Source organism: Meriones unguiculatus, chromosome 2, assembly GCF_030254825.1.
Source record: "Meriones unguiculatus strain TT.TT164.6M chromosome 2, Bangor_MerUng_6.1, whole genome shotgun sequence".
Lineage (NCBI taxonomy): Eukaryota > Metazoa > Chordata > Mammalia > Rodentia > Muridae > Meriones > Meriones unguiculatus.
Window position 1 is genome coordinate 118,044,371 of NC_083350.1, and position 1,070,624 is coordinate 119,114,994.

The 1,070,624-nt window shown below is 38.6% G+C and overlaps 1 protein-coding gene and 1 non-coding gene across 10 annotated transcripts; one reads left to right on the forward strand and one right to left on the reverse strand.

Annotated features, from left to right (window-relative positions):
• Positions 1-15,682: 15,682 nt before the first annotated feature.
• Nav3 (neuron navigator 3) lies at positions 15,683-575,771 on the reverse strand. Of its 9 annotated transcripts, none has more exons than XM_060378025.1 (39): positions 355,687-356,103; positions 254,464-254,581; positions 253,774-253,826; positions 233,738-233,810; positions 230,479-230,662; positions 209,062-209,130; positions 206,029-206,168; positions 194,694-195,711; positions 183,999-184,114; positions 168,613-168,721; positions 167,606-167,989; positions 159,457-159,576; positions 106,194-106,326; positions 105,208-105,478; positions 103,625-104,333; positions 101,110-101,598; positions 97,449-97,490; positions 95,714-95,874; positions 88,209-88,397; positions 85,036-85,088; positions 80,199-80,222; positions 77,599-77,676; positions 68,180-68,263; positions 59,433-59,544; positions 51,821-51,942; positions 50,963-50,983; positions 50,107-50,279; positions 48,403-48,556; positions 46,293-46,467; positions 42,903-43,000; positions 40,263-40,358; positions 39,458-39,626; positions 37,939-38,174; positions 28,944-29,098; positions 27,076-27,147; positions 26,315-26,511; positions 25,308-25,426; positions 22,156-22,359; positions 15,683-18,677 (listed from the first exon to the last, which is right to left on the reverse strand). In XM_060378025.1, the coding sequence occupies exons 1-39, from the start codon at positions 355,927-355,929 to the stop codon at positions 18,558-18,560; spliced, it is 7,083 nt and encodes a 2,360-aa protein (XP_060234008.1). In that variant the 5' UTR covers positions 355,930-356,103; the 3' UTR covers positions 15,683-18,557. The 9 variants fall into 9 exon arrangements, with proteins under 9 accessions (XP_060234008.1, XP_060234009.1, XP_060234013.1 ...); XM_060378030.1 differs by lacking the exon at positions 355,687-356,103 and adding an exon at positions 575,399-575,771 and having other exon boundaries at positions 15,701-18,677; XM_060378031.1 differs by lacking the exon at positions 355,687-356,103 and adding an exon at positions 329,232-329,527 and having other exon boundaries at positions 15,702-18,677.
• Positions 575,772-908,182: 332,411 nt separating this feature from the next.
• On the forward strand, positions 908,183-908,289 carry LOC132652678 (U6 spliceosomal RNA). Its single transcript, XR_009590255.1, has one exon. It is a non-coding gene; the product is annotated as a U6 spliceosomal RNA (small nuclear RNA).
• Positions 908,290-1,070,624: the final 162,335 nt, after the last annotated feature.

Genomic DNA, 1,070,624 nt, shown 5'->3' on the forward strand with positions numbered 1-1,070,624 from the left:
TCATTTAAAAAAATAACTGAAATAATACAGTCTATATAAAATACAGGGAGGTCTCATTGCTTTTTTTATGTCCCCTCAGTGTCTAACTCTGGTAGAGGCAAGCATTTGACAGGGAAGGTGATGCAAATAGGTTTTATACAGAACTAAATGTCCACAATCTGATAAGTTACTTTCCTGTCATAAAATAGTTTCTGTGGCAAACATATTATGCTTCAAAGCCATTTCATTTATTCTGAAAGCTTCATAAAACAACAGAGGGAAAACAGTCACTTTTTCTGTGCCCATACAGGAAGGCTGAACCTGTTTTGTTTTGGGACAAATACATCTTGAAGATAGTAATCACGTTAAAACAAACTCAAGAAGAAAAACCTAGAGAGACTTCTCAATAGGCTAAGGATAGAATAGTTACAACTAAGTGTAATTAAAGAAAGAGAAACCAAGCCAGGTAAAGAAGGAAGGAATGTGGGGGAGATAAAATGAAAATGACAGCAAGAAAAGATGACAAATGTTTGCAAATGGAAAGGGGGAAAGTCTAGGACAAGTGCACTTGAGCTCAGATTGGCAGTCGCTAAGAGCATTTTGCTTTTCTCTTTTGTTCCTATAAAACAAGGAGTGACATCTTAAAGGACAATGTGTGACACAGGAAAAAGAGGACACTGGAGTAAATTGCAGGTCTGGAGGCTCAGCTGTTTTATCCAGAAAGGGTTGATCTAGCTCTGAGAGCTGTTGGAAAAAATTACGTGCATATTGCTGAGGAGACTTTGAGACCTTTTAAGTTTCCATCAGGTTCAAACAAAAACCAGGACACAATCAACATAATAAAAGATGTGCCGATGACCGAATACAATTCTACCACATTCATCAAAAACCTTTCTCTCTTTAGAAGCCAGTTCTCCACAAGCAGCTAGAAGTGGCACAGAGCTAATGAAAAGCATCATCAAAGTACTTACATTTTCATTTGTCTGCAAAAGTGTAGGCTTGGCCACCTGGTGGACATGCTAGGCAGTGCAAGATCTCTAATACTTTCCTCATGGGCCCTCTGCTGTGCAAGGAATTCACTAAAGCCCAAAACTCTGAAGAGGAAAAGAGACAGCAAAAGGACACGCCAGTGTACCTTATCTTTCTTCAAAAGGCACAAGAGAGAAAAGGAGGTTGGTATTTGAGTTTCTTCTTTGCCACTGAGAACATAACCATCTAGGTCACAAACTGCTGTTTGACATAGCTAGCCACCCACAGCCTGGACAAGAATCCAAGAAATGGCCAGACAGAAGACAACCCAGATAGAGATCTATATTTAAAAGTAAACAACCATACTTACTTTCTCAGGGCCTTAACAGACATAAACGGAGAAATTACGACTGGAGCTGGAGCGCTGTAAGCAAGGCATGAAACCATGACTAACCACAAACACCAAGGAAGACAGGATGAAATAAATTTGATATAAAATCATGGTTCTCAACCTGTGGTATCTTGACCTCCATGGGGTCAAATGACCTTTTCACAGGGTTCACATATTAAATATCCTGCATATCAAATATTTACTTTATGGTCCATAACAGTAGCAAAGGTATAGTTATGAAGTAGCAACAAAATAATTTTATGGTTAGGGATCAGCACAACATGAGGAACTGTATTAAAGAGTCCCAGCATGAGGGAAGTTGAGAACCACTGATATACGGTCAGAGAAACTGAAGCAGATGAATTGTGCCTTATTTCTAGAAATCAGATGACTCTAACATACTCGTTTAAAAAGACTTTTTTAAATGGTCTTTACTGTCTATCAGCAACTTTTGTTAAGATTGCATGGTTCATGTTTTAGTAAGCCATTGTCAGCCCGGGCAGGACTGTTGCAGTAGAGTGGCTCATATTTATTGCGCAGTTGCACTGGTCTAATGGAACAGGAGCACATTAACCTATCCCTACCATTCTGTCATTTCAAAATGACAAGATGGCGAGAAAACAGGGTTTAGAAATAACTGGCCTAAAGTCATCTGAACTGGTAACAGGGAAAAGTATCTTTATGCTACTATAACAACGTTCTAGAGACTGGCAGCGTATAAGCAATTGAGGTGTGCATTTCTGTTGGGAGGCAGAGCAAATGGAGACTTTCTCGGAGGCCCCCACAAAAGGTTAAAGAGAGTGTTAAATTTGTGTTCCTCCGTGGACAGATTTGGCCAGGTTCAGTCTGAGGTAGGGGCTTGGACTGGTTCTGGTTTTGGTTCCTGGAAACTTGGCTTTTTCCCTGGGAGGGCTGTGGTTATCAGTCCTCCGGCAGCTGTGTCTGAGACATGCTGTGCTTCCTTTGCCAACTTTGCCCGATTTAGCTCTCTGCTAACCTTGGCCCTTCCTCCCCTCCAAACAGTGTATGAGATGATGTTCTCAATAAACTCTCTTGGCATAAGATCATCTGGTTCTAGCTAACCATCTTTATTTCTCATAACTGGACCTCCTCCTCTACACCTCACCATTCAGAACCCTTATTTCCATGGGTTCAGGTCACATTTTATAGTTCTGGAGTTGAAAAGTCCAGGATCAAGTAACCAGTATCGCTCTCTGTTGACACCATATTATTGCCACCTCCAGAGAAAGTCTCCTCATTTGTGTCCTCTGGTCACAAAGGACAAAAGAACAAAAGGACCTTGGCATTTTCCATATATTTTCATAAATTTGCTAATATTATTCAAGAAGGTTCATGACTTATCATTCATTCCTAACCACCTTATTTATTTATAATATTGATTGAGGATTAAGTTGCAATGAAAAATCTGATAGTTATATAAATCTCAAAATTATAGTTGGTAGGATTTGAACCCATACAGACTGGTTCTAAAGGCTACGCTTTTGGGTACATTAGTCCTCTGCTATCCTAAACGAAGCCATTTCCTCTTCACTATCGGACAATTCCCTAGCATCATATTCTGACAGTAAAATGCCCAACAAGCTAGCTCACAGTGGCTTATCTGGATTTCCATGGCTTCAGTCATCTATAACCTCAGAGCATTTATAACGTACTCTCTTTGTTGGACAATGCCTGTCCTCCACTCAAAGCCCCCTCCCTCTTTGTAGCTATCTCTTTCATCTCTGTATCTTCATGTCTATCATTCTACCTCTGTCTGTATATCATTTCTACTTCTGTCTCTTTCTCCATCCTGAATCTGGAAAAATACACTGGGTGAGTTGGAGGGTCAAAGAAAAGAAAGTAGACAAAGAGCAGCACCACACCGTGACTGCCATGGTCTCAAACATCTGAATTCTGAGGCTGCAGAATCCAGCTTGGATGAACAATGTGATCCTTCAGCCTGTTTTGTAGGTGCTTATTTAGACTTTCAGCCGAAGAACAAGGCAAAGGAAATTTAGTTCTGAGCTCAGCAAGCATGGTCTGAGTCTCAGATAATTTTTTTTTATGACAGATTCTATTTTCTGGTGCTGGCATGATTACACGGGAACACATTTGTCCACTGAGAGTACATTTGTGTCATTTGCATGGGCTAACTCAGTCGTAGCATTTAATTTCTGCAATATTATTCACTTATCAGACCCAAAACAGGACACGTTCAGAATGACTAAGTATAGTGAAGTGCTATTATAAGATTCAGCCTTGAGAGGCAGGAGGAGTACCGATGCTTAGCTCAAGATTGCCTCATTATCCTTGGAGCACAGCTCTCCTCGAGAAGATTCATTTTCAGGGGAAATTTGGGATTGAAGAGGTAAGAATGTGCGCTCTATCAGAAAGGTGTTTTAGCATTGTATACTGTCATGGTAGAAAACTGGAATTCTTGAATAGGGAATCTGGTAAGGAATGTACTAAGAGTGAGCTGGGAGTTAGATTATAAAATCTCTTCAAATGGAGGCTTTCGCCTTTGAGATGTAATTGGTTGTGGGAATGGTAATATCTAGGCTGGGCCCAGAGACTGTTATTTTTAAGGGAAAAGGCCGTCCGTCCTGGATATCTATCTGAACTATTCTAATGTTGAAGCATTGTACCTATGGTTGGCAGGGTTGTAAGAGTAAGAGAAAATGATATTTAATACCTTATACAGAAAGCAGGCGGCTAGGTAAGTAAGTTTAATTGAATCACATTGTATCAGAGAACAGAGTTTTCATTGGACAAGGAAAACAGTTTCACCAACTCTCCAGGCACTGAAAATGAAGAACATAGCCTCTGACTGGACAGGGATACCAAGATGATATTCAGGAAGGAAATGGAAACTTCAGACCCACCAACGCTGCAAACCACTGCAATGAGCATTTCCTCCAGAGGCTTCCAGGAAGTCCTCATCCCAGAGAACACTTGCAGTACAGTCTTGTGAGACAGTCCATAACAAACTCGAGGGTGCCCGCCTGACACATGCCTTACAGAACTGTGCACTAATAAATGAGTATGGTTAGTTTTTTTGGTTCAGTGATAGAAAGCTCATGGAACAATCCGTTCCCTGTATTTGCAATTTTGTAGCAATCCTTACAAGCACCAGACAGTTGGGCTTCAGCTGCAAGCTGTATGTGGTAGTCTTCTAAGTCCCTGTCAAGTGCTCCACCGAGTAGCAGCTTTAAGTGTTTCATTGTTTCACCAAATGCATGGATGCACTTACAATTACAAATAAAACAAAGATATGATGGGTAAAGACAGAAGATGATGACGTGAAAAAGAGCAACAATAAATATTAATTAATTGGCTTATGGAAGTGTCATGGCATTTGGTAGTTTGAAATAGAGGTAAACCAAGAATAACACTTTTCCCTCGTTACAGTTTTTTTTTTTTCCTTCTTTAAAATGAGTGAAGGGTAGTTATTCCTTTCAAACCCTGTTGCTCATTCTACAAATCTTCCCCATTTCTTCACGACCAAGGATGCGACCTTCAAATCCTTTCAGCAGAGGGAAAGTATTTGCAAGCCCAAGTCTCCAAGATGGACCAGCTTACAGTAAAGGTAAGTCAAATTCTGAATACTCATAAGACACTGTTCTCCTTTATGTAAACAAAATTTGCAAGATTCCTTCTGTCAATTTAAGGAATAAATTTCTTTCAACCCGAACTCAGTCCTGAAAATAGCACATTTTGGCTAATGTAAGTTTAAAAATTAAAGATGATTAATAAGTAACCATCAATTCCAGAAGTTCTCACAAGTCTCTTCTCATATAGTCAGCATCATTAATTGAACATCTATTATGTTCAAGCCAGAGTCATATAAATAGAATGCTGAGAAAAAAATGGACCCAAAGGACAAATTATCTAATTATCTCCAATTTTCTTACTACTGCTGTCTGTTTCCTAATCTTGTTACAGTGAAGAAGTGAATAGGCATAGGTTCCTTTCAAAATGCCACTAACTACCCTCTTCTATTACCATATACACTAACACAGCACACACTTGGACTAGCTTGCTGGCGGCGAAGCAGAGGCTGGGGTCTTTCTCTCTCTACCCTTCCTGCAGCAGTAGGAATGCCTGAGCTTTCAAGAGTAGGCTGCAGCTTTAGAGAAAATCTGAGAAAACCCAGTACTCATTTGCTACTGCTGTAACAGAATACCCATGAATGGGTGCTTTCCTAAAGAAGATGTGTTTAGGCTCATTGTTTCTGATTTCTAAAGCATGTGCTGGCATCTAGTGTGGGTTTGCTGGCTGCAGAAAATGTGGTAGGGAGTACCAAATGGAGAACATGGAGGAGAACTTAAAAAAAAATAGCAAGGCCATTCTTAATAACACAATAATCCATTAATCTAAGAACAGATTAAACCATGGATTAGGGCAAGCCATTGAATAGGGCAAAGCCTTCTTGATTCTTCGATCCCAAAAATGTCTGAACTCTAATTAAGCTCCAAATACATGGAAGCTTGGAGACATGCCAAACCCTAGCCCTGGGCCATTCGTCTTTCCAGGAAGAAATTTAAAATTCCAAAATGTTTGGACTGTGAGACGCCCCTGGTTTTACCACTCATTCGTGGATTTCCCAATCCATCGTCCATTCCTTTGGAGGCAGAAGGAGACTGTGAGTTCTTCATTGGCATCTCTATGGTGAGATATCTTTTCCTGGCAACCAGAAAGAGTTTACCTTTTGTTAGCAAGTACTTTGTCTTTAAATTAAACTGCTCATAAACTTATAAAGATTATGATACATATCAATAAATCGAACAAATGATTTACTTTGAGATTCACATATGATTACTAAAATCTATTTTGAAATGCTGAAGCTTGTGTGAAAACATAGCTACCAAGGTGTTACTTTCAGGATTTTTCCAATTTGTATTTTATATAGATTAAATAAGGTATACATTTAACTAATCCACTGACCTTTGCACAGTAGTATTTGTTTTCAGATTCTATCAATTTTTTCTTAGGTTTGTCATGTCCTACATGAATTATTTAGTAGAATAAGCTACCTAATAGAAAGGTGGCCGAAACTTTGTTTTAATACTCACTTTATGTTATTAAAGCATCATAGCACACTTTAAATTATGAGTTGTAATTTTTTTTTCTTTCATCTATAATTTCACCCTCAAATTAACACCGTTTAATTTCCCAATAAAAGGCAATGGTGTAAAGCTGCCTTCAGCCTTGATTTTCATTTTTCCCTTTTATCCATGCCTTACAGATGTTGCTGAGATCTGTGACTTGACCTTTTTTTGAAACTAATGGGCACATAGCAACTGTATGTCTGATTCTAGCCGTATCAATATTTGCTTGGCTGGAGAAATGTTTTCATCTGTTTGCACACGATCTATTTTCTAGTTCTCTGGAGGTCTTACATATCCTTTGTTATTCATTCTATGAGAAGGAAATTTCCAGAGCAGACTGTAAATCCACAGTGTCCTCCAGGAGGAAGGAGGGAGGCCATTGTCACAGGGAGGACACCAGCTGGCCACACAGAACTTTCTGCCATTATTTTCCATGTTAATGGAATGTAGACATATTATTTTCAAATTGACAATTAAAACAAAATCAATGCCAATTCTAATTTTGGTGGTAAAATTAAATCATTTTTTTTTACCTAAGTCTTAATGCTTTTATGTAATGGTGATATTAAGCCTTTCAAATTTCTGGGAAATTACTGAGCATAAAAAGGATTTTTTTTTCTCAAGCTAGTTAATAAAATTCTCAGTTGATGCCAAGGAAAACAAACAGCTAAAGGGCATATCAGAAAAAAAAACAAAAAACAAAAAACAAAAAAACAACGGCTAATAGCTGTGTTGCCTTAAAAAGGAATTACATACATATAGTTTTCCCTATAGTCAGTCCTATAGCTTCTGCAGATAAACTACATCCATGCTTACAGATGTTAAGGAAAAAAATATAAATAAAGTTTGGAGGCATCACATAAATCCATAACTCTATACAATTAATATATATATATATGAAGAAAGTATAACTTGTAAAGACATTTGTTTGATGTCAAAAATAACCACTAAACATTCATGATTAAGGCAAGAAACTCATATAGAGGGAAAATGCATTTCATTTGGAAAATATTTTCATAATTCTCACTATGAGGGAGTCAGATTAGCAAGCAGAAGGCTAATGGAGAAACAATGAACACAAGCATAAAAGTAGAGAAGTCACAGGGAAATTTCATGCCTGTCAGGGTACGCACTGCATTAGTCTGTTTCCTCTGTCATGTTTTATCTACACGCATAGTTTAAGTGTATTTGTAGATTTTTCTTATTTATTCTGGTATCCCCAATCTCTCAAAATGATTCTGATCTTGTTTTGGGAGCCATACTATTCTTTAAAATGTCTTTGGGGTTCCAAGATTTTTGTTGGTCTTAAAAAAAAAATCTATAGAATCTGACATGATTTTTTTTTTAAAGTAAGGAAAGCTCTGCTGCTACCCAAATGCAGGAGTAAGGTGCTATAGAACGACTTTTGCATCCCCGTAAAACACATAAGCTGAACACCTAGCCCCTCAACTTGAACGGACCAGGAGGGTGGCTGTTGTTAGGTGATCAGCTCATGAAGTAAAGGCTTCATCAACAGTATGAGTCACTCTGTAAAAGATACTAGACAGCCTTTTCACCTCCAGTCATACAAGAAGGACGAGAGAAGCTGTCTATGAGAAAGGAGCCCAGCACACCCAGACTCTTTAGTTCTTTAATCCTGGGCTAGCCATCCTCAAGAATCATGAAAAATAAATATTTGTTACGTAGAAAGACATGGTTCCTGGTAATTTTTATAGTTGCCCCAAATGAAGTTAGACAGCAAGAAATCTTTGTTCTGTCACTGTTATAAAGACATATCGACAAGATACAGAGAGGGCAAAACAGAGATGATAGATAAGCAATAAGTTAGATATATGAGAGATGAGACAAATAGGTTGATACAGAATTTTAAGAAAGGGTAATAACATTTACTCCCTGATTAAATTTATGGCTTTGCACTACATGGTAGAAAAAAATATCAGAAAAGACAGACACGGGTGGATGTTAAAATTGACGGTGTTAATTTTCAACTTAGCAGATCTAGAATTACCAAGGAAATGGTGGATTATCTTGATCCTGTTAATTGATGTGAGAGGAACCGACCACCTGCCTGGGCTCCTGAATGTGAAAACAGAGAGAGGGAACTTAGTGGCAGCATGCATTCATGCTCCTCTTTTTCTGACTGGATGTGACAAGTCCAGTTACTCCCAGTTCTTGCTACTTTGACTTCATCATCATGATGGACTGTACTCTTGAGCTGTGAGCCAGAACAAACCATTTCTTACTTAAGTGCTTTTGTGACAGGGCAACAGAAAGCAGAAACTAAGACATTATCAAAATTTGAGACTTAAGAAGCATGGCCTCTGCATAGTAGTCAAACTGTAGAGAAAAATTATCACTACAGTGAGCCTAATTGGTTTTTCAAATAGAAGCAATGTACAATGTCCTATGAGGAGCCTGGTCTGTGCAACAAAGGTCTCTGAATCGAGCACTTTGCATTCATTTCAGCTGAAAGCCCATAGCATCTGCTTCTGTGTGATCAACCGTGGCTAGAACACTGGTGTCCTATTCAGTACCAACCACAAAACTTTTTAGCACTTGAGGCTATTACAGTCTAGGAACACAACGTTTAGTTTTATTTTTGTGATGATTACTAATACTTAAATTAAAAACTGATACTGACTAAAAAAAAAGATTTATTTATTATTATGTATACAATGTTCTGTCTGCATGCACACCTAAAGTCCAGAAGAGGGCATCAGATCTTATTATAGATGGATGGGAATTGAACTAAGGACTTTTGGAAGGGCAGCCAGTGCTCTTAACCTCTCAGCCATCTCTCAAGCCCCTGACACCGACTTTCAATATGTTTGTACAATTTATTTCAATCTTTTTTAATTTTTAAAAATCTAAATATAGACCAAATTATTCTGATTGAAGTTTGACATCTAACTTGTAAACATAGAGTACCTGAATTTTGTGGATTTTTTTTAAAATCACATAAATAATAAAGAATGCAATACATGTGAAATATATGATTTAAGATATTTAGTTTTGTTATTCATTGAAGTAATATGTTGGGTATGTTAGTAATTACTTTTATTAATGTGGTCATGGGAAAATCTAAAATTGCCTATATGGCTCTTGCATTTCTCTTGAAAGTACTGTTTAAATCTGGGTTAGATAAATAAACAGAGTAGATGAATTTCCCTTCCTTGTGAAGCCAAGGATACTAACACGTTCTGGCTTCTACACAGTAGCCATAATGTAAAAGTGATATTATAACTACAGGAAGCTAAACTTGGTTCTTTATAGTTCTTGTTTTAAGCCTCTTAAACTCACAATCAGATTTCTGTTTAGCAATGCTCCATCACTAAATCTTTAATCCCATCAGGAAGAAGCTAAAGGGACTACCCAGTCCAATGCACTACAAGAGATAAATCAGGGAAAGCAAATAAAATTTACTAGCAAGTCTGCTTGTCTGGGAACCCACCTCCAAAGGTTTATTAATTCTTAACCAAATGACCAGTTCGCTATACTCTCTAAATGGAATTCGGTCAAGGGCTCTACACTTCATATAGCACTTTATGCAAAATGTCTTTAGGATTATCACAGATTGAATAACAGAGCTACTAAATTTTCTGATAAGCACACACAGCTGTTTTTGCTTAGGATACGAGGTCTGTAGACATTCTACTGTCTATTGGGGATACTGGATAGATACACATGTTTATAAATAATGGCCATAACATTGGCTGCACTTTATTATCTATCACCATTTTTGGGAATAAAATCTCATCCCCAAAACAATCATACAAAATGGCTACAACAGAGATAATTTCAATAATTCCTTGGTTACATGCTCTTTGACAAATCCTACATTAAATGCATGAAACATATGAGTAAAATAAAAATAAATAATTGGGGTGAAAATCCCAAATGAACTTTAAAGGTGAGTGCTGCAGCCTTCCAGTTTTATTCCTAGTCTTCTCTACTCAGTCAAGATTGTTTCTTGTGGGGAATCATCCCAAAGTGCAATTAAATCTTCACTCTTCCTTTCTAGGCTAGGGATTTTTATTTTGGTATTTTCAGTTGCCACCTGCCTTCTAACATTTCATTACCAACTGCTTGGTGTATCTTCTTTGTTCCAAAAAAAAAAAAAAGCCTCATATATTTAAATTGCCCTGTATATAACTAAGGCAACCAAAGTAGAGTTGAAGAGCAGAAGAAACGGAAAACTTAACAGGGACTATCCCGATGGTAAAATCTAAATGTGCCCCGTCCTGAATGTGAGGGAATGCACTGTCTGCACTGCCTAGCGAGTCCTTAGGTTATCTGCTTCCTTCTCTGGTAACCAGTCAGCATTCTTGCTAGTAGAGCAACACTCCCAAAGGTGGACGCCCTTCCTTTTAACATGCGGCAAGTTCAATTGATACCTCCATACTGAAAAACTACTTTCATTCGGCGCATAACTATTGAGAATGAAATATATTCTAGGCCTTGTGAGTGCAATATTATAAGTGGGTCTCTCTCTCTCTCTCTCCTCTCTCTCTCTCTCTCCCTCTCTCTCTCTGCCTTCGACCCACACATTAACATACTAGTTCTGGAGAAGTGAATGATTCAGATCTTTGACCTAGTTTGAGAGATGAGAAAGGTTCATCTAAGAAATTACAAGTTTGACATGGCATATGAGAATGTATAAAGAGTGGAAGGAAGGATATTTCCTGGGAAAAAAAAAAGTGCTCTAACCTGGACATAGTGGCACACATCTATAATCTCAGGGGCTTGGCTAAGCCAGAAGGATAGAGCATGTGAGTATCACTACAAATACGGCACAGACAAAATGTCGTGCATGATGTAATTTATTTCCTTTTTTTGAATAAATTAGAATACATTAAGAGATTTTTATTAATGATTTAATGATGTTTAAGATTAATATTCATCCTATAGGATGATCTTATATTCATTCTATAGGATCAATTACTTACTTTTCTACTTGACAGCTAATGGTTCAAAAAATCTTAAATAAATAATCTTGTGTTTTAGATTTATCTACATTTTCTAAATATGTTTACTAGGAAAGAACCCTTCATCTTTACCTTCTAACATCATTACATAGTAATACTATCTAGAACATTATTGTCCTTGGTTAAATCAGTAAGTATGTTTAGACTCTACATTGGGTTATTTTTTTCAAATCTTTTTATTTTTATTTTTTTATTTATTACAGTTTATTTACTTTGTATCCCAGCTGTAGCCCCCTCTCTCATCCCCTCCCAGTCCCGCCCTTCCTCCCTATTCTCCTCCTATGCCCCTTCCCCAGTCCTCTAATAGGGGAGGCCCTCCTCCCTTTCCATCTGACCCTAGCCTATCAGGTCTCATCAAGACCACCTGCATTGTCTTCCTCTGTGGCCTGATAAGGCTGCTCCCCACTCAGAGGGAGGTGATCAAAGAGCCAGCCATTGAGTTCATGTCAGAGACAGTCCCTGTTCTCATCACTAGGGAACCCACTTGGAGACTGAGCTGCCATGGCTACATCTGGGCAGGGTTTCTAGGTTATCTCCATGAATGGTCCTTGGTTGGAGTATCAGTCTTAGAACAGATCTCTGCACACAGATTTCTTGGTTCTGTTGCTCTCCTTGTGGAACACCTGTTCCCTCCTAGTCTTTTAATAGTCTTTCAATTCTTCTTTAATAAGATTCCCTGCACTCTGCCCAAAGTTTGGCTATGAGTCTCAGCATCTGCTTTAATACCCTGCTGGGGAAAGTGAGAGGTCCTTTTGAAATTTAATTTCTGGGGCAACATGACTGCAGTCCTGGATACAAGTTTAGACAAAGAAGCCCTGTTGAGACAGTTGAGACAGACAGCCCTGCTGCAGAAAAGTAACCAGGCTTGCCTTGAGAGACACCATTGCCCGGCAACCCAACCAAATAGCTCCTAGCTGGTGATCAATGTCACATAGCCCTGCTTCTAAGAAAAACCACAAGATGTGCTAATCGCTGCCCCTCCCTAACAGGACATTCCAGGCTTTGCTCTTAATCAGGTATCCCCGAGATGGCCAGGCCAAGACAGATTATGGTCTTGGTACCTAAAGTAGACCAATCATTTCAAAAGTCAATGTCCCTTACCCAATCATGTAATGCCAAGGCTTGGAAACTCCCCACTTATGTCTCTTTCCCTTTAAAAACCCTGTTCCCCCAGCAGCCGTGTACATCTGTTTCCACAGGGATCTTGAGACCCGGGCTTGAACTTGTATTAAATAAACCCTCCTGTGTTTTGCAACGGATTTGACTCTTGGTGGTCTTTTGGGGTCTTGTGATGTGGGCATTATAGTCTTTCAGAGACCTTCTGTAGAACGCTCCTGTCCTGTTCCCTGTTTACTCCATCTATCCCATTTGCCTTTCTGAATGAGGATTGAGCATTTTACCCAGGGTCCTCCTTCTTGCTTAGATTCTTTAGGTGTGCAGATTTGTTTGTAGCAACTGTATTTTTAATAGCCTGAATCTGGAAACAACCCAGATGTTCCTCAATCGAGGAATGGATACAGAAATTGTGGTACATTTACACAGTGGAATACTACTCAGCAATTAAAAATATGAAAATTGCAGGTAAATGGTGGGAACTGGAAAAGATCATCCTGAGTGAGGTATCCCAGAAGCAGAAAGACACACATGGTATATACTCACTTATAAGTGTATATTAAACATATAATATACATTGGGTTATTGTTATAGCAACCAGAACCAAAATGGTGAGCATGGTACTAAAGGAAACCGAGGGACAGGCAAAATCAATAAAGTAAAGAACAATAGCTATTTGTGTATACAAGAGACGGTGGAGAATATTACATTTTGTAAATGTCTTCAGACTTCTGCAGCAGTGCTTTTCAATAGAATTATACCTGTCAACTAAGCCACAAATATGAGAAGTCATTTTGTTTTAAGTGTACCAAAGTCAAACTATAAGTTTCAGGTGAATTCTAGCACTATTGTTAATAAACTGACAATAATACCAGTTTAACCCACAGTCACCAATAAAATTACACAGATAATGGATACTTCATATGGAAGGGAGACAGACAGCCCTGCTGCAGAAAAGTAAATTAAATTTTTTAAATTTAATTTTATTTATATTTTTATTTATTACAATGTGTTCACTTTGTATCCCTGCTGCAGCCCCCTCCCTCATCTCCTCCAAGTCCCACTCACATTCCCTCTTCTCCCCCTATGCCCTTTAATCTCCCCTTCCATCTGACCCTAGCCTATCAGGTCTCTTCAGGGCTGGCTGCATCATCTTCCTCTGTGGCCTGACAAGGCTACACCCCCACCCTGCAGGGGGAGGGGATCAAAGAGCCTGCCATTGAGTTTATGTCAGAGACAGCCCCTGTACTCCTTACTAGGGAACCCACTTAGAAGCTGAGCACCCAATGGGCCTCATTTGAACAGGGGTCTAGGTCCTGTTGGAATATCTGTCTCTGCAGGCTGGAAGGGAAATCTTAGTGATTTTTTTGTCACATCATTTTTGCTATGGAAAAATGGGTTACATCTCATTGCATCTGATTCCAGAAGAAGTTATGTTAGGTATATAATAAACTTTCATTGAATAAATAATAATAATAATATAATAATAATATAATAATAATATAATAGATAACACTGGCTAGGATGTACCAGCTACATTTCTCAGAGCTTTCTGCATTTAAAATATTTGGTTTTCAAAACAATCTTATAGGTGAGTATGTAATAATACTATTTTATAGATGAGTAATTGAACAAGATACTCTTTTAAAAAAGATTAGTGTTTATGTATATGTCTGTGTGTCCATGTGAGATTATGTGTATCATGTAGGTGCTAATGGCTGCATAGGCCAGAGACCAGAAGTAAGATCCTCAAGAACTGGAATTATGAGCAGTTTTTTTCTAACTGATTGGGCACAGGGAACAACTGTGGTCCATCTGAAGTGATCACTGAGGCATCAGTTCAGGCCCTGGCAAGATAAACTTTTAGCAGCAGTCTTCATACTACACTGAATATATTTATAAATGGAAGCCCAATAATAGTTTTATTATTATTGATGTTTTAAATTATAATAATGTTAATATAACAATTAACATCTATTGACTGTTTCCTGAATGGAAGACATTGTTTAGAGTACTTCAACTCTATTCTTTAGTACTCTGAACAAATCTTATGAACGAGCACAATCACTAATTCCATTTTATGCATGGGATAACTGAGTTTATAATATATTCTTAAAATAATATCCGATTGGGAATATAATTTAGTAGTAGATCATGTGCTCCCGGTACATGATTTCCTGTGTCCAGTTTCTAGCATCCAAAGCAAAACAAAAAACTTTAAAAAGTAACATATATATGTATTATTTTTAAGAATATTGAAAATGGGGCAATAACTATTTCATATTAATTTTGGTAACAATAAGAGAGCTAGGCACTGCCCATCGCAGTTTGACTTAATAAAATTTGATTTTTTGCAGTGACCCCTGGAGGTGGGTACTTTCCTCATCCTAGTGAGAAAATTTGGCTTGCAGAGGTTCAGCAGACACAGGAGAAGAATGTGCAGCCTGATGGCTCATTTAAGAGTCCTATTCAGGTTCTTTTTCCCTTTCAGTAAAAAGAATATTAAAATCCAGTGCCTCCCTCATGCAAGGTAAGTGCTCTAGCACTGAACAACCCCCCACCTCCAGCACTGGATTAATTTATCAATAATCTGAATGAGATAAACTGTACACGTTTTCTGTATGTCTCAACTGAGTGTAGAAATAAAGACACTGATTTAATTCAGGAATAGCAATTCAAGTACTTTTCAGTATTTAAAGTGAAAAACCAGTTATGTATCCAAAAATACATGATTGAAAATAAATAATCTCTAAACTATTTGGAAAGAAACTAAAATTTTGTTATTTTGTCTTTTATTTATTTATTTTTTTCCAGAGCTGAGGACCGAACCCAGGGCCTTGTGCTTGCTAGGCAAGCAAGCTCTACCACTGAGCTAAATCCCCAACCCCAAGAAATTAAAATTTTAAAGGAAGTTTCTTTGTATTCTATAAACTCTCTCTGCCTCTTTGTCTTTGTCCCTCCCACTCTTTTTACACACACACACACACACACACACACACTCAAACACACAGAGACACACACACACACTCAAACACACACAGACACACACACAATTACTTTTGCTTTAAAATCATATTAGGATTAAAAGGTCAAAAGAGAACTTAATGGAATAAAAACAAAGAAACACATAATGAGTTGATTTAACTCAGTGAATATTGACATTTTATTTTTATATTAAATGTATTTTGTCATCAGGCATATTTGAATATCACTCGGAATTTTCAAAAATATTCACTGAATAAATAACTTTCACTCTAGGCGCTACATATATACTGCATTTAGTTTATTTACTTAGAAGCTTTGGAGCCCTTCCTCTGATGCTTATAAAATATAGATTGACACAGATCCCTAATGATGGCATATTAATAGTGAAGAAACATTTTAAAGCTGCACATATCCCTGAACGTAATTATTCAACATTTCCCCATACATAGACACCACACCTTGTTGTCAATAAATAATTCCACTTTAATGGCAAAGTAATAATTTAGACAGATACAGGGTGCACATTTGCAAAAAAATATATGCAAGCTGGTTTACAAGCTAGAGGAACAATAAACCAATAGAAAATACATCATCCAGTTAGGTCCATTGACACCAAGTACTCATTGTTGGGGCTATACAAAGACTACAAAACTTTTCAGATGATTTCTTTCACTGCTTCTTCCTATTTACATGATATGTTACATCAAAAATGTACAAAATATAAAATGTATACAGACAAATGTTTCACAAACTAGTTTAAGTTGTAAACTAGGCGTACCTACTGCGATGTATTGCAGGAAGTTCTGTTTATGCTCATGTGTGGACCGTGTTTCTGGAAATGGCAGGGGAAGATTAGCGATACTCTTAGGTCACGTATCATACAAGGGCGACTAGTCACTCATCCAGCTACATCCGTCGGTGTTGCACAATAGATCTGATCCACAGTTGAGGCTCCAAAGTCAGGGTGGCAATTCTATGTGCATAAATTCAGCCTGATAACTCTCCGGGCAATAGCACCGTGTAAGGACCTAGATACTTACTGACGCTCTGAAATCTGCACAGATACTTCATGCTGTTAATTTTGTTCTACAGAAACCAACCCATAGAGTTGGTGGTCACAGAGAGTAGCACCAATAACATGTCCTAAAAGGCGCACAGAGCTACGTCTGCGCCATGGCGTTGACCTTAGGTTTCATAGCCTTTGAACCGTCCTCTGTGGGCGGTGTGACTTCACCAGTGACCTATCAGCTTTCACCCACTGTCTGTTTAGCCTGCCCCAAGTGATGTACTTTCAGACGGCTACTCATCCAAAAATGTACTGGCCTCATGTACAGTTCTGAAGCATGCTCACTCTAGCACTGATGGCTCCTGCATCGTCACAACAAACTTGTAAGTACAGGACAAACACACCAGATAATAACAGCTTGGAAGGTTTGCATTCTGTATTTGTTTGCAACATACAGGAAATCTCAGCAAGTGAAACAACCTCTTAACACCAAACAGGTTAAATACAATTTTGTTTGTGTTTGTTTTGATTTTTGTGCAAGTTTTGAAAAAAAAAGTCATTATTTACAATACCTACCCAGTAGACTGTGCAAATCTAACCTTCTTGTACAGTATAAATGCTTCCTCTTCCACAGTGACTGACTGCATCAGTGTTCTTTAATGCTGAATGTCTCATGTACAACAATAGCAATCAAAACAACATGCGTCAAAACTAACTTTTTTTTTTTGAAAGATAAAGACGAGGGGAAGAAGGCCAAATAGTTGTGCTCATGCGGAATCCAGTTCTTGTAGTTCAACTGGATCCGAATTAGAAATCTCCCACCTTTCGTTTAGAACTAGGTAGAATGAAGCCGCATGTCTCTGCTTTTAGGTGATGGTCAAAGAGGGGTTCTATGGTTCTCAAATTATTTGCAGGATAGGCAAAGAAATCTCTTTATTCATAAGATAAAAAATACTTATCTTTCTCCTATCCATTTCTTCAAGAAAAATAAAATAAAAAATTATATCTAGAAGTGAGGCTGCTATGTTAACTGGTGTGTTGCTTGGCTGTAAATGAAGAAAGAGACAGTGGGAATTACCAATGGTTTAGGATTGAAACCAACTGTTAAAACCGTTGGAGGGATGTGGTTTAAGGCAGTGAGACAGCACCATAGAAAAATGTTCCTTCTTTCACTGAAAAGGCTCGAACAAATAAAGCCCTAAAAAAGCCTTTTGTCAGTGTTGACGAATAATTGGTATAAAACTCTGGTTTGGGGAGTGGGCAAGTGGTTTGAAAAGACCACTGTGGTAAAAACAACCTTATAAAACCCATGACTCACACACTAAGAAGAGGGTAGCGCACTTCAGGAGAGTGGGACAGTCGGAAGGAAGGTGGCCCTTCCCGTTTGCCACAGTAGTTTTGTTTTCAATCATATTTTGTATTTTTTTTTTCTGGTGGTGGCACAACTCCCTTTGTGCTTTTGGAGGACTGGCCTCGTGGATTCCTTCTGCAATGGAGTGAGTGTGTGACACAGACACTACTGGAGCCCTGTCACTGGCACCGTGGGGCACAAGGAGGTCTCCTGGATCAGAGAAATGAGCCCTGCCTGAGGAGGGCAGCCCCTCAGAGGAAACAAAAGAAAAACAAAAACAATAAAAAGGCACAACAAAGAAAAAGACGGAGGGAAAAAAAAGTAGGCCTGCATTGTAAACTTTGAAAGAGGAAGAAAACAAAGTCCAGTCTCGCTACCCCATGTGCAATCTGCTCAGCTGCCCTGTCTTTAGGGTCCTTTCCAGTCGCTTAATGGAGCTCTTGCTACCTCTGCGCTGACAAAAATGCCTAGGATTACAATAAACTTAAGCTCCCTTTTTCACTTTAGCCTCTTGGCGGTTCCACCTTAACTCTGCTGCCTCCTTGGAAACCGCGGCTCTGGGTCAGCGCCCTGGACAGGGGACTATCATACTGGCAGTGGTTTAGTGATAATACCTGTGTTTTAAAACACCCTTTTAAAAACATAGTCCTTTGCCTAAGTCTTTCACCCTTTAGAGGGTGGATTCAATGGATGAATCCAGAATGTCTTCACGGTGGCTGATGCCATCACTGTCGCAGCTCTGTGTGCCCGAGTAATTGGCTGCTTCTTGGAGTTTCATTAGCATATTCATCTGAAGGAAGAAAAAAGAGACATCCTGGTGAGTAATCATGCATTAAGTCAGCCAGCCCCAGAACGAGCAGGGCCCTGAGCCATCTCAGAGAACTGTCTCCTCTCACCCCGTCCAAATGAAATGCACACAACAGTTACGGTTTTCGCTCACTGACCTGGCTCCTGAATTGTTTCTCTCAAACACGACTGTGCCTCTACACCAGAAGAACAAAATAGGGCCGTAAGATAACTCTTTTATTTGGGGCTGTGAATGAATACTGCTCCAGCAGGGAAACTGGAAAGGAAACTCTATCACAGCTGGACATCTGGGTTGGTTACTGGAGGACAAGCCAAGCTTCCCAGCATTTTGGCTGGGAAAAGCAGGCAATGTTGAATGGTAAGTGAAAGTTGTGAGTGTTCACACACACACACACACAGGCTTGCAAGCACTGTCCCTTGAGAGAAGCAGGGAAGCAGGGGGATGGAGTGGAATGAAGCCAGCTGCTGCACACAGCACACCATCTGTTGCCCAGGAGCTGACCTCAAGAGGGGGTAACTGGAGGAAGTGGACCATGAGCATTTGAAGAGGGAGAAGGAAAGAATCACTGTCAAGTGTTTGTTGTCGCCGAGGCTCTGGCTGAAATATGATTGATACATCACTGAGAACAAAAGCCAACTCCTGGAACAATGGCAGCTGTCTCCAGCTTCTCAGCTTCAGAGGAGAAGCATAGCGTTTGTTCCAGCAGAGAGGACTTGTGCATGAGAGCACCTGGGGAGAAAGAGAGCTCTCCAATGTATTATAAAAGAAAAGGCTTGGGTTTCAATAGATCTGCAGTTCCACTATTAGAGACAGGAGCAGGAAGAAAAAGAATGTTTAAAAGCAGCCTGGGCAATCGATGGCTCAACAATTTCAGGAGGCATGGGGTAATTGGTACCTGTCTTCATGAGGGTCGGGGGCTTGTTTTCTTATTGAGGGTTTCTTACAGTAATATAAACTTTCTATTCCTTAGTGGCAAATACTGACTATGGTATTTTCCGCAGTGATCAAAGTTGTCCTTTGTCTTTCAACTCAGAGAAATAGATAAGGGATATCTAAAGCAAGGTTTCTCAGTCTTCAGTCAGGCTGTGGGTATTTGTGTGTCAGTATGAAAATGTGTGTTAAATAAGGGCTTGTGAAACAAATAATGAACTGGTAATCATTAATTCTAGCAGAAATGTCATTTTGACAGAGAGGCTATGGTTATAGAGTAGTTTGAAAGCATTTTGATAATTTTCAGGGCATTTTTTTCAATAGCATTTCAGCCGTAACTCCCACCTACACAAGGATGCAAGATGAAAGCAGTTTGTGATAATATCCGAAACGTAAATATTTCACTGAAGGTGAGTTATAAAAGAGAACTGTGCCTGAGTACCCTACTGACTTACACTAAGAATTTAAAACACCCTCTGATTCCAGTAGGCACCACACACACGCGGTGCACACACATACATGCAGGCCAAATACCCATGTGCATGAAGTAAAACAAATAACACAAAATGGTACAATACAGTAACTTCAATGACCATAAGTTCCCAGTCTGCGATCTGTATTAAACACACACAATGATATTCACTCTGTGTCTAACAGTGCTGTTTTATATATTGAAATAAAAGGACATTATGAAATGATGGTGGGTCTACAGATGACTCAGCTATCATGTGATCAACCTGGCTCCTCTGTACATCATTCACCCTGTAGGTGGCCCCTACATCCTCTCTATACTCACAGCCAAGATAATGCCTGTTATTTACTACGTTCGTGCCTGTGTCTCACTCAGGAGCTGAAGGCCTGCCAGTTGCCCCAGCTCCATGCTCCATCCTCTATTCTGTTATTAGAATGATCTTAAGTAGCTGCAAATCGAAACAGATAAACACTAGTTTTTAACTACCCACAAAAATAAAATGCCTCAATGTGGTCTAAGTAAGTCTGTAGTTTTAATTCCTCCAACAAATTGATATTTGGCCTCTAACACTTCATTTTCATTGTGCTGCTTGGCAGTCTTCTGTGTGGTATTTCCTTGATTTTTAGAGGCTCTACATTCTGCCACATGAAAAATGCCAACCTTTGCTTCAGTCCCCAGCTCAACCGTGCCATCGCTGGGAACTCTCCTAATGTTCTCACAATTTTGCCCACCAAGGCTCCCGCATTTTGTGCATTTCATACAAGCACCCTTCTTGCATCAGTACCTGACTATGTCCTTTTACTCTCATAAATGAAAAGATCCAACATGCTTACTTCATCTTGGCACTCAGCACGCACACGCCAACATTAACAATTGAGGGTGAGCATGCACATTAATTCTGAAATAATGCTCAGTGTATTGGAACATACATCCTTGTTAAGATCCAAAACCATGCTCCTTATGATAGTAATTTCCTTACTAGGATTTCTAATTTAGATTAGACTGCAATACATTTTTTTTCTTTACATTAGGGGTTATACAAATATACAGAAACAAAGACACAGACAGCATATATATGTTTGCAAGAGAATATATCTGAACCAACGTTTAGTTTTAGATGATACCTTCTACTATTGAGCAAGCAAGGTAATCAATTCTCCTTGAGGATCTCACTAGCAAACTATTATAAGAATGCAAAGCAGATACACTAAAAAGTGGTCCTTATTCCTAATCGTAATGTGTACTTAATAGTTTATAATCTTAGGAGTCTAAACACTTACTTAAACTATTGTAGTGCTTCTAAACTAAACTTATAGGCACTAGTGCAATGAAGAAAGTGGTAGGAGTACTGTCCTTTTGATTGCCACAGACATGGCTCAGTGGTTAAGGGGAATTGGCTGCTCTTCCAGAAGACCTGGGTTCAATTCCCAGCACCCATATGGCAGCTCACAACTGTCTGTAACCCTAATTCAGGTGACCTAAAACCCTTCTACAGACATAAATTCAGGTAAAACTGTACCACAAGTAAAAATAAATAAGTCCTGAAAACAAAACAAAACAAAACAAAAAAACCTTTATCCTTCCCTACTTAAAGCACTAGAACATTAACTGTATTTAATTAGGCTGGTTGATATAAAGTAAATAGGTTTTTTGTCTGTGGATAATTGATTATATTTTTATTTATGGACACACTTTAGTTTTCTCTTAAATAGCTACTGGATTGTCATGATATTTTAAATGCTGACTATTTAAATATCAACACAATTTAACATATAACCAAAGATAAATCATAGATTTGACTCAGTTTTAGTGTTTCTTACTTTCCCCCTCATTTTTAGATAAACAAATTTTTTTTTTTTTTTTGGTTTTAGATTTAGTTTTGTTTTCTGAATTTCGACCAGGCAAACTGTGCTAAAAGTAACAGTTTAAATGCTTATCCTTATCCTTATCAGGCTGGTTCCATGTTTTACCTACAGTAACTAGTTTTGATACTGAAAGCTAAGTGCTAATGATTACTGCTGACACTAATATAGCAGAGGAGTGATGAGACATCCTCACCAGGGGGTCCCCTTCTGTGTCAGTCTGGGGAATGTGCTTTGACGTTGTGGCTTCCTTCGCAGATGCGCAGCCCTCATAGCCGACATCTTCTGGTCGCAGTTGTAGCAAGGCTGGGCTCTCCTGGGGCAGGGATGCACAACTCCAAGGGTATGTGTCAAGGACCCACTTGGAGGGGTCTTCCCAGGGCGCACGCTTCCCGTACATCTAAAAGTTCACAGAACACAAACATCATCTCTATTAGGTGAAAAGAGCGTGACTAATGAAGTGACTCTTTTCACATTCAGTTCCTGTGTACGTTCCAGGAGTTTTCCAGATTTTAAACATACGTACATCTACACAGCTCACTCACTGCTTCAAAATTCTACCTAATGGAGGAAAAAGCCTGAATAAGGTATATTATAAAGAAATACAGACATTATTGCACACATTTCTTTTTTACTAATAACTTTACAAATTCAGGGGAAACAAACAAAAACCTTAACGTTGATAAATGAAAGCTAAATTTTGGAGGGATATGAAAAACAAAATCTGTTCTCACAATAAAGGAGCTACCAAAATGTACTTTGGAAGGATGATGAATGAAAGAGGTTTTTTGTTTTTTGTTTTTTTTTCACCGTACTGTGATAGCCATTTTCCTCTAATAGCCCTGCCCCTTCATAATTCCACTGCTTCTTGTTGGAAGACTTTATATGTTTATAAGTAAGAACACCAAGAAAAGTGGGGGGGGGAATGGAAACTCAAGCATGAATTCTGGAAGACTGGAAGACAAGGAACACAATAAGAAAGATATGAAAGAGATCTATTAAAGTAGTATAAGCAGAATGCAAAGGAGAAGATGGATCCAGGAGTTTCTAAGTTACAAACAAAGATGGAATCAAACTGAAGAGAGGAAGGCAGGAGACAGAGACTGGTGAGATTTCTGTAAAGGAGCCGAGAGAACATGAAGAGAAATGCTACCCTTTCGAGGAGGCAACAGTGTACTTTCTTGTCCACTGTGCCACCAAGGGCCATCTGGTTACCAAGTGCTTGAGTGACATGACCTCAGAGGACACTGTGTAGTTTGTCTGCTGATGACAGGGCTTTTTAGTGGCTCAGTGAGACAAAAGAAAAAAGAAAAAGGCATTGTGAGCACAAGCCTGTGAAATTCTTTTAGGTTTCTCCAAAAATAATATTAAAGTTTAAATCCGTGGTAATACAAAAATTATCTAGATCCCAATATTTCTTTTGTAGATAGGGTCAGAGGCAGCAATCTGAAGATGGTTTGTTTGTTCATGGTGCTCTCTCTCTCTCTTTTATAGAGCTCTCATTTTGGAGCAGAAAGTTTTGTCTCATCTAAAAATTGCTTAATACAGGGTACAAAATACAGATATGTGTACAACTAATTGAAAGAAAAAAAAAACAAGTACAGTTCTTAGAAAGTTTGTATTTAGGTGTGTGAGGGATGGCTCAGCAGTTAAGGGCACTGGCCACTCATCCCTGGCAAGGCAGCTTTCAGCCTATCCTAACTCCAGGTCCAGGGTAGCTCACACCTTCTTCTGTCCTCTAAGGGCACAAGACATGCATGCGGTGTGCATGCATACATTCAGGCAAAAGGCTAATACACATAAAGCAAAAATAATAAGTAAATCTAAAACAAGAGAGTTGATTTATTTTTTACATTAAGGTATACCGACAACTGATGCCACTCATTAAAAAAAATATATATCAGAGTACAACAAGAGTACAGGAGGTAAAAAGGTGAATATCATAAGAGGAGAAATCTAAACACCCGGAAAGAGCTGATTTGATTGTTGACATTTCAAGAATGATGGAATCACCAGAAGAAAAAAGAAATTCAGAAAATTGAGTGTGTCAGCTGCATCTTCTCCAACCAGAACATGTGGCAGAGAACATCCCCATATGGCTCCCCAGTAAACACCATCCTTCATCCAAAAATGACTTTCCTTTTCCATCCCTCCAAATGGAAAGACCCAGATTCATTTCCTCACTTCCTCCTTCAAGTTACAGTCTTTGACACTAGTAGATTCAAGGGCACAGCATATGACCTTTTCTGATTCAGAGGTCACAGCTGGATCTCTCCAGGATTCCTATTATCTAAATTCTTTCAGATGGCAAAGGTTTCAACTTCAACCGGAACCGTCCACTTATTAAGAAAGTACTCTTCTCCTTTATTCCGTGTGCTGGCTCCCAACTTGAGCCTCTATTCCTATAAGGTAACACTAACCCAGGACCAAATATCAAGAGTTTAGAGCAAGAAGCTCGAGATATATTACTCTTGCTTGAGTGATTGTGATTACTTAAATGATTACGACTCTTACCCAAACGCAAGCTTTGCACAATTACAATGTTCAGGGAAAAGTTTTACAAATATTATTTACTTTAATATAAAAATATCTATTTATAAAAAAAATTAAATCTAAAGGAGTTAAGCAGTTTGTATGCCACTGTTTTGAGGCTTCTAAAGTTTCTGTTGCTTTTATTAGTTAGCAAGTAAATATAAAATAAGAATCTACATATGAAGATGTGGATAAAAGTTTATTAATATGAAAACTGTATCTGGAGAGCAAATAAGTCACTAAATATTATGTAAAATACAAATTATCTACTGAGTTTTTATAAATAATAATATAAGTTTTTGAATAAATGAAATTTGAAAGACCAGCTTACATTGCAGGCAGCACAATGGTTTTTGAAAATTCGTAAAATGCAAAATGTTATGAAGAATGAAAGCCATGTCTTTATCATAGTCTGTACTCTAAGATTATAACTGTGTAATTAAGTATCTGTTTACTAAGAACATTTTGAACCCCCATTGCCACAATCTTGGCCTTCGATGCATAGTACTAAGAGAACCCCTGTTTGCATAGGCATACATAACAGCCTTGTTTCAACAGACATACACATTTATTGTCCCTTATTTACTATAGTTTTCTGCATAAATAGCCAAATAAATAAATGATTTTGTTTTTAAAATAGTAAGGGTTTGGATTCTCTTTCTTTCTTTCTTTCTTTCTTTCTTTCGTTCTTTCTTCCTTCCTTTTGTCCTTCCTTTCTTCCTTCCTTCCTTCCTTCCTTCCTTCCTTCCTTCCTTCCTTCTTCTTTTTTTTTTTTTACTTTATTTTCTACACAATGATACAAATCAAGTACTCTACCTGAAGGCCTTCCCTCACCGCCTCCAGAACGTAAGGTACCAAGGAATAATTCCAGAGATCCATGAACCACATCCTAGAACCTTCCACATCCATGGGACAAGAAAGGAAAAGCCGAGGACCTAACAAGATACAAATGATAAAATGTTTCAGAAGCATTATATTTACCGGTATAAACACACGTTTAGAAACCTTGTGAAGAAATATAACACACATGTTCCTAGAAGGTTCCTAACTTGATCATCCTGAAAACATGTTCCTAGAAGACTGAGTCTCCAGGTCTCTCTCTCTCTTTTTTTTTTTTTTTCTTTAACAATGAAATCTTAATTGAAGACACAACACAGAATGAGGAAAAATAGTGACATGATCCGGTCCTGTTTTACAAGCCATGTGAAGTTCAGTTACACAGAAATGAACTGCTGATTATGAAATGCCATTGCTCCCAAAATTTGGAACCAGTGTAGATACCCTGAGCTGACAGTAGAATGCTTGCCTGCAGCCGAGGCTCTTTTTGATGATTTGACGGCAATGGGAAAGGCTCATGCAACTTAAGGAGAAACAGCAAAACAAACACTGTAGTGCCCACAAAAGAGAGGAACCCTATTTTATCTTTTGAAGAAAAATGTAAAACACAAAAATTATTCATAAGAAGTCCATTATTTCTAACTAAAATCCTTTTTCATACTTACATTCGAATGGGCTAATAGACAGAAAAATGTGAGTTTTATTTCTTAGAATAAAAAATTACTCTGGGTACTTTTTCTTTCGATTAGTAAGGTGATTTTTAGATGCTTTCCTATTTCAGGCTTAATTTTACTGTCCGTAATTGTCCCATACAATGAAATAATTATACATATAACACTCAGAAAAAGACAGCTTTAGAGAAGAATCCTTAATCATTGAAAGCTCTGAGAATACTACCTTTCTTGTTATTTCTCCATTCAATCTGGTCACCTTTACCCACTACGCTCAGTGTCTAGAAAATGGAATATTTTAATTTTGGAACTCACCGATGGTGACATCAGAAGAACTATGCGTTTCCAAAAAGCTATTGAGATGATGCCATGTCTTGGGAATCCAATCTATAATTTTGACTAGGTCATTATTGCGTACATTCCTTTCAATTTCCATCTCTATCAGTTTTCTTCGAAGAAACCTGCCTAAAAAGCCTTTCACTGGTTCTGTGTGGTTTGCACATAATACCCACCTAAAAAAAAAAAAAATTTTTTTCTAAAACTTAAAATTTAATTTCATTGCAGTCTAAAGCACTCATGTTCTCATATTAGCCAGTGACCACAATTTGATGCTGTGAGCATTTAGAAAATCTATTATCATTTGAGTTATAATACAGTGAATCTCCAAGAAGCTCTGTTCCTGAGGGTGAGTGGGTGCAAACAGGCTGAGAGAGATTTTGAAGGAGAAACGTAGATCCTGAAATAGGAGCTCTCTTCACAGTCTTCACTTAGAAGCAGCATGCTCTATTTTAGCCAGGGAAGTAGTGAGCAAAAAAAGAAGACACTTTGATTACAGCTTAAAGATCACAGAATGTCTGCTTGAAAAAGGGAGCCAGGAGAAGTGAGAATTATCTTCACAAAACAGGTCGCTGTGGGCAGAACTGTCAGCAACCAAATGGAAAAACAGCCATCAAGCCACCTATGTGATTAGAAAGAAACAATGCCACATGCACACAAGAGCACAGACACACACACACACACACACACACACGCAAGCACAAACATACACGTGCACACACATTCCTTCAAGTTCTTACCTGAAATTGTGGTGTAGTTCTAAATTTGGGGATGAAGAGACTCCCTGATTCATTGTTCCAATAATATAAGGACTAGGAAAAATGGAAAATGGGGCATTTAGATGTGCTAGAGGGAAAAGTGATGAAAAGTATCTCAGAAAAACAATCAAGAAAAATAAACACTATTCAACTTTAACAGTAGGCTTTAGGAGAGAAATTTGATAATGTTAAATTAGAAAGTGATAAAAATAATGGGAATGCAATTTCTTTTGGGGGTTGAGATCTAACACCTGATCTAACACTGAGATCTAACAAAGAGGCAAGGCTTCTTTTTTTCCTTTTTCCTTGTGAATCTTAATTTAAAAAAAAATGAGACTGGACAGAATAATCAAAATGGACTTGTCTAGTCTAACTTTTCTTTGAGGTAATGTTTCACTATGTATCCCTGGCTGGTGTCGAACTCAGAAATATGACTGCCTCAGCTTCTAACACTCTGGGATTAGAGGCGTACAAAACCACTTCGTGCTTATGCTATCTTACAGCTCCTGTGCTTTATTTTATGTGCATGAATGTTTGTTCTCATGTGTGTCTGTGCAGTACATGTGTGCCTGAGGCCCAGGGAGGTTAGAAGAGGGAGCCAGATCTTCTGGAACTGGAGTTATGGACCATTGTGAGAATCTTTTAGGCATTGGGAACAAAATCCAGGTCTCCTGTAAAACAAACTAGTGCTCATAGCATCTCTCTAGCCTCCTTGAAGGTTCTTAATAACATGATGATTTGATTTCTCCTTTTAACCTTTACTTTACGCTGGTCAATTTATAGTCGTTTGTCACTAGCAAAGACTGATCACCAGTACTATTATAGTTAATACCATTTATACTGTTGTATTCTATATGTTTTTCTCTAGAGACCACACTCTAAGAAACACGTGAGTTTCACTGTCTTCTGCCTTGCTTTAACCTGTCCCGTCACTTTAGATAATAAAGTATTATATTATAGGAGGGAGCTATATCTGGGCGAATTAACTTCACCTCTAGAGAAAAGCTGAACTGTTGCTTTGGTAGGGACTGAATAAAAGTAGAGAGAGATTTAAAGTCTCCTTCTTGTTATTACATGCCCTATTCAAAGTGCCCCACCATCCCATCATCCCCACTGGCATTCTAGACTTCTGTGGAAAATAATATCATCCAATAAAATTTAGTGCTTTCATAAAAGTTCCTGAAGACCAAGTTCAGTGGTGTGGGAAGGAAGAGGCAGAGAAATCACTGTGGAGTTGGGGATAACTTGGTTAACATAATGAAACCCTCAAAACAAAAACAAGCAACAAAACAAAACAAACAAAGCTAAGATTTTTTTTTTTCCGGGGACATAGTTGTGGATAGACATTCTAAAAAGTGCACACACACAGGACATATAGGATACCAGGAGAAGTTATTACACTAATGGTATCCACTATGAGTCTTAAAACATAAAACGGTACAAAGAAGTAAATGGCATCACGGTTCTAATAGCTGATTATTCCAATTTTTTTATTTTTTTATTAATTACACTTTATTCATTTTATATCACCTCATAGGCCCCACCCTCCTCCCCTCCCGATCTCACCCTCCCTTCCCTTTCTGCATGCATGCCACTCCCTAAGTCCACTGATAGGGGAGGTTCTCCTCTCCTTTCTGATCTTAGTCTATCAGTTCACATCAAAAGTGACTGCATTGTCCTCTACTGTGGCCTGGTAAGGCTGCTCCCCCCAGGGGGAGGTGATCAAAGAGCAGGCCAATCAGATTATGTCAGAGGCAGTCCCTCTTCCCATTACTATGTAACCCACTTGGACACTGATCTGCCATGGGCTACATCTGTGCAGGGGTTCTAGGTTATTTTTAAGCGCTTACCATTTGTTGTATTTACAATTGAGAAAACCATTGAAGATGTCACTCAAAGAGCCCACATGGTGAAGATTGTCCAGAATTATGACAATGGGGAGCTCCACGCCATTATTGTCAGCACTGCACTGCTCAGCCAGGTTGGCAAGATACTGCTGCAATTCCTAAAGAGACAGAACAAACAGATGAGAGATGGGTCCCCAGCACAGGCAAGCAATTCCCGCTTTTAGGACGCATACTGCGTCCTCCATTAATGTTCTTGTCATTAATACTCATAAGGAAATTCCAAGGAAATGATGCACAGAGCACATTTAAAACTGAGAGACTCACATTTTTTTAAAGAGAAGAGGGGCAAGAGAGCAGGCAGACTATTTCCACAGGCTATCTGAATCTGAAATCACAGGTGTATTTCCATGGTTTCTCCTCAGAAGGAGAGCCATGTGAGTTCTAGATAAGAACTCTCTTGGTAAGCTATAATTTCCAAGATGCCTTATGGTTTTTGATATTTCAATAATTTACCAAAGTTATCTTAATTATTCACTAAAGCCAAAATGATACTTTTTAGGTTCCTAATACATTTCAACATTTCAATTCAAATTACTTAGATGAGTTTTATCTCACAGCAGAGCCCCAGTACTCAGACAAAAAGTAGATAAGTATTTATTTATAATCTGCAGGTGACTGCTGCAATTTTCAACAGAAGAAGCATTTCTTATATTCCAAGGGATCACCTGACATCAGCCTTTGGCTTTACTTGAGCTTCCTTTTATTTTCCTTGCATTATTCTTTTCTAATAACTCTGAACCTAAATATGATAACCAGTCCTCTGATTGACGGGTCTCACAGATGGGTAGGTCAGGAGCAAAATTAGGTTGCTTAGAATTATCCTAATCAGTAAGAGCATTTCCATACTATTTGCATATTTATAATGCCATTTTCAATTTGTAAATCTTTCTCAGGGTTAAAACAGTTCTATGATCCCAATTTCTGGCAGTCAGGTAAACACACGCACCACACGCACCACACACATGACATGTTCCCTCAGTCTGTCTGTGAGGCTAAGTCAGAACATGAGCTGCAGTGTGGATAGAGCAAAGCCAGGACACGGCAGAGGCAATGAGTAATGTTCATTCAAGTTTTCTGATGGGCTCATGGGGTGGGGGTGAAGGGTGGCCATTGAGATGAATCTTTTAAAAATTGTTTTTTAATTTATTACAGTTTATTCACTTTGTATCCCAGCTGTATCCCCTCCCTCATCCCTCCCAATCCTGCCCTCCCTCCTTCTTCTCCTCCCATGCCCCTTCCCCAGACCACTGATAAGGGAGGTCCTCCGTCCCTTTCATCTGACCCTTGCCTATCAGGTCTCACCAAGGCTGGCTGCATTGTCTTCCTCTGTGGCCTGGTAAGGCTGCTCCCCCATCTGGGAGTGGTGATCAAAGATCCAGCCACTGAGTTCATGTCAGAGACAGCCCCTGTTCCCCTTACTAGGGTACCCACTTGAACACTGAGCTGCCATGGGCTACATCTATGCAGGGGTTCTAGGTTATCTCCATGTATGGTCCTTTGTTGGAATATCAGTCTCAGAAAAAAATCTCTGGGCCCAGATTTTTTGGTTCTGTTGCTCTCCTTGTGGAGCTCCAGCACCTTCCAGGTCTTTTTATCTCTCCCTTCTTTCATCAGATTTCCTACATTCTGCCCAAAGTTTGGCTATGAGTCTCAGCATCTGCTTTGATACCCTGCTGGGTGGAGTCTTTCAGAGGCCCTCTGTGGTAGGCTCCTGTCTTGTTCCTTGTTTTCATCCTCTTCTCATGCCTATCCCATTTGCCTTTCTGAATGAGTATTGATCATCTTACCCAGACTCCTCCTTTTTGCTTAGCTTCTTTAGGTGTTCAAATTTTAGTAAGGCAAAGGACACTCATCAGAACAAAACGACTACCTACAGATTGGGAAAAGATCTTCATCAACCCTGTATCTGACAGAGGGCTAATATCCAGAATATATAAACAGCTCAAGAAGTTAAACAGCAACAAATCAAGCAATCAAATTAAAAATGGGGCACTGAGAGTTAAATGAAGTATGTCATAGGTTTAAAGAACAGAATATAATGAGTCACAATGTTTAAAATATTAAAAAGGAAAAATAAAAATTAGAAAGTGCAACTGCAAGACATATTTGGGAAATGAGGATTCTATTGTAATGGGACACAGTACATGGTTGTGGTATGTGAAATGGAAGGGAAAGAATAAACAACACTGGATTCATGGAGACAGAATTGAAATGTATCACATAGAAAAGTGTAGACCTATGGACCATTGATACCTTTGTTTGCTTGTCTTTTGTCTGTAGGAAAGAGTAATGTATTTATCAAAAGAAATGTACAATGATTAATAATAATCAAAGTACTAAATTTATTATCTACAAAGATGTGAGGCAGTACACATATAACTATAAATAAAAATAAAAATTATTTTAAATTAAGAATAATATATTACTTTCATATATTTTGTTTTACAACATGTAAATATTACTCACAATACTTTAAATAGTAGAAGTACTTGGCGCTATAACTATTGGTTTATGGTTAGGGAATATTTTGATGTTTAAAAATGAGAGAAGAGTTTTCCACATAAAAAAACAGGAATGGGAAAATTCAAAAATATGAAAATATGGTATCCACAAAGACAAGTGTGAAGAGTGAGCTTTGTGAAAAAAAAATGGAGGCAAATAACTTAAACAGAATTTTATACTCTGCAATGACAGGTAATATCATGCAACATCTCCTGTTGACCACATAGACACATGTAATATTCATGAGATGCAAATGAGGCAGTGCAGAAAGTACAACACCAAGAAAAAAAGAGATCAGCCAAGAGAACACTGAGACTGCTGAATCCTGTCTTTCTGAACAAGAAAGTGTGGTGTTTTAAATCGAATGCAGAGAGCAATAGTAAACACTGGAGGATTATAACTGAGCCAGATTTTAATTCTGAAGAGATTTTTCTATTTTCTCTGATGTGAATGGATAGGGCCAACAAAAGAACAAAGGGGAATTTTAAGGGAACTTTGAGTCAAGCAGTTGCTGGTGGGAGTGCAAATTTGTACAACAACTTCGGAAATCAATCTGGCACTTTCTCAGAAAACTGGGACTAGCACTACCTCAGGACCCACATATACCACTCCTGGGCATATATGCAAAAGATGCTCCATCATATAACCAGGACATTTGCTCAACTATGTTCATTGCAGCTTTATTTGTAATAGCCAGAAACTGGAAACAACCCAGATGTCCCTCAATTGAAGAACAGAGAAAGAAATTGCTACATTTACATAATGGAATACCACACATCTATTAAAAACAAGGAAATCACGAAATTTGCAGGAAAATTAATGGAACTAGAAAAGATCATCCTGAGTGAGGTAACCCAGACCCAGAAAGACACACATGGCATGTACTCACTTATAAGCAGATATTAGCCATATAGTACAGGATAAGCATACTACAATGCATAGATCCAAAAAAGATAACTAACAAGGAGGATTCAAGGGAGGGATACTTAAATGCCACTCAAAACTGGAAATAGAATATATAGCAGAAATTGTTAGAGAGGGTGAACGGGGTTGAAGAATGAGCACAGAGAGAAGTGAAGGTATAGATTAGACTGGGGAGAGGGAACGGGAGAACAGAGCTTGCAAAGAGAAGAGAAACTATGGGCAGGGGAGACAAGCTGGAGACTTATGACAGGTTAGGCTCCTGGGAGCATATGAAGGTTCCTCTAGCTGAGGTTCTTAGTAGCAGGGGTCATAGAGACTGGAGGCTACCCTCTAACTATCCTGGACTCCTAGTGGAGGAAGAGGAACGCTAACCCACCCACAAAAACTTCAACCTCAAATTTACCTTGCATACAATATATGCAGGGATAAAGATAGAGCAAAGATTGAGGGCATGTCCAACCAGTGCCTGGCCCAACCTGACACCCATTCCATTGGAGAAAGCCAACCTGGCACTATTAATGATATCCTGCTATGCTTACAGATAGGAGACTAGCATAGCTGTCCTCTGAGAGGTGTCACCCAATAGCAGATCAAAATAAATGCTGATAATCAAAGCCAAACATTGGGTGGAGCACAGGGAGTCTTGTAGAAGAATGGGGGAAGAATAGAGGGGAAAGTAACTCCACAAGAAGACCAACAGATCCAACTAACCTGGGCCAAGGGGGATTTATGGAGCATCAGCCAAGGACCATGCATGGACTCAACCTGGGCCCAATACACATATGCAGACAATAGATAGCTTGGGCAACATATGGGTCCCCTAGAAAGGGGAGAGGGGGCTGTCTCTGACATGGACTCTGTGGTCTACTTTTCAATCATTTCTCTCTAGCAGGGCTGCCTCGCTAGGCATAGGGTATGAAGATGTTCTAAGTCATGATGTGAGTGGATATGTTTGTCTGAGTTGATAGAGAGGGGAGGCTCCCCTTATCTGAGGAGTGTGGGGGAGGGATAGAGGGAAGTGGGAGGATGGATGGGAACAGGAGGAGAAGAGGAAGGGCCTATGATCGGGATGTAAAGCGAAGAAAGAAAAAGAAAAAAAGAAAGGAAGAAAGAAAGAAAGAGAAAGAGAGAAAGAAAGCAAGAGAGAGAGAGAAAGAAAGAAAGAAAGAAAGAAAGAAAGAAAGAAAGAAAGAAAGAAAGAAAGAAAGAAAAAAGAGAAAGAAAATTGTAGGCATTCAAGAGGGCAAGAAGATTGTTATGGAGATGAATAAAAGAGCATGCACCTCTGAGGCCTTTCGAGCCACATCTGTCGTTTCTACACATAATTGAATCAGATGAACTGGAACACACTTGGAGGTTGAACGAAAGCTTTGAAATTGTGGAGAATGTGTGTGGCTAATGACGTTCAATTCTTGTCTACCATCCAGGTCAGCACACATGGAAGTCACTAGAATCACTGAAGGACAGCAGAAGAGAGGGATGGAGAGAAGAAGGGAGAAAAGAGCAGAGGATGGAGAGAGAAGGACAGAATATTGGAAATACTTTCATTTACAGTAGATGAAGTTGGGGAAACAGTGGAAAAGACCAAGAAAGATCTTACCAGGGAAGTAGGAAGGAAAGAAGAGATTAGATTTATAACAGCAAGAATTTTTAGAAAGGAAAATATAAAATCTTTTATATCATCATACTATATGCAATAAAGCAAGACACTTTAGACCAGCAGAACCATTAATAGGTATGTAGGAGAATCCTGGGAATATGATGAAAGCTTTGGGCCACTTATCTGTTCAAATACACATGTTGTCTGTTAAGAGAGGGTTTCTCTGTGTAGCCCTGGCTGTCTTAAAACTTGCTTTATAGACCAGGGTGGCCTTGAACTCCAGAGCTCCACCTGCCTCTGCCTGGTGTATACTGCCACCACTGGAACAAACAGATATTTTTACAGCCCCCTTGGAAAGCACTTTGTGTTTGTCAGTCCAGTTTATGGATTGAAAATCTTAGGTGAAGGGACTGAGGGATGTGCTTTAAGCATTTGCCACCCTTATCAAGTCAGGCAAAATAGGGTAGCTCTGGATGCCAGATGGACCTGGCAATGAGATGAATCCCCGTCTAGACCTTGAGACCATGGATAGCACTACTGTTATATGGAGATCACATCCATTACAAATGAGTCTGCCAAGGCCAGTTTTCTGATCTTTTCCTACCTAACATTCCAAGTGGCTTCAGCTGGCCACATACGCTCTACTAAATCCATTTCCATCCTTCTGGGCCTGTTATATCAAATGTCACAAAGTGTAATTGTTTGTGTGCTCTGCTCTCAATCACAATATTCCAGCTGGCAGCTTGAGAGAGGGCTTGAAGAGTGGGAAGAGGAACAGAATGTAAAATGAAGAGGTACCAAAAACATGAGGAGGCACTTTCTTTTTCCCTTTGATGGTTTATTACTTGATAATTTTTTTTTTGAGTAAGTGACTGCTGTCCACGTCTGCTGTTTTCTAATAGCATAGTCTAGAACAAAGCAGCAATTACATGGTTCTTCCTTTTTTTTTTGTAGCAAAAGACTTATTATTTCATGCCTCATTAGCATTTTATTTTTGAAAATATATATTTCTTCGTTGCTACCCCTAGAAAATCTTTACTTGTCATTCCCTCTTTCTATCACCATCCCACGCATATCCTCTCCCCTCAGTACCTACCCCCCACCCCCAAAAAAACAGTGTGGATTCTCTGTCAACTTGAAAATAATAAGCCATATTCCCTGGCACTAATTCTGCACACAGCCTAAATGACAACTCATCCATATGTAACAAACTAAGGGAGAAAAATCAACATCTTTCTTTTGTGTTTTGTGTTTTCTTGATCAGTGCTATAATTGTTTGTTAGAGAGTTCCTTCCCAATACTGCTTCCTAGGATCATGTTTTACTTAAATACCCCTAAGGATCCCACCCCTGACCACTCAGCAGAAACAAAATATAAAGTGATCTATTTGTTCATTTGAAAATCACTTTGTTCATTTGAAAAATAAAAAATATTAAAATATGTAATCAGAAATAATTTAATTAATAATTAATTTAATAATTATGAAAATTTCTCCAAATACTAAATATTTAAAAATAAGATATAAATATTTAAAAAAGAATATATATGTATACACACACACACACACACACACACATACACATATATTTGAGAGGAGATCATTTTGTTAGAGGAATTGACCTATTACGCTTTACATTGTCAAACTGTATCCCATTTAGAGTTGACATATTTAATTCATATGCAAACAATCATATACAAAATGATCCTCCATTTTATCAAAATGCTTTGGTCTCCTCTTCCAAATCCTTTTTATTTCTTTTCTTTGTTTTATGTTTCAAAACAAAGAACTTGCGTAGAATTCTGGCATGTCAACACTGAGGAAAAGCCAAAGAGAACATAGGGTATTCCCAAGAGACCTCAGAGTTCTTTTACCCTTTGTCTGGAAGAAAAGTGCAGTGACTAAAAGGCCCTCCTGTGAAAATATAAAGAAACAGGATCACAGGAGATGGTTCATATGCAGGTAGGAAGAGATGATCCATTGTCTCCTTCTAATTCAGCTTAAAGACGAGTCAAGTTTTCCACCTTGAGTTTTATGTCATTCTTCAGTATAGATGACAAAAAGTGACATAACCACAATTTGAATAATGCTGAATAATTATATTGAATAATTCTGTAAATGTCCATTATTTAAAGGCCACATTGATTTAGGTTTAAGACACCTCATGCACATTGTATATGTTACTTTGTGAGAATAATTTTGAAGCAAGGTATATGTGTGTTGGGAGATGAGTGTGTACTTGTGCAAGAAATCTTCATTGAGAACCAAGGGATATAACTAAATATTGATAAGCATACTTTAAGAAATGACGGTACTGATAGTTTACCTCTGTCTCTGATAGTTTTCTCTGTCTTTCTCTTTATCCACATACTGACAAACCAAACCAAACAAAACACCCCCACACACAATTTCTTTGAGTACTTAGCACAACCCTAACATTTCTTTCATTTTAAAGTTGAAAAAACAAAATGAAAAAACAAAACAAAGGTTTTCAGTATGGTCTCCAATTCCCCCAGTACTTAATGAGCCCCCCTAGTTAGTTACGCATTTGGCTTATTTGAAGAATCCGATGGGTTTTTTGAGTAACAGCACCTCTGGCAAATTTGCAAATCTCAGACATGGATTTTCTACGTCCTCTCAAAGGCTTTGGTGTTACGTAGTTATTTGCTAGTTGGCAGGCTTTGAGGAACTGATCATATCAAGTGGCCAATAATATCATCAATTGATTAACCTAATGTGGGTTGATATTGAATAGACTACTCAAAGAGAGGGTCTTACGGAAGAGGGTCATTGCCTAGGGTATTTCTTTAAAGGGTCTACCTATTATTTAGAAACATTCCCCTCCTTTCTCTCTGATATGTGGCTACCACAAAGTCACCATCTCTACCTCGTCAAGTTCTCTTGTGTCCATGACATTCTACAGTGCCAGAACTGGAATGACCACACAGATGGCAATGGGCCCAGCTGACCATGAACCGAACTCTCAGGAACTGTGACACAGAATGATTCTTCCCTCTAAGTTTATCTCATGTATTTAATCACAGTGACAAGAAATCGACCAACACACTGAAAGGCTTGTCGAGTTTACTACATCATTCAAGTAGGCCATTTTGAAGGCTCCGGTATGACCCTCTCTCACTGGTACACCACCAAGGTAATGGTGATGACAGTTGTACTTTCCCAACAGCACTTAGGGAGCAGCTGCTGAGAATTTAACAAACAGAACTGCTATAACTGGTAGTGTTATGGTCATGTTAGCCATCACCTAATCCCTGTTATAGCACTCTTTATTTCACTAAGTATAGCAGAAACTGTCAGTGAGGATTTAGCCTCACATGCCTATGTAATAATGGACACCAGCCAGATTAGTGTGGCATATTAGAACACCAGCCCCCTGAAACATTCCTCACTTCTCCAAACTTCCCAAGCAGAATTTCTCATGATATAAGCAAATTGCCACTCTGATAAACTTTCTGCAACTATAACAGTTATTTTCAAATCAGTCCCTAGTTAATTTCTTTTTACTTATGGATGCTTAAAACAAATATTGTATTTTTATGCAGCCTGCCTCAGCCTGTGGATTCATTTAACCTTCTTCCTTCCATAGCATCATGCATAATAGCTGCCATTCTTGTGAATGCATGTCTAAGGGAAGTCAGCCACAGAGGCTCTGCCATCTTATTTCTTATAATCTGATTGCCTTTTCAAGTACATGGTAAGTGACTGTTATTAAAAATAGCAGGTTATGCATATTTGCTAAGTAAAGTTTGTTCACCCACTAGATTATAATTTTTGTGGATGATATAGATTTTTTTAAATGTGTGAAGTGAAAGTTGCACGTAATTTTAAGACTTGATTGCTTGAAGATACTTATGGATAAACAACAGTCGTTTTCATAGTGTCCTGTGACTCACCTTACTTGACTTGTGGTCCACATTAAAAGTAGCAATTGCATCCTCTGTTTTTTTCCTCCCACATTTTGTTATTACATATTCAGCAAGTTTGTTTGCTAAGTAGGTCTTTCCAGTGCCGCTTGGTCCTGAGAGTATAATTCTGTGGTGCTCCATCAGCAAGTTAAAGTACCTTTGGGTAATTGGTTTAGGAATCAGTGTATCAAAAACAAAACTGTCCAGACTATTTTCTTCTACCCCTGAAGGAAGAAACAAAGAAAATAATAAGCATTATTGGTTTTTTTTGATAGAATTTGAAATGCATTATTAAGCCAAAATAAAGCCTTGTTAGACATTAGAATGTAGCTCATACAAAATAATTTCCTAGCTACTTCTAACTTGCATGCATTGGTTGTCATTTGAACAGAGAACATATTGATAAGGAGGTATGATGAAAACCTAAGCTGTTTCTTTCTTCTCAGGCTTTCCTGCACTGGCAGCTGCTTGTTTTCCACTATTGATCAAAGAAAAACAAACAAACAAACATTAACTGAAATTTCTTAAAATAAATAAATGTGCTAATTTATCTTAGAGCTATATTTATAGTGTTACAGAAGAGAGGGAGATAAGTAAGGTAATATAGAAGCAGGACAGGGAAATGGCTTCATGAGTAGTCAGCCTTAGTGAAAGACAATGTGAATTCAAAGCCAGCTGTAATTACATAGTGACACTCTGTCTCAAAAAGCCAAAACGTAAGGGGACAATATGTAGTCCCATTCTTATTACCTTCTATCGCTCATAAAAGCAGCAAAGCTGTATAACCATTTAAGCTTTTGAAAAAAATACAAATTGTTGCCAGAGGATTAAGAAGAGAGCAACATTATTTCTTTTTACTAAGTCAATTACTTTAAGCATAAAGCCAAATATTAGTGCATCAACCCACAGTTTATGTAGACAACTTTTTATTCTTGTAAACATTCATACAAGGAACTAGAGAGGCGAGCCTGTGTCCCGTGTTCCATTAGACACAACAGCACAAAGCCAGGAAGCAGCATGCAGAATCCCTGGCGATTAACTCTCATTCTCTACCACCTAAGGAACTGAATACACATATTTATTGAATGTGTATTCAACATCGAAACAAAAATATATGTTTATTGAATACACACATTTTATATCCAAAATATAGCTGTGAACATATTAGTCTTGAAAACACAGTAATTCTCATTGAAAGCTATCCCCATAAGGATGAGATAGAAAACAAACAAACAAGCAAAAAACCACTAGATCTGAAATCCCCCAAGTTACTTTTCTTGTACAAGTCTTGGTGACTCTTCAGCACTACCTTACAGAACTGACAGAATTACTTTCTTGGGCTTTTAATGGTTTTTTGTAGGAATTTAGATTTCTAACTAAACCAAACCTATCACAGAGGTTAATAGAACTTATAATATATGCAAATGTTAACAAACAGAAAAATTAAAAAAAAAAAAAGCAAATAGAAGAAGTAAAAGTTACACTTTTCTTTTTACTTTCTTTTTACCTTTCAGGTTCACAGTGATGACATCATTATCTCCAACCAGATATCCACACGGTAGCAGCTCAGGCACTTCTAGGCTATGGGATCTAATCAAGTCTCCTATGCAGTAGCTAGCAATACAGTCAGGGCTCAGGCCAAGACTAGAGGATGTATCAATTCGGAATACATATTCCTAGAACGGTCCAAACACACACACACAAAACAGATAAGGAAATGTCAAAACAGAAATTCATCCCATCTGCAACAAATAGAAACTCATGAGGCTAAAAGCCGCTTGTCAAGAATTTTGATTCACAGTTTGGTCTATTGCCATACCACTCTTAATGTACCTGATTCCCTCTCGTCTCAGGAAATGATCGGGGTTGGGTCTGTTTAGTACTTAGACGGGAGAGCACCTGGGATACCCAGTGCTGGAGACGTTTTGGGTGGACACATGGCTGCTTGGTTAAGAATACTGTTTCTCTTCCAGAAGACCAGGGTACAACCTCCAGTACCCAGATGGTTGCTAACAGCTACCTGTAACTTCTAGATGAAGGGATCTGATGTCATTTTTATTTTTTTTCCCATAGATAACAGGCATGTATATGGTACACAGACTCATATGCAGACCACCCATACGTATAAAACAAATAAATTTTAAAAACTAAAAAAATGGACAGAGTGTATAAGAACTGTTATATTAAACAGTCTGAAGACAGAAATATTTCCATGTTGAGATGGAGTGGGGGTGGGAAGCAGATACATTCAGACTATGAAAGTGAAGGGGAAAACCATGAAAAGTGATGTCAGGCTATCTTCAAAAACTTACCTTAAAGAGACGCCTAATGACACCATCTAAGACATCCCATTTAGTTTTTCCACTGACACCAATGGATCCTATCAAATATGCCTGAGACTTCTGATCCTTAGTGAGAAAAAAAAGGAGAGAGACCCAACAGTGTTAGGACTTTATCACTATACTTCCCACTAAAATATATGACTGTAGTTGCTGTTTACGACTGTATGTAGTGGGTTCTAAGAAATAAAATATACCCCAGCTACTTAGTCAAGCAAGCAAATAAAGTCATAGTTAGAAAAACAACAACATCATTGTTGTCATCATCATCAACAACAGTACTTTGATGACACAGTAGGCAAAGGGAAACTGGTACATAAGCTGTTCAGAAGAAAGAGAGGGTGACAGGCATCAGAGAGAATCGCCTTTCATTGTGATGTATTTGACTCATTCCTCCTATGAGAGGCTGTGCAGAAGAAAGAAATAGAAGAGAGAATGAATTTTGCCAAACAAATCTAGAACTTTGTCTCGTTATTTTATGATTTTTACCTTTGGTAAACCAAATACACAGTGTTTTCATTTTTACCTTGAATTTAAAAACCAATGCATAATTAAAAACTAGTAACCTACCATGATATTTACCTATCTGAAAACAAGTGTGACTTTTAATTTGTCAGAAAATTTCAAAGAACCCACAAGAGAAACATTCAGGACTCATTGTGGAACATTCTTTAATAGTAGAAATGATGATCTCATATCTAAATTACTTATATAATGGCTAATTGAAATTATTTTTCTAGGAAAAGGATAAATGCAAAGATTTTGACAGCTGTAGTTAAGTTGGAATATCTTTTTTGTTAGGAGGAAATAATTATATGAAATAATTTTGATACCAGTGGGTAAAATTAGTGAAAATGTTACAATCCTGTTTTTAGCAGTCTAGTGGCCATTAAAGAGCAGTAAAATAATCATTGAGCCAAGCGTTTAGAACACATGAATTCTACAACACATAGCATCTACCACCTCGTTAAGAAATGTGATCAGAGATAAGTCACACAGCTGACCCTAACCCTCAGTTTCTTTAGCTGTATCATTTAACACAGAAGCGTAAGTGATCATCATCATTTTTACAGACATATGACCTGAGTTTGACATCACTTTTTTTTTCTTTAGAAATTCTGAGCTAACCAGTTTTAATATTCATTTTAGTACTGTTAGGGGATAAATATTTTTGTTCCCCCAATTAATTTGCTGAAGTCCTGATCTCCATTGTAGTGACAATGAGCAGAGTGGCCTTTGGGAGGTATCTAGGGTCATAGAAGACCATGAAAATGAGGACATTGGGATAAGAAGATTAATGTCTTTGGTACATCTCTTCCTTTCAGAGACGCCAAGGAAAGGATCCATCAGGCTCAATCAAGAAGTTGACTACCAAAGTGAATAAAAAAATAAGTAAATTAAAAAGATGTAAAAAAAAAATGAAGACGTGCTGGAGAGATGGCCCAGAGGTTAAGAGCACTGGTTGCTCTTCCAGAGGTCCTGGTTTCAATTCCCAGCAACCACATGGTGGCTCACAGCCATCTATAATGAGGTCTAGTGCCCTTTTCTAGCATGCAAGTATACATGCAGATAGAACACTGTATATATAATAAACAAATCTTTAAGAAGAAATTGACCATCTGTAGCCCACAGTGTCCACACCAATACCCAAATTGGCTAGAAGCTCGATCTCAGAGTTGTCTGCCTCTAGAACTGGTTATATAAATATATATATATTATATATAAATATATAAATATTTATAAATATATATATTGAGACAGTCCTTGCATGCCAAGATAGCTCTCCTGGGCTGTACAGGAAAAAAAGATTTTGAAACACATTATTATTTAGGTTATTGTTGGTGGGAAAACTTTTTTTCTAGTATGTTTATAGTACAGTGAATATGGGTGCTTACACCCTGATTTAGATCAGCTGCTTTTCAATTAGAGGTAGTTTAGGTTTCCCCGAGACCATTAGCCATAAATGCCCACTTGGGAAAAGCAGGCAAAAGTCTGCTGCTCAGGCAGAAAGATTGTGATGCTGTATTACTTGCAATATTTTCACAAGTAGCATTTCACTTTTAAAACTCGAGTATTATGTTTAAATTTTGAAATATTTTACTACGTTTGATTAAAAATACAAGAATGTATTTTGGGCTACTAAGTAACAATTCAACTAAAAATCCTTTTGAGTTTTAGGACACAGAGTCGAATAGTATTAATTTGAAGATAATATATGAACACAGATATTAAATCATTGCCTGATCAGGCAGCAGTATGCTTAAAAGGGACATGAACAAGTGTCATTAATGGAGTTTGCTCTACCGATTTCAGTAGACTGTCTCTCTGGCATCTAGAATATTCATTATCTTGTAGTCTCCTGTTTGTACAACGATCCACATATTTTTCCTGTACAGCCCTGGAGAGCTATCTTGGCATGTGGCTCTAGTGACCTGTTTATGGAGATGTCCTTTCTTTATTGTCTCTATCCTTTCATCTTATATAAGATATTCAGCAAGCACCAATGCAAAAAAAAAAAAAATCTACAGGAACAAACCCTCAGTTATGCAACACATTTAAATTGATAAGAGTTCTCATTCGTGACTTAAAGAGAATAAAAAATTAGTGAAATACCTTGGCCCGACCATAGCCCTTGCTTATGGAGACCATAATTTTCACACTGCAGCCATCTTTATGTCCGGTTGTATCACCAGTGTCGTCTAGCAAAATATCTATAAAATTCAAAAAGACACATAATCACTACAAAGTAAAAGCAACTCGGAGTTGAGTTGCTTCCTGTCCATCTTTTCTCCCTTCTACCATGTAAATATTGCCCAATGGAATATGTTTCCAAGGCTAGCCTAACTGGTTAAAAAATCCTCAGCTTTCAAGAGGATGGATTATGTGGTGGGACTCACACTTCAATCTGAAATTTTGTTTCTCCTTCCCAAGATCTTTAGCTAAGTTTTGGGCCATCGTTGAATGGGGAAACAATTTTTTCCCCCGTGACACATAAGCATAGATAATACCTGAACAATATCCAGGTACCGTTATAGAGATAAAAACTTCACACAAGTCCAGTTTTTCGTTAGATGAATACAAAGGTGCTGGATGCCAGCGGCTGCCAAATGAACCATTTTTTTTTTCCACATTTGGTACATGATATAACTGAGGTAGGCCTTGCTTTATATCTATCAGTGTCATTTTATTAAGAATGACAGTACACATATCTTCAGAACTATAGCACTCACTGTTCTACTGTACCCTTTACACCAACAGCTTCAGAACTAACATTCTGTTTTTAGTAATATTCTAATAGTTACTAATGTATGCTAAAACACACTAACATTTATGATACCAGATTTTAAAGAGGTTAAATATTAAAATCTAAAATATGGCATATCAGATAAATGTCCAATTTGGGGAACTGCTATGGGAAACATCCCACGTATATTTTTCCTTCAGCAGTGATATTGAGTGGGTAGCTGTCCTTCAAAACGGATATGCCTTGACTGCTGACTCCACGTCTCTCATTCACTTCATCTTATATTAACTCTTTTTTTTTTTTTCAATGCAGTTTATTCAGGAACATTGAACAATCCTCGGACCCCGGGGAAAGCCAGCCCACAGCTTAAATAGCCTCTGGGTAGCCAACCCCAGCGTGCCATGTGGGCAATGCAGATAGGTCCACATACATGGAAGCAAGCCAGATCCTCGGCCTTAGCCAAATGTGGAGTTGTTCGTGACAGAGAGCACTCACCATCGGGAAGGTGGAAGGCGGAAACCAGCTCCATCTTTAAGGCATAGCATTCCACAGCTCTCTACAGTTCCCCCTTTTTGTTTTAGACGCATCAGGCAAGAGTAGAGGTCTGATCTCTGATATTAGAAATAAATTGGGACTTTGTACAGATGTTCATTTAGGTGTCATCCACCCAAAGAGCATCAGACCCGTCCGATACCTTTTCTCAGAGGCGGGACCTGGGGCATCAACCCGCATGCAATCAGACATGCTCTTCTCTGGGTCGAAAGCTGCTGACCCTGAGTGCAGTGCTTAGCCTCGCATCCTGAGCGTATCATTTTAGCTTTTTATGGTATCCAACCATGCTTGGGGAGAATGTCCTGCTTCAATGGCTGTAAAGGCCTGAATGATCATGGCTGCATCACACTGTTGTGAGACTCTAATCTTGCATATATACCACAGGCAAACCAAGGATACCAACACCAGAAGGCCTGCTAACACTCCCGTGCCCACCCATTCCTTCAGATGATTCATGGCTGCAGCAATCCATGTTGAAAATCCTGTGGCTAGTCCTGCGTCCACTCTGGTAGAATTTACTGTGACAATGGCCACTCTTAGCTGCTCCATCGTAGTATCGAATTCTCCAGTCCAATTACCTAAATATATTAACTCTTAAAACTAGTTAAAATACAAAATTTCTCCTGACAGCATGGAGGAAACATATACAGCTAAACAAATGAACGATGCCTTTACATAGATAGATGGTTAAAGTAAAATTAAGCCAAAACTCCAGTCAGTGAGGCATCCAGATCTGGGCTTAAATACTACTCCTTCTACTTGCTGGGTACATTATCTTGTCAGATAAGACCACAGTCACTTTCCTAAGACTTGTTTTGCTTTTGTGTAAAATAGGGTGGAAACGACTTACTTGGGGGACAATTGAAAGAGAATGTTTTTTAAAACACCTAATTTACATGGATCATAAGTTTTACTGTCTATAGTATTACTCCTTTCTCTGTGTACTCAATATTTAAATTCTCCTCTTGGTAATAAGATAGCTCTGGCATGTCTCACTCTGGGTCTTTCCATGTCACCTGAGGTAAAAACCCCCAGAAGAATACAGTGAAATCTCTGTAACTGTTTAGTGGAACAATAAGCTACAGTCCCAAATGGTTATAAACCTTCTTTGTCTGAATGACTGGAACTGTTAGTTCTTTTCCTTGATAGACAAGGAAGGAAAGCATTTTTTATAGTGTTTCCTTTATATTATGAAAGGCCATCAAAATGGAATTTTAAAATACCCTGACTTTATTTGAAGATGTTATTTAGTAAAAATACAATCAGTTTCAGCATTTAATATCCTTTCTTTATTAGCCCCCCTCTTATCCTCAGATCCTTGTGCACCTTGGTACAGTTTGGGGGAGACAGTTCAGCGTCTTGATTACACAGTGCAGTCTAGCTACCCAGGAACGTGTATATTATTGGTTTCCAGTGTCATCTGGTGGTTGTGCCATGCAATTACCACAGATCTCCATGTAAACAATTCCTAAAGGAAATTCTGTGTCCATGATTGAATGTCACAGGAAGAGTTATACCTTATAATTGAATTATGCATCAGATATGGAGATGAAATTATGTCATATGATTCTATTTGAAATCAAATCAGAACTGTACCCTTGCCCTATCATTAGTCTGCTGACTACAATGAGAGAATCCAGCGTGCTCTTTTCCTTTGTTGAAAATTTAATAGAGCTACAGAAAGCATTACGCTCTCTAGCCAACATCACGAAGGACACTGCAGTCAAACTTAGAAACTGGCTCTGTGCAATGAAAACTCTATTAACCAGCATGGAGTTATTATTGTTACATTCATGAGCACCAATCATGGAGAATATTTATTCCTATTCATCCTATTCATAACCACAGAAGTACTTCACTGTGGATTTTTCTTTTTTGAAAACTGATAAAAAAAAAACTATCTCTAAGATTCTGTATTAGAGAATGTTCTTGTAAAATTACAAAAATAAAGTCCCAGGGCTAGGGAGGCAGAGGCAGCTGGAGCTCTGTGTATCCAAGGTCAGATGGGCTAGACAGGCCAGACCCTGTCTCCCCAGAGCTACTGAACTAAATTAAAAAAATAAATGAATCTACAGGATAAATTTTAGCTATCTGTGAGGACTGGTGTGAGGATTGTGAAGACAGGTAAGGTTTTCCTCATCTCGGGATGTCCCAAAGAAGCCGTGAGAGGCCCGTGAGGATGTAGGCACGCACGCACACTGACTCACCTGAGGTAACCGACTCTGTGATGTTCAGATTGTTGAGTGAAAGCCCTAAGGACTGGCGAGAGGAAGAGGAAGAGGCGGTGCTTGACGACTCAGACGGAGGCCGGGCAGGTTTAGCTGTGTTACCCGTCTCAGCCTTCAATCGGTCATTTTCAGCCTTCAATATTTCAATTTCATTCTGTTGTGAAGATGCAAAAGAAAATAATTAGATAAAAAAATTAAAAAAGAAAAGATGAAGAAAAAAAAGCATTTGAGAAAATTATGGCACAAATTTTGTACCAAACTTAATTTGTATGCTTGTTAAAGACTATGGTAAAATGTTGAACAAACATAAATTATGAAAACAGGATTTTATTTCAAAGAAGAAAAGAGAACCCTTTCCCCATTTCCCATGCATGAGTTGAAACATTTTCCAATACGGACACAACAGACACAATGACTAATGTCATTATTTATGGCACTGGGCCTCACACATACGAAGCAAGGGGTTTACACTAAGCTCCATGGTCAGTCAGCCTGTTGTTAAAATATACTCCTAATGAGTTTTAAAGTTAAAGATTTAGCCCAGTATTTTAGTGATTGCCTTATAAGGTCCTAAATTCAGTTCCTGGTACTGCCAGAAAAAGGGGGTGGGGTGCTGAAGAGACGGCTCAGCAATTAAATTACTAATATTTTAGATTCCAGCACACATGTAACAACCCCATTGTGTATGGGGTAGAACGGAGGGTTGAGGCAGGGTGCTCACTGGACCTTGCTGGCTTCTAGGCTAGCCGTAAGTTCAGAGAGAGAGCCTGCCTCAGCAGAGTAGGCTAAGAGTGAGAGAGGACACTTTACCTTCTCCCCTGTCTGCATGTCCCTAAATAGACACATGTGTATCTAACTTCACACAGACAAACACAAATCAACTAACTCTTAAAAGAATATAACTGGGTATGTCCTAATGTTCCCCTTTTTTGATTTGTAAAGACAATTTAGTTATGTGCTTATTCTTGTGTGGGTTTGTGCTTGTGGGAGTAATGCCTCCAGAATCCGGAAGAGGGCGTCCGATCCCGATTTCATGGAGCTGCAGTTTCAGAGTCTGTGAGTCTCAACTCTTAGGGGCTGAACTCAGGTTCTCTGGAAGAACAGGAAGCAATCCTAAAGCTCTGCAGCCCTAATACTATCCCTTTGGAGGGACAGGAAATAAGTGGAATTGGGGGTACATGAAGTGAAATTCACAAAGAATCAATAAAATGTTTTTGAAAAAGGGAAAATTATATTAAACTTTCCAGGGAAAATGATGTCAGCTCCACTTGTGTGAATTCATGCAAAGTGACAAACCAAACAAAGGAAAATTAATTATACCGTGATTTGAATTTCTTCAACATCCTAGCTGACAAAGTGAGTTTTTGTTTTGCAGAACACGGCACTACACTCATACAAACCACAGAAACCTTTCTGTTAACACCTATAGCAGCAGGCAAACCTGCTTAGCATTTACCTTTCCTGTGCCCACGGTCAGGGGAACCAAGTCATCATTGCTTTACAACCATAAAATAGAAAGAGTTGGAGCACAGAAGCTTTCTGAACTTGGAGCACAGAAGCTTTCTGAACTTAGACCATAGATGCTTCTGAAAGGCCAGACGCTCTGATGCCACATACAGCATTTGGAATAATTTCTACTTCTATATCCTAAACTTGTGATGGGCATTTCTAGTTTTCCTCATTATTTATTTATTTAGTTATTGCTTTCCAATAAAAGTGAGTAACAGATTTCAAAAGAACATATTTTAAGAGCCAACACATAGGTAACTGGCAGGAAATTAAGGAAGCCAAAATCATAGTAGTTTTTAAAATCTGAACTCTCTGCCTGAATCCACTCACTTGCATGTATGTCTTGAATAGTCCTTGAGCACAAGGGGTCTGTTTGCCCGCCCCCACTGCCAATCTAGATTCACACAAATCCCCCATTTGATGTTAACATCTGAGTTGCAAAGACTGAAAAAGAAATAGACTGTGTTTCCACAGTGGGTTTAAAAGAGGAATTTTTTATCTGGTGACAATGAGAAGAGAAAAGGCTGGCTTTTTATCTCTCCGTTTTGTCCACTGAAGGAGCGGGAGTTGATGGACAGACCTGCATCCTGTTCATGGCTTCCCGGATCTGGTCGAGATGATGAGCGGAGCTGAGGGCCTCTAGCCTTATGTCTGTTAATTTTAATTCCTTTTCTCTAAGCTCACTCTTCAGCTGCAGAATGATCTCTGCCTCAGCCTCGGTGCATTCACAGATCCTAGAGGAAAACCAAACACAAAATATGAGGTGGTCAGGGGAAGCCAGAGTATTAGGAAAAGGAATGATTCTTTTAAGGCTGAATTTTGGTGATATTCACAAGACACAAAAATTATTCATGGCTGACAAAACCTACAGAAAAAAGGGAGTTTTACAGGCACTTATTCAAAACTGAAAACAGCAATTTTACTTTTCATCTCTTTGTCCTGTTTTCTGAAGTTTAAAAACAGTCTGGTGACATGGAGTGGAAAGCAATCCTCAGAACTCCCTTGTGGCTGATACAGAGAGAACTCATTGCTACATCTCATTGTGTATTTGTCAAGGGGTTTAACCTTCCATTTGTAACATGAAATTCTCCCTTTTAAGAGCCAAATCATTAAACTTTCAAAATGTTGATTTCTTCTTTTATAAAACTGTGCAAACAATAACCTTATTTGCCTCCATGCTGTCACTCAGTTTCCATGAAAATCCAATATAAATATTGTGGGAAATAAATTACAGAGATTAATTTGGGACATTTAAATAATGAATGAACATTACATAAACTTCTTGTTGGACCCTGAATACTTAGGAGATTATAGCTAATGAAGCTAAGTCACCAATTTCAATCCATGCTAGCAACCTAGCGGGAAGCTGTCTGAAGGTCAGATACAGTATATCCTTATTGCTTTATTTGCATTTTATGGATAGCTATATTAGAGACAATCTGTCAAGAGATTTCTTTATATTAACTAAGAAGTTTTTCATTTAAAATCTGAAGACTTAGGGAGTTAATCACAAAATGGCATGGTATGTTTTTCTTTATATAAGTCATGAAATGTAATCAAAGCATAGTGATATTGTTTGCTAGGATAGTCATTGTCACTGCACACACAAGAAAAATGTCCATTAGATACCTTAATAAACATATGTCATAATCTCATCAATTACTTTTTACATGCTGTTTTTTATACTATCAAAATTTGGGGTACTATAGAAATGTCATGTTATCTAATGTAATCAAAGACAACTGAATTTTAGGTTGGTTTTGAGAATTTAATGTTTAGTTGAAAAAAAAAAGGAATATCCAAGGCTGTGACACATGCAAAGGATTTTAGGAAAGAAAAGAAAAAAAGAAAAAAGAAAAGAAACATGGCTAAGTTAGAACCTCTGTTTTTACAGATTCATGCAACACACCATTTTACCGGGATCTATGCTTGTAGATCACAGGCCCATTTTTTCGTTTCTTGGGTGGCCAGACAAGGGGTGACCTGCACGTATGCACAGTTAGACAGACACATGGATAAATGCAAGTAAAAAAAGAATGATTTAGAAAAGTGTAGAATGAAAAAAACAAAAAAAAAAAAAACAAAAAACAAACCACCAGATACTAACAGAAAATACAAAAGAAGCAAATATTGTCCACCATTCCTTGCAAGAATTGAAATGATTGGTAGAGACAGATGCTGCATTTGTGAGAGTGAACCTGACTGGATTTAGGGCATAATCACAAGCCTGAGCTGACGTCAACTGTCAAAAGTAGGTCAAAATTCTACAAAGGGATGAACTTACGCTGATGCGGACTGAGAAGGCTTCATGGATGTGGAACCACACTCGCCAGCATTGTGGGGTAGCTTGGGGGATGCCGGTAGGGATGAATCTGTCAGCTCTTCAATATCCGAATGTGAGGAAGGTGGCTTGGTGGACTTTTTCTTTCCAAAGGCTTGCTTGAAAGAACTTCTCAGCTGCAAGAAGGAGAGACGTTACGCTTTTGTCCATCTCAACTTGGAGGGCTTGGCTTTGGGGCGTTAGTTTGCAGGTGCCATCCTAGCCACTGCCTGGGGTCAGTATACGGAAGCAGAGTATTAACAATGGCAGCACAGTATCCCTAAAACATTAATACTGTGCTCTGTGTTTCCCTTTTGTTCTTGTATTAATCCAGCACAGCGCAAACATGGAGGGCTTTTAAAATAGTGCAAGGAGGTCAAGGGCATGGCTGTCAGAGCACTCATTTAAAACTAAGTACCTTGAAGGGATCTCTGTTCCCAGGGCTTCTCTCTTCAAGGCAATTTGTTTTAAATGGCCACTTTAGCGGAACAATCAAGTTATGTCCTGCTGACAGTACAAACTTAAAAAGCAAAATGAAACCAAATTCACCTAATACTTCATTAATTGTGATATTTTTCTATTCAAATTTTCAATTCCAAGACTATTCAGAACCAGAATTGGTATCCCCTACAGCTCTATTCAGAAAGTGGTTTTGCTTCTCTTAAAAATTTGAGATTAAAATGAAAAGGCACAAAGAAAAGACATACAAGGTAATCTGTTTTTAAAAGGTATAAAAGCCTGCTGCCAAAATGAATAGCATTCATGCCAAGGGAGGGTGTTCTGTATAGATGCATGCCAAATGTCCATGGTTTATATTCACCTCACTTCCTCTAGAGTTCACCTTGCAGAAACATGAAAGAGTGTGGAATTACAAATCAAGGGAATGAAGGCTCATCAGTATTTTAAATAATTACCTGCATAAACATTTATTTAAAACAAAAAGATATTTGTTTGCATTTTTACAGGAAGCACCAGTAAAAGTCTCAACTAGTTTTGAGTTTAATCAAAACTTATAAGAATGCTAAATTTTGTCTCAAGGTATTAATAGAAATTTGGTTCTTTACTGCCCCATTCTTGGTTGTTTTGTAGTGGGTGATTAAATTTAAGGCATTTCTATATTCCTACTATGCTCTGTTGGATACATAAGTGTATGTACATATATATATATATATATATATATATATATATATATACACACATATATATACACACATATATATATACACAAACACATACATACACACACACACACACACACACACACATATATATCAATAGAAACTAATTTAGTTCATTTCTTATGGGCTGGTGCTTTATTCTCTGCATACTCTGTAGAATCCAGGGCTTGGGGAAGGTTTAGGTGTCAAATTTCTTCTTTCTCTTCACCAGTTCTAATTTTCCTTTCTCTCTGCCATCACCATTTCTACCATCTTCATCCTAATCAAAATCTTCCTCCTCCTCTCCATCATGGTAGTAAGGCCCTACTCTCAGCCCTGCTTCCAGCATGTATGCTCTTCTGCACCATGTCTCCCAGTCTTTGGAGATGTAAAGGAGGTGGGATATTGGTCTCTGAATGGGGCTTTGTCAACTGCTAGAGATTTCTAAAGCCCCCCAAAGGAAAAAAAAAGCTTAGTCTCCAAGCCACAAGTGTTGAAGTTGATGAGAGAGGATGTCTTACCCAGTTTTTCTTTTTCTTTTTCTTGGAGTCAGCATCATTGCCACTGCCAATGCTGGAATGGCTTGTGGCGCTGTTGATGCTAGAAACACTTTCAGAAGAATGCTGTCTTCTAATGCGTAGATCTAGCAACAGACAAAGGGTGTCAAGTTCACTCAAGATGTCAGTCATAGAGCATAGGGCTTTTGAGTTCAGCAAGGTCTCTAAAGTTCAGTCCAGTACACATTTGGTCTGATGCATTTAATACAGTATAAACATTTTTGTTCTAATGAACTGAGTCTTATACATGAAGAGTCAGTGGCACTCTCTAATGGACCCATGGCAACAGTGGTTTGAAGAGTTTTGAGTTTAGTCCAAAATGGAATGGCTCAGCTCATGATTGTTACCAATACCTAAATCAGACAGCATTTCCAAAGTAAATTGTTTCTAATGAGCAAATGGAAATTCACAAGAATGAATTTGTCTTCTTAATATTTGTGCTCTGAATAAAGTTAGTTTATTAACCTTCCATGTCATGGACTCATACCAGATTAGCGCCAAAATAATTCTTGCAAGTCACGCAGGGGCATCATCTTACAGGTGAGGAACAAGAACTGTAAAGAAGTTTTCTAACTTGACCAAGGTAAAAGATGGGATGAGGAGAAACCTCCCACGGACTTCTAATTGAATAAACTGTCTTTCTCATGAGTGTGTGTACTTAACACCCATGTAAGAGAGAGCTGAAATAGGCTGTTGGTAAATTAAACAGATAATGGTAGTACAATTCTTACAAACACATCCCTGATCCCTGTCTCAATATAAAATAGTAAGACCAAAAGAAATGTGTAGCATGCTCCCAATGTACTTAATTTTATTGTTAAAATAATAAAATGTGTTTAACTATTAAATATAATCATTACATGGTCACACAAATGAAAAATGGTGGTGTGACCAATGGCGGTGTGACATTAATTCTAACATCTACTACATGGCTGAGTAATAGTTCTAGGATGTATGTATTTCAACTTAGGGAAGACATTTGGAAGAGAGCAGCATTTGGTATTAAATATTTTTCAGGGTCATCTGCTAATTCCAAACAATTAACTTATAGCAATTAGAGCTACTAGAATTAAAACTTAAATTGAAATTTTATCTATTTGCAACAAACTGATATTGTCAGTGGGACACTAAGAAAATTTATGAAGTAAAAATTATTTGAGGATATTAGTGGTATTGCCTCAATACAGATTATCCTGACAAAAAAAAACATTTCAGTGCAATTTGTAAGATGTCAGAAATTACTATATAGCGTTTAAAATTCTTCTATACAAATAACGGCACGAAATAAAGCTTGATCTAGGTATTAATTTAATAAAGAATAAGAACAGAAGAAAGTGAACTGCAAATGATTGTTTTGTGAGCATATGGAAACAAGTGCCTGTGTGCAGTGGAATGTATAAAAATAAACAAATATCTTCATAATCTTCATCATCACATACACACATACCAGTACCTTAGTATTTCTGGCAATGTAATCATATTGACAAATTTTATAGGAGGGTAAAGTAGCGCTATATTTTTCAGAATCCTTGGAGTTTAACCTATCCTAATATATTTTAACAATAATGATAAAAATGCTGATTGTTTTAAAATGCCTAAAATATTGCCAATCTGAACCCTAGATCAATACATTCATGTGTAATGTTCTCATTTGACAGTACAGGAGGATGGCATCCTTCAATGTGAGACAACAGGATAATGTTCTTATTTCAATTTCTGCTGTCACTGACCATAAGCTTTTTGTAAACAAGGTCTAGCTTTTGCTGATTTTTCCCTAATAGTTCGCACAAATTTTTATAATTTTAAGATATATTTATAAATGATCACATACATAAATATGTATATATTTGTATTTCCTTAATTCAAATATAATGTAAACTACTTGATTAGTTGTTTGCTTATTCATTTCTATTTTTATATTTAAGACATAATAGAATACCAAGTACAAAAAGTTAAATATATCTATAAACAAATACATATCTTTTGTGGTAGGCTTACCTATCAGACTAGTAATAGATGTAGTATAAATTTAGAGATGAACAAGAGCAGGTTAGCAGGTGGGATTTACCCAGTTTTGTCTGTTTAAAAAAGTATTACCTCACTGTATATATCTATCAGGGCAGGGCAGGGCTAATGGGTTCTAGAGTTCTTATTATATTCAGAATTAATAAATCATGTTCCAATTCTCTTATGGAGACACCGTTGTATAGGGCATGCATTTAGCCTCATTCATTTTCTACTGCCCATCCTCTGCACCATCTCTGCCCAGCTGAAGAGGCCATTACCACTCACCTGCTGTGCTGCAAGAACATCTATCAATTTACTCACTTTCAAACCATGCTTCAAATGGGAGTGAGGAAGCTCTTTTTAAAAGAAAAATTTCACCATTGTTCCCTTCTTCTAAACTCCTTAGTGAATTCTAATTTTCTTGGGATCAAAAAAAAAAAAAATCCTAGCTCCTCAGTAGTACTCACTTCCTTAGGAAACTGATCAGAACTTATGCCTTCATGAAGGTTCTATGCATTTACTCTTGTCTCCTTATTTTTCTTTCATGAAATCCATAAAGACAACCTATCTTCTTATTTGTGCTTGAGGGCCTTCTGGGAATGTTCTTCCTTACATGACTTTAGATGTATTTTTTTTAAACTTCCCTTAAATGCTGATGTGGTGAAAAACCCTTTCCTGCTTATGCTACCCTGTTGTCTTCTAATTTTTTTTATCCTATTGATCATCTTAGAGCTATTAGAATATGCATGTTCAACTACATGAGTGACCACATACAATCATCTCTATCTGTTCTTCACCGACAGAATGCTTAAAGGAGAAAACTGTATCTATTATTTATTTATTTATATATTATTGTCTAGATCCAGCACCTTGTACACAACACAGTATATAAGGAGATAAGGAATACATGGGGACAAGTAGATTAATTCTAATTGTTAACTCAACATAAACATATTCATCTACCACTATTTTAAAAATGTTTACTGTTAACCAAGATTTTACATACACACAAATATATATATAAGTTTGGGTATGTATATATATGTGTATATATATATATATATGAACTATAATTGATAGTTAAGGAAACACTCTTAGACTATATTTGGGTAAAGAAAAGGAAAAAATTTCCATACTTTTAATTTTCAGTATTTTAACATATTTGTTATAATTTTAAGATATATTTATAAATGATCACATACATAAGTATGTATATATTTGTATTTCCTTAATTCAAATATAATGTAAACTACTTGATTAGTTGTTTGCTTATTCATTTCTATTTTTATATTTAAGACACAATAGAATACCAAGTACAAAAGGTTATATCTATAAATAAATACATATCTTTTGTGGTAGGCTTACCTATCAGAATAGATGTAGTATAAATTTAGAGATGAACAAGAGCAGGTTAACAGGTGGGATTTACCCAGTTTTGTCTGTTTAAAACAGTATTACCTCATTGTATATATCTATCTGAAGGCCAGATGTCAAAATGCAGAGAACATTGTAGTTAAAAAATCTCAATGTCATCACCTGAAAACCAGAGGGAAACTGCATGGTTTACACAACTGGCCATTTCACCATGCAACATCAGCTGTCAATAAAATACAAACTCCGTGTTCACATTCAGAGAATCGAGTGCTCTTTCAATATTTTAGAAATATAATTCACTCTATATAGTAAACTGTTCCATTTTGGTAGTTTTAAAAACATAGCATTTTAATATTTTTAATACTTCTGCATGAATTTAAACATAACTTATTACCCTACACTTCCAAGCAAAGAAATCCCTGAATTTGAATTCCAGCAGATACATTAAGCTACCTGTTGCCTAAGATAAAAGGAATCCTTCCAGAAAGTTTCACTTCAGTGACTTGTGTTGTATTAGGGAAAGGATTAAGCCTTTTTAAATCCCTTCTGGACCTATTTACGACATGAAGACTTAGAACATAAGCTGCTTTATTATAGCTCTGAGATAAGCCTTAAATATGCAGTAATTTTCCATGCAGCATATAAATCAACTCCCCCACATGAAAAGTTGTTGAATTCTTAACAGAAGTAGCTCAAGAAAATGAGTCTGTCTTTCAGAGTAAGTATACCCCCTTATGTATTTTTTTGTAAGTTTAAATTCAACTATATAATATTTGATTTTGTTATTATTCTCTGTAAACTTTGAGTAAACCTCCTGTCCATATAAGGTGACACCACAGTCACAAGACAAAGAGAGTTTCTAGCATAATTTAAGAAAGATAGATTTAATAGATTTAAGGGATGAATACTATTTCCAGGATTATAACACAGGGGCCTCTTCTAGTTTAGGAGGCTAGGAGGCCAGCTCTGGTTAAATGCTACACTATTCCAACATGTTCTATTTTGTAACAAACAGGGAGAATATTAGAAGTAAGCAGGGTGTTAGAAGAAAGTCAGGAGAAAGACAAGTTTCAATATGGAATGCACAAGACAACACAAAAGCAACGGATAAAGCCAAAAGCAGAATCTGAAACATAGTTGCTAATCACTGAGTATTTGTTGAGCAAGTTAAACTGGTAAAGAGAGATTGTATCATATTCACTAGTTTGCCTTTCTCAAAGTAGACATGCACTACCCTGGGTAGTACATGTCTTTACACTTCTCTGGTTGTAATGTGAATAATGGTGTAGACCAGCAATTCTTAGTGTGTTGGTCACAACCCCCAAAGACCATCAGAAAACACAGATATTTTACATTACAATTCATAACAGTAGCAAAATTACAGTTACAAAGTAGCAATGAAAATGATTTTGTGGTTGAAGCTCACCTCAGCATGAAGAACTGTATTAAAGGGTCATAGCTTCAGGATGATTGAGATCCACTGGTATAGACTGTAAAAGGTTTTTCATGTGTGGAACTGGGGATTAGAATTAGAGTCCTGGGCACGAGAGACAGGCCCTCTATGACTGAGCTATATCCCCAGTCCAAAAGTAGGAAGAAATTACGAAATGTAAAGCCTATATAGAAATCTGTGGTTAGAGTTCAGGGGACAGGTGGCGGATGGTGATGGTGTCAGAGAAAAGTGAACACTGCAGTGATTGAAAGCATGTAGTCAATGAAACCTGCAGATATATTGAGTCAGGAGAGCAGTGCTCATGATTGACATGCATCATATCTGGTTGTACAAAAAAAAAAAAAAAGGTGGTAATACTGTTTCAGAGACAAAGGATGTTGAGAGGAAATGTGAATGGAAAGATGAGAAGTTGAGCTTCATGTGTCAAAAAGAAGCCTAAAGATATCTTACTAGATTTCTCCCTCGGCATAAGGACATGAGCTTAGTTTCAAGGCACATTAGACAGTTCTCAGTAAAAGCAGTAAGTGTAGCTAGAACAGTACATGAGTTCATAGAATTTCTGATAGAACATATAAAACCATAAAGTTCAGAATCACAATGGAGAACAATTTAGAATGCCGATAATTAGAAATAGATACAGAAGAATGAATGGATACTTAACATGTTATTTAACAGCTTCTGTCCAAGAAAGGAAACCACCAGGCAAAGAAAAGACAGCCTATAGAAGGGGGAGGGGAACTTTATTCCAACTATGCTTCTAACGGGAAACAAATATGGAGAATGTACAAAGGACTTCAAAAAATTAAATATCAGGCATGAGAGATGCCTGGGTTGTTAAGATTCCTGGCTGCTCTTTCAGTGGACCCAGGTTTGATTCCCAGTATCCATATGGCAGCTAACAACCAGTCCATAGGACCCAATTCCCTCTTCTGGCATCTGAGGAGACAAGGCACACATACATCACATAGATAGCTAACACATTCATATAATAAATCATAATAAAGAAAAAATTTAAATATTAAAAACCAAAATAGAAGTCACCTAATGAATAAGCAGGCTAAGAAATTAAGTGTAAAGTTCTCAAAGGAAAAAGAAAAAATGGGCAATCAATATTTGATAAAGTTCAATATTGTTAGGCATCAGGAAACACAAATTAAAATGCTTTGAGATTCCACCCAACTCTAGTCAGAAAAACTAGCATCAAGATCATCAATAGCAAATGTTGGCAAGGGTGATGGGAAGGTATAATTAGTCCATAGTAACTACTACAGTTACTATGGAAACGAGTATGGAAGTTTCTTATAGAAACTAGAACTACCATATAACTCAGCTACACCACTCCTAGAATGCCTGAAGGATTCTAAGTCATCATTCCATAAAGACATTTGCACAGACATGATTACGTGGCGATATTTTGAGACTCAAGCTAGCCTAGATTTTTTCACCAACAGACAATAGGTAAAGACATTTTGGAACATGTGGCTAATGAATGAAATTTAACTTAGCCGTAAAGAAAAACAAAATTGCTACATTTATAGGAAAATGTACAGAACTGGAGATCAGTATACCAAGAGAAATAAGACAAGCTCAAAAGACAAATACCATGTTTTCTTTCATGCAATATAGATTTATATTTAAATGTGTACATAGGACATGAAAGCAAATCGTGATTGTAAGAGGGATAAAAAGGCCAACACAAGGATGTGAGGAGAACAAGGGAGATTAATAGAATATATGGGTCATGAAAGCAGAAGATGGTACAGTTTCCAGAAAGATGGCAGACAAGAAAGAGGGAAGGAAGGGTGACAGAACAAAACAGTATGTGGGGGAATAAGAACAAGACATGATGACACATATCTATGAAATGTCATAATGATTAAAAACATGCTCCCTAAAGAAGAATGAATGACGGCATGAATATTAGCAAAAATTAGCATTTCGGTTGTGAGAGTTTAAACATCAAATCTATTATCCTTCTGATACATGAAATTTAAATATTTTATGAATTAAGTATCTTACAAGTTACTCTTGGTTCTGGACAGAATAATTTTGGTGGAAGGGTGGGAATAGGAGTGTCATCCAGTGGATTGAAGGGTGATTAGTAATTGAAGTACGCAAAACTTATCTGGAAATGAGAGAATAGATGATAAGGCATCTGGGATTTAGGACAGGATTTTAAATTGAAGGAAGAATGAATGTACTTGCACCCACTGATAAGTCAGGACATAAAAAACTATAAAACATATAAGGAAAACAGAACTTAAAAACAATCAGCATTTCTTCCATGGCATACCAAGGGATGGGGATGGAACAAAGACTCACAGAGGCATGGTAATGATAACCTTTTATCTGGTTCTTGGCTACTTTAAAACTCCTAGTCAGGAAATGTACCTTCTCACTGATTTTTATCCATCAGACTTTACTCCCAGTGGACACTGGATCTTGATTAGCATATTTTATTGCTAGGCTTGATTTGGCTGAAGTCAGACATGCACATATTAACCTGCTAGATTCAATCAACTAGATTGAGGAGAAAAAAAAGTTTGTATGATAGTATATAGGTTCATAATTTAAAAATCACTTCATAATGAAAGTTAATGCTCACAAACTTTAGAATTCTAAACAAATTAACTCTAGTTACTATACAAGGCAGTATCCTGAATATGTGACTCTTTACTGTAGCCAATGCATAAAACCAATGTCTACTGCACGGAATGACACAAGACACAGTTTTCACTATACCTTTGGGAGGGTGGTCTGGGCCATTCAGAGCACCCTGAATGGCAGCCTGGGCAGCAGAGTTCTGGGCCTTCAACATTTCAATGGTTTCCCGTAGTTCTATAAGTTCAGATTCCTGTGGAATGAGCAGAGTTTGAAAGTTTTAATGTTTAGAAAGAATAAAAGGGTTTTGTTCATAGTTTGCTGTCAAGTGGTTTGATATTCTGTAGCCCTAAACTCCTAAAGGAGTTGTATAGTTGGCTGACCTTGTCAAATTGTATCGAAATTTTTGCTAGCTACTGAAGAAATTGTAAGAATCCTATTCTATAAAAGTAATATCAATAGTCCATAATCCTTTCAAAGAGAGGCATGTAGCTGATTCCTTCAAAGCAAATCAAGATAATCTCTTATTTTAACATTACCAATGCTAACAATAGATATTAAATATCAGTATTTTAATATTACATTATGTTGGATTTACTGTCCTGTGTAAGCCTCTATTTCAGATTTTGTCTGAAACACTTTGTACCATAGGAATTGATTCTCTGTATTCAAGTGTAAATCTTGGCAGTCATCCCAAACTCAGTTCTTTAAAATGTCATCTTAATGTGGTCAGATGGCATATTAAAGTCGCCTTAGGATTCTGATAATTTTTTTCATGCATCAGTGAATAGAAACACATGTAATGCAAAGTCCTGTTACATTAAATTATAGAGAATGTCACAGTTTATTCTTGGTGTTTCCTACAATAAAGCTAAGCAATTTTACTGCAGAAAATTTTGTTGCTTCATACATTGGAATGTCCAGTAATGTTTCTAATCTTAGGTTGACACTGCAATGGCTGGAAATGACAGAGGGAAATAGAATAGATACATACATGGTGCCTCATATTTGTTTCTCCCCTCTTTCCTTTTCTTCCTGAGAAAGGGTTTTACTCTGTTGCCTAGGTAACAATACCACGCTTTAGCCTCCCAAGCACTGGGATTACAGGAATCAGTATCATGCTGTATTTTATCTGTCTGTTTTCTTGACTATCTCACATATTCCTGATAGATACTGGTCAGATTTAAAACAAAAATAAACTCCTTCTGATCAGAAGGAAGGAGAGGAGGACATCCCCTATTAGTGGACTTGGGAGGGGCAAGGGAGAAGAAGGGGAGGGAGTGTGGGGCTGGAGGGGAGGAGGGAGGGGCCTATGGGGGGATACAAAATGAATAAACAGTAATTAATAAAAAATAATAAAAAATAAAAAAAATTTAAAAAAACTCTGTGGACTTTAAACAATTTATAAATAAAAACCTCATAATGAAAATTAGGAGACTGCTAAATTTATATATAGATTTTTCAGATAGCTCACTTTAACCATTCATTTTCATAGAGGGAACATCACATTGCAGACAATTTGCAACCAGTTCATCATAATTATTCAGTCTCCCCAACTTCTACTCTGTGTCCCTTGCCCAATTAGCACAAGCAATTTTAGTAAAACTTAATGTTTCCACTTGAAACTCCTGAGAGATAAAGTATTTACTGGAAATGGATTCACATAATTTAAAAATTAATTTTATAACCAGTGCTTAGGTGAGTGTTAAATTTTAATTAAAGTCAGACTTTCATCCTTGGGTTTGGAATCAATGATGCTTATGTTGCAAGATTTAAAAATCTGCTAAAATATTTGGCTCTGGCTTTACAAGAAGAATTGGAAATAACATCTTATGCAAATGTCTGGTAATTGAGCTTAATTTTGAGCCATCTGAGTTATTTAAGTGTCAAAGCTTTAACTCTTCTAGAGAAGTCCTTCTACAAACTTTTTTTTTTTTTAGAAAGGATTTCTTTACGTAACTCTGGCTCTTCTGGAACTATCTCTATAGATGAGGATGCCCTTTAACTCACAGAGATTTCCCTGATCCAGAGTGCCAGGATTAATGATGTATACCAACATGTCCATTTTTTCCTATTAAAAAGTCACTCTTGTAAAAGTGGTTAAGAGTGGAATATCCACAGAGTCCTGCATGCTTAATATACCATAGAAAAATGATTACTTTGTAAAATATATTTAAAAAATGTAAAAAAAAGTTTTACTTTGAAAATGACAGATATCAGTAGATTAATTGTTATTTATTGTGGCTTAGTAAAACCAAGTGATGAATAACTGTGTAAGAAATACATTTACTATACAATTTGTGACAATTCCTATCTGTTTAAAAATCTAGCTTGGCAGAATTCATGTTGGTAGTTCTTTGGGATAGCTTTCTAACCATAAATAACTGCCTGTAAGATATTCTCTAAGACTTTATTTAAACTGATAGCTAAGTTTCACACAGTTTGACACAATCCATTCAAATCTATATTTATTATTCCCCACATCTGCAAAAAGTTCTGTTAATAAAACCCACTCTCATTTTTGTCATTCGAGCTACAACTATGACCTTTCTGAGAATTTCATATGACTTTTATTTTTTGCCAAATACTCTTTCCCTTATAGGCCAAAGTGAAATATCCCTATGATGGTGAACTTTTTTCCTATCGGAAAAAAAAAATTAGAAGAGGTCCCTTTTATACTATTCAGTTTAATATCTCATTTAGTTGTTGAGAAATCATTCTTTTTGGTTGATTTATGACTCAGCATATGTTGGAGTGATTTTATGAAAAGTTGTTCTGGTCTACACTTGGATGTATTTCTTCTGTGAAGAACAAAACTTCAGCTTTAGTCCTCACATCTTTAGTTGTATAATAGGATGTTTTTCAGCTAGGGAGCTAGGGTGCCACATAAAAACATCAAACCCTTGGCAGCCTGTTATAGATAGGAAGTCTGTGCATGGTTAAGTAAATAGAACTCTCTTCACTGGGTAACGAAGAAGTTAGGAGTCTCTTTCTTTCTTCCTCAGTAGTAGAGAAGAAATAAAATAAACATAAACCATTTTAAATATTTAACTAGGGTATGGAAATTTCCCAATATTATTCTTGTCTTTATTATTTTGGGTCATTAGAGTTAGTTGTTTGTATTAATTTTAAGGCTGTATCCTTCTAATATTTTGGTAATTCATTGAAATTACAATGTTGCCTTCAAATCTATACTTATATTCCTTTTGAAAGAAATTGACTGATTGCTTCGTGGTGAGAAGTTTGTGTAAGGACTATGATCAATAATGAGTTCAGAGATTGCTGACTACAAAATCATCAAATAACCTGAAATATCTCCAGATAGTCTCAATTTTGTTGTGGTCAACAGAAAATCCTTAAGTGTAGAGAGTCTGCCAAGCATTCATGAAAGTACTGTGAGAAGAAATGTTTATGCTGTATAAATAGCTGGTTAGACTGCCATGCAATGAAGTCATTCTCCTCCTCTCTCTTCAGACACACACACAAAAAGCAGGTCTAACTAATTACACAAAGGTTTTTGAGAATGAAGAAATCAGATTTTTTGTCTCTCTTCCATTCCTATAATAAATTCAAGAGATGAGACTCTGACTCCTGTCAGCCATGTAAGAGTCTGCTTTTCCAGGTCCTCTTCATGCATGGTCTTTGATTGATAGTTCAGTCTCTGAAGGCCTCCATGGGCCCAGATTTGTTGGATTTGTTGGTCTTATAAAGCTCCTGTCCACTTTGGGTTCGTGTATTTCCCCACTCTCTCCTTCCTCTTTGATCAGCTCCCTCTGGCCGGGTGCAGACTTGCCAGGCCCCATAGGAAGAGAATGCAGCCAATCCTAATGAGACTTGATAGGCTGAAGTCAGATGAGAAGGAGGGCTTGCCCTTTTTGAGAAATGGTGTAGGGCAATAGGAGGAAAAAGGGAGGAAGGGTAGGACCGAGAGGAGGGTGCTTTAATCGGGATGTAAATTGAATAAATTATAAAAAAATAAAGTTAAATTTAAAAAGTCTACTTTTCTGTGTTTTCTAGCTTTAGTGTATAAAGACATCTTGTTTAGTTTCACATTTCTTTGGGTAGTTGCCATATGTCTTTCACTTTAAACAAGTTATAAGTATTATACCAGAAATGCTTCAAAACAAAATAATCAAATGTTTCCTTGATACTATCCTTTTGGATTTTTTTTTTAACCTAATTTTCACATTGTACTTGACTGTTTTCAAATTTTCTCATTATATTTTTCTCTATTATAAGTTCTACAAGCTTGACAACAAATCTTTTTTCTTTTTGTTTTTTTATTCATTTTGCATCCCCCCATAAGCCCCTCCTTCCTCCCCTCCCAATCCCACCCTCCCTCCCCTTTCTGCATGCATGCCCCTCCCCAAGTCCACTGATAGGGGAGGTTCTCCTCTCCTTTCTGATCTTAGTCTATCAGTTCTCATCAAAAGTGGCTGCATTGTCCTCTTCCGTGGCCTGGTAAGGCTGCTCCCCCCTCAGGGGGAGGTGATCAAAGAGCAGGCCAATCAGATTATGTCAGAGGCAGTCCCTCTTCCCATTACTAGGTAACCCACTTGGACACTGAACTGCCATGGGCTACATCTGTGCAGGGGTTCTAGGTTATCTCCATGAATAGTCCTTGGTTGGGGTATGAGTCTCTGGGAAGTTCCCTGTGTTCAAATTTTCTTGTTCTGTTGCTCTCCTTGTGGAGTTCCTGTCCTCTCCAGCTCTTTCTATTTCCCACTTCTTACATAAAATTCCACTCAAATCTTGTGAAACAACTGAACCTGCTAGGCGAGGCTCTTCAGTTTTACACTAAATGTGTCTTTAATTCCTACAATGCCACTCTATTAATCTCACAGTGGTTAGCTGTGGTATCTTTGAAAGTGGTTCTCTGTCCCCAGCCTACTATGCATTTGCCTTGAAAACTTACTACTTTTTAAAAAAATTCAAATAAAAGTGCTTTACCAAATGTTTTTATATTTTTAAAATTAAAGATTCATCTTCATCTTATGCTGTAAAACATTAAAAGGTATATTGTCTGACTCTAGAAATATGTTTTTGCAAACACCTCTAGATGGGAAACATCTGGACATAAAATATGTAGAGACAAAGCAAACTACTTCTAGTTTTCTGTGTTGCATCCAGCGTTTGACATTGAATGTCCTCTTTTCCAAGATTAAAGTTCATGTTGACCTGTGTTCTTCACAGAGGTAAGAATGGCTTTACAGTTAGCACACATGAAACTCTCATTCTTGGAAGATGGCTCTCTATACCTCAAAAACCTTCTAACGAGACTAGTCTAGCATACTTTAGGACTCATTTTCCCTTTGTCTGAGCTAAATGTCTTCAGGCAACTAATTTGAGCATCTCTTGAATTTTAAATTCCTAAATATTAGTGTGCATTACATTATCAAATTTGAGCAAGATTTCACAATGACACCTCTCATCATTCTTTTGGTTACTTATGCTTAGTCTGTTTTGCCTTCATGAAATACTCCCAAGTATTTCCCCTGAATAAATCTTCTTCATCCTCTGTAACCTGAGGAGCTCAAATGGCCTGGTTTGAACCCTCTGAAAATGCTCATGGCTTTGTAGGACTCTGATGGAGCTATAGTATTCTGCCTCCCGAGTTATTCATGCATACTTTTTCAGCTTTCTGGGTTGCACAGATATAATAACAATATTCTGGTCTTCTGGCATGAACATTTTGGCAAAAAGAATCAGTTATTTGACATCTGAAAGCAAGAAAAATATTTGGATACTATTCAAGGGAGTTATTTTGGTGAATAAATTGAAATAATGTATCTACATAGAAATAACATGTGATTTCTAAAAGCATCCTGTAAAGCTAGAACATGGTTTGGATAATTGTTTAGTTTCTCTACTTCTCAAGTGTGCAACCAAGAACATGAAGCCATCTTGGTCTTTGATTCTTCATGTGGAACTTCCATTCTTGTTTTTCAATGATCTCACTCTCAGTTGGAGTTTGTTCAGTGGCATTTAATATTATGCCGACTCTGATGTTTTACTTTTTTATCGTCATCTGTTACATATCAGAATAAAAATTTCAGTTAGAGTATATGCATTTATAAACGCACACACAAATGATGGTTATTAAAACCAATGAAGATCTTATGCCCACATGAGCATTTTTATGTATGAGTATTTTATATAAAAGCAATGAAAAAAAATCAGAAAAAAAATACTATTCATAGCCTAACTTATGAGAAATATACATGGTCTTTCTGGAGTTTTTTATTCTAGCAAATACATATATCTTTCACAGATAGAGATAGGCAAATAATCCATTTACCTATTTTAATCCATATTCTTTCTTCTGATCCCATAGAAGTTCAATATAAATTTGGTAAATAACTAAGCAAATGAACCTTGGAACTATAGGAACTGAGATTAAAAACAGAGCTCTTTTTTGAATCTTTTTCTAAGGATTGTTGGATCACCAGAGAGCAATATACCCTTTTTATCTTAGTTCCCTGAAGAAATGCCTTTCCTGAAATATGATTAAATGTTATGCCCTCAGCTTTTAGAAAAATGTCTAAGTGAACAATGCATTTTGTCTTTTGTTATTTCATGACCCCAATTTAAGAACCCTTGTGATACATTTATCCTTAAATCCCTGGCCAAGATGTTAGTCTGTTCGATCTAAATTACACTCTTTTGGTCAGACAATGAAACAAAACCCACCAAGAAATCTCTCTTTGTCCCTCAGTTCTTTTGAAAGCTGGTTCAGCCTAGGGATTTGTGGCTGGGCCATATGGTTCAAGAATCTTGTTTTATACATTCATCTGCTGGTTTAAATCAGTTGCTGTCACTGTATTATGCAAATCATTTTATAGATCTTTTCAAAAGAAAATGTTAATCCACAAAATTGAGGTGCATAAATGGTTACCAACATTCTCTGTATAGTTCTAAACTGAAGAAGAATAATTTTATGTTTAGATAAAAGTATTAAAGGTAATTTCATCATGATACTTCTGGGCAATTTAAATTATTTTGCTGATGTTATTTTAAGGATACTATGCACAAAATGACAAAAGTTCTTATCATAAAGATTTATATTTAGAATATTTATAGATTATCCCCAGATATAATAAGTTAACATACTTGTGTATCTTACATAATCCTATGGAAAATTTTTCTTTCACAAATATAAAAGAGTTGGAGGACATATGAAGGCATTGTCAAGAGTGATTATTCATTTTGATTTCTTAAAGATATCACAATGAATGCTAACCATCACTTCCAGAAATACACCTAGCATAAGCTAGGTATGAATTACTATTTGTTCTTTCTTTGTTCACCTTTGCACATCCATTTGTGCATGGTGTGCGTGTCTGTGTCTGTGTGCATGCCCTTGTGTGTATAATGTACACATGGGAACAAACATGAGTGCAGTTGAAGTTGATAGTGTTTATCTTTCTTGACTGTTCTTCACCTTATGAATTTATGGTTTCTGGAGGAACTGGATCTAGTTTGCCTACTCAACATGCTTTTGGAATTACCTGTTTGTGCCCAATCTAACCTCCTACAATTTTATAAGTTTTGCAGTATTTTAAGTAGGGCTTCATGCTCATTTGGCTTTTACTTTGGGTTCTGAGGGATCTTTACTCTAAACCTCACTTTTGCCTGGTGAAGCTTTAACCAACAAGCTCCCAGCCCCTTTAGAATTTTTTTTTCCTAGTGGATCAACTCTTCTTTAAAATTTATTTATTTTTAATTAATTACAGTTTTACTTTTTATTCCAGCTGTAGTCCTCTCCCTTGTCCTCTCCCAATTTCATCCTCCCTCCCTCACATCCTCACATGCCCCTCTCCCAGTCCACTGATACATTCCTTTCCCTCTAACCCCAACCTATCAGGTCTCATCAGGACTGACTGCATTGCCTTCCTCTCTGGCCTGGCAAGGCTGCTCCCCCATCAGGGGAAGGTGATCGAAGAGCCAGCCACTAAGTTCATGTCAGAAACAGCCCCTGTTCCCTTTACTAGGAAACCCACTTGGACGCTGAGCTGCCATGGGCTACATCTGAGCAGGGGGGTTCTAGGTTATTTCCATGAATGGTCCTTGGTTGGAGTATCACTCTCAGAAAAGACCCCTGTGCCCATATATTTTGGTTCTGTTGCTCTCCTTGTGGAGCTCCTGACCCTTCCAGGTTTTTCAATCTCCCCCTTCTTTCATATTTTTTCTTTCATTTTTTTGGTTTTATTTTTTTTTATTTTATTTTTTCTTATCAGTTACATTTTATTAACTATGTATCCCAGCTGTGTCCTGATCCCTCATTCCCTCCCAGCCCCTCCCTCCCTCCCTCCCTCATCTCCACCGTGCCCCTTTCCAAGTCCACTGATAGGGGGGGACCTCCTCCCCATTCATCTGATCCTATTTTATCAGGTATCTTCAGGACTGGCTGCAAAGCCCTCCTCTGTGGCCCAACTGGACTGCTCCTCCCTTGGGGGGGTGAAAGAATCATGCAGGAAGGTAACATTTCTGGATTGTCTCAATGCATGTGATGCAATCATAATATTTTGCTTATTTTTCACAGACCATACAGTTGTGAAAATTCTCCTAAAGCACATTTCTTGTTAACTATATAACAATTTGAGAATACTTGAATTCTCCTATATAAAGCTTCCTCTTAGCATTGTTTAACAGTTAGAAGTAAATAATCAGGCCTACGGCAGAACTTTGTGTGTATTTTTGCCCATGTGTTCCAATATGAAGAATCTGGTCACATCTTTAAATTAGAACTGGAAAAGAAAAGGTACCATCTACTCATAGTTTCAGTGCCCTTTAGTACTGTTTTTAAAACAGTAAGGTCTAGCTCTTGTTTAGCGTTCTCTGAAGTGTACTTTCTCCTTTGAAGCCTCAGTGGCAATTACTGGACATACCTTTTGTTCTGCTGTCATGGTTAGACTTTGCAACCGGCCAGTCATATTTCCTAAACTCTTTTCAAAAGCTGCTACAAGGTGAGCCTGTGAACAAAACAGAAGAAAGTAGTTAAAATGTCAGAATCTCATTTAGATAAGATAAAGCCTCTTCGTTTTACAAAATGTTTAATTTTAGGTGTTCCAACTAAGTATTGTGACTTTCACAGTTAGTTCTTGGTGGTGATACTCCTTTAACATGTATCTTTATTTTCCACTTTTAAACTTTGGTTTCCTAAAATCAGTGCTTCAGTCTTTTGACATTTAATGTGAACTCGCCTTCCAAAATGGGATGGTATTTTGCAAATAACAACACCTTCTGACTTGCACATCACGCAGCGATCTGACACCCAAAATACCATACAAATTTCCCAGCTGCCAAGTTTTTAGAAAGAAGGCCCAAAAGGAGGTCATTGAGATAGTCAGTGGACAAATGTTCCTCATTTTTTGACTTCTATGATGACCTTTGAAGATATTGTTAGCTCTTCTATTGTGTGGACATTCTCCTTCAAGTGTCAGACATCTGCTGACAGTTAGAACATTATCTTTTCTCTTTTTCTACTTGCAAAGAACATAATGGCAAAGAATTGTCTTCACTTTCAAATCTCTGATAATAAAAGGGCCTTTCCCCCCTACTTTTGATCCCCTTAAAGAAATAGAGCTAGGCCAGGAAGAAATAAATAATCATATGGTCAAATTTAACATTAAGCTTTGATGGTTTTGCAGTTTTATTTTTTCTTTTCTTTTCTTTTCTTTTTTTTCTTTTCTTCTCTTTTCTTTCTTTCTTTCTTTCTTTCTTTCTTTCTCTTGATTTCTTTATTATTTTTACTGTTTCTTCACTTTGTGTTCCCAGCTGTGGCCCCTTCCTCATTACTTCCCAATCCCATCCTCCCTCCCTCTTCTCCTCCCATGACCCTTTCCAAGTCCACTGATAGGGGAGGTCCTCATTCCCTTCCCTCTGACCCCAACCTATCAGGTCTCATCAGGACTGGCTGCATTGTCTTCCTCTGTGGCCTGGCAAGGATGCTCCCCCTTCAGGAGGAGGTGATCAAAGAGACAGCCACTGAGTTCATGTCAGACAGTCCCTGTTCCCTTTACTAGGGAACCCACTTGGACACTGAGCTGTCATGGGCTACATCTGTGTAGAGGTTCTAGGTTATCTCCATGGATGGTCCTAGGTTGGAGTTTCAGTCTGAGAAAAGACCCCTAGGCCTAGATATTTTAGTTCTGTTGCTTTCTTTGTAGAATTCCTGTTCTATGAAGGTCTATCTATTATCCCCTTTCTTTCATAAGATTCTCTGCACTCTGCCCAAAGTTTGGCTATGAGTCTCAGCATCTGCTTTGATACCCTGCTGGGTAGAGTCTTTCAGAGGCCCTCTGTGGTACGCTCCTGTCCTGTTTCCTCTTTTCTCCCTCTTCCAATGTCCGTTGCATTTGCCTTTTTGAGTGAGGATTGATCATCTTCCCCAGAGTCATCCTTCTTGCTTAGCTTCTTTAGATGTACAGTTTTTATTTTAAATTTTAGAGAATTACACATATTGTAATATATAAACATCACACTCATGATTAGGACTGCTTGCTGAGACAGCTGCAAATGAGGCCATTTCCTACTGAGATACCATTATTCAGCAGCGTGAGCTGCAAATACTAAGCATAAACAGGTGGTCTACTCATCCCCATGACTTCAGGAACAACTCCGTGTGTACTATTTCAAAATGATAGAACTTATTGTGGTCCTAAAGGGATCTAAAGATTGGCTATTTTCTAAGCTCAGCATATGACAAGCTAGAGCTGGGTAGAATACCCTCAATTTTGGCAAAAGCTTGACTTTTTTTTCCTGAAGAAAGGGTGTGTTGGGACCCTAACACTTTTTTTTTCTGTAGCAGAGCCACAAGGCTGAGGCACCTCCTATCAAATGGCTAACAACAATTCCCATAAGGATCAGTGTTCTGATGGTTTATTCTATAATTAGCACAGGCAACTTTGCTCCTGAGGCTCATCATGAGCTGCTCTTCACAGATAGGACAGTAGGGAGAAAACAATTTGCAGAGAACACTGCTCAAACTTCAGCCCTCCATGAATACTTTTTATTCTTTTACTCAGATACTGGGACCTTTTCTTTCCTGCTAACCATTACAGGTCCTATATCATATTATTGATACTTCTTACATTTTCTGCTTTATTGATACTTCTCACATTTAAGTTGCATTCTCAAGCACTAGGTTTTAATTTGAGCAATTTTACAAAGTACCCAGGTATTAGCATATAATCTTCATGACTTTTTCCTCTTTTTAATAATACTTTTCAAGTAAACCATTCTTCTCTCTGAATTTACAATTTGCCCATGATTTATTGATTGTAGTTTTGTCTTTTAAAATAACAATACTATCCCCATAAACAAGGCACCAAATCCTAAAACTAAGCTTGTCCCTTACCCCCAATAGGGAACACTCTAGAAGAAAAGGTTTCTTATTTGACACATAAAATAATCCTGAATACTGTGATATTCTACTTCTCAAAAAGAAAGCAATTGTTTAATTATTGGGCAGTAGAGACTTTGATGCATACATTTGAAGAAAATTGTAATTTGTAATATATTTAGTCTATTTACTAAGAATTTAAAATATGAAATATTAGGATTATAAATAGATTATATGCATCAACTATATCTGTATCTTATATCAACAAAAATGATAAAATATTTTACAATAGAATATTGTGCTGGCTAGTTTATGCCAACTTGACACAAACGAGAGCCATCTGAAAGGAGGGAACCTCAATTAGGAAAATGCTTCCATAAGATCTGGGTGATACAATAGCCACTAGTAACATAAAGTACCTTGGGGTGACACTAACCAAGCAAGTGAATGACCTGTTTGAGAAAAACTTCAAGTCTCTGAAGAAAGAAATTGAAGATCTCAGAAGTTGGAAAGATCTCCCGTGCTCATGGATTGGTAGGATTAACACTGTGAAAATGGCCATACTGCCAAAAGCAATCTACAGATTCAATGCAATTCCCATCAAAATACCAACCCAATTCTTTACAGACCTCGAAAAAAAGATTCTCAGCTTCCTATGGAGAAACAAAAAACTCAGAATCTCCAAAACAATCCTATACAACAACAGATCATCTGGAGGTATCTCCCTCCCCGATCTCAAGTTGTACTATAGAGCAATAATAATAAAAAATGCATGGTATTGGCATAGAAACAGAAAGGAGGATCAATGGAACTGAATAGAAGACCCAGAAATAAACCCACACACCTATGAATACTCGATTTTTGACAAAGAAGCCAAAACCATTCAATGGAAAAAAGATAGCATCTTCAACAAATGGTGCTGGTCCAACTGGATGTCCACATGCAGAAAAATGAAAATAGATCTATATTTATCACCCTGCACAAAACTAATGTCCAAGTGGATCAAAGACCTCAGCATAAAACCAGATACCCTAAATCTGTTAGAAGTTAAAGTGGGGAACAGCCTAGAACTCATTGGCACAGGAGACAACTTCTTGAACAGAACACCAACAGCACAGGCTCTAAGAGCAACAATCAATAAATGGGACCTCATGAAACTGAAAAGCTTCTGTAAAGCAAAGGACACCGTCATCAAAACAAAACGACTGCCTACAGATTGGGAAAGAATCTTCACTAACCCTTTATCTGACAGAGGACTAATATCCAGTATATACAAAGAACTAAAGAAGCTGAGAAGCAGCAAACCAAGTAATCCAATTAAAAAATGGAAAACAGAGCTAAACAGAGAATTCTCAACAGAGGAATATCGAATGGCAGAGAAACACTTAAAGAAATGCTCAACCTCATTAGCCATCAGGGAAATGCAAATCAAAACAACCCTGAGATATCACCTTACACCCATCAGAATAGCCAAGATGAAAAACTCAAGTCACAACACATGCTGGAGAGGTTGTGGAGAAAGGGAAACCCTCCTCCACTGCTGGTGGGAATGTAAACTGGCACAACCACTCTGGGAATCTATCTGGCGCTTTCTAAGACAATTAGGAATAGTGCTTCCTCAAGACCCACCTATACCACTGATAGGTATATACCCAAAGTTTGTTCAAGTACACAAAATGGCTACTTGCTCAACCATGTTTGTAGCAGCTTTATTTGTAATTGCCAGAACCTGGAAACAACCCAGATGTCCATCAATGGAGGAATGGGTACAGAAATTGTGGTATTTTTACACAATGGAATACTACTCAGCAATCAAAAAGGAGGAAATCATGAAATTTGCAGGCAAATGGTGGGATCTAGAAAAGATCATTCTGAGTGAAATATCTCAGAAGGAAAAAGACAAACACGGTGTATACTCACTTATATAGACCTATAAAATATGATAAACATAATGAAGTCTATACACCTAAAAAAGATAATCAAGAGAGTGGACATGGGGTAAGATGATCAATCCTCGTTTAGAAAGACAGATGGGATGTGCATTGAACGTATGACAGGCATCTACTGAGCGCATCTGAAAGACTCTAACTAGCAGTGTTTTCAAAGCAAAGACTCATGACCAAACCTTTGGCAGAGTACAGGGAATCATAAGAAAGAAGGGGAGTTAGTCTCATGGGGAAAGGATAGGAGCTCCCCAAGGACCAAATATATCTGGACACAGGGTCTTTTCTGAGGCTGACATTCAACCAAGGACCATGTATGGTTATAACCTAGAACCTCTGCTCAGATGTAGCCTGTGGTAGCTCAGTATCCAGTTGGTTTCCCAAAGTGAGGGGATCAAGGACTATTTCTAACAGGAACTCAATGACTGGCTCTTTGGCCTCCCCACCCCCAAGGGAGGAGCAGTCCTGTTAGGCCACAGAGGAGGGCTTTGCAGCCAGTCCTGAAGATACCTGATAAAATAGGATCAGATGAATGGGGAGGAGGTCCCCCCCATCAGTGGACTTGGAAACGGGCACGGTGGAGATGAGGGAGGGAGGGAGGAACTGGGAGGGAATGAGGGATCGGGACACGGCTGGGATACAGAGTTAATAAAATGTAACTGATAAAAAAATAAAATTAAAAAAAATAAAAGATCTGGGTGATAGCAGATCTTTAGGGCAGTTTCTTAATTAGTGACTGAGTGGAGGAGTTCAATCCATTGTGGGTGGTGTCATTCCTAGGCTGCTGGTCCTGGGTTCTATAAGAAAGCAGGCTCAACAAGCCATGGGAAGCAGGCCAGTAAGCAGCACCCCTCCATGGCTTCTGCATCCCCTCCTGCCTCCAGGTTCCTGCCCTGTTTGAGTTCCTGTCCTGATTTCCTTCAAAGATGAACAGCAAAATGGAAGTGCAAACCAAATAAACTCTTTACTCCTCAACTTCCTTTTTGGTGTTTCATTGAGGCAATAGAAAGCATAGCTAGACAAATAAAATTGGCTAATCTTTGTAAGCTTGCTGTGTATTAATTTTTCATATAGGCCTAATAATTGGTTGTTAAATATAATTTTGAGTCAGTTTATTTTCAATGGAAAGTATGTTAAAATTTTATTAGATAACTATCATTTTATATTTATGGCTTCTTGGCTTAGTTTATCAGATTAACTTTATTACTTCAGAAGTAATGAAACTTAAATTTCTCACTAAATGCATAGAATTACAGAAGAATAAAGAGATAAAGAAGAACATTTTTTTATCAATTATTATTTTTATTACATTGTATGTGAAACCATTTGACTCCTAAAAAATTATGATTTTCAGGGTGACAGCAGAGTTTACTAGGTTGTCACTCTTTTTAGCAGCTCATATTTTCCAAAATAGAGTGGAAAGTATTAGTATGAGATTAGTACTGTGTAATGTGAGAGGAAGGCTGACTAGGCAATAAAACAGGGAAGCCTAAGTGCTAGCTAGGAAGAGATATTTTTTCATAATGGTCACAGAATTACACTATATAATGTGATACACACAAAGAAAATGACTGTGATTTTTTTTAACAGCAAGATGAAATGCTATTATCCATAATGACTACATTGCATATATTGACATAGAATGAAATAACAGTTCATTTTATATATATAGTAAATATGTATAATGCATTATCTATTTAAGGATATGCATTTGAGAAGCAAAGTTGATGTGAGTTCAATATTAAACGTCTATAAGGAACTGTCTTTCTTTGGTACCTTACAGAATTTCTCAACAGTGTTTTCACCATTAACAGGTAAAGATTGTCCACGGGAAATTGAGAGTAGAGCAAGAGAAACAGCTGTATTATATATAAAAATACAAGCAAAGAAATGGAGCACATGCTCAGAAAATATTGTAGTGAAGAGATTTTTAGTTAAAAAAGATTTATTTCCTAAAGGCAAAATTGCCGTTTGTCTTGCTATATACTCATTTGGTAGTACCTTTGAAAAATGCCAGTGATAGCAGGCTTGGTTCACATTTTAAATTATCCAAGGGCCAAGACTTGTCAACTCCCCAAAAGAAAACACACAGAGAGAAAAGAAGCACACAATCCACCCGCCGAGGCTGCGTGAATATGTGGGAGAGAGGGCCAGAGCGATCTGGCTTTTCCATGGGATATTGTGTACTAACGCTGAGCTGGTGCCGATCTTGCTTTGCTTTCTGTTATTTGCTGGAGGGACAAGGACTCAGAGGAGGCCATTTGCCGTTACGACCTCTGCCTTTTCTGAGATGCACTAGCAGAATAAGCTTCGTACACCATCCCTTGTCCGTTAATGCGACTCTTTTCAGAGCAAATCTGTAAGGAGGAAAGGACTACTGTGCGCTGCCCTGACTGGGACTTTATTCTGCTAGTCAAATGAAAAGACTGCCCACATGATGCCTTCCTCCTTTATCACTCCGCTCTGCTGAGCAGTGATAGAACAAGTTGAAACAGATTTATTAATGTCAAGTTCTAGCATGGAACACGTAAATCACAAAAAGGTAGTTAATCAAGTGGAAGCATTAGGATCTGATACAGTTGCTCAGAGATTAACATTAAGACTAATGTTCCTTAAAAGATTACTAGCCTGAAAACTACTCATCAAAAATCTGTCCTTATAAAGTATACCTACTACATTTCCAGATAACAGTTTTTCCTGTGGAGATCACACGTTTAACCAAACACAAAGTTTACTTACAGTCTGAATAAGTTAATACGTAAAAACTAATGCAGCTAAGAGTTCAGCTGAAAGACTAAATGACTTTTAATAAAAAGACCCATCTTTACTTACGAATAGAAGTTGAAAGACAAAACAACAACAACCAAACAAACCAAACTGCTAGGACTGGATGTAGCTGAGGTGATGAGATGCTTACCGGGCATATCCAATCCCAAGTATCACAAAAGCAGATAAACATACGACAACAACTCAAACATACAACAAAAAGTGATCATGGATGAGCACGTTGGTAAGACTTCCTCATTGCACATGAATTCAACCCAATGTGTTTATGGCTTTTATACTGATCCTTGTCCTCTGGGTTCAAGTTCAGAAACTCAGCAGTTTTACAGAACTGTGACATAATGGCATAAAGTTGACAGCTGCCTCAGAACCATCTCTTTAATATTTCAGCTTAGATAACAACAGTGGGTAAAAAATGCTATTTTCTAGCAAGGTTCAAAAAATCTGTTCTTACTGGGCATCTCCTAACAAGCTTTATGAACAATAATAACCCATCTCAAGTTAATATTATTCCCCTGTTGTTAAAACATAATTTCAGCAGGATGGGAGCCTTCCATAGAGGTCCTCTGAAAGGCTCCACCCAACAGGGGATCAAAGCAGATGCAGAGACTCACAGCCAAACTTTGGGCAGAAGGCAGGGAGTCTTAGGGAAGAGTGGGGAGATAGAAGGAGCTAGGGGGATAGAAGGACCTAAAGGCAACAGGAGACCACAAGGAGACCAACAAAGCCAAAAAGAAATCTGTGCACAGGGGGACCTGCAGAGACTGATGCACCAACCAAGGGCCATGCATGGAGAGGACCTTGTCCCCCTCCTCAGATGTAGCCCATGGGCAGTTCAGTCTTCATGTGGGTTTCCTCGAACGAGGAGCAGGGGTTATCTCTGACATGAACTCAGTTGCCTTCTCTTTGATCACTTCCCCCTGGCACGAGGCCTTGACAGGCCATAGAGGAAAATAGACAGGCCATAGATCCAGGTCAGATGACCGAGGAGGAGGACTCCCCTTTCAATGGACCAATGTACGCGAGTAGGGAAGAGGGAGGGAAGGTGGAACCTGAGGAGATGAGGGAGGGGACTACTATTGGGATATAGAGTGAATAAATTGTAAAAAAAAAAAAAAAAAAAACATAAAAAAAAATGTCAGCTCAGCCACAGAGCTAAAATTAATTCACTGTGAGTGAAATGGCTTATTTCCTGTGGATTTCTATTACAATGTCATACACTATGGCCCTGCACCTGTTCATTTTTGATATGTCATGCTTTGTGTAGGAGAAAAAAATGTCTATGGAGAGGCAACAGAGAGAGAGGCAGAGCAGAGAGGCAACAGTGGTCACAGCTGGAGAAACCCAAAGCCACATAGCAGGAGGAGAAAGCTAAGACTACCGAGGGCATAAGGCAGCCTAGCAGGAGCTTCCGCACCCCCTGCTGTGGCTTCTCACACTCTTATTTCTTAGGAATGAGCACAATGCTCCATGCTCTCCTGTGTTATATAGTCTATCAACCCTGAGTCCTCCTGAGAGTGTAGAAATACCTTCGATAGGAAAGTTAATAAAATTGGTAGTCTCCATTGTCGCAGTTTTTGCTCTAGTGCCTGCAAATGTGGATTCTTCTAAACTGGTCTAAGAAGGCTTGAGAGAGTTGTATTTCACATTCAGTGGAGCTAAGCTATCATATTTAGATTCAGGTTTTCTTTTTATTTTACATTTTATTGTATGCTTCATTAATTGCTGAAAGGGACAGGACCTGAAATACGTTGTCTTCCAGAGTCAAATCCTCACAGCCCTTACTATGTTTTTGGCTTGAGAAAAAAATCTTGCATGTAAAGGGACAAAAGTAAGACATGAGAAAAAAGGTAACATTTATAATCATTATTGCAGTATGTAATTTTCTGACATTAAAAAAAACTTGTTCATTATTAGCATGTTATACACTTTGAAATTTCTGTTATGTAACATTATATACATGTATAATTGACTATTCAGTTATCTAAAATAAATCATACAACCATTAAAGTAAAAAAAAATTTAAAAAAACTTGTTTTGTTTTGTTTCACTGTGTTGTCACTTACCAATTGGATGTATATTTTAATAGTAAGTGGGCAGAAAACTTCATGTGAGTTTTACTTTACAGAACCTTACATTGCATAACTGTGGACACCTACCCTTTGTTGATAAAGCCAGTCTCTCTAACTATGTAAAAGTCTGTTCTGATATCTTTCAGCAAGAAAAGGCAACTTACATTTGCAGACAGCTGAGACGTGAGGGTAGCAACCTTCTCCTGGGATGCAACCAGCTCTCTCCGTAACTTATGGATTTGCTGTGCGAGTGAAAAGAACAATATACAAAATGACCCATTAACACTCAGACTTTAGTACAAGAGAGCAAGGGGAGTAGCAACAGACAGCGCCTTTCAGACAGGTGATTAATAGCTACACTGCAGCTCTCAAAGGCTACTTACGAAGAGGGGAATGAAGTTCTAGCTGCCATAATCGGGGCTTGAATCTGCTCATCAAATTATACAATCGCCTCTGCTATCTAAGTCCTGCCTGACTCATGAAATAGTTCATGGTCCTTACGGAGTTTGCTTTTCTACAACTTTATTTTGATAAAAACCCAAGCATAAAATAGTCTTAAAAAATTCATATACACCATTTACATATTTTTCTTGATTTTTTAAAATGTAAATGATTTGCCATACAACTTTTTTGAAAAATCTGAGATGTTTACTGAATGCATTTTAGTTTTCTATATTTTATAAGATTTTTTAAAAGTATAGAGTATTTGTAATATGCAAAACCTGTCTTTAAATACTTAATGAGTCCATATTTGAAAATATATGTATTTTTTTTTCTTTTTGAGACAGGATATTATCATGTAGTCCAATCTGTGCTCAAATTTTTGATTCTCCTGCCTCAGGTTCTGAAATGCAGGAATTATAAGAATGTACACATATCTATAACAGTGATGTCCCTGAAAGATATACTAATGAAATAGTGGCACAAATTTTATGGGAATAACCAACCACTTTTTAAAAATTGGATTCTGGGCCCACTCAATGAGATGGAAGCCATATCTGACATTGCTAAAACTGCCAAGAAACTGTGACTAGGTAGATCATGGGCCCATGGCCTATGAGTCCACAAAAGAATCATGGCAACAAAATGGTCCTTAGTGACAGATTGCTACACTCATATATCAGTTCTTCACTCAACTCTCATAAGAGAAGCTTCTGGTAGTAGATGAGAATTAGCACGAGACCTGCACCTGGAAAATATCCAGAGAATGAAAGACTTTTAAGCACTTGGCTCTAAATGGTTGTTTTTGTCAAACTTCTCCTCTCAAGGTTCAGTGATCTAAGCAGAACAGGAGGCAGAAAGGTTTTAGGAGCCAGAGGTGATAGATGACTTAAAAAAAATGTTTTCCAGACACACATATGAACTCAGAGATTGCGCCAGCAGGCACAGAGCCTGCACTGGTTCAGCCCATTCAAGTTCCCAACACTGAGAAGGGGAAATCAGCATGGGTTCTAACCTATATAATTTCGCTAAGTAACAATTTCACTGTTATTTCTACTTTAAAAATGAAAATCCACCTCACTCCCAATGAAGATGTGTGCTACTCTCCTATAACAATACTGGATTATTTAATTTTAGAAAACAAAGCATATTTTAGCTTCTAGACCAAAGCAAGCTAAAAGAGGTTTTCTCTACTTATGCCTTTATTATAAAATTTTATTTCTTGTAGTTTATAACCCAGAAAACTATACATTATTTCAAAGCTGGTGACCTCTTATGAACATAAATGATGAGAAGACAATTGGATAGTTAATGTTAAGGCAAGCCAATGTTTCTGCATTTCCAAATTTCAGTAGCTGTTTCATGACCAAAACTCAAAGCTTTTGTCAGATTTATGTGATGTAAAAAATATAGTTTCAGATAAAAGAATTGTGTGTCATCGATACTCTCCATGAGTTTTGTACATATTCAGAACAAATTTCACTCTAAAATAGTGGTTCCCAACCTTCACAATGCTTTGGAGACAGTTCATCATAAAATTACTTTAGTTCTACTTCATTACTTTAACTTTGTTAAGATTTGCTTGAAAGTCATGCGCTTGCGTGTATGTCCATGTGCGCGCATGTGAATGTGCCACATCCAATAGAGCTGGAGCTACAGGGGTTTGCGAGTCACTAGACACGTGTGCCTGGATCTTTTGCAAGAGCAGTACACATTAACTGCTCAGCCATCTCTTCAGCCTCTGTGAATAAAGTTTAAGGTCCCCCTATACTCTTAAGCCAGGATGTGTTTTTTACAAAGGTAAAGAAGAATTTCCTCTCCAAGTAGATGGTTAACTTTGTACATGATTGCAAGCATGTGTTTGTGAAATGCATCTTCATAAATATATAAAAGTAATTCACACTCCTCATGCCACAACTAGATAGGCAGGGATTGTGGTACCTGTTTGGAAAAGACCTTGTGAGTTAGATTCTACAGATTCATTAATCCTAAATAGTGCCTCTCAGGCCATGAGACGAACACCGTGAAATGAATGTATGGATTTACTACGTTAATACCCGATTCACTAATGAGTGAATGAGTGGCAGCTATGACAGATTACTTATTAGATGTTGAGCTAAGACTAGGGCAAAATATGAGAGGAAAGCTTGCTGCTAAGACTTCTTTTCACGTTCTGTAAGAAGCAATGCCTAGACCACAGATTTATTTCTACCAGAAGTCCTGTAGTTATGCTAGTGCATCAAGCACCCTCTAGTGGCAATAAGACAGATTTCATCCTAAAATAAGGCCGGTTTTCAAAGATTAAAACGGTACAGATTTTTACCTCTGAATGAGCCTTTTCTTCAGCCTGTAAAAGAAAAAAAAAGACAGACATATGTTAATTATGCAAATAAGACTAATTTATTCTATATTTATTAATGAGTCAGAAGTCTGCCACAGAGGGCCTCTGAAAGGCTCTGCCCTGAAGACTATCAAAGCAGATGCTGAGACTTATGGCCAACCTTTGGGCAGAGTGCTGGGATTCTTATGAAAGAAGGGGGAAACAATAAGATCTGGAGAGGACAGGAGCTCCACAAGGAGAGCAACAGAACCAAAAAATCTGAGCACAGGGGTCTTTCCTGAGACTGATACTCCAACCAAGTACCATGCAGGGAGATAACATTGAACCCCTGCACAGATGTAGCCCATGGCAGTTCATTGTCCAAGTAGGTCCCATAGTAATGGGAACGGGGACTGTCTCTGACATGAACTGATTGGCCTGCTCTTTGATCACCTCCCCCTGAGGGGGTGGGGGGGAAGCAGCCTTACCAGGCCATAGAAGAAGACAATGCAGCTACTCCTGATGAGACTTAATAGATTAGGATCAGAAGGAAGAAAAAGAAGACCTCCCCTATCAGTAGACTTGGGTAGGGGCATATGTGGAAAAGGGGGAAGAAGGGAGGGATTGGGAAGGGTGGAGGTAGGGAGCTACAGGAGGGATACAAAGTGAATAAAGTGTAATTAATTAAAAAAAAGAACTATGAAAAAAAGATGCATTTACAGCTTGCATGGTTTAAAAAGTAAACTACAAGACTGTTTAACTAACATAACAAGACAGTATACTATAGGAACAAAATTGATATTTACATATGACACAATTGGATATTTACATATGAAAACTGCAGCTAGTAGATATATAACACACCTTAAGACATTGAAAAATTTTAAGATCTATAGGAACCATAAAAAAATAAACACAAGTTATTATAAGCTTATACTCTAAATATATGGGTGCATGGAAACATAAAATGTTATACACACACATATATATCAGTTCCCATGACATTATATAAATCATTAGCCAAGACATAGGCAGAACTTTATTTTTTGTTGTAAATATTATGAAAGTGACAAATGGAGTTGAGAGGGGAAGTCTGGCCATTATTGTTGGTAATAGAAAGCAGAGGTTACTAATTCCTATTTCCTCTCATTTTCCTTAATGATTATTAAGTGTATTGGTAGGCACATCACCCAAACAACAGAGCACTTAGTTTTAAGGTGGTAATAAAAGAGACAGCCAAATAACATTGGCTGCGTAGCTTATGGAAATGAGAATTGCTGTACAAAATGGCAGGGTGTTTCACACATCTATACAGGAAACTCCTAGGTCTTTTTTCTACATGCTGGGCTATATGATGCCAGCAAATGAGTTATGTGCACCATTACATTGGGGAAGCTGCAGCAATCTGGAAAGAACTGGAGAACGTGCAATATCGCTGAACAAAATAACTCTGCCCATTGCCATTTGCAGAGAAAGGCTGCGAAGCCCATTGCCATTTGCAGAGAAAGGCTGCGAAGCAGTCTTGTCTCCTGTTGTTGCTTTGGAGGCAGTAAACGTCTGATTTGGTTTTGCTGTTTTTCTTCCAGAAGGGAATCTCTCTCTCTCTCTCTCTCTCTCTCTCTCTCTCTCTCTCTCTCTCTCTCTGTGTGTGTGTGTGTGTGTGTGTGTGTGTGCTTTCTATTACCAGCAATAGTGGCCAGATTTCCCCTCTCAACTCCATTTGCCACATTCATAATATATACAACAAAAAATAAAGTTCGGCCTGTCTTGGCTAAGGATTTATATAATGTCCGGGGAATAACACATGCAGATAGCATAACTATCCAGGTATAATTTATTCACAAATGTTTCTTTTAATCTGAATTTCATGTTTCTTTTTTTTTCCTACCTTTGAAAAGTGTCAGGATGTATATTAGGGTTATTTACAAGGAGCTAACTATGAAGACTTTGTCTCCATAAAAAAACAAACAAACAAACAAACAAAAACTTTTGTTTTCTACAAAGCTATTGTTAACATTTATCTTGTTCATTTTACATCTCATTTTTAGTAGTTTAATTGAAGATTTCTGTTTTTTTAAAAATTCTAGTAATTTCATGTTATTATATGTAGTTTGGTGTGTGTATCTGCAGCATAAACAAAGACTATTAAAATTAAGTCAGTAACTTGATTAAGCTTGATTCACAATTTTCTTTGACTACCTAATAATTTGTACATTTATTGTCAATTTATTCCAGTCATATTCTGACTTTACGCTTGTTCAGATTACATTAAAATTATAAAGACTCGATAAATAATTAATGAGTTTCTAAAAGAGATCTACTTTATTTAGATGGACCAAAATATAATCATCATAACATCATGTTTTCATTAAAATAACCCTCAGCTACAGGTGTTAGTTATATATTAATGTGTTACGTGACATGATTTTTCTCATAGCTGAGTTTTCAAGACTATTGCCTTTAATCCTTGCCATCTTTCATATATTTCCATGCTTGTTTTTACCAGTAATACCTATTAACATAAAAATGGAGCAATGAGACAAAAAATAATATTCTATTTCAATCAGTGGCTTAGAAATGGGATTAGTGATATTACAGTTTAATTATATGATATTTTTAGTGAGGTTTTTGAATCAAGACTAACATACTGAAGGAGAGTAAACTGCCTAAATAAAAATATCAATTGATTTCTGTATTTCTCAAGCCATTTAAGTTATTATTAAAAGTCACTTCTTGGCATTGTCCTTGTATTTAATAGTTTGTGAAGGACGTGCACAAAGATGAAGCATGGACCTTCTTCCCATGATATCAGCCATAATAAAAATATACACACAGAATGGAATCAGTATAAATTTATTATTTTGCCAACAAAAAATTCAGCTACTGGGATCAATAATATAAAAACTCAACAGTATCATGCCTATAAAAATTAAAAGAATTTAAGTATTAAAAATTGATAATCACACAGCCCTCTAGGATACTCTTTGTTTTCTTATTTTAGCAGATATAACTATTAAGAAATATAATGACAGCCAGCGATGCAAACAGCTTCAATGTGAGGGAGAAAGTGGCAGAGGCTGTGGCTTGTCTGAGAGCTTTTGTCATTACCTAAAGAGGACTGCAAATACAGAGAGGTTTAACTTAGTATCACTGGATATTTCCATGTTTGTCATAATTATTGAGACAGGCTCTCTCTCTCTCTATGTAGAGCTAGATGCCCCAGAACTTGCTTTGTAAACCAGTCTGGCCTAGAACTCACAAAGATTTGTCTGCCTCTACTCTTCAAGTGCTGAAATTAAACATGTAACTATGCCTGCCCTTTGAAAGCAAACAAAAACAATCAAACAAAAAACAGAAATCAAAATTTTTAAATTTTTTCGGTGATAGTCCCAGACCTTACAGGTGAATGAGCATCTTAAAACAAGCACACACATTCCAAGCATCCAGAGATGACACTTGGGCTGATGACAATGAGCCTGTGACTTCCAGCTTGCAAAGATCCCCTAGGTATGGAAGTCAGATCTTAAAGGAACAGTCCATAAACATTTGGCAAGTTGTCTGTTGTACTAGGATATAAAGATGCTCCAAGCTTTCTTACATAGAAATCTAAAGTTCAATAGTATACATAAGATACATCTAAAAACCCAGCCCAATAGGAGAAACACCAAGTCTTGACATATCTCTATTATATGTTCTTTCAAGTTACTTTCACATTCCCTACTTCTTGATCCAGCACATTTACCTAAACACTACTGCTGACACCTTCCTTAGAATGAATGTTATGGAGATTTTAACCATGTAAATGAGAAGCAAGAAAAGTAGCCATGTCTCTAATGACAGTCTGAACCTGAATACCATATATAAAGCAGGGAATAAGCAAGGTTAACTTTTAAGCAAAGACTGTATTATTTAAGCTATATATGTATATGTATGTACATATGTAAACATAATAATTAAAGAAACAAATGGAGATAATATGCAAAAGTAGAAGCAGGGCTTGGAGGAGAGGGAGCAATGGAATGGAGAGCAGCGTATGGAAAGGGGGGCTTAAGATGATCAATGTATATTGTGCATATGTATAAAATGTAATGGAACCTGTTAAACAAATGGGGGTAAAGTGTGAAAAGAGCCATTCCTGTCTTTAAAGCTTAGTTGCTGAATGCAGACCAAACGCTGTGACCTTCTCATGCTCTTCCAACACAAAAGTCAAGATTATTCACAGAGCTTAAGGCTAGATGAGACTCATTACCTGCTTTTAACAGTTCTGTAAAGGAAGCTTCCCTGCCTTGCAATTTCCTAATGGGCATTATAAAAAGAAGGATATACCTTCAAGGACAAACATTCTAATTTTTGCAATAATTAGTTATAGAATCTCACACTTAGCTGAAACACTGGGATTCATCTCCTGAGAAATAATTTTAAGAAGTAAACTCTCCAGAAGGTATTTTTTTCCCTAGGAGGAAAATAAGCAAAGACAAAACCACATATCTGGTTCTTTAAAGTCCTATGGGCACAATGTTCTCTAAAAATAAACTTAAAAATAATAACTGAAGAGACCATTATAAAACAATTATTAGCCGTGGATCAGAGAGAAAGACAAAAGGCATCCACAGCCCAGGGTGGGACATAAGCACGGTTTAAGAACTCCGTGTCACACTCCAGGATATTGTATTGCATGGTTTTACACCTATTCACTGATCATAATGAATACACCATAGTCAACTGAAAGACATGTGGGCAGACCCCAGAATGGCCCTATTTTACTAGATAAGTACTACATAAGTACCTCTTGACCTGGTGGTCTGTGCCTGGCACAGACAGAAAACCAGAGCACACTTACCGTCGAGTAGAGCGAAGATGTGCTGGAGACCAATGAGAGCGAGGAGCCATGTACTGGAGAAAACAAGAACACGGTTACTGCAACCAACAAGTCAACGCTAAGCTCAGACTTCTACTGAAGACACAAAGAACAGGCAGCTCGAGATAGAAATCACCACTGGAAATGACCGGGCTGTGAAAACAAGGTGACTGGAAACATTTTAGTATTTAGCTGTTTAATGGGCAGAGGCTTCATTTTACAAGCTAGCAGTATTGACTCACCAAGCTACAGATGGAAGCAGCGGTCATGAGACCCACAGCACGCTTATACATATTAGAAGCTGCAGAAAATTCCCATACATAATGAAGAGAAATCTAAAAACTTCTAAAAGGCTTTGCATATCTTGCTTACTGAGTTTGATTCTCTTCACATAATGATCCAGGTTCAGAATTCTTCTCTACATAGTTTCAAGCAAGTAAGTACTTGATTTGATTCGGTATTTCATTATTGTGATGAATTGATCATGCTATTGGAAATGGGGAATCAAATTCTTTATATTGTTAGTAATATAAAATATTTCTACTTCTAGAATAAGGTTAAGATGAGAATTTCATTCTGACTCATTGATACAGATCAAAATAATGTCATCACAATTGAAGACCTGCCATTACTGCTGTACTTAAAGCTGTATTAAACCCAAATGGTGGGTGAAATTATGCTTAATTATATTTGCAGATGAGTCCTTCCTTTTTCCCTTATGGAATAATGCTGTTGCTGCTTTTTATTAATGCCTTCGATAAACATTAGCTGAACACATGCAATGAATGATGGCAACATCCTGGGATCATACATAATGAGACTCAACTCTGGGCGCTCAAAAAAAAAGTCAAGAGGCACAACGGAAAAGATAAGTACAACAGAGTAATCCACATGCTAATGAGATCAGTTGGGTAGATCAAGCTGAGAGGGATGCCTTATCGTAGTTTGCAGAGGTCTGTTGCACTGGATAGTGACTATTCAAATATTGAGAAGGCAACAAAGAATGAAATTTCAGAGAGAGCAAGAAGAGTCTTTTCGTGTGTGTGTAAAATCAGTGCATACAAAAGAGTGTGTGCTGGTAACCAGTGCAGGTTATCAGGTGGCTTCTCTCACTCTCCTCCCCCTGCCATGAGAAGTTTGCGTAGGGAGCCTGGGGAACCTTCCTGTCTCTGCCCCTAATGCTAAGCTTACAGGTGTGCACAATAGCTTGCTTTTTACTAGGGGGCTGGGGCTCCACCAACGTCCTCATGCTTGCAGAGCAAGCATTCTTGCCCGCCAGGCCAACCGCTTGCCTGCAGGAGAGTCTCTTTGTATATGTTTATTACCGTGTAGACGATTCTGAAAAGACAATACTATTACCTCATCGAGTGTTCAAACATTATGTTTTCAGTCCTTAATCTTCTGAAAAGGCCTAATCTTTCAATATCTACATAGCTCTTTAATGATGTTTAAAAAAAAATGACAAGAGTTGGCCTGGAGTACCAGAAGGAAGAAGAGCAACAGCTCCGAAGAGCCCATTCTATTCTCTTTCTGTGACCTGTTCTTCATAGGTCTAATATGTTATAGCTTGTGGCCTAGGCTCCTTATTCTCCATGTGAGCATTGAGGAAGAATTCAGACTAGTTCCAGATCGCCTTCATTTTAGATCACATTTTAAGTAGGGCTTACTGTTTCGATGTTCAGTGCATGGGCATGAAAGAGTTCAGGTTGCCCACTGAGGTTGCCTTTCAGCAATTCAAATTTTTCAATTAATTATTAATTGAATTATTTATTACTTAATTTCTAAATGTTAATTATTTTAAGTGGCCTGGCAATGAACATCATTCTACTTGTACATGAGGCACTCTAGAAACCATCCATATGTTTAACAGAATATAAAATGTAAAAGAGCCTTCTGTGCAGGAGCATGACATAATCGCTTCCCAAAGACAAGGGCCTAGCATTTCAGATTAGGTGCATTTTGTGTTCTATGCTGTACTGTCAGCCAGTGTCACCTCTCACATGGAGATCAATGCTTTGCTTAGTCTCTCAAAAGGCAGTGGCAAAGGTAGGCAACTGATTTTAACATATTAAATTTACAGTAATGACCTGAAAAACAAGCAACCATTTTGATAGGGCCTTTAACATACAGTCACAAGATACTTTACATAAGATGATTCATTGGGGATAGAGGAAGGAAGAGCTATTTTTTTATGTGCATTTTTCCACATGAGAAAATTTACAAAGCGAATAAAATAGAATAGAGCTCATACTGCTAGGAAACTTTTCTGGTTCAGACTATGAAAAACTCATGACTAAAGGCTTACCTTCTGATGTGCTTCAAATTGGGGGGTTTTGTGTTATGCACAGTTAATAACTGGTTGCTTTATATTTGATTTTACTCTAGTCACTTTGGAAATCTATACTTAGCTTGATCTTTCCTTAACTGACATGTGCTATGATCTTCATGTCATATACTTTTTTTTATGGGCAATTAAAAATGATTCATTAAAATAAAGGGAGATTTCTTAAACTGGTATTGAGTTTTATATGCACACTTGAGAAAATTTGTACATTTGAGCACGTATTTAGCTTCTTGAGATTTTTGAGTGGATTTATTTAGAGCATTCATGTGCCACTGTACACAAAAAAGAGATTTATTATGTCAGGTATGAATTTTATAACTATTAAATAAAAATGTGACCTATATTGAAAATTGTAGGTAGAATATAAATTCTAAAATGAAACCATAGCTAACAGCACATAGATCCTCTGAGAATAGAACTAGCAACATACAATAGCTTCATAAGATAATCCTTTTATGGTTTATGTGTCTTTATAGATCTTTAATAAATGTGTCAGCTAAAACATTTGTTCTAATATGTGACACATATGACAAGGTCCTCTAAAGCTTTGTGTCTATCTGTAGGAAAGCATTGGGTTTATCCCAAACCATTCTATAGTCAAGTTCCAATTTTAAAAGGCAGTGACACACTTTCTAATATATAAAGAAACAGTAAAGTAGCTTCAAGCTGTAGCAAACCCCAAGTGAGAATTACACCTGCTGATTCATTTTCTCCTCAAGGTTCCTTATACTATGAATAATGAAATGATTTTCCTTTCAGACCTACATGATATAACATCATTTTTATCTTCCCCAGTACCCATCATTATTACCTTCCTCCATACTGTCTCTGAAGGAGCCGGAATGGCTGATGGCACGCGGCCTTTCCTCCAGAGAAGTGGCACTACCACAAAGCTGGGCGTCATCATAGAGGTCGAAGGAGGAGTCCTGGGCGGGGATGCTGTTGGAGCGCATCATGCTGGGACCAGGAAGGTTAAACTGAGACAGGTTGGTGGGACTCACTGGAAAGCAAGGAGCAGAGGCTTAGGACTAGGACAGGAAAGACAGTTTGCTAAAACAAAGTGAACACAATCCCAATTCTTACAAAAACATGAATGTTAGGAACTCTCAGTTTTAAAGAGGTCAAGATACAAAAACATGAATGTTAGGAACTCTCAGTTTTAAAGAGGTCAAGATTCCACCTGAAAAACATCAGTAACAGAAAACATGTTTCTTTCCCTTGGGCACTTTCATGGCAATAATCTTGCCAATTTCTAAAGAAATAGAAATCATCACCAATATGTCACCTTGGCTGTTTGTGCTACAGACATAATGACATGATATTTTCTGGTAAATTATGAAGAAATTATTGCCCCTCAGAAGGTTACAGGTTTCTTTTCTAGAAAATAATCATCACTCTAATGGGAAAAGCTTAATGGAAAAGAAAGCAAAATGTAAAAAGAAAAAAATCTAATCTCCGCAAAAAGAGCTTTTTAGGTGTTTCCAGGCAGTGAGTTGTAGTCATTTTGAACTATATTGATGTGAGTTTATTAGAGCAAGGGCATAAAGATAAATAAAAGGCATTTTCTTTAAATAAAATACATATGGTATCTAGTTTCTTAGAAAAAGAATCATAAAAATGTCATTTTTGTGCTGGGTCTAAGATGAAAATATCAGAATGAAGTTGTCAAGACAAGCGTATTTCAAAGAAGTGTCTTAAGTGGACAATTTCAAATAAGATTCTGTAAGGTGCCTTACGGCTCTTATAGTATTCTACGGATTAGACCAAATGATAATCATTAACTTAAAAAAAAGAAGATGTGGCTGATTAAGTAAACAATTGCATTAAAAAAAAAGCCAGTGCATTTTGAAATTTGGCATAAGACTGAATCAGAAAATCAAGAAACAGTCATCATAAATTTGTCCTATTGACATTTCTCACATTTAAGAAACATGAATTTGTTATTGCTCTATAAGGAATAGGCCAAGGTCATGTAAGCTATAAAGGAGATTGCTGAGCACTATTAGAATATTGGAGAGCCACAGCAGCAATGTTGAATTAGTTTGACCTGTTGTATTCTTGGAAACATGACACATCTTCTTAGTATAGTTATTCGATCTCATGGTAAGTTAAATTGGAACCTATATCAAAAATAAGCAAATGTGTATATCTACTGTTAATAAGGAACTATCCTTGAAGCCTTTTTTATTAATTTTTATTTTTTATATTAATCACAGGTTATTTATTTTGTATCCCAGCCAAAGCCCCTTCCCTCATTCCCTCCCAATCCCATCCTCCATTCCTCATCTCCTCCCTGCCTCTTTCCAAGTCCACTGATAGGGGAAGTCTTCCTCCCCTTCCATCTGACCCTAGCTTATCAGGTATGTTCAGGAATGGCTAACATGTCCTCCTCTGTGACCTAGCAAGGCTGTTCCTCCCTCAGGGAGGGGGGAAGATAAAGGAGCCAGTCATTGACTTCATATCAGAAATAGTTCCTGTTCCCTTTACTAGGGAAACCCACTTGGATACTGAGCTACCATGGGCTACATCCATGGGATGGACATAGGAAGAAGGAAAAAACAAGTAACAGGACAGGACCCTACCACAGATGGCTTCTGAAAGACTCTTACTAGCAGTATATCAAAGCACATGCGGAGACTCATAACCAAACCTTCAGCAGAGTGCAGGGAATCATATGATAAAAGGGGGAGGTAATATGACTGGGAGAGGACAGGAGTGACACAAGGACCAAATATATCAGGGCACAGGGGTCCTCTATGAGACTGTTCATCCTTGAAGTTTTATAGTGATAACTAAACCAGGACACAGAGCAGTCGTATGATAGCTGTGAACTGGAGTTAAATGGAGTGTAAAGAAGTAATCAAACATGCACATGATTATATATATGTGTGATTATAAACAGATAAGAAATACAACTTAAAAAGGAATAAACAATGAAATGTAAATAATATAACAGGAAAAAAGAAAATGCAAAAAAGGAAAGAAGGAAATGGTAAAAGAAGAGAGAGAGATAGAATAGGAAGAGAGACCAAGAGACTAAAAGAAAGACAGAGGTAAGTAGGGAGGGAGGAGCAGATGGATGGACAAAGGGATGGAAGAAGAAAGAGACTGAGATTTTTATTCAGGCATTCTCCTCCAGCTGTCGCAATGGCCATTAGTTCAAAATCATTGTGGTTGCTGATAAGAGCCAGTAGATTTATAAAGAACTTGAATGCTTACGTACAAGGTCCAGAGGTGGGTGCATTAACCTGTTCAGTGTGTATAATATGCATGGACTCTTTTAAAACTGATTTTCAACCTGTTTACATGTATATCATTTTAGCATTTATTCTAGCATTTAAATGGACATTTGCTCACTCTTTGGTTTCCCAAATGACATATCCATGGAAAAGCTGCTTGTATACTTGCAAATATATCATCTTAATCACTCAAGCTAAAATAGAGATGGAATGTTACCTAAACTTTAAAGGATATAGTTTAATTTATAAGAAATATTGATTATTTTCACTGGAAACACACCAACAAAACTTGAGAATGTTCAATTATATTATTGATGAAAGATTTGCCAGTTTTATAGTTAAACAGGAAGAGGAACATAACATGGTTTCTGATTCCAAGAATGCCCACCAGAGGAGAATACTAAAATGGAGAAAAGCAACAAACAAAAAGATTTTTTTCTTGTAGCTGAATGCAAAAAAGTAGTAAAGTTGTTTTACTGATGCTTAACAAAAAATCTCACTCAGTCATCTAACTTGCTCAAATATCCAAACATTACTCCTCAGAGTCTGATGAAAATCATGAGGAATATATGAACGTTAAGGTCCACTCAAAAGCAGGAGTCACAGAGGAACCCTGAATAGGAGAGAAACAAATGGTGCAATCCCTTAGTGACTGACTTTGCCCCAAGTTGAACACACAGAGCAAAACTGTTGGTTTTATTGAGATTATATGTGATGAGTAGGAGAACAAGAACCAATGGAAAACTGGATGAAGGTGATGCATTTATTCAGTTTATATTTATGTCCACACTGCTGACGGAGTTATCTCCCCAGCCCGTGGGCCAGACTTTTAAATAACGCTAAGGCATTTAATACCCTTGTTTCTATAGCTAGCTATTAACCAATAGTGTTACGATATTGTTTTAAATGAGAAAATCTTATGTATTCTTAATTTAAAGTAGTGTATGGATTCTGAACATGTAACTAGGTTAATGGTTGAAAATTCAGAAAAAAAAATCTAAAGGAAAAACTTCTAAAATGTGTGTCCAGATTTAGATAGTTAGAATAGTTTCTGTTATTGGTGAATTTAGAATGTCATGAAAATTTATTTAGTAGATGGGTGGCTGAATCATATGTTTTTTGTTTGTATGTTGCCATGAGAATCTAGTCTCTGGTTCATTCAGGATTTTTCACTGTGACTATGCTGCAGAGTGTAGTGAGGAAAACAGTATTCTGGTGAAAGGGTGCTTGAGAAAAGGAGAAAAAAAATCTTCTAGGAAAGTGCATAGCTCTGCAAAGCACTGCTGTATACTACTGAGAAGCCACGGGTTGGTGTCAATGATCCTACCCAGTGATCCCGAGGCGAGGTATAGCATAAACCTTAGCCCACTCATTTTCTCACGTTGACCCCCATTCCTCCTGAGTTTTGAGGTTACCAAATGCACAGAGCTTCCACATTTTCTTCAACTGTCTTTTCTTTTTAACTATTAAAGATGTGCTAATATATAAAATGTTTATAAATATCACAAAATTCAAATATAACAAATATTAAAACTTCAGACCCCTAAATTCATTTTCAGTATATTGCTATAATCACTGCTAAAGTATGGTTTATATGTAGTTCCTTATATGTTAACTGTAAATAGATTTCCAGGGTACTATGGAGATGGTCTGTTATCAGTATAAGCACAATTCTCTTATATTTTTTTTCAACTCTTCAAAAACCATATAGTAAAGTAAAATCTTTAATTTTTAATTTCAACCATCAGTTTTAAAACATGTAACCATGGATGCAAGGGCTTCACCTAACACATTAATTTCAATTTTGAAAAACTTCTAAGTACACTTCTGTATAAATATTTGACATTCATGGTAAAGAAGGCCTTAATCAAAATGTCATAGTTGTGTTCTATACTTATATGATGACACTTGGATTTACCTTCACATTAAATATTATAGACACTAATTTGGAATTATACTGAATTAAATTCAGGTAAAGCTTGGGCATATGTAACTGCTCTTCTTTCACAGTGTGAAATATGTTTTCCAGCAAAAATGGTTGTCAGATTTGTATGTCTTCAAGTATTACATGGTCTTTCAATTCATTATATCAATAATGTAGTGTGACCTAGTGTTTATATATCTGTTCAGGTAAGTTTTAATGACTTCCCTAAGGTCAGACAATAAAGATTAGGAAGGTGTTATGTTTCATCCAAGAATAATGGAATGGAAGGATTTATTCTAAATAATGAGCATAGGCAAGTCAACATAAATATTAATCTAAGTGAATTAATATTAATTAATAAAAACTTGATAGAATGCAGGGAGTACTTAGGCAATCTGCAGTGTTTGGGGTGATTTAGATTTGTGTTTCAGATGGGTTTGTGTTCCATTATATGTGGCTACACTTTACATTCTTTTTTTAAATTATTTTTTAAAAAATTATTCACTTTGTATCCCAGGTATAGCCTGCTCCCTCACCCCTTCCCAATAGAAGACCCAGAAATAATCCACACACTTATGGACACCTGATCTTTGACAAAGCTGCTAAAACCATACAATGGAAAAAAGATAGCATCTTCAACAAATGGTACTGGTTTAACTGGATGTCTACATGTAGAAACATGCAAATAGAATCATACTTATCACCCTGCACAAAACTAAAGTTCATGTGAATCAAAGACCTCAATATAAAACCAGACACACTCAACCTGTTAGAAGAAAAAGTGGGGAAGAGCCTTGAACTCATTGGCACAGGAGATAGCTTCCTAAACAGTACACTTTACATTCTTAAGACACTACAATTTTTTTTTATTTTTAAAAAGTTTCTGAGAAAAAGGTATCGGACGGGTCCGATGCTCTTTGGGTGGATGACACCTAAATGAACATCTGTACAAAGTCCCAATTCATTTCTAATATCAGAGATCAGACCTCTACTCTTGCCTGATGCGTCTAAAACAAAAAGGGGGAACTGTAGAGAGCTGCGGAATGCTATGCCTTAAAGATGGAGCTGGTTTCCGCCTTCCACCTTCCCGATGGTGAGTGCTCTCTGTCACGAACAACTCCACATTTGGCTAAGGCCGAGGATCTGGCTTGCTTCCATGTATGTGGACCTATCTGCATTGCCCCCGTGGCACGCCTGGGTTGGCTACCCAGAGGCTATTTAAGCTGTGGGCTGGCTTTCCCCGGGGTCCGAGGATTGTTCAATGTTCCTGAATAAACTGCATTGAAAAAAAAAAAAAGTTTCAGTGTTTGACTTTTTGCTGTTTCATAATTATGTACCAAGTTAAGTAAGATATATATCTTTTGCCATTACATGGCAAAAAAGTATCTTTGTAACTAAAATAGGCACTGGAGGTGGATGGAGGGAAAGAACTGAGTGGGGGAGAAGGAGGGAAGGAAAACAGGAGGGAACAAATGTGAGGAGGATGACAGGCGAGAGAACTGGGAGAGAGAATGGAAATTTGTGGTGGGGAGCATCTCTGGGATGAGAAACGTACAATAAGCCAGAAAATTCCCAGAAACCTATGAGGATGACCTAAGACTCCCAGCAACATGGGTTATGGAACCTGAAATGGCCACCTCCTGTAACCAGGGAGGACTTCCAATGGAGAGATGGGGACATCAACTCACCCACAAAACCATCAACCAAAAATTTGTCCTTCCTACAATATGCTCAGGGATAAAGATGGAACAGAAATTGAGGGAGTGTCCAACCAATGACTGATTGTCATTGGGATCCACTCCTGGGAGAGAGCCAACCCCTGACGCTATTAAAGATACTCTGCTATACTTGCAGGAAGGAGCCTGTCTTCCGAAAGGCTTCATCCAGCAGCTGATAGAAATAGATACAGGGACCTACAGCCAAACATTAGGCAGAGCTAAGGGAGTCTTGTGGAAGAGGGGGTGGAAAGACTGAAGGAGCCAGAGAGGTCAAAGATACCATTAAAAAACTCTACAGTTATTAATTAACCTGGGCCAATAGGAGCTCAAAGAGACTGAACCACCAACCAAACCATGCATAGGATGTGCACGGTTTCAACACTTCCAATTGTTTGCTTGTGAACTATCTGTGGTGACATTATTGTAGCCATCTTTTCTCTCCTGACAAAAGACAATGAGAGTACTTCACATGTGACTTGACAGAAGATGAATCAATTAAAAATTTATTATTATTATTAAAGTGAACATGTGTGTGTCTATGTGCAACTATACACAGTGGGTGCACAGATCCCAGAGGAGGCTAGAGGCAGTACATTCCCCTAAAGCTAGAGATACAGACCTGTGGTCAGACCTGTGTGTGTGCGGGGAGCCAAATTTGGGTCCTTCGGAAAAGCAGTACTACCTCTTAGTCCTCAAACCACCTCTTCAGTCCAAGAAATTTACTTTTTTACAGCATCACTAGGTCTTTTAAGTGACAAGTAACATATTTAGACATGTTTCATTGTTTTCTCAATCTTCTCGGTTTATGTGATATTTACGTAAATGACTCTATTTCCTACAAATGATGCTAATGCATAAGGCAGTCATTTAGTTTTCAATCAAGTCCTCTAAAAGTGTTCACAGAGTGCTATCTTCAGTGACATATTATGCATGTTAAGGAGCATTTTGATTTAAAAAAGGTTTCAAAAATTATCTTGTAGTCATATAATTGCATATTATTTTCAATCTGACTATTTTTATATTCTATTTTTTTCTGTATACTGATCATTAACTCTGTTCAGTGGCAACAAAAAGCTAACATGTTTTAGAGAATACAAGTAAGGACATTGAGATGAAACACAACGGGTCACTTGTTTGAGGTTAGGTGTTCTGTGATTTGTCCCTGCTTTGGATACTTACAGTGGTCTGTTTTACATTGTTCAGCTTTAGTCATAAAACAATAATAACTCTAGTAATGACAATTATGACAATTAAGCATTTGTCATAAAATAAGCGATACAATATTTAGAAATTATTCTGCATATAGTAAGCATCATGTTGAGGCTCACTCTTCCTCCCTTATTTTTTTTTTTTTTTTTGTGGAAAGAGACCAATATCCCTATGAGAGTGGGTTGTAAAAGGAGTGGAACAGAATTGATGATTTAGAATATTTTACCCAAGTTGGAAAAGTGGTATTTTCCCGTGGCTGAAGATGACATGGCAGAAGGGGAAACCAGGGGTGATTGGCTGCCAGTATCCTGCAGCCCTCCAGTGGAATGGGAACGGAGCCACTCTTTGCCTTCTTCTTGGGTGGCCTGCCGAGACGATGGGGTGTATCTGCAAAACAGCACAGCTGAGGCACGTGAGCACATCTACAAGGACAAGGCAGTACCAGGACGAGAAAACAATCGAGAGAAGCTTACTATTCAGACTGAACAGCAATCACACACAGATTGGATCTAATTACAATTGCTCAGTTCCTCCAGATGATTTGGTACCATCTGCTTGATCCCACAGGGAAAATAAATAGAGGCATTTGAAAAGAAAAGGATGCTTCTGTGAGATATGGACTTGAAAGTCATAAGCAATAAGCAGACAGCCAAGTTAACTGAGAAGGCCCCCAAAGCACCGTGTTTGGAAGGACATGGGAAGGTGAGAACACTGATTCAACATGGCAGACTGAGGTAGACCAGAAGCCAAGGGAGGCACAGCGACAGTCAGAGAACAGCACAGGGAATGGGACACAAAAGATAGCTGGAGTTTTCCTTCAGTTCTTTGATTGAAATGCCACTTGAAGACAGCTTGCCACACTCATAGTGCTGTACCTGTTAGCTGTTTGTTTTTTGTTTTGTTTTGTTTCAGTATCTTTTTCTCAGGAAAAAAAAAAGTGTGTAAGCTAGGTTCCTGGCCACGAATTCAATTTTCATTTTATTTATTCTGAATTGAGTAACTACTTAGAAATTGCTGAATGACATTGGATTAACTCAGATTTAAAGTGACATGGCAAATAATAAAAGCAGACATGGAAAACAGATGTTGGGACTGAGTTTTTAAAACACCATTTGTAAAATAATACCTTAATTGCTATAGCTGACCTGTGATGATATTTTTTTTTAAATTCCATTTACAACATATTTTAACCTTTCATCATTACTTGTCACAGGTGTAGACTATTTAGATTTGGGGGATTATTTTTTCATTTTTAAAACTGTAACTTCTTGTGTATGTGAATGTTTATATTTTATGGGTGTGGATTGGTGTTTTCATACATGCACGTGGTGGCCAGAAGAGGACATTGGCCATTCTGCTCTTTTACCCTCTGCCTTGCTCCTGTGAAATAGGGTCGCTACAGTCTCACCAAGGCCAGAGCTATGTGGGCAGCCAGGCAACCGGTTATCCTCTTTTTCCAGTACTGTCAGTGTGGGGATTACAGGCCACATGTAATCCCCTGTGGCATACTCAGATCTTTATGTGGGTGTTAGGGACTTGAACTCAAGTCCTCATGCTTGCTTACCAAGCATTTTTACCAACTGAGTGACCTCCCCAGTTTTAGTTTTGTGGTTCTGCCAGTATATACCTCCAAGGTGAAAAACCTGGAGAAGTAATTTTATCTTAGGGAGAGGAAAACGGATTCCCACATCCTACCCCTAGCTGCCTCAGACAAGTTCTTATTATTTCTTAATCATGATATTCCTACTGGGATTCACTTGATTCACCACCTTTGTCCTCACTGGTATCTTTTCCTAAGGAGCAATCACCTATTCTTAAAGCTAGAGAAAACTAAAAATTAAGAGTGACTTCATCTTCCATGTCAGGTGCTACATAGTACACAGATGGGAAGAAAAAGAGACGGTACAGAAAGTTTACATAACAACAGAAAAGGCAGCAGTTGTGCTGAGAGAAATATATACCTTAGTCCCTTTTTGGGTAGTGTATTTCTGTCAAGCTGCATGCTGTTAAAACAAAGAAAACCCCTAAGGACATAATGCAAACAAAACTTCCAAATCATATATCCAAAAAAATTCATTCTCGAACAACCAAAATAACAATCTGGTAATATACACGTGAATACTGAACCGGCTGCAAAGGACAACTAGGTGACATGGTCTTTGTCCTGACATAAATGTGGACTTTCTCTCTATCCTAGTCACATTCACAGAACAATTGGAAAACACATTAAACCGTGTTAGTGTGACTTCCCTGTAGATGCTCTGGTGGTCTCTCTTTTCTGTGCAGATGACTAGACTTTTGCTATCACTTCATATGGAGGAGGATCAATGAGATGACAATGATACTTGCTGTTAATGTGACAAGAGAGGATGGAAAACTCATGTAATACTTGTATTCTTTTCTAGCTATTTCTAATAAGGATAGATTTGTTTCCCACTTATATAGAAGAGATAATTTAACATATAGCAGGTATTCTCTTTGAATGATATTTTATAGTATAATTTATTTAAATATTTTAATTAAGTGAAGCTATTTCATCTTTAAGAAATCATTGATTGGGCACTGATATATATCCACCATTATTTAACTAATTCACAGTTGGTCAGACATAGAAAGGTGTGCCTAGATAAGTGGAAAATGACTCCCTGAAAATGGAGAAGAATGGTGGGACACATTCAGAGGTTCCATTCTAATCTCTAGCATGCAGATTAGCAAAACACAAAATGAATATGGATTTACAGAACCATTGCTCTCTTTGTTAAGAACATTGAATGATCAAAATTAAATACATAGCATGTTCACAATGTGGATGATATGACATAAATGTAAACAGACTGACTTAAAATTAAATCACTCACAATCAAAGCTAAAATGTTTTCTTCTACAGGTACTCCATCTCTTATATAAGGTACAATTTTTATGCCAATGAGTAATTCGTTCTACTCATACATTATGATTTTAAAATTTCCTAATTGTCAGGAATAAACAAACCTAAGGAATCATGCTAAACAAATAAAAAAATAACGCTAAAGACAAACTATATTGGGCTATGTATTTATGTGATCTAATGCTATTTTAAAGATTATTTCTTTAAAATATTGCAGAAAATGAGACAATTGCCATTGTCTTGCTATTGTTAACTGGCCACATAAAAATTACATGTTTATATGTTACAGAGAAATTTAGTGAAATAACTGAGAAAATAATTAACTTAAATTAAGTAATATAGAACCATTTCCCAAACTCTAGACCAGTTATTCTCAACCTGTGGGTTATGACCCCTGTGGAAAGTCTCTATTTCCAAAAATACTTACATTATGATTCATAACATTAGCAAAATTATATTTATAAAATAGCAACAAAAATAATTTTAGGGTGGGAGGTCACCACAACAAAAGGAACTATACTAAAGGGTAATAGCATTAGGAAGGTTGAGACCCACCGCTTTAGACATTCATGACAATATTACATTTTGCCTTTCTGAAAAGCCTCAAGAACTGCAAACTCCGATACCAGCAATGGCTGGGGAGATGGAGACAATGAGTAAAACGGGATTTCAATCCAAGCACTGTTTGTCTAAGTCCATTAGCTATAATATCGACATGGTTGTTAATTTTCACAAATAACAAACAAACCAGAAAATGTCAAGGTTGTCTAGGACTTTAAATTACTTTAAAAATATGGTTTGATCACATTACAATAGAATAAAACTAAACACATGTGGGTTAGATATAGTCACATAACCAATAATGACTACATCTTATATGCAGGGTAATATAAGAAAAAAACTATTTCATTTGTATTCATTCATTTCCTTACTTTTTAAATTTTAGTGAAAACCGATTTATATAAAAATTAGAATAAGTGTAAAAACCCACTGACCTATTAGTATTCGGCTATGAAGATCAAAGTATAACAAGAAAAGTCAAAAACATACATTTACCTCAACATCTACCGTAGACATCTCAGATTAATTTAAGAGACCACACTGTAGTACACTTTTCAAGTTTCAGTTTAGTTATGAGCTGAGCATTTATGTCAGGATTTGCACATAAGATTGCCTTTCATTGACCACACACTTCCTCCTCTGTACTCTGAAGAGTTAAAATACAACTAGACTTTATAGTTTCCTTCTCGAGAAAAGAGTATATACGATGTCTTAAGTAAAATAATAATAATAATAATCATCATCAAGGCATTTACTGGAAAGAACTGATTTCTATCAGTCTTATATATCATTCTTATTAAGATACTCACATTCACTTTACATAGCTTATATTCACTGGTCTATTTAAAGAATATTTTAGAAAGTCTATTTTATTATTCTAATAGCGGGTCGAAACTAGCCTACTTCCATTATTGCATAACTATAAAAAATGGTTTGCTTTAACAGTAAATAAGTGTATATTTATTGCTGTATTTCTATGATAAACATTTTGTTGTTGTTTTTCAAGACAGGGTTTCTCTATATAGCCTTTGGCTTTCCTGGACTTACTTTACAGACCAGGCTGGCCTTGAACTCATAGAGGTCTCCCTGCTTCTGCCTCCCCGAATGTTGGGATTACAGGCATGTGCCACCACATTTGGTTAATAAACATTTTCATAGACTGGAGCTAAAATGCGTAATAAAGTATTAAAACTAAATTTAACTATACTTATAGAACGTATAAATCTTAACATGTAGTTTTTGATTTGACAGTTTTTTGACTAAAACAATGTACTTGACCATTATTCTTAGTATTTAATGTTTGAATGCAAAAGAAATATGAATTGAATCTATCTATCTATCTATCTATCTATCTATCTATCTATCTATATATGATCAACTTCATATTTTCATTTTTATAGTTGGAAGGATGGGGGCTAATAAATTATAACCTGTTTATTTGATTTAGATATCAACTCATTTTTAAAAATTCTTTTTATTTTATTTTATTTTATTTTATTTTTATCAGTTACATTTTATTAACTCTGTATCCCAGCCATGTCCCGATCCCTCATTCCCTCCCAGTTAAAAATTCTTTACACCAATAGCTCATTTAGGTATCAAGTGCTTTCATGTGGAGGAAGTGCCATTTGCTGCCTGTTGGTGTGCAGGGAGGCGATGGGACACTGAAAGGCAGTGTTTCATTCCTAATTTTGTATTTCACAAAGGCAACTATTATTCGGAAGAAAATAGTTAAAAATAATAGGTTAATAGACAACTTGGACATCATACCATGTCTTAAATTTGGTCATTATCAAAGTTTTAGTCATCCCAAAGAGCTGTGTTGTCTTGAATCTCAAGCCAACCACTAAAAATGCCTTGAGAAGATAACACTCACTGCGTAAAGACACACTACGTATTATAGAAATTGCCTATTGACTAGATATGTAGGCATTCACGCTAAGAAAATTATCCAATCATCCTACTTAAAGTGACTTTATTCCTTAGCAGAACTGGCAATGAGAGTAAAGAATAAGACTGGTGCTATCAATATTAATTCTGAATGTACGTTCAATTTCATGTCACTGCATAGTTGTATTCACAGTTGGCATCAAGGGAATTTGGTAGGACGGGGTGGTGTGCACAGTCCAGGAAGAGGGGGATAAGGACTCATCAATGCCTCCAGGGAAGCTCACCTTTCTGAGAGAGTAGATCTCACACTACCCGTTCTCATGAGCAGGCTCTGCATCTCATGAGTGCCTGTGGCCAGTCCAGACAGGGAGCCATGATGGCTGAGGGGCAGGTCAATTGACTCTGAGCTCGTATGGAGACTAGTCATGGACTGGTAACTCGGAGTGTCCTTGCTGCCGGCAGAGGAACTGCTCATATTGGCAGCCCACACAAGACCACCCGATGTGAAAGAGTGAACCGATGCGGGGCTGGAAGCCAACGAGTGACTTAAGCTTATAACATCTGTAGTTAAGTCTGAGGGTTTATTGAAGAGAGGGCTGCTGCTGCCACTCAGCCCACCAGCACTGCCCATGCTGCCCGTGCCAGACGATGGTGACTCCAGACTGCCTTGACGGGCTAAAGAGGTACTAGGGCTGGGCACTACTGAGGAGGATTTCACACCCTCAGTATTAGGTGCAGAGGCAGATTTGCCACCTGCCTTGGCACCAAACAACCTAAAAGAAAAACAAATAACAACTTCAGTTGTTCCAAAAGACTCACATCCACATTTCATAGGGTTTCGGTCCACAGAGCCAAGTGTGCTTTAGAGTAGTGAGCTACCCAGCACGTCCAGCCTCTATGTTCCTGAAGGTATATGACTGGTCTTTTATTAATCAACTACTAAAAGTCTCTTATAATATCTTAAGGGGAAGTCAGCACTGGACTGCAACCAAGGCGGGCAGAAGTGGGCAAAAGTGAAGCATGATCATGCTTGACTTTTACACTTCTAGTGATCACCTTTCTGAGAGAGTAGATCTCACACTGCCCATTCTCATGAGCAGGCTCTGCACCTCATGAGTGCCTGGGGTCAGTCCAGACAGGGAGCCAGAGGACTCTCCAACACTTTGGCCCTTTTGGCGTTAGCTAGCTACAGAACCATTATAATGAAACAACTTCTACGCATTCAGTAGATGACACTTGAGTGGATTTTCTTCCTTCTAGAATAGATTCTTTAAAAATCTAAAGGGGACACTTAATGCAAGGTTCAAATAAGGAAGGTCATGTCTAGAGGCCTGAGTGGCAGGGTTGGAAATATTGGATATTGTTGGCAACTTATGGATTTGCTTATATCTTCCCATGGAAAGACCACAGGGATTTTTGTCAGTTGCCAAAGCTATTCAGATATATATTTTTATCACTGATTTGAAATATCATTGGTGCTAAGTTAGATATTGGAGTTTAGTTCAGAAAACATTTTAGTTTTGTAAATGAAACAGGTGATATAATCAAATTTATGCAAATATGGAAATAATATGATATGAAGGAATGGCAGAATGGTTACTAATTCAGTTGCAATGAAATCCATATTTCCTGCAGTGGAAGGTTTCTATGACGAATATGAGAAATTGTTTCATAGGTAATGGGCCACAGGAGGGCACTATTGGCTTTCATATAAGCAATGAAAATATTTATCTTGCTACAAGCTATAATTTATTCTTTCCAAGAGAAAAAAAAAGACACATCAAAATGCTCTTCACAATTAGTACTTCTAATTAGTATTTCTAAGTTTGACTGCTATTTTTCCAACAATTATATTTTAAAGGTTACTTAAACGTGAGAGTAAGTTTTCCAAGACTCTTCCTAAGAGATCAAAGTTCTAGGGTAAATCAGCAGAATAAAAACAAACCTTAAATATTTAACAAGTAATAGATGATAAATTACACTCTATGATTTTGAAAATGAGAAAACATCCAGGGTTACTGAACTGTTTGTCCTAACTCACCCACTAAACCCCTCTCCCCCACACTGCTACTTAGGATCTTTACAATCAGGAATATCCCTAAGCAGAATTTCACATCCTTAATACAAAGATAAGCCTGATGCGTGCATCGGATATGCTGCTGGGTCCTGTCAAAGGACACTGATGAAGAGTTGTAAAAGTCACCTCACTCTTGAGTGTTAGTCCTGTGTCAAACATCTAGATGTTTTCAAATTTTGCAATCAAATCATACTTATTTTGTTACTATGTTAAGCTCCAATACTGTATAAATTGGTCCATTGTAAACTGGTACAAAGAATACATCATCGATATTCAGAAACACCAACTCATTAGGAGTCAGTAAGATAATGTACTAATATATAAGATAATGAACTAAGATAGTGAAACAAATGTGGTATTTATAAAGATCTATGGAGCTTGGTTTTCTAACTATGGAAAGGAAATGTGAAAATTGCTCAAGTATCTTATAAGCCATCACTTTATTTCCATGAATAGTCGGTCATCTGCTTTCAAGCCTATTACACATGCGCCTTGTATTTCCAGTGTCACGCTGTATAGCTGAAAGGCTGACCTCTTCTCTAAATGAACGTCTTTACACTAGCAACTTGTGCAGTCAGCTCTGTAGAATTCACTGTATTTTAAACAAGTCTAGGACACAGACTATTCAAATGTTTAGAATGAATTAAGATACCTTTTTGCAGCATAAATGCGTGTTACATAGTGCCGTTTACATTTTCCCAGCGTCCCTTTGTACACCTTACCTTCGAAATGTGGGCGAGGCAATATCTGGGTACTTGGACCCTGGCTGTCTGAGCCCTTGTGTACCACAGGCACTGGCAGAGGTGGGGCTGGATTTGGGGGAACCTGACAAAGAAACACTCTCGGAATCCGAGACCGCTACTTTTTCCTTCTCTTTGTCTGTTTGGTTGACAGTGACGGGACTGGAGCGCCCTGAGCCGATCTTAGTGGGTTCTCTCAGTTTGGAGGTGGTGGCCCCGGCTGACTTGCTGCTGACGTTGGAGTCAATGCTGCTGGTACTCGATCTGTGGCCACCTCGCCCGGGGATACCGCTGGTGCTGGACTTAGAAGGGCGGGGCAGGCTGCGGTACTGGAGGGTGGTCTTGGAGCTCACGTGCAGGACCACATCATCTTGATGCTGGGACCCATCCAGGCTGGTTTTCCTTGCTGCGCTGGACTTCCCACCAATGGCAGCGGATTTGGGGATTTTCCCCAGTGTAGCCGAGCCACTTGTTATGGTGGCGCCGCTGCTGGTGATCATGGTAGAGGACCCTACACCGCTTGGCTTCTTGTAGCCAAAGGAACTGCTGGCAGTGGATCTTCCAATGCCCGAGGGTGGCTTCTTCCCTTCATCTCCACTGCTTTTCCCTGCATCTGAAGGAGACCGTTGCAAGGATGATCCTTTAAGGGGAGTTTTCCCTTTCTCTGAAGCTTTGGCATCGTCAGTCTTCCCTAATTAAAAAGAAACGCACAGAGACGTTTATTGCACATTGTGATACCTCCAAAACCAAATGCAAAATGTGAATGCACTTTAGCTTTTTATATCAGTTTAGTTCTGATGTGTTTCTTGTTTCAGATCTAAGGAGGCGTGCACTCTAATATAATGAGAGGATTGAGGGAAGGCTAGAAAATAAAAACATGCCTGTCAGAGGCAATGTGACCAACTGGAAGAAATAAAGTGAAAACACGTTAATATCGCGTGTCTTACAACAATGCTGCTTCACAAGGGTGTCACTAGACTAAGTACTAGACAATAATTTAATTATAGCACCTTTGATATGATTATATCTGAAGGACTCTACAACAGCCACACTTCAGATGACATTATTTATAAAATAAGACAGGTGGCACAAGGGAGCAGAATTCTTTCACTCCTTTCCTTCATAAAGTTTAACTGACAAACAGAATCTAAAGTAAAGGAAACTCTAATTCTCGGGTTAGTACGATCGCTTTTAGGTCTCAGCTTTGTGGTCAAAGGTAGTGGCATTCGTAAAATCAATACTGAAAATATTCATTAACACGTCAGGAAAAATGAGTCATTGTTTATGCAGAACCAATAGTTTACCTGTGTATGACCTAAAGCGACCAAATTGTAATGTAGCCGATAGCAGCCCCATTTGATGAGAGGGATTCCGCAGAATCCTCAGATGGCCATACTCACGTGATTTTTACATGACAAAGCATGTGGATTATAGAATACAATCATTTCACTGTGTGTGGAAGAATAGAATTATCCAAGGGGGACCACATAGACGTAACCACATGCGTCAAACGGGACCACAGGTTAAAACGCTTCTGCAGAGAAGCTCCCAAGTGGCAAGCCTACCAGGGGTCTTGAGTGCACTTGTGCCGGTTTTCTGCCTAGCTGGTGTTCCTCCCTGAGCAGACATGCCTCTCCTCCAGGAGCCTGTCTGAGACACAGACAGGCTCCCCTTCTGTCCTGTCTTCTCTGAGTCTTCAGCGAGTCCAGGAGTAGCACCCTTCCACTTGGCACCTCCATCACTGTGGCTGTCAAAATCTTCTTCAGTCTTCTTCAGCTCCTCTGGACTCTCCCAGGTCTCATCTGTTGCCGAACGTTTCTCCGTATCTGTTTTAAGCTATAAAGAAAAACTTCCCATGAAAGAAATCCTATAAAGTGTGAACCCGGCACCGAAATGCATTTTCAGATAACTGGTAAGAAAAATAATGGAGCACTGATTTATACATCAGAAGCATGCCAAAGACGATTCTATTTTTAACTATGGCTTCACTTAAGTGTCATCAATTTGAGCCATAGAATTTCTCTTTGCAGATATTAGAGAATGTCAGGATAAATAATGTTCAGAAAAGCCTAATTAAACTCCACAAAGGAAGGGATTTTTCTATGACTAACATGACAAGAAAAACCAAGACAAGATAGAATATATTTTTCTTGATTTACCATTTACAAGTGAGCCCTATAATTTGTTTTTGAGATCAGTATAAAATTAATCAAGAGGAATACAATGTTAGACTGTTTTTAAACTTGATTTTTAAATCACTCAGTATTAGAAGGCAGGGGAATGGCAATGTGGGTCTTTCTGGGCTAGACACCAGCAAATATGTCTAAGCTGCTTACAGTCTTCAAAAGAGGCTGTGGTTGGTCATTGGTATGATTCTTAGGGGTGTAACTCTAGAAAGACTAAGATAAAAGCAGAGTTGGTGGGTCTATATCTGTCTATTTAACTTATGCAAATGCTTCAGGATATAATGTAAAACCATAACTTAAATTTAAGGAAAAAATGGAGGAAGAAATGGTTAGAGTCAGTACAAAGAGAGAGGACAGCTCCTCACCTGTGTGTTCTTCCTGGAGGGAACTGTGATGTTGGAGTATGAGCTGATGGAGGATGTGGTATTCAGGTCGTCTGTGCTGATGTTGTCAAGTGTGTCACTGAGACCACTGCTCACTGAACTGCTGTCGTCCCAGCTAGAAAGAAGACAAGAAGCGTCAAGGAGCCAGTCACAGGACAAACAACATGAACCACCCACCTTTCCACACAATGTAGCCATACGTCATAAAGCATTAAAAAAACCACACTTGTTCCAACAATTTGCTCACTATCCATTTTGGAAACATCATATTTATAATACCTGAACACCTATTAAATAATGTCACATCAGTATTTAGGAAGAAGCAGAAGATGCACATTTCAGGGAGACATTTGCGCTGTGAATAAAAACAGTGAGAGAAGAGTAATATCCCAGCTGTGTCTCTCACCTCTTCCAGCAAAAGCAATCTGGAATCAGTCAGTATATAAGAATCAATTCTTTGTTCACAAAATATTTGCTTTCGTCAGACATCTGAAAATCACCCCTCATTTTCCTACCTTAAAATTTCAACCAGTCAACATTGCTTAAACATTGAAATTCACTCAGTAATCTTTCCTATCACAATTCCAAACAACGTAGGACAGCCTTCCTGGCCTTCCTGTTTTTGGCCTTTGCCACACAACTTCAGCTGTTGTTTCTGAGTGAGGGATCAAAAAGTCCCATTTGGGGCCTCAAGGGATGTCACAGCTGTTAAAAGCAGTGGCTGCTGTTGCAGAGGACCCAGGCTTGGTTACCAGTACCCACAAGGTAGTTTACAGCCGTCTGCAACTCCAGTTCCAAGGAATGTGACACCCTCTACTGACCTCTGTCAGTTCCGGGTGCATATGTGGTGCATATTGCATGAATGAAGGCAAAAATATTCATGAACATAAAAATACATATTTGCAAACAAACAAACAAACAAACAAAAAACCAAAACCAGCACATCAGGTCATGGCAGTACCATGCTATGATATTCAAAAGCTTCTCTTTTCTTATGCTCTAGCTTCTGAAACAAAATGTCTCATGGGATTCATAATGAAATCTAATAGAGGGATAAGATGAATTTGTGAAACCCCTCACCTACTTGTTTTTATCTAAACAAGAATTAGATAGGCAAAATTAATAACTACATTTATGCTGTCTTGGACGTCATTATTTAGTCAACGTGTTTGATGTGATGGCGCATAAACTCTTCAGCATATCTAGATAACTTGAAGAAGGATGGGAGTTCCACTCTGCAAGTGGGAAACTATTGTATTCTCATTTGCTGAGTGAATTTCAGCCTATTGGTACAGTATTACTCACCTGTGCTTTGATATACGAATTCATGTGCCCTAGGTATACATATTATATAAGAACCAAACCTAAGTCTTATGAGTTGAACACTTGGCTTTGAACACACTCCAGAAATGATCCATACATTGAAGATACCATTCAAACATTCATCATGAAAGTATAACATAAAGGAGACAAAACAAATATACGATAGAAGTCCCATCCTAAGTTCTAAATAATAATGATGTACTTGTACACATATAAAATAAAAATAATCATCAAGAGGAAAACTGAACTTACTGAGAGTAATATATTACTATCAGCAATATTTAAATCAGATTATCAATAACAATTATATCTTAAAGCAAAATGTATTTTATAGCACCAGAGAAATACTTGTCTTTCATGAGTGCCCAAATCTGGTGAATTCCTTCCCTATACCTTATTTTGTAACTTTCCATATGATTAGCCACAGTATCAGCAAACACCTCCCATATCCAAACTTTCTTACAGACAACTGTTATGCAGTGTAGGTCCTGTCTACGGTCTGTACCCAAAGAGAAAAATCATCTCCAGTAAGCAAGTCATCAGAATTGAGTCCTGTCTCAGCTAGCAGAATCACTTAAATGATCTAGTACAGGTAGATTACCACTAGAGATAGCATCATTTGGTGCATGTTTTCCTGACTGTCAACAAGGGGTCTGTATTTCTCAACTCCCAATTCCAAGAGCCCTTTAACATGCTTTAGTTCCATAAGTTGACAGAAGTAGATCATGTAACTTGCAACTAAGACCTTAGTCCATATAATAATCATTTCTAAAATAGTTTAATGTTTACTTATTATCTGTTAATAGTTGTACTTTACGTGTTGAATATGTGAACATAATCTATGAGAAAAATGAATATGTACTTTGAATACCGCTGTACCAATATAAACGTCAACCTCAAGTTTCTCAACAAGCACATACCACATCAAGAAAATAAGTAAATAAGCTAAAGAATGCCTGAAAATAATATACTTAATAAAGAGCTGTCTAGCAAAAGACTCATATTTACTTATTTATTTGCACATACACATATGCATCTGTGGGCCTCTGTGTGTGCATGTACCATAGCATATGCATGGCCAAGAGGCTACCCTGCAGGTGAAAGCACCTTTAGGAATGTGAGTTTACAATAAGCTATGCTGAAAAGATAGATAAAATAATTATCTCTTTAACAACATACTGTACTTTTCCTTCCCAGAATTTTCTCTCCTTATTGTAGAACCTATAATCTACCTAGAAGCTCTGCTGGGCCCATCTGCCTTTACTAAGCCTGATTCAAAAGACCTAACAATTTATTTTTTGTGTCTTGTTCTTCCAGGAGCTTCCAAAGCTTAAGTCTGCTTCTGAGGGCACTTTAGGCTTCCATATTCTTTTATAAAGTTCCACTTCCTGTCATGTGTTTGCCTTCTGTCATGCTGCTGACCTCCATCCTTCTTACATTCAATGGCATGGCTTATTTTCTCTTCTCTTCCCCATTCTCCTCCAAGCAGCTTCCAAAAATTACAGCTTGCCTTCCCTGGGGCAAGTTTCTTTTAAACTCTATTAATCTTTTCTTGAGCTTTTTGTTTGAGACTGCTCATAAATTTTCTTATTAATGAGACCAAGAACCTCAAGAGGGAAACTGAATTCTCTGGTAATTAAATAATGACCATGGAGGGACTCACCCAAATTTCCAGTAACAGTCAACGGACAAGTAGTGGGAATGGGCTCTCGACTTCCACTATCTGGGTTCTTTAGATGGGAAGGAGTGTACATCTCAAGGCTTCGTGGCACAGATCTTTGCCTGCTAAGTCATCTCCTCCTCAGTCCTTAACAATAGCTTCTTTTTTAAACATTTCTTATTATTGTTTATTACAATTTATTCAATTTGTAACCCATCTGTAACCTCCTCCCTATTCTCTCTCAATCCCACCTTGCCTCCCTCTCCTTCCCCTATGCCCCTCCCCTAGTCCACTGATAGGGGAGGTCTTCCTCCCCTTCTATTTGACCCTAGCCTATTAGGTCTCATCAGGACTGGTTGCATTGTCTTCCACTGTGGTCTGGCAAGGCTGCACCCCCAAAGGGGTGGTGTTAGAGAACAATAGCTCATTACAAATGCAAACTCTGGCCTCAAATATTATGTTTAAAGCTACTGTGATCACCACAATCAGACACTCCTTTAAATGTCACAAATAAACATAATAGCCTTTGGTTAGACTTAATTACATAAATAATAGATTCAATAGCATCCAGAAGCTTCAATCTCTCACTGAAAACTGAAACAAAGTCATCTAACAAATATAATGGACAAGAAAACCAAATTTCACATAAAGCTTGATGTGATGGAACTAAAATGACATAGGAGGCCTGCTTGGATTTGACCATCCCAAAGGTAGTAGATAGTTAAAAAGCTACTCAATATATAGCTCTGGTTTAATTAGCACCATATCTCTCTTAAATACTGTCCTTGTTTCTGTCTTCTCCCCTCCTTTCCTGAAATGTGCTCATGACAAGCATTACATTCTCTGGCATCTGACTCTTCTGAGTCCTATACATTTTTCTATTTTTGAGAACTTCTTTGAATTACTTAACATCCTGCCCTCCATTATATTAACTCATCTTAGAACATCTTTCATGACAATGGTCAATGCTTCCAAAACTATGGAATCAAGGTTATGATTTTGGAACTTCAATCATTAACAAAACTGTATTTCTTTCCCAACTACAAGATCTGTGGTTTTAGCCTTATACAGGATTACTTACAGGATTATTTTCCCAAGGGTCTCCTTTCAAAATCTCGAACTTACTCTACATAGTTTACATTATTTTTCTTTCCTCCAAAAATTATTCCATTCATTCACTGGGGTTTGCCAATCCTGATCTAGCACGTTCTCTTACTTTCTCTACTATTTTAATGAAACCCCATTCTTAGTGAAGCTGTCTTTAATCCTTTAAAACCATTCTTTTAGCAAGCGCCATGGCTGGCCGCTCTTTTGTTACACATTCTCATTTTTATATTCAAGCTCATTTCAAAAATATTGCTAAGCCTGTATTCTCACTCAGTCTGATAAGAAAACTGCAGTTCCCCAAACAACTCACTATTTACTGGGAACAGCAACGATGATAAATGCAGCCAATAGAACTAGTGATAGAGGTTAGTAGTGTAGGATGGATGGTGGGGCAGAGTCAGGATTAAAAATTTGAAAGGGTTGGTACCTTCAGGAGGTGACTCTGACAGCAGTGACCAGAAGAGGTACTGTGCTCACCACTTCAGTGCTGCATTCTCACCCATGACAACCAGTCATTATCTTAGTGTGTGCTATCTGTCTTCTTTCTCATACTAGGAATAATGAACTGTGCTTTATTTTTTTTTAATAGCTCTAATAGGTAACGGGAGACCTGTTGCCACTACATTGTATCGCTAAGTGAATTTTTGCTTTTGAAAATGTTTTTGCTTAGTGATTTTAAATTGGATTAAGTCCAATAGTAGTGAAAGATTCTTTAAAATATTTATTTTTTTATTTCCTATGTATAAATGTTTTTACTTGAATGGATATATGTGCAACACCTGTGTGGTGCCACAAATGCCAGAAGAGGGCAGCTGATCTGGACTGGAGTTACAGATGGGTGGGAGCTGCTGTGTGGGTGCTGGGAACTGTACCAGGGTCCTCTAACAAAACACCACTGCCCTTAACCTCTGAGAGACCTCTTCAGTTCCATTAATTGAAAGTTTTGAGCAAAATTTTGTTCAACATAGTTCTTTTTTAAAAAAACTTAATACTATTTTTGAAGTATACCAGAGTCATTTTTCTAATCTTAAACTTCCATGACATTCGACTTTCATCTTTGATTTTGTAGATAATAGAATTCTCCATAGCAATGATGCAATTAATTCTGTTGATTGTCACACATTTAATTAAGTTGAAAAAACTTAATAGAAAATAGCTTTTAATGAAAGAATTATTAGCATAATTAGCTCTGAGTAGTAGGTCTCAAATCTCATCAAATATTTTTTCCCATCCTTTCATTTTTAATTGTATTAAGATCTACTAAGGGTTCCTAACTATTTTCTGCATAAAGGCTGCCTCTTTATTTCTGCCAAATTACACATCTATAATTCTCCTGAAATTTTTTTCACAATCTTTGACTATTTCGTAAATGATGGGATTACTACTCACATAGTTTTTATTTACACATTGTAGTTTCTGTATCAAAATACCATATGTGAGATTGTTAATAATATTCACATACAAGTTTTTGAATAGATTAATCTTTGAGTTACTAAGTAGGAAAGCAGAGTTGTGTGAGAAAGGGAGAAAAACTACAGTCTTTCCCATTGACTGTACATTATTTTGCTTTCTCTCTGTCACTCTGTCTCTGTCTGTCTGTCCCTCTCTTCCTCTGTGTGTGTGTGTGTATGCTGTCTCTGTGTATACTGGTATGGAGAATGCACTCACTTTTGTGGGTGCATGTAGAGGCCAGGAGTTAAAGTTAGAATGCTATAGTAATTGTTTCTACATCTTTTTGTTTATATTATTTCTTCTTGAGACAGGATCTCACTATGTAGCTCTGGCTGGACTGGAAGTTGCCATCTAGACCAGGCTGGCCTAGAACTCACAGAGATCTCCCTGATGGAATTAAAGGCATCACCACCGTGCCACACATTGTATTTTAGATAGGATTTCTCGCCGAACCTGGGGCTCACATTCCACTAGCAGGCTGACCAGCTTCTCCCTCCACTGCTGGGCTGACACAAAGCCTGACTACCATGTGAATGCTGAAGAGCTGAACTTTCACTGCCAGCACCCCAGAGACTGAGCCAAAACCCTACCCCCAATATTACACTCTAAGCTTAAGAAATAACTATTCCGATCATTCCATAGCCTTACTGTCACAAGGCTGAGGTATGCAGTTTTGACAAAATGAAGTAATTGATTTTTAATAGTTCATAATATTGTTTCTGCTAAAAAAAATATCGGTTTTGTTCCACATTGCAAGTTTCTTCCATCTTTTTGTTTAAAATTTTATGTTTCTTCTAGCTTTTCATTGGGTAGAATGGCAAATTTCTTAATTGTATACAACATAAGGTACAGATCAAATTATTCATTTAACGTACAGATTTATGACTTTTACTGACATTCACAAATTTAGTTTCCTTGGCATGTTGACAATAACAAATAATTGACTATATGCATGTTGGTTTATTGCAAGATTTTCTATTATTTTGATTTCTATGGGCATGTTAGTGAAAATTAGCACCATACTATACCTTCATAGTAAGTCATAAAACAGATCATGTAAATCCACCAGATTCATGCTTCTTTTACAAAGCTGCTATAGCTATTTTTGTCCTTAGCAATTACACGTCACTTCAGAAGCAGCTTCTAAACGTCTATTCAGAAGCTGCGGTGACTTGATCTGCATTTTATTAAATATAAAGACTCATTGGAAAGTGCTGACATCCCCTGTCAAGCCTCACAAGCCACAAGCAAGAAAGAGTTCTCAATACATTTTTGCTTTCTTTAATTTATTTGTGTATTAATGGGGTTATTCTTAGAATCACAGAGCTTTCAAAAAGCAAATTGTATCATAGCATGGAAGCTGTTGCAAACTTTAAATGTTCATGGGTTTTTTTGTTGTTGTTGTTGTTGCTTGTATATCAAATACAATCATATTTTAAACCTTGGCTTTATGTGACATAATCTTGTCAAGTTTACTAATTGTTTTAGTTCTGCAGGATGAAGGCCTGATTTTTTAAAATGTTTTTTTTGTTGTTGTTGTTGTTTTTTCATGAATGCTCCTTTATGCCAACTGTGAATACAGGAAATTTAACATTTCCTTTCCATATGCCCTCACAATATACTCGACATGCCAATATGAGATCAAGATGAAAGCGTTTCACTTATAACAATGATAACACGAACCTCCAACCATGACAATAGCCATTGCCCTAATATTTAAGACCAGGAAGAAGGTTAAAGACCGAACATGTACTGAATCATAATGGAAATGGAAGAATACATATTTAAAAAGCTGATTAATTTTTTAGCAAGTGTCAAAAATACATGGCATGAAAAATATGAAATTAGGACTTTATATCAAATTCTAAATTAAATTCCAAATCAGTGCAGAATGAAAAGTAGAAGACTACACTGAAAATAAAAAGTACCACTCTTTAGAAAAGGAGAGATTTTTAATAAAACAACCAGACTTTATTAAAAATCTTTTTATGCATTGAAAGTGTGGTCTGAATACCCTATGACTGACCCAACTTTAGACCTACCCTATGGAAAAGAGCCAACCTCTAACACTATTAATGATACTCTTCTATGCTTGCAGACAGGAGCCTAGCATAACTGTCTTCTGAGAGGCTTTTCCCAGCAGCTGATGGAAATAGATGCAGAGACCCACAGCAAAACAATAGGCAGAACTTGGGGTGTCTTGTGAAAGAGTAGGGGGAAGAATTGTATTTAATTTCTCTTAATGATATAAGGGAACATGTCAATTACTTATTTCTCTGGATACACCTCCTTTACCCCAATTTTATTATAATCAAAATATTGTCTACTGATGTGACATTATTTTTAATTTTCACCAAAGTGTTGACTGAGAGTTGACTCTTACAGTTGTTGCTTGTAGGTTGATTTTATTGAAAGATAAAATGAGAAATATATTTGTAAAATAGGTTAGTTCCCATTTGAATGGCTTTATTGTATACTGTATGGGTGTTATATTTTCAATATCGGAGTGTGCTTGAGACAATGGTAGCAGAAAACATTTGAAATGAGTGATGAGATTCATTGAAAACATGATATTCTTAATCTGGGTGCCTGTATATGCATATACTTTTTCTGCACTATTCATGATCTTTACTGAAATGCATCCTTCTCAATGAGGTCTGACTTAGCCTTCTTAAAAATTAGCACATCCTTCTCCACACACATCTGTGTTATTGCCTCCTTGCCTTTGCCTCTCATCTTAGCAACTACCATCATTCTATATACTATATTCATCAGTCATATTGATTTACTTAATTCATCATTTGTAACTGAAAACCACTATAACAACCTGTGAAAGCTGGAGAGTTTTGTTTATTTTGTCCACGGTTGTTTTTCATGCTATCAGGGGGAAAATCTTGACTGTAAGAACCACTCAATCAAAGCCAGCTTTTATAAATCAATTATTAACAGTCACTTTCCCACTTAATTCTTATTGCTGACAGTAATCACCTAATTGGACTCTAAATCATTAATCATGAGTAGCACAGTAGGTGTTGCATTTGGTTTCTGAACACCACACCTAATTGTGTCACAATCCTTAAGACACTCATTTGATTTACTACACTGGTCTTGAACCATGACCCGATTTCTTACTAAAATATATTTGTATTCTGAATTCTAAATTAAAGCTTGTAAATAGTTGGCTCCATTTTCTAAGCAATCCAGAGAGTTTAAAAAACCGTTAACATTGAAAGGTATATGCGAACTAAACACAGACTCTACAAGAAATGTGTCATTAGCAAGAGAGAAATGCACAGATGGTATCCTAGTTACATGTCTGTGATAAAACACCATAACAAAAATGCAAATTAGGAGAGTAAGGTTTTACTTTGCTCACAGTTTCACGTCCTAAATGTATCATAGCTGAGAGGGCAATATCTTAAAATATTTAGTTATGTCACATCTACCCTAAAGAGCAGAGAGAGAAATGAATGCATGTATATTTAGTACTTGGATGATGTTCTCCAACACTGCAGTCTAAAACTAAGGAATGAAGCTCCCCACAGTGGTCTGGGACTTCTCATATCGATCAAAGTAGTCAAGACAAGCACCCACAGACGTACACACAGGTCAACCTGACAGAGAACAGCCTTCATTGAGACTCTCTTTGTAGGTGATTCCAGGTTGTGTCAAGCTGACCACTAAAACTCAGCACCAAAAGCATTTATTACAAAATCAAAGTTATTCAAGTATATGATATATATTCCTGTAAAATATATATACATATTAGAAAGAAAATTGAAATCTGAATATAAAAAGATGCAGGCTCCTAAGGTTTCATGGGAATGTCAGGAAGTTCAATATCGGAATTTCTATGAGATAGCAAATAAAAAAAAAACCCACACTGTTTTCTCTCCAACATAAAAGGTGGCAGACGGCCTAGAATATAAATAATGAATATTTAAAGATTTTTACTAAATATTTCTTGAATATGAAAATAACTGCTTTATAAAAAGGAAAACTAACAGTAGTCATCATGACATTATTTTTTTAACAGTTTCTAGATTTTCATCCTGAAATGAAGGAAAAATTGGATAATATTTGCACCACAGAATAGATTCAATAAAAATCCTATCATACTTTAGGATATGTTTTCCTACATTATTATGAAAATAATAAGACGTGTGTCACTTTCAAAATACATTCTGGACACTATTGCCTTTGTAATAATAAAACGTTGAGAACTGTTGAGGCTGTGAGTTTTAGAATTAAGCTATTAAGTTTATGACTTTTGTCTTCACAACTATGTGAACATGCAACTACGTATTCCTATGCTATGCAATTTTATCAGCAAACGTAATGTGCTAGGTTCTTGCTTCGGGAACTGGAGCTACTGAAGTATAAATTTGTTAATACTACAGGGTCACTGATAGAAAACAATGTAGAGTTATTTCAGTACAGATTTATTGACCATTGCCCTTGAAAATATTTTATTATCATAAAGAAAAGAGGGGATTTCAGAGTGAAAAATAAAAACAAATTAATAAATCAATGTCTAAAAGTGATACTAGACTAAATAAGTAATCTCTCAATTCATAAACTTCTTTATTTAATTTTATTTTTTTCTTATCAGTTACATTTTATTAACTCTGTATCCCAGCCGTGTCCCCATCCCTCATTGCCTCCCAGTCCCTCCCTCCCTCCCTCCTCTCCACCATGCCCCTTTCCAAGTCCACTGATGGGGGGGACCTCCTCCCCATTCATCTGATCCTGTTTTATCAGGTATCTTCAGGACTGGCTGCAAAGCCCTCCTCTGTGGCCTAACAGGACTGCTCCTCCCTTGGAGGTGGGGAGGCCAAAGAGCCAGTCATTGAGTTCCTGTTAGAAATAGTCCTTGTTCCCCTCACTTTGGGGAACCAATTGATTACTGAGCTACCACAGGCTACATCTGAGCAGAGGTTATATGCATACATGGTCCTTGGTTGAATGTCAGTCTCAGAAAAGACCCTGTGCCCAGATATATTTGGTCCTTGTGGAGCTCCTATCCTTTCCCCATCAGACTAACTCCCCTTCTTTCTTATGATTCTCTGTACTCTGCCAAAGGTTTGGTTATGAGTCTTTGCTTTGAAAACACTGCTAGTTAGAGTCTTTCAGATGCGCTCAGTAGACTCCTGTCATAAGTTCAATGCACATCCCATCTGTCTTTCTAAACGAGGATTGATCATCTTACCCCATGTCTGCTCTCTTGATTATCTTTTTTAGGTGTATAGATTTCATTGTTTATCATATCTTATAGGTCTATATAAGTGAGTATATACCGTGTTTGTCTTTCTCCTTCTGGGATATTTCACTCAGAATGATCTTTTCTAGATCCCACCATTTGCCTGCAAATTTTATGATTTCCTCCTTTTTGATTGCTGAGTAGTATTCCATTGTGTAAAAACACCACAATTTCTGTACCCATTCCTCCGTTGATGGACATCTGGGTTGTTTCCAGGTTCTGGCTATTACAAATAAAGCTGCTACAAACATGGTTGAGCAAGTATCCCTTTTGTGTACTTGAGAGAACTTTGGGTATATACCTAGCAGTAGTATAGCTGGGTCTTGAGGAAGCACTATTCCTAATTGTCTTAGAAAGCGCCAGATAGATTTCCAGAGTGGTTGTACCAGTTTACATTCCCACCAGCAGTGGAAGAGGGTTCCTCTTTCTCCACAACCTCTTCAGCATGTGTTGTCACTTGAGTTTTTCATCTTGGCCATTCTGATGGGTGTAAGGTGATATCTCAGGGTCGTTTTGATTTGCATTTCCCTGATGGCTAATGAGGATGAGCATTTCTTTAAGTGTTTCTCTGCCATTCGATATTCCTCTGTTCAGAATTCTCTGTTTAGCTCTGTTCCCCATTTTTTAAATTGGGTTACTTGGTTTGCTGTTTTTCAGCTTCTTTAGTTCTTTGTATATACTGGATATTAGTCCTCTGTCAGATAAAGGGTTAGTGAAGATTCTTTCCCAATCTGTAGGCAGTTGTTTTGTTTTGATGACGGTATCCTTTGCTTTACAGAAGCTTTTCAGTTTCATGAGGTCCCATTTATTGATTGTTGCTCTTAGAGCCTGTGCTGTTGGTGTTCTGTTCAGGAAGTTGTCTCCTGTGCCAATCAGTTCTAGGCTGTTCCCCACTTTTTCTTCTAACAGATTTAGAGTACCTGGTTTTATGCTGAGGTCTTTGATCCACTTGGACTTTAGTTTTGTGCAGGGTGATAAATATAGATCTATTTTCATTTTTCTGCATGTAGACATTCAGTTGGACCAGCACCATTTGTTGAAGATGCTGTCTTTTTTCCATTGAATGGTTTTGGCTTCTTTGTCAAAAATCGAGTATTCATAGGTGTGTGGGTTTATTTCTGGGTCTTCTATGCAGTTCCATTGATCCTCCTTTCTGTTTTTATGCCAATACCATGCAGTTTTTATTACTATTGCTCTGTAGTACAACTTGAGATTGGGGATAGAGATACCTCCAGATGATCTGTTGTTGTACAGGATTGTTTTGGAGATTCTGAGTTTTTTGTTTCTCCATAGGAAGCTGAAAATCTTTTTTTTAAGGTCTGTAAAGAATTGAGTTGGTATTTTGATGGGAATTGCATTGAATCTGTAGATTGCTTTTGGCAGGATGGCCATTTTCACAATGTTAATCCTACCAATCCATGAGCACGGGAGATCTTTCCATCTTCTGATATTTTCTTCAATTTCTTTCTTCAGAGACTTGAAGTTTTTCTCAAACAGGTCATTCACTTGCTTGGTTAGTGTCACCCCAAGGTACTTTATGTTATTAGTGGCTATTATGAAGGGTGTTGTTTCCTTAATTTCTTTCTCGGCCCTTTTGTCTTTGATATACAGGAGGGCTTCTGATTTTTTTGAGCTGATTTTGTATCCTGCCACTTTGCTGAAGGTGTTTATCAGCTGGAGGAGTTCTCTGGTTGAATTTTTGGGGTCGCTCATATATACTATCATATCATCTGCGAATAGTGACACTTTGACCTCTTCCTTTCCAATTTGTATCCCCTTGATCTCCTTTAGTTGTCTTATTGCTCTGGCTAGGACTTCAAGTACTATGTTGAAGAGGTATGGAGAGAGTGGGCAGCCTTGTCTTGTCCCTGATTTCAGTGGGATTGATTTAAGTTTCTCTCCATTGAGTTTGATGTTGGCTATAGGCTTGCTGTATATTGCCTTTACTATGTTTAGATATGTGCCTTGTATCCCTGATCTCTCCAAGACTTTAAACATGAATGGGTGTTGGACTTTGTCAAATGCTTTTTCAGCATCTAAGGAGATGATCATGTGGTTTTTCTCCTTCAGTTTGTTTATGTGGTGGATTACATTGATGGATTTCCGTATGTTGAACCACCCTTGCATACCTGGGATGAAGCCTACTTGGTCGTGGTGGATGATATCTTTGATGTATTCTTGGATTCGGTTTGCAAGTGTTTTATTGAGTATTTTTTGCATCAATATTCATAAGAGAGATAGGTCTGAAGTTCTCTTTTTTTTGTTGGGTCTTTGTGTGGTTTAGGTATCAGGGTGACTGTCGCTTCATAGAATGAGTTTGGTAATGTACCTTCTGTTTCTATTTTGTGGAATAGTTTGAGGAGAATTGGTGTTAGCACTTCTTTGAAGGTCTGGTAGAATTCCGCGCTGAAACCATCTGGCCCAGGGCTTTTTTTGGAGGGGAGACTGTGAATGACTGCTTCAATTTCCTTAGGGGATATAGGGCTATTCAGTCTTTCTACCTGATCTTGAGTTAATGTTGGAAGATGGAATCTATCAAGAAAATTGTCCATTTCATTTAGGTTTTCAAATTTTGTGGCATATAGGCTTTTGTAGTATGATCTACTGATTGTTTGAATTTCCTCAGTGTCTGGTAGTTATGTCACCCTTTTCATCTCTGATTTTGTTGATTTGGATAGATTATCTCTGCTTTTTAGTTAGTTTGGCTAAGGGTTTATCTATCTTGTTGATTTTCTCAAAGAACCAGCTTTTTGTTTCATTGACTCTTTGAATAGTTTTATTTGTTTCTAATTGACTGATTTCAGCCCTGAGTTTGATTATTTCCAGCCGTCTGCTCCTCTTGGGTGTATCTGTTTCTTTTTTTTCTAGGGTTTTCAGTTGGGCCATTAAGTTGTTTGTATGTGATGTTACGAATTTCTTCTTGCAGGCACTTAGTGCTATAAATTTTCCCCTGAGCACTGCTTTCAATGTGTCCCATAAATTTGGGTATGTTGTGCCTTCATTTTCACTGAATTCTAGGAAGTCTTTAATTTCTTTCTTTATTTCTTCCTTAACCCAGCTGTCATTGTGTGACAAGTTGTTCAGTTTCCATGTGCGTGTAGGCTGTTTGTTATTTCTGTTGTTGTTGAGGTCCAGCTTTAGTCCATGGTGGTCAGATAGAATACAAGGGATTATTTCAATCTTTTTGTATCTGTTTAGGCTTGCTTTATGACCAACTATATGGTCTATTTTGGAGAAGGTTCCATGTGGTGCTGAAAAGAATGTATACTCTTTTGAGTTTGGATGAAAAGATCTGTAGACATCTATTAGGTCCATTTGATTTAGGGTCTCTGTAAGTGTTTTTATTTCCCTATTTGTTTTCTGTCTAGTTGATCTGTCCCTTGGTGAAAGTGGAGTGTTGAAGTCTCCCACTATTAGGGTATTAGGATCAATGTGTGATTTAAGCTTTAATATTGTTTCATTTACGAATGTTGGTGCTCTTGTATTTGGGGCATAGATATTAAAAATTGTGATGTCCTCTTGGTGGATTTTTCGTTTGATGAGAATATAGTGGCCCTCCTTATCTTTTTTGATTAACTTGGGTTGAAAGTCTATTTTATTAGATATTAGGATGGCTACTCCCGCTTGTTTTCTGGAACCATTTGCTTAAAAACATTTTTCCAGCCCTTTACTGAGGGCCTTGTTCATTTCATCTTTATGGGCCTCTAATATCTGGAGAAACATAGTTTTGAGGTCATTTTCTTGTATATCTAGTGAATTGAAATGTCCATTGTTTTATGGGGTTGCTGGTGAGGTCATTATATCCTGATTTTTGTTGGGAGTGTTCTTAAGTCTGCTTCTAGCCATCTGGTTATTTATAATCCTCACTGTTCCTCGAGATTGCAGTTCGGGCTATGATCCTCTCTTTCTGTTTTCTGGACTATTTTTTCAGGAAGATGAGAGAGGTTCACTGGTTTTGGAGTGTGCACTGTGGTTTCAGTTTTGCCTAAGTAAGAAATGTGACGCTGGCACTATTCGCGTGCGTTTTTTAGTGGGCGCAGTGTGCATGCATGGATTCTCTGACTATTGCAGTGGCCTGAAAGCCACTATTACACAGTTCTGTCTGAGATCCAGGGATTGTTTGCCTGGATTCCACTGGTGGACCCGCAAGGCAGAGGCTTCAATGTTGAGGTCGCTATCCCAAGAATCCCTATGATGCCCACACTAGGGGTGTGGGTGGCAGGGATCTCGTCTGGTTGCTTCTGTGGAGAGGCCCTGGGTCTGGGGCAAACTCTCCCTAGAAGGCTCACTCACTCTCTTGCAGGACCAGTTGGAATGCACAGGGGTTCCCCTTGCTCACTACTCTCTGATTTGGTCCTGTTGCGGAGAGTGGACAGGTAGGCTAACAGTCAGCTCTGTGACACTGGGCTGCAGGACTCGGTGTCCACCTTTCCTGTGTGCTGCCTCTCTATCCTTTCCCTCTGCCTGGAGGGGTTATGTTGACTGGTCCCGGGTGGTGCGGGAAAGAGTTAGGTTGAGTGTTCTCAATCCCAGATCCTGGGCCCAGATCTCTCTGCCAGAAGCAGCCTGGCAGTAGAACCTATGTTTGCTGATCCCGAGAGAGTACCAGGTAGGGTTGAATGTCCTCAGATCCAGAGCTTGGGTTTCTCTGCTGGGGGCCGCTGGGTGAGCTGGAGAGAGGGTGCTGTGTCCTTGGCAGGCTGCCTCTCTGTCCTTCCCCTCTGACCTTCCCCTCCGCTAGGGCAAGCTTATGGAGGTGTTCTCAGGGGAGTGCCAGAAGGGGTTGGGGTTTCTCAGTGAGATCCTGCACCTGCTCCGGGGTTTCTCTGCCAGAGGTTGGGGGGGGGGGGCGGGGCGCCGGTGATAGAACTTGCTGCTAGACCTTATTGCACTGGACCCAGGAGAATCTCAGGACGTGTAGAATGACCACAATCCCAGATCCCGAGCTGAACTTTGTTTTCTAGGAGCTGCCGGCAGCACTGGAGTTCTGGCACTATGAAGCTGCTGTGCATCTCTCTAACCCTCCGCTCCGCTGTGGCAGGGGTATAATGGCATTTGGGGGAGTGCCCGAAAGGATTGGGTTTTCTCAGCCCCAATCTCCGGTTGGGATACAGACAATGTGGTCTGTGGCAGATTCTGCTGGATGCCTCCTGTCTCCTCCCAAGAGGGAGTAGGGATTTTGAGCTGGGCGCACAGCTCTCCATGCGGTGGGAGCTCAGTTGTGATGGTGGCGGGTACCCGCGGTCAGCAAGACCTTCCAGGGAAAGACTGGGTGACCCGTGATCAGTCTTGCAACTTTGCTTCCCCGTGGGTTTTTTTTTTTTTTGTGACTGGGACTCCCAGTCTCTGGCACCGTTGTGCCCACCAATCAGCCTGGGAAAGTGATCGGGACACGCAGGCTTGTGGCACCAGTCCGGAGACCCAAAGCCCTTGTTAGCCAGGTTCTCTTCCGGGTTCTGGCTGTGTGGCCCGAGAGTGGACCTGACCGATTCCCACGCCGTGGGAGCCTCCCCTCACCTGGGAAACACTACAGCTGTTGTTTTAGGGCCCAGAGTTCAGACTCTTGGTCGCTGCAAGGAGTGTGTTGTCCCGCTTCTCAGACACAGTGTTCTCCTGGCACTGCCATCTTGCCCCCCCCTCAATTCATAAACTTTATGTGACCTTACTCTAATTTTAATAAAGTTTCTTATACCTACTAATGTCTCATTTACCACTACATATACTCTTTCCAATTCGGATTAGAATACAGTTGAGACACCATTTCCTTATGAGTCCTTCCATGCTTTCTCAAAATTCACTAATTCTTCTATAGATGTATTTGCTCTGCTTTTGCCTACAATTTAGTGTGGCATCCTAAATGCAGCTGCTCTAGTCACAGCACCATAGCCGGGAGCAGAATCAGGACCTTAGCTTCAGCTCAGAGCTCTAACACAAAACTTTGGCCCAGTATACTCCCTTAAAATTTATAGACTAAATATAGACTAAGAAAATGCCACAGAGGAAGACAATGCAGTCAGTCCTGATGAGACATGATAGGCACGGGTCAGATGGAAGGGGAGGAGGACCTCCCCTATCAGTGGACTTAGAGATGGGCATGGGAGAAGATGAGGGAGGGAGGGTGGGATAGGGAGGGAATGAGGAAAGGGGCTACAGCTGGAATGCAAAGTGAATAAACTGTAATTAATATAAAAAAAGAAAATGCTCCAGTCTCATGAGATCACAAACCACAGCTACTGTGTGAGATTCACAGGACTCTGATCCTTGATTGTGCATATATTATGAATTAGCATAAAAACAAAGAGGATGAGATGAAGAGCAGAAGAACCAAGTGAGGTGGGGACAAGTGAGTTTGGGTGAATAAAGACGTGCTTTTCTTCCTCCCCTTCCATCTGACCCTAGCCTATCAGGTCTCATCAGGACTGGCTACCTTGTCTTCCTCTGTGGGCTAAGACTGCTACCTCCTCAGGGGAGGGGGAGGTGATCAAAGAGCCAGTCACTGAGTCTCATATCAGAGATAGCCCCTGTTCTACTTACTAGGGAACCCATTTGGTGACTGAGCTGCCATGGACTTCTGGAAGTTAATGGGAGGAGAAGTAGGAAGTGTGGGATTGGGAGGGGACAAGGAAGGAGGCTATAGCTGGGATAAAATGTGAGTAAATTGTAATAAATAAAAAATAAATAAATAAAAAGAAAAAAAAAGAGACCTGCTTTCCTGATAATATCACATTAAAGAACAGCAGGTAGACCTCTGAGAGATAAAGCTAGGCTTTCTGTGGAGAGAGGGTGATAGGAGATGATAAACCTGGAAGAGCAAAATCCCAGAAATACCCAAATTCCAGAGACATATGGGACCAGTGTGGTAGCTGTGGGGAAAGTACAGTTGATCAGTGGGACTGAGAGGGCAAGCTGACTCTGCTACTGGAGGTTTGCATGTGTAGTAGGAAGGAATTAGAGCTTGCAACCAGGAAATAAGATCCGAAGAATTTTAAGCAGTAAAATGAAGTCTGTGTGTATGTGTGTGTTGTAGTGTATGTGTGTGGTATATATGTGCTTGTGTATGGGTATGCCTACATACATACATGTTTACATGTGAAAGACGGAGGTGTCTTTCTCGAGCTCTTTCCACTTTATCTTTCGAGACAGTGTCTCACTGAACATGGAGCTTGCTGATTCAGCTAGGCTAGGCAGCAAAGCCCCAGGATTCTCCATGCTCTCTCTCCCCAGCACGGGGATATAGATACATGTCACTACATCTGACCTTTTATTGGATGCTAGGGATCAGACTCAGGTCCTCAAGCTGGAAAGGCAAACACTTTAATGGCCAAACAACCTTCCCCACTTGAACAGAGACAGTTCAAAAATATTTTACATTGTTTTTGGCTATTGTGAAGGATGTTGTTTCCCTGATTTTGTTCTCAACCTGTTTATCATTTTATAAAAGAAGGATTTTGATTTTTTTAGAGTTAATTTTGTATCCAGACACTTTGCTGAAGGTTTTTATCAGCCATAGTTCTCTGATAGAGTTTTTGGGGTCACTCCTGTATACTATCAAATGATATGTGAACAGACACACTTTGATTTCGTCCATTCCAATTTGTATCTCCTTGATCTCCCTTAGCTGGCTTGTTCCACTAACCAGAACTTTATGTACTATGTTGAATAGATATGGAGAGAGCAGATAGTCTTGTCTTGTCCCTGATTTCAGTGAAATTGTTTATAAGAATACACTGCCCCTTATTCATTTATTGTCAACAAAAGTCTGGAATACTGGGCCTCTCCTAGGACCCCTAGATCCCTGTCTGCTTCAGGGCATGGCTGGCATATCCTGCCTCTAATTTGAACTTTCCAGCCAGGGGCAGGGGCTTCGCTTCCCTTCCCTCTTTACTATATAATCCAGATATTTTGGTTCCCCTTTCTCTCACTCTCCTCTCTGTATCTTCTCTTTTTCTCCTATCTCTCACCTTTCTCTTTCTGTTCATGCCTTTCTTTCCCCTCTACTCTCTGCTCCTCCCCTTGCATTTATATACTTAAAAATAAAATAAAACTATTGGAATACACTTAATATATTAGAAACAAGAAAACTAGAAATGAGGTTTCCAATTATTAAGAAAAAGGATGAGGTGACATTTCTCAGTCTTTAAACAAAGATGCACGCAAGTTAAAAGAAGTTGCAAGAAACATTTCAAAGAAAACATGAAAGGGTTTGCTGCTATGGCAAGGGAAAAAGATTAACATACCTGTGTCTTTTCTACTGGTAACTTCTGGAACAGCAAAAAACGAATTTATCTTGACAACATAAAACTCAGTCTTGAGGATATTTGTGTTTTAACTTGCACTACTTTTTTCCCATGTATAAAGAAGCTGATCTGAGTTTGTTACTCAATAGCTAGAACTGTAATTCTTAATAAGCTGAAAATTCATATAAACACATTAAAATTTTCACTTTTTATAATTTTAGCATATATTTAAAATTTAATTTAATCCATGAAATATTAGGAGACTGCTTAATATGATGTGGATTTGGAATCAGAAAGCAAGCCATAACTATACATTAGCCTTTCCATTTCCTTTTCTTATCTCTATAAAAGAAATAATAAAAATTTATAGTTGTTCTCCTGAAGCAAAGGAGAAGGATAGAGAAACAACAAAATGAAAAGCTCTTGTTCTTTACCAAAGAAAGCCCCAGGTAGTCTCCATCGAATTTAATAAATAGTGCTAGTTTAAAATAAATTTATGCAGATTTATGAAGCAGAGTTTGAGACAGAAAATACCTATTTTTATTAAATGAGCTTAAATTACAAGAATAATAAAATAATGTTATTAAAGATTCATTCAAACACATTACTACAATAATGAAGTTGATAGTTTTGTGAGTTTATTTCAGTGCTCATTATTTTTAATGCTGACATATGAATGAAAAATATGTATCTTATATTTTTGATAAGTAGAGAAATTATAGCAAATATATATGCATATATATATATATACACTAAAATAAAAAATAAAAATTTAAACCTGTTTGAATGCATTCACAAATTCAAAAAGGCCACTAGTATATATTTTTATGTCATGTACAGAATTTAAAGCCAATACATACTTGTAATGACTAATCTATATTGTCTACTTGATTTAATTTACAATCACTCTGAGGTACATTTTACCCTGTAACTGTGCAGGACTTTGCAGAGAGTTAAGCTGAAGAGGGAAGACTCATTCATCCCATCCGCTGGGAGCCTTGATTTATTCGCAAGGCAAAAAGGACAATGAGCTTAGCACCACCATTCATCTCTGCTTTCTGACAGTGGCAGCCATGCATCTGATAGTCTTCTGCTCTTCATTCTATGTCCTCACTACCATAATGAACAGACAACATAATGTCTTTCTTCCTCAAGTTGTTTTTGTTAAGTATTTTGTCAAAACAAAGAGAAAAATACAACTAATACAACTCTTGAGAACTAGGCACAGAGTTAAACATCTGTAATCTACCCAGAAGTAACTATCCTGAATATTTTAACAATTTTTGAATCTTTCTAGATATATTACACATATACATAGAAATTTTACTTCTTACATTCTTGCTTAATATTCAATCTTCTATGTATTATGCAAACACTTTTTGTAATACCAAGATTTTAATTTGTTTCTAAGACTGCTAAAGCATCATATATATTTACAATGATTTTATAATTATCTTCTATGAAGCTTTATATATTTAGTAATCTGTACTAAAATGTTCATAGTTTTCTATCAATCAAAATTAAAATCTCAAGGAGTACTGTGGTTTTAGACAGTATTGATCTTAATCCTGGCCCTCATCCTGAGGAGGCCTGTGGACCACCTGAGCAGAACTCAGCTCAGTGAGCTTTCTGCCTGCTCCTTATCTACCTGGCCCATCTGTGTCAGAAACACAGCAAAGACAAGGAACCCATCAGTGGTCAACTAGGCACAGGACCCCAGCCCATTTTTCCCCATCCTGAGGGGGCCTGTGTGGAAGCCTAGCAACTCTCATCTCAGGGGTCTTTCCACCTGCTCCCCAGCTGCCTGGCCCACCTGGGTAAGAAACAGTGAGCCCAGCAGAGACAGTGAATCCAGAAGAGGTTAGTTCAGTACAGGATCCAATGAGCCTCCATAAATAAATTGGAAAGATCCCATACTAGTAACATAACAATACTCCTGAAAGCTCTATAACAAAAGGAAGCAGAAACAAGAAAGAGGAGTAGAGATCAGGAAATAATAAAATTCAGGGCTGAAATCAATTAATTGGAAACAAAGAGAATGATACAAAGAATCAATGAAACCAAGAGCTGGTTCTTTGAGAAAATCATTAGGATAGCCATAACCTTAGCCAAACTAACTACAAGGCAGAGGGAGAATATCCAAATTTACAAAATCAGAAAAAAAAAGGGGATATAATTACAGACACTGAGGAAATCCATAAAATCATTAGTTTTTACTTCAAAAGCTTATGTTCCATAAAACTGGAAAATATAAAGGAAATGGAACTTTTTCTGGATAGTTTTCACCTACCAAAGCTAAATTAAGATCAGGTAAACACTTTAAACAGTGGTATAACTCCTAAGGAAATAGAAGCAGTCATCAAAAGTCTAACAACCCAAAACTCCCAGGTCCAGATGGTTTTAGCTCACAATTCTACCAGACATTCAAAGAGCTAATACCAATAATGCTCAAACTATTCCACAAAATAGAAACTGAAGGAACATTGCCAAATCATTATATGAAGCCACAGTCACCCTGATACCTAAACTATATAAACACTCAACAAAGAAAGAGAATTTCAGAACAATTTCACTCATGAATATTGATTCAAAAATATTCCATAAAATAGTGCCCCCTTTCCTACCTTGTTCTCTCTATTCACCCATTACCTCTGTCAGATGGAAGGGGAGGACCTCCCCTATCAGTGGACTGGGGGAGGGGCAAAGGAGGAGAAGAGGGAGAGAGAGAGGTTGGAACTGGGAGGAGAGAAAAGAAAAGGCTACAACGATGTAATGTGAATAAAAGAAATAATTGAGAAACAACAAAATAAAACAAAAAAATCTTAATCTAGGTTATTATTGGCAGAGAGTGTCCTTAAATAGCTCAAAACACTTGAAACTGAAGAGTTGAGAATTAGAATTTCAGTTATATTTATCAAAACTCTAAGTTGAATATTGTATAAATTAATCAAGCTATCTTCTTTCAGCAACTTTTTACATTTTTAAAAAGAGGTTAGTTAATCCAAATTATAATACATTATTTTATTGTAATTTTTCTTTATTCTTGAGGATTTCACAGATACATACAATGATACATGATCACATCCACCATATGCTTTCCGTAATTCCTCCCATTTTTGCTCTAACATGTTCCCCTCCCAACTTTAGTTCTTTTATTAATAACCCACTAAGTATGATTGTAGTGAAGTTTTGCATGTTTAAGTATTTAAAATATTTCCCCAACATATTACTTTTATTATTGTAATTTTAGTTAATTTTATAAAATATTGATATTTTTATTTTATAATATTTTCTCAAGGGGAGTTTTGTACAAATATTTTGATTTCTATGAGCCTTTAAAATTCTTCTTTTTAAAAAAGACATACTTATTGTTATTTTATATGATGACAACCTCTATGTGTGTGCAGTGGGAAGCCACCTTCTGTAGGAACAAGTGCTCTTGGCCAGGGAACCATCTATCTAGGCCCTAATTTTTCATTTTAACACTTAGAGGAAAACTTGAATTTCTAACTAGAGAATTCCTTGGAGACTATTTAATGATACCTGCCTTTTCCTGTTTATTATACTGTAGTGCACTGATTATTCACTGATTATTACATGTATTCCACTAATGTGTTTTTTATAATGTAAAGCAGTACTAGGCTGTTTTAAGTCTGACATGGGTAACATAGGTAGGGGTATCTCTGAAATACAGATTACAAATTTAAGATGAATGTGTGTTTAATAGAGGATATGTTAGAAAATTCAGAATTTTAAATTCTCTGTTATTTTAAACTATGATTTGCATATTTATTAATTAGATCATCAAACACTTATGAAATGGCATCATATGACATGCACAGAAAATATGGAAATAAGATGTTATAGAGGCCTAACCTTGCCCTTAACTTTGATAATATATAATTCTCGCTTTTGGAAATTCACAGACTGTTTTTTGGACGACTGAACACTTCATTATTGGCACTCGATTTAATCACAATCATAGCTATTAGGCCTTAGCTAAATCGTCTCCCTTCTCAAAATCCCCCTTTCTCATTTGAAAATTCTTGGCATTAACTATCTGTTTCAGAATAATAGAAGTGCCCAAATGACTATAATTTCAAGGATGAGTGAAAGAGAAAACATTACATAGAGAAGAGGAGCTTAGCTAACACTCAGCAACTTGGCTACAAAGCTGTGAGCAGGATTTAAAACACAACTCTATTTATTTCTCTCTTGCTTAAAGAGCATGCATTCAAGCAATAATGCAATAATAAATTTCAATTTATGTAGAAATATATCATTAATAATGAAGAAGTATTCTGCTCCAAAATAAAAAAAAAGTTCTCTAAATAAACAAACAAAGTGATTTTTTCCATTTTAAAATTTCAGAACACTGTCCCAGTAATGAGTATCCCTTTGGGAGGTGCCTCTGGCTTTTTAGCCCACTCTTGGGACCCTTTTCCTCCAACTCAGTTGCCTACTCCAGCCTTGATATGAGGGTCTGTTCCTAGTCTTGATGTAAATTGTTATGTTCTGTTTGATTGATATCCCTGCTCTTTTCCAAAGGGAAACAGAGAAGTGGATCTGGGAGAGAGGGGAGATGAGGAACAGTGACGGAGAGCAGTAGAAGGAGGGGAAACTGAGGTTAAGGTATGTTACATGAGAGAAGAATAAAAAGAAAATATTCCTTTGCAAAGATAAAAGAAAAAAATGGAAGAAGGGAGAGAAGGAAGGAGCAAAAAAGGAAAGAGGAAAAGGAAGAAGAAAGGAAGGAAGGAAAGAGGATACTTGAGTGAATGTCTTCTTGTCTTTAGAGGTGAAAGATAGTTCAGTATCCGAAATTTGCCAATAAATTCACTCTACACTCCTGAAGGACAACAAACCACACCAGTGACAAGGAAAACTCCCAGCAGACTCTACCTGGCACACTTTCAAAGCACCTGCCTACATTTTAGCACAAATATCTAACAGCTCTCTCCTATCTTACAATAATATTAGGATCCAGGAGAAAATATGAGAATGACACTTAAAACATCTTAACAGGGTGAAAGGATTAAATCAGAAAACTGGGTTGACATTGCAACATGACCGTGGCTGGGCAGGTGTCTCAGCTTTCCGACATTTAACAGGCAGGGTACTCACTGTTATTTCACATGACCTACGCTCAGGCCTCAAACACAGCCAGCTACCACTACCTGTCTCAAAAGCACTGCAGTCATTATTTCTGACTTCTTTATAGCAGTCATCACATGTCTGTGCAAGGATTGTCCTTGCTCACCTGGAACAGCTTGTCCTTTTTCTGGGTACATAAGATTCAGAGCACACACAATGAGATAGGGTCAAGTCCAAACAGAAGCAAGAGAATGAGGGGTCACTGTGTCCTCACATTGCCAGGGGCTGTGGGATTTAAGGAATTCTGAGCTCTCAGAACCTTAACACATGAAATGAGATAACAAAAGTCTTTGACAAGAGGAGCTGCTCTTCTCAAACAAAGGGGTTCACATTATGAGAGCGTACAGAAAGTGGTTTCAGGAGGATTTATTGATAGGAAACAAAAAGGCCTGCTAGGAGAAAAAGTTGTAAAAGGAATGAAAAATAAAATATTTTTACCCATGCGCCCACAGGAACTCACATCATGGGTGAATGTACACCTTTTGAGATGACTCACTGGATTAATCTAAGGAGTGAACCCCCTTCTGAGGACTCTTCTCAGGTAGATAAAAGTATTTGAATCAGAAAATTAATTTTATCTATAGCTGTTATCCCAACCAATGTCATCTCTTCTGTCTTGACTTACGATGGTGGTATTATTTAATAAAGTAAGTATGTTAGCCCTCAAGTTGGGTTTCTGGATGTGTGCAAACAATTAATCACAGATTAAAAATACCTTGGGAAAATGCAACTGTAGCACATATGTCTGGAATTTTTCCTTGATGTTATTGCCTAAATAATAGAACATGGCAATTATTCACATACCATTTACAAACTTTTAGTTGATACAATATAATTATGACATAGGGCATGTGGAAAGGTGCAGATAGGGTATGTTCGGTTACATGACTTTAATCTTTATCAGTGAGTACTGGAACAATCTGTTACAGATAAAGAAGAATGATTAGAGCAGAGTGAATTGCATTTCAGCTCTGTAGCCACTCAGTCATGCATGCATGTCTAGTGTGTGAACACATATGGCCACTATACCCTGAGTACTGTGGAAACCCTTCCCTATGACAGAAACTCATCTCTCTTCACAAATATAATCTCAAGGTTTATCCAGCTGGTACCAAGTTTAACGGATCTGTGTTCTTTCCATTTGCATTGCCAGTAATCTCAACATTTCTCATTAAACTATAGCTGCAGTACCCTAATTAGTCCCTAAGCCTCTGACCTGGGTTTCTAATTCATCTTTCAAGGAGCCAGAATAATTTCTGAAAATTATTGTATAGTACGAAGACTTCAAAGTCTGTTCCTTGGATGATTTAGCCTACTTCTCTATAATTCCCTGCACAGAGCCACACTGAGCTACTTTCAATTCTTCACTTGTCCTTTAAGTTTCATGAATATATATTTCCCTGAGTATATTGTTCCTCATACACATCTTCTCCTGACTCTCGGATCCTCGGCTACATAACTTCTCCCTAAAAAAATCTTCAAGAACACAATTCTTTTAAATGACTTTTTTTTTTTTTTGTAGTTTGGGAGTATACAATTCAGGTATTTATAATCCCCATTGGAGAGTGATACATTTCTCATTACATAGATTTTTGCTTAATTCATTTCCATTTCAATTATAGTGTGCTTATAAGATTTTATAGACAGAATTCTGATTACATATCTATTTTGCAAATATATTTAAATTCAAGTAAATTAACAAATATTTTTCTATATGATTAGAAGATTTTGCTCTTATGTAGGCATAACATTCCAAGCCTCAGAATTAAACCCATTGTAATTATTAGATATTTGGAAAGATGTTGTAGTAATTTGTTAATGTTTGCTGTGTCACATGTCAACACAGAAAAGGGCTACAGACTGAAAGAAAATTCAAGAAAGACACAGGATGAAAAATTTGCATTTATAAGACAGTCTTTCCAATAATCATCCTCTCTTTTTAGTGGTTATTGCCTACGAACATCCATTCCCTTTGGCACACTGTAGTTTGTTTGTTTGTTTTACTACAGCCCTAAACAAAATACCTAGTTTATACTGAGAAGACATAAGAGAAATGAACAAATCTTGTGGTGCTGAAAATTGTATTTAGGTTTAATGCATCACAGGAAATGGTTCTACCACTGAGATATCATCTCAGCATTGTAAAATTGTTTAAAAACCCAGAAATAAACTCATACACCTATCGATACTTGATTTTTCACAAAGAAGCCAAAAACATACAATGAAAAAAGATAGCATCTTCAACAAATAGTACTGGTCTAACTGGATGTCTACATGAAAAAAGATAGCATCTTCAACAAATAGCACTAGTCTAACTGGATGTCTACATGTAGAAAATGCAAATAGATTCATACTTATCACCCTGCACAAAACTAAAGTCCAAGTGGATCAAAGACCTCAACATAAAACCAGACACATTAAACCTGTTAGAAGAAAAAGTGGGGAAGGGCCTGGAACTCATTGGCACAGGAGACAAATTCCTGAAGAACTAAAGAAGTTAAAAAGCAACAAATCAAGCAATACAATTAAAAATGGGGTGCAGAGCTGAACAGAGAATTCTCTTTAGAGGAATATAGAATGGCAGAGAAACACTTAAAGAAATGTTCAACATCCTTAGTCATCAGGGAAATGCAAATCAAAACAATGCTGAGATTTCACCTTACACCCATCAGAATGGCTAAGATCAAAAATTCAAGTGACAACACATGCTGGAGAGGTTGTGGAGAAAGGGGAACCCTCCTCCATTGCTGGTGGGAATGTAAGCTTGTACACCCACTTTGGAAATCAATCTGGCACTTTCTCAGACAATTAGGAATAGTGCTTTCTCAAGATCCAGTTATACCACTCCTAGGCATATATCTAAAAGATGTTCAAGTAACACAACATGGACATTTGCTCAACCATGTTTGTGGCAGCTTTGTTCATAATAGCCAGAATCTGGAAACAACTCAGATGTCCCTCAAATGAGGAATGGATACAGAAATTGTGGTACATTTACACAATGGAATATTACTCAGCAATTAAAAACAAGGAAATCATGAAATTTACAGGCAAATGGATGGAACTAGAAAATATCATCCTGACTGAGGTAATCCAGAAGTAGAAAAACACATATGGTATATATTCACTTATAGGTAGATATTAAACATATAATGTAGGATAAACATACTAAAATCTGTACACCTAAAGAAGCTAAGCAAGGAGGAGGACCCTAGAGAAGCTGTTCAATCCTCATTCCTAAAGGCAAGTGGGACAGACATCAGAGGAGGGAGAAAACAGGGAACAGAGGGACTCTGAGAGACTCTACCCAGCAGGGTATCAAAGAAGATGCTGAGAATTAAAGTAAAATTTTGGGCAGAGTGCAAGGAATCTTATGGGAGAAGGGTGAGATAGAAAGACCTGAAGGGGACAGGAGCTCCATAAAGAGAGCAACAGAACCAAAAAATCTGGGCACAGGGATCTTTTATGAGAATCCACCCAAGGACCATGCAAGGAGATAACCTAGAACCCCTGCTCAGTTGTTACCTATGGCAGCTCAGTCTCCAAGGCCTGATATTTATGATATTGGTATAGAATGTACTGTAAGTTATAAAAATCCCCAATGAAAATATTCTAATTAATGAAGGTGATTATACATCTTTCAATTTCAAGTTCAAATATTTTTTTAAATGACAGCAAGATAGAGAATAGGGGCATGAGAGCTTCGGAGTTAGTCTAAACAAAGTAAAGTCAAGGTCAGGCTCGCATTTTCTTCTGTCTTCATATTTTAATATCTATGCCACAAAGTGTGTGAGTATGTGTGTGTGTGTGTGTGTGTGTGTGTGTGTGTACACATGTTGTGTAGGAGAGGTATTTTTGAGGATTTCATGTTTCAGATATCACTGGCCTTTTGTAGTGTGTAATGAAAATTGATTCTGTCAGATAAGATTCCAGGACACTTTCAGTTTCCTTATGATACTTAAGATGCTTCCCCTGTTTTTTATTCCATAATTGGAATGTTGGATTTGTTTTATTCCATAATTGGCCTGTTGGATTTGTTCTATATCCCATAAACTATATCTGTATTAGTTTGTGATTACAACAGGTAAATTAAAATTGTCTTTGGTCTTCCTTCACTAAATACATATAGCATAACAGGATAGATGGTTAAATAATTGAGACTGAAAGTTGTTGTTTCAGTCCACTAAAACCAACATAATAGAAATGTATAAATATATAATGTAAAGGCTATATTAAAAATTGCTTGTTCCTATTACAAGCAGTCACAGGCGGAGTAGCAGGCATGAGAAATGTTATTTAACAATTCACATTCACTGTGGATCATTGTATCATTCTTATTTCATTTATTTATTTACACTCCACGTATTTTTTTCTGGTTCCATAATGGGCATTTAAAGACTGACTAAAAGAAGGAAATATTTTCATCTAGGTTCTGATTAAATGAAAATTGTCCCAGGAAATACACATAGTTTGACAAGCTTTTTCAGAGAGTTTAACCAACCAACCAAGTAACTTATGAGTCAACAATATACCTTAATATGTGCTTTCTAATAAGGAATGGATGCACACATACAATCACAAACAAATAAACACACTTTCACTCACAGGGAGAGACAGAGATAAGAGAGGGAGAGAGGTGGGGGAAGAGACAGAGGAGTGAAAGGAGTAAGAAAAAGAAAGAAAAGAAAATGAGAGAATGAAAGAGAGTTGTCAACAGAACATATGTAGTAATTTTATGGGTTTACCATAGAATCAATTCTTCAGTAAAATATAACTTTGTACCATTTAAAATCTAAAACTATCAACACTCATCAAGGCTGTGTGTTTTAGCAGTGCAGAAGCAAATAACGTCTCTTCAAGGGAACTATTATAATTTTATTATGAAGCCAAATTTAAGAACACAAAAGCAAAGTTTTATTATTGTTACATTCAACTGAGCTTTTACAGTTGTTACTACATCAACCACATCTATTAAGTAGACTCTGTAGCTGTTGGTTGTATAAACAGTCAGTGTCATCTACAAAGGAGGTTTTAAAATGTAAACTACACATAACATAAGAAAATAATTTTTCAATATATACTCTGCGTAAAACTCTAAAATGTGTATCAGTTTGGACACAGTCACACATGATACAAAAATAGACCTGACACTTTGAAAAATACATTTCTTTTACTTTATTTTTTCACGTTTGGAAGTTAAAGGATAGTTTCTATGAAAAGGCTGTTAAGGAATGTTCACATCTTTTTGACTTTTATCTCTGTTGTCCATGAATTTTAGAAATATGAAAGCAACTACTACAGTAGGCTTTAAAAATTACTTTGAAAAGAGGTCATAAGGACAGTTATATGATGTTTCAGCACAGTAATTCTAACAGTAAAAGAATTTTGAAAATATGTGTGCTTGCAATTTTATGTATAACCTATAAAAAATGCCCAGAGGTTTTCTGTTACAGAGTTAAGAGTATGTCAACAAAATTTCACTCCCTTTTATATTACAGTTTTACATCAAAGGAGAAACATGTGAAATAAATAATTTGAGGATGGCTCATGGCTTCAAAAGGCAACTGTGCATCAATGGCAATGGGGGGCATGGCAGGGAATTATAGTTTACAATGTGGTGGCCAGCTAGCAGAAAAAGGAGAGGTAGTATTTAAGAAAAGACCAAAGCAAGATAAAGTCCACCAGGATACACCTTGGTTCATCGATTTCCTCCTCTTCATCTCATGTGTTATATTACAAATCCACCAGGGGACTAATCCATTGTTTAGGTCAGATTCACCAAGATCCAATAACTTCCCCAAATGTATTAGACAGCAACCATACTTCTAAAGCATGTCATACTCAATCCAGAACAGGTAGCAGGAACATGAGAAAATATTCTTAGGAGCTTATCAGCCTTTATGCTTATATGATAATTTGGAATGTTTTACCATAGAGTGCCTAATATGAGCTCTTAAGAAGCACCTTCAGGTAATGTGGCCAATGACAGAGTAGCACAGGCTTGCCTCAGATAACCAAGGGTGCTGTATGCATTTCTTACCACCTCAGAATTTGAGATTGCCTGGCGCTATAGTGTACAGATTAATTTACAGCACAAGCATTTGGGTGCATGTGCCTCTCTGGGTGGAAGCACTGTGAATGTGAGCACATGTACATGTGCATGGAAAGGATGGAGGTAGGAATCATGTCTTCCTCAACTGCTCTCTATCATACTTTTTGAGATGGTGACTTTTCCAGAACTTGAAACTCAACAATTTGGTTTATGCTAGCTAGCCAGAAAGCCCAGGAACATTTTGTCTGCACTCTCCCAGTGGTGGGATTGTGGATGTGTGCTATCTCACTAGACTTTTTATTTTGGTGCCAGGTATCAGGATCCAAACACAAATTCTCATGCTTCTGTGATGAAGACTTCACCAGCTCCCATCTCCTAGTCCTAGGTGTGTTCACTAAAACATCCAATACATATGCATCGGAAAAATGCCAAAGGTTGCCTATAATTTTTAAATTTGTAAATTTTATAGCATAAATTTATAATTCTATAAATTACCCTTCGTAGAAAAAAAGAGAAAGGTGAGATCTGATACTTTACAGTGAGGTAATACTTTATACCATAACACTGACTCTATTATCATCAAATGTTTAAAAGTAAAATATTTTAAAATATATAAAATATATATATATATTAAAATATATAAAACTAAATGCTACATTGGACTCAAGAAACTGTCAGTCCCCTAAACCACCACTTTTCTTTGGCATGACCATCTCCAGGAGGCACATAACTGTCACACGGACTCTTTGGGGTTTCTTCCTAATATGTCAACTGTCATACAACCTCCTCTGTGCAGCACTGAGCTGAATAGGCATATGGACACCAAAATGATATTTAATGCTCCTTGAGGCTGTCAGTTTTCAGCAGTAACCCTGATTTCTAGAATTAGCTCATACACGTCAGTCTGTTACAAAATCAGCTATCCTGGAAAATTTATGTATCTTGGCAGCTTAACAAAGAAATCCTCGATTTCAGTAAGATCAACAGAACCATTTTTAGAAAATTACTGCCAGACCTGAAGCTAATTGTCTCTAATTCTGCAACATCTGTATGCCTCCTATAGAAATCTGGATTTTAATAAGCCCCAAGGCCTAACAAATGTTTGGTGGTGCTTAAAGGACATCAACACCAAACACCATTTGAAAGGAAAGCCACAGAATAGCATCGAAGAGACGATGGGATACAGGCTTTAGAATACTTGACAGCTTTTAAATTTTCACAGGCAAAAATAGGAACAAAGTGCTAGTGTCATGAGAGAAATTTTTATCAAATTGTTTTAGTATTATGAATGACGGCTAGTGATACTCCTGGGATCCCAGCACACAGACAAAGGCACAATCCAATGCAAAGAAGGGAAAAGAGAGCAAAGAACAAAATAGGAAGTGAGTTGGGATGCTTCTGACTCAGTGACTTCTTCCCAGATTTTAAATTGTAGCCAAATCCAGGAGGCTCTCACTTATTACTTCAGACTAAATAAATGGTCCTCAGCAAAGGGTAATCTTTAAAACCACTCTGCTCATTAACCTCCAACACCTCTTTGGGTACAAAATATAAAAGGGTGAAGGTAAACAAAATCGGCATTGACTTAACAGCCTTCCCCAAGGTTATTGTGGTAAGAACACTGATTAAGAAGGATGTGTGCTGCCAGCAATATTCTTTGCAATGATACAGAACTGAGCATTTGGAAGAATATGTTGTCATTCAAAGTGTCGCATGCATCTGATAATTGAGTTTAATCCTACTTGCATTTTCATGATATTGGTTAATGATATAAATTTCACATTTGCTTAAGTTGTCAACAAAATTTCTAACACTAGTAAAAGAAAAAAAATGCTTTATCAAATTCTATGGTTAAGGAAAAGGTAAATAGAACTAAAAAAAAGTTTGCTTTGAGGTAATTCTGTTAGCAAACTCTTTTACAAGTTGTACTGAAAATGACACAAGGGCTGCTTGATTTTTTTCCAGGCATCATCTCATGTAGTCCTTCAATAGTTCTGCAAGGGCAAATGCTATTACACCTACTTTTCAAAGACAGAAAAAAAATATTTCCAAACCTGAAATAATGTGCTTGAGCTTGCCAAACATTTACCAAGTGAGTTGCAGGAAGATAAAAGCAATACCTGGATTCTCAGACTAAGGGTTTTGTTGGTTGGAGGTGGTGTGTGTGTGTGTGTGTGTGTGTGTGTGTGTGTGTGTAGGAGTGGTTTACATGCATTTATGTACTTGCATCACTTTCATGCCTCCTGATCACGGATGATAGAAGGCAGCATCAGATACTCTGAGACTGGAGTCACAGATGGTTGTGAGCTGCCATGTAGGCATTGGGAGCTTAATTCAGGTCCTCTGATACCCAGGTCTTCAACACCCTTTCCCCAGTCTTATGTTTGTAATTTTTATGGCATCTCATCTATGTAATGAATTCAAGAAATGTGGAACCCATTATTGAATGACCCTCAAATATCAGATCAGCAGCCTACATGTTTATTAGGTTGTATTTTATCCAAACTCTGAGCTTTTGAAGTGGCTGCTCTGTTTTCTGCACCTACATAATTTTTCCTCCTTTATTGATATGCATGCAGTTCTAAATAATTGGTTCTTGGATCTATTCAGACTCTTCAGCCCTGACCTTTTTCCCAAGTGCCAATTTCTTTTTCAAACTGTCTGCCTGACATCTCTGCCTGAATGTTCAGCCCACACACAATATGCCTTTTGCTGACTTCATCTTTCTTCACAACCCATCCTTTTACTAGATCTTCTGTTTCTGCCCATCATTTTCCAAATCCTTTCTAGCCGAGCAGACCTCATAAAAATCATTAAAATTAACTTCATTATTATTCACAAATACAGTACTCATCTTCCTTTATTATTGACTACCCATGTCCATCCTTTTGACTTTGATCCTGCTCCTGAATATCTGCTCAATTGAATAGGAACAGAAATGACACTTTTCATATTCTTTAAAATCAGTACAAACTCTTGATGAATATTTAATCCATCCTCTGTCTCAGGAAAAGACAGTCCAACAGATATGCTCTTCCACAAGTCTTAAAATGGCAGGAAAAAAGTAAAGTTCAGACAGCAGCAGTGTGCTCACAGCTATGCTATCTATCATAAATTCAGTTGATGCTTGGTAGTGGAAGCCATTGGTACTGGACAGCTAGCTGTCATGAGAAAAATGAAAATTTTTATTTACCTTTACCTTAACATAAAATCAGTGATCTTTTTATTTGTACCCTCTGTACCATTTTTATTCTTAAAGCATATCTTTATAATTTTAATTGTTATGCAACATTTTATATTAAAATTATTTCCTCCTTACACACAATATTGGAATCTAGGGCAATATAAATGTCAGACAAGTGTTATACCCCCAAACTGCATTCTTATTCCTCTTTTCACTTTTTATTTTGAGACATAGTCTCATAGTGCTGCTCCACAGTAGCTTAAGTTCTCTTTGTAGCCTAGGCGGGCCTAGAACTTGCCATTTCCCTGTGTCAGCCTCCCAAGAAGCTTATAGTAAATTATAGGCTTTCACAACCACACCCAGCCAAACACATTTCTAATGCATTTTCCCCCTAGTTTCTTGCTGATCAAGATGATTCTATTTTAAGAGAAATTTGATTATTTTCTCCTATTCAAACAACATATATGATTTTTTGAGTGATCAAATGATGAAATAAATTTTTAAAATTTCTAAAATGCTCTCAAAAATAATTTATCATCAACTATAGAGCCACCCAATTCTGAACAGAATCTTTCCACAGCAATTAACACAATTGAGACAGTTTCCCACAGGCACACACACAGGCAAACTCAGTCTAGACAATGACTCCAGACTGTGCCAAGTTGACAATCAAAAGTAACCATCACACCAGGCTAGCATTCTCTGACAGGGCTATAGCCACACCTTTTTCCATTTGAATGATTTTTAAAAATGTTTGTTCCAGTCACTTTCAGGCAGGAAGAAGCAGGGTAGATGAAATATCAACTTTATCTTAGCATTCAAGTTTTGCTAGACAAACAAAAAGACATGTTTTGTTGAAGAGAAGGACTACCCAAGAAGGAATTAAAATTTTTGCATGAATTATGGTGTCTAACCTTCACAAAAAAGAAAATGGGTAAACAGCAAGGGCATATCAATTTTTGGGAAGTTGGTGATTAATGGGTTATACCCATTGTTGTAAAATTCTATTCTTTGAGCAGGGATAGTGCAGAGAGTAACTTGGAGAAACAATAGCTGTTATAAAGAATAAAAATCAAATATTTTTTAATAAAGAGAATAAACTTGGTATTAATGATAAATTATAGGGTGTGAGTATGAAGATAAGGTGTCACGATCCTCTGTGCCTAGGCTATGTGAATACCAACATTTAATAAATAATAAAAAGTGAGCAGTGATTTGGAGATCAAAGCTTAGATAATAGAGGAAGCAGGACTTAAGGTTCTTGGACTGACCACATTAAGTACAGGGAGCTGTGGGCATTGAACTCTAGGATGCATACAAGAAGGGGCTTGGGTAAGAGAAAGATACAGAAAATGAGCTAATTCAAGTCTGTTGTACATTTATGCCTGTATATACATGTTCATATGAGTGGGAATATACATAGGGCTGACTGCACGTGCACCTGTGTGTTCATGATGTGGGGGGGGAGGGTTGACTGCATCTTCCTCCATCACTTAGCCTTTATATAGAGACACGTCCTCTCACTTGAATCCAGAGATCTCTGGTGATTCAAATAGTCTGTCTAGCCAGCTTTCTCAGGGAATCTCCTTTCTCTGTGTTGAGAGTACTAGGATGACAGTGGTCCACGACATTCACTGCCATTTACATGAGCCCTTGGGATCTGAAGTCCCCTTCTCACAGTAGCGTGGCAACTACTTTACCTACTGAGCCATATCTTCAGCCCCAAAATGAAATTAAAAGGGGGAATTCATAGAACTATAAATGTATGGGAATATGAATATTGGGAACAAATTTTAACTTATAAATTTGATACATATTTGATAAATAATTGATTAACAAATATATTTCAACAAAACTATAGCTATAGAAATATATCACATGCTTGTTTAGTTCCATAAGAAAACATATAACGGAAATATATTTATATATAAACTCATATAACAAAAATCACAAAGGAGCCTAATAAGGAAACTGAATATTCTTTTTAAAATTTTTTACAAATATTCTTTTTAAAAATTTATTTATTTTTTATTAATTACAGCTTATTCATCTTGTATCCTAGCTATAGCCCCCTTCCTCATTCCCTCCCAATCCCACTCTCCCTCCCTTTTCTCCTCCCATGCCCCTCCCCAAGTCCACTGATAGGAGAGGTCCTCTGATCCTAGCCTATAGGTCTCATCAGGAGTGGCTACACTGTCTTCCTCTGTGGCCTGGTAAGGATGCTTCCCTCACAGGAGGGGGTGATCAAAGAGCCAGCCACTGAATTCATGTCAGAGACAGTCCCTATTTCCATTACTATGGAACCCACTTGGAGACTGAGATGCCATGGGCTACATCCGTGCCAGGGTTCTATATTACTTCCATACATGGACCTGGGTTGGAGTATCAGTCTCAGAAAAGACCCCTGGACCCAGATTTTTTTTTTATTCTGTTGTTCTCCTTGTGGAACTCCTATTCCCTCCAGGTCTTTCTCTCTTCCTCTTCTTTGATAAGATTCCCTGCATTCTGCCCTAAGATTGGCTATGAGTCTCAGCATTTGCTTTGATACCCTGCTGGGCAGAGTCTTTCAGAGGCCCTCTGTGGTAGGCTCCTGACCTGTTGCCTATTTTCTCTCTCTTCCAATGTCCATCCCATTTGCTTTTCTGAATGAGGATTGACCATCTTACCCAGGATCCTCCTTGCTTAGCTTCTTTAGGTGTACAGATTTTAGTATGTTTATCCAATATTATATGTCTAATATTCACTTATAAGTGAGTATATACCATGTTTGTCTTTCTGCTTCTGGGATACTTCACTTAGGATGATCTTTTCTAGTTCCTACTATTTGCCTGCAAATTCCATGATTTCCTTGTTTTTAATTGCTGAGTAGACCCAGATGTCCCTCATTTAAGGAATGGAAACAAAAATTGTGGTACATTTACACAATGGATCAATACTCAGCAACGAGAACCTGAATATTCTTTAAGTACAAGTCATTACCCTTAAGTTAGAACTTATCAGAATGAAAGTTTAAAGAACACATTTTAAAAAAAGATGTGTATAGATAAATATATTTTAAAAGATGCATATAGGTATATATAAAAGAGGTCATAATTTCATTAAGTAATTAATATGGAAGAATTGGTGGAAGATTGTCTTTGTGGTGTGGACACAAGTAGAAGCAGATGTGTGGATTACAAAGGAAAAGCAAGGTGATCGTGAAACTGTCAGAATGGTGGCCTCATGATGTCAGGGAGGATAATGAGAAGCACTAAGTCCTTCTCTCAGGAGGAGGAGACACATCATTTCTCCACGAAGGAATATATTCAGAGCACCTTCCTCAACCATTTCTCCTACTTCTAATCCAAGAGGTAAATAGGCCTACTCTGAAGTTTTAAGAGAAAAGGGTGCAAAACACAAAAGTGAATAATGGTGGTGTTCAAGAGAATGACAGATGACTCGGCTACAAGGAGCATTATTCACAAGGAACATTTCCTCTGCCTCTCACATTCCACAGTTTGCAAGGAGGCAGTCATCACCTTGGCATTCTCAAGTTATACTGAGCAGAGCGATCTACCCCTGTACTAGGTGAGTCCAGCGGCACTGGGGCTGCCAGGCTCACTACCTGTGCCCGTGCAAGCATAAGGAAAGAATTGACAGTCTTCTTAAAAACACAATATTTCACGAGTTGGAAAAAGAAATCAAGGATGCTTTTTCTATTACAATAGTGTAATAGCTCATGAGATCTCAAAGACATTATTGCAAGGTAGTTAAATATTTCACATAAAACATTATAGGCTCGTGTAGCCTAGTATTGCTTATCTCTTGAGACAGAAAAATTCCAGTGCTCTATTTTTGTCTTTTTCCCAATGTTTCTCTAATCCTTTAGCTTTTCATGTGAATACGACCTCTAAAAGCCACCCTACTCCAGTTTGTGATTCCTAAATGCCTGTTGATAGGATTTTGGATTAGTCTATTTGCTGCTGTCAGGCACATGTGCTCAACTAAATGAAGACATACAACAAACAAGTTTGAGATAACTAGGTGAGGCTGAGCATACCTGGAGCTTGCAGTTTTCTTTTCTGATCAACTCCACTCAGTAGGTTACACTCACGACCGTGTTCTGTGAAACACAGACTCACAGTGGAAGATAAAAGTCCAGACTCCTCTATGATGAGTAGAATCAATTGGAACACTATTATCTTGCCATGAATAATTGGTCAGATATCTTGACAAAATTCCATAGCAGCAACCAATCAAGAATTATGATCTATTTTTGAAAGAAACTAAACTATCGAGGGAAAAAGTAAGATGTGAACTTCATAATCAATACTTCCACCCACTGAGTTAACGAGCTGGCGTCATTAAAATAACAATGAAAGAAAAATGCTGAGAAAAGAAACTCTTCAGGCTGGGGCGATTAAGCCTCTCATCCAGAGAATGTTTGCGCAGGTGGGATTCATTTTAAAAGCGTGCTTCAAAATAATAAACCACTGAAAGTTAATTTAAGATTCATTCTCTGTATCACACAGGCAACTTAATCTTACAAAAGGGTTCTATTGATCTTCAGAAACCAAAGATGCCTGCTGCTCCTGCAGCTTCCAAGGAGATATTACATTCTGGTTTTCTAGTTTCTGCTGTCCTGTGTACTTCTTTATATTTTATACCTCTACTCACATTATGTGAATACCTATGAGAAAGGTTTACCCCTGTGGCTCTGATTTGACATTCTATTGCAGGCTCATGAGGCACTAAAGTATTATGATAAGTGCTTTTCCTCACTGTGCTTCAGCTGCCTCATTGAAAAATACAGAATAAAGTATCTTGGATTACAATCAAAAAGCACTTGGCACGGTATCTGTCATATAATTAAACAAAAGTCGATATCATCTTTCCTTCCTTCACTGACCATTGTAGAGAAGAGAGCAGCCACCTCACAAGCATGGGAGTGGTGGACCCTCCAGCTGCTAAGCAGGACAGCCTGATAGCTCCTGCAGTGTTCTTACTGTGAATCATTCTTCTCCCGTGTGGTAGGATCAGCACAGCTGGGATTCCTAGTCATTCTCCAATTAAAGAAACAGCAAGTTCTTTTTTCATTTTTATTTCCAAAAAAAAAAAAAAATTTACTCTGACTAGTACTTTCTTCTATGCAAAAAGACAGAAGTATGCCTCTACTGTGTAATGCACATTTAGTGAACTTTCTTATGTGTTTGCTTCTAAAAAAATGCACAGACTGTTGATCCCAGGCCCTTGAGCATGATGAGCAAAAGTTCCAATGTTGGTTTACATCCCCAGCTCCAAACAAATATTCACTATAACTCCTATGAAAGTAGATTTGAGATCATTCATGAAGACACCATCAATATCAAGTAACAAATACAAAATGCACTGCCTAATTTTTCTGATGAAACATTTTCAGTTATGACAACAGACAGATCAATGGCAGACTAATAAAAGTTCAGAGATTGCCTTTCTTCAACAAGACCTGAACAATGACAACATCAATAGATATGCTAATGAGAGAGGGGGAATTTTCACAGCACCCAGTCCTAGACAAAGAACTACAAGTAATTAATGACTGCCAAGAGAGGGGGAATTACTCTCTCCCTAAGAGAGAACCCTAATTGGTTAGCCAACACAAAGTGTTCAGCCCTGAAATCATATTTACCAGACAACACTAAATGGATCCAGCATCTCTTCTCACATACACACAGCAAAAGTAATCAAAGAAAAAAAGGCACACCAGTTTTAGAGAGAATGGGTGCATGGGAATTGTTGGATGAAGGAAAGGGAAAGGGAGAATGATATAATTATAATTTAATTATTTTAAAAAATAAGGAAAAAAAACTTCAGAGAACAACTATACCAGGCTTTGTTTCAAAACACATTATTTGGCCATTGAGGACAATGAGGTAATTCTTCAAAGCTAGTTTCAAACACCTAAAGTCTAAGTACTCTTGTCTGGGAATACTATACTGCATTTGTATTTAAAAAGACAGACCTGTTGAAATCCTGTACTAGCCTACCCTCTCGCTGGCTATAAAACTGAATAATTGAATCAATTCCATATGCTGAGAAGGACCTAGCCCTGGAAGGACACTTCCAACAGCAAATGATGTTCAAAGCTGGGGACTGAGAGTGACAGTTTCCTTTTCCAGTAACCCCTGAGTGCTGCATGGACACAGAAGCGTGTTATCTGTGGAAGGGTATTTTCCTGATCTATTTACAGAACAGGCACTATAGTATGGTTAAAGGCTGGCAAAAATATGTGTGAGGCATAGATAGAATGAAAAATATTTTTATTTTAACTAGACCTTTCCAAATCCTATTTCTCTGCTTCTAGAATGACTGGGCATTTATAAGACAGACACTATTCTATAATAATCTTCTGAGTGATTTGAAAGCTGGGATCGGGGTCTCAGAAGATCACTTTCTACTGCTTCAATGTAGGTCTGTTTGTCTGTTCCTATGAATGATAAAAAAAGCCATGGCTTCATGACAGATTGACAGAAAGAATGAGAAGGAACTCTCACACTCTTAACTTGATCTTCTAACAGAAATCAAGTCTCGATGCAGTGCCCTACGAACATGAATGCCATAGGTAAATTTATGACCGCCTAGGACTCACCTATGGAAATCCTTACCACCAGTCAGTCAGACTGTGACCTCATTTGGAAATAAATATGTCTTTAGAGACATAGTCAAAAAAGTGAGCACATGGGAGCAGGGTCCATCCAATATGACTGGTGTCTTTGTAAGAGACAAAACTTGAACGTAATTATACAGAGGAAGAAACTATGAAGATGTAGCTAAAAGTCTGGAATGGATTCTTCCTCTCGCTACGGAAAAGGAACACTGTTTCCCCGTAGTTTGCTACTTGGGAGGCTGAGCCAAGAACCTGGTGAGTTTGAAGACAGCCTGGGCTTCATAGTAAGACCTTGTCTCTAAAAGAAAAACAAGAAGAAAACATCACATTCTTCCTTCTTTCCTTTTTATTTCCTTCAACAAACTCTTATTAGAATATAAGAGTTTGAATAATGTATAAGAGACCCTGTGATATAGGTTTAGAAGCTAAAGTTAAATGCTCTAGAATAAATACTTTAAGTATAAGGTAGAGTATTTGATATTATAAGCATTGATTACTATGCAAGGGAGCATATGGTTGAGAGGGATTTCAGGAAAAGAAATGCATGCATTGTGCCAGGAACTATACATGACTTTGGGAGTCATGGGAGAATTGGAATTAGTTCTCCCTCGAGGCAAGACACAGGCTTCCAGAAGGGACATGTATATACATATCCTCAAGCAGGGTAGTAAATTATGTAAGTGACACAGCACAGAGAAGGGTCACTGCACCTTCTAAGCGGTTCCAAGGCAAGTTCACAGGGGACACAACACCCATGGCGAGTCTTTGAATAAAAGCAAATTGTGAAGAGTGACACCCTGGGTTGAACAAGGGATGTGTGCCGGTGTGGCTAGGGGCAGCAACATGTAACTAAGCCCTTTTTTAATAAACTAATTCATGGCAAACCCTACCAAGAAAAGCTGTATTTTCCCTAAATGTGTACCACTAATAGGGCTTTAAGATCTCAAAGCTATGTTTAGAAACACAGTCTATCATACCAGGAACCAGGAAACTGGGGCACAAAGGTTGCTGGAAGTTCAAGACTAGCCTGAGCTACACATACAGAGATCGAGAGTAGACTTGTTGTAAATATGAAGACCCTCTTTCCAAATAACAACAACAACAACAACAACAAAACATGAAACAAACAAATACAAATGCCCTTATGCTTAAGCACATATTTGAGAGTGGACATAGGCTAAGTGACAGTCTTGACTAGAGACACACACATCTGTTGCTTGGATTATAGGATCTAAATAAGAGAGAAGCTGAGAATCATAGTACTTAAGTGAACTTTTAAGAACCCTGTGGTCCGCCCTCAACAGTGCCACCCCTGAGAGACTTCGTAGTACTCTAAGAGGTTGATATAAAATCCCCAGGATAGCATCACCCAGCTCCCTGGCTTCCTTGTGAAGGTGTGAATGCTGCTCAGGGAAGTCTCTGCTCCTGACACTTGTGTGATGAGGCACAGTCAAGAGCATCCTCATAAAAACTGAAACCCTAGAAGTATGATGGCTTGGAGCATCCAAAACTGTAAGCTAATCTAATTTCTTTTATTTAAAAGAAAGTTACATAGGCATTTCATTACTGTATTAAAAAGACAATTAACCCATGTTGTATATATGTATATGTATGTATATGTATATGTATGTATATGTATGTATCTAAACTATGTAACTAGAAATGGGTGGTTGGTAAGCCCAAGGGAAGCATATTGAAGCGATCACCTTGGTTGTCCTTGGGAGGATATGGGTTATTTTATATTTCCTTTTGAACTTTTACACATGTTAATTTTCGTCACTACTCACACGGAAACTTTCTAAAGAACAAAACCATCAATTTCTCTCAGAAACTAAGCACTCATCTTTAATGAAAAGGCTTTCACTTACAATTTATCTGAAAAACCACATGGGAGTTTTGTGAATCCTGAAAATAAACACGGCAGCTTATTGCAAATAACTTCAACCGTTTCAAACACAAATTAAGTCTGGCAAAGACATGAATGAAGGACCTAGGACACTAATAAATAAATCGCAGCCACCACTCTGTGAAGCCACAGTGGAGACAACATAGGCCTTATCAGGAGCCAGCCAGAGGCCCTCAATTTAACAATCACAGCGTCTCATCCCATTAGATAGCCCATTAAAAAGGAATTCACCTCCAGTTCTTGAAAGAAAAAAGAGTTTCATGTCTTCATGGAACTTATTAAATAAAATTATACAGTTAAACTACCTAACACATCTCTCAAGTTTTACTGCTTTTTGTTAAAAAAAAAAAAATTCTAACTATTAAAGGTCCAAGTTGCTTTTCCATTCTTGTAAGCAGTATGTAAGGATTTGCCTGCAAACACAAGAGGCACACCCCCTCCTCACCTCTCTGCATCTTCTTTGAACCTTTTAGAGATATTTCCACAAACATTCAATGTCAAGATCATCACAGATCTAAATGCATAGGCATGGCAGCCCAAGCCTGACATCTCAGTATGATGGTGGAGAAAATGGGAGGACCGAAAGTTAGGCACTAGCTTAGGCTAACTAGGCAAACCTTGTCTCAAAACAAATTGCTGACATTATGAGAAGGAACAAAAATCTGTAACTTGCTCTCCTGCAAACAGGCTTCCCAGCCCTTGTTGCGCTGGGGTAACCTTAATACAGTTCCTCACGTTATGGTGGCTCCGACTGTAAAATTATCATTGTTGTTGTAATCTTGCACTGTTATGAATTACAATGTAAATATCTGTATTTTCCAATGGCTTTAGGTGACCACTATAGGGTCATTGTTCGACACTCAAAGAGATCTCAACTGCCTTAGGCACTCAAGAACAACAACAACAACAACAACAAAAATGTGTCTTTTGTGTTTTTCTATCTATTGACAGTGTTCAGTGGATGTAGAATATATACACATACTGAGTTAACTCACTTTTCTAAAGCTGATCTGAAAAGTCTGTTTACATTTTAAGCAGATATATTTATAATAACAGGGAAAGTTTTCACAAAAATTGGAAGTTGTCATTAAGACATTATGAAAGTCTTGATATAATTTAATTTTTTAAATAACAGTAAAAACTCAGGAACTGGATTAAAAAAAAGGCATCATGGTTTATTAACAAGTTCTTCATGCAAATTACTTGATCTTGAAACTCTTCTTTATTAATATTTACTCTTACTGTGGATAATATTTAGTATTATTAAAAGGTAATGATAAAAGCCATCATGAGTCTATTGCAAAGATAAAGTATTGTATTTAAACAATATAACACATGGGAAGGGGGGGCTGAGAAGAGAGGAGGGAAGGGTCTACGATCGGGATGTAAAGTGAATAAATAAAGAAATTAATTAAAAATTTTTAAAAGTTAAAAAAATAAAACAATATAACAACTTGCAGTACAAACCAGGTCTTCTGTGCCATTTTTATTATAACAAACCTGACTCTTCTTTTTCTTTCAGTCTCATCATTAATTACCATTTTCCAAGGCTTGATGATAAATTATATTGTAAGCATATGGTAGAGAATTCTATATAAACAACAGCACTAAGACTATGACTTTTATTGGGAAAAACAATTATAAAACGGCAAAGTGAAGTTTCAACTAATTTTAATATTAAGACTATTTTGAGACAAGGTTTTACAATTTAGTCCAAGATACCTTAGAGTGGCCCATGTACCAGAGTTTGGCCTTTAATTCATAACCCTCCTCCCCAGCCCTCCAAAATCCCCAATTTAAAAAAAATGCTGGAGTTATAACAATGCATGCAGCACCACCCTGGCTCGAGCTGATATTTCAAGGTTAATTTGTTTCATTTCTATATCTGGGTATTTTGCCTGCCAAACAGATCTTTTAAAGAGGTTGTGTAGCACTTACAATGTTCTGTGTTTGTTCTTTTATTCTGCAAGATACCTAAAAAAATTTAAATGAAAGCATACCTCTCGGGCTAGTCTCACTGTCAGTGTCACCCTTGAATAGATAGCAAATAAACATTTCATACAGTAAAACAAATCTTTCCTAAACCTAGAGTCACACTGTCTCTAAATCTACCATTGATAGTACCGTGCAGAGCATTGGCATTACAAAGGGAATCCCATTCCAATGTCCTTCTACCGTCAAGCAAGACCCCTGAGTACAGTATCTCAGTACATGTGGCATGAACTAATTTTAGAAGAGGTTTTTGCCTCGCGTGAAGTTTAGATGTTTATTCACTATGGGACCAGACAGCTCTGATAACTGGGAGGAGAGGAAGTTCAAAATGAGCACAGAAGCCTGAGATGTGAGCAGAGAACAAAAGGGAGGATGAAAGGGCATTAGATAGCTTTTGTATGTCCCTAATATTTTTTATTTAATTCTCATAATTTAGAGCTAAGATCTATGAGCAAAAAGGCAGGCCATTTGATTAAAAAAGGAAGTACTGACATTTACTTTATCTCCTTTCACTTTAGTCTATTAAATTTTTATTTGTTTTTAATTATTACGGAAAGCTAATAAGCTAATGAAGGAAATACTTAAGGTATGGGAATATACCAATTCTGCGGTTAAGCTAAAGAAAATCAACACAGAATTGGATGAGTCCTTAAAGTTTACATAGACTAAAGGCAAACATAATGAATCTGACCCATAAAATATTTGCTTGCCACCCTAGGAAAAATATGTTGACTTTATTTTTTCCGCATGGAGCAGATATAGGAACATCAAAGGCTTCCAATGCTCATGTATGGTTTTCTACATAGTTTTATTACAATATCCTGATTCTCTTTGTTTAGGAAAGATTTGCTTTACTGTATGAAGAGGCTGCTTAACAGCTCATCTCATTTCCATCCTTTTATTAGACATACCCACGAACCTCTAAATAGCCACCGTATTTTAGAAACTCCTTTCTCATGGCTTATTAGAATTTTGTGTTTCTCTTCAATCTCAGTTCAGTATACACCCAGGTGACATATGCCTGCAAACTCAATAACTCAAGACAGGTGAGACTGGCTAAGGGAGTCCAAGGTTAACCTAGGTTATGTCTCAAAACCCTGTCTCTCAAGCCAAGCAACAAATTAGACAAACAAGCCCAAAACAAATTTAATTATGCACATTTTCTTCTCTTCTACACAAGCCACTGAGTAAGACATCAGAAAGCACGTCCACTCTTGAACTCTTGAATTTACTACAGCCTAATTGTTTCAAGTGCTAATTGTTAGCCATAAATTATGTAAATAATCCTTAGTACCATGAAGAATAAAGTGCAAACATTTAAATTTAAGATTTTGCACTTTGTGTCCTTAAAACAAGAAATAGAAAAGTTATTAACTTGTTATCACTTTTGTAAAGAGCTTGCATAGAAAATATACTTTTGAAAAGTTTTAAAACTCACCAAATAGAGGATATATATCTCAATTCCTAGTGCCCAAAAGATTGAAATAAACATTTCAATAAGGAAGCTATGAATCTATGAAAACTACTTATAAGAGAAAACTGGAATTATCATACATTACTGACATGAATGACCTCATGTGGCAATTTGGAAGACAGATTTTTTTAATTAAACAAATTTATCATAAAACCTAGACATTAAATATCTAGGTATCAATCAGGGAGAAAGAAAACACATTCCCCAACACCAGTTTACCCATGAGTCTCTCAGCATTATCCTAAAGAGTTGAAGTATGGAAATAAGTAAATTGTCCACCAACTGGTGAATAAATAACAAAGAACACCATAAAATACTCATTTGCTACATCGCTAAGAAATAAAGAATACTCTAGTGACATACACTACATTCCTGAACCCCAGTAGGCTGATTAGTGAAGGAAAGAACAGGCAAAGTATTGTACACTTCATGCAAAATCTACTGAAAGGCAATTCTGTGGAGACCTAAAATACAAGATTGGTTGAATAAGATTGAGTATCTGAGTCAAAGTTGGTGGCAGTATATATTAGGAATCTTTCTGGAATACGGGAATGTTGTATAAATGGATATGGATAGTGTTTATGTATAGTTACTAAAAGTCACTTAAGTGTACATTGATTATGGGTAATTTTTGTCATGTATATTTGTTCTCAATGACATTGATATCATTTTAACTAAGCTTTCACTATCTCTCTGAAAAGGTTTTATATTTAATACTTTTATTGATGTTCAGTTATAATTGTAAATTTGGACTGATTTCTCAGTATTCTAACTTTAATGTCAATATGAATTGGGTTTGTACAGAGAAACAGAATTAGAAATTCCATCTTTTCCCTCAACCATCTATACTAACATTAACAGCACCTTTCCTATTTCAGAGGTAGCTCTCTCAGACAGCTACACCATGCTTGTTTTGCCAGACTTCTACAACAAAATACCATGGTCTTAGTGGCTTTGAAATACCATAAACATTTTTCTCAGTTACAGAGGTTGAAAGACCAGAACTCTCTGAGCCAGTAGAAAATGGTGTTTGGTGAGGTCCTGCTTCCTGTTTCACAGATAGCCATTATTCATTTATCTCTTTATGATTGTTTTGCTGTAACCTCACACTGAAGGAGAGAGCTAGTTCTCTGTGTGTAGGCATAAAGTTATTGTGTAATTCAAATGCTGATTTCTGTTCCCCTCCCCCCCATATCTGGTTGCAATCCTTGTTCTGAGAATCTCCCGTCTCAATGTCTCGTAAACACTGCTCTCCAATGGCCCCCCAGTATGCCAATAAAGCAGCTTAGAGCCAGTTGCTAAACAGGGTAGAAAACAGGGCTGGACATCCTGCCAGGCAGGGGAGGAGGAATTAGAGAGGAAGCAGGAGATTGAGCCTTGAGGAGAGGTCAGGTGACATCAAGGAGGAGCTTGATCAGGAAAGCTACAAAGTACCAGTACCTCTGGAATTTATGCTGGGAAGAAGCCAAATTAGCTTAGAGGGTTAAGAATTGAGTAATAATTGCTCAGTTATTTTGTTGTGAAGCTTATTGTTAAATAAATATGAGTCTCACTTACTTCTGTGATAGCCGGGTTAAGAGAAAAATGGAGAAACAAATAGTTTTGTAAAAATAACCGTAATGTCTGTGGATCTGATCTACTAGGGAAATAAATACATTCATAAAGATTTTATTCTCATGGCCTAATGTCTTCCCAAGGCCCAACATCCAAATATTAAGGGAGGGAGTATAGGTATCAAATCTTTAGAAGAGCTATAATCTCTTTCCAAAATTTCTTTTAGAATCTTACATATGAACCGCCCTTAGTTCAGTGGTTCTCTACCTTCATAAGGCTGTGAGCATTAATACAATTCCTCATATTATGCTAACCCCAAGCCATAAAATTATTTTATTGCTACCTCATAACTGTAATTTGGCCACTGTTATGAATAGTGATATAAATATCTGATATGCAAGATATCTGCCATGCTACCCCCAAAGGGATCATGACCCATAGGTTGAGAAACACTGCCCTAGTTTGTCTAGAAATGCTATGTGCATGCTCAGATTCTTGCATCCCTGTTATGGTTAGTACTGTCAATCTGACTAGATTAAGGGACAAGGCATTATGAAGCACACTTGTGGCTAGGTCTTTGAGGGCTTTGCCAGGATAACTTAGATCCTGAGGATTCTGACCTTATTCATGAGTTGATTCCTTTGTGGAGTTACATGATGCATTACTGGGCAGTTGTGAAAGAATACAGCTGGGGGTGGGAGATACGCCTTTGGTGCTGTTCATTTCTCATGTCTCTGTTCTTTCTTTCCTGCCATAATAAACGGCTCTGTCATATTGTCGCTGCCAAGACAGAAGGGACACTCTGGAACTATAAACCAAATAAAATCTTTCCTGTGTTAAGATGTTTCCCAACCAGGAAAAGGTAGTAGAATCAATCTCTCAGATAGAGCAGAGCAACTTAGCAAACATCTCCACTGCGGCCTTTGTGTTCCCTTTGATCTGGCTCTGGCCCTTACTTCTGTTTGCATGAGCTTCACCCTTTCCTTCAGAGTTTCTACCTTCTCATTTCCCATTTTCTTGTCCTTTTTCAATCACCTAGCATTTCCCTTTACCACTTTATGGAAACTAGGTTAGATAAGGTTACTGGACATAAATATCTCCAATCCAAGTACTAACCAGGCCCGGCCCTGCTTAGCTTCCAAAATCAGACAAGATCGGGTGTGTTCAGGGTGGTATGACAATCAAGCTCTCCCCAGTGGATGGCCCACTACTTGAAAGTATATGAACAACACAAATTGAAGCTGATGGGATCTTACTATTTTTTTTTAAAGAAGACATGAGGTACAGGTAGATCTGGGAAGAGTTCAGAGAGATAGTTGGTGGTCAATATGATGAAAATGCATTGTGTGAACTCAATGGCTGGCTCTTTGACCTCCCCCCACTCCTGAGGGAGGAGCAGCCTTGCTAGGCCACAGAGGAGGACATTGTAGCCAGTCCTAAAGATACCTGATAAGTTAGTGTCAGATTGAAGGGGAGGAGGACCTTCCCTAGCAGTGGACTTGGAAAGGAGCAGGGAGGATATAAGGGAGGAAGGGTGGGTTTGGGAGGGAATGAGGGAGGGGGCTATGTCTGGGATGCAAAGTAAATAACCTGTGGTTAATATAAAAAATAAAAAATATAAAAAATTCTGAAAGAATTAATGAAAATAATTATTTGATATATGTACAAAATGTCTACTCCTATTAGCACTAAATGATCATTATTGCTGTTGCACACTGAATGAGTAAGTCCATGTGTAAGTCCATGTGTATACCTGTGTTATATTTGGCCTTCTAAAAAATATAAAGAATGAGCCATCAATGAAAGAAAAAGAGAAAGACATAATGCCAAAGAGTCTTCTCTTCATAGTATCTGACATTGTTGTCCATTCCCTCTTTTCTCCATTTCTGATGTTTCCCTTATTTTGGTTGTTCCTCACTCTTTATATTACAGCTGCCTTTCCCTCCCTTCTGTATTTATTGTTTAGATGTCAAGGATGCACATACAGGCCTTGTTTTCTCATTCTACATAGAAATTAAAAGGTGATATTGGTGTCCATACTGTTGATACACAGTCTCATTTAACACATGATTATCCTGTACTATAGGTCTACTGTCCACTTATAAGTGAGTACTTATAAGTGCACGACTTTCTGAGTCTGGGTTACCCAGAAAGATCTGGGTGATCTTTTCCAGTTCCATCCATTTGCCTGAAAGTTTCATTATTTCTTTGTTTTTAATAACTTAGTAGTATTCCATTGTATAAATGTAACGCAATTTCTGTATCTATCCTTTGGTTGAGGGTCATCTAGGTTGTTTCCAGTTTCTGTCTATTATGAATAAAGCTGCTATGAACATATCTGAACAAATGTCCTTGTTGTATGGTGGAACATAGGCCCAGGCATGGTATAGCTGGCTCTTGAGGTAGCATTATTCCCAGTTTTCTGAGAAAACACCCAATTGATTTCCAGGGAGGTTGTACAAGTTTGAATTCCCACCAGCAATGGAGGAGTGTTCCCCTTTCTCCACATCCTCTCCAGCATGTTTTGTCATTTGAGGTTTTGATCTTATCCATTCTGTCTGGTGTAAGATGGAATCTTAGAGTCATTTTGATTTGTATTTTACTGATGGCTAAGGACACTGAACATTTCTTTAAGTGCTTCTCAGTCATTCAATATTCTTTTGTGAATTCTCCGTTTAGCTCTGTACCCCATTTTTAATTGGATTATTTGATTTGTTGGTGTTTGATTTCTTATGTTCTTGGTATATTTCAGATATCAGACCTCTGTCTGATGTAAGCAGTCAAGCATGGGGAGGAACTCTGGGGGTCTTGTGGAAGTGTTGGGGAGAAATGGAAGGAACTGGTGGGGAAAGGAATCTTACAAGAAGATCAACACTTGCTTTTCTTCCAAAAGACCTGAGTTCAAGTCCCAGCACCCATATGGGGCTCACAGCCAGCCATCTGTAATTCCAGTTCCAAGGGATCTGATGCTCTTTTCTTGCCTCTGTTTTCCCTGTCGTGCATTGACATGCATGCAGACCAAACACTCAGACACATCAGATAGATAGATAGATAGATAGATAGATAGATAGATAGATAGATAGATAGATAGGAAAAATAGAATCTGCTGTTACAGTCAGATGGGTCAGCTGTTATTTCAGTGTATTTTACTCTATAGTAAGCTATTTATAAAACCTAAGAAATATAAGAATACCACTGATTGGAAAAAACAAAACAAAACAAACAAACAAAAAAAACCAGTGTAACTTAAACAGAAGGATTTTCGGTGTTTTTATTATTCTCCATAGTGTCTAAAAACTCTTTAAATAGTACGGTTTTTGTTTTGTTTTGTTTTGTTTTGTTTTTGTCAGGATTTGTTTTCATATTAAAGCCACATTTCTCCATCTTATAAGCAGATATGGTCATTGTACGATTTATCAGAGAAATACTTATTGAATTCCCTCCATGTGGCAGGCACTGGGGATGCAAAAACAAGGGTCAGCCTGCATTCAAGAATCTCACATTCTACAGGCAAAACAAACAAGTAAGGCATAATGAGATGATTGCACAAGGGGAAGATGAACAGCGCGTTGAAGCAAAGGTGTGCTTTGAAAGTGAGCAGAAGAGAATGACGAGATGGAATTCAGTGCTTCGTCACTGCTTTGTTATCTGTGTGTGCACGCGCAAACACATGTGCCCGTGTGTGTGTGTGTGTGTGCATGTGTGTGTTTCCTCACTGTTATTCTCGTATCTCTCACTATACAAGATTTCAGATGTCTGAATGAAAAAAAATTTAAGACAAATCAGAAAAGGAGATTTTTTGCGATCTCAACTCTATTAATTTTCTCTTGGTTGATTACAAACAAAAATGGTATCTTTTATCTGTACTTTCTTTTCATATTTTTAACAGGCTGCACAACTTCTTCCCAAAGAAATCTTCCCAAAACAACAGGAACCTTAACAGAAAGCTAGACATAACTACATTATTTTAGGATGTTCATCTAATTGATACCCATCTTGATTCCTTTCCTTGACATAGAATTTTAAAATAACTTCAGGATTAATCTATAATAAAACAGAACCCTCATCTCTTCTGGAAAAAAAAATCCCACTATAATGACACTATTACTATATAACTTATATATAACAATATGTTATTTTATCTCCTTAAACTAAGATTTTTTTTTCAAAAAAATAATCTGTTAAATAATCACCAAAGCTGAATTTCACATATAATTTCTCCCAGGTGTTACAAGCCATTATTTGTTCTAACTTAAAGTTGTTGTCATTGGCCTGTATTAACACTTCCTATTCTCTTTGCTTTGAAATGCACTTGTAAGTTTAAATGTTCATGTTACGGTAGGCGCAGCATCGACTTGTCATTTCTAGATAATGGTTCTTTGCATCCTGTATATTGGAGCACATTGGAGTACATGGAGAGTTAGATGAACATCAGGTCACTACATCCATATCCAGACCCTCTGATTCTGTTTGCCTTGGGTGGGTCTAGAAATTGCATCTCTAATCTGTTCTCAAGTGGTACTTTGGTCCAGATCTATACTATTGCAGGAGGGGAAGCTCAATATTTTTGGAGGCCCAAATTTATTAGATACTTGTTTGGCCCTATCTATTGGTCTGAAATTACTCAATTGTTTTTCAACCCAAAGTCACTTTTGTATTGATTTCTGGGTTCTTCTATCACAATACCATTACCTTTTTCATTTTTCACTGTGAAGTAGCAATACACACACAGTTAGAGTTAGTATGTAGCTCATACTTTGAATGTCTTTTCCCCAATCTTTGTCTTCTCCCTCATAATCCATTCCCTCTCCATAATATTCTTGAAGTGGCTGAACTCTCGCCTCATTTAATTCACTTATCATCCAAAGAGGGCCCTACTGTTAGCCTAATAGAATATATACACTAAATGAATAGGTTACCCATGCTCATTCACCAAAACAGCTCTTGTTAAAACCTCAATGTATGATGATTGTTACATTGTTTGCACCAATAGCTACCTATTGTAAGAAATATAGATCTTGTTTAGGAAGAAGTATACCTGATTTACTGTGATAACACATCTCCAAGAACATGACCTTGAACCGAGACTGCAAGGCAAAAAGCCAAATGTTGTACCAAAGAGCACATCAGGCACAAAAGCAGCAAGACAAAGCTCTGAGTTAGAAATTAGTTTAGATTGTGCAAAAGATTGGATGAAAAGTCCTGGGGTTAGGAATGAAGTTAGTGCAAAAGTCAGTGGTCATATATTTAAAGAGAAATTCAGATTGGAGAGGGAAGAAAATATTTTATCACAGAGCTACACACCTCTCATTTACACACAAGCATGTATGCCACAGATACACAAAGAGACTATACAGACTGGGATGATGGCTATATCAGATGAGAGCTAAGACTAATCTTCTGTTTAAGATGATTAACGCATTGATGGAGTCTGAGTCAGAAATGATACTGAAAACTAGTATAGAAAGTCATTACCTGCCTTTTGGGAATAGCTGTAAAAAAATACAATAAATTGTGCACAACCTTATTTCAGAATGTGGACAGGTGAAGTTTTAATATATTCATCATAAATACTCAATTAAAGAACTAATCTATGTAATATATAATTATAAAAATGGGAACTGTCTTTTTGCTCAGTAAACTAAAAATTTAGAATGAAAGAATAAATCAGGATCAGAAATATAAATTAGTTAGTTGACTTAGATGCTGATCTCAAATAATAATGATAAAAGTCAACAGAACAGTTCCTGTAAAAAATAAAAACACTGTCTGAAACACATGCGTACACATACACACGCACACACACCCTCAAGAAGCTGGAGATAATGGAGTACAAGATGTTAGCCTAAAGCAAAAGCTTGTCTTCAAAGTGCTCTCAGGAGAAGCATCAAGCTTATTGTACTTATTGTAATTGATGGTTTGAAATACATTTTTATACTCTTGCAATTTGCCTCCAGGTAAATCCAAATGCATTTGAATTGATGGAAAAATATCAACAATGTTTGTTTTTTCAAATTAGGAAAACAAGTATACTCTGTTAAATTTTCTCTTATAGATACTGAAATTTTAAGTGTTTTCTACCGTCCATTTTTTTTTTCAGTAGTACAAACCTAGTATGGTCTAGCAAATGAAACTGCCTTTTCTAAAAAAAAAAAAAAAAAAATCCACAAAAATGGAAGTTCTAGTTTACACAGAGAAATCTCTTGTGACCTTATTTGTGAAATGACTTTCTGCACATGAGCATCTTATATGCTGATAGAATTACCTGTCTGCATCCATTGTCACATCGTGAACTCCCCTCGCTGTGACATCCCGGGAAGTTGTGGTATCTGGGACTCGGTTCAGACTTCTAGAATAGAGGCTGAGCCCACCATCTGTCATGTACCTGAAAAGAATTGCAAACACATTAACCAAAAGAAAGTCCCATGACTTAATAAGTCCACTGTATTGTAAATTTCCAATAACTGCTCAAAACAGACTCTAGTAAGTCACTTTATATATAAATATGCTCATCAGAAAAAAGTAAAACTTATTTTCAGTTTTATTTAAAGAATCAATATTCAGTAGCCTTTTATAAAACTTATTTTTTTCTTTTCTTATCAATATCTTTAACAAGTCTAAGAATCATATACCTCTTACTAAATAAGAGCAAAGTAATTTCATTGGTTAAATTGTTGTTTTTTTGTTTGTTTGTTTGTTTTTTTACTACTTAAGGGCCATAGGATCAATGAAACTTTACTAGAATTAAAATTAATTTATTGACTAAGTAAGCGTTATACCACAACTAACGGGTCACTATCATAAAATCATAACTAAAATTAATTAAATGCTCCATATGTTTCTAGGAACTATTTTAAGTCATTTACATGTATTAACAAAGCTATCTCCATTTTAAGGATGAAGAACTCAGACGATGCTCCAACTTTTAACACCCTGCCCCCCTCTCTGTAGGTTATCTCTCCTGCCTTGTTACTTTATTTAGTTTCCTGGCTTCTGCAGGTACTTGATGTTAAAGACACAATCTAAAAATTTGAAGCAGGTATATACATATGAGCTGGGTTACCAACGTATATTTTTTTCCCAAAAAATATACATTGCCTACAAATATTTGCCTACAAAATTCATAACTTCCTATTTTATAGCTGAATGTTCCATTGTGTATATGTAACATGTTTGATTACCCATTTATTACTTTATTAGTGTATATGTATTTAAACTGATTGCATTTCCAAGCTACTGTGAATAAAGCAGAACTGAACATGAAAAAAAAAATGACCTTGGAAGATTGCTCGAAGAAGGAACACAAAGTTGGATGGGTAGACTAGAATGGAGGAGGGACCGAGAGCATGACCAAAGCGCGTTGCCTAAAAACCTCACAAAGAAGTTCAAATTTCAAAGAAGTAATAAAAATGAAATTCTCAGAAAAGTAATGAAATGCAAAATAATTAAAAACTTGGATAGCCACTGAAGAATGGAGTTATGTTATTCACCCTTTATAATAATCCACTCAAAATGGATCAAAGACGTTAATTTAAAACATAAATGTGAGCCAAAAAGATGGTGATAAGGCTGCTAAGGCTTAAACCTTGCATCTAACATGGAAGAAGGAGAGAAAACTGTCTGTCCCTGAGTTTCACATGCCCACCAACATGGACATGCACCCCCATGCGCGCACACACACCACAGACACACACTAAGTAAATAAATGTAAAATCGTAGTTGTTGAAATGTCTAGAGCGAAAAATTGAGAAAGTCTTCAAATTACATGAAGAGATAAGAGCTTTCTTAGTAGGACTCCAGCAGCGCTAGAAATAACCACAAGAAATGACAGAAAATTGGTGTGTGGAGAACAACAGAATATATGAGGTATGCAAATGGAATGCAATGACTGGCATGCAAGGGTACAATTGCAGTGGCCTAAGCAGAAAGTTAGAAAGGAGGTACAGGTGGAAATGGAAGAGCATCTACCAAATCTAAATATGTGCAAAAATGTCATAAGAAAACTAGTGACTTTGTATACTAATTAAAATAATAAAATTTCAAAAAGAAATCATTTGAGGCATTATTGTATAGGTTAAATATGTATAGCTCATTCATTCATTCATTTATAGGTTCTCATTCTGCATCCCTGGCTAACTTAGAACTCACTATGTAATCCAGAGTACCTTTATCTCATTACAAACTTCCTGCCTCAGCTTCCTGAGTCCTAGGACTACAGGCCTGATCCACTAACCCTAGCTTTTAAAATCTTGGAGTTGGTTTCTATGATTTTCAACTTTATTGTCACACTGTGAAACTTAATTCTCTACCTATAGTGCTGCTAGGTACTAGCTGTGTGGGCTCTGAAAGCATTTCAATTATCTATGACTCAAGTACGTCAGTGCAAAGGGGAAATGATAGCAATGATAAGCTACCTTCTGGGTATGTTGAGGTAGGAACAATAAAGATAAAATGCATGATATATATATATATATATATATATATATATATATATACATATATATATGTGTGTGTGTGTTTATATGTATGTGTATGTATATATATGTGTGTGTATGTATAGAAGTGTACATACATTTGTGGTGTGTTTGTGTGTGTGTGTGTGTGTGTGTGAGAGAGAGAGAGAGAGAGATGGGGAAGATATGAAGTGTTGCCTATAATGGAATAGGGCTATGTTACGGTCATTTGTTCTGTGGAAGTGTCTACATTGACACAAATGCCTACTATCTTGAATATAAAATTGGAGAAAGAGCCAGTATAGGGAACATGTGGCCTCACAAGAAAGACGCCTTCAGGTCCTAGTGCCTTTCAGCTGCTCCTACGCCAGTCACCACAGGCTTTTAAGGAAGTTGAGGGAGACATATAGGAGAACCAAAGTACATATCACTTCACATTATTTTTAATTTTTTGTTCCTCAGAATTCTTAGTTTCTTCATGTTTGGGTCAAATGACTTAAAGTACAATTTTAACATTCAGTCACATGTGCATAAACTATTTACCACTGCGGTATCCAAAGATAAGTACAATTTCCACTCAATTAAGATATGGAACTTTCCTCTCAACTTGTCTTTTTTTGCTTCATAAATGTACCATTTCAGCTCATTATGGGTATGCGTCCCTTCTTCTGACTCATTCCTAATTACTGACAACTTCGTATTCCCAAGTGTGGGAAGTAATTTCAAAAGGAGACATCTAAGTTAAGCCTCTGCAGGCTTCAAGAAATTTTGAGTTCCAAGAATACCAACTAAGCAATTTTACCATTTCTATCCAGAGTACATGAAAAATGCAATTTCATTCTCATTTGCAATGACCTCATGTCATTCCTTGTGGCGTCATGAAAAACCTAAATTAAACATTTCCTTTTTATATTGCCTATTAAGCATTTTGTTCCTTTAATCAGCAAAACGTACTTGAAAAATTGTGAATAGCAAGCAAATTTGTGATTCATTTTTTTTCAATGTGATGTAGAAACAGTTTTCATACAACTTAAAGGAAGTACTGTCAAATTAAAACTTTTCTCGTGATATCTCTGATCTTCTGGTCTGTCCCGCACTTAAATTCTACACTGACATATCAGCAGTGACATTCTACACACTCCAGCAAGTGGTCCTCAACACAATATCCTCCCATCAATCTCTGGTTGAGACCAGCCATGTCCCATGTAGAGCACAAGTAGTCACCTTTCACCTAGAGAACAGACCTATGTGATGCTTTAGAAGCCAGTCTCCTCTACACCATGAAGGAAAGAGCTTTCAAGCTCATCTCCTCATCACAGGAAAGAGCAAAATGCTGACTATCCTCCAGTGAACTTGTGAGACAATTTTCATGCATAAAACATGTAGATCAATGACACACACATAATAGACTACCAGAGGAGGAATGATGGAGACAAAAGAGACCCGAAGTCTGAATTAGGCTCCAAAGGAAAAATGAAACAAGTCAAGTAGGACAAGGATCTGGAAACATTGCTTTTCCCTCAGTAGGCAACTCAGTAGGGGTGACAGCAAGCTATCTTCAAATGAGTTTCCTTTCATCCAAAGCACACAGCTGAGCCAGGTTTTCTTGCCTCTTGGAGGTAGCTGTGGCCACAAAGGCACCCTGGGCATGAGTGTAAGCAGAAGTCAATTACGAAACTTTCAGGCCTCACTAAAATACTTTCCCATTGTACTTTTTTTCATCTCTGTTGCTATTTGCTTGATGAATGGTAGTGGTTAGGTTGATACTGGAAACCTGATGGGACAGGAGCAGAATTATCTAATTTCCTATCCTCTAAATGACTGTGGTTTACATTCCCCAGGTGAAGATCAAAATGCTGAAGGAAAAAGTCAGTGAGATGACTCAGGGGATAAAGGCATCTGCTCATCAAGCGCGAGGACCTGAACTGGACTCCCCGGTCTCACGTTGGTGGTAGGAAAGAACCCGACTCCCGTAAGTTCTCCTCTGACCTCTACATGTGCACCATGGGATGTGTTTACCTACAGGCATGCACACGTGCTCACACACAAAATAAATGGTAAAATTTAATGAAAGAAAACACCAGGACAGTTTTACATGAAAGACAAATGAGTTTCTTCACTATAGTATCAAGATTTTGAGATTTCTCTTGAGTACGAATAAGTGTTAATATAGTTAGAAGCCTGAAAAATGTAGAAAGGTCCTGCGTGTTGGGGTGCTTATAACATCTATTATATGCAGAACTCAGTTATGTATGTGTATATATGTATATATACATAGTTGTGTATAAAAACATATGCATGCATATGTGTTCTTTGTGTAGTATTAACTCATTGAAAAACTGAGCACTTTTTGTGGATGTTTATGAGTTCCATGTCGCTAAGCACTGTGTGCCTATTGTTTCTGACTGTAAATTCTCAGTGCCCAGAATGATGTTTAGCACACAAGAAAAACTCAATAGAAACTTTACAAACTTTATGATACACACGTTTGTTCATATGCACTCATATATAAGTGTAAGTACACCCGCTCCCAACGTAGTTTATTCCATTTCTTCCCTCTGAATTCTTTTTCCTCTAGAGTTCAAGCCCACAATTTCCAGTATTCTGTATTGAGATGGGATATATGTTTTCTATCTTTACCCCAAGATCATTTTGCATTTTCTACAAACTTTGTATCCTCGTGTGTGTTTTAGTCTGTGTTTCAAACTCTCAAAACTCAGCAAAAGTTCAGCTCTCTTCCATTCAATTTTCTCAAATGGCGTACTACTGTTTCCTGTGCTTATAACCTAGGTAAGTAGATTCTCTTTGTTTTTGCATCTCTCACATTCCCTGAAGAATATCTCATCATTTTTTTTTCTATTTTATCAGCGTTCCTTAAACACTTTCTTCTCCTTATTATTACCAATGATATTCCCCTATTTTTGGACAGATGACCGTGAGCCTGAGTTCCTACCATAGTTCCTGAAATGTAGCTCCAGGGTTCTCATGTCACTTATCTGTTTTCCCTAAACTCGTCTTTTCCAAATCATCAATTCCATATCTTATTTATATTCACAATCTCTGTGTAGTGGTTGCCCTGAATACAGTATACAGCATAACCTCTTTGCATCATGACTTCAAGGCATGCCACAGTAGCCCTAGTTCTCACAGCTCATTTTTAAATGGTCATATTCTATGCTTATAAGTCAAGAGAAATGTTTTCCAATGGCATATAACCCAATATCCCTTTGGTTATGAAAATAATACTTTGGTAAGCTTACTAAATGGATTAAATCTTTCATGCTCATCTCCAAAACTTTTATAAATTTTCTTTTGAAAGGTATTTGTCTCACCTATGGCTATTTAACATAGGGAACATAATATATGTGCTTTCCTCACTCTATCACATCTGAGTTTCATATGTTCCCCTTACTCAGAACTCTAGGCTCTATAGATGATTTGAAATCACATGCACATTATACCGTGGGTGCCCTTTGATTTTGGTTATAAAGCTTTCTTCAATTATTCTACTAATACCAGGGGAAGCATTGCACATTAATATTGTATGGATAGATTCTGAGCTATCTCCCAAGGCTCAGGGTTTTTTTTATTTTTTATTTTTATTCATTACAATTTATTCAATTTGTATCCCAGCTGTAGTCAAGGCTCCTGTTTTAAATGCTTCTTCTCAGTGGCTGAATGGGTGAGGCCTAGTGAGTCAACAGAGGCAATGTTTTGAGGGTTATAGCATACTTTTAGCCCCAGCAGCCAGGAAGCAAAGGTACGGAGATTGTTATGAAGTCAACATCAGTGTCAGGAAATCTGAGGCTACAAAGTGAGACCCATTATGGAAAAACTAAAAGAAGAAGGGATAAAGGGATACAGGAATGTAGAAGTGAGAAAGAGAAAAGGTAGATAATAGGAAGGATTCAAAATATAACTGCCATCACAAGAATAGTGGTTTTTTTTTTTATTCTATGCATCCGTTCTCCCTGCCTCTGTGTGTGCACGTGTGCACGCACCTGCACACATGGTGTGTGCAGGTGCGTGTGCACATTTCATAGCATATGCGTGCAGAACAGAGGACAACTTGTAGGAGTGAGCTCTCTTGTCCATCAAAACACCAGGTACTGAACTCAGGTCACCAACGCTTGCTGGCAAGTGCTTTTACCTTCTGAGCCATCTCACTATCCAGGGTTAGTTTTAATAGAACGTCCTGTTGCTTTCAATGTTCAGCTCACCCTCTGACTAAACCAAGTAGTTTAAGCTGCCAAAACGCCTTAATAATTTTAGACTCACAATATTTGTTTGGAGTATAATAGAAAAAAGAAAATGTAATATTTTCTTACACTATTTTTTACAGTATTACACTTTTAATTTCATAGTTAAATTAACTGTAAGTGATGTAAAATCACTGCTGATTAGTCTTCCGACCACTCTAAGTGTTTCTACCATCACGGTTATGTGAACACTGTCACAGCAAGGTGTGACTGTTTCTTCTAATTTAGCTTTCTCTTTTCCCTGGATTGGATGATTGCTGCTTCTGTTGATTTTTGTTTCTCTAGCTCCTGATAGAACCATAAGTGGCCAGAAGTACTTCATACTCTCAGCTCCTTCTTTTCATTGCCCCCATTCTCTCCTTCTGAATCTCCCCTCGCGGGATTTGCCCTTTATCTTTGGTGTGAACAGTTGTGTCTGCTGTTTAGTTCTTATCTGGGACTTGACCTCTCCTCTGTGTTGTGCATTGCCTTTCACCTTCTTCTGTGGTGCAGCCTCTTGTTTCAATGGGATTGCTGCAGTCTCAAAGAGCTTCTTGTCCAACATTGCATGGACAATGTCGTAATTATACCTTCACACTGCGGTGGCTGTTTTGACTCTTTGTGGAATTCTAAATTCATCTTTCTTTCCTTGGGGTTTTTGAACACCTTGCTTTTTCTTGCCCACACTGTACAGGAATCTAATGCTGCTCTGAAGCTGGTGCTGGTAAAAGACTTTTACCTTTGTGTATTATTATCTTTTTTTTTCATTTATTTTTTTTAATTATTACAATTCATCCACTTTGTATCCCAGCTGTAGCCTCCCTCCCTCATCTCCTCCTAATCCTATCCTCCCTCCCTCCCTCCTTCTCCTTCTATGCCCCTCCCCTAGTCCACTGATAGGGGCGATCCTCCTCCCCTTCCATGTGACCATAGCTTAGCAGGCCTCAGCAGGACTGGCTGCAGTAAGACTATAATATTTTAAAATCTGAAACCACCAATCGAGAATAAATAAATCAATCTAAACTTTCCACTCTGAGGTTAAAGAGATAGCTCAAAGGATAAAGGAATCTACTGCCAGACCTGATGATCTGAGTTAGGTCTCTGGTGTCACCATGGTAGAAGGAGATAACTGACTGCTTCAGGCTGCCCTTTTAGCTCCATATCTTCATCATTGTATACATATTCCCATACACACACACACGAAACATAAATAAATAAAATGTTTTAAAACCTTAAAAATCCTTCAGCTCTGAAATGATTTTTCTCTGCAATTTAAATTGGATATTCATGATTGAACAATGCCACAAGTTATTTGTTCCTTAAAGCTGTTAGAAGCAGCCAAACCAAAAACAGAAACTCAAGCAGTTCAGCAAAACTCCTTCTGTCTCCTTCCCACACCCTAAGTAACTATAAAATCTGTTACTTAGGAACATGTAAGACTAGTGTGAAAAATACAGGACACATGTATTTCTCTAGATCAGTGGCTCTCAACCTTCCTAATGCTGTGACCCTTTGATACACTTCCCTATGTTGTAATAATAACATTACAGCCATAATATTATTTTTGTTTCTACTTCATAACTGCAATTTTGCTACATTTGTGACTTGCATTGTAAACATCTGTTTTCTGATGGTCTTAGGTGACCTCATAATGCCTTGGAATGTGCGACCTCCTCACGTACCCATCCCAACCAACAATGCTGCTGTGCTCAGGGCTACTTACCCGCTGTTGATGTCATCAGCTCTCAGACTCTTCCCAAGGATATCGCCATCGCTCATGTATCCACCAACATCCACTTCAGAAGACACATCCAGGTCACTGCTTGCTTTCTCGCTCATATCTATTTGTGACATGTTTCCCAGACGGGAAACCGCAGCTCTGCGCAGAGGTGTTGTGTACATGAACCTGGAAGGGTCTGTGTGGATGAACCGACTGGTGCCGCTTCGAGGGTATCCAGCGCCCATGGAGGGGGCATCTCCAGCCTGTAGACGAGGACACGCCTGACCCAGTCTCCAGGTCATGGGAGTAGGCCGGCTTGTCAGGTTGGGGATGGTCCTTCCATTTACTTCAGTTGTGACAGTACTATCAAATGTTGTCTCCAGGGTGCTGCCGAACAAAATCGAGAGATAATTATACTCTGGTTCACTAAGGCCATGGAACAAGATGCAGTGACAGAAAAGGCTAGAGCTGAGTGTCCCTGGCAGTTTCGTGAATGTGAATGGTATGCAGATTCATTTTATGATTCTGTGCTCATCTGTGCAGATGTCAAAATGTGGGAAGTCACATTTATTAGAGGTGGTTGCTTTCAAAAGAAAGGCCACCGCTACATTTTCAGATTAACACAGTTTTGTTTCTTGACAAGATATGCACTGATTTTCACCCGTCTTAAGTTTCTCAGACCAGTGCAGGAAGTTAGCTGTGGTCATGCTTCCATGAATCCCTACCAGCCTCTTCCAAAGGTATGGAAGACGTGAAAAGCACCCCACTAGAACTAGTCATAGTTGACCAGCTAATTCGGTCTAACAAGTACATTCTATAGGAGACAGAATGTAAAGAAGAACAAAATACCTGACAGCTCAGCTTGAAGGTTATTGATAAGTGATTGCCATGTACAATTGGAATAAAATAGTAAACAATACCAAATTTCTTCTCTATCATCGTAAGAGGAGTCAAATGCTGCATTGTAGTCTTTCTTTATCTGACCAGAGATAGGAAGACCCATGAGATACCTGTGGCTTATCTGGGTCCCACGAAGACTGGACATTGTCTCTTCCAAGTTCTGCCTCAGATCTGCTATGTTCTTGACTGTACGCATTCTCCTAGTTTCAGGGTCTTCACCTGGAAATGAACATAAGAAATTCATTGTTCAGGGCATAGTCTGTTCAAGAAAGATTGTTTACACAGATGAGCAATATAGACCCCTGTACTTAAAAGCAAAAAGTCAGCTAGGAAATTCCAAATGACTCCTATCATCTAAAAAAATCATCATTCTTTTACAACAGCAACACATTTAATATCACAAATAAAAATTCTGGAGTGGCACAAACACAATAATACAAGTGAATCTATCACCAAAGTCATTACAACATTGCAGGCATTTGGAAATACAGTGCAAAGTACTTCTAGACACTGGTGTTAATTTTAAAATTTAGAATTATTTGGATGTGCTGACTTCAATGATTACCAGTTTCAAGTAAATTCAGAGTAGCTGAGATGAGCTTCCTACCTGGCAATATATTAGACAGTGGAGAATCCTGAGAGGACTTTTCTCACAGAATATTTTCTGATTAATTAGCTTTATTTTTAATTATCTCTACATTTTGTGTAGGAAACTAAAACATACACATGGTGACGTCACAGTTTGAGTACAGACCTAGGTGTCTAGACCTAAACACATCTTTCTAACAGGCATGAAACAATCGGTTCTGATGCGTGTGGCAACTGAAGGCATTCCACGCGAACACCCATCTTTTGGATGCAGATGTGTTGTTAAACACTAATTATGGTTATGTAATACTTTCAAACACAGTCCTTTTAAACCTGGCGAGTCTCAACAGAGGATTAAGATGAGATTGGCACAGGAAGCACGGAACAGAGACCTTAAGAAAAAATATTTTGTTTTTTTTTTTTTTAAAAAAAAGCAGAAAATAAAAAAGAAGAAGAAATGAGGAAAGGAAGGGGTAAAAGGAAAGGGTGTAGAATTCTCTGAGTATATGTCCAAAAGCGGTATAGCTGAGGTTGAAGAAAATCTATTCCCAACTTCCCAGGGAACTGCCACACTTCTCTCTTTAGTGGCTGTACAAGTTTGTACTCTCACCACAGTGGGTGAGTTTTCCCCTTTCCCCACATTTTTGCCAGCATGCGCTGTCACTGATTTTTGATCTTGACCAGTCAGACTGGTATAAGATGAAATTTCAACAGAGTTTTGATTTGTACTTCTCTGATGACTAAGGAATGGAGCTGGATGGGTGGGGAGATAGGGGATATCTGGAAGGATATATGAGAAAGAAACCACTGTCAGCACTCATGGAGATGGCCTAGAACCCTTGCACAGATGCAGTCCATGGCAGTTCAGTGTCCAAGTGTGTTCCATAGTGATGGGAACAAGGACTGTCTCTGACATGAACTGACTGGCCTGCTCTTTGATCACCTCCCCCTGAGGCTGCTAGCCTTACCAGGCCACAGAGGAAGACAATGCAGCCATTCCTGATGAGACCTGATAGACTGGGATCAGAGCGACTGAAAAAAACGTACGCTGTTCCATGGCCCAACTCAAATACTAAAAGACTACTGATGGCTTCTTTGCCATCTGCCTCAGACAAACATTACTTTGTTCATTACCACTGCCTGGATGTCCACCCACCCAGCCACTAGTCTGCTGTCAGCCTGTAAACTGGTTCTCACTCGTTTATAAGTGATTTGTACAGTTAAATTACACTTAATAACAGCACTGTTATTAGAAATTGAGATTGTATTCCTTGGAAGAGACATATTGTAAGAAATAGAAAAATATAAGATGGGATGGCATGTATGTGGCATAAAATTCTCCACATGAAATCAAACCATGCGATCTTCAATCCCATAGATTAACATCCTCAGAAACTTGGGCTGTTTATAAGCTCCAAGATTCCAACCACATCCTCTCTGGAAACGGCATACATGGTTAGCATTAATACGATGCAGCGTATTAATGGCTGCCGAGATGTTCACTTCCAACCAATCCGCTGCGACTTTGGAAAATAAAAAGAAGTCTTGCGGAGCAACATCTAAAGGGTCGCAGAAGAGCATAATTACAGTTAAAGGAAAAGTAGAAGCAGCCCAAAGGGGCTAAAACGGTGGGGAAATTTAAAGATGATGATGCACTAGAAACTACAAGAGGAGACGAGTGTAGAGACTTTGGGGGAGGGCAGAGGCAAAGCACTGAAACACGCTCGTGGGAGGTATCGCTACACGCTGCCCGTTCCCCGCCACCTGCAGTCAGGCTGCACCTTGACCGTTTGTCAAATAGCCCAATATTGAAATGGATGCCTGAATTATATAGTGAATTTAAGTACAATAGCTGTAAGCATTTTGTTTCACCGAATAACTTTTCATGTCTATTTCCTTTACCAAAAGGGTTTGATCCATGGATTGTTCCAGCTGAATTCTGGGCTTGTTTATGTTGTTTCCCTAAAATGTCAGAATTACAGGGTCTCCCTCCCAATTTTGATTCTTCTCCTAACGGAAGTTGCACATGACACTAGGCAACTTGTGGCAATCAAAGAGATGAAATCTGCCCCCTAACAGTTGTACACCAAACCATCTCTGCTCCCCCATTCGTTCCATGAAGGATAATAACCAAAGCAAAATGTATTGGAGTAAGTAATTTCAGTGACCCACGAAAGGCAAGATTAAAAAAAAAAAAAAAGAAAAAAGAAAACCTAAGTGCATTTGTAATCCTCTAAGGAATGATTTCACAGTCTGGAATGCCCTTCAAAGTGGTATTCAAATAATGTACTAAGGCTTTGTGTCTGTGGGGTTGGGGTTGAAAGGCCAAATAAAAGGACACATACATATAACTGCTTAGCAAATAAAGAAAAGTTAAGACCAGCAGACATGAGAAATTTACTTAAACACAAAAATGATTCCTTTCTTCCCATTTCCACAATCTCAGTCTCAACTGTTATTCCCAATAGAGGCTTCTCAGTTTGTCCAATCACAGTGGAAGAGACTTTCACACATTTTGAAAGTGGTGTACTCTCTAAACCACTGGAATTGTTAACAGTGGTAAAGTGCTTCCCAACAACCTCCAAAAGAGCAGGCTCAATTCAGTGCTTCTGATTCACTACTAGTGCAAAATAAAGACTTTAATTTGGGTGATCTGCCCTTACTATATACGCTTTAATTATACACATTATAATTAACATTGGCACACTACCATCTTTTAAAAGAAATCAAATTATATATGTGTGAAACCTGACATATATAACTGGATTCTTTATAGAACTCACTCTGCACACATTACTACTGAAACCTGGCTTATTTTGAAAAGTAAGCCTTGTTTTGTAGCTGTCCACCCATGATTTTCAGACAAAAACCTTAAACTCATCTTTATAATCTTGAAATTTGGTATAGAAAAGAAAGGTCAATGGCAACCTAGGAGCATTTTAAACATTGCCCTATAGTCTTTCTGATTCATTAGAATATTCAACAATACGAAGTTGAACTCATGAAAACTTGGCCAAAGCTAACTTAGAAAAGACAATTTTGAGTCAGTCATAACCAGAACCTAGTAAAAACCACGGCAGAAATCATACAGACTTAAAGCATCACGATTTGTAAAATTCCCTTGTCATGCTTGATGTGGAAATAGGATTATTCCTACAGTACTATTTCATTGTGCCCTTCCCCTTACTTCTTGCTTGCATTTTTAATGCTGCACCAGTGGGTGGATGGGGGAAACCCTTGTGGAGGAAAAGCACATGAGTGTGGTAAGCAAGATCTCAGTTCAAACACATGGCATACACATTTCTTTTGGGAGGCTGTCCTGTGACAGCAGTAATCTGGGTTATTTATGCACAATGAGCAAGGTTTCATATTTATACCCAACCACACCTTGCAGTAATTCAACACAGTAGCACCCAAATACTGCCTGGGGACTACTGTCTGCTCATATCATTGAACATACTAACATGAAAGGTCCTTAGAATAAGATGTATGCTACAATTTTATAAGCTAAACATGAATATTGTTTGATTCTGTAGTTCTAGAGGATCAAAGGAGATAGGAAAAAGGAAAGAAAGATATATGGATCAAGACTTCCTCCTATATTTCTACTGTGCAGAGCTTCCTTTATGAGAAACGCTTCCTCACCCAAATCATGCAATGCTGTGGGAATAAATCTCTGGTGTCTGAGTACCTGGTGGATTTAGATTCAGAAATCACTGTTCTCAAAACTGTGGAATCATTACTCATTCCAAACCAAACTGACATGAAAAATTGAGCCATATTAGCCTCAGCTGCCTTTCTAAGCTTTCTCATTCCAAAGCTGTCCCCTAAAAACATCCCAGACAACCTCATAAAACACCTTGTCACAGGATATTCACATAGAGAATAAGAACAAATCTGTGCTTAGCACCATCTGTGTGCATGCCTGAAACAAAGAGATTAGTGGGGCTGGGGTAGTGCTTCTGAACTTATAGAAAGCCATATGAAGTTTGTTCTGAAAACTCACACTAACATGAAATAGAATGTGCTGTGGCTGGGCACTTAGAGATTTTTGAGGAGACTGTGTGATGCAAATATATGACACTGAGAAATATTCAGTGTGGACATTTCTTTTGGTACATGTGTGACAAGGCTTACATTTAAAGTTTCACCACAAAAGCCCTCATATCTAGTTAAAAAATAATGTCACAAGTTACTACGGAATGTTGATTCATGAAAAGGAACAGGGTTCAGTTTGTAAAGTATAAAAGAGTTAACAGTTATTTCCACAGTAGTTGTAACATCCATATAGAGGATCAGCTGTTTCAAGATGTAGGGAGAGGGAGGGTTAGAATGGAGGGAAGAGAGAAGAAAACAGAGAGAGAGAGAGAGAGAGAGAGAGAGAGAGAGAGAGAGAGAGAGGCAGGAAGGCAGAAAAGCAAGGCAAGTACAGGCCTCTTCATTTAGGGTGCTTGGAATATCAAAGGGGGACATTCATCTATTTAGGTAATTCCAAGGTAGCAAATCAAGGCACAGAAATTTATACAGGAGAGCAGTCCATCTTCATTACACATGTAAGATAAGGTCACCTTGAGGGAAGTTAAACAACACTCCATCAAAGACTGACTGGAAAGCATACTGACCTCTAGACTATCCTAGACTCCTCTCCAGTGAGACCCACAACTGAGGCCATTGACTTTTCCCAGTTAAATTTAAAAATGACACTCACGGTTCAGTTTCACAAGGAAAAAAAAATCATTTCATGAAAGAAGACATTGAAATTTTAAGCACATATATTTAAAAAAAAATCAGTCAAAAAAAAAAAAAAAAAAAAAAAAAGGAAGGTAACTGACTACCACAGATCCTGTCACCAGCGACCTGGACTCACCCAGTAAGTCACTGTAAAGTGCTTGTTCCAGATCCCCCAGCATGGTGAGGATGACATCCTCATCCAGGTGAGCGGTCCCTTCCCGCAAGCAGCTTTCTCCCTCTTCTTCAGCCCAACTTCGGCTTATACTGCTGGGCTTGGAGGACCCGTTTTCATCTTCAGACCTGCTGTCTTCATCACTTTCTCCTTCCAACCCTCGTCTTGCAGACCAGTCCTCCGAGTCATCGGCACAGGACTGGCTGCCTCCTGCAGGCAAGAGGCTCCAGGCTCCTGAGCCGCTGCCATGGTACAGCGACTGCACAGACTTAGAGAGAAACCTCGAGAGGGACCGTCTTTCTGCGTAGCTGGATTCTCTCTGGCTAGCCTTTGCAGCGTTTCCAAACCAGTTGGAAATGCGCACAGTGGGTCTCCTCTCTCCTTCGCTGGTGAGGGAAAGGTTGGTCAAAGACTTCTGTTTCTGAAGGCAAGCTCCCTTTTTCTTTACTTCTTTGCCGCGAAACACAGAGAGCTCGGCTGCCTGCTGCATGGTTCTAAGGCTCTCCTCTTTTCAGTCGGACTTCATATTGTCCTTTTTCACACTACAATTGTGACTGCCCCTTTTTGGTTCTAATTAGCACGTGCGCTTCAACAAAAGCTCAGGCTCAGACATTCAGAGGAGATTGTGGAGACGGGCTAGACACGATCATTTTCCCACAACTGAGCTTGCCACATCATTTCACGGACCAGCAGTACTTACAAACATTTTGCGTAAATATGTCTTAAAGAGGAAAAGAGTTCACGAAAGACTCTGCTCCAGCTGAAAAGTCGCCCAGGAAGCCAACTACGTTTTCCCGTGTTCATCCAATCGTATGTCTCAGCATGATGGTGCATCCACATTTCCCTCTATTGCTTCTGTGTTCCGAAATGCAAGGTGGTGAGGCAAGGCAGGGAGTCTCTCGTTCCCGCCCCACAGCCCTGCTTCTCACCAGCCCTTCACTGATGGAGGTCTGCAACCCTCTACTCTAATGAGCTGACACAGTGCAGTAAGTACAGCTTCCGCAGCAGAGCCCGGGGGCAGCAGAAATGAAGCAACGGAGCCCAGCCCCGCTTGAGCCTCTGTCGTATTTTAGTATTCCACCTGCATCCTTAGATCTATGGTTCTCCCTTGCTGCGGCAGTGGCTGCTGCTGGCTGCCATGGCAGCAAACATCCTGCTGAATTAAAACAGAGGCACGGCAGCAGCTGGCCAAGCGAGAATGCCACAGGTTTCAGAGCCAAGCCTGAATGAGATGCTTTACGACGACGGAACCTCTGCACATCTAAATGGCTCTCAGCCACCCAGCCTCCTACACAGGAACACACACGCTCGCTCTCACAGGGTCTCACACAGCTCGCTCTCCCTGACTCTGAGAATGACAGACTAATCTCTACAGCTGCAGACAGCTGAAGCGGTCAGATCTGCCTTCTGAATGTTTGGGATTTGTGCTGTAAAAGCAGGAATCAAATCCAGGAGTGTAAAGGACCTGAACTCTGGCAGGTAACGTTTTAAAGGGAAAGACCACATCCTATCTCTTAAGGAACAAGTTCAAGGTGTTTTACCCCTTTAAATTCTGAAGATAACGAACAAAATCCTGTAGTGATAAGTTAAGATGTCGTCCTTATTTCCCTCAAAAAAGATAACAGAAGCAAAAAGTCTTAGCATAAGTATTGTTGCTCAAAGCTTACACTTGAAAGTTTATAGTAAAGTGCAAAATAAACAGGTGTAAAGTAAAATACACAAAGTACATTATGATTTTTTTTATCCCAAGCAGTTTCTTAAGTCAATCCATGAGCCTAGCCCATTACAATTAATTTTAAATATTTCATACTTTGATAAATATAGAAAGATTAAAAGATAAATATCTTATTTTTATCTCATACTGTGTGTTTACACTATGTTATTAGGATGAAATCCAGATTTTTAGAAAACTTTGCTGTCACAGAGCAAGTATGTATTTTATCAAAAAGCATGCATACCATGGATGATTAAGAAGGGTATTGAAAAAACTTTCATAGATTTTCTGCTTCCAAATATTAAAAAGAGGACATGGGAAAATAATGCATTAAGATACTAAACTATATTATTCAAATTGCATATAGTTTTCATCATCTTCAGAGATGACAAAATTAATTGTGATTTTCCACTTTCAGTCATAAATGTCAGTAGGAAGAATTTCTTTATTTCCTACCTATAAAAAATAGCACAATAATATGCTTTTTTACGAGATGGAATTTTTCTGTGTAGTCTTGGCTGTCCTGGACTCACTTTGTAAACCAGGCTGGCCTCGAACTCACAGTGATTCACCTGCCTCTGACTCCTTGAGTGTAGGAATTAAAGGCGTGTCCCACCAAGCCTGGCTTCAATGTGACATTCTTATTCCTTTCTACATGATGACAACTTTCTCTGAAAAGGTAATGCCTCCTCATGGCCCCACTCAGTGTAGATCATATTTAAATCCACGTAAGCTAAGACTGTATGGAAAGAACAACTGTTATCAAACTGATGTCATCAACAATCAGACCATCAATTGTGAATCCTGCTTCTCCATTTTCACAGTTTAAATACTGTGTTTACATAACACCTGTTTAAATCAAACTAACACACATAAAGAATTACTGAAAATAATTATTATGCTTCAAAAACAATTTTTTAAATATTTGTTTCTTCCTTTCAAGTTATTGTAACTAAACATTTTCAGGCTATGAGAATATAATGCAATTTTTGAGGAAATGTTGTAATTTTATGACTCAGGTCATGCATATATTGTTTGACATATGGTAATGTATCCTAAGGCCTCACTGACTCACAAGAAAGGAACCCCAAACACTTTCGAGGTCAAAGAGCCGAATCTACATGTATATGTGAAAGCAATAATTAGACCCTTCCCTTTCAAAAGGGTGTTTATGCCAATCAGCTTAAACAGTGGTTTTCCAGTTTTTGTTAAGAACCATTAGAAGGACTTATTAAAGCACCATTTCATGGCACCAGCCTCACAACTGTTCATTTAATAGGTCTTAGAAGGTCACGACATTGCTTTTCTAATATTTTCCCAAGTACTGCAGGCTCTGGGGTCCCACTTCGAGAGTCACCAGGCTGAGATTAGTGGTTTCTAATTGAGGATGGCTTTTGTTCCCTAGGAGACATTTGTGGTTCCAATGGCAGACAGCGGCAGCTAAGGAAATAGGACCAGTGATGCTGTTTACCATCTCACGATGACAGGTCCAAAGACCACAGAAAGGAGTGGTGCACTCTCCAATGTTAGCAGTGTCAAGGTTAAGAAGTGTGGTTCAGAGCGCGTCAAAACAACAAAGCACTACCCTGACAGTAATGCCCACCTTGTATTGGTGAACAGCTTTTGCTCAGATGTATTTTACTCTGAGACCCATAGCAGGACCACAGCCCGGGACATATCGATCTTACGACAGAGCAGACAAGAACCATCTAAACAAAGAATCTTAAAATTCTGTTCAGGAATGGCCCTTGCCATTTTTTTCCTACTCTCATTTAATTGATCAAATCAGATTGCATGTTCCATTCTGACTCCCCTGGGCCAGAAATATAGCACTCTCCTTATATGATAAAACTGAACTAAATTCAATGAAACCAAATAAATGAAGAAACTGTAGACAAACACTATAAATAATTTTGGGAAGATATCCCAACAAAGGAAACACCAAACGTGGAGGGGGGTTGCCATTTTTTTCCTCTTTATTTAAAGATTTTATAACAAGCTTGTAATTACAGTAGCTTTGCTCTGGAACCAGTAGATGTAAATTTGCCCTGACAACTGTAGGGAGCCCACTTACATCACTACAGGCATCCGTCCCTGCTTTGTTGAGTGTGCATAACACAAGGCTATTTTTATTTATTTGGGTTGACACAGAGAAACACATGTTATAGAAGGTGGAGGAAAAGCTTCCATGAAAAGGAAATGAAAACAATCAGCTGCAGGAATTTGACTCCCTCTAGTTTCATCTAACATTTATAACATGAAATATATATACTTTAATGTCCTGGAAAAGAATGCTCTCAGTCTTTAGTAAGCATGGCTGTGTGCATAGAAGATTTAAGCTGATTTGAGTCACCAGAGCTTGATCTCCTTAGTCTATACAAACATTTAAGAGATGGAAATTCTAGTGATCATTTGCAAAGGTCTTAAATACAGGATACTACATATTCTTTAATGTAAAAATGTGCAAAACTATTACTTTATCCTTTGGTTAAACCTATATGCTTGGTTCTAAAATAATTCCCTAAAGTCACCCACTTGTATCAATATTATTTCTTAGAAAACAGGATACCTGATATATGTTTGGATATTTTCCAGCTAAAGGGTACAAACTGCATTGAACAAATGTGCACAGAGTAGATGCACATGGGAGCAGAGGGCTTTATGCAAAAAGAAAGAAAGAAAAAGGCAAACACGAACTTAAGTGGAGAGCATCTAAAGCAATCCTACAATTGGATGAACATTTAATTTCATTTGGATCTCTTAGTACTAAAAGAAATGGCCTCAGAGAATAAAATCTCCCCATCAAAGAAGATAAAAATACAAAGCTAAAGCAGTGAATGTACATGATAAATTCACGCAGAAATGTAATATTAAGGTCATGACATGAATCTTTGAGGAAGTGTTGTGAGCAGTAAGCTGATTTATTCATTGTTGTGGACTTTGTCATGTATAATAATAATTATTAGAATTACCAACATTGGATGAGGTAAATGGTGTAAATCTTTCTCCAAGAGAATATGAGAAACAAAGGGAAATATGAGTGCTATTCTCACAACTTTGAAGAATATTGTGAAGTTACAAAGATCTTCAACTGCAAAGTGAGTCTTCTAATTTCTAGTGCTTATTCACACAACCAAATTTAATTACATTGATTTTTTTTTCCACAACATTTTTGTGGAAAAGACATTTTAATCACTCCTACTGAGATATTACATCAAGGAGTATTTAAACAGCTAAGCCTCTCTCTTAGCAAATTCCTCTAACCAATTTCTATTTCAGTATGAACTAAGTTTGCTCCTTAAAAGTATTATAATCCTTTCAGAACATATATCGTGTGGGTAATGGGAAAGAGATGGATCTGACAATTTTTAATTAAAAGAAAAGGTATTCCTCTTCTCCTGTATAACATATCAAATTTTGCAGAAGAAGAGAAAGGTGGTTTTATTCCTCATATTTAAAAATTTAGTGATGATCGAATCAAAATTATTTTGATTTTTCACTCATGTCTTTATCAGTTAGATTCCCTATTGCTAAGACAAAATACCAAAGAAGAAGTAGCTTAAGGACCAAAAGGTGTAGTTTGGTTCTCAGTTTGAGGAAGGAATTGCATCAGGTGCAGTAGGCAGAAGCTGGAGAAAACCATTCAGGTCACACAGACTTTAACAGTCAGGAAGAAGGAACAGGAAGTAGATTTGACTGAAACTGAAAGGCCCTTCCCTTCCCTAGTGCTCTGCATCCAGCAAGGCTTTGTTGGGGGTTGGTCTGGTGTGCTGCGTATTGAGATGCTGATTTCTGTGCACTAAGATTGGGCACAATCCTGACGTGGGCATTGTTATTTCTATGAAGAATCTCCTATATCAGTACTGTGTAAACGTTGCTCCCCAATTATCTCTGATTGGTTAATAAAGCTGAGAGACAATGACTGGGGAGAGGAGACAGGGAAGCTGGACTTCTGTTCCCAGTTTGGGAGTCTCATGTAGGACCATGTGAGGAGGAGGGAAAAGAAGAAGGAGAGGGGATTGGAGGAGGAGGAAGTTAGAAGAAGGTGGAGGAAGAAAAAAAAGGGGGGCGAAAGGACATAGCCATGCAGAGCTGGCCATGAGAACCGACCTGATAGAGCAGAACCAGCCTAGGCAGGACCAATATGACAAGTCCGTTGGGGCATGTGGCTGAGAAGTAGCCAGATTAGCAAAGAGGGTTAGATTAGATGAATATCTGCCCAGATCTAGCACTTGTTGAATAAATCTAAAAGGTCTCTATGTCAATATTTGGGAGCTGGAGTGGGTGACTAGAAAGGAGCCCCCAAATTATACTTTATAACTTATTTCAACAAGTCTTAATCTCCTCAGTGTCTCACAATCTTACTGAGTATCACCACCATCTAAGGGTGGGAACAAATATTCAAACACCTGAGCCTCAGAGAAGTGTATGTTTTCAAACCACAAAATATTTAGTGTTTTCATTGAGTGCTAACCACCCTTCTTTTACCATGAGCTCAATTGACTGGAATCTTTCTCTCATTTTTCCTGCATGTTGTATACACCTAAAAATTGGTATGGCTCTTCCTCATCAAGGGTCTTATTTACATAATATTTGCATTTTGTTCATTTCACAAATGGTTAAGTGGAAGAGAATTATGTGTCAACCACCCACTGCATTACACAATTTGATAAAATAGACAAAAAAATAGACATGGAAAGAAGTGTCTCTCTTTTAGATATATCTTGAAAATATAACTATTCTACTCCGTTTAAACTACTTAGAATATTCATTATTTTGTTTATTTGTCTGTTTTGTTTGCAGGCTAGTACTCTCCTAGTGAGTTGCATTACCAAATCAGCACTTTAGTTCTTACAAAATGGCATACACAATGTCATCTATATTTTTTGAGCTTCTGAGTTTTTGACAGGGGGCAAAATAGCAAAACATCAAACACTGAGAAATATATCAAAAGTTTGTTCCCATGTTCAAACAGCAAGCGATATACATAGAACCAGTAATATAGTGTAATTGACTAGACATCAGGTGTTAGAGGATATATGGAGTCACAAATGGTTTCTTAGTTTCAGGCCTGAGCAACTAGAGGCTTGCATTACCATCAACCAAAATGGAGAAGATGCGAACAAAAGGGGTTTAATGGCATCTTTACGGCTTGGTTTTAAATATAGCATGTTGGAAGAATCTGTGAGAAATCTAAGTGGAGATATGTAAGGAATTAGATATTTAAATCAGGTTGCAAAGGGAGAGGACTAGAGTACAGATACATTCATGGAGCCATCAGTATATGGATCACATTTAAGGCCATGAGTTACTGTTACTCTCCAAAGGAACATGTGCAAATAAAGTCTTTCTAAGAAAACTGAATTATTTCAATGATGAAAAATTAGGGTGGGAAGACATAACTGGAAAAGATTACCAGGGAAGAACAAATGGTGAGGTTTGGGGAAAATCAATGGCATGTTAAGATCAAGCCAGAAACTTTCTTAGAACAGGGCAGATTCCTGGTTAGAGGTCAATAAGATGAACCATGAGTCTTAATCCTCAGATTTGGACAGGTCTCCAATAATATCAGCCTCAATTAAGAGCAGGCTCAATGAAGACAGGAAGTGAAAAAAGTCATTAATGGAAGCTAAGGCAAGAATGAGAAGGGATAAGTGGTTAGTTTGAAGATGTAGATGTTTGTGTAAATGCTGAGTGAGAAGACATGGAAAGAGCATTCATGGACTTCCTTTCCCTGTACCCCAATTTCTGGTAAAGCTGCATCAAGGTTAACAGTTCAGAAGTCCAGCGTAGGCAGTGTTGCCGTCTTGAGAAGAAAGGAGTGATGTTTTTATCTAAGAATTTGAGAGACTGAGTTGTGTTTAGAAAGCATAATGATTCCTGGGGCAGTTACACACTCACAAGGTTGAACTGGTGACTGCAGAGCGACTCACTTCAACCATGACGTTGATTCCTTCTCATTCAGTCATCATTGATATGGAGGAGGTGAAGAATGGAATAAAACCACACTTATTGTTTTGGTGAAGTAAGAGAGGAGAAAGGAATTCGGGGTGTGTGGGGAGAACTTTTTAGTTACCATGAAGACTAAGCTGATTAAGAAGGGAAGAAGGAACATGCATTTGATAAGGGGCAACCAAAAATTATGAGGTTCATAAATAGAAATTACAGCAGGATCATTGTAGAGTTAGGAACCAATAAGGAGAGTACTGTACATAGAGGAAACTTTGACCACTAAAAATAGGGACTTACAGGGTTGCAAAGATGGTTTAGTGGTTAAGAGCACTGGCTGACCTTTATGAGACCAGGAGTGTTCAACTCCAATTCCTCGTTTGACCGCTGTTACTTCAGCCCTAGGAAATTCATTGTCCTTTTCTGGGCCCCATGGTCACCAGTGACACATATCATATACAGAAATACATGATGACTAAAACAACCATTAATATAAAATAACATTTTTAAACCTAAAGAATAGGTTTCATGACAATGGTGTTGTGGAGAAGTTATATTTCCTGATGATACTCAGGTCTAGACTCTGACTATGGGAATGTATAGCACAGGAGGGATTGTGAGACAAGGTCGCTGGAAAAGTCGAGAGTGTTGGGAGAGCCATTTATTCAAACCCTTAAAATGCCAAAGATCAAAGCAAGGGTTGCACTGGAGAAAGAGACAGTGATTGGTCGTAACACTAATTTTAAACAGATAATGGTAAAAGTGACATAATAGCACAGAACTCATTTCAGTATCTAATTTCTGTTTCTTTTACTTCTTCAAATTTGTGACCCACATAAAGAACTCATTACTTCTACAAAATACTATCCCTTCAATTAAGTCCACTGTATTATTATACTAATATCTGGTTTATATTTCATTTTAAATGTTCTATTAAAACACCAGGACATTAATCAGGAATATTAATTAGAGATATGAAAAATAATTAAATGTAGACAGAATAAGAATCTTTAAAAACTAAGTATGGATTATTTATTCCATCAGAACTGCTCATTGATGACTTTAGAAAATAATGTTCCTTTGTGAAACTCAAAATGATTACAATTTAAATTCTCAGGTTCACTTGCAAGTATAGATTGGGGTGCTTATGCTTCATAGGAATAATGCGGAAGCTCATGCACATCTGTCTGGTATAGCAATTAAAGCTTCCTCAAGCCCCAGTTTATAAAATATTTGTCACAGAACAGGGACACAGCATCATCTCGACACTTCTCTGAAATGTCTGAGGTCTATAAATACCATCAACAAAGTCATATGTTCACATCAAAATTTTTCCACCTTCCCTGCACTGGCCCTGTGATGTATTTGCTATCTGAAATCACAGATGCCTAATGATATCACTGATTTTCATTCCAAAAGTTACTCCTGGAGTGTTATTTTGTCATTGCTGTCACCATTCAGTGACAGGTATGTCAAGAAGGGTTCATGCTTGCTGAATTAAATTTCATGGCTATCAAAGTGTAGACATTTCTTAATCTCCCCTGTTATGGTTACTTTCTTGATCCTCAGAACAGGACTTAGAGGCCTTGAAGTAATACAGAAATTTTCAAATATTAAAATGTTCCTTATGTCTTTGCCTTTGGACTTAGCAGTGAACTATGAAGACTAATCCAGAGATTTATTTAAAAAACAAATACACCCATGTTTGCAAGTCTATCAAAATTTCTTAAGTTTTCTTTCTCCAACTCATTAATTAGTAAGTATGAATATATTATACATAATAAATTATATTAAAGCCTTTCTATATATCCCTAGGCCTGTAGGAATTACTGGGAAAAATACCAGCCTCAAGCTGAGAATCCCTTTCATACAATTAAAAATCTGATTACTGTACCTGGAAGATTTGTAATTTTCCTTATATTACCTACATATATACAATGAAATATCTCCTAAGTAGATTTTTTTCCAAGATATGCAACGGAGAAATGTAAACAGCACAGAATTAAGCATAATCAGGCATAAACTCTAAAATAACACTCAATCTTTAGTGTATCTCTAATCTCCGTCTACATCCAACGACGACCCTACTAACCATAAAAGTTTGACTAAAAGGCAAAACGACTAAACCAAATTATATTCTCAGGTTCCGAATGAACTACCATTCTTGTCTCTTCAAAATCATCTTAACAAGAACAAACGAATATGTGAAAAACTCTGAAGCATGAAATACACAGACTTCAGTTTTGCCAAAACCAGAGAGCAAATGTGACCTAATAACATAGACTTCCAGGGAGATTATGAAAACTCAGAGGCTTGACCTTCCCGTGAATGAGCTTACTTACCAGATATCTCTTCTAGGCACTGCTTAGCTGTCTTACTGTATGAGGAGTCCATCTTTGTGGGGCTGGTACAGGGGTCAGAAGTTGGTAAAGAGGTGCCTTCATTTTCTGAATGTGCTCTGAAGTTAACCAAGAAGACAGGCAGAGACAAACAGCTGTAGTCACTAATGGCTCATCAAATTAGTCCTTTAGTGCATTAAAAGTTTTTCATCAAGGTTGATAACTTTTTCTTGACACTGGGATGCTTCACAGATATATAGCTGTATGAGAATTTTGGAACTTGTTTTATATACACCACCTAAGTATTAATGAGGTTTTGCATCAGATCTCCTCGATTTTTCTTTGCTTGACAGTTTGTATCTATTAATAGTTGATTGTATTGGGTATGGGGGCAAAAGAAACAAGAGTGTGTCTATTTTATAGAACATCTGGCTATATAATGCTTTTGTAATTGTAGTAAAGCTTTGAAACCACATCTGAAACTCTTTTTAATGCCTACCTTATAAAACACATACTAAAATATAATGCATAACAATAAGTAACAAATAGGCAGTGAGCTATAAACGTAACTATAATGATTCAGTTACTAAGGATTCTGGAAAATTAAAGCCAGCCAGAAACAGACACTTTCACTGATTGTTTATATATTTGTATGCATGTAAAGAGTGTACAGGGGTTATGTAGTTAACAAGTAAAGGATTGTCTAATAAAATGGAAAGCAGCCAATAAACAAACCATACACTTCTCATATCCCAACCATTCTTTACACAGTTCTATCCTCTATGCACAGGTGAACATTCTAGGGATCTCTTGACACAGACACAAAATGTAACAGATTTGATTCAAAAGCTCCTGTATGAGAAAGTCACAGCATGAGACACTGAGACACAGGAGTCAAGCTGACTCAGCACTGTGAGCTGCTGGCCTGTGTTCTCTGCAGAGGTTCCACTTGCCTTACTTAAAATTCCATTTACAGTACAGAGTCTGAACCATGGCAAGTCATCCATAATTATTTCTCACTTTAAGAACATTTATAGAAATATTTGACTGTAAAATAGCACTTCAGTACCCTTTTCAGTCACTTTAAATTAATCTATGACCTATATTCTAAATCTTGATTTTGAGACAAATAAAATGAGAGGACTGATGATAGAACTAGTTGACACTTACCCAATATCTTGGAGCAGGGTTTGTAATCTCAGTATTTCAGAGGTAAAGACAAGACATCAAAAGTCTGTGATATTTTGGTGAGACTAAAGTAAACTAGTAGGAGGAGAGAGAGGAAATTTTCGGAGAGGAAAGAAGGAATGGGGAGATGTTTCAATCTATAAAAAGCTGGCCACACAAGTATGACTTGTTTTTGGATCCACAGCACCTACATAAATATCTAGTCGCAGTGATGCCTATAGTTCTAGGACAAAGAAGTCAGAGAAAGGCAGATCATTGGAGCTCATTGGACAGCCAGTGCAGCTAAATTGGGAGACCTCCATGTTCAGTTGGAGATGCTGCCTCAAAAAAGAAAGTGTACAGCAACCAAGTACCTGACATTAACATCTGGTCTCAATTTGAAGGCATCCCCTGCACTTATGTATACGGTGGATGAATATGTATTTATACTTCACACATATGTACCATCACATGTGCGTGTATGTACATACACATATGCACACATGATATACAACTGGTATTTAATTGGTAGATATAAAAATTGAAAGAGCTCATTATGACTTTTAAGAAAGAATTTAAAGCTGCTGAATTCTTGGTTATATGTGCATATATGTGAAATGATATTTAAAACAGAGACAAACCAAGAATCGTACCCTCCTGGCTTCTTCTTTGCCTCTTTTGTCTGAATAAGGAGGCAAAAATCTTCTCAAGTTTTCTAAGGCTTCTCATTACTTGTTGAACAAGTTTAAATGGTGAGCATGGAGGTACTCCCGAGTCCCTGAAGAAAGCTACCTGGCTGCTGTCCAAGCAATGTCAATAAAGCACCCTGCCTCAGCAAGCTGGCTTTGAGCCAAGAATGGCTTAAAAATCATGCAGGTTCAGCATTGAGGGACTCATCTCCCAGAAGCTGAGTTACCTTATGTGTTTACTGAAATGACTGCCTAAAGCCCAATGCTAGCTGTTTCTTATTACATCAACACCGATAGCTGTCACAGGAGGCAGAATATGTGATCACAACAGTTATAAAATCATCCAGGAGGTGCCTCAGGGAAAATCTGAATGGGACATAATATCTAGAATGTCATGAGAGTAGGGATTTTGCCCTACTCAAGAACAGATTGTAGAAAGCATGTCAAAACTGGCTGTGGGTAACTTCCTCACTTCCCGAGACTGATTGTTCAGCTCTGTTGGCTAGGCCTCCATCGTCCTTTGTCTGAGACACTTATAAAGTATGTTAGCCCTTCTGATTGTTCAATGCTAAGACTTTCCATTTTATTGTGGTAGTGCGGGAGTACATACTTCTGGCCAATTACTTTTTTGTATCTTTTTAGTTTAAGGCACATGAGAATATTATTTATTTTCTAGTTCTTTGGTGGATATGCTATGGCATTCTTTATATGAGTCATTTACAGCAGAAATTAGATGGAAACAGATTAATCATTTAAAAGGATCACAAGACACTAAACTTCATACCATTTTCAAATGAACTTTGAAATCCTTGTTGGTTTATGTTCAGAAGTGGGTCAAGTCATATATCTCAATTCCATGTATTTTACAAAAATGGCAAATATATGGGCCTTTTTTATTTACAAAAGTAGTGGTATCAGATTTTAGCTCTACTGGGATATAATCCATGCTAATTAGTAAAGTGTTATCTTATATACAAATAATCAAAGAAATTTGGCAAGATTCTTGATAATTTCCAATGGTCTCTATTTTTGTGACTATTATATGCCAGTGAAATGAAATATTTTAACCATACCATGAAGATTTCAAAAATACTCACAGACACAATTCGCAGGACAAAGTGAGTATTGCAGGGCCTCCTTCACAGTTCCATACAAACTGACGTGATGATGATACACATTATATGTACCTACTGAAACCATGACATGTAACTTGGGAAGTACTGTTTATATAGAGTTTTATGCAACAGGTGTTGTTCTAGTGCAATATCTATGCACCAACACTCAACCTCATACCAATATTTCAAGGTAGTTGCTGCAGGCAAATTATAGTTTCTAGTTGTCTGACCATGGGCCCAGATAATAATTGAACTAAGCTGCCTGTAAATGGTGAACTATCAGTTACTACTATGACAATTTTACTACATTTATAACCCATGAAACAAAATCATACTCTATTAGTTCTTACTGGACACTCAGTATTTTATTTCAACTTCCCTTTGCTAGTAGATAGTTCAGTCCAAAAGAGACAATATTGAATGTGACAGCATCAACTGATATTTTATTGGCCATTTAAAAATGTTGATATCACATAACAAGTACTATCAAGTTTGAAATTTTATAAAAGTGAGTACTTTTATACTGACCTAAATTTAACAGTGCATAATCTGTGATGTAAATGAATATGTATATTCATACCCACGTATGTCAGTTTTGACCATTTGAAAAAACCTATAAGCAGTAACATGGTTATAAATAAAATTCTCCATGGAAAGAAACCAGGGCTCACTAAATAACAGATGAAACTAATTTAGGAAAAGTACAAGATGAGCCAAAAACACATTAAGACACTAAGAAAGGGAATCTCAAAGAATGTTAATGCTTGTAAAAGGTCATACAAAGTAGTCTTAAGAATCTTTCTGTGTCATAGTTACAGAAATTTTAAATATCAAAGTAAATTGTGGTGGCAATTGATCATAACTCACAAAACAAAATTGGACTTTATTAGTCCTTACAGTCTGAATGAATGACTAGATAACAGAGAGAGACTGCTTTCTCAAATCATGAAGTAAATACAGAAGAAAAAAATGAAGTTATAAAATAATTTATCATTAGAATGTAATTTTAATTCAGACAAGGAAAGTCAATGGAAGCTAGAAGTTTTGAGTGAATGTAAATTAAGAATAAAAAATTTACTACAGTTTTAAAATATCTTCTTCCACAGGTGCTTATTAAATATAAGTGGAATTAATTTTAAACTAGAATATATTAGATTAAAGAAGCAAATAAATCTTATGCCAGAATGATTGAAAAATATAAACATTCATAGAACACAATACCTTTAGAGGAAGCAATGGGATGAACATATCATTACTTATGTGACTCTGCGGGAAAGTAAGTCCATTTGTCTCATGATGGGCAAATATCAGATAAAAGGAAAAAAATTGAAAATTGGCCTTCAAAATATTGATGTCATAAAAATCAATGAGAGACCAAAGAAGAGACTGAAGGCTACTAGGAAGATGTAACTACTAGGAAGAATATTAGATTTAAATTACTTAAAGTAGTATTTTTGGAAATTAATAAAATTAAACAATGCTTTTAGGTATTATGATATATACATATATGTGTATATATATATATGTATGGTGTTGGCAACATTGCTAAATTTATGGGTTTTTTTCAGAATATCAGAAAGCAAAATTCAAAAGCCGAATACAAAAAAGGTTGCTCATACACACTTATAATTAGAAAACATTAACTTAAAGCAGGATTCACACAATAGTCCTTCTTCCAGCAGAATGTCTATATTTTAGCTTTAAAATACTGCAGTATGAGTGCATTTAAACTACTCCTCAGAGCACAAAAATACATCAAGCCTAGCAAAAGGCAGGCTTGCAAGACAAGAACTCAATAATCTTTAGTGAGTGCTGATGGCCAATTATGCTCAGTTCACAGAAACTACAATTGCAGTATAATCTACAGGAGTTGCTTGAGGGTATGCAATGCTTTATCAGAAGGATGGCTCTGTGTTCCATGTTTCAGTCTTTGTAAACTCACAGACCCTCCTATTCAATTTATTGTTCAACAACTAACCTAAGCTTCAAACTCTGGGAGTAAGTACTTTAAAAACCAATATCTTGCTTTTTTTTCCCCCCTTCAGAATCCAGCACATTCAAGCATTCAAGTGACAATTTTCCCTTTCCCTTCCTAGGAGAATCTGTACACAAACTTAGGACTCAAATCTTTTATAACAGTCTATGATGCTGTTTCAAAGAAGATACAGTCTTACATCAAAAGGAAAAAAATGCTTAAAATCATATCTCATTGACCTAATTTTATATATAGAGAGAGAGTTGCAGAGGCATACAACTTATATTTAATTAATACGTTTACAACACTTGGTGACTTTCTTTCTTTTTTTTTTTTTTTTTTTTTTTTTTTCGTTAGTCATGTTTTGCTTGCTAGTCTAAGGGATATTTTTCTCTCCTTAAAATTGCTCAGGCAGCCCCTGCCTAAACTTCTTTGCTTGTAGGAGCCTGCATTATATTTATCACATCATTTTATTGACATTTACTATAAATGGAAAAAAGTAAAGAGACAATGTAGAATTCAAAACAGTTCATGAGAAAGGCTAACAGTTGTTTCAAATTTTTGCTTTTGACTCATAATATGTGCAAGTGTTATTTTTCCTGAATTAACTAATGTTTTCACTATTTTTTCTCTACATAATTTTGCAAATGTGGGGAACATAGGTGCAATGCAATATATTCAAAAGGAATGGACAAAAAAATAAATAGTATGTGATAACTCCCTTTTGTCTAATGTCTGTCAAATTATCATTTCACAATCTCCTAGATGTTTCTGTGGGCACATTAACACTTATAATGGCAGGCTTTTCTAATTTCAAATAGCTTTAATTGTTGAGAGCCTCTTCTGTGGAACTCAGTATCTTCTGTTAAATTCTCCATCTTTTAATATTGGTTATTTCTGCTCATTAAGTGAATAAAGATCATAATAAGTTTAAAATACTCATTACTTTGTGGGGATAATTGAGTTCCAAAAGTTATGTAAAATATGTTGTACTGCATTAGCCGTTAGAGTGGATGAAATCCTTTAACAGTCATAACCTAACATTGCATTTACGGAATTCCGAATGTGAAGTTGATTAGCAAGAGTGTTATGAAGTACACATCAGTGTTTTACTAGGGATGGTAATTGAATAAGTGTCCGGATTAGAGTTTGTCAACTTGACACAAACCACAGTCATTTGGGAAGAAGGAACCTCAGTGAAAAAAAATACATATATACCCTCCAGACTGGACTACAGGCAAGCCTGTGTGGACTTTTATCGATTAATGATTGACCTGGGAGGGCCATCACATGGGGGGAATGCCACTCATTGGCAGGTGAATCGGAGCTGTATAAAGCAGCAGGGTAGGCCAGACAGGAGGAGTTAGGTAGTAAGGCATGTTCCTACATGGTTTGTACTTCAGTTCCTGCCTGCAGGTTCCTACACTCCTTGATCCCCAGCTCTGAATTTCTCAGTGATAAGACTATTACTTGGAAGTGAAAAAATGAGATAAACCCTTTTCCTTCTTACATTGGTTTCGGTCATGGGGTTTTATCGCAGCAATAACTCAGTCCCTAATAAAGGCCTACATAACCCTGAGAAAAGGAAAATAAATCTCCCTCAGTCCAATGATCTTCCAATTCTGTGTAGGTTATGTAACTATGTTTAAATATTATATAAAAGTATATGTTCATCATGTGCAAGTTACCTGTTATGTAAATTTATACCAGTTAATAAAAATTCACTATTTCTTATTATAAATGATTTTGGGTATGTACATTTTATTTTAGTCAATGCTGGCCATAGTCTCGCAGGCTCCTAACTTCCCATTTAAGTATTGTGATCATCAAGTGCTCACCAACAAGCCCCATCTACAGGTGACTGAGAAATTTGCAAATGTATTACTGACATTTTCCTAGCCTGAACTTCCTGGTACTAATCCCCATCCTTTCCACATTGCCGCAAGAACTGACAAACAGAAGAGAGCATGTCCCTGTGTTCCAGCACAACGAACAGGAAATGTGTGCATTCGGTCAGAATTTGTTTCACAGGCTAATATTGCAGGCTCTGTGATTTTCTGAGATCATTACTTTTCTGAATTTAAACGACTTCTCCATGTCTGATAAATAGGGATACTATCATCACCCATTTGTGGCAAAGTTTATGTCAGGAAATTAATACCACTATTGCAACATGGACTATTTCAGTAGGCAAGCACTTAACAGATGATATTTTAAAAGATACTACCATTATAAGGTCATAAATCATGAGTGTTATCATCTCAGAAATTAACAACCATGTCAAGGGGGTTTTCAGGAAGGATTCTTAAGTGAGAGGAATAGTTAAGATGAGGGAGGACATGTGGTTCTATGCACAAAGTGCCATGAACTGGGAATACAGTCATCTCACACTCACGTGGGAAAGTATGAGTATTTAAAACTCTGACTTTAGAGGACATAATTTTATCATTTATAAAATTTTGTGATACTATTTCACGGTTGTGTCATATAGAGAGTGCAATGAGTTGCATTAGTTTTATTTATTTTAACTATTTTATATTATTGATGATAGCCTAAGTATAGTTATTGCCTTTCATGGTAACTTTTTTACATGATATTGCTTTCTTCAATTTTTTAAAACAGCCATTTTTCATCAATCACAGTTTAAAAGATCTGGAGAAGATCTGTGTAATACATGACAAATGTTATTAGCATAGTATAAATATCAACCCAATCTTGAAACGAGTCATATTGAGGTAGCTCCGATTATTTCATCTCCATTTTGCATACTGGAAAATTGAAGTTCAAAATCTTTATGTATGTTACTGGAAGTCACATGACCAATCATTGATGGCAAGCAACGCAGCTCTCAGAGCCATGGCCTCAAGACTGTGTCTACTCCCTGTACCCCTAGCCAGGGGGTTATAAAATTTACTTTGAAGGGAAAAATGGAAGTTCTAAAGTGTACAGAGAATGTTTGGGTGGCATGCCATAGCAACAAGAGCTGCCTGTTAATCTGTGCTTTTTCCTCAGTGCTGTACACAAGTGCAATGGAATATTATTCAAGTATAAAAAAGGAGAAAGCTTGACATTTCAGATGCCAGAAATACAAGAAGGTAGAGAAAAATAAGCCAGATACAGGAAAAAAAAATCCCTACATTTTAGTTGTTAAAAAAAAAAAAACAAAAGGTGTTCCCACAGAGTAGTTATCACAAAGTAGTCATATGTTTGTGGCAATGATTAGAAGGGATGGTTTTGGGAATTATTGTTCAGAGACACAACATTTCTCTTTGATAGGAGAAATAAGCTTACGAGATTTCTAGATTTAGTACAAGGTGGTGACTCCATGTGGTAATAATAGATTGCATGTAAAATCCTGTAGAGGGAGTATGACATAAATGGTAACTATGTGCACAAACACATATGTTAATTGGCTGTACCTGATCATTCCATATGTAAAGCGATCATATGCTTGGAAATTGTATGTAATTTTATGTAACAATTTTAAAAGTTAAGGAATTATGACCAGAGTATTGAGTCTATTATAGATAAATTTAGTATCAACAAAAAGTTACCTTCAATTTTAATGAAGATTAAGAGTGATGAATCACACTGGGCATGGTAGCACACAACTTTAATCCTAGCCTGCCCTCCAGAATGAGTTCTGGGACAGCCACTGATACAAAGGGGGTGGGGGGGGGAGTGTGGAATCAAAAAACATTATATTTTCAAATGGAATCCACTAAATTTTTATTTGCTGAATATTTTATCGCAATAAACAAACAAAATAAGTGAAAAAAAAGCTGAAAGCAAAAAAACAAAAAAAAAGCAAAAAGCTGATTGAATAGGTAATGCAGATATTCATTTTCATTGACGGTTCGTATTTGATATAAAAATGAGTGATGTCTTTGCAAAATATATCTGAAACACACAGACGTTCTGACTATGATATATTTAAAGCTTCATGCTTTTCTTATATCATTAAAATGTGGATTTTGATTTGGGTATCTTAATTTCTGATTAGCCAGTTGGGGACTTTGGAAGGAGGAACAATAGATTCCTGATCCAGGCACAATGGCTTTGATGCACTGTGACTCAAGTCAGAAAGGCAATAATTACCAGGAATGTTGCATGCACCCCTTCCAATCAAATGTAACAATTAGGATGAGTTTATAGAGCTGCAAAGAAAGTATTTAGGTTCTTTCAAAGGAAAAATAAAAAATTATAATTCTTGGCTTTATTTTTTTAAAGCCGTACATTCAATACATTAATAAATATTTCACTGCAGCCTTGGCCCTGTGATAATGATAGAAAGTCTTGCTTCCTGTTCTTAAAATGTCTTACATGCTTTAAATCTGACAACCTCCCAAACAGATATGAACAAAGCAGACATTATTCTTCCCTTGGTCAGATCTTTATTCAGCAGACAGTGAGTTTAACTAGACCTATTCTAATGACTGTCAGAGCTCTAACTGATGAGGCAAATCATAGCACAAGAAAAATGGGCTACTTTGGTAACTGTGTAGTAGTATGTATATGTTTGTAGATATCATATATAATTGTGTATTGATATGTACAGGTTAAAATAGATGCCCCAAATACAAAACTGCAAAATATGAACATGCTAATTATATTATTTTTATCTACAAGCTTATATTTAGTAGCAGGAATTTAATATAACATTTCTTTTTGAATGTTATACCTTATAAAAACACTTAGCGATTTACACTAGGCTAGAGTGTATAACAAATAAATCCATTACCTTTGTTCTTATTTTAATCTCTACTAACAGGTGGAAGAAATAAGACTAGGAAGTTTTAAGTAACTTGTCTAAAGTCATGAGCTGGTAAATGGTAAATCTGGGCATTCAGTACACATGTGTCTGCTCTCAGGGCCAAGCTCTTTAACCATTATGATATACTTTATCCTAAACATGACAACAAAACAATTGACTGTCAGTGCCTTAAATCTGAGAATTCTTTTAAGAGACAGCTTGTGCTTACAGCAGTCGCTAGGTGCCAGCGGTAACAAGTTAGTATGCTAAAGAACTGAACTTGAGACAATCATGGCACCGCGATTCCATTTTGCCCTTAACAAGATGTAGGTTGATTTAAGGCCTCAGCTTCTGAGAGAATAGGAGCTGAATAAGAAGGTTTCCCGAGACTGTACTTTAGCACTGAATTCTAGTCCTGTAGCTTCAAAGATAAATGTTCTCTGGAGGCGCAAGTTTACTGTGTAATTCAAATGCCGATTTCTGCACTTTTCATATCTGGTTACAATCCTTGTTCTGAGAAGCTCCTGTCTTAATGCTGTGTAAACACTGCTCCCCAATTGTCCTTTGTTATGCCAATAAGCAGCTTACAGCGAATCAATGAGCAGGGAAGAGAATAGGGCTGGACTTCCTGCTAGCCAAGGGAAGGAGGAGTTAGAAGAGGAAGTAGGGGATTCAGCCTTGGGACATGTCAGGAAAGGCCAGGTGAGAGAGCTCAGCAAAAAAAGCCTGTATAGTGCAAGGATCTCTGGGTTGCACACTGGGAGGAAACCAGATTAGGTTACAGGGTTAAGAATAGGGTAAAAACTGCTCAGTTATTATGCTGTGAAGCTTATTATTGAACAAATATTAAGGAGTATGATAGCCACGCTAAGAGAGAAACTGAGAAACAAACACAGTTTTATGAAAATAAGGTTCACAGTTCTCAAATGCCCATCTAACTTAGTGCTACGTGTGTAAATATGAAGATGAATGAGCACAGGGCTACGGAAGCCACCTCACCTGTAAATGAATGGAGCCACCGTGGCAGTGTTGGGATGGATATGCTGCTGCTGAGGGAGCTGGACAGCTCCATTGCTGGGGCTCTGTCCACTGCTGTGTGCCAGCTGCATAGCACAGGAGCTAGAGGAAGATGTGTGGCCAGCGTCCCTCCCCTCCTGAGTAGCAGAGAGGCTGGGCGCGCTTGTTTTCTCTGAGGCCTTTGGGAGGGCCTGAGAAGGGCTTCCCTTGGTAGTCCTGAATTTCTCAGACTCTTTGCTTGCTGCACTGCTGGGTGAAATAGTTTGCTTTGCAGTGGGCACCTTTGAGCCTGGCTTTGGGATCCCACTGGACGATGGAATTAAGCTTTCTTTCTTGGCTGCTGCGGTCTTACTGCCCTTTGGGATCAAGCTTGCGATTTTAGAGGTCTTCTTCGGAGCTGTCTCCGTCACCTGGTCCTTCTCTTCCTTTCCTGACTTTTCAGCACAGGCTTTATTCTTGTCCCTGTTCTTTTCCTCCTTTTCTTTTGGCTGCAACAAAGACTTTTTATTGCTGAAATTTTTACTTCCTGCTTTTGGAGGTGCTAATTTAGGTGACACTTTGGGACTGCTGTTCGTTGAGCCACCACTATTCAGACCACTGCCAAAACCTTCCATTTCTCCAGATTCAGAAAAGGCATCATCTTCCTTCCCAACATCACTAGGTCCTGAACTGGAAGTCTGAGGGGGGCGCAACGCAGTCCGGGCGTTAACCAGCTTGAATTTTTCGAGCATAGATTTCTGTCCCGATGGAGCACTTTTGACCCCTTCTGTGACAGGGGGCTTCAGTCTGTCTGAAGATGGAGTGGGAGAGGTGGCTGGGCTTGGCTGCTTCACGGTCAGCATGGTAGAGGTGGCGCTGTGCTTGACATTCATGGACTTGCTGCGCCACGGCTTGCTGGCACTTGGGGAAGGGATAGCAGAGACTGGGGGTTGCCCAGCAGTGCTGGGAGGCTGTGTGTTTCCATTTATACCTGAAGATGGTTGAGGTCCTTTGGAGGAATCTGTAAATGTTTAAGAAAAAAAAAAAAAAGATTTAGATATAAAATGTGTGTGTTGTGTGTCTGTGTGTAGACTTGTGCATGTGAATGCAGGTATCAGCAGAGGCCAGAAGAGGTCATCAGGTTCACTGGGATCCCTGTCTCCTACAAGAGCTTTTTGCACTCTTGGCCACTGAGTCGCCTCCCTAGCCCCACTTATTTCTTAATTATACACACATACCTCTTAAGAACTGAAAAGTGATACATTATGTAGCATTAATTACTTCTGTGGATATGATTTTCTTTCTTTATATTTTGTTTACTATTTGGAAGGTATCAATTTCAGGGAGAAAACTAAACACATACTCAAGTCACTCTTACCAAATCAAGTTTATTAGTCCTGAGTATTTATATATTTGAAGACAAATAAACCAATGTTCCCTCTCCTAAGAAACTCTTTGTTATCTAATCACCACTACAGTTCATTCTAATAAGTGAATATTGTGCATTATTTATGAAATGAACTTTTCTAAGTCATAAGGATATTAGCTGCTTGTTATCTGACTAAATATAAATAATGATGTAGCCTTTTAATTAACTGTAAATATTAGGATAAACCTATGATTAAGGTTATATTATGTGGAGTGTGGGGTCTCCTGTATGTGTGTGTGTGTGTGTGTGAGTGTGTGTGTGTGAGTGTGTGTGTGTGTGAGTGTGTGTGTGTATGTGTGTACGCATGCATAAAGGTATCTTTCACAGTTGCTTTATCACCTTCTAATTTGTTCTGAGACAGTTTAGAGATAGGATCTTTCTTAAGGTTTCTGCTTCTTCACAGTATACTCTAGGCTAGCCAGGCTGGGCTTTTAGGTGATTTTCCTGTCTCTGACTCCCTTCTACCATTCTTCTAGCTGTAGAAATGCTAAGATTACAGATGTGTGCTAGTGCATTTGACTTTCGACACTGGGTTCCAGTATCTAAATCAGGTCTTTTCAGGCATTTTGAGTGCCTTTATATACTGAGACATCTCCCCAGCTTAAAACGCTATTTCTATTTTTAGTCATAATAATCCTGAGACAAGGATATCTATTAATGTCCTCACTTTACAGATTCCCCAGGGTCCTTCTATTATCTGCCCCTCAGCATAAATTTACATGTTTACCGATTTTAAGAAATTACTGTCAAACATTTCTGCTTTACCTAGGAATATTAATCAATTTTATTTAATTCCCTTTATCTGCAGAAGGTAGTCTAATTATATCATCTGTTAGTATTTACTGAGTGGCTTCTGGATTCAAAGTACTCCTAGACAGCAAAATCCTGTTAGAGCAAAGGAAATGGATATAAGATGATGCTGTATGGTGACACATGTCAGGCGTCAGAAGAGCAGGGTTGTGGAGGAAGTGGTAGAGATGATGAAAATTGCCTGAGATCACAGAGGTCTATCTGATAAGGTCAGGTGAGTGACATAAGGAGGGTGCATAAGCGCTGAGGGTGAGAAGAGTATTCATAAAATTTTGTTAAGGAAGTGCACATTTTTCTCATTTGCTTCCATTGATAAAGATTTATATCCTTATATTAGAATATACATTTGGAAAAAGCACAATCACCCAAAATCCAAGCCTGTTCTGCTAGGAATACAGTTTGGAGGACCCTGATTGTATCATCCTGAGTTCACCCAACAATCTCACTTTGGCATCAAAAGCTATTTATGGCATTTCTCATTCTATATGGAAAATAATGTCAATATTGCTAATATAACCATTCCATAAAGAAGTCTACTGAAAAGTTCTTAGCTTTATTATTTTACAACAACCCTATGAGGTGGGAAGGGCTTATGATTCTAGTTCAGCACAGTAGGTGAATCTAAGTAACCCAATAAATAGTTTATCAAAAAGGAGGGTTCCTGTGTGGTATGACTCTGTAATTGTCTTTCTTTAAGTGCCTGATGTTTATAGCATCATGTAGCATAATAAGGGACCTTATAATAAGGGACCATTATACTATGTTATAGTATAATGGACAATGTGATATCTAGGGATCTTACAGCAAGTGTTCTGTGATTCAACGGTATTTCATAGGCTTGAATAGTCTGCATATCTACCAAGCTTCCATTTATCATAATTGCAGCAGATCACAGATCATGTTTGGAGTAGATAGGGTTGAATTAATTCATTTTTCTTGTTTCTTATCATGATGACATTCATGTTAGCTAAATTAATTAATGTTTCATAGTTATTCGGTATTAATATTTTTGACTCATTGAAGTTTGAGAACCTTGTTCAGATGTTAGTACTGAGAAGTTTGTGGCAAAGAGTCACTGAGAAACAAATAAAGCAAAATATGTTATTTTTTCTCTTCATTTTAGCCAAGAAATTAGTTTGAGTTTATAGTTTGCTGTATATTTGCAACTTTGTTAACAAGTCAGAGTCCTGTTTTTGTGGACCTGCAAACTGTAGTGAGGATAAGAAAGGACAGAAAAGAATGAGTCTGGGTGCTTAACTAAGTAGACCACAGATGTTCAAGTACAGAAGAAGAATTTCAATACTGCTACAACCCAGAATGAGACACATCAGACTGTCGATTGTGACACCCACTCAGAAAACAGCAATGGTCATGGCAGCAGCTGTAAAGTTAGCTTTAGTTGAGCATACACATCTAAGACATCTTTCTATGCCTGTCCACAGTCTGTGTTTATATATCAGCAATAAGGAGCCTCCGGTTTCTTTAAAAGGTCAAACCGAAGGTCACTGACATCATCTGAAAGATGTGCAGATGAAGAAATCTCCCAGTACTCCTCATTATAGAATGGGTAACAGCATCAGCTGAACGTGCAGATTTGTAGCTTCTATAGAATCCATAAAGTGGGAACCATAGGCTGTGGAAATTCTATATTTCCATACTAAGCATCCAGCACCCTGAAGGCTGATAAGTCAGCTTCTGACTATGAATATATCTTCTTATAGAAAAAGAATACCTTGTGTGCAAATGTAAAGGCATGCAAACAGTCTGCATTTTTATGGTCTTCATCTGTTTATAGTGATTGATACCTATCTCTGATCTCCAACTGATACTTTCCTTTCAATCTTCCTCTTCTTCCATCTAGATACCAGCCATCACCAACTCTACTATAACCATTGAACAGGAGTTCTCAACTGATTATTCTAAGTATGTTCTAAGCAGATTTTTATACATGTCATCACATTAAAAGCCATTAAAATCACTAGTACACATAAGAGTTCCTTGCCAGAAATGAGGAAACTGAAGCTTCATAAGAGAAAGCAATTTTAACACACATAGAAGATTCAGAACAGCCCAAAACCTTCTTTGACCTCTATACATAGAGGAAATAACTCTGTCTTTGTCCTATATGTTGCCTGTAAACCCTAAAGTTTTGATGGTATTTCTTACCAAGGAGAAGCTATATGTGTGTTTGTTCGAATCATGTTTGTCCTCTTCCTTGCTGAGCAGAATTTAAATATGAATAACTAAGAGACTCTCTACCAGTGTACTAGTCTACTTTCTTAGATACCTTGCTTACACATTCCTCACACTTAATGTGAGAACAGGTACAAATTCATGGTTTCAAAACATCTAAACTTACATAGTCAATGTCTGGCTTCCTCACTTTGCAAGTGACAGTATCAACAGGAGCATTTCCAATCTTAAACTTAAACTTAATATGCTGAGGTAAATATGGTGGCTGCAACAGACATGGGAAAATTAGGGATAGGGCCTACATTGCTGAACGACTACACTTTAGAGCTTTGATCTACATCGCTGACAGCGCAACCAGCTTCATAAGAAACACAGAAAATATCGTAAATGTGTACAACTAGTTTTCACTGCTAAGTTTCTTACTTAGAGAAGTGAAAACTAACCTTTATCTAAGGAATATAGAAGGTGGTAAACATGATAACAGCAGCAGCGGTTTTTGACAAGTGTTCCCTGCAGAGTAGCCAAAGTATTGGATGATACTGATAGTCTTGGATAAAGGACAGCCTAAGCATAGAAATTTTTGTGGAAGGAAAGAAGCAATGAAGTTATAGGTTTGTGGTAAAACGATTGGTAATCATCAATATAAAAATGTCAATTTGTTTCACAAAAGCATCTTTGAAAAATGTGAAAATTCAAAAAGGATGGCCCAGGTATAAATGTATTCGGTTACCTCTGTTGAGTCTCAGCACATTGCCTTGCAGAGGGAATTGCTTGTGAAATGTTCCGCTCATCAATTTTATAATGACTCAACAGAAACCTAGGATGCTATTAAAGAGACACTGCCCTTTCTGCATACGTTCTCCTGTACCAGCTGCAAAGTCAGAGAGCTGCTTTGTGTAGCGATGTGGTATTTGGGGGTGTTTCTATTCATCAACCAGGGTTTATTATCTGCAGTAATGGATGAAATTCCTCAATAGGTGTCCATGTGCATACAACTTGTCAACATATTTGACTGAGATTACATTGTGATATTATCTTATACATGTCAGTAGTTGGGCTAACAGTTGAAAACTACTCATATTTCAGGAATTATGTTACTGATATAATATTGTATGAGAAAAATAAAAAAAGAGTCATGTTAAACATGATGGAATTATTAGTAATATAGAATAATAATTGAAGCCATTGCCTTGAGGCTGGAGAGACTGCTGAGTAGTTAATTGCACCTGCTGTTCTTTGTAGAGCACCCACATGGCTGCTCAAAGATACCTGTAATTCCAGTTTCAGGGGCTACAACGCCTTCTTCTTACCTTTCCAGGCACAAGGCATGATTTATGTACACACATGCAGGCAAATGCCATATACAAAAAATGAAAGCAAATAAATCTTAAAGCATATTCATTATGTAGAAGAGAAAAGGAAAGCAATTTAGTTTCTTATAGTAATTTTACAAGGATTAGGGGGAAAAAGAATGAGAAAAATGTGTTTAAGGGGAATATCTCATGCTTCGCTGACTATAAGCATCTGAATTTCAAAAGAAAACTCATACGAGAATGCACATTAATTGTAATGGCTTAAAACAGTGAGTCAGAACATTGCTAGATCTTTGGCATCAATCCTACTAATTCCACAATGGCACTAAATAAAAGTTAAAAGGTTCCATATTAGAAGATGCCTGATGCTGTCCTCCTCAGTAAAGATACATGTTTAGTGTGCGAACCATTTGAGAGAGACAGAGCAGTAGTGTTCCCTCTGGTACTGCCACCGATCTCTTAGCAACATGGAAAGACTCCTCTCTAAGGAACTGTGTCAGGCAACCCAGGCTTATAGCTTAGTACTCAGAAATATAGCTCACAACTAAATCACAAATGAAACAAGGAACATTTACATTTCCAAAAACTTATTCAGTATTCCCTTCAAATGCATTGCACAGACTTTGTAAAACAAAACTAGTTTGTTAATGTTTCTCAAGTGACGTAAAATGTATGGCCAAATGAGTCTTAATGTGGTTTTCACGACATCCTTCTCCTAGTGGTTAGTTATGGGTTTTCTTCGGAGGCTGTATTTGTCTAGAGCACTCCTTCATGGTGCACCGGCTCTGATAAGTGCTGATATCACCCTGTATTATTCATTGTCAGCTTTTGAAAGGCAGGTGATCAGGAGAAGAGAGGGAAGGATTCTGAATAGTTTAACAAAAGATTCTTTCTTCATTTCACCATTTGTTCTGCAAAATTCGTCCCTACATTCTGCTTCAATGTAACAATGAGATGGGATTGCATTCTAATATAACATTTCTATCACAACCATCTCTGCAAGTAATAATTTATTACAATGCATGGTTATAATTTCATTCATTCAAAAATGGGCACTCATTTTATTTTATTTTTTTGAAAATGCCTTAGTGTTAAAATTGAATTAGGGTTTGTATTTCTCTCCTGAGGGCATTAGATGTCACACCATTTGGAATTCAGCCCTTATCCTTCCACACCAGTCATACCAACTAATACTGTCATAATTTGAACAAGTTATTTTCCTTCATTATGTAAGTGACATTGTTCTTATAAATACATCTTTATTACACATTAAAAATACGAGACATTTCTACATGTTTAATTTGGTTAATTCTTCAAACAAAACATCTTATTTTTAGATATTGGGTTTTTGAAAAATTGGAAGGAAACCATAGGTTTCAGCCACACCAGATTCTACTACTGAGATACATACTTGGCCTTAAAAACTGGGATGTTTTAAACATTCATAGAACATTATGATGAATCCAATGTCTCAGGATACTTCTGAGTATTAATTTTCAATATTTTGTTCATCCTGTTTAAGTAACAATTCCTTTAAATTAGTAGACTCCATTCATTTAAGTACTAAATTAAACATTTTAAACTATTAAACTTAAATTTTTAAATTTCTAATAACAAAGAAGAAAGAAACATTGTATTTATAACATTTAAATAATATATCCTAAATTCTTTCATTATAAAACTATAATAGTTGAAAATTTATTTGTCACCTTTCTTGGTCATACCCAAGACTAATTTGTTAACTGATAGAATACTTTTTTAATTTAATTTTTTTAATGTCCGGTTTGGCTCTTATCTCTTTGAGGCCTGCTCTTCTCTGAAGAGGAAATGTAGGAGGAGTGGATCTGGAAGAGAGGAGATATTGGGGGAGATCTACAAGGATGGAGGGAGAGGAAACTTTGGTTAGGATGTATTGTTTGAGAGAAGAATCTATTTCCAATAAAAGCAAAACCCCAAATAATTTTAAATATTTATGTGTCACGTAATATGGTGGTTTAAATGAAAATAGTCTCCAAGACTCATCCATTTGAATGCTTGGTAGCCAGCTGATGGAAATGTTTGGGAAGGATTCGGAGGTGTGGCTTTGTTGGAGGAGGTGTGTCACTGGGGGTGGGCTTTTAGGTTCCAGAAGCCTATGCAGTTCCCAATTAGCTCTTTCTGCCTTTTGCTCTCCCTCATTGTTGTCTCAATTTGGGAGCTCTCAACTAGTGCTTTTACATCATGCCCTCCTGTCTGCCACTGCAAAGCTCCTTGCTGTGATGGCTTTGCACTCTAACCTTGTGAAGTTTAAGCTCCCTCTAAACTCTTCCTTCTGTAACTTTCCTTGTTCATGGTATCCACAGCAACAGAAAGGAAACTAGACATCTAAATACTACAAAACCCTAATACCAAAACACTTAAGCCAAACACCCTAATTTAAAGGTTGTAGTCCTTACTTGGAGACAGAGTATATTTCATTTTGATGTAATATTTACAATTTGTTTGTTCTTGTACTTTAAGATAATATATTAGAAATTTAAAATTGCATAAGGTCATTATAAAATGGCAAAAATAACTCCAATAGCAAGTGCATTGTACATGTAAAGCAGATCCCAGGTGGCCCTTTTAAACCTATTTGAAATATATAGACATTTAATGCCTACATCTTATTTATAACAAATGTCTACAAATCTAAAAATAAAATGATCTGTAATATATAGCTTCCACATTTCCTCATGATTTAGGTTATGTCTGCACATCCCTCCTCCACTAACTCCTAGCCCAAAGGAGAAAAGTGACATATGTTTCAAAATGTTTTGAAATTTACAGTTACCTTTATGCTAAAAGTCAATTCACTACATTCTCGTAACTTCTGCTTTCTCTGTGAAGCAACAAAGGCCACACATTGCATTGTATCTGTCTCCATCTTGTGGCAATTAGAAATATTGCTAAGTACCAATGTTGCAATTCTATACATAAATGAGAATTAAACATCCTTGGTAGGAGATGAGATCTTGTCCATCTTTGGAATATTACTTAGAGATACTAGAAATAAAGACTTTAAAATTACAGAAACACAAACATTTCATGATTCATATATATTAAAATTTCTAGATTACTTCTAAATCTCTTTTCTAGTATTATTATTATGTATGTATTGAAACTGATAGAGTATTTATATGGAATCACATATATACATATATGTATTATATATCTCATAAATACAATAAAGGTATAACATACATATATATGTATATGGTAGTATGAGTGTTTTAAATAGTGATAGTCTATTCAACACACCTCTGCTTATAAGCTTGTTAGCCTGCTCTAGAAATTGTGTAGTATGTACTTATAAACTAAGGTTGAACTTATAGAACACATTCTAAGGTCACAAAATAAAGGAAATGTTTATTTCTATGTAGAAATATCCATTTCCCATGTCCTGCCTTACCAAGAAAGATAAAAGCCTTTAAGGACATACTTTTATTTAAATACAAGGAAAAAAAAAACAAACAATGTTCAAGGTCACTAAGTTTGTAAAAGAAGAGTAATTATATTTGGGTTTTGAAAAATAGCTGTATATGTGGCATAAAGCATTATTAAAAAATCATTGAATCTCCTTTGGATTGATCCCTGAAGAGAATGTTTTTTCCTTGTTTCAACCTGTTTGTTAGTATGGGTTAAGATAGTAAATCAGGAATGTAAAGAGCAAGTGGATTTCAAAATATTCTGAAAGCTAATTAAGCTCAGTTATGCCAGCAATAACTTTTTTGATTAAACTTCTGAACTTGCAAAGTCATTATGAGCCATTGAGTACTTAATCTCTCTCTACAGAAGACACTTTGTTCTTAATTTTAAAGCTCCAGACTTCAAAACACATACTCTATTTCCTCTCCCCTTACCACGTCTGAGCTCAGAAGTGGGGCATATTTCAGTGGAGGATAGTTTTAAAAAGTGGCAGATATTAAGACACATTGCTTTGCTATTCAGGGGGTTACGATCTTCCAACCCTTGCCTTAGTTAAAAGGAAAAATTATCACGGTACAGTGTCTAGTCCATGATTTTACCTGTCACTTTATGTCTGAGTATAGGAATGCCACCTAATTACTTCTTAAAACAAGCGGTGAAACAGTGCAAGCTTGGTTTAACTACTCAAATGAAGCTTCCCAATAGGTCTGACAAAACATGTGAATCACTTCTTAATTTCTTTATACTCTCCTATGTAGGGTAGGTTACTGCAGAGAGAAATGGGAAGTTTTACTGATTTGGAAACACTGCTCCAACAGCCACGGTATTTACAAACACCGCTTCTTGATTTCCTTAGGATACAAGCTTGAGCCACACATCCATCCATTCCACTGGGCTTTGATCTAAGAGCCACAAGTCCCATGCTGGCACCTTTAAAAATGTCCATTTTGCACATCATAGAGAACTGTGGGGGTGACAGATCATCTATAATCTACCATTCACGCACACATACTTTTGTCCTTCTTGCCCATCTGTTTTGTGATTAAGTAATTTTTTAAAGAAAACATAGATATGGATAATTTGATGTTTAGGGAAAGCTGAGGTCACGACATTTCAACTACTGCTGCTTTCAAATATCACAAATATTATCTACTGCTTGTGGTTCTTATTGTTTTGAAACATGGCCATACGCTGTCATCTTGGTGATTTGGGGACTTACTGTGTAACCCACATTGGCCTCAAATATGCGATAGCCCTCCTACCCTAACCTCTAAAAACAGGGATTACAGCTGTACACTACCACAGCCTGTTCACTGCATCGTGACTTTTTGATACATCATCCTTAAATGCTCACACTTTGTCACTTATGCTAACTGACATAAGGATCCAGATCAATTTAAGATAGCACTTTGATGTCAGGATACATTTTCATAAAATGTGGAAGGCATAGGAAAATGCTATGTATATGCATCTAGTGTAGCTATTTTTGTGAAACAGATTTTATGCTTGGCTCTATAACTATCTACTTTAAAACACATGAATTTATTTCCTTGAAATGTTCCACAGAAGAGGAAGGTCCAGAAGGAAACTGGAATTCATGATGGCGGGGAGTTAGGAAACATCTCTGACAAAATTCCCATCCCCAAGCTGCTCCACTGTTCAACTATTGGAATTAGTATCTGGGCATAGGGATCTTTTCTGAGACCGATTCTCCAACCATGGACCATGCATGGAGACAACCCCTGCACAGATGTAGCCCATGGCAGTTCAGTATCCAAGTGGGTTCCCTAGTAAGGGGAACAGGGACTGTCTCTGACATGAACTCAGTGGCTGGCTCTTTGATCACCTCCCCCTCAGGGGGGGTGCAGCCTGAGGAAGACATTGTAGCCAGTCCTGATGAGACCTGATAGGCTAGAATCACATGGATTGGGAGGAGAACCTCTCCTATCAGTGGACTGAGGGAGGAGCATGGGTGGAAAAAAGGGAAGGAGGGTAGGGTTGGGAGGAGAGTGGGGGGGGGAACTACAGTTGGGATACAAAGTGAATAAACTGTAATTAATAAAAAATATAAATTAAAAAAATGGTGTGCAATTCACAAGACATACATTAGACTTGGGGCAGAATCACGTGAGAGATGCACACTTACCTTTTTCATTTCCATTTGCATAACTTGGAGGCTTGTTTTTGTCAATGCTGTTAAAGCTCTGACTTCTCCTGTTTAGATTGGAGGCTCCCTGAGCCTTGTTGCTGCTGCTCGCAGCGGGCACCCTAGAGGGCCCTGGAAGCCTGAAATAGCACGAGAAAAATTTCATCATTATTGTACACTTCAGAAACTAAGGAGAAGAGAAGAGTGAACAAGGGAGAGTCGGTGGGACCCCACAATACAGGATCATCTATGACCTACTTAGCAGAAAATGATGGTTTGAGAGACAAACAGCTGGATACAAAGTAAGAGACTGTCATAAAAAAAATCTAGTTTTACTTCTTAATAAGAATTCCCCAAAGATAGAAAAACTAAAGTTTTTCTGTTACAAGAGTAACAGTGACATCTAACCCTATAGAGTTCCTAGCATATTACTTAGTAATCTGAAGTTGGTAAAAATGTTCCTACCAGTATATAAAACATAGTTTTAGCTAAGACTTGAAAATTAACGGCAAGGATACACTACTGAACAAAAGGCAAACAGCAATGATTTGTTGACTAGCTAAGCTAATAAGTTACATTAAAACATGGTGCCATAACCAAAGCCATGATTATATTCTATTAAGCTGGCCTGTCTGACAAAAATCTTCCATTTGTTGGTCAAAAAAAGGGAGTGGGCTGTGTGTTGGTGATTTTTTTTTTTAACTTGTGGCCACCTCATCACATGGGACAAGAACAGAATGCTAACCTCAGGGAGAAATCACTGTTAGTAGAATGACAGTTGAAATATACCTGGAGTAAAGGCAGTCTCAATACTTTTTGTGTATGAAGAACAAGTCATGTGTTCATGCAGACCGTGTCTCTTATCATCATAAGAGCTTGATGTTCATGACCTGACAGTCTTTTTTTTTTTTTTTTTTAAGATTACCACTATGTTTCATTTTGGATCAATTTATATTTTATTTTATTTTTTTCCTTTAAAATTTCACTTGTCAATCATTTAATAAACTGTCACTAAGTTTTTAGCTTGCATTGTGTTTTATATATGAAGCATAAGCTTGACACATATGAACAAAAACCTACAGCTTAAGGGCTAGCATTGACGCTTTTGAGACAATGAGACAGGGATCCGGCCAGCGCTGTGGGCATGTGCTGCCACCATGTGAATGAGATTGTGAACTGCTCTGAAAATTCCTGTTTGAAAACAAAGATAGGTCCGTATAAAGCTGTAATACAGATTAAAAAAAAATTAAGGTTTTTTTTTTTTTCTTTTTGTATCTCTTATATGTCCAAATTGCCAATCTATTCAGCACGTCAGGTTTCAACACATCTCTACTACACTATCTGACTTGGAACATAAACCCTTAAAAATAGAAATCTCTTATCGTAGTAGAACTGCAAAATGCAATGAACATTAGGAAAATACAAATACTAGAACTGTATTGATGTTACAAGCAGTTAAGGCTTTCACATTTTTGACTGTACTTTAGCATTTAAACACTACAACTAATCAATATTCTCTTCAGCTGCTTTGCTTGTTGGCAGTTATGTCATACACAAGATTAGAATCTTTTCCAAATGACTCCAGCTTTTCAATTTCTTTTCTCAAATAACTCCACAAGGGGTTGTAACTCCAACAGCATAACCACAGACACTAGGAATTTACAGTACCAGAGACTACTCCCCCCAGGAAGAAGTCAAGTAACTAAGTGGGCCAAACGTCCCAATCCCAGTAAATATGAGAGCAATTGCTGTAGACATAATGGTAGACTTTGAAATTCATTCCAAACTCGTGTGTAAACAGTTTGTCCTCAAACTTGCCCTGTTAGCAATGAAACTTGACCCACTTCTAGAAAGCAATTAAGATGCATTTTAATCTTTACCGTGACCCATGAAGTTAAGTGATCCTCAGTCCTCAGAAGAACAAATTAAAACAAATTAAAAGATACATTTGCTCTTCTCATTACCCTAATTTGACAGGCAGCCAGAGCCTCCAGATCATTCATCAAAGCAATAAAAAGGGAAATGAGATGAAGTTTAAAAAAAAGGGAGAGAAAGAGAGAGGAAGAGTATGTGACACAGAAAAATTCCATTAGAACAAGGGACTTAGAATATGTCTTATATGCTCACATCTTTACAGGAGCTATGAAGGTACTCACTGATCACATATAGTGATTTATATGCCATTTATTGTAATTTTAATTAATTAATTAATTTTAAACTTTTTTCTCTCTAGAATAAATATTTACTATTGAGAAAATTCATGTTAAAAAAAAAAAGAAACAAAACAAGGCAAGAGAAAGAGACCAATGGCATCAAGCCACCGGAGGTAGCCCTTTATTTAGTACTGGGCAGCCTGAGTCATGACTGAAGCAATGGTGAACAAATCACCACTTGACAGCTCCTCAGGGCATGTGAGTGCACATGGCAGGGCCTATCAGAGTGAAAACCATTGTATTGGTTTCATCCAGTGGGCTTGAACAACCATCAATCCTTTTTAAGAGTAACATGAACCAAAAAAAAAAAAAAAAAAAAAAAAACATGCTCTTCCAATATTTTATATATCATTATTTTGTAAAAAGGCATGTATATTTATCTTTAAATACATGCCACAAAAGCAGAATTTTAAGTTATTATATAGAGAATATCATCCTAGTTTAATTTCTTCCCACTTGCCTATTTTAAAACTGTTAAAAATCTTGTTGTATAACTTTCAGATTCTGAGACCTTGAAAAGATCAAAGACTTTCAAGGTTGTTTTTCCTCACTTACTGTAAGCCCAGGACACAGCTCTTGCCTAGACATCACTGCGCACTACTAAATCTCACTCAACGTCAAACCTCTAAACGCATTTAATCACCTAACTCACTTATCCCAAAGTCTCCAGATGGAAATCTGCTTAGAAGGACTGGGTGCTCTAAATTTAGTACCCTTAGAAGTGTGTCGGGCTTTAGGAAATGTAGAGTGGCTGGACGGAATATCACTGGCATTTACTTGAATATCACTAACAAACAATAGATTAGAGACATGAACTGACCTAGTAGGCTTTTTCTGACTGGTTGCAATTCCACTGTGATTACACTGAGCTGCATATCTGGCTGTCAGACTGTATGAGGAGAAACAGAGAAATTGAATTAAAGGGATTCTTTGAACATGGAAAGAAAGTTCAAACTTACAAGAAGGTTATGAGTTAATGAAATGCAATTGAAACACAGATAAACATATATAAAGAACAAATTAACTGGAAAAGTATGGCAATGCAACACGTACGCGATGAGCTTCGATTATGAATGCCCTGTGAAATAATGCAGCACACCCTTTGTAGAAAAATGTCTCATTGCTGACTTTAAAGTTATTCTGTGAGGCATTAGGCAGTATAAATATTTAATAACATTATTTTAACTTATAGAACCTTAACCTTTAACTTACTGTGAAAACATTAAATAAACTAAAGTTACATTTATAGGTCAAGATTTCTTTCTCCAGAGCACTAAAAGGATGAAATATGAGATGAGAGTTTGGTCAACCTTGTTATTTTAAAGCAGATATTTTGAAAATCAATTCATTAAAAAACCGAGTTTATGACTCATACATTACTGTTGATACCTAATACGGCACACTTTTTAAAAGAAATTTAAAATAAAATATTTTTCTTTAAAGAAAGCTGTGTACAAAAGTTGAAAATTAAATAGAGTTAAGTTCTGGCAAAAGAAAATCCTTAAAATGTCTGATAATGATTGAGCATTCTTGAATTATATTTAACTATTTTATTTTAGTGTGTGTGTGTGTGTGTGTATGTGTGTGTGTTTGTGTGTGTTTGCAGGCTTATTCATGCCATAGTACACATGTAATATCAGAGGGTAATTATGGGATTGACTCTCTCTAATCACCTTGCAGGGTTAGGGATTTGAATTTAGGAGGTCTTCAAATCTTTGCACTAGTGCGTTTTTCACTGATAGACACTACTATACACACAACCATTTTATTTTAATCAAATAAATATGAGAAATCCTCACTTAAACCAAGTTTTGAAGAGTAGCACATGATGGACAAAATGCAAATCTGTACCTTAAATTGATGTCTGCACGGCTAAAAGTTGAAGAGACGGTGTTTAGAAAAACAAAAATGAATTAGGCTCAATAGATCCAAGAGCCTTTTGGCACACCCATGGAAGCCAAGACTAGATGCCTTCATGGAAAATCACTTCCCAAGGAAATTGTTGTACCTCTACACCATGACACGTAGAGTACCTAAACAGTCGTTAGCAGTCACAGGGACCTTAAAGTAGCATAGATGTGCTAGGTGTCCTCACTCTACTGAACCGACCTGTGGTAAGCCGAGGGAGCCTTATGTAAAGGGAACACATTCTCATATGGAAGGGATTTTCATGCTGAGGGAGCACATGTTTTTCAGATTCACTACTTTATGTGTTGGTATTCAAGTCCAAAACAATCTATATTTTAACCATAGCATGAACTGATACAAGAGCCCAAGCTACTTTGGTGACAACAAAAATCACAGAATAAGTGAAAAAGAATAAGTCATTTCAACACAATCAGATCGAAATTAAATAAATAAAAATAACCTTTAAAAAGGAAACTTTGGAGAAGTCTCTTGTGATTCTGACAGTTGTAAATTCTCTAGGAAGAGGACCACCTACAATTTAGGCACTCTTTAATTTTTATTTTATTTTATTCTATTACTTGTTACAATTTATTCACTTTGTATCCTGGCTGTAGCTCCCTCCCTCATATCCTCCTGGTCCCACCCTCCCTCCCTCTTCTCAGCCCAATGTTATACCCCCACCAGCCCATTGATAGGGCATGTTCTCCTTCCCTACTAACTGACTCTAGCCTATCAGGTCTCATCAGGACTGTCTAGATCCTCTTTCTCTGTGGCCTAGTAAGTCTACCTCGCCAGGGGGAGGTGATCAAAGAGCAGGCAACCAAGTTCATGGCAGTGACAGCCTCTGCTCTCCTTACTAGGGAAGCCTTACGGAGACTGAGATGCCCATGGGCTACATCTGAGCAGGGGCTCTAGGTCTTCTACAGGCATGCTCCTTGGCCCAGATTTTTTTTTTTTTTTTTTGGCTCTATTGGTCTCTATGTTCATAGCAGCTTCATTCATAATAGCCAGAATCGGGAAACAACCTAGATGTCCCTCAACAGAGGAATGGATACAGAAATTGTGATACATTTACACAATGGAAAACTGCTCAGCTATTAAAAACAAAGAAATCATGAAATTTGCAGGCAAATGGATGGAACTACAAAAGATCATCCTGAGTGAGGTCACCCAGAAGCAGAAAGGCACATATGGTATATATTCACTTATTAGTGGGTATTAGACATATAATATAGGATAATTATACTAAAATGTATAGATATAAAGAAGCTAAAAAATAAGAAGGTCCCTAGGGAAGAAGCTTAATCCTTATTCAGAAGGGCGAACAGGATAGACACCCAAAGTAGAAGAATGGGAACAGGACAGGAGCCTTCCACAGAGGCCTTCTGAAAGACACTGCCCAGTAGGGTATCAAAGCAGATGCTAAGATTCATAGCCAAACTTTGGGCAGACTGCAGGGAAGGGGGAAATAGTAAGACCTGGAGGAGATGGGCATTCTTTCTTATAGTTCCCACACTGAAAACAGACAAGATCAATGAAGATGATAACAAAACAGTGGGCTTTCCAGTAACTAAAGCCAGCTCAACATTTCTATGAATGATACATACAACTGCATTTTTAACATGGCTTCCATTATTTTCTCTGTATAACAAAGCTTACTTCCATAGTAGACTATGAGCTCATTTTAGTCACTCTCTTAAAACACAAGAATGCTTTGAGGGAAAGTTATTAAATAAGATAGACGCTTTCTATTCATAAGTGTTTTTTAAATTTCCATTTATTTAGTTAGTAGTTTATTTAAATATATCCTCTTTGTATTCCTGCTGCAGCTCAATCCCTCATCTCATCTCCTCCCAGGCCCACCCACCCTGCCTCTTTTCCCCCTATGCCTCTCCCTTAGTCCTCCTCCTCTTCTATCTGACACTAGCTTATCAGGTCTCATCAAGGCTGGCTGCATCATCTTCCTCTGTGGCATGGTAAGGCTGCACCCTCTAGGGGAAGGTGATCAAAGAGCCAGCCACTGAGTTCATGTCAGAGACAGTCCCTGTTCCCCTTACTAGAAAACCCACGTGGAAACTGAGCAGCCTATGGACTTCCTCTGAACAGGGGGGTCTAGGGCCCCTCCATGCAAGGTCCTTGGTTGGAGTATAGATCTCTGCAGCCCTCCCCTGGGCCCAGGTATTTTGGATCTGCTATTCTCCTTCTGGAGTTCCTGTTCCCTCTAGGTCTTTCTATCTCCCTCTTCTTCCCTAAGGTTTCTGGCACTCTTCCCAAAGTTTATATTCATAAGTTTTTAAAGTCAAAAATATGTATAATTAATTACTGGGATGTGTGACTCATTATAAGATTTTTTGCATTAATGAATAAAACAATGTACAAATCATGAAAAAAGTACTTAGTGACCACTGGCTGTATGTTGATACAACACTCAAAAGGTTTAATCTATTAAAATTGGAATTAAATGTCAATAAATGACACTTTATTTACAAAAATACAACCCCTAAAACCATATATATTAATTTATGGTTTCTTTATGAAGCATACAGTTGGATATATAATGAAAACTACACTAATTTCAAGCTTTGACATAGAAACATGATAATACAAGGTAGGTGGGCACAGAGTGATACGTGAAATATTTACTGTGGATGGATATGCCAAACTTCCAGGAGTAAAGAGCTAGTGCATCACTCGTAGCTCAGATTCTGGAGGTAGACCACTATGGCTGCCTCACCCCCCCACCTAATCTCTCTGCCTGTTTCCTCATCTGTTAAAATGAGGTTGATAATTTTAGGAACACAAAACTTTTTTAAAGATTTATTTATTTATTATTTATACAGCATTCTGCCTGCATGTACGTTTTCATACCATATCTCACTATAGATTTTTTTATGAGAATTTAGTTACACATCACTTAGAATGAGAGTCTGGGACAAATATGTCTTAACAAAAATTCAAACTAATGTGATAGAATTCATATTCACGCTGAAGAATTCCTGAAGGGTCTAAAATTCTGATGGACCCTGTAGAACATAACATTATTTCTTAAAAATGACCCCATCTCCCTATGCTTCATTGTCTTCCCCGAACCAGATCTCTTGTTAGGTACCAGTTACTTTTCATGATACAGTATTATTATTATTATTATTATTATTATTATTGTCACTTATTACAATTTATTCAATTTGTATCCCAGCTGTGGCCCCCTCCTTCATCTCCTCCCAATCTCACTCTCCCTCCCTCTTCTCCCCCTATGCCCATTCCCTAGTCCCCTGATAGGGGCGGGCCTATCTCCTCCCTTTCTATCTGACCCTAGCTTGTGAGGTCTCATCAGACCTGGCTGCATTGTCTTTCTGTGGCCTGGCAAGGCTGCACATCCCCCCACCCCCTCCAGGGGGAGGTGATTAGAAAGCCTGTCACTGAGTTCATGCCAGAGAAAGTCCCTACTCAACTTACTAGGGGCCCTACTTGGAGACTATGGGCTATATCTGAGCTGGGGTTTTAGGTCCTCTCCATGCATTGTCTTTGGTTGGGGTATCATTCTCTTTAGAGCCCCCAGGGCTTAGTATTTATGGCTCTGTTGGTCTCCTGCTAGAGCTCTTGTCCCCTCCAGATCTTTCTATTTCCCCCTTCTTTCCTAAGATTCCCTGCACTCTGCCCAAAGTTTGATATGAGTCTCAGCCTCTTCTTCGATACCTCTGTCAGTGGAGTCTTTCAGAGGCTGTCTGTGCTAGGCTCCTGTCCTGTTCCCTGTCTTCTCCTGCTTCTGATGTCTCTCTCACTTGTTCTTCTGAATGAGGATTGAGCATCTTCCCTAGGGTCTTCCTTGTTGTTTAGCTTCTTTAGGAGTATAGATTTTAGTATCTATATCCTATGTTATGTAGCCAATATCCACTTATGAGTGAATATATACCATGTGTGTCTTTCTATTTCTGGGATACCTCACTCAAGATGATGCTTTCTAATTCCCACCATTTTTCTGCAAATTTCATAATGTCCTTTTTTTTAATAGCTGAGTAGTATTTCACTGTATAGATGTACCACAATTTCTGTATCTAATCCTCCATTAAGGGACATCTAGGTTGTTTCCAGATTCTGGCTATTACAAATAGAGATGCTATGAACATAGTCGAGCAAGTGTCCTTGTTGTATACTTGAGCATCTTTTGGATATATGCCAATGAGTGGTATAGCTGGATCCTGAGGTAGCACTATTCCTAATTTTTCTGAGAAAGAACCAGATTGATTTCCAAAGTGGTTGTACAAGTTTACATTCCCACCGGCAATGGAGGAGGGTTTCCCTTTCTCCATATCCTCTCCAGCATGTGATGTCACTTTATCTTAGCCATTTTGATAAGTATAAGGTGAAATTTCAGGGTCGTTTTGATTTGTAATTCCCTGATGACTAAGGACATTGAGCATTTCTTTAAATGTTTCTCTACCATTCGATATTCCTCTATTGAGAATTCTCTGTTTAGCTCTATACCCAATTTTTTAATTAGATTACTTGTTTGTTGCTTTTTAACTTCTTGAGTTCTTTATATATTATGGATATTAGCCCTTTGTCAGATAGAGGGTTGGTGAAGATCCTTCCCTAATCCATAGGCTGTTGTTTTGTTCTGATGACAGTGTTCTTTGCTTTACAGAAGTTTTCAGTTTCATGAGGTCCCATTTATTGATTGTTGACCTTAGAACCGGTGCTGTTGGTGTTCTGTTCAGGAAGCTGTCTCCTGTGCCAATGAGTTCAAAGCTCTTCCCCACTTTTTCTTCTAACACTTTTAGTGTGTCTGGTTTTATGTTGAGGTCTTTGATTCACTTAGACTTTAGTTTTGTGCAGGTTAATAAATATGGATCTGTTTGCATGTTTCTACATGTAGACATCCAGTTAGACCAGCACCATTTGTTTAAGATGCTGTCTTTTTTCCATTTTATTTTTTTGGCTTCTTTGTCAAAAATTAGGCATCTGTAGGTGTGAGGGTTTATTTCTAGGTCTTCTGTTTGATTCCACTGATCCATCATTCTGTTTCTATGCCAGTACCATGCAGTTTTTATGACTGTTGCTCTATAGTACAGCTTGAGATCAGGGATGGAGATACTTCCAGGAGATCTGTTATTGTACAGGATTGTTTTAGCAAATCTGTTTTTTTGTTTGTTTGTTTGTTTTTCCATATGAAATTGAGAATTGTTCTTTCAAGTTCGTTACAGTATTTTTGCTCAAGAGTTCACCAGCATGGTCTTTTCAGTTCAATGTTTGATACTTCAAATATGGCTCTTGGCCTCTAATGTGACTCCCCCTTCCAATATTACAGGACTTAAGAGTAAATAATACTCTGAAGTTAAAAAAATGAACCCCTAAAGAACTTTGACCCACAGTGAAGCATTGTATGCTGATTTATGCTTTATGCAGTTGAAAGGGCTAAAGTACGCAGAAGATAAGGCGTTCTTTGACAATGCAGTTTGCTTTTAATAGGTAGAAAAAGATGTTCTAGTGTAGCATGAATAAAAGACATTCTCTGTTAAATTTCCTTATTCACTAAAGTCTGTGACCTCCAGACTGAGTTCTCTGTCCTCTTTGTTTTCTATGCTTTCCTTGAGTAAACCCCTCTTCTTCTATTGTTTCATTTAATAAAACACTGTTCAGTTAACGTTCCCAAGCCTTCTTATCATCCCTGTCACCTCTATAAATCCAGAGTAACACTGTAGAAGGCTCAATAAAATCTCAAAACGCCAAAGGCCAATGATACACTTTTTCTTTTTTATCTTTTTATCACATCTGCTTTCTCTTTACCTTCACTTGTTTCCATCATTGTATTATCTTTTTTCCTATTAAAAATGTATCATCAACCAGTTACTCAACAAAAATAGAAATGTAGTCTACCCCAGTCACCAAGGCTTTCTAAGTTACTTTGCTTTTCACAGGTAGAAAAAACAAAACAAAACAAAACAACTTTTCTAGTGCAAAATGAATAAAAGAATATTCTCCCTGTTAGATTCCCTTAGTCATTAATGTTTGTGACCTCCAGAATTCATTTCTCCATTACCAAAAATGTTCTAGAACAATTTTATTCAATGTTCAGAATATAAGTCTCAGCTGTTCAGATGCAGCATTTCCAACAACTATGACTTGATGTTTCCTTTAATTCTTCAGTCTTAAATGCCATTGGATCCTGGGCCAAGTTGAAAGCAGAACAACCCTGTGATACTGCTTCAATCGAGAAAAGCCCTAGCCAGGGCTAGCCTAGCCCTAGCTGAAAAGCTATTGACAACTGATGGTGCTAGGAAGGAAGGGTAAGTTTTTTTTTAAAGACTGTATGATCCAGTAGATTCAATGTGGTTTAAAAAAAGAGCATATAAGATTGTGGTGAAAATGAAGAAGGGGCTATAGAAATTTTTTAAGATAGTAAGCAGTGGATTTGATCAAATATGCCACATGCATGCATGAAACTCAATATAACTGAGCTATATACTCAGAATTAAGATTTAAAGATTATTTTAAAATCAAGAATCTTCCTTTACTATGAAAGGTTCCTCCTATGCAAGACCTTTGCAAACTTTTATAAAATGGCAATTGAGAAACTAACTGGTTGTAGAAAAAGAGAACAGTTGCAATCATCACATCTTTTGGATCTTCAAGCAATATATGTTCCTTTAAATGAGGAAAAAAAACAAGACATTTTGTTATTATTTGAACTTCAGAAAATGTGCTGAAACACTATGGGAATATGCTTAAGTTTTGCTAAGAATTTACTAATCCATGAATTAATCATAAACTCAGCTTTCACCACACATGCTTCTCTGGTAGCTGAGTGGCTGAAATAACATCTTCATGGCATTTGAGACAAGTTACAATGACAACTTACCCCATTAGCGGAATATCTCATGAACATGGATTATAACTTTAGCTTTATCTTAAACTTCCTCAGACAGTTAAGGAGGCCACCTGCAAGGCCTGCTTTTGTGAGATCTCAAACCAGTAACTAAAGAGACAGATCCCTGGGTAAGATCTAACAGCATGAAGTCTTTTGCTATTTGGGGGCATTGAACTTCAAGATATAAGAAGCTTAGGAAACTAGGTTCATATTTCCCTTGCTGTGTCATCACAAATCACATTTCCACAATGCTTTCCCTCATACTCATACTCTTACTCAGATTATATGAAATCCTCTGTTGTTTTGTAGCTATTTCTTTTCATCAGGCCCAAAGTTTGGCCCTGAGTCTCAGCGTCTGCTTTGATCCCTTGTTGGGTGAATCCTTTCAGAAAACCCTCTATAGTAGACTTCCACCTTGTTTCCTCTCTTCTAGTGCTTCTGGTTTCTATCCTGTATGCCATTCTGAATGAGATTTAAGCTTCCTCTCTAGGGTCCTCCTTAGTGTTTAGCTTCTTTATGTAGATGGCTGTCCTATATTATATAGCTAATATTCACTTATTATTGAGCATGTACCATGCCTGTCTTTCTGTTTCTAGGTTACCTCATTCAGGATGATCTCTTATAGTTCCATTCATTTGCCTGCAAATTTCATGATTTCCTTGTTTTTAATATCTGAGAAGTATTCCATTGTATAGATGTACCACAATTTCTGTATCCATTCCTCCATTAAGGGACATCTAGGTTGTTTCCAGATTCTGGCTATTCCAAATAAAGCTGCTATGAACATAGTTCAGCAAATGTCCTTATTGAATGGTGGGGTATCTTTGGGGTATATGCCCAAGATATAGCTGGGCATAGCTGGATCTTGAGGTGGCACTATTTCTAATTTTCAGAGAAAGCACCAGATTGATTTCCAAAGTGGTTGTACAAGTTTGCACTTCCACCAGCAATGGAGGAGGATTCCTCTTTCTCTACATCCTCTCCAGCATGTGTTTTCACTTGAGTTTTTTATCTTAGCTATTCTTATGGGTGTAAGATGGAATCCCTAACTTTTGAGTTACTTTCTCAAGCTATTTCCAATTTATTGTAAAGTATGTATGATCATTGGCATATATAAGTTCATATGATTAAATGATGGCTAGATTTCAGAACATTTCTCATGGTGTAGTCAGGGAAGATTTACCTCTCAGCCTTAGTGGAACTGAAGGCTAGTATAAAATGCAACTTATAATACAAAAAGGTTAATCAGATGCAGAGACTCATAGCCAAACTTTGGGCAGAGCTCAAGGAGTCTTATGGTAGAAGGGAAGGAGAAAAGGACCCAGAGGGGACAGGAGTACAAGGGGTCTGCAGAGGCTGATGCAGTAACCAAGGAACATGTCATGAGAGTACCTAGACCTCAGATGTAGCCCATGGCAGCTCAGTCTCCAAGTAGGTTTCCTAGTATGAATTCTGTTTCTTGTTCTTTCATCACTTCCCCCTGGAAGTGAGACCTTGCCAGGCTGCATAGTCTAGACAGTCCTGATGAGACTCGATAGGCTAGGATCAGGCAATAAGGGAGGAAGACTTCCCCTATCAGTGGACCAGGGGAGAGGGATAGGAAAGGAAGAGGTAGGGAGGGGGATACAAAGTGAATAAATTGTGAAAAAGTGATGATAATAAAAATTAACAAAAAGGTTAATCAGAAAGAGTTTGGAGACAAACAATGGGCAAGATAAGAATGGAAGTATGGAGAGAAGAACATGAAGAAAGAAGTACTGAAATCAAGCTTTATAATAGAGGTAGATGATATTAAATTCTCATGGGTTGATTACTTTAGCTGCTAAAGGATTGTTCCTCTAGGCTGAATTCTATATTCACTCACTGGGCCTCTGATTACAGCTTGATCTTCCAAATGAAGTTAATGATAGTAGGGCATTGTGCAATAGTCACACATGCAGGGTTATTATAGTTTTACAGATAGCTGCATTTTCCATCTTAAGCTAGTAAGTTGAAATTTGGGGAATACCATTTATGAGAAAACATTGCATTGTAATAAATTTACAAAACACAACATTTCAAGTCAAAAATCAAGTCTATATGTTTATGATTTGAGAAAAAAAAGTATAATTGACACCAAATTTCTAGTATATGGAAACATGTTTGTGAAATATATAAATAAACATTCTGTGGAAAACTTTTTAAAAGGGATAAATAACTATAAGTTTCTTGAGTCATAGCTCTATAATAATACACACTTTACCCATTAGAGAATGATATAGACTCAGTTATGATTGTGCACACCTGAAATCCCAGCATTTGGAAGGGAGGGTCTCAGCTATATGAGTATAAAACTAGCCTAGAGTATACGAGACCATGCCTTAAACACACACACATGCACACACATACACACACACATACAAACATGCACACAAACACTGACAGGTCTTTTGAAAGATCAGTGTATAGAAGATAGTTATACTTTTCTAAACACAGGAAACAGTTAAATGATTATGGTTTTTGTTTCACAAAAATCTTAGAAACCAGAGTGATTGTCCCATACGTGATGAAATTCAAAGGTATTTGTTATTCTTTTTTCTCTAATATGATACCATTTAATATAGAAATAATAAAAAGTTCAGTTCATAACTTCAAAGAAAACAGATAAAGGCTATGAGCAACCAATGAACAAGGGATTTTAAAATACATTTAGTGAACCAATAAGTAGAGGAATGTTGATGAAAAATGCTGGCATGCAAGGATGCCTTTACTGATTTGAAATGGTCCACCCCAAATGATTTTAAAATGAGCTCTGGCCAATATTCAAAGTTGTCTGCAACTTCATGCCCAAATGTAAACAAATATCAAACAGTCTGTCAATGCTTAAACAGCTTGACAAAGAAGGAGCCATATATATTCTTAATTCTGAATATATTTTGATATGTGTGTGTATCAAATAGATATTATGTTTGTTTCAACTTTCAAATCAATCTATACTAGAAACATGTGATGATAACCCACAAAACATATACTAATTAACTTTGTGACCACTGAAAACAAAACAAAAAAGTAAACAAAACAAAACAAAAAAACACCACACAATGAAAGGAAATAGTATAGTACATTTGGACAGGGGGGTGGGGACTGAGCAGAGGTGTTCTACCATGTTTTATGTGATGGGGAATAAAAAGGATACTTAAAATATACCGAAAAGGAGATAAAGATGTTGTCTCATATACATTTGCAAGGACAACCATTATCAAAGCTAGAGGTACAAAGTGCAATGGCAGTATCCCTTTTTTGTATTTTAATTCATAATAACACTGTTGTTTTTTTCTCCCCTCCCTCATCTTAATTCCTGCTGACAGATGCCAACGTAGCCACTGCAGCACAGACTTCACTGATATTGCCAGTTGTCTTTCCTGGGTCACTCTACAGTTCTTGGCCCGTCTGCCTGCAAGGCTCCGAGCAGCGGAGTTCCTGATGACATATTTAGGAAACTCTACTCTGGGGAACATTTCCTGGATCCGACTTAAAAGATTAGTCTCTGGGAAACTTTGCCAAGTGAGACTGATCTATCCATTCTCAGTTTCCTTAACTGGAAAGAAAGATTAATGCCCGTGTCCCATGGTTCTGTGATGGCTTTTAAGGATGGAACACAGATATAGACTATTAGAAAGGTGACCAAATCATGGGAGAAGATATAAAAAATATGATACCCGTCATTATTTCTTCTTACAGTATTTTCTTCACTTCCTTCCTAAATACCGACTTCTCCTGTTTGGGTCCTAGTTTGTAATAATATTCTTGGATTTCCTCTTTGAGGGCCAACTTCTGATCTCTATAAACACTGGTGGGCTCTTGACCGAAGGTCCCTTCATTCATGCACAGCTTTTGGTGATTTATACCATTTAGTCTGATAGGGTTTCATAACTATATGCTATAGTTATGACTATATACAATAGTCTCCCTAATGCATATCTGTAAACTACTTCTGACTCAAAGACTCCATTCTCTTAATTACCTTGACCTTCTTACAAACATTCCAAAACTGATATGTGGATAATTGAATTAATTATTTTCTCACTATCAACCCCACTCCTACTTCATGTATTTTCAGTTTGGTACTAAGAAACACCTTAGTTCTCACAACTAATGCCAATTCTAGAACCTCCTTTCTAGACACTCATTCTACTGCAAATCTGTCTCCTTAACCTACTGACACTGCCCTCAAACCACAATCAGAAGTGAACTGTCTCTCTCCGTCTCCCACAGTACAAGCTTTTCCCATGACTCCACTGTCACCATCCTCCCTTTACACACAATGCAGCAGACATATTCACTGCTACTGCTGTTTCTATGTCTTCTCTAGGGACACAATAGTTTCCCAGTGTGCTAGGGATGAAAGCAAAAGTTCTAACTCTGGAGGGCAAGTCAGTTGTCTTTCTCTGAATGCTGTTCTGCAGTTCCACTGTCTTCTTTCCCCAGATCCAGCAAAACTGGCCTTTTTCTCTTCTTAAAACAAAACTGACAATACTCTGAGACAGCCAAACAGTCGGTTCTATACTAAGCCACGGTCATCATCTGGCAAGGCCTTTACTGAGTATTTTTACTTAGATTTGTAAAAATGCAAGTTCTGCATATTAATTTTCTTTTCCTAATTTATTTTTCTTCACCTGTCAAAGAATTATGACATATTTTGTTGATTTTTAAGAAACTGTTTATTATTAGGATGGGGTCCTATGACTACAGGATTGTCTGGGACATATTGAAAGCATAATAAATTTCTACTAGATAAATTAAAGGCTCAATCCTCATTCAGAAGGGCAAACAGGATAGACATTCGTTGTAGAAGACAGGAAACAGGACAGGAGCCTACCACAGAGGGCCTCTGAAAGATTCTACCCATCAGGGTATCGAAGCAGATGCTGTGACTCATAGCCAAACTTGGGCAGAGTACAGGGAATCTTATGAAAGAAGGGGGAAATAGAAAGATTTGGGGGGGGTGGACAGAAGCTCTGAGAGGAGACCATCAGAGCCATAAAATCTGGGCCCAGGGGGTCCTGCAGAGACCGATGAATCAACCAAGGACCATGCATGGAGAAGACTAGACCCTCTGCTCAGATGTAGCCCATGCACAGCTCAGTCTCCAAATGGGTTCTCTAGTAAGGGGAGCAGGGGCAGTCACTGGCATGAACTTGGCTACATGCTCTTTGATCACCTTCCCCTGGTGAGGTGGCCTTACTAGGCCATAGACAAAGAGGATCCAGACAGTCTTGATGAGAGCTGATCAGCTAGGGTCAGATAGTAAGGGGGGAGGACCTCCCTATCAGTAGACTAGGGGAGGGACATGGCAGGGGGTGGGAATAGGGGGCACAGACTTTGGGACCCAGAGGATAAGAAGGAAGGGGCTACAGCCAGGATACAAAGTGAATAAATTGTAATAAGTAATAATAAAGAATTAAAATTAACTGGTAAAATCATTCACTGTGGATCAAGAAACAATGACCAAACAGATGAACAAAAATTAATGGTGGAGTAATTATTTTGTTAACTGTAATGTAAAGGATACATTACTAAAAGATTTAAATATGTGTGTAGTTATACTGAATATGAAAAGAGTTGAATATTTTTGTTCTCCTTAATTATGGAGATACAATTACATGGAGACATTTTTACAAGTTTAATAAAATTTAGAAGTGGAATGGACTTGATTGATTAGAGGGTTTGATACAAGGGGGGACAGAATTGAGGCTCAGAGTGTTTTCAGTAAACCGATGTAACTGATGATGCATGAGATATGATGTTCAAGTGGAAGAAGGAAAGATGAAAATAGCATATGTGGCGATTATGTGTTTGTATATGCTAGGTGTTGTCATATAAACCTGTTACATGTGCTCTCTCCTACAACCTTATCTAACATTAGAGGCAAGAGCACCAGTTCTCATCCATGTCACTCCACTGCCAACCGCGAGGGAAACTCGCGGGGACCCCCTCTTTAAGGACCAAGCCTTAGAGATGTGTCTGCAGAGCAGCAGAAGGGTCAGTGGCTGCCTAGTCTCTAAATATCGGAATAAATGCATACATACAAACAAGATTACATTACAGATACTCATATGAACATCTGTGCATGAGCACATGTGTGAGTGCATGCACATACACATATGCAGCTTTGCTTTTAATATTAACACCATTAATCTTTTTGGTTTCCCAACTGCCATAAAAGAAAAATTTATGTGTGCCTAGGGATGAAAAGATCATGCTTTTGTTTTCTTAAGATTCATAAATTTTCCTACTTGTTTCCTTTCTCTTAAAGCTTTGAGTCCTTGACTTAAGAAAGGACACACTATAGACCACAACACAGAACTGAGTAAAGTATCTAATTGAATCCAGGTTCCTGAGGGCTTAAATTACCAAAGCTTCCCTGTCATCCCAAATTAAAGCTCCTTATATACATTTCATGATTTATAACCCCAGGACAAAAAGCTGAAAAGCATCCCAGTTTTAGAGTGCATATCCCTGAAGAAAATCATGATTCCTGGAAGAGAAGCCCTGAAAGGCAAATATCCTCAATGAAAGAGGACATTTAGGACAATATGTGTGGCAAGGGTCATGGAGCCTGAGAGGCTTCCCAGGGAACTCAGAGCAAGCATCAAGGGGTTCTGTCAGTCATAGCGACTTCATCCACATGGGAAGTAGATGGCTTTGTTCTTGCTCTCCGAAAATAAAATTGAGACTAGCAATTGACCACCTGGAGATAATTCTCCATGTTCTCAAAATAGTTTTAATTTTTGACTTAAAAAAGGCCACACCTTTACCATAACTTGTGTCATCCAATTACATATTAAAAAAATAAAAACCTCTACTTCACATCCAGTGTTTTTGCATTTAAGTTCTATAAGGCAGAATTCATTTCTTCATGTGATTTGATGTATGGGGTGGTGAATTCTGACAATAGTCTGAAACTAGAATTGGAAGTCCTTTGATCATCTCAACTGAAATTAAATGAAAAGATTGCTTTTAAGAAAAATCTCCAAAGAGCATGCATGGGCTAGACTCAGGCCCCCTACACATATGCAGCAGTTGTTGTGCAGCTTGGTCTTCGTGTGGGTTCCCTAACAATGGGAGCAGGGGTTGGCTCTGACTCATTTGCCTTCCTTTGGATCCTTTTCCCCTAGCTGGGCTGCATTGTCAGGCCTCAGAGAGGGCTGACAGTCCTGCTGGGAAGGAATTGAGGTGCCAGGGTGTGTTGGGACACCTGGAGGGCCTTCCCTTCTCAGAGAAGAAAGAGGGAGTGGAGTGGGGGAGGGGTCATGAGGGTGGGTATGAGGAGATCAGGCTGTAAAGCGATTAAATAAATAAATAAATAAATAAATGATCTCTTTTTTTTTAACTTTTTGGTAAACAAAAAGACTTTCTTGTATGCTATCATCTTAACAACTCATATCAACCAGATTGGAATAATTTATTACCTTTTTGATTACTATATCTTACAAGATATTCTACAGAAAACTAATCCATTCATTAACTGGTATTACTGGTTGAATTCATGTGCTAAGAAATGAATGTAGGTTCTCTGGAACAGCAGACAGTGTTCTTAACTGTGAGCCACCTCTTCAGCCCTAAGGGTGTGTTTTTATAGGGTTTTTTTGTTAGATTAGTCATGCTATCAATATATTTATTAGACTCTAATTAAAACCAAATAAATACACTGTGCTATTAATTGTAAGTTAGATGTGTCCTTTCTGAATACTTGATCTGTTATCTTATTTGGCTCTTCTAAGCGAAACATAACAGAAGAAATGAGGACAACTCATGAATGGCTTTCAGCTGTCAGTGACATAACAAGGCAAAAGAACTTCATTCATGCTGCCTATTTTCTTTCTTTCTTTCTTTCTTTCTTTCTTTCTTTCTTTCTTTCCTTCTTTCTTCTTCTTTTTTAAACAATTCTCCAGATGGTAACAATCTTGGAAATCTGTATGTCGCATTTTGAATGCAGAAATCATATCCAAAATCAGAAATGGAACTATGGACCCAGGCAGCAATAGCAGCAGTAGCGATTATCATACACAACATGAAAAAAGAAGATTAACCTAGAATCTATATAGACTAGATAGATATAGAGAATGATACAAGATCTACTACAGACAACATGGAGTTTTCTACACACTGGATAATCTCTATTTATTCTAAATGCCACACTGAGACAAATGAGAGCTGAATGTTATGAGTAACGCCAAAAGTGTATTTTAATTAACATCTTATACTAAGTTGATGATTTTATAAAATTTTAATTTTTAAAGACTTCAAACTTGTAACTATAACTCTTTCTTAATGCTTTCCCCCTTTAACATTTGCATTTTAAATTGACACATAGCATTTGCACACTTGTGGAGTATGGTATGAGGATTCATTACTTGCATACATTTCATAAGCATTAGATTAGGGTGAATGGCCTGTTTATTACATTAGACATAAATAATTTTTCCTTTTTATTTATTTATTCATTTTTATTTCTATTAATTAAAGTTTATTCACTTTGTATACCCCTTGTAGCTTCCTCTCTCCTCCCCTCCCTATCCCACCTTCCTCCCTCTTCTATGCCCACACCCCTCCCCAAGTCCACTGATAGGGGAGGTCTTTCTTTCCTTCCTTCTGATCAAGTCTAAGAGTTCTCATCAGGAATGGCTGCACTGTTCTCCTCTGTGGACTGGTAAGGCTGTTCCCTCCTCAGGGGAGGTGATCAAAGAGCAGGCCAATCCGTTCATGTCAGAGACAGTCCCTGTTCCCATTACTATGGAACCCACTTGGACACTGAACTGCCATGGGATACATCAGTGAAGGGGTTCTAGGTTATCTCCATGAATGGTCCTTGGTTGGAGTATCAGTCTCAGAAAAGATACCTGAGCCCAGATTTTCTGGTTCTGTTGCTCTCCTTGTGGAGCTCCTGTCCTCTGCCGGTCTTACTATCTACCCCTTCTTTCATAAGATTCTGTGCACTCTGCCCAAAGTTTGGCTATAAATCTCAACATTTGCTTTGATACTCTGCAGGGTAGAGCCTTTCAGAGACCCCTGTTGTAGGCTCCTGTCCTGTTCCCTGTTTTCTCCTTCTTCTGATGTCCATCCTCTTTGCCTTTCTGAACGGGGATTAAGCATCTTAGCCAGAGTCCTCCTTCTTGATTAGTTTCCTTAGGTGTACAGATTTTAGTATGTTCATCCTATATTATATATCTAATATCCACTTATGAGTGAGTATATACCCTGTGTGCTTTTCTGCTTCTGGAATACCTCACTCAGGATGATCTTTTCTAGTTCCCACCATTTGCCTGCAAATTTCATGATTTCCTTGTTTATCACCCTGCACAAAACTAAAGTCCAAGTGGATTAAAGACCTCAATATAAAACCAGACACACTAAACCTGTTAGAAGAAAAAGTGGGGAAAAGCCTTGAAATCATTGGCACAGGAGACAACTTCCTGAACAGAACACCAACAGCACAGGCTCTAAGAGCAACAATCAATAAATGGGACCTCATGAAACTGAAAAGCTTCTGTAAAGCAAAAGACACTGTTGTCAGAACAAAATGACTGCCTACAGATTGGGAAAGGATCTTCACCAACCCTCTTTCTGACAGAGGGTAAATATCCAGAATATATAAAGAACTCAAGAAAGTAAATAGCAACAAATCAAGTAATCCAATTAAAAATGGGGTATAGAGCTAAACAGAGAATTCTCAATAGAGGAATATAGACCGGCAGAGAAACACTTAAAGAAATGCTCAAGTCCTCAGTCATCAAGGAAATGTGAATCAAAACGACCCTGAGATTTCAGCTTACACCCATCAGAATGGCTAAAATGAATAACTCAAGTTACAACACATGCTGGAGAGGATGTGGAGAAAGGGGAACTCTCCTCCACTGCTGGTGGGAATGTAAACTTGTACAACCACTCTGGAAATCAATTTGGTGCTTTCTCAGACAATTAGGAATATCGCTTCCTCAAGATCCAGCTATACCACTCCTAGGCATATATCCAAAAGATGCTCAAGTACACAACAAGGACATTTACTCAACCATGTTTGTAGCAGCTTTATTTGTAATAGCCAGAAACTGGAAACAGCCCAGATGCCCCTTGACTGAAGAATGGATGCACAAATTGTGGTACATCTACACAATGGAATATTTCTCAGCAATAAATTTCTTTTTATGTTAGGAACATGGAAAATCTTCTCTACTAGCTATTTTAAATTATTCAGTCAGTTATCATGTGAGCTATTAAACATTAGAAGTTATTACTCCTGTCCATCTACACCTGTATCATTAACCATTCCCTCTCCACTTCCCTATCATATTTTTCTCAGTGTTGTCAACAACTATTCTTTTCTCAACTTCTTTGACTTAACTTTCAAAGCTTCATGTATTACCAAGAACCTGTGGCGATTGTCTTTTTGTGTTTTTTACAAATGTAACTATAATGTCTTCCTACCTAAATTGGTGAGAGAAGCAATACTGATTTGTTGTTACATTTTATTAAAATCCATTATAAAATGAAAAGAAAAATCTGTTGTTATATTTACTTTCTAAATGGTGACATTAAATGTAAGGAATAATGTATGTGGACAAATAAATTTTAATTTAGAAGGTGATCAGAATTTGGAAAAAGAAATGTGAGGATTAATATTCAGTGGGGATGGGAAGACTACAGTCTTTAAATCTTACAGTATTTAAAGAACAGTCCAAGTACCAACTAGAGTTTTAGCCAAGCCACACTACAGAGAAACATTAGCCTGAGCAAAGTACCTTGTTAATGTGGACTAATGTGGTCCAATACTAAGGGCCACTTGCAAGATTCAAACCAGGGAAGGAGGACCTGCTGGGCAAGCTCAGGAGTCTATACATCTACATATAACTTTCTATGCAAGCTTCTGACATTACGTTTCATTTTCTTTAGCAAGTAAGGGGGCTGAAGCACAGGGATGTCATGGAAGGCTGAGTACTACCTATCAAAAGCAGCTGTCATCACAGGGGTGACAGGCCTCTCAGTGAATTTCTGGAGGATTCTGCAGCCTCTGTGCATGTTTGTAAGGGATGATGTCGTTGGGGTTAATTCATGTAGGAAGACCCATTTTAACTGTTGATGGGACAAATGCCCAGGCAGGGGTGCTGGCCCCTGTTGAATGGAGGCAGTGCAGTGAGCATGGGCATGCAGCCCTCATCCTGATTGTGGATACTACCTGAGCCTTTTCCTCAAGCTCCTTGACTTCTCTGCTACAATGGCATCGACTTCAAGATGCAATCGAAAGTAAGCCTTCCTCCTTTAAGGTGTTTTTGTCAGGATGTTACTACAACAAGAGAAAATAAACTAATACCAAAGCATCTCAGGTTTCATAGTTTGGAATGAGCGGACTTGGGATCCAATCTCGTCCCACATTCTAAAAGTGGGCTTCAATGATTAAATCTCATTTATTTCTTTATTTATTTATCTATCTATCCATCTATTTATTTATTTATTTTACAATTTATTCACTTTGTATTCCAGCTGTAGCCCCTTCCTTTGTCCCCTCCCAATCCTGGCCTTCCTCCCTCTTCTCCTCTTATGACCCTCCCCAAGTCCACTAATAGGGGAGGTCCTTATTAGGGAACCCACTTGGAGATTGATCTGTGCAGGGGTTCTAGGTTAGCTCCATGCATGGTCCTTGGTCAGAGTATCAGTCTCAGAAAAGATCTCTGTGCCCAGATATTTTGATTCTGTTGTTCTCCTTGTGGAGCTCCTGTTTCCTCTAGGTCTTTCATCTCCCCCTTCTTTCATAAGATTCCCTGTACTCTGCCCAAAGTTGAGTTATGAGTCTCAACATCTGCTTTGATACACTGCTGGGCAGAGTCTTTCAGAGGCCATTTGTGGTAGGCTCTTCTCTTGTTTCCTGTTTTCTCCCTCTTCTGATGTTTATCCCGTTTGCCTTTATCCCGTTTGAATGAGGATTAATCATCTTACCCAGGGTCCTCCTTCTTGCTTAGCGTCTTTAAGTGTACAGATTTTAGTATGTTTAACGTATATTTTGTGTCTAATATCCACTTATAAGTGTATTCTTTATTGATTCTAATTATGTTTCCATGTCTTGAACCATTTCGTTTTTCTGTTTGAATGTGGATTCCTGTCTTTCCATGATGACCTCTATTTTTTTGTTTGTTTCCTCTCTATATGCCTCTACTTGTGCCTCTATTTGTTTGGCTGTATTTGCCTGTATTTCTTCCTTCCTTCCTTCCTTCTTTCTTTCTTTCTTTCTTTCTTTCTTTCTTTCTTTCTTTCTTTCACTTTATTCACTTTGTATCCCCCCCATAATCCCCTCCTTCCTCCCCTCCCAATCCCATCTTCCCATCCCTTTCTTCACTCATGCCCCCCCCCCAAGTCCACTGATAGGGGTGGTCCTCCTCTCCTTCCTTCTGATCTTAGTCTATCAGATCTCATCAGGAGTATTTGCCTGTATTTCTTTGAGAGCTTTGGGGGATGTAATCAAAGTCACGATCAGATAACCTTAAGTGAAAAGCATCACCCTAGATGATCAGGTGTTTTTGTTTTTGTTTTTTTTTAATTTTAAGCTTTATTTATTTTGATGTGTATTTTTACGTGCCTGTGTGATTTTATGTGTACCACATGCATGCAGCTGCCTGCAGAGACCCAAAGCTAAGGGATCACTGGGACTGGAGCTGCAGGTGTTGTGAGCTGCCTGATGTGGGTTCTGGGAATTGAACCTGGTCTACTTACATATATGCTCCTAATCACTGAGTTGTCTTTAGAGCCGCATCCTAAATAATCTTGATGTAAATATCATCCAATTGAACAGCTCGAGAAAACTTTGAGTGCGAAGTCTTTTCTGACAATAGGCAATTTCTTGTCTCTCCTTCTGGTCTGCCTTTCAGATTTCACTTGCCTAGTTAGCCCCCAATCACGTAGGCTGTACTTACACAGGCCAAAATTCAAGCTACACAAATGCATGCATGTAGTCACATACATATATGAACACAATATATAATCTTTAATATCAGTATGTTCTCAAATACTCAAAAGTACTGTGAACAATAGCCCTTGACTTTTTGAAAGATTTAATAAACTCCAACTATCAATGAAATGTAATTATACCTCAGGATACCAGGACACAAAAGGGACGTTGTAAATACTAACATACAACTGACTGGAGGAAGAAACCACACCACATTGCTTCTACCAAGGACATCTTATACAGTGAGACAGACAAAAGTCACCATTAGAAGATAAACAAAAATGTGTGTCCTAAAAATGTGATAGGCCTTTCTTGTCAGATCCAAAGACAAGGGTTTGAGACCTTCCTTTCACAAGTCATGTATCTGGGTCACGTGAAAATAAAAGCACGTAAGGACAATTTTAAACTCACAATAACTTAAAAAAAAAATCAAACCGCATGCAAACATACTCATTTCCAGTGCATTCCCCACCTCCCTTCCTTACCTGGACTGCATATCTTGCTGGGGTTTGGCCTGACTACCTTCGGACTGAGGAGCAGTGTGCGTCACTCGCTGTTGAAGTTCCACCAGGGACTGATAGTACTGCTGCTGATGGTGCTGCTGCTGCTTGTAGCGAGACAAGCTGAAAAACAGCCCTAGAATGGCTTTTAAGTTTCCATTTCTTATTTCTGTATCAAATGGAAAAATGCAAAACACGGTCACGTGAATTGAATTGATTGTTCTTCCTGTGTGAACCAAAGTCTAGATGTCATTCCCTTAAGCCAGATCTATGAGGCTAAAAATACAAGTTGGTTTCTCTCATTCACAGTTTCAGTTGACTCTGGATTTCTCAGCTCTGCCAACATTACAAAGTGGCTTCAGATATCACGGAGAGAAGAGCAGCAGAAGGAACAAACCCCACTAAACAAAGATGCTCCATGGGTTGTGGTTTTCCTTGTTTTGGGAAGAGGATGTGCTCACTCCCTTGGAGTAACCATTTGATTTTGCACACTGTTTCCCTCCGAAATGCACATAGCTGTTGCTCGCATAGACTTGGCTATGGAGAAATGATGCTACTTAAATGACCATCATCTTGCACTCACAAATACTAACTTTGTGGGTACATCTCCTAAAATCAAATTGGGTTTACAGAAATCAACATTCTTTCCAAGTTATCATGAGTCAGCCTGGTCATTTTTGGATATATATATATTTAAAGTATGAACAGGTCTTCAGGAGCACATGTCATATCATTTTTTTTAGGTGAAATAATTTTTTTTACACAATAGTGTCTCTTTTATTTCATGCTATATGCTACCGAATAACACTGATTTTGCTTACATAACCTTAAGGGACTTATTTAATAATTATCAACTGAAGCATATAGGGTTTCTGTATGAGATTTTCCAATGGTGTGTAACAAAACTAAATACACAAATTCAGCTACAACAAAAAATTAATTTTTAATAATCTTACCTATAAGTTGAAACCTTCACACAAGCACACAAACTATTTTGACCGTATCTACACTCATTCTCTTCTTCGAACTGTTGTCGCATAACACCCCCACCATGTTCCCATGAAACACCCCTTTTCTCTTCTGAACTTATGACTCTATGACCAGGAAAAGTGATGTAAGTTAAGCCTAAAAAGAGGCTCCATAAATATGGTCATATCCTAAATAAAATTAAAAATAAAAACTTCTCCCCTGAGGTGTCGCGTCCTCTCCTTCTGGAGTGTAAGTACTTTAACAAGCTCAGTGGTTTTGCTCACTGATGACTTAGAAGCTAACCCTGGCTATGTAATACAGTTGAATTCATTAAGGGATAACTTGGATTGACCCCCCTTTTATAAATTCATACAATTTTTATACATTCTTATAATGTCTTACAGTCATTTGACCAATGAGCCCACAGTGAGAAAAAAGTGATTTATTTCTCCCTATCAGCTTAAATGATCTCATACAAAAGATTTTTCCACCCCAATCTTATTATAAATATACTTAATTTAGACCTAATTAGTTATATTGTAAATATACCTAATTTATACCTAATTTATGCATTTTGACAAAGCATACTTTTTAAAAAATGAACCAAATAAGTAGTTTTGAATTAATAAACAGTACTGTGTGATATGCAATAGATATGAAATGAACAATGGAAACATTTCTTGCTTGCTTATACAGCAAAATTCAGTCAGGGAGGAATTTTATTCAAATTCTATTCTATGTAATTGAACCAGTTGTTAGATTTTAATCTCAGCCTGTGAGCCACTGAATAGCTAATTGAATTATACAATATAATGTTTGTTTCATCCATATATAAAAGCATAATGGAAAATTAAAATATGGAGAAAACTGAGAAAATAAAATAATTTGTTAAATAGCTATTATATTGCAGAAAGTCACAGCCTTTCTATTCCAGTGAAAAGAAATTTTAAAAACTTAAAACTTCAATATTTGTAATTTTAGTCACAGAAAAACATTTTCAAAGCAAATCAGTTACAGGACAAGTTAAATGTTTAAAGTATTTTCTAGTATCCATTAAAAAATTAAAACCATTAGTTTCATAATTATTGTCACTAGTGCAGGTTCCAAATTCTTGTAGTTGATTTTACTGTTTAGGAGTTTTGTGAATATTTCCTAATAATACTGTAAAATCACTTCTTACTTAGAATTAGTAAAAGTTCAACTAGAAAATACTTCCTTATCTCATGTTGATAAATATAACTAATAATAAAACAAATACACAAATACATGGAGGGAAGCAAAAAATGTGTAGCAATGTTGAGTAATGGGGGAAGAATGCAGGAATAGAAGCATCATTTCATTTGATTTTGGCAAAAGTTGTGCTATGTATGTTGGAGTTTTGAAAATGTCACCTTTGTATGAGAGAAAGTTTCTAAACACAGAAACAAATGGAAAAAAAACAGTTCAAACTTTTTTTATGTTGGCATATTATAATTTAGTATAATTTAATTTTGATTAAAATTAATTGTCACCACAACTCTGGTCACCTCCCTCTGAGGGGTGCAGCCTTGCCAGACCACAATGCAACCAGTCCTGATGAGACCTGATAGGCTAGGGTCAGATGGAAGGGGAGGAGGACCTCCCCTATCAGTGGACTAGGGGAGGGGCACAGAGGGGAAGAGAGAGAGAGAGGATGGGAGTGGGAGGAGACAAGGGAGGGGGCCACAGCCCGGGTACAAATTGAATAAATTGTAATAAATGACAATAATTATAATAAAAAGATAAAAAATTGTCAGTCTGACATGTAATATTCTCAAAATATTTACAAATAGTGCTTAGTAATACTCTCAGTCTAAGCATGTAAGATCTCATTGTCATGTACACAAACTTATATGCATTTGACTGTCATTATTACCTTAATTATATCATAGAAATATTAGTGGTAAAACATTTGTCCATGAATTTCATTATTAACAGGTATTTATATACAGGTATTATCATGTATATAAATCTATCCATCTATTTACAAAGTTAATAATCTCTGTATTAGTAATAATATATAAGTGCTATGTTGATTCATCTCCATCTCCCACATTAACATAAAGAGCAATTCTAGAAAATACAAAAATATCTAAATAATATACTAATACTACTAGCCACCATGTTTGCTCTATGCATCAATAAATTTCCTTCATTATTCGCTGAGGAGGTCTGCATGCCAACAATACATTTTAAACACTATCAATACTGTTTCAGAACTCCTGATGCCATTTATGACCATGATACAGTGTCTTACCTTCAGCAGATAGACCTTGAACATTAACTCCTCGGGCTGCTAGAAAACTAAGGCAGACATCAACATTTTCAATCTGCAACATGAAAAACAGTGAAAAGCCCACTTAGAGGATTACTCTTCAGTAAGGATGTGAGCAAAACAAGAAGAAAAAAAAAGTAATACTTCACATTCATTTCATTCTAGAGAGAGTTACCAGAGTTTTACTAGAATTATCTTGGCTGAATACAGAGTGACCATAAAGCTTCCATTGTCCATTTTAGTACTTGCAAACAATTGATAAAAGCATAATCAAGAATGGCATTCTTGAATCATAGCAACCCACCTACGTATTACAAGACTAGATCTGTGTTTTACAAATAAGTCTCAATGAAAACATCCATATGAGATGAGACCGCAGCATTATAATTACAAGCATATTAGGATGTGGGATACTGAATTAAGTTAGAAGCTTGATAAAGAAGATGTGTTATATAATAAATTAGGCATTTTTTTTATTCCAAACCACAGAAAGAATATTCTTTTAAAATTTGTGTTTGTATTCTGACAGCTGAGAAAGCCAGTGGTTAAATGCAACTACCTTTCCTATTTTTTAATTACATTTTTTATATTAATCACAGTTCATTCATTTTTGTATTCCAGCTATAGCCCTCTCTTTCATTCCCTCCTAATCCCACCCTCCTTTCTTCATCTCTTCCCATGCCCCTCTGCAAGTCCACTGATAGGGGAGGTCCTTCTCCCCTTCCATCTGACCATAGCTTATCAGGACTCATCAGGATTGGCTGCAATGTACTATTCTGTGGCCTGGCAAGGCTGCTCCATTGATTGTTGAGTGTTTTAATATTCTAAAAATGGTGCATGATAAGTTAAAGAAGACATTTAAAGCTAATATTTATGTTTTATTAACAACTCATCAATAGGCACACATAAGGACACATAAAGTTCTGCCAGTGTCCTCTGTGGCTCAGTATCAAAGGGAGGCTGACATGTGTCTGCAAAATTAACAATATATTCAATAATTAATCTATAAAAATGTGCAGACTATATTCTTTCTTCAATATAATGTTGTGCATGAGGAAATCTAAATCACAGCATCCAATGAGCTATTTTTTCTTGCTCAGAAATAAAGTCAAGGCATACAAATTTGCTTTGGAAAAATTTATATTGATAAAAATAGCACTATTGAAAGTATTTCATTATAAAAATAATAGAGCTGAAAAGATGATCAAAGAGTGACCTAATACATATCATCCCATCCTCAACATCTGAGTCTTAAGGAAGGTTATGTACATCAGAACCTTTCTCAGGCTATTTCCTATTAAAAAACCGAAGAAATAAGAAAAGAGAAAAGGACTAGGGCAGATGGATCTATGGGTAAGAACACTTCCAGTGCACACATGAAGACTAAGTTCAAATCTTCAGGACCCAAGTAAAACATTATCATGACAACTGCAGTCCCAGTGCTGGGGTCAGGCAGAGGTGGATACAGAAGTGTCACAGAGACATATCTTCTGTTGGCCTAACTCCTGGGGCAGAGAGACTATCTCAGGGTAATGAACTGGTGAGTGATGTCATCTGTTCATCTGCCTTCCTTCCTTTAGTTTGATTGAAGGCATCAAGATATACTTGTTGAGGCTCCATCACTCACATTTATTTGGGTGTTTTTAAAATATTATAGTGTGTGTGTGTGTGTATGCATGCATCTGTGTGTGTGTGTGTTGGCATTTTGTCTAATTGTGGTTATGTTTATTTGTGTGAAATTATGTGTGTGTGAGTTCAGGGGCCCACAGAAGCCAGAGGCATCAGATGCTCCTGAAGCTACAGTTGCAAGCAATTGGTGGCCAAATAACATGGGTGCTAGGAATTGAACTGTGGACCTCTGAAAGTGTGGGGTCCTTATCCCTGAGCCATCTCCATTGCCCCTAACATAGCATTTCATATGCAATGGGAACTCAAAGCATTCTTTCAAAATAAAGGAGAAACTAAGGCAAGCTATCAAATACATCTTTGTATTTTGAATGAAATAGATAAACAGAAAAAAATAACAACAGTTAAGATACAGTTAAGTTAAAACAGTTAAGTTTTTTCCTTCTTTTTTATTTTTTGTTTATTATTATTATTATTATAATTTATTAAAATTTATTCAATTTGTATTCCAGCTGTGGCCCCTTCCTAATCTTCTCCCAATCTTGCCCTACCTCCCTTTTCTCACCTTATGCCCCTCCCCTACTCCACTGATAGGGGAGGTCCTCCTCCCTTTCTATCTGAACCTAGCCTATCAGGTATCATCAGGATGGCTGCACTGTCTTCCTCTGTGGCCTGGCAAGGCTGTACCCTAATGTGTTCAGAAAAGTTGTCACCATTATTTTTGGGGATTAACAGAAAGAAGTTCAAGGAATCTCCATTAGGGACTCATGGGAGTATCCTTCCTTGACCTGTCAATGTAAAAAATGAAATGAGACTTAGATGCTGCATCATTTCTGAGCATGCCTGGAGGTAATGCATACATAAAATACTTAGCACTATACTCTGCAGAGTCAGAATTCATAACTCACTAAAAGGACTAATTACCATTATAAAAATCTTTAATAGTAATAAGGAAAGACAATGCTAAAAATGACTACAGATTCTTTGGATTTAGACCTCATAGCAGCTTTATCTTTTTATTAGTAATGTTGATTTATTATAATCTTTCAAGGTGTATTATATATTCTTAAAATATTGTTTTCATTTCAAGTTTTCTCATTTTCATCAAAACTGTTTTCTTTTTTAATTAATTTTTTATTTTTTATATTAGTTATAGTTTATTAACTTTGTATCCCAGCTATAGCCCCCTCCCTTATTCCCTCCTAATCCCTCCCTCCCCTCCCTCCCTCCCTCATCTCCTCCCTGCCCCTCTCTAAGTCCATTGATAGGTGTGGTCCTCCTCCCCTTCCATCTGACCCTAGCATATCAGGTCTCTTCAGGCCTGGCTGTAACATCCTCCTCTGTGGTCTAACAAGGCTGCTCCTCTCTCCGGGGGTGGGGGGTGGGTTAAGAGCCAGCCGTTGAGTTTCATGTCAGAAACAGTCTCTGTTCCCCTTATTAGGGAACCCACTTGGATACTGAGCTGCCATGGGCTACATCCGAGCAGGGGTTCTAGGTTATATTCATGCATGCTCAAGTACACAAAGACAATTGCTCAACCATGTTCGTAGCAGCTTTATTCGAAATAGCCAGAACTTGGAAACAACCTACATGTCCATCAATGGAGGAATCGATACAGAAATTGTGGTATTTTTACACAATGGAATACTACTCAGCAGTTAAAAACAAGGACATCATGAAATTTGCAGGCAAATGGTGGGATCTAGAAAAGATCATCCTGAGTGAGGTATCCCAGAAGCAGAAAGATACACACGGTATATACTCACTTATAAGTGGGTACTAGATCTATAAGATAGGATAAACATACTAAAATCTGTACATCAAAGAAAATAAACAAGAAGGAGGACCCAGGGTAAGATGGTCAATCCTCACATAGAAAGACAAATGGGATGGACATTGGAAGTAGGGAAAAAAAGGAACAGGACAGGAGCCTACCACAGAGGGCCTCTGAAAGACTCTAACGAGCAGTGTATGAAAGCAGATGCTGAGACTCATAAACAAACCATGGGCAGAGTGCAGGGAATTATATGAAAGAAGGGGGAGTTAGTATGACCTGGAGAGGACAGGAAATCTACAGGGATAAAATATGTATGGGCACAGGGGTCTTCTCTGAGACTGTTTCTCCAACAAAGGACCACGCATGGATATAAGCTTTATCTTAATCTTGTTTTGCAAAATTTTAATCAAATAGTTTGTAAAATTTACTCTACATAAGAAACAACTTAAGTACTTTTAAAAGCAGACTTGTCAGTTTAATCCCCCTAATGAATAAAACAAAAATGTAAGCAGATAGGGGCCAGTTTAAAAACTATTTTTATTTTTGTTTTTCTAAATATTTGGGTGATTTCAAATATTGTACTCAGCCCCCTTTTTTTCCCAAAGGAAATCCTTTCCTGTAATTTTGCTCTATTTCCATTTTTCTGTGGGAATTTCAAGGTACAGTCTGCAGTAAGTCACTATCTCCTGCTTATATGATCTATAGTACTATATAACTCATGCAGTTTCTTTTGAGACATAATGATATTCACATACATATCTCCTGGTAGTGGCATTACAAATAAATCCATTCTGAGTTCCACAATTATATTCCTCATCTGCTGCATTAGCTGTCTATTTCCAACTGGTAGGTAATCACTCCAAAGACTTTTACTTCCCTTTTAATGTGTTAGCAACATCATTTCTCCCATTAGTGATTTACCTGTTACTGGTATAGAATGCCTACTTTCCCTCTTTCACATGTTACATTTCATCATGGCTAAACAACTATGAAAATACAGGATAATGAAAATACAACGCAAAGTTCCTAAGTTCTATTTACAATAAATAGTTTCAGAAGTATCAAAACATACAGGTAAACTGGGCATCGAAGCTCTTGGATTCTATCTAAACATTTAATGGTGTTACAAATACCTAAAATAAAACCTTTCAGTAGGAGGTCATTTAAAATCATTTTTTTTTTCATTTACGTGTGTGTGTATGTGTGTGTCTATGTATTTGCAAGTAAAGTTTCTGCAGAGATCATAAGAGGGCATTGGATCTTTTGGAACTGGATTTACAGATGGTTGTGAGGCCCCTAACACAGGTGGAAATTGAACTCAGATTCTGCATAAGAAGAGCAAATTCTATCAATTTTAAAACATATAGCCAGCCATGGTGGTGCACACCTTTAATCCCCATACTAAGGGAGTCAGAGGCAAGTGCATCTCTGTGAGTTTGAGGCCAGTCTGGTCTACAGAGTGAGGTCCAGGACAGCCAAGGCTACATAGAGAAACCCTATCTTGGAGAAAACCAAAACAAAGAAATAAAATGTATATAACTTTTCTCCATCTAATTTTATATCATAGCACTGCCATTTGGGTTCAAATTATATAAAACTGAGTCATTTATTCATTAAGAACTTATTATTGTACTTAAGAAAGAGATGCTACCCTAAAATGTTTTTTAAAACACTGTCTAATTTCCAATAATTTCACATAGGCCCATAAATAATTGAGACCCAGTGTGCAAAACATTAATCACTTCATAGTTCATAGTTAAACATTTAGGTAGCTCCTTAAGAACATGGACCATACATGGAGATAATCTAGAACCTCTGCACAAATGTATCACGTGGCAGCTCAGTCTCCAAGTGGGCTCCCTAGTAATGGGAACAGGAACTGTCTCTGACAAGAACTTAGTGGCTGGCTCTTTGATCACCTCCTCCTGAAGGGGGAGCAGCCTTACCAGTCCACAGAGGAAGATAATGCAGCCACTCCTAATGAGACTTGATAGGTTGGGGATAGGGAAGGGGAGGAGGACCTCCCCTATCAGTGGACTTGGGAAGGGGCATGGGAGGAGAAGAGGGAGGAAGGGTAGGATTGGGAGGGGGCTACAGCAGGGACACAAAGTGAATAAACTGTAATTTATAAAAATATAAATAGATTTAAAAGTGAATAAAAAGAATATGGACGTGTGCAACAGCTAAATTACAAACTGGATCTCAAATGAGGAAAGGGAGGAATCATACTATCTTTTCTTTATTTATAGAAAACTCAAAACAAACTATATTTACACCTTTGATGATTTTAACTGAGAGTTAATGTGTTCTAGATATAAACACAGCATTTATACTACACGCAGCTGCATTTATTTATTTCAATGTTGAATAATTGATTCAAAACAAAGAACATCTTAACCCTGAACTCATACATTAGGCTACGTGATTATTGACCTGTTTTATCGCAAAACTGGTGTAACCTGTTCTAAGCAATGTACCTTGGAAGAGTCTTTCACAACATTAACAGATTTAAGCTTCTTTTCTCACAGGTTTTTTTTCATACCTACTTAGGATATTTACTACTTTTAGAAACTAAATGCCTGAATATGAATAATATTAGCATTAGAATTCACATTTAAATTATATCCATTATATAGGGGTTAATGCTAGGTGATTAATTCACCCAGCAAGTATTGACTGTTTATTCTGAGCCAAGGGCTTTGTGGGATGGTGAAGGGATATAAAAGTGAATTACAAGATCTTTGGCTTTGTGAGCTTATAAAATAGCTGCTGAGACAGTAAAGATTCACACATCACTATGATAAATTCCAAAAAAGATACATAAACAGCAGCGTATGGTACTGGAGAGAATGGAGTCATCAATTTTCACTATAGATCCTCTGACACCCTCACAGAGTGTCATTTAGAGTTGAAAGATAATTCAGGTCTTGATAAAGGGAGACAAGCAGCAGAGGGAGGAACAGGGCCTGTCCACCAGAGGTACCGCAAGGAAAACCGTTCATGAGTTGTTAAAGAGAGCTTAACAGTGCCTCATGCTGTGCAGTAACACAGATAGAGGGGATTTACCCCGACTCTGAAAGGTCACTCTGCCCTGTGACTCAAATACCACCATGACAGAAAGAAACAAAGAACCATAGTCCCAGCTTCAGGGATGAACTAGCTGAGGCCTCTACAAGATGCACATGCCGGTTAGGACACGAGTGAAGGACCAGACACCTACGGACGTGAGGACCTCCATCCAGCCCTGCCTTCTACATGAGCCCTCTCTGATGGGATATGCTTTTGCGATGTGTTGGGGAGTTCATTGTTTTAACCTTTTTTATTTTTATTTATTTATTTTTTTCAATGCAGTTTATTCAGGAACCTTGAACAATCATCTGACCCTGGGGAAAGCCAGCCCACAACTTAAATAGCCTCTGGGTAGCCAACCCCAGCGTGCCATGTGGGCAATGCAGATAGGTCCACATACATGGAAGCAAGCCAGATCCTTGGCCTTAGCCAAATGTGGAGTTGTTCGTGACAGAGAGCACTCACCATCGGGAAGGTGGAAGGCGGAAACCAGCTCCATCTTTAAGGCGCGGCATTACGCAGCTCTCTGCAGTTTCCCCTTTTTGTTTTAGATGCATCAGGCAAGAGTAGAGGTCTGATCTCTGATATTAGAAATAAATTGGGACTTTGTACTGATGTTCATTTAGGTGTCATCCACCCAAAGAGCATCAGACCCGTCTGATACCTTTTTCTCAGAGGCGGGTCCTGGGGCATCAACCCGCATGCAATCAGACATGCTCTTCTCTGGGTCGAAAGCGGCTGACCCTGAGTGCAGTGCTTAGCCTCGCATCCTGAGCGTAACATTTTAGCTTTTTATGGTAGCCAACCATGCTTGGGGAGACTGTCCTGCTTCAATGGCTGTAAAGGCCTGAATGGTCATGGCTGCATTACGCTGTTGTGAGACTCTAATCTTACATATATACCACAGGTAATTAACTTTACTTTGAGATAGGATTACAATATATCTTTCCAAGTGCTGGGATTACGGACATGTGCCTCCTTGCCTGGCATCAGTTGTGCTTCTGTTTCTTGTCATGAACTCATAACTCAATAAATTAATTAAATAATTAAATCATTCAACTAATTAATAATTATCATTGCTACCAAAATCAAAATGAGATGGCTCACATCGATCAAAAATGTATACTAATGTGTTTAAGCAATTACATTTAAGTCAAAGATTTTGACCAAACAAACTTGTCTGGAGAAATAAAGCAGAATATAGTAATTATTCTGCTTTAGTTAGATTATGGTTGGTTATTTTCAATTATTACTTTAACAATTGCCTGTTTTTTGTTTTTTGTTTTTTGTTTTTTGTTTTTTTTCCCTAAAGCTCAAGGGGTGAAAAACAGACTATCTCACTGAAGAACTTCTTATCTCGCCTACCCCTTTAGCATGGCTTAGAGTAAACCTGCTTTCCTGGGGATGACCCCTTGGCCAGTGGTTGGCCTAGGCCAACTGGGCTATGAGGTCTCCAAACATGTCATAGATTCCATTCTCTTGACCAGAACTTTACCTTAATCTACCTGCATTACTCTTATTACAACTCTCCCAGTAGATAATCTTAATATCACTTAGAAACCAGATCATGGATCAGAGCCCTAAAACACAATTTCTCTTCATGGAGACATTTTCAAGTCCTGAAAGGACATGTTTAAACTTTCATTGTTTGTTGTTTGACAATATAGTTGTGCATTGTAGGAGCCTCCATCTCCTATCCACATCTGTTATGCTCTCTCCTTCCTTAAACCACTTCTAGATTCCAGACCTGAGAAAACAACATATTTCTATAAAAAAGAATTCCAAATATAAAATGATTGTAATGCTATGAGAGACATGGACTCTTGAAATGAAGGCAGGAAAATTGATTTTCATTCAGAAGCCCAAAGGACCAAGAAACAATAACATCTGAAACAAAAGGATCTTCTTCTCAGGGGCCCATTTTTATATCAAATTATAATGAAAAAAGTATTGAACCAAGAACTGAACTGACATATTCATAGAAACAGCCTACAGTTTCATATCAACATGTTGCTTCTTAAGAAGAAGCCTATTTGGTCCCCAGCAGGCCAGGGAAGGTGGGCTCACTGAAGGCCTATGGTGTGAGGTGAACCCATGAGCAAAGCTAAGCATGAGCTGGTCACTGTTGGGAGGCATCTGAAGCTCAAGAACTCAAGTTCACAATAGCCAGGGATATAGAAAACTGGGCCTCACTGGTGTCTTTCTTCACAGCTCCCAAGTATTCACCACTGTGAAACTCCTAAGAAAGTCAACAGGCTTTGAATCTATTTGAAAAAGATCCACTGAGAAGAAGTTATGGAGCATTAAGAATCTTGATATCCAGAGCAATTTGGAAGCAGGATATGAAGTCATGGAAAGAGGGTATGTTAAAGAGGAGTACCCTCCATGGTCTGACAAGAGTCAAGACTGATCAGAAAGATTGCTCTAATAGTATGTTTTAGTCAAAGGAAGTGAAGTATCTATTTTAAATCCCTTTACTCATAAAAGGTAAGAAAACCTTCAGAAATCAATTTTGCCCCTCCCCCCTTTTTTTCTTTTACAATGGACTGATTCTTTTAACAATGATTTCACTGTGTTTTATTTTTACAACTTAGCCATAATACTCTAGCTTCACAACATGTTATGTGAAAGGAGAGGCAGTCTGCACATTCTATGTAACATGCTAAGAATGGAAGCAAGAGGAGTGGTATAGATGTTACTTCTCAATTTTCTCCTACCCTGACTGGTCAGAGCTAGCACAGAGAGCAAGTTGAAAAGAGTTTTAAGCACCTAGCTATGTATTCTAAGTATAAAGGTTTTTATCGTCCCCATAAAGTTTGATAAAATTCACCTTTATTATCCCCAGTTACTAGAAGCCTATTGTGATTGTCTTGCATTTGTATGTGGACGATTAATACATTGTACAGCCGGGATTTAACAGAAACCTAGCAGCCTGCAGTGACATTGTTCTTTCTCTGACCCTGTTCTGACAAACGTAATGTAGACATTGTCACTGAGCTGTTTTTTCCCCTGGCTAAAACTGTCTACACAATTGGCACATAGTTAAGACATAGTGTCAAGCACAAAGGACTTGTTCAAAAGATGTCAGGTGAACGTAGAAGGTAAAGACAGAATAGTATGCAAAATCCACTTGTTCCACATATTTTGTAAGTTCACAAGATTTAAAGAACTCCAGATTGTTTCTTAGATATATAATGCATTTGTGCATGTTCAGAGACCAAAACAGGGACCACGGATGGGACCATAACCCATGGAATTCCAACAGGCCCCAAAAGCCCGAAATGAAACAGAATGAAATTCTGCTCAGTCCCTTAAAAGGAACACAGACCAAATGGCTTCTTGATTCTGGCCTGGCAATAACTACTTTAGTTATGCCTTCAAGGTCTTGGACCAAATTTCAGTACTTTGAATTCATCAAATTGGTGATGATTTGGTACAGCAGTTCCAGGAGGTGTATTTCAGTAATGTAATGTATTTCAGTAATGTAATGCTGAATATAACAGAAGAAATCACATCAGGGTGGCCTGGGTTTCTGTGAGAAGCTCCTTTCAAAGTCTTACCTTCTGAAGTTGTGATTAAAAAAAAAACAAAACATAAAACAATTCTTCAGAGAGAGAGAGAGAAACCTTGATTAGGTGCCAATGCTACTGAGACCTTAGGGCACCAAGCTTCCTTTTCCCAAATTAGCAGGGCAAGATAGAGATAATTGCAATGTGACTCTACTTGTCTCTTCTGTATTTCTTTCCTTCGTTGTCTTCTTCAGGACTTTGTTTTGAGGTGCTCCCCATTTGGATATAAGAAATGTGTTTACTTAATAGGCACCTTGGTAAAGTGTATAAACGCTTAACTGTAAAATGAGTGTAATTTTCATTTGCGTATTACAATATACACATTATTAGAAACTGAGAAATGTTTACTCCCAAGGTTACTGATTCTAAGGTGTGAAATGTAAATGAAGACATTTTTATTTCCTTCCTCAAAATATTATGTGAAGATTAAAATATGAAGAGTTTAGCCGAATAGTAGAAACTAGGTATGTGTGTATATCTATGTATCTATCTATATGAATATACATATATACCTATACTAGAAATAGAGAGGGATTCATATGATAATTTATACTGTTCATATGTGAAAATAAGCTTCTCCTAATACATATTTGCTTTGATACATTTGATACATTTCTATGTGTATATCTATATGTTAATAAATATATTCATAGATATGGAAAGTTCACAAGGATTTTATCAGATAAGTTTCTTTTTGCTCAAAATCACTGTACCTTAACTGACTTGGCAGAGTATAATAAGTATCAAATGTTAACATTCATTTTCAAATATAAATGGCATTGAATCATCACCATGAAGTGTAACAGGTAGAATGAAGTATCGTAACATTTTGAAAAGCATCATCAGTATTCATTGACCTGAAGATATCAGCAATTTAAATAAGTTCCTCCTTTTCAGTTTGTCCCAAGAAGTGAAACTAAACAGTACTGTGGTGTTTTTATCATAGTCACAAAGCTGCTTTATGCTTCAATAGTGAGTAATTTAACCATAAAAATCTTTAAATATTATTTCTGTCCTAGGACCACACCCTTCCTTGAAGACATGGACATTTATATTCCTGCCACAAATGGATGAAACACATGTGGTCTTAGAAAAGAATGCTTATTTATATCACAAGTTTGGGAGTAGGAAAGGAAAAGTAGAGGTACTAAAATGTTGAAGAGAGAGAAAGGGAATGCAAGCTCAAATCAAGCCCCAGCATGTAATTTTGAAAACAATGAAGAAATGATTACAATGTTGTATGTAGAAGTAAAAGACACATAATAGTGGACAGATCACCATGGAACAAAACCAATAAAACGGGTGGGAACACTAGTAGGACTCAATGTAACACTTACTACAATGCTACGGTATTAAGGCAGTGTGACAACAGAAAAGAGAATAAATAGATCACAATAGACAGAACAGGGAGCCTATAAAAGAAGGACAGTAAGTAGAGACAACTGAAATTTGATAAAGAAGCAAAGGCAGTGTGGTGAAGAAAAGAGTATTTTCAAAAAATGTTGTTAAAACAGCTGGCTATCATACATAAAACATCAAACCTAGATGTGGACTTTGCTTTCTTTTCTGAAAATTAATTTAAAGTGAAAAAGAAATTTTAAAAATAAGCCACCAAAAGTGAAAATGTGAGAACACAGGAGAAAAATCTAGACCACTTTGGATGTGGCAATGGCTTTTTGATGCAACATGAAATGTATTGCCTGTGAATGAAATGAGATGTTAGGCTCCAACATTTTGCCTGAAAAAAAAATTACAAAATAATGATGAAAAAACAAAACAGAGGATGGAAATATTTCCCAAGGATTCCTGTTATCAAAAATACACAAGAGACATATATTTTATCTAAAATGTATACACTATACACATACATTATTTCTGTGCATTTCAGATAAACAGTATATATAAAATAGATACTGGTTATAAGAGAAGATATAAAGCTAATTGTTTTTCTAGCTCTAATTTTGTCATGGATTTATTATTTTTGTTTTGATGGTGGATGAGTACGTAAAGTATAATCAATACTAAAAGTAAAAAACTGAACGTGAAGATTCACAAGTTGAATAGAATTCGATTCTCTTTCAATTTGGTTCTGTTTCATTTTTTGGGTGTGATGCTTTTATTTGCAAGGTTTTTAGTAATAAAATTTATTAAAATAAAATGCAAAAGAGCCCTTAAAACTCAAAAATAAGAAAAACACAGTCTTACTAAAATATGGAACCAAAGTTTTGAAAATAATGCAGCTCCATGCCCTGACAACAGATAGCTCCTTGCCCTGTGTCACCACAGTGTTACATTAAACGACAGTGAGATTATGTTATACGTCCTACTCAGAACATCCAAAATGTGGAGTAAATCAAGTACCAACTGTTCACAAGAATCTGTAGAACTGAAACTTTACTCTCAATAGGAATACAAACAATGCTGAGCCACCTAGTAGGGAGTTACATCAGAGCTACAAATTTACATACAATCTGGCAATTGCAATCGCAGATATTAACTAGGCAAGATGTGTAGGAACAGATGTCCACACAAACATCTGCACAGAGACTTTGTTAGCAACATCAGCAAACTTTCTAAGACTTGGAAGCTAGTAGGATGACATTCAATGAATTAATGTATGGATAATACGTAGGAAAACACACACACAGTAGGATAATATTCAGCACTAAAGTGGGAGGAGGAGTCAGACAAGGTAATGATGTAATGTGATTTTTAATGCATATTGCTAAGAGAAAGAAGCCAATCTGAAAGGCCATTTGCCTATGGGGAATAATAGTAAGTGAACAAAAGTTCTCAGGGATTAGGAATATGTGAAGATTATTATAAAGGATTTTTATAGGGTTGAAACTATTTTGATGATGAATACAAGCCAATATACAATTTTCCAAATCATCACTAATGTGAACTTTATGCTGTGACTAGTACAGATGTGCCAAAGTAATCAACCAGCAACAACTGAGAACTCTGGGGTTTGGGTCTTGATAATTAGGGGAGCATGTGAATATGTGAACAGAAAATCTAGGAAAAACCTTGATAACTTTGAATTTTGCTGCATGCCTAAAGCCTCTATTAAAATTTATGTCTTTAAAATGAAAGGAGGGGAAATAGGAACAGCCAAAAATCCAGTGGTCTACGTTCCAGACTGCATTCTGTCAAATTTATTTATAAACAAGTCTAAAAGATATCAGGCTTGTCCTGAGGCATGAGTCCAAACCACATTTCTTACACTTTCTCAATGTGGAACACATGTATTCTCAATGAAAGCTCATTCTTATGCAGAGCTGTTTTGATTGCAAAGGAATTAGAGCTAGTAAAACATCTAATTCCAGGTGTTTGTACTTGTGTGTATATGTGTGCCTGTGTGTATGTGTGTTTGAAATCCAATCAATAAATTATGATGTCAGATTCTCAGAACTACCATTAAACTTTGGATTCCATGCAATTATTTTTTGATGTTTCTTTGATATATTAAACACAATTAACAAAAATCAGGTGGACAATATGATTTTTCAAAGTGTAACAAGAATAATGAGGAATCCTTGTTCATGACTATCCACATAAGCTAGATTAAATTCAAACTAGAATCCTTTAATTATAACTTTGTGGAGCATTAGTGTAGTCTTATCTAATAAGTTTCAGAAATATATATTCAAAGGTCGACATTTTAAATTGCTATGCTAAACATCTCTAGGAATAGAAAATGGAATAATCATAAGACAAAGTACTGATAAGAAAAAAAAAAACAGTATTCCATTGGACTGTGATATCAGCTGTCTGCTTTCTTCACTGCCAGACACAGTCTCAAGCTCAAATTTCATTTTCTGAGGCACAGTCAGAAGGATGATTAGTTTCACCAATTTCATCCCATATAACTCATCTCGAATGTTCACTAATAAAAGAGCAAATTCTATAAACATTTGGTTTTAAAAATTATCAGGTAGGAAGTCTCAAAACTTAAATTCTCTAAAAGAGAAGTTTATATTCCTTCTATATTTAGTGACTGTGTACAAACAATGAAATCAGAACGGGAACACTAAGGTATATTTTTTCTTTAGTATTTCCTAATATATCAGACAAACATTTGTAATAAACATTTGTTTTCACTAATCTCTTTATCTTGCCATTCCAAAACTAGCAGCTTTCAAAACGGCAGGTGATCCTGTGGATAGACTAAGGTAGGAACTGAGCTTTCCTTGTGTGCTGTTATAAACTTTTATTAAAATGTAAGAGCATTCTATGACTTTATCTCTTCCCTATTTTGTCAAAATCTCTTTTCTTGTTTTAACCTAAGATACCCTCTGGAGAGCAACAATAACAAGCAGTGGTTGAAAGAATTAAAACGCTAAAGGCCACTGAACTGGAAAACGTTTCTATCAAGAATAGGTACCTATTTCTACAGCCAGACAAGTCAAACTATAGAAAGATGTAAAACTGTCTGCAAATTCAGAAAAAAAAAAAAAAAATCTTTCAGGAGCCGTAACCCCATGGGCCATGGGATCACAATAGGATGGGACACTCAGATCTACCTTTCTGTCTTCTAAGAACAATGCTCAAAGAAATCAAGAGGAACAAATATCTTAAAACACCCTTTGTCAGCAAATTTTACACAACAGCATACAAGATATGATGATAAAAAAAAATGCAGCCAAAGGTTGTAGCTAAACCGCAGATGAGCAAACAGGAGGGTCACATAGAGGTCTGCACTGTACAGAAACAGGCATGCTTTGAGCCACACATTTTTAATCCTCAGCAATGTCATACAAACTAATTTTTGCCTCACAAGAATTTCAGACCATCGAATTCCCACATCATCTGGGCATTTCTGAAGATCCTAAAGTATTACAGTCTATCTTAAGATGAAGAAAAACTTGTTTCCAAAACAATTTTTCTTCGTGTCTAACATTCTTGTTTGAGAATCTTTCACTTGTGCCTCTGCCTTTCAAATAAATGTTGGGCATTTTTCTTTTGCTATTTTTAATCTACTGAGCATTCAGGACATTCCTGGTATTTATAGTCTATTAGTTTATTTCCTCGTGTAAGCTCACCAAATACATGCCATGCAGAACATACAATTTGGATCTTATTAATACCTAACTAGAAATTACTCAACAGGTGTCATCCATATTGGTAATTTCACCATCAAATGATGTTAAATATAGTGTTTGGACAGATCTCACAAAAACTATGTCTATATTTCAAGATGATCATAACCTGAAATTCACTGGTAAAACATAACTGTTTCTTAGAAACCCAGAGTGATATAGGGAATAAGATATTTTTCTTAAATATGCACCTTCTGGACCATGATACCTAAAGTTACAATGTTATATTATTTTATGTACATATACATATATGATTTTGCTTCTATTTTATAATTCAAAACATATGAAATACTATATAGTGATTTTTCTTTATTATGAGAAAAGCAGTAAGATAGAACAGTATATTAACATTATCTAAAATTCTGATCATTGATCTAAAGTCCTTAAGTTTTTGTTTAGTCTACTTCAATACCACAGTTCAAAAATTCACACTTCTCTGTGGTATGACACAAAGGAAAAATTTTTTTGCTTGTTTTTTTAATATTTTTCCCTAACAGCCAATCTTTCCCAAGGACTTCAAAATTGCTTCCTGAACCACTTTCTTTTGTACTTCACACCATCACTTGTGTTCTTGTTACTATGGGCGCTCTTCTCTCTCTATTGCTACCTTCTTTTTAAAAAAAGACTTATTTATATGTATGACTGTCTTGGCTGCATGTATGTCCATTCACCATGTGTGCCTGAAGCCTGAGGAGGCCAGAGAGGGTATCAGATCCCAGGAACTGGAGTTACAGAGCATTGTGAGCTGTCGGTAGGTTCTTGGTTATGGATCCCAAGTCCTGTACAAGAACAGAAAGTGCTCAAAATTGGAGCCTTCACTCCCGTTCCTACTGCTAACCATCTTCTCTTCTTCCTTTCACCACAAAGAAAACTAGCCCCTCTGCCCACTTGTTTCTCCAGCAGTCTCTTTGTCTCTTCGATAGGATCCCTATAAAGACGAATTGTGGAGCAATGGCTATCACACTGGTTGTTACTTCTTAATAGACTATGACCCGATAGAAGAGTCTTTTCCTATAGGTTAGAAACACCCATCTGATTACCAAAGTTGATGTGCTCATGCCAGCATATTAACCAGGCTCAGGAGCATTTGATAGCATCTGCTACATTCTATTGAACTCATTTTACTCAGTGTTTGTGCTAAAGTAAACACCATAGCTTAAACTGTGAAAAGTATTGTGAGTATTAACAAGATACACCTGTGGTCTGCTGTCTCACTGAGTACACACACTCTCACCACTCTTCCTTTCCTGAGGTCTGCCTCATAAATATTAATATACTCCATCATAAACCTTTTCACTGCTGAATTTACACAGACCTCCTCCAAGATTTCCTTTTTGGTATCCATCACCTGTGTTATGAGACACAGCCTAATCACTAACTTCCTCAGACAGAAGCTCAAAGTAACAACCTAAAGTTACTCCCTGCTTTCTGTTGCAACAGGCATCAAACTCTGCACATCAAACTATGAATACGTCATTATTCCTTGCACTTTCTAACCTTGTTTCTTCTATGGGTATTCCCAGCTTGCTTATTTAGCTGAAAAACAAAAACCAACTGGCCATCTTCCACATCCACCTGAAATCTAACGTAGATTCTATTTTCTTCAGGTAGCACCTACAGTGATTTTAAAATAGTTGTATCAGGTCTTTTTAAAATTTTTAATTGATTCACTTTACATCCGATTGTAGCCTCTCCCCTCTACCCCACCTCCATCTCCTCTCAGTCTCCCCCTCCCCTTAGAGAGGGGAAGCACTCCTCCCCTACGATCTGACCCCTATCATATCTCACCAGTGGGGGATAAATTGGATGACTTTTAATGCGTGGCTATGTCAAGTCCTAATACAGTACCAAAATTTCTTTATCCATTCTTTGGTTGAGGGACATCAAGGTGGTTTCCAGATTCTGGCTATTACGAAGAAAGCTCCTATGAACATAGTTGAGCCTACCATAGATGTCTTCTGAAAGCTTTCACCCAGCAAGGAATCAAAGCAGATGCTGAGACTCAGGCCAAACTTTAGGCAGAGTGCTGGGAAGCTTATGGAAGAGTGGGGGTATACAGGGACCTGGAGGAGATAGGAACTTCACAAAGTGACCAACAAAGCCAACAAATCTGGGCCCGTGGTGGGGGATGGTTGCAGTGACTGATGCACCAGTCAATGACCATACATGGAGAGGACCTAAATCCCCTGCTCAGATGTAGCCAATAGGCAGCTCTTCCTGAATCCTCTTCCTCTGTGGCCTGACAAGGCCACCCTGCCAGGGGGAAGGGATCAAAGAGCAGGCAACCCAGTTTATGTCAGAGACAGCCCCTATTCCTCATACTCAGAGACCCACATGAAGACTGAGCTGCCTATTGGCTACTGTTAGGCAAATAGATCAACACACTCCAGAATTCTAGTATTAAGTGCTTAACATGATTCTACAATGGCCATAGATTCTGCAGGTCTAGGCAGTCTAGTACTTGAAGGTTTTGTTCTAAGTTGTCTTTTTTGTTGCTGCTGATACTGATCACAAATGATGAAATAAAATAAGATGTGATGAAAGTCATTCTGTGAGGAAGGATGGCACTTGATTTCTGAGGTGGAGCCTTGGGTTTCACAGTAAGAATTATCAGCATCCTGACAGGAGCAGATGCCTGATCTACACGCCTAGTCATGCTGCCCTAACTGTCTGTCTTTCCCTCTTTCTAGCCTCTGCTCTAGTCTGGGGTTTGTACTCTTTAATCACACAGTGCCAATCAACATTCTAAAGAACAGTGACAAAAATAGTCCAGCCAGAAATTACATTTGTTTCACAGCTTTTCTTCTCAATTAACTTCCGGGGCTGGTGCCAACTTCAGAATTGAAGTTCAAACAATCCCAAAGAAATGATCCAAGTGGTCCTTCTTCAAAATGTAATATGGCTCCAACTAACACTCTTTAGAGGGAGAGAGTCACAGTTTTCATAACGTCATCACTTTTCAGTCTTCGTGTTTCTTTCTGTTTTCTGAAGCAAGGGTATTGAGCTAGCATTGTATACCAGCAATTGCATGGCAGGGCTAAAAACAAACAAGAAACTATAAAAAAGTAACAAAGTCTGATGTTAAGATGCTTCTGCAGATTTTTAGAAATTCTAGGTGCAAAATGCTTCACTTCAGTTTCAGGGGATTGCCTCTCCACAACTTTGAGCTGTGGAGATCTTTTTTCTCCCCTGTCTTCAACTACGTGAGCATGTCTGCACATCAGATCCTCAGGCTGCACCATCCTTAGGACAGCAGAACAGCCAGAAAGCTCTAGAATTGAAACACTTTATGTTTTCTACCACCTCCTTGTGGTTAACAGAGGAAAACAAAATCAAGTCTTAGGATTAGGAACTATTACACCTACATCTCAGGCACTAACAAATTTCTCAAGAGAGGCTCTCGGGTTTTACCAGGTGCTAATCCATTCATGTGTTACTTGTAACATTCATAATACAATTACTCTATATTTGCATATTATGTTAATTAGTGTGTATATATACACACACTAATTTTAATATACATATATATGTGTGTGTAAAACATTCAATTAGGGTTTATTTTGCAACTGAGAAAGCCCAGAGAGTTTACACATTTTTCCAACATCACACAACTACTAACATAGCAGGGTCTGTATTTATCCTATTTTTATCATGCCAGCAGTAAAACCTTACAAAGCAAATGTAATTAATTTCCACAGAGTACCATTTATGTGGAGAGTAATTAGATCAGGAAATACCATCAAAGCTCATGTCTTTATAGAGGCCTTATCATTTATGGTATTTTTTTTTCCACAACAGCTGTAGATCATGACATTTTAATAGTTTCTTTTTTCTTTTTCTTTTTTTTTTTTTGGAGGGGTGGGCACTCATGTTTTCAGCAGTCTAATTAATCACTCTTGAAAAAAATAAATATCTTTTATTACATTGGATTTCACTTTTTTTGGCAGTAAGTAAAGTGGGTCAGCAGGTTTAAGAAGTTCTTGAGGTTTTCATTTGACCAAATCTCTGACAAGGATTCACTGAGACCCTCAAAATGCCTGTGCCTCACTAACATGAGAATTTTCTGAAGCAATCACGCTTGGAGACTTGGGCTGTTGTCCAGGTTGGTAACTGCCCAGTGTGTCATCAGTAGAGGCAGTCTTCGTTAGGTTCCTCCCAGAAAATTAAGCTGTCAATTTGTGATTAGAGTTGTTTTGTCTGCTTGTTTTTTGTTTTTTGTTTGTTTTTTTATTGTTTGCTTGTTTTTATCTGAGCAGTTTATTGATCTATGGTTTTATTTATAAACATTATACTTTGCTATTTGGGAAAGATAGGGCTGGGGTAAAAGGCCTCCAGACTGAGGGCTTTCTGGAAGCTAACATGAATCTTATCTCAGAATCATACGTTGTTCAGCATATATGCCACAGCAAGCCTTCAGAGCTGTTTCCAATAGTGGTAAGAGCCCATTGAACTTTGTGCTGAACACGTAAAACACTATGCTTATATTTGAAAAATGCACATGGTAAGCTCTGTTCTTAAAATAGTTGCTCAATAAAATTGTATGACTTTAAATTAGAAACAAAGTTTATAGACAGCCCAGAATACAGAATTACATACTATAAAACACCAGAACAAACAACAGGAAAAGACAAGAACAAAAAAGTCCAGGGTCAGAACAAATACCTAGAAACATGTTGCTCAGGAGTCCAGATTCCTCACTGTAAGATACTATTGCACTGGCACTGAACACTCCGCAACAGAGGGCGGAAAATGGGATCAGATGGTTTCTTACACAAGCAGGAAGTCGTGCAGAAAAATCGTAAAGCAATTGTGCAAATGCAGTTAACTTTGAAAATGGTGCTAAACACTACGATTGAGAATAAATCTGATTCTTACCATCTGAGATTGGCTTCTAGGACATCCATTGATATCTTCAACTTTCTCATTTGCTAAATCCAAGAAACAAAATAGAAGAGAGAGAAAAAAAAGAACAACATACTTAAGCAATGAAGTGAAACACATACATAAAAGGAGACCTTTAAAAAATAAAAATAAAAACACCAAGCAGAAACTCCACTGCTTCCCCTATTCAGTCTCCCAAGCCATGGACAGGAGGGCACACTTGTTCTCAGCCAACAATTCCATGTGCACAAACCAAGCAACAACAACAACAGAAAAAAAAAATAGAGCGAGAAGGAAGTTGCTGCTGGTTTTCCAGCATGTGCCAAAATGACTGCTGACATGAAACCTTTCACATTTGTCCCTGCTGGATCAGGATCCAGTTTCAAGGAGTCTCAGGATATGAGTGACTCCGGTCAACAAAATGTACACATGGGAGGCATATGGCTTAATGAAGCTTTCATTTCTGACACTGCTATATTATGTACAGGCACAGTTCGAGCTATTTCAAAGTATGGCCAGAATGCCTCTGTCAGTCTGGCGTAAACACATTCGATTGAATCGGAGATAGCCACAGTCGCAACTCCTGGACACATGGAACAATTCTGTGTCCATTCAAGCCAAACTACAGCGTAGCAGAAGAGCGGGGAGCAAAGGCTCTCTGCGATGTCAGAGGGTAAGTCTCACCAATAATCTGGATGATCTCTGCCAGGAGGACCCCGTCCGCGATGTCCTGCTGCAGATCCTTGATCAGCCGCTTGTGGCCAGATTTCGCCAGGTAGTGGTTGGCCCAGTCAGTGTAAATCTGTTGAAGACAGGGAGGGAAGAAGTGAGATGGGGGCGTGGGGGAAGAGAGACAGAAAAGCGCTCAAGGCAAATGCGAGACTCAAAGGGAAACTGTTCTGGATCGCATTCCAGCTAAAGAAGTCATAGCTCCAAAGGAAACAGTTGTAAAGTCATTTTTAAACGGCTCTTTCCCCCACTTATCTCTTGTTTCAAAGGAGGATGAATCACTCCTTTCAAAATCAGGGGCTAGTCACTTGTGACCAAGCAAAACTCCCTTCCCAGATGACTCTGGAGGAGATCGCTCCTGGGAAACAGTTTGGGTTTCTCTTTTCTCTCCCCTCCTTCCATTATTTTGAAAATAATCCCGTCTGAATAAAAGGAAGCCACCTGGACTGATTTACAGAGGAACTTTATAAAAATGTGTTTCTCCAAAGAGATGTTATTGAATTTGCCATCTGAGATACTATATGTGACAATATTTTGGCATCGTTTTATGAAATAATTGCAAATGCCTTCCTGTCTAAGATATTTTGCTTGGACTGTCATCTCTCATTTAAGCCTCTTGAAATGTGTTTGTATTAGAACACACAGGCAGCGAATGGAGTTATAATGCAGAAATTACAATACAGAATAGAGAAGTGTATTGCAAGCCACAGGGTTGGCGATTTGACTTACAAAGGAGGTGACTCCAGCAACTAGTTACGATAGAAAGAAAAGCTGAAAGTTCAAGAATGCCATACACACAAAAAAGAAATGTACTTTAAAAAAATTCTATTAGTCTAATCTAACCCTAAAAGATAGAAATAGGCTTAAAGTTATTTCAGTCGCTTGGGTGGTTCATTGGTAACTTTGTTACAAGGGAGATAAAAATGACATAATATTAAAAAATTGAAATGAGACTAGAGAAAGGGAAACAAATAAGAAACAAACAAAAGTGGCTGGAATTATGGCTCAGAGGTTAAAAGCATATGTTGTCCTAGCAGAGAATCCAGTTGGGGGTTTCATGGTTACCTGTCATTTACGATCTAGGGGCTCTTATGTCCATCTTTTAGACTCTGAGAGCACCGCACACACATGCATACCCCCCATAAACACATGACTAAAAACAAGTGTTTTTTAAAACAGCGTACAAAGTGTTGCAAGAAATGCTGGGATCAGAACTCGGATGACAAAACTGGAAATGAGAAATTCATAAAAGGACCTCCCCACAGAGGATATGACCAGGGCGATGAAGCAGCACAAGAAAGGTTGTGTCTAATGAGAAACTGTGGCTGCTGTAGGATGCCTTAGGCTGAACAGGTGAGTTTTACTCAGCCGCATGAGCACTAAATGTCAACAGAGTACAAAAATACCAGTTAAAATGCTTGGGTGTTAGACTTCCCAATGGTCAAGAGCACTTACCGCTACCGCGGACGACCTAGCTTAGCTTCTCAGCACCCACGTCAGGGCCCACAACTGTCTTTAAATACAGTTCTGAGGGAGCTGATGCCCTCTTACGGCCTCTTCATATAGTACATAAATACGCACACATGAAATAATATTTTTAAAAATTATATAGATTAATTTTTTTTGGTAAAAATAGTATCTTTCATACGCAAGACAAACAAAAACGCTTTACCACCATGCTATGCCTTTAACCCCCTTTTCTATTCTGAGATAAGATCTTCCTAACTTGACGCAGTTGGCCGTAAGTTTACATTGTAGCTTACGCAGGTGCTGACATTGTAATGCTTCTGCTTCAACCTATGGAGCATCTAGGATTACAGAGCTAGAACACAAGGCCTGGCTAGATCTGAGAAAGCAAATACATGTGTTGTAATTAGCAAATCAGAAGTACATGAGACAAAACAAAAGTGGGAAATCTTCCCAGGAATTATAGCCCTTCATACTTTTGAGCAACTTGATACAAAATGTTTTAAAATGAATATGTCCAAACTGCAATTTACGATATTATAGCACAGTTTTACACACACACACACACACACACACACACACACACACACACACAGATACTGACAAGCACACACATAAAGACAAGAAACAGACACAGCCAGACACACAGATACACGGACACACACATACAGAGACACACACTCATGCATAGACACAGGCCCACATATACAGACACACATTTACATACACAAATACATACTACATTAGGTATAAAAATAAAACTGCATTCTATAATTTCAGCTTTTTAATATAGCAATTTAACGGCAATTCTAAAAGCTGTTTCATGCATATTTATGCATGTATATTCTTGACAATGTATTGTAAAAAGTCTAGTGTCTCCCTTAAGGGATAATTAATATTTCTGATTATGATTTCCCTGTATTTAGAGTCATACATACATTTATACGTTATACATATACATGTATACATACACATATATATCTTTGAATACTAATATGTTGGTATTAATATGGCTAACATCTAGGTAGGACTGCTGAATTTTTCAGAGTGTTACTAGATGGAAAACATTCCACATGTATTAAAACACAGAAGAAAGAGTTTTAGAGAATATAAGAGAGTGTCTAAGGCATGTCTAAGGACACTTAGCTCACACTGTGACTAACTGAAGGTATGTCGGGGCATAAGAAAGACCATGCTGGTAACGTGCCTTGGTAATGTTCATATCTTTAACCTTTATTTTGCAGACATTTGAATATAAGGAAATGACTCTAAATCACAACGAAAACACCTTTTAGATGCTCTTATTTGCTGATCCTTTAATATTTGCGCTCCTGGTAAATCTTAAGTTTTATTATGTTTGTGTGACTGGAAATTTTTCCTTTTATTTTTCTAAAGGTTTAGATACTTATAGCAGTAAACATTCACCTTTTATCTGTACTTTATTCAAGTAACAGACTTCCAAGTTTACCTTGCTGGTTGAAAAGATGGTTTGAGTTGGATTTGAATTGTAACAATCTCGCCACAAGTAGGAGCCACAGGGCCATAAGCCGACTTTAAAGGATCCACAAAGAGAAGGATGCTAGGTTCTGGAGTCAGGCGTATCTGATCTGAGGCCCAGGAGACTTTACAAACACTGACAGCTTAGGAAAGTCCCCTGGTCTTTGTAACCTGTGAACGAGGGTGAACTAATCTTTGAGATGGAGAACTGTGCCAAGATTAATAAAACTGGTTCACCTTACAGAATGTGGCACAGAGTTACTCCTGGGGAAGGCTACCCTGCCGTCACAAGTGGTTCTGTGCCATCTAGTTGTTCTTTGCTGCACTATCTTCACAATACATGCATGTTAAGGTAATTGCTTCACAGAGATGAAGCAACTGGAAAAACTGGGCCAGAGGCCAGAGAAGCCACACTGCTCACTTCTGGCTCTATATGCCTGACAGATTCTTATCTTCCAATTAGCTGGGGCTTCTGGTTTCTCTGCCTCCCGAACTAAGACACTCTGTCGAAGTACAGTGGTCACTCTCTGCACAGTATCTCTACTAGAGGCCACCTGCATCACCTTCCATGCTGCCCGGATTTCACTTTAGAAGGACACTAGGTTACATGAAAAAATGCTCATATTAAATAACAAACTGAATGAAGTGTATAAATAACGAAACTACACTTTTACTCTCAAATGCATGTTGTAAGAGCCTTAGTAATGGATACAAATCCTTCAGGGAACTTAGGCAAACAGCCACTTAGCTGGCTTTAAGCACTGGTAAGAAAGCCTCAGACTGAACTCTCAAACCATATTTGCTTGCTCCAAGATTTTTCTCTAGGGGATTGCAAACTTGAGATCATTGTATGAAAGTTCGCCTAGACCATAGCCCTGGCTTTTGTTGTAATCAGCAGAATCAGTAACTAAATAAATGAACTGAAACATTTCTGCTTAAGAATCACACACACAAACTTTTGTTAAATTATTCTTTCTCAGGAACATGTATATTTCCTATAAGTAAAAGAAATGATAGACTCCAAGAAAAATCACAGGAGAGGGAGAGGTTATGCATCCCCCAAAATGTTATAATACATCTGGCAAAACATAAAACAATCAGGATGCAAAATATAATTACATATTGAAATAATAAAACATATTTACCTAGATCATTTATTTATTCAGTTTTTTATATGAGATCTTGTTATATATCTCAGGCTAATTTCAAACTCACTTTGTTACTGAGGATGGTCTTGCAAATGCAGCAATCCTGCCTCAGTTTCTCAAGTGCCTGAGGTTACAGGCACACACCAGCATACCCAGATTTTTTTTTTTCTTAAAATTCTTAAGTTGAAACTATGTGAGTTGAAGAGCACAGGGAAAATGAGGTGTGTCTTCAGTGAGACAGCAGACGTGAATAGAAGAAGTGGTAAGAAATCATAGACTCACCAGTAAACTTTCTGTTATGCTCTGATGAGAAAGAATGCAAACAGCCCTGTCAACTTTTATTAAGTTCTGTTATTCAAATCCTTGCAAAGGGATGATAAATTATGTCTTGATGCTGGGTTTGGACTGCAAAGTTTCCTTTGGTTCATTAAGACACAACGTAGTCATTGTGTTTAGCTTTTAGCTCCAGCTGATTGAGTTACAATGTGTGTTATACTTTTCTGGATTGCACTATGAATTAATTGTAGGTTTTGAGTGAAGAAATTGGTATAATTGGAAATAATATAAAATGAATATAAATTCAATATTTGCCAACTACTGTATGAACTCACTCAGTATTTCAATCATCAAGCTTCAGGCTAAAGCTTCAAAAGCGTCAATTATAGATAACTCTAGTTTCCAAAGCCAGGTTTCTTCAAGCATTTTGATTAAGAAAATTCAATGAAATTAAATTTACCCCAAACAGTGTATACACATCTATACTAGAATTTCCTAATTATATATTTATATACTAGTGTGTTTACACACATATATGTAAATTAATTTATAGTAATTAAAATGATAAAGTCAAAGTTATTGTGCATCAACATAAATTTTAGAGCCTATTGTCTAATATGTATTATTTGGGTGACATTCTACAGCATTAAGTTTAAGTTCTGACCCTTCAAACCTATATGAGGTTCACTAACTAAATATTTATTAACTCTGTACCAGGGATTCTTACTCTTAAAGAAGGTGGTGTTAATATTATCTCTGAACAAAATTACTGTGAAGATTGAATGAACTCTGACATGGCCTTTCACTTACTACATTTATTAAATGTTAAAAATATTAGAAGTAGTTCACTGTTTAAATATATAGATTAATTATAACAAGAATTATAATAATTTTTAAAAAAACATTATTACTGTGAACTCTTTAAACCTAAGCTATCCATCTAATTGCAATAAGATAAATAATTAAGGAAAACTTGGACAATCTGTAATGACTTCTTAACTTAGGACAATGCCCTTATAATACTTACTATATATCTTCTTTTATTTTTACTAAAAATAGTTTTTTTTCATATAATACATTCTAATTATGGTTGCCCCTCCTCCAACTCCTTCCACATCTCCCGACCTTTCCACCTACCCTAATGCACATTCTTTCTTTTTTCTCTCTCTCATTAAAAAACAAATAGATCTTGGTTTTTGACAAAGAAGCCAAAACCACACAATGGAAAAAAGACAGCATCTTCAACAAATGGTGCTGGTCTAACTGAATGTCTACATACAGAAAAATGAAAATAGATCCATATTTATCATCCTGCACAAAACTAAAGTCCAAGTGGATCAAAGACCTCAACAATAAAACCAGACACACTAAATCTGTTAGAAGAAAAAGTGGAGAAGAGCCTAGAACTCATTGGCACAGGAGATAACTTCCTGAACAGAACACCAACAGCAAAGGCTCTAAGAACAACAATCAATAAATGGGACCTCATGAAACTGAAAAGCTTCTGTAAAGCAAAGGACACTGTCTTCAGAACAAAATGAAAGCCTACAGACTGGGAAAGGATCTTCACCAATCCTATATCTCACAGAGGGCTAATATCCAGAATATGTAAAGAACTAAAGAAGTTAAAAAGCAACAAATCAAGCAATACAATTAAAAAATGGGGTGCAGAGCTAAACAGAGAATTATCTGTAGAGGAATATAGAATGGCAGAAAACACTTAAAGGGATACTCAATGTCTTTAGCCATCAGGGAGATTAAAATCAAAACGACCCTGAGATTTCACCTTACACCCATCAGAATGGCTAAGTTCAAAAAGTCAAGTGACAACACATGCTAGAGAGGTTGTGGAGAAAGGGGAACCCTCCTCCACTGCTGGTGGGAATGTAAACTTGTACAACCACTTTGGAAATCAATCTGGTGCTTTTTCAGACAATTAGGAATAGTGCTTCCTCAAGATCCAACTATTCCACTCCTAGGCATATATCCAAAATATGTTCAAGTACACAACAAGGACATTTGTTCAACCATGTTCATAGCAGCTTTATTCGTAATAGCCAGAACCTGGAAACAACCCAGATGTCCCTCAATGGAGGAATGGATACAGAAACTGTAGTACATTTACACAATGGAATACTACTCAGCAGTTAAAAACAAGGACATCATGAAATTTGCAGGAAAATAGTGGGATCTAGAAAAGATCATCCTGAGTGAGGTATCCCAGAAGCAGAAAGACACACATGGTATATACTTACTTATAAGTGGATACTAGACCTATAAGATAGGATAAATACACTAAAATTTGTACACCTAAAGAAGCTAAACAAGAAGGAGGTCCTAGGGTAAGATGATCAATCCTCACTTAGAAAGACAAATGGGATGGACATTGGAAGTAGGAGAAAACAAGAAACAGGACAGGAGCCTACTGCAGAGAGCCCTTGAAAGACTCTATCAAGCAGTGTATCAAAGCAGATGCTGAGACTCATAAAGAAGCCTTAGGCAGAGTTCAGGGAATCATATGAAAGAAGGGGGAGTTAGTAAGACCTGGAGAGGACAGGAGCTGCACAAGGACCAAATATATCTGGGCACAGGGGTCTTTTCTGAGACTGATTCTCTAACCAAGGACCATGCATGGATATAACCTAGATACCCTGCTCAGATATAGCCCATGGCTGCTCAGCATCCAAGTGGGTTCCACTAGTAAGGGGAACAGGGACTAGGGACTGTCTCTGATATGAACTCAATAGCTGGCTCTTTGACCTCCTCCCACCCCTACCGAGGGAGGAGCAGCCTTGCTAGGACACTGAGGAGGACACTGCAGCCAGTTCACATGAGACCTGATAAACTAGGGTTAGATGGAAGGAGAGGAGGGCCTCCCATCAGTGGATTTAGAGAGGGGCAGGGAGGAGATGAGGGAATGAGGTAGGGGGTTACACCTGGGATACAAAGTAAATAAACTGTGATTAATATAAAAAATAACAATTAAAATGAAATACAGAGCTAAACAGAGAATTCTCAATAGAGGATATCAAATGGCAGAGAAACACTTAAATAAATGCTCAACATCCTTAGTCAACAGTCAGATGCAAATAAAAATGACCCTAAAATTCACCTTACACCCATCAGAATAGCTAAGATCAAAACTCACGTGACAATACATGCCGGAGAGGATGTGGAGAAAGGGCAACCTTCTTCCATTGCTGGTAGGAATGTAAACTTGTACAACCACTTTGGAAATCAATCTAGCACTTTCTCAGACAATTAGAAATGTGCTTCCTCAAGATCCAGCTATACCACTCCTAGGCATAGATCTAAAACATGCTCAAGTATACAACAAGGACATTTGTTCATCCATGTTTGTAGCAGCTTTATTTGTAACAGCCAGAATCTGGAAACAACCCAGATGTCCCTCAATGGAGGAATGGATACAGAAATTGTATCCATTTACACAATGGAATACTACTCAGCAATTAAAAACAAGGAAATGATGAAATTTGCAGGCAAATGGTGGGATCTAGAAAAGATCATCCTGAGTGAGGTATCCCAGAAGCAGAAAGATATACATGGTATGTACTCACTTATAAGTGGATACTAGATACATAATATAGGATAAACGTACAAAAATCTGTACACCTAAAGAAACTGAGCTAGAAGGAGATCCCTGGGTAAAATGATCAATCATCACTCAGAAAGGCAAATGTGACAGACATAGGAAGAAGGAGAAAACAGAAAACAGGACAGGAGCCTACCACAGAGGACCTCTGAAAGACTCTACCCAGCAGTGTATCAAAGCAGATACTGAGACTCATAACCAAACTTTGGGCAGAGTGCAGGGAATCTTATGAAAGAAGTTGGAGATAGTCAGACCTGGAGAGGACAGGAACTCCACAAGGAGAACACAGAACCAAAATATCTGGGCACAGGGCTCTTTTCTGAGACTGATACTCCAACCAAGGACCATTCATGGATAAAACAAGAACCCCTGCTCAGATGTAGCCCATGGCAGCTCAGTATCCAAGTGGGTTTTCCCTAGTAAGGGGAACAGGTACTGTCTCTGACATGAACTCAGTGGCTAGCTCATTGACAGCCTGCCTTCCCCTGATGGGGGAGCAGCCTTGTCAGGTAACAGAGGAAGACAGTGCAGCTAGTTCTGATGAGACCTGATAAGCTAGGGTCAGATGGAAGGGGAGGAGGAACTCCCCTCATGAACTTGTAGAGGAGCATAGGAGGAGATGAGAAAGGGGGGTGGGATTGGGAGGGAATGAGAGAGGAGGCTACAGCTGGGATACAAAGTGAATAAACTGCAATTAATATAAAAAATAAAAAAAGAATAAAAAAAGAATACCAAAAAACCAAACAGGTATTTAAAACAATAGTAATAGTAAAATAAAATTAGATAAAATAAAAACAAATAAAACAGAATAAGAATAAACAGAAAAAAAAGACAAGTACAGGAAACACATGAAAGCAGAGACACACACATTCCTACTCATAGAACAGCCATTAAAAACAAAATCAGAAACAAATAAAATATTTTTTTAAAATATATATAAGGTTAAAAGGAAAACAGAGCCCAGACAAAGCATTATGAAACAAATGTCTCCAAAGATGCCACGAGTCTGGTTTTGTTGGCCATTACTGCTGGGCATGAGTCCTGCCTTAAGCGTGATTTGTGTGTTCAGCGAGACTGTTGGAGAAAACCAAATTTTCCTTTGTGAGTGGTCATCAATTGGAAATACCTTTTGGTTATAGATGGAAGCTTGTGTCTGCTTGTATTAACACGGGACCCCATCTGTTTCAGACCTGTGCAGGCCCTGCACATGCTGTCATGTGAGTCTGTGTGAGTTCTTGTGTGTGTCATGCAATACTTCCATTAGAATACCTGGTTGTTTTGGTTGTAAGATTAAATGATGACATAAATACATACACACTGTGAACTCTTATCTTGTGTGATAGACCCATCGCAGAAAATAACACTAGAGGAAGAGATACCTTGATGCCAAACACAACTGTAAACTTGGCTTATATTATTGACGATACAGTCGGCACACACTGTCCTTTCATCCTTCCTCCCAAACTGCTCCTAGCTATGCAAACCGTTGCTCATTTTAGTTCTCCGTGAGTGTGCGATGTATAACCTGCCACTCAGTTACGTACAAACGATTAGGCCTATTTTATTCGTTCCCTAGATTCCACTCAGCTGCGTAGGCTTCACTAAAATGAAACGTTTACTGAATGCTGAGTATTAAAAAAAATGGAGACAACACCGACTTTTCACTCAGGAGTGAGCTTATTTGAATGAAGACATATCTGCAGTGTGTTTGGAAATGCTGCCTACGTGACCAGCTTTCTGCATGTCAGCCGAGCCTAGTTCACCCCGAGTATTCATTCCATTCTCATGCGTACTTTCCTTCCATTCAGGCCGTAACACCTACATTCCTGAAAGAATGGCTGCTCCGGGGAACATACAGACTCTTTAACTGCCCTGAAAAATCATGTGGAAAACCAAATTTTTTTTGTGTTAAAATTAATTTACTGTAAACTAACAAATTGTAAATTAAAAAGAGTTCTTGGGTGCCATGTGATGTTAAGATATGAATACAGTGTGAAATTAACAATGCTTGCTTACATGTCTACCAGTTTAAACATTCATCATTTAGTAATGATATTTAAAATGTACTCCCTTTACTACTTTCAAAATTACTATGCACTAATATTGACACTGTGATTTCTAGTCTGGAAGGAACACATACCCAGGGATGAATAATTCTACTTTTCTTACTGTGAGGGGCCTTCTTAATATTTCCCAGAATGTCTTTTTACATTTCTCCAGAAAAAAAAAAAAAAAGCAACAACTTCATAGAGAAGATTTTACCTTTTGTCTTTTAAATAGCTATTCTAACAGATGTGGGGTACTTGATCCTTTAGGAAATCCTAGAATTTTGGTTGCAAAAAGTAGGCTTCCACTGAGTTCCTGTTAGAAATAGTCCTTGTTCCCCTTACTATGGGAAACCAATTGGTTACTGAGCTACCATGAACTACATCCAAGCAGAGGTTCTAGGTTATATCCATACATGGTCCTTGGTGGAATGTCAGTCTCAGAAAAGACCCTGTGCCCAGATATATCTCTCTGACCTCCCCACCCCCTGAGGGAGGAGCAATCCTGTTAGGCCACAGAGGAGGACTTTGCAGACCTGATAAAACAGGGTCAGATGAATGGGGAGGAGGTCCCCCCCTATCAGTGGACTTGGAAAGGGGCAGGGTGGAGAGGAGGGAGGGAGGGTGGGATTGGGAGGAAATGAGGGAGCGGGATACAGCTGGGATACAGAGTTAATAAAATGTAACTAATAAGAAAAAAATAAAAATTAAAAAAAAAAGTAGGCTTCCAAAACTCAGAAAACGAACGATCGAATCAGTACAGTGAGATCATAAACAGCAGGTTAAGGGGGAGGGTCCAATGATGTAAGTATTCCTTGGAATTAAACATTAGAAATAAATAAAGGATCAGATAAAAGATCTAATGTGGGACTGAGTTTCACGGGGGCTCATAGCCCTGAGGAGGAAAAGCAAAGCACAATACTCAACACAACAATCTAGGAGAGCATTTGAGCCTCCTACAGAGGCATCCTCTGAGGAAAGAACGCAAAGAGCCCAGATAACTGAAATCTGAACAAGGAAGGCACACAGACCTGACATGCAGTGATTATGAAACAACAGTGTCACTAATGGCTTTACCCCTGCTGTTGTGGAAAGCAACAGTCTTTTTTTTTTTTTTTTTTTTTTTCCAATGCAGTTTATTCAGGAACCTTGAACAATCATCTGACCCTGGGGAAAGCCAGCCCACAGCTTAAATAGCCTCTGGGTAGCCAACCCCAGCGTGCCATGTGGGCAATGCAAATAGGTCCACATACATGGAAGCAAGCCAGATCCTTGGCCTTAGCCAAATGTGGAGTTGTTTGTGACAGAGAGCACTCACCATCGGGAAGGTGGAAGGCGGAAACCAGCTCCATCTTTAAGGCGCGGCATTACGCAGCTCTCTGCAGTTTCCCCTTTTTGTTTTAGATGCATCAGGCAAGAGTAGAGGTCTGATCTCTGATATTAGAAATAAATTGGGACTTTGTACTGATGTTCATTTAGGTGTCATCCACCCAAAGAGCATCAGACCCGTCTGATACCTTTTTCTCAGAGGCGGGTCCTGGGGCATCAACCCGCATGCAATCAGACATGCTCTTCTCTGGGTCCTAAGCGGCTGACCCTGAGTGCAGTGCTTAGCCTCGCATCCTGAGCATAACATTTTAGCTTTTTATGGTAGCCAACCATGCTTGGGGAGACTGTCCTGCTTCAATGGCTGTAAAGGCCTGAAAGGTCATGGCTGCATTATGCTGTTGTGAGACTCTAATCTTGCATATATACCACAGGCAATCCAAGGAGACCAACACCAGAAGGCCTGCTAACGCTCCCATGCCTGCCCATTCCTTCAGATGATTCATGGCTTATGTACTGACCAGCTGATGGCCTCAGAGAGAACAGATATGTAAGGAAAGGTAGGGATCTGGAACTCGGTACATGGACTCTTTTTCTCAAAGACTGAATTTTAAACTATAAGTCACTGAGTCACTTTGAGTGGGGAGAAATATATTGTTGCATATGTTACAAAACCTTAGTCTTGAGAGAAATAATATATTCTATTTATTTACTTGATAAACAATGCATGTTCTGTGTTTTGATCAGAGATACCCACCATTCCTTCCCCTTAATTCTTCCCTAGCCTCCATCGCTTCTCCCTACAAACTTCATGTGTGCTCTTAAGCCCACTGACACCATACAGTGTTATATCTGAAGGGCTGGAAGACCAAATAAAACTGGCTCTCACTATTTCAACATCCACTTACTTTCTACAGTTCCCTAGCTAAGAGGTAGAACTTCATGATCCACTGCCCTTGCCATCACAGTGTTTTTTACCAGCTTGATCTGTGTGGGTCTTGGGCAGTCACAGCTGCACAGAGTTCAAGTGTGACCCTGTTCAAGACAAGAGTTCAAGACAGACCCTGTCATGTCTGGCAAACACATTTTGCTGCAGATATCCACTACCCCTGGCTCTTATCATCTTTGCATCCCTTTCCATGATGAGCTCACTGTACATTCTATTTAATATTCTTGTAATTTTATAGACTTCTATTTTATGAAAAAATGGTAGGACCTGATAGACAAAGAAAGTTGGAAAATCTCTTTGGTTTTACAACACAAAACTCTCTCAGTTTGAGAAAGTTGATCACAGACTAGATCTTAAGTTGGCTATAGAACTAATGGATCCAAGGAATTGATGGATTCCTTTTCTGTGATGGTTGCACAATGCTATGGTTTTGATATAGTTTTTTCCCTGAAGGGCTCATGTTGAGCTTTGGTCCTATTTGTGGCTATGTAGACAGACATGGAGTTATTTAAGAGATGGGATCTAGAGGATGCTATTTAGGTCCCTGGAGACATGCCATTGAGAGGAATTGGCATGGTTCTCTTGGGCCTCCTTACTACCAATGAGAGAGTTTTCATAAAAGACAAACCTGGCCATTGCCTAGTCTCTTGGTTTCCTGATTAGGACTGTAATTCCCTCCCCTCACCTGTGCTTCGAGGACACAGGCATAGGAGGCCTCACTTGAGTCTGTTCCACCGCGGAGCCTCCAAACTGTGAGTCAAATGAGACCGTTAGAGGTGTGACCCAGACTCAGATATTTCGTGAGAATGACACAATATGACCAAATCACAAAACTTCTCCATATTCAAGTGTCAGTTGAAAAAAATTATGTCTTCTATTCATTTGAAGGCTTTGGGTAAAATAGGTGCCTTCATAATATATATGTTATTTAATAAGCTTAGCATTAAATAGTTCAAAATAGCTAGTACAGTTCTCAATTATGAATTTTTTTACAACGAATATAGATTAATTAATAACCCCGGAAAATTAATGGATAGCCTGTGAAGGCAAGTAGATTTGTAAGCCAACATGTAGTCTGATGATTTCCTTTCAAAAATTTTATTGAATTCAATCTCTGAAGCAGTCTTGCAAAAATCTTGTTTGCTTCATATCTCTTTACCTTGTGGTCAAGTACTGTCATGGCTCTGTTTCAATTGCTTGGCCTTTTTCAGCCCAGTTTGTCTAATTTCCCAAAAACAGTCTCTGAATTCAGGTTGTGACAAGCATTGAATTATTACATCCAATTATGACTTTAAAATAAAAATCTGAGTAAATTATCTTCCCACTAAAAAAAAAAAAATCACATAATAGGTCTCAATTAACTTTGAAATGTTTCTTTATAAGACATATTTAAGAATAGATTATTTCAAGGTGAAATATCAAGCAAAGACAACAAGGAACACATAGATGATGCTTACAGTAGAATGACAGACAAGTCAGGGGTACCTCACAAAAGGGAAAACCTTGGCGGGGGGGGAAGGAGAAGGAACGGCTCTTCTGTGGGAGGCAAGGATAGCATAGACCTACAAAGGGCCAGGGAAATGGGATGATGTAGCTGATTCAGATAGCATTCTGAAATGCTACGTAAGCTGCCAGACAAGGAAGATAGCAAAAGCACATTTCATACAAAATGCTACGGAAAAAAATTCTCATGCGCACCTTCTTTGGAATGTATGGCTATAATAAGAAAATTCAATAAGCAGGTGACCAAATAGAGGAGAGAGGCAAAGGGTATTTTCAGGTGCACCATAGGCTTCATCTCGTCTACCTGATAGAGAGAACTTAGGGAGGCATCCTTTAGATGCAGCACAGAGGGCTGATTTTAAAACTGCTGACAGCAGAGAAATGGTACAAGCAATATAGATTCTGACAGTTCAGACAGAGAAAATTTTACTGGGATGTGCTTTGCAGAGCTGTTGGAAACCATAGGAAAACATGGATAGGGGTTTTAAAAACTGAAATTAGAAAGTGTGCAATGATTATTAGTTGTAAGATAAGAACAATAAATTTTGCTTTTAAAAAGGACTGTAATCATGGTATATTGTCTGTGGCTTGGCAGTAAAGAATGTTTACATGGAAATAATTTAAATACATGGATTTAGCTGAAAATTATACTGTAAATTTACTGGGGGTAGAACAAAACAGTTGGGAAGAAAAAAATGAAATATCATGTTTTTATAAAATCAACTTGTAAAAGTGATATGTTAATATTATAGCATATTACTTGGAGATGTTGAGATGAATGTCACAGAAAACCATTATATAGTGCAAACTGGTTTCCTCTGTCATGGAGAGGAAGGGGTGGGAAACAAAAGCTGGCCTGTGCTTTATTCAGCTATAAGACATGGGTGTGGTTTTTGAGATCTTATTTTTATTTCATTAAATGAGTGTTTTATGTATGTGTACCATGTGCCTGAAATGCCTATAGAGGACAGAAGAGGACACTGGATGCCTTGGGACAGGAGTTAAGATGCTTGTAAGCCTCCGTGTGCATGCTGGGAATAGAGCCCAGCCACTCTGGAAGATCAGCCAGTGCTCTTAACTGCTCAGCTCTTCTAGCCCCAGCTATATGACTTGGGAAGCTACTTCCCATTTGTTATCTGATAATGGTTTAAATTAGTCTTTGGCAAATAGAGATACTGAAAGAGTAAGAGAGGGTGTGAAGATAAACCAAGGGTATAGAGATATAGAAGATGCATGTTCAGCTGGAAGTCAGCTGGGTGTAGAGGTTAGAGTTGTCAGGGGAGAAATCCATATTTGTAACTTAGGCTATATGGTTATGTCTACCACTTATTGGACACCAAATAGCGACAGATTTAAATCTCATAGAGTCATCAACAAGGAGTCCACAGATGTTCAGCTAGACTTATTCATAACAGGCTAAGACAAAGCAACGCAAAAGTGTCCCACAGGCCCGGGATGTATCTCAATAGTAGAATGTTTGCCTGGTATTCATGAGAACCTATGGTCAATTTCCAGTACTTCTGTACCCCCAAAAATCAGAGAAACAAACAAAAATCCCTCAGAGATTCCAGGAGAGCCAAGAATAAAATGAACATCTATAATCCTGGTAACAAGAAAAGGGCCAGGAATTCAGGGCAAGCCTCGGGTATTTATTGAGTTCAAGGCCAGCCTGAATCACATAAGATCAAAAAAGAGTCCAAAACACACACTGACTTATTTTTAATATTTTAAGTATATATTATTTGATTGCCTATCAGTGTAATTCTGGCGTACGCCACAATTGCTGCTAATTTCTTTACATGTGTGAGTTGCAACTTCAAAAACAATAAAAAATGATAATTTCTATTTATGAATATCAGTTTCTTTTTATCACCATACTGATCTTAAGACTTTTAATAGTGATTGCCTCCCTAGAATGTTACATACTGGCAGCCTGGTGAAGAGACTTTTACCGTAATTCCAGATTTCTCTCATGCCCAAACCTTCCTTGGTGGATAGACACCAAACGCACACTTAACTCAAGTTTAAGATGTTGGGGAACAGAAATTAAGTGAATATTTTTACCTGCAACCGCATTTATCATTTTAAATTCACAGAATGATTTGTCACTTTGGAATTTCATGATCTCTGTTTTCATACTGGACATTGGAAATTTTTAGACGAACAAATATAGACATATGTGAAAAGTGATATGGAGAGAAGGGGGAAGGATTTACATACTAACTATAGTACAGTCTGAGTTTTCTTTATACGTAGTTTCCTTACAGAGAAAATAACAGGCCAGACATAAACTGTGTCATCCACAACCAGATGAAATCAGCTAGCATTTATGGGGAAGTGCTGTGTTTGCCATTGTGGCCACAGCATAAATGCTCATGTCCATAGTTTGTCCTTGAGGAAGGCCAGAGAGAAGGAGAGGGTAAGTGAGCAGATTTTACGAACCTTGTTGATGTCCCTGCAAGGATGACGGCCTGGACCTGCTCCCCTACTCCTTTCCCACAGTACCTTAGCGCGTCCCTCCACCCAGTTCACCTCCCCTAAGTTCCTGTTAGGGTTTCTCACACTCTGATTTTCCACTCTCTAGCCTTTCTTATTATTTCAAGTGTGCCAAGCCCTTTGGAAGCTCAGAATTTTCTCCCCTAACCTAAGTGTCCCAGTCATCCTGGACAATTTCATGGTCAGCATGGACAATCAGTCAAAGCAGCCTGGCATAAATCAAGAACATAACCAAGAGCCAGCTCCTCTGCCTCCAACCCACGGGCTCTGACTGATGATCTTTCCTCCCATGGAGAGCATGTTTTTAATTATTTTTAGGGAAAAGGTTGAACCCTGACAGTGACTTGGTTCATTGTTTCCTCCCTTCCATTGCATCCCCACTGCTGAGAGCAGCAGGACAAGGCTGCGCAGCATTCTCCACAGCGCTGTGCTGTGAATGAGGCACTTGCTTCAGCATTTCGCACGGCTTACCTCACTCAATCCTGGAAGGAAGTTCCCTGAGAGAGTCACGATTCCCTTATAAAGAAAAAAGATCCTTTTCCCAATCTGATGGTGGTTAAACACTATACGGGAAAAGGGCTCCTGGCTCATGATTTGTGCTCTTTGTGCACACAAAAGGATATGTCATGATGACATGTCCTGAGCCCTAATGCCCTCCAGCTATTTCCACCGCGTGAGACATCCATTTCGAAATATGGGGAAAAGGTTCCTTGACGATTGCCACTTCTGATACTTACAGAGAACACTAGGAAGAATCAACATTAACTATCTGCAAATGTTTAACTATGCAAAGGCAATCTACAATTACTGCACGAAATAATGTATTTTTTCCAAATAACAGTACAAGAACTTTTAATTCCACTTTGTTTTTAGAAAAATAAAATGAAAATAAAAACCATGAGTTTAAAAAAAAATCTTATTTTTGTGAAACTTATTGATGTTCTCCTATACTCATAGTTCGGTGCCTGGTTCAGTTATCAACAGACAAGCATCAGCCAGCAACTGATGGGACCAGATGCAGAGACCCACAGACAAACAATGGGGAGGGGGGACTAGGCGAGCCCCTCAGAGGAGGAGGAGAAAGGTGGAGGACACCACAAGAACAGAAATCAACTAAGCGTGGCTCATAGGAGCTCCCAGACTAAAGTGACAATCACAGGCCCTTTATAGGTCTAAGTTAGGTCTTACGCATATATGTTAAGGACGCTGTTCTTGTGGGACTCCTAACATTGGGAGCGGGTGATGTCTCTGACTCCTTTGTCTGCAATTTGGACCATTTTTCTTCCTTCCGGGTTGCCCCATTCACCCTTGCTATGAGGGTTGGTAACCCTAAGAGGCCTGTTCTTTATTTGAGGGGAAATGGAGGTGGAGTGGGTCTGGGGAAGAGGGGAAGTAGAAGGAAAACTGGGAGAAGTGAGAGATGGAGGTTGGGATTAAATGTACGAAAGAAGAATAAATAAGATAAAAAAATTTAAAAAGTCTTATTTTCATTCTTGTCTCATAAATTGATGTGAATAATAGAAGCAAATTAAAGGTAAAGTTGCCAAACTACACTCCAAAGAACAAATGACATGCTAGAAAATATGTGTAAGAAATCATTGTCAATTAAACTCAAAGATACAGAAGGATAAATGTGGCTGAGTAAGAATTTCTAGCTTCTGGTCTGAATATTTAATCTCTCACTCTAACAGTTACTGACAAATTGATGACATAACTCTTTAGCGCAGGCCAATGGTTCTCAAGTTTAGATCCTAGACCAATACCTACAAGTTAAAAAAAAAAGATTTACTTATTTTTTAATGTGTTGGTGTTTTGCCTGCATGTATATTTGTGTGAGTGTGCTAGATCCTCTGGAACTGGAATTACTGAGAGTTGGGAGCTGCCATGAGGATGTCGGGAATTGAACCTGGGTCCTCTGGAAGAGCCGCTAGTGCCTTTCATTGCTGAGACATCTCTCCAGTCCCTAGCCACGAACTTTGATAGACACATATTGTTTGGACCCACCCAGATCTACTGTCTCACAGGCTATGGATGGTGGAGCTCAGAAAACGGTCTTAAGAAGGCCTTCATGAGTTCCAAGGTGGGCCCCTGTTTATAGGTGCTGACAGTGATAAATATTATTCATAATTTAAAAGCAATTAGGTTGTAAAAGTTAAGCACCTTTAAACACAGAAGACATATTTGTTTCTGTATTCATGGACCATAAAATAACATACCTTCTTGTATGTCCGAGAAAACACAAGCCCACAAAAGGATGAATGCAAATGTTCGTTGGAAACCATTCATTCTTATGTGTTAAGTCCTTCATGTGATTAGCGGTAAAATTGGTAAACCTTCTCAAGAGAAAGAAACACTGTTCTATTCTTTCTATGTCTTCTTTTCTTCTTTTAGTTTTTAATTTATTTATTATCAGTTGGCATGTGGGAAAACCAGACTTTTCATTTGCTTAGTCTTACAGCCATTGACCTGAGAAGCTGAGAGAGAACATTCTGCCTGCTGTGTTATAAACCACAGCCATAGTAACAGCACCCAAAACTCAGCAGTCCATCTTGTGTTGATAGAGAATAGCAGGGTAAAGGAGACTTTAAAGCACAGACTTTCTCGAAATTTTTATTTATTTCTTGCTCTATGAGTTCTAAACAAACCAACAAACAACAAAAAACCTAAAAACTATTTTAAAAAGTTTTAAATATACATACATACATGTGTGCATGTATATATGTATATACATTACATATGTATACAAGTATTTATGTATATGCATATATAAATATATATAATAGTACTCATTTATGTATAATACATACATGTATATATTTATATATGTACACACATATGTGTATATACATACATATACATATGTGTGTATATGTGTGTGTCTCTGTCTCTTTCTTAAGGTCACCTTGACAAATATAAATTTTTTTTTCAAGTCATACTCAGATATATCAGCTTCTCTTTTCTCTTCTGCAAGAGGCTATGGCTACACACGACACTAGGTGGCGATAGAAGAACATGCCTGTAAGAAAATCAGCCAACAGTGGATGTGGCTGTGGGCTTTTGTCACATTGCGAAGTCAAACAGCTCGCTTAAATGACAGAACCACAGAGCCAAACAGAGCACGAAGACTTCAAAGGTCCTCCATATTAACAGTCACCTTAAAAGCCTCCAAATTTTATCTTAAAATTCTTTCATTTTAAATAGAACACAATTGCCAGATTGCTTAGGCTATGTCAGATGAATCCCTAACAAATTTTCTGACTTCCTGAAGTAAAATGGACAATAAAAATGTAATGAGAGAAAAAAAGGGGGGGGAGCAAGCAGACTTATAACCATATGTCATACTGTGTTTATAAACATACAGCCTCCAACCTGACTTTAAAAGTATCTTTCTTTTTTGAACTTTTTCCACTGATTGAAGTAATTTCTCAAGAGCTACGTGCAATGAAGGCTAAAACATTTTCAAAGAAATGGAAAATACAAGCAAGAGCGAGAAGCTGACCTAAACTGATGTGTGTTTCCCCATTTCCCTAACCTCTCCCACTCAGCCTCTCCCCCACCTCCCTGATAAACTTAAATTACGGAAGGTTTTCAGAAGTGGAAAGTTTGGAGCCTGGAGTCGGAAGCACTCGGCTCCTCTCCCAGTCCCACCACTGACTACTCGGGCTGGATTTTCCCTCTTGCAAACGCAGGGATCATATACTTATCTGCCCTGCCTATCTCACAGGGAAGATTAACTGTAATGGAAAACATCTGGGAAGGCGAACTCCATCACGCACCATGAAGCATTGCTGTTATAACTGATGGAATGTGCTATCTACGAACTACGTTTAAAATTTCATTCTGCAGTAACAGCACACTTTCAAATTGTTATTTCAAAGCATTCTAAAATTATTTTAAACCCAATATTAAAAAACACTCCCTTGGTTTTGATTATATTTGTAAAAAACATAAAATATTTTCTTTTCACACACTATCTTTATTGTTGAGTTCTTCTCTATTCATATTTGATGTATTAGTTAACACAGCCCAAGAAAAAATATATTCATATACGAATTCAGATACAGCCCTCTACATGTGGCTTGACCATTGATTGTGTTGGGTAGGAGAGACTGCTCAGTGTGCAGGGAACTTGCTGTGCAAGCATAAGGACCTAAGTTTCCATTGCCAGCACACATGTAAAAATCAATGCGTGAGAGTACATGTCTGTAATCCAACACAGGAAGGTCAGAGACAAAAGAGCTCTGGGCACCTTATGGATCAGCCAGTCAGTGAGTTCCAGGTTTAGTGCAAAACTCTAAAAATGGATGGCGACAGAGGAAAGACAGTTGACTTCCAAGTCCACACACATACATGTAAACACAAACTTGAGCATATACAGATATATGTCACCATGTACACATCAGTGTAGTGGATTTCTTAGGCACTCAAAACTGACTTCAAAACACTAACTCAATGATATCAAAGAAAAATTAGTAGAATGAACAAAACAAACAACAAAATAAAGTTTAGGCTATTGTTTGGATTCCTAGAAGAAGCATAGCATGACTCCATATTCAAAGCGTAAACAGGAGATCCCTCATCTATTATCCCCACACAGAGAAACGTGGGTACCACCAGCCTAGGATGGAGGGCACCGGCCAAAATACACATCCTCAATAATGGTCAGTGATGTGAGCAGAACTCGCACAGTGCTCAGAAATAATGAAGCTTCTGTTGCAAGGATAGATCTTCCACAGGAGAGCAGCAAAGCCTGAGCACTCCAAAACTGTGACAGCCAGAGAAACTAAGCGCCAACATCGCAGAATATTCCCCAAGTAGAGGAGTTGAAATTAGGGATTAATGAAGGGATCAGACATGAACCAGGATGCTCTTGGGCGCCCTCATGCCGACAGTTAAATTAATCTGAAGAACTGGCCTCCGGAAGGGCCTATCTGCTCTTCTTTCAACAACTGCAAAATACTGAATCGTAAAATCATTCTAAAATCTGTACACCTAAAGAAGCTAAGCAAGAAAGAGGACCCTGGGTAAAATGATCAATCCTCACTCAGAAAGGCATGGGACAGATATCGGAAGAGGCAGAAAACAGGGAACAGGACAGGAGCCTCCCACAGAGGGCCTCTGAAAGACTCTACCCAGCAGGGTATCAGAGCAGATGCTGAGACTCATTGCCAAACTTTGAGCAAAGTGCAGGAACTCTTATGAAAGAAGGGGAAGACAGAATGACCTGGAAGGGACAGGAGCTCCACAAGGAGAGCATCTGGGCCGAGGGGTCTTTTCTGAAACTGATACTCCAACCAAGAACCATGCATGGAGATAACCTAGAATCCCTGCACAGATGTAGCCCATGGCAGCTCAGTGTCCAAGTGGGTTCCCTAGTAATGGAGATAGGGACTGTCTCTGAGATGAACTCACTGGCTGGCTCTTTGATCACGTCCCCCTGATGGGACAGGGGGGAGGAGCAGCCTTACCAGGTCACAGAGGAAGACAATGCAGCCAGTCCTGATGAAACCTCATAGGCTAGGGTCAGATGGAAGGGGAGGAGAACCTCCCCCATCAGTGAACTGGGGAGGGACATGGGAGGAGATGAGAGAGGGAAGGATTGGGAGGGGATTAGGGAAGGGCTACAGCTGGGATACAAAGTGTATAAATTGTAATAAAAATAATAAAAATAGTTACCCCCCCCACATATACACACAATCACCCAAAGACTGAAGGTATGGCATCTTCTGGAAGAATAGGTAACTAGAACTCCAGGATGAAATAAGGAATACCTTCAGGTCCCAAAGATCAGAACCTTGTACTTCAAATTCAGTGACCAAGAGCTCATGGTCTTGATTCTCACCGCTGCAGCTCTTCTTAATTTGTAAAAATTTAAGAATGTAAATGCCACCAAAGCCAAGCATTTGTTTCTCATGTGTCTGTCCCTCTGTAGGTCCTGCTCCTCTTCTTTCTCCTCTGACGCTATGTTTTTATGGCACCAACGAGGACTGGATCAGTTTGGGAGCCTCAAGTTAGTCAGCAGCAAGCCAGCTTCGAACCTGCCCCTCCCTTCTCTGATACTCAGATATTTTCACTGACACTATACCATCTTCCTTTGCAAGAACAATTAATGTCAAGATTGAGTGTACAGTGTTAAATTTGCCAAGCTGGGTGGCCTTGTGTTCTGTGTTTGGAAAAGAACTTTCTCAACAATGTGTGGTTTTTAACCCTATCCCTTCCAAATATCTTAGGCCTGTTTACATTTGATGCTCCATGTTATCTTCAAGGTAAAGGACTTGAGCTACAAAATGTAAAACATTATTTTCATAAGTCGAGTCTAAGTTGTACTTCTTAATGAGAGCATATCTCTTATAGTCTAACATACTTTTATTACTAATAGTTACCATTTATTGATGATTCCAGGCTCCTAGTGTTTATTTACAGGCCTTAGGAACTTCTGGCTCATGAGGTCTCTGTGGGTAACCTTCATAATGGCTGAAGGGTGATGGTAGTGTCCCTGAATTACCAAGGGGCCAGAATAGGTGTGAAAAGCCTGTAGCTCTGACCACACATTAATGCATCAACAAATACCACTAAAAATAGTGCTACATTCAAAACCTGCAGTAAAGATAATTCTAATATTTCCATAACAAAGCAATCACTCACTTCTGTTCGAAATTACGTGTTGTTCCCTTCAAGTTCCAAATGCAAATGGTCCACAATGGGCAAAGACCACCAGATAATCGAATCTTAATCAGTTTTTTAATGATAGTGAATAAGCAGAAGAGCCAGCATGGTAATGAAGAGATCCAGCAGAAAGCACAGGACGTGTGTTTGCCTCTGAGCACAGCGCACAGCAGACTCCAGCCATGAGATCACGCACATTCTCACAAGGAAGCAGATGCTTGCTAAGTTAATGTGATTTATTTTGCCTTTTTTGAAAAATAAAAATGATGTCTTTCAGCAGTTGCTAGGAAACATATTGGAGTTTAAGAAATAAGCTAAATTACAGATCTTGGAGCACTTGCCTAACATATATCACGATGAGCAGGAGACACAGAAGTAGATAAGTACATGAGGCGGCAGTTTCATTTGAACGACATTTTTGTTACTAGACTTGTTTCCAGGCATTCCGAATTCCAATGGCATTTCGTGAGTCCTTCCTGGGAGTAAAGGAGAGCTACCTCTGGTCCCCCAGTGGCTGCAGTCTGATACATATGGGCCTTCTGAGTTGTTCTAAATACAACACTTATCATATGTTCACTTCATGTGGTAAAACCAATGTTTCATATCACATCAGCTTCCCACAAGAGCTGAAAGATCAAGCTGTGACCACAGCCTGACCTTTATCATAGACTAGTCTCTGGTTAGAAACCAGCTCTCCCTTCATTTATTTCTCTGTTACCAGACAAATATCTGTTTTGTTTGTCCCTTTTCTGTTCGGTGATATTCATGCTCTTTTTGAAACTAAAGCAAAGTTTATAATTCTCCCAACATTTCATTTATCTTTAGACACATTTTTCCCTATATTATCTCCTCAAAATAGCTCCTTAATTTATTACTTGGAGTTGTTTGAATGAAATACTTGGTCAGTTGTATATCGGCTATGCAGTGGATCATAGTAACAGCCTCAATGTCCACTCTAAGGGTGTTGTTCTCCAGCACTGAATTGGGCTTGGGCACTTGACTGGTTTTGTCCAAGGCTGTCTAATGGGATGGGTAAGTTTTGTTCACCACTCATGGAACACTTAGCTGCCCTGTGAACAGCTAGGTTATTTGAAAGGTCAGTGATCATCATATGGACCTGATCAAACCTTCATAATCTAAGTTGCTAAGAGCCTTATGGTGCCCAGAAATAGTCCTCCTGTGCCTGGATGAGATAGAGTAGAGATGAAGGCACTCAATGTGAGTCCACACCAAGTGACTAACCAACAAATTTCCAACTAAATAGGTGTTTGCTATCTTAAGTCATGAAGTATTGGTTTGCTTTCTTATTATTGCTGTTGATTTCTTTTCTATATTTATGTAAAAGAAATATCTACCCACTACACTTTTCCAATAACTAGAATGGGTGCAAATGGATATGATATGACTGGCATAAAGGTCCATATCATATTAACAGTCATGATATCACCAAATAGTTTTACTTTATGGATTACTGGAGAACATAATGTACATGCAATGTACAAACAAGTACTTTTCTAAAATAAAATAGCCTTGACTATGGAATCCTGACTAAAGTAAAGGCCATAAAATGTTATTAAATGTATTTGAGTTAGGGAGAGCCAGAGTGAGCAAAACTATAGTCAGTCAATGGAATCTCCGAGCTCCACATGAAAGGAAGTAAGGTTAAATGCATTCTACATGGAAGAAAGATGACAGCTCTAAGCTCAAAATATATTGCTTCAAGTGATTAATTCAATCTGGATTTCACACAGTTGGTTGACATTCCTACTAAAAATCAACACTCCTTAATGTGTATATATTTTGGAGGAATAGACTTCAATATAAATTCTTAAAGATGCAGAATTTTTTCCTTTGATTTTTTGACTTTTGTTTGCTTTTTTAAATTTAATTTTATTTTTATATTTATTCATTATAATTTATTCACTTTGTATCCCTGCTGCAGTCCCCTCCCTTGTCCCCCCTGAGTCCCATCCACCCTCCCTCTTCTCCCCTTATGCCCTTTCCCTAGTCCCCTAATAGGAGAGGACCTCCTCCCCTTCTATCTGACCCTAGCTTATTAAGTCTCATCAAGGCTGGCTGCATCATCTTTCTCTGTGGAGTAGCTAACATATATATGAGTCCTAGATCCTGAATTAAGTTATTGTAATGAAGAAGATGGCTTTGGGAAAGGAGAAAACACTGTAATTGGCAAGACAGAGTGAGAAGGCAATTCTGATCAATGTCTTTGAGTTGACTACACTGCTTTTTGTAGAGTGGCTTTGTGGAACTTGGGTAGAGTTTATTATACATGACAAACTGCTCTTTTCCTACATTTGTCAGGTACAAAAGTAATATGCAAACTTATGATGAAGTGTTGTCATTGTGCTTACCCTACAGTTCTGTTAAAGTTATTTTTGTAAAACTGAAAAAAAAAATTCAATTCATATATCAGTAGTATCATTATACTAAGGCTTGCTGCTAATATTCATAATTAAAAATATTTTAAGATAGAAAAAAAAACCTAATACTCCTGACTGGATGCAGGTGAATTAATTTTTCTAAGTTCTGTTCATTTTCACACCCTTTCTATGCAAAAGTGCAACTGTATGAGTCAAGATCTAATCAAGGGTTAAAAATCTCTTTAGGTATTTTAAATACAAGGAATTTGCTTTGGGGCTTTGATAGAAATTATATGCGCAGACCATGGAGATAAACAGTGAAGGTTTACGTAATCCTGAACAGGAAGCTACTTTCCCATTCACAACAGGGAAAGAGAAGGAAGGTTATTACAAAAATCCCAAAATTGGGCTTAAGAGATGGGACATGCAAGACCAAACATGTGGTTCTGCTTCTCCCTGGGTTGCCCGGATGACACTGGAGAAGGAGCCAAGAAGGAGTGCTGGTAGGCAGGGAGAAGACTTCCTCTGAGGATGAAACAGTAATTCTTAGCCAGTATTCAATCAAACAGCTTGTGTGCACCTTTAATCCAGGGTGAGCACGTGCTGTATGAACCTCGGGCAGCGGGAAGGGTATTTTAGAGTAAATGGATATTATCGGTCAAGGCTGGGATGCTGGTGAAGCTCTATTCGGATCCAGGTGCAGGTAACTGGCTACCCGTGACTACCTTGGGGGGTCACAGTGCTAAGTGCTCAGAGGCAGGCAAGAAAACAGGGAGGGAGCTGCCCCACTCCTGCCACTTCAGGATGAGATTTTAAATCTCAAGTTTGAGATTCCCAGGGTTTGAACATCTCCCACCTCGACAGTTCCACGCCAGTTCCGCTGGTGACATGGTCTACGTGCCCCACAGACAGGGAGAGAGACCCTGCCTAAAGGGCGCGCTACTCACCTAACAGAGCAGGAGTCAATAAAAAAATCGTCCTGCCCGCTCTATGCTTCCTGCCTTTCAAATTCACTTGGCACTACCCACAGCTGCAGACTTTGGCAAATAAGTTAACGTACAGTTTCATGAGAAGCTTGGGGCGAATGAACAGCTCTCAGGCACCACAAGGAAGACAACAGAAGAAAACGAGGCTGTTCAATACTCAAAGCACTGGTTATGTGAAATCATGTCATCAGCAAAACACAATTTCAGTAACGTATTTAAGCAATTGACCAAGATTGATGACACTATATATATGTCATACTTGTATATATATATGAATGAATTTCTTGCTCATTCAAATTCCTTTTAAACAATCTGATAACTTAAAAAAATGTTATCAGTATTTTAAACTGGAAGTTAACATCCAAAATAATGGGGCTTGTGAGCTATGGAGACAACTCACATGCAGTACAATTTGCACTTTTGCAATGAATAATTGGTTAAATCACAGTATTCTTGTGCAGAAAAATGGGTAAAATTACTACATCTGTCATTTAGTTGTATCCAAGGTTAAAGTGCTAAGGCTGGCAAATCCCCTTTCAAAGCATATGACATAGAGTAGACCAGCAAAGGCATCAGGTTGAGTGATTAGGTATTACATGCCGAAATACAAGTTTTTGAAATTATCTGATCTGTCAACATTTTAAAATATTTTATTGTTCATTATTATTTCATGTTATATCACCCCGATTAGAGCCAATATAAAATGCTGATAAGGAATATATTGTTCACTTTGTCTTTGGTTATTAGAACGTTTTTGTGTCTTTGGTGTTTACTTTTGACATTAAAAATAAAGTACATTATCATTCTTTGAATGTTATCATTTCTAGTATTAACTATATAAAACAATAAAACAGTGTTGTGGCCCTTGAGATTGTGTCAACTTCGATATTGTGATTTTCCATAATTTATTACTTGATTATGCTTATCATACGCAACATATATTTGCTATTTAATTCAAAAATCAATAGAAAGATACATTAAATCAAGCACACCTTTGTGTATCCTTTGCCTTTAGGTATTGAACATGAAATGTCACTCTTAGATATAAATGCCTTTAATACAATGGAAAAACATATCAGGTAGATTTTAAACTTCAAGCTTTGTTGAAAATCTATGGAAACCCTCCATTTAATCCTTCCAATGAACATCTAATAGCCTTTAATAGAATCACTGCATCACATCTTTTTTTTTTTCTCTCAATAGGATGAGTCATTCTTTCCTCTTTACCTTTGTGTTGTTTTCCTGAGGAGCTGAGCTATCAAGGTACAATCAGATGTGTGGTCTTTACTCTCTTTTCCTGGAAAAGTCTATGAATGAATGAGGAACGTTAAAGGCCATGAGAATACACAGCAAAGTTTACTGCCAATTTAAAACTTCCTTTCCTTTATAGCTCTACAAGGGAAGATAATAATGCAGTGAAGTCAGTTATTTCACAGAGATAGACTGACTACCTTCTTCTGAAGATGTGTTTTCACCCATCTTGATCAAATTTTCCTGATAAAAATTGGCAGAGTTACGTTCAAACGATATAAGGAATATACTCTCTAGATGAATTACTTGTTTGTGGCTGGTAGATCTTTTCTTCTTTCTAATACAAAGCGACCCAGTGGGAAATCCCTGGCCGAGTGTCTGGTTTTGTAAAGCACGCAACAGTAACTGGTAATCTCCACATCTGCTATTTATTTGACAGGTCTCCCGAGGGCCATGAAGTGGAAATTTCAGAGAATCCCTAAACAAATTTGCAGGCTCCATGGAAAGCCAGAAAGCGTTTTTATCTGTAGTATAATCGTTAGGTTTAAATTAATCATTAGCACAAAGGGTACTGATGCAGCCCCCTGCAAAAAGCCGATTATATGAAATTGGAGGTGGGCTCACTACTGTATTTAAGAAGCAAAGATAATTACACATTGAAATTGGGCCTTCCCAAAGCTGGGAAGAGGCAACAAGAGCCAAAGAAAATTTGCTGCTGTACAAAAAGTACACCCAGGGTGGAGCAACTTTTTGTAGGGGAAAAAAAAAAAGGAAGATTAAAGACACCAAGGAAGAATTCTGGGATTTGAGTACTTTTGAGGGTCTGACAACTAGAAGCCAAATACTGGTTGGTTACATCACTTAAACACGTATCAGTAAACACAAAGAATGTTAGAAATTAGTGATGCTGTGTTTGGCTATGGTTTCAAAAGAGCCATTTAAATGATACAGTTGTAAACTAGAACACAGCACACCATTAAATTAAATACAAGCCAATGAATTTCTTAACCTGGCAAAGATTTCAGTTAATTGACAAAAGCTTATAAATTTTCATATTCTGAATAAAAGCATGTATCTAAAAACCTGCTTTGCTTATCATTCAGTATCAAATATCTTCTACAACAGACTTGAAAAATGGTCCATGGATTGTCACTCCCTATTCACGCAAGGGAAGAAATAACAAGAACAGATTACTCCACCGGGTGTCAGCTAACCTTTGAGAGGAGCGAATCAATGCCTGTGATAATGACTTATTTTTAACTGAACCTCCTCAAACCAAGAAGCTGCCCTTCGAATGTGATTTTTAGACGAGCGAATAAACAATAACAAAATGCAAATATTTATCTTGTGATTTTCAATGACATGGAAGTGAGTATAGCGAGTCAGGAGGGAGAACCACAGACTAAAAGTCACTGTGCATCCAGAGGCAGATGAAGGATCAGCAGCAGTAGTGGTCATGTGTGCATCCCTAAGACCATTCCCCATGCTCTCCCATGACTGACTGATGGGCTGTTGATGAGTGTGTGAAGCTCCTGGCAGCATTCTCTTTTACATGCCAGTAGGACAGGATTAGCCTGCTGAAGAATGTTAGATGCTTCTTTCTGGAAGTAGTTTTAAAAGTTGGCAAAGGCACAAAATGTAAAATTTACGGGAAGTATTAACCAGCTAAACATCTGCTGAAGTTTTCATTCAATTAAAAGCAGAGCTTCTCATAAAACCTCAATTTGGCTTCCTCAAAATGTCATGGCTCAGAGGTGGGGTGGGCTTCTGCTCTGGATGTGATTAAAATCCACAAAGAATTAAGAACTAACGACATCGCATAAAGCCAGCATTCAATGAATGGATGGTACACAGCCAGGCACTGTGATATTCAAAAAAGAATCTAGATGGGAAAACTGTTTCAATTCAGACTGGAAAAGGGTGTGAGGAACAGGAAGAAGAAGCACACAGTTAAGAGACACCTTTAAAGTGCAACATAAAAATGTCTGAAGCCAAGCACAAAGTAACAGTTGTGTCAACACAAAACAGATTATGTTGTAAATACAGAACATAGATGAGAGAGTGGATGCAGATATCCAGTTTGTGCAACAGTTATTTCACATACAGTCCCAGAGCTGAGTCAGATCTCCCAGTAACTGAACTTCTCTCAAGCAAGTGAGCCAGATACCAACATAAAAACAAGACAACAAAAACCTTACGTTAATAGTACAAGCTATTAATACAGCTTGTTATATATGTTACATATGTTACATATATATATATACATATATATGCAATTATGCTATATGCGTGTCTGAGAATAATGGTTAAGTTTTTGATAAATAGTAGCTATGATAAAAATAACCTCCATCCTTGTTAAAACACACTAACTCAAAGAGTTCACTGAAAGGTCAAATGAGGAAGGCTATATTCTGAATCTTCTACTCTACCCCAGTTGCTATTAGCCATGTAAATATTAGACACGTGCACTTTCCTTTCCATGTTGAGTCTTGGTTAGTTTCCTTGAGATAGAATTTTGATACATAGTTTAGCCTGGACCCAAATTCTCAATTCACTTGCTGTAGTCTCTCATGTGCTGGGATCTCAGTTGTGTGACACAGCTTTTTCTTGTTATGGGCTACCTGGATCGTACTCCTTTGAGAGTGAAAATTATTGTGTATATAAAATGAATCAGGGAGTTAAATGATACATATGTATACAATGTATCTATACATACAGATATGTATGCACATAACACGATTATGATCAATTTTGCTATCTTAAGGCATTATTTTATTATATCATTATTTATTCATAAATGGACTTTGAAAACTTCATTAAAAACAGCCAGAGCTTGATGGGATTGTGTACAGCTGCAGCCCCAGCACTTAGAGGTGAAAGTGGGAAGATCAGTGTTAGTTCCAGAGCAGTCTGTGCTGTGTGGAGAAGGTCTGTCTCAAACAAACAGACGGAAAACTCCAAACAACAACAGTATAGAATAAAGCAACATAACAAATGTCATTGTAATGTAACTGGCAACAAGATATTCTGAAAATAGAAAATACTGCTAATTTTAATGAAGTAACTGGAAAGAAGAGAAAAGGCAACAGAAGCTATCAAAATATTATATAATGAAAACTTCAGGTACCCTTTACCTATATTGCAAGGTTCTCTAAAACATCCAATCCATGCAAGTGACATTGTACATACTGAACGGGTGGGATACATTTAGGAATATATGTATATAAATGTATATGCAATGCTGATTAATTGAAATAGAGGCCATGAATTTGAGGGCAAACAGAGTTAGGAAAGAAAAGGGTCAAATGTAATTATATTAAAATCATAAGAAAAAAAATTCATGTTTCCAGGGATAGAGAGATGGCTCAGCGATTAAGATTTCTTGCTGCTCTTTCAGAGGACCACACCCATATCAGTGTACTCACAATTATCTGTAGTGCCAACAGCAAGAAATCCAACACTCTCTTCTAGCCTCCTGGAATGATTTTGTGACCGCAAGCAAATACTCATAAATAACATATATATATATGTATATATATATATATATGTTATAACCATGTTTAAAAGTTAGGAATTTATTTAGTTTTATAAGTGGGATTGATCATTTTCAAACTAAGGAAAGTGTGTAGTGGCTTAATGTTGACTTATAAAACAATCCTAGTATAAATTATAGTCTACCCTTGAATATCATGGGTTTAAATTGTATAGATTGACTTACTTTAATAGATTTTTATTTGGAGATTTGTGACAATTAAAAAATTCTTACAGATATACTAAATAGCTCTGCAGTATCCAAGAATTAAGAAAATGTAATATTTATCATGATTGTATAAGACAGATGTGCTGGTTTATTTTACTTATTCATTACCAAAACACATATACTTTATTAAATGTAGCGAAAATTACACAGATATAGACTGCAAATGGTAACACTTGTAACCACTTGCAAACAAATTGCAAAAGGGTGGAATGGTTGTGCATGCAAGACAAGAGGATCATTAGTCTGAAGTGAGTGTAGGATGTGTAATAGGACTGTCTCAAAAATAAATGAAAATGTAATATTAAATCACAACTGCATATAATTAAGCCTATTACATACTATGTTGTTTTTTTTGTTTCATTGTTTGCTTTTAGATACTAATTTGTAGTTATTTTATGTCATAGAGTTGGAACACACACACATATAAATATATAAATATATATACATATACATACATATATACATATATATACTCTCTCTCTCTCTCTATATATATAGTATATATAGTATATATATAGTCTCTATAGTCATTTGTCAGGATAATCTGGAAAATTGCTGCATAGGATATAATTTTCTCAAGATTTTGGAAAGCCAAAATCTTCCATAATCTGCCCTTATGTCATTTTTAGCAGTAATATAGAGGCACAATTGAGATTGAAAATAAAAAAATAAAAAAAAAATTACTCTGGCTTAAAGGCTCAATAATTATATAATTGTACTTTGTGTCAAAATTTCATGCTCTCACGAGTCTAGAGTTTATGTTAGTTTTATGCCTAAGGCCAGATTCCAATTCCGTTTCCCTAAGAAAATGCTAGAACTTCCAAAGACTAGACATATCACCTGTATCTGCCTTTAAAATCACCAACCTACATTATATGGCTAATCTCCAGTTATAAGTGGATATATATCATATATGTCTTTCTGCTTCTAGGTTACCTTATTCAAGATGATCTTTTCTAAAATCTATAGCCCTAGAGAAGCTAAACAACCAGGAGGACCTTAGGGAAGATGCTTAGTACTCATTCAGAAGGGCGAACAGGATGGAGATCTGAAGTAGACGACAAGGAACAGGACAGGAGCCTTCCACGGAGGACCTCTGAAAGACTCTACCCAACCAGTATTAAAGGAGATACTGAGACTCATAGCCAAACTTTGGGTAGAGTGCCAGAATCCTTATGGAAGAAGAGGGAGATAGAAAGACTTGGAGGGGATGAGAACTCCACAAGGAGAACAACAAAGCCAAAATACCTGGGCCCAGGGGGTCCTGCAGAGACTGATACTCTAACCAAGGACTAGGCATGTAGAGGACCTAGACTCCCTGTTCAGAGGAAGCTCATTAGCTGCTCAGTTTCCAAGTGGATTCCCTAGAAAGGTGTATAAGGGTTGTCTCTGACATGAACTCAGTGACTGGCTCTTTGATCACCTCGCCCTGGGAGGTGCAGCCTTGCCAGGCCACAGAGGAAGATGGTGGCAGCCAGCCAAGATGAGATCTGATAAGCTAGGGTCAGATAGAAAGGAAGAAGGTCCTCCCTATCAGGGAACTAGGGAAGGGCATAGTGGGAGAAGAGGCAGGGAGGGTGGGACCCAGAGGAGATGAGGGAAAGGGCTGCAGTGGGGATACAAAATGAATAAATTGTAACAAACAAATATATAAATACAATTAATTTTTAAAAAATGGCAAAGTTTAAAAAAAAAACAAAACCAACCAAACAAACAACAAGAAGGCTTAAGACTTTTTACCACATTCCAAATAGAGCTGGTGTTTCATTCCTTCCCTAAACGTACTGCTACCCTGTTATTTGCAGGCTAAGATTGTGTGAGGTGACAAGTTGCTCTAGGGGTCCCTATTCACTTGTTCACCCACACAGTTCTTTTATGTGTGTGCACCATTTGATGAGTGGCTTAATGTACAGTTTGGGAGGTAGCATACAAAACAACCTTCACTCATTTCTTTCCCAAATGCTGAGCCTTTCCGGTCTTCCCTTTGACTTTGTGGGACCTTTCTCTGCGCATTAGCACCTATACTGCCCACATATCCATCCCTTCATGTCATTATTGTTCCGGCATGTCTTTCCTCGGGTCTTGTTTTATTGCCTTCCATCTTTTCTTCTACATCTCCAACTTCAAGCACATGGCTTGTTGGGGCTAGACAACACCAGTCTTAGTGTCCAGCTTCATGAGACTTTTCTGAGCAATAAATATAGGTCCAGTTCTTCCACAGAAGTCAGGGTTTGGGTGACAGAGAGTTTTGTCCCTGATCTTGGGTTCAAGGTGAAATGCTTATATACTGTAGTTTTGCAGAGAAGAAAAATACACCTACTACAAAGACAGGATCCATTTACTTAAAGTTAAGGTCAGACAAGAGTTTAAGCAAAGGCAGGAGGTAATTTTTGGATAAAAGTAATTTTGAAACAATCATGACACCTGAAAAACGACTTAGTTTCAGGATTTTTTTGTTTTGTTTTGTTTTTGCCTCAATTCCTCCACTTTCCAACCCCTACCCAGACAAAACACCTCTCTTTCTAGGACTGAATTCAAAGACCTTTCACACTAAAGACATATTCTACCCTTGAGCTACACTCTACTCCAGTTTCCTTTGTGATTGAACCCTCTATAAGACATAGTGTAAGAAAGACTTCATGGTGAAATTCTAAGAAAAAAAAAACCGACATGAAAATAGTACAAACATCACAAACAGGGCTCAAGAATGACAACTATAAGTATGTTTGTATAATGATGTAACAACTGTTGTCTAACTTTATTACACCAAAACAATACATTAAGCCCATATTTAGACATTTATTTTTATTTTATGATATATAATACAGTATTCCTGAAAAAATAATGTACAAAAACCATAAAATAATTTATGAACTTCTACACTTTCATGGGATTATATTAGATCATAGGTGATGGGGCAGATGGTAGATGTCTGAACTTAAGTAAAACTGACTCTAGAAGGCAAACATATATTGCATCTGCTAATGTCTTAATAAAGAGATATTTTTATTTAAAAGAGAAGTTACAAGTTAGGCTGACATTCCTCTCTGACTATAAGGTATTATTGCACCTATTTTGTAGATAAAGAAACTGAGTTACATTACACAAAGTACCTTGAGCAAGATCAAAAAACAAAGGTCTTGCCTGATAGACTAGGATCTGAGGGAAGGGGAGGAGGACCTCCCTTATCAGTGGACTGGGAGAGAGACAAGGGTGGGGAAGAGGGAGGGTGGGATTGGGAGGGGAGGAGGGATGGAGGGATTGGGGGGGAGGGGGTATTCAAAGTGAAAAAACTAATTGATAAAAATAAAAATAATTTTAAAAAAGAAGGGTATACTGGAAAATTCTCTAAGATACAATGAACAGAAAAATCATAAAAAAATACTCATTCATTACTCCAAATATTTTTGTGATTCCTAAGAATGTAGTCAAAGGAAATTTTTGTGAGATACAATATACATATAAAATCAGGAGGAAAATGCAAATACTACTCTAAAATACATTAAATACAGCAATCACTAAATTTGTTGAGACAGTAAAGGTAAAAAAAAAAAGGACATATTCTTTTGAAATTTCATTATATACTCCTAAATCCTTATACCTTTGTTTCTTTTGTCATTGTATTTGGGATGCATTTTAGAAAATGATGCTCATTTGGAAACCATTTTATGAAGAAGGCTTCCAAATTCTTCAGCGAATCACAATATATTTAGCCCACATGAAGTCATAAACCATATGTCAGTTTTAATACTTTCTTGAGACATATGTTGTTGGCTTTATACTCTATTTACAACATAGTGATTTTAATATTTATGTTTATTATGCAATATGTAATTAGAAGTCTATGTGAAATAAGCAATTTTGAATATAACTTGTTTTGGAACATCCTGCTGACAAATACACAGTTTGTGATTGCTACTTACATACAATAAGTTCATTATGCTTTACAGTATAAAACATAAGAAAATATTCTAAAACCTACTGCCAGCCACAAGTCTATAGCTTTTGTACAAGACTAGTTTATTTCTGCTCCTTCAAAATATTATGGAAGATACATATAGCTATCATTTTGTGTTTTATACACAAACTTCATTCAGATACTTGCACTGAGAAAGATAAGGTCATGAAAAGCTCTCTCCTATTGTCTGATACAGAGGAAATGTTAGAAGTAAGAAATAGTTCAGTTGACAGTTTTTTGATACTGTTTACTTGCCTGCTATCATGCTTGTGTTAAATATGCTGATAAATTACTCATATGAGATTTCATAGTCCTGAGAAGAAGATACCAGTGTCTTTTTAATGTTCTTAGAAAATAACAAAACAAAACTAAGTCTCTTCAACCACAGCTATTCTATAGGGATGTATGGACACATCTGTCAATTAGACAAAGAGAGAACTGATTACCAGCCCGTGATCTAGAAAGACAGAGAACTTAAAGACTTCAGTTCGGATATCATATAAGCTGGCAGATGACTGACAGTCAAGATGAGGAGTAGAGATAATGGGGACTGGACGCTTACTTGAGGTGAAGGAAGACAGAGAGACAAACCATGAATTGGCAAAGACACAAAAAAAAAATGCAACTGCTCAGACAAAAGAGAAGGTGGCCACTAAGCAGATAAGCACCTAAATTCTAGGAAGTGTTGTTTTCCTCAAAATTATGACGAGTTTGGCTGTTTTCATTCTAGTTAGTAAAAGTAGTAGTTGTTACATTCCTAGTGCTATGATAAGTTTACTCTGTAGAGAGCACTCGTTCGAATCCTTTCATGATTAAAGCCATTAGGTCTTCATAGCATGTCGTGTGTTGGTTTATGTTTTCATCTCCTTCTCTCCAACACAGAGATCAGGAAACTGGTATAACTGTCAGAACTAACATATAATGAAACTAGGATATGGACTCAGGCCACATGGCTTATTCAGAGTTTGAACAATCTGTAGTTATCTTCTGGACACTGTTTTGATATGTCATTCAGAAAGAAAAACCAAGCTTGGCTTCCTACAATTGATCACACTGATTATAAACTCAGTAGTGAGGATTTATTTCACAGGAGTTTGTTATAAAGATTCAAAGGGTTCCCTGCTCTAAGAACAGGCTTTTGGAGTTAGAAGACCCATAGCACAGAACTGGAATTAACCAGAAAACCAATGAGAACAAGACTTTCCTTTTTCTCTCCTCTCCAAGCCTCTCCCACTCTCTCCTCCTATAAGTCTCACTCCCTGCTTGGCTCTTTTGTTGTATCTAATATCTTTCACACCTGTTTTTATTCTACTTAGTTCTCTTCTTATTAGGGGTGACCAGGCTTTCTCTGCTGCAGACCCACCTGAATCCAGGTCTAATGTTACAGAGCTACTTAATCTGTCTTAACCTCTTGCCATCTACATTCATGTTCCAACTTTTCCACAGAGAAGGAAGCCAAGTCATATAACTTAGACCAGAAATCTATGTCAGAAGTGATGGTAAAGGTGAGGCTTCCTGACATGACAAACAGGACACAGTTTGTGGGAATAGGATGCACACAAGTGAAGGAAGCCCATGGGCAAGGATCTGCTGTCTAGTCAGAGGTCAACAAAGATGCTGCATTCTAGCTTAACTGTGACGTTTTCTCCTGTAATGGATACCCAAAGGCACATGACTCTTCTCATTTTTGACAGACACGTTTGTGGGATGGATATTCGTATTTAGTACAGCATCTATGAAAATTTAAGCTGATTGCTGTTAAATTAAAAATTAAACATATTATTTCTAAAAGTAGGATTTCAAAGTGAACTTCTGAGAATTAGAAGTCTATTGATTTGAACATATAATCTTGTCTAAGTATATGATGAAATAGCTAAACAGAAGTATTAACTAACAACATTTAAAATAAAATTGAAAAGGAAACGCTAAATGCCATGTACTTGGATGAAACCATACGTTCACTAGTTTTTTGTTTCGTTTTGTTTTCGGCATTTTTCAACTTGAGGCCGTACTATACTAATCTATTTCAACAGTGTTCTTAAAGTTCACAGCTCTTTTTCTCACACATACAAGTAGTTAAAGTAATAGTACAAAATTTGAAGGGAATGTCTTTCAATCACCGATGATAAAAAGTCATAGCAATGAAAACCATTTCACCTTGTTTACAGAAGTAATAAATAAAAGGTGTTATAGTTTCTGTTTTCTTCTAATAATAAGCTCTATAAAGTGTAATATGTCTTCATTGTAAATCTGAATTTTCATATTTCAGTTAGTATTCAAATATCACCAGCTTCTGCTATTTCTGTATTGCATTTTTTAATACAAAGAAGTAGCTTTTGGCGGTGTGTGTGAAATATTTTAAGAAGCATTCATAGGTATTTGGGCACCACAGGAAATGTATGTTGACTTTGCTGATAGTGGACAGTAAATATAGAATACATTTTTCATCCTTGATTTGTGCTCTAAGTATTATACTCCTTTCAGGTCCCTTTCTTAGTGTTATGAAAGAGTCTTCCTTGAAATAAAGCAACAAGATAGCATAAACAGCATTGCAGAACATAAGGGCCAGCTCTCACTCAGATAAATTATGTGGGACTCTGCTGGGTAAGGTTGAAGAAGGTCATCTCTGGAGAGCCAATCATTTGCTCTCAGCCTATGAAGATAGACTCCTTTTTCTCAGCAGGGGTTCTCAAACGTCACCCCTGATCTGGGTATTTCCAGGTCTTGTGAGGAGGTCACATAGCCCTCAGGACAGATTACAGGCCAGACCCTTCCCCTGATAAGGAAACTGCTCCAGCAAGCCTCTAGTTATTCCTAGAAACGCCCCACCCTGATAAGGATCTTAGTCCAGAGGTAACCTTCAATTGTACTTGGAGATGGGGAAGGGGCATAGGACAATTAGCACTGAATTTTCCTTCTTGAAATAGAACCATTTAAGTATCCCTGACTCCCTGACCCCAGCAAATCAAACACATTCACCCTCAAAATCCTTCCCTCTGCCCAGGGTTTACATTGCCTTTGATTTCACATGAGTAGAGGTACAGATTTGTGATTTCTCACTTTATGACCATTGGGATTTATCATTTATCCTCCACAGGCTCCAGTCTCAGCAGGGTTGCCCTCTGGCCCACTGGGCCTGGGCCTGGGCCTTGCTGGGCCTGGGCCTTACCAGGCCTGTGTCTTGGCTTCAAGCCAACCAGGCATAAGCTTTGGCCTGCACCTCAGCTGTGCTCAGCACAGCAACTTGACCAAGAGCTATAACACTCTGGAATCACCAAAAGCTTTAGAACACCTGAGCTTCCATTGCCATCAGGGATCTCATGCTAAAAGAGCCAAACTTAGAAAAAGGTATCGGACGGTCTGATGCTCTTTGGGTGGATGACACCTAAATGAACATCTGTACAAAGTCCCAATTTATTTCTAATATCAGAGATCAGACCTCTACTCTTGCCTGATGCGTCTAAAACAAAAAGGGGGAACTGTAGAGAGCTGCGGAATGCTATGCCTTAAAGATGGAGCTGGTTTCCGCCTTCCACCTTCCCGACGGTGAGTGCTCTCTGTCACGAACAATTCCACATTTGGCTAAGGCTGAGGATCTGGCTTGCTTCCATGTATGTGGACCTATCTGCATTGCCCCCGTGGCACGCCTGGGTTGGCTACCCAGAGGCTATTTAAGCTGTGGGCTGGCTTTCCCCGGGGTCCGAGGATTGTTCAATGTTCCTGAATAAACTGCATTGAAAAAAAAAAAAAAAAAAAGAGCCAAACTTAACACTCTGTGGAAAACCTTTTTCACACCTGAGCTTAGCATGCTCAAGCCTCACCCTAAGGTGCTCTGGCTGCCCCTGAGAGAAATGGAACCCCAGTTCTCTGTCTGGAGGCCGAGCTCCAGGATCCCAGCTGGAATCCAGTCCCCCACTGGAAAACAAAGACATTATGTAGGGGAAATTAGAGAAGACATAAATGTAACAGATACTCCATGAAGTAACTTTGAATCTAAGCCTAAATCCAGATAAGATAGAACTAAGGGAAACCTGGAACCAGTTCTGCCAGGGACTCACAACTCTTAACCATTAACTAAAAGAGAGGGAGCACTTCTCTGAGGAGTTAAACATCACAACTGGAACTGATCTAGAGAAGTCAGAGCTCACCCTCAATTTAAGGTATGCCATAAGAGTTTAATGTAAAAAATAATAACAGTTCAGAGAATCCTAGGAAAATTCTGTATAGCAAAGCTTGCCCACATCTGAGGAGCTCGAATGAGTGGTCTCTCAGTGAGCTTCATTTTCCGTCAGGAGCCTTAAGTGAACTTTCTTCCTGCTGATATTCTTTGTGCTAAATTTCCCCTTTGTCCTGGAATTGCTCCCTTCTTCTGTCCTCATGATGATTAAGCTGTGAGTGCAGAGTTACAGATAGAATAATGACAAAGATAAAGACGCCAAGAGCCCCTTTCATAAATAAACAGAGCAGCTGACACCAACCCCATTTGTATGGAAACTTTAATGAGATTTTAATTTAGAAGAGACTGGATGAAAGGAAAATTGTCTCTTCTACTGAGGTCTAACTTCTGGGGTCAGAGGTGAAGATATCAAAAGATGGTCAAGATATCAAAAGGGTAGCCAAGGGAAAGCTCTATTATTATACAGCAGAAGAAACATTAGAACAGAGAGAAGAAAGATGATTATTATGAATAGAAATTAAGTTAGTTACATGATGGGTCACTGGCAGCAAGTGAACAAGCTGTTTATTTTGAAAAGCATCTTTAAACTTGTATTTCTCAACGTAAAAATATCTTTTTCTATGATGATTTGCAGCCTTTTCCTCTTCAAATTAACATTACACACACACACCCCTCCCCAAATAAGCAACCGTGTTAGATGTGCCCATTGTATTTAGTGAGCCTACCTTTTATCCTTGCACACACTTTTTTTTTTTTTGTCAAGTAGTACTGCTTTATTATTGGCCAGTTTTAATTCCTCCCATGATTTAGGAGACTCTTCTTTCTTCACATGGTTTCAGGGGTAACAATCTCTATGTTCTCTTCCTGCTTTCCTGGCTGTTGTTTTCAGTCTGCTCCAACTCTTCCTCTCCATTTCTTATTCCTTACATGCTTCTGTTCTACTGGACCACTGTTTAAATGGCTATTTTCAAATACGCTCCTCTTCTTAGAGTAGTGATTCTCAACCTGTGGGTCATGACCCCTTAGGGGATTGAACAACCCTTTCACAGGGGTCACATATGAGATATCCTGCATATCTGATACTTACATTACAATTCATAACAGTAGGAAAATTATAGTTATGTAGTATCAACGAAATAATTTTCTGGTTGAGGTCACAGCAACATGAAGAACTATATCAAAGGGTTACAGCATTAGGAAGGTTGAGAACCATTGCCTTAGAGAACTTATTGAGTGAAACGACTTTAAATGTGTTATAAACATCACTGCTTCTGGAAGTAGTAACTATAGTGTTGCCTTTTTTTTTTTTTCAATTCTAGATCCAAATGGTCACTGAAAAGACCTGCTTGATCCTGAAAAAAAAAAAAAATTTCCCCAATAGTATTTGTTTCCAGTTTGAAGGTGCTGATGCTTATACCTGCTAAGTCAGTTCCGCCTACACTCTTCTTCATTTCCTTTCATGCCTATTCTGTTCTTAGATTCAGCTGAGCTAGTATCTTGGTGTCCTCATTGACTTCCTTCTTTTTGTATTCTACATATGCTCTATCAGCAAATTGAAAACATGTGTCCGCTTACATTTAATATGTTTTTATAAAGCTCATTTTGGCTAAGCAGGCACTAGACTGAGTGGAAGCAGGGAAATAGGAAGCTATCAATATAATCTAAGGGAGAAATCTTGGTGGTTTGGATGTAGATGGTAGCAGCGGAAGTGGCGAGAAGTAGATGGATCATGGTCATATAAAGCCAGCAAAGTGGATAGTTTATCATTATAATAAGCCTATCTATGCTCTCCAACTTTTAGATAATTATAAAGATCTTTACTTGGGTTTAAAAAATCCAAATTAATTCTGACAGGAAATTAAGTTCATTGTTACATTCTAGGTTAAGATGAGGGGCCATACTAAAAGGATCTAAATACACATGCCCACCACAAAGACAGGAGAGAGAGGGAAAGAAAGAGAGGAAGACAGACAGAAAGGGGGTCAGAGAAAAAGAGAGCAAGAGAGAGAGAGAGAGAGAGAGAGAGAGAGAGAGAGAGAGAACTATTGGATGAATGCATGAATGAGCAAATTATTTCATCCTTAAAATAGTTTACTGAAATTATTTACTTAAATTTGAGAGAGTTGGTCAGTTCATCTAGTTTTTCTGAAAAAAAGAAAACAAAAAATAAACAAACTAAAATCCGTGAGCTTATTTTAATTCCTGCATACTTACTCCTGTTAATTTATCTATTTATTCCTTTTATTTTAAACATAGTTTAAAGTCATTGTTTTTGATTCTCTATTGATACCCCATTCTGTTATATTATAAAAGTAGCTCGAATGTACAGCAAACTCCTAGGTTCTCAGTTATTGTGTTTTATGAACTTCCCAGGTGACAAACCAGAAAACGGGACAGTAATGATCCACCTTTTGAAGAAGACTCGGCTTAATATATAAGAAACGATGATTAAATTTAGAATGTGAATGTAGCCTTGCTATATTGTTAAATTCATTCACTGACCTGCTTACATTGGCATTTTTACATTTCTTTGAAAGATTTATACCAATCTAAAAATAGCCAATAGAGTATTTCCTTTTTATCATGAAATTAAGATCAAAAGGCAAACGAAGTGGCCGCAAAAGATCAGAATGTAATTAAATTCCACTTTCAGTGGTTATAAATCATAATGCTTTCATGTGAGCCTTCTTGTGGGAAGGAGTAGGGAACATTACCCCTCTTTTATCAGATCCATGTATTTTGCTTAAAGGGAAGCATCGGATAAACATTTCCAGACAAGACATAGAGGAAAAACACAGAAAAACTCAGTCTCTCCCTCCCCTTTGTGTGTGTGTATGTGTCACACATCTGAAACAAAGACCATGATGTCTATTAAAAGAGATCAATTTCTAATAGTTAAGAAATGCAAACCTTTCTGTGCCTTACATATAGCTCAGAAGTAAAGATTTGTAGTGAGAGGAGATTTCTGAGAACAATAACAACAACATAAAATCAAAATGCTTATAAGAGAACATTCCAACCAAAATACTTCCCAGCTCTATGCCAAGGACTCAAAAAGCACCAAAAAGCACTTGGGTGCTATGTAATAGTTTATCAGCAAATCTGAAAACTTTAATCATCCACATTCTTTCTTTCTTTCTTTCTTTCTTATTTTTTTGCCACAGTGTTCCCACTCAGTGCCATTTACTTCTGAACCTGTTTTACCAAGGTAACCTGATCAACAACTTGCAATTCTGCTGCCTTTTCCCCCTTAGTAGCTCCTGTTAGCACTGTTGAGATCTGCTGTTTCCATTTCCTCCTAGTGTTAAAAGGACCATAATGGCTGAACTGTGAACACAGTTATTTGTTTGTTTGTTTGTTTTTGTGAACACAGTTTTTAATGTGACGATTACTGCTTGTCTTTTCTCTTCTTTCTGTGTCAGAATACAACATCCTGTCCTCCAATGTACTCTAGGTTACTAACATATTTGCCAATTTCCCTCTGCAACAGGGTCATTTGATGACATGAAAACAGGAACGCAGGAGAAATAGTTGTGAGAATAAAAGTAGAAAATCGGATCAATCGTTCCAAAAATGTTTTGTCCAGAAAGCAGTGTTTTAAAGTATCTAGACATTTTAGAGCCATCATTTTCAACTGGTGAGTCACGAGCATTTGAAAACAGTGTTTCTGATGGTCTTAGGAAAGGAGAGATTGCTTTGTAGCAAAATTCCAGTTATGAAGGAGCAATGTAAATAAAGTTATAGTTGGGAGTTTCTATGACCCCTAGAAATAAGTGTTTTTCAATGGTCATGACCCGCAGGTTGAGAACCACTGTTTTAGATGCTAAAAAAATATTTCAATAAAAGTTCCCAGTTTTGGGATACTTTTAGAGAACAAAAAAATCTACATGAGGCCCAAACTTTCCAAGTTAGCAGTGACTTGGAGTTATCTATTTCCTACATATTCTAGAGCCATATCAAGCAGCTCTGCTCTCCTCAATTCTTCTTCTTCAAGATAAGACTCTTCTCTGAATTTGGAGAAATTTGAATCTTCAGCTTTTGCAGAAGATACTGGAGATTTCTGTCTGGTGTTACTATCTGTAGGTACTAGTATCAGCCTAAATGATGAAGTCCCAAGGATTGGGTTCTTTTTAATAATTAATCCTGCCATGGACTAACTATCATAAGACGGTTTCTCAGTGCCACATAGCTGAGGTCTTTAAATTGAATGTATTGTTAAATTTAAATATTTAATGAAGAACTTATTTATTAATTGTATATTAAAATGAAGTATCGTTAGGAGTACGAGTTAAAGAAATGTCACAGATGTATGGTTTCTTCTAACCTTTAAGGAGACATATAAACTTTACTCTGAGTCTTATTTTAGGGATTGAAACCTTTCTAGGCTCTGCTCATAATTGTCATGCTCAGTGACAACATCATATGGCTAATCATGTGGAAAAAGATTTGGGGAAGCACTGGGAAAACTTCCAACATCAACAACTGAAAGCTAACAACAGCACTATCTAGAAGTTGAAAGGTAAGGGAAATGCTGAAGTTCTGGGCCACAGTCAATCAAATCATGCATTTTAGAATGGGACACAGGCTAGAACAATGCAATGGGAAGCAATAGAATCACGGGTAATTAAAAGGAACATGGCCTACGTCATCCTTATTGTTTTCTGCTGAAGTCAGGTAGCTTTCAGTGTCCAGTTCTCTCTAACGCCATTAATGTAAGTGCAGAGAAGAAATCAGATGCACTCTTAATTTTAACACCAAAAATGAGAAAGTTCTTATTTATTTACTATTTATTTATTTACTATTTATTTATTTATTTATTTATTTATTATAATTTATTCACTTTATATCCCAGCTGTGGCACCCTCGCTCGTCTCCTCCCAGTCCCACCCTCCCTCTTCCTTCTCCCTCTATGCCACAAGGCATGGATGGTGTTTCTCGAACCACAGCACTCTTGCTTTCCTGTACACAGCACTGGGGCAGACCTAAATGGAAGGTACTGGGCCTTACTTAATCCTCCCACCAGATTCTATTAATGACTCTGAACTCCTGATTCTGTCCCTAAACAGGACTCATTATATGAAACTCAGAGAAAGTTGCCCTGCATAGTAGTTCAACCAATAATGTACATTAAAAAGCTATCTCATTTTAAAATATATTATTTTGTATATATGCCTAGGAGTGGTATAGCTGGATCTTGAAGAAGCACTATTCCTAATTTTCTAAGAAAGCACCAGATCGATTTCCAAAGTGCTTGTACAAGTTTACATTCCCACCAGCAATGGAGGAGGGTTCCCCTTTCTCCACATCCTCTTCAGCATGTGTTGTCATTTGAGTTTTTGATTTTAGCCATTCTGATGGGTGTAAGGTGAAATCCCAGGGTTGTTTTGATTTGCATTTCCTAAGCTAAGGACTTTGAGCATTTATTTGAAGGGTTTTTCTGCCATTTGGTATTCCTCTATTGAGAATTCTATGTTTAGCTCTGTACCCCAGTTTTTTAAATTGGATTACTTGATTTGTTGCTTTTTAAATTGTATCTTTGTATCTTTGTATCTTTTTAAATTGTATCTTTGAGTTCTTTGTATCTTCTGGATATTAGCCCTCTGCTCAAGTACACAAGGACCTTTGCTCAGCTATATTCATAGCAGCTTTATTCCTTATAGTCAGAATTTGGAAACAACCCAGATGTCCCTCAACTGAGGAATAGATACAGAAATTGTGGTACATTTATACAATGGAATACTACTCAGCAATTAAAAACAAGGACATCATGAAATTTACAGGCAAATGGTGGGATCTAGAAAAGATCAGCCTGAGTGAGGAATCGCAGAAGCAGAAAGACACACATGGTATATACACATGGTATATACATACACATATATATATATATATATATATATATATATGTGGATACTACACCTATATGATTGGACAAAATACTAAAATCTGTACAACTAAAGAAGCTAAACAAGAAGGAGGACCCAGGGTAAGATGATCAATCCTCACTCAGAAAGGCAAATGGGACAGACATCAGAAGAGGGGGAAAACAAGAAACAGGATAGGAGCCTTCCACAGAGAGCCTCTAAAAGACCCAGCAGGGTATCAAAGCAGATGCTAAGGCTCATAGTCAAAGTTTGGGCAGAGTGTAGGGAATCTTATGAAAGAAGGGGGAGACAGAAAGATCTGGAGGGGATAAGATCTCTACAAGGAGAACAATCAAACCAAGAAATCTCAATTCAGGGGTCTTTTCTGAGACTGATACTCCATCCAAGGACCATGAATGGAGGGAGATAACCTAGAACCCCTGCACAGGTTTAGCCCATGGCAGTTCAGTGTCCAAGTGGGTTCCCTAGTAATGTGAACAGGGACTGTCTCTTACACGAACTCAATGGCAGGCTCTTTGATCATCTTCCCCTGAATGGGGAGCAGCCTTACCAGGCCCCAGAGGAAGACAATGCAGTCAGTCCTCATGAGACCTGATTGGCAAGGATCAGGTGGAAGGGGATGATAACCTTCCCTAATGGTGGACTTGCAGAGGGGCATGGGAGGAGATGAGAGAAGGAGGGTGGGATTGGAAGGGAATGAGGGAGGGGGCTACCGCTGGAATACAAAATTAATATACTGTAATTAGTATAAAAAATTAAAATTAAAAAATATATCATGTCCACCTTTCTTTTCATTCCCTCACCCCAACATATATGTGTGTATATATATAAATATAGATATATATAACCCCAAAATATATATGTAAGTGAATTATGTATAATATGTATATATGAATGAATAAATCACCTACAACTTGCTGAATCAACTTAGTGTTTTGTATATACATGTTTTAAAGATGACAATTTGAATAATATTGGACAGTAACATACATTTATTTAAATTGGTTATCTTACTTTTAAAATATCAAATTTCTTATAAACAGATTTGATTCTGTCTAATATACATAACGTCAACCTAAGGGATCTGTGCTATTCATCTCTAATATGAGCACAGTGATATTAAGGACATTGCTTCCTTTGCTTTTATATTTACTACTTGTGTATGGGTGTTTGCCTTCATTTATATCTATGTACTTTGTCCATGCCTAGCGCCCATGGTGTCCAATATTCTGGAACTGGACTTAATATAGTTGTTAGACACGATGTGGGAACTGAACCTTTGTCCCCTGGGAAGGACCTAAACACTTAGCCATTTATCTAACCCCAACACTATGGACCTTAAGGGGGGGTCATATTTTCTTTCTTTCTTTCTTTCTTTCTTTCTTTCTTTCTTTCTTTCTTTCTTTCTTTCTTTTCTTTCTTTCCTTTCTTTCTTTCCTTCTTTCTTTCATATTAGTATCATTTATTATAATTTATTCAATTTGTATTCAGGCTGTGGCTCCCTCCCTGGTCTCCCTCTATGCCCCTCCCCTAGTCCACTGATGGGGGAGGTCCTTCTTCCCTTCCATCTGACCCTAGCCTATGAAGTCTCATCAGGACTGGCTGCATTGTCTTCCTCTGTGGCCTGGTAGGGCTGTGTTTCCCCACACCCCGGGGGAGGTAATCAGAGAGCCTGCCACTGACCTTAAGACTCTCAATTACTCTTTTCAATTTTATGCTTGGGGAAAAACTTCATGTTTAGTATGTTTAGAATTCTTAGTACCAGAAAAAATCTAACATATCTCTAAATGCCCAAGGAAACATTCATTTTAGCAGAAGTATTGCTCTAGAACAAAAAAAAAAAAAAAAAAAAGCACCATGCAGTATAAATTGTAGTTGGCCATGTATCTCAGTCTTGAATTTATTAAAGTTTCCAGTTTCCTTTATCTGGTGTCAGATTTTTGAACCTGCATATTTCATTTTACATGCTAAACTTATTGCTATACTATATAATGAAGAACCCCATAATACGGAGAAAATTATTGTAATTATAGTAGAATCTAAACAATTATTCTTCACAGAGGTACATCCAGGGAGATAACAGGTTTTATCGCTCATTAATAATGAATGATTATTATGAAAAATCAACTTTTATAGAGATCAATATTTTCTTATTAATTTTGTTAGTTGTTTAACATAGTAGGCATTACAACTATATCATTTTCTTTTTTTCTTCTTTTTTTGGGGGGGAGGGAAGGTTGGGGTTGATATAGGGTTTCTTTGTGTCATAGAACCCTGACTTCCCTGGACTCGATTTGTAGATCAGGTTGGCCTCAAATTCATAGAGATCCATCTACCTGCCTCTGCCTCCCAAGTGCTGGGATTGAAGGCATGAGCTACCATGCCTAGCCAACTCTACAACTCTACCATTTTCTTTCTTTCTTTCTTTCTTTCTTTCTTTCTTTCTTTCTTTCTTTCTTTCTTTCTTTCTTTCCTTTCTTTCTTCCTTCCTTCCTTTCTCTCTCTCTCTTTCTCTCCCTTCCTTCCTTCCTTCTTTCCTTCCTTCCTTCCTTCCTTCCTTCCTTCCTTCCTTCCTTCCTTATTTGTATGTGTGCTGTATATATGTGTGTGTGGTATGGGGTGGTGAATGAATGTGAGTATACAAGTTCACATACATATACATGGAAACGTCATCACAGAACTCAGGTAACTTCCTACCTTATGTCCTTGAGAGGTGGTCTTAACACTGAACTAGTGGCTCTCCCCCCCCCCTTTTTTTCTGGTTTAGGCTCAAAAAGTTTTGTTAGCAAGCTCTTGGGAGTTACCTGTCTCTGTTTCCCAAAGCTTGGGTGCCTGGTGAGCATGGCCACACCTGTTTTACAGAGGTGCTGAGGGACTTAACTCAAGTCCCCATGTTTACCAATCAAGTTAACTTTCAGGTCCCTCTTCTTTTCCTTAAAGGAGCTAACATATATTACTTACTTTTTACCAGAAATAACCAACTCATTGAAGTAAGCAAGTAATGGTTAATAATTTATAGTTTTCTCATATTCATATCAAAATCTATAGCTCATGACTAATAATGCTGAAATGAAATCTGGAGGTCTTCTGTGAATTTAGGGAAATCTTCGGTCATAACTTGAGTACTTTCCATTACCAGGAATACAGACATGAAGCATGTATTTACTCTTCTCATATGAATAGTCTGGCTAGGATTTTAGGCTTTCTTATGGATCCTGGTAAATAATTTCTTCTTCAATGTATGTTATAAACAACACAAGTTTGGATAATTTTTTGTTCTTTTCTTATTAATTATTTATTATAATTTATTCACTTTGTATCCTGGCTGTGGCCCTCTCCCTTAGCTCCTCCAATCCCTCCCTCCTTATTTTTTAGTAGCTATAATTTAATTGTGAGAACTTTTAAAATTCCATTTTAAATATTATAAAGTTTTAATTATTTCTCATGACAACCTGTGCATACCAGCCTCCTTATGATAATAATCTGATAAAAATTATAACTGCAGAAAAAAAACTCTAGGGCACATCATGTTGAAAAAAACTCTTGTACAAGCCAACTGCCTTAAATACATGAAACCGACCAAAAGTGATTGGATGGCTTAGCTTTTCAAGGCATCTGTTAGATGATCAGAGCAGCCATCATCCTACAAGGATATTGATCGCAGAGGAACAGAGGTGAGAGAATGGCAAGGGAATGAGTGACTCACTCTCAGAAGGGAGGATGAAAGATGTGAAGAGGGAGCCAAGCCCTAGAAATGAACAGTTCTCTCTCAGGCTGGACAGTGGTGGGAGGGGGAGTGCAATGAGTTACAGAGTAGAGTCTTACAGGCATATCTAAGGAGAACTGCTGCTGAGATCATGCCCAAGACTTTTAGGCTTCAGTTTCACTGGCAAGTGTTTGGTAAACTGCTAGTTCTTCTGTGATTTATATGACACAATATATTATATTAAGTCACTTTAACTTAGGTAGTTACTGATTCAAAAAAAGTATGTTACAAGCCACAAATAAGAGGACTGGAAATTTGCTAAAGTATATGGAAAAAAAAATAATCTGGACTCTGGAATAAGAGAAGCATGGTTATCACTGGCCCAAACAGACTATATGCACTTATATAGCAAAAATATAAATAACGAGATATAAAGCCAGACATTTTATAGGCTATGTTGAGTTCCCATACTATGTGAAAACAATGCCAACCACAGTAAAATCATATTGCATCACAGCCCACATACAAATGACGATACCTAAAGCATTGGCAAAATGCACATTTGACTGACATTCTGGTGTGTACCATTAGCAAAACACTTAAGACAGCAGATACCAGAGAGTTCTAAATGTTTCCTGGTGAACACTACATCAACAGGGAGTTCTGCTTAAGAAATGGGCTAATCTTGCCTAAGAGAAGAAAGGGTGAATAAATTTGACTACTCATAGGCTGCTTTGGAGAACGATCTTGTGTCTAAATCATGTTTCATATTAGAATATTGGAGAAGATCCATTCCTTTACAACAATTTTATGAAAAATTATTGGCTTGAAGCTCTTGTCAGGAGATCTTAGGAGGATTCCCCACAAAGTGTACAGAAGACTGAGAAACACATTTTTAATATATCCAGCTGACACCTATTACACAGTACTTACACTGAAAGAAATTGCCTCTGTACTTTAAATTCTAATTTTATATCGACACTTATGGAAGCTCTCCTTATTCAAAATGAAGCAGGTCAACTACTGCATGGGGCTCTGCAGAAGTAACAACAGCAAACAGACATTATTGCTATATATAAAAAAAAGGAGGGCAAGAACTAAAGATACTTTTTACAGCCCCAGAGAAGGCTAATTGCATATTCATGCACGGAATTTGTATTATTGTATAGTCATGCTTCATAACTTAAAACTAAAGAAATGAAAATAATTAAGTAGCTAAATTCTGAGGCAGTTCATTCATCAAACATACCCCACTGAAAACTAAAATTTGATTTAATTATAAATTAATTAAATGAGTTTATAGAGCAAAACCTTATAATGTTAACAAAGAGCATATCTCAATGCAGAGTAATAATTTCTAGAATTTGTTTTCCTTACTTTCCCCACTTACTGGCTTTGGCTTCAGTTTTGAAATCTGACAGCCATGGAAAAGGAATAATAACAACTTAATGTATTTATGCAGAGATGATTTATAATAGCTATTAATTACACCTTGGAAAAGGTCATAGATGCCTATGAGCTAGATGGTAACCAGGACATGCTTTTTTATGTCAGTCTGGTGACTAGTATATTTTTCTTCCTTAAACATATGAATCTTACCCTAAAAATAATTTTAAGAAGATCTCAAAGTTATCATTCAATCAAGAACTCTAATAACACCAATCCTAAATGAGGTAAATGCTGGTGAAGATGTTACTTTATTTCATGTTTGAAATACTTATGAAGCAGCATGAGGTTAGCATGACATAAGTTCAGCATAATATGGATAAAAGAAGATCAAAAGAATGTCCACTGAGCAGCCTTTAGTTTATTGATATACTTGTATTTTCCTCATGTTGTCTAGCATTTTAGTGAGTGCACATGTATTTGTCAACATTTTCTTTGAAAGTAAAACAGATAGACAGACACACACACACATACACACACACACACGTAAGAGGAGGAGAGGGAAGAGACAGAGGCAAAGAGAAGAGAGGAAAGAGAGAGACAGAGAGAAACAAAAATAGAAACATATGGACTAGAGATATAGAAATATCTGCAAAGTAACAGTATTAGTATATATAATCTGGAATCTGATAAATCACCAGATCTGGTGATACACTCCAACCATGTATAAGAAATAGAATAACCGACAGCACCTGTTGCAGCCAAAAGACAGAAGATGAAAGCCTCAGACAGAGCAAGCAGACAGGCAGGCAGGCAGACAGTCTCTCCTTATTGGGACATTTCTTTGGAAAGGAAGCCTTCAGTTAATTTTCTAAGCACCACCCATAATAGGGTAGGGTGAACTGGCTTAGTCAGTCTACTAGTTCAAATGGCAATTTCATACGCGCATACTTTTATGTATACATTTAGTATAGGATTAAAATCTCCTGACACACAGGAAAGGATGCTTAGAAAAAAAAATCAATAAACCATACAAAATTTAGATGTCAGTTTTTCCCACTAGATAAAACATAGGAAGATTTAGAAGGGTTGGAAGTTACTCTAAGAATAAAGCAATTAGTTGTTATGCCCTAAAGTTTATGTTGAAGAAATTTATCAATACCCATTGATAAGACACAGGGGTTCACCTGGGCACAGGTGTAAATTACTGAAAAGAACACTGGTCCTATTCTCATGTGCTCACGCGCGTGCACATACATACACACACATACATCGCACCTCTAGAGAATAAAAATAAAAACCTATTAAGCCCTAGAATATTCAAGGATTCAGTCAATATGTAATCCAGACAGCATTCTTATTGCACATACATCATTCTCCATCAATGTAAGACTTAGTCTATTAAGACACTCATTTATCCATTTTAAGACCTAAAGAAGCTAAACACTGAGGACCATAGGGAGAATGTTTAAATCATATTCAGAATGGCAAGCAGGACAGACATCAGAAGCGGTGGAAGAGAGGAAAGAGGATGGGAGCTACTATAGAGGGATCTCTGAAAGGCTCCACCGTACAGGGGGTGAAAACAGATGCTGAGACTCAGAGCCAAACTTTGTGCAGAGCATAGGGAGTCTTATGGAATAAGATAGGGGAGGGAGGGATGGAAGGATATGGAGGAGACAGGAGCTAAACAAGGAGACCAACAAAGTTAAAACATTTGAGCCCAGGAGGTCCTGCAGAGACTGATACATCGACCAAGGACTATGCATGGAGAGGATCTAGACACCTTGCTTAGATGGAGCCAGTTGGCAGCTCTGTCTCCATGTGGATCTTCGAGTAAGGGGAGCAGGAACTGCCTCTGTCATGAACTCGGTTGCCTGCTCTTTGGTCACTTGCCCTTGGTGATGCGGCCTTACCAGTCCACAGTGGAAGAGGATCTAGGGAGTCCTTCTGAGATTTGACAAGGAATGGGCAGATGGCAAAGAAGGAGAACTCCCCCTTTCAGTGGACTAAGTAAAAGAGATGGGGGGAAGAGGGAGGGAAGTTGGGTCTGGGAGAAGTTGAGGGAGGGGGTCTTCAATCAGAATTTATCATGAATACCTTATAAAAAATTAAAATTAAAAAAAGGTACTCATCTAGGATCAGACATCGGGGGAATGACTTCCCCTATCAGTGGACTAGGGAAGAGAGATAAGGGAGGAAGTGGGAGGAAGGGTGAGACTGGGAAGAGATGAGGGAGGGGATACAACTGGTATACAAATTGAATAGTTAAGAAGAAGAAGAAAAAGAAAGAAGAAAGGAAGAAAGAAAGAAAGAGAGAGGAAGAGAGAGAGAGGAAGAGACAGAGAGAAAGAAAGAAAGAAAGAAAGAAAGAAAGAAAGAAAGAAAGAAAGAAAGAAAGAAAGAAAGAAAGACATCAGATAATTCCAGCAGGAATTAAATACAATTGGAACATAATATTTGGGAGTCATATCTTTTTTAATGTTATATGTAACAAATTATTGTATAAAATAATCAGCTCTTGCAGAGACTGAACAGAAAGTATACAAAGTCTCTAAGTTATATAAAGTCTCTAAGTTCTTGACAAAGCTAAGGGTGAACACACATCTAATTATATCACTGTATTAAAACACCTCAAGCACCCTAAGAATTAATTAGCAAAGAAAATAATTAAATAATCTTTGTGTTTTTGATGTGCTTTATTACATAATGATAATTATAAGCCTCAAAAGGTTTCAATATCTTTTAAATAACTGGAAGCTGAGACAATCAAAGTATAGTCACAGATTAACTATTTTTAAAATTTATGTACAAAAAGGAATTAATGCTCAACTAAAAGGAGACTTGATGGTGTTCAATCAGAGGACTGACCTCGTGCAGGAGCAAATTGATACCCTATGGCAAATTGCTCAACTTGGCTGTCAATGAAAATATGCTGGACTTTGAGTCACTAGCATATAACATGAGAATTTTTCCTGTGCTGCAAATCTGTCTAAACAATTGTCGAGCTATATTTTAGGTAATTGGACTGGAGAATTCGATACTATGATGGAGCAGCTGAGAGTGGCCATTGTCACAGTAAATTCTGCCAGAGTGGACGCAGGACTAGCCACAGGATTATCATCATGGATTGCTGCAGCCATGAATCATCTGAAGGAATGGGCGGGCATGGGAGCGTTAGCAGGCCTTCTGGTGTTGGTCTCCTTGGTTTGCCTGTGGTATATATGCAAGATTAGAGTCTCACAACAGTGTGATGCAGCCATGATCATTCAGGCCTTTACAGCCATTGAAGCAGGACATTCGCCCCAAGCATGGTTGGATACCATAAAAAGCTAAAATGTTACACTCAGGATGCGAGGCTAAACACTGCACTCAGGGTCAGCCGCTTTCGACCCAGAGAAGAGCATGTCCGGTTGCATGCGGGTTGATACCCCAGGTCCCGCCTCTGAGAAAAAGGTATCAGACGGGTCTGATGCTCTTTGGGTGGATGACACCTAAATGAACATCAGTACAAAGTCCCAATTTATTTCTAATATCAGAGATCAGACCTCTACTCTTGCCTGATGCGTCTAAAACAAAAAGGGGGAACTGTAGAGAGCTGCGGAATGCTGTGCCTTAAAGATGGAGCTGGTTTCCGCCTTCCACCTTCCCGATGGTGAGTGCTCTCTGTCACGAACAATTCCACATTTGGCTAAGGCTGAGGATCTGGCTTGCTTCCATGTATGTGGACCTATCTGCATTGCCCATGTGGCACGCCTGGGTTGGCTACCCAGAGGCTATTTAAGCTGTGGGCTGGCTTTCCCCAGGGTCAGATGATTGTTAAGGTTCCTGAATAAACTGCATTGAAAAAAAAAAATTTATAATGATGTCAATTTGTTATTTTGTTGAACATTGCTTCTATTATTTCTCTGGCCTTAATTGTTTTGGTCAAATAAAATATTTTTCTCTTAAATTATATTATTTTCAGATAAATTAATTCACATGTAGTAAATGAATCTAAAACTCTAAAATGATAAATTATTGTTGTAGAAAAATATTTTATCCTTTAATTAAGAATAAAATGTAATATTATGTTAAAATGAGAGTTTGTTAGAAGTTGAGTACAACAGGACCTGAATTCAGTTTTCATCACCACACAGGTCTCACACAGATACACACACACAGAGCAATGTACATACAATTCCTTAGTGAATCTATCTAATTATTATCTAAATATGTATCTCAAAATATAAAGAGAAATATTAACATAATTATTCTATTCATCTTTTACCAGTTATTACTGAATTTCTATTATCTTGAGTGTTTGCTAAATGCTAATATTGTCTGAATAGATGAAGTCATCATGAAGCTTGGAATGCCATAGACTCATAAAGGATCACACAGTCATATGAATATAAACAACTTTAAGTGTAAACACTGATGGCCCTAAATATTCCAAGTTGAATTCTTATATTGGATATTATTTCTGAATTTACTAAATAATGCAAAGACTACCCAGAATATATTTTTCTCTAAAAAACCTTTAGTTTCCTATGATGTACAAGATACATCGGTTGCAATACACATCATAAATCTATCTATATAGAGAGAGGTAGATACAGGTAACAGAGATAGAGATAGATGTAGAAACTGAAATCAACTGAGGGATCTGGTCTTATTTATAATTACCAAAGAGTATAATTCATTGGAGTGACAGAATTCTCCAGAGCATTAAATTATCTTATTGATCCCCGTATCACTCCATACCAGCCTCTATAACTGAATTTCTTCAATGAATTTACTCATGATGAGTCACCATTATGAGTGATTCCTACACTTTACAGAGTAAGTTATTCTCTAAGGCAAGAACAGCGTTTGTCCTATTGGCACCGAATGCTACACCTGGAAACTACTATATGTTTGGTTAGTGAGCATATCAAACTTCTGTCACATTCTCTTAGTCTCTAGAAAGATGCTCCTTTCCCAAGATGCTCCTTTCCCCAAGAGCTTAGAATCTATTCTATTGCTATGCGCAAACAACAGGAAAAACTCATATAAAGGCATTTATGATTATGATGACTCAATCAAATAATAGAGCTATAAATTATGGTCAAGAGCAGCACCAGTTTGGAACCACAATTATACAAGTCATCTCAGGCCAGTAATAATTTACTGCTAGGCACTGTTTTAGGTGTTTATTTAAGAAGAAATACTTTCAAGGTATCTTAAAATATGGAAAGATAAGGGAGATGATACTAAGTGCCCATCAGGTTTAGGTGCACTATACCCCAAGCAGGAGTCTGAGGGAAAAATATGAGATGCATGCAAGAAGAGCTCAATCGGGAGGTCCACTGAGTTAAGACTCAACAGATGTAAACTATGCTCAAGACCAGCAAGAGATACTTTTACAGTAAACTATATGCATTAATATATGAAATCCGGGCCCTATCTGTGAAGGGTTAGCACACGACAAAAGAGATGAACAGTGTCCACTTACTGCAACATATGAAATGTAAGATATAGAGGCAAAAGACTGCAGTCTTCGCGGGGGGAAGGTTGGGAAGTTTTAAGGAGTCAGAGGAAATTTTTACCCATGAAGGAGCTGGCTATGTGAGAAAAAAGCCATCTGATGCTATTACAGAAGAGTGATGAGTCTGAAAATGAGAGTGGTGCTCTCCTAGCATTTTGTCTGCCCTGCTGTGCAGCTGGAATTTCCCTGGTGCCTGAGAGCATTGGCACTGATGCAGTACAGTGAGATTTATGTTTCTCGAGTAGTAGCTGAAGACCACTTGAGAAGATGTAAGACAGTATAGAGACCATTGTTCCTTAACAAGATACCTTTAGAATGTCAAGATGAAGTTAATGATTGAAACAAGACAAGTGATACCAGATGAGGCGAATGATGTAAAAATAACATTTAAGATGTGAAGTAGAACCTGGTGACTGCTTTGATTTCAGAAACATAGGAGGGGTAATTATGCCCATGTATAAACAGTAGTAATTTTTACTGAAAGAGGATTGTCAAAAATGTCAACTATCTGTTTAAAGAAAATGTTATTTAATGGAAAGATTTAGATCGTCCCATTACTAAGAAATGTGAGAAATCAAATGGAACTCTGAGTAAGACTTGTTTTGGATTTAAAATAATCTTTTTTAATATAATTTTTTATTCATTACAATTTATTAATTTTGGATCTCAGCTCTAGCCTCCACCCTCATCCCCTCCCAATCCCACCTTCTCTCCCTCATCTCCTCTCATGCCCCTTGCCCAGTCCACTGGTAGGGAGGTCCTCCTCCCCTTCCATCTGACTCTGGTCTGACTTGTACAGCCACTTTAAAAATAAATCTGGCACTTTCTAAGAAAATTAGGAATAGCGCTACCTCAAGATCCAGCTATAGCACTCCTAGGGATATATCCAAAGATGCTCAAGTACACAACAAGGACATTTGCTCAACCATATTTGTAGCAGCTTTATTCATAATAGCCAGAATCTGGAAACAACCCAGGTGTCCCTAAACTAAAAATAATCTTAAGCAACAGGGAGTAAAAATTGACTATTTTGCTTTAGAAAAGTGACAACTTCAATTTAAGGTAAGAGACCACTAAAAAGAAAAACTCAGCCCAGGAAATAGATATAGGAAACAAAAATGGATGCCAGAAGTCTTTTGTGGTGTAAGAGATGAGAATTTTTTAAAATATATTATTTTATTAAAAAAAAAACAGTTCCTCTGGGACTGTCACACCCATGAGCAGTAACAGGTGCATGTGAACTGCCAACGCTACTTTTATTTTTATGTTTTATTGTAGGACACATCAGATGCATGTATTGAGTACTCAGACTAACAAACGATCCTAGCTACACTTTTCTATACCACTATATTCCAGTTTTTATAAAGACAAGAGACAAAATATCCAATTAACATGAAGAAAAACAAAGAAGCAAAACAGCACAGCAATCTTTGCAAAGGGCCTTGTCGTCTCAGATTTCAGACTGGCCGTGTAAAACACCAGACAACTGAATTTTAAGGGCCTCTAAGATGATGTGAAATAAGTCAGAAAATTAATCCCATATCCGCAGAATAAAACTGAATTGTTTCCCCTAGCTCGTAGATTCATAATCTTGTCTCCAGAAAGAAAAAAGCAAGTCATAAAATTCTTTATCTTAAAATAAATGACCGACATTTTGGCACAATATTTCTAATAAAGGAGATTCTAGAATTGTTCCATCCATCACTGTCCAGGCCTCCTCATCATGTGATTTCATCTGTAATGTAATTCCTGTAGCTTTTCTTTTCTCTCTATTAAATTAGCAGAAATCTGAGAATTATTGAATAAATAAGCAATCAGAGCTAGTATTTATCAATAATTGGCTCTGTGTCTGTTTCAGATTAAAAAAAAATAAACTATGGCCCTTTGTCATGTGAACAAAGTGGCCTAAGGAGCCAGGTTGATACCATTGAGTCCACTAACAACAATTATGAAAGTTTCTGTTCAATACCAAACCTACCTGACATGGTACTATTAGTTTTAGTTTAAATTTTAGAAGATCGAATAGATGAGATTTTAAGTTTTCAAATGCAATTTTCTGCCTTTTAATAAGAAAATGGCAGCAAAAATTAATCACATTTCTTTTTCTAGGAAAGATTTCTCCCCAGAATTTTATTGCTGATTAAACTTCCTAAAACTGTTGCTGTTGAAAGAGAAATAGAAAAAACAAGACCATAACTGTAAGTCATGACGAACAACAAAATGATAAACAATGCAATGGAGAACAGCTTTTCCGGAATAAAAATGCTGTTTTGTGAAAACCTTCAGGAGAAAGAAAAATGAATTCTATAATGAAAATGTACTAGCTTGTGTGCTTGTACAATCTGCCCCTGCAAATCAGTGTCTTTGAAGAAAAGACTAAGTATAATTTCAAATGATTTTGAATGACTTGTTTGCTCATAATACTGATGGATAGCTAAATATGGTTTTCATTCTTATTTCAATGTAGTGTCTGACCAGGATACTAACTTTTTTCCAAATACTTGGAGATTGAAGAGTTTACCTCCAATAACAACGTAACCATTAGACTATGACTGTGAGATTGAACAATGTATGGCTACCTCCTCCAGTCAAAAAAAAATCTATACTGTAGAATGAAAACCTTCAGGCCAGCTCCTAAATTCAAAATGAAATAATATATAATGAAAATTCCTTTACAAAGGTTATATTCATGATAAATTTATATACTCTCTTATTTCAAAATTACTAGGTGGGTTGCCTGAAGAAAATATGAAAGAGTATGTTGACATTCTACCTTGAATATAATTATAAACTCTCTATTGTTTGGCAGAATGAGTTGAGACAGCATCACTTAATCGCATAATTCCACAGGCCTCCATCCATATTTCAGGATCTATGAAACTGTACAGTCTTGGTGATGCTACAATAAAGCTATGAGTGGACACACTTAAATTATTTTGCCTGCAGTGTTTACCCTTTTCTATTCAATATGCTAACTAAATGCATTCAGAAAGATCCATTTTCCAGGCCATAAGTGAAGAATTACATCTTTCCTGAAAGTTATCTACTACAGATAAGCTATTTGTCAGAGAAAGTTATCATACATTGGGCTTCATAGTGTCTCTTTCCCAAATAAGAACAATATACAATAAACAAATTTGTGCAACTCAGTATGTCTTCACTATTTGAAGATGGAGGTTTCGTATCTATTTTAATAAGGCTTCATTGGGAATTTGATAGGCCTAAGGCTCCTGTTTAATCTAGGCTACTGTTGAACCTTAAAAGAAAGAAGCAATAATGACAACTACTAATAGTTTTTAAACATTTAAGATGGACACATGTGAAACAAAACAAAATAATACAACAAAAACAAAACCCATGATCACAGAACATCCCCATATGGTAAAGAGAGTTTCCACAATGTATGTATCAATACAAAAACTGAGAATCATGAATTTAGGCCATTTGTCCTAGCACCTGCTAGTAAATTGGTTAGCATTTGAATTCTTATCTGTGGGATTTAATTGTCAACTATTTTGTACTACTGACTTGTAGAAAAATTGAGTTTTACTCAACTTGACAAAGCACTTTTTAATGATTCAAAACTGGCAGAAAGAGACTGATTCATAAGCTAGCAAACTCTATTAAGTACATGTCATAACAAGGTACATCTACATGAAAATCACTTTTACATTTGTAATTTCTATATGTATAGCTTCATTTATGTCAAATGTCATTTTGTTTCTTGTTTTGACATGAATTCAGGGAATGTTGAGTGTGTACCACATAGAAACATCTTTAGTTACCTAACTTCTCTATAACTCTATAACTTTATTGCTTCCTAAAGGTGTTCTCAACATTCCTAATTCTGCAACCCTCGTGTTATGGTGACCCCAATCGTAAAACTATTTCCTTACTGTAATTTTACAGCTGTTATGAATCATAATGTAAACATCTCTGTTTTCCAATAGTTGACCTCCCCTCAAGGGGGTTGCAATCCACAGGTTAAGAACCACTGATGTACAGTGTTAGCCTAGACATTTCCTAGGGTAACTTACTTAACCTAGAATAAACTGCAATTCTAAAAGCAATTAAAATAACTTTCACTGCATCAGCTGTGTTTGGTGGCATGAACTCGTAACTCTGAGACACTTCTCCTTATATTTAGACCTGCTCCCATCTTGAGTGAGAATAAAAATAAAGGAGCAGTTGTCTGAAACAAATGGTATGCCGGCAGCAGACGTAAATAAACTGAACTGGGGTCTAAAGCTGTAAAGTTCCTTCTTTTTGTAAACACCTTCCTGGGCTGGCATGAAGTTCCGCAGAGATAAAACCATGCATGCATAATTAACAGACCCTGCTCTCTACCCCCAAAGACCTGAACATTAAATTTAAAGCAAATTTTTGAAAAGTCCTAAGTTTACAGGAAGTTGAAAAACGAACAACCACACAAACAAAAACCTGGTACAAATAAAGAGATCCCAGGCGATCAGCACCTGCTTGGCCCTGTTATTTTCTGATGTTGGTATATTGGCCTTGTTATAGTTAGGTATAGTCAGCGGTGGCGCACTGGTAATCCAACTCTACCTTTCATCCAGATTTTCTTAATGTTTGATTAGTATTCCTGGTCACATGTTCTACGATCATTTAGTAAGTCTCAGTTTGGATTTCCCATTTGTCAAGATTTTCTGAAGTCATCAAATGAACACAGTTATGGAGCAAACCAGGTACAAGGCATACGCAATGCACTCCTTGCTCCTGAGGCACCCCAGTTTTGAATGCTGCTCACTTAAAGTGGAGGGACATATATGTGTGTATATGTTATAAACATGACATCCGTAACAACTCACACGTAGAGTGAATGCATAAAATCACCCCAGATTCTGCCCTATTACTGAAGTTGCCATTATATGATTATTAACAGTTTTCAAGTTGTTTCCTTCAGAAAAAGACCAAAGAAAAGCATGTGCACACACACAAACACACACACACACACACACACACACACACACAGTCCCTGCTTCACTGTGGCTGACTCCTCTAGATGGCCTAGAGTGAAGTTTCCTCATTATAATGCTACATTTATACATAGAGGATTGTATGTCCTGGGCCCTGCAATAGTATTGAAGGATGGTCTCTGCAATGCAATGTTCTCAGCTCTGAAAATTCACCAGGGAGAGAGAGAAGTGAAAACAGTTCTTGTTTTGTTTTTTTTTTTGTTTTTTGTTTTTGTTTGTTTGTTTGTTTGTTTTTTAATGATATTAGTGCTCTAATTAGGAAGTTAAATTATTATTAAATACATTAGCAAATACTGTGAATAAGAGTGGTCCTCTGAGAGGCTCTATCCAGCAGTACCTCAAAACAGATGCTGAGAGACTCACAGCCAAATATTGGGAGTCTTGGGGAATAGTGGGAGGAAAGAGAAAAGGACCCAGAAGTGACAGGAGCTCCACAAAAAGACCAACAGAGCCACCTAACCAGGGCCCAGAGGTGTTTCCTGAGCCTGAAGCATCAACCAAGGACCATGCTTGAACTGTACCTAGGCCTACTACAAAGATGTAGCAGTTGGGCAGCTTAGGCTTCAAGTGTGTTCTCTAGGAAGGAAAGTGGGGACTGCATAGGACACAGATTCACTTGCTAGCTTTTAGATCACTTTCTTCTGGTAGGACTGCCTTGCCAGGCCACAGGGGAAGAGGACATGCTCAGTCCTGATGTGACTTGATGAGCTGGGGTGGATGGGAAAGGGAGCTCCTCTTTTCTGAGGAAAAGGGGGAGGGGGAAAGAAGAGAGGGTAAGACCTGGAAGGGAGGAGGAAAGGGCGACAATGATGTAAAGAGAATAAAATAAATGAGGAAAAATAAAGTAGGATAAATAGGGTGGCATGGTTCTATAAAAAATTGTATAATCAGAAAATATCAGGAGTGTTAGTGAAAGAGCCCGATAAGGCGTATAAAATCCTTCAGGTGAGGGTTAAGGAGGAACAGGAAGAATGGATGTGCTAATGACCTCTTGCACAGACTGTTCAATAACAGAACTTGCATATTTATAGTCATTTGGAGGTTTGAAAGTAAAGAAGTTTTCTGTAAAGTATGTTCAAACAAAAACACACACACACACAGCCAAACATGATCTGTGAATCAATATCTTACAGCTAAATTCATTAATTAACTAGCTATTTAAATTACTTGGTTTGATCTCCAGCACTTTGCTCTTTACTTGAGAAGGGTTGAGAGGCAGAAATTGGGGATCAGGGCAATGTCCAACTCTCTCCTCATGTTGTCCTTATTTTATAGCGAATGGGGATCCATTCCTTTAATCTAACTAGAAAAGACAGAGTTAGGCCTCACAGAGCTGCTGTGCGTGAAGTAGAGGCGTTTCCACTAGCAGTGTTCTGAGGGCAAGTGCAAATTTAAGGGAAAACTGACTCTACAGACTCGTTTCACAGTGTTAAATTAAAACACGCATGTCTCCAAAGGCATACTTGTATAACTAGTTACATAACTTAATTATTATAAAAGTGAAACTATTCAGATAATCCCCACTAAACACTTCCTCCTTAATATCTCTGGGCCCATAACAAACAGCACTCAAGTTCCTCCAGTGAGGTCTTTGCCCTGCTGCTGTTCCCCAGTGGGTCCGATTTTACTTACTCAACTACTTCCTCTTCTATATAAAGTTTGTGCTTGCTAGCCTTTTGTGCCTGTAAGTTCCTTTATAGACAAGAGGGAGTACCTAAAGCAAAGAGGCCTGATTTTCCCTGTAGACATTAGCTACAGAATACTGATGGGAGCCAAGATAACTATACCATTGACAAATAGCTTGTTAAAACACATGAATTTTCTTATACTGGAATAAAGAACAATTTTGCTTCCTCCTTTATTTACCTCAGACATTTTTTTCATTATGGTTGTTAACTTCAAGCAAAGTAACAAAAACCATAAAAGAAGTAAAAGAAAACAACCAAAAAAAAAAAAACCTTTTACTTGCCATGTGCTTTTTCATTCATTCGTTGGAAAATATAGCAATAAGATAGGTATGACCATGCATGATGAACCCTCATTTTAAAGATCAATAATCTAAACCCCAGTCTTGTGTAACCTGCTCCTGAAGAGCATCCAAAGGTAATTATAGCATCTGGATTCATTCTGAGCAATAGTAAAGAAGTATATAACTTATTAATATCACCATTAATAAAAATAATACAAAATAAAATTAGTTCATTATTGTCTATAAGACATTGATCATAAGTTGCAAAATAATGAAATTAAGTTACATTTTTTTTACTATAGTGTCATTTAGCTGTTTATGTCATTGACAACATAAAATGAGTTTTGTAATAACAAAATTTATTCATCATGAGGATGCTTAAGCAATACAATATACAAGATTGAATGAATACATATATGATGTATTCAATCATTCATTACATAGTCAGTAAATGCAGAACATATATATATATATAAGAAGTACATATAAAAACACACATACAAGAAATACATTTTTAGGACAAATAGAACAAAAAACAAAACCCTCACTTTTTTCTACCACCTACAAGGAATGGGTAATGAGAAAGAAAAAAACTCAACAAATAATTGTACTAATAAATTAAAATCATGATAATATCGCTGAATGAAAAGCATATGTTATTGCAGGAGATCATAACACAAAGGAAATTTATGTAGATTTAGGAGGCAAAGGCTGGTAGCTGTGGATAGTGGCCCTGAATAAGTCAACTTTGGGTCAAAATCTGAAAACAAACGAAAGTTAACAGTAGCATGAGAAAAATAAAATGCTAAAAAGTATACTTCAAGTAAGTACTAACAATTATAAATATATATGAAAAGGAAAGGGAGAAAGGAAAGAAAGAAATTGTTAGTGACAATTTATAGAAAAGCTATTTTGAATATATTTATTTTCAAAATAATTTTATGTGATATCATTAAACATTCAAAAAATTTGGCCGAAAGCTCAATTTTCTTATCTGTTAAGAGCTATAGGTTATTATTTCAGTGATGCCTCTTAATACTTAAGTTCTGGCTTAAGTGGTAAGGAAATGTATACAGAGTCAATGTAAAATTAAATCAACCCTCTCCAAAGAAAAGATGTAGTCATATGGCCTCATAGCCTTCAAATGGAGGAGGACTTCCATTCTTAATAAAACAATGTTCCCAGATCATTTTAAACATCTCACACTGACATACTGGGGAAACTTTCCATGGTTTTTATTAAGGACACTTGTCCTTCTAAATAAGGCAGATTTCATTCAAGAGTTGATATGTTTTTTTAAGAACTCTAATTTTAGTTCATAGACAAAAAACATCTAGTTTTCCCTTTACATGGTATTATCCAGGGACCCCCTTACTCAGAATGATGCTTCTGTGTTCTCAAGTTCTTGACAATTTCCAGAGCCTGTAACTTAGTTTCCTATGTAAGGTCTAAAGACAGGAAGAAAATGCCTCAGGTTTGGCTAAAATCATTTCCCCTCTGCTCGGCAATTCCATGAAGCACAGCCTGGGCCGCTAACACAGAGAATACTTGGTGTGAGTGAACTCAACTTTCTGGTTCTCGGCAGTAACTTAATATTTATACATTTTTATAGGAAGTGTTTAAGACCTAGACATGAAACTTGGCTAGAACCTTTCTCTGGAAATTTAACAATGGAAATCAATCAACTAATAGCGCATGCAATGGTCAAGAAGAACAAACTGTTTGGATTTGATCCACCCCTACCATGAGCTACTGCGTATATCAAGGCTACATTCTGGCCATTGGTTCAGTTTGGGTCCTGTGGATAGAAAACAGCCACCTATACATGCTACACAGAGACTCTAATACTGAGCTACACTCCAACACCATCTAGCTAGTTTCTAAATGCTTTCATTAGTCAGGTTCTTACTTGGATTCTCACAGAGTTACTTATGGTTTATCAAGAGAAACAATTTATTTTCTCAATTTGTTTAATTTAATTGAAAAGAAAATGAAATGTGAGAGCTTGTAAAAACTTATCTTGAGGAGTTTTGTTCCTCAATTGAGAGATTCTATTAAGCCATTCTCTGACCTGAGGATGATTTCTTTTCATTTAGCGCTAAGATATTAAAGCTACTCACTGAGTTACTTGAGCAAATTGAGCTATCCCAAACATTCCATATTTCAAAGAAGTGAACATTTAAACCAGTAATTAAATAACACAGTTCTTGTAACTAGCATACTCTTATGTTATCACATCATTTTTATTTATTTTTATATAATTGTAATTAAGTTATAAAAGCTTACCTATTGGAATTGATGTAAATATAAAAAAATGTGTGTGTGTGTGTGTGTGTGTGTGTGTGTATGTGTGTGTATGGAGGTATATACTGCAGTTTTCTGATGCAAAGCAAAGTGGTATCATGAATACAGACACTGGGAGGCCTGTAGAATTGACATGAGCCAGCACTGTGGCAAGAGTTTCCAAAATTGCTTTGTTTTGTCCAATAACATTCAATGAACCTTTAAAACCATTCCGATGAAAACTTCATCCTTGGGTAGCCAACCCCAAATCCCCAATAGAATGTGCAACGAATTTTATTTTTTTTAATCACGTAATTCCTTTACCAACCATGATTCATTCATATTTTACCTGTGGTAGGTAGGTGACTGCCACTCAACATTAATAACTGTTAGTATTATTTTCTATTGAAGATTTGAAATATTTTTAGGGAAAGTTAACATGTATTCTGCTTTCCTTCCATTGTTAGAATGTATTTGGAAGATGAATGTTTCAGAAATATTAACATATCTTATATGCCATCAGGTTGAGAAGACCCCAGACCATGTGAGATCAGGACATAACACTCCTAGAGATGGCTCCTGTCTGTCTGTCTGTTTGTTTGTTTCACATAAGTATATTGATTACCCACCATGTATAAAATACAGACTTAAAAAATATTTGAAAACGTGAAATTTCTTTCTAAGCAGCCACTAAACAAACTTTCAAATGACTAAATACAAATAAAAGAAAATAAGGAAGAAACCAGATGTATTTTATTGTACTCAGATGTAAAAGTCTTGCTCAGTCATTTTTCATTTGTAAATAAATTATCTTTGAATACTTAGACAAGCCTATTGATTAGATTTCCCTGTATTTCATTCTTTCCTATCATACATGAAATTAATACTATTTATTGCTACCAACAGCAATAAAAGGATGGGTCATAAGAGTTAAACACATATTGATGAAGACACCATCTGTTTTAAGAATAGTCAAATTTCAAACACTCTCATAGAAAATGCATTTGTAATGATATGCGATTAGACAACAATAGTTCTATTTTGTTTCTTGAAAAGAGACTTTCTTTTTTTAATTTTTAATTTAACTTTTATTAATTACATTTTATTCCTTTTGTATCCCCCCATAAGCCCCTCCCTCCTCCCCTCCCGGTTCCACCCTCCCCCCCTTTCTGCATGCATGCCTCTCCCCAAATCCACTGATAGAGGAGGTCCTCCTCTCCTTCTTTCTGATCTTTTTTTTTTTTTTTTTTTTTTTTTTCTTCTCAATGCAGCTTATTCAGGAACCTTGAACAATCTTCTGACCCCGGGAAAAGCCAGCCCACAGCTTAAAATTGTGATAATGATACTTGCTTTTTTGCCCAATGCCGGAATGCTAGTGAATTTAGGTATGCCCTGGTTACTCGCATGCCTTGCTGGGTGCCTGTGCCCATTGATGCCCCTCACGCTATGACTCTCTTCAGACAGAAAAGGGATCTTGGAATTACAGCCACCATTGTTACTGCCATCTCATTGGCGGCTGTTGGAGCTACCACCGCGGCATTAACCATGAGTCATAGTATGCAGACTGCTCAGACCCTAAATAGTCTTTTAGCCAAGGTAGCTCATGCTTTAGATGTAGAAAAAGGAATTAATGCTCAACTAAAAGGAGACTTGATGGTGTTCAATCAGAGGATTGACCTCGTGCAGGAGCAAATTGATACCCTATGGCAAATTGCTCAACTTGGCTGTCAATGGAAGTATGCTGGACTTTGTGTCACTAGCATACAATATGAGAATTTTTCCCGTGCTGCAAATCTGTCTAAACAATTGTCTAGCTATATTTTAGGTAATTGGACTGAAGAATTCGATACTATGATGGAGCAGCTGAGAGTGGCCATTGTCACAGTAAATTCTACCAGAGTGGACACAGGACTAGCCACAGGATTATCATCATGGATTGCTGCAGCCATGAATCATCTGAAGGAATGGGCAGGCATGGGAGCGTTAGCAGGCCTTCTGGTGTTGGTCTCCTTGGTTTGCCTGTGGTGTATATGCAAGATTAGAGTCTCACAACAGCGTAATACAGCCATGATCATTCAGGCCTTTACAGCCATTGAAGCAGGACAGTCTCCCCAAGCATGGTTGGCTACCATAAAAAGCTAAAATGTTACACTCAGGATGCGAGGCTAAACACTGCACTCAGGGTCAGCCGCTTTCGACCCAGAGAAGAGCATGTCTGATTGCGTGCGGGTTGATGCCCCAGGTCCCGCCTCTGAGAAAAAGGTATTGGATGGGTCTGATGCTCTTTGGGTGGATGACACCTAAATTAACATTGGTACAAAGTCCCAATTTATTTCTAACATCAGAGATCAGACCTCTACTCTTGCCTGATGCGTCTAAAACAAAAAGGGGGAACTGTAGAGAGCTGTGTAATGCAGCGCCTTAAAGATGGAGCTGGTTTCCGCCTTCCACCTTCCCGATGGTGAGTGCTCTCTGTCACAAACAACTCCATATTTGGCTAAGGCTGAGGATCTGGCTTGCTTCCATGTATGTGGACCTATCTGCATTGCCCACGAGGCACGCTGGGGTTGGCTACCCAGAGGCTATTTTAAGCTGTGGGAAAAGAGACTTTCAAGAGTATCATGACAGACATTGTGCTGCAAAGGAAAAAGTCTATTCTTTTTCTTGTCCAATAAAGTGTTTCACATGTCAGTTTTTCTCTCAACTCTAAGTAAAAGCACTATAAAATAGAGTAATGACAGTGAGTTCATTATGAACAACAAAACAGCTTTGAACATCACTGGGAAACTTTTATTTAATTATTTCTCCGTACAAAAAACACTAATGTAAATAAACACATCTGGGTTCCTTCACCAACTATTAACATCTTGTCTAACCTTATCATTTGTTGACAATAAAATTACCTCATAGGTTTGCTAATTTAATGTCCATAAAAATAAATCATAAAAGGCACCAAATACAGAAGGCTAACATTGCAGAACAGCAAATGTTCTAACTACATGTAGGTCTGTCCTTAGGCTAACTTATTCATTCATTATAATAGACGTTTATTGAATAATAATGCTGTGGAAGGCATTAGACATATTTTTCCTAGGGTCAAAGCAAACAATGCAGGTAAGTTTTCTTTTTTGGTGCACACACCTGCTTTTTAATGCAGAGAATTATGAAAGAAGGGGAAGTTAGTAAGACCTGGAGAGGACAGGAGCTCCACAAGGAGAGCAACAGAACCAAAATATCTGGGCACAGGGGTCTTTTCTGAGATTCATACTCCAACCAAGGACTATTCATGGATATAACCTAGAACCCTTGCTCAGATGTAGCCCATGGCAGTTCGGTCTCCAAGTGGGTTTCCTAGTAAGGGGAACAGGGACTGTCTCTGACATTAATTCAGTGGTTGGTTCTTTGACCACTGGGAGGAGCAGCCTTGCCAGACCACAGAGGAAGACATTGCAGCCAGTCCTGATGGAACCTGATAGGCTAGGGTCAGGTGGAAGGGGAAGAGGACCTCTCCTAACAGTGGACTTGGAGAGAGGCATGAGAGGAGATGAGGGAGGGAGGGTGGGTTTGGGAAAGAATGAGAGAGGGGGTTACAGCTGGGATACAAAGAGAATAAGATGTAATTAATGTAAATAAATAAAAATTTAAATAAAAAGCAGAGAATTATAGATTGATACATACCGTGTGGGAAGAATAAAGGTCTGATGGTTAGAATATGAATGGAAATTTATAAAGGAAAGGGTGGGCCAGCTCAACTAGAATACAGACCTGAGAAGAATTTTCTTCTGCAGAGATGAGTGAGCCCCAACAGTTTCTATAAATTTTGTTTCCTTAGTGTTACGGTTATGATCTGGTTTGTTTCCAGTGTTTCATGTGTTGGAAGTCTGGTCTCTAGCATGTTGGCCCAGAAGGGAGTATAGAACTTATAATAACTGGAGTCTAGTGAGAGTCTTCAGAAGGTATAATTGGATCCAAGCTGCTCTCAAATTCCTACTTAGAGATGTGTTCGTTTTGTTATGACACCTACTTATTCAAGATACCACCTACCAGCATACTCTTCCAAGTAGCCAAGTCAATGGGCCCATTTGCTATCTGACTTTCATTCTCCAAAACTGTGATCTGAATAAACTTTATTTCTTTAGAAAGTAAGCAACACCTGGCACTTTACTACACTATCTCAAAATATTCTAGCACACTAAAACATTTTTAAATTATGCCTTCCTGTATCAAAACTCTACATAGGTTATTATATATACTGCCATTTGTATAGCAAAGGACTGCAATCTATCACACCTGAAAAATACATATAATGGCCATATGCCATTGTACATGTGACCCTTTTAAAGGGAGTTAAGATAAGAATTAAATCCAAAGCTGTATCTTTTCAAGGAATTTAATAGATCACACGATCACAGATAATCAAATTTGTAAATCACTGGCCCTTATTGTTGAAATACTGAATAACTGATTAAATTAGAAAATGAAAAGTTGGCTTATTTAGCAGAGGCCTAAAATCGGGGGGGCGGGGAGGCAGGGGTTTTGAAGATATAAGCAGAAGGAACAGGGAGAAAGAAAAGCATAAACCAGATTGAGATGTCCAAAACACTAAAAACAAAATGTGGGTTTACAATGACACCATGTTTAGGAATGCTCAACACTGGGCCCAAAATCTACCACAGTCCTGCCATCACCTCCCACGACTCACGCCATCACCTCTGCACAAGAGATGTGATATCCTGAAAACTAGATTAAATTACTGTTTATAATTTAATGATTATGATGCCAGGCTCTTAAAACAGTTTTGCTTCCTGTTTGGTCTTCTGGCTTGATAACCTTATCACAAAATTAAATGGAACTACGGCTGGCACTGAGGCAGAACATGCATGCTCCAGACTCTGGCTTCATGTCCAGCTCCACAAAAACAAAGCAAAACAAACCAAAAACCTCATCAAGCAGACAGACCCACTATGAGCAAATTACAGAAGTAACTGCTTCTTTCATGTCTACATTTCCTTGCTTTCAAATGGTTTCCTTATTCTCACTATATCTGTAAATATGTCTCATTGATTTTACAAGCATTGTTCCCAGTGTAAGAAATTTGAACTTTTTCTTTTAATGCAAAATGATACATTACAAGCTATAGAAACTTTGCCATACACATCTACGTTAAACGCTTCCAGGAATCGTAAGATGTGAAGTTGAAACGGGAGGCCCATCAAGAGACATACCATAACGTTAGAGATCCCTCACAAAACTGTCAAGATGACTTTCTTTCCTATATTTTAGGACAAATGTAGTTGAGACCTTTGGAAAAACGGCAAACGGCTGCCCATCAAAGGGAGGCCACAAGGAAGGAAACAAGGACTGTGTAACACCAGTTTTCAGCTGGTACCAGTCACTGACCCCCCAACACGCCGCTGCACCTGTTGAAGGGGACAGAGCTTCTTTACCTTTAATTCAGTGCATATGCTTTAGGACAACAATCCTTAGATCTCTATGTGAACATGTGTACAATTCTATCTATCTATCTATCTATCTATCTATCTATCTATCTATCTATCTGCATTGATCTTTAGTGAAATTACTACTAGTCTACACCCGTGTTTCTTTTCCCTAGATCCAGTTAACTTCATATTCCTACCCCATCCTTTTCAAATATAAGGGCACTGTTTTTGATATGAGTGACTGCAAATAAATTTAATAAGGATCTTTATGAAACTGAATCTTTGAGCATATTTATGAACCTCATCAAGTCCTAAACCAAAGGGTTTGTTTTTGTTTTTACTTTTTTTTTTTTTTTTTATCTAGAAAAATTCAGTCGAGTGTGGTTACATAGAAGGATATTTTACAGGGATGAAGAGGGGGAATGCTTTATCCTGATTTTTTTTTTTAAGATGAGAGAAAGGAAGGTAACCGTCTAAAATTAAGTGTGTTGGTATACTCCTTCATCCTGTCTCCATTCAAATCCTAAAATAATGAGTTGCTTCACCCAGAAACTCCTGCCTGTTTGAAATGGAAACATTAGATAAGCTATTGTTACACTAAAATGATGATGTTAAAGCATGGACTGGTTTCACCAGCAATGAAGTGACACTTCCTTTTAAAGATTTTGTTATTGAGAAATGTAAACTAAACTGGAATATCAATGTTGCCCTAGAATGCCCCTCAGTTATAATCTGGTAAGCTGCTCACTGGTCTTGGCTAGAAAGGACAGCAGAAAGGATTACTGATGCAATGCTTATCCCCTCTTTCATCCCAATTCAGAACAAGCATCAAGCCAAAGAAAACATTTTACTTAACAGATACCATTGACTGGCTACAGTTGGCTTGGTACCCACCACAGATGAACCTTCAACTGTATTACATAAAGTAATACACTTGCTTTACATTACAAAAAGTAGAAAAAGATTTTACTGAGAAGCAAAACTGGTTCAAGTAAAGCAAGATGTCTTATTTTCTTTATCATTAATCTTCAGTTAATTGTAAAATCATATTCAAGTTTCTTCTGGACAGAAAATACTTCAAACACAGTCAATGAAGAATTTTCTAATACATCTGATCCAAAAACATTTAAAAAATATATATTAATGTTATAAAAATATTGAATACCATTGACATGCTCTGTAAATATTCTTCAGAATTTACCCATGACCAGAAACAAGGTCATGTCTGTTCTTCTGGCTAAGTGCTTCCCATGTGAGCATAAGTCAGTGAGGACAGACTTTCAGCACCTGAAAACATGGTAGAAATTTAACAGTAGAAAAATATATTTTTTATTTTAATTTGTGGAATTCCTTGATCTATGATGGTAGATATTTCAAAGCAAGTTTACACAAACACAATTTCCATCAATTGAACAAAGTGACTACACTTCCACCAAATATTCATATGGCAGCATGTGGCTATATCTAATGACTAGGAAAAAACATTCAGACAATATTTCAAAATAATGGAGTCTAAAGAGAATATATGATAACACACAGAAAAGTAAATAGCTTACAGGAAAGCACTTAAGCTTTCAGGAAATTTCACAGCTGCCATAAAGATTTCTGTTTTCTCCATAACCTACCTCCTTCTCAACTCCAATGACAGGACATAAAACAAGCCACAGTTATGTGTCTTGTTGCTGATATAGCAGGCTGTAAATGTCGAGGAGATTTAGCAGGTCACATCTGACTTAGGACTCAGATGTATCTGCTTCATTTTCTTTCACAACACAACACAAAGGCCACTTGCCTTGTTGAAACATTTCATATTCAGAGACACATAAAGACTGGCTTTATTAGGTCAGTTCTTCAGGTTACTTAGCAGATGACCAGAATGTAAATGGCACTTATTTTTCCTAATTTAGTATTGCCCTCATCAATCCTGGTAGATACCGCATGATAACAGAAAGCCTGGAGAAGACATAGAGATATGGATGGGTCTGGTTAGGTAGGAGGAGACTGGAAACTGATACATTATAATACTCTGAACTCACTGGAGGGGTGCAGAATTTATTTTTCTAAGTTCAAAAGGGTCTTAATCGATGATCCTTTAAACGCCATGAGGCTATATGACTATATGTACCTTTATCCCTTTAGATGAGATAAATTCTTGATGACAAATCTGAGTGGAGCTCTCTGTGAAGAATGCTGGCATTCATGACAAACAGCTCTATGATAAAGAATTAATGGGGTTTCCCAAAGTAACATCTGAAATGACCTCTCATTCTGAATGCCTTCTCATACAAACATGTGCCAAATGACTACTGTGTAGGCAAATGATTCACACCCAAAATGATCAAGTTTACACACTCTGTGAAGGCCAGTTTTGAATACCATGTCCTTTATTTCCCTTTTACAGGCCAATTGAAACAGCTTGACTGAAAATCACTGGGATGCTAAGCTCATTGCCATTCAACTTGCAGAAGAAACTGGCAGCAGCACAACCTACTTGGTTTTAGAACCATCCAGAGCTCTATTTAAAAATTTAAACTTGATTTTATGCACTTACATCTGCACCTAATATTCTGACAGGAAAAAAACCAACTTCACTCTACTAGAATGTCAAATGCAGACTTAATATTGTATTTTACTCAAATAAAATAATCCTAATTTATTCTGACCCCAAAGTAATAATATTTTGTTTAATAATTATAATTAATGACCTACAGGACAACATTTAATTTATAAGAAATACAGTGGAATAGCTATAGAAGTCTATATAACTAACAGTTTACTGTTGGAATAGTCACTCTTGTTTGCTTTGGGAAAGCACTATTCTGGGGATGAATCAAATGAGTGAGATATGTCAGTATTTTATTAAATTCCAACAACCCTTTGGCGTGGAACCTCAAATTTTAAGTGATGTAAATGATTAAACTACAAAGCACATGTACATCCACAAATCTGTATATGTATATTTTTACACACAATTTTATATACTGTACATGGCACGTAAAATTTAAATATCAATTGATGCATTTACATGAGATGTATGTGTTTATATGTGCATGTATATAAATGTAATAAAATCTTACTTGTGTGCTTGAATCTTATGCTTCTCAGTGTCTACTTCTTTCTAAGAGGTAATGCTATTTTCTTATACATGCACCATAAAGTCAACTTATACATGTGCAAATGCATGAGAATATAGTTATTTGTGATCATATATAATGTGTTTATTAGAAAGATGAGTTCATACTAACTCCTTTTCCAAAGTACCATAACTAAAGTAACAAACAAACTAAAGTAACAAATCATGAACTCATGTATGACCCACACATTCTTTTTGATTAAGTAGAGAAATACTTTAAATATGCTTTTAAATTAGCTGGAGGAAGATGAATCAATTTATGATGAAATAAAAATTAAGTGAAAAAGAATAATGAACATGGTGGCAGTTTGAGTGGGGGAAGGAAAAGAAACAGACTAGAATTATGATCTAGTCCAGGGTTCAAACTAGAACTGCGATATCTCAATAGTTTTTGAAAAACAATAAGACATCACAAAGGTCACCAGCTAAGCTTTTGCATTGCCCAGAAAACTGTCTGCTGACACACCCACATCTAATTTTCCTAGAGCTTAAAAAATTAGTCTGTGTTAAAACCCCTTGGGGGAACCAAAAACCTTCTCACCGGGTGCTATACATTTTTCTTAGAGAAAAGCCAAAAATTTAAAGATAGGGCTGGTATACTAAAACATCTCTGGAACATGATGGTAATAAGAGTTTCCAACATTTTACAGCATAATTACTAAGGGGACAATTTAGTGACATGACTGAATCCTAAGAAAATTTATCACAGGTTTTAGTAAAATACTTTAAGAATTGCAGGGATTAAAGAAAAATTCAGCAGGACTGTTATTTCAAGCAGTTGGGAGACCAACTTCTACTTCTCATTCTTTGTTAGAGTGACTGAAAGTATATGTTATTTTTAAATGACACATTCATTCATTTACAAATAGTGAAAGGGTCTACGCTTTCTGCAACCGCAGAGAATATAATGAAAAGAAATACCTGTGAGGTGGTGATGCCAGTGAGCTAACAGGAACAGTTTATGAGCTCAGGTTGGGGTAAAGAATCTCGTTTCTCCCTCAGTAGGAAACCACAGCAGAATGGCCCAGAGCAAGTTCTCCGTGAAATGCAGCATATCCAGTTGTGTCCAGCTGTATACTTCAAGAGACTTAGTTCCATTTCATTTGGATTGGGGTTTCAGTAGAGCAACTATTGCTATATGGATACGCATTCTTATGAAGCAGGAATTTCTTTTTATATCTGTTCCTGAGGTTTAACATGAGCAAATTTTTGATTTGTGAGCCTTTGCTCTCCCTGAAGAAAAGTGGTCAGACTGAAGTGAAAGTACAGAGGCTCCCCTCATTCTGCAAGTAGAATTCCCACAGTGCCAAAAAACCACAATGAGATAGTGTAACAAAATATGGCTGTGAGTTTCCATCTGTCTTTGACATATCTGTTTTCTCAGCCATTCTTTTGGTAAATCTCTATTAAAATTGTGCATGTAAATAATTGGAGTTTTAGCTACTACCATGAACATGGTTATGAGCACTGAGAATCTGTGATATAGGGTTCATAATTAACAACACAGTCTTCAGTAAACAGTTCCCAGAACATATGTGTTTTGAGTGAAGTTCTTTATCACATGGAATCCAATCCCCTCTAAGAACCCCTGCCTCCCATTTTCATTTTCTTTTCATGTTTCCCACCTCCCATGAATAGAAAAATCTTCAAGCCATACTCTACAGCTTAAATGACTGCAATGTGCTTTTTACAATGTGGATGATGGATAACTTTTTGAAATGTTATAAGTGATTGTGCTTTATTTCAGAAGCCAGTGCCAGGAGGAAAATCACAGACCAGATTCCTAACTCCCTTGGAGCTTTCCTGTAGAAATGACCCCATGAAATTCCTGAAGGCAGGAAATAAATATGGATTAGACTTTGTCTCAAATGCAAAAAGCATTTTTATTCTTGGCAAATTGCATGGAGGGCTTTGGATTTGGATGTAAATTTTCATATGACCTATTACTCTCTGCCTTACAGACATACTGATAACAACAACAAAAAAAGCAAACGAAGTATAACCTTGTGCCATAATCCTATAGCATTGGAAACACAAGCGGTCAATTTTCATCCTTATGTTTTGCCTATGTGATAGTACACATTTTCATTAGCTCCAGTTTTAAAACAATGACATTACATCCATTTTCCGAAATATTAAAATATAATTAATTCCTCTGAGTAAAAGTTAATCCTACAGAGACTTTGCAAAAAGATGTTATTTATAAAAGGGTTTAAAACATGATAGATGCATATGTCTAAAATGCTTTAATCCAGTAGTTCTCAACCTGTGAGGGATGCATGTTGGTATGGGGCATTCTGGGTGAAAAAAAAAATCCTCAAGGCTTGACAGTATGAATCAGTTTTCAGCAGATCCTCCAATTTTCACCCTGCCATCATGTCAGAAAGTGTTGTTTATTTTCAGGCTTCAATAACTACATAAAAACAAATGATAAGAATATAGGAATACATGGATAGTCAAGGCCTGCAGAGTCTATTACTTGGAATCAACAGCAGGATGTTAAAGGTTTTATTACATACTCATTGTCAGAAGAAATCATAGGGTGTTCTGCTTCACTCTATATCATATGTATAAACGTAAAATTCTGAAAGCTTATATAAGAAAAAAATGGTAGTATTGTGAATGTATAGAAAAAGGGCTTTAAAACATGGATAAAAATGTTAATTGTAGAGTACATGAATAACCCTCACAGTATATTTACGAGCTTGTAGTGCATGTCTATCATTAGAACTTAGAGATTATACAAGCCAAGCTTTGGCAAATTGAAACAAGAATTACTTTTTAGGTACAGATGAGAAAATTTGGGGTAGCTAAACTCTGCTAGATGGTCTTCCTGCCCTTTTCTCTGGGCTCACCCAGGAATGTGAGGATTGCTGGCTGTCACTGACTCACACATAAGACATGCATTTACTCTCTCTTTATTGGGGACTGGGACAATGTGACAGCAATTACCCACAGACTTGTCAAATATGTATCTATGTTTAATTAAGAGTAACTAATAGGAACACTATTGCTCTATGAAGCATAGCCTCAAAGTCTTCAATATCGTAGCAGAGTCTTGCTATTGCTAAAAGTAAACTGTCAAAGCTGTTTCAAATTTACTGTGGGTCTAAACAGATATCTTTTCCCTACCTCAAAAGTGCTGTACCATTTTGGAATCTTTCAGAGTGTCACTGGACAGAGATATTATAACAAAACAGAAGTGATTCATCAATTTTTTTTTCAAAAAAAGTATACTAAATCCCAGTGATATGATAGAACAGTAGCCTAATTTCACAAATATTTAATTACATATAAGAATGTATACTTAATTACATGTAAGATTGATGTTTAGTGCAATACTTTTCAAAGAAATACAGAGTATATGCTAAATAGTATTTCTAAGTAAAAGATGACTAGACATATTTGATAATCTTGTACCTGATAAAAATTTAATAGAAACTAAGAATAGACAGTATGATTAAGAAGTTGACCTTGAAATTAAGAAACTCTATCTTTAAGCGATATGTAGTTCTATTTTGGAGCATTCCTTCTCAATTTTCCCAAAGCATGTTTGTCTGTTCAGCATGCAACACTCACACATGATTATACGGTTCACTCCCAGCCTTATGTCCTGCCTTTTTTCTTTACCTTTATCAAAACACAGTTTTCAACCATGAAACCTTGTTGGAATACAAATTTTCTAATGATCAGCAAGTTTTCTGATTCGAAAATCAACTAAAAACATAGGAGATACATGCTACACAATAATCATTAAAGTAAGACTTCAGTGATTTACTCATAGGTGTTTGAGTTTAATATATGAGCTACTATGAAGCACAACCAAAAATATAATAAAGTTGCTTTAGGCTGAATCTACAGAAATGGGCTGACTTCCAGTTGAAGAGACTAGCAGAAACATTGCTTCTTTTGGCCAAACATCACTTGGAAAGTTCTCTTTTTATTAATTCTTAACTTTAACTTTGAAATGTTAGAAGCTAATTTATCTGTGTCTAAAAAGGCTAACCCAGAGGAAGGCTCTAAAATTGTAAAATCCATAAAATGTATGGAATACTGAGATACCTCTTTCAGAGAAGAACAGCATAAACTGAGGTATTTTTATTTCTCTAGCACTGTGTATGGCATCAAGTACTTAAAAGGTTAAGGCTTTGTATGTGTTTGTGTAGGTTTGTGTTTATGTAGGTTTGTGTGTGTGTGTGTGTGTGTGTGTGTGTGTGTGTGTGTGTGTGTTGAGTGTGAATTTGTAGTGCAACAAATCCAACTTAGGGCCTTAGACATGCGAGACAAGCACTGACCACTGAAATTCAACCCCATATCCTAGCTAAACGCTTCATTTGTTTGTTTGTTTGCTTGTTTTCAACATTTCTGATTTCTAACATCAACTTTGGCTTTTAATCCTATGTGTCTAACTATCAAATATAACAAGACTTAGGTAATGATGGCTGAATACATGAATGAAAGAATATATTAGTGAATTCAAACCAACAAATGGAAATTATTGAGAGACAATTTTCTTTATTAGTGTAAGAAGATATGTACACCTTCTGAAGTGCTAGATCTGATAATTAGAAATATTCTGCCTATGAACATATATTATATTATTTGAAAGTTTATATTAAAATAACTTAAAATATATCTATCTTGGTGAAGTGCATACCCAGGGAACTTAAAAAACTCTTTCTACAAATTATTGGGGAAAGTAGAGTCACAGTCTTTAGAACAGGCAGTGGTCAAAAAAGTAGTATAGACAAATAATGTCAGAGAATATCCAATGACATTAAATTTTGGAAATATGGTCAATTGCATTGGTCATAAAAGAATGGTAGATATCAACTATAATAAAATCCCACTGCACAGAACCTAAGTCTACGATGTCATAGGACTGAGAAACTCAGGACTGGGATGAGAGTTCCTTGAGCCTCATTTGACGTTGTAAGAAAACCATTGGTTATAACAAATTTGGGAAACAACTGACAAATCTGATTATATTCATCTCCCATGTGCTAGCAATTTCACTCCTAGATATTTCTGCATCTGGTACTGATTAAGTCACAGTGTTCTTCACACCATCACTGTTCATAAGTCAGCAAATTGTGTTTCATCCAAATTCCTATATTTGGCATGGAATAGATACACAATGTGGAAAATTTATTCAGCAGAATACATATATGCATGTGTGTGTGTGAATGTGTGTGCACACACGCATGTAAAAACAATCTAAACTGTAAATGTCCATGTCAGAAATTGTAAATATCTATTTCCTGTTTTGTATTTGTTTCACAGGTGTATTCCTTTATTGGAAATTCATCAGCTCACACTGTTGATATACTTTCGGTGTATGTGTGTATTAAACATTAATACATATTTAAAATGTTCAAAGCAGGCTAAGTATTTTACAAAGCACTATTGTGAACTTACAGAAAAAAAGATTTGCTTCATGATTCCTTGTAAGTTGGTAATATTTTTGAACTGAAGTTATTTTGTGAATCATTACTCCATTATCATAACACATGGGCTTTGATAGGTTGATTATAGATATCTTTTCTTTACAGAGCTACTTTGTATTTCATAAGTGAGATTCTCTTACTTTGTTTTCCTAAAGGCAGCTGCTGCTTAATTCCAGTTAGCGTATTAATATTGAAGCAATAATTCATGTTAGATAATGGAAATTATACATCAGGAAGTATATGATTCATCTTATTGGTGCTTGGAGCCTTTGCACTTTACTTTCCCATCTGTCAAGTCCACATGAAGACAAATGAGGCAGCACTTCAGATATCTCCAGCTGTGCTGTCTAGCACATAAGAGAAGGAAGATGTTACTGTTGGTTGTTCACGCAGTTGCATGAATGCACGCCTATCAGCATTAAAAAAGCATAGAGCATTCCAGAAAACACAATTATTTGAAAATATTACTGTATCATGACTACATGTTCATTATATTTTTGTGACCGTGTATTTCTGAAGTCATCCAACATTATGTTTGATTCTCTTTGGCTCTTTTCCTTAGCTGAGCCATGATCTTTCTATCCACTAAGATAATGGGGAAAGGAGTTCAACTTAGATAATGTACTTCAGTGATCAATTTTAAATGTTTTAAGCCCATAAAGAAGCTTTGAAAGCCAGGTTTCACTAAGTGAAAAAAAAATGTTTTCCAAATTCAAAAGCCTTTGGAGCAGGGGCTGACTCTGAAATGAACTCAGTGGCTGGCTCTTTCATCAGCTCTCCCTGTGGGGTATAGCCTTACCAGGACACAGAGGAAGAGGATGCAGCCAGCCCTGATAAGTCCTGATAAAGTAGGGTCAGATAGAAGGGCAGGAGGTCCTCTCCTATCAGTGGACTAGGGAAAGGGCATAGGAGAGAAGAGGGAGAGTAGATGGGACTGGGAGGAGACAGGGAGGGGGCTACAGCCAGGCTAAAGAGTGAATAAATTATAATTAATTAATTAATTAATTAATTAGATTTTAACAAAGGTTTCCCTTTGCCCTCCATAAACGCAGTCTTTGGCATTGAGCACAAAGAATAGTATTCTAAAATCTAATGCAGAAGATAAAGGATGAATTTTTCAGTGAAGATAAGTAAAAATTCAAATAACAGTAAATGCAGAGAAATTAGGGAAGGATATATTGAAATAAATGAAGATATACAAAACCCAAAATGTTTGCTATGTTGCTTGCCTTGGGACCAGGTCCAAGAGTGTTAGGCAATAAAAGTACCAAGAAATTATTCAGATCAGAGTAAGAGCTGAGAAAACTTCTGCTCCGTTGTACTTAGTTTCAAGACATATGGTACAGTGTTCTTTCCCTATGTGGACATGCCACAGTAAAGGGAAAAGGACCCATCATTAGATATCTGAAATTATGGATATGGGGATCTGGGCCACTAATGGAACACTTGCCTAGCATTCCACAAGTTATTTTTCAGTTGGAGACTCGGCTCATTCCTGTATTGTCTGGGAACCCGGCTGCACTGAAAAATTCTGAACAAAGGATGGCACTGGAAGTTCAGTTTCTCCTGATGCAGCCCACCAGGTCACCCAAGATGACCACCCAGCCTCTCAGCTTTTAACCATATATGGGCACAATTCCAGCTCATGGCTGACATGTCATCACCTCTCACCTAGGATCTATAAACTCCCCTAATCTTAGCCCAGGTAGGCAACTTCTCTGGCATGGCTTTCTGGGACTGATGAATTCCACTGGGAGTTGCTTCCAATAACGCTATTTTTATGCTTTTTTTTTCCCAATTTGGTTCTATTTGGATTAATACATTGGTGGAGAAGCTTATTATCTGGATGAAAACCTACTAGTTATGGGTTCATTTATGAGAAACACAAACAGACATACACACACATGCACACTTCTATTGTTCTTGAATCTAGTGTCTTAGTATGTTTATGTAGTAATGCAAAAAGGGCTTCATGGTTGCCAGAAAACCTGAATGCTCATTTCTCAAGAAAGAATGGCACAGCATGCTAAGTGGCCAAGCAGGATGGGTCATCTCTGCAGAGAGACCAAGGCTATAGACAGAAACAAAAAAGTCATCAATTATTTCTGTTCACTGACCTTTCTTCACGAATGGAGGTTTAAAATCAAGGAGAAACACATAGAATACTGAAATACATTTTCTTGTCTCAGCAGTATTGTTTCTTAAAGCCCTTTAAGTAAAAGCTATAAATTATAAAATAATTGGATATATTTACTATACTGCAAATGACTTAAAAGCTCTTCAAGGACATATTAGATGATCATGCATTTCTATAGAGAACGAGGTCGATCCATGAATCCACCCTAGCTAGAGAACATGGATGCTATGACTGAATAGAATCACCTTTCAGATCATGCTGACAAGTGAAGCAAAGAATGTCGAGACACTCTTAAATATTAAAGCATGCCTTGAACATGCCCCCTTTACCTTACTAATTCTTTAAACCAAGACTCTGACTAGAAGACCGTGGGGCTTAAATAGAATGTTGAATTCATTCTCATTGACTGAGCATGTTAGATATACAAGCCTAAGTAAGGGTTCCTAATAAGACATGATGTAATATTGACCTTTGTATCCATGCATAAAATGCAGACATAGAAATGTGTGTATCTATACTTTCTATTAGTACAGTTTAGGGGACTGGCGAGGACTAGGCAGATAAAGCAGCTTGTCATGGAAACCTGAATGCCTGAGATCAATCCCAAGATGCACATAAAAGGAAAAAGAAACCTGATTCCACAAGGTTGCTCTCTGATTTACATGTACTCCATGGCACACATGCTGTAGCACAAATGAATATATATATACATATATATAAATATGCACATATATACATATATATACCAGAAGCATACATGAACAATAAATAAAATTTAAAAATAGTTTTCAAGTGAAAACTTTTAGATGACTCATTCGAATCTGCTGTTTTAATTTTACCTGGGCATAAAAAAATGACTTGCATTAGAAGCTTTTCCATTATCAATTTAATCTTCATTATTCTGCATTTTATGACCTAGGTCTTCTTCAGATATCTGTGACCACCAGTGATTTCGGGTAGTTTTGCTCCAGATGAATTTGGTACAATACACTAACCCCTCAAAGCACTATTACACACAAATGGAAGACGTGACATTCACATTCATGAAAAAAAATAGGTAGGATTTAGAACTACACTTTATGAAGCACACATGAAACAAACCACTTGTCAATGGAATAATAATATAAAAAAATCAATTTTTTGGAACAAATGTGTTTCAATTGTTAATTGTAGTTAAGACATTGTATTAGGGACTCTTGTGGGATATAAACAGGACTTAAAAGAGCCACTCATTAGGGATGAGTTTAAATGAGAAATTTAATTTTAACCAGGTTGAGTGAGGCTTGACTATTTGGTGAGATCATGGTGTTAGAAGAGACTGTTTGTCCAATAACGTCTTTGATGAATATGCCACAAAGTCAAAGACATTCCTGGGACTTAAAATTTACAGTTTCCAAATCCTGACCAAGGGGCAAGTAGCATAATATTTTCTTCCATGTCAAATTGAATGCAATTATTAGAAAGCGATGTTTTCATGGCCTTCATAGAAATTTTTCTCTTCTTACCAGAGTCTTCTGTGTAAAGCATGATTCTCAATCTTCTCAGTGCTCTGACCCTTTAATACAGTTCCTCATGTGGTGATAACCCCCCAACCGTAAAATTATTTTCACTACTACTTCGTAAGTGTAACTTAGCTTGACCACTGTTATGAATTATTTTGTAAATATCTGATTTATGTAGGGTATCTGATATATGAGCCCTGTTTAAGAGTCGTTTGACCCACAAAAGGCTCATGACCCACAGTTTGAGAACTGCTGAGCGAAGGTCAAGGACAACGGAGTTTAATCAGCTACTGATCCACAGTGCATGGCACAGCCGGCGGAGGGCTTCTTCTATGGAAGCTAAGGTAGCTAGCACTCTGTCCTTTAAGCTTCTGCCAGTATAAATGCTTCAGCTACTTCATAGGTTATGAGCCATAGTGAAAAGAATAGGAGCTCATTCTTCAGTATTTGTAGTGGAAGACAAGCTTCCTATGTCTCCAACTAGGCTACATTTAGCAGAGAAGAGGACTTGATTTATTTGGAATATAGTGCAGCACAGTGAAGAATTCTCATAGGTACCTTCTGCCCAGCAGCTTCAGGCTTATCCCAGAAGCCATGGTACAAGATGACTCTCATGTGCAGTCTACCACCTAATTTCACAGCTAGTAGCAAAACAGGCCTTAACTCAGAGTGTTTTTGCTATTTCAACATGGCTGTTTCTATTTATAAAGATACTCAATCCACTTGGTTCCTTCTTCCTCCCTGTCTGAGACATAGTTTACAAAAAGAAACCAGTCATTCCATTAACACATTGCCAGGAAACCCAACTGTTGTTTGCTGGAACAGACTAAAAAAAGACCCACACCTAGACTTATGCCTGACTCAGCCTTACTCACGTCTGCTCTTACAGGCTCTTCCTTCTGACTGAACTCTGAAGTTTCACTATGCTCACAAGAAGGCTGTCTTCGCTTGTTCATACAGCAGTTTCACGTATGCCTCCACAAGATCCTCTAAGTAAAAGCTTGTCCCACAACAGGAAGCAACCACTGCCAAGTTCTTTGGTGAGTAGCAACGTGTCCCCAAGAAGAACCAGTAGTCAAGACATTGAACAAAAGTTTTACACATCAGCATTAGAAGAGAAAAGAAAAAGGGGAAAGGAGACATTGAGTGTGTCTCTAAGTCTTTTCTCAGCTGGACATAAACTGTACCAACTCAGAGGTGCAGCACAGGTCACACACCATGAGAGTACCTATAAGAACTCTGTCTCTGAAAACTAAAGCAAACTGCATTTACAGTGGTGGGAACACAGGAATAAGAAATCTGAGTTATTGAGCTGGGTGATAGTGGCACATGCCTTTGATCCTAGAACTTAGGAGGCAGAGGCAGGCAGAACCTCTGTGAGTTCAAGTACAGCCTGGTCTTCAGAGTGAGCTCCAAGATAGCCAAGGCTACACAGAGAAACCCTGTCTGGAAACATCAAACCAAACCAACCAACCAAACAAACAAACAAAACTTATGTTTAAGGAGTTTTTATCACTACTCTTTAAAAATATCAAATTTAACCAAAATAGAATTGCTATTTGATCAAGGCTGAAGAAGAGAAAGGGAAACATCTTGTCTGTGACATCTATACTTCTTGAGACATCTTTTCTTACGCAGATCAAATGAGACAATGCCATGTGGTAGAAACTGTAAAGAAGACTGGACCCTTATAATCTTTATTTGTTTTCATGGGCAAACTCTTTCCTGCCGAATGATCCAAACTGTTACCTTTCAGTTGTACTTCATCTTTCCTCTTTCTTTTGTTTTAGTTCTTTCTCTTCCTTCCTTCCTTCTTTCCTTTTCTCTTTCTTTCTTTCTTTCTTTCTTTCTTTCTTTCTTTCTTTCTTTCTTTCTTTCTGCTTTCCTTTTCTTTCTTTCTTTCTTTCTTTCTTTCTTTCTTTCTTTCTTTTTCTTTCTTTTCTTCTTTTCTTCAAATAGATTCTTCTCTCATATAATACACTCTGTCCAGTATCCCATCCTTCCAACCTCCCACCCTTTCAATTATCTCACATTGATTCTTCTGGACATCAGAAGAATTGGATGTTATACCACTGGATGTAATTGCATGTTACACCTAATGGTGTAACATACACAAGGGATGAAGAAATTCAATATACTCCTACGAGCAATTTATCATCTGTCTAGTTTCTCTAGATAGACTGTGGTACATTTCTCTTTCTGAATTGAAAAAAAATAGTCGTCTAATATTGAAGACAGTTTTCCACATTCAATCAAAACAGATAAAAGACATGTGTGATATTTAAAAAACAGATTCTTAAAATCTAATGTTATCACGTAAACAAATGCCTCTGATAATTTTAGCTATAGACAAATCGTCTCTTCCTCTTTGCACTCCCCCAGTCTTCCGTCAATAGTCTATTGTTAAAGCATGGACTTTCTCCCAGACCACATCCTGTCTGTCCTATACAGAAGTAGCATGCTGTTGCAGAAAAACAATTTTTTTTCCTCTATGTGCAGCTGCTGAAGACACAGAGAAAATAAACTCAGTGGCATCCAAAACACCACTTTATTAAACTCAGTGTCTAAGATTTGTTTTGGAAATTGTCTGATGAATTTCAGGAATTATGAAAGAAACCAGGACTCTAATTCAGGCCTTTAGACTAGAAGATTAGTAAGTTCTGATGATACGACTGATGCCTTTACACTAAATGCAACAGACACTCTTCATATTTAGATTACAAAAGTAAGCATGAAAGTATACAAATATTCAATAGAAAAATAATCTTTAAATTAGTCTAATATTGAAATACAAGGCAGGAAAACAATAATTAAATCTGAAATAAAAATTTCAGAAAAAATCGTTATGGAATTAAATGCAAATGCTCTTATGAAAGATTTGTTGCACATGCAGGAAGCCAAATTTCCTGAGCAAGCATTAGTTCTTGGTAATGGTTTGAACCTTGAAATAGTCTCAGAGTATCTACAGAAGTCCTACATTGAAACTTAATTACTATTATATCATTATTAATAGATCAATACAGAAAAAGATAATGAAGTCATAAAAGTGTGGCATGTATGCAGATATTTAGGGCCATGATGAAAGAGCTAAAACACCACATTCACCCTGTTCTATCCTGGTCTATTGGCATGTATCATTTCTTTCTTCTCCAGCACAATGCAGCAACAGGGTACCATCTTAAAAGCAGAGGCAGTTTGTCACACAAAGCTTCTATGGTCTTGATGGTTGACATCCCACACTATACCTAACTTTGAAAACTGTGTCCTCTTATTTACGATTCCCTGTGTGGTATGAGGCTACTAGAACACAAATGGATTGAGACAAACACTGATTAAAATAACATCATTTCACTCCACCTTCAGGCCTCAGATGCTCACTCACATCCAAATATGTTCCTATAAGAGAAACGTGTGTATATGTGAAAAGATACATATGAGAATTCCCAGCAAATATTTTATAGATCAATTTTTCTCTACAACCATCTTTCTCCATTTCTTGGTACTGATTACATTTCTATTTTATTTGTATATTTATAAAATCTTACATATATACGTATAAAGTTTACTAAATTTTGTTTTTCTTTTTCAAATAAGTCATGTTCTAAATCAGTGACTGTGTTCTGTAGGCAACCACGATTGTCTGGAATATTTTCAAGTGTCACATATGTAGAATAGAAACCTATCCAAAATGTAAGGAACATATAACAAACTCCAAATAAACATTGTTGAAAACTGTTATATCTGATATCTGTAAGTAACATTATAGGTTATTTATTTTGAAAAAGAATATACTGAACATATATTTATAGAAGAGCCCAATTGTTATAAGTATATTTTCTACAGTATGTTTGATATTAATCTATTACACATGCATACATAAACATTAAAGCAGCATATATGCACATATGTCATATATGTGTATGCAAATGCATACTGACATTTACCTATGTAGCAAACACTTATGGACAGACCAATAAGCTGGATAAACAGTTAACTAGGATCCAAGATGTAGATCTAGGAGTGGTAAATGTAAGGATTTTTATTTACTGAAATGGCAGCCTTTTATAGAATACATGAGGTCTATCTCGTATCTGAGAAAAATAGCTCTGTGAACATAGTGTCAGCCAATGTTCATGGGAAAAAACAAAATGACACTGAGGATACCAAGAAGCCAGCCAAAAGAAAGAAGAAATAGCTGTAAAAAGCAAATAGCTTAAAGAAATAAAAGTGACACAGTTTTTTTTAATGTCCAAAATAATAGAATAATTTTGGCAAGAATATAATGCTATAGAAAATCAATAAAGACAGAGAAAGTTTAAATAGAAGAATTCAGAAATTAAGATATATACAATCTTTATTGTTTAGGATGCTAAAAACTGATCAGTTTCTCTTGAACCAACCTACAATAAAATGACATCCATTTAACATAACACATAAATATCTTAGATACCAAAAAGCAAAACAAAACAAAAACAAAAACAAAAAACAACTGGTCAATATACAAACCAATAGGCTTCATTGTGACAATTTCATACACATATGATTATTTATTCATTTCTTCATTAAATTTTGAAACAGGGTCATGCTGGTTGGGAACTTGCTATGTAGCCAGGAATTACCTTAAACTTCTGGGATTACAAGTATGCCTCACCATGCTGTGTTAGGAATAAAACCCAGGGCTTTGCTGATGTTTGTTTTTGTTTTGTATGCAACATAAGCATTCTGTTGACCTTCCTTCCAGCCCCTATATCTTGTTCTTACTCATCCCTACCCAAATGCACTCCTCTAGGCCCCCAGAACCTTTTGCTGGTCTATGTATTTCCTCCAGGTTCTGTTTTCTGCTTTCCTGACATGCATTCCAATAATATGTCAAAGAAAAGTAGGATCCAGATATGTTGTCATGTACAATGCATTGTAAAAATAAGTTAAAATCATTTCAGAATTCATCTTATAATTCAAGTGGGGTGTTATTACTGTCCTTTGTAATTTCTTTCTGTGGTCTCAAAGGATCATAATATGACTTCTTTCATCACTGGTGGTGAATTTTTTCAATGACCTGATTCCTCATTCCTATTCAATGGCTCCTTGGAAATGATTTGCAATGTGCTGAGAGAAGTTACAAGTTGCTTCCAAACCAAGGGTAAACATTCCATTACCCAACTGTGTAGCCAGCTACTTACGAATATACAGAAGCCAACAAATGCTCCTTCCTGCTGGGATGCCTGATTCTACACTGACTTTGTAAATTTCACCTCTAGAGTTCAGATCTTATACTCCCTTGGCCTTCTGGATCATATTCCTTATGAAGAGTTCCCAGTACCAGCAAGAGAAGAACTGGAAGTAGGATTGAGTGTCAGGTCCAAGAGTAACTTCATGATATCAGTCTGGATTGGCAAGTTGGAACATAAGAAATAGATGGCAGTCTGCAAAATCACATAGTGGAATAGCTGGAGAAGACAGAGGACCGCAGTGAGCTTTGTTTATGAGAATTTTCTGTAGAAATCTATGTCAGTTGTATGGACAATTGCTGTATTTAAACAACTGGATAAATTACAAAATCCTCCTCCTCTGCATTTTAGGAATAATGGTCTTATTCTGATGTAGTGTTTTGCTTTTAAATAGATGTACTTACAAATCAGGACAACTGTGTGACAATCTTTAAGACGATATAGATATCTTAGGAGGTTTCTTTTTTCCTAAAAGTGTGTCTGATCTCGAAGATCTCATTTGGTTAGAGATTAATTTAGATCAATCTCTAACTAACAAAATGCCTGCTCATATGTTTGATCACACAGTGGGCCTGTACTGCTCTCGTCACTCGGTATGATAAAGGGCAGTGAGTCCAAGTGCTAAGCAGAGTAGCTAGGCAGATGTCCAATGTTCTTTTTTTTTCCTTCCCACAGATTGCTGAAGACAGGTGTGGTGACGAGACAAGCTAGAATGTACCTAGTTTCTAGGGTTAGCATATATACATACATACATACATATATATATGTTTTTAAACTATTTTTTCAGATCCTCTAGATCCTTTTTAAAAATAGTTTATTCACTTTATATCTCATCTCCTCACCCCCTCATCTCCATCCCACCCTTTCTGTCTGCACCTCCCCCACCCCCCACACATACATACTCCATACCTCTCCCCTAGTCTACTGAAAGGGAGAGTTCTCCTCATCTACTATCTGACTTTACCCTATCAAGTCTCTTCAGGACTTCCTAGAGCCTCTTCCTCTGTGGACTGGCAAGTTCACCCCCTCAGGGTGAAGTGATCAAAAAGCCCTGGGAAGGAAGCTGGATGTTCCGCAGGAGCCCTTCTAAGATTTGTGGGAATGATCTCAGACTGGTGGATGGTTCTCAGGGAATTGCATGTGGGTCTCCTCAGATGCTTGATCCTGGGGAACAAGTGGATTCCTCATGGGATCAGGAATCTTCCTTTCGCAGAGGGAAATCCTGGAATCATCTGCTCTCGCCCTGGCTTTCTTGGTCTGAGGTTAGTAAGCCCAAGAACTGTGCGCAGACAATGTGCTTGCTGGGCGCAGATTTATTAGAGAACCTATGAGCTCAGAGGTCCTGTTGGTCTCCTTGTTGAGAACAGTTGAGCCTTGGATCAGTGTCAGAGGGATGAGGAGCGGGGATAAGAGGCTAGGTGGAAGGGTGGAGCCTGGCCTGGATGGTAAGAGTGGGCCCGGAATTTGGAACTAGGAGCTGCTGAAACCCAAAAGATGTCCAACTTTGCCCAGGTTTGGAGCCTCATCTGTTGTATCAGAAGGTATCCACTCCATGGACAGACAGTGAGAGTGTGCACCCAAAGCCATAGCCGTAAGGTGCTGGTACCAGAAGAGTATCCACAGATGGGCTTGGATCATTGGACGAGACCTGCAGCAGAGCTGCGGAATTTCTCACAGTATTAACCAGGTAGGCTGAAGATGGACCCTTACATTTCCCAACGGGTTCTCCTATCACCTGAGAAACCCAGAAGTCCACGTTTTTCACTCAGCTTTCACTACTTAGCTGCTGTTCAGATACCCTGTGTGGTCTGTGCCACCATCTTGGATCTATCCTTAAACTATTTCTTTCTTTTCTTAACCCCGGCGCAGAAGTAGCCCAAAGCAACTCAGTATCCAAGCGGGTTCCCCAATAATAGAACCAGGGACCATCTCTGACATGAACTCATGGCCTGGCTCTTGGATCACCTCCACCTGAGGGGGGAGCAGCCTTACCAGTCCACTGAGGAAGGCAAAGAAGCCAGTCCTGATGAGACCTGATAGACTATTGTCAGATGGAAGGGAGGAAGACCTCCCCTATCAGTGGACTGGGGAGGGGCATAGGAGAAGAAAACGGAGGGGGTGGGATTGGGAGGAGATGGGGAAGGGAGCTACAGCTGGGATACAAAGTTAATAAACCGTAATTAACAAAATAAAAAAAACTCATTTATAAAATTAAACAAATATTTATTATAATTTATTCAATTTGTATCCCAGCTGTGGCCTCCTCCTCTTCTCCTCCCAATCTCTCCCTCCCTCTCCCTTATCCTCCTACTCCCCTCCCGTAGTCCACTGATAGGGGAGGTCCTCCTCCCCTTCCATCTGACCCTAGACTATCAGGTCTCATCAGGACTGGTTGCATTGTATTCCTCTGTGTCCTGGAAAGGCTGCATACCCCAGGAAACGGTGATCAGAGAGCCTGTCTCTGAGTTCATGCCAGAGACAGCCCTTGCTCCCCTTCTAGGGAACCCACTTGGAAATTGAATCTATGGGCTACATTTGGCAGGGGTTTTAGGTCCTCTCCATGCATGGTCCTTGGTTGGGGTATCAGTCTCTGCAAGGACCCCAGGGCCCAGTTTTTTGTTTGTTTGTTTGTTTTGTTTTGTTTTGTTTTGTTTTGTTTTGTTTTTTGGCTCTGTTGGTCTTCTTTGGGAGCTCCTATCCCCTCCAGGTCTTTCTTTCTTTATATTTTTTAATATTAGTTACAGTTTATTAACTTTGTATCCCAGCTGTAGCCCACTTCCTCATTCCCTCCCAATCCTACCCTCTCTCCCTCATCTCCTCCCTGCCCTTTTCCAAATCCACTGATAGGGGAGGACCTCCTTCCCTTTCATCTGACCCTGGTTTAACAGGTATCTTCAGGACTGGCTGCAAAGTCCTCCTCTGTGGCCTAGTAGGGCTGCTCCTCCCTTTGGGGGGGGGTCAAAGAGCCCACCATTGAGTTCATGTCAGAAATAGTCCCTGTTCCCCTTACTAGGGTTCCCTTGAATACTGAGCTACCATGGGCTACATCTGAGCAGAGGTTCTAGGTTATAAACATACCTGGTCTTTGGTTGGAGAAACAGTCTCATAAAAGACCCCTGTGCCCAGATATATTTGGTCCTGGTGGAGCTCCTGTCCTCTCCAGGTCCTCTCTTCTTTCTTATGATTCCCTGAACTCTGCTGAAGGTTTGGTTATGAGTCTTAGTATCTGCTTTGATACACTGCTAGGTAGAGTCTTTCAGAGGCAATGGAATACTACTCAGCCATTAAAACCAAGGAAATCATGAAATTTGCAGGCAAATGGTGGGACCTTGAAAGAAAAAGATCATCCTGAGTGAAGTATCCCAAAAGCAGAAAGAGACACATGGTATATACTCACTTATATAGATCTATAAGATAGGATAAACATGCTGAAATCTATACACCTAAAGAAGATAAACAAGAAAAAGGCCCCGGGGTAAAATGATCAATCCTCACTTAGAAAAATAAATGGGATGGACATTGAATGTAGGAGAAAACAGGTAACAGGACAGGAGCTGACCACAGAGGGCCTCTGAAAGACTCTACCTAGCAGTGTATCAAAGCAGATACATACTAAGAATCACAGGTCTTTCTATCTCCCCCTTCTTTCATAAAATTCCATGCATGCTGCCTGAAGTTTGGCTATGAGACTCAGCCTCTGCTTAGATACCTCAATCAGTAGAGTTTTTTATTCACAGTCAATTATACATTTGTATTTAATTTTGCATTGTCTTTCTCTGTGGCCTGGTAAGGCTGCCCTCACCTGCCTCAGGGTGAGGTGATCAAAGAGCCAGCCACTGAGTTCATGTCAGAGACAGTCCCTGTTCCCTTACTAGAGAACCCACTGGAGACTGAGCTGCCATGGGCTTCATCTGTACAGGGGTTCTAGTTTATCTCTTAGTTAGAGTGTCAGTCTCAGAAAACACTCCTGGGCCCAGATTTTTTGGTTCTGTTGCTCTCCTTGTGGAGCTCCATGGTAGGTTCCTGTCCTGTTCCCTGACTTCTCCAGCTTCAGATGTGTATCACATTTGCCCTTTTGAATGCAGATTGACCATCTTCCTTCGGGTCTTATTGTTTAGCTTCTTTAGGTCTATAGATTTTAGTATGTTTAGCCTACATTATATGTCTAATAACCACGTATGATTGGGTACATACTTTTACTGCTGGTGGGAATGTAAACTTGTACAACCACTTTGGAAATTAATCTGGTGCTTTCCCAGAAAATTAGGAATAGTGCTACCTCAAGATGCAGCTATACCACTCTTAGGCATATATCCAAAAGATGCTCAACTATACAACAAGGACATTTGCTCAACCATGTTCATAGCAGCTCTATTCATAATAGTCATAATATGGAAAAAACCTAGATGTCTCTCAGTGGAGGAACAGATACAGAAATTGTGGTACATTTACACAATGGAATACTACTCAGCTATATAAAGCAAGGAAATCATGAAATTTTCAGGCAAATGGTGAGAACTAAAAAAAAAAATCATCTTGAGTGAGGTAACCCAGAAGCAAAAAGATACAAATGGTATAAACTATTTCTTAATGTGCCATTTAATAAATATTTGAGTTTGTGAAGGCCATGGTTCTCTCTTATGAAGATTCATCTATGATATTCTACCTAAACAGAAATCATTGATAATACATACAAAGCATACCTGTATATTTAAATGTATTTATTTAAAAATGTATTTTCCCGGGTTGATGCCCCAGGTCCCGCCTCTGAGAAAAAGGTATTGGACTGGTCTGATGCTCTTTGGGTGGATGACACCTAAATGAACATCGGTACAAAGTCCCAATTTATTTCTAATATCAGAGATCAGACCTCTACTCTTGCCTGATGCGTCTAAAATAAAAAGGGGGAACTGTAGAGAGCTGCGTAATGCCACGCCTTAAAGATGGAGCTGGTTTCCGCCTTCCACCTTCCTGATGGTGAGTGCTCTCTGTCACAAACAACTCCACATTTGGCTAACTCCACATAAGGCTGAGGATCTGGCTTGCTTCCATGTATGTGGACCTATCTGCATTGCCCACGTGGCACGCTGGGGTTGGCTACCCAGAGGCTATATAAGCTGTGGACTGGCTTTCCCCAGGGTCAGATGATTGTTCAAGGTTCCTGAATAAACTGCATTGAAAAAATAAATAAATAAAAAAAATAAAAATGTATGTTCCAAGCCAGATTTATCCTATGTAAGCTTACATAGGGCACTTAAAGAAATGAAATACATATTTCTACTGTGTTCAATCTGGGATATGTAGGTGATTATACATTATAAAATTTAGCATTACCTTAATTATCACAGTGTCAACTAGATTGTATCTAAATTTGTTCTACTATATTTCATTATAAATAACTATAGATTTATTCATCTCAAGTTTTCAGATTTATAACATAAAGACATGACAAAAGTTGCTTTTTTCATTTCTATTCTTTTTATAAATGAAAAAACATTTTATTTTTTGATCAAAGAAAGCATACATTTGTGCCATGTCCCCTCTCATCTAGTGACATATTTTCTAATTGAAACTACAATACTTCTAAGCAAATGATTCTATAATTTGGAAAGAGGAGTCCTACCATGTAACCAATTTAATAAACTCTCCAAGGACATCAAATTACTTAACCAGGCCCCAGCGACTAGTAATCCTATGAGAATCAGATAAACTAGACTATAATCAATGCTCCACAGTATCTCTGATCTGTCTGCACTTAGTGTAATAATAATAAATTTGGTATATTTATTTAATAACTAATATGCAGAAGGTACCCAAAATACTGTGAATTATCATTCATTTTATATACTACAAGTTGAAAACTTCCAAATATTTCAAACAAATCTACACTCCTTTAAAGAAAATGTATTTATTTATTTTTTTTAGAAGACTTAGAATATGGTAGTTCATAACGCGTAAATGAATTCAAACAGCTATGTCTTCTTTTGTTAATGTGACATTCTTGATTGTGTTTTGGCTCCTGAAATAAAAACTCTTATATCCTGGGGAGCTTCAGCCCCTTCTAATATGGATTTTTCATGCTTCATCTCATCATGGTAGTTCTAGAAACTTACATATGTCACATTTATACTTAGCAACCTCTTCTCATCCTGAGCAGGGTAGGTTCAGTACCATCACTGAAAATTCTTTTCCTCTTTAGAGTATGTTAAATCACCCCTGTCTTTCTTGCCTACATTTTGTTTGTTGGAATTTGGTAATTATCTTTCATTTTATAAAATAACAGCTTATTTCATACTTTAGTAAGTGATATTCTCTCTGAAATACTATTTTCTCTAATGCTTATCTCATGTTTACCAGATAAAATGCATTCTAAAGTACATGGTTGCAATAGAATTTTTATGAATATTTAACCAATGCCCCCTTGTCCTGGCACTTTGTTATCATTTAATATTAATATATTCTCTTTATATTATATGCATGTTAATAAGTGTTGAACACATATGTACTTTCTATTGATCTATATTTGTATACACTAAATTCTTTAATCTACAAAACAAGCTTAAGAGTTAATTTATATAATTATTCTCATTTTAAAGACACCGAGACTTAAGTATAAATTGATTTACTAACATTATTTTGCTAGTGAAGTCTGGAACATCCAGGAAGGCTATTGCAAGCAGATTTCAGGTGTTGGCTTGCTTTGTCTTCTGCTTATACATTTCACAGTGTCTAGAGATAATTTTGGTTGTGATAGCTATAGAATGATACTTATTTGTATAATGGAAAGATGAGGAACTGCTACTCAATATTCCACAATACATAGAATATTCCTTCTCTTTTGATACCATACCATCAGGTACCAATGTCACTAGTATTAATTATTTTAATTAAGTAATTTAACTAGCATTTTTAAATTCTTGGTCCAAAGAATAAAATGGAGTGGAAAACCTTGAAAATACCTAAGAGAAACAGGATAACAGTAGGGACAAAGTAGGGTAAGGGAAAAGGAGGAAATAATAAAACTTTTACCCTTAAAAAAAGTATCACTTTGAGTATGTTAGCTCAGCGCACAGATAGCAATCCTGACATTCCACTGGTCCCAGATAATTCCTTGAGCTACATAGATGGGGTAGTGCTGGCAACATTACAGGCTTATAATTGCAGACACTCCAGATGTGGCAGCGTGGGGGATCTGAACATCTCTGTCGGGAACTATCCTTCTGTTTCACTTAAGTATTAGAAGGTATGAAGACTGAATTACTTATGCTTTTTGGACTAGGCATAAGTTTAATTCAAATCCTTGGTGGCTTAATACAAGGCTTTCTTAATTATACACCATCTAGAAATTTACAAATTGATTATGGGTAGTTACTGGTGATATAACATTCCAAACTCTAAAAACCCTGCTCAAAAATTAATGGCATATCTGTTGATTTCATGTTTTCATAAATAATATATTTAGCAGTTACTTTTTTGATAAAAGAAAGATGATTATTATACTGAAAAAACACAACCTATTGGCAAACTGTCAACAAATACATTAACAAAGTCAACAAAAAATTCTGTAAGAAGATAGGATTCTTAAAATAATTTTGTAGTTTCAATAATGAGATGAAATATTTAATACCTTTGTATAACAGAAAATGAAGTGATAGGCAACAGTTTCAAACTGCCAATGATTGCAGAAGGACAATAAATCTATTGTGATGAAAAAAAACCTCTTTAACCAGTAGAGAAACTGTTCAAATATAAGTCTCATTTCAACATTTTTATTCAAGCGCTACCACAAAGACAAAAACCAATTAAAGCGTCCTTAACAGCTTAACTTGCAGAAGAGCTATAACTATGAAGAAGAATGATCATGTTTCCTTAAACACAAATAACAGAATGTGCAGGCACAGCCTACCTAGGGGACTGTAAGCTGACCTGCAGCTGCAGGGCAGGCCAGCTCTAGAAAGGCTGCCCTGTAAGCAAGCCAACAGGAGTGCTGACAGCCAGAGGCACTCAGGCAACCTCTGCGAGAGGAAACAGCTGGAAGCCAGAGCCAGGGATCTACTCAACTGACATCTGTTGCTCTATATCTATCTTGGGGCTACTTTTATTCATTACTGTTTCTCATACAATCCAGTAGAGGCCATGTGTCAACTTAATTGTTTTCTTCTCATGGTTCTACATTCTTGGACACAGACAAGGACTTATCTGCAATTTCTAGCAATGGTGATTTAATACAAATAAAAGATCCGACTTTCTACAAGAAAACCAAGGCTGTCAATAACCCTGGTTGGCCCATTTTATATCATTAAATACCTTCATTATGGTATTTTTAGTTAATTAGTTAGTAATTACGATTTTACACAACTACCTACTCTTATTTTGAACCTGTATTCCACCACTGTATATCACAGAAAAATTGGTTGGTAATTTTTTACCTTACTAAACCTTAGTTTCTTCATGTGCAAAATTAGGACACTAATAGTGTCTATATTATCTAGCTGGTGTGAGAACTAAATATGATAACCTATGAAGCGCCTGGTTCACTACCTAGCACATTACAAGACTATATGATGCTAATTAGCTTCAGATACCCTCAGCTATGACTTATCTAAACATCATAACCACGTTAATTATGTCTAATTCTCACTTAAGAGGCTTCTCCTAGTCTACTTAATTAGTTCATTCTCCACTGATCTAATCCTGCTACTCTCTCCAAATATTGTCCTTTACTTTACTCACTGGACAGCCTACACAACTCTTTCATTAAAAATTGCTTTTCCCCTATGTACCCAGTTCCTACTTGCTCACTAAATAGCAACGACTTTGATTCTTACTTATTTATTTATTTTTTGGCATGGTCCATTTACATAAGATTTCTTACAGCCTTATAAATCCACAAAACAATTGCCCTCCTGATTGTGAGAATATAGTCATGATGGTTCACACATGTAATCTCAGTTCTCAGGATACGGAGGAAAGAAGATTGCCATGAGTCCCATACCAACCTGGCCTACACAATGGGTTATAGGTTATCCTGGGCTACAAGTCAGATCTTACCTTAAAAACAATACTAAACAATAGGAAACAAGTGAAGATAGTATAGTATAGTTTGAGGAGAAGGGAATATAATATACATATATACATATATACATATGTGATTGATAGATAGATGTATTTATGTATGTATATATGTGTATCTACTAAAGCTTAAACTAACCAGAGTGTCTCATCATAAATAATGGATTTGATTGCCTTTTGTTTTAAGTATTGCTTTAAGTCCTTTGTAAACACAGGAAAAAGAAGTAATTTCCCCCATGGCCATCCTTAGAAATCACTGAAGAGGAACAACAGATTACCATTAGTATAAAACAAAGCACTAACTCTTTCAAGATCTTCAGATCCTCTCAGAAGGATGTAAGTTCTCCTTATTTTTACTTCCATCATGCTTTCTTTTAAGCATTTTTTTGACATTTGGAATGAGTTGTAAAGAGTAAGTGGTATTTGTAGAATATGGTAAACCTAGAAAACATACAGAAATAATTTTGTGGGGAAGAGTAGAAAGTATAGGGAACAAAAGTTTTCCTTCTGAAATTTAAATTCAAGAATCTCAAGCAAAGCTTCCAAATCTACAGTTATATCTTGCTTCTTGTTTCAGGAAAAGCCCAGAGTGGAAAAACAAATGCATATGAGGAGAGATTACATAAGAAATGAGAAGAAGATAGATACATCAAAGGAAAACGTAAGCTTTGACATTTTTATGGAACATTTCCAAACTGTACATGGTATGCAGTCAAAACCTAATGTGTGTGTGTGCATGCATGTGTGTGTACATCAAAATATGAAGCAAAAATAAAATATATTATTTAAGGAAAGAGAGGCCATGAACTTGAAAGAGGGCATAGCACACACATAGGACAGATTGGAGGGAGGGAAAAATAATGCAATTAGGTTAATTTTAAAACCTCAAATCATGTATTATTATTATTTACAATGCTAATGTTATTTGTTTAAAGATAGAACTAAGTAGTGTGGAGAATGCAAGACACCTAGGAAAGACATCCAGGAAAGAGTAACAAATGACAACAGGAGGCAGGCTAGAACTCCTGAATAAAGAAATTATGAGGCAAGAGAAAGATCCTCTTGAATGTTTGCCTAAGCTGCATAGAAGATGTGTTCATGGTGATGGTGAAGAGACACAAAGAAAAAAAGAATTTGAAGTAATTGTAATATTATTACAAAATAAATATCCAAGGGTAAGCATATGTAGACAGGGACAAATTCAAAATGCGAAGCGAAATAAAATCTCTAACTTCTTACAAAGCGTAGACTACAAAACAGCAAAGTGAACCATCAGACAATGGCATCAGGGTTCAAGTTTGGATGACTGGATCGACAGTATCTATTTTAATGCAAAATGAGGACAGAGAATGCTGGACTGAAGACATTTCTGACATGGTCAGAGATATGTTCTTCTCAAACCAGATTATAAAACTTCTTGGTTCAATGAATAGCTGCATACTCCACATAAATGCGTTTTTAATGACAGCCATTTATTGTGGTTACTATCCAGGATTTGCTTCTCTTAGAAATGAAACCCATAATTTTTAGATGGGCACATAGCTGCTTAGAATAAACACTGCATTTTTCAGTTTCTCCCACAGCTAGGTAAGGCTGTGGACTATAAGTAGGCCAATGGGATATGATAAAACCTTAATGAAATGGGTTATATATTTTTACTAGAGTGGAACTCTTATAACCCACTTAGGACAGAGAGTTGGAAGCCGGAATTGGAGGGTGATAGGCAAAATGGAGAGGTTGCAGTTCTCTGGCAATGTTCTGATCTCACCACACATCTCCAGATTTCTCCACCATCTTTCCTGTTGTCCAGTACTAGTGTGGTATTGAGTTTTCCTGCCATATTCAACCAAGTCTAACTCTGCTTAATATAACTACCTTGATTATTCCTGCTATTTTCCTTTGTTCTTCACTTTAAAATATTCTAAATACATTTCTTTATAATGCATAGAAATATTTCACTATGCTGCCAAAGCATTCTCCATATTTCTTTGAAAATTCATTTTTAATCTGTTAAGCTGCATGGTAAAATTACTCCTACAAGCATATTTATTCCCACAACTTTTCATGCCATTGACTTTAAATGAAATATCAAATTCTGGGGCCAGTGAGATGGCTCAGCAGTTAAGAGCACTGGCTGCTCTTCCAAAGGATCCAGGTTCAATTCCTAGCATCCACATGACAGTTCACAACAGTCTGTAATTCCGGTGCCAGGGGATCTGACACCCTCACACAGACATCCATGGAGGAATAATACCAATATACATAAGATAAAAAATAAAATAAAATATCAGATACTTGGTTAACACTTGTGATCTACCCAAATTCTATTGAAAAGAGTTACAGTGGCCGTGTTTGAAATTAAGGTCATTTAGCAAAGTAGAAGTTTGAGGAAACACATGAGGTGACAGTCACATTCCACGGAGAAAAATTCTACCTATCTACACATTTATTTATAATCTATGTATCTATCTATCTACCTCTTTATTATATACCTATCATATACCTACCTATTATCAATCATTTATCTATCATCTAATTTTCTATTGAACCCAGAAAAGTAACTGAATGAGCATAAAATATAATAGAGTTGTGTGGTATTCACTTTAAGATATTTCCATCAAGTTAAAAAATTCTACTTTATTAATATCTTATACTTCCCTAAAGTTATTCTGACTTTTCACCTGGCATGTTGGAATAATAATGTTATATGTTGTGTATATAATTAAACACAGAATGACAAATATAAACACTGTAGCTATTTTTACAGACAAGACACACACATACAAATACTAAAGTAAATGGGTTAGGTAGTATCTAAAGGTTTTATGAAGAAAGCTAGAGCTGGACCATGTTTAAAAACCTGAACAGGAGAATATAGACTAAATAGACATTTAGATAAAAGGGCTAGCTTCTGTTGCATTTATTGACTTAGTTGGTGTATATAAACCATCCTCAATTGCTTTTTATTAATTTGTATATAAGTAAGTAATGTGCCATTATTTCTTAGCAAGTCAGAGATGAGATGGTGAACTTGGAAAGCTTTAGAAAGTCCAATGCCATGTTTAATGCTTCACTGAAAGTTTTTCATATGAAGGTTTTGCCTAGTGGTTCTCAATCTTCCTAATGCTGTGACCCTTTAATACCGTTCTTCATGTTTGGTGACCCCCGACCATAAGATTATTTTCGATGTTACTTCATAATTGTAATTTTGCTACTGTTATGAATCATAATATAAATCTCTGTGTTTCCCCATGGTCTTAGGTGACCCTTGTGGAAGGGTCATTCGATCCCCCGAAGGGCTGCCACCCATAGGTTGAGAACCATTGGTTTAGATGGATTCCCAGCAAAGGGCCTTAGCTGCAGGGCTGTGCTAGCACTCTGCCTCAGGAGCAAACAATTGAAGAAGGAACAGCAATCAAGAGCTCACAAAATATCAGAAAGTGAATGGCTGAAAAGTGATATCAGCAATAAAAAAACAGCAGGGTTTCAATTTGCAAACAGAAATCCAGACAAATTTGCAGTAAGAGGGACTGCGCTTCATTTTTCTTCACGTTACAATAAATTAAGCAGCAAGCACACAAACCCTCAAAGAATGACCTTTCTAGAGAAGTAGTGGCATAGGCATGGGGTTTTACAAAGAGATCTCCTTTTACAGGTAATATATATGAAAGCAGGCTCCCTTTTTCTTAGGTCTGTGGTTAGTTATGAGTGTCAATGAGAGCAATATTTGGAGTGACTATATTAACAAGTAATTAACCATTCCACCAATAAGAATACTGGTTATGGTGTATGCATAATCAGAGTTCTGTTCACGACTTTTGCAACTCCAGGAAAAAGTACAGCTTGCAAGGTACATGCATGGGCTCTCATTATTCCACTTCCACTTCTACCGGCACTCTGTTAAGAGTCACCATCTCACAAAGTTTACAGTGCACCTGGAAATACATTTTTCTTTGAGCTTTTAAGTTTGCGTGACCTTCTGCTACTAACCTTGCTGTCTTCGCTCTCCTTGGCTGTTCCCTGCAGGGCTTTCTTCTCTCCAAACTCACAGGTTGATTTTAATGTGAGCTGACAAGAAAGCATTGAGCACTCCGGTGTAGCAAATTCCAAAGGTCTTGAAGAACAGTGCCGTGATACACCAATGCCAAGATTTGGTATCGGAAGAGCAGTGTGAACAGGCTTTGACCCAACAGCTGGCTGTCTCAGTTTTGAAGCAACCCCAAGGACAGGCATGGCTTCTATAAAAGTACCTTCTTGTTGCCAAAGAAAATGCTCCTAACCTCAGTCTGGTAGACTCCAGCTTTAGTATTTCCAGAAAGAGAGACAGACTCACACACACACACACACACACACACACACACAGAGAGAGAGAGAGAGAGAGAGAGAGAGAGAGAGAGAGAGAGAGAGAGAGTCTTTAAGCAAAACTAGCAGGCATCTAGACTTTAAAAAAGAAAGAAAAACAGAAAATAACTTTCAAGCTCACTTTCAAGAAGAGAAAAACTTTTCTCACATTCTCATTCTTTCTTTCTCTCCTGTTCAATAACTTAGTGTCTGCAAAATAAATTTTACAAAGCCCTTTCTCTAAGATTCTAGAGTTCCTACTTTTGTCTTCTTCCCACTGCAGCAGCCTGAGTTTGATCTTTGAGAAGAGAGAGGTCCAGGTGGAGGTGGGGGGGGGAGGGAAGAGAGGAAAATCCCTTCAGTCTAATTGTCAAAGAAGCCAAAAGACCACAATGGTGGAAGGCTAGGAGTTCTTCCTGAATTCAGAAATAACCATCCTGCATTCTCTTTCTAAAGCGGAAAAAAAAAAAAAAAAAAAAAAAGAGCAGGTCAATGTCCAAAACAAACAGCTGTTGGAAGAACTTTTAGCCCGGAAACAATTTCAGCAATGAAGCTGTTTGTCTAATTTCCAGCTATTTTTCACTCTTGACAGCCAGGAGTCATGGTGTTCATTCTGCTTCATCCCATGAAATCAGGCTAAACTGGAGTAACAGGACAGCCAGCTAAAGCAGCTGAAGCCTTCAGCAGACCTTGCCTGCTTATGTTACAAACTGCAGTAAACACAGAAAGCCAGGCATTAGATGCATGATTTCTAAATACAATTATGGCATTCCAATTCCCAGGATATCATTGTCCCACACAACAGTTAAGGGGCTAAGCATGTCAGGCATTGGTGTAAGTAACCTCTGGAATCACATGAAACACATACTTATTGTCTATACTTTGTAAAATAAATGTGGCAGAGTAGCAACTATAATACCAAGATTAACATGAAAGAAGCCAGTGTGCAGAATACTGGATAATCTTTCCTACCTGGAGTACATGGGACAAAAACAAATCAAAACTGGAGAGGTCTGCCTTCTGTTAATGTCCTATGAGGGGCTCTTGCTTCGTTTTACTAGATCACTCCTTTCTTGAGATCCTTTCTTAATAAGCCATCTCTATTTCTATGTAATAGTACCCTGGGACACAAGAGCCTGGAATCAGGAAACTTCTGAATCCAGTTCATTCTCAATTCCTTAATTCTTCTTCTTCTTCTTATTATTATCATAATTTACTCACTTGGTATCCCAGCTGTAGTCCCCTCCCTCATCTCCTCCTGATCCCAGCCTTCCTCCCTTTTCTCACCCTATGTCCCTCCCCTACTTCAGTGATAGGGGAAGTCCTCCTCCTCCTCTACTCTATGACCCTAGCCTATCAGGTCTCATCAAAACTGCCTGGATCTTTTATCTCTATGGCCTACTAGGGCCACCAGCAGTGTATGGAAGCAGATGCTGAGACTCATAGCCAAACTTTGGGCAGAGTGCAGGAAATCTTATGGAAGAAGGGGGAAATAGAAAGAGGAGGATGAGACAGGAGCTCCACAAGGAGACCAATAGAGTCAAAAAATCTGGGCCAAGGTGGGGGGAGGCTGAAGAGACTGATGAATCAACCAAGGACCATGCATGGAGAGGACCTAGACCCTCTGCTCAGATATTGCCCATGGGCAGCTCAATCTCCATGGGGGTTCCTTAGTAAGGGGAGATGGGGAAGTCACTGCACTTGAACTTGGTTGCCTGCTCTTTGATCAATTCCTTAATTCTAAGCATGACCTCTATAGCACTCTGGGGATTTATCACCCTTTTTTCTGATCTCAATGCCTATCTTAAAAGTCATGACTTTTTCTCTTTCTGTGGCTGTTGGAAATTTCAGCTTGCCTGTCCAGTTTTTTCACCTTCAAACTTTAATAAAACTATTTTTGTTATTTATTTATTTATTTGAGCTTCCTTCTGCATCTGCTTTTATTGTGAGACTAAGAAGTTGAAAGCAGGGACCACAGTTTCCCTGAAAACAAAAAGAATTTTGATTCATATTCACTAAGTGATGAAACCAAAGCCATGAATGGAAAGTAGAGGGTTTTTTTTTTGCACCATTTAAGGTTTAAAAGTTATCTGAAAGATCCATCTATGCTACTCCTAGGCATATATCCAAAAGATACTCAAATATACAACAAGGATATCTGCTCAACCATGTTTGTAGCAGCTTTATTTCTAATAGCCAGAACCTGGAAACAACCCAGATGCCCCTCAGTTAGGAATGGATACAGAAATTATGGTACATCTACACAATGGAATATTACTCAGCAATAAAAAACAAGGAAATCATGAAATTTGCAGGCAAATGGTGGAAACTAAAGAAGATCATCCTGAGTGAGGTATCCCAGAAACAGAAAGACACACAGGGTATATACTCACTCATAAGTGGATATTAGACATATAATACAGGATAAACATACTAAAATCTGTACACCTAAGGAAGCTAATCAAGAAGTGGGACTCTGGCTATGATGCTCAATCCCTACTCAGAAAGGCAAAGAGGATGGACATTGGAAGAGGTTAGGGAACAAGACAGGAGCCTAACACAGAGAGCCTCTGAAAGTCTCTACTCTGCAGGGTATTGAGGCAGATGCTGAGCCTCATAGCCAAATTTTGGGCAGAGCACAGGGAATCTTATGAAAGAAGTGGGAGATAGGAAGACCTGGAGAAGACAGGAGCTCCACAAGACAACAACAGATCCAAAATGTCTGGGCACATTTCTGAGACTGGTACTCCAACCAAGGACCACTCACGGAGATGGCCTGGAATCCCAGCACAGAGGTAGCTCATGGCAGTTCAGTGTCCAAGTGCATTCCATAGTAATGGGTACAGGGACTGTCTCTGACATAAACTGATTGGCCTGCTCTTTGATCACCTCCTCCTGAGGGGGAAGCAGCTTTACCAAGCCACAGAGGAAGACAATGCAGCCAGTCCTGATGAGACCTGATAGATTAGGATCAGAGGGAAGGGGAGGAGGACCTCCCTTACCAGTGGACTGGGGGAGGAGCATGGGTGAGGAAGAGGGAAGGAGGGTGAGATTCAGAGAGGAGGAGGGAGGGAGGTACAGGGGGGATACAAAGTGAATAAACTGTAATTAAAAAAAATAGCTTTTCAAGCTTTAGCCACCTGGAAGTTTTGCATTTCTAAAATGATTCCAAATCTATTGATACAATTATAAAATTGTATCATATTGATACGATTTGTAAAATTTCTCTATTATAATCATATCCATTTGGTTATGATTCCATTTGGTTAAATATATGCAAGGAGTAGTGCTAAGAAAACATGAATTATACAGGAATTACTGTCCTAAATTCAATACAGGAAACTGCCCGTTGGTTAGTAAAAGAGCATGTGTGAATTACATCATTGAGAATTTAGTAGTAGTTTCTACCAATAAGACAAACTTTATTTTGTATCTTTCATGATTTTATTGAAGAATTCCTTTTTTGCAATTAAATTGGTAGACAATTTCATACATCTATATTATACATTCTGTTTGGTCACACTCCCCAGTTCCTTTCCCTGTCTCACCACCATCAAGCCCTCTCCTTTTCCTACAAGTTATCACATTCATGTCTTCATGGAGGTTTGTTTTCTTTGGGGGAGGGGCTGGTTGATTTTTTTTTCCAGCTGAGTTTAATCAGGCCGTTGGTGGTTAATAGATACTGAAAGCAATAACATTTCCTCCCCTAGAATCTATCAGCATTTCATAGTTGAACAGTAAGAGATAAGGCTTCCTTGGTCTCTTTCCCAATCCATGTCTAACCTTCGAGGTATCTGTCTTATACAGACCCAGCATAAGCAACTGCAACTACTGAGTTCATGATTGCAATGTCTGTATTACGTGTAGAAGATAGCACTTTGCAGCCATTTTCTCCCTCTCTCTCTCTCTCTCTCTCTCTCTCTCTCTCTCTCTCTCTCAGCACTTATATTCTTTCTGCCCATTCTTGACAGAGTTCCCTTGGCCTTTCAACAGTGGTATCAATGTCTTGCTTAGTCAGGATGCCTCAACTATCTCTTATTAGTATTTTGTCAGACATAAGCTTCTGTATCCATTACCATTCAAGAGAAAAAGTCTTTAACTAAGAGAGTAGCATTTATCTATGGATATAAACATTTAGTACACTTAGAAGGCAATTTTATAATATCTCAATTTAGCCACAAAAATAAAATTAGAAAGTTTGCATTTAGGTCCTATGATCACACGGACCTTAGATTTTTGACTGAGGTTACAATACCAGGCATAAATTTCCTCCTGTGTAAGACCTGGAATTCAACCAGAGAGCTGTTAGTTATCCCCATGGCAGTCCTACCACTACAGCACAGGTGGACATGTCTCACCTGATAAGCTGATATTCTACTTGTAGAACTGACATCTGAGCAAGGCCTTTGATGACCTTTTTCTCTACACAGCAACCTCGGGAACTAAGAAACCTAGTCAGTATGGAGGAAGTGTCTAGCTTATTTTCAGCTTCATTCTTCTGTATCTTGCAACGAAGATTTGTGATGTTATCCTAGCAATAGGGTCTAGTTCTGGCAGGCAAGAACCTGTATTGTTTTGAGGCCTCTGGGGTCTCCCTAACCAACAATGGAGGTACCCTGCATGTTGCATTGGGATTTTTTATCTAGGAATCTGTTGCATTTAGGAGAAGTACTTTCTAGCCATAAAGGGTATCTCCCTTTAAAGTTGATTTTTTTAAATACATTTTTGATTAGTATACAAAGTGCTACATTTCCATATGGCTTTTAAAACACCATCCTTCATTTGCCTACTCTATTTACAATGACTAGACAATGGAATCAACCTACCTGTCCATTAACTGATAAAAGGATATTAAAATGTGGTACATCTACACAGCCAAATTTTATTCAGCTGTAAAGAAATAAAATTATGAAAATTTCAGATAAATAAAAGTGGAAAAAGTAACTGAGTTAAAACAGAGCTAGGGAGCCTAGCAACACAGGTTCTCTCTTCTCTCTCACATGTGAATAATCCTAGCTACAAATATTTGATTTTTGTGTGGAACAACTATGGCAGCTAGATACCTGGAAAGGGGTCATTGGTACATACCTGAAGGGAAAAGGGGCACTAGACTACAGGTGATATGATAGAGGGGAATACTGGCGTTAGGGAAAGAGTGAATGAAGGGATGAGGGAGGGTTAATATTTCAAGAATGTTTAAAGATAGATTTCATTCTTAATATTTTTATTTATTTAGAAAATTGATACTCTATTTATCAAATAGAATCAAAACTGAAATTACAAAAAGTTTCAAGAAAAATAATTGCATATTTAATATAAACACGAACTTGAATGTTGTCGAGTAGCATAATCATGATTGTGCTTTGATTACACTAAATGTTTATCTATTCTTAATTAATGATATCCTTAATTGAAGGCTTAATGTAATATACCATCTTGTTTTGCAATTAACCTATTCATTAGCTTTCTACAAAATAATATTTTTGCCTACTCTTTCTAGTATCATAAATTATTATTTTTAATGGAGAAATAGTTTACATGTGAAAGAGCCAATAGGTTAAATAAGACATGTATCTTCTTGCTGATGAATCATGGAAGAAATTTAAACACAAGTCACAGTTCTTGAACAATTTTTTAAAAAGTACATCATTTCAGTGGGCTTCGTATCATGGGAGAATAAGAAACTCTCACTATTTGTGATCGAGAAATGAAATGATCTCTTGGAGAAAGTACTTTATAATTTACAGAACACCTAACAAACTGTAAAATCTGGAAACTAACATGTTCATGTTCTCACCATGGTATTAAGGGGATATATAAAAGAAATGTTCCTTTTATAATCCTCACATTGAAAACAAGACAGCCCATCTAAACTAAAAGGACTCAAAAAAATGTCTAGAAATATCACTCAAAATATTTGCAATTTTCAGAGCAGATCACCATCAAAAGTAGTACGGTACCTTGGAAGATAATTTGGACCACCCAAAGATGCAGCTCAGTGTAGAACTATTTAAAAAAAATAATTGAGTAGAAAAGCTGGCAGGACTTTAATTACAAATGGTGGGGGACCCAGCAGAAAGGCAAACTCTGAGCCAATGATCTTGCCTTTGAAATATGAAAAGAGAGTCACAACTGTATAAAAGCTGAAGAGGAGAGAGACTCACACACAAGGACTTCGATTTGTGGTTCTTAGTCTTGTTTATAACATTCTTAAATTTAACCCCAAATTTTGTCCAGTACAAAGCATTCAAGATTAGCTTTGATTTTCCTACCAAAGATTTTTTCTGATTATTCTGCTTCTCTTTACCTAGAATAAATACTTGGAATTATAGTAGTGTCCTTATGTGGCCTCACAGTGCTATGTAATGTTTTCATTAAGCCTTCATAATCAATGTATTTATCAATGAACAATTATTTAAGTGGCATTTAAAAAATATTTTGGAGTTTAGAATACACTGGCACTTGAGTAATGATCAAAATGGAAAATAAGGGCTTAGATTTATAAAAAAGATATATATTTGCTTTTTGCTTTAAAAGGTCTTTGATGTCTTTCTGCCTCTGGGTTACCTCATTCAAAATGTTCTTTCCTAGTTCCCACCATTTGCCTGCAGATTTCATGATTTCCTTGTTTTTAATAGCTGAGTAGTATTCCATTGTGTAAATGTACAATTTCTTTATCAATTCCTCTAGTTTGTTCCTAGATTCTGGCTATTACAAATAGAGCTTCTATGAACATGGTTGAGCAAATGTCCTTGTTGTTCAGTTGAGCATATTTTGGATTTATGCCTAGGAGTGGTATAGCTGGATCTTGAGGTAGCACTATTCCCAATTTTCTGAGAAAGCACTAGATTAATTTTCAAAGTGGTTGTTCCAGTTTACATTCCCACCAGCAATGGAGGAGGGCTCCCCTTTCTCCATATCCTCTCCAGCATGTGTTGTCACTGGAGTTTTGATCTTAGCCATTTTGATGGGTGTAAGTTGAAATCTCATATGAGTCATATAATTATAGGATAAACATACTAAAGTCTATACTCTAAAGAAGCTAAACAACAAAGAAGACCCTAGGGAAGATGCTCAATCCTCATTCAGAAAGACAAATGTGATAGACATTGGAAGCCAGGAGAAGACAGGCAATAGGACATGAACCTACCACAGTTGGTCTCTGAAATACTCTACTGATCAAAGTTTCAAAGCAGAGGTTGAGACTCATAGCCAAACTTTGGGCAGAAGCAGGAGATAGAAAGACCTGGAGGGGACAGGAATTCCAAAAGGAAACTAACAGAGCCAATAAAACTAAGCCCTGGGGGCCCTGCAGAGACTGATACCCCAACCAAGGACTGTATGGCAGAGGACCTAAAACCCCTGCCAAATGTAGCCCACAGACTCAGTTTCCAAGTGGGTACCCTAGTAAGGGGAACAAGGGCTGTTTCTGGCATGAACTCAGAGACAGGCTCTCTGATCACCTTCTTCTGGGAGATGCAGCCTTTCCAGGACACAGAGGAAGAAAATGCAGCCAGTCCTTATGAGACCTGATAGGCTAGGATCAAATAGAAGTGGACGAGGACCTCCACTATCAGTGGACTAGGGGAGGGGAATAGGAGGAGAAGTAGGAGGGAGGGTGAGATTGGGAGGAGATGAGGGAGGGAGACACAGCCAGGATACACATTGAATAAATTGTAATAAATTATAATAATAAAAAATTTAAAAAGTCTTTGATGTACTAGGCAATCACATTTCATTTTGACTAAAATACAAAGTTGAAGAGTATAATCACTGTCAACCAACTCTGTTGAACAGCATCTACTGACAAGAGCCAATCAAACAAAATAACTTTTAGAAAATCTAGTATGTGTCTGAACCTGCCAACTCATTTCAACCTAAAGAACGTCATTACTATGAGAACTAGAGGAAAGTTAAAAAAAAAATAAAACTAAAATCCAGTTGTGTTGTACATGCATATAACCTCATCACTTCAGAGATAAAAAAAGAAGGATGACTTGACTGTCAATCTCAGCTCCACACAACTGAAAGGCTAGTCTGGGCACATAAGACCTTGTCTTCAAATACCCAAAATTATAACCGTGGTCAAGAAGTTAATAAACTAAGGTCATAGTTACTCAGATGATATACTGCAAAATTCAAAAGTTTTCTCCAACTCATTCAACAAACCACCACCTGGATGGAATGTTTGCTAAGAATTTGTTCGACTTAACCCAAACCTACAAATAAGACTCATAATGATGACGAAAAGTTCTAACTACATTTAAATAAATCGATTTTCTTTATACCTTAGAATGTAACATCTGTACTTTGCAGGACTTATCATTTGATAGTTGAGAAGATGTGTACTTAATTTGAACCTTGCATGACCAGGTCCTTTTATTATTTATTATCTTTAATTTAGACATCTTCCATAAACCTTAAAAAATAATTGTTTTATTCAGGTGTCTTACAAATTGTTTGACTGATTAAGTTAGCTTTTCTTCAGATTTGATAAGGACATTAAATTGGGAAAAAGATATAATAAACGCAGAGTTGAGAATATTCTCTAGTGGCTTTTAACACTGAAAGCACTCTGGTCTACCTTAAAATAACTGTTGCCAGCTTAGCCACTGGACCATTGTTGTCCAGAGATATCTGAGAAGAAATGGAACACAGACTACTACTAGTCTCATGGTGTATCTGAGGACAGAGTAATCCAAGATATGACTAAGTAGTAGTTTTTGAAGCAAGGATAATGAAGGTTGACTGAGTGGATAAAACAAAGAGAGAATCAACAGGGACAAAAGATGCAATAAAAAAAGTGGTTAATTACTTTTTACAGATGGTTACAATGCCTGGGAGAACTGGAAACTGTCTACGTCTTCTCTATGGCACCCATATGCCATGCTACTGATGTTGATAATGACTGAATAAAATCCACAAAATTCAGAAGGCCTCTCAGCTATAAACTGTAATGAAAAGCAAATGCACTAAGGTTTGGAAGCACACTGTATATGGATATTCTCAGGGAGATGTGTCTTCCTCCTGCCAAGTCAAAACATATACATATGGTGCTGAGTCGACTATTCAAACAAAATCTCTTAGATAATTTGGCTGATAATTCCAGTGCTCCAATAACATAGAAGACATATATATCATATTAATAGGAAAACTAGTATCTTTGAAGAAGTATAGTTAAAAGATTTTCTGTTGATAAATATGTATATATATACATACATATCTATATGTACATACATACACACAAACACCAATACACAGTTCTAAAAGTGAAGAAATATACCTTGAACAATGCTAAAACAATTTTGACTTGAGAAATGAGGTCATGCATCTTTAAATGTAAAATCAAATGCTCACTATTTTATAAAGGAATCCTTTCTGATGCTGTTCCATTGTTAATTAGTTTATTTTTAGTTACTATGTTCACCAAACTAGACAAAAACAAATAACCTACTAATGTGGCATATATTATATCTCATTTTAATGTCAAAAGAATTATGTACAATTTAAACACAAATATAAATCTTTTAATCTAATATGTATGCCAATTACTAAAAAAGTCCAAATATCAAATATTTTAACTTTACTGGTATATTTTTATTAAAGTATTTTAAATGTCAACAAATAAATCATCAAATAAAGAAAAAACTAGGAGGAATATGTGTAATTTTATAGTTTATTAACGCTATTTGATTTAAATTATAAAGCTTTCATTTCCTTTGAATTGCTATTGTTTATTGTCATCAAGAAGAAATATTTGCTGCCACTTTTGTCTGGGTGTAATATTTGGAATATTTATATCAGAGTTATTTTAAAGCTAACCTCAGACATAAAGGAAAATTATTATGAGAAAAATGGATACTAAAATCTTATAAACTTCCTAGTGATATTATAATAATTCCCAGAACTATCTTTACAGCCACTAATTTTCTCTGCTAACCTTTTCAACAGCAACCAGAAGCTTGAAAGCAGTCAATTCAAACCTCACTGACATTTTCTTAGACATAAAATGTATTGTTGATTATTTTAGAAAAGTGGAGCACAATTCAAACCCCCAAAAAGTGGTGTCAAGTGCATTAGATGTGCTGAAATGGTTTAAGCTAAAAACTCTGAGTAGAGGTTGGGACCCAAGCCACTTGTGAAACTGTAACATATCACGTGTTATCACAGAAGTGCAGAAAGAAGCATTAAGCTCTTCCTTAACATTTCAAAATTTTCATGAAATAAACAGGTTTAACTTAAGTATATCTTATTTCCTTTATGATAAATAAAATAAAATCACTCATTTCTGAACTTTACTAAATATGTTTCTTCTAAATAAACATGATGAAATACTATGCTAAACTTCAGAAATAAGATGTCCTTTCTTAAAATAGAGACAAATAGATATTAATCTGTATCCATTTACTCTGCTCTCCAAAGAGAGGTAATAAATTGAACACCGGGTATTAGTATAATGTTCTTTTGGAATGTGTACAATTTACCCTTGTTCATTCAAATGCTGACTTCTCTACCCCACTATCTGGTTTCAATCCAGACGTTGTAGTGTGATGCTTAATCTAAGCATCTCCTCTCTCAAGTTTGTGTAAACATGCCACCATTTGTTTACTGTATTGTCAATTAAACAACCAGTCAATGCTGAGCAATGAATGGAGAGAATTGGGTGGGGTATCCTGGTCCAGGAAAAAGAGAGAGGAAGCAGGGAGAGGCGAGAATCCACAGGAGAGAATCCGGAGAAGTCTTGCAACCATAAAGAAGGATGAACCAAACCTAAGGTATGAGCAAAAGCAAGTATAATGGGTGAAATCTGAATGGTAGGAAACAATGTGGGCTTGGAGGTTTAGGATGGAGTAACCATTGCCCAGCATTGTGCTCTAGGTTAATTCAATAACTCCCAGGCTCAGTGTGGTGATTTTGGTATACAGCTGTTTAGCTATTAACTAAAAGATAAAGCTATAAAAATATTAATATTCAACAACAATGGGGTCACTGAGACTAAAAGATGGAGGCAAATGCATGTTCAGTTCCTGGGCAGACACTGCCAACTTTCCACACTCTGACAGTAAACAAGAAAACACAGCAACAAAAAGCAAAACAAAACAAAAACATCCTTGAGCAATCATAAATGGAAAGTTTCACAATTCTGAAGTGATGGGGTGGTCTCTTGTCTCATAAAGCTAGTTTCCCTGTGTTTTATTACATATTAAAACTGCTCATTAGAGAATATATTATTTTCCACAAGACAGTTAAAAATGCTTGAAATCACTCAACACTACCAAAGTTTGTTTCCACAATTCTTTGAGAAAAAAATGCTGTATCTAATGTTAATATTCCTGATTCTCATGAAAGGAGACATGTGATGTTTTCCTAACAACAGCACTATGGAGGGTCAATTTGTGATTTAAGCAATAGTGGTATTTCTTTTACAAACTTGGGAGAAAGGTCAAACATCAAAGCTTTCAGGCCAGGTAGTTATTTATTTTAAGATTCTCAGATAGAACTCATAAAGACTGTGTGGCTTCCAATGTTTTTTTCTGTTAATTTTCATATGTGAAATGCATGGAGTGATTTATACAGGTAGGCAGCATATATATGACTCATTGTAATGTAGAAATAAATATGAATAATTTAAATACAAATATAAACCTTTTAATATAAGATGCATGCTTACTACTAAAAAATGTTCATTTATCAAATATTTTAACATTAGCACTGGGAGCTTTTATTTAATGGCATCTGAAATGTACAATGAATAAATTATCATATAAGAAAAAAATTAGGGGGTATGTTTAATTTTATAATTAATTAATACAATATTGTTTAAATTATAAAGCTTTCCTTACCTTTAAATTTTTATTGTTATACTCATCATGAAGAAATCTTTGCTGCCATTTGTTTTCTGGCTGTGGTATTTGGGATGAGAAGGCAGGGAGATCAATAGTAGTGCAATGTCAACTTGGGCTACAGGTTAAGAGTTGTTATTAAAAAAAAATAAAAATAAAAACATTCAAACAGCACAGCAGCCAACAGAAGCCAAATCTTAATCCTCCTCCCTTCCTTTATCTCCTCACAAACTAGTTTCCAATTTATTGGCTTTTTGGCTAATCTCAAAAGTCTATCTCAGGCCCCTGAGGATAACAGCAGATCCAAAAACTGCCAGCCTCTCTGTTTGTGATATCGAGAAACTATACAAAGCTACTCCTGGACAACGGAGGGATTTTTAGGAATACATTCACCTAGATGAACTCCCTTCCGGGTTAAAATGAGATACATGTAGGGACTAGTGTTGTTTTTCTGTTTTGATTTGTTTTTCCCCTTCAAGAGCTTACATCTATCAACTGAATTTTAAGATCTATCTTGTGAAGTAAATGTAACTGCTTTGGTACACACACACACACACACACACACACACACACACACGAAAAATATTCAGAGTAGCATGACATAAAAGTGATCATCAAGCTACTTCCTTGTACATCTGGCTCTTTTGAAGGATAGGAGAGATATCTCTCCTAGAGAGATACTCCTTTGAGGTTAACAATTTCCTTTATGTTGAAGACAGAAGTATAACATGATCTTGAAAGAATCACTACAAATGCTTTACAAAGCATCTTAATCAGCAAGCAGTACTCCCAAGGAAACTTTGATGAATAAAAAGGAAACAGAACAAAATAAAACAAGACAAAAAAAAAAAAAAAAACAACAGAAAGATTTTTGTTTTGTTTTGTTTTTTCTTTTTTATTTTTATTTTATTTTTTTTATCAGTTACATTTTATTAACTCTGTATCCCAGCCGTGTCCCGATCCCTCATTCCCTCCCAGTCCCTCCCTCCCTCCCTCATCTCCACCGTGCCCCTTTCCAAGTCCACTGATGGGGGGACCTCCTCCCCATTCATCTGATCCTGTTTTATCAGGTATCTTCAGGACTGGCTGCAAAGCCCTCCTCTGTGGCCTAACAGGACTGCTCCTCCCTTCGGGGGTGGGGAGGCCAAAGAGCCAGTCATTGAGTTCCTGTTAGAAATAGTCCTTGTTCCCCTCACTTTGGGAAACCAATTGGTTACTGAGCTACCACAGGCTACATCTGAGTGGAGGTTCTAGGTTATATCCATACATGGTCCTTGGTTGAATGTCAGTCTCAGAAAAGACCCTGTGCCCAGATATATTTGGTCCTTGTGGAGCTCCTATCCTTTCCCCATCAGACTAACTCCCCTTCTTTCTTATGATTCCCTGTACTCTGCCAAAGGTTTGGTCATGAGTCTTTGCTTTGAAAACACTGCTAGTTAGAGTCTTTCAGATGCGCTCAGTAGACTCCTGTCATACGTTCAATGAACATCCCATCAGTCTTTCTAAACGAGGATTGCTTATCTTACCCCATGTCCGCTCAATTGATTATCTTTTTTAGGTGTACAGATTTCATTATGTTTATCATATCTTCTGGGTCTATATAAGTGAGTATATCCCATGTTTGTCTTTCTCCTTCTGGGATATTTCACTCAGAATGATCTTTTCTAGCTCCCACCATTTGCCTGCAAATTTCATGATTTCCTCCTTTTTGATTGCTGAGTAGTATTCCATTGTATAAAAATACCACAATTTCTGTACCCATTCCACCGCTGATGGACATCTGGGTTGTTTCCAGGTTCTGGCTATTACAAATAGAGCTGCTATAAACATGGTTGAGCAAGTGTCCTTTTTGTGTACTTGAACAAACTTTGGGTATATACCTAGCAGTGGTATAGCTGGGTCTTGAGGAAGCACTATTCCTATTTGTCTTAGAAAGCGCCAGATAGCTTTACAGAGTGGTTGTACCAGTTTACATTCCCACCAGCAGTGGAGGAGGGTTCCCCTTTCTCCACAACCTCTCCAGCATGTGTTATCACTTGAGTTTTTCATCTTGGCCATTCTGATGGTGTAAGGTGATATCTCAGGGTCGTTTTGATTTGCATTTCCCTGATGGCTATTGAGGATGAGCATTTCTTTAAGTGTTTTTCTGCCATTTGATATTCCTCTGTCGAGAATTCTCTGTTTAGCTCTGTTCCCCATTTTTTAATTGGATTACTTGGATTGCTGCTTTTCAGCTTCTTTAGTTCTTTGTATATACTGGATATTAGTCCTCTGTCAGATAAAGGGTTAGTGAAGATTCTTTCCCAATCTGTAGGCAGTCGTTTTGTTTTGATGACGGTATCCTTTGCTTTACAGAAACTTTTCAGTTTCATGAGGTCCCATTTATTGATTGTTGCTCTTAGAGCCTGTGCTGTTGGTGTTCTGTTCAGGAAGTTGTCTCCTGTGCCAATGAGTTCTAGGCTGTTCCCCACTTTTTTTTCCAATTGATTTAGGGTATCTGGTTTTATGTTGAGGGTCCTTGATCCACTTTGACTTTAGTTTTGTGCAGGGTGATAAATATGGATCTATTTTCATTTTTCTGCATGTAGACATCCAGTTGGTCCAGCACCATTTGTTGAAGATGCTGTCTTTTTTCCATTGAATGGATTTGGCTTCTTTGTCAAATATCGAGTGTTCATAGGTGTGTGGATTTATTTCTGGGTCTTCTATGCTGTTCCATTGATCCTCCTTTCTGTTTCTATGCCAATACCATGCAGTTTTTATTACTGTTGCCCTGTAGTACAGCTTGAGATCAGGGATGGAGATACCTCCAGATGATCTGTTGTTGTACAGGATCGTTTTGGAGATTCTGGGTTTTGTGTTTCTCCATATGAAGCTGAGAATCTTTTTTTCAAGGTCTGTAAAGAATTGAGTTGGTATTTTGATGGGAATTGCATTGAATCTGTAGATTGCTTTTGGCAGTATGGCCATTTTCACAATGTTAATCCTACCATTCCATGAGCACGGGAGATCTTTCCATCTTCTGATATCTTCTTCGATTTCTTTCTTCAGAGACTTGAAGTTTTTCTCAAACAGGTCTTTCACTTGCTTGGTTAGAGTCACACCAAGGTACTTTATGTTATTAGTGGCTATTGTGAAGGGTGTCAACAGGAAGATTTATACTAAGTAAACTCAGCAGTTTTTCCTCTTGGATTTTACTCTCAAGCATTTGATTTAGGATTAAGGGCCCAGAAGAATTTACCCCTAATATGGAATATATATATATTCCATATATATATATTACATATATATATATGTATATGTATGTATGTCCTGGATAATAGAATTGAAATAAAAAGAAATAAAATGGCAGTAGCAGGTAAAACACTATCCATGCAGACACAACCAATTCAGTTGTCAACAGACAAAAATTTTAACAGTCAACACATAGATAATATTTAACACTCTTTAAAGGTTTCATGGTAAATTTATATCTCTATAGTTTTAAGACCTGAACATGTACAGACCTGAGATGGAAAATTAAGTTTTAAACCCATGTAATTTGGTGCAAAAAAAAAAAAAAAAAAACCTCAAACAAACAAACAAGCAAACAGAACCACTACCACCACCACCAAAACTCTATTTACCCAGTTTTCTATGATATAAAATTCATGTTCCTTTTCTCTTCTGGCTGAGGAAAGGGGAACAGCAGAAAAGGAAGAAGGATGTCAGTGTGAGGCTAACAAACCAAAGCAATGGATTCACGACTAGTGATTTATCCTACCACAATCCTACCAGGTATGGAGACATACAGGAGTTGACTTACAGGTTTAAAATCTACAAATACTCATTGAGTGAGAGTGAAGTCATTAACAATGCCATCAGTAGGCTTCCTTGTTGTTTCACTTACCATTTTTTCTTTCATTGGATACAGAATTTCTGGGTGACTGTATATGAATAACTCAAAGAAGAGAGAGAGAGCCAAATACTATCATCAAAGAGGCTACCATAAGCAGTGGCCCAGTGTCAATCATAGAAAAGAAGTGAAATCAATGGCACTGTACCACAGCCACATGCAATCAAGCTGACAAGTCTTTGTCTCTCTAAAAGTGTGCCCTGTTTCTTACTCAGCTAAGATGAAAACTTACACGTGGATCATGGGACAAACAATTTTGAGACTGCAGAACATATTAGAAAACATGTCAAGAGTACAATGTCTTATAAAATTATGATCAAGGTTTTCACATGTACTGCTTGTAGGATTTTAAAACCTTTATTCTTAATGTCTTCCAATGAACACTCGGTTCATCTTCCCAGAATCATTTTTGCAATTACAATGAATATTCATTAATTTATTCGTACTTGTTTTTATTAGAATTTTTTCTAACTTTGAAATTCGACCTTATATTTCCCAGTACTGTTCTAAGCTCCATGTTCTTGAGAATCATTTGATAGATAATACCAATTTTACATAAAATGTATTGTGTTTCAATGTCTTGCCCTGTTATTATTTGTATGAAGATTCTAAACACTATAAAACATTAATAGACACACATCGTATTTATTTAGACAGTAGGTTATTATTTTACTGAAACATGTAGAAGTTGCTGACGGCTACAACCGAGGTCTCATTTTGATAGATCATACTTGGCAATCTTAAAAATTACACTGTAATTTTTTTAGAAATGATGTGGAGATGAGATGTAAGGGTAAAAAGATTTGATGAATTATGACATCTCTGTAAGCCGTGACCACACTTTAAATTAAAACTAAGATATTTTAATATAAAGTGATAATTATATGAAACTATGATATAATTTTGAGGAGCTGCAACTTACTGGAGACCATAATTTGGAGAGCCACTCATTAGCTGAAGCAGGAAATTCAATGCATTATATTCAAAATACCTAACCATTGTAAAGAGCTTGAGCTCCCCAAACCTTTAAAAGAAAATGGTCGGTATCTACTACTTATTCCTGAATATACCTATGCTGTTACCCTAGTAAAGAAAAATAATCACATAATAACAGCTGTGTCTACCCAGGATGAGATGGTCAAGTTTAACCACTTTTAATGAAGTCACATCTCTGTTCACTTAAGTATTCTCCTGACCCAGGGCTACACTCATTTACTTTGATATAAGCAATGTGAGTAACTTTAATCCCATTGGTAAAAGACCACGTAGAGCTAGACAGAGGTTATGACTAAAACACACTATTTGCTTTTTTTGCATTTTTATTCAGCCTAAAATTTTTTGACTTGGAAATAACAAAGACTATCTGACTTGTGGATGTAACCAGCAGGGAAGCATGGATCCCTTATTCCATTAATGCCAGTACCCACTCCAGTACCACTGCCATGCTTGGATGGACATTACTGTTCCCCTAAGACAGGGCTCAAGGACACCTCTCCCAGCATAGCTAATATGTGGCAGTAAGTTTGGAACATCTTATGGAAAATGAAGACAATTCACTTCCTTTCCTGAAATGGGGGAGTCCCACGCAGCCAATCTTGAGTCTCTCAACTTCAGTGATGATGCAGTAGTCCATAAGCGCCAATGAGGAAGAAAACCGGAAGTAGCCTGGACTTGTTTTAAAATTGCCCGTCCAGTTTAGTACTTTCTGGCTGTTGGTTTTTAATCACAGGTGAGTCTCACTGATGAGCAATTTCAGACTCATCAATGAGGAGAGTGGGCCTCTGCTCCTAAGAATGCAGTTTTGTGTACGCACTGTGCTCCCCTCTAGTCCCGTGTGAGGCCCTGGTGTTTTTTCTTCCTTCCTTCCATCTCTAATTGCCTCTGCTTACCACACATCACTTGTTTTCCTTGGCTATGACCCAGCCCTTCCCCTCGAACTCTACCTCATGTTTTCTTGGTGTACTTTTTCAAATAGAGATCTTTACCACCCTGGTGTTTCTTTATTTATTTTTCTTTAATTTGCATGGTGGAAACTTTGGTTAGAGTGGGGTTCAATGATAGGCCAGGGCAGACCAGGCAGAGTGTCTGACTTGGAGACACAGCTTCCCAGTGGACTCTTGCAAATTTTGTCACAGGGCAGGAAATGCTTGGGAATGTTTGGATGTTCTTTCAGTGTCAGTTTTGCCTCCCAACACAAACGGCCATGAAGCTTCTTGAGCCGGGGCACATCTCCTGAAATATTTATCAGTCTTGTGTCTGACAACTTTCACTGGTTATTAAAACAGTGGCTCTGTAATGCTCTTGTATCTCAGCCCTGCTCAAATCCTAGGGATCATGCAAAAATCTCAGAGTACAACAATCTACCATCTCCAGGGAGGCGCTTGAGGACCTCCTGGTTCCAAACTAGTTCCTAATGCTGCTGTTACTGTTACTGAGTCATGAAGCTATGCTGGAATATTGAGAAGAACAAAAATACACACTTACTTCGGATGCTAAATACAGGTGTATTTATATTTATATTTATATAAACTCAAAAAACATATCATTGACCTAGTGAGAAGAATGAAGTTCGACTTTGTCACTCTTTGCTGAAATTGTAACACATCAGCTTTTTGAGGGCTATTAACAGAAGGAACCAGTTGAGTCTGGTCATGAGGTTGCAAGCCAGTCCTTTTCATCATGTTTCCTATCAAAACTTCCCTTAGATACACATTTATTCTGTTCTTCCCTGAGTCCTTTATGTTAATCGGATCTGTGTTCTCTGGGGCTCTTTTCAGTGAAACAGCTTTAATATTTGAATATTTTCTTCAAATGTAATATTTGATGTAATATAATACATGTAATAAATGTAATAATATTTTCTTCAAATGTAATAAAGGAAAACACACAAGTATACACAAAAATTACAGGAAAAGATAAAGCAGTGGTGTCTAGTGATCTGAGTGCTTGTAACTAATGGGGTATTTCTGTATCATGGTCCAAGATCAATTTCTAATTTGTTGTTCCCCTTACAAATTATTTTTTCCTGGAAAGGTCATACATGGTTCAGAGTCGCAACCCCAACATAACAGTCACTTCTCTGAGTATTTACAATGAATTCCCTATTGACATAACCATTCAGAAAACAAATATTTAAGATCCCACTATTAAGTAGGAATTTTGAAAGTATGAATGAGCTCTTCTTAAAATTGTGGAGGAGTATAGAATTATATAATAAAATAAGTTTAGGTGTAAAACTTAGAACTGTTTTTAATAGACAAAATAATCCTTGATTACATAAATAAATATAGGATTAGGGATACTAATGTTGAAGGAATGTTTCCTTGGAAATATAGTCATCATATTTCTTAATTCTTAACACAAGTAGTTTTTCCAATGAACACGTAGGCATTCAGAGAGCAGAACACATAAGGTTTCGAGGCTAAGATACACAGAAAAATGTTATGTAGGTGTTCATGCTTACAGATGATATTAAAATAATGGAAAACAGGGAACAGGACAGGAGCCTACCACAGATAGCCTCTGAAAGACTCTTCTGATCGAGGTATTAAAGCAGAGACTGAAACTCATAGCCAAACTTTGGGCAGAGTGCAGGGAATCTTAGGAAAGAAGTGGGCGATAGAAAGATCTGGAGGGGGTCAGAGGAAAGGGGAGGAGGACCTCCCCTATAAGTGGACTAGGGGAGGGGCATGGGAGGAGATGAGGGAGGGTAGGATTGGGAGGGGACGAGGGATGTGCTACAGCTGGGATACAAAGTGAATAAACTGTAATTTATAAATAAAAAAAAACATTAATGAATTAAAGAAAAGAAAGACCTGGAGGGGACAGGAGCTCCAAAAGAAGATCAACAGAGCCATGAAAACCAAGCCCTGGGGGTCTTGAAGAGAACAATACCCTAACCAAGGACAGTAAATGGAAAGGACCTAAAACACTGGCTTAGATGTAGCCCATAGACTCAGTCTCCAAGTGGGGTCCCTAGTAAGGGGAGCAGGAACTTTCCCTGGCATGAACTCAGTGGCAGGATCTCTGATCAAACTCCCCTTAAGGGAGGAGCAACCTTGTCAGTCCAGAGAGGAAGACAATGCAGACAGTCCTGATGAGACCTGATAGGCTAGAGTCAGGTAGAAGGGAAGGAGGACCTCCTCTATCAGTGGACTGGGAGAGGGGGATAGGAGAAAAGAAGAAGGAAGGGTGGTATTGGGAGGAGATGAGGGAGGGGGCCACAGCCAGGATACAAATTGAATAAATTGTAATAAATGTTAATTAAAAAACAGAAAAATAAATAATGGAAGGCATGATTTTTAAAAAGTTGATAAATTCAATTCAACAAGAAACAGCAAAGAACTAAATGAAGAGAAATAATACTATATATTAAAAGACTATGAAAATAATTACTGTACTGTTAAAGTTTTAAATTCCTTCCATTAAGCATATGTAACATTTTCCACTTCATGAATCTAATTGTTTCTACCATCACTAGTCATATCAAGAAAATTTTATTTTATTTTACTTTATTTGTTTTTTTATTTTGATTGTGTATATATACATATATATGTATATTTATACATGTATAAATACATTTAAGCATACAGTTGTGCATTGATATGCATATATGTATACACATATTTATATACATGCCTATAAATATTTATACATGTATGTATATAAAGACATGTATATGCATATCTACATATGTATATTGTGGGGTTTATGCATGTGATGGCAGGTGCTCTTGAGACGACAAAAGGACATTCGACGCTCAGGCACTGACATTCCAGGTGGAGGATGTGGATGGTGAGAACCGAACTCTGGTTCTCGGGAAGAGCAATATGGAGTCTTAACTGCAGGGCCATTGCTCTAGCCTCTAGAAGTATGAATTCAAAAGTTATTTATTTTTTTCTCATTTCACACAATTGCAAAATTGCTAAGTATTTGTTAACCAAGAAAAATAAGTAAAAATAAAACAAATTTGATGGAAAAAATGTCTTTGATAAAAACCTAGAAAGCGAGGTTTACTTTTAATTTTTTGCCAAATTATATTTACAGTGGCTAGAAAAAGATACTTAAATGTAGAAAAGAAAAAGTAAACAACAAAATACTTAATGAAGATAATAAGGAACACACTTGCTGGCATTTGAAATACAATGTCTTAATTTTACTTTAATTAATTTCCAGAATACATTTGTTGCTAGAAAGGACTGTCAATTAAACCTTTGCTTGCCTGCAAGAAGACTCTAAGTGGGAAGCCAGACATACCTTTAATACCAGCACTTGGGAGGCAAAGGCAGATATATCTCTAAATTCAAGGCCATCCTTATCTACAGAGTGAGTTCTGGACTAGCCAAGATTATGCAGAGAAACACTGTCTTGAAAAACAAAGATTCTAAATGGTAAGTCAATTTCTGGCTAAATCATACTTATGATATGCCATTTTCAACCTGTCAATTTTTCAGTGACTAACAAGTTAAGATTAATTGTATAAAAATAAAATGGATCTTATTAAAAATAATGTGTAAAATATTTTACAAAGGTCTGAAAACCAACCAATAGAATTTGAAATTAAATTGGAGAGGAAAGCAAAATTTCACTCATTTCTGAGCAAAATGGAACCGTCACACGCTTGACAATCTGGTTTTAATATTTCCATGATTTCGTATTTTTTACAACAGCAAAAGTGACAAGCCAATACAAATATTTAGCAACTCAACTTTTGCTGCGTCAGAGCAACAGAGAATCCAACCAGAGAGAGACCTGACTTTGCCAAAGGTTAGAGCCAAACTGATTTGTAATCATCCATGGACAAACCACACCACACTGACTTTGCCATAAAATGGAAATAAGTTATTTTGCCCAATTTAAACGATGGATGAAGTTCAACAGGTTTTGTTTGTTGTGCAAGTTAGAAAACAAGAAGCCTCTCATCTCACACCTATAAACCCAGGTCCTAGAGACCTAGGTGTCAGAATAACAATTTCAAAGCCAGCATGGAGATCTTGTCTCAATAACATAAAATCGAAAGTGTTTTTAAAAGAGGCAACAAAATCTCAGGTTCACTGTCTCAACTGTAAAAAGTACAGTGAGGAAGAAAGCTAAGTGATGACATTTTGTTATAGAAGTAGCACTGAACAAAGGATTTTGTATAATTTATGTCCCCTTCTACATTATACTCAGGGGATTTAAAGAATTAGAAGCACAAAAACAAATTCAAATTCACTTCCTAGTTTATGATTCTATTTTGTTGGTTTTGGGTGGTTTTTTTTTTTTTTTTGACTCGATTTTCAAGTTTGATTAAATGGAAAGGGCGGTAGTAGGAATAAAACAAGATGATACACAAATCATATAATTAAAGGTTCACCTAACATTAAACATAGCCATCACCATTATCAATATCATAGTTGGGAGACAACAAGCATTAGCATTTATCAACAACTATTGCTACTAAAGTTAGGTGCAGTCACTTTTGAATTGGTTAATTCTAAATAAGGGACCAAATTCATTCAAACATTTAAAATCAAATTCTGTCCTATGTTTACATTGTATTCCACGAGCAGAGTAGTCTCACATAAAGGTTCTATGCAATCATAAAAATTCAAAAATTGTGTGTGTGTGTAAGACTGGTATAATCCCTCCAGTGAATCATGGTTTTACCCACACTCCTGTATCAGCTTCACTCAGATCAATGATCATAGTATGTGAAGCAGGTTAGCCCAACAGAATACCTATTTACATGGCCAAGGCTGTTTACCATGTAAAAAGAAGCTAATTTCTGCTGATAGCTCTGGAGGTTCAAGTCCATGGTGGCTTTACTGTTCTGAGCCTTTGATGTAGACAACACACCATTCAGGGAGGCCATATCAGAAAGAGGGGGTCACAGTTCAAGCCAAACTGAACAGTCCATGATTTCATACCTTTTGAGGATGACTCCCTAATGATCTAAAGACCACTCAGAAGGCCCTACCTCCCAACAATTGCTATGAGGATGAGCACTTGTTTAGCATTGCAAGAACATTTGAGATACATTCAACTTCCAAACTCTTGCACCAGTGGTCTCTTGCTTGGTCAAGGAAAACCAGAAAGGCAGAGGACATTTGAGCATCAGAATGTGCCTTTTCTCTTGCTACTCAGACTCATCCCAGTTTTTAAACACATGTAGCCCACAAGAAGGCCAATACCAAACACCAAATAGACATGACCAAACCACATGAATGAAACACATGGCGAAGAGAAAAGCCATTCCAGCTGCACCACAGGAAAAGAATCCTAATATGTAATGGTTTGAGATGCTTTTGTTTTCTTGTGTTGTGTTATAATGCAGCAAATGTTAGCTGAAACAAGATTTCTTCTCCTAAGAAGTAATTTCTACATTATCATTTTGGGTTAAAAATGATTACATTTCATTAATTCACTAATTCATTTAATGATGGATATTTAGGGCACATTGGTATTGATGATCAACATAGTGTAATAGTCCTATATGAAGCCTGCCCTCAAGAAATTTCCCACAGTATCATGGGATTAGGAAAAGGACATATCCAAACCTTAACAAAATAAAGGCTTAAAATATAGCATATACATATTAATGTAGACGATATGATATCTAGGCTAATTAAACAATCGGTAAAATAATTTCAAGGAAGATTAAAATCTTACTCTTGTTCCTGAAGTAAGAAAAGCAAGGTTTAAGAGGTTAAATAAATAGGCCAATGTTGCACATCCATTAATTGGAATATTTTTCCAGAACTTCAGATTTTCAAGTACATATTTATATGGCTAGAGTAGTTCATTATGTTTATAGTTTTAAGACAGTATTTTTTATACTTGTGGCTACAATTTTTTCTATATCATAGAGAGTATCAAGTGGGAAATGATGGGCTAGGGACATAGCTCAGGTGGCATAGCTCATGTGTGCCATGTTTGGGTTTGACTCCAATAGCACACCAATGAAGCATGATGGCAAATTCCTGTAAATCTTAGCACTTGGGATGGAGAAAGAAGGATCAGAAGTTCAAGGTCTTTTTCAGCTACATATTGAGTTCAAGATTAACGTAAGATATATCAGACCCTATTTCAACATATATATATATATATGCATATACATAACATATGTTTATGTTTAACTTAATTTTAATTTCTCTTTATTAAAGTACATTTAGTTGCATATCTATCTTTACTCTGAATCTACTTTCTTTCTTTATTCATCCAAGAATATATATGAATCTAAAATACCTTTTAAGTTTTCTGTGTTGAAATCTTAGACAAAAACCTAAACCAAAAAAAACTAATAAGTGTTAATCAAATTACTAAAGTCTATAAAATATAAAGCAATAATTTTAATAAATTTATCACCTACATATTCATGTAGACTGCTAGCTGGCATTCTAGTTAGGCCACACATGGAAAAGAATTAAATTAAACCAAATCAGAGCCTACCCTGCCGATTAATACTTGTGCCTGTTCTGTTACCTACTTGCTGGACACACTAAGCTCTCTGTGCTTTAGCTTTCTATTCAGTAATCTGGAGAAAATAACCTGTGAGGGTTTTGTGAGGCAGAAACCAAACAGAAAGTAGAGTCACTGACAGTTTCTACACTGTGGTGTGCTGTAGCCACAATGTCCATATTCACAGACAACATGAAGAGAGAATGTGTATCAAAGGAAGGAAAATGTCTTGCCAAAACCACATACGTTGGATGAAAAGAAGCCAGTATTTGAATGCAGATATCTCTCTGACTTTTTTGCTTTGTGCCCTGAATATTATCAAAGCTGGTTTTAAAACAAAGGGATTGTAGACAGGCAGCTGGCTGAACTAATCTCAAAAGAATGGTCAGCTGAAGACTGATTTTCAAGGCAGAGATTGTTAGAGGTAGAGCGCCTTAGAAACTATATTTACTGTAATAAGAAAGTAAGTCCAATTTGTTTTGCGTTTTCCCCAAGATTTTAATGATAGTGTGAAATGAATTCTTAAATAGTAACAAATTCCTGAATTCAAGTTCAGTGCTTTCCCTAATACAGTAATTTGGAAACTACAACTTAACCACACCTAAAACAGAAGTATTAGGAAATACTAATCATGTCCTTTCAAATCTTAAGCGAAATGTAGCCTTCTCTTGAATTTTAGATATTATTCGATTGTTTCAATTATGTCTGTTTTTCCTGGAAGGTTTATTACACAAGATAAAGTGTACTAATCTGCATATCTTGTCATTCCTTCTGGGATATCTTCAGAATCTGTATTTATCTCTTTTGTAATTAACACGGTGAGAGAATTCTAATGTTCTATGTGGGTGGAGACAGTTTACATTAGTCTGACATAAAAAAAAATAATCGTTTGGCTTAGTGGGCTACCAAAATATTTGAGAATACAGGGATGTTTAGCAGACCCTTCCCTGGTAACTAACAATGAGCCAGTCCAGAACGAGACTGGAGGCCAATGGCAACAGGACCTTGATGCAGCATGAGTGGTGAAAAGCCTTCCTAACCAAGCGTCATTTGTTTGACTTGTATGATAATCTACAGGCAGTCATGCATTTAAAGTTGGGCCCCTACTTTTGGTCCTAATGATTCTTTCACAGTTCTGTATCCCAGAAGTTCTTCAGCAAACTGTAGCTGGAGCCTAACTTCTTCCGGAAGTTCTGAAGAAAAGCTTCGATGTTCTCTAATCCTGTGGACCCCTTGACCTGTGCCTGCAAATTCCCACTCTCCTTCCCCACCTGTGTGTCTGTGTCTACTTTCACTTTCTTACAAACCATTCTTTGGCTTGAAATCTACCTGTATAATGGGAACTGATGGTTCCAGAGGATCTTTTACTTAATTATATTTGCAAATATGCATTTGTAAATAATTCACATTCAGGAATTTTGAAAACAGAGGGATAATTTATTCATTATTTTAAAATGCACTAAAAAGACTATTTCAAAATCTCTGCTTTTTCCTAAGTCTCTTCCTTATTTCTTCATCAAATATCAAAAGAGTTTCATGGATTTTACTTGTCCCTTAAGGAAATGAACTAAACAAGTGTATTTTTGGTTCTCATTTTACACAATAGTAAACCTATATAGCACACAATAATGTTAAATGCAGACTTTCAAAATAGGTACTATATGATTATATTTTGTATTCAGGTAGCCTTGCACAGTATATACCATAAAAGAAAAATTGATTTTCTAGGTTTTTTTTTTTACTTCAATACAGACAGCTCTTGAAAACTGAAAGGAATTAATGAGCTACTTCACACACTGCAATGGTGTCTACTTTGAATAAAATTATATTTCCTGGCATGTGTTTAAAATACTTTTCACAGTTAATTATATCTTGGTTGGCTTCTAAGAAAACCGCCTTATTCTAAGGAAACATCTAAGAGAAAAATTAGCGACCCTAGATTTCAAATATTATGACTTCAACTAGGCTGTAATACAACTCCGATAAGTCTGAGTGGCAAAGAGAAGTAAAGTGGGATAGGATTAAAAATGCTGCTGGGCAATCTAAGAAGGGGTCAGCAAATTTGGGATGGAATCCTTGTACTGGAATTCCTCATAAGGTACCCCTTGTACATAGAAACAAGTTTGCCTTGGTAATTATGACCCAATTAACAACTGGCTAGAAATTGTAATGGAGTCTAGTGCATTGGAATGTCCCTGGGTGATGTCCCCATGGCCAATGATCTTCAAAGTACAAATATCGTTTTGGCCACCATGACTCAAACTCAATGCCTGGTACTTACATAAAATCTGAAGTCTGTGAAAAGCTAGTCTCACATCAGAAAGTCTTAAAATTGTTTAGATTAGTTTTTTTTTCCTGCCTGGAAGCATATTACTTAAAATAGAGATGAAGTTGAATTATAAACAAAGATTTCTGTATTTATTTTTCACCGATATGTAGAAGCTAAATTTCATACTTGCTACCTGTAGGAGGATAAAGCATTCTAAACAGAATAGAAAATAGTTGGTCTTACAATATGTGGAAAGAAAATTTAGAACTAGAAGAAAGTAGTCTAGCCACACAATGTTGAATGAAGGTGAACACAGACAGATTTGATAAAAGAACACAGAATGACTTGTCTTTAAATTTCCAGAATAGTACATACGTATCTGGAAGTGTGTTAGGCTCTTTATGTGCCTGAAGTGAAATCATGGGTCATTCTTACCTTTTTATGAAATATAATGATGATACAATCTATGCCATAGGGATATATGGATTAAATAAGATAGTATGTTTAAACCGTCCATGGGAGGTTTCTAAGAAATGAACTGATTGAAGTTTTTCTTAGAGTTGTTTCATTATTCTAGGAGAAATCCATTTTCTTGGGCTAAAGCACATCAATGAGTGGATCAAAAAGGAAGGAAATGACCAAATAATAGAGAAAACTATGAATTATTCTACAGAAACAAAGCAAACACCATGTTAAGACCAAGCTTTCTTTTAGTTCCCTTTCCTTTACTTACTTCTTTCCGAGAAGATTCTAGAACATACATGTAGGAAGGGACTGGTGTTTAAAAACATGAGGTGAGTGGAGAGAAGCATGATGGTAAGATGGCCTCAATCAACACAGACCACTGTCTAACACTGTGTTGAGCATGTGACCCTGAAGGCCCTTTTGGGGGCCAAACTATAGACTACTTCAAATACCTAGACCCACAGAGCCAGAAAGTTGTCCCAGAGCTAGAATCCTCTAAAATAAAGGGAGGGCAGATGGGTACAGATGTAGAGATGAAAAACCCGTAAAACAAGATGATAGAACCCACTGAATGTGTTCTCTCTTACAAATGTCAGGAACCAAATGGACAAGGATTGCTACTCCAGAGGTCAAAGCATGTTAGCACCTCTTTACCAGGAAACTCTTATCTCTTTAGCTATGACATTACAGAAAGCAGTACCCCCTACAGACATAACCCTGGAATGATCTAGGGAATAAGACTACACAAAATGAGTATCACCTGAAAAGCCAGCTTCATGTATTCACTGGTTTCTTGGTGAGTCAAAAATTTCAAGGTAGCACACACTCACTGTACTCAACTAAAGTATAAATAAATTGGCTATTATTTAGTAATGAGATTAGGAGTACCAAAGACAGACTCATTCCTCATTACTACTAGGAAAATAAATCAATTGTTCACAGTGAGAATTAAGGAACAAAGCTAGGCAATGGGTACTGAAAAGAAACACCAGGGGGAGAAAGAAATTCAATGGCTAGAGTACAACAAATTAAAAAGAGAGAGAGAGAGAGAGAGAGAGAGAGAGAGAGAGAGAGAGAGAGAAAGTAATGATCTATACAGCAGGTCAAGTAGGAAGGAGATAGTTGATGAAGAGTCGGCAAAAAATTGAATGCAATAATTAGCCGTGCATCTCAGGCATTCTAACCTTGGGAGACAAACAGAGAATTCATGGAGATATTTGACTCTGAACAAGGGAAGATGTTCCCATGTACTACTCTTGGCAAAAACATTGGAGTCTCATCGCAAGTAATGACAATGGGAATGAATGGGAGGGCGACTTATCGGATAAGTGGGATGTACTTATAACTTGGTTGCTGAATGGTTGTGGTTGGGGAAAGGGAGGTAAGAGACCCTTCTATTGTGGCTTCATATTTTTGACTAGAGAAGAACAGATGGAAAGGGATGCCATTCATAAAATAACTAACTGCAGCTTAAGGAGGGAATCTGAGAAGTTACAGAATGGAATATTCTGTAACTGTAACTGTAAACAAGAGGCACAGTTGAGTTTTAGCATTTTGTTTATTCTTATGCTAACTTTTTAATCCTTTGGAACCTCAATAGCTATATTAGAAATGGAAAGCTTCCCTTATTCAACCTGAATGCATACTTTCTGAAATCCCTACAGATTCTACATAATAGGAGGAAGGGGGAGGAACGAGGAGAGAGTGGGAAAGAAGAAGAGGAAACACCTGAAAAAAAGTTTTTGTTAAAAAAAATAATAAAGCTTGAAGCTCTCAAGAGTATCCCATGTGCAAAACTCATTAAATCCAAGTACACTGACAGATTCATAGAGTTTTAGAGTTGAAAGACACTTCAGAGATCATGTAATTCAAGTCAGTATTTTTATAGAGGAGGCAACAGTGGTGTAGAAAGGTTAAGACACTTGGCAAGATCACACAAGAGAAGCCATCTCCAGAAGGGTTCCCATGATGCCTCTGCTGTGTCTACTGTCTGTACTCAGGAATGACTGAAGGTGCAAACAAGCATAGACCAGATATCCAGTGCAGCTCGTACACCTGTTGCATTGCCTCCTGGGTAACATAACTCAAACATCTCAACACCATTCTAAATAACCTTTCAGAAAGCAAACATTTAATTTACCTATAAAATGCTTCCACTAAGCCTGCAGGAAAGATAAGTATTTATGTCTGTTGACATTTACTACAGTCCCATGGGGATAGCCCATATTTTATAGGCACAAGGGATGTTAAGTGCCTTACTCATGTTCATGGCAGTAATAACTTTGGGGATCATGACTTGAGCCCTGGAAAACTAGTTGCTGGATCTGTATTCTTAAAATTATTCAGAGTATCATGAGGATATTCTTCCACTCAATCACTTTGAAACATAGTGTAACTTTGAAATATGTATATTAGTATTTTATCATCTGTATAGTTTGTATTAACTATTAAATAAGATACAAAGTCATTTAGGTGAATCATTTTTACATAAAATCATTGTTACACTCCACCAAGGACCATGTATGTATATAACCTAGAACCTCTGCTCAGGTGTAGCCCGTGGTAGCTCAGTAACCAATTGGTTCCTCATAGTAAGGGGAACAGGGACTATTTCTGACAGGAACTCAATGGCAGGCTCTTTGACTTCCCCACCCCCCAAGTGAGGAGCAGTCCTGCTAGGCCACAGAGAAGGACTTTGCAGCCAGTCCTGAAGATACCTGATAAAACAGGGTCAGATGAAAGGAGAAGAGGTCCTCCCTAATCAGTGGACTTGGAAAGGGGCAGGGAGGAGATGAAGAAGGAAGGGTGGGATTGGGAGGGAATGAGGGAGTGGGATACAGCTGGGATATAGAGTTAATAAAATGTAACTAATAATAAAAATAAAAAAGAACACAAAAAAGAAAAAATAAAAGTACTTGGTAAATGACAAAGTATAGTGTATTAAAAAATCATTTAACTTAGTTCAAGGACAGTCTACAAGGGAGAAACTTATCAATTCAGATCTATTACACAGACTACACATTGTAAAATAAGACCAGCGCATTACATCCCTAACATTGGTGTTGACAATCACATTTTTCTATCACTACCTAGGCTAGAGTTTCTGATATTTAAGAACACGTGTTCTGTGTAAATTAGCAAATGAATTGCTTCCTTCTCACTAGGTGTCACCGAACTCATCCATGTTTCAAACTCAGAATACCATAGCCCAAGCAGCCAGGCAATTAGAGGCAGTGTTTCTCAACAAACTGCAATAAATAGTTCTTAAACATGGTTCTAATTCTTATATATGATATCCAAGGAGAGGAAAGCGATGGTGGAACTGAGCACCATGCTGAGCACCTGAAGGAAAAGGTATACTTCAGAAGAAGAAAATGGGGCTCCCAGGTCCTGACTCCACTGTGATGTGAAGAATGGGAAGGAGACTGTAAACAATTATGACTGACAGAAAATGGGAAGTTACTGGATGTAGAGATAGCAAAGACAGCAAATTCACTAGTCAGGACAATGAGGGAGTTGGTTTGCTGTTGGTGATTCAGGGAATTCTTCCCACATGGTCCTTCCATCTGAAACCCTACCTTTCAACATCAGTTTTAACAACATCCTCTCAAAAGTCCATCTTGCATGCTCTGTGCACTCAAAATGGCTCAAAATGTTAGAAGAACTATGCTTATTGCTTGAGCTACATGGCTGTTGACATCTTGCCCAGTTGGGGAAAAAATCCATAGGGCTTATTTAACCATGAAATAGAGTGATTTTGAAAATATTTTCTTTAAATATCAGAGCGCTACAAAGACAAAACAGTCCTGCAGTTTTATCATATGAAGAACATTAAAAGAACACATGGAGGATATTAAAATACACATATTAGAGTCAGCATTTGGAAATGATGGCAGGCAGAGGACTAGATGATGAACAACTCAGAAACATATTGAACTCAGAAAAGGGGCAAATCATACCAATGTTCTCTTATTTCAAAAGGCCCAGGACTATGTTATCATTCTCCAAAAAAAAAAAAAAAAAAGAAAGAAAGAAAGAAAAAAGAAGAAAAAAGTAGTAACAAGTAGCATTGAAGAGCATAGTTTTGAGAAATGATTTAAATAGTTTTGAGAAATGACTTAAATGGGGCTTTTTTTTTCTTTTAAACAGAAGAGACTATCTGACAAAAACTTAAGTATAAAGATTTTTACTGGAAAGACTTCAAGAATCCCACAGTTTAGGAGGTAGTGTTTGATCCTGAATGACAAAGCACAACTCTTGCCCATCTACATCCCTTAAGTAAGATTACTCAACCCCTGACGGGCCCTAACTTGCTTGAGGTGTCAGGTGTCAAGCATCTTCCCCTTGCAGTATAGAAAGACTCTGCTGCTAAGAGATCTAGCAGGCATTCAGAGGAGGATTGGCTCTAGGTTTTCTGGGGCTCCAAAAGATGCTAAGGTGTCTTCAGGTTCACAGAGCAGCTCACCTTGATTCCATGCGCAGGAACCATCGGGCTTACTTTCCCATCTAGTATTCTGGTCCTCTTAGTGAGATCCTGTAAGGTCAGTTCCTACCCATGTATGAGAGGGGAGACGCAATAGATACACTCAACACTGTTATTGGGTTGACATGAGTGAGCCTACTGCTTTATTTAATTGTTATTTGTGTATTTTTGTTTGTGTGTATGTATATATTTATTTATTTTGATCTGAGCTACTGATGACTGAGTATTGTATACCGAATGGAAATACCACAATAAGTCTTTTGGGTATGGGATTGCCATTACTGCCTTTTAGTTTTAAATAAGAAAAAGGCCTGTGGAGAGAAGCAGTATGTATTAACAGAATTTTACTTTCATATCTCCAAATTGTGTAAATATACAATTAAGCCATATACTTGGATGCTTAGCTTTTTGTTGTAATGTCTTATATCAAAATATTCCGTCTTAGATCTCCATTTTCAATCTTTATGATCTGGGACAAACGTTCACTTCTCCACCAAGCTTACTATTCTTCCTTTGGAAACAACTGACCTCCTGTTTTAATTCCTGCATCACTTTAATCTCTACAGAGTACACTCTCCTCCTTCCCCATCTACTCGCTGGGCTGCTCAGCAGTTCACACTGTGGTGGTTTTGTATTCTCCATTTACCTCTGTGCATTGTATCCTTCTATGGTTAGTTTCACTCAAGCCTGCTGCCTGGATACATTCCCAGCACGTCTTGTGAGAAAGAAATGTGGCTACCAGATACTGAAACTCTCAGGCCATCGGATCTGCACTTGCTCCTCATCCTTTGCAAGCTGCAGAATTTGTGTTCTCCATCTGTAGCAGTTCTTTCTAAGCCTGGGTCTGGAAAGGCCGTATGGTTATGCTTTATAAGTACAAAGGAGGGGACTGGCAGTTCCAACAAGGAAATAATAAAACAGCAACTGGAATCTATGGCCAAACCTGGGACTAATGTAGCAGCTTTTAAAATGGTATCCTCACCAGCACAAATTGAAAAACAAACAGTCATATATAGAACTGATGCTACGAATGATTATTTTAAAATGTGTTTCAAGGATGACTTTGATGGGATGCCCAATAAAATAATGGAAGAAACAATTGCTAAGCTATTTCTTCCTGTGCCCCCTCCCTTCCACCTCCGCATCACCTCCAGAGAGGCCGCAATCACAGACTCAGACGCTGTGTCATCATTATGTTCAAACTTTTTTTTTTTTTACACTATTGGGATCATCAACAAAACTTTGCCAATGAAGAGAGGAAAAATAAGAGCAGACTTATACATACAATTCTGTGGTCACACAGAATTGCTCTCTGAGAGGAAGGCTAACAGTTTTGTGCAAATCTGTGACTCCTCTGCATTAAGATTTACACTCTCTTTGGGAATAGGAAGATTTAATTGAAGCCATCAAGAGTGCCACAAGAAAATAATGGTGGCTGTTCTAAAAGTTGTCCCAGTCCCCTTATAACCTGTTCATAGCAGACTGCAGGTGGAGGGCTTAGAGGCATCACTAGCTAGGAAATCTGCTTTTTTTTTTTTTAACCAATGGGCAACTTATAGTCCTGAGTGTTTAGAGTATGAACAAGTTGCAGATAAGTCAGTGGCAGAATGTGTCCCTTTTATTGAAAGAGTTTACTGTATACCCCTCAAGATGTTACTTTAGTGTTGGTTTCACACACTTTGTGGGTATAGGTCCAATTTTTAATTCATACCCTCTGGGTAACATTTTTTTGGTGTCATAACAAAATTTCAACCCCAAACCACAGATCTCAGTGGTTTAGGACTTCTCTCCCAAACTGGTACTTGTAGCGGAAACAAACAGACAAAAAAAGTGACCAATTGCCACAAAATTTCCATTAACAAACAAACTTTAAGTATAGATGCCAGGAATTTATTATCAAATGCATGAAGTGGTGTAGGTCTTACGTACAAAAGACTTGTTTTGATAACATTTCAAAGTCTATTAATCACTTAAGAAGATTACAGCCTCCAACATATACTTTAAAGATCACAATGTAATTTACTCACTTGAGACATTTGAGCTTACTTAATAATCACTAAATTAACTTTCTGGTTCTCTTTGTCCCAAAGAGAATATTTGGTGTTGTATAATTACAAGGCCATTTGTTAGTGAGGGCTGAGAACATGTTTCTTCTAAAGAGAAGATTTCTAGTTGACTAAAACACAGACTTTTTTTTCTATAGCAAATGCAGCCACTCCTGATGAGACCTGATAGACTAGTATCAGATGGGGAGGAGAGGAGGACCTCCCCTATCAGTGGACTGGGGTGGAGAAAAGGGAGGGAGGGTGGGCTTGGGAGGGGAAAAGCAAGGGAGCTACAGGTGGGATACAAAGTGAATAAACTGTAATTAATAAAAAAAATATATCTTAAAAAATAAAATAACATGTTTTATAATCATTAATACTAACTAATAAATTTTCATTATAGCAACCTATAAAATAAAATAATGTAACAAAATAGAAAGAGTACAGGGACGGAAAATGCATAGATAGAGTATAGACTTAGCAAAGATGGTCACTGACTGACCATAGGGCTTTCTTTGCTTAAGTCACAACTATCCTGACTGAGCTTTTTCATAGTCTGATTTATCATCTTAGAATTATTACAATCAATTTTCAAACATCATTTAAAATTAATTTAAATTAAAGATTAGTATAATAACACTAAATGTAAATATATAGTGGCTTAATAACCATTTCCAATTAAACATTCTCAAGCAGTAACTTACGCTAATTGTGTTAGAAATAACAGTGCTCAATGAATAAGAATAGGTTCATACTTCAAACTCTTAGTTTTTGGTGGAATAGTCTAAAACACTGTGCTCCTGATTAGGATTTTGCAGAAGCCATGTCTATCAGAGACACAATGACAGAGCATGATATTGGTCTTTCTTGAGGTCCAGGAGGGTCAGTGTAGTAGCTTTGTCACATTTCTGCTGGCCAGTGGTTGAATGAATAAGAGATCTCTACCTAGTCAATGCATTTTGTCAACTAAATTATCATTTTTCGTAGAGACTCTGTAACAACTTGTTAGTGATTCCTTTGTGTATATTCTTAGATGGGGGCTTACATCACATTCTCAAGAAATGTGCAACCTCACAAAAGTTTCTTGGGTGTTTAATGCCAGAAGAGCTCAACATTTATCCAAACAGAATTCTAAGGGACGATGCATTCAGTCCTGATGTGACTTGATGTACAGGCATGGGTTGTTAGTAATGGTGGGAGCTCCCCTTTCCTGAGGAACAGGGCAGGGGGAATAGAGGGATCCGGAGGAGGAGGCTACAATCAAGGTACAAAGTGAATAAATAAACTAATTAATTTAAGTAAACATGTGACTATCCTAAGGTCAGCCCTTCCTTTTTTTCTGAGATGAAGCTAATTACTTTTGTTTATACATTTATAAAAACATCATGTAGTTTTCATCAACTCATCACTCTATTTCCTTTTCCTTTTTCAGACTTATGTGACACATAAAATACACTTGTCACATATTAGTGAACTCTGTGAAGTGCTAGAGTAAATGATGCCCATAATGACTTCCTCCAAACTCAACAACACATTGCCCGAGAGAGCTTTGGGCCCTTCCAGACCTAGGTATCTAAGACTTGAGTCTTAAGCTTATGCTGAATGCCCCTGGGGAATGCACTATCCATGTTCAGGCCCCACAGACGGTGGCAAACATGCACGGACGTAAAGCATTTTCTTGTGTCTGAATATACTCAGTACTAGATATAAAATGTGTTTCTTTCATCATGCTCAAGAAAGTGAGCAATGTTTTCTTACACTCAATTAATGGAAAATGTAAATGTGCTGCTCTTGTTATTTAAAGTATGCTCAAAAACAAAGAGGTTAGCTTCAGTATAGAATAAGAGAATAATATTGTGCAATGATATCTTAAGAAGAAAAAACCTGAGGACTTTAATTTATTGGAAATTCTTTTTTTTTTAGCCTTTCCTTTTTTTATATATTAGTTACAGTTTATTAACTTTGTATCCCAGCTGTATCTGCTCCCTCATTCCCTCCCAATCCCACCCTCCCTCCCTTATCTCCTCCCTGCCCCTTTCCAAGTCCACTGATAGGGGAGGACCTCCTCCCCTTTCATCTGACCCTGATTTATCAGGTATCTTCAGGACTGGCTACAAAGTCCTCCTCTGTGGCCTAGCAGGGATGCTCCTTCCTTGGGGGGCGGGGGGTGAGAGCCAGCCATTGAGTTCATGTCAGAAATAGTCCCTGTTCCCCTTACTAGGAAACCCAGTTGGATAATGAGCTACCATGGGCTACATCCAATCCGAGGTTCTTTGTTCATTTATTTTTAATCTTACTGGTTTACAAAGTTCTTAACATGGAATACACACACACACACACACACACACGGTATCACACACTGTAGCAATCACACATATACACAATGCATAATCCTGCAATTACACATACTACTCTGAGCTCAAAACTTTATTGCCTCTTCTGTTTTGTCTTTCCCCGTCTATCACCTAGCATGTAAAACATGTTTTGCTCCTTTCTTGTTTATTGTCTGTAGTGATCACAAGATTTTAAATTCCATTAGGACAGGAATTATTTTTCCACTTCACTAAGCCAGTGATTGTAATGCACTAGGATAAATGTGTTTAGCATATCCTAAGCACTTGATGAGTATCTGTCAATGAACAGAGTAATTTGCAGTCAATTTTCCTTAAAATACAGAGAAGAGCATGCACAGGTCAGTCAAAAAAGAGTGGCATTAGGCAGACTTTTGCTTTGTTTTGTTCACAATGGAAGATGCTGTTGGCTACATGTACTTTTATTTTAAGATCTTGGTAATAACAATTATGTCCTTTTTACTTTTGCCTGCAATGATTTCAGTACATTTATTTATGAGAATTAGCATAAAAGCAATAAAAAGCTGGTGGTATTAGCAAAGGGAGTTCTGAGAAGTTGACTCAGTAATGACCATCACCTGGTGGAGTTGGGATTGTGGTCATGGTCTGTTTATTTCTTACAGACAATCCAGCCAGAGGAATATAAAACAATGTCACATGTATGTTATCAGATAATCCCCAAACAGACTGGAGACATCTGAAGCGTTTCTACCTCTTAGGATGGTTAAAAATGGAGATGAAAGAATCTCAGAGACTAGGCATTAAAAAAAAAACAAAAAAAAACAAAAAACTATACAAGTAGTGTGTGCGTGTGTGTGTGTGTATGTGTGTGTGTGTGTGTGTGTGTTTAATTGCCCTGATTTATCAACCTGATGTGATGTTCATGAAGAGTCACAACATGGCCAGCAAAGGAAGATGGGAACAGCTAAGAGGGAAGGCAGCAATCTGTTTAATGAGTTAAAGTCAGGCTTTCATGCTATCATGTAACACGTGTGCCCCCAAAGCACATTTGGGCCATCAACAGTCATCTTAAGCCTCAGAGAGAATTCATCACAGATTGAACAGCTTGAGCTATCATGGAAGTTTCTTTTGCAAACAGCTTCTCACGTAGCTGTAGGTGGATGCAATGAAATGGAACCTCTCAGGAAAAGGATAGAAATTTAAGACAAGAATTTTGCCAAACACAAAACTCAGCTCAGTTTTCAAGCATTGAGAAAGTCTTACCTGCTAGCTTTTCATCATGGTTAGTCTCAGGAGAGTCAGTGTTTGTGTTCACACTATTTATATCAAAACATAGCAAAAATTTGACCACAGGTTTTCTTATGGAAAGAAATATACTTATAAGTATGTAATGAGTTAAAGGCAAATGTTTGTGAATAAACACATTTAATTTGACCATTAGGTACTATTTTTCCTAATCAACTACATAGTTTTATGCCTAAAATTTCTCTGTTATAATTCGAAATCATCTTATAGTCTTCTATTTGTTGCTAAGACCATATAGGCACACAGAATACTTGATACACATCAAAACTACAAGCATTTTTCCAAGTGACCACATAGATCTAAGGTCAAACACTGGCTTTCAACTTTCCAGGCAAGGTTCTCCAAAGTTCTAAATTCATTTGGACAAAAGTCATTACTAATTACACTGGCAAAATACTAGTTGGCATAGACCTACCATGTACCTAACCTCAGAAAGATTCAGCTATGCTGCTGTCTCTGTAAGGAGCCTCTGGGTGGTACCTGACTCCAATGTCTGTTCATTTAGAAACATCCCACCATCAAAGGCAGAGGTTCTCAACCTTCCTCATGTGGTGACACTTTAATACAGTCCCTTGTATTTTGGTGTAATTTTTCTACTATTATGAATCATAATATAAATATCTGATATGCATGATATCTGATATGCAACTCCCAAAGAGGTTGTAACCTACAGATTGAGAACTGCTGATCTATTGCATTCCCCTGAACATACCAGATCTTATCCAAATTGCCCCACCATGGAAATCATAAGCTTAGCACCAATGTTCATCCTATGGGCATCTCATCTTCATTACTTCAGGGAGTTTCCCTCCTACCATTATATACATCAGCACAACTATGCCTCACAGACAATCAGCAGCCACAGTGTCTAATATCTCCAGTGTCAAGAGAGAGAAAGGGAGAGGGAAAATAAGATGGAAGAGTGGGAAAGGGAAATAAGAGAAGGAGGAGAATGAAGAGGAGGGGTTGGGGAGGACACAGAGGAAAAGAAGGAGAAGGAGGAGGCGGAAGAAATGGAGAAGGAGGAAGGGGAGGAGGAGGAGGAGGAGAAGGAGAAGAAGAAAAGTTAGATCTCTAACCGCAACCACACTTTCAGTTTCAGTTCAGTCATATCTTTCAAAATAGATCCTGACATGTCAAACACAAGACATCCAAATTCAGAGTCATTCACTTCTACTTAAAAAATTATTTATTCTTATTTATTGTTATAGCTCTATGAATAAAAATTGTTTGAACAATAAATTTAATGTTTCATTCCTATATTGAAAAATTAATTATTACATTTTTCAAACATTCCTTTTACTAGACATATTTATTGATAGTAATTAACCGTCTCACAATAGGACATGACAGTTTATTTTGAATTGATATGAGTTGCATAGTTGGCTGAAAATATCAATGCAGGAATGATAACAATGATAGTAACTGTTTACTACCCTGATGAGAAGTCCTACTTCTTAAGAAGACAATACGTTTTAAACATGAGATAAAACCACTTTAGCTGATACTATTAAAAGATATTTCAATGATTTAACTTTTTCAATATAAATAACTAAAGTGAAATAACTGTGTCTATTAATCCATGATAAGAACTATTTTCAAATAGTTGGATTTTTTTTCTTCTTTTGATATTTTCAGACAGGATCTTGTTCTTTGACCCAGGTTTTCTTTACCGTGTAGTAATAATCCTACCTCAGCCTCCTCCTGCATACTACAGTTTAGAAACATGAAGTACCAAACCCGCTCTTGTAACTTTTATCTGATAGATTTACAACTCCTCTTCACAGAGAAAGGAATGTATATGGAAAACTTCAGACATCAAAGTATTTATCTGGGACACTGGATAGAGCAAATCAGTGGTAAGAAAGAAAGAAAGAAAGAAAGAAAGAAAGAAAGAAAGAAAGAAAGGAAGGAAGGAAGGAAGGAAGGAAGGAAGGAAGGAAGGAAGGAAGGAAGAAAAAGAGAGAGAGAGAGAGAAAGAAAGAAAGAGAGAAGGAGGGAAAAAAAGCTACTGCCATACAAAAATGGTTCTGACAGAATACAGGGCGGCCCAGAGAGCTGAAGCTCTGTTAGCTATTACTGACAAACTAGGCACTGTGCATATGTCTAAAGTCAGGCCGGAAATGGCATTTGAGAACTTGGAAGGCATATACAGCAAACTTTTATATAAAATATAATTTATACCAAACACAGATTTGACTAAGGTTTATTTCATCAACATTCAACCACTCTGAAATGCTAGGTAAAAGCACAGGGTTTGGAGTGGGGGATCAGGCTGGATTGAAATCTGGGCTAAGTTATTCACTCTGCCAGTGGCATTGAAAAAAAATTACTAAATCTCTCCATGCTTCTGTTTCCCCAATTATAAAAGAACAATGAAAACCACTGGGTTTTTATAGGGATCAAGTAGAGTATTTCATTGTAAGGATTTAATCGCTGTTTCACAGAAAAGGCTTTTTCATTGTTGGCACAGCTAACGTTAAAGAGACTCACAGGGTCATCAGGCAAAACCAACCTGCATGCATGAGCTGAAGGCTTCATAACTATCATCTTCTATGGTAGTCACAGAAATCATGTGGATGACCATATATCGACCCTTATACTGAGGTCACGGTGGGAGCCCTAACAAGTTCAATAAACCTAGGTCAGGACACTAATCTATCATTCCAGAAACCAAGACCAGAACCTTACCTCTAGATATTTACATATTTCTACCAAATTTCTTATTGTCTACATTGCCCCTTCCCTTTTAAAGATAATTTTAGAATTTGAGGGTTTTTAAGGCCTGAACATTCTAGAGATACAGTGTGCAAGGCTAAGAATTCCAGAGACTTGTCTGGGCTCTGGTAACTACACTATTTTTATGTCTTTGCCCATCCTATACACATCTCTGAGAACATTAGGAAACAATCCCTTTGCTCATTGTCCCTATCAAACAGCAGTGTGAGAAATAACAACATAGCTCATAATCGTGGAGGGATAAAATGGGACAGTTTCCAGGGGAAAGCGCAAATTAGGGTCTAAGACAGATAAGAGAAACATTGCTGCTAGTGTGTTAGTGTTGTGCCAAAGACAGGATGGATTTCCCTTAGACAGGAAATGCTGAGAGAGAAAGAGGAGGTACTGATATGTGATAGGAGCTGACAGATGCCCTACAGATGCCCTTCTATTAGAGCAATCATAATCCCTGAGTTTCCTATGTCTTCACTGCCTTCCTTCCTCCTAGTCCCTTCCTTTCTCTTCTGTGATCAACATGATCTAAGTTTCCCCAGCTTGGAATAAAAGATAAAAATAGTTCGTCTGAGTAAGTCTTAGTTGGCGGTTCCTTATTCATTAGTCTCCTTTAAGAAATCTCACCACTCATTATAATCTTTCTTTTATGCCTTACATTTTCAACCTACAACAATTCATATCTCTTCACTAGTCCTCAGAAAGAAACCTCACTGTGAAATTCCTCAACCATGTCATCTTTCTCATTTGGCTTCTTGTTCCTGCTAGAAGCTTCATCACTAGTTCTTTTCTCCTTTGTCACATTAGTTTTCTCCTTGTTTCCATGTTGTACTTTTCTCTGGGTTCCCTGAATTCTTTGTCTCAGTATCCTTATCTTTACTGGGGGGAAACATCTTATCTCCTGTTCTTACACTGCATACCTAACTTGGGCACCTCTTTGATCCTTTTACCTAGCTGTGCCTATCCTACCTTTCCAGGCTGATTTCTTGTGCTTCCCATCTAGATGCCAACCATCCAGGTCCTCAGGTACCCATGTTGATTCAGAACTACATGCTTCTGTTATTTCTTCTTTAAAATCTTCCTCATCAATGTATAAAACACACCCTTATGCTGATGGTTCTGATCTTAGGAATGTTGTGAATCAAGAAGCAGTCCAACTCCTTTGCAATTCTATTTTCCCCAAAAGAATATTTCCCTCAAAAACACCTCCCTGAAATAGGCTGTTTTTCTTCACAGCTTAGTGGAATGTTATGTTATTCAGAATTCAAGAGACCTTTTCACAATTAAGTATTTAATCAGTGAAGAAATTTAGAGTTGTAGTGGTTAAAGAAGGATACCACCACAAAGCTAAGAAGGCTAGAAGGGGGTTTCTAGCTGAGGGTCTCAAACAGGCCAAAGAAATTTGGGGATGAATTAATATCTAACAAAAAGACCATAGTCAGAAACCTTAATCTGCATAGGTTATGAAATATTTATGTTCATCCAACAAGATTTTATTATAGAAGGAATTTGAAAAGAATAAAATTTTAACAACTTCTGCTTTCCAAATGTCATTTCTAAATATGATATCCTTCATAATGTTTTATGTTTATGAAAACTTTTAAGCAGGTTCCTTAACCTGACATAAGTGATAAAATGCCATTAAGATATTTTACAAGAGGGCATGGATAGGACATTCTTGTTGTTGCATGCCCAGATTCTTCCTGGATAGAATATATATTAAATGACCTGGGATAGTTTCCAAAACTTTGACCTGGAGTTGCTGTCAGATATGTCTCCTCTATGACAACATTAACACAGAGAAATGTGTGCAGTACATCACTCCATTTGTAAGTGAAATACTCACTATAAATAATGCAGAGACATTGATGTTGTGTAAGGGAGTAAAATGATTGTGGAAAAATAAAATGCAATGATAGTAGCCACAACCAAACACTATGTCAGGTTTCAAAGCATTGCTAACACCACTTTAATAAACCAGTCTCTTGTTAACATTACCAAGAGTGAAGTAATAACTGTAAAGTAATAAAGAAAACTAATAAATAACCTGTTCCCATCAGCAAAGCATCAACTTAAATAATGTTGAATTCTACTTTGGAAATTGATTAAAGTGGTCATAAAATGTTTCAAAATTAAATTTGTTTTAAAACAAAAATTTTCAATTTAGTTCATTTTCATTTCCCTTTCAAAATTGTGAAAGACTGGTACCAATTAAAAAGCAGCTAGGGCCTCATGGGCCTTTACAACAGAAAGCATAAAAAAATGACTAAGATTGCCTATTTGGTAACATGGCCAGTTGAGAAGCGAAAGGTAGTGTGATTTGAGTCTGAATGCATTCTCTCTAACCAAGGTTACCTTATCTTCCCTCTCCTGAAGGGAGTGTGTGGAAAACAATGAATCCATCTATACTTAGATGTCATATTTTAGTAGTGGCCCAAAGACTAAGAAAATGCAGGCTGCTTGGAAGTAGGAAGGTTTCTTGCCTTGTGCATGAATTTCAAAGTCAAATGTGAACCTGCATTAGCATCCCTAAGCCTACACTGCTGACTTTGGCTGGTGGTTAGTGTCACAAGCAGCACTTGGAGAGTTTGAGGAGACAAGGTCTCTGGAGTCTTGTTTTTAATATTGCTATGGATATTAGCAATATCCATCTTCTAGAAATGGATCATGTCATCTTTTAGAAATGATCCATCTTCTAGAAATTTTCTATTAAGAGTCCAAGCCATGCTGATCAAACTGTCATCAATGTTGGGAGACAAGAGCTGCACCAGCCAATCTGAATTCTTCTAAGAGTGTGAACCTGTTTTGGAGACCATCCAATGATGAGGATCCGGGAACTACCATACATTTACGTGAAGTGCTTTGCCATTGGTCTTTTTGTTTGTTCTATATTGCTTGTTATCTGCCACCTGCTGGACACCTCCTGTGGTACACATTCAGAAGAGCTCTTCCAGTCCGGGCTGACAATTTTGGCTCTCCAGAGAAGGACAATAGAATTATTAGGAAGGATTTCTTGACTTGAAATCTATTTATTCTGTTTTCTCGGTGCCCAGAGCCTAATCTGAAGCCGAAGATGCATTTCAGACCTCAGCTAGAAATAGATTGGTTTTAGTTGTTGTTTTATTTGTTTTGCTTTTAAATTGGTTAGGATTTACATTATTATTATTATTATTATTATTATTATTATTATTATTATTATTTTGCCAAAACATCCAGCTCACTGAAAAATCCTGTAAGTTTACAATTAATTATAGTCCTACTTCCTATTTTTCTTAATTGGTAGAGTTATGGGTGAGCAGCCATGTTTGGTAATCAAGTGCCCTATGTGTGGTCTTTCTTGTCTTTTTGGAAGGGTAGGTTTTGTGGTGGACACACTGAATTCCATCCTGTAAGTCAGCAATGAAATAAGTGATACAACAAACTTCGTGAGACTGGACAGTGTTTCTTTTGCTCTGTAACAAGAATCTCCTCTAAAGTTGGGCTCTTTATGATGCAATTTCTTCATAATGATGACTTTGAAGCTCTACTTGCTGACATCCATAGCAATATTAAAAACAAGACTCTAGAGACCTTGTCTCCTCAAACTCTCCAAGTGCTGCTTGTGACACTAACCACCAGCCAAAGTCAGCAGTGTAGGCTTAGGGATGCTAATGCAGGTTCACATTTGACTTTGAAATTCATGCACAAGGCAAGAAACCTCATATCCAAAGCAAACTCTCATGCTGTTCTGCGGTTCCCCAGAACAGGGTCTCCCCATTCCCACTGAGAGCTCTGGATACCAAGCCAAGACATTTCTTCAGCATAAAAACCCTCTCCACCCAAATGTGTAACTAAACTCCTAAGAAAAGGAAAACTACTTTGGAATAGGAATCAAAGGGCCTTTACATAGTTACCCAGTGAGTTAAAACACTGCATATTCCTTTTATTTAACATACAGCCATTTCCTGGAATACTGGGCTCTAACAGTGATTGAAAACACAGTATGAGATAGTTATTTTACACCAGACATGTTCTGACATTCACAGGATTCAAATGCCTGGGGAAATTTAAATCATCATTAGTCTTCTAGCTCCCTTGGATCTATGATCAAAGCACATATGCACTCACATATATAAAGATGAACTTTCAAGCCTCTTCTGTGGCATCTGCTCTAAGAAAACTCCCAGCACTTACTGCACAATTGTAACTTCAACTTGGTTATGTTTCCCACCTTCAGGGTTAACACTAATGGACAAACCAACAACTATACTAACAAAAACAAAAACATGGCATTGCTTTGGACTAGAATAAAGTTGATGTCTAACTCCAAAATATTTTCTTAAAAAGAGACAATTTATTCATCTATAAGTAACTTTCACTTTTAAGAAAAATAGCCTTAATGTGTCAAATCAACATTTATTAATCTGAACAGAAAGATAAATAAATAAAAATTATGAATATAATGTAATCCAATAAGAACACATTTCTTAGATTCACTTTAGCTACATTGGATCCTAGGATTGGGTTTATTTCTTATTATAGAAAATACAGAAGGCCCTAATAGAACTTATTTCACTAAATACAGCTTCATATTCTAGTAAATAAAGTGCCACTAATAGTTTTCTGAATATCAGGTCCCATACATATTTCTAAATCACAAAAAAAAGAAAAAGAAAATTGTGAGACTGAATCCGAGTCCTACCATTTAAATTATGTAGATTTCAGCAAATTCCCTAACCTGTCAGACTCCATGTTTCTTTTTATCATTTATCTTTTTGTTTTTATTGTTAAAGTTTAAGTAACATTTGTAAAGAACTTATATAATCATAGGACAAGTATCTCTCAATACATACTAGCTATGATAAAATTTTGTAATAACCAGAATTTTTTCCTTTTTTCTTCTTTATTTATTTGTTTTTATGTATTTCAATTTATTCACTTTGTATCCCAGCCCTAGCCCCCTCTTACATTCCCTCACAATCCCATCCTCCTTCCCTCTTCTCCTCTCATGCCCCTTCCCCAGTCTACTGATAGGGGAAGTCCTCCTCCCCTTCCCTCTCACACTAGCCTATCAGATCTCATCAGGACTGGCTGCACTGTCTTCCTCTGTGGCCTGGTAACCCCACCTCCCAACAGGGGGAGGTGATCAAAGAGTCAGGCACTGAGTTCATGTCAGAGACAGTCCCTGTTCCAATTACGAGGGAACCCACTTGGACATTGAGCTGCCATGGGCTACATTTGTGTAGGGGTTCTAGGTTATCTCCATACAGGGTCCTTGGTTGGAGTATAAGTCTCAGAAAACACCCCTAGACTCAGAAATTGTAGTTCTGTTTCTTTCTTTGTGGAGCTCCTGTCTCCTCCAGGTCTTTCTCTCTCCCCCCCCCTTCTTTCATAAGACTCCCTAAACTCTGTCCTAAGTTTGGCTATGAGTCTCAGTATCTGCTTTGATACCCTGCAGGGTAGAGTCTTTCAGAGGCCCTCTGTGGTAGGCTTCAGTCTTTTCCCTGTTTTCTCCCTGTTCTGATGTCTATCCAATTTGCCTTTCTGAATGAGGATTGAGCATCTTACCCAGGTTCCTCCTTCTTACTTAGCTTCTTTAGGTGTACAGATTTTAGTATGTTTATCTTATATGTCGAATATCCACTTGTAAGTGAGTATATACCATGAGTGTCTTTCTGCTTCTAGGATACCTCACTCAAGATGATCTTTTCTAGTTCCCACCATTTGCCTGCAAATTTTATTATTTCCTTGTTTTTAATACCTGAGTATTATTCCATTGTGTAAATATACCACAATTTCTGGAACCATTACTCAGTTGAGTTATACAAAATGTGCATTTTTTTTGGTCTTTGTTAAACATAAGCATGTAAGACAATAGTAGATTAAACTAGCAACAGAAACTATCATCATAAACTGGTGTAGGAGGTAGAGCTAGTACCATTCATAGCAAAATGGTAACTACTAGCCAGGGCAACTAGCGAGCACTAGAATGTATGTATCATAACTATAAACAGAACAGACACCAATTAATGAGTATGAATCATCTAACTAATATCACTAATACACGTATACTGAGAATTAAATAAAATACATGCCAGGTGTTAAGAAATCAACACAAACAAATGAAAAGCGTGAAGATGGAGAGTGATACACGGCCTCATAGCTCAGGAGCATGGTCACCATCCTCTGCCGCGAGATGGCACTGAAGAACAATATAATAATGAAACAAGCTTTGTAGTTATTCGAAGAAAGCATATCCTGGTGGGAAGATGAGAGACACAGATGATTAGTATGGGGTCTGGCGCACACACTGTGATCTAACTGTCAGTGTTACTCCATTATTTTGAGTAAGGAAATGAGTTACACCGACAGCATGGAAAATGAAGGATTCAAAAAGACTCCTCTGAACTCTTGGAGGAAAGAGTGGTGTTAAAGGGGTTTGATGAACTTGACAGAGAACGTGGCTTGCATAACGATTTACACGCGGCAAGCTCTGCCACGTGACTCATTCTGGGTGATTTAACAGCAGAGGTTCTAAACTATCTCCTGTTGAGTAAACTAACGACGACAGTGCTTAAACTGGCTGAGATCAGATCGCTATTAAATCACAGAGGTGGAATCCCACTGCTATTGCTCTCACTTTGTGCCCCTCAGTCATTTGAAATTTAGCATCCTAAAGGTTGAGAGACCATTATTTCAGGGGAAACGGAATATTTTCAGTATGTACAGAAATACCACGAAGTAGAAGTTGAAAGTCTCATTAGTTCTCTGTATAGGACCCTTTTGGTCAAACACTACAGCATGGGCATTCACACCGAGTTTGCCGTACCTTTCCATCATGCTCTCCCCAAACTTCACCAAGAAACCTGCTTTGCCCAGTGGACAGCCAGTGGAAGACACACCACTTTCGAGCGGAAGCTTTAACTTTGTGTTCTCTCCACTCTCCTGTTTCCATCTGTCAGGATTGTCTGCGTACCCCACTTAGAGACTGTGCTTCAGCTTGGGTTTCGAGATAAAGGACGGTGAAAGCGATTCTTGAATAGTGAAACAAGAATTTAAGCTTTTACTTGATGTGTTACTTCTGCAGGTATACCAAAATCTGGAGCTCAAAGATCAGGAGTATGCATTGTTCATGCAGATGACCTGAGTTCATGATGTGCCCAGTACCGCACACAGGTGGTAGCAACTGCATGTAACTCCAGCTCCAAGGGATCCAGTGTGCTCTTCTGGACTCCGTGAGTGCCTGCTCTCACATGTACTCAGACCCACACATTGACATACGCATACAAACATAATTAAAAATAAATCTGAGGCAGAAGAAATGGCACAGCAACTAAGAGCACTTGGAGCTCTTGCAGTGCACCCTAGCACCCACATCTAGTGGCCCGTAACCCTCTGTAACTCCATGGAATCCAAAGATGACTCTGGTCTCAGTGAGAGCCCGCAGGTATATGCAAATCAATCTCTCTATGTCTGTCTGTCTGTCTTTCTCTTTGTCTCTCTCTTACTCTCATTTGTTGTTCTCTCCCTTTGTTTCCCTGCATCTATCCCTCACATAAAAATAAATATTAAAAACTCTTTAAAAGGTTTAAAAATAAAATAAATATTTTTAACAAACAGAAAAAAAATCTAACTGAATGTTAAAAGTTGAAATTCGAGAGATTTTTCTCTTATGGAGACTATAACTGGACTTTTATGCTGAGGGTGTATTTAAAGGTATTTTTGTTTTAAGCACACTGAATGACTACAAAGAATCTTCTAAGGAATAAAATAAATCTACTATATAGATTTTTTTAATGACAAGGAGGGTTAAATAAATATGCCAATTCAAATGTGACAACTAAAGCTAGATGTTAAGCACCTGTAGATATTATATGATTCAAAGACTTACAAAGCACACACATATTAAAAGAGGCTCTTGAAAACAAAAAAAAAAGAGAAATAGTTAAGAATTTCATTTTAAAACCATTATTGGAGTACTCAATCTAAAAAGAAATACATCTCAGAATATCTATAGTGTCTGAGGCCACAAATGCATAAAAAAGGTAACTCTTTTTATATTATAACAAGTCCTGAAGTGACAACAATGAATTAATCAAGAGAGTAACTAAAACAACCTAGACATTTCCAAGTACTTCCTTAATTCACAAATTTAAAATAATGAATAGGAAAACATCCTGGGATTAACACTAAAATATATATATATATATGTTCCTGGAAGATGGGGGGGGTGAAATATCTAAAAATGTATTTGACCATTAGACGAACATAACTTGTATACAGTACAAGATGCATTTGAGCCAAGATTTTGAAAGTCAACTCATCCATATTGTCTTCACTTTTGTTTTGTTTTATTTTATTTTATTATTATTTTTTTTTATCAGTTACATTTTATTAACTCTGTATCCCAGCCGTGTTCTCATCCCTCATTCCCTCCCAGTCCCTCCCTATCTCCCTCATCTCCACCGTGCCCCTTTCCAAGTCCACTGATAGGGGGGACCTCCTCCCCATTCATCTGATCCTGTTTTATCAGGTATCTTCAGGACTGGCTGCAAAGCCCTCCTCTGTGGCCTAACAGGACTGCTCCTCCCTTCGGGGGTGGGGAGGCCAAAGAGCCAGTCATTGAGTTCCTGTTAGAAATAGTCCTTGTTCCCCTCACTTTGGGAAACCAATTGGTTACTGAGCTACCACAGGCTACATCTGAGTGGAGGTTCTAGGTTATATCCATACATGGTCCTTGGTTGAATGTCAGTCTCAGAAAAGACCCTGTGCCCAGATATATTTGGTCCTTGTGGAGCTCCTATCGTTTGAACTATTTTTGACAATTTCATGCAGTGTATTACAATCATATTCTCCCCCATACTCTTTCTCCTAACATCTCCCAGACATACTTCAACCCCTTACATCTTCATGTTCTTTAAAAACAAACAAATATACAAAAATGTTGATACCATACACTCATGGGTATGAGGCCATCCACAGGACTGGAATACAGTCAACCTACCAGTGGCCACACCCTCGAAGAAAACTGACACTTCCTCCACCAAAAGCCACCGACAGTTCCACACTGTTGGTAGAGTGTGGTCTCAGGAACAACTTCCGACATCGCGTTAGAATGTTGACTGCCTTGACCTTATGCAGCTCTTGTGCCAGAAACTATAGCTCCTGAGTTCATGAGTGTAGTGGTCTTATGTCAAGAAGACAAGGTTGTTTTTGTTTGTTTGTTTGTTTTTGTTTTTGTTCCCAGTTCTCCATGTCCTTTGACATTAAAAAAATCTTCTCACCTCCTCTTACATGGATTCAACTTGTAACTTTATTTTATATCCAGTAGCCCTTGTTTCTAATAATTTTGACAGTAATTGCAAAATATAAGATACATTAACAGCTTGACAGTCTTTGTGCATATTGTTTTCACATGGAGACCTCCCTTACTTTGGAACTGGAAGTATATTTTATCAGTTTTATAATGGGAGGATAATGGTCGGTATCATTATTGCCTATTACATTAAAGCTCAAGAAATCTGATATTACTCTTCTAAAACCCACACTAATTTAGCAATCCAGACTTTTTGGGTTCTTCTGTCCTTAAGAAATCATATTTACCTGTAAATATAATTTAAAATACTTCCTTATTTGACCCTAAGCTCTTCTTTTTCCCAATTATTCCCATAAAAAATAATGCTTACCAATTACAAAATATGTCTTTGTGCCTCATATCGAACAGTCATGGCTGGCACATGTAGCAAAGGAAACAAAATATCACTGGCCTCTATTAAAGGCATAGGTTTTGTTTGCTTTTTACTATTGTCTAGAAGTAAGGTCTCATTCTATTGTACAAGCTGGCCTTGAACTTGTGATCCTCCTATCTCAGCCACCTGAGTGTAAAGATTGCAGGTATGTATCTTCATAAGGCAATTCCATGTATTTCACTTGTATTTAAGAAAATATAAACTAAAACTTATTAATCATAACAAATCACATTTTTTTAAAAAAGTAGACCATTGTGGAAAAAGACTAAGTATCACAGTTTTTAAAAAAATGGAAGCCCCCCAAAATTGCCTAAATTAGTAAGATGGTTCAGCCAATAAAAATAAGCCAATTAAAAGTGGTATATCACAAAGCCTGATGACCTGAATTTGATACTCAGTATCACATAGTAGTATGAGACTCCTTCATGTTGTCCTGTGAGCTCCACATGTGCATTGTAACATGTGGATTCACACACAAAGTATATAGATGCAAAAAGAGAATACATAAAAGTGCTATAAATATTCAGATGGAGAGAGTTATTGTCTATGTATATTAATAAGTAAATATCAATGATTACATGTTCTTTTAATTCGAAAAATAATCTTTCTCTGAAACCAAAAATCTGATTCAGCATATCACATCCAGAGTTTGATAGCAGCTTCCCTGTTATGCCAGTGATTTTAAGTAAGTGTGTCTTTCAGCAATCGCTATCTGATGCTGCCTTGAGGTTTAATATAAAAATAGAGGCAAAATAACAGCATTATAAAAAACACAACTCTGGCATTACTTCTGTCCTAAGGCAGAGGAAAGAAACCTCCAAAATCACTGGTCTCATGAGAAATTCAGACAAAGTTTCACATAAACAGCTAAGCCATTGGAAGCACGGCCAAAAGGAACATTAAGATTTTCCTAGGATTTTCTTGAAGTCTCACTAATACTAGTCAACAGGGTTGTCATCCTACTTGCTTTAGTAGCAGCATGAAACATGAAATTGTGATTAAGAGGCCCGCTTTCTGCAGCTGTCCAAGCTCTAGTGGGTAAGGATGAGATACTCAATTAGATTCCAAGTCTGAGCTGCACAGAAAGAGAACTACTGTTCTGTGCTCTACTGTTCTGTGCTCTGAGTTGAGAGGATGGAAGAGAACGACTATACAGTCTTAACCAGGGTAATCTGGCAGGAAAAAAGATGAGAGTGTCGCTGATACAGCAGCGCTGCTTACAGCACGTTGAATGTGTACTCATTCTTTCTCCTAGTGAGCATGTAAAGGGAATTAAGCCTGTGAGTAACTCAACCAATAACCTCCAAATTTACTCCCAGTGACTGGGTCATTGTGTATCAGCTTGAGATGAGGACCTGGAGGTAAATGGCTAAAACAGGACATATAAGCAGATGAAGCTGGAAGAAAGAAATGTCATTGTGAAATGAGATGGTTATAACTACATTGAAGAATCCCATTAAAATATTTACATATAAATTTACGGATAAACCCAATGAGCCACTTTAAATAATTAGTTGCTCCTGAATCAAACTCAGGCATACTATGTTGTATTCCTCCTCATGTCAAGATTCAAAGTTACAGATTCACTTGTAAGGCATTTAGTAGCATTAAAAGTGGCAACTGACTAATATGAAGAAACTTGAATTTTTTTTAGTGAACACAGGTGAAGCCATAATGTATCTTTAGGGCAATTCTTCATTTAATACATTAAATTATTATTTCAATAAGCAATAGCTACCTTCCTCATTAAAGCAATTTCATGTTTAATTTTCAGATAATATGTATCACTGCTTTGCTATTTCATACAAGGTGTGTAGAACCGCAAAGATAGCACCCCCATTCCTACTAAACTGTGTTTAAAAAGGGCCTACAACTCTTTACTTTGAGTGTGAGCATCATCTACCAAGTGATGTAAGCAGTAAGCTCTTGAGCAGATCCAGATGTAGAGATTGTCTTCCAAAAGATGGGGAGAAGACACACACAAGGCTGTTGTGGGATGCACAGAGGAAACTTGTTCTCAGCTCCTGTTAAGCTCAGTGATCACTACTGCTGCATCACCAAGAGGCTATCTACTATGAAAGGGAGTGATCCTGAAAATATTTTCAAAGGAAGGTTTACTATGGCAACTTTGTCATAAACCTCAGTCAAAAATAAATTTTATGAGGTGCCACAGAATGTGCAAGGCAGTGTGCTCATAAGAATGATAAAGTAGTTCTCTCTACGGCAGGGCTTATAGACACTCAATAAATACAAAGGAATGGGTTGACCTGACAGGTAGAAGTTGGCAGAAATTTATTTATTTATTATTTATTCATTCTTTTATGCTTGTTTTAAATACCTCTTCACGTAGCTCTTCAGAAGAAGGCTTGGATCTTTTCCAAGGTACAGATGCTCAAAGCACAATATTAAATGATGCAAACTTTGATAAAACCCCTATCTTCAGAGTTGCCAGGGATGAATTTAAAGTCTCCTACAGATGTGAGAGATGAAGGATGATAAAGAGGAGGATGGTAGGGTACCCTTTGTCATTCATTGTACTGGCCAATTGCCTTATTCAGTACTTACGACAGTTCTATAAAGTTAAGACTTAATATCTTAAGTTTACAACTTTGTAAATGAAAAGCTTTGGGGACTAGATACTCAGACACATGAATATAAGAGGCTAGATTCAAGCCCAGGTAATCTGAATATGGGTCTTCTACACTACCCAATCAGTTTTCAGAGATTTCAGCAATGAAGTACCCCTCATGTCCAAGGCAAATGTCTATCTTGGCTTTGACTGAACTCCATTCTGGATGCCCTTATCTGTTTTTACCTACACACTAAGAAAAGGAAAATCTTGCCGGGATGTCTTCTAAAGCAAACCCAGCCCTGAGCTTGTGGGTGCTGGCACTCTGAGGTAGTAGTTCTGTCTCTATAAGAGAAACACAAACATCCTGTCTACATATTCCCTTAGAAAATGTTCAGCAAACAGTTCCCTTCCAAGCTTCCATGTCAAAATGGAGTACATTTCATGTTTTACACCAAAGACCCGATCGGAGCCAAGTTTAAATTAAGAACAAAAGTCAAAGTCATGGCACATCAGTTGTGGGTTTGGCAATAGCAAGAAAAGATAGCCTCAAAGAAAACCCATACCTTTTATGGAAACCAAATATTGACCGCAATTGGCACACAGAAAACTGCACGGACAAACAAAACTGCTGGAAAAACAAATCCAAATTACATAGGAATCTGACACCCATTCTTTACGGTGGAAAAACCAAAGATAAAAATGAGTCATAATTTCATATTCTTGGAAAGGATAAATGCTCACCCATCTGGTAATACGTTTTAAAAATATTTCTCCAAAGATATCTAATTTTTCCAATATTTTCTCACATAACAAACCAAGAATAACTTCAATGTGTTAATGCCACAGAAGAACTGATTAATACTCAGTTGTGAAAGAAAAAAAAAAACCTTCAATGTGTGATAGGTACTGTATAATTTAAGAATACAAAATCTATTCTTAGAATCAAATAATATTTCTAGAAAACAAAAGAACAGTATGCCTGTATCTATGCCTATGTCTAGGCAGTCACAGATGCTGGACTTAGGGAGAAAAGGGCCATTGCAAAAGTGGCTCTGGGCCATCTTTCTGAAGCAGAAAGGTCACAAAGACTCTGTTGTCTCTTTCGTGACAGAGTGGCCTGATTTATACCTTAATACTCATCATTAACAAATTCCCACATGCTTATTGGCAGAAGAAAGAATATTCTGTCTGTTCAAAGAAAGACCTCGTTTGTCTTACTGAAATTACATAGAAGAACTCTTAACCCATCTCCAAAAACCAGTAAGAGCAAAAAGGAAGTTTTCAGAATCACTTCCTTCAACTGCTTTGTTCTGCGGCTTTTTTATTTTTTTGTCTTTTTTTTCCCCCAAGTTTTAATAGAATAAATGTGTTACTTATGCTGACCTTCCCTTTGAAATGCTAATGGCATGCTCTGGTGTGCTGTTATCCCACTTGTCTTTACACATTAAAATTATGAGAGTTCATTTCTGTCTCTAAATATTTCCCCGAGGTCCATAGACCATGCTTCCCAACGCACAGAAGGCTAATCAAGTATGAAAGGCCTAAGAAATCCTCTCTTACTACTGAGGCAGGAGGATTTTTCTTCATGCCTTCACATAATTTTCATTTTAATACTGCCTTTTGTTGGAAAAGGTAAGTTACTCATCAAACGGAAGGAAACACACCCCCCACACACACTTTACCCAGCTCTCTGACACAGTCCATTCTTGTAGAAGTATCAAGGCTATTTGTTGAAGATGTTGTTTTCAAAGAAAGAACTCAAGGACTAGAGAGCTGGCTTAGTGGATAAAAGAGCTTGTCGGGCATGCCAGACAACCGGAGTTAGATTCTTAAATCTCAGACTGGAGGAAAGTACCCTTAGCAGTGTGGCATAGTAAGTGTGTGTGTGTGTGTGTGTGTGTGTGTGTGTGTGTGTATACAAATACTAAAATCAAATACTTAAGAATTAACTTGGATAAGTACCGTTGGTAATTTAAATACTACAAGAAAACTCGCCAGCCTCTTTTGGACACGTCTCATCTACCAGTCACTTACTTAAAACAGACACGGGCCCCTCAGATACGGCCTTCCATCCGGGAGCACAGTGTACCGGGGACTTTCTTTGATCCTTACCACATTTCCATCATGCCTCCAGTTTTGATGTCTATTTTTAGCAACCACATCATACTGCTGGCTCATGTTAAATTTAGAAGTCATATATGGAGCTCCCACTCAACCTTTAAAACAGCATCATTTGCTATCAAGCTGGGTACCCAGGATCTAAATATTGCTCACATTGGTTTTTAAAAATAAGTGTTTATAACCTGTGATTAATATAAAAAAATTTAAAAAGAAAATTAACTAATTCATAAAAAAATAAGTGTTTACATTTAAATGTCACACCATTATTTTGATGTGTGCTGTCTTCCTACTTCCGTGTCTGGTTCCCTCCTCTGTTGCATTAAAACTCCCATTGTTTTATCATCTGCAGTATATCTTTGAGGCACTCATTTGAGTTTTACAGGTTCTTAAAGAGTTCTCTGCTTGAGCGAGTCAAAGCAAAAAACCTCAAGGTCTGATCCCTGAATGGCCCTCCACAGAGCAGAACTGCTCAGTGTCGCTGACTTTCTTCCTCCCATCATGGCTGTATCCCCTTGCCTGTTGACTTTCTGTCCAGTCATCACAGAAATACAGTATGTATAATTTTCCTTTCATTATGCCCCACTTCTAAAGAAAAACCTCCCCTTACTGCAGTTCTTCATAAAATCCAGGTAAAAGAGTGGTGACACTTGGCTCTTGAATGTCCCCTCCCCCACTGAAATACCATGCTATAATTTTGGTCACCAGTCTATATCGCTAAAGGAAGCATGTTAAAGAAGTTAACTTACTGGGACAATAAATGAAGTATTGGGATTGCAGGACATATCTGGAGCATACACTTGAGTGGAACACTGGGATTCGACCCCTGACCCCTTTTCTCTCTCTTATCCTCTAAGCTTCCATGAGGTCAACAGGCCTCTTTCACCGTGGACTCTTGTCCTGGGCTGGCCCAGAAACTGGGCCAAGCATCCTTCAAAACCTGGAGTCTAAGTAAACTTTTCTCTAATTCAGTGGATTTTTCTCAGGTGTTTGTCATACCGAAGAAAATGTGACTAGGAGAATCTTGTCTGATTCGTGCAGATTTGTTTTTCAACAATTAGAGTGTTTCTAATATGAATTTGTGCACCATCTTGATTTTCCCAGATGTAGTTTTAGTTAGCTGTATACATTTGAAGTGTATGCCCTGGCAGACAGAAGGACAAATACAGTCAAGTGAAAAACCACAAGCCCTGTAATACGTGGGAATTCCTACCTGCTTATCCTTTTTTGTTGTTTTATGTTGTGGTGAGAACATTAGAACGTATCTTAGCAGGTTACAATTACATAGCACAATACTGTTCGGTGACTACAGTCACGTTGCTACATAATAGAGACTTGGAACTCATCTATCTAAGAACAAAAAGTCCATACCCTTCAACCAATATATGCTCAGCACCCTCAATCCAGGTGTCCAGTAATTGTCATTCTACTCTGTTTCCGAATTCTACTTATGTTTGAGTCTCCCCATGAAAATATGATCATGAAACATGTATCCATCTCTCTCTTTGTTGGTTCACTTAAACATGAATTTTCTAAACTTCATCCATTCTGCTGCCAGGGGCAGAGCTGCTCCATCCTTCATGTGGTTGGCGAATACTCTACTGCGTGTGCCTGCATGTGATGACTGCTTTATTCATAAAAGGACACAGGTTGTTGCCTTGGTTTGACTAAATTTATCTAAATTTTTGAGGCAGATTTTAATCTAATCCTCCATCTTGACATGTAAAGGTTTTTGTTACTAAGAACATAAATTTGGGGTTAACAGTGAGTTTTAAAAAAGCACAAATAGAAATTGGAAACTGAATGTGGCAACTGAAGAGTTATTGTGGCTTTGCAAAGACATAGCCATGCTCTAAATGCCTGATCTAATTTTCCATCCCCTATTTCTTAGGGCAGCATTGCAAAATATGATCGAAGTACAGGCATATATTGTCATGCAAGTATATAGTAAGGTTAGAATCTATACCTTGAAAATGTCACTAACATGGCTGCCTAAACATGATCTGGACAAGAAGGACACCAATGGATATGCTAATGTGGAAGGGGTAAAAAGTTGTCAGGAGGCCTCAACCTTTTGTTTAAGAACTACAGGCAACTAAGGAATGCTGAGAGGGAGACATAGCCTACCCCAGGGAAGAGGGCACATGGATTGTTTATCCATTACCAAATGGTCAGCCCTGAAAACACATACAAAAGAGTAGCATATGAGCTGTGCAGGCAATACCTATGTATCTAGTAATGTGTGTGTATGTACCTATACAGTATGCACGTATATATAACAATAGTTAAAGACATAGAGGACATGGATTTGGAACAGAGGAGGTTTGTACTTGATGTACATGAGAAGTTTAGAGGAAGGAAATAGAAAGGAGAAATGATGTAATTATACTATAATCTCAAAAAATAAAGTTTTTTTTGTATTACCAAGAAAATTGATGTACAAAAGTATAGAAAGGCCCTCGTTTCAAGGCACCAAACATTTTAAGAAAAACATTTTCATAACTGCTACAGTATAATTGAATCTGAAAACCATCTATTTTACTTTTAGATATATTTCACTTTTAATAACAATTTAGACTCTGACATTTAGCAGAATGAAAAGGCAGAAATAATAATCCAGGAAAACTGCGTCATTTTTTCATCCTTCCAAAGCTGAAAGTAGCTACTATGTGGTGTGTAAGAATCAAGTTCCCAAATGGAGACTGCCTAGAATAACCACCTCAGGACCAAAGACAGAGAACTCTTTCTTCAGGGCGTGCAGGCGCTCCGTACTCACAGCGTTTGCATCACTTTGTTTCATATTTTATAATTGTTTCCATATCTCCCATTTTCCTTTCCTTGTCTCTTCCTATAGACACACCAGCATTTATTTGAGAAGAAATTGTTTCTTACATTTTCACACGTGTTTCAAAGGTCCCAACACAGTATTGGTGATGTAGTATAATATATTTGCATGCATGCACACACATGTGTGTATGTGTGAGTGTGTGTGTGTGTGTGTGTGTGTGTGTGTGTTGATGTGGATAGATGGGTAGAGTAAAGCTCTTTTATAGCTCACTGAGCAAGTAAGCTCATTTCTAAGAGGCCCTCATTACTGTGTACAGCAGAAAGGTGGCTCGGCACTGCTTTCTAATGGAAATTAGATAGCAGCATTTCTAGACAACCACCTTTCTTTTTGTAAATGCTGTTTCTATGCTCTGGGTGTACTGCTGAATAGCAATGCTGTAAACTACCTGATCCCTCCACACACACACACACAGTCAGAAATACTATCTATCTATCATGCTAAAGCAATGTTTTCCAACCCCCACTGTACTTAGAATATAAAGCATGATGTTACTTTCAACAAATGCATGCACTATTAGATGCCATAGTACTGAAAGTGTGAGCAGTTGTCTCTATCTTACAACTGTGTGGTAGGCTCTGGGATGATTGCAGCTTACTAATATTCGCCAGTGCATCCAAAACTACAGTCTTTTGCTTAGCTCTTAAGTCATTAACCATCTTCTGTGTCTGCTGAATTTTTGTGTTGGATTTTCTTGACCCCACAGAGGTGTCTCCTCTACCATCCATTTTACTTTTCTCTGTTGTCCTCTTTCTTTGGGAGTTTATTTTTCTTTGTTGTCTTCTGTAATCACTGCATTCTCAGGACAACTGACACCGAGATTTGCTGCTATCACCAAATATCCTGGTGACCCTTCTCTCCTTGTATACTTTCACCTCATTCAAAGGTTGTTTAATGATAATCCTTCTACTTACTATATAGGGAAGATTGTCATCCCGAGAGTGACATCTTACACTCCTACCTCTCTACCTGACGATGTAGCTGTTTTGATAGTCACATATGATTTCAGCGAGTTCTACTTTCTGTAAAATGTACTTAATTTGAGCTGTCAACCCAATCATATTCTAGGCAAATCTGTCAATTGAATGTGCTCTCTCATCCCTGTCTCTCACTCCCAGTCCACTGACTCTTGGTACTACAGGGGCCAGCGGATGCCACCTGGCCATGTGGTCCAAATGCAGAAGGACAATAAGGGTGGAGAAAGCCTTAGCTGTCCCAGAATGAATAAACCACAACAGTGAGTCATAACACTTCTTATTTTCACATTGGCCCTCAAGAAAATGGGCACAACAAAATGTCAGTACTCCAAAAGCAGTTCTAGTGAGGAATTGGAATTTGCCACTACAATAGGAGAAATAATTCTGTTAATTAGAAATGTGCCTTTGTTAATTTATAATGTATCCTAATATAAAAATAGTTATAAATTGTAATGTTGAACACAGTTTTTCAAAAATAATTTTTATTATAAATTAACAAAAGAACGAACAGCAGTGATTAAAGATAAACTATAATGTATAAGAGGGAAAGTAAAGTTCAACGAGATTACTATAATCTTAATCAAGGACACACTTTAATTAAATCTGGCATTATAGATAAACAGATCTCACACAGTGTTTTGCGTAAGGATCAACTAATATGAAAAAGCATAAAGTCAGAAAAACTCATCAATAAGACAAAAAGATTAATTTCTTCTCAGTCTCATCTGGAAAAATAAATTCCTGGGTAAATACTGAGTAGCAAGTGTAATTTTGAGATAAAAAATTAGCTGAATTTTTTATTAAAAATAGATTTTTCATACCAATGCCTTCTGATTATGGTTGACCTTCCCCCAGCTTCTCTCTGATGCTCCCTACCTCTCTACCCTCTCAAATGCACACCATTTCCTGCTCTTTCTCATTATAAAACAGACAGGCATCTAAATGAGGAAAAGAAAAATAATAAGATAAAACAATATAAAAACAAATAAAACTGAATAGGACAAAACAAGCAAATGAACAAGAGAAACAAAAATGAATCAGAGTCAAAGAAAAAGCCCAAGAAATACATGTAGATACTGAGATACACACATGGCAAACACAAAAAGTCTCTGAAAACACAAAACTGGAAAACATAATATATAAGCAAAGATCCGTAGGGATAAAAAAAATAGAAAAATGCCCAGAAAAAGCATTAAAGATAAAATTTATTATATACCCAGCCCATATTTACTCATAGATGAAGCTATAAAAAGATATTATCAGCAATGAAAAAAAAAGCTATTTATCAAGCAAGCACTTTCACACAGATACTCTAAGTAACTGAGAAATGATACGCTCAGGATGCGAGGCTAAGCACTGCACTCAGGGTCAGCCGCTTTGGACCCAGAGAAGAGCATGTCTGATTGCATGCGGGTTGATGCCCCAGGTCCCGCCTCTGAGAAAAAGGTATCGGACGGGTCCGATGCTCTTTGGGTGGATGACACCTAAATGAACATCTGTACAAAGTCCCAATTTATTTCTAATATCAGAGATCAGACCTCTACTCTTGCCTGATGCGTCTAAAACAAAAAGGGGGAACTGTAGAGAGCTGCAGAATGCTATGCCTTAAAGATGGAGCTGGTTTCTGCCTTCCACCTTCCCGATGGTGAGTGCTCTCTGTCAGGAACAACTCCACATTTGGCTAAGGCCGAGGATCTGGCTTGATTCCATGTATGTGGACCTATCTGCATTGCCCCCGTGGCACGCCTGGGTTGGCTACCCAGAGGCTATTTAAGCTGTGGGCTGGCTTTCCCCGGGGTGCGAGGATTGTTCAATGTTCCTGAATAAACTGCATTGAAAAAAAAAAAAAGTGAGTGGAGGGAATCTTATGGAAGAAGAAGGCGATATTAAAGAGCTGGAGGGGACAGGAGCTCCACAAGGAGACCAACAGAGCCAGTGTAGTAGGGGAAGAACGTAGGGGGAGAAGAGGGAGGGAGGGTAGAACATGGAGGCTATAAGGGAGGGAACTACATCCAGTATACAAAGAGAATAAATTATAATAATTAATAAAATACTCTGAGATAAGGAAATGGTAACACTAGAATACTGGCAGTGAGAAAAAATAATAAAAATGCTTTTTATAAAAAAAATTAATAAAACTTGGATACTGAACTGCCACGGGCTATATCTGTGCAGGGGTCTTAGGTTATCTCCATGCATGGCTCTTGGTTGGAGTATCAGTCTCAGGAAAGACCCCTGTGCTCAGGTCCAAGTGGGTTCCCTTGTAATAGGAACAGGGACTGTCTCTGACATGAACTGATTGGCCTGCTCTTTAATTACCTCCCTCTGAGGGGGAAGCAGCATTACCAGGCCAGAGAAGAAGACAATGCAGCCACTCCTGATGAGACCTAATTGACTAGAATCAGAGGGAAGGAAGAGAAGTCCTCCCCTATCAGTGGACTTGGGGAGGGGCATGCATGCAGAGGGTGGAGGAAGGGAGGGATTGGGACGGGAGGAGAGAGGGAGCCACAGGGGGGTTACAAAGTGAATAAAGTGTAATTAATAAAGAATTAAAAAAAAAGCAGGGGGAGACAGTATGACCTAGAGAGGACAGGAGCTCTACAAGGAGAGCAACAGAACCAAAAAATCTGGGCACAGGGGTCTTTTCTGAGACTGATATTCCAACCGAGGACCGTGCATGGAGATAATCTAGAACCCCTGCACAGCTGTAACTCATGGCAGTTCAGTGTCCAAGTTGGTTCCATAGTAATGAGAACAGGGACTATTTCTGACATGAATGCAGTGGCTGGCTCTTTAATCACCTTCCCCTGGGGTAGGGGGACAGCCTTACAGAGGAGTACAATGCAGCCACTCCTGATGAGACCTGATAGACTAGGATCAGATGGAAGGGGAGGAGGACCTCCCTAATCAGTGGATTGGGGGAGGGGCATAGGAGGAGAAGAGGGAAGATGGGGTTGGGAGGGGAAGAGGGAGCAACAGCTAGGATACAAAGGAAATAAACTGTAATTAATGAATAAATTAATTTAAAAAATTAATAAACTAGAACAAGATATCAACTTTGAGAGCACACACAGAAACTTAATACATTCAGACCTCGGAAGTGTATTAGATGTGAGTCACATCTGAGCACAATCCACCCACTTGTTCTGCTTTTGATTCTTCCCACTGGCAAGCCTGTTCAATTCCAGAATCATCCCATGGTGTTTTGATCTTTGGGAACTATTAGAAGATACTTATGCTTCCATTTTATCCCTTATAAAATGGTCTCAGTTTGTTGCTTTTCTACAAGATATGATAAACATAATGAAATCTGCACACCTAAAGAAGATAATCAAGAAAGCAGACATGGGTGAAGATGATCAATCCTCATTTATAAAGACAAATGGGATGTGCATTGAATGTATGACAGGAGTCTACCGCAGAAGGCATCTGAAAGACTCTACCTAGCAGTGTTTCAAAGCAGACAATAAGACTCATAACCAAACCCTTGGCAGAGTGCAGGGAATCATATGAAAGAAGGGGAGTTAGTATGATATGGAAAGGATAGGAACCCCACAAGGACCAAATATATCCGGGCACAGGGTCCTTTCTGAGACTGACACTCAATCAAGGACCATGTATGGATATAACCTAGAACTTCTGCTCGGGTGTGGCCCGTGGTAGCTCAGTAACCAAGTAGTTTCCCAAAGTAAGGGGAACAAGGACTATTTCTAACAGGATCTCAAGGGCAGGCTCTTTGACCTCCCCACCCCCCCAGGGGAGGAGTAGTCCTGTTAGGCCACAGAGGAGGACTTTGCAGCTAGCCCTGAAGTACCTGATAAAATAGGGTCAAATGAAAGGGGAGGAGGTCCTCCCCAATCAGTGGACTTGGAAAAGGGCAAGGAGGAGACCAGGGAGGGAGTGTGGGGTTGGGGAGAGAATGAGGGAGCAGGATACAGCTGGGACACAGAGTTAACAAAATGTAACTAATAAGAAAAATAAAATTAAAAAAAAACTTAAAAAAACATAAAAATACATAAAATGGTCTCAGGAATTAGTTTAGTACCACAGTAGTGATCCTGGTGAGAGTAGTCATTTACTGATGTTAACAATGTACTCGGTGAAACGTTATCTTAAACTAGAACCGCATCTCTACTAACTTGTGATGGGCTCTTATTCCACGATAGTAGTGATATAATCACAGATATGTTTAACAAAATGTTTCAAACGTAAGTATCACAGAAATAATACAGATATCCTACTCGTTATCCCTTTTCTTGAGAGATGGAGAAAGAGACCTGTACTCCTGCATAGTGTTTTGTCTGCATGCATAGATATCCAGTACACTCATGGAGTGCTTATTAATGCAAGAGTTTTGTAGCCTCTGGATAGAGTTAAACATGGCTATGAGCTACCACGTGGGTGCTGGGAACTGTATCTGGGTCCTCTGCAAGAGCAGTAAATACTCTAAATTACTGAGAAATTTCTAGGTATTCATTTTCTGAAAGAAAATATGTTTTTCTCACCAATGAGGTGAGAAAGGTCCTTGCCTAAGACTCTTATCTCTGCAGTACATCATCTTATCAATTTCTGGATTGCCATTTTCCACAGTTGCTAAAGCATTTTGACTGTCTACACAGAGCCTCTAAGTACTATTAATGTAGCTTGGAAAATAAAATGGTGACACATTTAGTAAAGTATATACCAGTGTTAAATTTATCACCACATTCCTTGTTTGTTCTTATCCACATCAGGGTGAACATTATACTGTGAAAATTTAATATGAAAAGACATGTAAAATCTATCAGTTATAGGAACAAAAAGTAGCATGTCTTAACTTGTTAATTATAACATTTCAATCACAGAGTTAAAATTAATTGAAATTTTTTTCTGTTTATTATACTACTAAAGAAGTAGATGAAATTGTTCATGATAATGTGACTAGAATCCACTCAGCTGAAAGAAATCAAAGTTGTCTATGTCCTTGGAAGCATGGCTGGCATTCTTCCAATCCATACAAATAATTGTTCAACCACACTTTGTAATTCCCATTATAATTTTATTTTAAGCAATTATAATGCAAAATTCACTTCATGAGTTGTACAAAAGATCATGATATTTATCTGATATATTTTAATACTTGAAGCTCCCGAGTAAGAGCCACTCTGCTTGTAAGACAGCTCAGCACGTGGACTAAACTGCCCATCATCTGACATCATCTGGATTACTGGGACATTCTGGAATCTGCTAAGCTGTGTAGAGTGGTTGAGGTTCAGATAAAATCTGTTTACTTCTCATAAACTTATTTTTACATCACTGTTAAAATTTGCTACTAGAGAAAAATCTATGTTCTGGATGGACTTAGTTTGAACTGGTAAGATACAATTTTCACCATGAGGTTAGGATTTTCTATTTAATCAGTTTTTCCACAAAAATAAACCTGTCTTTTAGGGATCTGGAGTGATGTTAACATAGAGTGTTCAGCCAGCCAAACATATTAATTTTGCCTTTACTCACTGTAGAACCATTTTCAATGCTAACATATATGCAGATATATAAATATAAAGGCTGTATTTTCTTCATGAAGATGCATATTGTTTAATAAAGTTTATATATATATATATAATTATTGAAGATGTTACAATGTAGAAAGATGTCACTTTAAGGAATATAATCCATTTACCTACTCATCTATTCATCTATCCACCTATCGAACCTATCTACCTACCTGCCTGTCTGTCTGTCTATCTATCTATCTATCTATCTATCTATCTATCATCTACATACATATTTATATATCATCATTATCATCATCTATCATCTATATTTCAATGCCAGGTTTCATGTGTCCAATCTGTTTCAGTCCAGCAGCAGTCCTGCAGAAAAGAACTATAACTATCATCCACATTCTACTGAGACACGTCAGTCTGTGCTTTAAATTTTATGCTTTACTCCTTGAAACAACAATGCAGTGTGGTGGATACTTTCACACAATTTTAGCTGATGAAAAGACTAATTATATGCTTCAGACCACACAGCTAGCTAATGACAAATACAATCCAGGAAATGACTTTTAATTTAGTTTTAGAAGTCACAGTTTTAACCACTATTGGCTTTTCTTGACATTTTTCCACCTAAGTAATTTATTGAGGTATGGTTTACCTTCGCAGAATAAAAAAAAATAATTTCTTAGCTCAGTACACAATTTTACTAATATATATTCTTATATAATCATCACTTGAATCCCAATATATGTGTATACATACATATTTGCTTTTGTTATGCCTGCATTTCATTAGTTACGCTTGTTTTATTTATCTTAGTGTGTAGGTCAGAGGACAACTTGTGGGAGTTCTCTACTTCCACAATGTGAGCTCCAGGGATCAAACTCTGCTAGTCAAGCTTGGTAGCAAGCTCCTCTTCCTATTGAGCCATCTCCTCAGCCCTAGGAAAAGTAACAATGTCAACAAAGAATGTGACAACAACTAACCACTCACTAAATAGCTATAAGTTTTCCACAAAGTTTTTCCTGTAACCTTAAAGAGTCATGCAACTTTGTCTCCATTTCACAATGGAACAGAAACACAAAGCAATTAAGGAGAACAAAGCTGAGTCTGGGCACTTGCATTCCACTAACTGACCACCTAAATCCTTTAGGATAGAAGAGATGACAAGAAAAAAAAATTAGAAGTTTTTTTAAAGCTCAAAAAAGAATTTGAATTACCAGTATAAATTTTATTTGCAATTCAGAATCAAAGTCAACTCAGGTGGAATGTATATGGTCAGTTATTATGACTGGACATACCAAAAGATAAAAAAATAAAAGTTCAGATTCAGGAACCTTTGTAAAAAAATGAATGGGAGATTAGGAGATATTCTTGAAGTACACGCACATTTTGTAGAATGGAATTTGACATTAGAAGAAGAAGGAAGAGCTTTTTAAAAAAGGAGTGGTTATAGAATTGATGAAAGGTAATGAAACTGTCACCAGGAATGACAAATAGAAAAATATAGTCTGTACAACACTGTAGAAACACTGTAGAACACTGTAGAACCGTCTAGTCTACATTCAGATTCATGAGGCCAATCTGTCACACCGGGAAGACTTGTAACTCTAGAGAAACAGTGACCGTTGACATTATAAATGATGGAGGATGTACCCATTGCACACGAGGCCAGTGGATGGCTATAAATTCCCCCAAAGTGCACAAAGTTTACCCTTTAATTTCTTACTTTAACCACTATTTTCCTATTTGAAGATGACATATAGACATATTAGCAGCTTGCCTTGCCATACTTACTTCCCTATATGAAATGCTCACCTTTAATGCTCACTCAATCTCACTTTGCCATTAGTGATTCTTAGTTGAGGTTATAGCACAGAATCTCCTGGATAATTTTAAGATCATATATAAAAAGTCCCTGGGGCCTTCTCAAAATATGAATTACTTCTTATTCATCCTAGAGATTTTGGAGTACAAAAGTAACAAAATGGAAGGGTTTCATTTTAACCTCATAGATCCTACATAGTACTCTTTTTATTAGAAAGATTTTTTTTTTGGTGTTTATGGTAAGTGAAACCTTAACAAAGATCTCACAGCTAACAACCCCTCACCTTACATCTGTACTCTGTATCTATCTCTTCTTCTAGATATATGTGCATGGCCACCTGACTGATAAGTCTTATATCTATGCATCCAATGAAACTGCAAACCAAATAAGAGTTTCAATGAGGCCAAATGAAAATTTAGACAAGAATAATTAAGTTCAAGTTCAAACCATTTCTCCCCTCAATAATTATAGAGCCATGGACCTGGCCCTATTCACAATCAAGTTTCCCCATGAAATCAGTTCTGACAGTGAAGCCAGAGGGACTGTCCTGACCATCTCATTCATTTCCATAAATCCATTCAATGGGTATACCTTTTTAGAGAAAAACAAACAACATCAAACAAAAATAAATAAACAAACAAGATGAATCTGGTAGGCTGCAATTCCCTTTCACTATAACAGGTTTCATAATTGTTTTGGCACAGTAGAGAGCCCTAACTGGCACATATGGAATACATCTATGCCCCTCTGGAAAGGCAACATGAGAAAAAAACTTCAGGAGTTTGCACAGAGGCAGAGATAAAACATAGCATTTCAGGACCCACTTCATCTTAGTCTCCATCCAACATGTTACCCAAAGACTAAGTAAACACCAGCAAGGTGAGATAAAGACCCACATGAATAAAAGTAGTGAATCAACAGCGTAATGCAGCCATGACCATTCAGGCCTTTACAGCCATTGAATCAGGACAGTCTCCCCAAGCATGGTTGGCTACCATAAAAAGCTAAAATGTTATGCTCAGGATGCGAGGCTAAGCACTGCACTCAGGGTCAGCCGCTTTGGATCCAGAGAAGAGCATGTCTGATTGCATGCGGGTTGATGCCCCAGGTCCCGCCTCTGAGAAAAAGGTATTGGATGGGTCTGATGCTCTTTGGGTGGATGACACCTAAATGAACATCAGTACAAAGTCCCAATTTATTTCTAATATCAGAGATCAGACCTCTACTCTTGCCTGATGCATCCAAAACAAAAAGGGGGAACTGTAGAGAGCTGCGGAATGCTGTGCCTCAAAGATAGAGCTGGTTTCCGCCTTCCACCTTCCCGATGGTGAGTGCTATCTGTCACAAACAACTCCACATTTGGCTAAGGCTGAGGATCTGGCTTGCTTCCGTGTATGTGGACCTATCTGCATTGCCCATGTGGCACGCTGAGGTTGGCTACCCAGAGGTTATTTAAAGTGGGCTGGCTTTCCCCAGGGTCAGATGATTGTTCAAGGTTCCTGAATAAATTGCATTGAAAAAAAAAAGTAGTGAAAATATCAGAACCTGAGTTGATAAATGGGTTATACTTGTATATATTAACTATTTCTTTGGGGTACTTATTATTATTCAATAAAAATAAAACTAGCATAATCTGCATTTGGCTTCCTGGGTAGATTTTCTACCTATTTAATATGTAGATGTGTACCTGTAATGGCTTTCATTAACAAGAGAACTTGTTAATAACTTTCAAAATTAATGATTATTTAAATAAATGGCCTGTAATTCATAGGATTGGAACAATGTCATCTTGAGTATTTCACACAAAGAATGTAACAGTGGCCAACACAAAAATTAATGGAAGTCTCTAAGACTGTATTAAGGGAATATTACAAAATACTTTTAGCTGAGTAGTTAAAAAGCTCAGTAAGTGATATTTAGAATCTGTTTTGAGGTAGGATATGAGAAATAAAGAAAAATATAAGTAAACCTAACTGCCCCTAGCAATTCAGTGGTAAAAATGCTTAATTAAGTTTATAAGTCCTTTTAAAGATTATTTTTAGTTCATTCATGTAATACAAAAATCATTTTTTTATTTGAGCTGAAAGGATATAACGTGAATAAGTATTTTATATAACAAACTAAAATAAAAGGGGACGTTATTTTGTTGTAGATGTTTGTTATTTTTGCAACAGGTTCTTGCTCTGCAGTCCAGATTATCTTCAAATTCAATCATCTGGCCTCAGGCACTTAAGTTCTGGAAATAGAGTAATATGCCTCCATATGTGATATGGGAAACAACCTATTAAAGTAAAATTCTATGTACAAAATGAATTCTTAAGGCATGTTTCACTTAATTCAAAATGTATTTTCAGACACAGTAATACTGAAATGAAAAAAAAAAACTGAAACAATATTCAAAACACTACAGAAAGGAAAATACAAACCTAGGAGGCCATGTTGGATGAATGGTGTCAATGGACTTAGGCTTTGAGGGTTCAAAAGCCCTGAAGAAAGAATTAGAAGAAGATATGAGAAGATGGAAAGATCTCCCATGCTCATGGCTTGGCAGGATTAACATAGTAAAAATGGCCATCTTACTAAAAGCAATCTACAGATTTAATGCAATTCCTATCAAATTACCAACACAATTCTTTACAGACCTGGAAAGAAAAATTCTCAACTTCGTATGGAATAACAAGAAACCAAGAATTGCTAAAACAATCCTCTACAATAAGAGATCATCTAGCGCTTTCTCAGACAACTAGGAATAGCGCTTCCTCAAGATTCCGCCATACCACTCCTAGGTATATATCCAAAAGAGGCTCAAGTACACAGAAAGGACATTTGCTCAACCATGTTTGTAGAAGCTTTATTTGTAATAGCCAGAAGCTGGAAACAGCCCAGATGCCCCTCCACTGAAGAATGGATGCAGAAACTGTGATACATCTATACAATGGAGTATTACTCAGCAATGAAAAATAAGGGAATCATGAAATTTACAGGTAAATGGTAGGATCTGGAAAGGATCATCCTGGGTGAGTTGTCCCAGAAGCAAAAAGGCACACACGGTATATACTCTCTCATATAAACATACAACATAGAATAAACCCACTAAAATCCATACATCTAAACAAACTAAGCAAAAGAGAAGACCCTAACTAAAATGTTCAATCCCCATCCTGAAAGGCAAAGAGGATGGACATCAGAAGAAAAAGAAAACAGGAAACAACCTAGGAACCTGCTACAGAGGGCCTCTGAAAGCCAGAAGAAGAAAACAGGAAACAACCTAGGAACCTACCACAGAGGGCCTCTGAAAGCCTCTGCCGTGCAGACTGTCAAAGCAGATGCTGAGCCTGATGTCCAACTGTCGGGCAGAGTGAATGGAATTTTTTGTAAGAAGTGGGAAATAGTAAGAGCTGGAGAGGACAGGAACTCCACAAGGAGAGCAACAGAACAAGAAAATTTGAACACAGGGAACTTCAGAGACTCATACTCCAACCAAGGACTATTCAGGGAGATAACCTAGAACCCTGACAATGCAGCCACTTCTGATGAGAACTGATAGACTAAGATCAGAAAGAAGGAGAGGAAGTCCTATCAGTGGACTTGGGGAGGGGCATGCATGCAGAAAGGGGGGGAGGGTGGGACCGGGAGGGCTGATGGGGGGGATACAAAATGAATAAAGTGTAATTAATAAAAGTTAAATAAAAAATTAAAAAACAAAAAAACAAAAGCCCAGCCTAGACCTAATGTTTCTCTTCCTGCTGTTTGAGGAGCTGAATGTGAAACCCTCAGCTCCTTCTCCAGCACAATGTCTGTCTCCACACTGCCAGGTTCCTCCCAATGTTGTTAATGGGTTAAACCTCTAAACTGTACCCGGTCCCAACTAAATGCTCTCTTTTGTAAGATAATGGTATCTTCACAGCAATAGAACATTGACCAAGACAATGTTCTTTACGTATTCATTTGTATTATAATTTAAATCCCAATTAATAATAACAACACCAACCTTTAGTGTTGGTATAATGTTCTCGTGGAACCCCCGTTCGTTCAAATGCTGACTTCTCTACCCCACTATCTGGTTTCAATCTGGACTTTGCATTGTGATGCTTAGCATCACCTGTCTCAAGTTTGTGTAAACATGCCACCATTTGTTCTCTGTATTGTCAATAAAACAACCAGCTAACACAGCAGCAGAGAGAATGAGGTGGGACATCCTGATCTGGATGGGAGAAGAAAGAAGTGAATGGCAGGAGTATCAGTGAGGATAGATAGAGAGGAGAGGACTTAGACCCATGAGGAGAGATGAACAGATATCACTAAAAGCAAGTATAATGTGAGAAATCTGAATGGGAGGAAGCTATGTGGGCTTGGAGGTTTAGGATGGAGTAACTACTGCCCAGCATTGTGTTCTAGGTTAATTAAATAAATCCTAGTCTCTGTGTGGTGATTTGGGTATATAGCTGGTTTAGGAATAACTGTGATTTAACTAAAAGATAAATGAATAATAAATATTAATAAACAACACTATTATATTTAGCATTAAATATTTCCTAACATTGTATGGTTGTTTAAATACATTGAAGAAAATATCACATTATATATTTCCAAAAGGTATCTTCTAAGACTTAAGAAAAATCTTCAACTTCTTCATATGTTACCATATTTTACAATTAATTTTTACTATTTCGTGCAAAAAAATTTCAACTGTGAAGAATATCATATTCCTAACGTATGTTCAAAGGGACTTATAATACTATTAAGGTGCACATTTATTATATTTACTGATGTTTATACATTTGTTTACATAGCAGCATTTTCCAGAAAGAAAGCAAATGAACTTTACCCTGTTCATTGTGGATCTGACTCTTATAAAACACCAGTGTTATCAGGGGGAAAAAAATATTTCAAATCAAATGAAGGAAACAACCTTGATGCTGCCCTTGAGTAGAAAGTGTGTTGTTTTTGGTGCTTTGTGTTTGCTTTTACTCAGTGGGGACTGTCAAGGTTGTCACATTAGGCAGCTCTGTGAAGCAGAAATATTTTTAATAGAAATTTTCTGGAGGCATTGGCTTTGGACTGTGCAGGGTCCCTGAAAGTGGCACTTTAAAGTCCCATACAAGCCGCTGCATTCTTTCCACTTTTAGAGCTTTAACAAACAAACAAATAAATAAATAATGTGGCACTTCTTGCCATTTTCTCATGCCTATCTTTGAGGCCAGGTTGTAAATCATCTGTGTGGGCTGCAAAATTATATCCCATACGCAGATCTAAAACCTCAGCTGTTATTACTGCCTGACCTCCTTGAGTTTCATTGATTACTGCTTCAAAATTCAGTTTTAGTTCTAGGTAAAGTATTCATTATGTGTAGACAGTGAAGGTTTTAGCTAAAATTTGTCATTTGGTCAGCCTGTATTCAGAATCTGGGAATTAGTAAAGGATGGAAGCACAGCCTTGGATTTCAAGTGCACAGTAATACTGACACTTTAAAAGAGTATAAAATGTCTGAGCCCAAGGGGTCCTGCAGAGACTGATGCACCAACAGCATGAAGAGGACCTAGACCCCCTGCTCAGATGTGGCCCAGTCTGCCTGTGGATCTCTGAGTGAGGGGAGCAAGGGGCTGCCTCAATCATGAACTCAGTTGACTGCTCTATGATCACTCACCCCTGAAGATGCGGCTTTGCCAGGCCATGGAGGAAGAGGTTCCAAGCAGTCCTGAGGAGACTTAACAAGCATGGGCAGATGGCAAGAGTGGAGAACTCTCCTTATCAGTGGAGGGTGAGACTGGGCGAGTTGAAGGTGGGGGCTTCAATTGGGATATATAATGAATAAATTATGAAGAAAAAAGTAAAAAAGAATATAAATGAAGATTACAAATGCAACTAGGAATGACTACTTCCCAGAAGACAAAAAAACTAAATGGGAGAATTTGGCGGATGACTAGAACTCCTACTTCTAATGTTACTTCTGTCCAGTGAACAAAGACATGCCATCCTGACTGTGTCCAAGTTCAGTGTCTTATCAGTGTTCTGGAAGTTGGTTGCCACTCAAATGTTCTTGAGTAGTTCCTTTCCTTATGTGAGATCGCTTCCTATCTATTTGGTGATTTTTCTTTTAAGTTTCTAAGGTCTATGAAGATGGGTCAGTGGATAAAGTAATTGGCAAATGAGGACTGAAGTCCAGATCTCCAGAATCCAGCTGAAAGTCCCCAAAGGTGTGAGCTCACTTGTAAACCCAGCATTTGTGAGAAAGAGACAGGGTTCCTTAGGCAAGCTGGCTAAACTATCCAAAAGGCAAGGACCATGCATGGAAATGACCTAGAACCTCTGCTTATATGCAGCCTATAGGCAGCTTGGGTTTCCTAGTAAGGGGAACAGGGACTGTCCCTGACATGAACTCAGAGACAGGCTCTCTCATCACCTCCCCCTGAAGGGGGAGCAGCCTTGTCAGGCCACAGAGGAAGACAATGCAGCCACTCCTGATGAGACCTGATAAACTAGGGTCAGATAGAAGGGGAAGAGGACCTCCCTTATCAGTGGACTAAGGGAGGAGCATAGGAGGAAAAGAGGGAGTGAGGGTAGGACTGTGAGGAGATAAGGGAGGGGCCTATAGCTGAGATACAAAGTGAATAAATTGTAATAAATAATAGATAAAAATTATTTTAAAATCTGGAATCAGCAAGAGACCTTGTGTCCATCAATAAAAATATATAGAGATTAAGACATATGATATCAACCTTGAGCTTCTCATGCCCAAGTACCCTCGCACACATGAGCACACACACACACACACACACACACACACACACATCCACATGCACACACTCACAAAATCTCCAATGCGATGAAATCTCCTGAGCTATCTTTACTTTCTCTTCTTCCTTCTCAATGTCTCCTGTCTATCAGTAAAGCTATGTTTACTCCTTCTTTATAATTGGCAATTAAGTTCTTCATTCTTTAAAAGAAACAAACAAACAATATGGGAAAGAAAGCAGGAAAAACAATAAAACAAAGCATTAACAACTTACTCCTTTCCAAAGGTATCAGTAGCATCTTAGTGAAACTTGGTTACCCCCATCCTTGGAGCCACTCAGAGTCTCCATCATTTCATGAAGCCATGCATGAAGCCGTTCTTTGCTGTTCCCCACAGACCCTGCACATCTGCCTCTGTGGTCTTTGCTTCTGATCACCGTTCTCCTGTTCCCTTAATCTATAAACATAACTACAGTGCTTGCTCTTTACCACTTAGCCTCGCTTATTTGTCAAGCGATCACAGGTCGTGTTCTGGAACATTGCTCTATCTCCTTGCGGTGATTGTAACTATGTCCAGTTTATATAGGTTATCTGCACAGGTGGTCTACACAGGGGAAACTCAGACCCATGCATACACACCCACTTCCTCTCAGTTTACACAAGCATCTGATTTTTCCCAGCTTCTCTGAGACTTTAAACCAAATACTGCATTTTTCCACATGGGAGTTCTCACAACACACAGACTCAGCATCTCTCAAGCAAAACTCACATTTCTTTTAAAATCTTCCAAATACTAGTTCTCCTACTTTCCCCATTATGGAAAAATGGAGCTTCATCTCTGCTTACCAGCCTCAAATACAGACATGCCCTTTCTGCTCTTCCATACTTTCACTAAATGGCATTGAGTTAGCTCCTGATTGTCTCCCATGTCTGTCTTCTCCTACTCCCTCCTAGTGCCACATTAACTCTTCACCAATGGTAGTCTCTAAGTTTTCACATTGCTCTACCCATATTTTATATTTCCACTTTTTTATATATTATTGCTGGGGAGCCCTTTATGAAATAAGTCCCAGTCGCATTGGAATCCCACTTCAGTGGCATCTCCTAATGGTCCAGCTAAAATCTTAATGTCATCTGATGTCTTCTTGATCCAGTTTCTCTTGTCTCCCTCTGCAGCAATGTTCTGAGTCAAATTCTTCTGAAGTCTGGCTAATGTGGATCTCCCTTCTGAAATCTGTCCTCATCTGATCTTCTTATGCTTCAGCAACCCAACACTGTGAGCCCTCTCTTGCAAACCTCACCGACCTCACTATGTTGCTCCTGCCCATGGCCTCAACGGCAGCTACTGAAGTGGGCAATCAAAAGATACCAAGGATCGCTGATAAAGATAACATACCTCACCAGGGACCCCAGTCTCTTTGCTGTGATTCCGATTCACACTTCACAAGGTTAGGAGTTTGATTTCTTTCCCTCTTTGTTTTCAAATTCTTCCTTGTCTGCTGACTCATTCTCCGCAGCCCATAAGCCAATTGAGACCTCTCCCGCAGGAAAATGCTCTTCCCCTCATGCTGACTACAGGGTGGGACCCTCTGCACTTCCCTGTGGCCTTGATGGCTTCATTCTGACTGTAATTGTGCTACATTTGTAGTTTCTGCTTGTTCAGCATCTAGCCACTATTTTTTAATTAAAGCCTAGTTTTATATTAAAAACACTACCTGGAACATTTTAAAGTATACTGACACTGGAAAGATTTCATGAGAACAACTTAGCAGTCTCATCAGCAGGTTCAGTTCCCAAAAGCCAAGTATGTTAACTCATGTAGCTCTTTCTTTCTTTCTTTCTTTCTTTCTTTCTTTCTTTCTTTCTTTCTTTCTTTCTTTCTTTCTTTCTTTGTTTCTTTCTTTCTTTCTTTCTTTCTTCTTTTCAATGGAGCAATGTTATCCACATGCTATCACTTGCAAGTTCAGCAGTCTCTTCATTCCTTATAACGGAAAAGGAGATTCTTCTCTCTCACCTACTTTTTATTTTAACTACAATTTGAACAGAAATTAACATTAAATTAGAACAACCAATTAAGTTGGTGTTTGGCTATAGACTGCACTGCAAATAATCTATGTTCTTGTATTAATGACTGGTATTCATAGAGGTCATTGCCAATTTCAAAGAAGTGTGCATAATCTTCTACTACATTCCCATCACAGACTCATAAGGGGATCTCTGAACTAGAGCATCGCTAACCAAGTGTCAACTGTCTTTCCTACGGAAGATCTGCCTTAGTATTCTTCCTCAGCAGGCAGAGCTCACTGACCTCAGGCCAAAAAAAAAAAAAAAAAGTCTTTAATTTTTCTAGAAATCACTAATTCCCCCTCTTTTGTGTTGGATCTCTTAATTTCTGGCCCCGCACTATTTTCAATCTCACATTTTCTGTTGCTTTCACAAACCTCAGGGAACTGATCAGCATGGAAAAGGGCAACTTTGTGTTTTCTTATAGACCCCTTTTAACATTCTTTTGCTGTCAGTTATGTCACTGAGAAATTAGTTACATAGCAGGTTCTGGGCTGGCAATCACTTTTCTGTCTATTTCAGTGCTCACACTCTAGTGTGTGTGGGGTCGATTATTTTTGTCTTGTTTTTTTTTTTTTTAAATTTCTAGTACTTCCATTAGGAATATTTTTCTTTATTCTGAGTATTCAATACTTTCAGTTTTATGGTAGTAATGATGTAAGCAGTGATGGTATTCTGTCTGCATGTATCTGCAATTCATTGCAACATACCTAATTTAATCAATAATATTAGTTGGACACCTTAATAGTATAATTCTTAATTTTTTTGCCTTTCATTTTTTTTAAATATGACAAAACTAACACATCACAATTGGACAAAACAAACAAAAGGAAAAGAGCCCAAGAGAAGGCACAAGAATCAGAAATCCTCTCTTTTGTACCATCAGGAAGCCCATAAACACACTGAGCTGTAAGCCATACTATATAAACTGAGGATCTGGTGCAGACCCATGCAGGCCCTGCACACACTGCCTTGGTGTCTCTGTGTTCACATTGATTCAGAAATCTTGTTTTCTTGGTGTCCTCCATCTCCTCTGGCTCTTACACTCTTTCTGAACCCTCTTCCATGAAGTTCCCTGAGCTTCAAGGGGTAGGGATTTGATGGAAACATCCCTTTTAGGACTGAGTGTTGCATGGTCCCTCAGTTTCTGAACATTGTCTGGCTGTGGGTCTCCAGATCTGCTCCCATCTGCTGCATGAGGAAAGGAAGCTTTTCTGATGATGGCTGAACAAGGCCCTGATCTACAAGTAAAGAAGAATGTTATTAGGAGTCGTTTTATTGCTACCACCTTCTCCTCCTCCGACTTCTTCTTTGTTTTTCTCTTCTTCTTCAACAGCAGTATTTGGTTTTGACCTAAGTTCTGGGGATATTTAGTATTAGGTTCTTCATCATCCAAGCAGCATCAGTCACTGTTCATTTTCTTAAGAAGAAGAAAGAGGTGTTGACAATTTTCTCCTAATCCTTTCACTTATTTTCCCCCAAATTTTCTTAGTACAGTTTTGAATCACAGAAACTTATCTTACTTCTCAGTGGGAGTCTCATCATCTGGAACAATATAAAGCACACAATATATTTCAATATAAACTTACTGAGCATAATAATTAGGATTCTAAGCTTCTTGGTTTATTTTGCTTAGTTTTTATCTTTGATCATGATTCTCTTTAGGCCTTTTCAGCTACTTCTAAATCCATTCCTATGTTTTAGCTTGCAAACTTCATGTTATTACTACTCTATTATATCTGGAATTATATTTTTATGCCCAAATCTTTTTATTCAATAGTCCTTAGTTTCACCTGTGCTATTTAATTATCTCATTTAATTTTGTAATAACTATATTAAAATATTTGCTTTACTTATGAGTTATTTTCCACTTGATACTTGACCTCATATGAAAAGCATCTGTTTTGTTTTGTTTTTTTCAGGTTTTCTATTTTATTGAACAACAACAATAACAACAAAAACCAATGAGAACATTTCTGTCATTGGACTATTACTATCCAAGTACACACATTAGGAAATAGCACAGAAACCCCTTCTTTTAATCTTTACATTTGCTTAACATATTTTTTTCATCTATAGACATGTAGTATTTTATTAAGGAATATGATTTATCTGTAGCCATGTAGTACTTTATTAAGGAATATGATTTTTTGCATTTTTATTAATTTTTATTATTCACTTTGTATCCTGGCTGTTGACCCCTCCCTCATCTCCTTCCAATACAATCCTCTCTCCCTCTTCTCCCCCAATGCCCCTCCTCTAGTCCGCTGATAGGGGAGGTCTGCCTCCCCTTCTGTCTGACCCTAGCCTATCGGGTCTCATCAGGATGGACTGAACTAGCACCCTAAGCATAACCTAGATGAAATGATCTTCTCAGAGCCTCTGTCGTCTCGGGTATGAAAGGCAGTTAAAGGGATTGATGATCTTTTAGATTTGTCGACTTTGTAAGTACGAAAATGTTGCAACACTGCATAGTTAGTGCTAGATAAATACATGTCACGCATAAACAATGGTAATTCTTCTTGCTATGATAAAGCCCACTGCACCCTGCCCTCTGCTGATCAGTTCAGTGTGCTGTGGTGGAGGACCAATGCACGTTTGCTTTCATTCCCTGTGGTCCATAACTGAGCTGTTGCTATGAAATGATTGTTTCTAACTGTGTCTGCTTATGTCAGTTTCCTTTCAACAGCAAAGCGTGTTTAACCTCAATTTGACACATTTTTATATGTGATAAAGCAGTCAAATATTTATATAAAACAGTTTTAATAGCTCTATTAAGAGTCAAAACAAGAATCAAACTTTTACTCTCTCTCTTCTGACTTCACTCCTCTGGATGCTTTATGTAAAGATTCTTGCAGACCAGTTGGTCCAGATGCTCAGACCCTTAACAAACTGTTAGGCTGAGCATGTGACTCTCCATGGGGTAGTATACTGAAACTTGAACTTCATTTTCCAACTACCACAGATTTTCCTCTTCCTATAATAGTCCCAGAAAACATAATCAATTATCAAGGCCACTAGGTGAATGCCAACCACACATGCACAAGGAGGTAAGTTCAATTATAGGTAAAAAGTCGGGCATGATGGCATGTATTTGTAAACCTATTCCTGGAGAGAAGGGTTAGATGAGTAAGAAAGGAAACTTCAGTAGGTTTATCCTATATTATATGTCTATATGAGTGAGTATATACCATGTGCATCTTTCTGCTTCTGGGACAGCTCACTCAGGATGATCTTTTCCAGATCCCACCATTTACCTGCAAATTTCATGATTTCTGTGTTTTTTTATTGCTGAGTAATATTCCATTGTGTAGATATACCACAATTTGTGCATCCATTCCTCCAATGAGGTACGTCTGGGCTGTTTCCAGCTTCTGGCTATTACAAATAAAGGTGCTACAAACATGGTTGAGCAAATGTCCTTATTGTGTACTTGAGACTCTTTTGGATATATGACTAGGAGTGGTATAGCTGGATCTTGAGGAAGCGCTATTCCTACTTGTCTGAGAAAGCGATATAGACATATAATATAGGATAAACCTACTAAAATCTGTACACCTAAAGAAACTAATCAAGAGGGAGGACTCTTGCTAAAATGCTCAATTCCTATCCAGAAAGGCAAAGAGGATGGAACTCAGAAGAAGGAGATAAAAGGGAACAAGTCAGGAGCCTGACACAGAGGACCTCTGAAAGGCTCTGCCCTGCAGACTATCAATGAAGATGCTGAGACTTATGGGCAACCTTTGGGCAGAGTGCAGGGAATTTTAGGAAAGAATTGGGAAAGAGCATGATCTGGAGAGGACAGGAACTCCACAAGGAGAGCAACAGAACCAAAAAATCTGAGCACACGAGTCTTTCCTGAGACTGATACTCTAACCAAGGACTATGCATGGAGATAACCTAAGACCCCTGCACAGATGTAGCCCATGGCAGTTCAGTATCCAAGTGGGTTTCATTGTAATAGGAACAGAGACTGTCTCTGACATAATCTGATTGGCCTGCTCCTTAATTACCTCGCCCTAAAGGTAATTACCAGGCCACAGAAGAAGACAATGCAGCCACTCCTGATGAGACCTAATTGACTAGGATCAGAAGGAAGGAAAAGAAGACCTCCCCTATCAGTGGACTTGGGGAGGGGCATGCATGCAGAGGGTGGAGGAAGGGAGGGATTGGGACGGGAGGAGGAAGAGAACCACAGGGGGGATACAAAGTGAATAAAATGTAATTAATAAAGAATTTAAGAAAAAAAAAAAAAAGAAAGGAAACTTCAGGAGTTACCTAGCTGTGACCAGTGACCTTAAGGCTTAGTGAGGTTCTGAGTCCCAGAATATAAGAAAGAGACTAGATTAATAGGTAGAGTGCATGTTGTACAAGTTTAGATCCCCAATATTTATACAAAAGCTTGGTGTTCTGATGCACACCTGTAACCCCAACAATGGAGAAAGTGGGCAGAGATGGACAGATCTCCTGAGCTCAGTGGCCAGCCAGCCTACCAACAATAACTAGCCAGAGGTTTAGGGACAGAGGCTGTTTCTAAAAAGTACAGTCTGCATATGCACACCACACACACACACACACACACACACACACAAATAGAGAGAGAGAGAGAGGGAGAAAATCATAATGGTCCTGCCACTCTCCTGATCCATCTGTGAGCAAACAGATTACTCCTTCCACTTCACCATCTGCTGCCATCATTCATGATCAGTTCTACAGCCAGAGGGATCACTGTTGAGAGAACACTGTCATGTTTCTCTATTGACGCAAACTCTTCATGCCTTTCTTTTACCTTGAACACGAAGGCCAACATTTTTAGCTTAATGTGAAGTACTGCATGCTCTAGCCTTTGTCTAGATTCGTGGTCATCTTGAACCATCCTCATCAACAAACACATGCCAACACATCTGGCTCTGTATTTCTCCAAAGCAAGCGAACAGTTCAATGACTTGTCTTTACATACAAAGTTCTTTTGACTTCACTTATTCCCTCCCTCAAATAGATTGAGTTTCTTATCACAACTGAGTTAAGATGTTATTTTAGTAGTAAAATCATGCCCAACTCTATAGAAGAATACTTCTTAACATTATGTAGAAACCTGCTCTTCATTTTCATGCACAAGTAAAGTAGTTATTAATTTATTCTATTATTATTTCCTTTATTTCACACCTCTTTCATCTGTACCTTATTCCAAAGGCAGAGGAGTTCCTATTTATGAGTGCCACCCCAATTCATCACAACATGCAATGGCATGTGCAATATCTTTGTGCAAATCAACTGTGCAGCATCAGTTGAGAGGATTAATTAAACTATGACAAAACCCTCAACTAGAGTAAACTTCCCATGCCTGTTTATAAAGACATTCAGTAAAAGTTGTGGACATAAGAAAATGCAAAACACAGTGGTAGGTGATATGTGCTAGGAATAAATACGTATGTAAACTTTATGACTCAACTATGAAAAAAGTATTGAAACATGCATGAGACAGAAAAAAAAATTCCTCATCCCCAAATGCCCAAACTACAATCCTGGAAGGGAATATGTAGTTTCTACAGATATATACATAGATGCTTTTTATTCAATTGAAACTTATTTCAGGTTTCTGACCTTCAGAACTGTAACAAAAATACTTTAAAAAAAGAAAAGACTCCATGCTATAGCAGTCTGTTACAGCAACAGCACCAGGCAAAGGACATAAGAGGATGAGTCAGTATAGGGCAGTTTACAAATTTCAGATTCTATACGATTCACAGGGAAGAATTCTATGACTATCATTTTATGCTTGCCTTTTTGCTCATCAGTAGAGCCTATACTATTTTTGTAAGACTGCTATATTTTTCTTCAGTTCTTAAATAGATAAATAAATGTGTAGATTAATAAATAAAATCTAGAGTGACCAACCATTAGGCTCACAAGGACAGGTTAGTTAAAAATGTATTAAAGAAAAATCAAGACAAATTTCTTTTCTCTTTCAGGTAAAATGATTAATTGATGCATTTTGTCAGCTGCAGTAATGGCACTAAAGAACAAACAAACAAAAACTCTAGGAAAGACCTATTCAGTAATGGGTTTTCACAATATAAAAAGAAGTCTCAGGAAAATATTTTTCCTTTATATCCTGTTATAGCAATAATAAAATTTTTAAAAAACTTGATTTTTGGAATCTAGGAATCATATTGTATTTCCTGAATGAGGATAAAGATGGGGTTAGGCCATTGAAGAAAAAGTATGTATGAGCAGAGGTTCCTACATATGTACAAAAATGTATGTGTGTGGCAGATGTGCATGTGTGCATGCTTGAACTTGCCCAGTGTCCGGGGGAGGATGCTGGGCACTTTCTACCTTAAGCCTGTGACACAGAGTGTCTTCCAGAACCTGGAGCAAGACTAGCAGCCAGAACCCCCAGACTCCCCCCTTCCCCACGCAGTCCTGAGGGAAAAGGCACATGCCTGGCTTTGTAAATGTGTGCTGGGTCATAACTCACACCCCTGTGCTCTCAGAACAAGCATTATAACCCATGGAGCCCCCTCTAGTGCCACTTCTGGATACTTAATGCTCCAGATTTGTAAGAGAACAGTGTTTGCCCTTGAATAGTTACTTAAAAGATCATAAAACATATTCACTCTTCTCCTAGTCACACAGCATTCTAGCTCATTCTTCCACTAAAAGAGTGTAAATCCATGCATAAAAATTGAAACATAAATTATTTGTGTATATAGGCTTTATTTATAAAAGTAACATGAATAAGAGTTTCTCAGCACAAACCAGCCCTCGCCCCCCCAAAAAAATTCCATGTACATACGCTTAAATAATTCATGTAGTCTCTAGTCATTTCTTTGGCGAATAGAGATTAAAGTTTTGTTTTCATTTCTTCACATGATCAAATCTCAGTAATATACAAACACAGAAGGGATCACCAAAGCAAATAGAAAAAAATTAAACAAAACAAAACAAAACAAACAAACAAACAAAAAAAAAACAAGGGCAAATAATCATCCAGAAACTCCTGCAAAGAATACATAAACTGCTTTTGTTTCCCTCTAGCACCTCCTTGTGGCCATTATGTGTATTGCTGAATCCTGTAACATGAAAATTAGTCAACCCCACATGGCATTCATTGGAAGTTTTATTTAATGCTTAAACAGCTTACATGTATTTTTAACTCTTTCTACCTTCCCAGTTATAAATTTATAGTGCAAGAATATTCTACAATCCATTTTGTATTTCCTTTCAGAATTGAACATCTCTGAGTTAACTTCAGACACAGTGTTTTCTCTATGTTTCACAAGGACTACAGAGTGGGATCTTTCCAGGGTTATCTGAAAGATTAAATTTTGAGAGAAATATGTATCACTTTCCCCCATCATATTGGGAATACTGTATTTAACACCTGTGTGGCTAATGTTCACTGACATTTTACGAGTGTAGCAATAATTTAAAACATATCTGAACACGCACACGTAAACGGATGGGAGAAGTATTATGCCTGTTCAAATGACAAAGAAGAGTGATACCTTGCTAAACAGGGAGAAGAATTTAAGAGTCAAGGACTCAAATGAACATTCATGCAGAAGGAGTACATGCATGAGGGCATGAGGGCATTATTTATCTGTTGACACGGCCAATGTGGCAGGGTCAAGCATTTGGGACTTCAGCATGGGAAAGTCCTTTAAGTGTAGATCAAGGGCTTACTTCCTAAGCTTCGGGAGGCAGAAATAAAGATGGGAGAACACTATGGGGCTCTCTTCACAGGGACGTATATGCCAGGGGTCAGGGCTGCTGAGAATCTACAGCTAAGAGAGTGGGGTCTCAAAAGGGGCGCTGACTCTTCCAATGACTCCATGACGTGTGATGGCCACTCTTGACTGACAACTTATTTGGATTAGGAAACACTTAGATGGGAGGAGTGTGCCTCTGGGTGTGTCTGTAATGCCGTTTCCAGAGACGACCTGACCCTGAGGACTCTGGTCTAATGTGTCGAAACCTGCTGGTGGTATGGAGAATTGGTGAAGGGTGCTGAGTTTGCCTTGACTGGAGGACAGGTATGCTTAGAGGAAGTGGGCCACAGCAGGGGTTGACATAGTAGCTAAGGTCCGCCCGGGTCTCTTCCTGTATCCCTTCTTTCAGCTTCTGCTCCACCATGTTTCAAGCTGCTCTGTTGTGCTTTTTGTTTTGTCCATAATAAACTAATCCTCTGAAACTGTGAACCCAGAGACCTCTCTGCTCCCCACAATTGCTAGGTCCAGTATTTGGTTACAGCAGTACAAAAACCTGACTAACACACCTCTCCTATACTCCCAGGATCATTAACAACCGAGAAATTACAATTTGGCTTTGTACCTGGATTTCCTGCAGGGAGATGGAGCGCCTGCCAGAACATTCCAGCCTTTCACAGCATCTGTCTTAATTTGAAGTTTATTTGTATGAGTGAGTAGAAGTCATGTCTATTTTGTTTATCACTGACTCTCTAATAGGTACCAGAGTGCTGGGTACATAGTCAAACATTCCAAACATCTGCTTGGCTCTGTTGGCCCCAACAGCCTGCCAGCCTTCTTAACCAACGTCTCATCGCAAAGGCTTTGCAAGTCAATTTCTCTTTTATTTTTTCAATAGCATTGAATGTAGCTATTAATGTAGCCGGCATAGTGACACAGAACTGAAGGGTCATCTAGCATATGGCTTTGCTTACTGAGAGTTACTTTAGCAAGAGGCAGGGCTAGGTACTGGGAAAGTAAATAGGGGTTAAAGCAACAGGATATTTAGCACACCACACCATCTTCCAGAGGCCAGCTGTGATGACATCACAGAGGCATCAGGATCTTTCCACTCTGCCCTGTGCAGTAGGCAGACAATCAAATATTTACTGATGAGTAGGGAATGCTGATGTCCTTCCTTACGTGGAGAAACTATGAGTTTATTTTAAAGAGTTTGCCATAAAGCCGGAAATACTTAGCAAAAACAGGGCTGATAAGAAAGTCGACAAAAACTCCCCTTCACCCGATCTTATCAAAGCGTGTGCCACCTGTGTATGGCAAACAGAGAAAAGGCAAGAACACAATTGTCTTCCCATCCAGAGAGCTAACTTTAATGAGTAAGATTACGACTAGAAAGTTACTATCCCCCAAAACATTTCCAAGGAGCAGGAGAAAATTCGTATCAGCAATGCCATCTTTAAATATCTGGCCCAATTCAAGAATACTTCAGTCATTCTTTTATTGAAACCATTTCCCTATGTAAGCAAACCAAGAAAACAGCCTGGACTTTCTTCAAAAGAGTCTACACAGTCAACAACCCATGTAATAACATTATTTAACATGATTTCCTTCAGACTTTTGTAGAATACTTTTTCCCACAACCCCACAATGTATATGTAATCCGAATACCCCCTTTTTAAAAAGTCTCAAAGCGAGCGCTATATTAAAAGTTACTGTTGAACGTAATTATTGGCACACTGTTTGCATAGCGCTATCAGCATTCTTCTAATACGTGATGCTTTACCAGTCACAGAAGTCTACGCTTCTCTTGAAAATTACAAGTATATCCATTGTAGACAGACTTGATCCTTTTCTTCCTGAACAAAGGGTATTTAAAATTCCTATCAAACAACATATGTAAGTCATATTTCAGTTCACAGTACAGACCAAATGCTGCTGAATTGATTTCCATGTTCTCCCTTGTCTATAGAAACCCACTCCTACAATCAAACAAAAGAACAAGCAAGAATGTGGGTCTTGTTGAAGAGCTTCTGTGGGCTTCATTGTTGCTCTTCTTCAATGAGAACATTTGTCCAGCAGAAAATCGAGTCAGGATTTCAGCATTTAAACACATAAAGACCAAGCTTGGTAACAACTGAATGCAAAAAGTCTCAATGCCTGAAGGTGTGCTGGCCTCCTGTTCCTTACAAGAGGAAAACATAAGCAGTGGGATGGTTTCCAGGCCTACTTTGCGTTCTCTTTCTGGGACTACAAGAGCATGTAAACAGACTCTTCCTTAATCCATAGACAATGGGCTTTTAAGAAGACACATGTGTATATTTCCTCACACAAGTTAGATAACAGTTCTTGAATGGCTTTAAATTTCTCCAGAAGATCTGCAGTGTAATTGCTACATCTCTGAGAATGGGTGAGGAGTTTGCTGCATTTAAAACATCTCAGAGATTGGATTAATATCTCAATTGTTTTAACATGCAGGAAAAACAGAACCAGTGATTCAGGAAAGAAGCAAATAAATGAAGATAATTCTCTCTTCACCTGTGTTTCTGTTCTTTATGTTTTATGATATTTTATCCCTGAGTAACATCTAGTATAAACGTTAATGTAAAATATCTATCTACATAATTGAATTTTAAGATTTCAGCATCTCAGAAAAGAGTGCCATCATATATGAGTTAAAACTAAATACAGATCATACACAGCAAAATTTAGACATTCAGATTTTATAATAAACTCAAATTTTATTACTTTGTTAAATATAGAGGAAAGAATAGTAAAATTAAGCCACATATATTAATTATTTTGATTAAAAAAAAAACACCGATAACAACATCTACATTTTCAGGATATACCCTGCAGCCCTTACAAACAATTGATGTTCTGAGTTTATGCTGTCCAGTATAAGTACAAGAGTCAATGAACAGCTCATCATTATCCACATATATAAATTAAAGGACAGTGTCAGAGTGATTAGATTCATGAGCCCCACAGCGTACTGTAGGGCCATTGGTCCAGCTGTGGATTCTGTTACTCTCAGGCAATACCACATGCTTCTCATGTTACCCGAAATGAAACAAATCAAGGAGAAGACAGGCTGGTAACCTGAGCAATGGGTGGCCCAGAGAGTAAAAGTGAAGGCAGGAGGACCTGGATTCAGATTCCAGCATCCATGCAGAGTGCCAGACGTGAGTGTGCAACCTTCACTCCAGCACTGTGGTTACACAGACAGGTGGCCTCAGGAAGCCTGATGACCAGCCTAGCTGCGGAAACACCAACAGACCCCGTCTCAAAGGAGTGTAGACAGAGCGGGACACCTGATGTCCTCCTCCAGGCTCTGCATACACACAAAGGCACATCCACCCCAAGAGACATGTCTGCTCACATTACACACAGTATACCACACTCACATGAATACACATACTCCCTTGTTCACATACAGAAATACACATTATTACAGTGTCTTAAAACAGCTGACATCACATCAAATCACTTAGCTTTTGTCTCTAGCCACAAAGAAATGAAGTGTAAAACATCTGCTTATCTCTGTAAAATGTCTCTGCTGAAGAAGATGGAAAGGAAATGGATATCAGCGAGAAGCTGAGGCAGGAACTCTGAACCTCTAGGCCGCCCTTCAGCAACATGGACAGGTTTCCTTTGTGAAAATCCAGAGAACAGTTATGAAGCTACTCTACCAATGAGAAGCTGAAACCAACTCAAGTGAATCAGGGGGAAAGTTTTGGCTGAGTCTCCCTCCTGACTCAGCATTGAATAACAAGGAGAAAACTCCCAACTTCTTCCTGTGAATGGGAAAAGCATTGAAGCTGCATCTAGTGTTCTGGATTCGGAGAAAACTGCCCAAAGGATTAGTACTGTCTTATCTCCTACAGCTACCCACTTCGGCCTGCAGTAACAGAGAAGTGATAGTTAGACCGCTATAGAAAGCTTGAGAAAAATGACAGTATTTCAGACAGGCACCAAAGTAACCAAGAGATTACTTTCCTGAAAAAGGAAACAAGACAATCCTTGTAGTGGAGGATTTATATCCATGTACCTAGGGAAGATATACCTATGGGAGATATTTGCAAGACTCTCAGAAGCCTCCTCAGACTGACAAGTGAAGGTCTTCCATACAGATGCAGTCCAGAAAGACAAAGACAGAGATCCAGGTCTGGTAGCACCCACCTGTACTCAGGGCACTTGAGTCAGAGGCAGGAGAATGGGCTAGCTAATCCAGTGAGATCCTTTCTGAAACAAAGTGGGCCAAAGGTCCTCTGGTTACCCATCCGTTTGTGGAGCACTGGGAGAAAAATAGCATCACATGGGTGGTATGTGGGTATGAAGGCACATGCCTGCAATCCCAGTTTAGATGAGGCAGGAGAATGGCAAAATTGAATACATCCTGAGCTTCATAGCAAGACCTTTCTCCAGAATACTTGTGTCACACTCAAAACAAATTTTGGAGAAATAACCATTTTTTAAATTTATGCTGATAACAAAGCAAGCAAGGGGTATGAAGAAATAATAAAACCTATCCCAACATTAAAAAAATAAAATAATTTACATTTTTTGAACAGCTGAAATTGACAAGCCTATATATCAAGAAATAAAGACTCAAAAATAAAAAAATAAGAAAGAAAACATTATAATTAACATCTTAAGTATGCAGACCCATCTTAATTTATGATGTATTTCCCAAAATACCTACAGAAGTCAAAAACATATTTAATATATTAACCTACCTATTATGGTTAGTGTGGATTTGCAAACAGGACTGGACTGAGAGATACGTAAAAATTTAGTTAAAGCAAACTTCTGAGAGTGTCCAAAGATGATTGGATCATGAGCTGAGGTTGGAAGTTTCTAACTAATAAGTGGATTCAAAGTTTGAATAGAATATTGGGAGATGCTGGACCTGTGGAAGGTGGGACCCACGTGGAAAAAGACGGTCAATGGTGGTGCGTTTGAAGGGTGTACCTCAGCCTGGCCCATCCCCTTTACCCTCATTGCTTTTCCATGTGACAACTCTGCTCCATCCCACTCCATTTTGATAATATTCTACCTAGGGCCCAGAGTAATAAGGTCAGCCAATCTTAGAATAAAGTCTTTTAAATTGTAAGCAAGAGGAAACTGTTCCTTTATTTAAGCTGTGTCGACGTGTCTCTGGCACAGTAGTGGAAAGCATGGCATAGCGGTAAATATCAAAGTTTAGGGCACAATGCACAGCAGCTGGCTCATCCTCCTGATCATATGAGCAATGTGGAGGGAGAGCAGACTGACCTTGCTCAGAAACATGAAGTACTAAGGCTGGGCTAACATAAAACTGTTTAATGCACAGTCCAGTCTCGGCCGTGCAAGAAAGAAACAGCTCTAAAGATACAGGGATGTGCATGCAGTTCATGATGCTGTGTTGTGCTCTTCAACTTCTGTTATAGGCTTTGTTGCGTATTTTGCCACACTTCTGAAAACAAGCACAATGAATCAAAACCATAGTACGAGCCCGATGAATCAAAGCCGCAGCACTTCCTTGCGCATATGGGCACACGCAGCACCTACATAGAGACAGGTGTTTCATTTGTACCAAGCTGGAAAAACACAGTGTTTTCTTTCTTCTATCATGTTACTCTGCTTTAATAAAGATAACAGGTAGCTTCTTAAAAGCCTTGCCATAGAGGATTTGTGTTGCTAAGAACTCTAATCTAATTTCCAGGTGGAGTTGGTGTCACAAACAGTTTAATATTCATGAAACCTGTCATGGCAGGAATTTGGTCTCCTCTTGCTAGATAAGAAAGTTGAGGATTAGGAATATTAAGTGAGAATATTTGGCAGAATTCAGATTGAAATTAGATACACTAGTCTCTGTGATCCAGACTCTTACCCTGGACTGTAATCCAAGATAATTGAGAATCCTGATCATCTACAATCTGAGTTGTTGTTTTGACATTTGGGTCAAGAAATCAACATTTCTTCTATGTTTGCAGTTGGCATATGTGAGTGATTTATAGTTAAAGAATTCTATGAAATAAAAATATAAAGAAATAATGTCTCACTAAGACCAGCTTAAAGTTTAGATGACCTATAGGAACACAGAAAATTAGTGATTGTGTGTATACAAGATGTATATAAAGTACCTATATAATTTATTATCAATAACTTCCTCTTTATGACATTATGAATTTCTGGGAAAAAACATTCCTTATCCTTTCTTTGTTATCAAAATTCACTCTTACAAAGAATTACGTTTATTTTTAATAAACATTCTATGCTGTGTATATAATGTACTGACTATATATGCAAATGCCCGTCATGAAGTATAGGAGAAGTAAGAACTATGGAAATATTAGTTTACAAAGGATGCTAACTTTAGAAGTAAAGTTCTTTTACCGATGTCTTTTGTTATTATATCACAAAGTGTAATTCATTTTATCTTAGGCTCCAAATTTCACTGACTCAGCCATATTTTTATGTCATATCATATCCTTACAAAAACTCAGTAAATATGAATTTAACCTTGTTATATCTCTGGGAACCAACATCAGAAAAGGATTTTAGTTGACTTAGTTAAGTGCCTGTAAGTTTATGTCACCACTGTGAACATGCAGAAAAATGAAAGTTTATATTAATTTTGTTATTATAAGTCAGTTGGTAGTCTTGATAAGTGCATTTGACCAAATAAGTCATTAATAAATCCTCAGTACCCTTCTGAAGATATAGATATTATTTCTAGAGTTTCCAGCTTAAGCAAAACCACATAAATATCATAATCTCTAATTTAAACTCTTTGTAAATAAAAAGTATGAATTACCTTAGTGTTTACATGATTGGAAAAGACCCACAATGGCTAAAACTGTTTGAATCTCATATCAAGAATGTGAAAAACCCTAAGAGGAGCAATGCAATAGTTACCGGTTTTGCACCTTGGAAATGTAACTTCTCTGTGAGAGAACTTAAGCAAAATGATTTTTTCTTTTTCTTTAAAATGTGTATAGTGAGCTCAGATGCATATAGCTCTGGACACTCCACCAACAGGATGAAGCTGGACTGCAATGCAATGTATCAATAATTATATATATATATATACCCAATGTTCTTATAATATAAACAAATCTCATTTGACACGATTATTTGGCTCTGATAACTTTTTCCTCACTCCAAGCAAACTGTCACACTGCAAAGAAAAAAAAAATAGGACATGATACAAAAACATGGATGAGTCAGCTATATTTAGATCCTAAGTTCGCATGTAACTATTATGTTTGTGGTATAGTAAGAATAGACATTGGGAAGGGGTTTTACCTCTAAAATCAGTATCCTTTGTAAACTAATATTTTTACAGTCTTTACTTCACAGCAGTGATGAATCTATATCGATCAGGTGTGACCTGCCCAGTACCTACGTCTATACCGAGTAGCTCTTGACAAGAGATGCACTTGTGATGGCTACTCTTGGTTGTCAACTTGACTACAGTTGGGATTACAGTTGGAAAACCTAAATGACTGGGCATTCCTGTGAGGAAGTTTTATTACAAAGATCATTTAAAAGGTCCACTTCTGATCCCAATCTTTGAAGTAAGAAGATACACCTTTAATCCAGATCATTTTAGGTAAGAAGATCCATCTTAAATCTGGGCCACGTCTTTTTTTTTATTTTATTTTTATCAGTTACATTTTATTAACTCTGTATCCCAGCCATGTCCCCATCCCTCATTCCCTCCCAGTCCCTCCCTCCCTCCCTCATCTCCACCGTGCCCCTTTCCAAGTCCACTGATGGGGGGGACCTCCTCCCCATTCATCTGATCCTGTTTTATCAGGTATCTTCAGGACTGGCTACAAAGCCCTCCTCTGTGGCCTAACAGGACTGCTCCTCCCTTCGGGGGTGGGGAGACCAAAGAGCCAGTCATTGAGTTCCTGTTAGATATAGTCCTTGTTCCCCTCACTTTGGGAAACCAATTGGTTACTGAGCTACCACAGGCTACATCTGAGTGGAGGTTCCAGGTTATATCCATACATGGTCCTTGGTTGAATGTCAGTCTCAGAAAAGACCCTGTGCCCAGATATATTTGGTCCTTGTGGAGCTCCTATTCTTTCCCCATCAGACTAACTCCCCTTCTTTCTTATGATTCCCTGTACTCTGCCAAAGGTTTGGTCATGAGTCTTTGCTTTGAAAACACTGCTAGTTAGAGTCTTTCAGATGCGCTCAGTAGACTCCTGTCATACGTTCAATGCACATCCCATCTGTCTTTCTAAATGAGGATTGATCATCTTGCCCCATGTCCGCTCAATTGATTATCTTTTTAGGTGTATAGATTTCATTATGTTTATCATATCTTATAGGTCTATATAAGTGAGTATATCCCATGTTCGTCTTTCTCCTTCTGGGATATTTCACTCAAAATGATCTTTTCTAGATCCCGCCATTTGCCTGCAAATTTCATGATTTCCTCCTTTTTGATTGCTGAGTAGTATTCCATTGTGTAAAAATACCACAATTCCAAAAGCAATCTACAGATTCAATGCAATTTCCATCAAAATACCAACTCAATTCTTTACAGACCTTGAAAAAAAGATTCTCAGCTTCATATGGAGAAACAAAAAACCCAGAATCTCCAAAACAATCCTGTACAACAACAGATCATCTGGAGGTAGCTCCATCCCTGATCTCAAGCTGTACTACAGGGCAACAGTAATAAAAACTGCATGGTATTGGCATAGAAACAGAAAGGAGGATCAATGGAACCGCATAGAAGACCCAGAAATAAACCCGCACACCTATGAATACTCGATATTTGACAAAGAATCCAAATCCATTCAATGGAAAAAAGATAGCATCTTCAACAAATGGTGCTGGACCAACTGGATGTCTACATGCAGAAAAATGAAAATAGATCCATATTTTTCACCCTGCACAAAACTAAAGTCAAAGTGGATCAAGGACCTCATCATAAAACCAGATACCCTAAATCAATTGGAAAAAAAAGTGGGGAACAGCCTAGAACTCATTGGCACAGGAGACAACTTCCTGAACAGAACACCAACAGCACAGGCTCTAAGAGCAACAATCAATAAATGGGACCTCATGAAACTGAAAAGTTTCTGTAAAGCAAAGGACACCGTCATCAAAACAAAACGACTGCCTACAGATTGGGAAAGAATCGTCACTAACCCTTTATCTGACAGAGGACTAATATCCAGTATATACAAAGAACTAAAGAAGCTGAGAAGCAGCAAACCAAGTAATCCAATTAAAAAATGGGGAACAGAGCTAAACAGAGAATTCTCGACAGAGGAATATCGAATGGCAGAAAAACACTTAAAGAAATACTCATCCTCATTAGCCATCAGGGAAATGCAAATCAAAACGACCCTGAGATATCACCTTACACCCATCAGAATGGCCAAGATAAAAAACTCAAGTGACAACACATGCTGGAGAGGTTGTGGAGAAAGGGGAACCCTCCTCCACTGCTGGTGGGAATGTAAACTGGTACAACCACTCTGGAAAGCTATCTGGCGCTTTCTAAGGCAATTAGGAATAGTACTTCCTCAAGACCCAGCTATACCACTGCTAGGTATATACTCAAAGTTTGCTCAAGTACACAGAAGGTACACTTGCTCAACCATGTTTATAGCAGCTTTATTTGTAATAGCCAGAACCTGGAAACAACCCAGATGTCCATCAACAGAGGAATGGGCCATGTCTTCTTATGGCAGCCTATATAAAGAACATGGAAGAAGGAAGCTTACTCTCTTGGCCTGCTTTCCGTTACTGTTGCTAGCAAATCCATTCCTTCACTGACATTCAAACTTACTTCTATGGGATTCCAGCATATATATACTGAACACCAATTGAGACATCCAGCTCTGTAGACTGAGCAACTACTGGATTCTTAGACTTTTATTCATAGGAAGTTATTGCTGGATTGGCTGAACCACTGCCTGTAAGCATTCTAATTAATCACCTTTCTATACATGATCGATAGAGAGACAGATAGATAGATATAAAGTACATAGATACATAGATAACATATATAAATGATAGATATTAGATAGACAGACAGATGATAGATGGATTCACAGATGATAAATACAGATAGATGATAGATACTGACATAGATTCATGCAGTAAGTTCTATTTCCCTAGAAAACACCGACTAATAGATTTGATAATAATGACAGAAGTACTCAGATGACCACTGTATCAGAACACTGGACGAGAAAGAAAGAGGAGCAGCAAAGAACTTCAAAACACAGTTTCTCTCCCACTGGGATAGTTACAGAAATTATCAGTAGGTGCAGAGCAACGAGGATTTCACACGGAAGTTTCTGGTCTGTAGATGTTCCCTCCCTGTGAAGTCTCTGTCTCACTGACTTCCTGTCTAGCCTTTTTGGCATCTGGAGAAGCAGGACTGGCAGGCCACCAGCAGAGTTTGCCCTTCAGCTGCCCTAGACACCACACTTCACAGCAAGAAGAAAGTCAGATCCTACTTGGAATTTCTTTTGCTTCTTAAAAGATGATTTTGTGGTCAATTCAAGTCTTGCCTCTTCTCTCAGAGTTCAAAAGTTGGCGGGTCAGGAAGGAAAATTACACCAGTAGTCTTTTCATTTTGACAGTTTCCCCTAAGGTCAAGGGGAAAAAAGTCACAAGAATAACACAGAGGCTCTGAGAATTTCCCACAGGACTAGTAATTCACAAACAGGGGAAGGCAAGACCAAAGCCTTGAGCAAGGGTCTGCTATCAAGAGGAAGGAAGTGACACAGGTTTCGAAGACTTTCTTTGTAAGGTCAGTGGTTTGGAATGCAATCAAGAGAAATCATAGAACAGAAGATCTGACCAACAAAAACCGAGTAACACAAAATTCTTAGAAACAATTTTTTACAAACTTTATTTAAAAGAAGCAGTCAAAATAATTCAAAGATAGGTTTGTCAAGCATATTAGATGAGCATGTTTAAACTGTTGCCAGGAGCTAGAACAGAGAAGAGGAACCCAGAGTGTTTTAAGAATTAGAGACGATGTGAAATGCCAGTTTTCTAAAATGCCAGTTCTCATAAAAATGCAAGGATGTAGAAGTGATGAACAAACTCCCTATTCTGTTCATGTCAAGCCCACTCTTTCAGGACTTTTTTCTCTAGAAGTTATATAATAACATATTGATTAAATTAATCACTGAGCAACAGTTGTGTAATATATTCCATTTTCAAGTTCTTTTAAGTAATTTCTACTGGCATCTATGGGGGGAAAGGGGAATATAAATCACAGTAACATCCATTTTCCACATGAGGGAGTTGGTACAAAAGAAGACAAGTGAGTTTCAACATCACAGAGAACACTGGCAGATTCAATCTCGACATCATTTGTCTGCTTCTGCTTTTAATCTGCTGTGCCAGTGAATTTCAGGGCGCACTAGACATTAATTATTTGACAAGAGCATTGAGCAGGTAAACAGACTCAAGGCTGGGAAACCTGGACAATTTTAGCACCATGAGGTAGGTCTAAAGTTCTAGGATTTCTAATCTTGCTTCCTAACTGCTCCATCAAAGAATATTGTTTCCGATATGTTGTTAAGTGGTATAGAGTGAAATCAGGTAATGATTTAAGTGTGTTGCTCTTGCAATATATGAGGATGTTCGAAAGAGCACAGAGTCTCGCTCATGGCAATCAAGTACTGCATTTTAAGTTCCACTAGGTGATAATGAATAACCACAGAATATCAGAATGAAATGAAGACACAGACTAACATTGTAACTTCTTTAATATAGTCTGGCATTTGTCTCTGCCGAAGCTCAGATTCTGGTAGTATTAGAAGAGGTTCTTATTTCTCCAGTAATTCACTGGGCTTTGTGTCATGTAAGTGTGCTGTGCTTGGCTTCTCCTCAATTAAGAGAGGCAAGCAGAGTTTGCTTAAAGGACAGTTGGAAACTCTACATAGAAAGAGACATTTGCCAATGACATATCTATCGAATAAGTATCTACATGATGTCGGTGCAATGCTCATTGTTGGAAAAGCAAAGTAAACATTGGTAAAGTTGTCTTTCAGTGAGGTGGTTAGAAAAATCCAGAAGAAATCCTTCCATTTGCGATAGAGATGGCTCAGACAGAAAGACACTTGCTTGCTGAGTGAGCATGGAGGGGCAGAAATCAATTCCCTGAAACTCACATAAAAGCCTTGTGCATTGCTGTGAGCCATTAATCTTAGTTCTGGGGATGTGGACACAGGAAGATCTTTAGGGATACTGGCCAGGCAGTCTAGATCCAGGTTAATAAAGAGATGTTGTCTCAAAATGAACACGGGGACCAAGCAAGGCAGACACCTGGTGTGGACTTCTACACACATATGGACATGCACATGTATGTGCACACACATACACAAACAAAAACAAACTAGAAATGTTCTAGCAAACTCCTTGCACTAAAAATCCCTTTGGCAGCTGGGTATGCTGGCATACACCTTTAATCCCAGCACTCAGAAAGGCAGAGGCAGGCATGTCTCTGTGAGTTCGAGGCCAGCCCGGTTTAGAAAGCAAGTGCAGGACAGCCAAGGCTACACAGAGAACTTGTGTCTCAACACCCCCAAAAGAAATCCCTTAGGCAGACAATAATAATGCACATTACCCTGGGATCTAATATCCCACTTTTCTTAGTTTTTTAATTGTCATCTGGGACATCCTAGCTATTTTTTTAAGGAAAACAGAGTAGTTTTTAGATTGAAAGAAGGTCCAGTATTTTAAAACCTATGAGTGATACTTTCTAGAACTTATCAAAGAAATTTATCAAAATTCTTGGCAGATATATGTGACTATATGTATATGATAAATATTGCAGGTGTACTAGGATGAGAGCCCAAATCTATTCTACTCATGAAAAAGAGGCAAGAGAATAAGTATGCAACGACAGTGTGCTCGTTGGTCTGCAGAACTTAATGAGACCCACCACAATATAAAAAGCCTTTTTACGTGGACAATAGAAAATTTACTCATCTTAGATGGAGTAAATATTGGGAAATAAAAATCCAAGAACTATAATTTACTCAATAAAATTATACTGTAATTCCTTCAGCTTTCAGAAATGAAAGCTATTAATGCTAACTTATTTTCCAAAAATGATTGACCAGGCTCTCTGAAGCATTTTGCACAGTGATGAGTTCCATTAAAATGTATTAAGCTTTCATTAATTCATATCTGTGAACTACCCAACAGGGAAGTTTTGATTTGAAACATGAATAAAAAAGCCAGAGATTATTTAAGTAGTAACTTTCATTTTTTTTCACTTGATTTTTTAAAATTTTTTTATTTTTTATTAATTACATTTTATTCACTTTGTATCCCCCCATAAGCCCTCCCTCTTCCCCTCCCGATTCCACCATCTCTCCCCCTTCTTCACGCATGCCCTTCCTCAAGTCTCAGCAATGAAAAATAAGGAAATCATGAAATTTGCAGGAAAGTAACTTTCATTCTTTTTGTAAAAGAATTTTACTTACTTCATTGTAAATGGCTTTGAGTATAATATCACCATTTATTACCAAAACTTTGAAAGGGAAACTACAACCACAGAAAAAATATACAGGTCCATTATATTTTCAGAAACACATGTGGGAACAATACAGAATTTATAACCAGGGAATGACTATTTTTCAGTATATGAAAACTTATATAGCATGTGTAAAAATGTCACTATCAAACATTTTCATTAAAAACAACAGAGACTGCAAGGCCTGGTGGCACAGGCCCATTATCTGAATGACTCAGAAGGCTGAGGCAGGAAGAACAACAATCCATAGCCTAGCAGCCTAGGCAATTCACTGAGATCTTGTTTCAAAAATATGATGATGATGATGATGATGATGATGATGATGATGATGATGATGAAGATGATGATGATGATGATGATGATGATGATGATGAAGATGATGATGATGGTGATGATGGTGATGGTGGCAGTGATGGTGGTGGCAGCTGTGGTATAATAGTGGTGATGATGATAAAGCTAGGCATACAGCCCAGTGGTAGAGCACTTCCCTGGCATATGTAATGCCATATTGCAATCCCTAGAATGACTCCTCCCCACAAACTAATAAGCAAATTCACTACGTCCTCAATTTGCTGTTAGGGGGCAAGCTGCTTGGTTCCATACTTGGGCTGTCTGTTACTGATTTCTACAATGATACCTCTGATCCTGAAGATGCTTAGCCCACCTCCACCAGTATGGGTAGACATTGACCCAGGGGAGTCCATCTAACATGCCCCACCTAGCTGGCTCTACTGGGCTTAATAGACATCTTGTCCTTTTCAAAGGCATGTGGTTTAGAATCCAAGCACACATCGGAAAACAACACCAAGGAATGGAGAGAAAACATCTTAGCCTTAGGAGTGTAGGCGTGGATCAAAACCATTTCAGAGCGTTAAATTCACTGTTGTTATTAGCCAACGACTCCCTTTTAACGTCAAAGTATCTTGAACTACTTTCTTTTAGACTTCTCATCACCAAAGGACAAAGAAAGCAGATTAATCCAATACACACAGTCACATTCATTTACCTAAGGCTAAACTAAGAAACAGGACTGTGACACTCTGTCTCTGCTTGCCTCTAGAGTCCTAGAAAATGAACATTTGCTGCAAAGGTTCTAAAGTAGTTTCATGGAGTCACTTCATAAATATCAATAGTATTTAAAATGAATCCCAGGACAAAGAATGCTGTCCTAAGGACTCGCTAGAGTGGGAAATTACTTGGTTCCTTTGCAAGTTTATCTCCTAGGACATACTAGACAGCTGGATGATTGATGGAAAACTTGTCTTATACATCTTCATCGTTCATTGGGTGAACTATGAACTACCAGTCCCTTCAATCTACTCAGACAATTTTGGCCAGTTTATTAAGGCAATTTCTTCTGCTCTTTCACATTATTTCTCCTATCTACTAGTGACTGTAGAAAGGGTGATAGCTGATTAATGGAAGAATTTTCTCAAGTAGAAAACATGGCATGCTTTCCTTGAAATTTTACATGAAATAGCATAAAGCTGTTAAAGTGTTTAAGTGCAACGATTGCTGAAATGCCATGGGATTTTCCTGAGCCACTATACACACGGTATTTTGGAGCTTGAGCCAGTATGCCTCATAGTGGCTACCAGGGCTAGCATGTGGGATACAGCCGCTTCCCTGTATGCTTGAAAACCTAAGCTCCATTAATCATGCTTTACAAAACCCTGACTGGTGCTACTAATCCTAATCCAATCTAAGTGCATCACTTGCCAGTTGGGTTTTAGTTCTATCTAGGCACACAGGGAGACTATTTGAAATTTTACATTAATAAATTTTAATTCACACATTTTAATTGCAGATCGTAATGGCATACAGGGTGATATTTGATACAGGGGCACACGTGTACTGCTCATCTTAGAGGAATTAGCACTTACACCTCCATGACATTTCTCTGGGCTCAGGACCTGTGGGCCCCTGTAAGGCTTCCTGTAACGTGTTCTAGGTCCTTGCACAGTGGTCATCACTCAGGGGAGTCCCCTGACAGAAAGCATTCCCATTGTTCCGTTGTCTTTGCTCCACATTATTGGAACTTCTTTCTATGCATTCTCATCCCCCAACCTTCCTGTCATCTAGAAAATACTATTCTACTGTGTTCTTTGAAATCCACTGTTTTAGTTTTTGTCTGTTAGGTACCAAGCAGGAATTGCCTTTGTGTGTTTGATTCACTTCACTTAAGCAACGCTTTCCAGTTCCTTTCAGTGTATTTCAAATGACAGAATTTCATTTTTTTTTTTTATGGCGGAATAACTCACTCTATGTCTGTGTCTGCCTGCCTGCTTGCCTGCCTCTCCATCTGTCTCTGTTTCTACCTCTGTCTCTGTCTCTGTCTCTCTCATGTATGTATGTCTATCAATGCACACACATTACATTTCCTTTATCCAGTCATCTGCCAACTGCCACTTAAGTTGATTCTATTTCTAAATGTCTTAGTTCCTGTGAATATTGTTACAATATGTATGAGAGTACAGAAATCTCTTTGTTATGCTGATTTCATTTCCTTGACAAATACACACAGACTTGGAATAGCTCATTCAAATAAATCTATTATCTACTCTAAAGGATTCCCACACTTTTCTTCACAAAAGTTGTGTTAATTCTACTATTTCTAGCCCATTCTGAGTAGCATAAGATAGCATCTCATTCTAGCTTTGGGTTGCATTGTCCTGAAGACTAGGGATGTTGAATACATCTCATATGTAACTTACTTGCTACTTGTGGGGAGGACACAAAAGGGGGTGGTCAGACCTGCGAGGACTGGGAAGTGAGTGTTAGGAGGTGCATGATGTGGAATTCCCAAATAATTAATAAATATTGGGAGGAAATACCTATTCAGACTATTTGGATATTTTAATAAAACTACCTGAAGGGCTTGTCCTATGTTCCTGAGATCTTTATGTTTTCTATTATTCTCCTGTTATAACAGGAATTTAAAATTATTTCCTCCCAGGGAGAAGTGGTGTCTTTACTCAATTATTTCCTCTCTTGTGCAAAACCTTTTTGGTTTTATATAATTACGTTTTTCTGGGTTTTTTTTTTTTTTTGCATTATATGTTGTAGGCAGTCTTACGAAAGGTTTTGTTTTCATTATTTGTTTGGTTGATTTTTTTGTGGTTTTCTTTTTATTACCTTTACCAAAGCCTTATTAATTTCCCTATGTTTTACAGAGCTAGGTATAAATAAACCTGAAACTTTATGATGTTAGACAAACACCCTACCACTGTCCTGCATCTCCAGGCTTCTCTGTTATCTATCTATCTATCTATCTATCTATCTATCTATCTATCTATCTATCTATCTGTCTGTCTGTCTGTCTGTCTGTCTGTCTGTCTGTCTGTCTGTCTATCCATGCACACACATATATATACACACACAAACATACAGGATGTCGCTGAGTGGAGTTGCAGTTTTGCCTGAACCTACTAAGTATCTGGGATTGTAGTCTCGGAGTGAGCACTAGACTCCTCCCCTCCATACTCTACACTGGCCATTTACAGTTTCATAGTCTTGGGTTGAGTCTTTGAGCTGGTATTTTAAAGGATGAGAGGTGGAAGGTCAAGTTGCATTAGTTTCTATATGAATATCCAATTATTTTCACTATGGATTGAAGAGGCTATTTTCCATCAAGAACTGTTTTTGGTCTCTGCATTGAGAAGCAATTGATCCACACAAGCATAAGTACATAAATAAATAGACACACATATCTATCTATCTAGCTATCTATCTATATACACATATATGTTTATATTTGAGAAGGAGAGAGAGAGAGAGAGAGAAGTAGGGTAGAAGAGCTGGTCCTTGATGCTCTTGTGGAGGACCTGGGTTCAAGTTTCAGCAGCAAGTTTTGGTATTTAACACTCAACCTGTGCATAAGATCCAGGGGATTTGGCATCCTTTTGTGGCCCTCTGAAGAGCCTGTGTGCATGTGTTGTATGTGCATACAAGCAGGTACATACATTACACAATGGAATGCTACTCAGCAATTAAAAACAAGGACATCATGAAATTTGCAGGCAAATGGTGGGATCTAGAAAAGATCATCCTGAGTGAGGTATTCCAGGAGCAGAAAGACACACACAGTACATACTCACTTCTAAGCGGGTACTAGACCTGTAAGATAGGATAAGCACACTAAAATCTGTAGACCTAAAGAAGATAAACAAGAAAGAGGATCCAGGTTAAGATGATCAATCCTCACTTAGAAAGACAAATGGGATGGACATTGGATGTAGAAGAAAACAAGTAACAGGACAGGAGCCTATCGCAAAGGGCCTCTGAAAGACTCTACCTAGCAGTGTGTCAAAGCAGATTCTGAGACTCATAACCAAACCTTTGGCAGAGTGCAGGGAATCATATGAAAGAAGGGGGAGTTAGTAAGACCTGGAGAGAACAAGAGCTCCATAAGGACCAAATATATCAGGGCACAGGGGTCTTTTATGGGACTGTTTCTCCAACCAAGGACCATGTATGTTTATAACCTAGAACCCCTGCTCAGATGTAGCCTATGGTAGTTCAGTATCCAAGTGGATACCCTACTTAAAGGAACAGGGACTGTTGCTGACATGAACTCAATGGCTGGCTCTTTGACCTCCATCCCATGAGGGAGGAGCAGCCTTGCTAGACCACAGAGGAATACTTTGCAGACAGTCCTGAAGATACCTGCTGGGGTCAGATGGAAGAGGAGGAGGACCTTCCCTATCAATGGACTTGGAAAGGGGCAGGAAGGATATGAGGGAGGGTGGGATTGGGAGAGAATGAGGGAGGGGGCTAAGGCTGGGATACAAAGTAAATAACCTGTGATTAATATAAAAAATAAAAATTATTTAAAAAATAAAAAATCAATAAATCTTTCTACAAAGAGAAATTACAGAGTTGTATGTGTTCCTTCTTTTTTAAAATATTTACTTATTTATACATATGATCACTCTATTTATTTGCATGTGCAAAAAAGAAGATCAGATCCCTTTATAGATGGTTGTGAGTCACCTTATAGTTGCTGGGAATTGAACTCAAGACCTCTGGAGGAGCACTTAACCTCTGAGCCATCTCTTCAGAGTTGTACATGTTAATATCCCTCTTTTGGTAACGGGTGGAAACAATTAGAAAAATCAATAGGGTACTATAAAAATGAAAAAAAAAATACCCACCTTGACTTAGACTTTTACAGAATACTATATCCAACGACAACAAAAGTATACACTATTCTCTCAGTAAACATGGAACATCCATGGACAGTAAATCTTAAGTTGGGCCACAAAATATGCCTTACTAAATTAAAAAAAAGTATGTCTTAGGAAATATATTCTCTAACTACCTAAGAAATTGAAATTTAAAATAAATAACAAGAAAAACAAGAAAGGTAGACAGCAAAACAGCAACTTTTAGATTTTATACACGATTCAATAGTCTATAGATCAAAGAGGAAATCATAAAAGATGCTGGAGCATGTTTGCCACCTAATAATAGTGAAGACACAACACCAATAATGAAGACACAACTGGGTTCAGTTTAAGGAGGGGATGAGGGAGGGAGAGGATGACAGAAAGAGAGTGAATACAAATCTCCCTCACAGTAAGTTAAAGCAGCCTGTTGGGCTGGTAAACTTACCTCAACTTAACACAGTTAGGATCATATGGGAAGATGCAATCTCAATTGACAAAATGCCCCATTGCATTTCACTGTGGGTGATGTCACCCCAGGGCAGCTGGTCCTGAGTTGTACAAGGAAGCAGGATGAGCAAGTCATGAGGAGCAAGCCAGCAAACAGCACTCTTCCATGGCCTCTGAATCACTTTCTGCCTCAGGGTTCCAGTCTTTAGTTCCTGCCCAGACTTCCCTCCAAGTTGGACTAAAAATTATAAGCCAAAATAAATACTCTTTAAGTGTTGTTTTGTCATAGCAATAAAAATCCCAAGGCAGCTATTACTAAGGATCGTTGTAGATGCTAGAGAAAACAGTATTCGTAGTTGGCCAGTAATTTTAAGTTCTTTGAAAAATTAAAGTCTCCAAAAGAACACAAAGAAAAAAATATCTAAATAGCTTTACTTAAAAAAAAATAAATAAACCTTACCTAACTTCAACAAAGGAAACATCAGTTCCTGGCTATTTTAGTGATGGATTCCATGAAAATTCTAGGAAGAATCTTAGTCTTATACAAAGTTTCAGAAAGATTAAAAAAAAAGGGGGGGCCTCCTATTTTCCTAAGTGTCACACTAATAACAACTTCATATGCAAAAAAAAAAAAAAAAAAAAAAAAAAACAATTCAATCCAAGAACTTCCAGTTATCAGTAAGCAAAATTGCATAACAAGATATCATAAAAACATGCTAACACATTTTTTTCAAGTCAATTTGTAATGACTCAAAAGGGTCTACTGCAGAGATTCAAGCCTGCAGTTTAAAAAGTGTTCAGGGCAACTGACTGTGATGGTAGGATGAAGAAAAAAGGCAGCTGACCATCTGCATAGAGGTATGATTGTGTGTGACAAGAACAAAGCACTATTTATAACAACTAACAGATACTCAATCAACTAGGAAGATAAGGGTATGTACTGTCTGTCATTCTGATAAAGGACATTCATTAAAAGCCATAGCTAAATCACAGTCAGTTATGAAACAATGAAAATGTGACATGAAAGGAATGTTTCTGTCAGTTTAATATGAGAAATGAGACTTTGGGGCAAAAAAAAAATGTAGTCCAGAAGCACAAAACAAATTATATTTGTTTTGCACACGATTGAAAGAGAATTGGTAACTTGCTTGTGGCTATAATTTACAAGCAATCAGGCTTATATCTACATTATCTGAATCTAATATCCCTGCTTTCAGCTCCTATGCATAGCAAATTAGCTAAAGCTATTTGACTTGTCCATCACTGCAGATTTATGTTTAAGGACAGTTATAAGGGAAAGAATGGGAGAGCAGGCAAGTTGGGAAAAGTATGGGGTTGGAGGAAGCCTGGAAGGAAACAGCAGCGAGGGAGTTAATTAGACATGCCAGGCTCCTCCAGTCCAGGAAAAGTACACAAGATAGCAAGATCTGGCTCCTTTGGGAAAAGGAAACTGGGTCAGAAGCAGAGAAACACAGCTCCAAATAAGATGAAGTGTCCAGCTGCCAGAGGCAGGATACCAGCAAAAGGAAGTCTTCTACTATATCACCACACATGAAGCTAATGAGCTAAGTACCAGCTCCTATGTAGGCCTAAGTGTTTGAAATAGCAGTTGATGCGAATATCTAAGGAATTAGCAACGCAGTCAAAATATCTAACTGAGGATGTGTCAGGTGTGAAGCAAGAGCAATTTGAGTATATTAATATTCAGCTAGCATTGCATTGAAAATAGGAGAACAGGGGAGTGGGAAAAGACTGTACATCATTCCTATGCATATATCAAATGCTATTATTTACTTACTCAGCAAATGCATTGGCACCTACCCTGCCTCGGGTAAAAGGGAAGTCATTAGAGGGATGAGAAATGGCTCCTCTGGGAACTCAGGGATTTGTCACATGGCATTAAGGGGAATAAATAAGAACATCATTGGGACAGAGTCTAGAAAACCAGCACTGGAGTCCGATTCAGCAACAGTAGCAAAAATATATGTTTTTAAAGTTTTAAAAACAATCTAAAGGACAGTCCATGACTTTCTAAATCTCTCTCTCTCTCTCTCTCTCTCTCTCTCTCTCTCTCTCTCTCTTTTAGAACAGAGCCACTGCTACTGTGAGGAAGGGAGAAAAACTTTTTAAGCCATGAAGTTACCTGCTTGGAAGTATTTTCGTGACAGTATCTGAAACAACAACAACACAATGAGGATGAACATCAAGTTTTCATTTCTTCTACACACACTGATTTCTTTCATGGTGAATATTTCATGCTCCACCCAGGAGTAGACAAGAAAGCATGAGGAAGTGCTTGCTGCTCAGCAGCCCCACTCTGTGGAGGGAGCAGCAACTAGATCAGAGATGTCTATAAGAGCAGTCCAAAATGGTCACTCCATAATGGACCACCTTGTTTCGGGATGAAAGTGAAACATGCATGGAGAAAGTGTGTGTGTGTGTGGGGGGGTGTTTGCAGGCTTTAGAGAATGGCATCTGAAGTAGTATAGTGAGATGTGAGAGAGTATCAGAATAGACACCTCTGTTCAACTTGCTTTCCTTCTAAATTTTCCTCATTTGATAGTCTGGCTCAATACTTTGGTTTATAAAGTTACCACAAGATGAAAATAACAAACTATTATCATTATCACATACCACTTGTAAGGAAGGACACCAATAGCAGATGACCTGAAACTTTTTATTTATTTATTAATTACACTTTATTCACTGTATCCCAGCTATAGCCTGCTCTTCCATTACCTTCCAATACCACCCTCCCTGCCTCTTCTTCTCCTATGCCCCTACCCCAGTCCAATGATAGGGAAAGTCTTCCTCCCCTTCCATCTGACCCTAATCTATCAGGTCTCATCAGAACTGGCTTCTTTGTCTTCCTCGGTGGCCTGGCAAGGAAGCCTGTTACAGACAGCCTCTGAAAGACTTCACCCAGCAGGGTATCAAAACATTTTCTGAGATGCATAGCCAAACTTTGGGCAGAGTGCAGGGAAACTTATGAAAGAAGGGGGAGATAGAAAGACTGGGAGGGAACAGGAGCTCCACAAAGGGAGCAACAGAACCAAAAAATCTGGGCACAGGGGTCTTTTCTGAGACAGATACTCCAAACAAGGACCATGCATGTTGATAACTTAGAACCCCTGCCCAGAAGTAGCCCAAGGCAGCTCTGTATCCAAGAGGGTTGCCAATAATAGAACAAGGGACCATCTCTGACGTGAACTCATGGGCTGGCTCTTGGATCACCTCCACCTGAAGGGGGAGCAGCCTTGCCAGACCTGAAACTTTTGCTCCTGAATTTTTTCCAAATCTTCAATGAGGCTGATGAACAGGGTTGAGATCTCATTTAATGGCTCACCTTGAGAGAAATCCATTTCCATAACCCATAGAGACGTTGGAAAATTTTAATTTCTTACGAAATTTTAAAACTACAAATCTGGGCTGTAGAACAGATCATCCTTTATGAGGTACCTCAGAAGCATAAAGACACACATGGTATATACTCACTTATAAGAGGATATTAGACATATAAGATTAACATACTAAAATCTGTACACCTAAAGAAGCTAAGCAAGAAGGAGAACCCTGGGTAAGATGATCAATCCTCACTCAGAAAGACAAATGGGATGGACATTGGAAGGAAAAAACAGGGAACAGGACAGGAGCCTACCACAGAGGGCCTCTGAAAGACTCTACCCTGAAGAGTATTGAGGCAGATGCTGCGACTCACAGCCAAACTTTGGGCAGAATGCAGGGAATCTTATGAAAGAAGGGGGAGATAGTAAGACCTGGAGGGGTCTGGAGCTCCACAAGGAGAGCAACAGAATCAAAAAATCTGGGCACAGGGATCTTTTCTGAGACTGATACTCCAACCAAGGATCATTCATGGATATAACCTAGAACCCCACTGCACTGATGTAACCCATGGCAGCTCAGTATCCAAGTGGGTTTCCTAATAAGGGGAACAGGGACTGTCTCTGACATGAACTCAGTGGCTGGCTCGAACCCTCCCCCCCGAGGGGGGAGCAGCCTTACCAGGCCACAGAGGAGGACAATGCAGCCAGTCCTAATGGGACCTGATAAGCTAGGGTCAGATGGAAGGGGAGGAGGACCTCCTTATCACTGGACTTGGAGAGGGGCATGGAAGGAGAGGAGGAAGGGAGGGTGGGAATAGGAGGGAATGAGGGAGGGGCTACAGCTGGGGTACAAAGTGAATGAGCTGTAATTAATATAAAAAATAAAAATCAAATTAAAAAACTACAAATCTGTTTTTCTGGCTGTTAGCCAAAGGCACAGCATAGTTCTTCACCACTTACATCTTTCTAAACCTCATCTGTTTCTTTAAAAACCACCAAGGGACTGTCTCTGCCAGCAAGACAGGAGTTACAATGTTACTTATCCTAATCACAGAAAAGTGAACCCTCCAAGGTCATCATTGATACGAAGAAGCAAAGCCACTAGGAACATAATAGAATTTGTCTGCCACATGAGGGTATGTGCGTTTCACAGTGGTAGAACTAGTTGGGATGTAGGAAGTGGCTCCTCTGAGATATTTATATTCCCTTCTTCTTAGACGGATTGAGCACCATTCCTAAGGGCAGAGATGTCAATAAGCAAGGACATGACAAATAATAGCTTCAATATGAGGATGGAGCTCTTCATATTTTTTGCTGAAGCAAAAATAAGGGATGTGAATACTTGCAGATTAAAAAAAAAAAAAAAAACCTCCAAGGTGGGAATTTTACAGTATCTTATGTATAGATGAAGATGCCTGGGCCATCAACGGATGCTGAGAGAGAGAATCCGTTTTATCCAAGAGCAAGCTCCTCCATAATAGATTATGCAGGCTCAGGTAATCAGTCCTAAACACACGTACCTGTGGACAATGCAAAATGGAGTCTGTAGGTTTGTATGTATCTATATGTATGCAAGCATGCGTGCTATATCTATACATGTGTGGGAGAGGTAGTGGTAGTTTAAATGCTCCTCCATAAGTCTTCAGAATTTGAATACCTGGTCCTCAATTAGTGGAAACATTTGAGAAACATTGAGAAGGATTAGGAGGTAATAATAATAAAATGTGTGTGTGGTGTGTAACAAGAATAATTATGTATGAGGTCATAGATTAGATTAAAGAGCAAAGAGAAATATAGGTGGAGCTGGTGGAGGGGTGGAATTGTGTATATTGTGTAAATGCAATGCTTATATATGAAAATCTTTAAAAAGATAATACAATTAAAAATTTTAAAGTATATTTTTATTGTGCTTTCACCTGTCATCACATGGTTCACACTAATCTCTTGTTCATCCAGGGATACACATAAGGCATGGTGCCCTTCAAAGGAAGAGGGCAGCTCTTGCATAAGCATCCCTGAAACAGACAGTATGGTCATGATGACATTTGTTTGGAATGAAGGTGAAAGGTCCCCCACACTTTCAGGCATTCAAATGCTTGATGTCCAGAAGTGGTACTGTTTGAGGAAGTCATGGACCCTTAAAGAGGTGGACTTGGCTGGTGAAAGGTCATTAACTATGCATTCATGAATTGTATACTGACCCTGGTTCCTACCCTAGTCCCTCTGTCTACTCCTATTCTGCTGTCAGTGTGTAACCAACCTCAAGGTTTCATACCTAAGCAGAGGTCCTAGATACTATGTATGCCTCCTCGCCATGAACTAAAACAAATCTCTTCTCTCCCAAGTTGCCTTTTGCCAGCCAGGTATTGGGTTGCAGAAACTAGAAACGCAATTAATATGCCATTCAGTCACTAAATTCTAATTGCACATTTAAAAATTACAGAAGAAAATTAGAGATATATGCAAATTAAAGTCCATGGGTAGTTTGTTTCTTGATATAAGAGATAAACCAGAGCCCCTGTACAGATGTGGTCCATGGCAGCTCAGTCTTTAAGTGGGATCCTTGGTAAGGAGAACAGGGACTGTCTCTGACATGAACTCAGTGGCTGGCTCTTTGATCACCTCCCCCCTGAGGGGGTGGGGAGGTGGAGCAGCTTTACCAAGCCACAGAGGAAGACAATGCAGCCAGTCCCGAAGAGACTTGATAAGCTAGGGTCAGATAGAAGAGGAGGAGGACCTCCCCTATCAGTGGACTGGGGAGGGGCAGGGGAGGAGAGGAGGGATTTGAAGGAGACAGCTAGGATACAAAGTGAATAAATTGCAATAAATTAAAAAAAGAAAAAAAAAAAAAACAGAGATAAACCAGGACACCATGATGCAACAGCAAAACCCCCGGAGACTGCAAGATACAGTTTGGTGATAAGAGAGATAATACCGTAAATTCATCTGCTCCACTCTCTTAGAGCACTGATGTAAGATGAAATTAAATATTAAAAACAGAGGAATGCTGTCTTCAGTCTAGAACCTAATAAAGAATAAATTTTTGAGAGCATACAGAAAGTTCAGAGTGAATGAATAATCAGGTTTTTGTTTGTTTGTTTGTTTTTGTTTTTGTTTTTTTTTTTTTTAATAAAAACAGCCAGGACAAGAAGTCTATAAACTTGGCATCTTTCCCAAGGCCTATTAGGTTTGGCAAAGGATAATAGGTGTTGTCATATATAAGAATAACAGGTGAACAAATTGTTTACCCCTCCAGCTTATTTAAAATTAACATGTAAAGGAAACTGAAGAAGCTTCCAGAGTTCCTGGCAAAGAGATAGGAGCTAATAGAGCAACTAGTTGCCAAAATAAATAATAATAACTCCTTTCAACCTAGAAGTGATTCTAATGAGTATGTACGATGGCTCACAAAATGATACCTCAGCTGATGCCAGATTATGTTACTGGCGAGAATGATCTCCAGATTTTAGTAGTTTATAGATAAGAGGGACTTCACAGTCTTGTGATGGCCCATTACGGAGCTTCCAGGTTGGAACCCTGGTGGGGGGGGGTCCTTGCTTATGGACTGTGGCGAGCTAGATACTCCATCTCAGCATTCTGTAGGTCCCCCCCCCACTGTCTTCTTCATACTTTGGGTTCTTCCATTTTCTGTCATGTAGAAGGCCTCCACACATGCTACTTCTCTACCAGGAATACCTACATTTTCTAAGCTATACTATTTGATTATCTCATACTCCTCATATTTTAATTTGAACAGAGCTTCCTCCTGGGAGACTTTGCTAGCTCCCTGATTAGATCATATCTATCTGCCATTTCATTCTATATCCACGTGCTTCTATTTTGTATTCCTATCACTCTTATGGATTCCATTACTCTTTTATTTCCTAGTTTTTTTTAATTAACAGAAGACCTATGATCTTGTTTTTAAGACCCCCTTTTTCACATGATTCTCATGTACAATAGCAACAAACAATACAGAGAAAATGGCTAAGTGTGCCTATAAGATAATCACAATATGTTTACTTAAAATGTTAAACATGCTTTTTTATTCTTTAACCCAACCATTAATTCAGATTGCTGTATAGTAGTTAGGAGCCCCTGAAGTTCATATATAGGTGCACATTCAAGGTATATAGTACACAAGTTCAATAGAGAAGCCAGACAGCTCACTCTGATCCTATTACAACTGGGACATTTGCATATAATATGACAACATGGCATTTACAAAGGACTACAGTTACTTAAACCTAAAGGCTCCTAAATAGTAGAGTGCTACATTTGACTTGAATTATTTGAGCTCAGTCTGTTTTTCTTTCAAAATAATAATGGCTTGCCAAGTAAGAAGGTTTAGGCTCAAACATAAGAAAGTTGAGAGAATACTAATAAATAATTAAACAAGTAAAATTTCTCTTTCAAAAGAGTAGGAAAATGCATATAAAATAATCATAAATATTTTTAAAGGACCTGGGTATGATAAAAAATATCCTAGAACTACATATACAAAGAAATTAAAGACAACATTTCACACAAATTTTTAATTAAAATTATAAGACAGAATATTTTATAAAGAACAGTCTCTTCCAGTCTTTCAATGGCATCTTCAAGAGCCATCTACACACTTCTTAGAGTGGTCAGCCTTCTGTACCTATCATGCTAGATCCTGCAGTCACCATGGCCATGGTAACCCCTAACTAGTACAGATGCAGGATCAGAGAGAGCAATCAGAGATAAGGAATTCTGTGTTAATTACTTTCCTAATTGCTATGACAAAGTAAATAACAGAAGCTACTTATGGGAAGAAATTCCCATTTTGGCTCAGGCTTCAAGAGACTGGAATCCATCTTTTCAGGGAAGGCCCTGTGCCTGGTGCTCCTGTTCTGGTAGTAGGGCCTTGTCATATCTCCAGGGATGGAAAATCGGAGAGCTTCTATAAGAAGCAGAACTACCTACAGATCTCAATCCCATTGCACTGGTACCCACTTCCTCTAGAGGGGCTCAAGATCCTTAAGATTCTACACTCTGCCAAAACAGTGCCATCAGCAGGGAAGCAAATGAGAAAACGATTGAGCCTGGGGGGAGCATTTTACATCCAAACCCAGAACAGATGCCATTTCAAAGTGCCACTCACCACTCACCAATGGCTTCCTAAAGTCACAACTCAAGACAATTGATCCATGGACTACAAAAGAAGGGTCAAATCCCTTCTAATAAGCTTCCCTACCTGTTGCCCACTCCTTGCTTTTCTAGCTTTTTTATCTTCCTGATATTTTTATACTTAAAATTGTATTATTCATTAATAAGGTGATGTTATAAGGCTTAAAATTTCTTAAAGACATGACAGGAAGTATGTTTCTTTGCACAAATATCAGAGTCACATGTGCTTTAATTTAGTGCTCACAGGACAGGATCAACTTCCTATGTTATCTTAACATGACTGACATTAGAATGATTCACATTTTCTTTGACTAAATCTTGGCTGACTCTCACTCCAAGCACACATCATGGGATATTTTACTGTTGAGAAAACAGACTAGATAATAGATTTATCCTACTTAGCCAATAACAATTGTATTTGTTTCTTACCTATCATTAAGGCAGATACACTATAATAGCTTACTGATACTGTTTGTTCCAGAACATTTCTTTCTTTAATAACTGTAAGTACGAATATAATTTACTTAGATTGCCTTATAATTGAAAACTTACTGTGAAGAAACCAATGGAAACAATTCAAATACATATGGAACAAATCCAGAACACATTTATTACAAATCTTAAGGTGTGACTTAAAATTTTAATTTTAGGAATTTGAGTAACAGAGTTGGGAATTCATAAAATAGTGAACAGTGAAAAAATTAATTTTTAGAAATCCTTTGTACATGATGAAGAGAGAGAAAAGAGGGAATTTTGAGTTTATTAGTCTAGGCATCACACTTTTTTTATCATTTATAGTTATAATAAAGACAATTCCTCACTTTAATGCAACACAAAACTACTGATATTCTAAAGAAAATAAGGTGGCTTATCCATTATCCTATTATATAGCGCAGTTGAAACTAGAAACTCTTTGTGCCTGAATAATCCACACCTCCCCAAATATAACATACATATGTAACAAAAATATTTATACATATACATACATATATATGTAACAATAATCAAAGGAAAATAGGCCACTAATTTGAGAGAGAGTGAGTAAGGGCCTGAAAAGATTGAAGAAGGGGAGGTGGAAAGTGATGTAATCACGCTTTACTTAAAAATCTCAGTAATCTTTCTATGTACTAAGCTCACATAATCCACATTAAATTTATCTGCCTCCTTTGGAGCCATTTACTTGTCAAAGTGACCCACACTTCCCTGAGGCACCACACTGAGACTTGTCATTTGTCCAGTGTTGTCTAGGAACCATCTGCACTGACATAGCTTGTGGAGCTGAGAAGTTTTCAGCCCACTGAATCAGAGCACTTGAGAAAAGCACCAGACAGCCTATATTTTATCAATCACCCTACATTATGGTGCTATAAATGAATTCTCCGGTTAGCTTGGTAATGCTGACTGCTACATACTAATGCAAAGAAGCACTCACCTATGAGAAAAAAGATAGGGTTCAGTGCTGGTGATCGCTCAGTTTTGAATCGGAACAAAAAATAAATAAAAACACCTTGCAATCATGTCTCTTTCTTTTGTGTTAATCCCTCTTGGAGACAGAAGTTTCATTTAGGACTTAATATTCCAATCTGCAATCTCGGGTCATGCAATCGGGTTATTTCTAGACTACTACAATATTTAGCTTTAGGCTGTAGGTATGGCTCACAGGGCAAGCCCCTTGTCATGCAAGCATAAGAACGCAAGTTAGAATCCCAAGAACCGAGGTGAAGCTTGGCACGATGGTAGCAATGTTCTGTAAGGGCAGAACTCCTCATGGTCTGACCTTGGGAAGATGGAAGATGCAGAAAGGGAATTGAGGGCATGCTCGGCTAGCAGAGAGAAATGAAGGGACAAACTCTCAAACAAGGGAAAATGCGAAGAACAATATTGCCGTCACTCTCTGGCATCCACAAGCATCCTGTGCCATGCATGCACATGCATGCCCAGGCACACACACACACACTTCCACTTCATCAAATTCAAGTAGCACTAAATATGCACATTTCTTAGGGTAGTGAATTTCTATTTAATTATTTATTTGCATATTTAACATATTTAATAATTATCTTAAATAAAAATAACTCCACTTTAGTAAATGAACCTCCCCTTTAGTAAATCATGACACCTCTATTAAAACAAAAACAAAAACAAAAACAAAAAAAAAAAAACTTAGTTGAGTAGTAATCCTTGCTATTTTTCTTTTTCCGTATTTGTATTTTTTCATGTTACTACATCTGAACACTAGGATACTATTTCTACAATCAGCGCTCAGAAACAAACATCTAAGTATTGAGTTATGCATCAGTTGCTATGGTTACCACCATCCGCTCCTCTGTTAAAAGTTCTGAGTTCACAGGCATCTTAGCATACTTTTCTCCAATACCCAGCATAACAGCCACTGCTGAGAGAAACTTGAACTCTCTTGTATCTGTTTTTACATGACACATTGGATAGCTTATGACAGCAAAGGATGTGTTTTGTTTTTAGTAGACCCTAAAAGATTCTAAAATGGAAATGGGGATAAATCCATCTTGATTCATCCACTGTTTCCATCACAACTCTGACTTGAACAGGGAATACAGTCAGGCTTTCTGAAGGTTTTGCTTATCTTCTTGCAGCAAGATGTTCATGACATGAGAATAGTGGATTTTGCTTTGCGAAACATGTATTAGTTGCAGTAGGAAAAACTCACTGTCCTAGGCATGTACTGTTTACATAGATCATTTGAGTACATTAAGATCTGCTGTGTTCTGGATACTGACAAATTCTCTCACTATGTCCTTTTTCTCTTTACCCCCTTCACCTTCTAGTGTTTAGATCTAAATCCGGGACTGTCCCCATTGTTCACTTCCTGTTGCCTGGATTTCAAATAGGCTTCCTTACAAAAGATATAAATTCAGTGCTTCATAATTAAGGTTTCTAAGTGTTAGTTGGTTTAATACTTCTATGAGATACTTTCATTGATGGATCTGTAGTGCCATGTAGAAAACTGCAGATGAATCTGTATTTGGATATGTAGTGAATTCTGATCTTTTATTTCTGTACTCCAAAGAATTCCTAATTCGCTAAAATGTATTTTCTTTTATCTGCCTTTCATTCTTCATTGCTCATCACTCTCTAATGCTCTGATTCAGCTTCTTTGGACTCTGCTGTAATATAATTTCTCGGAAATTGCCAAAGATTCCCACTACCAAATGTAATTGCAATAACTTAAGTCTCACCCCAACTGTGCTTGATTTGATCACTGGATTTTGTACTGCTCTACACTCCTTGTACTAGTTCCCTTAGATAGAATGTGGTCTCTATCACATGCTGATTGCTTAATCATAACTGGCTGGAAAATACTTCTTGGCATCGACTATTCTGCTAGTCCTCAGAGATGAAACAGTCAATAAAAATGACAATATTTTTAATCTTATCATTGCTTACAATCATTGTAAGGACACCTGCAAAAAGGAAATTCTAACAGAACCCCCCATATGGGGACGATACTTTTTATATATTTACCCATATTGGCCACTACTAGATACTAATATTTTGGTCAGGATATATAGTCTCAAAAATCTGAGAATTAATTTTGAGCTGAGTTCAATTTTCTTACATGTTACATTAAAGTCCCTCATTCTAAAAAGAGTGGTATATTTTCCTTGAAGGTATCCTGTAATTGTATTTATTTTACCTTTTTAATTTGTTGTGAAAAACTGAGATTCTTTGTTAACAACGACTCTAGCTCGCTCACCTATTTAGTTCTTATTTTATTGAGAACTTTAAGATTTTTTTTTGAATTTTATTTTTTTCTTATCAGTTACATTTTATTAACTCTGTATCCCAGCCATGTCCCGATCCCTCATTCCCTCCCAGTCCCTCCCTCCCTCCCTCATCTCCACTGTGCCCCTTTCCAAGTCCACTGATGGGGGGACCTCCTCCCCATTCATCTGATCCTGTTTTATCAGGTATCTTCAGGACTGGCTGCAAAGCCCTCCTCTGTGGCCTAACAGGACTGCTCCTCCCTTGGGGGGGGTGGGGAGGCCAAAGAGCCAGTCATTGAGGACAATGATGTGAACTGATAGACTAAGATCAGAAAGGAGAGGAGAACCTCCCCTATCAGTGGTCTTGGGGAGTGGCATGCATGCAGAGGGAGGAGGGAGGGTAGGATCGGGAGGGGAGGAGGGAGGGGCTTATGGGGGGATGCAGAATGAAGAAAGTGTAATTGATGAAAAATTAAAAAAAAAAGAAAAAAATGGTTTGTAACTCTTTAAAAACAAGAAATCAAATTTTACTATTAATAAACATCATTTAAAAAAACAAAAAAAAGAAAGAGCATTTTTTTCCCAAAAGAACACTTTTGTACTAAATAAAAGAGAAGTACCAATAAATGCACAAAATAAAAAAAAATAAAAAAAAAAGAAATAGTCCTTGTTCCCCTCACTTTGGGAAACCAATTGGTTCCTGAGTTACCACAGGCTACATCTGAGCGGAGGTTCTAGGTTATATCCATACATGGTCCTTGGTTGAATGTCAGTCTCAGAAAAGACTCTGTGCCCAGATATATTTGGTCCTTGTGGAGCTCTTATCCTTTCCGTATCAAATTAACTCCCCTTGGCGGAGCCAAGAGAACTTTAAGTTTTATAGAATGTTTTGATCATATTTACCTCCCCTAACTCTATCTAGATCCTGCCCCATCCCTATCCACACAAAATTGTGTCTTTTTTATAAAATATATTTTTATTTTTTCCCCTCCCCCAATTTCTCTCCCCAGATCCTCACTACCCCTTGCACACCCAGATTTATGTTCTCCATCTCTCCATATCTCTCCCTCCCTCTCTCTCTCTCTCTCTCTCTCTCTCTCTCTCTCTCTCTCTCTGAGAACAAACAAATATAAAACCTGGAAACAACCATTTCCAATAATTCCCAAAAGCAAAGTCACCAAGTCGCCAAAAACAAAAATTAAAGCAACAAAAGACCATTAAGACAAAATGCCAAAACAAAATAAAATGAACAAAAGTTCCACCCAAAATACTATGGAATTTGTTTTGTGTTGGCCAACTTCTGGATAATGATGTACTCCGTTGAAGAAAACTGATATACTTTTCCCCAACTGGTGTAAACTATAGAGAACTTTGTGGTTAGGGATGGGAGGTTTGTCTATTTTCCCTTCTCAGTGCTGACACTTCATCTTGCTTAAACCTCTACAGATCTGCTGTCACTGTCTTCGCTATTTCATCAGTCCTATTGTGTACAGAAAATATTTTCTGAGTCATCAATCACCTCTGCTCTTATACCCCCTTTTTGCCCTCTCCTCTCCATAGATCCCTACAATCCTCAAAAGAGAGGCGTGATAAAAGCATCCAAATGGTACTGAGTGCTCCAAAGTGTCCCACACTTTGTACATTTTTTTACTTTTTAATTTCTCTACTAATTACAATTTACTGCAAGAAGCTTCTCTAATAAGGACTGAGCTATGCGTTGATTCATGGGTATAGCAAAATGCTATTAGGACTCACACTCTTATCCTTGTGATGGCTACAGCATAGAAAGAAAGAAAACCCAACAGTAAAACACTTATTAATAAATTAAGGAAAAAACAGTACAGGCACAATAAACACAAATAGAAATTGCATATAATATATGTCATGGGCGCAAGAATACTCTTTCTCAAGCCTCTACATCTTCAGAAACATGCTGCTTTCACTGCTTCTCAATCTAAGAGGTAAGTCTCATCACAATGATTACACAGTTTTTCCCTGAAACCCACACTGCCTTGGATGTGACTATCAACCTTCCTCAGCCTCTCCAGTGCTGGAAGTAGACGCGTGCAACGTGTAACCCCACACATAGGCTATATTTATGATTTATTTATGCTTTTATATTAATGTCTCTTTTCTGATGATGTTTAAATGGGAGAAGTGGACTAGAGAGAAAAATTTGAGAAGAATGTTTAACAGTTTAAAACTCTCCCATTCATTAAAGTTGAGCTTGAACATACAGAAATTAAATGCAGGTCAGGTGGCTTCAATTAGATATAATACACTCCGTTGGGTATAAATAAAAACATGGTGAAAACACATCTTTATACAATTAACATTGATAATGTGCTGAAATTTTTATCTGTATAAATATATGGTGAAAAAATATAATCTTCGTCAAAGAAGACTGTTAACACAAATTTTCAAAAGAATGATTCAACAAAAAGTTAAAATTGGTATGAAACCTGTATTTTCTTAAATTTTGTTTGTAATCAATAAGGTAATACATCAGATGATGCCTTCATCCTCAAACTTACAATCAACAAAATCTTGGCATGCATCCTTCAGTAGATATAACTTACAGAACCTGAGCTCATATTAACCTTTGACAAAGTCTGAAGTTTAGGCTTTTCCTTTAATAAGCTAGAATGCTTCCATATGTTTTATTCTGATTTGCAGAAAAATGTGGTCTGTGACGGTGCAACTCAATAGTCCATTAAAACCCAGACAAATATAAGCCAGATTAATGAAGGCTTTTCTTATCTCTGGGCATTTCCTGAATCCATTTTAAAATTTTGGATTGTCCTCATCTTTAGAATTTTATTAATAATTTTTTTCAGAAAACAATTTGCGGTGGATTCAGAGGTGGAAAAGTAAAGTGTATACTTAAAGATGCCATGGTGAAGATCAACCCCAACATAGCTTTCTTCCAGATGATTTTTCTCACATTTGTGCCCCTCTCACTCTCAGTCTGTCTTCCTTTACTCCCTTTCTCTATTGCCACCTCTTTTTTTCATATGGTACAAATAATAAAAAATAGAAAACCAAAAAGCATGATATCTAAGACAATAAAATTATCAACATACAATTTTTTTGTTTTATTTCTTTCCAACAAAAAAAAAAAAACTAAAAGAACATGACACATGAACTCTTCACATTCCTCAAGCCTGTAGATGCAGAAAGAAGCGATATCAAACGGACCTAAGATATGTATCTACTTATATGTATATGCATATATATTATAATTGGGAGTAGGAGAAACAAGGTTTACAGTGAGACTGAACCATGCACATGCTGAGGGTTGAAAGAAATTACAGACAGAAGTAACTGAAGACACACGAAGACTAATGGCAGCTGCTGAAGATCTCATCATTGTTGTGGAAGAGAGACCGCACTGAGAGGCAGCATGATCTCATGGGCATCTACACTACCTCTGTTTCGGTTTGGTTTTGTTCTTTACAAATTTCGCTCACGAAATTACATTTGATTATTGCTATAGGAGTCCTTTAAAGTTTATTTTAAGGCTTTTCCACATAATGTATTTCCATCATATTGTTTCCCCTCCCCTAATACTCCCAGATCGTTCCTGCCTCACCACCCACCTCACTTCATACAGAAGAAGTAGGATTTGACAAATTTGTCACAACTTTTATAAGGTCATAAAACGACACAAAACACCCTAAATGGCAACACAGAAAGTAATGGGCATTAATGACTTGAACTATGATGTCATGAGCAATCTAGGTAAGACACTTCAGCCACTGAGCCTCAGCATCCTTGTGTGTATTTGAGGCTATTGATTAAACAGAGCGATGCACATGAATGTACAACACCGAGTGACGTCATGAGTTCCTAAAATTACCCGAGCACTTAAGACATCTTTACGCAAAGGTGTGTGACAATTCAGATATTGCACATATAAAAGGTAGGCCACACTACAAAACCAATGCTAGGTGAGTCTGATTTCAAGGTGAAATATTCTTTCAACAATCACTACAGTTCCGGATGGTCAGACTCAGGCTTCTAAAATCAGTCAGAATCAGAAAGAGGAATTCAACTTGCTAGGTGCTTCACCTGTCAATCCCTCTCCAACTATCATTCAGTTTGAAAGTTTAAAACATTCCTTTTTAGTCACAACACCAAAACCCATCAATACATTGACTAAAAACAGCTCTGAGTCTACAGGAAACATTTCGACTGGTTCACAATATCCTTAACCATTTAAAATGGCAAGAGTATAAAAGGAAAATGCACACGCTAAATTTAAATTATTCTATTTATAAATCATTATGTATAAGAAAAGCCATTGGGCTATTAGGATAGAGACTGTACAAAATAGTTTAAGAAATGCTCAAAACAATCTTTAATGAAGTTTGAAATGCATTGACAATGATCTGACAAAAACAAATAAACAAAAACAACATTTCCTCTAAATTCCTGTCAAGCTTAGTATAGAGCTAAACCATCTAGAGCATTTTAAATGTGCTGTGGAAGGAACAAATGGTATATTTGGTAGTGGGTCATGTAGACTAAAAGTAGATAGGAAGCAAAAGATATAAAATATAAAGAAATCACAAAGTGCACGCACATTAAAGGTGTTTTAAATATGGCTGGATAATCTGTCATTGCAAACATTGAACAAAGAGAATCAAGCTGAATTACTAACCATAAGATAATGCCACTGGAAGCATCAATCAGTAAATGGAGCATATGAGGAAAAGGAATGTTTCTATACACAAAAGAATTGCTTTACACTATTACAGAGGTCCTCAGTGGAAGGCTCTTGTCCTGTTCTCCTACTTCTATTCTACTTCTATCCCTTATGAATGAGGATTAAGCATCTTCCCTAGGGTCCTCTTTGTTGTTTAGCTTCTTTAAGACTATAGATTTTAGTATGCTTATCCTATAAAACATGGCTAATAACTGCTTATAAGGGAGTACATATCATTTGTATCTTTCTGTTTTTCAGTTACTACACTCAGGATGATCTTTTCTAGTTCCCACCATTTGCCTGCAAATTTCAGGATTTCCTTCTTTTTAATTGCCAAGTATTATTCCATTGTGTAAATGTACCACCATTTCTGTGTCCATTCCTCTGTTGAGGAACATCTAGGTTGTTTCCAGATTCTGGCTATTTGAAATAAAGCTTCTATGAACATAGTTGAGCAAAATGTCTTTATTGAATGCTGGGGCATCTTTTGGTTATATGCCTAGGAGTGGTATAGCTGAATCTTGAGGTAGCACTATTCCTAATTTTCTGAGCAACTGCCAGATTGATTTCCAAAGTGGTTGTGCAAAGTTACATTCCCACAAGCAATGAAGGAGGGTTCCCCTTTCTCCACATCCTCTCCAGCATTCATCATCCCTTGAGGGTTTTTTTTTTTTTATCTTAGCCATTCTGATAGGTGTGAGGTGAAATCTAAGATGTTGAGCATTTTTTAACTGTTTCTCTGTCATTCGATATTCCTTTATTGAGAATTCTCTGTTTAGCTCTGTACTCTATTTTTAATTGGATTATTTCATTTGTTGCTTTTTAACTTCTTGAGTTCTTTATATATTCTTGATATTAGTTGTCTGTCAGATGTAGGGTTGATAAAGATATTTTACCAGTCTGTGGGCTGTTGTTTTGGTCTGCTGACAGTGTCCTTTGCTTTACAGAAGCTTTTCCATTTTATGAGGTCCCATTTATTAATTGTTGATTTTTGGAGCCTGTGATGTTAGTGTTCTGTTCAGGAAGTTGTTCCCCTGCCAATGAGGTCAAGGCTCTTCCCTACTTTTTCTTCTAACAGCTTTAGTGTGTCTGGTTTTATATTGAGGTGTTTGATCTACTTGGACTTTAACTTTGTGAAGGGTGATAAATATGGGTCTATTTTCATTTTTCTACATGTAGACATCCAGTTAGACCAGCACTATTTGTTGAAGATTTTGTCGTTTTTCCCAGGGTTTTGAAGGAGATACTGAGACTCACAGCCAAACTTTGGGCAGAATGCAAGACTCCTTATGGAAGAAGAGGGAGATAGAAAGACCTTGAGGGGACAGGAACTCCACAAAAATAACAGAGCCAAACAACTAAGGGCCCAGGGGGTCCTGCAGAGACCAATACTCCAACTAAGGAACATGTATGGAGAGGACCCAGACCCCCTGTTCAAAGTAAGCCCATTGGCTGCTCAGTTTCCAAGTGGGTCCCTGGTAAGGGGCACAGGGGCTGTCTATGACATGAACTCAGTGGTCTGCTCTTTGCTCACTGGGGGGAGCAGCCTTGCCAGGCCACAGAGGAAGACAATGCAGCCAGTCCTGATGAGACCTGATAAGCAAGGGTCAGATAGAAGGGGAAGAGGTCCTACCCTTTCAGGGGACTAGGGAAAGGGCAAAAGGGAGAGAAGAGGGAGGGTCAGTGGGACTGGGAGGAGACAAGGAAGAGGACTGCAGCAGGAATAAAGAGTGAATAAATTGTAATAAATATATAAATAATATAAAATTTAAAAAGACACGATTTGCATAGAAACAGTTATAAAGATAAATGTAACAGAATATAGAGGGCAGAAATGTATTACAAATACACAGTCGATTAATTTTCAGCAAACAGGTTAAGAGCACACAATGGGGAAATAGTATTTTTTATTAATGGTACTTGAAAACCTGGATACCCAAGTGCTGAGAAAGAAAATTAGACACATTATACACATGCATATCAAAATGAATTTTATATCCCCCAGTGTGTGTGTGTGTGCTTGTCTGTCTTCTGTCTGCCTGATGTCTCTGCCCCTTTGCTCTCTCTCTCAAACAAACAAAAACCAAATTAATTAGACATAGGTCTAAATTATAAAATATAAAACTCCTAGAAGAAAACATAAAGCAAAACTTAGTGACATTGGTTTGGAGAAAAATGGTGTTGGTTACATACCAAAAGTAAACATATTTAATTGAAACTACAAAGAAAACAGGAGTAAGGGACAACCTACTGAATGAAAAAAAAATATACTGGGATGGGAGAATGCACTTGAAAACCATTTAATAATATTTATTGCCTGAAAATGTATTAGTGATGCAATTCCGCTGTAAGAAACAAATAACTTAATTAAAAATTAGCAAAATTAAACACCTAGTGTGTCTTTTAAAAAATTCTCAGTTTCACTAATCATAAAAAAAAAACCTGCATATAAAGCCAGAGTGAGTTTTCATCTCACAATTGTTACAGTGGCTGAAGCCTCATGATGATGTGAGAAAAGGGGCATACCTACATGCTGCCATGGGAATGTAAGTCAGTGGATCCATTATTAAAACCATATGTAGATTCTTACATCAATAACAGACCTGCCACATGATCCCAAAGTTAGATGTGTGCCTAACATAATTATACTCAGTAGCTTCATGAAGTATGTGTACTTGACGTTCATGGAAACGCCATTCACAATACTCAAGGTATAGAGTCATCCTAAGAGTCCATTGGTACATGAACAGGCAAAGAATAGGCAACACAATCACACTGGAATTGTATCCAGCCCTTAGGTAAAAAAGGTGTCTTGTTATTATCAACAATACAAGTGAACTCAGAGAACTCTATGTTGTCTGTAATAAGTCTAGAGAAAAAGTCTAGAGAAAAAGGCAGGAGAGATATTGGTCAAAGTACTGAACTCCAGTTAATCAGAAGTACTCATTCAAAGATTTATATATTATGGTGACTCCACTCTATCACAACATATTATATACTTGAATACTGCCCAAAGAGCAGGTTTTTAAATGTTATTATTACAAACATTTTATGATATATTATACAGAATGAGTGCCTTGAATGATAAACTTGACGATATAAACATACATCAAAACCTCATATTTCATGTCATAAAGGTAAAAGAACAATTAAGAGTATTTTCTAGAGATAGAAATTAGGGGCAGAAGAGTCTTTCCAGTCAATAATGTGTCTGCTGTGTAAGTAAGAAGACTCATTCACATATGGTATTCTCAGCACTCATGTGAAAATGCTCGGCACATATAATATTAGCTTTGAAAAGTTAGAAACAGGATCTCTAGGTCCTGCTGCATAGATAGTCAACCTGAATGTAAGGGCCCCAGCTTAAGTGAGAGATAATTTGAAAGTTAAGGTGAAGAACAATTGAGAGAGACATTCAGTTCCAACCTTTGGAACACACACATACCTTATTACTCTTCAAAGTGCTTCAAACTGAGAAGATTGCAATATTGGCATGCATGTAATTGCATAGGTTTATAAAGGTATAAATACTCAAACTGTATATTTAAGTTAATACATCTTACTTTTGGAAAGTATAGAAGAAAAAGGGGGAATCTACTTCAGAAGGTCTTATCCTAAAAACCTATTGAAGAAAAGGTTGAACATTTAATACATTACCTTGTTCTGAGCTCTCATAAACTGCAAATATTCCTCACATGCAGGCTTCAATGCAGGTGAGATTCTCTTTTGAATAGTTTTGAAACCAGCCATTTCAGCAATGAAGTAGGCCCTTCTCTTATTGAAAACAGCAAGTACAATCTTTGCAGGCTCTTTTCCCATGAACTAACATAAGACGAAAATAACGCTTAAGCTTAAGACTGGCTTGGAATTGGCACTTGCGTAAGATTTAATATATTTGACGTCAATGGCATAGATATCTGCTTTCTGCTTTACACCAAACCAGCAACCAAGGCAGGTTGACTAAGTCAGGTGTTGTTCAAAATGGATGATTGATTCTGTTGCATACAGAAAAAAAGCTTAAGTTAAGAAACCACTGCTCTAGATCAAAACCCTTCAAAATATATTTCATGCGCACACACACACCATGTTAAAGGGTTAATTAAACTATCCTATAGTTACTAACAGTAATAAAAGAAACTACTTGATGTATTTAGATGGATAAAAAGTGAGTAGGAAAAGCCAAGAAAAATATCAAAACCTAAGGCAAGAAATCTAACAAAGAATGAACAACCCCAATGTTCCATAAAAGATCTGATTTCATACGCATAATCAATTTTAATAAGAAACAAAAGGAAAAACAAATTAATATCTTGTCTACACACATGCATACAAACACACAAAGGTTCCAACAAGTTTGCTTTCTAGATGTTCACATTTGGCTCTTCTTGGAGACTAATCTACTTCTGAACACCTTTCCCAGTACTTCACCCACAGGGCTTCATGCCTCCTCTCTTACCATTCCATTCACACATGAGCAGAGATATTTTTCCTGCATTATCACCCACTTTTCACATATGCTCTAAGACATTTCTTTTTAAGAATGGATGAGGAGATTATTTTATTGGTATGAATTCTGGATGAAATGAACACGAAGACAAAAGAAACGCTCTAGGTGGTTTTAAAGACCATATTCCCTACTGCTGACACGAATATTGGAGGCCATGGCTGAAGTGTGAGACTTCTCACAGTTAATTTGGACTTACGCTCCTAATGTTAAAATATTGCGCTAGGAAGACTCACCAACTCAGGGGCCATAGTGAGGTAGAAAAGAATTGTGAATAGGAAAGAAAGTGAAAAAGGTGAATAGAAGCATTTAAAATTTTCAGTTGACAAATGTGTACTTCCTTCTTCCCCTGAGTAGGCGATAAAGTGGGGGTGGTGGGGAGGTGTATTAGTGTCTTTCCAGCACTGGCTTCATGGAAGTAGCAGCATCAGACTGTAAAGAACTTCCTCTCTGTCCTTAGGCTTCCCACCTCCACAACCACCTACCCTCCGTCCCACTGTCATAATATCTGTCCTGCAATAGTGACAAACACTAGGTTTAAATAAGGTTTCTTTCCTCTGTTGTTCTGTTGGGTGGTTTTCATAGCCCCTCCATCTTTTTTCTTCCTCCTTAATGCAGTAGTAAATGAACCCCATTGTTAAAAATGGTCTCTGTATTGTATTTATTTTTAAAATATTGATCTCACTTTGTTGCCCAGGCTGGCCTCAACCTCACAGCAATTTATTTACCCCAAACTCTCCAGTGTTGGGATTATAGGCATGAGACGCTCTCTGTCCTCACTCATTTGGTTGTCTGAAGGGTTATTCTATGACGTTTTTCTCCATACTGGACACTTCTTCCAAATCTACCACACACTGGCCTTCCCTCTGCCAATATGCTAACAGTGGAGTATCTGAAGTCAGCAGTCTGCCTCCATGTAACTGAAGCCCAAAGGTAGGTAGCACCTGTCATCAGCTTGACTTCCCGGTGTAAGGGGACAGTACTGACTGCTCTTGTCTCCAACCCTTCACCGTTGTCAGTCCTCAATGTCTTCCCTGCTTCCTGTAACCACATTTTTTACTACTTTGTGGGTTCCTTTTTCTCTCTCTCTCTTCTATCCTTATTAGCCCCCTAACACTAGATAGGACAGAAAAAATATATAGAAAGGAAAAGAGGTAAAATTATCCTTAGACTATTTCCTACTGATTAGGGGCATCAGGTTCCTGGGGCAAGATTGATGTTCACCATCAGGATATCTAATCTCTTCTTCTCATTTCTTTTCACATGACTACTTGACAAACAGCAGCCAACAGCATCCAACCACCAAACAGCCACCAACAGCAACAGTGACCCCGCCTCTCAGGGCCTTAGCATTTGTACATCCTCTGAAAAGTTCCCAGAATTCCAAATGTCACACACTCACAGAAACTATCTGCAGCTGGCAAAACCCTGGCAGAGCAACAGGCAAATTACACTCACCTGCTGTGGAGCAGCCTTCTATCCCCACACGTGGGATTAAAATGAGAACACATCCCTATAATATTTCTGAGTTTTTAAAGAAACCAAAATTGCACAATTCTCACTACAGCTTCCCTCTACCATTCCCATCCTCTAGGCTGTTGCTTCTTGTTTTGTGTTGTGCTGTTATTCTTTTTTTTTTTTCTGTTTGACATCTCATCCTCTTTCAAAAATTTCTTAGAATTCCTACTCTATTCACATCCTTATAGATGTACTGCTTTTGTCTCCCCACCCAGGAATAAACTATCATATACAAATGAGTAAGTCTAGAGTTTTTAACCGGTGCTCTGTGCCTCTCCCCTGTAGTCTATGTAAATTTATACTCTCCTCTTACATGAAAAGCAAACTCCATCTGAGCAGAGGTTCATCTTTCCTTTCACTGTTTTATGTTTTACGTGACCGGTTTGTCACATGCAGTATCTAACTCTGCTCGTTCATCTATACAGACTCTCCTGAGGATGCATCCTCTCATTTGCCTCTACGTATTTATGAACACTACATCCTATCAAGTCACTTCCGCCCATCCTTCTGCCTTTTGTCTCATTTCCCATAAGGTCCATGAGTGGTCTAGTAAAAAAATCTTTGTCATTTTTTAGAGAACTAAAATATAGAAATCATGTTAGTCATATTATTTAACAGAACTCAACATAAAGTCTCAAGTTTGGGTTGAGAAAGGTCTGAACCTAGTGAACTCCTAAGTCAAAAGTACTTAACAATAAACTGTGGTCACCAGGAATTCTAATACAATATGCACATAATTATTCCTAAGATAATCTTGTTCAAGAGTAAAATAACAAACAAACAAACAAACAAGCAAAAAAGGTAATGGTAGAAAAAGAAGAGATAAAAGGATCACATAAAACAGGATTTCTCAAACTTTCTAATGCTCCAGCCCTTTAATACAGTTCATGTTTTAGTGAGCCTCAACCATAAATTTATATTCTTATTATGTCATAATTGTAATTTCTCTACTGTTATAGATCATAATATAAATATCTGATATGCAACCCCGAAAGGGTCGTGACCATAGGTTGAGAACCACTGACCTACAGGATATCCAACCACTTGGAAGAACATGTCATGTTACATTTGCTAAGATTGTGAGAAACCAATTTAAAATATAATTATCATTTTTATATGGAGTTGACATATAAAGTCTAAGCAAAATAAAAAAACCCAAACATCTCATTCCCATAACCACTGTCACACAATTTGCCTTCATTTGTAAGTCTTTAATGCCTTCTAAATAACAAAATCAAAGAAAAATAAAAGCAAAAAATAACCTAGTTTATCTGTAAGAAGGCTGAAATACTTTCTCCTCAGTACATGCATTGTTAAGGAATACACACACACACACACACACACACACACACATATATATATATATATATATATATATATATATATATATATATATATAATTTAAATTGCGTTTTCCAGAGAAAGAGAATGGGTTTGCTGACTACATAGGATAGGTTCTTTTTAAAAGAAAATAAATCCTACGGAACTAGGGGAAAGAAAAACCAAAGCAACATAAAGGGAGCACCTTGCAAGAAATTACCATCTCTTAAGGAGTGGTCATGTCAAGCTGCCCTAACAGGCCAGGCCAGCCTTCAAGCTAGCATTTTAAATCTGCTTTACAGTTAAAGGGATGATTCCTTGAGAGCTAATCTGCTTACTGCCAAACCTTCCTACTGAGCAGACAAATGCAAGTAAATCAAATTCCAGCGACTTACTTTATTGACCACTAGGAGACAGTTGAATAGGGTGGCTGAAACCAAACACCAGACAGAGGGCATGGAGGGCCCAACTAAATTGTATACAAGAATCCGGCATCCAGAAATACCAGCCAGTGCATACAGTAGGAACACCACAGGGGCACAGAGGGAAGAGGGGTCTAATTACACCCTCTTAAATCACAATGTTCTCAGAATATGGATGTCTGATAAATGCACATCATCACATAAGAAGAAACAGTTTGCTGTGGAAATGATGGTCTCATGAAGAGCATACTTTAAATGAAAGACTCATAGCCAAATTTTGGGCAGAGTACAGGGAATCTTATGAAAGAAGAGGGACATAGTAAGACCAGGAGACAACAGGAGCTCTACAAGGACAACAACAGATCCCAAAACTCTGGACACAGGGGTATTTTCTGAAACTGATACTCCAGCCAAGGACCACTCATGGAGATGGCCTGGAACCCCTGCACAGAGGTAGCCTATGGCAGTTCCATAGTGTCCAAGTGGGTTCCATAGTAATGGGAACAGGGACTGTCTCTATGAACTGATTGGCCTGCTCTTTGATCACCTCCCCCAGAGGGGGGAGCAGCCTTACCAGGCCACAGAAGAAGACAATGCAGCCAGTCCTGATGAGACCTGATAGACTAGGATCAGAGGGAAGAGGAGGAGGACATACCTTATCAGTGGACTGGGAGAGGGACACCTGTGGGGAAGAGGGAGGATAGGATTGGGAGGGGAGGACAGAGGGAGGTATGGGGGGGACACAAAGTGAATAAACTGTAATTTATAAAAATAAAAATAATTAAATAAAAAAAAGAAAAACTGAAGTTTATCTTACTGTCCAAATTAGGATTGCTGTGATGGTTCCTTTTACTTGTTACCTTGTCTCAGCTACAGTGTTCAGTTATGTAATCAAATGCAAATCTACCTGCTTCCAGGAAGGCATTTCCTGGATCTGATTAAATTTCAGTATCAGGACTTGGAAAGGTGGTTCCAGGGTTAAAAATGTTTTGTATTCTACTGAGAGAAAGCAATAAAGAGTGTATTTCTGAGTCCATGGGGGGAGTTGGGAGACTTTAGGAAGAACTCAAGGAGGAGAAAGTTTAATCAGAAAATATTGTATGAAAAAAATTATTTTCAAAAGAATAAAAAATAAAAAGATTGCTTACTGTTCTGGCACAAAGGCCTGGTTCAGTTCCCAGAATACACATCAAATCTGTGAGTCTACCTCCAGGGCATCACATATTCTCTGGGCTCCAAAGATGCCTGTATGCATGTGGTATACATAAACTCAAGCATGTGCATGCACACATATACACCACACATAATTTTTTAAAAAATCCTTAAAAAATAAAATAATATATATAATCAATGTTTTTTAAAAAGAAATTTCTTAAGAGAATTTTGGGTGGGCCTTTAAAAAACAGAGTCAAGCTGACCTTGAACTCATGATCATCCTACCTTCATCACCTTCATGTCCTATTGGCATGTGTCACTACAACCAGCAAATAAAGAGACTAAGAGTCAGCCTTTACACACAGAAAGAGAGAGACCTTGAGACACACAGATTTAAATGGGATGTCTCTATCAAATCCCTTCTCTCAGTGCTCAGGAAATCCTATGAAAGAGAAGGCTAAATGAAGGAAAAGAAATAAAAAGAATTTGGTTTGTCCAAGGACCTTACATCGAGAAGACCTAGAGCCTTGCTCAGATGTAGTCCATAGCAGCTCGGTTTCCAAGTGGGTTCCCTAGTAATGGGAACAGGGGCTGTCTCTGACATAAAATTAGTGGCCAGGGCTTTGATCATCTCCCCCTGGGGGTTGCATCCTTGCCAGGCCACAAAGGAAGACAACACAGCCAGTCCTTATAAGACTTGATAGAGTATGGTCAGATGGAAGGGGAGGACCTCCCCTATCAGTAGACTAGAGGAAGGGCATAGGGGAAGAAGGGAGAGGGAGGCTGGGACTGGGAGAAGATGAGGGAGGGGGCTACAGCCTGGACACAAAGTGAATAAATTGTAATAAATTAAAAAAGAAGAAATAAAAAAGAAAGGACTTGACTAGGTATGATGGAGGAGAAAGTTTACTGTAGACAAAAGAGAGACATAGTAAGATGCAGGGACATCCATCCGGGAGAGCCCAGAGAGAACATGACCAGACTGAGCCAGGCTGTGTGAGGAGGGTAGAGAGGAGAGGAGGCAAACCAAGAGTTCAGGAGGGTAAAGGATAGGCCGAAGGACTAGGTAACCAAAATGACTGGATTATATAGTAAAGGATAGCTGGAGTAAGGGTAGCGCATCTCCTGGGATGGAGAAATTTAGGGCAAGGGACAGGGCATGCCAGCCATACCTTGTAACAGGTAGGGACTGGGTATACTAGAAGAACCTGGTAGCCATGTCCACTTTGATATGTTAAATAGTCACCTCAGCTCTATTTGTTCCAGGGTTTGAGTCTTACCAGGGGCAGAAAGGGTGTAAGAGCCAGAGGGGATGGAGGACACTAGGAGAACAAGGTCATCTAAATGAATTGAGCAAAGCTCACATGGATTCACAGAGATAAAGCAGCATGCACAGAGCCTGCTTCAGTCTGCACCACTCTGCACCAGGTCCTCTGTGTATATATTATAGCTTTCACCTAGTATGTTTATGGGACTCCTGAGTACATGAATGATCATGTAAGTCTCTGATTCTCATGCCTTTCCTTGGCGCTCTTTTCCTTCAGTTGGTTTGCCTCACTCAACTTCAATATGATGGTTTTTATCTCATCATATTTAGTTGTTTTCTTGTGATCTCTTAGAAGCCTGTACTTTTTTTTAATGAGACACAGAAGAGCAATGGATTCAGATGGGAAGGGAAGGGCCGAGGAACTGGGAGAAGTAGGGGAAGGGGAAAGTGTATTCAAGGCATATTTGTATGAGGACAGAATTTATTTTTAATGAAGGGGAAAATAGGAAACATAACAAGATAAAACATAAACACAGTAACAAATGAAACTCGGCCTTAAAGCAGAGCATCACTTCCTGCTCCAAAAGCACAAGGTCTCCAAAACCTTCCTTGTGGACTACAGACTTGCCCAAGCAATTCCTTGCAATCAACCTCTTAATACAGAACTCTTACCAGTTCTGTTTCTCTTTGTGAAATGTGACACGAACAAATGTTATTTGTAAGGAAGCTTAAATAGTGAATAAGCTGAAATATATTACGTTTTGATACCTATCTGATTCATAGCATGAGTTTATTTAGAATGTGTAATAATTGACACAAACTAATTATTTGAGTTTTTCTTAGCTCACATTTCTGGAAGCTGCAAATCTAATGAGTACAACATGGGCTTGCTTTCTCTTGGGACAATTGGCCTTGTCATGGAATGAAAAGAACAAGTGCAAGACAGAGCAATCACGTGAGACAAGGAAGAGGGCTTCAGAAACTGGCTTCCTCTTTTATAACCATTTGCTCTGTTATGAAAAGATTCCACTCATGAACATAACAACAGCAGTTGTGGATGCCTGAACAAGAAGTACACAAAAAAGCTAGTCAACAGTGCCTTTGGAGAGCGGGAGAAGCCCACGAGCCTCTCTCCCTAGCTGAGAAGCTATCTATTATAGTTGGTGTCAGTTTTCTTTGAGGATTTGGCCTCTGGAAGGTTGACTATCCTCCAGTAGATGATTTCATATTTATGATTCATAGGCAGCACAAATTAAGCTTGGTGGGTTATCACAGTGGTGTGGGGACATGGGGTTGAAGGAGTAGATCTGGAATGACGTAGGGGAAGTACTAGAAAACATATATGACCAAACTATACTATACATGTATGAGGAATTAATAAAAATATTCTGTCAAAGATAACAGCCCACAGCATCTGAACCACCAACGAGGGAGCATGCATGGGAGTGACATAGGCCCTCTGTACTTACCGAACAGTTGTGCAGCTGGGTGTTCATGTGAGACTCCTAGCAGCAGAAGCAGGGGCTGTCTCTGACTCTGTTGCCTCTCTTTGAGATCCTTTCCCCCAGTGGGCTCCCTTTTCTAGCCTCACCAGAAGATTCCCCTAATCCAGAAACTTGATATATCAAGGCTGCACGATATCCATGAGAGGCCTCCCCTATTCTGAAAAGAAGGAGTGGAGGAGTGCATGTAGGGTTGAGGAGGTGGAAGTAAAGGACTGTGAGGAAAATGGGGGAGTGAACTGTGGCCTAGATATAAAGTTAATTAATTAAATAATTAAAACCTAAGAAAAGAAATAACAAACTGAAAACTTAAACCTGTCCTTGACTTAAAGAGTGAAGCTCTGTACTGACATATTCCCATAGTAATAAGCAGACACTATATTTTTATCATTGAACCAGTCAATACTATGGAGAAACTGTAGTTTGTGTTTTATATAGCTAAAATAAATAATTAATAATTTTTAAAAAAAATTCAAGAAAAAAATGATCCTCCTAGTAAAGAATGGGATGAGTAAAATTAGCCTCAACTGTTAGTTTATGGGACACTTTAAATGAATAAGAAGACTTATGTTTAATGTATTTTTAAAGAGTACAATTTACAGCACTTAAAAGAAAATTAAATAGAGTATTGTTGCTGTAAATTGCAAATTAAGCAGTAAGTATGATAAGATGTAAACAGTTTTTTCTCTAATGAAATCAACAGTAAGAGGAATATTGGCTATTGCAATTAGTACTGATAAAGTATTCATTTTAAATATTCATCTTTGGGGCAAAAGGGCATTTTACCACCAAAAGGCTCTTAGATATTACAAATCGACTCTACTGCCAGCTTATATGTTCTCATATACATTTCCAATAAATACTAGAAATGGTGTTAAGTCATAAAAATCAGTAATCAGGAAACACACAGGCAGAGATCATCAAAATGCCTGTATAGTTTATTTTTATAAACTATTCACCATAGTTACAATAGCATATTCCTGCACGGAAACATAGTCAGTAATCTGGTACTCACTGAACATCTACTCTGAACCACTGACCACATAGAATCTGTGTCTGAGAGCTAGTCAGAATTAGATGTTTACATCTCAGTGGCTCTATAATGTTTACTAGGCCTAATGAATATAGTAAGACTCAAAGATGCAAGATTTTAATATAAAAACCAATTATATTTGTATGCATTATGGGTGAAAAGAGTGATTTAAAAATAGCAAATTGTAGCAGGGAAGAAATAAAATTACTTAGAAAGAAATTTAATAGAATTCCAAGGCCTATAAATTAAAAACACTAAAATAGTATTGAGGGAAATAAAAGCACAAATAAAATAATGTGATCCATATGTTCTGATGAAAGACTTAATAATGTTAGAATAGCAATCTGTCCCAGCATGACCTACAACAGAATCTTTATTAAACCCCAGCAAATTCTATTGTTATACTTTACAAGATAGCCATAGATTTTATATGAGATGACAAAATTCTAGAAGACTGCAAATAATTTTAAAAGAAAAAGTGAAACCTACAACATTTTATAAGTGAATATACAGCTCCAAAAGTGGAAATATGTCCCATTTTCATGAACTTGTGCATACAAATACTCACATTCCAATGGAGCACGATGTAGTCTAGAAATATGGCCTCCTATTAACCAACTGATTTTTGAAATAAAGATACTAAGCAATGCAATAGGGAACTTAACTCCCTCCCAGTAAATGTTCTTGAGACGATTAGATATCTTTGAATTACAAAAACAAACTAAAATTAAGCATATATATGAATGTTAGTGAACATAGTTAGAAAAATAGAAAACTGTTAGTAGCAATAAAACAAACATCGTAGCACACTGTATGGTGTGATACTAAGCAACGATGTGAAGAGAAAAAGGAGTAAAATTCTTCAAAACCACTATTCAGGAAGTGAAAAGAAAAATCCGGTAGGAAAATATAGTACCTATGCATACCGCATATAGCCACAAAAGATCTGGTATCTACACATAAATCAATCAATCGATAAACTGATAAGGCATCTGCTTAGACATCTCTTTGGAGCCATTACATAGATGCTTAGTAATAAAAACATCCTTATTATCATTATTCAATATGAGATACAAACTAAAGGTACACTTTGTAGCATATCCTCTCTCTCTCACACACATACATCATCTACACAAACAGCTACACAAATGGCTAAACTAGCAAAACTAGAACCTTCACACAGTGCATGTAGGAATGTGAGAGTGCATCCACTTTAGAGATGAGTTTGCTCACAAAATTGAACCGTCCTGCTAGGCCACAGAGGAGGACATTGCAGCCAGTCCTGAAGATACCAGATAAAACAGGGTCAGATGGAAGAGGAGAAGGACCTTCCCTAGCAGTGAACTTGGAAAGGGGCAGGGAGGAGATGAGGGAGAGAGGGTGGGATTGGGAGGGAATAAGGGAGGGGACTATGGTTGGGATACAAAGTAAATAACCTATGATTAATATTTAAAAAATAAAAAATAATAAAAAAGAGAAAACAAAAAAATTAAACTTAGTATGTGACTTAACTTTCTCAACACACACACCACACATGCACAGACACACGTATTTACGCACATATGAATATATATATATTCAAACAAAGACTCAAATGTGAACACTAGTAGGCATAATAACCACAAACTGACAACTGGTAATTGGATAAACAAATGTAGACTACTGGAACAATAAAATACTACTTGGCAATAAGAAGACATGATGTAAGTCCACATTGCAAAATAAATAGTTATAGCACTATGAATGTGAGAAGACTAAAAAGGCTCCATATTATATGATTCATGTCATAAACTCTAGTGAGAGAAAGTAGTACAGAGACTACTGAGATGTGAGTGAGGACTGAATCCACATGGATACCCTTACAGAGAACTTTGAAGGAAATGGATATTGTGGTAGTTTGAAAGAAAATAGCCCTGATAGCCTCATAGAGAGTACTAATTAGAAGAGATATGGACTTGTTGGAATGGGTGTGGTCTTCTTTGTTAGAGGAACTGTGTCATGGAGGGGAAGAGGTTATGAGGTCTCAGAAGCTCACGCCATGCTGAGGGCAGCACTCTTTTCCTGCTGCCTGTGGATCAAGAAGTAGAGCTCTCGGCTCCTATTCCTGCACCATGTCTGTCTACACACTGCCATGCTTCCTGCTATGTCAATAATGGACTAACCCTCTGAATTGTCAGCTAGCTCCAATGAAATGTTTTTCTTTATAAAAATATTTATGGTCTCTTTATAGCAATAAAACATTAATTAAAGTTGTTGAAATTCAAGCAGTACACTTATAAAGAATATTATATAAGATGAAAAATATCTAATGCAGTTGAACACACGAAATTAGTTCATGCATGTGATACTTTGATGTTGTTTTTACAAATTTTCAGCTTAATAATTTAGTTTTATAATATCACTGAGTTTTATATAAACTTTGACATGGGAGAATTTCCTTTCAAAATGAGATTTTTTAAAGTAGTTTTAAAAAGACATAACATTGTACAAATGGTTACATTTGAATTAAAGAATTTCAGTTTGATGTTGGACCCATCTAATTTAAGAAAATTATGATATATTAATTCACATAAATTCCGTAAAATTATTTAGTTGTCTCATTTTTAGGAGCTATCTAAATGTCTTTTCTTGGTTAAAAAAACCAAACACTTTCTAGAAGTGGGAAACAGTAAGATCTGAAGATGACAGGAACTCTACAAGGAGAGCAACAGAACCAAAAAAATCTGAGTATAGGGGTCTTTCCTCAGACTGATGCTCCAATCAAGGACCATGCATGGAGATAACCTAAGACCCCTAAACAGATGTAGCCCATGGCAGTTCAGCATCCAAGTGGGTTCCATTGTGATAGGAACAGGGACTGCCTCTAACATGAACTGATTGGCCTGCTCTTTAATTACCTCCCCCTGAGGGGGAAGCAGCATTACCAGCCCACAGAAGAAGATAATGCAGCCACTCTTGATGAGACCTAATGGACTAGGATCAGAAGGAAGGAAAAGAAGACCTTCCCTATCAGTGGACTTGGGGAGGGGCATGCATGCAGAGGGTGGAGGAAGGGAGGGATTGGGACGGGAGGAGGGAGGGAACTACAGGGGGTATGCAGAGTGAATAAAATGTAATTAATAAAGAATTAAAAAAAACACAAACACAATTATTCCAGTATATTTTACATATGTATATATAGACTGTCTGTATATATATCTATATGTAGGGCTACTCTGGTGGACTGAATAAAAATGGCCCTCATAAGGCACTATTATGAGGTGTAGCCTTGTTGGAGTAGGTGTGGCCTTGTTGGAGGAAGTGTGTCACTGCAGGTGGGCTTTGAGGTGTCAGATGCTCAAACCAAGCCAACGTCACTCTCTCTTCCTGCCGCCTGCTGATCTAAAATTAAAACTCTCAGCTACTTCTGCAACTTGTGTCTGCTTGTATGCCACCATGCTTCCTGCCCCAATTAAATGCTTTAACTTTGTAAGGGTTGCCATAGTCATGATGTCTCTTCACAGCAGTAGAAACTCTAACTAAAACAGCTACATTATACATATACATATATGTATATGTACAGATACATATATGTACATATACATATATGTACATTATACATATATATACACATACACATTCTCTTTATATATGCATATCTGTAGAGCCATAGCTTTACATTAGTACAAAACTGCTAAATTATGTTTTGACCTTTGGTCTTTTAAGAGGATACTCAAGCAATGTCCCTCCCACATCAAGAAGAAGCCAGGAATAACAATGCTATATCTACTACAAATTAAAAAGTTATGTGCCCCAAAGAAAATACACCTTACCTTTCCAACATATGATGCTAAGAAATTAATTCATTTTTGTTGATTGAAATTCACCATGAAACCCAACTAGAACAAGGACTTGCCTCTTTGGAATCAAAATTAAAGAATACAAGTAATTTAAGGTCAGTTTTGAATGATGTCTGTCTTACCAACTCTGATAATATCAAGATATAAAGAGCCTATCATTTTCTTTAAGATTGTATCCAATAGGCAATTATGCATTTTTTTGGCAAGTAACCAAGGAAATCAATTTAATTCAGATGCTTTCTTACACAGCAGTAACAGAAGGGAGCAAAGGTAGTGTCTGCTTGCAACAGCCTTAAAGGGGGCACTTGCATAATTCCCAGAAAGGGTTCTGCATATTTTGTACTTAGAACACAAGAGCTCTAAAGCTGTTTTCACAGGATTTAGGTAGTGCTGTATTCTTTTATCTCTTACTGAAAACTGAGCAAAAATAACTTCTTTCACCTTCATTCTTTCGTTTTCTTTAAATTTATTTGATTAAGCAAGTCTTCAGCCATGTAATCCTATTAGCATCCGTTGAACACATTTGCAAAGTTCTGACCAAACCTTGCACTTCAAACCCATGGCTCTACATCTGCCACCTCGGCCAATTATAAATCCAAATACTTGGAAAGAAACTGTGTATGTGCTGAACGCGTACAGATATTAGACATTTTTTATTAACATACTTTAATAATAAATACTCGCGGCATATCACATCTGTGTTTTAACACTGTAACACAGTTTATAGAACATCTGTATATCTGTACACAGATGTTCTCATCTATAGAAGGGCTTGAACATCCATGCATTTGAGTATCCATGGGTGAATCTGCAATCATTCTTTCATAGAGCCTAACGTATAACTCCGCTTTGTATATATCCTGTGTGAGATTTATAACTCTTACAACAGAAGCAGACATAACCAGGGCTGTTTTCATTTTCCACCTCAGGCATATCGCTCACTTTGTACACAGGCAGACACTGCTTGATAATGGATTTGACTACTTTCCTAGCTCGTCTGGAAGTAACATTTCTATGGATGTTGTAATCTATAATTTCACACATATCACTCCTATCAGAGATGGACATACCATTTACTTTTGCTACTGTTTCGGTGTACTTTTTATTCTTTTCCTCACACGTTTAGTTAAATTTTTTATTGTCAAGTGTCAGGGTTTGCGAAATGTGTGTATTTATCTTAGGTGTCGTGTCTTCTCTGTGTTGCAGACTACCTGTTTTTGGTGCACTAGCTTGTCTTATGACTGATTGTCAATTTCTCACACTTTTATTGCTTCTAAAAACAAAAAATGGGAAAGCAGTGCAGGACTTTGACTTTGAAATTTGCACCCTGAAGATAATCATTTATTAATGTTTATCTATAGAATGTCCTTAAAGTGATAATATAATCAATTAATGGAACTTACCCTTATTAGACAGCTTACAGGCTTAGCTTTATCATCTATCCACTATAATCCCAGGAAAACATACAAGTTGACATCTTTAGCTATACAATTAAGACATTGTTGCAATGCATCTCAGGCGGCTGAGGGAAGGGTCTATAATATATTCTTGGACATTCAAACTGAGTACAAATACCACCTTTATTTGAGAAGCTGCTATGCTCTCACTACACATTGGTTACATGTGCTCATACAAATGTGCTTTTAGTTATCAAAACGTCTCTTGCTGAGATTTTAGAAAGCACCCTAGTAGTATTTTCTTGCTGTCAATATTTTAAAAAAAATTGTCATCAAATTTCGAGGCTTCGGTAGAAATTTAGAACTCAGAAGTTATTGTACCTGGACCCATGAACTGAGTATATTTAGCCACTCTCAGCTAAATTCTCACAATCTATGAAGTGGAGTTCCTATTACTGGTCTCTAAAAGAAATTACATGATTGTATTAGGTGACCTGTGAGTTACTTTAGGGAAAATATTATGAACTCAGTTTTTAATAAGTGTTGGAATTAAATTTGGAATTTCTAGTGATTGGCTTCAGATATTGGGGATATAGGTACAATAAAATAAGAAAAAAACTTTAATGCTAGAGAGCAGACAATGTGACTATGTGGGTTTAATATGAGATGGCATGAATGTCAGCTCACCCCATCCCTAATAGTGTGACCATGGACAGGTCATTTGGACCTCCCTGAATCATAACTCCATAACTGTGGATTAGAAATGATAATGCATTGGAGTGCTTGTGATTTGTTAAACATTAGTTTAATGTTTCTACTTTCACTGTTGCTGCTCAACTTTGCAATAGCAACAAAATCCTCTTTTGTGGGCAATGAAATGGTAAATCCCAGAATATAGGGTAGAATCCCTACTGGTTTTGCCTTCCCCATATTATTCCACAGTTTTGTGGTCATTGTGTCCCTACTACTGTTTTGGAAACTACTACTTCTTAACTAGTACCATGACTCTGTGGAGGCAAAGTTAGAGAAAAGGGCAAAGAAAAGGTGACCAGATTGCTCCTGAAGTTAGATGTCCAACATCAGGACATCTACTGCTACTTCCTGTAGCCTTGTATCTCTAACCTTTCACAAAATATAGACCTTCAGCAAGCATCTGTTACTCACATCATTAGCAAACATACTTTTAGTAACCTCATTATATGTATCACTGGCTTGTTTTACTCTGCTGCATGTACTGAAATAGAGCAAAAAATAATAAGAAATGTTAACTGATCTAAAAATGCATTCCCTAGTCCCTAGAAATCTACACTGGGTACAGCCCATTGGGCATTTGAAAAAGCTAATTGGCATGCATGCAATTGTGTTCAGGAAGGTGAGGAACAGAAGAGCTGTGTTAATTAATGACAAGTTTTAAGAGGTTCTGTTTTGTTTCAAGGTGTTTTAAAATACAAACGGCTGCTAAATAATCTTAGTCATCCAAACAGCAAGAACTACTGATGAAAAGGCCTGGGAAAATATTTGAGAAGTAACAAACTGAATCAATAGCAAAATGTGAAAAAAAAAACCTAAGTCTGAAAGATTAAGGGCTCACATAGAAAAGGCAGTAGAAAATTCACTTCAATATTTTAAAACCCAGTATACGCATGATGGGAATGCCCTTGTGCTTTAATGACCAACTGTTCTGAGGAATAGTTTGCCAAATTGAAAACTGTAAAATATGATAGACTGAAAATCACAATACTTTTACAGTTAATTTGACTCAAAAGGATTATTTATAATCTAGAGCCTTTTCATGTAAATGTGTCAAAATAAAACATATTTGTACTTTGATGTGTTTAAAGTATTTAAGAGCTCATTTTAATGACTTTTCCCAGCCATTACCTGTATGAATGCTCCTACATTTAGAACTGCTGCTAAAACCATGAGAAATCTAATTTTTGATCTTCAAAATTCAACCAGATCAATTCACTTGAAAACAGAGATTTTTTTGAGTATTTTCCAATCATTATTATTTTCATTGTTAATAGTGACTTAATCATGGGTATCAGTAAGACCATGTCTATGTATCCGCTAGACTCTTCGTAAGGAAGAATACAAATAGAACTATCAAGGTATTATCTTTAATCGATGTTAAGAATCTATAACCCCACAAACATTTCCAGGCTTATGACCATTGTCCAAAATAGGTATTTTGTAAAGTTGCTTGGAAAGATTTTTTATAGACACACTAAACTGAAAGAAAAAAATTCTAAAGGTTATATATACATCACTATACTGCCTCAAAATTTACAGTCTTTTCTTCAGCATTATTTTGCATTTTAATCTCTCTTCTTCCAATCATAGTGAAGGTCAATTCAACATATATAATACCAAAAGTTTCCAGCTGCATCTCCCTGAAATACAGTATCAAATGAGTCCCTGTCCTGACAATGGTGGAGTGGCATCTAGAGACACTTCTTGTCATGTTATTTGTTCTTCTCTCAAAACTATATGTATCCACGATTCACTTTTATGCTGAACTTTAGGGAAGGCATAAACCAATCACCTCCCAAACAAAAGTGAATGAATTTTTCCCTATCACACCTTACAAACTACATCATAATTATAATACATTAAGCTTAATACAACAATGCACAGGAAAGAGATTACTCAGCAAAGCTCTTGCCTTGCAAACATGAGGACATAAATTTGAACCACAGAATCTGTGAATAAGAGAGAGGCATGGTGCAAATGCACACTCATAATCTCAGTGCTAAGAAGACAGTGAAAGGCAGATTTGGGGCTCAGTTATCAGAGAGCCTATCGTATTTGGCAAGCTCCATGTCATAGAGAGCTCCTCTTTCAATAAATAAAGCATATGGCTACTGAGGTATGACCCTTGAGGTTGGCCTCTAGATTCCACAAACAAGTATGTACAAGTACTTGTGTACCAGCACTTACAGAAATATACACATGTCAACTATTTAATTACCTCTTATAATTATTTAAGGAAAGTCTAAGTTCTCTGAAAACCCTGGTTACTTTACCACTTTACCCCTAGAAGCCACATGGAAGAGGCACTTACAATGTAACTAAAGCAGGTAACCTGGGCATTGGGCAAGATAGGGCAAGTTAAAAGAAACAGGCAGCCCAGACCCAGAAAGACACAAGTAGTGTGTACTCACTATAAGAGGATATTAGCCATATATTACAGGATAACTATACTACTAAACACAAACCCAAAGAGGGGAAGGGGCAGTGTTTAAGGGCCTGGAGAGAACAGAAGACCTGAGCATCACTGAGATAAGCTGGAGACCTGTGACAAGGTAGGCCACAGGGAGGATATTGGGATGTCTCTAGCTGAACCTCCTAGCATCAGGGGAAAGGAGAGCTGAGGAGGCTATCTTCTAGCCAGGAGGGGCTTATAGTGGTAGGAGGGGAATGCTGGTCCACCTACAAAACCTTTGAACCAAAATTTACCCTACCTACAAGACAGGAAGAGATAAAGATAGAGGAGAGACTGATGGAATAACCAATCAATGACTGAACCAACCTGACACCCACACCAAGGGAGAGCGCCAACCCCTGATACCACTAACCATACTCTGTTATGTTTACTGACATGTGCCTAACTTAATACTTCTTTGAGAGACCATCCCCAGCAGCTGATCAAATCAGATGCTGAGACTCAAAGCCAAGCATCAGGCTTGGAGAGTCCTGTGGAAGAGAGGTAGGGAAAGGTAGAAAGACCAGGAGTGGACGAGAATGCTGCCAGAAGATTAACAGAGTCAACTAATCTAAATGCATGGGGATTTACAGAGACAGAAGCACCAACCAAAGAGCATACATGGACTGGTCCTCAGCCTCCTACACACATGTAAGCAATGGGCTCTTTGATTTTTACGTGGGTTCCCTAGAGAGTTGAGCAGGTGCTGTCTACCACATAGACTATTGCTTTCAATCACTTTGCCCTAACCGGACTGCCTTGCCTGGCCATAGTGGATGATGAGGAGCTCAGTACAGATGTGACGATGTTCTGTGGTGGATTGGTGTCCCCCCTTTTCTGAGGACAAGAGGAAGGAGTTGGGGTGAAGAGGGTGGAAGGGAGGGACCAGGAGAAGAGGAAGGAAGGGGCCTACAATCAGGATGTAAAGTACATATATAAATTAAAAACTAAATTATAAAAGACACAGGCAGCAGGAGAAAATATACTACCGCTGGACACAAAAAAAATGTATCTGTGATTATACTTGAACAAGGTCTTCATTTCAGCATACTCTGGTTAAATGATTCATGAAAGAGCCCAATGAAAATTAAGTAGAACATTAAAAACTTTTATTGAATAAAATAAAACTACTTAAGAAAGCAAAGATGATCGTTATCAAAGAGAAAAGCTATTATGTTATCTATCTATATAAAACCCGCAATATGGAACAAGTATATACACAGGATTTCACTCCTTTTTTTTTATAATTCCAAGTGACTTCTTCTGTTGGCATGTTGAGTTGTCTTTGGTGAATTAAAAATCCAAATTATAATGTTAAGTTACAATATAATGTTAAATTATATTAAGTTACAATATAATGAGTCATAAATACTTGATATGCTAACCTATATGCCGTTTGATTTATAAACTTAAAATAAAGCTTAAAAACTGTACCAATGGAACAAAAATTAGTACAATGTACAATATCTCATTAGGAGTACCTTTTGTCAATCAATTCAATTATTCAATTGAATTACTCAATTATTATATTACTATTCTACATAGAAATAGACAAATGGCATCAGGCTGTGAATTACCTAAGATTACATTATATTTTGCTCATCGTGTTGACCTCAATGCCTACTAGAATGCATCATCTTCATGTATCATAAAGATTTGTGGATCAAATTAATGGGTATCTCATCACCCATCATGTTCTCTCTGTAATTCTTGGCTTGAGAATAGTTTAATCTGATATTATTACAAAATTATTAAGGCATCAAATTGAACACAGCACTGAAGAAACCAGGACCTTAGGGATGATTTATGGATGCAGTAGATCACTTGAGCCCTACTCCTTCAGAACAGAGTTCACTCTGCAACTTGCTGGAAATATTAATGATGATATAAGACACAGTGCATGGTATAATCAGAGAATTTTCAATCATACAAAGAAAAACTATATTTACTCAGAAATATTAACTCATAAAATTTGTTAGGAAAGTAGAAAAATTTATGCTAGCATCAAGGAAATCATACTCAAAAGACATTTCAAACGTCTCAATCAGGTATATCCTTCATGCACAAGGCATATCTAAGATAACTGCTAAAAGAAAGTACATAGTACTGCAATTATTAAAAAGGCAGCTAGCAAAGGCTCCACTGGGTACAGGTAGTAATGAAAATTATTATAGGTAATAATTCAGAAGATCTATTTCCTTGGGAGTAGAGTTTATAAGCAGGAAACATAGATACTTAAATAATCAAATTGGCTCAGATTAAACAATTACCACTTAATAACTGGTTAGTACCATATCTGAGACTCTGCAAATTGTGAGATCTAAATATTCTCTCAAGCTACTTGTCTGCAGTGCACACCATTTTGATGTCTTTGAACTAAAACATCACAAATGACTTAAACTCTCCAACCAGAAGCCCAATTAATTAAGGAAAATTAGGGTTGCCTATGAGTATGTATGCATGGTTTCATTTATGAAAAGATAATACAAGCCAGGTCTCTAACTACAGCTGAGTTACAGCATAATTCAGCATCAGCCTTCTTTGACAGTAAATTCCAGCAGCTTCTTGGCTTTGATACTCTCCCAAAGAAACTTCTTTGAAACCAGTGCTTTGTAGCTGGCTGAGCAAAAATACTCAATATGCCTTTCCAGAGAGACATTCAAATAGGCCTAAATTCTTGCTTTGGTCAATGATAAAAACTTCGACATCCAGGGAAAAATCAAGATTTTTTTTCTTTCCTTTATTATGTCATTGTTTTTAAAACTGCAGCCAGATTCTTCCTTGGTCTTGAGGGTACAAAATGTAGCCGAATTGAATTTCCTCATCTCTTTTAGGGGAAGTCGGGATACACACTAGAAATTAAAATAGAGAAAACCAGTTTTCTCAAATATGCTATAGGAATTATAGTGCTATGCTTTTAAATCAAGCAATTTCCTGAGTGGCACCACTATTTTTTCCTCAGGTAGTAAAACAAAAGAGAAAAAGAATATCTATAGAAAGAGTGTGCCTCTGTACCGCATTGCTCCATCCCCATGAGAGGGTGGGCACACTTGAGCAATAGAACTGACTGTAACATGTGAGTAAATCACTCCATTTTTTTATCAAATAAAATAGGATGTGAAACACCCCTGAAACAAATAGGGACCTCATTCTGATTATATGTCCTTGCAAATATTTCTAGAATACCATGAGTAAAGCGGCCATGACATCAATGCCTCTAAACATTCTTTTTTTTCCATAATTTTATTTTTCTCATTAGTTACATTTTGTTAATTCTGTATCCCAGCTGTATCCCTCATTCCCTCCCCAATTCCACCCTCCCTCCCTCATCTCCTCCCTGCCCCTTTCCAAGTCTACTAATAGGGGAGGACCTCCTCCCCTTTCATATGACTCGCTTTTGTCAGGTATTTTCCGGACTGGCTGCAAAGTCCTCCTCTGTGGCCTAACAGTACTGCTCCTCCCTTGGGAGGTGGGGAGGTCAAAGAGCCAGTCATTGAGTTCATGTTAGAAATAGTCCTTGTTCTCCTTACTATGGGAAACCAATTGATTACTGAACTATCACGGGTCACATCCGAGCAGAGGTTCTAGGTTTTATCCTCTCATGGACTTTGGTTGAGTGTCCATCTCAGAAAAGACCCTGTGCCCAGATACGTTTGGTCCTTGTGGAGCTCCTATCCTTTCCACATCAAACTCCCCTTCTTTCATATGATTCCCTGCACTCTGCCGAAGGTTTGGTTGTGAGTCTTAGTATCTATTTTGGAGCACTGCTAGGTAGAGTCTTTCAGATGCTTTCTACGGTAGACTCCTGTCATACGTCCAATGTGTTTGGGGTCAAAACAAGGAAATATCCTCTTGGCTTAAACAAGTGAAAACAGCTGGTTTCATTACCAAGTAGCTTCAGAAGATGAATCTTATTTAGGATCTGTGATTTTAGCTGATGCCGATGTAAAATAAAACTTTCAGGGTATCAGTCAAGATCCATAAGGTTGGTTTTTTGTTTTTGTTTTTGTTTTTTTTTTAATGACTGGGGTTGGCCACCGTCTCTTTGCTAAGAAGAACTTGCCATAATTTTAAAATTTAATTAAGTTTATGTTCCAAGACTGATATGATACAGTTAGGTGTGTGTCAAGCCATACACAGCTGAAATTCTGGAGGTTAAAAATTAGTATAATTTTAGATGACCCAACATATTTAGAGGTAGAATTTCTGGGTTATTTCAGGATTGTTGGATTTTAGAGAACTGACCTCTAAAATGGTTTTGCTTTGCCATGTACATAAATGCATATGTGTGTGTGAGAGGGGAACTCTTACTCTGTAATTCAGAGTAACACAAAACTTAATCCTCCTGCACCTGTCTCAAATGAGTTTATATATATTCAGCTTATATTTTTATTTTATTATATACATATAAGGTGGATAACAAGGTATTGTATGTAAATATAAATACTTATCAGCACAACTACATATACCCATCACTTTTCAAAATTGTCCTTTTATTTGTATGCTGAAGGAATCTCAGATTTGTCCTCGCTGCTTCAATGTGCTCTACCATATAATTAACCTGAGTCCTTATCCTGTAATTTGATCTATGGAAGATGGATCTGACTTCCACCAGATACAACAGTGATAATTAGATCAGGCTTACCAAGTAAGTAAAAAATGTTAATCAGAAATACTATGTGATCTCTTTTTTTAAAATAAGGAGTCATAAAGGGGGAATATTGTAGAATACATACAGGGTAGACCTGTGCTCAAAATGGGTCACAGGGAGTAGAAATAAGAAGTAGAAAAAGACCACAAATTTTCAGTTTTTAATCAAGAGTATTGCCGTTGGGATCTTGAGAGATAAATCAGGAGCAAAGAACTGGCTGCTCTTCTGGAAGACATGGTTTTGATTCCTATTCACCTAGCATGGTGGATCACAACGGTAAAAGTAACTTTTATTCTACTATTGTAATTGTCATCTCAGAGGCTTACTGCTGAAAAAGCTCACCCTTTCTATCTTTTTGTGAAGTCTAGCTGGCTGGCTGTCTCGACAGAGATGTACTCCCTCAAATGTCTTGCTATGCTGACTGACTCAAACTGGCTTCTCTCAACTTCTAACTGTACTATTCTGCTTGGCCTCAAACCAGCTCTGGTAATCTGTTCTGATCTTCCAGCTCCTTATTCTCTGGCTTCAACTGCCTCAGCTCATCTGCACTGAACTGCACAAACTCACAAATGAACTCAACTCCACCACGCTGTAGTCACTGGACTGACTCCCAGATGACAGCTCCGCCTAACTGACTGGTCAATTGAACTGATTCAGATCTCCCCCTCTCTGTGCTGCTCTCTGAAGCCACCTCTTTCTCCTGTCTGTGTTCTTGAGAGTTGGACATATCCTGTTCAGTGAAATCTTTCTCGGATTCCTCATGTTGTCTGCCCCTCAATTAGAAGTCACTTTCAAACTTAGGTGCTTATTTCTACAACCTAACTTTACCTTCATTTCAGGATTGAAGGTGTATACTAAGGACATGTCTTTATTCCAGCCAGAGGGGCTAAAAGTGTGTCATTCCAGCCTGATCACACAGACCTAGAAGAAAGTCTTTCAATGTGACACCATGCTAGGGCAGCCATGTTGTTGGATTAAACTTCTTCTATACATACAACATTCTCTAACTCTAGTCCCAGGGTACCTAATACCCTCTTCTAGCCTCCATAGCTCCAGAAATGCATTCATTTCTTAGATAAACATGAAGGAAAACACCCACACAAAGCGAATATTATTTTAAAAAATTTAAACACTAAATATTAATTAAAGTTTTGTTTTACTCGCCTGTTCTTGGAAAAGTAATTACCCAAGCCTTCAATGATGAACTGTTTTTGTTCCCATGTACACCCTAGGTATCTCTGCTGTATGTTTCTGATTAGCTTTCCAAAGACAACTGTATTCTGTTTGGACACTTCATGTGACAATTGCCAGTTTTCTATCTCTTTCTATGGTAGTTCCAATGCTATTGAACTTTAAAAGTACAAAACTCATGTCTGTTCAGGGAAAGCATGTGATGTAAGAATGATTTTGGAGCCTTCATCTCTCATATCAGGACTTGGGAATTCACACTGCAATCTCATTTTATCAAAGGATACTTTTCCAGGGCCACTCTTTCAGCCAAGACCATTCCATACAATTCCTTTCTGCACCAAGCTCCCACATGGAATACTCTGGGTGAGCATTTCCTCAAAAGGTCTTTTGTTGCCTCCAGTATGTTCTGTTGCCTCAGACCAACTCCTTATCAGCCAGATTTGTACAACTGCCTATGGGGCAGAGACTACATAAAAGTGAGGACATAATTAACTCTCAGATCCAAAAGTACTAGACTTCTATGTTGATGGTTTTCAGCAACCAAATTTCATTTCCTAAAATGTTGTTTCCTCCTTCTGAACTTCTTGTGTTTTTCCAGGCACATGCTGTCTGAGCCACCTCTGCATGGAGCACAGGTTTGCTCATCAGTTTCCATACTCTCTATGGTCCCTTCTATTATTTCTATAGTCGGGCCTGAACATCCTCATAGACAAGAAATGTTTACACTGAAATTATTCCACTTCAAAACTGATGTCATACCACAGGGCAGTATGATGTCATACTCCCAGGTTCTAATATGGGAGTTTATATACAAAACATACAGAGAAACACTCTACTTATTCAGAATCTATAATATGGTTAGCAAAGACAGCTTGCAAACAAAGCAATAAATGTACCATATCATAGTCAATGCTATAGAGAAAATAAAGCATGTTAAATGGAAAGATTAACAAAGTATACACCTCTATGCCTCTGTCCATACTGTAATTTATATGGCAGCTGAGCAAGCCCTCCACCTGCTTCATTTCTGAATCATTTGTACATGGGCAAGCATTTGGCACCTAAGTTGTTGACTCAGTTAGCGGATGAAGGAGTCTCACATGAACTTTTCTACATACAGGATGAAGGTAAACAGAAACTCTTTCTTGGACCTATTGGGAGTCAAACTTCAAAAGGAAAGAATTCACCGACTCCTAATTTTGCCTTAATGATAGGCTCTCTGCTTGCCTGTAATCCAGTGACTCTAATCCAGGGTATCGTGTGCTCATCTGTAATTATTTCCCAGTTTTTAAAATACTTTAGTTATGTATACACCTACCTTCACTCCTATATCACTTAAATACAAACTTGAGACTGCTACATCGAAAGAGCAGAGGACACACCAAACAGTACCAAATCTACATTACATTCTTCATAAACACTATCTTCTAAAGCTGTTAGAATATTCAAACTAAAAGGCTCCTCAGATAGTGGTACTGAATGAAGAATAAATAAAATTCGCATGAGATCATTACAAGCGATGTTCTACTTACTGTAATGATAGCATTATGACTTCTGATTTTATGTTGCTTGTGAAGATTTAAGCTGTTCAAGCAGGATACTGAATTAATTATCAAACAGAAATGTCAAATTCAAAATAATCCAGGTTTAGCTTTTTACATCTGAAAATTTAAAACCTAAAACATTACAAATAGAAAATTTTATTTACACATGTTTTGTTAGTACATATTTATTAGGAATATTGATAAAGCAGAGAAGGCTTATTTGAGACACATATACAATACGTATTGGGAAAATCAGGGTAGAAAGCATTTTTATTTTCATAAGGAAATATAAAAGTCTGAGTACAATTAACATTCAAAAGATTATAGATTTTTAGATCATTTAAGATTTTTGGAAAACTGATAATCTTCAGCATAGGGAAAATTTATGTTTGAATTTCCATGTAAATATCCCCAAATCTGAACACTCAAAAACTGGAAATACCTCTGGTCTCAAAAAATTCAGATAGAGCCCTCTTATATTGTTTTACTTTACAATCTATCACTTTAGAGCATGAAGAGAGAGCTTAGACACTGAGATATTTGCAGGTGAAGAAGAATAATCTCTAGGTCATGCTTGCTACATTGCTACATTGACACAGAAAATGTGTGTTCACACTTGAGTGGGTAGCAAAGGTAACACATCAGGAAGAGTAAATATATTGTGAGAATATTCAGTATCTAATGACAATGAGTAGATCCTTGGGAAAAAAAACTATCTTTATCAAGACTAGAAGATTCACAAATTTTAATGTTTTAATCTTTGGTTTTTCAAACAAACAAATAAAAAAATAGAGAAGTAGCCACCAGAGTCCTGGAATAGAACTATTACAAATTTGGTAAATCATAAAAGCCATATAAATACTCTATTTTAATTAATACATTTAATTGGTATGATAATCTACTTTCTCTCATAAGACATAGTATTTTTCAATTAATGATAAATTGCTAAGGAACTCTCTATATACAAGAAAACTCATGTGTTATGCTCTAGTGCACAAATAAAATGACAATGAGCATTACAAAGTCTAAACAATTGTTTTGCATTAAGTAGTATCTGTTGAGAACTCCTTACTTGTTAATTGAAATGTCAATTAATTCAGAACTTTTCTACAGCAAAAATCAAGTAAGAAAATAGTACTGAAAGCCATGACTCTTCTCAACACAACTGAAAAATAACTATGTTCTTTAGAATTATGGCAGGCTCCCATATTCAGTAAATGCAACACAGAAAATTGGCAATTATATGCAACACATTTAAATAAGAATACTAGACTTAAATTAGATAATATGATTATTTGTGTGAGGCAACATTTAGCATGGATTCTGAAATTACAATAGATTGAAATCCAATGGCTATTCTCATTAGCTATAAAATACAAAGAAGTTTTCAATCTCACTTTTCTTCTAAAATTGCATAAATCCTGAAAAATACACTATATTTTTATCAATACTGGAAATTACTTTCAATCTATTTTAAATACCCAAAATAAATAGAAAGGTTTTTATTGTTGTATTTTTCTTTTTTTTTTTTTTTGACTTTTTATATTTACAAAGTTCTGTAATTTCTATATCAAAGAGTTCTATATCAAACACTATACCTAATACTATAATGACAAGCTGATCTCTAAGTGGAGTTTCATAAGTCAACCTTACATCTTAAAGATCATTGAATATTGCAAATTTTGTCTTTAGTTGCCCAGTAATTCCTGAAAGTTTACATAACTGAAGACATTTCGTTATCCCAGTATGCCAAAAAATATTTATGTCCATATTGTTTTTTGTTGTTATGAGACTAAGAGACTGACTTTGTAATTCAATTCATCTACATATTAATTATGTAACTTTGGCAAGTTTGCTTTTTCTGGGATTTTTCTAAATGGAAATAAGTGTCTCCACCTCACAGTGCTTTTCTTAAGAAGATGAAATTATTCTAAGATAATATTTATTTCAAATTACAGGTTATTGGATCCCTGATGAATGAATTACAAGACTTATAATTCACATTAAAACCATCTTTACAATAAACCAAAGAAATTAATAAGTCTCAGTGGATCAAGAATTCCCAAGAAATACCCCTAACATCATTTTTATCAACGCGAGTCTTAGGAAAACAATAAATAACCTAGAATCTAATGAAATACTGCTATTGTCATAAAATAATGAATATGTCTTTAAAAACTAATGTACAATAAAACCAATTATTCTGTGTAGTGAATACACACTGACAAGAAAATTGATATAAACATTTTAGGAGAATATTCTATGTGTATGTTTCCTAATTCCAATTCTATTTATCATTTTACATAAGTATTTCCTTCATCTAGAAGGCAAAATAATTCTTAAAACATTTTCTAGAATTATACTATGAAAATCATAATTTAGAAGTTTTCACATTTTTGTGATTGTCTTACTATATTTTCTTAACCTTTATTGACTTAGAAAATTCAGTTGTCATTGAAAAAATTTATCTTCTAAGTGACAATTAGGAATAAAAATATCCAACTAAATAAAATTACTGCTATAGTCTTCGAAAAGGAACACAGAATTCTATACAGAAAGAATGTTTTCAAGATAATGCCAAAATGCAATAAAGATGAGCCCTACTCTAAAGTCATGTCACACCATGATTTTCTTGTTTTATAGGTTAAAACATACATTTTTGTGTGTTTGAAAATACACTAATTATCACCTATTAAAGATGATGTTACAAGTAAAGCAATAATTCTCTTTAAAAATGTTTTCATATCCACTTAGCTTTTATTTGTTGTGGTTCCAAATACACACACACACACACACACACATTTGATTTGCAAAGTCATAAATTTCTATAGCCCCAGCACTTGGCAGGCTTAGGTAGCACAGTTGACATAAATTTGAGGTCATTGTGGGCTATGAAATGAGTTCTAGATCTGCCTGGAATACAGATTGTGACCTTGTCATTTTGTTTAGTTGTAAGGACTGTTGCACAGTTTAAGACATGACAACATTTAAATAAGAGAAATTGCCATACAGGCTAATTAATAAAATTAACAATATTTGCCTTGTAAATAAAAGCAAGGACCACATAATTTCAGGTACTCAACCTGCACATAATTTTGATACTATTTTTATTCTAGTAATACATTTTTCAAGTACATTTCAATATCCCTCTGCAAAAGCAGTTAAACAGTCAAGGCTTATTAACTATTTATTAATACAATCTTAGCTCAAGGTTGATGCCTTTCTTTTAAAAAATTGTACCAATACTTGAGCTTTAGATAATGTTATGATATAGACATAAAGAATATAATGAAATAAATTGGTATATCTATCATAATCACATTTAAAACTGGTCTCTCTCTTTCACTCTCTCTCTCTCTCTCTCTCTCTCTCTCTCTGTGTGTGTGTGTGAATATAGGTGCATGCTTGCCACAGGATCTTTGTTAGAGGTCAGAGATCAAAGGACAACATTCAAAAGTTTAATCTCTCTTGTTTCTGCTACAACTGTGTGCTTCAGGCTTCATTCCAGGCAAATTTCCCAGGCTCCATTTCCCATTGCCCTATACAAGAGTTGGGTTTGTAGATGTGTGTCACTGGACCCAGCTTTTTTGTGGATCCTAAGGATTGGTCTCAGTTCTTCAGGTTTGCATAGGCTAGTATGTTTTACTAACTGAGCTATCTTCCCAACCCTCAATTCACTGTTGGGAAAACAGCTAATTACATGGATGGTTCTGGATAATATTACATAAAGTGAAATCGTCTAGATGCAGAATGAAAACTTCTGTATCACTTTACTTGTATAGAATGTATTTGAAGAAATTCATATTTATACAAACTAGCATTTTAGTAAAATAATTCACTGATATTAATTGTTATGTATGTAAACATGTTTTTGTTTTTGACCCCAGGTGCAGGATATGGGACTGATTCAGAGTGTCCACAGCAGCGAAGTATTTGTTTCATACAGACTCTGAGATGGGCCCTTTGACAGCTGCAGATGGTTTAAATCCAGGGACTCCAGAAAGAGAATAAATGCCAGTCCCAGAGAGAGACTGTGGGGCTCTGAGAAAGAAGAAGGCTGCTGATGCTCTCCCTACTGCTCCTGGTTGCTATTGATGCAGTGCGATGAGAAAAGTTAGAGATATGCTGAAGCAAAGATTGGACTTGCCCCAAGGAACTCTAGGAAGAAGTAGCAAGAAGTAGCCAAAGAGAACTCTGCCCTTTCTCCCCACAAACCTCCTTTTATCCTACATGGTCTTGGGGTGTTGGAAGGGCGTGGGGTAGAGAAGGGAGGTAGAGGCATTAAGAAACCAAAATAAAATAGTATGAAAAGGAGAACAAGGCAACTAGGAGAAAGGATTTAAAAAAGAAAAACAACAACAAACAAGCTTGTGAGCTTGTGGCTGGAGCAGCTCAGAGCACTTGTTGCTCTTGCAGAGGACCCAGGTTAAGTTCTCAGTGCCCACATGGTGGCCTACAGCTATCAGTAAGTCCAGTTTCAAGGGACCTAATACCTTTTTCTGATCTCTAAGTATGAGATCATGGTTCACATATATACGTATAAGCAAAATACTCATACACATAAAATAATAAAATAAAATAGATAATCTAGAAAAACATTTTAAAAACTTGATTTATTTCTTTAAAAGTGTCTTCCTTACTCAAAGGGATAGAGTAGTATGAGGAACAGACTTCAGAATTTACTCTTTGATATAGCATTGTAAATAATGACATGAGTAGATAGAAGATTAGACAATTATTAATGTTTCCATAGGAAAGACATCACAACCTGGCTTCATTTCTTCCCATCCCTTGTCGGGAAACAATAAGTAGAGGAGCCACATGCTTAAGGTTCCAGTGGTATCTCTAGGAGGGATGAGGATACAGAACAATATTCTTTACTCTTCTTTATGTCCATCCTACTATCCTACTATGAATACCTAAATCAGGCAACATGACAAGGCAGGCCTTCTTTTTTTTTTTTTTTTTTTTTTCAATGCAGTTTATTCAGGAACCTGGAACAATCCTCGGACCCTGGGGAAAGCCAGCCCACAGCTTAAATAGCCTCTGGGTAGCCAACCCAGGCGTGCCACGTGGGCAATGCAGATAGGTCCACATACATGGAAGCAAGCCAGATCCTCAGCCTTAGCCAAATGTGGAATTGTTCGTGACAGAGAGCACTCACCATCGGGAAGGTGGAAGGCAGAAACCAGCTCCATCTTTAAGGCATAGCATTCCGCAGCTCTCTACAGTTCCCCCTTTTTGTTTTAGACGCATCAGGCAAGAGTAGAGGTCTGATCTCTGATATTAGAAATAAATTGGGACTTTGTACCAATGTTCATTTAGGTGTCATCCACCCAAAGAGCATCAGACCCGTCTGATACCTTTTTCTCAGAGGCAGGACCTGGGGCATCAACCCGCATGCAATCAGACATGCTCTTCTCTGGGTCGAAAGCGGCTGACCCTGAGTGCAGTGCTTAGCCTCGCATCCTCTGAAACTCTCTTCCTCTTTATATCTCACCTGTGACTCAGTCTGATAGGGCTGGACAGAGTTCTAATGTCTTCTGGGTATCTGAAATAAATGGGAGGCTTGCCAGGTTATTAGCCAAACATTGCATCTATTTAGCCAAACATTATTTGAGAGAAGTGACTAGACTCTACCACACCATCATGAACGACCTCTATGTAGCACACTGTTTTCAAACACTAAGCAAAACTATGTGAAAAACATTGTTTTCAGTATTGCTATTGAATCCTGGGGTCTCATGCATTCTAGGCAAGCATTCTAAGCTAAGCTCTATTCCCAGGTCTCCTTTACTTTTTATTTCAGAATCTCAGTAATTTGAAATTCTGTCCTTGAATTCACTCTGTGGTTCGATACAGGTCATGAATGTGTGATCAGATAGCAGAGGGGCTGAGATTACAGGCCTATGCCGACAGGCTTGACATAAAATTATTTTTTAAATTCACTATAATACTCAAAGCCTGACAAGTTAAGATGCCTTGGCATAAAAAGAAAAGATAACTTTAGCTAAACACTTGTAATCGTTGCCTCTAACACTGTCGCTGGGAAGGTGTGCCTGAGAGCAAGAATGTACTCATTTCCCCCTCATTTTTAGCATAGGGGAAGCTGGGGTTATCCAGTTTCAGATTTCACATGTAATTTCAGCTTGTATTTCAGACTCCAGAAAGCATTCCTGTCTCTAATAAAACATGCAATTGGCCACAGCTACCTACAGTCTGCCGATGGTAGGTATGCTTTTATTTTCAGAAAAATGCCACCTTGGCTTTCCATGGCATTTAGTAAATTAAAGCAACTCTGCCTGAATCCCTACATGATGGCTTTTGTTTCTTTCTACCCTCTGCTCCAGGATAGACTTGTGCCCTGGAGTAGTTTGCCAAATGGTACCCTGGTGTCCTGAAAGAGTTAAGGCATCTTGTACATTTGCATAATTTACAACCAGAGAGTAGCTGTGGGACTAGGAGAATCTGGTTCAGTAGGCCATTTAGAAAATCATTAAAATTTATTCACTCTTTACGCAGTGGCAATTTTTTTTAAACCTTAAAAATATCAAAAAACATCTTTCTAAAGGTAACATAGGAATTAACATAAAAGTGATGTGCTTAACTGCAACTCTAAACTCTTGAACCACCCCAATGTTTGGGGTAATTTTTTTTCTTAAGTACCAAAACTTATTCATATATTCACATTAGGCACTTAATTTAACAGACGAGAGGTTGCTATAGAAACCGTGTGGTATGCCTAGTACTTAGTGGGGAAATGAACACTTGTAATTATCACCAAACGTATGATATCCCTGCCTCTGTACTCTACACTCTTTAATGTACAATCTGTTTAATAAGCATCAAGTTGTTCACCCAATGTTCATAGAGTGAAAAGGCCCTAAAAATAGACTGTGAAATTCTCAGATGAGAATCTGAACATTTTATTGACATAATGCAGTAACAGTTGTATCCTTCTCCCATCCAAACAAGAATAGAAAATTCATCTGATCCTAAAACCTTAAATATAAGCAAATGAGATTATAGAAAAATACCACAAGGAAGAAATTATCTCATTTCTCCCTTGGTTCTTTAAACTATTTCACATAGTCAGAAAAAAAAAAAAAACAAAAAAACAAAAAATAAAACCAACTCCTGGCTAAAAGGATATGTCTGCAAGCAAAATACTGTGAAAAGTGGAGGCCTGGTCTGAAGGTACATGATTGATTTGGTTCCATAGCCAGCTCTACTGGGTTCCACAAAGAATTACAAACATGCTTGCTATTGGGAGCACAGAAGGTAGCAGGTTAAATTTAGCCCAGGAAACTGAAGCAAGCAGCCACTAGCTGATATCTTTGAAGGAAGTTACAAGTTCTGGCTGGCCAAGGTGCTCAGAGCTGCCAGAAGTAATCACTTGCTAATCTGTAGGCACAGTGTATTCCTGAACACCACAAGCAAGATGGGTGAACCAGGAGCTTCCTCATCATGAGGGAGAAGAGTCTGAAGAATCTGCTGTTCACGCTCATTCCTGCCGATGAGGGGCATGCTGTTCACACTCCTGCCAATGAGGGGCATGCTGTTCACACTCCTGACTGTTAGGGGCGTGCTTTTCACACTTCTGCCTACATTTTCAAACAGAGATCGAGCCACCACTCTGCCCTCCATTCTCATCAGTTGCTTCCTGGAGTCTATCATCTACAGATCCTGATTGTTACAGTCTCTCCTTGCTTCTACACCACCACAGGCTAAGTCTATGGGACCTTCTTCATGGGCTGTTTCTGTGACCCCAGTTGCTATGCATTGGCTCCAGCACCAACTCCTTTTCAAAGGCCTTAGTTATGCTGTAAAGGGGATTCTGAAGCTGAAGACCAGAGTTATAGCACTGTATGTAACACCCTCAATGGCCTTCGGGTGGGCTCACATCCCTATTTCTTCTTGAGACTGCTATGTCTCTGTTCCTAATATTGTAGCCACATTGTATACTAAATATTCTCAAAGGAGATAAAATGAGCAGAATGTTATTAGAAACAAAGGGGAGAGATTTCAACTTAAGTATCAAAGTTAATACAGCAGTTTAAGGATTTAGAGAACATTATGACAATAATACTGTACAGTGCCACTTAAACACTAATCTTGGCAATGGATGTCAGTAATACATTGCACAGTTGATGTTGCAGAATTTATTAAAGGAAAAAAAAAATTGAAGTTAGCAAAGAGTATCTTTCACTGAAAGAGTCCAAAAAGCAAAAATGAGAACCAGAGAAATAGGAGCTGTATCACACATATGTTTACAAGCACAATTTTGGGCTCAAATAACAATGAACATTAAATAATGGGCACTGGCTAAACATCTGTGAATAGTCTAATGTCGTCAAGTCAGCTTCAAAATGTCAAACTAAAGGCCACTTATCAAAAGTAGACTTCAAAAGCAACACCATTTTATGCTTGGTTTGATTTGTACAGAATTCTCAGAATTTCTATCTCACTTCATGTAGCATACAAAATTTATAAATAGACATTAATCAAGCTGCAAATGTTTATTGAATAGTTATGTCCAAACCAGTTGGAATCCTGTTACTACACTTCAAAGAAAGACAGTGTTTATAGGCTCATTTTTTATAACTTTATTTTTATGAGAAAAAATTATAGATAATCACATCTGGTAACTGTTTTGGATATTTTTAACACTTTTAAAAATATGATAAAAATTGTTTTCAAACCAATGACCAATTATATTCATATACTACGTACATTCAATTTAGTATCCTTAATAAATTTAAAAGTGCCACTAAGAAACTTAAATTCTGAAGATGCCAATAAAAATTTTGATTTTGGATTCCAAAAAAGAATTTGCAATGGAAATAAAACACCAAAATGAATTTAAAAATAGATGAATAATGCAAATAATAATTTGAAAATTTATATAGTGCACTGATAATTATGTGTCTTCTCACAGATAACAAATACAAAGCATGTTGTTATGTAAGAATAATCTAAGCTATATATTAGCATCCTTAATTTTGTGAACACCTTATATTCAATTACTCACTTTTGTCTTGTTTAGTTTGTGGATTATCAAAGCTCCTTGCTTTTGAAACTTTCTATTTTTATTCAAGTCACAACATATCAATTCTATTTTTAAGATTTATTTACTTATGTAATTTATGCATATGAGTGTTCTTTTTGCATGTGTGCTTGCATGACTGAAGAGGACTTCAGATCCCATCATAGATTGCTGTGAGCCACCATGTGGTTGCTGGGAATTGAACTCAGGATCTCTGAAATGGCAGTCAGTGCTCTTAACCACTGAGATATTTCTCCAGCCCTACAAATCCATTTTTATTAGCAATGGTATTAATAGATAATAAAAAATCATTATGAACAAAGCATTGCTCAGAGCATCTTTTAAATACAGAGTCATTAAATCCCCTCAATGACCCTCTAAAGCAGGAAATATTATAATTTCTTACTTACAGATTGGAGAATAAAGGATAACTAAGTTTCTAAATATGGAAGAGCATTAATGGGCCTGCCCGTAATTAAACCCCAGCAGTAAGTGTCTAGGAATCACAATCTAAACTATTATGTATACTTCACACCTCTACCAAATATTGCTTGTACATATTTAAAAATTACATCATGTGCAGAAAAAACATAGAAAGGAAAAATCAAGTGTTAGAATCATCCACAATATATAGTACAACATGAAAATATTGTAAATTAGGAAAAACTGCCTTGAAATATATTGAAAGAGCTGAAAGGTCTTGAGATGGGTACCACTGAGGTTAAATAAAGCATTTTAATTCAGGAATAAAATGTTACTTTCTCATACGAATGTCACATAAACTGTTAGCAATAAATAAACTTGGAGCGATACTTGACTCTCCCAACCCCAATTCCATCCGTTCCTGTATATTTAAACTCAGTCTTCATCATCCACCTCATACCTTCTGCACTATCACAGCTTAGCCAACTCCAAAGTTTTCATTCAAGACTGGTGTACTAGGCTGCAGCTTCCCCTCTGTGAGTCTCAGGCTTTTCTACACATAAAGGACAAAGTGCTGTCTCAGAAACATTCTTCAGATCCCATTTTAAACAATTTGTAATGATATTTGCTCAACCATGTGTGTAGCAGCTTTATTTGTAATAGTCAGAAGCTGGAAACAACCAAGATGCCCCTCAATTGAGGAATGGATACAGAAAGTATGGTACATCTATACAATGGAATACTACTCAGCAATACTCAGCAGCCACTCCTGATGAGACCTAACAGACTAGGATCAGAAGGAAGGAAAAGAAGACCTCCCCTACCAGTGGACTAGGGAGGGACATTTGTGGAGAAGGGGGAGGAAGGGATGGCTTGGGAGGGGAGGAAGAGGTAACTACAGGGAGGATGCAAAGTAAATAAAGTGTAATTAATAAATTATTTTAATTAAAAAAGAAATATTTATTGTTTTATTAATTACAGTTTATTCACTTTGTATCCCATCTGTAGCCCCATCCCTTGTCCCCTCCCAATCCCACTTTGCCTCCTTTTACTTCTCCCATGCCCCTCCCCCAGTCCACTGAGAGAGAGGTCCTCTCTTCCTTCCATCTGACCCTAGCTTATCAGATCTCATCAGGACTGGCTGCATTGTCCTTCTCTGTGGCCTGGTAAGGCTGCACCCCTTCTGGGGGAGGTGATCAAAGACTAGGCCAATCAGTTCATATCAGAGACAGTCCCTGTTCCCATTACTAGGGAACTCACTTGAACACTGAGCTGCCATGGGCTACATCTGTGCAGGGGTTCTAGGTTATGTCCATGAATGGTCTTTGGTTGTAATATCAGTATCTGAAAAGATCCCTGTGCCCAGATTTTTTTCTCTCTCTCTTGTGCAGCTCCTGTCCCCTCCAGATCTTTCTATCTCCCTCTTCTTTCATAAGATTCCCTGCACTCTGCCCAAAGTTTGGCTATGAGCCTCAGCCTCTGCTTTGATACCCTGCAGGGTAGAGTCTTTCAGAGTCCCTTTGTCATGTTCCCTGTTTTCTCCCTCTTCTGATGTCCATCCTGTTTGCCTTACTGAATGAATATTGAGCATCTTACCCAAGGTCCTCCTTCTTGCTTAGCTCCTTTAGGTGTATATCATGTGTCTAATATCCACTTATAAATGAGTATATACCATATGTCTTTCTGCTTCTGGGATACCTCACTAAAGATGCAGATCCCATTTTTTATACTCAGGATCTTCCAGTAGCTTCTGAATTAAGTCCCAGTAAGATGGTTCTATGACTCCCAGAGTTTCTTCCGTGTTTTTTATTTGGGCTGCCTCCAGACCTCACTCCTTATAGGCCACTCCTTGTTCTTTCTCTGGATTTTTATTGTGGAGAATACACATAGAGAGTCTCTAAACTGGCTGCTCACTCGGCTGATGAACATTTGAGTCTGCCTTTTATTTTCTACCCCAAAACATCATCTCTAAAATCATACTTTAATTCCCAACTTCAAACCTGATTTCTAGTGTCTTCATGCTACCTGGCTTATTTTCAGTCTTCTTACTACTGTGTAATTTATTTTAGGACATTACTGGATGCTTGATTCTTAAGAACTTGTGTTTAAAGAATGGATGAATTTCAACACAAACCTCTTCCTCTAATCAATTTACTAGTGCATAATGAATCTAATCCAGCTTATGATCCTACTTTTCTTGGGGGGAAGGGGGTATTGTAAATATCATATCTTGAATTTTCTTTGAAGAAATGCTTATATCTACAATTCTTCCCTAGAGGTATTGTCAGCTATTTAAATGTCAAGATGCCCATCTTTATGCTACGATTAAGAACTACCTTCCTGATTCTTTTTTAAAGAGCAAAGCAAGGAACATCCTTGTGTTAGAATGTTTTCTGATACAAGAGTGACATGTACATAAAGATTCCTCATGCTGGCTAGACCCCTGTGGTTATGAGAAGGAGCAAAACAGTTTTCCCTGAGGTTCTTAATCCCAACAGTGCTGCCTCTCTAAAAACATTCCCCCAGCTTCCCACTGGCCTTGATACATCATGTGCACAAAGGTTATACCAGCACTCTGGATGCATAGATCTCATACAGTACAAGAAACTTTGCTGTCCTGACTCCCACCCACACAATATCAGAGATATCCCATGGGCATAGTAAATACTGGAAATGACTGCACACATTGTAACACCCCAAGGTATCTCTTCCTGAAAGGCCGGTGCAAAGAGGTTTGCTCTTCTCCTTCTGCTCTGACTTAAACATGTTTCCTTCTAGGTCCCTGCAGGCGTTGTAGTCAGATTAATCTCCCAAATGTGCATCACTAACCAAGATGCTCTCTGGCCTCTTCCCTGCCTAAGGGGGAATGGGACAAAGATCTAATTTTTAAATTTATTTTCATTATTTTCGCCATAAAATAATTCAACAGAAGAATAAAATCTGTTTCCAGTAGCAGAGAAATATCATACTTTCATTTGAAAAGAATATATTCATGAATGCACAAATGTGTTCCAGCCTTAAAAGCCATCATGCACCCAGACATCCAAAGCAGACACTTTAATGAATCACTTGCTTGCCCTGACGTATGCTCAGTTGCTCTTCTCTCAGCATGGTTTGGTACCCATCAATTTCTAATAAGATGCTGCCTAACATAAAACTGTATTACAAATGTGACTGATTGAAAATGTCTGTGTAATGTATTCCATATTCTCTGGGTATGTACAAACATATGCTTCATATACCAATCTAGATGGTAATAGAATTAACACCTCTCTGGTTTCAGCAATGTTTACAGAACCATGTAACTTTTACATATGTATATATGTATATTACATAAATGTGTATATATACAACTGTGAGATATATAGGTATTTCATCCTATTTCACCTAAATTCTTATTTTATAATTATGTACACCATGATCAATTAGTAAATATGACACAACTACCATTATCCATAGAACATAAATAGCCAGGAACAGAAGCAGAAGAACTAATATTGCTTTTTTAGAATGCTTTGGAACAATTTAAAATACCTTTAGATAACATTTTCTTCGTATTTACATGATCATTTCTCTTCAGCTTCCAATTACAAATTCATATGGACGAACATCACATAGAATATAATGGGCCTTTATCAATGGGATGTGGTGAGAAACACTGAGGCTTCAAATCACTGTGTTCCCCTGCTCCTCTACTCAAGTGAAATAATGAAATAATAATAAGGGCTGGGAAAAGCATCGTGCCAACAAAGGCAAGAGGAGCTCCAGTGTCTTATGAGACGACCATAAACCTTACACTGGAATGGCTTTACCACTCCTTTCTTTCACAGATGTTTCTATCCTGTATTCACTCAGATCTTTATGTTTCTTGAGTCCTAAGACATAAAATGATCAAATTCTGGGCCATGAAATGAGTTACGTGGGTGTCTGAGGGTGGGTCGACTTTCTGCACTGGGACTGTTTGATATCATATGGAATATGCAATAAATCTTTCTGTTGAACAGCTAGAATTGCCTGAACACAGTCCTAGCATCTGGCCTCTCTCTACGGGTTTAAGCAGAGCGAGTACCAGATTCTACCAAGTGGCTACAGCAGTTCATTTCTCACATCTGATGAGTTGGGGTGGGGGCTGGGGAGGAGGGTATTGCTAATATGTGTGTCAATGTCTACAACTCTAGCAACAATAGCCAAAACTGTAGGAGAAAATATAATACTAACTATCCCTTAGGCTCTTGTAGTAACTGATTCAGGAAAAAAAAATCCTATAAATAATAGACTTGCAAGAACCAGTTATTGTCTAATTTCAGATATATGTCACAGGAAATGAACTTCAGAATGCACTTTCAAACCATCATCCTTCTTTAGAAATACCTTATTTCATGCATTAAGAATATGAGCCATTCATTTTACATGTGGTCAGTGTCTCTGGGTTTCACGTCACTAACACTGCATCATACACCTGTTTCAGATCGTCATCAACATGCCACCTGTGGTTTTCAACTTTCAATCCCTAATACTCTGTGACTCAGGCACCATCTGTGAAATGTCCCATAACCCCATCCAGTTCTTATATAAACAGCAAAAATATTTTCATTTGTAGTTTTCCAAAACCAGTTTCTGTGGTCCCTTTCTTCTTAGAGGCTCAAATAAATAAATAAGTAAAGGCTGATGAAGGGGCCGGAAAGATCACTTAGCAGTAAAGGCGATGTTCATCTCTAGCAGAGGAATTAAGTTCAGTTCTTAGCACCCAAGTTGGTTGGCTCACAACAGCCTGTCACTCCCACTTCTGGTATCTGACACACTCCTCTAGCCTCCAAGGACACTTGCACCTATGTATGCATATCCACGAAGAAATAAATGCAAAGATAGATAATTAAAAACAATAAGTCTTTTAAAATGGATGATCAAAATCAGAATTGCTAATTTAAAGATAGACCAAAGACACACCTATATGTTTTTCTATTTGTAGATTCCACTGGGATATTTTTATTTTACTTAAACACCTGACATCACCATCATGATTAATAAAAGCCTTTGCCTGAGACTGGAGAGGTAGCTCAGTAATTATAAGCAGATGCTGTTCTGGCAGAGTACCAGTGTTCAGATCCCAGGACCCACAGGGCAGCCACAAACATATTCACCTCCAGTTTTAGGGGATTTAACACCCTCTTCTGGCCTCTATAGTCACTGCAAGTATATGCTATGCATTTGCACATAGAAGCAAAATAATCATTCTCAAAATATTTAAATAAATAACTTCTTAAAAAGTACTTAACTTATTGAATGATGATAATATGTAAACTTCTGTGTGATAAGCAATTTCTGTTAGCAATGATCTTTAAAAAAAGTCTCATTTGAAGATGATAAGGTTAAGGCTCAAAAAGATGAATGAAGTTTTCAAAGCGTCATCGCTACCTAATGAGTGACAATGTCTGACAACTTGAGGAACAGGCTAAACCTCAACTGTGGGATTGCCACAAACACAGACTCCAAAAATTACAATGTTTTGGTTTGGGCCTAAAATGAGAATGAAGAACTTTAATCTTAAAATGTCGAAAATTCATTCACACGCAGCTTGAGAAATGAATAAAACAACCATCACTCAGAGTGTTCTTAAATACCTGAAAATGTTCAAACTACTGTGGTGTGTGTGTGTGTGTGTGTTGTGCTATTGTGGTATGTGTGTGAGAGAGAGAAAGGGAAAGAGAGAGGATGTCACCTTAACTTGCCATTTCCCGAACTGTAATAAATAAAATCAATCCATTCTAGTTCATCTTAAGAATGGAATGCCTCCTAGTATTCCTTTCAAAAAGAAGAAAGACAGACATGAAAAAAAAAGTGATTTAAAGAAAGCTATTCACACCACATCAACTCTACTTATTCATTTATCTTGCCCAAGTCCCTTGTGATAGCAAATGTGGTTCTTCCGCAGTGTAGAAGCAATTAATACCATACACCACATGTGTCCGCAGCTGACATACACACACACCAAGAATGGCCTCCATGGGGTGCCTGCTTAGAAGGCCAAATAGACCTGCAGTTAAAGCTCAAAAAGAAGAATCCATACAGAGGTTCATAAAAACATTTCCAGTGCATATATATCAGTTACTTTACCGAAAGAGGAATTGCCAGAGCTTGTCAGGGAAAATCAAAGTGCTCATCATCTGGTCAGGACAAAAGGTCAGAAAAACAAGAAGTCTTATTTTTGGATCTGTCTACGGCAGACTATCTCCTCGATTAGCAGAAGCTTGTGGGAATCTAAAAGATGTTATCAGTGGATATGAATTATTTGGTAATACTTCATGTTTTTTTTTTCTTATGATGGTGTTAGTAAATATAGGGGTAGTGAGGAGGACAGAGTTGTGTATCTGAGCGGGCACAAACATTCTCATAGTATAATAAAGCTAAATAAAATAATGTTATGAAGGTTAGCAGTGTCAATTGTCAGTGACGTGGCAGGGTTTATGAGAACATATTATCCCAGGAGCAATGACTACAGCGTTCTAATTCTATAAGCAAATATCCTGGGGCAGCTATAAAACCTCTTACAGCCCACAGCTCTAAGTCCTTGGTTGAGTAACACAGTGCTCATCCAGACAAGAGATGGAAAAGAAACATACTGTAGAAGCTTTGTGTAGAGAACTGAGTTTACTTAGATGTCATGTGCTTTCCTCATTCTCATGCTATGGATTACTGCTCTGGCTCTCTGCTTTGTTCTGCCTTCTCTCTTGGGGCATCATAACGTTCACGAACACAGGTTGTGAAATGGTAACTAAAGTGACGTTCAAAGATTCTACCATCTTTATGAAGGTGGAAATCTCTTCAAGCTGCAATATAACATTATAAGACATTTTACATATGTGTGTGTTAAAACACACTGTCCCATATTTTAGAAGTGAATTAAATGCAGTAGTCCATAACAGTAGAACACTTATTTTATAAATGTTTTCCAGGTCTATTTTGTTTCAAAATTACATGGCTGACAATAGCATCCATTAATATAACATCTAACACTGGGTTATAATACTGAATGAACAAGGAGGAGAACAACATGAATATCACTTAGGTTAGATGATCATTTGCACAGCATTTAATGTGTATCTTGAACATTTATGGTGCTTGTCAACAAGAAGCTTAAAATCATTCCAGTTATGAATGATAACCAGATATGAATCATAACCTGACCCTGTTAGTTAACTGTGACTCAGTGGCACAGCCATAAAAATGGCAAGAGCCATGAAGCCAGTACAGCTGAAGAAAAGGAGAGCTGAGCTGAATGCTGCTTTTGCCATTGTACTGTCTTTCACTTTGGGTTTCTGATCTCTACTTCTTGCTTTTGTTGGGGACTTTTTATACTATGATTCATTTATTTCTTTTCCCCAGAAAACTATTTCTACTCTCAAAGAAGTAACCTCCTCTGGGACTACTCAGAGGAGTCTTCCTTTCCATGGAGATTGTGAAAAGCACAAGATAGTTGGATAGCTGGATAGCTCCAGAGTTCTCTTGACACACATGTCCCTAAGCAAGCCCAGAAACAATAGACTTGGCAACAGATCAGATTACAGGCTGCCTCCTATATATAGTCTACAGGACATTTCCCCCAGAAAAAAAAAAAAACTTGATAACAAAGTTAGTTTGCTTAAAACAACCTTTGATAATATATATATATATATATATAATATAAAATTATAAGAATTTGCCAATCATAAGGAGATTGGGCTTGCATCGCTACAGTGAGGTCTTTTAATTAAAAAAAATCAAAGAGAAAACAAATGAATGGAGCAGGTCAGCCTGCAGCCTGGGAGAGCTTTCAAGCTCCAGGTCTTTTAAGCTGGGATAACTCACAAATTGTACTTCAACCACTATGTACTTGTTCCAGGCTTGGGAAATTGCCTAAACTTACTTGGATATTTTTCTGTTTATTATCTCACTTTCCTAAAGAATAGAAAAATTTCATATGTCATAAATGCTTACATAGTCTAAAATGATTTGAGATTGATAATACCCATTCTCTCTGTATTGGCAACACTTGTCTAGGGACAAAAATGATCTGATCTGTATTTCTTTTGAAATTGTAAGTTTGCCTCCTCTGTGGATTCTGCATAAATAAAGAAACATCCTGGTTGCTAGTCAGTCGAGATGCAAGATTCACCCAGCCATGGTCTCTGACTCTTTCATTCATTACTCCCATCCACCTATTCCTTATCTCCTCTGCCTGGTCCTATAAGAATGCTGGGTCTGCTGATAAATAAAGCTGGACACTTTTCTAGATGTACCCAATGGATGAATATGATCCAGGTCTAATTTTCAAGTAATTCCTACAATGCCCAGTCCATTCTTTGCCTTTCCTCTACATTTCTTATTTCATGCTTGATTTTTGTAAGAGACTGAGTATCTTGTCCTCTAATTTTTTCTCATCACTTTATTACCTACCAGATTTAGCTCATGAAAATATTTTTTCATCGTATCACTAACCTCACTGCAAAAGTGATCGACAGTATAAACATGACTACGGAAGCTGCTTGCAAGTCTCTCCTTATGGCATTACCTCCTTTTGCCAATATTATTTTTCTGCCTGACACTTCCCACTTTTAGGGCATAACTATTACAGGATCAATTCAGGCTAAAATTGCTCTTGAAAAGTGCTTCCATTAATGGCAAAATGATGAAAGATTTGTTTTTAATATTTTGTATGCTTTTATCACAACTCAATGAACAGTTGTTACAAAGACAGGCCATAGCAGGAAAGAAATAGACGGTATATAAAGCCGTGAATAGGAGTCACTCTGTGGTCTTATTTTATATGTCATAAAAACTCAAAGGGATGACCTGGGGACAGCTATCACTATGGTTGTTGATTCATAGGAACTATAGTATCACCCAAGAGTTTTATAGAAGAGTGAATGAGTTTCATTCAAATGCTATGATTATCATTAGTAATAAAATATCATTGGATGGTGTTGTATTATCTTACACAAATTGTTTTATCTTCTATAGATTATGGTAGTCATCCAAACACAAATATGTGTAGACATTTTCTACATGTACCCTAATTCACTACCATATTGAACTTCTTGAACTTCTCAGTAATTAACCAGTGTCTTATTGCTGTACCATTGATTTTGATTAGAAATATTAAGCAATTTATAATTTTTATCATTTTTCTTTTCAGTCACAAATAAAGAGCTTTATCTACCTCAAAAAAAAAAAAAAAAAAAAAAAAAAGAATGCTGGGTCTGGCCTCCAGCAGCTCAGGAACACATTCCTCCAAGTCAGTATCTTAGAAGATGAACGTTATTTTGTAGTGTCACTGGGTGGTAAATTTGCAGCAGCTCAAGGTCTTCAAGAGGATGTAGGCAAGGTGACAACTGGCACCATGGTCCTCTGTAAATTCTCTGCCGGTGATGGAGGATTTGTCTCTTATGTATCATGTTGAAAATGAGACAGGATGCCTCAGTTCTTTAATATGATGAAAGGCGTAAAAAAAAAAAAAGAAAGAAAGAAAAGAAAAGAAAAGAAAAGAAAAGAAAAGAAAAGAAAAGAAAAGAAAACTGAGTTTCTTCTACCACAGACCAGAAGAATTCCAAAATTAGACAGAACTACCATCTAGTTCTCAAGGATGACTAAATTGTCCATTAAAAACTCATTAAGATGATATATAGTGAATACTTCACAGATTTTTCTACTAGAATAAACATTCATAAATTACAAATCTTAAGAAATATTTTGGCTCAAATTGCATATTTAAGTAGTTCAAAAAACAATATCTGATCATTTTTACATCGTTATATTTTCAAAGGACAGGTAAGGTTTACATTGAATGGCCTTCTGCCCCTTTGCTATCTGGCTATCATTTGGCTAATGTATCCCTACAGGGTTCAGATTAGGCCTCTCTCTCTCTCTTTTTTTTTCCAGAAAGGCTCCAGATGCTGCTGCTGACATGGACCACCATTCACATTCCGTAGCTCTACGGAGAATACTTCGCCTCTGTGTTAGTCCTTAACCCTACAAGTATGTGAAAGCAGACAATATTGTCTTCACTATCTTATTCTACATGATGAGGTGCAGATTCTCAGAGTGGTTCTCATGGTCTCACGCATACAGAAAGGACAGGACCCCTCCTCTAAACTGGGCGGGTCGTAACTCCTAAGCTCATAGTCTCACCTCATTTACTTCATATACTCATTGCATAGAAGAGTGCCTGGCTAACACTGACTCTCAACTCCACGGTTCACAAATATGAGATAAACGAGTTGAAATAATGTATTATAAATGATTAAATTACTAATAAAATGTACTTTCTATCATAACTGAAGGAAAAATAGGGTATCGTATGCTGCTTAATGGCATTTGCCCAGCCTAAAATTGTGTGTGTGTGTGTGTGTGTGTGTGTGTGTGTGTAACTTAAATTTAACACACTTTCTAACAGTTAGGGAATCTCCACTAATCCCCTAAATCCTATAACTTCCACTGATTTCTAAATTACATCTTATTTATTGTTTTGAGATATATGCATATGAGGTACGGGTGTCACCATTTGCATGCACAAATACAATTTCAACAGTCAGCTCAGCTCTCTCTTTTCAGAATGTTAATCCTGCAGGTCAAATAAATTCAGGTCACATGGCTTGGTGGCAATTACCTTTACTAGACTGAACCATCTGACAGACCCAAGAATTTTTATCTAAAAAACAGTTTATAAGTATGAAAAGGTTTAATGAGAAAAAAAACCTAGAAACACAGTAGCTTAGGAAAGATGAACCCTGACATCCAAGAATATGAATCTCATAAAAAAAAGGTTAGTGTGGAAAAGATTTATTAAAAATATCTACCCTCTTCTGGCCATAGACTGTACATCTGGAAATAACCCAGAATCCTTGACTGCCTCCCCCAGAAGAAATGGTGTCTTAGCAAAGAATAGAGACCCACAATTAAATTAATATCCAAAGCCAATATTCCCACATTGCATGTGCACATGATTAACATTTTAGAGAGACAATATCAAGTAGAAACATCTAAATGTGTATCAATTAAAAAAAAAGAGATACAGGGTAAATAGTAAGTAAACAAATAGTTTCTTTGGGGACATCCCTAAGTGGGAAAAGAAGACAACTTTATAATGGTGCAATAAGCTTTCAAGAAATTGTGATGTGAAAGAAAGACAAATGGCAGTGTGTGAGGTTTATCTCATAAAATTTCCCTCACATAGAGCTGTTCCAGCCTTACTCACAAACACTAGAAACAGTGTCTTTTTGCATCTCACAGGAATACTTGCATGAAGGAACCTGACTGCCTGGAATAACAAGTCTCTCTTTCTTTTATAGAGCAAGCCTCACATAATGGCAAAGGAAAATAACGGGAGTGAGCACCCACCTCGAGGGAAGGGGCACACTGTGTCTTTGAAATATGAAATTCATTTAAAAGGCTATTTATCCCTCTTTGTCACTAAACATTGCTGCCAATTCATTTCTAAAACCTCTTTACTACAATGCCCCAGAAGTTCCCCATGTATGCACCCATGTGGCCAGCTTGCTTTCATGGCAGAAACACTGTAAAGAGAAAGCCATTGGGTTCTTTTTAAAAAGACAGAGACAACAAGTTACAATAGCAGAGGAGTCATACATACGTAAAATCCACTGGTGACACTGCTTAGAATTCAGTTTCCAGTAGAGAGTGAAAAGAACTGGAGACGACCTGAATAAATAAACTCTATTCTCATGCCATGGTAAAAATGAATAGAGAGGTCAATGAAGGATTACATGTACTACCACATAAGACTTCTTCCAAATCGCAGGGAGGTGACATCTTAAACTATGACAGAAGACAACAGTCACAAAATATTCCTATACAGCCATAAATTTTAAAACACAATAAAACAAAACATTAGAGGAAAAAAATATATTCTTGCTGTCCAAAAAAAAAAATCTGTTGCCTTGTCCTGTGACTTTGCAAAGATCAGGTGTGTTTAAGGGCCTGCCCTCACTGACTCAAAGTATAAAAGAAAGGCAACATATAACCAGCCTCTTCCACTGCCTGCCACTCAGGAAAAGTGGGAGAGGAGAAACAATTCTGACGGCAGGTGCCTGCACAAATCAAGGAAAAGCCGACAAGCCCTTTACCTATGAGAGTACCACTTGCCTTCACCTAGCTGCCTCAGAAACTAATACAGAAAATGACAGAAGACACCAGATGCTAACATCTGATCTCCACATGCATGTACACGTGTGTGTGGGGGGTGTGCACACACATACCCAGCTTTATACATAGGTGAATATATAGATTTATACATGCCACACTTGAAAACACAAACTATTTTTTTTAACTCCAAAAGAAACATTTTGTGTATTTTAACCACAAAAACAATGTTTGGGGAAATAAAAGTGTTTAATCTGATTAGACACTATATCACACATGTACACACTCTTCTGGAAATAGTCTTATGATCTCATAAACATGTACAATTTTGTCTTCATAAAAACATTAAAACTAGATTTTGTTTTAAAATGGGACCTATTTATTAGGAAAGTAAATATAAAGAGAAAGCTGTTTGTGTAGCTCATTAGCAGGACCTGCCTAGCTTTTAGGGGGACCTGAGCTTAAAACTCAGCACAGAAAAATATCAAATTATAATTAGTTAAAAACAAAATTCGGTTAAATATGTAGGAAAGCTAATATGTAAACTTTTTATTTTTATTAATTACAGTTTATTCACTTTGCATCCCAGCTGCAGCTCCTTCTCCATCCCCTCCCAATCCCATCCTCCCTCCCTCCTCCTCTCTCATGCCCCTCCCCCAGTCCAATGACAGGGTAGGTCCTCCCCCACTTCCATCTGACCCCAGTCCATCAGGTCTCTTCAGGACTTATTGACTGGTTTCTCTGTCTTCCTCTGTAGCCTAGCAAGGCTGCTCCCCCTTCAGGTGGAGGTGATCAAAGAGCCAGCCCATGAATTCATATCAGAGACAGTCCCTGTTCCCACTACCTGGGAACCCCCTTGGACTCTGAGCTGCCATGGGCCACCTGTGTGCAGGGGTTCTAAGTTATCTCCATGCATGGTCCTTGTTTGGAGTATCAGTTTCAGAAAATACTCCTGTGCCCAGATATTTTGGTTCTGTTTCTCTCCTTGTGGAGCTCCTGTTCCCTCCAGGTCCCTCTATCTCCCCCTTCCTCCACAAGATTCTGTGCACTCTGCAAAAAGTTTGGCTATAAATCTCAGCATATGTTTTGAACATCGAATGGCAGAGAAACACTTAAAGAAATGTTCAACATCCTTAGTCACCAGGGAAATGCAAATCAAAATGAACCTGAGATTTCACCTTACACCCATCAGAATGGCTAAGGTAAAAAACTCAAGTGACAACACATGCTGGAGAGGATGTGGAGAAAGAGGAACCTTCCTCCATTGCTGGTGGGAATGTTAACTTGTACAACCACTTTGGAAATCAATCTGGCACTTTCTCAGACAATTAGGAATAGTGCTGCCTCAAGATCCAGCTATAGCACTCCTGGGCATATATCCAAAATATATGGCCTGGAGATCTAGCCTGGAGATGGTGCCGGCCACATGGGATAAGCCCATCCATGACAGTCTCTTAGCGACTGAATCATCAACCAACAACCATGCATGGACTGGACCTAGAGCCCCTTACAAAATGTAGCAGATGGGCAGCTTAGATTTCATGTTAGTCCTCAAGTAAGGAAAGCTGGAACTGCATCTGACATGGACTTTCTTGCCAGATTTTGATCATTCCCCCCTGGGGGGGACAGCCTTGTCAGGCCACAGGGGAAGATGATACCCTTAGTCCTGATGGGATTTCATGAGCTGGGGTGGGCAGGAAGTGGGGAGCTCCTCTCTTCTGAGGAATAGTGGAGCAGGAATGGAGGGAGGGAGACTGAGAGGCAAGGTGGGATGGGACTACAACCGGGATACAAAATGAATAAAAAAATAAATAAATTTAATAAAAAAGAATAACAATTGGTGAGTGATATGCCGTTACATACAATTAAAAATTGTATGAGTTATCAACATTGTTTAGAAATTAACTGTGATTAGTGCTGTTTATGAATTTATTTCTTATGTTTTACACTTACATATATGTTACTCTGGCCTTTTCTCAGATTATTTTTCTTCATATTTTTATTACTATTAAATGTACATTGTAATAAAAAAGTCTCTTATCGACATATCCATAAGCCAACCTGACTTAGACTTAGACTAGACTTAGACTAGACCCCAACTTAAGATTCCTTCAGATTACACTGGGCTGTGTAAAGTTGACAGCTGAACTGAAACCAACTAATAAGGGTAGTGTGTGTGTGTGTGTGTGTGTGTGTGTGTGTGTGTGTGTAGAAATGTATATGCAAAATCTAGCTAGCTAATGAAGTTGTCCCGAGGGAATAGAATTTTGTTTGAAAGCATATTTCTGAAACACTTTTCATCAATAATTTGAATTTTCTGTGTGTGCTTACATGTTTAAAATAAAGAAAAATCAGTTTAATATTTTCAAGTAAAATCAGTATTTTTATGAGAAAAAAATAGCAACTATTCATAGTTACCATTTTATTCTTTTGTTTATTCTCTCAAACTCAATTGAAATTATAATTTGTTTTTTTTTCGTTCAAAAATGTTTTAATCTAATGTCTTGTATGCTAATGACAAAACTGCAATAAAATAAGTAAAAGGGAACATATATCCAAGTAACAGAGTCATGGCTGAAGACAGGGAATACTGACCACTCCACTGTACTCTTGACACGTTTACGTATGTGGATTCATTTCACACAAGCACATATCACCCATATTTATGCCACTAACAATACGGACATCTATACAGTCTGCCCTCGATAACTGCAGGCAGCACCCCCAGGGTTAAGTGACTAAAGATCAAAAGTATTTTATAAAAGTTGTGCTTGTGCTGAATATGTATAGACATTTTTTGCCATTACTTCTTTTTTTTTCTTTTTCTTTTTTTTTTTTCAATGCAGTTTATTCAGGAACCTTGAACAATCCTCGGACCCTGGGGAAAGCCAGCCCACAGCTTAAATAGCCTCTGGGTAGCCAACCCAGGCGTGCCACGTGGGCAATAATTTGTTTTTGTTTTTTCCAGAAAGCACAGGTATAAAACTGTAGGCCCTGAAACTAATTTTTTTCCAATTCAAGTGAAATGCTTTCAACAGGGAAAAGATAAAGTGGACTGGTAAATAAATGAAAAGTAGGAGGAAGTGCTTGTGAGAACACAGAATTTTCTAGAAATGATTGCTTTCATGGTTACCTTGGCTTAAGTTCTCTGATTTTCACTTTTTAATGTTGGTTCCTACTACAGGATTAAAATCCTCTATCTCATATTGTCATCTAAAATGAAAATATGCACAAAATTAACAGACATGTTACTATTAAGCAAAGCTAGCTTGTAATAAGATCTCTACTATCTAAAAGGTGGGCATGCTGTACTAACAAAGATTTACCTCTTTCATGTTTTCTCTATTTTATTTATCTCTATTTTATTTACAGATGGTACAAATATTGATCAAGTATTCCCAGACTATCAATGCACCCCATATTTCAAATAAAAACAAAAATTAAAAACAAAAAACTTTAAAAATCAATAAGAGGAAAAAAACATAACAAAACAAATATCACACACAGAGAACAATAAAGAGATGTATTATCTGCTTTGTGTTGACCCACTGCTCCTGGAAATAGGGCCTGCTGGGCAGTGTGGATGATATACACACTGACACTCCCCTGAAGAAAACTGATTCTCCCTCTCCTAGAGGGTATCATTTGCAAGTAGCTTCTTGGTTAGGAGTGGGACTTTGTGTGTTCCTCCCTCTTCTCAGTGCTAGGAATTTCTCTGGTTTGAACCTGTCCCAGTCTCTGTGAGTTCATGACTCATACATCAGGAGGTGGATGACCTTGAGAGAACAGCATCGTTCAGATTTTTAAATGGAATTATTAGTCAAGATTAACTTGAGTGTCCAAGAAGGGGAAACACTGTAAGAAGAAATGTTCTGTAAAAAAAGAAACAAAGAGCATGGTAGGAGATTTCAAGTAGTTGATATTCATTCAAGAATGTATTTTGAACTTTTCTCAGTCCAATCTAAACCACAGATATGAGAACATGAGATTGAGCAGGAAATGAAATAAATTCTCAAGGAGCATGAAAATCTAATTTTGATTAAGTATGTGATAATGTGACGAGACAGGCAGAAGTACATGCTGAGAAAGAAGCCCTCCGAGAAGCCTGCCATCTGGAGCCTCAGGGCTGCCTCATAAAGCCAGTACCTGAATGACAGTGGCCGGGGAAGGTAGAAACAGTGGTGTTCCAGGGCAAAGAACTAATCTGAAACCCTAGATCCCAAATACGGTCCCTACATCAGCAGCGCCACTAACCACCTGGAAATTGTTAGCTAAAAGGCTTCACAGATTCTACCACTTAGCAATAGGATAACACATTAGATACTAGGAAGAGGGTAATTTTATATTCTTTCTGGATGATTGACATGCATACTGAAATCTGAGCATCATTCTAATAAATAAAGGGCTCAAAATAAAAAAGCAATGTTCTTCAAACACTGATAATTCGCAAACTCCATTATCAATGAATTCACAGCATCAGAATCAAGAAAAAAAAAGGCCAAGCCAAAGCCCTGTGGACCCACGTGGGTGGAAGCTTTCTAATCTATAGAGAAAAGCCTCAATGTTATGTGAATGGACAGTCAAGTTTGCAGCCTACTAGAGTAACACAGATGGGAACTGGAAAATCAGGGTGCTGATAGGTCTAAAATGCAAGGTTGATGAGAATTTTAGCCAAGTTTTTGTTAGTGTGAAGAATACCTGACACAATCAGCTTTTGAAAACATATGTGTTTGAGTCCAATTTTGAAGGTTTGGGTCCATGTTTGTTTACTGCTATTACACCTGGGCAGCTGGGGGCAGTAGGAGAAGAGCAGGACAGCTTGTAAGGAGCAAATGGTAGAGTACATTATTTCACTTTGTGACAAAGAAGGGAAAAGGAAAGAAGGAGACCAGGGACCCATGATCCCCTCAAAACATGCATCCTGTAGTCTGAAGGCATCCAATGGACCCTACTTCTCAAAATTTCCACAACCTCCAAATGTTACCATGGTCGGAGAACATCTTTTAACATATGACCCTTTAGAGCAGTGGTTCTTAACCTGTGTGTCTTGGCTCCTTTAGGGTCGAGCAACCCTTTCACATGGGTCACATATCAGATATCCTGCATATCAGACATTTACATTACGATTCATAATGGTAGCAACATTTGAAGCAGCAAGGAAAACAATTTTATGGCTGGGGGTCACCACAGCACGAGGAAGTGAATGAAAGGGCTGCATCATTAGGAAAGTTGAGCACCGCTGCTTTGGAGGATGACATCCAAACCATAGCGATGTGTCAGATGTCGCAGTAGTGTCACAGAGAGCACCGTCTCAATGTTGCTGTTGTTCTTGCTTTAATTTAACTTTTATTGAAATGTTTAAGAGTATGGAAACTGCACAAGTTACACACAAATACATTACATTATCACAGACTTCATTATATTATCACAGATAGTACAATGCATTATCACGGAATGAATGCTGCAGCAGGCTCAGGCATATAGAGTAGCAGGGCTCATTGCCAACCCTTGATCTTCCTCCTCAGAGTGACAGAGATTGAGCTGGAGCCATCAGGAAAATGGCTGTTAACCACCACCCAGCATGATACATTACTAGCTAAATTTTATGTTACCAGTTACCTGAAGGTGGGAAGAAAGATCAGAAAATGGTAGGTGTCCTGACTGAGGACACAAAATGACTTGGAGAGCCATGCTACAGCCAGAGTCTCGGACTACCAGCTCACAGTCATTCTCCTGTATCACACTGCTTGCCAGAAAAATAAATAAGTAAATAGAAGATACAGTCAGAGATTTCCCCAAGAGAGAATAGTGGGACTTAACAAATGAGTCAAGGGAGAGAAGCAAAGGCAAAATTCCAGTGGGACTTAACAAATGAGTCAAGGGAGAGAAGCAAAGGCAAAATTCCAGGTCACTCTAAAACCCTCTCTTCTAGGCTACTAAATATGGCTACCAGCATGGACAATTGACATAGACCTAGAAAATTGATTTTTTTCTTTTTTTTTTTCTTTTCTTTTCCTTTTCTTTTTCTTAACACAGGAGAAAGTGACACCCACTGCTTAGCATTTAAAGCCTCAGGAAGACCAACTGATTCTGCTCCCCTTATTAGCATCCTCATATGGCCCAGCTCCATATCTGAAACAAAGCAAATATTTTACATATACAATAAATCGGCCTGCTTAAATTTCATGGAGAGGATAATACTGACTCAGCTGACACTGATGATTAATTCGAATAAGAGCTTGCCTTAGAAGGTTTCTGGCAGACGCTGTAAGCTGACAGCTCACCAAAGACAGGCACTGTGTTGTTTTCAGCAGCAAATGTGGAAACAATAATAACATTGTGCCATCATTTCTCCTTCCTCTGGATCTGTTTAAGAAGGATGTTCAAATAACACTAAAGACTATGTCCATATCTTGGATTTTTTTATGGAAGGAATATAAATGCAATGACAGATCCATAAAATTTCTTCCTTTATTATCTATTTTGTTGAAAAGTCATTGGAAATCTGGCATCAGATATGCGTGTAGAGCGATTTCAAATTTGTCTATTCTCTCTGAACGTCAATTGCTTCATTTCTTGAGAATTCCCTTCATTTTCTCAAGTATTTATGTAATATCTTTTAAAATTAATATATTTTAAATGAGCATACAAACAAAATAATGGGTTTCATTATGACATGTATACAATATATTAAAAACAAATATAATATTTATACGAGTCATCATATTTCATATTAAATCATTCTCTTCCCCAATACTCTCCTGCACCCCTGCACCACTGCATCCCTGTTCGCCAAAACCTGTAAACCAGCTCCTTTTCTCCACCTTACTAGTTTCCCTTTTACTTTCACACCACATGTATCACATTCCCCTCTTTCACACCCTCTCTTTAAAAAAATTTTTTTTTAAATTAACAGTCTCTTACCACTTTAGTACCTTTGCCCAAGTCACTATGAAACAGACAATGTCACTAAATTCCCACTATCTTTATTCAGCAATTATTTATTGTGAAAAGCTACAGAATGCCAGAATGGATTTCAGAGAATAATCAAAACAACAACAACAAAAAAGTCTTCTTCATCTGTTTGTTTTCTCTCTAAAGAAACAAGTAATGCAAATGAATGAGACTTACAAGACAGTATCAGATCAGAGATTACATAGTTGGCAGCATTTTTTTTTAATTTTTTTTTTTATTTTGAGAAGAAAGAGTAAAATAGATCTCAACACCTGATGAGCAGGCTGAGGTTTTACATATAATCAGTATCAGTATGGACCAGACAGATGGGCCATAATGGCCTCCTGAGACTCTTTTCCCATCTCCTTTCAAACTGTACATACATACAGAATCAGTCACTTATTTTTTTTTTTTAATTTTAACTTTTGGCTGTAAGTCTCAGTAACCAAACTTTGAGCAGAGTTCTAGGAATCTTAGGAAAGAATAGGGAGACAGAAAGACTTGGAAGAGTCTGGAGCTCACAAAGAAAACAGCAGAACCAAAAAAATCTGGGTCGAAGGGTCTTTTCTGAGACTGATACTCCAACCAAGGACCATTCATGGAGATAACTTGGACTCCCTGCATAGAGGTAGCCTGTGGCATCTCAGTCTCAAAATGGGCTCCCTAATGAGGGGAGAATGGACTGTCTCTGACTTGAACTTAGTGGCTGGCTCTTTGATCACTTCAGGGGAACAGCCTGACCAGGCCACAGCAGAAGACTATGAAAGACAGTCCTGATGAGACCTGATAGGCTAGGGTCAGATGGAAGGGGAGGAGGTCCTCCACTATCAGTGGACTAGGGGAGGGTCATGAGAGGAGAAGAGGGAGGAAGGACGGGTTTGGGAGGGAACAAGAGTGGGGTTACAGCTGGGATACAAAGTGAATAAATGTAATAAATAAAAAATTATATTAAAAATATTTTTACTTTAATTTTTTTATTAATTACAGTTTATTCACTTTGTGTCCCAGCTGTAGGCCCCTTCCTCATTACCTCCCAATCTTATCCCCTCTCCCTCATCTCCTCCCATGCCCCTCTCCCAGTCCTCCTCCCATTCCATCTGACCTTAGCCTATCAGGTCTCATCACTACTGGCTGCATTGTCCTCCTCTGTGGCCTGGCAAGGCTGAAGTTCCAACATCAGTGGTAACTTCTGTCATGCTTGTGGGGCTGTCATTTTCTTTTTAGAATGTTTGCTCCTCTTCATCTAGTTATACAGTCAACTTAACCTATTACCAAAACATAATTTGTCTCTGGTTGAAAATTAAAATTACTCATAGATTTTCAGTTTCCTAAGACACAGCATGAAAAAACTGTCCACTGTGACTTCCAAAGTAGTAGACATTTGTTAACTAATGAACTACCACATTCATTATTAACCAGTTTAAATATGCTTACACATTGTTTTTGTATTTGTGTGAAGATCAACGTTTTTCAGAGCTCTTTAAAATTAACTGTAAAAAAAGTCTTAAGTTCCACACATCTTATTGCTACAAACTATACACTTGGAATTGAATCCATTAGTTGTGATGAATACTTTTATTGCTTCCTTGCAACCCTTTTTTTTTATTCACATTCCTGGAAAAACAAATCAATATATTCTAAGCCTGACCACATTATTGGTTCAATAATAGCTTAAACAGGATCTGCAGCATGCTTCAGGATTACTTCTAGTGGTTTGGAACACACATTCTCTTGCCCTTACGTGTTAAGAACATTTGCTTCCTTGAATACATTGACCTAACATTAAAGTTTGACACAAGATGGAAAGAAGTCATAAAAGTGCAGACTGAGGTGGTAGGAGTCTTCATTTCAGGGCTAAAAATTGTTTTTCAGGCAAGCTCTCACTACGTATCCCAGGCTGGCCTAGCATGCTCTGCGGATGAGGCAAGCTTTGAACTCACTGAGAAGCTTCTGCTGCTGATCAAAGGTGTGTGCCGCCACACTCAGCAAAGCCACTTTTTATACAGTTTTCCATATCAAGCAACATATAAACCAACACAGGCCTACACAAGGCATAAACTCAATAGACATTTGTTGATCACATGTTAGGTTCTAGGACTAAAGGAGAAAGAAATTGAAAATAGATTCTCCATTTCCTGAGTTATTCCTACTCTAGTAGACTAGTAAAGAAATAAACAGACTGTCCCTGTGTACTATGGAAAAATAAGAAGGGTTGGTAGAGAAAAACAGAATATAAGAGAATGGGGGAATCTTTTTTAATTTTTATTTATTTTTTATTAATTGGTTTATTCACTTTGTATCCCAACTGTAGTCCCCACCCTCACCCCTCCCAATCCTACTCTTCCTCCCTCTTTTCCACCCACGCCCCTCCCCCAGTTCACTTATAGGGGAATTCCTCCTCTCCTTCCATCTGATCCTAGTCATCAGGACTGGCTGCATTGTCTTCCTCTGTGGCCTGGTAAAGCTGTAATCCCCTCAGGAGAAAATGATCAAGGAGCCAGCCACTGAGTTCATGTCAGAGACAATCCCTGTTCCCATTACTTGGGAACTCACTTGGACACTGAGCTGCCATGGACTTCATCTGTGCAGAGGGTCTAGGTTATCTCCATGAATGGTCCTTGGTTGGAGTATCAGTCTCAGAAAAGATTCCTGTGCTCAGAAACTTTTTTTCTCTCCTTGTGGAGCTCCTTTCCCCTCCAGGTCTTTCTATCTCCCCTTCTTTCATAAGATTTCCTGCACTCTGCACAAAGTTTAGCTATGAGTCTCAGCCTCTGCTTTGATACCCTGCAGGGTAGAGTCTTTCAGAGTCCCTCTGTGGTAGGCTCCTGTCCTGTTTCCTGTTTTCTCCCTCTTTGGGTGTCCATCTTGTTTGCCTTTCTGAATGAGAATTGATGATCTTACCCAGGGTCCTCCTTCTTGATTAGCTTCCTTAGGTGTACAGATTTTAGTATGATTATCCTATATTACAGGTCTAATATCCACTTATAAGTAAGTATATACCATGTGTATCTTTCTGCTTCTGAGCTACCTACTCAGGATGATCTTTTCTCGTTCCCAACATTTGCCTGAAAATATCATGATTTCCTTGTTTTTAATTGCTGGTAGTATTCCATTGTGTAAATGTACCACAATTTCTGTATCCATTTCCCAAATGAGGAACATCTGGGTTGTTTCCAGCTTCTGGCTATTATGAATAAAGCTGCTATGAACATGGTTGAGCAAATGTCCTGTTGTGTAGTTGAACATCTTTTGAATACATGTCTAGGAGTGGTATAGTTGAATCTTGGCATAGCACTCTTCCTAATTGTCTGAGAAAGTGTCAGATTGATTTCCAAAGAGGTTGCACAAGTTTACATTCCCACCAGCAATGGAGGGGGGGGTGCCAAGAAACGGGAATTTTAACTCACTATTGGTTTTGTGAGAAGTGGGGCTGGAGAAATGGCTCAGAGGTTAAGAACACTGGTTGTTCTTCCCAAGGTCCTGAGTTTAATTCCCAGCAACTACATGGTGGATTATAAGCATCTATAGTGAGATCTGATGCCCTCTTGTGGTGTGCAGGCAGAACACTGTATATGTAATAAATATATAAATCTTTTTAAAAAAGGAAATAAAATGAGATTAAGAATAGTGGGTCAGCAAAACAATTCAGCAGGTAAAGGATTTTCTCTGAAAGTTGGCAACATGAGTTAGATCCAGAACACATGCAAAGGGAGAAGGAGAGAACCAACTACACAAAGCTCTCCTCTGACCTCTAGACAGGCATTGTGGCACATGTGCCTACACACAATAAATGAAAAATCAAAAGATAAAAGGTGTCACACCAAACTATATTACTACTTTATGTTCTATCACCTGTCAGTAGACAACACAGCTAGTTCCTTCAGATTTATTGTGAAGTGCCTCTGGCTTACACAGCAAATTCTCTCAAGGAACACTGAAATCCTTGGAGTAGCCAAGTCTCTCTTAAATCACCATTGATAGTAAGCACTAGAAAGATGTTTCAATAGACAAAATACAGAGCATTCATTCAAGATCCTACCAGGTAACTTATTTTACAGTGTGGTTTAGCAGAAGGAATCTCTCAGGATCAGAAAGTTGAAGAATCAAAAATTAATTGCTACTTCATTAAACATGAAAATATGAAATAGTAGCCTGATATTTAATCTATATATTTCCATATGGACAAATGTCCCTCTAGACACAATACAATATATGAAAGCAAGCCAAAGATTACCATTAAAAGCACATCCAGTCATTGCCATTTATATCTGTGTTGGTTTTTTTTTTTAACTATAATCACAGGTACAGAAAGTAAGATGCATTTTCCTCTAGCAAAGATTGCATCTTTAATCTTGAAGGACAATATGAACAAGGTAAAGAATTCTCAATAGAGACTATCTTTCATCTCAGAGGGCAAAGAGAGCAGTTGGTCAGAGAAATCTCAGAGCAAATTAATATGCAGAAAGAAAGCCACGTAGTCCACACCTTTTTGCTTGGGTTTGTAAAATGTATCCAAGTGATATGGAACTTAGCTTCCTGACTGTTTGCTTTTGAGCACAGAATACGTTGGTAACTAAATGAATCTACTGTGAAAACAGAAGTTGCTAGAAATCTACTCTAAGTACTCAGAGTTAACTGCCGCAGGAAAGGGCTGTTGACTGACCCTCATCACTCTCCAGCTACAATGGTCATTCTACACATAGGGACACCCCGTGTACAGGAGATTTAAGGACAAAATTGAAGGACTGTCTTAGGTCCACAGTGAATATATATGATTATGTCTGATTGTAACTGATTTCACCAGACTGTAAATCTAATTTCTGTAGTTGAGGGTTTTCTTCATAGCTTTCCAAGGATTTATCATTAGACAGTCCCATCATCTTAGCACTGAATCTTAAATCCATTCCTGATCATTTGAGCTCCATTATTACATGGCAGTTGCAGGAAGAGTCCAAAAATGAGTCAGCAATTAAAGTTAACAAACATGTTTCTTAAAGATATTTTCAGATTGTAAGTTTTTTCTCTGGCCTTATTGTTCTGAGGAACTCCATAGGTTTGCTAAGCGCATATGTGTGTGTATACATATATATATGTGTATATATATATATATGCACACACACACACATATATGTGTACATGTATATATACATGTATAAATAAACTCAAAGCTTAAAAAAGGAAATCTGATTGTGATTTTTTTCTCAATCCAAATCCTCTATCACTCTTCAGCCCATCCTCCCAAAGGGGCTTGAATGGATTTTAGAACCTCAATTATAACTGAATTAATGAAAAATATGCCATGTTCCTGGAAAGAATTATCAATTTGTAATGGATTTTATAATCTCAAATTTAATTGAATGAATAGGAAAAACATAGCACGTTTCTGGAAAGAAATTTTATCTATCTGTAAATTCTCCATGAATTAATCTATAAAATAAATACAATTTCATTTTGAGTTCCACTAAAATTATTTAGAAACTTAATTATGAAGTTCTTATAAAGAGAAAAGTTTATTTCTACAAATCAATTTATATTTAACTATAAGCATTTGTGTTTAAAAAAAGACAAAAACAATATTATAGGACCAGTTTACACACAGAGACATATAAATATGTATGTTACATATACAAACATAAATATACACATAAATGATTTTAAAAGGAGGCAGTAGAATTCATGTTATAAATACAGATGTAAACAATCACAAAAAAATGTACAAGTACAATTTTAACCCAGACACATATGAATGTGCACAAACTACAAATGGTACCATTAACTCAACATATAAAAAATTATGGCATTCTTTTCTTTTTAACTACATTCAAAATACTCTTCAATAAATTTAAAGCAACCCAGAATGTTCCTAGAAATAGCACAGTGTTAATACAGGACTGCACTTCTGTAGCGGACACTGAATAAATTTTCCTAGTTACACGCCTAAGGTCGTAGGAACTTTACCGATAAATACTGCTTTAATAACGAGTGTAAGACTGGCTACCAACAGCAGGGCACAAAGAACAGAACTGAACTGAGAGCTACCACTGATCCCCAACGATGACCCAATCTTAATTTTTGACTTTACATTTGTGATAATGAGTGTCCAAAGACTTATTATGTTTTATTGCTTTCCATGGAATACTCAACAAACTAGATGAGATATTTTCTGCCATATTACAATAGTCTGTTAGATGATTTTTGTCAAAGGATTCTGAACAAGTTTGAGGTGGGCTAAGTTAAGAAGTGGTTTCCGCCTTCTACCTTCCTGATGGTGAGTGCTCTCTGTCACGAACAACTCCACATTTGGCTAAGGCCAAGGATCTGGCTTGCTTCCATGTATGTGGACCTATCTGCATTGCCCACGTGGCACGCCTGGGTTGGCTACCCAGAGGCTATTTAAGCTGTGGGCTGGCTTTCCCCAGGGTCCGAGGATTGTTCAAGGTTCCTGAATAAACTGCATTGAAAAAAAAAAAAAAAAAAAAAAGAAGTGGTGCCAGTAGGTTATTGAGTTTGTACTTAACTGGTGGGTTTTTCAGTTAGCAATAGTTTTATCAGGATTTAATTGCTTCATAAGCTGGGGGGGAGTTATATTAGAACAGGATAAACATCCTCAAACATGGTGAGAAGAAGAAAATTCATTAGAGTAAAGCTACAGAAGGCTATGTCCAATCTGTCTCTGCAAAAGGCAGGACTTCTAGAAAAGCTTTTCCCAAAGCTGCCCCCATACACAAACAGGTAAATATTAGCTTTAGCTATCTGTGGATGATCTGTGCCACACACTGTTGGGGCCTAAGCATTAGCACTTTCATCATCTTACTGAAGTACCTGTCTATGCATAATTTTAAGTACTTTTAATCGTTAGAAAAATCTTTTATCTGGTACTGTCACATTTTTATCCAAGACTGCATGTACTTTCCTACACAACCTCAGCTACAAACATTCCCAATTCATGGTCTTTTTCTGACTTATCTGCTCATCTCTTTACCTTGGAATAAAGTAACCGTTGAGTCTTCCCCAAACCCCTGGATTTGAAGTGTTGCCAAGGAGAGTCAACTATCCAAACTGGTTTTGGGATTTATGGTTTCTGATTTCATCTAGACCAGCTGTTCTTAACCTGTGGGTTGCAAACCCCACAGGGATTGCATAGCAGACATTCTGCATAGCAGATATTTATATTACAATTCCTAACAGTAACAAAATTACAGTTCTGAAGTAGCAAGGAAATAATTTTTATGGTGTGGGATCACTACAACAGAAGGAACTTTATGAAAGGGTCACAGCATTAGGGAGGTTGAGAACCACTGCTCTAACCCTTTGTGTCCTTCCACTCTTGTATTTCTCCCTGGTATGCTCCTTCTCATACAACCCCTCGATCTCCTGAAATGCTCATCCTGCCATTCTACAGCAATTACTAAATCAGTTGTGTAATTCACAGGGAGGAAGTAAACTTTAAACAAGTCCTCTCAAACCTCACCTCTAAACTTCACTAAACTTACAGACTTGGACCCTTTGCTCCTCTATTGCATAGGGCTGTCTTCCTCCACAATGAAACTTGTCCCTGTTGTGATGCCTCTGTATATCCTTCTTTCCTTACACTGGAAATAAACCTGAATCTTCCCCAGGCAGGAAGCAGAAGGAGGAGGAAGGAGAGTAGAAGAAAGAACAAAGCACCTATAGATTTGCCCTCAATTCGTGATGCTGCCCCACCTCTCAGTATCCTAATGCTAGGCCATCTGCTGACCCTCAAAGCCTTTGGAAGCAGCCTACTCTTCATGCCCTCACTTGCTCAGCTTTCATCGTCTATAGACCAGTGCTTACTATCCCATGTGCTGTGATGGTCTTCCAGCTGTGGATACTAGCGGTAAAGTCAGTTCACCATGTACTTCACGCCCCTGTTACAGCTTCCACCTTACCTGACTTTTCAGCACTTGGTAGTTCTCAATACTCGCTCCTTCCCCCATCCCCACACACCGCTTTGCATGAATTGCTGTGCTTGCACATGAGTATAACACAAGTCAAGTCTGACATTCCTCATCCCTAAAAGCCACTATTAGAAGGTCCACCTTGTTCTTAGGATACTTCCATCATCTCCTTCATAAGTAGAGGAATAACCTATAAGCGATGTCAGAAAACATGCACAATATTCCCTTCTGGAGTCAAACCATGTGGAGAAGTCAAATGATAAATGACTTCAGAAAACTGAGGGAAAATGAATCACTCATTTCCCTGGATTGACAGTAAAGAGCCCGAACACATCAGGAAATACCCCTGGCGCTTAGTTGTAGCTGCTTGTGAATACACTGTATTTTAGATTCAGGCCATGTTTGAATTAGGAACGGACTCTGAAGGAATTTGGAAGATGTTTCCTCGTAGGAAGTAGGTTGCAGAGTAGATTCAGTTTTACAGACATTTGAAGACTGCTGTATTGGAGAATAGAGTGGGGCCTGCAACTTAGAAAGTGAATTCTAATTTTATTCTTCCCCACTTTTCTTTCTCTCTTTCCTTCTACAGCACTGGTTCTCAACCTATGGGTTACTGCCCCCTTTGAGGGGGGGGCAATGACTCTTCCACTGTGTCATATTTCAGATATCCTGCATATCAGGTATTTACATTATGATTCATATCAGTAGCAAGATTAAGTTATGAAGCAGCAATTAAAATAAATTTATGGTTGGGGGTCACCACAACATGAGGAACTGTACTAAAGGGTCATAGCACTGGGAAGGTTCAGAACCACCACTCCACGTTCTTTAAATCTTTTTTTCTGAATGTATTCTTTTATTTCCTGCCCAGTCCTCCGTGTTGCTGGACTTTAGCTTCATCTCTCGGGCCTCAACATTCATCATTACGATTCAGCTCACTCTTGTTTAGCTTCTTTAGGTGTACAGATTTTAGTATGTTTATCCTATATTATAGGTCTAGATCCACTTATAAGTGAGTATATGCCATGTGTGTCTTTCTGCTTCTGGGATACCTCACTCAGGATGATCTTTTCTAGATCCCACCATTTGCCTGCAAGTTTCATGATTTCCTTGTTTTTAATTGCTGAGTAGTATTCCATTGTATAAATGTACGACAATTTTGGTATCCATTCTTCAACTGAGGGGCATTTGGGTTGTTTCTAGCTTCTGGCTATTATGAATATAGATGCTAGGAACATGGTTGAACAAATGTCCTTGTTGTGTACTTGAGCATATTTTGGATATATGCCTAGGAGTGGTATAGCTGTATCTTGAGGAAGCACTATTCCTAATTGTCTGAGAAAGCACCAGATTGATTTCCAAAGTGGTTGCAGAAGTTAACATTCCCACCAGCAATGGAGGAGGGTTCCCCTTTCTCCACAACCTCTCCAGCATGTGTTGTCACTTGAGTTTTTGAGCTTATCCATTTTGATGGGTGTAAGGTGAAATCTCAATGTCATTTTGATTTGCATTTTCCTGTTGGCTAAGGATGCTGAACATTTATTTGTTTCTCTGCCATTCTATATTTCTCTACAGAGAATTCTCTATTTATCTCTGTAACCTATTTTTTAATTGGATTACTTGATTTGTTGCTTTTTTTATTTCCTTAGTTCTTTATATATTCTGGATATTAGCCCTCTGGGTAAGATGATCAATCCTCACTCAGAAGGACAAATGGGATGGACATTGGAAGAAGGAGAAAACAGGAAACAGGACAGGAGCCTACCACAGAGGGCCTCTGAAAGACTCTACCCAGCAGTGTATCAAAGTAAATTCTGAAACTCATAACCAAACTTTGGGCAAAATACAGGGAATCATATGAAAGAAAGGGAGTTAGTAAGACCTGGAGAGGACAGGAGCTCAATAAGGAGAGCAACAGAACCAAAATATCTGGTAAGAGTCTTTTCTGAGACTAATACTCCAACCCAGGACCATTCATAGATAAAACCTAGAACCCCTGTTCAGATGTAGCCCATGGCAGCTCACTATCCAAGTGAATTACATAGTAAGGGGAACAGGACTGTCTCTGACATGAACTCAGTGGCTGACTCTTTGACACCCCCCCCCCCGAGGGAGGAGCAGCCTTGCCAGGCCACAGATGGGGACATTGCAGCCAGTCCTGATGAGACCTGATAGGCTAGGGTCAGTGGAAAGGGAGGAGGACCTCCCCATCAGTGGACTTGGAGAGGGACATGGGAGGAGATGATGGAGGGCAGGATTGGGAGGAAATGAGGGAGGGAGCTACAGCTGGGATATAAAGCAAATAAAATGTAATTAATGTAAAAAAATAAATATTTAATTTAAAAAAAGATTCAGTTCATGTGGCATAGCTCCAGATTTCTGGTAGTTTGTCAATTATTTCCCCTGGGGCCAAAATCTTAATATCAAACTATGTGTCAGACATATCTATTAAATCTATATGTCTGAAATGAGTTTATCTATTACTGAGAAAAGATATAAGAACACACACACACACACACTCATATCAGACTGTGTAGTATTAGGATTGGGTTGCTAAATCTGAGGTTTTTAACTGAGAAAATAGATTTCACTCATTAAATTTCATTTCGACAATTTGAATCTTTACTATAGCAGTTACATCAGTATTTAAATAATACACAAGCAATTTTGCAAGCTCCATTTTCACAGACACTGTCTGAACAACAGCTGCCTACATGCCTGGGTAAAAACGTCTGATGACTAATACCCCTCAGACAGACCACAATCCATTCCTCAGAATTCTCCTTTAAAACACATCGTTTTCATCAGAACCTCTGAATATTGTCATTATGTACTAAACAGAATTGAACTGTCTCTGTTTGGCATAGATGCATGTTTAAACTCCTCACTTCCTATCTCTTCCAAGAATGCATTAAATGCTCTTGCCACACAAAATTCTTATTAATGTCAAAATGACCTTAGCTGTCCTATAACATGGGTGTTCACTCAAACCTTCTCATGACTTGAAATCCTCTTGGCCAGAAAATCTCCTTATTAACCTACTCTACCCAATATAAACCCCAGTAATCCTTGGGAATCTCGCATACCGTGTATGCTTGCTTACATTGCTTGCTTACATTCCCATGCTATTATAGATCATAATAAATCATATTTCCATTTTCTTGTTTGTACGTCTGATACAATCTGTTTCTGAAGGACAAAAATTACCTCTAATTCATCTTAGTACCTTCACCTCTGGCAACAGAGAATGATATTTGTTGGATGACTAAAAGATTCTTCAAAAGCTCAACAAGGCCTAGAACTTACAATGATTACAGTAAAGAAGCACACCTTTGATGAAAAATCATAAAATGGTGGGAGCCCCCCGCCCTGAATCAGCCTGAAATCTCCTATTATAATCCTTTCTAAAATGTCCAAAGGAGAAGCAATAGATGAGGTATTAGCCTGCCTGGCAGTCATGAACTATACAAGCTCCTTTTCAAATTTCACACTGACATTCAACAACTGCAGGACCGAGGGCATATCAATCACCTACCCTCTGGGCTTCATTCACCTTATGCAAAATGAGAATAATCATTGCCCCAAATCATGGGGTATTTGTTAAGAGAGTTGTTTAATATACTAAAGCACTCCAAACAGACACTGCAGGGTCAAGTAGAAATAAAGGTTTAGGTAATTAAAAAAACAAAGCAAGGACCAAGTAAAATGACTTAGGTGTTAAAATGGCATAATGACACCCATTGCTATGTACAATAGGTTTTAAAGGTGGCGGTGCACAGAAGGCCACAGAGAATCTTGGGAATATGAGTGAAGAGAGGTTTGCTGATTGTTTGCATCTATTCTCAACGTTTTCTGGTAAGGATGCACTTCTAAAACTTATTAGCCATGAAATTGACAAATTGTTGTGTTTAAAGGGTTAATCTCAGCATGACAAATCTGTTATCAATAGAATTCTGGCAAGCCACAGTGAGGCCAGACTAGACGGTTTAATATCTGGAATATTTGAAAACTTAAACAAAAGAGAGAGAGAAATAAACAACTCAGTTTTTAAAATGTGCTCTGGAAGTGAACAGGGAATTCTCAAGAAATGTTAATGGCTAATTAATACTTTTGGAAGTGTTCAATATCTTTAGTCATAAGGAAAATGCAAATTAATAGTAATTAGAGTTAACCTCTGGTCAGAACAGCTATTAGTAAAAGAATCAAATGGCAGCAGATGCTGCTGAGGTTGTAGGAGAAAATGAATTTTTACTCACTGTAGGGAGGAGTGTAGATTGCTTCGTTCACTGTGGAAATCAGTGTGAAGGTTTCCCAAAGGTCCAGAAATAGAACTGACCAATGACCCAGCTGTAACACTTGTGGCATCGAAGGACTCCATATCCTACTACAGAGATACTTGCTCATCCATATTCATTGCTGCTCTATTCAAGATAGCTAGGAAAAGGAATCAGCCTGGATATTCATCAAAAGATGAATAGATTATGAAAATATGGCACACAGGATGAATTCTATTGAACTGAATAAATGAAATTATGAAATTTGCAGGCAAATGTCTTGATCTGGATAGAGGAAATGCACGGAGCAAAGCAACCCAGGACTAGAGAAACAAATGCCAAGTATTCTGAATCATATTCAAATCCTAGTTTCAGTTCTTCACTTTTACCTGCTAATACTACAACAGAAAAAACTTGCTCCTTCCAAAGAGAAAATGCCTAAAGGCACCCTGTCAGAAGGTGGCCCTATTGACCACACATTGCCCAATTAAATTTGTTTTTCCTTTAAAATGAGAGGAGAAAATGCGGGGCATTGAATACCTATTGAATACCTATCTCTGGTGCTCAGATCCTTCCTTAAGGTATCCATCTTGTTCCCATCTTGCCCTCTTTCCCACCCGGTCAGAGGGCTAACATTCTTCATCTCCTCCACATTAATGATAACCTATTATGGATTAAATATGAAATGTCCCACACATGTTAATAGGTGATTTCCTTGTTGCCCAGGTAGCTGTGCTATTTTGGCAGATTGTGGAAAACTTAGGAGGCAGGAGTCTAACTGGAGACAGTGGGTCTCTAGGGATGTTAGCTGGGGGATGTGTGTGTATCTTTTCCTGGATCCTCTCTTTTGCCTTATTCTTCCTATCCACAATCAGGTAGAGATGCTCTACCTGCCACAAGCCCCATCACAATAATATCCTATACTAAAAAGAACCCCAGAGTCACAAACCACTGAACTGAGCCCATTGAGGCCTGGATAAAAAAAATCCTTAAAAGCTTTTCCTGCTTTTCCTGGATATTTTGCTCATGGCACTAGGCAGGCTAATACGGCCACCATGAAGCTGAGCTGTAACAAAGCCCATCTGTCCCATGCTCACGTCAAACGTTAGCTCTACTGTCAGTTTTCTGATCTCAAGCTGGCTTGAGGGCTGCCCTGTCTTCCTGTAGTTTGTACACCCCATTTTCTTAATTCATTTCTATTGTTTGTATATAGCAGAGGTAGAAACTGGAAACCGATTAAGACCAAAAAGTCTCTATTTTCATTTTTAGATCCAGAGCACTCATGCCTGTGTCTAAAACTCTTTTTTCGAAAAAATTTTAAATGAATGTCTATTAAATGTCTTTCTTGGAAACACAATTGGGTAAGATTTTCTTTAAAATATTATCACATGTTTCACCATTATACTAGTCAAAACCCTATTGAACTCAATCGGTAAAAGAGTGGTCTATGTGTGAGTGTGTGTCAGGGAAAATGCCTACGACTCAAAGATGAAGAGTTGAGATATACTGGGTGCCTACTGTAGGCCCTGAGGGTACTGAGTCAGACGCCTGAATTTAAATGACAGATAGTACAGAACAGAGGCCAGGGGATGAAGACGCAGGAACACAAAAATAATATATAGCAGCATATCTTATTGGTGGTTCAAAGTGTGTCCCACCAGGGCTGAAAGAAAATGTAACTTTCTGTCCCAAACACCATCTAATTCTTACTGCCACCCAGAAAGAGTTCTCCATGCTTGCCAAGTCACATGTTAGATATAAATGTACAATGTGGTTGTCCTTGAAGTCATCATCTGTGAAATAACCGCAGCCGTACATCTCCCTCGCAGCATACCGCTCTAAAAGCTGAATAGAAGTGAGGGATGGTACCATGGATGCCATGGATGTGCAGCACAGTACTCACAACTGGCTCTAAGTCCTATCATGATTGGACTTTTATCAACAATATAACTTTATCTCTTTCCACTCCATCTATGAGCTGTACCCTTTCACAAAGGCAAACTTGATCTGGATGTGCAAAACCATCCAACAGATTCAAGTTTCTCTTCCTAGCAACAACTATGTTTTCCATATCCTTATGGGAAGCCATGCATGTCCATGAGCCTCCTCTAGTGGTCAGCCTTGTAACTTCCCAAATGTCACCTTTAATACCATACGCAAATGTACTTTATTAACCATTGAAATGTTTTTCTCTCTTAGTATTTGATCATCTTAAAAACTGAGAAAATGCCATCTACATTTTATATTCTTAGTCCCTGATCTAGTGAATAATTCATCCTCAGAAAATTAGGAATAGTGCTACTTCAAGATCCAGCTATACCACTCCTAGGCATATACCCAAAAGACGCTCCACCATTCAATAAGGACATTTGCTCAACCATGTTTGTAGCAGCTCTATTTGTAATAGCCAGAATCTGGAAACAACCTAGATGTCCCTCTACAGAGGAATAGATACAGAATGTGTGGTATGTTTACACAATGGAATACTACTCAGCAATTAAAAATAAGGAAATCATGAAATTTGCAGGCAAATGGTGGGAACTAGAAAAGATCAACCTGAGTGAGGTATCCCAGAAACAGAAAGACACACATGGTATATACTCACTTATAAGTATATATTAGACATGTAATATAGGATATATATATATATATATATATATATATATATATACTAAAATCTGTAACCCTAAAGAAGCTAAACAACAAGGAGGACCCTAAGGAAGATACTTAATCTTCATTCAGAAGGGCAAACAGGATAGACATCGGAAGTAGGAAAAGACAAGGAACAGGACAGGAGCTTTCCACAGGGGACCTCTGAAAGACTACCCACCAGGGTATGGAAGGTGATACTGAGACTCATAGCCAAACTTTGAGCAGAGTGCTGGAATCCTTATGGAAGAAGAGGGTGATAGAAAGACCTGGAGGAAACATGAAATCCACAAGGAGAACAACAGACAAAATACCTGGGCCCAAAGGAGCCTGTAGAGACTGATACTCCAACCATGCATGGTCCATGCATGGAGAGGACGTAGACCCACCCTGTTCAAAGGAAGCCCATTGGCTGCTCAGTTTTCAATTGGGTTCTCTAGGAAGGGGATCAGGGGCTGTCTCTGGCATGAACTCAGTGACTGGCTCTTTAATCACCTTCCCCTGGGGCGGGGGGAGTGTATGCAGCCTTGCCAGGCCACAGAGCAAGATGATGCAGCCAGTCTTGATGAGACCTGATAAGCAAGGGTCAGATAGAGGAGGAGGAAGTCCTTCCCTATCAGAGGACTGGGAAAAGGACATAGTGGGGAGAAGAGGGAGGATGGGTGGGACTGGGAGTAGAGGAAGGAGGGGGCTGCAGCAGAGATACAAAGTGAAAAAATTGTAAGAAATAAATATATAAATAAAATGTATTTTTAAAAAAGGAATCCTGAAAGGTAAAAGAGAGAAAAGCTTGTGTTTTAGTAGATCAATAAAAGCTTTAGATTAAAAGGCAATCACTGACAGTTATTAAAACTAATTTGATCTGTTGAAGTTATTGGGAATTGTTACTCTGTATCATGTTCTTATGGCATTACAGCATGTTGATTTCCTAGCAACGGTCCCAAGAATACTATTGTTAACAATGCTCTATAAAAGATAGACACATTGAACTTCTCATGGATGGATGAATAGCCAGGAGAGCCATGAAGCTGAGATTTGCACTTAAGTTTGCCTGTCTAATCTCCCAATCATTACTAGTTATCAGACTGGAATTCTACATTGCTCAATGATGCAGGAATCGATCAATGTGGGATTCCTCAGTTTTGTCATAGTAAGCCTCCTCTTACATGTGACATAATTTAAACATTTCTCTTTCTTATTATTGTACCATAAACACATCTGTTATAACTAAATCTGAATTAATTTAACAGATATTTATGAAGTTAAATATATACAAGGCAAAGAAAATACATTTTAAATTGTAAAAGATGGTTCATTTCTCTTAAAAAATTTTGCTCGACCCTAAACTCATAATGGATCTTCTTATCGATCTTTACTTGCTAGGAACTACACAGGGCATATGTATTATACATCCTACGTACATGGTACTGTGCTGCAGTGAAGTACGATGCATTCTTTTCAAAATCAAAACTGTGGCCCAGCATGGTGGTGCATGCCTTTAATTCCAGAACTCGGGAGGCAGAGGCAGGCAGATCTCTGTGAGTTCAAGGCTAGCCTTCATCTACATAGTGAATTCCAGAACAGTCAGGGTTCTGTTAAACAGAGAAAAACTGTCTCAAAAGGAAGGAAAGAAAGAAAGAAAGAAAGAAAGAAAGAAAGAAAGAAAGAAAGAAAGAAAGAAAGAAAGAAAGAAAGAAAGAAAGAAAGAAAGCTTCTATTTCCTTAGGGGATATAGGACTATTTCATTTATTTACCCCATCTTGATTCAGCTTTGGTAAATGGAATCTATTCAGAAAACTGTCTATTTCATTTAGATTTTCAAATTTTGTTGCATATAAGCTTTTGAAGTAGGATCTAATGTTTCTCTGGATTTCCTCAGTGTTAATTATGTCCTCCTTTTCATTTCTGACTTTGTTGATTTTGAATATGTCTCTCAGCCTTTCAGTTAGTCTGGTTAAGGGTGTGTCTATCTTGTTGATTTTCTCAAAGAACTAGCTCTTGGTTTTGTAGATTCTTTGAATTGTTCTCTTTGTTTCTAATTTATTGATTTCAGCTCTAAGTTTGATTAATTCCAGACATCTACTCTTCTTGGGTGTGTCGACTTCTGTTTTGTTTTTTTTGGGTTTTGTTTTGTTTGTTTGTTTGTTTTTTCCCTAGAGTTTTCAGGTGTGCTATTAAGTTGCTTATATGAGATGTCTCAAATTTCTTTATGAAGGCACTTAGTGCTATAATCTTTCTTCTTAGCATTGCTTTCCCATAAGTTTTGGTAAGTTGTGCCTTATTTTCATGCATTGTAGGAAGTCTTTAATTTCTTTATTTCTTCCCTGACCAAGCTGTCGTTAAGAAGAGTTGTTCACAGTTTCCATGCTTGTGTAGGCTTTTGCTATTTCAGTTGTTGTTGAGGTCTAGTTTTAGACAATGGTGGTCTGATATGATATAAGGTATATTTCAATCTGTTGAGGTTTACTTTGTATCCGATTATATGGTCAGTTTTGGAGAAGGTGCCCCGAGGTACTGAGAAGAGGTATGCTATTTTATGTTTGTTTGGGTGCTGTAGATGCCTGTTGGTTCTGTTTGATTTAGGACCTCTGTAAGTGTCATTATTTCTGTCTTTAACTTCTGTATCAATGGTTTGTCCCTTGGTGAGAATGGGGTGTTGAAGTCTCCTATTATTAAGGTTTTGGGATCAATGTGTGATTTAAGCTTTAATCACGTTTCTTTGACAAATGCAGGAGCTGTTGTGTTTATGGAATAGCTGTTTAGGATTGTGATCTCCTCTTGGTGGATTTTTCCTTTGATGAGAATAAAGTGCCATTCCCCTACTCTTTTGATTAATTTTGGTTGAAAGTCTATTATATTAGATATTATAATGACTATTCCAGCTTGCTTCTTGGGTCTGTTTGCTTGGAAAACCTTTTTCTAGCCCTTTACTCTGAGGCAGTATCTATCTTTGTTGCAGAGGTATGTTTTTTGAATGCAGCAGAGTGTTGGATCCTGTTTCCACAACCATTCTGTTAGTCTGTGTCTTTTTATTGGAGAGTTGAGTCCATTGATGTTGATAGATATTACTGACCAACATTGTTAGTTCCTTTTATTGTGCAGTTGGTAGTTACTGTGTGTGTGCTTGTTTTTGTTTTTGCTTTATACTTGTGAAAGTATCTTTATCTTGTGTTTTCATGGGTATAGTTGATCTCCTTCGGTTGAAGACAACTTCCTGCACAGAACACCAAGAGCTCAGGCTCTAAGATCAACAATCAATAAATGGGACCTCCTGACACTGAAAAACTTCTGTAAAGCAAAGGACACAGTCAACAAAACAAAATTACAGTCTATAGACTAGGAAAAGATCTTCACTAACCCTACATCTGACAGAGGGCCAATATCCAGTATATATAAAGAACTCAAGAAATTAAACACCAACAAACCAAATACTCCAATTAAAAACAGAGTATAGAGCTAAACAGAGAATTCTCTGTAGAGGAATACTGAATGGAGAAGAAACACTTAAAGACATGCTCAATGTCCTTAGTCATCATGACAATGCAAATCAAAGGACCCTGAGATTTCACCTTACACCCATCAGAATGGCTAAGGCCAAAAACTCAAGTGACAACACATGCTGGAGAGGTTGTGAAGAAAGGGTAACCATCCTCCATTACTGGTGAGAATGTAAACTTGTACAACCACTTTGGAAATCAATCTGGTGCTTTCTCAGAAAACTGGGAACAGGGCTTCCTCAAATACCACTCTTGGGCATATATCCAAAAGACACTCAACCTTACAACAAGGACATTTGCTCAATTATGTTCATAGGCAGCTTTATGCATAATAGCCAGAATCTGGAAACAACCAAGATGTCCCTTAACTGAACAATGAATACAAACATTGTGGCTCATTTACACAGTAGAATAGTATTTAGCTATTAAAAACAAAGAAATCTCCATTTAGCTTTGTACCCAAAGGGGAAGGGAATAGAGGGAGAAGGGGGAGGGTGGTGGTAGTGGAAAGAGATGAGGGAGGAGGCCACAGTGGGGATACTAAGTGAAAAAAAAAGAATGAATGAATAAATATTTATAAAGATTTAAAAAACAAGGAAATCATGTAATTTGCAGTCAAGTGAATGGGACTAGGAAAGATCATCCTGAGTAAGGTATCCCAGAAGCAGAGAGACATGCATGGTATATACTTATGCCAGCGTTATGCAGGCAACATGGCAGCTGAGTTCATGAGTGTCATGGCCACGTCATTACACTGAGACAGTGGTTCACATCCCTCTTCCCCAGTGTCCAGCTCTTAAATTCTTTCTGCTTCTTCTTCTTTTGTGTTTTCTGAACCCTGAAGAGGGTAATATGAGAGTCCCAGTTAAAGGTAGGTACTTGACAGTTGTTCAACAGTTGTTCTTAGCGCTTTGACCAGCCATCATTCTCTACATTAGCACCAAAGAGAAGCCTCTTTGATCAAGGCCAAGGTCAGAATCAGTGTATTGAATTATTCATTAATACTTAGGAGACAGATTTGACAGCATGCCTGTTAAGCAATACAAGAGTAGTAGGTTCACCCCTAGTGTCTATGATCTCCACAGCCATGGGCCTTTGACCAGGTAGACAACAGACTACTGTGGTTAAAATGTATGTTCTTATCACGAGGAGATTCCAGTCAGTTCAGAAGATCATCTTAATAGAATTAATTGCTGCAGTTGTAGAAAAACATGGTATGTAAATGATTATGTCAATGCACTCAATCATTCAGAGTTATTTCAACTCACTACTTCCTATGAACATTTTGTGTTAATGTCCTACAAGATAATATATAGTATCTTGACATCCTTAGGAGTAAACAAATAACATAACAACCACAGAAACATGTAATGATCCTGATCACCATCTGCAACAAACCCATTTTTAAAAAATCAGTTGGGTGAGACAAAAAGCACATTTTGAACTTTTCGTTATTGTTAAAATCACAGATTTATGGGGAAAACAATCAAGCCACCAAACAATGCCCCAACACATGCCAGACATGTTAGACAAAAACACAGCCAAATGAGAATGTTTTTCACAATCAGCACCACATTCCAATCACTACAAACTTGTACTATGGAAACACTTTGTGAGTATTGTATTTTGGTAATTAATTCTTTTCTTCTCATAATGGAGTTTTATTTCCTGGCATTTGTTAAAGCTAATCTCCATTTAATAAAAAGAAAAGCTAACTATAGGCAGGACGGAGTGGAACAGTTATAGACTGGATATTGTCTGTGTTCCATTTAAAAAAAACCTAGCCAGGAGGGGGAGGGAGGGCTGCCACTGCGGTCCATGTGTGACAAGGTTCTCATCTCGTGCATTCGCTTTTCTGACGCAATCGTCCATTGCCATCTATATGTTTCATGCCTAGAGCATCCCGGGGTCGCACTGTAGTGCTCTAAAACCCAACAGCAAACTTATTCTGGTTGGGAAACATTTCCTCCAAGTAAATACTCAGGCTGTTCCACCAGATGTTCAACGAACAGAATCAATTACTGAACTGTGCTTCTGTCCAGCCTTGCTGCTGGCAGACCATTATGATGCATGGGGATTTCTGACGAGTCCGTGATAACCAAGTACAATAACTCGGCACATTTACTCAAAGCTGGAAAGAAGAGTGAGATGCACCCCACTTCTTATTTCTTCATGATAGATGACTGTGGAGTGTGCGTTCTTTTTATCTGTGACAATAAGTTCAATACAGCAAAATCACTATTTCCGTCCTCCTCATATCCACCTTCCCCATGGATGCAAGGAGAGATAAGAAGGCGCCTACAAGTGTAATGCATGGAAGATAGGCCCCAACTTCTCTAATGAAATACATAAAATTGATTATTATCTCTTATAAGGATTTGGGTAAAATGTAACAGTCTTACTTTTTTCTTAATATTATTGACATTGCACAAAACTTGAAAATGACAACAGAAATAAATTGTGTAAAATTTGCTGAAAGCTCAGAACCTAAATATCATGTGACACAAGCTGAGCCAACATATTTCTAAGCTCTAAGAATCATGTGACATTAATGGTGAGATAAAATACTGAGAAAAACAGTTGGCAGATTATCAATTCTAAACACTTAATAGCCTTCCTTTCTAGTTAAATTTCCCTTCCCCAAAATGAATCACAAAGAAATCACATGTTTTCACATAGGGAGAAAGAAAGAGTAAAGTCTCAGGGGAGAAAGGTAGGTAGATGTGTCAAACGTGACAGACGTCATCCGCTTTATATTTTTTAATTCCAAAGGATTAGACACACAAGCACAGACATAGATAAATCATAGAGTTAACATATATGAAGGTTGTTATGTAACAATAGCATTCCTTTTCCACAGACCCCTTGCTAAACTCAGACGGCTTCTAGACACCCAAGGGTGATCTGCTTCACTCTGTTCTGAGAGGCAGTCAGCCTTCCCTGAAAGCTGGCGTCCATTCTTAGTGCAGGCTGGGAAAAAGCAGGGCTGTTTGCATGGCACAGGACCAAGCCCTTTAACTAGAGACTCATGCCATTTAGAAGCTCAGCTTTCACTGCCTCCATCTGCTGCCCAAGAAGAATTAGGTCCCAATTGTCTCGCCCACTAAGAAAGGATGTTTGTAGAATTCCTCTGGCATTTCCTAAGGCCAGCGGCCTTTCCATTCAAATGTCAGTATTTTCTTTTCATTTAAAAGACTTTGCTGAACAAAAATATTACACTGTATGAAATGGTTTGATAAACGTAGACCAAATTCAGAATGCCTGGGATGCAGACAACCTGAGCATTCTAACTGCCAGAAAAAAATTTATTCAGCCAAACCATCCAGCAGAATTTAGGGGAGTTTAGCAATTTAGCATATGTGAACAAGAGCAGCATATGTGGGAGCAGCGACCAAGGCGTCACACCAAATGACTAGTCACAACTGTTAAGCTACAGGGCAGAGTATGTTTGCCATCCTTAGGGGGGAGGGAGGGTGATGTAAGTAAGGCAGTTTGAGAGGCTTTGCTACATGAAAGAAACAATTAGGTGAACATACAGTTACATCACTGGAACATCAGAGAATCACTGGAGCAACAAGGCAAAGGGCAGAGAGCTACTTCATTAAAACTTCAGAGATCCAAAAAAGAGAACCATTCATTCACACTGATAACCCTTGGAAGAAACCTAGGAATGGCCATTCTCTTATTTGAAACATTGTTTAAAAAAAAAAAACAAAAAACAAACAAACAAAAAACCAGAAATGACACACTGAAAACATCTAACACATTGAAGCTGATACACTTCTTCTTTGGTCCCATTTTATGAGTGGAGACATTCCGTGCCAAGCCCTGAGCAGCATGAGCTCAGGCCTCCCTGGGTGACCCCTGAGACAGAGATGACAGCTTCAGCCCCATGTTGACACTCACTAGGCTTCCTAATGACAAGCAGCAGCTGGCCTTCAATTTTGTCATCAAGAAGCCTGGAGGGGAAGTGGAATGAAGAGTTAGGCAGCATCCAAAGTAGAATTTGAAGCTGGAGACTGTGCCAAAACCCCCCACAGACTCTGCCTACCAAGTGGCCTAAATTTCTAGTTTCCAGCAGATCTCCCCTATCACTAGACTTGGGGAGGGGTGTGCATGTAGAGGGTGGAGGAAGGGAGGGATTGGGACCTGAGGAGGGAGGGATCCACAGGGGGGATACAAAGTGAATAAAGTATAATTAATAAATAATTAAAATAAAAAATTTAATACAAAAAAACCCCTCTCATTGAACTCTACTTCAGATGCCTTGCCTCAAAAGAAGAAAAATGTTAACTAACCATCTCTGGTGCTCCTAACATTTAAATCCACAAAATCTCTGATAGACTTCTAAATAATCTGTAATAATGATGCCATTTAAATATAAAGGTATAAATTTTGATATAGTTATACTTACAGAGTTATATAAATTCATGTCTATATTTAACACATGTGTTGACATATCTTTTTGTTTATACATGATGGCCTTATGGGTGCAATTATTTTCATATAAGCAAATCTAGAAAAATTTTGAACTCAACTGACACTCTTGGATATGACTAGTCAAACTGTTACACATTTGATTCCTGGTCAAGGAATTTATGGCCTGGGTCTATACATACAAGAAATCTGTTAGTCTTTAACTACCAATTCTTTCCATCTGTGCATAAATAACCCTATTGTCTCCTTATTTATGCATGTTCCAGAAATATCTTCAACTTCAGAGTTTTCACAGAAAAAAAGAATGAAATGAGAAACATCATGAGATTTTCCCCATGCTATATCATTTCCCACTGAGAAACATTCTAAACCTCTATGAAGAAACTATGGTTAAGAATCGTCCTGTCATTCATCAGAGTTAATGAATCAATATATTTGAGGTGGATGAAAAAAAAAACAGGTTATTGAATAAATCACTGATTTTTTCTCCTAAGAACAATGTTTCACATTGATAATAGGCAAATCTATATAAAATGACCTCTACAAATAAAATGACCTAAACTGAAAATATCACATATTTTAATCACAGAACATGGAGAAACCAAACTAGTAATGGTCTGGAAACTCCCTCTCTACTGACTAATGGTCATAATTCTAGAAGGTGCTATGTAATCTTCTAGGGGAGAAAAGTAGTCAACACCCTTACCCATCTTGTGAATCCTAATATCTACAATAATGACTAGCCAGGCAAGATTTATCCATGGATGCAATAGTGGCATGAATATTATAGGATTAAATAACTGGTGTCTAATTGGATTTAAGATGTACTCCAATGGCAAAAACTCATGTCTTATACTTTAAATCTTGCCAAGACCCCAAGGTTAGGGGGCTCTCTAGGGGAGAACCTACTATTATGTTAAATGGGCATAGTTCCAAACTGTCTTCTAAAGTTATATCTTTATACTTATGGAGCTGTGCAGCTCTATGCCCTTATCAGAGAAGCTTCTCTGTACAGTGGACAATGATTAATACAGATTCATAGCTTGTGAAAGCTATTTTCTATATGGTACTCAATTATTAATGACACCACTACCTCACAACCCTCTCCCAAAGCTCAGGAAACATCAAAGAAGAAGGAACAGAAGTATTCTAAGAGCCAGATGTCAGGAAGAACTTTCAGCAAACAGTGACTTCTCAGCATGACAGCTCTGATGACCTCATGAATTTACAGCAGCTGCAGTTTCCCATACAAGATTAAGCCAGTATGGATGAGGAAACGGTACAAGAATCTTATTCCTAGTTGAGGCACTATTGGAAATTGATGGCTTCTAGGGGGAAGAAAATCAGTTTTCTTCAGTGATGTGCCATTTGGTAGGTTGACCAGCGAATAGATCCCTAACCAGGAATAGAGGGGCATCACTGATTGGTGGGTTATAAAAAGAAGAAAATTAAAATGGATGATGGGATAATAAAGGAATAATTAAATGGGGGGGGGAAGTGTGATCAAAATTTGTTTCCTTTTTGTAGGAAATTCTCATTAACAAATAGCATATAGTTTGTAATATTTTAATTCTGTATAGGGAGGTCTAGGGAGATGTCTAAGTTGACAAAGTGCTTGCTGCCCAAGCATGAGGGTCCCAACACCAATGTAAGCAGCAAAGTATAGGAGCACATATCTGTAATACCAGAGGCAAGAGGACAAATACAAGTAGATTTCTAGGGCTTGCTTTACAACCAACATGGCCAATAGTAAGCTCACAAAACAAGGTACAAACCAAGAGAGAAAGACAGCTGATGGCAACTTCTTTGTTCTGCCCATGCACACATGGGTGCGTGAACACATACACATAAGCATGCATACAATTTTTAAATACTATATGAAGACAACAATATTTATCTCACAGACAGCACTCTTGTCCCCACATTTTATATCTGAATGACCACTAGCAAGCAGAATTCCGAGGAACCAGTTTTGTGAGGAAATACATTGGTTGTCTGGTGTACTTTCCTCCTCACTGTCTCTTGATCACTCTTATTCGGCGGTATCTACATTAGAAGTCACACGCCTGCATCATGGAGTTACAATCTTCCACATGAGTACGTTGAGGCTGAAGGGACTGTGTGAACAAGGAAAAAGAGATAGAACCTTGGCACTCACACCTGGGTCTAAAGGGCTCTGAAACCTGCTCTCTTGCTCACTGCCATATCTTATGTATGTGCACAGGTTCCACACAAGCTTCTATACAATGTCTTCATTGTAAGGCTGTGTGAGGGAGCACAATTATGTGAACAATTAAAAGTGTAATGTGGAGTTTAATGTCTATTTCATTTCTGGAGAACATGATTTGGATTGTCTCACCTGAATTATACTTTAGCCTCAGCAAAGTGCAGAGAGCTCAGCTCACCTGTGACTGCCTATGTATAGCTTTCTGCCATACAGGTAAGTTTATCCATCAACCTGACAAAAATTGCCAAAGGCAGATCTGGGTCCAAAACCCTTCTCTGCAAATTCTTTCCTAGCAATACTATATAGTGGTGATTCTATATATAAACGATGTTTTCTCCTCTTAAAGCTTGGAAACTTTTATTTGTTTATTTAGTTAGTTAGTTACTTATCCAGTTTACATCCCAATCATAGCCCCCTCCCTCCTCTCCTCCCAGAACCACCCTCCTTCTCTCTTCCCCATATCTACCCTCATTCTCAATTACGAATTAAAACTGTATTTCTACAGTCTTATCAATAACCTTGTGAAAAGTTAAAGGAGTGGTGGGTTTTGTGACCCTTCTTAATTGCCTCTAGTTAATCATGCACTTTCCCAGCTTCAAAACATTATTTTCCCCACCCTACCCTGCATACCACTCAATTGGGCCCAGGAGAAGCTAGAAAAAACAAGTGGTTTTTCTCTACAAGACCACTGAGAAATGCTTTTTCGTTTTACTTTTTTACGTGGCTCAGGCACATAAGGAAAATGTCCATATATCTTAAATCAGTGAGTCAAGTTTATTTTTATTTTTGGATGCTGAGTGTGGTGGCACATGCCTTTAATCCCAGCACTTGGGAGGGAGAGGCAGGCAGATCAATGAGTTCAATGCCAGCCTGTCTAGAGAGCATGTTCCTGGACAGCAATGAGCTACACAGAGAAACAAAAGGAAATGTAATGTATGGTTTGCTTCTGGGTTCTGTGGATTGAACCAAGTTCCCAACAGATGCTAAGCACAAGATCCATCACCAATCTACACCTTCAAATCCTAGGTTGAGTTTTGGAGTGTTTTGATAAATACTAGATTAGATTAGAATTGATCAGAAAAAAAATTTAACATGATTCATAAAGCTTCTTCAAACAATTCACCGGGTGTTTTGAGGTAAGGAGACAAAGTTTTCAAATTCAAGAGAGATAAGCCGTGAGCAACAATATGTTTCCCCAAGGCCTCGGGGGAGTAGGGAGATTTTTTTCCTGTAGGGGTAGACTGGGAACAAGGGGAATGGTGAGAACTGAGAGGTTCTCCAGACTTGGGGAACCATGAGAGCTTCTGCTCACACACTGGTCTGCATTGTCACCCACTCCCCAACACCAGGCCAAGAATGCCTGAGAATATGTCCACAAAGCCAACGTGGGGCAAGGAAAGAGAGTGAAAAAGGAAGGCTAAGCAGGGTTGTATTCCTTCAGCTCTAGCCAGCCAAACCCCTGAAAACTACCAGACCTGGGATCATGATCTACCTTTCAAGCTCCAAACTTCTAGATGAGCTGAGTCCTGAGAACAGATTAGGCCCACCAACCCACAAACTCACAGTGCCTTGACTTTGAGCAGAGGGAAAGAAAAGAATAGCTGACCCTAAAGTGTGTTATGCAAAAGCTAGAAGAATGAAAACTTTCTGGGAAGAATTTTCCCAAGCCTATGGTCTCCCACTATATCAGCTGCTTTCTGATAAGATGGGGGCCCAAAGAAGACGTCTCATGGATAACCACTGGGCAGTGGACTTCCAAAGCTAGGGTTCATATTTACTAAAATATCAGTGCTCATGTGGGATGAGGGTATTGGTGGAGGAGAAATGAGCCAGGAAGAAGTTTTGGCTGAAAACCAGGTAGCGGTCATAGCTCAGATTCTAAGGAAACCCCAAAAGTCAAGATCTGAAGGATCTTTGTAACACAAACTGACCACCATATTCAGGGTGAGGTCACTGCACAAATTTAGTGTTGTCATTGTAGCCTTGGTGAATAGCCCATAGGCAGTCTTCCCTATGGGCAACAGCTGCTCTATCAAGCTCTGGAACTTGGAGACAAGGATTGATGAATGTCAACCACTGTGAAGGTGAGCTTTCGGCCGATCTGCTCCATGTTGTTCTTTGCCACAGACAAGACATCAGCTTAGGTTTAGCAGAGGCATCTGATCCTCTGTTGCCTATGCTGGGAAAGGTGAAAGATGACCTGATGCTCAGAAGTATCAGATGGCAGAGGTCACACACCTTTCTCCAGTAGAACTGGCTCCTGTTTAAATGTCATCTTTCAGGTCTCAATCGGTGATACTGTGACCATCCTTAGACTCTGTTCTTGATCACAGTGGCTGAGCAGGCCTGAAGATGAATATCCCATAGCCTTACATGCAGAAACCTGAGACAGTGGATACTTGGGTGGGTTCCTCAGGGCAAAGCCCAAGGAATCATGCAATGAATTTCTCAAGAATTTGACTAGAAATCCAGCTAATGTTTTCAGATGTTCACAGCACTATGTCTAGAATATGTAGACATACACATATATAGGCACATATGTGTTGTACATATACATAAACATACATGCATATGTACATGTTCATATGTAATATTTATACATGTGTTAAACTTAAGTAAACATGGATATACTAGCTGACACAGTTAAAAAGACTTTCTTAGAGTATGCACATCTGAGAATATGGATGTATGTGAAAATACATTTAAGAGCTTTAGAAAATTGTAAGGTGTTTAAGATTATAATGTACAGCTTGATTTTTTTTTTTATTTTGGGTTTTTTTTGTTTGCTTTTGTTTTAATCCCACGATGCACTAGAAATCATTGCATGTTTCTGGTCACAGTGTCGACATTATAAAGGAACCAACCTTAGAAAAGTACACTGCTAACCCTGTGATTTAGTTACTTTTCTACTGTAGTGACCAAATACAATAACCAAGGCAATTTATAATTGAAATCTTTTAAACTGGGGCTCATGGTTATAGAGGGTTAGTGTCTATAACCATCACAGCATGATGAAGAGCATGGCAGGAAGCAGGTAGGCACTGTACAAGAGCAGTGCATATGAGCTTACACTCTTATCCAAAAGTAAAAGGAAGTGCTCTAACTAGAAAGGGCATTGGTTTTTGGAATATCAAAGCCCACCTTCCTCCAACAAGGCCACACCTCCTGATCATTTTATAGTTCCATCAACCAGGGACCATACAGTCAAATATATGAGCCTACGGGTCCACTCACATTCAAACAACCATTTTATGGTTTTCTGATCAATATGTTTCTCATAAGTATCAATTAATCTCATTTGGAGTACCATTTAAATTCCTCCCTACACTCTAAATACCCAGTGAGTATCACAGTTTTACCACGCCTTTCTGGGTCTTTTTAATTTTGCCGTTTGGCCAGAAATGATCTAATATTAACTAACTGGAAATGAAGCAATTGAAAGAATACATGTTTCAAACCTATTTTCTCTGGAACATAAATGTAAGAAGGGATACATTTAATGTTGACAGACTGACATCTTACTAACTTTAACTTTAGTAAATTCTCTATCCAGGAAGAGCTTAGGGAACATATGGTTTTGTTGATCTTATCATTTGGCTAGGAGAAAATAAGTGTATGTGATGGATGAAATGTACTATAATATTAGAGCATGCCATAATGTTTTCAAATCATTTACAAAATGATGGAAAATATCATGCATGGATTCTTATAAGTGTTCTATAATTCTTTTTGACCTCAGTGCTTTTTCCCTGGGTACTAATTTGTTGGCTAACCCCATTGTACTCTTCAAAACAGCATTTAGCTCACCATGAGATCATGGAAAGTATTTACAAAATGTCTCGATGTTCATTTCACAATGAAAAGTTATCAAATAATCTATTATGGATAGCTAATCACCGTGTAATATTCCTATACACATACATGTGATGTTGAACTGATTTTTTTGTATAAGTTTCTGGTTACTCCTAGTTAAAAAAGCTAATACAAACTGTTCAAATACTAACTTAGTAACTAGCATATCAGATTCCTAAAGAAAAATATTCAGTTCCACTAAATTTATACTGGGAGAAGAGATTATTGTCCTTGATCTCTAAAACAATACTAACCTCCCATTCCAAACTTATGCGCTTGATCATATGTGTGTGTGTGTGTGTGTGTGTGTGTGTGTGTGTGTGTGGTTTTAGTCAAAGGACAATTTGCAAGAGTTGGTTCTCTCCTTCTACCATGTAAGTTCCAGAAATGAACTCAAGTTACCAGGCTTTTACTTTACTAAATGCCTTTACTTACTGATCCTTATCACAGGCCCTGACTTCTTTGCTACATGTCATTCTAACTTGTAGCTCTGTCCAGTAGAGCTTGAGCAATGCTGAGAATGTTCTATGTCCTAGCCGCTGTGAACCCACTAGCCAAACACATGAAACGAGGCTAGTGAAACTGAAAAGCAAATTCTTAAATTACTTCTGTTTAATTCAAATCTAAAACAATAAATGAAGGTTGTAAATGCTACATCACTCAAAAATAAAAAAAAATAAAAAACCAACCAACCAAACAAACAAACAAACAAAAAAACCCAAAACAAACAAATGAAAATAGCAATCAGCTATTTTCCAAGCTCTGATTTCCAGGGTCTAAATTCTTACTGCTACTCTCTAACACTTCAAGAAAAAAAAAACAGGCACCACTTCAGTTAATCAACATTCTCTTAGAATTAATGTCCTCTTGACAAAGACCCATTTTGAATGATGTTTGTAAACAAGTGGATGAAAAGACCATTATCTTTGAGAAAAACTGAAACAACATCAGGTGTTAATGGACTTCTAACCCTTCTGGATATAAGAAGGAAACATAAAATAATATAAAATAGCTGATTACAATTTTAATTTCCTCACCTAAGAAAGTGTGCTACAAGTACAAAACCAAAACCAACAAAGAAAAAACTTCTAGGAAAGATTCTTCTTTATGGTCTCAGGTAGTCACTATTATAAGAACATACACAACAGAGTTCAGGTGGCAGTGAACACAAAATTATAGCAGTACAGTGTGGTTTTGAGTTTAGTTTGGGGGGCAGTAGGCGATGAAGCCTAGGACCTCTTGCCTGCTAGGTAAACGCTCTACTATTTACAAAGCTATATCACTACAACATATTTTGAAAAGCGAGAATTTGCCATAGTTCAGAGGTAAAGAAACTGGAAAGCACCAAAACCATATACTTTATAATACTAGTATGTCTCAGCAGAGAGCATTTTCTTTTCAATTTTGCATTTTCACTTTCCTTGTGAGAGAGTTTCCAGAAACATAGCTTGGTCTCCTGGAAATTGACCTCCTAGAAAATTTTATGGAAGAAATACCTCTACTCAAGCAATACGAGTGTGAACAAGAACACTGTTGAGAGGAGGAAAAGTGAGGAGGTGGATGACCATGGGAGATGAAGCCAATGAAGAAGACCCTGGAAATGGGCCGAGGACAGTGCCTCTGGTCTGGCTAATACCTTGAGAGTGGTTATGTGTATGCCTTGAAATGCACTAGGAATAGCAGTTGCAAGTTGCCAGAGGCAAATCTTGCTTAGCCCTAGAAAATAGGGTCATCGTTCAAAGAGTCCCCAGCAGGCGATGGGCATTACCAGACAAGGATCACAGAACACCTGGCAGCACCATCTGGTTGCTGAAAACACTGGCGTGGACCAATATATTCTAGGGGATTCCCTAGCTTAAATGTAGCACAAGTGAGCTCACCTCTCCTTTCTTTCAACTCAATCACACCATCACTCAAGAATGGGGTAAGATGATCAATCCTCATTTAGAAAGACAGATGGGATGTGCATTGAACGTATGACAGGAGTCTACTGAGCGCATCTGAAAGACTCTAACTAGCAGTGTTTTCAAAGCAAAGACTCATGACCAAACCTTTGGCAGAGTACAGGGAATCATAAGAAAGAAGGGGAGTTAGTCTGATGGGGAAAGGATAGGAGCTCCACAAGGACCAAATATATCTGGGCACAGGGTCTTTTCTGAGACTGACACTCAACCAAGGACCATGTATGGATATAACCTAGAACCTCCACTCCGATGTAGCCTGTGGTAGCTCAGTAACCAATTGGTTTCCCAAAGTGAGGGGAACAAGGACTATTTCTAACAGGAACTCAATGACTGGCTCTTTGGTCTCCCCACCCCCGAAGGGAGGAGCAGTCCTGTTAGGCCACAGAGGAGGGCTTTGCAGCCAGTCCTGAAGATACCTGATAAAACAGGATCAGATGAATGGGGAGGAGGTCCCCCCTATCAGTGGACTTGGAAAGGGGCACGGTGGAGATGAGGGAGGGAGGGAGGGACTGGGAGGGAATGAGGGATGGGGACATGGCTGGGATACAGAGTTAATAAAATGTAACTGATAAAAAAAATTAAAAAAAGGAAAAAAAAAAAAGAAAAAAGAAAAAAAAAAGAAGTAAATACTAGACCTTCTGCTCAAGTACAGGTATTCACAGATACGTGAAAGGCTAGACAAATTTTAACTGTCTTTCTACATGTGTTGAAGAATAAATAAATGTTAAGTAACTATAGCCTGATGTCTTTATGTAACCAGTATAGACATTGAAAACCCAAATCTTATACAAATAACTAAATCTATTAATATCCAATGTTTCAAAATCTTAGGTAAATTATCACTTCTGCCTACAAAATATCAGGAATAAATTTATGAGTAAAAAAATTTTAAAATGTTAACCTGCTGTTTCTCTTGTTTGCAAACGCTTTAAGGTCTCAGAGATTCTGTGGAAATTCAGGAGGCTGCATCAACCATTATCCTTTGAAAGTTCTGCTTATCTTTCTTGGAAGCAATAAAGAATCAGAGAATGCATTTACCCCAATCAGGAAGACCTCACGGCAATGTTTTCTTATTTTCTTACTCTAAGTTTTATTTCTTTAAGATCTGCTTTGGAGTGAGACTATAGTTTGACTTCTTAAAATCTTCTTTGTTGTTGTCGCTTAGATTAATATTAAAATTTTACCATAACTAAAAAAATCCTAATTGTTATTATTTTCCTGAGTAAACTATATCCTATAGACTCACACAGGCATTTCTTCCTGGTCTCATAGCAACAGTTCTTAGTATGTATTGTGTTCAAGGTATCCAATCAAATAGAAAGATGACCAAACCAGGCACTCTCTGTGACTTTATAGAAGCAAGCAAGACATAAGTAACAGCAGCAATGGAAATGGTTGTGAAGAAAACAAGCGATGGGGTTCATTCTATAACACAACATAATGACAGGTGGGTAAGAGGAACACAGGGTTGAGAAAGGAAACTGCATACAGTTCTGACACGCAGACAATGTAAGAAACCTGCACATGCAACATACAAACAAAACAAAACAAACAAAGAAACATAGCAAAAGGAGAACCTCAACGCAGGGAGCATGAAGGTGGGAAAGAACTTGCCTTATTCAAAGAACTTAGATATGACTTTCCAAGAGAGCTAGAAGACGTTAGATGAGAGAGGGTGGCAGGAGCCACAATCAGAGGGAAGAAGTTGAGATTGTACAAGGTTCTCCAGTCTTGTGAAAAAGTTGATGTCATAAGCCAGAAGCACTGAAAGCTCCATTGAATGGTTTTAGGAAGGGAAGTGATGAGGTGGTGACCGGGGCACAAATTTAGTGTCACTGCTAGTCACCCCACTAACTTGGTTCCTGGTGCTAGATATGCAAAGAATTGGTAAAACAGAAAGTGTCTACAAAATGTGCTAGGATACATTTTTATGTAACGGTTTTCTAGGAATGTTCCTCCAAAGCAAAATGTGGGAATTGCTGCATTGATTCATAATTACATAAAAATATTTTACAAAGCAAAGTACACAATGAAATTAATTATGAAGTTCACATTGCTTTAAAAGCATTATCCTAAATTCTTTCCTAATGTTAATTAGAAAACAGCATGTACATACAAGGTGTTGTTTATCTGCTATGTGCAAACATTGCAATTTGCCAATACCAGTAACCATTAAAAGATAGAGGCCTTGCTAATACAGCACAAGGTAAAATTACTCCATCGTGCCTAAAAATGATGCTTGATCAAACAGCAGCTAACAGTCTGAAGGAGATACATTTAACTTTAATGAAGAATATAAAAGAGAAAATTAACTCCTGGCAGCAAAACATAAAAAGTAGGGAGTGCCTGTTTGGTTCAGTCTTAGGAAACAGACTAGCCTGAGAACTGAATACACATATTTTGATAAGTTTGCAACAGCTTTAAACATCAGTGAAAACAGTGATGTTAGCGAAATATGATGCTTATAACTGTGGCTCTACTTAAAAATATTTATGGAAGTAGTGACTCTGAAGGGACATTTAAACAGTGTAGAATACTCATCTCATTTTGCCAACGTACACCAAGCCCACTGTAAATTAGGCCCAGAGGTGAACAGGCATTTACTTTCTTTTAAAATACATTCTCTCAGAAATGTCCCTGAAAAAGACTAGCCATCTTATCCCCATGACAGGCTGCACTCTAATCTATTTCCACCATGGTGAACAAATGTTCAGTGTGAACAGGGTCCAACAGCACATCCCGCTTCTCTCCGGGAGAGCAAGGTGGCTCATACGCAAGCCTGTTCTCACATGCCACTACCCACACAAAGAGAGCCGAAAGAGAGGCCTGCTTTGTGATTACTCAGTGCCTGATGAGCTGGCAAAGTGAGGAACTGAGATGAGGTTGGACCCATCCTGTGTGGACTGATGGTTTTCTTTGAGTAATTTAACATACTGCAATGTAACATATTCCTAGCAACACATTTTTTATAATAGTGAAAAAAGCTTCCTAATCACAAATGGGAAGCCTAAAATCAGAGTTCCTACACATGGGGAGTACAATGGGACCACAGGAGGTGCAACATCATCATCAACCACAAAATTAATTAATAATCAGTAAAGAAGATAAGATTTTCTGCATCTAGGCTTACAGTCCACAACTTGTTTGTCATTTTTGAAAGATTTCTTATAAATCTTTAGATTATTACCTAGACCTTGCCTGGAATGTCCCTTCTTCCCCAAGTCATCAAATACAGACACTTAAGTCCTGTTGACAGCTATTAAGAGGGTAGAAATTTAGTCCCACTATAATATTTAGAGGTGATCTTTACAATGTTATTAGGTTAGACAAGCGGGGAGGTTTTGGTGTGAATGTCCACCATCATTCACAATGCAAAAACTGATAGACAATTTAAAGCTAAAAGTAAAAATATAACAATTAGAAACTCATCAAAACATATTTGGATCATGTTAGAATGGTGTGCATATCAAAACTGTATCAGGATAATCATACCTAAGAACTTAAGGAGTATAACCAGATCAAGAAAAGGTACAACATCCTCACTAGTTCCCATAAAGAAGACACCTACTCCTATGATGGCAATGTCTCCCACTGCCTGTTATCTGATCACCCAAAGAATTCCCTGCTTTCCCAGGGACTTTGGCTCAGTTTCATCCTCATTGATGACACAGCCTACTTATATTTCCAACCTAACCATCTTTCCATTTGTCCATGCAGACCTAGCTGGAGGCTTTGTTCTCTAATCTGGCTTGACTCTGCAAGCCTCGATTTCTGGCTCAAGATTTCGAGATGCTCCGCAACTCCATTTATTATCTTATCTTATCTCTTGCAGCTTTATCAGCTCTGCTTGTACCTCTAGTGAAGCACTTTTTAATCCACTGAATTCTTTTTTTCCCTTTTGTAGCCATTCTGTAATAAGTAGGTATGTTGCTAGAAAGTTCAATAAACATATAAGACCACAATGAACTGTGTACCATATGATCTAAAATTAACATTAAGCCATTAAGATAACTTGAAAAAAAATCTGTGACTGCACACTACCAGCTATGCAGGGAAACTGAGACCACTTAGCCCACTGAAGCCAAGAAAACCAACACACTTTGTGAATTTATTGTTTAAACTTTGACATCATGGCAAGACAAAATGTGTCTATGTTTCTGAGATAGCCTACTCAAGCTATTTATCATACCCATTTAAATTTTGTCTCTCCCTATGAAAATGCTTAAAGTTAATTTTCATTGAGACTTGTCATATTTGATGGTCCTTCTCTCATCATGAAAATAGAAACAAACTCATACTTAATAAATTTTAGAATTAGGAGAGTACATTTTTATTTCAAGATACCATAAATTAAGAACAAATTTGTACATGGAAATAGGTAGGTAGGCAACCTATTATGGAATGGCTACAAAAGGGATAAAGAGGACACAGTAGAAATCAACGGATTTCAAAGTGCCATAGTAGAGGTATAGCAGAGCTGATAAAGCCACTAGAAAGTCATTGGTTTGCTAAGATAAGATACTAAATGGAGTTACAGGTTTTATTTTGGCTTACAGTTTAAGGTACAGTCCATCAAGCTAAGGAATGTATAGCAATTTATCTACAGTCAGGAAATAAAGACAAATTTGTGTGCTCAGCTCTGTTTAGACTATTCAGTCTGGGCCTACGTCTTCTCATGTCATTTAACCTAAAGTATATATACCCTCCAACCATGTTCACAGGCTTATATCTTACATGACACTATATACTGTGTAATGGACAATCAACATTAACTATCACAACTATCTGGATGTTAGCTGCAGATTCAAAACCATAGAGCAGCAGCAGGATGTTCTACAGTTGACCTTGTGTAGTCATATGTCAACTGAATATTTCAGAGTCAAAGTCAATTATTCAAAGCAAGTGTTGATATGCATCTAGGATATCTATGAAGAAAACAGAAAGGGATAGAAAGGATGAAAGACTTCTTGGAAAGTTTGAACTCCAAACAACTGTGCTAAAAGAAGAATCGTCTTGAAATGAATTCACTGTGTCGATCCCAGGATTCTAGGCAGAGTACCTTGATTTATGCTCCTTAAATCAAACCCTGAACAATGAAACAAGTACAAGTAGTTCAGTAACCTGGGGATATCAGGAAATACTAAAAAAATAGGAAGGATCCAGGAAAGGATACAAGCCAGTAAGCAGAAAGTATATTGAGCAATCAAATTTATCACGAAGATATATTTATCACTTTAACTTTACTCTCTACCAAGGAGCTCTCAGCAGTGATCCCTAGAGCTATCCTTCTCAACTCTGATAAGCAATAGGCACATGTTGGGCTTTTACACACTCTGATTGAGTAGGTGTAGCGTAGAGATGGAGACTCTGTACTACCTAGTGGCTGTCATATGTCAGTATTCTCTTGGTTCTTACAAGGTACAGATCAAAGATTTTGAAGGCTTCTTACTGCTTTTTCATTTAGTCTATACAAAACAAACAGAATTCATTATCCACACCTGACTGATGACAGACATGACTCTGAAGAATGATTTTTATCATATATGTATGCCTGTCATTGGTCTTAGGAGCTGAACTACAGTTTCTGAAAGAAACGCAAGTGCTCTTAACTGGAAAGCCATCTCTCCAGCCCAGGGGTGACATATCTTTAAATCTGTCTTGTTTCTTGCATACTTATCCTGGTCACTGTAGAGTCACAGAATATCACCAGGCTTGGAGTCTTTTTGCCACTTTCTGGGTAATGTCCTCCAAACCTTCTGTCCACTCTACCTTATCGTTCTTAAGTGGCCTTGACCTCTAGCAGGCAGCCTGCCAACCACAACAATAAAATGAACATGTAATCCCCGTCCTGACGTTCCCCTCCTCTTTTCTACTTACACTCCTGTTTTGTGCCAAATCATGCTTTGATTTTTCTGATTAGCCCCAAACATTTGGCCTGCACAGATAAGCGGAGATCTCTTTTCCTAGTCTTGACACTCAAATCTTCCACAGTCCAATTATAAGCAATCCTCGGCTCTTAAGCACTTGGCTACCTCTCAGTCAAGCTATCTGGAATAGCACCACCTGGCTAATCCATGAGGGTCTCAAAAGAGATGAAAAGACACCACAGAACTACTGGTTTTTAAATGACTCTGCAATGTCCAAAGGAATATTTTTGTCATGCTGAGACAGCATCCAGCCCCTTAAAAACACAGTCTAAAAGGAAAAAAATGCAATGATGTGATAAGCCACTTAGAATGGACCACAAAACACTATAACATTTGTTTTTGAAAGTTTTGAATATATGTGATATGTATAAATCTATAAAATCACATGGCATACATACAGAATGCTGAGAGAAAATTGGTATGCTGTCTTATTCCATATCTTGGTATTCATGGTATATACACATTTTTCAATATTTTAGAAAAGAATATTTAAACCCGTTCTTAGTTTTTAGTTTATACAATGATTATGTCCATGAATAATTTTCATGTTAGCGTTAAGGTAAGAGGAAGGAATTTAAAAAGAAATAGGAGGGGCTAGAGAGATGGCTCACTGGTTAAAGCCTCTGTTGCTCTAGTAGACATCTTAGCTTCTGTTCTCAGTATTCACATGGTAAATCTCAACAAGCCATAACCCCAGTTGGATCTAAGGATCCAACACTCTTTGCTAACATTCTCAGGCACAAGGAACATGCAGGCAAGACACTTACGTGCAGAAAAAGTAAACATTTCAAATATAAGAACTGAGAAAGAAATGGGAATTAAAATGTGCTTAGTTGGGACTGCAGAGGTTTGTTGGTTAAGATTATTCTTGTGCTCAACCATGTTTGTAGCAGCTCTATTAGTAATAGCCAGAACCTGGAAACAATCCAGATTTCCATCAACGGAGGAATGGATACAGAAATTGTGGTGCTTTGACACAATGGAATACTACTCAGCAATTAAAAACAAGGAAATCATGAGTTTTCCAGGCAAATGGTGGAATCTAGAAAAGATCATCCTGAGTGAGGTATCCCAGGAGCAGAAAGACACACACAGTATATACTCACTTATAAGTGGGTCCTAGACCTATAAGATAGGATAAACATACTAAAATCTGTACACCTAAAGAAGATATACAAGAAAGAGGACCCTGGGTAAGATGGTCAGTCCTCACTTAAAAAGACAAAGCGGACTGAAATTGGAAGTAGGAGAAAACAAGTAACAGGACAGGAGCCTATTGCAGAGGGCATCTGAAAGACTCTACCTAGCAGTGTATCAAAGCAGATTCTGAGACTCATAACCAAACCTTCCGCAGAGTGCAGGGAATCATATGAAAGAAGGGGGAGTTAGTATGACCTAGAGGGGAAAGGAGCTCCACAAGGACCAAATATAACAGGGCACAGGGGTCTTTTATGAGACTGTTTCTCCAACCAAGGACCATGCATGGATATAACCTAAACCCCTGCTCAGATGTAACCCATGGTAGCTCAGTATCCAAGTGGGTTTCCTAGTAAAGGTGACAAGGATTATTTCTGACATGAACTCAATGACTGGCTCATTGAGCTCCCTCCCCCCTCTCAAGGGAGGAGCATCCTTGCTAGGCAACAGATAAGGATATTGCAGCCAGTCCTGAAGATACCTGATAAGCTAGAATCAGATGGAAGAGGAAGAGAACCTCCCCTATCAGTGGACTTGGAAGGGGGCAGGGAGGAGATGAGGGAGAGATGAAGGGAGGGAGGGAGAGAAGGAGGGAGGGAGGGATTGGGAGGGAAAGAGGGAGAGGGCTATGGCTGGGATACAAGTAAATGACCTGCGATTAAAAAAAAAAAATATTAAAAAAGATTGCTCTTTCACAGGATTTAAGCTAAGTTCCCAGCAAGCATTTCATGTGGCTCTGCTATCCATATTCCAACCTCTGCCAACACCCATACTCAGGTGAACGGTGAACGTACCCACATACATACATAGACACACAAATAATTATAAGTAAAACCAATCATAAAAGGTACTAAACTTTGTATATTAATCACCATTTTATTAACATCAAGATCATAGTGATAACCAGTAATTCTAGCTCCATGTGTATTCAGTGCTTAAAAGATACATATATTAATTACCTGGGATCTCAACCCTGGTGATGTTGCTTGTCTTTAAGAAAACATGAGATCATTATATGAGCTGGCATTTTAAAGCCAGTATCAGAATAAAACACATGGACTATGACAGGACAAAGAAGTGGACCAATGGCGTGTACTCATACACCACTTTTTCTTCTCCATTTCTAACCCTTTGCATTTTGAAGTATATTCGCATTTAAAACAGATGTATGGCTAGTAATGGAAATGGAAAAAAAATAGTCACAAAATCTACAAAAATCTATTTGAAGATTATATGTTGAATTGTTTTATAAAAAAAGAAGAGAGAAGGTCCACCCAGGTTCTGAATTGAAAGTGGAGTTCTTAGAATCAGTTTGGATGAAAGAGTGCACATTAACATATCCTTACAGAACTCCATGAAAAGCAGCTGTGTGACATCTAAATTACTAGAATGAAGAATATACTTCAGAAATGAAAAGCCTGACTAACTGAAAATGGGATGAGCAATACAGTTACAAACCCATCACAATCCAGTCGTGTTCACAGCCACACTCCCACTTCGGATGCTTTCTAAGGGATATAGTTTGGTTTCAGGCAATTTATCCTCCAACTGTGTTTCTTTAACAAAACACACATGCTAATAAAAGTCAGGTGGGCTTAATGACTACCACCCTCAAAAGGCCAGAATCTGCAAAAGTGAATTTGTCACTGAGCCTTCTCTAGAGTATCTTCACGCATTCTTTCAAGAAGATAATATTTTAATCACTTTCAAGATCAAGTAATTTCAAGTACTTCATAGAACCTCAGAGAGAAAAAAAAAAAATCCCAACCCCAATCCACATCTTTACACTTAAAATCCTGCAAGGATTATTTTCCATCATCAAATACAGGGAAATTAACAAATTAACATGTTTACAAAGCAGCACATCAAAATATGAATAGAAAAATTAGAATTAGGCTAACTTCAAACTGATAATATATAGAGATTATGCTATATGTAAAATTCTACATAATATAAATAATGCTACATATGTATATATATGTATATATGTGTGTATATAAATATCATTGACAACTACAGATGGTTGGATTTAGTAGAATTATCTGAATGGCAGAAACAGCCATTGTCAGGTATCTGTTCTCGGACTGTACTTCTGTTTGATGTTCATTGAAAGAAAAAGTACAAATTATTTCCATGTGAACAGACACTAATGAGACAAGCAGTGCCATTTGCAAATGTTACTTACTTTAACTACCTGCCTAAACTCAATTTCAGGTCTAAAGTTCTATGGGGGGGGCACCCTTAAAGTGGCAGGCTTTTTTTTTTCCAAATTAGTATTTGTCTCTCAGGCATCTAATACAAACACACCATACTTTACACTATTCTCCATATTTTGAACCCTCTCGCTATATTCAGAGTATAATATTTCTGAAATAATTGCTGTCACAAAGATATTGTGTAAAGGAGATTTATCTTGAGCTTTCGCACAGCAGGGGTGAAATATTATTTGCCAACAGCATATATGAAGTGTTTTATTTGGGGAAGTAAAATCTGAGAACATGATAATCCTAAACACTTTCATAAATGTAAATATCCTTTGTGCACATGCATATAATACATGTATATAATACATGTATACGAGTGCATTTATGTATATATATTATATATATACATTATATATATACATACATATATATATATATAGTCTTATTTTTTAAGATGGCAGAGCAGGATTTAATTTTGTCCCAGGCCCTATATGAAAAGGAAGGAGCATATAGACTGCTAAAAGCCTACGCTTGAAGGGTACATACAAAGGAAAGCCAGAAATTCCTTATTTGGAGTCAAGACGTGTCACCTAGTGTTCAAATACACCTCAAATTCATGAAGAAGTAGGCTTTATCTTTAAGGTCAACCTAGCCTGCTTACCAATCTTACCATAGAGCTGGCACACATAGGGCTGCTGGGCAGTTCTACTCACCCACCACATGACTGCACAGACGTCATCATGCTATGGCACACTGCCCTTTGTATTGTATACACGCAGTCTTAATCTCTTCCTGATTCAAGCAACAGAACAAAAGGTATCTGCAACAGGTCACCGAGCATGTGTTGCAATCTGCTGGCATAATTTTGAAATGTGTATCATGTGTATAATGTGTATAATGCTGCCATCTTAATACCATCTAGCACATCACTGACAGTGATAAACGCTTTGTTTGAGTGTATAAAATATTCATGAAGCCATGAACTAGTGTCCTAGGGTTGCCTGAAATGCACACTGCTCCAGTCCTAATGACAGTAAAATCTATTGAGCTCAGCTTTCCAGTTCAAGGTCACAACTAATTACATGATGGTGACATTTGTACCTATGGGGTTTTCATTGTCCTGTGGGTTTCGCAGAAATACTCACATGGAGCAATAAAAATTAACGGAAAGCAATCTGCCAGTGACCCTGGCATCAATATGCAAATAAGGTTAAAAAGGTAAAAATTTAAAGATACAGGACCTTATTATGGGCACTTGGGAGATTTGAAATGTCTTAGTGACTTTTCCATCGGTAACAGTCTAGAAGCTAAAGATCAAAATCCAGACTATGGTCCAGTGTGAACTTAAGTTCTACTGAAAAGAACTGAAATGAAGAAGAAAGCCACTGAATTCTAACCAGACCAACACCGACCCATGTTAATGTATGATACTTAGATGTATTTGCTTTAATTTCTCGACTTAGTCTCTTTAATTCCTAAAAGATCCTCTCTGTTTCTTCATAGTGAGGGCACCTCTGATAAAACTTGCGCTCATGAGACCTTGTAAATTTCAGGTATGTTTTCTTCTGTTCAAACACAGAAAGCACTACTTAAAAGATGCCCCAAAAACTCATATACTTTTAAAAATTTCACTTTGAGGTTATGTATTCTTGAGTAAATGATAATTATTACTGTATTTATTTTATTGTGGTTTAATAAGATTCTGATATTCAGAAAGTGAGACTCCAGGAGAATTGCCCACAAGAACCAGGATATCAACGCCAGTTAAAAGTAGGGTTATACTACACAGAAGTGATGGTTATTGTTAGAGAGCCAAAGCACCTGGACAGTAATTACAGATTCTTATCTTTGTGAGAATATAGTGCATTAATAAGCTGCAGGGAAACAGCATGTTCCTGAGCTCACCATAACTACTGTAAACAATCTCTTTCCCCTGTTTATCTACTCGCCTTGATAGGTAGCTTGCAAAATTCACACACTCGGAATAGAAACAGTTTGCACTCAGAAACAAAGCACAAAGCATAAATCCACATATTAAAAAGATAAATATAAAATCAGGCAAGGTGTTTGAGGACTAAACACAAGCTTAGCCACACAGTGGATGGAATTGGTGCCCATGTTCACTCTAGTTTGTCGTAAATTGCTTTAAGTATCTAATACATCATAAAGTCTATGAAAATAAGATACAGGTGATATGCTCATCTCTGCAAGAGGCAACAGCTTGGATGTACACATTTTATTTCAATATTGTGGAACACTGGACCTATGAAAATCATTCATCAGGAAGGACTGCAAACACTTCAAGTAATTACAAGCATAATTTTATAGTCCCTACTAGAAATTATATGATGGCAAGGCTGAGGTCAGTTTTTTGTACACAAAGATTTATGATAATACATCTCATTTTCCACTATAATTCAAATACACAAAAGTGTCACTGACACTAAATGTTCCAGCTGAAACTTAACAAATTGGAATTTTAAATCCCCTGAATCTAAATTTTCTACTATCTCATATGCATCTATTGACTGTCTAGTTATTTACATATGTCTATGTGTCATTTATTTATGTTTAGCTATCTATCTATGCAAACTCTGATTTATTTATAGATCTTATATACCAATTATCCCTCTGAAATATCCAATCAATGTGGCAGTCAAAGGGTCATTAGAACCAATTTTCCATCCTCCCTCCTACTCAATGAAAATGTCCCCTCTTCTTCACTCCACCTCAGAAAGGCCAAAGTAAAAGGTTAAAATTCTGTAGTCCCCAAACACAAAGCTGGTATTTTTAATTTCCCCACAGAATTATGACTCTCTATGTTTTTTTTTTCTAAACTCTATTAGCATCAGTACATATTTTATGAGCTGAACAGTCTTTTGTGAATTGGCCTGGGAACCTACAAATGCTTACAGACCCACTGTTGAACATTTCTACACAAGCAATGTTGAAATTTCTCTAAGAATTCATTTTATTCTTTGGCTTGCAATCCTTTTTACATTAGCAGAAAATGGCTTATTCAGGAAATGAATAGGTACTTTTCTTTCCTGTTAATAAATCAGGGTGTCTAAGCAAAGCTAGGCCTTTCTAGAAGTAAGTGTTTATTCTCCCCTCCCACTCTTTGCCCATACAACGTAGTAGGTAAATTGTCATTAGTGTTAAAGACATTTTAAAAAAGCATAAACAAGAAAAATGATTAACTCCTTCCTTCAAGAATCTAGACATGCCTGAGGCTCAGGGGTATAACACTTGACTAGCCTGCAGGTGGACGTGGGGCTCAGTCCTCTGCACTACCAAACGAAGAGAACAAGGCAGGCAAATAAATAAATAAATAAATAAATAAATAAATAAATAAATAAATAAAACAAAACTGCAGAACATGCATTTATTAAAAACAAAAACAAAAAACACCTCCTTTGAGTTAATAGCTTACTGACAACAGTAAAAATGTTTTATATTTCAATATAAACTAGCTATAAATAAACAATATTCTTAGAAATATATTCATGTGTAGAAATGTAAAATTTGCATGCACAAGGAAGTGAAAAATAGTTCTAGGTACCCTGATCTTTACCATTTTCCTAGATTTACTTCCCCACAATTACATCCAATGAATGACCCACAATAGCTACTACCCTTAAGAAAAGAGGTATCCACTGTTGTCTCTTTGAATGGCTAAAGGATGGCTGTGGCTCTATCTTAAGAGCAGTGAACAATACAGCTAAAGAAATTAATCAGAATTTACTCAACATAGCCTCTCTTAAACTTAACTCCTCAAGGAACTGGAATCTTCTGGGAAAAGCAAAGTGTCTAGTAATCAAAGATGTCTAGTAAGCAAAGATGTGTAAAAGCAAATCTTTTTTCTTACACATTAGAACCCAATGACGTTTTCCCTCCCTCCAGTCTTCCCAGCCCTCCTCCCACCCCAGATCCACTCCTCCTCTGTTTCCCAGGCAAAATCCCTACCCCTTCCTAAAAGTTCCCTTTATAGTGTTCTCCCTCCAGTGCAACCACTCAGAATTTCCTAAAAGGTAGAAAAATTCCATTTAAGTGTGACCCCTCAGGGTGAGTTTTGAGACTAGGGAGTAAGAAGTAACAATAAAATGACTCCTAATGAAAAAGAAATCCACTTTATAAATAAAAGCAAATGAGGCAGAGGGATTTTTATATCTCTTACCTTCTTCTGGTCTTCCAGCTTGTGACTCACCGGATTCTTCCCATGTCTGTTCATTTCTGAAGATAAATCCATCACATTAGGTCCTTGCCCGCAAAATACAATCTCTTCAAAATGGCAGCAAACTAATCCAAGAGGCAACGAGTAGAAAAACACTGGTACGCCACATGCCCCATCACATGCTGGCTTCGGACTTCATCTACTCCAAGGAACAAGTAAAAAATCCATGGATTGAAGAGAAAAGGGAAAGCTGGCAATTCAGCTGCACCACCTTCCAAACCAGCATATCATTCTGTAATGCTGACTTCTCCTAAGTGATCTATTCATCCAAGAACGTCATTTCCAACTGCTACCTCTTCCTTTCTTCACAATTTTCCATTTTAATGCAAAAGTACAGTGCTCCTATACACCTGTGAGAAAAAGAACAACAGTTAGTCACCTGCGTCTCGTACCATACAGTTAATGAAATAAATTCTTGTCTGAAATTGTTAAGTTAGAAGATAACATACCATTACATGTTAAGATGCAATATATAATAACTGAACAAAGCAAAATGATAGTAGTTAAAAGCTTTGTTTTTCATTGTATGACAATTTTAATACCAATTAAATAACTAAACCAGTATATTGCATCAATACCAGATACCTATAAACCATACTAAAATAGAAATCAACAAGTATACATGTATATAGTCTACCAAACAATAGTTTTAGAAGACATCTCAGAATGACCAAACACCTTTCCACATATTTTTAAAAGCAATTTTGCTTAAACTTCAAAATGAATCAATAAGATGATTATTATACCTTTACTTTAAAATGAATAAATGAATATGCACTTTACAAGTCTAATAATTAGTAAAAGAACTAGAATTCAAATTCTCATTGCCTTGATTTTAAAATCCATTATCTACCCTAGGTGAATTCTTGCCAACTCATATTTCATATTTTGTACAGAAGGTTACCATACATAGATATGGCTGACGGTTTCGTGCATTATATACATACCATTATATGGCTGTTCTTTAAAAAGATTATACAATTCAGTTGTCTCCAAACCCAGCCAAAATAATGAAATCACTGAATAATAATAACTTTTAAATTCAATTTTATTGAAATATAATCTACAGTAGAATTCATTCATCTTAATGAGTTGGGAAAATAAATACACCCATGTGAACCTAATCATGAGCATAGAACGTTTCCTGCCCTACTTCCAACTGCTGTTTTTTCCAAGTGAGTCCACCCATCCCATCTTACCACCATACAACAGCTGATCTACTTTAATCACATCAAGCTTACATTTTCTGATGTTTGCGTGTTTGACATGACAAAGCATGGAGTCTAATATACGGCCATCCTTTTTAACATAATGCTTTGGAGATTAAGCCATGTTGTTGTGTGTATCAATAGTTGTAGCCTGCTTTAGCTACTCTGTGGGTTTCTCTTTCTTCCACCCTTATTCATCCCTTTACTTCCACCATTTCCACCTCCTAACACTAAGTAGGAGAAAGAAAAGGATAGGGAGGAAAGGAAAGTGATCCCTAAATACAGTCAAGGGTTGGAAAAGGGGCGACATTATTATTAGACTACCTGCTGATTAGGGGCATCAAGTTCCTTGAGGCAACTTTGATCTTCACTGTCAGGCTATCTAATGTCTGCTTCTTGTTTTTTCTTCTTTGCACACAATTATTTAAGAAACCTTGTCCAACAACAACCAACAGCAACCACAAACAGCCAACAACCTGCCACACTTCTTGGACCCTAGCGTTTACATATGCTCTTAAAACTATTCAGAATTCCAAATGCCACACAAATTTAGAAACTATCTGCAGCTAGCAAAACCTCTGTTAGAGTCATGAGGCAAATCATAGTCAGCTGGTGCAGACACTCTGAAGCAGCCCACATTCCACACCTGGGATTAGAGTGAAAACATATTCTTACAATATTTATCTGTTTTTCTAGAAACCAAAATTCCAAAATTCTCACTACAAGTAGCTCCATTGCTTTTACTGAGAAAGTAACTTTTAAGATATTTTTTATTTTTATTAATTACAGTTTCTTCACTTTGTACTCCACCTATAGCTCCCTCCTTCTTTCCTTCTCAATCCCATCCTCCCTCCCTCTTCTCCACCCATGCCCTCCCCCAGTGCACTGATAGGAGAGTTCTTTCCTCCCCTTCCATCTGATCCTCCTCTATCAGGTCTCCTCAAGAGTGGCTGCATTGACTTCCTCTGTGGCCTGTTAAGGCTGCTCCCCCATACAGATGGAAAGAATCTTCACTAACCCTTTATCTGACAGAGGGCTAATATCCAGTATGTACAAAGAACTAAAGAAGCTGAAAAGCAGCAAACAAAGTAATCCAATTAAAAAATGGGGAACAGAGCTAAACAGAGAATTCTCGACAGAGGAATATCGAATGGCAGAGAAACACTTAAAGAAATGCTCAACCTCAATAGCCATCAGGGAAATGCAATCAAAATGACCCTGAGATATCACCTTACACCCATCAGAATGGCCAAGATGAAAAACTCAAGTGACAACACATGCTAGAGAGGTTGTGGGGAAAGGGGAACCCTCCTCTACTGCTGGTGGGAATGTAAACTGGTACAACCACTTTGGAAATCTATCTGGCGCTTTCTCAGACAATTTGGACTAGTGCTTCCTCAAGACCCAACTATACCACTGCTAGGTATATACCCAAAGTTTGCTCAAGTACACAAAAGGGATACTTGCTCAACCATGGTTATAGCAGCTTTATTTGTAATAGCCAGAACCTGGAAACAACCCAGATGTCCATCAACGGAGGAATGGATACAGAAATTGTGGTATTTTTACACAATGGAATACTACTCAGCAATCGAAAAGGAGGAAATCATGAAATTTGCAGGCAAATGGTGGGATCTAGAAAAGATCATTCTGAGTGAAGTATCCCAGAAGGAGAAAGACAAACACAGTATATACTCACTTATATAGACCTCTAAGTTATGATAAACATAATGAAATCTATACATCTAAGCATGCTTTTCATAACGCTCTGGGCTTCACTCTCACTAAAGTTCTTCCCTTCTCTACACTGTGGCTGCTTGTCAACCATGTGGCTGACCTTCATGTCATGTCTGTCTAATTCAAAGGATGTGCTTTCTCTCTCTCTCTCTCTCTCTCTCTCTCTCTCTCTCTCTCTCTCTCTCTTTCTATCTCCCTCCTCTGGGAAGCTGTTGATATTTACACTTTGTTTGCTTTGAAGTTTTTCTTTTAAGCTCTAATGAAGTTGTTCCTGAACTCCAAAAACAATGAGAAAGTTCATTTTATCAGTGATATGGAAAATAGATAAGGAGGGTCCAAACCTGTAACCAAGATGCATTGTGAACATTATTGTAACAAAATAACAGAGAGGGGCATCCTGGGATGGCTAATGACTTGACTAGAAAGAAGTGAAAAGTGAGTGATGTATAAGTTTAAGAATTCTGTTGTTGAAATTGGTAATTAACTAAATTTGCTTTCATTGGTTGAACCCACTTAACTGTATAAATGGCATAATTACCTAGGTGAATAAAGTACTTTGGTGAAACAAATAAAAAAAATACTTGCTATAAACTAATTATTACCAGAAAATTTCAAAAGAATGTCACTGATTCAAAGAATCTTAAAACATGCATGAACAAATTGAATCCATCAATGTAAAAAATGAATAATATATTATGAATAAGCTTATAATATCCCAGCAGTGAAAGATTGGTTTAAGATTTGAAATGAATCAGTGTAATTCACCTCATTAATGAAATAAAGAAGAAGAATTATATGCTCATCTCTAATGGAGTAGAAATATAAATTGATAAATTAAACATTGACTCATGACCAAAAAGGGATTTCTGGGCAAACGACAAATAGAAGATGTTTTCATAATCTTTCTTTATTTGAAATAACATTTTCACACAGAAGCAGATACCACACATATTGGTTAAATATTTTAAAAACAGTTCATTTAATCAAGAACGATACTCATATGCCTTCTAAAATATATTCTATACAACATGAAGCTTAGAGTCCTAGTTGGTAGCAAGACAGAAAAAAAAATTAGAGTAAGAAGAAAGAGAGTGAGAGATGAGGGGAGGCAGGCAAGCAGCAAAAAGAAATAAATAAAACTTAATTTTCAAATGTTTTGGTATCTATGTATAAATATGTTAAAGAACCCAAAGATTAATTACTAATCTTAATGAATGCACTTAGAATGTTTCCTGGATACAAAGTAACCATATATAAATCCCTTCTGCTTCCTTCTAATATCAGCAAACATTAAGAAAATGAAACTTTAAAAGCACAACGTTTATAGTAGCATTAAAAACACCAAATGCTCTAGAGAAAATGTCACAAAAATACTGAGACCTTGGTGAGAAAACAATTTCACAATAATAACCACAATAGACATTCTAAAGAGGATGGAGGGAAAACTCATGAGGCCTCAAGCACTGCACAGAAAACCACAAGCAACTAAGGAATGCTGAAAGTGGGTGAAATAGTCTTCCCCAGGGAAGAGCACACCAATTAGTTCAGTATCAAATGGCCATCCCTGAAAACATACGTGCAAGTAACATTATTCAGACCGGGCAGGTTACATTCAGGAATATATATGTATATACATAGATATATGTACATGTAATAATTTTTTAAGGAGGCCATGAATTTGCAAGAGAGCAAAGAAAGTGTGGGAGGGTTGGTAGAGAAAAAAAAAGAAACGGAAATGTGATATGATTATACTATAATCTAAAAAAAATTAAAAATAAGAAAAACAATATAAAGATATCTAAATAAATAGAAGGAAGTAGCATATTCATGCAATGTATGAACTCACAGAGCCTGAAGCAGCAAGCACAGGGAAGGTGCAGGTCTGCATCAGGTCCTCTGTGTATATATGATAGCTTTCATATTAGTATTTTTATGGGACTCCTGAGTGAGTGAGTGAGTGAGTGAGTGAGTGAGTGATCCTTCTTTATTCTCTTGGGCTCTTTTCCTTCTGTTGAGTTGCCTTGTCCATCTTTGATGTGATGGATTTTGTTTTATCTTGTTATATTTTATTTTGTAATATTTGGTTGTTATCTCTTGGAAGCCTGTTCTTTTCTAATAAGAGACAGAAAAGGAGTAGATTTGGATAGGAGGAGAGGTAAGGAGAAACTGGGAGGAATAGAGTGAGGAGAGACTGTAATCAGGATTTATTGAATGAAAAGGAATCTATGTTTAATAAAAGAGAGAAGGCAAAAATGAAAAATAGAGGACAAAGAAGATATACCAATACTTGAACAATGAATATATCAAAACAAGTCTAAGGAAAATCATTTGAGGTAGAACTCATCTGCCAAATTAAATCAAACTAATACAAACCATTGACAAAAATGTGAAACAATAAGAACCATGTACCAATAGAATTGTTTACCAAAAATAGTTTAGTATTCTTTCTGAGCTCAAAGATGTAGACATTTTATGACCCAACAGTAATAATTGTAAATAATAGCACTTAAAAATACATGTGCATGCACCCAAGGTTTGTTTTTGAAATAGAAAAGAAATGCTAACAGTCCATCAATATAAGAATAGATAAATGGTAGGTAGACTATTGTAGAACTGATAGCTATAAAATGAATAAAAATAAAGAAACTGTAGATGTATTCCACAATGTAAGAATCTTACATATACTGATTTCCAAATCAAATTAATGCATACTGAATGATTCATTTTTATAAAGCTGAAAAGCATGGGAAAGAAGTCAGGATGGTAGATACCTTTGATGAGTCTGGAGAAAGATTTTGTTTGGATACTATAAGAAAGCCAGAATAGTCCTTCTTTCCCTTACTAGGTTACCCACTTGGATACTGAGCTACCATGGGCTATATCTGAGCAGGAGTTCTAGGTTATATCCATACATGGTCCTTGGCTGGAGAAACAGTCTCATAAAATATCCTTGTGTCCTGATATATTTGGTCCTTACGGAGCTTCTGTCCTTTCCAGGTCTTACTAACTCCCACTTCTTTCATATGATTCCCTGCACTCTGCCAAAGGTTTGGTTATGAATCTCAGCATCTGCTTTGATACACTGCTAGGTAGAGCCTAACACAGAGGCTTTCTTTGTTAGGCTCCTGTTCTGTTACTTGTTTTCTCCTACATCCAATGTCCATCCCATTTGTCTTTCTAAGTAAGGATTGATCATCTTACCCCGGGTCCTCTTTCTTGTTTATCTTCTTTAGTTGTATAGATTTAGTTGTATAAGATCCTATCTTATAGGTCTAGTACCCACTGATAAGTGAGTATATACCATGCATGTCTTTTTGTTTCTGGTATACCTCACTCAGGATGTTCTTTTCTAGATCCCACCATTTGCCTGCAATTTTCATGATTTCCTTGTTTTTAATTGCTGAGCAGTATTCCATTGTGTTAAAGTACCACAAGTTCTGTATCCATTCCTCCATTGTTGGACATCTGGGTTGTTTCCAGGTTCTCTGGCTCTTTGACACCCCCTGCCCCCAAGGGAGGAGCAGCCTTGCTAGGTCACAGAGGAGGACATTGCAGCCAGTCCTGAGGAAACCTGATAAGCTAGCGTCAGATGGAAGGGGAGGAGGACCTCTCCTATCTGTGACTTGGAAAGGGGCAGGGAGGAGATGAGAGAGGGAGGGTGGGATTGGGAGGGAATGAGGGAGTGGGCTATAGCTGGGATACAGAGTTAATAAATTGTAACTAATAATAAAAAAATAAAAATAAAAGAAAGCCAACTGAACTAGAAGTGACAAGCTAGCCAGCAAGCATCACTCCTCCATGGTCTCTACTTCAATTCCTGCCCCCAGGTTCATGCCTTGAGTGTCTGCCCATCCGTGAAGAACTGTTATGTAGATACACAAGATAAAATAAAACCCCTTCCTCTCCAAGTTGCTTTTGGTCATAGTGTTGTATCACAGCAATAGAAAACAACTAAGAGAGTTTAAAGAGGGCCTGGCATGGTGGCAGAGGCCTTTAATAGCAGCACTCATGAGGCAGAGGCAGGTAGAACTCTGTGTGCTCAAGGCCAGCCTGGTCTACAAAGTGAGTTCCGGTCAGCCAAGGGTATACAGAGAAACCCTGTAGAAGAAGAGAGAGTTCCAACATAGGCATTCTTAATGAGTGGGCAATGATGCTCCCAGAAGATCTAGGCTATTAAAATTTGAAGTGCCAGGCACATACCTTCCTACCAGCTACTGATCAGGAAACCTCCAAAGGTCTCTAAAACAGTACACGTACCATCATTGTTCTTGGTTACCCGCTACAGCTGTATTGTCAGACGTTTTGCAAAAGACACCATATACTTTGACTATAGGGCATAAAGAAATTAACCTTAAACCCACCATAAAAGTTCCTCTCTGTCGTCTAGTTTTGAAAGTGCCAAAATATAGTATATAGAATGCTTAGCCAAAACAAAAAAAACAAAAACCATGAGTAGTCTTATCCAGTGCTGGACACTACATGCTACAATATCGAAGTTAACACGCACACAGTAGTACAATAGTGCCATGTGGTTATACCATCAAACAACTGATTTCTGGTTAGATTTGAAGGCGTTCATGTGTCTTACTATAAGTCTATTAAAAAAACAAAAACAAAAAAAGCTCATGGTTGCCGAGGCCATTGGCCATTGGCTCTTGGATTAACACTACCGTTGCTATTTTGCTGAATAGTTTTGTTGTCGAAATGTCTTCTAAGTATTTCTGTTTACAGCCATAGGCTATGGATGCTTCCCGCATATTCAGAGAAGCTTCTCTTTGCAGTGGGCAGCAATCATGTAGAGATATGCACAACTCGGTGGTTCTCAACCTTTCTAATGATGTCATCCTTTAATACAGCTCCTCATTTTGCGGTGACCCCAACCATAAAATTATTTTCATTGCTACTTCATTACTGTAACTTGGCTACTGATATGAATTGCAAAATAAATATCTGTCGTTTCCAACGGTCTTAGGTGATCCCTGTGAAAGGGTCATTCTTTCCCTGAAAGGAGTCGAGACCTACAGGTTGCGAACAGCTGGCATAACGGATCAAACTTCTGAGAATAAGAGACTGCTCAAACCTTTATGACCCTCCTCCCAAGGCTCTGACAATGTTATGGAAGAGGAGATAGAAATAACCTATGAGCTGGGAAGGCATGCTCAGAAAAGCTTTCTTCTGGACATGGCCTACCTGTTGTACTCATTGACTTAGAGAAGGTGGACTTGTACAAGATCTACAGAAAAATCAAGCCAGCCAAAATTTCAGCATGGATGAGGAAAGAGCTCAAGAGGCCCCACTCCCAACTCAGGAGCTGTTGGGGTTGATGGCTCTGAGAAAGGGAGATTTATTCTTCTTTGAAAATTGTGGCCACTAAGTTTCACATGCTCCCATGGGTGGTCCCAAACATGTTCATACAGACATCTCCAATTATAAGAGGTCAGAAATGCGGGAGTGAGAAGTATAGGGAAGTCTGTGGGAATTATAGATGGAAATCCAGGGTGGATATTATCATATTAAATGATATATGTGTACGAGTTTCTGTTTGTTTGTTTTTTTTTTAAAAAAACAAGTCTTGAAATAAGTCAAAAACTTTTCAAACAAGACATTAAAATTTCAACTCTACTGAAAAAAGTTTAATAAAAAAGTTTAATAAAAGCTTAGTAAAAATACAGGCATGCATAAAACAGAGCCAAAATACAAACATAAGACCCAAGTTGATACTATATACCTGTGAGTATGTGTTTTCAGTGTTTACATACAAACATCAGAATTCTTACAAAAACAAGGAATATGTAAGCAAAATGAATGATCATGGAATTTATACAAAGAGAATCATAGATGATAAACATTGAGGAAATCCAAACAATTATTAGGTCATACTACAAAAGCCTATATGCCACAAAATTTGAGAATCTGAATGAAATGGATAATTTTCTTGAAAGATTCCATCTACCAAAACTAAGTCAAGATCAGGTAGAAAGACTGAATAGCCCTATATCTCCCAAGGAAATCGAAGCAGTTATTAACAGTCTCCCCTCCAAAAAAAGCCCTGGACCAGATGGCTTCAGCACAGAATTCTACAAGACCTTCAAAGAAGTGCTAACTCCAATTCTCCTCAAGCTATTCCACAAAATAGAAACAGAAGGAACACTACCAAACTCATTCTATGAAGCCACAGTCACCTTAATACCTAAACCACACAAAGACCCAACAAAAAAAGAGAACTTTAGGCCTATCTCTCTTATGAACATTGACGCAAAAATACTTAATAAAATACTTGCAAACCGAATCCAAGAACACATCAAAGATATCATCCACCATGACCAAGTAGGCTTCATCCCAGGCATGCAAGGGTGGTTCAACATACGGAAATCCATCAATGTAATCCACCACATAAACAAACTGAAGGAGAAAAACCACATGATCATCTCCTTAGATGCCGAAAAAGCATTTGACAAAGTCCAACACCCATTCATGTTTAAAGTCTTGGAGAGATCAGGGATACAAGGCACATACCTAAACATAGTAAAGGCAATATATAGCAAGCCTATAGCTAACATCAAACTCAATGGAGAGAAACTTAAATCAATCCCACTGAAATCAGGGACAAGACAAGGCTGTCCATTGTCCCCATATCTCTTCAACATAGTACTTGAAGTCCTAGCCAGAGCAATAAGACAACTAAAGGAGATCAAGGGGATACAAATCAGAAAGGAAGAGGTCAAAGTGTCACTATTTGCAGATGATATGATAGTATACATGAGCGACCCCAAAAATTCAACCAGAGAACTCCTTCAGCTGATAAACACTTTCAGCAAAGTGGCAGGATACAAAATCAACTCAAAAAAATCAGAAGCCCTCCTATATACCAAAGACAAAAAGGCTGAGAAAGAAATTAGGGAAACAACACCCTTCACAATAGCCACTAATAACATAAAGTACCTTGGTGTGACTCTAACCAAGCAAGTGAAAGACCTGTTTGAGAAAAACTTCAAGTCTCTGAAGAAAGAAATCGAAGAAGATATCAGAAGATGGAAAGATCTCCCGTGCTCATGGATTGGTAGGATTAACATTGTGAAAATGGCCATACTGCCAAAAGCAATCTACAGATTCAATGCAATTCCCATCAAAATACCAACTCAATTCTTTACAGACCTTGAAAAAAAGATTCTCAGCTTCATATGGAGAAACAAAAAACCCAGAATCTCCAAAACGATCCTGTACAACAACAGATCATCTGGAGGTATCTCCATTCCTGATCTCAAGCTGTACTACAGGGCAACAGTAATAAAAACTGCATGGTATTGGCATAGAAACAGAAAGGAGGATCAATGGAACCGCATAGAAGACCCAGAACTAAATCCACACACCTATGAATACTCGATATTCGACAAAGAAGCCAATTCCATTCAATGGAAAAAAGACAGTATCTTCAACAAATGGTGCTGGACCAACTGGATGTCTACATGCAGAAAAATGAAAATAGACCCATATTTATCACCCTGCACAAAACTAAAGTCAAAGTGGATCAAGGACCTCAACATAAAACCAGATACCCTAAATCAATTGGAAAAAAAAGTGGGGAACAGCCTAGAACTCATTGGCACAGGAGACAACTTCCTGAACAGAACACCAACAGCACAGGCTCTAAGAGCAACAATCAATAAATGGGACCTCATGAAACTGAAAAGTTTCTGTAAAGCAAAGGATACCATCATCAAAACAAAACGACTGCCTACAGATTGGGAAAGAATCTTCACTAATCCTTTATCTGACAGAGGACTAATATCCAGTATATACAAAGAACTAAAGAAGCTGAAAAGCAGCAAACCAAGTAATCCAATTAAAAAATGGGGAACAGAGCTAAACAGAGAATTCTCGACAGAGGAATATCGAATGGCAGAAAAACACTTAAAGAAATGCTCATCCTCATTAGCCATCAGGGAAATGCAAATCAAAACGACCCTGAGATATCACCTTACACCCATCAGAATGGCCAAGATGAAAAACTCAAGCGATAACACATGCTGGAGAGGTTGTGGAGAAAGGGGAACCCTCCTCCACTGCTGGTGGGAATGTAAACTGGTACAACCACTCTGGAAAGATATCTGGCGCTTTCTAAGACAAATAGGAATAGTGCTTCCTCCAGACCCAGCTATACCACTGCTAGGTATATACCCAAAGTTTGTTCAAGTACACAAAAAGGACACTTGCTCAATCATGTTTATAGCAGCTCTATTTGTAATAGCCAGAACCTGGAAACAACCCAGATGTCCATCAACGCTGGAATGGGTACAGAAATTGTGGTATTTTTATACAATGGAATACTACTCAGCAATCAAAAAGGAGGAAATCATGAAATTTGCAGGCAAATGGTGGGATCTAGAAAAGATCATTCTGAGTGAAATATCCCAGAAGGAGAAAGACAAACATGGGATATACTCACTTATATAGATCTATAAGATATGATAAACATAATGAAATCTATACACCCAAAAAAGATAATCAATTGAGTGGACATGGGGTAAGATGATCAATCCTCATTTAGAAAGACAGATGGGATGTGCATTGAACGTATGACAGGAGTCTACTGAGCGCATCTGAAAGACTCTAACTAGCAGTGTTTTCAAAGCAAAGACTCATGACCAAACCTTTGGCAGAGTACAGGGAATCATAAGAAAGAAGGGGAGTTAGTCTGATGGGGAAAGGATAGGAGCTCCACAAGGACCAAATTTATATCTGGGCACAGGGTCTTTTCTGAGACTGACACTCAACCAAGGACCATGTATGGATATAACCTAGAACCTCCACTCCGATGTAGCCTGTGGTAGCTCAGTAACCAATTGGTTTCCCAAAGTGAGGGGAACAGGGACTATTTCTAACAGGAACTCAATGACTGGCTCTTTGGTCTCCCCACCCCCGAAGGGAGGAGCAGTCCTGTTAGGCCACAGAGGAGAGCTTTGCAGCCAGTCCTGAAGATACCTGATAAAACAGGATCAGATGAATGGGGAGGAGGTCCCCCCTATCAGTGGACTTGGAAAGGGGCACGGTGGAGATGAGGGAGGGAGGGAGGGACTGGGAGGGAATGAGGGATCGGGACATGGCTGGGATACAGAGTTAATAAAATTTAACTAATAAAAAAAAAAAAGGACAAAGGACAAAAAATAAAAAAATGAAAAAATAAAAAATAAAAAAACCAAAGAGAATCATAGATGATAAACATTACATATTTGTAATAATTGCAAATATGATAAAACATATGAATCTCTAAATTTTTAAAAAATATTCAAATCAGGATAGTAGGTTTAGGGGTGAGAAGTAATGATGCAGCATGGCAAAGATCACTGTTGCATACATTGGATTATATATTATTTTCTTGAATTTTATTAACAAATAAAAATGACCACAGTCAAAAAGCATTTTAGGGCTGGGCTGTAAGTTCAAATGATTCAAGTTCTTGCAATCTCCATGCTAGGAAGATAAACAGGCAGATCCCTGGGGTTCCCAGCAGACTAGTGTCTTTGGTGTAAGGGCTCAAGGCCAATGAGACACTCTCAGAATAAATATATAGAGCCCCTGAGAAGTTCTATGTGAAGATTTTCCCTGGTACCCACATGTGACACACATGCATGTAACCCCCTCCATACATATGTAGCCACAGAAATATGCTCCCATAGGCACACACACACACACACACACACACACATGTGCCTGTACACACACACATACGCACACACACACACTGAGGTGATAGAGAATATGAAAGTAATTTTAGCAGACCAAACAACAAACAACAAAATGCTAGGCATACAATCTTCTGCAGGGGCATGCTACCTTCTCATATATATTATTCAGAGGTAGATAGAGGGACCCTCTGTGTAACTGCCTTATTTCCTGGTGAATTCTACTGGTATTTCCTGGCATCAGTGTTGACACATGCCCTTTAGTGTACTGTTACGGCTCAGCTAAAGGAAAAATTTCTTATGGATCTCTGTTGACAGGTAAAGGCATGGAACCAGCCTGCTGGTCCACAATCATAACCTCTTGACCCTTGTAATCTTTCCTTTAAAATTATTATTTTTTTATGTCTCAGAGGAGGACCAAAGTACAAGGTTCATCACCAGCTCTCCCCTGATCCTTTGTAAGGTGAGTTTCCAGTTCTCCCTCCCTCTCAAGGAGTTTGGATCCGTCAAGTAAACTCTGGGACTTCTGTATACTTGTTTAGCTGCACATAAATAAACCCTTCTTGTTGTGATCCTCAAAAATGTCCCCTTAACAGAAATGCATTGCTTTTGTGGCATCAAAGGTAACTTAGCAACCAAAAATTCAACAATAACCCGCCACATTTTTTGTGGGTTAGCTTTCAGAAGGCAGAAACCCAGATACATAAGACAAAAGGAGCTGTCTTGTTGTGTACCAAATATTCAAAAATACATTGAAAAGGCTGCCTTGCATTGGGCCTCATAGCCCTGAGGTTCACATAAAATCCTGACTTTGCCTCTTTGATGCATGGAAGAAATAAAAACAGCAAGGAAAACATTATGCTCTTTGCAATGTAGCTGCTCGCCTTCGTTTCTGGAGCTTGGAAATGGTGGGTTCTTTGCCTTTATCAGATAAATTGGCTCTGCAGCCCACATTTAAAACAGCATACACTTGTCTTCAGCAGGAAGTTTGGAGTTGATTAGTTCAAGATAAAAGGAAGTAAGGAAGGCTGAATATCATTCTGAGCCAATAATTGTGTGTGTAATGGAGATGGAACAGTATAAAACATTCATATTCTTAGGTACTAATGATAAGTAGGGGAAAGCTTGTATCTCTCAGCTAAGTTTGTTTATTGCCTGAAAACTCAATGTAGTAATTCAAGGCCAACTGACAGGAAATTACAGTTTCCTGGCTGACATCAATTCTATCTTCAGTAATAGTTCTGAAATGGAGTTTCTGAGCTCTCAAGAGAGGGAAAAGCACACACAATATTTCCCAATAACTTGGGTCACAACCCAGATGATATAGCAAGCATAATGTGGATAAAAATATGATGTATCCTTACAAATATGAAGTGCTTTATTATGTAATTTTAATCAAAGCTTTTATTTGATCAAGTTCTTATATTTAATCTGTACATACACTAGGTTATTTAGAAAGAACAGGCTGCAATAAGGAGATTTGAAATGCACTGCTGTTTCTTGTTGCAATGGCAAACTGACAATCATTTTTATCTAATCATTAAAGTAAATATATTAAGAAATGGCAATCTAAGAAGATTTTAGAATTTAAAAACATATAGACATTTCTTGTCTCTTTGCTAGAATTTCTTCTGCCTCACTCACTAAATGAGAAGGCATTTATTCTCTTTTACAACCATGCTTATGCCCACATCATATGTATGATTAATATTTATTATTAATATTTATCCTGAGAACAGATTGTCAACTGACACTCAATATCCACTTTAAAATAATTGTAAAAATTCCTCCAGCTGTGTACATCACAATGAAAGTCTTTGCTTTTGTTTCTGTATTTGAGTAGTCTGATCCACAGGATGTAGGCCATTTGTAGTTGTTACCGTTTCAAGAAAAAATTACCTCAGTGTTCTTTCGTTCTTCCTCCTCACTGTTGAAAGGCAGCATCAAGTGGGTAAGGCAGATTCAAGCATCAAAGTAGGACAAAATTCTAGGGGATCACTGGGCAGTAAGACAGAGGAACCTGGGTGCCTAGAAAGGAGCATTTCCTCTATTCTGGAATGTGGAGCCATCTCTAACTTTTGAGGCTGACTAACTTTCACGTGTATTATTTGCTGAATTTTTTGTAGCTTTTCCTCTACCCTAAACACTACAGCAATATTAATCTGATACAGAATGTGAGACATTGCACTGCTTTCAGAAAAATATTATCTTCTCTCCCTGCTACAATGGTTTGAGGTTTGATTTGCCCAGTTATAGAACAGAGAAGATTGATGCAAATTATTTTAAGTTGCTTGCCTCTTAAAATAATGACCCTATAAAAAGACAAGCAGCCATTGGTCCATTGAGAAAGAGGCACTGGGGATAGAGGGATGGCTTAGCTGGCAAAGATGTTGGCTGCTCAGGGTGATGATTCAACTTTGGTCTCAAAGACCCACACTGTTAGAAGCAAAGAATGAAATTCCAAAGTCCTCCTCTGTGCACACTACATTAATTTAATTTTTAAAATGAAAAAAGAAAAGGAAATATATAGTGAAGATAACCCTAAACCCAAAATGTGAGATAACATTAAACCCACCTAATGCACAGCTAATATGTGAAAAACAAAAATATTTATTGGGTAATCACAGAGCCTGCATGAGACTATGTTAAGTCTTCTGCATATATGTTGTGGTTGTTTAACTTGAGGGTTTTGTGGGACTCCTAAGAGTGGGAAAGGGATGCCATTGACTCTATTGCCTGCTCTTGGGACCCTTTTCCTCCTACTGGGCTGCCTTGTCTAGCCTTGATGTGAGGGTTGTGCCTAGTCATATTCCATCCTGTTATCCTTGAGAGAATTGCTCTTTTCTGAAGGGAAATGGAGACACAAAGTGGAACTGGGATAGAGGGGAAGTGGGGGTGGGGCTGGGATGGCAGAAGAGAGGGGAGACTGTAGTGAGAGAAAAATAAAAAATAAAATGTTCAAAATGCTTATTGTTATAAGTAATTGAACTTGGCAGTCAGAGAAGATAACAGTGTAGCATTAGGTAATACTATTGAAGCAATCCTAAGAAATACTGAGAAGAGAAAAGCTATGACAACATATTAAATGAATTTGGGCTTCATGGATTAAGAATTGTGAGTTTTGAAAATGTTTATGTGTAATTCCTATTGGTTTCAACTCAGTTTTTTATTATAAATATAAAAATCTATAATACAGGATAAAACATATAATGTCCCAAGATTCTTAAATTTAAGATCCTAGCACTTAGACTCATGCATGTTTTCAGCATATAATTTTTGTCACGTCCTTAATCTAAGACCTGAGCTATGACCTTGATGAGCCTTTATGGAGATAAAATTTTAGTAGTTCCAGCATGTATGAGAACCATACTCTGGTTCATCAAAACATTTACTGGTAGTGTATGTGCTATTCCTTGCATAAGATACTGGTTTTTTTATGTGCATTCATTGTTCTTTTGTTAACTGTGGATGTTCCAAGATAAAGGCTGTAAAATAAATTAGCAAACAGCCCTTCACCTAGAGACTATCCCGTCTCCTCCTTAGCTAGAGATGACTACGTGACACACTTCTGGTTAATGGTATCCAGGCAAGACTTGTAAATTCCACTACTGTTAGAGGAAATAGAAATGTTTCACCTGCCCTTTCTCTGTTAAATAGTTAGAATAAAAATATTAAGGTGAAAATAGCTATCTTGAACCATTTTGTGATCACTGCATGTCTAGCATACACTACAGAGGGGAAGTGTGAAGATTCCCATAAAATAGGATCCCTGGGATTATCCTGTCATGTTTAGGTTTGAAGGCAGTGCTATCTCACTAGCCGCCACTTCATTAAGGCCTAACCAAATTCCGTTCTCAGCTTCACTTAGCTAATGCTCTTGGCATGAGTCACTTTAAAGTAAACTTGGCCTTCTATTCCATCTCACTATCTTCTTCAACCCTGAAACACCATGTCCGCCTGTGAGACACTCACCAGTGTCCTGGCAAATGTAGCTATGGAGAGTAGGTTTTTTCATGTTTCTCAGTTCTGGTCCTACACATTTTCCCTAGTCCCTCATCTACTGATGTCCTTCCCCTAGAACACATATGTGTAAACCAGAAGAGACAGTAAATGCCTGGAACTCTGTATTTAACACTTGCAAATTCACCATTTGATTTCAGCTCCTGGTGGAAGATTTAAGTATCTCTGTGTATCTGTAATTTGTGCACTTTCTCAGTCATTGTTGTTACAGAAATACCCATTCCAAGCTGCAGGAGAGAAGGGGGAGAGGAAGAGAAGTAAGACAGACAGAAGTAGAGATAGGATGAGGAGAAGTAAGAGGAGGAGGAGGAGGAGGAGGAAAAGCAAGAGGGTAACAAAGAAGAGAGGAAGGAAAAGAAGAGGGAAAAAAGAAGAGAGAGAGAAGGCAGTTGTGTTGAAACTTTATAAGACCAGGTAATATTGTGGAGAGAAGAAAAGCTAAGAAAGCCAAAGGCTCCAGTCAAGGCTCTCTGTAGTTCAGAAGGTGAAAAATCAATCTAACTGAAGAAAGTGTAAAGAGGGCAGGTAAGCCACTGAATGGATCTGCACTGCTGCCGTGGCCTGAAGATGGAAACTCAAATATTCCACAGCTCTCCACCATCAAAGAAAAGAAGTTTATAGCAATTTGAAAAAGCACATTAGGTAACTTCAGTGTTATAGAAAAGACTGTCATGAGGCTATGGTCTAAACAACTTCAAAGTGATTGCATCCTCAGCAAGAAGCCTCAATTTTCTATAAAATAAATAAATAAATAAATAAATAAATAAATAAGCAACTTTATTGACTCAAAGGTGGGAAAATAATGTCTCCAGTCTAACCTTCAATTGTAGAAAGAATTGTGTTTCTCCCCATAACAAGAAAATTTAATTTAGAAAAGAATAATATTTTAAAAGGAAATGGGTCTGAGAAATCCACAGAACTCAAGTACAAATTCCTAGAAAGAAATTTTAGGACTCAAGTGCAATTTAAAAATCAATCCCTTAGAAATAATGAGAATTCCTTATTTCCATGGAAGATTTCAATAAAATAATTATTTCTTTTAGAAAGCTATAATATAATGTTGGGAATGATCTATGTCTATAGACCTGACAGGAAACTGGTAAAAAAGTATCTCACTTTGGTTTGAAATATGCTTTTCAAAATGTTATTTTACTAACTACTAAACTCATTACTATACCATAACTGAAAACCTATAACACACGATTATTTACCATTTTCTTACACCACTTGCACTGTAAAATTAAAACATACTAGAAAATGTACAGGCATCTCAGCCATTAGTAGCACTTACTGCTCTTGCAGAAGATCCAGATTTGGTTCCTGGTACCCACATGGTGGCTCACAATCATCTCTAATACCAGCCTCAAAGAATCCGACTTGATTTTCTGGCCTCTGTGGAGACCAGGCATGAATATGTCAAATGTACACACATACCTAAAATAGGTATATGCAAGCAAACACCCATATGCCTAAAATAACATTGAGAATTAAGCAAAAGTTCATTAAATTTTAAAATAATAAAAGCATACTAAAAACTTACTTGATTTTCACCAAATACAGGTTTTTAAGTGTGTATTAATAAAATGATTATTCATAATGTTTGCTGAATAGTATGAATTCATACTCTAATATGAGTAAAAGCAACAAGGCAATTATCCTGAGACTATAACTTATAATAAGTGATTTTAATGTTATTTTTATTGATTGATTTTGTTTTGTTTTCAATGCATCCTGACCACAGTTTCCCCTCCCCCCACACCTCCCAGTTTCCTTACAGATTCTACCTTCTCACCCAGATCCACTGTTGCTCTCTTTCCCTGCAGAAGACAGCAGTCCTCCCAGGGACATAAGCAAGTTCAGCATAGCAAGATGCAATAAGGCACAAGCCCCAATATCAAGGCTGGACAAGGCAACACAGTAGGAGGAAGAGTGCCCCAAGAGCAGGCAAAATACTCAGAGATAACCCCACTTTCACTGTTAGGAGTTCCACAAAAGCATCAAGCCAACAACCATAGCATATGTGCAGAGCATCTAGCGCAGACCAACGCAGGCTTCCTGATTGACACTTCAGTTTCTGTGAACACCTATGAGCCCTGCTTAGTTGAAACCTATGGGCCTGTTCTTCTGAGAAACAAAGAAACAAAAATTTAAATAGAAGTCTTTTAAAGACTGATAGACTTCCAAATACATTATCATTGCTAAAAGCAGTGGTTCTAAACCTGTGGATTATGACCCCTTTGGCAAACCTCTAGCTCCAAAATTATTTGCAATATGAGTTGTAACACTATCAAAATTACAGTCATGAAGTATCAACAATAATAATTTTATTGATGATGGTCACCGCAACATGAAGAACTGTATTAAAGGGCTGCAGCTTTAGGAAGTTTGAGAACCACTGACTTAAAGTATTTTAAGTCCTGGTCCTAGATCAGACAACAGACATAGGTCATAAGCTAAGTATACACACAAATATATTTATCAGATCCAAATCTCAACAGTATACCTCAGTGATGCTCCTCCAAGATAGACTAACTTAGCTTAGCATGATTTTTTCTCTTATATCCTCATACATAACACTGCACAGGTGAGGTAGCAAGTTTTATTTCTACAATGTAGGAAGAATAAAAGAATAACAAAAGTTAGTACAGAGCATTCATTTAAAATAAATAGGCATGAAAAGAGAATACATAGTACACCAAAAAGTGTATTTCAGGTAATAAGAATTTTATGCATGTCTAATGTGTGCAGGAAAATTATTTAAGACTGAATATATAAAGGAATGCTATCCTAATGGACACAATTGGAACTAAAAAAAGGTTTCAAGTTGTGTGACCAACTACATAGTCAGTCTGAAAGGATTATTTCCCATTATCAATACATGCACAGATCTGTACCTTACTCAAGTTTTCTGAAAGCAAATGCTGATAACATGGAGACAATAAAGATAGGAATATTGTTCACGCCTTGCTTGGAGTGGCCAGTGTGTCTGAAACTTAGTCTCTGTGTCAGTGGTGTGGACAAGCAGAGGGAGATGCTAAGAGTTGGGGCTTAGTGAGGGTCGTTGGGTTCCTGTGGCCATGTCCTTCAGTGGATGGTGATATCTTGAGTTCTTTCTCCTCCTGATTTTGCTTCCTAGCAATAACGTTTATGTGGGATATGCTTTCCTGCATATGATTTCACCATGATACGCTATTTTCAGACTAGCAAACAAAAACTAATCTGTCCAATCCTCCAACCCAAACTCTAAAACTGAAGTAAAACAACCCTTTCCTAAGTCCACTATCTTAAGCATCCATTTGGTGTTGAAGCACTGACTAAGCACAAACTTTTCTAAGGAATAAAACATTTGTGAAAAATTGTATCTGAATTTCTGCCAAAACCAAAGTTAAAACTTTGGATACATTTAAATCAAATAAGAATTTTGTGATTGTCTCTCCTTTGGGACTATCATTCTAGAAGGCTGAGCTACACCTGGAGAAGTCCTGCCACTGCAGAATCTCTTTCTTAAATCACCTTAGGGTATGGATTCCATATAGGTGAAATTGCCATGTTTGGCCTTGGATTGCTACAGTACACAGAGAAAAGAGGAGGTCTGGTCTCTTCAGCATTCGTTTCTTTAGTAAAACCATCCTAGGAATTTTTCTCAGTTTCTCTTCTACCTCTTCTTTGGAGAAAAGGAAGCAGTACCCAGGAAGAGAATATAATAATAAGGGAGTCCTCTTGCTGCCCTAGCCTGAACCACAATTTTGTCCTACAGGAGATAGAAAACTGTGTCTTAACACAGCACCTCAGTTTTCATGCATTTACTTACTATTCACGATCAGTTGTGTTTTGAAACTCCCAAAATGAAGATATGAGTGACTTTCTGCACTCAACTGGCCATTCCAAGGAGAGTCAACCTACTATAAATGGATGTTTGTAACCTAGCATGCCCAGAGGATTATACGCATGGTAGGAATATAACCACACTTCTATGTCACTTGGAGATCTACATGCTTATAAATTAAAGTTGTGGACACATAAGGGTATTTAGTGATTTACACATAGGCCGGAAAAATAAAACAACCAGTATAAGTCAATCATTCAACATGCTGTTTTGATTAGATCAAAAGACAGTAGCTTCTCCAGGTTCCTGTTCTAAAGTTTCATACAGCAGAATACAGCATTCTGTCTTATCCTATATTTCAGGAGAAGTTGTTCTGCACTGTTTTGCTTTGAAGGGAGTCTCACTCTGCAGTGTTTGTAAGCCCAAAACTTTCTATATAAATGAAGCTGGTCTCAAACTCATAGAGATCCACCTATCCCTGAACTACAAGGGCAAGCTACCATACCTGACTTACAATTTACTTTTTCTTTTAAATATGAAGGGTACACTCTAAAACAATAACTAGATACACTATGATAAGATAAAGTAAAATAGCCATTTTTATCATTAGTAAGCATGATTGAACATAATTATGCATGCATAACTTGCAGCATTGGTCGACTAGATCATGTCATTATATAAGAATTTTTAAATTCCTTAACAGTCCTGTGAGAGCATAGTCATTTCTGTAGCCTGATCTCAACCAGAATGTTAGGAAGCATACAACCGTAGTTATCATTGTAAAGTGGAACAGGTGGTCAATCATTTTGCCTTTTACTTTTATAAAGATTTTCAAAAATATATAGACTAGAGCATCATGATGAACCTGTGTTTTGTACAGCAACCACCCATTTTTAATCCTTAGTGCAAAACACTGAGCATCTATACCTCATCTCCTTTTTTTTTTTTAAACATGCTTGTTTCTTTTATACCATAAGAATGGTATATAACTATCAAAAGAAATCACTGGAGCAAAAACCACAGCCAAGAGGCCCTCCAGGGTTGAAAGATACTATCAAACAATATTAATAATAGAGATTATAATCACACTACTTACTGTTTTAGCACCAGAGACTTGAAAAAATTCCCAATTTCAACTGTCATTTTACCTGTTTTTAGCAAGCCATCATATAAACTAATAGGTCTCCAGATATTTTCAAACAATGTTCTTTGGTTGTATTCACATACCCACTTTCATATCCTCTTTCTCCGGGGTCCCTCTTGTACTTTCATCATTATCCTTTCAGTTCCTCTATTTTTGCAGTTTGGGGAAACATGTGAGTCTTTGAACTGTACCATAAAGATATCTATGAAACAGCTAAATATTCACAACAAGTATACTGCTCTCTTCTCCACACATGAATGCATATTTTCCTTCTGCCTTTCTGCTTCACATTACTAGTTTCTGCATGTTTTAGCATCTATTTACACTTCCTTTGTGTAATCCTAAAGAAATTTAAATGTTGAAATGATCATGACTAAGGTATTTGCATACTTCAAATCTACTGAGAATTATCTGCATTTTACAATATAGCTTCAAAATAAGAGTTCTATTTAAAAGTTCCATTTGAGAGTTGAAATAAACTATTTTCTAAAGTATAAGAACTATATTAAATTTGAAATCTGAAATAGAAGGCAAAATGAGCTTTTATCTAAAGCTTCTACATGGATCCAACACTGGCTAAAACCTATTGAGAAATGAAAGCGACCTAAAATAAATAGGCTCCTAGAGAGGTCCCTGATTACAAATGATATAGCTTTCCTCAGCCTTATTATTTGAGACAGGGCCTTGATGTTTTACAGGTCAAAAACAGAGTATATAGTCTGTTACAAGTATAGAGAAGGACCATAAAGTGTATGGAGAATAAAAATGAGCCTGTTCTTTTTGAAAGTGTTTAGCTGATGTGGAACATTTGGTAACTATTTTCTTTTTTAAAGTTATTTATTTTTTAATAAATTACAGTTTATTCACTTTGTATCCCAGCTGTAGCCTCCTTCCTCATTCCTTCACAATCCCACCCTCACTCCCTCATCTCCCATGCCCCTCCCCAAGTCCCCTGATAGGGGAGAACCTCCTCTCTTTCCCTCTGATCCTAGTCTATCAGGTCTCATCAGGATGGCTTGCATTGTTTTCCACTGTGGCCTGGAAAGGCTGCTTCCTCCTCAGGGGGAGGCAATCATTGAGCCAGCCACTGAGTTCATGTCAGAAACAGTCCCTGTTCCCATTACTAGGGAACCCACTTGGACACTGAGCTTCCATAGGCAACATCTGTGCAGAGGTTCTAAGTTATCTCTATGCATGGTCCTTGGTTGGAGTATCAGTCTCAGAAAAGACCTTTGGGCCCAGATTTTTGGCTCTGTTGGTCTCTTTTTGGAGCTCCTGTCACCTCCAACTCTTTCTATCTCCCCCTTCTTTCATAAGATTCCCTGCACTCTACCCAAAGTTTGGCTATGAGTCTCAGCATCTGCTTTGATACCTTGGTGGGTAGAGTCTGTCAAAGGTCCTCTGTGGTAGGCTACTCTCCAGTTCCCTATTTTTCCCTCTTCTGCTGTCTGACCCATTTGCCTTTCTGAGTGAGGATTGATCATTTTACCCAGTGTCCTCTTTCTTATTTAATACAACAGCTCAAAGTCAATTGTAGTACTTGAATGAAAATGGTCCTCATAGGCAAATATGCTCAAATACTTGGTTCCCAGTTGGTGGAACCTTTTAAGAAAAATTAGATATGGCCTTGTTTATGGAAGTGAGTGACTGGGGCAGTTTTGAGGCTTCCAAAGACTGCTGCCTTTCCCAGTATGTCCTCTCTGCAACCTACTATTTTTTTTAATCAAGATGTGGGATAGCAGCTGTTTTTGCCTCCACACTTTTGCTCCACCTTCAAGGACTCTTAACACTCTGATACTGTAAGCCCAACTAAATGCTTTTTTTATTTTTATACATTGTCTTGCTCATGGTGTTTTTTTCAAAGCAGAGTAACTAAGACATCAGTCATTCTTGTCTGTAAACAAATCAATCTAGAAAGGGGTTAGGGAAGGCTTATATGTGGGGAAGAATTGCAAGGGCCAAAGGAAAACAGAAGTGAAGCATCCTCACTTTATTTCCACCAAGGAATTGACACTGCGCTGGAGGACTTTTAAGGGCTTAGAGTCAGCAAATTCCCAGTGAGAGTTTCTAACTTAATCCAGAGTCCAGTTAAACACTAGAGAAACCCCACCATGTGCCTTCTTATCTCAGCTTCAGATAATCTAAAACTAAAATCTCTTCCCTAGGGTCCTCCTTGTTTAGCTTCTTTAGGACTATAAATTTTAATATGTATATCCTATATTATATGGCTAATATCCACTTATAAGTGAAAATATACCATGTGTCTTTCTGTTTCTGTGATACCTCATTCCAGATGATCTTTTCTAGTTCCATCCATTTACCTGAAATTTCATGATTTTCTTGTTTTTAATAGCTGAGTAGTATTCCATTGGGTAAATGTACCACAATTTCTTTATCCAATCCTTGGTTAAGGGGCATCTGGGTTATTTCCAGATTCTGGCTATTACAAATAAAGCTGCTATGAACATAGGAAGATACTTAATCCTCGTTCAGAAGGGCAAACAGGATAGACATAGGAAGTGGGAGAAAACAGGAAACAGGACAGGAGCCTACCACAGAAGACCTCTGAAAGACTCTACCTAGCAGGGTATTGAAGCATATGCTGAGACTCATAGCCAAACTTTGGGCAGAGTGCTGGGAATCTTATAGAAGGAGGAGATAGAAATACGTAGAGAGGGAACAACAAAGAGAACAACAACCATAAGGAGAACAACAAAGCGAAAAATTCTGGGTCCGGGGAGTCCTGCAGAGACCAATGCTACAAGCAAGGACCATGCATGGAAAGGACCTAGACCTCCTGCTCAGATGTAGCCCACAGGCAGCTTAGTCTCCATGTGCCTTCCTTAGTAAAGGGAGCAGGAACTGTCTCTGACATAAACTCTGTGGCTAGCTCTTTGATTATTTCCCTCTGGAAGTGGGGCAGTCTCTGGTATGAACTCAGTTGTCTGTTCTTTGATCACTTTCCCCTGGAGGGGTGGCTTTACTAGGCCACAGAGGAAGAATATGTAGCCAGACTTGATGAAGCCGGATAGGCTAGGGTCAGATAGTAGGGAAAGGGGCCTCTCCTATCAGTGGACAAGGGAAAGGGCATAGGGGCAGAAGAAGAAGGGAGGGTGGGACCAGGAGGAGATGAGGGAGAGAGCTACAGCTGGGATACAAAGTGAATGAATTGTAATAAATAGTAAATAAAAATAACAACAGGAAAAAATAAAAAAAATAGTAATAAAATAAGATTTCTAGTAATTCTAATTGAAGTCAAAAGGAGGCTATGACGGATGCTATTCCTATACAGCCCCCTCCCTAGAAAGACCACTGTGCTGTTGTTCTTTGGGGTGGGGGGTGCAAGGAAATTGTGAAAATATGGCTTGAGTCACAACAACTCGCTCCCTGCCAAACAGACCATGGAATGAGTGTGCTGACTGTGATGTTCCTTTCGCATCGGGCTATTGTCAGCCTCACAGACCAGGCTGTTGACATCACTCAGGGGTGGACAGAGCTGACTGATGAGGTACCTAGCAAACACAAAAGCAAGGGTGAGCCTTCAACCTGATACAGGATCCATACAAAATGTCCACATCTACAACATGGCAACAGGGAGCCGCCGCTCATCTGGTAACCCCTGACTACTATTGACATCATCACCGGAATTCACACCACATAAAGCCGTTAAGAAACCAGTCCTGTTAGCTGTTATGCAAAATAACAGAGGCCAGATTTTGTGTTTTGGAAATAACTGGTTCAGCTGTCCAGCCAAGAGCTGTCTTAGGTTACAAAACATAGAAGAAAGATTGTATTACTTTCCGGACATTCATATACAAGAAGAGCAAAAAGTCAAGATGATGTCTCAAATTAAATAGCAAATCAGTAAAAATTCACACCATTTTACTTCAAATAATTATCTCATGGGATTATTCCATAACTATGTAAGAACAAAAGTATATCACTGTTAGGTTACAATTAATAGTTCACCTTCTACACTTCCTGCTTTTTCAGTGGAAGGCAAAGGATTTCTAACACTTTAAATAAAGGCACCACATGTGATGCTGCATTTAGCAATGCAAATAGCATGCTCCCATTAACATCATACACTGCAGACATTAATACAGATTTATAATGGTCATACATATATTTATAATGGTCACTAATGGTTCTTTGTATAATCACTATTTTTCAAATGTTAAATATGTTTTGACAAAACCACTATATTTAAGCACCACTATAACTGCCTAAAATTTCTAGCATATTGTGATAGATAAAAAGTAAAACATGCGGAATAATATGCATGTCAGATTATACAGAATACTTAATTTTTAATAAAACTGCTTTTTTAGGCTTGAAATTCATAACCCAAAGGTTTATTTTTGCTAATATCTATTAAGGTCTGCCTTTATTATGAGGGACGATGCTTTGAGAACAGCAATGGATATCCGTTCCCTGATAAGGGTAGGTATTTGTTCCATGACAAGAAATTTAATGTAGCTTTAATAGCATCGCACATTTTAATCTCGATGACTTCACACATCACACCAAGTACGCTGACTATAAAACCACTATGAAAACTGCCACAAATATGTGCCACACACACCCATGCAAGATGCTCTTTCCCCCTTCGTGAGCAACTGCATTTCTTTGTAATAGTATCTCACAGTTGCACATTTCCTTGTGCATACTAGCATTATGAAAGCTTTACTTACATTTTAAAAATACAAAGGCAGAACTTGGTGCATATGTGACATTGTACTAAAAGCCTCTCAAATACTAGCATGCCTTATAATCATCAAAACCTTGCAAGTCAAAGTTTATATTTTACTCTTATAAAAAGCGAGGGGAGCAGCCTTACCAGGCCATAGTAGAGGACAATGCAGCCACTTTTGATGTGAACTGATAGACTAAGTTCAGAAAGGAGAGGAGAACCTCCCCTATCAGTGGACTTGGGGAGTGGCATGCATGCAGAGGGAGGAGGGAGGGTGGGATTGGGAGGGGAGGAGGGAGGGGCTTATGGGGGGGATGCAGAATGAATAAAGTGTAATTGATGAAAAATTAATAAAAAAAAGAAAAAAAAGCGATAATGTTCTCAACTTGATAGTATCCACTACTACCCGGGAGATGGACCGCTGGACATATTCGAAATGGTATGACTGTTATATTAATTGAAATGGGAAGACACTGAAATTGAAATGAGAAGACATTGACATGCTACCAGTGCAGGTGACGTCACTCTCAAAGAAGAGGATCATGGCCAATATAAAGGAGAGATAGCAAGCTAAGTACTAAGTGAGTGTTCACTCAGTATTCCCTACCCTGGTTGTGCATACAATATGACATGATGCTTCATATTGACTCTTCTATCATGATAAATTATACCTTGGCCTATATGAGTTAAAGGCTTTTCCCCTCAAGCTGATTTTATTAGGGTATTTGCAGAGGTTGGTCTAATGCTAACTACTGGCACTCAAGATCTGGTAACTGCTCATCCAGATATACCCATCCTTGTTTGTGTAATCTTGACTAAAACATTATGCCTGATTGGTTCATTAAAGGGCCTATACCTGGGCAGGGCAGAATGGGGCAGGCATGGCTAAGGTTCCCAGGCTTTATTATTATTAATATTTTATTTTTTCTTCACAATTTATTTATTACATATTCCAGTTGAAGCCCCCTCCCTCAACTCCTCCCAGGTCTCCCCTCCCTCCCTCGTTCTCCCATCCCCTTCCCCTAGTCTACTGAAAGGGGGAGTTCTCCACTATTGCCATCTGCCCAAAGCTTGTTAAGTCTCAGCCCTGGCTTTTGAAGACAAGAGAATCATAAGAATCACGGGAGAAGACAGACAGAAAGAGAGGAAGGAGGAGGATGCCAGGATGGGTTAGCCTGGGGGGAAAAAAACCACATGGGGCTGGGAGGAAGGACTCCAATAATGGTGTGAAAAGGCACAGATGAAGAATAAAAGCAAACATTGGATGGGAGCTAGGAGATGGATGGTGAGGTGATTCAGACAGTGTAGGTAGGAATATCTGCTCTACCCAGGGTATATGAGGCAATTATAAAATCTAACAGGTGTCTGTGTCTTATTATTTGTGATAGTGGGTTAGATCATACTGCCCTGATAAATCATAGGGCAAATAATAATAAACATTATATAGCCCAACATTCTTTTAATATTTACAACAACAAATATCTTATCACCACAAAGGGGAAATTAATCAAAGTACCCTATTATAAATGGGTCAAATAATACATATAGTTTAGTCATTTTGCCAAGTTTTCAGGAACTCGACCCACTAAAAAGTGGCAAGTTCAGGTTCAAACTCATGAATCTGATTATACAATCATTATGCTTAAGCACTAAGCATGCAAACCACTGACACTGCTATTGTAAACATATTTTTATGTATTTGGAATTACACTGATAAAGTGATTCCAAAATTTACTTGGATGACAAATGTGTGACAGGGAACAGAAAATAGGTACCATTTTGCCCCATCTATTGCTTAAAAAGACAGGAGAAATCAACATGTAAAGATGACTTTACCTTTGAGACACTTGCTCATGCATGCTCATTACAGCTCCATTCACAGTAGCCAGAAATTAGAAACAGCATAGATGTCTACCAACTAATGAATAATGAAAATGTGGTACATTTATACGATGGAATATTATTCAGGTGTTAAGAAAAATGAAAGGCTGTAATTGCAGGTAAGTGGAGATAGCCAGAAACAATCAACCTAAATGAGGAAACTCAGAATAAAAGACACATACTGCACATATTCCCTTTTTTTTCTTTTAAAAATTTATTTATTTTATTAATTACAGTTTATTCACTTTGTAGCCCATCTGTAGCCCCCTCCCTCATCCTGTCCCAATCCCACCCTTCCTCCCTCATCTACTCCCATGCTCTTCCCAAGTCCACTGATAGTGGAGGTCCTCCTCCCCTTCCCTCTGACCCTAGCTTATCAGTTCTCATCAGGACTGGCTGCATTGTCCTCTTCTGAGACCTGGTAAGGCTACTCCTCCCTTGGGGGCAGGGAGGTCAAAGAGCCAGCCACTGAGTTCCTGTCAGAGACAGTCCCTATTCCCTTTAATAGGGAACCCACTTGGAGACTGGGCTGCCATAGGCGACACCTGTGCAGGGGTTCTAAATTATCTCCACGCATGGTCTTTTTAATCATCACAGATATTTAGCATCACCTTGAGAGCAGAACATTTGAAAGCACAAGAAAAATAGAATAAAAAAGATTTATTACCATGTCGGACAAGACAGTTCTATTTTAATTTAATTTATTTATTTTAAGGAAAGTTCTTTCTCTGCATCCTAGGCTAGCCTTGAAATCACTATTCCATCCAGGCTTACTTTAGACTGAGGATCTTCCTCAGGGGTGTCCTGGCTCCTGAGCTTACAAGTAGGTGCCACCATGGCCAATTTATATAACCCCTCCGTGAATATTTTGGTACATTGGTGGCTCATCTTTTTTCTTTCCATGCACATATTTTCCTGTGACTATATAGTGATGTAAATAGGCTTTTTCCATATAAGCTTAGATCTTTTTCCTAATAGCACTGGTGATAGAAGCATTTTGTGACATTAGACATGAAAATACAGACTTCAGTGATTAACATATAATCCTGTAACACTCAGCCATTATTACACATATTCCCTTTTAAGTGGATGTAATATGTTAAGATTTAGTATGCATGTTTCAATCCAAACAACTATAGACGGTATGTATCTAGTAAGGGACACGGAAAAAGAATGGGATCTTCCATGGAAGGGGAAATAGAGAACAGTTTTATAAAGAGATAGAGAGGAAACTAGGAGAATTAAGTGGATAGGGGTAGGAAGGCATACAATGGGAGTAGGAACAGCTAACACTAAAGGCCTTTTGAAAAGCCATATAGAATCCCTATACTATTGAAGATTCTTAAAATACACACATATATGAAGGAAATTTCAATGGAGTTACCACAGAATAGGGAAGACGATGCCCCAACTAAACATCTAAGGCCACAGAGTAAAACCCCCAGTTCAGGAATGGATTACAAGTTGTTACGTCACTGGCCAAGTGGATACCATGACTACCCCTCAAACATGACAGGCTATTGTTAAGTATATTGGTTTCTTTCTATAACCTGATAGTCAGGTCCTATTGCTGAAAACACCACTTAAATATGTAATAAGACTTGGAGAAATTAATCTGGTTCCCACAGAGTCATTCCTATTAACTAGTGTTTATGGTGCTAGAAGATATTTTGCACCCTACATGAGGAGAAAAGCAGTCATCAACACACACACACACACACACACACACACACACACATACTACAAACCCCAGACCTATAACAGAGAACTATGTGCGAGATAAACTGGAGCAACAATGGCACAATGTTGTGGGAACAAACAACCATGTTTAAAAAAATGTACTTGGTTTTAAGGCCCATTTGATGATATGGAACCCATACCTGACCATGATAAATTGGACAAGAACATGAGACTACATAGGTAATGAGCCTAAGAGAAAACATCATACTATTACTGTGCTAAAGGAACATGACAGTTGATGACTCCTGAAGACATATCACTATACCTGTAACCAGATATTTCTCAGGTCTCATCAGAGGACCTTCTTGTAGTAGATGATGATGAAAAACAAGATCTACAACTGGACCATGTGCAGAGATTGAGAGATTTTGGTACACATAGATGTTAATGGGACGACTCCATCAAAGCCTTCCTCTCAAGGCCCAGAGATCTATGCTGAAGAAGTTGTAGTAAGACTGTGAGAGCCAGAGGTTGTGAATGACTCCAAGGAAGCAGTGTCTTCCAGAAACATCAGGATTAATGCACATATGAACTCACAGATACCCATAATAGACCTACACAAGTTCAAACTAGACAAAAATCTCAGCATTAAGAAGGGAACACAGAGCCCTATCTCTAATCAAAAAGTTATTTTGAATTAATACCTATTCAGAAAGAGAAAGCCAGTTTTCTCCAGTGGAGATCACTGTTTATATTAAGTATACTTAAGGGAAGACCACATGCCTAGGAATAGTTGGCGAATGCAGAAATGACCTCCATATTTTTTTTCTTTATTCTTCATATTGTTTTGTCCTTTGATTCTTTTGGTCCTACTCTTTCTGTTCTTTTGTTTTATTCCTTCTTTCCTTCCTTCCTTTCTTACTTCTCTCTCCTTCCCTCCATTCCTTCCTTTATTCCTTTCTTTTCCTAGACAAATGTAACAAAGAGTTAGGTAGGTAATGAGGTGGGTAGGATCTAGGAGGAATTAGAGAAGTGGAAATAATATGATCAAAATATATTGTATGAAAAAAATGAAATGAAAACTAGAAAAACACAAAGGCAATGATTTATATTAACAACAAGAAGGAAATTTCAGTGTGTGACACAGAAGTACTTGTTAGTAGCAAGGTAATTCCAGATGTCAGTAACTGTTTTTACTTGATCTAAATCTAAGCTTAGCACTATAGCAACACATACATAAACTCTCAGGTAAGCATGGCCATTTCATGCTGTTAGTTCAGGATTCTTTAAAGCCCAACTTAAAAAGTCATACAAAGAAAAAATGTTTTACCATCAAAGACACAAGGTAAAGCTTAAACAGTGTTTGCTTTATACCTTAAAACTCATTTTTAGGTTATCTCCATGCATGGTCCTTGGTTGGAGTATCAGTCTCAGGAAAGACCCCTGTGCTCAGATTTTAAGGTTCTGTTGCTCTCCTTGTGGAGCTGCTGTGCTCTCCAGGTCTTACTAGCTCCCACTTCTTTCATAAGATTCCCTGCACTCTGCCAAAAATTTGGCTATAAGTCTCAGCATCTGCTCTGATATCTTGCAGGGTAGAGCCTTCAGAGTCCCTCTCTAAAGTACCCTCTGGGGTAGGCTCCTGTCTTGTTCTCTATTTTCTCCCTCTTCCAATGTCCATTCTCTTTGCCTTTCTGAATGGGGGTTAAGCAACTTAGCTAGAGTCCTGCTTCTTGATTAGCTTATTAGGTGGGCAGATTTTAGTAGGTTTATCCAATATTATATTGGATAATGAGTGGGTATATACCCTCTGTGTCTTTCTGCTTCTGGGATACCTCATTTAGGATGAACTTTTCCTGTTCCCACCATTTGCCTGCATATGTCATGATTTCCTTTTTTTTTTAATTGTTGAGTAATATTCCATTGTATAGATGTACCATTCCTCAACTGAAGAACATCTGGGTTGTTTCCAGCTTCTGGTTATTACAAATAAAGCTACTAAAAACATGGCTGAGCAAATGTCCTTGTTGTGTACTTGAGTGTCTTTTGGATATATGTCTAGGAGTGGTATAGCTGGATCTTCAGGAAGAACTATTCCTAATTGTCTGAGAAAGTGCCAGATTGATTTCCAGAGTGGTTCTTTCATAAGATTCCCTGCACTCTGCCAAAAGGTTGGTCATAAGTCTCAGCATTTGCTTTGATAGTCTTCATGGCAGAGCCTTTCAGAGGTCCTCTGTGTCAGGCTCCTGACTTGTTCCCTCTTTTCTCCTTCTTCTGATGCCCATCCTCTTTGCTTTTCTGGATAGGGATTGAACATTTTAGCAAGAGTCCTCTCTCTTGATTAGTTTCTTTAGGTGTACATGTCTATATGAGTGAGTATATACCATATGTGTCTTTCTACTTCTGGGATAGCTCACTCAGGATGATCTTTTCCAGTTCCCACCATTTACCTACAAATTTCATGATTTCCTTGTTTTGTTTTGTTTTTTAAATAGGACCCCTGCACAGATGTAGCCCATGGCAGTTCAGTGTCCAAGTGGGTTCCATGGTAATAGAAACAGGGACTGTCTCTGACATGAACTGATTGGCCTGCTCTTTAATCACCTTACCCTGAGGGGGAAGCAGCATTACCAGGCCACAGAAGAAGACAATGCAGCCACTCCTGATGAGACCTAATTGACTAGGATCAGAAGGAAAGAAAAAGACCTCCCCTGTCAGTGGACTTGGGGAGGGGAATGCCTGCAGAGGAGGGAGGAAAGGATGGATTGGAATGAGAGGAGGGAGGGAACCACAGGGTGTATACAAAGTGAATAAAGTGTAATTAATAAAGAATTAAAAAAATAAACTAAACTTTTACACTGTAAAAAAAAAACAACTCATTTTAAAAATAATCATTGCCTTTTCAAATACCCAAGAAGCGATTTCTATTGTCCACCCATGTCTGTCTCTCCTTTCATTACAAGGATCATACATTTCTATAAATCAAGTGATGAATTGTGGCCAATAACTTGAAGAGTTAAGTCATAAAGCTATGACCACAGATGTGACAGAGCAAAGAGTGTGTTTAAAATAGAGTAGGAAGATGTTTTTGACCGGGTCTCTGTTAGAGTGAAATCATCTTAAATTGAACATGTAACATTACATTGTTTCACTGAGTTAAAAAGATTTAACCTTGGCTGTTGTAACATAATGACCAGTCTAGACACAGAATTCCTAAATTCTTTGTCATTTCCTTAGAGTGGGGAATATACTTCGCTTGGGTAAGATGAGCTCCCAGTGAGATTTGAGAGTGTCTTATAATGGGACTGATCATCAGAAAGACAAAGCCATGACCTCCAGTCATATCTGTTTCCCCCAGGAAGAAAGTAAGACTAGAGATTGGATTATTATTCATTTCTATCAAAGTCTCACAATATATGTAAGCATGTCAAGATAGCTCCCAAGTTGGTGACCAAAAGCAGAGGGGGAAAGTGATTTGTCCTAGATGCCAGGAAGAAGAAGTGCTTTGGCCCGTTCCTCACCTTCTCCTATGGACCACCCATCTGTTTGTCCATCTGTGTCTCCTGTGATATCATTTAGAATAAACTAGTAAATACATTTTCTCAAGCTCTGTGAGCCAATACTGAAAATGTGATCTAACCTTAGAAGCAGGCTATGAAAACCCCCAAGTTTACATTCCCACCAGCAGTGGAGGAGGGTTCCCCTTTCTCCACAACCTCTCCAGCATGTGTTGTCCCTTGAGTTTTTCATCTTGGCCGTTCTGATGGATGTAAGGTGAAATCTCAGGGTTGTTTTGATTTGCATTTCCCTGATGGCTAATGACATTGAGCATTTCTTTAAGTGTCTCTGCCATTCGATATTCATCTATTGAGAATTCTCTGTTTAGCTCTATACTCCATTTTTTAATTGGATTACTTGATTTTTGCTGTTTAGGTTCTTTATTTCTTTATATATACTGGATATTAGCCCTCTGTCAGATAAAGGGTTGGTGAAGATTCTTTCCCAATATGTAGGAATTTGTTTTCTTTTGATGACGGTGTCCTTTGCTTTACAGAAGCTTTTCAGTTTCATGAGGTCCCATTTATTGTTTATTGCTCTTAGAGTCTGTGCTGTTGGTGTTCTGTTCAGGAACTTGTCTCCTGTGCCAATGAGTCCAAGGTTCTTCCCCACTTTTTCTTCTAAGCGGTTTAGTATGTCTGGTTTTATGTTGAGGTCTTTGATCCACTTGGACTTTAGTTTTGTGCAGGGTGATAAGTATGGATCTATTTGCTTTTTCTACATGTGGACATCCAGTTAGACCAGCACCATTTGTTGAAGATGCTATCTTTTTTCCATTGTATGGTTTTGGCATCTTTGTCAAAAATCAGGTGTCCATAATTGTGTGGGTTTATTTCTGGGTCTTCTGTTTGGTTCCATTGATCCACCATTCTGTTTCTATGCCAGAACCATGCAGTTTTTATAACTGTTGCTCCATAGTACAGCTTAAGATCAGGGATGGAGATACCTCCAGAAGATTTTTTATTGTAGAGGATTGTTTTAGTAATTCTGGGTTTCTTGTTATTCCATATGAAGTTGAGAATTTTTTCTTTCCAGGTCTGTAAAGAATTGTGTTGGTAATTTGATGGGAATTGCATTGAATCTGTAGATTGCTTTTGGTAAGATGCTTTTTACTATGTTAATCCTGCCAAGCCATGAGCATGGGAGATCTTTCCATCTTCTGATATCTTCTTCTAATTCTTTCTTCAGAGACTTGAAATTTTTTTCTCTGGAAATCAATCTGGCGCTTTCTCAGACAACTAGGAATAGTGCTTCCTTAAGATCCAGCTGTACCACTCCTAGGCATATATCCAAAAGAGGCTCAAGTACACAATAAGGACATTTGCTCAACCATGTTCATAGCAGCTTTATTTGTAATAGCCAGAAGCTGGAAACAGCCCAGATGCCCCTCAACTGAAGAATGGATGCAGAAATTATGGTATATCTACACAATGGAGTGTTACTCAGCAATGAAAAATAAGGAAATCATGAAATTTGCAGGTAAATGGTGGGACCTGAAAAGGATTATCCTGAGTGAGCTGACCCAGAAGCAGAAAGATGCACACGGTATATACTCACTCATATAGACATACAACATAGGATAAACCTACTAAAATCTGTACATCTAAAGAAACTAATCAAGAGAGAGGGCCCTGACTAAAATGCTCAATCCCCATCCCGAAAGGCAAGGAGGATGGACATCAAAAGAAGAAGAAAACAGGAAACAACCTAGGAACCTGCCACAGAGGGCTTCTGAAAGGCTCTACCCTGCAGACTATCAAAGCAGATGCTGAGACTTATGGCCAACTGTTGGGCAGATGCATGGAATCTTATGTAAGAAGTAGGAAATAGTAAGATCTGGAGAGGACAAGAACTCCACAAGGAGAGCAACAGAACCAGAAAATTTGAACACAGGGGTCTTCCCAGAGACTCACACTCCAACCAAGTACCATGCATGGAGATAACCTAGAACCCCTGCACAAATGTAACCCATGGCAGTTTAGTGTCCAAGTGGGTTACATAGTAATGGGAAGAGGGACAGCCTACAACGTAATCTGATTGGCCTGCTCTTTGATCATCTCCCCCTGAGGGGGGAGCAGCCTTGCCAGGCCACAGAAGATGACAGTGCAGCCACTCCTGATGTGATCTAATAGACTAAGATCAGAAGGAAGGAGAGGGGGACCACCCATATCAGTAGACTTAGGGAGGGGCATGGGTGAAGAAGGGGGAAGGAGACTGGGACCGGGAGGGGCCTATGAAGGGGATACAACGTGAATAAAGTGTAATTAATAAGATAAAATTTAATTTAAAAAAAGAAAAACTCCCAATTTGTAATCCTAATAAAGGATGTAGATAAACTGAGGACGCACTTGTAATTATCACCCTGAGCAGGTGTTAATATTATGGGTCTGAGGTTTTACCTTACAGAGTCTAAGCAAAATCCAAGCAGATGATGCCAGAAGAGCATAAAATCAGAGGACAGCCACTTGGTGCCTGAAAAGAACTAGATAAAACCTTAATATGAATAAACTCCTCACACACGTTGTATCAAAAACAATATACATATAATGGAGAAACCAGTTTATTTTGCCCATCCTAAACTTGTGTATTACTGCGGCACAGCTATTTTATCCTCATGAGCATAAGCATGATCATAGCAACATAATAGAAGAAGGCTACAGAAAAGAATGACAGCTCATTTACAAAGCCACGATGAAATCAAAATGGCATTAGAGATTATAAACAATAAACATAAAATCCAAATTGGAAACCATGAGCCAAATCTGACAAGCTTTCAAAAACAGAATTGAAAAGAATAATGCAAGAGTTGACTCTAAGAAGCGGCTTGATGACAGAAATCAAAGATAATTGATTTTCAACATATGGATGATAGGCACTTCCTTGAATAGGCTAAGACAAGCAGAATAAATAGTAATTCAGGAATTAAAACCATAGATCAATAATGATCTACATGATTAGATGAAAATACTCAGAATATGTGATATAAATCAATAAAAATGTAATAATCTACACCCCAAAATAGACTCAACATAAATATACCAAAGACCTAATTCCAAAAACTACAATTATTAGATAACTGGAAGAAAATATAAGAGCAATATTTCAGGATAGTGACACAGACAATCATTTCTTATATTGTTCCAAAAGCACAGGAAATAAAGAGCGAACTAGACAAATGGGATGAATTATAATAGTAGCTTCTGCATGAGAGAGAAAACAATCGACACAGTGAGGAAACCACCACCAACATGGGAAGATATTTGCCAACTGTTGATTGATACAGGAATAACACTAGAGTGCTCAAAGAATTCAAGCACCTTAAACAATAATCCAAATTAAAATTTGATATATATCTTCATAGGTGTTCCTCAAAGCAAAATAATCAAGTGGCCAATAAAACCACAGATAAGATTCAGATGCATTAGCCATTGGGAAATGGAAAAGGGAAATGGAAAATCAAAACTTCATGGAGATACATCTCATACTGGTTAGAATGTCTATTATTAAAATAACATGCTGGCAATGATGTGGAAAAAAAACAATCTCTTATGAACTATAGGAGATGAGAAGATACATTAATATGCCTATAGCAGAGAATGGCTTAGAGGTCCCTAAGCTGTATAAACACAATATAAATACACTGTAGAGCTTTATTTAGCCACAAAAGAAAATAAAATCTTGCCACTTGTGGCAAAATGGATGGATTTGGAGGACCTTACCCTAAGTGGAAAATGCAGAAGGAAATACACTGAAAATAACATTGGCCAACTTGAATGCAGCATTTCGACTACTAGGGATTGTAAACAGCGTTGTCAATAGGGAATTAATAATAATAATAATAATAATAATAATAATAATAATAGGTGGATAACATGTACCAAACACACTTAGTTGTGCTATGGCTCTTATCACACCACATAGAGTACATTGTCCACCTTTCATCTGGGAAGCATTTTAAGGAGGTGTTATTAAAAAGAAGTAAAAAAAGATAAAAATAGATAGATAGATAGATAGATAATTTGTTGAGTAAAAGAATATTACTCTAAGCTAAGGCTCACTTTTTACTGAAAAAGAAAGACCATTATTAAAAAATATTAGAGCATAATTGTATAGTTTATAAAGTTTCAACTCGTGTGCAGTGATGTTGTAGGCAATTAGATTCATCTCTCTGTCATGCACTCAGAGTGCATTCAGTTCATTCAGTTCTTCTCATGATTAAGTGCCCTAAAAGAGCCTATGTTTATTTTTTGTAATACTTTACTGTAAAGATTAGTTAGTATATCTTTCCTGTGCTAACATGTAGAAATACTTATGATTTGCTACAATATTTACTACAATAACCTGATGTTCAGACTTTTATTGGGCGTGGGGGGCAAGCTATGACATTCAGTCTGGGTACCCAAAATTCACCAACTTGTAAGTCTGTGAATTCTCCAATATAGTCTCACGATGACAAGTTCATCTAACAGCTCATGAATCACATATGTTGTGATGGATTGGATAAAATCATGTCAATATAAGCAGGGGTCTGACAGGAAGAAGGTAGACTGGACAGGTCAGAGGCATTTGCTTTGAATTACCAACGAACTAAGAAAGATGTAAAGTCTAAACATGTGATTTTAAACTGTAAACACTGGAAAAGTCTATATCCATACAGCAAATTCATCTTAAAAGTATTTTCAAAATGTCTAAGTAGCGATAGTGTATATTCTTGCATTCTAAACAATAAGTTTATTTCTATCAATAATATCAGAGACCATAAAGTAAAATGGGATCCTAGATTCTACATAAATATAGTAACAAAAGTAAACCCTGTGGAGAAGGTTAAGCCCAGACCTTAAGTAAACACAAAACTACCCATGTGTATTTCCTGAATACAACACGTTTTGCAATTGAGGGCTGCTATAAGATTTTCAGCTCTGTCATCATATCTTGATTTCATACAGTTAGTCATTCTTTTTTAATTAATTTATTTTTATTACAATTTATTCCCTTTGTATACCAGCTATAGTCTTTCCCTTGTCTCCTCCTAATCACATCCTCCGTCACTCTTCTCCTCCCATTTCCCTCCCTAAGTTCACTGATAGGAGAGGTCCTCCTCCCCTTCCTTCTGACCCTAGTCTATCAGGTCTCATCAGGATGTGGCTGCACTGTCTTCCTCTGTGGCCTGATAAAGCTGCCCCCACCCCGGGGAAGGTGATCAAAGAGCCAGCCACTGAGTTCATGTCAGAGACATCCCCTGTTCCTCTTAGTAGGATATTCCACTTGGACCTGAGCTGCCATGGAGCTACATCTGTGCAGGGGTTCTAGGTTGTCTCCATGAATGGTCCTTGGTTGGAGTATCAGTCTCAGAAAAGACACCTGGGCCCAGAATTTTTTGTTCTGTTGATCTCCTTGTGGAGCTCCTGTCTCTTCCAGGTCTTTCATCTTCCCCCTCTTTCATAAGATTCCCTGAACTCTGCCCAAAGTTTGGCTATGAGTCTCAGCATATGTTTTGATACCCTGTTGGGTAGGATCTTTCAGAGTCCCTCTGTAGAAGCAGCTGACAGGGAATTGCACAGTCACTGTTAGCAAATACCAAATGTTTGTATGAGAAGAGTTTGATTGCCTAGGATTTACTGATAGAGTTAATGATGTTTTTATTTCAGAAAGCTCTATCTGTTGCAGTAATGAGAAAATAGTTACTGTTTAAAGGCAGTATTCAACAAATATTTTCTTTTAATTGGTCCTCTGCAGACACTGATACATACCAAAATTACAGGCTCAGTAATTCCATGATTACTTCTTTACACATTAATTATAAGAATAGGAATAATTTCTAGTAATTTAACCTCCTAAGCCTAGAGTTATAGCTTTGTTATTTTAAATTTACATGTGTCCACACTCATCTTTACATTTTGTTGCATACACTTTAATCAGTAAAAATATGTAATCCAAATACTCATTTTTCTTAATCAAATATTTAGGAACTAGAACAGAAAAAGCTATCAAGTATTTATCGGTTGGAGGAAATAATGACAAATGAAAAACAAAGACACATCAGGAACAAGCAAAATCCTTCATTATTCCAACCAATAAGGGCTAATCCCACATATATTAAAGAAAAAAAAAGTCAATTGTTTAGCTGACGAAAGCCAGAAAGACTTCAAAGTACAGTTGGAAAGACACATGTGAACACTTGTATGTAAACACATAATAGCAATGCTGACTGAAATCCAAACTTCAGACTGAAAAGAACGGATTACAGAATACGACAACCTCCCCAGAGTCAGACAGGTTTAAGTCTCTGGACCCCAGAACAGAAGAGTGCACTGTTCCAGTCACCCAGATGCTGGTGTTTTGCACAGTAGTCCAAACCAACTGGTAAGTTCCCTGCATCAAAAGCCTGTATCTGAATCCTGGGTCAGTTTCATCCTCTGCTACTGTGTCCTCTGGATCAAAAACCCCTCCTGATTCAATTTCCTAAGTTCCTAAGTTCCTCTTCAACTTGACAACCTGACATCTTCATTTATCATCTGGATCAGTGGCTTCCTTCAGAGAAGGAAGAAATACATTGCTAAGGTAGACTTCATGATGGTACTACCATCCTTAAAAATCTGGTCCTTTATATTTAGCAGCTCTAGACATTAGAACAGAAAGATGCATTGCATCCACCCAGGTAGTGCAACTTTTTTGCAGCAACCCACACAAACAAGATTCTCATCACTCATGGTGATCTCAAAATCTAGAGCTAGAAAGCAAGCTCCTTGGTAATGAGAATTCTGAGTCAACACCCATTTTCTTAATACTGTTATGATCTCTGCTACAGCAAAGGAGACCTGCAGAAAAGAGCAAGTTGAACGTGACATGAATTTGACCCAGTTAATTGTCTGTCTTTATAGAATCTCATTAAATAAGATAAAATGTGCCCTTTGGTGCATTCTTCCATATTAAAAAATACTTCTAAACTGTGAGTTTACCATGTAAGCTTAAAGTAAAAATAATAAGCATAATATTTTTATAATGAAAAAAAATGATAAAAGGGAAAGGAAAACTCCACTGGCACATTTGTACTTAAAAACTAAATATCATAATAACTTTTTATTAAACTGTATATCACACCTTTGCTCACTAAATAATAGCACTTGTTGGACTTGACCTCAACTGCAAGGATAAAAAATAATTAGTCTGTGTGAATCATTGCCATTCTATTCCCACTGATAGCAATGACTTTTAGAAATGAACCTGTAACCCAATTTGAGCTACTGGGACAGGAAGTTTGAGGAGAAGTTTAGCAACGGGAAGTGGTTGCTGAACCAGAAGCATGCATGAACGAGAAGCATACAACTCTGTATACAGCCTACTGCAACCATCTTGCTTCCCCAGAAGCACACTCAGGTCCTCACACGTGCGTGGTAAGTACTTTGCCAACTGAAGCATCTCTCCAACTCTATCAGGCATGTTTTCGGAGGACACGTGAGAACCTTTTTGTAACAAAACCCCTCAGGTTCACAACTAGATAGGAGACTTGACACACACCGTGTTCCATAAGCAGAATTCTGCCAACAGGGTTTCTCTTGACTCGATACGCACCGTCTTTATAACAGCTCAAAGACCTATAAATCAAAACCGTTTATTCTAAAATTATAATAGTAATCTATGAATATAGATACAATAAAATTGATATGTGAGACACATAAATTAAATAATGATGATGAAGTAACAACCTGGCTTTGAAGGGGCCTTTAAAATTGCTCCCTCGTGAGAGTGGCAATGCAGATATATGAAAATGGTGCTCTCTTGCTGGCTAATTGTGATGGCAGGAGATCATCTCAGCCTGTGACTCCTGTCACTAGCTGTTCTGACATTGTCGTGAGGTCTCTCTGGGAGGCTTACAAAATCACCACATCTGATTTTTGGTTTTAATATTAAATCTTGTACATTCTATTTTTCTGTGAACAAATAATTACAATGTCAAACCATATGATGTATATAGGAAAGATGTACTGAAAGTTAATAAGCACTGAGTCTTTGATAAGATTTTATAGGTGCTCACATATGGAATAGAAAATAGAAAAATAGAAAAACAAACTTGCATTATGTTACTAGAATAATAAAATGTTTATTTTAAATAACTTTTATTGCTATTAAATCATCACTTTAATAAAAATGTAATACAAGGACAAGCATGCAAAATTACTTTAATCAAGTTTTACTTCTTCATTTTAAAATTAATATAATTTAATATGTATTTAAATGGTATGTAATTGTAGAACTAAGGCTAATTTTTGTGGAAGTGAGAGAAGGAAGTGAACTCCCAAAAGCTTTGTTTGGTGGTACTTATCGAAAACAAACAACCAAACAAAAGATGTGCTTAATATTGAATATCAACATTTGACTATCTCTAAAACATATACTTATCCCCTGTTTTGCCACATATACCTGAGTCCATTCCTCAACTAACACCCACATACCCCTCCAAACAACAATGAGATGGGAAACCTTAGAAATAAAAGATCATCGTACTACTACAAATATAACCACAGTTGAAGTTCTCAAAATCTGAGACGAGCCTATGCTCAATGAGCTCTTGAGAAAGTGCTGTTACTGAATTTCTTTGATTTGGTACCTGCCCTTCAAACAACCCAGAAACACATATAAAGAATTCACATGCACATGTGAATGTTTTCATAGTCATTCTGGAGGCATAAAAAGGTAAATTCAATTATACGCTCTAGAGAAAAACATGAATTATGTTATTAGCTAAAATTTTTAAAAACTAGTTTTACAATTTCATATCAACCCAAGTTTGCTGAATTTATTTGCTATTGATACTAAAGGTGTGCTCTTGCATTCTTAAGCTTGTGGCTGTTGTCTAGGCTTTCAGTCCCTCTGCTTCTATCTCTCAGAATTTCTTAGAAAACTTCCTTTTTTAAATTTTTCATTATTATTATTATTATTATTATTATTTATTATAATTTATTCACTTTGTATCCTGGCTGTAGCCACTCCCTCCTCTCCACCAAGTCCCACCCTCTGACCCTCTTTCTCCCCCTATGTCCCTTCCGTAGTCCACTGATAAAGTCCTTCTCCCCTACTATCTGACCTTAGCCTACCAGCTCTCATGAGAACTGTCTGTATCCTCTTTCTCTGTGGCCTATTTAGGCCACCTCACCAGGGGGAGGTGATCAAAGATCCAGCCACTGAGTTCATATCAGAGACAGCCCCTGCTCCCTTTACTAGGAAATCCTCCTGAAGACTGAGCTCCCCATGGGTTACATTTGAGTGGGGGGTCTAAGTCCTCTCAATCCATGGGCCTTGGTTGATTCATCAGATTCATCAGTGTCTTCTGGACCCCCTGAGCCCAAATTTTTGGCTCTGTTGGTCCCCTTGAGGAGTTCCTCTGCCCTCCAGGTCTTTCTATCTCCCCCTTCTTCCATAAGGTTACCTGAATTTGCCCAGAGTTTGGCTATCAGTCTCAGCATCTGCTTCAATACCCTGATGAGTAGAGATTTTCAGAGGTCCCCTGTGGAAGCTCCTATCCTGTTCCCTGTCTTCTACTTTTGATATCTATCACATTTGTCCTTCTGAATGAGGATTAAGCCTCTTCCTTGTTGTTTAGTTTTTTTAGGACTATAGATTTTAGTATGTTTATTCTGTATTATATGGCTAATATCCACTTATAAGTGAGTACATGCCATGTATGTTTTTCTGCTTCTGGGTTACCTCATTGAGGCTGATCTTTTCTAGTTCCCACCATTTGCCTGGAAATTTCATGATTTCCTTTTTTTAATTGCTATGTAGCATTCCATTGTATAAATAAATCACAATTTCTGTATCCATTCTTCAGTTGAGGGACATCTAGGTTGTTTCCAGATTCTGGCTATTCTGAATAAAGCTTCTATGCACATAGTTGAGTAAATGTCGTTGTTGTATGGTTGAGCGTCTTTCAGATATATGCCCAGGAGTGGTATAGCTGGATCTTGATGTAGCACTATTCCTAATTTTCTGAGAAAGCGCCAGATTGATTTCCAAAGTTGTGGTACAAGTTTAAATTCCCACTAATATCACTTACAAATGTGAGTACAAAGTCTTCAATGTGATGCTAGCAAAAAAAAAAAAAAAAAAAAAAAAAAAAAAAAAAAAGAAAGAAAGAAGGAAAGAAGTAAGAAAAACTGCATTGAGCAGGTGGCTTTGTTCCAGAGATGCACTAACCATTCAAGATATACAAACCAACAGGTGAATCACATTAACAGAACGAATAATAAAAACCATATAGTCATTCTAGTAAATGCAGAAAAAGCATCACATAAAACTCAGTATTCTTTCATTATAAGATCCCTGAACAAATTAGGCATAACAGGATCATACCTTAAGGTGAAAAAGGCTATATATGAAAAACTGAAAGCCAACATCATCCTGATAGAAACAAAATTGAAAGCATATCCTCTGAGGAAAGGAACAAAGCAAGGGCTTTGTTTTGCCCTTTTTTATTAAATAGCACAGAATTTTAGCCAAGAAAGTGGATCAGAAAAAAGAAATAAAAGGCATATGAAGAGGAAAAGTGAAAGCCAAAGCATACCTGCTTGCAGATAATATGGTACCACAAAAAGAAAATCTGATATCACAAATCATTTAAATAAATGAACCCAGTAAAGTGAGAAGATACTTAATTCAGTGTTTTCTCCTAAATTTGAGAAGGATTTACTAAAATAGAGTTTATGTAAGGAGTTCTGCTGATAATCTACAAAATTACTTGTGACAGAATTTAACTCTGAAAGTAAAAGGCTTATGCATTGGAATATTAAATACTGCTGGAAGAATTTGAAGGAGACACTGTGTGATGAAAGAACCTGTCTGTGGCATGTAACAACTGAGAAAGAGCACACTCGTATATTACAGATAGTTTGTCCATACCACCCAAACCGTTCACAAATTCCATCCAAATCTCATCAAAACACCAATTACTTTCTTCACAAAGCTAAAAAAAAAATCCTAAAATTCATAAGGAAACACAAAAGATTGAAAATAAGCAAAGCAATTTGGAGAAAAAGAACAAACATAGAAAAACCACAACACATGATTTCAAGACATATGACATAGCAATTAACAGCCAGAACAATATAATATTGGCATAAAACCAGACACATTGGCCAATGGAACAGAAACTGCAAAAATAACCCCATGCATCTTCAGCCAACAGTTTCTTTAAAAATGCTTCCAGAAATATACAGTGGAAGCCTTCTTGGTAATGGTACAGGGGACACTGAATCATCATACAAAGAGAAGGCTCAAACTTGATTCCTCTCACTCTGTAGAAAAACAAACTCTAAATGAGAGATATAAGATGCAACTAAATATAAGACATGGAACTCTGACCACAGAGAGAACACCTGCAAACTTTGGTAAGGAAATTTGTCTGTAGAAGTTCCAAAAGTATGACAACAAGTAAACAGGGTTATAGTGAACCTAACAGCTTCACACACACACACACACACACACACACACACACACACACAGAGAGAGAGAGAGAGAGAGAGAGAGAGAGAGAGAGAGAGAGAGAGAGAAATACCTGGAGAAATGGGAGGAAAGCTATATTACATATTCACATTGTATGAGCTAATGTCCGTAACATGTTAACAACTTTTTAAAAGCCTCACTATAAAATAATTAATTCAATTAAAAGTAAAGCAACTCATCTGAACGGAGCCTTTTTCATTGAAGAAATTTAAGTCACCAATAAAGATATGAAAGTTATTTAACAGCATTAGCCATCAGGAAAATTAATACAAATCAAAAAATTATAATCTGATAAGTTCTTCTTTTGTCAACAACAGCCAATATTTTAAAAGAAAAATGACATTGAGGATATAAAAAATAAATAACAAAAAACCTATATTCTATTAGAAAAACTATAAATTAGAAAAGCCAATATACAGTACAATATGTACATCCCTCAAAAGCTACAGGTCTGCAAAAGAATTGTACTTTGAAAAGTCAGACATAGGTGGAGGAAGGACTCAATGAGCCTTATCCCTCGCTGCTGAATTTCTCGCTACAGCTATTTTTTATTTTTTTGTTGTTGTTGGTTTAGACTGTTTATTATATTTTTACATTAAACATTTTTGTTACCATTTTTCTTTGTTACAAAATCCTCAGATTTCCCAATCATGCTTTTGCTAGATTCTGGGGGAGATATTTCTAGCTCCCTGTCACAAAGATAGCAACTTGTGAGATGTAAACTTTCTCATCATTTTTTTTTCCAGTGATGGTTCTAGGGTTCGATGTTTTTCTTCTCCTTTTTTTTTTTATTGATCAGGCTACAGCTATTTTTAAAGAACAATGACATCACTGCCTTCAGTTGTGTACTGTTCAGGAACCAAAGAATCATTCCAATTTAATGGTCATGTGGATACCCATATTAAATGGGTCACAAAACAAGTCCAAAAGACATAACCCTGGAAATGAGGATGGTACAGATGAGGAGAGTGGGAATGATAAAGAAAGGTATGGTAGGTAAGAGGAGGAAGAAAAAGTAAACAGAATATATATATATGTACACACACACACACACGAATAATATTGTCAAACAACAACCAGATAGAAAGAAGGACGTGACAAAAGTTCTGTGTCACCTGAAAAACTAAAAAGGCTACATCCAACAGGACAGTAATTGGGGAGATGAGATAGAGAAGGTGGTAGCAAGGCGGTAATTATACATAATCATATGCACATGGCAATTTCACACAAACATATTCAAGACATATTCAAGAAGAGGAATCCTCAGTTGGGGGAACGCCTCCACCACACTGACCTGTACCCAAGTTCATGGGGGCATTTTCTTCATCAGTAACTGGAACGGGAGGTCCCAGCCACTGGGAGCACTGCCACCCCTGAGCTGCTGGTCTTGGGTGCTATAAGAAACAGCCAGTCATGAGGAGCAAGCCAGTAAGCAGGGTTTCTCCTCCTTCTTCTGCTGTAGTTCTTGTCTGTAGGTTCCTGCCCTGCCTTCCCTTCATAATGAAGTGTATGGCCTGAAGGTTGTAAGCTGCAATTAACTCTTTTCTCTCCAACCTGCTTTGCTCATGGTGTTTTATCACAATAAACCCTAACTGAGATAGAAGATATGAAAACATCACAGTGATCCAATTAATATGTGTAATTAAAATGCTAACAAAGTACATCTAAAAGTCACGTATAACAGTTATGTATAAAAGGTTCTTTTTCAATCATCATATGTGTTATCTTCTATAATATCTTAGTTTGTTTGTTTTTTTTCTCCAACTTCTCTGGGGGAAATGCTCTAGTAGCCATTCTACACCGTCTAGGATAAACGAAGGGTACACACACTAAATTGCAGTAACATTTCAATATATTTTTACAGCCTGTCTCATTCTTTCCTTATTTTGTATTAAAAAAAAAAGCACAATTTCCCTCAAGAGAAAAGGGATATGAGAGTAGGAAGCAACTTTCTAAAACATAGATTTATGCTTGAAGTTGTATTGAATATACAGTGATGCTATTTTGCCAAGTAAAATAATGCTGTTATAATTTTAATACAAAATGAAATTACCTTTGAAGTTTTCTAAATATAAATATAGATAGATAGATAGATAGATAGATAGATAGAGATTGAAACATATCATAGTTTGTAAAAAAAAAAAAAAGCTTTTACTATTGATGCATTATTTCCATTTTAAGCCAAACAGACAAATATTTCCTTGTATTTATTACGGCTGCAATTAATTGAATAGCTAGTGAGCTGCTGCTGCATTTAAGTGAATACCAGAACTTTGAAAATTAAAGTTAATGGATAAGGGTGTTCTTAACATAAAATAAACTGCAATCCACTCATTTTTGACTTTACTCCATAGAAAGCCTAATGGATCTTGAGGAAGCACTATTCCTAATTTTCTGAGAAAGCACCAGATTGATTTCCAAAGTGGTTGAAAAGTTTACATTCCCACCAGCAATGGAGGGGGGGGTTCCCTTTTCTCCACATCCTCTCCAGCATGTGTTGTCACTCGAGTTTTTAATCTTAGCCATTCTGATAGTGTAAGTTGAAATCTCAGGGTCTTTGTGTTTTTTTACAGTAATGACTTTTATTTTCTAAAAAACATGTTTTTACAATTTTAAATGCATTCCTTTTTATTAAATTTTTATTTTTTTATATTAATTACAATTTATTCCCTTTGTATCCCAGTTGTAGCTCCTTCCCTTATTTCTCCCAATCCCACCCTCGCTCCCAACTCTTCTCCAATGCCCCTTTCCAAGTCTACTGATAGGGGAGGTCCTCCTTCCCATCCATCTGACCCTAGCTTAACAGGTCTCATCAGAACTGGCTGCATTTTTCTCCTCTGAGGCCTGGAAAGGCTGCTCCTCCCTCAGGGGGAGGTAATCAAAGAGCCAGGTACTGAGTTCAAGTCAGAGACAGTCCCTGTTCCCCTGATGCTGAGCTGTCATGGGCTATGTTTGAGCAGGGGTTCTAAGTTATATCCATGAATGGTCCTTGGTTGGAGTATCAGTCTCAGAAAAGTCCCCTGTGCCCAGATTTTTTGGTTCTGTTGCTCTCCTTGTAGGACTCCTATCCTCTCCTGGTCTTACTATCTCCCACTTCTTTCATAGGAATCTTTGCACTCTACCCAAAGTTTGATTATGATTCTCAGGATCTGTTTTTATTCATTGCTGGGTAGAGACTTTCAGAGGCCCTCTGTGGTAGGCTCCTGTCCTGTTTCCTTTTTTTCTCCTTCTTCCAATGTCCATCCCATTTGTTTTTCTAAGTGAGGATTGGTCATCTTATCCAGGGTCCTCCTTCTTGCTCAGCTTCTTTAGGTGTACAGATTTTTTTATGTTTATCCCATATTATATGTCTAATATCGACTTATAAGTGAGTATATACCCTGTGTATCTTTCTTCCTCTGGAAGCGTGATCTTTTCTAGATCCCATCATTAACCTGGAAATTTCATGAATTCCTTGTTTTTAATTGCTGAGTAGTATTCCATTGTGTATATGCACCACAGTTTCTTTATCAATTCCTCCATTGAGAGCCATCTGGGTTGTTTCCAGGTTCTGGCTATTACGAATAAAGCTGCTACAAACATGGTTGAGCAAATGTCCTTGTTCTGTACTTGAGTATCTTTTGGATATATGCCTAGGAGTGGTATAGCTGGATCTTGAGGAATCACTATTTCTAATTGTCTGAGAAAAGCACCAAATTGAGTTCCAAAGTGGTTGTACAAGTTTACATTTCCACCAGCAGTGGACAGGGGTCCCCTTTCTCCACATCTTCTCCAGCATGTACTATCACTTTAATTTTTGATCTTAGCCATTCTGATGGGTGTAAGGTGAAATCTCAGGGTTGTTTTGATTTGCATCTCCCTGATGACTAAGGACTTTGAACATTTCTTTAAGTATTTCTCTGCCATTCTATATTCCTCTACAGAGAATTTTCTGTTTAGCTCTGTTCCCCATTTCTTAATTGGATTACTTGATTTGTTGCTTTTTAGCTTCTTTAGTTCTTTATATATTCTGGATATCAGCCCTCTGTCAGATATAGGGTTGATGAAGATCCTTTCCCAATCTGTAGGCTGTCATTTTGTTCTGACGACAGTGTCCTTTATTTTACAGAAGCTTTTCAGTTTCATGAGGTCCCATTTATTTTTATCTTAGAGCCTGTGCAGTTGGTGTTCTGTTCAGGAAGTTTTCTCCTGTGCCAATGAGTTCTAGGCTCTTCCCCACTTTTTATTCTAACTGTATCTGGTTTTATATTGAGGTCTTTGATCCACATGGACTTTAGTTTTGTGCAAGGTGATAAATATGGATCTATTTGCTTTTTTTTTTTTTACATGTAGACATCCAGTTAGACCAGCGCCATTTGTTGAAGATGCTGTCTTTTTTCCATTGAATGGTTTTGGCTTCTTTGTCAAAAATCAAGTATCCATAGGTGTGCAGGTTTATTTCTGGGTCTTCTGTTCGATTCCATTGATCTACCATTCTGTTTCAATGCCAATACCATGCATTTTTTATTTCCACTCCTAGACATAGATCCAAAATATGCTCAAGTATATAACAAGGACATTTGTTCAAACATGTTCATAGCAGCTTAATTCGTAATAGCCAGAATCTGGACACAACCCTGATATCTCTCAACAAAGGAATGGATACAGAAATTGTGGTACATTTGTACAATGGAATACTACTCAGCAATTAAAAACAAGGAATTAATTAAATTTCCAGGCAAATGGTAGTAACTAGAAAAGATTATCCTGAATGAGGTATCCTAGAAGCAAAAAGATACACATGGTATAAACTCACTTAAAGTGGATAGTAGAAATACAATATAGGATAAACACACTAAAATCTGACACCTAAAGAAGCTAAGCAAGAAGGAGGACCCTAGGTAAGATGATCAATCTTCATTCATAAAGGCAAATGGTAGACATTGGAAGAGGGAGAAAACAGGGAACAGGACAGGAGCCTATCATAGAGGGAATCTGAAAGACTACCCAGCAGGGTATTAAAGCAGATGCTGAGACTCAAATCCAAGCTTTGGTCAGAATGCAGGGAATCTTATGAAAGAAGGGGGAGATAAAAAAAAAACCTAGAGGGGACAGGAGCTCCACAAGGAGAGGAACAGAACCAAAAATTTGGGTAAAAGTTTCTCTTCTGAGACTGATACTCCAACCACGGACCATGCATGAAGATAACCTAGAAGCCCTGCACAGATTTAGCCCATGGCAGCTCATTCTCCAAGTGGGTTCCCTAAGGGGAACAGGGACCATCTCTGACATGAACTCAGGGGCTGTCTCTTTGATCACCCACCTCTGAGGGGGGTGCAGCCTTACCAGGCCACAGAGTAAGACAGTGCACTCACTTCTGAGGAGACCTGATAGGCTAGGGTCAGATGGAAGGGGAGAAGGACCTCCCCTATCAATGGACTGGGGGAGATGGTGGGATTGGGAAGGGATAAGGGGGTGGGGCTACAGCTGGGATAAAAAATGAATAAATTGTAATGAATTAAAAAATAAGTATTTTTTTTTAAAAAGAAAGCCTATTGGATTTTAAGCTACAAATACAGAAGAATCTCTCTGACTCTGGCAATTGCATCAGCAGAGATGACACCCAAGGCTCTGTATAGAAGAGGGTTTTATGTAATGAAAATTTAGCGTAGTGTTTTGTCTTTTTCTTTTAACCCACTAGCACTCAAATGTTTGAACCACAAGTAGCCACTCATTAAATGGTATATTCCATTTTCTTCTGGTCATTAAACCCAAATGAGGAGAAAAATCTGAATCTTTCATAAGCTACACCCAAAGCTGGTGGCTAGCATGGGCCAAATCACTCAAATTCCAGAAAACTAAATTCACTCGTTTTAATTAAATTTTATATCCAAATTTTAGCCCCCTCCCTCATCTACTTCAGTCCCACCCTCCCTCCTCCTTCTCCCTATTCCCTTCTCCCAGTCTACTGAAAAGGGGAGTCCTCTTCCCCTGCCATCTGACCTTAGCTTATCAAGCTTCATCAGGACTGCCTAGATTGTCTTGCTCTGTGGCCTGGCAAGGGGGAAGTAAGTCAAGAACAGGCAGCCGAATTCATGTCAGAGATAGCCCTTGCTCCCTTTACTTGGAGACAAACATAGAGACTGAACTGCCTACAGGCTATATCGGAACAAGGGGTCTAGAGGGTCCTCTCCATGCATGGTCCTTGGTTGATGCATCAGCCTCTGCAAGCCTTTGTGTTTTGTTTGTTTGGTTGGTTTTTGTTTGTTTGTTTGTGCTTTGTTGGTCTCCTTGTGGGGCTCCTGTCCCTTCCAGGTCCTTCTATCCCCCAATTCTTTCATAAGACTCCCTGTGCTCTGACCTAAATTTGGCTGTGAGTCTCAGCATCTAGAGGTGTATATCTTGTTGCTAGCTGAGATTAATCATGAGATTTAAGGATCCTCCCTATGGTCCTCCTTGTTGTTTAGCTTCTTCAGGTCTGTAGATTTTAGTATGTTTATCCTATATTATATGGCTAATATCTGCTTATAAATGAGTATATGCCACGAGTGTCTTTCTGGTTCTGGGTTACCTCATTCAGAATGATCTTTTCTAGTTGCATCCATTTGCCTGAAAATTTCATGATTTCCTTGTTTTTAATACCTGAGTAGTATTCCTTTGTGTAAATGCTCCACAATTTCTATAACCATGAAAAAGTTGTGCTTCCTTCCAATCCAGTAACTCCACCATTATCACATCCTGAGCCCACTCTGTGTCGTGTTTTTTTTGTACTCAGTAACAATTTATAGATGTATAATTCATAATTCACACACCATAACAATTTATCCTTTTAAAGTGCATAAGCAAATGGTTCAGGGGAAATTCAGAGCTATAACAACCATTATTTAATTTCAAAGCATTTCCATCACTCTTTAGAATCCTTGGGCTTGTTAATGGTGATTCCCCTGTGCTTTCTATTTATGTGAATTTGACCATTTTGTGAACTTTCTATTTATGGAATAGTATAAAATAGAATATTTGAGACTTGTTTCTTTTGCTTATACCATACATCAATATTTATTATCTCTTGTCAAATAATATTCAATTGTATAAAGACATCATATTAATTTATAAACTGATTAGTAACCAAGCTCCCAGTATAATCAGTGAGTCACTGAGTATCTTTTTTAGAGTACAAATTCAGATATTTGGTTTATTTATTAAGTGGATGATTTTCATTTGAATTGTAGATGATAGTCTTATAGTCCAAATACAATTGTCTAGTGAAACATCAACAATTTTCTTCTGTTCTGTGTACTATTGCCTCATTTTATGATGCTGTTTCAAACACTGAAGTTTTAATTTTGATAAATTGCCATTAACATTCTTCCTTTGTTGCTTGTGTTTTTATATCAAATCTAAGAATATACTCACTAATGCAAAAAAGTTTGTCACTTTGTTTTATGCTAATAGTTTTTTTTTTAAACATACAAACTTTTATTAAACAAACTTGGAGTCAATAGTATTATTTTATAAGTTAGACAGCAGAAAATTTTTTCCTGGGGCAAATGTATATAGAGATATAGATATATACACATATCACAGTGATTTTTTGTAAGAATGCAATAGGATTAGAAAGTAAGAAAAAAAACAGGCTTTTTCATTACACAAGATTATTTCAGGTGAGCTGACAGGTGCTTGGCAGCAGGGGGTGCAACCTGCACAGTGCATGTGACACACTTGTTAGAGCAGGAGATCACGTGGTGTGTTCCCAAACTCTGAGAAGTACTGAAGGAGGTCGCCAAGGGGAGCTGAGTCTCACCTGTGAGGGTCAGGAGGGCTGAAGAGGCTCCTGCTCACTTCCCGTAAGTCAGACAAGTAATGATGTCTATTACATAACCAACTGGAGCAAGCCCTCACCCCCCACCCCCCGCGCCCTATGACAGTGTGCGGTTGGATGCAAGGCTGTGAGGTTTTCAAGGCAGATTTGATGGGAACATGTAATGGTTGCAGGAAGAACTGCCCACACAAACTGATGGGACACACACACACAACCTGACGGCGAGGGGGGGACCCAGATACACACACTCTGATGGGGACCCCCCTCACAAGCTGATGGGGGAACCCCACACACAAATAAACCTTGACTTTGCATCATCATTTTCAGGTGGTTTGCAGTGTGTGTGAGAAATAAGAGAGACAGGTGTCAGACGTTCATGAAGTGTTCCCTATGGAGTTTCATCAAAAATAACAATAGTAACAAAAAGAAACAAATAATCCCAGGAAATCAACATGTTGCAAATCTATAGCCAGGAGTGACAGACCCTGTCTGCAGTTTTTCACCCTAACATCAATGCTGAATCTTGCCTATGGTTTACCAAACAACAGGGTGGTGACTGATATGTTTTGGTCCGATACTGAGATATTTGCAGAGCCTGAGGGTCCTGTGAACAGTATTTAGCCATGAAATCACACTTTACAGTTTAACATGTAACAGCTAAGTAGGTGAGGCAAGCACCATTCCACAGCACTTAGTACTTTATCTCTACTAAACATTAAAAAAAAAATCAGAGCATGGATATTTGCTTTTAAATTAGTATTGGTTACTGATCACTTTATCTTTTGCGCTTGGTTTGAATCAAACCACCACCTGAGGAATTTGCAGTTTACTAACTGTCCCGTTGCTTCATGAGAAGGTCCTGGGTACACAGTTCTCACTAGATTCAGAGTCAGGAACAGGACACACTTCCCTCATCCCTTTTCCTGGTTGTTTCTGCCCCACTACCCCTTCCAAATTGAATATATTTTCTCATGTTAAATATGTGGACTGCAGAGGACTCAGATTGAATTCCCAGCATCCAAAGAGCAGCACAAACAACTAAAAAGTCCAGCTGCAGGATCTCTGGTGTGCTTGTTGGCCCTGGTGTGTTGTTGTTTGTGTATTTAGTTCCTCTCTGGTCACTTTAGACTTAGAAAGCCACATGTCCAGCAGACCCTCATTCAGATATGGCACAAATGTGTGGCTTTCCCCGAATCTTTCAGTTTAGACATTTTCAGTAAAATATCCCTTCTACTGATAGGCTAGGGTCAGATGGTAGGGGAGGAGGACATCCCCTATCAGTGGACTAGGGGAGGGGCATAGGGGGAGAAAAAGGATGGGCGTGGGATTGGGAAGGGAAGAGGGAGGGGGCTACAGCTGGGATTCAAAGTGAATAAACTATAATTAATATAAAAATTTTTTTTTAAATCCTTTCTAAAAAGTAAAGCCAGAACTCTGCATACAGCATTAGCCGCATGGCAGCCTGGGTGCAAAGATTGCCTTTTTATGATAATACAAAATGATCCACATCCCCAAAAGAAAACTTTAAGGATCCATCCCTCAACCTCCTCCCCTCCTCTGTTGTAAATGACCTTTTCTTCCCACCAAACTCAGCTCTGTTCTTCCAGCCATGTTCATACGTGAAAACTCAGGTTTCAGGCTGGGAATGTTTATGAAAGTTTGTATAGAGCTGTGTTTTTCGTGAGCTTTCTTAGCCCTTTCCAATATGCAAAATAACTGGGTTATGTACCTCAAACAAACACACACTGGAGATAGAATTCAGAATTATAATCAAGTCCTGTGCATAGATGTTTGCTATTAAGTAGGAAATAATGTAAAATTAGCATAGGAAACATTGCCTTAATTCTAAACACACATGGGGAGATCACATGCATACATGTATTCACTGCATGCTCCTAAAACACTTTGCAAGCTGACTCCAATCCTAAAACTCCAATTAAAAACCCTTGATTGGGCTGTAAATTATACCATGTGATGTCAATGAATGACCTCAGGCAGCACATAGGAGTAGTATTTTTATTTGTAATTATGTATGCTAATAGTTTTATACTAATAGTTTGAAAGTTTTTATGTACACTTAGATTTATGTTCCACTTTGAGTTACTGTATATCTCATAATTATAAGTTCAATAGGGTCCACTTCCATTCTATTCTATGGGGATATTCAGTTTCCCAGTTCCATTTTTTAAAAGATTATCATCTGAACACCATGGCTGGAACTCTAAGCGTCTGCTTGAAAACAAGCCCATTTGTTGAATTCCCTGCCTCTGTATATCTCCAGAGTTATAAATGATTTAATATGATCTTCTTGTCATTGTTACTCATATAAATATATTTAAACTAGTATCCCACAGACCTTCATTTCAAAAACAATGTAATGCAAACTAGTGTGTTACCACAATAACTATTCCATACTCACTCCTCACTAAACTATGATGGCAATTCTAAAACCGCATGTTCATTTTACCATAACTCTAGATGCGGTTGTACAATCCCTGGGAAATGGTCTACAGTTAGTAACAGGATTAATTATTAAAGCCTGCCTATGTTTAAAACCTTCAATTTATGAAGATTAAAAAACGGTATTGATGATAAATCTTGCCTCGGAGCTACCCCAGAGGCACTTGCTTTGCTCACAGTGTACAGCTCAATACAGAGCATAAATTTCCCTTCTTATGCATTATCATCGTGAAGCTCTTAATCAAGAGACCTCCATCTACTACAGAGTTCCCCTCAGTTTCTGAGGATTCCAGTATCTACTCTTTCCTCCTACAATCCATGTATATATAACGTGAGGGGGGAGGACTTGAAAATTCACGCATGGTGATGAAAGCCAGGTTTAATGAGTTGAGTTCATTAATCTCTATAAAGTTACCCAAGAAAGACCTCTAATATTTTCTTACTCCTATGAGCAACCGTGTTATTTCTTGTTCCATTCTACTTGAAACCTGGTTTGTAAGATTCTTTTTAATTATCATAATTAAAACACAAACTTTCAACAAATGCATGCACTTGCTTATGATATACATAGTAATTCATTCCTTGAAATAGATCCTGATATATAATCAATTCAAAAGATTTGATCTAGTTTTCTAATATTTTGCCATGAATAACTGCTGAGAATTTTTCTTATAGACTCTGTCTAGTAACTGGATGAATAAAACTTACAAAAGTCCTTGATTAAGTTTGTCTTAGCAGGTGTGTTACATTCTAAATATTTGCATATGGTTCTTATTTTTCCGGGAACACCATCCACAAACATGTACATAGCTCTGAATATGTTTACAGTCCTGAGATACTTTTGACTAACAGATCCTCCCTTGTTACACTTTTCAAAAACTATTGATTAGAAGACAAAGCAGGAAAACAACTGACTTTTGACATATATTTCAAAAGTAAATACGCAATGAGTTAAAAGATTTTGTTCACTGATAGGGGAGCCCTCCTCCCCTTCCATCTGACCCTAGCTTACCAGGTCTCTTCAGGACTGGCTGCAATGTCCTCCTCTGTGGCCTAGCAAGGCTGCTCCTCCTTTGTGGGGAGGGGAGTGGGGGGGAAGAGTCAAAGAGCCAGTCATTGAGTTCATGTCAGAAACAGTCCTAGTTCCCCTTACTAGAGTACCCATTTGGATACTGAGTTGCCATGGGCTACATCTGAGCAGATGAGGGAGGGAGGGTGGGTTTGGGAAGGAATGAGGGAGGGGGCTACAGCTGGGATACCAAATAAATAAACTAATATAAAATTTTTTTAAAGATTTTTGTTTTGTTGTGTTTTTGTTTTTCAAGACAGGGTTCCACTGCATAGCCTTGGCTATCCTGGACTCACTTTGATAGACCAGGCTGGCCTCGGAACTCACAAAGATCCACCTACCTCTGCTTCCCTGAGTACTGGTATCATAGGCATGTGTCACCCCAGCTGGCAAGTTACAAGATTTTTTTTCCTGAACCCTCATTCTGAACAGACCATTTGTATAAGCAACCACATTAGCCCAATGAGGTGGCTTGCTCCTGGAAAATCAAAAGTCCAGTGCTGTCCATCATGGAAAGCCCCTCCTTGCCAGGGCCACATTCTCCATTTCCCAGAGGAGGAGGCTTATAAGCACCACCATATCTGAAGTTGTAGTTATACAACCATAGGTTACTAAAGTGCTAGTTGATGACTTAATCCTTTAGATAATTTAATATAAGAAACTACTACTTTTAGAGCATGCTGTATTGGTCATTTTGATCCATTATCCAATATTGCAGGTTGGATGGCTCTGATAAATACTGACTTTTTCACAGTTCTGAGTGCTAGAGTTCCATGATTGGGCTGAAAAATGGGTAGGAATTATTTGACTCCTTTTCCCATAAAGAAGTAGAGAAGTGTGTCATTTTCCTGTCCAGTAAGGTTTGTGATGAGGCTTTTATTCCTAGATTAAAATGGCTGTCTTCTTGCAATCATTTCTCGGAGTATACTTACAGAAAGACTTTCTATCTAACAACTGTTTCTTTTCTACACAATGAGGATCCCGTCTTTATGACTTAATTCAACCCCTGTATTATCTCCATTAAGGCCTCGTCTCTCAACACTGTAATCACAATGGAGAAATATTACAGCTTCAATATATGAATCTTAGTGAGGGAGGTGGATATATACAGATGATTCAATGCACAGCAATTAGTATTTAGAACTCATCAACATAATTTATGTTCACTCTGTTCCTGCTCTCTTTTCTTCTTTTCCATAAAGATGCAACTGTTACATTCATAGATTATCATATATCTTCTCACATGCCTTATTCTCTTCAGATTGTAATAGCTTACCAATATTACCATAAGTAAACAGCACACTTCCCTGGGGTATTTATAAACTAACACCGCACAGCATTGCCTCTCATTTGTAATCACTATGGGTTATGGTTTGGATCTAAAAATGTCCCCCAAAGGCCCCTTCATTAAATGCTTAGTGGTCAAATGATAGGCTTCTGAGAAATGACTGGATGACTGAGAAATTCGAGGCAGAAGAGACAACTCGGAGCCAGACTTAGTTGTATGAAGCCTCACTGAGGGCAAGCTTTTGAAGTATTTAACCCTCCCTCAATCTTCCTCCTCACCTCTCGGCTTCCAGACCACTAGTAGGTGAGCCACACGACTGTACTATGTGCTTTCTGATAGTGTAACCCACATGCACATTAGACGAAATGGAGCCAGATGAGTGTGAAATGAACCTTCCTCCAACTGTGAGTCAGGGATAGTTTCTCCATTGTTTTCCAGGGTATTCTATCACACTGCTACACTAAAGACACGAGTAAACATAAAACTATCAGCTAAAAGCAAATGAAGCATACAGAGCTAAAATTTAAATTTTCTTTAGCTCTAAATGCCTCATTTCAATATCTCTTTGCTTATAATATTTTCTCTAGTTCTCATAATGTCCGATATCATGCAATTAAATTATGACACAAGCATGCATAAAGTACACTGAGTTCATTTAGAACCCATTGAGTCAAACACTGGACCACACTTACACGATACAAAGGCTGAGTTTCAAAATACGGCCAGAAATTATTTGGCCCATCAAGAAGTAGAACACATGTCCCTTTGCAGTGTCCTGTGTGGCTGAGGACACATTCCGTGCTTCTGGACTCCCTGAAGTGGTATTTTGGTCTCTATGTTAACAAGGAGTTTGTGGCCAATTCCAAATCTCAAAACTCTGTTGTCAACAATTACCTCAAATTTGGATGGGATTGTCTGCAATGTTCCCCCTAAGGTGTCCAAGTTTTAAGTTCTAACACATGTAGAAACATGCATTCCACGTTTAAAGGCAATTAAGGTTATGGTTGGTCAAAGCTGTTGATCAGCTGTCCTTAAGACAGGTGGCTTGTTCTGGATCACCTAGATGAGCCAGTGTAATCAGCAGGAACAGTATTGTAGGGGGAGGCGATCCAGAGAAAGAGGTGAAGCTATGCTACTGGATCTGAAAATGAAAGAAGAGGCCATGGTCCAGGGATACAGTGATATAGTCCAATCCACGTGATGCTGTATGGCTTCTCTTACAGGCCATAAAAGGCCATGTGGCTTACATCTCCTGTCTTGGATGACAACCTCAGCAGGCTATGTGTAGGCACTCTTGCTGACAATACTGTCCAGTTGAGCCTTCAGAGTCATCCTACCTGAGGCACCAGGCATAGGCACCACAAAGCTTTTATGTGATTCTACCTTTTACCCAGTAGAGCAGCCTTCGCCCTTAACTCCACTGTAAATAATATCTTAGGGCACACGGAGCAGAGAGATATGTCTCCCCTCTGCACACACACTAAGATGCTTCTTTTAGACTACTGTGCTGAGATAGCTTTGTTTATTTGTTTGTTTTACAGTCCCATAACCAGAACAGACTCTGGTTCCAAGAAAAAGGAATCCTGCCATGACACAACTAACACGCGTGGCAGTGGATAAGTGACCCGACAGGCGTAGGCTCCTCCTTTACCAGAATTGTTTAGAGGCCCAGATAAGGACATGAGCTGCACAGTACGGACATCCGCAGCACTGGCAAACTGTCTGCGCTGGTAGGTGTAGCTCCTGCACCTGACTTCGTCTGTGACGCTCAGAGAGGAGTCCTGCTTTGAGAGCTGGGGGATCGAAAGCGGAAAGCGGCTGCGCTGAGCTGAAGGACGGCAGTGGGTGAAGTGTAGGTTTGGCACATACTCGTGTACTGTCTTGAGGAGCTAAACTGAGTTTCTGCATGCTTGAAAGCTTATTCAGCATCTAAGAGGAAGAAGGTAAGCCTGAGGGAGAAGAAAAAGCGACAAGGCTTTAAAACGCCTTACAGAATATGCCCAGGAATTCATTTCTGCTAGAACAGAAAGGACTCCTGACATTTCAGCAGGGAGACCCACGATGATATTTGAAACAGAAGCATCACGGACTGAAATGGGAAGAACAGGTCATAGCAGAGAGAATACAAAAACTGTCTAAGGCAGAAATGTCATCCTGGGTTAGAGAGTTAATTGGCTAAGTAAGAGCTTCAAAGATAGAAAATATAAAGAAGCTTTTAGACAAGCTAAATAGTAGGGTGGAAAGTAGGGATCTGAGAAGTAAATGAAGATTTCCTGTTTGGACAAGTACATCGAGGCACCAGACCTGACACAGAGGCACCTAGAATTGCCACGTCTTGCAGGATAATATGGTAAAGCATATGAGATGCTTGGATTCTTTAATTATCAAATGAGAGATTTTATGCCTTAAACATGAGGCTATTTCCTCTGGGATTTCTTCAAAAATAGATGGTGAGAGAAAAAAATTAGTAAGAATCAAATGTGTTTGAACATTAGAGATTAAAGCATTTAATAGATTTGCTATGTGGAAAAGGAGGCCACACATCCCCCAATTCAATGGCTGTAGTTTCCACATTTAACACTTAGTGCATAAATATCCCATTAAGAAGGAAGCAAGCGCCCTTTAAAAGACTGCCTGTACAGAAGGAAAGACCCTGCTCTCCAGTCTTTCAGGAAATGGGAAATCAATGAGAATCTTCAGTCTGGTGTGCTTGAATTTACTTAACAAGCCATCACATGGCCAATCAGCCAAATTATCTGCCATATCTCAGCACAACACCCCTACACTGAGAGGCCAGATTAGCTCTACTCATCAACTAAAAATAAACACTTCCTTTCGTAGCATGGTTTCCCTCAGCTGGGCATCACAACACATTGATTGACACATTTTCAGATGAAGTGGTTCATTTCTGCCTTTTTCTAAACACGGTGTGTTTTCCATATGAATTCAAACATAACTGGATAATTCACACGTCAATATGGATCTAAGGTACCTGTAATATCAAATGTCTGCAGTGTTTGTGAATGGAAATGATTAAGTTGGTAGGACCAGAGCTTCTTTTGCTAAAGAAAAACATGAATAGAGCTAAAGTCAGTAATTAGTGCCTTGCGGGGGGGGGGGGGGTGATGTGGAACTGCTTTCCTAAAACTGGCATCCCTAACACAGGCCAATATGCTTTCAATATAGGCCACTGAGTACAGGATATCTTTGTGTGGTGGGTGCATTGTGAACATTCTAATAATACCCAGACAGTAAAAGTTAAGTTCATGATTCAGTGATTGTATCAGTAGCTTTCTAAGTAATACACTGGTCAGTTAGTCACACACACACACACACACACACACACACACACACACACACACAGGAGTTCTCTTTGCTTCATTTTCATCACCTGATTTAAGGCTTTATTTAAAGCTGACCTAGAAGTCACTACGGTGTCCAGGTTCTCCCCAAACTCCCAGTAATCCTTCATCCTTCTTTATTGCCCTTCTAAGTGCCAGGATTGTAGGCTTGAGCTACCACCTGTAGCTTTTCAACCTTATTGTTGGAGCACTGATTAACTGTTCCTTGCTGACAGTCATTATCTTCTGACTCTGCTTGAATGTCCCTGGGCATCTAAAACTTAAAATTACATGGTGGACCTATTCCCATCCGATCTTGATGCAGAATTTCTCTTCCTGTGGTTGATCATTCTAGAAACACTTGAAACATCTGGACTCTTGGACTCCCACCCTACATCAAGTCTCATCGTGTCCGTTATAGTTCTAAAACTAGCAGTTACTTAGCCGCTAAATCCAACACTACTTTCTGCTTCTTCTTCTAAAAAAACCCAGAAACATGACTATATCATACTGAATGCTTGAAGACAATATGAAGTCAATTTCTAGTATTTATGCACAATTAATTTCACTCCATCAAGTATATAGCCTTCCCAGAAGTCACATTTTTCTAAATCTCCCTGTATCATTTGTAGTTGTCATTGAAATGATGTACATGAATGAACTATTACCAAAACTAATGAAATTTAAATATCAGTATATTTACTTTTTTTTCAAAGCTAGGTAGGATTTTTAAAAAGATCTAAGAATGTTTCTACATTAATTGTTTTAATGTATGAGCAAAATTAAAAGATCAAGCTTTACAAAAAGGGGGAACTGTAGAGAGCTGCGGAATGCTATGCCTTAAAGATGGAGCTGGTTTCCGCCTTCCACCTTCCCGATGGTGAGTGCTCTCTGTCACGAACAACTCCACATTTGGCTAAGGCCGAGGATCAGGCTTGCTTCCATGTATGTGGACCTATCTGCACTGCTCCCGTGGCACGCCTGGGTTGGCTACCCAGAGGCTATTTAAGCTGTGGGCTGGCTTTCCCCGGGGTCCGAGGATTGTTCAATGTTCCTGAATAAACAGCATTGAAAAAAAAAAAAGATCAAGCTTTAAAGTTCTCTGCTCTTATTATCACCCTTTTATAAAATAATTTCAGAATTACTTATAACTTCTTGTTTCACTTTAAGCAAATCCATATAGGAACTAATTATGGATATGGTTCATTTATGCACATAACAGTTGTTTCAGAATTCTAATTCATAGATTTATACTCAAGAAATGGTCCCAACAACTACATTCAGGACTGGAAATTCATGTTTGTTTATATGTTTTGTGATTAAATAAAATATTCAAGTATACATTATTTTAGTGTTTTCTATCTATAACCACAGTTTAATTAATAAATGCCATAGTCTAAGGCCCCTTACAAAATGTGAAGAATTTTGTCATAGCTAATATTTACTCCTCTCATTTTTGCAGAAAGCATTGAGCCTGAATCTACAGATAATAAAGTTGTAGGTGTGGCCTACACAACTCAACTTTGCCAAGTCTGTCCACGAGCAGCCATGATCCATGGCCATTTGCTTCAAGAACTTATCAGCCTGTCTCCACAGTTTGGTTCTTTTTCCTTCTCTAATTTCTGTAGTTAATGAATAGTAGGAAATGTGTATATATATATATATATATATATATATATATGTACAATGTTTATATATATCTTTATAAACTCCATTGTGATTATTCTATTTGCTGCTTGAAACTCTTGGAGAAAAAATAAAAACTATTCAAAATCTTTACAATGGCTTCTCAAGTCCTTGATTATACGAATTCAACTCAATCTCTCTCTCTCTCTCTCTCTCTCTCTCTCTCTCTCTCTCTTTGTCTTACTCTCTGTCTTTCTCTGTCTCTCAGTCTCTCTGTCTCTCTCTGCCCCCCCATGTGTGCATGTGTGTATGTGTGTGTGTGTGTGTGTGTGTTTCCATTGTGGCTACTTATCCTTCTTGAGAGCTCGCTTGAGCATTAATGCCTCTGAATCTCAATCTAATCCTCATGCTAATAACAGCTCATAGCACCCATCACTTTTCTTTCAGTAGCTTTTACACAACTGACACATACATACTTATGAGATCATTTTAACATCATATTTCCAAGAAGAGAAGGGCCATAGCTATCCTGTTTACCTATCTTCTACATGCTACCTTTGATTTAAGAAATTCACATTTACTAAATTAATCAACCTACAGCTGTGCTCATCTGAATTAAAAACAAAGCAAAGGCAGAGGCAAAGTGTTCACAAATGGCCACCCAGCCAATAAAGTGTCTACTGACAGGGGGTTGACAGTCATTCTACAATATACTGTGAAATGTTTACAGGAATGCCGACCCATCTGTAACCAATATTACATTCTATCTCTATTTTAATCTTTGTTACATTTATTATGCCTCACTTTTTTTTGAATCACCATACTTATCCATACACATCTTTACACTCATAGCACTTATTCTTGAGTCTCCAAAACATGAGATACAGAAACCTTCTGATGGAAGAGGATAGTATACCAAAAGACGGGAAACAGTCCTGATGAGCACTGGCCTTAGACACACCTTGATATGAGCTCACCTCATGAACTTCTAGAGAAAAATAAACATCCTGTCCTCAGAGTGGCTCACCCCACTGTCATCTGAGAGGTAAATCTGGCAAGCATAAACTAAGGCCTGAGTCAGGCAATAAAGACTGGCTCTCTAACAGCAGACAAATTGCCAGAGATGAGAAATAACAGCAGAAAATAAAATTTAACAAAGTAACACCTGTGTGGATTCATTCAGTGCGTGGCCAAGTAAGACTGCATATTACACATATTTTAATATGTCTTGAGCACAGTAGTAAAAATTCCTAACAATGACCTCTGAGTATAAAGATGTTTGTAGGGTAGACTACCAAGACAGAGAGAAAAACAAGCATCTAAAACATAGTCCTAATACAGAAAGCATCATTTCCTGCCATATCAGAAAGTCAAGGTATTATCACATTTCAGAGTTTCATGTTAGGAGTCATGTTAAAATAACAAACAACCTCTATACCACTTGGAATGTAATTCCCACTTTTTAATTTTGCCAGAAGTTGTGGGCACCGATATGAAAACATAAATTGCCAAAAGCCAAGAGTTATTACTCTATATTAGTACTTTCAGAACTGTGAGGTGCCCGAACATTTGGAGATACATGACTGATTCAAGAATGAGAGAATAATGAAATGTTCAGTTTTAAGGCTTTCCAGAGAAATGAAATACTCTAACTGGCCATCATCTGAACTGGAAATCTGTTGGAACACTTACATTCCAAACTAATACAGCAGTGCCAATTGCTAAGTTACATATGTATACGGACATATTTGATTCTCATGCACAACATACCACTCATCCCATGAATGGCATATTTTCTCCTCAAGTGCATCTGATGAGATAAGGAATATCAGATGATATTACTTTCAACAACATGCCAAACTTATATCCCAAAGTAAATATGGTAACTTGAAACCTACATGTCCAAGATTACTAGGAATACACATATATTTGATGTATATATTATATATGATGTATATATGTGTATATGAATATATCTATATACATACATGCATGAAATAATAGGTTTTTTTAAAGGCCATGAGTGAAAGAGAATTGCAGAGGTGGGTGAGGAGGTTGAAGGAAGGAAGTTTTGGAGGAAAATAAGGTGAGAAATATAATTATATTATAATCTGGAGAGTAGAATAAAAGAAAAAAGAGATTCCTAGAACTATAATTACCAATCAAATCTACATACATGATCAAACTTCAAAGACAAAAATGTTAATAACACTATGTCATAATGTCAACCTAGGTCATCATATGAGCATTTAGTCTACACAACAAGGTTAGAAGATAGAAACCATGAAAATCTCACAGAAAGTAAATAGGAAAGAAAAAAAAATGAGAATATGAACAGCCTATCCTCAAAACTAACCATGAATCATCAGCACAATATCATTAGTGAGACCTTTAACTGTGCCGATGAAATAAAGCTATTCATTATTCCACTTTTATAGAATATACTAAGTTGAACAGAAATATAAAACATTTTGGAGAAATTTTGGAAAAAACTTTCACATGAAGTACTTGCTATCCATGAAAAAAATACATACAGCATCAATTATTTAGTAGAAAGTAAGACATGTCTAAAATGCTTTAAAAACATGTAGGCAATTCAAAGCAGTCCTAATGCTGGTACGACAAATCAGTGGGTAAATTCACTTGTCCCCAAGTCTGAGGACTCCATTTCTATCCCAGCACTCACTTAGGTAAAGGAGAAAAGTGACTCCTGAGAGTTGTCCTCTGGTCTCCACACTTGGCACACACATCCATAATAAAAATAAAAAATGAGCAAACAGTTACACAGTTTCAAGCAGTACATTACGGAGAGAAGAGAAAGCACTACGTCTCCTCCAAGGCTTCACATACCGGCAGCCTCTGATCTACCAACACTGCACTGAGGTATAAATTAGCAGCATTATGCAGTGCGCACAGTGCTTTAGGATAAGTACAAAGGCAGACATTATGCATGCAAATGAGAATCTGTTGAGTTTTATTTCTTCTTACAATCTCAGATATGTTTATATAGCAGCATTATTGCTTACAATAGACATATGTTGCCTAGCAACTAAAACAGTGTATTCCCAGCTAGCTACCTAAAATTCTCAGAAAAAAATAAAGAAAAAAAAAGTGTAATAATATTAAAACTACCATGTTAGCACAAAATTGCTTTGGCTGGAAATTTATATGACATTTGACAAGACAAAACAGTCCATTCAAACGCTCTCCTGAGCTAATTGCCACCTACTGTGGCTATGTTTCCTTGTATATCTCCTCTAAATGACATACTGCATTTTCTGAGAGTCAAATGTGAATTAGGAAGCTAATTTATGATTTGGAGCTTTGTCTCGTTGCCTCTCTAGTCACTGTATTGCCCCTTTAAATTTCTAGGGGGAAGGAAAACAAGCAAATAAAGTTTAAATATTAAGTATTCATGCATAGCAGGAACATATTCTCTCTGTCTGAAATGAATTCCTTCGGCTGTGTCCTTGGCACTCCTCTGATTTTAGCACCTCCCTTGCACTAAGTTTAAAGAGGTCACTCTTCTTGTACATGAATATTATTTTTGAACATTCAAGATCTGAAGTAGTAACAGATTTATTCAGGGTTGTTTTGAACTAGAACAGTCCATCCATAGAGTAAACGCTGGTTGCTGGGGTACAGTAGTAAGAGAGAAATGAGGCTGAACTCCAGATGTTTGCAAAAGCCTTCATGTTCAGTCAGCACACGGAAAATGCTTAGTAACAGCATGCTGATATTGTCCCTGTAGTCTCTTGAGCCTACCCAATGCTCACGATGTTGAGCTACACAGCCCTCTCCAGAGAAAGCTGCACCATGCTCACTACAGTCTCTCGGGTGATATTTAAATACGGATATAATTGTGAAGGAGAAACTACTGAGAAATATCCCTAGTTTCCTACCATCGTGGCCTTGGTTTCACTGTTAAAGTACTTTGACTTGACAAACAGATGTAGATGTCTCATCACTGCGTGCCTTGCCCTGAGCCTGGGAAAGGGTTTGGATGGGTTGACCAAAGAGAACCCATGTCAGATATGAAGATTGTCAAGGTAGGGATGGAGAGGTGGTTCAGCAATTACAAGGGCTTGCTGCAATATCAGAGGACCAGCACTCATAGCAGATGACTCACACACTCCTGTGACTTCAACTCCAAGGGAGATAATGCCCCTTATGGTCTTCCTAGGCACCTGAACAAACACACACACACACACACACACACACACAAATACATTCTTTAAATTATATAATAAAATAAATATTGACACTAGCAAATGTTATCATGACATCTTTAAAAGCTATTAAAGTGTCTAACTAGATATCTGAGACCTCTTCTCCGCCTTGGGCATGAACGGTTGCCATGAGATAAAAGAAAAAATAATACCAGTTACAAAAAGTGAAACAAATTGAGAAAAAGTTCCATGAAAGGTATTTTTATTTTTTAAGTTTATTTTTTTAATTTTTATTAATTACAGTATATTCACTTTGTATCCCCCCCAGAGCTCCCTCCCTCCTCCCCTCCCAATCCCACCCTCCTTCCCCCTTTCCACCCATGTCCCTCCCCAAGTCCACTGATAGGGGAGGTCCTCCTTTCCTTCCTTCTGATCCTAGTCTATCAGGTCTCATCAGGAGTAGCTACATTGTCCTCCTTTGTGGCCTGGTAAGGCTGCTCCCCACTCAGGGGGAGGTGGTCAAAGAGCAGGCCAATCAGTTCTTGTCAGAGACAGTCCCTATTCCCATTACTATGGAACCCACTTGGAGACTGAGCTGCCATGGGCTACATCAGTGCAGGGGTTCTAGGTTATCTCCATGAGTGCTCCTTGATTGGAGTATCAGTCTCAGAAAAAAACCCTGTGCCCAGATATTTTGGTTCTGTTGTTCTCCTTGTGGAGATCCTGTCCTCTCCAGGTCTTACTATCTCCCTCTTCTTTCATAAGATTCCCTGCACTCTGCCCAAAGTTTGGCTATAAGTCTCAGCATCTGCTCTGATACCTTGCAGGGTAGAGCCTTACAGAGTCCTTCTGTGGTAGGCTCCTGTCCTGTTTCCTGTTTTCTCCCTCTTCTGATGTTCTTCCTCCTTGCCTTTCTGAATGGGGATTGAGCAACTTGACCAGAGTCCTTCTTGATTAGTTTCTTTAGGTGTACAGATTTTAGTAGGTATATGCAATATTATATGTTTAATATCCACTTATGAGTGGGTATATATACCCTGTGTGTCTTTCTGCTTCTGGGATACCTCACTTAGAATGACATATTCCAGTTCCCACCATTTGCCTGCAAATTTCATGATTTCCTTGTTTTTTATTGTTAAGTAATATTCCATTGTGTAGATGTACCACAATTTCTGTATCCATTCCTCAACTGAGGGACATCTGGGTTGTTTCCAGCTTCTGGCTATTACAAATAAAGGTGCTACAAACATGGTTAAGCAAATGTCCTTATTGTGTACTTGAGCCTCTTTTGGGTATTTGCCTAGGAGGGGTATAGCTGGATTTTTGAGGAAGTGCTATTCCCAACTGTCTGAGAAAGCGCCATATTGATTTCAAGAGTGGTTGTACAAATTAGTATTCCCACTAGCAGTGGAGTAGGATTCCCCTTTCTCCACATCCTTTCCAGCATATGTTGTCACTTGAGTTTTTAATCTTGGCCATTCTGATGGATGTAAAGTGAAATCTCAGGGTCATTTTGATTTGCATTTCTCTGATGACTAAGGACATTGAACATTTCTTTTTTTAAGAGTTTCTGTCTATCATTTGATATCCCTCCATTGAAAATTCTCAGTTTAGCCCTGTATGCCATTTTTAATTGGATTAACTGATTTTTTTATGTTTAAATTCTTGAGTTCTTTTTATATTCTAGATATTAGTCCTCTGTCAGATATAGGGTTGGTGAAGATCATTTCCCAATCTACCAAACTCATTCTATGAAGCCACAGGCACCTTGGTATCTAAACCTCACAAAAACCCAACAAAGAAAGAGAATTTCAGGCCTATCTCCCTTTTGAACATTGATGCAAAAATACTCAACAAAATACTTGCAAACCAAATACAAGGACACCAAGTAGGCTTCATCGCAGGTATGCAGGGATGGTTCAGTATATGGAAATGCATCAATGTGATCCACCATATAAATAAACTGAAGGAGAAAAACCACAAGATCATCTCCTTATATGCTGAAAAGACATTTGACAAAATTCAACATCCATTCATGTTTAAAGTCTTAGTGAGACCAGGGATACAAGGCACATATCTAAACATAGTAAAGGCAATATACAGCAAGCCTATAGCCAATATGAAACTAAACAGAGAGAAACTTAAATCAATCCCACTGAAATCAGGAACAAGGCAAGGCTGACCACTCTCTCCATATCTTTTCAACATAGTTCTTGAAGTCCTTGCTAGAGCAATAAGACAATTAAAGGAGATCAAGGGGATACAAATTGGAAAGGAAGAAGTCAAAGTATCACTCTTTGTAGATAATATGTTAGTATCCCTGAGTGACCCCAAAAATTCTACCAGGGAATTCCTACAGCTGGTAAACACCTTTAGCAAAGTGGCCGGATACAAAATTAACTCAAAAAAAAAAAAAAAGTCAGTAGCCCTCCTGAATGAAAAAGACAAAAAGGCCAAGAAAGAAATTAGGGAAATAACACCCCTTCACAATAGCCACAAAGGACATAAAGTACCTTGATATGACCCTAACCAAGCAAGTCAAAGACTTGTGTGAAAAAAAAAAAAAAATCCAGTTTCTGAAGAAAGAATTAGAAGAAGATATGAGAAGATGGAAAGATCTCCCATGCTCATGGCTTGGCAGGATTAACATAGTAAAAATGGCCATCTTATCAAAAGCAATCTACAGATTCAATGCAGTTCCTATCAAATGACCAACACAATTCTTTACAGACCTTGAGAGAAAAATTCTCAACTTCATATGGAATAACAAGAAACCTAGAATTGCTAAAACAATCCTCTACAATAAAAGATGTTCTGGAGGTATCTCCATCCCTGATCTCAAGCTGTACTATAGAGCAACAATACTAAAAACTGCATGGTACTGGCATAGGAACCAACTGTGGATCAATGGAATCGAATACAAGACCCTGAAATAAATCCACACACTTATGGACACCTGATTTTTTTACAAAGATGCCAAAACCATTCAATGGAAAAAAAGACAGCATCCTCAACAAATGGTGCTAGTTTAACTGGATGTCTACATGTAGAAAAATGCAAATAGATCTATACTTACCATCATGCACAAAACTAAAGTCCAAGTGGATCAAAGACCTCAACATAAAACAAGACACACTAAACCTGTTAGAAGAAAAAGTAGGAAAAAGCCTTCAACTCATTGGCACAGGAGACAACTTCCTGAACAGAACACCAACAGCACAGGCTCTAAGAGCAACAATCAATAAATGGGACCTCATGAAACTGAAAAGCTTCTGCAAAGCAGAGGACACTATCGTCAAAACAGAAAGGTATTTTATGTGTCTCATTTTTTTTCATTAAGTTTCCAAAGCTCTCTCAAAAGTCCAATACCTGATAGTTATTAAATAATAAATATACAGTATGAGTCAACCAATATTAAACTTTGGTAAGAGTCACTGTTAGGCAAAGACCCCACTTCATATGAAACTCAGGGGTGCTTGATAATATAGACAAGTGGCAGACAATGACACAGCCAGAATGAAATTGGTTTAAAGAAAGAGTTGCAAGTGCAGACTAAAGAAATAAGGGGACTCTTCTTTTTCAAACATATGGAGGAGGAGGAAGGACCTTAGAGACCAAGATCGGGAACTGGTGGTAGGGAGACTGCCCCAAAATGCCCATTTGAATCTCATGTCACTTCTGTGTGTCTTTACCTACAAGGGTGAGAATGTGCACATGGGTTTTGCACACTAACAAGCACCCTCGTGACCGGTTGAAGGCTGAACATGACACATGTATTTCCAGCAACAGTAAAGAAGCCCATAACGACAAGTAGGTTGAAAGTTGAATGAAAAGAAGAACTTGAACTGCTCTGTGGCGTGAATTGCTGAAGAAGAAAGGAAAAAAAATTACGACCAAGTAGATTAGCCTTGGATAGAACTCCTGATGAAAAGAAAATCAAAGTCTCAAAGAAAAAAAAGTAAAGTTTTGATTTACAATCAAAAATCTTGTTTTTTTAATTTTTAAAATTTTTTTTCAATGCAGTTTATTCAGGAACCTTGAACAATCCTCGGACCCTGGGGAAAGCCAGCACACAGCTTAAATAGCCTCTGGGTAGCCAACCCAGGCGTGCCACGTGGGCAATGCAGATAGGTCCACATACACGGAAGCAAGCCAGATCCTCAGCCTTAGCCAAATGTGGAATTGTTCGTGACAGAGAGCACTCACCATCGGGAAGGTGGAAGGCGGAAACCAGCTCCATCTTTAAGGCATAGCATTCCGCAGCTCTCTACAGTTCCCCCTTTTTGTTTTAGACGCATCAGGCAAGAGTAGAGGTCTGATCTCTGATATTAGAAATAAATTGGGACTTTGTACAGATGTTCATTTAGGTGCCATCCACCCAAAGAGCATCAGACCCGTCTGATACCTTTTTCTCAGAGGCGGGACCTGGGGCATCAACCCGCATGCAATCAGACATGCTCTTCTCTGGGTCCAAAGCGGCTGACCCTGAGTGCAGTGCTTAGCCTCGCATCCTGAGCGTAACATTTTAGCTTTTTATGGTATCCAACCATGCTTGGGGAGAATGTCCTGCTTCAATGGCTGTAAAGGCCTGAATGATCATGGCTGCATCACACTGTTGTGAGACTCTAATCTTGCATATATACCACAGGCAAACCAAGGAGACCAACACCAGAAGGCCTGCTAACGCTCCCATGCCCGCCCATTCCTTCAGATGATTCATGGCTGCAGCAATCCATGTTGATAATCCTGTGGCTAGTCCTGCGTCCACTCTGGTAGAATTTACTGTGACAATGGCCACTCTCAGCTGCTCCATCGTAGTATCGAATTCTCCAGTCTAATTACCTAAAATATATCTCGACAATTGTTTAGACAGATTTGCAGCACAGGAAAAATTCTCATGTTATATGCTATTGACTCAAAGTCCAGCATATTTTCATTGACAGCCAAGTTGAGCGATTTGCCATAGGGTATCAATTTGCTCCTGCACGAGGTCAATCCTCTGATTGAACACCATCAAGCTTCCTTTTAGTTGAGCATTAATTCCTTTATGTACAACTAAGGCATGAGCTACATTGGCTAAATGATTATTCAGGTTTGTATCCCCCCATAAGTCCCTCCCTCCTCCCCTCCCGATCCCACCCTCCCTCTCCTTTCTGCATGCATGCCACTCCCCAAGTCCACTGATAGGGGAGGTTCTCCTCTCCTTTCTGATCTTAGTCTATCAGTTCTCATCAAAAGTGGCTGCATTGTCATCTTCTGTGGCCTGGTAAGGCTGCTCCCCCCCAGGGGGAGGTGATCAAAGAGCAGGCCAATCAGATTATGTCAGAGGCAGTCCCTCTTCACATTACTATGTAACCCAATTGGACTCTGAACTGCCACAGGCTACATCTGTGCAGGGGTTCTGGGTTATCTCCATGAATAGTCCTTGGTTGGAGTATGAGTCTCTGGGAAGTTCCCTGTGTTCAAATTTTCTTGTTCTGTTGCTCTCCTTGTGGAGACCCTGTACTCTTTTTTAAAAAATAAAATTAAATATATTTTGATCACATTTGTTGCCTCCTCCAAGTCCTTCAGATTTTCCCTTTCTCACCCATCCAACTTTAAGTTCTTACTCAATAAACAAAATACAATACAACAAAACTCCCAAAACTAATAAAAAGCAACATTCAAAAAGCAAATAAACAAAAATATAGGGCACACCTCTTATCCAGATATTGAGGCAAGAAGACACACCTGTAATCTGGGCCACACCTTCTGCAGGAAGCCTTTATTAGGATGATGGAAAAAGAAGGGGTTTGCTCTTTTCCTGCTTGCCAGCACCTTGATAGCACATCCATTACTTCACTGATACTGGAGCCTATTTATTGGGATTCCAGCACATACAGAAGACCGCTGAGACACTCAGCCTTGTGGGACTGAGGAACAACTAGATTCTTGGATTTTCCATTCACAACTAGCTATTTTAGTTCAGTTGGACTGCAGCCTGTGATTTCAAAAAAGTCTATAGATAGATAGACAGACAGACAGATAGATAGATAGATCTAGATCCAGATCCAGATATATAGGTAGATAGCTAGATAAATATATACATCTTTCAAGAAAAAGAAAAAAATGAAACTAAACTCTTTTTTTTTTCCCTGAATCTCCACACATGTCATTTAAAATCTGCCAGGAAATCACTCAATCCCTAGTTAAGTTATGAGAAGGAAATAAAAGGTTAATTCTGATACAGAGTTGCATAAAAAAAAAAAAAAACTCAAAACAAATTAAAAATAGTTAATAAAACCTGAAGAGGACAGGAGTTCCACAAAGACCAAATATATCTGGGTACAGGGGTCGTGTCTGAGACTGATTCTCCAAACAAGGACAGTGCATGCATTTAACCTAGAACCCCTGTTCAGACATAGCCCATGGCAGCTCAGTATCCAAGCGGTCTCCATAGTAAGGAGAACAGGGACTGTCTCTGACATGAACTCAGTGGCTGGCTCTTTCACCTCCCCACCCACTGTGGGAGGAACAACCTAGTTAGGCCAAGAGGAGGACATTGCAGCCAGTCCTGGTGAGACCTGATAAGCTAGGGTCAGATGGAAGGGGAGAAGGACCTCCCATATCAGTGGATTTGGAGAGGGGCAGGGAGGAGATGAGGGAGGGAGGGTGGGATTGGGAGGGAATGAGGGAGGGGGCTACATCTGGGATACAAAATAATTAATTAATTTATTAATAAATAAAAATAATAAGAAATATAATATTATAAGAAAAACTTATATACTACATTGTAAAAATTTCTTTGGATATTAGCTTTTATTCCTTCTGATTTTGAGCTAGATTTTTTCCATTGTATTCAACTTAGTTTTAGATGTTCATCAATTTATTGAATTTTAATGAATGTTATTGAATATACTCTTTTGAACACATTTTCTTTTGCAACTGATCCAAACATCTTGAACTAACTTTATCTCGTGACTATGAAGACACCTTGGACGCATGATCTAATACCAAAAGTAAGCATGAAGACTCTTTCTGAAATAAAAGTGCTATCATTTACTGTACCAAGCGATAGCTTTACTTTTGCATGGCAAGGTGAATTTATTCAGAAATGATAGCTGCATACATTTTCTAGCTGAAAATACAGAGTCAACATGTCAGCTCTTAACCATATTTCAAAAGACACCTTTGACAATTAAACTATCATTTAAAACATAACAAAAAGAAGAATAAAAGAGTACCTCAGACTGATGATTTGAAATTCTTTCCTTTTTTTTATTTTTGATTGACAAGTAGCAATCATACATATTTATGTAGTATATTGTGATGTTTTATACATATATATATATATATGACAGAATGACAGAACAAAGCTAATCAGAATACTCAATACTATGACTGAATTTTAGAACATTTTCATCATCTCTAAACACTCAGTGGCTTTTCATTATCCCTCATCCTACCTCAGTTCTAAGCTACTATTAATCAATAATACTTTCTATCCCTATACACTGTCCTTTGCTAGACACTTGTATAAATGTTTGTTTATAATATATATGTGTGTGTGTGTATATATATACACATTGTATGAAATTCTTAAAGAACTAATAAAGTGAGAAAAATAAAAATCAATGTAAGTGTAAAAAATAAATGATAAAGGAAAGAAGGGGATATGGATTTGAGAAAAGAAAAAAATTAATAGATGCGGAGTATGAACTACATGTTTTATTTAATGTCTGCTGGAAGTCAGAACAAGTAAATAATCTAGTAGATTTTAATTACTTCGGCTCATAAATTTTCTGTCTTCCATATTATGCTGCTCTGACAGTAAGTAATGAGATATTATTAAGTTCTTCATATATTTGCATACTTCCAAATATGTACTCACTTTTATAAAGAAACACTTATCATGAAGAATGGCTTAATAACTCACCCTGGAGAGCAAACCTTATGCTCTGTAGAGATGACAGTAGCTTACAACCTAAGCTGTGGAATCAGATAGACTTCATATGATCTCAGCTTTATTTTCCATGACACATGTGTAAAAGGCAATTCTTCAACCTATTTGAGACTTCAATATCTTCTGGAACTCAACCAGAGTGGTTCAGAAATAATATAAGTTATACTAAGCGAATTATCACAATGGCCTTAGGCCAACTAATCAACAAATGGAAACTCTTCTCATGAAATCAACTTCACAAGCCAAAAATGTATTGGAGGCACAACATTCATCATTATAGCCAGTAACAGTCAAAAAACCAATGGGTAAAAAGAAGGAAGCACTCTGCTGGGACAGCAATCAGATAAGGACAGCTCAGGACCCCATCATTACCCCATCATTACCCCATCATTACCCCTCTCTCCATAGTTTACTCTGTTGAGTCTAAGAATGAGAGTGGGACACATTAGAAAAGCCACGCTGTTCTTTGCTTCCCACTCTTCAGAAACAAAAGATTATTAAATTGTAATAAACTCCATTATTTTCATTAATAACTACACAGGGAAAAACTTCAAGTCAAAGAATGTGGTTGCAGGAGACAGGGGAATAAGACACTGGGAGTCACTGGAACTCTCACATTTTATCTAACACTTGTTGAATGACAAAACACCTCACAATAGCACATGAGTATCAATACCACTCCTTAAGTGTGAAGCAATCAGGAAGGATTCTGATTAAAATCAAACAGGATACTGATTGAAAAGCCTCCTCGAGTAAGGCTAAGGAACTGCTTGCAAAACAGAAGCATGGAAAAACATCTTTCCATCATGGTCTTGCTGTGGCTTACTCAAGCCATTCCCAACTGATTTGCTGGAGAAATGTGTCAAAGAACCTGGCATGCTTGTTTCCACAAACATTGAAACATGTTAGGAGATCCTGTGGCAACCCAGGAACCTCCTAGGCCTCCTGAAACATAGTAGGACCAGAGAAGGGGTCTGAAACAACTGAGGTTACTGCATATGCACACCTACCCATGGCATGTACTTTTAAATAATTAATAGATGGATATTATCATTAAAAGAAATAGGTATCATGATTAGAATTGAATCTCCTGTTTGACACATGGTAGGGGCTTTAAAAATCTGTTGGAGCTAAGAAAGCAGATGAAATAAGACCTCTTAGTTTTAGCAACAATGACAGTTTCGTTTCCTTTGGTATATGTGGTATAAATATGTGCATAGTTTGTGTTTGTGTGAATGCGTGTATACAAGTACATGTCTGCGTGCCTGGGTACATACACATTCACGTAGATGCTCACACATGTGTATACAGAGAAGCCAGCAATCAACATCAGGGATTTTCCTCTATTAATCCCCACTGCTGTTTTGAGACATGATCTCTCACTGAACCCAGTGTTCACCTGATTCAGTTAGGCTTGGTGGCCAGTGAGCCCCAGGATGCACCTTCTTCCACTGCCACAGCACTGAGAGCACAAGGCAAGACTGTGCCCTGTTTTCTATGGGGGTTCTGGCAATGTTCGTGTTTGTACGGCAAGAGCTTTACCAACGGAGCCATCTCCCCATCCCACCCCTCACTATTTTATTTACAACAGCACTCCCTATTTTTTATTTATTTTTTATTAATTACACGTTATTCACTTTGTATCCCCCATAAGCCCCTCCTTCCACTCCTCCTGATCCCACCCTTCCTCCCCCTTCTTCACACATGCCCCTCCCTAAGTCCACTGATAGGGGAGGTCCTCCTTTCCTTCCTTCTGATCTTAGTCTATCAGATCTCATCAGGAGTGGCTGCATTGTCATCTTCTGTGGCCTGGTAAGGCTGCACCCCCTCGGGGGGAGGTGATCAAAGAGCAGGCCAATCAGATTATGTTAGAGGCAGTCCCTCTTCCCATTACTATGGAACCCACTTGGACACTGAACTGCTGTGGGCTACATCTGTTCAGGGGTTCTAGGTTATCTCCATGCATGGTACTTGGTTGGAGTATGAGTCTCTGGGAAGACCCCTGTGTTCAAATTTTCTGGTTCTGTTGCTCTCCTTGTGGAGTTCCTGTCCTCTCCAGATCTTACTATTTCCCACTTCTTACATAAGGTTCCATACACAGTAAAAATAAACTACAAATTCTTGCTGGGGGGAGGGGGGTGCTTTACCATGTAATAGAGCCTCCTACATTTAGAAGAAAAAAAAAACAGACATAAAAGGTTCATCAGTGCATAGAAATACTTAGTAAAAACTAAATGTAAAATTATAGTAAGACACAAAATTGATCTAATTGTAGACTTATGGAAAGTGTTAAGCGACCAGTTTGTTTCTCTGAAACTTAATAAAGAAAGGAAACTAAGATGTGGACTATTTAGACCTTTGTGTACACCTGACAGCAACCATGACACAAATTCTATGTAAACACTTCTAACACATGTGTTAGAACAAAAGGATTAGACAGTCATTCTATTTCAACACTTAATACAATAACGAATTCAAGTCATCAATAAATGGCAATCCATTAGGTGAAAGCTGCAGTGAAAACACCCAAAGAACAAATCAGGGTACCATTTGTTACCACGTAAATTAATCAAGTATCATTCACCAATTACTACAATACAGTAGAATTACATAGTATCTATCTTTTAACAATTAGACTTGCAGAAAGTATCAACAATATGATTAAGGTCTTCTATTTAATTTCTGTCTACATGGCAAACGGAAAGCGGAAATAAATACCATCACAGCTGAGAAACTCTTAAAGGTACCTAACTTCCAAAACATGAGCCTTTCTATAGAACACCAGACCTTCTGTTTTTATAATTCAGAGAACAGGAGGGAAGAAATAATTGGTAAAAAGCCTGAGACAGGGAAGATGCAAAGGAGAGGGAGAAAGGGAAAAAGAATAAATAAAAAGAAGGAAGGAAAACAACCGGGTAGATATTGTCTTAATTAAAATTGCTCAAGAGGACCTTCCAAGGGCTTAGCACATAAGAGTCACCAATCTGGCCACCTACGTTTAATTCTGAGGACCCATAGGGTGGGAGGAGAAAACCAGTTCCAGTAAGTACACCTCTGAAATCCACAGGCTTACCTTGCCATGGCTGTGCCCCTGCTCTCCAGATACCCGCAACATAAACACAGGAAAGAGACATGCAAGCCAATCAAATCAAATGAATGTGTCTTGTTTGAAACCTAACTTAAAGAAATCAACTGTTTAAAATGCATGCTTCTTAAAAATATATAAAATCAAGTAAATGTGAATTTGAACATGAACTGGAAATGACCTTAAATAGTGCTTATCCTGTTTGTGTTACCCACTGTGGCTTTGTGGCCAGCAGACTAATAATGATTAGGCACTGCCTCTCACAGGAGATCCAACTACAGGAGAGAGAGTTGAGAAGCTCCAAGAGGGGAGGGACCATATACTTTTTAGCTTACTGTTGTATCCTTAATGTCTAACACAGTGCCCACCCACACACAAGAGAGACTCCCAAGGCACTGTCTATCTTGGATACTTTGGGAGGATGTCTCAAAAGACTGCAGTGTTTTGACAAGACAACAACTGGAAAGCCACTCCTGAGACTATGTGAACTGACTTAAGTGGGGGATTCTTTGTGCACTTGGAAGAGTGTCTGGAGATACAACTAAACGACAGAGGAGGCTGAAGGGAAGGCTAAGGCGTGAACACTGCTTTTGCCCTGTTAGTGGAGGACAGTCTTCAAGTGCTTGCCTGCACGAGCTAGAAAGTGACTATAGATGGCTTTTTCAAAAATGTTGTTTCTCATAGCAGCAGCACTATTGAGCCTTTGGCCACGTCGGTATTTGGTGTTAGGAGCAATCCTATAAATTCTGGACTGTTGGCCTTCACTTTCTCCAGCCAGAAGCCTCAGTTGTGACAATCCAAAATGTCCACAGATACTGAAAAATTTCACTCAGGGGCAAAATTTCTCTCAGTTAAGAAGCCTTGCATTAGCTGTTTTGTGCAACATAGGACAATAAAACCCAAAGCATGGGATGATTAGATGAGCAAAGACAGAAACGAAAAAATATCTGAATGATATAGGGAAAGGGGTGAAGGTTAGAGTGACATTTCAGAGGTAAACATAACAATCAGATAATGGGTGTTGAGTGAGAATGAATCCAAGATCACATCTAGCTGTTGGGATGAAGCAAGGCTGAGACTAGTCAAAGAGAGACTAAAGTAATTAGTTCAATAGGGGGAGTTTAAAGTTGAGTGTGATGTCAGTTATTCATTTCTCCAACAGCTACATGCTGTGCACTTCCCTATTCTTGAGATGTTAATGGGTTAAAAAAAAAAGCAATGCACTTTCTATGAAAATTATGTTCTCACAAAGGTAGGATAATAACAAAACTCACAAAAAACTGAAATAGCCACTAACTACCATGGGAAACTTAAAGAATCCTATGCTAACAATCTAAAAGTAATTGTTATTAGTTCACAGAAAAGTCATATCTTGCAGGAGTAGAACAGGAAAGGCTGGTTTTTATTTAATGTCAATTCTATTATTAATTGGTCCATTAAGTTTGGAATGTTGATTCTACTCTGAAATCCTTGGTTTCCTAATTAAGTTGTGAGGATGAGATTACTGTATAGGATTGCTGTGAGTTTTGGATAGGTACAAAAGTATTCGCATGTGTATGTATTTGAATGGGCAAATGTCCATCCATGTGTGTGTCGTCTGAACAGAGGAGAGCCCTCTACATTGAATTATCAGTCAGTCAGTGGTGTGAAGAAGAGAGTGGCTGATGTTTAAGGCCTTTCTCAAAGCCATTCAGTGCTCTTGGTTTCCAGGCTCCACGCTTTCATTCACAAGTTTACATCATGGGCCCACTCTGCTTAGTGCTGTGCTAAGCCAGGGATCCAGCAGTGAACAAGACAGACAAGGTTCCAAGCTTTAGCACCAAAGCTGTCTCTGGCAGCTTTATCATCCTTAGCAGCTGGGTCTTTCCACTTCACAGCCTGTCTGGGCAGCCCCTTGATGTAAAATCGGCGAAATTCCAGTATGACTTTGTATCAGTCCTTTTCAAGGGCGATATATACCAGTTAAAGGCTTCACCACGGACTGTGGGTACAGATAAACCCAGACAGCTGGTTCCCCTTGGCCACTCTACAATATTACCTTTAAGGCTGTTCACAGAAAAATAGTTTGGCTCTATAGAAAGCAATTCCAGTCAACAATGGCAGCCAAGTTGGAACCTGCTAAATTTCTATCCTGGGGCCAGTTGTGTTTGAAATAATGATACTGGCATCTCCTAAGTAGGAGCAATAAGAGGAAGGCTGAGAGTGAAAAGCACACGAATACTACAGACATGATTTGAATGAACAGGTTCCAGGAGATGGGGGGGGGGAGCTAATCACCACCCCATGTCCACTTCAGAGTATTTGATATGCAGTGGAAGAGAATCAACTCCACAAAATTGTCTCCTCGTATCCAGAAGCACACCATCACCAACCCACAATCGCACACCCCACTTCCATAGGGCAATGACAATAACAATAAAAATAATTGTTGTTGTTATTTATTCTTGTTGTTGTTGTTGTTTTGCTGTTCCTCGTGAAATACCCAGGATTGGGTCTTTTGTCACAGACAGAGAAGGACAACTTTTCTCAAAATTCTCACATGGCCCTAAAGTTGGCAATCTTCTCTGGACCTAAGGCCAGCAAGTGAGATTCAAGGTGTACTGCAGACATTGAGAAAGACATAAAAGCAGCCAAAGTAACTAGAAAAAAATCTTAGAGGTCATCGTCCTCAGTCTTCCTCAATTTCTATTACTGTTTATAACTTCAATCTTCTATGATACAAAGTTATTATTAAAGTAACAATCAAAATTGTTACTTTACTTAACCCCCACACTTAATATTATACTAATAATTAAGCTGGAAACCTGACCTTTTATTTCTATATGGCACAAATAAATTAACACAGATACAAGATAGAATTCACTTTATTAATCCAAAAAGGCAAATTAATTCTATTTTTTAATTTCAATTTTATTTCTATTATCTTTTCATCAAACTTCCTGCTAAACCAAATGCAGGTTCTACTTTATGCAACAATAGGTGCCTATCTCACAAAGCAATGGCACCACAGAGAAGACGCTTGGATGGGAGTGTAGTCTCATAAGCGGCTACTGAGAAAAAGAGAATTGATGGCACTCAGTGAAAAAATACGAAAAAGAAAGTTACTTCATTAAACAGAGAAAAAAGAAGCAAATATAAGTTTTAAAGTCATTATTTTTCTGATAAAACTGAATGAAAACATAATGCAGCACTCTTTGTTTCTGCTTCTCTGAAAACAGACCAACGAACTTTCCACATGTGCTAAGGCAAAGCACAAGTATGTCATGGAGGGAGAAAAGGATGGAGTCACGAGCATACCAGACTCTGGGTGCAGCCTACTGTTTTCGGGTAACTATCAGTTAACAGTTTGATGAGGAATATTTTCTTATAGAGTAAATAAATCAGAGTTATGTCTGAGTAAGAAAAGACTGGCAGGAACCTACCATAGATGCCATATGAAAGTCTCCACCCACCAAGAGATTGAAGCAGATGCTGAGACTCAAAACCAAATTTCAAATTTAACTATCAGTTAACAGACTGATAACTATCAGTTATCAGTCACAGCAGGCCTTGCTCCATGTTCAACATTATAAATGAGCAACAGGGCCTGTATGTGTCTTACTTTTAAACTATTATTATGGAGCAGAACACAGTGATTAGGCATGAAATTATAGATGGTCAGATGAGTACTGAATGGACCACAAAAGTTTGATTCACATATTAAATACCCACAAGCCCTAATCATGACCTCAAACACCAGAATCACGTTTCAATCAATTGTTAATGGAAATTGGCTATATCTGAGTAAGAATGGCTATGGCTTAAGTTAGTGATAATCGCCTACTAACCTAAATTCCACTAAATGATGAATGTGAAGTGGTAGTGCCAAGCTTTAGAATCTCTACAGCTTATATACCATTACTCTGTTGACTCTCCATTTACAGAAACGGACGCTCAGAAGCGAAACATAAATGCACAATGGTGTTTGGCTAGTGACCGATACAAATAAAATTCCAAACCATATCTTTTTGACAACAAACATAATATCTTTATTCTTTAAAAAAAATACTACAAGTGTTATGTATCTCTAGAACACATGTGAAGGAAACTTGGAGGAGTTGGTTCTCTCTTTCCTCCATGTGTGTTCCAGAGACAGAACTTTTAGAATGTACACATCATCCTTGAGGAACATCTCCTAACTATTTTTACCAAAAGGAAGGGAGAAAATATTTCCTCATTATTTCTGTGGGATAAGGCCCTGACTTTCTAATTTACAAGATCAGAAAGACATATTTGTTGTTGTTGTTGTTTTTTTTAGTCCCTAGGCTAAGAGAGTGCACATATTTGCTATACAAGCAAAAGAGCCTGCTAAAACTTACTATTTTATTTTCAAGCCATTTTTATGATTTAACAGTCCTATCTACATATTAAAATCAAAGCTAGAAAAAACAAACTCTTCAAATACCTTTCAAGAAATCTACTCACCATCATATATACTTCATATTTTTCTAAAGTTAATGTAGCTAGAGTCTTTCAAGTACTGAGGGCATGCCCAAACCACAGACCACCAGTGGTGGGAGTCATCAGACAGCTACTGATAAGAGTGTCCTATGATGGCACCACACACTCATATGGCTTTGTTACATTTCCTCTGTTCTCCTTACTGCATTCTTCCTACCTTACCTTACTTTAAAAATCCTCATTTGTGTGATTATTTATTTGATTGATTTTCAACCATTCTTTCATATTAAAAACCTCACAAAGGTCTCACTGTACACCTATTGTCTGGCTATTTTTATCCTCAGTATGCAGCACAGTGTTTGCAAAAATGCTGGTTTTCTTGCTGCTATGAGGGTTAACATAGTCCTTTGAGTAATAGAAGAGGTCCAGATATATATGAAGTATCTACGTTCTGTTCTCACTGCTGTTACTTGCTAGATGCAAAAGAACTGACAACCTTACCACAGTCTATTACAGCAGAAAAAAACAGCTTTTATGGTCTATATTTTAATAGACTTTTAAAATGATGCTTACAAAAATAATATGAAATTGACCAATAGCAACTTAGAGAGTAAATAAATCAGAGTTATGTCTGAGTAAGAAAAGACTGGCAGGAACCTACCATAGATGCCATATGAAAGACTCCACCCACCAAGAGATTGAAGCAGATGCTGAGACTCAAAACCAATTTTCAAGCAGAGCTCATGGAGTCTTATGGAAGGGTCGGGGGGATACAAGGGCTGGCGGGGAACAGAACTTCCACAAGAAGACCAACAGCGCCAACAAATCTGGGCCCAGCTGGGGCCTGTGGCTGATGTACCATGCAAGGACCATGCATGAAGAGGACCTTGGTCCCCTGTTCAGATGTAGCCCGTGGCAACTCAGTCTCCATGTGTGTTCCCAAGTAAGGGGAGCAGGGGCTGGCTCTGACATGGACTCTGTTGTCTATTCCTTGATCACTTCTCCATGGCAGGATGCCCTTGCCAGGCCACAAAAAAAGAGGATGCAGGAAATCCTGATGGGACTTGATAGGCTGGGGTCAATTAGTAAGGAGGATGGCTTCCTCTTTCAGAGGACTAGGGGAAGGGCATAGGAGGAAGAGGAGGAAGGGTAGAACCAGGAGAAGACGAGGGAGGAGGCTACAATCAGCATATAATTTAAAAAGTATAAATTAAAAAAAAAATAAGTAAATTGCCAAAAACAGAATGGAAGAAAGAGAAAGAAAGAAAGAAAGAAAGAAAGAAAGAAAGAAAGAAAGAAAGAAAGAAAGAAAGAAAGAAAGAAAGAAAGAAAAGAAAGTCACAGAAGTAGAGTGATAGTTCGGTGGGTAACATGGTTGCCTTGTTGCATTAAAGACATGACTCCCAAAAACTTGTTTAAAAATTGCTGGGAGCTATACTACACAGTCTTAACTCCAGTACAATGGCAAGAACAACTGGGGTTCACTAGCAAGCCAGCTGAGACTACACAGTAGATATCAGCACAGACCTTGTCTCAAATCAAAAGTGGGGAGCCACTGAGTCATAACCCCACAGGCTGTCCTCTGGCTTTCTCAGGCATATGCACATGTGTATGCACACATGTATGCACACGTCCGCATATACATGCACAAATGCAAAGACAGCAAAAGAAAAGGACTTCCCTACTTTTCTCAACTCCTCATATATGAAAAACAGAGAAGTGTGAGGCCATAGGAAGCTGGAAAACCAATCTCCATGAGCAAACTGCAGTCCTCCAGCCAGACCGGTCTCCAGTTTCTCTGTTGAAGATGATAGCCTTCGATTTCCAAACCTGTTGACAACCACATTTATTTTTTCCACATGAGCTTTTCTTTTTTTTTTTTTTTTCAATGCAGTTTATTCAGAAACCTTGAACAATCCTCGGACCCTGGGGAAAGCCAGCCCACAGCTTAAATAGCCTCTGGGTAGCCAACCCAGGCGTGCCACGTGGGCAATGCAGATAGGTCCACATACATGGAAGCAAGCCAGATCCTCAGCCTTAGCCAAATGTGGAATTGTTCGTGACAGAGAGCACTCACCATCGGGAAGGTGGAAGGCGGAAACCAGCTCCATCTTTAAGGCATAGCATTCTGCAGCTCTCTACAGTTCCCCCTTTTTGTTTTAGATGCATCAGGCAAGAGTAGAGGTCTGATCTCTGATATTAGAAATAAATTGGGACTTTGTACCGATGTTCGTTTGGGTGTCATCCACCCAAAGAGCATCAGACCCATCTGATACCTTTCAATGTACCTGCTGCCTCTCAAAGTGGGAGGTGAAGCCTAATTCCCTTCATCTTTAATCTGGGTTGACCTTAGTGGTTTTGGTTTATTTGTTTGTTTGTTTTTGTTTCCTTGATTTTGTTTTGTTTGACAAAAAAAAAAGCATGGTAGAGGTGAAGTTTTAATGTAAGACTGGACCAAAAAATGATTTATATCCTTCTGTTGGTCTTTCTTGAACTATGTAATAGAAGCTAGTCCTCAGACTCAAGGGAGATAAATAATAAACTGATGTGTTGCTAAGGTTGAGATGTTTGTATAGCAATTAGTCACTTCAATTTTTAGAAAAAAAATATATTGTCCCCCTTTTTTTGCAAGTTTTATATTGTTTACGTTATCTATTATAGAACTGCTCTGGGTACAGATGAGATTTGGTTACCTCAGTCATTGGCTACAAGTGTATAATAGCCCAAGTCATTAATTAAGATACAAGTTCCATTCACTCATTTTGCAATGAGACATGTGGTTTACATCACTGCCTCGACCTGACTTAGATGACCACTATGCAGCCTTGGGCACTCAGCACTCCTTTTGCATTCTCACACCCTTGTCCTTCTCCACTGTGGCATTTAGCATACTTCTAATTCATGAACCATTTGTGTAATTATTAACTTACAGATTTCTCCCAATAAACATTTAACTCCATGAGAAAGGACACTCTGTCTCCTTGCTTATGGTAGAGTGTGCTTGGGCAGCCCAGGTAAGATTTTTCAGAACATCGCAGCTCTGTTACTGAACAGGAGGGATCCCTTTTCACTTGGAGGCTTTCTACATTTGTGTTTGTCAAAAACAAGCACTGTGCTTTCCCGTGATTTCTAAAATGTCCTAAGAAGCAAGGAATAGATCTTTCAAAGTAGGAGAAAAGGTGAATAAAAAAAAATAGCCAAAATAAACTTCTACATGTCCTCCCTGAAAAGTTCCTGAAGACTTCTGGTATCAAACTCAATTACAGAAACATGACCCAAGGGTGTAGTAAAACAACAAATATACAATTTTTGCAATCAGAGGAAACTGGACAGAAATACACTTACACAATACTACACTAAATTACTAATCTTGTCCTACGAAGCTAATTGTTTCTCTGTTTCATTTTCTTAACATAAAACAATATAACAGAGGCAGTGTCATATGTAGATGGTTCTTGACATGAAGATTATGACATTAATTTAGTTCATCCTTTTTTCATAATGGGTGATCGTGATTTCACAGTGTTCCTTAAAGGATATCTCACTATAACCCACACTGAAAACATTAATTTAAAGGGTACACTGGCTTCACGTAAAAAGGCAGAATATGAATTGGAGAAATTTTGATCTACCTAACTGTAAGTCATTGATTAAATGCAAGAAAACAGTAGTAAAACTGCTTGTGTAAGAGCAGATAGATGGGGCAACAGGCTGCCTGAAACTCTTACAGACATCTCACAGACATGGCCACTTTTGCCTGTGCGTCTCCAGGCTAAATCCTCAATTGTTTTTCAAGTCTGAAACTGCAGTTTAGAGACACAACTCCCATCCTAGAGAAGAAAGAAACACTATCCTGTATTTCATAATGACTACAAATCTGTGCAAAGAGAATGTCACAGAACCTGGAATTGGCACGTACATCAAGAACCTAAGTTACTGTCATCTTCATTCTTGTACTAGCAAGAATGAATGCCATATGAAAGACAACAGAGACTGTTGTGATGGTATTGTTGTGATGATCTAATACCATCATCAACTGTGATGATGGTATTAGAAAATGCAAATGAGGAAGATACCAGCAGTGTCAAGAAGAAAACAGTGCACATCTTTGGTTTGAATGTCATTCCCTCCTTCATGAAGAGACTCCAAGAGCTCATCCAAATGATTATTTATACACAAAGCTCGTCTCATCCATGTCTAGTATTTTTCACTATGTACAATATACAGTCAACTTAATGCTTAAAAAGAATAGATTTGAAATGTTTTACATGATCATTTTAACCATCTTAAGGACAGTTAAAATACAAATGTCTTCAAAGATGGATCAGAAACCACTTATGGGAAGGAAATGAGGTGCTTTAGAAAATATTTTAGAACAGTTTTCCAGTTGGAACAAAATTTATCCCTAAGCTAAACTGGTGGTACTTTTGAAAATTCCCTCTTCCTCTGCAAGCAAGCTCATCTAAGAGGTGGGTTTGGTGGCACTGAACTCTAGAAAGAATTATCCTGTGACTACTTACATAAGGGAGTGCTCAAAAGAAAATATAAGAAACATTCTTTTAAAAATTGAGGATGCTGGAAGAACATGGCCCAGAGAATCAATTAAGCAGGACTCAGAGAGACTAAAGAAGCAACCATGGAGCCTGCATGGGTCTGTACCAGGCCCTTGGCCCTGCATGCTGTGGTTCCAAAGGTTGGGGTTTTTACTGGACATCTTAACAATGGGAGTGGGGGTGTCTCTGACTCTTTTTATCTTCACTTGGGACCCTTTTCCTGCTCCTGGGTTGCACTGTCCAGCCTTGACATGAGGATTTGTTCCTGTTCTCATTCCATCTTGTTAGGCTGAGTACAGCTGAATGCACTGGGAGGCTTGTTCTTTTCTGAAGGGTAACAGAGGAGCAGCTGATTTTCAGAAGAGGGATGTAGGTGGGGGACTTGGAGACGTGGGGGGCGGGAAGGCTATGTCTGGGGTGTAGTGTATAAGAGAAGAATAAATAAATAAAATAGAAAATACTATTGGCATGAAACCTGAAACAGGTTTCAGGAAAACAATATCAAGAATATCATGTACTATCAATATGTTGCCCCCTCACATACTTCCTTATAACTCCTCCTCCTCTTCCTAGTATCTCACCCTTGCCATATCCCTTCTATACTCTGAAAAAGCAGTCTTTTGAATTTTGGATCATATCTCTTTATCACTATATCTAGCAGTCTTTTAAAGAATCAATGTTTGAACCAATCAGGGGATGGAACTGACACTGCACAGCTCTGTCTCCTAGAGCATCAAAACCTTGAACTCTCCTGGAAAATGCTAATACCCTCTGCTATCACTATTCCAGTACATAACAATACTACCTCTTAAACAGCCAGCCAGAATAAATTAGCCCTAGAAGTTGCACCTCAGACATCGGAGGCAGGAGAAGACAGGGAAGATGAGAGGAGCATACCACCGAGGGCCTCTGAAAGACTCTACTTACTGAGATATTGAAGCAGAGGCTAAGACTCATAGCCAAACTTTGGGCAGAATGTGTAGAATTTTATAAAAGAAGGGGGAGATAGAAAGACCTGGGGGGGGGCAGGAGCGCCACAAAGAGACTAACATAGCAAAAAATCTAGGCCCTGGGGACCCTGTGGAGACTGATACCCCAACGAAGGACCATGCATGGAGAAGACCTAAAACCCCTGCTCAGATGTAGCCCATAGAATCAGTCTCCAAGTGGGCTCCCTAGTACAGGGAGCAGGAGCTTTCCCTGGCATGAACTCAGTGGCAGGATCTCTGATTACCTCCCCCTGAAGGAGGCAGCCTTGCCAGGCCACAGAGGAAGACAATGCAGCTAGTCCTGATGAGACCTGATAGGTTAGGGTCAGATAGAACGGGAGGAGGTTCTCCCATTTCAGTGCACTAGGGGAGGGGAATAGGGGAAGAAGGAGGGGGGGCAGGATTGGGAGGAGACTAGGGAAGGGGCCACAGCCAGGATACAAAGTGAAAAAATTGTAATAAATAATAATATTAATAAAAATTGAAAAAAAAAAGCCACACTCAAGCAGCCCTCACAGCTGCACTGCTGAAAAGAGTAACTGAATCTCATCCACGTGAATGTTGGCAATTTACATACAAAACAATAACCTATGTTTGGCACCACTAAAGTTAAAATTGTTTTCCCTGAAAATAATTAGTGAAAATATGGCACAGCTTTGGAGCAAAATCCATACAGCATTTTAGTACGACTTGTTTTTACACTTCAGAACTGTGTAATACAGTTGTTTGCTCTAAAACCGAGTCTTCTCTGCCTATAAAAATGGGTCAAAGATTACTGTGGTGACTCAGTGGGAAGTGTAATTGGAGATTGAGGAGTGAGCACTTCAGGGTGATCGAGGCCAGGACCCTTACCAACTGTGCAGCCAGCTAGAGAGGGAGATTAGTGATTAGTGTCCAGAAAGACTTGGTAGATAAATAAATAAAAAGAAAACATTTTAACTTCCACTCCCCATTCTCCGGGACTATGTCCCAACCTTGTCACTGTTTGCAGTCTGTAAGCTCCTTACCTGAGATATGCTATTTAGTTTCGAGTCTTAATCACATCGACTAAATTTACCTGCACTGCACGTGTTCACCAAGTTTCTCACTCTGCAGTAATCAAACAGCAGAATATTGCTAGAGGTGCTGACCTTAGACAAAGGAATTGGCCTCTCATATCTGCTTGATAATACAGCAGATATGAGAGGAGCCAACTGAATCTAGCACACCTCATGTCTGAATGTCTGTCTGCCTAAATTTTATGTCCTGGCAGAACTCAAACTTTCACAATCCAGTCAGTGGTGGGGTGGAATTAGGTGGTTATATCTTTGGGGTGATTAAACCATGAAAGTAGACTCTCACGAAGGGGGTTAGCACCTTACAGAAGAGGTTCCAGCTTTTTGCCCCAAATTGTCTTATCAGTTTGGAGATTGGGATTGCCAGACCTTCATACCTATGAGACCACGGTAAGATGGTTGTCTAATGAACTCAGTGGCTGGCTCTTTGATCACCTCTCCCTGAGGTGGGAGCAGCCTTACCAGGCCACAGAGGATTTCAATGCAGCCAGTATTGATGAGACCTGATAGACTAGGGTCAGAAGGAAGGGAAGGAGAACCTCCCTTTATCAGTGGACTTGAGGAGGGGCATAGGGGGAGAAGAGGGAGGGAGGGAGGGTAGTATTGGGAGGGAATGAGAGAGGGGTCTACAGCTAGGATGCAAAGTGAATAAAATGGAATATAAAAAATAAATGAATTTTAAAAAATTAGAAAAAAAAAAAAAAACAAGGATGGCTTGTCTATGACCAACAAATAGAACCCCATGAAACTCCAAAGAAGGAGCATCCCAGCATCCAGACACATGAGAAGTAAATTTATTTTTCCTATAAGAAACCCATCCAATGCATGGTGGCACATGCCTGTAATCCCAGCACTCAGGGAGGCAGAAGCAGGAAAATCTCTATGAGTTCGAAGCCAGCCTGGTCTGCAAAGTGAGCCCAGAACAGTCAAGGCTACACAGAGAAACCTGTCTTGAAAAAGAAAAAAAAAAAAAAAAAACCCACACTGATGTTTGGATTAACATTCTTGTGTCTTGTGGAATTTAATCATTACATTGACCTTATCTTTGCGTATTCCCACTATACTATGAATTCCATCATCACAAAGACAGTGGTTTGGGCTTTCAACAATACATTAATTTTTTAAATATATAAAATGTGACCAGTAAAGAACTTTTCCCAAAATGGACCCTCAATTGATGCCATTACCCATCAAATGATAGCATCCTTTTCCGTTTCTTCTACAGAAAGCTAAGCAAGCTCTTGAACATGTATTCACCTACAAAACACTTAACACCCACTCTTATTGGTTGGTAAGCGGTTCATGTATAGTTGATACATATGAGGCTAGTTCAGCATTGCAAGTTTTTTATTCACGGTCAAAAGATCACCACTAATGCAATATTTTTCAAGTACTGGTTGTGTGGTAAATATTTCAAAAATAGCTAAATAAATGACTGGACATTCTGCTTTATATTTTCCTGTTCCTTGTGGTACAGCTAAAGATACATAGCAAATCAAGGGTTCTAAGAAAGAGGTGCTTCGTTCTAACACAGACAATTGGTTTTTTTCCCCTTATGACAAGAGACTATCCAGCCTAGACAATTACTCCAAGGCTTACACAAATTACAACATATGATGTCTAAGTTTAAATTCAAGTGGGAAGGGGAGAATCACGGGCAGAATTAAAAGGTCTGGTATTGCATCATCTTCATTTAAGACCTACACTGAATAGGTCTCCTGTTTTACATAATCCAATTTATTGTAACTTACTGAAATTTGGGAGTCCAATATGTGAACATAGTAGACTCATAAAGAGCCATGTGAAACTGTGTTAATGGCTGTTCATGGATTAATCCCTTGTCAGTGTCCTGTTGATTTTAATTAAACAATGTTTTATTAATTCTTTGAGAGTTTTCATGCCATGTATTTCATGAGCCTTCACAAAGAAGACATTCATCCGAGCAGCAGCCATGATAAAATAGTGGACTTCTACACGGCACAGCAAGTCTTGACTATTCCCTTGAAGGTTTCAGCGTCACCTGGAGATTTTGGTCAACACAGATCATCAGTCTCTGCTTCCGTAGAGCTGGTATGGTCTCTGAGAATCTGCATCTTTAAATGTTTTCAATAATGTCAGCGCTGCCATTCTCACAAGCGCACTTTGAGAAGCGCTGACAAAACACAGTCAGTATGGAAGAGACACTGCATCGTATTCTTATACAAGCTTTTGTCCATGAACAAACATAAAAATAAGAGTGACCTTGGTAGCTTTAAAAATACCAGTGTATCCATGATTTCCATCTTTTGGGGGATATTTCCCTATATCTGAGGGTATTCCCATATAGGTCATATTATATCCTGACTTACAACCAGATCACAGACATGATCCACTGATTCTGAACTGACAGTGTGTGGAAAGTGGCTCTCTAGACAGCTTCCGTTTTGCTGGCATTGGAGACAGCAGACAACCTGTTACCTGGAGCCTCATGGTTTACAAGAACAAATTCCTGGTGTTGAGGAGGCTTTGCTATAATCTGGCATTCATTGTCATTTGGTTCAGCAGCTTCTTCAACAAGCCAGTTAAACAGAAGAAAGCAGTCGTTGATGAAATTCAGGTTAGAGTTCTGCCTCCAGCTGCTTAGTATTCTACAGGACACATAATACCCTTCAGTAAATTCTTTCCTGACAGAATGTACCTGAACTTAATACCAAACAACCATGTCTGGTAGCATTCAATTTCAAGTGTCATCAATCAATACATATTAAAGCTTCAATTTCTCTCATTGTGAAATAAAAATTGTGTTAAATAAAGCCCAGTATTAAACTCATAATAGAATGGGCCAACATACTCACACACTCACACACACACAGATTGGGATTAGATTAGTTATATAGGTACAGATACCTATTGGTTTTCTAAGAGATATTTTCAATGTCACATGGATTTAAGTTTTGTCAAAAAATTTGAATTTCAAAATGCCCAACACACATATAAAATAAAGCTTCAAGTAATATTATATTAAAAAAAAACTTGAGGAAGCGCTGTTCCTAGTTGTATGAGAAAGTGCCAGATTGATTTCCAGAGTGGTTGTACAAGTTTACATTCCCATCAGCAGTGGAGGAGGGTTCCCCTTTCTCCACAACCTCTCCAGCATGTGTTGCCTCTTGAGTTTTTGATCTTAGCCATTCTGATGGGTGTAAGGTGAAATCTTAGGGTCGTTTTGATTTGTATTTCCCTGATGGCTAATGAGGTTGAGCATTTCTTTAATTGTTTCTCTGCCATTCGATATTCCTCTGCAGAGAATTCTCTGTTTAGCTCTGTACCCCATTTTTAATTGGATTACTTGATTTTTGCTGTTTAACTTCTTTATTTCTTTATATATACTAAATATTAACCCTCTATCAGATATTGGGTTGGTGAAGATCTTTTCCCAATCTGTAGGCTGTCGTTTTGTTCTGAAGACAGTATCCTTTGCTTTACAGAAGCTTTTCAGTTTCATGAGGTCCCATTTATTGATTATTGCTCTTAGAGCCTGTGCTGCTGGTGTTCGGTTCAGGAAGTTGTCTCCTGTACCAATGAGTTCAAGGCTCTTCCCCACTTTTTCTTCTAAGTGGTTTAGTGTGTCTGGTTTTATGTTGAGGTCTTTCATCCACTTGGACTTTAGTTTTGTGCAGGGTGATAAGCATGGATCTATTTTCATTTTTCTATATGTAGACTTCTCAATCTGGCGCTTTCTCATACAACTAGGAATAGCACTTCCTCAAGATCCAGCTATACCACTCCTAGGCATATATCCAAAAGAGGCTCAAGTACACAATAAGGACATTTACTCAACCATGTTTGTAGCAGTCTTATTTGTAATAGCTAGAAGCTAGAAACAGCCCAGATGCCCCTCAGTGGAGGAATGGATGCACAAATTGTGGTATATCTACACAATGGAATATTACTCAGCAATAAAAAATAAGGAAATCATGAAATTTGCAGGTAAATGGTGGGATCTGGAAAAGATCATCCTGAGTGAGCTATCCCAGAAGCACAAAGATGCACACGGTATATACTCACTCATGTAGACATATAATATAGGATAAACCTACTAAAATCTGTACACCTAAAGAAACTAATCAAGAGGGAGGACTCTGGCTAAAATGTTCAATTCCTATCCAGAAAGGCAAAGAGGCTGGACATCAGAAGAAGGAGAAAAGAGGGAACAAGTCAGGAGCCTGACACAGAGGACCTCTGAAAAGCTCCGCCCTGCAGAATATCAATGTAGATACTGAGAATTATGGGCAACCTTTGGGCAGAGTGCAGGGAATCTTAGGAAAGAACTGGGAAACAGTAAGATCTGGAGAGGACAGGAACTCCATAAGGAGAGCAACAGAACCAAAAAATCTGAGCACATGGGTCTTTCCTGAGACTGCTATTCCAACCAAGGACTATGCATGGAGATAACCTAAGACCCCTGCACAGATGTAGCCCATGGCAGTTCAGTATCCAAGTGGGTTCCATTGTAATAGAAACAGGGACTGTCTCTGACATGAACTGATTGGTCTGCTCTTTAATTACCTGCCCCTGAGGGGGAAGCAGCATTACCAGGCCACAGAAGAAGACAATGCAGCCACTCCTGATGAGACCTAATTGACTAGGATCAGAAGGAAGGAAAAGAAGACCTCCCCTATCAGTGGACTTGGGGAGGGGCATGCATGCAGAAGGTGGAGGAAGGGAGGGATTGGGATGGGAGGAGGGAGGGAACCACAGGGGGGATATAAAGTGAGTAAAGTGTAATTAATAAAGAAAAATAAAATTAAAAAAACTTGGTTTTGGTTAACAACAACTAGCAAAAAGTTTATTCAGAGTCATGCATTTTTCCTTCATTTGTTTATATAAATGGGGTGTTTTCAAATAAAATATTCAGTATTTCAAGATGAAAAAAATAGTTATTAGCAAACTGCCTGAGAGTAACAGCCTTGGAGGTGATGTTTGCAACAAAGAGGCTCCCCCTGAGCTAGAATGAAAGAGGGAGGGAAATTAAAATGTGTTCTTCCGCTTTGACTTTCTACACAGCCCCAAGAAGGCCTCCTGGCAAAGCTGTCAGAGTCTCTTCTGTCTTATATTCCTGAGTGCAGTCTACCAACCTCTTGTTTGTTTAGCAGCTGACGAGAAAACGACAGCAACTGTGGTTCTTAGTTTTGACGGCGAGTTGTGTTTTGCCTCTGGCCTTCAGTGCAGATCCCGCTGACAGACAGTCTCCTGACTTGATCTCATTTGACTCATGAAAAGAGAAAGCTGGACCTCACAGTTATCAACCATTTCCATCTACCTTTTTCATTAACTGACTAAACAATCGGCGACCAAGAGCCAAGAATGGAGTCATGTTTCACGTTATCACAGGCCTCTGGTTTCAGGAAAACATAGGCTTGGAGAGATTTGTGCCCTGTTTGTGTTCACACACCTAAAATAAATTAGAAAGAATATGCTCTTGTGTCTACCTGACTCTAGGAGTCTTCCACTATTTTGCTCAGCTATACCATCTTCAAAAATATGTGAAATAGGACCACTCTCTCAAATGTTGCAGCCATTGAGGGGATGGAGCAGTTCTCCATGTCTCAAGATATTTGGGCCAGCTTTCCACACTACTGTAGGTGGTGAGGAAAATAGGGGACATCACCCCAGTGCCCACTCAAACTCTTGGCAGATGAGTGGTGGGGCAGGCTGTCTCATGCCCTCACCTATGTGGGCCAGTTCACCTGTACCCCCTCCACCAGTCAGGGCTAGCTCTGTTTTGCTGCCCACTTGAGGTGTAGGGTTCCGCTCTTCGGGGTACTGCACCTGATGAGAGGCTGGCCAGCTCATCTGCTCACACCTTGACTAGGCAGAACAATAGAACTGGCTCTGGAGACATGGATGCTGGTATGGTGGCCCTGAGGGCAGGAGAGCAGGAGAGCTGACTCTGTCTCCTTCCAAAGACAGCACTGGGTGACCTAGCTGGAAGAGTGCTTGAGCAATCACCCTGGTATTATGGATAAGGGAGAGCCACTGGGCTGACCAGCTCATATACCACCCAGTCTCAGATCCAGGGCTTTGAGCTGGACCATCACAAAATCTACACTATTTGTGAACTGTTGGGGCACATAAAATGGCTGGTCCTGCTGATCCTAAACTACAGGATCTCTATGACACAGGGAGGAGTCCCAGTGAGGATATAATACTGATGGTGTCATAGAAACCAGAGACCTTGAACCACACTCATTGCAATGAACACTTAGAAGTGAAGATGTGTGGACAGAGGGGAATATTATGGGACACTACAGCTTCCATGAAAAGATGTTTTCTATGCTTTGTTTTGCTTATTTCTTTTTTCATTTGTTTGTTTGTAGGTTTTTATTTTAAGGAGGGGTTTCAAGGGCTGATATGAGGAGATAGGGTGGAACTAGGATTCATGATGTGAAACTCACAAAGAATCAATAAAAAGTTAAACCAAAACAAAAACATGTGAAATAGGAATTCTATTTATTCTTTATACCTTGAGGGCTCTGATTATTACTAACTCATATTCATATATATTATAACATACACATTATACTATAGAGAGAGACTATGGTATTTACGTGAATGAAAATCACTGCTCATCTATTACAGTTTTTGTTATAAAAGACTGTTATCTTGGTCTTGTTTCCTTAAAAATTCAACTGAAGCACATCTTTAAGGCAATGGCAATGATGGAAATAGAAACCACTCCAAGACATAGCATTATGAGCATTATGAGATGTCTCAAGGAATGAAACCGTGACTCAGACACATGGATTGTCTTCAGCTAGGCTGTGGGGAACCCAGGGCCTTCCAGGAGACAAACTGATCTAGAAAGTTCCCAGTAGATCTTCCATATAGTCTTCATTTGTAACAGCCTACGGTTAGAAAGCATTCCAGTGAGCTAGATAAATTACTGAAGGTACAAGTTGGAGTTAGCAGTAGACCATCCTGAGATGTTCTCTTCACTATAAATACAGCTCCCTTGTGACTGATACAGATTCATCCTGCGTCCAGCAGAGCCCTTCAAACCAGAGGTGACACCCAAATAACGTCAGGGTAAATCAGGCAGTGAGAGTCACTAAGTTGTGCCAACTACTTGCATGTTTGACAACCAGAAAATATCTTCCCAGCAATCTTGAAACGTGGAATTTTGATTTGCCTTTCAACTTTACAATTTTAGTAGAACAAATAATTAAATGTTTTGCTTCATAAAAATTAAAAACACCAAGAGACCAACACCAGAAGGACTGCTAACGCTCCCATGCCCGCCCATTCCTTCAGATGATTCATGGCTGCAGCAATCCATGATGATAATCCTGTGGCTAGTCCTGAGTCCACTCTGGTAGAATTTACTGTGACAATGGCCACTCTCAGCTGCTCCATCGTAGTATCGAATTCTCCAGTCCAATTACCTAAAATATAGCTCGACAATTGTTTAGACAGATTTGCAGCACAGGAAAAATTCTCATGTTATATGCTAGTGACTCAAAGTCCAGCATATTTTCATTGACAGCCAAGTTGAGCGATTTGCCATAGGGTATCAATTTGCTCCTGCACGAGGTCAATCCTCTGATTGAACACCATCAAGCTTCCTTTTAGTTGAGCATTAATTCCTTTATGTACAACTAAGGCATGAGCTACATTGGCTAAATGATTGTTCAGGGTCTGAGCAGTCTGCCCAGTATGACTCATGGCTAATGCCCCGGTGGTAGCTCCAACAGCCGCCAATGAGATGTGCAAGATTAGAGTCTCACAACAGTGTGATGCAGCCATGATCATTCAGGCCTTTACAGCCATTGAAGCAGGGCATTCTCCCCAAGCATGGTTGGATACCATAAAAAGCTAAAATGTTACGCTCAGGATGCGAGGCTAAGCACTGCACTCAGGGTCAGCCGCTTTGGACCCAGAGAAGAGCATGTCTGGTTGCATGTGGGTTGATGCCCCAGGTCCCGCCTCTGAGAAAAAGGTATCAGACGGGTCTGATGCTCTTTGGGTGGATGACACCTAAATGAACATCGGTACAAAGTCCCAATTTATTTCTAATATCAGAGATCAGACCTCTACTCTTGCCTGATGCATCTAAAACAAAAAGGGGGAACTGTAGAGAGCTGCGGAATGCTATTGCCTTAAAGATGGAGCTGGTTTCCGCCTTCCACCTTCCCGATGGTGAGTGCTCTCTGTCACTAACAATTCCACATTTAGCTAAGGCTGAGGATCTGGCTTGCTTCCATGTATGTGGACCTATCTGCATTGCCCCCGTGGCACGCCGGGGTTGGCTACCCAGAGGCTATTTAAGCTGTGGGCTGGCTTTCCCCAGGGTCCGAGGATTGTTCAAGGTTCCTGAATAAACTGCATTGAAAAAAAAAATTAAAAACACAGTTGGTTTGGATATGGTGGTACATGCTTTTAATCACAGCACTCAGGCAGAGACGAGTGGGTCCCTATGTGTTCAAAGCCAGACTGTCTACAAAGAGAGTTCCAGGCTAACCAGGGGAGCTAATAAGACCCTGCCTCAATTTTTTTTAAATAAATAATAAATGCAAATATGATGATAAATAAGAATTGCCTATCCTGTTGGAGAACCAGTTCATACTGGATTGCATGAGTATCACCTACTCTTCTTGTTCAGTGACATAACATTGGTAATTTGTAATGAACTGTATGGGAAATAGTCAAATGCTACATATCCATTTGTATTTTCAGCAGATCCAGGTCATAACTATCAAGCACCACACTAACACACATGGCTCCAGGAAATCCCCAGGACTGTAGCAAACCAGGGAGAGCATGCAAAGGTGACAGTATACTGTAGTTACAGACATGCTAGGCAAGAGTGCAGCTTTACCAGAGTGGATCTTCCACATATGCCAGCAAGTCAGAGAAGAAATACTAAGGTTGAAATCTTCAATGTTTATTTATTGAATCATATGTTTCCTTCATATTTCCATACAATGAACTGGACTTCCTGGCCTTAAATACCAGTTTAAATCAAACATTAGTTCAAAGAGAAACATCCTATATGCATTAAAATTACAAATTAGTATGAAGATTGGACCTTTGTTGTTTTTCAGAAAAGATTTTTAAAGAGATGTTCTTTAGACTTTATTACATATGAAATTGCCCTTTTGAATGACAGCAATATTGTTGACCATTTATCAGGGTACCAGAAAGTCGTTGTTATATCAAGAGGATTGTGGTATACAAAGTCTTTTGCTTCTCTTTCAAATTCTTTGGTTGATCACATTTTACTCATGTTACCTTAAAGTACCATTTTGCTGACTTTAAGAACAACCTCTACGTGAGCATATTCCCAATGGGATAATTGAGTATGCATAAAAATATTTCATACTACTTGAACAAATATCGTCATTGTCTAAAAACAAAACCAGAAGGAAAATAAAGCAGAGAAAGACAGCTTTTATTCCATATTCTAAGTATGTCCTATTGGAATAATGGCACTAGACAGTGCAGGAAGCTCCCAGAATCTACTATCTACAGACACATGTCCCGGACAGACCCTGTAGGGTGGCACCTTGTCTTATCTTGTAACTGCCACTAAATATTGTGCATTGCTTGCAAGTTTGCTCCACTGCCACATAGCGAACTTGAAGCTTTGACACAGAATGTCATCTGGTCTCCCAGTATTCATTTTTCTTATTCCTTTAAATGAGCACCTTTTTCTGATTTTTGCCCCATCCCATAAAAGCTGCCATGCTAGAAGTATTGTTATTAGGTGTTTAATGCACATCCCATCAAGAAGCTCGGTTAGGTGAATTTGGGAGCATAAATTAAGAAGCTGTTGTGTACCAAGCACAGTGTGTGAAAATGCTGTTCACACACAGTTCTGAAAAACTGTAGCTCAAATCTGTAATCTTTTCTATATCACATTCCATATACCAGTCATAAATATCTTTGAAGCTAATTTTTTGATGTATGTGCACCATTTGTGTGCACTCTAAATACTATATTGTGGTATCTCAACTTTTCAGGGTATGCAACAGAGTTGTATGCATGAGAATATAAAAACTGTTTTTAAAAAGTCAATGCATTTTCCTTAAATTCTAAGAACCATTTTGGGTGAAGGACCTCAAAATGAGAACAGTGGGTGTCTTAGCTTCATTTTCCACTACTGTAATAAAGCATCCCGAGGTGGGGATGAGGTGGGGGGGAAGGCTTAGGGAAGAAAGGGTTTATTTTATCTTACAGGCCCAGGTTACAGTTCATCACTTCAGGGAAGGTGAAGCATCTGGGCTCTGTGAAGAGCACAGGGAGAATGAATGTATGCACCCTAGTGGTCAGCTCACTTTCTCCTGTTTTCAGTCAGCATAAAATGGAAACCTAAGGAATGGTGCTGCCCACAGTGGGTGGGTCTTCACACCTTAATTGATGTAATCAGCAATGGCATGTCCTCACCTCACCCTAAGGAGATAGTCTCTCATGAAGACTTCTTCCCAGGTGATGCTAGATAGTGATGCTAGATAGTGTCAGTTTCACAAAATGTAGCATTACAGTAGGGATAACTATTAATGCACAGTAGAGCATTGCTAAGAAAACCTAAAAGCACAAAAGGGCACATGAATTTACGTTTTTCTCTGACAAACAATTGCTCAGGCCTGAACTATATCTAACATGCCTCTTTGTAAGTGAAAGCTTCAACAAGTGATTGCCAATCAAATTCAAATATTTTTATATCCCTCTACAATTAAACATTTTAAAACTTGGCTAAAGCATGCCAACTGGACATAACAGGCAAGCTTCAGCAAACTTCATTCTCAACCCTGGGACATTATCATCTTTTCCCTGAGCTTATCCATCCCTGGGCACAGACAGAAAGAAAGAAAGTCAATAAATAACAAAGTGGCTGTTTCTCAGATGCAAATGTTTTGGCTCAAGTTGAAAGATTATCCTGTTTACAGACCCAACATTTTAAAAGAGCAGCCTAATAGTCTCTTAAAACACACCACATGTAGAGCAGAAATTATGCAATCTATTGCAGTATTGAGCAGAAAATCATTCCCATAGCACACAGCCATGTGTTAGGAAGATTAATAAATATCACTTAGACATTGTGACTAGAGGGAATGACATCACCTGGAAAACATAACCCATGGTGGGACCCACTGATTATCAGCTCTTGCTAATCTTATTTATGAAGCATAATTGTTATTCTACTATTCTTTTTACAAAGATTTTAAGAGAGGGAAATAAATAAGAAACAACACTCTAAAAACATTTTAAAAAAAGGAAGCAAATTCTCATTACAATGACTAACTTGGAATCCTAATTATTGAGGGTTACATGGGCAGCTTTTTATTTTGTGACTCAAGGTATCATTTAATTATGCATATATATATATATATGTTTTATATATGTGTATATATCTCTATAAATGTACATATAGATATGCAGTTGACTCATATTACTTGGCCAGATCACATGTATGACCTGAAGGATTGGAAACATATATAATATAATACATATATATATATATGTATATATACAGTTGACTGACATTACATGGCCAAATCACATGTGACCTGAGAGGACAGCCAGATAATCTAGAGTTATGGCAGATACTTCTGTGTATCCAAAAAATATAAGCTTATTTGCCTTTATTATTATTAACAGACACTTTGCTATAAAATTCTTAAAATAGATTTTTTAATTTACTTATTTTATTTTTATTAATCACAGTTTAGTCACTTTGTATGCCCCCTGTACCTCCCTCCCTCCTCCCCTCCCAATCCCACCCTCCTTCTTCCCCACCCATGTCCCTCTCCCAGTCCACTAATAAGGGTGTTCCTCCTCCCCTTCTCTCTGATCCTAGTCTATCAGGTCTCATCAGGAGGGGCTGCATTGTCTTCTTCTGTGCCCTGGTAAGGCTGCTCCCCCCTCAAGGGGTGATAATCAAAGAACAGGCCAATCAGTTCATGTCAGAGACAGTCCCTGTTCCCATTACTATGGAACACACTTGGACACTGGACTGCCATAGGCTACCTCTGTGCAGGGATTCCAGGCCATCTCCATAAGTGGTCCTTGGCTGGAGTATCAGTTTCAGAAAATACCCCTGTGCCCAGACTTTTAGGATCTGTTGCTGTCTTTGTGGAGCTCCTGTCCTCTCCAGGTCTTACTTTCTCCCACTTCTTTCATAAAATTCCCTGCACTCTGCCCAAAGTTTGTCTATGAGTCTCAGCATCTGCTTTGATACCCTGCAAGGTAGAGCCTTTCAGAGGCCCCCTATAGAAGGCTCATGCCCTGTTCCCTATTTTCTCCTTCCTCTGATGTCCATCTTCTTTGCCTTTCTAAATGGGGATTGAGCATCTTAGCCAGAGTCCTCCTTCCTGATTAGCTTCCTTAGGTGTACAGATTTTAGTATGTTTATCCTATAAAGCAGGGTTCGAGAACATGGGTACACAGGGAAAGCCAAGGCAGCTCCCCTGCAATGAGGGCTTCTTGTTCTCAGAAGACTGTGGAAAAACAGCAGGAAGCTTCAGGGTTAATATTTAAAGGACTCCTAGCCTTAGGCTCCTCCCATTCTGAATATATAAAGCTCTTACTTCTCCCTTCTCTGGGTCTTGGTGTTCTGTCTTCCTGTCATTCAGTTCTTTGTTCTTGCTGTAGAATGATTTAGGCAATCCCTTAGCAACTGCCATGACACCAGTTACAATTTCATATTACACACCTCCTCTCCTAGAGGCCTTGATAGTAACCCGAAACTAATACAATATTCTTCCCGGAGTACATTTAGCTTCATGCAGCCAAACATAAAATGATCGGCAAGATAAATGACTTATCTGTGTAGTATTAGCTAGTCCATCAAGGCTCTAGCCTTCAGAATATGCTAAGAATCTGTGTCCACAGTAGATCTATGTTTAGAACATTTTAAGAAATGATCAAATGAATAACCCCAAAGTTACTACTACAATGCTACCAAATTTAGCATCTACTAACCTCTCTAGAGCTATCTAGATAAAATCCAGGTCGATCACCTTGCAGAGACTTGTAACAGGTGACTCACATGCCTGCTCTCCCACAGACTGACCGTTGAGGTCTGAGGGGCTATAAATTTCTTAGCATTCTCACACTCATCGATGAAGAAGGCAATCAAAGTTTTCTTGAGATCCTTCATGATGGAGACAAGCAAGAAACTATGTGGCTCCCTAAATGAATTTTCTATTAACCTGAGATAAACTAGTATTTGAGGGCAGATCAGAGGTTAGCGCGGTGTTAGCAGACTGACAGACAGCAGCCCTTCCTTCCACCCAACCTGAAGCCACACCACCATTTCTCACTGTGCAGAACAGGACTGAGACAGAGATTCTCTGGCAATAATTCTACAACAGATCAATATTTGTTATTAGAAAAAATCAGTGCCTGAGCTATTCAATCTCCCCTAATAAATCAATATGCAGGAAGACTCTCCATCTGTCAAATTATTGGCTTATTTCACACCTAGCTACACATATTCCTTTATAAGCCATTATGTTCACACCCTCAGAGGAAGGGTCAGCAGGGCAGAGACTGTGAGGGTGAAAATGATACGAAACTATGAACCAACCCCATAGACACCCACTTATCACTACTTCTGTCCACCACCAAATTCCTAGTTCACAGCCTGTGTTCCACACAGCATCCTCTTTTGTGTGTGTTACAGAAAGGGCTGTGGACTCTTGTCAACTGAAGTCAGAGTCAGGCATGAGAACACGGCTGAGGGGTTGTACCTTTCAAACCCTCTCAGTACCAGAATATCTCAGCATTCGTGTCTCTGAGTACACGGGCCTTTGCCATTTCCAACATGATTTTCAATGTTAACCTCTAAAGTACTGCCCCACAGTACAATAATTGAAAGCACTTCTCCAGTCCTTTCTCTCTATGTGTGACTTCACCTTTCATCACTCGGGGGTCATTTGAAGACATTTATTTGTCTGTTGTAGGGAGATGGCCTGAAGCCTCTCAGAGCTTTGCTTCAAGGTAGCCACTTTTGGCAGACTGTGTGTCTTAGCTGGGGTTTCTGGAATCTTCTCTCCTCGTGTTATGCATAATCTCCCACGAAGCATGACAATTCTAATTATTTTGGAATGGATTTGTATTAGAATTGACTTCTCACTTTCCAATCCAGAACTGCCTTTTCACTCTTCTGACTCGATGGTCCATTTAACCTGGCCTTCTCTCCTCTCCTCTCTGTCCTCTATGGTCAGTTTAACCTTGCTTTTTATCTCCCCACCCACTCTTTCTGTGAGCTTTCTGCTTTCCTTCTCTTATTGGCACGAGCCATTGTGCGCTTCCCCTATCATCTTGTTCTTTCTAAAGACAATGTCACCTCCAATCTTCCTTTAGACTCTTCACAGATCTCATATTCTCTCTCCTGATTAACTTATGTTAATGCTTGGGCTTCTTTCATTTGTCTCCAGGCAAGCCGCTGAGGATTCTGTATAATACAATCAACTAATAATCACAAACAGTGATTTATAAAAATGTTTTCTAGTCTCTAACTTAAATGCATTTACAAATGGAAAGTAATTTAGAAAAAAACAGAAGGGGAAAAAGACCTCAGTTGATCATGCTTCCCCCACACAGATAGTGGACAGAGTCTCCTCACTTCAAGCCCATGGAGTAGGCTGTTCTGTCATCATGGCCTCTCTAAGCAGAGACAACATCCTTTAGAAATAGCATAACATATAGAATTAGAGGATTCCTTTTATTCTCCTCCATCAACATTAGACATAGAAAGACTTGAAGCATCCTGTAGATACTGAGCTATTTTCATGCCTATTTCCTGAATATGTACTCTTACCAGAAATATCATAAAAGTCTTTAAGAAAACAACAGCACAAGTAAACCTACTAGGCTAATGATTCATTGGTAAGTTGTGTAAGTACCTCAAGAATTAAGCAACTGCCATCATTTTGTAACAAATACACCATCGCAGTTTGACGGGTGTGTTTCTATTATGAATCTGCTTTGGCATGGATTTAAATCATCAAAAAAGGGTTTCTGACCAAATTTAATTACAGCTCCAATTTTTTACTTCACCAACTTTATTATACTTTAATTTAAATTAAGAAAGAATGGGGGCAAAACGCTCACAGCCACTGGGCCATTGAGATGGTTTTACAGGTAGACACTTGACAATGTGAGCTGGGCCCTAAAGGTCTATGATAGAGAGGACTGCCTAGAGCTGCCCTCTGACCTCCACACACATTCACTAAGGCATGTGTGTCCCCACAAAGAGGTAATGAATAAAAAGATTTTCATTCGCAATTTGTGAAATGATCAGACAGCTGTAAAAAAATCGACAAAAAGCTTAATTCTGGAGACAGAAGGCATCAGGGAACTGTGCACAGGCATGTCAAATGGTCCACACCAACAGAACTTCACCCGGAACTTCTAAGGTCTCTCCTAGAGCTTTTAAATACCCGCGACTTCTGGCCAGTGTGATGCCTCAGTGGGTGCAGGTGTGCAGCTCAATGTTCTATGCCCTGAGCTGAATCTGGGAGGCCACACAGAGAAGAGCTACGATGTACAGCAACATGCTATCTTTTCACCACCACAAATGGGCTGCGCCATGCACATGTCCATACACATAGACATAGACAAATAAATAAATGTAATTTTTTAAAAATTCGTGGCCGACTGGTAGATGGAGAAATGTTAGGAGGTTGAGTCTTTTTGGAGGAAATTGGGTTAGTGAGGCATAGTCCCTAGAACAGCGGTTCTAGAACCTTCCTCATGCTGCAACCCTTTACTACAGTTCCTCATGTTGTGGTGACCTCCCCAACCACAGATGTATTTTAATTGCTACTTCATCACTTAATTTGCTACTGTTAATGAATCGTAATGTAAATATCTGATGTGCAAGATATCTGAAATACCACCCCCCTGAAAGGGTCATTTGACCCCCTACGGGGTCAGGACTTACAGGTTGAGAACCATTGCTTTAAATGAAAACCCTGAAATCCAACCCTTTTTTCTCCCTCTATATGTTTCCCAGATATCCGTAAGTGAATGGTTTCTTCTGCCACAGCCCATGCCATGATGTTCTGATTTACCATAGTCCCAAAAGAAATGAAGTCAACCAACCAAAGGCTGAAGCCTCTGCAACTGTCATTCAAAATCAAATATTCTCGTACTAAGCTGTTTGTCTCATTTCCTCACAGCAACAGGAAGTCAAAGTCATTTTCCATTATTAAAATGTAGGAATTCTGCTAATACTATAAATAATACCATTCCAATAAATACATAGCAAAATGCTCAGAAACTTTATTCAATTGAATATTTAAAAAAATAAGAACAGAATTTCCTTTAAAAAAATACATACCTGATTCTCCAATACAGTCTCTATCAGCAAAATGGAGTTACCGAGAATTTTCAAATGTTAATTTTATAAGTTGAGGTATGCGCTATTCATTCCTTATACTGCTAACCTTAGTACTAAACATTATAAATATCTAAATTAAGTTTCCATTTAATAATATACAGAAATATTGTATAAAATGAATTTCATGATTAAAGGTAATTTCTTTTATTTTTTGGAAGTAGCCACAATAAAATTTAAACTTGTCTGCATGGTCTGACCTAGGCGCTCTGTATATGTTATGGTTGTGTAGCTTGGTCATCTTATGGGAGTCCTAACAGTAAGATTGCATAGATGTCTCTGACTCTTCCCTGCTCTTCCTCCTACATGATTCCCACATCTAGTCTTAATATATGGGGAGTTGCATAATATTATTGTGGTTATAATGTAATATATGAAAAAAAGCATAAACAAATTTTTTAAAATCAACTTGTCTGTGGTGGACTGTGATATATTTCAGTCAGAAAGTGCTGGTCAGAACAACGTATATCAAAAGAAGCTCACCTAATCCTGAGAAGCAGTGTGCCAGGAGAAAAAGATAGGCTAGTGGGCACACGGTGTACAGGATGTGAAAAATAACCTATAAACATGACTGCCCAATGGCATAGCGAACACAGATGACACCAGTGGACAGGACAAACCCAAATGAGAAAAGCCCATGGGGCCTCAGCCCTACACAAACATGGTGCTGGGAAAGGTGGTCTTCCCAAATGACAAGCACACTTATTGGTCATCCATGGCCAAATGGTCAGCCTGAAAAAAAAAATACATGCAACTAACATTATATGGGTTGATCAGGTTGTATTTAGGAATGTGTACATACATACACATATACATACATACATACAATACATACAAACATACACATGTGTGTGCTGTATGTGCACACAATAATAATTAGAGAAAAAAAGAGGCCATGTACTTGATAACAGGGATGCTTTGGAGGAAAGAAAGGAAAGGGAAAATATAGTTACATCTTAATATCAAACATTAAAAAACTGTTCTATAAAACAATAACATAATCACAGTTGACAAAATTTGATTGACTATCTTAAATAATTATCTGAGAACTATGTATGCAAATTAACCTGATTTTAATTGTTACATATTGTATGTGCACATTAAAATGCATACTCTTCTCCAATAATTTGTATAAGTAGTATGTGTTGATTAAAACATTTTTTAAATATTTAAGTTATTCACCATATTAATCTCTTAGTAGAATACGGCAGTCATTCCCCTAGAGCAAACAATTAGATGTGTGGATACAAAGATGGCAGCCAGTTTCTTCACTTACCCTTTATCTCTCGATCACTATATTGTTAAACTTTTCTGGTCACTGAAAAAAGAAATGTCTGACTGTTAGAAAGAGTAGGAAGAAAGGATTTACCATGGCTCCAATCTACTGGCTCTCACTTCTTGCTACAAAGTGAGGCAGATCATCCTGGGTAGAGAAACATGTGGCAGGAGCTAGCTATCTGGTGGAATACGGGGACTGAAGAGAAAAGAGCAGGAAGGAACAGGAAACAACAGAGCCTCACGCCCACCCCATGTGACCCACACTTCCTCTAGCCAAGTCTCCTGCTCTAAAGTTACCGGAAACTTCCAAAGTACTGCCACAAATTGACAATCTATCTCCTAATATATGAGCTTATAGGGATATTTCCAAAAAATCAGTTACCTTCATACCTTCCAAAACTTTTGGCTTCTGCCCTGTTTTCCAGAAATTCCTATCACTGCTGTCCAATATTATGGACTGGAATACCTCTGCCCTCAAGACAGTTTACACTCTAACTTAGTATTAGTCTCGTCTTAGTATTGCTTCATTTTTTAAAATTTGTTCATTTATATAATCATTTTACAGCCTGATCCCAGCCTACTTCCTTCTCTCCTCCCAGTCCTGTTCTCATGTCTCCCTGCCCCTCCTTCTTATAGAAGGGGAGCCACCCCTCCCCCCCCCAGGTACCAACCCACCTGGACATCTCAAGTCTCAGCAGGACTAAATGGATCCTCTCCCACTGAGGACAGACAGGGTAACAAAGGTAGGCAACAGAGTCAGAGATAGCCCCTACTCCCATTGTTAGGGTGCTCACATGTTGACCATGCTGTACATTTGCTAAATATGTGTAAAGGATCTCACTTATTTTTCTTTTTTTATTTATTTATTTTTACTTTTTTTTCTTTATTAATTATACTTTATTCACTTTGTATTCCCCCCTGTAGTTCCCTCCCTCCTCCCATCCCAATCCCTCCCTTCCTCCACCCTCTGCATGCATGACCCTCCCCAAGTCCACTGATAGGGGAGGTCTTCTTTTCCTTCCTTCTGATCCTAGTCAGTTAGGTCTCATCAGGAGTTGCTGCATTGTCTTCTTCTGTGGCCTGGTAATGCTGCTTCCCCCTCAGGGGCAGGTAATTAAAGAGCAGGCCAATCAGTTCATGTCAGAGACAGTCCCTGTTCCTATTACAATGGAACCCACTTGGATACTGAACTGCCATGGGCTACATCTGTGCAGGGATCTTGGGTTGTCTCGTGCATGGTCCTTGGTTGGAGTATCAGTCTCAGGAAAGACACCTCTGCTCAGATTTTTTGGTTCTGTTACTCTCCTTGTGGAGGTCCTGTCCTCTCCAGATCTTACTGTTTCCCACTTCATTCATAAGATTCCCTGCACTCTGCCCAAAGGTTGCCCATAAAATTCTCTGTGCTATTGCATGCTAGCCTCAGAAAAGGTGAAAATCCTGGTGAATTCCTGAATTCTCTGCTCTGAAGACATTCAGGGCATGTACAAAACATCCAAACATAAATAAGACAGAAGTAAAAGAAGTATGCACCCGAGTGCTTAATTGTAAGAAATATGGCATAACCATAGCATAAAAACATGTCTGGAAAACTTCAGACAATATGCCACCAAGTTTTCAACCTTAAACATAACCAGCCAAGGGAGACAAGACCCCATCTACATGCTTCTAAAGTAACATGTAAAATACAACTGAAATGTGAAAATTTGAGATAATGCCCTAAGAAAACAAACAAACACACAAAAGATAACTATTTGTTCAACACTTTTGATGGCTGTAATGGCTGTAATGTTCTTGGATGTCTAGTTCAGGCACACACAAAATGTGTTTTAAAATTTCTGCAAGCTATCCTATATTAGGATAGCCATCTACAGACCTAAAGAGGACCTAAACAAGGAGGACCCTAAGGAAGATGCTTAAATCTCATTTAGAGTGGCAAACAGGATAGACACCAGAAGTGGTGGAAGAGAGGAAACGGTATGGGAGCCTAAGATAGAGGGTCCTCTGAAAGGATTCACCCGACAGGGGATCGAAGCAGATGCTGAGACTCAGGGCCAATCTTTGGGCAGAGCACAGAGAGTCTTATGAAGGAAGAAGGGGGTGGGAATAGAAAGTCATGGAGGGGCCCACAAAGAGACCAACAAAACTAAAAGATCTGAGCCCAGGAGGTACTCAGAGACTAATGCACCAACAGAGAATGATGCATGGCATTTCAGAGTAACATGTTCCTCTATACACACATTTAGTGTTCTCTTTTTCGGGTTTTATATGTAAAAATATGTGTAAGAGGCTTACTATGTTATATGCAAATTAAGTCTAGAATAGTAATACCACAATGATATTTTTTCATTCATGTTGTATGGTGGGGGGGGGAGCTTGGGTACTTGCACAGTTGAACTTAGTTTTGTTTTCTTGTGGCATTATTTCTCCTTCCATCACAGGATCTCAGGGACTGGACACAGTCATCAGGTTTGGTTTCCCACCAAGTCATCTCACAAGCTCCTGAAATGACTTCTAACTAAGCTGTTTGGCATCCATCTCCATAGATATAATTTTATTTATGTGATGCCTGGATATACAGGTAGGAAGTAGTTTGTTGGATGAATAAGTAAATGTTAAGTAAGTATCCAAATAGATGAAGCTGGATTTTTCTTCAAACAGTATTTATTAAAGACCAGTATTAAATTTGTATAAAATGTATATATATATATATATATATATATATATATATATATATATATTTACAAATATATGTGGGGGGGGTTCCCCCAGACAAGGAGATGCAGATATTTCCCTTTCTTGGATTATATTAAAAAGAATAAGCTATTACCATTTATTTTAATAAAGTAGGTTCAAATGTCTTCTTTACTGTTTATCCATTAAAGGGATATATTCATATGACCTTTGCTGCAGAAAATGTGGCTCTAAGTGGGATATCTGTTTTGCAGGCCTCCAGAGACAGAATTTAGAACTCTTACCAAGCAAAGCCACCATCTGAAAAGCATAATGAAGCATTCAGAGCTCTTCCTAAAGGCTTTAATTGCCCCAACTTCATTCTAGTTAACATTTTTCCAACTCAGATCACAGTCATGAATCTTGCCACTGGTCTTGTTCAGTATTCTCACAGAACATCGCTGGCGAGGTTGCACCTGCTTTCTGATTGCCTGCAGCCCTCCCCAAGCCGAAATCAATGAAACCTATTAGCATGTCCTCTTCTGCACACTTTAATTTTGGATAGCAATGTATTATTAATGCAATCATCCAGACAAGACTGGCTCAGCACCAGAAGTAAAGCTGAAGGCTTCACAACAGAGAACTTTAACAAGAACACTTATTAGATTCTATTGAAATCTAAATAATTGAACGCATCTTTGATATAAATTTTAAATTGAAATGGATTGTATCCAAGCGAAGGGATAGCAATGGAGTACAGGCATCCTTTATGCCTCTGAATGACAGAACATGCCTCTATTCATGGATCACTACACTCCTTACATACGGTCCAGATCACTCACTTTTACACCTGAAGAGACTTCACCTTTACAAAAATATTACCTCATACTGACTTTTATATTTTGTATGTGCCTGTGTGTGTGTGTCTGTGTTCCCATTGCACATGGGTGGGAACACATACACGTGTGTGAATGCACCCAAAGCTGACCTAAGAGCATTCTTTGGTCACTTTCCACCTTTTATGTTGGAGCAGGGTCTCTCAGCTGCGCCCAGGGCACACCAATATGCTAACCTCTCTAGCCAGCTTGCTCCAAGAAGCCACTTCTGTCAACCTGGCACTGGGATGACGGGCAAGCTGCCACCCCTTTCACCTGGAGAACCCCTAAGAATCAGAGTTCTGGTCCTCATGCTAGCTGCTTTCTCTCTAGTTGCTGGGCCATTTCCAAGCCCCACATTGAGCTGCTTCTCCAAAAGACAAAAATAATCACCGAAACTCTTTTTCTAAATAAAGTGAATATAGCACTATACCTACGCTGTACATACCTCACAGATGTTTGAAAATGAGATGGCAAGTACTAATCTTATTTAGTCAAAACTAAGGACATTTAAGAGGAAAAAGTTCATGAAGGAATTGATGGGTTCAAATATTGCTAAAGAAAAAATGTTGATGTAGCATTAAGAATTAAAAAGAGACATTTAGTTAGTTTCTTATTTAATTTGTCTCACCAAGAACCTTCTACTCTTTCAAGATTAATGTTCCCTTTCCTTCGTGCTTGCCCTAGTAAATATTAATATGAGGACATGCTCGTCCTAATTAAAGATAAATATAAATATATTAATTCCCAATGTACTCCAGGTTGTTTAAGCAAATTCACTTTCTCTATGGTAGTTGTTAATGATCTAAACGTGTTACTGAAACAGACATCAAAGGACATCAAATATTAGAGGAATGGTGCTCATCCACCTTAGCAGGAACTCATGATTAGAAACATGCCAAAGAGGAAAGGAAGAAAAAAAAAGTGAAACCATTTGACTTTATCTAACTCTCCAGACAGAGCTTAGAGGTGTATTACTGGTCATGGCATTTTAGAAAGCTGCCTGGCTTATGATGAGGCAGTACAGGACTGGGGATAAATGATGTGATAAAGCAATCTTCTTCTTCTTTTTTTTTTAGCTTTTTAAAAAATTCTTTATTAATTACACTTTATTCACTTTGTATCCCCCCTGAGGTTCCCTCCCTCCTCCCATCCCAATCCCTCCCTTCCTCCACCCTCTGCATGCATGACCCTCCCCAAGTCCACTGATAGGGGAGGTCTTCTTTTCCTTCTTTCTGATCCTAGTCAATTAAGTCTCATCAGGAGTGGCTGCATTATCTTCTTCTGTAGACTGGTAATGCTGCTTCCCCCTCAGGGGCAGGTAATTAAAGAGCAGGCCAATCAGTTTATGTCAGAGACAGTCCCTGTTCCTATTACAATGGAACCCACTTGGATACTGAACTGCCATGGGCTACATCTGTGCAGGGGTCTTAGGTTATCTCCATGCATAATCCTTGGTTGGAATAGCAGTCTCAGGAAAGACCCCTGTGCTCAGATTTTTTGGTTCTGTTGCTCTCCTTGTGGAGTTCCTGTCCTCTCCAGATCTTACTGTTTCCCACTTCATTCCTAAGATTCCCTGCACTCTGTCCAAAGGTTGCCCATAAGTCTCAGCATAGTCTGCAGGGCAGAGCTTTTCAGAGGTCCTCTGTGTCAGGATTGTTCCCTCTTTTCTCCTTCTTCTGATGTCCAGCCTCTTTGCCTTTCTGCATAGGAACTGAGCATTTTAGCCAGAGTCCTCCCTCTTGATTAGTTTCTTTAGGTGTACAGATTTTAGTAGGTTTATTTTATATTATATGTCTATATGAGTGAGTATATACCGTGTGCATCTTTCTGCTTCTGGGATAGCTCACTCAGGATGATCTTTTCCAGATTCCACTATTTACCTGAAACTTTCATGATTTCCTTGTTTTTTATTGCTGAGTAATATTCCATTGTGTAGATATACCACAATTTGTGCATCCATTCCTTCACTGAGGGGCATCTTGGCTGTTTTCGGCTTCTGGCTATTACAAATAAAACTGCTACAAACATGGCTGAGCAAAGGTCCTTATTGTGTACTTGAGCCTCTTTTGGGTATATGCCTAGGAGTGGTATAGCTGGATCTTGAGGAGGTGATATTCCTAGTTATCTGAGGAAGCTCCAGGTTGATTTCCAGAGTGGTTGTACAAGTTTACATTCCCACCAGCAGTGGAAGAGGGTTCCCCTTTCTCCACAACCTCTCCAGCATGTGTTGTCTCTTGAGTTTTTGATCTTGGCCATTCTGATGGGTGTAAGGTGAAATCTTAGGGTCGTTTTGATTTGCATTTCCCTGATGGCTGATGAGGATGAGCATTTCTTTAAGTGTTTCTCTGCCATTCGATATCCTCTATTGAGAATTCTCTGTTTAGCTGTTCCCCATTTTTTAACAAACTTGGTTTTTTGCTTTTCAGCTTCTTTAGTTCTTTATATATACAGGATATTAGCCCTCTGTCAGATAGATGGTTGGTGAAGATTCTTTCCCAAAATGTAGGCATTCGTTTTGGTTTGATGAGTGTCCTTTGCTTTACAGAAGCTTTTCAGTTTCATGAGGTCCCATTTATTGATTGTTGCTCTTAGAGCCTGTGCTGTTGGTGTTCTGTTCAGGAAGTTGTCTCCTGTGCCAATGAGTTCAAGGCTCTTCCCCACTTTTTCTTCTAAGCGGTTTACTGTTTCTGGTTGTTTTTTTTTTAAGGGAAATATAAGTTTTTATTATTATTATTAATTTTACAGCTTATTCACTTTTTTTTTTTCAATGCAGTTTATTCAGGAACATTGAACAATCCTTGGACCCCGGGGAAAGCCAGCCCACAGCTTAAATAGCCTCTGGGTAGCCAACCCAGGCGTGCCACGGGGGCAATGCAGATAGGTCCACATACATGGAAGCAAGCCAGATCCTCAGCCTTAGCTAAATGTGGAATTGTTAGTGACAGAGAGCACTCACCATCGGGAAGGTGGAAGGCGGAAACCAGCTCCATCTTTAAGGCATAGCATTCCGCAGCTCTCTACAGTTCCCCCTTTTTGTTTTAGACGCATCAGGCAAGAGTAGAGGTCTGATCTCTGATATTAGAAATAAATTGGGATTTTGTACAGATGTTCATTTAGGTGTCATCCACCCAAAGAGCATCAGACCCGTCTGATACCTTTTTCTCAGAGGCGGGACCTGGGGCATCAACCCGCATGCAATCAGACATGCTCTTCTCTGGGTCCAAAGCGGCTGACCCTGAGTGCAGTGCTTAGCCTCGCATCCTGAGCGTATCATTTTAGCTTTTTATGGTATCCAACCATGCTTGGGGAGAATGTCCTGCTTCAATGGCTGTAAAGGCCTAAATGATCATGGCTGCATCACACTGTTGTGAGACTCTAATCTTGCATATATACCACAGGCAAACCAAGGAGACCAACACCAGAAGGCCTGCTAACACTCCCATGCCCGCCCATTCCTTCAGATGATTCATGGCTGCAGCAATCCATGTTGATAATCCTGTGGCTAGTCCTGCGTCCACTCTGGTAGAATTTACTGTGACAATGGCCACTCTCAGCTGCTCCATCGTAGTATCGAATTCTCCAGTCCAATTACCTAAAATACAGCCACTTTTGATGTGAACTGACAGACTAAGATCAGAAAGGAGAGGAGAACCTCCCCTATTAGTGGACTTGGGGAGTGGCATGCAAGCAGAGGGAGGAGGGAGGGTGGGATTGGGAGGAGAGGAGGGAGGGGCTTATGGGGGGATGCAGAATGAATAAAGTGTAATTGATGAAAAATTTAAGAAAAAAGGGAAAAAAATAATTTAAGAACCTTAAATGACTTTCAAAATTGGAGGAAAACATGGAGTTAGTCAATTGGCATGGAGCACGTCTCGCCCCTGGGGGCAATGGTCTCCTGAACCTACTCAGACCTCGGACACCACCACTGCTAGTTCTAGAACTGACGCAGGATGTTCCAACGAGGGGTTAAGGCTTCTCATAATATTTCCTATAAGCCCACACCTGTTTGTCTATATCCCCCATTTTTATTCATTATTAGCCAGATAGAGCCAAGTAATTGTGGTAATGATACTTGCTTTTTTGCCCAATGCTGGAATGCTAGTAAATTTAGGTATGCCCTGGTTACTCGCATGCCTCACTGGGTGCCTGTGCCCATTGATGCCCCTCACGCTATGACTCTCTTCAGACAGAAAAGGGATCTTGGAACTACAGCCACCATTGTTACTACCATCTCATTGACGGCTGTTGGAGCTACCACCAGGGCATTAGCCATGAGTCATACTGGGCAGACTGCTCAGACCCTGAATAATCATTTAGCCAATGTAGCTCATGCCTTAGTTGTACATAAAGGAATTAATGCTCAACTAAAAGGAAGCTTGATGGTGTTCAATCAGAGGATTGACCTCTTGCAGGAGCAAATTGATACCCTAAGGCAAATCGCTCAACCTGGCTGTCAATGAAAGTATGCTAGACTTTGTGTCACTAGCATACAACATGAGAATTTTTCCTGTGCTGCAAATCTGTCTAAACAATTGTCAAGCTATATTTTAGGTAATTGGACTGTTTCTGGTTTTATGTTGAGGTCTTTGATCCACTTGGACTTCAGTTTTGTGCAGGGTGATAAGTATGGATCTATTTGCATTTTTCTACATGTAGACATCCAGTTATACCAGCACCATTTGTTGAAAATGCTGTCTTTTTTCCATTGAATGTTTTTGGCATCTTTGTCAAAAATCAGGTGTCCATAAATGTGTGGAATTATGTCAGGGTCTTCTATTCGATTCCATTGATCCACCATTCTGTTTCTATGCCAGTACCATGCAGTTTTTCATATTGTTAAAGCAATCTTCTTACAGGAGTTACTAAAACATTTGCTTTAGACTCAAAGTATGCTGTTCCCAACTTCTGGAAAAATCTCCATATACATCTCTGGTTTCTGTGAGGTGACCTGGCTGTCTTTCTTGTTCTGTATGAACCATCAGCCACAAAGCATACATTCAATGGACATGGGAGGGAAAACACATGGAAGGTTTTGACTGTATTTCAGTAAAGGTCAGAAAGGTCCAAGCCAGGATGGATGGAGTAAGGAGAAAAGAATGCCTAATAATTCCTTCTTATCTGCTATGGATACATGCCAAGACCTAGAGTGTGTGTGAGTGGTGGTGGGGTGTATGTATTGCATGTATACATGTATGTATGTATGTACTTGTATATATGTTCTTTTCTATATCTATGATAGTTTGAATTATAAACTCTACAAGATACTAAGTAAACAATCTTAACAATATCTTATAATGAAAGTTACATGCATGTAATCTCTCAAAATATCCATGCATACTTTCATCTTGTAACAAAGAATTACAGTTTTAATTACCAGCATCACTGACTTTACATGTTGTAACCAATATTAAGCAAAACATGGGCTACTTTGGACACAAGGACCGTGATACTGCAGAGGTTAATGTGGCAAGTGATACCTTCAAAGTGAATGAATGACATGTAGTGCCTGTACAGTGTGGATATGCTAGAGAAGAAATTATACTATTTCAGGTAAAATGGAACATGACATTGCAAACATCACACTGCTCAAAACAGAGGGAAATTGACCACTTACTACTTATTTCTTCAATTTTATACCCAGTATATTTTTCAGACCAGTTGGCAGCAGGTGACTAAAATTACAGAAGTCTAAAGAGAAAGGGACACTGTTTTGTCTTTGCCTTTGTGCATGTGACATTAAAATTTAAATCTAGGGCTTCATATACTCTAGGCAAGTGCCCTATCACTAAGTTACCTATCAAGCCCACATACAACTGTTCCTCAATGTAATTATGATGTCAAGTTGATTGGCATTGCTAATCACTTGGATATGCACAGGAGCAACAACTGGGAATGAAATGTGATATGAAGACTTGAGTAAGAGGGCACTGAAGCACAGTGGATTTCTCCTTACCATGAAAAGCAAAGTGGAAGACATAACTGACTAAGAAGACATAATAATTTTCTAGGATTTTTTAGGAGCCACAATTTTTTAATTCAAAAAAACATGAACACATGCTATTAAATTACATCATTTGTATGTACAAATGAAACTTCAACACTTAGCACTAGTCATATTTTTAGATAGGCAAGAAGATATTTACACGGTGCCAATGTGAAGGGAGATGAAAGTTTTCAGAATAGACATATGACATGTAAAAAGAAAGGAGTGTAGAAAGGGGCTATTAAGGATGGAGACACCAATTATAACAACAGAAATGGTGGGGAATCAGCTCAGAGTGGGCTGTGGAAGGAGCCCCTAAAGCTAAATTAACAGAAATCAAGAGACTTTCTCATAAAAGCAATTAAAAGTCAGTGTCCTGTACAAAGAATCGTACTTACGCAAAGTGTAAAACACCATTCTAATAACTTTGACCATGGCAAGAAAACCTGAGCAGTAAACAGCAATAGAAATTAGGAAATGTCAACAACTTGTAGGATCTAAAATAAATTGCATAGGCTCCTCTAAAGGCCTGCCAAAAGATCTGCACTGAAAGAGACGAGTTTAATTATCAGTAGCTACACACACACACACACACATACACACACACACACACACACACTCAATCACTCACTCCTCATATCAGGGACATTTTTGTCGTACTGGTCTCATATTTTGTGGTTTCTGGTTTTGTGTATTTAAGGGTTCCGTTTATGTGTTTGTGTTTCTTGTGTTCTTTGGTTGTTTGTTTGTTATTCTGGTTTGGTTGATTAGTTTGCCTGTTTGTTTCTTAGTTTTCAAAAGAGAAAGGAAGGAAGGAAGGAAGGAAGGAAGGAAGGAAGGAAGGAAGGAAGGAAGGAAGGAAGGAAGGAAGGAATGGCGCTGGGTGGGTGGATGAAAGGACAGGCAGGATGTGGGGAATGAGAAACTTTGATCAGAATATACTATATGAAATACCATTTTTCAACAAAAGTATTTTTAAAGAAATGTTTAAAAGACAAGCAAAGAAACTCCATAGTAACCATAAACATATCTAATTGGACTAAGTGTTGTTTTATTTTTTATAAGCCAACAGAAAGTTGGGAGGGAGACACAGTTTCAAGGACTCAGGGAAAGTTGGAAGGGATGACTATGATCATAATACATTTTATAAATGCATGAAATTCTTAAAATAATAAAAAGATAAATTTTAATACATTAAGATGACAATGAAGATGGAGTAATAATCTAAGTTAACATGCATAAAAATGTAAGATGCAAGTGGGAGAGGGTGTAATTATTTTCTAATTTCAAAATAAAAGAAAAAAAATTAAAGGTAAAAAGGAACTAGAGACATGTCTCAGCAGATAAAAGCATCACCCATTCTTCCAGATGACACGGGTTCGAGTCCCAGCACCCATGTGGTGGCTAACAAACATCTGAAACTCGAGTTCCAGGGGTTCCATGTCCACTTCTAGCTTCCATAGGCATGAGGTATGAACACAGTACGTCGACATACATGCAAAACATTCACCCATAAAATATTTAGTTAAAAAAATAAATTTACAAGTAAAATGGAAAGTGTAGAGAAGACAATATAGACAAGAGATAATGCTGTGGCATAAGATTGCAGTGTGGTTTATGCTAAAGTAGTGACACGCCGAATAGGCTGAAACAGAGACTCTGAAAATACTATGCTATTCTTTCCAAGTAACGCAATATGCACAAAAGTATCATCAAATGATGTCTTGAAATGAGACATCAAACCACGCACATCTAAGGTGTTTGTCAGCCTTTCTCCCATGTCCCTCCAAACCAGCTCTAACCCACAGAACATTATTTTTTTTTACCATTCTTTTCCCTTCAGTTTTCAGAGCTCCTAAAAAATGAAGTTAAAAATTCAGTGCTCCAAAAATAGTAAATATAGGCTTACGTCATATACCTCCTTGGCCATGTTTATTCTCAGAATGAAGCTGCATGTTGTAATTCTGCATAATTGCAAACTGCAGCCAAACAGACATCTACAAGTTTTTGAGTAATGCTTTTTTTTGGGGGGGAGGGGGGAAAGGATGACTTCATGATAAAATGAATGAAAGATGGAAGATGAGTGTTCTTTGCCATTTTAAAAATAAGGCATTTTTCTAGAGTGGTCCTGTACCATATGGGACCACCTGGCTCCTTGGAACAAATCCTGTCACCATGACAACAGAGCTCCAAGTTTCCCTAACATCTTCAGGATTCTTATGACAAACTCCTACATACTATTATTTATTCCTCAAAATTAAATTATTGAGCTACCCCTTACAATAAGCTATTCCTTTATGGAATAAAGATGGTCCTTTGATGAACTACCTACCTAAGAATCCAACAGATAAAAGAAAAAAAATAGTCCACAAAACATCCCTGATAGAATCAAAACAGCAATGGAAATTTGGGGAATTCTGGAAAATTCTGAAAGTATACCAGCAATCTAAATGAGGAGGCAAAAATCACAGTGTTTCAAAACCCTTAAGAATAAGTACCAAATATTGTTATAAATCAACATGTATTGTATTTGTATCAATGCAATAATACATACTATACATAACACATAGTACAAGATAAAAGTATGAGACCTACCAAGAAATGGTAGGAGGCAGGAATCACTTCCTCTAACTTGCAAATGAGGAGATGCTAAGTTTGGAAACAGGGACAATCCAAGATTTGTGATATCGTAGTTGATGATCTCCCCTAGAGGTAGGGATTTCACAGAATGAGTGAATCAGGAGCTGGGGATATAGCTCAGTGTTAAAATACTTTCCTGGCATGTGTTGTGCTCTGGGTCCAATCCTCAGTACTGAAAAAAATAAATAAAGGAAAGAAGGAGGCAGAGAAGGATGGGTGATGGAAAGGAGGGAGGAAGTTACAACAACAGAGTAAGAGAAAAAACTACTGGTGCTTTCATTCGACTTTCAAGTGCTGAACATCAAATTCCAAGGACTCTACTGGGTATGGTTTTGTAGGAAGTCTATAGGGCATAAATTCGAGCCTGAATGCACACATGCGCACTCCCGCAAGTGCGCGCGCACACACACACACACATACACACACACATACAGTGATCCTGATTAATAGGAAGAAGTTTTTCATCTCTGAAGATGGACAGCTGCTCAAGTGAAGGGTAAAGGCATTATGCCTAGATCACACTTGTGCATTTGTTCCTATTCACCCTCATGTTTTTGTATTGGTTTGTTTTGTTGTTGTTGTTTTTGTTTTTGTTTCTTTTTTACTTTTCTAGATTTCTCATTTTTCACTCTTAAAATGTTCAGGCATTTGGTCCTCTGAATGTTTCCGCTCATTAACAGACTTTCAGAAATCTCAAGGGAATAATTATCTGGGATAGGAACCTTAACTATCTCATATACGTTTTTAATTTGGCATTCAGTGAACAGTAAAATTACAGCCCCTCCAGTAGTGACATGAAATACCTATATAAGTTTAATGAAGAAAAGCATATCACAGTTGGCATTATTTGGGTAAATTATAGTATTCAGTCATCAGAAAAGGCCCCAGACCAAAGCAAAATTAATTCCATTACCATGTGCTTTTCAAAGTAAATTAGAAATAAGGTTTAAATAATAGTTGAAGCAAGGCAAGAGTACTGTCACAAGTAAACAATGTAAATGATATTTATTCTTATCCAAATGCCAAACACATCTGAGAACATTCATAATGACAGAAACAAAAGAAAAGGAGGAAAAGCACTTCTCTAATGAACTATGCATGAACATAAAAGAAAGCGGTTTTCCTCTAGGTCTGCTTTGCAAGAGTTTATGACTAGCTGATATTTGCTGTAGTCTAATGGCCAAATACCTGCAAGCTGTGCACTTTTGCTCCTTTAAAGAGAGGATGCTGGTCCTGTAAGCAGTGCTATATTTGAGAAGCTATGGAATCTCCTCCAACTGCCCTTACTCTCAAGGGCTGTTCATATATGCTGGGAGTGCACAGATACCACGTTGGTGAAGAATTCCTTAGCAGTCTTCTCATTCAGTGAAAGGAAAACCCATCAAAGAGTGTAGGAGCCACAGAAGACTCCTCAGTAGGGGCCCTTACTCCTGTTGCCTTGCTGTTTAGTGATATCCAAAATGCTGTTTTCCCACAATGAGAGCAGACCTCTGATGACATAGCATTCTAGAGGGTCTCTAAAACTCTCTCCAAGAATAATAATATAATTTCCAGTCTGAATGTCGTTTCGGATGGTGTTACACAAGTCCTGGGCCTTATAGTCCAAGAAGCCATTGAGTCACATAAAATTAATGGGCACAACATTGATTAAGTCTTAGGATTTTTAAAAGGTGTTTATTTTACTAAAATAAAATAATCTTTAAAAATGCTCTCTTCCCTTCTAATTTCTTATTTTTTGGGTATCTATATTGACCCATTAAGAGTAATTTTAAGAAGTCCTGGCATAGTGTAACCTAGGGATCATTCTGATGAAGGATTTTAAGTTCTCAGAACTGGCATTCTTGCTGTGTTAAGGATGTGTGAATGTTAGCAGAACACCCACTTCAGCAGACACAGAAGGAAGGTAATTGGTGAACTAATTAATTAATTGATTGATTAGCCAGTGTACTGTTCTTGTTATTCTTTTGTTCTGACTGATTCTTTTTCTTTGGAGATTTCTCTTAGGTTCTCAACTTAAAATGTCTGGATTGGAATTAAAATACCTCACAGTCAGGACACAGGGGAAAAATTTGGTTTGTGACTGATAGTTGGTTCACTAGTGACCAACACACACTAATGACCAACTGAGAACAAGGCAATACCACTGGCTTCCAGGGAGTACATAACCCAAAGCCTCTGAGCAGCTCTAGATGAAGAAATAAAGTGCTTCAAGTGAGCATGAGAGTATGGACTGTGATTCACACAGTAGCTGCCTAGTTTGATATTGTTCTGAGAGTCTGTTAAAATTAAATACTTGCCACATTAAAACCCTAGTTTCACAGAGGAGCAGAGCATTAAATGGTTTTGTGGGTCAATGGGAGGTACACTTTTATTTCACATTAGCCAGTGAATTGACCCACCACTCTAGGCCACTTCTGCTCATATCTGACGCATACAGCAAATATTATAATGTAGAGAGCTGAAGTGTTTCCAGCAAACTGTGTGGATTTGATTTGGTTCTGTGTGAAGAGCACAGGTAAACTCTTCATAAGGCCATTGAACAACACTTAGCAGCTCTAACAACTAAATCTAAGCCTCTAGCCCATGACAGCAGGACTCCATGCCTAAACAAACCAAGTCTTATTATAGATATAACCAGTAGACAACAGCAGAAAAAGAAATTGTCAACAGACAACACAATGCAGGAACCACTTGTCTCATAACGTGCGTCAAACAATAACAATTACCATTTGCAGAGTCTGGAAAAGACTAAAAATATGGAACACATAATCTGTTGTGGTAGGGAAAGAGGCACCTTTAAAGAGTCTGTCATTGCAAATTACTCAGAATGGAACTACAAAGAGATCATAGCAGATCACAGTGCTAAGCATCAAGTGTCCTTAATTATTCATAGGAAAGCACAGTTCAGAAACTGTGTCAGGCTCCTGAGGAAAATGCCTGGGGATGTGAGACACACACTGAGCTGCCAGGTCTTCAGGATCAGACTGTCTGCATTTTTATTCTCCTCATTGCCAGCTTTGAAACATTGCCAAGCGCTGGGCATATTTCTGAATCTCAGTTTCGGCATCTTTAATATGGGTGTAATAAGAGTATCTAAATTTAAAGATTCTCTGGGGACTGCCAGCAAAAAAAAAAAAAAAAAAAAAAAGTATGCAAAGCCTCAGGCAGAGGCCAGTACCTAACTCAAAGCCCTCAAAGTGCCAGAGCCTATTACTGTTAAGACTAATAGTTTTAGACACAATGCTGTGTAAATAAAAACTAGGAGTTGGTTATTTTTCTGGGTGCCAACAAATTTATTCAAGAACGGTATGTGAATCAACTATCTGCATACAGAATATATCACCAAAGAGAAAGGTAATCCCTCCTTTCCTGAAAAATGTTCACTGAAAAAAAAAGAACAAGCAAACAAATAAACACAGTGAAGGGTGACATGCTGAAAGCTGAGTGACAGAGTATGACAGGAGTGTGTCCTTAGTTTGGGGTCAGGAAAGCAAGAGGAGATATTCAAGCTGATCTCCAAATAATAGCAAGGTGCCTGCCAGGGCAGATCTGGGTCAAGAGTTTCTGGAGAAGGGAATATTAAGTTCCAAGGCCCTGAGACACAACAAGCCTGGAGGGGCTCTGGAGCAGTTCCTGTCCCACACTGATCATAACAGGAGACCACATAGAACAGAAACTGGTTTGCTAATCTGCAGCTGGAGTCTCCAGGGAGAGGCATCTGCTTAGAGTTAGTTTATGCAGAACCAGAGCCCCAGCTGAGGAGCCTTGCCAATTAGCTCCATCTTTTCTCCTGTTGTTGTTCAGTAAAGAGTACAGAACAAGCCGGTGTGTTGTTCATTTCACCCCAAATCTGCAGCAGTCTCTCCTCACCCACGTTAAATGCTGTCTTTTCCCCTTGGAAGTATGGCTCTACCATACTTAGGTTTGGAAAATTGGTGGACTGGGATTTATCTGAGGAAATTGGTAGGTAAAATAAGATTTCCCCAAGGTTCATGGGTAGAGATGATTATCAAGGAGAATTTTTTATTGTAGGTCAACAGCTAAAGTCAGACTTGTTAAATAATTTTTTAGGGCAAGTCTCTATCTGGCCTTCGTTTTACTGTTGAATCTAGAACATAAGAAATGGACTCTTGTAGGTTGCTGGTGCCCCAGTGGGTAGGCTTACACTACCATACTCAAAGCTCCAATTGGACTCAGGATTATAAAGGGGGGGGGGGTGTTGGGGAGATATGAAGTTGGGAAGCAAATGCTGAAAAGGAGTCTGGGAAAAGTTAGGGGGTGTATATGATCATGATATATTGTTTATATGTATAATATTCTCAAAGAATAGATAAATCATTTTAAAAAGAAAAAAAGAAGTAGAAAAATAGGAAGAAGGAAGGAAGGAAGGAAGGAAGGAAGGAAGGAAGGAAGGAAGGAAAGGAAGGAATAAAGGAACTCCTCTCATACAACCCTATCTGGGTTGTCTTTAGACCTAAACACCAGAGGGACTCAATATTGTAAGGATCCACAATGAAATCCTGAGACACTCTGAAGACACTCTTCCCAGAATAACTACTAAGGTATTTCACTTCTAGGTCCATCAACTAAGAAGACCCCAAACATCATATCATAAAATCTGCATCTCACTGGGGTCTTTAAAGAAGAAAGCAGTATTTTTCTGTAAACAGCTATACTGTAAAGCCAAGGAGGATTCACACAACAAAGAGAAAGTCACGCACACACACACACACACACACACACATATATATATATTGTTTTTAAGAAAGAGACCATAGTCATATAATATGACACGAAAATTGCTCAAGTTTGTTTTTCTTTCATCCTTTTACCATAATGATTTGTGTAAAGAGTATTTAAAGAATATTACCCCAATGCATTTTGTATAACATAGGGACTGAAAAGACAGTTGTTTGGCTTTGTTTTTCTGCCTCTGTTTATACTTCTATAGGCATAATAAATAAGCAGCCTGCTGTTTTGTTTTTTTTTTCTCTTAATAGGGAAAAATCGTTATTTAACATAAAATTCCCCATCTTATCCTTTTTTTTCCTTCTGATTTCTATTATAGTAGTCAGCTTAGAAGCAACATGCGTGCATCTAAAAACAAAAACAGCTTGGAGGAAACAAGCAATAGTGAACACATTTAGTAAAACAGCAGCTTTAACACCAACAATGTGCTACAAAGCAGCACACAAAGTTAAAATGGATGTTTGCATGCCTTTATTTTTGCAAAAACATTGAAAGAAAAACTTCAAGTAATGCATGTTTAGGTATCAGACATCATTACTAAATGGTGTTTTATCTCAAATTATTACAGCTGCATATATACAAAGAGACTTGTTCTGTGTGTTATAGAGAACTGGACAAACATTGACTTCATTACTGTCACCATGATTTTACAAAATTCAGTTAGATTATCTACACTCCAGAGCCCACTTCCAGACCCTGAAACAACTGGACATTATCACAAAGATAAGAGCATCATAAAGTACAGGGACTCTTCAAAATGTGAAATATCATTTCTTCTGCTAACTTTACAACTTGGACTGAAGAATAGCTTGAGTGTTAAGTTATAAAACTATAAAAATATACCCTTATAAGGAGTGTTCTAATAATTCTTAGAGACCAGAGGATAAACACACAAGAGACATTTATACAAAGCCTCACTTTACCTCAGTTATTTCTAAAAAAAAAATGAACTCAACTGTCCAAAATTACCCATGGTGACAAGATTGTCAGAAATCAAGAGTGAAAAAAGATCATTATTCTCCCAAATAAACAAAATTTCATGAATGAAGTGAACAGTTTTAGATTAAAACAAAATAAGTGTATACTCACACATTAATGCATATACATTTATATTATCTCAATAGATAACAAAGCTCTGAAATATCAATTCAAAATCTATCAGACATGGTTATATTCATAAGATGTATATATTTTTCATATATTTGACAGAAAATACTCTTATACAAATAATAATATTAATGGCTAATAGTTATGGAACACATATTTAATAAAACCCAGTTACATTCAGAACCCAGTTTAGTCCCTCTCACACGCCTATCAGATCAGCACTGTTATACTCACATCCCAAAGGAAGAACCGGAGAATCAGGATGCCAGTTATTTTTCTTGGCTTCACCACCTATAAAATGGAGATGATGATCATGATCTTAGAGTGGAGTTAGGTTATGCACCAACTGAAAGAATCGTTTGCTTACAGTTCTATCAGGGCCTGACCCATGATACCATATGTGATTGTCCTTACAGCCAGCAACAACACCACTATAGTAAACGCCCCAAGGTTAGACAGCTTCTATGCACATTATACACTTCCCAAGACTCCAGATGCTTCCCCATCCCACAGCTCACACTGCCTCTCACTATAAACAAGAGAGTCATTACCGCACGAAGTGATCGTCAGGTGAAATGTTTGCAGATCATTCTCAACTCAGGTAAGAATGGTGGGCCATGATCAACATGGTGGTGACGTGAAAGGTAGGAGCTCATGTGCCAGGTGAACAAGACCCATATTATTTAGAACTTGGTCGGCCATAACCAGCTTCCTGAGCTGAACTCGAAAGCAAATTGGCAGCAGGGGCTAAGGGAGGAAAGAGCCTCAGGATAACGTGCTCCCTGTGGCTCACTCACTTAGCACTTTAACAATTTGTTCTATTTGCTTAGTTTAGAACTCAATAAAGCCACGCATGGGGTGGGAGCAGACGTAGAACACAGAAACGTTACACGTGTCCAGGAAAAAAATAATGAAGGGAAATGATCCCGCCACTCCTTTTGAAGCCATGGGTTTCAGCCAAGGTCCAGAACATTCAGACTTACAAAAGATGGCCCTGACACCTCACTAAGTAGTAGTAGTTCCACACAACTCCCTTTTAGACTATTTGGCCACACAGCATGGGTCCCTAAACCCGGATGAATAAAGTGGGACACAGATACCAAGCTCATCAAACATCTGTGTCTGAACTTAAACTTTAGTCCTCTGTCAGGTGTTCTTTGTCTTAACCCATGGGCAAAACTTGGCTCCAAATAGGTAAATGACTTAAACAAATTCCAGAAAGCTCTCTGACCTTGGACTTTGCATTTCCTAAATATCATACTACAAGCTCAGGCAGCAAACCACACAAAAAGAAAGGAAAGAAAGAAAGAAAGAAAGGAAGAAAGAAAGAAAGAAAGAAAGAAAGAACTAAATCAAACAACAAGCAACCCATAATAAAAACAAAACAAAAAAAATTAAAAAAAAATTCAGAAAATATAGTATACACATTGGGAAAAAACTTGTAAATTACATATATGGAAAATATTTGCAAAACTGATAAAGATTTAACATCCGAAACAATAGTCTGAATCTGCACATTTCAGTAGTAAAATTAATAAATAACCCAGCTGAAATAAATGCATACTTGAATGGAATTTCCCCAAGGAATCCATGCAGAGGGGCATTGGTTATGTAAAAATCATAGTCAACATCACTAATCAATGACATGTAAATCAGAGTAATGAGGTGTGTGCTTATACCTATAAAAGTAAGTACTTTTAAAATAGATCAGCGTTAGTAAGTATGGAGAGCCAAGGGACCCGTGTACACCACTGATGGGAATGAAGGGTGGTATAACAACTATTCAAACAGTATGGATTTACCAAAGAAGTCTAAGCCAGAACTGCCACAATGCGCAGCAATTCTGGGGATAAACTCAAAGGACATCAAGCTGCTACCTTGAAAAGATACCTGAACACCAGTCTTCACAGCCATGTTCACCACAGCTAAGACACAGAAACAAGAGGACAAGAGCACAGCCCAGTAGTAGAGCGCCAGCCTGTCACGCAAAAGGCTCTGAGTTCAATTCCAAGCACTAGCAAGTAGCACAAACTCCCAAGTGGGGGAGAGAAGGTAGAAAGAGAGAAATCCATGGTAGACATTTACAGTGGAATGATTTTCATTGTGCACAAGAGGATAAGCCGGGATGAGTTTATGATATGCATCATAAGCCAGAAATATCAAAACAAAAACAAAAAACGATGCAATCTCATGTGTGTGCTGAATTGAGAAGTTAGTCAAATACACAGACCTAGAGAATAAAAAGTGGCTGCTACCCAAGAAATTGGGGAACAGATGGGTAGGAAATCAGGAGATTTAAGTCAAAGAAAAAGAATTTTAGGGACAGATAATAAGAAAGTATAATTTACAAACAACACTCAATAAAATGGGACTTTTAATCCTAGAATTGTGAATCCTAACACAGAAATACCTACCAAGCATAAAGGATTGACAAACTGAACTCCTCCTTTCCCTCTAAGCAGCAGAACCCCCACCACCACCTACGGGATGACAACAACTGCATTCACCCACTTGGGGGCAATATTAACACAACCTTATCAAACCTATCGGTCAGATCCGAGACGCCTACATACAACTCTTCACACAGCAAAAAGAGTCTCAAAAGTAAATTAACTGGTCAGTAAAATGATCTTCTCAGGGACATAACTGCACAAACCGGAAAGGTGGGGTTGTTCATGAAGTTTAGTTCAACTATGACTCAATCAGATGCTCTCTAGCATGGTATTTAGAGAGAGATGCCCTACTTAGGTTGTCACTGTCCTAGTTGTTTCATATGTTCTTATAACTGGAGTGGCCAAGTTATTTAACTGCCTTGAGCCCAACAGAGTTGCAATGCATCTCACTATCCCTGAGGGGCAAAAGCAATAAGGATATTTGTCATTCTGTCATAGTCAGTCTCAGTCAGTCTCTCTAGCTCTCTCCCTACTACCTCCCCTCCCTCCCTCCTCTCTTCTCTTCTGCCTCCTTGCCTTACTTTTATTCCCCATAGCCTGGGGAATCTAAAGCCTACTTTATGAAACGAATAAAAGTAGAATTAAAGAGTGAACAAAAACCACACAAAGAAAGAGGTGTGGGTCTGTTAGGTCTACATGACGAAATCCTTTAGTGTGAGAATTAAGTTCTTTGACTTGGTAAACTACAGATACTGTCTCACTGTGGAGCTGGAGGAACTGGAGCCTAAAGAAGAAATTGCTAAATGCTAACTAACAAATCACACCTTCCAGAAAAAGTTTTCACTGCCATCTCAAAGTCAAATATGAGGTTGATTGAGCTTATTAATTCCTAAGTTGAAATCTATCTGAACCTAAAATTAAATGAAAGGGGTACTTAATGAGATGTCAATAGAGACACAAAATATCTCTGCAGTTATTGTGGTTTCCAAAGCATGAACAGCTTCATGGATGTTGTGCTGTATTTTGTGTTTTGGCACTCTTTCCCACAGCCCTTTCAGTTGTCAGGTTGAATTTACTCTTGAGGAGCAAGTGACCATACTAGGAAATCTTTAAAAGCAAACATCGTGAAAAAAACACAGACCGAATGCAATGAGCACAGCACTATTTAATGATAAATAAGACAATTTGGTAATCTGTAATAGAATCTGTATAAAACAATATAATTTCCTTATACCACTTCCAAGCTACCTGAAAGCCTACTTTTAGAGCTCTCTTATTTACCGTAGCTCTGCAGCTCAATCTTAGCCTGGAGGCCATGGGTAGCAAGGTCTTACACCACTGCTAAATATAGTGTTCAGAACCAACGGCTCAGTTTATCCCCTTCCTCTTCCCTCTGAGCAGCTGGATGGAGGATATGGCTTCAGATCCCAAAGATGATGGCTGGCATATAGAACCATACGATGGAAGGATTCTGGAACCCTAAATCATGAAGCAAAGGTGGGGGTGAATCCAGGTAGGGTTCTGATTCCCAATTTTACTTAGCTATCAGTGTTATGACTCATTTTGAGATTCCAATCTTGTCAAAGTGCAGAGAAGCGGTGATGGTCCTAACACAAAACAACAACAACAACAAACTGAAACCCATTAGGTACTAAATGCATACCAGGCACTTCCTGGTGCTTCCTAGAACATAACCTTCTACAGTTCTCACATGCCTCCTAAGCCTCAGAATCCCCACGAGGGCTGCAAAGGTACAGAAACCCAGTGGTGACTCAAAAGAGGAGGCAGCTACCTAAGCTAAGCAGACAGCCTACAGCAGTGGCTCTCTACTTGCTAATGTTGCAAGGAACTTTCACACAGTTCCTCATGTTGTGGTGACTCCCACCCATAAAATTATTTTGTTGCTACTTCATAACTATAATTTTCCTAATGTTATAAATTGTAATGTAAATGTCTGATATGAAGGATATTTGATAGTGATCCCTATGAAAAGGTCTTTGGACCTCCAATGAGGTTGTGACCCACAAATTGAGAACCACTGTTCTGGAGCTCATGCAGAAAGAAGGAAAAGGCTTTCTACTCAATACATCTCAGACAGAGGGCTAAATCATTGAGGTACAGAGCATCTGGAGAGTCTCCGACATCAAGCAACTTGACAGTAAAGAGGGGAAACACCTGTCACTCAGAGGACTCAATGAACTACACTCATGAACAACCTGGGTGCATGTGGTAAGACGGCTTCATGGGAAACTATCACTGCTCTTTTTGTCTGAAAAGCCTCATGTCACGGGCATCACCTGCCTTGCCAGGAATCCCCGGAGGAACCCTGGAATCAAATCATCTACTATTATTTCCCAAGACTCTGGTTCGTTGAAGGATTATTAAGCCATCTAGGCAGCCAGGGGGTTAGTTATGAATTATGTCACTGCCTGATTAACTGCCGCCTGCCCGTTGTGTAAGTACTGGTGATTTCAAGTAAGCAGAAACTATTCTTTATTCGTGTTGGCCTCCAGACATGGTTTTTCTTCTTATAATATTCACTTTGGTTTGCTATTTTCTGCCTTGCACGTGTCTTCTTTGTATTTTTCCTGGGGCTGTTTTCACTGCATCTTCTCTCCTGGCTGATTAAGCTACTACCAATTATAGTGAAGTGCCTCTGATTTCCCAGGTATGGTTCCTCAAAGGCTTCCAATATCCTCTCCAACACCTAATTCTAAACATGTTTTAAAATCAATTTAATAGGTATTTACTGATAACTTTCCAATCAATCACAAAGCATACAGTTTGGTTTGGCACAGGCACTGATAGAATAGATAGAAACAAAAAATTCCAGTGCATGATACAGAAGAGTACAGGACATTACAGGAAAGGAGGGGAGAGGGAGGAAGTAGAAGGGATAGATGGAGAGGGGAGAAGAAGAGAGGAGAGAAAAGATAACCAAGGGTGAGAGCAAGCTAGCTAGCTAGCCTCCAGTTGCTGGGAAAGACATTTTATGTGAAGGGCCCAGTTGGTGTAGGGACTAAGTGGACAGAGCAAGCATGGAAAAAATGGAGGTGTAAAAATATAAAGAGAAAGAGGGTATTTTAGAGTAAGATATACCTGAAAAACCAGACAAAGGCCCAAACACCGAGATTCATAATTTAGTTAAACACAGTAAACCATGCATGTTTTAAGGTGTTATTTATGCATACCCTGTGGGCAGTTTCTCCTGCTACAGAATCCATCTAACGAGAAAAGTGGTGTGGGATTGCTTTTAGCTGAAATGTTCAGTGAAACCACTTCAGCCCTGGAAGGCATTTCAGTCAGCTTCAGTGCACTGCCCTAGACTTACTCATTTGGGTGCGATGCACAATATACGCAATTTGCAAATACATCCTGCCATGCACAGGTTGATGTCTTGAAATAAGTAGAAGGGCTAATAGAGAAACTTAAACAGGAAGCCACCTGGCTGGCAAGATAAATCATGATGTGGGTTTGGTCTGTCCAGTTCACTGGGTTTTGGAGCCTCGATCCAAGCTGCCTGGGGCTCTGGGGGATGAGGTGAGCCTACAGAGTCCTACAGATAAGAGCTTTAATTAAGTAATGTAAGAAACAAGTGAAACAGATTTGGTCCAGCTTCTGCAAGGCAGATTTATTAGCACACCCAGTAGAATAACACACTCAAGGGAAAATTCCCAGTAGCCAAGATGGTATAAAACTGAGGTGGGGTATGACCTGCAAGGTAGTTTTGTTTGTTTGTTTTGTAGGTCTCTGACGTTACCACTTAGACATATCTTGCAAATGGAGGCACACATTTATTTTAAACTATATTTTCCTGGATTTTGTGACAATAGCCTGAAAACATATAAACTTTTCTCTCTATATATTTACTGTCAAGTATTATAAAAATCATGCTTCTGGCCAAGACATAGGTCAGGTGAGTCTCTCTGGAGAGTAATTAGGAGGGATTTAGTTTCCCTCATGAAGGCTGAGGCTCCCATTCTGTTCTATAATGTAACTGTCTCCTTTGCAGGCAACACTGTCTGTTTCTGCCTTGGCCTGTAAGAATGGTGGCTCATAGAATAACAAATGTTCATTTTCCCACAAATGGCAGTGTTCTGATAAAAGAAAAAAAAAAAACTCTCTGTATCTTAGCCATAGACAGCAAACTGGAACTTGAGGAAGCTAACTTAGCAACTACTAACAGGACACACTCTCAGGTACATCATAGCTTTTGAACCCATAACCCTCTGGGCTAGTTTCTTAGCCACATTTCTCGTTGTTCTTTCTTTGATCTTGTCTGAGACTCCAGACCACAGTTCAACTTTCTTCCCTCTATTACGCTTCCCTGGAGTTGCCCTCACAGACATACCAAAAGCTCCAAGTGTTTCATAACCCATGTCCGCAATGGAACTTAGCCATTGCTCGTGGGTATTATGACACCCATTGTTCAGATGAGTAAATTAAGGTTCTTCCACATACAATTGATATATGACAATAGTAATTTACATTTTCACCAATTAAGTTTTTATGTTGTTAATCCAGACGTCATGTTTGATGATACCATACCCCACGTCCCTCATTTCTTGTTGGTGCACAGTGGCCCTGTGATAATCCATCCAGCATAAGATTCGTCCAGACACAGGAAATGTCACATGATACGAAAGCTCTTCCAAAGAAACTACACCCCAAGATTTTTGTCAAGTGGTTGAGAAAAAGCATCACTTAAACCTTTTCACGATTTTTGTAGTGTAAGGTATCTGGCTTAGATCTGAGCACTCGTGTTCCTATAGAAGAAAGTATTCTAATGAAGGAAAAGTATGATCGAGGTAGTTACAGAAAAGCAAGGCTGGGAAGCATACAAAATCATTCCCAATGAGAACCTTTCTCTGTCCCTTCTTTTACCAGTATATGGAAGTTACTGCAGTTTGACTATGATTCGCAAGAGCCTATGCCTGGGACTTTAATGCACGTAGCTGTGTTGAGACAGGGCATCTAATGAGAGGTGTTCAGCTCAGGAGGGCTCTTCAGTCAGAAAGGAATTAATGTAATTCTCCTGGGAATAACTAGTATTTCTTGGGAGGAATTAGTCATTTTAAGAGTGAGTTTATCTTTCTTAGCTCTCCCTTGCTCCCCGACCCTTGCCAAACTGCTATGTTATGAAGCATGTTATGAAAAAAATGTTTTTTCCAAAAGCTGTGTTGGTGCCAGTACCCTCTCCTGGACTTCACAGCCTGTGTATGCATGAAATAAATAAAATTTTCTGTATAAACTGTCTAGTCATAGTTGACAAGATGGCCCGGTTAGTAAAGGCACTTGTTCCAAGAATGACCATGTAAGTTTGAGCTCTAGAAACAACATGGCAGAAAAAGAAAACCAGCTACTGCATCTTGTCCTCTGACCTCAGCAGGTATGTTGTGCCCACCACACACAGACCCCCAACACAGTAAGCATACAATAAATAAATATAAGTATAAAGACTTTTTGAATTTTCTAGCCTATGATAGTCTGTGACAATGCAAAAATACTCTAAAATACTTTTATTATACCAACTTTCAAAACACTTATCAAACTTGAGACTTTGAAGTTGCTGGTTCATTGCGATCTATCCTGGTTTAAAATCCATCTTCAAACTGACAACATTGGCTCTCACCATCTTAACTCTCAGACATGTAAAAAGCCATGACTAGCGGAACACTGCAATGGTTCAATACATACAAATGTCCAGAAAGACTAAATAACTATCCCAAAGTTTTTACAAGTTACAGATTTGGGAGTCTTTCTTGAAGTAGACATACCAGGTCTATGAAAGCTATTGAAAGCTGATAACTAGCTACTAAAACCAAAAAAAGGTGAAGATAAAAATCACTGAAAGTTATCTTAAGCACTTGGCAAGGGCATGGAATAGCATTCTAAGAAAATCCTTATCAGACATCAAGAAGTGGATATCAGGTTCCAGCAGAAAAAATCTGAAAGTTAATTTAAACTGATAATATCACAAGATGTTTGAGGAATTTCAAACAGAGAAATGTTTATAGAGGGTATAGATCCATATCCACATTCAGATATGAATCTGGAGAAGTGAGTATCTGGAGTTCAAATCATAAAGGGCACCACGGCTTGGTGTAAAGGTTTATTCTGCAAATCAGTTGCCTTAATTCATAATATATACACAGTACATGTGCAATATGAATATGCTCTGACTACAATCTTATATAGCATGTGTCTGGAAGACAAACATTGAGAAGGACCTATTACATTTATATCTGAGCCTTCAATAAAAAATAAGAAAGTTTATGAAATCTACTGGGAGCATCTATAAAAGAATAGCTCTTAGGTATACTTGGGAGAGCTAAGCCTGGCTCCCGAACTGTGTATAGATTGGACAGATGGTGTTTAATGTCATTTCCTTAGGACCATGTGAGGAAAATACTCTAGAAACAGCAGTTACATGAAGGGATATGTCCCAGGAACAGAACACCTGCTAAGAAAACCCAAGAGAAACGATACCATTTTTGCTATCATCATTTATAACCATAATGAGTGTAGAAATGTGTACATGTTTTAAATTGTCCAGGATATGCTTAATAAGAAAACCATCATATACACAGGTAGTTCACTGATAACCTTATAGAGCAACATCAATGGATATGAAATAGAGTCTGGTTTTACTTGACACTTCGATAATTATCTTTCAGTTTGCAGATGGTGTTAAGAAATTCAAGAGAGTAAAATGTTCATATCAAAGATCAACTGCAAGATCTCAGAATGGAAAGAAATAGAAACAAATAATCTTAGCCAAAACAGCACCACAATATTTGATAGTAATATATGAAGAAACTATTGATAGTGTATAAAGGAAAAGTGCTTGTTATAAACAGCAATGAGGAAAAATGAAACCCAAACGGAGGCAAAAAGTCAGGAAATACCAAATTTGAAGAGAAGTTCTGATTCACTTGAAGAAGTTACATTTGAATTTTTCACCAACGGACACTGTGGGACATTTTTGGAAGACGTTTGACTGTTTGGTTTATAAAATCCGGCTACATTTTTTATAGATGCATTGTTCACACTGATGATAACCTGACCTTACATAGACCCATAACCTTCTTAAAACCGAGAAAAGTTTGGAAACCACCAGGAGTTCGCACACAAACCTCTGTACAACTAACATAGGAAAGTTCTATAATCTCAAAAACTATGTGTCAAACATGGAAAACTTGCTACAATACAAGTTTTCCAGCAATCTGAACATTAAATTATAGAACACTGCTACTGTATTCTCCCCCACACCCACACACTCATTTTGAAGCTTGAATGAAAAAAATAAAGAAGTTATAAATGTAACATGCTTCACAAAAAGAGATCAAAAGTCAACATTTTAAACAGACTTAGATCATCTTGACTCAAAGACTTCAAAATACTAGCAGGTGAATAGGTGCTGATGGCTAAACTCATGGGAAAATATCCACTTCCGAGAGTATTTCTTACTCAAAAGTGAAGAAGACAACCTACAGGCTGAGAAGGAAATAATTGTTTCTTTATTCTATCTATAAGCTTTTCTCCTTGGAAGGAGGAAAGCAGCTGTGAAAATAAAAGTGGGAAGCCACGTGTGAAAATCAAGTACAGAGCTGTAGGATGAGGGTGAAGTGGGCATAGCTTAGGCAACAGCTGTTTACCGCGACAGGAATGTCCTAATGTAAATGTGTACTCCGCATCTACATAAGGATTCCTTTCATCCGGGAAGTCGGGGAGACTACATGATGATCACCAGCAGCACCAACAAGGTGGCCACATGCTCCATACCTTGGAAAGGAGTGAGATAGTCAGGAACAAGAGTAACAGCCATGAGTAACAACCAACAAAGGACTCTGCAAGTTCACGACCATTTCCAGTCCTATAACATGCTTTACAGCACTTGTGAGTCATCCTCTCCACCTGGTCCACTTACCTTCAGATAGACAGCTAAGTCTAAAGTGTTTTAAAACAACTACCTGGGGCTTACTTCACAAAACTCCAGAAGATCTGGGAGAGCAGAGAATTCTCACCTGTCAATGGGACATGTTTAACTCTGTGTGGCTAGATCCACAGCTTTTACAATGTATGAGATTGTGGATTTCAGGATTAATCGTGTAACACTGCCAGAAGATAAATTAAATTACTTTCCTCAAAAAAAAAATAACCATTCATGAATCAGCCATAGGCTTATCTTTGATTAAGCACTGTTTAGCCTTTTAACTATCAAATAGAAAAATTAGTTTAGATAGATCTAGGAATATACCTCAATGGTAGAGTACTAGCCTAAAATTCAAGACCCTAGGTTCAATCTTGTATACTGAGAAAAAAAGTTAACTAAATTAAGGATTAACAGCAAATAAAGTCAAGACAAAATGATAAAGAAAAGGAAAGTTTTATTTTTGCTCTTACTGGTTAAACAGGCTGCTGCATGAAGTAATTTTTTCCCACACGATTTTTATATAGCAGAGATTAGAAGCCCAGTATATCTTATGGGAATCCGCCACAGCTAGCATAATCTTCTACCTTCCAGATTCATGTGTGGCTATCAACACTAAATTTAAATCCTGGAGCAAAGCCCAGAATTTCTTGTTAACTAAAAACCAAGCATGCACCTTAAAGGAAAAGGTCTCCTCCTATTCCCTAGAGCATGCACATGCTGCTTCTCAAACTTCTAACATACTTGCAATCTGCATTTCTCTGGGCCAGCAGTGAGATCGGCTTTCTATTGCTGTGTGCTTTAATAGAATGGGTACACCGCTTCCAAACATATGCTGAAGAAAATCAAGTCAGATAGAATTCATTTTTGTTTTGAACAACTAGTTAATAGACAGCATCATAAAGAGAAGCTCATGAAACTACATGTCACAGCACAGAAAGGCAACTGTAGTCCCCAGGGAGCTTTGGTTACAAGAAGGACTACGGTCAGACCATCACAGAACTAAACATATTCCAGGTTTTAGGAAAGTGATTTGGTGCACACAGTATGTATTACATAACCCTGTCAAGGGAGTTAGTGTTTCACGCTATAATCAAGCATATTCGCATTCCTAAAGCAAAACATAAGTTAGCTGGAAAGGGGACTGCAAATAGCTTTATCCTAGATCATTTAGGTGGTTAGGTTAAATGAGATGTAAACACAGATTTCCGTTACCCAGAAAAAGTCTCTAGAGTTGCATGTGAACTCTGCTGAGGAAAACACAGTACAAGAAAGTGAGACTTAACTGAAGACATGACCGGGCGTGGTGACACAAACATTTAATCCCACCACTCAGGAGAAAGAGATGCAGGAGGATCTCTGTCAGCTCAAGGCCAGCCTTGTCTACATAGTAAATCATTCACCCACACATACACACATAAATGCACACACACACAAACACACACACATAAAATAAGGGAAGGAGGGAGGAAAGGAGAAAGGAAATATGGACAGATATTCAAGCAAAAGTGAAATAATGTTGAGGAAAAATGACAGACTGAAGGAGGGTAAAGACAGTTTTGAGTTTGTGTGGTGTAGACAAGGAAATATTTGATGCCATGATCTACCATATCCAATGAGTAGACAGAGAAAAGCCCCAACAACCAACTCCAGAGGAAATACAGAGGAGTTGAAGTAGCTCTTGAGCTGACTTGAGTTGCCAGAACAATAGAGGCAGAACAAGTGATACTCACACCACAGTCCCCTGGGTCTGCATATATGCTGCATATCAACTAGGCCGCCGATGATCCTATTACAGATGATCCTATTACAATTAAATGCCTTCTAATGGGATGTTTTACTCAATTGTACAGGATATCTTATCATTGAAGCCCTTCAAAATGGAGAAGTTTCCCTGGTTCATATAACTCATACACTGGGGAAAGAAAACATGAAGATACAAGAAGAGGGAGAATCCACGATCCATTCTGCTGCTAATGAAGACACACATGAAAGTCACGGGAGGAAAATAAAGATCAGAAGCAGGGACTGCCTGTGCTGACAGAGAGGGAGGGAAGAGTGACCTCCTGCAGCTGCAAAGCAGTGACTTCAGTGACCGCAGGGACAAACTTGGAAACGGATCCACCCACACATTCTCCACGAAGAGGAAAACCCCCAAACACCTCGTTCGGCTTTTAGAACAACTGCAGTCAACCATTCAACACCTGATTTTCTGCCTACAGAGGGGAAAAATAGGCCTTGGATTTGGTCATTAAATCCATGTTAACAGCCTCACCTCCAGCAAGCAGCTGACCATAGGCAGAGAGATAGTACAAAGATGGATCAGAAGGAAGTGAAAGGTATGATTTCAATCTGGCAATTAAACTAGACTAAAACACATTCATTGAATAGCTAATGTGTGCTGGCAGAAAGTGCGTTGAAATTGTTAGTCAGACTTACAGATACACTTTTCCTCCGTACTGTAGTGTTGTTATAGACAAGACTAGAAAACAGGATTCTTTTACACAAGTTGATTATAAAACTGAATACAGTGAAAGAAAAGACTTCCCACTTTGAAACCATTATGCATCCAAGATAAATGAAGTGAGTTTAAGGGCAAGGACCTTCATTTAAACTAGCTTAGGTTATTCTTAATTATCGTATTGATAGTCATGTAGTAACATCATTTCTCCTTCCCTTTCTTCCCTTCAAACCTCCCAAGTACCCTCTCCTTTCTCGCAAATCCACGGCCTCTTTTTTCATTGCTTAGTGTTACATGCATATATGTATATGTGTATGTGTGTATGTATATATACAAAAAACCTGCTAAATCTGGAGGGTTGAGGTCTCTTGGACTTTCTTCATCCACTTTAGCATTTATATATATGTGTGTGTGTGTGTGTGTGTGTGTGTGTGTGTGTGTGTGTGTGTGTTTATATAGTTGTCCTTATTCAGTTTATGTTTAGGCAGTATACTGGCTAGTTTTACATCAACTTGACACACGCTAAAGTAAGCTGAGAGGAAGGAACTTCAATTAAGAAAATTCCTCCATATGCTCAAGCTGTAGTCAAGCCTGTAGGTCATGTTCTTCATTAGTGATTGATGGGGTCAGGCCCAGCCCATTGTGAGTGGTGCCATCCCTGGGCTAGTGGTCCTGGGATCTATGAGAAAGCAGGCTGGGAAAACCACGTAGAGCAAGCTCCTAAGCAGTACCCCTCCATGGCCTCGGCATCAGTTCCTGTTTCCCGGTTGCTGCACTGTTTGAGTTGTTCTCCTGACTTCCTTCATTGATGGACTATGATGTGAAACGTAAGCCAAATATACCATTTCCTTCCCAATTTGCTTTTGGACAGGGTTTCATACAGTAATAGTAATCCTAACTAAGACAAGGAGGGAATCATGTTGGTGAAGCTTTATGGGTGCAGATTCTGACATACTTGGAGATATAGTCTCACTGCAAGCTCCTTGGTCCTCTCACTCTTACAATACTTCTGTCCCCTTTTACACAATGATTCCAGTACACCAACATCACATACCAAGTGGTTATAGGGGACAACCTTATTTATGGGACATAGAACGTCACTTAAGACTTCTCAGTCTTAAGTTGAGGATGAGGAGATTTGTAGCAAACCTACATGTCTCAACAGACAAGAATTTCTAAAAATTGGATTTTTCATTTAGTCTTTTCATTTAATCTTACAAGAAGCTCTCTCTATATAAAGGGACTCTGTATGAATAGGTTATAACACAGTCTGGTAATTTTGGATCTTCTTATTATAGTTTATATGACAACACTAACACAGTTGAAATGCACTGATATTATCCAGCATTCCAGGGTTTAGAGCCAAACCCAAAGTCAAAAGGGAAGTATACACTACACACTCTTTAGACATGACACTTTTCTAAGGGATAAACAACCATAAGCAAAGCAAGATGGGAGTCAAATTCAAGGTCCAGATGCGAACTTCCCATGAAAACTGTTCTAAGTCTTATGCTTCTTTAATTTTCAGGGCTGTGCACTGGGAAATTGTCCAAGCATGATTAAGTTAAGGAAGTGAATAGCCCAGCACATTACTGTTTACTAATATGCACCTGAGTCATCACTGGCTCTATTGCCATTTGCACACTGTACCTCATACCGCAAAATTCAGACGAAACTCCAACAGGACATTGACAGTATCATCAAAATGATTATAGGAAACATAAACTGAGCAGGTTGTAGTCATAGATAGATAGATAGATAGATAGATAGATAGATAGACAATAAACAAAAAACATGAATTTGAGGAAGAACATGCCAGTAATAGGTGTTAAAGAGAGGAAACAGAAAGGAAAATGATATGATTGTATTTTAATTACAAAAGTAAATTCCTATTTAAAATGATACGCCTCCTGATCCCTTTTAAAGCTTTCCTGGTACATTTTACTAAATTTTATGGTGATTCTGCCTGCATGTAATCTACCTTTCCATATTAAGCTGTGCCCTTTCCAACCACACAGAAAAGGAAGAAAGAAAGAAAGAAAGAAAGAAAGAAAGAAAGAAAGAAAGAAAGAAAGAAAGAAAGAAACCAGCCTTACAAAGCAAGCAATACAGTGCACACCTCACCCTCCTTAAGTATGGCAAGTAATTACAGAACTACAAATTTCTAACTGGTTACATTTGCTTTTTATCTAAAACCATTAACTTAAATTTATTGAACCTGAAAATTGGAAAATAAAAATAGACAGCTGACGACACAAGATTTAGGCTTAACCATAAAATGCTGGGTGTATGTATTAATATGTATGCTGTATTTCATAATGAGAGCTATCTTATCAGGGAAACCGTCAATCATCAGCATATATTGTCTGCGTAACTATAAAGATGAATTTAACAAGAAAAAATTATGACACGATTCAGAAGGCCTAGATTTACATTTAACTCTGCAGTATCCCGTAGTTACTCTTCAGTATTTACATTTTTCTGAGTTGGTGAAAAAAAAAAAGAAAGAAAGAAAGAAAACACCACAAAATTCCCACCATGGGATTTTCTAACTCATTTTTCAAGTCCATTTGTTGTTTTCCTGAATAAGGCTCCAACCAAAAATATTTAAGCATCTACCTAGCTTAAACGGCTATCTTCTTTCCACTTTCAAGTCTGGAAGCTCATTGCAACATACTAAAAATAACTTTACATCCTTCTAAAAAATGAGGACTGGTGCAGAGGATGAACCTGGCCAGGTTCAGAGGAGAGTTCTAGAAATGCAAGAATATTAATAAGAAATGATTTCCCTAACCCTGGGGCCAATGGATATGCCTTGTGATACAGCTGCTCTCTGCCATGTGATTTTGAAAAATAAAACTTTTGCAGACTGACCTTTTTCCAGGCTAGAATTAGAATAATTCTGAAATATCTATAAGGCTTGATATTTTCTTGGCCCTCAAGGTAGTTTACAAATGAGCACTTTGCTCAGAGTTAAAAAAAAAAAAAAGCCTGTCCCAGATTTTTTAACACCTACAGGTTTGGGGATGTCTTCCTTGTGTCAATCATGTTCTTTCTGGACATGGCAGTGAAACAGGCACTGCTGAGACATGGCAACACATTCTTTAATACCGGAACTGATCACATTGTCAGACAACCTGGCCTTCCTGGCACCTGTCTTTCGCTTCTCAATAGTCCACTAAAACTAAGCACTCCCATAGCTCCTGTATGATTCTACATGCCTTACCTGGCCATGTATGTATCAGCACAGAAAAGAAGGGACTGCTTCCTGTCAGCTGACATCCATAGAATAAAAATAAGCATTGTGGGAGTCAGCTGAAGCTGTGGAAAGAGTGAATCCCAAGGCAGTAGATACCTACTTCTTTTTTTTTTAACATTTATTTATTATGTATATAATGTTCTATCGGCATCTACACCTGCACACCAGAAGAGGGCACCAGATCTCATTATAGATGGTTATGAGCCACCGTGTGGTTGCTGGGAATTGAACTCGGATATCTACTCTTCCCATCGTGTGTACGCAGCTCAAAAACCCGAACGTTTACACGGCTGAAAGTTAAAAATGAGGCCGAGGGCACGAAGGCATTCAAAACTCGGAGCAGGCAGATACAGTCAAGATTCTCAAGACCCCTGGCAGCACTCACATTCATCTCATCACAGTACGGAATGTTCCTCCATGATTTGGAGAGCATCGCTCAGCTCACTTCACTAGACTATTCAGGTGCTAACTAACTTGATTTACCGGCATGAAGAGCGGAACTGCGGCCTCTTGGCTCTACTTGGTGCAACAGAATCCTCCCAAATCATTAGCAAAAGCAACTTTCATTTTCTTTGTGATTCTGTCATCCTAGCAATTGAACTCTTATTCTCCCATTTGCCTAATAAAGATGCGCCTGAAAGATTCAGCCCTTTCCTACACCCACCTCTGGCCGGCAAGATATTTCAGAAAGCATACAAGATGATCTCAGAGCATCCTATGGAACCAACATAACAGTTCCAGAGAACCCAAAAATGAATTTTACACACAACCATTTCTGATATTTTGCCATAGGTACAGCCACTTCCCCTTTAACAACAAATTTGGTGACTCCCTAATATGTTTTGTTTTTGTTTTTGTTTGGGGGGGCGTGGTTTCTAATTCTGTAGACAGACATCTGTGACCTTCTTTGATCTATCCTAGGGGTTCTCAGCCGTGGATCTACTGATACTGGTGACCAGGTAATCATTTGCTGTGCAGCACTATACTGTGTATCGTACAACACTTAAAAATATCAGTCTTTATCAGCTACATGCCAGTACCATCACTTCCTGTAGGGCAGTGGGTCTCAACCTTCCTATGCTGCAACCCTTTAATATAGTTCCTCGTGCTGTGATGACCCCCAACCATACCATTATTCTGCTACTTCACAGAGGTAATGATGCTACTATTACACATCGTAATGCAAGTATCTGATATGCATGATGTCTGATATGCAACCTCTGTGCGAGCCACGACCCCACAGGTTGAGAACTACTGCTCAGGTGGAGACAAGCAAAAGTATCTATAGACATTGCTAAATGTAACGAGAAGAGGGATGTTCTCCAATTAAAAGTCACTAATTTAGCCACAAACCTTAATCACCACATTATGATCAGAATATAGTAGATAAAAAATGTATTTTCAATTAAAAAAAAGAAAGATTCCTAGTTAATGACTATTAAAAAAAATCTCGCTATGGAAATTATATCTACACAACAAAAACCCTTATTGCTGTTGTAGTTATTGCTGTGGTTAGTGTGTGGGTGTGTGACTCTGTGAGCACCACAGGGTGCACGTGGACTATCTGGACAATCATGGGAATTTTCAGAATCACTTGTCTCTTTCCACCTTGAGTTCCAGGCATTAAACTTGCATCTTCAGCACAGCAGGTAACTCCAGCTGCTAAGCCACCCCTGCTGACCTCCAGCAAATCTTAAAGTTTGTTGAAAGCAGGTTAAAACTCTCCCAGAACCTCTGCCCAGGCATGTTTTCAGTGAGAACCTGGACAGCTTTTTAATCAACAAACAATGGAACAGAAATTCAACTGCTTAATGATCCCATTGCAAAGTAAATAAATAGATAGATAAATTAATCAATCAATAAAATAACATTCCACTTTACATCCCCCATCTTCCTGGAGTCACTGACTACTACTACTTACATAGATCAAGTCACACATATTACCTCTTCAGATATCTTATCAGGATATCTGAGACCAAGGCTCTAGATGACTGCAGTAGTTGAAGCACTGGGGAAATGTTCAAAGGTAAAGTGCCAAGGCCCTGGTTTTTGGATCACAGGTATCCAAAGAAGAAAACCCTATTTGAAGGAATACAGTTAAAAACAGTAAGGACAGTGTCTTCTACCTGCTCCAACAAACAGCTTCCTTTGGCAACATCAAAAATGTTTGCTATTTTGAAAGCCCAAAGTCAGCACTAAGAGTGTCTCCAAAGAATTGTACAGAATCTGTATCCATCTTCATTACTTGAAAATGGATTTAATTTTGGGTTTCAGCCAACTCTTTCAATCAAAGGTTAGGGAATTAGGTTATCAATCAATTCAGGTAAAAGTAAATTCTTAGCAAGGCCTTAATTCTATAAAGTTAGCCTATGAGACTTAGTCTGTATACTGCAGAGAAAAAAAAATTTCAGATAGCAGTGACATTTATTGACAGTGGTTGCAATGTCTCACACAGTAGCGACTGTAAAGCAATATTCACTTTGTGTATTATAGTCTTGATGGCTCAGGTTTAAAAAAAAGTCATTATAAAGCTGGATGCTCCTATGGGGAAAAGCAATTAGCTCTAATCAGCCCTTCTACAGTAGAAATAAAATGACATGGAATCCCAGCCTATGGTGTTCTGTGTTTCATGTAATGAGTTTGGTTTTTTTTGTTTTTTGTTTTTTGTTTTTTTTTTTTTTGAATGAATTCTACTTTCCTTTAAGGATCTCCAATCTGATTGAACTGAATTAATGCTTTTGAGGGAGTTTTTAATACACACTATCTCAGAACAAAGACTCCTTTCCTTAAAACTTGGATTACATGTAATCTGAACACCCCAATGAGTTGATTTACTCAAAACAGAGAATAACCAATCCAGATTAATATAAGTAAGCCAGGCAGATTTATTTAAAAACCTTTCCAGTCTCTAATGTGGAAATGTAGTTTTCAAAACCAAAACAGACTTCTGATTCGGAGCCTCTACTTCCTGCTCACATTAAGCCATCAATACTCATGGTGGCACATTTCAAAAGCAGCAGGCATAGTTGAATACTAGTGTGTTCCCATACTGCACAGACAAATGCTGAGGGACCATATGAGTTACAGCTGAAGTCTGCCCATAAGTATACAGAAATACTCTTGTGATTTACCCAGGATGAGAACCTTTTTAAAAAATCGATATGCTCCCTAATTGATCCACTACGAGTTTCATTTTGACAGTGAGGAGTAGAGTCAGAAATAGTATGTGGTTGATTTAATTCAGCACTTTACAACGGTGGACTGTGATTCACATGCGGTTAGAAGGAAATCTACGGAGACTCGGAGCTGGATTCTTCTAGAGGCTATTTGATTTCTAAAGCAGCAAACTTGACAGTTAATTGATAACTTGGAATTGTAGATGAGTTGTAAAGTTAGGCCAATTTCCCAGGAGTTAAAGAGAAAGGCCTTACACACTCCAGTTCCCATAATGGATCTGACTAAATATACTTGAAAAAGTATCAGAACCAAATCACTTAAGCCAGAAAAAAAAATTCAACCTTTCAATTTATCATATCCGTGTTTTAAATACCCTGCTACTGAATATTAAAACATAACTCTCAATATGTATGCTTCAATGTTCAATGATAAAGTCAAAGTAATGCCTCTAAAGCTTCTAAATATAAAAATACAATAAGATATATAATAGCCAAAGGTGCTTAACAAGCAAAATAATGAGTTAGCATGCTTTCATATAAAATAAATTATTTTAACTATAGAGAAAAATAAGTTTCCCTTTTCATTGAAAACATAAATTTATACTCTAAATTGGTCACACACAGAGATTATTGAAGGTCACATTGGTCCATTAAAGAAAACCTTCCAAATGATCCTGAGGAAACATGATGAACACAAAGAGCATTTTGTCTGTAATTTCATCTGTCTCCTCTAGACATAGAGATTACTATTTGTTCTGAAAGTTAACCCTGTAAGGAAAAGGCTACAGTGAAGGGAGGAAATACAAGGTCAAGGGAGTTAAACCTACTGCAAAGGCTCCAAACTAGTTTAAACAAAACCAGCAGTTACATTACTACACAGCTTGATAAACTCTTTTTTTTTTGGTATGGATTTGTATGCATTTTATGATGCAGATTTTTAAAAATTCTTTATTAATTACACTTTATTCACTTTGTATCCACCCTGTGGTTCCCTCCCTCCTCTCGTCCCAACTCCTCCCTTCCTCCCTCTTCTGCATGTATGCCCCTCCCCAAGTCCACTGATGGGGGGGTCTTCTTTTCTTCCCTTCTGATCCTAGTCAATTAGGTCTCATCAGGAGTGGCTGAGTTGTCTTCTTCTGTGGCCTGGTAATGCTGCTTCCCCCTCAGGGGGAGGTAATTAGAGAACAGGCCAATCAGTTCATGTCAGAGACAGCCCCTGTTCCTATTACAGTGGAACCCACTTGGACCCTGAACTACATCTGTGCAGAGGTCTTAGGTTATCTCCATGCATGGTTCTTGGTTGGAGTATCAGTCTCAGGAAAGACCCCTCTGCTCAAATTTTTTTTTATTCTGTTGCTCTCCTTGTGAAGTTCCTGTCCTCTCCAAATCTTACTCTTTCCCACTTCTTTCATAAGGTTCCCTACACTATGCCCAAAGGTTGGCCATAAGTCTCAGCATCTGCTTTGATAGTCTTCAGGGCAGAGCCTTTCAGAGGTCCTCTGGGTCAGGCTCCTGACTTGTACCAGTTATTTGGTAATTAAATACAAAAAATCAGTGATAGTGCTTTCTCTATGGAAATGTAGGAAAGTGAAACATCCACACCGCAAGAATACACTGAACTAAGGGCCTAGCACTGTTATCTTGGGTGGGCAATATAAAGAGTCAAAGCATTCCATTTCTCCAATGAGACATCAGCAAGGTTTTTTACCAGGAACTTGTTGTATGCAAGAAGAAACAAGTAAGGGCTGAGTTATAGGTAAAGGAGTGCTTTTTATTACAGCCCAAATAATGACAGCGTGTTCTGAAGATTCAAGCTCATACCTTAAGAAAGTGTGAAGCCGTCAAAGTTTACATTGGCTTATTCACAGGGAAAGTCTCCCACATAAGTTCAACAAATGTGTTTAAAATTTTTCTTGAGAGGTTACAGCTATGGTCCAGTGGGGTAGTGCTTGTCTAGTATGGAGGAAATCCTGGATTTAATCCCCATACAGAGGGATGGATAAAGGGAAGAAGCGGGGAAGTAACTTGTAGGAATTATGAAGAACATTCTACATTTATTTTGAGTGTGTGTTAATTTGAGAGTTGAGCTAGTAGTGGTTATTTTTCTAAAGTCTCTGGCTTACCTCCTCCACCCAAAAGGACCAGATGGGATGTGGAAAAGTAAAACATAATTTTAATAAGTTCTTTTTTTTTTCTATAAGGAGTCTACCAGGAGCTGGAGGAGGTGGTGAAAATACACCTCCTTTTTTTTTTTTAAAGTTCTCTCACAGACCTCTTAGATTGTTGCTATGAACCAGGGAAATCTTAACTCATGCCTGTAATATTCTGCCTCATCTTTGAGGACTTGAGCCAGAGACACCTACTTATTATTTATTTCTGCCTCCTTTAACTCCCATCCACCCTTTATGTGCTGGACCCAGAAAAACATAGACTCATAGATCAAATCCACTCTTGTAACCAAGGCTGAATATAGAAATGCAGGAGGCCAGAGACTTTCTATATTTCTGCAGTTACTATTGTTAAACTTCAGTGTAGATCTAGTTCAGTGTCCTGCTCATTCTCCTTAAAGTAAAAATTTTAAATTTTGTATGAAAACTCAGTCACCAACTCAGGATCTACAGATGGTAGCACCAGACTTGTAAAAATGTAGGCTACCATTCCAAACTTTTAAAACAGCTAATTCCTCTAAGACCGAGTCTCCACTTTCAGTGATAACACCAACAGATGTGGAATAACTGTACTGCTATCTAAGATGTGTGTGAGTTTAAAAACTTTGACGTTTGTTTGTGGCCCATCAATCACAAGGATGAGGAAGACAATTGTGATGGAAAAAGCAAAGATGTCTGCACACACTTCTGAGCACTCGGAGCATCTCTGTAGGTGAGTACTGCTTGGATGTGACAGACACGATCATTTTCTCAGTCAAAACCCCTGACTTCAGTGGGGACAGGCCGTCATCATGACTATCTGGGGCTTAATAATGAAAGCTCTTTCTCCTGTACTACAGTAGGGTCATTTCCCAAAAGAGTTTTCTGCATGAGAAATTTTAAAAGGAGCTATTTTCTGTGACATGGCTTCTCGTGTCATTTGAACTATTTTTTTTTCTCGTACTGAATAATGAAGGACCTTTTCAATGACAACAGTGTTAACAATGAAAGTCGATGCTCGTATGCTTAATCTGTGACAGTCTAGCATTGTTCAAAGCACGTCCTACACATTAATTCGTGTTGGCTTTACCACAGCCATGTGAAGAAAGATGCTATTGTGATTTTCTCATCTTACTTAAGATGCTGATATAATGGTAGCTGTCAAACCAGAACCTTATCTCAGGCAATGTTAAGCCCCACACTTCCTCTCCACCACTCACTAAATTCCATTTCTCTGTGACGTGAAGTGACTTAGAGTCACAGGACAGCATGCTTACACTTTCTTATAACTATAACTATTTGTAACTTGCCTCACATCAACCTTCATGAACACTCTTCATGAACATCTATCTCCCACAAAGCTATTTGAACCATCTCTATAATAAAGTCAAGGATTAAATAAAGTGGTAAAAAATACTGTTTTCATAACATAATAGAGGAATTTTTTTCACATAAAGCTATGTGGCAATAAAATATATTTTGTGTTCATGTATGTGCTTTTACCCCTACCAAATTGGTGGTAAGTTCAGTGGGTAACAACACCCAAAACACTGGGTTCTTGAACTAATACGTATTGTTAAAGGGTCTTGGACAGTACATAAAACCAGAACACATGTAAAGAACAGACCATGGTGAACATCTCATTTATTAATTTTATTACTGCATTTACATTCTACTAAACAACTATGGTTCAATGGGGACATTTCCTTGAAAGCATGTAATGATGATCATCCCATTCCAACTATAAGGATTCCAGCACATTTGATAAGATGTCTTTTTATAGACCCCAAGACCAGATAACTGTGGAATAGATTAGCTGACCATAACAACAGTTATCACACTGGCCAGGTGTGGTGGTACACAGCTTTAATCCCAGAACTGGTAGATAGAAGCATGTAGCTATTCGAGTTTGAAACCATTCTGCTTTACAGAATGAATTTCAGGTCAGCCAGGGCTACACAGAAAAATGCTGCCTCAAAAAAAAAAAAAAATAGTTCTCACACTGTACACAGAAAAGAACAGCGAATACAATGTCCCAGTCACAAAGACTAGATACTACGCTCATTAATCTACACTGTCTCACAGAAGTCTAGCAAATGAAGAACAGGAAAAATGTTCCATATTGAATGACATACCAACAGCAACAAAGACTTGAGAAAACTAATTCTGGTGTTTTCTTTTACCCTTGGCCTCTCTAGAGAACGAGGAAGGAATCAGGTCAGATAGGGACTGAAGTAGGTTTTCTAGTGCGCATCATGAAAATATTGAGGGAGAGAGGGAGGAAGGGAGAGAAGGAGGAAGGGAGAGAAGGAGGAAGGGATAGATGGAAAAGAGAAAATGTAACATCTGCAGAGACTGAATTCCATTATCCAGTTCTAATTCCTGCTTCAAACATTAGTCTCATCCCAAAGCTCTCCATCATTAACCCTGAATTCATGTTTATCTCTTCCACACCCTGTATTTTGAAAACAAAAATATAAACTTTGTTATAATCAAAACCAAAATCAAAGGCTACTTTAAGTAGAATATGTACAGACACCAAAACATTTGTTGTTTCTTGGAGGTTCGGAAAGATTAAAAATTCATCACAAATTCCATTAGAGTAGTCCAATTCAGGCTGCGGAGCCAAGCGCAGTCCTCACACACATCCCCTCCCATTTACAATTACCTGTCAGATATACAATCTAAAACAAGCTTTTGAACCTTTGACAGATTCTTCTATGCAAAATGAGTGTGCTCATAGCACCTACCATGGAGTTATCACACTGAATGAGAAAATACTAGATAAACATGGCACCTGTCAAGTCCTTCACAAACAATAACTGCTGTTCGCAACACAAGAGATTTCGTGAGGTCTCCAAGCTGATGACAGATAAAACCATGACACTGATGTCATCTCTAAAAGATCCAAAAAGTTGCCAAGCAAGTGATCAGATTAATATCCCTTTCTAATAGTTTAGTGTGAAACAAATACTTCACAGATTTAACACATTAACCAACAACTGTCTGACACTGGCGCTCAGTTTTAACTCCATTTGCAGTTTTCACTCTTTCTTTGTCATTTCAGTAGGACGGCATATGTCTTCAAAGTGTTACTCTACATCTCATTATAAGCCGTGCTCTGGACTGTCTGAGTGACAGGACATACCTCCACCAGAGCTGAGAACTTAGATGTTGACACTTACAAAGCCTGCTCCCCACATGCCACAGCCATAAACACAAGCACGGTAGCAAAAACAGATGAGTATTTAATTCAGTGGTTTCCAACCCATGGGTGGTGGCCCCTTTGGCGGTCAAATCACAGGGGTTGCATATCAGATATTTACATTATGGTTCTTAACAGTAGCAAAATTCTAGTTAGAAAGTAAAAATGAAAATAGTTTTATGGTTGGGGCCGGGGGGTCACCAAACTATAAGGAACTGCATTAAAGGATCACAGCATTAGGAAGGTTGAGAACCACTACTTTAATTATTTCTCTTTTTTTTTATTTGGAAAAAATCTCTTTTAAATTTAATCTTCATAAATGCCATTCATGGGTAGACATTAAGTCAAAAAAATGACCATGCACACTTAAAATCTTGAAAGTCTTCAAACCTTCAAAATATTCAGCCCCATATTTTATTTGAGGGATGATCAATACTTAAAATTCTGTAGCATAGAAAATCATTCCAAGCACCTAAGATGAGTAACTCATCACTTAAATTTTACCATATGCACCATCCTCGGAGGCCTGGATTTTGAATTGGAAGCCCTGGATCTGGATTCTGGACCGCTGAACTGACTACTCAGACATTGCTGCTACTGTAGCTGTGTCTGAGGCTGGAGAGCATGTGTGAGGACTCCATTCTGAGATGCCACTCCTACCCATACTCCTGGATTTGGAAAGGACCCCATCTTGTTCCCCTGCTGAAGTGTAGCCATGTTTCTGACAAATGAATGGCTAATCTTTATGCCAAAGAACTTCAACCAACCAGCCTCTAATCTGCAAGGCCTGACACCATATGGCACAAATGAACTTCATTTCCAAGCTTTCAATGTCTATGAGACTGCATTGGAGCACGTATCTTTTACTTAAGTGAGGTTGGAATTTTTTTTTCTTCTTCTTTAACTTGGAATTTAAAAAAGAAAAGGATTCAAACATGTGAGCTTTAGAAAACTGCTCTCAGACCGGAGTCTCCTAAGCTGCAGAGCAGATTGAATTATCCTCATTTGGTTGCTGTGAAATTCCAGCAATATGAATATGTTTTAAAAAATATGAGGGAATGATAGGACTAATTCTAATCATCCCTAATAAATTTTATTAATTCTCAGGCAAGGAAGTCAGCGATCAAAGCCTTAACACTTATATCTGCCATGTTTATTGTTGGCATGTTGAGTTTTACGACTGGAATATTGAAACCTAAGTTATATGACAATACCACACATTGGCTTTCAGCTCTCCTTTACTCACACCACTTAAAAGCCTTGTTTTTCTGAAAAGCTCAGTGTGCTTTAAGCTTGTTTTTTGGTGCGGCAGGTACACAATTCTAGAAATGGGAGCAAGTCGTGGAGGAGGTGAACTGGCTTAAGAAATACCTTTTCAGTTCCCAAGAGGTTTTAATGTATAGTCTCTTTTGGTATGCATTATGGAGAATAATGTTTACTTGGTACTTATTTAACTCTGTGAATACAGTGTTTAAAAATCAGCATTCCTATGCAGGTGGTAATTTCTCTGACAAAAAGAAAATAATTTTCTTTCAGAACAACCTAAAGAAGCTAGGGATATATTTAAATAAAGTCAATATATGCTAACCTATGGCTGTGCATCCAAAAGCAAGGTAACAATATTAACTGCTCAACAACCTATGAAATATCTTATTTGATATCTAATCCTCCCCTCCTACTCTTTTTCTTTCCCTGACCTGTCTTGGTTCATTATCTATTGTTGTAACAAAATACCCATGGCTGGATACTTCATGAAATATCGGTATTGCAATCCTAGCAGCTGAAAGGTCCAAACGACATGATGCCAATTTCATAGAGTCTCCCTGGCCAGGTTACAACTCCACAGAGAAGTGGAAAAGCCATCAGCCCTGCAATGTGGAGACAACATATAGAGTGGCATTGCTTTGTAATATTGTACTGCCCAGAATGTTTATCCAGTCAGGACCTCATCTGTTCCCATGAATCAGCATTAGTCCATTTGCAAGGGCGGCATCTCCATGATATAATTACACCCCACCCCTAAAGCATTGCCAAACTGGGAAAAAGCTACAAGCATGAACCTTTGGTGGGCAAACCATATCCAAACCAGAGCACTGATCCAAATATTGGGTTTTGTTTTTTTTTTTTGCCACAAACAGTTTTCAATTTCAAAAAGTTCTCTTATATCATCTCCTTGTCGGCTCAAATTTATAGACTTAAGGTTTGTTCCATAGAGGCCATTTTTTTTTTAATGAAATACCTTACCCTTGCAAATAACACCAAGTTATCTTTTTCCTGTGTGCCTGAAAACTGCTTGATAGTATAAAAATGGCTAAAACATCTCTCTCTGAATGGGCATTTAGCACGGCAGCATCAGCAGATTGCAGTTTAATGGCTAAAGTAGCAGGGTGTGCAGCCTGAGTCCGATGTGATGCAGTCTCAGCTATGCAGCGGCTAATACATAAAAAGCACACACAGCCTTTCTCTGTGTCCCTCTGTTACATTTTCAGTGTCAATTACTGCACAGGGTCTTCATTTTCCCTTCACTTTTAAATTCTTATATCATTAGAATTTTCTCAGGAGTTGACTTAAAAAAAAATTTACTTAACCAATACACCAGGATCAAATGGAAGACACAGAGTTCATGGGATCATTTTGAAGCAACAAAAAAAGTCCTTGGCTCAGAGTACAAATTTAAATGTATCATGAAGAAAAAAAATAGCAGCAAATAGACAAATAATTCCTACTGCAGTGAGCATCATTAAGAATAATTCTATTTACGAAGAGAGAAGACAGTTGCATAACCCATTCAAATAGTTTAAGCCAAAATAAACTTGTCACTGCTGAGATATTAGACTGTCTAAATCTGAGATTAACAAAATATGGCCATTGGATCCCAGGTGGTCTGTGAACAGCCATAGAGGCCCTTTTAAACAAACATATTGTGATTTTCCCATGCTAGTAATTTAGTCACATTGCAACTACTGTATAACATTAAGGGAAGAAGAGTATTGTTCATTTACAATAAGCTTCAGTTCTGACTCTCACTCTCATCTCAATTAAGTAGAGGACACTTGGGTTTTCATCTTGTCAGGCAGCTGTTTAAAAAGTCAAATGCTAGGTGTCCTTCAATGAAAGTTAAACTCTTTGGACAGAGGGGGCAAGCAGCAGTCTGCTTCTTTGGCCAGTCATGGAAACTCCTAAAGGAACCATGGCCAGTAAGAGAGCAGCTAAATTTTACTCAATTTCAGGAAAAGAACAGAAAATCATGTGGTTAGTGCTTTATTTCCGGCAGAGAGATACAACTGGCCAGGAGCAGCTGCATCCAACAGAACTTTCTGTGATGAGAAAGTTCTATTTCGACCTCTCCAATGTGCAACCACTAGGTTCATACAGCTAAGCGCTTTCCATGTGGCTAGGGCCCCCCGGGCAGCTAAAATACAGGTCTTAGTTTTATCTCATCTAAATTGGCCAAATAGGTCTGGTGGCTACCTTATTTATTATAAATTGGCAAATCTTTAACACTCATCCTGGGATAAAGGATTAACATGTCAGCAAGCGACACAAAGCAGGTCAATGAGAAAAGCGTAGGGAAGAGCTGAGCTGGAAAGGGGCTGGGCATAGCTAGCTCATTTCCTCCTCACTGTACACCAAAGGAAAGCTTCATGGTTTGAATAAGAAGAAGAAACAATGCTTACACTATTACTAGTAAATATTGTAGGCAGGTGGTACATTGGCCTAATGCTTTTCAACAGTAAAGTCACATTTGTAGTTATTCTTAAAGCCAGCCATCTGAGCCAGAGAGAGCCAAGTAGAATATTACCATTCCAGTTCTGTGCCCTCAGTGGGCAAGATGAATAAGAACACCTGCCTGCACTTTATAAAAGGTGCTTTTACCAGCTCTGGTCCTGCTAGAGTGGGACACATATTGCCCTGACAAATTTTAAGAGTTAAGACATGTATATGCATTAAACCCATAAAAATGGAAATATTTTTAATCCCATAAAGCGGCTTAGCTGCCAAGGTATCATCACGATTTTTTAATGGTGGCTCCGAGAACTAATTAACTGCTTTACAATATTTAATAAGAGGTGGTAATTCAAAAGAGGGGAAGATTCTTATTGTTATTAATGTGGATGAATTTGTACAAGAGCTCAGAAACCTAGATGTAATTAGAAGAAAAATGTATTTTGGAGGGTAATTAATAATTATAAACATAAGAAATACAGAGGACAATCATCTTAGTGTACATTCAGTTTGCTATTAATTAAATAAGTCGGGACGCCATGGCCAGTATTTGTGATCCCAGCCTTAGGAGGTGGGAACAGATGGACCACAAGTTAAAGGACAGCCTCAACAAACTATCTCAAAACAACAACAACAACAACAAAAATAGATGGATTATGTTAAGTACCTAAGGTAGCTTTCATTGAGGTAAGACTGTGGCTTCTTTTAAGTTGCTCTCTATGGTATGGAATCCTGGCCTTCAGGGTAGGCCTTCTGTTGGGTGCTATATTTTATAAGCATCATTTGACTCCATTTTAAGATCTAATGCACAGATTGCTTGGCTACATCTCATCTCATACATAGACACCATTATGTTTCCCGCATCATCTATGAAATACGGTCTGACAAATGACTATTCCTAAAAACAAAAGGAACAGCCGTATAAGCTTCTCAAACTACACTGGAATCACAGGAGCATGTGGGCATATTAAAACTGTGTCTGCAAAAGGTAGGCCGGAATAAGAGAGGGTGTAACACCCTCCCTTGGACCCCATTAAAAAGGATAGATTACCTGCACTATCCCTTCACTGGACTTATTAAATAGGTGTCAAATGACCAACAGAATGGGAACTCCAGACTCTGCTGGGCCTTCAGTTCAAATCAGTCTCAGCTGCAGATGTGTCCGGCTCAAATATCATTGGTCAGCAAAGACCTGGTACTGCATCCCATCCTTACAGCTCAGTTCAACATTGAGATCCAGATCAACCTAAAGGCTTGCTTCCATGTATGTGGACCTATCTGCACTGCCCACGTGGCACGCCTGGGTTGGCTACCCAGAGGCTATTTAAGCTGTGGGCTGGCTTTCCCCAGGGTCCGAGGATTGTTCAAGGTTCCTGAATAAACTGCATTGAAAAAAAAAAAAAAAAAGATCTTCCATCACAGCCCTTTGGGCACCTCCAGCAAATTTCCAGCCAGATTCACTAGTATCTCATCAAAAAGCAGTCAATTACTGCATCTTTCTCTCCCTCTCTTATTCGTAGAAATGGGATTTCACCTTATAACCCCGGCTATCCTGAAACTCATGACACAGATGCAGGATGACCTTGAACTCATACTCCACCTGCCTCTGCTTCCAGAAACCTGGAATCCACAGACTCAGTCATTTCATCTCTATAATTCTCAGCTTCTGCTCTAGCATCGCCTATGAAGCATAGTCTAGCAATCTGTTCCTAAAAATAAATGGTACCACCATATAAGCTTATCAGACTAGACTGAAACCATGCGAGCCACATGGGCATATTATAACTGTATCAGAGATATACAACTGCCAGCTGACATGCAATGTGTGACTTGGGCTAATAGTAGTAATTAAGATTGGAACTGAAGAGCCTGTAATGGCCTCATCCAACTATCAAGGGAAGTCAGAAGTCCCCAGCAAATCACAGCCAGTGAAATGTACATAGCTTGTCAATTTATTTTTCACTCCAGTAAATTCTAAAAATGGGGAAAGATACAAACATACCTATCTAGTTCCGAGAATGGAGCACTCATGACATTCATGACTGTTATATTTATAACGAAAGAACTTATTCATTTCATGTCTGGGGCAGTTAGGGTTTGAATTTTTAACTTGAATTTATGTTACAGCTTTTTCAGTAATAAACTGGCATTTGTATTTAATTGTTAAAATTATGTATATTCACTGTGAGAAATAAAGAAATACTTCGAAGAAATAATAAATAAGCAAATAGCAAGTCTTGCAACTTATGACCTTGAAACTTTCAAGGAAGGTAGGAAAAAAAAAATGGATTGAGTATGGGAAGGCCATAGGTCCGAAGACATCGTAGTTTTCCCAGAAAAATGACATCATGCAAGGTATAGGCCAGATTCATATTAGTGCCCTCTCTAAATACTCTATTGTTGAGGATATTCAAATTTTTAAAAATGTATACTAAGAAAAGCCACGAGTTATTTCATACTAGTGAAAAGTAAATCAGTAATTTCCCCTAGAGTTTTGCTGTGCTGTGTTTGTTTGTTCCAGCTTCACTGTGATTATTGCTTCTCTTTGCACCTCTCTATGTAAGTCCCTAGGATAATAAACATGACAGCAGTACTGACTGTGACCATGGAAGCTGCCAACTCTTATAAAGCTTGCAGCATAGGATAAGCACAATGCTAGGTGATTTTCTTCTCTTTCTCTCCTTTATACAACAATACAGTGTAGACAGGTATCATTCTATTCACAGGCAATGAAATACCAGGGCTAGAGAGACAGAATAGCCTGTGCATGGTCATTCAGCTTGTCACCAGAAGAGCTGCAAACCAAATCAAAGTTAGCTAGAAGCCCTCACCCACAGACAAGCTGTCCTTTGGGCAGAACAGGAGAAAGGAGGGGAAAGATGGGCTGGGAGGGTATTTACTCCCCTCTGAGCCACCCTCCCCCCTGAAGCTAATGTCTCTGTCAGCAGCATTCCCTTCAGCAACTCTGGCAAGGCAGCCACAGTCAGCAGCCAAAGCTGCTATCAGTTCCAGGGTGCCTGTCAACAACCAAAGTAACAAAATCTGCAAGAAGCTGTGACCTTGTGTGAGACACACAGGAGGCCAAGTTAAACCAAATGATATGACACCTGCTTTTCAAAACCCAGCCTCAGAGGTAACTCATGCTGCTCCCCATCTGTTTTGCAAAAATTAGTCAAACAACACAGAACATGAAACATTTTCTCCTTGAGGTTCCAGGGATTAAACCTCATGTACACAAGGCAAGTACTGTGCCTCTGAACTGTATCCCCAGCCTCTCTCCTTTTTTTTATTTTGAAACAGGGTTACTAAGTTGTTCATGCTTGCCTGCCTGGAGTTCACTGTATAACTGAGGCAGACTTTGAACTTGAGATCTCCCAGCCTAGGCCTTGGCAATGGCCAGGGTTACAGCCACATATCACCACACTCAGCCCAAGTGACTTAAGGCACAGAATTCTTGGCGACATGTTCTTATTAAAATAACTTAAGCAAGGTATTAAACTCGGTATTTTCGCACTTTGTAAAATCAGCTGAGGTGTTTGCACTGAAACCTAAGAGAATGAACTCTGCAGTTGGCTTCCTGTAGTGCATTTCCTCTAGGTGTTTTTCCAACACTAACACAAGGATTATTTCATTCCAGGGAGCCAAGTAGTCCTTGGTTTTCGTTAATGTCCATAGTGCCCACTCATACCAGTTAAGAACAAAGGTCATCATTGTTCACACCATGATTTGGAGTTTCCTTCCCTTAATTTTTTCTATAAAAATGTTTCTCCTGTGAAACTTCTCCTGTTCCATGCTCTAAAAGTTCCATTCAGCTACCCAGATGTAAATTATTAGGGTTTTTCAATGAAAGAATTGTAATAATGATACCACTTAATAATGCCTGGATTTAAAATTCTAATATCGTAAACCCTAAATTAAAAAGTTAATATGCTGAATTTAGGGCTAAATTTTTCTCCTTTCAAATACACTAATACAAAATAAAAAGTTAATCTGCATATGATAAGAAATTATTTTATTAGGCATACTTGATAAAGGATGTATCTAAAATATACATAATTTCCTCAATTTATAGGGGGATGAAATATTGAAGGATCCAGAGGGGTCAAGGGTAGCACATGAAAACCTACAGAATCCACAAAGCTCAGCCCATAGGGCCTCACAGAAACTGAACTGCCAAACAGAGAGAATGCCTGGGATGGACAGAGGCCCTCTACACATCTGTAACAGTTGTGCAGCTGGGTCTTATTTCATGTGCTGTCCTAGTTTGTTCCTCCACTGCAGTGATAAAACACTGACCAAAAGCAATTTAGGAGAGGAAAGCATTTTCTGGGATTATAGATTACAGCCCATTATTGAAAAAAAGCTCAGACGGAAAGCCGGAGGCAAGAACTGAAGCAGAGATCGTGGTGGAACACTGCTCAGCAGCTGACCCTTGCACGTGTGCAGCCCTTTTTCTGCGACCCAGGACACCTGCCCGGGAGTGGAAGAACCCACAGGAGGCTGGACCTTCCTGCACCCAATCGAAATGAAGAAACACCTCAACAACCTGCCCACGGACCAATCTAATAATGCCATTTTCTCAACTGAGATTCCCTCTTCTCCTTTGTATTAACTTGACAAATAAGATTTAGCCATCACAGCCACTTTGGAAAATAGATTTTCAGGTTTTGTGTGTGTATATATATATAGAAACAGGGCCTCACTAGCTTCAATCCCACAATCGTCTTATTTCCAATTACTAAGCACTACAATTGCACACATGTCAACAAGTCTGGCTTGGTAATTTCATATAAAGCAAACATAGACATACCTTGTGACCCCACAACTTCACTCCTAGGAATTACATTCTCATCTTAAAAAGAATCAAAACATATGTTCATAGAAACTCTTGTACGTAAATGGCTATGGCAGCATTGTTCACAAAAGTGTAAAAATGAACACAAGCCATTGTCCACAACAGGCAAGTATAGTCTCTTCGTAAAAGGAACACTTCTTCTGAATAAAAGAGGAGTGCAGAGCTGGGAAGATAGGTTAATCAGTAAACTGCGACATACCTTAGTGAGATACTGGTATAATTTTATGTCAGTTTGACACAAGCTAAGTCATCTGGGAGAAGAAGACCTCAACTAAGAAAACACTTCCATAAAATCAGCTATGAGCAAGCCAGTGAGCAGCACCCCTCCATGGCCTCCACGTCAGCTCCTCCCTCCATGTTCTAGCCTAGTTTGAGCTCCTACCTTGACTTCCCTTAGTGGGGTGATTCGGGATATGTCAGCCAAATAAACCCTTTCCTCTCCAAGTAGTTGCTTTACTCAGGCTGTTTGATCATAGCAATAGTAACCCTAAGACATCCCCAGGACCCTTTTTAAAAAGGGCGTGTGGGTGGTCAGTATGCTGGCAGGTGTCTGCAACTCCAGCACTGAGTGACAGAGATCAAAGGATCCAGGAAGCTCCTTGGACAACCAGGCTATCCGAATGGATGAGCTTCATGTTCAGTGAGAGACCCCATATCTAAAAATAAAGGTGGAGAGTGACACCATAGTGTTGATCTCTAGCCTTCACCTATACATACCCCTATGCACACATTCATACTAACAAGCACACACACACACACACACACACACACACACACGCATGCATGCATGAATGCACACGGAAAATCTATGGACAGGTGTCTTAACACAACAAAGCTCAAAAGCATGCTAAATGAAAGAGTCTAGTCACAATGGACCTGGAGAGATTGCTTGATGGTTAAACGGGTTACTGCTTTTGCAGAGAACCAGGTTTGGGGTCCCAGCTCTTCTACAGAGGCTCAGAGCTACCTGTAACTACAGTCCCAGAGGACCTGACACCCTCTTCTGACCTCCACAGGCTCTGCATGCATGTGGTGCACATCAGAAACTCAATCACACAAACACATAAATAAAAACGTAGGTACGCAGTGAGGCAGGCTAGTAAGATGGGGAAAATTATGAAGCCATGGCGAAAAAAGGATCCCTCCAAGGAACTAGGGCAGAGGCTCGCCAGCTGTTAATAAGAATCCAACTAAGTGACAGAATTTGGTTTCTTCCTTTGTTTCTATTTTTCTCTGTTTATTTCTTGCTCTCTTTCTTTCTTTCCTGGGATGACAGGTGTGTGTCAGGTTCTTTTCTTTCTCATTTTTCTTTTTTTAGATTCTTTTCTCATATATTACATCTGGATAGAAGATTCCCCTCCCTCTCCTTTGCCCAGTCTGTCCCCCACTTCCCTACCACTTCCCACCCCTTAACCTCCACCTCCCTCACAAATGACTAGACCTCTTAATAGCTTTTTCCTTCACAGCTACAAATCTGTAATTCCTAGGCATCTCTTCAGAATCCCCGTTTACAGAAAATGTCCTGTCCTAAACTCTTGCAGTTGAATAGTTTTAACTTTTAATCATTTAATCCTCCTACTTTTATTTTATCATATCATAATACCACTCAAGGCACTGCTGGGCCCAGTTTATGAGCTCATATGTGAAAAACGAAAAGAAAAAAAAAGTCCCTAGCAACCCATTGAGCCAGAACTTGAGAACCACCCAAGTAGTATACATGGCTACTGGTGATATACTTAACTTCCACTCACCCTGAGGAACCCATACCCACACTGTGATGTATCTTAGTCTTTCCTAGAACATTTCTCTTAAAAAGAAATCCCCAACTCTGCTTCATGGCCCATCTTGAGATTCTTTTCTGCTTTGAACATAAACATTTTGTCCTTAAAGTATCACATCAATGTCACAGGCTGCCAAGGGCAACAGTGTAGAGCTATGCCTCCACCCCAGCTGCTACTGCACAAAAGACACGTGTCTTACGCTCCTCTGTCCCAAAATAGACATGGAATATCTATAGAGCACAAATTTGCAAATACAGAAACAACAGCAGTAACTGCCTAGTCTGAGTCTGTCTCCAAAAACACTTACCCAAACTGAGAATTTATGGAAATTTTATAAAACCAAATTGTATGAACTGGAACCAAACTCTATAAATTTTATTTCAGGGTATCAGGATGCGAGGCTAAGCACTGCACTCAGGGTCAGCCGCTTTGGACCCAGAGAAGAGCATGTCTGATTGCATGCGGGTTGATGCCCCAGGTCCCGCCTCTGAGAAAAAGGTATTGGACGGGTCTGATGCTCTTTGGGTGGATGACACCTAAATGAACATCTGTACAAAGTCCCAATTTATTTCTAATATCAGAGATCAGACCTCTACTCTTGCCTGATGCGTCTAAAACAAAAAGGGGGAACTGTAGAGAGCTGCGGAATGCTATGCCTTAAAGATGGAGCTGGTTTCCGCCTTCCACCTTCCCGATGGTGAGTGCTCTCTGTCATGAACAATTCCACATTTGGCTAAGGCTGAGGATCTGGCTTGCTTCCATGTATGTGGACCTATCTGCATTGCCCCCGTGGCACGCCTGGGTTGGCTACCCAGAGGCTATTTAAGCTGTGGGCTGGCTTTCCCCGGGGTCCGAGGATTGTTCAATGTTCCTGAATAAACTGCATTGAAAAAAAAAAAAAAACTGACCGAAAACAACTAGGGAGAGAAAAGGCCTTATTTGTCTTATCAGTTACATCCGTCACAAGGAAAGCTGAGGCAGGAACGTGGAGTCAGGAACTGCATCACAGACCACATGGGAATTCTTTACTGGCCTGCCCACCCTGAGCTGAATGGCTACCTTTCTTATGCAGCCCAGGCCCACCTACCCAGGGGTGGCATGACCCATAGTGGGTGGGGTCTTCTTATATAATTAGCAATCAAGAAATGCCCCCTAGACATTTCCATGGGCCAGTCTGATGGAGACAAATTCTTTTATTGAAGTTCCCTCTTCCCAAATGTATCAAGCTACCATCCAACAATAGTCATCCCAGATATGTATAAATATCCTTGGACATTTTAATCATTTTTTATTGTCCATACTCATTTTCAAGTTGGAACAGATAGATAAGACCAAAATGTACAAATGCTAGCAAGAGAACCACAAAGAAGTGAAAGTGCTTTCTATTTTCCCAACTACCTTCAACTGCATTCATCCTCATCAGCTTGAAGTATGGAAAGGAAGTTGCCCTGTTAACCAAATATTTCATATAGGATCATACAGAAATTAATAGAAATAATGAAATCCAAATGTAACTATAATTCAATTCATTAAAATCAGATCACTATTTTTATAAAATTTTAAATTTTTTTTGTTCCCAATTCTGTAAGATTTAACACATTTAAAATTAACAAGTCAAATTGAATTTATTTTTTCCCAAAGTTCACACATTAATTTCAAAGAATTAGAAGCTGTTGGAGAGATCATTGTTTCTGACAGTGTGTGGGGTGTCAGTCAGAATCTTAGATACTTCCTTCTTGGAGGTAAATACAAGCCCCACTTTTTAGAATATGATGTACCTGTTTTGTTCCTGTTCCTTTCCTCATGTGAAAAAGAGAGAGAAATGTGTTTTTCCTCCTTTGCAGGGTTTTATGACAGGCACCACAGAGAAATTATACTGGTGTTCTAGAAAACCTGTAACTTAGGTTTAAATTTGTAATTAAGAGTACATACAATTTCACTGGATAGTGAAAAACCCCTTACATTGCTAGGAATACTATTGAATTTGAGCCCCATGAACCAGACAATGGGCTAGTGTTAGACAACAGCAGGTAAGATATCCCTGTCTGCAAGGATATTATGGTCTGGAGGGGAAAGTGCATTACTTTCAGTGAGATTGCTCACCGCCTTCCTCTCCTGGCTGCTTAATACTTTTATAGGACACTTACAAAGACTCTTTGGAAGGGCAGAAATTTCTATAGAGTAAATTACTTTAGTCCTCTGATTCTCAAGGGTAGGTGTGTATAGTCACTGCCTCATAACAATGATTTTTGCATTGCTTTAAGACATCCTGTACCTAGCAGAAGACAAATCAAAGGGACCCCAAGGCATTATCTAATTACTGACCTGATAACAACTGCCTTAGGTGAAAATGAACTACAACTGTAAACTGCAGTTCTGCAACTTCAAACAAAAATCATTGTTTAATTGCATGTATCTAAAATCGAAATCACTGGTTCCAGGGAAAGGCAGCTTAGTGATCGGACCAAATGCATTTCCTTGATGGCGCCAATTAAAGATGAATGGCTTATGTCAACAAAAGCCTGTGCATCTGACCTCAGTGAAGTCAACGGTGTCTGTGGACTCTTGCTTGGAAGTGAAATGAGGATACAGTCCTTTCTCCTAGAAGCTAGATGTACACCTTGATGTACTTCTTTTTTTTTCTTATAAATTCTATGAGTTTCTTTTTTATTGATTTATTATTTATTACAATTTACTCACTTTGTATTCCTGCTGTAGTCTCCTCCCTCATCTCTGCCAGTCCCACCTTCCCTCCCTCTTCTCCCCCTATGGCCCTCCCCTAGTCCACTGCTAGGGGAGGTTCTCCTCCCCTACTATTTGACCCTAACAGGTTAAGTGGAAGAAGAGGAAGATTGAAAGACTTGAAGGGCAGGGGGAACAGGAGCTCCACAAGGAAACCAATGGAGCCAAAAAATCTGAGCCCAGGAGTCCTGCAGAGACCAATGTGCCAACCAAGGACCATGCATGGAGAGGACCTTGACTCCCCTGCTGCTTAGCTGTAAACCATAGGCAGCTCAGTCTCCATGTGGATTCCCTAGTAAGGGGAGCAGGAGCTGTCTCTGACTCAGTGGTTGGCTCTTTGACCACCTCCCCCCAGGGGGAGCAGCCTTGCCAGGCCACGGAGGAAGAGGATGCAGCCAGTCCTGATGAGATGTACTTCTTTTTTATATCTCAATTCTGCCTCCTTTTATTCTTCCAAAGTGTCAGGAAGTGCTTTTTATTATCTGTAAATAGATTCCATTTGGATACAACTGCTTGAAAACTGGTAAACAATTCATGGAGATAACCTAGAACCCCTGCACAGATGTAGCCCATGGCAGTTTAGTGTCCAAGTGGGTTACATAGTGATGGGAAGAGGGACTGCCTCTGACATAAACTGATTGGCCTGCTCTTTGATCACCTCCCCCTGAGGGGGGAGCAGCCTTACCAGGCCACAGAAGAAAACAATGCAGCAACTCCTGATGAGACCTAACTGACTAGGATCAGAAGGAAGGAGAGGAGGACCTCCCCTATCAGTGGACTTGGGGAGGGTCATGCATGCAGAAAGGGGAAGAAGGGTGGGATCAGGAGGGGAGGAGGGAGGGGCTTATGGGGGGATACAAAATGAATAAAGTATAATTAATAATAATAATAATAATAATAATAATAATAAATGGGCAAAAAAAGAACAAAGCAAGCAAATTTATGCCATGGCATGGTGGAAATTATACTTACAAAAAAAATGATTTGCATCTCTGTTTATCAAAGAGATATTCAGAACACTGTTGGTTGAGCTTAATAGAAGAGAATGCTGACTGGCCACTGAAAAGAGATGTTTTCAGCTGTGTCTCAAAGAGCCTTGCTGCTCAGAATCATAGTGATTCTTAATAAACTTATAGGATTACAAAGTTCTTGACTTCTCTTTTTCCAAGCAGCAGCCTGAAAATGATAAGCAGTAGTGACACACCAAATTGTACTTCTGCACTGATGTTAGTGTGAAAGCAACTAAAACCTCTTAGCCTTTCATTTTCAAAACTGAGTCATTCCTGAAGCGAATAGAGAGCTATCACAAACCTCTATGTTCATCATGTAAACAAACAAAACATGCTCTTGACGATGCAAAGGAAACCTCGTAAAGATGCTGTACTTCTCGATGTCTGAAGGGCCCTGGAACTTTCCGCTGTCTCTGCTCTCTACAGAGGTCCCACTGTGCTGTGTGAATCTAGACATCAGGAACCTTTTCACTCAATCAGCTCTTCCAGGCGCATAGAATGTGCAAGGCATTAGTGGGGGTAATGGCAAAACAAACGTCACCAAGAGATGATTTGCGTTTAATAGCAACAATGCTCACGAAACTCAAAACAGACACATGTCATGTGATTTTTTTTTTTTTTTTTTTTACTCTGGAACTTTGGGAAAGTATTCTCGTGTGACTCCCAATCAGATAGCATTAATATCAGTCCTGCACTGTTATTTCAACCATGGTTAGAAAACTCATGAGGGCACTGAGGTGGTGGGTTCTTGTGTCAGTTAGGATGGTGACCGGAAAACTGAGATCAAGAAGTCACCAAAGCCGGTGTGTGATACTTGAGGATCCAGTCTCTGGGAAGCTATGGGAAATCCGGAGTCCTATTCCCTTATCTTGGGACAGTAAATAAGCTTCAGTCTCCACAATGCCTCAGAGCCACCATAGCTTTGTAACTCCAGAAAGTGCAGCAAATAATCATAATAAAGCTGCTCCTCCCTCAGGTTCCAGAACGTTCTGAGGCCCACATCCCATCTAAAGGAGGTTGGGTCAGGCTACATATTTCGATCACTTCCTTGTTTACATGTGGCCCCTAGTACTATTAAGACTGTCCTCCTTGAGAGAGGAGAGAGGTATTAAGAAAGGGCGAGAAAGGTAGTGTTGAGTGAAAGCAGAAAGAGGAATTCTGATGGTGAAAGGGTGTGAGGGGTTGCAGAGGGAGAGCCAAAAAGAGGAAACCAAAACCAAGTACATATGGAAGTACCGTAAGAAAACTTGATGCTTTGTGCGCTAATTTAGAAATATAAAAGCAATGGAAAAGGCCACTCTCCAATTGTCTCATTGTCCTTTTTTATTTTTCTTTTTATTTTTTTTTTTTGAGAATTTTCTCAGTTACTTTTCCAGGTGCAAGCTGCTGGCTAGCATGCACTTAGGTTTTTCCCAGTATAATTCAGCATATAGTTTCTACTTCTGGAGTTGATACATAATCATTAATGTGATATTGCTTTTAAAAGAACACAGGATGTACATGCTCAAAACCCAGAATAGCATCTGTGCCTTGCACAGTCTAACCACAGCAGGAAGAGGTAATATCCTGCTGCGGATATATGGAATATATATATATATATATATATATATATATATATATATATATATCCCCAAGGGATCATAACAGAGTTTAATGCTAGCTATTAGAATGATGACTGTGCTTAACTGTGGCTATAAATGCTGTAAATGCTGATTAATAAAAGTGAGGCTTGTGTGCTCTCTCACTTTGTTTCAATAGAAAGTCACTCACTTTTAACTAGATTTCAAAGCCACTAAGTCTCCTGAATAAACAAAGAATTGATTCCAATCAGTGTGTTTTCACAACCATTATGAGAGAAACTTGAGAAGGACATCTCCATCGATATAAGGTGTTTGCTAAGTTCCTAAGGGCCATGAGTTATCTCACAGCAACTAAAACATTAGCGCCCTTGTGCAGTGACTTTTAAAATAAGTGCAGCAAGTTAGTTCACTGGGTTTTCCAAAGAACATAATTGGCTGAGATAATTCACACACACACACACACACACACACACACACAAGGTACACATGTTAACGTAGGTTTGGAGAAAGCTACGGAGTCTTGATCGTCATTCTGAAATCAAAAAGCACATTCAGAGCTTGCAGCGAAAAGCTCAGCTTAATTACTGAGTCCAGCATGTTGAAGTGTATGTGTGTGATGTTTGTGTAGTATGTGTGTGCTGTATACATAGCATGTGTGTGACATACGTATAGTATGCATGGGATGATATGTGTGCATATTTGTTGGTGTTGTATTGTAGGATGTTGTGGTGTTATGTTGGTGTGTATGTGTGTGTACTTGTGAAAGTTTATGTATGTATGTGTGTGTGGTGTGCATATGGTGTATGTGTATCGTTTGTGTATGTGACTAACCAGGTACACAGTCAAGCAAAGTACAAAGCAGAATATGTGGTATCTTTCTTGATGCTTCCCAGTACTTTATTGCCTGAGACAGTGTCTCATTACATTGGACGCACTGTAATTTGGCTAGGCTGGCCAGCCAGGAAGCTCTCTGGATACTACTGCCTCTAACCCACCCCACCCAACCCTCCCCTACAGGAATGCTAGGCCTACAGGAGGCCATGCCCATCCTTTCACGTAGGTACAAAGGAGTCAAAGTCAGGCTCTCATGCTTGAACAGCAAGCACTCTTTTCCATGGGCCAACTCTCCATCCAGCTCGCTGAATATTAACTAGCCACTGAAACCTATTCTGATTTAACGCTTCCCTCATGTGTCTGCAGTCTGTGACGCTGCGGTGTTGCCTCAGCCCTTGACAGTCCTACATTCTTTATACAACTTCAGAGATAACGATGATGTATGCAGAAGTCTGACAACGCCACACAGGCACAGTTCACTCCTATACTTTACGGCAAGCACATAAGAGATGGTTTTGTCTTCTAACTCTAAGGTTGTGTTGTACAATTACCTAAGTGTACTTATTGTTCACTTTCCAAGCTTGAAGAGATGAATGGGTTTTTTTTTCTGAGATGAATGTTTTGATCCAGTAATTCAATATCACTTTCTAACATTTGTATCCAAACAAATTTAATTGTTTTACTATGTAAAGTGTCTCGTCAAAATCTAATAACAAACTATCTTTGTGGGAGCTATAAACTGTATTTAGTGATAGGACATATATGCACACGTGTGTGTGTATGTGTATGTGTGTATGTGTTTGTGTGTCTGTGTGAGTGTGTGTGTGTGTGTGTGTGTGTGTGTAAATATAACCAGGCAAGGATAAACAGAGACCTAGGGAATATTTCTAACTATGTTTCAATTTCACAAATCATTTATTAAGAAGAAATAATATTCTTGATGAGTGATCAGAAAGTTTCTTAGTTTGTTCCACAGAATCTGTCCTGAGAAGAACATGTATTTTAGGTTTCCTATCTGGATTCCTGTTTGTGTAGCAAAAGAAATTTGACAAGGACTGTCTATGACATGAACTGATTGGCCTGCTCTTTAATTACCTCCCCCTAAGGGGGAAGCAGCATTCCTAGGCCTCAGAAGAAGACAATGCAGCCACTAATGATGAGACCTAATTGACTAGGATCAGAAGGAAGGAAAAGAAGACCTCCCCTATCAGTGGACTTGGGGAGGGGCATGCATGTAGAGGGTGGAGGGAGGGAGGGATTGGGATGGGAGGAGGGAGGGAACCACAGGGGGAATACAAAGTGAATAAAGTGTAATTAATAAAGAATAAAAAAAAAGAAATCTCTCCTTTTCAACTGAAGCTGATCTGTTAAATCCACAGAAGCCATGGGTGTTTAATTCTAGGAAGATAAGAAGTCCTTACCTAGTCAGTATTCATTGACAGTACCATAGATAAAATGTCCTGGTACACTACAGGTGAGCATAACCTGTGTCAACCACAGTATATACACAGTATATGAAGTATATTATATTATATTATATTTATTATGTTATGCTATATTATATTATCTCAGTAGGTAAAATACTTGATGCATAAGTATGAGGACATGAGTTCAAATCCCCAGCACCCCCATAAAAGGCAGGCACAGTGGCATATATTTATAAGTCAAGAACTAGGGGTACAAAGACAGGAGGAATCCATGGGCTCACTAGATAGTCTAGCTGAAACAGCAGCCAACTTCAGCTAAATGAGACCTTATGTTAAAAACCAGGTAGATGTGTCCAGTGGGGCTGTGTTCTTCATAATTTGTTGATCTTTGTATTACCACTGATTGCGGCTTTCTGTAATAGTCTCTTATCTGCTGAAAAGGGGAGGCTCTGTGATGAGGGGTGAGAGCTACAGTTATGTTTAGAAATAAGGATAAGTTCTGGAATACAGTTAGGGATTAAGCTAGTCTAATATAGTGGCAACAGTAGGTTCTCATCTAAAATCCATTACCTCATTAGCTTTGGGTAGTTGGTTAGGTTTCTATGCTAGGTATGACTTCCCTCTTTTTTTAATTTAATTTTAATTTTTTACATTAATTACATTTTATTCACTTTGCATCCCAGCTGTAGCCCCCTCCCTCATTTCCTCCTAATCCCACCCTCCCTCCCTCATCTCCTCCCATGCCCCTCTCCAAGTCCACCGATAGGGGAGGTCTACCTCCCCTTCCATCTGACCCTAGCTTATCAGGTCTCATCAGGACTGGCTGCATTGCCTTACTCTATGGCCTGGCAAGGCTGCTTCCCCCTCAAGGGGAGGTGTTCAAAGAGCCAGCCACTGAGTTCATGTCAGAGACAGTCTCTCTTCCCCTTACTATGGAACCCATTTGGATATTGAGCTGCCATGGGCTACATCTGAGCAGGGATTCTAGGTTATCTTTATGCATGGTCCTTAGTTGGAGTATCAGTCTCAAAAAATACCCCTGAGCCGAGATATTTTGTTTCTGTTGCTCTCCTTGTAGAGCTCCTGTATTCTCCAGGTCTTACTATCTACCTCTTCTTTTATATGATTCCCTGCACTCTGCCCATAATGGAAGAAGGAAAACACAAGAAACAGGACAGGAGTCCACCACAGACTCTACCTCCCAGTGTATCAAAGCAGATGTTGAGACTCATGACTTCTCTCTTATTGAGTGGGCCTTAAGTCCTATTTGATGGCTTTTGGTTACTGCCAAGATAGGAGTGTCGCTATTGCACCTTTAGAGGTACCTTGCATAGTGGTCCTTGTTATACTTCATGGGACTCATACTACTGGTTAATACTACTGGTTAATACTACTGGTTAATACTACTTGACAGCTTATGAAGCCTGGACCACAGGAAAGAGGTTTCCAGGTTAGATGGGACTTGAATCTTTATAGCCCTGTGTCAGAAGAGTGCTATATCTTCAGCAAGAGGGATTTTCCTTCAACCACTGAGAGGCAAGCAAGAGGCAATGGTAATGGTCTAAACTGGAGAGTCACTTGAGACCTGGTACTGGGGTTTGAGTAAATAGTTTGGATTGACAGCACTGTCAGCATAACTTCATGTGTGTCTCTGTGTGTGTATGTTGGGAAAGGGGGTGGCATGTGAATTTGTAAGCACTGAGTATTTTAAGTAAATATGAAGCATGCTTCTCTGAGGTTTTATCAAACACCCTTGGTGTCATTTGTCCCTTCTCACTCTCCTTATGTATGGACCTCCCTCCCCTTCTGTACTTACTTCCCCCTCCCTCCCTAGATAGAGTCCTCTCTCTGTTTTAACCATTTTCCCCCTCATAAGACCCATATCCCACTCCTATGACTCAGGGAACTCTGTGGAAAAGGGGGTAGAAGAATTCCAAGCACTAAAAACCAAAGAGTCAGCTGTGAGATTCTGTCCCCTAGAAAAGAAAGGGAAGCAACACTCAAGATACCTCAACAACATGGCTGCCCAAACAACACCTGAGCAGTGACAGTATATCAATAGACATAGCAACTAAAATGGGGAAATCTCACGAGGTCCCACTTAGGCAAAACATTACAAGCAAATAATGACTGCTGAGAGGAGATGAATTAGCCTCCCCAAGGACGAGTTCCCTACTTGGTTATCCAATACAAAGTGTCTGGCCCTGAAATAACATGCACTTGCGCCACACTAAACAAACTCAGCAGGTTTTATTTATATATTTATACATTTACATTTTATAGGATCTGTATGTTTACATGCAATGATATAACATTTGTATATAAAATATTAATATCTAAACTTCAAAATATAATATCAGTTATTGATTAACTAAAATAATATTTAAAATATGATCTTAATAATATTGTAGTTATTATTAATAATATCTAACAATATGTATACATATATATGTTAAAGGCTGACAATGTGAGAGAGAGTGACAAGAGAGGGACAATGGAGGAGTTGAAGGGAGGTGACATGGGACATATTGGAGGGAAGAAAGAAAACAGGGGGAACTTATATAATTTTATTTTACTTAAATTTTTTTAACAAAAATTATTCCCCCCCAATGAGATCTAGGACAGCAGACACTAACTTTGACTCAAGCCTCCACGTGTACATACACAGACAAGTGCTCCACCACAAACCGCACACACACATACACACTTTCACATTTTTCCCAGCATTCTAGATACATCTCGCTATTCATTAATAAGGATGCATGTCTTCAGTCTGGGTACCACGCTGAAAACGCAGTGATGAGGATAATCAAACACGAAGGCTTCCACTACAAATGAGTCCCGGAAAGCTAACCAGCTAATTCACCAGCATTATAACGACCTCACAACCCCCGGCTTAAAATCTAGGATTTTGTAATGATTTGCTTTGTTCAGAAGCCAAGATATCTAACTCTGCTCATCTAACAGCACTGTAATTGAAAATAATAAAGTCTACGCCGGCAACATCCTTTAAATCCCACAATGCTATTGGCTCTCCAGGATATTACCACTTCAGACAAAATGAGGGCTGTCTGAGCAGTGAGGAATGTGCAGGCTTTCGTGTTCAGCAGCAGACAGGGGAAGCATACAGACTGACTCCCGGCCCAACCTCAAGCTGCAGGCCCTGGAGTGATGCCAAGGAGACAGGGCATTAATGAGTTATTTTCTATTGTTTCTCATTCTATGGCAGCCAGCGCCTTACAATTATGCAAACTACCAAAGGGACACTGTAAAATCTAATCAGGATTAGGAAAGAAAAAAAATTCCTTATGTTATCACATTTTTATAACTCACTTTTGTTTTAGAATCTACTAATCTAATCCCATGTAGAACAAGACCCCCCCCACCACCACCAGAAATCTACTGAATCTACTTTGTCCTTTATGCTTCCAGACAAAATACAAATAAAGTGACTTAGAAACTTATCTCCCCACTAAAGACTAAGTCAGATCTAATTAGTTCATATTAAGTTGATGGAGTGGCTGAATCAATGCTACAGTTTAGTACTGTGGTTTTCCTGTACACTCTCATGGTGCCAAAGGGTGTGTGATATTAAATCACATTGTTTGGAAAATGCTTGTATCTAGTACAGAATACTAGGTTCTCCAATGTATATGTGCCAGAAAAAAAAAATCACTTCTAAAAAAAAAAAATGAGAATGAAAGCCTTTGAATTGATTTTGTAGGGTGTATGTACCTGGAAAAATTCTAAAATTAGAGCATTATAAGCTTTGAGACCCATCTTCCACACTGTTTCTTCCATCCAAAACACAGAATATTCAAATATAAGACAATTTGTCTCCTAACATAAATATTGACACATATGCCTTAGTAAGTCAGTACTTACTCATCATAAAAATTTCAAATTATAATGAAGAGGAAAAAAAAATTAAAGTTTCTTATTCTTTCTGAACCTATTTCTACCTCCAGATAGCTCACTGCAAAAGCTTTTACACACTGTACCAAGATGAGAAGCATCCTGTAGAGCTTTTAAATTTTTTTTTTATTTAATATATGTTAAGATATTTTCCCAACAGATATCATTGTCAGCTTTCATAATTATTATACATTTCCCTGTATGAATTTGTATCATTTAAGCAGCTTCTAATTTATGAGCATTTCAGTTGTCTGTTCCTTAATGTACCAAGTACCTTATTCTTTTTAAATTTTTTATTATTATCACTTATTACAATTTATTCACTTTGTATCCCTGCTGTAGCCCCTCCCTCATCCCCTCCCTATCCTGCCCTCCCTTCCTCTTCTCCTTCCCCTGCTCCTCCTCCAGTCCACTGATAGGGGAGGTCCTTCCCCCCCACCCTTCTTTTTGACCCTAGCCTATCAGGTCTCCTCAAGACTGTCTGCATTGTCTTCCTCTGTGGCCTAGCAAGACTGCACCCTACCCCCCCCAGAGGGAGGGAGCACCTTATTCTTAAGCCCTAGAAATTTAACCCTTGGCTGCCGAGAACATGAATGGCCATCCCACTGAGCCAAGACTGTCAAAGTGTCATCTGCAATGCTTGGGTTCATGCTTCTAACAACATTTGTGAAACTGTCACGTCCTCAAACCTTTATCATAAAGCATGACATCTGTTGTTCCAACTTTGTGTTAGCATTTTAAAACACATTGCCTCATTTACTGCTCTCAACACAATCCTACAAGCTTACTGACATTATTTTTAAAAAATAAGAGACAAATTTAGAAAAAGTTGAACTGAGGAAAAGGCAAGATCAAACTTTAGGAAATGTCATGTCTCCATTTCTACTGCTCTTAGAATGATAGATACTATATGGGTCAACACAATAAGACCTTCAGATAAACTTCTAGAACTTGTGCTACTAGCCATCTTAGGATGCTCCCCTGACAAAGCCAAGGAGGACTGACAAATAGTCTCAGAATATATAGAATGCCATGCCCTATTTCCTTACTGTGGGAGTAAAAATTCTGAAGAGACGGCTCAGCCGTTGAGAGCACTTGCCGATCTTCCAAAGGACCTGAATTTGATTCCCAGCACATTTGTTAGCAGCTCACAACCATCAGTAACTCCAGTTCCTGGACTCCAGCCTCCATAGGCACTGCATGTAATCAAATCTGACTTTAATGATATGAAAGCAGAAACAGCTACATTAGGAGATAGCAAATAGAGACGTTCTTATTTCTGTCAAAGTTCTTTTTTTAAAAAATTTTAGCCACTGCTCCTGGAGAAATAACTTCTAAGCCCTTGCCCTTGGCACTCCTGCACTGGGAGATCTTAGTGTCCACCCTCTGCAAGCTGCGATGATGGAACTCATGGGAGCATCCTTGGCTCAGAACCATAGGCTTGCACTGCTCATCGCCTGGACACCAGAAATCAACAAGAGTTAACCAAACTTCTCCATTTGCTGCATCTATTTATTAAACATGAGATTAAGTAAAGCTCGGTTGGCTTCTTCAGCGTCTTTACTGCAGGACTCATCAGGATCTTCAGGTCATGTCCTGAATCTCCAAGATAAAGCAATCTACATCTCCCACGTGTTTCAGGCATCCAAATCCTCTCATCACCCAACCATGACCACATCCCAGAGAACAATGTTTTGTGAGATTGATTCTACTGCATAGAATCTCTCCCTAATGATTTGAGGCATCTTGCTTTTTCAACCACTTGAGAATCAAATTGATGATTAAGTACTAATTGAAATTAACTTATCATTGATTCATTGCCATGACCCTGAATAGGTCAGAAAATTCTAATTTGCAAAAGTTATTTATACCATAATTTCATACTAAGTCTGTTAACTTATAATGAATTCTTTGGCATTTAAATATATCACCATGAAACACAATTTCAAACACAATGAAATGATACCAACAGTATTATTTTTTACAATTTTATTATAAGGCTGATTTGGAGTTAAATTTAGATAACATATTTGCAGTACTGAAATCTCTCCCTCTCAAATGCAATCCAAAATTAAATATTAGAGTCTCACTAAACACAAAGTTGTTAATTTAGTTAAATCTCTTTTATTCTGCAAAATTATTCTTCCATGATTTGTTGGAAATTAGACTTACATATATTTTTGTTGTAAATAAAAAATGGTTATTAGGCTATATAATGTTTATTATTAGCCCTAAGATTATCAGGTAGTACTATTTAACCCACTATCGCAAACAATAAGACACAGACACCTGTTAGATTTTATAATTGCCTTATTTATCTACCTCGGACCAGGCAGATATTTCACCTACACTGTCTCAATAACCTCACCATCCATCTTCCAGACCCCATCTAATGCCATCTGCCTTAATCATCTTCATCTGATCTACCTTCCATACATAATCTTATGAACACTTGCTTTTATTCTTCATTAGGGCCTTTTCACGACATTATTGGAGTCGTTCCTCCCAACCCACATGGTTCCTTCTCCACCTAACCTATCATGATGTCCTCCTTTCTCCTCTCTTCCCATCCACCTGTCTCCCATGATTCTCCTGTCCTCTCCAAGTCCAGAAACCTTAACCACGCCTACCCCATTCTGCCCTGCCCAGGTATAGTCCTTTAATCAACCAATCAAGCATATCTTAGGCAGATTTACGAAACAAGGATAGCTATAACCAGATCTTGAGGGTCAGTAACATTCATCAGACCAGCCTCCAACAATTAATGTTTCAATATATCTGTGCAATTTCTTAAGCACATCCACCTTCATGTCTAAAGGGACCTCAGAGCTCTATAGAATGAGGAATATCTAGAAATTAAATAGTGAATACATGGCTTCATTTACTACTTCCAGCTAGAAAACCTCAAACCCAGACTACTTTCCCAAAATCAACATGTTAAATCAGCATTAAAATACCTGTTAATTTTTGTAGTTCAACAAAATTAGTAATTTTTAAAATTTTTATCTGTCATTCATGAGCAAATGATTAATTACTACAAGTTCACTGTTGTTATAATGTTTACAAAAAATATTTTACTTCACAAAATCAGCACCTGGAACTATGCTTAGTGAGAAACAAATGTTTCTGAAAAATAAACAGGTTTCTTATAGCTAAAACAATACTGTATTAACATAGAATTACCATGGGGCTATGGCAGAAAATTAGAAAATATATAGACCCTAAAGACAAGATACAAATACAGGCTTCCTAAACAGAACCACGATAATATAGACATTAAGACTAACAGTTAATAAATAAGACCTCATGAAGGTAAAAACCCCTCTGTATACTGAAGAATGTGGCCATCTGAGCAAAGAGAAAACCTACAGAATGGGGAATCTTTACTAATTATACATCTGATAGAGGGTTAGTATCTAAGATGAACAGAAAACTCACATAACTGAACATCAAGAAAAAAAAACCAATTAAACATGCAACAGAGAACTAAACAGGACTTTCTCAAAAGTTGAAACACAAATGACTGAGAAACTCTTGAAAAAAATGTACAACAGCCTTCGCCATCAGGGAAATGCAAATTAAAACTGCTTTGAAATTTCATGTCATCCCCAGACCCCCAGACACCACAGGTTATTGCCAGTGCTATCAGTTGCCCTCCACAACTTGACACCATGTACTCATGTCATCAAACATGGAGAGATCCAGCTGTGATTCAGTTGGAGGCTTCCCTCTGCTCAACACTGATCAAGTGCTAGAAGGTACTATACATACAATGTCATATACATACATATACATACATATACATACAATGTCACTCATCTATGAACCCTGTTTTCTACAATAGTGAGCTGCCTGCAAGATCTACCCACTATTGGAATGAATCTCTAGGTGGTTAATTTTGATTGGATTTAAGATCCACTCTTAGAGAATGAATTTACACTTCATATTGTTAATAATGCCAAGATGTAAGACTATATAGGTAATGGGCTTATGGGAAACATTATGAACACATTTCCATAAGTCCAGAGCTATCGGTTAAAAAAGGCTTCATTATCAATAAATACACAGGCAATCATATTCTGGGTACAGAAAAGCTGAGATGCTTGTTATTTTATCTCCTCTACTCCTATAGCTCATCCTCCATCTTGACAGGAAAAAAAAAATGTTCCTTTGCTAAACATATGTTCATACTACTCTTTCTTTTGGGAACATATTTTAAAGGATACATATGTTTTTGAAAGCCTTTACAGGTAGACATGGTGGTGCTCTCCTCTAATCCCAGCACTCAGAAGGCTGGGTAGAGGGATCCCAAGTACAAGGCCAAGATCCTGTCTCAAAACAGTTACATAAAAAGTCTTTGTTAAGTATTCCCAAACTGTCATTCAGAAAACTAGAACCTATTGTACCCCAATTCACATAGAACCAAAGAGTGATCTTCAGAGCTTTAGATAAAAGTCAGGGGCTGTGACTCAAGCACTCTACCTCCACATCCACTTACCTCCAAATAACAATGGGGCAATGAAAGTCACTGCACTACACGAGGCTTTAAAAACCTAACCTTTCCTCCAGGAAACCAGCCTTATAAAATACAATAAAACAAAGACTTGTCTCTAAGCACACCAAAGGCGCAAAATCTCAGAGTTTAAAACAAAGGAAATAACAGTGTGAAAACCTCAGGGAAGAAAGAGTGAGTTTTACTGGGTTTAAATTGGAGGAGTATATGCCTACACTTTGAGCTCATAACTCATTTATTGCAGAGGAAAGTAATGTACTCTATCTATAATACTTAAAGGACTAAAGGTGGAAAGCCATGTTTTCTAAAGTTGATGGAACCCACATGAGCATAACCGGGTAATGTTCTCAGCAAACATTACAGGATATTCTCAGTAAAACTCTATTAGAAATTAGAAAGTGATAAATTTAAAGGCAGTCACAACACACACGGTGATGGGCAATACAAATCTTGCCACAAGAAACACAAAGTTCACCACAAAAAGTCAGATGCTTAAGCCATAGATGTGAAACCAACCAGTGCAGGTCAGCAGAAATGGCGGCCCCTTAGCCTGCCACGGACTTCCGTCTATTGGCGTTTTTGTTGGCCTTCAGTGTATCTATTCCAGACATCCTCCAACAAATTTGCATAAGCATCTTGCCCATTTCCTACTTCAACTGTGTAACTGGCAGGCAGCTATGTTCTGATTTATAAGTCCTTTCTAAAACATCCAAAGTAGGCCACACTAGTTAGAAATACATCCATCGGCTAATTAGGAAGGCCCCGATATCTGAGGAAAGGATCTAAGATGAAGGTGCTAGAATGAGGAACTGGGATCCACTGGGAAGTTTATGGAGTTAGCCCGGCTGAGCACAAATGAAAGGAGAAGAGCAGGCAGTTTGCCCCTGTTTGTGGTATGCTTTTTAGGCTGAATTGTCCTTCCTGCCAGAGCTGCGGTGAGTTCTGCCTGTGAGAGAAGCATACACCCCAAGAGTGCATGAGAACACTACCACCTAAGGCTCAGTCACTGAGCACCTATTTGTTGGAGTTGCCTTGTGGAATGCTATCCTCAGGGAAATGGGAGTGGCCCTGTCCACACCACTGGGAGACACTCTGGACGAATAGGAAAGTAAAGAAACTCATGTACTGTGCCCACTAGCCAAGCATTGCCACAGATTCAAAAGCTGAATTTTCACTCACATGCTGCAGAAAAACATTCACAATGACAGATTCTTGAAGCACTTTTCACAATATATCATGGATTCATTTTCCTTTCACTAAATCAGGCTTTTATTAGAAAAAAAAAATGCATCCTTTCTTTGTCTTGATTAAAAGCCTTGCCAGATGGTTATATTCAGGAGTCATATCGCTAAGGACACCAAAATCAACAAACCCCCTAAACATTAGAGGGTGGGGCACACTGGATGACCATACCCACCTTAACTCCCTTTTAGTATTCAAAGTGTAAAACATAAAGGATTCTAGCACTCTTGTTCTTGTTGTTAAGGCTGTTGTCAAGGCAGGTGAGCTCCATTCTACTGTCCATGTTTGCATTTTCCCTGAGCCTCTCACCTGCATCTTGCCTCCACCAGACTTAGAAAAACAAAACAGTTGCTTTTGATCCCAAGATGGGCTGTTGGGTTTGGCATAACATCAATTTCATATAGCTCGAGGCAACTAACTGTACAACTTTATGGTATCTTTTCTTAACGTTTCCTAAAATGACTTTTTAGAAAGATATAAAGGTGTATGCTATGTTGTTAAAGAGATGAGCATCACAATTTTATATATTTATAAAATATTTACTGGCAATACTGATTTTAGCTGGCAACACTTAGTGAAACAAACGTTTAAAAGAAAAATGTAGGGTTTATCTCCTCCTCCCCTAAAAATTGCTGACATCTGATACATGAAATGAACTTAGAATCTGGTGGCTGAGGAAACTTTCAGGATCACATGTTTTCCTTTATTTATTTCTTTTTCTGATGATAAAAGCAGATTTCAGAAGAAGACAACAGACAACAGGACAGAAGCCTACTACAGAGGACCTCTGAAAGGCTCTACACAGCAGGGTATCAAAGCAGATGCTGAGACTCATAATCAAACTTTAGGTAGAGTGCAAGGTATCTTATGAAAGAAGGGGGAGATAGAAAGACCTGGAGGGGACAGGAGCTCTACAAGGAGAGCAACAGAACCAAAAAATCTGGACTCAGGGATCTTTTCTGAGACTGCTACTCCAATCAAGGACCATGCATGGAGATAACCTAGAACCCCTGCACAGATGTAGCCCATGGCAGCTCAGTCTCCAAGTGGGTTCCCTAGTAAGGGGAACAGTGACTCTCTCTGACATGAACTCAATGGCTGGCTCTCTGTTCACCTCCCCCTGAAGAGGGGTCAGTCTTATCAGGCCACAGAGGAAGACAATACAGCCAGTCCTGATGAGACCTAATAGGCTAGGGTCAGATCGAAGGGGAGGAGGACCTCTCCTATCAGTGGACTTGGGGAAGGGCATGAGAGAAGAGTGATATAGGGTGGGATTGGGAAGGGATGAGGGAGAGAGCTACAGCTGAAATAAAAAGTAAATAAATTGTAATAAGTAAATAAATAAAAAGGAAAAACCCTTGGTTTTTCTAGAACACCCTTCTTTTGCCTTCTACTATATAGCCACACAGCCCAGATTTAAAAACAAAACAAAACAACAACAACAAAAAAAACCCTAGGTTAAAAATGTCTGCTCTAAATACAGTCTCCTCTTCCATGTTATAATATATATGAATGAATGAATGAATGAATGAATCTATGGATGAATGTATGGATGAATTCAGAAAGTAAATGCTGAGCACTTCTGAACCAGAGATCAGTCTGGGAAATAGATGGGCTATAGACAAAACCAGGCTAAATGTCTCTGGAACATACATGATTTTCATTCCCTGAACTATATGTTGAGTGACAATGCCCAAAGTTTCCCACTTGAACTAAACACCAAATACATGCCCCAAACTAAAAATATAATCCCACCTTCAAAAAAAAAAAAAACAACTATCTTTAACAAGTTCTTTCCTGCCAACTTTATTGCTGTTTTGCCTTCATTCAAACTGAATCCCAGGAAGTTTCAGATTCTGTTTAGCCTGACATTACAAATAGTAATCTTAGAAAGCGCCAGATAGCTTTCCAGAGTGGTTGTACCAGTTTACATTCCCACCAGCAGTGGAGGAGGGTTCCCCTTTCTCCACAACCTCTCCAGCATGTGTTGTCGCTTGAGTTTTTCATCTTGGCCATTCTGATGGGTGTAAGGTGAAATCTCAGGGTCGTTTTGATTTTGATGGGGAAAGGATAGGAGCTCCACAAGGACCAAATATATCTGGGCACAGGGTCTTTTCTGAGACTGACATTCAACCAAGGACCATGTATGGATATAACCTAGAACCTCCACTCAGATGTAGCCTGTGGTAGCTCAGTAACCAATTGCTTTCCCAAAGTGAGGGAAACAAGGACTATTTCTAACAGGAACTCAATGACTGGCTCTTTGGCCTCCCCACCCCCGAAGGGAGGAGCAGCCCTGTTGTCCTGTTAAGCCACAGAGGAGGGCTTTGCAGCCAGTCCTGAAGATACATGATAAAACAGGATCAGATGAATGGGGAGGAGGTCCCCCCTATCAGTGGACTTGGAAAGGGGCAAGGAGGAGATGAGGGAGGGAGGGAGGGACTGGGAGGGAATGAGGGATAGGACACGGCTGGGATACAGAGTTAATAAAATGTAACTGATAAGAAAAAAATTAAATTAAAAAAAAAAACAAATAGTAATCTTTGTTCTAAATGTCAAGAACTTCCCCTCACTTTTAAGGTATTTACACCCTGTAGCTATAAACAAAACTTACCTAGGACCTGTGATAGTGTTAACAAATGTGTCTCTGCTCAGAGCTGGGAGGTTCTGAGGGAGCTCCCGAATCTGAATCTTTCAACTGTGTCAGAACCCCCTCCATCCCTCACCGCCACATCTCTGCTCCTTATGTTCTGTCTACAGGCTGAACAAGGTTTTGCATTTCTGTTAAATGATACCTGTGAGTTGAACTACCTTCCCTCCCAAGTAGATTTCCTTTGATTCCTACTTAGAAGGCATGTTGAAGATAAGCCTCACTAAGATTACTAATTCAAAGTTATTCGAATGAGATTTCATTTAATTAGATTTTTGGACTTTGAAAAAAAGGCATATTTAGTGTGATGAGATGAAAAGGTTCTAAGCAAAGCTGCACATAATAATTTAGGAAGGTTTTATGAGGTAGATCATAATTAAGTCATCTCTGCTTGTGCTATCAATGGAATAGTAACATGGAATAGGATTGTGCATACAAGACACAATGAAGAAAACAAGCATTAAACTGGAATGCATTATACAGGAAAAGAAAGTGTAAATCAGATTAAAGCACACAGGTATCAACTTACTGTTATTTTAATATTAGTACCAGAATATTTAAGTATCTGAAAAAGCAGAAGTAATTTCCCAGAAATGTTCACTCATCAAGTGTAAAGTAACACAAAGGCCTGTTACACTTTCAAATGGCTTGTGAGAGACATTAACAATCCCTTATAGTAATACATTGCTTTGTAAATGTGCAATGTATCATTAGCTATAGTATAAAAGAAAATTATAAATGTACACACACACACATTGAAGACATATCTTTGTACCATAAAACTGAGAGAGTCTGAGATGCTGGATTTGAATACACACACACACACACACAAACATACTTACACCTGATTACAAATAACTACCCTAGAAGCACAAACAATGTGCAATCATTGCACAGTGTTGGTTTGCAGATGTGAGCTTGTCTTTATTAAAAGGGTTATTCCTCAAGATGGGTGCAAAGACACCAATTACTCTCTATCCCTGATCCCCCAAGTATACAATGAGGGGATCAGGACTTGAAACAGTGCCATGGTATTAAAAAAAGGAAATGGCAGAGAAGAAATGGGCTTTGGATTAATGAGCTGGCATATACACTGTGGCCTTAATGGGTAGTGCTGACAGGGTTCAATTATAGCAGGGTGTGCAGCCTCATTACTGCCAATGGCTGTCACTTAGAGCGCTGGTGCAGAGGAGCATCCAATGTCTGCAGACAAAGGGCAGAGAAACATGAAAACAAAAGACATTAACAGAGCATCCTGACAAACAAAGACCCTAAGACCCCTGAAACATGCACACACACACTAAAACACACAGACACACAGACACATAAACAAACACACACACAAACATACACAAAAAATGCACATACATATATACATGCACAGACATACACAGGCTCTTTGTGTTTATGCTGGGTGAAGTTTCTTTGGCCTGCCTTGCTAATTGATTATTACACCTAGGGCTTTTAGTCAGTAATATAATTGAATTAAGGGCCAGTGTCAAGGTGGCATTTTTAAAGGGGATCTTAATTACTATTCACCCTAAAAAATAGATTTCCCATTAACATTGTTCTTCTTTTTTTACAAAACACTGACTGTTAATCTCGCCATTTCCTTACTCTGCATCATCTTATGAATAATTACCACACTTTACTACCTAATTTTTATTACAGAGTTTGACAAAGTTTTAAAAGAAGTGTTTTTGTTCCGTGAAGAGTTATATGTAAATTTCTAGGCTATTTAAATTATCATCATGCTCTGATGTATAAATGAAAGGAGAAATACACTAAGTGGAGATTTAGGACTGCCTGACTAATAAAAGCTTCAACTTTTATTGAACTCTTGCCACAGAAGATCCAACCCCAAAACACCTTCTGTAGATTCACAGATGAAAGACAAAAGCTGTCTCTTTCCCATGAAAGGAACCCCCTGAATTTCTACTGGAACAAATACACACTCACCACCTGATTTTAAAAGAATGAGTTCACATGAACAAAAATAATCAGTTACTAAGACGAAATGTGCATTTAACCATTTAGCTGTAAATATTTAATGCAACATAGTTAGCATTATTTGATAAGCAGTATCATCCCTCAACTTGAAAAGCAAATTATAATGCTGACTTTTTTTTCCAGGAGAAAAAAATACAACTGTAGGTAACTCTAACAAGCAATCTTTAAATGATAATTGGATTACTTTTCAATAATATATGAACTGCAGAAACAAAATCAATCTTAGTAGAGATAATTCAGGAAATGCTTTTGTGGTTTTTAAAAAGAAAGAAACAATAGAAAATTCTGAGTAATCAGAAGATAGTTTCCATCCCCCCTTCCTGAAACCATAATAAGAGTGTGCAGCTGAGACTGATTTAAGCTAGGAGTTCCGTCCCCAAGGCAGAAGGAGATGGATCCATAAATGCACAGTGCACAGACTGCTGGGCCAAGTGAGACTAAAATAAGAAAAAAACATATAGAGAAGAAATACCTCAAGTGAACAGGCATTTTCCATACCAAGCAAACCAGTAAAAAGGCAACATGCAATCATATTTTAGAAGGGGAGGGGTAAAAACAGCCATTTGTGCAAGGGATTCAAATAAAAAACTTTTCTTATAAAGATAGTTCTCCACAACTAGGAATGGTACAGTGGTGATTCCATATTTGTGAAAGCACAGTTAAAACAAAACAAAAGAAATAAAATAAAATAAACATTTCCATTTGTGTCTATATTTTTAGATAGATCCCCATTCTAACACCTACAGGTAATTCAAATGGGAACAAAATTAACTTATTTCTGAAAAAGAAAAAAAAAAACCTTATTACAGATGGTTATACTCTGTTGATTTAGTTTCGACTTGAAATATCTGCATTAGACCTTCCTAATGTTGCAAACCTTTCATCCAGTTCTTCCTTTTGTGGTGACCTCCAATCATAAAATTATTTTATTGCTACTTCATAACAATAATTTTGCTACAGTTGTAAAAGGTGATGTAAATATCTGATATGCAGGACAGCTGGTATGCGACCCCAAGAGCGCTTGTGAGCCACAGGCTGAGAACCACTTACTTAGACTAGCGGTGTTCCAGTCATCCTCACATGCAATTGGTTCCGGAGCATCAGGTGGCACGTTCTATCCTTGCACCTGTTGGCATCACCAGTACTTACATAACCATCAAGTGCCTTTACAGTGACTACAGCAAGAGCTAACCTGGCCTGGGATGTATTAAAAAAATGCATCCTCTCTGGCTCCACCTACTTCTCGATCCCAATTCATGTTCTCCAGTCAACTGGATGATCTTGACCTTTGAGCTGAAGTATCAAGATCTACAATGGGAACTCAAAAAAAATGCCAACCAACATGAGAATTCGGTATTAGCCACCAATGTGTGCAACACAACTAGAGAGCGCAGCTTTGCAAGATATTCCAGTTGGCATCCAATAGCCACCTGAGCATGAATGAAGACAAGTCACGTGAGCCTAGAAGCTTATAGCTGGGGGGCTTAATGCAATTTCAGTAGGCTAAAAATATACAAATAATAAAATGTATACGATGCACTGAAGTGCAAAGACCTTAGCTATGGGAAAAGGTTAATTCCCCACACACATACCACCACCACCCTTTACTGTAATGCATGACTTCATTACATCCTCAGACCCATAGCACTTTGTGGTTTATGTTCTTTCTCATATTCGCCAAGTTAAGCCACGGAGTGTAGGATGAAGACTGCCGCAGCTAAATGCTGTGCAACCACTAAAAATATATTTCATAGATACCTCTGATCTCACTGGTATAATTAGCACGGACCAAAATATACTGTGGCCCAGCTCATCGTTTCCACCCTCTGTGTTAACGAGTTCAAAGAAAGATCTTTGTTCTTTTGTTCTATAGTAAAGTCTTAAAAGACCCTATCCACTTTTATCTGACATATTTGTGACTAAAACATGCTCTGTTCTCTTCTGAAGGGATGACTAATCTTTATTCTTAAGATATGGAAAGCTATGTAAAAGGCCATAGTATGGTTACCAGCTGGAAAGAAAAGGCAACAAAAGTGGGAAGAAAAAGTGTGAAGAGATAAACTAAGCTAAATGCTTCATACCAGAGTATAGAATGCTTTATACATTTATTGTAGAGCCTTTTGACTTCTTATATGAGAAGCACACTTCTATTTTTAAGGGAAACTAACATAAAATTAAATTGAAATTGAAATGATACTAAAATTTTACATTTTAAGAAATAATTACTGGTGTTTTTCCAAATGTAAGAATGTAAGATAGGGGATTCCAGCAGAACATGTGTTTAGCTGTTCCTCAAATCTCCCTTTAATAAGATTTCCATCTTCAGATCTGAGAGCTGACCCTGGCCACTGGCATCTGGTTAGAGCACTCACCCATAATAGTTACTCAGCAGACTTTGGAGATGAACACAAGTAAGGTAGAGGTAGTGAGAATTTTGGTTTCTTTTAAAACCCAGTTATGGTATGTGAATAGTTTGTTTTAATCCTAGATATGGTATATGGAGCTGCTTCAGATTGTCCAGAGTTACTAGTTATGATTTGTCTCATGCTCTACGAGGAGTGTGCTTTTACCAGCTGCAGACAGTTTCTGCAAAAATATGTGACTTTTGGAATTCTGGGAACTATTCAGAGGATATATAAATGCTAGGGCCCTGAGAGGTGGGATTGTCGTTATTGGCTGGTTGCTAGTTGTGGTTTGTCAAGTGGTCCTATGCAAAGAGACAAGAGGAAGAAATTGAATATCCTGATGGCAAAGATTAACCCTGCTCTAAGCAGCGTGAAGTAGTCTAAAGAGGTCGATATCCCCTTTATCCTCTAACCTTTCTTGCCTACCTAATGTTGGGGGGGGGTTGGAAAGAATAGGGGTGGAAAAGGGTAGTAAATATAGGAACACAATAAAGTAGCCAAAAAAGTCTGGTTACAACTAGATGTATCAAAAACCTCCCATAATAAATTGCTTTTCTCTAGAGAACAATATTTGGTTGGTTTTGACCTTTGGGCAACAACATTCATTTACCCTTTACCCTTGCCTTCACTCAGCTCACATGTTCCACTCTCACAAAAACTCCAAGCCGATGGTCAATTGCACTATTTAGTAACTGCCAGATTACACCATCAGGTATTGTCTGCTCCACCCATAACTATAAACAAGGTCATCTATGCCAAGCCAACACTGGTGATTCTAACTATGGCAAATCATTGAAGACAACAATTACTCTTCCTCTTACCCAACACATGCCCAGTACTTAAACTAAAACTCGTGTATCTTCCCTTGATCCCATCTCCTCTGACTTAACTGTACTATCTAGGCTCTGAGTTTGCCATATTTGATGTCCTAATTTCTTTGTCTGTAACTGTTACCACTGTATTCCATCTCAGAAACTGTAGAGCAGTGATCCTCAAACTTTAGTGTGCTTACCACAACCTCCAAGCTGTTTAAAATGTAGACTTTCAAAGAGGCTCAAGGCAGTGAGTGCCTCAAATGGTATATTTCCAAGCAGCCTAAAAGTGGTGTCCATCCTGTGTTACTTTGCTAATCTGAATATCACACCTCTGGTTCCCCATACTTTGTCACCCCCACTTGTAAGGCTTCAAGTCTAGTATGGGCATTCTTATTGTAAGTGTCAAGTTCCCTAACCTACACCCATGGGGTTAGCAACATCATCCCATCACAAACATAAGCCCATAATAACGAAAAACCCAGACTCTACAGAAAGTCACTTCAATTATTTCCAGTCATATAGACCATAAAACTAACTTCCAAATCATCATGGAGAGATAGATAGATAGATAGATAGATAGATAGATAGATAGATAGATAGATAGATAGAAGATAGATAGATAATGTGATAGATAGATGATAGTGATAGATGATAAATAGATAAAGTTATAGATATGATAGAATGATAGATATATAGATATATAGACTAAATAGGCAAGCTAGATAAATAGGTAGATAATAGTTGAGTTATTAAATTCCAATTTCATTTCAATTTAAATATAACAGCTTTGATATAACAACTAAGAGAGAGGCCAGGTCTCTCTCTTAGGAGAACTATATACCAAAGTTGTCCTCTGACACATATTTTGATAAATATAACTATATATATATAGATAACAAGTAAGGGCAATGAGAAATAAATAAGATAATCAAATCTAAGAGCCTCATATTTTTTTCTTAGAAACTGTTATACCAAATCTTTTCATAATAAGGATTTGCATGACACCCATAATTAAAGTTTATGATACTATGATTCAATTTGTGTCACCCTCAGCTCTCACACTGACATTACTGAAGTCTTCAGGCACGCCCAAGGCTTGTTGTAATTTCTAAGCATTTGATAGCTGCATAGCATCTGCTTTTACTCCATAGGAATCAGATCGACATTACTTACCAATAGCTGCATCTTCTTCCAACAATTGCACAGGTTATATAATAAAGTAATTCATGTGTGAGCAAACCACTTTCCTCTTTTGCTATTCTCTGTGGACTCCTTTGCATGAATATAAAAAAAAAATCAACCCTTTTCAAAGGATTTAAGGAAAGGAGTGTCAAGCTATGTTTAACACCACAGTTAGAAACTGAAACTGCTCTGAGCCCTCTGGGCACACATAAATAAAGCTAGATTTCATTGTGGGCCTGACAGCATTATATAGCCCTAAATTTTTTATTTTATTTCAATCCTAGACAAAAGCATAGAGAAAGAATAGAGACGCTTCAAAGAATGCACTGTAAAACATCATTGAAGGAAATAAACAGAAGGGGAAAAAAACTACACTCAATCAAGAAACGCCTTCCATGTATTTCCAAACACTTTCTCAGAAATACAAAAATTCCTCACGCTCTCTACACTTTAATTTGAGCCCTTAATTTGATCCATATTCTCAGTCCTGAAAGCAAAATTGTATTTTAAAAGTATTTTGTCCAATAATGTCTTGACAATGTGCTTTCTTTATGACTTTTCTATGTCATCAACTTTCACTCCCCCTTTGACAGTTTCCACATCTCAGGACACTGGGGGCCCTCTCTGAGCAAAAGCACCTTATTGTACAGTAGTTTGCTCTTTGCTAGAACACCTTCACAGACGGAGTCAGTAGACAGTGTTGCACATCTTCACTCCAGCAGGGTGTTCTAAAACAATCAAAGCAAGCCAGCAAGATGGCTCAGCACGTAAAGACTCCTGCCACCGTGCCTAACAACCTAAAATTCTATCCCAGGAGCCCAGGTGGCAGAAGAAGAACTATATCCCAAAGCTGTCCTCTGACACAGGATTTGGTAAATACAATCATAAATGTAGATACACAGACACACAGAAGTAAGGGCAATGAGAAATATATAAGATAACCAAATCTAAGAACCTCAGATTTTCTTTTTAGAAATGTTTATACCATATCTTTTCATAATAAGGAGTACACATGACACCCATGATTAAAGCATAGACATACTGACCACTTCATTGACAAATAAAAAACATTTCCAATTTTACTGAGGTCTCAAAAATCCTGGCAGTCCATGGACATTAACTATGTTTTCGCTGTTTATAGAATTTACAATCTTCCTGGGACATCCCTCGCAAAGTTTTTCTTCATTCTCAACACAAATTCATTGCATATGATAGATCCCTTATTATTTCAAAAAATAGATATTATTTGATATCTATCTTTCAACTTGCTTGAGAGTTTATATACTCTATTTAAAGCCACCACTTTTTCATCTTCCTGTAAAACGATTTTCAACTCCTGTTAACTTTTGCTCATAGATTGTATTTCCCTAAACATCAGTCATCTTCCAGATGTTTCTAGTATAGAATACCAAGAAAGGCTTGCCATACTACATTATTGTTTAAACAATAATAATAGTAGTTTTGTGGAAGGTAGGCATTTCACTGAGGTTAATTTTTCTTGAATAGCATAAATAAGGTTAGAAAGAAAACTAAAGTCAACCAGAAGATAAAAGATGTGCTTCTCAGAAATGGGACCGATTAGACTGAGTCAGATAAAACTATTATTTCTAAGGACTGAAAAGTCTGGAATTCTGAATACAAGTAATGAAATAAAGACGAATCCAAATCCATGATGTACAAAGCATTGTTAAGGAGAGTGAATAAACACCAACAATCTAAGTAGGTTATTATGAATTATATAATCTTGACTTTTTAAAGGCTGTTTAGCACAAAAGGAAATTCCCACATTTCTAATCCAGATTTTTAAACATTTTTTAATCACCATTCTGGAAACACTCAGACTTAATGTAAATAGGGTGTTCATTACTCTAACTGCAATAAAATTATCTTCCCTTTCTTTAAAAAAATGATCATATTTGCCATTATTTTTCTAAATCAGATAATGTGACAGTTTAAAAAGTTAAAAGATTGGATGCATCTTGTCAATGACCGATTGGGTGGGGCAGTGTCCATAATCTCTTCCTAACTGTGCTCTTGCTTTATAAATCAAAATCAAGGCTGTGAGTGTTAGCAAGCACATTCCACCTGGAATCACAAGACACTGCCAGGCTTGCCTTATTCCTAACACTTCGGAAATCACAGAAGTTCTGCAATCATAATTTACATCTCTGACAGACCTAAAGATAATGCAAGAGAAAAATTACAGCACTTTCTTCAGATTTGAATTGTCTCTTTGATGCTAAAAGCGATGTGTGCATATCCTTTTATTCCCCTCCCTCTAAGGAATGCAGCTATGAGTCAAGTACTGTGGTTAATGGCAAATTCAGTCTGTGTCCTTTATACATAATCTTCCTTCTAGACTTTATGTTTTACTCTTAACTCAACCTTGCATTTTCTCCAGACAGATACCATCTCTCGTTTTTATCTTTTACTTTACATAAAAATACTATCAACTTCAAGTTGCCCTCCATATCTCTGATTTGGGACTGTATCTAGTCTCTTGGTTGTTTTTTATTTAACATTCTGGTGAGAATAACAGCATTGTAATAAACGGCAGCTAAAAAAAAAAAAAAAAAACAGCTGACCCATGCCTGTGTCCGCTCAGGCAGTGATAATACGTCAGTTTCTCCTTCGTGTTATTAATTTTCTTTCCCTAAAATGCCATCAGTAAATTGGGGAATCTACCATGGCCTTTGCAGTAGAGAAATTGGAATATCTCAATCTTAGAAGGCTATCCATTTCAATGTGAAAATAAATTCATTTCACCAGCAACAGAAGCAAATCTAAATTCAAAAAGACATAGGGAAGTTGTGAAAGACACAGAGCTAAGGGCACCACTGCTTTGATCCACGTGGAAGTTTTAACTCTTTGGAACTTCTTCAGTTAGATACTTACACATTTTACTATTAGGATAAAAAGGCATTGAAGGCTGGTATCCCAACAAAAGTGTATAGGTGTATAGGTGCAGGTAGAAGGTGGTCCATTACAACGGAAGTGGCACAGACCCACAGAAGTTCAATAAATCCTTTGTAGAAGATGCAAGAACTGCAATACCTCGAGAGACATTTTCTATGCTTCTTAAACACAACTAGAGCCAGTCTTCTAGGAAAGCCTAAATGGGGTATCGTGCTCCAAAAATCTGCTCATAGGAACAGAAGATGAATTCAGGGGAATCCTGAGATGTTCCTCCAAATGGAAAAGTTAGAGGATGGCTTCTAACCACCTAATCACAGTAGCCTTCTCTGCAGCTGACCCCTCTTGGAAATAAGTAAAGAACAAAGATGTGGATGTGTCATTTGTATTCTGGACCAGTGGGTCTGTAGTATTGTGTGTTGGCTCCATTCTAATCATCATGCTTTCGCACACTGAGAGAGACAAACTATAATTTGGAAATGGCTACTGTTATGTTTGTTTGATTGCTTGTTCTCCTTTGGTTTTGTTTTAACAACACTAGCACACTGCAAAAATGCCTTGTGCATTATACTTTATAAAGCAGTCATTGAAGAATAATTTAAATGTTACATTCTTTGTCTGATTAAAAGCCTTTTTTGATTGCATCTGCATTGACTCTGTTAATGTGTTCCTAAAGATTATCTTGTACAAAATTTAGAAGCATTGAAAAAGGAAACTGAGCCTCTAAATTGTTAAGATAAGAAAGTATCAATATTTGAAACCTAATACTGAAATGGAAATGGGGGCTGACTTTCCTCCCTGGAGCTCATTACAATGAAAATCATGCGAGGAAAAAAACAGCTACATAGATTATGAAAGTCACTTTTTTTTTTACTTTACTTTTAAAATTTTATTTATGTTTTATTAATTATGGTTTATTCACTTAGTATCTCAGCTGTAGCCCCCTCCCTTGTCCCCTTCCCAACTCCACTCTTCCTCCCTTTTCTCCTTCCATGACCCTCCCCAAGTCCACTAATATGGGAGGTCCTCCTCCCCTTCCATCTGACCCTAGCCTATCAGGTCTCATCATGACTGTCTTCTTCTGTGATCTGGTAAGGTGCTCCCCGCTTAGGGGTGATCAAAGAGCCAGCCACTGAGTTCATGTCAGAAACAGCCCCTGCTCCAATTACTAGAGAACCTACTTGGAGACTGAGCTGCCATGAGCTACATCCAAGGATTTGGCAGAATTCGTGCTCTTTCCTCCATACTCACGTATATTCTGTGTCCACAGACTTTTGACTTAGAGTGCTTCAGCTAGACTCAAAAGTGGGTTGTCATTCAAATATTTTCATGTGATTTGAAGTTTTTAGACTGTAAAACTTAGGAATATATAAAAACAAGTATTCTAAGAATGTCTTTTCATATTAGAATATTAGGCTTGGAAGGGAGCAAGCACATAAATATTACATTTATATGTCACAAATTCTTAGATGCAGGGCTACAAATGCCTTCCTACAGCTTCACAAACCCTTCCCCAAAGCATCTTATTTATACTATCAGATTCTTTGACACATATTTTTCAACTATTTTTACCTTGTACAAAATTATTTCTACTTTCAGAATAAATTGTATTCCACTGCCAGAACCATCAACCATCTCCTACAAAGCCTCATGTGTAATTTATATGTAATTTATACACAGAAGTCTGGAAACTGAGTTTCCAGCTCTTATCAGCTTACATCAATGCACTTCTCTCTTTGTTCAACTTCTTTATCTAGTGCCACACCACTAATATTGAAAAAGAAAGTCATGCCAACAACCAATAACAAAATTTGTATAATCAGAAAAGATTATTATATCCAACTGTGGAACTGCATGAATGGTAAGAATGCAGAGTAACCTCTATTTCAAAACTCTTGAAACACATTTTGCTTGTCACTATATAAAGCGGTTGTCTGGGAGACTTGATTTAAGATGTATAAGGAGGACTTGCATCTAAAACTATCTTGCCCATCTGCTGAAAATTTTTCATTTTACTTCAGCACAATCCAAGAATCTTATTCTTTTATTTTACAAAAATTTAGTAGAGTACAAAGGCTGAAAGGAAGATATCAGCAAATCCTATAAAGTATTTCCAGTTTCAAATACATTGAAGTGATTGCATGACCCTACTAAGAATTAGCTGAGATCTAATGCATATGGGACCCCTTTAAGAAGTAAGGACTGAGGAGGAAATGTTTTGCATTATAAAGAGTAAGATGGAAGGATGTTGAAGCTTTGGAGAAGGAACTTTGAGAGACATGAGGAATTAATGAAAATAAAAGAGTATTCATAAAGACAAATGCCATTTGCCTCATAATTTTGACAAAGTCTGATTCTTCACCATGGCCAAGAAGAGCAAAAGCAAGTCTTTGACTTCCTGGAGATTACCACGATGCTTCCAAGTCACTGAGCACTTCAAAAGTAGCATTAATTCTAAATATTTATACAGACCCAGGACATTTTAATAAATACTTCATCCTGAGATAATGGGTTGTTTTTAATTGTTTTTCTTTTGCTTTATTTCTGTTTTTGTTGTTTGATTGTTTTTTTGTTTTTGTTTTTGTTTTTTTACTACAAGGGGGCAAAAAACTGAGCTGTGAGAATGAATGGCAGAAGAGAGAGAAAGAGAAAGACAGAGAGAGAACTTAGAAAGTCAATCCATAATTGAAGGCAGAGACACAACATAGAAGGCCTTTCACCAGCGGCTCTCAACTAGGATAATTTTGTGCACCACATTTGGCAAATCTGCAGGTATCTTTGGTTGTCAAACTTAGGAGGGAGAATGTGCCTGACATTCAATGAACTGAAACAGTGGTCTTAACATTCTACAATGCACAGCCTCCCATAACAAAGAAAATCCCAGTGTCAGCAATGCTGAGGTTGAGACTAATCTTATACAAAAGGTAAAGCATAGTTGCAGAAGCAAATAAGAAATTATCTTGTTTTGATTTGCACAGCCGTGAAGCAGATCTATTGACATTTATTGACATACCTGTAGATGCTAGAGGGGAGGTCTAGGCTATTCCAAGCTTCAGCCTAAAATGAACAAGGCCAACTGGTACTCAAATAAGCAAAGCTGAGTTCACAGTTGGAGAGAGAACTACATCCTGACTTAGAAATAAACAGCAGATCTTATAAGAGTTTCAGAGTTTGAGACCATCCTGTGAAGTATATCAAAGAATAAATGGATATGATGATGACAATGATGATGATGATAATGGTGGTGGTGATGATTAAGATTTTATATTATTATTAATTTATTACAATTTATTCACTTTATATTCCAGTTGTAGTCCCTTCTCTCATCTACCCCCAGTCCCACCCTCCCTCCTTCTTCCCCCACCATGCCCTTCCCCTATTCCACTGACACGGGAGGTCCTCCTCCCCTACTATCTGACCTTAGCCTATCAAGTCTCATCAGGACTGTCTGGATCCTCTTTCTCTGTGGCCTAGTAAAGCCACCCCTCCAAGGGAAAGTGATCAAAGAACAGACAATTGAGTTCATACCAGAGACTGCCCCTGTTCCCCTTACTAGGGTACCCACATGGAGACTGAGCTGCTCATAGCTACATCTGAGAAGAGGATCTAGGTCTTCTCCATGCACAGTCCTTAGTTAATTCAAAAGTCTCTGCAGGACACCCTGAGTCCAAATTTTTTGGCTCTGTTGTGTCCTTGTGGAGCTTCTGTCCCCTCCAGGTCTTTCTATCTCCTCCTTCTTCCTTAAAATTACCTGCACTCTGTCCAAAGTTTGGCTATAAGTCTCAGTATTAGCTTTAATACCCTGCTGGGCAGAGTCTTTCAGAGACCTTCTATGGTAGGCTCCTATCATGGTAGTGATAGAACATTGCACTAGCTCCTAGTTCAAACACAGTGCTAAATACTTATATGCCAAAAAGCATGTTGTCACTGCAAACTATGCATTTTATGTCTAAAGAGTCCTGAAACCTAAAAGGATAAGGCAATTGGTCATCAAGAAAAATCAAATTTAGAACTAAGCCTAGATGCATCTGGATGAACACCATGCCATGCTAATATAATGATATAAGTAATTGACCTAAATGAAGCAAGCAAACATTCATCCACTGCTCCCTAATTTGAGTGCCTCCCATTAGCTCAGGACCCAATAATGAAGGTAGCACACCAGTGCTTTGATCTAAGAGAAGAAACCATTCAGTGAAAACCGAGAATGTCCAGCCTGGGAATCTATTCCCATACTCCAATCAACCCTTACAGTCCACAGGGACAAAAGGAAAAAAAAAAATGTCCTCCTAGGTCCAACGTAGCTTACAGTTTAATCATTTGTTGAATCCTCTTTCTCTGTTAAAAGCCAAAAAGCAGGTTCCTTCTCCTTCTCTCTCTCCCTCCTCCTTTCTCTATCTCCCCCTCCCAACTAAAAGCTGGGTGACACACAGTGAGGGATTCATGGATAAGAATGTGAGGTCCACAGATCCTGAAACTTAAGTCACCAAGAATGATGAGGGGAACTGAAATATCTCAAAGTGTTTGTAGGCTGTGGGTTCAGCAGCTTCTGAGACAGCTGCTTTGTGTACGTAAAACATTCCTGTGCATGCAAATAACACAGTGGAGCAGGAAAACCCCTGGATTAGGACACACAGAACCTCACTTCCAGTCACAGCTTTATCATCTACTGGCAGGGGCCCTCGGCAAGTGAACTAACCCTCTCAGAATCTCCATTCCCTCAACCTACTAAATCAGGAGAACATCCCCTGCCTACCTCACAGCACAGCGATGGTTACTATATTGAGAGGATGCTGTAGATTGTCAGTATTGCCCATTGTGTTTGGTATCTACCTGATTTTGTCCACATGTGCTTGTTAGAGGTCAAATACTCAGTGAGAAACATGAGCGGCTAGTAGACAGACACTACGGCATGCCTTTTCTATAAGATAATGCCCACCACCAAGTGTCCCCTGCAAAAACACAGACAATGAAGTGTCAAAACCTGAAGGCTATAATCTCCTCAAAGATAAAGCTAGATTTTCCTCTTGTTCCCTTTCTATATATGTTACCGTCTTATAAACACAGAAGCAAATGGCTAAATTACAGTCAGACCCTGTCATGTTTCATACTCAAGAACACTTCATATAGGACTATTACATACATGCCCTACTCCCACCCCAGCAGGTATTTGGGGACTTTTTAACCTAGATATATTTATGAGTTCTATCTGTAGCCTATACTGGGGAAGGGGTCAAGCTGTCTCCTCCGTGATACCACTTAAATGGTGGTTTTAAAAAAAAATACTGGTGGAAAATGCACCTGATATCAATCACTACTGAAATGCTTGGAGTAAATGTTAACCAAATAATGTCATGAATGGTACATGTATGTAGCTAAGTGCAAAGACTTAACTTTTGGATATCCAAGTTAGAAAGTACCAACTGCAGGGATTGCTGCCTTCATATCACTGGCCATCTCCCCAAACAAGCTCAGTAGCATCGTCATAATGTCGGAAGCTAAACGTGGTGGTTTGAATGGGAATGGCTCCCACAGACTCATATGTTTGAATACTTGGGCCGTAGGGAGTGGCACTATTACAAGGTGTGGCCTGGTTGGAGTAGGCATGGCTGTGCTGGAAGAAGCGTGTCACTGTGGGGCTGGCTTTGGAGCCTCAAGTCATTTCTCTGCCAGCAGATCCAGATGTAGAACTCTCAGCTCCTTCTCCGGTACCATGTCTGCCTGCGTGCTGCCATGGTTCTCACCATGAGGACAATGGACTAAACCTCTGAACTCCAGCCCCAATTAAATGGGTTTTTTGTTTGTTTGTTTGTTTGTTTGTTTTGTTTTGTTTTTCAAGATAGGGTTATTCTGTGTAGCCTTGGCTGTCCTGAACTTGCTTTGTAGACCTGCCTGGTCTCGAACTCACAGAGACCTGTCTGTTTCTGCTGCCCTGAGTCCTGGGATTACAGGCCTTTGTCACCTGTCACTGCACCCAGCTTAAATGTTTTTAAGAGTTTTTTAAGAGTTCTTGTGGTCATAGTGTCTCTTTAACAATAAAACCCTAACTGAGACACTAACTACCTTGATTATGTAGTAATGGCTCCAAGCATAGGCTCTGGATCGTGCTACCTCTGTGAACTTGAACATGTGACCTCAGACAAACCACTTTTTTTTTATCTTCTGCTTTAGGTTAAAATGAAGACAGCACTACTACTTAACCCCTAGGTCTGGAACAAGGATGGGATGAGATAAATCGATTGTGTAACACTGTGTCTGACATTGAATGTATTTAAGAATTACTAGTACTACTTCATTCCAACTGATTGTCTAATTCTGCTCTATTCACTTACTTTTAATTATGAAGCACAGATTGGAAGAGTAAACACTAAAGGATGTTCCAAAAGCATGGCCCCCTACATCTAAACAAACCAGCAGCTGTATGTGAAGAGTGGACAGTCTGTTTAGAAATCAAGCAGTGAGGTAGCCACTCGAGGGACAGCAAAGTTTGAATGGCACCACGCATGGAACTGAATTCTTAGCAGCCCCCAAGTTATTGCAGAAAAGTGCATAGAAAGGATGATAGAAAGGCGGAGGCCAAGTCCAAGCTACGGACAACAGAGATGGCAGCTCTCAGGAGCAACAAAGGTCAAAACAGATATTATCACCATGCTGAAAATTTCCACTGGGGTGCAAAGGTTCAGAATGCAGACACTAACAGAGCACCAAGTATGGCCAAATGGGCTGGAGAGAGGTTTAAAGAAATTATAATGGCCTCTTAAAATGAAAAGGATTTTTTTTTTTAATCGTGGAGATAGGAATGGAATCCTTATCCTGGAGCCATTCCAACTTCACTTCCCTACCTTCCTTGTGACCTTGAAACAATCCAATATGTCACCAATGATGCCAGAGCACAGGTTTTGAAATATTCCTGTGTGTTTCTTATGTCAGAAAACAACTTCAGCATTATCAAACATCCCACATTTTTATACGCAAACTCATCTTTCAGAAACACCTAGGTGAACAAAGGGAAATGTACCCAGCTGAATCAAGCCACGTCAGAGTCCAAAAAATAAAGGCACAATCACATGGTTCAGCATCCACCCTTCTCATCAGCCAAAGCACCTACCACTGTATCCATTACGGTCTTCACAATAATCCCCAAGCTTGGATCTGCCTGAGGTTCTTCTTCGGATCTTTTGCAAGTTAATGAGCAACATTCAAAGTTGTATTGGCACACTCCCTCATCTCTTAATGTGCACCTGTGTTGCCATAGTTATTAGGGTCCTCCTCTTCTGCTCCCCACCTTAGTCATCGCTGGCAAGCTTTTTAATGTTTTACCCTTGAAATTTTCTTTCCCATGTATCCTGGTTTTAGGTTAATGTTGTATCATTTTCTCCTGTGCAAGATGTTTTATTTTTTAAAGAATGCAGCCAGCAAATTGACTATGTCTTATAGTGTTGCATGCATACTCTTTTAATTTTTTATTACATTTATTTTTATTACCATAAAAAACAGTGGTCTTCATTATGGTATTTGCATACATGCATGCCATTATACTTCGTTCATTCACCTGTCCTTCTGCCCCTTCACACCATCCTCCCTCTTCCATCTAGCTGTCCCACCTTGGTTCAGGATAGGGGTCCCACTGTTCTCTCTATAGCTTTGCAGTATTCTTTTCTCAGTCTGGCTTGTTTCTCTTCACATAATGATCTTAAATTCTGTTTTCCTGAAAATGTCAGGATTTCACTTTTTCTTTAAGCCAAACGAAATTCCCCTGTGTTTATGTACCACTTTTGCTTTACCCATTAGTTGGTGGATGGACATCTACACTTACACTGATTTCATTTCTCAACTATAATGAATAGTGTTGCAGTAAATATGGGTGTGCCGATGTCTCTTTGGTTTGTTGGCTTAGGCCTCTTCTCTAGGAAGTTGAATAGATGGTAACCTGCAGTTTTATGTAATCATGTAAAATTGTTTCCATTAGCTAGAGTTATGCTTTTTCCTGTTAGGCTTATGCCCAACCACTTCCTCAGGCTAAGTCATACATTGTCTTACTTCTGGCTTATTCAGAACTACCCAAAATTCCTCCTGAAACCCCCTACATAGGGCTTTTCCACTGTATTTAGCCTACAGCACAGAACTGATGCTTTAAGAGTAAAATTATCTCCACCTCAGAAGCATTGCACATTTGGGGCAACCTCCAGCAGAGCTGAATGGGATAGACATCTCGTAAGTGCTGAGAAATTAATATTTAAGAGAAAGTATCTGAAAATATATTTTTCAACACTGGATTTCATGTATGAAGAACAAGGCTGCATTACACGTACAAAATAACCTTTTGCCAATATTTTCAGAAGTAAATGTTTCTTAGTGTTTGTCCCTTGCTAAACATTTTTCCTTTTAAGTAATAAAAAGTTATGGGAAGGGTAGCTCATGGCCTATTGGCATTTAACTTGCTCAAGCCAACCAAAAGGCTGATTTCCAAACATCCTTGAATGGAGACCAAAATGAGACATAATAAAAAGTTCCTCTTTTTTTCAGGCAACTTACATCATGAGTCAATCTGGCATTCAAAGTTTACCATACATTTAGAAACCACATATATCAAAACACTCAGAAAAGAATCTAAGTGGGAGACAAGAAAGAACTTTTATAGGGATGGAATTCACAGCCAAATATCATTAAATGGGGAGGAGGTGGCTGAGTGTCTGAGCCCACAGCTTAGCGCCCAAAGCTCTGCATGAAACACCACACATTAAAAATAATTCAAAAAATGAAAAAAAAAAACTGTCTTTATTGCTGCTTTTAATGCTTCGTAATACACGCAAGGCAGTGATTGTCCTTGAGACTCAGATGAACTCACTACTCAAAAAGAGGACCTAATAGGAATTAAATTAAATTTATTAATTTCTTCATTTCACTGGTGAAAATGAATCACCCTCCAGTTGGTAAGAAATAAAACAGGGAAAAATAAAAGGACAAAAATTATCACAAAACTATGAGTAAAAACAAAAGGAGAGCCTCAGTTCACAAAACTAAAGTAAGCTCAGGCAGAGAGAAAAAGGCAGGTAACACCAAGTAATTAAATACATCCCATGAAGGAAAGTGAAAAAAAAGAAGATTTCTGCCAACATTTTTACTTATAACTATGCCTGAGACTCCAAAGGGCTGCTATGGGCAACAGCCAGACCATAAAACAGCAGATGTAATTTTAATGAACTTATGCAATTATTAACTGTTACAAGCAAGCGAAATATTTCAGGAGGGGAAAAATGTTGCCTGGGATATGGATTGGAAAAAAAATACATGAAAATTGAACTGAAATTGTTATCATTCAGGTTTTCTTTGATTTATATATACAAGGGTCCCAGCCAACACTACTGAATGCTACACAGACCCTAACCACATCTGTGTTTGTCATTCCCTTTGATGCCACACCACTTAGAGTAGGTTCATGTTTTAATGATTTCTAGAATTTCTTAAGCGCTTTTTTTTACCAGATTAATATATACAGGGATGTTGTGGAGGCTTTTACAATAATGAGAAAAAATTATGCACTCAAAAGAAACTACATTCCCATATGATGCTGAAATGCATGGGAAGTCCCCCATCACCCCAGAAAACAAGAGAGAGAACAGCTACCCCCTCACAGGCATGCTCAACCTGTTGACACTATGGCACAGCACTGTTATCTACAAGTTGACCCTTGAGAACCATGAAATTTTATTACAAACTAAAATGCAGAAATGTGTCCCAGTGTTCTAAATAAGTTCAAGCTTTTTGGCTGGACCACTGTCATAGCTATTCCTTGACATGTCTATCAGGAAGGTGCTGTATAATTGAGCTACTATACTTGCTTACTTCAGTATATTATATGCATTTTCTCCCCATGATCATTTTAACTTAAACTGAATTTATCAGGATATACCCCATCATCAGCCAAGGAGCATCTGTACCAGTTCGATTCTTAGAGCAAACAAGGAATTCTTTTCCTATCCTAAAGGAGAGAAAACTGAACCAAAAAGAAGCTGAAGGATTTACAAAGCTTACAACAGAGCCTAGATTGAAATCCAGAGATTCTAGACCTCATTCACTCCCAACTATCCCCAGAAATTAACAAATTATATTTATCTAAGAGTATCCCTCTCCAAAAGTATATTTGAAGAATCTATTTTGCAAGTGATATGCACAGGCAAGATCCATGTGAGTCCTGTTGGATGAGTACGGTCCAAAGGAGAGCGTGCAGCCAAAATGGCATTTGCAGTTAATCAGCAAAAATCAAGGGACTGCATCCAAGAGGCTCACCCCAATTTGCTCAAGTGCTACAGAGTGCCATTCACCATCTAGGAGAGAACAAAATGTACACAATACTAGGACCAGTTCCAAAAGGGGGAAACATCATGCTTCATCATTTCTGCAGAGACAACACTTTTCCCGCTCTTTTGAAAACTGCTGACCAGTGTTCCCTTTTCTGCCCTTAGTAATGTAATAACAACTTGTCAATAGCAAGAGTTAGCTGGACAGCATGTTGCCTCACCTTAATAGCACAAATCCTAAAATAGTACTTGTAGCAACTGATCTTGCCAAATACTGATGGCAATTCTATTCCCACTGGTCTGATACAGAGGTGGGGGGAAAGAAAGCTAGGTGCCCAGTGGTAACATTACCTCTGGAGTATAATCTCAAATTCCAAGAAGAGTTATATGGAGATTCTGGAATGCCAGCCCCAAATCAGAAAGGACAATTTTTTTTTTCTAAGTAGGAAGGTATACAATATGTTAGCAACATATTTGGAAACTCAGTACTAAAGCTAAATATCCAGATCTGAAAGCACAGAAGTGTTTTTTTTTTTTCTTTTTTACTACCTCCACATATATGCCTTGCTATGGTTAGTATCTGAGATCCCTATTGCCTTCAAGAACTTATTCCTCCTCAAGCAGGATTAGTGTGGGTCCCCTTGAATTGCCTTGTCATAGCACATCTCACACTGTGAAATGCAGTTCTCTGCCAACTAATCATCATGGGGTTGCTGAAAAACATACGCTTAAAAGTTTATGAATAAATAAAATGGACCAAAGTACCTTGCAGATGAAGAACACAAAGCCACCATTCAGGGGAGTGAGGAAATGCTAGTATTGGGCTCAGAACCCTCTACCCACTTGTTTTGTACCACTGAGATGTGCCACCAATCCACATGATCACTTGAAGTCCAAAGATAACATGACTTGGGTCAGAGTCCAATACTAAGAAATCTATGTCATCTAAAATTAATCCCAAATCCCCACAACTATTTGTAGAAACAAGGGGAAAGAAGATGTTCATCTTGGATTGGTACTTCTAGAATGCTTGTGAGAATAAGACAAGAAAGGGGACGACAAATAAAGATATATTTTATTTAAACTTTCATGCCACACAAATGGAAGAGACCCATTTATAAACTTATGCTGCAATAAAAAAAATGATACTTTGCCTTGATTTATTTCTGCCTTATCTGTGTGTCTGCATTTTATTTCATGGTTTGTTTACCTTAACTGAATACTTTCGTGGAAATCACTAGAATATGTATTTAACTGAATTTTGATGTACCATATTTCTCCCCAGTGTATCTGAGAGAAAAAAAGCATAAGAAACATTTTTACAGCTCAACAGTTCTATTGCCTCAAATGTCCTTTCTCAGATAACCACTAACATATTTTTCACTTATCAATCTGTTCCTTTTCTCAAGAGCAAAACCAAATGATTCTCAGATTTCTTAAGCTGACCAGTTACTCTTTCAATTCTACATATTAAAGTTTTCAGACACAAAAAAACAGAACTTCAAAGAACAGCAAACAGGAAGGGAAGGGATGAGATCACACGGGTATCACCGAATATTAGGTAACATAAAGTAAATAGAGAGTTATATTCAGCCATCAGATTCCAGAGGCAGAAGTGTATGTTCAAGCTACCCAAATCTGAACCCATCTGAACTTTGTGGATGCAAAACAGTTCATGATGCATCCGTGCTCAAAGAACTACTTAAGCACCTCTGACTGCCATTTCCAGTAACAGATACACTGCAGAGTCATCATTGTGTAAGCAGGATATTCTCCTAAAGCATGGGAACATTAAGAATTACCAGAAGCAAGGATTCATTGTAGGTAGTCTTTATTCAACTCACCAAAGCTTCTTAAATCCTTAGTGACTGTAAGACACTGTGTGGGGTCTTTGGGATATAAAACAAAATAATTATCATTTGCAGAGTTCATAATCTATAAATGAGGAAAACCTCACAAGCAAATAATTTGAATGCATCTGGAACAATGCAGTATCGCAGCAAGTGGACTGGTCTAGCAAATGTGCTCAAGCTCTGAACACTCCAAAGGAAGACTGAGGCCTTGAAGATTGGGAGTGCCTATTTGTACCTTTGTAAGTGCTGGGAATTATATGGTAGGGGTAGAGAGGGGAGGAAAAGGGAAGATGTGATAAGAGCAAAGATATGAAAGTGACAAAGAGCATACTATGAAGTTTAATAGATTAAACCAGAAATTTTGAGGCCAGAGAGATAAGAAAATCACAAATGAATACATCTGGTGGTGAAAAGCCTCCATGATATATTAGGAAACTTGACTATTGCAGCTGTAGAGTTGACAGAGTTTATAACTGTGCTTGCCAATTGCCTGGTTCATACTGTCCAACTTTTGAATGCATCATTGCCACACCAGGCCAAAAAGTAACTTCACCCAAGAAAGAAGGTGAGGGGCAGCACACATTTTATAAGGTCTGCAGAGATCAAGTTCAGGATGTGAGTGCTCCACAGAATGAGGAGAATCCTGACCCAGTTCATGGGGTTCACTGGAGCAGACAGAAACCTGAGTCTGTAAAAGATGTATGGCAGTAATCAGGCCTTTTTCATCCCTGCCAGCGGCATAGCGTGTTGGTAATTCAATGGTATTACACAATTTACAATTGTAGAACAGAGGCCTTAAGAACAGAGGCCTTAAGAACATTCATGTCCTGTGGTAAAGTAACTCCACACCGATACAAAAAGCCCCAAGATTAATCTAAAACTCATGGGCCTGTTTACACACAGAAATCTTCATCTCAGTATTACAACAGCTTCAATTTTTTTTAAAAAAAAGAAATACCCAACAACTGGGAAATAACTGAATAAATGACATGGATTTATCCAATAAACTTTATAGAGTCATTATAAGCATGATTCTGATAGCACCAAAAATATTCCTTTATAATAAGTAAAAAAAAGCAAAATATACAATTATTATATGTGCTGTAATAGCACTGTAAAATAGTTACCTATATAAAATTACTTAAACACAAAAATGCTAGTCTGAAGAGATGTGAAAATTGTCTTATTATAACCTTGTATTTTCCAAATGGTCTATATTTTGTTGGTGATAAATGAAGCAATCTTTGATTCTGAAAGCATTACTGTGGGCTGCTGAAATAAAAATGAACAAGACAACTGATGAAATGGGTCACTTCCTAGATTTAGGTGTTTCTTTACTCCTTGATATACCTACTTTTACCCTTTGGAGGGCACAAGTCCCAGGAGTACATATTGGGTAGGTACAACAAAACTTTTCCTCTTTCTGCCTGGGAGATTTGGAAACTAGATTTATAGAAGGACTTTCTCCTCTCCTCCCAACTGCCTCACTTTTTGCTCTCTCAGACCTGCTCGGCAGTTACCTTCCTTCGCAAACCTACTACTGCCATGGCTGTGACAGAGGCATTTAAAATCTGAAGAAAATCATGACTCTGAATCAATGGAATCAGGAAAATGAACCCCCAAAGGATAAGAAACATGAGGGCATCGGCCTTCTTCCCCTGTGCTCTGAAAGCAAGAGGCTGAACTGTATCTCTGGTTTTTTGCCTTGAAGAAACCAGTCAAGTGGTACCCGGTAAGTCAGAATATACTGGGGGAGCTCACAGAGGGAAGAATTGGAAAGGAAACCTCCAATGATCCATATGAAGTGATCTAAGTTCCAGCCTCTCCCCAACCTGAACTTTTATTACAGACACAAAGAAACCCAACAAAGGCTTCTATCAAAACTGCCATCCCAAACCCAAGTAGATCCCAGTAGAGAACAAAACAGACCTGAAATAGCAAAGAGTAAAAACAGAACTGACACTGGGCAAACTACCCAGGGAAGCCCTGTGAGCCTAAATAGTTTGATTGCAGTGAGAAAAGGGAGTGGGGAGCTCAGGGAGGTAGTTAAAAAAAATCTTAAGAGGATTTTTAACAATTCAGAGTCTCAACTAATATTCAAACAGTTCAAGATACACTCCAAACTTATTCAACATATAATAAAACAAGAAAACCTCAACAATCCACAAAGTAAGCAACACACAAAAGGTAATCCCAAGATGAGCCCCTAATAACTAACAAAGGTCTTAAAGCAAAAGTCACAGCAATAGTGCATCTTGTGTGTATATATATATATATGTGTGTGTGTGTGTGTATTGTGTAAACATATATACATATATGTATATATGTATATATATATATATTCTTGCAATTAATTAAAAGGTAAAGGCTTTCATAGACAAAACATAAGTAAAACATACCATCTTATCCTTCCTCTTCTTAATCTGACCAATACTTGAAATTTAAAATATAATCTGACCATTACTCAAAATTTAAAATTTAATCTGACCAATACTTGAAATTTAAAATATAGTGAACATATTTAGTTAACAGCAGACTGAGTAGAAACAGAAAAAAATGTCATTGAGCTGAAGAGATAAGAAATAGAACAATCATATATTTGAAAAACAGAGAAAACAGCTCTGAAGAGATGATAAATCATAAAGGCCTAAAGAAAATAAAATATCGAAGGATTTCACTTCAGCCGAGATGATATATTTCAGAAATGACATAAAAATAAAGACATTGTCAGATAAGCAAAAGTGAACAGGAATTGTCACGGGAAGATCTGTGCACTGAGGCCCTTGATAGTGCACACCTGTAATCCCAAACTCAAGAAGTAGAGATCTGGGCTCCACAGCTAAAACTTGTCTTAAATTAAAAAACTGATGATGACAACAATAATAGAAAAGATCGTTTCTCTTAAACTTTTAAAATCACACATGACATTTAATTGCAAGCTTTCCAACACTTTGGGTAGAGAATAGTACTCTAGACAAAATATCATTTTTAAGAAAACCTGACATCAGAAATGTGCTTTTGGAGATGTTCAACCAGGTAAGTCTGTATGCATCTTGCAAGATCCATCAGCTCCACATTCTAAAACATCCAGGTCCCAAGCACATCAGACAGTGAACACTCAAACTGCATAGAGTCAGACAGAGTAGACAAAGTAGCATGCCAAAGTCAACTTTAGGGGTTGGGAACATTTTTCAGTTTGTAAGAGTACTTACTCTGTAAGAATGGGGACCTAGGCTTAAATTCCCAGCACCCACACCAAAAGTGAAGGGCGGATGGACACGTCTGTCACCCCAACATTGAGGTGAAGAGGGAGACAGGCTGATCCGGAGAGATCCAGTCAGCCTAACAGTAAGGTAGATTTCTGGTTCGGCGAGAGACCGACCTCATGCAGTAAGGTGGGATGTGATAAACACAACCGAAGCCCTGCTGACACCTCCACAGGCACAGGGATAGCACGTGTATCTGTGTACTTCACTTGTACTCACCATGTACATATATGCTCCACCTCACCCCCAACCACACACCCCACCATCATTACCGTCGCACACTACATAGACACACACCCAAAGCTAACATCAAGTGTGTACACTATGATCTAAAACAGACTAAAGGACTTTATCCTAAAGAGGCAGAGCCAAAAAGAAATCAATAATATACAGTACTCAATGACTCGCTCCATACAAAGTGGATACTAGAAGGAAAATAAACAAACAAAAAGCAGACCAGAAGCTGCACACGGGTGTGAACTAGAACATCTAAATCCAGCATGTTAGTAATTACAATAAATGTAAATGGTTTTGAATATTAAAGATGGAACATAAGCCTGAATAGCAAAAATGTTTAACTGCACATAGTCCATAGAAGCTCATGTTAAATGATTGTTCTCGGGGGGGGAAAAAAGACGCATTATGTAAACTTAGAAAGCTAGGTAGCTATACTCACGCTAGTTATATATGTATCAGAACCAATAAATAAAACTGAAGGGAAAAAGAAACCTGTTGTGATTATCGAAAAAATCAATTCAACAATAAAACAAACAAAAATAATTGTATTTACATTTAAGCAAAATACATCAATACAAAAATTAGTAAGACCATAGAAATAAATAGGCGTGACCATAATTATACTCAGAGGCATCAACCTTTCTCTTCCTCAAAAACCGAGGGGAAAATAGATAGCTAATCAGAAAAAGACAGGGAAACTAACATGCACAACAGAGAAATGTGCCTTGTTTAATATACTTTTTAGCAGGATGCCAGTGTATCCTCCTGACAGTACCAACATATAGCACATGCTAGACCACAAAACACAATGTCATACAAAGTAACAATCTGCCAAGCATATTTTCTGACTACAGCACAAGAAAATTAAAAGTCAGCACTGGCAATCGCCAGGCATCTCCATATCTACATATATTCAGAAATCAAACAACACACTGCAAGACAATCCATAGAGCAAACACAAATTATCAAAGATTTGAATGTATTTTGAATTAAATGAAAACAAAATAAAATTATAACATAATCATTTGTGGGATCTAGCTAAATAAATAAGTGCAAACAGAAAATTAATATCACTAAATGTACATATAACAAGAAAGAAAGATCATAAAACAATAGAACCTTCTACCTTAAGAAAGTACAAAACACATATTCAAGTATTCATTCGCCTCATTCCAGTGCTCACCAATTATACTGTTCCATTTAACCTTCTTAGAAAGCACTGAAACAGAATATATATGCTACTGTGACTAATTAAAATACCTTAACATAAAGCCACCCTGCAATGTTAGCCTGATTCTGCGAACAGTTCTTTCAAGGAGGAAAGCCAAGTTTATTAACATTTCAGTAAAGGAGTGAGTTTTCACAAAACAGAAACAAGAACTCCAAGCCATTGTCTGTTGTTGTTGTGAATTCAATGCAGATCATAAAGTGGACGCCAATGTCATCAGATGTGTACCGAAACATACCTTATTGTAGCAACTCTGCTTCGAGCATTACCTGAGGTAACAAAACCTGGGGAATGTTATCTGCTTCCCAAAAACATTCATAAGCCTTTGAAATGAAAAGTATAGATTCATATGTACACAGAGAACACAGAAACCACAGCCAACTGACAGCGCACGATAAATATATTACAAAATAGAAGGGTGTAATGCATTTTTAATTAATTTAATTTGTTCTTTGACAATTTCATACATGTATACTGTGCACTCTGGTGACTCTCACTCTGGTCCCCTTGTAACACCCTCCCGTTCCTCCTCATCCCCCTAACCTTTCTCACATTACTATTGGTTGTATTCTATGGTCCTCTAAGTTTAACCAGTGGAAACTAAAAGGCAGGGCCTGAAATCCTTTGGATGTTTTCCAAATTTGGGGAGTTACCCAGTGGAGCCTGGTAGGCTCACCAGTAGGTACACACCTGAAGATAATGACTGCTCCCTCTCCCAGAATCTACCAATAGCCAATTAAAATATTAAGTATGTAACCATGCCATAACAATTACTGAGGGAAAAATGGCCATGAATTTGTAAAAGAATGGGGAGGGGTATATGGGAGAATTTGAAGGGAGGAGAGAAATGGTATATTTGAATTATAATCTCAGAATGTGGAGAAACACAACAATGGTCTACACTTGGGTGACAAGATCTACATGGCAGTGCCCTGGAAGGCGAGATGCAGAAACCCTGGGATGCCTCTGAAGAGACAAAAGCAAATCCAGACAAGCCCACAGAACCAGGTAGACAGATGTGCCCCAGTTTCTGCATAGTACTGGGAGCTAGAACATTGCCTCAGCCTTCCTGATTCATCAACTGGTTTCTCTTTACCCAGACTCCAGGGCTGCGAACACAACTTTCAGGAGGTTGTAACTCATTTCCTCTTCCCTGTGTGTCTTCACTGGTCAAGATAATAGTTCAGTTTCAAACGACAAAAAAAATTTAATCTCTGAAGAAAAAGATGAACTAAATGTAACACCATTAGTATGAATGTCACATATACATTGAATGAATATATACAGTGGTGTTGCACAAAAAAGACCATGACCTAAAATTTTTTTCCTGCCTCAAATTCTCGGCAAATAAAACTAGAAATGAGCAGAACCCATTCCACACCAGGTAATTTTCACCTGCAGCTTGGCCTCACAAGGACAGGCTGATGTAGGTGTTAAAAAAAAATCATTTAAGCAAAGTAAAGCGATATTACAAGATGGAGTCTGAAATTATTTACCCAAAAGGTGTTCACTTTCCCCTCCTTGAAAGGCCAGGGTATTTACACATACTAACATCACACGGAATACTGAAGGCTTGCAAGGTAAGTTTTCTAGTATCAGATACAGCATCTTACATACAGTGTGAAAGAAATTGAATGCCTTCCTTAGAAATGGCAAACTACAAATGAAAGGAAAAGGGGAAAAAATAAAAACACCAATGACCACCCAGGAAGTTAGGCTTTTTTGTACATTTGTATGCATATAGGGAAAAGACGTAAAAATCATAGACACTGGCATTAAAGAACACTTTTTGTGCAAATCCCAAATCATCTACCTTCAAAGTGTCTTGGTCTTCTCTGGGCTCAGCCTCATTACCAATATAAAAAAAAATTGAACTACTCTGCTGATTGCTCTCGGGATTGTTATATATCAAGAATATATACAAATGCCTACCAGTGTATGCAGAGCATAGCAAATGAGCCAGAAGTACTCCTTCTCAGTATACAGTGGAATTTTCATTACATGTAAATGCTAGATCAAAAGCCTTTGAGGAAGAATCTAATGGAATAAGGATAATGGGAACTGAAACGATACCTAACTGTGCTTTCATAAACTGCTGCTTAGACTGAGCCTCAGATATGAGCCGACTGGCCTATGTCTTTCCCCCCAGCTGCTTTATTCTAGCCCATACAGAGGGCCAACCAGGTCCTTATCTGACATCTGCTCAGCATCCTGCATGAAATAGGTCTAGTTCATACTCCACAGTGCAGCTCCATTGCTGGCAGTCCCCACCTTGCAGCAACGGGTCTCTGCTGTAACCTGTCACTCAAGTGAGAGGGAGGGCAAGAAGAGATCTTTTCCTACGGCCTGGTAAATATGCATTATGTCTCTTCATCTCCCAGTAACTGAATGTGCCAATTCAAAACCCCAGCAGTATGCATGAAACTCTTCAGGACTCCCCCGTCCTCTTCTCCATCCTGCATTCCTTCCTGTCTTCCCAATGCTTTCAGCATGGCTGAGAAGACTTTACAGTCTGCTCCTACCAATACTCAAATATGATGTTTTTAAGAATGTGATGACAGAAGCGTGTGCTCACCACCTTAATGCTGGATCATTCTTACCAAAGGAAGGGAGGGCAGAAATAAGGTCTCCCTTCTGATCCTAATGATTTCTTATCTTCCTTAGAAGAAGATTGCCACAGTTACTGCCATTCCATTTAGTAACTGCATTCCTGGTAGGTGTAAGAAAGATGATAAAACTCAGAATGCTAACAGATTTATTTTAATAATGTGTATGGAGGTGTCCCCCATGCTAATTAGCTCTATAACACACTAAGCAATTGTGTGTTAGAAGCGCGTATAGAGCCACCTTCTACCAGGAGTGTACGTAGTTGAAAATACTCATTACACTCATATAAAAGATGTGGAAAGTGATGTCACCCTCAGGTAAAATATGCTTTTATTTACCTATAGTTACAATTACAATACTGAGGCTGCACAACTCATTGTTAGAAAAATATCGTTACTAGTCCTTACATTATATTCTAATTCCTTTGAAACAAATGTATTGACTTTTTCTAAAATGTTTGCTAAATGTCTAAGTCAATTTGTCATTTGGAGCTTTCTCAAAACACTGTTATATGCATATATTTAAAATAAGGTATCAAAAAGCATTATCATTCTAAGTTCCCTTCCATTTCTGGCAATTTTGTATGAAAACATTGCATCAGAAATGTTGCATGTTAAATGTTAGGATAGTTTCAATGTAACATGGGCTTTGTCGATGTGGGGATGAATTACATATGTCAATACACAGCTCAGCATAAAATGTTTCACTCCCCAGTCTTCGAAAACTGGGTTCGGGTGCCACTTGACAATGACAAGTTCATGCCCACAATCATGAAATGTTCTTTAAACAGAATATTGTTTCCTCCTAAACTTGTGTCTCATAAAAGTCTCCTTCAATTCACAAAGACAACAATGCCGTCATATTAAATCTATAGTGTCAACAGGTTTACGATCGCACACACTTGATGAGCTGAACACAGTACCTACCCTTCAATAATGCCTGCAGTGTGACAGGGCCCGATGGTTACCATAGTGACCACGTGGCAGCTTCTGATTTATTACCCTGTTCCTCAGGACTGTGATGGCCTCCCAGCTATACCTTCAGCAGCTATTTCGAATTTGAGAGCTACCCTGTGATAAATGTCTACTATCTTAAAGATACACTCAGCAAAATGTAACCCTGGAGCTTCACATGCAAATTTCCAGCTTTGCCGTCCTCTTAGACTCTAAAAGCATGATTCCAAAGTCATGAAGAAGGGAGACCTTTGCCCTCTAACACAGGGATTCTTCTCCTTGGAGACTGTCATTTGCAGAGACACGACCCACTGAATATTAAAGCAGTCTGAAATAAAAGACAAGGCAATGAATTCTGCCCAGGCTAGCCCAGGCAACACATTGATTGCAAATGCAAGCATGCGCCAAAGCAATTAGTAAGGCAGTCAGTTATGTGGAGCCAAATGTTCAGCATAGTCAGAAAGTTATCACCATCAGACAAAAAATTATGTCGTGTCTTCTCAACTAATAAGCATGGTGGATGCTTCCACACAGAAACCCAAAAAGAGCATTTTAGAGAGTAAATCTCACAGCTGGGTGTCCATTTGCCAGGCTTCTGAATAAAATGCGAAAGAATTTAAAAAGAATTAAAAAAAAAAAAAAAAACAGTACCTAGCCAGCTTTATCTAGTATTTGCTTCGGGAAACATAGCATGCAGAACACCAGGGATCTGTAATAGAAATCTGTCAAACAACTAGCCAGTACAAAGACGTCAGCTGCCACCACTGCCTGTGCACCGTCATCCTAGAAGACAACTCTATCACTTCACTCTGCTGCATTGTTTCTGATTTTTCTTTCATCTGACTGCATGGCAATAAGTGCCAAGACGACGTGGCCTTCCAAGCTCATCACGCTCATAAGCAGCACACACTAATTTGTGTATTAGCAAGTCCCACATGGCTTCCAGGTTATTGATTCTGCCATCTAATTCCCTAGCTTTGACAGGAGGGATATTGCTTTTAGGATAAATAAAACTATCTCCACAATCATTTACATGCAGCTCTTGGAACTGTGTTTGCAGGAACCTTTTCAAAAGAGGAAACACAGCATAGTGTTTTCACCGCACAGGTCAGCACAAATGAAGATCCATTTTCTCTCTTTCCCAGGCCCAGTGTTAAGGCACAATCACAATAAAGGGAGAAACTTGGCTCCTGGTTTGTGGATTCATTAGTTTGGTGCAGGTCCTATGTACGTTGATTGTTAATGGGCTCTCTACAAAATCACTGCCGTCTTATCCAAAAGTAATATCAAGTGTTACTGTGTTTTGCTGGTAGATGGGCCACAGGGAAAGGTCAAATGAGTCAACAGATCTCTCATTATTCAACCACTGGAATACAGACATACTGTGCAGCATAGTTTCAGGAAGTTCCTTTAAAAATCCTACATACCAGTCAAGTATTTATGGGGTGAAGAGAGCAGAGAAGGGAGGCTGAAACTGATTGCTTTGAATTAGCTTTTTCATTCTGTACTGGGGAGGGAAGGGATACTTAATACAATACAATCAACTCTCTCTACCACCACACACAAAATATGCCCCCCATGTCTTTATAACAATGGTTACATGCAATAAGCACTGTAATCTATTTAATAGAAGCTAATCTGTGTATTCCCACAATTTAGAATTCACAGGTACCCCACAAGAAAACAATTTAGGATTAATGTATTTTTAGGTCAATAAATACATAGAGAGGAATTCCCACTATCATATTAGATGTTAAGTCATAAGATATGAAGATTTAGGATGGAATTTTTATTCTAAAAATACTATCATGTGTCTAGTATTAAAAATAAATCTTAAAGTTACAAAAGAATTTGTATAAATTTCACAGTAGCCCTCATCTGTGCAAACACAATCTAAGCAAATAAGTGACTTGAAGAACAGGCTGAAGCTTAATTGTCTAAGTCATGAGTAAGTTTCCTCGTACAGGCTCATACTCATGACAATCTTTTTTCTTTTCTTTTTCTTTTTATAATTTTTATTTTTTCTTCACAATTTATTCATTATATATCCCAATTGAAGCCTCCTCCCTCCACTCTCCCCCAGTCCCACTCTCCCTCTCTCTTACCCCCATCTCCTCAGCCCCTGCTCCCCTCACACAGAGATCCACATGGAGACCGAGCTGCCAATCGACCACATCTGAGCAGGGGGTCTAGGTCCTCTCCTTGCATGGTCCTCTGTTGGTGCATCAGTCTCTGAATGACACCCTGGGCTTAGATCTTTTAGTTTTGTTGGTCTTCTTGTGGGGCTCCTGTCCCTTCCGGGTCCGTCTATTCCCAACCCTCTCTTCCTCAAAGAGCCTGATGGCCAACTGTTGGGCAGAGTGAATGGAATTTTATATAAAAAGTGGGAAATAGTAAGAGCTGGAGAGGACAGGAACTCCACAAGGAGAGCGACAGAACAAGAAAATTTGAACAAAGAGAACTTCCCAGGGACTCATACTCCAACCAAGGACTTTTCATGGAGATAACCTAGAACCCCTTCACAGATGTAGCCCATGGTACTTCAGTGTCCAAGTGGGTTACCTAGTAATGGGAAGAGGGACTGCCTCTGACATAATCTGATTGGCCTGCTCTTTGATCACCTCCCCCTGAGGGGGGAGCAGCCTTACTAGGCCACAGAAGAGGACAATGCAGCCACTTTTGATGAGAACTGATAGACTAAGATCAGAAAGGAGAGGAGAACCTCCCCTATCAGTGGACCTGGGGAGGGGCATGCATGCAGAAAGGGGAGGGAGGGTGAGATCGGGAGGGGAGAAGGGAGGGGCTTATGGGGGGATACAAAATGAATAAAGTATAATTAATAAAAAGAAAAAGAAAAGAAAAAAAAAAAAAGAATCCCTGTGCTCTGCCCAAAGTTTGTCCGGCAAGACAATTTTTAATGCTAAAGCATCAGCCCCAACATCCTTAGCATCTGAACTTCCAAGTCTACTTTACATATCTCAATTCTGTCACTAATTCAACAGCTGTACATCTGCATCTATGACTCCGCCAGAATTTTTTTCTGTAAGAAAAGAATGAGGAAAAGAGGAGTTTTATAGCACTTTTTATATTGTTCCCTCCCTCCTCCCACTAAGCCATAAACTCAGTGAAGCAAGTGAGTGATCAAAACTAAAACAGTGAAAGTCCCAAATGTGTCTGGAGATGTTGCTCAGTGGTGAGGTGCTACTTTAGCATGTTTAGACTGTAGCTTTGATCCAAAGGACTACCAAAATCATGTAGAATAGAGAGTGCAATACTGGAGGATGAAATCTGACATGACCCAAACAAGGAAACGTAGTGTATCTAGACACGATGGCATATACCTAAAATTCCAGGAGGCTATACAGGATGATAGGTAATTTGACGCCAACCTGGGGTACATAATGAGACCCTGCCTCAAAAATGGGGGTGGGGTGGGAATGGTGCTCAACAACAAAGTTAGAGAAACCAAGACAGAGTGGTGCTGGTGAAAGAACAAAATAAACCACTGGAACAAGACAGAGAAACAGACCGACATGAAGACGTACAGGGTCTTGCTACAAGCACAAGTACATTACAACAAAGCATTCTCTCCAACAAATATTTAAAAATAACTGGACATCCACAGTTTTTAAAACCTTCATAGAGACCATACGCTGTTCAAGAATTGTGCGAACTGAATCAGAGGCCTCCGTGTAGAGGACAAAACTGTAAAAATTCAAGAGGTAAGAGTGTAACTAGATGTTCTAGAATTTAGCAATGACTTTATTTCTATACGTCTCCAAAAGCTTGATGTGAGAATGAAAGAACCAGGAGCTGGAATCAATTCTTAAATCTCTGGTTCACGAAAAGACACTACATTGAATGTACTACCATAGAGAACACACTTTCAAAGGACACACTTAAGAGAAGATTGTCATCCAGATTGTAAGACAAATTCGTTTTCATTATTATTATTATTATTATTATTATTATTAATTACAATGTATCCACTTTGTATCCCAGCTATATCCCCCTCCCTCATCTCCTCCAGGTCCCACCCTACCTTCCTCTTCCTCCCCTAGTCCACTGAGAGAGGAGGTCCTCCTCACCTAATATCTGACCCTAGCCTATCAGGTCTCATCAGGACTAGCTACATTCTTTTTCTGTGGTCTAGTAAGGCCACCTCATCAGAGGAAGGTGATCAAAGAGCAGGCAACCAAGTTCATGCCAGTGACTGCCCCTGCTCCCTTTACTAGGATATCCCCATGGAGACTGAGCTGCCCATTGGCTACATTTGAGCAGAGAGTCTAAGTCCTCTCCATGCATGGTCCTTGGATGATTCATCAGTCTCTGCAGGACATGCTGGGTCCATATTTTTTGGTTCTATTAGTCTCCTTGTGGAGCTCCTGTCCCCTCCAAGTCTTTCTATCTCTTCCTTCTCATGTAAGGTTCCTTGAACTCTGCCCAAAGTTCAGCTATGAGTCTTAGCCTCTCCTTCAATATCATGCTAGGTAGAGTCTTTCAGAGGCCCTCTGTGGAAGGCTCCTGTCCTGTTCCTTGTCTTTTCCTACTTCCAATGTCTATCCTGTTAGCTCTTCTGAATGAAGATTGATCATCTTACCCAGGGTCCTCCTTGTTGTTTAGCTTCTTTAGGAGTACAGATTTTAGTATGTTTATCCCATATTATACCGCTAAAATCCACTTATAAATGAGTATATACCATGTGCATCTTTCTGTCTCTGGGTTACCTCACTCAGAATGATCTTTTCTATTTCCATCCATTCACCTGCCAATTTCATGATTTCCTTGTTTTTAATTGCTGAGTAGTAGTCTTTAAAGCTCGACTAACAAACGACAAAGAAATGGACTAAAGACCTTACCCGGCTACCTCGACAAATGAAATGGTCGGACTGTAACTGTAAACAAGTATGTGAAAACAGGCTCCATGTTATATTTTGACAATGGAATGCAAGCTGAAACATCAACTAGATGCCACTCCAAACCTAATGGAATGACCAAATACCGTACTACTGACAGCATCAAGGCTTGGCTGGGATGTAGAGCAACAGAAATTCTACCTTATCACTGATGGAGAGAGTGAAACTGCCATTGGTTGCCAAGGGGTTGGCAAGAGGGAAGGACAACTAAGGACAGTAGAGCATTTTGCAGTCAGTGAAATTATTCTATATTATGCTGCTATTGTATGCTACTATACAGTCTATACTCATTCAAACTCATTGAACATATTCTCACTCTGATGGTGAGCATTGATAATGGGAGGAATTAAGCATTTGGTGGGCAGAGGGTACATTAGAAATCTCTGCACCTTGCATCCCATCCAGTAACTTCAAATTGTTGAATTAAATATATATATTTTTAAAGGCAAAGCAGAATATAAACTTGCCAACCTTTTCCTGACCTCTAATTCTGAACCAGCTGAATGTCTACCCACCCAGTCCCAGAGCTACAATTGTAAAAAAAAGAAAAAAAAGTGTTAATAAAGAAATCCCTCACCTTCATCACCTTCCATTTCAGTTGCTCCTGTGCATTCTTTCCCTTAGCTTTTCTTACCTACACAGCCCACCATGAGTTAACAACTGTCAGGCAGGCAAGAGTCACTGTGGCCCAGAGGTCAGCAATCTTATTAAATCCCCATGCTGCCAATGGGACTAAGTAATGCCCATGTTGCTCAGTGCAAGGCAGGGAGAAAATGATTGAAGAGAAAGAGTTAGAAAAGCCAGAGGGGAAATGAAAAAGAATAGGAACTGAATGAAAGCAAGCAGTAAAGAGAAAACCAAGTAATTCCACACAGAGGCAGACCCTACTTTTCTTGTAAGAATATGCCAATCAAGAAACCATTTGCTGTAATTAAATAATCATTGCAACTGGGAAATTCCTCTAAGACAGAGCACGATCTTGCACTTTTATAATAGATGCCGTTTTTCTGTGAATACACTGCCCACACACAGAAGTACTGGGATAGTTGTCCTGTGGCATTTTGTAGGCAAGTGCTAACATTCTGCAAGTATGAAACATATTGCCTTTTATTTTTATATTGGCAATGTTCCAAGAGAGAATGCACTCTGTCATTTTAATGAATGTGAATTGGGCTGGAACAAATACACATGATACAATTTCTCATTTTTAAGCTCATTTATATATGGTAAATGCATAATTAGACAATGTCTCCAGCACTGTATTTCAGCTCTACGATTAGAAGTTTGTGTCTCTACTGTTTATAATTGTTTAACTACTGACCATTTTCAAACATCATAAACTGAGGAAAAGTTTATTGTTAAGAAAAATCACTTGCTTCATAATGAACACAACGTTAATTATTTTGAAAAAAGGCTTCAGTGATTACAGCAGTATATGGTCAAATTATGTGTTTCTGTCATCCAGAGATTGCAGGTAGTAAAACCAGGAAGGTAAGAACACAGCATGAGAAAAAGTAGGTAAAGGTCTATGGTCATCAAAGCTGGGAAAAACAACTCAATTCAAGAAAGGAGATATATATCATCATACATATCACATACCATAGATACAATGTATCATATAACACATATATGTCATATATATCATATACATCACACACATATGTGTGTGTATGTACATATATATGACCTTGATGACAACAGTATATAACTGGGCATTCTCTATGATCAATTAGCAACCCAATTGCTGCAATGCATCTACAATGAAACTTAAGTAAGCAGCATTTATTTCCTTTCTTCCAAAAATATGGGTTTAATCAAACGAACCTCAGTAAGTGGACCAATAAAATGCTCTAAACCTTCAATATGGCACCAAACGCAGTTTAATACTTCATTTCCCTTTCCTTCTCCTAATCTCAAGGCCATTTCCCCCTGGCAGACAAGATGAAACAGAAACAGACTGAGTGAATACAACAGAAGAACTGTTTCTGATCCCCCAAATCAATGAGCCACTTTGGTACCCCTCAACGAACATCACAGATGACTCTAATATAATTTTCCACAGCTTCTTTGTAAACAGCGTCTATGCAGCAGGCTAAGGGGGAAGCACTTATGGATTACATCTTTTTTCACTGGTGTTGCCATCATGTACTTTCCGTGACAACTTCTAAAACAATATTTTACTTATTACCATGTGCATGATACTTACACAGCTGCTCTGGGTAGAAAAGCTGAGCTGGATCACTCCAACTTCCCTTTCAAACCTCTAAGCTCATGCCACTGGAAGATGAAAGTGCAAATTGCAAGCAGCATGCCAAATCAGAAGAGGTTTTAAAAAAACTGACCTTTTTCCCCCTCTCTCCTGGAAGGTAAGATGTGTTCAAATTAATATATTCAGAATTGAGTGAAGACCTACTATGTGCTAGAAACTTGGCCCACATCAATATTCTGTACAGTGCTGGAGCTCTCATGAGCCTATACTCTAGTGGCACATCAAAGCAGCTATAAAACACTTGACGTATTTAAAAAAAACTGAAACCATTAAAAATATCCACTTGGGGCTGGAAAGATGGCTCATGGTTTAGGTGACTGCTACATAAGCAAGAGGAGAGAAGTTCGGACCCCATGTAAATGTGGGGTAAGGATGGCAGCCTGCCTGTAATTTGCAGCATCTTCTTTGATCACATCCTATAGTATATTTTGAGGCAGGGTTGTCTCACTTGGACCCTAACTTGGTGGTTCAGCTACTCTATCCAGCCAGCTTATTCCGGGAAATCTCCTGCACCTGTGTCCTCAGCATTGGAATTACAGGTAAACATTTACATGTGTGCTAAGGGCCCAGACCCTGATTATCTACTCACACGTGAGCTTGGAGCCACTTCTCTAGCCCCCAAGTCTAGTTCTGTGAGTGCTTCTCGGGTTATTCTGAGCCTTTCATCATTCTGCAGGCCCCAAACACCTCGTAGGCATTGCCTGTGCCATCCATTTTACTTGTCCTTAATGGATCCAGTATCGTATTAGACAATACACAAATACAAGAATCTTAATGGAATTTTTTTTTTCAATGCAGTTTATTCAGGAACATTGAACAATCCTCGGACCCCGGGGAAAGCCAGCCCACAGCTTAAATAGCCTCTGGGTAGCCAACCCAGGCGTGCCACGGGGGCAATGCAGATAGGTCCACATACATGGAAGCAAGCCAGATCCTCGGCCTTAGCCAAATGTGGAATTGTTCATGACAGAGAGCACTCACCATCGGGAAGGTGGAAGGCGGAAACCAGCTCCATCTTTAAGGCATAGCATTCCGCAGCTCTCTACAATTCCCCCTTTTTGTTTTAGACACATCAGGCAAGAGTAGAGGTCTGATCTCTGATATTAGAAATAAATTGGGACTTTGTACCGATGTTCATTTAGGTGTCATCCACCCAAAGAGCATCAGACCCGTCTGATACCTTTTTCTCAGAGGCGGGACCTGGGGCATCAACCCGCTTAATGGAATTTTTAAATCATAAATTTCCAATGTAATTAATTTTGCTATATCTCAGTGAATATCCAATGCCAGGGACTGTAAAATAAGTTATCATGTTACAAGAAAGAAACAAAACTGCTAAGGAAACACAAAAGACTAAAGTAGTATATTTGGAAAGAGGAAAAGAAGGGTCTAGTAACCAAAAGGTAGCATGGATTACAGAATACATCCTGGACTTAGGTGATGGACTCAAGAGTGAATATTGATTGAAATATTCTGTATGCATGTATAAAATTCTCAAAAAAAAAGATAGAAATACTTTCTTAAAAAGTAAACACATCCTGCTGGGTGGTGGTGGTGCATGTGTTGAATCCCAGCCTTCAGAAGGCAGAGGCAGGGAAATCTCTGAGTTCAAGGACAACCTGGCCTACTACAGAGTTCTAGTACACCCAGGGCTATGCGGAGAAACCTTGTAGCCCCAGAAAATGAGTAAACACACCCTAACTACAGAGATCTTTAAGGCATGGGACAATTTGTTTATTGGGATCAAAGGAAAAAATGATACTCAACAATACTTCAGCTAACACCTCTTTAAAAGTCCAAGTCCAAAAGCATGAAGATGCAAGTCCATGCTTGCAGTGAAGACTAACTCCGTCACGGGCTAGAGGTACTCCATGACAAAGAGGCACACAAAGTACCACACTGACCTTGGAAAGGCCCTTGAAGAGCACCCTTCTTACCAGACCCTCATTTTCTATCATCTTTGACTTTACTGTCCCCTAAGAGGCAAACACTCAGGAAATCTGTGCATGCCTACTTCTCCCACTTTAGAATGCACAGTTGTGTTTTATAAACTTTTAAAGCCATGAAACTATTGACGTCTTCACATTTATTGTTTTAAAATTTTTATACATGAGTAATGTATTCACATCATTTCATCCCCGCACCTCCCCATTCAGCTGCTTCTATGCTCACCTCTCAAATCCGTGATTTCTTCTTTACTTGTTAGTGTGATATATAAAGATACAAGTCCATTTCATGTTGCTCTTATGCATTTGGGGCTTATCACGTAGGATTTAAAAAATCTATCAGAGAAAATGTCAGTGGAGTAGACTAAAATCTCCGTCTTGTAGCAGCTGAATCCTAACCCACTGCTTGCTTGTAAAAAGGTGAATGGATGGCTCTTCGGCATGCCAGAAACAACAAAACCAGCCAAAGACAACCACTGAGCCTGGGCTATAGCATGTAAAGAAATGGTGTAAAAGCACAGATATGTTCAGAGTTCTCAATCCACTGCAAACCAGCTATATCCTACCAAAAACTGTGTGCTGATGCTGTCAGAGGGAAATTTGGTGGCATCATTGCCTGATATCATAAACTGGAAACCAGAGGGTAAGCAGAACTCTAATGATACATGGAAAATGGAAACTCTCACTTTAAAAATACCCTAGACAAATAATCCAATGTGACATAAGAGTGCACTTAACACATGTATCATCAAATTACTGCATGAGGGTTGGTAAAAGTTAAGATATTCAAACTGGAAAGTGTTTCAATGTTACTGTCACCTTATCACATAAGAAAGGTGGCCCACAATGTCCCTAAGAAGTGAAAATCTATGCACATGAAAGTCCCAGGACCCATGTACTCCAAAAATGGGTCATGTAGAGATGAAGTTTTATTCTCACGTAGCTGTCCTCTTCTAACACATTTTTCCACAAGGCTAAAGGCTCAGTCCTCTTCCAGACTTAATGACTACCTCCATCCAGCCCTAGGCTATCTTCTCATGGATCCTCTCAACATATTTTTAGCAACCTACGTAGGCTAAGCTGTTTTTTTTCCCTCCCTCCTGTGAACCCAGAATTCGGCCTTTATATACTTCAAAGTTCCCTCATGACACAGAGTTCACCAGACGAGAGATACCAACACATATTGTTAACCAAAGATCAAGTAATACCAACAAAAAGACCTCAGCCAGTAGCTGGCAGAATGACGAGAAAGCACGAGCCATGGCATTGCTATACATCTCTGCCTGTATTTATTATATTTGACTCTCATTAGGCTCTGATCCTATTTGTGCCCACAGCAAGTCTTTATTTTTATAGCTTTACTAAAGCAACCTAGATGATTTCCTTGTCTTCCTCGCCTTGGGTGGTAATTTTCTAAAAGGCAAATTCTATATTTCTTTTCCCTTTTTATCTTAATCATCACAAACACTTATTTTCACCACATCCTGCAAGAAATACATAACAGCGTTAATGGCACCTATGGAAAAAAAATGTGCAAACTGCTAACATTCCTGAAGCAAAAGAGGACTCTTAACATTGCCTTTATATGATTTCCCACCAAAAAATGGCTGAGAACTGTATATAACCAGGAAATATATTTTTCAATGAATAAATGTCTTCTGCATATTCCACTTTCTCTAGCTCTTTTTATTTTCTTCCTAGAAATTATATAGTCATATGAAACTAGTTATTATGCTTATTGAAGATAAGCAAAGTTTATAATAACATATGAGTTGCTGTTTCTTTTTCCTGTAGTGAACATAAAGCCCAAATAAATCAAAACATGTTATACCATTTTGAATTATTATCTGCTCATTATCACTGGGTCTCATTTTATATGGGCAAGGAAGAAAATTACTTGAAATTTTTGAATTAAAGTTTATAATTGGGGGTTCCATTATCAAGTTGCTCTACCATATAACTCTTTTGGTGAACAATATAGAAGGTATTGCTTGTATCCAGTTTCTTCTCTTGGGATTATATATCTTTTCTAACCAGAATGTACATGCTAAAATATTTTTACCAAAATGTCAGTCCACGTTTTCATAGAAAATATTCAAAGGACAAAAGGAGGAAAGAGAATCATAAATTTCTAACAGATGGGACAGGGAAAAACTTCATCAAAAATTAACAAATAGTCTTTACATGATCAAGAAACATCTTTATACAGATAATAACAATGACTAGACAGCACAGAATACAATCATTGTTCTGAGTTAGAAAAACCACTGAGTCAGCTAAATCGTATACATACACTGACCACTAGAACTCATGGGATTGCAATCAAAGACACATCAAGCCAGTCCAGCCATGAATGGATATCAGAGTGTCTTCAAAGTAAATAGTCCTGAAGGGCTTGGGTCTGCCTACACAGTTACTCAGATGGGCTGGCCTTCTACTCTTCTGGATTGGAAGCTATTACACCAGATAATAGCTTGAATAAAGATGTATGCAAGAAATTATCTTGGGAATTCTATTCTTTGTGAAGAGGGCTTCATCAAAATGATTACGATTATGGTGGTGGTGATGATGATGATGATGATGATGGTGATGGCAGTACAATAGAGAATAAGCAAGAATAAAGACCCATTTTCTCCCTTCCTGTTAAAGAAAGAATACTATAAAGTGATCAAGCAGACTTTAATAAGCTTTGCCTAAATATTATTGCCTTAATTTGTTTTTAAAGGTTACCTATAGTAAGACAGACAACTACATTCTTAGGGAATCGGAAAACAAATTTCTACAGCCAGATTCTTTCATTAGTAACATTACCATCTCACTTCTTCTTTTAGATGGAACTTTATATCTTTGAGAAGAGTAACCAGCTTACAATAGTACGCTCTCCAGTGTGTCTAAAGTGCCCAGAGTCCTTTTATTATTACTTTAGTGCTTTTAAATGAACTACCTGTGGTAAAAAGAAAAACACACCTTGCAGTGTGCATATTCACCATCTTCTGGAAGACTGTGTTCCAGTCATCGCCTGAAAATGGTGGTCCCCTCGCCCCTTAAGACAGCTCCAGGGATCTCAGATCCTCCTGCAGCACCGCACTCGCATGCTTAAAGGAGAGGGTGCTTAAAGCAGATGCTGCGCGAACTGCTCAAAATAATAAAACTCTCACTTTGCATTATACTGGTTGGTACATGCTGCAAGAATCGGCCTTTTTAAGGTACAGGAAAGAAGGTGAAGGCAACACACCAAGCCCTTACTAAAAAAAGAAACACTGAATTGGCCCCTTAGCTGAATCACTGCAGAGAGTTTTAGATGGAAAATGAAGGTTTGACTTTGGTTTCTTCTCCTGGATCACCGCCCTAAGCATGATTTCCCAACCAGTGGTCCATGAGATGGTCACGGGTGCTCAACTGGATCAGGAGCCTCATATCCCAAAACACACACACACACACACACACACACACACACACACACAGAGAGAGAGAGAGAGAGAGAGAGAGAGAGAGAGAGAGAGAGAGAAAGAGAGAGAGACAGAGAGAGAGAGACAGAGTTCAACTGCTTTCTTCACTGCTAAATTCCAGAGCCTTGGAACACAGACACAAGTCTGCACCTCACAACAATGAATAAACACTGGGTCATCATCAAACTGTTTTAGTTTTTATTCCCACCCACAAAAAAAAAAAGTCCCACTAATCCTCCTGAAATAGAAGGAAAATTCTTCTGGCTATTAAAATATAAAGCAAAATCTGGATTTAGATTTTTTTTTCAACTCCTCAGTATGTCCCACACATAAGATTTAAATTCTTCTAACAATTATCTTCTCAATATTACAATTGAGGAAGCACTGTTGAGTTTACGGATACCACATAAAATGTTAAATAAGAAAAATTTCCACTTAATCTCGCCTTTCCAGAGTATGTCAAATACACCACATAAGGACTAATTAATATTATTTCAAAGGTTTCCTTTCAGGGGGTTATATCACTGAAATGTATTATGATACTATGTGATATTCTCCCCAAGAATATGGATTTAATCTTTTACCATCACATTCCTTGCCAATGCCCTAAACACAGTCACACAATCTCATGATGAAATACCTAGGAACAGAAAAACATCACAGAGCAACTGTTACTCTGGCAGCTTCTCTTTATACAACCAGCTGAAGGGAAGGTCAGCAGCATTAAAAAATGTGATGACTTTGAAATGTGTGTCATGAAACATAGCTATTTATCAATAGGCCTGACAAGGGTAAGGTGAGAGCCCATTTCAGCTAGTCAGAATGATGGCTCTACATCACTCTCTCCAGCAGTAAGGCAGACAGAATGAATATTACCAAGTTGTTATGGTAACTAAATTGGAACTGGTTCCATAGAGCAGGAGCGTTCCATCCCAGGGACTGTGTTTAAAATGTAGCTCGACCCAGTCTTTCTCATCCAAATCAAGCAGCTAGTACTCATATCCAGGTACAATAAGCCACACTGAGAATAAATTCTACTTTAGTGGGCACAGCAGCTTCCATAAAAAAATGAGAGCAGAAAGGCTCCAGGCCAAAGGCCTTCACCTATTAAGTCTCAATGCTATGACGTCATGACCCAAGAGGCATCCTTCTCCAACCCTCCTCACTAACAATAAGCACAACCCAGTAGCCGAAACTAAACAAAGATCACTAAAACCAGTCCATATAAGCAAAGCCTTGGGGAAAGATGGATGGACCTTAAGCACAGAAAGGCATTTAAGACTGGGGCTCTGGGGTTTCAGGCATCCTTTTGGAATGCTGATCAGACACTGAATGGAAAGAAGCACTTGTTTCATGTAAGCTGACCTGCACTACAGAGGTAATTCCTTGGGGACTGTGGAGTGGCATCAAGAATGGGAACTGGCAGCACACAGCTTGGATTTCAATCTTGTCTGCAGCTGAATGATGACATCATTTTAGTCAGGTTGTTTAACCTCCATGAGACACGGAGCCTTCTGCTGTTAAGTAAGAATACCACCTATTTCTAAGAGTTGTAAAGATGACAAAAAAAAAAAGGATCTACCTGCAATATAGTGAGACTGTGATACATTATATTACTGTATAAGGTTGCTGTCACTCTGGCACTGGTAGTTACTGCTGTCTGGGTAGACAAAATGATGGGACCCCAAAGGAGTATACATCTTAATATCTGAAACATGTGACTTTACATTTCAAAAGGGACTTTGCGGATGAGGTCAAGTGACCTATCATAATATATGGATGTTATCTAGGCAGACACATAAAAATCATCCATGTCCCCTTAAAATATAAAAACTGGACAGAAGAGAATATCAAGGCCAATCAGATGCAAAAGAGACAGTTGGGGATGACTCTGAATTATTTGGAAACAGAAAAAGGAGCCATGTGCCAAAGAAAGAGCCTCCAGAAACAAGAATATCTGTGAAAAGAAATTTCCTGGTTCTCCTGAAGGTGTGCAGCCCTGCCGACATGATGGTTTCAGGACTTTGACCTCCAAACTATACAACAATGATTTTGTGTTGCGTTAAGCCACTATAGGTAGTAATTTGTTACAGCAGCCAATGGGATGCTTGTGTAGCACCTTATTGCTACATTAAGTGAAAATGTGGTGCACGGTTGGCACTGGGAAATTGGTGACTAATGGATCACATCTGAGCGAGGGTGACTTCAGGCACCCCAGAGCAACCATGCTCATACAGTCATCTGCTGCAGCCAGTGTCTGTTACCTGTAGGATCTGTGTGCCTCCTGCTGCATATCAAACAGCTACAGACAAGCACAGCCTCTACCCTTTCGTTCTCAGTTGACTGAACCTGAAATGAACCAGAAAGAGAGGTGCCATGAGCAAAGAGGCAGCTCAATTCTGGAGAGGAGTAAGTCCCAGTGAAATGTCATTAGCCCAAGACTGACTTATCCCTCAAAGCAAAAGAAAGCTGCAGAACATCCAAAGGAAATAATAAAAGCAAGTCTATTTGCCAGGGGTCAGGTCTTCAAGCACTGAGCCTATAAATCTGGCCATACCATAATAAGGACATTCCCTATAACCTAGGTGAAAACTAGAACATAAAAGGTCAAACGCCTGGCCTAGACAATAACAGAGCCACAAATATACAAAGGATCACAAAACGTACTGTCTCCTTACTGCATGCCCAGTAGGAATGGAGTATTATGCTGTATCTTGGTCTTGATAGACATCACTGACTAGGGAGATGAGTGTTGAGTTCATGCTACTCCAAGGAAAAGCTTATGCTCCTGCTGCCTACATGTAACCCGGGTAGAGGAGAGCCGGCTTTAATTTAAATTACACAAAAACAGAGGAGAGGGTGATATCAGAAGCAACATTAATAAATCATGTGCAAGAAGATGGATAAGACTCCTACAATTTCAAGTAGGAACGATTACAAATACAGCAAAGTGCCATCAAGATGGCTCAGCAGGTAAAAGTATTTTGTCACAAGCCCTGAGTCCAGTCTCCAGATCTTGGGTTTAAAAGGTGCATCTGGTGGCTTGCATGTGTAATCCCAGAAACATAGGAGGTCGAGACAGGAGAGTAGATTGGAAGCAGTTAGCTACCCTGGAGCATGCAGTGCGGCGGAAACAGAAGAGAGCATTCATCAACAAGGTCGAAGAAAACTCCAAAAGCTGTCCACTGTCACACACATCCTATGGCATATGTATCATGTGTGTCAAAACACATAATAATATGTAAAACAATAAATAAATGAAAAGAATGTAGAAGAGAAACAAGAGGGGAAGCAAATGACAGGTCCACTGATTATCACACTGGGGAACTCAGAGGCCAGTCAGCGGTCATTTCCTGTGCACATTCACAGCGATTCAGCCAATTACCATTTTGGTACAGTGTATGCAACATGGTCTCAACATCAGAATGTCCACCATGATGATTATGCAGGGTTGGGAAATAGACCATCCCTATTGTGATGCACAAGAACTTTGAACTAGATCATTTCCTGTAAAGATCACATCTATGAGTCACACCTAAACCAAAATTCTTCAGCTACAAGTATTTTGAACAAGAGTCACTGGAAAGGATAGAAGAAAAAGTGCACATCTTGAGCTCATCCTCAGATTGTGAGATTTGAGTTAAGAAGAAACGACACAGGGTCAATCCCCAAAGGACGCCCAGCCATTCCAGATGCCACCCCTTTCCTTCTACTGGGATTTGCAACCTTCAAGGCATGAAGATCTGGCATGATATCTGGTCTGATGGTCACAGATGGGTGAAATGACTCACAGAATGTCAACATTTTCAAACCTTGCCTCAGATTTAATCAACCCTGAGTGGTGTGTGCATTGGATGATCAGAAAAGGGAATCCTACACAAGCCCGTGCTTCAAATAGAATTTCTATTTATTTTACAGGTGGGGCTTACTGAAGACCGAATAGGTGAACACTGTTAAAGTAATCACTTCATTTCGCCTAAAGATCAAATAGGCCTGATGCTCAGGACAGTGTGTGTCTGAAGGCCCCTTGTTGTGTACAGAAGCACATCCGTAGGGAAAATGCATCACGTGCTCACCAAGATGGTTTGCCACTCCCTGTGACCCCATGTTTGCATGCAGTACAGCCCAGAGTAGGAACATTTCCCAAGACACTACCATCCAGTGTCTTTCTCTTACGAGATAGAACATGTTACACATAGTTCCTTGGTTTGGTTTATATTTGTTTGGCCCACAGGGGAGAAAAATTCCATCAACACTTAATAGCATTTAGGGGGGGAATCCTTAGATATTTTCCTTTAATAACATTGATTCTTTGTCTTAAATATTAATGAGGCACCATGGAGCTTGTCGGTAGAATCCTTTGAAAAGTGAGACAATTTTTTCCCTCCACTGAATTACAACTCTTAAACTAAAAAGCAAAATCCTAATGACTATCTAGACGTAATCCACAGAACCCAAGAATGTTCAGATTTTCAGTTTTATATTTTAATGAACTTCAATATAAAAATCGCCATCATTTTTAGTATGAAATGTGAGAAAGCAATTTCTGCCTCTTCCCCTAACTAATTTTATGAACTTTGGGCATGCATTGACATTGCTCTTTTATCTTTAGGGGTACCATAAGTATTCTAAGACAACTCTTTATGAAGGACACTCCTGACCTACCCTGAATGTGACCTCATCTATGCCCCATGAAAGATGTTTGACATTAATGCTAGGGGTCGAGTTCCATGAAAGATGCCTGATGCCAAAGCTTAGGGAAGCCAGGAGCCAACTTCCATTTGCCTATTAACATCTCAACAGGTTTTCTTGTTGGACACCTTCAGGTGTTGTTGGAGGGTAAAAAGTTAGATCTCATTAAGGATGAAATGAGACATAATCACACAAATGTTGACCTAGCCTTAATATATGTGTACACACACACACACACACACACACACACACACAAATATATTATTAACATATGTGTATATTAAGGCTAAGTCAATATGTATATATGAGTATATATATATATGTATGTATGTTTATATATATACACACATATACATTGCTTAGCCATGTGTTACGGAATGCTGTCCTCTGGGCATGGAATGGCCACTGCCCTACTGACACCAGATCAGCTAAGTTTACCTACACAAGGTCTCAGGAGCCTCATAAAGGTAGGGGTGGTATAGATATGACTCCTGAGGAGTTTGTGCAGCCCTGCACAATAGGATCCTGAGTGGACTGCTATAGCTTAGGAGGAGGTTCAACTGATGCCTAAGACCTCTCCTCTCCCCAGAATACATAATCAGATAACTCCTGCTGGTGGGTACGGATCCCTCTTCAATGGTTAACACCATCCATAAGTTGCCTGTACTCCTGTGAGTAACTTCAATTGGCTCACTAAGGCAGATTTGGGTAAAATTAAGTCTCTGAGCGGTCACTGGTGCCCTATCTAGGGTGAGCGTGTGTATATAAGCATCCCCCCAGGAAAAGCTAGGGCTGCAGCATTCTGCCCCACATCCAGGACCCTGTTGTGAAGATCCAATTGCAGAGAGAAAAGAACAACTTCAGCGAGTCCTTTATCAGTATACTGCAAATACTGTAGTAGACTCCAGCTCAAGCTATGTGCTAAAGTTGGTACACAAGAAGAGTGTGCCAACCTCTGCTACGTTTCTAATACACACATAAAACTTTACAGGTGGCAGAAGACAAAATAGCACTGGACATTATGGGATAGAAAAGTGCTGGGAAGAACTGTATCCTATCTTCCACAGTACCCAGATTGGAACAGTAGGTTCAATTCTTGTAAAGTTAAAAAATATTCATTGTGCGTGCTCAGTGTAACAGATGCCTAACTGAGATGACTTCCTTTGCAACTCGGGCTGCACTATAAATAGAAAGATGGAGAGATTATTTCACTTTGGTAACAGTATTACTATTGGATTTGCTAGTTTAAAGCAAACCCTGTGAGAAAAATTATCTGCATTCTGTCTCAGCTCCAACACTGGCCCTCCTTGATCTCAACACACACATACATACTGGATATATATATACACACATGTGTGTATATATTTATATTTACATATTTATATATATTTATATTTATATGTGGGCATGTGTGTGATTGTGTGCATGCCTCTGTGTGTGTGTGTGTGTGTGTGTGTGTGTGTGTGTGTGTGTGTGTGTATCTTCCAAAAGATCTTTGTGGTGGTTTGAATGAGAACAGCTCCTGCAGACTCATGCATTTGACTGCTTGGTTCCCAGTTGCTTCTGTAAAGCAAAGGACACCGTCATCAAAACAAAACGACTGCCTACAGATTGGGAAAGAATCTTCACTAACCCTTTATCTGACAGAGGACTAATATCCAGTATATACAAAGAACTAAAGAACTAAAGAAGCTGAAAAGCAGCAAACCAAGTAACCCAATTAAAAAATGGAGAACAGAGCTAAACAGAGAATTCTCGACAGAGGAATATCGAATGGCAGAGAAACACTTAAAGAAATGCTCATCCTCGTTAGCCATCAGGGAAATGCAAATCAAAACGACCCTGAGATATCACCTTACACCCATCAGAATGGCCAAGATGAAAAACTCAAGCGATAACACATGCTGGAGAGGTTGTGGAGAAAGGGGAACCCTCCTCCACTGCTGGTGGGAATGTAAACTGGTACAACCACTCTGGAAATCTATCTGGCACTTTCTAAGACAATTAGGAATAGTGCTTCCTCAAGACCCAGCTATACTACTGCTAGGTATATGCTCAAGTACACAAAAGGGATACTTGCTCAACCATGTTTATAGCAGCTTTATTTGTAATAGCCAGAACCTGGAAACAACCCAGATGTCCATCAACGGAGGAATGGGTACAGAAATTGTGGTATTTTTACACAATGGAATACTACTCAGCAATCAAAAAGGAGGAAATCATGAAATTTGCAGGCAAATGGCGGGATCTAGAAAAGATCATTCTGAGCGAAATATCCCAGAAGGAGAAAGACAAACATGGGATATACTCACTTATATAGACCTAGAAGATATGATAAACATAAGGAAATCTATACACCTAAAAAAGGTAATCAAGAGAGCAGACATGGGGTAAGATGATCAATCCTCGTTTAGAAAGACAGATGGGATGTGCATTGAAAGTATTACAGGAGTCTACTGAGCGCATCTGAAAGACTCTAACTAGCAGTGTTTTCAAAGCAAAGACTCATAACCAAACTTTTGGCAGAGTACAGGGAATCAGAAGAAGGAAGGGGAGTTAGTCTGATGGGGAAAGGATAGGAGCTCCACAAGGACCAAATATATCTGGGCACAGGGTCTTTTCTGAGACTGACATTCAACCAAGGACCATGTATGGATATAACCTAGAACCTCCGCTCAGATGTAGCCTGTGGTAGCTCAGTAACCAATTGGTTTCCCAAAGTGAGGGGAACAAGGACTATTTCTAACAGGAACTCAATGACTGGCTCTTTGGCCTCCCCACCCCCGAAGGGAGGAGCAGTCCTGTTAGGCCACAGAGGAGGGCTTTGCAGCCAGTCCTGAAGATACCTGATAAAACAGGAACAGATGAATGGGGAGGAGGTCCCCCCTATCAGTGGACTTGGAAAGGGGCAAGATGGAGATGAGGGAGAGAGGGAGGGACTGAAAGGGAATGAGGGAGCAGGACATGGCTGGGATACAGAGTTAATAAAATGTAACTGATAAGAAAATAATAAAATTATAAAAAAAGCAAAAAAAAAAAAAGATTAGGAAATATGGCCTTGTTGGAGGAGTGTCACTGGGAGTGAGATCAAGGTTTCAAAAGTTCATGCAAGACCCAGTTTCTGTCTCTCTCACTGTCACTCGCTCTTTCTACCTACTGCCCATGGATCAGGATAAAGCTTTCAGCCATTTCCCCAGCATTATGCCTGCCTTGGTGTAGCCATGTTCTACCTTGATGTAAGAAGTGACCCTCTGAGACTGTAAGCAAGACAACAGTGAAATGCTTTCTTTTGTAAGAGTTGCCTTGGTCATGGTGTCTCTTCGTGGCAATTGAACAGTGAGTAGGGCAGTCATCTAGAAATATCTAAAGCCATCTAATACAGAGCTTTAGAGAAGGACCACAGAAACCTTGACAACTCTTACCTTAGAAATTTATGAAACTGTTCCTACAGAAAGCTGATGATGCCATCATTGACCCTGAAGAAGTTTCTTCTGGGCTTCCCTAAGCATCAAAATACCTGGAACATAGAGAGAACTGGCTAATTTAATAAGGGAAATACAGGGATTAGTGGATTTATTGGCAAGGACAGAGGGATGTAATGCTAAACTAATTTTCTTTCCTCAACACACTCAAATGTTTTCACACTCTCTCTAAAGCAATGAGAAACTATTACAAAAGAAACAAAACAATGCCCCATTGTGTGTGCCCCATGTACAAGTTCTAACCAAACTGTAGGACCTAAGGCAGAAGTCACGCCAGGCATGGAGGGTGTTAACCTTGCTAGCATGGCTTCCTCTGAGGACTGTTGTGTTAAAGAGGAGGACCATTGGTGATGTGTGCTTACAGAATTATTCCTCCCCAGCCATTTATTTGGCAGAAAAAAAAAACCCCACCCTGCCTTAAACAATTAACTGATTAAAAGTGGATCATGAGTGAATTCTAACCAAATTAGCTTGCACTGATTGAAGGACCTTTCGATTGACTATGTCTGCACTTGAGGTAATACACTCAAGGAGAGAATAAACCACCATGTGTCCACCTATAATAACACAGTCAGTTCTATTAGCTCACTCTGAGATCTGAAGAAAAATCACACATGAGGACACCTTAAGTCATCCATTCTAAGAAAGAGGTGTAAATTATTCACAATGCTCACTTCTAATAAAATATTTTTAAATGTACTTTAATTCTTTGTGATATATAAAAACATTGTATCTGGAAACTAGAATCCACAATCACTTCCTATTTGGCAAAAGCCTGTTCTAAAGATGAGATACTCCAACCCAAAACACTATTCAGTCCTCACTGAATGAAATAAGTGGGTCACTGCCTCTTTCCTTAACTCCTAAGCGCTGTCACTAATATTAAAATGTTTTCAGCTCCTCCCAGTGCTTTATAGATATAAGAATGTGCGGCAGTAACATGTCACAGAAGTCATACTCACCTTCCTTGATCAACTATGCATTTCTTAATCATGAGCAGCAGTTGCAAAATCTAGAAATTGGTGCTACTGGAATCTAATTCTACTTTATCAATCATAACCTTCATGAATTAAAATAAGCCACTGAACTTTCCTCCAAGCCCCACTTTAGTTACCTGTATACTGGTGACAAATACAGGTAGTATGTAGCTTCCAGATCTGAATCTCTCACACACTGAAGGACTTTGGGAAGTATAAACAGAATGATATAAATGCGACCAATAACAAGAAAGGATGCCTTATTAGCATCAAGTGACCCTATGGACAGCATTCCTTTACAGTTCAACTAGCGATTTTCCTAAACCATTTAACATTTCCTAAACCAATGTTAAATGGAAATGATTTAACACACCTCTTGTACCTTAAATGCTCCTTTGGAATGTGTTTTATTGGAGCTTTAGAATAGAATTTGAGCACATTCATCCCTCAGGCTTAGGAGATTCCGTTTTTAGCTCTTAAAGGTGGTCTGACCCTGCCGATAGGTTATTTCAATTTACTCCCCTCCCTCCCCCATTTTCTCAACTGCCTATCATGGCAACTTGGTTCATTGGGCCCTTGTGAAAAAACAAAAAAGCACTTTGAACAGCGAGTGAATGGATTTGATTTATAAATCAGATTAACTTTTAAAAAGGCAGACAGAACAGTATATAATTTTACTTCCTTGTATATAGAGTGATAACTGATTAGTTATCACTAAACTGCAGATCTTTACCCTCTGCCTCAACATCTAAATCAGTGGTTCTCCACCATCCTAATGCTGCAGCCCTTTAATACAGTTCCTCATGTTGTGGTGAACCCAATCATAAAATTATTTTTGTTGCTACTTCATAACTGTAATTTTGCTACTATTATAAATTGTAACTTAAATATCTGATATTCAGGATATCTGATATGTGACCTCTCTGAAAGGGTCACTTGACCCCACAGGGGTCACAACCCACAGGTTGAGAACCACTGATTTAGAGGCTCCCAAATCCACTTTCTATCATACATCAGTGGTCTGCTTTCTCTAAAAGGACAAACTTAACCCTGACCCCATTTCTCAACCCAGCAAAGCCTCAGTGTCTGTGTAAGGTATATACCTTTTCACTAGGTGGCTACACATATGAAAAATAAGCTGCATAACTATGATTCTGATCATAAAATCATTTGCCTTCATAGTATTCTCAACCTGCCCAAACAAAGATACAAGCCTGTTTGGAGGCTGAAATGTAAATGGGATTATTTCTTTGCTGAGCATGACAGTAGGGAAAATAAAATGTAACACTGCATGGTCATTGTCTGCTACGTGGATACTGAATTTCAATCTATTCTTCTAATCCAACCAAGAAAAAATTAAGAAAAAAAAGTCAGAACATCAGACAGATGACACAAATGCTATTACACTGAAAGCAGGGAAGACACATAATGAAATCTTTTCCTGTCTACAAGTTATCCTAAATCATGGAATTCACTTAAATCCTTAGATCCAATTCAGTGTGAGCTAGTCTTCAAACACAGCATCCTAACACCAGTAAGAGGAGGCTCAGAATGCAAATGAGAAAAGCAACCAGAAGGTGGCCACTAGTAAATTCTGGCTTATAGGTAGGTATGCAACACACACACACACACACACACACAAAAAAAAAAAAAAAAAGTTGTTTTCAGATTTAAATACCTTCTAGAAGGCAATAAACTGCTTTATCAAAAAATTAAACTAACTAAGGAAAAATATGAAACTAATAACACTTGCAAGAGGTTAATTTTCAAGGACTTGAATATATAATTTACCACCCACTACCTTTTCATTAACAGCACCAACTCATCATTAAAAACTCTCTACTTCGCAGTCCTTGGGTACTTGCAATTTACAGGACGCTAAGAGTAACAATTATTCATCATTTGGTTTTCAAGGTAACCCATCAAAGGGGCTAGGGTGTGACTTCTTCTTTGTGTTCACATTTGAAAGATTGAATGAGAAGCCACAAATATTTAGAAGCCCTGTGGCTTGGATTTATCAGACAAAGTAGACTATTTCAATATTAATTGGAAAGTCAGTAGAATGAAACCACTTTCCCACCAAAAAAACAAAACAACAACAACAAAAAAAAAAACAAAAGACAGTTATTAACATAAGAGTCCAATGTAATGAAAAAGAGAAATTCACAATGTTTTTAAAGCCAAAAAGAAAACAACTATTTATTAACAAAACTATAGAGATCTGTGAGGTTTTAAATTAGTCACTTTACAACAACACAATGCACTTGATATGCAAAGATTGTCACAATTTTGGAATGCACACGGTGGTCTTTCATTGTTAAATACTTTATACTCACTCATTATTACATACATTTTAGCCAGTGAAAGCAGCCACTCTGTGTCTCATCCTGTTCTGAATGTTTTGTTGCTGTTGAAGACAAATTTAAGTGGCTACCTTCCATGAGATATGAGAAATTTTCAAGGGACGAGTCAAGCACACATCTCACCGATAATCATTTGGCCCTAAAAGGCCGTCTGAACGCAAAAGTGCATCTGTCCACGACCTGAAGGGCTCAGCCTTCGGTTCACACTGCTCTCAGCATGAGGTGACGGCAGGGAAGGTCTAAAGGTCAGATGTTCCCTATCGTTTGTGGATCACCTTTTGACAACTCTACCTTTGCTCATACTAACTCACCAAACATGTAAAGGAGGTGCCAGGGCTGTAATGTCTTTCGTCGACTCTGCCTACTCCCAGTCAGGGTTCCATGGTGAGTGTCTCTTCTGCACGGTTTGCTGTTGCTGTTGTCTAAATTCCCATCACTACTCGTTTTTCAACCGTGCTTCCACAGACTGGTAGCAAGGTCTTTTTAGATTTACAGAAATATGGGGCTGGAGAGGAGGCTCAGCAGGTAAGAGATTTATTACCCTTTCTGGAGAACCTGAGTTTCCAGCAGCCATGCTGGTAAGCTCACAACTGTTGCCCGGAACTCCAGCTCCACGGGATTTGGTATCTTCTTCTGGCCTATGTGGGCAACTACCCTCACCCGCTCATGCCTGAATAAATACAGACACACATACACAGAATTTTTAAGAGACTACAAATGAAAACGAGTTCTAGACATATTTAGAAACCATCTTTTGGCCTTTCTTATGAATTTCAAAATATACATGCCGCAACTGCCTTTTTAAAGACATTTTTTGGCTCCTCTATTAACCTACTTCTTCCTCCAGATATAGTTGCTATCCTTGATGAAACTGGCATGTATGAACTGTATGAAGCTATTGTGCATTACCTGTAACTGATGAGTTCTTAAGCGATAATTTCCCATATAGTTCTCACACCAATTCTAAGAGAGCCACTGCTATCCCACTCTCCAGATGGAGCAACAAAGACATAGAGAGCTTAACTATATCATAGGTCATACTGTGAACTCAGGACTCAGCCTGCACATTCGACTCTTCCTGCAATGAACAATTTTATATTGTGATAGGATCATCTTCAGTCTTCATTTTTGCACTCAAGAAGTATCATAGACACAAATATATGAATAGCAGTACATGTATGTGTGTATTTAGCAAGTCATGCTTAACAGTCTTCAATGTTAACTGCTATCTCAGAATAAAGTACGGACTCTTTGATCTATAATTACATTTTGTGGGCTTCCTAACCTTCTAGCTGAACCTGTCTACCCTTTGCACAAATTCTTTTCTCCTGAGGACTAATTGTCCCCAAACTTTTCACATTCCCTTATGTATTTGTGCACTTGCAAAGGCACATGCTGAAACAGTCCCCACTGCTGTGGCCATCTGGAAGGTTCCCACTCATCTTCCATGACTCAGTGCTAGCATCTCTCTGGGCCTTCTTCCCTGACACCTAGCCACCAACAGAATTATCACACCCACCTCTGCTTTATGTACACCTCCTTCACACAACTGGTACAAAGGCGAAAGACTCATATCTAAAAACTTAGAAGAAAAAAAAAGTTGTCAGTCCCTGAGACCCTTAAGAGCAACAGTTTGTCTTTTATCTTTGTCCCTTTAGCACTGAGCAGAACACACATGCTTCAAGAACACAGGATGTGTAAGTGGCCCGAGTATAAACTGGCAAAAAACATCCCCTACATACAACCTCTATAATTCTAGCACATCACAGTTGATGAGATTAAACTATAAGGATGCAATTAACAAATTCCTATGTGTTGAAATGAAGTTAAATCATCAAAAAAGAATGCATAATGCAGAGATTTATTTGCAACTGCACCTATCATCACAGATCCAAAGTAGAGGAGACCAATGTAGGACACAACCAACTGCATTATACTGGAAAGCGTGGGAAGACATAACAAGACTGCTGAATCCTACAGACCTACCTGTCAAGGAACAGACTGAATCTTACTGGAAAACTTAGCTACCTTCTTCCCCGTGAAATGTGCTCCCTTCTGCCAGTACGTATCCAACTCTTTCCCTTTCTAGTTTAGAGCCACTCCCTGCAGTAGGCATCCTGCATTTTCTCCCTTAGAAGATTTCCTTCCTTTAACTTCTCCTCTCCAGGGATGACCATAAAATCTCCAGAACTTATCATCTTCACACATGTCACTTCACTTGCTGGGCACCAAATCAATAAGGACAATGTTAGATCCTTTTTGCTCCATTCAGTCCCAGCACTTAGGCCAATGTCTGACACACTGCAGTATGGAGAATACAGGGCTCTATGTTCTGCAGGCACTAGAAATGTACACATCAACTAAAACTCAGCACAGTTAACAAACACTGGAAGCCATCTGTGTTTATGTACTACAGAAGTCCCAGGATGTGTTTCAGATAAGAAAATTTCTCTCCAGAATTCCCTACTAGATATTTTTTACTTGGATTCATGATCTCGATAAAATCTGTTAAAATTTGGTATCAGTGGCCATCTTGCTACTGATTACATAGACATAGTAGGTTTCATAATGATTGCATGTCCAGAGTAAATTGCGAGGTTGTATATTAATTCCAGTGGCTTTTATCAAAAGGAAAGATTTTGTAAAATTTCTGTTAGAGGGCAAAAAATACATAGGTTAAGGACAAAGAACACAGGTGCTTTGAGTGTAGGATAAAAAAGACTCAGACACTTGATTTTAAACTACAGCTGAAACCTTATCAATCTCTAGGAAATGGATAAAAGAAAATAACGCAGCCATGAACATACATGCAGTTGCTAGGAAAACTAATACACATTCTTCTTGCTCTTAGGCATCAAAAGGATCAATAGGACAATTGATGTTCCTGAAGATTCAGATGCAGATCAAGGACAATACAAGGTGTGTACTTGAAGTTAGAGCTCTCATTTGAATCAGAAAAAGCATTACCATTCTTATCTAGTTCATTCCCTAAAATATGAATTCAGACAACTACAACTGTTTCTCAATAAGAAAATATGATAAACATTTCTCTCTCTTTCTCTGACACACACACACACACACACACACACACACACACACACACACACATCGCCTTCGCAGCTTGACTCCTGTCCCTTATGATAAGACACACTTTGCAACTTGTGAACTCTTTTCTCAGCTGACTTCCATGTGGAGACTCCATTCTAGATTGTGCCACATGCAGGACCAAAGAGTGGACAATACAATCTCCATTTAATGAAAAGGTGAATACTGAGATACACGGTGAGTCCAAGGTTCTTCAGTGACCAGGGGTTCAATACAGATGTCTCTGCCCTTGCACCCACACGCACTGTGGAGACCTGGAACACAGAGGCAGGATGGATACGCCTTCAGGTTGACCTACAGTGCCAGATCTAACAGTGAGCCAACTTGACTCACAGGCAAGGATAAACCATAGCATCGCGCAGGTGGAGACGGCTGGGTAAGGAAAGTGCTTACCTGGCAAGCCGGAGAACCTAAATTTGATCTCTAAAATCACATTGAAAAAAGAAGGAGGAGGAGGAGGAGGAGGAGGAGGAGGAGGAGGAGGAGGAGGAGGAGGAGAATTCAGCCAGTTACATTCACTGGGGAGGGAAAGATGGGCAACCAGGTGCCTCAGGCTGACGAGCCCTAGTGTAACAGGCAAGGTCCAGGCCAATAAGAGACCGTCACAAATAACATAGGTGGCACTTAAGTAACAGTGGCCAAGGTTGTTCCATGGCCTTCACAAGCACATGTACACCTGTCCACATACATGTACACACATACACATGTGTGGCCACCCACATACATCATGGGTCCATACTAACTAAGGAAACAAAAATATTAAAAACATCTCAAGGTGTTTCACTAAAAAGGCTTTCTTCTAGATGAATCTTCTAAACACAAGTAAAAAGCAAAACACAGTTAAGATTACTATAGAAGATACCAAGTGCTGGGGATGGTGGCACATGCCTATAATCCCAGCACCCAGGAGCCTAAGGCAGGAGGATCACAGGGTCAAGGACAAAATGAACCATGTCCCATTCTAGACAAGCTTGGAGACTCTGTCCTCGGGAGGGGAAAAGCACCAATCCTCTGTACAGGCCTATAACCTCCAAATGCAATTCAGATCCAAATCTTTGGGTTTTTGTAACCCGACCTGAAGCAAATAAAGCCACGGCCTATAGTCCACCGTATTCACTTTCTACTGCATCTATAACAAATTATTACAGTCTTCCTGGCTGGAGAATGTCAGTATATTATCTTACACTGTTGGACGTCAGAGGCCTCTCACTAGACTAAAACTCAGCTCATCAGCAGAACTGCCTCTTACTGAAGTTTCCAGGTAAGATCCTGCTCACCCCCACTGCCCCTTCCCCCTGCAGCTTTGCTGTGGCTTCTAGAAGTGCCTGGATTTCTTTACCCATGACCCCTTCCTCCATGTAGGGAGTCTTAATGGTTGCCTCTTCTGACCTTGTCTCCAGGACCATGCTTCCTCCTCTAACCCTCACTGGGAACACTTCCCAGCCTGTCTGCTTGAATGATTTGTGTGACCAAACTGGTCCCAGCCAAGTATTCTGGGTTAAAGTCTCCATTTCCAGTGCCTTAACACTTTAATCACACACCCATAAATTTCATGTTGTCATAAAGATGACATTCCCTGTCCTGGAGAAAGTGGTATGGACCCTGGAAAGAGGGCATGCTTCTGTCTAACATTTCCATTGACTGTGATTTCATGATACGTTTTTTTCCATGCACTGAGGAAACACCAGTACCAGAAAACCTACTTACAACTTATGAAATGCCTTTTTACTCTGAAAAATAAAATCCTAGGTACAATACAATCATGTTCTGTGGGGACTATCCTAAACAGATACTAGTTGGCAAAAAAAAAAAAAAAAAAAAAAAGACTGTAAGTAATGACATAGTTTCTAATGCATCTTCCTGTGACATTGGGTCTTTATCTGCTGTAGCCAGAAAAGCCTTTGTGGTTAGTGAGGCCATGTATAGAAGACCTTCACAGGAACATTAGCATGCATTAACAGCGCAGAACTCGGAACGACTCTCAATTATGGTAACATAATCCCACCCAGTCTTGTGTTGAGCACAGCCTGGCCATAATAAATTGTAATGTCTCACTATAAATAAGCAACTAAACACTCTGAAAAATAAATATAAAACTTTTTACATGAAAAATTAAATACAGTTGAACTTCAAGGGCAAGGAAGGATCTTGCTTTATCCATTTCTTTATTCCTGTTATATTCATGTCAGTATTGAAGGCAGTTAATACACATCTACAAACTTTGTTTTTGTTGAAACATCATGTTTACTTCATAGGATAGATTAATTCAATGTCAGATGTGCCATGCACATAAAATAAACACATAAGATGAGACACATTATTCAATATTCAACAATAAATAAACGAAAGCATGATTATCAAGAAGCTACTAAGAAAAGCATACCCAAACTCTAGACACATCTGCCATAAATCATTTTCTCTAGCAACAAAGAGTGGTTTGATTTTTATATATTGCATGAAGACTATAAATATTGGATCCGTGTCCAATTCTAAAGGCAGATCTTACTTCACAGTGTGCCCAAGTATGAAAAATATCGAGAACTACTGACTGCGTTAACTTTGTCCATAGGCTTGTGATGGGCCAATGTGTGATATCCTGAAAACTAGTCTCTAAAGGACTGGTTATTAGTGCTCCTGACCCTCACCAGGTGATGTTTATTTAAAGAACAAATGTCCATGTCCATAGAGAAGAGGGTGAAGAAAGCATAAGAGAGGGGAGAGGGTTAGGGAGAAGAGGGGATGGGAAGAGGGGGAGGAGGAAGCTAGTTTGAATTAACAGAGAGAATGATTTGGCGTGGGTCAGTGAAAACCATCACTGTTTTGTAGCGAGTTAACTTTGGATCTGAAAATTTTCTCAGGGGCATGAATCCTATTAGTGAGCCTACCAAACAACAGCAAACCTATGAAGACTGCATGCCTCAACCCACCAGAGGACTACTGGTCCATTCACAAACATGACCTAATATATACACTAGATATTTAAAGAACCAAAACTTTACCTCTGATTTCCAATATTCCAAGCCCTCATGTATATTAAAGTTCAGTCACTCCCAAATTTTTTAAGGGATAGCCTTAGCTAAAGCAAAAATAATCAAATTCATTAAGTAAAATATGACAGTGTTGCTTTGTGAGTCTTTACCACATATGGTTAACATGTATGAGAATGCAACCAAACCCTCGCATTTAAAAATAATCCATTTTTTCAGTAATATGCATTATAGATAACTGGCTTTCAAATATAGATAAAAACAGTTTAACAGATACAGTCTAGAACCATGCTTAAGAAGTTCAGCTTAGCATTCCACACACACACGAAATATCAAACTATGAACTTGTAAAAAGCAGTTGTAATAAGCAACATACAATGACTTTTATTTAGGTCAGTTTAAAGTGATCAAAATCTGTAGGATGAAGCAAGATGACAACACAAAGAAAGGTTTCTGTGAAAAAGTCCATATCACAAAACCTTCATATGTACAACGAAAATAGGGGTAACATATATATTACGTGTGTGTGTGTGTGTGTGTGTGTGTGTGTGTGTGTAAACTACAATACATAACAAAGTTTATCCTTATATTCACCAGAGTATTTTGCTGTTGTCAGACCCTTTACTATTTGCTTTTAACATTCTAAAAGTAGTTGAATTTTTAAGACATATATTCTGAAAGAATGCCCAGGATTGGCTTCCAGGAATCTAATAAAAGAGGAGCAGCATCTTCTGCCCTTTTTGTAGATAGTGTCAGCCAGAGGATCATTCCCAGGAGCTTGAAGAAAAAAGGAAGCCAAGATGCTTATTATTCACATAGAAAATGAATAGTCAAATAGCATTCTGTCAACCAGAACTCTATGAGCTGTCATTTTTCAATATCTGTAAAATAGTAACAATTCATGTCTGCAATTAATATCCAAGAGGGCTGTTTAAGTTATCTATTGATGCTATGTAACAAATTACTCCAACATTAGTTCCAGTTTATAGGTATTTCTATCTCCTATACCTTCTGCGGGCCATGATTTCAGGCATGGCATGACTAGGTGGTTCTGTCTCAGAGACCAGAGAAAATACAGTCAGATTCTGCCCTAAACCTGGCATCACCTCAAGACCTAGGGCTTCAATACAACACCCAAGGTGGCCCTTTCATGTGTCTGGTACGCACTGGCTCTGACTATGCGAAAGGCTTTCTTTCTTGCCATATCAGACTCCAGGGGCTGATTGAGTATGCCCACAGAATGGCAACTGGCTATTTCTAAAGCGAATTACCCAACTAAGGAAGGTGTGCGTGGCAATGTTTTGGAGAGAAGTCAGCTTATCTGCCACCTTCTGCCACATGGGTGGGGACATTCCAAGGCCATGAACAGCAACAGGCAGGGCTCACGGGGGACCATTTGGACTCTGTGACAACTTTGAAGTGTGCTTCCAAATAAAAGAAAAAAATGTTTGGCGCAATTTTAAAACTGTTTATTATAGTTTAACTTATTTAAAGTGTTATTACATATGACAACACAGTATTAATCTGGACACTAGAGGACATGCTAGTTCTCTGTGGGAAGCACTTAAGTATCTATTGAATTAAAATAATAGCACAATTTTAAACTTACAACATTTTCCCAATTTAGCATGTTTTTCATTCATCATTTTGTATGTGTATTACTTGAATTATTTTTCATTAAATGCTTTCTGTTATAATTACTATCATTTTAGTATCAATTTTATTGACACAGAGGTCAAAATTTAAAAACCAGTTATGCAGAAGCCTTAAAATTAGAGTGAAATAGAATTCTTATCAATTTATAACCATAGATTCACGATATTGAGATGAATCCTAAGAAATCACCTTATTTTCTGAAGCTGACAGGTCTATTGGAATCCAGTAAATCATCCTCTTACTTTTATGCTTTTTCGAAACTTCCCATCATCAAAACTCTGTAGAATGATAGGATAATTCAATAGTTTGTTTTTCAGATAAGACAAGCCACCAAATGTGCAAGGAAAATTACCTGTGTAGTAAAGTTCTATATAATGCAAAGATTTAAGAAAAAAAAATGAAGCATGACATTCTCTCTCAAATAGCATATTCTTGTCAATAAAATTTTAGATGACTACACATACCAAACAATTATTCAGCAGCCTTCTGTAGCAGGAGTTTGCAGTTTGTCATTTTAGGATGCCAATCTAGTAAGCAGCTAAAGCTACAGATTTTACACTTGCTGTGTTTTTATCCTAACATATTACGACTATAGCTAACTCTTATTTAGATTCTGGATTTCTGGATGACTGTCCTAGTGTTCTTTCTATTGTTGTGACAAATACCAGGGAGGAGAGGGTTGCGTTGGCTGACACTTTCACAGCACACTCAGTTCATCATAGAGAGAAGTCAGGACAGGAACTCAAGCAGAAACCTGGGGAGAAGGGACACAGGGAGTAGAGAGGTGTTGCTTACTGGCTTGCTTTCAATGGTCTGCCCTATATAGGGGTGGTGCCACCCACAGTGGGCTGGGACCTCACACGTTAATCATTAATTCTCATGTCGCTAAAGACTTGCCTAAAAGCATTTTCTCATTTGAGGTTCCTTCTTCCCAAATGACTCTAGCTTGTGTCGACTCGACCAAAACTTAACCAGCTTGATACATAAATACATCTCTATGAAACTATAACCTTTCCTTGTTTGTCCAAAATGCCTTGTTAATATCACCGTACAAAACAGTATATAACTTTAAAGGATCCCACAGTCTTTAAAATAGTCAAGCTCAAAATCTCATAACTGTAGGATCAAAAATGAGTTACATACTTCTTATAATACTTTCTTATTCCTAGAGGGACTATGACCAGAGCACAGCTACAGTCAGATCAAAGCAAAACCAAATTCCAGCATCAGTGTCCAATGTGTGGGACTCAGTGACAATGCTCCAGGCTCCAGATGGTTTGGGTACCCCCTTACCCCTCTGACTCTGGAATACACAGCACAGATAGCTTGTCTCACAGACTGATGCCAGTCTACTCCTCACAGACCTGTCCATCATGATTGCCACATTGGTCCTAGAATCTGTAATATACTGGGAGCTCCACTGCAATGGAGGCTGTACTTTCAGTGATGGCCTTCTGGCCTCTCTGAGACACCATGGTGTCAGTCCTCAGCTTTTCTGCATGACCCATTCAACCCCACATTCTCCACTCCAACTGAGGCTACAGCTTCACCAAAGGCCTCTCCTGGCTTCTCGCAGTAGCAGGCTTCAGATGTTCTCCATGATCCCTTCAAATCCTGCAGCTTTCATGACACCAAAACCAGCAACCTATTTCCAAATTTGACCTCTGGTTTCTGATGAAGCTTTAACCCCGCTGGAGCCACTAGTCAGCTTCTGTGTGCTAACCCTGAAGAATAACTTCCCATAAAAATTTGTCTCAGTATGCTGCTTTCTCCTTCATCACACTGATTTTCATCTCCAGCTGACCAGCATCATTTGTCCCAATACGGTAAAAGTTTCACTTCAGGGGTTCTGGTCTCTTGTTAATTACAGCCGATTCTTCAACCCCAGCTGACCAGAAACCATCTACTAATTCAAAATATCACATAAGCAGCCCTGACAAGAGTATCTGCTTCTCTCTGAAATTTCACATAAACCAGGCCTCCATTAACCAGAGCCTCTTTCCATCTTCCAAGCTCCCAGAAAATCAGCCAACGAAGCTCTGAGGACTCGGTAGCCTTTCCATCCCAAAGATCTAAAATTCTGCCCACAGTCCCCTCACAGGGGCCACATATCAGATATCCAGCAGATCAGATATTTACATTGTGATTCACAACGGTAGCAAAATTACAGCTATGAGGCAGCAAGAGAAATAATTTCATGGTTGGGGTCACCATAACACGATGAACTGTATTAAAGGGTCGCAGCATCAGGAAGGTTGAGAAATGCTGATCTACATGGCAAGTGGCAGAGTCACAGTTGAGTTTCACAAATCACATTTGTAATTTGCTGGGCAATATTGCCTGAAAACGTAGCACTACAATAAAGCATCCAGGGGTCATATTCTCTCTCACACAAAGATGTTCAAATCCCAAGTGTTTCTTTTAATTTGAAATAACATTCCCAACAGATAGGACTTTGTGGTCACATTTGAATATATAAGGTATCATTTCATTCTCAACATTTTGCTGGCGGTCTCTCGGAAAGTCCCTGGGTAAGGATGAGGACTGAAATGACTTTTCCAGTAGAAAAAGGCAGAAGCATAATATAAGACCCATAATTCTACACATAAAAACATACAATACAGAGTCAAAGGAACAAACACTAAGGTTTTTTTACTTGACCCACTTTAAATTATTTCCGGTCTACACAATGACTTTATTCTCAGGACGCCTCCAGACCTGCAATCTCTAGGTCTCTGTTACCTCAAATAGAAGAAAAAAAATACAGCTCCTATGAAAATGGTCCTGCAAAGATTAGCAACAAGCACTGCCATACTAGCATGTATAATCCAGAGACATGAAGCGGCAGCTTTTATACACTTACTGAGATCAAGTCTGTCCTCTGAGCACTGTAACGGTACTTCTAAATGCCTGCAGCTTCCGTCTAGGAGAGCACTGAGTTAAGTAACTACCTTGAAGGACACAGTCAGGTCAGAATCTGTTCACCTGCAGCATCTACTCTGCCTGCTCTCAGATTTCCTCTGGGACAGAAGAAGACAATGGCCTATAGAAACATCAGCACCATAGGTTCACATCAGAAGATGCTGTAGTTAGACTTGGAAGGAAAAGGTAAAGTATGAACACAAAGACAGCATTAGGGACTTTTTCTACCCTCAAGTCCACTTTGCAGTGTAGAAAGTGTTTTTATGTTGCTGTTGTTTGTTTGTTTGTTTGTTTGTTTGTTCTTACAAAGAAGGGAAAGAAATGGAGGGATTTTTAAATGTTTTCTTCTTTTCAACAATAGCAAATGTATGCCCCACTTGCATTCACATAACAATAAAGGTGATACCTGCCTGCTTAAGCAGTTCTGAATCTAATATGAAGTGATTAGTCCCTGTGTCTATGAACTACAGACCTTAACATATTCATACACTCATCAATGGTCCAAAGAAACATTCCTGTTTAGAAATCCTTTCCCTCTCCCTTCTTCTCTCCCTCTTTTTCTCAGTCTCTCTGTCTCCCTTTCCTTTCTCTCACTCTCCCTTCTTCTCTGCCCCCTCCCTCTCTCTCTACCTACTTTTCCCTGTTCCTTCTCCCTCTCCCTCCTTCCTTCTCATTTTTCTTCTGGGAAAATGCAACACTAGGTAACACCTGAGACTCCAAGGGCCACTGCAAAAGCAACTCTTTAAGACGGTGTCAAGTACAAATACAAAGATCTCTTGCCTCTACTTCCACCACCAGTTCCTTGACACCTCTCATTTCTGCTTCTGCATTCCCACCCGAATGAACCCAGCTACACACAAAGGCAATTACTCGTGCACACTTCTACATTCTTTACAATAGAAGTGAAATTCAATGCCTGTGTTTTCTGAAGAGTTCTACATCACTTCTCAGGCAAATAAGGATTTAAGGACCACTGCAAAGCAAACCTCAGAGTGTTCTCCAAGTCAACATGCTAACCTCCATCTGTTCAATGGAGCCAGTATACTGGTCTTTCTCAGAGGAAGTCTCTGAAATAGTCAGAAAAGGTAGTCCTATGTCCATAGTTCAGCTTGCACCTAGCCCAACCATTTCCTGTTGCCATTGGTTACAAGGATGAGTCAGAGTTTCCAGACAACTTAAGGAAGACCTTATAGCAATTTCAAAATGAAATATAGTCTTCGTAATTATCAGTTTACAACAACTCGGTATATTAGACCTTGCTAATCTCACTACATAAAAATAGGGACTTGGGTAGGTAAACTTGAGGGCTCTATTTTACTATTATGAAGCAGCTAGCTCATCACCACTCTCTCATTAAACCATCTACATGTAGATGCAATCACAAGTGGAGGGGTGAATAGTTTTAGAATCAGTGCACTATGAATTATGGTGATCTGGCCGTCACTAAAATGTCTTTTAGCCTAAATCCTTCATATACTCACACTTAAATAGAAGTCATCACAATGAAATATTAAAGTAGCCAGAGGGAATGATAACTTTGAGATTAAGAACAAGAAAAACATTTTGTTTGAGCCTGTAATTTATTAATTGTACATTCAAGTTACACTTAGCCTACTGGAAGCATCTTGTTCTTGTGTCAGAATAAACCTATGTACCCAGGAAATGTCAGTGTTGGAAGTCAGGCATAAAAAAAACAGAAATGTAGCATCATTCCTATACTGTCATTGCTTAAAGAAATGTCCTCAGAGCATGCTTTGGGGGCTCCAATGACAAATGAATTGTTAAATATTCTCTCAATGTTCATCTGAACTGGATAAATATGACCTCTTGCTTAATCAATATCATTGTACAAGTAAGAAAACAAAACACATTTAAGAGATAAAGCTTCCTAATTGGCTAAACGTGAAGATGACGCTGTGGAGTGGCATGGCAATTGTATTTCCTTCACTCTGGGTTTGTTTTCCATTCTGCCAGTGGTTTCTCTTCTTCCTGATGCATTCTCTGCCCCAGGATCCTTCATTCGGTATTAATAATTTAATTTAAAGACGAATGTGCACACAAAGGAAAGGGGGTTTGGACGTGCTCTGAAACTGAGCTCTTCCCTGTATCAACTCCCTACATCACCACAAGTGGAGGAAATCAGTGATAGATAGGTACCATTCTTTTTGTCACATGGGAAATATTGTGATCTCAGGAAGTCTTGGCTGTAACAAGATTTCATTTTTGAGAAAAATTTTGAAAATCCAATAACCGCCTTTTTTTTTTTGCTAAATAGGAGACACACATACATACACACACACCCTTTGTTTTCTCATGACCCATGCATCTTATATGTCATAGAGAAATTAAAAGCATAATGAAAAGGCATCGACACAAGCAAGGCAGGATGGCTTCAACTCCATAATTTTTAAATAGCAGCTACTAACTTAAGCCTTCCTGGTATAGCTGCCCATATGTTAATAGTCAAAAACAAAAGGCCTGACTTTATTGTATTTTCACATATTCAGCACCAAAGTCCAATTGTAATTTCACACAGAAGTTCCTAATCCTTTTCTATTCTTTGGCAGGGTCAGACCAGCCTGCAGGATCTTGACACTTCCCACTTGGACCAGCTTGAATTTCAGGAAGCAAGTACCAGAACCACAATTACGACCTTTTCATTCCAGTGCCTGGCTAATGCAAACTCAATCAGGTTCAAGAGCAGATAATTACAATAAAAGTTGCATGTTCCTTATAAACAAGAGGAGGGGAAAGGGCTGTCTCCCAAGTTCCCTACAATGAAATATCAAAGATGGGGGGAAAGGAAAGGGCACAGTAATAATCAAACAGGGAAGTTGCATTAAAATAAGCCTCTAGGTTTTTTCAAGGATGCATTTATTTATACTCATGGCTTAAAATTTTTGGGTCTAAAAACCGTGCTGTCTTTACAATACATGTGGTACTTAGAGCTGCAGAAGTCCAATTCTGACAGAGTCGCCCCGCTTAGAATGCATTTCTGCACAATCCATGGAGATCAATAGACTCAGGAAACAAATATGTTGATGGATGAGGACGGTTCTGAAAACAACCAGGTTAAGGTAGCCACGTTGCTGGTTTCGGTTATTCTCATGCTGGCAGAGCCAAGGGGGTACAAAGGATTCCTCCCTTTTTACAAAAGGGGAAAAGGGGAAGAGGGGAAGACGTGGGGGAGAAAAAGAAGGGAAGAGAATGGTGCGGATAGTGAGGAAAAGAAGAAAGAAACAGAAGATGGTGAGCAAGAAAGAGAAACCCAAAGAGGGGCGGGGGAGTAGGAAGCGAAGCTATGATGTACGGATGCTAGCCAGCCACCCAGCCAAGTGCTCCATCACCCGCAAGCCTACATCCCTCCCTCACAGACTCTCGGATCAGTCTGTAGACTTAAGGCTCCCTCCCCGGCGCTGACAGCCTTCCCCCCGCCACAACGCCAGTGCAAGCAACGTGTGATGCTCCAAGTACCCGGGAGCATCCAGCCCATCTGAACCCGCCACTCCCTGGACCGTACTCACCAACCACCAGCCACACAGCCCCCCCCCCGACTTCTCTTTGGCACCCCCATCAGTAGTCTCGGGGTGGGGGAAAGCCTAGAGAAGAGCAGCACGGGGGCATCGAAAAGGGGACAGAGTGGAGGAAGCAATCAAAATAATTTTTAAATAATGTGGTAATAGATGCCGGGGAAGTGCCAGGGGAGGGTGCCCGTGGCAAGCACCTGGGTAGCACGGCACGCTGTTGCAAATCCCCCAGGCAGCGTGGGGGCCGGGCGATTTTCCACAAAAGGAACTTTGCAAGAAGCGCAGCGGGTCTGCAAGGCGAGAGGAGGAGATGGCAGCGTTACCTGGCCGAGGTCAGCGCCGCCGGCGGGGCCGCCGAAAATCCTCAGGTTTGCGGTCCCGAGCCACTTGATCGGGTTACTATGGAAATCGTCTCCGGGAGGACGCGGGGAGGAAGGCACGAGCCCGGCGCATCGCCGTGTCAGCCGCCGAGCGAGCGGGCGCGGGACCGGGCGCGGCGCCTCTCCCGGCCCGGCTCGCTCTTTCTTCGCTCTCGGCCGGGCCGCGCCTCCCCGCCCCGCGCCGCCGCCGCCGCCGCCGAGCAGCCCGCGGGCCGAGCCGAGCCCTCGCCGCGCGCAGCCGGCAGCCCAGGCGCGAGCTCGCAGCAGCCGGCTCGGGCGGCGAGTGGCGCTGTTTCCCAGCCGCGCGCCGGGGATTTAAAGAGACAGACGGCGTCGCCGGGCTCTAGGGGGCCCTGGCGCGGAGGACAGCCCCCACCCCCGCCAGCTCGCCCGCGGTCCCCCCAGCCGGCAGAGCCCTACAGCTCCAGCCCCGGCTCGCGCCGTGAACAAAGTTTCCCGGCGGAAACGGCCGCGGGGAACTGCGCGAGGACCAGCCTCGGCCACCTCTCCCGACTGCGGAACAGGCTGCACCGAGAGTAAGGGATTTCCCCCCCTCCCTTGGAGACTCAGGGGGAAATGATTTGTATGCTCAACAAGTCGTGCACCTATTTTCAGCTGCTCTCGCTTCCGTCCTTGTGCACCGACTTTTTCATTGAAAGCACACAGGCAAACGTGGAGGGGTTGGGGGGGCACTCTTCGTTTCGTGTCAGACTGGAAGCAGAGATGCGTAGGTTTGGGGGAAGGTTGATGGTGAAAAGATATAGCTGTCAAATATCTTGGATTTTCCCCCCTTCCTCTAACAGCTAACGTAGAGTCTCTTTTTCTCTTCCTTCCCAAGCCTGGAGAATGTGCTTAAAGGCACATTCCAGCCCCTACTCCAGCATTATCCAAAGGCTCACCTTTCTCTAACTGCCTTTTCCCTGCAGCTAGGAACACCGAGATTTTTTGTTTGTTTGTTTGTTTGTTTTTGCGGGGGCAGGGGACATGCATTGGAAACATAACATAACGTGATGAGCAATATGCATGGCTTGCCGCTACCACACACGTGTAGAACTAGAGAAATTTCAATCTAATAGATTTGCTTCCCATACTAACCGTCACTTTTTGCTGCTTCATACAGGACCCAGGAGGACCTTGTGGTACCAAATTCCCCCCTAGAGGAGAGACAGAAAGGGAGATCTCTTGACTGACCTAGGGTAGTAGATTCTTCATAAGGCATCTACTCTCTAACTGGGCTGATGGAAGATACTAGGGAGGGCGAACCTGTCTCTACCTTATCAACACCTGGCAAGCAGGAACTACACATTATCTCCTTTTCAGACTTTATAAATTGTGTGAGCTGCGAGCACAGCAAGGGAGACATCTTCCTGGGAACCTGAGTGCTTAGGTTTCACTCTTATACCTCACTATCCTCTCACCTCCAGAACCCACACTCCACCATGGGGCCACCATGCTCTTCTTTCACTTTCCTCCACAGTAAGCCTTTCAGACAAAGGAATGTGGCATTCCACATTCCCGCTCCCTTCAGGAAAGTGAGCAATTTCTTATATGGGACAGTGGCTAACGACAGCAACACAATAAAACAGACTCTTGAACAACAACAACAAAAACATAGCCGAGTACCCAAAGCTGGATAACATGTCGACAACATGAACTGACAACTCACAGTTCCGTCTGGGGGTCCACCTTCTAGATGCCGCCGGTTTAGAATAAGACGAGGGACTGTTTCCTGTCTTTAAGATTTGAAAGTTGCATCCTGGAGAGTGCTGGTGTGAAAAACATCTCTTCTAAGATACTTCATGCTGTTCGCCAGAGAAGAATCTTCATCATCTAAAGTCATCATCTGAAGGCTGCACCTGTTGATGCTGTTGCTTTGTCGAAACCTGTAGAGACACGAACCTTCCAGCCACAGCACAACATTTCTCAAACCCTAGCGTGTCGCATTTCCTAAAGGGATTACCTAAGCAAAGATTCGGGAGTCCTTGAGACCAACGTACATTGTTCTGTGGATCTAGGTAACACACAAGCATGTGGGTCTCTAAGCAGAGCCAACCTGGCCTTCATTTGGCTGTTCTGACATCTGAACTTCGAGAAACACTGGCAGGGAGCTTTTGAGAAATACTGCCCAGTGGCTTTTCAGATCTTAGTCCGCTTGCCTCTTCATGCCTCACACCTACCCAACAGACCCCAGAGAATGAAAGTTACTACTCACGCTGTGGTTTTTCACACAGGACACATTCGCTCCCCCCATTGCTGCCCTCTGCCAGGAACTCACCCCTCTGCTAAGCCTGCCAGTATGTTCCCCACACTGTATCCTGCTAAATCTTACACATCTCCTCAGAGGATGCTTCCTCAGAACCCTCACCGAACTCCTGCAGGCCCCACACCCACGCTTGGATGCCACTCCCCTGTGACTTCTCTTTGCCCACCTGTAACACATTAGGCATTACAATACTAGGCATATTTGTCTCCCTAGACTGAGTGTGGGCTGATGGGAGCTTCTTCTTTCTTTCCACCTCCAAGTGCCTAACCCTAATGCAGTTGGTGAGGCACAGCAGCCGCTAGAATGAGAAAGAAGGAGGAGGCAAGTCTTTGATGGCTGATGAACACACTGCTAACCGAAGATAATACTGGTAATGATGTCAGGAAGGCCAGAGGGTTTAAGCGGACATTTGTATCTCTGAACGGATGGTACGCATCAGGTATGGAGTAAATGTGTGCCAGGTTATATCATGTATTCCTCCAAACGACCTTGCAAGATAATTATATGTGAGAAAACTGAGGCCCGGAGGTGAAGTAGCTTGCTCAGTGTCACATGGCTGCTGTGGAGGTGGAAGGCTGGGACAGGGCCTTATAATATGCCTTATAATAAGCAGGTGGTTTTCCATAGGTATGACGTTAGATGTGAAGACTGCTCATATTCATGAGTGTTTAAGGACATGCCACTTAGGCTCTGCCGCCCCACCCAGAAACAGTTTGCCACGCAGCCTGGGGTAGAAATCTCCACAACTTTATTACGCTTTCCTAACTCAACAGTCCACTGGTGCATGTTCTCTCCTGGCCCACAGAAGGGGCTCCCTGGGCTGCGGTTGTAACTTCTGTGCAGTCCTGCTCTACCTGTGCTCCAGACCCTGAGCACAGTGTAAATGAGTGGCCGGGTAGAGATGGGGCCAGGATACTCAGCTGGTTTGTGTCAGCCGTGCTACAGTTGACTCAGTCGAGACTGTCATTACCTGGGGTGGGAATCTGCAAATGAAGTCAAAGGATAAGAGATGACATTATTTATCCTCCCTTTACACATGTGACCAAACAAGAAAATACATACATTTTAAACAAGAGTGGATTTGGTTGAAAATAAGTTTATAGCCATTTATAAAGGGGTTCATCTCAGAAGGTAGATAATTAACTCTAAAATACAAACTCATAGATATTAAGCTTTATTCAAGATAAACATGGAGTCTGTATGCTGACTGTGGAATCAATCAATGTACAAGCTTGCTTTCCTTGAGTATAGTACCCTTCACAGAGGAGACTAGAAAAACTTAATGTGCTTACAGCTTCGTGGGATAGTTAAGGTAGCTGATCTTAACCTTATGGTATATTAGAATCACTTAGGGAGTGCTCAAACTCAGAACGCATAGGTTTCATCTCAAATCAATTATATTCTATCCTCTGGGATTTGAAATCTAGGCACCAGAGTTTTTAAAGCTTGCCAGGTGGTTCTAATGGGAACTTGAGGTTGAGGGCCACTTCCTTACAGCTAATCTCTAGTGGGAGCCATACCTGGCTGCTCATTAGCATCACTTGGAAGTGTTGAAAGGCTCTCAGGCCCCCACCCACCCGCAAGGGTTCTGTGTTCCCTCTAAATATAGGTTCTCTCTGCATTTAACATTTAAAGAGACTGGTGTTGAGCTGGGGTTGAAAAATGTCTTGAGCCAGTGTTTCTCAAAGCAGAGTCCTAGAACAGCAGCATGAGTTATGTGATGTGTTAAAGATGTACTTTCATACCACCACTCCAGATCTGCAGGTGTTCAGGGCAGGGTCCATCAATCTTCAATCCCACAAGCCACAAGCCCTCTTAATCACTCTAATACACCCTAAATTTGGGAACCAATGATCTAAAGCATAGCGTTAGTGATAGTATCCTCTTTCTTTTGAAAGCACTGTCTTCAGCAAACAACTACAGTCCTTCACTAGAGAATCAAACTATTATTTCTGGCTTATTTTCATTTTCAGAGGTGGCTCCTGATGCAGGTCCTAAAAGACCAGTTTGAGAAACACGGTTCTATAATGTGTTGTGTTCTACAATTAAAAATTAAAAGGATGGCAAATCTCAAAATAGTTTTCTTTTGGAAAGGAATCTGTCCCATCAGAAAGTCAAAGTGTATGATATATAGCTGCTCTGTAAAGAAAACAGCATTTGAAGCAGGCGCGGTGGCGCATGCCTGTGATCCCAGCACTCGGGGAGGCAGAGGCAGGCGGATCTTTGTGAGTTTGGGACCAGCCTGTTCTACAGAGTGAGTCTAGGACAGCCAAGGCTACACAGAGAAACCCTGTCTCGAAAAACTGAAAAGAAAGAAAGAAAAAGAAAAAGAAAGAAAAAAAGGAAAGAAGAAAGATTTTTTTTTTTCACAGCATTGGGGCCAGCAAGATGGCCTCAGCAGGTAAGTTGTAAGAACCCAGCCCACCTTCAGAGACTCATGCATCATCACCAGCCGCCAAACAGGTCCCCTTTTAAAAAGTTCCCACCATCACAGGCTCTCTCACCCTGTCTCTACTCTCCCTCTGCCTGTCTCTGTCTCCTCTTCCACTCTCTCTCAGAGGCAGTCTTTGTATACTCCCTCCCCCAGCAAATCTCTCCTGTGAGGTCTGTTGCATGGTACAACTGACTTTGTTGTACCCTTGGCCCTGAATACTTTGTTGTATTCCTTGGCCCTGATCCATCAGTGTACTCTTCAGCAGAAAGCCCAACAGCAAGGGCACTTGCCTACGACTTGAACAGCCCCTGTTAAATGTCGGGACCCAGCTAGTGACGAGAGAGAGCTGATGTCGTGACTTGTCCTGAGTTCCATGCATGCATCAATGGTACCTCCATCCCACACCCATACACACAGTAAAAATAAATAAATAAATAACTGCATGTGTAGAGAGTGAGATTATTCTGAGTACTTAGCCCTGAATGGGATGTCTTTGTCACATCTATAACCTAAAGGTTCATGGATCTTTGAAGAAGCAGGTGTTAGAGAGACTCTGAGAACCAGAGATGGTAGATGACTCCAAGGACACAGCAGGACTGATGCCCATGGAGCCTCTATGATGACTGGAAGGCAGAGAGATTGCTCATAAATCGGTGTAAAAGCTTTCTTTCCTTGAGTACAGTAGCCTTCACAGAGGAGACTAAGAAAACTTGACTGTGGTTGTACATACAAGAGTTGACAAGCTCAAGCTAGACAAAATCCCAGCCCCAAGAAGGGGAAGTGGACACAAAAACCTACCTCTAACCAGGAAGCTATTTGTAACTGATAACTTCTGGGAGAAGGAAAATCTTGTTTTGCTTTGTTTTTAATGGAGTGACATTGGGTATATCAAACCAGCACCAGCACAATGCCTAATGCGCAGGGGTAGTTGGACAACACAAACTCCATGAGTTATTTTTGTCTGGTTTTTTAAGAGAGAAAAAGTAGGGTAGATTTAGGGGAAGGATCTAGGAGGAGTTGGGGGAGAGGAAAGAATACTGTTAAAATATGTTGTATGAAAAATGTTAAATGAATAACTTATAAAAAGAGAGACCAGATTCTTTTAAATGTTTTAATCTTGGTTTTTGTGTATCAGTGTCTTGCCTGCATGCTTATATGCCCACCACCCTCATGGAAGTCAGAAAAAGACCTCAGATCTCCTGGAACTGGAGTCACAGGTGTTTGTAAGACATAACAGGAGTGCTGGGAACTGAACCCAGCCCTTGGCAAGAGCTGCAAGTGGTCTTAACCACTAAGCCATCTCTTCAGCACTGAAAGCAGTTTTTTTAAGTGCCTAATTCCCCCCATGTGAGGCTGCTATATGTGTGCAAATAATATATCTCTCACCTTAAGGGTGGGAGTGAGTATTGGCCCTCATAGCTGTAAGTCCCCAGTGCCTGAGCCATAAGTCAGTTGTGAAGGGCTTCTTGGCTGCACAGGATTGCAAGAAAACCTCAAGAGATGAGCCCTCTTCTCAAACCAAACTACTTGAAGGAATCAAGATTTCTGACTGTACATATGAGCAATCTCTCTGCCTTCCAGAGAGATTGCTTTCCTGTCTGTAGCTTCTCTGAGGAAAAGAAAAACCTGCTTTCTCTCAAAAGGCAATTGCTTTTCTTCTTGATGACTTAGAGTGAGAGTAGCTATGTAAACCCTATCTGTCGCAAGCCAACAAATGTTAAGAGGACGGTTGGTTCCCACGGGCTGGGCTTCATGCCATGGGAAGGAGCGTGGAAGTAGATCACTGTGTCACTAATCTTCGCCTCTGGTCAGACAGCCAAAGAAAACCCCAAGTGAGCCAGATCGCTCAAAAGAAGACACCCCAGACCGTGAAATCTCTTTTCATCCATTCTGTTGCTTGAATTGATTTCAGGCCGCTAACCTGGATCCTTGAAGGAAGACCTGTCAGATGTAAGCTCTTCTTTATAGCTTGAGACCAAGCCTCTCTCTGCTCACCATTGCTCTGAGAAGTCCTGAGACAGACTGCTAGACCAAATTTGCTTCCTGGGACTTCTTCCCCATCAATGGAATGTCTCTGCTTCAAGAGAATAAGATTCTAAAAGAGCTCTGAGTTGTCAGCCAAAACATCAGGTGCGAAGCTGCTGACAAGAAAAAAGTCTTTCTAAGATTTTCTAAGTCTTTCTACCAGCGTGTGTTTGCCTGGACTTTCACAAATGGCCCCGATGTTAATTACTGTATCAGCTGCGGAACTGCTTACTCTGGGCTGTCTGACAGTTTGAATGAAATCTCTTTCTACTGAGGCTAGAGGAAATAACAGTCATCGCCAAACTGCAAAATATCACCTAGATTTCTTTTTTTAAGTCATAACCACTTAAAAAAGGCAATGCAGCTCCCAGAAGTGTAATTAAGTTGCTTAGGAGAACAGGGAGCTGTCTGTGGCCTTGAAAAATATCAATTGCAAGCAAAAACCAAAAAGGGAACAAAAAGGTAGATAAAAATGATGAAAAGAAAGGGCAGGTAAGAAATAATAAGGAAGGAGGTTTCTGTTCGTGGCATGGGGTCTCCGTTTGCCAGGTGCCCCTTATAAATGAACATCTGGGACCTTTTCATTATGGAGTTGATCTCCCTGGAAAAAAATAAGAGTTCAGTCTTCCCATCAGATGATTGTCAAGGACAGGTTTCTACCTCAATGGGAAAGTAGTGATGAGGTTTCAAAAGACAGCATTTTCCCTTAAGAGACTACAATAGATCAACTCCTTACAAGGATAAGAAGATGTTTGCACAGATGAGTATATGTGCATGAACACATTGGTACACACACTTAGAGAAAGCAAATGTAGGAAAGGTATTGGGAAGAGGCACACAGAGTTGAATGCAGATTTACTCATTCCAAGAGGGATATAACTTCTCTGCAGCTTTGGATGTGTTTGTGGTGGTTTGAATAGGAATGGCCCCATGGATTCATGCATTTCAATGCTTGGCCCAGGGAGAGTGACACTCTTAGGAAGTGTAGCCTTGTTGGAATAACTGTGGCCTTATTGAAGGAAGTGTGGAGGTGGGCTTTGAAGTCTTATATTCTCAAGCTAAGCCCAGTGCGGCTCACAGTCTTCTGTTACCTACATGCAGATCAAGATGTAGAACTCTCAGCTCCTTCTCCAGCACCATATCTACCTACATGCTGCCATGCTTCCCACCATGATAATAATGAACTAAACCTCTGAACTGTAAGCCAGCCCCAATTAAATGTTTTCCTTTAAGAGTTGCCTTGGTCATGGTGTCTCTTTACTGAAATCAAACCCCAAATAAAACAGTATTTCAGAATAAAAAAGTTCACCTGAAGACTAGATTAGAATTGTGTGGTAGTTCAATCCTGTGATCTCAGCACTAAAGAGGCTGAGGCAGGAGGATAGCTTGGAATTTGAGGCTAGCATGAACTGCATGATGAGTTCCAGTTCAGCCTGGGCTATAGAGTGAAATACTGAGTGAAACCCTATTTTAAAAAAAGAAGGGCAAACAGATAGACATCAGAAGTAGCAGAAGACAGGGAAAAGGACAGGGGCCTTCCACATGAGGGCCTCTGAAAGGCTCTACCCAGCAGGGTATTGAAGCAGATGTTGAGACTCATAGCCAAACTTTGGGCAGTGTGCAGGGAATCTTATGAAAGAAGGGGAAGATAGAAAGACCTGGAGGGGGCAGGAGCTCCACAAGGAGACCAACAGAACCAACAAATCAGGGCCAGTGGGGGCCTGCAGAGACTGACAAATCAACCAAGGACCATGCATGAAAAGGACCTAGACCTCCTGCTCAGATGTAGCCAATAGGCAGCTAAGTCTTCATGTGGGTTCTCTAGTTAGAGGAGAAGGGGCTGTCTTTCACATGGACTCTGTTGCTTGCTCTTTGAGCACTTCCCCCTAGTAGGGGACAGGGCATTGTCAGGCCACAGGGGAAGAATTCAGGCAGTCCTGATGAGACTTGATAGGCTGGAGTGAGATGATAGGGAAAGAGGGCTGCCCCTTTGTGAGAAATAATGAAGGAAAATAGGGGGGGAAGAGGGAAGAAAAGTAGGACCAGGAGGAGATGGGCGGCTACTATCTGGATGTAAAGTGAATAAATTATTTTAAAATAAATTTAAATTTAAAAAAGAAAAAAAAGGAAACAATAATAAAATTGCTGCAAAGTTACCCACAGGTACAATATGAGAAAAGTTTAAAATGAGGTTCCAAGCAGGTTGACACTTGTTCCTTTCTTGGACCATGACTGATGCTATTAGAGATGCTACACATGGATTTTTGCACACCATGCATGCCAAGTATTTCAGCCTGCTACTTTAGACACAATGACCTTGTAAATACCCTGCAAATTGATTTCCAGGCTGTTCCTACTCCTCTTGTTGACAACCTTGGCATCCTGGATGCACAAGACAAGCCAGCTGTGGTTCTTGGATATCTTTGCTCATCAGTGCTCAGAATTACACTTCCCTACTCCCAAGGCTTTGATGACATCATCACAGTTGGTCTACAGAACAGCAGCATTGAGAGTCTTCTAGAAGGACAGATTTAAGAGCTGTGAGCAGTTAAATGGACTAATCACATGAGCCTATCTTAAAGAATACCACTGGTGTTTGTAATTTCAAATGCCAGTAGATTGTAAATCTCCTAGAGCTGGAGATGATGATGAAGCACAACTTTTGAAACTATAGGTCTGTACCTATATACTTTTATAAGAACTAAGAACTTATTACTTTTCTAAGAATCTGTTCTTATATACTTTTCCATCATTAAATCAGTTTTACCTATTTTTTTCATGAGTTTTATGTACAAAAATGTCCTTTTTGTTATATTTATATGAGTGTTGATCACATTAATTTGTGCTATGGCATAAAAAAAATCCCCATATTAATCTTACCCCAGATATCTGACCCAAATCATAAAATATAAGGAGGTTGGCACCTGCTTTACATTTATGTTAGCATCCCACCCCCAGACACATACATTTCCACAAGTAGTCAATAAAATAGAATTTAAAAAATAAACATATTCAATCCCTCAACCTTGGTACTCCTAACAATCTTAATCTTCTGATAATGAAAGAAAATATTTTTATTTCTGCTCATTGGTCAACCTTTACTTACATAAGATTCTTATCTCTTAATGAAAACAAACAAAAACAGAAGAATTACCATAAAAATAAAACAGAGCAGAGAAGTATTTGTGCTGTTGTTGTTGTTGTTTTATTTTGTTTTGTGTTTGTTTGTTTTCTCATAAAGGAAAGCATTTAATTGGGGCTTGATTACAGCTCAGAATTTTAGTCCATTGTCGTCATGGTGAGAAACAGAATGGCACACAGGCAAACATGGTGCTAGAGAGGAGCTGAGAGTTCTACATCTGGATCCACAGGCAGCAGGACGAGAGAGACACTGGGTTTGGCTTGAGCTGTTGAAACCACAAAGCCCACCTCCAATGACATACCTTCTCCAATAAGACCACACCTACTCCAATAATGTCACACCTCTTAACAGCATTCAAATAGCATTCAAATGGCCTATGGGAGCCATTCTTACTCAAACTATCATATACTCCATATATAAGAAAATTGGAACTAGACTTGTGAGAAGCTAAAGAAAAAATATAGGGAAGTTTAACTTATAATTTAAATACTGCCACATAATTAGTACTCTTAAAGTTACTGGTGATGAACTATGACAGTGGAATATGTACTTAATGTAGATTTTACTGGACAACTTCAATTTGAAAGGATCTTGATGCTGATTTTGAGAGAATGACTGACAAATGACTGGCCCAACTTAAGACCCACCTCATGGGAGAGAGCCAACCCCTGACAGTATTAGTGATACTCTGCTATTCTTGCAGCCAGGAACCTGGCATGACTGTCTTCTGAGAGACTTCATACAGCAGCTGATGGAAACAGATGCAGAGACCCACAGCAAAACAACAGGCTGAGTTCAGGGCGTTTTGTGGAAGAGCAGGAGGAAGGATTGAGGGAAACAGAGGGATCAAGGACACTGCAAGAAGACCTACAGTGTAGATTAAACAGGGCTCATGGGGGCTCACGGAGACTGAACCATCAACCAAAGAGCATGCATGGACTGGACCTTTACCCCCTACACATATGTAATGTGTACATATGTGGTATATATGTGTATACATATGTGTGTGCTGTCTACATAGTTCAAAGAGCTTTTTTCTGAATTAATTTTTTTGAATACAAGGTCTGAAGTGAATGATAATTTTGGATTTGATCATAAAAGAGGCTATTTTAAAAACAAGTAATCTATTTGTTCTTAAGTAGAAATTATCATGCTCTAGAAATTGTCACTCTTCTCCAGCCATGTTCACATTTTATCACAGCTATATGATACATATTGTTACATTCTCCTTTCATAGGTTATAAAATGAGCCAAAGAAGGCAATAAAGAAAAATATTAATTTACTTTAGATTGTATATGTTAGGTCATGGAGCACAGATTTAAATGTATACACTTAAAATTAATATTCTTTGTTTTCCTTTCTGAATTCTTTTATTCTTTTCTCATATATTACATTCTGACCACCATTCCCTCCAATATGTCCCTCCCTCCTCCCATTTGCCCCAGATCCACCCCTCACTCTGCCTACCCTCAGAACCAAACAATGCATAACAAGCTACAATAAGACCAGGCACACGACATCACATCAAGACTGAACAAGGGAACACAGCAGGAGGAAAAGGGTCCCACAAGTATACAAAAGAGTAAGGGACGGCTCCTACTCCCACCGCTCATATTCCCTCAAGAACACCAAGCTACTCCGGTGTTACTAGGAGTCTTTGCTAGAGTTACTCTTGCAGAGTCCATCGAGTTTCCACTGCACAGGTTTCCACCTAGCCCCCAAATGCCTTCCAATCTTTTCTCCCAGTATTTCCTCCCTCCCTCCCCCAACACCTCAACACCTGACCCCAACCCCACCTGTCCCCAGGCCCGAAGTGAAATGTATTCTATTTCCCCTTCCCAGAGAGATTCATGTAACCTCTTTGGGTCTGTAGCCTTTTACTTCACATCTAACATCCACTTTTGAGTGAGTACATACTGTGTTTGTCATTCTTGGTCTGTGTTAATTCACTCAGTATGATTTTTTTTCTAGTTCTGTCCATTTGCCTGCAAATTTCATGATGTCATTGTTTTTAACAGCTGAGTAGTAGTCCATTGTGAAAATGTACCATATTTTCTTTATCTATTCTTCAGTTGAGGAACATCTAGGTTGTTTCTAGTTCCTGGATATTATGGATAAAGCTGCTATGATATATGATAAACCAGGTGTCCTTGTGACAGGATGAAGTGTCCTTGGGGTATATGCCCAGGAGTGGTATAGCTGGATCTTGAGGTAGATCTATTCCCAATTTTCTGTGAAAGGGCCAGATTGATTTCCAAAGCAGCTGTACAAGTTGGCACCCCCAACAACAAAAAGTCCCACCAGGACTTTTCCCCTCGTTCCACATCCTTTCCAGCATGCGCTATCACTTGAGTTTTTGATCTGAGTCATTCTGATGGGTGCAAGATGGAATCTCAGAGTCAATACCTCTATCAGTAGAGTCTTTCAGAGGTCATCTGTGCTGGGTTCCTATCCTGTTCCCTGTCTTCTCCTGCTACCCCATTTTTTAATTAGATTATTTGGTTTGTTGATTTCTAGTTTCTTAAGTTCTTCATATATTTTGGAAAGGAGCCCTCTCTCAGATGTGGAGTTAGTGAAAATCTTTTCCTATTTTGTAAGCTGCCATTCCGTCCTATTGACAGTGTCCTTTGCCTTACAGAAGCTTCTCAGTTTCATCAAGTCCCAGTTATTAATTGTTGATCTCAGTGCCTGCACTATTGGTGTTCTGTTCAGGAAGTCGTCTTCTGGGCCAATGAGTTCCAGACTGTTCTCTACTTTCTCTTCTCTCAGGTTTAGTGTATCTGTTTTTATGTTGAGTCCCTTGATCTACTTGGGCTTGAGTTTTGTGCAGTGTGGTAAGTATGAATCTATTTGCATTCTTCTACATTTACACATCCAATTAGACCAGTGTCATTCATTAAAGATGCTTCTTTTTTTTCCATTGTATATTTCTGGCTTCTTATCACCATTTGCTTTTAATATGCCCAAGTATATTTAAAGAGGAGAGATAAAGTTAGCACTCCCCGCCGCTACCCCAAAGCTGGCCTTCAGTAACTCACCACCAACGGCCTTGTCATCACCGCCACCAAATGCTCCCTATGCTCATGTGCTGTTTCCCTTTATCAAACCCATGCCTTCATAGGCTACTGCATAAAGACATCAGAAAAATGAGTTTGTTTCTCAAATCTCAAATCAGTAGGTCTCTGTACAGTTTATCTCCCCAAGAGACAAGCTGTATGTATTTATTTGCACGTCTTCAAAATGCCAAATGCTAAGCTGCAAGTTATATAGAAAAAAAAGAGAGAGAGAGAAAAGGAAACACCCCCCACACTTGTTTGGGTACAAGTAGACATCAGCGCAGGTTTATTCCTTTTTTATTCCCCCAAGCATGAGTGCAGAAGCGTACTTCTCTTACCAAAGGAGTGGTTAGGGTCAGCTTCTGGAGGATTGTATTTTTGCATGTGTTTTTCAGCCTTTGGTGTGTTAATTTTCTTTTTCTTTAAATTTTTATTTATTATTTATTACAATTTATTCACTTTGTATCCAGGTTGTAGCCCCCTCCCTCATCTCTTCCTAATCCTACCCTCCCTCTTCTTTCTCTATGTCCCTTCCCTAGTCCCCTAATAGGGGAGGACCTCCTCCCCTTCCATCTGACCCTAGCTTATCAGGTCTCATCAAGGCTAGCTGTATCATCTTCCTCTGTAGCCCGGCAAGGCAACACCACCCAGAGGGAGGCGATCAAAGAATTGTCCTTGGTAAGGTGACTTTAAGAACTAAAACAGAACCATAGCCCAGCTATTGGCTTGCTTAAGAACCAAACACCCCTCAACCACAGCTCTTGAAAATTCAAACAGAAAAGCCAACATAGTATGTGGATATAGCAAGTAGCAGGTAACATCCACATGAAAAATAACTAGTTATAACTGCCTTGAAAACATCTTTTATCCTGTAGCCTCATGTACCCCAAAGCTATTTGTCACATCACATGTGGCCATAAAGTCCTCCAATTCCCCATTTTATGAGGTATAAATTGGGTTCTATACTATGTCAGCTATTGCTGAAAACCTTCCCAATGTACTAAAATGTACTTCTAATGGTCCAGCTTACATGTTTGATGTGGAAAGAACAAGAATTTTTCAGGTCTATATATGTTTCATTAAAATGCACCATTTAAGCTCTTTATTATGGGCACCTAAATTATAATAAGCTATATGTGTGGGAATGTGTACATGTGTGGGTGTTAATTTTCTACACTAAAAACAAAACAAACAAACAAATAAACAAAACCCTGCCCAGACATCGTTTGTATATTAGAGGGAGCACATTATTTAGCTCAATTAGGACCCCAACTCTCTTCCCAGCAATTTGTGATACTTCATTTTGAAGCCACTGACATTTTAGTTACTGCTTAATTCTTGTGCATAAACTTTGACTTGGGCTAAAGTGTGCAATCGGAGGTACTGACGGGATGGATAGGGACCAGACTGCATGATATGAGAGGCAGAGTCATATCTCAGCTCCTGTAATAACTGTCGTAGGAGAGCAGATGTGAAACAACACTGCCTGTCTCCTTGATGTTCTGCAGACTAAGAAGCTTTCCTACTAATTTATAAACTCGTTGAAGTGATAAGTACTTCCCGAAAGCAGTCAAGTGGCCACCTTTACTGGGAATCTTACTAAAAAGAGGATCCTTTTCACCTCCAGACAACAGTATTTGTTCTATGTTGACACCAGTTATCATTAATCAACCTGAATATCAAAGCTGACTCAAGCCCTTCTCCACTTTTACTTGTATGTAGGATCCAGTTAGAATGTCAGTTTCTAGGGAGGACCAGTAATTATAGCGTTTAAAGGAAAACCACACTAATATCTCCATAAAAATCAAAGAGCAGTTAATTTCTGGTGCTCCAAGAAGAATGTGAGTGGAAAATGCCCTGAGACTATCCCATTAATTTAAAAACATAATACAGTGAAAAGTCTCCACATAAAAGGAAATAGAAGTGAGAGTATGTGTTCCTTCCAACTTCTTTCCTGAACTCATAAGTTCTTCTGACAGGATGTGATTTTCATAAGGAAAGGGTTAATGTTATTGCATCCACACTTTTTTTTAATAGAAGGCAAACCTCTGGTAAGGTACACATTTTGAAACATACACACCTACAAAATCTCCTTGGGCACACATGACTTCTTCAAAGGTTTGACGACATGACTCAGTCAATTCATTCATTTGAAAACTGAGACCCAAAGTCTGCAGTCAAAATTTGTGAACATTTTATTCCTTCTTCGCTTAAAATTTCCAGCAGGCTGTTACAGTCTGATGTCTGTGGGAGGTTTCCAACTCGGCTGCAAACCCAAGCAGCATTTATAGTAACATATTTCTGTAGACCAGCTATCTTTTAAATCCTTCAACTCTCTGCAGTAGGACCCTTGGCAAGAATAGATTCTACCTATAACATCTGATCGTGTTTGTATCTAACGCATCAGCTTTACGTAAGGAAACTTAGAAATGACTGTAATGATGGAGAGCAATAGTTTGTGCTATTTTCAATCTCAAAGCACCATACTCAGTAGCTGGGAAGCTGTCTCAACAGTAAAGCACTTGCCATGAGGATGTGAGGGCCACAGTTTGGATCCCGAGAATCTATATGAAAAGCCAGATAAACATGGAGGCCCACCTGTAGTTTCAAACCTCAGGAGGCAGAGACAGGGCATCCCTGAAGCAAGCTAGCTAGCCAGGTTGTTAGAAATGGTAAGCTCCCATCTCGACATATAAGGTGGAGACATGCAAGATGGAGGCAAACACACTGATGTCAGCCTTGGGCTTCCCCTTGTGTACACACACGCTCACATACTACACCTGTGCCCAAACACACTCTAGCACACATGCACGTGTGAAAAATAATGCTATAACTAAAGCAGTGACATATTTTCCTTAACCTGATTCATAAGGGCTGTTTGGATTTATAATATAACAAACACTTTTACTATTTTTAGCACAATAATATTACAACATTTTGTAAATTTTTTAAAATAATTGCCGTTGTCAAACTATAAAAGCAAAGGTCGCTTAGAAGTTCTTTTACTAGTTAGAACATATTGCTCAAGAATAAATAATCGATAAATGTACTTATGTGGACTTACTACAGACAATGCACTATAAAAACCTGAAAAAAAGAATTTCAGAGAATCTGCCTGCACTGAAAAATCTCATGTACCTGGGACAGTAGCATGAGAGAATGAAACAAACAGTGCCACTCAGGACTGTGCCTCAGACAAGTCAGCTGCCCTGAGGGCGGCCCAGGTGTTTTGCATCTCTTACTCCGGATGTCACTCCAGAGGAAGTGGAGTTAACTTAAACCAAGTTAGAGGCTCTCAACCTGATCTTACAGAGCTCTGGGACTCAAAAGTTTGGTCTGTAGGACCAATGGCAATGCTTCACCTGGAAGCTCAGCAAAAATCCCTGGCCCCAACAAAGACCTATGGGAATGAATTCTCATTATTACCAAGTCACAAGGCCACCCTTGTACCTACCATACTTGGAAAGTATTGTTATGGAGGACATAATGTTGGAACTAGTGTTGGAAGAGTAAAATAAACTTAGACTCATAAACAGAGTCTAAGAGAGTAAAAGACCTTGAAAGTTCAATTGAAGTTATTTCTGTCTGCAGTAGGAAAGTGTATCATGTACTAGAAAGAAAAGATGGCTGGGCACAAATGCACTAATTAGGAAAACAGCGCTTAAAGACATCACACATGTATTTGGGGAGTTGTCTAGGCAAGTTCCTTTCTCCTAAAAGGAAAAATGAACCAAAAAACAAGAATCTTTGTACGGAATAAGCATGCCAGAGCAAACTGTGCACTACCTACTTATTGAGGAATGTAAACCGATGGAGGAAAATATCTGTATCTCCCTTCTTCACTACATGAAGATGGACAGGTGAGGCAACCCCTGCCCTTGTTGGGATTTTGATCTGTCAGTATGGCTAACATCCTTTCCCAGGAGAAGCCTGAACAATACCTACCCCTTCCCTTGAGGTCCCAACCACAAACTAAGGCCTGATTTCCCCAGGTTCACTCTGGGGGAACCAGTGAATTTATGAGGCTTCCTTACAGACCCTATGTGAGGGGTCATTTACAGGGCTGTGAGCCCTCCTCCCCGAACCAGCGGCACATGAAAAGCCTCAGCCAGCCCAGATCAGAGCTTCCCCGTAGTCACATAGATGGAGCGCCTCTCCAGGCTTTCCTGGCCTCTAGACACTCTGGCCCTTCCTGCCGACCACATGCAGTTACCAGGTGGTAGGGAAGAGAGGACGGTCAGCTGTACTCTACTCTGCCCCTCTGTACAGGGGTGTAAGCTCCCAACAAGCCGCGCCGTGAAGATCTTCCTTAGAACTCTCTCTCCACTCACCCGAACCTCTGGATTTAATATAGCCCAACCAATGCCTCCGATTGGAATGGACACCAGTTCTTCTCTGTTGCTTGCTGCTGTGTGACACCATTTCGTCTGGTTTCTGTACAGCCAAAGCCTCACTGCCATTCTACTACTGAAATAAGTACGTCATCCTGATCCAGGGATGCTGTGGGTGGGCCAAGAAGCAGATGCCCACTCCCTCGGTGGCAGGCAAAGACAAGATAGGGACATCGTGCCCCTTCTGTGAGCTCCCTAAATCTGACACTCCTATACAGCAGACCTCTGGTGTCTGGAGTCATCAACTATCAACCAGTTTTTGTTTCTCTCCCACCAGTGTTGAGCAACTGTTCACTTTATATGCTCCAACACAAACTTCTTCACTTTCTACACAGGTGACTTGGTGTCCCTCCAAGCTAGGCTTACTCTATGAGGGAAAAAACACCTGGATCTTGCAGAGAGAAGCACGGTTGGTGATTCCTTTGTGATACCAGGGAAAAATCTGGCACCTCTCTTGGAGAAGAAAACTCCAACTCTATCTTGTTACATACAAATTAATAAAATAGAAAACTGTCCCTGCCGTGGGTCTAGCAGCCTGAAATAATAGACACAGACAGGAAGGTTAGCATCCGGTGAGTCACCCCATCGGCTCTGCTAGAAATGTGCCACTCGGAAACTCAGCACCTTTATTGTATATATCTGAAGGGAAGAGGCAGGGTTAACTAATCTCAATAGGAGGTCTCTATAGGGGAGCAGTCTCCCTGTAAACATAGGGGAGAAGGAAGCTATGGCTGATGATTTCTGCAAGCGCTGTCAACAGAGAGAGCAGGGAAAGGCTTTACCATTCCCATGGGCCTGAGGCATCAGGGTCCTTGACACGACAATACATGCTCACTTTGGGATTCATCTGCCCCACCACAGTCTTCAGCTTGCTGAGTAGGTATTATTGTGGGTTATCAAAGATCTATAAATAAATAGATAAATACATAAATGTGTTAATACTCAATTAGGCTCAGAAATGACAGAAACATAAAAAGATTAACTTCAATCATCTCTCAGGGAAAACTCATTGAAGCTGAAATGTTGCAGGTTTATTAACACTAAAAGTAAAACAATCAAAAACAAAGATCTGTGCCTACGTAACAAGAACAGTACTCATGCCATGAGGTCAGAGTTACTTAAAGAGTTTGTTTAGAGCAATGGGTGATCAAATAGAAATTATGTCTTTGTGCTAAGAGTAGGACAGCAAGTTAGCAATATCTAATGGAAACTTAGAATCTTTAAATTTGAATTTATAGTTTTTTATATATGTACCGCTTTTACATCATTTTCACACATCTGTCAGCCCCGTACAACTCCTCCTGTGTCTCACTAATCCCTCACAAATTCATGACCTCTTCTACCCCTTCTATTTCTATTACTTATTACTATTTCTATCATTACATACACATGTGTTTATAAATACTACCTGCTCAGTAGTTAGGTATTGCTCATATGTGTATGCTCTACAAATAGGTGTTTAGGGCTGACCACAGAGCTCCTTGCAGGAGAACGCTGAATCTCCAGTTTCCAGTTGCCATCAGTTGCCTATAGCTCTTAATCTAGTGATGGAGCCTCCCAAGATTCCTAACCCTGCCCATCCATATCGGCATGCTTATTACAAGATAGATTATTTTTTAAGGAAGCGTGATTAGTTTCACTATAGACACGGAAATCTTTTACTTCTTAGAGATTGTTGGGAGTCTTGTAGATGAGCTAAACCAGGGGAAAGAGTGGGATTCACAGAGATGAGTCATCAAAAAGGACATGGAAACTGTGATATAGTGTGTGACATGGAGAAGGAAATAAATGTCAGTGTAAAACAGAACTCTGAAAGAGATGACATGGAACCCCAGAGAGAAAACTGATTGGGAGGTGAAGTTAACAGTATCAAAGGACATAGAAAAAAAATCAGAGGACCCAGATCAACCTATGTAATTCACACAAATGAGAAAAGTAAAGAATTCTAAGTCCAAATATATGCTAGATGCTCTTGCTTACATTTAATAATATTAGGAAGAGTTTAGCAGTGACCTTGAAAAGGAAGAGAATTCTGGCAGGAGAGGATTAAGCAATTCAAAGTGGTACCATGTGGGAATAACAGGGTCAAGATAGAATTAGGTTTTGTTTTATTACTTTACAGTAAAAGGGAAGAAACTGCTTGTTTGAAGGCAAGCCATAATATGCCCATCGAGTGAGCAAGAGAGAGAGAGAATTTGGAGGAGCTGTGGATAAAGCTAAATGATTGCAAGATACATGTTTAAAAAAACGTTAAAATTGTGCATTACTTGGAAATTTTTGCTTTCTATGAAAAAGTTGGCTTGGTTTAAAAATGCATAGGATAATTTTTTTCCTGTATTAGCTCTTTTTGTCATTCTGCCCTGTGCTTTCATGAATCTGCATTAAAAAAAAAAAACTATTCCATCATGTCCTTGTGAACAGTTAATTAATTTTACAATGACATACAAATTTTGAATCATCAACCTAATTGTTGATCCAATTCCAAATTTATAAATTAGGCTGCTTTTTTTTTTTCTTTAACCACCAGGGAATTTCAAATCTTTCCTGAAAAAAAAAATTGCACGTGTGTCTCCTAATTTATTTTCAGTAAAAACATTCTAAGTTCCAGCTCATGAAAGTGATACTTCTATAACCCCAAATCAACTTATCTCATAACTTTCTCTAAAACTTACACAAATGAATCTGTGAAGTGGAATAACTACCCCAAAACAATGTCTCCATTTCTTATATTATTAAGCTCTTCCAAAAACCACCTATTACAATTAATATTTTAAATTGGCACTTATTGCCTCTGTTCCGAACCTGGTGTTTCACCTAGACATAGACAAGTCCCTGCAGTCTCTCTCCTTGTACCCAAAGTCTCTCTTCTCTCCCAGAAGGAAGGCCCAGCAGCACAATTGTCTAAGACAGAGAATCAACGTCAGCTATACCAGCTGCTCCCTTGACATCTCTTGGCGAACCTCCCAAGCCTGCATGTCCCTTGGGCAAGATAAAATTTCAGTGTGATGGGATATCAATTTCTCTCACAATTAAATCCTGTCCTAGACATGCAGATATATAGTAGCAACCTCACAGCCACTCAACAGCTAGCCACTTTGGGGAGATGATTGCTGGGTAATGTCCTCAGAAATGAGAAGCAGGGGTTGCCAGATGAATCGTCCATCGATATTGCCCTACCATGCTCAGAAATGAGGTGTGGCACTGAAGAGAAAAGAAGCAACAGTACTGTGTCTTTGCTACATCAAATATAAATAAGAGCAAAATTCGGTCAATAATTATAAAAAATAATAATATCCAACCTCCTGTTTAGGCAATAGAAATCATTTCAAATTCCAAGAGGAAAGAGGCTACATATGCAATCTATTCCACAGAAATGTTAAAACATTTGGCAGTGCTTACACTTTCATAACTATCTACAAAGTTTGTGTGTCTATGTAGATGGAGGTTTGCAAGTGTTTGCGGCTGTGCAAGAAGACATGCGTGCATGTGTGTGGAGGCCGGGCATCAACCCTGGGTCTTATTTTTCAAATACTGTCCATCTTATTTTTTTATTTTTTTAATTTTTATTATTAGTTACATTTTATTAACTCTGTAGCCCAGCTGTATCCCGCTCCCTCATTCCCTCCCAATCCTACCCCTTCTCCTTCATCTCCTCCCTGCCCCTTTCCAAGTCCACTGATTGGGGAGGACCTCCTCCCCTTTCATCTGACCCTGTTTTATCAGGTATCTTCAGGACTGGCTGCAAAGTCCTCCACTGTGGCCTAGCAGGACTGCTCCTCCCTTGGGACATGGGGAGGTCAAAGAGCCAGCCATTGAGTTCCTGTCAGAAATAGTCCCTGTTCCCCTTACTATGGGAAACCAATTGGTTACTGAGCTACCACAGGCTTCATCCGAGCAGAGGTTCTAGGTTTTATCCATACCTGGTCTTTGATGGAGTATCAGTCTCAGAAAAGACCCCTGTGCCCAGATATATTTGGTCCTTGTGGAGCTCCTATCCTTTCCAAGTCATACTAACTTCCCCTTCTTTCATATAATTCCCTGCACTCTGCCAAAGGTTTGGTTGTGAGTCTTAGTATATGCTTTGATAAATCAATCCCATCCTATTTTTTAAGAAAGGGTCTCTTACAGGCCTGGCACTTACCCATTCAGCTAGGCTGGTATGCCAGCAAGACCCACCTGTCTCTGACTGCCCCATTAAGCAAGCACCAGCATATCCAGTTTTTTCATGTGCATTCTTGAGATGGAGCCCAAATATTCATGCTTGCAAGGTAAGCAGTTCACTAACTGAACTGTCTCCCGGCCCCCATAAAATTTATTTATAATGTACATTACGGTAATCTTATGACAAAGGGATAAGCAGATGGCAATTGTGACATATTGTTATTTAGACAACAGTAAAACTGGTAACTTGGTAGGAATATAAACTCTTCCTCTTGTCATTACAAAATTATTCACCCAGTCTTATGCAAAATTCTCCCCAAAACTCCTCTGCTATAGTCTTCCTATTGTGTCTCTCCCGAAGTGTCAATGTCAAATAATTATAAGGTTCTTTTGTACTCCAAAAACACAAATTACAGGCAAAGACTTCGAAACACTCTGAAGAATTACTTCTCCAATGTAATACACATACAGTTCACCTGGGGATCTTGACAAAATGCTGACTCTAATTCATTCAGACTGAGGTGGGGCCTGAGAGCCTGTGTTTCTAACAAGCCCCTACTTTTGACAAGCAAGAATCTAAGAGGAATGTTCAAGGCTGGGAACAGAGGGCTCCAAAGAACCAGAAATGTGTTCTGTTTGTATGTATCAGCACAAGTGGCAGAGAGTCTCTATCTATCAGAGACTATGTAGGCTAAGCAACGGGAAGATTTGCGGTGACCAAGCTGTAGTGTCAGTTCAAACGCTAGTAGGATGGAGTCCGGAAAAAGATATCCAGTTTCAAGACCTAAGGCAAAAGAACAGTGTCCTCGTCCAAGCAGGAGTTTCTCTTACTTACAAGGGCCTCAGCTCCTTGGTTCTATTTGGGTTTGCAAATGCTTGCTAGGGAACTGCAAACATTAGTGAGAAAAATCAGCTTTACTTGATCTACTAATTCAAATGTTAATCTCATTCAAAAACACTCTTATAATCCTCCAAAATTAATGTTTGACAAAACATCTGGGTACCAGTGGCCCAGTCAAGCTGACACATAAAATTAACCATCAAAGGTGCTATTGTGACTTCGACACATTAAAAGAACTCTTGGCTTCAATAACCTATTTGAAGAAATTACAAGTAAATGTTTCAAAACCTTAGTTTATCCAGAGCCTGGCCTATCATAAGTTAAGGATGCAAGTAGGGTTGGTTGGTCACAGTGTTTGCTATTGGAGGTAATAAAAATCATATTTAAGAAAGTCAGGTGTTTATGTCAGAAACACCATTTTAGGTGCCAATAAGCTTTAGAAGATGGTAGACAAGATCCATGCAAGAATCTTGAGAGTAAAGGAAACATAGTTGGAAGTCAGTTATCCTATTAACTGAGTGACAGCAGAGAACACTAGAATTGGTAACAAAGAAAATCATGGGAAACTTTCAGAGTCTCTTCGAGGATTAGGCCCAGTTGGGAAGTACTTTCCTCACAGTAAGAGGGAGCACCCAGGAGAATCTGCACCGAACTTTCACAGCAGACATTGTAAAGATGAGAGAGAGAGAGAGAGAGAGAGAGAGAGAGAGAGAGAGAGAGAGAGAGAGAGAGAGAGAGAGAGAGAGAGAGAGAGAGAGGGAGGGAGGGAGAGAGAGAGAGGGAGAGAGAGAGACAGAGAGAGAGAGACAGAGAGAGAGAGGTGCACAAAGCCCTGCATGGAGGGCCCCTGCATCCGCAGAGAAAGGGGAGGGGCCAAGAAACTTTTGCTAACACTTGACCAAAGCAGCCATTTTTAGGAGCGCTGCTGAGTAGACAGGCTTCTAGGCCTAGAAGCAAAAAAACAAAAAAGCCCTTTCTGACCACACACTCTGGGAACCCAGAGCAAGATTCACGGGCTGTACTCTGACTTCTGGCCTGCAGCACACTTCTCCAGTCAGGGACAGATGTTCCTGAGTCAGAGTTCAGTGAGGTAGAAAGCTGATCTAGGCTGTAGTCTGAAAGTGTGCCTTGAGGCCTGGAGGGACCTCCCAAAGGCTAGACTAGTGACAGCACCAGGTTGAAGAGACAGTGTGGGGTTGCTGCTCTCTCCTCCAGCTGCCTTCCCTTCACTTCCGTACTTTCCTCACTGAATAAGTCAGTTTAGCGGACCAGCTTTGTTGCTGTTAATGTAATGGTGTGGTTTAATAATGTTTACTATTAGCCCTAAAATTGTTGCGGCGTTCTGTCTAACCCGCTATCACAATCGATAAAAGATGCAGACACCTGATAGATTTTAGAACAGCCTTATTACCTGGGGCAGATATTAACTCTCTAAACTACCTTTACCACCCAACCCCATCCCAGGCAACCTGCCATTCATAATTTCATAAATATTTGCTTATTTTCTCATCTGGGCCACTTCCTCCCTCCGTGCTGGCCATGTGCTTCTCCTATGCTAAACCATGGTGGCTCCCTGCTTCCTTCCTCCTCCGCCTCTTCCAGTACTTGTCTCCTTCCCAAGATCCTCCTGGAACTTTGGCAACACCTACCCTCATTCTGCCCTGCCCAGGTTTAGGCTTTTTAATAAACCAATCAGGAATACTCTCTTAGGAAAGGTTACAAACTTCATTTTGAGGTAGGAGGGTGTCTGCTTGTAAAAGATAGAAAGCAGGCCTCCAGGAGCAAATTAATTAACAGTCACCAGACCATACTGTTACACAGCTTCATTTTTCTTTCTACTTTTCATTCTTTCTCTTGTTTTTTTATTCTTTTATAGGTTTTCCCAAGGAACACAGGCTGACCTGGAGTTATGGGGGTCTCCTTGCCTCAGCCTGCCAAGTGCTGACATGGTTCAAGTTATGTAACTATATTTTTAAACTTTTTCCTCTTTTTACTCTGCCTTTAGCAAGAATGGTCTTGTCCCCTTTATCTTTATTGTACACTGCTTTATTTACATTTCTCTGTTTTTTTGTCTATCACCCTAAGGCTATTCTCTAGTCTTACTTTGCTTATTTCCTTTATAATCCATAGCCTCAATAACAAACACCTTAGTATATACAGTGCTCCTTATGTTTGTCTACTTTCTTGAAAGTATTGGAGTTGAAAGAGTAGTTTGTTTTAATGAGCTATTGCTCTGTTTTCCACACTGAGCTTATTCATCATCTATGATTGTTTCTGCTGTTTCAATGAGTGCTTTCAGACCACTACTGATGACTGAGCCCAGAGCTCTGAGCACATGGGCTAAGAATCAAACTACAGAGCTATATTTTTAGCTGCTATAGCCTGCTTCTCCTACATGAACACTGCAAGTACTCTCACTGAAAGAAAATAAGCACGTTAATAAAACAATCTAACCACTGATGTAATTTCAGATGCTAAGTACCCTTGAAAACATGAAACATGGAAAACCTAGTCAATGTCTCCTCCAAAAATTACTAATTCCATAATAATGGCCTCCAATAGAAAATCTCAGAAAAAGAATTCAAAAACATAGTTATAAGAACATGGGATGCAATCAAAGAGGACATGAATAAACTCCTGGATAAGTTCCAAGAGAATACAAATAAATAACAGAATGAAATGATGGAGTCCATAAATGATATGGAAGAGATATTCAATAAAGAGAGTTATTAAAAAATCAAATTGAAATATTCAAAATGAAAAATTCAATAAATCAAATAAAAACCAGTTGAAAGCTTCATCAATAGTATGGATCAAATGGAAAACAGATTATCAGGGTTTGAATATAATAAAAGTATATTAGACTATCCAGACCATGAGAAAGAAAATAAGAATGTATAAGTAGAACATACAAGATTTATGGACACTCTTAAAAGACAAATCATGGTAAATCACAGTCACAGAAGAATTTTAGGTTAAAGGCAAAACAAGACACATCCAATAAAACCACAGCAGAAAGACCCAAAATACAAGAAGACATTATGAATGTCAGAATACAAGCCCAGAAAATAATCTCAAATTTTATTTAAAATAATCTTTAATATATAGAGCAAGGAAGTATTTGGAAAGTTACCAGAGAGAAGCACTGAGTTACATGTAAAGGTAACCCCACCAGAATAAAAACAGTCTTATCAAGAGAAACTTTTATAATCCAGGAAAGCATAGCATTTTTAAATCTCTGAAAGACAACATAAGACCAGATTCTGATATACAATGAAGTTATTCTTCATAATTGAAAAAACGAAATTTAAAGGAAAGAAAAAGAAAAAACGAAAACAAAACCACAAGCTAAAGGATTCTTGGCCATTAAGCCAGAAGAATAGAAAATGCTTGGAGAGAAAGAGTAACACACTAATGCGACCAAAGGGAAGAATGTGCTAGGACAGTGAATAAGCGAGGTTTAAGAAGGTTCGTGGGTACTGAAAAAGTAACATAAAAGGAAATGACAGGAATGAGGATGTAACTTTCAAGAACTATTCTGGGAGATAATGGTCTCAATTCTCCAAGCAAAAGATACAGATTAGCAGATTGTATGAAAAAATTGAACCCATTTATTTGCAGCGTGGTCAGCACAATGCCACATTGGGAGAAAGAATGAGAAAAAATGTTCCAAGATAAAGGAACTAGAAAACAATGTAGAAATTCTAAATCCTGACAATAGATTCCAACTTAGAGGAGATAAAACAATGATTACATATTGATTTAAAAAAAAAAACAGTCCATCAACACCATATTAAATTTTAAACATATGTACACTGAAACATTAGTGCCCCCAGCTTCATCAAATAAACAGTCCTAGATGTTAATGTATGGGTTGATCTCAACAGACAAAAGTGGGTAACTTCAATACTTTATTCTCACCGATGGGTCATGAAGACAAAAGAAAAAAAATCAACAAAGAAATGTCAAAGTTAAATGACAGTGTAATCAAATGGATTTAATAGACATCTAAAGAATGTCCTATCCAAACAATGTACAATACATATTTATCTCAGCAGCCCATGAAACTCTCTAAAGTCAATCACATCTTAAGAAACATTTATGAGAAACAGAAAATTAAAACAATACATTGTTATCTATTCTTACAATGAACAAAATACTGAAAAGTAAACACCCAAAGCAAACTATAAAACATACAAAAACCGGTGAAGTTTGAAGAACATGCTATGAAACTGTGAATGAGTCGTTGAAGAAATGAGAAGGGAAATTTGAGGACTCACAGAAGTAAAAGAAAATGAAAACACAATATGCCAGAAACAGTGGGAGAGAATACAAACAAGTTTATAGCTACAAATGCCTACATTACTGTATTATGTGCATCAGTTGTGATTGTCTGTGGACACAAGGCTGCTATCACAGCAGAGGTAGGAACTGAGTTGACTGTCCTGAAGCACATGGGCTAATAGTCTGTTACTAAGATATACTTACTATCCAGTGAAGAAAATGACACACTCTTACAGATACTATGCTTTTGTACACAAGAGTCCTTAACAAACGTCATCAAAAAGTTCCTAGAGATAAATATCTTTAGCACAGTAACAGGGTGCTAAAAACACAAAACAAGGAGCTTTTCCATGTATCAATAATAAACATGCTGAAAAATAAATGGGTTTCAAAAATTCCTAATGATAAGCTTACTGAGGCAGGAAAAGACTTGCACAATGAAAATTCTAACACATTAAAGAAATTAGACATTAAAAGATGGAAATGAGTGCTCACGCTCATGAATCAACAGAATTAACACAGTGAGACCTGGCTATGTTAACAAAAGTGATTTATAAAGTCAAGGAAAGTTCATCAAACTTTTGACAACATTCTTCACAGAACTAGATGGTAATGATCCTGAAATTTATATGGGAAACAGAATATGTTGGACAATGAAAGAAATTCACAGGGAAAAAAAATAATTTAGGTATAACAATAGGAGACTTTAAGTTCCACTACAGGGCTGTAATGATAAAAACCAACATATTAATGACACGTAAAACAAACATGTAGATCAATGGAACAGAATAGAGGACCCAGAAGTAAACCTACACAGTGATGGCAACCTAATTTTTCTCAAAGATGTCCATTTGCTGATAAGCTCTTCTGTGCTTCTGAACACCGATTTTCTCCTAAGTCCAGTGGAGACAGACCTGGCTCACTTAGCATCACACAACTGATGCAAAAGCCAATAAAAAATTATACATATGATAAATTTATTCCAAATCTTGCATTCTGCCAACTCTGCTTCTATTATTGAATTACTTTAAAAATTCCAACTCTTAATTTGAGGTTGGTTTTGTTATTTATCTGACATAAGCTGTAAGGCCCCCAGAGACATTTTACTATTGCTTCCTGGGTATGTTTGCCACTGAAAAACACCATTAAACAGTAATCATCATGAAATTTCTGAGAACTGTTTTATTTGAGATAGTAACCATAAACGCATAAGAGTGAGTCCCTTGTGGCTCAGTAAATGCATTCGTTGTGGACTTCCTACAATATTAATTAAAAATCAAAGGGTTGGTTTTGTTTGCACCAAGGAAACCTGAGGATAATAATCATGAAATCCTGCTACTATTAAAGAATTCATGAACTTCTCTGATCAGCATTATCTTATTGGATCTTTATAAGTCCTGGCAGGGAGTCACATCACTGTTTTACAGACGACAAAAATGAAGCATCCAGAGGTTTACTGCCTGGGAGAAGCTGTCTGACTCGCGCAATCATGGCACAGCCGAGGTTTGCATCTTGCAGTGCCAGGCTTTCTAATGTGTTGGAATTCAACCTCAGCACCATAAACTGTAGATCCGATGCAATTTTGAGTTGGGTAGGGACATCACTGAGCATTGAAGAAACTTTAGCAGCCTTTAGCCCACTTACCAGGTGTCAGTGACAACCAGCCCCAACTCAGTACAACAAGACCGGGAGGGAACAGGAGCTCCACAAGGAGAGCAACAGAACCAAAAAATCTGGTCACAGGGGTCTTTTCTGAGATGGATACTCCAAACAAGGACCATGCATGGAGATAATTTAGAATCTCTGCACAGAAGTAGCCCATGGCAGCTCAGTATCCAAAAGGGTTCCCCAATAATAGGAACAGGGACTGTCTCTGACATGAACTCAGTGGCTGGCTCTTTGATCACCTCCACCTGAGGTGGGAGTAGCCATACCAGTTCACAGAGAAAGACAAAGATGCCAGTCCTGATGAGACCCAATAGACTAGGGTCAGATGGAAGAGGAGAAGGACCTACCCTATCATTGGACTGGGGGAGGGGCATAGGAGAAGAGGGAGGAAGGGTGGGATTGGGAGGAATTGCAGAGGGGGCCACAGCTGGGATTCACAGTGAATAAACTGTAATTAATAATAATTTTTTAAATGTCTCTAAGCATTGCCAGATACCTCTTGAGAAAGCGGTGGGAATGGGGAAGCCAAAGATTGTCTCCAGTTGAGAATCTGTCAGATCATTCCAGATTTATGCTAGTATATGTATAATGTTTCAAATCAGTGCTTCTCAACCTCCCTAATACTGAGATCCTTCAACATAGTTCCTCATGTTGTGGTGAACCCTAACCATAAAATTATTTTTGTTGCTACCTCATAACTGTAATTTTGCTGCTGTTATGAATCATAATGTAAATATATGTGTCTTCTATTGGTCTTAGGCAACCCCTGTGAAAGGGTCGTTCTACCCACAAAGGGATCATGATCCACAGGTTGAGACCCACTACTCTTGACTTTGCTAGCAGGGAAGCCCTCTTGGTCTCTGCCAGGTTGTAGCTCAGAGCCTCCCTGGTGTGTGGCTGCACAACTGTAGTCCCTGCCTCTGCTTCAAACTGCCTTCTTGTCTGTGTGTTCTCCTATAGCCATGCTGTGCATGATCTCGGCTCACAAACAAGGTCTCACTCACCCGTTCTAGAAGGGGGTGTCTCTGGGGGGTGAGGTATATAATCCATGTATCCCCACACAAAGTACATGGATCATAACTGTTTTCTGAGAGTTCAAAGCAATATCTGCAAAATCTATCATCTGTTTAATTTTATAAATACTCCAAAAAAATAAGAAGAAATAACAGGGCAATGATGGACAAAGAGATTAAGGGCAATTTTGATAAGAACAAAGTGTTGTGGTCATTAAAATGATCTTCTAGTCTACATTAAGGTTTTCTACAGTGATGTATCATAGGATGAGTGAGAGGACCAGTTAAATTCCTTCATAGTTAAGGAACCATAAATTTTACTATAACTTCTTATGGGAAACCAGAAAGAAAAGATAACATAGTTAAACTTTCTTTTTTTTTCCATTAATTGTTTTTTTAATTCACTTTACATCATGATCACAGCCCCCCCTTCTCATCCTCGTTTTCACCTCCCCATAGTTGGATTTTCAAATCCCTCCATCAAAATAAGATCAGCTCTCTAAGGTCAACAGGAACCTAGCAAAAGGAACAGAGCATGGAACACCATCATACAGTTTAATAAAGCTGCTTCCCAGCGTAGACATCTCCTCTGATGTCCATTTCCATGAATGATGTATCTTCATTTTAAATCTGTGGTTGTGGAGCCATAAACAGAAACAGACATTCATTTCATAAAGCTCAGGACTCATCCCCTCTACAAAGACTGATCCCCATGACCCTGAGATCATGTTACCCCAAGAGTGCTTAGTCACCAAGGAACAGTCTGCTGATTTCCCCAAAATGCTGCATTTACTTTTTTGATACTTCTGCAACTCATTCTAAGCACTGTTGACATTTTAACCAGAGTATCCAGAAAGTGATGAATCACCAGCAGACAGCGAATGACTCAGTTATAGAATTACAACCGTCATTTGTACAAAAAAAAAAGCCTTTTAAATATAAGGCATCATGACTGAACGTCTCTTCTGATTTCTCTCAGAGAAGCCACTCTCTGCCTTCCCTAGCTACCTGTGAGCATGTCCAGTCACTCATTTTCTTTACCTGTTTACAATGGTTAAGTTATAATTCAGCAGTTTCAGCCTGTTACATTCCCTATTGTGTGTGCTGTGTTTTATTTGGGCATTTCTACTTATTGAAAAGTCATAAATTCAAGTGGTTTAGTGTTGCTTTTTTTTTTTTTCAATAGAAAGCAGGGAGATGGAATGCCAAGTGACTTTCATCCCTGGCCCGTGTCTCTGTCTCAGTAGAGACAGCCAATAGTTTTAAGTATGCCTTTTCAGAAATATATTATGCATATTCATAACCACCAATAATTCTTATTTAATTGCAGATTTGCCACATTTTTTAAAGGCAGTCTACTAGAAACTTAATCCCAAGTCTTCTGAGATTTCCAGTCTTTAGTCTCAGTTGGCACCATCTCACAACTTAAAAACCTTAACATCTTTTTAAAGTATTTTTTCCTTTTTTCTCAGATAATATATCCTCATTACTGTTTCCCTTCCCTCTACTTTTCCCAGTTCCCAGCACAACCCTCCCCATCCAGATACACCCCTCTTCTGTCTGTCATAGAAAGCAAACAGGCTTCTAAGGGCTAGTGATGAAGTATAATATAAAGATAAGAAAAACAATACATCAGAATGGGACAAAACAAACAGAAGAAAAAAAGGGCCAAGAGCAGGAACAAGAAACTGCCGTAGACAAAGACCTAGTTGTTCACATACTCATGCGTCTCATAAAACCATTAAACTGGAGGGAGCGGATTTGAAGGAGACACCCCCTTTTTAGGGCTGAGTGTTCTAAGGTCTCTCATTTTCTACATAATATCTGGCTATGGGAATTTGATTTTTTTTTCCATATGCTGTAGGAGGAAGCTTCTCTGATGATAGCTGAGCAAGGCACTGATCTATGGGAATAGCAGAATGTCCTTAAGAGCCATTTTATGCAACAGACATGATGTCACACATCTTTAATTCCAGCACTAAGAGGCAGAAGCAGGCAGATCCTATGAGAGTTATAGGGCAGCTTGGTCTACGTGGTGAGTTCCAGGCCAACCACGGCAACATACTGAGATCCTGTCTCAAATTAAAAATAATAATAATAATAATAATAATAATTTTATTGCTGCTGTGTTTTTTTTTTGTTGTTGTGGTTGGTGGTGGTGTTGGCTTTTATTGTTGCTGTTTGGTTTTTATATGTTTATTTTTTGCAGTAGTAAAGTACTGTCTTTACAGTAGTAAAAAAAAACAAAATTCCTTGATGTGTTTATTTGTTTTTGTTTGTTTGTTTGTTTGTTTGTTTTGGTCATTTTGGTCTTACTCTAGGTCCATTGGCTAGCTTGTCTCAGGTTTTTGGTCACACAAGCACTGTCAAATATTGGTTCCATCTCGTGTAGTGGGCCTTAAGTCAAATCATATATTGATTGGTTATTCCCACAACTTTTATGCTACAATCACTCTAGCATATCTTGCAGAGTAGGACACAATTGTAGATCAAATTGTTGCTCATGATCTTGAATTAACTTTGGTAAGTGATGTATATCAAGAAAATTATTCATGCGTTTTAGATTTTCCAATTTGGTGGAGTATGGGTTTTAAAGTATATCTTAATGATTCTCCAGTTTCCCTCAATGTCTATTGTTATGTCCTCCCTTTTATCTCTAATTTTGATACTTTTCTTCACCGTATAGTTAATTCCACTAAGAGTTTGTCAATCTTGTTGATTTTTTTCTCAAAGAAACAATGCTTTGTTTAATTGATTCTTTGTATTGTCTTTGTTTGTTTGTTTCTATTTTCTTGTTTTCAGCAGAGTTTGATTGTTTCTTGCTGTCTGCTCCTTTTGAGTTCGATTTCTTCTTTTTGTTCTAAAGCTTTCAGGTGTGCTCTTAGAAGATGAGGCAGCCAACCTTGATGAGACCTGATAACCTAGGATCACACAGAAGGGGAGGAGGTTCTCCTCTACCAGTGGAGTAGGGAAAGGGCATAGGAGGAGAAGAGGAAGGGAGGGTGGGACTGGGAGAAGATGAGGGAGGGGGCTGCAGCAGGGACACAGAGTGAATAAACTGTAATAAATAAATATATAAATTAAATTAAAGAAAGAAATTTTTGAAAAATTACTAGTATGTGATCTCTCCAAATTTTATGTAGGAACTTAGTGCTACTTGTTTTCATTGCCACCCATAAGTTTGGGTACGTTGTATATTCATTTTCATTGAATTTTATGAAGTCTTTAATTTCTTTCTTAGTTTCTGTCTTGACCCATTTTTCATTCAGTAGTGAGTTCTTCAGTTTCCATGACTTTATAAGTTTTCTGTTGTTGGTGATATCCAGCTTTAATCCATGGTAGTCGGGAGGGATATATGGTGTTATTTCAATGTTCTTGTATCTGCTGAGGCTTACTTCGTGTTTGACTAGGTAGTCAAAGTTAAAGAAAGTTCCGTCAGGTGTTGTGAAGAAGGTATATTCCTTTGTGTCTGGGTGAAATTTTCTGTAAATGTCTGTTAGTTCCATTTGGTTTATAATGTCCATTCGTGCCAGAATTTTTCTGTTTAGATTTTGTGTATATGACCTGTCTATTGGCTAGAGAAGGGTTTTGAGGTCTCCCACTATCAGTGTGTGAGGGTCAGTATATGATTAAAGCTGTAGTCATGTGTCTTTTACAAATTTGGTTGCCTTTGTGTTTGGTACATAGATATTAAAAATTGCAGTACCCTCTTGGTAGACTTTTCCTTTAATGAGTAAATAGTCTCTTTCCATTTCTCTTCTGAGTAGTTTTGGTTTGAAGTCCATTTTTTTGTCAAATGTTAATATGGCTACACCAGCTTGTTTCTTAGGTCCATTTCCTTGGAATATCATTTCCCTCCAACTTATTCTGTATATCCACCCTCGATATTAAGCTGTGATTCTTGGATGCTGCAGAAGGACAGATACTGTTTTGAATCCCTTCTGTTAGTTTGTGTCTTTTTTTATTGGGGAATTGAGAGCACTTATGTCAAGAAGAATCAATGGACAGTGTTTGTTGATTCCTGTTATTTTGTTGCTGGCTTGGTGGTGGTGGTGAGTTTGCATATGTGTTCCTCCTCTTTTGATTTGCTGGTCTGGGTTTATTTATTCCTGTGTTTTCTTCAGTGTGTTTAACCTCTTTACGTTGTAATATTCTAGCACCTACTGGTGGGCTGGATTTGCAGATAGATTTTGCTCAGTTTTGGATTTTACCTTGGAATTTCTTATTTTCTTCATGTATTGTGATTAAAAGTTTTGCTCAGTAGGGTAGGCTGGCATCTGTGATCCCTTAGAGTTGGTAGAACACCCATCCAGGCCTCCTAGCATCTAGAGTGTCCATTGAGAAGTGAGGTGTTAATCCTAACAGGTGCGCCTTTGTATGTTACTTGGTCTTCTTCCCTTTCAACTTTCAATAGCCTTTCTTTGTTCGGAACATTTAGTGTTTTCATTGTTGTGCGCTGAGAGGAATTTCTTTTCTAGTCCAGTCTATTTAGTGCTATATATGCTTATTGTACCTTGATTGGCATTTTGTTCTTTAGGTTAGGAAAATTTTCTTCTCTGATTTTGTTGCCTTTGACCTAGGTTTCTTTTTTTTTTTAAGATTTTTTTTTAATTTTATTTTTTTCTTATCAGTCACATTCCATTAACTCTGTATCCCAGCCGCGCCCCGCTCCCTCATTCCCTCCCAGTCCCTCCCTCTCTCCCTCATCTCCACTGTGCCCCTTTCCAAGTCCACTGATAGGGGGAGACCTCCTCCCCATTCATCTGATCCTGTTTTATCAGGTATCTTCAGGACTGGCTGCAAAGCCCTCCTCTGTGGCCTAACAGGACTGCTCCTCCCTTCGGGGGTGGGGAGGCCAAAGAGCCAGTCATTGAGTTCCTGTTAGAAATAGTCCTTGTTCCCCTCACTTTGGGAAATCAATTGGTTACTGAGCTACCACAGGCTACATCTGAGCGGAGGTTCTATGTTATATCCATACATGGTCCTTGGTTGAATGTCAGTTTCAGAGAAGACCCTGTGCCCAGATATATTTGTTGACCTAGGTTTCTTTTCCTTCCTCTATTCCAATTATTCTTAGATTTGTTCTTTTCATAGTGTCTCAGAATTTCTGAATGTTTTTTTTTTTGCCTGTATTCTTTCTTTTTTTAGATTTAACATTTTCTTTAGTACCAAGGTGTAGAGGAATTTTAATCCAGCAACATGGCTGCTCTTATCACTTCCAAAGACCTTCTAGGTTTATGTGATCCAGCTGAAATGCAGACATGCCCTTTAATCCCAAAGATAACAATTGCAGAGACTAAAGGATACTTTTACAATGCAGGAGCCATGAGCTGAGGCTCAGCACACTGGTACACTTCCCCCACCCCCAACACTGTCATTTTCCTAGCATGAATGTACATTAAGCTGCTGCTGTATGATTATATTTGTCAATTTCCCAGGTCATGGTGTCTGAGATGGCTTCCTCACTCTTGTGTGCCTTAGCAGTGCAAGTCTTTAGAATGTGGGTCTTGTTCTTATTCATTGATCCAATCAGTAATTCTCATGACTATAGTCACTCAGAGAGGCAGGTGTTCATGTCTGGTCCTATCGTGCTCTTCCATAGCATGTCAGGTGTGATCAACGACCTTGTATTTCTGCTCTTTCTTTGTTACTTTTAAGTTTTAAGCCTAAGGGGACCTAAGATTATAGTAGAGCTTTGCCATCTTTTTATTTTGTTCCTTGATTTATGTTGCCCTCTGTGGTTCTTAGGAAGATATAATAACTGTGTGTTACTTGGTAGGGAACCACCGAGGGTTCCTGGTAAAGTGTATCTATGTACTGGCGAATGGCACCTATGATGGGTAATGGGCTAGGCAGGAGGGGCCGAGAGGGTCCACCGATGGGAAGAAGGCAGGGTTTCCACCGGAACTTCCTTAGTTCCTAAGGGAACCATAGCAGAGATTAAGGAGAACCCATACCACATAATCCTCTACAAAGCTGGGCATGGGACTGGGGGATTGGATGTGAATGAGAAGAGGAGGGGTGAAGATTTGAACCTTGCCCACCTGCTTAGCTGGCCTACTTGCTTCTCCGGTACGCTTGGCTAGTGGGTTCCCATGGAATGCTTTCTGGAATGGAAGCTGGATAAATAGGGTGAGTGAGGAGGAAGGTTGCAGGATACGACACTTGCATGACCTGCTAAAGATAGGGCGGACAGGATGGGAAGGCCACAGCAGATGGTCTGCTACAAATTTGGCAGTGAGACTGGGGACTGAATATAGAGGAAAGGAGAGAGAGGTGATTCACAGTTATGCTACCTGCTGCCCAGGGAATGCCGGCTGGAGTTCAAGGCTGGGATAAAGTGATGAGCTGGAGAAAGAAAGCTTAGAAGGGAAGACCTGTGTGCCCTCCTGAAGATGTGGGTAGATGGGGAGAGGGGCTGCAGCAGGAGGTCTGATACAAAGCTCAAGATGAGACTGGAGGATCAGATTTGGAGAAGAAGGAAAGGTGAAGAGCTGCCGTTCGGCTAACTGCTTTCCTGGTTGGAGTGCTGCCTTGTAGCTTCCCAGGGAATGCCTGCTTGAATTGGGGCTAGGATAATTGGATGAGGTGGGGGAAGATCTGTGTGATCCACTGGTGGGGGTAGAGAGCTTTTAAGTATATTTTTAATGAGTAATTCTCCCACACATTATCCTTAATGCTCTTCGTATCATAATCTGCTCACTCTACCTTTATCCTATAAGTATCTTTTTCATTTAATTCACACAGAGAAATAATGCCATCTCCCTAAAATTAGATTAAAAGTCACAAATATTTTACTTAAAAAATAAAATACCCCCAGGGTTCTCTATTGCATATTGCTGAGAACCACTCAACCCTCATCTTTACTTTGATTCCTTTACGGGGCAGGATTGTTAATGAGCTTATCCATTAGAGGAGAAATGCAGAAGAAGGTGCAAATTGCTTTCTGATTTAAACTGGGGAATAATAAAGATAGACATAAAAACTTCAAAAGGTGGCATCTGGCTAACAGAGATCAAGCAAGATTTAAACAGCTCATGCTTAGTTCAGATCCTGTCATGACATCTAGCAGTGTTATAACAATCAAAATGTCTTAGATCTGTTTTTAGGCTACAGATGGCTTTCTGTCATCTGTACACGTTTACTGTATGTGTTCTAAAATCATGACAAAGCGTCTGAATGCTAAAGATGCTGCAGACCTGTGGGGAGCCCGTGGGGAATCAGGGTGAACAGGTGTGGTGAGAAGACAGTGTCTGACTGTGACCCCTTCTCTCTACCTACATGTGCATGAAGTTTTTAATCGAATCTCTGAAGAAGCAGAATGATACAGGAAAGGTATTTTGGGATCCCCTTGTGAGAGAAAGTGGAGAAATGCAGAAGGAGTGAGCAGACAGAGGCAGGTCTACCCAAGGAAGGTAGGAATGAAAACAAAGGAGGGGGGAAGATTGAATAGGCCTGCCTTCCCTGTGGTGCATCCTCGCACATTCAGCAAGACCGTGGCCATGCTGACTACGAGGGAAAGCATCTTCAAGCCAACGTTGCTTTCCCAGAGAATCCCTTATCTCTGAAGCTTGTCAAGGTCCCAGCTGTACCCCTAATTGTATTCTTAATTGCTAGGAATTCTGTCCTTCTTACAAATAGTCACTGTTCTGACTTCCAGCAACAGAAATTAATTTTGCCTGCCTTAAAGCTCAAATAGATGCTATCAGATAGCATATACATTTTAATATATGAATTTTTTTCCACTTAGTGTCTTGAGACTCATCTCTATTGTTTCAAATGTGGTCAGTGTTTTGTTTCTATGACTCTATCTATATTATGGATATATCATGGTTTGTTTAATTTAATTCATACAGAAAAATAGTACATCTCTCTAAAATTTAAAATTAGATTAAAATATTTTAGTTAAAAAAATGTCCCCAGAGTTCTCTATTGCATATTGTTGAGAACCACTCAAGCCTTATCTTTCCTTTAAGGGTTAACATTGTTAATGAGCTTTTCCATTAGAGGAGAAACACAGAGGAAGGGACAAATCACTTTCTGAGTTAAACTGGGGAGTAATAAAGATATATAGAAATATGTATTCATATGTTGATCGTCATTTGGTCTGATGCCAGATTGTGGCTATCTATATTGTGTTAACCTATATTTTCATTTTCGTGGGTGAATTCTCAGCACTAAGATATGTAGTATAATATACTTTATAATAAAATGGTTCTCTAAAGTTTTAATAATTTTGTTCTCCATAACTGGTAGAGTTTTAGGAAATATCATATAACAGTTTAGTCCCCCAGTTAACTCTAACAGATATAAAAGAAAGAATCTATGTATCCCATGTATTTCTTCTAGCCAAACCCCACAAGTGCTCACCACCCCTGTTCTATGGATACAAAGAGTTCAGAAAACATATTTAAATGCCCAAAGTCATTTTGACAAGGGCATGTTGAGGGCCACCAGTATTGAAACTCAAATTTCACTCACACCACAATGAAAGCTACAGTCTTCCCCCTTGAGGAAAAAAAAAAAAAACAACTCCAAAACTCCAAAATCAACGAAGAGCTATGAGTTCTAGCCATTTGCCAGAGGCCAGAAGCTGACAGGGACACTAAATAGCGGGTACCTCTTCTCAGATGACTACAGGCTCGGGGGGTGAAAGACCACCAAGTCTCCCTTACAACTCTCTCCCTGCCCGCATCGCTAGTTCAGTTCTCTTCTCTCACTTAGAATCCTCAGGGTTGTTAAAATCTGTTTCTAGGCTGCCCATTTAGGGAACTCTAAGGTGGCTGACCATCTGATTAGTTTCTCTCATCTCACCTGAGAGATTCTTGTTATTCCAGTTATTGACAAAACAATAGGACAAAAAAATCTCTCTATTTGTATGATATGTTTAAATTTCATAGATTAGTGACTTTGGCTGTTAATCAGAGACCATTATGGCATTATTTTACTATCACTGCTGCATTGCAGGTGAAAGGCAATGTAGGTTACTGGATCCTGATTGGGTAAATAAATGGAGCCCAATCAAGTCTTCTGGCTTTGAGTTCAGAGGTGTTTTCATTAAGCAATATGTACTAGAACTATATATTCCTTTTCTTCTGGTGTGTGTGAAGGGGCATATTTTTATGTACGGGTGGGTAACATATGGATAAGTGTGTAGGTGAGTGTGATCAAGCTCTGCCGTCCTTCTGAAGAAGCTGTCCACCTTGTGTTTTTAGACAGGGTTTTCCCCTCAGTCCTGGGAGTCACAGAGTAGTCTAGGCTGACTTGCCATCCAGCCCCGGGGCTCTGCCTGTCTACACCTAGTCAATACTAGTATTGTCACTATGTGACTAGTGATGCTCACTATGTTTGTTTTGTCTATTTTTCAACCTAGGTTGAGAGATTAAATTTATCCTCATGCTTTCGCTGCAAGCACCTTGCTCACGTCGCTCTCCCAGCAGCTCCTGCTGCTTGGTTTTAAGACCCTGAGGCTTGACCAGATGATCTCTTAACATTTTGTTCAGTTCAGAGAGTCAAGGTCTCCGTGAGTCTGCATTCAGCACAAGATTTTAAGGAGAGAGGATAAAATTTTCCCTGACAGCACCTTCTATTACTAAAGAGAGAGATCTGAAACCTTGAATGCAGCAGGGAAACCTTCTGTAACTAATGAGTAAGAGGTCCCATGGGATAAAGTCTGTCAAGACACTAAGAGCTAATCCAAAGGTGACTTTCAACACATTCCTTCTCTCAAATGGCACACAGGCTTGAAAACCAGATTTCCATTTCTGGAGAGGTAACAGAAGTTCTGAAAAGTCATTTTCATGAAAAATATAAGCACTCTATTTGCATACGTGGTAATAGCACTCTAGGGAAAAATCAGAATATAGAAATGTAAGTTATTTTAGGGAACAAGAAGAGTAAAAAAAAAATCACTGCACCCACACATAAAAACAGTTGCTTCTTGGTCACATGTCCAGCCCCAGACAGTCCCTAACACTGTCTGCCTCCCTTTGGTAATTGGCTAGCCTCAGTGCTGGGGTGCCTCAGCACTTGCCTTGTATCTGATTAAATGATACAGCTGAAAACATTCTCTTTGCCAGGTTGCTGTCTCTGATATCAGCTAAGGAAATTTTTCCCAGACAGACACTCTCAAACCAATGAAATCCACTTTCTCTTTGGCGTCAGAAGTCATGCCAATCCCAAAAATCATAGTCCATGTTTACACTTTCAGTCCAGACATTCAGGCAACTGATAAGGTCCTCTTTTGTGAAATATCAAGAAGCAATTCATTGTGGGATCCCCCCACTCTGTCGCACACCTATCAACAAAATTTAATCCATGGATAGAAATCACCATGAACAGTAAGGTGAACTGGTATTCTGCTTAATTTTTATTTTTAAAAATGTTTTAATAGCCACATAGTAATTGCCATGCTTCTAGGGGTACAGAATAACATTTTGGTACGTGTACTGTTGTATAATGATCACATCTGGGTAATTGGCATATCTATCAGCCCAGACATTTATCATTTTCATATAATTTGATGAGACCCAAGCTTTCACTCCACTGGGATACAATATCACTACCATCAAAGCGTTTTCTTAGACACAAGTCTTAGTCTTCCATGAAGACAAGGTAATAATGAAAAGACAAAGTGGAGGGATTAATAGTTTTAAAATTGTCTGCTTTATTTCTACTGAGTATTCGTTTTTCAATTCAGAATCCTGTTCCTTCTAAAAAGAGTACATACTTACTTCTATATAGAGAAAAATGTGACCCTATTTTTATGTCTAGGGAGCTTCAATTTGGGTACTTAAGTATGCCTCACTGTATAAGAACAGAAAGACTATAATTAACTTTCTAACAAGTATTAATTGAACCGAGAAAATAAACCAAGACAAATCACATCTTTCTAAATGGATCCTCTACCTCCAATTCCATTCTTATAATTGTCAATAGCTTTTCATTATTATTGCACTGTCTCCACCTCACACTGAACCAGCAGAGTCGGATCTGCCAACCCTCTCCACCACGGAGCCTCCCTGCTTTCTGGGATCCACTCTACCCCAAGCCCAGCCCCTCTCTCTCTTCTCTACCATTCATTGCTTCCCTCTCCCTCAGATAAATCTAACACCCTGAACATCTGTTTTCTACCTCCTACCCCTGGATGCTCACTACGCCTTAATTGTTTAGAGACGCCCTTCTCCCTTGAGATTTCAGTCCAAGGTCAAGTTCTTCAGGTTGGTCAGGAAAGCTCCTAGCTCATTTACCAAGCCTTATTTATTATGGATTTTTCTCCCATCATATTTATCAACACTGAAATAATATATTTGTGTATTCAAAATGTCATCTTCCACACTCCAAAAGGCAAGAACTCTTAGGTGTTTGTTTTGTTGTTTTGCTTTACATTTATCAGCACATCTGATGCTTCTAGTTCAACGTGGGCACTTATTCAAGACCCTATGAAGCAACAGCAACCACAGCAAATCAGGAGAAGCTTCTTTTCTTTCTACTGAAGATACTGGAGGAGACGGTTAGGAGATGCCAAAGAAAAACCTATGTACTACTGGCCTTGATGAAAAAAAAAAAAATTATACAATTCCGTTGGACAAAGGACTGTATGCACAAAGGACTCAGGTAAAAAGAATTTTAGTGATCCTACATCAACTCTTCTGGGGTTTTGTTGGGAATGTTTTTCAAAATGACAGTCTTCATTTCAAACAACAAAAGTTCCATCTCCTGTTGAAAACATGCCTGTAGCACAATGGTTGCTTCAACAACTGGACTTGAAGGAAAATACTTACACACATATGGAATGGTTCTGCTCTGGCTTGCTCCTTTACATAGGACAGATAAATATCCTGCTACTATAATCCAAGTCCAAAATGTATAAATAACTTGGATAAGCCACTTTACTCATGTATGTAGAATGATCTAGAAGGACTGGCAACACTTGAAGACCCACAGCTCAGGATGAAAACTATTGTTACTAGCCTTTGCTTTCTGTTGAGATCTTGTATTTCTGTACCCACATTCTTGGTGTTCTGAAAAACCGTTGAGTATCTAAGACACGAGCATCTTAGATAAGGTAAACTGACTCAGAAGCAGCCATCTGAGACACTTCATTGCCTTGAAGAGCCCTACTATGCAGCTTAGGTGAAGTACATGACATAGGAAGAAAAGTAAAAATTCCTCCTCACCATACAGCCAGCCAAACACTTATATTGTCTGTTTTCTGTTTGCGGGCTGAATGAATTTTTATAGTATCGTGGCATGTGTGCTTTTTGCATTTTTACTTACAGTCTATGATTGTTGCTTTGTGACCTTTATATGGAATACATGAACAAATGTCTAGTCATCATAGAGAGCACAAATGATGGACCAAAGAAATTATTCTACCCAAGTTTGGTGAAATAATAAGGTATATGGGATTCACTGGAATAAAATGGGTGATTCTTGGGCACTTATTGCAACAAAAAGCCCACCTCAACATGGGTGATACCTCAAAAGTGCATCCCTGGGGCTTCATACTGCACTTGGAAACAGCTCCACTAAAGAGCCCCCCTTTCCCGGAAATCATTTGCTGCTTCTGTAACCTCTGGAAGAGTCCCTGAGAATCTTGTAGCTTTTTGAGTCTTGGGAGGCTTCTTCCTCTCTTGGAAGGGACTGTTTCCATCTGGAGGAAGCAGCCACACACAAATCTGATCACTTAATAAAACCACGATGAAATCTTTACCTTGGAACGCTGTACAAACGCTGAAAGGTCAAGTGAGAATAAGTAAACGCAAAGCTTAAAGCTTGATTGAGACTTTTAGAGTAAAAATAAACAAATTTGGCCGTTGAAAACTGTGAGCACTGTTAGAAATCGTGCCGGATAAGAGTTACACAGTGGTGGGTTCACAAATCACGCCACGCGACCGGTTCCAAGTGGGAGGTTTATTAGGGGAAGGGGAAGAGGAGGAAAGAGGGAAGGGAAGGGGAAAAGGAAAGGGAGAAAGGGTCACAAAGACCATCTCTGGAGGAGGCAGGAGAGAAAGAGAGTAGGAGCTCCGAGTTCTCTTATAAGGTGACCCAGCGCATGAGCAGGTGGTTTCCGGTGGCCAGAGGGTGGTCTTCTAGGTAGCCCCACAGATGCCAGATAACCAGTTCGTCAGGTCCCTTGGGGCTGGCCGTGGAGATGCCTGCTTACGTATCCCAACAAGCACTATCTACTGTGGTTTGTTCTACAAGGCTCTCCAGAACATGAAAGCCTGGTCCCTAGAACAGTGATCTGAGGAAATGCTGTAAACCTATAAGTGGGCATAACAGGAAATTGGTACAGCACATATTTGGGGAGATATGATGGGGTTAGGAGGAAGAAAATGAGGTTAGAGATTATCAAACTACATTGTATGCACATATGAAATTCACAATAAAGAAAAATTATGATGAAAAGAAATGGACTAGTACTTGTGGTACTGGAAGTGTGGTTTGGAAGACTGGGGGCTCTAATTTCGCTCTCTTTATCTTACCTGGCTGCAGCTGTGAGTTCTTCCTCAGACACATGCTTCAGACATAGCGTGCCTCACTTTCCAGTGGCCCAAGCAATGAGACTCCTCATTATAAACTTGAGCATCCAAGAACAAAAACAAATAAACCTTTCTTGTTTTAATTTCTTTGTTACTTTATTACAGTGTCATGAAGCAGACTAATTCTCTAAGAATTTTGTTGTACCTCTTTCTACTATTTATTCATTAGAATATAATGGCTATTGTCCTAACAACCCATAGACTATCGTGGCCTAAACCAAGACAAAGCCTTGGATCAGGTCATTACCAATGCAGATTGACTGAGATAGACAGCTGGTCACTGAAAAACTTTGTATAGGTGGTCCACTAAGGCACCTCAAACTTCTTTTCTAGACTAGGATTAACTAAAGAGCGAAATCTGAAAGGTACTTGCAAGCTCTTAGAGAAAGATAAAAAGCCAGCTGAAAGTGCAATGTATGTCTTTTATCCACAATCCGTTGGCCATAGTCAATCACATACAAGGATATCAAGAAATTTAGAAAGAGCCAAGTCCAAAGACAAAAACTTAAAACAACTGATCTGCTTTCCTGCTCCAACATCTGCATGTCCTGACCTGGAACACACAATGCTGTTCCAAGATGTCACTTCTTTGAATCAAGGATGATTGTTCTCAGTCTCCATTAATGAGCCTGGTGAAAATTGACTTTAATTATATGACATTTATTCATTTTTTATTCATATAAATATTTTCCCCAGCCACTATGTTCTGCTAAATGCTAGCCACAATTTTGTCACTTACCCTGAAGATGTTTTGCCCTATCTAATTTTGGCAGCGTAGGTCAGAGTTAATATTGCTGTGATGAAACACCATGACCAAAACAACTTGTGGCTTATACTTCCAAACCATAGCCCATTTTTGAAAGAAATCAGGATAGGAACTCAAGCAGGGTAGAAACCTTGAGGCAAGAGCTGGAGCAAAGGTCATGGAGGAGTGATTTGAATGGTAAAGGTACACGTGGGCTCATGTATTTGAATAGTTGGCATCCAGTTGACAGAACTATTTGGAAAGGATGAAGAGATATGGCCTCATTGAAGTGGACCTGGCCTTATTCAAGAAGGTGTGTCCCTCAGGTGGGCTTTGAGGCTTTAAAAGCTCACACCAGGCCCAGTCTTGTTCTCTCTCTGTCTGAAATTTACAGATCAGATTTGAACTCTCAGCTACTGCTCCAATGTAATGTCTATCCGTCTGCTGTGCCATGTTCTGTCCCTTGATGGGTATGAACTAACCCTCTGAAACTCTAAGTAAGTCCCAAATGAAATGTTATATTTTATAACTTGCCTCGGTTGTGTTACCTCTGAACAGTAATAGAACTTTTACTAAACAGGAGGGGTAAATTCAAGAGTCCTACCTAGCTGGAGCATTATGAACCACAATGACCAACCAGCCTGGCTCCATAAATAAGACCAGAACAAGAACTACAGCCAAATAATAACTTGAAATGGAGAATTAGCCCCTTTCGGAGATGAGCCCCTAATTGTTTGCCCGATACAGAGTGGTCAGCTCTGATATCATATACATGCAAACACCAAAAAAGACTCAGCATGTCGTATTTATATATTTGTGCATACCCATGCATGCACACGTAAAATACATATGAAACAAAAACAATCAAAGAAAAACAGGCTATAGATCTCAGAGTGCAGGAACATGCCAGGGGCTTGGAGGGTTTGGAGAGGAGGGGAAGGGAAGAAGGAAAGTGATGCAATTCTATTCCAGTGAAAAACATTTTTTAAAAGCAGCTGGTAAAAATAAATAAATAAGTGAACTTTTTATGCTTTTGGGAAAAAAAAAAAATCCCCTCAGCTGCCACAGTCACTGAGTATTGCTCAAGACTTTTTCTGTAATCTTACAAAAAGTTACCAGACTTTGCTTGTGTGTTTGTTTGTTTGTTTGTCTTTATCTGAAACAGGTGCAGCCTTTATTCCTAAATCCATTTCTTGCCTCACCTCACTACTTCCCTATGCTCACTGAATACTAATAACAAATGACTCCCAATGAATCTATGTAAATTGTGCTAATTTTGAGAAGCTTCACAGTGTCCGTGTAGATTGAGCACAGTAGGGTGGTTAACCCAAACCTTTGCAGTTTTTTCTTTCAAACAGAAAATGAGAAAAGAATTGCACTTTAATTTTATTTTGGCAGTTAAAAAAATTAAATTTATATTCAAATTTTTAACATGCTTTGAAAATCTCAACAATTTTTTTCATCATCTGAAATGATTTTTATGCATTTCTCTCTAGTACGCCATTATTACAAATCCATTTCGTTTTATTGAGGTCAAACTGCATTCCCTCATCTTACCCTTGGAGAAGGAAATTGGGTAAAAATTAGCTCTCTGTGGTTGTATTCCCTTTTTATTGCTGCATAAAAGAGAGGGCTAATTAGAAGGGCAAGCTGCTACCTTGCAAAGATCAAACATTTTATATTAAACTAGAGCTGATGTAATATAAGAGGAAATTTTTAAAAATGGGAATGCTGATCAATAAATAAGAGTCAAAGAACCAGTGGAAAGCTAGACATGGCTGACTTTGAATTATTGTTCTTAAAAATAGTATGTTGTGTACATATACATATAAGTGCTAAGTTATTAATTCACCATGAAAGTCACTCAGAGGCACATTTACCTATATACCTTTCTTAGCTACTTTAGAGAAAACTATACACACAAAGAGAGACTGAGAGAGATATTTTTATTTTACTTTATTATTATTATTTACATTTTATTAATTCTGTATCCCAGCTGTATCTCGCTCCCTTATTCCTTCCCAACCCCACCCTCCCTCCCTCATCTCCTCCCTGCCCCTTTCCAAGTCCACAGATTGGGGAGGACCTCCTCCCCTTTCATCTGACCCTGTTTTATCAGGTATCTTCAGGACTGACTGCAAAGTCCTCCTCTGTGGCCTAGCAGGACTGCTCCTCCCTTGGGGGATGGGGAGGTCAAAGAGCCTGCCATTGAGTTCCTGTCAGAAATAGTCCCTGTTCCCCTTACTATGGGAAACCAATTGGTTACTGAGCTACCATGAGCTTCGTCCAAGCAAAGGTTCTAGGTTATATCCATACATGGTCCTTGGTTGGAGAAACAGTTTCAGAAAAAAACCCTGTGCCCAGATATATTTGGTCCTTGTGGAGCTCCTATCCTTGCCACATCATACTAACTCCCCTTCTGCCGAAGGTTTGGTTATGGGTCTTAGTCTGAGAGAGATCTTAAACTGGAATGCATGGTCTGTTTTTGTTCTACCACTAAACACAGTTTGTTCAGGGTACTTATCTCTTTTCTGGTGATTCTCTATATCTGCTGGTTGCTTGAGGTGAGTCCTGGCAGATGAAGCCACCTTCTGCAGTATTCTAAGAATCTGCTTACATTGTTCCTCTCAATAATTGGCTCCCTTCCAAAGCTCTTGCAGCTACAATTCTTTCATTGTCTAAAGTATTCTAAGGATGTTTTCTTAAGGAATGTTTTCTCCCAGACCTTACTAACTTTAGGTCTCATGTCATTTGTTCTCTTCCTCTTTAAATTTATTCGTACCAAACTTGAAAGCACTTTTATGCTCAAAACACTTAAAGGTCAATAGTTTGTTATCTCTGGTGCAGTTACTATTCTTCCCTCTTTTTTCTTTGGGTAAAGACAAGTTTTAAAGAAAATCATTCTGATTTGGGTTTGTTTGTTTGCGTTCTCTTTTCTTTTTAAAGTAATAACAACTCATCAAAAAATCACCCACTATGGTTCTTATTCCCTCTGTGGGGAAAATTAACCAGTGAAAAGGATAATCAACGATGAAGAGTTAGATCCAGAAATAACTTTTGAAAAAGGTCTGCATTTCTCTGCTCTACCTGGAGTGCTGGGGAATCACATGCTCCTTTACTCTTCTCCTCTGTTGCTAGAAGGAGGCCACAGGGGCATTAACGTAACGGGCACGACTCCCACAACAGAGCATAGGAAGGACAGTCCTCCACTCTCTTTTCACTTCCAGCCTTAACTCGTGACCACAGAATGGAGGTCCAAGCCTAACTTGCCACCTTCACAGCAAAGTCAGTGCAACGCCTCCAAAGAGCAGTATGGAGCAGAAATGTGGACTGTTGTCCCAAGCCCTTGTGATAAACATCTATATTATTTAAACATGGGGTGGGGAGGTTCACATACCTTTCCTTCAGAAAACTGTCTCTCACCCAGTCTGTGCGATCGTATTGGAAGTATCACTGACAGTAATGTTCCATGTCCTACCTACAAGGTGCGGTTTGGTTCTGGATGGCCAGTCATGTATATTCATTCTCTCTTTCTCTCTCTTCTCTCTCTGTGTCCTCTCTCTTTGGTTCTATAATGGAATGGAAAGCCAGAGCCTGCATACATCAAAGATGGCCTTATTTTGTGGGTACTCTCCCCATCTGTATTCCTTGCCTTCCTTCTCAGTCTCTGCTGTTTCTGTGATTTTGAGTTCTTTCATGTATGTTTACTCCAACCTCCTCTTGTTTGTGTTGTTTTTGAAGCTTGAATTTTGTTTCTTTTCAACCATAGGACCCTAACCAAAGGTCCTTTAATCTACTGTCCTCTCTCTGCCCTGTTTCACCAAAGTTGAATCAGTTCCACAAGAAGCAAATTTGAATTGGGTAATGCTGGGTGTGAGCTTCCCCTCAGTCATTCTTCCATGAAACACAGACTGAGATTGCCCCAACTGCTGACAGAAGCTCGGATTCTTGTGTTATCTACAAGAGAGAACACAATACACAGTGAAGTGTAAGGAAAGACTTATGAGAAGAGACAACCCCAGAATCTACTGTAAGGAATGTGGGCATCCTATGAAGTGGAATTAGAGAAGCGTGGGCACTGCAGGCTGAGAAAGGAACATATCTAAAGCAGGAGAAGCTTTGCCTCAACAGCTGGTAGATATGTGATAAACCAGAACCCAGATGAAAACTAAGAAGGGAAGAGCAAGTGGGCTGGAATGAGAAAACAAAGCAGATCAACAGAACAAGCTGAGTCTCATTTAGAAGGGAAAATAAAATAGGTATCTGAAGTAGATAAAGGGAGGGACCTGGATGGGAGAGGAATATGAAAGAAGACCGATGTGGTGATCAGGAGTGGGTGGGTAGGAAGGCTAGTAGAAAGAACTGAAATCCATGGGGGAGAGGCCATCTCTGAAACAGAGGAGGCTTCTGGGAGTCTATGGGAGAGACACTAGCTGAAACTTCTATCAGCAGGGGATATGGAGCCTGAAAAGGCCACCTCCTATAGCCGGGCAGGACTTCCAGTGTCATTTGGGGACATCAACCAACCAACAAAACCTTCAACCCAAAACATGCCCTGCCTATAAGTAGTTCAAGGATAAAGATGGAGCAGAGATGGAGGGAATAGCCAACCAGTGACTGGTCCAACTTGAGACCCACCCCCATGGTAGAGAGCCAGCCCCTGACACTATTAATGATACTCTGATATGCTTGCAGACAGGAGCCAAGCATAACTGTCTTCTGAGAGGCGTCATCCAGCAGCTGATGGAAATAGATGCAGAGATCCACAGCCAAACAATAGGCCTAGCTCTAGGAGTCTTGTGGAAGAGTTGGGGGAAGGATTGAGGAAGCCAAAGGAATCAAGATACCACAAGAAGAATCAACTAGCCTGGGATCATAGAGGTTCACAGAGACTGAACCACCAAACAAAGAGCATGCATAGGCTGGCCCTAGGTCCCGTAACATATGTAGCAGATGAGCAACTTATTCTTCATGTGGGTCCCCTAACAATTAAAACAGGGGGCTGTCTCTGATTCTGTTGCCTGACTTTGGATCCATTTCCCATAGCTGGGTTGCTTTATCTGTCCTCAGTGGAGAAGATGTGCCTAGTCCTGCTGAGACTTGATGTACCAGTGTGAGCTGGTACACATGAGGGGTGGTCTCCCCTTCTCTGAGGATTAGAGGATGGGGAAATGGGGGAAGAGTGTGAGGGTGAGACTTGGAGTAGAGGAGGGAGGAAGCTTCTATCAGGCTGTAAAGTGAATTTTTAAAAGGGAAGGACAAACACTGTTATACATTACCTTATTAATTCAACTATTGTTTCTAGTTTGCTAATCTACTTTGTAAAGAGAGCACTAACTAAACCCACTCTGAGAGACAAATATGTGTAATAAAAGCTTAGAAATGTTTAAAAAAATAAAATATTGTAAACGTTAACTTTTCATAGTCTCCTATTGCCTTCTGAAAATATTTTAATTTTAAACTGGAAACAGCAATGCAAAACCCAAGCAATGCATGTGCCAGCTTTCCCTTTGTAATTATTTCTTTGAGATATTATTATGTAGTTATACCATTTACCCTTTTCCCTTTCATCCCTCTAAACTCTTCCCTATACCTCTCTTACTATCTTTCAAATTCATCTCCTAGTTTTAAAAGATTATTGTTACATATATGCAACATATCTGTATCTATACATGTTTGTTTTCAGGACTGATCATTTGGTATTGAACCCATCAACTTTATGTAGGTTAAGCCTTAAGTAGTCATGGAAGGTATGAACCCATTTGTCACTAGAAGAAGTCATGGACAAATTCATCCCTTAGAACAAACTCTTACTTTGTAGCCTACATTATGTCATATGAAACTGCATAGTTATTAACTGGCACCATCATATGTGTGTACCTTCTCTTCTATAATAATTGAGCTCAGATCATATGTGTTGATGTTTTCAATCAGTCTACAAAAAATAATCTTTACAGTCACATTTGAAGGCCTCACAATTAATACTCAAACCTGTAATAACAGTCCCATACCCTGCCTTGGCATTTTGGTGCAGACATTTTCTGTAGATGTGACTTCAAAACTGGACAGAATTGTTCCTTGAATGCATCAACGTGGTATAAACATTACTGAATTCATTCGTCATTCATTCATCCAATAACGACGTCTTTACATCATTGTTATGATCCAGGAGGTCTGCCTGGCACCAGGAATTCCAGACTGATAACTGCTCCTTTTAGTGAAAGAACCAAATGATTATTACATATAGTGATAGGTGGGATAATAGATACCCAGGAAACAAACATACAGCACAGATGGAAGGACGTGGGGGAAGGGTTCTTCTTAAAATGCTTACACTGAGAACAGCCTGAGTAGAAGTCATCCAAGAGAAAGAGGAAGAGGAGGAAAACATGAGGAATGGCAGGAAGAGAGGGTGGGAGTGAGAATGGCCTCTGACCCCTACATGACGAGAGTCTCCTTTCCTATCTCCTTCCTGACTCCTTCTGAAATGACATTGCTTTGGAACATGAGTTCAGAACAACAGCTGTTAGTCACACACACACACACACACACACACACACACACGGCACCAACACCACCAACATTCTTGCAGCTTCCAGCCAGCCAAATGAAACTGTAGCAGATTAAATTCCACATGGATGTAAACCCTGGGGCTGGACTCCCCACCCACCCACGCACACCCAGTCCATCTATTTGTTGTATCCAGTTCTGGTTTTCTGTGATGTCTTACTTCGCTGTAAAGGCAGGTTCCTTTGATGAGGGGTGGTAACTACATTTATCTGTGGGTATAAGTGTAGGATTTAGAATGTAGCGCGCAATTATGCTAGTCTAGCAAGGTGGAGGTAAAATATTTTTTACTAGCTAGGGTCTACAACCTCACTAGGCTTGGGAAGTTGAATAGGTTTCCGGTACCAAGCATGATTTCCCTCCTCCCTGAGTGGGCTTTCATTTCAATTATACAGCTGTTGGTTGCCCCTGGCCCTTGGGAGAGCCACTTACTGTGCCTTTATGCATATCTTGGTATACTGATAATTGCTGTGGTCTGTAGGTGCTGTAGCTAGGTCACATCCAGCTTGAGTCATCAGAGCCCTGTGTCCTAAGTGTGTGGTGTCTTCAGCAAGAGGGGCCGACCCTCAACCCCTAAGAGACAACCAAGGGCTACATCAATAATCTATATTGTTGTGGAAGTCATTTTGACTACCCTGACCAACCATTTGAAAGGTTCCTCATGTCTGGTACTGGGGTCTTTGTTAGTCTATCGTTAGCCTATGGTGGGGAGAACTGTCATCGTGTGTGTGTGCACATATGCTTATATTTTGCATGTGACTGAGGTAGAAGAATGTGGAAGGATTGTAAGAGCAAGCATACCAGGACATCTGCTGTGAAACAGTCTCTCCTAGAAATGGCTACATAAACAAGTTCAGAGCAATGACAATGGATATATTAACATGAAAGGAGGTAAATTTCATAGAGCTCTCACCCCTAGACAAAGAATTATAGTCAAGAAGAATTTGCCTTTCCTAGGGATGGGCCCCTGATTGGTTGTCTAAAGCAAAGTGGTCACAAACAACAATAAATGGACCCACCAAGGTATATGTATTCGTGTGTATGTGTGTGTGTGTCTGTGTGTTGTATATACATATGTGTGTGTGACAACTATAACCAAAGTAAATGAAGTGATCACCTTGAGAGAGGGGGTGAACGTGGGAGGGGCTTGAGAAAGGACAGCTGGAGAAGCTGGAGGGAGAGGGAAAGTTATACAATTCTGTTCCAATTAAAACCACTTGAAATAAGAAGGTGGAAAAAAAAAAGAAGAAATTCCATATGGCTGAAACTCAAAGTGAGCATGTGATGCAATGACAAGAATGGAGTCTGATAGTCTGGTGTTTCTGTGTCTCTGGCTTTGACAGCATCCATTTGCCTAGGGCAGGGGGAGGGGCTCCAGCAGCACCACTCCTGGTCCCTGCTGGTCAACAGTACCTGCCTGCCAGTAACTGAAAAAAAAAAAAAAAAACCACACCGGCACGCCCACGCCTGCCTATGCAGAAGGTGACAGGAAATGGGTTTCCCGGCTTCTGTGACCTTATGTACCATCCAGAACAAGGGGCGGGGTGGGGGAGGGAGGCAGGGAACAGGGGGTACAGTTACTCTATGCTCACCATCACTGATCCTACTGCAAAGATAAGGGGCTGGTCTTCGATTCTTGATAAACATTAAGTTCAGAGTTTTTTATGTGAATATACATGTACACAGTGTGCTTTCTCTGCACCCCCACAGCCAAGGCCTTGGCGTCTGCAGTCTTCTGGAAGACGGAAAGACATAAAAGAGAATTGAGAGCATCGTGAGTTTGGAACAGGAGGCAACATAAACAGAAGAGTAACCTAGTTTACTTAATTGTATTTCCTATTTTATATCCGGAGGAAAAAACCTGCAACGTTGTTACCAACACGGTACCTGACTTGTTCCCGCCTATTATACACAGCACTTTAATAAGCTACTTCCCCGACGCCAGCTTCGGAGACCAGGCTTTGTATGATTCCTGGAGAATGTTTTCCATAACAAAAGTGGAGGAACAAAAAGCATAAACTGAGAATTCTCACAGCAAGACTTTTTAAAAAAACAGACTACTGAAAATTAGTTCATGTTTGTTGGTATCCTGGCAAACCTGATTTAGAAATTTCCTATAGCAGACAGTATTGGTAGCTTCTCATTGGGCTTCCTCAGCAGTCATCAGTGAAACAGCTTACTCCTTGATGGATAGATGAGCCCAGACTTCAGTCAGTTAATATGGAAAAAAAACACACCCAATTTCCTCTCCTAATAGTTTGATGTAAACTAGATGTAAGTAATGAAAACAAATAGCCATACAGCCCTGAAGTGGCATCCACCAGAGAAGCCTGCCGAGCACACACCAGACGGTGAGGACTCAGAGGTCCTTTCTCGTGCTCAGGAACAACTAGGACCTGGCTGAGCCGACACCGGATCACGCGTCAAGGAACGGAACACAGGCATTGAAAGGTGCCAAAAATCAGATCATCGATATATGAGATTTGTCCTAATTTCTTAATAAAAATTAACCATATCTTCCATTTGTCTCCTTTGCCTATACTACATAATACTAGGTTTGGGTCACCATGTGTTTTCTAAAAACTAAAAGGTAAAGACAACAAAAGAAAAGCGGGGGAGGAGGAAAACATTAAAAAATATTTCATGTGATTTTAGTTAACTGTATTAGCAGTTTACTTTTAAAACTGTGTGTGTGTGTGTGTGTGTGTGTGTGTAGGTCCACATATATGGTGGCTAGAGGACAACCTCGGCTGTAGTTCCTCAGACCCCATCTCCTCCTTGTTTTTTGAGACACGATCTTTTATTGTCCTAGTACTCACCTAGTAAGCAAGGCTGGCCAGTGAAATATATGTCTTCTCTCTCTGTGTCCCTGGATTATAAGCACATACCTCCGTGACTATCTTGTTAAGTGTTGCTAAGGATTGAACCTGGGTTTTTGGTGCTTGCAAAGCAAGTACTTCATGACTGAGCTATCTGTCTAGCCTCAATCTACTTACTGACATAGGAAACGAAGGATTCCACAGTCTGAGCTGGCTTTGGTCAGGAAATAAAAAGTTAAAGAACTTACAAGTATGCTGTATACACACACACACGCATACACACACACACACACAAACAGACAAGGTCCTAGAATTGCTATTCTTATTGCCATATTTAATTTATACTAAAGCAAGAATAATTTAAACTCTGGGAATAATCATCAAGAAAAATTAGGATTATAGACAATATTAATACATTATTTATTGATTTCATATTACAAATGGGTCAGGAATTATCTTTGGTCCACTGTAATATGTAATTAATTGTGTTCATAGTTCACTGTGTTTTGTAAACAATATTACTCAAATGGTTCAGTTTTTTTAAACATTTGTTGATTCTTACAAATTGTTAAAGCATTACTTTGTTTAATGTGTATTTTGTAGATTATAAGGTTTAGTTTAGCATGATGGTTTACAGCTTCTGACCACTTTTATGTACGTATCTCATTTCACCATCCCAACAGTGCTGAGACAATTTTCTTCCCTTTTACAGATGCAAAAGAGTGGAGTTCAAAAGCTAGCTCATGGCCACATGAGCACACAAAAATGACAGAATCAATATACAACCCCATTTATTCTATCTCCCTAAGTTTTTCAATAATGAAGCAACATATCAGTCCAGTTGGTAACCAAAATCATCACCAACTCCTACTTAGTGGAAGGAAAATAAGATTTTACTATATCATTCATAACTCTGATTTATAACTCTGAGGCCAACAGAATGGCATGCTGCAAACTACATGTACAGTTACGCTCCTGTTTTAGGATCTGAGCGCTAACAATGACTTGTTCTTTCTATCTAAAAATTAGTTACTGTGATTTGAGATAGCTGGTTGAATTATGAAATGGGACCTCAACACACGTTGGAAAGCCCCAGTTTACTAACTCGCCAGCCCATGCCTATAAGCTTAGCACTTGAGAGCCGAAGCAGGAGGATTTCCCTGAGCTCAAGGCTAGGTTTTGCTACAGAGTGAGGTGTGTCTCATAAAGTGAATAAAACAAATACCACTATCATTAACAGACCACACACACTCACACATATACATACACACATGTATACACACACATGCATGCACACACACACAATCCCCACAAAATAAGCACAAATTTTAAAATTAAAACAACTACTGGCCTTCATTTCTAGTATCTTCTTCCATACCTGCTTCTGCCATATCTTCTTTCCATCGTGGACACTCTAGCTCATGGAACATCTCTGATTAAGTCACTCACTCCTTGGTTATAAATTGATAACTTTTAACTCCTAACTGCTGTGACACTTTAACCATGCCAGGATCTGGGATATTCAGTAGACTATTTGCTAAGTACTTTAAAGTCTTTTATGTGCCTGGAATTCTTTTTTTCACTACCTAGAAAAATATCGATTTCAATAACCTCAACATCTAGTGTTTCTATGCCTTCTTGCATTTTTTTCTGAGTGTCTCTGGAGAAAGCCACCAAGCAGAGCAGATTTCCCCTAGTCTCTTGATTGACATCTTCAAATTCTTCTGAATTTCCTGAGTCTACTCATTATCCTACGTTCTAACACTAGTTGGAACCTTTGCCCAACAGCAAACCTTCAAGATCTCCAGTGGCTCCTACTTTTGATTAGAGAGGGTCATCTCCTTTTACTTTAATTTAGAGGGAAAATATAATCCATTAAAAAGACACTCTTTGACCTCCCTCAATCAAATGAACAAAAGGACATATTTTCATACACGCTTGAATGCTCTCCTTCAGCAAGCATTTGTAGAATGCTCACCACACTCCAGTTGCTGTCCTAAACAATAGAGCTAGCCCTATACATAGGGAAAAGTCTTTCAATCTGTCCTAAAGTTAACTACCAATGATTTCATTTCCAAGGGTAAAGGTTGCTGTGATAAACGAGAGAGAGACTAATAGATTAGGCAGTGTTCTACGTTGCTTTCTGTTGCTGTGATTAAGCACCAACCAAAGCCAAGCTGGCAGGGGTCAGGGGGGAGAAAGGTTTATTTCATCTTAGCCTTACAGCCTATCATTGAGGGAAGTCAGAGCAGAAACTCAAACCAATAACATGGAAGCAAGGCTTGTTCTGATTTACACTGACTTATTCTCAGCTAGCTTTGTTATACAGGCCAGATCTACCTGCCTAGGGATGGTGCAGCCCACAGTAGCCTGAACCTTCTCACATCAATCATAAATCAAAACAGTCTTTTACAGACAGGACTGTATGCCAATCTGATCTAGGAAGCTAGTTCAATGGAAAGTTCCTCTTCCCAGGTTATGTCAACTCAACAGTAAAAACTAGCATGGACAGTGATTGGGTGATAAGAAAAAGGTGTTAAAATAAAATACAGTGATCATGGAAAATATCTCTAAAAAGGTAGCATTGAATTAATGACAAGAAAGCAAAAATGAAGGGCCTTGCTATGGCCTCAATCTGAAATATCCCCATGTTTGAATAGCCTCATGTTAAATGCTTGTTCCCCAGATGCTAGTTCTATATTTGGAGGTGGAGCCTAGCTTGAAGAAGTGGGACCTTGTGGGTGAGCCTTTAAAGGTTAGGCCAGAGCCCGTGGTACTTTCTCCCTTTTGGCATCCTTCCTGCTTTCTGGTCTGCAACTGTGCAGGCAGTCTCTATCACAGTCTCTAACCACCCCCTACTGAGCCCTTACTTCACATCTTCCTCATTAGGATGGATAAAAAGTCTCTGAAACCATGAGCCAAGATAAATGTCTACTTCCTAAGTCATTGCTGTCAGATGCTTTGTCACAGGGAAGCAAAACTTACCAACACAATCCTGAAGAAGGAGATAGTTTGTCCTGCTATTAAGGACCTAAATTGAAAAACAGTCCATGTTCTGGAACAAGTGGGGAGACAGGTATGAACTGGGATATTGTGTTTGTACGTGATAGGAAAGTAGAAAAGTCAATCTGAAAGTGTTTGCATTTGGACCTTTTTAACTCATGGTTCTACCTTTCTTAAAAAAAAAAAAAAAAAAAAAAACTTTCTCCGTTGATATATCAGCTGCCTCCTGTCTCCATCTCATTCTGATCTTTTCAGTCTCCATTTACATGTGCACATATTACCAATAAGATCAAACACATGCCCACACTCTCCTCCAGTTCCTTAGCTTGTTCAGACTGGAAGGGTTGTTTGTACTCCTTATTTTCTTCTGCTCCTTGGGATATTCCCACCTGCTTTTATCTCAAGGTTTCACTTGACACGGTGTCTCCAAAGTCAAAAGGGATCACCCTCTCCTCCAACTTTTCTGCCATCATCATTCAGTCTTGATGCCCTTTTTAACTGAGTCTAGCCTCATTCTACTGTCCTACCTTTTGTCCTCAGCCAGGCAGCTCAGTCTCAAGGATCTTTGGAGATACCTGCTCCTGCCTTCTCCTTTTACTGGTGGTTCTCAAATTTGAGTGTGCATCAGAAACATCTGAAGACCAGCCACTGGGCATGATGCTGAACCTCATCCCAGAGGTTTTGGTGCAGGGTAGATTTTTTTTTTTCTTCACTCTGTCATATTTCCGGATGATCCTTATACTGTTGGCCCAAGGGTGATACCTAAAGAACCACTCTATTAAACATTATAGTTCCTTCAGGCTCAGGCTTATATCCCTTCTCTTTTTCCATGCCCACTTTCAGTTATCCGCTTGATTTCTTTCATATACACAAACTTGCATTTCTATCCCACACCCCTTGTCTTAGATGTAGCTCTAAATGGAGTAAAGTCTCTATTTGTATGACACAAGTTACTCAAAACTCAATGCGTGTCTTCAAATGAACAAGTAAGCCCATTTCTTTATCAGGGTTCCCTTCCCAAAAACGTCAAAGTCTCATCCATCATACTGTGAGTTAACCTCTCACCATGTCTAAAACTTAATAATTCTTCATATTGGGCCTCCTACATCTCTCTCCACAAATCACTCTTGCCTCTCTGAGTATTTCGTTACAGTACTTTTGATGGGCACATGGGGAGCCCCAGCTTTCATACAAGAGGCCACCAAGAGTGAGACTGGAAAGACCGTTAAACCCCCATGCCGGATGGAAACATTTGAAAAACTCAAGTGCAATAGGAGTCAGACAAAGGCAAGCCAAGATCTTAGCAAGCAATCAGAAATGAGCACCAAGTGTCTCATAGCTGCCTTTAACAGCTGAGTACCTCTTTCCTGCCATCACCAGTGTGGGAAGCAAAGGGACCACTGACGGGATTGGACTGCGAATGCTTTTGATAGGCTCCAGTTATTGCTCTCTTCACCAGTAGTGACAACTTCCTTTGGAGTGGTCTTTGTTTTATAGTTCCTGTGTGTGTGTGTGTGTGTGTGTGTGTGTGTGTGTGAGAGAGAGAGAGAGAGAGAGAGAGAGAGAGAGAGAGAGATGTGCTAATCAAGGTCCACATGGCTCTGTATGAGAGTATGCAAGCTCACTTTCATCAAATCCTCCGGATCTGTAGAGACAAAGGAAAGGAAGACAGCCATTGAAAGTGGGGACAGTCTGACCAGAGATTTGCCACCCCTGAAGCTTCTGTCTCAGGCAGGGAACTCATTCTGCCTCCTGTTCCTTCAACCATCAGGACTTCAACCTGCAGCTGCCAGCACAGCACTCATCACTACATTAGCCTCTGAGATGCTGCCCTGGCTGAAAACCAGAATTCAGTCTTGCTGGAGGTCTGACCTGCTACTGTTCCTTTCCTTCCAATATACAGCATTCCTGAGACCTGCAACTCTAGCCCCAAAGACCTTTTGGAGCTGTAATACTTCTTCAATATGAAACACTTGCAACGTTTGTCAGCCAGCTCTTGGCTGGCTTCTTACTCTACCTAGGGTTCAAATCTCTCACTGTTCCATTGGACTGTCCCTCCTTGTGTGGCAACCCGCTTTCTCATTTAATTGTCAATCCTGTGTTAATAAAGTTCTCCTTGCTTGATCGTCTCTCTGTCTGCCCAATTTGTTCTTTGAGAGAGAGAGATAAGAACTGATTTGGAGACAGGTAAACCAACCACATCACTTATCCAAATTGCCATCCTCTTTCCTGTGACTCTGGCCACAGAAATTCTGCCTTCTCCTAAAGTACGTCTTCATACTTCACCCCGAAGTGTCATTCCACAAGGTTTGTGGTAACCTTCTGCCTATGTCAGTGATTTCCCACTCTTTCCAGTGAAAAAAAAAAAAAGCCTCGTGGCTTGCATGGACTAGTGCAGGGGTTCTCAAGCTTCCTGATACTGTGAACCTTTAGTACAGTCCTTCATGTTGTGTTGAGCCACCAACCATAAAATTAGTTTCATTGCTATTTCATAACTGTAATTGCAACACTATTATGAATCAGAATGTAAATATCTGATATACAGGATATGTGATCTCCAACCCCTACAAAAGGGTCATTCAAACCCCCATGAGGTCATGACCCATAATTTGAGAATCACTTGTCTAGCATGTGCCTAAGCCATCTCTGTCTCAATTCACAGTTTACTCCTTGCTCGCTGCCCTCTAAATCTTTGGGCTTTCTTAGTCTCTTAAATCTCTTAGCCAGGATTCTTCAAACATATTTTCTCTATTGGATTCCTCTTTTATAGTTCCTAACAATGCCTCATATCCCCTTAACTCTCTTCTTGGTCTAAGTATTTCCTCTGATAAATGCTTCTCCAGCACTAAACTCCTTTGCTCCAAAGCTGTTTTCATACTTTGCAAATATACATTTAGTTATGTGGATGTCTCATTAAACCCTGTCTCCCCCTTGTCTTTAAGCTCCATGAGGTAAAGATAGAGTTTGTAGTTTCTCACTAGGACCTCTCCAGGGTCTAAGCAACATTGACACGAAGAAGGTCTTCACTAAATATATGTTGAAAGAATAAATAAGACTTTACTTTTTAAACAAGGAGCGTCTCCCTGGTTTCATAGAGAGCTTTGCTGTGAGCCTTCGGGGCTCCACTTCAGCATCAAAATTCCATTAGCTGATATCAGCATCTTGGTTATTGTTATGCAAAAGCTACTAAAAGTGTATCCCCGAAGGCTGTATTTTGCTTAGACTCTCCTAGGAAATGTGAGTGTGCATGCACGCAGGCTGTGGATACTTAATATTAACTGACCTCCCCCTGTGCTGCTCAAAAAGCAAGTTGTGATTTGCCACCACTTTAATTTTCCTACTAATATTGTATCATTGCTCCTGAATCCTCAATGGATTTAAAGCGGCTGTTAGGGAATATAAGAAGTAAAATTTGATTGTGCCTGGAAAATTGGCTTGCGGATGAGACAAATAGCTTTGGTTTCTTTTCTCCATTTACTGTACTGCAATTATCTGAAACCCAAACCTCATTGGATTGCAAGAAACTGCAGCAGCTTTAATGAATGCTTTTGCCACTGCTCTTATTGATTATTGCAAATGTCTACATGTCTCTCTGAATGCTGCTTTTGAGGGTTCTGGACCCTTCAGAAAACTCCACTGTTGCTGCAGGAAGACGCTCATTACAGCTCCTGTGATAAACGAGCCCTCCGCTCTTCTCGCTCCAGGTTTTACCTCAGCAGGTCCCAAGCTGGTTTCAGATTCCATCCCTGCTCCTTGTTAGGAGAATTTCTGCTCTCCTGCAATGTTCCTCTGTGTTCCCAAACATCAACTCAAGTTTCATTTATAGCCACGTTGTTGGGGGGGACACTCGTTAGAAGATCCCTGTGTACACTAGCTTTCAAATGCCATTTTGCAGTTTGCTAAGCCACATCATCAATTACAAAGAAAACCCCTGAGCAGTTTTGGCTTTGTGTTTTGAAAAGGCAAACGTGACACTGTTTTAAGAAATCTCTTCCGTAGTTAGTTGATTAGGAAGGGAAAGTCAGCTTTTATGTGGGATTTGGCCTACTTGCTCTCCTTGATGGTTCTACACCCATGAACATACAGGTAGCAAGCAGTAAGGGGACTCGATGGAATTTCTTTCTTAAGGGCATGAAGTCGGGAGAGAAATGGTGAGAGTAGAGGAAAGAAGTTAAAGGGATGGATGAGAGACTATTTGTTTAAAACATACTATATGCATGTACAAAATTCTCCAACAATTAAAAGTGAAACAATATAAACATCATTTTTTTTAAATCCCTTCTCTTGTCCTTTCTTAAAATTAGTGCATGCTCACTTGTTTAGGAGAAGTGTATGTGAGTCATAAAACACATTATTTACAAAAAAAACCAAAAACATTATTTACGTTTTTCCCATCCTCTATGGTAATCCCCTTTCAGTCTAATTAGGACTTGAAGGTGGTAAAACACCTAAAGAAAATCCATTAACACTTAACTGTTCCTTTTCTAGATCCATACTACACTGACTCACTAGATGTGATCATCACATACTTGATGCAAAATAATGACATACAGCAGCCACGGTGTCAAAGGTCAGGTTACAGCGTGACTGTAACAAATGGTAAAGAAGAGAAGAAATGTGGCCCTCCCTCCTTTCACTGGGGTGGTGTCAGCAGCAGAGAAATCTCCAGTTTGTAGATATGGTGTCAGAGAAAGGACCCTACAGTATCAAGGACTCCCTTGCTACCACGTCTGCCTGGAAGTACAGCTACGGGGAGCCTTGCTCATCGCCTTTGTGAGTGACTGAAGATATGCATCAGCAAAACTCTGTGCTTGCCAGGAACAGCTTCATCCTTGCCTAGGTGATGAGAGATCACCAGGAAACAAAGAGGCGACTGCACTTCCTCTCCAGTGTTCCCAAGGGCCAGGTGAGGTGGCAGCATGCTGCGGGATATGGCAAGGAAGATGGTGTTGACTGAATGAACAGGCAGCCTTTTCTAGGAGTCAGGACAGCTTCAGTGACAGTCAGTTGTTGGAACCAAGACAGATTATAGCAGGGGTAATAACTGGGGTTGGGGGGAACTGCCTGGCCATTCAGAGGTAAAAGTAAGTCAGTAAGTCTCTCTGTCTCTCTCTTTCTCTCTCTCCACACACACACATTTTCCTTATACTCTCTTTCTCTAACATATTAGAATGTAATTATTTGTTCTTGTCATCTTTAATTTAGTAATTAAAAATACTAGTGATTATAAGCTATATCCACAAGTTGGCTGAATTTTTATATAATGTTTATATAATGCTTTCACATTATATAAACAAGGTCATTTCTCTTTTTCTTAAAGAGGAAGCTGTTTAGTTAAAGCTGGTCAGCTTTTTGCAAGCTTATTTAGGAATGGCTCTGAGAACCTGTGGCATATTCTTTTGAATACTATCCAGAGTGACCAATCTGTACTGCTTTGGGGTGTTTGTAAAATGGAAAGCCAGGGATCGAAGAAGTCATCCAAAGTTAAGTTCAATGACTGAAACAAAAGACTACCGGGGCAAAGCTTCAACTTGACATGCAGTTCTCCATTAGTAGGTCTATTTTTCTGTCAGCTTTCTGCCCACCCACCAGCCCACCCAAGGCAGCCAGAAACCTCCTACTGGTATGTGTAGCTGCTATCTAGGAACACTCAGCTGCCTGTCCTTGGGATTCCCAAGTTCAGCAGGATTTCTTAGTTCTACCTCACTCACCTCTGCCCTACTCCAAACTTGCAGATCTCAACTGTAGAACTGGATTCTACCTCTGGGTGTTTGAACTGATTGTTGAAAATGGTTTCTCTCATGTATGATTTACTACTTTTCCAAATGACACTGGTGGAAAAAAAAAGTTCTCTTGTCTTTGAACACACTATATTTTGTTTACAATAAAAGAAAAAGAGAGAGAGAGAGAGAGAGAGATGTGGACTATGTAGCTCATATTCTAAGAATCCCACTGTTAGGAACATAATTCCAAAAGATGTGCTTCAGACCTACTTTAGGCAGTGGAGTAATAAGAGAAATAAATATAAAACCTTTTGTGATGACTAGTCATAAGAATAATCTCTTAAATAAGTATTTTCTGATATAAATTAATTTTTCTCCACTTTTTCCTTACAAATGATCATAAACATTCATTTCTAGCTCTAACATCAGCACTGCTGCTGGACTAGTTTCTTAAATATCCTCTTTGTATTTTACTTTATGTGCCATTTCCACTCTATTCTTGGATGATGTTTCTGTTCATATCTTCATTCCATTTTGTCTTTTTAAATTTTTATTTATTTATTTATTTGATTATTACAATTTATTCACTTTGTATCCCAGCTGTAGCCCTCTCCCTCATCCCCTCCCAATTCTATCCTCCCTCCCTCTTCTCCTTTCATGCCCCTCCCCAAGTCCACTGATAGGGGAGGTCCTCCTCCCCTTCCATCTGATCCTAGTCTATCAGGTTTCATCAGGACTGGCTGCCATGTCTTCCCCTGTGGCCTGGTACAGCTGTACTCCCCCCAGGGGTTAGTGATCAAAGAGCCAGCCACTGAGTTCATGTAAAAGACAGCCCCTGCTCCCCTTATTAGGGAACCCGTTTGGATATTGAGCAGTCATGGGCTACATCTGAGTAAGGGGTCTAGGTTCTCTCCATGCATGCTTCTTGGTTGGAGTATAGGTCTTTGCAAAGACTCCTGGGCCTAGAATTTTTGATTCTGCTGCTCTCCTTGTGGAGCTACTGTCCCCTCCAGGTCTTTCTATCTCCCCCTTCTTTCATAAGATTCCCTGCACTATGCCCAAAGTTTGGCTATGAATCTCAGCATCTGCTTTGATACTCTGCTGGATGGAGTCTTTCAGAGGCCCTCTGTGGTAGGCTACTGTCCTGTTCCCTGTTTTCTCCCACTTCCAATGTCTATCTCATTTGCTTTCTGAATGAGAATTGAGCAACTTCCCTAAGGTCCTCCTTCTTGTTTAGCTTCTTTAGGTGTATAGATTTTAGTACGTTTATCCTATATTATATGACTAATATCCACTTATAAGTGAGTATATAGCTTGTGTGTCTTTCTGCTTCTGGGATATCTCACTCAGGATTATCTTTTCTATTTCCCACCATTTGCCTAAAAATTTCATGATTACCTTGTTTTTAATTGCTGAGTATTATCCCATTGTGTAAATGTACCACAATTTCTGTATCCATTCCTCTGTTGAGGGACATCTGAGTTGTTTTCAAGTTCTGGCTATTATGAATAAAGTTGCTACAAACATGGTTGAGCAAATGTCCTTGTTGTATATTTGTGCATATTTTGGATATATGCCTAGGACTGTTATAGTGGGATCTTGAGGTAGCACTATTCCTAAATTTCTGAGAAAGCACCAGACAAGGCTTCCCCCTCTCTCCATATCTCTTCAATATAGTACTTGAAGTTCTAGCTAGAGCAGTAAGACAACAAAAGGAGATCAAGGGGATACAAATTGGGAAGGAAGAAGTCAAAGTATTGCTATCTGCAGATGATATGATAGTATACATAAGCAACCCAAAAATTCTACCAGAGAACTCCTACAACTAATAAACATTTTCAGCAAAGTGGCTGGATACAAAATTAACACACACACACACACACATCAGTAGCCCTCCTTTATACAAATGATAACCAGGCTGAGAAAGCACTACACAATCTGGAGAAAACTATTCTTGAAATGATTTTGTCAATCCTTCACGCACAACAAAGCACATGTAAATCTCTTTGAGAAACAAAGTAAAGTAGAAACCGATCAGATGTGACATCAAAACTCTGTGTAAAGTACATTCGACACCCTCTGTAAAGGCAGGCTCTAAAGTCTGACCGACAGAAACAAGTTTCTGAGAAGGGTCTGGGAGAGGGTTCAGTGCTGGCTCTGGCTACCCAGACTGGGCAAAGGTCACCAGGCTAGAAAGCATATCCGCTCCAGCCTTCTGGGTAAAAACAGGCTTTGCTTTCCTTCCTTTGAAGGAACAACCCTGTGCATTTACCATTCCGGGCCCCCTAGTACATGTCTGTGGGCACAAAGACCTTTGTGTCCCCTACGTTACATAAACCTAGAAGGCAATTTCCTCAATATATAACATATTGTATAACAATGAACATTTCAAATAAAATTGGTTGACTCTTCCCAAAACAATATCCAAGTTATAGCAATAACTTTAATTTTAAATTCTATAAAATTATATATATATAAAAACTAATTTCGTGCCTGATATGGTAGGACCTGCCTATAATCTAAATAACAGGGTGGATGAGGCAGGAGGATTGATAATTTAAGGACAGAGTGGAGTACATAAAGGATTTTAGGCAAGCCTAGGCTATATAAAAAGTAAGTCATGCTAAGAAACAAACAAACTAACTAACTAACAAACAAACAAAGAAGATAAGCCCTACTTACTTGACATCAATTTTATTTTTATATACATTTCAATTTTATATATTTAAACTACTCATTTATCTCTAGTCTGTACTGTCCTAATCTGGGGTAAGACAATTACAAATTCAATTAAAAGTGTCTTTTTTTTTAGGGTACCCTGTTTTCATTATAACATGAGTTCATTATAGCATGAGTAAATATGAGTAGGCACGTGGCTCGATCTCCATACAGTGACCACCTGCTTTGGCTTTTACAGACTCAAACATGGCTATCAAAACTATTCCCATCTGGAATCACCACACGTGTGAAAGCGCACATGGAGACAACAGTATCCACACTTCAGGTGTGAAAATGCCCATGCCTGTTATTTGTGTTTGATATTTCTTTTTCTTTATAACATACCTGCATCATATACACATATGTATGTATATGTCACATATATACGTGTATATATAGATACATGTTATATATAGAGAGATATATAATATAATATATACATATTATATATTATATATAATATAATATACATATTATATAATATATATATTTATACACACACACACAAACTTTCCTCTTTATGTTAAGCATTAAACCCAGGTCCTTGCACATTCTAGGAAATTGCTCCACTACTGAGTTGTACCCACCCCTATCATTTCATAGCTGAGGTAATATAACATCATTATCCCAACGCTTACAGATAGGCTGTATGTGTGTATGAACACAGACGCACACATATGTACACTCATAGTGTGAGCCAGAGCCCATTCCACACAAAACAAGCAATTACAATTTTGACTGAAACACCTTTAGAAGAAACACGTATAAGAGTGTCCACCTGCCGGGTGCGGTGGCACACACCTGTAGTCCCAGCACTCGGGGAGGCAGAGGAAGGTGGATCTCTGTGTGAGGCCAGCCTGGTCTACAAAGGAAAATAAAAGAAAGAATGAAAAAGAGAAAAGAACCCACCCAACATCCTGATCACTTTTTAAATAATAAACCTTTAAGACCTAGCAAGACTTCAATTTACTTGCTTTCTGAATAAGTTCTCTTGAAAATCCTTTTCAGTGTGCGTTTTAGTGCAAATGGGAGACTGATTTTCAAAGAATTCTCAGGGTATTTTCTTCTGTATACAAAAGGAAGAAAGAAATAAAATAAAAAAAAGGAAGAATAGAGGAAGCCCTTATCTTCCATCCTGTGACTAATGACCTGTGAGATTGCTTATGCGCTTCCAGCTTTGTAAGTTCCTTCTAAAAGAAGGCTCCACCAGGCCTCCGCATTGCTCACAGATAGATAATGAATTCTGTAAATTATTGAGAACAGCTGGCCAACTGTGGCTTTCCCACCTGAGGCCTCAGCAGGTTGTTAGTGCAGGACAGCTGGGAAAAGCCAACCAAGGCTCGAATTGAAGAATTAGAGAAATGAATAGCCTATTTTCCAAGGCATGTACTCCAATGCTTTCCAGAAGTAAATACAATTTATTCTTAAAGGGTTTTTTTTTTTCATTGTTGTTGTTGATGATGATGATTTGAGGAAAAAAAAAAAAAAAAAAAAAAACACTGCTCTGATTTGTTCTTTTCCATGGCCCTTTCAATTAATGCAGACCAAGGAAAGTAAACCAATGTGTGCAATGGCATATAATCTTTTACATTAGCCGAATTAGTTAGATTTCTTACATTTAAAGTGTAATATTGAAATTTAGACACTTAATATCCTAGACGATACAGAGGTTAAAATACACTGATGGAATATTTTGCATAACAGCTTGTAGGATACCATAAAAAAGAAAAAATAATTGGGAGATCTTTTTAAACTAGCAGTTAGGTTTGATTTCTTTTAAACAATCACATTATGGAAAGATATTATAAATCATTAGATTACGTCTCACTCCTAATCAAAACATTTAGCCCCCATCTCTGGTCACCTGAGTTGGGGAGTCAGCCCAGAATGGAGTCTCACACGCAGTCACCAGTCCTCCACAGCAATTTCTTATTATACAATGCTCATGGTCAGCCCAGCAGGCCACTAGATCCCTTGTTATTTGTGCCTCCTTTTCTCTCTTTATATCTTATCTTTCTTTTATCTCTCCCAATGAGCACACAGTGCCCTAGTTTATAGTTTCCATGACTCACCCTTCTGAGAAAAGAGAAAAGGTCTGCATTATTGGAGTGCATATCTTTATTCCTCTCTTTCCAATCTACCTTTAGCCAAAACACCACACCTCACTCCCATCTTTTTCTTTCTTCTGTATTCATCCATAATGTGTATCTTTTTCTTCTACTTCCTATCCAGCATTCTAATCCTAATCACTAACCCCAATGTGATTTCTTTCTTTCTTTTTATTTTTTCCACTCATACCTACAGTAACTGAAATACCAATATACACAATACTAGGATATCCTTTCAGGTCCCCTGAAGAACTCATAGTTGATGAATGACTATTTTGTAGCCAACTTGCATTACTTTCATGGTGCTTTACTGCTGAAGACCGTCTATAGTTTCACACAGTAGATATCTACAGATATGCCCTAGTGTCCTGAACAACAGCCTAAGAGAAGAAAATATCACTTGAACCCTAGGACATGTAGTCTCTCCTGAAAACTGCAAACACTCTACTAACAGTAGAAAGGTCAATTGAATTAAAAGACAACAACAAAAATCTTAACCAATGATCTCTTCCTAGAGAGGCACATGAATACACGGGAAAATACCAAGATAACTTGTCTCCTTCTAAAATTCTTAACTCCACAGTACCAGCCTTCAATTAAAACATTCTAGATAAAATTCCAGAAACCTAGCTCAAGAGAACAGTGACAGATATCTTCAAACAAATCAAAGAGGGCACAAAATATATTCCAAGAGAACACCAACAGGTCCATGAATTAGGGAGGTCAATTCAAGATATGAACATAGAATAACTCAATAGAGAGATAAAAATACAGGAGAAAGAAATGAGCCAAAGCGATGATGACAAAAATATAACAGGTCAAATAAAAATTTCAATGGAAAGCCTCACCAGTATAATGGGTAAGTGTGGAGGATAGAATCTCAGGGCTTGAAGACAAGATGGAAGACTTGGATCACTCAGTCCAGGTCAATGATAATTTTTTTTAATGATAAATTTGAATGAAATGCAAAAATCTCCAGGACCCAATACAAAGGAAAAATTCTTAAATTATGGAAACAGAAGAATTTCATGCCAAAGAAATAAACAATATTTTCAATAAAATGACAAAAGAAAATTTACCAAATACAGGGAAAGAAATACCCATCTGAGAGATTCACAGAACATCAAACAGGACCGTATCTTGGCTAAAATACCAAATAAATAAAACAGTGAAGGCATATCTATCTCATGTTAAAAACTGCAAGAGAGAAGCACTAAGTGACAAATAAAGGCAGGCCCTTCAGAGTAACTTCTGACTTCACAGCGAAAGCCTTACAAGCCAGAATGGCTTAGAGAGATGAATTTTAAATTACGCTGGGTATATTTGTGCTTGAGGACCTGAAATACCAACCCAACCTGATGTGACAGTCAAGACTATCAATCATAACTGAAGGACAAAGAAAAGCCTTTCACTACAAAAGCAGAGTAAAAGAATTTATGAGCATCAAGCCAACCCTCAGAGGAACTGGAAAGAAGACTATTGACTGAAGAGAAAGATAAACATACCCAAGAAGGTACAGGGAAATATGTATCAGACTAAGACAATTGTAAAACAAGGAGTACTAAGAAACACACACACACACTCCGATGAAATTATAGAACACACCAAACAGTACACACCAAACAGTTAACAATAATAACTCTGAACTGAATGTGGATGATCTTCAAATTCCTAGACCAAAAGACTCAGGCAAATGGGTTGAATTAGAAAAGAAGATAATTTCTTTGTTGCCTCCAAGAAATAACCCTTGTCATCAAAGACAGGCTCTATCTTAGTAATAATGAAAAGGGGTCTCCTAAGCAAATGGGATAAAAAAATAAATAAACGAGCATTGCTAGTCTACAATCTGAAAAAAAATAGACTACAAGCTCAGTCTAATCAGAAGAGAAAAGGAGAGCCACTTCATACTGATAAAAAAAAAAAAAAAAAAAACAATCCATCAAGAGGAAATTACAATCCTAAATATATGCACGCCAAACGCAGGTACAGCAACTTAATAAAAGAACTACTACTAAGACATAAAGACACAGATTAATGCCACACAGTAATAGTCAGTGATTTCAATACTCCAGTCTCTCCACTAGACAGATTAACCGGACTTCCATTCCCTAAAACAAACATTGTAATTAAATGATTCTGTCAATCAGATGGAGCCACTACCGCACCAAAAGCACACTGTGCTTGTTAGGTCAAAACTGCAGCATCCAAAGCCCCTCAGGGTGTAAGACCACAGAAGTCTTTTCTCCCCTGGCAGCCTGCATAGCATCTCCTGGTGCTGTGAAATCCAGCCAGAGGGGATGTTTTCTGCTAGGTTTGAGGTTGCTGCCAAAGCGTGTGGCATTTTCAGAAATGCTGTCTTACCTTGTAGGTGGGTAAGCAAGAACAATGCCAATGGCTGTGTTGTTCTGAAGACTTCCAGAGTCTCTGTGATCCATACCTTACAGTGAAGTGTATCAGCGTTTGTACTGTAATTTAACCAGAGTCTTCCGGGAGTAACCTTGTTCATCCATGTCTACACAGTAATTCCATTCTAACTATTTTTTTTAGACTTGTCCTTTGAGCCAAGGATGAAGAAGGGTGCTGTCAAGACTGTCTTCTGGACAAGATGTGTGATCAAAATCATGAATTCATAGATGCTGTGGTCTTGTATATAAGACCTGTACAAGATTAAACCAGACAAAAGTTCCACCAAAGATGGGAAGACACTCTCCAGATCCCATCCTTTGCTGAGAAGCTATTGGTGGTGGGAAGTTGTTGGGGAGAGAGAGTCATTCTGTTTTGAGGATGTGGCCACTTTCAGGTTTCCCGTGCTGCTGTGGATAACTCAATACCCATGAGTATATAGGTGGCACTAGCTGGACTTAAGGTGTTGTATATGTTTAAAGACCTGAACTTGAGAGGGAAGAATACTGGGGTATATGTGAGACTTGGACGGGAGAACTGAGGTTGGATGTGATGATATTTTATTGTATGCTATATGAAATTTTCAAAAATTAAGAAAAAAATTGTCTGAAGTATAATACATCATTAGCTATCAGAAAAAAACTCAAATCAAACTACTTTGAGATTTCATCTTACAGGCTGCATCTGACTGGACCTGTCAGCATTTAGCCACGAGGACCACACTCCTGAGAGCCTACTGGCCTCTGATGACTGTTAGAGAAAGGGGTTCCATTTTTATTTTTCAATGGTGTAGCCACTGATAAGGTTCTCATGCTTCAGTAAAGAATCTCCTATCAATGTATCATGGGAGGAAACTAACTATACTCAGTAGTTTACAGCAGGAAAGAAGGCCAGAAAGTAAGAGAGGAACCTGTTGGGAAGAGTGTTTCATAGGAAGAAGGAGACAGGGTAAGAACAGGGACTTAGGGGTGAACACTCTAAAATTCATCAATAAAACTGGTCAGACCATAAAAATATATCCAAATTTTGTTTTAACTTCTTACAATAAATGAAAAAGCAACATAAAGATGATACATAAAAATCATATTTACATTTGGGGACTGGAAAAGATCATCCTGAGTGAGGTATCCTAGAAGCAGAAAGACACACAGAATATATACTCACTCATAAGTGGATATTAGACATATAATATAGGATAAACATACTAAAATCTTTATACCTAAAGAAGCTAAGCAAGGAGGAGGACCCTGGGTAAGATGATCAATCCTCATTTAGAAAGACAAATGGGACAGACATTGGAAGAGGGAGAAGACAGGCAACAGGACAGGAACCTACCACAGAGGGCCAGTGAAAGCACTTGTAATGTTCCTCAACCGAGGAATCATTCCAAAGAATGTCTTAAACCTTAAAACACCCTCCAATCTGTCTGTTAACATGCTGTTCTTTCCTAAGAAATAACCACCATAATAAAGAAATAAATAAGTGGTTAAATAAATAAACGAATGAATAAGTGGTAAAAATCTTTTACCATTTGCTCTACTATTTACAAAGTTCACAAAATATTTGTTACTTCCATAGGTATTAAAATATCTTATTCATTAAAATTGATATTAAAATAGCTTGTTGAGGGAGCTGAGAGATGGTTCAGTAGTTGAGAGCACTTGCTAAGGACCCAAGTTTGGTTCCCACATCCACTTGGCAGCCCTCAATCATCTCTTCAGTGCTGGGAATTCATCATCCTCAGCCGTAAGCATTGTATGAATGTGGTACCAGCCCAGGCATACGTGTAGGCAAAACGCTCTGATGTGTAAGAAGGTTTTGAAACATAATTTGTTGATAGCCTTCTTGGTGCACCTGTATGATTTTTTTTAACCTTTTTGAGTTTAAGTGATATTAAACTATCATCAGAAGGACATTAGAAACCAATAACTACCTTGAAAATAATTTGTTTTCATTTGCAGAATCGTAGAGACACAATTAAGCAGAACTTAAAGTACAAAACGGCTTTCATTTTTATTGTTCATTGAAGCAAAACTCACAAATGATGATGAGAATATCCTAAGGGAAACTCCCTTCAGTGAAGCCTCTTCTGTTTCAGTTGGTGTCACTTCTGTCCATCTGTGACAGATGGCTGGGCTGCAGGCCTTCCTGGTGGGCTGGCACTAGTCTTGTCCAATATTTAAAATGAGACAATATTATTTTGACTATAAAGGCTCACACCGGAAGACTTACTTTTCCTATATATAAGTATAAAAATACACAGACATATATGAGCTGACTGTTCCTATATATAAAACTGTATTCTTAGAGCTGCTATTCTAGGCAACCCTCAGAGCCTGTGCCGCTTGCTGTTTAACTGAAGTGCACAGCAGCTTAGACACAGTTTCCTCAAATGTCCCTCAGCGTGGTCGAGCGCCGAGCACGACCATAGCAGAGCTCAGGACTGCTCATACATTCCAGGATCTCGCAGTTCAAAGGGCTCACCTTAAATTTCTGGTCAGGCTTCCCAGCCTTCCCGATCTACACGAAAGCAATATTCTGCATCAGGATTCAAAGTGTGATCCTGTGTGTACAGTACACTTTGCTTTCAAAAACTGTCAAGAAAAACATAAACAAGATGTTTGGGAAAAGGGAAAAGGGTATGTGTGATGTTATTATACAGGTCATAATTTCCAACAAATGTGCCATCTGATAGTTATTGGTGAAGGTAATCGTATGATTTTGAAATGTTATAAAAATCAGAACTCCAGAGAAGATAAATTCCCTTTACAAGTCAACTTATTCTTGGGTAGTCTCTGTCCAACTGTTATAACTCATTATTGTATGAGAACTTTAGTGGGTTACATATTAGGTTAAATTAAAAAACATCTTTTAAAGATACTTCTAACACATGATATACTATGATCCTACTACAATATAAGGAAGCTTAGAACAAGACACACAGACACACACACATGCACACATGCACACACCAACAAATGCCAAAACCAGATCCAGATAATTACTCTTCTGTCAGGGGCAAATATTCACCACAATGGACAGTGTAATGAAACTGACAGAAACACAACAGTGGTGTAGAAAGGGCAGCTTGACATCCTGCAAGCAGGCAGGTGACATTTCCCACATTCTGTTTTCCTCTGGTCCATAAACACAAAATCTAAATAGGACAGAAAATCCAGTGGACACCTTCATATCACGTGGATAAATAGAGGAAATTAAAGTGCCACGGTTCTTGCCATAAGAACCATGAGAGTACTTTTTTTTTTTAACTGAGATGAAAAAACGTAATTGTGTAAGGATAAGTTAGGTTTAGAACCTGAGAGTGTATAAGCAAACAGGGTCAGCGCAGAGGTTCCCCTCTTGTCTTTTCACACTCCTGATGTCATTCATCTGCAGGTGCCGTTGGTCCTGCACACTCTAAATTGGCCCCAGACCACAGCCACCTCTCAGCCTCTACACCAAAGTACTTTCATCTTACATTCAGATCGTTACAAGCAACGAGCTAGCTCACGTTCCCTTGTTCCCTTTTATCATCTCTGAGACACTGGACTCCACAAGGGAGTCCTTTGGGAAATACAGAGTTGGTTTGCCTTTTCCTGCCTTTAATATGCTCCCATTTGTAGAGCAAAAGTTGAAGCCCTTCCGTGGCAATAGGTCCCTGTAAAACATGCTCACTGCTTCTCTAACCTGTTACTACCCTTCCCCATCCTCACTCTCTGCTTTGAGCATGCTCTCTACAGTCCAGACTAACATGCTTATACACAGAAGACCTTTGCCTGGGGAACTCTCCTCTATGTGTTCATGCTTCTCTCTCCCATGGCTACTGGATTCTCTGTGAAATCAATACATTATCAGTGGGACTTGTAATCTGTCAAGCTAAGAATCATACAGTCTACCAATCCTTCCAATCCCTCCCTCACAGCCTTTCTCTCTGCTTGAGTGGCCTGTTCAGAAAAGAAGCTCTTTGCTATTCCATTTAAAATGTAACAACGCCTCTAAAAGTCCCCATCCCCCTTCTCTGATTTACTTTTTTCACCGTACCATTTATCACTCCTTGATAAAATACAGTATTTCGTTTAACATGAGATATCATTGATTTTAAAGCTCATTGTTTTAAGAACACTCTTAAAACAATTAAATTATGATGCATCATCAGTTGTAAGTGGCATCTTGACTTTAAATATGTTAAATTGTGAAGAAATTGTATTTTATAAATCCACAAAATATCTTCCTACACTTACTATTTACTATGTACACTGCCATTAGAATTCAGCTTCAAGAAGACAGGGCTTTTATCGTTTTGTTTTGTTTTGTTCTGTTTGTTTTTATGTAGTTTTCTTTGTGCAAACTGAACAATGAAGAGACTCATAATTCAAGAAAAAATGTCTGGTTGCATGAATGAAATAAAATCAAGGACTTTAAAACCCCTCATTTCATATAAGGAAGATTTAAAAGTGGGTAGTTTGGTATTTTAAAACTGGTCCTGTCAATGGTCAGTCATAGATGAGAGAAGGCTCATGGACCCCTCTCTCACTGCTGAGCAAGAGGGAGGGGTCACCATCTTTAGTTGCACACCCAATACTAGTCCAACCAGGCTCTAATGGATAGCTCCAAACCCTCACACAGACAGACGGGTCTGGTAAAAAAAAAGCTGTGGGTCACAAAACAAAAGGCATAGGCAGGAAAGTGAGGAAGATGTGTAGAAAGTGGAGTGGGTAGAGAGGGTAGTGGGTAATTAAGAGGGAGTGGTGACAGTAATCATACATACTGTATGATGTATGATTGTTTAACTAAATTTATATAAGACAATTTAACTAAATTTTTAAAGTTTAAAAACAGTTTCAAATTAGTACCTCGTTTTTGAAATTTGAACATAAGTTTATTTTTAAGTGAAATACTATGTAATTCGAGAATAAAAGGCATATTCAATAAAGACCTAATTGGTTGCCTTAACGACTACAAAGTTTGATCCAAAGTGCATACACACACACAGAGAGAGAGAGACTTGTTGAAATATAAAATGGAAAAGACCAAAACTAATTTACCCAACTTCTTCCTGCCTCTTACATATCTAAAAAGAACTAAAATAAGCGATTGAAAATAAACAATATCTGCTGGGCGCTGGGCACATGCCTGTAATCCTGATACTCAGGGAGGCAGAGGCACATGGATCTCTGTGAGTTTGAGGCCAGCCTGGTCTACACAGCAAGTCGAGGACAGTCAAGACTATACTGACGAACCCTGTCTTAAAAACAACAAAAAGAAAATGAACAATAAGTTAGACAAGTAGTTGCATATCTGTGAACTAGTCAGCGAGATAAAACTTTATGTTCTCAAGTTAAGAAATATTACAATTGGTAGCTCAGTAACCAAGTGGTTTCCCAGAGTAAGGGGAACAGGGACTATTTCTGACAGGAACTCAATGGCAGGCTCTTTGACCTCCCCACTCCCCAAGGGAGGAGCAGTCCTGCTAGGCCACAGAGAAGGACTTTTGTAGCCAGTTCTGAAGATACCTGATAAAACAGGATCAGATGAAAGGGGAGGAGGCCCTCCCCAATCAGTGGACTTGGAAAGGGGCAGGGAGAAGATGCTGGAGGGAGGGAGGGCTTGGGAGGGATTGAGGGAGCAGATACAGAGTTAATAAAATGTAACTAATAATAAAAAATAATATCAATAATATTATAATTGTTTGAGTAAGGCTCATATTCTTGCCTTACTCCTAGAAGCATCTAAAGCAGCCCAAATATAGTGACCCCTGACTGGTAATAGGATTATACATAGGAGACCTTTGCTTGGTGCTAGGGAACCAATTTCTTGAATTATGTGTCTCAGCCTTTTCAGTTTGCACAAACAAAACAAAGCTAAACTAAAAACAAAAAGCTGCCCAACATAAGCAAATGTAAATCTCAAATGGAACATGTCTCCCTGGCAGGGTTCCCATACAATGTTCCAGTTACCATGGCATCATGGTCCAAGAATTCAGAACACATAAAAGAACAATACTCTCAGGAACCAAGCTTCTCAGAAACAATGGCATCGTTGTACAGAAACAGACTATCAAGACTTTCAGGTATCAGAATGTTTGGCTATAAACTAAGAAATAATCATGTTTCTAATTAGTGAAGGTTTTTTGTTTTGTTTGTTTTTTGGTTGGTTGGTTGGTTGGGTTTTTTTTTGGTTTTTTTTGTTTTTTGTTTTTTGGTTTTTTTGGGTTTTTTTTTTGTGACAGGGTTTCTCTGTATAGTTCTGGCTGCCCTGGAACTCGCTCTATAGACCAGGCTGCCCTCAAACTCACAGAGTTCCACCTGCTTCTGTAAAAGGAAAGTGACACCACAACTGCTTTTCTCTGAGGATTCCTATTCCTCTGGAGGCCTCTCAAATTCCTTACCATTCTGCATGAGACTCCAAGAAAACAGAAAATAGAGTCTTGGGTCTAGCCCAGGAAGATAAAAGAGACATTTAGGTAAATACCCTGCCAGCTATCCCTCAATACAATAATGAATAAGAAAAACAAAAGCCTATAATTCCGGTTCTTGTGTGCTGCTTTATCCTTTAAACTTTCTAAATAGAACACACGTATGTTAACATTTAGACAAGATTTAAAGTATAAACTTTTATGAGAATTTGGAGGAAGGAGAAATAACGCAGAGCAGGCACTGACAGCTTGCCACTGAATGCCTTTCCTTGTCTTCCTTGAGCTTCAGGCCCCGGCTTGCTGTAAGGGACCTCTCCTCCTTGTGTGATGGTTTGGATGGAGGTTGCTGCTACCCTCAAAACTGATGGTATCACGTCTGACCTCAAGGATGAGTGTCAGCCACAGCTGCAGGAATGGGTGCCCATCATAGGCAGAATTCACCTCATGGCTTTTTCTAAGGCAATAAATGGACAAACTGACTTTGTTAAGTGAATAAAATGTAACTCTGCTGCCAGTGGAAGTCATCTTGTACCACAGGGGGCCAGCGCTCCTGAAAATGAAGCCAATGCATAAACAAACAAACAAACAAACAAAAAACCAACAACAACAACAAACAAACAAACAAACAAACGATTCACTGAGATGGAGAAAAAGAAGGCAATACCTTCTGAGCCCCAGATGACTCTATAGACTACACCAGGACCCCTCTGGATGGATCAGAAATGTGAACCAAAAGCATGTTCTCCTGAATTTCTTAAAGCAGTGGTCCTCAGCCTTCCTTGTGCTGCGACCCTTTAATGCAGTCCCTCAAGTTGTGGTGACCCCCAACCATGAGATTGTTTCACGACTGTAATTTGGAGCCATAATATAAATATCTGACTTGCGTGTGCGCACCTAATATGTGGCCCCTGTGAAAGGGTTATTTGACCAACCCCAAAGAGGTCATAACCCACAGGTTGAGAACCACTGTCTTAAAGCATGACAAGCTGGATTTTGTATGGTGGGATAGACAGACAGCCGATGCCCTTGTGTGTGGCCATGCCCCTTGTTTCTGGGATGGCTAAGTGGATCGCTGGCAACTATTCTGATTCCTGACCACATCAACAGTGGTTAAAGTATTGTTAAATGGTTTAACTATTCTATTTGCTTTTAGTCGAAACAATTTCAACACTATATTAAGTATAATTTAGAAGCGTGAACATATCAAGAGTAAAGATAACACTCGGTAGGTAGAGGAGGTTCAAGCAGGGTGTGCTGGCCTATGACTGTTAATCCCAGTATTTGGAAGGTTGAGGCAGGAAGATTGGGGCAATAAATGTACCCTGACCAGAACAGCCCTCTTGTCTATTTTAATCGTCAAGTTCAGCCCAAGCAAGTGCTTCTAAAACAGAAAGGATTTTTACTCCAGATGGTTCTGATATTCCATGTTTAGGTTAATTCTATTTCATGTTAGAGATAAAATGACATGATATAAAAATGAATTGTCATTTAGAGAAGGGGTACTTAGTCACTATAAGTGATAATAATGTTTTAACGTTTGTTGCCTTTTAAAATGATTTTCACTGTATTGTTTTGTATATTTTCTGTTTGTGGTTTCTCTCTTTTCATTTCTCTCTGTGACACTACTCAGAAAATTATAAAGTTTGTTTATCACAATTTCCCATTTAAAAACATCCACACAAACTCTGAGGCCCAAAGTACTTGGCTTTTGCTTTTTACATCGCACGACCTCAGTATCAAAAAAAAACAAAAACAAAAAAAAGACTATCATGTAATGATCTAACTTGATAAGAATAACCTAAATGTGTTTCATATTACTTTAATATGATATTTCATTAATTGTCTGAAAATTTCATAGTTATTTTGATCACGTTCACTCCATTACTCCTCCTAACTTCTGCCAGGTGCAGTCCTTATCTCCTCCCAAGTTTGTCTCTTCTTTATTTTTATTGATAACCTTCTGGGTTCGATTTGCGCTGCCCATACACTCATGGATATGGTCAGCCTACCTGGGGCTGCCTCCTTAAAGAGAGCTGATGCTCCCTTCCTCAGACGTCATCAACTAGCACTAAGGATGTCTAAAAGCCTTATGAGGTTGTTAGTGTTGTTTTTACAAAATTGTTTGTTTCTGTTTCTCTCTTAGCCCAGCTATCACCCAAATAATTGAGACTCTGTTATATTATCTTAACAAGCGTCACAGCACAATTCCTGTGCAGTTATTACTCTAGTCTTAATCCCGTAAGAAAATCTGGCTTTCTCCCAGTGCATATCCCAGAGATACTGGCCCTTTACGGCTTTCATGTTCCAGCTCCTCTCTTCTGTTATCTCCTGGACTATTGCCCAAGGCTAAATCCCCTACTTCCTCCTCCAAATCCTCCTCCCCTGGCTGGAAGGGAGTCTAGCCCTGTTCTCTCCCCTGTTCAGTGACTGGCTGTAAGCTGCTTTATTAGGATATCAGGGGACAATTGGGGAACAGTGTTTACCCAACATTGAGACAGATTTTCAAAAAGAAGATTGCAACCAGATATGTATGGGGGTTACAGAAATCAGCATTTGAATTATACAATAACTTTATGCCTACATGAAATCCTGCTACCTTTTAAAGCTTACACACACACAAGTGTGTGTGTGTGTATTCATATAAAATAACAGTTGGTTGAAGTTATACTAAATGGAAGATAGTGCTCCTCTCTGAAGCCACAGTTTTCAGTGCAGGCATGGATACCTCCTTCCCTCTAGTAGTTGCCCAGGGTGCCCTGAAGACCTCCAGAACAACCCAAGCAATTGCAGTGCTCTAGATTCCCCACCAGAACTTGATGGTAACAAGTTGCTGAAAACTACACACACTTTGACCACAGAGCACAAAGAAATCTAGTTGGCAATAACCAGGAAGCCACTTCCCTACTGACCAGTTTTCACAGCACCAGCAGGTACCACGGAGCCAGCTCCGGGGATAAAATTGTTAATAGTTTTACCTCGCTGTGAATTTGTCTATATAAATAACTGTTACTTCAAAGGAGTCTCTGATCCGTATATTAAAGTAGCATTGATTTCCATCACTGTGTTACTCAGTGCACCCAGAGCATAAATCATTTTAGGAAATAGATTAGGCCACGTGCCAAAAGATCAGTTATACTGGACAATATGAGAGTGAAGGGATCGATAATTCCTTAATCTACTTTACTTTTAAAAATAATTTATTACTGCCTTTGTCTCACCTGGTGGTACCATGAAATATAATCTGAACAGCAGCCTCCCTGTTTTGTTTGATTGTAGAAATGAAAGGCCAGAACACAGGTAGTGGCAGGCACTGAGGCAGAAGTTCGAGTGGCCTAGGCCCATGCTGCAGAGCCACCATGTGTTTCAAATATAGTGTTCAGCATTTTAGTACAATGCTCCACTTACCAAACTGGGAATGACTAGAAGACATTCGACAAATGTAGCATAATTTAGTTACGCTTTGAGTCAAAAGCCCTTAATGACTATTTTAGAGAATGTTTAGGCTTTAAGTGTAAGATGATATCTGTATCATTCAATATGTATGTTGACTCATTTTTCTGAACAACGGGGTCAAATAAATCACCTGTCAGTTCTATATCAGACTGAACATATCTCCAGGGACATCATCAGATGGTAACGATGCTGGACAACTGCATGAAGGACTTTTGTGCAAGCTACAGTTCATTCAATGAAATATTTCTCTTTGCTTTTAATTTATTTTTTTATTAATTAGAATTTATTCACTTTGTATCCCAGCTGTAGCCCCCTCCTTCATCCACTCCCAATCCCACCCTCTCTCCCTCTTCTCCTCCCATGCTCCTCCCCCTGTCCACTGATAGGGGAGGACCTCGTCCCCTTCCATCTGACCCTACCTTTAAGGTCTCATCAGGACTGTCTGCATTGTCTTCCTCTGTGGACTAGTAAGGCTGCTCCCCTTCAGGGGGAAGTAATCAAAGAGCCAGCCACTGAGTTCATTTCAGAGACAGTCCCTGTTCCCACTACTAGGGAACCCACTTGGACACTGAGCTGCCATGGCTTATATCTGTGCAGAGGTTCCAGGTTTTCTCCATGAATGGTTTTTGATTGGAGTATGAGTCTCAGAAAAGACCACTTTGCCCAGATTTTTGTCCTGTTGCTCTCCTTGTAGAGCTCCTGTCCCCTCCAGGTCTTTCTAGCTTCTCCTTCTTTCATAAGATTCCCCACACTCTGCCCAAAGTTTGGCTATATGTCTAGTCTCAGCATCTGTTTGATACTCTGCTGGGTAGAGTCTTTCAGAGGCCCTCTGTGGTAGGCTCCCACTCTGTTCCATGTTTTCTCCCTCTTCTGATATCCATCCAGTTTGCCTTTCTGAATGAGGCTTGATAATCTTACCGAAGGTCCTTCTCCTTGCTTAGCTTCTTTAGGTGTATAGATTTTAGTATGTTTATCCTATATTATATGTCTAATATCAATTTATAAGTGAGTACATACCCTGTGTGTCTTTCTGCTTCTGGGATACCTCACTCAGGTTGATCTTTTCTAGTTCCCACCATTTGCCTGAAAAAATTCATGATTTCCTTGTTTTTAATTGCTGAATATTATTCCATTGTGTAAATGTACCACAATTTCTGTATCAATTGAGGGACATCTGGGTTGTTTCTAGATTCTGACTATTATGAATAAAGCTGCTACGTACATGGTTGAGCAATTGTCCTTGTATACTTGAGCATATTTTGGATATATGACAAGGAGTGGTATAGCTGGATCTTGAGATAGAACTATTCCTAATTTTCTGAGAAAGCGCCAGATTGATTTGCAAGTGCTTGTACAGAATACCAACAGCACAGGCTCTAAGAGCAACAATCAATAAATGGGACCTCATGAAACTGAAAAGCTTCTGTAAAGCAAAGGACACTGTCATCAGACCAAAATAATAGCCTAAAGACTGGGAAAGGATCTTCATCAACCCTATATCTGGCAGAGGGCTAATATCCAGAATATATAAAGAACTCAAGAAGTTAAAAAGCAACAAATCAAGTAATCCAATTTAAAAATGGGGTACAGAGCTAAACAGAGAATTCTCAATAGAGGAATATCAAATAGCAGAGAAACACTTAAAGAAATGTTCCGCATCCTTAATTATCAGGGAAATGCAAATCAAAATGACCCTGAGATTTCACCTTACACCCATTACAATGGCTGAGATCAAAAACTCAAGTGACAACACATGCTGGAGAGGATGTGGAGAAAGGAGAACCCTCCTTCATTGCTGAATGTAATGTTACAGTGGGAATATAACCTTGTACAACCACTTTGGAAATGAAATCTTTCTTAGGCAAATTGATCTTGAATGATTTTTCAGTTTTGAAGAACTACCAACATTAGTCTTTAAAAGATACCACTTGGGGCCTAACAGTATGTAGATTATATGCAGAAAACCCAGTTCATCTAAGCACCTCCCAGAGCTTTAGATTCCCTATTGTTTAAACAAGAGAACTAACACTTCCTCTTTAACATCATGGGAATCAAAGGAGGCCATTGGGTAATAGTACTGAGTGGTTCTGCAGTTAGGCAAGTGGCACTGGCAGTGAGTGGAGGTCCAAGAGGCATGCTGAGACTTCGAATTTGGCATTATATTTCTTGAAGAATTCCCAGAGAAATGTTTTACAGAGAGCTGAACTTAAGAGAGGTGTCAGAGGAAACCTTTCTAATGACTAATCGATCTATACAGAGGCAGATATTAAAAGTAAAAGGAGATCATCTATTGTTTGATCAGATGAATTGGGTGAGCAACAGTTTTCACATTTTCCATGTCCTCTTAATTCTAATAAGACTTGACTCCACAGGATGAGAAATGCATTATCATTTTTAAAAAGATGTTATGACTAAGCTCTTGGCTCTGTTCTGATGTAACAAAATAAAAGAGAAGAAAATGCAAGTCACGAAAAAAAGTAAGAATTGGCTTACTTCAAAGTTTGCCATGCATTGAAATGTTTGATCTTGTTTAAAAAAAAAAAAATACTCTTTATCTGGAATAGAAGTCAGAATTACTGTCATTCATTATATAGACTCAGGAACTTTGTTAGCTTCTTAACTTCTCCTAATCCATCAGTTGAGGAAATTGTATAAGCGATTTCAAGTCTCGAGTGAACACCACGGAATTCCAAATGTTAGGAGTAAGCTGAACATTCACACTCTTCATCTTCTTGCTACTCAGTTTCCTTATATGCCTGTCTTTGCACATTATTCATAGTGCTTCCTCCAGTCCTGGTCCTACTTACCATCCACGTCAGGTAAATGTGAATTAAAACCCTGCACACAGGCATGCCCCTTGCATTTGGTTTATAAGGAACTGGCAGTATGATGATGGGACCTCTCAAATCTGTTTTGGCAGAGTTAGCTCCTGCACAGTCATTATGAGCAATGACTGTGGGATGCAAGGCTTTTTCTACATGTTGATTCAACTGTCATTTTCCCCACATGCATCTGTTAGAACAGCAAAGTTGGAGAAGTGCATAAGTGTGACAGATTTTTTAAAACCTGATTGTGTACCCGTTATATTAATTACCCTGTCTGTCTTTATTTTGCCCTTCTAATAAATTACTGAATGACCTAACTGGTAACATTACATGGCTGGTCCAGACAGCAGAGCCACTTCCCAGTAATAGTGAAACTGGGAGAATACGTTAAAATTAGAATAAGCTTTAAAAGGAATCACACATTCTGACCAAGGTGGTAAAATTAGCTGAAAGATCTGCCAAAGGAAAATGGGAAGTTCTAAGGCACCAGATGTCTCTGGTAGGCTCCAGATTTGGAATTCTCTCTTGTCTTTGAAAGCTTCTTTCAGAAGTATTGAGCCTTACAATGCATGTGGTTTGGCATATGGGCTGTTATTTTGTGCTTCTAGAATCTGACTCTGCCTTCTCACTCAGGACCTCAACTTTAGAAAGCTCCATGGTTATCTGAGGGTACGGGGCTTTCAAAAAACTTCAGTAAATTCCCTCTCTCTCTCCCTTCCTCCCTCTCCCCCTTCTCCCCCCCCCCCTCTGAATGTAAGGAAGTATCTCCATCTTCATTTCTATTTCATTATAAAGACCCAGCACACAGGATACACAGTACATTCTTCTCTTTAAGAAAGTCTTTTTTGGTACAGTTGTGTAGCTTGCTCTTCTTGTGGAACTGCTAACAGTGGAACAGGGCTGTCTTTGACTCTTTTGCCATCTTTTGGAACTCTTTTTCTCATACTGGGTTGTGTCCTCCAAGCCTTAATACGGGGGCTGGAGAGGGTGGGAGGAAGTGCCTAGTCTTATTGCAACTTGGTATGCGATGTTTGGTTGATATCCATGGAAGTCTGCCTTTTTCTGAAGAAAAACTGGAGGAGGAGTAAATTAGGTGGGGGACAGAGGGGAGGTAGGGAGAAGGACTATAAGGAGAGGAGGGAGAAGAAACTGTGGTCAGCATGTATTATAATGATGATGATGAAGAAGATAATGAAAGTCTTTTATAAACTGGGTAGTGATGGCACATGCCTTTAATCTAAGCACTCTGGAGGTAGAGACAGGAAGATCTCTGTGAGTTCAGCCAGCCTTGTCTACAGAGTGAGTTCCAGGACAAATAAGACTACACAAAGAAACCCCATCTAAAAAAGAAAATCTTTTATACTGTTTTTGCTCAATGTGGAGTAGAAGATACAAGCAGACTCTCCATATCAAGTCTTCATTTTTAATATTAATTTTTTTCATAAAGGAAAATTTAGATTGTAATACTAGAGCCATATATTTCTCTTCAGTAACAAAAATTTGTTAGTCCAATGATGGTATAAAAAAGAATAATTAAAGCTGCAAAGAAAAGACTTATAACATAAAAAGACCTATAACATAATTTTAAAACAGATATTTTCATTTTTACCTAATTTTTCTTCTTTGATTGTCCAAATATTTCAGGCTATGAGATAGAATAAATAAATTATGGTGGTGGTAAAAATGTTGACCTGTAAATATCACTTGATGCCCTGAACATGAATAACTTGCTAGTTTATACATGTTTTCAGAATTTCAGACAATCAGTGACTAAGTAGATAAAGGAAGACTAAATACATGCTTTCATACCTCCTGATAAATGAATAATTAGGAATATCTTTTTTAAAAAAAAAGCCTCTTGTTTCTTTTTTTTTCCGGTGTGTGTGTGTGTGTGTGTGTGTGTGTGTCAGAGTTTGAACCATTTTTAATGTTTATTTATTTGTTTATTCCCTTTGTATCCCAGCTGTAGCCCCGTCTGTTGGACCCTCCCAATCTCACCTTCCCTCCTTCATATCTTCCCACGCCCCTCCCCAAGTCCACTGATAAGGGAGGAGGGCAGGTCCTCCTCCTATTCCATATGACCCTAGTTTATCAGGTCCCATCAGGACTAACTGCATTGTCTTCCTCTATGGCCTGGTAAGGCTGCTTTTCCCTCAGGGGGAGGCGATCAAAGAGCCAGATGCTGAGTTCATACCAGAGACAGTCCCTGCTCCCCTTACTAGAGCACCCACTTGGACACTGAGCTGCCATGGGCTACATCTGTGCAGGGGTTCTAGGTTATCTCCATGCATGTTCCTTGGTTGTAGTATCAGTCTCAGAAAAGACCCCTGTGCCCACATTTTTTACTTCTGTTACTCCCTTTGTGTAGCTCCTGTCCCCTCCAGGTCTTTCCATCTCCCCCTTCTTTCATAAGATTCCCTACACTCTGCCCAAAGTTTGGCTATGAGTCTCAGCCTCTTATTTCTTGTGTCTGAAAAAAAAAAAAAAACTGTTATACAAACTCAAAACTTTTTGGGGAACAGTGTTGTACAGATGGATCAGCAGTTAAGAGCATTTTCTGCCCTTTTAGAAGATGCAGGTTCAGTTCCCAGCAACTGCAAATGAGCTCACAACTGTCCTAACTTCAGTTCATGAAGATCTGACTCCCTCTTCAGGCTCTGTTGGTTCCAAGCATGCATTACACCATTTTCTTTCTCCCTTTTCTCCCTCCAGCCCCTCAACTATCATCTCTCCAACCCTCCCACACCCTTTACCCACTCTCAAGTTGGTGTGTGTGTGTGTGTGTGTGTGTGTTTATGGTTTCAGCTCACCACTTTAGATTGGGACAACCAATAAAGGAGTTTTTTGTCTAGGGTTGTGACCTCATGAAATTCTTCACCTGTCTACATTAATATGTCCACTGCTACTGCCATTGTTTGGGTCTTGTTTATGCAGCCATTCCTAGAAGACACTGTTTCACTACAGAGTTCCTGATATTTTGGCTTTTATATTCTTTCAACTCTCTGTTCCACTGTGTTCCTTGAGCCTTAGACACAGGAACAGCAATATTCTGTCCATTGGGGCTAGGATGTTCACTATCTGTTAATCTGTGTTCATTTGTGGTTTGCTGTGATGATCTCCATTTGCTGTTGAGGTGTCTTTGATGAGGGATGGTTTCATCACACCACTTTCCAAGAAAGTTGGCTCATATACAAACAAATTTCCAGGGCTATAGGCCTGAAGCTAGGCTTTTGGGGTTTGTAGACAGTGGTGAGTAGGGTAAGGGGTTGGAGAAAAAAGTTACTTACCCAGGAAAGGTGGCTCAGGCACAAAATAAAAATATTAAACCTGTATTTTTAAAAAGCTGTGCACCCTTTATTAAAAATATTGCTTTTAGTATTAACGCATTAAAATAGTACATAAGTGCTTGCTTTGGCAGCACATATACTAAAATTGGAACAATACAGAGAAGATTACCATGGCCCCTGCGCAAGGATGATACCCAAATTCGTGAAGCATTCCATATTTTTTGGGTGGATACAAAATTAACTAAAAAAAAAAATCAAAAGCCCTCCTGTATACCCAAGAAAAAAGGACTAAGAAAGAAATCAGGAAAACAACACCCTTCACAATAGCCACTAATAACATAAAATACCTAGGGGTGACTCTAACCAAGCAGATGAAAAGCATGTTTAAAAAAAACTTCAAGTCTCTGAAGAAAGAAATCGAAGAAGACATCAGAAGATGGAAAGATCTCCCGTGCTCATGGATCGGTAGGATTAACATAGTGAAAATGGCCATCCTGCCAAAAGCAATATACAAATTCAATGCAATTCCCATCAAAATACCAACACAATTCTTTACTAACCTTGAAAGAAGAATTCTCAACTTGATATGGAGAAACAAAAAACCCAGAATTTCCAAAACAATTCTGTACAACAACAGATCCTCTGGAGGTATCTCCATCCCTGATCTCAAGTTGTGCTACAGAGCAATAATAATAAAAACTGCTTGGTACTGGCATAGAAACAGAAAGGTGGATCAATGGAACCAAATAGAAGACCCAGAAATAAACCCACACACCTATGAATACTTGATTTTTTACAAAGAAGCCAAAACAATTCAATGGAAAAAAAGATAGCATCTTCAACAAATGGTGCTGGTCCAACTGGATGTCTACATGCAGAATAATGAAAATAGATCCGTATTTATCACCCTGCACAAAATTAAAGTCCAAGTGGATCAAAGACCTCAACATAACACTAGATACTCTAAATCAGTTAGAAGAAAAAGTGGGGAAGACCCTAGAACTCATTGGCACAGAAGACAACTTCCTGAACAGAACACCATCAACACAGGCCCTAAGAGTAACAAGCAATAAATGGGACCTCATGAAACTGAAAAGCTTCTGTAAAGCAAAAGACACTGTCCTTAGAACAAAACGACAGCCTACAGATTGGGAAAGGATCTTCACCAACCCAACATCTGACAGAGGACTGATATCTGGAATATATAAAGAACTAAAGAAGTTAAAAAGCAATAAATCAAGTAATCCAATTAAAAAATGGGGTATGAGGCTAAACTGAGAATTCTCTGTAGAAGAATATAGAATGGCAGAAAAACACATAAGGAGATGTTCAACATCCCTAGCCACCAGAGAGATGCAAATCAAAACGACCCTGAGATTTCACCTTATACCCATCAGAATGGTTAAGATCAAAAATTCAAGAGATAATGCATGCTGGTGAGGCTGTGGAGAAAGAGGAACCCCCCTCCATTGCTGGTGGGAATGTCAACTGGTACAACTACTCTGGAAATCAATCTGGCACTTTCTCAGACAATTAGGAATAGTGCTTCCTCAAGATCCAGCTATACCACTCCTAGGCATATATCCAAAACATGTTCAAGTACAGAAGGACATTTATTTGCTCAACCATGTTTGTAGCAGCTTTATTTGTAATAGCCAGAACCTGGAAACAACCCCAGATGTCCATCAACGGAGGAATGGATACAGAAATTGTGGTACATTTACACAATGGAATAATACTCAGCAATTAAAAACAAGGAAATCATGAATTTTTCAGGCAAATGGTGGGATCTAGAAAAAAAAAATCATCCTAAGTGAGGTATCCCCAAAACAGAAAGACACATGCTATATCCTCACTTATATAGACCTATAAGACAGGATAAACATGCTAAAATATGTACACCTAAAGAAGATAAACAAGAAAGAGGTCCAGGGATAAGATGATCAATCCTCATCTAGAAAGACAAAGGGGATGGACATTGGAAATAGGAGAAAACAAGTAACAGGACAGTAGCCTACCGCAGAAGGCACCTGAAAGACTCTACCTAGCAGTGTATAAAAGCAGATGCTGAGACCCATAACCAAGCCTTTGGCAGAGTGTAGGGAATCATATGAAGGAAGGAGGAATTAGTATATCCTAGAGGGGACAGGGAGCCCCACAAGGTCCAAATATATCTGAGCACAGGGGTCTTCTCTGAGACCATGCATAGACATAACCTACAACCCTGCTCAGGCATAGCCTATGGTAGCTCAGTATCCAAGTGGGTTCCCTAGTAAGGAGGACAAGAATTGTTTCTGACATGAACTTATGAGCTTCCCCTCCCCCCTGAAGGAGGAGAAGCCTTGCTAGGCCACAGATAAGGACATTGCAACCATCCTGGAGATACTTGATAAGCTAGGGCCAGACGGAAGGATAGAAGGACACCCCCTCTCAGTGGACTCGGAAGGGAGCAGGGAGGAGATGAAGGACAGAGGGGAGGATTGGGAGGGAAAGAGGGAGAGGGCTACAGGTGGGATACAAGTGAATGTATAAAATTATTTAAAAATAAAATATTAAAAATAAAATAAAATAGTACATAATAATAGTGACAAAGCTTTTTGAAAAGGAACTTCTATTATAAAAAATCAACTCTTGAAAATCTTATATATATATATACGTGTGTGTGTGTGTGTGTGTGTGTGTGTGTGTGTGTGTGCCTAAACATTCCTGGAAAATGTAGAAAAGCCACAAGAATGTTCAACAGTGGAAGAAGAGAATACAGATGTTCCATATCACTAACCATTCCCAGCAGAGGCATATGGTTCCAGAAACTAGAATAGATAAAAGGGGATTATCTTTCTCTTTAATTTTATATGCAGAAGAAGCAGCCATAGGGGACAAAAATATGACAAAGACTTATTGTGAACCTAGGTCATCTTAGGCTTAAAACTGAAAAGTAACAAAGGGCAGAAATACAAGGTCGTGGGTCATGTGTGACATGCTATGGAACAGCAAGATAGGAGCAGACAGGAGCACCTTCCTCTCTGGGTGACTATAGTCATGAGAATGACTGACTGGATCAATGGATGAGTCCACATTCTAAAGACTTGCACTGCTAAGGCACGCAAGACTGAGGAAGCCATTTCAGAAGCCACAGCCAGGAAAACTGGCAAATATAATCATACAGCAGCAGCTTAATGTACGTTCGTGCTAATGAAATGACAGCGTTGGGGGGAGGTGTGTGCCAGTGTGCTGAGCCTCAGATGGCGGCTCCTACACTGTCTATTCCATCAGAGCAATCTTATTCTGTGCCAATCATATTTTTATGTTTGCCAATATGCCTTATAAAGTTGGGAGGGGAGGGGCCATACGTATCTTGTTGTAACCAACAAGTCTCAAAGAAAACTCGAAGAATCTGCTGGGAGAGATTCGACTCTCTGACCTAGAAAAGTCCTTTCTCCAGTCCATCCTCTGAACTGAGCATGATGGCACAGGGCCACAGTCTTCCTTGGCAGCCATCCTGTAGCTCAGGGTCTCACACACCGATAAGCTGAAGGTGGCAAAGCAGAACATGGAAACACTCTGCCTCCTTGAAATGCCACAAGCTCAGATTCCCAGACTGACCACTTCAGGGACTAACTAAGATGTTCTAAAGTGGGAAAAAACACCCTTTCCTTTTCTTTTACATATATTTTATTAATTCTTTAAAAAATATCATGGAATACATTTTGATCATATTCATCTCCTTCCTCCAACTCCTCCCAGGTTCAACCCATCCATCCTCACTTCTTTACCCATTCAATTTGAATTTCAAATTTTCTTTTTTTTTTTCTTTCTTTTTTTGAAAACCCATTGGGTCCAATTTGGATTACCCAACTACTCTTAGGAAAGGAGCTTATATATGTGTATAATATGCATGTATCATTTTAACATTTCTTTGTTTATTATGTCCGACTAAATCCAACCCTTGCTGACCATATTCATGGATGTAGACACATGTACTGGAACGTCATTGCTATGCCGGGGACCACACCGTTAGAGAAAGTTGACTCTTCCTCAACTGTCCAGCAGCTCCTTAGCAAGGGGTGGGGCTTGTGATCCACGTCTCCCTCCTTGCTGGGATGCCCATTGCCTTGATCTTGTGCAGATCTTGCGCAGGCCTGTGAGTTCATGAGTGCACCCAGAAGACACTGCTACAATCTAGTCCTCCCAACTTCTGGTTCTTACAGTCTTCCAGCTCCTCCCCTCTTCTACAAAGACTGTTAAGCCTTGAAGGCTGGAGGTCTGACACAGATATCCCACTTATGGCTGAACACTCTGTACACATTTATTCTCTGCACCTGAGTCCATTGTGGGCTTCTGCATTAACTATCATACACCGCACATCAAGCTTCTTTGGTTAAGACTGAGAAGTTTGTTATCAATAGGTCTAGTGATATTTTTATCTCTCAATCTGCACACAAATCAATTCTAAACATATCAAAGACCTCAGTGCTAAACCTGAAACTCCTCTCCTAAAGGAAAGGATAAGGATTATATTTGAGGCTATAAGGACAAATTAAAAATGAATCATGGACAATTATATCCTGCTCTGCTCTGGCTATCATGGAGATGAGTTGGGGTGGGGGATGATGAAGAGACAATATTCCTCTGGTAAAGAGAGGCCAGAGAATTTACATTCAGGATATATGTCTATACTACTTCTCCATCTAGTAATGAACTTTCCCATAGTCTTATATGAGAGGAAATGACATGTTCTTCTTTAATAGAAGCAATACTAAAGAAGTTTAAAAGAAAAAAACCTGCCAAAACAGTCAACATACTCTTCAATCGATTCTGTATCTTGCCTATGACATTTTGTTTTGTTTGACCTCCATGTCAGTGAATTTATTAAATGCAAACATTTTGCTTCTTAGAGACATCAGGGAATTCAGTAATGCCTAAAAGTCTCTCAAATGATTTGTATGTGTAGAGCTTTGCAGTTTAATTTAAGTGTGTGTGTGTGTGTGTGTGCATGTGTGTATAGAGGAGGTGGAGGGAGAGATAGAGGAGAGACATCATACTTAAAGACGGAAGCTACATTTCATATTTACCTTCCATTTTAAATTCCCCAAGCTCGGTGAACTTCTGCAAGCCAATGTGTTATGTTTACTGGACAAAATACAATCTCGATAAATATTCTTTTTTTTTCTGTAGACATATTATATTACTCAGGTATTATATAATATTTCTTCTATACTCCGAGTAATTTTTGTTTCATAAATATCTGAAGAATCAAAGAAAACAATGATAATAGGAATGTACACATAAATAATAAAAACTCAAAGCTTCATCTTGTCAGTCCTAGCTTGGGATTGTGTGGTTGCCTTAGAATCTGAATTTTCCTAACACTTCCTGTCTCTTCAAAGTCTGTATCGGTGCCCAACTTTACTTTTTTACCCTGTTGCCTTTATTATGATCACCAAAAATAGATAGGAACATCTGTCTTTAGAGTTGGGGGGTACATTTTCACGCTTGAATAAATCACACAGTTGAAAGAGCTTGAAATCAACAGTCACCAGAAAATCATCCTTGAAAGAGAAAAAGCTTGAAAGACATCAGTGGCTGGAGAGAAGGGCTGGGAAAGAACCGTAAGGGAAGTGGTTGCCTGTGACGCAGTACATGGGAGGTACCCCAACAGGGAAGAACTCCATTCTGGAAGCTCCGTGGTTGAGAAAGTTTCACGTGTGTGAGTTGGTGGTAGGGGTGGTTTGCCTAGGTTTACAGATGTCTGAAACTCCCATGTTAGCTAAACAACTCTTATTGGGAGAATACAGTTTTCAGAATAGCTTTCATGGTGACTATAATATTGAGTTTGCAGGGGAAAAAAAAAAGATTGTGTGTGGCTATGTCCACAGAAAAGAAGAGAGAGAAAATGGCGGAAGCAAATAAACATCAGAGAAGGACTGATACAGTAGGTTTGGAGGTATGAGAAGAATAAAACAGCAGGAACCGCTGTTATTTATGAGGAGGAGGACATGACTGGGGGGAAATGAGTAGAAACCCCTGAAGGGGTTTTACTCAGAAAAAGAAGTCTTAACAAACCAAGTTAAGCAACTCTGACCTTCTCTGTGGGACTTAGACAATCCAGCACGCAAGCAGGCGAGCGCACAGTTCCCTGTAGGAGAACAAGGCAGATATCCAATGTCTGTGTGGGCAGATAAAGCAAGCCAGAGTTCCTACAAGTTAAATTCCCAAGAAAGCACGATTAGCCACTTAGGTCCCAAGGACAAGGCCTTGTGAACACCACTATCTGCTGGTAGTTATCTATTCACATCCTCACACAACCTTCCCAAGACGTGGGAAACTTGTTTTCCACTCTTCACTCCACCGCAAAAACATGAGGATGTCTGTGTTCACTCCCTTTTCTTATCCTGGAGCTAAGGTTGGCTGCTGCTATTGCCTTTGACAAGGACCCCTCACATTTATCTTCTCCTCCTCCTTCTTCCTTCCCTGGGTGACACAGAGTGCTCTCGTGAACTCTGTGAGTTTTTCTGAATTTGGCATGTCAACATGATGTCAATGAAACATATTAATATAATACTCTGAATTCTTGTCAAATCTAGTGTAACTGAGTGTCCTCAAATATGAGTGAAACCAGGTGACTTTCAATTGTCTACATTAATCTAAACGGTACTTGGTCCTTGGACTCACTGTATTCTTGGAGTCATCAGTTGGTCTGGCCTGGATACAGTTATGTGAATATTGTGAATTTTTGTCGGTGTGTTTGATTTTGCAACTATAATGTAGTATACTGGAACTTTAAAAGACACACTCCCATTCATGTCCTATTTCTTTTCATTGTGATAATTAAGTGTTGTCATATGCTTATATGCATACACATATATATTTCTAAATATAAGCTGCTCCAGTCTTCATAATGTTACTCATATATATGTTTTCAGGGCTGACCATTTAGTATTGGATAACCAGTTGGTGTGCCTTTCCCTGAAGAAAACTATTTCTCCCACTCTCTGAACTCATCAGTCGCCTGCAGTTCTTTGTGTAGGGTTGAGTCTTCATGGTTTCTTCCCAATCCTATTTGGGATATCAATTGCTGAGACATTTCATTTTTTACTTTTAAAAAGTCTCCTAAACACAATCCTTTTCATTTCTTTTTAGTCTCCTCTGATCTCTAGCAGCCATGAAGATTTAATTGTTGTCACAGCAATTGTTCCTCTCTCTCTAACTAGCTTTTCTAGCATAGAATCTCTTGAAAAAAATCATTTCTCAAATCTTTTGACAGAACAAACTTGAATCTATGTAAACACAAATGTGTGCTTGAAGTTGAGTTTTGGAGGAAATAGTATTCGGTTTCTATAAAATTTTTGTCTAATGTTTCTTAGCAAATCACTGTTTAAAACTGTTTGGAAAGCAAAAGTCATTCAATGGATCGTGTCTGTACTTGGTGTAATGACTGAAAAGCCAAAAATGTAAATTGACCTTGAACTTTCAAAAAACCCAAATTGCATTTGAAAGGCTCTTCTTTCTTGTTTCTCTGTTCATTTTAAGTTCTTTCTCTCTTTCTTTCTCTTTTGTCTCTCTCTTTCTCCCTGTCTCTGTCTCTTGTGTGTGTGTGTGCGCATGTGTATATCCAGTACATGTGTGATTAAATACTATAAAGAAGAGAAATTACTTTTTAAAAAATTTTAAAGAAAATGGAGATCTGAAAAAATTAAAACAATAACAAGAAAAACCTTGGCAGTTGTCCCACATCAGAACCATTTGCATCATCACACCAGTCACAATGAGTGAACACCAAAGATCATGCTGTGGTTGGTTCATCTACTTGAGCCAGCAAAGGCTTTCTACCTGGTCAAGATACTGCGTGTCTTTTCCAGACCTTCTGATCGTCAAGCTCCATGATAAGAAATACAACCCTGGATGTCCCTGTCCTACAAATCTGCACACTCAGAAGATAGAGGGTTTTCGAATCAAAAGTGTGTTGTTACTGAAAGGTATAGCTTATAAGTTGAAGACTGGGTGGTCAAAAATTGAACTCATTGAAGCTTCTGGGTAGCATGACCACCTTATACATGAAAGACGCACAGCAAGTATTCATTGTATACTGTACAAGTAAAGTCCTCCCCACCTCCCAGGCTCTAGCGAAAGGTCATCTTAAATCAGATTATTTAAACAGTTTTTAATTTTCAAGGTCAGTTCTGCTGTGGTTTCTTTCTGGAGCAAAGCCAGGTGAATCTCTGAGGGCAAGGAACTGTGAGGTCAGATGTAGATTAAAGGGAAGATTGGAGAGACTGGGACCAAAGCAACAGAGCAGCCAAGTTCTTTGTCTTCCTTTCCCTCTGTCTTATTTGTATGTCTCTCTAACTCTGTCCCTTCTATCTCTCTTTAACTATTTGTTTTACCCCTGAGTGTATCACATGTTTACAAGGCATGAAAAGACTCTATCATTTATTGTGGACTATTGTTGTATCACAGGAATTTTAAATGATCATGGCACAGTAAGTACTGAAGAGAATTAGTCAAGTTAGTTCTAAACATGTGTGTGTGTGTGTGTGTGTGTGTGTGTGTGTGTGTGTGTGTGTGTGTGTTATTAACTCCTTTGACCAATACGGTGAGTTTTCTTTAGTGTTCTTTAAAATCAACTGTATTTTTTCACTAATCAGAACACTAGTAACACTGGGGAAAGACAGGTGCTTGGTGCTAAGCTCTCATAGGCCTGCACTTAGTGGAAACTATGCACCCCTCAACTCCTCTTTGGTACCCTCCCATCAGCTCATGGACTATCATTCAAATATTTTTGATAATGTAACATCTTATGTAATTATCTTCTTGGAAGAGAATCTTTTTAGTCATATGGATTGCTTTGGCCATAAACAAAAGGCAGCCCTCTATTTTCTTATGGAAACTGATTATGACCGTTAGTAAGCACTATTTTCACAGTTCTTTTTCCTAACACTGTGTCTATAACTAGTGAAACTAACTGTTGGTAGGAAATTAATCAACTTGCCATTTTTTGATTCCTGAAGGAGTTAGTTTTATCATTGGCATGACCAAATGCATGACATAAACAATCTACAGGAAAGATGATGTCTTTTGATAATAGCTTCATAGAGTTTGGTCTGTGGTTCCTTGAATGTGCATGCATGCGAAGAACATCAAGGTGGCAGGGTTGCATAGGAAAGGAGTTTCCTCATCCTCTGCTTTTTATTTACTGGGATACAGGTAGAGATCCCAAAACAATGCCATCAACCAAGAATCAAACTTCTGACAAACAAACCTTCATTTTCAACTGTTATAATAAACAGTATTTATAATCACCTTTAATGATAGAAAAAACAAAAGGGGAAAATGTCATCCTAATTATTACATTTCAGTTACTTTCAAAGTAAGTTCTAAAACAATTTGGATAATTATTTCAATTTAAGATATGATAAACTTGATTTAGGTATTATTGAGGTAGTTTTTCCTCCTGGACCTAAGCTCCGGGAATAATGACTCACACTCAAAATATATTTACAAATACCTAGGTCATATAGCTAGGCTCATAACTTAATAACCTATTTATTCTAATCTAATTTCTAGAACATAACTGGTTATCTCTGCTCAGGTACCATGTGTCTGTCCTCTTCCATGTCTTTCTGAACAAATCTCCTGCACCTGGCTCTATCACAGAATCCTTTCTGCTTACCAGATGTCCCACCTCTTATTTCCTGCCTCGCCTATAAGCCATTAGCTTTTTAATGACAGGTGATGCTTCCATATAGACACAATAGATTCCTTCTACAATGTGTTCTATAATCTAGGATAACAATGAGGAACTGACAATCCAAACTCAATTTTTTTAGAACTCCAGCAACTTGAATGTTACTCTATGAACATCTACACCTCTAATATCCTCAGAACCAAATACTCCTATCTACTGGCCCTTACCTCTTATTTCAATTTAACAAGACTTATTGAGAGGAAATCTGGAGCAGTATCTAGAGTAGAAAAAGACATAGAGTCAAGAAAAAGGAGCTTCTTTTCAGATTGGATGGATAAGCCTGTATGAAGCCAAGCGTCCAAAATAGGTAGTTCCAACTTTGTCTTCAAGAACACACATGTGGGAAAGGACAAAATATATGCTTTCAAATATTCCAGTCTACTACAACTTATATGAACCCACCATTGACCAGTTGCCTGAAAACCATGAGTATGTTGTTGTTGCCCCTGGGAGCATGCCATATCTCTGCAAACATAAGGAAATATGCTTACAGTCTTCTTACTTTACAGCCTTCTATGGGGTGTATTATGATATGTCTAATGGTTTAATCCTCAAAAGAAAACACTGTAAAATGAAATTTAACTTCTTAAGCTAACACTGTAGGATACATAAAAATGTTATGAGGGAATGTTCTACACATTCCCTTATATTAAAAAAAAATCATCATAAAATAGAGAATACCACTTTATATCTCAATAAACTATGAAAACATACTCATTGCATAAAATATTCTTTGAAGTATAGAAACAAAATCAGCAGAATTTGGTGGCACTAAAAATTGCAGGACACTTGGCATGCATGACCTCTCATCTTTATAGCTGCAAAAATTTTAAAAATATATATGTTGAAGAGTCTTTGAATGTCATAGAAATGGGGACTATATCATTCCAGTCTCCCAAAGCTGATTGGAAGGGTTGGTGTTGAGTTTAAGACTCCAAGAGTTATTTAAAAATAAGTATGTAGAAAATCTACTGAAATATTTTGAAAGAAAAAATATGTTCAAAATAGTTATGAATGAAATAGTTATGCATAAGAATGAAATAGTTACGTATAAGAGGGCAGTTGTCCTAGAAAGTAGAGCTTAAACCAGTGGTTCTCAGCCTGTGGGTCATGACCCCTTTCAAGTTTGACACACCATTTCACAGGGTCACATATCAGATATCCTGCATCTCAGGCATTTTCATTTATGATTTTTATGACAGTAAAAAAATTACAGTTATGAAGTAGCAATGAGATAGTTTTGTGGTTTGGGGTCACTACAACATAAGGAGCTATATTAAAGGGTCACAGCTTTAAGAAGGCCAAGAACCATTGTCTTAGGCCACTGGGAACTAAACTATGAAAACTTTGCTGACTTGCAAAAGAAAATTCTAGCTGTTAGAGTTTAACAGTGTGATCGACAGGAATAGTCCTCCATCATCGGCAAGGACTAACTGAGCTTGACCAGTCTCATAACCACTGTCCCCTCCTTGCTGGCTTCCTGCCATGTGTCAGGCTATACTCTTAAGTGCTGTGCATGTGACGTTTCACGCAGTCTTCATCCCAAACCCACACAGTATATTATTACCTCTGCTTTTCAGAGCGTGTGGGACGCGGAAAATATGCTTTTCTCTAAATTATGGAAATAGTGTCTTAGTTACATTTTCACTGGCCATGTCCACACACCCATGACCAAGGCAACCTATAAAAGCAAGCATTAGACGGTGGGCTCACAGTTCCAGAGGGTAGTAGACTCTGTGCCCATCCTGGTGCACAGTGTGGCAGGAGTCAGGCAGATGTGGGCCTAGAGCAGAAGCTGAGAGCCTACACCCCATCCACAAGTTGGAGACAGGGAGAGAACTGACTCCCTCAGGACACACCTCCTCTAACAAGACCACACCTCCTAATCCTTACTAAACAGTTCCACCAACTGGGGACCAAGTATTCAAGGATATAAACCTTGGGATATGAGGGGGTAGCCTTCTCATCCAAACTACCACAAACTGTAAAACGTTGAGTAAGGCTTTAAATTTAATTCTGACCCTGAGTCAATAATATGACATTCTTTTACTGGGGTAAAAGACTTAAATGGGGATTTTCCTAAGGAACAGCTGCAATCTATGATCGTACATTCAGTTTCATATTGATTTTCAAGCCTGGAGACTTTACAGCTCTACAAATATGAAGATTAGATAATTACTGGGTAAGTACTGCAGAACTAACCATGGCACAATTTTTATAAACTTAATTCATTGGTCTCAATCATTATTGTGCTCTCTACATATGGTTTCTCCTGCCCAAGATATATCTAGGTATGGGGGGGGAGTAAATATTCAGCATAGAATATTTTATCCAATTCATACTGAGAAAGCAAAACTGGCAAGAAACGCATTTGCTTCTCAAATGGTGGAAAATGGATAAAGAAAGAAAATGTATCCAGGAAGTTTAAGTTTCACAAGTAGATGAGAAAAGTCCTTAAAGTTTGAAGGAGAGCTGAGCTGCTAAAAGTGAAAGCATACGCGTACTTTGGCTCCCATACCCATGAAGCTCTTCTTCAAACAATGAGAAACCTTCCAGGAGGCCAGGCACATGCTGATGCTCCTCTAGACTTGTTAACCTGTTCATTATCATCTGTCATATGCCCATTATTTATTTCCTCCTATACTCTCTCTTGTCTATCATTTTTCTTGTCAAATCCTCACTATAAATACTGTATGTCAACAGGAAATACTATTACCCTGTGCTCGTTTTATGAATGAGGAAAGCGGGGGCTATGAAGGTGATTAAAATGACAGGCAGTTTGCATGTGGCTGGATAGAATAATAAAGATGTGTTGACTTGCAGAGCAATATTAACCTACATAGACTCTCTTCCTCGGTCTATAGGACATAGGGGATCTAAAATGCAGGGGACCTAAGAACAACCATATCCTCATAATGTGTGTCAGTGACCTTCTACCATTACTGTCTATAAACCTGAAGATTTTCTACTCTACACAACTGAGGCAGAGGCAAATCCTTCATAGAGGACAGTTGTATATATCCATTATTTACTCCTTAAGTTTCAAGGAGACCTGAATTAGTGTATTTTGAGCACTGTGTTTTGAGGGCTAAAGAAATGGCTCTTGGTAAAGTGTTCCTCGTACAAACTTGAGAACTCAAGTTTGGTTCCCAGCACATATGTACCAAGCTGCGTGTTGGAGGTGTTTGCTCATAACCCAAGTGCTAGGGAGACAGAGATAGGAGGATCAGTGAGCCCAAGACATAACAAACTGTAATTAATAAAATAAATAAATTAATTAAAAAGTAAATAAAACTAAAAAATGTATATCCCAAAGAAATAATTTGATACTGTTTTATTTATCTATATCCATTCTTTATAAAAATAATTAGTAAAATTTTTCAAGAATAATAAGCTAAAGATTAAGTCCACCCTGTTCATGGAGCTTAGAGTTAGAGAACGCAATGTTAGTTAGCTTCCTTGGAAGCATTAGCATAAAAGGAGAATCCTTCTGTAGACTCATTTATCCCTAGATTCATTAGGACAAGGTCTTGTACTCATGACAATTAGTACAAGTTAGTTATAACATCAGGAAAAGTAATATTGACAATTTGGAAGGCTTTTATTGAGGTCAAGAAGTCCTCAAAGAAAACAGAGTGGTAAAGAAAGGAAACCATTGGCTTGCATCAGCTGGAGATGACAAGTTACAATTCTGTATTCAGACTATTTTATTGTTTGGGAATTGCAGTACCTCCACAGAAAATCCCCCTACTTAACTGGACTTGCAATCAAGAATAGTAAGAAAAAGGGGGGAGCACCTTTGAATGGTTTCATTATTTAATTATTTATCAGAAGAAAATCCATTTCTTGATTTAAAAAAAATAGATGTCACATCAATTATAGCTCAGAGCAAAACAGTGGAGGGGAAAATATGTTTATTTTCCATGCCCCCAAAATATCTACAAATATCTACAAAGCAGTTCATTTTTTTTAAATGTGTGCAAGAGATTGCTAAGAGTTAACTGTTAATTCTGAGATGTTAGACACTTGTAGTCTTGAGGGTAAGAAAGTACTAGAATATAATGGACAGCCTTGAAACACTCTAATCAATGTTACAAAGGCTGGGTTACCAAGGTAACAGCACAATACATGCTCTAGAAAGCTGGGTTAAACCAGTATCAAAGAGGTAATTCAAAATGAAATATTGGGAAGGAAAGATACCTAACTCAATGTCATCAAAACTGTATACTTGGAATCCTTTCTCTTTGTAAGTAAAATTTACCAAAAAGAAAATTTATGTTATCTAACATAGAGCATGTGTGCATCCAGGAATCACACGTTGTGCCAATAGACAAGATATTTTGAGAAGAGAATCCATTATTCCTGTTTTAAAGATGGGAGCACAACCTTCAGAGTTTTATCACATTCTCAAAGTCATGTGGCTAACAACTGATAAAAATCATGTGATCTAGCTCTCAGCTCAATGCTGCTTCTTTCCCAGCAAGGTGACCTCACCTAGACATGGTTCTACATAATGCCTGAGACCATGTGGACCAATGTGTGAAATAAAGCACTTCTACCCATTTTGATGGCTATTGCTCAGTCCCCATTCTGTTTGCAAGGCCTCTTTGTAGAACCTTTCATAGTCACTTGTAGGTAGATCAAAGTTGCTCAAGAAATGTCTCCAGCTAGGTTCTGTAAACACTTGAAGTAGTGACGTCATTTGCCCTTCAATGGTGGGTTAGCTCTAGATTTTTAGATGGGAGATAATTAGCATGAGACTATCAGAGAGCTAGTCAATTCCAGGAAATACGGATAATTGATGAGGTTAACAAAAGTACAAATTCAAGGGAAGAGAGGGGCATTAGTTTCTCAGAATGAAACTAAGAAGACCTAAACAGTTAGGGAAGAACCCAGAAGAGATGGTTTTAAATAAGGCCGGAGAATCCTTCAAGAAAGAGGGAATAGAATAGTCAGCTCTGTAAATGTCCCAGAAAGGCAAAGTATGGTGATGTGGTTTTACAAAGTTCAAGCTCAGAAACCATTCCTGACTGTCATGAGTACAAGACCTTGTCCTAATGAATCCAGGGATAAATGAGTCTACAGAAGGATTCGCCTTTTATGCTAATGCTTCCAAGGACGCTGCTACTTGGATGAGCCAGGCCACAACTCCCATAGCTAGGAAGTGGGACTGGCTAGCTCATATCAGCTCTCTGAATATCAGACAGCACAGGAACTCCAACCCCACCCCAAGACCTTTATTCTTACCAAGCCCCAGATAGCTCTCACTGAGCTTTCGGAAGACATCCCTTCGTCCCCTACGTGGCACATCACTTTCCTCCTCTCTGCCCACATTTCTGGGATGATGTCTGATTATAATAATGGGAATGCTAACTCTCGTTGAGCATTTATTTGCTATATGACAAGTACTGCACATGCCTTTTATTTGAGTGCTTTAGATCTGACCTCAGAGAGGCAAAGGAGTTCCCCAAGACAAAGTACCAAGGAGCAGCACCAGTACTCTGATCTAGTCAATCTGCTGCCCCAACCTGGCCTCTTCACCATTACATCATATCGGAAAATGCACATCCCACCAACTCTGTGCCAGTTATGGAGATGACACAGTAACTGTGGATACTGCATTGCCCGTTTTCTTTAATGCTATGACTCTATTCCGGGTCTACATGCGGGCTAAGCAATGCTGTTATGAAACCATATCTTCATCCCTTAGCGCTTACTGAAGACGATACTCAGCTCTAACATGGAGTCAACACAGGTAAAGTTGGTCAAGAATTCTACACCAACTTAAGGTATATGGCATTGTTGAGTCTGTCCTGAAAGGGCCATGAAATTGTGTAGGCAGATATGAGTTCAAGACAGAACACTCTTTAGACCCTGTTAAAATCTCTGATATATAATTCTGCTTGAAGTGTAATTTGGTAGATTTTCACATTTGTTTGCAAACATATGGCTTTGAAAAAAAATAAACAAACAAGGCTACAAAGCACATTACAACCTCAAAAAGTGTTTTTAAATTATTTTAAAAAATCAAACACAGCTGTACAGCAAACAAGAGGACTAGTGACCATTGCATAGAACACAGATTCTAAGCTTGAGATAGTTGGCTGGGGAACAGCAAGAAAATTCTTTTCTTTGCTTAAAAGAAAACTAGTATTAAAAGATTAGAAGAGATTCACCAAGTGGAAAACGCCAGTGTGAGGTCAGATACAACTGGAGGAAATTAGTAAAGCTGTGGCAAGTCAAGGCTCCAGCAAATCAAAGTTACAGTTTGGAAGACACTCCCCATTTTTTTTCTCATGAGAAGGTTAGACAAAGAATTGAGGCTCATTTCTAACTTTAGCTACCCAAAGGTTTGCTATCAAATTTTGAGCTTAATTATAACAAACATGGTTAAAAATTAGGGTCTTTACAAATTATGTTTTGCCTTCTAGAAAATTACACTTAACTCGATTTCTACATTTTACCCATACTTTATTTAACCAAGTCACTAAATGTAAACTTTTGAGGAAAACTTTTATTATACACAAATAATTATGAATGATAAATATGATAGATGATGGGTAGATCATTGACATGTCATTGACATATATAGAAAAGGAAGAAATGTAGCAGGCATTTGTAACCTGATAAATATGAGACTTCAACCAAACATAGCTCTATTGATTTGGTAGCTCTTTGATTGGGCAGAAAGGATCTCACAAGTAGGATAATCAGTTCAGTTTGTTCTGTTGAACTTCAAGAACGAGAAATATTTAGGAAACAGTTAAATAATAAGTCCAATGCTTAAGGAAAAGGTCTGAGCTAGAGATGTACATTTGTTTTTGGCAACAATGTAAAGTATTTGACATGAGAATGAAAACAGTGAGAAATCCCAGTGAGAAAATGTCTGTTTTTCCTGACCTTAGCAATAATAAGATTGAAAACAATTCAAGGACAGAATTCCCATAAACACCAGAACTGATGGGGAAAACAATGCAGGAAAGCAGGCAAAAGGTACTTCACAGAAGCAGGAAACTGCAGTGTTCAGAAAACAAAAAGACAAAGTGTCCAGGGAAACAGAGAGGCCCTGTAAGGAAATGCTAGAAGTCCTGAAACATTAGGACAGTTAGAAAACCATGCGAAGTCTCATCAGCCGCAGTCTCCAGAACCTGGAGGAGAAAGTTGTCTTAAGAAGCAAATAGAAGAATAGAAGGAAGTGCAGAAAGCAGGAACTTCCTCTGAAATCATAGAAGATTTGAGGAAAATTGAAGCCAAGAGCGATCTGAGTTTTATTTCTCTACCTGGAAGCTTTAGTGCAGGCCTTCTAGATGGGTAATAACTGGGTTAAGAAAGGTAACTCGTTGTTCATCCAGAGAACAGCACTCATGAAGAACCACCTATTTCAGCCCGGTGTCTAACAGCATAATGAGGGTTTCTTCTCCATGGCCACCAAGGGCACACGGAGGTTCACAGCTAAAAGACCCAAGAAACCAAGAGTACACTTGGCCATCTCTGAGAAAGACACAGACCACAAGGTTCTTAGAGACTGAATCTGTGGTGAGTGCCACTAATACACATTAACCCTGGGACACAGTCTGAAACAGTCCAGAAGATGGATTTTAAAATCCTGTGACACTGCATGTTTTCTAATGATATACTTAAGCTTTGAGGTAATTGTGTGTGTGTGTGTGTGTGTGTGTGTGTGTGTGTGTGTGTGTGTCTTTCCCACTATGAGGTAAAAAGAAGCTAAAGGTCAAGATCAGATCAATTATAAAAAACAAAACCATACAGTTTAGTATATATCTTCAACCTATAAATAACCATTCTTCTATCCTTTCAAACATATCATAGCCAGTACAACCAGTAGACTGGTCTGTTATGTTGTAGAGAATGATGATAAAATAGTTGCCTGCCGTTTTATTTAAAGTGAGGGGCTTACCAGTAGGAAAGTAGGTGATGGAGACAAGGGATAAGATGCCTTCCCAGATGCCAGGGTCTTTACTGAGGGGCAGAACTTTTATTCAGGAAGATCGAAGAGAAATAGGATTTTAGAAGCTGCTAAGTATAGAATATGGCCACCACCTTTCAGATTGTCCTCTGCACTTGAGAAGGGCCAATGGAAATCATGTATTATTCATAGAAAGTCCATATTTACTGGTGGGAAAATAGCAAGTGCACTCTATAAAGTATAGGCTTGTCATGGAATAAAGTGAGGAGAGGCAGTGAAGTTTGGTCCTCATCACAAATGGGGACACAAACAGCCAAGAGACCAGACAAGAAACCCACAGAAAAGAATATACCTGGGCCATGCATATGTTGATGCTACAAAAGTACATTGGGGAATGGCTTCAGTAGAAATTGTAGCTATATGCGGACACCCTGTAAACTTAACTGTAAATCACCGAGGACAGAGCCAATTTGTCATGCTCAGAAAAGGGGTCCTGATTGGTGAGTTTGGAGGTCAGCTCTGATAAAGGCTCTGATTAGTAGTGATATGGACTCTAACTAGAAACCTAGGGAGGAAGTCCGATAACTGAGCAATGAGGCCAGGCTACCTCTAAACCGATTTGGTCAATGTAATCACTGCAGTGAAAGTCTTTGTTTCCTTAAAAATTCAGTCATGGTATGTAAATTTGTTTTTGTTTTAATCTCAAGTGTGGGATGTGGGACTGCCATGTTTTAGCTACAACTGATAATTGCCTCATGTGGCTCCAAGAGGGGCATGGTCTTTGTAAGCTGCAGTTAGTGGAATTCTGAAGACTCGGAGAGGGTATAAATACCAGAGCTGGGAGAGAGCTGAAAACGCAGAAAACTCCATAAGAAATCTAATAAAATAGATTTAAAAATACATCATACAAATCACAAAACTACAGACATCTCCCAAATCAGCAAACCTCTCACTACCCAAATTCTTTGGTTTATCAGTCTCCTTTAGGTGAGATAGAAACCACTACTAAGAGGCAGAGATCACTGGAAGAGGAAACGGCATATTTAAGGAATGAAAGGGACACCAAATCATTAAGCAGTAAACCCCGGAACCCTGTTGCTCATCCAGAACTTGTGGGGAGAGAGAGAGAAATAGCGGGAAAGCAAATTGCCAGTAATACGAGTGGGAGGGGTTTGAACCTTGTAACCTCTTTTAACCTCAAGAGTGAAGGCCAACAGGAGCACAGTTTAACCAAGCAGAGGCAAAATCGATCCAAGGGGGTGACGCTGATCCAGTTCTGACTTCCCTCACCTTAGAGTTTCTGTTCTTGTTGCATTGTATACGAAGGGAGGGGCATGGTAATGATAGGCTGCACACTGCACTTATCTGAGGGACTTTTAAAAGTGCTAGTTTTAATGAGTCTCCAGAATTTTAAGCTACTACTCTTTGGGATTCTCCTGTGGAAGGTACATCCCGGAGACCAGGAAGGGAGGGGAATGGGAATTACAAATGAGGCAAGCTTGCTCAAGCCAGACTTTCTGAGTTCTGTGGGTGAACCTTTGATTCTTGGCCCTAGCCAAGTAAGAAACCACACATTTATCTGTAATGCTGATTCAGGGCATATGCACAGAGGCATCAGACAGAAGGAGAACTGGAAAAGCCTAGGCCCAGGACTGATGGGTGTTCGTTTCCTCAGCATCTGGGCATAGGAAAGGCTAGTTTCTCTCCCTGTCTATCTCATCTCTTCAGAGGATCAGGCCTATGCCAAGTAGGGGATATAATATTAGGATAGCTAGCTACATTGAGTAGTGGCCATGAACTTGCTCTTGTTTCACTATGAAGACAGTATTTGTTCATGATAGAATAAAGAGCACCCCACTGGAAAGGTGATGCAAAACTGAAGCTAGAAAGTGAAAATATTCAGGTTCAGACATGATAACATGGGGGATTGGGATGGCTCAGTTGGCAAGAGTGCCGGACAAACATGAAGGTCTGAGTTCAAATCCCAGCACCCACGTAAAAGACCAGATCTGGCTCCATCCATGCCCGAAACCTCAGCACTGAGGCAGGCAGGGAAGGGAAGACATTGGGGACCGCTGGAGCTTGCCAGTCACCAACCTAGCTCCGTTATTCCTCTCAGACAGGAAAGGAAAGGGACAATGAAGAGAGTGATACAGCAGGACTCACTGTGTACATCTCTGGCCTCCACACATGTCCCCCCACACACACACAGTACATTCATATACATTCATACACACACACACAGACACACACACACACGCAAAACACAATCCTGTGCTACAGCTGGAAAGGAAACTGAAGGCAAAAACAATAGTTGTGCTTCACAGGTTTAGCTTTGACCCAGATAAATGGTGTAAGTTCTTTGGGTATTAAACGTTCTGAAAGTGAATTTCTGGCCCCTTTCATTCATTTGGGATCCTAAGAACACAGCCCACATGAAAGCTCCTAGTCTCAGAGGAGATCATCTGAAGTCAGACTGGGTCCACAACGCTAGGCTGTTGCATCTTCTGACTTGGCTTCTTACTGTTTGTCTATAGTTTGAAATTTATTCTCTCACTGGCAGTGTGGCCTGTTGGATTATGTCAGGTGTGTCCTTCTCTGCATGAAAGGAGAAAACCAGCTGTGAAGACGAATCCCTGACACCGCATCTAAATCACACAGGACTAAGTTCTCAGACATTCCAGATGAGACTGCTAAACAAATATTGCACACTCAGGATTTGGGGGATTTAGTTAAAGAAATAGCAGCTCTTTCTGTGAACTTATGCCTTTTGAGGTGGCAATTGAATCCCTAAGAAAAGTCCATAAATGTTCCGCTGAACAGCCTTGTACCTGATGGAGAACGGACACTCAATCATATTATTTAAATCTGAGTCTTATTCTTAGGAACAATCCATGGATATGCTTTTGAACGGACAAAATTGATGGTGAAAAAACTTATAGGGAAATAGTCACATTTCAGAATTAGAAAAGCCAACAAAAGGTGTCAGCAGATTTTCGTCTGACACAGTTTCAGATCTGGAATATTGTAGAAACTATTCAGGAGATCTGATCTTGAAGCAGCTTCAACACACCAGTATGCACTCGGCAACTTTATTTCTGAACCTATATGAAGTGCCTTGTTTGGCTGGCTTCCTGCCTATTTTACCTTCTCACTTCAGTGGGAGTCTCAGTTCCTGATGCTCCCATCTCATCTACAAACTGCATTTTACATCCTCCCCTCCCATCTGCTGCTACTTTTGTAGTCTGGTACTCCATTGTTGGCTTTAGTAAGCCCAGCTAGGAGCCCCGCTACCTGGAAACAGCTTTATAACCCACTGATAGCCACCACGGCACCAGCAGCACCACTGATACCTAGACATAAGAGAGCAAGGTTTTGGAAGTTCTAGAAAAAGATAGCCATGTACCATGGCAATGCCAAAATAAAAGACGGTTCCTTAAAATGAAATCACATTAAACACAGTTAAGTGTTTGTTTCTCTCTCTCTTTCTCTTGTTTTACCTCCAAATGCTACAGTTCTCTGAATTTGGTTCTTAGCCATTTTGTCCTCACTGTCTGCACTCATTCTTAAATGAGTTCACTAGATCTTGCGGCTATAAATATATTCATTCATAGTTGATTTTCAAACTTCTAGCTACAGCCCTGTCTCATACACTCTTCCAAACATTAAATTTCCATGCCTGCACTGAACTCCTGATTTCCTCACTGACAAATGCTTTTTCTCTTCCATAGACCCCACTGTCCACCGTGCTCAAAGGGAGGGAAGGAGGTGTGAGAAATAAGAAATAAGGTCTCAGAGGTAACTGAGTAATTAAGAGAATAATGTGATAAAGAATGTGAGGAGGAACAACTTCTTTTAAATAAAATTTGGGTGCTAGAACCCTTTTAAAGCTGCCTTTCCGATTACTTCTATTTCATTTGTTGATCCAGATTTCAAATGAACTTTTAAGAATGAGAGACAGGCATCATACTGGAACAATGTTTTTTAAAAAAGTAAATAAACATGAATAATAGAGTCAACAAATACCATTTAAAATTCCTCCCTATCAGCAAACAACAACAACACTTCTACTAAAATTGGGGTTACATGTTTTTTGAAATACAGTCATTAAGATATTGGGACTAAATGCTGTATGTTAAGGAAAGGTTTAGGGCATAGCCACTTGTGCTATATCTAAATGCATGCTAAGAGGTTGGGGTTCTTTTTTTTTTTTTTTCTCTTCTTTTCATTATTCCAAGGCAGTATTTAGACTCAACTCTGATGAGTCAGCGCTTCAAAGATGCACTAAAAGGTCGAATGGCTGGGAAGAGTCTCCAGCACCTTCTCCTTATCTTCTCCTCGAATGTGTGTGTGTGATCCTCGCCGACTGCGTGTTCCTGCCCAAGAATTTAACCTTGGATGATCACCAACATCTGGCTGTGATCAGCGTTTCTGCTCCTAAAAGTGTCCATGGAACCCTGGAGCGCGCCCAGCTCCCACACTCACCGTCAAGCAAATCCACAAGCTGCGTTGATTAGGTGCACCTCTGGCTCATAGCTTACGTACGCTGTGCCTCGGAAAACACCTTTCTCACCTCATCCTTTCCTGAGAGACAGGACTCTGTGTCATTTTTATTATTGCTTGTTATTAAATTTTAACTGAAAGTCCAGGCAGTGTTAGCTCTGCCAAAACACTTCTCCCTCCGGGAGAGACTAACTGTCCTCATTAAGAGCTGATTGGCAATTGGGGGTGGTGCGCCACTCACCTCCTCTAATCCCAGACACTTTTTTTTTCTTCCTTTATGCTCCATCCTGAGGTAAAACAGAAAGCTGATTCCAGCAGTTCCACCAGATACCGCTGAGGAATAGCTGTGGGGCTTCTGCCAGCTGTTCTGCGAACACGTCCTTCCCTTGCCTTATCTTGATCCATTATCCCGTTCTTTATATCACTGTACAAAGAATCTGAAGATTACAGAATAACAGGGCTTTCCAATACGTTGCTGTGTTGAGAGACGTGATCCTTCAAAAGGGGATACGGGGCGATGGTGGCATTTGCATTTAATTTCCATCCAAGGCAAAAAGCTAACAGCACTAGAAATTAAAAAAAAAAAAAAAAAAAAACAGGTGGATCTATTCTCTAGAGGTAGGGTGAGCACAAGATCAAATAAGACCTACCCTCCACAGGGCAGGGTTTATTAAAACTGAACAGTGGGGGAGGGGCATCTCTGGGGCGAGGGAGGCTCCTGGGAGGATATGGCGGCGACTGTAGCTGAGATCTCTAACAGCGGGGGACATGGAGCCTGAAGCTGGCACCTCCGGTAGTCAGGCAGGGCCTCCAGTACACAGAGGGGCACACCAACCCACCCTTAAAACCTTCCACCCAAAATGTGTCCTGCCTACAAGAAGTGTAGGGATAAAGATGGAGCAGAGGTTGAGCGAATGGCCAACCAATGGCTGGTCCAACTTGAGAGCCACCTATAGGAGAGAGACAACCCCTGGTACTACCAATGTTACTCTGCTATCCTTGCAGATTGCAAATGGGAGCAATCTGCATAACTGTCTCTGAGAGGCTCCATTCAGCAGCTGATGGAAACGGATGCAAAGACCCACATCCAAACAATAGGCAGAGCTTGGGCAATCTCCTGGAAGAGCAAGAGGAAGGACTACGGGAGACAGAGGGATCAAGGACACCACAAAAAGACCTACAGAGTAAACTAGCCTGGGCCAGTAGGGCCTCACAGAGACTGAACCACTAACCAAAGGGCATGCCTGGGCTGGACAGGGGCAAATATGTAGCAATGTGCAGCTCGTTCTTCATGTGGGTCCCCCAACAAGTGAAGCCGGGGCTGTTTCTGACTCTGCTGCCTGCCTTTGGATCCCTTTTCCCATAGCTGCCTTCACTTCTCTGGCCTCAGTGGGAGAGGATGAGAATAGTCCTGCTGAGTCTTGATGCATCAAGATGGGTTGGTACCCCTGAAGGGCCCCCTTCTTTGGGGAAAAGGGTAAGGAGGTGTGCGGGGTGATGGTGGGACTGGGTGGAGAGGAGAAAGGGTGCTGCCATCAGGCTGTAAATTGATAAAAAATAAATAAACTAATGAAAAAATAAATAAAAGAACAGTGTAACCAAGTAACACACTGAGCAGGGAACTAATGAGCCTTTCCTCCATTTTTAGAGTGCTGAAGTCTACGTGAAGATTTCCACAGGTGAAGCAAACTTTGCCAGGGGGCAGTGGCACACACTTTTAATCCCAGCACTTAGAGGCAGAGGCAAGTGGATCTCTGTGAGTTCGAGGCCAGCCTGGTCTACGAAGAGAGATCCAGGCAAGGCTACACAGAAACTCTGTCTCAAAAAAAAAAAAAAAGAAGAAGAAAGTAAAAAGAACATTCACTGTGCCAATGTCAAACTTTCAGATATAAAGACAGATTACAAAATACAGATGGAAATTTCCTTTAAAGAGTACTTTTCTTAAAAACAAAATGCTGATGAAAGTTATACAAGAAAATGAAATGAGAAATTTTGGTGTGATTCCCGTTTTTTGACTCAGTTTCCTTTAATAATTTATGCATTATATGGGACTTATAATTTTAAACACATTATAATAAAATAAGACCATTTTTCTATTGGCTTCATGGTTTTAAAGAAATGAGATGTTTTCTGAGGTGACAATAAAGCAAACTTACATTTATAAAGAGATTTTTAATGTAAGAAGAATAAAGGATTTTTCAATAATTCATTTTGAAAAAAATTATGTTTCTATAGATATTCACTATAAGATTGTGAGAGCGGAAAGTACAGGGTGGATAGCTGTGTTTTCGTAGAACTGGGCATGGATCCAAGGCCAGAGATTGAAATCTTAAATATGAAACAGCCTTTTGTTTTGCTTTTCTTATCCTTTGCAAAGCTCATTTTGTGGCTTTAAAAATATTTACCCAGGAGACGCTATCCTAGAGCACAAGGAGAATCGGAGTTGCTGACTTGATATTATTTGAGAGGTTGCCAAAAATTAATCCTTGCAGAGACCACCTCCCTTTCCCCCCCCCCTGCCCTGAGATGCCTACCATCTCAACAGCTGTAATTTATTCTGTGTTGTTGGTGGATGACATCTCCCCTTGGTAAAGAGGTAGGGAGAACATGGAGGTGACAGGTCCTACCCCTCCAACAGCCTCAGAAAGATGTCTGCACCGTGCTACCACAGGGTGGTAGAGAGAGCATGACTCTCCCTGTATGGTAGAAAAGGTTGTTCTAATTTCTTCTGATAATTTACTGATACCCAGGCTACGTCATCACTGGGGAAAGTGTTGGCAAACACATTGAGAGAAGGAAAGGGGGGTCTCTTGAAAAGACTTTGGGTGAAGATGAAAGAATACTGTCAGCTAAGGGTGTGAGCAGAGAGGAGAAAAGAGAGCAGTACCTATGTGTACACACATACACACACACACACACACACACCTGATACCCTAGAATAAAGAGGAGGAAGGTAAGATTGGCTTTCAGTGACCACTGCATTTGCATCTAAACACTTAGGAATCACACTCTGCAGATCTTCTCTGGAACTGAACCAGAAATTTCCTCTTTGAAAAAATTAGGACATTTATCCATTTTAAATTCTCCCTTATTCTCCAGATTTTTCAGCCATTGCTGGGAATTTCAAAGAGCTCTAAAATAAGCCTAAAATGTTACTTCAGCACCCTTAAATATAAATTGGTGAAGTGTGAGCATATGAGTTCATCTAAAGTAGGTCATTTTCTCTTTGCATCTTAACCTATAATAAACCACAAGTTCCCCTATAGGTTACTTCATAGACATTTTCTGGTCTCATGACTAATAGAGAAAATGGAATGGGAATAGGACCTTTTTGTCTTAGTAAATCTAACAGAACTAACTGACTAATTCAATGTGTATTCATATATCTTTGATTTTTAAGTGACATACAGTAAGGAAACAGTGGTTCTGGTCTAATACACCCTAGAGGCATTGTCACATATTTTTAAAAGGAACCATATGAAACCCAAAAGATGTTCTAAATTTGGTCCTTGCACTTTTCATTGGGTGCTTAGCACTGCAGAAAAGAAAACCAGAATTCTCTAAATTGTGTTGATGTCTCTAACTTTCCAGGTTTTATTGTCAGAAGGCCTTGTGGCTATATTTTAGGTGAAAGACCATAAAGTAATGTCTTGCTGTTCCTATTATTTTCTCTGGGAAAATAGAAGATTAAAAACTCAAAATGGTGGATATGGGCAGACACAGTGAATGCTGGTGTTCGACAACACAGTAGGATGGTGATGGCTCAGACATCCTCTTGTAATTTTATAGCTCATGAAGGTCGAGAGAGGCAGGCTCAAAGGCTGCAGATATAAAGGGAGGACAAAGAGAGAGGAGGCTTCTGATCCTGATTCAATCAGAACATCCCATATGTGTGTGTCAAAATATCACACTGTATCTCATTAATATGCACAATTAAGCTGTTATTAGAAATAGCTGATGGATAAGTAATGAAAGAGCCATTTACTCATAAAATAGATATAAATAAAAGGGCTTGTTCCCTTAAGTGACAACAGGTACTCATAAATTACTTAACCATTTCTGTGTGCTGCCAGCAGAAATACAGAACAAGAGCAGGAAAAGAGAGAAAGAAGGGAGTAGTGATGGCCCCTGGCCAGAGATGACTTCTCCTCTCTCCCCAGCTCCAGCACATCCCCTGTTCTCCACTATCAGGAAAATCTGAGAGGCTCACGGAGATGGGAAACCTCAACTTTAGTATTTCAAGGCTGAGTCTGAGGGTGCTTCACCTGACCCTCACCAGATGAAAATCTCCCAGAGCTTCAGAAAGAGAACATATCTTTGTCCATAATTCCTTTGTTTACCAAGGAAGCTGTTCCAGATACCATATTATAAATTTGGGTATAGGTGTTCTTTTTTATTTGTTTACAGAGATTTTAAATTTGTTTATTTCCTATGATGGCAAGAAATTTAAAAAAATATATATGCCTTTATTAGAACTATTGTTTCTCTGACACTCTTAAGTTGAGATCTTGAAAAATTTGAGAAGCAGTCTGTCAAAAACATCACCAAAGAGCTGGAGTTTCGGAAGGTTTACCTTGCACACCTGCTCCTCAGCCTAGGAGATGGGGAACAGAAGTGGCGCAGATGGTTGCTTATTATCCAGCTGCTCTTGTAACTGTTTATATGTCAGTGGAGTCACTTCTTTGAGAAAGAGCTTTTTTTTTTTTTAAATTTGCAAAGTGGCTTACACTCTAAGTTTCATAGAATATTCCAAAACTAAATAATACAGAGTGCCCTTGTCATGTATTATATTATATATATTATTAAGTCACAAGGAGTTGCCATTATTATAATAAAAATAATACAACTTTGTTATTATTCTACCACACTCACTACTTAGCTGCACCCAACATACACCCCCCCATATCTATGCTAATTTCAGGTTCCCCTCGAGAAATCCTGTAGGATTAACAAAGGGATCAAGATGATAGAAAAACGAAATCTTCAAAAGACCCTAAAGTCAAACAAGCCTGTATTAGTCCACTTTTACTGCTGTAAGAAAATCCCTGAGGCTGGGTATATTATATATAAAAATAATCTGTTAGCTCACAACCCAGAGGTGGCATGAGCTATTTTTCTTGACTTTGTAACAAAGTACTCGATATAATCATCTTATGAAAGAAAAGATTTATTTGGGGATCTTGCTTCCAGAGGGTCTTCATTCATCATAGCAGGAAAAGCATGGCAGAGCACATAGCAATGGGATTGTGTGACAGAGCATGCTCATATGGCCACAGACAAGAAAGCAGAGAGCATAGGGCCTCAACCAGGACTGGGCTCTAGCTTTCAAAATCTCACGGATAGCGTCCTACTGCTGCCAGCTAACCCTCACCTCCTAAAGGTTCTGCAAATCCCAGCATTCAAAACATGAGAGGTTTAGCTTCAGACCGTAACAAAGGCTGGAAGTCCAAGATTGGGTGGCCTTATGTGTTCAGTCCCTGGAGATGTGACCCTTGACTGTGTCACAACATGATAGAGAATCAAAACAGAAACTCAGGGTGTACAGAAAAATGGCTTCAATTTATCAGAACTCATTTCTCCAAGAAATAACAGGGTCCTACGGTAGCTGCGTTCACCCAATCCCTTCGAAGGGCAGAGCTCTAAGGACAATCACTTTCCTCTGCCTGTTTCCTCTTTAGAGCTCCCACCAGCTTCCAACAGAGCCGCGCTGAGAGCCAGGCATCTAGCCCGGGAACCCTTGATTCAGACCCAACCCTCTGAGTTGAACAAAATGAAAGAAATCTGACTACATGAATAAGGCTACAGAAATGTCCTCAGAGATGCTTACCACCGGGAGACTAGCAGCTTCCTGTGATGTCTAAGTCATTTGAGCAGAGGGACGGCTGAGCCAAAACTGTCAGAGTGGAGCTAACCACCTCTAGAGCCTGTTGAACAAACTGCAATGAAAGAGGAATTCTTGAAAAGAGACACAGGTCGGACCAGGCAGGGAGTAGATGCGCGTTAGGTGCCCAGTGGGACCCATAAGAAGGTAAGATAACTTTGTAAGATAACTTTGTAAGAAGAGGGAGGAGCATGATTAATTCCGTGTCAAACTGACTGGGTTGTGGTCCCCAAATATACAGTCAATCGTCTTTCTAGATGCTTCTGCGAGGCTGCTATCGGATGGGTCTAACATTTAAATCAGTGATTTCTCCTCATAAGGTGGGTACGCCTCCTCGAATCAGTTGAAACCTGAAAGGGCAGATGCTCTTAGATACCTCACAGGAAGTTAATCACTCCCCACTGTGCCTGTGGGGGAGGGTTGACCACACCTCCTGCACTCAAGAGGGAGCTCTCTGGCAGAACTGAACTTGAATGGCAGCTATGCCCTTCTGTAGGCCTTACCCTGGCTCTTTTTGATTGGCTTGCTCAGACCAGTTACATTTTTTTTGTTGTTGTTAAGTTTGTAGTTGCCATCATGTGAACTCATTACTTAAATAAACCTCTTATGTAGCACATGCTCTTGATCTGTTTTCCTGGAGAACCCTAATATAGTGGAGCAATGTTTGGGAAGCCCCATTTCCCACCAGGTGTAGAATTAGACTGCTGCTACTGTCACCCAGGCTACTGCCCCTGACCCTTGATGATCCGTCCTTCTTCATACAGGAACAACCTGAGGAAGGAAGCCTCCATCACAGCTGGGACGCAAACATCTGTGTGGTTAACTGTGCCTGTTTATTTCCATGAATTGGTTCATTCGTTGTTCTTTCTCTTATTCTTCCCGTATGATTCAGAGGCAGCCTACTGAAAAATAAAAGACTACAAACAATAAGACTATTAAAATAATAAAGAACATGGATGGGAAGAGAGAAGGGAAAATACCTGAAGGATAGTTAGGGGGAAGGGGGGGGCTTATCCTAGAATTAGAATCTGAGTTTCCTGTAGTCAAAAAAAAAAAAAGGGGGGGGGGAACTATAATGTTTTTACAGAACTTTGGCTAATGTGTGAAAGACACTTAGAGAGGAAGGAATGAGGAATGGGACCCACTGCTCCTGGTCTTCTCCCTTCCCTTAGCACAGGGAAAGCTGCACCTTTCAACCTCTTAAGGTCAGTCATGGGTAAGAAATAAGTTTTTACCAATGAAGTTTGAACAGAAACATCACGAGTCTTCCTGGAGGAAAACGGCCTAGGCTGGCAGCAAGGCCCTAGGGCACCCGCATTGATTTGTGATTGATGATTGATTGTGACCCAGGCAGCTTGGATCACAGGCAGGCAGGAATTCTGAAGAGTGACATGAGCTACAGAGGATTTTGTCTAAGCAAGGAATAAATTCTGAGCATTTGGCAGGCAGGCTTCAGGATTTCTACTAACCCGGCATGAGTCAGCCCGTTCTAAGCATCCTGGGTGCAATGCCTGGAATTGCCGTGCTACGTTGCCTTCTTAAAATGTTATATAGGCGTCTGCATTTTAAGAGCAAGGCGGAAGGGATTCTAGAGCTAAGTCCTTAAAAAATAATTTATTTTATGCATTTTTTGGGGGAATAACAGTAATCTAGAAGGAAAAGTTCTTCAAAAGTAGATGGATTATACAAGTGTTAGGATGGGCTCTGTTTTGTTTTTATTGAGGTTTTGTGTGTGTGTGTGTGTGTGTGTGTGTGTGTGTTTGGCTTTTTTTTGTTGTTGTCGTTTTGCTATCAACTATTTCAGTGAAATCATAGGCACACCACTGTACAGTGGCTTTGGGTAATGAAGCCCAGGTCGTTTCTCAGATTCTGACAGAGTGCAAATACAGACCTAAGACAGACATTACAGATGTGTGACCTGGCATGCAAATATAGGCAGCAAAGTTATTTTAGCTGGCTTGATAGATGTTGTGGTTTTTGTTTGTCTGTTTGTTTGTTTGCTTTTTTCAATAGTTGTCAACAGGGCTAAAAGGGCACCTGCTCACATAAAGCTCTTGGTGACTTCTGGCTTCTCTTGTTTGAAAAGTCAGTTCAGCCCACACTAAGTCTGCATTCTCCCCCGCTACATTGGAGTGGTTGCTACCCATTTATCTGTGGTGTCCTCTCCAAGTTCCAGCGCCACCACTGAATGAATCCTCATTACCTGACTAGATCTCTGGGGCATTCACATTGCTTACTCTAAGCTGGGAAAATCCAGAACACTAGAACCGCCTTAGCGAATCAAGGCCATATGTTTGGAAATTTGGGAAAATTGGGGTCCAAACTGGAACCCTTCTAACTTAAAGCAACCAGCTCCAATTTCACACGTCATCCATGCCGTAGTTTCGTATCCAGTAGTCTTGCCAGCTGACACTCAGGTATAGACAGAATGAAGCTGAGCCACAGTGAGGGCTTCATCCTGCAGGGACAGGGGTGGGTTGGAGCAACATCCTGAGCTTGAATGGGAGGGAGTGGTCAAAGAAAGATGGTATCATATGGTGTCATCTGTGGAATTAAAAAATGCTACGGCCTTCAGGAAAGGGGCTGAAATGGGCCTGGGCCTCCACTGTGCTTCTCAGTCTCTTGCTTGTGTTTCCTGTGAGCTTGAGTAAATACCAGAGGGAAATCCTGTTTGTTTTCTTTTGTTCATTTTCATTTTAAACGTTTTTATTTGATTTTTAAATATTATTATGGATTTAAGTTAATACACAAAGTGGCGGTTTTCCCCCAGGATTCCCATGCATATCTGCCTTTATATGTAGTCCTTATCCATAAGCCTCCCCCAACCCCTTTCATTCACCTTTTGCTGGTCCCTTCCTCCCCCACTGAAGCTATCTGCCTATTGGTTTCTGGCCTACTGTTACTCATTGTATTCAAAGCAAGAAGAGGGGTGGTGGGAGGATCAAAATAATAAATAAATAATACAAAGGTCAAAGCCAGAGCTACTTTAAGCAGAAATGCAGTCAAGAAATAGTGATGTTTCTGCTAAACAGATTATGGATGGGGGATCGAGTTCACTGATGCAGAGAACCAGACACTGTATGGAGCCGCTAATGCAAAGCACTGGTGGCTTGAACAATGGAAATGTATTGACTCAGTGCAGGAGCCTTGAAGTCTAACATCAAAGTGTTGGCAGGATTAGTTCTCTCGGAGGACCGCAGAGGAAAATGAGCTTGCGCCTCACTCCTGGCCTCTGACAGCCCCTGGACACCTTTGGCAGTCTTCAGCTTGAGGCGCTCACGCTGCTCTCTGCCTCGGCCTTCAGAACGCATGCTCCCTGTGTGCACGCCTCTCTCTGCGTCCGCATATCCCCGCATCCGTGTGCACACCAGCGATAGTGAATTACACCACCAGAAAACCTCACATCGACCACCTGAGGAGAGCATTTTTCCAAATAAGGTCACATTCATGGGGTGTTGCGGCTTGAACGTAAAACGCCTCCACACGCTTATGTGTGTGAATACTTGATCCCCGGCTGGTGATGCTGTTTCAGGAGAGTGTAAAAACTTTAGGACTGGGGGCTGGAGGTGGCTAGAAGCGGGTTGGGGTGCATTATGGGTTCTGGGACAGCACTAACTCTGGGTCTCTACTTGTCTACCAAAGTGATGGGACCCCTGCCTCCCTCTCCTGCTGCCATAGCTGTGAGGCCTTCTCTGCCATGACACCTTTCAAATGGTAAGCCAAAATAAGTATTTCTTCCATTGTTGTTTTTTCCGGTCACATATTCCGCCACAGCATTGGGAAAAGTAACTGGGCTGGAGAGATGGCTTAGCAGTTAAGAGCACTGGCTGCTCTTCCAAAGGACTGGGGTTCAGTTCCCAGCACTCACATGGCAGTTCACAACTGTCTGTAACTCCAGTTCCAGGGAGTCCAACATGATCACACAGTCATATAGGGGAAAGTAACATGGGCTAAGACATGAACATATTTCAGTGGAACGTGATTCAATCCTCAACACCAACTTAATCCTTAAGTTGGTAGTCCTCAGGCAATGGTGTTAGTACTTAGGCACTTGCTTCTGGGTTGCCTAGCAACCTATGATGTCATCATGTGTCGCTGGCCAGGTGGCCATACCTGGAAGGTGCTCTCACCTTGCCCCTTAAAGGGAGCAACGTTATGCACGGTTTCTCTCTTCTCTCTTGCTCTCTCTTGCTCTCTCTTGCCCTCTGCCCCCTCTTGGCCCTCTTTCCTTTCTCTGTTGGGGCACCCCTCTCTCTTTCCCCCCATCATGTCCTGCTCTCCCTTCTCTCTCTCTTCATCTCCATCTAATAAACTACTTTCATATAAAATGTGTTGTGCACCTGATGGTCATTATTTAATATGTCCCAACAAATAGTACATAATCAATATGAGATGTGACAGTCACCTACATGCAGTGAATGGTTTCCATAAAATGTGTTCTTGTTCTCACTCATGTTTTCTCACACTTCCACCATAACAGTAAAATGTGTACCCAATGTTGGCATGGAAGTCTATTGTTTTTGTGTTTACTGAGGCACCGTAGCATTTAATTGTGTACTCAAAAGTATTGTTTTGATTTTAAAACACTAATGTAATTACTGCTTTGGTTGGTTTGTGCATTGAAGTTTAAAAATAATTCCCAAGAAGATAACAGCAACAGTTATATCCTGTAAAAGGTGTAAATTATATCTATGCTAACAGTATGTCTCTAAGAATGGAAGTGTTCTTTAGGAAGAAATGAGATTTCTTATCTGTCATGGTGCGTTCTAGGTCATTGAATAGAATAATGGTGAGTCCTACTACCTGAGAGGTTATAATTATCTTTCTATGTGAGACCCAGTATAATATTAAAAACATTTTTAACTACAATTTCAAATCCCACTTTAAATGCAATCATGTTTAAAATCACCTATAGCCAAAGAAACCACGATTCAAGAGATGTTATGAAATGAACACCTGAAGTATCTAAAGCACTTTGCGGTCTCTGCAGGTGTCTGCTGAGTTACTACAGGCCATTTTTTGCCTTCATTAGAAAACACTTGCCGGCTTTACAGCCACTGAAGCAGGACAGTCTCCCCAAGCATGGTTGGCTACCATAAAAAGTTAAAATGTTACACTCAGGATGCAAGGCTAAGCACTGCACTCAGGGTCAGCCGCTTTCGACCCAGAGAAGAGCAAGTCTGATTGCATGTGGGTTGATGCCCCAGGTCCCGCCTCTAAGAAAAAGGTATCAGACGGGTCTTATGCTCTTTGGGTGGATGACACCTAAATGAACATCAGTACAAAGTCCCAATTTATTTCTAATATCAGAGATCAGACCTCTACTCTTGCCTGATGCGTCTAAAACAAAAAGGGGGAACTGTAGAGAGCTGCGGAATGCCGCACCTTAAAGATGGAGCTGGTTTCTGCCTTCCACCTTCCCGATGGTGAGTGCTCTCTGTCACAAACAATTTCACATTTGGCTAAGGCTGAGGATCTGGCTTGCTTCCATGTATGTGGACCTATCTGCATTGCCCATGTGGCATGCTGGGGTTGGCTACCCAGAGGCTATTTAAGCTGTGGGCTGGCTTTCCCCAGGGTCAGATGATTGTTCAAGGTTCCTGAATAAACTGCATTGAAAAAAAAAAAAAACAAACAAACACTTGCCAGTATCTCTCCTCAGACTTCATGGACAACTAAGTAAGGCCTGACTTGAGAAATGTGTTGGACACATTCTATCATCTCTATAATGATGACAGGCCTGACATGAAACATTTCAGCCATTTTACTTGACCATGCCTGCTACTCAAGGAGGAAAACTGTCTAAGAACCTATGTTCATGTCTCAGTGCTGTGCTCCAAGGCAAATCCAGAGCTCATTCCCTACAAAGCATATTTTACAGTCATTCTCTGTCCTTGGTCCACTTAGGAGCTCTTCAGGGCTAGCATTTAGTCTGAATACATTCCCTTGTTCCTTCTGATTCGCAGAGAGCCTTGGTACAGGCTGTTTATTGCTAGAGGAACTTCTATAACATTATCTGCAGGATTTTTCTCTTGACCAATAACTAGAATTGGCCTTTTAGGACATTAAACATGACTATATTCCTTCCCACTTTTTTCCTATTTTTTTTTTTTAGAGAATCTAGAATATCTTGAGACTACAGATACTGAAAGCCTTGGGGACTTTGTTGTAATTACTTTTAGTTGCTTGTGAGAGAAAGCACAAGATTTGTTTTTAAATATTTTCTCTGGGTATCTTCTAAAGGCTTAGCATTGAAATTATGGATGTCCATCTGTCCTTCCAGAGACAGCACTTGTACTATTAGTTTTCAACAAGAACACTATGTTGGTTTGAGAAGTGATCTGTAGCAATAGACTTATAAAGCAAACTTAAACTGACAGTGTACATAGTGATATCCTGCCTTGGGAGGAACTCTGGGAAATGGAGGCAGAAGGACAGTGGAGTACTAAAAGACGCTTCAGAATATGAACTTGGTTGGAGTGAGGCACGGTGGCTCATCGCATTTACCCAGAACTTGGCAGGATAAGGAAAGGGGGTTATCATAAGTTCAAGGCCATCCTGGACTAGATGGTGAATTTCAGGCCAGCTTGGGCTAGAGTCAGAATTTTTTTTTTTTCAGATTAGAACTCAAGCTCAGAAGTGAATCAGAAATCTGCGTGTGAGGCTCTAAAGTCAGGGTTGGAATTAAGGAAACATCAAGCTGTGTGACCTGATGATAAAATGCAGGCTCTTGAGTCATTCTTAACTCAAGACAGGTTGCAAAGCCCAGGCATGTGTAGCTGAGCTCACAAGGAAGACCAGAGTATAAGATAACAAACAGGTCTGTCTACTCAGAATTTCAGGCACTGTTTTTTATCCCAAATTCTCACAGGAATCTCCACCAAATGACTTAGTTTGTATTTTGACTAGCACCTAAGTCAAAAGAGCTGTTTATGAGGCCAGAGTCTGGGGGGGGGGGAATCTGTGTGTTTGTGTCTGTGTGTGTGTGTGAGCACACGTGTGTGTGTGTGTGTGAGCTCACGCGTGTGTGGGTGTGAAGGTAGGTAGGTGATAGATTGATAGAGATACGTGCTCACACACATAAGTTAATATCTATTCAAATGTGTTGAACACCTATTCTTGTAATTGGTACGGTATTGTGGATAAACTAGTTAGCAAGCCAGAAAAGACAGAAGTGAGGAAACAGGGTGGGGAGCAAGACCAGAGGAGGAAGCAACGAGCAGGTAGAACACACAGATTTGGAAAAGGAGCTTGAGATACATCCAAGCACAGTGATGTATCTCAAGCTCCTTTTTTGTTTGTTTGTTTGTTTGTTTTTTTAATATATATCACTTGGCTGCTGAGAACAAATAAAAAGATTAAAGTGTGTGCAGAATAACACAGAGGGCTCTGCTCTGGGGGTTGTTGCAATGACTCTAGCAAGGGGTATTGGTGCCTCAGGCTAGATTGGAATAGTAAAGAAGAGTGTGGTTGTTGATCCAACAGGGCTTGCTGAAGTCCAGATGCATAAATGAAAGTTGAGCTATGCAACTGGGAAATGCTCATGTTAGTGTTAAATTGCTTGATTCACCATGAATTCACATGTGAACCTGAGTTCACATCATCAAAACTCACATAAAAATCAGGCACGGTGTCACAAATCTGTAGCCCCAACATGGGGAGTGGAGAGATAGGTGGACCTTGGGGCTCTTTATCCAGCCAGCCTCTGCAAAAGGGCAGACTCCAGGCTCTGGGGAGACCTTATTTCAGAAACTCAGGTAAAGAGCAATAGAGAAACTTTTCCAAAGTTGAACTCTGGCCTCCACATATACTCATAGATGAGAAAAAAAAAATATATATATATATGTACATATACTCTACACATGCATTTATACATATTTACGTACCTATATAAATACATGCATGCATACATACATACAATAAAATATAGTTGTTGGCCCAAACAATTGGCTAGATGAGGATATAAAGAAGGTAGTGAAGTCTGGAGAAAAATGAGAAATCCTACTGGAAACACATTAATATTGGATATGAGACATTCATGGGAAGCTTGCACACGGGAATGGAATAGGGCAGAGGTCAGAACTAAACCTAAACACATTCCCCTAGTTATTACTCCTTACTTCATTTTTGTTTTGAAGTGTCAAGTAATGTTCTGTGTAACTGACGCATCCATAAACCAGGAATCTTTAAACTATGCAAAATAGAACTTGTCATATATGGTCCCATACCTTAAACTACTTCGTAAATCTTTTTTCCTTGTAATATATATATATATATTTTTACTCAAGATACCTGAAAATGCAGCAGGAGAAATCTTTGGTTTGTGATGATAAATGATTATCAGGATTATCGAGGGAGATGAGAACATGCAGGTCTTCTCTCTGGAGGGTTCTTGTTTTAAAAACGAGACAATTACATGGAATAAATGTAAGGCCTTAATCTAAGGCACCTGCAGGCCACTGCACGTGGTGATTTTTACTTGAAGCCATAGTTTCATTTGAAACATAAATAATTCTTGCTGAACTTAGACAATTATGGGTAGAAACCAGAATTTATGCATTCTAAAACAATTTGGCATTTGCCTTTGTCCCAAATTCATAGGCGTTCTGAATATTTCATATTTCTTTATAATAAATATGTAATTCATGTTGAATTGTTCCCCTCTTCACGAAGGTGCCCAGATCTGATAAAATATATATATGTCCCAGGTGTAATAATGAATAGTCACACAAATGAGGCTATAAGAGAGATTACATCATTCCTTTTTCTTCTCTTTCCTCCTGAGATCTTCCTGTAATTGACCACATAGTGATAAGAGAGGCCTAGCTGAGGCATTTCTATATAGCTGGCCAAGACTGATTTAGCTCATCTGGCTGAGAGGCAACTGCCCTCATTCTCCCTCCCTCTTGCCTCCTCACTGACCCCTTGCAGAAAGTGAGTTCAATGCCCTCCTTGAGAAAGACCAGCTTCCACAACCCAGATGTGGATGACAGGCCTCTTTCATTGGTCAGTGCTTGTGAAATACAGTTCTCTAGAAGACTAAAGAGCCCCTCTTGCTGGAAAGAAAATTTATTTTATTTTTTATTTTTTTATTTTTTATTTTTGCAGTGTTTGAATGTGTCTGAGGGATCATAAAAAAATGTTGGCTCTAACAAACGCCATACTGAATTACATATCAGCCACCACTGATAGCTTCAATTATTCAACTAGCACACCCTTGACTTCTGAGGAATTCTCTGTTCATCTTCATCTATCAAAGATGAAGCCTCTTTATCTGTACGTTGGGATTATGCATTGACTATTATCTCGCTTCCTCAAAGAAGGTATTTTCTTATTCTTAAACTAAGATGTTTTTCTTCTTAGGTTAAGATAATTTTTCTTAATAAAGATAAAAAAAGAGAACATTTAGCACAATATGTGCATACTTTGCTGTACAATGTGTTTCTTTGCATGTTGATTTGGGGGAAAAAAGATAGTTTAGAGTGGGAATATGCTGCTTCCTCTAAAGACAATATCCAGAGACTCCCCCCTTTAGTTGCTTTCAAATTATTTAAGCAGTCATTGCTTTAGTAACAAAAAAACCACCAAAATTCAAATTCCTGTTATATAATATACTTATTATACTTATATTTTTTTTAATTTTCCAATTTTTGAATCAGAACTGTTCCCTAATTATCTTACAAAGCTCTCAATGATGTTAACTCCGCCAGACTTCTCTCCCCACTCCATATTGAGCCTTCACCTATAACTCACACACACACATGCACACGCACACACACATCACAGACTGTGGGCTTTCTCTCACCTAAACTTCCCTGCTTGGTTTACCTATCTTATTCTCATTCGCTTGCCTGTTTAGCCATCACCTCTCCTAAGAAATCTCTGCTCTCCTCACATCTCAAACACCCAATATTGCCTATAATATTTTACATCATCTGGGATAAATAATATCCTACCTACTCTTTCCTGATCTTCTTACTCTGGGATGATATTCAGCATTAATTGTGCTCTCTGCACAACCTCACCAGTCAATGATTAATACATATTAGCTCTCTTTTTATTGTCCTTCCAATTTTTTTTTCTTCCAACAGATTTAGTGCCTCTGGTTTTGTGTTGAGGTCTTTGATCCACTTGGACTTTAGTTTTGTGCAGAGTGATAAATATGGATCTATTTGCATTTTTCTACATGTGGACTTCCAGTTAGACCAGCACCATTTGTTGAAGATGCTGTCTTCTTTCTAGTGTATGGTTTTGGCTTCTTTGTCAAAAATCAAGTATTGGTAGCTGTGTACGTTTATTTTGGGGTCTTCTGTTTGATCCCATTGATCCACCATTCTGTTTGTATGCCAGTACCATGAAGTTTTTATTACTGTTGCTCTGTAGTACAGCTTGAGCTCAGGGATGGAGATACCTCCAATTTTTGCTTATCCCCCCCCCAATTGGGTCAACACCACCTTTGTCTCATAACTTTACTGTGATAGAGGAGAGAATGTGTTTTTTTTTTCACTATGCCTGGTTTAGAAAATATCTAAAATTACTTATTAATATCTCCCTTCTCCCATGCACATATATTTAACTGCATTAATTATGTTGGAAATTTTATGTCTTCAAAATCATTTCATGACACAAGAGCAAATTACAGGTGAGATTACATCGCAAGATAGACATACATGATATTGTTACGTACCTAGTCACCATTGGGATTATACTTGGAGATGGAGCTTTGAGGTTGAATGATGTAATAAAGAATGTGTACTGGTCCAGGAGGATTATTGGGCTCAAAAGAAAAAGAAAAGACAATCACTATCCACATTCAACACAAATAACAGCAACTACTATCACTGAGGGAAGAAATGCACTATTAAATTATAGCTACTAAAATGACTGGGACAATCATAGCAATGGGACTTGTACCAAACCATCATGGAGCACTTTTCTGTTTCCAAGATATTAGGAACCAGGTTTTACTCCCCATGCAATGGTATCATAGATATCTAAAACTATGTAAAGTATGAATGTTATTAGAGAGTGGTAACTTTCTATGCTAATAATAACTCTCAACGCTAGTTAAAAAAAAAAAACTACTATCCTGGGAAAGATATTAAGAATAAGAAAGAAAAGGAAACACTACAAGTTTTTCTTTCTATGAAACAACCAAAAGCCCCTGTAAATTTGTGGAATTTCTGTTGCAACATGTGGCCGGGGTTATCTACTTAAGAAAAGGTCTCTCTATGGTACCAATGGCAGATTATGAGAAAGGCTTCTGAGAGTATGACTAGGAGAATTCTCTTGATTCTGCTCATAGAGATAAAAAGATCTGCCTACTGTGAGTGGCACCATTCCCTAGGCAGGGGAACTTGGACTGTGTGACAGTAGAGAAAGTGAGCTGAGCACTGACACACCTACACCCTCATGGTTCTCTTTTTCTGACTGTTGAGGAAATATGGTAAGCTGCTTCAAGTTCCTAACCCTTTGATGTTCTTGCCAGGACTGTCTATAACCTGTAACTACAGGGTAAATAAACCTAAATAAACATTCTCTTAAAATGTTTTGTCAGGGTAATTTAGCACGACAGGAAAAGTGAAACTAAGACAATGTCTTCTATGTCAATCAATCAGTTTCACTGTTAAACAGATAAATCTTGGGATCTTGAATTTAACCAGAACATGCTTAAAAGCAAAACAGAATTTTGCAAATTGCTTCCTGAAGCAAGATAAAAGTCATAATTCTGGGTCAGTTACATTTCTACAAATGCCTTTCAAACGTCTTCAAATATTTACTGTGGTACCAATTGACCTTGGGTTACATGTGGCCTCTTCCTTCTTTGCCTTCACAAGTCTAATTCTTTAATATGTTCATTTATAATGTTAAGTTTTTCTCAGCAATGTTGCAGTAGGGAAAATTGCATTTACCTTATAATGTTAATAAACAAGACTACCAACATGATTGGTGGTTTTTAAAATCTTCTGAACAGCGCTTTCTTAAAAAGCCTTTTGTTGTAGCTCTAGGCATGCAAAGACATGGGAAATGCAGAGAAGAGCAAAGGGAGACTCATGTAGTCAATAGAGTTTTCCCTTGATCACTAATTGCACCGTCCTCCACAGAACATTTAGATATGAGGTCTGGAAGAAACATCCCCTGAAAAAAAAGAACAAGGGAAGGAATTGATTGTGCCTCCACATTCTCCAAGGAGAATCAAAATAGGTTAAAAATTAATAAGGGGACCTGGAGAGATGGCACAGCAGGTAAGAGCCTTGGCTGCTCTTATGGAGGATCTGGACTCTATACCATACAGCTGTATACAACTCCAGTTCAAAGAATCCAGCACTCTCTTTGGCTTCCATGGGCCCCAGGCACACACATGGTGCACAAACATGCAGAGAGGAAAAAAAACATCCATACACATAAAATACAATAATAAAGTATTTTTTAATTCCTGAGAGAAAGGCCCTTCAATAAAGCTGACGGGGCAAGGAGGAAAAGGGTTAAATGTGTTTACAGCTACCAAGTTAGTTTAGAGATAGCAATAAGGAAGTTTCATGGCACTTTGAACCTCTGCAGACAATGAAAGGTGTTTGTTCAGTTAACTTTTCCAAAAAATGACTTCCTGCCAAGCAGTAGGTTGTCACACTCACACACAATAGTCTGCACTTCCCACACAAGCTGCTGAGAAATCCTGACTTCCTGTTTCCGAGGACTGCCATTACAGTCAAGAGAAGGAGTGGGAGGGAGGAGGGCAACACCACAGCCAGTTTTTACAGTCTATTGCTAGCACGCCTGAGAAAGCGCTGAGCTATGAATGTAATGCACTGAGATTCTAAAACAAGAAGGGAGCCACAAAGCGGCAAAGGCCCACCATGAAGGAACAGTGGCCCAACTCCTTAAGGGTGCCGACATCTGTTTCGGTGTCATGTGGGATGTCATTACTCATCAACACACATTTAATTTGAGGAAATCCTGATTAAAAGCAACCATGTACAGTTAATGAATTGGCTTTTCCTCTGATACTGGCTTTCACAGTCTGTGGGCGGTTTGCTACTTCTCCATTGTCTGATCACCGAATTGGTGTTATGCATACTTACAGAAGGAAATATTTGCACCCTGGTGGTGCTCTGGGTTATTTTATGTATTCATTCATCAAAAAACATGGGTTTGCTCACAAGGCTGTAATCTAGGACAGGTATTGATTTCTGAAACACTGGAAGAATATCTAAAGCTAGGACAATATCATTCAAGGTCAAGCTATTCCACATTTTATAACACCATGAAAGCCATACACCAGTGTTCTACTATTCAATTTCAAAAGGACAAAATATAATCAACAGCCTCCACTTACAGCAAAGGTAAGAACTTAGGTGCTTTTTGTTTTGTTTTGTTGTTTTTTTGTTTTTTTTTTTTTAATCTTTCACAATTTCTCCATCTCTTTATTGTACAAAAGGCCAGTTTAACAGCCTGCTTCCTGGTGAACCAAGCAGAAGTTAGCTAAGAAAACAGGAGGATTAGCTCAGGGTCTATCAGTTGGTGGGGTCCTTGCCTCTCAGGTGTGAATTTGTTGGCTCAGGCTCTAGCACCATATAAACTGAGCGTGGGTGGCACATGCCAATAATCTCTCAAGAGGGAGAGGCAGGAGGAAAGCAGACATTCAAGGTTGTCCTCAGCTATATGGTGAGTTTGGGGACAGAATGGGTTACATGAGACACCCTGTCTCGAGTGGATAGCAGAAGAAATAATAGCAGTTCGGATTTATTAAGACCTTGCTGGTAATCAAACATAAGCATGAGCATTTCACAACTGGCATCTTCTTTAGACCACATCTTTTCTACTTGTAGATGATAGAAGCGAGATCCTGTAAATTGGTTGCTTGCTAAGGCACTAGTACCAGTAAGAGGAAAAGCTAAATTTTAAATCAAAGTCTGTCTTACTCATAAGCCCTGAGGTTCTCTTTCCTCACGTTTTATCCCGCCCTCTTGGAACACCCTGCACGTTACAAGAAACTCACACCAAGGAAATAGTCACTTTCTTCTCAAACACTTTACCTGGATCCGAGTCTCAGTTTTGTGACCTCCCACCCCCTTTCAATCCTAATAAGGATGGAGAGAAGGGAAGAGGGCCATTCAGCAACCCTCACCCTGCATCCTCTGTGTTTGCATTTCAGTCCAGGAGAAGCAACCCCATGAGGCTGATTCCTCTCTTCCTCTAAACGTAGCTTACCTACTCAACAAATGTCACCCTGCAGGTCCTGTCTGTGCAGTAAACAGGCCACCAGCCTGAGTATTCCGCCGGACAGGACAGCGACACTGCTTTAACCATGGTGCTGCTATATTCTTTGCTATGCTTCTATCATAAATGCATAGTTAGGAAAAGCATTAAATTTGTTTAAAAATAGAGCACAGCTTGAAGCTGTCTTAGAGTTCAAGAATAATTAGCAAAGGGAATGGCTGGCCACACTTTAGCTTGAAGCAGAGGAGGAGGGAAACAGCCGGTAACGTTTTAGCTTGAAATGGGGCAAGGATGGGTATAAACAGCAAGGCTGGGGAGATTCGAACAGAAACATGTGCAGTTGGTTTCTAGAATGGGATCTCCTTACTCTCTCAGCCTCTCATATTTCCCTCCTTACCTCCCCCAAATTAGATATCTAATACCAAATGGTGAGCCTGAAAACATACCCACACAAGTCACACTACACAGAATGAGCATAGCATCTCTGCATATTTAAGAATATCTATAAAATGTAATATACAATACAATATTATAGAGAAAAAGGGGCGATGCATTTGAAAGAGAACAAAGAGAGCAAGAGGCTGGAAGGTTTGAAGGTAAAAATGTGGAAGAGGAAAATGATATATTATAATTTCAAAAATTAAAAAGATAGAGATGTCACGCAAAATTGTGTGATATTATTTGAAAATAAAGTATAATTACATTTTAAAATATAAGGCGATCAGAAGTATTTTTTTATCAGAAGTATTTTAAAAGAAGTAGAGAAGTTAGTAAACAGTAGAGATGAGATCCCAGCAACCAGCTTTGTAAAGGGCAGAGCAATAGCAACAGTTTAAAAAACAGGAAGAAAAATGGGAAGCCAGTAGAAACATCGTAAAACTACATGCAACCATTCGATAACTGTAAAATTAACTGCAAATTGCCTCAGCCACCAATTTTAAAAACTCTCATAACAGATATAACAAGACCTTACTATAAGGCTCACATTAAACAAAGATGCATGCACAGGTTAAAGGCAAAAGGACAGCGCAAGAAACACTATGAAAGCACTCAAAATAAGCAGGGAGAGGGTCTCACCATGTTGTGTACAGCATTTTTTTTTTAACAAGGATATTGCCAGGGATGACATTAAAAGGGTTATGATAAAATAATCAAGACACAAAATGACATAACTCTCATAGATGGTACTTTACCCAGAAAAAAAAAAAGGCTTCACCATATATCAAGAAGAACTAATAAAAGCGCAAGTAAAAACAAACAACCACAATAACAGTTCAAGACTACAACAATCCAACAATGCTCTTGGTAATTGGTAGAACAAATAAACACAAAATGAGCAGAGAGATTGCATAGCAGTCAAAGACAGATGCCTTCCTCAGAGCTTTTTTTTTTTTTCCTCTAAGGCCAACATGTCTGTTTTTACCCTGCATGTTTTACATCATATGGGGAAGTCACTGACGTAAGGTACGGAATGTAGATGTTTTTTTAAAAAAGCATACACACTGGAAAGGAACGAATAAAGTTGCATCTGCTAACTAAAATCATGGGTGCCTAAAATGTCCAGGAGAATAATAAAAAAAGCCAAGTGTAAAGCTGAGATACTGATAAATGGACGTGGCAAGGGTATGGGATGAGGGAGGGCACCACAGCTGGGATACAAATAGAATAAACTGTATTAAGTGATAATAACAATAAAAGAAAAATCAATCATATTTTTATAAAACACAAAGTTTGACATCCCAATAAAAATAGTTTAAGAAAATAAACAAAAATATACATGTGACTAGTAAAGTAAAAAACTGAAATTATATTTGATATTTTAAGTATATAAACAAAAAAATGGTTTCCATAAAGTTTGTTTAAACGTTATTTTTCTCGTGCATGGTGTATTAAAGCAGATTTTTGTTGTTGTTGTTGTTAGAAGTGACTAGCAAACTACATATTGGGGCAGGGCAACATTGTTTTACAACTAAGTTTCCTACGTCAACCAAAATCAATAACAGTTTTGATCCTCTTTATGCTATGCTCAGAGCTGCTTTTACTTACAAATGTTGTTCATGTCTTCATTCTAAGCATTTGGAATAGTGCGGAAACAATGAGACAAAAATCACTGCTGTTTCCTCCTGCCTCCTAAACAGCAGTAGAGCAGTACCGTATCTGTGGCAGATGTCACTAATTATAGCACCATGGTCCTTCAGTCACTGACAAGCTGAAGTTTGGTTCTTGTTGCTTCATACCCTTGGCAGTTATCTGTCAGAGCTGACAGGTAACCTGCTTAGCCCAGAGTAATGAAAGCCAAGTTCAAAGTCCTCAACGAATGAAGTCTTCTGCTGTCTAGCATGCTTGCCCTGCCTGTTGTCTTTTCTCTCTTTTTCTTTTCCAAATCTGTTCTTTCTTTCAAACTCAACAGTCTTTACCTCAACCATAGAGTCAGCCCTTAAACATTTGAACCAACAGTGAATGTTTTCTTTATGGATTCCTATTTCACATATAACCAATGTCTCGTTTTAATGCAAAATCTGTCACTCTTTTAATTCTTAACCCAGTATATGTATAAACATATGATTACTATATTGTCCTCCTATACAGAACTCAAAGTAATAAGAAACTCTATGCTACAATGGTGATATTTTTTGGTTAGTCGCTGGCATCACCATTATATGGGAAACCTAAATTGAAAATGACATTTCCTGACAAGTAAACCATATCTACCTCAAGGCACCACTGTGAGAACATAAAGCTTTTTTGTATGAATTCATGACAAAAATAATAACAATATCCCTCCATCATAATGATTTTATTCTTGGAAATCAAATATATTCTTTAGTATGAAGTTTACAGAACCCTAGCCTGGAACTATGGCTTTTGTAGCTCAGAGGGGAGACCCGCCCACGAGAAGCAATCTTGCTGTAATAGAAAAACAGTGGTTTAACTTTATTATGTTCAGCTTTTAGGTTGGACCAGAAACCTGAAGGCGTAAATTAGCCCAGTCTTAATGCTGACGTAAGGAAAACTGAGGAATGAGACTTGTCCTCCGTGTGAGCTACACGGATGTACACAGGAGCGAACTTGCAGTTAGAACTATGGTGACCTGTATTTACATGCCACGAGTCTGCAAAGCTAAAACTGGCTCTGCATAGCTTGTTAACCAATGACAATGTATAATTAGAGCACCTGTGTAGAGATTGTATTGTTTGAATTGGGACATGTGAACATCATTTTTCAGCACCTGCTACTTCTACTCTGCACACATTTTAATTTTTATATTTTGGGTATTCTTTAAGAGTTCCATATGGTATATTTGGATCATATTCTTTCTCTTCCTCCTAAAAAGATCTTTTCACAGCCCACAACCTCTAAAGCAACAAGATAACATGATGTCCACAGGCTTTCTTTATTCATCTAAAAATTTCTAGGTGACTTCTTTTTCTCTAAATACATGTCATTTCCTACCTCAAACTGAAAGCATTATAAACTTCAAACCCAGCCACTGAGAGCCATAAAGAATCTAGTATATTATAAAACAAATAAAACAAGCATGCTTAATAATAGTAGGTTCCCACTGATTTCACATAAATGAAGATTTATTGCAGCTCAGTGTTTGCTAACCATTAAAAATCCTCTGAAGTCATTTGTTCTTAGGGTTCTATACCACATCTTTTTCCTGTAGCAATCCTATTGTCTCCTGATGTTTCCACGGCCATCCTCTTAATGTGTACTCCGCATCATTGCATGTACACCGAGGAGGGGAAAGAGATGTTGGGAGAAAGTGAATCAAAAAACATTAATAATGATTAACCCTGGGTGGCAAATGTACTGAGGCATTTATTTTCATTTTTATTTCCTGTGTTTTACAAAATGCACCATTTAGTTTTATTTTTCACAATTACAGTGTGCTTTGTTTATATTTGGGAAAAAATGGGATTTTTAAAGTTCTACTCACTCTTTAATGTCTAAGGCTGAGCTCTCTACAACGTCCTTTCGTGGGCCTTTTCGGGATTACCTCGCACTTTGCAGGCTCCACATTACTTCTTTGGGGTGAGAGGTGAAAGAGGAAGATAGGGGCTGCTCAATTCATTAAAAGGAGCACACGGACGCACAAGTGTGTGCACACATGAGCAAAAGAATAGGCACTTGCATAGATACACACATAGCTTCTCCCTCGAACCCTATGTTAGAGTTAGGGGACTATTATAAATATTTTCTTAAAACTTCAAGCAAATAGTGTGTGCTTTCTCTCTTCGTTTTATAATTTTACATTACACTTGTAAGTTTTTAATGGGAACATTTGTGCTTTAATATGTATCTTCACTGATAAATAAAAACAGAAAGATATGTTGGTTAAGTACCAGTGATATTTCAATAATTTCATACATTGTATAATTTTTAAATAACTACCTTGTTAAATCTTTGCAAATATCACATGATATATTTTGATCGTGTTCCTCTTCTGCCATCAACTTTTCCCAGGCCCTCCACCAGCATCCAAACAACATTTTAACTTTTTAATTTCACAAAAATTCTCACTGACTTTCCTCTGCTCACTCTTTGAGAGTAGAGAAAGAATGAATCTATCCTGCATTCACACTGCCAAAACACAGCATTAGAATAAATTTATATTCTCAGAAATTGGGCAGAACCAGACTAATTTTCTAATCTTTTAATGGTGTCATGTAGAACTAGTAGGCTGATAAACAGACAGATCTTATTAGCTTTAACGCAGATTTTTTTTTTTTTGCAAACAACGATTTTTTTTTTTTACTGTCCCACTATATTGCACAGCGACATACGTCTGAGACATGCAAGAACTGAAGCCAATGAAAAGGACGCTCATCTCATTCACACACAGAGCCTTTCCAGGTTCTGCCTCTGGTGGCTGTCCCACAAGTGAGTCGATAATGCGGTTTATCAGTTCTCCACTAATGGCAGACCCTGCAGCTCTTTAGAATGATCACAATAATTTCCCAGGGCCATTGCTTACAATGAAGTCTTTCTATTCAACGCTGTCGCTGCAGGGGGCCTTCTTCTCTAGCACACTGAACTGGTGGTCCACGTGGTCTTAACGAATTGCCCAGGTGCTGATCGCTCCCCACCCCATAGTTTTGTCATCCTGTGCAGGGATTTAAGGCAGCTTTTGTCATTTCTCTTAAGACTACGTAAGTTGCTCGTTAGAGATGAAAGCTTGAGACAGACGACTGGTAGAAACAATAGAGTTTTACATGCCTGCATTATCAGGGCAGATGTACTGTGAGAATTCTCTTGGGAGAAGGGAACTGAAGCTATTCACTGAACAACGTCTTTGGAAAACTATTCTGGTAGTGCAGTTTGAGGAGTCATGATGTGTGCTTTCAGATTGTACAGAGACAAAGACAACTTCTTGCCTTTACTGCTGTAGCAGGCAGTGTGCAGTTTTTTTATCCCCTTCATATGGCTGGGTACCTTTAGAGTAAATGAGCAACCTATCCCATTGTCAGCCTTGCATAGCACAGAACCCCAAATTACTTTCAACTATCAATATATTTATTGACTAGCTAAATTTAAATGATGAATATGGAGTTAATTATATAAACACACAGACATTAGCACAGACAGTACAGAGAATTTTTAAACACTATTTAAAGTTGATGCATATGTTGTCCCCTTTTTCCTTAACTTATTAAGTGCCTATTTTAAGTATGTTATCTAAAAGTCTCTATCTTAATTCCCCCCATTTTATAGATCAATTATCAGAACCCAGGTTTTCTAATTCCAAAGCACTACTGGTATGGACTTGGTTTTTTTGCTGAATTTGACAGATGCAGTGGTCATTATTGTATAACACATACCTGAGCATTCCTTAAATAGCTACTCAGAAAACGAATCCCTTTCCACGCTTTGTGTCTACCACCAGAGCATCCAGACTTTGTCCTCCTGAAAGTGTCCAGAAGACAAGACATGGACACTCTCCGGCCTCTGCCACCAGGGTGCAGATTCCTCAGCTAAGCTCAGCAAACCTGGTATCACTACCTGGGATCTTGAGCCTATCGTGAGGATTCAAGGAAAAAAGAAAAAAAGCTTCTTGCTTCTGGCACTGACAGAACCAAAGACCTAGTTTCCAGTGATGGTGTTGGCAGCACAATCAAATGTGCCTGGTTCTCCAACCTTTTCATCAATTCTATGATCTACCTGATGCCTTGTAGGCAAATATCTTTTCTACTGAAGCTAACCATATCTGGAGGCTTACACACTTAACAGCTTTCTGGGGCTAAAGGAAACCATCTGCTTGTCCTTATACTACTCCCTCAGTTACCACCAACAGTAAATACAGCATTATCAGTTGTCTCCTAAATGTCATCCATTCCTTTTTCTCTTGGCTATAAAGCATCTGGCTCTAATTAGGCACATAGCCACTCAAAGAGTCCATTTTTTTACAACTAGGTTGGTTCCAGCTAATAAAATGTGAGGGGATACGGACAACTTCAAGGTTGTAATAAATATAGAAAGCAGCATTCTCTTCGCTTCAGTCCTCTCCTTCCTTCTGTCTAGAAAGCAGGCATATCGATGGCAACTTCAGCTGCTGTTTTAGACTCTGAGTGGGAGCCATAGTGGAGAGAGGAAGAGCAACAATGTGGAAGGAGTACAGGTCCTGAATGAGGTGCAGCCTGCAGCCAAGGTCTGCTTCCCTTGGATGAATACTTGTAAAGTCAACAGACATTTATTTATCTTTCTAAAGCTATTGTTACTGGAGTTTAGAAATAGAGACAGATCCAACATTCTAGTTAATGTGGTCAGAAGCATCTTCAACTGTAAACAACTGTAAACATCCTCAACTTTGGGTTCTGTTGACACTTTCTCATGAGGAAGGAAGCATGTATTCCTGTGTCCCCTACTTTAAGCTTTTTGAAATTCAATCACTTTGCCCAGAAAAATTTAACAGCTTTCTCAGCCATAACAAATGTGTGAGGTATCTACAGGGAAGACTTCTTGGTTACTCGACCCACAAGGGCAGAAACAAAAGCCTGGAGTTGCATAGAGAGACATAGAATGTTCTAATGAGTGTGGAAAGGTCAGGTCTCCATTTTACACACTGCTTGCAAAGTGGTATGGGGTCTTTCTGCAGTATTTAAATAATAGTGTCCTGCTGGCTTCCAGTCTGAGAGTCATGCCACACTTCCTAAATAGAAGCAGAAATCAAAGAAAACAGCTGTGTTGCAGTATGTGATACTTTTGTTACTGACGAAACAGCAGTTGGGTCATTTCTTTTTAATTTTTCACACTGAACAACTGCTCCAAAAGTACACTTCTCTTTTTCCAATTAAACATAATCTCTGTTTCATAGATTCAAGTGAACTAAGTCAAATGCAATTCTATTATAACAATTGTCTCTTTTCAGCACACAGTTGACTGTTCCCATGCGCATGAAATAAAAGCACAGGAAAGCAAGCGAGTTTGCTAAACATTTTGGAAGGCGGGGGAAACCATTACAGAGTGGATGATATGCTGTGCACCTGTGATCATAGTCAAGTAGAATGAACCTAACTGGCTGTCATAAATTACCATGTATGTAGGAGCCTTGGTTTGACTCAAAATACCTTATAATGGGTATTTTTTTCTAAACCTAAATTTCTTCTTTTTTTAGGATAAAGGGGAAACCCCTGAAAATTTTTCCATCTTCATCTCATGTTCTCATGTAGGAAAAAAAAAAAGCATGCTAGTTCTACACCTGTTTGAGTTACTAACTTTAAGCACTAAAGTGACCTTTACTGTTGATTTTCTTTATCTATCCAGAGTCCTGGAAAATGTCAGGTAAAGCCACAATTATCAGAAGAAAAGGAAATATACACATACAGTATGGGACAGAGTTATCTTGAAACAAACATGTTTGTTAGAAAAGTTTTTCCCTTCTGTTTTGATACTTATTGGGACAAGAATATCTTTAATGCTATGAGAGTTACTGTCGAAGAACTCAGCTGTCAGGGATGACTGCTTTAAAGGCCTTGTAACATTAGCCTAAAGCAGCCTAAGAGATGAACAAGATTAATCACATAACACTGAATAGAACTAAGCAAACCACAGCCAAATGGATAATGTTCCACAAAGAACTTGTAATCTCTGAATGCTGGGGTTTCTTCTACCACATACATTCCATAATGGCTATAAATTCCATTAGCACTAAATAGCCACTGAGCTCTAAGCCAAGAAGAGGAACAAGCTAACAAAACAGACTTGTGTGTTTCAACTGCTATTTACAGAGAGCTTCCTCCACGCAGGGCACTAATGTAGATGATTAGAGTATGCAGTGAATAATACACAGTTCCTGTATGTGCCTTGGAAATGGTGATTATAAACCCTGAAGTAAATAATTTCAGTATTAGATAGTACAATGGATAACACACATAAGTACATATGAAAGTGGTGTGTATGGAAGTGGCTGTTCAAATTCTAATCCTACTGTGCACTTTTATGACTCTTCATTTCTACATTTATAAGCTGTGAATAATAATTGTACCTGGTTTTATAGAACTGCTGTCTGAATTAAGCAAGAGACTATATTGAAATCACTTTAAAATAAATGTTGATATACAGTACTCAATAATTACAATTAATAGTTATTTCTTAATGAGAGTTCTTCAAAAGAACAAAAGGGACATGGGTAGCATGGCCGAGTGGTCTAAAAGAACAAAAGGGAGTGGCTTTACCACATGGGGCTATTGTTGTACTGCATCCTGAAAGGAAGACACCATGAAAGGAGGAGGAAAATCTGATGGTTAATAACATAGCATATGAAAGAGTAAAACCAAACCATGCCATGAGCACTGGTTAGCATTGCCCAAATGCAAGGGCAAAGAAGTTTCCCAGTGCTGTAATCATTGTCTGGGTGTCTGCACTAGAATCTGGATGGAAGATGTAAATTTTACCTGGTTATTGTGGCATCACAAAGACGATAACAGTAAGCACAAAACCAGACTACACATATCCCATGCCTAATAGAAACCCAGGAAAGCATTTTATGCAAAGGGGTGTGCTCTGATTTGCCCCCATTAAAAGGTCATACTTTCTCCATGAAGACAGGGTATTAGAATGAGGTGAGAGTAGATGAAGATGATACCTTCTCAGGGGGGGTTGAGGTTCAACTCCCTCCCCCGAAAAACATTGAAAATAAAGTAAGGCTAGCATCTACAGAACAAGGAGGTGGAGGGTAGCTTCAAAGTCCATTTCAGAAGTTAAAGGCCTCAAGACTTGATATTTGATTGGTGTAAAGCAAGGGAGAAAAGGAAAATGAAATTGTTCAGGATTTATAGTTGTGAAATATATACTTGTGAGTATGACATATTTACTTAAGAGAGAAGCTAGAGGAAGAATGAATTTCAAATAGAAGGTTTTGAGTTCACAGTTGATTACCTGTGGGGCGGACATCTCAATAGACATCTCTAGTGAGTGCTTAGGCATCCTTGTGGGCTCTTGAGAAAGAAACTGTTGTGTCTTAGACACTATGTTCTGGTGCAATGAAACTTCCCAGGGAAAGAAGAAGGCAGAGGGGAAGGAGAAGGAGATAAAAAAAAAACAAGTAGGGAGAGGGGGAAGATGTAATCCTGGGGTGTAGCCACAGAAGTGTCAGAACTTGAGGAGAGAGCAGGAGAAAGCTCTGGAGGAAAATCAAGAGTACCACAAGGTGTTCTGGAGACCTGGAGGTTGCAGTTTGGGGCCAAACCAAGGCCCATGTTTGTCAAGGAGGAGGAGATACTAAAGCATACCAAGAACTAAAGAGCCTTTGAGTGGGCGGGAATTGAACACCATCCTTTGAAGTCTTTAGGCCTTTGGTGTTCTTAACGAGAGCCAATCACTGAAGTGGTGTGGGCACAAGCAGATTGTACAGAAATGAAAAGTCAACAGGAGATGCGGCCGTCTGGCTTTGAAGTGGAGCAGCCTGCTGGGACAGCAGCTGCCAGGTCTTGGAGGGCTCAGTAAGGCTTGGGTGGTTTCTCTCAGACAAGAAACACTACAGGATATGTTTAAATGACTGGAAGCCACAAGTACGTGGCAAATGTAAGAATCCTCAGCAAGTTATTCCAGTTTCCAATACACACCAATTATTCTTCTTTCTAAGGAGCCTTTACTGAGGGTCTAGCCTAACGTAGAGAAATACTTGTAGATATTATACCAGTTGTCACATTGTAGTGTTTGCTGTACCTGTTTGACTTACTGAAATAGAATCCACACAACTATGCAAATTACCTATCCAGTACCATGAATGTTTTATTCATCAAATAATAAAGCCTTACCATGAGTATAATTAATTTGGGGGAAGGGGAGGCTTTCAAGACAGGGTTTCTTTGTGTAACCTTGGCTACCCTGGGCTCAGTTTGTAGACCGGGCTGACCCAAACTCATAGCAATCCACCTGCCTCTGTTTCCCTGGATGCTGGGATTAAAGACATGAGCCATCATGCCCAGCTGTAAAATTATCTGTTTTAAAGAAAAATAAAGCATGTTTAATTCTGGTCAGACATAAAAACTAGAGATATTTGGAAATGGCCACAACCCAGACTTGACCTTAACTTACTGAAATGTGTAAAAATATTCAGAATAAATTATTTCTTCTCTAGGTTTCCTGTAAATACCATGTTTTAAGTATTTTGTATCATTTCTCCATGTCCACCAATACTCAGAACATTCAAGAGGGGATTCCATAAATATTCATTGATTGATCTTTGCTTTATGTGCTGGAAATGTTGTAAATATAAAGCACGTAGGTCATCACTAGGCATTGTGACAAAACAGCAATGTATCTTTGGTGTCAGCTGAATGGTTGGTGTCACCCGTCAGTGTCACAGCACAACATGGTATGTAAAAGAATCATGGTAAATACTACCATCCAGTTGTCACAAAAAAAATAGACTGATCTCTTTGCAATATGCGATTTTCTTTAGCTCAAATTCTAATTGTTTAAATGCATTGGTGTTGAGAAATGATAGTACAGGTAGCCTGCTCATCAGAATGCCTCTGAGAGGCAGAGCAGTTTCACAAGGGGACCAATCTACTGTTCTGTGGGATGAGTTTGCACAGAACATTTTCATTCTATGCAAAGCACAGTTGATGCTATTTCATTGCTGCTGCTCCTACAGCCTCAGGCACAGATACACTGACACTAAAGAGGCAGAAAACAGCTAGGATGCCAACACTTTGGCTGCAATCTTTCTTGACTAAAGAAACTTACTAGCATGTCAGTCAACTGATATTAAATTTACATCTCCATGGTAGAGGTCACTGATGCATCTGGATCTGTGTTTTAGAAATAAAACAATTTCCTATAAGGAAAAAGGGGTAAAGAATATTTTAAGCCACAGACTGATGACAATATTTCAGTGAGAACTGAACCTTATCATTTGGAAACAGAAACTTTTGTAACTGGGGCAAAGGATAACTCTCTTTAAGTAGTTCTGTCATAGTTTGGGGCTCAAAAGAAATTGAGAATCGAGTCTTTATTTCAAGCTATTAAATAATGCAATGCTGGACCAGGAAATTTAGAGACTGTGTGCTTCTTTGGGAAATGGCTCCCAAGAGCACACTGCTCTAGCTTTCCTCTCAAATTCCCACTGTAGTGACTTGTAGAATACTCTAACAGGGAATTAAGATCTGGCACTGGACACTAGAAGAAAAGCAGCATCTTTCCACTGGGAATAAAAAGCATGAGGTGTCCTGCAGGAAGCAAAGTGCTAGAAAAGAAAGCATTCAGAGCCAAGGCCAGAGAATAGGACCATGGGTAGATCTCTCATCTCCGGCCATAACAAAGTGAGAGCTCACAGGAGGGCTGGCATCCAGCGCTGGAGGGGTCTATACCTAGTTTCTTCCACCAACAGAAGCATGCAAAGAGTGGGCAAATAATCTAGACTGTGATGTAGAAACCTCCCCTCTCGCTATCTCCCTCCCCCACACCAGGCTCCCCTGGGTCCTCTCATACCCGGGATTTGTTGTGAGGTTTTTTTTTCCTTGATTCTGTGGTTTGCTTCACCCATCCTTTTTCTTGTCTGGACTTGAAGGACCTGAATGAAACATTTGGGAAAAGCAGGAAGTGTGCTCATTTCTCCCAGAACCCACTCAACTCCCACAGTGCCTGGCAAGTGTAGGCAACCTTCTGGAAATAAAAGAAAGTTGAAAATCATGTAACTTTGATGTTGAGAAGGAACAAATGAAAGGAAATACTGAGAAAATGGCACTGTTGCCTTAGTAAGCATTTACCATATGTCATACAGTGAGGTAGGTTAAAAAGGACAAAGAGATCTGATATTGTCCTTCGTGTGAGGAAGGGCTTGGTGACTAATTTGTCTCCAATCAAATAGATCTTTAGAGGATATCTAATCTATGCATCAGTAAATCCAAAAGACCATTGAACTTGTAGCATAGTCATAAGGATAAATTTGGCATTACTCGATAGCTGGAAAAGAAAATACAATCAAATTAAAGGCATGATCAAGAACAGCGAAAGCAGAAAATAAAATCAGTAAACTACAAGATAAATTTGAGAATAACGCCTAGAAGTCTCATGAAATACCTACTATTATCTGACTGTAAGATTTTCTATGAAACTGCAGCACCCAAGGTAGGATGGTGTAGACGCAAAGGCAGAAAGAGAGCACAGTGAACCTGCTCATCCTTACAGGATCCGTTGACTTCTTACTCTCTTCTAAAATGGAATATGTTTATTAATTAAATTTGTCTTTAACAATTTTATAGGTGTAGGCACCGCTCTTAACGCTTCCTATCCCTATTAGCCATCCCCTCCTCCCTCCTGCGTCATGTCCATGTCCTTTTGCTTGGTTGTATAACCCACCAAGCTTAATCAGTGTAACCCCAGAACTCTCAACGAAGTCCGATGGTCTTACCACTGAAGACCTCTCCTCCCCTAAGATCCTTGAAAGAAAACAGCTGAACGAGCGTAGCGAGAGCCCATGAGCCCCTCCGGAATCTAAGATTGGCTTTTGATGGCCCATGCTTATACAGGCCCAACATCAGGAACCGTAGCTGCTGTGAGTACAAAGCTACAGCGGCTGTGCCATGTCTAGAAGTGAGCATTTCACTGTCTCTTCCCTATCTTCCAGAGCTTACGTTCTACCTGCCCCATCTGCAATATACCTTGAGCCTGGGAAGGAGTAGAACAAGGGCTGAGCATGCAGCTTCCCCCTTTTCTCAGTACTACAAGCAGCCAAAAGCATCTGCAACTACTTGTAGGGAGAAGTTTCCCCGATCAAGGCTGAGGGTAGCCGTGGTCTATGGATATGAACAACATGTTTACAAGGAAGCCTGGAGCCATTCTTTTCATTCTTTTACAGGATTTTTTTTGTACACAAGCAAATAAGTTATATCTACTTATAGTATACATACAACATGTTTTGTTGTATATGTGTGTGTGTCCACAGAATAACTACATCGAACTAATGGATGAGGTCATTACCTAACATAGTTCTCATTATTTTTGCGATAAAAGTATTTACAATCAATCCTTATCAGCTTTCACCTGCATAATACATCTTTAAATACTCCTACCGTGTTGTACAATAGAGATCTTGAATTTACTCATTCTAACTCGAGTTTTGTGCCCTGTAACTCAAACTATCCTCTCTGCCTCCATGACTGACATGTTAGAGCTGATACCTAATTGATATTCTACATATTTGCATTTCTATATCTGCCTTATTTTATACTTAGATGAGCGTTCTCCAGGTACATCCATGTTTTTGCAGCTAACAAGATCTTGTTCCTTTGTAATGGTCAAACAGTGTTTGAATGTGCATCTATACATTTTCTATATCCACTGATGGATACTAAGGTTGAATCTACTCTTCGTCATTTTGTATAAGACTGTAATTTACATTGTCAGCAGAGCGCCCTTTATTTTGAATATCTACTCAGATTCAGATTGCTTCCTCATATAGACATGACATTCTTATTTTTGAGTTACCCCTATACTATCTTTTGTAATGAGTGTACTGTTACATTGAAAAATAGTATATAAACATTCCTTTTCCTCCATACCCTTGCCATGTACATCTTTGCTTCTTAATAATAGCCATCTTAACAGGCATGAATCTTTCTGTGGCCTTGATTTTTCTTGTGTGTAATCATTAGCAAAGTTGAGTAATGTATGTACACACATACACACACAAACGCACACACACAGTCACACCTGATTCAACATTTGTAAGTCAAAATGAGACTTACAAATGTCTTTTCAGGCCTTTTCCTCATGTTTAAGTTGTTGCTTAAAAGATCCCATTAAGTAAATCTAAATATCTAGTAAAATATGACTTTCCTAGTCTGTATTCTCAGAATGTTTGAACTACTCTGTTTCTATTTAAAAAAAAAAAAAAAAAAAAAAAAAACACTATCAAATAAGAGGGAGCAAAAGATGCAAACAATTCAGAAAGATGGTTGTACAAAATGAAGGTAGAATTTTGTTCAGTATTATAAGACATTACAAAAATGGAAAATAACATTAACTGGGTACAGTTTCACCCTCTGTGCACAATAAACATCACTAACGACACTAAATGCTATTACTAATGTGAAGCAACTGGAACATTCCTCTATTTCTCCTATGAGTGTATATGGCAAATTTGTTTTTGGAAAATAGTTTGCCAGATTCTTACAAAGTTAAAAATACTCCACTACATTACCCAGGAATTTTTCCAAGAGAAATAACAATGCATGTCCACAAAATAAAATTTCCTGTAAGAATGCTCACAGCAGTTTGGTTCATAATTACCCCCAAGTCCAACCATAAAAATATACATTTCACCCTATGCAATTATATGTCAATAAGAATGAAAATAGAGGGAAAAAATTGAAGAAGCATCTGAGTGTGAAAATTTACATCTCCTAAGCAAACTTAATTTTAAAATCATATTAGCATAATTTTTAAATACAATAGTGAAAATCTCATTTGCCTTAAATTAATATAAAGGTTGTGTATTATTTTCTTTCGATGATATCTTATCATACCATATGATGTCATCACATCTGTGGTAAATGTATAAGCAATGGTCCTAGAATTCAGCATCTGACAAGTTGACCTAAGTGTCTGGAAGTGCTAAAATGATAATATCAGATGTGGAAGTATTCACAGCCATGCACCTTCACTTTCAGGAAGTCGTCTACTTTAATGCTTTAAAGGACAGGACAGACAGAGTGAGACTGAGTCTTTATAGAAAACAATGATTGTTATATTAAGATATATGTGAAATATCGGCATCTAGCATAAAATATCTAAATATTGGTATGTTCGAGAATTTTTGTTTACCTGCTTTTCTATTCTCTAATACACAATCTGCATTTCATTTCCATAGGCCTTGTCCTTACATTATTTTGCCTTACTCCTCAGCCTTTTGGCTAAGATCAGGTGTAAAGATTGACTTTTCCTGGGACTGTTGCTCTTCAGTTGAAGAGTTAGATGTCTATCGAGAACCGTGCCAAGGAGCTTTACAGTACAGTTCATAAGGCCAACTGTATCAGTTCAACTAGTCAAAGAAAAATGAGTTTCCTGTTGAATGTCAATTGTGTGTCCTGAAGCCCAGGCTGGATTATCGCCTTGAAGGTTGAGACTTCAAGAACCTCAAAGCAAGAAGTTTGGCTTTAGAGATGTATATTTGGTTCAGCATAGCCTAGAATTTCACCTAGAAGATGAACAAAGAGTACATGACTGTACACCCTGAGGAATGAGTATTTATGGGTGGGGTTCAGCTGCTTCTAAGAGAAATAAAAGGTGGAGTTTTCTTCCTTTCATTTCCATCAACAGCTTCTGTAAAAATCTTTGATAGAATTGTATGAGTTAATAATCCAACTGTTTTGTTCACACAGTTGAAAAGAGTTGACTGTAAAAGGAAAAATAAAACAGAAACAAAGAAAAGGCTGGTCAATAGGTGTTGCCAGAAGCCATAGCATCCCTACATTAATCCAACTTCTGGAGGGTCCTTTATTTGAACTTAGACAATTATATTGACATAGAAAGTTAGTATTCAGAGAAAGAATCTGTGTTTAATTGCCCTGACTCCTGGATATAATTTAAATGAGGCTCGGTACATCTTAATTACAGTAACATTTTATTTCAATGCTATATAAAATACATTAGAAATCATGCCACGTCCAGTCCATGAGAATATTGACAAGCTCTCAATCTTCCTGGTCTTAGGAAATAACACTGTAGCCATGCTATTAACCATTTGAAAGGACAACAAAGGAAATAGTGTGAGAACAGCTGACGGTCCTTAACAGGCTGTCACCGAATGTAACCATAATGCTCCCTTACCTGTATCTGTGTTTCTTTCTAAATTTGATTTAGCATCGTTCATTCACTTCCTTTATCCTCTAGAATACGAGTTTGTTGTGGGGGTTTCTCTGACGTCAAGGAAAGGAGTGGGTCAGAAGCAACTTTGCTATTGTACTAACCTAGATATGAAGAGACGCTGTAAGTCTGATTTCTCTCTTAGAAGCCATAAGGGAACTGATGGAGTAGCTCGTCATCATCTCGACCCACCTTATCCTGGCCAGCCCACCTCCAGGACAGACCCATGAGACAGCTCAGCAGACAGGAAATGGCCCTGGCCCAGATCTACAGATTTGTCACACACTGATTAAAGGGTGATTGTCTTATTAAATACATTTTGGCATAGTTTTTGAGAGTGAAGAAAATAACTGATACAGAAAATACAGGTGGTATCTATAGAAAATATGTTTTTATTCATTTTTAGAAGAGGAAGCTTAACTTAATAAGTTATGAGTAAATTTAACCTAAAATTTCTTTTAAAATTATATAAGACACTGTTAGCGATAATAAAATTGTCATGGTTTGTGAGAATCCTGAATAATACGATTTTGTGTTCCACTTATAACACACATGCTTATGCCTCTGATTAAATTAATATTCACAATAGTTCTTTTACACCACACAATTTTCCAAATAGTTTTTGAATGACTGATAATTTCTTAAATTTTAAACATCCTTTAAGAAATGATAGTGATCGACATAGAAAGTTAGTATCCATGCAATGAGTTTAATTGCCCTGATTTGTGGATATTATTTAAATAAGGCTCAGTGTTTTTCCTGGGAGCAAAACCCACCCACTTTCCTTCTTTAATTACAGTAACATTCTATTTCACTGTCATACACCTGATTTCTTAAAATGTGGCATTTCCTCCAGCCAGACTAGATTTTTTTATTTTATTATTTTTTACAATGTATTCACTTTGTATTTCAATTGTAGCCCCTTCCCTCATCTTCTCTTGATCCCATCCTCCTTCCCCTATAACTCTCCCCTACTCCACTGAAAAGGGGAAGTCCCTCTCCCCTACTATCTAACCCTAGGCTATCAAGTCTCATCAGGATCCTCTTCCTCTGGTCTGATAAGGGCACTCCACCAGGGGAAAGTGATCAAAGAGCAGGTAACTGAGTTCATGTCAGAGACTGGCCCTGCTCTCCTTACTAAGGAATCCACTTGGAGATGGAGCTGCCTATGGGCTACATCTGAGCAAGTGGGGAAGAGCCTTGAACTCATTGGCACCAGAGACAACTTCCTGAACAGAGCATCGGCAGCTCAGGCTCTAAGATCAACAATCAATAAACGGGACCTCATGAAACTGAAAAGCTTCTGTAAAGCAAAGAACACTGTCGTCAGAACAAAACAACAGCCTCCAGTCTGGGAAAAGATCTTCACCAACCTTATATCTGACAGAGGTGTAATATCCAGAATATATAAAGAACTGAAAAAATTAAACACCAGCAAACCAAGTAACCCAATTGAAAAATGGGATACAGAGCTAAACAGAGAATTCTCAACAGAGGAATATTGAATGCAGAGAAACACTTGAATAAACACCCAAAATAGATTTTCTTATCCGATTTTCAATCTGATTTTCTTACATCTCTAAGAGGAGCTGGAGAGATGGCCCAGCATCTAAGAACACATACTACTCCTCCAGAAGACCTGAATTCAGTTCATAGCTCTGCCTGTCACTCAAATCCTCAGTTCTACTGCCTCTGGGCTCTGAGGGCACTGGCACACCCTTACATGGATGCATTTTGGAACCCAGAGTAATTACAAGATCAGGTCTTATTTATAGATGATTGACTCTTTAGAGGTGTTCGTTAGAATGCTGATATAGAAATCATGAGCCAAGGATTATGATTTACTTATCCTCTTTAATCTTCTTTAACCCAAACTATGATAAGGTACAGAGAAAGGAAAGAAATCACTGCATTTGGGGGCCTCTGGTCATGACAAAATAATCCTACTCGTTGGAGAATCTCAGCCACATATACACTAATGTTGTGATCCTTGCTCCCTACACTTCCACTTTGTCTCTAGATCAGTATTTCTCTGACTCCACTGCACCCTGAAGGAACTGAAAACTCTCATTCCTCTTCAGCGGCTCTGGGAATACCGAGGCAGATACTTCCCAGGCTCCGTAAACCAATCCTCTTTGCCACTGTGGCAGGCATTTCCATTTCACGCTTCGGTAGATTTTATGTAACCGTATTCCTATTGCTGCTTCAAAGCAGCATTCATGTCCACACTCAACAGCACACACTCCTGGGGAGAAGGATAGCCAAGACTCCCTTGGCAAATGTCTGCAGGTGTCATGGGGTAGATTGTCAAAACCTCATGTCCAGGCTCAGGGGTCTACCATGTACCTCATTCGAAGCGTCTGGAAGTTACCCCTCATAGAAGCATCTATTGCCAAAGTTAGTGATGCATTGTGTTGTCCCCAGATAGAGATTTTTATGGAATAACAGGCACATTGGGCATTTTTTTTCAGTAGGAGTCTATCTCAGACTTAAACATGAGTGTTCCGGAGTTGGGTCACAGAGCAATCCATAGGACAGGATCTGAGCTAATTCTTTAAATTACAGGCCTTAGATGTGGTCTCATAAAGCTTCCCATGTAATTCTCTCCAGTCATATTGTGCTGCCCTTGAGAAAAGTCAATAACTCAGTTATCTTCTCTGGGGAAGAATTCTTCCCCAAGGCACCCGAACATCGCATGCAGTGTTCCAAATAAAGACTCAATTTTTATTTTGTTTTTCCTTGTCAGTAATAAACTAGCAGAATTGTTTTATACCTGCAAGAAAGCTCTGCACTATCCCTCCCCAAAGAAAGCCAAATAAACAAGATTTTGTGTGATTTCTAATGTCTTTGTTTCTGATAAGCGAGCCAGATGGCAGAGAACAGTCAGATGAGAGTTAACCATGATGAGAGTGTGTCAGCAATGGCAGAGTGGTACCCAGGTAGGCCGGGGGAAGGAGAGGAGCTGGTGCCCCTGGTCTAAGAGACAACATGTAATTGAGATAAGGGATGTAAGAGATAACCACACAATAAGCACAACGAAACTGTAGTGACCCCAAGCTGAAGACAGCCCAACTGACACATCACCACAAGGTGCTTGAAAACTGTGACTTCCCTAGTAATCTGTTCTTCTCTCCCTAATTCTCTGCCGTAACTCCAGCATGCCTCACCATCCTCCCTCCATACAGGAGGGTATGCTCCTCCAACAGTGACCTTTGACACCTGACAGGGACACAGGATGGTTGTCCATCAGACAACCAAAAGAGAGGTTTCTTGACCTAGCAAAGGTGGAGGACACCTCGGACTTTGAGTATAGACCCAGGACATTGTTCTTAGCCAAACAAAAAAACAGAGAGGAGTAAAAAAACAAAGAGTTCCCTCTTACAAGTGGATACTGGGGCCGAGAGGTGGTGGTGCATTATTTGAATCCCAGCTCTTGGGAGGCAGAAGCAAGAAGATCTCTGTGAATTTGAGGCTAGCCTGGTCTACAAGGTGAGTCTCAGGGCAGCCAATGCTATTGCGCAGAGAAACCCTGTCCCAAAACAAGCAAGCAAACAAACAACAGCAAAACAAGTGGACACTAGACAGCACTCTCTTTTAGCTCCACCCATGTCCTTGGAGTCATCTTAGATGCCAAATCCTGTGATGAATACAACTTCCTCTCAATCAATCCTTCTTCCTTGACCGACTTTAAAATACTTCAGAGCAGCTATTATGCCCCCTCAGTCAACTTTTCTCTAGGCTAAATTTCCCTTGATCCTTCAATTAGAAAATAACCATGCCTGAATAGAGCCATTCAAACAAGCAAACAAACAAACAAAAAATCCCAGCGGCATCACTGAAGCAAAGAATCCCATCTGCACGCATTAGAGTAAACGTTCAATAGGGAAATCCCTCTGATGGCGTCTAGAAGACAGCCATCAGCACAGTGGGCCTACCAAACCAAGTTATCAGCATGGATCTGGGGAAAACTACACAACTTAAAAAAAAAAAAAAAAAAAACTGTATCCCAGTGGGAAAAAAATAAAGTTTACTTCGCTTCACAAGAAAGCTATCTGGCCTTCTGCTGGTACTCTACTGACCATCCAGAGACTTGTGAGATCTCTGAGGACAGAACCAATACTCCATGTCTCTTCCCACTGAATATCTTGAGTATACAGTTTGCATATGTGTGTGTGTGTGTGTGTCGACTAGTTAAATGTATGGCTATATTCTATTATCAAAGACAAAGAATACATCTGTCTACCAAATCAGCAACAGATTTGGTACTAAGAAATTGGCAAGTTGAATGGTAATACTTCAGGATCAGAGAATTTAATATATGACAACCCAGTTCACTAATGTCCACAGTATCCTAAGGAAGCTACACTCCTTATTTAATGGACGCTGGGATTATAGGCTTAAAAATACAAACTGTGTTTCAAAACTTTAGAGTTGTATTTTATTAAAAAAAAATCAATATTTTGACCAGGACAAAACGTTTAGAGACATATGACATTGCTATTTCAAGATCAAATTGGAGGAGGGGAGTTCAAATGTAACCACCTACCAGAAAATTGACTTAACATGCATAGATTTAGTTAGTCAATAAATACTTATTGAACACACGTTGTGTGCCACAGTACTGTTCTGAAATCTGGAATTATATTAGTTAATTATTGCTAATCATTATAAATTATAATTACTCACCTATTGCTGAAATAGTTTTGCATAACACTAAAATTCGGTGACTTAAAACTACTACTATTTATCCTTCACAAGTCTTTATATAACTGGGGGTTCAGCTGGTTTGCAGTTCAGAACCTGCAGGTTCTGATAGGTTCTGGTTTATACCAAATGCTACTCACAGCACAATCTTTATAAAGATGTCTGAAAAATAGAGCCTATGGAAACACGTATCTATCTCAAATCCTATTCTGTAAATATTTACCTCTATGTACTTCCCATGGCACAAAGAAAATATGACTAAAACCAACAGGAGAGTGATAGGCAATAAAGTCTGCCTACTTTTGGAGTGAGAGCTAAAAGGTTGTATGTTAAAAGCCTGTGTTCTTTTTTAATTAAATTTTTATTTTTTATATATTAATTACAGTTTATTCACTTTGTATCCCAGCTGTCGCCCCCTCCCTCATTCCCTCCCAATCCCACCCTTTAGGGTCAGATGGAAGGGGAGGAGGACCTCCCCTATTGGAGAGGGGATTGGGAGAAGACTATGCTCTTAAGGAACAAGAAAAAAAAAAAGAAAAGAAAATCAAAACAGTCTACCATGAAGACATGACTGTGTTCATGAACTCTGGGTGAGATGTTATGGGGTTAAGGTAGTAAATAAATTAGTATGTTCAGTGGAATTTGATTAATCATTGTAATGGGTTCTATGTAGTGGATATATTTTGAGATCACATTTGCAACTTTTGAGAGAGTGAGAAGCAAAGTTATAAGCAGAGAGAACAGTCAGGGACCTGTGTCAGTTCTCACAGTGAGATAGGGTGGGTGGCTTCTGCTAGAGAAAGAATGGATAAAGTCAGGAGAGGTGGTGAAGATCACACCACATTTTAACAAGTTTGGCCAATATCAGATGGTGCAGGTTAAAAAAATCCTGTGCATAGGACGTCACCTGAGCTTCTGAATTAAATAACAAAGTAATAATGGCAAAATGGGGAGGATAGCATAATGTTTGTGGTTAATGCCCACAATTCAACCCCTCCAAATGACTAATTACAATCGATAGTCCTAACAAACCTCCCTCCTTCCTGGGAGTTTGAGAAAAGTCAGGGGAGGTGTAGTTTAAGATTGTCTAGTGACTAACAGGTTGTATTTTTTCATTCAGCATCCCTGAATAATAATGGTCCAAAGATACAGGATTCATGGAATCCTTTATCCCACAAAACAAAGATTAGAATCTTTCTACCAAATACATTTTTGTTGAGAAGTTCTGGCCAAGATCCACAGAATTCAAACCACTCCCAAGTGGTCAGCCAGGAAAAGGAATGACTCCATCCTGGCCAGATATACTTGAGAAGTTGTCCTCCTTCATAGGACAAAGGCACTTAAAGAACCAGTCCCTTTCTTCCTCTGAACCCAAGATGACATGTCTGGGAGATTCTGCAGATACCTTTGCCAATCCAGTGGCAAAACTCGGATGATGAAAGAAAAAGGGATCAAAAGAAACAGATTTTGGAAACATTAGTGAGTTGCTGAATCAAACAAGCTTGGACTGCACCACCACCACCACAACACTTAGAACTGGGGATTTTTGTTGTTGTTGCATGAGCAGGAAAGCAGTCCAAATAATCAATAATAGATCTATTCAACAAAAATTTGAGCTGTATTTGCTGAAAGAATTGTATCTGTGTCTAAGTATCTCAATATACTGGTTTGGCTCATGAATAAGAATGAACTTTCTCTTGGAGATATAGATACATAGACGATTGATAGACTATCTTCACAGATTAATAAATAATACATAGACATCTGATCGATAGGTGATAGACAGAAATAGATACATAAATATATAGATGGATGCAGACATATATAGATAGCTACATAGTTAAACACATGGCTGGCTGTATGGAGAGATATGTAGGTTATTCTGGAAAGTGCAGTTAACTGCACTGTCGCAGCTCGTACCGTTAAAGACGGCATGCAGAAAATCACAGTGCAATGATGAAGTGCTCTGGCCTTTTGCTCAAGTGCGGGCAAGATGAGTAGTCCCATCAAAGTCATAAAGCACATGCTTACTTGTGTCTCCTGTTGTCTCATGGTCACTTGGGTTTTTTTTTTTCCATGCTTAACTAAATTATTATTTCTTAGAAGGCACAAATGAAATTATTAATTCCCCACATACCAAATCTTCAGTTAGAATGCATGGGACTTGGGGGATTTCATTGAATTTTTATGTCTCAAAACTCCGTCTTCACTCTTGCTGTTGTTACTGGTTAAAATATATCACCTATCGAAACCCAGAGGCCACAGACCAGAGACCCCAGACATGTAGTACATAGCTTAATGCGGGGCACTTATCTAAGTGAAAGAGTGTTTGCATACAAGTGTGAGGTTTTGGACTCTGGATTTACAGTAAAAAAAAAAATTAGACTGATGTCGATATTAAACACAGAGATTTCACATTAAAGTCTGGGTCTGTGGCCTCAGATGAAGACTGGTCGCACTGTTGCCCTTTTCCTGCCTATCAACAATGGGTTGGGGGCCAGCAAGACTCTTCTCTCCATCCCTAACCCCCAGTAGCTGGTTTCACCCACATTTCAATAGGTGGCCTTAAACACCCCGATATCAAGCTTCCTCCTCTGCAAGGTTCAGGTTGAACTATGTGACCTGGTTTTAGCACTGTGTGATCTAAAAACCTGCCTTTTGTTGTAAGATAATAGCTTGCTGAAAGGATGGCACTCCTCTTCCCTTCCTTTCCATATGCTCTTCAGTATTTATCCCTAACATTGGCAGAGTCTGGTTTGGAGACAAGTGTACTGCCTGGTAAAAGATAGCACAGTCAGAGTTGTTTTATGGCCTAACTAAAGGTAAGCTCACACATTTGCCTCTGTGTGTACATGTGTGTGCATGCACACATGTATGTGTGCTCGTGTTTACATGGGTATGGAGGCAAGAGGTTGATGCCAGCTCTCTTCTCTGGCTGCTCTCCACCTTACCATTTGAGGTGGAGTCTTTCACTGAATGCGGAGCTCTCCAGTTTGCCTAGACAAGCCCCAAGGATCATCCTGTCTTCATCCCTATAGTGGCTGAGTCACAGGCGTGTCTTGCCACACCAGCATGGGTACTGGGGATCTGAGCTAAGATCCTCTTTGTGCAGCAAGCACCTTACCAACTGAGCTGCCCCCCAGATCTATAGCTTACTTTTGTGCTGTTTACTCCACAGCTGACCTTGTCGATAAGCAAGCATCTTCTATTACACAAAAGGAAAGAGAGGAAAAAAAGAGCAAAATAGAGAGAAAGAAGAAAAGCTGATCTCAACCCAAAGTGAGCCTGCTCTGCCAGCGAAAGAGGGGCAGCCACTCATCTCTTCATCTTAATAATGAACAAAAAAAGAAAAGACGTATCTTTTTAAAAGTTTACACCTCAAGCAACAGTTTACTGAGTTTCCTTTGAATACACTGGGCAGCAGTAGCAGATTTTTAAGCAGATACAGCAAATTTCATACTCTGTTTTCATTTTCTTTTTTTATGTTTTGTATTACAATTTATTCACTTTGTATCCCAGCTGTAGCCCCCTCCCTCGTGCCCTCCCAATCCTGCCCTCCTCCCTCTTCTTCTCCCATGCCCCTCCCCTAGTCCACTGATAGGGGAGGTCCTCCTCCCCTTCCATCTGACCCTAGCCTATCAGGTCTCACCTGCTTTCATTTTCCGTGATGGATGTTAGCTCCTCTCACCCTCCATAACGTATATTCCGATTCTTGAGCCATCTTGGTGTTCATTCTGTTACACTAACCAACAGACCTACTCATTTAATCTGTTTTGAAAAACCGCAAAGAGTAAGGACATCAGAAAGCCCGCTTAGTTCCTGTTCTTATCCCGCTTTGACTCAATAAAATGCAGATCTAAGACCAACAGCTGCATTTGGATACTAGTATAAAAATTTATACAGGGTATGCTGTGCTACCCTTCTCTACATTCTAGAAATATTGTATCCAACATACTTATGCATCTCCAGAGCACTATATTAAGGTCTTTGTGTTGACACCCAGTAGATGATATTCATGTAGAAAAAGCAAGACTTAGTGTTTCCAACTACAGAGCAAATAGGAAGCTGAGTCTCCTGAGAGCAATGAATTGGACAAATACCCTTTATGTCACTCACCCAGGCACGAAACGTAGCAAAGCAAGAATGTAAATCAGACGGTCATGGAAATGCTGGGACTATTATGGCTAGCCTAAGATGAGGATGACAAATGAGATCACTATCCCATTTGTCTTCAAGATTTTCTTTTTGTTCCTTGAACATAAAATGTCTTCATGTCTTTACGGCAAAAGATAGGATTTTTTTTCATCCTCAGTAATGTATTTAAAGACCATGTTCAATTAAAGACAGACAATAAGTAGTAATAGAGAAAATGAGTTTTCATTCATTCAAGATGTTAAAGAAAAGACTGTTTAAGATTATTTTGACTTGGATTTTTTTTTCATCTACCTGGTAATATATTAAAAGAAATGGACTGCCCTGGAATGTTTTCCACCATGATTGTACTGGGGCGCTATTATCCAAATCTGTAGAGTTTTTTTAAAGAGGATTTTTTAACTGTAGCTTTTCCAAAATGTGCTTTCAGTTCTGAATTTTGTAAGCTGTACCCACTGTGTGATGTAATCCATTGTCCCATGTTGTTTCTAATAAGGATTCACTGTTCTGTCTCTCACTGATGTCCTCAGAACAGACAAGGCTGCAATCAATAGAGTCAGACAAATCAGCCCTGACAGAATATCTGCTTGTCATCTCAGAGGCAGATTTAAAACCTCCAGATGTTGACCTTTGTCTACGTCTTGATAAATTTCATTCACAAGCATATATTTTATTAGTTTGGGCCAACCCTACTATTATTTTTAATCTCGAAGACTAGAATTGGAATCCCACTATGTTACCTATTAATATAAGTACATAAGAGTGTAGTATCTGGTCTGAATATAAACAGTGTTGTTACATATCTGATATATTTGTTGTTACATGTCATTAAGATAATATAGCAGTAGAGCCCATAATTGTAATATTATTCAGTAAGAAAATGATATATGGCATATAGACATAATATATGTACAACTGAAAACCTCATTTTTATCCATTCTTTGCCTGAAAACTTTCTGCTTGTGAAATAGAGTGATTTAACAACATCAAATACAGATTACAGGCAATTTAAAACTTCTTAGGGATCAGATTCAAGGAAGGAGGCCTAGAGGGGTAAGGCCAGCCTTAGCTACATAGTGCAACTCTGTCTCATGAAACAACCAAACAATCAAACAGAAATTTGAAGTTACACGGTTAAAAAAAAAAAAGTAATAACAATATCGCAATGCATTCTTATTTGATTTGATTTTTAAGTGCTCAGCAAAAATACTCAGCATACTTTGTTTTTATATTTTAATATGATAACCTTTTAAAATGATTTAGAAAGTTATGTCTATTTGGTACTGAACGCTTTTATCTTTCTACATATACTCATCCACTGAACATTCATTAAGCCCTTATTACATAGTAAACAGATGATAGCTATTTTAAAATTCTAAATAAATAGCATTTTCCCTAGGCACAATATATGCTGCACATATTATAATGCCCCTTGTAGTACTGTGTGTATTTATCAAAATATAAAGCACATATTGATCCAATCAGCCAGTGGAGGAGGAGGCATGGTGACAGGGTCTGGCCCGTGTACTCCCTTCCTAGGAGAGGAAAGCCTCTAGCTGCAGCCTCCTAGGGGACATGCTGTCCCATATGCTTCTCTAGAACGGATTAAGAAAGCCCGAGCAGCTGGGTCTCATTTTCAATATGAAACCGGCATGAAAGGCTTTACATGAATGACTAAAACTCTAAGTTCAGATAAGCCAGCCGCGCCCAAGAACAGGGTGCATCGCTCTTGGTGTTAAAGCAGAAAAAATTGATTAGATCACAAAATGAGCGGGTTTAACTTTCTACTCCGTAAGCCCAAGAAAATGAAAAACAAGGATATGTGCCATCATGCATCAGTCCTCCTGGGCGTCGTAGTCAGGAGACAATTGGGATTAAAGTCCTTTAAGAAATGCCACAGGGTGAAGCGGAATAAGATTACGATTTGTGTTAAAGGGCACCTGTTTGCAAAATTTTAGATGAATCTCGATAACGCCCGTTCTGCAAGTTTCAAATTTGAAGAAAACAGGACCTGGTCTTTTACACAAGGTAAGGCAAATTTGCCACTTCCTGTTCCTTGGTCCTCTCGTGCAGCTGGAGTGCCACACTTAAGGTAAAGGGCCCCTCGCACGTCTTTCTGTACAAGAACATCTTTGTCGCCAATTTATACAGGGCTCTTAGGCTGTGTTCTTAGACGACAAAATATTGGCCTACTGTTTGAATTTGAATTTCAGTCAAATGAGGTGGTAAAAGTCTTGGAAGTTTAGACTGGGGAATAAAAGTGAACATAAGTACTCAATTCTCTATGTTTAAGAAATACCGAGTGACTAGAATGATAGTCTCTGCACATGAGAACACATATATAAACATAGCACTTTGATTGTCACGCAATGTGAATTTTTTAATTATATATACATATGCCTGGGCACGTACAGCACAACAGTTAGAATACTGTTCACCGTTTCATTGCAGAAATACATGGAATCTGTGCTAACAAAGAGCAATTGTAGATTGCTTAATATTTGACAGTCTGAAATGTTTGATCCTCCCCCCTTTACGTGTTTAAGAGATGAAGCCCATTATTGATCTGACCCCAGATTTCACAGCTTAAGAGTCAGAGCAAAGCTTCAGGGATCATGCAAACATCACACTTAAGATTCAGATCAAAAGCTATCTTTAAGTTCTGAGATTTTTTTTAATTTTTATTATTATTTTAATGTTGTTCTTTAGTGATTGAAACACAATTCTCATGTTATCTCAATTTTTTTCTTCTCCGAAGAAACCAAAAAATTTTTGTTAGTCATAAAAGGAAATGGTGGCATTATGGATGTTAGAGGCTCGGGAAGTCTGCTGTCATTCTTCTCCCTGGGTGTTGAGTGAATTTGAACACAGATAAAGGAAGCTGGATGGAGTGAGAAGAAACTGCCCAGTGTATTTAGCACTCTTTGGTATTGGATGCATCTGCAAAGGAGTCAAGTTTCCTCAACACTCTTTCCAGAGCCTAGAGACTTTGCCCAACTTGGGGAAGTGTGAATTTGTACAGATCGCTCATCCAGCGTATATATCGACCATTCCAAATTTTCTGTAGCGTTCAAGGGCTGGGCACAGTGACCCCACCCACTAACCTCACCAATTATCATCCACCCTTTCATATAGAAAAAAAGGATTAGGGGTATACTGAAACTCAAGATTTTTTTATCCTTCTACTCTGTTTGAGGGAATTAATTTTGTGAGAAGTTTCAATGATAATTTTATATTATTTATATTCAATAATAATTTTATATTCTTTAAAATAAATAAATGATAGGTAGATAGCTGATAGAGAGAGAGAGAAAAGCAAATAAATAAATAAATAAATAAATAAATAAATAAATAAACTGATGTAGCAAGGTGGCCCATTAAGTAAAGCTTCTTGCTGCCAACCAACAACCTGAGCCCCAAAATCCTCAGAGTAGAAGAATAGAACCCTCTCCTGCCAGTTTTCCTTTGATTTCCACATATCATCTGTGTCCTGCACATATGCACACACAAAATGAATAAATAAATGTTTTTTTTAAATGATGAAAAGCATTAGAAATTCTATTGTTTTGCCAGGATACTCTGCAAACTGATTACATTACATAAGCTTGTTTGCCCGTTTCTCCCTTTTCGGTGAGTCACTAGCAATTATACCAGCACCCTTCGGTTCTGTTGACCTCATGCATGCCATCATAAGACACACAAACTTCATCGTACACAACTCCCACGTGCAAGTGGACATTTGTCAGGCAAGATCTTGTGATTGTTCAGTGGCAGCTGCGGTGATCCTAAGAGACACCAGCCCGTGCTGGGGGATTTCCCTTACCAAGTTACCTCCCGAACATGCTTACTTGTTTCATGCCAGGTGTGCTCAAAGCATGGAGACAAAGGGCAAGGTCCTGGTCTCGTGGTTATTCATTACACGTTGATCTTATTGACAAAAAAAAAAAAAAAAAAAAAAAAAAAAACCAAGCAGGATCACTTTATGCAGTGATACAGGAAAAAAAAAATGTTGAAACTCTTCCACATGGTAGGTGCCTAGGAGGGGTAATCTTTAGATTACCCAACATAGGCTGTAGTACAGATTCATCTAAGCACAGATAGAGCATGAGGGCAGAAGGACTACTTAGGGGATGAAACGAAATTGACAAGATTTGGGGCTAATGTCATGGTGGATATGAGCAAGGCCCAATGGTACATATGTTTCAGAATGAAACTCACCATTTTATATTTTAAATTTAAAAAAAAAAAACCTTTATGAAACTCTGGAACAAAAAGAAATGCACCACTGGATTCAGTGGTCAAGAAAGGCAAATTGTTCCCAGTGAGATATAAATTAAAATAACATGCAAGTCAAACCTAAAACGGGATGTGTTAAAATATTTTGAGGCAAATAACAATACTCTAGAGGCGAAAATGGTAGTTTTCATCTGTATATGAGCTAGCCTGTTTTAGTCCAGAAACATTACGCTGTAAGATGTTCCAATTCTTACAAATAGCCTGCTCCTTCAGACATACATGATACACAGCTAGGAAATAGCACATGACCAGGAGCAAATTCTATGGTGTTTATGTGGGAGAAGATCATGTGTGTGAGAAGCAGACACACAGAACCTACCACATGTCAAAGCACCAATAAATGCTCTTTTATAATCTCACTTTGAACCAGTACATCCATAATTCCCTCGGTAAATTTGTTCTGAGGTCCTCTCTGAGCAAGGAACAGTCCTCAGCATTAGATTCAACTATAAACCTGACTCAGTACCCCAATAGACCCTTGGGCTCAATTAGGAGAAATGGGCGTTGTAATCCAATTTGATCAGTACTATCAAATAAGTAAAAACCCAGGTAGTATAGATGCGTGTAGAACCATTACATACAGGAAGGAAGAACTCAGAAATGAGGCTTTTCAGATCTGCAGGTACTAGCCAGGCCACATGTCCAACAGTGGCCTGGAAAAGAAAGAGGCTTGGGAATTCTAATTCTCTGTAGCTGAATCTGTAGTAGATGATACAGAAAACTGTGAGGACATAAGCGGGCTGGATTTTCAGCAGCAAATCTTGTAGAATTTGGATTTTATATGAATGCAGTGAGAAACCACTGCAAGAAAATGACAAGCCTGATTCATAAGTTTTAAAGAAATCTCAAGAGCTTCAGTGTAGAGATTCCAGGGACAGGAGGATACAATGCAGGCTAAACACAAAGGAACATAATCCATTCAAACAATTTTCTGTGGAAACTCAAAAGCCACCATTTTTAATGCTCAGGTGTTGAATTTGATCCCATGAGGTTGCATTGTATCACTTAATTCACATATCCTGAAGTGTACGTTTTTCCTTGACTCAACACAGCCTTATTGCTTAGCTCAGAAAAACATGTCAACCTTTATATTCCTCAGAACTGTCATGAACACACATGGCATCAAATTTTTCTAGGTGATGTAAAATTAAATCGTGAGTCTTTGCAGTGTATTCCAATCAGCTTCTCTATTAGCTGTTTTCAAATGGTAATCAACTTGGCTCCAAATGAACAGTTAACATATTCAGCTTGCTCAATGGATTCTATGAATGCACTCACCATTACAAGTTATAATTATATTACTTTCAGAAATCATTTACAGCAATTGAACAACCAAAAAAATTCTAAACGACTTGTGTGACAGTACAATTAAGCAATGTGAACTTCAAGATTCTATTACAAATTTAGTTATGATGTTATGTTTCAGCAGAAATCATAAATTTTGGAGTGTGTTGGACATGGTTTGGGTTAAGGCTTATAGCATTAGATTCTGGACCACCAAGCCAAATGATCATGCCATTAAATATGTTTCTAATAGGCAAGAGACCTCTGTCAACTAAATGACAGGTACGAATCTTTTCCATCAGAATATTGCCTGGAAAAGGTGATTAATCTATGCTAAGAAGAACATTATATTTTGTGAGTCACGTGATTATGAATGCGTGATAGAAGAACTCATCTTCCTCTCATTAGACTCTCGGTTTCCAATGGCTCATTTTATACATATCCCAGTGTTATTGTCCATTGCTGCAAAACACATTACCCAAAGTCTAGGAGCTTAAAGTAACAACAACCACTATTATTTCTCACAGTTCATGTATAGACCATGTAGTGCTGTTTCTATGATGATGCCTAGACCACTGAATTAGCTGGTAGATATGTAATGACTTCTCTCACATGGCTCCCCACAGGTTTTGGTCCTTTTTCATTGGAGACCTTCGTACATGCTGACTTCGGCTACCTCACAGCAAGCAATCTGGTTCCAAGAAGGAACATTTGCGGAATAAGTTAGCAGCCAAGAACATGAAGCACTTGTTGAAGTCGGAAGAATAGCAGTGTCCTGGAGACAATCAATGGTGCAAGCCTTTAAGTCTGCTGCTGATCTCTTACGTAGTAAAGGAGGCCTGGACAGTGCGAGTGACTCAAGGTAAAATGGGAAGATTCAGATTTCCAAGAGAGGGCAGTGGAACAGGCATTCTTACAAGAGACAACTGAAGCTGCAACGCTCCTGGCTTGGGAAATGGAAGTGGAGGAAGGGACTGAAGCTAAAGAAAGTAGGTAGCTGCTACAGCTGCACAAGGCAAGAAAAGGGGTTCTTGACAGGGTGTCAGTAATGCATTCTTGCACACTCCTTGATTTCAGCCCACGGACACTTTTGACCTACAGACTGTTACACAGCAAGTGTGCTGTGGCTTAAGCCACCATACTTAACCTAGCTTGTTTTTTTTTTTTTTAACCTAGTTTTTTTTTAAAGAAAAAATAAAAAACTAAGACATTTTCAAGCTTCTATTTTATTTTCCCCAGTTTGTGTATACCCCACAGCTAGAGCCCTGAGTAGTGAACTGAATTTGTGGTTCATGATAACATTCTAACCAGCACAGTAATCATCCAGGCAGGCAAAGTGCCATTTCCTTCAAGATATCTCATGTGATGGAGTTTTTCTGTCGCTAACTTAATAATCATGAACTTTGTGACTTAAAATATCACGAGTTTGCTAGCACAGTTTCTGTCAGGCTTAAGTCTGGTATGTGTCTTTCTGGGCTCAGGTTGAAATATTAGAAGAGCTACAGTCTTTGCACAGGCTCTGGGGAAGAATCTCATGTCAAGGCATAGAATTCTGAATTCAGTCCCTAGAGTCGGGAAGCCTGAGGAGCCTGTTTCCTTGCTGACACATGAGCGAAGGGCCACACTTGTGAGTTTTCTCCAGTCCTTGCACATGAGTCCTTTGGTACATCAAATTCTCATCCTGAATTCTCAAAGTCTGCTGCCTCCTCTTTCACATGGAGAAAGTTATCCGCTAATAAAGTGTGTAACTTCTCTTTGGTTTTGTGAGACAATATCTTACTATGTGCCCCAGGCTGGCCTTGAACTTATAATCCTTTTGCCTCTGCCTCTTCAATTCTGGGATTACTGGCATACACCACCACATTCAGCTATAACCTCCCTATTTTAATGTCCTTAATCTTAATAACATCTGCAAAGTTCCTTTGCCCTATAATAAAACATAGTCTTGAGTTGCAGAGATCAGGATGAAAGCATTATAGGGGCATCTTTAAGGGGCTATCCTACCCAATACAATTCACCAAATCTGTACTTTACACCAAGAACAGTTTAGAATGTACACCAGTTTGCATTGTGCCCTGTCTAGCAGTAAACATTTAGAGGCAGAAAGACCACAGTGCATCATTTGCTGGCTTCAACAACTTCTCTAGGAGACAATTTATATGAGCTGTTACTCCTCCAAAATTAGTCACAGTTGGGTATTTCATAACCAACTCTGCCTCACATTAACGGCCAGGCTTACAAATGAACAAGAGTGCTTATTTTTGGAATAACTTCAAGAACTCCCTTGCTTGATAACAAAGACCACCAATGCCCAAGTTCACTGGTTCAAAATGATCTCATGGCATCATACAGGAGGCTATGAACCTACATCTTCCATCTTTCTTTACTCCAGAAATATATTTGAGTGTTTTAATAAATATACTGAATCTACTTAGTGGCTTTGTTGGCATACATGATTACAAATCCATGTGAGAAATGTGTTTCCTACTTCTAGTTTCACTGGGATAATATGGATTGACAGGGAGAGTTAATACCTATGCTTAAAATACTTCAAATACCTCATTATTTTATTTCCAAATGCTGTTTGTGTCTACTTCATTGGAGATTCTGGGGCAACATTGAGAAAACAAAGCTAAGAATTAAGAAAAGGAACAAAAGAATGTCCAAATTTTGTGAGAATTTTATGTTAACATTTTTGTTAACTACTATTTAAGCAGAAGAAATGTTACGTGAATGATCTGGTAAAGCCTTCTTACTAGTGATGAGAATTTTAATTCTGTTTCTTGAGGGAAAATGCAAAGTTCTACCCAGCATGGAGTCAGCGTGAGAAATATTAAAGCTGCCTAGAAATATAAGTTTGGAACCCTTTGTTCTAACTTTATACAGTAAAGTGGAAGAGAGCCTCCTTCTGGCCAATTACATGGAAAAGAATTTCCTCTTTCTACCTAAAGCTCCTTTCAAGTTGAAATTACAACTGGCTTCTTTTATAGAAAAAGATCCCGCAATATTAACACAAGAAGAGCAAATAAAGGAATCTTTTTTTAACTTCCTTAGCAGAAATGTGCCCAAACGCACACATGCTTCATAGTTAAAGGAGTGCTGTGCTCTTTCAGCTACACGGCAATCATGTAGCCCAAGCAATCATTTCAAACAAAATGTTCTCCAACTCTTAAGAGAACTGTATTCAGGACAAACTGCATAAGCTTGAAAGTGAATTTGAAGTGACCTCTCCTATATTAAAATATGTATTATTTTGGTGTAATTTAGTTGTAGACTCCCAATATTTGTTTATAGTAAGTGTACTACAGGGGCATAAATTGGAATTCAGACATTTTAATTTAAAATGCATCAATTTGATTAATGGAGTCATTTTTTTTTTCTGTCCTACCAAGTTAAATTACAGCCATAGTCAAATCCCTCGGTAAGAATGAGCTCACTCGAGTCGTCCTGCCAAGAGAGTGCTTGGCACACAGTAGGCAGTCAATAAATATTGAAAATGATAAGTTTGTACTTTTATCAAGGTCTGTGTAGTACACCAGTTTTCAGCCGTGTGTAAAATCTTCAAATTAAATGCTAACGAAGATCCTGTTTGTCCCGTGTCCAACACACCTGAGAGCTTCTCCTTCTGTTAACTGAATTGCATCCTGGAGGACATTAATTAATATTAATTGAGCTTACTGTGAGTCCAAAGTGAGAAGAAACGCCAGCTCTAAATACTCTGAGAATACACAGCAAGGATCTCAGAGTTATATGCTGACGCTTAGTTGAATGAGTGCAGACATAGCCATTTATCAAGAAAGACAGCAAGTGGGGTTCACGCACCTCCTTTTACATGGTCTGGGGAAGACTCCCAAATTCTTGTCTTATTTCTGAGATTTATTTTAAGATTACTAAAGCATGCACACGCGTGTCTATGTGCATGTTATCGTGAGCTCCCATGGAAGCTGGAAGCACTGGATCCCCTGGAGACGGGATGGCAGGTAGTTACAAGCTTCCGGGTGGGTACTAAGAGTCAAACTCAGTCACTGGAAGATCAGTTCTCACCCACTGAGCCATTTCTCTAGCTCAGCCTCCTAAATTCTTACTCATAGAGATCGAATAGTGGCAAGGGGCTCCTCACTAGGTTTGAGCAAGGCACTGTGTCCACACAGAGGTGACAGGATTTACAATCCTCGTCTTTATTTTTTTAATTAAAATTTTGTTTTTTATATTAATTACAGTTTATTTACTTTGTATCCCAGCTTTAGCCCCTTCCCTAATTCCCTCCCAATCCCACCCTTTCTCCCTCATCTCCTCCCTGCCCCTCTCTAAGTCCACTGATAGGGGAGGTCCTCCTCCCCTTCCATCTAATCCTAGCTTATCAGGTCTCACTAGGACTGGCTGCAATGTCCTCCTCTGTGGCCTAGCAAGACAGCTCCTCCCTCGGGTGGGGGGGGCGGAGGTGTCAAAGAGCCAGCCACTGAGTTCATGTCAGAGACAGTCCCTGTTCCCCTTACTAGGAAATCCACTTGGATTCTGAGCTGCCATGGACTACATCTGGGCAGGGGTTCTAGGTTATATCCATGTATGGTCCTTGGTTGGAGATACAATCTCAGATAAGACCCCTGTGCCCAGATGATTTGGTCCTTGTGGAGGTCCTGTCCTCTCCAGGTCATACTAACTCCCCCTTCTCTCATATGATTCCTTGCTCCGTGCCCAAGGTTTGGTTGTGAGTCTTGGTATCTGCTTTCATACACTGCTAGGTAGAGTCTTTCAGAGGCCCTCTACGGTAGACTTCTGTCCTGTTTCTTGTTTTCTCCTACTTCCAATGTCCATCCCATTTGTCTTTCTAAGTGAAGATTGATCATCTTACTCAGGGTCCTCCTTCTTGTTTAGCTTCTTTAGGTGTACAGATTTTAATATGTTTATCCTATCTTATAGGTCTAGTATCCACTTATAAGTGAGTATATACTGTATGTGTCTTTCTGCTTCTGGGATACCTCACTAAGGATGATCTTTTCTAGTTCCCACCATTTGCCTGCAAATTTCATGATTTCCTTGTTTTTAATTGCTGAGTAGTATTCCATTGTGTAAAAGCACCACAAGTTCTGTATCCATTCCTCTGTTGGTGGACATCTGGGTTATTTCCAGGTTCTGGCTAATACGAATAAAGCTGCTACAAACATGGTTGAGCTAATGTCCTTGTTGTGTACTTGAGCATCTTTTGAATATATTCCTAGGAGTGGTATAGCTGGATCTTGAGGAAGCACTATTCCTAATTGTCTGAGAAAGTGCCAGATTGACAGTCCTCATCTTTAGGCCAGAAAGCTCCCTTTCCCTCCACTGCTTTGCTTCCGCCTCCAGCCAGTAACGACAATGGCCGCCTTAGCACACCGTCCCCAAGTCCCCATCATTGCTTATTCTTCTTTCCTCAGAGTGCTTGCACTAGGGCCTCACGTAGAGCTCCTCAGATAATCCTGAAGAATTCAAAACTCCCCAAAGATGACCAAGACAGTAAGATTCTAAGATGTTACCGTATGTTAGAAGTTCTGTGGGACAAAGCTAAAAAAATAAAAAATAAAAAATAAATAAATAAATAAATTGAGCCTAGTGGGTCCTGTAGAGACTGATGCACCAACCAAGGACTAGGCATGGAGAGGACCTAGACTCCCTGTTCAGATGTAGCCAACTGGCAGCTCAGTCTCCATGTGCGTTCCCAGGTAAGGGGAGCAGGGACTGTCTCTGTCATGAACTCGGTTGCCTGTTCTTTAATCACTTGACCCTGGCGATGCCACCTCGCCAGCCCACAGGGGAAGAGGATCCGGGCAGTCCTGATGAGACTTGATAGGCTATGGGCAGATGGCGATGGTGGAGAACTTCTTCTTTCAGTAGACAAGAGGAAGAAGATGGAGAGAGAGGAAGGAGGGTGGAACTGGGAGGAGTTGAGGGGTGGGGGCTTTAATCGGGATATATAATGAATTAATCGTAAAAACCAAACAAACAAACAAATAAATAAATAAAACAGTTCTGTGGGGAAAAAAAATCTGTTCGGTGAACAGCACTGTATACTCTCATTTTCTCTTCCCCACTGTTTCCTAGAAGACTGCTGACTGGGGTGTGTGGTCCTTACCTGTACTACCCAAGGAAAGACACAGAAGCTCTTGTTGATGCCAAATAAGGCATCGTAGCATCCTCAGGAGCAAGATCTTCCTGAGGCATGCCTGAGAGAAGTCCAAATCATTGTGAGACCTTATGTCCAGTATGTCCTTGGATCCCACTTACCAAGCACCATCCCGAGGTGACACCACTGACGCTGGACCCTGGCCAGCAGAAGCAGGCCCCGGAGCCATGGCAGTGTAGGCGTTTTCTGGTCTCGGTTTTCTTACTTGTACCCTGTGTCCCGGGGCCATTGTGCTCACATTTGTTGTAGGAGCACTTACTTGGGAAAATAATGAACGAAAGGTTCATTTGCTTTAAGAAAGGCAGAGAACAAGCTCAACAATTTATAGGAAGCTTTATTTGACTGCTGGGTCAGTGGTTTAATTTTGCATATGCTCTCGTAAATGTAACCAGCAGTGTTTTATGGGAGAATCATCTTGTAAACCAAATGTGCTGGCAAAGGAAAAATCAGTTTGTGGCACCCAAGACATTAAGGAAATTGGCAGTCGCTGAAAACACCTGTAATGCACTCCTCCCAGCCTCCCAGCCTCCCGGCTAACCACCAGAAGAGACATAACCCTGGGCAAACCCCATCTTCTCTGCTGATCTAACTCTTCTGCCAGCCAATTACTTCCTGAATTAATTTCAATATTATGAAGTTGATGCTGGGACCAACAATGGCACTTGCTCCAGTGATAACCTGTTATATATGATATATTAATCTCTCTCTCACAGCTTCCAAATGCCCAAGACCTACGTGGAAAAGTGTTCTTGTGGGAATGTCTCAGCCTCACACCTGCTTGAGGCTAGGAAATACAGTGTTGTAAACAGTGCCTGTCTGAACTTGACTGCATGTTGATGCAAGTTTGTACTGATTAAATGGATTGAAGGTGGTCTCTCTTTTGTGAGCATCTCTGGATATCGGTGTCCCTTAATATGATTACAAAGGCTCGTGATAGGACTCTGTGCCTGGTGCTACCATTCTTTATTGGGACCTGTCAGAAACGGACATCATGCTGGTTTACCAAGCTTAACCTCCTTTGGTATGACTAACATGTTAGAAGACACAAATCCTTATCCCTATTATATAGACCAGAAGCTGAACCACAAAAAAAGTTAAAAGATGTGGGGAAAATAATACTTTACTCAGGCTCTAAGACCAAGCTTTTACCAATATACAGCAGCCACTGATTTTTAATGCATGTATAGCATTATTAAACATCTTCTCAGCTTGAAGACACAATAATTTATCTGCCTTGCTGAACTAGGATCAGGGACTGTCTCTCTCCTCATCTAAGATCAATATCTATAGACCATAATAGGAAGGATGTTTTTTCTTCTACCCCTCAGAAAAACTTGACATGAATTATTCATGCATTCACCAATAAAGGTAAATACTGTTACATGATGAAATTAAAATAATGTGTGAAAGGGCATGCTTGTTATCATAGAACTTGCAATATTAGGAAGGCAGACTCCTAGCAAATAGTGACTTCTATTCAGAGTGATAATGACTATGGGAACAGGTGTGACTGACGTAATCAAACACAGAGCAAGGACAAGCTTTTCCAGGCTTTAGAGCAACATCTGGGCAGAGTGTTGAAGAGCACGGGATGGTTATGGTGACCTGGCAAGTCTTCCAGGCAGAAGAAGAAAAATAAAAAGAATATACACAGCGGACTTGTATGCACTCAGAGTCCTCAAATCTCTGAGCACTTCTGCATTGCTAGAAGGTAACAGGGGCAAAACATCCTAAAACTATCAACAAATGTTCTGATTTCATCTTAGAGGTAACTCTTAACCATGCAACTGGAGCCTCGGGAATGATGCATATGACCACAACAGGAGCTGGACTGCTGCTCTTGTGTTGTTTGCACCTGCAGACCCCTCATTCAGCCCTAAGGAGAGCTGGGTGTTTTCCCACTCTGTGGAAATGTGATTCTCTAACCTGTCTGTGACAATTCACAAGAAAATACAAGAATCTAAAGAGGGATGGTAGCATGACGGTGGTATAGTGATGAGCATAGCTGCCTTCCAGAGAGGGATGGTGAAGTCATTCACAAGTGCATTCATTTGGTCAATTATATATTGAGCACAGACGATACAAGGATAATGGCTTAAAGCAGGAACTCATAATCTGCTTAGTTTGTGTGGACCAAATGTAACTTGGCTGCTGCTTTTTTAAGTATCATGTTGGAATGTGGCTATGCGTGTTCATTGTGCATTTATATGGCTGCTTTCACACATGAGCAGATATGAGCTGTGGCAACAGGGACAGTATGTGGGACAGAGCTGAAAATATTTGTCATGCAACCATTTACATCTGGTTAGTCAGTTCAAACACTGGCACTGCCACTGGACTTGAATCTCTCTCAGCCTGTTAGCTTATCTATAAATCAAAGGTGAAAATAATATCTTACCTAGCAGATTGATTTTGAGAATTAAATACTTTCATGTATAACCTACCAAGCACCAATTAAACATTGGTTAAATATTAGTTGTTCCTATTCATTATTTCACCAATATTACAGGAGCAGTTGCAGGCTGGAGAAAAGGCTGTAGTGGGCACTTTGTCCAGCCCTCAAGACTGCTGGACTATTCAAGATGCCTATTACATAGACATGTAAGAACTATAGATTATAGAGGAAAAACTAGGACTTGGTTTACACCCTTGGGAGTCAGTCACCTATAATGCATTTAATGCAAAACCTATGTGAATTAATTAGAGAGCAACTCAGATGAGATCACTGGGGAAAGTATGTGTAAACAAGAGTGTCAGTACAGGAAGCAAATCTTCGAGTGGCCTAAGTTTTAAATTAGAAAGAGTTGGGCTCATCAGGAAAAGTGGTTGAGAGTAAGAGGCCAAGAAAATGGGAGAGAAATAAGAGAATGCAATAGTCAAGAAAGCAAGGTTTGTTTTCTTTTCTTTAAGAACTGTTTTAAGAATAAAGTTGAGCCTAAGCAGGGCTCATAGGCACTTATAGAGACTGAAGCGGCAATCACAGAGCCTGTGTGGGTCTGCACTAGGTCCTTTGCATACACTCTGGGGTTGTTAGCTTGGGGTGTCTGTGGAGCTTCTGACAGTGGAAGTGGGAGTGTCTTCAACTCTTTCACCTGCTCTTGGGACCCTTTTTTTTTTTTTCATATCGAGTTGCCTAGTTCAGCCTTGATATGAAGGTTTGTGCCTTGTCTTATTGTATCTTGTTATACTGTGTTCTGTTGATATCTCTGGGAGGCCTGCTCTTTTCTGAAAAAAAAAAAAAACAAAGAAGCAGTGGGTCTAGGGTAAGGGGGGTGGGGTTGACTAGGAGGGATGGATGGAGGTGAGGCTGCAGTCAGGGTGTAATACACGAGAGAAGAATAAAAAAATAAGGGATGTCTGTGCACATACAGAATTACTGGTTCAAGAACATACAAACTACAAAGTGGTCATTTGATTTGACTACACATAGGTCACCAGTGACATGTCAAGTGTGGTTTTGCCAGGCTGGTGTGCTTTCGAAAGCTGGTGATTGTTTCTGTAAGGGTAGCAGAGGCCTGGGGTGAATTAAGAAGTCGTGTGTCAGAGAAAAGAAATGTAAGATGGGAAATGGATCCAACTGAGCACGATAGTGCAAAGGATGAATCTGAGAAAAAGAAAATGAGAGTTGTCACATCACCAGGTGATTCCATTCCACTAAGGGATAGAATCTAGAGTAAAGTAGAAAAGCTAGCCTCAAACAAGAGTGTGTTAGTTTGTCCATTTTACCAGAAGAGAAGACAGAATGCAAAAATACAGGAAGAAATGCCAGCAGAGCCTATGGAAAAAGAATACTTTTTTTTTTTTTTTAGGATTACTTTTTTTAGTGGTAAAATACAAAGAGTAATACTCATATAAATACGAGTAGAGCAGGGGGCAATGTGAAGCTTGAATTTTTAAATGTATTTATTTTTTATTAATTATAGTTCATTCACTTTGTATCCCAGCTTTAGCCCCCTCCCTCTTGAAGCTTGAATTTTTAATTAAAAGGTTTAAACGTTTTGAAAAAGGAGACAGAGTTGATAAGAGAAACACGATAGCATTGCTTGGTTGTGATATGGTCCCAAATGCAGTCTGATTATGAATGTAAAGTCCAAGAAGTGAAACCTAGTATGTTATCTTTCCATCCATATTCAACTATTCTGATGCAGGGGGAGAATGGGACTAAGGCTAGATTAATTGAGAGCTGGAGTCTGGCCAAGAACAAACAGAAAAATGAGACAGAGGAACATGGGGGAATCGCTTGATAATAAGAGGCTTAACAAGGGAAAGATGGAAGCTGGCTGGTGATGTGGAAGAAAGGCCAGTGCACTGTAATGTTCACCGCGCCCCAGAGTTGCTGAAGTCCTTGCAGGAGAGAAACAATAATAGATACTGAAGAAGGCAGAAACCGTGACCCACAGTGATACATTTAGTAAATTAGTGCCTGGAGTTCTTAATGCGAGGAAAGAGAAATTGGCTACTATCTTAACAATGGTAGAGCCAAAGGTGGTCTCCTAATTCTTGTGTGTTTGAAAAGACCTGAGAGCTTGAAGAAGTGAATGGAGATAGGATACATGAGCAGCTGTGTGGAGGATGAGCACCTGCCCTAATTAACTTGTCAGAAGGAAGAAAGTAACATCCACTCAGTAGAGCCTAAATGTAAATAATACAAAAGATTATAATACTAAGGCAACAAACACCAGCTGCTCTAACAAACAGAAACTCCCAAAGCCCAGTAGCTTAACCTAATAGTTTATTTCTTGCTCAATAAATTCAATAGAAGTTTCTCTTGGATGAGGAAGGGCTCTTTTTCATGTAAGTTATCCAAGGATTCAGGTGGATGGAGGCTCTGCCATCTCTAACACATGGTTTCAAGACAGGAAGAAGGGAGAAGAGCTGCGTTCTGAGCCAGGCCTGGATGTGCCAACATTTATTTTTCCTATTGAGGAATTTGACTGGAAATGTAATCTGCGTTCTGTGCCCAGAAATAAAGGGAAGTTAATCTGTTGCCTTGCAGTGAGAGTCTACAGAATGGTGTAACTTCGTACTTTGATAGAACTTTTAGAAAAAAAAAATCACAATATATTTTAAGACATCATGGATTGGGTAGAACTGAATTTAAAAATCTGTCTAATTTAAGCAAGTCATGAAAACTTATCAAGTCTCATTTATAAAACCAAGATAAATACCAGCTCTTCTGCCTCAAAAGGTTTCTGTGATTATCAAAAGTAGTTTCAGGGTATTAACAAATCTTATAAACTCTGAAACAGTGTGTGTCATTCATATGATGATGATCATCTTCATCATTAGTATTATTACTAGTATATGGCCCAATCTGACTTCTTTAACTTAAGAACACATAAAAAAAAAAGAACACATGCCTATGCAAACAAGTATAACCCTATAAAATGATGCTTCGAATATCAACATCCTTGTCCATTCATGCATATATACATGCACTCCATTCTTCCACTCCGTTTCTGTCTCCTGTCATTCCAGGACCTCCTATTTCCTCATTCTGATATCATACTTTGTCATTTTCTTCCTGTCTCAGAATATGAAGAGTCAGGCTATGGCTTCCTGGGCTCCCTCTGCTGGCTGATACATTTCACAGGCAAGCAATTCTACCCCTCTCTATCTCCATGGCTTTTTAGATCCATGCAGGAAGCCCCAGTTTTTGTTGCCCGCCGCTGTGATTTTGAAGGAGCACTGAACACAGTTAAGCAGACCGCATATTGAGTTATCCCAGAGACCCTTGCTTACCAGGAGAAATCGTACAACCTTTCAGGGAAAGCATGAAACTCAAGCAGAAGATGCCATATTTGGAGAACCAGTCAGTCTTCTCTTACAAACTGTAGATGAAAATAGTTACTGATTACTGGTGACACAGAACTTCTGACTAATGAACAAATCAGCTGTAAAGCACATTTGGAAATTTGTTACATGCATGCCTGTGCTTATTACTAAGTGAACCCACGTTGAGATTGCTTGTAACACTGCATTGATTCTCAACAAACACAACTTTTTTTTTTCAAAATCAGTTCAAAGAACCCCACGCCCCAGAGTTAAAGCACAAACAAAGCAATCCAATGTCCATCCTTTTGAACCTAGGCAGACAGTCCATTATCATTTGGATAGCACCATTGGATGCATCTTATGAAACTGATGCCCAAAGATCCACCCTGAATTGAAAACTGCCAGGTAGAGTCAGTTAAAAGCATACACAATGAACAGCAGCCAATGATGGCATGACATAAAAAGAAAAAAACTATCACAGTTCCTGAACTTATACTCACCATGCTATCATAGCACCTATTAGAAAAACACATCCTTTACATTGTGCTAATTCTTTCATTTTATTTGGCCCCTATTCATTATTTGTTATGATTTATCCCTATCCATCACTAAGGACCAAACTCAAAAATCTATCTATAACCTTAAAAAGATATATATTATATGGTTCTATTTATAAGAATACCTAAAGTCGTCAAAGTGATAGACACAGAAAATAAAATGGTAATTGCCAAGAAATATAGGAGAAACTGGCTATCAAGTTGCTTAGTGGGTGAAGAGTTTCAGTTTGCAAGATTAAAAACTCCTGGCAAAAGACTCTACTGATTCAGGTGTTGAAGCAGAGGGTGAGAATCATAGCCAAACTTTGTGCAGAGTGCATGGAATTTTATGAAAAAAAAAAAAAAGTGGGGGAGATAGAAGGAAGGGACAGGAGCTCCAAAAAAAAAAAAAAAAAAAGCCCAACAGAGCCAAAAAAAAACCAAAAACAAAAACAAAAAACCTGGAACCTGGGGGCCCTAAAGAGACTGATATCTCAACCAAGGACCATGCATGGAGAGAACCTAAAACACCAGCTCAGACATAGCCCATAGACTCAGTCTCCAAGTGGGGTCCCAAGTAAGGGAAGCAGGAGCTTTCTCTGGCAAGAACTCAGTGGCAGGCTCTCTGATCACCTCCCCCTGTGCAACCTTGCCATGGTTACAGAGGAAGAGAAAGCAGCCAGTCATGATAAGACATGATAGGCTAGTGTCAGATAGAAGGGGAGTAGGACCTCCCCTATCAGTGGACTAGGGGAGGGGCATAGGGAGAGAAGGGGGAGGAAAGGTGAGATTGGTAGGAGACAAGGAAGGAAGCCACAACCGGGATACAAAGTGAATAAATTGTAATAAATAATTAATAAAAAATTTAGCCAGTTGTTTTGGCGCACTCTCGTAGGATATGATGAAGGAGGCAGAGGCAGGAGGATCACGAGTTCGAGGCCAGCCTGAGCTACACCGTTTTGGAGGAGATCCAAGATGGCAGCCACCAACATGCACCATATCTGAGGGGCAGAGGATCTGAAACTCCTATACTGGTGAGAGGAGGGGCAGCTGAACTCAGACCACTGACATTGAGACTTCCTAGGAGAGAGGGGACAACCTCTGAGCTGAGATCATTTGGATTCAGGTCACCCTTGGATTGCTCAGGAGACTGAGAGTGACAAATACTCAGTCCCCGAAATTCCCCTTGATGGGCCTCCCTACTCCCTCCTCAGCGGAGGTGGCTGTACCCTAGAAAGGGGAACAGGTCTGTCTGTGACATGAACTCTGTGGCAGGCTCTTTGATCATTTCCTCCTGAGAGGGGAGCAGCCTTGCCAGGCCACAGAGGAGGACAATGCAGCCAGTCCTGAAAAGACCTGATAAACTTGTATCTGATGGAAAGGGAAGAGGACCTCCCCTATCAGTGGATTTGGAGAGGGGCAAGGAGGAGATGAGGGAAGGAAAGTGGGATAGGGAGGGAATGAGGGAGGAGGCTACAGCTGGGATAAAAAATTAATAAACTGTAATTAATACAAAAAATAAAAGTTAAAAATAAAAGAAAAAAGAAAGATATACCAATAAATATATATAAACAACAACAAAAAAGAACCTCCTGTCAGTCTTACACTCTGATATGAATATACCTGGTACTACTGAACTGTACAGGTGCAGATGTTTGAGACTGTAAATTGTTATTTTTTAACCACGGCTAAAAATAAGTTGTTTCATATGCAGAATCTAGCCAATAATATATGCATATATGTAAGCAAATATACAGGTGAATACAACATAATATGATGAAAAGAGAACAAGAAAAGCTAAATGTAGTGGGATGAAGAACTGAATACAGACAATGGACAGGACTTATGGATAAAGAAATAAAGCTAATTGGTTTTCTAGTTCTAATTCTGCCAATGATTTCTAGTTTGAGTGGTAGGTAAGTGCATAAAATATATTCATTACTGGAAGTGCCAAACTTGATATGAAGCTTTCTCAGATTCCAATTCAAATGCCAGTTCTAACTATATGGGCTTTCAAATTGTATAGACATTGAGTCTGATTAATTTTGGTGTATGACTTATTTTGCAAAATTTCTATAAAATTTAAAAAGTAAAAGTAAAAAAAAAATGTTTTTCTGGGCATGGCGATGCATGCCTGTAATCCCAGAACTTAGGAGATGGAGGTGAAAGCATTGCCATAGAGCAGAGACTATTATGGTCTACATAGTAAGTACCAGTTTAGCCGGGCCTACATAAAACCCCATCTCAAAAACAAAAAGTAAAATATTATTCAAATAAAATAGATTGTTTTAAACTACATTGTTGGCTTCTGAGGGAGGTAAAGACCAGTTTTCTTTACAGCTGTGACCCCTGTGGGTCCACTGTGCTCCGGAGGAGAACCCCACAGCCATGAGTGTGGACAGCTCAAATTCGACCTGGTAGGTTTACAAAAGAAGGAGGGGTGAGGGGTGAAGGAGGAAGAGGAGGAGGACAAGGAGGATGAGGAGGGGGAAGAGGGGGAGGAAGAAGAGAAAGAGGAAGAAGAAGTAGAAGAAGAAAAGAGGACAAAGAGGAGGTGGGTGTAGATTGGGAGGAGTTAGGAGTAAGAATGGGAGGTGAATAAAAAAAGAACGGGAGGTGAATAAGATAAAAATGCATTTCGTGTATGCACAAAATTCTAAAAGAACAATAAAAACATATTTTACAGTAAATTAAAAGTGACATTATATTTAAATTTTGTTCATTTAGTGTGTGTGTGTGTGTGTGTGTGTGTGTGTGTGTGTGTGTGTGTGTGTGTGTTTACCATAGCAGACATGTGGAATTCAGAGGGCAACATGCAGGAATTGTTTCTCTCCTTCCACCATGTGGGTCCAAGGATCAAACTCATGCTTGGCGGTACCTTTACCCCCTGAGTCATCTTGCCAGCACTAAAACTACTAACAAGTCTGGTTGGCCAACCCTGCCTGAAAGGATGCCACCCTCTCTCCCCAAAACATTATCTGTGCTTCTGCTTGCTTATTCATGTGACTGCTTGCAATAACTACCATCTTGACCTATATGCAGCATTTTAATACAAAAAAAGTACGTTTGAATCTTCATGGCATGACTGCAAAGAAATTACCTTAAAATTAGGACCCGTATCTTACACACAACCTCACTGCCTTGCATACAGTGACATTTGCTCATTTTTGCTTTGCTTTCATTGTGTTATGGCAAGAATAATTATCATGTGTTCTACACTCTAGGACGCTAGAGCATTCTATCTTGCACTATAAAAACATTGATCTCCTGGTGGGCAGCACCCCATCTCTCCTCCCCCCCAGAGCCTGGCAAACACTGTTTCTGCTAGCATGGTTTCACTATTGGAGCCATTTCACGAAGGAAATTTTTGCAGTGTTAGTGCCTCTACGACTGTCTCCTTTCAGTTAATATAACACTCCCACAGACCAGCCACAGAGTCAATATTGCAAGATGTAGGACTGAATAATACTCCACTGCCACAGGCATTCCTTCGGTTGTTCACCTGACAATGAATACTTCAGTTATTTACCTGCATTGTCTTATAAACACCCTGTAATGGACATGAGAATGTTAATCTCTTTTGTAGTCCCTAGTCTAACTCTTCTGAACAAATACCTATGAGTGCACAAATTCGTAGGAATACACAGCTTTCTCTCCTTCTTTTCCTCCTTCTCGCCCCTCCAGCTACCTACCCTCAAACCCCAAAACACCCACTCTCAAGTTAATAGCCTCCTTTTCTGACTATTACTGCTGTCTCTCTCTCTCTCTCTCTCTCTCTCTCTCTCTCTCTCTGTGTGTGTGTGTGTGTGTGTGTGTGTGTGTGTGTGTGTGTGTGGTGTGTGCTGAGCTTTCTTCCAAGCCCCTCTCCATAGCATAGTGGCTACATCATTTTTCATTCCCATCAACAAACATAAATCATAGAATATAAAACTTGCTGATGAATACATACAAAAAAGAACTTTCTTGGTGTTAGTAATGATAATGATTTCATGTACAGAATACCCAAAGCACAAATACAGAAGCAGAAATAAACTACTGAGGTTATATCAAACTGAAAGGCTTCTACACCGCCAAAGAAATAGTTACTAGAGTGAGAAACAATTTATGTAATGGAAGAAAATATTAGCAAACCTGACGAGAGGGTAACATCTAAAATATGCCAAATGTGTTTAAATATACTAAGGAATTCCTACAAGTCAATAGCCAAAATTAGAAAGAAAATAGACTAATTGTTCAAGGAGCTTGAGCAGACATTTTTCCAAAGAAGACGTGTAAACGGACAGGTGAATGAGAGAATACTCAACCTCACTAACTATCAGGTGAGTCTAGAGTACAACGATACATCATCGCTTATGGACTCCTGATACACTGCAGCGGAAATGGAAAATGCCTGCTCTTTTAACTCCATCGAGGGTCTGCAGTATATGAAGATCTAAGCCTGGATCTGAATGCAGCATAGTGGTGACTGAGGTAGGGTGAAAACTGATAGCACTTTGCTAATGTGGAAGCGTTGACCCCGATCCTGCTCGGCGGAAGACTGTGGAGTGCCCATGACTCCAACACTATAGTGACTCTGCAAACTGCAATGTGAACACCCTCTCTCTCCTTGAGAATTTAGAGTTTGGAGTTTATGGACTGTTTCTCCTAAGAAAACAGGCAGAAAGAACTAGCTATGTAGGACCATCAGCCTATCATCTGAGGCCTGAAGCCCCAAATGCCATCAACTTTTTAACACAGAAACAGCAAAGGTATCCTTATCCTTATTCTTTACTGTCAACGAAAGGGTAAATGAATCATCCAAGATCACATGGCCGGAAGATGACAGCACCAAGATGGGAGGTGCAACCACAGGACTTCACGCCACATCCTCTTCCTGCTCACTAGGCTCCGCTTGCCCTCGCTTACCTGATCTCCAGTCCCCACCCTTCAGGTGGTGCCTGGTTCACGAAGGAAGATCCTTCCAGTGACATGAATTCATGGATAGAGCTCTGTTATTTCTGCCTTTCCATTTCCAGTTCACTGTCACAGCATCTGGCCATGACAGACATCATCCTAAAGGCAACATTCTTCCTGCCTTTAGTCTGTTCAATATAGTAGCCAAGCAGTCACATCAACCAATCAGAGCCTAAAGAAAGCCCACTTGCCATCATGGCCACACGAAACAGAAATCCTGATGTCCATCTCAGACATAAAAGGGCCGCATTACATCATGCCTCAGTACCACTGACTGGGGACAGTGATTTTACTTAGATATGGCCTGCCTGAATTCCACTCAATGCAGAACACAGGAGGAAAAGGATTCTCAGAAATATGAGATTATCATATTATACAACTAGGCTTAAACATTTTATTTTTACCATTGCTTGGCTTATGATAGACAATTTATCTTTTCTTTTTCTTTTTCTTTTTTCTTTTTTTTTTTTTTCACTTTCTGACTTCTTAGTTGGACCAAAAGATGGGCTAGTGAAGAGGAAAAATGATCAAGTGGTATAAGGGACTGAAGTGAAGCATTTCTTTCTGCCAAATCCTTTCCCTTGTCAATTTGATGCCAGAACAATCGGTTATTTTGGGAATTATTAAGCACAGTGTTGAATTAATCAGATGATGCTACAAATAATATCACCAGCTCTACTCGGAGGAAAGAAAATAATAGATGATTAAATACTTCAGTGTTGTCTTCTTAGGACAGCGTTTTCTAATGAACTACATGGTGGAGATATTTAGGAATCCATTTTCCCTTCCAAGGAATGCTCCTTAATGAGCCTTAAAATAATCAGAATGATCTCCACAAGATTGCACAAATGCTTAGTTTTCAAAGAAGCATTTTTAAATAAAAAAAAAATGAATAAGAAGAACAACATTTACTGATCTGATTTTCTATTTGAGGGATTTTCTTACTCTGAAAATCACGAGTCGATATGGGAAATCGTCATTTTAATCTTTACTGCCCTTTCTTATGCCAATGTGCATTGGTATAAACTTCCAATGTCTCAGAAAAGTATCACAGAGATGGTTCCAGTTAGCTACAACTGTCACTCTTTGCAGGGGCCCTCCCCCAGCAGTTTGACAGGTTGGCTCTCAAGAACAGATAAGGAGTCAGCTAGGGAGGACCCAGTTAAGTGATGCAGTCAGAGGAATCCTGCAGCCCTGACTGACTAGCAGTCAGATTGCTTTTTATTTGTACAGGGTTCACAGAACAAAGACAGAGTAATGATTATCCAAGGAGCACAGATTATATCATTTTGTCTCTAAACATGTGTTCGATTTTTCATTACATGTCTGGGGTTACAAGTTCAGGCACAATTAGAAAGCACAAATAGAACAGATTTTATTTTTATTATTAGACCTATAACTCCAATTCAGAGAATCTAAAGAATGCCTGTGTCAAAGCAAACACACTTATTATAGGACAGCCTGCTTTAGGCTGACAGTATTCGGTTTTAAAGCACTTCAGACAGAAAATATCTGAACCAGTCTTATTATGAATGGCAATACTAATTCCCAACTCCTGTTACTACATTGTTTCATCATCTAATATACAAAATTGGAAAGGATTATTTTAATAAATCTATCTTCTTTACTGAGTTCTATTCCTCTAGGTGTGTACCCTGAAAAACCCACAATCTTTTCAGATTTTCAGAGAGCTCTAAGCATATTCTAAAAAGAGGCTCAGACCCAGCACTCAGGGAGGCAGAGGCAAGTGGATCTCTGTGAAAGACAGAATGACAGCAATCTCAGCATTCAGTTCAACTTTGCTGGAACTATGTCAGATAGCTGTGCTGGCTTCATGACTTTCCCTGTTTCCAGAGGTTATGGTTGTGCCAACTCTTCTAAAGTCTCTTGACTACAGCTCAAAATTTTTTCAAGTCTTTGACTACTTCTGGAATCTCTTGCTTTAATACAAGTCCAGGCCTTATTCTTTCTCCACTCAATAAATCTGATGCTCCATAATATACCCATTGTCCAGGATTGACTTGTTTTTTTAATTAATATTGACATACACAATAGTGGATTTCACTGTGGCATTTCATACAAACTTTCTCTGTCCTTTTTCCTCACTGCCTCCTCCTGCTGTTCCTTATCCTTGTAACTTCACATCACCTGTCTTCTGTTACCCTCTCTTCCTCATTTCTGTAATATCTTTTTTATATTTTTATGGTTCCATTTGTAATTTCATGGAACACACAAGCACCCACACGCACACATGCATGCATGCAAAATTAAAATACGTATTTTTTTTATTCCCAGTTTGTAGATATCTTTGTAACTGGGGGGTGTTTCTTTTTTTTCTTTCCATTTTTTATTTTAATTTTTGTTAATTACACTTTATTCACTTTGTATACCCCCGTGGTCCTCTCCTTCCTTCCCTCCCAATCCCAACTTCCCTCCCCCTTCTCCACACATGCCTCTCCCAAGTCCACTGACAGGGGAGGCCCTCCTCCCCTTCTATTTGACCCTAGCCAATCAGGTCTCACCAGGACTGGTTGCAATGTATTCCTGTATAGACTGGCAAGGCTGCACCCCCAGGGGGAAGTGCTCTTGCTTATAATCTAGCAAACTAGCCTATACCATTTAAATGATGTATGAAAGCCATCTGCATTTAAGGCTCTCATTGAGAGGGTTTGATCATTCTTGTGCTTCTATTGGTTGTGGTTGGCTGGAATATTGTTAGGTCTTTTTTCCTCCTTTCTCTGTTAGTATCTGACACTTGCTAGTTATAGTACTGTGCATGAACACTCTTTGGTTCATTGATTTCTCTCATATGACTTGCTTTTACCCTTGCTCTTGTGATGAAACTGGTTTTCTTCTTCCTTTGTGCATAGTATTTCTGAAAGTGTTTTCCACACTGGTGTGTGGTTTATGAATTCCCTTAGTGTGTTATTATCTTGAGGTGTTCTTATTTTTTTACAATAACCTTTAAAATATAGTTTTGCTGGGTATAACAGTCTTTGATGGGAATTAATTTACTTTCAGGAACTAAAATATGTCATTTCCATTTTTCTTGGCTTTTAGGTAGCTGGTGACAACTTTTAACTTTGTTTCTTTGATTTGATATTTGACATCTTGACTATGGGATGTTGCCAAGATGTTCATCTCTGGCCATATCTATTTTGTATTCTAAATGCTTTTTTGTTTGGATGTGAAGTTCTCTTTGTAGGTTTGAGATATCCTTTACTATAATTTCACTGAACAGATTATCTATGCCTTTATATTGTATCTCAGTTTTTTATTTTATCTTGTGGAATCTTAAGTTGGTCTCCTGAACATATTCCAGAATTCTTAGTTGTTTTTTTTTCTCATAAAAAAAATTTATGGGTCCAGGGTGTGGAAGGACCAATCCAGGGTTGTCTGACCCTGCTTCTGGGAGAGGACAGCAGGAAACTGAGCAGACACAGCCTTTATGTAGGATTTCTTAGGGGGTAGAGTTTTCTAGGGCAAAAAATTTCCAGAGTGAGGATTGATGGGATTTCAAGTCCTAAGCTTAGGGGAGCTTGGGGATTAGTGTGTTTTCCTATTCATGGAAGGTGGGTTTTCATGTTCAGTGATTGGTGGAGTTTTGTTCAGTCTTTTTACCTAAAATTAGCATAATCTTGGAAGGGTCCTTTTGAGGGGGAGAAGTTTTAGACATGCTCATGTATTGTATTTTATAGACGTATGGCTGAATGTACTATTGATTTGACTGTGTTCTCTATCCATAAAATTCTGTCTTGTCTGTTTATGCTTTCCATGTGGAGTTTATTTACTCTCATTTTTAGCATTTCTGTTGGATTCTTTTTTCAGTGTCTTGATTTTCTTGTAGAATTTTTCCCCCTTATTTTTAAACTTCTATTCCAAATTACTGACTCTTTCATGTAGTTGGCTAAGAATTTTATATGTGTCCTAAAATGATATGCTTATTTAATTCGTCTGTTTACAGTTTTCCTCTTCTGCTCACCCCAAGCAACCTCCTCCTGTACTGTGTCTCACCTATTGCTGTCATCACCCATCTAATCAGTCCAGCAAGAATCCAGGCAGACAATACCTACATCCGGGTCCTTTAGAGACACGGATTCCATTCTCTTTAGAGAATCAACCACTCAATTATCATCTTTCTTGAATCTTTTTCTCTATGTTTGGCATTGATTTTTTTTCTCATTCCTTCATGGAAGAGTAATCTTCTAGAGTCCAGCCTTACTCCCTTGTGCATATTTTCCTTACTGTTCATAACATTTATTTTAGAGAATTTAAACCTGTTAATTTATCCTGTACTAAGGCAATCAATGTTTTTTTTTATAGCCTTTAAATCAAATCCAAAGTTGTTACTATGAAATAAAGAAGGAACATGGCTTCTCTAATTTTGCTACCCATCTCACAACTTATGATTTCAACACTAAGCTGCTTATGATCCATTGTCTTTCTTTATTTATGAATTTCACATATCTTTTTATCTCTATTCATATTAATTTTCCACCTGATTCTTTTGTAACTATATTTTTAAGGAAAATAAAATGAAAGTTTTTGTTAGTTTTTTTTCAGGATTAAAGGACATGGTTTTGGTGATAATTGGTTATAATAAGGTAGAGAAACTTCCTGAAAGAGGACATAATACAAGGAACTAGACAAAATATTTTCAAGGCATAAGACAACTAGCAAGGCAGAAAAAAATTGCCAAGAAAGAAAAAAAGTTCAAAAAACTCAATTTTCACCCTAAAGCTTCTTCTGATGTAACTATAGAGTTTTGCAGTCACTTAAGAAGACTGTTTAGCAGTAACTACTGAAGTCAGGCTACACATGACTTACAATCAAGCAATTCTGCCTTTATATAATACACAAAAATATATATCAAACACCATGTAGAGAAAATGTTCACAGTAGCAATAATCCAAATGGCCCAAATTGGAAACAGCTAATATTTTCACTAAATAATAGAATTATAAATAATTTGCATTATAACTATGCATTAGAATGCCATACAACAATAAAAATGGCTGCTACACATAACACAATAGCAAGGGTGAACTTCCAAGCATAATTATATGGAAAATGTCAGCCTTGGATTTATACATACTATAACACCTCGTTTATACCAATTACAAAAGCAAGCAAAACAATATGCATGTTCAAAGTCCAGATGATGGTTTTCTTTGTAGAGAAAAGGGATCATAATAATTGCATCCTGATAACATTCATCTGAATTGTGCTTCCCTAAAAGGCATTAATTTTATGATCATTTTCCAGCCGTCTATGATTTGAACAAGTTTTGGCATGTATGTTACACTCCAATAAGAATTTCTTCTTAAAGGGAAAAGAGTACATTTTTATCTAAATAGAAAACAGTATTCTGTAGAATCAATAAAAGGATCTAAGCATAAAGTTATATTTTAGAGAAACAACTCAGTTTAAACTGGATATCTTGCCATAAATACCTAAGATGCTGTTTTTACTAAATTACTGAGAAATTACAACTGCAAATGGGTCTGAGATATATGTATTCCTACCACAAACAAAAATTCATGTAGCATTTGTGTTTGTGCACAATCAGGAAGCTTTCTGTGTTCCCGAGAAGGAAAGCAGAAATCAATTTTGCTGGGTCTTTCCAGCTGGCATCACCTGTGAGCTATTTGTCGATTGTTTTAGGGTAAAAGCTTCTGAACTGAAGCTGTTGGATTTCCCTGTATTTTGCAACAAGCAACTATGTTTCTTAGATAATTTTTCACTGCCTGTGACTATCTGCAAGACCTAACACATCCTCTCTCTCTCTCTCTCTCTCTCTCTCTCTCTCTCTCTCTCTGTGTGTGTGTGTGTGTGTGTGTGTGTGTGTGTGTGTGTGTGTGTGTGTTGTGTGTGTTTTCCAGTGCAGGTTGGACTACACAGGTAGTTACTCCCTTTTAAAAGCCCCAGAAAATATTCTGAGAGTTTCCAGGTCAGTTTTGCTGTTGTGGTCATTCAGTTTTTAAAATCAGAGAACAGTTTGTGTTTGAAGACTTATCTAAGTATAAAAATTAGAGACAGCTCAGCTGATAAAGTGTCTACTGCTTACCCACGAGGACCTGAGCTTAGTTGCACAGCGCAAGAGCACCGTCTATAAACCAAGCATGGGGGGGTAGAGGCAACAGGATCCCCAGAGCTCAGTGACCATCTAATCTAGCCAAGTCCCAGAGCCCTTGGTTCGATGAGAGATCCCACCTCCAACAAAACAGGAGCTGGAAATATGACTTAGTGGTTAAGAGCACTTTTTGCTCTTTCGGAGGACCAGAGTATGGTTCCCAGCACCTCTGTTGGGTAGCTAACAACCACCTATAACTTCATATCCAGGATTATCCAATGTCTCCGGACTTTAAAGACACCTGACCTTAGATACACATGTGCATGCAAACACACGCGCGCACACACACATTAAAATAAAAGTAAATCTTTAAATCCCGTGAAAAGCGGGGACGACATTAATGTTACCCTGACCTCCATAGGCATGTGCACACACTGCCACACAAGGACATACGACATCACCTCACGCACAATGAGAATTAGATTACGAGCTTAGATCAGAGTATTGAAGTGGTGAAAGATAATAATAATGAAGGATTGCGGACAAGTTACCTTTGGCTCGTAGGCCAGCAATAGCAAGGCGATACCAGCTGAGAAGGTGCTGCATTTGCTTCATGCCTTCTAGCCTCTTGCCTCTACCTACAGTATATGCTGCAGCAAACAGAATTCTTGCCCTAGGTGCAAATGCTGCTACCCTCAAGTCCCTCACTTCCTCCCAACCAACCACCGGTTCTTTCTGCATCAAACTGCTCAGACACATAGTTTCTATAAAATGCTATTTTCCTCCTCTGCCTTGCTTTTGTCAGTGCCCTTTCGAGAACCAAAATTTGACCCTACACCGCTGTGAAGTATCACCAAACTGTGGCATGAGGTCGGTCGCTTGTGTGTTGACCTGCCTTTCTGGGTGCTCATCTCCTTGGCCACCTGTGTTTCCCTGCTAATGTGCCTCACTTGTCAATTAGGAATTAAGCGCCTGTATGCCAAATGCTTCCTAAAGTAAAGACTCTACCTTCCCTGTGGAAGAAGGGATTCCACCTCTGGAGCTTAGCGCCAGGACCTACCAGCAACTTTCTTGTTGGACAGACCTAGTCAACTTCCTCAGTCATATTACCCTCTAACCCAATTCACTGCGATAGGGGTGTGTGTGTGTGTGTGTGTGTGTGTGTGTGTGTGTGTGTGTGTGTCTGTGTGTGTGTGTCTGTGTGTGTGTCTGTGTGTGTGTGTGTGTGTCTGTGTCTGTGTGTCTGTGTGTGTCTGTGTCTGTGTGTCTGTGTGTGTGTCTGTGTCTGTGTGTGTTACACAGGTTCACATGTGTGTCTTTCTGAACTCCTGACCCACAGTATACCATTTGTATCGTGGTTATAACACGGTTAAATATTTTTTGGTTCACAACACATTGACTTTTTATGTAGTAATGGATACCATAACATTTTTGGTTACTTTCTACCATCCAAAGAAATCTCAAAATCACTGCAAAATGCTGACTGCATATTTCTTGCATCCCTCTCAGCTTTTATACAAGATAAAAAGAAAAGTGGGATGCTGCTCCTGAATCGAAGCACACAGTCACTGTATCATGGGGCCCCACATCCCCATATCTAAGATCCCCTTCTCCCATTCGTGAATGTATATTAAAATATGTGATACAAAAAGCCTCATAACCTATTCTTACTGGAAACAACTATGTTGGCAACCCTAGGCTTTCCTTGCTACTATCCATGCTCAGTCATAGAAATAATGATACCACATCAGCAGAAAGAGCATCAGCTCACAGGATGCAGCCTCTACCTTCCAAAGAGCCTCTATTCTCTGAAATCTCCCCCTCTCCATTCCCCTTTTTAACTCCTATTGCGGTTTCTTTACAAAGGGGGAACAAATGGAACTTTTCCCTGTCTCCATTTAATCTCCTCCTCTGTCTCCCTCCCACCTCCACCCCAACCCTGCTTCTTCAACTCTCTTAGGAAGAGTAGTGATGAGCCTCCTACTAACCCTGCAGTGTGCTGTCCGAGGTGCTGATTCTATACCCTGGTCTAATAGCACAACACTATCACACCACCACCAGCTCCAAACTCCAGAGTCTGAGACTTGGACTTTGGCTTTGAGCTTTGAGTATTCCCACCGTAGCGAAGACAACTTCCAACTGAAAATACAAGTGCAATTAATAGCTCATGGCCCTACGCATACCAAAGCTCAATAATCCCTGTACCCCCCTTGTAAGCCCCTCCATTACTTTATGCCATTTGTTCAATAAGCATCAAGAAGATGCTGCTCTTTGTGCAATAGCAATTTTTTCATCATTGTTTTTTTTAATGAATACACAATCATCAAAGCCAGAGGACAAACAGCAAACAGCATATTGTATGAGGTCCCCAGTTCTAATTATCAAATTTGTCTGTTAATTGTCTTCTTTCATACAACAGGCCAATTCTCAAGTGTGTGTGGCTTTTTTGTTTTGTTTTGTTTTGTTTTGTTTTGTTTTGTTTTGTTTTGTTTTCAGACTTTCTTCCAAACAAGTTCTGAATAAACCTGTCCTGGTGAGATAGTGCTATGATGAGCAGGATGCAGAGACTAACTCAGAATCCACCTACACCATATTTCATTAGTAACTAGTTTAATCCAAAGACATTTATGAGTTCACATTCCATTTCGACAACTGAAGAATTCATAACCTCAATTTTAATTAAAAGATCTTAATTTGGTGTGCTGGTTGATTTTAATTTACTGATTCTAATCTTGCAAATGGTGTGTAATGGTTGTAGATGAACTTTAAAATTAAGTCAATCAGAGTCCCATCAGTTCTTAGCTGTGAGACCCTCAAAGAGCTGATTCAGCTCTGTGTCTGTGCCTCAACAATTTTAGCTGTGAGTATTTTAATGATGCATATGCCCTAGGGTTTCAGCAAAGGTTAGTTTACTTTAATAAGCAACATATGTATCTGTATCTGTATATACATTATGTATATACATATCTGTATATATTACTTTAATAAGCAACATATATATCTGTATATACATTACATCTATATCCATGGAGTTGCAATATATATTAATAATTTCATATAAATTTGCTATTGTTATTAAACAGTTGATGAGTTTTTATTACCAGTTATCCACCCATACAAAAAGATTGTCACTTTAGTGACTATAATAAAAACTAGTATAATCTAGATATTTGGTTTATTTGGATATGTAATTTATTTAACTTTTATTTTGTTTATTTATCTATTCAACTCTTCCATGCAATGTGAACTAATGAAAAGCTATTCATACAAAATATTTTACAAATTTTTGTTATTACTTACAATAAGACATTAAATTTTGATAGCTACTTTACAAGCAAATTGGTTTATAGGCATATAAGTATCTTTCCTATATAAATATAACCATGCATCTTTACTAGCAGGTGACATAAATATATGATGTTGATACATTACTTGTATATTCTAGGCCAGCAGTTCTCAACAGATATCCTGCATATCTGATATTTACATTATGATTTATAATGGTAGCAAAATTACAGTTATGAAATAGCAACAAAAATAATTTATGGTTTGGGGTCACCACAACGTAAGGAACTGTATTAAAGGCCACAGCATTAGGAAAGTTCTAGATAATGCATAAATTTCTGAGAATCAAGCTATATAATTTAATATTACCTTACCAAAATAAATGTCAAAATAGTCTTTATTTTGACTAAGCTGAATAATATCAACAAAGTTAGAAAATCCATTGCTAATTTATATATTTTCCTTCCTTATTAGCAAAAGTGAATTAATAGAATGAAAGATGGACTTCAATGAAAACCTAGCTACCACAAGATACGTGCATTGATATTCATGACTAATTCACTCCTAAGCACCTAAAATAAGAAGTAACACAAGCTGTCAGTCAGTGAGTACGAAAGTCAACAGCCTATGCTATTCTCATATCATAATACTCAGAAATAGAAAAATAAATTAATTTTTAATAACCTCAATGGAATTGTGTTGAGTAAAAGACAATCTCAAGTCACATACTGTTTAATTACACCTAGATAACATTTTGAAGTAAGAGAATTACAGAGAATCGGTTGATGGCAGCCAGAGGATAAGGAGAGAAAGAGATGTGGCTATAAACACAGTAAGAGGTGGCTAGAGAGATGACTCAGCAGTTAAGAGCAGTTGCTGCTTTTCCAGAAGACCTGAGTTAGAGCCCAGCTAACTCTGGTTGGGATGGCTCAACCAGATTCGGGAGATCTGGCATGCTCTTCTGACATCCACAGGCACCCACACAGGCATGGCACACAAACACATGCACTCATTCATGCATGTGTGCAAAATAAAAATAAAATAAAATAATCAAAATCAACAAGGTAAGAAACATTGTGATAGACGGCTCTGTATCTTGGCTCTGTCATTGTCACCTGAATATACAAACATGATAAAAATGCATGGAGCTATTCTACCACTTGAGAAACTGAGTCAGGGAGCTCCGCAGGATCGCCATCACTGACGGTACGGCCCGCCCAATCCCACAGTGACAGAGAATACACTATATACTCACCGAAACCAGGCAGAAACGTCATACAACCTGGACACACCAGGCGCTGGGCCTCCCAAGCTTGGAGAGCACAGCAAAGAGATCCCAGGTCTTCCCAGAAAGCTTTGGGACTAGCAATCCAGTCTCCAGTTACAGCGCACTCTACAGCACAGGAACAAGTTTCCAACAGAAGAACAGAAACGCAAAGCACTACTTTGTATACTAAATCACATGTGTGTGGCTCGCTCAATTAGGATTACATGAAAACTGAAAACTGATATATCGCACTGTACAGCACAGAAACAAGTTTCCAATGAAAGAATAGAAAAGCAAAGCACTGCTTTGTAAACTAAATCACATGTGTGTCACTCGCTCAATTAGGAATACAGGAAAACTGAAAAGTGATATATCGCATTGTACAGCACAGGAACAAGTTTCGAATGAAAGAACAGAAAAACAAATCACTACTTTGTAAATTAATTCACATACGTGTCGCCTGTTCAATTATTATAACAGGAAAACTGAAAAGTGATATAAACCTAACCCTAACCCTAACCCTAACTCTAATCCTACCCTAATCCTAACCCTAACCCTAACCCTAACCCTAACTTTTTCCTGACAGGAACAAGTTTCCAACGAAAGAACATAAACGCAAAGCACTAATTTGTAAACTAATTCACATGTGTGTCGCTCGCTCAATTAGGAATATAGGAAAACTGAAAAGTGATATATACCGAACTGTACGGCAAAGAAACAAGTTTTCATCGAAAGAACAGAAACGCGGGAGCCAAGATGGCGACTAGCACACACAGTTTCTGAGTGGTGGGATACCTGATCTTCTGAGTTGGAGAATGGAAGGACCCCCAATCCAGGAAAACCACGGCGAGGCTTTCTGAACAACAGGGAACATCGCAGGAGGTGAAAACTTTGGTCTCAGGTCACCAGGAGACTTGCTAGGGGAAGGAGAGAAACGATCCTTTGTTCTTGCTGCACTCCCTTCCCCCAGACCTCCTTCCTCCTCAGCACAGCAGCACAGCGGACTCATCTTTCTCAGTGCAGACCTAACTGCCTGGGGTATACAGCCGCTGAGACGGAGCCCCAAGCACTTTAGCGGCAGACAAATGCCAGCAGTACGTGTCCCGGAGTCCCAGATTCGCGCAGCGGCTGCACCATCCTCCCAGGGCGCGAATCTGCTAGACACTATATTAGCTCCACAGGATCGCCATCACTGACGGTACGGCCTGCCCAATCCCACAGTGACAGAGAATATGCTATATACTCACCAAAACCAGGCAGAAACGTCATACAACCTGGACACACCAGGCGCTGGGCCTCCCAAGCTTGGAGAGCACAGCGAAGAGATCCCAGGTCTTCCCAGAAAGCATTGGGACTAGCAACCCAGTCTCCAGTTACAGCTGGATGTGGCGGCGGAGCAGCACTGAACTGGCAGGGCACCACAGCCCTCCAGTTTAAGACTAACCAGGGCCAAACCAGAGAACAGAGAGCCTGGTTACCCCATCCCTGCTGAAGTGACCATCCTGAAATCTCCAGCTGCAGCAAGACCTCAGAACCTGGCAGTGACAGCAGCACAGAACTGGCGGAACACATCAAAGAAGCAGGGCCAAACCAGAGAGCAGAGAGCCCTGGATACCACGATCTCGGCCAAGAGACCTGCCTGTAAGTAAGTGCATCCTTGAGAATCTGCAGTTCCCCAGATCCTGGGTCCTTCTAAATCAGAAGCCAGGCATCGAACCCCCCTCCCACCCACATACCCACTTTGGGAAACAGAGGGACACTAGGGACATTGAAGTTCCTGCCCTGTGGGCCTGATTGAGGAGCTAAGACAGTTAATGCCAGAAATTGCGCTGCGATCATCATTAGTGCCTGCGACATATACAGTGCAGAGCCCCTCCCACACACTCAAGGGTTCAACATTAGCCATCACTCTGTCCCTCGAGAAACTCATCCACGCACACTTACACACACAGACACACACGCGCGCGCGCACAAACACACGCTTGCATTTGCTCCGTTTGCGCCTGCGTACTTTCCTCCCACAGGTACAGCTAGTCCTCAGCACACGCTGAGAGTGCTCAGCTTCCTGAAGAACTCTCCAGACACCAGAGAGAGACAGCACCAGTCTGATCTGCAGAATCCAAAAACAAACAGGGAAGGTTTCAGATAAGCCAATGGCCAGAGGTAGGCGAAAGAACACTTCCAACATAAATCAGGACATCATGACTTCACCAGCAAACCCCAAAATCGATGGATACACCAATTCAGCAGAAGCACAGGAAAATGATTTTAAAGCCATGCTTGCCCAATTATTTGAGGCTCATAAGGAGGAAATGAACAAGTCTTTCAAAGAGATGGCCAGTCAATTGGAGGCAAAGAAAGACGAAATAGACAATATCCTTAAAGAAACACAGGCAAACATAGCCAAACAAATAGATACACAAGTAGAGGAAAAATTAGTGGCATATAAGAAGGAAATGAAAAAAGAAATAGAGGCCATCGCAGAGAGACAGGAATCCAAATTCAAACACATGAAAGAAATGGTGCAAGGCATGAAAACAGAATTAGAATCAATAAAGAAAACACAAAATGAGAAAACCCTTGAGCTGGAGAACTTGGAGAAAAGATCAGGAACCACAAAGTAAGCATCACCAACAGAATACAAGAGATGGAAGAGAGAATCTCTGGAGCTGAAGACACACTTGCAGAAATGGATACTTCTCTCAAAGAAAAAGTAAAATCAGAAAAGTCCCAATCACAAAATATCCAAGAAATCAAGGATGCTATGAAAAGACAAAATCTAAGAATAATAGGAATTCACGAAAAAGAAGACTCCAGACTCCAAGGTCCAGAAAATATTTTCAAGAAAATCATAGAAGAAAATTTTCCCAACTTAAAGAAAGAGATGTCCATAAATATACAAGAGGCCTACAGAACTCCAAATAGACTAGACCAGAAAAGAAACACATCACGTCACATCATAGTCAAAACACTAAATCTACAGAACAAAGAAAAGATATTAAAAGCAGCAAGGGAAAAAGGCCAAGTAACATATGAAGGTAGACCTATCAGAATCACGCCGGACTTCTCATCAGAAACTATGAAAGCCAGAAGGGCCTGGGCAAGTATCATGGAGACTCTAAGAGATCACAAATGTCAACCCAGACTACTATACCCTGCAAAGCTTTCAATCAACATAGATGGAGAAAACAAAATATTCCATGACAAAACTAAATTTATACAATATCTACACAGCAAACCATCCCTACAGAAGATACTAGAAGGAAAACTCCAATCCAATGAAAACAAATTCACCCAAGAAAACAGGGCATACAGATAATGTCCCAACAAAAATGAAAAGAAAACAAGCAATGAAACAGGGTTAGATCATCGACTCCATTACAAAAGGAACTAACATGCATTGGTCACTATTATCTATCAATATCAATGGACTCAACTCACCAATAAAAAGACACAGGCTAACAGAATGGTTAAGGAAACAGGATCCAACATTCTGTTGCATCCAAGAAACACACCTATGCAACAAAGACAAACACTACCTCAGAGTAAAGGGCTGGAAAACTGTTTTTCAAGCAAACGGTTCCAGAAAACAAGCTGGAGTAGCCATCCTAATATCTAATAAAATAGACTTTCAACCCAAGTTAATAAAAAAAGATAAGGAGGGCCACTATATTCTCATCAAAGGAAAAATCCACCAAGAGGACATCACAATCTTGAATATCTATGCCCCAAATACAAGAGCACCGACATTCGTAAATGAAACATTATTAAAGCTTAAATCATACATTGATCCTAATACCTTAATAGTGGGAGACTTCAACACTCCACTCTCACCAAGGGACAGATCAACTAGACAGACACCAAATAGGGAAATAAAAGCACTCACAGAATCCCTAAATCAAATGGACCTAATAGACGTCTACAGATCATTTCACCCAAACTCAAAAGAGTACACCTTCTTTTCAGCACCCCATGGAACCTTTTCCAAAATAGACCATATAGTGGGCCACAAAGCAAGCCTCAACAGATACAAAAGGATTGAAATAATCCCTTGTATACTATCTGACCACCATGGACTAAAGCTAGACCTCAACAACAACAGAAACAACAAAAAGCCGACACGCACATGGAAACTGAACAACTTACTACTCAATGACAGCTGGGTTAAGGAAGAAAGAAAGAAAGAAATTAAAGACTTCCTAGAATTCAATGAAAAGGAAGGCACAACATACCCAAATTTATGGGACACATTGAAAGCAGTGCTCAGAGGAAAATTTATAGCACTAAGTGCCTGCAAGAAGAAATTCGTAACATCACATACAAACAACTTAATGGCCCAACTGAAAAACCTAGAAAAAAAAGAAGCAGATACACCCAAGAGGAGCAGACGGCTGGAAATAATCAAACTAAGGGCTGAAATCAATCAACTAGAAACAAATAAAACTATCCAAAGAATCAATGAAACAAAAAGCTGGCTCTTTGAGAAAATCAACAAGATAGACAAACCCTTAGCCAAACTAACTAAAAAGCAGAGAGAAACTATCCAGATCAGCAAAATCAGAAATGAAAATGGGGACATAACCACAGACATTGAGGAAATCCAAACAATTATTAGGTCATACTACAAAAGCCTATATGCCACAAAATTTGAGAATCTAAATGAAATGGATAATTTTCTTGAAAGATTCCATCTACCAAAACTAAGTCAAGATCAGGTAGAAAGACTGAATAGCCCTATATCTCCCAAGGAAATCGAAGCAGTCATTAACAGTCTCCCCTCCAAAAAAAGCCCTTGACCAGATGGCTTCAGCACAGAATTCTACAAGACCTTCAAAGAAGTGCTAACTCCAATTCTCCTCAAGCTATTCCACAAAATAGAAACAGAAGGAACACTACCAAACTCATTCTATGAAGCCACAGTCACCTTAATACCTAAACCACACAAAGACCCAACAAAAAAAGAGAACTTTAGGCCTATCTCTCTTATGAACATTGACGCAAAAATACTCAATAAAATACTTGCAAACCGAATCCAAGAACACATCAAAGATATCATCCACCATGACCAAGTAGGCTTCATCCCAGGCATGCAAGGGTGGTTCAACATACGGAAATCCATCAATGTAATCCACTACATAAACAAACTGAAGGAGAAAAACCACATGATCATCTCCTTAGACGCCGAAAAAGCATTTGACAAAGTCCAATACCCATTCATGTTTAAAGTCTTGGAGAGATCAGGGATACAAGGCACATACCTAAACATAGTAAAGGCAATATATGGCAAGCCTATAGCTAACATCAAACTCAATGGAGAGAAACTTAAATCAATCCCACTGAAATCAGGGACAAGACAAGGCTGTCCATTGTCCCCATATCTCTTCAACATAGTACTTGAAGTCCTAGCCAGAGCAATAAGACAACTAAAGGAGATCAAGGGGATACAAATCGGAAAGGAAGAGGTCAAAGTGTCACTATTTGCAGATGATATGATAGTATACATGAGCGACCCCAAAAATTCAACCAGAGAACTCCTTCAGCTGATAAACACCTTCAGCAAAGTGGCAGGATACAAAATCAACTCAAAAAAATCAGAAGCCCTCCTAAAGGCTGAGAAAGAAATTAGGGAAACAACACCCTTCACAATAGCCACTAATAACATAAAGTACCTTAGTGTGACTCTAACCAAGCAAGTGAAAGACCTGTTTGAGAAAAACTTCAAGTCTCTGAAGAAAGAAATCGAAGAAGATATCAGAAGATGGAAAGATCTCCCGTGCTCATGGATTGGTAGGATTAACATTGTGAAAATGGCCATACTGCCAAAAGCAATCTACAGATTCAATGCAATTCCCATCAAAATACCAACTCAATTCTTTACAGACCTTGAAAAAAAGATTGTCAGCTTCATATGGAGAAACAAAAAACCCAGAATCTCCAAAACGATCCTGTACAACAACAGATCATCTGTAGATATCTCCATTCCTGATCTCAAGCTGTACTACAGGGCAACAGTAATAAAAACTGCATGGTATTGGCATAGAAACAGAAAGGAGGATCAATGGAACCGCATAGAAGACCCAGAAATAAATCCACACACCTATGAATACTCGATATTCGACAAAGAAGCCAATTCCATTCAATGGAAAAAAGACAGCATCTTCAACAAATGGTGCTGGACCAACTGGATGTCTACATGCAGAAAAATGAAAATAGATCCATATTTATCACCCTGCACAAAACTAAAGTCAAAGTGGATCAAGGACCTCAACATAAAACCAGATACCCTAAATCAATTGGAAAAAAAAGTGGGGAACAGCCTAGAACTCATTGGCACAGGAGACAACTTCCTGAACAGAACACCAACAGCACAGGCTCTAAGAGCAACAATCAATAAATGGGACCTCATGAAACTGAAAAGTTTCTGTAAAGCAAAGGATACCGTCATCAAAACAAAACGACTGCCTACAGATTGGGAAAGAATCTTCACTAACCCTTTATCTGACAGAGGACTAATATCCAGTATATACAAAGAACTAAAGAAGCTGAAAAGCAGCAAACCAAGTAATCCAATTAAAAAATGGGGAACAGAGCTAAACAGAGAATTCTCGACAGAGGAATATCGAATGGCAGAAAAACACTTAAAGAAATGCTCATCCTCATTAGCCATCAGGGAAATGCAAATCAAAACGACCCTGAGATATCACCTTACACCCATCAGAATGGCCAAGATGAAAAACTCAAGCGATAACACATGCTGGAGAGGTTGTGGAGAAAGGGGAACCCTCCTCCTCTGCTGGTGGGAATGTAAACTGGTACAACCACTCTGGAAAGCTATCTGGCGCTTTCTAAGACAAATAGGAATAGTGCTTCCTCAAGACCCAGCTATACCACTGCTAGGTATATACCCAAAGTTTGTTCAAGTACACAAAAAGGACACTTGCTCAACCATGTTTATAGCAGCTCTATTTGTAATAGCCAGAACCTGGAAACAACCCAGATGTCCATCAATGGTGGAATGGGTACAGAAATTGTGGTATTTTTATACAATGGAATACTACTCAGCAATCAAAAAGGAGGAAATCATGAAATTTGCAGGCAAATGGTGGGATCTAGAAAAGATCATTCTGAGTGAAATATCCCAGAAGGAGAAAGACAAACATGGGATATACTCACTTATATAGACCTATAAGATATGATAAACATAATGAAATCTATACACCTAAAAAAGATAATCAATTGAGCGGACATGGGGTAAGATGATCAATCCTCATTTAGAAAGACAGATGGGATGTGCATTGAACGTATGACAGGAGTCTACTGAGCGCATCTGAAAGACTCTAACTAGCAGGGTTTTCAAAGCAAAGACTCATGACCAAACCTTTGGCAGAGTACAGGGAATCATAAGAAAGAAGGGGAGTTAGTCTGATGGGGAAAGGATAGGAGCTCCACAAGGACCAAATATATCTGGGCACAGGGTCTTTTCTGAGACTGACATTCAACCAAGGACCATGTATGGATATAACCTAGAACCTCCGCTCAGATGTAGCCTGTGGTAGCTCAGTAACCAATTGGTTTCCCAAAGTGAGGGGAACAGGGACTATTTCTAACAGGAACTCAATAACTGGCTCTTTGGTCTCCCCACCCCCGAAGGGAGGAGCAGTCCTGTTAGGCCACAGAGGAGGGCTTTGCAGCCAGTCCTGAAGATACCTGATAAAACAGGATCAGATGAATGGGGAGGAGGTCCCCCCTATCAGTGGACTTAGAAAGGGGCACAGTGGAGATGAGGGAGGTAGGGAGGGACTGGGAGGGAATGAGGGATCGGGACATGGCTGGGATACAGAGTTAATAAAATGTAACTGATAAATAAAAATAAATAAATAAATAAATAAATAAATAAATAAAGAAACTGAGTCAGGAAGACCACAAATTTAAGGCCAGTCTGGACTACATAGAAAAATGCATAGAACCTCATCATAAGTGAGTGCATGTAAATCTAATGAAGACTGATATATTTTATCATTAGCAGTTTCCTCATTGGTGACATTTCACAGTAATTATGTAAGATGTTGTCTTACGAGAAGTTGGGTAAAAGGTACTGAGGATATTTTGGGGTCATATGAATGCATATAAGCCTACATTTATTTCAGAATGAAAGTTTACCAAAAATAATATGTACCTAAGAACTTTAATAAAACATTATGTAAAAATATCAACTTGGACCATGCATGGAGAAGACCTAGACCTCCTGTTCAATGGAAGCCCATTGGCTGCTCAGTGTCCAAGTGGGTTCCCTGGTAAGGGGTACAGCAGTTGTCTCTGCCATGAACTCAGTGGTCAGTTATTTGATCACCTCCCCCTGAGGGATGCAGTCTTGCCAGGCCACAGAGGAAGATGATGCAGCCAGCCCTGATGAGACCTGATAGACTAGAGTCAGATAGAAGGGGAGGAGGAACTCCCTTATCAGAGGACTAGGGAAAGGACATAGGGAGAGAAGAGGGTGGAGGTGGGACTGGGGGTAGATGATAGAGGGGGCTGCAGTAGGGATACAAAGTGAATACATTGTAATAAACAAATATATAAATAAAATTAAATTAAACAATAAAAAAAAGAGAAATCTTAGCTGGGCATGGTACTGCATATTTTTAATCCCAGTTCTCAGGAGGCAGAGGCAGGCAGATGTGTGTGAGTTTGAGGGGTGATGGAGAGAAAGGACACACACATGCACACACATACACTGCCCCCTGCAAGGCTCAGGGAACACTATGGAAGAGGGGGTGGAGGGAATATAAGAACCAGACGGTAGGGCAATGTGGCACGAAAGCATATCTCCTGGGCATGGGTGGACTGATGAAAGCATGAACTCACTGCAGTTGTGGTTACCTGCACAAGATGGGACCCATCAACATTTCAGCGTGAATAAGGAAGGAATCCATGAAGCCCATCCCTCCCTGAAGAACTATAGGGAGCTAATGATTGATGGATGTGTTATAATAAATTAAGATGGTGTTGGGCTAAGTAATGTTTATTCTTTGCCCTATGATTATCACAGTGGTATTATTTAACCTGCTATCACAAATAATAAGACGCAGGCACCTGTTAAATTTCATAATTGCTTTATTTACCTTGGGCTGGGCAGATAGTTCACCTATGCTATCTCAACAACCTCACCATCCACCTCCCAGCCATCTGCCATCTGCCTTAACCATCCTTACCTGGGCTACCTTCCATCCAGAATCTTACAAATACTTGCTTATACTTTTCACCTTGGTGTTTTTTCCATCCACGCCATTCTAGGTGTCCTTCCACCCGGCCCACATGGTTTTGTCTCCACGATAACCCATCATGGCATCCTCCCTCCTCTCTTCCCATCTTTCTGACTCTTTTCTGTGATTCTCCTGTTCCCAAAGCCTGGGAACCTTAGCCACACCTAAAGTTCTGCCCATTCTGCCGTGTCTAGGTTTGAGGCCTTTAATCAACCAATCATGTGTGGTGATGTCTTAGGCAGGTTTACACAGCAAGGATAGGTGTACCCAGGCAGTAACCAGATCATGAGGGCCAGTAATCAGAATCAAAATACTATTATTTCATTCTGCTTAGATTTACAGTATCTGTCATTTGTCTTATTTTATTAACTACAGTTTATTCACTTTGTATCCCAGCTGTAGCTCCTTCCCCCATCCCCTCCCAATCCCACTCTCCTTCCCTCTTCTTCTCCTATGCCCCTACCCCAGCAGCCTTACAAGTCCACAGAGGAAAACAAAGAAGCCAGTCCTGATGAGACCTGATAGACTATGGTCAGATGGAAGGGGAGGAGGACCTCCCCTATCAGTATCTGTCATTTTAAAGCATCAATCCTACCACTATGATTCAATAAATATTCACTCACAGCCTCTTGATCCCTAAGCACACACAATAGCAGGCATTTCAGCAAAGAAAATATTGTGTGACCTTTACAGATATCCTGGTGGCAGATGCTTTAGCTGCTATTCACAAATGAAGAAATAAATACAATAATATCAAGAAACTGCCAATATAAAGCAGACCTGTCCTTTGATCTCTGGCTACTGAATTTTTAGGGCTATAAGGCAGCAAACCATCTCGAAAATTTCCAAAAATCACTCCACTTTGTATTGCAGGAGAGTTGATCCCATTGTGCATTCCAGAGATTGTGAACTGCAAAAAAAAAAAAAAAAAAACTGTTTCTAGTTGTGGAAAGACTCAGCCCTAACACACCCCTTTAACCCAAGAGTTTTCGGTTTATTGTAAACAATCTTTCTGTTTACTGTAAACCTTTAATCCAAGAGCTAAGTAAAGACAACCCTAGGTCAAGAGGTGGAGCAAGAAACAAACTGATGGGGATTAAATAGGAAAGAGGGACATTGATAGAAGGGTATTTAAGACAGCATGGAGAAGAGGAAGGAGCTTTTGTCTTTCTTTCTGGTCTTTTCCTTCTGGGATGTTGGCTGAATAAGAAAATCAGCTGGGTGCTTTTTATGCCTCTCTGAGCTATCAGGTTTTTACCCCAGCATTTGATTCCTGGGCCTTCTTTGGTGAAATCAAATGATGGGGATTTTTTTTTTTTTTATAAAAACAACTTCGTTTCCCTACTCCACTCTTGTAAATTACTTAACCCTGATTTGGCCACTGTGTTTTCTTTGCCCACCCAAGCCACTGGGCTGCTGCGCTATTGTTGTGGAGAGTGATCCCATAGCAAAGCCATGACCTCCACCCTAATGTGGCCACTGTAGCAGACAAGATCTACCTTCCTACAATATGTAGCAAATGGTTCCAACCTGTGACCCATAATGAATTTATTCTCTTTTCTGTGTGATGTTACTCAAACGCTTGAAGTTAGTTATTATGTTATCCAGACTGTTTCTTCTCCAAAGTTCTCAAAACATTCCAATTGTTCTCTATCCAGTCCATAGCATCCAGGGACAACTATAATGTTCTTGTGCGGATAGGCATCCAGGACAGGGCAAGCTTCTTCCTATCACCACTCTAAACATGGTATTTATTTTTCATATTTATTTTTTTCAATTTTTTGAGAAGTTCGTACACAAGTACTGTCTTTATACCATTTCTACCATTTCTCCTCCAGCTTCTCCCCCACCTACCCGCTCCTGCTCAAATTCAAAACATCTCCTTCTTTTTTTTAATTTTATTTTTTTTATCAGTTACATTTTATTAACTCTGTATCCCAGCCATGTCCCGATCCCTCATTCCCTCCCAGTCCCTCCCTCCCTCCCTCATCTCCACCGTGCCCCTTTCCAAGTCCACTGATGGGGGGGACCTCCTCCCCATTCATCTGATCCTGTTTTATCAGGTATCTTCAGGACTGGCTGAAAAGCCCTCCTCTGTGGCCTAACAGGACTGCTCCTCCCTTAGGGGTGGGAAGGCCAAAGAGCCAGTCATTGAGTTCCTGTTAGAAATAGTCCTTGTTCCCCTCACTTTGGGAAACCAATTGGTTACTGAGCTACCACAGGCTACCTCTGAGCGGAGGTTTATCGAATGACAGAGAAACACTTAAAGAAATGCTCATCCTCATTAGCCATCAGGGAAATGCAAATCAAAACGACCCTGAGATATCACCTTACACCCATCAGAATGGCCAAGATGAAAAACTGAAGTGACAACACATGCTGGAGAGGTTGTGGAGAAAGGGGAACCCTCCTCCACTGCTGGTGGGAATGTAAACTGGTACAACCACTCTGGAAATCTATCTGGCGCTCTCTAAGACAATTAGGAATAGCGCTTCTCAAGACCCAGCTATACCACTGCTAGGTATATACCCAAAGTTTGCTCAAGTACACAAAAGGGATACTTGCTCAACCATGTTTATAGCAGCTTTATTTGTAATAGCCAGAACCTGGAAATAACCCAGATGTCCATCAAAACATCTCCTTCTTTAGGTAACATCGTTACATATGTTTATGAGGAGGCTTGTCCCTGGAGAACACTGATTCTCCCTCTCTCAGTAGCAATTTACCGCATGTAGTTCTTCACCTGGCGTAGGCCTGGCAAAACTTTCCCCATAACACAGGCAAATCTTTTTCAATTAACATATTGTACTATTTGTAAAATGAGGTTTTATATGTTGCTTCTAAGATATGACCTTTTTTCTCAGAATTACACAATTGAGTGGTGATGTTTCTTTCTTTGCTCCACTTAGTTGTATTTTTTAACCAAGGCACAGGTCACTTTATACATTCCAGAAAGTGACAAGCGGTGTAGCCTTAACAGAGTTTCTAGAGGTCATTGATTTCAAGATTCTAGCCTTAATGACACAGTAGTAACTGGCATCTCAGGTCTGATGCTGAGTATCAGGCTCACTGTCCAAAAGTTTACACAAAATTTCATACACATTTCCCAATCTTCGTGAAAATTTATACTATACTTTAACTTCAGTAAGACTAAAAGGGCAGAGGAAGATTATCACATTACAAAAAGTTAGATTTTCAGAAAAAAAATAAAGATCCCAAATGCAATAGGCAGTAGTAGCCATGACAATATTTTTTAAAAGAAGTAAAACACAAAAATGTGCTAAGAAATTTATATTTTTCATTTCCATGTGTTCTAAATTCTGATGTTGTGTAGCTGAAGGTTAGGAGAATCTAGGAGGATTGGGGGAGTGGAATAATCATAAAACATTGTATAACAAAAGTTAATAAAATAAAACAAATTCAACATCCTTATTTCAGTTTGTGCATTCCAAGGCTAATGTAAACCACACAGCATCACTGACTATTTTGAAAGTAACTATTAATTCTTAATCAGTAATTATTCATATCTATATTCAAAATAATGAAAGACTCAATGAACAGCTGCTTCCATGTATTTTTTACTGAATCACAACATCAATGCAATGGTTGATTTTACTGTTAAACTCAAAATAATGAATGCCCTGATGAGGCATGAATATGAGCAGCTTTCATCATATTCTCATAACTCTTTGTTCTTATGAATCTGGGTAGCATTTCAGATGTCCCTGCTAACCTTGAGGTCATGTCTTTCTATTTAAACTTGAATAACTAGAAAAATAAAATTTATTAACTCTACTAAAAATATCAAAGATTTCATCCCAAATGAATTTAAAGTGATAATTTTTCTAATTTATGCCATTTATTTATTAAATACTGTGCAACTTGGGAAAAAAAGGATGTCATAGTGTTTGGAAGAAATTATTATATTGGCAGTAAACACATGAACTCTGTAGCATCTTTGATTTTCTATGTTATAAAATTCCCTCAATGAACCAGGCATAGTGGCACACTCCTGTAATCCCAACACTCAGGGAGGCAGAGGCAGAATCATCTCTGTGAGTTCAAGGCCAGCCTGGTCTACAAAGTGGGTCCAGGACAGCCAAGATTATACAGAGAAATCCATTCTCAAAAAAAAAATAGTTTTTCTCAAAACCTTCTCAAAATTAACAGCTTTATCATGTTTTGTCTATGAAGAAAATGTCCACTTAATTATGGATGGTCTCAGACTCTCTAGACATAGGTCTATCCCGTTACAATAATCATTGTCTCACGTTAGCGCTTTTACATGTGTGAGCTCTGTTTTCATATATCTTTCCCATCTCCTCGTTAGCTCATAAAATGCTGGAGATGGAAATCACATGAACAGCTAGTCCCTTGGAACTCCCTGTAAGGCCTCAAAGTGTTTTGCCCACTGTAGCTATTTAATCAACACTGGCTCATTGCCTGCAGGCTGCAATTGATAACTCAGTCATAAAGAACCCATGGTGCTTCTCAAATTTATAAAGTTAATTTCTTATGTTTCTGGGAGAGGCATGCATCAAAATATTTTCTGATCTTAAATGAGATCAACCTTTATAATCAGATAAGCAAAGGAATGTGGTATCAGGCATTCACAGCTGCTTGCTATTTATGACAGCAGCCTTTCCAGTGTTCAAGATTTAAAACTGCATGACCAAAATCAGAAAGAGGTTTGCTCTGCTGGTATCATTTGCTCATTTTGATACAGCCCAGATTTGGGATATGTGATGCCCAACTTGGAAGAGCTGTATTAACCAACATAGTTCATGTGAGTATTTTCTAAAATAATACAAGAGCCAAAGCAATGTGGTGATGCCCATGTTGGCAGGGTGTTGGGCTTGAATCTGGTTGTTCCTCTGCCCACTCAGATCTCGGAACTGATGTCTTGCTTGAGATGTCACATTTTAAAAAGTCGTTTATTGTTCGAGGGAAGTGTTTCTCAATCTATGGGTCTTGACCCCTTTGGGAGTCTAATGACCTTTTCGCATGGGTCATATATTGTTGGGTTTGGTGTGGGAGACAAGGAAACTCACTTCAGAGGCAGAAGCTTAAAAATTCAGGTTTTATTTTCCACGTGTGTATGGAGGCAGCCAGCTCAGGACCTGAACCGCGTCCCCATTTCTAAAGAATTGGAATAGGAGCATGGTGGGCTTTTGCGTTGGCCACTCACAAGGAGTTGAGCAAAGAAGTTAACATGGGTGACTGGGCCTTTCCATCTCACCTGGTTTCAGGACCCTAGACTCACCTTTTTGCAGTCACAGCCTCTCTTGCACTTTTCTCTTGCACTTTGGCCAAGAGTTTTAGAATGATAGGGGAACAAAGGAGTGGTCAAGCTTTAAATCAAGACAGATAAAACATTTACAACCTGTGTGCCTTAGTTTAGATAACGGACAATGGCAACTTCCTTCTTTACATCCTTTGCTGGTTGATAGACAAATATGAAACACTTGAAGAAGCAGGATAGGCATCAGGTTCTGAGGCCTTGGACTACAAACTCAGTTTTGACCCTGCCAACAAGAAGGAACTTGTTCCTAAGATGGCTGAACCCAGAAAACTCTTTCCCAGCAATATCAAATATTCTGCATGTCAAATATTTGCATTACAATTCATAACAGTGGCAAAATTATAGTTATGAAGTAACAATAAGATAATTTTATGGTTGGGAGGTCACCACAACATGAGGAACTGCAGTAAAAGTTCTCAGCATTAGGAAGGCTAAGAATCACATGGTCTAGAGTCTTGGTTAGCTTGATAAAAATAAAAGGATCTACCACACATTGTTTTTATGAGTACTGAATGAACCTGAACTTGTAAAATATTGAACTAGTGTTCCTTTGGTATGCCTAGGTCATGTTTTCATTAAACTTTTTCAATATCTGCCTTTTTGTTATAGATCTTGGTTGCTGGAATGGAAGAGAATAACAGGAAATGAAACTATTAAAATTCTCTTTCCTTTGCAATTGAGCTGACATGTTTGCTTACTGACTTAAATCTGCCTGAAACCCACTCTTGTCTCATATTTACCATCTAGATCCTTCACCACTTAAATTTATTTTTCTTTTCTGGAGCCTAACAGGTTCCTAATCACATATAAAAGCAACCTCTAGATCAAATTATATGACATATATCCCATATATTCCTCTATCATATTTTGCTGGTGCCATTTTTTTCACATCTCCCCAAGTAAATGTGTCAGTTTAACTTCTAATGAAAGATAGAATTTTAATAGTTAAAAGTGAAAAGTTACTATCTAAGGTAAAAGAACAACATTAATTAGAAAATACCCATCAAACAGCCTTGAACCAGATGGCTCACTGAACAGTCAGAGAGAATGGTCCTAAGTACCACAGATCAAAACTCTTGCTAAGATGCTCAATCCCCATTCAAAAGGCAAACAGGGTGTACATTAGAAGAGGGAGAAAACAAGAAACAGGACTGGAGCCTGCCAGAGAGGGCCTCTGAAAGGCTCTACCCTGCAGAGTATCAAAGCAGATGCTGAGACTTATGGCCAGCCTTTGGGCAGAGTGTGGGAATCTTATGAAAGAAGTGGGAAATAGCAAGACCTGGGGAGGACAGGAGCTCCACAAAGTGAGCAACAGAACCAAAAAATCTGGGCACAGGCGTCTTTTCTGAGACTGATACTCCAACCAAGGTCCATGCATGGAGAGGTCATAGATGCCCTGCACAGATGTAGCACATGGCTGCTCAGTGTCCAAATGGGTTCCATAGTAATGGGAACAGGGACTGTCTCTGACATGAACTGATTGACCTGCTCTTTGATCACCTCTCCCTGAGGGGGGAGCAGCCTTACCAGGACACGGAAGAAGACAATGCAGCCACTGCTGATGAGACCTGATAGACTGGGATCAGAAGGAAGAAGAGAAAGGCCTCACCTATCAGAGGACTTGGGGAAGGGTACGGGTGGAGAAAAGAGAGGGAGAGTAGAATTAAGAGGGGAGGAGGGAGGAAGCTATAGGGAAAATACAAAGTGAATAAATTATAATTAGTAAAAATTTATGGGGGGATACAAAATGAATAAAGTATAATTAATAAAAGTTAAATAAAAAATTTAACAGGAACTCAATGACTGGCTCTTTGGTCTCCCCACCCCCGAAGGGAGGAGCAGTCCTGTTAGGCCACAGAGGAGGGCTTTGCAGCCAGTCCTGAAGATACCTGATAAAACAGGATCAGGTGAATGGGGAGGAGGTCCCCCCTATCAGTGGACTTGGAAAGGGGCACGGTGGAGATGAGGGAGGGAGGGAGGGACTGGGAGGGAATGAGGGATCGGGACACGGCTGGGATACAGAGTTAATAAAATGTAACTGATAAAAAAAAATTAAAAAAAAAGAAAGTTCAGAAACAAAATTAATTAACCTGCTATTGAGTGAGCATACTCTGGAAAATCAAAGGAAATCTTTAGGAACAGAAATAATATTAAACAGATAAAACCAAAACAAAAAAAATTTTAAAAAATTTAAATAAAAAATAATAATAAAACTATGGTTACTAGTGCACAAAGGAGTTATGTAACACGGCTTCCTGGAGATAAATGAACAAACCAAAATGAAACCTCTCTGAAAAAGCCAAATCAGCACAACACCAAATCTAACAAAGGAAAAGCAGGAAGTAAACGGAAATAAAGGTGAACATGAGTGAGGTGAGAAGATAGTTTAACTCAGAATGAATCAAGGCCTGCAAGTGTGTGCAAAGGTGTGTCACACTGTCTTAACAGCTGCAGCAGGAAGTAGATGTCATAATCCTCCCTTAAAGAGCACTTAAGCCATTCCTTAAGCTTTAGCAACAATAGCTCTTCATATAGACATATAATATAGGATAAACCTACTAAAATCTACATCTAAAGAAACTAACCAAGAGGGAGGACCCTGACTAAAATGCTCAATCTCCACCCCAAAAGGCAAAAAGGATGGACATCAGAAGAAGAAGAAAACAGGAAACAAGTCAGGAACCTGCCACAGAGAGACTCTGAAAGGCTCTGCCCTGCAGACTATCAACGCAGATGCTGAGACTTATGGCCAACTGTCTGGCAGAGTGCATGGAATCTTATAAAAGAAGTGGGAAATAGAAAGATCTGGAGAGGACAGGAAGTCCACAAGGAGAGCAACAGAACCAGAAAATTTGAACACAGGGGTCTTTCCAGAGACTCATACTCCAACCAAGGACCATTCATGGAGATAACCTAGAACCCCTGCACAGATGTAGCCCATTGCAGTTCAGTGTCCAAGTGGGTTCCATAGTAATGGGAAGAGAGACTGTCCCTGACATAAGCTGATTGGCCTGCTCTTTGATCACCTCCCCCTGAGGGGGGAACAGCCTTACCAGGCCACAGAAAATGACAATGCAGCCACTCCTGATGAGATCTGATAGAGTAGGATCAGAAGGAAGGAGAGGGGGACCTCCCCTATCAGTAGACTTGGGGAGGGGCATGTGTGAAAGAAGGGGGAGGGAAGGTGGGATTAGGAGGGGAGGAGGGAGGGGTTTATGGGGGGATACAAAGTGACTAAAGTATAATTAATAAAAGTTAGATAAAAACAATAGCTCTTAAAACTGAGCTGCAACTTACACGATAAATCATTAGAACTTTTCAGTGAGTAAATAAAAGGAAAATGTATTTTGTGGTATTTTATTAATCGTATAATTTCACTACACCTTCAACCAGAGACTACTGGGAAAACCATGAAATACTGTTTTATCTATGTGTATGTATGTATGTATCAGCGTTGTACTCATAGGCCCTTCAAGCCCATCATGTCTTCACATATGTCTCACACATTTTATATAGGCATAATGAGATATACAAATAAGTAAAGATTTAAAGGAAAACATAAGATTTTCAGCCACTGGGTGTTCAAATGGAACATGACTGGCAGGACAAAATTACAAAAATCAGCCATGCCATCCTTGGGGTGCAAGTCACCAGATGAAGTGGCTAACGCGGTATAAAGATGCTAAAGAAATGCAGCTGTGAGAGGGCGTGCATAGTGAGCAGAGGGGTTCAGCCACACACACTAGCCAGGGAGAACTCAGAGAGCAGAAAAGGTAAGATGCGCTTCTGCTAACAGACCAGCGTCCTATATAGGATCTACAGCAGAGTTTTTATTAACCGTGTTAATGAGAACCAGGGCAGAAATGCTAGAATAAGCCATTCTCTATCAATTCAAAAGATTCTTGCTCCTCTCCTTTCTGATCATTTGCTTGATAATTAAGATATTGGGATAATTCGTAACTGCATTAATAAAATGCAGAGTACTTTTTGCTATGCTTGCACTGAACTCTTAAAATCTGTTACCTCTACAAAGTGAATGAAGTGTAATTAATAAAATTAAAATTAAAAAATATTTTTAAAAATCTGTTACCTCATTTATCCCTCACAAAAACCTTAATAAATACTGGTATTATAAGTGTTGGCACCAATTGTTATCTTTAACAGACACACACATACGCAACAACTATCACCATGCCTCATCCTGGTTTTTTATGTGGACACTGAACTTGTTTAAAAAGTACTACACAAACTCAGTGCAAAGCTCTCCTTTTAAACCGGATGTCAGGTTCTTCTAAGCAGATATTCTAGAGCTACATTTGATGATTATCTTCACAGATGAGGAAATACAACACAAAGAAATTAAATAATATATCCCAAATCACACAATTAGGGCTCCAATCCATTTTGTTTCTAATTGTAGAGATGACACTTTAAGTGTCTGCTCTCTACTAATGCTTAGAGAATGTCAACTGTAGAAAACTTGTAGATCAAGATGTAGATTTTATACTTCATGCTAATGGAAGACTCTATTGTATATGTGGCATTAAAGCCCTGCCAACTACAAGAGACAACTGTGACAGCAGGAGCTAGTAATTACAGATATACAGGAAATGGAAGTCACAGAAAGTCATTTGAGCAGCCACTCAGTGTGACTTCATAAACGCACTAAATCATTCATTCCCGCTCAGAAAATAACAGACTTCAGCAGTACCAGCAAGCCAACAGCCTCCCCGTGTATAACCCCCGGGGATGCAGTTGTGTGCTATCCTTCTAGTTTCTTGGCTTCCTTTTGCCTTGATGTGTCTTCAGTTTTGATTTTTACCCGTCTACACTGTCTCTTTGTTCTCTACTGTCACTAGCAAAGTAGCTAAGGTCATCCACTTTAAGGAGGAAAGGTTAATTCGGCTCATTGTCTCTAAGCTTTCACTCTATGGTCAGTTGGCTCTGTCGCTTTGGATCCTGTAGCAAGGCAGAGCATTGTGGTAAAAACGCATGCTCACCTCAAGAAGACTTGAAATTGAAAGAGAGAGAAAGATATGGGCCAACATACCCAGAACCCCTTCCAGGACATGCCCCCAGTGACCTAACTTCCTTGCATGAGGCCTTGTGTCATAAAGATTCTACCCTCCCCCAATCATGCTATGTGTTAGGTACCAAGCCTTTAACAGGTGGCCCTCGGCCACTCTTAACTAAACAGCAGCATTGCACACCTTGCCTTATGAGGCACAAGGTGGGCGGCACATCATTAAGCAAACAGAAAATTTCCTGTGAAATGTTATGGAACTGGGTATTTCCTACATGAAACAGACATATAAAGATATAGACGTACTATGTGTCCCAGAAAACACACTGCAGGGCAAACATCCAACGAAACTGGACACAGACATCACAGAACCATCTGTGGTTCTGTGTCCAGGCCCCTTGCAAGACCACTCACAGTAGCCAAGATACTACTGCATTTCAAAAGAAAGGATTTCCTGTAATGTGCAACAATGTGCATGAACCTGGAGATTTTCATGCTACATGGAAAAAGCCAGGCACAGAAAGCCAAATGCGGTGTGCTGTTTTTACACACAACATCTGAAAGTGCTGAACTCAGGGAAGCAGAGAGCAGGAAAGTGGTGCTTAAACGTGAGGGCAGGACATAGAGATTTGAGTCGTTAACTCAGGGTTTAAACTAGATGGGAAGAATAAGTTCAAGTGCTCTATAATAAATCAGGTGCCTATTTGTGAACGCAAAAAAAAAATGTTTTAAAAGATTTTGAATGTTCTCACAAATAACTGATAAGCGTGGAGTAATACATAAGGTATCCAACTCAATTTAGCCAATACATTATATACATATTTCAAAACGCCATGCTGCACGACATGAATTTATATAAATTTTTTGTCAGTGTAAAGATGATCTGAGAAAAACAAATAGAAGTGGATCTGGGTGCACACCTTTAAACCTTCAAACTCAGGATGCAGAGACAAGTAGATCTCTGTGAGTTCAAGGTCACCCATTTTATATAACCAGGGTCTCAGGCCAGCCAAGGCTACATAATGAGATCGTGTTTTTAAAAATAAAAAATTAAATAAATGCATAAACAGAAGTAAAGAACAAATTGTAGAGAGCACATGGGAAAAGAAATCCTCAAATTTTTAACATTTACAGAAAAGAGAGAGAGAGAGAGAGAAATGTGTTTCCATGAAATAAAACGATGGTATGAAAAGGAAAGCAATATTTTGACATTTTAAAAGACTTTTTATTTAAAAGATGGTAGAGGACTTGTAGTTAAAATCCAAATGTAATTATGGATAGTAATAGTAATAAAATCTCAAATAACCCGGAATACGTCGAATTCTAGAGAAAATTAACAATGATTAAATGGGAGAAAGAGGAACCCAAACATAACTACGATGTCAGTTTAACCAGGCTAAAAAAATGGCATCAAATAAATCGTCCAAACACTACACTTAAAGGCAAAAACCACAATGTCTAGGAAGTCTGCGGAGAAACACCCTCTTCAAGACATGGCTGCGTAGACGACATCCGAATGATGACAACATCAATGGATGTGTTAACATGGAAGGGGGAGATAGACGATGAACTACAGGCAACCGCTAACTTCTGGGAGAGGAGAAACAGCCTCTCCCACGTATCAGCCCTCTTATAGGCTGTCTGATGCAGGGTGGGCAGCCCTAAAACCGTGTACACACAAACAATAAAATTAGACTCAGCAGGTTTTATTTGTACATATTTGTTGCGTACACACACAAAGTTAATATATATATATATATATATATATATTTTTTAATCAAAGATAAAGAGCCTACCAACTTGAGAGGGACATAAGGAGATTTGAGAGAGGGTAACTGTCAGGGGCTAGATGGAGGAAAGGGGGATGTGTATGATTCTATTTCAATTAAAAAATTAAAGATTATTACAGAATGAAAAAAAGGAGGAAAAAGACACAAGTACATGCTCTGTGTAAGAATCCACTTCAAATGAAAAAATCATATTAAAAAATCAAATTATGGGTCAGGCATAGTGGCATACTTTTTATTTTTATTTTAATTGTTATTATTTATTATAGTTTCTTCACTTGGTATCCTGGCTGTGACCCCCTCTCTAATCTCCTCCCAATCCCACCCTCTCTCCTTCATCTCCCCCTAGTCCCTGCCCCCTCCTAGTTCACTGATAGGTCCTCCTTCCCTTCTATCTGATTCTAGCCTGTCAGGTCTCATCAGAACTGGTTGCATTGTCTTCCTCCGTGGCCTCGCAAGGCTGCTCCCCCACATTTCTTCTTTCTAATTAAATTTTTATTTTTATATTATTTATAGTTTATTAACTTTGTATACCAGCTATAGCCCCCTCCCTCATTCCCTCCTAATCCCACCCTCTCTCCCTCATCTCCTCCCTGTCCCTCTCTAAGTCCACTGATATGGAAGGTCCTCCTCCCCTTCCATCTGACCCTAGCTTATCAGGTCTCTTCAAAACTGGCTGTAATGTCTTCCTCTGTGGCCTAGCAGGGCTGCTCCTCCCTCAGGATGGGGGGGAGGTCAAAGAGCCAGCCATTGAGTTCATGCCAGAAACAGTCCCTGTTCCCCTTACTAGGAAACCCACTTGGATACTGAGCTGCCATGGGCTACATCTATGCAGGGGTTCTAGGTTATATCTATGCATGCTCAAGTACACAACAAGGACAATTGCCCAACCATGTTCGTAGCAGCTTTATTCATAATAGCCAGAATCTGGAAACAACCCAGATGTCCCTCAACAGAGGAATGGATACAGAAATTGTGGTACATTTATACAATGGAATACTGCTCAGCTATTAAAAACAAAGAAATCATGAAATTTTCAGGCAAATCGTGGGAACTAGAAAAGATCATCCTGAGTGAGGTATCCCAGAAGCAGAAAGATATACATGGTATATACTCACTCATAAGTGGGTATTAGACATATAATATAGGGTAAACATACTAAAACTATACTCCTAAAGAAGCTGAACAAAAAGGAAGACCCTAGAGAAGATGCTCAATCCTCACTCAAAAGGGAAAACTCAATAGACATCGGAAGCAGAAGACAGGGAACAGGACAGGAGCCTACCACATTGGCCTCTGAAAGACTCTACTGACTGAGATATCGAAACAAAGGCTGAGACTCACAGCCAAACTTTTGGCAGAATGCATGTCATTTTATGAAAGAACGGGGAGTCAGAAAAACCTGAAGGAGACAAGAGCTCCAAAAGGAGACCAACAGAGCCAAAAAAAAAAAAAAAAAAAAAAACTGGGCCTTGGGGGCCTTGCAGAGGCTGATATCCCAACTAAGAACCATGCATGAAGAGGACCCCAAACTATAGACTCAGTCTCCAAGTGGGTTCCCTAGTAAGAAGAGCAAGGGTTCTCTCTGGCATGAACTCAGTGGTGGCATATATTTTTTAATAATTTTTTTAACTTTTATTAGTTATACTTTATTCACTTTGTATCCCCCCATACACCCCACCCTCCTTCCCTCCTAAACCCACCTTCCCTCTCCCTTCTTTCACACATGCCCTTCCCCAAGTCCACTGATAGGGGAGGTCCCCCTCTCCTTCCTTCTGATCCTACTCTATCAGATCTCATCAGGAGTGGCTGCATTGTCATTTTCTGTGGCCTGGTAAGACTGTTTCCCCCTCAGGGGGAAGTGATCAAAGAGCAGGCCAATCAGCTTATGTCAGAGACAGTCTCTCTTCCCATCACTATGGAACCCACTTGGACACTGAACTGCAATGGGCTACATCTGTGCAGGGGTTCTAGGTTATCTCCATGCATGGTACTTGGTTGGAGTCTCTGGAAAGACCCCTGTGTTCAAATTTTCTGGTTCTGTTGCCCTACTTGTGGAGTTCCTGTCCTCTCCAAATCTTACTATTTCCCACTTCTTTCATAAGATTACATGCACTCTGCCCAACGGTTAATAGTCTGCAGGGTAGAGCCTTTCAGAGGCCCTCTGTGGCAGGCTCCTAACTTGTTTCCTGTTTTCTTCTTCTTCTGATGTCCATCCTCTTTGCCTTTCAGAATGGGGATTGCACATTTTAGTCAGAGTCCCCCCTCTTGATTAGTTTCTTTACATGTACAGATTTTAGTAGGTTTATCCTATCTCATATGTCTATATGAGTGAGCATATACCCTGTGTGTCTTTCTGTTTCTGGGACAGCTCACTCAGGATGATCTTTTCCAGTTCCCACCATTTACCTGCAAATTTCATGATTTCCTTGTTTTTTAATGCTGAGTATATTCCATTGTGTAGATGTACCACAATTTCTGTATCCATTCTTCAGTTGAGGGGCATGTGGGTTGTTTCCAGCTTCTGGCTATTACAAATAAAGCTGTTACAAACATGGTTGAGCAAATGTCCTTATTGTGTACTTGAGCCTCTTTTGGATATATGGCTAGAAGTGGTATGGCTGGATCTTGAGGAAGCGTTATTCCTAGTTGTCTGAGAATGTGCCAGATTGATTTCCAGAGTGGTTGTACAAGTTTACATTCCCACCAGCAGTGGAGGAAGGTTCCCCTTTCTCCACAACCTCTGCAGCATGTGTCATCACTTGAGTTTTTCATCTTGGTCATTCTGATGGATGTAAGGTGAAATCTCAGGGTTGTTTTGAATTGCATTTCCCTGATAGCTAATGAGGTTGAGCATTTCTTTAAGTGTTTCTCTGCCATTCGATATTCCTCTATTGAGAATTCTCGGTTTAGCTCTGTTCCCCATTTTTTAACAAACTTGGTTTGTTGCTTTTCAGCTTCTTTAGTTCTTTATATATACTAGATATTAGCCCTCTGTCAGATAGACGGTTGGTGAAGATTCTTTCCCAATCTGTAGGCATTCATTTTGTTTTCATGACGGTGTCCTTTGCTTTACAGAAGCTTTTCAGTTTCATGAGGTCCCATTTTTTGATTGTTGCTCTTAGAGCCTGCTGTTGGTGTCCTGTTCAGGAAGTTGTCTCCTGTACTAATGAGTTCTAGGGTCTTCCCCACTTTTTCTTCTAACCAATTTAATGTGTCTGGTTTTATGTTGAGGTCTTTGATCCACTTGGACTTTAGTTTTGTGCAGGGTGATTTGCACTTTTCTACATGTAGATATCCAGTTAGACCAGCACCATTTGTTGAAGTACTATCTTCTTTCCATTGTATGGTTTTGGCATCTTTGTCAAAGATCAGGTGTCCATAAGTATGTGGGTTTATTTCTGGGTCTTCTGTTCGGTTCCATTGATCCACCATTCTGTTTCTATGCCAGTACCAGGTGGCATACATTTTTAATCTCAGTCCTAGGGAGGCTAACGTAAGTGGACCTCTGTGAGTTCAAGGCCAGCCCTGTCTAAAAGCAAGTCCCAAGCTGTCCAAGGCTATATAGTGAGGCCCTGTCTCAAAGTAAATAAACAAATATTATGAAGAAAGATGTGATATTAAATCCTAAGAAGGTACACAAACATTTTGTCATAATTGAAATTTATGAGAATTTTGTTGTTCCCTTAAGTGGGTATGTTTTATTATATGAAAGTTATAGTTCCATAAAATGGACTTGGAGGGGAATCTACACCTTTTAATTCATTAAACCAGCCCACTGTGCTGTGAGAGTGTGTCTCCTAGTAATACCAGAAGCTACACCCGTGAAGTCTTACCAATATGACCACCCAAATGTGAGCTGAAGAAGGACTACACCAACATCCATGCCAACCTGGTCACAGTCTAAACAGAGAACTACAGGCAACTGAGGGAAGATGGAAGTGGAAGAGCACTGCCCTAGGGCACACAAATCTGTCATCCAGTGCCCACCAGTCATCTCTGAAAATATACATACAGTAACATTTTACAGACTGAACCATATATATGCATAGAATAGCAATCAATGAAAAAAGGGTCATAAATGTGAAGGAGAGCAAGGAGGAATGCATGACAGTGTTTTGATGGAAGAAAGGAAAGAAAAAATTTTATAATTATATTATAATCTCAAATATAAAAATTAAAAGGTTATTATAGAGATGAAAAACAACAGCAATGCTCAAATATTAAGATTTCCCAGAATGTGGAAGATATCCACAGCCATAAGTGCTATATAGAATGAAGATAGGCAAATTAAAGGATCAATTAAAAAAATAAAATTGTAGTGTAAAGAATCTGTTCCAAGAAGCAACAAGTACAAAAAAAAAAGTTAACAAAACTGAAGGAGACAAGTTTTCTAAGTAAAAACCCAGCAAAATGAATAAAAAAAGTTCCATACTATAATACATAAAATTTCAGCAAGGGCACACACACACACACAGTCCTAGTTAAGACTGCTCTTGCTATGATAAAACACCATGACCAAAAGCAAGTGAGGCAGCAAAGAGTTTATTTGGATTTTGCTTCCACATCATAGTCCATCACTGAAGGACATCAGGACAGAAATTCAAACAGGCAGGAGCTGATGCAGAGGCCATGAAGGGGTGCTGCTTACTGGCTTGCTCCTCATGGTTTGCTCAGCCTGCTTTCTTATAGAACCCAGGACCAACAGCCCAGGAATGGCACCATGCAGAGTGGCCTGGGCCCTCCCCCTTCAATCATGAATTAATAAAATGCCTTGTAGGCTTACTTACAAGCCAATTTTACAGGGCATGTTTTACATTGAAGTTCTCTCCTCTCAGATGACATTAGCTTGTGTCAAGTTGACATAAAACTATCCAACACACACACACACACACACACACACACACACACACACACACACACGTGCTCATGAATATACACACAAATCATTCAGAGACAATAGGTTTTATACAGCCTCAAAAATAATGATGGTATTTTGGCTTCTCACTAACAGTAGTTAAAGCAAGGAAGCACAGCAATGACCTGTAAGCTATGAAGGGAGATGATGTGTCAGGTAGAATTCTGTACCCAACTAAACTATCAAGTATGAAGGTGGGAAAGGTACAGCTCAGAATCTGCAAATGTCAGAAGCTTCATCTCCCATCCTGCTATTTCCCAGAAGCTGAAGAGCGAATCCACTAAAAGAGAGACTGAGTACAGAGAAAGGCTCCTGATTGAAAGGACTCCCAACGCAGAGAGCAGGGAGAAGCTTGTGTGAGGAGATCCTGAAGAAAGCAGTAAAGCAGGTCTGGAAAAATACTGTTGAGATTTGAGTAGGGAGAAGTTTCCCTGGGAAATTACCTTCCAAAGATGATAAAATATCTCTTCTATTTGTTTGTTTGTTTGTTTGTTTGTTTTGGGGGGGGATTTTGACGACTGGGGGAGGGGGACACAGGGTTAAAGTTGTGATAAGCACATTCTTCTCATTAGCCATCTGGGTGTGGCAGAATAGCCAACAATCCTAACACTCCTGAACTCCTTCCTGAGGCTCATTTTGGAGGGTACAAATTCAAGTGCAGCCTGAGGAACCTTTATCTAGAAAAATCTTTATCTAGAAAAAAATCCTTATCTAGAGAAAAAAAAATTTAAAGGAAGAAAATAAAATTAAAAGGGGGAGAAAAAAAAGAATTATCAAACAAAGATAATAATATTATTAATCCCAGAACAAGCAAATTATTGAACCTAAAAACAAAAATAATCATGTAATGCTATTACTTACGAGTAACCGGGAGCCTGGAGCAATGGCTCTGCAGTTAAGAGCGTGAAGGGCCTAGATTTTTTTTTTTTTTTTTTTTTTTTGGTTCTTTTTGTCTACTTGTGGAGCTCCTGTCCCCTCCAGATCTTTCTATCTCCCCCTTCTTTCATAGGATTCCCTGCATTCTACCCAAAGTTTGGCTAGGAGTCTTAGCATCTGCTTGGATATCCTGCTGGATAGACTCTTTCAGAGGCCCTCTGTGGTAGGTTCCTGTTCTGTTACCTATTTTCTCCCTCTTCTGATGGCTATCCCATTTGCCTTTCTGAGTGAGAATTGTTCATCTTACCCAAGGTCCTCCTTCTTAGCTTCTTTTTTTTTTTTTTTTTCAATGCAGTTTATTCAGGAACCTTGAACAATCATCTGACCCTGGGGAAAGCCAGCCCAGGTCCAGGGTTTTGATACTACAACCAATGACCATTCATGAATATAATATAGAATCCCTTCCCAGAGGTAACCCATGGCAGCTTGGTCTCCAAGTGGGTATCCTAGGAAGGGGAACAGGGATTGTTTCTTACATGAACTCAGTGGCTCTTTGATCACCTACCCCTGAGGTGGAAACATCCTTACCAGGCCACAGAGGAAGACAATGCAGCCAGTCCAGATAAGATATGATAGGCTAGGGTCAGAGAGAATGGGAGGAGGACCTCCGCTATCAGTGGACTTGAGGAGGGGCATGGAAGGAGATGAGGGAGGGAGGGTGGGATTGGGAGGAGGTTATGGAGAGGGCTACAGCTGGGATATACAATGAATAAACTATAATTATTTAAAAATAAATTAATTAAAAAAAAGAAATGACAAAAAAAAAAGAACGTGAAGGGTTCTTGCAGAGGGCAGGACTCTCAGCACCCTCACAGATGCTCACGCCCCCTGTAATCCCAGCTCCAGAGGATCTGTTGCCATCTTCCCTCACACCTATAGACCCCCATGTATACATGCACACGCACACGTAATTTAACATAAAACACTTCAAAATTAAATAACAAAGAGTAACCACCATTTGTATGGTGACAGCTATTAAAATTCCGAATATGAATTCACCCACATACTTAAATACTGTAAATACACTGAGAGGAAGTCCGTGAGACCCTGGGAGGAAAGGGGAAGCAGTAAAAACGAGTGAACCTTCATCTTCCGTGCCAGGAAAACGGTAGATAACGGCTAACACTGAAAACTCAAGAAATACATGCAAGTTACCTAGGGATCTCCAGATGTAAAACACCAACAAAAAAATATCCACAAGAGCTTAAGTTGTTTGCCATTTGGCAGTGAGGGTTGTAGAGGTGAGGGGGTTCCCTGTCAGAACCGCTGTATTTCGTGAAGAGCTATGTAGAACTGACCAGGCGGTGGGGCTCTGCCCCACTTCCATTCCTGAAGCTTCTTCTTCTCTCTCTCTCTCTCTCCTTCTCTCTCAGGATTTCAGGACAGGGTTTCTCTGAGTATCCTTGGCTGTCCTGAAACTCGCTTTAGAGACCAGGCTGGCCTCGAACTCACAGAGATCTGCCTGCCTCTGCCTCCCCGAACATTGAGATTACAGGCATGCGCCACCGTGCCTGGCTTTATTTTTCTTTCCTTTCCTTTTATTTTATTTTATTTTATTTTATTTATTAGTTACATTTTATTAACTCTGTATCCCAGCTGTATCCCCCTCCCTCATTCCCTCCCAATCCCATCCTCCCTCCCTCATCTCCTCCCTGCCCCTTTCCAAGTCCACTGATAGGTGAGGACCTCCTCCCCTTTCATATGACTCCCTTTTGTCAGGTATTTTCAAGACTGGCTGCAAAGTCTTCCTCTGTGGCCTAGCAGGACTGCTCCTCCCTTGGGGGGTGGGGAGGTCAAAGAGCCAGCCATTGAGTTCAGAAATAGTCCCTGTTCCCCTTATTATGGGAAACCAGTTGGTTATTGAGCTACCAAGAGCTTCATCTGAGCAGAGGTTCTAGGTTATATCCATACATGGTCCTTGGTTGGAGAAACAGTCTCATATAAGACCCCAGATATATTTGGTCCTTGTGGAGCTCCTGTCCTCTCCACGTCATACTAACTCCCCCTTCTTTCATATGATTTCTTGCACTCTGCCAAAGATTTGGTTATGAGTCTTTAGTATCTGCTTTGAAACACTGCTAGGTAGAATCTTTCAGAGGCCCTCTGCGGTAGGCTCCTGTCCTGTTATTTGTTTTCTCCTACGTCCAATGCACATCCCACTTGTCTTTCTAAGTGAGGATTGAACATCCAACCCCATGTCCTCTTTCCTGTTTATCTTCTTTAGGTGTATAGATTTCATTATGTTTATCATATCTTATAGGTCTATATAAGTGAGTATATACCATGTGTGTCTTTCTCCTTCTGGGATACCTCATTCTTCTAGTTCATGACTAACCTGAAGGGCGTGACCTTTTCTCCACCTCTCTTCCTCATGGTGGCTGGAATTTTCACCTAAACTGCAGTACATTTTTCTCTTAAATTCTAACAAAATTGTCCTTGCACATTATATATATATGTAAATATGCACATTATACATATATGTATGTATATGTATGTATGTATGGTATGTATGTATGTACATATCTCTGCATGTATGTATTGTGTATGTGGACATGAACTTTGATGAAAATAAAATTTTAATTTAAACCTTTTGCAAGCCTAAAACACAATTTTAATAAAAGTAAGAGCACATTAATAGAGCAGTAATTGGACAGACTTATGGAAGTGGCCACCACATTACTTCTTTCTGTATTACAGTGGTTCTCCATCCTCCTAACGCTGTGACCCTTTAATACAGTTCCTCGTGCTGTAGTGACCCCCCAACTATAAAATTATTTTTGTTGCTACTTCATAACTGTAATTTGGCTGCTGTTATGAACTGTAATGTCTGTGTTTTCTGATGGTCTCAGGCGACTCCTGTAGAAGAAAGGGCCGTTAGACCTCAGAGGGGTCACGACCTACAATGTGAGAAGCGTTGCTGAAGCCCTCTGTCACTGAGCTCCGTAAGTGTGAGCAGAATATACACACAGCAACGAGAGCAGATCCCTCCTAATGAATTCATCTAACTTGCAAGGTTGACATCGTCTCTCCCTTGGAGAGCCTCACTGCAAAGCTGAGTGCATGAGCCTTCATATCCAAATGCTATGAAATTAGAAACAACGCAAGCATATGAGGAAAATAAGAACGGGAGAGGACAACAAATTAAATCAAATCTTCATTAGGAGATAATTAAGACCAAGCCCCTGAATAATTCTGCAACTTCCCCAGGATGTTAATGATATAAATTGATGGTTTGTTTGGCTTTTTTTTTTTTTCATTAGCCGTCTCCATCACTAGCCATTGTTTAGCACCCTTGCTCTTTGTTTTCAAATATCCCCTGAGGATCTGGTACTATCAAAAGCCAAGCTGCAACCCTTCATCCAGCTAAGGCTCCAAAACTCTAGTATGGGAACTGTGTGACCAAGACTGCCCGTGGCTCAGTCTTTCTTTTGTTTGCTCATTTCCCTGGCCTTTGGAAGGTCAAATATTAACTCAAACCTATCTGGGCTACTTCAGTCCTGGAACTTGGCCTTCTGATTCAATCTCTACTAAACAGGTTGGCACAGGACTTGTCACAAACTGATGGTCTTTCTGATTTTAACATTTCAGGCTCAAAATTTGGTTGTAATTTAACCCAAGTAGCTGAAAATCATTATCCAGAGCAAAGAACATTTCCCTTCTTACTGCGACTTGATCTATTAATCCTTTGCTTCGCGGCTCCCTTTTTTCTCAATTTATGGAAAACCAGCAAGTGTGGAGGAGGATGGAAATGGTGATGATTAATTTCATTATGACTTTAACCTTAATATACGAGAGCAGAAAAGAGTTTAATTAGGGAGTGTCTGACATTAATTTTCTTTCATTATGCAGTTTCTCTAGGCTGCCCACTATGTTGGACCCTTTATGTATTATCTCTAGCCCTCAAGGCAACACGTCAGGATGACTGTTTCATGGCAGCCATGAGTGGACAGACACATCAAGCTGTAAGTAATGTAGTCCTCTCATGATTGCCCAAAAAGCCACATAACAGGGTGACCTGGTTGATCCTGTCATCCTTCGGTCAATATGAAAGAGGGTGTGCCCTGGTGATGGCAAATTATACCTCCCTCAGAGCGTTGCTACAAAGATTAAGTAAATAAAATAAGATAATGCAGCCTAAGCACTCGGACCAGTGTCCTGAACTTAGAGTGTTTGATACTTGTTACCTCTTAATGTGACTCTCACTGTCATAACGTGTCAGTGATATAGTAATGTTCCTGTCCTCCTTTTCATATTTCTCCTCTCCATTGGCCAAAGGGAAGGGAGATGCACAGGTCTTAAAGTAGAAAGGAATGAATCAAGAGCATTATTCTAGCAAATGCTCTTGTTCCAGATCATGTCTGCTAATTGGTGCACAATGCCTGCAGGACTGAGCCTGTTCTGTAATGGATAGCCTGTTTAACAGGAATTGATACCCAGCCTGAACCTATTTTTTTTAACTAGTTCAGTCCTTCAGCAAGAGAGTTACTAAGAGGCTGCTATTATCTTTGCCTTATCGAGGCTACCATCACAAGTAAGGGTCGTTTATTGAATAGAGTTGCTCCTGCTCCTTCCTTTCTTCCACATGTACTCTGAGGAGATACCACATTAATTTCTAGCCCTCTTTTGGGCTGTTCAAGGCTTTATTCTACTCTGCAAACACACAGCAAGTGTGCTTCTGGCTGATGTGGGTTTGAGCCACTGACCTGCTTTACAAAGATTATTTCCAACAAAGAGACCTACAGGTGATTTATCATCCCAACTAGATTCACTAGAGGAGCCACTGTCATGTCTCCATCCAGAGGTAGATTCTATTCCTCACAGTAACGTTTCCCCTTCTAAAAAAATAACGTTAAAATAATTTAGGAAAAGAACTGAAATTGGGAGAATACATATATCCTATTTTTACCATGAAAAAGAGACACTCATGATATCTTACAACCCCAACCAGTTACCATTTCATGAATCTACCTTACAATTTTGTCCTCACGTGTTATTTTCAAGATTTATTTAAATTCCCGTTTTTCATTCTCTCCTAACTAACGTCATCAACCTACAGGTGATTTTCATCCCTTCTTCTCATCATCTGAGCATCTCCTCCTCACTCATCCCTTTACTGCTTTCTCTGTGTGTGTGTGCACGTGTGTGTGTGTTTGTGTGTGTGGTATGTTACATGCCTATGAGTGTGTGCATGCTCACATCCACTTGTACACATACAGAGCCCAAACAAGACATTGGATATCTTCCTCAGTTGCTATCTATACTATTGCCTTGAGACAGGGTCTCTCACCGAACTAAAATCTTGCTATTTCTGCTAAACTGCTGGCCAGCAAACTCTTGGAACCAATCTGTCTCTGTCCCCTAGTGCTGAGGTTATAGGCAGATATAGTCATACTAGGCTGTGAACACAAATGTTGAGGATTCAAATTTAAATCCTCATGTTTGCATCTCTCATAGTCATCTCTCCACCCTCTCACTATCATTTTCAAAACCTTTCCTGGAGTTTCTTTTACTAATACTGTGAGGAGGTAATTCTTCAGCCTCTTCCTCTGTGGTCAGACTCTGTACAAAATAAAGAAAAAACTCTACCTCTGAATGAGGAAGTTTTGTTGGTTGCCATTCTTCATCACTATTCAGTGTCCTTCACAGAAATGAATAGGCACAGCTGAGGGATGACAAGGCAGCATTAGAGCAGTGCTCCTCAAGGACCCAAATGTACGTACAGTCATTATCCATAGGCAAAACATGTCTCTTGAATTCTGCATACTAATTCACTATATAATAAATATAAGAAAAGTAAGAGTGAGATAGACAAACTAGACCATAGGAGGATGGAACAGAGTTGGACTAGAGGAACATAATTAAGACATTAGAACATTAGCTCAGGTGGGAAATGATACAGTCCTGGGATGGTCAAACTATAGCAAAGGCTCTGCTAAGGATGGATAGATACCATGATGGAAGGATCTGGATTTTTGCTGTTTCTAAGAAATGAGGAAACAGGTTACTAGATGACACAAAGGATTAATGAAACTCAAGGTATCGTAATGTCTTCTTTGTCACAGAGCCTGTGGGATATAAAAGTACAGATAACTAGCAAGGGTTTACAACAAAGCTAAAATGCAAGTGTGTGTGTGAGATTGAGTACTTGCCATGGAGCAGCTTTGGGCAAGCTGTAGATCTTGGAAGTTGCCTGGAGGAAAAAGATAGAGAGGAGAACAGGAAAAACACTATAGCATTTGAATTAAGCGAGCATAGAGGTCACCTACATGAGAGACAAGCAGTGTACAGTGATCAGAGAAGCTTTAAAGGAAGAGTAAAGCCCAAAGCATTAGGTAAAGGTATGCTTAGGGAAGACAGAAGAAACATGACATTTTTCTGTTAGGCAAACCTAACAGAACCTCATGGCAGCTCTGTAACAACTACGTTGAAGGCGATGGAACAGAGGGAACATTATCTCATTATTTCTCCATCTCTACAGCAAGTCTTAACACGAATCCACCTTTCTGAGGTGTGGTCCCCTGGCCAGGTAATTTATCATCCCAACTAGATTGTTGCCACTGTCATGTCTCCATCCAGAGGTAGATTCTATTCCTCACAGTAACACTTCCCCTTCTTAAAAAATAACGTTAAAATAATTTAGGAAAAGAACTGAAATTGGGAGAATACATATATCCTATTTTTACCATGAAAATATAGAGCTCTGGTTTCAAGCTCCTCACCAGAAAGAATTAATATCTAGATTGAAGTTTTATATTTCATTGTCAGTGTCACCAGCTGGTATCAAAAGCTGATATGTTTTAAGAGAATATTTATGCACGGTTGCATTCTAGACTAAGTGTCTTCACTCCGAGATATTCCAAAACTTATCCTGAGAAACACACATCATTTTTTTCAACCTGTCACAAAGTATTTAACTGAGGTGAACCTTTTCTTTGTCAAATACACAAATGAAAGATGTGTATAGGATCCTGGAGGCTCACAAGTGGTTCTCAACCTGTGGACCATAAACCCTTTGGTTAATATCAGATATTTACTTTGTGATTCATAACAACAGCAAAATTCCAGTTATGAAGTAGCAACAAAATTTATTTTATGGTTGTGGGTCACCACAACATGAGGAACTATATTAAAGCATCACAGCACTAAGACAGTTGAAAACCACTGTTCCATAGGATGGCTTAATGACTTAAAGCACAAATTTAGAAGCCTCCTTATACCATCGCAATAGAAACCATGGTTCATCCCAGTAATGGAATTGATCATAATTTTAAAAATTCATTGAATATTTTATAGATATTTTCAAAACATCACCATTCAGGAGCTTTCTCTGACATGAACTCAGTGGCAGGCTCTCTGATCACCTCCCCTTGGCAGGGTGCAACCTAGCCAGGCACAGAGGAACTCAACGCAACCAGTCCTAATGAGACCTGATAGGCTAGGGTCAAATAGAAGAGGAGGAAGACTTCCCCTTTCAGCAGGCTAGGGGAAGGGCATAGGGGGAGAAGCGGGAGAGAGGGTGGGATTGGGAGGAGATGGTGGAGGGAACCACAGCTGGGATACAAACTGAATAAATTGTAATAGATGATGATAATAATAAAATAAAAACTAAAAAAAAAGGAAAGATAACAATTCATTCAGTCACTTCTCAAAGTCCAGGTTCCCTGAAAGATGATAAGGAACATAATTGTGCATACAATGGCACAGAGCAATTACCCACCTTGTAATCTCTTTTGAAGCCTCTGTACCAGCTCTTCCTCTCATTCTCACCCTACAACGTCGATGGCCTGTTCCTTTCCTCTTGTAGGTGTCTACACTGAACATCCCATCCTGTTCTCTGGCGGGTGACTAGGTGATCATGGCCATCCAATCTCAGTTTCTCAATGGGACCAGCTTCCTGGCTCCCAAATAATAATGAAGAGTCAAGATAGAAAATAAAGATAATTAGTATGAAGTATAATTAGTACAAGAATGAGAAGGGGTGAGAATATGAAAACAGCTGTTGTTACTTTGTGTGACCCAAAATGATGCTGGTTTCAGCATAAGAGATTTGGACTTCTAAGGGTACAGAGGGAAACTAGCATCAGAAAAAAGAATAAAAGAGCAGGGAAGATAAACAGAAAGCAGTAAGTCTACTTTTGGATGGTTGAAGGTTAGAAACAAAGACCAAGTTAAAGATTTCAGAAGTGGAACTGACTCGCCAGGGAGCCACAAAGGTAACTGGTATATAGAAAAGACAAGATCTTTCTGTAGTAAAGTGTTCATCTAGTTTTATGTATCACCTAGATAGATAACAAAGCCACCCAGGACCACAGCATGACTTGGAAGACTCTAATACACACAGCAACACCTTCAATAACTAATGGCAGGGACTAGAATGCCCTAGGAGAGGAGATAGGGATATGAAGAGTCAGGTCCAAAGAGAAGAGGGCTTTGCTTGAAGGTGGAGGACAACGATTCACACAACCAATGGCAGTAACAACGAATCCAGTGCTGCCTCAGAGCTATGGTCTCTGGCCGAGTAGGCTTTCAGCACTGGCAATGTGAGATCTTTTCAGAAGAGAAGAATCACAGAGGAGGGACAGGTTCTGAGGAAAGCTAAACCAGTTCAGACAAGAAGCCGAAAGGCTAATTCCCACTCCATTGTTTATTGTTTGGAGAAAGGCTGAGGATGTATATTATAGGAAGAGAATTTATGCTGTCCTCATTTTGTTGAAAAAGAGGACGTAACCACAATACACAGACTCCAAATAAACAGGTCGATGCCACTTTAAAGGTGTTGAGCCTTAGGGAGTAGAGGTGAAACCTTAAAGGGGTGACTTCTCTAAGGAAACACAGGTAACAATTGCCACAGGGCTTCCTATGACGTGACTCAGGACGTGAACCTTTCATTTCTTGAAAGAAGTCGGCAAAACAGTGAGGAGATGACCATATCACCAGTGAGTCTGGGATGGTGGGATGAGAATGGCCTCCAAAGGATCATATAGTTGAACACTTGATCCCCAGTTGGTGGAACTGTTTGGGAATAACTAGGAGGTGTGGCCTTGTTGGAAAAAGTATATCACTGGGGGTGGACATTGAGCTTTCAAAAGTCCATGCCATTCCCAGTACCCCCTCCCCTATGTGTGTGTGGTGTATGTATGTGTCTATGTGTGTATGTGTGTCTGTCTATCTCTTTCTCCCTCTCTCTGTGTGTCTCTGTTTCTCTCCCTCTCTGTTTCTGTCTCTGGCCTCTGTCTCTCTGTCTCCATCTTTCTGTCTATCTCTGTCTCTCTCTCCTCTCTTTCTCTCTTTTCTCCCCTCATAATTGTGCATCAGACGTAAGATTTCAGATACTGTTGCAGTGACATGCCTGCCTGCCTGCCTGTCTGCTGCCATGCTTACCACCATTAATGGTCACTGACTCACCCTTGAAACTGTAAGGCCCAATAAAGTCTTTCTTCTGTAAGTTGTCTTGGCCTTGGTGCCTCATCACAGCAATGGAAAAATAACTAAGACAGAGTAGCTTGCCTTGATGGGAGATGCAATGCTTCTCGTGGGAAAGAAATCCTGTAAAAATCCCATAAGAACTCACCAGGGGCTAGGGACAGTGGCACTGAATTTGTTTTTATCCCTCCATAGATCGAAGGATAGCAAATACAAAAAACTTTCTGTCTTAAAATGTTTTTAAAACGAACTTTTTAATGTTATACTGCTAAAGAAAATAATTTTCAGAGATTGATAACCAAAATATAGAAGTCCATTAATATTTCACATGGAATGCAAACTCTAGGGCACTTGAGAACAAAAGAACGTCCAAGTAATTTGATTTTTCTGTGAAGATCATTGTATGTTGTCTGTCATCTTCCTCATATCCTACAGAGTTTTAGCTTTGAGATTTGAATATTGCACAACCCAGGAAGCAGACAGATTGACAATACATCTTAATGTCTCTAAATTTAAAATGCTGGTAGCTATTTGCCAAATAAATTTTCAATCTGCTGTATCAAGTTCTGCACTGAAACTATGCTCTCTATATTTTATCTCTCTCCATAATAAGCAGGAAAGAGACAATACAATATCAAATTCTACTCTTTGTGCTATACTTTTCATATTTGTGTAATTTTTCTCTGCATATAGTTTTCTCATACAACTGAAAATGGAGTTACCTTATAAAAATAATTATTATATGAAAAATTATTGCTTCCCTTCTTTCACCAAAACAACCTACTTCCAATTTGGACCCTGGAAACAAACTTCTGAAACATGGCTGTTTAGACTTTGGATTAATATCAGTTTTCTCCCTCCCTTGTTAGCATCTAAGTTTTAAAGCTGAAAGCAGCTGCTGACTGCACGGTTCAAAACAAACAGCCTTGTAGAACAAACTTGCTTCAAGTAAGTATTCCTGGAAATGTATAAACTATTACTCTTCATTAATATTTTCTGCTACTTACAGACAGTATTTCAAACCCTATTGGGGTATGGTATATAAAAACTTAGACATAAAATTTTTTTTGTTTAAATAAACTTTTGCAAGTCAGTGTTATGCCTCCATTCTGCCCATCATCCTTTTTCTGCCTTCTTTTCGACTGGGAGTAAAACTTGACAGTGTTTTCTTTATTGCTTTGTATTTGCAGTGTGCTAAAACACAAACATATTTTTTTAATATCTCCTATAATCAAGAAAACTTTTTACATTCTTCATTTTCCTATACTTTATGGGAAAGTTGATGATTAAATATTTACTCTATCATGTCACTTACAATAAAGGTGATAAATGTTGTAATTCTGTCTTTTTCTACTTTCTTCCCTTCCTTCCTTTTACTTTTCCTTCCTTCTTTCTCCTCTTCTTTCCTTCTTCCTTTATTTCTTTTATTCTGCTTTTTTTTTTGTTCTTTCTTTCCATATGGCCAGCCAACTCGATCCATTACTAGATATTAAATCACTCTCCCTTTCCACGCCTTCTTTAAGGGGACCTTTATCATATATTAAATCCTGGTATCGATAATAGCCAGTGCTTTCACAGAATTTACAAAAGAACACACATTGTTCTAAACGCTGCACATGTTTTGCCTTTATAGAAATTCTATGCACTATTGACCGCTTTATCCCCATTTAAGAGATAAGAAATTCGAGACTCAGAGGGCTTACTAGTTTACCGGAAGCCACAGCTGTTAAGTGGCAAGGCTGTAATTTGGACATCGGCAGTGTGGCTCCAGCGTCTATGCACTCTGCCACAGGCGGCTTGGTTCTCAGCTGCCGGGGAGCCCCTGTTCTGCCTCTGCCCTGCCTCTCTAGCTGGGCCTCTCAGCTGCTTCCACCGTTTTAGTTACTATACATTTGCGCTACATTTTGACCCCTACTAAGAAAATCTCCCTCATTCTCTGCTTGTCTATCAGCTAGTCATTAGCACAAATTTCATCGTTAATTCATCAAGCTAAAAAATCAGCTCTAATAGGCTGTAGTTGGAGAGAACTGACGCTCTTTAACACTGAATTATCCCACTCTTGATCTCGCTTGTAGAATACTTTTACCTAGATCTCTTTTTTCATGCCTACAATAAAATGTCATGATTTAATCATGTGAATCACGCACATTTCTTCATTCTTCCACAGGCATTATTTTTTATTTCCATATGTTTTCATTGTGTTTCTTATCTCTTTGATACAAATATCTATTGAAAAGCTCTTGGTTTTTGTATCTCACTTTCCACGTTGTATTCTCTTATTCGTTTCTTGGTTTTTCATCAGTTCCGTTCTACTAAGGGTACTGGGTCATGTCTTCTGAAGATAAAAACACAATACATTAACGACTGCCCAATGGTTGTACTTCTTTTCACTACTCTGATTAAAACTTCCTGAACAGGGGCTAGAAAGATGGCTCAGTGGTTCCAAGCATGGGTTGCTCTTTCAGAGGCCCCAGATTCAGGTCCCGGCACCTACGAGGCAAGTCACAACCACCTGTAACTCCCGTTCCAGGGACCTGATGCACCAGACATGCGCACAGTGCACACGCATACATATTACGTGACTCCGAAGATGAACACCAGGAAAGCACTTTATCAACAGAGGTGTATACTCATCCCTTACTGTGGATATGATAACTGCAAATTTTGTGTCATCTTGAAATCTGGCGATGAAGAGAACGCCTTTGGGCCTAGGTCTAGAAAGATCCTAGGTCTCTGAAACTCTGGGATTAGACCCACACTGCCACTCTGAAATGGCTTAATACCAAGCCTATCTAAATGGATAACGTCATGACAGTGATGGTCACTTGTTTTTCCTGACTATAGTAAAAATACCATCTGCTGTTCACTATTTACTATACTTGTAATTTGTTCCTTAGTTAAGATATTTAATTAAAAATATTTATGCTAGTTCTAATTGACTGAAAATTTTTACTTAAGAATAACTATTTCTTTTATCAAAAGGTTGCCAGCATTTCTTTATATCAAATCTGTCTGAAAGATACTGTACGTTTCCTTAATGGTGGAAATGTACAGTATCTGTAAAAGTAATTTAGCCACAAGATATATGTGGCTATTAAACTCTTGAAATTTGTCCAATAAGTGATGAGAATTCAAGGTTTTAGTAACTTAATTTAAACTCTTCTAATTTCAGTTAAAATAACTACATGTGCGTAGTGTCTTTATATTGTAGAAGATTCACTTCTTTTAAACTATTCCTATATGGCGTTATAACATATTATGCTAAAATATTGTCTACTTCTGGAACAAAGTTTACTTGAAAGGCTAGATTTGACTTGCTAATATATTATCAATGTAATAAGATGGAGAAATTTGCATTCGCTGAATTCTTATTAGAGAAATCACTATGTGATTCAGAGGGTAGGATCGCATTTAGATCTCAGGGTGGGATAAGAGACTTTGAGGGAATGTGAAAAATAAGCACAATGAAATTTGTTCTTGCTGATGTAGAAGCACTGAATTTTAAGTGTGAAGGGAAACCCAAAGAAGGAAAAAAGTAACAAGTGGGAGTGAGGAGGATTTGTGAGAAGAGTAGGAAAGAAACATAGAGAAGAGAGATTTTGGAAAAGAATATTTTTCTAACAAAACTCTGCACATCCTACAATATGGTTACTCTTTTGATCCCAGCATTTTTTTTTTCAGTAAGAAAGACCTGCCAAGATTATTAATGTTAGTATCCATTGTGTGGGTGTTGTGTAAACAGACACTCTGTTTCCCCGTCCTCCCAAACAGGTAGCTGGATTTCATTTCCTCAGCTTTCTAGAGTTAATCATGTCTTGTAGTGGAGGCATGTGAGTAGAAGCGACACATGTCATCACTAGACAAAGGAACAAAGCACTTGGGCATGCTTTTCTCTATTTCCTTCCCCTCGTCACAGCTGTTGATCATATTCAAAACAGGATGTCCAATGATCAATGAAACTGAGTGAGGACAACATAGAAAAGAGCACAGGTTGACCTGTGATATACACCAGTTACAAAATAGCTCTTGGTAATATTAAACCATCAGAAATTATAAATTGTAACTACAAACATAACCAGTCTATACTAATTCATATGAAAACTGGTGGCTCATTAAGGAACATTGCTGTATTTTAAAAACTTAAATGCTTAGCTTTAGGCTAAGAAGGAGAAATGAATGGTGAAGAGAATGTTGGTAGAGCATGAAAGGAAGAAAATCTATCACTTTTTTCTTTCAATAACAGAATACCACAACTGAGCCGTATAAATGATAGAATTCTATTGGTTCACTGTTCTTGAGTTTAGGAGTGCAAGAGTGTGGTGCCAGTGTCTGGTAAGGTCTTTTTTGTTTCTTTGCCTCATGGTAGAAGAAAGAAGGTCAAGAAAGTACTGTAGAATACAAAAACAAGTAGAAGCCAAACTCACTCTTGAAAGAGTCACGCTGTTGGGATAATGAACCCCTTTCTTGATAACATTAATCCATTCATGAAGGCAGAGCTCTCGCCTTCACATCTTTTTGTAGCTCCCTTCCTAGTGCTGCAATACTGGTGTCAAAGTTTCAAACACACAACTTTGAGGGACACATAAGAATGATAGTGTTCACCTTAAATGCTGAGGCGTTTTGAGCATAAGGTCAAGAAAACAAAAAGCATGCAGCCATTATCTTCTCTTGAGAAAAGAACTGTGATTATGCCTATGGTTACATGGTTAGCATCTGGAGCTGCCAGAATCTAAACAGTCTACTGTGGGACCGTTTCTCATGGATATGACAGCATAAACCAGATCTGAAGAACGACAACACCAACAGGTATGCTAACCAAGAAGAGGGAAAGATCTCACAGGATCACACTTCTGGACAAGGAACTCCAGGCAAAAGATGGCTGTTGAGAGAAGGAGAATCAGCCAGTCCTAGAGATGAGTTCCCTCATTGGTTACCCAGTATAAAGTAGACAGCCCTGAAACCACATACATGTAAACAACAAAAATGGATGCCGCCTGTAGTATTCATATATTTGTGCATAGATATGTATGTATACACATATTGCTATATGTGTGTATAACAAATAGAGAAGGGGAAAGTGACACAATTACATTTTAATTAAAATGTATACAAAATAAAAATACACAGAAATGGAAAGTTGTATTTGAATGGAGAATAGAGAGTGAACCACACAGTTAGCAGAAATTATTTTTTCCTATGGATAAATCCATAGGCCTATTAGCAAACATTCCATGTCTTTACTATTTCTGAAGTAGACTTGTTCTTCATCAACCTCCAAAAGTACAACGCAACCATGTGGCTTGCTTTTATCATTCATATGTAGAAATTAGGTGAATCAATTCTGCAACAGAGCCTTAAGAATCAAAATATGAGAAAGTTGTAGAAGAATATAACTGTGATCCCAGGCCTCTATAAGTGAAGGTGGAAGGCTTGTGAACTCGAGGCTTACCTGAAATTCACAGACAATTCCATCTTAAAACAAACAAAAAAGAATCAGAATGTAAGCTCCCATACTTCCTGGTTCTTGTGGCAATTACTGGGATTGACATTTTGAAATCTTGTGTAAGAAATTCTCAGCCTAGTTTCGGGAGTGTGTTCAAGAAATGTTCTCACTATTTTAAATGAAATGCAGATAATGCATGGTTTATTATCACCACAATAAACCATGTGTTTTCTGAAGATGCAAAGGGATTGAATTTTCTGTCCCACCAAGTAAAGGAGTAAGTTTCAGACAATTAGGAATACTGCTTCCTCAAGACCCAGCTACACCGCTCCTAGGCATATACCCAAAATTTGCTCAAGTACACAACAAGAACATTTGCTCAACTATGTTTGTAGCAGCTTTATTTGTGATAGCCAGAACCTGGAAACAACCCAGATGTACATCAACAGAGGAATGGATACAGAAATTGTGGTGTTTTTGCACAATGGAATATTACTCAGCAATCAAAAATGAGGAAATCATGAAATTTGCAGGCAAATGGTGGGATCTAGAAAAGATCATTCTGTGTGAGGTATCCAGGAGAAAGACACACATGGTATATACTCAGTTATATAGACCTATAAGATATGATAAACATAATGAAATCTATACACCTAAAGAAGATACACAAGAAAGAGGACCCGGGGTAAGATGATCAATCCTCACTTAGAAAGACAAATGGGATGTGCATTGGACATAAGAGAAAACAAATAACAGGACAGAGCCTACCGCAGAGGGCCTCTGAAAGACTCTACTTAGCAGTGTATCAAAGCAGATACTAAGACTCATAACCAAACCTTCGGCAGAGTGCAGGAAATCATATGAAAGAAGGGGGAGTTAGTATGACGTGGAAAGGATAGGAGCTCCACAGGGACCAAATATATATGGGCAGAGGGGTCCTTTCTGAGACTGACACTCCACCAAGGACCATGTATGGATATAACCTAGAACCTCTGCTCGGATGCAGCCTGTGGTAGCTCAGTAACCAAGTGGATTACCCTAGTAAGGGGAACAGGGACTATTTCTGACAGGAACTCAATGGCTGGCTCTTTGACCTCCCCAGGTCCCAAGGGAAGAGCAGTCCGGCTAGGCCACAGAGGAGGACTTTGCAGCCAGTCCTGAAGATACCTGATAAAACAGGGTCAGATGAAAGGAGAGGAGGTCCTTTCAGTGGACTTGGAAAGGGGCAGGGAGGGGATGAAGGAAGGAGGGTAGAATTAGGAGGGAATGAGGGAGCAGGATACAGCTGGGATACAGAGTTAATAAAATGTAACTAATAATAAAAATTTAAAAAAAAAATTTAAAAAGAGTTGTAAAAAAAAAAAAGGAGTGAGTTATGCACTAAACATGGGAAGGAAAAATAGAGTCAGTCTGTAAAGCCGGCACATACAGGGATATAAGCAAACACAATCGGCAGGTACCTAACTCCTGAAGCCAGCAGTTGGTGTACTGTGAGCTTCGCTATCATAATATATCATTGGGATTAGGAATGGTAATGGAAAGAGAGGGAAGAAACAAAGACAGTATTAGGGAGAGACACACAATTGCTAGGTAAATGAGCATTATACAAACAACACACACATACACACACACTCAAAATACCAAATCACTGAGAAGGCAATAAATCTTAGAACCTGTACACTCCCTCCCTATTGGGATTTTCCTCATTCCACTTGTGTTGCAGGATGCTTGATCACACTGAGACTGATCACCCCGAGACTGAGTACTGGGAAAACCTGGTTTTAGTTGTAGTATGGCTCAACCCAAGATCTTTCTATAAAGAAGAATAAATAAGGTAAACTATAGGTCAAGCAAGCAGTTAACAGGAAGTAAACATAGAAAAAAAACATAGGGAGTGAGAGGAAGTCAGAGGGATGGATAGAAAGACACACAGGAAGTAGGAAGGAGGGACATTCAGTGTGGAGAAGGAGAACACCAGCTTCTGGGACATCAGAGAGTAGGAAGGTCAGCTGGGTGTTACCTCAATCTCTCTGAGCTATCAGGCTTTCACTCTAGCATTCTGGCTCCTGAGTCTTTATCAGTAAAATCAAATATTTGAGATTTTTGTTTAAGAACAACAGACTTGAATCAATCTAAAAATTTTATCATGTCTTTGCAATTATCAATTTCATCTAGATTTTGAAATTTATTGGCAAAAAAACCCACAACTGTTTCTTCATAATATGCATAAAAACGAAAGCCAATGATATAAAACCAAGGAAATTCTATTAAAGCCACTCCCTGAGAAACAATCATGCACACAGACACACAAACACACTCAAAAAAAAAAAACAAAAAAAAAAACCTCAGGCTGCAGCTCCCTCTGTCTTCCTCAGTCGAGGGTAAAATGCTATGTGTCTAGAGAAATGATGGACTGGTAACTAGCCTTTAGACAATTCCGATCTATGTTCCTTTTCACACCTGAACTTTCCTGAGGTTCTGGGAAGCTCGCACTTCTCAGCTTTAGCCTGAGAAAAGGCTAGAGTGCACGGCACTTTCCTAAATTCAGTTCCATGTTGAATTTGTCAGTCTGCATACAGTTTACCTTTTTCATGTGGGTGTATGTGAAGAGAAGACCTTCCCAGGTCCACACGAGGCTCCTTCTTTAAAGAAGTACTCGTGGAGGAGCCTTTCCCAAAAGTATTAAACAGCAGAGGAAACACACAGTAATGAGGGACAGAATAGGAGGAGCTACTTCATAGCCAGTAGAGGGCACAAAAACAGCAAATGGAAAGAAAGGCGTTGTACAGTTTCATCAGGAAAATGGTCATTTCGGTGGGCATTGGCAGACAAGAACGGTTTTGATAAACAGCAACAGGAGAGAACTTGATGAGTGTGTTTTGTACACCATTAGAATTCTTTAAAGAAAGGACTAGGGTGAAAGGATAAATGCGAGCTTGGATGGGAACATTACCCACACTTTCACCCAGCCGCCACTCTGATATAAGGAAGTCTGAGCTAAATACAGAACGATGTAGTTCTGAAAGACAAAGGGCTTTTACATGTTGCAGCTCAGGCTGGAATCCCAGTGGAATTCATCTTTTTGATGACCCCAGCTCCCCCAGCTTTAATTCAGACCAACAGGGAGAATCCTAGACTGCTGTGAGTTGAAGCTACTACTAAGCCTAAGAATGGTTTGCCAGCTTAGGTTTCTGCTCAGATCTGGACCTGCTTGGTTCGCCAGCTTAGGTTTCTGCTCAGATCTGGACCTGCTTGCCACAATTCGTGCTCAATCAAGTTTGAGGAACATGGCAGTCTGTACTCTGACTCTAACCTCCTTTAGGTTAGACTTCTCTTCTTCAGGAAGCAAGTCTGTAAAGACACAAGTCGTGAAGAAAAAAAGTTCCCGCACAGCAGTATGGTTAGTTATACCATGCCTCGCAGTATTTACCCTGTGTGCTTCCCTAAAGATTTCATCTTATAAAATATTTCCCTTTATTATGACTTCTGCTATGCTTTGATTTTCTGTCTAGATAGTATAAGCCTAAAACTCTGTATTTTTTCCATTAAGCTGCACACTGGGGTGATCATTTACATGAGTGACACGATGGCTTTATCGGGGTCTAGAGCCCAGTGCAGTCACCATAAAATTCTCCTGTTTCCATTTTCCAGTGATACCCAGCTCAGATGTCTAAATGTAAGTCAGCTATACCATGGGAGTTTTATTGGACTAGCTGGCCTCTTGATTCAACATCCATGGACCACAGGAATACACATACCCAGAATGCTTTGTTTCTTCCATTTCCTTCTGGATATGTTTTCTTTTCTTTCATTGTTCAGTAATTTGAGCTTTGACAATCACTACTTTTCCATCCAAAAAAAAACAGAAGTCACGGTTCTTTCTGTTAGTTCTCACAGCCTTTTAAGGCAGTGTTTATGTGTCTCTCCCTCTGAAGTGTGAGCTCAAATAGGGGCAATACTTCATCTTTTATCCTCATTCTCTTCCAAGCCCGCTATCAGTGCACAGCACAGAAAACTAAAACTGTTACCTGCTTGACAAAATGTAAACACACTTAAATGGAAGAAAATATCTCATGATTAATTTAGGCAAGGCCCTTTAGGAAAGAAATTATCTGTGGAAATTATAACTAATTATAAATTAATTATAAAGGCAATGGTAGGGAACAAAAGAAAAATAAGAAGCGTAACAGCTCAGAAAATAGTAAGAATGTATAAAAAAACTGTGACTAGAAAACAGGTAACCATACCGTGATGCAAAAATAACTGGCTTAAGGCTGAGTGGACTAGATCAGGCACACCCTTATTCCCAGAGGCAGAGGCAGGTGGATCTCCAAGTTCAAGGTTAACCTCGTCCGTCTATAGACCAAGTTCCAGAACGACGAAACCCCATCTCAAAACATTTTGATATGAGCTTGCTAAAGTTGCCTTCTCTTTCTAGAATTTGAATTATGGTTTAGAAGTTGATCCTAAGAAGCAGCTTTCAGTGTAACCTAGGACTGAGTGGACAGTCTCTCTTATTCATTGGTCTTGAAAGAAAACATTAAAGAAGAAAATGGATAAAGTGAACAAGAACTGACTGGTCAAAGCTTTATATGTTATACTTATCCACGTGGCCACAGAAGAAATAGAGACAAAATGACTTCTATTTTTTTTTATTCCAGTAGAATCATTCTGAGAGTTTAGAGCCCATTGCATCCACTGAAACAGAAGGAAAAACAAACAAACAAACAAACATCGACAGAAGAGACACATCTAGAAGAGAGAAGAGCGATTTTCTAGAAATCAAGACAATGGAATCACACAGAACACACTCTCTTGTGAGGGGTTACTTCATGGCAGTAGGTATTTTTGAAGTTCTGACCACCTCACTGTGTGCCCCGCTGTTTTTCTGCTAACCCTATTCCTACACTGCCATGTCCTCCTTTTACTCACACGTTGATAGACATCTGGATGGCTCCCAACCGGGCACCATTATAAATAATGCTGAGATGAATTGCATAAATTTGTATAATGCATTTTCATTATCTTAGGCAGATACCCATGTGTGGGGTTGCTAAGTAATAAAATAACATGTTTAACTTAAGAAACTGCAGAACTGTTTTTCAAGGTGTACATGCCATTTTGCTCTCCTTCTGGCCATGTATGAGGATGACGCGGCCTGCAAATCTTTGTTGAAGTTGATTGTTAACGTTTTCATTTCTCAAACCATGCTAGTTAGCTTTACACTGGAGCTTCACAGAGCATTTTTCCTGACCGTCAATCATCTTGGGCTTATGATGACTAATAACAAAGATATTGAGTACCTCTTTATGTGTTTATGACCATTTGTACCTTTTTTTTTTTGAAAATTGTTTTGTTCAAACCTTTTGCTCATTTATTGTTGGTTTGTCTGGCTTATGTTTCTGAATTGGGAGAGCTCTTTGTGTGTTCTGGAAAGCGCATTTTCTTAACATGTGTGTGTTGAGAAAAGCTTCCCCCATGCTGTAAAACATCCTTAAAATAAATGCTGTAATTTTGATAGGCTATTTTGTTGTTGTTCTGGTTCTTCATTTCAGAATTTTTGTGCTTTATCTGTGACGCATTTGAAAATATTATTTTGTGTTTGGTTGATATAAGTACTGATCTTTCCTTTTATTCCATGTCCAGATATTCCAGTAGTATTTGTTGAGTCTGTTATCCTGTGGTTAATCTATTTACCCTGAGCTTTTATCAAAATTCAATTAATTGTATGTTTATGTGTATACAAATAGGTGTGTGTGTGTGTTTCTGAACTCTCTATTCTGTTATACGGACAGATGCCCATTTGTAGGAACTCTGAAGCTTTGTGACAGCTTGAAATTAGAGTTTACTTTCTCTAACTCAGTTACTAATTTTCCAGATAATACTTGTTATTCTCCGTTGTCCTGTGTATTTCCATATAAATGTGGAAGCACAGTTTCAGCATCTATAAAAGAAAAGATTTCGGAAGTGGTGGTTAAGGCTATGCTGAATCCATAGCACAATTCAGAGAACTTAAAACTTCCAGGATTTCCAGGTGAGCTGGCAGGCTGGAGGAGGCTTGCTCCCTGGTGAGCCCTTAAAAGAGGAAAGTGGTAATGGGACACAGGATGACTCTCTCCCAAGAGAGAAACAGAGGAAGAGCTTCCAGAGTGCACTAAGTAAGTGAAAGGATTCTGGTAGATGGAAGTGTCTAGACTCATTATTCACTATGAAGTGCATTAAGCCAAACCGGGTCCAGCTGAGCAGTGCCCTGGATGGGGGAGGGGAGCCAGGAGCCACTTCTGAAAGGTAGGAGAGCGAAAGAAAGCACAGCTGGTCGAACCTCACACAAGCCCACAACTCTCCTGAGCCTCAAATCCAGTCACAGGGTATAGAGAGAGTGACGCCTGGGAGATGGGTAAGTGGTGGTAATCTCATTTTGTTGCCTTATGTGACTCAGAGGGAAGCCACGTAGGTGCCATTTTCAGAGAGAATCAGGTGCTGAAACGTGAGTCGTCCTGGGCACCCTGAGATCCGGAACATTCACAGACCTGGGGGACTCGGTTTGGTTTGACACAGCCACGTGCACTCTTCCCCCCACCTCCACGCCCGCCCCACGCTCGCCCCAGAGGGAAAGGTGAAGAGGAAGTTGGGGAAAGCAAAGAATGCAGGTAGCAGGGGGATCAGCGAGCTCCATATGCGAGGAGTGTGAGTATATAAGGCAAATCCTCATCAACTAATAATGAACTTGGAGTCTGAGGGCTCTGAGCTGGAGGCCAGCCTAGAAATCAAATTCTGGAACCACGTACAGCAAAAGAAGTCTGAAGTTCAGGGAGTCCCTCCTGCAGGCTGAAAGATACTCAGAGGATTTCTTCATACTATTGTATTATTTCGAGTGTACGGGTGTTTTGCCTGCATGTATGTCTGGGCGCCACTTGCATGCATGGTGTTCCCAGAAGAGAGTGTAGCAAGTTGTGAGCTGCCCTGTCAGGGCGAGGGATCAAACCCAGGGCCTCAGGAAGAGCAGCCAGTGCTTTTAACTGCTGAGCCATCTCTCCAGACCCCAGGTGACCTCGCAAGTCCAAGGAGAGGTCCTCTGTATCAATTTCAACGCTAACGTTGCCTCCCACAGTCTAAAACTTTGGTCACCCAAGGATTCAGCCCAGAAACTGCAAAGCACAGCGTGGCCAGCAGAGGCCACTGGTGTGCAAAGGAGGAAAACTGCCACTGAGAAGACTGACCGTTCCGCTGGACGTCTCCCGCTCAGCAATCAAAAGAAACTTCATTAACAGCCTAAACCATAGAAAAGAAGAGTCCACGTGGTCACGCGACCTCCACTCTGCCCATAACTGACAGGAGCTAACTTTCAAAAACCCAAAAAGAATCTGCTCCAATATCTTTTTTTTAACTTTTTTCCTTCATTTTCCCTTGTCATCTTTTCTGCCCCTCCCCCCCACTTTTTTTTGTTGTTCCTTCTTAACTATATCTCTAGAAGGAGTTTTCCTTTATTGTGTCTTTAAAATGTTTTGTCTTTACTTGTTATTCTTCTTCATATATTCATCTAATTTTCCTTTGTGTATTTCTCCCTGTTGAAACAGTACCTTTCTTTTCCTTGGTTTCTTATTTCTTTTTTGTCCCCTTTATTTGCTTCCCCTAGTTCTCTATATTTGGTAGTATTTACCGTGTGTGTGTGTGTGTGTGTGTGTGTGTGTGTGTGTGTGTGCTGTACATGTGAGGAGGAACATGTGAGGAGTAGGTATGCTTGGGCATACGTGGAAAAAGTCCAGAGATTGATGTCGTCTGTTTCCTTTGGGTTCTGTCTGCCTTATATAGGGAGACAGTTCCAACAGTCACTGATTGGACCAACAGTTCACTGATTTGAATACTCTAACTACCCAGCTTGCTCTGAGATCCACTGCCTCTACCTCCCCAGTGCTGGGAAAACCTCATCACCGATCTGATCCACCATAAGGAAGATATAAGCAGATATAGAGGACAGGATAAGGGAAACTGCATCCAAGCATCCGCAAGAAAACAAAAGGGCAGGTGGCAGCTCACGCCTTTAATCCCGGCACTTGAGAGGCAGAGGCGGAAGACCTCTGAGTCTGTGGCCAGCCTGGTCTACAGAGTGAGTTCCAGGACAGCCAGGGCTACCTAGAGAAACCCTGTCTCAAAAGAAAGAAAGAGAGCGAGAAAGAAAGAAAAAAGGAAGACATGATTAAGTATAAAAAAAAAAACTCTGTGATATAATCAAGAGCGCAAACCTAAAAATCTATGGAAAGGAAGCATCAGCTGAGGGAAATACTAGAGGCATAGAGTAGATGAAAGTATAGCAGAAAAAAATGCTCAAGTTAAACACAAAAGGTACTCAGAACCTCAAACTGGCATGAACAAAGAACCACTTGGTGGCATAATACCGTAAAGATGTCAAAAAGACAAAGCAAAGAAGTTTTAAAGCAATAAGAAAAAAGAAAAACCCTAAATGACTACAAAAGGAGAAACCTCCAAATTCTATCAAGTCTGTCATTAGCATCCTCAAATTCAGGACGCATAAAATATCATACATATTCAAGCCTGAAAATAAGTAGCTGTCAGCCAAGAGTGCTATATCAGGCAAAACTATCTTTTGAAACTGACAGAGAAATCACGACATCTCAAGAAGAACATAAATTAAGACAATTTTTGAGCTCCATTCCAGCACCCCAGCAGTGCATAAGTTAGTTAACGGAATATTATATACAAAGGAGGAAGAAAAGCAGCTGCAATCATGAGAGCATAAGAAAGTTTGCATTTCACTAGAGGAATGCCTGAACAAAGATGAGGTAGGAAGAAATCCATTTTGTCCAGGATAGTGCATCAATAGATTCTTCATACTAATAGGAAAGCAAGCAGCCAACAATTCAACCAATCAGAAAAATAACAAAATTACAGGAATTAGTAAGTGCCTCTTAAAATCAACTTAAATGTAAAAAGCCTCAACTCACAAATAAAGAGACACAAACTATCTGACTGGGTTGGGAAAAAAAAAACCCAACCTGCTGTTATCTGCCAGATACATACTTCAGTGGTAAAGATTTCCCCAGGCTGAATCAAGCAATAAGAAGCCTTAAAAAAAAAAAAAAAAAATACAGAAACTGAAAACAAAGTGACAGTGTTATGATGTCTGATAAAGTAGATTTCAAACCAAAAATAGTCAAAAGATACAAAGAATATCACTGTGTATTAAAGAAAAAAGTTCATCAAGAAGCTACAACAATTGTAAGTATATGTGTCAAATGTTGGGCTTCCTCATAAAACAAACACTGTCAGATGTTTGTAAAAGGTCAGATAGGTCTTGATACAATGATAGTGGGTGATTTCAATATCTCATTCTCTTCTCTAGATAGGACACAGACACAAAAAGCCATCAGAGAAACCTCAGAGCTGAACTACACCACAGGTCAAATAGCCTACCCTGGTGTCTGCAGAGCAGTCTACCCCACAGACAGAGACTACACATGATTCTAGGCAGCACATGATTCCCGCACTAAAGCTGATCACATTCTAGACCAAGTCTTAACAATCCAGACAAATTTAAATCATCTCTTATATCCTACCAGATCATCATACAATAAAACCAAAAAATCAATAAAAATAAAAAAAACTGTAAGAAACTACACTTGGAGAATGAACAATATGTTCTTGAATGACCAGTTGATCACTGAAAAAAATCAGAGAGGAAATTAAAATCTTCCTAGAATGAAATGAAAATAAAACAGTGATTTTTCCAAAACCCTCAAGATACAGTTCTAAGAGGAAATTTTATATTATGCTAACAGAAAACAATATTACATAAATGGCCTAAAGGTGCACCCTCCAGGAACTAGGAAAATAAGAACAATCCAAAACAGAAGAACCACGTCAAAGCTCCTGACTTCTTCCTAGATATGATGGTACCTGGGTAGATCTTTGTGTAGCCTTTTTTAAACAAGGGGCTTGGTGACCAGGGTTTACTCTGTGACAGGAATGTCAAGCTTTCTCCAAGAGGTCCTGCTCTTCACCATAATAAAGTGGCAACAATCATTGCCCACCTTGAGTCCAGGACAGTCTGGAGTTCTTCCAACGACAGAGTGTGAGAAGAGTGAGAGATGGTTCCCCTACAGTCTTGCTATGTCCTGCAAATTGAAAGAGAAGGCCCAGAGCACCACCTAAGAAGGATCCAGGTTGGTCAGAGAATCCTTACGCTCAGGAAAGGTACCCACCATCCGGAAACAGTTAGCAGACACGAGAACCACACTTCCCTTGCTAAGCCGCTGGAGTTCAGAGGCTCATGAATGTTCAGGGTGTGCTCTTGAATGATGTGAAGAAATGGATGCACCGCTCTCTGAATGAGGAGCATTCCATCAGGGGTCGCAGTTGTATATTCTGTGGGCAGACTAAGAAGGGTGGCCGTAGGCCACCAGGGACCCAAGCCTGCGGAAATGAAATAAACATGAAGAAGAACTGAAGGAGAGATGATCAAGGCAGTAGACTAGAAGCCAGATGTCTGAGCACGTATAAGCCACCATTGTCCTTGAACGTACATGAGGTGGACAGTTTTTGGACTGTTTGGAGCAGAGAACAGACATGGTGAGACATTTTAATTGGCTCACTTGACCTATTATTCAAGAACAACTCACAGGGAATGAATTCCAAGTAGGAGGGTCTGTTTTAAGACTATTAAAACAATCCAGGGAGAGTGGTGCCAGGTCTCAGAATCAGGTGACATGATAGGGGATATAAATTGTGTTTGGATCCTGGATCTGTCTCTGTGGTGGTGCCAAAGGCTTCTTGTCTGAAATACAAGCACACACAATACTTGTTTTTTTTATATGGCTGGCTGGCTTAAGTCAGAGGGCTGTGTGCATTACAAGCGGAAACTGGCTCTCAGCAGCTCCTAAAGTGCAGGGTGTCCTCTGTGGTGAGAATACACGATGGTATTATTATTTCATTGTGAGTGTTAATAATTAATGTGTAAGGGGCAAATGAAACCAACGAAAGCCTTTATGAAAGCCACACTGAAATGCCCAATCCATAAATATTTTTCATTCAGATTTACTGTTTAATATATAAAAGCATTTATACACATAAAACATTATATATAGCATTGTAATATAGCATTAGCATTATTATATATTATACCATAATGTTATATATAATGCCATATAGATAATGTTTATATTATATAATATTATGTTTCATGTATATGTATATATTATATATCATGTATCTTTATATGTTAGTCTTTGGTGCCAGCAAGATTGCCAGTGGCTGAAAGACAGGACTTGGAGTGATCAAAATGCCACCTGTGAATGCCCTTGCCCACTTGCCCATTTCCTGGAAAAACAAGAACTAGGCTGCCCGTATTAGTTAATGAACTCCCATACAAAGAACGGAGGGACGTGGTTATGGATATACACCGGCCAGAAGGAACTGGCCAGAAATTCAGAATGGGAGCAGCTGGCAGGTGGAAAATTCCAGAACGAGTTGCAGCTTCGTCCAAAGGCAGCACGCCTTGAACCAGGAAGAGTAGATGCGGCCTAGGAAGCACAAAGCCCGCGTGCTGGCAGAATGGCTCCTCCCCCTTGGAAACGATCATCCTTTGTTCTATGCCCTCACCACCTGTGGAAGTCACTCTGCTTTACTTACTAAATCCACTTTCCGTGAGGAGGATCTCAGTGAAGCACCCTCACAGAAACTGCCATAATGAACTTTAATTAAACAGCTGGGCACTGAGGTGCAGACGGGGTGGCGAACAATCAGCTATCACACCGCATCTTTAAAGTAGAACATCGCAATGTCTCATGTGCACCCACCCAGGGGCCTTCTCCTCTCATCCAGCACATGGGCTTTTCCTTCTCTCAAAGACTAATCGAATATTAAAAATCAACCACGACAAAATCACTGGGAACAGCAAGACGGCTTATCACAAAAGGCACTTGCTGTGCAAGCCTGGTGACTAGAGCCTGATTCCAGAATCCGTGTAAAGGTGGAAGGAGAAAGCTGACTCCACAAAGTTGTTCTCTGGCCTGTGGGGCGTGTGTGTGTGTGTGTGTGTCTTTAGAAGTATTGCATAATAATATTTTTTAAATCATTAGATAATAAGAACAGAATTATTTTGACTATTATAAATTTTTAATTCATATCTTGCTCTTGTTTAATTTTTAGTCCCACAGTTAATATGATCCTCACATTGTCTCTTTCTATGTTCTCAGTTATGTATCTTGCAAGTTTATAAAATGTCACTCCTTTAAAAGAGGCATTTCAAGAATGACAAGATGTTCACATAACTGCCCTTTAGCTAGGAATTTTGTTTTATTTATATGGGCTCTGACTATGGTCTAATCTCTGAAATTTAATTATTTAAAAAGATCAAACAATTACACAAAGTTTGAAAAAAGAACAAAAACAATTTGTCCTAAGGGATATTTCAGTATTATGTCATTGTAATTGCAAATATCAATAAAATATTTAACAGCTACAAGAAAGCTAACCAGTAAACTAGAAAAAAAAAAAAAAACTCCTCGAGTAAATGTCAGTGAGCTTAAGAAAACAGCAGAGTGAACTCAAGGGAACTCTATCCAGCAAGAAATCCTGTAAATGATGCGGAGAATCAGAAGAAATCCTGCTTGTCTCAAAACAGTAGACAGAATTCAACTACTCATCTGAGAAAAGGTTGATAGCTGAAATAGAGGAGCTAGACACATAAAGGAAATATAATCATGGGTCTAAAGAAAAAGGAATCAAGATAAAAAACATGAAGCACTGAAGGGGTCTGGATGGCTCTTCTTGGCTGTCAACTTGTCTACGTCTAGGATGAACTACAACCCAGAAGTGGAGGGAACACTTGTAAGAGATTATTTTTGTTTGGTTTGAAATGGGTGAATTCACTTCTAGTTCAGACCTTTGCAGTAGGAAGACACTCACCATTGATCTGAGTCTTCCGGCAGGAAGACACATGCCTTTGGTTCAGATTATTTTCATTATTCTTCTCTCGTACTCAACCAGGCTACAACTTCCCCTCCATTCACTCCTCCCAGTTCTCCACAACACTTCTCCTCTCCCTCAGACCCACTGCCTCTCTGTTTCCCTTCGGAAAAGAATAGGGATATCAACCAAAGACGGTATAATAAGATACAATAAGACTAGGCACAAACCCTCATATCAAAGGCAGCATGGCAGGAAGAAAGGGTCCCAAGAGCATACAAGAGTCATAAACAGCTGAGCATCTCTCAGACATATGCCAGGAATGGTATGGCTGGATCTTGAGGTAGCGCCATTCCTAATTGTCTGAGAAAGTGCCTGATTGATTTACAAAGTGATTGTACAAGGTTACATTCCCACAAGCAATGGAGCAGGGTTCCCCTTTCTCCACAACATCTTCAGCATGTGCTGTCCTTTGAGTTTATGATCTTAGCCATTCTGATGGGTGTAAGGTGAAATCTCAGGGTTGTTTTGATTTGCATTTCCCAGATTACTAAGGATGTTGAGCATTTCTTTAAGTGTTTCTCTTCATATCTCTTCAGATATTCCTCTGTTGAGAATTCTCTGTTTAGCTCTGTACCCCATTTTTTAATTGGATTACTTGGTGTTTAACTTCCTGAATTCTTTATATATCTGGATATTAGCTCTCTGTTAGATATAGGGTTGGTTAAGATCCTTTCCCAGTCTGTAAACTGTCATTTTGTTCTGACAACAGTATTCTTTGCTTTCAGAAGCTTTTCAGTTTCATGAGGTCCCATTTATTGATTGTTGATCTTAGAGCCTGTGCTGTTGGTGTTCTGTTCAGGAAGTTGTCTTCTGTGCCAATGAGGTCAAAGCTCTTCCCCACTTTTTCTTCAAACACATTTAGTGTGTCTGGTTTTGTGTTGAGGTCTTTGATCCACTTGGACTTTACTTTTGTTCGGGGTGATAAATGTGAATCTATTTGCATTTTCTACATGTAGACATCCAGTTAGACCAGCACCATTTGTTGAAGATGCTACATTTTTTCCATTGTATGGTTTTGGCTTCTTTGTCAAAAATCAAGTGTCCGTAGGTGTGTGGATTTATTTCTGGATCTTCAGTTTGATTCTATTGATCCACCAGTCTGTTTATATGCCAGTACCATGCCATTTTTATTACTGTTGCTCTATAGTACAGGTTGAGATCGGGGATGGAGATATTTCCAAAGATCTTTTATTGTGCAGTATTGTTCTAGCTATTCTGGATTTTTTGTTTTTCCATATGAAATTGATAATTGTTCTTTCAAGGTCTGTAAAGAATTGTGTTGGTATTTTGATGGGAATTTCATTGAATCTGTAGATTGCTTTTGGTAGGATGGCCATTTTCATTATGTTAATTCTACCTATCCATGAGCATGGGAGATCTTTTTATCTGCTCAAATACATTCATAGCATCTGTATTTATAATAGCCAGAATCTAGAAACAACGTATAACTGAAGAATGGATACAGAAATTGTGGTATATTTACCCAATGGAACAGTGCTCAGCAATTATAAACAAGGAAATAATGAAATTTGTAGGCAAATGGATGGAACTAGAAAAGATCATCCTGAGTGAGGTATCCCAGAAGCAGAAAGATACACATAGTATATACTCACTTATAAGTGGTTATTAGATATATAATATAAGATAAACATACTAAAATCTGTAGTCCTAAAGAAGCTGAACAACAAGGAGGACCCTAGAGAAGAGGCTTAATCCTCATTCAGAGGGCAAACAGGATAGACATCAGAAGTAGGGAAAAAACAGGGAACAGGACAGGAGCCTTCCTCAGGGGACCTCTGAAAGATTTTACCCATCAGGGTATCAAAGCAGATACTCATATCAAAGCTGAGACTCATAGCCAAGCTTTGGGCGTAATGCAGAAAACCTTATGGAAGAAGGGGGAGACAGAAAGATCTGGAAGGGACAGGAGCTCCCTTCCAAGGAGACCAATAGAGCCAAAAAATGTATATGTATACATGAATAAAGATACATATGGGATTATTAGAATATATATTTTTTAATTTTAATATTCTAATTATATATAATAAATTCCAACACACAGATGATGTGATGACAATCTGGACTACAATATATCTATTTGGGGCCAATACACCATCTCTGCAGTTTTTTTCAGGGTAGAAAAGCCTAACAAATAATGAAGTGACTCTCAATGACCCTCCTTCCTCCAACTAAGGCCCAGGGAACATTGTAGAGAAGCAGAAGAAAGAATGTAAGAACCAAAGGATGGGGGAGGAAGGCTGTGAAATATTATCTTCTGGGCATAGTGTGGCCACTGCATCCATGAATTCACAGCAGCTTTGATTGTCTCCTCAAGATCAAGCCAGTCAAAACTCCCATCTAGATGGAGAAGTAACCCACAAGCTGTTGGCAGATGATAGTGGCAATGGGAGGAAGTTATTCTCCTCTGGGGCTGTGGCCTCTGGGGGTTTCTCATGGTTCCGTAGATGACCTTATACACATGCACCTATGAGCAGTGCTAAATGAACTTGATGGGAACTTGACAGAGAAAGAGAGAGAGATGAGTAGGGGAAAATGGTGGGGAGGATGATGGACTGGAGAGTGAAATGAAGGGTGAATAAAAGCACATTTAAGAAACCTATAATGTTGCTATAGGTTGTGCATTCACATTAATTTTTATAATTTACTTGATAGACTTATATATGTAAATATAATATTCATTATAGTGTCATATAAAGCAGTTATATACATGCTTCAAAAAGACAATTTCTCTCATATTTGAAATTAACTTTAATCCCAACTCTTTTCTCCTTTACCCCTCACTACAAACTCATCTTTCTGTCATACAGTAAAAACATTTTTATTGTCTTACAAAGTACTATAATAATTAAATGCTACTAAATAATACTATTTCATGGGTATTAAAAAGTTACACCCGGACATTTAATTTTAAACTGAGAAACAAGAAGGTCACATAACTAGTATTTAGTCTGAGTTTTTAGCAGTTAAACTATTAAAATATGGATGCATGTACATAGATATTCATAAAGTAAGTTAATGAGTAGAGATGTATTCAATTTAATCAAATATAGAAATAAAAATGTGACCCCATTAATATTCTTATATATCCCACACTGAGTAAGTAGGCATTAGTAGGAAATAATTTCAAGAGGTAGCAAGTGATTTCAGAGGCTAAACTAAGTGTCCAAGAAATATTAGAATAAAAAATGTTTTCAGGCTTTTCAAGGGTCTTCCAAATTAGCATGCCACTTAGGGAAAAGAAACTAAGGCCTAAGGAGGATATGGAACTGTGTCCTAGGTTAGCTGTAGCCATGTTCCAAGGTTAGCTCAGGGCTAACCTTGATCTCAAATACAAGCACCTCGCTTCTCAAAGCGACTTGTTTACTTTCTCGATAAAACTGGAGACTCAGAGGCAGACTGATCATCATTTTCTCCCAGAGTACTGCTTCTGGGGCAGCAGTCGGCCCATTGTCCCTATCCAGTGTGGTTCCTCCAAACACAGTGCTCCAGCTGGCGGCATGAATGATGCTTGGAGTACAGAAGTGCCCAGCACGCACACACCCATTCCTGCACGTGTGGCCTGACCACCCAACTCCGAAGCCATTCAGTCTAGATCTAAGGGTTCCAGCACAACCTCCTCCACCCTCCTTCGGGGAGTACACAGCAGCCCACGCCGATGCACACATATGCACACCAACTGTCTCTTCACATACTTTCACATGGTGAGCGGGCAAATCATACGACTTAGGAAACTGGTCTTGCTCCACTGTGCTAACGATTGCATGACAATGTGGATGACAGGAAATAAATTCCTCTATTGCCCACGGGACATGCGCTCACAGTTGGAGCACCACCCTTGGAGCAGCTGAACATCTAGATGCCATTTAGGATGGGAGCCACAGCTGGCCTTTGCTGTCTTTTCTTTGTAGTGTCGTGAGCCAGTCAAGGACTAAGGCTCTTTCTGTTGCTCACCCTCAGTACAACACAAATGTTTGCTTCTCTGGCCTGCTTCTACTTAAAGAAGCCAATGCACCAGATCCTCAGACCCATGAATGGCTGATGACAAAGGCCTTTAATTTTCTTTCTCACTATGGAGCCCCAGATGACCTGGAACTTGCTGTGTGGATCAGGCTTGCCTCTGCCTGCCGAGTGCTGTGATTAAAGGCATGAGCCACCATGCCCAGCTCAAAGGCCATTTTAAACAGCAGTTCTCAGCTTGAGAAAAACAATTAGTCTGGTCTGGTGTTGCAGGTCTGGGAGTCAGCTACTGCGGAGGCAGAGACAGGAAGACCACAAGGCTGCTGGGAATACAGGAGGAGTTCATGTTCAACTTGGACAACTTAGCAAGACCCGTCTCAAAATGAAAATGTTGAGTCTGGACAGATGGCTCAGTGATTAAGAACACTGGCTAGTTTTCCAGAAGATACAGGTTCAATTCCTAGCACCCACATGATGGCTCATAAACATCTATTACTTCAGTTCCATCAAGTCCAGTGCTTCTTCTAGACTCTGCAGACACTAGGCATGAAGGCGGTGCGCAAACATACATGCAAGCAAAACACACATTATATAAATGAATGAAATAAATATTAAAAGTCAGAAATGAAGGGCTGGTGGTGTGGCTCAGTGGTGAAGTATTTGTCCAACAGGCATGAGGCCCTGGGTTTAGCCCCCTGTACTAGTGCATTGTGGGAAAGGGGAGAGCTATTATACAGATCTATTAAGTAAAGCTTGAGAATTGCTGGGATGCAAAGCCACGGCCCCTCTGTTACTTGAAACCTGAAACTGTGCTTTGGAGCCCACGAGCCACATTAAGAGCAACTTATTTCTATTGCTCACAGTAGTGAAAGAAGAAGAAACTATCAGAGGAAGCTCATACATTGACTGGAGAGCTTGGGCCAGCTTGCTTAAGAGCTGACCCTCGCGAGTTCTATTTCACTACAGTGTATTCTTTCTGTAAAACATGATCAATACGGTGTCTCTGGAAATCTTGGTGTTCAGAATCCAAAGGGCAAAAGATTTGTAGGTTTGGGGAGAAATGCAGTGGTTCCCAAACTGTGAGTCATAACCCCTTCGCGGGTCGAACAACTTTTTTACAGGGGTCACCTAAGAACACTGGAAAAATACAGATATACAATATGATTCATAACAGCAGCAAAATTACCGTTATAAAGTAGCAATGAAGAGAATTTTATGGTTGGGGGTCACTGCAACAGAAGAAACTGTATGAAAGGGTTGCAGCATCAGGAAGGCTGAGACCCTCTGGAGAGGGATATGTTGCCTGACTGAGGGAGGACTGTCAGGCATCTTCTGTAGAGACTCTTGCTCTGCTCAGCGCTCCCAGCACTCGTTCTCCTCATCAAAGGTTTTCATTCACAACCACAACTCTTTCATCCATGAACCAGAAAGACCTCAAAACCCCTGCATCTGCTTCAGAGAGTAGCTCAACAGCCTAACTGTCACTGTCATTGATGGGATCCATGGTCCACTTCTGAACCACAGGAGCAGAGGAACCCACAGGAACTGACAAAGAAGCTTACAGCTGGCACAATGTGAAAGCCAAGCTCTGAGCATTGCAAAATGCTCAGTACTCAAGCCCAACACAAGATTAAGTCAATGAGGGAATGCTTGGACATGGGGTTCAAGTACTGAAATGTTCAGGTATCCCCGAATGTGAGGCCAAAGCACTCACAAGATTGAGCACTACGAGTTTGGCATAGCACATCATGGCTATCTGGAGACTGATTCCAGATACGTGATTCGAAGCCATTCTAGTCAGTGACTTTAGGAGGGTCATGAAATCTGATGTATCGGTCTTTATAACGATCCCAGGTTCCTCAATACTTCTCCCATTGTGAGGAAGAGTGTGCGTCCTTTCTCCTGGAAGACAGATGAACTTTAGCCCACTACATCTGAGAAGGTATTACATCATTGATGTTCTCTTCCTCCTTGGGCTTGCTGTGATAGGCTATCCACTCTGCCAGCGGAGACTCATTTTAGATCCCTGAGGCCATCATAGAAGTCCAACTTCCTGGAGCTCCCACACTTGGGGAAGATCAGGACACACACAGAAGCCACATGTGGAGGCTGTCACAGCATACTTCCCCTCTGAACATGCATAGGCATTTCCTTATTTAGATAACTTTTTTATGTAATACATAAAAGTACATTTATATAATATATACATTATATATGTATAAACTTTTTTAAGACAGTCATTTTGTGGTTATTTTATTTTAGCAGCCACAGAGAACTACGACAGTCATAATGAATCCCTTCATCTAATGTCTCTGCATCTACATGAGGAAGAAAAGGTAGTAAATTCCAGTTTTATTCCTTTCATTTCCCTATGCTTCTCTACAAAATAGATAGACAGAGAGAGATTGGTAGATGTGAA

Coding starts and splice junctions, on each gene's coding strand:
- Nav3 (XM_060378025.1), bottom strand. CDS start 355,929: ATGCCTGTCCTTGGGGTTGCTTCAAAACTGAGACAGCCAGCTGTTGGG. Junction 46,468..48,402: donor AAGCCATGAACAGGATGCAG/GTCTGTCCATCA, acceptor TCTTCACAACAG/AATGAAATTGAAATATTGAA. Junction 29,099..37,938: donor TGGACCACAAGTCAAGTAAG/GTGAGTCACAGG, acceptor CTGTCTCTTTAG/GAATTGCAGCAGTATCTTGC.